We start from the raw sequence: 1153433 nt of genomic DNA on the forward strand, positions 1-1153433 counted from the left end.
TGTTGCACAACCATATGCAAAAAAAAATTAACTTCAACTCTTATCTTGTACTGCATACAAAAAATTAACTTAAAATAGAACATAGGCCTAAATATTAAGCCTAAAAATATAAAACTTTGAGAAGAAAGCATAGGAGAAAATATCTGTGTCTTTGGGGTATGCAAAGATTTCTTAGAATACAAAAAGCCCAGAAGATACGGAAAACAATCAGTAAATCGGGTTTTATCAAAATTAAAAACTTCTGGTCTTCAGGAAAAAAATTGTTCAAAAAATGAAAAGACAAGCCATAGACAAAGAGAAGATATTTGGAAAACACGTTATCTAAATAAAGTACTAGTATCCAGTATATATAAATAGTTCTTAGAACTCAATAACAAAAAGACAACCAACCCAATTAAAAAAAAAAAAGATTGAAAAAGACACTTCACCAAAGAAAACATATAGATGGCAAATAACCATATGAAAATATGCTCATCTTTAGTCACTAGGGAAATGCAAATTAAAAATGTAATGAGATGCTACTTCATACATACAGTAGCTAAAATAAAAAGACAGGCAACACCAAGTGCTGACAAGGATGCAGAGCAACTACAGCTATGTTACTGGCGGCATTGTAAGTGGTTAAACCATTGTGGAAAATAATCCGGCAAATCTTACAAAAAAATAAAGCATAAATTTACTCTATATCTCAGCAGTTGCACTCCTAGATATCTACCCAAGAGAAATGAAAGCATACAGCTGCACAAAGACGTTAATGAAAATATTTATAACAGCATTGTTCGTAATAGCCAAACACTGGAAACTGAAATGTCCTCTAACTAGTGAATGACTAAATAAATGTGATGCAATGGAATGCCACTCAGCAATAAAAGGAAATGAAACACTGATACATGCTACAGCGTGGGTAAAAAAAAAGAAAAAACCTCAAAAATATAATGCTAAGTGAAATAAGCCAGACATAAAAGACCACATATTGTATGATTCCATTTATATGAAATGTCCAGAAAATGCAAACCCACAGAGACAGAAAGTAGATAAGTGGTTGCCTGAGGCTGGGAGTGGGAATGGTGATTAACTGTAAAATGGGCAGGAGGAATGTTATTAGGGTGATAAAATGTTCTAAAACTGGATGATAATGATGATTGCACAACCAGTAAATGTACTAAAAAATCATTGAACTCTATCTACCCTTAAAATGGGGGAACTTTACAGTGTATAAAATATACCTTACTGTTCTTGTTGTTAGGTGCTGTCAAGTCGGTTCTGACTCACAGCAACCCTATGTATAACAGAACAAAACATTGCCCACTCCTGCACCATCCTCACAATTATTGCCGTGTTTGAGCCCACTGCTGCAGCCACTGTGTCAGACCATCTTGTTAAGGGTCTTTGTCTTTTTCGCTGACCCTCTACTTCACCAAGCATGATGTCCTTCTCCAGAACACTTAATTGTGCTCACGTGGAGCCTTTACATAGACCAAGAGGTGGTCCTTGGCAGAACAAGGGGATACTGTGTAGTTTAAAATCAGAAAAGGTGTGCATCAGGGTTCTATCCTTTCACCATACTTATTCAATCTGTAGGCTGAACAAATAATTCAAGAAGCTGGACTATATGAAGAAGAACGCGGCATTAGGATTGGAGGAAGACTCATTACAACCTTGTTTACTGAAAGTGAAGAGGACTTGAAGCACTTACTGATGAAGATCAAAGACCACAGCCTTCGGTATGGATTACACTTCAATATAAAGAAAGCAAAAATCTTCACAACTGGACCAATAAGCAACATCATAAATGGAGAAAATATTGAAGTTATCAAAGATTTAATTTTAGTCAGATCTACAATCAACATCCATGGAAGCAGAAGTCAAGGAATCAAACAACACATTGTATTGGGCAAATCTGCTGCAAAAGTCCTCTTTAAAGCATTCAAAAGCAAAGATATCACTTTGTGGATTAAGGTGTGCCTGACCCAAGCCATGGTATTTTCAATAGTCTCAGATGCATGTGAAAGCTGGACAATGAATAAGAAGGATCGAAGAAGAATCGATGCATTTGAATTATGGTGTTGGTGAAAAATATTGAATATACCATACCTCAATAAAGCTGTTTAAAAGAATCGATTCATGGGTAATGTTTTTGGTCTCATGAAACTAGCCAAATTTTCTGCACAATAAAATGAAGATATAAGATCTACCTCACAAACTGTGAATATCCAATGAGCTATTAATCTGAAAGTGCTTTTGATAACTGAAAAATTGTTAATAAATGAAGGATTCCTTTAACTCAGTGGTGAACTGAAATTATTTCATTCTTTCCTCTAGGTGGTAGTAGAATCTAAAAATCCGTAGTCCCTGGTAAACGCTGTGGCTTGGAACAAAATTACCTTTCTCATAGGTTACATTCCTAAAGGAAGTTTGTAGTCCATTTGTCATGTAGTCCGGAGCCTTCTCCTAAATAACGTAAAGCTAACAAACATCTGACTTCAGTGCTGACCCTCTAGCCACACTTGCCAAAAAAATTGAATTGTCAGTTGCACAGACAAGATGCTTATTCCATGTTGTATGGTTTCCTCGTCCTGTGGAATTATTCCTGTAACTGAACCACGTTAATCCTCCATTTCTTACCACTTTCATAGAAACTTTAGTTTCTATCGCAATTACATACTTTTCTTTGGTTTCATTTTTAACACTCTCACTGCTTTAGTATTAAATTAGGGGTCTGGGGGTCACTAACATTCATAACATATCTCAAAAATAAACCCAAATGAAAGGACAAATATTGTATGATCGTACTTATGTGAAATAGGCAACTGTATAGAGACCAGGGCTTATTAGTGGTTACCATGGGTGGGAGAGAAGGCGACTGGGGAGCCATTGCTCAGGAGGGCACTCAGTTTCCGTTAAGAGTGGAGGAATAATTTGGAAAAGGAGAGCAGTAATGTTGTACAACATAATGAACATAAGCAATGTCACTGAATTGTGCATGTAAAAAAATGTCACATTGACAAATGTTAAAATATACTTTTACTATAATCTTTTTTAATCCTTTATTTAGATTGCAAATAAATGAATAAGCAAACAAACCCAAGCAGAGCCAACATGGATCGATGAAGAAATGCAACCGAAGGGCCCCTGTCTGCTCATCCCATCTGTTGGTGGTAGGAGCAGCTGCTGTGTTGTTGTTACTTTGCTGTGTCTTACATAGATTTATTTATAAGAAGGTTTGTGTATGCAAAATTTAAGAAGAGCTTCTGTGTTGTGTTCTGGACTTCAATATGAGCCCAGCCCTATTCCCCTTTAAAAAAAAAAAAAAAGGTGAGTATGTAGCTTATATCTCACATGTCTGTCAGTTTGTCGTACTATGGGGGCTTGTGTGTTGCTGTGATGCTGGAAGCTATGCCACCAGTATTCAGATACCAGCAGGGTCACCCATGGAGGACAGGTTTCAGCTGAGCTTCCAGACTAAGACAGACTAGGAAGAAGGACCCAGAAGTCTACTTCTGAAAAGTATTAGCCAGTGAAAACCTTATGAATAGCAGAGGAACATTGTCTGATATAGTGCTGTAAGATGAACCCCTCAGGTTGGAAGGCACTCAAAAGATGACTGAGGAAGAGCTTCCCCCTCAAAGTAGACTTGACCTTAATGATGTGGATGGAGTAAAGCTTCCGGAACCTTCATTCACTGATGTGGCACGACTCAAAATGAGAAGAAACAGCTGCAAACATCCATTAATAATTGGAACCTGGAAGGTACAAAGTATGAGTCTAGGAAAATTGGAAATCGTCAAAAATGAAATGGAATGCATAAACATTGATATCCTAGGCATTAGTGAGCTGAAATGGACTGGTATTGGCCATTTTGAATCAGACAATTACATAGTCTACTATGCTGGGAATGACAACTCGAAGAGGAATGGTGTTGCATTCATCGTCAAAAAGAACGTTTCAAGATCTATCCTGAAGTACAATGCTGTCAGTGATAGGATAATATCCATATGCCTACAAGGAAGACTAGTTAATACGACTATTATTGAGATTTACGCACCAACCACTAGGGCCAAAGATGAAGAAATAGAAGATTTTTACCAGCTGCTACAGTCTGAAATTGATCGAACATGCAATCAAGATGCATTGATAATTACTGGCAATTGGGTTGCGAAAGTTGGAAACAAAGAAGAAGGATCAGTAGTTGGAAAATATGGCCTTGGTGATAGAAACAATGCTGGAGATCGAATGATAGAATTTTGCAAGACCAACAACTTCTTAATCACAAATACCTTCTTTCACCAACATAAACGGCGACTATACACATGGACCTCGCCAGATGGAACACACAGAAATCAAATTGACATCTGTGGAAAGAGACGATGGAAAAGCTCAATATCATGGGTCAGAACAAGGCCAGGGGCTGACTGTGGAACAGACCATCAATTGCTCATATGCAAGTTCAAGCTGAAACTGAAGAAAATCAGAGCAAGTCCATGACAGCCAAAATATGACCTTGAGTATATCCCACCTGAATTTAGAGACCATCTGAAGAATAAATTTGATGCATTGAACACTAGTGACAAAAGACCAGACGAGTTGTGGAATGACATCAAGGACATCATCCATGAAGAAAGCAAGAAGTCACTGAAAAGACAGGAAAGAAAGAAAAGACCGAGATGGATGTCAGAGGAGACTCTGAAACTTGCTTTTGAGCATCGAGCAGCTAAAGCAAAAGGAAGAATTGATGAAGTAAAAGAACTGAACAGAAGATTTCAAAGGACAGTTCGAGAAGACGAAGTAAAGTATTATAATGACATGTGCAAAGAGCTAGAGATGGAAAACCAAAAGGGAAGAACACACTTGGCATTTCTCAAGCTGAAGGAACTTAAGAAAAAATTGAAGCCTCAAGTTGCAATAGTGAAGGATTCCATGTGGAAAATATTAAATGATGCAGGAAGCATCAAAAGAAGATGCAAGGAATACACAGAGTCATTACACCAAAAAGAATTAGTCAATATTCAACCATTTCAAGAGGTGGCATATGATCAGGAACCGATGGTACTGAAGGAAGACGTCCAAGCTGCTCTGAAGGCATTGGTGAAAAACAAGGCTCCAGGAATTGATGGAATATCAATTGAGATGTTTCAACAAACAGATGCAGCGCTGGAAGTGCTCACTGGTTTATGCCAAGAAATATGGAAGACAGCTTCCTGGCCAACTCACTGGAAGAGATCCATATTTGTGCCTATTCCCACGAAAGGTGATCCAACTGAACGTGGAAATTATAGAACAATATCATTAATATCACACGCAAGCAAAATTTTCCTGACGATCATTCAAAAGCGACTGCAGGTAACTGCCAGAAATTCAGGTCGGTTTCAGAAAAGGACGTGGAACCAGGGATATCATTGCTGATGTCAGATGGATCCTGGCTGAAAGCAGAGAATACCAGAAGGATGTTTACCTCTGTTTTATTGCCTATGCAAAGGCATTCAACTGTGTGGATCATAACCAACTATGGATAACGCTGCGAAGAATGGGAATTCCAGAACACTTAATTGTGCTCATGAGGAACCTTTACATAGATCAAGAGGCAGTTGTTTGGACAGAACAGGGGGATACTGACTGTTTTAAAGTCAGGAAAGGTGTGCGTCAGGGTTGTATTCTTTCACCATACCTATTTAATCTGTATGCTGAACAAATAATACGAGAAGCTGGACTATATGAAGAAGAATGGGGCATCAGGATTGGAGGAAGACTCATTAACAACCTGTGTTATGCAGATGACACAACCTTGCTTGCTGAAAGTGACGAGGACTTGAAGCACTTGCTAATAAAGATAAAAGACCACAGCCTTCAGTATGGATTACACCTCAACATAAAGAAAACAAAAATCCTCACAACTCGACCAATGAGCAACATCATGATAAACGGAGAAAAGATTGAAGTTGTCAAGGATTTCATTTTATTTGGATCCACAATCAACAGCCATGGAAGCAGCAGTCAAGAAATCAAAAGATGCATTGCATTGGGTAAATCTGCTGCAAAGGACCTCTTCAAAGTGTTGAAGAGCAAAGACGTCACCGTGAAGACTAAGGTGCACCTGACCCAAGCCATGGTATTTTCAGTCGCATCATATGCATGTGAAAGCTGGACAATGAATAAGGAAGACCGAAGAAGAGTTGACGCCTTTCAATTGTGGTGTTGGCAAAAAATATTGAATATACCACGGACTGCCAAAAGAACGAACAAATCTGTCTTGGAAGAAGTGCGGCCAGAATGCTCCTTAGAAGCAAGGGTGGCGAGACTGTGTCTTACATACTTTGGACATGTTGATCAGTCCCTGGAGAAGGACATCATGCTTGGCAGAGTACAGGGTCAGCGGAAAAGAGGAAGACCCTCAACGAGGTGGATTGACACAGTGGCTGCAACAATGAGCTCAAGCATAACAACGATTGTAAGGATGGCGCAGGACCGGGCAGTGTTTCTTTCTGTGTGCATACGGTCACTACGAGTTGAACCGACTCAACAGCACCTAACAACAACAACAACATGTAGCTTAGCTTTTTGCTCTTCATCTGACGGTTGCTAAAAGCACTGGATCAAGTGGGAGAGCCCAGAGCACAAGGCATATGGGACCCTCTGTGCAGTGAGGACAGGCAGTGCCATAATCGGAGCCCCTGAGCTTCTTCAGTTCCAATGGGTGGCAGGACCAGTCCTTTAAGGGGCTATTGAAAGCCGGAGCTTGGGCCACAGGCTGTGTTTTGCAAAAGGAAGAAGACAGAAGCAGCTCTAGAATGCTCACGTGGGAGTGGTACAGACGGATAGTCCAACAGTGAGATTTCCTCACTGATGGAAATATTTTCACACAAGGGAAGGGTTTGAAAAACAGCACCTGCCTCCTGAAGCCCTCCCTTCTGTGGAAACAAGTCAGCTTTTAAAATACAATACCATAAAAGCCTTAAAAAGTGGTATTTAACAACATGAGAATAGCCTACCAGAAAGAAATTAATGCAAAATCAATTCAGGCCCACAATTGACATCTGCTGTGTTACCCAGAATGGCTCTCTTCTATAACTGGAAATCTATGGGCCTAATTCTGGGATGGCTAGAAGGAGGTTTATGCCTTCTGGGGTGTAGCTGTGCAATCTATCATCAGGGAGAAAATGTGTAACCCTTCAAGACCAGCAGAAGCTGGGGCTCTATTAGAAAACGCACGCTTAAAATTAACACGGAGTCCCTGGGTGGCACAAGCAGTTATGTGCTCGACTGCTAACCGAAACGTTGGTGGTTCAAACCCACCCAGAGGTGTCTCAGAAGAAAGGTCTGGTGATTTGTTTCCTAAAGATCACAGCCATGAGAACCCCATGGAGCCCAGATCTGCTCTGCACACTTTGGGTGGCCATGAGTCAAAATCGGCACAATGGCAGCTGGTTACTGGTTAAGAGTGATGCTCAACAACAGGTCTAGGTCTTTAAGGCCTGCCAAACCTGAAGTCTCTCCACGCCAGTCAGGCTTTGCCTTCCCTAAATATAGTTCGTAGCAAACAATGAACCATTCCTGCTTTGAAGGTTGACAGTGAGTGCCCAGAAAAGACATAGCCAAGCTCAAGGCTGTTTTGGATGTTCCCATGAAAACTGTTGCCCATCAAATTAATTCTGACCCATAGCAACACTACAGGACAGAGTGGAACTGTCCCATAAGGTTTCCAAGGCTGTCATCTTTACAGAAGCAGACTGCCACATCTTTCTCCCATGAATCCGCTGGTAGGTTCAAACCTCCAACCTTTTGGTTAGCAGCCAAGCACTTAACCTCTGCACCACCAGTGCTCCTGTGCTAGATGCTAAGACCTGGCTTTTCACTGAGTGATTGCCCAAACTCAAGGCACGCAGTCAGTCTACATCCCTCAGTTTTCGCGCCCACCCAAGTGGACATGATTGTGATTTAGTTCATTAAAAACTATTGTGAGTTAATTATGCAAAAAGCACATAGAAGTTCCAAGTTTTGAAATAAATTATAATGAAAGAGACTGAGAAGGAGCCTTCAGGGAAGTGGGAGGGGAATGGGAAAAGAGCAGTATCAAGAAGTATCCTTCCAAAGGAGGACGTTGGTAAGAGTGCCACAGAGAAGACAAGATGACGACTGCGTGCCCACTAGGCCAGGCCTTTAGGAGGGTGCTGTTCACCTTGGGAAGCAGATTCAGGGGAGTGGAAGGTAGATCAGTGGGTTGTGTAGAGGGAGATGGAACAGACACCAATCGGTGGCTGCGGCTGCCCTCTCTTGTGAAGGGAAAGGAAATGGGAGGTTTATTGACAAGTGGAGGCATTAAGTAGAGAGAGACTGTTTCATGTTGCAAAGATTCTATGAAAGTGGGTTCCTCTCTCCAGTGCTGAAATAACAGACTAGGAATTCTAATCGTGCCCAAGGTGCTAGTTCTGCAAATGGTCCCATAGCAGGGTTTCAATAAATACCTTTGGAAGTAAGCAGTTTTCCATTCTTAAAACTGCCTATATGCAATTTACATTGAAAGCAGAAATTATTTTTAATCAGATTGAAAATTTCCACTTCCTCATTTTTTGTTGTATGTGCTGTTAAGTCAGTTCCAACTAGTAGCGACCCTGTAAGATGGAGTAGAACTGCCTCATGGGGTTGCCTGTGCAGTAATCTTTATGGGAAGAGATTGCTAGGTCTTTTCTTCTTCAGAGCAGCTGGTGGGTTTGAACCTCCAACCTTTCAGTTAGCAGCCAAACACCTTAATCATTGTGACACTAAGACTCCTTCCTTAATATTTAAGGCTTTACTGTTTTCTTATTTGTGTGAGCTTGGCAAATAATATCTCTGGATGTCAATTTCCTCATGTATAAAATTGTGTACTGGTGGACGGTTCATGCATAAGAGTACCTGGCTCAGGGTAAGCAGATTACACTGCCTGCTGGCACTGTGATTGTATCTGTTTGTCATCCAGAGGGGGAGACATGTGGCATCCTTACTACGTAGCCAGATCACTCACAAAATATCCACAAGTTCTTGAAAAAAAGTAATTCTAACCAAGAAAAAGTAATTCTATTTGCAATGTAACTAATGCTTCACATCAGGAACATGGCGGCATGCCCACCTGGGCCAGGGCACTGTGACTCAGGAGGCTTGGGGTGGAGAAGACAGCCTCTGTATTCTGTGGAAGGCAGCCAGAGGAGGGGACCGGGTGGGTACTAATGCAGGACTGGACTCTCATGGCACTTTGGAGATACCGTCCACCCCTACAGAATTATGCTGGGAATGAATTTCCCATGCTGTTAGGATATAGGTGCACTCACAAGGTGAGCTTCCGGGTTAGATGCCTCTGTTACAGTGCGTGACAAGTACTCGAGCCCATGTCCATGATGAGGTGAACTGTGCGGTTTCTCAGAAAATACCCTAATATTAGACAGAGTGGCAGTCTTATAGAAGTAGCCTTCATGAATGGTCACTGTCCTGTCCTGGGAATGGGGCGAGCCTGGTTTGAAATCTCAGCCTCATCACGGAGGAGCCCTGTGATCTTTGGCAAGCTACCTGACTTCTGACCCTTGGCTCCTCATCTGTTAAATGGGATAATAATAGGGCCTGACTTAAAGGGTAGATGAGAGGACTTGAGAAGACAATGTGTATGAGGCATTTGACAATGTTTGTGCACGGTGGCTTTATTTATTTATTTATTTTGGTCCTTCATAGCGAAGAACAACATTCCTCAGTGTTCTTTCTTATTCCTGATGTTTCATCAGCTTCTGGGGGCAGTAAAGATTTTCTTTCTTGTTCTTAGAAAGATCCAGGATTTGTAAGAGGTGTGGGGGGAGGGGTAGTGATATAATTGTTTATCTGCTTTCTAAAGGTCAGAGCCTAAATTCATGTTTCTCTTACTGGTTTCTCTCTGACTCATTTTAGTGCCTTAGTGCCTGAAGAAAATTATGTATTTCCTGTCTCACTGTTTTTTTTTAATCTGAAAAATGGACTTTTTAAAATCATTTCCCCTCCCCTATGTTTTAGATTTTTTTTTTTTTTTTGGAGACGTTTTGGTTTCCTTCCCAGCAATAAGGAATGGGAGAAACATTTCTCCAGTGGTATCCTTGGAGAACAGATACCATAGAGCCATGGTTCTCAACCCAGGGCCATTTTGCCCTCCCCCCTTCACCAGGCGATATCTGACAATGTGTAGAGACATGTTTGGTTGTCACAACTGGGGAGGGAAAGCTGCTATTGGCATCTATTGGGTAGATGTTTAGCCAGGGATGCTGCTAAAACGTCCTACAATACCCAGAACAGCCCCCCCACAACGAAGAATCACCTGGTCCAAAATGTCGGTGGTGTCAAGCCCCAAGATGTTAGTGATTCTCCCTTTCTTTTTCTCTTTCTCTTTACGTGGTTGTCCTCTCTCCCCTCAGCAAGCCCCTCCCCTCTCTCCTACTGATCTTTCTACTCTTTCCCCCTCACCATTAAATCTTTTTTTCATTCTCTCTATCATTTTCTCTATCACTGTTCAGTGTTTTCCTTCAAGTTGTGATCCTCCTTCAAAGTTCTCAGCCCTTGGAAAATACTCATAGAGCTGATATTCCAGAGTGGCCACTAAACAACTATGCGCCCTGGGCAGGTCACTTCACCTCTCTAGGGCTTGCTTGGTTTTCTCCCTGGAGATGTACATCTCACTGGGCAATCTCGAAGGCTCAAATCTGTGATTGACAGCTGTCTTGGCAACTCTGCTGCCTAGCAATCCCAAATGCAAATCTCGATGTGAGAGTTGTTGTTGGGTGCTGTAGAGTCAATGCTGGCTCACAGCAGCCCCATCTGACAGGGTAGAACTGCCCTGTAGGTTTCCTTAGCTGGAATTTTTACAGGAGCATATAAAAAAAAAAATTTTTTTTTTTTTTATATCACTAGGTCTTGCTCCCACAGAGCCACTGGGTGGTTTCAAACCACCAACCTTATATTTAGCAGTCAAACATTTAACCGTTGCACTATCAGGGCTCCTTCAGTGTGACGGGACATACTTAAACAAAAAAAATTGAGAGTTTATTTTTTATAGCAAGAAGGCAAAAGATGTTTATGCAGTTGGGTGGATAGACTGAAATTCAATCCCGCCAAGACAATTGGAGGTAACAGAAAATCTGTAGGTGATTAGTTTTCAAAGAAACTTATGGGAAACTTAAATGAATTAAAAATATTGATTACAGCATTATTTATAATAACAAAAAATTAGAAATAATGCAGACAGCATGGGGATTTATACAAATAAATTATAGTATATTTATATGGCGTAATACCAGGAGGCTCTTTAAAATAAGAATTATGAAGAGTTCTTAACAACACAGAAAATGCTTAAATACAGGTAATAAAATGATATTTAGAGTATACTCATACTTATGAAAAAGATAGTACCATTTTTTATAGTGAACATATTTTTAATTTTAAAATTTTTATATTTTCTTACTTCAAAAGTAATACACGCTAATTTATAAACAATTTCAAAAACTCAGGTGAGAAAATAGGAAAAAATCACCGTACTTGCATCATCAGTTCACCCCTGACACATCTTTCCAGTCTTTTCTTCTTTCCATTTTTTAAATAACAATGGGGTTATCTTGTTTTTGGAACCTGCATTTCCCTTCCCGGTCATTAAATATCCCTCTGCAAAAGCATTGATATTACAGGCAGCCCTCAGATTATGAATGAGTTCCATTCCTACATCTGCCTTTAAGTTGCATTTGTATGTAGGTGGGAACAGTTAGATACGGTCTGTATCTAACATCAGTTAGTCAAAATGAAGAGTACTAATTCACAGCCCAGTGACCTGGCTGCCCTGGTGTTATTGATGCTTCTCTTCATTCTCAAGCAATGGAATCGACACAAAGTAGAGATTTCACAATGCTGGGCTTATTGGTGCCCATGATGGAAACATAAAAAGGCAAGGTTCTAATGGTGCAGGTCATTTAGTAAACCTCACTCCCTCCCTCCCTCTACCTCCCTAGTAAATGGGTAAGTAAAGTCCTGACCTTTCCACTAACCTATAATCTGGTGTGTTTGATCAGCCCAGAGCAGGAGAATCCCTCGTATTCCACCCGACTTTCCATCTCCCTCTCCCACTGTGATGGTTAAGGTTATGGGTCAACTTGGCTGCGCTGTGATTCTCAGTGGTTTGGCAGCTATGTAATGATGTAGTCATCCTCCATGATATGATCTGATGGGATAAGCCAATCAGCTGTAAGAGGAGTTTCCTCAGGGGTGTGGTCTACATCCAAGATACGTATGGACATTCTGGCAAAGCTCGCTGGTTTGCTCTGGATCCTGTTTCCAGCCTGTCGTCATCTGACCTCTGGTTCTTGGGACCTGAGCCAGCGGCCTGACATATTGCCTGTCGATCTTGGATTCGTCAGCCCCTGCAGCTGTGTGAATCAGGAGAAACCTCCAGCCTGAGACCTGACCCACAGACCTGGGACTTACCAGCCTTTACAACTGTGTGAACTATTTCCAGGAGATAAAGCTCTCTCCCTTTCTCCTTCTCCATCTCTACATATATATATACGCACATATATATACACTTCATTGGTTTTGCTTCTCTAGAGAATCCTGCCTAAGACACCCATCCCCACTCCATCTGTCTGAATCAAAGCGGCCGCCTGTTTCTCAAACCCTTTCTCCAGAGTGGGGGTGGGAGCAGAGACTTGTCTGTCATCAAGTTCCCTTGACACAGGCTGTCTGCGGTGCTTTTCCCTGTGTGATTCACTGCCAAGTCTGCATTCTGCTTTCCTGTCTGGGGATGATATGACACCAGATTTTTCTGGTTAAAGAAAAATTGCTTACTAGCTCATTTCTCTACCCAGGCACAAGAGATACATGGTTACACTCTGAGAAACTTCTAAGGTTCACATAGGCCCTGGAACTGTCCTTGATGGCTCCCCTCCAGTATCAAAGCCTTGAGCCCACAAGTGGAAGCTGCTCCAGGAACAAAATCCCAAAGGAGACAAGCTTCCTTTTGTTCCATGTGTGTTCTGTAACTCCTTTCTTGGTGTCTTGTGTCCTGCTCCAGATCCAATTTCCACCCCTCCCTGGAGGCCTTCAATCAGGCAGAAGATACCTGACAAACACATTTTCCTATACCTTTTGGGGATTCCATATGCTGGCATGTTTAAAGAGGACTACAGAGGACAATGCTTAATCCAAAGATATGACCATGTAACTGCGGGACCTCAGGTGACAGCAATGGGCTGTTTGACAGACAGGTGCTTCTGCGACATCACCAAAGTTCATGCCCACTTCACTCACACATGAAGGACTGGAGTAGGAGAGGAAACCAAAATAAGTTGAGCCCCATAGTGTGCTGAAGGTGGTGCTAAGTGTTTTCTATGGTTTTCCCACTTATTCCTCATATACCAGGTATTGTTATCCCAATTTTAATATAGAATAATCATGACTTCAAGAAGTTAAGTTATTGGCCCAAGAGATAGAGTCAGGATTTGAATCCAGGGCCTTGATTTCAACACAGCATGATAATGCTGCCTCTCCATAAGACTAAAATCAAACTCACTGCCATCAAGTCATGATGACCCCATTTGTACTGCTCCGTTAGGTTTTCTTGGCTGTAATCTTTATGGAAGCAGATCACCAGGTTTTTCTTCTGTCAGGCCTTTCTTCTATCTACCAGGCCTTTTTCTGCGGTGCCACTGGGTGGGTTCAAACCGCCAACCTTTCGATTATCAAGCCAAAAAAAAAAAAAAAATTGCCCGTCGAGTCGAATCTGACTCTTAGTAACCCTAAAAGACAGAGTAGAACTGCCCCACAGGATTTCCAAGGAACAGCTCATGGATTCAAAATGCCAACCTTTTGGTCAGCAGCTGAGCTCCATTAGACCCTCTCACAAGACTGTGTTGTTGTTAGGTGCAGTGAAGTTGATTTCAACTCAAACAACCCCATGTGACAGAGTAGAACTGCCCTATAGGGTTTTCTTGGCTGTAATCTTTACGGAAGCAGATTGCCAGGTCTTTCTCCCGCAGAGCCACTGGGCGTCTTCGAACTGCCAACTGTTCCTTGGCAGCCAACCCTTAACCATTTGTACCACCAGGGCTCCTAAGCCTAGGGCCAGTATTTTGTCAAAGGAAAAATTTTTTCAAAAGTCAAGCCCTAAAATGGCATCCTTCTGTGCTTTGGTTTATAGGTGAATACAAATGTCTTTGCATCCAGTAAACATCTCTAACTGAGCCCTATTGCCCTGGGCATGTGGGACTCTGTAGGTTCAAAGGAAAAGATTCCTCCAATTCACTTGTACTGATTGTAATTATCACCTCCCTACCTCCTTTTTTTTTTTTTTTTTTTCTTTTACCTCCTTTAGGAAACCCTAGTGGCACAGAGGTAAGTGCTATGGCTGCTAAACAAAAGGTCAGCAGTTCAAATCCACCAGGCACTCCTTGGAAACTCTATGGGGCAGTCCTGCTCTTCCTATAGGGTCGCTATGAGTTGGAATCGACTTGACGGCAACTGGTTTGGTTTGGTTTGGTTTTTTTGGTACCTCCTTTATATCATTGTAATTGCTCCCTCACAGTCACAAAAGTAAACAACAGAAGATCTAGAGCAATGGTTCTCAAAATGTGGTCCCTGGTATCTCCGGGGAACTCATTAGATATGCAGTTTCTTGGACTCCACCCCAGACCTGAGGGTGGGATTCACAATCTATATCTTGACAAGCCCTCCAGGTGATCCTGATGTGCTAAAGCTTGAGGGCCACTGGCCTAGAGAATGTCATGGGCATATATCCTTGACTCCATCCTCACATCCGATCAGTTGCTAAACTCTGTGAATTGTCTGTGCCTCCACAGTCTACACCGTGGCCTCCCAGTAACCTTCCCGTCTCTCACTCCTTGCTTCCTTCTAATCCTTGCCACCCTCTGACACCAATTAACTCTCTGCTCTGATGATGTCATGTAACTGTTCGAGCGAGAGCCAAATTCCTTACTGCGATATTCAAGATCTCCAAAACATGCATTCAACTTTTGTGTCTAATCTTATTTCCTACTCATCCGTTCCTTTAAGCACCTTATACCCAAGTAATACAAAACTACTCACCCTATGCTACAGATTCAAGCTTTCTCACCTCTGTGCCTTTGCTTAGGCTGTTCCCTCTGCCTGGAATTCCCTCCCACTCATTTGCACATATCTGTTAAGGCCCAAGTTTTTAAATGCCATTCCTCCAGGAACTCTCATAGGCTTTATATTTACTTCCCATATGGCACTGATTAAATTATACTCTATGTTTGTGAACATGTTTCACCTCCCTACTAGATAGTAGGGAGGGCAGAGCTGTGTCTCTTTTCATCTTTGTATCTCCTACAGCACCCAGTACAGGAGCAGAGCTTAATACACAGTTGTTAAATGGATGAAGGAAAAAAAAAAAGCCAAAGAATATTGGAGCCACAAAAATAAAACTGAAAGATTTTCCTTCCCTTATTATTATTATTATTTGTCTTTCCTATCAAATCAATGACATTGTTATTGGTTTGTTTGTTTTTTAACAAAATGTCATCTATTGTCCATTTTATCTCCTCTCAAAACCAGGCCAGTTAGAAAGCACAGATTGTAACACAAGTTATCAAGGATGATAGCATCTATAGAACCAAATCATTTCCACAGCCATCTGTGGCTTGAGTTTCTGGATGGGAAAACGAAATTACAAATTATGTCGCAAAGCTCCCCATTGAACAGCATAATGGGTAGTGAAGCGTTAGGTGTTTCTCTTACTAAGCAACGTAAGAATGAAAGCAGAAACAACACTCAAGGAAACACTTGCTAGAGTATTAGAAGTCTCCAGTAACAGTTGCTGGCCTGGCTCAATTCCAACGTGAGGAAAGAGATCTGCTCAGACCCAATTTTAGTTCTTTAAGTTTTTGTTTTTTTTTTAAGTAGTGGGATACTCTGTGCCCCATATTGAGGTCCCTACTCATTGAAGACCTTCCTCCACATGGGCTAAAAAAGATGACAGAAGAAAAATTTTCAGGTCCTTGGCCATTGGGCACCAGCAGCAGTGTTTTAAGCACTGGACAGAAACCAGAGCAGAAGAGATGGCCGAGTCCACCTTACCTTTCAGTGGGAAGTCTGTTGCTATGGAGAGGCAGAGGGTCTGGTGTGTTTAGAGAGTAGTCCTGATTTTGACAAGTTGTAAATTTCCCTGAAAATTCAAATGTAAGAGATGTAATCTCTCCACCCCCAGGCTCTGGGCTTCTAGCTTTCTGTGGTATTTGCCTTGCTTTTTTTCTGTCTGGCTCTACAATTTTCTTTTCTTGGTAAAGACTCTAATCTTTCTGCACACCCAGTGAGGCCTCTACCTGCCCTCTGTCCAGGGGACGGAAGAGATAAGGAAATGGCATGACACCACAGAGTCGGGCTGGGCTGGGCTGGGCTGGTACGGCTCAACCTGAGCAGAAGTGGTCCCTTCTGCTTCCACCTTGCTAAGCAGGGTAACTCCCTGGCTGCAAGCAGCCCTCTCAGCTGTTGCCTCAGCCCTGGCCTGGTCTATCACGTGCGTTGCTGCAAGTCATGAGCTTCCAGGTGGACTACTACCATTCCTTCTTTTTCCTGCTTCATGTGGGTTTTCATAAGTAGCAAGCACATTTCTTAAGTCCATATTTTATCTGGAAAAGTCTGTCTTTGAATGTTTTGAGGTGGTTGAACACCTCAGCAGAATGTTTAAGAGTCTCCTCCACATCTCAAGATAAGCTCATAAATGGGCAGTTGTTTTGGAGTTGGTATCACTGTAAGGCAGCCACTTGGCAGTGTCAGAATTCAGGGTACAAATTAAAAGAGCCATTTTTGAGAAATAAATACTTAATGACATGGAAAGATGATCACTACGTAGTATTAATTCATACACATATTAAGCACATAGTACAGGTTACAAAATAATGAACATTATTATGTATATACTGACACATACACACTTACAAATATGTATAAAATGGGACTGAAATGATAAATATTAAGATGTGAACAGTAGTATCTCTTTTAAGTGGGTGAGTTGTTCTCTTTTCGTTTGTTTGTTTGTTTTCCCTACTGATTTATATCTTTATTTTCCAAATTTTCTACAATGAACAGATTTTGTTTTGGTAATAAGAAAAGACAAGCGAAACACATGTTCAATTTTCTAAATAAATCAATATCTCAATAAATAAGTCATTGGGGAAGGAACAAGGGACGCTTCCCTGCGGAAGGAGGATCCCTGGCTTAGTTCATTGAGGGTTCAGGTAACAGTGTGACACTCTGGTCTTAGCAGTACAGGGCAGGTGAGCAGGGATGGACTCCTAGGATTTGGAAAACCCAACCCCTGAGGCAGGTGTGGCTCAGTTTCCATCCCATTCCAGCCAGGGTTGGCACCAAAGGAACCCATCAACATCAGGCAATCCTCAAGAGTCAGGCAGGTAAGTTTTCTGTCTCAAACTGATTTGGCATTTGAAACTGTAGGGAGGAGCAACAATGACAACCACTGTGAATTATGGGAACATTAGAGGAGCTGGCAAGGTCTCCCCTGCATTCCCTCGGCCCCCTCCTCCTGCCTGTGGGGAGTGAGCTCCGTGCATTCTTCTCCAGGAAACATAGGACAATCTCATATATGACATCTCCTACCATACACAGAAGGAGCCCTGGTGGCCCAGTGGTTAAAGCACTCAGCTGCTAACTGAAAGGTCGGTGGGTTTAACCCACCAGCCGCTCCACAGAATAAAGATGTGGTACGCAGTGGGTTTTTAATATGCTTTGATAAAGATTTGCACCCTTGGACCAGACTTAATAGTCTTACTGAAATTGGAGGGACCACAGAAGACACGGCCCATGGGCTCTCTGTTAGCCCAGAACTGAAACCATTCCAGAAGCCAGCTCTTCAGACGAAGATTAGACTGGACTATAAGCCATAAAATGATAGTCGCGAAGAGAGTGCTTCTTAGCTCCAGTAAATACATGAGACTAAATGGGCAGCTCTTGTCTGGAGGTGAGATGAGAAGGCAGAAAGGAACAAGGAGCTGGTTGGGTGGACACGGGAAATCCAGGGTGGAAAGGAGGAGTGTGCTGTCACATTACAGAGAGAGCAACTAGGATGACATAACAATGTGTGTATAAATTTTTGTATGAGAAACTAAGACAGGAAACAGAGGGGCCCCCAAATCTGTAATTCACATAAACAAATTAAAGTGACAAAGTATCAGGAAATGGACCAGGGTGCAGAAACAAAGCCATTCCCTAGAACAATGGGGCAGGGTATCAGAAAACAGCCTGGAAACTTCCTTAAAGTTGTCTTTCAGAAGCAGCCAGATGAAACCAGCCCCAGGGATATGAGCAGAACATCCACCTATGACCACTATGTGACCTTCCACCAGAGCAGTGAGGGGCTGCAGCCTCAGCTGGGGAATCAAATTTGGGCAGCGAGAGACTGCACAGGTGTGACACCCCATAATAAGTCCTGCTACGAATCCCAGAAGCCTTCAGGACAGGAGTCATCTTACAGCTGCTGCACACGCACCATAGTTAACATATCTCTTCCCAGGTGGGCCACCTCCTGGAAAGCCCTGCCTATACCTATGAATAAACATAAATCTTTTCCCGCCCAAAAACCTTCAGAACCCATGCAAATCCTTTGTTCTGGGAGATAGGGGTAAGCGTTTCCTAGGCCCTCCTCGTCTCTGCTTGCAAACCTCTTTAATAAAGCTTTGCTCGTGTGAAAATTCTTTTTGCCTTACCTGTTCATTCTTGACCAGTGAGAGGCAAGAACCGTATTCAGTTAAAGGCATAGAGACGCCAGCAACAAAACTAGCTTGAACTGTAAACTTTCACTTAAAACACAATTAAAAAAAAAAAAAAGATTTATAGCCTTGGAGACGCTATGGGGGTAGTTCTACTCTGTCCTATAGGATCTCTATGAGTTAGAATCAACTCGATGGCAACAGGTTTGGTTTATCATATACAACGTCTGCTCTTGGATATCTAACAGACCCCTCCAAGTTAGTTATGTCCAAAATGAAACACTTCATTTCCCTCTAAAACTTGCTCTTCCCTAGTTTCCAAATTCTCAGCAAATGGTTTCCCCATCCACCCAGTTGCTCAACCCAAGAATGGCGGAGTCAACCATGATTCTTCTCCTCATTCTCCAAATACAAGCTATCAAGTCCTCTCATCACCAATTTATAACCCTAACCCAGCCTCTCAGAGCCCTCCTAACTGGCCCTCCTGCTCTTAACTCTTCACTCGCTCCAAACAGCAGCCAGAGTGATTAAAGAAATAAACAAACAAATCAGATCCTCTCACTCCCGTGGTTAAACCCTCCAATTGCTTCCCATTGTTGAGAATGAGATCTAAACTCTTACACTGGCCTATAAGACCATGATATCTCTGCCTCTCTGACCTTATCTTATACGACTGTCTCCATCTGCCATTATGTTTCAGTCATGCCGGTCACTTCTTGTTACTCCAAAATGCCAAGCTTCTTTCAACCTCAAGGCCTTTGCACTCGCTGCCGCCTCTGCCTGCAATACTCTCCCCTCTACATATTTACATGCTTAACTTCAGTATTTCCTGCACCTACAACAGTGTCTGACATATACTGAGGAAGCACTCAGGAAGCACTCAATATATATTTTTGAATTAGTAATTTACTAGAAAATCTTTTTGAACCTTTTTTAAAAAATAGACTCTCTTCCTGCCTTATATTGTACAGTGACCAGAACTTCTATTTTTCTGATAACTGGGTATCTTGTGGTGATTAAGGGTCATTATAACCAATGAATTGAGCACATGGAAAGGTAGTGAATTTCCTTCTTCATTCATTCAACTCAAAATCAAACGCAGGTATTATGCTGCACTTATAGGTGCAGAGATGAGATGGGCTCCACCCCATCTTTGTAGAGCACACAATTTAGAGGGGAGAAAAATGTGTAAATAAATTATGATATTGTGATAAAGCATAATCATTGAAATATGCTCAAGTTATAAAGGCAGCACAAAGGAGGAGGGCTTTACAGTAATTTTACACAAATTATATATGCCTTCTACATTTGTTTGCCAACTGTGCCCTTCCCCCATGAAGTATTTTCATAATGGCTGCTACAGCATGAGGATGTGGTTGGCAAACAAATGCAGAAGTTGTGTGTTATTTGCATGAAAATATGGTAACTTTGTGGTTTGGGGGCAAAGATGGACTTTTAATAAAGAATGGGACTTTGGAGCGACACAGGCGACAAAGGCACTTCCACACAGAAGACGGGGATTATGCAAAGTGTGAAATTTTTCATCATCACTATTGTTTGAGAAACCATTAACTGTTTGGAATTGCTGGAGGATAAAGTTGAACAGGGGAGTGCAGGTGAAAAAGTGAGGTGAGTTGGCAAGTATGCGGCACTTAGGAACATGGGCTTTGTCCTAATTGCAAGAGAGAGTGGGTAAAGAGTTTTACACTAAGGAGGTACATGATCCATTTGAGAGTTCAAGAAGTTCCTTTGATCACCATGTGAAGGACGGATTGGAAGGTCATGAGGCTAGAGTAAGCCAGCCTGTCAGGAGACCAGTGCCAATGTCCAGGTTAGAGATGAGATAGGAAGAATGAAGAGTGAGGGAGCAAAGTCAGCCTTTGTGATTTGTTGGCTGTATGGGTTGGGAGAAAAGGTGGGGTCCAAATAGTTCCTGCATGACAGGGAGAATGGTGCTGCCAATAGGCAAGACGAGGAATGCACAAGGAAAACTCACATGGAGTAGATGGTTAACTGTTTTAGATGGGTGGAGTTTGATATCTAGGATTAGATGTGCAGGAAGAGACTGGAGGAACGATCTCTAAAGAAGGCTTCCAGGCTGAAGATATGGATAAGAGAAAGGTTAGTGCATGGGCAGTAGTTGAAGTCATGGACATGGATGAATGGAAGAAAGAAGAGATGGGAAAGAACACCTGTGTAATGTCAACACGGAAAGACAAAAAGTTTTAAGAAGTAGTGAGTGCTCATCCTATCAAACGCATGCGAGAAGTCCAGTGAGACAAGGACTGAGACCATGGGGCCAAGGAGGTTATTTGTAAGTGTGAGTGTGACTGAAACCTGCTTATAGGCTGAAGAGAAGAACTCTGTGATATGGCCAATTACATTTCCCTCTCAAGATTCCTTTCCACTTTGTATAATGACGGTTTGTCTTATCTACTTCAAATGATGGTTGTCAAGTGAGATATGTTAGTACTGGTCTTCCAACACAGATATACAGGTAAGAGATTTATTGGGTAAAAGGCTTATTAAAGAAAGGAGAGGAATTGGACGAGGCTGCGACAGTCATGAAACCAGGATGCAGATCTGACCCCTGTGGAAGACAAAAGAAAAGATGGAAGGATGAGTAGAAAATACTCTTACACACCAGCGCAGTTCCAAGAAAATTTCAGCAAGGCCAGTGAGGAGCCCTGGAGTCTACCTTAGGGAACAGATCTACCTTAGTATCCCTGCTGACCTCAGTCATTGGCTGGGAGTGTCTGTGGGACCTGTGGCCTCTGCATAAATGGGTGGATTTTAGAGCATATGAGACCAAAGGTTTGTTATCTCACCTCCTGCAGTCTGAGGTCTGAGAGGGCATTTTCATGGCCACTACATAGCATGAGTCCCTGGCTTGGGCAAATGGCTGAAGCACTCAACCAGTAGCCAAATGTTTGGTGGTTAGAACCTACCCAGAGGCTCTTTGGAAGATAGGCCTGGTGATCTGCTTGTGAAAGGTCACAGTCTTGAAAACCCTATGGAGTAGTTCTACTCTGCACACGTGGGTGGGGTCACCATGTGTCCAAATCAACTTGACAGCAACTAACAACAACCTGGAGTAAGAGATTTCAAAGTACTCTGTAAAATGTTGAACAGGTGACTAACTTACAATGTCATTTTTAATCAACAAGTCTTTATTTTTAGTAGCTGAGAAAGTAAGAGAATGAAAGTACTTTGTTTCTGCTCTCATGTTGCTTAAAATAAATTGAGGAACATTCTCATTGTGTAATGCCACAGAAAAATGTAAGGAGATCAAACTGATTTGTATACTAACCTCAGGGCACATGCAATAGGGTGAGCATATTTTTATCCCTAACTGTAGTTTTCTTTTCATGTGTTAACCTGTGTTACTTCACCTAAAAAAAGCATGAGGCTAGGGTTTTGCTTAATTGAGGGTTATAATTAGTTGAATTCTGGTTCATCAAAATTTTTGCTTCCATGCCAATTTGGGAAACCCTGGTGGCATAGTGGTTAAGTGCTACGGCTGCTAACCAAAGGGGTCGGCAGTTTGAATCCACCAGGCACTCCTTGGAAACTCTATGGGGCAGTTCTACTCTGTCCTATAGAGTCACTATGAGTTGGCACCGACTCGACGGCACTGGGTTTTTTGGTAAATCAAAATATTTCAGCAGAGCCCTTAGGCATTAATGCCCCAGACCTATAGTTTGTTTTGTAAGGCCTGCAAGTCAGGTGCTGAGATTTTGGAAAGATGTCATTTATCCCCGCTGTTTGGGAAAATTTGCATAATTGCATATCACATATCGTGGTCCTTCGCTGATAAAGCAGCTTTGCTTTTTTTTTTTCCTCTGTCTCCTTTTTCTTCTCTGGGACCCCTTAAGGTGTCCCAGTGATGCTCATCTCTGTGGTTACTCCATGGAAGGGCAGTCATCGGTGGGATTCTGATGTATGTTTTCATTAGGGACAAAGAACCCAGAAGACATGTGCACCCCTGAGAACTGCCTTGTGTGACATCATCACAGGTCTTTACACCCTGAATCTGGGTATTTTCCAGGCCCAAACCAAGGAAGAACTGTTGCTCTAGTATTGCTGCTCCTCCATCTTGTAAATGAATTCCTCAACTAGTGTTCATTTTGGAGTCTCACCCTCTTGAAGATGAATATATAAGAAGGGCTTATGGGATGCAGGCTGTCTAGCTGAAGCCTGTATTTTCTAGATGGCACTACTCAACCTGCTTAGAGCTTGAGCCTGAACGTATATGGTCACTTATTTTTAACACTAAAATGCTTATTAGCTCTTTCTTCCCTTAAGTGTGCTCTCCCTCCTCCCATTAAGACTACATGTTTATAGTCCCAGGACAAAGTCCTTTGGTGAGAGTTGGGGGCAGTTCATTGTGACTTATCCCCAATCTGTTTTCAAGTCTCATGGCTCTAAGTCAAACCTCGAACATCTATAATGATATAATAATAGGAATAGAAAATAGAATTATTTTCTTAAGTATTTTTATTAATGATGAATCTGAACAGATGGTAAAAAGTCATATCTAAGATGTATGTGGGCAAGAATTTAAGATTTTGTCTGAAAGCTTCAAGTTCAGTAGAGCTAAAGTCCATACCATTTTTTCAGAAGTATTGACTCTCCTCTCTCAATGGCTAAGACTCTGTGGCCCTGGACAAATATTCGCATCTCCCTGAAATCAACCTTATTATGAATAAATTAAGTGTCATAGACATTCTATCTTCCTTGACGGAGATTTTACAATGCCTTAAAAAGGAAAGTATGACTTTAAAGAGATGGGACTAGTATGATCTCAACTACATTTAAAAAGATACGTCTATGCCTAGGGAAATGTCTTCAGAAAATATACTAGAATGACGTCTCTGGATGGTAAGCTTATGGGTGATTGTTATTTTCTCCCTGTGTTTTCCATTGTGGGTATGGCTGCCTTTTATTATCAGAGGAGAAATTAACTATTTAAAAAAGAAAAGTTGACTGCTAAACCACAATTATCGTGTGGCTCATGGAATCAGTTTCTCGGTTGTATAGTCAGACAAACTCTGCACTTAAACAAATTATATGTCATTGGGTCTTGTTCGACTCTTGTCGCTTGGCCAGCAGATCCTTGAGGACACCCAACTGCCTGGATAGCGTATAAGGGAAATACGTTTTGTCAGCTACAAAAGAAAAGTCTATGTTGTCAGGGAACCAAAGCTTATAAAAGGAAAGCTTTTGTGAAAGTGGCCATATTCCTCACCCTTGCTGCATTCCCTTCCCCCCACCTACCACCCCCCCCCCCAATGTTAATGACAGAACTCCTGTGTGTAGACAAGTGTGGAGAAGTTTCTATAATAGAGGGTTGCATTGTATGTAGGGTTGTGTCCCTACGGGCCCATGCAGCTGTGTGCCCTTGGGTCAACTTGAACAAATTTCCGTGCAGAAATGCAGGCCCAGCCAGATAGCTAAATGAAACCTACTCAACTTGGAAAGCGTTTATGAAAGCCTAGAGTTGCTGCAGACTCAAGAGGTTTTGAGGATCTACAGAAGATAATTTTGGAAACAATTAGGCTGCCTTTAAGACTCCTTTTTAACTTAAAGTTGGCCTGGGGCGGGGGGGTGGGCAGCAGAAAAAAAATATTCCTATAGTATTTACCTTCCCCCCCCACCTCTCTTTCTTCCATCATTGATTCATGCCTTGCTCCTGATAAGAGCTTCTTTGCCCTGTAAAGAGTTAAGGAGAGAGAATTAGTAAGTCAGGAACCCAAAAAAAAAAAAAAAGTCAGGAACCTAAGCTATGTAATATCACTTACTATGAACAAGAGATAGAAAAAGCTAATTCTGTGACGGTAATGAAGAGCTTGGCTTTCAGGGATTTATAGGAAGCAGCCTAGGAGATTACATCATCAGCTCAAAGTTGGAAGAGTCTGGCAAGTATTTTAAAAAAGAATCCAAGTCTTCATAGTCCTGTAATTCTTATCCTTCCTGACCGCTGAGGCTCAGTAACCTTCCAGAACCTCAACACTTTGGCTATCAGAGTCAGAAGCAGCATCAGAGGTCATCTTACCCAGGGACTGCAAACTCAAATGCCTACAGGAGCCAAGAAAGTAACATAAATTAATGAAAAGGATTGGGTATAAAATAATAAAGAGTGGTGGGAGCTGCAACAAACCAAAAAGTACATGCATTTTTTGCAAACATTGTATGGCCCAAAGAAAACACAGCTACTAGCCAGTGTTGTCCTATGGATTGCCTATTTGTGACATATGGCTGCAAATGGATCCAAACTAATTTCATACAGCAGTGAAGTGACTCACTCAAAGTCACACAGCCAAATAGTGTCAGAACCAGAACTGGAAGCCAAGCTCCTGGATTCTTAGGCTAGTGCTGGCCACAATATACCATGCTGCCCCACAGCCTGAATCTTGGGTGGACATTGGTTCACCGGAGAAAGCACTTCTCTCCTATGATTAAAGCTGCTATCAGGCATTTTAGTGAGAAGGAGAGAACTTTTTCAGTAACACCACACAGATTCCAGTCTACCTAACTGGTCATGCCAGTTGTAAATGCCCTCAATGTTTTGCAATAAGCTTTAAGGCTTCTCCTGCACCTTGAATTTCTTCCTTTGACAGCACCATGTGAAGAGTGTCACCCTGTCGGGTTCCTCTCTAGATACAGTTTAGAACTGGCTGCTCCTCATTCCAAAGCTTCAGGCACCAAAACCATGGTTTGGGTCTAAAACCCCCAAGTAAGGTATTCTGAGCATCAGTGCGAGTTTTGCTGAAAGTTACCTTTAACTTTGTCCCTAAGATGTTGGAGGAATTAATTACTAGCTGTAAAGCCCTTTCAAAATTAGGAAAGAAAGGATCCATGGACCCATAAAATATTATTATAATTAATGAATACCTATCAATAAAGTGTGATTATGAATAATGGGCATTCTTCACAGGTTATCAGCCTGAGGCATCTTCCAACAAGTACTTTTAGGATCATCCAAATTGCCACGAATTTTCTCTTTGTAATTCCTCATGGGAGCTTTGTCCAATGTAAAAATATGCTTTTTAGGCTTTTAAGAGAATATCACTGACATGCTTATATGCCATGAATTAGTAACAACGGATACTAGATATTTAATTTCCATTTATAATTTCTTGCTCTTGAGAAACTTTTCCAAATTTCCTCAAGCTTTGAAAGTCTTGTCAGATAATATAAATTTTTAGGAGATCTTCTCCCCTGACTAGTCCTCCATCCAAAAACCCAACGTCCTTCTGGTTTTCCAGTTAGGAGGAACTTTTTTATTTATAAACATCGAACACCAGGCAGAGCTTGGGGTCTACACATACATAGCAAATGTTCAGTAAACATTTGTCAAGTGAGTGAGTGAGCACAGTTGCACCGTTTGGAAGTATGGGCAATGAATGTAAGCACTCTGAGGTGGGAGGCTACCCTAGTTCTTTAGGGAAATAAAATGTTCTCTGGTAACAGGACTCAGAGACCTTGATTTATGAGGCCTGGACTGGATTTCTAGTTAATTGCCCAAGCCCACTTAATAGCTGATAGTGACCTCACTGCTCAGTGGTGATGGAGGCTAGGTTCAGAACTTGAATTCATTCACTTATGGACAGTGAGTAAAAATGCCAAAGTTATTGGGCCTAAGAACAGAACAAAATGATTGCATTGATTCCCTTAATACTCACAAACCACATAAGTACAGCCTTGAAACAGACATATCTAGGTTCAAATCCTAGACTATAATAACAGCAAATATTTATACAGCAATTACATTATGCTTGGCACTACACTAAGTGCTTTGACATACACTATCTCATTTAATCCTTACAACAGTCTTATGAAGGAGGTACTATTATTATGCCCGTATTTAGGTTAAGAAATCAGAAGCAGAGAATTTACCCCAAATTATATTGGTAAGTAGCAGAGTGGGATTGGGCTCAGGTCCGCCTGGTTCTAGGGTTTGAGCACTTTATCCGTATAGTATATGGCCTCACATCAATCACAGCTTTACTATTTATTACCTCTACAGCCTTAAGTGAGTCCCTTAACTTCTATGGGACTTGGTTATCTCATCTCCAAAATGAAAATAGTCATGTCTATTTTGCCTGAACATCAGTCTCTTCTTTGTCCCTCCCTCTGACTCTAACCATAAGGTTCAAAGGGAGCTGCATGTTTCTCAGACTGCCCATTCCTGGCCCCATGGATGGGCCAAAGGATGACTTCATGACCCAAAGAGCCCCACTCAGGGTAACCTATCTTCTTGGCCATATTTGTTTGGTCAAGAGATGAGCGCTGACCCGTCAGGTCAATCAAGCCCTCTGGGGTTTTTAAACTTGGCACCAGAGAAGGTAAGGCTCAACTCTTTGGTAGTGGTAAAGCTGAGAGATGGGACCCAGGCTCCACTTCCCTGTGTGTGAAGAAAGCCTGGCTGAGAGGATGAAACAAATACAAAGACTGAGCATAAGGAAATAATGGAGAAAGAGGCCCAGGTCTACACACCCGCAAGTCCTAGAAACTCCTCTACCGTTTTCCCAGTTCTGTTCTGGAATTGCTGGCACGAAAAAAAAAAAAAACCCTGACAAGTATAGCATTGGGCCTATATAAGTTTATGTAACCACATGTAGGGAAATCCATTTACAACAGGTCCAGATTTTAGATATACCACATTTGGCTTAAGGGGAGACTTGGGAAACTATCTCAACATTGGAGTTTTACAGTCCATCACCTTTGTGCTCCAGTGCTATGTATATGATCTGGACATCTCCTGACTCTTGTTACCTGACCTATCTCTTCCCAGCGTAAACTTATTGCTCTATACAAGCCCTTGGAATCTTGGCTTTCATGAATCCCATTTTGCCAGAAAGTTAGTGCCACATGTCAGAGAAGCAGGAATTAGCTACATGCAAAATGTTCAAAAAGCAGGCAATAATGAATTTTATTCAGGGTTTCTTAAGATTGCAAATATCAATGCCTTTTTGTTCAACTCATTTTAGGATCTAAATGACTTAGAAGAGAATACACTAGATGTTAAAGAGGATTGTAGTAGACCTTGCTGGTGCTCTGTCCAGATCCCCTTTACTCCAGCTGCAGTGAGTATTGGCTGATGAAGGCTCACACCTGCACCCTTCTCTTAAGAATTCCCCCCGTTCACAGGAGGTTATACCACCACCTTTCTGAAAATCATCTGCAGTCAATGGCTGATTGATACAAAAGCTCAGCCCCTGTCTTAGGCTAGGTTCTCTACAGAAGCAAAACCACTAAAGCGTGTATATATATATATATATATATATATATATATATATATATATATATATATATAAAGAGATTTTTATCAAGGGAAGGGCTCACACAGTTGTACAGGCTGGAAAGTCCCAAGTCCCAAGAGGCTTCTCTCAATTCACGTAGCCACAGGGGCTGGCAAACCTAAGATCAGCAGGTCTCGGAGAGCAGGGCTCTTGCTCATAGGCTGTGAAGATCAACGAATCCCAAAATTGTCAAGCACGTCCACAAAGTTTCTCCTGATTCATGTACCAGGAGCTGGTGAACCCAAGATCAGCAGGGCTTCTGCTCTCAGGCTGTAACTATGTATGAATCCCAAGATCAGCAGATAAGCTGATAGCTCAAGTCCCAAGAGTCAGAGGTCAGATGAACAGGAGGTAGCCACAGAATCCAGACCAAGCAAAAATCCAGAATGTCTGCTTATAGTCAGAGGTAGACCACACCCCCAAGGAAACTCCCTTTCAACTGACTGGCTACTCACAGCAGATACCATCATGGGAAGGATTACATATAGACACTGAGAATCATGGCCCAACCAAGTTGACACACAATCTTAACCATCACAGCCCCCTTGGTTCAAGGCGGAACAACTTTGTGGGGCCATTCACATTTCAGAGCTCCCGTGGGATCAGACTGAGGCTAGACTTCACTGAAACCACTCTTCCCCTGCTGTATCCTGCTTCCCTCGCTCCCTTATACAGTTTGCCTGAGATCATGCCCTCAATCAATCACTATGATAAGAATCCACTTCATAAATCAGTCAATACCAGGAGTGGTTCTGAGAATCAGGCTTCAATGGTGGCATCGTGAAGTTGGCTCACTCACCAGCCAGATGACAATGAAGACCTCATCCCTAGTGTTAGGTATTGATACTTCCTAGCATGCTGTAACAGAGCAAGAGCTAAAACTTTCACGTGTAGAGAACTGAGATGGAATATCAGGGAGAGGGGGGAGTGGAGCATTCCTGTGAGTGGATTTTGAGGGTGCCAGATCAAGGTGAGTAGGGTGGAATATAAAGCAACATAAGGGCGAGTTTATCAGTACATGAACAATTTCTGATAACACAGGATTTAAATACTCTGGAAACGTAACTGTGAGCCAGTTCTTATTAGTATGCTACTAGGGAGGCTCTTGACATCTTAGTAAAAGAATGTATGGCATAGAGGAAGGGGTCAAAACATCAAAAAGTGGGCAAGCTAGAACAGATCTACTATGCAAAACCAGAAAACCAACCAGCTGACAGGGTTCCTTGGGAGGGTCTGAAAGATGCTCTGATCGCAAGGCAAAAAAAAAAAAAAAGTGCTCTGGTGAGAGAGGCAACAGTAGCATCACTAAGAAGCTGGTAGCAGCTGTAGGCAAGTGCTGTAACAGCATTCGGGTCCCTGATAACAAGGGAGATAGGACTGAAATAGCAGAAGCCAAATGGAAACACAACCATCAGAAGCAAGGTAGATGTAGTAAATGCAACTGGCAGCAAGGTCAGAATGGTAGCCGGGGTGTCTGACCCTCAAGGATCTATGATCACAAATAGAGTGTGGTGTTCTTTTGGAAAGATAGATGAGCAGCTGACAGGAATTATCTATCTATCCATCTATCTACCATCTATCATTTATCAGTAATCTATGTTTTCCCCCAAAATAAATGAGAATGATGAGCAGAAGACTGTGTTGAGCTTCTCAGTGGAAAGACAAACTCTCTTGTCTAGTTTCCTCACCTGAACCAGTTATAAGAGTCAGAATCATTTGATTGAAAGGCCAGTTCCCCATGAGAAAGGACCTTGCAATGCCATAGAAAAGAATACAACAGTGATTTTCCCAGTCCTTCTCCAAAGAGGCTAAGGCCATCTATTCGAGAAACTATACACTGAGAAAAAGGGAATAGCCATGTCTTTTGAGCTATTTGATATAGGGTCCATGTTGACCTGGATTTTTTGATAAAAATCCCCAGAGAAAGTAGTATTTACTCAGAAATTCCTTCCTAGTTATTTATCCGAGAGAAATGAAACATACGTCCACAAAAAAGCCTTGTACAAGAATGTTATAGGAAACTTTATTTATAATAACCAAATGTCAGAAACAACTCAAATGTCCTTCAAGAAGGGAACAGATAAATCATAGTACATTCATGCAGTAGAATACTCCTTAGCAATAAAAAGCGACGAACAACTAATACATGCAACAATATGGGTGAATCTCACAATTATGCCGAGTGAAAGAAACCAAACAAACAAAAAAACTCATTGCTGTTGAGTTGATTCCAACTCATAGTGACCCTATAGGACAGAGTAGAACTACCCCATAGGGTTTCCAAGGAGCAGCTGGTGGATTTGAACAGTCGACCTTTTGGTTAGCAGCCAAGTTCTTAACCACTAAAGAAGGCAGATAAAGAGTAAACACTGTATGACTTGAACTGGGAATTGAAAGCTAAACCAGTAACCACTTGCCATTGAGTTGATTCTGTTTCATGGAGGCTCCATGTGTGTCAGAGTTGAACTGTGCTTCATAGGATTTTCAGTGGTTGATTTCTCAAAAGTAGATTGCCAAGCCTTTCTTTCAAGGTGCCTCTGGGTGGGCTCGAACCTTCAACCTTTCAGTTAGCAGACAGCACTCACTAGGCAGGAAAGGTGAGGACAGAGAGGGCATGCCAGGTTGAGGGAATTTTTGAGCAAAGGTAAGGAGTTGGCAAGTGCATGGGAGTGTTGAGAATGGAAGCCATTTGACGTGCTTGGGAGATACTCTGACCACGTGAATGCATGTTTGTATGGTGTGTGTGTTTGTGTGTGTGTACACCCACACAGGTGTGTGCCTTCATGTGCACATGTACAGCTAATGGCACTTTGTAGATCTTATCTGTTGGCAACCTCAGCATCTTATACAAAAGTCTTCCCAAATTCAACTGCTTTCCAGATTTGGCCTATAAAACCAATACTGAGACAGCCCCTGCCAAGTCCAAGGCGGGCAGATGGCAATGACCACACCACAGCTGAAAACTCTAGTTTTCTCTTGAAATCACAGCTCTATCTCTTCACTCTGTCAAGCAGTCAAGGGCTTCCTTGTAATCAAGAAGCAACAAACATTTGGGGCACCCTTTCTCAGTTTGCCTCCGCTTGTTACTGTGTCATTTAAGACAAGAAAGTTGATCTTCTGAACTCATTCAATTTCTTTCAGGAAGGTGTTTCTGTGAGTGGCAGGATAGCTGCAGGCAATTCTTCTGCATACTCAGGGCTAACCTTCAGAGAAGAGACAAATGGAGTTTTTTTTTTTCCCCCTAGAGAAAAACTAAAACTTATTGGAAGAAAAGTTAGGAGAGTTCCCAGGGGTGCAGATTAGAAACATTTTGCTATTCTTGATCAGTTCAACAGAACATTCTTTTTGTTATATTTGGAGGGGCATGGGGTAGGAAGATTCTCATACCAATAATTATTAGTCTTGAGGAAGGCTTTTTAATGTATTTGAGTTCCTACCTTACTGTAGCATATTCAAAACCATATTCAAGTTGCCTAAGTTTCTTATATTTATTTCCAAATCTGCAATGCAATTAAACAATGGCCTCACTTCTTTTAAGAAAGGAAAGATAAAGGCAGGCAGGCAAAAGGTAGATATATACACAGATATATGGCAAGACAACCACCATCTACACTAGCTACCGAATAAAACCAAACCCATTGCCACTGGGTTGATTCTGACTCATGGCAATCCCACATGTTTTAGGGTAGACCTGCTCTATGGAGTTTTCTTTTTGTTTTTTGAGGGGGAAGCTTTTTTTTTGTACTTTAAATGAAGCTTTATAGAACAAACTAGCTTCTCATTAAACAGTTAGTACACACACTATTCTATGACATTGCTTAACAACCCCTTGACATGTCAACACTCTCCCTTCTCAAACTCGGATTCCCTATCACCAGCTTTCCTGTCCCCTCCTGCCTTCAAGTCCTTGCCCCTGGGCTGGTGTGCCCTTTTAGTCTCATTTTGTTTTATGGGCCTTTCTAATCTTTGGCTGAAAGGTGATCCTGAGGAGTGAATTCATTACTGAGCTAAAGGGGTGTCCTGGGGCCATACTCTCTGGGTTTCTCCAGTCTCCATCAGGCCAGTAAGCCTGGTCTTTTTTTGTGAGTTAGAATTTTGTTCTACATTTTTTTTCAGCTCTTTTGTGGTCTATTATGGTCCCTGTCAGAGCAGTCAGTGGTGATAGCCAGGCACCATCTAGTAGTACCGGACTCAATCTGGTAGAGGCTGTGGTAGTTTTGGTCCATTAGTCCTTTGGATCAATCTTTCCCTTGTATCTTTAGTTTTCTTCATTCTCCCTTGCTCCCAAAGGGGTGAGACCAGTGGAATATCTTAGAAGGCCGCTCACAGGCTTTTAAGACCCCAGATGCTGCTCACCAAAGTAGAATGTAGAACATTTTCTTTATAAGCTATGTTATGCCAATCGAGCTAGATGTTCCCTGAGACCGTGGTCCCCACAGCCCTCAGCCCAGTAATTTGCTCCCTCGGGGACTTTGGGTGTATCTATGGAGCTTCGTATGACCTTGCCTTGTACAAATTGTGTACTGTCTTACCCTTCACCAAAGTCCATGGAGGTTTTCAATGTCTGTGATCAAAGCTTCTCTAATCACATAAAATTATTTACAGAGATGAACCTGGAGCTAGCTAAAGTTACCAGACTGCATTCATCCATTTTTGTCTGTTTGTATCACCTGCCTCAAATTGTCTGCCTTTGTCAGATCCTCTTTTACTGGGAGGCATTTTTGTGTTGAGATTGAGAATAACCTTAGCCTTAGTAGCTAAGCATGGTGACTCATTTTGTGGCTTGATCTACGCTGAAAGGACCAAGTCCTGTTACTGGATTTGGGTGGCAGAGTTCCCAGAGCAGACAGCCAGCCCCTTTGGCAGGGCCTGTGCATGAGCAGACAGCCATATGGGGTCCTGATTAGTCGTCTAGTCACGTGTCTGCTTCTGGAGGTAACTCCTCTGGCTGGGAAGTCATGCTTTTCAGTTATCTCCTTGGAAAACCTTATCACTTGTGTTCGTTCTAACAAAACATCCAGCATTTTATTCATTTAACTATATTGAGTTTTCTGTGCTGGCACTGAATGTAAAAAAATACACCAAATCCCTGCTTTCGTGGAGCATTTTGCTTAGTAAAGAAACCTTATAAACAGGTTCTGCAGAAAAAATTATCAAAACTTATTTAATAAGTTTTATCTTTGGAAATTTAGCTTTTCTTTAATTTTTAAAGTATTTAAAATTAAAACACAAGGCTTCCTCCTATAAAACAAATAGAAATATGTGCATACTTTTATTTTGCACTTTGTGAAAACCTCTCTTGTGTCTTTAGAACAGAGTTGTGTTCATGGCACTCTCATTTAGGATGGCAGGAGGGTGCTGGCCTAGTGGCTTTTATCTACCGGAAGGCTTCAGTGGTGGTCACCTAGTCACCTTTTCAAGTGCCTCCAAATTTCTTGGCGGGGGCCTTAATTTCTTTAGCTTAAGTCTTCGATCCCTACGAAAATGTAGATCTCTATGAGAGACAACATTTTAAGAGATACCACCAGCTACTTTTTTAAAAACAATTTATTTGTTGTTGTTGTTGTTGAGAATACACAAAGCAGAACAAACACCAAGTCAACAATTCCTACATATGCAATTTGGTAATATTTATTACATTCTTTAAATTGTGCAACCATTCTTACCCTGATTTTCCAAATTGGTCCTCCCCCATTAACATAAACTCACTGCCCCCTAAGTTTCCTATCTAATCTTTGCAGTTGCTGTAGTCTATTTGATCTCATATTGATAGATCTTAAAAGAGCACAATTCTCAAGGCAGACATTCTGTACTAATTAAGCTAAACTACTTTTTTCTTTACTCTTTGGTTTAACAAAGACTTCTGGGGATATTTTTGGTTTAAGGTTTAAAGATTATCTCGGGTCAATAATTCCGGGAGTTCATCTGGCCTTCATGGCTCCAGAAAGTCTGGATTTTCACTAGAATTTGAAGATACTTACTCTTTTATCTGAATAAATGAATGAAGTTGAGAGTCTTTGGGGGAGAGCAAGCCACAAAAGGGGGAATTCAGACTCAACCATCCTCTCTACGTACAGCCACTTTCTCTCCACACTCCCTTGGTTATCTGATGACCTTCCACTTCTTCCTGTCACCTATATTAAGATGCCTTCTTATTTATAGCTATAGCTACAAACTCTCTCATGAGCCCCAAATCACCCCATGAATATAGCTCTGTCAGTCCTAAAATTAGAAAGGATAGACCAGAATTCATCTTCTTCCCCCTTGAAACTATGCCTCCTGTAGTGCCCAACTAAAGGGGACCCCATTATTTCAGTCACCAAAACTAGAAATCTTAGTGTTATTTGCAATATCTTTCTTTTCTCCACATTCAATCAACGCATTCATCTAACCCCTTCCCTATAACTTCTATTTCTTCTAGCCTACCTTTTCTATTTCTCCTAACTTATCTACGATAATATCCTGATTAATCCCCTTGCCCTTCCCTTGTCTCTGTCCCCTCCAATGTCTCCTGTACTTTGATGGCACAACCTTCCCAAATTTGCTCCACTCAGGACTCTTCACTACACAACACACTAAGTAATTTCAGTCTGTGGCATTCCAGGCCCTCTACAATACATAATCAACTAACTTCCCACTCTCTTTTCCCACAGAATCTATCACCTATTATACGCTTTTGAAATTCTGGAATAGTTGCTAGAATAACTTTTCAAACCAAAATCAGAACACTTGGTTTGACAAAAGAATAATTGTGAGGCTATTAGGAGAGAATGCTTTCACTTTACACCAAACCAACTCATTGCCTGACTCATAGCAACCCTGTAGGACAGAATAGAACTGCCCCATAGGGTTTCAAAGGACTAGTTGGTGGATTTGAACTGCCAACCTTTTGGTTAGCAGCCATAACTCTTAACCACTGTGCCATCAGGGCTCCTCAATTCGTATAATATTGGAAAAATCTAGGTCCTACTGTATAATTTCTCCTGCTCAGTTCCTTCCTGCCTCTCTGTGTTGCCATCCTCTCTGCCTGGAAGCATCCTTCCTCATTCTCTTCACCCTCATTGCACAGCCTATTGGCTTTCTACTTGTCTGTCCAATCCCAGATGAAGCACACATCCTCCATTTCCCAATTGAAATTAATTGTGTTCTTTGTGGTCTCAAGCCATATTTCAAATTCTCTCTCTATGTTTCCTGCATTAAGGAGGTATGTGTTTTATTCACCTTTATGTTCCCCATTAGTGTCTATATAAATAAGCTCTTCTTGAGCATCTGTTACGTACTAAACACTCTTACTACTCTGTTTGACTCTCGTAGCAAACTTCCTGTGTGCCATTACAATCTTAAAATTGAGGAAATTGTACCCAGTGGTGGTGAAGTGACTTGTTTAGATTCACACAGTAAGTGGCCAGCCTGGAGTTCAAACCCACTTATCTCTGGCATCAGAGCTCTGCATACACAGGAAGTGCTCAAAACAGTCTTTTTAAAAATGGAGTTGAGTCAGGTGCAACAAGAGATAAGGGACTCAGTCTGCAAAAGAAGTCAGAACGGAGGAGATTAGAGGCCTTGATATATTTTTTTTTCTCTTCATAACAAGGAAGATACCAGCTAGCTGATTAGATTTCAAGGATCATTGTGGATGAAGTACAAGAGAAAGAAATGAGTGAACAATAAAAAAGAAGGGCCACAAAAAAAGAGCTTTTTTCAAAATGCATTTCTTCTTTCTTTATCAGAAGAAAGGAGCCCTGGTGGCACAACAATTAAGCACTTGACTGCTAACCAAAAGTTTGGTGGTTCAAACCCACCAGCTGCTCCTCAGGAGGAAGATACGGTGGTCTGCTTCCATAAACATTATAGCCTTGGAAACTCTATGCGGCAGTTCTACTCTGTGAGTAGGAATTTACTCAACAGCAATGGGTTTTTCATTTGTTTGTTTTGGAGGTGTTATCAGAGGTAAGCATTTTCCCTTTCAATACTTATGGGAAGTTGCTCCAACATCCTGGCATATACTAAGTCAGCAACAACAGCAGTTGAGTCCTCAGAGCACCATAGGTTGCAGAACTTCAGGCCCTGTGCTCACCCCCACACCACCACTCACCCTTCTTAGCCTCATTTACCCATCCCCAGTGGGAGGTGTCACCTGGGACACACTATGACATCCAACTGATGGGGTCACCAATGATGGGGAGACAATAAAACACACTGTTCCATTTGAAGTGTGATAAGAAAAAGGGCAGAGGCAGGGCCAAGATGGCAGAATAGACAGACAGTTCCAGCAAGCCCTGTTTACAACAAAGACCCCCCCAAAAAAAAACAAGTGAAATGAGTATATTTATGATAAGCTAAGAGTCCTGAACATTAAAGGCAAAGTTAGAAAACGAACTGAGTAACTGGGGGAAGAAGAGATGGTTCAGAAGCGGAGAGGAGTTACCGGCCCTGAATCGCTGAGAGCCCTCAGGCAGCATTCCCGGGAGTGGCTGCAGTTGACTGATACTAGCTTTCAGCCGCAGTTTCCTCAGGGAGAAGCAGCCAGCCACACAGCCTACTCACAACTCCAAACCAGAGAAGGACGGCGCTCTCGGCCAAAGCTAAGTACTTGCATATATTTTCCCATGCCCTCCCCACTCTCAAGCCAGCTTCAGCAGCTGTTGATTTCTCTGGGCCTGAGATAGGCCCTGTTGAGCACCTAGAGCCATACTCCCAGCCTTGGAGAAGAAATAAATTTCCAACTGGAGGAAAAGGTAATCTGTCAGCTCCACTAACTGGGGGAGCTCAGGACAGAAGCAGCTCCTGTCCCGGCATAAACAGCCCGTGGACTTTGAGTACCCTTCCCACTGCATAGACCTGTGTGGACCTATTTCAGGAGAATAGGCCTTTGTTGGCAGACCACAATTGTTTCAGCTGTGCGGTGGAGAGGTGGGTATTCGAAGTTTGACACCACTTTGCCTATTAAACAGGGTCCTCACGACCCACATCAGGGACCTAAGGACTGGTGACTCCACTCAGGTCACTGAGCCACCCGCGACAGGGGTCCAAGGATAACTGGTACCTCCCAGTCCTTACAACCAAAAATATTGGGTGCCCATGGTCTGTCTGCAGAACTCACACATCTGTACACTGTAGGGAAGAGGGACACACTTTCCTCAGAGACAGCTGGGGGAAGATTCTCAGCACCCTGTCTTGTTCAGAGCATGACCCCCTGTTGCAACCAGATATGGGTACCTACACCACTCACTCCTGCCCCTCTAAGACTATACGACAGAGCCTGTAACACACACTTGATGATTGGCTACCTGGATACCTGAGCTGAATTTGTACAACAAAAGTGAATGGACTCCTAGACTGATATACCTGATAACAGCTCTAGCCATCTGGGGACAGGACGTCAGAGCTCCAAAGGTGAAAATATTCAAGCTAGCTCACTCAAGCAACCCATCTGGGCATATCAAAACAAAACAAAGCAAGAAGCTACAACACAGTAAGCAAACATAAAATAAACTGATACAATAACTTATAGATAGCTCAGAGACAACAGTCAATATCAAGTAACAAAAAGAAACAGACCATGGTCGCCTCAACAAGCTCTCAAAACAAAGAATCAAGGGATCTTCTAGATGAAAATGCCTTCCTGGAATTACCAGATGAAGAATACAAAAGATTAATATACCCTTCAAGACATCAGGAAGGAAATGAGGCAATACATAGAACAAGCCAAGGAACACACAGATAAAACAGTGGAATAAATTAAAAAGGTTATTTAGGAACATAATGAAAAATTTAATAGGCTGGAAAAATTCATAGACAGACAGCAATCAGAAATTCAAAAGATTAACAATAAAATTACAGAAGTAGACAACACAATAGGAAGTCAGAGGAGCAGAACTGAGCAAGTGGAAGGCAGAATTTCTGAACTTGAAGATAAAGCACTTGGCACCAATATATCTGGAGAAAAATCAGATAAAAGAATTTTTAAAAAATGAAGAGACCTTAAGAATCATGTGGGATTCTATCAAGAGAAATAACCTATGAGTTATTGGAGTACCAGCACAGGGAGGGATAACAGAGAATACAGAAAGAATTGTTGACAATTTCTTGGCAGAAAAAATCCCTGATATCATGAAAGATGAGAAGATATCTATCCAAGATGCTCAGTGAACTCCACATAAGGTAGATTTTATAAAGAAAGTCACCAAGACATATTGTAATCAAACTTGCCAAAACCAAAGATAAAGAGAGAATTTTAAGAGCAGCTAGGGATAAACAAAAAGTCACCTACAAAAGAGAGTCAGTAAGAATAATCTTGGACTACTCAGCAGAAACCACGTAGGCAAGGAGGCAATGGGATGACTTATATAAAACACTGATGGAAAAAAATTGCCAACCAAGAATCATATATCCAGCAAAACCTCTCAAATATGAAGGTGAAATTAGGACATTTCCAGATAAACAGAAGTTTAGGGGATTTGTAAAAACCAAAACAAAACTACAAGAAATATTCAAGGAAGTTCTTTGGTTAGAAAATCAATAATACCAGGTATCAACCCAAGACTAGAACACTGGACAGAGCAATCAGATGTCAACCCAGACACGAAAATCACAAAAATAAATCAAGATTTAAAAAACGCTCAAAACAGGGAAAAAGAGATGTTATTATGTGAAAGAAGACGACGTTAAAACAATAAAGGGGGCTAAGAAATGTAGTCATAGATCTTTCATATGGAGAGGAAGACAAGGCAATACACAGAAATAAAAGTTAGGTTTAAATTTAGAAAAATAGGGGTAAATATTAAAGAAACCACAAAGGAGACAAACTATCCTACATATCAAAATAAAATGTGAGAAAAAAATAGAGACTTAGAAGAAACAAAATCAACAAAAACAAACATGAGGAAAAGACAATCTATAAAGACAAACTACTCAGCACAAAACATCAAGGGGAAAAAGAAACTCTCAACAACACACAAAAAAAGACATCAAAATGATAGCACTAAATTCATACCTATCCATAATTACCCTGAATGTAAATGGACTAAATGCACCAATAAAAAGACAGAGAGTGGTAGAATGAACTAAGAAACATGATCCATCTATATGCTGCCTACAAAAGACAACATTAAACTTAGAGACACAAACAAACTAAAACTCAAAAGATGGAAAAAATATATCAAGCAAACAACAATCGAAAAAGAGTAGGAGTGGCAATATTAATTTCTGACAAAATAGACTTTAAAGTTAAATCCATCATGATGGATATGGAAAGACACTAATGATGAAAGGGACAATATACCAGGAGGATATAACCCTATTAAATATTTATGCACCCAATGACAGGGCTGCAAGATACATAAAACAAACTCAGCATTGAAAAGCGAGATAGATAGCTCCATAATCATAGTAGGAGACTTGAAAACACCATTTTCAGTGAAGGACAGGACATCCAGAAAGAAGCTCGATAAAGACACGGAAGATCTAAATGCCACAATCAACCAACTTGACCTTATAGACATATACAGAACACTCCACCCAACAGCAGCCAAGTATACTTTCTTTTCTAGTGCACATGGAACATTTTCTAGAATAGACCACATATTAGGTCATAAAGCAAGCCTTAGCAGAATCCAAAACATTGAAATATTACAAAGCATCTTCTCTGACCATAAGGCCATAAAAGTGGAAATCAATAACAGGAAAAGCAGGGAAAAGAAATCAAACACTTGGAAACTGAACAATGCCCTGCTCAAAAAAGACTGGATTATAGAAGACATTAAGGATGGAATAGAGAAATTCATAGAATCCAATGAGAATGAAAACACTTCCTATCAGAACCTTTGGGACACAGCAAAAGTGGTGCTCAGAGGTCAATTTATATCAATAAATGCACACATCCACAAAGAAGAAAGGGCCAAAATCAAAGAACTATCCCTACAACTTGAACAAATAGAAAGAGATCAACAAAAGAAACCCACAGGCAGCAGACAAAAACAAATAATAAAAATTAGAGCTGAACTAAATGAAATAGAAAACAGAAAAACAATTGAAAGAATTAACAAGACCAAAAGCGGGTTTTTTGAAAAACTCAGCAAAATTGATAAACCATTGGCCAAACTGACAAAAGAAAAACAGGAGAGGAAGAAAATAACCTGAATAAGAAATAAGATGGGCGATATTGCAACAGACCCAACTGAAATTAAAAGAATCATATCAGATTACTATAAAAAATTGTACTCTAACAAATTTGAAAACCTAGAAGAAATGGATGAATTCCTAGAAACATACTACCCACCGAAGCTAACACAAACAGAGGTAGAACAACTAAATAGACCCATAACAAAAGAAGAGATTGTAAAGGCAATCAAAAAACTTCCAACAACAACAACAACAAAAAGCCCTGGTCCTGATGGCTTTACTGCAGAGTTCTACCAAACTTTCAGAGAAGAGTTAACACCACTACTACTAAAGGTATTTCAGAGCATACAAAAGGCCAGAATACTCCCAAACTCATTCTATGAAGCCACCATACTCCTGATACCAAAACCAGGTAAAGATACCACTAAAAAAGAAAATTACAGACCTATATCCCTCATGAACTTAGATGCAAAAATCCTCAACAAAATTCTAGCCGATAGAATTCAACAACAAATCAAAAAAATAACTCACCATGACCAAGTGGGATTCATACCAGGTATGCAGGGATGGTTCAACATTAGAAAAATAACTAAAGTAATCCATCATATAAATAAAACAGAAGACAAGAATCACATGATTTTATCAATTGATGCAGAAAAGGCATTTGATAAAGTTCAACACCCATTCATGATAAAAACTCTCAGCAAAATAGGAATAGAAGGAAAACTTCTCAACATAATAAAGGGCATTTATACAAAGCCAATAACCAACATCATCCTAAATAGAGAGAGTCTGGAAGCATTCCCCTTGAGGTCGAGAACCAAACAAGTATCCCCTTTATAACCACCCTTATTGAACATTGTGCTGGAGGTCCTAGCCAGACCAGTTAGGCTAGATAAAGAAACAAAGGACATCCAGATTGGCAAGGAAGAAGCAAAAGTATCTCTATTTGCAGATGGCATGATCTTATACACAGAAAACCCTCAGGAATCCTCACGAAAACTACTGAAACTAATAAAGAGTTCAGCAGAGTATCGGGATGAAAGACAAACATACAAAAATCATTTGGATTCCTCTACCCCAACAAAAAGAACATTGAAGAGGAAATCACCAAATCAATGCCATTTACAATAGCCCCCAAGAAGATAAAATACTTAGGAATAAATCTTACCAGAGATGTAAAAGACTTATACAAAGAAAACTAAAAAACACTTCTGCAAGAAACCAAAAAAGACCTACATAAGTGGAAGAACATACCTTGCTCATGCATAGGAATACTTAACATTGTAAAAATGTCTATTCTACCAAAAGCAATCTATGGATTTAATGCAGTTCTGATCCAAATTCCAATGACATTCTTTGATGAGATGGAGAAACATATCACCAACTTGATATGGAAGGTAAAGAGGCCCTGGATAAGTAAAGCATTACTGAAAAAAGAAGAATAAAGTGGGAGGCCTCACTCTTCCTGATTTTAGAGAGTATTATATCGCCACCGTAGTCAAAACAGTCTGGTACTGGTACATCAACAGATACATAGACCAGTGGAAAAGAATTGAGAATCTAGACATAAATCCACCCACATATGAGCGGCTGATATTTGACAAAGGCACAAAGTCAGTTAAGTGGGGAAAAGACAGTCTGTTTAACAAACAGTGCTGGCATAACTGGATATCCATCTACAAAAAAATGAAACAAGACCCATGCCTCACACCATGAGCAAAAATGAACTCAAAATGGATCAAAGACCTAAATCTAAAATCTAAAATCTAAAATGATAAAGATTATGGAAGAAAAAAATAGGGACAAAGTTAGGAGCCCTAATACATAAACAGTATATAAAACATCGCTAACGTTCAGATGAAAAACCAGATAACTGGGAGCTCCTAAAAGTCAAACACCTATGCTCATCCAAAGACTTCACCAAAAGAGTATAAAGATTACCTACAGACTGGGAAAAAGTTTTTAGCTATGACATTTCCAATCATAAATCTGATCTCTAAAATCTACATGATACTGCAAAAACTCAACAACAAAAAGACAAATAACCCAATCAAAAAATGGGCAAAAATATGAACAGATACTTCACTAAAGAAGATATTCAGGCAACTAACAGATACATGAGGAAATGCTCATGATCATTAGCCATTACAGAAATGCGAATCAAAACTACAATGAGATTCCATCTCGCCCCAACAAAGCTGGCATTAATCCAAAAAAACACAAAATAATAAATGTTGGAGAGGTTGTGGAGAAACTGGAACACTTATACACTGCTGGTGGGAATGTAAAATGGTATAACCACTTTGGAAATCGATTTGGTACTTCCTTAAAAAGCTAGAACTAGAACTACCATACATTCCAGCAATCCCACTTCTTGGAATATATCCTAGAGAAATAAGAGCCTTTACATGAACAGATATATGCACACCCATGTTCATTATAGCACTGTTTACAACAGCAAAAAGATGGAAGCAACCAAGGTGCCCATCAATGGATGAATGGATAAATAAATTATGGTATTATTCACACAATGGAATACTACACATCAATAAAGAATAGTGAGGAATCTGTGAAACATCTCATAACATGGAGGAATCTAGAAGGCGTTATGCTAAGTGAAATTAGTCAGTTGCAACAGGACAAATATTGTATAAGACCGCTAGTGTAAGAACTCAAGGAATAGCTTAAACAGAGAAGAGAATATTCTTTGATGGTTACAAGAGCGGGGAGGGAGGGAGGGAGAGGGGTATTCACTTATTAGATAGTAGATAAGAACTATTTTAGGTGAAGGGAAAGACAACACACAATACAGGAGAGGTCAGCACAACTGGACTAAACCAAAAGCAGTTTCCTGAATAAACTGAATGCTTCAAAGTCCTGAGTAGCAGGGGTGGGGTTTGGGGACCATGGTTTCAGGGGACATCTAAGTCAATTGGTGTAATAAAATCTACTAAGAAAACATTCTGCATCCCACTTTGGAGAATGGTGTCTGGGGTCTTAAATGCCAGCAAACGGCCATCTAAGATGCATCAATTGGTCTCAACCCATCTGGATCAAAGGAGAATGAAGAACACCAAGGACACAAGGTAATTATGATCCCAAGAGACAGAAAGGGCCACATAAGCCAGAGACTACATCAGCCTGAGAACTGATGAACTAGATGGTGCCCAGCTACAACCAATGGCTGCCCTGACAGGGAACACAACAGAGAACTTCTCAGGGAGCAGGAGAGGAGTGGGATGCAGACCCCAAATTCTCGTAAAAAGACCAGACTTAATGGTCTGACTGAAACTAGAAGGACCCTGGAGGTCATGGTCCCCAAACCTTCCGTTAGCCCAGGACAGGAACCCATTCCCAAATCCATCTCTTCAGATAGGGATTGGACTGGACAATGGAATAGAAAAAGATGCTGGTGAAGAATGAGCTTCTTGGATCAAGTAGACACTTGAGACTATATTGGCATTTCCTATCTGGAGGGACAGAGGTGGTCAGAAGCTGGCAGAATAGACACGAAAAGAGAGAGTGGACGGAAGGAGTGGGCTGTCTCATTACGGGGAGAGCAATTAGGAGTATATAGTAAGGTGTATATAAATTTTTGTATGACAGACTGACTTGATTTGTAAACTTTCACTTAAAGAACAATAAAAAGAAAAGGGCCAATCACGAAAATAAGGCCAGTCTTAAGTGCCGTTGAAAGTGCTGTCTGTCTCACCTTGGCTTAGGAAAGGGCCTGGCCTTGTCTCACAGGCGGGGACTGAAATGGCGAACGGTACCGTAATTATTAAGGCATTAATGTTAATGTATGGGTTCCACTTCTACCAACCCATTTTGATGACCCAATAATGAGTTCATTGCAGGTCTGACTAGTCTAAGGCTTCCAGAATGAAATTGCTTCATCAAATTTGGACTTTCTTGATGGGATGCCTCTGGCTTCATTGTGTGATCAGCTCTCAAAGGCTTGAAAGCAGACTGCTATTCTGTTTTAATTTCTTTTTCTTTTCTATTCTCACCCTTAGGGATTTTGGATAAAGCAGTTTATTAGCTGGGTTCACTGGCTTGTCTCCTCAGAGCCTGAAACTATACTTCAGACTTAGCCAAGGCCCTTTGTGAGCATGCCAGCTAGAGAAGCACAGGCAAGCAGGTGCAAAGTGTTTTGTTCAAGTCACCCTTCCTACAGAAAGACTGAGAATAAACTCTGCTAGGCCAGCTGGTGAAGTTCCCAAGAGCAGAAAGTGCTGAGAAAATGATCATTTTCATAGTCTGAATAGTATTCTACTATCTACTTTCTACAAACCTGAAGTCCAAAAAACTCTGAAAAACAAGAGTTTTATTTGTTTGTTTATAAATTTGTATCAAGGCCATTTGGTGGTAAAACCTGACTGGAACTGACAGGAGGCTATTTATATTATAATCTTTATACCGTTTAGTATGAATACTTAAACATTGTACTGCAAAAAAATACTATGTTTAATTTTAAGGTGTTGCCCCATCCCTGCTGGAGTGTGTGTGTAAATATGATATATTCTCATGGCACCAAAATGTGAAAAATTGGAAATCCCAAAATACATATAACCCAAAGGACTTTAGATAAGGAACTGTAGATTCATAAATATTCCTGCTTAATAATTTAATGAAAAATTTTACCCCATCTCTGTTTTTGTGAATTTCTTTTTCTTAATGGGTTGGAACTTGTTTGCTGGTCCAAGAAAAGCCACTTTATTGTCATGGAACCAGTTCTAGACCATGAGTTTGGAAGCCTGAGAAAAAATCATTTAACTCCTCTGAGCTTCAGTTTTCTCACCTGTGAAATGGGAATGGTTCCAGTCCTAGCTTGGGTAGGTTTGAGACTAAAGAGGTGAAGTCCCTTGAAATGAAAAATCACCACAAAAATATCAGGTATGACTGTCAAAACCAAGCCACGTGATCATTCAGTTGGTGTCCGTTTTAGTTATCTAGTGCTGCTATAACAGAAATACCACAGATGGCTTTAACAAATAGAAATGTATTCTCTCACAGTTTAGAAGGCTAGAAATCCAAATTCAGTGTGCCAGCAGCAGGGAAAGGCCTTCTCTCTCTGTTGGCTCTGGGGAAAAATCCTTCTCATCAATCTTTCTCTGGGTCTAGGAGTTTCTCAGCACAGGGACTCCAGGTCCAAAGGACATGCTCCTCTCCCCTCTCTTCTTTCTTGGTGGTAGGAGGTTCCTCGCTCTCTGCTTGCCTCTCTATCCTTTTATCTCTTGTAAGATAAAAGGTAATGGAGGCTACACCCCAGGGAAACTCCCCTTACATCAGATTAGGGCTGTGACCTGGGTAAGGGTGTTGCATCCCACCCTAGCCCCCTTACAACTGATTGGCTGGTCTTATCAGATCATATTATGGGAGATGATTCATCATTACTTAACTGTCAAACTGCTGAGAATCATGGCCCAGCCAAGCTGACATATATTTTGGGAGGACAAAATTCAATCCATGGCAGCGTCCTTTACAGAATTCTTCCTGATTTAAAAAATGCATGTTCCATAATTCAACTACACCTAACCCCATCATTTTCTGTTTATTTTGAGTCTCGTTACCCTCTCACTCTTCAGTCGTATTGGACAAGTGTTGAATACAATGCCTGAGTAAATTTATTAATATATCTTTGCATGTTCCTAAAGGCACTGGGCCACATGTGTCTAGATTGCATTAGAGTTTAACTATTCCAGCATAAGAACCCATTGATTCTTTCATGGCTGAATGTCTTTGGTAAACCAATATATTTTTTAAAAAAAAGAGCAAATTCTTTTCCAATTTGAGAAGAGAGTAAGACTAAGAGAAGGAGTTTATGCCAACAGCCAACTAGCACTGTTGTCTATGGTAATTAATTTTAAGTGGTTTGTATTGGTGGGTCAAAGAAACACCTTAAACACAGCAGACAAGATCCTAGTGAAACTAGAATAAGCAGAAACAAGACCAACAAGACCAGATACAAAGAATTACAGAAAAAGGCTTGCTTAAAGGGCAGGAAGTCCAAAGCTCCCTGGGCCTTTTGGCTGATGCATATTTGCCTTCCGAAAGGCATATACTGCCTTTGTCTTCAGAGTTTTAAAATATACATGCATGGTACAAATGTATACCAAAGGGGGGAAAAAAACCAAAACAACCAAACCCATTACCATTGAGTCAATTCCGACTCATAGAGATCCTGAGGACTTAAATGAGGTTTAGAATTAAACGTAACCACGATAATAAATTGCAATGTATTGATTTTCTATATTGTGCTGGGCATTTAAATATATTACCTCATATAGGCTTCACACCATTTCAATATAGGAGGTATATTTATCTTTCTTGTGCATTCTGGCTGTTTATGGCTGTATAACAAAGCCAAACCCAAAGCCCATTGCCACGGAGTCAATTCTGACTCATAGCAATCCTATAGGACAGAATAGAACTGCCCCAAGGATTCTTAAGACTGTAAATCTTTATAGAAGCAGACTGTCACATCTTTCTCCTGCATAGCCGATGGTGGATTCAAACTGCCAACCTTTCAGTTAGCAGTTGAATACTTAGCCATTTGTACCACCATGCTCCCTTGCTATATAACAAACCACCCAGAAACTCAATGGCTTAAAAACAATTCCTATTAGCTCTTGTGGCTTTGTGGGTTAACTGGGTTCAGGTGCATGGTTCTCTTTTGGAGTCTCATGCAGTTGCTGTAAGAAGGGGCTAGAGCTGGAGACATCTGATGACTCAATTGTGCTGGACATCCATGATGGTTTCTTTACTCACATGTCTGCCTCCTTAGCTGGAATAGTTGGAACACTGGGGGGCTGGCTGGGCATCTCTTCTCTCTCCAGGTTTTCTCCATAGGGCTGGCTTGGGCTTCATCAAATCATGGCAGTCTAAGGATAGTTGGACATTTACATAGTAACTTTCTTCCCCTAGATTGAGTGTTCTAAGAGAACTAGGTAGAAGCTACAAGATTTCTTATGACCTAGCCTCAGAATTCATGCAAAGACAATTCCACCAAGTCTTAGGCTGGGTCTTCTAGAGAAGTAAAACCAGTGAAGCATCTATATGTATATAAAGAGAGAGAGAGAGATTTATGTCAAAGAAATGGCTCATACAGTGGTAGAGGCTGAAATTCCAAGTTCATGGGTCAGGATGGAGGCTTCTCCCAACTCATGTAGCTGCAGGGGCTGGTGAACCCAAGATCCAGACCACAGAGGCTGATGAATCCCAAGACTGGCAGGCAAGCTGCCAGTTCAAGTCCCAAGACCCAGAGGTCAAATGAACAGGACTCAGCTGAATCATCCAGAATGAGCAAAAGCCCTAGAGCCTTGCCAGAAAGTCCACCTACATTAGATGCAGGCCACACTCCCAAGGAAACTCCCTTTCAACTGATTGCCTATTCACAGAAGGTCCCATCATGGAGATGATCACATTATATCAGATCTCATCATAGAAGCGATTACATCATTACACGACTGCCAAACTACATCATAACTGCCAAACCACTGAGAATCATGGCCTAGCCAAGTTGATACACAACCTTATCGATCACATACCAATTCTATTAGTCAAACATGAATCACAGGACCAGCCCAGATTCGAAGGGAGTGACCTACACAAAGGTGCAGATTCTAGGAGGTAAGTCTCACTGAGGGACCATCTGTGGAGACTAGCTACCCCATCATGTTTAAATGAATAAGGCTTTGCAAAGTCAGGAAACCCTGGTTGCGTAACGGTTAAGAGCTACAGTGGCTAACCAAAAGATCAGCAGTTTGAATCCACCAGGTGCTCCTTAGAAACCGTATGGGGCAGTTCTACACTGTCCTATAGGGTCACTGTGAGTCAGAATCGACTCAATGTCAGTGGGTTTTGTTTTTTTTATTTTGCCTAGTTACTTGTCCAAGGTCAAACACCTTACAGGTAGTCAAAATAGAGTTTAAATTCAGTTCTCCCCAAAAGGTCAACATTTACTCTAAAGCAAAGATGAGAAGATAAGAGGACAAGAAAACTAGAGTACAGGAAATGGAACAATCAGAACACAATTAAAGAGAATGTTTGTTGACACATTTTGCAAAACATAACTAATGTCACTGGACAATTTGTGTGGAAATTGTCAAATAGGAAATTAATTTGCTATGTAAACTTTTACCAAAAACAGTAAGATATTATTTTTTAAAACTCTCACTAACTAGAGAATAGATAAGTGGTAACTTTGGTGAAAGGTAAGACAGTACACAATACTGGGGAAGTCAGCACAACTTGACCTGGGCAAAGTCATAGAAGCTTCATAGACACATCCAAATGCCCTGAGAGACTGAGGTACTGGAAGGAGGGCTAAGGACCATGGTTTCAGGGGACGCCTAGCACAATTGGCATAACATTGTCTATAAAGAAAATGTTCTACATCCAACTGTGGTGAGTAGCATCTGGGGTCTTAAAGCCTGTGAGTGGCCATCTAAAATACATCTACTGGTCCCACTCCTGCTGGAACAAAGGAGAATGAAGAAGACCAAAGACACAGGAAAAAGATTATTCCAAAGGACTAATGGACCACAACTACCACAACCTCTACCAGGCTAAACCCAGAAGGACTAGATGATGCCTAGTTACCACCACTGACTGCTCTGGCAGGAATCATAATAGAGAGCCCTGGATGGGCTGGAGAAAATTGTAAAATAAAATTCTAATTCACACACACACACACACACACACACAAAGTTGAGGCTTGTTGGTCTGACAGAGACTGGAGAAACTCCAAGAATATGGTCCCTGGACACTCTTTTAACTCAGTACTGAAGTCACTCCTGAGGCTCACCCTTCAGCCAAAGATTAGACAGGTCTGTAGGGCCAACAATAATGCACAGGAGGGACGTGCTTCATAGTTCAATCATGTATATGAGACTAATGGGCACACCGGCCCAAAAGCAAAGACAAGAAGGCAGGAAGGGACAGGAACACTGGATGAATGGAAATGGGAAACCTAGGGTAGAGAAGGGGGGAGTGTTGACACATCTTGGGGTTGGCAACCAATGTCACAAAACCATTTGTGTATTAACTGTTTAATGAGAAACTAATTCGCTCTGTAAACTTCCACCTAAATCACAATTAAAAAAAAAAAACCTTTGGATCCGGCTCTACTCTGACTCATATGTTTTGCAATGAGTCAGGGCCAACTTGACAACTTGGTTTACTGGTATAGTCGAGACAACAGAGGTTCAGAGAGGGTAGGGACATCCTTAGTTGTCCAGTAAGAGTAAAAGAGTAAGAGTAAAAGAGTAAGAGTAAGAGTAAGAGTAAGAGTAAGAGTAAGAGTAAGAGTAAGAGTAAGAATAAGAATAAGAGACTCGCAGAGGTTGGGCCCCAATGTGTCTGTCACACCCTAGAGATGTTTCCACCATCTCTAGGCAGAACATATCATTCATTTGTTCATTAATTCATTAATTCCTTCATCTGGTCAACATTGCAGAACACTCCCGATGGGTAACAGTATTGTTACTGGCACAGGAGGGAAGGTTTTTGCTTTGAGCAGAGGGCACGTGTGTACCCTGAAGGTGAGGACCCCTGTCTGGAAAAGTCGAGATCCACACAATGGAATATTATTCAGCTGTAAAAAGGAATGATGTTTACCAGGGATGGGAAGGAAGAGGAATGGAGGGAATTATTGCTTAGGAAGCAATGAGTCTTTGTTTATGGGGATGGAAAGTTCGGCAAAGGGCATTGGGGATGGTTGCACAACATGATTGATGTAATTGATCTCACAAATTGCATACATAAGCAATGTTGAGTTGGCAAATGTGGTGTTAACTATGTCAACAATTTTAAAAAAGGAATGAACCACTGAAAAAAAATTCAGTTCTCTGTGATTCCACTATGCCATAGTCTATCAACTAAATAAAATTATCTGTGTGCTATAAGTTAATTTATTAAAATAGTATTTAAGGTACTACACAGAAATGCATGAACAGATGGTCTCTATCCTTTAAAAGTTCTAGAAGGCTGCAGTTTAGAGTGAATACAATATTGGGCTTGGAATTAGAAGCTCGTAGTTTGAGTCCTGATTCTGCTAACTTGGCAACTTATTTAACCTCCTTGAGATTCAGCCTCTTCATTGGAAAAATGGGAAAAATGATGCCTTTCCTGCAAGCATTGGTGTAAAAATCAAACAAGATATGTGAGAGTGTGATTTTGTTAGCGATAAAGCATATATACAGTAAAACCTGCAAAAGCCAGAACCTGTGTAAGGCAGAAACCTGTCAGAGAAGGAAAACTCAAATACAATGAAATCTGTGAGAGCTGGAATTCAATGGAACTACCTTGTTTTTAGGGGGGTCTCACAAGTTTTCCGCCTTTAACAGGGTACAGTCACCACTTTTCTATTGCTCTCTATTTAGTGGAAAGTATTTGAGTTTTCCTTCTCTGGCTGGTTTCACTTCATGCAAGTTCTGGCTTTTGCAGGTTTCACTGTATATGGTGGTGGTGGACTTTAACTGAGAAAAGTGTGGACCTGTGAAAAGTTTACAGCAATATAAAAGAGGAGAGTGTCTCTTCCTGGGATGTGTGCAAGTTAGCCTGGATGGGCATTGGCCAGGAGTGTACTAGTGACTCCTCAAGTCACCGTGACCCTGTACCAGATGCCTGTGAAGCTCCTCCCATCTCTATATTCTCTGGCACCATATGCATCCCTGGGTAATCCAAACAACCCTGGATTGCAGGAGGTACGACTTTCCTTTACATGATGGCAAACCACCATTTTGTCAGGGAATAGATAGGACACCATAGTCCCAAAAAGCCGAATCTTAAAGAGCATACAGTGCTTCACTTCATTTAACTTTTTTTTCCACCTTGGCTTCAAAATGTTTGCTGTGGTAGATCAGTTGGGAGTGACATACTATAGCAATGCAGTGGGAACCAGAGCAGGACCCAGGATTGAACTTGAGTGTAACTGTGTCTGATGAACTGGGATCAACAGAGCCCAGTGTAGCACAGTCCTGTAGGCATAGATGGGTGGGATGGAGGAGAACAACCCAAGTGGGGGGCGTGAGCTGGGCCCATCCACCAGGTCTGAGCCCTGGGGAGAGGATACAGCAGCTTCGGGCTGCAGTTCAGATCTCACAATCACATTGTTCTACTCAGTGTGGTTTTCAGGCCTGGGGAGTAAAGACAGACAAAAGGGGACAGGGTTTGACAACGCTCTCCTTTCTTCCTGGAACTCCTTGTGGTTTGGCAGAGAGAAGTCTGTTTAGGTGCCATGGCTTGCAAAGGAAGGAGCTGTGAACCTTTGAACTCTAAGAAGTAGTGTGAATGCCACCTTGTTTGTAAGGATATGAGTAAATTTGGGATACAGAACAGCTGACTCCTAATAAAGATTTAATCTGTGTACAGTGATGTTTTCCAAATTTCTCACCAACAAGCATTCATTTTATTATTTTCCCCTCATGGAACCTATTTTAATTATCTAGTTCTGCTATAACAGAAATACTACAAGTGGATGGCTTTAACAAACAGAAGTTTATTCTCTCATAGTTTAGGAGGCTAGAAGTCTCAATTCAGGGTCCCAGATCCAGAAGAAGGCTTTCTCTCTCTGCCAGCTCTGGGGGAAGCTCCTTGTCATCAAGCTTCCCTAGTCAAGGAGCTTCTCAGCGCAGGAACTCTGGGTCCAAAGGACATACTATTCCCCCGGCTCTTGTTGCTTGGTGGTATAAGGTCCCCCTGTCTCTCTGCTCACTTTTCTCTTTTATATCGCCAGAGAGGATGGCTTAAAACACAATTTAATCTTGTAGATTGAGTCCTGTCTCATTAACATAACTGCCTCTAATTCTGCCTCATTAACATCATAGAGGTAGGATTTACAACAAAGAAAAATCATACCAGATGACAAAATGGTAGGCAATCACACAATCCTGGGAATCATGGCCTAGCCAAGTTAACATAGGTTTTGGGGGTTTACAATTCAATTTCAATCCATGACAGACCCCATGCTTTAAATAATTCTACCTATAAGTATGAAGTTTTTTTTTTTTTTAGTTTAATTTAGGTATTTTTAAAGTGCTCAATTCAGTCAGTTTTAGAAAATTTATGTTACAATCATCACCACTATTTACCTTCAGAACATTTTATCACCCCAAAATGAAGCCCTCTCCCGTTAGCAGTCATTTCCCATTCCTTCCTTATCCCAGTTTCTGGCAACCACTAATCTACTCTCTATCTCTGCGGATTTTCCTATTCTGGGCATTTCATATAAATGGAAGTTTGCAATATGTGGCCTTTTGTATCGGGCTTCTTTCACTTAGCATGGTATTTTCAAGATTCATTCATGTTGCAGGTTGTATCAGTACTTCATTCATTTTTACAGCTAAGTAATATTCCATTGTGTGGATATACGACATTTATTTGTCCATTTATCAGTTGATGGATATTTGAATTGTTTTCACTTTCTGGCTATTATGAATAATGCAACTATGAACATTCATATAGAAATTTTTGTGTGGACATATGTTTTCATTTTTCTTGTGCATGTATCTAGGAATGGAATTGGTGGGTCAAATGGTAATTCTATGGTTCTTTTTGAGAAACTGCCAAAGTATTTGAAATATAAGATTTTAATCAATAATTTTCAGTTTTTTTCTTAATAACCCTATGTAGATATTAATTAGGACTTCTGATCAGCATGAGGTAACCATTGTTACTATATTGAATTCTTATCTTTTTAGCCAAAAGTAAAGCTGTTTAGCTTGTACCACCTAATTTTTTTTTTTGCAAAATGTAGTTTTTCTTAGACTTTTGGAAATATTGACAATAGTGTGAATACTCTCATTAATGTACCTTTGAAGTCCATGGAGGGCCAGAACTCCAGACTGGGAACAGGGCAAATAGTGTAAATATCTTCTGGGAATTTTTTACAAGAATTTAGAATATCAATCCTCTTCTCCTTTCCTTTCTTCTCATCCCCGACTGCAATCCTTTTATTTTTTTTAAATTCTTACCAAGCCCTGATAACTATAATTTCTAGACTTTAGAATTTTATTGTTTAGTAAAATAAAATATAAATAAATAAAAGTAGACTTACATGTATTTGTCAATTTGCACTTAACAATGTTTAAAAACCCATATTATATCACCATGATTTCATCAGTGGACAACCCCAAAAGGTAGATACTAGACTAAAGGATAGTGCTTTATATTTATTTTAATAACTTTTTATAAAGTTACCAATTTATTTGATTTTTCTCATTTTGTTATAGACCAGAGAAAACTGTAGTCAAGTATATCAGGGTAAGTTAATGTATAACTGTTCCTAGCCTCACCCACCTAGCTGTCCTCAAGAAAATGCTACTATTTCCTTGTAAAATATATTTCCCTGTAGTTTCTCCTCTCCAAGAAGTGCAGACTTCTCTGCTATACAGTTCCCAGGCTTTTGTGATGCAGAATTAGAAAAGAAGGAATGCAAGACAAGTGGGAAGAAGACAGCAAAGGATGCCTAAGAAAGGTTAAGTTGATCTACCAGCATATGATAAAGAACTGGGAGGGAGAGGAGTGAAGAAACTGAGAAAGGGAGAAAAATATTCCTTTTCATTGAGCGTAGTTTTCTTTGGGTAGGTGTGGTATTGGGGAATGACAGATTCCAGGATGGCATAAGAGATTGGAGAAGGAAGAAGAAATATGAATTGCTGCTTGGATAGAGCAGTACTCGTTACTATTTTTCAAAAACATTAAGCAAAAAGATTGGAATTTCTTTTTTAAATATAGAGATTGGACTTCATGATCGAGGATTCATAAAGGTCATACAAAATTGTGCAGTAGATGATGTTTGACTTTCAGACTATTCTTCTCCCAGATCAGCTGGTATTTCCTTTCCTCCCCTCCCAGACACTTTGATTCTCTTCCCCTACCCTTTAAGCAAAATTTGCTGTCAGGAAATAAGGAAAATTTATTCGTTCAAGGGTAGTACATATGTGATGTATAAAAAAAATATATATATAGATATGTGTATAAACATATATATATAAATAATTACCCTTTTGAGGTCAATGTTGGGTAACTGTAAAGATCTATTAATCTGCTCATTCATTCAAAAAACATTTAGCAATATCTCCTAAATGAAAAGATTTTACCTAAAGGCTAATTTTTTTTTTTTTTTAAAGGCTAGCTAGCTAGATATACTGGTGAATTAACACCTAGCCCTTGAACTAGAAAAAAAAAATTTACCCCAGACATGTAAACAAAATTATCATAGTACCCAATATAGTATGTACAAGGCATACTCAGGAATGGGGTGATCAACTCTATTTCTGGGGGGGTGGGGCAAGGGGAGTGGCAAAGTTCAATAAAAACTTCCTGGAAGAGGTGACAACTGAGCTTAAGAAGGTAAACACCAGCATATCAGGCGGACTAGGGTGGAGAGAACATTCCTGTAAGAGCCAACAGGAAAGAGTGAACTATTAACAGACTTCAAGTGTGAGTCTGGGAATGGTAGAAAATGAGGCTGCAGAAGTGTGCCAGGATTACAAGACAAAGGTAGATTTAGGACTTTGTCATGTGGCTGATAGACGCTAGTGAAGGGATTTCCTCAGAGAGACATAATTTGCATTTAGAAAGTTTCCTATACTAAGATTCTGGAGCCTTGATTCAAGAAGAGGCCAGATGTAGGGAGACTAATTAGGCAGCTCTTCCAATAGTCCAGATGACAGAGAATCCGGAGAGATGCTATGATATAGGTTCATTCAATTGGAGTTGAGGAAGGGAGAGATTAATTCTGACTGGGAAGATTTGGGAAGACATCTGTGAGGTGGGATTTGACTCTCTTGAAATAATTGAATTTCAAAGATACAAGTAGAAGGAATTGGGAACTCTTTGGAGATAGTCTGTGTTAGCTCTAAACCCCCAATGCTCAGCACAGATCAAGTCACATAGCAGGCTCTTAATGCATGTTTGTTGGATAAATGTGAAGGAAATCCCAGGCAGTATCAGTTATCTCTTGCTGCATATTAACCCACCCCAAAAGTTAGTAACTTAAAACAACAGCCATTTATTTTGACTGGACCATCCAGAGACTAGGTGAACAGCTCTGCTACTCTGGCCAGGCTTGTTTGATGTCAGCATCAGCCGTCATCACTCACTCAGGCATCTGCAATCATCTGGTTGCTTAGTGGCTGGATGGCTGTCAGTTTGAGGGGTAGTGGTGACTGAGCCACGTGTCTCTTATCATCTAGCAGTCTAGCCTGGGCTTGTTACCATGGTGACATCAGGGTTCCAAGTGAGTGAACAAGAGTATGCAAAGCCTCTTAAGGCTTAGGGTCAAAACTGGCATAACATCACTTTTGCTGCATTCTGCTGCACAAAGCAAATCATAAGGTTAGCCTGGATTCAAAGGGTGGGGAAATAAGCTCCATTTTTTAAAATTATTGTTTTAAAGATAGACATACATATATGTGTATGTATATATATAAAACCCAAAACCCAATGCCGTCAAGTCGATTCCGACTCATAACGACCCTATAAGACAGAATAGAACCGGCCCATAGAGTTTCCAAGGAGCGCCTGGCGGATTCAAACTGCTGACTCTTAGCCACTACGCCACCAGGGTTTCCATATATATTTATATATATATATATATATATGTAAAACACAACATTTGCCAAGTCAAGGTTTTTCACATACGTAATTTAGTGATACTAATTAGATGAATCCTGTTGTACAACCATTGCCAACATCCACTGCCAAATTTTCCATTACTGCAAACGGAAACTCAATGTTTCCTAAACAATGCTTCCTCATTACCCCCTCCCTCTCACCCTGGTAACTACTGATAAACTTTTATCTCTGTATAGTTGCCTATTCTAGATATTTCATATGTGAGATTATATAACATTTGTCCTTTTGTGATTGTCTTACTTCACTCAGCACAATGCTTTCAACATTTATCCATGTTGTAACATGTATCAGGACTCATTTCTCTTTATGGCAAAGTAAATATTCCATTGTATGCACGTATCACGTTTTTTTTATCCATTTATCTGTTGACAGGCATTTAGATTGTTTCCACCTTTTGCTTACTGTGCATAATGCAGCAGTGAACATTGGGATACACGTGTCTGTTTGCATCACAGTTTCAAGTTTCTTGGTTCTGCGAAAGCTGGAGCCTGTGGAAGGTGAAAACCTGTCAGAGAAGGAAAAGTCAAACATTTTCCGCTAAAACGAGGGATAGTAAAGCGCACCCTGCCAAGGGTGGAAAACTTGCAAGACTCTGAAAAACAAGGCAGTCCCATCGAGTTCCAGCTCTCACAGATTTCACTGTACTTAGGTAAACTACACTCCTGGTTGGGAGAAAATGAAAAGCCACAATCCAAAGGGCTGTAGATACACTGGGGAGAATAATTGCAGCCATATTTACAGACTACCGCACAGGCAGAGGGAAGAGCCTGAGCCGGGTCAGGGTCAGGCGTTAGGACTGTGCTGAGCACATTCAGTGGAGCATGGACTGACCACTATGACAAGAGGACAGGGGTGGTGGGAGGCAAAGGTGTGTAGTACAGGATGGAGCTGGTTAAAAATGTAGGGTCCAGACTATAGAGGATTTCGAAGGCCAGGCTGAGGGTGCTTGGACTGTATTCTCCACTCCCTGGGCAGCTATTAAAGGTTTTCGAGATGGGAAAATGACAGTCAATTGAAGCTCTGATTTAGGAATTCCAAACCTCAACTAATTATGGCTGTTTATTCATTTCCGGCCCTATGCCCTCATCGTTCAGTAGCAGACTGTTTATTCCTGCTGTGAGAAAATCTTGTAGGGCAACAGGGTCTCCCTTTGGGTCTCACTCCACCATTATTCCTTGCCCAGTGATTTCTAGCATGGCGACTGCACCCATTCCAAACGTTAAACCAGAGCATTTGAAATGCTCAGGAGCCAGCTCAGGTTTACTGAAATGACTACATGAGTGAAGACTACAATACTCTCAATGATTTACAACACGTTTGCCAGTCCAGGCTAATTTTTATCTCCTTCTCTCCTTCCCTTGGTAATAAAATGAATGCAATTAGTAATCTTTTTATATGCATGGAACATAATATTAAACTTTGCGAAAGGGCCACTTGTGTGAGTTAGGTATATTCAACACGTCTCTTGAACAGACTGTGAACTATCCTGGAGTTCCTTCCCACTTTCTGTTTTGCAGACCTGGAAACTTAACAAGCAAAGAAAGGCTAGCAACTGAGTGGTGATGCTGAGTAGCTGGGATGTGATCAGGTATGAATCCTGAGCTACCTTAAGTAACAAAGTCCTAGCCTTCTAAGAACAAACCCCACCACGGATCCTTAAGGTGTCCTAAAGAGATCGCTCAGGCCAAAAATGGCAGTATTTCAGAGTATTCCAGAATCCTCTACTGGGGGATTCATGAAATGTTCTCCTCCTGTCTTCCCATGTAATCAACCACGTAATTCCTGTGCATCCTCCGGAGTTTCACTTCTAGAATGTAAACTCAGGGCCACATCTGTCTGATTTCCCACTTAATCATTGTTGTTGTTAGCTGCCGTTGAGACAGTTCTGACGCATGGTGACCTTATGTATAACAGAATGAAATGTCCGCTCCTGCCTCATCTTTATGATTATTGGTATGTTTGAGTTCGTTGCTGTCCGTTGTGTCAGTCCATCTCATTGAGGGTTTCCCTTGCCTTAGCTGGCCGTCTACGTTCCCTAACATGACGTCCTTCTCCAGCAATTGAGCCGTCCTTAATTTTATATTTATGATGCATCTAAAGGAAGTGAGTCAGAGTCGTGGACAATATTCTGTGATTCATAGGGTTTTCCTTGGCTAATTTTTGACTCCTTTTTCTTTTTTTAAATTGAACTTTAGATGAAGGTTTACAGAACAAACTAACTTCTCATTAAACAGTAAAAAAAAAAACCCGTTGCCGTCGAGTCAACTCTGACTCATAGCGACCCTATAAGACAGAGTAGTACTGCCCCACAGGATTTCCAAGGACCACCTGGTGGATTTGAATTGCCAGCCTTTTGGTTATCAGCCATAGTTCTTAACCACTATGCCACCAGGGTTTCCAAACAGTTAGTACAAATATTGTTTTATGACATTGGTTAACAACCCCACGACATGTTAACACTCTCCTTTCTCAAACCTGGGTTCCCTATTACCAGCTTTCCTGTCCCCTCCTGCCTTCTAGTCCTTGCCTCTGGGCTGGTGTGTACCTTTAGTCTCGTTTTGTTTTATGCGCCTGTCCAATCTTTGGATAAAGGGTGAACCTCAGGAGTGAATTCATTACTGAGCTAAAAGGGTGTCTGCAGGCCATACTCTCTGGGTTTCTCCAGTCTCTGTCACATCAGTAAGTCTGGCCTTTTTTTGTGAGTTAGAGTTTTGTTCTACATTTTTCTCAGCTCTGTCTGGGACCCTCTATTGAGATCCCCGTCAGAGCAGTCAGTGGTGGCAGCCAGGCACCATCTAGTCATACTGGACTCAGTCAGGGGGAGGGCGTGGTAGTTGTGGTCCATTAGTCCCTTGGATTAATCTTTCCCTTGTGTCTTTAGTTTTCTTCATTCTTCCTTGCTCCCAAAGGGGTGAAACCAGTAGAGTATCTTAGTTGGCTGCTCACAGGCTTTTAAGATCCCAACCGTTATTTACCAAAGTAGAATGTAGAATGTTTTCTTTATAAACTATGTTATTCATTGGCTAATTTTTGGAAGTAGATTGCTAGACCATCTTCCTAGTCTTAGTCTGGAAGCTCCAAAGAAACCTGTCCACCATTTGTGACCCTGCTAGTATTTGAAATACCAGTGGCATAGCTTCTAACATCACAGCAAAATATAAGCCACCACAGTGCAACAAATTGACGGACAGGTGGTGGACTTTATTACGAGGGTCCAACATTCAGTTAGTGTTTAGTGACTATTAGTCTATTGAATGAATAATCAAAACAAAGAGAATGGGTTAAAGAGACTGACAACATTGGGTTAGCTTTGAAGTGTGCCACTTACCAGCTGTGTTTTCATAGGTAGGCTACTTAAGCTCACTGATCCTCAGATTTACCATATGTAAAATGGAATAAGAGTATCTATCTTAGAGGTTTTAGGTAAGAGAGTACCTCCATAGGGCCTAGCACACAGTAGGTACTCAATAAATAAGAGAATAGGTAAGTTGCAAGAGGAGACAGTCCCAAATTCTGGCAAGTAGAGTTCTACCTTATATACCAAAGTGTGCAAAAGAGGAAGTATGGAGCAGATCAACTCTGTTAATCTGTAGCTGGCAGAGAGGAGCCCTGAGACGAATTTTTACCACTTTACGTTCACCTGCTGGGCTCCCAGCATCTCACTGATCCATTTCCTTCCTTGTCTCGGATAGCCTATTATGTCAGATGGCACCATGACATGGCCAAACGTGACCTCACATTGCTAAATAAAACTAACACAAATGTTGGGTTTGTTTGTTTTTTAAGCATCTTCACAATCTGTTCCCCACCATCCTTCAACAATTTCATATCTAGAACAAAAAACTTTCAGGCAACAGAAATTTATAAAAGTGTGAAAATTAGCCGTCATAGGAATAAAACCAGTTGCCATCAAGCCAATTCCAATTCATAGTGACCACACGTGTGTCAGAATAGAACTGTGTTCCACGGGGTTTTCAATGGCTGATTTTTTCAGAAGCAGATCACCAGGCCTTTCTTCCGAGACACCTCTGGCTGGACTCAAACCTTCAACCTTCCAGTTAACAGCCACCCAAGGACTCCTCATAGGAGGAAAACGGGTTGGGGGGAGACAAGAAAAAGCAGGCAACAAAGAAAATGAAGGCAAAAGGAACACAATAATGGCAAATGTGAGTACCAACAGGGCAACAGATGGCAGTGTCAGCCAGATCTGGCTTCCAGCTGAGTGAAGCCAGGTGGGACTGATGGTGACAGTTGTCACAGAGGACAAGTGTTGTGAAGTCAGCCCGCTCAGGACAATTGCAAAGGTCACACAAGGTCAGACCAGAAGCCAGGGCTGGAAATGCCCAGGCCAGGTTCTTGCCACAAGTTCAGTCATTCCTTCCATGCTACATCATGGGGCTAATACGTTTGCTTATGTGTGCAAAAGGCTTGTTTGGCACAAAGATGGACTTTCTACCTAAATCATTCCTAGAAAGCTATGTTTCACGTAAGTTTATAGTATCAATCTGTAACCAACCTTTAATCAGCCACTAGTGCCTTACCCTAGTTGTGTGCGTCAGGGTTGTATCCTTTCACCATACTTATTCAATATGTGTGCTGAGTAAATAATCCAAGAAGCTAAACTATAAAAAGAAGAACACAGCATCAGTGTTGGAGGAAGACTCACTAACAACCTGCATCATGCAGATGACACAGCCTTGCTTGCTGGAAGTGAAGAGGACTTGAAGCACTTATTAACGAAGATCAAAGACCACAGCCTTCAGTATGGATTATACCTCAACAGAAAAAAAAAAAAATCCTCACAAGTGGACTAATAAGAAACATCATGATAAAGGGAGAAAAGATTGATGTTATCAAGGATTTCATTTTACTTAGATCCACAGTCAATGCCCACGGAAGCAGCAGTCAAGAAATCAAAGGACCCATTGCATTGGGCAAATCTTCTGCAAAAGATCTCTTTAAAGTGTTAAAATGCAAAGATATCACTTTAAGGATTAACCCAAGTCATAGTGTTTTCAATCATCTCATGTGCATGTGAAAGCTGGACAATGAATAAGGAAGACCTAAGAAGAACTGATGCCTTTGAATTATGGTGTTGGTGAAGAATATTGGATATACCATGGACTGCCAGAAGAATGAACAAATCTGTCTTGGAAGAAGTACAGTCAGAATGCTCATTAGAAGCAAGGATGGCTAGACTGCGTCTCACATACTTTGGACATATTATCAGGAGGGACCAGTCCCTGGAGAAGGACATCATGCTTGCTAAAGTAGAGGGTCAGCAAAAAAGAGGAAGACCCTCAACGAGGTGGATTGGCACAGTAGCTGCAACAATGGGCTCAAACATAGCAACGATTATGAGCATGGCACAGGAGAGGGCAGTGTTTTGTTCTGCTGTACATAGGGTCGCTGTGAGTCGGAATTGACTCCATGGCACCTAGCAAAAACAAGAACAACTGCACGGGGATTTGGATTATTCCCTCCTCCCCACCTTCTGTTTCCTAAGGTTGGAGCTCAATCCATCATGAGTAGGCTGGACTCACCAGGGCTCAGAACTAGGTAAACTGAACAGCAGTGTGAAAATACCACTGACCGCGCACACATAAGCACAGAGGATTGTTAGCTGTTGTGTCAGTTAATCTGTGCCCCTCCCATTGCCTCAGATACACGAGAGAAAGCTATGAACCACATGTTGTTTTAATTAGTATTTTAACTGTATATGGTTATTTTGGAAACCCTGGTGCCATAGTGGTTAAGTGCTATGGCTGCTAACCAAGAGGTCAGCAGTTCAAATCCGCCAGGTGCTCCTTGGAAACTCTATGGGGCAGTTCTGCTCTGTTCTATAGGGTCGCTATGAGTCGGAATCGACTCGACGGCAGTGGGTTTGGTTGTTTAGTTTTATGGTTATTTTTGAAATACTCCGGGTTGACAGCTGATTGAAGATGTTATTTAGGAATTATCCTGGAGGGTCCTCTATGTGCAGAACTCTGGACTATGTCTGTAGGACTCAGCCATAGGGCAAAGATTAATCATGACCATCGGAGGCTCATAATTTGGAACGGAAGGAGCCATGTGAACCTTAGATACAAAGCAAGACGAAGGCGCAGGCAAAAGCCAGTGGGAAGAGAGTGGAGGAAGGATCAATCATATGTACTCAAGTGGTGTTCGAGTGCCTACTCTGTTTCAAGGACTGGGGAGACATAGAAAAATAAGCAAAGCCCTGCCTTCAGGAAGATTGCAGTCAAAGAACATTCAATATATGCACCCAGTCCTAGTGGCTTTTCTCCACTGCCCTCTTGCTCCATCCCTCCCCTCCTTGATCACTCTGGCCCTTTGCTTTTTCACAGTTCTCATCACTCACTGTGGGGCACTGGTGGCATAGTGGTTAAGAACTCGGCAGCTAACCAAAAGGTCAGCAGTTTGAATCCACCAGCTGCTCCTTGGAAACCCTATGGGGCAGTTTTACTCTGTCCTATAGGGTTGCTATGGGTCAGAATCAACTCTATGGCAACGGGTTTATCACTCTGTAAAACAATCACGCTCATTTATTTGGCTACTTATCAATTGTCTTTCTCTCCCACTGGAATCTGCCCTTCATGAGAGCAGCGACATTGTTCACACTATCCCTAATCCTCTAGAATGGTGCCTAGCAGTTAATAGTTGCCCAATGAATATTTGATGAATGAATGAAATACTGTGTGACAGGAATAGGAGAGGCCCATAATGGAAAGAATTAAGAGCATCGACTCTGGATTCAGACTACCAGTGATCATCGAGTCGATTTTGACTCATGGTGGCTCTATATGTGTCAGAGTAGAACTAGGCTCCATAAGGCTTTCAATGGCTGACTTCAGAACTAGATCACCAGGCTTTTCTTCCAAGGCACCTCTGGGTGGACTGGAACCTCCAACCTTTTGGTTAGCAGTCAAGCATGTTAACCGTAACCATTTGTACCACCTGGGTTCTCTGGATCCAGACTACCTGGCTTCAAATCTCAGTTCCCTACTGTCTTAGTTATCTGGTGCTGCTATCGCAGAAAAACCACAAAAGGATGGCTTTAACAAACAGAAATTTATTTTCTCACAGTTTAGGAGGCTAGAATTTCGAATCCAGGGTGCTGGCTCTAGGGGAAGGCTTTTTCTCTGTCTTGGCTCTGAAGGAAGGGCCTAGTCTCTTTGAGCTTCTGCTCCAAGGCGATTCTGATGTGCCTTGGCATTTCTCTTCTCCCAACTGTGCTCTGCTCACTTGCTCGCCTAATCTCTTTTATATCTCAAAAAAGATTGACCCAAAATATACCCAACACTAATCTTATCTCCTTAACATAACAAAAACAACCCATTCCCAAATGGGATTATAAGCACAGGCATAGAGGTTAGGATTTACAATGCATATTTTTTTGGGGGGACACAGTTCAATCCATAGCAGGCACACTAACAACAACAATCTTGACAGAAGCAGACTGCCTCATCTTTCTCTCGAGACGTGTCTGGTGGGTTTGAACTGCTGACCTTTAAGTTAGCAGTCAAGCACTTTAACCACTGCACCGCTAGGGCTCCTAGAGCATCTATTAACCAAACCAAACCCACTGCTGTTGAGTCTATTCTGACTCATAGTAACCCTATAAAACAGAGTAGAACTGCCCCATAGAGTTTCCAAGGAGTGCCTGGTGGAATCGAACTGCTGACCTTTTGGTTAGCAGCTGCAGCCCTTAACCACAATGCCACCAGGGTTTCCAGAGCATCTATTAGGCAGTGCAATTTCAGTGTAAAGGAAAAGAACTTTTTTTTTCTGCTGGAAGGTATGATAAAGAGACAAAAAAACAGATTAATTTTCCTCCCCTGTACATTTATAGGAGCTCTGGTGGTGCAGTGGTTAAGAGCCTGACTGCTAACCAAAAAGGTCAGTAGTTGGAATCCACCAGCCACTCCTTTGGAAACCCTATGGGGCAGTTCTACTCTGTCCTGTAGGGTCACTATGAGTCAGAATCCACTTGACGTCAGTGGGCTTTGGGTACATTTATAACTAAAATGGAAATAATATTCCTGGTCCTGGGGATTGATTTTGATGGTTGTTAATGATCGCTAGTATTTATTGAGTCTTTACCACATGGCAGACAATTTACATATGTTACCTTACTCAATTTTCACAAAAACCTTGCTAAATCAATTATGACAGACTCTTACATGGTTGTTCCCAGTGAACCACACCTCCCAGTATTCACACCGTTATGTAGTCTCCTCCGACATTGACTTTGGGCTTAGCCACATGACTTGGTTTAGCCAATGGCACATTAGGGAGCATGATACAAACAGGTTGGAGAAGGCCTTAAACATTGTCTGTGTCCTTTTGAGATCTAATTGCCATGTAAGAAGCTCAGGCTAAATTGCCAAATGATGAGAAGTCACATGGCAAGAGATTCTGCAAGATGAGATGCCATTTAGGACATTCAAGCCCTACAGAGCTCCCAGCTGAATGCAACTTCACAAGGGACCGAAGCAAAACCAGCAAAAGACCCACCCATCTGAGCCTAACCCACAGAATCATTTAAAAAGTAGTACATCGTTGTTGTTTTAAGCCACTATATTTTGAAGTGGTTTGTTATATAGCAATAGATGGCTGAAATATAGATAGCATAATTTACAATTGAAAAATACAGGCATCTCAAATACGACATGTCCAAAACAAAACTCTTGAGTCCTCTTCACAATTTTCTCTTCTCCTTAGATTCCCCCACCTCAGTAAAAGGCACCAGCACCCATACAGGTACTCAGGCCAAAAATCTGGAATTATCATTATTGACTTTTTTCTTTCACTCATACCCCTCAACCAACCTACCAGCAAGTCCTGTCAGTGCTGCTTCAAAATATGCTTCTGAATCTCTCCCATAGTGCTTCTTACTGCCTTCTCCACCACCCTAGTGCAAGAGCCATCATGCCTCCCTTGAATTATCACAACAGCCAGAGGAAGTGGGGACAAGAAAAAAAAAGAATGTTGGCACCAGAGACAGCCAAGGGTAAAGGGAAGATAGGCGGACACCTTCTGATTCAACATCCCTTGCTATCACTTTTCACCCCCAACACCCTCGGTATCTTCAGGAAAATGTGTCCGGAGTCTGGCAGGAAGGGGGGGTCTGATAGCTCTCCTTCCCCTCTGCCACAAAAGTTTTAGCTCATTTCTAGAAAAAGTATAGTCCCTGGGTGTTTGTGCATCACACCTGCTGCAATCAATTTGGAGTAAGTTTCTACATCTGACGTGGGGGAGATAACAAATTGAGGGGGACTGAGGTCTTGAGGCAAGTATGATCCCACCCTCTGCAAACTTGAATGCTGCTTTGGATTTTGGTAGTTTATTCCTCAAGAGAAGAGATCTGGAGAGGAGAAGGTTAATTGACTAAGCAAAGGCCAGGACTTCCCTTAAAAAAAAAAAAAAAAAAAACCAGCAAGATGTGTTACCTCAATAAATAATTGATTGGCTGCCTATTCACAGACTAATAGAAAAATATTGCAGAATGCCTACATGCCAATCAGTCTGCAGTTAGTTAAATAAACACTCCATACAGATGGTACTTGTAAAACCCAGATTTATACTTTAATTGTATGTTTTACCCAAGCACACACATAATATCCGGTAACTTCAATTCAAAGTCTATTAAAAATCTCATGGCCTTGCAAAGGTTACCTGGCATCTTGTAGGCCAGATCCAGGGCTGAATAGACACGTCCCCTGCTACTGAGTGTACAATAGCCAAGCACTCAAACGACGCTTCTGTTACATTTGCTGCCCTTGCCGAGAAACATTGTGGGCTGTGATCCTCTCGGCCTGCTGTGATTCCCCAGACTTCAGGGGCACGGCTGCTGTGGCAGCAAATGCAAAGGCAGGATGTGTGTCTGCAGATGCCCTAAAAATGCAGCTCCATCAGTGTCATGGATCATAATTATGTCCCCCCAAAAACGTGTGTATTAACTTGGTTAGGCCACGATTCCCAGTATTGTGTGGCTGTCCTCCATTTTGTGACTATAATTTATGTTGAGAGGATTAGGGTGGGATTGTAACACCTCCCTCACTCAGGTCATCTCCCTGACCCAATGTGAAGGGGGTTTCCCTAGGATGTGACCTGAACCACCTTTTATCTCTCCAGAGATGAAAGGAAAGGGAAGCAAGCAGAGAGTTGGGGACCTCACACCACCAAGAAAAAGCACTGGGAGCAGAGTGGGCGCTTTGGACACAGGGTTCCAGCACAGAGAAGCTCCCAGGCCAGGGGAAGATTGACGAGAAAGGCCTTCCTCCAGAGCCGACAGAGAGAGAAAGCTTCCCTGGAACTGATGCCCTGAATTTGGGCTTCTAGCCTACTAGACTGTGAGAAAATAAATTTCTCTTTGTTAAAGCCATCCACTTGTGGAATTTGTGTTATAGCAGCACTAGATAACTAACACAATCAGCAACTCCCATTTTTACATAAACAATTTTCTAATTCGTTTGACATGCTTTTAAACAAAAAAAGAATAATGATGACATCACCATAATAATAGTTAAGTTCTACTCCATCCCAGGATTGTGCTAAATGTTTAATCCTCACAACAACCCTATAAGGCAGGTACAATTATTACCCCACTTTCCATATAAAAGGTCAAGAATATGAAAAAACACAGAGAAATCAAAGTTAATATCACTGATAATTAGATAGATTGATACCACACAGTTCCTGATGAGATGCACTCAGAAGGATACAAAATCACTTCTGTGGTATTCTGTCAGTTACCCTAGCTGGCGGGTGCGTTCAAATTCTATAGAACCTTTCTAAATGCATTGAAGATTCACATTTAGTAGGGTAGGTTTTTCCCAACTGAACAATTTTCCATTTCCTATTCCATTGCTTTGTTATTTTCACAGGTAGATAAACAATGAGAGAAAGGGCAAAAAAAGGCCATTTCAGAAAAGTGATGCTGAGGGAGGAATTCAAATGGGAGTTGTAATATGCAGAATATAGACAGGCTTTATCTAGATTCAGATGAGACTGTTCTTGGAGGCTGTTCCTTCTAGCCTCTTCATGGGCATAGTTTGAATACTACTTTAGCCAACCCTTGATTATTTCCACAAATGGAAAGAATAATAGATTACTGTACATAAAACAAAACAGGCAGAATCCACCAGCACTGCTAGGAGCAAGCTTCTGGTGCCCTCCCCATTGCTACATCCTGAGAATGTGCCCATTGTTCCTCTTCGTCACTTTCCTTGCTGTCTGCCTGCTCAGGGTCAGGTTCATCTGGGCACCCACTATTCTCCCCTCCCCCTCCCTTCTACCATGGTATCCAGCAGAGGGCCTCAAACATAGGATTTCTTCAATCAATGTATGTTAAATAAATAAATCTATTTCGGGGAGTAGAACCCAGTGAAGCAATCAGGAGATAAAGTCTAATGGTAGGAAAAGATCCCTGAATTCATTCAAAATTCTATCTGTACACATGCAGATGATTGGAACATAAGTAAATAGAAAGCACTCCAGTTTCACCTGCTTCCTAGATAACAATTTTCAGTGAGAGGAGGGGGAATTTAAGGGTTAGGTTTCATAAACTGTAGCAACAAAGTCTTTAGAAGAAAGACACTGGTAGATTCAAAGAGGAGATCTATTTGGTTATATATCTAGGAACAAAACGAATGGATCTTAGGTTGTATGTATCTTTAACATAAGGAGGTATCAGTATTTGTGAAAGTGTCCCAGGTGATTCTACGGGGCAGCCAGTGTTAAGAATCAATGCTGGAGATAATACATGGTCACATTCCCAAACCAGCAAATCATGGTAATTGTCAGTTCCAATTTCAAATTCCAGTAGGAAAAAACCCATGTGGCTCAGCTTAGATCAAGTATCTACCTCCATTCCAATCACATTGGCAGAATAGGCAGGATCTCATTGTGCAAACAGGTTTACTAGGGACCCCCATTCTTGGGATAACTCAGGCAATTCTTAAAGAAAGAGGGGGTTGTTATCACTGGCTAGACAGACACCTAAAAATGTGGAACAAATATATACGGTGGATCTAATTTGTTTCAAAATTATGCAAGGCAACTAACAAAGATATAACCAATGCAAGATTTTTAAAAATCAGTTAAATGAGGAATTAAAAAAATCAGTTAAATGAAGCAGAAAGGAAAAGAGATTGTGGGAGAAATCAGAAGAAAAAAGAAAGAAGTTCAGTGCCCCAGGTTATGCCACGAGACCCAGCACACTCTGCTAGGGGTGGACCCCAAATTTCAGTGCGGGCTTCCTTGTAGCAAACACAAGGAGAGAAGGTCAGCTAGAGGATTTCCAGCATTCATAAGATAAAAACATACCAGTAGAGAGAAGAAGGGCAACTTTTCTCGAACAGAGCCCTGAGAAGAATTTCTTTTGTGTGGTTTAGTAAGCCACATCCTCATCGATCTTCCTGCAGGTAATAAGGCAATGAATTGGTACAACGTTACTCACCATAGGCCCATAACCCAAGGCTGAAGCCCAGAAACTACAGCAGGTGCAGCGAGTGGCCAGTGCGATGCGCTTGAGGACTGTCGCACTGGCAGAACAAAGAACAACTTCAGTCAAGACTTTGTATTCTTTTCTGAAAAGAAATCTCTTGTGTAAAATTTCCCTCAAGATGGCTTCTCCTCCCTCCAACCTCAACCCCCGCTCCTACCACAAATTCTCTGGTGTCAAAGTTGGGTTGTTTACTTACATGAGAGCCTAGCAATTCAACTAGTCAGAAACCACATTAGACATTGCCCTCTTAAAAGAGCTCTGAGGAAGCTGTTGAGGTTCTCTATGTGACTAGCATTAGCTGGTTCACAGGGGAAAGATGAGAAGGTGTGAGAGACAGGCATATAAAGAAAAGGAAATGAAGTTCCACACCCAGGGCACTGCCATTTTATGTTCACCTTTCAGAAAACCTACATTTCTATTTATCTTCTACCTAAACCTGCATTTGAAACAGACTTAGTTCTGAGTTTCATTTTTTCTTATTTATTCAGAGAGTTTTCTATTTCCCCAAGATGAGTAGGGTCAACATATTAAAAAAAACAAAAACAAAAAACTGTGCCAAGGAATGTCTATTGTGTTACCCAACAACATGAAGATGGGAAAGATTCAGCCCTGGGACATATGAAGATCATGTAGGTAGCTGCCGGGGCCTGAGTTCCACTTTAAGGATATACCCTGACACAGACTTCTAATCTAGTGCACTCCTTTCCTCTGTGACACCCTACTGGGCACACTCAGCAAGGTTGGGCCATACCGCAACATGGAGAAGGAGACAGTGGGCATTGTAAAGGGCATGGGCCTTAGAGTCAGAAAGGCCTGGGCTCTAATTCTGCTGTTACTGACCAGCTGCTCAACTTCTGTCAGTCTCTGTTTTATCACCTCTAGAATAGTTATAATGATGCCTTTCTGTTGAGGTTAGAGACGTAAAGATTAGTAATAATGCCAAGGATTAGAAAGAGTACAGCACATAAAATAGAATCTGTTGAGTAAATAGGAGACACTCTATAAACGAAGATCATTAATTAACCCATCCATCCATCAATCAATCTACATGTTATTTTTATTTCTTTTTCCTACTCTTTGCCTTTTCTATGTATCTATCAGCTACTCAGTAAGCCAGGCAGAAGGAATAGAGTAGCAATGAGAGATCTCATGGTAAAGAATCAACTTCTTTCAGAAAGCATCAGTTCTAGAGGAATATTCCATGTCTCTAGAGAAGTGAACACAGGGGGTTCATAGTTCAGTATTTCCCAATTGTGTAGATGCAAAAAGCAATGGGAAACAGGAAGTGAGCTGACTTTCCACAGTAAACAGAGGTTCTTACAACTGCCTTGACCCTGGCTATTAGTCTTGTGACACTCTCATTGGCTCTGAAGTGTCGATTTGTCCACCTGCCCTCACTATCCCACAACACAGCTCTGGTCAAAACCCTACATTTCTGTAGACACAGTCTTCTTGCTCCTCACGCTTGGTAAAGACAGGTTCTAATGTTACTTATCTCTGTATTCCTGAAATATGTCTGTCTGAGCTCCTAGGATGCTTTTAATTCCTTGTTTATAACATTTTTTTAATCATCAAATTAACACATACTTATTATAAAAATCTGGAAAATGCACAAAAATTTAAAGAGGAAAAGAGCAATTCCTGGTGATTGGTCCATCCAGAGATATGAGGCCCATTAATTACTCCCTGGTCTTTTTATACCCAGCACAAATGCTTACTTTTTCTCCCCAAAATAGAGTTACATGATACATACTGTGTTATGGTATGTGATTTCTCCACACAACAATATATTGTAAACACTTTCCCATATCATTACATATTTCCTTTTATTCTTGTTTGAGTCTCTTTTATTTTTCCAGAATCATAGTGAGAACACCAAAGCAGGAAGTCAGGAAACTTGGGCCCCATCTGACTAGGCGAGTCTGGGTGAATTATTCTGTCTTCACCTGTATGATCTACAAACTCCATCCCAGCATCAAAGGTTTAGACAGGTACTAATCTTTTCTTAAAATACACTCAGGGTTTTACAAATGACAGACTGTTAAGTTCAGGTTTTTACAAGTCCATGTATATATGTTCTTTGTAAGGGAAAAATCTGATGACCAGTCAAGGGCCTTCCAGGCATGCCAGATGTTTTTCAGGAAGGGAGGAAGAAATGCCTAACATATTCCGTTGAGATATGCGCTTCTCCCCTCTGCTGGCCTCTGATAGAGGTATAAATCTCTCCATTTGCTAATTCTGGTGGATTGCTGAATTTGAACTCTGATGCTAATAACGGTCTATTGAACTGGATTGTCATGGCTTAGGGGGCACTGATCGAGGCCTCTCTTTTTACTTGACTTTAGCACTCTGTCTATCCTCACAGAAACCCTAAGTGCATGGTTTGTGGAAATACTTTCAAGGAGCTCCAGAACTTTTAATTTCTTAACAATAATAAAAATAACAATCATGATAGATCCTGTGACTAACTGAATTTTTTTTTAAATCCGGGTAGAGTTTTCCCCCACTAAGCCTACCTTTTTCCTGATTCCGTTTCATTCCATCAAATCACACATTCCCACTGTTTTGAATCCTAATATTTCGAGGATTATTTCCACCAAAAATGCTTTCTTCTGTCTACGATTAGACTATGTTGTTGTTAGTTGCTGTCGAGTCGATTCCGACTCATGGCAACCCCATGTGTGCAGAGTAGAACTGCTCCATAGGGTTTTCAAGACTGTAACCTTTCAGAAGCAGATCACCAGGCCTTTCTTCCAAGGTGCCTCTGGGTGGGTTCAAACCACCAAACTTTTTTTTTTTAATAATTTTTATTGTGCTTTAAGGGAAAGTTTATAAATCAAGTTAGTCTCTCACACAAAAACCCATACACACCTTGCTACACACTCCCAATTACTCTCCCCCAATGAGACAGCCCGCTCTCTCCCTCCACTCTCTCTTTTCGTGTCCATTTTGCCAGCTTCTAACCCCCTCCACCCTCTCATCTCCCCTCCAGGCAGGAGATGCCAACCTAGCCTCAAGTGTCCACCTGATCCAAGAAGCTCACTCCTCACCAGCATCCCTCTCCAACCCATTATCCAGTCCAATCCATGCCTGAAGAGTTGGCTTTGGGAATGGTTCCTGTCCTGGGCCACCAGAAGGTCTGGGGGCCATGACCACCGGGGTCCTTCCAGTCTCAGTTAGACCATTAAGTCTGGTCTTAAGAGAATTTGGGGTCTGCATCCCACTGCTCTCCTGCTCCCTCAGGGGTTCTGTGTTGTGTTCCCTGTCAGGGCAGTCATCGGTTGTGGCCGGGCACCATCTAGTTCTTCTGGTCTCAGGATGATGTAGTCGCAAACCACCAAACTTTTGTCTAGTGGTTGAGTGCTTAACCATTTGAGCGATCCAGGGACTCATGACTAGACTATAAAAAAATAGGAGGTTAAATAAAAAAAAGTCAAAACACACAAAAACAAACCAGATGAAATAAACAAGTAGTATTGCAAGAGAAAATGGGTTATATAAAGGAATATATATATATATATATATATACAATCATACTGTGTTTGAAAACAGTTGGCACACGTCATACTTATTTCACATTATTTTGGTGGAGTCCAGCGCCTACAATTTGAAGTCCAAAGACCTGCATGTCAAGTCATTAAACCTCTTATTTGTAAAATGGGATGATAATATTGCCCGTGAGAAGTAAATGAGAAAGTGAAAGTAAAAGCAAATCTAAACTCTAAAGTGATACACAACTGTAAAGAAAAAAAAAAAAAAAAAAGATCAGCATGGTTTCTTGCAGCTCATAACAGGAGACTGAAAAAATGCCAATTTCCCCACATCTTTTGTTTTCCTTAACAGAGGTTCCCAAAAGTGAAACTTCTGAGTTTTCTTCTTGGTCTCTGGTTGCTGACTCAGCCAGCCTAAGAATCTAGTTTCCCCCTGGCAGAGGCAACCCCAGAGCCATTCTTAGACCTCAAGTACGGTCTAGTGGGTGGAACAGCAAATCCATGAACCTGTCTGACCTCAGCTTTGCCAATTGCTCTTGCTCAACTGAGTTAGACATTTAGCCTCTCAGTGGGTCATTCTCTAGGATTCCAAACCAGTACAACCAGTCACACCATCTACCTCACCCAATGGATTACAGTCAAAAGGAAACATTGGGCCTGAGCAGCCTGGCATGACAAATTGGAGAAGAGGGTTTTTCTGACACTGCAAATGCTTCCTTTTGACTACAGAGACCGGCAGGTGAGGGTGTGCAGTGATAGGTGAGCAGGAGTCAGGCCAAAGCTGCTTTGTCCGGTACCATCACTGCCTGTTTACTACAGTTTCTTTATCTGGAAAATGAGCTTATTGGCTCTAAATGAGTTGATTTTAATAATTTTCTCTGATATTTATATATGTAATTTACAAAACCCTCTTACATATTATTACTCAGTTTTATTTTCAAAAGAATACTGAAAGATAATTAAGGTAGGTTTTACTCATCTCCCATTTTATAGATGAAGAAATACAGACTGAGAAAATTTAAGCATTAAAGTGCTCTGGAGGTTAAAACACTTTAGTAGGTCCCTATCTGCTCCATATTTTAGTCCAAATTCCTGAATATGGTCATTGTTCTAACCCCTAATCATGTCTTCAGCTCCAGCCCTACTCTACCTACCTACCTTAGTTTCTCTAAGACCAAACCAACCCATGGCAACCCCACATGTGTCAGAGTAGAACTATGTTCTACTCCACAGTGTTTTCAATGGTTGATTTTTTGGAAATAGATCACCAAGCCTGTCTACCAAGATGCCTCTTGGTGGACTTGAACCTCCAAACTTTCAGTTAGCTGCCAAGCACATTAACTGTTTGCTCTACCCAGCAATTCCTCTAAGACAGTGGTCCTCAATGTGTGGTCCCTGGACCAGCACATCAGCATTATCTGAGAGCTTTATAGAAATACAAGTTCTTGGGCCCCACCCCAGGCCTACAGAATCAGACACCTTGGGGCTGGGGCCTGGTAGTCTGTGCGTTAATAAGCCCTCCAGTTAGAGAACCACAATAATAAATGTCTAATATCATCTAGTACCTAGTCCATAGATGGAAACCCTGGTGGCATAGTGGTTAAGTGCTATGGCTACTAACCTCAATGTGGGCAGTTCAAATCCACCAGTCCATAGATATAGTTTACATGTGACAAGTAATATTGGCCTTGAAGTCTGGGCATGGCTGGTATACTTTACTGGCTAATTCTGGTCCTGTAGAGAAAGACAAACAAGCGACTATATAGTTGTCTTTGCCATTAGGTTGGGGCAAGCAACTTGATTCCCAATGACTTCTCTTAACTTCAGTGTCCTGGTCAAGTTCTCCTAACCAAACTACAGCATAGTTGCATTAAGTCATTTGGTGATTATAAAAAATAATAATTAAAAAAAATACCCTTAGAAAAATGAACTGTTGAGCACATAGGTTGTCTGGCTGTACACACTGGCACTTTCAGTCCCTAGAAATCGCATCATTCCCTCTCTCCCATCACTCTATGGTCAATTCTTTTTTGATGCCTTGTCTCCTTTGCACCATTATCTTTCACTCACAGTTCTTGGCAAATCTATAGTCTTTAATGTATTAGACTGTTGCCTTTTTCTCACTTGCACCAAGGATCACGAGATTCATGCAGGAAAATCATCCAGATTGATGCCACTATAAAGTCTTGGTCTCCATATTCAGCTGGGCTCCTGCAGCCTAGAAATCCTATGAGGTTTCCTTAATCATCTCCTGTATTTTCCCCAGTGACCATTTCACAGTCCTCTGACTTTTGTTCACTCTCATTAGATGACCTCACCGCTCCTACTCACAGAGTCAACAGAAGCCTCCCGATAAGAAAGTCAGGCACAAAACCCACAAACTCACCTGCATAATCTATTTTTTCTTCCTCGTTTCCTGTCTTGAAAAAGTTGTCCCTCCTGCCTAAGATCTATGCCCTTTTGTTCTGCTATTGAGCCTGTCTCTTTGTCCTTTTCCAGGGACTTGATCTTCTTGGCCATTGATTATTCTTTATTTCTTCTTCTTCTTTTTTTAATCACTCCCTCACTACTTGTTTATTTAAACACATTCAAGTCTCTCTCACCTGAAAAAGAACTCTTCCTGGACCCCATCCTATCCCTCAACTTCATCTTGATTCCTTTCTCCTTTTAACAGCCAAACTCTTTGAAGAAATTTCTGGAGAAGGTCCATAGCGAGCATCAGATTCTCTCCTCTACGAGAAAAGGTAAAAACCTCTTCTCTAAACCCTCTCCCTGGGAGATCTCAGCTACTCATTCCTTCAGATACCCTACATGTACTATTGACTCCTGTTCCCTCTTCTGAGCTTTCCATTTCCTGGATTTCCAATTGCGCAAACACATCGAACTCAGCAGGTCTCAGGCTGAACTAGTCACTTTTCCCCACCCTCAAACAAGCCCCAGCTGTGTTTTCTGTCTCGAAAAGTGGTACAAGCCCCTCTTGATTGCTAAAACCCAGAAAGCATCCTAGATAATTCTTTCCCTCACCCTCCCCATCCAATCAGTCACCAAGTACTCCAAATGTTCTACTATCTAGATGTGTCTCAGATCTATACACTTCATCCCCATTTCGACTATCCACAGGCCCAACTGCCTGGGGGACTGCAACAGCTTCATAATGAGCTCCTCTGCCTTGAGTCTTGTTCCTTTCTGGTCCATTTTCCAGAACGCAAGTGCCCTAATCTTTCTACTATGCAAATCTAATCATATCACTAGCTTAAAACTCATTAATGGTTTCCTGTTGTCCTTAGGATAAAGTCCAAGCTCTTCAATGTGGTCACCTTGGTCCTTTGTTACCTAGCCCCTGCCTGTTTCTCCAGCCCTTTGCTCTCGACACCACCCACTCGCAGACTTAATGCACCGAACATAATGACACTATTTCAAGGCCTCAAATGAACCATGTACTCTATCACTTTTAGAACTTTGCAAATACTATTTTCTCTGCCTGCAAATTAAGGTCAGCTTCATCTTGGAAATTACCTGAGATAGATTTCCTTAGCAACAGTGGCATATTCTACACTATGACTGGCCAGAGCCCTTAGTTATGAATAACTAGAGTTCCTTATGGCTTATAAAGTTCTTCACCCTTTTTTAAAAAAATAAACTTTTGGTGTAGGAATAATGTATACTCATCATGAAAAATTTAGAAAAAGAGGGCATGTCAGTAGAATGTATATGTATGTTTATATGTTTATATTTACATACTTTAATTTTTATTTAAAGAATATGATCATCCTGAACATATTGTTTTGTAGTTTACTTTTTTCACTTAACTTTCCAATGCCTTTAACCATTCTCCAACAAAATTTTTAATGACTGCAATGATTCTGTTGATTATATCATAGTTTATTTAACCCAGCTCCTATGCTTAGATATATATGTAGATTGCATCCAATTCTAATTTTCAGTCTTAAAAGCAACACTATGCCGAATTTGCTTGCCTTTTTTTTTTTTTTTAAAGCAGATTTTATCTTCTCAAAAACCCTGTGAGGATTTTGGATTGACTATGTTCTCTTTTTTTTTTATGTTCTCTCGGCATTAAAGAAGGAGGAAATAGAGATTCTGAGAGGTTATGATTTGTTCAATGTCTCAAGCATAGGAAGCGGCAGAGTCCGGACTAGACTCCAGGACTTCTAACTCATGACACTATTGAATCTTGCCTCAACCAAAAACAAAAAAAACAAACCCATTGCCTTCGCGTCGACTCTGACTCATAGCAACCCTATAGGATAGAGTAGAACTGTCTCATAGAGTTTCCAAGAAGTACCTGGTGGATTCGAACTGCGGACCTTTTGGTTAGCAGCTATAGCACTTAACCACTATGTCACCAAAGTTTCCAGTATTGTTATTTCTCAGCTTAGCAGAAGGAGGTAGTTTGGACAGAATGGAGGATCAGAGGATATCAGGCACTTGTAGAGAGATGGCCACATGGAGTGTGGACTTCAGGTAACATAGGCAGGGGGTTTACATAATGCTCACAGCCAGCCAGCCCAGCTGGGTACCACAAGTCAACCCTCTCCGCCCCCGCCCCCGCCCCCCCATTTGCCATTGAGTCAATCCCTACTCATAGCAACCCTATAGGACAGAGTAGAACTGCCCTATAGAGTTTCCAAGGAGCTCCTGGTGAATTCAAACTGCTGACCTTTGGTTAGCAGCCGTAACTCTTAACCACTATGCTACCAGGGTCTCACAAGTCAGAAAGCGGTGGCTAAATGAAGCCCGGAATCCCTGGTGGCGTAGTGGTTAAGTGCTATGGCTGCTAACCAAGAATTCGGCAGTTTGAATCCGTCAGGCACCCCTTGGAAACTCTATGGGGCAGTTCTACTCTGTCCTGTAGGGTCACAATGAGACAGAGTCAACTCGATGGCAGTGGGTTTGGTTTTTTTTTTTTGGTTTAAATGAAGCTAGGGCTGTAAACAAGCTCTGAAAGCAGCATGTGGCTAGAACCTAAGAAAGACTGGCCTCAAACCAGTCCTCTGGCCTTCCAGAAGTCCTTCGTGCAAAGAACTTGCCAGTCTGGAATTCTCAGCCTCTGGAGTTTATGTATTATCTGACAATTTCGTTAGTAATAATCTGTTTTGGGGAGCTGATTTTGAACAACTGTTCTGAACAATTCCAAAAGTCTAATTGAGTGCATAAATTTAGCCACAATAAGGTTAAATGGGCTAGTTAAAACTCCACTCTTCTTTGCTTTTTGGCAAAAATGATATTACCTTGGTGGGGAAACCCTGCTAATGAAAGCAGGTAGTCTTTGACCTTATAGTAAAACTTTTATTGCTGTTTAATAAATGCAATTTATTTTGTAAGAAAAATCTTTAAAACATGAGGCCCAAGGTGGAAAAACGACAAGAGATTCTTCAAAGCAACTAGTTTCTAACTCTTCAGCCAGTAAATGCTGTCTTTTACCCATTTACTCATTTTTCATGTATAAATTTTTTCTTAATTTGCGTTTCACTGAAAGCAAAGACTGAGATGAGGACTTGAGAGCCAGTAACTTATTTGTGGTGATCCCAGGAAGCAGAAGTGAGGGAGTAGGGAAGTGATTCAGGGAAAGGAGAATCGACAATAAAATGTTTAAGGAGTGCATTTTCACTGTGAACGACCATGGCTTACTCCTTCTGGGTACTTCTGAAGTACTGCACGGACCATGCCCCAACATTGTCCCACCAAGAGATGGGAGGCTAAAGCATTTTTCCATCAACTTCCTAACCTACTGACTGAAGATTCCCTCTGGAAGGTGCCATTAAATCCGCCCTCCTACTCTCCCTTTCTCCTGTAGTTTTAGGCTCTGGGCTCTAGCTAAGTAGCCTTCTGAGGCTTCAGAGAAAGCCTTGAGGTCAAAAGCAGACTGTTGCAATGAGTATGCACTCAAAATGGGCACCAACTACTAGCTAACATTACTAAACATTTTGATAAAAAATTCTACAGACAAGTCCTAATCAAAAGGGGGGGGGAATGTGGAACAGAATTTCAAATTCTAAATGAATCCAGACCATAAACCAAAACTATTCCCTGAAGTTGTCTTTGAAGCAAAAAATAGCTTATTTTGATCAGTAAAGTACACCCACTTTGAGCATTGTGCTCTTTTAAAGAATTACCTATGTGAGATCAAATTGACAATGGCACCTTGAAAGGTTGGATGCAAAGCTTAGGGGGCAGTAAATTTAAGATAATGGTGGTGGAAAAATGTGGAAAATGGTAGGGAGAATGGTAGCACAATGTAAAGAATGTAATCAATGTCACTGAATTGTACATGTAGAAATGGTTGAAATGGAGTATCTTTGGCTGTGTATACTTTCACTAAAATATAAAAATTAAAAAAGGGGGGGCATCAGTGAGACATGTGGAACTGTTCCCCACAGTTACACTGAAATCAGGTGGGCTGATAGCAGGTCATTCAGGTACCACTAGTGTCTATACACATGCCTTTGTACTTAAGCAATTTCAATAAGGCCTTCCTCTGTTTAAAAACATACAAACAAAAAACCCCCAAAAGAACAAAACAAACAAAAACAACCTGCAACAAGAGCAAAGGTTTCTTTTCATTTTTGTTTTTGACTGGTGCAAAAAATCCGATTAGTATTTTACATGCTATATTGTTTAGAATGTGAAATGAAGAGGGGAGAAGCATTTGTCTAGATCATTCTTAATTAAGCATTCCATTAAACCTTGGCATTACACTTTTTACACACAGTACGCTAAAATAAAATTAGATAGTTCTGTCAACATCATTAGTCATCAAGGAAATGCAGATTAAAGCCACAATGAGATAACACTTGGTACCCACTAGGATGGTGCGAGGGTTGAGGTTGTGTGTCAACTTGACTGGACCATGATTCTCAGTGGTTTGGCAGTCATATGATGTTGTGATCCCTCCCATGATGATATTTGATATAATGTGATCACCCCCATGATGGGGTCTGCTGTGAGTAGCCAATCAGTTGAAAGGGAGTACACAAATGTTTATAGCAGCATTATTCATAAGAGCCAGAGAGTGAAAAGAGCTCAGATACCCATCAACTGATACATGGATAAACAAAATTTGGTATATCCATAAGATAGAATATTATTCAGCTATACAAAGCAAGTACGAATACATGCCCCCATATGGATAAACCTTGAAAACATTTTGTTAAGTGAAAGAAGCTAGTCAAAAAAGACTGCATGATTCCATTTATACGGAAATATCCAGAAAAGGCGAGCCCATAAAGGCAAACTAGATTGGTGGTTGCCAGTGGCTAGGGAAGGGGTAAAGGGGAAGAGGAGTGACTGCTAATAGAAAGGGATTTCTTTCTGGGGTAATGTAGATGTCCTAAATTGCACTGGACAACTAATCTAAAGGTTGGTGGTTCAAACCCACCCACTGACCCCATGGAAGTAGCACTTGGAGGTTTGCTTCTGTAAAGATTAAAAAAGATTAGAGCCAAGAAAACCCTGTGGAGCAGTTTCATTCTATAACACACGGGGTTGCCATGAGTCAGAATCGACTAGGCAACAAGTTGGTCGGTTGGTTTTTTTTAATGTCCTGAAATTAGATAATAGTGGTAATTGCACAGCTCTGTGAATATACTAAAATGTACTAACAAAAAAATTTTTGAAGAGTGAATTTTATGATATATGAATTATATCTCAAAAAATAATAAATCAGAAAAAATTATACAGTGCCATTTCCCAAGTCTCATTAATCACTGTCACAAGGAAGTGAGCACCACTGGCTGAAAAGCTGCTAAATTAGTGTCTGGGTCTGACTGACTAGTTGTTTCACCCAATTTGTTTTTATCCAAATCTTTTACCTCCAGGTTTGTAGAAGATGAGAAAGAGGCACACACAGACCTTATCCTCAAACAGATTTTGCTTTATCACAGTAGACAGAAAAAAATTTTCATTATAGCATTAGTTTTAGACTAGATTCAAAGAAAATTCTAAGGAAGCACCTGGCAGGGAAATGTTAACTCTGTCCAGGAGCTGAGAAGGCCTGAGGGAAAGGGGGCAGGTTCTGGATCTAAGCAGAGGGAGGTGGCAGGGAGGGTGTGAAGGCCAGAGGAGAAATACTACGCAAGGATGGCCTTGAGCATGGTGCCATGCCAAGGGGCCAATTTAGGGGATGCGAGAAAGTGTGATTTTGGAAAAAGGCATCCTTAGATGCAGCGCAACAGGCTTCGAGACCTTTGGCAATGCCTTGAGTAACTCCTGACCTCAGTTTTCTCAGCTGTGCAATGGATATAATAACGTTAGCCCACTATGGATATTAAATTAAGCAATGTAAATAAGGAGCCTGACACAGAAGACACACTTAGTAAAAAACAGTAAATAGTAAAAAAAAAAAAAAAATTTTTTTTTTTTTTTGTTATTGAGGATACAGAACATAAAGTGGGGAAGAACGTAAGAAGAAAGAGACAATGGCTTAAGCAAAGTAGGGTGAACACAGAATCTTCCTGCGTGAGACTGCCTGTGTTAGTCATTTGATCATAAAACACCAAGGACTACTTTCATTGAATTCCAACTATCAGTTATGGTAAAATCTGTTCAAAAAGTCGGGAGAACTTATATGAAATATCTAGAATAGGCAAAAGTATAGAAACCAACGTTTCTCAGTGGTTACCAGGGGTTGGAAAAGGGGAGTCACTGTCTAATTCACTAAACTCGCTGTCTAGGAAACAGTGAGTGTCTCTTAATGGTGATGGGTACTGGTGATGGTTGCACAAGATTAATGTAATCAAGAAAATATAAAAAGGAAAAAAGTTTGGAGAAAACGTAAAATTTGTGAGAAGAACTTAGGGTAGCGTAAGGGTAATTTGGAACCAGCTTGCAGAGGAACTTTGTGGAACTCCCCAACAGCTAACTTGTACTGACAGTTCCCTGGCCAGCACTCTTACAGGCATTTTCTCATTTAGTCCACATAACAACAGCAAGAGCTAAGTGCTGCTATTATTCTCGTTCTTCTAAATCAGAACACTAATGCTTAGAAATCTTCAGTAACTTTCCCAGGGTCATACAGCTATAAGTAGCAGTGTCATAATTGAAACCCAAACCAAAACAAACCAAGCCTGTTACCGTCCAGTCGATTCCGGCTCATAGTGACCCTAGAGGAAAGAGTAGAACTGCCCATAGTGTTTCCAAGGCAGTAACCTTTATGAAAGGAGCCCTGGTGGTGCGTAGTTAAGCACTTGGCTGTTAACCAAAAGGTCTGCCGTTCAAATCCACCAGGTGCTCTGGCAAACAAAGATGTGGCAGTTTGCTTCCGTAAAGATTTAGAGCCTTGGAAACCCTATGGGGCAATTCTACTCTATAGTGTCGTTATGAGTCGGAATCAAATCTGCAACAGTGGATTTGGTTTGGTTTTAATCTTTATGGAAGCAGACCGCCACATTTTTCTCCCGTGGAGCAGCCAGTGCGTTCAAACGGCCAAACTTTCAGCTAGCAGCCGAGCACTCAACCACTATAGCACCAGGGCTCCTAAACCCATTGCCATGGAGACAGTTCCGATTCATAGTGATCCAAACCCAGGTCTCTTTAAATCCAAAGAAAGTGCTTTACAAGGAAAGGTGTGGAGTGAGGAGCTGTTGGTAGTTGCTGTCAAGTCAATTCAAACTCATGGTGACTCCATGTGTGCTGAATAGAACTGCTCCACAGGGGTTTCAGAAGCAGACCACCAGGCCTGTCTTTCAAGGCACCTTTGAGTGAGTTCAAACTGCCAACCGTTCAGCCCGCAGTTGAGTGTTTAACCATTTGCAATACCCAGGGTAGCCTAAAGTGAGGAGGGGAGGAAGGAATAAAAACAAAGATGAAACTTGAGGAGGACGTTCACATTCAATAGCTTCTGTCCAGGGCTGTGAATTTGCATACTCCGGGGCCTCATTCCCGAAGTCTTCCCTATGCGCACAATTCCAGGGATGACATCTGCACAGGATACACGGTGCATGGTGGCAAAGCAGCTGCCTGCCTACATCATCAATCGTAATCTCAAAGTTGCTTATGAAAACATTTCAAGGTAAGAGTGTGTCAAATCCAAAGAAGCAAACCCGTTGCCATCAAGTTGATTCCAACTCATAGCAACCCTACAAGGCAGAGTAGAACTGCCTTATAGGGTTTCCAAGGAGTTGCTGGTAGATTCAAACTGCCAACCTATTGGTTAGCAGCCAAGTTCTTAACCCCTGTGCCACCAGTGTGTAAACCAAAAAATGAAACCCATCATCATCAAGTCAATTCCAACTCATAGCAACCCTATAGGACAGAGTAGGACTGCCCCATATGGTTTCCAGAGAATGGCTGGTGGCTTTGAACTGCCGACCTTTTGGTTAGCAGCTGAGCTCTTAACCACTATACCACCAGAGCTCCCAGTGGGGGCTAAAAGGCATGAAAAAATTGAGAAATACGTGCAGGGGAATGTGATAAGGAGTGAATGAGAGATAAATAAAAGGTCAGATTGCAGCAGTCAGTTGAGGTCAGGAGTAGGAAAAGATAAGGGGAAGGTGTGTTCATCAGAAAGGGAAGGAAAAGGTAATTTTGGTGCTGAATACTCTAGGGTAGGGCAGTCTGGGGGGATGGGATCTTTGGACAAAGTATCCGTTATGAGTCCTGGGGAATAAGAATCGGAAGGGAGAGAGAAGAAAAGAAAGCCACAGAAAAACCTTGCCTGCTTTGCAGTTTCACTAAGAACTATTTCTGGGTTGTTTTTGTTATAGATGGCAGGATGGAATACAAAATAGCTTAGTGATTGGTCCTCTCACTTAGAAAAGAAATGCGCAGGAAGTTTTGGTGACTCAGTAATGAAAGTGACATTGTTTTTGAAGTGTGAACCATACAAGGGAAATTTTTTTTTTTTTTTTTGTAGTTGTTTTTTTGACTGTTTGATTTGTCCCAAATATGTTTGGAAAAGGGAACATTTTTCCACCCATGAAAGAGAGATCTCAGTTATGAAAGATGTTATCGCTACTCACAAGTCAGCTTGGCAATAACGAAGTTTGATTTCTCCTTTGGTTTTGGATGCTCAGAATCTAAACGTTTCAACAGGCCTCTGGGGGCCATTCTCCCATATACTCACGCTAGATGTGCACTCTGATATGGTTTCACCAAGTCACTAAATGGGACCAGTGTTAAAATTTCAAGTATTAAGGTTTAGGGAAACACGGCCTAACCAAGTCAATACATACATTTGGGGGGGACGTAATTCAATCCATGACAGTTCCTATCTAAAGTTATAATAATAATTTTTAAATATGATAGGCCAAGTACTTCTAAGTATGACCAGGATGCTCCTTAGAAGCAAGGATGGCAAGGCTATGTCTCACATACTTTGGACATGTTATCACGAGAGATCAGTCCCTGGAGAAGAACATCATGCCTGGTAAAGTAGGGGGTCACAGAAAAAGAGGAAGGCCCTCAACGAGATGGATTGACACAGTGGCCGCAATAATGGGCTTAAGCACGATTGTGAGGATGGCACAGGACAAGGCAGTGTGTTGTTCTGTTGTGCATGGGGTTGCTATGTGTTGGAAACAACTCAATGGCACCTAACAAGAGTAATAACAAGTAATCATATCTGAAATCATTCAGAAATTCTAAATTAGCTTTAAAAAAAGACCTCAAATGGAAGGTGGATCAATTAAAATACATTTGAGAAGACATATTTGTGGTAGCTTAAATCCAAATATGCACTAATACTATATTAATAATAAACATTCAAAAATATATTGAGACATTACCTTTTAAATCCATTAAAACCTGTTGCCTTTGAGTTGATTCTGACTCATAGCAACCCTATAGGACGGAGTAGAACTGCTCTATAGGGTTTCCAAGGAGCAGCTAGTGGATTCCACTGTGGCAACAGGGCTCCACCCTTTAAATTGAGCTTTCAAATCTAAACTAGAGCCCAAGAACCATTTGAAAGCCAGCATAATATCTCAGGTGCATGAAACATGTCACCAAGATTTTGGGTTGATTATAGTAAAGATTTTTAAAGAGGATTTTCCTCTATTTCATTGCTACATAGTAGCTACCTTAATACGATCTGAATAATGCCTATCAGTTTATACAGCTGTTTCATATGTATCTCTTACTTATCCATCATAGTGAAATGCATATTAATATTATACCCCTTTTACAGATGTGGAAACTGAGCAGCAGAGTGAAATGAAGTGGTTTTCAAAATTTTTTATAGCCTAGCAAATTCTTATTAAGAAATGGATGTCAGATACACAAAACCCATAGGGCCAAAGGTAACTCCATTTCCTATGCTGCTGGGACCAACCCCTCCCAGGAGGCTCTCCTATGCACAGTTTAAAGACCAGGGGTGTAATTAGAAAAAACTATGAGTTTTAGATTCATACAAGCCTGATGTTAACCTCTCTAATTCTCAGTTTCCAAATTTGTAAAATGGACATGGTAATATTACAGAGTCCTTTACATTATAAATTCCTAATCTTAACCCTAACCCTATCTTTGTCTCTCCAAAGAATTACGTGATATGCTCAAAATATTGAAAGGGGAACTTGCAGAATAGATTTTCTGCCACCAAATCTATGACTTTTCCCTCTAGAACATGTGACTACAGTCTGGAGTCCTCTCTTAAAGACACAAAGTATCTTAGGCCGGGTTCTCTAGAGAAGCACAACCAGTAAAGCAAAAAAAAAGCATACAAATATATATATAGAGAGAGAGAGTATTATATCAAGGAAATTGCTAACGAGATTGTACAGCCTGGAACATCCCAGGTCTGTGGGTCAGGATAGAGGCTTCTCCTGATTCATGTAGGTAGCCACAGGGCCTGGTGAACCCCAGATTGACAGGTTGGAGAGCAGGGCTCTTGCTCACAGGTTGCAAAGCTCAACGAATCCCAGGGTCAGCAGGCAAGACTGCAGGTAAGCTGCTAGCTCAAGTCCCAAGAACCAGAAGACAGATGAACAGGAGCCAGCTGCAGGATTCAGAAAGAATGAAAGCCCACGAGCCTTGCCAGAATGTTCACTTATATTTGATGCAGGCCGCACACCCAAGGAACTCTCTTTCAACTGATTGGCTACTCACAGCAGAATCCATCATGGGGGTGATCACATACCAAATCTCAACAGTGAGCCGATCGTAACATTATATTACTGCCAAAACACGTGGCCCAACCAAGTTGACACACAATCTTAACCACCACACATAGCATGCATGTTCCTTTAATAGAGGCCTCCTTGTGTAGTTTTTTTTTTTTTTTTGGTGTAGTAAGAGCAGAAGGCTGATAAAACAAAAAGAAACATTTAAAGTAAATGCTCTTAACCCTGGTCCAAAACAATTGGATGGGTTTCAAGTGCTCAGTGAACCCTCCTGAAATTATGGGCAAAAATGTATATGTGTGCACATGTGCATTTTTCTGGGGAGAAAATCCATGGCTTCAAAATTATCAAAAGGGTTCATAAACTAAGAAAAGTTCAGATCCCATAGATTAAGGAGTCCATTCCTTGACCATGGACTTTGATATTCCTTTTGTAAATTGAGCCTGAGGTTGTTATCAGCTCATCCAATCTCTGTCCAACCAAGGCCTATGATTTACAAACTTTAACGAGCTTAAGAATCATCTGATTATAAAAGCCAAAAACAAATATATCTAGGTATAATATGATATTAAGGAATCATTGATATTTTTGTTAGATGGTATTAATGAAAACTTTTCAGATAATTTAATTGTGAGTATGATAACACACAAGGAAAAATGTCACCTGTAGACCCATTCAAACATATTCTTTTTGTAAAGATAGAAAAAGAGGCTGGTAGGATATTCAATACAGAATAGATTCAAAAAGAAAGAAAGACTTAATTTTATTCAAACTTTCATTGGCAGTCAATTGGGTGAGTCAGTAACTGGTTTCCAGAACAAGCTTTAATACCATTGAAGTTCATCAGAAAAGTGCATAAGCATTTTATTATGAAAGTGAATTTCTTTGCAGAGGTGATTATGAATTACATCATGCAAAAAAAGTTCTGTCCCTGACCTGTCTTGGGACAATTTTTCTTTTAATATGATAGTAGCATAGTGGTTGCTCTGCCCCCCATTTTTTATAATAAATTTAAAATTTTTTAGAATGGTTTTAGATTTACAAAAAAGTTGCGGAGATATTTCCTATATACTCAGCACTCAATTTCCCCTATTGAGAACATCTCATATTACTCTGGTACATTTGTAACAACTAAGGAACAACTCACCTATCAGTTTGTCATACTGTGGTGTCTTCCACACAATTGTCAAATGCCTTTGCATAGTCAATAAAACACATGGTATTTTATTGGTATTCTTTGCTTGTAGCCAGGATCCATCTGACAGCAGCAATGATACCCCTTGTTCCACATCCTCTTCTGAATCCAGCTTGAATTTCTGGCAGTTCCCTGTTGATGTACTGCTGCAACTGAGTTTGAATGATCTTCAGCAGAATTCTTCTTGCGCGTGACATTCATGATATTGTTTGGTAATTTCCGCATTCGGTTGGATCACCTTTCTTGGGGATAGGCATAAATACAGATTTCTTCCAGTTGATTGGCCAGCTAGCTGTCTTCCAAATTTCTTGGCATAGACAAGTGAGCACTTCCAGCACTGCATCTGTTTATCGAAACATCTCAGTTGGTATTCCATCAATTCCTGGAACCTTGTTTTTTGCCAGTGCCTTCAGTATAGCTTGGACCTCTTCCTTCAGTACTACGGTTCCTGATCATATGACACCTCTTGAAATGATAGAATGTTGACCAATTTTTTTTGGTACAGTGACTCTGCATATTCCTTCCATTTTCTTTTGATGCTTCCTGTGTCATGCTATATGTTTCTCATAGAATCCTTCAAAATCGCAGCTCAAGGCTTGAATTTTTTCTTCAGTTCTTTTAGCTTGAGAAATGCCAAGTGCGTTCTTCCCTTTTGGTTTTCTAACTCCAGGTGTTTGCATGTTTTGTTATAACATTTTACTTTGTCTTCTCAAGCTGCTCTTTGAAATCTACCGTTCAGCTCTTTTACTTCATTATTTCTTCCATTTGCTTTAGCTACTGTACATTCAAGACCAAGTTTCGGTTTAGTAGTTAAGCTTCCTGATATATCAGACCATTATATTGTCTGATTCAAAATGGCCAATACTTGTCCATTTCAGCTCACTAATTCCTAGGACATTGATCTTTATCTGTTTCATTTTTGATGACTTTCTATTTTCCTAGATTCATACTTTGTACATTTCATGTTCCTATTTTTAATGGATGTTTGCAACTATTTCTTCTTCTTTTGAGTTTTGTTACATCAGCAAATGAAGGTCCCGCAAAACTTGACTCCATCCACTTCATTAAGGTCAGCTCTACTTTGAGGAGGCAGCTCTTCCCCAGTCGTATTTTGAGTGTCTTCCAACCTGAAGGCCTCATCTTCTGGCTATGTTCAGGCAATGTTCCACTGCTATTTATAGGGTTTTCATTGGCCAATTTTTTCAGAAATAGATCGCGAGGTCCTTCTTCCTAGTTTTTCTTAGTCTAGAAGCTCTGCTGAAAACTGTCCACCATGGGTGACCCTGGTGATATTTGAAATACCGGTGGCATAGCTTCCAACATCACAACAAGATGCAAGCCTGTGACAAATTGACAGACAAGTGGTGGTTTGAGGAATACTGGTCAGGTATTTTCAAAATGTCCTTCAACTTGGATTTGTCTGATTTTTTTTTTCCTGTGGTTAGACCGGGTTAGGAGTTTGGAGATAAGAATATTACAGAGGTGACGTGTCCTTTTCATTACATTGTATTAGGGGAACATGCTATCAACACGACTTATCACTGATAAAGTTAACCTTGAACACTAAATCAGGGTAGTATTGCTGTCTGCTAGGTTTCTCCTCTATAATGTTATCTCGCACCTTCCTTTCCATACTCTATGTTTTGGAAGCAAGTCACTAAGCAGGTCCCACACTCAAGGGCCCCTCCTTTATTCAAGATGCATACTAAAATGCACAATTTGAGACAGCTATGAAATAACATGATATCAAGAATTAGTTTCAGAATGTTTTAGCAAAGAAAAAAAGGCATGGAAGGGATAGATAAAAATACATCTGACAGCATGTTGATGACTGATGAAGCTGGCGATGTGTACAGTGGAGTGTATTAGTTTCCTAGAGCTTCTGTAATAAAGTACCACAGGCTGGGTGGCTTATAAGAGCAGAATTTATAATATCACAGTTCTGAAGGCTGGGAGACTGAAATCAGTGTGTTTACCATGTTGATTCTTTCTGAGGACTTTGAAACAGGACTTTCTGTTTCATGCCTGTCTCCTACCTTCCAGTGATGGTTGGCAATTGTTGGTGTTCTAATCTCTGCCTCCATCTGTCTTAGGCTGGGTTCTCTAGAGAAACAAAACCAGTAAATCGTATAAATAGAGAGAGAGAAATTTACATCAAGGAAATGGCCCACACGCTTGGAGAGGCTGGAATGTCCCAAGTCCGTGGATCAGGATAGAGGCTTCTACTAATTCACATAGCTGCAGGGACTGACAAACCCAGGATCGGTAGGTCAGAGAGCAGGGCTCTTTCACACAGGCTGCAAAGACTGATGAATCCCAAGATCGGCAGGGAAGACTGTAGGTAAGCTGCTAGCTCAGGTCCCAAGAACTGGAGGTCAGATGAACAGGAGCCAGCTGCGGGATCCAACACTAGCAAAAAGCCCCCAAGCCTTGCCAGAATGTCTGCTTATATTCGATGGCAGCCACGTGCCCAAGGAAATTCCCTTTCAACTGATTGGCTACTCACAGCAGTTCCCATTATGGGGGTGATCACATTGTATCATATCTCATAATGGAAGTGATCACAACATTACATGACTGCCAAAACACTTAGAATCATGGCCCAGCGAAGTTGACACACAATCTTAACCATCACAATGGCTGTCTTCCCTCTATCCCTCTTTCTGTGTCTCTTCTCCTCTTTTATATGGACCCTATTCATATTGGAAGGAGCCCTGGTGGTTCAGTGGTCAACTGCTGAGCTGCTAACCGAAAGGCTGGCCATTCAAATCCACCAGCTTCTTCTTAGGAGAAAGATGTGGCAATTTGCTTCCATAACGGTTACAGCCTTGGAAACCCTACGGGGCAGTTCTACTCTCTCCTAGAGGTCGCCATGAGTTGGAATCAACTCGGCAGCACACAACAACACCCCTATTAAATTAGGACCCAACCCATTCCAGCATGACCTCATGTTAACTTAACTGATAATATTTTCAAAGACCCTATTTATAAATAAGGCCATTCACAGGTACTGTGAGTTGTTATTTTTATTATTGTTGTTAGGTGACATTGTGTCAATTTTCCACTCATAGCAACCCTATGTGACAGAGTAGAATGGTCCCATCTCTCTCCCATGGATCCACTGGGTGGGTGCAAACAGGCAATCTTTTTTTTAGTAACCAAGTGCTTAACTGTTTTGCCACCTAGGGCTCCTGTTCTCTTCACTGGGGCGGGAGGGGGTGGTTAGGACTTCAACATATCTTATGGGAGGATGAAATTCAACCTATAACAGGGAGTTAGATACACTCTCTACATATGTTTGGAATTTTTCAAAGTAAGAGTTAAAAAATAATAAAAGAATCAACAGAGGGATTCTCTTCTCAAATTGCAGAGAGCTTTCAAGCAGACCAGGATTTCAAACACAGCGGTGCTCATATTCCAAGAACATATACATAGGAAAACAGACCAATTGTGGAACACGGCTTGAGAGAGTTTGAACTGATTTATGTCATCAACCAGAAGGATTTAACAAAAAAGGTTACAATGTAATAGAATAGGATCGTGACTTTTGTCCAGCCTATATCAGTCTGCCTCCATGCTTCTGTCAGTTTGTCATACTTTGGGGGGCTTGCATGTTCCTGTGGTGCTGGAAGCTATGCCACTGGTATTCAAATACAAGCATGGTCACCCATGCAGACAGGTTTCAGCTGAGCTTCCAGACAAAGACAGACTGGGAAGAAGGACCCGGCGATCTACTTCTGAAAAGAATTAGCCAGTGATAACCTTAAGAATAGCAGCAGGGCATTGTCTGATATAGTGCAGGGAGATGAGTGAGCCCCCCAAGTTGGAAGGCACTCGAAAAACAACTGGGAAAGAGCTGCCTCCTCAAAGCAGAGTTGGTCTTAATGACATGGATGGAGTCAAGCTTTCAGAACCTTCATTTGCTAATGTGGCACTACTCAAAATGAGAAGAAACAGATTTGAACATTCATTAATAATCAGAATCTGGGATGTATGAAGTATGAATCTAGGAAAATTGGAAATCATCAAAACTGAAACAGAACGTGTAAACATTGATACCCTAGGTGTTAGTGAACTGAAATGGACTGGAAATGACCATTTTGAATTGGACAATCATATGGTCTACTATGCCAGGAATGACAACTTGAGGAGGAATGGCATTGCATTCATTGTCAAAAAGAACATTTCAAGCTCTATCATGAAGTACAACACCGTCAGTGACAGGAAAATATCCATACACCTACAAGGAAGACCAGTTAATACGACTGTTATTCAAATTTACGCAACCACTAAGGCCAAAGATGAAGAAATTAAAGATTTTTACCAACTTCTGCAGTCTGAAATTGATCAAACATGCAATCAGGATGCATCGATAATTACTGGTGATTGGAATGTGAAAGTTAGAAACGAGCAAGAAGGATTGGTAATTGAAAACATGGTGTTGGTGATAGAAATGATGCCAGAGATCGCATGACAAAATTTTCCAAAACCAATGATTTCCTCATTGCAAATCCCCTTTTTCACCAACATAAACATCGACTACACATGTGGACCTTGCCAGATGGGATACACAGGGATCAAATTGACTACATGTGTGAAAAGAGTTGATGGGAAAGCTCAACATCATCTGTCAGAAAAAGGCCAGGGGCCCACTGTGGAACGGATCATCAATTGCTCATATGCAAGGTCAAGTTGAAACTCAAGAAAATTAAAACAAATCCACAAGAGCCAAAGTACGACCTTGGGTATATCTCACCTCAATTTAGAGATCATCTCAAGAATTAGATTTGACACATTGAACACTAATGACAGAAGACTAGGTGAGATCATATTTTTGCCTATTCCCATGTATGACATCAAGGACATCATACAGGAAGAAAGCAAAAGGTCATTAAAAAGACAAGAAAGAAAGAAAAAACCAAAGTGAATGTCAGAAGAGACTCCGAAACTCTCTCTTGAATGCTGAGCAGCTAAAGCAAAAGAAAGAAATGATGAAACGAAAGAGCTGAAAAAAAGATTTCGAAGGGTGGCTCAAGAAGACAAAGTATTATAATGACATGTGCAAAGACCTAGAGAAAGAAAATCAAGAGGGAAGACTTGGCATTTCTCAAGCTGAAGAACTGAAGAAAAAATTGAAGCCTCAAGTTGCAATATACAAGGATTCTATGGGGAAAATATTGAAAGATGCAGGCAGCATCAAAAGAAGATGGAAGTAAAACACAGAGTCACTATACCAAAAAGAATTGGTTGACGTTTTACCATTTCAGGAGGTGGCATATGGTCAGGAACCCACTGTACTGAAGGAAGAGGTCCAAACTGCACTGGAGGCACTGGTGAAAAACAAAGCTTCAGGAATTGAGGGAATACCAGTTAAGATGTTTCAACAAACAAATGCAGTGCTGGAAGTGCTCACTTGTCTATGCCAAGAAATTGGAAGGGAGCTAGCTGGCCAACTGAGTGAAAGAAATCCATGTTTATGCCTATTCCAAAGAAAGGTGATCCAACCGAATGTGGAAATTACTAAACAATATCATTAATATCACACTCAAGTAAAATTCTGCTGAAGATCATTCAAAAGCAGTTGCAGCAGTATATCGACAGGGGACTGCCAGAAATTCAAGCTAGGCTGAGAAGAGGATATGGAACGAGGAATATCATTGCTGATGTCAGATGGATCCTGGCTGAAAGCAGAGAATACCAGAAAGTTGTTTACCTGTGTTTTATTGGCTATGTGAAGGCATTCAACTGTGTAGATCATAACAAACCATGGATAACATTGTGAGGAATGGGAATTCTGGAACACTTAATTGTGCTCATGAGGAACCTGTATATAGATCAAGAGGCAGCCATTCAAACAGAACAAGGGTATACTGTGTGGTTTAAAGTCCAGGAAGGTGTGGGTCAGGGTTGTATCTTTCTACCATACCTATTCAAGCTGAACGTTGAGCAAATAATCTGAGAAGCTGGACTATATGGAGAAGAACACAGTATCAGGATTGGAGGAAGGCTCATTAACAACCTCTGTTATGCAGATGACACAACGTTGCTTGCTGAAAGTGAAGAGGACTTGAAGCACTTACTGATGAAGATCAAAGAACCACAACTTTCAGTATGGATTACACCTCAACATAAAGAAGACAAAAACCCTCACAACTGGACCAATAAGCAACATCATGATAAACAGAGAAAAGATTGAAGTCAAGAATTTCATTTTACCTGGATCCACAATCAACACCCATTGAAGCAGCAGTCAAGAAATCAAAAGACACATTGCATTGGGCAAATCTGCTGCAAAAGACCTCTTTAGTGTTGAAAAGCAAAGACGTCACCTTGAAGACTAAGGTTCGCCTGACCCAAGCCATGGTGTTTTCAGTTGCCTCATATGCATGTGAAAGCTGATCATGAATAAAGCAGACAGAAGAACTGATGCCTTTGAATTATGATGTAGGTGAAGAATATTGAATATACCATGGCTTGCCAAAAGAAGGAGCAAATCTATCTTGGAATAAGTACAACCGGAGTGCTCCTTAGAAGCAAGGATGGCAAGACTATGTCTCACATACTTTGTACATGTTATCTTGAGGGATCAGTACTAGAGAAGTACATCATGCTTGGCAAAATAGAAGGTCAGCAAAAAAGAGGAAGACCCTTAACAAGTTGGATTGACACAGTGGCTGCAACAATTGGCTTAAGCATAAAAACGATTGTGAGCATAGTGAAGGACCAGTGTTTCGTTCTGTTGTACATAGTGTCACTATGAGTTGGAACCAACTTGAGGGCACCTAACAACAACATATGAATCTGATGGTTAAAGTGCTTGACTGCTAACCGAAAGGTCACCAGCTCAAAAGATGTGACAGTCTGCTTCTGTAGAGAGTTATAGCCTTGGAAACCCTATGGGGTTACTATGAGTAAGAGTAAACTTGATGGCAGTGGGTTTGATTTTTATATCAGTCTATGGGCGAAGTACAAACACCCATGGGCAAAGTATAGCATGGGTTAAATTTTCATATGTCCCATGTTCTAGATGTCATGCTAAAGGGAAGAGGTCCTGGTATTGCTTCAGAGGATGAAAAAAATAAGGTAGCCTGATTGCTGAACAGCCAAGTGCTCTACTGTCTCTCTGGAGCAAGGCTGAGCTGTTGTTTCATGGAAGTCTGGCCAAAAAATGGAGCCTTCTATCTGGTTCTGCTGGCGCCTCCAAAAGTTCCAACATGGTGCAGGCCAGGCTGCTTCCACTGTAAGTGACAGAGTAGAGGACACAGAGGTCTAAGCAGCTTTCCAGGGCCTCCTTCACTGAGAGTTCATATATGAATAACATATTAGGAACATCTAGAGGCTCAGTTGTTAGTATCCTGTTGTTATTTTTTCTCTACTGGCTAGAGTCTGTTTCTGAACCCCTTCTGGTCCTCTCAGCTTTTTAGACATCTGCACATTCAACTTGTTTATTTATGAGATTGGCTTTTGTCTCTTGTGGAGCTATAATCTACATCATTATTCTTTTGGTCTATCCAAGTATGGGCCTTGCTGATTATGTTGTTGTTGTATGGTGTAGAGTCTATTCCAACTCATAGAGACAGGATAGGACAGAGTAGAATTGCCCCTTAGGATTTCCTAGGCTGTAATCTTCATGGGAGCAGATTGTCAGATCTTTTCTCCCACAGAGCAGCTGGTAGGTTCGAACTGCTGACCTTTCAGTTAGCATCCAAGAGCTTAACCATTGTGCCACCAGGGCTCCTTTTGCCCATCATAGGCACCCACTAAATATTTGGGAATGGGAAAAACTAAAGCATTTGCCAATTTGCCAGGGTCTTGTTTAAGCGTGAAGATTCCTGAGTCCTGCCCTCTAATATTCTGGGAATCTACATTTTAATCAAACACTGCCCCCAATTTTTGCTTCAAGTGCCCACATAGACCATCTTGATGACCCCTGCATTTCCAGTGTCTGAGACAATAAATGTTTTGATGAGTGGATATATAAATAAGTGAATGAATTTATACTCTCTGTGAATGGATGAAAAAGGTGGATCCACAGCTGATTTTTATTATCAGGTTTTTCCACAGAGTAGGCACAGAACTCTTGGTTTATTCTCAGAATCAATTAATCATATGAAATCGTAACAAAATGTGAAATATTGACACTTAGAGGATGTGAAGGGCTTTTCTAAAAATTTTTGGACTTCAAAGTGGCCAGTTCTGTCCACCTTTGCCAGCTTCTTCACTGCACTAATTTATAGATTCATTTTAATAACCATCACTTTTGCACTAGAAAATGGAGCTCAACAAGAAAAGCTCTCTTGCTCAACAGTCCCATGGTAGAAAACTAATAACTACAATATAGAGTATTAAGTGCTGTAAGAAAGATAACACATAACCCATTTTCCAGTGTAGACCTTTTCAAAGCACCAAATCAGCCAGGATGAGAGTGTTTAATCTCTGGAGAGGCTTGGCCTCTACCCCTTTTGGCCAACTGATCCAAACAACTCCCCATTCCTCACCTTTTCTCTGGGGTTCTCTGGCTTTGAGAAACCCCTCAGACAAGCTTCCGAGGTCCTAGCTTTGCTACTTTCTCCCACACAAGCATCAGTACCACACATGGCAAGGGACTCATTTAGCTTTGCACTCTCAGGTGACCCTCACATTAAGGGAAATATGGCTGTATTTACAGTTTCCCTAAGATTAGAAGCAACACAAGTGGATAGGACTTGAAACGTTTGGGGCACAATACAGGCTAGTAGTAGAAGGAAGAGTAGAAGAATGGGAATATGATAGGAAACAGTAAAAATAAATACAGCCTTGTTATTTTTTATTTATTTTTTTAGCACAAAGCCTTCAAGTCCCCGAAGCCCTTTCCTCTGCTAATTCTGTAGTATTGAGAAAGTCACATAGTGCTTCTGGACCTTGGTTTCTTTATCTATAAAATGAAGGGGTTGGGCTCTTATCTCTGAGATGCCTTCCAGCTTTAAAAGTCTGATAAAAACTTATACCTACCCTATGACTTCATGTAAAGATCCAGCTGGGCTGCCCCCATCCCTTGTCCCTCAGTTCTGGGCTAACCTGGGAGGTTATGCTACTCAAATATATAGCTATGAGATGAAAAACCGAACATTATTTTTTGTGTATGTGGTGGGGGAGGGGGAGCTTTGAACCTAAAATTGAACCAGACACAGTTCTATAAAAAAGTTATGGAGAAAAGTGAAAACTAACTGAGATAGCCAGCAGGGAGCAAAACAGCACAGTCTTTTGACATGGTCTGGACAGGCTCTGGTGGTTGGAATAAATGTCCTTTCATCGTTTCTATTACGGCATGTTTGGTCATTGACTAGACGTGCATGGAATGCTTACTGTTGCAAGACACTGTGTTGGGTACTAAAAATATTGGAGGAAAAGGCAAGCTGAAGACTCCATTATTTGGCCAGAATACAATTAAATTTAACACGACCTTAGAATTTACAGAGGTTAAGGAGCTTCTAAAAAAAATAAAACAATTAAACGTTTACAATAAATGTTGAAGGATTACAACCATGTATTAAAATTTCTATAGATATTTGTCGTGAGAATTTTCTCAAAGAAGGAAAACAGAAAGTGCTGTTTTGAAAGGGCTTGCCAAACTTTTAGTAAAAATAGTCTTCCATATTTGGAGAAAGTATAATGCTGGTATTTGAGATAAAGTTTTATATTTGTCTTCAGGCTTAAATGGGGCTGGTTAATTAGGAAAAATGCTCCTAGCCCATTTAATACAAAAGAGTTGTCATTTAACACTAATATTCCCAGATTAACTAGTTTTATATATACATAAACTATATCCAGTTACCACGGAGTCAATTCGAACTCATGGCAACTCTGCTGCAGAGTAGAATTGCACTCCATAGGGTTTTCAATGGCTGCAATTTTTGGAAGTAGATCACCAGGCTATAACCATTTGTACCACCCAGGGACCCTATATTATACATATGAATATGTTGTTATATGCTGTCAAGTTGGTTCCAACTCATAGCAACCCTATAGAACAAAGTAGAACTGACCCATAAGGTTTCCAAGGAGCAGCTGGTGGATTTGAACTGCTGCCCTTTTGGTTAGGAGCCAAGCTCTTAACCATTGTGCTACCAGGGCTCCATATATATGAATATAAATAAGTAAATATATACATATATATATTCAATCAATGGGAACAATAAAACAGCTATGTTATTTTTCTTCTGTTGTTTGGGGATTTGAACTCAGGCAGTCCAACTCCAGGGTCCACGCTCTTCACTTCAGATATACTATATAGATTACAGTATGTTGAATTGAAGGCTCTGACACTTTGAGGTCCAGTATGGAAACAGAAGGAAGAAAGGGTAAGAGGGCAAACTAACTGGAAAAGAATGGACAATGCTACCAACAAACAGAAAGGGAGTCACAGTGAGTCTGGAAAATAGTGGTAATGTTAGCGAATGCTAACAGAAAACCAGGACAGAATGTGTAACTGGACAATGGGAAGCTGAAGTTTTATTTTCTAAGGCAGAGTTATTTATGATGATGATAAATTTTCTGGCTGGGCTCCTGGAAGTAAATTTAAACAGACTAAGAGGCAAAGGTCATTCTAGCAAAGGAATCCAAGAATTGTGAAGTTATCTATTTAGACGGATCTGTTACATAAATGTTGAACAAGCCTAATAATGTTGTCTGAGAATGTAGTATGTAGGGTTTCTACCTTTGGAAACTGTCAAACTTTACTTTGTGACGTGGTCAATTCTGGTTAATTTCTTATGGGGTTATGTGAAAAGCATGTGTATTTTTAGTTTCCTGGGTTGTTTTGTTTTACATATGCTGAGAGCTTCTGTCTTTTAATAAGAGAATTTAAATATTTATACTTATTTTGATATGTTTGTGCTTATTCCTACTACATTATTCTTTGGTTGTAAGTAAAAGCAGAAACCAACTCTGGTTAACTTAAGCAAAAAAGGAAGGTTAGTAAGGACCCAAAGAATTCATATTAAGGCTTGAAGAAGGAGTAGGTTTTATTTTCCAAAAACAGCTGCAATAGTAACTTCCATCCCAAATGCTCTCCCTCTTCAGTGTGCCTTAGACACTATCCGCCATCAAAAGGTGTGACTTAACGTGTCTTGGACTTGAATCTGGGTAGACTTATGAGGATGGCAAAATTGAAGTTACAAGGCTTCTAAGGTTAGGTGATATAAGGTGATAGAGTTTCTGCCTGGTTCTCTTGGGATGCCTGCTGTTGGACCTCAGCCACCATGCCATGAGGAAGTCCCAAAAGCCCAAGGCAAGGCCCATCTGGAGAGAAATCTAGGCTCCTAGCCAAAAGTACTGCCTGAGAGTCCAGCTGACAGCCCAGCGCCAACTTGCTATGCATGTGACTGAGCCGTCTTGGAAGTGGAGCCTCCAGCTCTAACTGATGCTGTATGGAGCAAACAAGCCTTCCTCACCAAAGCCTGCCCAGATTGCTGATTTGTAAGCTAAATTAATTATTATTGTTCTTTTAAGTTTATGTGTGTGTGTGTGTTAAGTTGTAAAACCTGAATAGCCGTAGTAGGGGTAGGGAGTCTGGTGACTCAGCGGTTAAGAGCTCAGCTGCTAACCAAAACGATCAGCAGTTTGAATCCACCAGCCGCTCCTTAGAAACCCTGTTGTTGTTGTTAGGTGCCGTCGAGTCAGTTCCGACTCATAGCGACCCTATGCACAACAGAACGAAACACTGCCCGGTCCTGCGCCATCCTTACAATCGTTTTTATGCTTGAGCTCATTGTTGCAGCCACTGTGTCAGTCCACCTCCTTGAAGGTCTTCCTCTTTTCCGCTGACCCTGTACTCTGCCAAGCATGATGTCCTTCTCCAGGGACTGATCCCTCCTGACAACATGTCCAAAGTATGTAAGACGCAGTCTCGCCATCCTTGCCTCTAAGAACTGCCCTATGGGGCAGTTCTACTCTGTCCAACAGGGTTGCTATGAGTTGGAATCAACTTAACAGCAATGGGTTTGGCTTTTGGTTTGAGTAGGAATAGCGCTACTGTCAGAACCTAACTTTGAGGGGGATAAAGACCAGAATCAGCCCAAAGCTCATTTCCATGAGGTAGAAGTCAGACATACCTCCACCTTCCAACCTTTTTACTAATTCTGATACCACCTGTTCTTCCCACAGCACTCTCTACTTCTCTTTTGGGCTTGATAATCCATTGCAATGGCTACATAGAATTCACAGACCATACTTACAGTACAGTGGTTTATTAGGAAGTAACAGGGTACAATTTAGGGTCAGGATCAACAAGCTACAACTCAGCATCTGGATCGGGAAGCATGCAGGCAAAGTCTCCCTTCTTCAGTGCGTGACAGCTTTCTCAGCTCCTCTCAGCTGTGTGCATCTCCTCTCAGCCACCTGAGGACAGGCCTTCTCTTGGCCCCCTGAGGACAGGCTCCTTTTGGCCCTGCTGTCTGTTACCACTGATTCTGCCACAGGGCCCCTTCCAGGCATCTCGCTGTCTTCTGTGTTACAGCCCTTGACTGGTGTTACGGCTGTTTTAGGAGGTTTCTTGCCTCCTCTCTCTCTCTGTTTCTTCCCCCTCCTTCCTCCTGCTTCTCTTCCTGTTCTTTCTGTCTGAAAAACCTCTGTGGGGTCAGGTGCATATGTACACAACTCTTTGTCAATTTCAAGGCATGGCCCCTCCCAGTGGGTGGGCCACAAACTGACCAATCCCCTCTCAGTAGGCAGCAGACACTTCATTTGCATAGTCTATAGTCACTTCATTTGCATAGTCTATTTAATGATCCCTGCACTTTGCATACCAATCATGGGGCAGGCTACCGCCCAGGTCCAGACAAAAAGTATCAAACCATCCTTGTTTACAGATTACCCAGGAATGTCAATCAACCTGTTTGAAAGTAACAAACCCTATGGGGTAGAAAACTAGGGCAAAGGTAACTCCTCAGAATCAAGCTGTTTTTCCAAAGAACCGAGGCAAAAGGCCACATTAAGGAACTCATTTCACCACGTAAGTATATATATATAACAAAACATTTGCCATTTCAATATTTTTCACATATACAATTCAATTAATTTACTAAGTATAAGGTGGCTTATTACATAGCATAACAGAGAGCCAAGCTTGGAAATGGGCAGGAAACAAAGAAACAAAGCAACTTCTGAGGAACAGGAAGGAGAAATGGCCTTTAGCAGGTACCTTATGGGTAGGGTACCACAACTGGAATAAATGAATGATAACCATTTTCAGTTTCATTGCCATTCTTAAGTTTCAGGTTTCGGTAAAGGGCATTTCACTGCTCTGATTTTGGACACCTCCTTATCCTTTGGCTACCAAAGAACAGAAAACCTGAGTAACAACCCCCAACAATCTGTAATCAAAGGGGAAGAGGCAATTAATCAACAATATGAACACAGGAAATCTGTATTCATTTACTATCACTGCTAAGAAAAATGACCACTACTTAGTGACTTAAAACAACACAAACTTATTATGTCACAGTTCTATCATTCAGAAGTCCAAAATAGATCTTACTGAGTTAAAAAACAAGGTGTTGGCTGGACTGCATTCTTTCCTGGGAGCTCTAGGGAAGAATTTGTTTCCTTGCTCTGTACAGCTGCTAGAGGCCACCCACATTCCTCAGTTCATGGCCCCCTCCCTCCATCTTCAAAACTAACAATGGTGCATTTCTCTGTGTATTTCTTTCACATCCCATTTTTCTCTGACTCCTCTTCTGCCTCCCTCCTTTCCTTTGAAGGACCGTTCTGATTATATTGGAGTGTCTGGGTGACACAAACAGTTAAGTGCTCAACTACTAATTGAAAGGTTGGTGGTTTGAACCCAGTCAGAGGGGCCTCAGAAGAAAGGCCTGGTGATCTGCTTCCGAAAGGTTGCAGCCTTGAAAACTCTAGGGAGCACAGTTCTACTCCGCAAAACTTGGTGTTGCCTTGAGTTGGTATCAACTTGATGGCAACTAGTTTGGTTTTGGCTTATGTAATTATATTGAGCCCACCTAGATAATCTCCATAGCTCGAATTTCTGAATTTAATCACACCTTCAAAGTCCATTTTGCCATGTTAAATAACATATTCACAGGTTCTGGGGATTAGAACGTGGACATCTTTGGGGGACCATTATTCCATCTACCACAATATCCAAAGGCTGAATGGATGCTTGGTGGGCCCGGCCTCACTACTCCACACATTCTGGTTTATGCTTTTCCTTTTCTGCATTTTATTAATTTCAAATTATCCTTGATCCATTTTTTTCCACTTAAGCAGTTTGTAATTTAAGCATCCAATTTGTATTTGTCTAGTACGCAACCCTTATATTTATCATGCATGGTTGACTTTTATTTTTCTGTATGTATTTAGAGCTAGTATTTATATATTATATATATAGTTATTATTACTTTTTACTTTATGAACCAGCATTTACAAAGTCTTAGTTACAAGTTTTAATTTTTATAACAAGAAGAGCCCTGGTGGTGCAGTGGTTAAGTGCTCAGCTGTTAACCAAAAGGTTGGTGGTCCAAACCCAGAAAGACGTGGTGATCTGCTCCCATAAACACTACAGCCTTGGAAACCCTGTGGGGCAGTTCTACTCTGTCTTATAGGGTTGGGATGAGTTGGAATTGACTGAACAGGAATGAGTTTTTTATAACAGGAAGTGTTTGTTGGCAAATAACAGAACACTTAACTAGCCCCAAGCCCAAGCCCAGTGTCTTCTTGTCGATTCCAACTCATAAAAAAAAAAAAAAAAAAAAAGAGACCCTATAATATCTAACTCATGGGGGCTTAAACACTGAGAAAAATTTATTACCACACATAAAAGGAGTTCAAAAATGGGTTGTTCAAGGGCTAGTTAATTTAGTAGTTCAGTGATAGCATTAAGGAACTAGGTGCTTTTCAACTTTTTTATTTCATTTTCAAGCTCACCTCCTTCTGTTTGGAAAATGGCTGCTATGTAGTTGTTGTTGTTAGGTGCAGTCGAGTCGGTTCCAACTCATAGAGACCCTATGCACAACAGAACGAAACACTGTCCAGTCCTGCGCCAACCTCACAATCGCTGTTATGCTTGAGCTCATTGTTGCAGCCACTGTGTCAATCCACCTCGTTGAGGGTCTTCCTCTTTTCTGCTGACCCTGAACTTTGCCAAGCATGATGTCCCTCTCCAGGGACTGATCCCTCCTGACATGTCCAAGGTGTGTAAGACACAGTCTCGCCATCCTTGCTTCTAAGGAGCATTCTGGCCGCACGTCGTCCAACACAGATTTGTTCGTTCTTTTGGCAGTCCATGGTATATTATATGTTCTTCTTCAACATCACGATTCAAAGGCTTCAATTCTTCTTCTGTCTTCCTTATTCACTGTCCAGCTTTTACATGCATAGGAGGCAACTGAAAACACTATGACGTGGGTTAGGCGCACTTTAGTCTTCAAGGTGACGTCTTTGCTTTTTAACACCTTAAAGAGGTCTTTTGAAGCCGATTTGCCCAATGCAATGCATCTTTTGATTTCTTGACTGTTGCTTCTATGGGTGTTGATTGTGGATCCAAGTAAAATGAAATCCTTGACAGCTTCAATCTTTCTCCCGTTTATCATGATGTTGCTTATTGAGCCAAGTGTGAGGATTTTTGTTTCCTTTATATTGAGGAGTAATCCATACTGAAGGCTGTGGCTTTTGGTCTTCATCAGTAAGTGCTTCAAGTACTCTTCGCTTTCGGCTAGCAAAGTTGTGTCATCTGCATAATGCAGGTTGTTAATGAGTCTTCCTCCAATCCTGATGCCCCGTTCTTCTTCATATAGTCCAGCATCTCAGATTATTTACTCAGCATACAATGCACAGGACAACCCCCCACAATGTAAATTATCAGATCCAGATGTCAATAGTGCTGAGGTTAGAGAAATATTGCCTTAGAGGAAGTGATTGAAATAAGCAAGGTGAAAGCTGAAATGCCTTTTATGACCCAGCTTTGGAAGTCACACATGATCGTTCAATGACCCAGCTTTGGAAGTCACAAACGATCGTTCTGCTGTATTTCATATAGAAGGTATCTATATAAGGATATGAGTGCCAGGAGGCAAGGCTCATTGGGAGCCATCTGAGAGGATGATGGCTGTTGTAGGCAGGAATTTTACCCTCCTGGCCCATTTCTTTTATTTCCTTCCTTCCTAACTTTGATTGTCAAAGGAAAACTTATAACCCTCACCAGACTTCACTTCTCATTGGTCAGTGTTGCGCGATATGCCCATGCCTAAACCAGTCATTAAAAAAAAAAAAAAACCAAACCAAACCCAGTGTCGTCACCAGGGTTTCCAAACCAATCATTAGGAGAGGGAATAATGAGTTTAGACTAGTTAACATTCAACCTCCTTCTGGGGTTAGAGAGAGCCCATAGTCTTTAGACACATAGAAGATAAATTCTCATAATCAGTGTTTTGTTAGTAAAGAAGAATGAGAATGGTTTTGGGTAGGTAACAAACAAGAGTTTTGCTACCTTTCCTTACTATTATCTTTAGTATCCCACATCTTCTCCTTGTTGGACTCTATTGTAGTTATCTAGCTCTGGCATAACAGAAATACCACAAGTGGATGGCTTTAACAAAGAGAAATTTTTTTTCTCACAGTCTAGTAGGTTACAAGTCCAAATTCAGGGCTTTGGCTCCAAAGGAAGGCTTTCTCTCTCTGTCAGCTCTGGAGGAAGGTCCTTGTCCTCAATCTTCCCATGGTTGAGGAGCTTCTCAGGTGTAAGGACCCTGTGTCCAAAGGACATGCTCTGCTCCCGGTGCTGCTTTCTTGGTAGTATGAGGTTCCCCCACTCTGAGCTTGCTTCCCTTTCCTTTTATTTCTTGAGAGATAAAACGTGGTGCAGGCCACACCCCAGGGAAACTCCCTTTACCTTGGATCAGTGAGGTGACTTGGGTAAGGGTGATGTTACAATCCCACCATAATCCTCTTTAACATAAAATTACAATCACAAAATGGAAGGCAACCACAGAATATTGGGACTCATGGCCTAACCAAGTTAATACACACATTTTGCGGGGGACATCATTCAATCCATGACAGACTCATTTTTCTTTTTCTTTGAAATACATTTTCTAATAATAATTTTGGAAAGGATCTGTAGATTACCAGATCCATTTTCCCGATGTACTGGAAAATGTGTCATTATTTTGTACACTCTCTAAAAAAAAAAAAAATTTTTTTTTTTTTTGTTTTTTCTTAAATGTTAGTTTAGCTGGGTAGCGAATTCTGGGTTAAAAACAATTACCTTAGAATACTTTGTTTCCTTGTTTATTAGCATCCATTGTTGCTGATCAGAAGCAGGCGATGTGCTTAGGATTTTCTTTTTATCCTTGATGTTCTTAAATTACACCATGATGTGTTTAGTACTAAGTGGGCGCTTCGAACATGATGATAATAGGAATATTTCCTATCATTTCTTTGAATGTTTCTTCCCTTCCATTTTCTGGATCCCCTATTAGATGAATGTTGGAGCTCCTGGAGTTATTCTCCATATTACTTTTCTCTCACAGCTTTATCCTTTATCCTGCAATTTGAAAGAAAAGTGGGCCCAGGGTTAAGGTTTACTAATTTACTCTTGGGTTGTATGCATTCTGTCTCAGTCAGGATAACATGGTGATTAAAAGGTTGAGTTCATGTCCTGGTTCAGATATTTATTGCTATGTTAACCTGGCTCAGTTAATTTCTCTATCCTTCAGTTTGGAGCCCTGACTGTGCAGTGGTTAAGAGGTCAGCTGCTAACCAAAAGGTCAGGAGTTCAAATCCACCAGCCGCTCCTTGGAAACCCTATGGGGGCACTTCTATACTGTTCTATATATACGGTTGCTATCAGTCAGAATCGATTTGACAGCAACGGGTTAGGTTTAGGTTACGTTATCCTTCAGTTTACTCATCTGTAAAATGAATATGGTAATAATATTGCTTACTTTATAAGATGACAAAGATTAAATGCATCAATATGTGTACACATAGAACAGTACATGCAGCATAGTATCACCTATTATTTATTGTTCAATCTATTAATTTTTTAATTTAAATACATATATTTTTAGGTAGTCTTCTAACTGGTTTATTTTCATAATAACCTAGTTGTTTTATGAATGTAAGATCCCGTATTATTCATCTGAAGACAAAAAAATATTTTTTTTAATAACTTTTATTAAGCTTCAAGTGAACGTTTACAAATCCAATCAGTCTGTCACATATAAGTTTACATACATCTCACTCCCTACTCCCACTTGCTCTCCCCCTCTTGAGTCAGCCCTTTCAGTCTCTTCTTTCTTGACAATTTTGCCGGCTTCCCTCTCTCTCTATCCTCCCATCCCCCCTCCAGACAAGAGATGCCAACACCGTCTCAAGTGTCCACCTGATATAATTAGCTCACTCTTCATCAGCGTTTCTCTCCCACCCACTGACCAGTCCCTTTCATTTCTGATGAGTTGTCTTCGGGGATGGTTCCTGTCCTGTGTCAACTGAAGGTCTGGGGAGCATGGCCGCCGGGATTCCTCCAGTCTCAGTCAGACCATTAAGTTTGGTCTTTTTATGAGAATTTGGGGTCTGTATCCCACTGATCTCCTGCTCCCTCAGGGGTCCTCTGCTGTGCTCCCTGTCAGGGCAGTCATTGATTGTGGCCGGGCACCAACTAGTTCTTCTGGTCTCAGGATGATGTAGGTCTCTGGTTCATGTGGCCCTTTCTGTCTCTTGGGCTCTTAGTTGTCGTGTGGCCTTGGTGTTCTTCATTTTCCTTTGCTCCAGGTGGGTTGAGACCAATTGATTCATCTTAGATGGCCGCTTGTTAGCATTTAAGACCCGAGACGCCACATTTCAAAGTGGGATGCAGAATGATTTCATAATAGAATTATTTTGCCAATTGACTTAGAAGTCCCCGCAAACCATGTTCCCCAGACCCCCGCACTTGCTCCGCTGACCTTTGAAGCATTCATTTTATCCCGGAAACTTCTTTGCTTTTGGTCCAGTCCAATTGAGCTGACCTTCCATGTATTGAGTGCTGTCTTTCCCTTCACCTAAAGCAGTTCTTATCTACTGATTAATCAATAAAAAACCCTCTCCCACCCTCCCTCCCTCCCCCCCTCGTAACCACAAAAGTATGTGTTCTTCTCAGGTTTACTATTTCTCAAGATCTTATAATAGTGGTCTTATACAATATTTGTCCTTTTGCCTCTGACTCATTTCGCTCAGCATAATGCCTTCCAGGTTCCTCCATGTTATGAAATGTTTCACAGATTCGTCACTGTTCTTTATCGATGCGTAGTATTCCATTGTGTGAATATACCACAATTTATTTACCCATTCATCCATTGATGGACACCTTGGGTGCTTCCAACTTTTTGCTATTGTAAACAGAGCTGCAATAAACATGGGTGTGCATGTATCTGTGTGTACGAAGGCTCTTGTATCTCTAGGGTATATTCCTAGGAGTGGGATTTCTGGGTTGTATGGTAGTTCTATTTCTAACTGTTTAAGATAACGCCAGATGGATTTCCAAAGTGGTTGTACCATTTTACATTCCCACCAGCAGTGTATGAGAGTTCCAATCTCTCCGCAGCCTCTCCAACATTTATTATTTTGTGTTTTTTGGATTAATGCCAGCCTTGCTGGTGTGAGATGAAATCTCATCGTTGTTTTAATTTGCATTTCTCTAATGGCTAATGATCGAGAGCATTTTCTCATGTATCTGTTGGCTGCCTGAATATCTTCTTTAGTGAAATGTGTGTTCATATCCTTTGCCCACTTCTTGATTGGGTTGTTTGTCTTTTTGTGGTTGAGTTTTGACAGAATCATGTAGATTTTAGAGATCAGGCGCTGGTCAGAGATGTCATAGCTGAAAATTCTTTCCCAGTCTGTAGGTGGTCTTTTTACTCTATTGGAGAAGTCTTTAGATGAGCATAGGTGTTTGATTTTTAGGAGCTCCCAGTTATTGGGTTTCTCTTCATCATTTTTGGTAATGTTTTGTATTCTGTTTATACCTTGTATTAGGGCTCCTAGGGTTGTCCCAATTTTTTCTTCCATGATCTTTATCGTTTTAGTCTTTATGTTTAGGTCTTTGATCCACTTGGAGTTAGTTTTTGTGCATGGTGTGAGGTATGGGTCCTGTTTCATTCTTTTGCAAATGGATATCCAGTTATGCCAGCACCATTTGTTAAAAAGGCTATCTTTTCCCCAGTTAATTGACACTGGTCCTTTGTCAAATATCAGCTGCTCATACATGGATGGATCTATGTCTGGGTTCTCAATTCTGTTCCATTGGTCTATGTGTCTGTTGTTGTACCAATACCAGGCTGTTTTGACTACTGTGGCTGTATAATAGGTTCTGAAGTCAGGTAAGGTGAGGCCTCCCACTTTCTTCTTCTTTTTCAGTAGTGCTTTGCTTATCCGGGGCTTCTTTCCCTTCCATATGAAATTGGTGATTTGTTTCTCTATCCCCTTAAAATATGACATTGGAATTTGGATCGGAAGTGCGTTAAATGTATAGATGGCTTTTGTTAGAATAGACATTTTTACTATGTTAAGTCTTCCTATCCATGAGCAGGGTATGTTTTTCCACTTAAGTATGTCCTTTTGAATTTCTTGTAGTAGAGCTTTGTAGTTTTCTTTGTATAGGTCTTTTACATCCTTGGTAAGATTTATTCCTAAGTATCTTATCTTCTTGGGGGCTACTGTGAATGGTATTGATTTGGTTATTTCCTCTTCGGTGTTCTTTTTGTTGATGTAGAGGAATCCAAGTGATTTTTGTATGTTTATTTTATAACCTGAGACTCTGCCAAACTCTTCTATTAGTTTCAGTAGTTTTCTGGAGGATTCCTTAGGGTTTTCTGTGTATATAATCATGTCATCTGCAAACAGTGATAACTTTACTTCTTCCTTGCCAATCCGGATACCTTTTATTTCTTTGTCTAGCCTAATTGCCCTGGCTAGGACTTCAAGTACGATGTTGAATAAGAGTGGTGATAAAGGGCATCCTTGTCTGGTTCCCGTTCTCAAGGGAAATGCTTTCAGGTTCTCTCCATTTAGAGTGATATTGGCTGTTGGCTTTGCATAGATGCCCTTTATTATGTTGAGGAATTTTCCTTCAATTCCTATTTTGGTAAGAGTTTTTATCATGAATGGGTGTTGGACTTTGTCAAATGCCTTTTCTGCATCAATTGATAAGATCATGTGGTTTTTGTCTTTTGTTTTATTTATGAGATGGATTACATTAATGGTTTTTCTGATATTAAACCAGCCTTGCATACCTGGTATAAATCCCACTTGATCAGGGTGAATTATTTTTTTGATGTGTTGTTGGATTCTATTGGCTAGAATTTTGTTGAGGATTTTTGCATCAATATTCATGAGGGATATAGGTCTATAATTTTCTTTTTTTGTAATGTCTTTACCTGGTTTTGGTATCAGGGAGATGGTGGCTTCATAGAATGAGTTGGGTAGTATTCCGTCATTTTCTATGCTTTGGAATACCTTTAGTAGTAGTGGTGTTAATTCTTCTCTGAAAGTTTGGTAGAACTCTGCAGTGAAGCCGTCCGGACCAGGGCTTTTTTTTGTTGGGAGTTTTTTGATTACCGTTTCAATCTCTTTTTTTGTTATGGGTCTATTTAGTTGTTCTACTTCTGAATGTGTTAGTTTAGGTAGGTAGTGTTTTTCCAGGAATTCATCCATTTCTTCTAGGTTTTCAAATTTGTTAGAGTACAATTTTTCATAATAATCGGAAATGATTCTTTTAATTTCATTTGGTTCTGTTGTGATGTGGTCCTTCTCATTTCTTATTCGGGTTATTTGTTTCCTTTCCTGTATTTCTTTAGTCAGTCTAGCCAATGGTTTATCAATTTTGTTAATTTTTTCAAAGAACCAGCTTTTGGCTTTGTTAATTCTTTCAATTGTTTTTCTCTTCTCTAATTCATTTAGTTCAGCTCTAATTTTTATTATTTGTTTTCTTCTGGTGCCTGATGGATTCTTTTGTTGCTCAGTTTCTATTTGTTCAAGTTGTAGGGACAGTTCTCTGATTTTGGCTCTTTCTTCTTTTTGTATGTGTGCATTTATTGATATAAATTGGCCTCTGAGCACTGCTTTTGCTGTGTCCCAGAGGTTTTGATAGGAAGTGTTTTCATTCTCTTTGCTTTCTATGAATTTCCTTATTCCCTCCTTGATGTCTTCTATAACCCAGTCTTTTTTCAGGAGGGTGTTGTTCATTTTCCAAGTATTTGATTTCTTTTCCCTAGTTTTTCTGTTATTGATCTCTAGTTTTATTGCCTTGTGGTCTGAGAAGATGCTTTGTAATATTTCGATGTTTTGGACTCTGCAAAGGTTTGTTTTATGACCTAATATGTGGTCTATTCTAGAGAATGTTCCATGTGCGCTAGAAAAAAAAGTATATTTTGCAGCAGTTGGGTGGAGAGTTCTGTATAAGTCAATGAGGTCAAGTTGGTTGATTGTTGTAAGTAGATCTTCCGTGTCTCTGTTGAGCTTCTTACTGGATGTCCTGTCCTTCGCCGGAAGTGGTGTGTTGAAGTCTCCTACTATAATTGTGGAGGTATCTATCTCACTTTTCAAATCTGTTAAAATTTGATTTATGTATCTTGCAGCCCTGTCATTGGGTGCGTAAATATTTAATATGGTTATGTCTTCCTGATCAATTGTCCCTTTTATCAGTATATAGTGTCCTTCTTTATCCTTTGTGGTGGATTTAAGTCTAAAGTCTATTTTGTCAGAAATTAATATTGCTACTCCTCTTCTTTTTTGCTTATTGTTTGCTTGATATACTTTTTTCCATCCTTTGAGTTTTAGTTTGTTTGTGTCTCTAAGTCTAAGGTGTGTCTCTTGTAGGCAGCATATAGATGGATCGTGTTTCTTTATCCAGTCTGTGACTCTCTGTCTCTTTATTGGTGCATTTAGTCCATTTACATTCAGGGTAATTATAGATAAATAAGTTTTTAGTGCTGTCATTTTGATGCCTTTTTATGTGTGTTGTTGACAATTTCATTTTTCCACATACTTTTTTGTGCTGAGGCGTTTTTCTTAGTAAATTGTGAGATCCTCATTTTCATAGTGCTTGACTTTTTGTTAGTTGAGTCGTTACGTTTTTCTTGGTTTTTATCTTGAGTTATAGAGTTGTTATACCTTTTTGTGGTTACCTTAATATTTACCCCTATTTTTCTAAGTAAAAACCTAACTTGTATTGTTCTATATCGCCTTGTATCACTCTCCATATGGCAGTTCAATGCCTCCTGTATTTAGTCCCTCTTTTTGATTATTGTGATCTTTTACCTATTGACGTCCATGATTCCGTTATGTGTATTTTTTTTTTTTAATTAATCGTAATTTGTTTGTTTTTGTGATTTCCCTATTTGAGTTGATATCAGGACGTTCTGTTTTGTGACCTTGTGTTGTGCTGATATCTGATATTATTGGTTCTCTGACCAAACATTATCCTTTAGTATTTCTTGTAGCTTTGGTTTGGTTTTTGCAAATTCTCTAAACTTGTGTTTGTCTGCAAATATCTTAATTTCGCCTTCATATTTCAGAGAGAGTTTTGCTGGATATATGATCCTTGGCTGGCAGTTTTTCTCCTTCAGTGTTCTGTATATGTCGTCCCATTCCCTTCTTGCCTGCATGGTTTCTGCTGAGTAGTCAGAACATATTCTTACTGATTCTCCCTTGAAGGAAACCTTTCTTTTCTCCCTGGCTGCTTTTAAAATTTTCTGTTTATCTTTGGTTTTGGTGAGTTTGATGATAATATGTCTTGGTGTTTTTCTTTTTGTATCAATCTTAAATGGGGTTCGATGAGCATCTTGGATAGATATCCTTTCGTCTTTCATGATGTCAGGGAAGTTTTCTGTCAGGAATTCTTCAACTATTTTCTGCAAATATCTTAATTTCGCCTTCATATTTCAGAGAGAGTTTTGCTGGATATATGATCCTTGGCTGGCAGTTTTTCTCCTTCAGTGTTCTGTATATGTCGTCCCATTCCCTTCTTGCCTGCATGGTTTCTGCTGAGTAGTCAGAACATATTCTTACTGATTCTCCCTTGAAGGAAACCTTTCTTTTCCCTGTTCTTGGACTCCAATCACCCGCAGGTTATCCTTCTTGATAGAGTCCCACATAATTCTTAGGGCTTCTTCATTTTTTTTAATTCTTTTATCTGATTTTTTTTCAGCTATGTTGGTGTCGATTCCCTGGTCCTCCAGATGTCCCAGTCTGCATTCTAATTGCTCGAGTCTGCCCCTCTGACTTCCTAGTGTGTTGTCTAATTCTGTAATTTTATTGTTAATCTTTTGGATTTCTACATGTTGTCTCTCTATGGATTCTTGCAACTTATTAATTTTTCCAGTATGTTCTTGAATAATCTTTTTGAGTTCTTCAACAGTTTTATCAGTGTGTTCCTTGGCTTTTTCTGCAGTTATCCTAATTTCATTTGTGATATCATTAAGCATTCTGTAAGTTAGTTTTTTATATTCTGTATCTGATAATTCCAAGATTGTATCTTCATTTGGGAAAGATTTTGATTCTTTTGTTTGGGGGGTTGGAGAAGCTGTCATGGTCTGCTTCTTTAAGTGGTTTGATATGGATTGTTGTCTCCGAGCCATCACTGGGAAACTAGTTTTTCCAGAAAATCTGCTAAAAAAAAATGCAGTCCGATCCCTATCAGAGTTCTCCCTCTGGCTCAGGCTATTCAGATGTTAATGAAGCCGCCTGGGGAGGGTGGGGGAGGGAACAGAGAGATAGGAGAGTAGCACCTCAGAATATAGCCAGAGTTGCTTGTCTTGCTTGGAATGACTATCATATCTGAGACTCCTGTGGGGCGCATTGCCTATGTGTGCTGGCTGTGTGGAGATTTCCCCCAGGGGGTCTGGCCCGCTGGAGTCACGGTCAGATCCTCCACTTCCAGCCCCACACCCAGCGTCAAGGCTCCCCTACTGGGACGGTGCACTCTCGACTCCAAAATCAGTCGCTGCCTCCCGGGGACTTCTTGTCCCTCCAGCCGCGTGGCCGTGCCGCCTCCAAGAACCAGTTGGGCCTCCTCCCGGGGTTAGTTCAGATGGGTGGAGCAGGTCCCCGTGCTTGTGCCGTGACCGAGTGTCCCGGCTGGGACGCTGTTCTCCCCGCTCCAATACCAGTCGCTGCCTCCCAGGGACTTCTCCTACCGGCTGCGTCCCACGCCGCCCACGCGACCGGGCTGGTCCCCTTCCCGGGGTTAGTTCAGGAGGGTGGAGCAACTCTTCGTGTTTATGCCGTACCTGTGTCCAGTCCAAATCCCTGTGGGACGGTTCCCCGGCTCGGACGCTGCTCTTTCTGCTCCAAGACCAGTCACTGCCTCCCGGGGACTTCTCCTACCGGCTGCGTCCCACGCCGCCCGTGGAACCGGGTGGTCCCCCTCCCGGGGTTAGTTCGGGGGGGTGGAGCCGCTCTCTGTGCTTGTGCCGTACCTGACTGGTACGCTGGCTCCAAGCTCTGGAAACAATCGCTGCTTCCCTGTATTAGTTCGTTCTCCGTCTCTAAATCTGTGTTTGTTGTTCAGGGTTCGTAGATTGTTATGTATGTGATCGATTCACTTGTTTTTCCGTGTCTTTGTTGTAAGAGGGATCCGAGGTAGCGTCTGCCTAGTCCGCCATCTTGGCTCCGCCCCCCAAAAAAATATTTTAAAACTTCATTTTTGCTCTATTAACAATAACTCAGGGTGTTTGTTCTGCTTGCTTATTGAAGTTGGTGCCTCTCTCTCAATAGTAATACTTTTCTACCAGTGATGGGTGGTGATTTGGAGTTGTCTGCCTGTCTTAATATTTGGAGCCCTCATTTGCCTATCTGTGGTGCCAATTCTGAGTGTTTGTTTTGCTGATTGTGGCGGGAAGGTGGGCAGGACAGGGCATGACCTAGCGCAGGGCATGCAGGTAGTTTACCTGTATGTGAAGGAGTGGTCCCATTTCTCCTGGCAATTGGTGAGCAGTTCGTTGGGGTGCTTGCTACTCTACCTCTTTGGCCCACGCACTCACACTCACAGAGAGTGTCTATAGAGACTGGGGGTGGACATGTCCACGTGCTGAGCCTCATTATCCTCCTTAATTTTATTGACAGCACTTGTTGTCAGTTGCTCTTGTGTCAGCTCCATCTCATGGTGACCCTGTGTACAAACAAACAAAATGTTGCCTGGTCCTGCTTCATCCTCATGATTGTTGGTATGCTTGAGTCCATTGTTACGGGCACTGTATTTTGAATGGCTTCCAACCAAGGGGGCTCATCTTTCAGCACTGTATTGGACAATATTCTGTTGTGGTCAATAGTGTTTTCACTGACTACTTTTTGGAAGAGAGTGCCAGGCCTTTTTTCCTAGTCTGTCTCAGTTTGAAGCTCTGCTGAAACTGGTCCACCATGAGTGACCTTGCTGTTATTTGAAATATTGGTGGCAGTTTCCAGCATTAGAGCAATATGTCAGCCACTACAGCATAACAAACTGACATAGCACTTACCACTATCTAAAATAATCTTAGCAACTGATAATTTATTTATGAGTTTGTTGTTTGCCTCTGTGAAGGCAAGGATTTTACATTATCCAAGGCATCATCTCCAGGACTTAGAAACTGCACCTTGCACAAAGTGATCCATATATTTTTTTGAATGAATAAGATAATGAACTAATGCAGTTCTTAGTTACCGTGATGAATGCGCCTTTTTCCTTATATTCATTGCCTCTGAGCTTGAATCTGCCCCAACTGTCACCGTAGTCCAACCCCACACAGTTTAGGTTTGTGGCTCCACAGGCAATCCAACTCTGCCTGCTTTATATAATCTGTATAATCTAAGAAGTTCTCTGAAATACTGGACCACTGATGCTGCTTGTCTTCTAGAACTTTTTTTTTGGTCACCTTTTAAAAAATTGTGTTTTAAATGAAGGTTTACAGAGCAAATTAGTTTCTCATTAAACAATTAATACACACATTGTTTTGTGATATTGCTTGCCAACCCTACGATGTGCCAACACTCTCCCCTTCTCTACCTTGGGTTCCCATTATCAGCTTTCCTGTACCCACCTGCCTTCTCGTCCTTGCCCCTGGATTGGTATGCCTTTTTAGTCTCGCTTTGCTTTATGGGCCTGTCTTTGGCTGAAGGGTGAATACCAGGAGTGATTTCAGTACTGAGTTAAAAGGGTGTCCAGGGGCCATACTCTTGGAGTTTCTCCAGTCTCTATCAGACCGTTAAGTCTGGTCTTTTTCTGAGTTAGAATTTTGTTCTGCATTTTTCTCCAGCTCTCTCTGGGACCCTCTATTGTGATCCCTCTCAGAGTAGTTGGCGGTGGTAGCCGGGCACCATCTAGTTGTGGTGGACTCAGTCTGGTGGAGGCCCTGGTGGTTGTGGTCCATTAGTCCTTTGGACTAGTCTTTCCCTTGTGTCTTGGTTTTTTTCCTTATTCTCCCTTGCTCCAGACGGATGTCTTCTAGAACCTTGATGAATTTTAAAGATTTTTTTCTTCTTTAAAGAATATCTAGGGATTTGTGGTGATAGAAGATACAGGGGGTTTGCTTTTGGAAACTCCACAGTAGTGTTTCTGATTTCCAAAATGTGGTACATAGATTCAATATTGAATAACATTTACCCTAATAAGGAGAACATAATCCCCTTTGAGCTCCTCTTTCTTGTTTATAATTTTAAAAATATAAAAATATTTCAAATAAACAGAACAATACAGAGAACACTATAATGAATACCCATTACTAATAATCCAGATTTAACAATTCCAAACATTTTGCCATGTTTGCTTGGTCTTTCTTTTTTTATAAATAAACTAAATGTCATTGTTGAAGTCTTCTCTTTCTTCCATTCCTTTCTCCCTTCTCACTATCTTTTAGTTGACCTGTATCCTTCCTGTCTGTGTCCATGCTTTTTATAGTTTACTACATATTTATATAGACATAAACATATTGGTCTTCAGACTTTAAAACCATACATAATGGTATCAACTATCTCAGTCTTTAAGATTAAACTAAGGAGGAAAATCTCACTTTGGTTCAAGTCTTGAATGCCTTTTCTGGCATTTGCTAATCTCTCTCTTAACAAAGTAAAGGCAGACCCTCAGGCTAAAAGCCTGGGGCAGGCAATGACTAAAAAAAAAACCAGCTAGCTAGAATTTAATAATAATACTGCTTTATTTTCCATTATTTTTATTTTAATGGTATTCTTTTTTGTTTTTTGCAAGCTTTCCATTTACAGTAGCAATTTACGCTTCCTTTTAGATTAAATGTAAGAAAAAAGAAATGTATCAATTAAAAAAAAATGTTAATAACAACAGTAAGGCAGCACACAGACCTGGCAAAAAATTATGAAAGTAGCACTGGAATGGTTGAAATTTGTTACACACTTGACCTACAGGGTAAAGTTCGAGCTCTTCCAGGGAGCATACAAAGCAGTACCTGATCTGACCGCTGCTGGCCTCTCCAGCCTTAAGTCACCATTCTTCCTTCACCTCCAGCAGTACAAACAGCTCGGAATTTCCCCCTCCTCTTCATCATCGATGGCACTAGTTTTTTTTTTTTTTTTTTCTTCATCAGTGACGCAATGGTTAAGTGCTTGGCTGCTAACTGAAAGGTGGGCAGTTCAAAACCACTAGTCGCTCTGCAGGAAGAAGATGTGGCAGTCTGCTTCCGTAAAGATTACAGCCTTGTGAACCCTATGGGGCAGTTCAGGTCTGTCCTATAGGGTCGCTATGAATTGGAATCAACTCGACAGCAACTGGTTTCAATGTCCTGTAAGTCAAGAAACCATAACTTACGGAGTTTATCTTTAGGAACCCTGGTGGCACAGTGGTTAAGCGCTCAGCTGTGAACCAAAAAGTCGAAAGGTGGAACCCACAAGCTGCTTGGCAGAAGAAAGATGTGGCAGTTTGCTTCCTTAACGATTTCAGCCTTGGAAATCTTATGCAGCAGTTCTACTCTGTCCTATATGGAGAGTTCTACCCTGTCCAAATGGACTTGACTGCAATGGGTGTGTGTGTGTTTTTATCTTCTCTTACCAGCTGGAGGTGTCTTTGCTATCGTAATCCTCCCTTTCATGGTATTTCCTGTAGCCCAGCACCACTGCTTCCACTTGGCTCTCGCGCCCATCCCCTCAGGCTTCCAGGAAGCAATCCTCTTCTGTAACTACTCATCACTAAATTTCCAAATCTAACTACAAATCCAAGGGTAGAATTTAGTGCCAGGGACAGGGCACCCTACAGCCTGAACAGCTTACTAAAGCCAAAAGATCTGTTTGTGATGTCTCAAATAAAATCTGGACTATAAAATCAAGACTCTCCATGAAAACAAATGTTTAACCCATTTTTTTTTGTTGTTTGGAGCTTTAAAAATTGTTATTTATAGATCTGACCTTTAATTATTTTCTTTCAACACTAATACATTAACCTGTCATCTAGAAGAAGGTTAAAAAAAAAATAGAAGGGAAAAATAAGAACAATGATGGGAAATGATAGTTCTTTAGCTCATTTCAACATTACTTGGTGGCTTACTGCCAGCTACTACAAAAAGCTGGATGATTTCATTATAAAATGAGAGGTAAAAATCAAGTGTTTGAATATAATGCGTTTAAACATTTGATATACGTGTAACGTTTACAGGCAAAAACTCCCAAGCAGTTGTGGCCATAGAGATGTTGGAGAAATTTTCAAGTTCCATGGTGCATGATTTATAACTCATATGAATACAGTAATACCAACAAAAACCGTACGGTGCACACCGAATGCGGTTTAAAAGCCCTCTGTCTGCAGTTGTGATGTACTAACTGCACTGGCTTCCATCCATTCATTGGAAAGCCTTATTCTGAAGCTGATATTCACACTACATATAAAAAACAAAAACAAGAAAACAAAACAAACCCTCAGAGTCCTTGGCCAGAAGTAAATTATTCTCCTAGCAGAGGTCCTGAGAATACTTTCAAAGCTACTGCTGTATTTGAAAAAAAGTTCAGTTTTAGCGTTTTCTTCGGATACGTCTAATTTTGTATGGCCAAGGCCGGAGAGGAAGGATTGCAATGGGGACCTGGGGAAGTGACTTCACACTCTTGATTACAGAATGTCATGTTTACTACTGTAAATATTGAGCCTCTAAAGGAGAAAGCGGGTGAAGTGAAATCGCTCCCACGCTTCCATCTTGTATGGCACATTTTATCCGCTAGCCAACTTTCTCCATCAATCCCGGTAGGTCAGCCGCAGAAACGCTGCCTGAAACGGCAATGTGAAATCCTGAGGCAGCGTGTGCTGCCTAAACCAGAGTTGGCTTTGGACAGTTACCTGAAGCATTCAAGATGTTGCACCCAGAGAAAAAGCTCGTTTCAATTCGGTCGTTTCCGTGGGGAATTGCGGCAGGGGCCGGTCCTGGGTGTGGCGATGCCAAAAGGGAGCTCCGATCTTCCAGTTTTCCCGCTTCTGGCAAACCTTTGCAACCCGAAGCGGCCAGTGACCCGCACCCGGGAACGGCCATCTGCGGTCCCAGTGGCCGCAGGCAGACCCGACCCCACGGCCCCTGTGAACTGCCGAAGCCAGGCGCTGGGCAAGCTAGGCGTGCGCGCTTCTCCCCCACTCGCTCGGCGGCTGGGGGCGGATCCCCTTCCAAGCACACAAGTCCTTATATGCACCGGTTGCACCAGTCCGCGTTACTCCAGCCCCACAAATAACTAATGGGGGAGGGAGGACGTCGCTCTTTTTTTCTCTGGCTTTTTCAATGTCAGATCATTTGAGTCCCTCCAAGAAACCCCACGATGCGATTGAACGGGCCATTTGCTGCAGCGCACGCATTGGACACACACAAATAAAGCCTCCTTGTTTGTACGATAGGCATGTCCGCGTCCCGGAACGGCACTCGGGTCCAGCCGGTTTGGCCCGCAATAGCCGGGGCGGAAAGGGTGCGCGCCCCTCCCCCATGCACGCTGGTGCAGAGGGACCCGGTCAGGAAGCGCGGCCTCTCCTCCGCCGGAGACCACGCCTCCTCCACCTCTTTTTTTTTCTCTCTCCCCCTTTACTCCTCCCAGGAAGCGGTGATAGACAGTTCTGTGTGGCTCTCCACCCCCACTCCCCCAGCTGAGTGGAGGAGTTGATGTGTCTCATTATAACAGCCAATGCAGCCGCCATCCACGCACAAGCAAAGAAGCATGTCCCATTTAAATACACCCACGCAGCCCCAGCGCCCTTAGCCGATCAGGGCGCGCAGCCCACACGCACCGCGGCTGGGGATTGGAGATCCGCGCAGGTCGAGCTCCCGGACCCGGCGGACGGCCGCGCCGAGGGTCGGGATTCGGCGCTGTGGGGCCGGGGTGGGCGGAGGAGGCTGGGCCCGGGCCTCTGGCGCTGCACCCGCATGAAGACGCGAGTGAGATAGACCAAGGTGGAATCTCCAGGGCAGAAGCTTCGGAGGGGTTTTGGTCCATTTCCCGGCGAACAAGTAGACATGGCGAGCGACTCTCCGGCTCGCAGCCTGGATGAAATCGATCTCTCGGCTCTGAGGGTGAGCAGAACACCTTTTCTGATTTCTTCCCGGTGGGTTAGGTCAGGGTGAACGGGCTCGGCGCGTGGACCGGGGCTCGCGCTGTGGGCAGAGGCGAGAGAATGCGACGGGAGGGAACGTGGATTCTCGTTTCTCTTCGGGGTTTGCTCAGGTGCTCTTGCTGAGCCCCCAGGGCAGGGTCTGTGCGGTACGTGTCCCCCTCTGGCTGTGACCGAGGCTCCCCCGAGAGCGCGTGGAGCTTACGCCAGTTTATCGTAGACGGGTGTAAGAGCCTTAAAATGAAAGACTCGTCGGTGTGTGTGTGGACACCCCGGGCGGTCGCCTCGTGCCAAGGCGCGACACCCGGCTGCCCCTTTCTGCAAAAAAAAAAAAAAGCAGCGTGAATAAAGGCACTGGCCTCACGTTTTCCAGTTACCTGCAAGATGACATTGTGAGCCTGACTGTACCCACGAAGCCGAACCTGCCGCTCCACGGGGGCAGTTACTGCTGTGCTTGCCTTGTGGATGGCAACGGCCCTCAGCCTCCCCTTTCCTGCCTCCCGCGCCCCGGCCCTCTCTGGGCGCACCCTTAAACGCCCGTCTGCCACTCACCTTTATTTGTGGTTTTAACTCAGCCCAGCCTGTGGTTTCTGACTTTGGGGCTGTGACATTTCAGCTTTATGGCTAAACTTAAGCAGGTGAAAGGGATGTGTTTTCCGCTTTTTTCCAGTCACACCGGAACTCCCGGAGTGTGTGTGTGTTTTCCTTCTGTCTGTGGCCAGTTCTTTGTAGAGCACCTCCCTCCCCCCAGCCCCACTGGTTTGAATTTACCTTCACGTGAGTTGCCTCCGACGCAGTTTCATTGTATTGACTAAGACATCACTGGTATAGAATCCATTTTACTGTTGTTTTGTGAGCAGAATATCAGGAATCCCAGTGCAGCCTCGACGCCTCTCTACCCCCAACCCCCAATCCTGACACACTCAAGGGAAGGGGGCAGAGCTTTCTTGCCATTTTAATTAGATGCTGCCTGCAGGGAAGAGGGTGAGGGATGGGGGTGGCGGCAGCAGCGGGGTCTGGGGGAAAAGATTGGGCACCAATTTAAGGACGACTTCTTCTCTTGAACCCTTCCCCCTTGAAAAATAACAGTGACTAGATATATTTGATACATGGTGGATGGGTGAGGCTAAATTGATGGTGGCTCTCAACACCGAGACACGCAAGATTGAAGTTCACACGCCCTACTGAGGAACACATTGTTAGATCGAAGCTAAATCTTGGGACCATTTACCTGAGTCTTTTTAGTACTTCTGACATTGCCTCTTTTCTCCAGGGTATTTTAAGAGCGACTACTGTTATCAAAGCTGTACTTTTTCCTTAGCCTCCCTCCTTTTTCCCTCCTTTTTGTTCCAACTCGGCTCCCCCCTCCCCCCCTCCACTTTAGTTCAAGAGATGAGGTTTCAGGAAGGCAGTCCGGGGGTTGTGAAGGAACAGGGGGGCCGTTTGAAACTGCCTGTACTGATAGTTGGGTAGCAAAAGCTCATTCGTGCGTTATTACAGTAAGTGATTTCCCTGGGGCTGAAATGCCATGTTCAGAACCCGCTGCCTCCGGGCAGCTGGGGGTGGGGGTAGTTAGTAATAGGGTGGGTGCTTTGACCAAGTCCTTGTCCTCCTGTTTGATGGACTGTGTGTGTTCTTTTGTCCTACTTGCTGTACTAGGAGTAGCTGCCGGTGGGTTAAGCAGGTAGATGTATGGGCCAGACCTCAAGGTGGGGGAAATTGTAAAAGGAGAGGGGTTCAGACAATGGGCAAGGCTTGTGGTGATTTCCCTAAGCCAGAATCGAGACATCTACATCACTCCTCTAATGAAATACTGTGTTGTGATTTTTAAGTTAGGCTTTGACCTGTCACCAGTGGGCTTTTTCTGGGGAAGGTTTTCTGAGATAGAGAGCAGAGAGCCTGCAGGCTTGTGAGAACCACGAGGGCTCGCTGGGCTGGCCTGGAGACACTTCACATTAGGATACCAGGGCTTGTGAGATCTGTATTTCGAAAAGATACCGTTCTACGGCTCACTGCAATTGCTCTTTGTGGCCTGGGCTGCCGGCTTAGTGGTCTGCCTGTTTTTCTGCCTGCCCCGAGGTGTGGGCAGGGAGGGCAACAGCTGGCCCTAGAGACTGGAGCACTGCTGGCTGGAGGACTTGCATGTAGGTGTGGAAACAGTTGCATTCTGGAGGGCTGGGGTCAGGGACTGTTTTGTGGTAGGTGGGGTGTGCCAGCCGAGAGTGGGTTCAAAGGCCACATAGGTAATCTCCACAAATCAGAGAGCAGATCATATCTGCCTTCCCAAATTAGGAGAGGTGGGCTCATCTAGTTGAGAAGTCTCATTCGTTCCCAAACCCTCAGAAGAGCTTTGGTGCTGAGAACCTCCTGAGGAATGCCTGACCCCTGAAATGCAGCCAAGGTCAGTGGCTTCTAGGAGAATTAGCTGCAGTCTTTGGGTCCCATGCTGTTTCAGTGACTCTTCAATGTACACAGTCAAGGCCCTTTTTATAAGCCCTGGGCTCAGTGCATTAAAACCAGATCCTGTCTGGAGAGGCCTTTAGTCCCTTCTCATTTTGGGGGCTTATTGTTCTCAGCCAGTGATCCTAGACTGGACCCAGTCTAAATTTTCCCCAAATAGTAACAATGCATAATTTACACCAGAGCAACCGATGACAGCACTGATCATTTAAATTATGCAAGATTTGGATGGTTTTTAAAAGTGAGATGAAAGCAGAATCTTCTTTGGTTAGAAAATAGAAAATTCAAATCCGGTTTATTTAGTTCCGATTTCTAGAGCTCACAAAGGTAAGCCTTAAGTCTGGGAGGGTGGGGGGATGGTTTCATAGATTTAGAGCTAGAAGGGAATTGTGGAGAGTTCAGCCACTGTTTTCATTTAGCACATAGGAAACTGGAGCCCAGAGAGGTGAAGCCCCTTGTCCAAGGTCACACAGCCCCTGGGAAGGGGGGAAGGAGGAGGACGTTTGGGAAGAGAATCTAGGTTTCCTGACTCCTCATTCAGTGCTCTTTTCTCTAAGCCACATCGTCTGTGGCTGAATCAGAAATCAATAATACATTTTCTGCTTGAGCACAAAAAGCGGCAGAGAGGAAAAATTTCACCAGGGTTATGGGATTTTATTTATTGAGAAACGGGGAAGCTGCTTCATGCATGTAAACTGGTGATACACAGAACCATGGAGCTTCAGGGTACCTTTGGAATTCATCTTGTCTAGCCCCCTTCAGTTCATCCACTGGAGGCAAATGACCATCTCAATCGTCTAGAACAGATAGGTGGTTGTCCTGCACAGGTGACCTCTCTCAGTAACCCGTCACAAGGGTCAGATTAGACATCCATATTGTTTAGATACCTCTGCGTGTGAGGTTTCTAGAGTTCTGTGCACACTTTCTATCATCAGTGTGGGTACGTATATTATATGTAGTATTACGAATATAAACTCTGTCCTTGTGGGTGTATGAAAATGTGTGTGCATATATAGGCTACAGAAAACAATTTACTCATTCAAACCCAGGGCTTGAGTCATTCTTGCTTCAAGACATCAGGAATGAAATTTGCCACCAGTATGCTCTGTTACATATGAGGTGAGCTCAGGCCAGAAGCTTTTTGGAGATAAGCATATTTCTGAACCTGAGCACCTTGGCTGTCCTTAGCTTGGCCCACAGGGGAAGGCATTCAAGGCCATCATTTGGCCGCCATTGACCTCATACTCTCAGCATCTGCCAGGACTTGCATACACTTTTCTAGTTGAACAGAATTAAATGTCTTTCCACCCGACCCTCACTCCCTTCTGGGTCTAGCCAGTTCCTTCCTCATTGAAACCCAGATTTTAGAAGTGGCCTCATCTTGACGCCTTGCGCACATCCTTGTGTGCTACAATTTTTATGCTTGTGTTTTAATTGGTGTGGATTTTCTTTCTCTTGGCTCCTGGAGGGCAGGGGCTAGGTCTTGTTCATCTTGGAGTCCATAGTCCTTGTTAGTTGAATGAATGAATGCGTGAATGAGTGGATGAGTAAATGCAGTGGAATAAGCACCAGCTCCTGGGGTCCGTGTCTACGTCTTAATAGTCTGTGACTTTGGGTTTAGCCTTAGTTTCCTTAAAAATCGGAATAATAATAACTGTTTGCCTTACAGGCTGTTTTCAAAAATCAAATAAAGCATTATGGCAATGCTTTGAGAACTGTAAATCATTATACAGATATGTTGTTATATGATTAAAAGAATTTTATGGGAAACTTGATTCCACCAACGTTTGATTCTAGTGACTGCACCTAATACAGAATGATCCTGTCCAAAAGGTATCAGAAGGACCTGCCTCTTTTTAATGGCACCTAAAAAGAACATTGGTGTCCCAGGGTGGCTCCACTACTAACTGAAAGGCTGGTGGTTCAGGCCCACTCAGAGGCACCTTGGAAAATCAGCCTGGCCATCTACTTCTGGAAGGTCACAGCCTTGAAAACCCTATGGAACAGTTCTACTGTGTTCGCATGGGGTCCCCATGAGTTGGAATCAACTCGACAGCAACTAACAACGACTTACTGTTTCTCTGGTGGTCTGGACTGATCTTCTTCCCAGCATCAGCATTGATTGGCTATGAGGTGAGCTCTGCCCAGAAGCTTTTTGGAGATTAGCATATTTCTAAACCAGTGTGAACATTATTCCTCAAAACTTTTTAAAAAAACCTTTTCCCCTACCTATGGATTAACCATTATTTAAATATGAACAAATTTATTATGCCTGTGCCTTTTCAAATGTTTTTTTTGGAGAGGAGGGGCACCTAAAATGATACACTAATAGCCCAGTATTTAAAACCTTGTGATCAGAGATCTCAAGAGACTTAAAGAAATCTTGAAACATAATTATTTTATTATCGCAGTCTACATAATTAAATTTGGTCTTAAGTGAGATTTCAGTAAAGTTGTACAAATTGATAAGATAACAATAGCTTAAAATGATAATAACATTGCAGTTTTTTCATTAGGTACGTTTGTTGTTTTTCACAGATGTTAAGCAGGTGTATTCTTTACAATGACATTGCCTTATAATAAAATAGGGTGTACTGGTAGTTATCAGAACATCAGAAAAATGTGCATAATCATTTCCAGTATTCATTATTAACTGAATAATCTTTAGTACAAGAGCTACTCGAAGTCATAGTTTATCGTTTGCCTAATTATCTGCTTAGAAGGTCATGTTATATTTTGTTGATGAAAGAACACCCAACGCTTTTCCTTTTTGGTTTTTCCTTCATGGAAATAATGTTTTTCCCCTTTGTCTGTAAGGCTCTTTGAAATCTTGTCATTTTGAGTCTTGCTGGTTGGCCCTTTCTTTTTTCTCTGTCTCTGTCCTGGAATTAATCTTCCCTGCCCTTCTTGTTTCGACACTGTTCCTTCCTTCAGTGATAGTTCTGAAGTCCACCTAGCTTTGAGCTACTGTGATAGAATCATGGCTGCTGTGCCCAGCTGAGCCACAGTGCGACCGGTCTCTAATTCATTGTTTCTGATAGCATTTGCGATAATTTGAGTCTGAAAGATGCTTTATTGCCACATTGGTTCTTCCATTTCTATGGGGAAAGTAGATCTGAACACAGGGCCTAAACTGGTTTGTTAGCGGTGTGCTGAGACTTCCAAGAAAATCTTGGTGATATTTTTTGAATGAGATGTTATTCTGCGCATATGAATACAAGGATCCTAGTGGAGAGAGAAGGAGGATTTAAATAGAAAATGTTGGATGAATTCCGCTTGTAATTTCTTCCATTCTGGTTGGAAGCTTATTTCCTGCGGAGAAAGATGCTTCTCAATCCACTTCTTTTTACATGCCCAGCTGTCTTCAGGTGTCTCAAAACACATTTTATTTCTCTCCAATCTTAAAAATCTCTCTTTAGTATCTGTTGAGAGTCCCTTTATTTCCATTCTTACCTGCAGCCATTGTGGTTGCCTTCCCTTGGGCAGCATCTATGTCAAGACCCACCTTCCATGTCTCTACCACCAGTCTTCCCTCCTCTAGTCTTTCTCAGACACTACAGCCATATTAATCTTCCCAGCACAGTTTCAATCTGGGTATTTCTGATTCAAGACCTTCCTTGATCAAACCTTTAGTATAGTGTCAATACCAGCTATAATTCAGCTGGACCTCTGTTACCAGAATAAGGTTCTTGCCTCTCACTGGTCAAGAATGAGCAGTAAGGCACATAGAATTTTAGAATTTTCTACACGAGCAAAGCTTTATTGAAGAGGCTTGCAAGTGGAGACAAGGAGGGCCTAGAGCGCAAGGCATACTCCCCTGTCTCACAGAACAAAAGACGGACCTGGGTTTTTAAAAGTTCTTGGTGGGGGGTGGGGAAGATTCATGTTTATTCATAGGCACAGGTGGGGATATGTTAACTACGGTGCTCTTGCAGCAGCTTTCTAAGATGGCTCCTGTCCTGGAGGCCTCTGGGATTGGTAAAAAAGGACTTATTATGGGGTGTCGTGCCTGCACAGTATCCCGGCTGCTGCAGCAACCCTTTACTGCCCGCGGTGGAGGGTCACACAGCTGTGACAGGTGGATGTTCAGCGCATGTCCCTGGGGCTGGTTTTCTCCAGCTGCTTCTGAAAGACACATTTAAAGAAGTTTGTGGGCTATTTTCTGATACCCTGCCTCACTGTTCTGGGGAATGGCTTTGTTTCTTTGCCCTGGCCCATTTCAGGTTACTTTGTTTGTAGATTTGGGGGCCCCTCTGTTCCCTGTCTTAATAAGTCTCTAGGTTCCACACCCAGCCCCCTATTACCTCCTTGGTAGTGTAGCCTGTCTCTCTTTTACTTGCTTCTCCTCTAACCACACCAGCCTCTTTGCTGTTCTTCCAACAGCCACCCTCTGATCTCAGGGCCTTTGCTCCCTGTCTTACCTCCACCTTTTTTTTTTTTTTTCCTGTTCCCTGTCTTAATAAGTCTCTAGGTTCCACACCCAGCCCCCTATTACCTCCTTGGTAGTATAGCCTGTCTCTCTTTTACTTGCTTCTCCTCTAACCACACCAGCCTCTTTGCTGTTCTTCAAACAGGCACCCTCTGATCTCAAGGCCTTTGCTCCCTGTCTTACCTCCACCCCATTTCTGTAGTTTTAATGACCATTCCTTCACAAACTTCCACTCCTCTCAGAGGGAACCACTTGCTTCTCCTATGGATGCTCTTTAGGGGGTACACTATCTTAACATTTTCTGTGTCTGCTGCCCTAGCCCCAACCACGCAAGTGCCACCCTTTCCATAGAATTGTTCCTGATTTCTATGAGATCAAAATTATCCCTCCCACTTAGGACACACTCCCTCAGAACTGTCTTCACACCACTTTCACAACACCGAGAACTTTCTGTCTTGGCTTATGTTCACTACTAGACAATGAACTTCTTAAAGGCAGTATGTATATTTGATTTACTTAGTATCCCCCACGAGTTTCTGTTACACAGTAGGTGTTCAGTAAATTTATATTGAGCTGACAGAATATATAATGTATGGCCTTTTTAGGATGGCTGGAGGTGGTGTTGTGTAGAGAGAGTATAGAAATTCCAGAAAGGTGGGGACAATGTACTAACCGTAGCGCAACTTCAAGGGATGCTAATTATACTCTACTCCATGTTGCACTACTCCAGGGATCCTTTTATGTAGGGTACAGCTGCAGGGGCTGCCAGTCACACAGAATACAATTCCGGGGGTGCTGATTTGCAGGAATACAATGCCTGGTCCTGGAGAGGAATCCATGTCCCTGGAAAGGCATCCCTTTTTGTAGAATTTCCTTGGGAAAATGTTCCCTCCATTTTCTCCATATTCTAAATTCGGAGAAATTTTAAATGCTGTGGGTTAGAATTCCAAGGCCTCTGTGTGTGTTGGGAATGTGTTTCAATCCTTCCACTGTGTCCATGCCATTTACGACTACTGTTTTTATCAAATGGTGATAGAGTGGGGCCGATGATGTTGAGTTTTTGTCTTGATAGAGCCGGCAGTGGGTGGAGAGGATGTGGGAGAGAGTGAGGCTGGGTGAAGAGAAGCCCTGCTGGTAGTTAGAAGTCCAGAATCATAGTGTTGGCTCTGACCTCACCCTCTGAGCCTCAGTTTATTCTCATGTAAGATGAGTGTGTTGGGCCAGAAAATGCTGGAGGTGACATCCTGCACTGTCGTTCTTCTGTGATAAATCCAAGGACATATAAGGGAACTAGAGGCAGGACTGAAGGTGTTTAAGTAGCCATGGATTCTTATTCTAGGTCTTGGGGATACCAGGTATGCAAACTGTGGACCTCAAGGAGCTGGGAATTACCATGGAAAGTAATATATCTTCCTCATTTTTAGAAGAGTTTTGATTTTTCCAACCTTTATGTCCTGATTTATAATTTGAAATGTGGTTTTGGTTTTGGAGATGGAACAATGGGCCTGAGGGCTGATGGTGACTTGTGTTGGGCAGTGCCCTATAGTGCTGGTTACCTTAGTTCAGACTCTGAAGTAAGGATGGATTTTTGAGAACTGCCTTTTAATCAGCAGAATTAAGAATTTGGCTGTAGGGATCAAACTGAAAGTTCATAGACCTTAACATTATGTATATATACATACACACACATACATATACACATATGTATGCACACATTATATATACAAATACTGACATTTGTTTGATTAATATAGTAGAAGGAGTTGTGGACATCAGCAGTGTAAATTTGAGCGAGTTCAGTGTTCTCTGATTCTGTGAAATGTGATTAACTATAGGAGCAAGAAATGCACATTTTATCCAGCATTCATATGTCATTTTTTTCATTTATGCATTTGTTCACATGCTTATTGACTGCTGCTAGTTGCTAAGACAACACTGGTGTGGTCTCTACACTTAAGGTGTGAATGGTTGGGTAGAGAGAACAGTCTTATACCACACTTAGCCTCTTTCGCTACACTCCAGCCACGTTGGTCTTTTACATTTTTTGAACATGTCAAGCTAGTTGTTGTAGTTCCCCATGCTCAGAAAACTCTGTCGCCAGATTTTCACGTGGAGGGCTCCATCAGATGTTTCTTGTGTCACTTACCTATTGCTACGTAACAGATTACTCCAAACTTAGTGGTTTAAAGCAACAATAATCCTTTATTATCTCTCACAGTTTTTATGGGTCAGAAATTCAACAGCAGCTTAGCTGGGTGGTTCTGGCTTGAGGTCTTTCACGAGATTGCATTCAAGATGTCAGTATGAATTGCTGTCTTCTGAAGGGTTTAGTGGGGCTGGAGGATCTGCTTCCAAGATCAGCTATGCATGTGATGCTGGTTGTTGGCAGGAGGCTTCAGTTCCCCCTCAAGTCGGCCTCTCCAGGGACTGCTTGAGTATCCTACTGACATGATGCTGGCTTTCCTCATAGTGAGCAATCCAAGAGAGCAAGGCACAAGACACAATGTCTTTTATGACCTAATATTGAAAGTCACACACTGTCACTTCTACAATATCCTATTCGTTACCTAGGTCAGCATTAATACCAGAAGGAGGAGTTATTGAGGGCCCTCTTGGAGGCTGCCTACCACACAGAGAGGCTTTTCGTGATGTATATGTCTAAAGTAATACTCCTTTCCAAGTGTATCTATGACCATCCAGTTTAGTGTTTATTGTCTTTAAAATTGTGTGACTGAATATATATATATATATAAAATTTAATCTTTCTTCTTCTGCTGGAACCTAAGCTTTCTGAGAATAGGGATCTTGCCTGCATATTTACAATTATATTCCTAGTGCTTAGAATTGTGCCTGGTGCATAATAAATATTGATTGAATAAATATCAGTTGAATAAATAAAATTAATTTGTTTAGAAGGGACCTCATTTTTTTTATTACACTTTATACCTGCAAATAGTGAGTTGAGGCAGCTTCTAATAAAAGGCACTGATAGGATAAAGCCATAAAACTATTAAGATAATGGTAAAAGGAAAAATCTCTCCATCTTTCTCTCTCTCTGTGTCTAGGACTTAGTCATCATCTTGTCAAATTTGGATCTCTTGTAGGTGGAAATTGAGCTCAGAGGAGCACCTTGTCTTGAAACTCCAATGGCAGAGCTGGGTCTAGAATGCGGGTTTCCCCATTCTCCTTACTACACCTCAACTCTCAGTGACATTGCCTGGACATTCTAGTGGATCATTTAGTCCCACCACACAAAAATTAATGTAACAAAATGTGGATACGAAGATGGTTATCGAGGTGCTTGCATGTGCTGAACACGCTTAGCACAGCCTATGCTCCATTGTGAAGTAGCCACATCTATTTAATTTGATGGTAGAGGAGATCACATCAAAGTTAATCAATATAGATAATTAGTTGTGTTTTAGTTGTTGAAAATAAAAAATTAACATCCTATGTGCAGAGAGAATCCAATTATAGGGTCTTTGCTGCATTGAGTAACCAGGATGACCCCTGGAGGTCCAGGGCCTAGAAAATGCAGCGTGGACTTCTGAATTATTAAAAATTTGCTTAAATAAAAAAAAACAAGGCTTTTTCTTAGTCTCATTATAAAAGCAATACATGGGCATCATTGAAAATTTGGAAAATAGAGAGAAAGAAACTCTCAACGCATACACAATCGTGATTCCCAGTGATAACCATGGATACATTTTGTTATATGGCTTAGCAATTTTTTTCTGTGCATAGTTAAATAGATAGCTAAAAATATTAAGATCATATTGTATATATTTTCTGAAACTTTTTTGGACTTAATTTGCATTTTCTCATGTTAATATTTTTCTATGGCATAATTTTTAAAACTTTATCATGGGTAATTTTAAACTTATATAAAAGTTGAGTTGATATTAGAATGCATTGCTGGTAAGAATGCAAAATGGTACAGTCACTTTGGAAAACAGTTTGACAGTCCCTCATGTGACCCAGCAATTCTACTTCTAGAGAATTGAAAACATATGTCCACACAAAAACTTGTACCCAAATGTCCGTAGTAGCATTATTCATAGTAGCCCCAAAGTGGCAACAACTCAAATATCAATACACTGATGAATGGATAAACAAAATGTGGTATAGCCATTCAATGGAATATTATTTGGCCATCAAAAGGAATGCACTGATACGTTCTACAACATGGATGAACCTTGAAAACATGCTAAATGAAAGAAGCCAGTCACAAAAGACCACATGTTCTACGATTCCATTGATGGGAAATGTCCAGAATAGGCAAATCCATAGAAAGAGAAAGAAGATTAGTGGTTGCCTGGGGTTGGAGGGAAGGGGAAAAGGGGAGTTACTGCTAATGTCCTAAAATTAGATAGTAATGATGGTTGTACAACTCTATGAATATACTAAACATCGCTTAATTATACACTTTAAAAGGGTGAATTTTATAGTATATGAATTACATCTTAATAAAGCCATTGTAATAAAAGTAGACAGAATAATATAATGAGCCCCAGTTTAAGAATTACCCAATGGTGATCAATCTTGTTTCATCTATACCCCTACTACTTCCCCCATATTAATTTGAAGTATTATTTCAGTTGTAAATATTTTAGTATGTCTGTCTACAAGATACTCTTTAGAAAAAATATATAACCACGGTACCATTATCATGCCTAAAAAAATTAACATGTAATTTTTAGGTTCTTCAAATGTTCAATCGGTGTTCAAATTTCCAGTCTTATGTCTTTTAACGACTGCTTAGCACTTTGTTGTAGGGATGTGTCATAATATATTTAACCAATTCCTATTGATGAAGCTTTAGGTTAGTTACAACTGTTCCATTCTTGTAAATAGTGCTTTGATAAATATCCTTGTACACATCTTTGTGCGTTTCTCTGTTTTCTCAGGATAACTTCTTAGAAGTAAGATTTAGAATGAAAGCGTATGAGTGGTTTCTAAGGCTCTTGACATTGTCAGGCTGCCTTCCAAAAAGGTTGTAACCATGTACATTCCCACTTTGAGTGTATGAGAGTGCCAGTTTCCCAACATCTCTGCCAAACCTGGCCATTCCATTTTTTTTTTTTAAATGAGGTACTTCATGTGGAGTGCAACTAACAACAACAACAACAACTTAATTGAATACATAGAATTGGGAATGTTAGGATACTGTGAGGTCCCTTGGGGGTAAAGGTCGAAGAAAAGTGATAGATTAAGCACAGCTGTTGGAAGTTTGCCAGGCAAGTTCAGGGCTGCTCAGAAGAAGGAAAAGAATCATGACAAGAGCCGTCTTTCGTGAGACACCCTAAAAAAGGAGTAGTGCTGATTTACAACTTTCTAGGTTCTCTTGAAGTGATGGGGAGGGGAGTATCAATCCATCCCACTGACTAAGCATGTATTTTGTGCCAATCAGCACACTTGTTTTTATATTAAGGAGGGAGCTTGATGTGGTGGTTAAGAGTGTGGATCTAGGAGGCAGGTGGTTGAATTCAAGTCCCAATTTGGCTATTACTACCTATGTGAGCTTAGGCAAGTCTCCTAACTTTTAGTCCTAGTTTCCTAATTTATAAAATGAGAATAATAATAGAATTTATCTTATAAGTTTGTCGAGGATTAAAGCACTTACTAACGTAGATCTCTGAGAACAGTGCCTGGCATCTACTAAACGCTGTATATGTATTAGGAGTCCCTGGATGGCACAGATGGTTGGGTGCTCATTTGCTGACCTTAGGATCAGCAGTTCGAACCTACCCAGAGATGCCTTGGAAGAAAGGCCTGGCGATGTGCTTCTGTAAGGCCACAGCCATGAAAATCCTATGGAGCACAGTTCTACGGTGCACACATGGGGTTGCCATGAGTCGGAACCAACTTGACGGCAACTGATTTTTGGGTATACTTCTTAGCTATTATTACTCTTTATTAGCTCATTTAATTCTCACCACAGTTTCCTCTGGAGTAGGTGTGTGTCATCTGCAGATATGCACACTGAGGCTTAGACAAAGTGAACAATTTACCCAGGGCCTTAGAGCTAATAAATGGTGAGCTAAGACTCACCTATCCTGAAACCATTGCCCATAGTGATTCACATGGCCATCATTTGACTTAAGGAACTTGTTGTGATATCAGAATCATCTGACATATTATTTCCCTGGGGTTCACAGATTTCCCAGAACCATTTGACTTTGGGCACAAGTTCTTCTCTTTGATGAGCATAGTGCTATTTTAGAAGTTATTTCAAAAGTATTTCTTCTCTATGATTTCATTTTTTTAATAGCCAAGGACAGCTCAAAATGTGTTGTTTTTCCTTTCTCTTGTCTAAAAACCTAAAAACAAAATGTGAACTATTTTGGGATCAGCAGTGATTTCCTTGTGCAGTATGTATACCCGTTGCCATCAAGTCAATTCTGACTCATAGCAACCCTATAGGACAGAGTAGAACTGCCCCATAGGGTTTCCAAAGAGTGGCTAGTGGATTTGAACTGCCTTTTGGTTAGCAGCTGAGTTCTTAGCCACTGGGCCACTAGGGCTCCGCAGCATGTATAGGGAATTGTAAAAATGCAGTGGGGGTGGTGGCTGACCTCTTCTGACTTCAGGAGAGGGAAGGAGAATCAATATCAACAGCCCAAGGCTGATTCTTATGAGGCAGAGATCAGACATGCCTCCTCTCTCTGCGATCTTTACCAATTCTGACACCAACCTTCCCTCCCAACGCATTCTCTACTTCTTTGCTGCGTTCAATAATTCATTGCAGTGGCCATATACAACTCACAAATACGATTATGGGGTTTATTAGGGAAGTTACAGGTTACAGTTCAGGCTGAGGAACACTCAGGATACAGTTCTTCGATCAGGATAGCCTCTTCTCAGCCATGACCATAGGCACACCTATCTCTGGCCCCTTGGCTTCTGCCCTGCTCAGACAGGCCCTACAAAGCTCTTTTAGCTCCGCTAGTAATTGCCGGGAGTCACCCCATTCTGCTATTAAGTCTTGGCCCAAAGGCAATCGGCTCTCTTACTCCATGGGCTGGTGAGCCGAGCTCTGCCACCAAGTGCCCAGAGGCACCTCACTCCATCGGGAAGCCTCCTGCCTGAAGACACCCAGCTTTCTCACTCCAAGGGTCAGCGAGCCCAGCTCAGTTATGTGCCTGGAGGCATCCCACTCTGCCAGCAAGCCCTCTGCTGGAAGGCACTCAGCTTTCTCACTCCCTGGACCAGGAAGCTCACCACGCCGCCTCCTGCAAGTCTCCTGGTTCTGCTGCCTCTGCTGCCGATGTTTCTTTGCAACTGCTTCTCACCATCTCGCTGTCTGCAGTGTTACAGCTCTCTCTCTGTGTCTCCTGGGTCTGGGAGGGTCTCAGTATGGGAATCCTGGGTCTAAATGAAACACTCTGCTCCTGTCTCTGCTTGGTGATAGTCAGGTCCCCCTTTGCTCTGGGATTGGCTCTCTTTTAAGCCTAGCAAGATGACAAAACTGACCAATACCCTCTATGGGGTTCCATATATCTTATTTGAATACCCCCACCCTCACAAGTGTACCATGTATCTGATTTACATTATTAGCAAGCTAGCCAGTCCCCTTGGTGGGCCACAAGCATCTCATTTGCATTCTCCCAGCCAGTCGTTTGGTGGGAGTTACAAGACCTATGGCTAGAAGGGCAATAGTAATTCACTACATTGCCTGTCATTTTTTTAATAAAATCATTTAAGTATGTTTGGAAGATATGTGGAATCAGGTTCAAGGACTTCTATTTTTTAAGAATTAGGTAGCACAGTGTGCAAGTGTTCCACACTGCCTGGCGTGCCTGGAGTGGTTATCTCAGGTGTAGGCCCGACTGCATTTTGTGACTTCTGCCTTCCTGAGAATGTCACCTTGACTTCTTCATCTGTATATGGCCTTGGGTGTCTGGCTGGGTGAAACTAACAGACTGACTTCACATTCACATGCATATGACCTTGGGCCTCTGGCTGGGTGGAACCAGAAGACCCTGGCCACCCAGCAATCATCTTGTGATCCCCATCCCCCTTGTGAGTGAGTAATTCCACAATTATGTGCATATACCCCATCACTTTAACTCACATATACTCTGTTAATCAATCCCAACCAAAGCCCTGCTTGGGGTTGTCTCATTCCTGCTTACCTAATCTTGCAACTTTCAGTCAGAATGTTGTGTTTTTACCTCATAAATATACCTATGTGACTCCACCATTTTGGAGCATTTGGTTTCACTTCATAAGATCAGAAGTGTCCCTGGTTTAGACTGTCTCGAACCTTCAATAAATCTCTTTGTTTTTATTTTTTAACAGGTGTGTGTTCTTACTTGTTGACAGCAGAAATTTTGGTGATCATAAGAGACGGTGGGATGTACCAAAAGCCATGATATAGGAGAGGCCATTCTTCAGCTTTCCTCTACTTGATAATGATTAAAATAAAAACCTTGAGTTACACTGTTTCAGATGGGTATAGATATTTTAAGGTTACAATGGAGAAAAAGGAAAATAGAGCTGGGAGACAAAAGAGTAAGGAGCCCTGTGTTTTGAACCAAAGTCTACTTTTCACCTGGTTTATAAGTCAGAAACTATTAAAATTGGTGTAACTATGTGGTTGTCATTCTTGAGAAGGCCAATAGCCTTATTTACTAGATTTTATAACCTAACCCTCCATTAAAAATGCCTATAAATTATATATGCCTAGGGTAAAAACCCAGAGCTTCATATGGATGTGGTTTCATCATTTCTACCTCTAGGTATTTTTTAGCCTCCTGTAATCAAATTATAGCAATGTGGTGGGTGGAATTGGTTGTAAGCAGTAATTGCATAGTGTATTTAAATAATAATAATAATAATACTTAGCATTTATAGAGCACTTTATATCTTCAAAGTACTTGCAAACGTTACCTAATTAAATACTCTCTGTGATTATAATCTGGATATAAAACAAAAGCCAAACCCAGTGCTGTCCAGTTGATTGTGACTCATAGCCACCCTACAGGATAGAGTAGAACTGTACCATAGAGTTTCCAAGGAGCACCTGGCAGATATAAAAAAAATAAATGCACTTAAATCCAAAATAGGGTCATAAGAAAAGTTATGTATTTGAACATTAATGCTGACTAGGCTTGAAAAACCTATGCAACGATGGGAAGGTTAGAGTTTGGTATTCTGTTTCATTGTTTTTGTTCATCTCAGTTCAGCCTGATGGAGGGATTTGATTACATCTGCACTTTATTGATGCCTCTGCTTGATTTTGATCCTTAAGGGCTGAGTATGGTCATCACTGAGTATGGTCAAGCTACTAGCGTCTAGGGTCTAAAAAGCCTGTGAGTGGCCATCTATGATACTCCACTGGAGCAAGGAAGAATGAAGAAAACTAAATATACGAGGGAAAGATTAGTCCAGAGGACTGATGGACCACATCTAGCACAGCATCCATCAGACTGAGTCCAGTACATTCCGATAGTGCCCGGCTACCACCACTGACTGCTCTGACAGGGATCACAACAGAGGGTCCTGGGCAGAGCTGGAGAATAATGTAGAACAAAATTCCAACTCAAAAAGAAAGACCAGACTTGCTGGCCTAACAGAGGCTGGAGAGACCCTGAGAGTATGGCCCCTGAGCAACCTTTCAGCTCAGTACTGAAGCCACTCCTGAGGTTCACTGTTCAGCCAAACATTGGACAGGCTGATAAAACAAAACGAGACTAAAGGGGCACAGCAGCACTGGGGCAAGGACTGGAAGGCAGGAGAGGACAGGAAAGCTGGTAACGGGGAACCCAGTGTCCCGAAGGGAGAGTGTTGACATGTCATGGGGTTGTTAACCAGTGTCATAAAACAATATGTGTACTAACTGTTTAATGAGAAACTAGTTTGTTCTGGAAACCTTCATCTAAAGTACAGTTAAAAAAAATTACAAAATGGGCTTCCTCAGGACATTTTGTGCCGTGCCTTAGATGAAATTCTATTGGTAAGTGAAAATGAAGTGGTGTAGTGTGGGGAAGAATGGCTATGCATTGTGGTTTAGTAATTTTGATCTGAGAATAATAGATTATGCTCCACAGTAGGATATAACATAAAGAAATGCAGTAAAAAAAAAAAAAAAACAGTAGAGAAATGAAATGTCATTAGTTTGGCTGTACTAACTAATTCTTGCTGTTTTGGACATGAATTTGTGTGTTTTCCTCTTTGCACGTATGGCCTGTGTTGCTAATTTAGATGGTGTTTGGAGCAAGGAAGAAGCCCTGGTGGCACAGTGGCTAAGCGCTCAGCTGCTAACCAAAAGGTTGGCGGTTTGAACCCACCAGCCACTCTGAGGGAGAAAGATGTGGCCCTCTGCTTCATTAAAGATATACAGTCTTGGAAATCCTATGGCTAGTTCTACTGTGTCCTCTATGGTCTTGTGAGTTGGAATCGACTCCATGACAGTGGGTTTACTTGGGGCAAGGTTGATGGCAATCCTGGTTGTTTAAAGCAACGTTGTACACAAATTGATAAGGAGCATGTATCACAATTTTATTTCATATGCGTTGCTTTTGAGAAAGCGAATTTGGAGATCTCTGGGAAGACCTATTTTACAGGGAAAAAGGGTGGTTAGATCATTAGATGGGATAAAAAAATCCCTGGTTAAAAATTATTAGGTTTTTTGCAATACTGACAATTAAGGGGACAGATCCAACTTTCTCAGAAGAGGCCTTGACATTATTAAAGTCTCAGAAAATCGCTCAAGCATTTTTATCAAAATGTTAATTGCTTTCTAGACAAGGCAGTGAATTATATCATGCAAAAAATTCTGACCTGCACCACATTTGGGCAGCTTTTTTTTCCTAGAGGTGGTGGTATCATAGGCTCTGTTTAAGGAAACCACAAATTTGAAATGTCTTCTCAGCCTTTCCACCCAATTTAATTTATACTGCCTTTTGCATGGGTGAAAGGGTCCTTCGAATTAGGGAGTGCTGCGGTTTTTCAATTCAGCTCTTAAAGAACTCCTTTAGAGGGCAGAGACTGAGTAAAACATGGAGCCCTGGTAGTTCCGTGCTAGCGTCCTACTCTGAAATGGTTGATAAGACCGAAGTCAAGAGTTTGCTGTGCCTTGAAAGGCATCCTCTCTTGCCTTCTTTCAACGGGTAGCTCTAGCACCAATCACAGAGAACTGTTCTCTTACCATAAAAATAAACTAAAGTACTACTCTGCTGTCCTCAAGCTTAATATCCAGGTGCTTCTCTGAGAAGGAATATTGCACGCAGACACTCTTTTGTCTGAACAATATGTATGTTCTCTCTGTGAGTATTTTAAAGCTATACGTCGTGCTGGTATTGTAGTCATCATTTCTTGTATGTAAACAGCATTTATTTTTGGAGAAGAGCAGATACAAAAGTGTGAAATACAGACGTATACACTTTTTTTTTTTTTCCTTTGGAAGGGGGAGGAAAGGGAGGAAGAACAGTGTTCTTTAAAATCACAGTAACCCAATCTTAGTTACTCCTTTGTTTTCCCTGACTGACTGAAAATTAGCAGGGGAAATCTCCTGGGACCTGACCAGCTGGGTACCTAAACCTCCACTGAACCGATTGTACCAGAAAAGTGCTAGAGGATAATTATCTTAGGTCTTCATCACTGGGAACAGAAAGGGTTTCTCCCAAGGAGGAAGCCTCTGTGAAGACAGGACATTGTACACATTCAGTGACATGTGTATGACGCTTAGAGTAAAACATGAGCAACACAGAGATCAAAGCCTCAGATATGGGGTTTGTTTTCTAGGTTGAAAAGGTGGATGTCAAAGGGGTTTGAAAGCTTTGCGTCCCTTTGTGGTCTCTGAACCAAAAAGCTCTTGCCAGCTCTTCTGGTTCCCACCCCCTGCTTTAATTTGTGTGTATGTTTGTAAAAGGTACCTGGGGTTTTCAAAGCAGCAGGGGGCATTCCTGTGACTATTGTGCTCCCAGTCCCCTTGAGACCAGGTCTGTTTCTTGCCTTCTCTGGGAGCAGGGTCTCTCTTTGTATATCATCACCTACAATGCAAGTTGCATCAGATTTAAAGAAGGAGTTCTCTGACCTCCTTTTCTGTTTCCTGGCTGTGGTTGCTGCCTTTTGTAATTTGCTGCTGCTTTGTAGGATTCACAGTTAGGATTTTGGCCCCATGGACATGCTGATTAGTGGGCCAAGTACACTCTGATTTGCCTTGCTTGATCCTTGAGAACTCCCTGTTGATGAATATTTTTGTCAAATTTTCTATGAGAATTAGGTTCACTTTGTTGTTTAGTATTCCCTTTTGATAATGAATGGTTTTAAAGTTTTCAAATGGACATCTCTGATAATTTTTTCATAAATTCCAGTGAAATTGGAATGTAAATAAATTACAGATCCATTTGAATGCCATAGCTTGTGGAACTACTAGCTAAAACTTTATTCAGACTATGCTTTATGCCCTAATACACATAAATCTGAATTAAAAAATATGCTTGTGGATGTAAATAATATGGAACCCTCATACATTTTTGGTGGGAATGTAAACAGTGACATTGTTTCTTGACATTTTAAACATAAAGTTACTATGTTGTTAGGTGCCTGTGAGTCGGGACACATAGTGACCCTATGAACAACAGAATGAAACACTGCCTGGTCCCGTGCCATCCTCACAGTCATTGCTATGTTTGAGCTCGTTGTTGCAGACACTGTGTCAGTCCATCTTGCTGACGGCCTTCCTTTCCTTCACTGACCCTCTACCTTACATGATGTTCTTCTCCAGGGAGTGTTCACTCCTGATAACATGTCCAAAGTACTTGAGACAATGCCTAGCCATCCTTGCTTCTAAAGAGCATTCTGGCTGTACTTCTTCCAAGACAGATTAGTTTGTTCTTCTGGCCATCCATGGTATAGTCAATATCCTTTGCTAATACCATAATTCAAAGGCATCAGTTCTTTGGTCTTCCTTGTTCATTGTCCAGCGTTTGCATGCATATGAGGTGATTGGAAATGCCATGGCTTGTGTCAGGTGCAATTTACTATATGATCCAGCAATTCCACTCCTGGACATTTGCCCAAAAGAAGTGAAATCACATGTCCGCACACAAACTTGAACATAAGTGTTCATAGAAGCATTATTCGTAGTAGTCAAAAAGTGGGAACAACCTAAGTGTTTATCAACAGATGAATTGGATAAACAAAATAAGCTGTATCCATACAATGGAATGTTATTTGGCCTCAAAAGGAATGAAGTACTGATACGTGCTACAACGTGGATGAACTTTAAAAACATGCTGAGTGAAAGAAATCATCCACAAAAACTACATGCTGTATGACTCCATTTATATGAAATGTCCAGAATAGTCAAATCTATAGAGACAGAAAATAGGTTAGTAGTTGCCTGGGACCTGGGATGAGAACAGAGAGTGACTTCATATGGGCACAAGGGATCTTTTGGGGTGATGAAAGTGTTCTAAAATTGAATTGTAGTAAAATGCATTTTATGGTATATAAATTTCACCTCAGTAAAACTGTTAAAATAAAATATGCCTGAGACATTGTTTTATAGCTAAACCAGCACCACAAAATGCAAGGGCAAGTTCTCTGGTCTGGTCACTCTATGGTATTTCTAGGAAGGCCATCTCCTCAATACCTTGAGTGATGGGGGGACTCTGGTCCCATCCTCACCTTTGTACTTAGGTTCATATCATCCTTTATACCAAAGGGCTTTTACAAATGTGGTCATAATAATTTCCTTCAAGCTAAGGAGGCTCAGATACCTTATCTCTTCACCAGAGAAAGAAGGACTTTGCATTCAGGACTAGCATATTTATTCCTGTCGAAAACCATTCCTTACTGAACTAACTTCCTCCCTCTCTCCCTTCTTTCCTTTTCATTGTTGTTGAAAATAAACACAGCAAGGCATGAAGCAATTCACCAATTTCTGTGTGTACAATTCAGTGACATTGATTACATTCTTCAAGTTATGCAACCATTCTCACCGTGCTTTTCTGAATTGCTCCTCCCGTATTAACATAAACGCACTGCCCGCTGGCCTCTAAGCTTCCTATCTAATCATTCGAATTGCTGTTGTCAGTTCCATCCCATGTAGATACTTCTTTAAAAAAGGACAATGCTCAAGGCAGACATTCTTTACTAATTAAGCTAAACTTTGATTTAAAGAAGACTTCAAGGGGGTATTTTTGGTTTAAGGTTTAAAGATTATTCAGGGCAATAGTTTCAGAGGTTCCTCCAACCTCTATGGTTCTAGAAGTCTGGATTCCATAAGAATTTGAAATTCTGCTCGACATTTCCCCACTTTTGATCAGGATTCTTCTGTAGAGTCTTTGATCAAAATGTTTCTTTATGAACTACTTCAATTCCTTGGATGTTTCATGTTTTTTCTCACCTTTCTACCTTTATGCGTGCTGCTCCTCTACCTGAACTGTCTCCAGTCGCCATCACAGTATGCCATTTGTTAACAGGTACTTTACTTGTTTGCCTTCCTCTCCCTTCCATCCCTGGAGGAAACTGTAAGCTCCAGCTCCATATAGCAGGAACTGGGTCTTTTTTATTCTTGTATCTCATATATTAATGGCATGAATGGCTTCTCCTGACTGCCAGCCTAAGTCTCAACTCCTTAACTTAAAATAAATAAATAAATAAATAAATAAATAAAAAGGTCATTATCTATTTTGTACATCAGCAGCCACTGTCCCACTCCCCCTCTGTGCACTAACCCAGTGTTTTCAAATTGTAATGAGTTGTAGAGTAACTGTATTGGGTTTCAGTAAGCTTTTGAAAAAATTAATTAGAATGGAGGAGAAAAACAGCATGCACATATTGTATATGTGTGTATTAGGTCACAGTGTATAATGTGTTTCTTATAGGGTATTGGGGTTAAACAGTTTGAAATCAGTGCTCTAACTCAGTGCATAGGACTGCATAAGACTCAACTAAGTTAATTATGCAAATTCTAATTCAGTAAATCAAGCATGCCATTGTCGTTGTTGCTAGGTGCCTTCAAGTTGATTTTGATTCATAGCGACCCTATGTGACAGAGTAGAACCACCCCATAGGGTTTTCTAGGCTGTAGTCTTTATGGGAGCAGATTACTAGGTCTTTCTTCCATGGAGTTGCTGGGTGGGTTTGAACCACCACCAGGGCTCATAAGTCAAGCATGGGGCTGACAAGCCTGTAGCTCTGCAGACCCCACATGATGTCCTGCAGTTTAAGAAACTATGATAAACTGCAATTCCTGACACGCACTTAGATGATGCAGGCCTCTCGTTCATTTGTGAAACACCTATCAAGAGCAAAACGCGATGCCAGAGCCCCAGATACACGGGTAAACACAAAAGGTGCAGTCTAGCTGGTGAGATGGAGTAGTGCATGTGGTCACTACTTCCCTTGTCTTCACTTCACACGGCCTGTAGTGAACAGCTATTCTTCTGTCAAAATGTAACTCAGAAGAATTAGACAATGTCTTCTGCTATTTCTCATTTAAAAAAAAAAAAAAAAAACCAAACCAAAACTGTTGCCGTCCAGTCAATTCTGACTCATAGCAATCCTGTAGGACAGAGTAGAACTGCCTCATAGAGTTTCCAAGGAGTGCCTAGTGGATTTGAACCGCCAGCGTTTTGGTTAGCAGCCGTAGCTTAAAGTTCAGTGACATGATCACTTGAGAAAAAGAATTCTCCAATTTTGTGGTAGCAGAGCTCTTTGGGGAGGGTGGGTAGTGGGGGGCTTAGAGGTCATGAGAGGCTGATAAGAAACCAGGAATGAGTTGCCGGAAACTACGGAGCCGCTATGGCCAGGAAAGCACCCTCTGGGAAATGTGTGGAAGAGAGGAGGCTTGGGAGGTTTCCAGAACAAATGGGGGCTCAGAGCCAGTTGACCTTGTGGTCATCACCCAGGGCCGACATGGTCTTGGATATCATAAAAACAAGAGACAGAAAAAAGCCATGCACGCTGTCATATTATGTACATGACAAGTGTGAAAGAGCAGCCTGCAGGTTTCTACAGTACCATGAGCCTTAGTGAGACTGGGAAGGTGGGGAGACTATGGCCCTTCCCTCTGAGCAATTGAAACACAGGGTAGCATTTTCATAAAACCAGTGGGAACTGAACCCATGCTTAGCTTTGTGGACTGCTTGTGTCAGATGCTGCACGGGCTGGTGGCTCAGGCTGGCCTTGGTTGTGGGCAAGACTTTCAGGGAGGAGTTTATGGCCCAGGATTTGATGATTGTCAGCTTTTCACTTCCTAGAACTTGATGTGATCAAGACATTGAGTCTCAGGTCACCAACACACAGATGTACTTGACAGTGATCTGGGGCATAATTTGTATAATAAAAGTAATAGCTATGCCAATATTAATTGCTAATATTCTTTGTGACCATTTGCTATGTGTCAGGCACTGGGCTAATTATTTTACAAGTCTCTTATTAATGCAGCCACATTTTATGATATGTGTTATTTAGGGTCGCTATGAGTCAGAATTTTTATGAGTCAGAATTGACTCGATGGCAATGGGTTTGGTTTTTGGTTTTATTATTATTCTAATTTTCGAGTACCTGGGTGGTACAAATCATTAACATGCTTGACTGCTAACCAAAAGGTTGGAGATTCCAGTCTACCCAGAGGTACCACAGAAGAAAGGCTTGGCGATCTTTACCCAAAAAATGGCAGACCGTGAAAACCCTATGGAGTGCAGTTCTACTCTGATACACATGGGGCCACCATGAGTCAGAATTGACTTAATGGCATCTGGTTTTTTTCTTCTAATTTTACAGATGTAGAAACTGAGATTTAGCTTAAGTGTCTTGCCGAAAATGTCAGAGCCTGGCTTTGAACCCAGCTTGGTGTGATTTTAAAACTTCTGAATGTAAGCATTGTGCTCTTGTGACTTCCTGTTTTCCAAATAAAGAGTGAAAATACTTAACTAGTGTGGAACTCCTGTATCTGCTCTTTAGAGAAGTGCCTTCCTGACTTAGAAGGGACTTGGGAATCTGAAATTTTGATTGGAAATTTGCTCGGTGGGGCTGGACCGAGGCTGAGGTTGAGAATGGAGGGCTAGCTCTGCACCACTTAGAGGTCAGAACACAGATCCCACTGTGCGTGGTTGTCACGTGGTCTGGATAATCCAACAAACACACTCTCCCTTCCTGATCCTATCAGTTCACAAAAACCCCTGTGCCTAAGACACTTTCTTGTGAAAAGCATATCAGTTACAGTTAGTTCATCATCTAGATCCTCTGGTTATCCTTTATCTCCCCTATGTTGTTCTGTCTTGCTTTGTTCACACTTTATTTATATCACTCCCATCTCTTTTTTATTTTAGGATTATTTTTCTTATAGCACTGATAGCTTTAAATTACAGGCTTCTTAAGGGCAGGAATAATGGCTTGTTTGCATTATGCCTGACACATAATTCTGTGTAAGATATATTCACGGAGTCATCAGTTTGGATCCTGTGGCCCCTGTGCCCTGAATGAGTAGGGGACTGGCTCTAAATTTGGTGTGTTTTCAACCTTTAAGAGGAGGGTTTGTAATACTGGGAAATCAAACCTTAAGGAGGGGGCACAGTGATTCCTAAGAAACTGAAAAACCTGTGTTCTAAGCAACTAGGGGACTTAATGTTGACATTATTAGAAACAGTCTAGGGGCCTCTGAAGTCCAATGGAAAGAAGCAGAAAGGGGCCCTGAGATGGTGAAGTGTGGCCTTTACTTGTTGCTTTTTGTCTCTCCTTCAGACTTTAAAGTGGTTCATTAACACATCAGACTGTAAACCTCTTTAAAAGCACCAGCTCAGCAAATGAAACATGGTTGAGTTTTTATTGGAGACAAGTCATTGCGAACGTGCAGTAGTTATACTCCTGCTTCTGCCTAACAGGCTCTAAAACGCACTGACTGTGAGGCAGCTTCACCAACAACTAGCAGGAAAGCAGAGTGAGAGGACGTTGTGTTACGTCATGATGGGATAGCTTTCTGGCGAATTGGCTGACTATCCATCCCTGGATTTCCTCAGCACCTGTCGTTCATGGCACATTGTAGGCACTCAGATTTCCGTTAAATGAAGTCATTTGGAACCTTTCAAGTTTACTTCTAAGAAGCCTGTGAGAAAGAAGGATTTTCTTTCACACAGGAGCGTCAGATGAAGTTCAAGGGTCACCTCTTAGTGTGGGCAGCAGATGATACATAGATTTCAGTTTCCTGGTAGGAGTTGGGAATGAAGGGACGAGTATGGTGGCAGACTCACTCCTGCCTTCCTGAGTGCTGTGCAGAGAAGCTTGCACGTGCCCAACCTGGTATGGAACAGAAGGAAGGAGGCTGAGGTGCTTGAGCACATCAAAGACCAGGGTTCATGCATCTGGAAACCCCAGAGCGTCTCAGAAGAAGTTGCAGGTATTAGCCTAGAAATATGTCTCAGAGGCGTAAAGAAAAATCCCCTTGCGTTTGTCTGCCCACACTGACATTTGTCCATTTCTTTGTTTTATTATTAGCTTTTAAATATTGATTAGCTTTAGTGAGTGCTCACTGGCTCTTGTGGTCTCCCTCTTCCAGCTGTCAAATGGCATTCCGGGAACAGGAAAGGTGGAGGGGGAAGCTTTTTCATCAGGTCTGCAAAACAGAATTCAGCATCAGAGGCTATCATCCAGTTTCCCATACTCTGTACTGCTAAGCTTGGGTACTTTTTTCTTTTCCAAATGCAGACTGCTGCACTTCACAGTAATTAGCTGATATGACTGTAATGGACTCTGCCTTCATTGGATAGACTCTTTAAAATCGAGGGTATTAAATTGACTCTTCCTTTCTCAGGTGATAATGAGTAGAAATTCCAGCTATAAACATAGAGCTAATAGAGTCCAAGTTTTTATAGGCTTTGGGGTGGTAATAAAAGGAGAGGGGAACAACATTCTTTCAGAGTGCTGCGATTCTTGACAACCTGGCTGAGTGGTCCCAAGGAGGCAAATGCACCAAGGGCTTTGTGTAATGAAGGAGAAAAGGATGATAGGATGGACGCACTGCCTGTTCTGCTGCTGATTTGTTCCGAGCTGTTCAGATCTTCAACCTGTTCTCAGTCCTTCTAAAATCAGGAGCTATAAATGAGTGACGGTGGCCCCTCGTTGGGATTCCTTTGGCAGTGAATTTAGCCAGAACATTTCTGGTGAGTCTACAGACAGTGAATGATATGAAAAGTAACCATAAAATAATTTGGGCTCATTTGTGAGCTTGTGGCTTATCTAGTTTGTTTTCAAGGTCACAGGAAGCAGAATAGCTTAGAAGTTACGTCAGGGGTCAGACTGTCTGGATTTGAATCCTGGCTCTCCAGTTTCCTAGCTTTGCATCTTGGGGCAAGTTGTGTAAACTGTCTCAGCTGTGTCCACATCTATAAAATGGAGATAATAATAACAGGGATAGTGCAGGAATTTACAAAAATTGCTATAAAGTAGTCAGGACAGTGCCTGGCATATTACGAATGATGCACAATAAATATTCAACGTATTCAACACCAGCATTGTTTTTCAAACAGTTTGAGAGCCGACTACAGTCCCGCACAGTGCAAATGACTGGTGTACATGCCGCACTCAAGAAGCCCAAAGTGTAGTGGTAGAATCAGATATAAAAATAGATATATTTAGTAGGACCACCAGGGTGGATGACTAGCTGTATGGGGTTGGAGGATGAACCAAGGTGGGGAGCGGGGGGTTTCATGGAACTGAAATAATTTCAAGTAACCCTGAACAGTTTTGTGGTGGGGAGGTGCTAAACAGCAGTGTAGATGAAGAATTAGTGGTTCCTTGGAAGAAGCCTTTGCATCTTTCCCGTGCTCTCCTGCCCTGCCCCCACCCCAGTACAAGCCACATCACTCCATGGCTGGATTGTGGTGTCTGTCTGTCCTACCTGCCACCCTCTGACTCCAGACCTTCCCTCTTCAATCTTATTAGCACAGGCTCTGGCAGAATTGTGCATATGAAGTGTTATTTATTAATAAGCAGCAAGGTGTGTGTCCTTCTTTGTTTGAAAAGTCTCAAAATTGCTAAGAACAAAGTACCTTTGTTTCAGTCTTAGGAAATCTGTTAATATCATACAACACATTAGTAGGCCGAAGGAAATTAATTCTACAGTCATCTCCACAGATGTCAAATAGGCATTGATAAAATTTAGCACTCTTAGGTAAGAAAAGAACAGAAAAGAAAACCTACTCTTATTAAACTAGGAATAAGGGGAATCATTCTTAACTTGATACCACTAACTTGATAAAAAAAAAAAAACCGGCAGCCAATCTCACGGTAATCGTCAACCCAGAGACTCTTCTGTGGCTGACGCTGTTGGTTACTACCTATCAGGCATAGCCCCACTTTCTTGCTGAAAAAGCTCTGGATTTGCTTTGGTGTTTACACTCCCACACTCTCAGGGGAAGTGGAACCCTCCCCTGCCCCAGCATGGGGAAAGTAGAATAGCTTAAGCCAGTCATGGGGAGCCCATTTCTTTTGTGGTTGATTGGTTTAGACAAGACAGGTAACAGCCCTGGCCAATGAGAGGACCAGGGCAAGCCTTGCTGGTAGTTCCTAGGGAATTTTTCCTCAATTTAAAAAATGAGCATTTAAAAATGAGACTTGCACTATTCAGGACTTGGACATTGTCTATAAACTGATACTTAGAATTGCTGTAGCCATCTGGAAACCGTGAGGAGAAAGCCTGGAGAATCACAGAAAAACTGAACCATGTCCTTATATTGTTGAGCAGCTAAATTAATCAATCAACTTTGGAACTGGACTAACTCCAGACTTTATATTATATTAGATAATACAATTTTCTCATTGTTTAAGCCACTGTCAATTGTGCATTTTATTATTTGCAGCTGCAACATCCTAACTGATAAATATTTCCTTTTAAGTTGGGAATCATGCAAGGGTGTCAGGATTAAGATAAGAACCAATATTCAGATACAATATTCTGGAAATTTTAGTCAGTGAAATAAGGCAAGAATTAGAAGAAATAAGAATTATAAGTGTTAGATGATAGGGATAACATTGTCGTTATTTACAAACTGGGCCTTTAAAACTCAAGATAATAAACTAAAAAATGATTAGAACAATAATAATTCAGTAAAGTGGCTGGACACAAAATACATATACCCAAATCAATACAAATCAATAGCATTCTTATTATCCGGTCAAAATAACTAGTTAGAAAATTTATTTGAAAAAAGATCTCTTTTACAATAATAACAAAAAAATGTGAAATATCTAGGAACAAATTTAACAAGAAATCTGTAGGACTTATATGAATAAAAATTTAAAACTTAATAATGTACATATTTAATACCTGAATAATTGCAGAGATATACCGTGTTCCTGAATAGGAAAACCTAGTAATGTAGAGGTATCTATTCTCATGTTTATATTGAAGTTTAGTACAATTTGAATAAAAATATCAAGCAGGAATTTGTTTTAGGACTTGATGAAATGATTCTAAATTTCATCTGAAGGAACATCAGATAAAAATAACCTCCTAGTCACTTGGTATAATTTATATTTCTGTCGTGTTTGTGTATGTATGTATTATAGGTCTGTCTGTGCTATATTGCTGCATAAAAGTTTATAACAATTATAACTTCATAGTACATTATGAGTTTGTTAATGTAGAAACATTCTTTCTCCTGTGATGACTTTTTCTAGGAATTATTTTTGGTTTCATAGGACTGATGTGTCTATTTTTTTTTTTTTACTTTTGGTAAAAATATACATATCAAAACATATACCCGTTCATCGTTTTCTACATGTACAGTTCAGTTGATTACATTCGTCATGTTGTGTCACCGTTCTTTCTATCACTACCCATATTTTTTCACTATCATTAATTTCGACTCTCTGTCCACTGAACTTCTCTGCTGGTTTTGAGTTACTGTTGTGAATTTGGAGCCCTGGTGACAGTGGTTAAACACTTTGCTGCTAACTGAAAGGTCAGTGGTTCAAACCCACAAGCTGATCTGTGGAAAAAGATGTGACAGTCTGCTTCTGTAAAGATTACAACCTTGGAAACCCCATGGGACAGTTCTACTCTGTCCAGTAGGGTCACTATGAGTCGGAATTGACTTGATAGCAGTGGGTTTTTTTGGTTGTCAATTTGTTCTCATATAGAGAATTCTTTGGAAACCCTGGTGGCATAATGGTTAAGTGCTATGGCTGCTAACCAAGAGGTCGGCAGTCCGAATCCACGAGGCACTCCTTGGAAACTCTATTGGGCAGTTCTACTCTGTCTCATAGGGTCACTATAAGTCGGAATCGACTCAACGGCAGTGGGTTTGGTTTTTTTTGGGTAGAGAATTCTTTAAAAGTGTGCACTGCTCAAGGCAAACTTTTTTTTTTTAGAAGTGTGCTTTAGGTGAAGATTTACAGAGCAAATTAGTTTCTCATTAAAAAACTAATACACATGTTGTTTTGAGATGTTGGTTGCTAATCCCGCAACATGTTAACACTCTTTCCTTCTTGACCTTGGGTTCCCCATTTCCATTCATCCAACTTTACTGCCCTTGCCTGTGTTGTCACCCTTGCCCCTTGACTGGTGTGCCCATTTAATCTTTTATACATAGTTGAGCTACGTGTATTATTGTTCATTTTATGGGCCTGTCTAATCTTTGTTTCAAAGTCTGTTTTACCTGAAATAAGTGTCGCCAGTCATGCTCTTTTTTGGTTGCTGTTCGCTTGGTATATTTTTTTCCATCCTTTGATTTTTAATGTATTTTTGTCTTTGTTTCTAAGGTGTGTTTCTTGTAGGCAGCATATTGATGAGTCCTGTTTTTTTCATCCATTCTGTCACTCTCTGTCTCTTTAAGGGAGCATTTAACTATTTACGTTCAGTGTGATTATCGATAGGTGTGAGTTTATTGCTGTTATTTTGTGTTTTTTTTTTTTGTGATGCTGACATTATCTTTGTTCTTCTTACTCTGCTGTGCTGAATTCCTTCTGTTTGTGGATTTTTCCATTTCTTTCATTTTTGTAGATTTTGTGTTTACTGAGACTTTATGTTTTTCTTCTTTATTTTGATGAGTAGGCTTGTTAACTTTATTTGGTGGTACCTTGAAATTTACCCCCATCTTCCCAAGTTTCAACCAGTCTTTCATTACTTGGTATTGCTTTGACTTCCTCTCCATTTGAAAGTTCCATACCTACACCGTTTGTCCCCTCTTTTATTGTTCTGATGTTGTTGTTATTTACAGATTGACCTCTCTGGTTCCCTGTTGTAAATCTTTTAGTTTTATTTTATCCTTGAGAGTTTGTTGTCTAGGTTGATATCTGATTGATGCTGTCTTGTGTCCTAGATTCAGGTTGTTGTTTGATATTGTTGGTTCTCTAACCAAAGGACTCCCTTTAATAATTCTTGTAAGTTTGGTTTGGTTTTTACATATTCCTTTAATTTCTGTTTATCTGGAAATGTCCTAATTTTGTCATCATATTTGAGCAAGAGTTTTGCAGGATGTGTTATTCTTGGATGGCAGTTTTTTTCTTTGAATGTTTTATATATGTCATTCCATTGCCTTCTGGCCTACATGGTTTCTGCCAAGTAATCAGAGTTTATTCTCATTGGTTTCCCCTCTGTTTGTGACTTCTTGTTTTTCTCAAGCTGCTCTCAGGATTCTTTCTTTGTCTTTGGTTTTAGTGGGTGTGATTATATTATGTCTTGGTGTTTTTCTTTTGGGATCTGTCCTACGTGGGGTTTGTTGAGCTTCTTGGATGGCCGGCTTTTCGTCTTTCATGATACTAGGGAAGTTTTCTGTGAGCAAATCTTCAATGATGCTCTGTTTTTTCCATTTTCTCCCACTGTTCTAGAACTCCAATTGCTTGTAAAGTTTTGCTTTTGATTGTATCCCACATTGTTCTCGGGGTTTCTTCATTTTTCTTTCTCTTTTTCTCTGATTTTTTCTCAAAGTGCTATCCAAGGATTTGTCTTAAATTTCACTGATGCTGTCTTCCATTGTTTCACATTTGCTCCTAAAACCTTCTGTTGCACTGACCATTTCTAAAATCTTGTTGTTTGTCTTTTGGATTTCTTATTGCTGTTTTTGTATGATTTCTAGTTGTTTATTTATTTTGACATCTTGTTCCTGTATTATTTTTTCTGAATCTTTCCATTGCTTTGTCTGTGTTTTCCCTGATTTTGTCTATTTTTTCCCTTAATTTTGTCTGCATTTTCCTTCCATCTGTTAGAGAACCCGAATATTAGAGTTTTGAATTCCCTATCAGGTAGTTCACTTGCCTTTTCTTCTACTAGAGGGTCATCTGGTATTTTATTTTGGTTGCTTTCTAGAGCCATTCTGTTCTGTTTTTTTAATATGTTTTTATATTGTCTGCTTTCTCCAGGACATTCAGGAATTTTCTTTGTTTATTGATTGTAGATTTGATTGTTTTGTCCTCCTTTTTTGTTTTATTCGATTATGCCTGGGCAGGTGAGCTGGATGTGTTTCGTTGCTTACTTGTCCATGGGCATGATACTTCTTGCCACCGTGTCCAGGTGGTCCGGGCCGGTCACTCAGCTATGGTGCAGCAGGGCAGATCCAGCGGGGTGAAGGGATGAGAATGATTTGCTTGCAGCATGAAATGGTGCTGACAGGGCAGGGCTGGGGGCAGTTTAGGGTGGGCTCCAGGGGACCATGCCGGTTGTGCTCAGGGGTTGTACTCGGCGCACGGTGCAGATCGGCAGGAGGGAAAGGAGAGAATGTAAAGTGCAGAGCTAAGAGGGTGAGTGAAAGAAGGGAAAGAAGAGAAAAATAAAAGCAAAAAAAGAGAAAAAAGCCAAGGAAAAAAAGAGTAAAAAAGGAAATAAAATGGCAGCATGGTAGGATTCCCTGGGTGAGGGATGGGCAGACCCAGCAAGGCCATGTGCTGGTGGCTTTCTAGCAGAGTGGTATGGCTTGGTCTGTTGAGAAGAGGTATGGGCAGCCCATGGGGCTAGGTGGGCAGGAGAAAGGAAAGAAGGGAAAGAGAGACGAGAAATTAACCAACCAACCAACCTTCAAACAAGAGTAAATAAAAAATAATAAAAAACAAAAATAAAATATGGTGATGGAGGAACCAGCTGTTGGGGGTGGAGCAGAATTGTGGTGGCAGAGAGCTGATGTCTCTCTTACCAGGTGGCACAGCATGGCCCATCAGGAAGGGATGGAGGCAGCACAGGGCCTAGGTGGGAGGAAGAAGGAAAAGGGAGAAATGGAAAGATACAGAAAAATAAAAAATATGGCGCTGAGGGAGCTGGCCTGTGGGGGTGGCACAGACCTGGGGAGGCCATGTGCCAAAGGCTCTTCAGCCAAGCAGCACTGCACAGCCCACCAAGAAGGGGGGTAGTGGTGCATAGGGCTAGGTGGGCAGGAGAAAGGAAAGGAAGAAAAAGAGAGAGAAGAAGCAAAAAAAAAAAGAAGAAACAAAACAAAAACAAAAAATAAATGCTGCTGAGGGAGCTGGTTGGTGACTCTCCAGTTGAGTGGTGCAGCACGGCCCCTTGAGAAGTACGGGGGCAGTGCACAGGGCTGAGTGGGCAGAAGGAAGGAAATGTGAGAGAGAGAGAAAAAAAAAGAACAGAGCAAAGAAGCCAGGGAATCACAGCCCATCAAGAGGGGAAGAGGATGGCACATGGTGCTAGCTGGATGAGATAGGAAAGAAAGGAGAGAGAAGCAACAAAAAAAGCCCAAAAGCAATATCAAAAAACAAACCAGAAAAACAAACAAAAAAATGGTGCTGAAGGGGTCAGCCGGTGGGGGCGGGGTGGACCCTGGCTGCAGTTGACCGTGGCCATTGGAAAGCGGCAGACGCTGTGTAGAGGGAAGAAGGGTTGGGGCTGGGAAAACATATACCCTGGTTACCGGGTGCTCTGTCTCTTGCTGGGAGCCCTGTGACGTTGCCTTCCCATACTCCCTGTCTGAGATCCTTGGTGGCTGTAGTCCAGGAGAGTGAATGCATGCTGTGTTAGCTGGCACGGGACCTCCACTATGTAGCTCTCCTCATTCTCTGTCAGTTTCTTATTCCATTTGGTGCTCAATCGAGTTCTTTATTCCTTCATTTTGTGCTTAGGGTTCCAGGATTGATGTTTTTACCTGTTTTACTTAGTTTTTCAGATCTTTGCTGCAGAGGGTCAGCATGGTGCTTCTGTCTATAGCACCATGTTGGCTCTGCCTCTGAGTCTGTGTAAGCTTTGAGTGAAGGGTGAACCTCATTAGTGGTGTCAGTACTGAGTTAAAAGGGTGTCTGGGGGCCATACCTTCAGAGTTTCTCCAGCCTTCATTAGACCAGTAAGTCTGTTTTTTTTTTTTTAAGTGACTTTGAATTTTGTGTTACATTTTTCTCCAGCTCTGTCTGGGACTGTTTGATCCCTGTCAGAGCAGTCAGTGGGGGTAGCCTTGCACTGTCTAGTTGTGCTGGATGCAGTCTGGTGGAGGGTGTGGTAGTTGTGTTCTGTTAGTCCTTTGGATTAATTTTTGCCTTGTGTATTTGGTTTTCTTCATTCTCCCTTGCTCCAGACGGGGTGGGACCAGTGGAGTACTTTAGATGGCTGCTCACAAGCTTTGAAGACCCCAGACACCACTCACCGAAGTAGAATGTAGAACATTTTCCTTATCAACTGTGTTATGCCAGTTGAGCTAGATGTCCTCCTAGACCATGGTCCCCAGCCCTCAGCCCAGTAACTCGATCCCTATGGGAATTTGGATGTGTCTATGAAGATTCTATAACTTTGCCTTGGTCAAGTTGTGCTGGCTTCCCCAGTATTGTATGCTGCCTTACCCTTCACCAAAGTTACCACTTATCTATTGTCTAGTTAACGTTTTTCCCTCCCCCCATCTCCCCTTTCTTGTAACCGTCAAAGATTGTTTCTTTCTGTGTGTACACCTTTTCATGAGTTTTTATAATAGTGGTCTCATATAGTATTTGCCCTTTTGTGATTATTTCACCCAGTGTAATGCCCTCCAGGTTCACGCACCTTGTGAGGTGTTTCACAGATTAACCATCATTCTTTATCGTTGCATGGTGTTCCATTGTATGTATGTAACATAGTTTGTTTATCCATTCATGATATCGATGGGCACTTAGGTTGTTTCTATCTTTTTGCTGTTGTGAATAATGCTGCAGTGAACATGGGTGTGCGTATGTCTGTTCGTGTGATGGCTCTTATTTCTCTAAGATATATTCCTAGGAGTGGGATTGCTGGATCATATAGTATTTTTATTTTTAGCTTTTTAAGGAAGGGCCATATAGTTTTCCAAAATGGTTGTACCATTTTACATTCCCACCAGCAGGGCATAAGAGTTCCAATCTCCCTACAGCCTCTCCAGCGTTTGTTATTTTCTGATTCGTGCCAGTAATATTAGGATGAGATGGTATCTCATCATAATTTTGATTTGCATTTTTCTAATGGCTAATGATCCACAAGCATTTCCTCATGTGTCTTTTAGCTGCCTGAATGTTTTCTTTGGTGAAGGGTGTGTTCATATCCTTTGCTTATTTTTTAATTGGATTGTCTTTTTGTTGTAGAGGTATTGGATTTCGTATAGATTTTAGAGATTAGACCTTTGTTGGAATATCCATAGCCAAATTTTTTTCCCCAATCTGTAGGTTCTCTTTTCCCTCTTTTGGTGAAGTCTTTTGATGAGCATAAGTATTTAATTTTTAGAAGATCCCAGTTATCTAGCTTATCTTCTGGTGTTTTTGTATTGTTAGTTATGGTTTGTATCATAGTTATGCCATGTATTAGGGCCTCTAATGTTGACCCTATTTTTTCTTCCAAGAACTTTGTAGTTTTTGGTTTTCTATTTAGGTCTTTGATCCATTTTTGAATTAGTTTTTGTGTATGATGTGAGGCACAGGTCTTGTTTCATTTTTTTACAGGTGGACATTCAGTTTTGCCGCACCATTTCTTAAAAAAGACTGTCTTTTCCCCGTTTAATGGACTTTGGGCCTTTGTTGAAGATCAGATGACCTTCACTTGTATGGAGTTATATCCAGGTTCTTGATTCTGTTCCATTGGTCAATGTGTCTCTTGTTGTACCAGACCAGACTGTTTTGACTACTGTAGGAATCGTAGGTTCTGAGGTCAGGTAGTGTGAGTCCTCCTACTTTATTCTTCTTATTCAATAGTTCTTTACTAATCTGTGGCTTCTTTCCTTTCCATATAAAGTTAACGATTCATTCTTCCGTCTCGTTAAAGAATGCTGTTGGTATTTGGATCGGAATTGCGTTGTATTTGTTGATTACTTTGGGTAGAATTGACCTTTTCACAATGTTGAGTCTACTTACCTATGAGCATGATATGTTTTTCCATTTATATAGGTCTGTTTTCCCTTCCTGCAGTAGTGTCTTGTAGTTTTCTTTGTACAGGTGTTTTATGTCTCTGGTTAGATTTATTCTTAAGTATTTTTGTCTTATTTTATTTTTTTTTAGGGGCTATTGTAAATGGTATTGCTTTCATGATTTCTTTTTCATAGTTCTCTTTATTGGTGTGTAGTTATCCAACTGGTTTTTGTGTGTTTATCTTGTATCTGTCTAGTCTGCTGAATCAAGGTGAACATTCTTTGCTAGTTGAGCTAAACTGCTGTTTAGTTGAAAGATGACTGATGGGATAGTTTCACTTTGAGATTGTTTTCAGTTTTTTTTGCTTGGAACAAAGTGCACTTTTGCTCCTGAGAGCTGGCTTTTAATCACATAGGCATATTTACCTTACTTATTCTTTGCGGTGTCATTTTTTCCTATTGTTGTTGTTAGGTGCAATCAGGTCAGTTTCTACTCATAGTGACCTATATGACAGAGAAGGACTGACTGCCTGTAGGGTTTTCTAGGCTGTAGTCTTTACAGGAGAAGATTGCCAGATATTCTTTACACAGAGCTGCTGGGTAGGCTCGAACGGCCAATCTTTTGGTGGTACATCTATTTGCTTAGTTTGAATCTATGTCTGTCATGTCCCATATGTATCACCTTTTCTCTCTTCATTTTCATATCTGTCTTTTAAAACTGGATCTGGTAGTGTTCCTTGTTTGTCTTTCACAGCATATATAGTATTTTCCAAACTGTCAATTATGTTCTTTATTACCTCCAGTTTTCCTTTTACATTTTAGACTTGCTTTACTATTACTTGGAAACCTTGGTGGCACAGTGGTTAATAGCTCAGCTGCTAACCAAAAGGTCAGCAGTTTGAATCCACTAGCTGTTCCTAGGGAACCCTGTGGGGCAGTTCTGCTCTGTCCTGTAGGGTCGCTATGAGTTGGAATCAAATCGACGGCAGTGAGTTTGGTTTTTTTGGTTTTAGTATTACCTGGTGAGTTCATTAAATCACAGATTGCTGGGCTCTAATTCTAAGGTTTCTATTTCATTAGGGCTGAGGTGGAGCCTGAGAACTTGCATTTTTCACAAGGTGATGCTGATGCTGCTGCTCCTGGGATGGGAAACTGTTCAGTAGAAAGTTTATTTAATAGAAAAGCAAAAATTACTCAAATCGTGTCATAGCTAAATTTCTCTCATTCTTCCTCCCTTCCTCCTTACCTCTCCCTGTTCCCTTCCCCAACTTCTGAAAGCAATATGGAGCCAATAAATACTATTGATTAGATAAGTGACATGACCAAAGCAACGCTTTGGAAAATTAATCTGGTGATATTGTAAAATGAATTGAAGAGAGCAGAAGGCTTTGCCAATAACATTTTTTATATGGGGATTGTTACAGCCTTAAAATAAATAATTAGAATAAAACAGCTTGCTTTTGGAAGGATGGTTAAGATAAACCTAAGATTGGTTTAAGTTGTCATGAATTTGATGTGACTGCATGACTTCTAATGGAAATGTACAGGCTTGTGGCTGTGGATATGGAGCTGGAGCTTGGGAGAAAGGTGAAAATTAAACATAGAAATACAATGATAGATTGCTTGATTGATTCAGTAATGTTCCAGGCACTGACCTAGACCCTACGATGGGACCATTCAGAATGACTGTGAGTGTAGTAAGGTTCTGGCAGTTTAGCTTCAAAGTGACTGAGAGGAGAGTTCACAGGGTGGGGTATTTGAGAGGAGAGAGGAAAAAGGGGGAGGCCCTGAAAGACAAAGAGGAGAATGTAGAAGGAATGATCAGCCATCACAGTTAATCAGGATACTTGATCCTCACATCGTAGAAGATAATATCGGGAAGGAAGCACAAGGCAATGCCAAATGCTACTGCAAAGCAAGAAGATTATGGTAGAGAATCACAGCCACTGGATCCAATGGTTGGAATGTCTTGGTTGGCCTGCAAGAGTGTTTTTTGGAAGGAGAAGAGATGTATCTTTTGTAGTGGGATGAGGGGAGAGCTTGTGAGGATGTAAAGGCTATGGTTACAGAGCAATTGTTCAGGAAACTTAGTGTCAAGCATTAGGGGAGATTAGAACAGCAGAAAGCTGACAGTCTTTTTTTCTTCCTAAAATGAGAAAGGCCTTTGGGTAGTGAAGATAGGGAGAAGGAAGCAATGAGGGGAGAGAGATAAAGGCATTGAGCTTGCAGTCTTGCCCATCTCAGTAAATGACCGCTCTATCCTTCCAGTTGCTTGAGGCAAAAACCTTGGAAATCATCCTTGCCCCTCCCTTTCTCCACTTCCCACCTTGGATCCACCAGAAAATTCTTTTGATACTACATTCCCTGCAAAAGTGTATTCAGACTGCAACTACTTTTCACCTATACTTGGCCCTTATCATTTTTCTTCTGAATTATTGAGTCTCCTAACTGACCTCCTTCCTTTGCCTTTGACTGTAAGTCTATTCTCAACACACTGTCTAGAGTGATCCTGAGAGACTGCAGTTGGATCATGCCACAGTACAAAATCTACCCGGTGGTCTTCCCTTTTACTCATCAGAGTAATCACAATGGTCTACAAGGTCATGTCTGAGCTGTACTCCTGTCCCGCACATCCCCCATCTCTCTCCCTTCATCTGCTATGCGTCTACTCCCCCTTGCTCAGTGGCTTCAGCCACACTGACCTCCTTGCTGTTCCTCAGACCCTCCAGAAATGCTCCTACCTCAGACCTTTAGGAATGCTCTTCTCCAAATATCAGCTTGTTTTCTTGCTTCTTTCGCATCATCTTTTAAGTGAGGCCTGCCTGAACATGCTGCTTTATAAACTGCAACTTCACAGGGTTTAATACCACCTAACATGCTCTTTTTTAACATGCTGTGTATTTTGCTTACTGTGTATCTCTGCCTACAAGGCTGTAAACTCCATGAGGGCAAGGATGCTTTTCCTCTGTTTTGTTCATTGCTATATTCCCAGTGGCTAAAAGTATCTTCCAGTATAGGCTGTAAATGAGTATTTAATTAATATGAGAAAAAGTAGGCATGATAATTGAGGAAGATGGGCCATAGAAGGTAACAATAATAATTGTTACTATTTGTTAAAGTAGATGCTTTACATCATCACAGCTTTCTTGCATGGTGGGTATCGTTTTCTCATTTTGTAGGAAACTGAGTACTGGGAAGGTTGGTAAGCTTGCCAGGGCTAATAAACTTGCACAATCACTCCTAGATTATGGAGGTACTCTAGTATAACTGGTTAAGAAAGGGGGATAAAAGTCATAGGATTTAATCTTTGAAGTCAGCAAGGATTTTTCTGAAATAGGAAGAAAGGAAGAAAAGGTAGGTAGAGACAGATAGGAGTTGAGATTGAGAGTGTGTGAGGAATCTCTTCACTGATGGTCTTAGTTTTTCTTAGTAAAGGAGGAAGCCAGGTTATCTAATGAGACTGAGTGGATGAGACTGGGGATTTTAGAAGAGCAGGGAAGGTATGAAGTTGACCCATTCCAGCAGTCTGCTGAAGAATCTACAGGAGATCAACAGTAGGATTCCTGCAGCGTCTTTAGGGTCCAGTTAAAGTAATAAATCAGCAAACCAAAATATGATAGAAATTGATGACATCTTTGATACCATTTAATCTAGTTCCCAATTTTTACACTTTATCACCCTGCACCCCTTTTGTCTGCTGTCTACCAAGACCTTGATCATTTCCACTCATCTTTGAAAATTGTACATCTGTTTTGCATTTGGTTGTTGGTTGGTTGAATCTCACTGTTCACTGAGCTTACTAACTCCAGTGACCCTTCATTTGTCCACCCCTACCTAATCATCTGTCCCTGTTTCTGGACTTGAGGAGTCGGTGGCCGTAGGAGCAAAGCACTGAAGGGATGACACTGGTAGGGTGTGGTGAGAAAGGGGTTAATGGACAGGTGCAAAGAGAGAGAGGAAGGTTGGAGGTACAAAAGAGGATGGAGCTGCAATTCAAAAATGGGGAGAGACTTGAATAAAACTCATCCCTGTTTAAAATAGTTTTATATGTATTCCAGAATGATTTTGATGTTTAATAAAATGCACGCTTTTACATTCATGGTTCTGTCTTTTCTTCCGTTTTCTTTTTTTTACAAGGGGTATCTATTTTATTCATATTTTAACTTTTTTTCCCCCTAAAACATGTGGAGATTACTAACAGGATGTTTTCTTCATAAAATTAAGGGTAAATACTATGTAGAAAAAGTCTTTCCTACTGTGGTTAGGGTTGCTATGAGTTGGAATTGCCTCAACAGCAATGGGTTAGCATGGGTAATAAGTATAATTTCTTAAATTTAGGGTTTGTAGTTAAATTATGCATGCTTGTGTTTTTATTTTTTATTTTTATTTAGCCAAAGAGGTACGAAAAAGTTGGCATCTCTGTTGGTTGCGATTAATAGTTTATCTGAGGTAAGAATTGTTGGTCCATAAACCAGTCTTTCAGTATTTGGCAGATTGTTTAATTTGTTATTTTTGAAATTAGCATGTGTATATTAAAAACAAGTATTAAATTAATTGCTTTTTCCAAAACATACGTATTAATCATAAATAAATTGAATGGGGTGTATATAAATACAATGTACCAGTTTATGTGAATTCAGAGTTTTTAAAAAAATATAAAGAGTTTAATCTAAATGATTTATGTGATTGTAGTCATTTCTTCAAGGAGCAGTGGTGGCGTAATGGTTAAGCACTTGGCTGCTAACCCAAAGGCTGGCTGTTCAAATCCACACAGTGGCTTTTTGGGAAAAAGACCCAGTGATCTGCTTCTGTAAAGATGATGGCCTAGGCAGAGCCAACTTGTCACCCTAGACAGAGGTATCATGTCTCTCTGTAGCAAAGACCTGAAAAACTAAGTAAAACAGATACAAATGTCAATGCTGGCACCCTAAGCATCAAATGAAAGAATAAAGAACTAGATCAAACATCAAATAGATGAAGAAACTGAAGGAAAACAGAATGAGGAGAGACACAGAGTGGAGGTCCCCTGCCAACTAACATAGTAGAGCATCCCCATCTTGGCGAACAGCCATCAATGACCCCAGACAGGGAGTACAGGAAGGCAACTTCATGGAGCTCCCAACAGGAGACAAAGCACCCGGCAATCAGAGAAACATTCTCTCCCATCTGTCACTCTTCCACTCCATACAACACCTCCACCCCTCCCAACGGGCGCTGCAGATTTGCCTTGGTTAGAGGGCTACTAGCCACCACCAGCCTGGGTTTGCCCTGTCCCCGCCTGCTAGCTCCTGCCACACCATATTTTATTTTATTTTATTTTTTCCTTTCTTCCTTACATTTCTCCCTCCAACCTAGCCCATACCTCACCTCTATCCCTTCCTGCCAGGCCATGCAGTGCTGCCTTGGCTAGACAAGACTAGAGAGACACTGGCCTGCCACCAGCCTGGGTCTGCCATGCCCCCACCTGCAGGCTCCTGCCACACTATTTTTTACTTTTTTCCCCCCTTTCTTCCTTTTCTTTCTCCCTCCCACTCAGCCCATACCTTACCTCTCCTTCTTACCACCAGGCCACGCCATGCTGCCTTGGCTAGAGAGGCACCAGCCTGCTGCCAGCCTGGACCCGCCCCACTCCCAACCTGTCAACTCTGATTGCGCAATATTATTGTTATATTTATTTTTTCCTCTTGCTTCCTTTTCTTTTTCGCTTCTACCTAGCCACTTACCCTACCTCTACCCTTCCCACCGAGCTACTCTGTACCTCCTTGGCTAGAGAGACACTGGTGTGCTACCAGCCCAGGTCTGCCCCCCACCACCTGTTGGATCCGGTCATGCCATTTTTTTCTCTCTTCCTTTTCTTTTGCTCTCTCACCTAGCCCATACCTCACCTCTACCCCTCCCCACTAAGTCATGCTGTGCTGCCTTGGCTAGAGAGACACTGTCCCACTGCCCTCCCGTGTATGTCCTGCCCTACTCCCTGGCTTCTGCTGTGCCATTTTTATTATTATTATTTTCCTTTTTTTCCCCTTCTTTTTTTTTCTTCCTCCCACCTAACCCTGTACCCCACCGCTACCCCTTCCTGCTGAGCCATGCCGTGCCGCATTGGCAAGAGTGACACTGGCCTGCTGCCAGCCCGGCCCCACCTTGCCTCCACCTGCTGGCTTCTGCTGTGCCATTTTTTCCCCATTCTTCATGTTCTTTCTCCTACCCACCTAGCCTCGTATGCCACCTCCTGCTGGGCCACCCACACCACCACAGGTAGAGGGCTAGCAGCCCACCACTAGCCTGGGACCCCCTCGCCCCCACCCACCAGCTCCCACTGTGTCATTTTTTTCCCTTTCTTTCTTCCTCCCATCTAGCACTTTACCCCACCTCTATCCCTTCCTGCCAGGCCATGCCATCCTGTTATGGCTAGAGAGATGCTGGCCCACTGCCAGCCCAGATTCACCCCACTCCCACTCGCTGGCTCCTTTTGCACCATTTTTTCCTTTTTTTCCTTTCTATATCCCTCCCACCTAGTCATGCATGCCACCTCTTCTCCTTCCTGCCAGGCCTGTTGTGGGTAGAGAGCTACCAGTTCACTGCAAGCCTCAGTCTGCCCCGCACCCACCTGCTGGTTCCTGCTGTGCCATTTTATTTTTTATTTTATTTATTTTTTCCCTTTCCTTCTTTTCGTACCCCCTCTCACCTACCCCTGTACCCCACCTCTACCCATTCCCACTGGGCCACACCATGCACCTTGGCCAGAGAGGCATTGGCCCACTGCCACCCAGGTCAGCCCCACCCCCACCTGATGGCTTGTGCTGTGCTGTTTTTTTCTTTTCTTTCTTTTTCCTCTTTCAACCTTTTCTTTGTCCCTGTCACCTAGCCTTGTGTGCCACCTCCACTCCTTCCTGCCAAGCCTTGCTGTGCTGCCCTGAGGCCCACCTGCATCCACCAACCCCACCACCAGACCCCACCGTGCCATTTATTTCCCTCCCACCTAGCCCTGTAAGCCACGTCCCCCGTTTCACTGGGACATGCCTCATTGCCATGGCTAAAAAGTCACTGGCCTGCTGTTTTCTACCTCCCACCTAGCCCTGTATGCAACCTTCCCCCCTTTCTGCTGGCTCCCAGGTCCACCCTGCCCCTACCTACTAGCTACCCCCCTTTTTCTTTCTCTTTTCTTTGTTCCTCCCTCAATCAAAAACAAATATTTTTGCAGGATTGAAGTTCTAGAATGGGGGATAAAATGGAAAATACAGAGAAGATTGTTGAAGATTAGCTGGCAGAAAACTTCCCAAATATCATGAAAGATGAAAAACTGACCATCCAAGAAGCTCAGCAAACCCTGTATAGGATAAACTCCAAAAGAAAGTCACCAAGGTATATCATGAGTCACACTTGCCAAAACCAAAGACAGAGAAAGAATCCTGAGAGCAGCTCAAGAGAAACAAAAAGTCAGTTACAAAGGGGAAATAAGACTAAGCTCTGATTACTCAGCAGAAACTACACAGGCAAGAGGCAATGAAATGAGATATATAAAAGCTTGAAAGAAAAATAAACTGCCAACCAGGAGTAATATATCCTGCAAAACTCTCTAATACAGTGGTGAAATTAGGACATCTCCATATAAACAGAAATTAAGGGAATTTGTAAAAACCAAACCAAACTTACAAGAAATATTAAAGGGAATCCTTCAGTTAGAGAACCAACAACATCAGACAACAACTGGAGTCTAGGACACAGGACAGCATTGACCAGATACCAACCTAGTTAAAAAACTCTCAATAATAAGACAAATCTAAAAGATTTACAACTGGCAATCTGTGAATGATGACAACATCAAAACAATGAAAGGGAAAATAAACAGTGTAGGTATAGAACTTTCAAATGGAGAGGAAGTCAAGGTGGTATCAAGTAATAAAAGACTGGATCATACTTAAGAAGATAAGGGTAAATTTCAAAGTAACCACAAAGAAAGTTAACAAACTTACTCAGAATAAAAACAAAGAAAAATATAGTCTCAGTAAACCAAAAATCTCTAATAGTAGGAGAGAAGAAAACCGAAAATCTCTAATAGTAAGAGGGAAGAAAATCCACAAACAAAAGGAATTCAGCACAGGAAGGTAAGAGAAACAAAGAAAATGTCAGCACCAGAAAAAAAAAGCTCAACAGTAAACTCATATGTATTGATAATCACACTGAATGTAAATGGCTTAAATGCACTTGTAAAGAGACAGAGAGTGGCAGGATGGATAAAAAAGGACTACCCATCAATATGCTGTCTATAAGACACACACCTTAGACACAAAGACATAAACATATGAAAAAATCAAGGATGGAAAAACAAAAAAAAAAAAACAATAACCAAAAAAGAGCAGGGGTGGCAATACTAATCTGAGATAAAATAGACTTTAAGGTAAAATCAGCCACAAAAGACAAGGAAGGACATTATATAATGATTAAAGGGACAACCTACCAAGAAGACAAACCTTAATAAATATCTATGCACCTAACAATCGGGCTCCAAAATACACCACTTTCAGTAAAGAACAGAACAACTAGAAAGTAACTCAACAAAGATACAGAAGATCTGAAGGCCAAAATACACCAACTTGACCTCATAGACGTATATAGAACAGTCCACCCAACAGTAGAAAAGTATAATTTCTTTTCCAGTGCACATGGAACATTGTCCAGAATAGACTACATCTTAGGCCACAAAGCAACACTTGGTAAAATCTAAAACATCAAAATAATACAAAGCATTCTCTCTGGTCACAACATCATAAAAGTAGAAATCAAAAACAGGAAGAGGAAGGAAAAAAATCAAATACGTGGAAGCTGAATAACACCTTGCTCAAAAACAACTGGGTAACAGAAGTAATCAAAGAGAGAATAAAAAAATTCCTAGAATTAAATGAGAATGAAAACACATCATACCAAAACCTTTGGGACACAGCAAAGAAAATACTTAGAGGTCAATTCATATCAATAAATGCACACATCAAAAAAAGAAAAAGGGGAGAAAATAAAAATGTTAGCCGTACAACTTGAACGTATAGAAAGAGAGCAGCAATAGAAGCCCATAGTCATCAGAATAATAGAAATAATAAAGATTAGAGTAGAAATAAATGAAATAGAGAATAGAAAAACAATAGAATTAACAAGGCCAAAAGTTCGTTCTTTGAAAAGATCAATGAAATTGACAAACTATTTATTGACCAAACTGACAAAAGAAAAATGAGAGAAATCAAATAACCAAAATAAGAAGTGAGATGGGAGACATTACAACAGATCTGACTGAAAACAGGATCCTAGCAGAATGCTATGAAATATTGTACTCTAACAAATGAGAACCTAGAGAAAATGGACACATTTCTAGAAACACACTACCTGCTTAAACTAACACAAACTGAGATAGAAAATCTTAACAGACCCGTAATAAGATATTGAAGAGGTAATAAAAACAAACAAAAGAACTCCCAACAAGAAAAAGGCCTGGCCCTGACGGCCTCACTGGAAAATTCTACCAAATATTGAGAGAAGAGCTCAGACCAGTACTACTCAAACTATTTCAGAGCATAGAAAAGGAAGGAATACTCCCAAATTCTTTCTGTGAAGCCACCATAACCCTGATACCAAAGGCAGCCAAAGACACCACAAAAAAAGAAAATTAGAGATCAATATCTCTCATGAATATAGGTACAAAAATTCTCACCTAGATTCTAGCCAATGGAATTCAGCGTCATATTAAAAAAATAATAATGCACCATGACCAAGTGGGATTCATACAAGGTATGCAAGGATGGTTCAACATTAGAAAATCAATTTAATCCACCACTTAAATAGAACAAATGAAAAGAATCACATGATCATTTTTAACCATCACAAAAAAGGCATTTGATAAAGTCTAACACCATTCCTGATCAAAATTCTCATTAAAATAGGAATAGAAAGAAAATTCCTCAACATAATAAAGGGCCTCTATACAAAAAAAAAAAAAATTTTTTTTTTTTTTTTAATACAAAACCAGTCATATTAGAGCCCTGATGGTGCAGGGTTAAGAGCTTGGCTGCTAACCAAAAGGTCGGCAGTTTGAATCCACCAGCCACTCCCTGGAAACCCTATGGGGCAGTTGTATTCTGTCCTGTAGGTTTGCTCTGAGTTGGAATTGACTCTTTGGCAGTGGGCTTGGCTTTGGTTTCTGGTACACAAAACCAACAGCCAGCATCGTTCTCAATGGAGAGAGGCTGAAAGCATTTCCCCTGAGAATGGGAATAAGACTAGGATGCACTTTATCACCACTCCCATTTACCGTTGTGCTGGAAATCCTAGCTAGAGTAATAAGGCAAGAAAAATAAAGGGCATCCAAATTGGAAATGAAGAAGTGAAAAACCCATATTCGCAGATGGTATGATCCTATATGTAGAGAACCCCAAAAATTTGACAAACTACTGGAATAGAAAGATTCAGAAAAGTGGCAGAATATAAGATTAACATACAAAAATCATTTGGGTTCCTATATACCAACAAAGAGAACTTCAAAAAGGAAATCAGAAAAACAATACCATTAATAGCCCCTAAAAAATAAACTACTTAGAAATAAATCTAACCAGCTACATAAAAGACTTATTCAAAGAAAACTACAAAACACTATTGTAAGAAATGGAAAGAGACCTACATAAATGAAAAAACATACCATACTCATGGATAGGAAGACTCAAAATTGTGAAAATGTCAATCCTATCCAAAGTGATCTATAAATATAATGCAATCCAAATCCCAACAACATTCTTTAATGAGATGGAAAAAATAATCATAAGCTTTATACAGAAAGGAAAGTGACCTTGGATAAGCAAAGCATTATTAAAGCAAAAAACAAAAAACAAAGTAGGAGGCCTCATACTACCTGGTCTCAGAACCTACTATACAGCCATGGTAGTCAATATCTGTTACTGGTACAAATAACAAGGCACCTAGATCAATGGAACAGAATCAAGAACTCAGATGTAAATTTATCCACCTGTGGTCAGCTGATCTTTGACAAAGGCCCAAAGTCCATTAAATGGGGAAAAGACAATCTTTTTTAACAAATGGTGCTTGCAAAACTGGATGTCCATCTGTAAAAAAATGAAACAGGCACTATACCTCATACCATACACAAAAAAGAATTCAAAATGGATTGAAGACCTAAATAGAAGACTATAAAGATCATGGAAGAAAAAATAGGGACAACAGTAGGGGCCCTAATACATGCCATAAATACAATACAAATCATAACTAACGAGGCACAAACACCAGAAAATAAATAAATAACTGGGAGCTCCTAAAAATTAAACACTATGCTCATCAAAAGACTTCACGAAAAGAGTCAAAGGAGAAACTTCATACTGTGAAAAAAATTTTGACTATGACATATTCAACAAAGGTCTAATCTCTAAAATCTATAGAATACTTCAACACTTCAACAACAGAGACAAATAACCCAATTAGAAAATGGGTGAAGGATATGAACAGACACTTCACCAAAGAAGATATTTTGTGGCTAGCAGACACTGGAGGAAGTGCTTGCTGAGGAAATGCTTTCCGTTTAGAGAAATGCAAAACACAAAGGTACAGGGAGATACCATTCCACTCCAACATTACTGGCACCAATCAAAAAAAAAAAAAACAGAAAATAACAAATGTTGGAGAGGCTGCAGGGTGGTTGAAACTCTTACATGCTGCTGGTGGGGATGCAAAATGGTACAACCACTATGGAAAATGATACGGTGCCCCCTTAAAAAGCTAGCAATAGAAATACCATATGATCCAGCAGTCCTACTCCAAGGAATATATCCTAGAGAAATAAGAGCTGTCCCATGAGTAGACATAAGTATGCACATGTTCATTGCAGCATTATTCACAATAGCAAAATGGTGGAAACAACCTAAGTGCCCATAAGTAGATGAATGAATAAACAAACTTGTACATATACACAATGGAATACTTAGCAGTGATAAAGAAGAATGATGAATCCTTGAAATGGATGAATGTGGAAGGTGTTTTGCTGAGTGAAATAAGTCAGTCACAAAAGGACAAATATTGTATGAGACCACTATTGTGAAAACCCAAGAAAAGACTTACACACACTCGCACAAAATCTTTGATGGTTATGAGTGAGAGGAGGGATGGGGAGGAGAAATCACTAAGTAGATAGTAGACAAGTGTTAACTTTGTTGAAGGGAAAGACAAACACATAGGGGAAGTCAGCACAACTTGACCAAGACAAAGACATAGAAGCTTCTTAGACACAACCAAACACCTTGAGGGACTGAGTTACAGGGGCTGGGGGCTGGAGACCATAGTCTTGGGGGAAACATAGGTCAATTGGTATAACATAGTTCATAAACAAAGTGTTCTGCATCTTATTTTGGTGAGTAGCATCTGGTGTCTTGAAAGCTTGTGGTCAAGCACCTACGATGTATCTATTGGTCCCAGCATGTTCAGAACAAAGGAGAATGAAAACCAAAGACAGGGCAGAAGTTAGTCCAGAGTACTAATGAAGCACATGAAACACAGCCTCCACTAGCCTGAGCCCAGAACAACTAGATGGTGCCTGGCTACTGCCACCAACCACTCCAGCAGAGTGGGAGAAAAATGTAGTACAGAATCCAAATTCATAGAGAAAGACTGGACTTACTGGTCTGGTGGTGATTGAAGAACCTTAAGACTATGACCCCCGGACACCCTGCTAACTCAGAACTGAAGCAACCCCCAAAGTCCACCTTTTAGCCAAAGATTAGACAGGTCCATAAAACAAACAACAACACACGTGAGGAACTTGCTTCTTAGTTCAGTAAGTATACGAGCCCCAACGGGCAACCCCTGCCCAAAAGCAAAGATGACAAGGCAGGAAGGAACAAGAATGCTGGATGAATGGACACTGAGAACCCAGGGTAGAAAGGGAAAGGGTGATAGTGCTAACACATTGCGGGGATTGCAACTAATGTCACAAAAGGATTTGTGTTTCAAATTTTTGAAGAAGGCTAGTTTGCACTGTAAACTTTCACCTAAAACAGTAAAATTAAGGGGGGAAAAAAAAAGAGTATAGCCTAGAAAACCCTATAGGGCAGTTCTGCTGGGTCACATAGGGTCGCTATGACTCCAGACCGACTCTGTGGCATCCGAGGACAACAACAGTTGTTGCCTCTATGTAGTAGCATGTACCCAGGCTTATATACGAAAAACCAAACCCAGTGCCGTCGAGTCGATTTCGACTCAGCGACCCTATAGGATAGAGTAGAACTGCCCCGTAGAGTTTCTAAGGAGCGCCTGGTGGATTTGCACTGCCAGCCCTTTGGTTAGCAGCCGTAGCACTTAACCTTATATAAAAAAATAGCTATGCGATAAATATCTATTCTCACGTTGACACAGTACTACACATTGCACATTGCTTAAAATATCTGTAGCTTTAGCCCGTGGAACAAAAGTAGTCAGAAAGTTCAACCTGGGGCTCAAAATGCCAATTAGAATCACGTATTTTTCATTGTAGAAGAGGTTGTAATAAGCTCCTTTGTCTAGCCTTCTCATTTGTGGAGATGAAGAGTCCAAGTTTCCAAAGATTTAAATTGCTCAAAGCCATCCTGCTAGGAAGTGTCAGAACAGTGATAAGAACTTATTCCTTTATATCAGGGAAGAAAATTAGTTTAGGTGATTAAATATTTTTTTAAAACTTTTATTGTGCTTTAAGTGAAAGTTTACAAATCAAGTCAGTCTCTCACACAAAAACTTATATATACCTTGCTGCATATTCCCAATTGCTCTCCCCCTAATGAGACAGCCCGCTCCTTGCCTTCACTCTCTTTTCGTGTCCATTTCACCACTTCTAACCCCCTCCACCCTCTCAGCTCCCCTCCAGGCAGGAGATGCCAACATAGTCTAAAGGGTCCACCTGATCCAAGAAGCTCACTCCTCACCAGCATCCCTCTCCAACCCATTGTCCAGTCCAATCCCTGTGTGAAGAGGTGGTTTGGGGAATGGTTCCTGTCCTGGGCCAACAGGAGGTCTGGGAGCTGTGACCACCGGGGTCCTTCTAGTCTCGGTCAGACCATTAAACATTTTTTTTTCTTACCACAGTTTCAGTGGGCTGTGAGCTCTTTAAGAGTCAAGGCTAAGTAGAGACCCATATCACTTCATCTTTTTTCTGATTGAAAAGGATTCATCCAGAGGTTAACTCAAAGTAACTTTAACAGAGTGTTCAACAGTTGGCTGACAGTGTTCTAGGTATTTCTATATGAATTAATTCAATCCACAATAACATTGTAAAATAGTTTGATTTATAGACCAAGCACAGAGAGGTTATATATCTCTCTAAATTATATCTGACACAGTGAGTCAGGAGTAGAGCTGGTTTTCTGATTCAGTGTCCCCACTTTTTCCAGTGAACCACCCTGTCTCTGAGGTTAGTGTCTTCATGTGGTATTCTAGGAAATGTGTTTGGGCACGGTGGTAGTCAAGGATGAGCACCTTTTGATAAAGATTTTTAAACAGCTGAGAACTACAGTGCTCACTCACGGTCACCCAAAAAGGCTGATAGTAGTGTGAACTCAGGAGGAGAGCATTCATTGAAGCTGGACTACAGTATCCCTGTACAGGCAGCACCATGCAAGGGTCATGGAAAGAGGTGGGTGCTTTTCTGGAAGCTAGAATGGTAGGCTGTCTCCTAAGAGGACTTTTCTCTCGGGTGAATTTACCATGACAGGTCAGTTCTACCATGCAGGCTCTGGAACCTGACTTTGTCTTTTTTGGGGGATGGGCATGTGTGTTCAGGTGGTGCAGAGGGCTGTGTCTTGTTTTGGAACATTGTACCAACTTTTAAATTTACAGTGATAAATACAACTGTCATTGGGATCTCTGTTTATATTAATTTAATATATGTATTTTTTTCATCCAAAGTGATGGAGGAACTTATTTTACCATACAGACTGGCCTGTTCATATTTTATTTATTACTTTTTACCAGCTCAATTTTTTTTATTATTATTAGCTTCAACAGAAATAAAATTACTCCATCAGAGTGCTATAAGTATTTTTTAAATGCTTACTCTCAGTGTTTGTACTTCTTGTGAATCAATACTAAATGTAAGCACTGCCTTAAACAACTCCTAGACTTCTGTGCCTTTGTTTATGCTTGTTCCTCCACTTGGAATGCTGTGGCCGTTACTGTCCACCCTCTCTTCCTCCCTTCCAAGCATGTCCTGGTCCTTCAAGGCCCTTTCAGATGCCACCTCTGCCAGGAGGCACTTTACTTATCCATCTTACCTGCTGTGGCCGGTCCCCTTTAAACCCCTGTGGAACACAGATCGATTGTCAACTTCTTGGCATTGAATTATGACATTGTGTACTTGTGTCATCACAACTCCACCTGATACTAAGCTTCCTGAGCTTGAGGACTTTCTATCCCATATGGCACCAACACAGTGCAGTAAGCTTTCAACACAGAGTTGCTAAATTGAACTACTTCTGTAAAAAAAGTAAAAGATGCCATTGAATTAGTCACTGGGTATTGCTGGTAGAGGAGGGAACAAAACTCAGGACTTTGGGCTTTTACTTTCATTCTCATGAATTATTAAAATTTAGCCTTAAAAACTTGAGCTCTGTGTTATAAAAAGCCACAGAAACTCTGACTAAAGAAAATGACAGCTGTATTTACTGCTGCCAAATGAAATTTAAGTCTGAACGTCTTACCTGAATCTAACCAAATGACTCAGGAATCTTTAAGAAGTTGGTAACCTAATTAAAAAGAAAAAAGTTGGTAGCCTTCGAGAGAAAGGCCCATCCTTCAGCATAGTGTCTGAGATCCTTCACGTCAGAATTCTGTCTGCAGTCCTTCCCATCCTCATCTCACCAGTCTTGTATAGCGTAGTGGATAAGAGTTCAAATTCTGGAATCAGAGTGCCTGGGTTTGAATCCTAGGTCAGCCACTTACTAGCTGTGTATCCTTGGGTAAGTTATTATAGCTTTCTGTACCTTAGTTTCCTTATGTATTAAATGGAAGTGTACCTGCTTGTGAAGATTAAAGATTACATTCATACGTATATATATACACACACACACACAATTCAATATAAACCCGTTGCCGTTGAGCCGATTCTCAGTCACAGTGTCCCTATAGGACAGAGTAGAACTGTCCCATAGGGTTTCCAAGAAGTGGCTGGTGGATTTGAACTGCCGACCTTTTGATTAGCAGCCAAGCTCTTAACCACCGTGCCACCAGAGCTCCATAATACTATATATGTGTGTGTGTGTGTGTGTGTATATATATACACACACACACGCACAGGAAACCCTGGTGGCGTAGTGGTTAAGTGCTGTGGCTGCTAACCAAAGGGTCTGCAGTTTGAATCCGTCAGGCGCTCCTTGGAAATTCTATGGGGCAGTTCTACTCTGTCCTATAGGGTTGCTATGAGTTGGAATCGAGTCGACGGCACTAGGTTTGTTTTTTTTCTTTGTACATGTATACACACACATAATGAATTAAAATACAGTTTAATGAATTTGTATGTGTGTGAATGTTAGTCTGTGTGTATATATAGTACTTGCAACAGTGCCTGGCACATAGTACACACTGTATGATTTTCTTACCACCTTCCTTTCACACTCAGGGCTTGTACCACAGTGAACCAGTTTTGGTTTCCTCGGTGCACCATGATCTCTTTGCCCTTTTGTGCTTGCTGTCTCTCTGCCTAGAGTAGCCTCGTATCTTCCCTCCACTTGGCTAACTCTTCCTGGGCTTCTGGACACAGGTCAGATCATCACCTTGGGACACCTTGGACCATCCCTCTTTTATCTAGCATAATGGTTTCAAAGAAGTGATACATACATACTGTAGCATGTACCAGCATTTCATTCCTTTTTATGGTTGAATAGTATTCCACAGTATGGATATTCCACATTTTGTTTACCCATATGTCAGTTGATGGACATTTGGGTTCTTTCCACTTTTCTGGCTATTAGGACTTACATTGCTGTGAACATTTGTACACACGTTTTCGTGTGCTTTCCTTTCTCTCGGGTATATACCTAGGATTGGAACTGCTCTGCTGGGTCATATGGTTTAGACTACGCTTTAATCTCTAAGGTTCTGTAAGTCCTTTTGGAAGTTGCCAGAGTAGTAAAAATACATATTGAGATAGCAGAATACAGAGGAGCTACCCAAGGGTTTATGCTGTATTTTTGAAATTTGAAAATCATGTTCCCTCTTTCACCCCATGTATGGATACTCAGTGGAAATACGAAAACTCCTTGCCATCGAGCCGGAACCTTAGAATTGGAAAGGCAAGTCAGAGGTGACCTAGTCTAATTGTTTTATTTAAAAAATGAGTGAACTGAAGCTTGGAGGCTCATTCATGTCCTAGGATTGTGCAGCTAGGTAGTGTCTGGACCTTGACCAAACACGTGGTCTCTTTTTCTCCTAGGCAGTGCTTTCTGCTGGGGTAGCCTTTCAAAATGGGAGTGGGTCTTAGAAAGGAGACTCAGTTACTGCCGAAAAAATGCTTCATATGTTGTTTGCCACTGGATGAAATCTATCTGGAGTGACATTCTCTAACTAGGTCATGGTAATTCTTTAGGATATGCCACGTGGCCTTAGGGGAAGCTTGCCTTTCAAACTACTTTGATTATAGGAAGGCTGTGAGTAAGGCTCCTGCAGAAGTAGTGGTCTTGGGATTGTCACAAAAGCGTATTAAAGAAACATAATTGTTGAAGTTCAGTGAACAGTCTGATTGCAATAAAGAAGAATGTGAATGTCTTAGAGCTTGATGATCCAGGAAATTTACAAATGTCAAGATTCAGAAATGGAAATGGAAATTAAAAAAGCAGAGTGTGAAAAGAAAAGCAAAAAGTTAAATGATTTCTAAATGTTAAAACAGCTCTCACAATACTGAAGTCATTTCAATAAGTACTAAAGAAATAAGCAACTGTAAAAATCCTCATCGGATAGGGTCAGTGAAGATGCAGTAGATCAGATGGGGAGAGGACACTTTGCAATTACTTGGTGAAACAAGCCTTGTTAGCAGAGATAGATAAGAGTATTCAAAAGAGCCTACTAAATACTCTTAATATCATTTCAGTTTTGAAAGAGGGTATGATACTGACTTATTGAATCACATATGGAATTTCTTTATACATGGAAGGAATGTCTTCCTTTTCAAATGTCTTCAAAATTTTTTTTTCAGATTCTGTGAAGAGTAGTTTTATTGCTAAATTAAACATGTCTTGAAATATAGAAGAGAATTGGCAATTGAATGGAAGTTGAAAAGTCTGAAATATGTATTAGTTCCTCAGTACCTTTTGGAACACAGTGAGATTCAGGGTCATTTAAAAATTCAAGCAGTATAATCATTCCACAGTCTAAATGAAAGTATAGTAATTTTTAAAAATTCTATAATTATTATGGGCTACATACTCTATGTAAGGCATTAGGTTATCCTCTAGGAATGCAAAGATTAATCAGTTATGGTTTCTACTCTCAAGGAATTTACATTTTATTGGCCGAAATAGTCTTTAATAAGAACTTTACTAAATGTTAGAGGCAAAAAAAAAAAAAAGCAAAAGGAATACACTGAAGAATTATAGCTGTCCAAAAAGGCAGGCTCAGAAAATTTAGTTTTTATAATCATCTTGTAAAAAAAGGGTTTACAAACACTGTCTCCTCCAATTAGTATTACCAGATGCCCTGTGGAGGCTAAGCCCTGTGGAACTCAGGGTATAGATCTTATTGTGACTAAATGCACCTAACTGGAGAAGGCTAGTCATTCCTCATAATGTATATAGAAAATGCATAGTGATTACATGTAGATGTGAATAATGATAACTTGGATCTCACCTTTAAATACTGTACACTAAACAGGTGAAGCTAGTGGCACTTTTGTAAACTGTATAGTCTATATTCTAATTTCCCAGTTTGTTGATTTTTTTTCCCAGTGGAGAATCCAATCAAGTCTCTTTTAATTTAGAAGAACCCTCTTGTCTTTTTTCCTTTCTGACATTAACTTTTTTTGAAGATCCCTGGCCTGTTGTAGCATGTCCCATATTCTGGATATATAATGATTCCCTCATAATGAGATTCAGGTTAAATATTTTTAGCAAGAGTACTTCATGACTGGTGTTGAGTATTTATTGCATCAGCTAGGGGACACATGTCAGATTGTTCTACTCCTTCAAGTGCTAAATTTGATCACTTGGTGATTGCCAACTTACTGACTAAAAAGTCAAACCAAACCCATTGCCATTGAGTCTGTTCTGACTCATAGCGACCCTATAGGACAGAGCAGAACTGCCCCATAGAGTTTCCCAGGAGTGCCTGATAGATTCAAACTGTCAACATTTTGGTTAGCAGCTGTAGCACTTGACCACTATGCCACCAGGGTGAACAAATACATATAAAAATATATAAAATACATATAAAATTCAAGAAATAACTTGGACCTTCTTCACCAAAGGATAGGTTATTTATATTTTGGGTTCCTAGAGTAAATCTGAGGAGCCCTGGTGGTGCAGTGGTTAAGCGTTTGGCACTTCAGACTGCTAGCTGCTCCATGAGAGAAAGATATAGCAGCCTGCTTCTGTAAAGATTAAAACCAAAACCAAACCCTGTGACATCGAGTCGATTCTGACTCATAGCGACCCTATAGGACAGAGTAGAACTGCCCTGTACAGTTTCCAAGGAGTGCCTGGCGGATTCGAACTGCCAGCCCTTTGGTTAGCAGCCGTAGCACTTAACCACTACGCCACCAGGGTTTCCTCTGGAAAGATTACAGGCTTGGAAGTCCTATGGGGCAGTTCTACTCTGTCCTATAGGGTCACTATGAGTGTAATGGACTTCAAGTCAAAGGGCTTTGGTTTAGAGTATAGCTTTACATGCCCTGAGGCATGTGGTAGAATTACCTCAGGCAGTGAGAAGCAGTTGGCTGGGAGTGGGTGGGGTTTGTTGGTCTTTTACTTGGACTTATCAACTGCATGACATTAGCTACAGTGATGTAAGCTATTATAATAGTTGATAGAATCATGATTGTTTCAGTCCCAGGAATTCTGCCCACTTGTTCTGTGTCCCCTTTGTTGTTGTTGTTAGTTGCCATGGGTCCGTGGGTGGTACAAAGGTTTACCAAACTCAGGTGCTAACAGAAAGTTTGATGATTCTGGTCTACCCAGAGGTGCCTCAGAAGACAGGACTGGCTGTCTACTTCTAAAAAGTCAGCTATTGAAAACCTTATGGAGTGGAACCCTATGGAATTTCACGCTGATACACATGGGTCACTATGAATTGGCACTGACTTGATGGTGACTGGTTTGTGTTCCATTAAAAAACAAAGCAAAACAAAACAAACCCATTGCCATCAAGTCGATTTCAACTCATAGCACCCTATGGGACAGAGGAGAACTGCCCCATAGGGCTTCCAAGGAGCAGCTGGTGGATTCAAACTGCCCACCTTTTGGTTAGCAGGCGTAGCTCTTAACCACTGTGCCACCAGGGCTCCTATGTACCATTACCAAAAAAAAAAAAAAAAGAAACCAGCTGCTGTTGAGTCAATTCCGGCTTATAGTGACCATATAGGACACAGTAGAAATGTCTCATAGGGTTTCCAAGGAGTGGCTGGTGAATTTGAACTGTCGACCTTTTGGTTCACAGCCAAATGCTTAACTACTGTGCCACCAGGGCTCCTGAGTCCCATTAACCAAAAACACACCCGTTGCCATTGAGTTGATTTTGACTCATAGCGACCCTATAGGACAGAGTAGAACTGCCCCATAGAGTTTCCAAGGAGCATTTTGTGGATTTGACTGCCGACCTTTTGGTTAGCAGCCATAGCTCTTAACCACTATGCCACCAGAGTTTCCTGTGTCCCTTTAGAGCCTGCTAATTCTTCCATAGCACTTATTTTTTTCTTTGCATTTGTTCTAGTTGTGATATTTATTTTGTTCTTTTGGGTTCATGTATAAGAATATTTTTTAAATGGAAGAAGTGGAGATTTTAAATAGAAAAATTTCTAAGCACATTCCTTTGATACCTGTTTGAGAACTTCTTATCATCAGGTACTGCTCTAAGTGCTGGCAGTCAGTGATGAACATATCAATTCCTACCCTCATGGAGCTTACATTCTAATAGGAGAGTCCTGTAATTAGCAGAGATAAAAAAAATTATAAAATGTCAAATATAGATAAAGTACTGTGATGAAAAGGAAACCCTGGTGGTATAGTGGTTAAGTGCTATGGCTGCTAACCAAAAGACTGGCAATTCAAATCTACCAGGTGCTCCTTGGAAACTCTGTGGGACAGCTCTACTCTGTCCTGTAGGGTCACTAGGAGTCGGAGTTGACTCGACGGCAATGGGTTTGGTTTTTTTTTTTTTTTTTTACTATGATGAAAAAGTAGGATAAGTGGTTACAGAGGGTGTGTATGGGTATTAATAAGAAGATGGAGGGGGGTGATATTTGTGCAGAAATATGAATAAAGTAAGGGAGCAGCCCACGCGATGGCAACAGCCTTGAAGGGGTATAGAGACGAACATACTCTGTGTTTGAGGGTATCTTAATTATCTAGTGTTGCTATAACAAATACTACAAGTGGATGGCTTTAACAAACAAATTTATTCTGTCACAGTTAGGAGGCTAGAAGTCTGAATTTAGGTTGCTGGCTCTAGGGGAAGGCTTTTTCTCTCTGTTGGCTCTGGAGGAAGGTCCTTGTCTCTTTGACCTTTTGCTCCTGGGCAGTCTTTATGTGGCTTGGCATCTCTCTTCCCCCATCTCTTCTTATTTGCTTGCTTGTTTAATCTTTTTTATACCTCAAAAGAAACTGACTCAAGACACACCTTACACTAGTCCTGTCTCGTTAACATAGCAAAGATAACCTATTCCCAAATGGGATTATAACTGCAGGCATAGAGGTTAGGATTTGCGGCACATTTTTTGGGGAAACAATTCAATCTACAACATCCCCCCAAAATTCATGTCCTTGCTATATGCAAAACACATTTACCTCATTACCTCATCCCTGAGATCTTAAAAACTCCAAATCCAAAATTTTATTTCTAAATCAAATATGGGTGAGACTTTAGGCGTATTCCATCCTGGGGCAAAATTCCTCTTCACCTATGAATCTATGAAATCTGGACTACAAGTTACCCATTTCCAAAGTACTGTGGTGGAACAGGCACAAGGTGGACATTTCCATTACAAGTTGGAGAAATTGGAAGGAAAGAAGGGATAACGGGCACCAACCATGTCCAGATCCTTGCAGGACAATTTACGTTAGCTCTCAAGGCTTGAATGTAATCCTCTGTTCTTTGGGACCATTTTGGCAATGGCCCTGCCTACCAGACTCTGGGTGTTGGCCATGCCCCCTGGGTTCTGGGTGGAGGCCCCTTGGCCCTGGGCTTCAGTTCCGCCTTCCAGGCCCACTGGGACAGCAACTCTGCTCCCTCAGCTTTGGGCGGTCTCATTCTCCTAGTCCATCTGAGTGGCAACCCCACCCCCTCAGCCACCCCCTCAGCCCCAGCACAACCCATTCTTCTGCTCCTTGGGCATGGCAGCCCCACCCCTTCAGCTTTGGGTGGTGGCCCCACCCCCTGGCACAGCTTAACGGCAACTCTGCACTCTGGAACCAAGTTGGCGAAGATCCAACTCTTTGAAATCTAGGAGGTTGTGGCCCCATGCTTTGAGATCCAGGAGACTGTGGCTCCACCCTTTGAAACCGAGAAAGCCCAGCTTATCGTGCTCCTTCCAACAGTTCTGCTGATCTTTGAGCTGTTCCAGGGATGATGCTTTTCTTTTCTTGGCGGACAACAGAAGTAGCTCCTTTGGCCTTTTCCTGCCTGTAGAATTTCAAGAGACAGGCAGTGTTCTTTCCTTTTATTCTTTTTCTGTCTTCTTCTGTCTAAGCTGATAGGTTTTCTGTTGTGGTAGTTGCTTAGATCCATCAGTCACAGGCTTAATCACTTTAACAAAAGATTGTATAGCCATATCCTTAGTCAGAATTCTAGGACACGCATCCTTAGTTTGTACAACAGAATTTTCCAAGTCTAAGTTTTGTTTTCATTTTGCACAGTTCATTTTTAACTCTCTTTTCTTTTGCATTTTACTGTAAGTGGCAAGGAGAAACTGCATGGCTTCTTTAAGATCTTGCATAGAAATCCCCTCAGCCAAATATTCAGGTTCATCAATTACAATTTCTACTTTTCACCAAGTATTTGAAAACAATTCAAACAAGTTCTTTGGCACTGTATAAAAAGCATCGCCCTCCCTACGTTGTCCAATCACAGGTTCACCATTTTCCTTTAAAGTCTCATGCAAAGCACATTGAACGTCCACATTTCTAGCACCATTCTGTTCCTGGTCCCTTATGTATTTTCTGAGATGATAAAGACTTTCTGGATAGCTCTCCTCACTTTCTTCTGAGTCCTCACCAGAATTGCCTTTGATGTCTGTAATTCTACCAACAGCCTCTTCAAGGCAATCTAGGCTTTTACTATTAAAAAAAAAAAAAAAATTTTTTTTTTTTTAGGCCTTTACTATTAAAAAAATTAGGTACCTTAAAACTCTTCTAACCTCTGCCCATTACCCAATTCCAAAACTGCTTTCACATTTTGGGTATCTGTTAGAGCACCACTCCACTCGTGGTACTAAATTCTGTTTTAGTTATCTAGTGCCACTATAACAGAAATACCACAAGTGGATGTTTTAACAAACAGAAATATATTTTCTCACAGTTTAGGAGGCTAGAAGTCCAAATTCATGGTGCCGGTTCTAGGGAAGGCTTTCTCTCTTTGTTGGCGCTGGAGGAAGGTCGTTGTCTCTTTGAGTTTCTGCTCCTGGGAGATCTTCATGTGGCTTGGCATCTGTCCTTCTCTACCTCTTCTTACTCACTTGGTTGTGTAATTTCTTTTATATCTCAAAAGAGATTGACTCAGACATAAACTACACTAATCCTGTCTCATTAGCATAACAAAGACAACCCATTCCCAAATGGGATTGTAACCACAGACATAGAGGTAAGGATTTACAACACTTATTTTGGGGGGATACAATTCAATCCGAAACAGAGGGGAGAGGGAGATGTCTGATTGGGTAACTGGGGGCAGTTAGTGAAAGGGCTCTGGTAGGAAATTGTACTTAGAGTATTAAATGCAGTCCATGCTGAGTGTGCTAACAGGGAATCTTAGGAGGCTGGAGCTGAATATTCTTGCTTTACTGCTTGGAAACCAAGAAGGGAAGGCCCTGAAAATGGGTAGTGTAAAAATAGATTTTCAGCTGAAGTCTCCCACTTAGTCTGATGTCATATAGAACTGCATTATGTATCATTTGAGGGTTTTGCTTTGTGTTATATCTCAAAGGTGATAACATAAGTACTTTAGCCAAAATACAAATTAGCAGTGGGATTAGTCCATGTGAGTTCCACTCTTTCCAGCTGGGTATCTCTCTGTAAAGATGTGCAGACCATTTCAAATCCTGTGGCGCTCTAAAGGGAGCACAGAACTAGGATTGAGAAGATCTGAACCAACACTCTGGCATGTGGGAAAACCCTCGAACCTTCCTGAGCTCCAACATTCCTATTTCTCATGCTGAGATAAGCCCTCTGGTTGCCTGATGGGGCTGCTGGAAGGATGAAACAGCATGATGGATATGAATGTGCTTTATAAACTGTGATGCACTCTGCAAATCTTAGGCATTATTGTCATTTAGACCTTTATTATAGTTTTTCTAAACAGAGGCAGTCTATTATCTACCTCTCTTTTGAAAGAGGAATGACAAATAGTTACTTCAAGGTAAAATGCTTCTCAAAGAGTAGTATCTGATCAATGCACCGTAGAGGACCTCATAAATTATTCAGCTGTTCTTCAAACCAGCATATCTGAACTAAGGAAATGATCACTTTTCACTTCCATTTCAAGCTGCTGGAAATCAACGTGCTCTCTGTGAGACCCTATCTGGACAATCTTCTTGAGTTTCAGTGCTGGGCTAATAAACTGGAAAACAGCTTTATGCTTCTTGCAGAAATGGAAATCTGAAATGATTGGTGGAACTAAATTAAACATTCAGCAAAGATATGTTGAGTATCCCATATAGATAGATAGATAGAGGTAGCTTGATAGATTAGATAGTAGGATAGAAAAATGTAGGAGAAATGCATAATGATAGCTGACCTTACTGAGCACTTACTATGTACCAGGCATGAATCCTCCACAAAACCATGTGAGGTAACTACTACTATTATTCCATTTTTGCAGAGGAAGAAAGTATTATTTAGGGAATTTAAGTAGCTTGCCCAAGGTCACATAGCTAGAAAAAAGCAGAGCTGAGATTTGACCCCACATCCGCCTGACTGCAGTCTTATACCAGTAACCATATGCGCTTGTCAAGATGCTTGCAGTCTTATTGGGGAAAGAATACAAAACCATGTATAGATACGCTGGAAAGGAAAGGCTATTGTAGTTGAATAATCCATTGCCTTTGAGTCGTGACTGTCATGGATTGAATTGTGTCCCCCCAAGATATGTGTCAGTTTGTTAGACCATGATTCCCAGTATTATGTGGTTGTCCTCCATTTCGTGATTGTAGTTTTATGTTAAAGAGGAATAAATTGGGACTGTAAACACTTTTACTAAGATTGCATCCCTGAGCCAATGCAAAGGGAGTTTCCCTGGGGTATGGCATGTACCACCTTCTATCTTACAAGAGATAAAAGGAAAGGGAGGCAAGCAGAGAGTGAGGGACCTCATACCACCAAGAAAGCAGCACTGGGAGTAGAGTGTGTCCGTTGGACCTGGGCTTCCTGTTTGAAGAAGCTCCTAGGCCAGGGGAAGATTGATGACAAGAACCTTCCTCCAGAGTCCAGAGAGAAAGCCTTCCCCTGTAGCTGATGCCCTGAATTTGGACTTCTAGCCTACTAAACTGTGGGAGAATAAATTTCTCTTTGTTAAAACCATCTGCCTGTGGCGTTTCTATTACAGCAGCACTAGATGACTAAGACGGTGACCCTATATGAAAGAGTAGAACTGCCCCATAGGGTTTCCGGGGAGTGGCTGGTGGATTCAAACTGCTGACCTTCTGGTTAGCAGTTGAGCTCTTAACCACTGTACCACCAGGGCTCAGTGGGTTGAGTAGTGGCCCCCAAAAGATAGTCCACATTTTAACCCCCCATTACCAATGAAAATGACCTTGTTTGGAAATAAGGTCTTTGCCGATGTAATAAAGTTAAGGATCTTGATATGAGGTCATCCTAGATTTAGGGTGAGTCCTAAGTCCAATGTGGTGTCCTTGTATAAGAAAGGAGAGGAAGATTTGAGGCACAGGGGAGGAGGCCATGTGAAGATGGAGGCAGAGATTGGAGTCATGCTGCCGCAAGCCAAACAACAACTGGTGCCACCGGAAGCAGGAAAAAGGTAAGGAAGGACTCTCCACTAGAGCCTTCACAGGGAGTGTGGCCCTGTGGACATTCTAATTTCAGACTTGTAGCCTTCAGAGCCATGGGAGAATACATTTCTGTTGTTTTTAAGCCCCTCAGGTTGTGATAATTTATGGCAGCACTAGGAAGCTAATACAGCTACACACGTTATAGGAGTTTAGAGGAAGAAGAGAACACTTTCCTGGGGGCTGAACTGGCCATGGGTGTACTTGCTGGAAGAGGAGGCCTTAAAGGATCTGCAGGATATGAATGGGGGGAAATGGGCAAGGGGTTGTTCTCATGGGAATTGAGCAGTGCAGATACAGAGGTGAGAATGAGCAAGGTGTGTTCAGGGACAAATGGGCTGAGAGATGAGCCATGAGGAGAGATAAGATTGTAATAGAAGCATGAATCTCTACTGAAAGGTAGAGGAGGCCAGACAATAGAGGACTGGATTTTATCCTATTAGTATAAAAGATCTTAGATGGTTCTGAAGCCAGCTAGTGATCTAATCGGAGTTGTGTTTGAAGAGGACTTAATTTGGAATCAGAGTCAAGAATCTACTGAAGTTAGAAAAGATTGGATGTAAGTAAAAATGTATATGCTTGCATGATGTTGTTATATATTTATGTATCTCTAGGTGAAAAGGGGAGTCTTGGTGGCGCAGTGGTTAAGAGCTCAGGCTGCTAACCGAAAGGTTGGAAGTTCAGATCCACCAGCCTGTTCATGGAAACCCTCTGGGGCAGTTCTGCTTTGTCCTGTAGGGTTGCTATGAGTTAAAATTGACTCTATGGCACACAAAAACAGCAGGTAAAAAAAAAAAAAAACTATATAGATTCCTTGAGTTATAAACACAAACTATACAAACTGTTAAGAATTTTGCCTAGTCTGTTTAAAGAGGCATGAGAGTCAAAGCTCTGGAGAAGAGTCCTCTCAAAGGTACAGATTTCCTGTTGGGCTGGAGATGGAGTGTGCCATGTTCCTGATGCCCCTACTTTTCCTTCTTGTTCTTGTGGCTGATTTTGTTAGCTTGGCCACATTCCCTCTGGCCTACATAATAGAATTAGCTACCATTTACTGAAAATGTATTTTTTTTCTGAGAGTTTACAGGAACTGTAAGAATTGAATGGTGTGGTCTCTATTTTGTTGCTGAGAAAACAGACTCAAGAGGTTAACTACTAAAGCCACATACCTAGCACAGTAATTGGTGAAGGTGGAATTAGATAGTAACCTTGTCAGAAAACCCCTCATCCTTCTTCCTTTATACTTTGCGTGATGATTGAAGAGTATGAACTTGGGAGTTGGTCAACCCTGCCCTTTGCTAAGTGATCTCAAGCCAATTATTAAATGTCCTTGTAACTCAGTGTTCTCATCCGTAAAATGGGCATAGTCATAGTACCCACCTGGCACATAATAAGGGCTCAGCTGACAGCTTTACTGTTATAAATTTTTAATTATTTTTTACCACCATGTTCTTCTGTTGGCTGTAATGTCTGGTGCTCAGAAAAACATTTAATTACAGCATAAAGTAAAGAGGAACATCTTTGAAAATTCATTCCATTTTATGCAAATTAATTTGAAAGCTTCAATTTGCTGGATCTATTTGTCACTGGATTTTCTTAACCCAGTTTCCACATTGTTGCTGTTCACCTTCCTCCTTTCTCTCTGCTCATCAACAGCGACCATACACTGCTGCTCCACGTTTGACCCAGAACACCTAACGCTGGTAAAGCCAGAAGAAACCTGATATGTGCCTCATTGTCATTCTTGTCTCCTCCCCATCATCCCAGAACTGCCTCTCCCCCAAAGTGAGAGAGTTATTAGGCCTACCTTATCTGATTTTGACCTTGTAGGGTGGGGAGGGACTCAATTAGGTGATGGTTTGAGGTTTCTCAGCAAGTTTGAAAGGGGCCGTTATAAAACTAGAGAACCAAGGTGAAAAAAGCCACCTACTTGGTTGCAGTTATCAGAAAGGGAGAAGATGAAGGATTCAGAGAGAGCCAATTCCCACAGGGCTTAATAGTAATTTAAACTGAAAACTGTTCTTTGTGTGGTCTTGTAGGGCTTAGCATACTGGAGATAATTCATTAAAGAGTTGGTGGTGGGGATAAGCTTAGGTGTAATTGCAAGGTGGCTTTTCCAGGAGTTACTTCTTCCTTGCCTGGCTTTAATGAACAGTTTTATATACGGATATTCTACAGTACTAGTTTTGATTTCTGGCTCTAATTTAAAGTAACCTGAAGTTTTTCTCCTCATCTAAATGACTATTCACAACAGGAATTCAAACACAAGTTTGCATGGCTGATATTTGGAAAATCTCTGTGTCCAGCACTTCGTAATTATCCATTCATTTCCACTTGAAAGACCACAGTACTAGATAAACAGTGAATTCTTTCAGGGATCAAAATTTGAAATTAAACCTGTTGCACTGCCATAAAAATACTAATGGTGTATATTATTTTACCCAGAAGACGTTCAAATACATATAATAAATATGTAAATTTGATGATTGCCAGTGATCAAAGCCAAATCTTTTACTTTCTAATAACTTCCCCAACCTTGGAGGTTGGCAGTAAAATGAAAAAACTCTAAATATCTTACTAGCAGAATTGACCAGTGCCTTTTTCTGTCCCCCAGCATTAAGATTAGTGTGTCCTGGGGAGTGAGCATCTACATGTGCACGATTCTGATTCATTGGGGCTCGCTCTGCCATCAGCTCTAGGTTTGTGATGGAGACTCTGCAAGGCTATTGCATGTGGTGGTTTAAAGTTGGCTTCAAATTAAATCCTGTTGAGAGGGGAGGTGTAGGTCTCCTCCCCTTTGAATCTCAGTGGGATCGGTGACTTCTTTGACATGCAAAATACGACAAAAGTGACCCTGTGCCCATTTTCTGGGCAAAGCCTTGTTTAGACTACAGCCTCCAATTTCTGTGTGTTAGGACATGTGCTCTGGGAGAAGCCAGCTGTTATGTAAGTAGTCCAACTACTCTTAAGACTGCCATGCTATGAGGAAGCTCAAGAGGTTGTGTGGAGATGCCAACCAGCCGCCTCCACAAGGTCCAGACACATGAATGAAAAAGCCTTCAGATGGTTCTAGCTTCAGCTATAAAGCAAGAACCTCTAGAACCATGAAAAATAATAAAAAAATTATTATTTTAAGCTGCTAATTTTTGGGGTTTGATGACACCGTTTTTTTTTTTTTTTTTTAAATTTTTTGGGTATTTTGTTATGCAGCATTAGATACTAGAACATGGAAGCATTTTACTTTTCACTACAAGAGGAGACAATTGTGTGTTTCTATGTCTACAGCCAGGTGCTGGGACCTTTTAGCTGAGGTCATCCAGGTTCTTTTAAGATTCCCAAGAAGACCAAAGAACCCTGTATAAATTGCGTCTCCTCATCTGAATTCTAGTTTCTCTTCATTTAGTTTTGCCTTACTCGTTTGTACAGAATTGTGGTGAACATAAATTTTTATTCCTCTGGGATGATACCTAGGCAAAACTAGAGTTGCATGGGCCAATAGAAATACTAGGACAGGTAGGAAGAGCCTAGATGTTAGTGGAAAGGAGAGAGTAAAAATGATTAGAAATTAATGGAATGGTGGCCGAAATACGCTGCTTGTGTTCGAGGTGGAGAGAGAAATATATTAGTTTCCTAGAATTGCCATAACAACGTACCACAAATTGAGTTACTTAAAGTGACAGAAATTTATTATCTCAGCTCTAGAGGCTGGAAGTCTCAGGGTATCAGTGAAGCCATGCTCTCTCTGAAGGCTCAAAGTGAAGATACTTTCTTGTCTCTCCTGGCTCCTGGTAGCCCCATGTGTTCCCGTGCTTTGCAGCTGCCATCTCTGTCTTCACATGGCTGTCTTCCCTCTGCGTGTGTCTCTGTATCTCTTCTCTTTTATAAGGACGTCACTCATATTGGATTAGGACTCACGCTACTCCAGTGTGACCTCATGTTAACTGATAAGGTCTTCAAAGACGCAGTTTCCGAAACAGTCATACTCACAGGTACCAGCGGTTAGGACTTCAGCGTACCTTCTTTGGTGGACATAATTCAATGAGTAATAGAGAGACATCGCAGAATTTTAGGTCTTGGTTATTCAACATTTGGCATCCTGAGTGAGAAAGCAATTCAGAGTGACTAGGTACATAGATGTTCCTCTGACACCCCACGTGGTATATGCTGTGTATGGCTGGAAGGGAGGGGAGAGGGTAAGGCCCTCTTACAGACTTCCTCTCTACCTGCCAAGCTCACTGATACCTTTTGTTGTTAGTTGATGTTGAGTCAGCTCTGACTCATGGCAACCCCATGTACAACAAAACAAAATGTTGCCTGGTACTGTGCCATCTTCACAGTCCTTCGTATGCCTGAGTAAGTTGTTGTAGCCGCTGTGTATTTGGAGTTTTTCTGACCTAGGGTATTCATTCCTCTTCCAACGGTACATTGAACAGTATTTTGTAGTGATTCATAGTTTTCATTAGCTAATTTTTGGAAGTAGATTGCCAGACCTTTCTTCCTTGTCTGTCTTAATTTGGAAGCTTCTCTGAAACCTGTCCTCCGTGGTTTTGAAATGATGGTGGCATGGCTTCCGACATCATAGCAAAACACAAGCTACCACAATACAATAACAAACTGAGAGGTGGGTGGTGGAACAATACCTATAATGGGGTTATAGAAGCTTTTTTTTTTTTTTTTTCCTGTCTCTTTGTTTATTTTAAAGTCATACTCGTTTGGAGTTGAAGACCATGTGCACCTAAAATCTACATGTGGCCCTTCTATGAAGCAACAAATAAGTCAGTGGAAACATGTGTCAGCTAGAGTAATGTTAGTCTTTCAGGTTTACTTTTTAGCTTTTTTATTTTTATTAATAGGTGGTGGTAGGTTGGGGTCATGTTGTTTCTCCAGAATGGCATATATTATTCATCAAGTGTCTTGTGTGTGCCAAGCCCTTGGCTAGGTATTGAGGACTCAAAGGCAAGTGTCGCCCCAGAGGGACTCAACACTGCTTTTGTTCTCGATGCTTGTTTTTCTTTAGCCTCCCACCTGTTTTCCAAATATCCAACGCCTTTTGGATGGTTGGTGCAAGGATAAGCAAATACCAAGTTGCTTGCTGCTAATATTTGTCCTTAGGTTTTCAAATTCTGGTTTTCTCAAATTTTACCCCCGAGTCTGAGCACAGAAACGAATTAAACGCACAAAATGAAAACGAAAACTATATAGAACAGTTTAGTCCACCTGAGGGGAGACTGATATCAAAACATACCAGCATTTACCAGTAAACAGGCCGGGAGGAAAGGACCTGCTCGAGAGACATTTTCCACTCTTGTTCCATGAAGTACGATTGTGAGTGAAGAGTAGTGATTGATGCTAATAACAGAATTTCCTAACACCTGTATATCAATTTAAAACTTTCACCTACATTATCCTTCCTCATTTGCAGTTGAGGAGGCTGCAGTGTAGAGATGCTTAGTGGCTTGCCATACTGTGGTTGGTAGTCTGGGATTTGGCCAGAGGGGAAGTCATGGAAGTGGAAGAGGGCTGACATGTGTTGTATGTCTGAGGTATACCAAATTCTTTAATGTGTGACTTTATTTCATCATCACGACATCCCACTAAAGCAGGTACTATTTGATCATTCTCATATGACCGTTGAGGGAACTGAAGCTCAGGGAGATGAAGTCATAGCTGAGGCAGCTGGTGAGTGTCAGAGTCTGAATTCGATGCACATCTGCCTGTTTTTTTTTTTTCTTTTTCTTTTTCTGCCTTCTTCTGTTCCAAAGAGTAGAGAATCTCGGTCTTCTGACCCCAATTAGGAGTCCTAAGTGACAAAATGAGTCTGATAGTCCTTTCTCCAAACCACTTTGTTGTAGAGTTGCCAAGTTGTGGCCTTGGCTCTTGTCACAGCTTTTCTTCATGGCTAAATGAGCCACTGTGGCCTTTTCACTTCACAGAAGCTAAAGTTTTCCTTATTAGATAAGCTGGGAAAGGTAGGGCTTCCATAAATAAATGGCCTTATTTTGCATAATTTTCCAAATTAAGGGGGAAAAAAAACCTAATGTGGTATTTCAGTTCTTTATGTAGATTTTTTTCCTCTCTTCTATTTAATAAAGAAAGATAATTTATACAAGGTTTAGAACACAAACATAATATGAAAGATGTTATGTTTACGGTTGTCTCCTTTTTTAGAAGAAGCTGCCCTCAGAATTATTTTTATGAAAATTATATCTTGCTATGATTCCCGTTATGCTGTTATTATTATTCATCTTGAGCTTTTTAAGGAGACGGGAACCAGCCATGGAGCACACGAATGCTTTCCTTTCTGGGCGTTAAATGATAATGTGATGCTCGAATGAGCCTGTTGAGGTATGTGGCTCACAGTTCTGAGATCCTTTTGTGTGTTCCACAATGTGAGAAGTTTACACTCTGTGTAAACTTAGGGGAGCCTACACCGGGCAAGTTTGTTGGATCATCTTTATTTGGAACGGGCATAAATATGGATCTCCTCTAATTGGTTGGCCAGGTAGTTGTCTTCCAGATTTCTTGGCACAGATGAGTGAGCACTTCCAACATTACATCCATTTGTTGAAATGTCTCAATTTGTTTTCCGTCAATTCCTTGGGCCCGGTTTTCGCCAGTGCCTTCAGCGCAGCTTGAACTTCTTCCTATGATACGATTGATTGTTGATCATATGCCACTTCCCGAAATGATTGAACGTCGACCAATTGTTCTTGATATAGTGACTATGTATTCTTCCTATCTTCTTTTGATGCTTCTGTGTCATTCAGTATTTTGCCCGTAGAATCCTTCAGTATTGCAACTTGATGCTTGAATTTTTTTCTTCAGTTCCTTCAGCTTGAGAAATGCTGAGCGTGTTCTTCCCTTTTGGTTTTCTAATTCCAGGTCTGCAAATTTCATTATAATACTTTACTTTGTCTTCTGGAGCCGCCCTTTGAGATCTTCTGTTCAGTTCTTTTACTTCATCGTTTCTTCCATTACTTCAGCGCAAGTTTCAGAATCTCTTCTGACATTCATTTTGGCGTTTCCTTTCTTTCCTGTCTTTTAAATGACCTTTTGCTTCTTCATGTATGATATATGACCTTGATGTCATCCCACAACTCGTCTGGTCTTGGGTCACTGGTTTTCAGTGTGTCAAATCTATTCTCTAGATGGTCTCTAAATTCAGGTGAGAAATTACTCAGGGTCATACTTTGGCTCTTGTGGGCTTGTTTGAATTTTCTTCAGCTTCAACTCGAACTTGTATATAAGCAAATTTTGCTGAAGATAATTAAAAAATGGTTGCAGCAGTACGTTAAAGGAGAACTGCTAGAAATTCAAGTCAGATTCCAAGGAGGACATGGAACAAGGGATATCACTGCTGATGTCAGATGGATCTTGGCTGAAAACAGAGAATACCAGAAAGATGTTTACTTGTGTTTTATTGACTATGCAAAGGCATTCCACTGTTGGATCATGACAAATTATGGATAACATTGTGAAGAATGGGAATTCCAGAACACTTAATTGTGCTCACGAGGAACCTGTACATAGACCAAGAGGCAGTCGTTTGAACAGGAAAAGGGGATACTGCATAGTTTAAAACCAGAAAAGGTATGCATCAGGGCTGTATCCTTTCACCGCATTTATTCAGTCTGTATGCTGAGCAAATAATCCAAGAAGCTGAACTAAATGAAGAATGCAACATCAGGATTGGAGGAAGACTCATTAACAACCTGTGATATGCAGATGACACAGTCATGCTTGTTGAAAGTGAAGAGGACTTGAAGCACTTACTGATGGAGATCAAAGACTACAGTCTTCACTATGGATTACACCTCCACATAAAGAAAACAGAAGTCCTCACAACTGGACCAATAAGCAACATCATGATAAATGGAGAAATTATCGAAGTTGTCAAGGATTTCATTTTACTTGGATCTACAGCCAACACCCATGGAAGCTGAAGTCAAGGAACCAAAGAACATATTTTATTGGGTTAAATACGCTGCAAAAGACCTCTTTTAAGTGTAAAAAAGCAAAGATGTCACTTCGAGGACTAAGGTGCATCTGACCCAAGCCATGGTGTTTTCAATTGCCTCATATGCATGTGAAGCTGACCAGTGAGTAAGGAAGACCTAAGAAGAATTGATGAATTTGAATTATGGTGTTGGTGAAGAATATTGAGTATACCATGGACCGCCAGAGGAATGAACAAATCTGTCTTGGAAGAAGTACAGTCAGAAAGTTCCTTAAAGCAAGGATGGCGAGACATTGTCTCATGTACTTTGGACATGTTATCAAGCAAGGTCTGGTCCCTGACCATGCCTGGTAAAGTAGAGGGTCAGTGAAAAAGAGGAAAACCCTCAGTAAAGATGTATTGACATAGTGGCTGCAACACTGGGCTCAAACATAGCAGTGATTGTGAGGATGGTGCAGGACCAAACAGTGTTTCTTTCTGTTGTACAAAGGGTTGCATGAGTGGGAACCTACTCGACGGCAACTAACAACAACAAGAATACCACACAGGGCAAGAACCTCACAACACTTCTTCAGTTAAAGTTAAAAATGATAAATATTTGGATATTTCTTTTCCTTTGGAAAATGGAGCTATAACCCCTGTTGTCTCATTAGAGGGGATTCATCGAGTACTTATTTGCGGGGGTAGGTGCTGTATCAGTGCCTGCCTTTTCTTTATGGGACAAATTAGAACAGTTGATGGGAGAGTATTTAACTCCCAGACTGTTTAAGGTGTTATGAGCCTCAGTGAAAATACGCTATTTTAATAATAGTGACCAATTGTCCTCAAACTCTACTCCATTTAAAATAAGAGAAAATGGACCAAAGCAACCAGAGGACTTTCATTTTACAGATAAAAATGTTGCCCAATTTGGAACAGATGTCTGTGGAAAGCTGAAAGAATCTTAGCATTATTAATGCTCATCTAGTTTAATGCTTCCATTCTTTTTATGACATTCCTGCCAAGATCATCACCCTACCCACCTGCCCACATTCCCCCATTTCCAATCCTGGCCATAGTCAGGCTCCCCTAGTTTTCTTCTATATCTCTATGTGGAGGGCCTCCCCAGTCTTTCTGCTTTTGTTCCCCCCACCACCCATTAAACTAGTGGAGGACCTCCCCCAGTCCTCAGTCTCCATCGAACTCCTCCTGATCTTTCCTCTCCTGACCATGACTGGAGGGGCCTCTTCCTGTCCCTTTCTACCTCTCTTCGCTCCATTTCCTCGACTGACCATGAATGGGAGGGCCTCCATTCATATTCTACCTCTCTTCCCTCCTTCCCTCCAGGTAGGGTCTTGTGGAGTCTATGGTGATCTTTGTCAGCAAGTCACTATGTTATCTTAGGTGTCCAGTATCAGCTCAGTAAATTGACGTATATCACACTTCTGGTTGCCTCGATTTACCACCTGTAAATGGGGATGCAGTCTCTTTATTTGACCAGTTCATTTATGGGATGGTTCTTTAAAAGGCTTTGAACCATGTTTTTTGCTCTTGATGTGTAGAGTGCTCTGTTGCATGGCCTCAGAGCTCTTGGTTCTTTTCAGTCCCTGGGTTTGTATTAATATGGCTCCAGTGCCCTGCCAGTTGGCTCCTGGAACAGACTTTGGTGTCAGATTTCCATCATCAAGGAAGGCAGTGTTTAAACAGGCTATGATTCTGCAATTAAGGGATGTCTGTGGCAACAGGAACCACCACTGAGTTGATGGCAAGTAGGTGCTGGTTTTTTTTTTTTCCTTTCTTTCTCTTCCAATCTCTTCTCTGGTCATTGATCATTGAACACCTAATTATTAGCTTAGTTATGTGTTCGTGATCATGGTATTATAAATTCAAGTACACTGTCAACCACAGCTTTGGGGATCAATTATCACAAAGTTTAGGCCACACAGAGTTTTACTAATGTACTGAATTTTCTTCAGTTGCTTGGATTCTCACCTTTGTAGGGCTCTGGTCCCAGAATTTTCTAGGAGTTTCTGAGGAGTTAGACAAATGATTTGTATTTGGCTGTAGCTCATGCTTTTTCTTAAATTATTGCTTGCTCTCAGCCTATCTACTTTTATACCATGCACCAGATTTTTCAGGCATGAGCGAGACCCTTTTGGTGTTCTATTAGACCAGCACTATTTGACAACTATGAATTTTTATCTTAAATTGTGTTCCTATCGAGATATCATCCTCTTCTGGAGATTAAATCTAGTTAAAAAATTAGAATTTGGGGATGCTCTGTAGACATTTTAGAGAAGAAGATGTGTCAGTGTTCTCCATGGCCATCAGTATAAACATCATAACCTGCTATGTGGTATAAAATAGAGTCAGTTTCTCCATATCTATTTTGATGTTGTTTGAATAAAATAGGCCTATTTTCTCCAGACCGCTGTTTTACTTAGATTGTTGTCTCTACGTTATTTTTGTTGTGATAATTTACCCATTAGGTATTTGAGAGTTCTTTGTTTAAATTCACCTCTTTAGCCTTTTCAAGATATAAATTGGTAAACTAAGAGTAGAAAAATTTAATTTCTCATGTTGTCTTATTTGATTGTTCCAGGGTTGCCTTGTTTCCACTGAAGAATTGTTATTATAATAGAAAATCGATAGCATCAAATGCCCACTGCTTGCATGATTAAGATACTGGTCGGTTTCACAAAGGGCAAGTTGCTTGGTTGTTTCTATGTTGTGAGATCATTTTCACAAATCAGCAAAAAAGTTGTATGAAAGATACTTGCTTAAATATTATTTATAAGGCTCAAGAGAATATTTCATTGTTTATGTAAAGCATAAACCTACCAGTTTTTCTTATGATTTATTTTTGATTAAATCTATCTGAAGGTTTTTCCCACTGAGTTAGGCTGCTGGCGTTACTACTAGTGTATGACCTTGAAAAAATTGCATACCCTTTTCTCTACCTCAGTTTCCTCGTCTGTAAAATGAGGCAAGGACCGTACCTACCTCAAAGAACTATTGGGAAATCAAATAAGCAAACATGTGTAAAGCGCTCAGTGAACTTTATAGATTTTCAAATTGTACTTTTCTGAGGGCCATTTTCTCTGGCTTTTTTAACAACTTAGTAAGTAGATGCTGAGTTTCAAATTTGTAATTATCATGTTAAGGATCTGAATTGAGCCGATGTGTTATTGGCTTGGCACAGAGGAAATACTGTCTATAGTGAGTATTATAGCTGAGTAGAGAAACCGCCAGACTGGCAACCAAACATTGTGGTTTCTCCTCCAAGTTCTGTCAATTATGAGCTGGGAAAAATCACTTTACTGCTTTGAGCCTTAGAATTCCCGTCTGTGAAAATGGAGAAAATAATATTTTTCTTGCCAGGCTTACAGGACTCTTCAGAGAATTAATTAGCATAATCAATGAGAGAATATATATGAACTCTGAAAAAATAGCACTGCACGCTCCACAAGTGGTAGAAGCAGGAGCTTTGACTGAAGGCTGGCAAGGATTCTAGGTCCCTCAGATTTTCTTTAGCTGGATTTTTTTTTTTTTTTGTAACTCAGGGCACAAACTACTAGCAGCAAAACGTTTGTGAGATCAGATTGCTGATGATTTCTTAACAAATGTGCTGTGAAGATTCATTACATTAATGAACTGATGAAAATTAGTTGCTGTGATAGGGGAAAAAGTTGGCAAGTTTTAATTTTTATTCTTTTTACTTCTTCCTCACGGTAGTTCTCAGTTAGGGTAGCGGCTTTTGGAAGTGTGTGTGTGTGTGTGGTGGGGGGGGTCGTATTTGTTTGTCAGAATGATTAGGGAGTCATGCTAGCATTTGGTGGGTAAGGGGACAGGATTACTAAACTTCCGTGTCTGATATATTTACATTTATATAGGTCATACTGTAGGTATGTAGCCAATACTACTTTTATATAAAATGAGTGTTAGTACTTCATGTTTTGGTAAATTGAAAATGCTTTTTCCACCTCTGTCATCTTTATTGATTTCATCTTCAAGGTTGCAGCCAGGCCACATGCATGGCCTTTTGCCTTTGCCTCTCGGTAATGCGTGCACTACGTAAAGCTGAGTGGAGGAAGCAGTTGTTGCCACGAAAAGCAAGAACAAGTAAAACTGCTGGTCTGTCAGGATCTGTTGGTGATAGAGAACAACATTCTTTTTTATTTTTAGAATTTATTTTCTTTTTGAGTAGGTAATACCTCTACATGGTTCAGAAATTCAAACACCATAAAAGGTATCCCTAACAAATCTCATTCCTAGTCTTGTCCTAACCCATCCTCTCCTGCCTCTTTTAAGTAACCCTTAGTTTCTTACTAAGCTTCCATTGTTTCTTTGTGCAAGTAAATGGGTATATATAATTATTTACCCGCCTTCGTAACACAAAAGGTCTTGTTTTGTTTGCTTAGTTTCTTATGTATCCATCACTAGTTATCCCCAGGCATGAAGTGTGTTCTCACAATGTATTAGATACATCAGTATTCATCCTGTTTCATTTGCCCGGACCCATTTCTCCTGGAGCAACTGATCTGCTCCTGTCCGGACAGGTCGTGCCCCAGGCCTTTTGTCTTGGGATCTCCTCGTATTACCCTTTGCCCCTCTCGTGTTGGATCCCATTACCTGGGTCCCAGGACTCCTCTTTCTTTGTTTACTCCCTTAGTTCTGTGGAACACGTCCGTCAAGTAGCTTCCAGAGAAAGGGTGGATGGGAGGAAAATTTTTGGATGCTGCGGGTCTGAAAAGGTCTTTATTGTGTTCTCACAATTGCTTGATAGTTTTGTTTGGTAAAGAGTTCTAGGCTGGAAATTATACTTCATTTTTAGATGAGTTTTCATATTAAAGTCATGCATAAGTAGGTGAATTAATTTTCTCCAAATGATGGGAACATTAATTTATTTGTGCTGGGCATGTTTCAAAATAATTCTACCTACTGTGGAACAAAAAGTACTACGTAATAAACAATACGGGAAAAAAAATTGAATTTTGGAGAGCTAACCTTTGATTCTGGTACCTTGTCTCTTCTACCAGAAATGTAAGGGTGTTTTTTGAGGATGAAAGAATGATATCTTTTTTTTTTTTTTTTTGGAACATTGTTGTTAAGGTGAAAGTTTACAGAGCAAATTAGTTTCCCATTCAGCAGTTTATACCCGACTTGTTTCATAACATTGGCTGCAAACCCCTGAAGGTGTCAACATTCTCCCCCCTTCCTCCCTGGGTTCCCCATGTCCATTCACTCAGCTTTCTTTCCCCTACTGTCAAGAAGGATATCTTTTAATCAGGTAGTAAAGCATTGCTGTAAGGATGATTTCGTAGACATCATTCACTGTATCACTGTCAATTTATGAAGGGAAAAAATCGTTTACACTCCAATAACAGCAACACTAGCACTCTTCCTTCTTCCTGGAAACCATGAGTTACGCTACTGATGATGTTTCCTTCTTTCCATTCACTACCAGGAGGTTCACAGCCAAACGAGAGACCCACCACTAGCATTGTTTCACCGGGTTTGGTTTTTGTTGTTACTAGCATTGTGAAAGGGACTTTTTTGCATGTCCATTGGGTACCTAATGTATTTTCCCCTATCCTTTAGTTTTCTTTAAACTGATTGCCTCACTTTCTTTTTTTAATCTTGTTCCGCATGTTTTATCAACCTCTACAGATCCTTTCTGAATGAAGTGGGGGCAGAAGTAATGGAATACACAGGCTCAGAATGTTTTACCCTAAGGCAGCCTCACATAGGCTCTCTACAGAGAGCATTATTTTCCATTCAATTTTTTCTTAGCCTTTTACACTGCCGTATTTATAGTAAACATGGTATCAGTTATCTTTAGTCATTATCACAAGAATACTCAACCACAGGTTATTCAAAAGTAAGTAAATGGAAACCTGTAGAAATATATGGTTGTTAGCATCTCTTGTTTGAGGGGCTTAACACACAACATAGCAAGTCCATTTTTCTCTGTTAATTGAAGAGTAACTGCTGACTTCTATTTTACAGGCCCCTACAAAACCCTGGTGCCATAGTGGCTAAGTGCTACGGCTGACAGTTCAAATCCACCAGGTGCTCCTTGGAAACTCTATGGGGGCAGTTCTGCTCTGTTTTGTAGGGTCACTATGACTCGGAATCGACTCGATCGCAACAGGTTTTTAAGAAACAGATGCAATCATTTGCTTGGTTCCAGAAATAAGTAACTACAGTGGTAGCGGTGATGACATTACCAACTAACATTTATTGAATGCTCATTTTCTGCCAAACATTGGGCTGTGTTTAAATGCATTACAAATTCTTCCAGCAGTCCTATGAGGTTGATATTAAATTGCTTCCTTGCTCTTCCCTGCCATGGAATTCCAACATTTAGATTCATCCAACCATCAGCTTCTCACTTGGTCTCTGGATTGTTGAACACTGCTGGGGAAAAAAACACTCCATGGCATCCATTGGTGCCCCTGAACATTTTATAAGATGGTTGCCGCCTTGCCTTGCCTCTGGGTGCCTTGTTCTCATGGCTCTCTGAGCAGCACCCAGAGACTATTCTATGACTCCACTCCTCCCTAATCCCTCTCCTCCTACTTTCTCCCTCAGCATGACCTTACCTTCTTGTCAAGAGAACTTTGAACCCTCTCCTTCTTCAGTTTCCTGCCCTCATACCTGTGAATGTGTTTCCCTCTGCCCCCTTATTCCTCTTACTTCTAACCCAGTGATTCTCTACTAGGGCTGTGCATCGGAATCATTTGGGGGAACTTTTAAGATTTACCTAGCCCAGCCCCCATTCTTGAAGATGATGGTTCAGCACTCGGGATGGGGGTGTTGTCCAGGCTTGTGGTGGATGTAAATCCACTGAGCAAATTCTGATGAGCTGCTCTGGTCTAGAATCACGGGGTAAATAAAGAAAAAGAAAACAGGATAAACAACACTATGAAAGTTTGATTCAATTTTATGTATAAAAAAACGCATGTGAATGTTTGAATAAATAAGAAGACTGGAAGGAAATATGACAACATGTTTAATGGTGGCTGGCATGGATTGAATTGTGTCCCCCAAAAATATGTGTCAGTGGCTGTGCTGTGATTTCCACTATTGTGTGATTGTCCACCATTTTGTCCTCTGATGCGATTTTCTTGTGTGTTGTAAATCCCACCTCTATGATGTTAATGAGGGAGGATTACAGGCAATTATGTTAATGAGGTTGAACTTAATCTACAAGATTAGGTTGTGTTTTACATCAATCAGTTTTGAAATATAAAAGAGAGAAATGAACAGATAGATATGGGGGACCTCATACCACCAAGAAACAAGAGCCAGGAGAATAGCGCATCCTTTGAACCTGAGGTTCCTGTGCTGAGAAGCTCCTTGACTGGGGAAGATTGATGATAAGGACCTTCCCCCAGAGCCAAAAGAGAGAGAAAGCCCTGGTACCCTGAATTTGTACTTCTAGCCTACTAGACTGTGAGAGAACAAACTTCTCTTTGATAAAGCCATCCACTTGTGGTATTTCTGTTATAGCAGCGCTAGATAACTGAGACAGTGGCTGTATATCTGAATGATGAGATAGTGGGTGATACTTAACTTATTCTATGTTCTTTTTCAGTATTTTCTAAGTTTTCTGTATATTTCTAGTAGAAGAGACAAGGTATCCAAATCAAAGGGTGGCTCTCCAAAATTCAGAATTTTTTTTTTGTATTGTTTATTGCACAGTCCTTTGTAGTCCACAGTAGGCAGAAACATTTTGAAACATATCCAGCTCAAAAAAGTATACGACAAAGTCACTCTTTTGTTCAAAGGTGATCCCTTACCTATATGTACTGGTTTCCAGCCTCCTCTTTCTTCCAGGACTGGAACTGCTTCAGCATACTCCCTTCTGTCTGGAATATTCATTGACCTTTCATCTTCCAGTTTCCTGCACTGTGGTTTTAAACACAGATTCAGACTCTGTGACCCTTTCATCCATTGGCTGATATTCTCCTGCCATTCTCAGACTAGCTCCTTAAAGAATAGCTTTACCAAAGAATTTTTACCAACACGATCTGACTTTGTGTTGTTGTTGGTTCCAACTCATAGCAACCTCAGGCACAACAGAAAGGAAACACCGCCCAGTTCTACGCAGTCCTCTCAGCCGTTGCTGTGTTTGAGCCCATTGTTGCAGTGACTGTGTCAGTCCATCCTCTTGAGGGTCTTTCTCTTTTTTGCTGACCCTCTACATTTCCAACCATGATGTCCTTCTCCAGGAACTGGTCCCTCCTGATAACATGTCCAAAGTACGTGAGAAGAAGTCCCACCATCCTCCCTTCTCCTTAGAAGTACAGCACTCTTGGTGTAATTCTTCCAAGACAGATTTGTGCCTTCTTCTGGCAGTCCATGGTATGTTCAATATTCCTCGCCAACACTGTAATTCAAAGGCATCAGTTCTTCTTTGGTCTTCCTTATTCATTCTCCAGCTTTTGAATGCATCTGAGGTGATGGTAGAAGAGTATAGTTGGGGGGAAACGTTCTTCGGGCAAGGATCTGAATCTAGCATTTTATATCATGAAAGTGAGGACATCGTAGGCAGAATTTGGCATGACTCCTTAAAACCTCTCTAAATCAAATTCAGAAAACCACAAATGTTAGGTCTTAGGTTTAGTCCTAGAATAGTGAGAGAACTGTGGGTCCGCAGTACAGCTTCTGTCTAGTTGAGAAAACTGGTCAACCCTAGGTCTTCTTTGAGTCTGGTAAACTTCCTGAAAGTTAGGTCAGATCTAGGGCACCCTTGTGGTGTGTATATTCCCCAAAAGGCCTTAATACTGGTATGTCCTGGGACTCTGACAATGGACCTGCTTCCCAGATCCTGGCTGAACAATTATGTACAGCCCTGAGTAGGACAACTTGACAGTCACTACTTTCAGCTCTGTTTGTTCCCCCACTCCTTTATTTTATTTTCTTTGCTGTTTCTCCTCCCCCGATCTTAATGCAAAACTCAATATAGATATCTTGGAAATACTGAAAAATAATGGAGAATAAGATAAGTCACCCATTATCTCATCACTGTGATGTAGCCACCATTAAACGTGTTGGCATATTTCCTTCCAGTCTTCTTATTTATGTAAACAGTTCTGTACATTAAAAAAACAACAACATGTTTTTGTTAAAAAAAAAATTGTATCAAACTGTATATAGTATTATTTATCATTTATCCGTTTTTTTTTTTTTTTTTGGATTGTTTTCTGTTATGTCATCAACAGTTCTTATCAACACTTTTTTTAAAAAATGGCTGCCTAGTATTCTAGCACTGAGATGTTCATAATTTATTTAACTAATCCTCTGTTGTTGAACATTTAAGCTGTTTTCAATTTGTGCTCTTATAAATAATGCTACATTTAATAATGTTGAACATAATTGCTTATGCATTGCTGATTATTTTTTTAGGACGTATTTTTAGATGCTGAATGTTCCTGGGTTTAAGGGTGAGACCAGCATTCTTGTGATTGACAGGCCTCCAGGTAAACCAGCCTCTAGGATGGAGGGAGGCTCATGGGCCCAGGGAAGTTGCCTGCTGCTGTTTACATCTGCTTGTGGCCTTCTAGACTACAAGCTAGATTTAGAAGGAGGCTCTCAACAATTTCTTCAAGAATTCATAAAGGGGAAGTTCCACCAGAGTTACAGTGGAAGAAATGTTCTTCAGAATAAATCCCTTTTTGCTAGAGGCTGGTTCTGAATTTTTTGTGTGCTTTCGAAACCCTGGGGGAGTAGTGATTAAGAGCTACGGCTGCTAACCAGTTCGAATCCACCAGGTGCTCCTTGGAAACCATATGGGGCAGTTCTGCTCTGTCCTATAGGGTCACTATGAGTCAGAATCAATGCAACAGGTTTGGGTTTTTGGTTTTGTGTGCTTTGGTTGAGCTCTAAATTTTTTTAAGGAACAGTAATGGGGCACCTACCATTTGCAAGGTGTTATGATTAGCTGTGGAGATATCAAAAGTAAATAAGCCCTGAAGGGCCCACTTGTAGAGTAGACTACAGGGAAAAGCTTCACTATGGGTGAGAAGCACTGGAATTGAGGACTACACAGAGTACCTCAGGAGCACAGAGAAGAAAGCCTCCAATTCTTGAAACTAGGAGGTCAGCACAGACCAGGAAGGTCCACGCTGTGGAGCTCTTATGTGAGCTAAATCTTGAAGATCAGGAAATGTTTATTTTTGCACATAGGGAGAGGTGTTCCAGGGAATGGGAATAGCCTGTGTGAAACCATGGAATTGTAATAGCTACCTGACTTGTTAACAAAACAAAACAAAACAAAACAAAACAAAACAAAACAAAACAAAACAAAACGAACCCGTTGCTGTCAAATTGATTCCGACTTATAGAGACCCTGTGGGACAGAGTAGAACTGCTTCATTGGGTTCCCCAGGCTGTAAATCTTTATGGAAGCAAATTGCCACATCTTTCTCCCACGGAGTGGCTGACGAGTTGGAACCACGGACCTTTCAGTTAGCAGCTGAGTGCTTAACCACCGTACCACCAGAACTCCATGTTAAGGGAACCATGACTAAATTCCTGTGATGGCATCTAGGCAGAACTGCTGAACTTCTCTGATAGACAGTACATAGACAGTGGCCCCCTCAGACCTAGGGCTTAAGCCTGTATGTCCTGGGCTGGCTCCTTCATTTGCCTCAAGGTTCTGTATGGAAAAGTTTGGGTGGCATTGATTTGAGTAAATGGTAAAAAGAATAACAGGAGATAAGCTGAAAAATTGGTCTGTGTACAGATTACAAAGGACTGTGTGAGCCATAGCAAGGAGTTTGGACTCCTTTGTCAACTGTTTAGGGACAGTACCAGTACCTTTGTTACCCACCACCTGTCAGTTTGTTGTACTGTGGTGGCTTTCATGCTGCTATGATGCTGAAAGCTATGCCACTGGTACTTCAAATACCAGCAGGATCACCCATGGTAGCCAGGCTCAGATAGGAAAAAAGGCCTGGTAATCTGCTTCTGAAAATCAGCCAGTGAAAACCCTATGTACTACAACAGAATATTGTTTGATGTAGTTCTGGTAGATGAGCTCCCTAGGTTGGAAACCACTCAGAATACACAGTGGGTGCTGCAGTGGACTTGAGCATACCAAAGATTGTCAAGTTGGCATCAAGCCAACCCACTGCCGTCGAGTTGATTCCAACTCATAGTGACCTTATAGGACAGAGTAGAACTGCCCCATAGGATTTCCAAGGAGTGCCTGGTGGATTTGAACTGCTGACCTTTTGGTTAGCAGCTGTAGCTCTTAATAACCACTATGCCACCAGGGTTTCTGAAGTTGGCACAGGACTGGGCAGTGTTTTGTTCTGTTGTACATGGGGTCACCGTAAGTCATAGCCGACTCGATGGCAACTAACAACAACAACCTTTATTACAGACCATTATGGAGATAGAAAGTATGTGTCCCCAAGTTACTTACAAACACATGCAGCTGGTGTCCTTTTTTATTATTCCAGCAATTCCACAACATGCCGTTTTCCCTCCTAAATAACGATTTGATGCTATTAGCTATTAGCTGTGCGTATTGACTTGTTTCACACCTCTTTGGGGAAAATATTGCAATGTTGGGACTACACAGTGGGAACTTGAAGTTGCGAAGTCTGTTTCGAGTTGGCAAAAGGTGACAGTCTCAGGAGAAATAATTTGAAAAGTGCTAATAGTAAAACATCAGCTATTTTAGTATCTCTGAAAGTTCTGTGCTGTTTACTAGGACTGGCGCGAAAAAAACCAGTAAATGGAAAAATTGTATTTTGGCCAACGTAAATTGAACCTTCACGTATCACCAGCCTGTTGTGTTTTCCTCCTTCAGCATCTATTCATCACGTATCACTTCATGTCTAAGGTCTAAGAATTCTTCAGCAGGGTGGTTAAGAAAAAAAAAAAAAAAGATTAAAATGTTGGGATTCCTAAAGGGATATCAGACAACACTTTGCTGTACTAATTTGTTGTTGTTATTTTTGTTTTGGTAAATGTTGCAAATCCAGACTGTAGACCTAAGCAGAGAAGAAAAAAAAAAGTTTATATTGTGATACTGTGTTATAGAAAGAAGTTTCATCGATAAACTCTACATGTTAATGTCTGTGTATGCGGACTTTGGGTAGTCATCATGTCTGTGTATGTTATTTCTTTGTGACGTAAATTAAATGTAATCGAGTGATACATTCATGTTTCAGATGTAAGTATAATTTTGTTCATACCATTTCCCTGAAAAACTGGCCTATCTTATTTTTGTAGGTTGCCATTTTGCAAGTTTGGTTGTTATTGCAAAGATATATTTTATTTATTTTTTCTCTCTGACCTTAACTAATTGCATTCAAGATTCAGAGAAATATGGTGTTCACATGGGTAGCTGAGCATTCAGCAGATTTTCCTGCCAGTCACTGCAGGGCATTTAGAATTCTCTCTTCCTGGGGCCTATCCCTTATCTTTCCGTGCAGTGGTATAATGTGAGTCAAAGACACTAAGAAATGCCATATTAAAATTCAGAGGCATTTCTGTATTAACCCTCTCAACCCAGCAAACATAAAGGTAAGTAATGTATTCCTTGGTCTGTCACCTTTCGCTGTCCATCAATCTGTCCGTGGCTAACAAAAGAGGAGTGCAGCAGACCGTGGAAAACAAGGGAAGCATTCAGTGGGAAAATCGGAGACAGATGCCCTTAGCGCTCTTGTATTGCAGGCTTTAGAGACTGACACGTCAGACCCACAGTAATTTGTGAGGGCGTGGAAAGATTTTCCAGATGCCACATGTCAGAGGGTCTCAAATGAAGCTTCTGCTCCTTCATTTGTCTCCTGTCACCCCTGGCCACTTTCTCTTGTTGTCAACATATTCCTGGCAATTCAGGCTCTGGTGGAAAAGTGGGTTTCTCTTCATTTTTTGAAAATATACTTACTGGAAATCATTCGTCTGAATAAGTATAGTATGCCTAATGGGTTGATGGAAACCCTGGTGGTGTAGTGGTTAAGTGCCACAGCTGCTAACCAAAGGGTCGGCAGTTCGAATCCTCCAGGTGCTCCTTGGAAGCTCTATGGGGCAGTTCTACTCTGGCCTATAGGGTCACTATGATTCAGAATTGACTCGACGGCACTGGGTTTGGTTTTAATGGGTTGATGGAGCGAGCCCTGGTGGCGCAGTGGTTGAGTTCGGCTGCTAACTAAAAGGTCGGCAGTTCTACTCTTTCTTGTAGGGTCTCTATGAGTCTGAATTGACTGAATGGCAATGTTTTTTTTTCCCCCCAACAGGTTGTTATTTCTGTCGGTCTTCACTGCTTGTCCATTTTTATAATCCACCTTTAGTGGTTTCGTCGTTAAAATTGTCATCCTCAAACATAGTAGATTGAGTCTAAAAGAAAAATGCTTGAAAATGGTGTTGAAAGAGTCAAAGGAGTTGACCTAGAATGGCCAGGAAGTGGGGATACCTTTATCCTGTTAAATCCTCTTCTCTTCTTGCAACTGACTTTTTCTAACAGCTAGAAATTGCAGTTCTTTCAGATGGTCTCTGCACTCATATGAATAACTGATGTGTAGCTATTTGTAAGATTAATAAAGACTTACTGCTGGCATTAAGGGTCTACCTGTGGCTGAACGTACTGATTTTAGCATCGTAAGTCACTGATTTTACCTTCCTCTCTTCTGGGAATCTGTATAAAATTTGGCGAATCCAGTTTCTCAAAAGGTTAAATATAGAGTTACCGTCTGGCTCAACAGTTTCCCGTCTAGATGTATACTCAAGAAAATAGAAAACATGTTCGCACAAAAACTTGCATATGAATGTTTATAGGAGGACTGTTCATGATGGCCAAAAAGTAGAAAGAACCCAAATGTTCAATAGCTGATGAATAAATAAAATATGGTATAGCCATAGAATGTAATATTATTTGGATTTGGCAATAAAAAGGATCGAAGTACTGATGAATGCTACGACATAGATGAACCTTGAAAATATTACACTAAGTGGAAGAACCTGATCACAAAAGGCCACATACTGAATGATTTTACCAATATGGAAATGCCCAGAGTAACAAATGTAACAGAAAGTAGATAGATTAGTGTTTGCCCGGGATTGGTGGGGTGGCTGGGAAATGGGAAATTCCTGCTAATGGGTATCAGGTTTCTTTTGGGGATAATGAAGTGTTCTAAAATTAATTGTGATGATGGCTATACTATTAATATGCTAATATACTAAAATCTGTTGAATTGTACACTTTGTGTGATATGTAAATTTTGTATCAATAAAGCTGTTATGAATCATGGAAAAGATCCCTATTCAATATTTAATTTAAATATCAAATGTCATAGATACTTATTGTTTTATCTCATTGTCATCATCATCACTGTCATCATTTTTCAATATTTCTTGAGTGTCTGTGCATATCTCCAGTATCCTATGGAATGTAATGGGGCATGAAATATGGTCTCTGCATTTGATTGGAGAAGAGATATTAATAATAACTGTAATATTTGCGACCATTTATTAGGGACCTGTGAAATGCCAAGCACATTTCAAGGAGCTTTATATACAATCTTTGATTTAACTTCTGTAATGACCCTTTGAGATGTGAATGATAATTTCCTATTTTACTGAGGAGAAAAGCATGGAGAGATTAGTGTTCACAACATAGAGCTAGTTAGTAAGAGAATTTCAACCCACATCTGTCTGATACCATCGTCCGTGCTTTTAATGATATGCCAAGTTAGCTTTTATTGTACGAGTGTTTTTTTGAACCTCCAAAACATGTGCCCTCCCTTAGATAAATGTCATAAAAATATCATGCTTTCCCTTCATTTGAGAATCAGAATCTTTTTTTTCTTCTCCATCAGCCAAGATCACTTTGTCAAACCTTGTATTTTTTAGTTTGTAATGCAGAAAGAGTATTGATTTTCCAGGTATAAAATTCTATTAAGTATGCTTTTTCAAAGGACATATTCCCCTGGAGTTTCAGACAGGCTCCCCCTCCTCCCCAACACTAACACCTGGAGAACCTTAAGCATTAGACTATTTCACCAAACTGTGGATCCGTTTTTAAAATAGCTGCTTCACAGTGGAAGGCAGTATTTGACCAAAGCCAGATGAGTGGAATAGCAGGTAGGTTTCATTGGAGTATAAATAAGAGAATTGTAGGATGCAAGGGATCTTAGAGACCATTGAGTCCAGAAATCTGATTTTTTAATGAGAGGGACCTGAGACTAAGAGTAACCAAGGAGCAGTGTAATTCTGTCTGATTGCTGATGACCTCTAGAAGTCAGGTATCTTAGAAACTGAGAAAGACAATGTCATGAAGTTTGTTCATCCATCCTTTCAACAATATCATTTTGATCTCCAACTCTGTGCCAGACAGTGTCTCAGGTGCTTTGAATCAGAAATGTCAATACATAGTCTTTTCCGTCATGGAAAGCATGGTCTTTTAGGGGATATAGATAAAGAACCTCCAAATCACAGGGTGGAAGTGCTATAATAAAGCATAGGAGGCTGTAGGATCACAGAAGATGGACATTTAATTCAGTCTTTGTTCAGGGAGTGTTAGAGAAAGAATTTCCAGGGAGGTGATACTGGAGCTGAGTCCTGAAAGTTACACAAAGTTGAGAGAGCTTTGATGCACTCAGGGAAATGCTCATAATTTAGCAAAAGGCAAGGGGATATGATGGTGGAAAATGTAGACCAGGAACTTGTCATGAAGGGCCCCATACTTTATGCTTATGAGTAAAGGGAACTCACTGCCTGGGGGAGGGTAATGAGACAAGATTTGCTGTGGAAAGATCACTTTGGTAGTAGTGTCTGAGGATTCATTGGAGAGGGAATGACAAGTTCAAGGGAAAAGATGGTTTTACTCACTCCAGAAGTATTAAGCAGTCCCTGTTGGCATAATGATTAAGTGCGCTAGGCTGCTAACTGAAAGGTTAGGTGTTTGAACTCACTCAGGCAGCTCCATGGGACAGAAGACCTGATGATCTGCTCCCATAAAGATTACCCAAAAAAACAAAAACAAAAACAAAAAAAACCCAGTGCCCTTGGGTCGATTCCGACTCATAGCAACCCTACAGGACAGAGTAGAACTGCCCCATAGAGTTTCCAAGGAGCGCCTGGCAGAGTCAAACTGCCAACCCTTTGGTTAGTAGCCGTAGCATTTAACCACTGCGCCACCAGGGTTTCCCCATAAAGATTACAGCCTAGGAAACCCTATGGGGCAGTTCTGCTCTGTCCTATAGGGTCACTATGAGTTGGAATTGACTCAACAGCACACAACACTGTACTTGTCCAGCCTAAAATGCAACCGATCGTAATATTTTGGAAATGTGATTTTGCAAATAAGTTTGAAGGAATTGGGTTGGCACCTCTGGACTCCGGGGAGCTTTACTAGATTCTGTCTGTTGAGTTTGTATAGCCAGGTTATTCACTGCTGCCTGGGAATGAAAGGTGGGCTGTTTCTTCTCAAGCCTGCCAGTGTCCTGGGTAGACATGGAACAAAATAAATAACTGAGAAATGAGTATTACATTTGATCCCTCAGTGGTGTAGCTTCCCTTAGTTTGACACATTTGAATTGCAAAAGAAATGACTGGAGGTTTTGCTTGAACATTCGTCCTTTTGTGGGTGTAAAAGTCACTCTTGTCAGAAATAATTTTTTGGGGGAAAAGGATAATGGCTGAAAAAGGAATCTGCTCTTTGGGGGTAATGTTATCCCATTTAGATTTCAGGTCAAATTGTGGAAGCTTTGTTTGTGAACCCGCTGACAGTCATGTAGTTCAAGAGTCAGGGTTTAAACCTCAGTGACAAGGTCTTAGTGTGATTGAAAAGAAATACCCAGGGATAATTTACAGGTCTGCCCTCCGGGGCACTCCTAGAGGGAAATTGCTGTTTGTATGCTTAGCTTACATTTTTCATTATTGCTCTCTCATGCAGCAGCTGGGTATTTCCTGAGCCCCGGATCTGTCTTGTCTGCTCTTCCCCCATATCTGCTCAGTGGGATTCCAGCCAGGAATGTCTACGAGACAAGGGCAGCTGGGTCTGCACTGACCTCGAGATTGCGTTTTGCTTCCACGGCTGTTTTGCTTCAGTTCCCACCATTTGGGGCACTTCCACAGGCGGAATGCGGCACCCTCTGCCAATCTTAGATACATTCTTTGCATTCTCCATGTGTTTGTACTTGTGCAGCCTGGGAAAGTGAACTGAGCTAGGAGAGAAAGGTTGAGGAAGGTGGTTGAAAGTGTTGTCTACCCTTAGGTGTATTGATAAAGTGGCCCTTTTACAACGGTTCCTAGAATGTGTCTTATATGGGCATGCCATAACGTGTAGAGGGGAGAAGGTCAGCCATTTTTACTGGACAATGTGACAGAAATGCTGTGGAACCTTTTCACTTGAGGCAGACTAAGATGGTCGTTCTTGTGTCCGGTAAAATGGTTGAAAATTTCTTTTCCTAGGAGATGAAAGAAGACATTTATAAAATCTTTGTGTATGATAACTATTAATAGGAAGTTAGGATCAGGGTTTATGGTCTTTGGGCAGATCAAGGACATGCCATTTTCATATGCTGGTGGTACCACACTGCGCATTAATTATGTCCAAGTTATCCCTGGGTGGTGCAAATGGGTAAGCCCTCGGGTGCTAACCGCAAGATCAGTGATTTGAAAACATCCAGAGGCATATTGGAAGAAATGCCTGGCAATCTGCCCTGAAAGCTCACAGCCATTTAAAACTGTGGAGCACATTTCTACTCTGACACACATGGGGTCCCCATGAGTCAGAGTTGACTTGATGGCAGCTGCGTTCTTCTTTCTTAAATTATGTCCAGTCCTCCTTTACCTTAGGTGGAACCTTCGTTACATTTTGTGGGAATTTCTCCTATAACCTTTTGTCTGGTTTTGCTGACTCCATCCCCCTCTGTTCCTTTCTCACAGTCATATAGTGACTGGATTAACTTGGCTGGAAACATAGCTCCGGATCAGGCCCCTTCATGTGCCCTTCACTCTGCCCCTGCCCAAAACTTTTCTGCCCATTTGCTAGATCTTCTGCTGGATTAGGCCTACCATTTGCATTTTGTCTTTCAACATCTGGCTCAAACTCAACAAAATTTTCCTTGCTTCTTGCCCCTCGGAAGCAGTCTCTCCTGTCTCTGAACTGCCCAGGCTCCATTTGTACCTCTTCTGGTGCTACTTAACCAGCATTAACAGGCATTAATGTGTTCCTAAAAATCAGATTTTCTGCTTGAAAATGCTACCTGGGGTAGATTTCCTTTTTTCAAAATGGGAAAAATGATAGTATGTTACATGTCAACTCTAAAGTCCCAACCAATTTCCCAGAGTATAGCTAAAACACTATAAAATACCTACCTATAAGTAAACGCTCCTGTTAGGATGTAAAATGCTAAAACTCTAGCTCCCTGGTCTCTGTGAGCAGTGACACAGCCAGCAACATCCCAGATACTTTTCAGAAACATCAACACATGATTCCGATGTTCCACGAGCTGTATTTAAAGTGTAACTTGAAAATTTCTCTTGTATCATTTTTGTTTTAAAATACCGTATTGAGGTCATAAATATATATATATTTCTGTGTGAACATTGGCCAGATATTGTATTATTGAGGGTTTGGTACGTTCTCCGACATTTGGGAATTGAAAACTAGGAGACTTTCTCCTGGGAAGCCATCAGCCAGGGAGATGTGCAGCAGGTATTCCTGTCCTTGTGCATCTGTTTATCCACCTTGACTGACCCTAAGCTCATTGAGGGCAGGTTCCATTCTGATTGATCTTTTTGTGTTCACCAAAGACCAAGCATAGGATCTCACCTGTGGTAGTTGCTTAAAATTGTTTTGAATGAATTAGGTGATTTTTGTGAAGACCTGAAAGGAGATTTTGAGCTGGTAACTTGGGAAAAATTCTAGTCAGGTAATCTTCAGAAATAGTGCAATGTTGAGCAGCTTCGGGATGATGAAGCTACTTTTTCTTGGTACCTACTATAGAGGTGTGTCCAAGCTTTGTTCCCCCGCATCTTATGGTCCTATATATATATGGTCATCAAAAAAACTCATGCTGCAAGTGACCTGTCACAGGAAACAGAAATAGATATTTCTGAAAACTGAAAGTGCTTTGCCTCAATTGACTGATCATGTTTTTTGTTATATACAAACACCCCTCCCTGTAATACACATAGACACAGATGATATAAGACAGATAAAAATAGTTTCCATCCTTAGGGCTTACCGCCCAGATGAGAAACTAGACATCCCAGCCTTACAGATGGTGGATGCCTTCTGTGGAAAGATGTGGATTAGGAACTGGAGGGCTCCCCCACTTATTCTCAGGCAAGTGACAGCTCAGAGTGTTTCTTCCCTTATGAAATGAAGATGGGTGTAGGTCCTGTCCAGCTCACACTGATGTGTCAGTTAAGATTCTGGGTACTAAAATCCTTTCAGGTGATCAGGTGTTGGGATTCTTCTCTACAAAATGGGTATGCACAAAACATGGAATCTAGTTCCAGGAGGTTCATGGACACCCGTGGGTACAGGTTGGGAACTACTGGTTAGAATACAGCTACAGTCCCAGAGAGGAAAAGACAGCACACTCATCTCATGAAGATGAGGTGTGAGGTCAGCATGCATCCACTTGGTGAGTCAGGGAAGCAGGTTGATTGCCTTGGAGTTTTTCGCCTGAAAGCTAATGTGGCAAGAGGTGGACTCACCAGCATCACCCAGTGTCGGGTTATTCCTCAGGAAGCAAATGCCATTGCAGCGTGGTGGTTTGTTGGCAGCTTTTGTGAACTTAAACCAAAGCTTTTCGTTCCAGTAATTGAGTGGCTACATGGGAGACCCTGTGAAATGGGGCTCTTCAGAGAGGTTTGTAAACAATAATTGCGCAGTCCATGAGGGAATGATGGTGAGAACTGAAGACCGAGAAAAGAGATCAAAGGCCGTTTACCTCAACAAGAGACATACAGTGAGGCCACAGCCTTGCACTATTATTGTTTATTATCCACTTTCAGTTTTATTTGTGTTGCTTTCAAAGATGATGTGGCAGTTATTAACACGATGGGAGGTCCCACAAGAGTATATTCAGTTGGGGGGCATTTTAATAGCTAAAGTGCTAAGAGTAATTACTCAGGGCCTTTTTATGTTGCTGACCGTGTGCTTGCGCTTCTGGGCAGGAAGAGGCAGCTTGTTTGTTAGGCTTGGCTTCATTTTTGTCAGTAAGTGCCAGAAAGGCACAGAGGTGTCCTCATGTGTTGCTTGAAAATCAGACATGCTGATGATGGCTTGGCCATTGAAGGTGCATCAGAACCTTAATCACCTTGGTAGTTAGGGCCACCCTATTGCATAGCTTCAGGGGAACCATTCAGAGTGTATTTATATCATGTATTGTTATGCTCTAGGGGTGCCATTCACATAGGGTACATGGGAATGATGCCATGTGTGTGGGTACGTGTGGAGGCCCACCAGGTTGCCAGCATCAAAATGGACCTAATGGGTTGATGGAAACAAGTGACTCCTCCAGGGGGAGGTTGTCAGGGCGTTTGTGGCGAAGTCTCAATATTGAATGGTGCTCACTGCTTTGCTAGGTGGCAGCTGTATTACCATTTCATTGAGAATGTGATCAATGCCCTAAGTGCTCATTCCATTACCCCAGGTGGCAGGAGTCCACATGTGGGCTGCTCTTCAATTGTAGCGTGAATGTTGGCAAATGGAGGGCATTATCTGCCTCAAAGAATCTTCTGTGGCCACATACATGGCACAGAGCGGGCTGCCCTGTGTTCCGTTAAATAATTCATGGGTTCCCTAATGACTGACTTAATGGGTGTGTAACATCTGCTCTTTAGGAATGTGTGCTCTGAGGCACTCTGAGGTTGCCCTAGCAGGCGCTCCACAAATGCCAGAACCTCCCGTGTCTGCTCCTGGGATTGTGACTTTTCACCCGTGGATCCCTGTGCTTAGTACAGGGTGGGCACAGAGCAACTGCTCAGAAAATATTTCAGGAATGATTAAAATTAAAAAAATTGTTCATGAGTGCTGATGCAGAGTTTGGTGAGATGACTTTTTGCGTCAGATTTCCTAGGTTATAGTGTTAACCAACACCAGTGAACCTAGCTTCTGATTGTCTTCATTATAGAAATCACACTTGCGTTATTGTTTGAGCAGAAGGAAGGTACTTTTTTTTTTACTGTACGAAAGTTTACAGTTCAGGTTAATTTCTCATACAAAAATTTATACACATATAGTTATGTGACCCTGGTTGCAGTTCCTATAATATGACAGCACTCTCCCCCTTTCCACCCCGGGTTTCCCGTGTCCATTCAACCAGCATCTATCCTTTTCTACCTTCTCATCCCATCTCCGGTCAGGAGCTGCCCATTTAGTCTCGTGTACGTACTTTTTTTTTGGACTAAGTAAGCACACTCTTCGCAAGTATTATTTTATGTTTTATAGTCCAGTCTAATTTTGTTGGAAGAGTTGGCTTCGGGAATGGTTTTAGTTCTGGGTTAACAGAGTGTCCGGGGGCCACGGCTTCAAGGGTTCAGAAGGTACCATTTTTCTATGACATGCTAGGTGTCATCTTTGTAGTCATATTAGAGATAGTACAAATCCTACTTTAATCACTTGCTGGCTGTGTTGAGGCCTCAGTTTTCTCATCTGTAAAATTAAAATGCTAATGTCCACTTTATGGGCTTGTTGCCAGGATTATAGATACTGCATGTAAGTGCTTAGCACATAGTAAGTGCTCAGTAAGTGAACACTACTATCATTCATTCAATCATTCATTGAACATTTGTTGAGGACCTGCTGTGAGTTTTGACACTGTGTTAGAAACTAGAGATACTTCAAAGTGCTCATTCACAGTCTAGAGAGGGAGTCAGACACGTAACACAAAACTACAATATATAGCAGGTGCTATACTGGTTTTCTAGAACTGCTGTGCTGGGGAGAGAGAAGTGGGTTTTAGGAAAGGCTTGATGAACATGATGCTTAACCTGATTTGAAGATGGAAACCAGCTGGTGAGAAAGTTACTTGTAAACAGACTACCTTGAAAGTAAAGTAGAGCTGGTGTGTGTGCGTGGGCACGTGTGCGTGTAAAGTAGAAGTTGTAGGAGATGAAGCTGTCCTGTGGGGGTACAGTGGATGGCACTTCCTTCACAAGAAATTTAGGAAACTCAACAAAGTAAACCAACCCGTTCAAAATCACGCCGTTAGTAAACAGCAGGGCCTGAATTTTGAACTGAAATGATTTCTACGATGTCAGTGTTCTTTCTACCCTTTTACACCTAATTTAAAAAAGTATGTAGATTATTGCATCCTTCAGCCTGCTTTTTATTACTTCTTAGAGCTCTAACCTTTTCAGGAGGACAGTATCTCTAGTTAATAACGTTTGTCGATGGGAAGTTGTCTTCTTTTATAAAAATGGGTTTTTTACCCAGGCCTTTCAGCGCTGGTTGTTTTGAGTAAAGTGTGGTATTCTGGCCGTCTACAGCAAGCCAGAAGGCATCGCTGCCAGGAGGAAATAAGGACCTGGCCTTTGGTCAGGAGGGTTGGTGTTGGACTAGCTGGCAGCCAAGGGCAGTCTTTGCCAGCTCCTTCCCTGGATAGTGTCTGCATTGAGCGCATTAGGGTAGTGAGAATCACCAAAACACGTACAGGCTGTTTAATATTTGTTATTATTTCTGGATATGGTTAAAGTAAAATATAAACACATCAAATAGACAGATAACTCACTGGCAGGAATCTTTTCTTGGAAAAATTATATGCGCCTCCCAATATTGTTCTGAATGTGAGCCATTGAGTCATTTGAATTGTAAATTTCCCCTTTTGAAACATTGGGATCACTCTCCCTATACCTATAAGACACCACAAAGGGGAGAACTAGTGTCTCCTTGCCAGTCCCCGTTGGAAACATCACATGCTTCACTTTCAGTGGTTAGAATCTCCTGGCACACAGGCGGCTTTGGTACAGACCAAAGGGTCCTACTGAAGAGGGGAAATTGACTCTAATGACACATGGGTTTTTCACTGCAACTGTTGACATTATTCTTAGTTTATTATTTGACTTAGTCATCAGCTGCACAGAATCTTAGCCCCTTCTAACAGTATCTCCATCCACATACGCCCCAAATTTCTTGCCTCAAAAGAGCATTTGAACATGGTACCTGAGAAGGGCGCTCGGGAGGGATGTTTGAAAGGACTATCCCTAGAAAGATTTGGAACAAGTGTGGAAGATGTGACAGCGGATATCAGGTTTTGGGGATGTGGCCATCGGCCTGTTTTAGTTACAGGTTCATTGGCAAACATTGGTATCTCCATGTAGTAGGTACTCTATCTACAAGTAATATATATTTAGAAGGGTGCTAAATAGTGTGGTTAACTACTGAGCCAAATTAAATTATAAGGGTAAGAATTTTTGAATTGTAACACAAGAAGCCCACCTACTGGATTTTAAGTAAGGCTTAGTTACCGAGTTCTGACGCACTCCCAGGACCTGGACCTGATATTGTTGGTTGCTTGCGTCTATTTCCTTGTTCCTCCAAATTGAAGCTATCCTCTTCATGGTGAAATTATTTTTGAAACCTTTTTCATAGTGGTTTTGGGTTTTATAGTGAAATATATACTGAAAGTTTCTGACTCATAGTGACCCTATAGAACAAAGTAGAACTGCCCCATAGGGTTTAAAAAATAATAATCTTATTATTTTTATTATTATTTTACAAGGCTGTAAATCTTTACGGAAGCCAATTGCCATAAAACAAAAATGTTCAGGTCACTGACTTAGCATCAGTGTGATCGTCTTCTGAATGAAGAACTAGAATGGTCATATTATTTACCCCACAGAACAATCTCATCTATCCAGAGAACTGGAAGGAGCAAAAGCACTTTATGTTGGCAAAAAGTAAGACTTAGTAATCGTTTGTAAGGAGCCTTATTCCTTTTTTAGGTTTAGACAATAACGGAGAGGTACCAGAGTGACAGAGTTGGTTAACAGAGGTCCTGGAGCCCAGGCTTGACTAAAGATGCATGATTGTAATTAGCAAGTGATTGGATGTGAATGATGCGTGACTGAATTTTTTTTTTAAAAACAAGTTTGCCCTTTGTTATTTTTTTACATTTGTACTTTTCTTGAAGCCTATTCTGTATATACACTAGAAAATTAAACTGCTGTCAAGCTCTAATCTCAGTAATTGCAAATTGTGAATGAATGGAGGTGAAATAAAGAACACTAATGGTGTTTGAAAATCTAGAACATAAATGGTCTAGGCTAATAGTATGCTTCTGAACTTTTTCACTGAAACACTCCTATTGACAAAAGAGAGTAAATTTTTTTTTTCTTTTTTAAATTGTAATTTAGTTGAAAGCTTACAGAGCAAATTAGTTTCTCATTAAACAATTAATACAAAAATTGCTTTGTGATATTGGGTGCCAAACCCTTGACGTTTCAACACTCTCCCCTTCTGACAGGTTGCCTGTTTCCATTTGTCCGGTTTTCCTGTCACTTCCTGCCTTCTCATCTTTGCTTTTGGGCTAGTGTGCCTGTTAATCTCATATACATGCTTGGACTGTGAAGCATGACCCCCATGTGTGTTATTGTTGGCACTATAGACCTGTCTAATCTTTGGCTGAAGGGTGAACCTCAGGAGTGACTTCAGTACTGAGTTAAAAGTGACTTCAGGTCAGGGGCCATGCTCTTGGGGTTTCTCCAGTCTCTGTCAGACCAGCAAGCCTGATCTTTTCTTTGTGAATTTGAATTTTGTTCTACATTTTTCATCTGCTGTGTCCAGAGCCCTCTATTGTGATCCCTATCAGAGCAGTTGGTGGTGGTAGCCGAGCACCATCTAGTTGTTCTGGACTCAGTCTGGTGGACATTGTGGTAGTTGTGGTTCATTAGTCCTTTAGATTAATCTTTTCCTTGTATCTTTGGTCTTCTTCATTCAAGGAGAGCAGATTTGAACCCCTAGAGACACTGGTGGGCTGACTGAGGTACTTCCACTGGAAACCCGAAATCTATTAACAGCCTTCTTTGTCTTTCAAGTTGATGCACATTTTTCCACATTTAATTTAGTATATTAAAAAAGCCTGAAGTCCTTGTGGAGAACAGACATTGCAGGAAGATGTGCCAAATTTGAATGTGGCCTCACAGATTGGCTGGTGCCTGCTTGATTCTGCTCAAAAAAAAAAAAAAAACCCATTGCCTTCAAATTGAGTGCAATTCATAGTGACCCTATAGGACAGAGTAGAACTGCCCCATAGAGTTTCCAAGGAGTGCCTGGTGGATTCAAACTGCCGACCTTTTGGTTATCCATATCTTCCTGATATAATATAAAGTCTTCCTTACCTATCTCTGTGTTTCATTAGCAAAAAGTAAATAAGAACGTATATATAGTATCTGTTTTGATAAAATTATTTATCTATATAACTAACATTTATTAAGTGCCTCCTGTGGTCTCAGCCATGTGCAAATTGCTTAGAATATTAAAATCAAGACAGTCCAGCCCTGTTTTTTGGGGGGAGAGGGAAGTCATAGTCCAGTGGGGAAGATGAATGTAAACAAACTATTATCGTTGCTGTTAGGTGCTGTCAAATTGATTTTTGACACATAGTGACCCCATGTGACAGTAGAACCACCTCACAGAGTTTCCTAGGCTCTAATCTTTACAGGAGTAGCTCTCCAGGTCTTTTCTCCTGGTGGGTGGGTTCGAACCACCAACCTTGTGGTTAGCAGCCAAACACTTAACTGTTGCGCTACCCGGGCCCTTTGCACAAATTATTACAGCAATGTAATTTATGTTTGTTGTGTGGGAGAAGTGAGGCTGAAAACACAGCATCTTGTTAAGAAGAAAAAAAGAAGAGGTAGAAAACAAGATTAATGGCTTTATAGTCCTCATCCTATGTGTACCTGCCATTTTGTCAGAGCTGTATGTATTTAGGAAACCCTGGTGGCATAGCGGTTAAGTGCTAGGGCTGCTAACCAAGAGGTTGGCAGTTCAAATCTGCCAGGCACTCCTTGGAAACTCTATGGTGCAGTTCTACTCTGTCCTATAGGGTCTATGAGTCGAAATCGACTCGATGGCAATGGGTTTGGTTTTTTGGTTTTTGGTATGTATTTAATACTTGAAATCTCTGCCTATGAAATGCTCATGGAACCATGCCTTCTAAAAATAACCCAAAGTTTACTGACTGAATGTGCTGTCCTAGAAGTGACATATTTCCAGGCTCCTCTCATTTCTGACAGAAGTGATTTATACGACTAACACGTACCTTTTTAAAATAATACCATTAAAAAAAAAAAAACCATTAAAAAGTAAGTTTATCCTTTCAACTGGTCTTGCTCTGCTTGTCCAATCCCGGTATGTATTTCTAAGTCTAACCTGATGCACACACCTTCTCCTTTCAGCTTTCCTAGACTGTGTCAGTATATGTTGATTTCTTATTCCTCTGAGCTTTCTTAGCATTTACACTGGGCTCTGCTCGTCTGGCTGCTTGGAGCAGGGGCTCTAAACTCCATTTCTTGTCCTTTCATGAGCGTGGATCTTGAGAGATGGATGATAGCAGTGGCTCCTCCCACAAGTGGTTCCTCCTTACTCCTTATCAGAGCAGCTCCCCCACAGCTCCATCCAATCCCAGGTTCCTGCTCTGGTACCCTGGCAACACTCGATCCTCAGGACTCCCTTCATTGTTCTCTCCTAGGCTCTGGAGCTGAGCAGGCCCCAGGTGTGCTATGAAGCCCGTTTTCCCCTGGGACACACCCTGGCCTCACATACCCTTCTCCAACATTTCCAAAGCAGCTGACACCCTCAGCTCTTACCTTATTGTCTTAGTTCCTACTGCTGCTATAACAGAAATACCACAAGGGGGTAACTTTAAAGAAGAGAAAGGTATTTTCTCAACGTTTAGAAGGTTAGAAATCCAAATCAGGGCCTCGACCATGTCAAATCCTTCCTTGTCGGTCCTTGTTTCTTGGCGATCCTCACGTGGCATCTGTCTGCTCCCGTGTGTGTGCCTCTGTATCTGTCTGTACTCTCTGTAGTTTAGAAGTGATGAAATTTAGAACCCACCCTACTTGAATATAATCTAATTAATATAACAAACCTTATTTCCAAACAGGATTATATCTACAGGTGTAGGGGTTAGGCTTCCAACACATTTTGGGGAACACAATTCAATCCATAACAATGATCATGTCAGTCAGCCAAGAAGGCAGAGAGTGAGTAGCCCTCTTTAGCTTTCTCTTAATTCCTCCTACTAAAAGTCCAGCCTCAGATCATGTAAAATGGGATAGGCTAAAATGATTCTGCAGCAGCTGGAATGTACTATTTTGTCCCCCATATGTCCTTCATGTCACCCTTGAACATGAGTTAAGTTTCAGGGAATTTGTGATGAATGCTTTATTTTAGGGTTAAGTTGTAAAAACTGACTTGTTCGTTTCTTGGGTAAAATTCTTTCATGCTTTTTGTCTCATTTCAACTTTAGTACAATTCTGAGAGGCCGGCAGTGCTGCTGTTATTCTTATTTCCACTTTCTAGAAGAAGAAACTGAGGGCTAGGAAATTTCATTGGATTTGCTCAAAGTCAGAAAAATTATAAATGATGACATCTTTTAAACTGCAATCCTTTCATTTCTCTTCATTGATATTTCACGTATTTTAATCTGCTAATTAGACATTCTCCTCGAGGGTGAGCTCATGGCATATATAATATCTGAATCCTCCATAACACCAAACAATTCAATATACTATACACTTATTGCCACTAATTTCCACAATTAGTGAGGATTGTTTATGTATCAGACTCTTTGCTGGGGTTTTGTATACACTTTTCCTTATTCTCACCAAACCTCTGTGTCAGTCAGGGTTCTAAAAAAAAACAGAACCAGTAGGAGACACACACACACACACACACACATAATCAGACTTTTAAAAAATATATATATGCACACATATATAGCATAGCATAGATATGTATTTATTATATAAATGTATATATATACTGTATATATATATAAAACATATATATATATATATATCATTTATTTCCAGGAATTAGCTCATGTGATTGTGGAGCTGGTAAGTCTGAAATCTGTATGGCAAGCTGGCAGGCTGGAAACTCAGGCAGGATTTGATGCTGTAGTCTTGAGGCAGAATTTCTTTCTCTCTGGGAAACCTCAGGTTTTGCTCTTAAGGTTTTCAACTGATTGGATAAGACCCATCCAACTATCCAGGGTAATCTCCTTTACTTACACTCAACTGATTGCAGGTGTTAACCAGATCTTCCCAGGAACACTCAGTGTTTGATTAAATAACTGGGTGCCTATTCAAGTTAAAATAAATAAATAAATAAAAATTTTTATTTTTATTTAAGTTGGCACGTAAAACTAACCATCACACTGTGCTAAGTAGTTTTGTGTCAGTCCCTTTGGAATGTTAATATGAATTTGAATCACCTGGGGAGCTTGTTAAACTGTTAATCCTGGTTCAGCAGGTCTGGGGTGGGTTCCAAGATTCTGCATTTCTGATGTGCTCCCAGGTGATGTGGATGCTGCTGGTCACGGACTCACTTTGAATACCATTCTGTTTAAGGGCAGGAATTATGGCTTAAAGAGAATAAGTCATTTTTCAAAGATTGCACAACGGTTACACGTCAGAGCCACGTTCAAACCGTTGATCAGTTGATATACAAACTACTGCTCATCCTGGCATGCCACATGACTGTTAAACATCTTGGGGGCCCCAGGATAATGAAGATGTAGACCCTGCTGCTCGAGAGCTTCCTGCTAGTGAGGTAAGACAGGCACATTCAAGACAGTCTGTGACATGAACTCTACTGGAGTTTAACGGGAAGATCTCATGTATGAAATATGATTTAAGTTGGACCTCAAAGGACTGGTAAGACTTAGATTGTCAGAAATGGGACGAAAGAATAATCTGGATAGCAGGAACAGAAAGGGAAAAAGGACAGAACGTAAGAGCGTACAGGACATCTTCTGGCCATGTGAGCAGTTGGCTGTAGCTGATGCATGGGGAAGGGTATACGACAGCTTTAAAGAGACTGAAGTAGAGGAATGGGAGGAGGGGCTGTGATAGCACATGTTTGATGTCATATAACCCCGTTGTTAGACTCCATTGACTGGGCTGCACTCTTGACCTCTGCATAGAATTCTGTGGCCTACTTACAGGTCAGTTACACCATGATGACCTTTACAACTGTTTGTATAGTGTCTGTCTTAATAAAGTCTCTTTACCTGTGGCCATAAAGAATATATTACCCCCCCCGCCCCCCCACACACAACCTCTTCCCAATTTTTTTCTAGGCTACAAAAATGCTATTTTTCCACAGACCGGTAATAAACATTCTTCTTAAAAGAAGCATTGTTCCTTCAGTAGCAACTTGTAATGAGAAAAGTAGAATAGAGACCAAATGCAATCTTGGTCTGAATGGAGCCCAGTTTTTCTTTGTGTGAATAGCCAGCATTCCAGTCAGGTTGCCACGGTGATGCTGAGATTTATAACTGTTCATGCCAGCAGTCAGAGAATATTGCCCAATTAGTTAGCCTCAGCTGCTAGGTTACCTTGACAGTGGCTCAAAAAGCAGGTTTCGAGTTCAAAGGCACTCAAATGAGCAGTCAAGGGACTTGCAGTTCTCCTGTCCTCAGTGGGGTACAGTGACTACAAGCCTCAGCATGCTCCATTTAAGCCACAGAAGGTGTGATCGGCCACCTGAAAGCAGACACCATTTTTAAGCCTGGTCTTTTTGGGGCAGGGCTGGATAGGAGTCCCTGTGTGGCGCACACGGTTAAACACTTGACTACTAGTTGAAAGGTTGATGGTTCAAACCCACCCAGAGGTGCCTCAGAAGGACAAGCCTGCTTCCAGGAGATCACAGCCTTGAAAACATTATGGAGCAGTTCCATCATTGTGGCTACTGTGCCAGTTCATCTCACCGAGGGTCTTCCTTGCCTTCACTGGCCTTTTTCTTCGCCAAACATGATGTCCTCCTTCAGCGATTGATCCCTCCTCATGTTGTGTCCAAAGCAAGAAAGTCAGACAATATTCTGTTTTAATCCATAGGGTTTTCATTACCTAATTTTCAGAAGTAGATTGCCAGGCTTTCATCCTAGCCTGTGTTAGTCTGGAAGCTCCACTGAAACCTGTTCACCATCAGTCATCCTACTGGTATTTGAAACATTGGTAGCATAGCTTCCAGCATCACAGCAACATGCAAGCTATCATGGTATGACAAACTGACAGACAGGTAGGGGTAAAGCATAGGATTATCACTATCTGGTGATTATTTCTGTTCTATCAGTCAGAATAGGCTAGGCTATGCTGTGGTAACAAGGACTCCCTTTGTCTTAGAGACTTGATTTCAGCTAATGTTTATTTCTTGGCCCCTTGTCCAGAGCAAGTGAGTAGGAAACTATTTATTAGCTGCTCAAGGACACAGACTAATGGAGGCTCCATCACTACATGGGCTTCCATGGTCACTGCAGTGTCTCACACAGGCAACTGAATATGGCATCTGGAAGTGGCACATCCCTTCCACTCACATTTTATTGGCCACACAAGTCACGTGGCCACACTCAGTTTCACAGAGATGAGGAAGTGCCATCCTATAACGTGCTCAGAGGAGGACTAGAATATATAGTGACCATCTGACTGCCAAAGACCACTTTAAAGGACTGCTGTATAAAGATGAATAAATAAAACATTTCTGAGCACCTTTTGTGTGGCACTTGTGTTCAGGGGTTTTGTTTATCTCACAAGATCCTTAGATGCCTCCTGTGAGGACATGGCCTTGACCAATACTAAAGATGGAGAATGCTGAGCCTTGGAGAAGCTAAGACGCTATACTGACCACAGAGAAATCCAAGGAGCCTACTGGGGAGGGAGGTCATGGTTCCTAGGAGCCCACACCAGGGCCATATAGCCGTCTTTCTCCATTTTCCCTATCGTCCCCACACTGTTGGACTTGCTGGCTGGTTGGGCACAGTGGTGGCAATGAGAAGATCAAGTGGAAAATGCTTGTGAGCCTGCCTCGATTTGCCCAGTCCTTTCCTGTCCTTATCCTGAGCCGATTGAAGCGATGATCTCCTGCTTTGCTAAGTGTCTGTACTGGTTTCCAGAATGTGCTATGTGACCCTTGGAAGACTGGCGAAGAGGTGAGACTGGGAGGCAACCAAGGAAAGGACAGAATGAGAATGATGACTCAAGCTTACTGTTTCCTCCACACCAAGACTGAGTTTATTATCACTCCCAAATTCTTTCTTTGGCCTGAAGTTGAAGGAAGGCCTGCTTGGGGAGGGGTCTTAAAACTGTTTAAAAGGATATTACTTAGCCTTGTAACCTCTGGACTTCCCCTTCTTTCTGCAGTCTTGGCCCTCACTCAAGGACCTGCTACACCGTAGAGTTTACTATGATAACCAACCTGAGTATGTGCGTTTTTCAGGCCAATATCTCTAATCAAAAGAAATAACCTAATAGTGAAATAACAGATGCTGTGTCATCTGTATGGGGCAGGTGAACCATCTTAACAGCCCTCAAATCAGTTCTAAGTCTAGCTGGTCTAGGTTAACAGTGTAATCCAAACATTCTTTACTCTCTTTTCTCAGGCAATTAGAGTGATGCAATGTATGATTTGAGCCAGAAATATATGATTAAGGATCGATGTCTAAATTTGAAGAAGTTTCAAAATAAATTCAAAGTAATTCTATTAGAATTCAGCTACTTCTGACAGAAAATCCAAAATATTAGAAGGATAGAGTTTTTTTGTTTACAGTTTATTTCTCTCTTGTGGATAAGCAGTGCTGAGGTGGTATGGTAGCTCCGTGGTCACCAGAGACTTAGGGTCATTTTATTGTTCTGCTCTAACATTTCTAGCATAAAGCTGCCATTCTCAAGTTCACCTCAAATTCATTCTCAAGGTCAAAAATAGCTGCAGGGATCTAGCCATCATATCGGCACACCTGTATCATATCCAGGCAGTAGGAAGGAGGATGGGGGAGGACAAACTAACCCTTCTCCGGGCTAAGCAACCTGCATTTGAGCAGCCCTTCTTAAAGTCTCACATGCCAGTTTTGTGCTGGATGCATTGCCTCCCAAATAAAATTGAGATTTTCTTACTAAGGAACATTGGGTGGCATTGAGCTGACCTTGTTGCAGTAACTTAAGATGCAAGTTTTGGTTAAGTAGGAATGAGAAGGGAAAGATTGCTGTGTACCCTATCATTTTCCAACCTGTGCTCCACACAGCGCTAAAAGTTTGCTTTAAAAGTGCTCTGCAGATCAGCAAGCTTGGGAAATTATTCTTTGCCCTCTCTTGGAAATTCACAAGGAACATTAAAACAAGAAGGCTGTGAGAGGTCCTGCAGTAAGGAATGTGCTAAACCACTCATCTTTTTTTTTTTTTTTATTGTACTTTAGATGAAGTTTTGCAGAACAAACTAGCTTCTCAATAAACAATACACGTATTGTTTTGTGACATTGGTTACCAACCCCACAGCATGTCAACACCCTCCCTTCTTGACCTTGGGTTCCCAGTCACCAGCTTTCTGTCTTCTCCTGCCTTCCAGTCCTTGTACCTGGACTGGTGTGTTCCTTTAGTCTCATTTTATTTTACAGGCCTGTCCAATCCTTGGCTGAAGGGTGAACCCCAGGAGTGATTTCATTACTGAGCTAAAAGGGTGTCCAGGGGCTGTAGTCTTGGGGTTTTTCCAGTCTCTGTCAGGCCAGTAAGTTTGGTCTTTTTTTGTGAGTTAGAATTTTGTTCTACATTTTTCTCAAGCTCTACCTGGGACCCTGTACTGTGATCCATGTCAGAGCAGTCAGTGGTGGTAGCTGGGCACCATCTAGTTGTGCCGGACTCAGTCTGGTGGAGGCTGTGGTAGTTGTGGTCCATAAATCTTTTGGATTAATTTTTCCCTTGTGTCTTTGATTTTCTTTCTTCTCCCTTGCTCCTGATGGGGTGAGACCAGTGGAGTATCTTAGATGGCTGCACACAAACTTTTAAGATCCCAGACCCTACTCACCAAAGTAAAATGCAGAACATTTTCTTTATAAGCTATGTTATGCCAATTAAGCTAGATGTTCCCCGAGACCGTGGTCCCCACAGCCCTCAGCCCAGCAATTCTGTCCCCCACCGAGTTTGGATGTGTCCGTGGAGCCTCCATGACCCTATCTTGGACAGGTTGTACTGGCTTCCCCAATGTTGCGTGCTGTCTTACCCTTCATCAAAGTTACCACTTATCTACTGTCTATTTAGTAAACCACTCATCTTTTCAACCCCGTGTTCTCCAACTTATTTCACAATGAAAATCCAACACTTTTGGAAACTGGAAGGAACACAGAAACTTAGCTTCAGCTTCTTGAATCTGCCACAAAGGCTTTTAGATCCTTGAACAGATGGTGTAAACCTCATTCCAAAAAATTATCTGCCTTGTAAAACAAACAAGCAAACATACCTACTTACTTGTATAGATTTCATGCTAATTAGCACAGTGATAAGGATAAGCCTGAAAGAAAGAAAGAAAAAAAAAAAAAAAAAGATCAGATACAAATGAAACCATGTTATAAACAGTTGATATAAAAGTTGGTGCTAACTAGCCATTGGAGCTCTGGTGGCAGAGTAGTTACGAGCTCAAGCTGTACTGTTTACAATAGCAAAAAGATGGAAGCAACCAAGGTGCCCATCAACAGAAGAATGGATAAATTATGGTATATTCACACAATGGAATATTATGCATTGATAAAGGACAAAGATGAATCCATGAAACATTTCGTAACATGGAGGAATCTGGAAGACATTATTCTGAGTGAAATTAGTCAGCTGCAAAAGGACAAATATTATAAGACCACTATTACAAGAACTTGAGAAATAGTTTAAACAGAGAAGAGAATGTTCTTTGATGGTTATGAGAGTGGAGAGGGAGGGAGGAAGGGAGAGGAGGGATAAGAACTATTTTAGGTGAAGGGAAAGACACACAATACAGGAGAGGTGAGCACAACTGGACTAAACCAAAAGCAAGAAGTTTCCTGAATAAACTGAACGCTTCAAAGGCCAGCTTAGCAGGGGCAGGGGTTTGGGGACCAGGATTTCAGGGGACATCTAAGTCAATTGGCATAATAAAATCTATTAAGAAAACATTTTGCATCCCACTTTGGAGAGTGGCATCTGGGGTCTTAAACGCTGTCAAGTGGCCATCTAAGATGCATCAGTTGGTCTCAATGCCACCTGGAGCAAAGGAGAATGAAGAACACCAAAAACACAAGGTAATTGTGAGCCCAAGAGGCAGAAAGGGCCACATAAATGAGAGACTACATTAGCCTAAGACCAGAAGAACTAGATGGTGCCAGGCTACAACCGATGATTGCCCTGACAGGGAAAACAACATAGAACCCCTGAGGGAGCAGGAAAGCAGCGGGATGATAGACCCCAAATTCTCATAAAAAGACCAGACTTAGTGGTCTGACTGAGACTAGAAGGATCGTGGTGGTCATGGTCCCCAGAACTTCTGTTAGCCCAAGACAGGAACCATTCCCAAAGCCACCTCTTCAGACAGGGATTGGACTGGACTATGGGATAGACAATGATACTGGTGAGGAGTGAGCTTCTTGGAACAAGTAGACACACGAGAGTATGTTGGCATCTCCTGTCTGAAGGGGAGATGAGAGGGCAGAGGGGGGCAGAAGCTGGCTGAATGGACACGAAAATAGAGGGTGGAGGGATGGAGTGTGCTGTCTCGTTAGGGGGAGAGCAATTAGGAGTATACAGCAAGCTATTTATAAATTTTTGTATGAGTGTCCAACTTGATTCGTAAACTTTCACTTAAAGCACAATAAAAATTAAAAAAAAAAAAAGATTAGACAGGACTATAAAACAAAAAAGATACACATGAGGACTGGGCTTCTTAGTTCAGTCAGATATATAAGACCAGATATGTGGCTCCTGTCCAGAGGCAGGATGAGAAGGCAGGAAGGGACAGGAGCTGGTTGAATGGACACAGGGAACCAGGGTGGAAAGGGGGGGCGTGCTGTCACATTGCGGGGATTGCAACTAATGTCACAAAACAATATGTGTATAAATTTTTGTGTGATGAATTAACTTGAACTGTAAGCTTTCACCTAAAGCACAATAAAAAAAATAAAGAATACCAAAAAAAAAAAAAAGAGCTCAGGCAGCTAACCAAAATGTTGGCAGTTCGAATCCACCAGTCATTCCTTGGAAACCCTATGGGGTAGTTCTACTCTGGCCTATAGGGTCCCTATGAGTCAGAATTCACTAGACGGCAGTGGGTTTGTTCTTTGTTGGAACCATGCATTGGGACCATTAGTGGTCATACTAAGTGATGGGGCAGGATGGGCTGGTACTGCCATCTGCCAGATGCTCCTACTCCAGGTAACTATTGATGGGCTCTCGGCTGTTCCTAGGTGGCCCTTGTCTACCCTGCCCCTCTCTGGAAGTGGGAGAGTAGTAGACCAGTCAACCAGCCAGTATTTCTCTCCTCACCCTTCAGAAAGGGCCTGGACCCCTAGCCAAAATGCACTGATCCTCCTCTCTCCCATTGCCAATTGCCTCCTGTTGCCTTTCCTCCCTACCCAAAACTTCTTGGGTGGTTCCTGTGCAAAAGGCAAGGATGGAGCTCTTGTTATGGTATGTGTGTGGAGGGGGGTGTGTAGGGGCAGGAATCCAATAAAGGGGGCTCACACTGTAATTAGACTTAGACCAGGGTTGGGTCCCTTTATCAGTTACACCCCTGCCAGTTGCCAACTGCATGCTTGCATATAGGTGTGGGAAGAACTAAGAATGCTTTCAAGCAGATCTAGGTGTCGTTGGTCCACTGTAAGCAGGTGGAAAGTGAGTACCCTCTGGGGAATGGTACTGTTAAGGCTCTTCTTTCCAAAATAGAACCTTGAATGGTTTCCTAATCTTTCTTCTTTAATTACTTAGGTAATCAGTTCTCGTCTTTAAAGTCCATCTGCCATGATTGCTATCTTTTTTTTCAACTAAGTATCTCTGCAAAGGCGAGGTGCCAAAGTCTTTGCTAGTCTGGTTCCCGTCATTTGGACCTCGTGTTGCTGGAATGTTTGCATATCTCTGTAAACTGGATGATACATTTCCCCAAACAGCTGTATAGTCTCTCCAACAACCTGATGATGGGGGGTGGGGGTTTTCTAAGTGCAACTTGCATTATTTGAAATTGAACAGACTGCGGGAGAGCTAAGGAAAGTTCTGGAAGGTGAAGATAATTATCCTTGTTCAGAATCTGCCTTGCAGCCTAGTATCCTGGAGAATTTTCTCAACCTGCTGTATGGAGTTGGTCTGTCTTTCCCTGATTCTGGATGTGTTGTCAGGCTTCGTGCATCCCACCTGTGCATGGGCAGGTTTGTGGGCCTGCCTCAGGCTCTCCAGGGCTGGAAGCCTGTGAGGGGGTGGCCAATGAATCCTGAGAGCTGACAAAGGATCCAAATAACCGTGCACCAACATCAGAACAGAGTATTCAAGTGAATGTTATAATAAGACCTTCTTGGGTTGTTTCTCTTTTAGTTTTATGTGCTTAATTATATATGTTCACTTTCCCTATGTAAGCCAGAAGACAACTATCAGTTTGTGTAGAATTCTTTGTCTTCCTCTGTAAGGAAATAATTTAAAACTGAGCTAAATATGAGTATGAATATGAAAATTTCATTTGTCTCCTATGTTGACATGTAGGTGTGACCTGCCAAATTGGCTGTTTTACAGAGTCCTTTCTCCCCACTGCCCTGCTACCTTCCCTTCCCTGCCCACTATTCCAAGACAGTGAATTTTTGGTCTGTCAAAGGATTTCCTTGAACAGAGAGGAAGACTAAGGCCTTGGGTCTTGACTTAAACATGTCACTAACTAGGTGTTACCTTGGAGAAGTCACCTAAACTCTCTTGGCAAAACTCGGGATTCTAAGAGAATATAGAGCCTGCCTGAGCCTGGCTTTGCTCTTCTGTAAAATGGGAGAGAGGTTTTATTGATAACGTTTCAGAAATACCTGCTCTGAATGTCAGCGATCTTATGGCTTTGTGGCTGTCTGTGGAAAACTGGTGATGTGTGGATTTGATTCATTCAGATAGAATTTATTGAGTAGCTAGAGAATGTTTCAGTCACTGTTCTGGGTATTAGTGAAGAAAATCAATAGAAGTCATTCCTTCTTTGGAGTTTATCTTTCTGGGATAAAAAATTAAGAGCAAATGCTTTTTGAACACTTACAATATGCCAGACATTGCCCTAATTGTTTATGTATATTATTTTAATTGTTAAATAATCCTGTAAGCGGGCACTACATTTATTACTGTTTACAACTGAGGAAACTGAGGCTCAGAGGGATTAAATAACAAGGTCACAGAGCTAGTAAATGGTGAAGCTGGGATCCATGTCAGGTTTTTTGGTTCTCAAGTCCGTGGTTTTAAGTACTGTGCCATATTGCCTCTCACCTTTAATTTATTGATCAACTTAAAGTGACAAGTGTTTGTCCTAGCCGATGATAAAGCAGGAAAAAAAGAAACTGTGGGGTTCAGATAGAAATCTAAGAACCCTCTTGGTCTCCTCCTCTGGGGTTGCAGGCTCTGATGGGGAGGCTGGGGCACGAGCACCAGGGTGCACTGGACTTCATGTGCCCAGCCACTTGGCTGGTTGTGGCTACGTGGCTTCAAGCCTCCACTCTTCTCTGGCTCTGTTGTTAAACTACAAAGCGGTTCATTGTGTGCCCATGTTAATTTCAGCATTGGCCATTCGTAGAGAAGTAATGGTGGACTTAGGTTCAAAATATCTGAATTTGAATTCTGGCTCCACTTCTGACCAATGCTGTGACCTTGGGCAACTGTTAATAGCACCACCAACAGTAGCAGTTATAGCAATGCCATGCCTTGTGCTAACTGCTTTATATGTGTTATTTCTGATCCTCAGAACAGTCCTCCATGGGAGATATTTTTATCCTCACTTTACAGTCTGGTCTTGGTGGCTGTCTTCACCATTTAGTGCTTAACCTTGGGCAAGTTACTTAATTCCTTTAAGCCTCACTTTCTTCGTCTGCAGGTGGGGTTAGTAATAACTACTTTTGTGGGGGTTGTATAAGGATTAAATAAAAACATGAATCTAAAGCATTTAAACCCTGGTGGCATAGTGGTTGAGAGCTATAGCTGCTGACCAGAAGGTCGGCGGTTCAAATCCACCAGGTACTCTTTGGAAACCCTATGTGGCGGCTCTACTCTCCTATGGGCCGCTTTGAGTCAGAATCGACTTGATGGCCATGGGTCTGGTTTGGAAAACATTTAGGTCATTGCCTATCCCAATGAAAGGGATAATGATTATTATAGTTTAAGGCCTCACAGCTATTAATCTGAGGAGCCAGGATTCAGATACAATCCTGAGCTTCCCACTTTGAAAGCCTGCCTTTGTGAGGATGGGCTGTAGTGACAGGGTCCTGGTGAAGCAGGTGCATAGGAAGCTGTTTCATTACTGGGTGCTGCACAGTAGCAGGCAGAATTAAACAACATACCAAGCAGAAGGTGGGGAGGCTCCCATCTCCCTGTCCTAGAAGCTACCAGCATCAGGGGTGCTGATTGCTTTAATGCTTGGCTAGGAGCGGGTCTAAGGAGTAGCTGTGATCAGTGAGGAGCTAGTACTGGTAAAAGTACGCCATTAACCATCTAGCCAGGTGCTGCTGTATTGGGGCAGGCAGTAGTCCTGGAGATGTCCTGCATGCGGACTGCCTCCCCATAATACAGGGGTTGACATTGTGGAGCTATGGAGTTGCCCAGCTCATTCACATGCAGGAAGCAACCTCACAAAGAAGCAGGCCAAGTGGTATTGACCCATTTTACAGATAGGAAAACATGCGTACAAGTGGTCAAATAACTTGCGTAAGGTTATTTAGCTAGCGAGGAGCAGAATCCAGACTTGAACCCTAACTTTTTGGGTTCTGATGACACTGCATAGTTTAATTTGTTCAACTCAGATGTTCAAATGAGAAAATTCATCTATCAGAGTTTTATCTTTATTTTTGAGTAGAATTATCTGTTCCACTTGAGATGTCTGGCTTGGACTAGTGTGTTAATGAAGATATATTATTATATTGTTGTTGTTAGGTGTCGTTGAGTCAGTTCCAACTCATAGCGACCCTGTGTACAACAGAAGGAAACACTGCCTGGTCCTATGCCGTCCTCACAATCATTGCTATGTCTGAGCCCTTTGTTGTAGCCACTGTGTCAATCTATCCTGTTGAGGGTTTTTCTCTTTTTTGCTGACCCTCTACTTTACCAAGCATGGTGTCCTTCTCTAGAGACTGTTCCCTCCTGACAACATGTCCAATGTATGTGAGATGAAGTCCCACCATCCTTGCTTCTAATGAGCATTTTAGCTATAGTTCTTCCAAGACAGATTATATTATTATATGCATAATATTAAAAAAAAAAGATTGCTTATTTGACTTCAACTCGTGGTGACCCCAAGTGTGTCAGAGGAGACCTGTCCCCCACGGGGTTTCAACGGCTGATTCTTCAGAGATAGATGACCAGATCTTTCTTTTGAGGTACCTCTCAGTGGACTCCCATCTCAAAGTTTTCCGTTATCAGTCGGTTATCAATAGCACCTTAAAACTTGGCACCACCCAGGGACTCGCATTCATAACATACATGGGCTATATTCTAGATCTCCTGATACATACCGTCAGAGCACCTTGTAGTTTTCCTGCATGCTGCTTATTATTATTGTAAATAAGTGACTGTGTGTAGAGTTATTTACTCTTGTCTGTTTCCCTCATTTGACTGTAAGCACCATGAGGCAGGAGCCAGCGTATCTGCTTATCTACCTAGGATGGCGATTAACACATAGTAGGTACACATGAAGGGTGCAGAGTAGAACTCAGAGATTGCATAAATGCTATTGTATAAAGCAAGACCTTTGAGTCCTGAGACTCGCCCCTTCAATACACTGGAACGGAGGAAGACGAGTACAATACTAACGCTGAGGTCCTTTGCCTGGCTGAGTGCAGCCTGGACGAGAATCCACGAGGTGTTGAGTCAGCACACTCACTCCTAGCTCTGTAGTTACTTTGGAAGAATGATGGTGTTGAAAAGCCTGAAGACTTAAAATGAATATGGAGAGTTCTCCTGCTGTTCCTGTTTTCTTTGTTCTGTTTTGCTTTTGTAAGCATATGCTTGTCACTTAGGGCTGGAATGGAACATAACAGCTGCTAAGTATGACTCCAAGAGAAGTAACGTTTTGGTCTTTTGAGGGCCCGTAAGTTTAGAATAAGCACATTGTGGCAGATGTCAGGAGGGAATCTGGGGGTGGGCAGTCATTTTGGGAGCTGGATCAGCCACCCATATTCTGTTGCAGTCTAGTTCACCCTGCCAGTGGACTGTGACTGGGAGGAAAAGATTCTGTCACATGTGGCTATGTCTTTAAGAGCAGTTTGGGGAAGTGGTGTCTGGAATCTCTGTAGGCCATTGCTCATGATCCTTCTTAGTTTTTCTCTTCATTTCATTTTTTAAAAAAAGAAGGAGGGAGGGGCTGGAAAGAAGATGTATCATCTTTTATGGTGCTAAGGTGGTCATCCTAGTTATATGCTTAGGTCTGCCCTTTTCAATCTTCAGGGTTGAGTCTGGAGATGTTACTTAGTGTTACAATAAATCCAGCATCATTCAGGGGATCTGGAAGAATTAAAGTATAACTCAGTGACTGGGAATATTAATCCCTAGATCCTAAATCTGTCCATCCTGCTGCTAAATCAGACTGGGGCCTACCAGTGCCGCCGAAGAAAGAATTTATTCCGGAATCCCAGGAGCCCAAAAAAGTTAAGGTGCCTTCCCAATTGTCTCCCTGGTTTTCAAAGAGACATTTGTCTGTAAGTATCTGACCCTGTTTACTAAAGGTGTGGTCACGTTATTGGTGGAAAAGCAAAAAGTTTTTCTTTTATTGGATTTATTAGTTGAAAATGTATAAAATACAGACTGTTTTTTTGGTGGTGTGTTTTCCTTATGTATTAAATGAACTCTTTTTCAAAGAGAAAAAAAGAATGGAAGGAAATTAATATTTATTGAGGTATTCTGTATCTGGCTCTGAACTAGTCTAGACACTTTTACAGTTCTTACATTCACCCTATGAGGTAGATAATATTGTCCCCACTTTAAAGATGAAGAAATTGAGGCTCATGGGGGTTATGAAACTTGTCCAGGATTGGAGAGCGAGCAAGTGATAAATCAAAGGCTGAGAATTCTAATTCCATGAAGTTGATGGTGTAATGGCCAAGAGCATTGAGTTTAGGGTCCAACAGGCCTGGCACACATCCTAGCTCTACCACTTACCCTTGGTGTGACCTTGAGCAAGTACATATCCTCTCTGCCTCAGTTTCCTTATCTGTAAAGCAAAGATGATAATAGCACCCACTTGATAGAGTGGTGATAATTCAATGAGATTTTCATGTAAAGTGCTGAAAATAGTGCCTGGCACATAAGCACTCATGAAATGTTAGCTGTTATTGTGGTTTTTTTTCTTTTAATTATAATGATTAACCAAATTTACCTTTCTCGGTATTTGCTGAAAAGTTACATACTCTTTCAGGGAGCAGCTTGCCTTTTGATATGTAGTTATATTTCATTATGAAATAATGTAAACTACTCTATGTTAGAATTAAATTCTCTTCTCAGCCTCCCAGCAAAGGTTAAGATCTGAATAAAGGCATGTGCGGCCAACGGGGATTCTTGACTTTGGTAAATGTCAGTGATTTACTCTTGTATCCTTGGTGTGTGTAACCTTCTTCCATGCTGCCCATCCTGGCTTTATGAGCAGCTAAGCAAACAAGAGAGGGAGAATTAAGCTGATACTTGTCACTTAGCTCTCCTGTCTTTCTAACATGATTATTAGGTATGGCATCCACTCCTCGTTGCATTGCGCATGACCTCATCCCGACAGCCTGTCTTCTCAGTACACTCGAGGCATGGCTTACACCAGAGGGCTTGATGGATTTATTTTACAGTGGGAAATACTAGTGGGGCTTATGCATGTGATAGCTTTGTGTGTTTGGGAGTAGGCTGGGGGGGGACAGAGGTGGCAGCGGCTGGGTGGCTGGGACAGCTTGTCTAGATTGATAATGAAATGACGTAAGTTTGCCAGACCTTTGTCTCTACATTCTCATCCCATTTTTGCAACTTCTTTAAGCATGTTGTAGAGAACTGGGAGTGGGACGTCAACCGTAATCAGTAAATTGTGTTCAGCAGTTACTTGTTGGACGCCATGTTAAGTGCTGGGAAATGCTAAGATAAATATGTTGCAGGCCCTGCTCTCAGGGAATTTGTAATTCATTGAGAGAGAAATGTGAGCAGGGCTAGCATGACATGAGGGTAGTTATTCCAGAGCTCTGTACAACGTACTGGGAGAGCAGAGAGGTGGCGGCACTTGTTTGAAGGTTTCACAGAGGAGGTGGCGCTCGAGCTGGGCTTTCAAAGGTGTGTTTGCTTGGCAGAAGGAATAATCTCGGCAGGCTGGCATTATAAACCAAGGCCCAGAGGACATGACTGAGTGTGGTGTGTTAGGGAAATGGTGGGTGGTTTGAGGGAGTGGGTGATAGCACAGATGATGGGCTGGGAATGAAGGCCGGCTTAAGTATGGTAGGACCTTGACTTTCAATTTGTACCACGTGAGGCAGGGTTTTAAAGCATGCAGTGTCATGAGTAGAAATGTTTGTTTCAGAAAGATCAGTGTGGAGATAGATAGATAGGACAAAAGAGTTGATTGAAAGCAAGTAATCCCAGAAAAAGATGGTAAGGGCCTGTCTTGTGAATGGAGTTGAATAGAGGGACATGGTGGACATTTGGAGATGAAATTATTAACATGTAGGGAGTAAAATGAGGGGGCCCGGGGATGGAAGCTTAGGGGGAGCCTACATTTAAGGTATGGGCAGAAGAAACAGAATCTGTGAGAGAAACTGAGGGGTGTGGTGGAAGACAGAGAAGGGGATATACAGATAGTCCCCAACTTATGACAGTGTTCTGTTCCAGTGACTCCATTGTAAGTTGGTTCTGACGTGAGTCAAATACCTCAATTTTTTTTTTTAACTTTTCGTTATTGCCTTTTATTATCAGTATGTTTACAAATCTGATCTTTAACTATCTTTTGGGGTTGGAAAACTTACATATAAACTTATATTTTAGTGTATACCCACATACATAAAGAAATGCACAAATCATAAAAACTTACTTTGATGATGAAGAAGAGTTGGACAACATTGGCATTTTGTCAGTTGTGGTAATAACTCCACTTGTGGAAGTTTCTGGATCATCTGGATTATCCCTGAGAGTGGAGATGGCATTTCTAGTCAGGAAATTAGTGAGAGTTGCCTGTCTGGTCCTTTTCTTTTTTCTTCATATATTTCACAGTAACATCTCACTGTTTCCCAAATCTGTCTATTGACCTTAGCAAAGTGATCAATATTTGGGTCCATGTTTTGAAGCAACTGAAGCCCCTGATTTAGTGTAGAACACTAAAGTTGTACAGCAGTGTTTTGAATAGTAAATCATAAAATTGCACATCTGGGAGTGAACATCTGAGAACAATAGCATCAGCCAGTTACATGCAGCAACATGTATGTAGTATATATTACTAATGATAACATGTCCAAAATGAAGAAGGACGGTTGTAAGTGCAGTTCATTGTAACTCATATATGTCACAAGTCGGGGACTACCTGTATCTTCAACGAGAGTGGTGGTGTTCAATAGTGTCAAATCCCTCAAAGGAGACAACTGGGAGAGGACTGAGAAGAGAACACTGCAAATAAGAAATTGAGGTCGTTGGTGACCCTTGGGAGAAGTTACTTTAGAGGTCCTGCTGGACGAGAGAAAATAGCCGGACGGGTACCATGTTCAAGCTGTATCACTGTTCCCCAAGAACATAGCTAACAATTATATATGCTTGTTTATAGAATATTCAAAAACATCCAGCTCTCCAGGTACAGTAGATCCTCATTACTTGTGCATTCTATATTTGTGAATTCACTTCTTGCCAAAATTTATTTGTATTCCCCAAATCAGCACTCATGGGACTTTTTGTGGTCATTTGTGGACTTGTGCGGAGTGACAAGAAATTTCAGTTACCAGGGGTTTTCAGCTGAGGTCAAACAAGACAACACTCTGCTTTCTTGTTTCAGTTCTTAAACTGTAAACAAGTATCCTTTTCACCGCCTATTTAGTGCCGTGTTTTTCTCATTTTTGTGCTCTTTGTTGGTGATTTTGCTGTTTAAAATGGCCCTAAGCATGGTGCTGAATTGCTGTCTAGTGTTCCTAATTACAAGACGGCTGTGATGTGCCTTACAGAGAAAATTCGTGTGTTAGATAAGCTTCATTCAGGCGTGAGTTATAGTGCTGTTGGCTGTGAGTTCAATGTTAATGAATTGACAATATATATTAAGTAAGGTATCTTTGAACAGAAACACAAATAAAACAAGATTATACATTGATCTGTTGACAGAAATGTTGTGACCAAAGGCTTTATTTCTCTTAGGAGCCAATGGTTCAGTATTCACTAATTCAGTGTTTGTAGTGACTTTATGGACTGTAACTACTGTGAGTAACAATAACCCACTGTACTTGGATCAGATTGGAGGTAAGAGTCAGTGCTGAGGTGTCCCTGATGAGTACCTCTGCCTGCTTCTTTCTAGGGTCTCAGCCCCCACCCTACAAATATCCTGTCCTGTCCCATCACTGTCAGCACACTGTAGAATATAGGTGCTTTATAATCTTCGCTTCTAATTCCAAACTGGTACCTTTTTTTTTTTTTTTTTTAATAATTTTTATTGTGCTTTAAGTGAAAGTTTACAAATGAAGTCAGTCTCTCCCACAAAAACCCATATACCCCTTGCTACACACTCCCAATTACTCCCCGCTAATGAGACAGCCCGCTCTCTCCCTCCACTCTCTCTTTTCATATCCATTTCACCAGCTTCTAACCCCCTCCACCCTCTCATCTCCCCTCCAGGCGGGAGGTGCCAACCTAGCCTCAAGTGTCCACCTGATCCAAGAAGCTCACTCCTCACCAGCATCCCTCTCCAACCCATTGTCCAGTCCAACCCATGTCTGAAGAGTTGGCTTTGGGAATGGTTCCTGACTTGGGCCAACAGAAGGTCTGGGGGCCATGACCACCGGGGTCCTTCCAGTCTCAGTCAGACCATTAAGTCTGGTCTTAAGAGAATTTGGGGTCTGCATCCCACTGCTCTCCTGCTCCCTCAGGGGTTCTGTGTTGTGTTCCCTGTCAGGGCAGTCATCGGTTGTAGCCTGGCACCATCTAGTTCTTCTGGTCTCAGGATGATGTAGTCTCTGGTTCATGTGGCCCTTTCTGTCTTTTGGGCTCGTGTCCTTGGTGTTTTTCATTCTCCTTTGATCCAGGTGGGTTGAGACCAATTGATGCATCTTAGATGGCTGCTTGCTAGCATTTAAGACCCCAGACGCCACTCTTCAAAGTGGGATGCAGAATGTTTTCCTAATAGATTTTATTATGCCAATTGACTTAGATGTCCCCTGAAATCATGGTCCCCAGACCCCTGCCCCTGCTACGCTGGCCTTCGAAGCATTCAAAAACTGGTACCTATTTCTAACCATGGTGCTTGTAGAAGATGCTGTGGTGTGCCACCCAGAAGCCCTCTCCAGGACTGAGGCACCTGCTGGGATGTAGGCAGCTCGTGATGGCCCTCAACTGAATCCCTCACTAGGGATTGTCCTCAGGTGAAGAGTGTCACTTTATCCATGATCATAACTTCCTAGGGTGGAAAACAAGGACAGTCTGCCTCCCTGCATCCAATGGACTGGTCAATGGGAGTGAGGTGCAATGGGCCTCAGGCCCCAAGGGTAGACAACTTTGAGGGCTCATGCTAACTCCTGAGCTCAGCGGGAGGTCAGATGAAGTTATTGATTCCATTGTATTGCAGGTCTTTCCTCTACTCAGTCCTTCTGCCTTTACTTCCCCAGAGGTGTTGATTTCAGTAAACTCTCTGTGTGCAACTCTCAGAGATTCTGAGTCTGCTTCCTGGAGTGCTAACCTAAATCAATGATTGTTTCTGGCTTGGTTGCCTACCAGCCAAACTCTTTAATTCTTTTGACCTTTGCTTCTTCTGCCCTGAGCACTTTGGGTGTGTCTGCAGAAAGAGCTTGTCTTTCCCAGCAGTCCAAACAGAAGTCCTGGAATTGCTCTTCTATATGTCCACTGATAGGCTTTTCAAGGAAGGGACAGAGCCTCAGAAATTAGCTGCCTGGCTCCTGAGACCAGGAGGTGGGATGACTCTAGTATAGAAGCTGATCCCTGCTTTGCACCCTGGTTCTGTTCCTGCTGTCCTCGCGTGCCCCTGTGATGACTGCCAGGCTCCTTCGGGCTGCTGGTAGTCACTGTTCTGCCTCTCTTCTCTTTCTTTCATAATTTCTTTAGTCAGAAATGTTGAAAACACGGTTGAGATATTTCAAGCAATGTAGAACTTCTCTCCAAATTTGTTGCAGAAACACCAGCAAGCACAGCTTAGAAACAGACAGCAGCTGCCACCATTTATGAGCTTTTCTTCTTTTTCTTCCTTCTCCTTTTTCTCATTGCTTTCTAATTCCGTTTGTAATAAAACCTGCTTCTCTAATGGCCTAGTAGTTTAACAAGCAAAATTCTTTTTTCTCATCCTGATGGCTCCCAGGTGGCCTTGACAGCGTCTCTTAACCAAGGGGGTTTTGGCCAACTGAGAGTTCTCGTCTTCTGAACAGCGTCTTCCTGTCTCAAGGTTATACCTGGGCCACCTTCCTGGCCGGGTGGGGCATAGCTGGAACTTCTGGACTTCTTGATTTGTCAGAACACATGCCTGGAGTATGGTGGTTCTTGCCCCTCTGACTTTATTAGCATGGGTAGTGCTAGCTCTGATTTTTCTCCATAACTAAATGGCTTAATCTGTTCCCCCACCCCCTCCTTGGTTTTATTTTGTGTGTGTGTTTTTTTTTGTTTCTATGTGGAATCTTTGAAGGCAAATAGCAAAGGGCTTTTCTTGGTCTTAATTTACTAAAGATTGTGACTCTAAAAAATTCTGTCTTGTTACTCCTGAACTCATTTGCCTTCTTCCCATGAATAGCAGAGGGGGGCTGCTTCCCTTATTTTGAATGCTCCTGAGATGTGGAAGTGCTCAGCTTCAAAATGATTATTATTACGTATTAATAGATTGCCAAGCATGTTAACCATTTGTACCACCCAGGGACTCCATAATCAATGGATTAAGCTAGAGTTGTTGCAGTCTTTTTCAATTTTCCCCTCAGAGAATTTTTATCATTTTATTGTAGTGCAAATATACGTAATAACAATACATACACCATTTCAACAATGTGTACATGTACAACTCAGTGACATTGATTACGTTCTTCAAGTTGTTCAACCATTCTTGCTATCCTTTTCCAAATCATTCTGCCACCGTTAACATATACTCAACGCCTCTAGGCAAAAATCCACCTCCCCACCCCTTTCACACCTGGTAACCACTAATAATCTTTGGTGTCAATGCATTTTCTTACTTCATATAAGTGAGCTCATACAAGATTTGTCCTTTTGCCACTGACTTATTTCACTCAGCATGATGTTTTCAAGGTTCACCCATGTAGTGGCATGCATCAGGACTTCATTTCTCTTTATGGCTGAGAAGTATTCCATTGTGCATATATACCACCTTGTATTTAGCCATTCATGGGTTGGTGGAGATTTTGGTTGTTTCCACTTTTGAGCTATTGTGAAAAGTGCTGCAATGAGCACAGTACACAGGTTTCTGTTTGTGTTCCTGACTTCACTTCTGGGTGTTTACTTAGGATTGGAATTGCTGGGTCATATGGTAAAGTTCTATGTTCAACTTTTCGAGGAACCACCACGCTGTTTTCCACAGTGGTTGTACCATTTTATATTCTCACCAGCAATGGATGAGGTTTTTTTTTTTAATTGAGTTCATCCCTTTTAAAATGTCAAAAAAAAAAAAAAAAAAAGAAAGAAAGGAGATCTTACATTAAACAATATGTTCTATTTTTCTTGACACATCTTTAGATCTGGCAATATTGTGCTCATATGTTGACACAGCAACAATTGGCTGCAGCTAAATAAAGTGAGTGTTCCCCTCTAATCCTCTAATGGAGGCATGCCTTCTTCACTTTGCTGCAGTCCCTCCAGACCTCTTCACTCAGTTATGTTACTGGCCTCTGTGGGCATTTGAGTTTGTGAGTCTTGATTTAGGCCTTTAAAGAACAATTTCTGTCCAGTTAAGAATCAGTAGGGATTAAAGTCAGTTTCTGCCTGAGTTGAATTTTATCTTTGATTTTTCTTTTTAACTTATTGAGATATTAATCAGTAAGAGTAATAGTCATTATTGGATATTGATAGAACACCCTAACGTTTAGCTAGTCTGAGGGTTAGCAGATACCTGTTCGGTGGTAAGAACTTAAATACTTCTCCTATTTAGTTTGCATTTCTAAATCTTGCAGTTAACCTTGTTGAACTGAAGGTCATCCTGCAAAAGCATATTTTGCAGAGGCAGCATGGGGGGTGGGTGGGTTGGATCTAAAGAAAAACATTCTGAGGCCTAGTTATGTTGATTCCATTTTTTTCTTAGAAACTGTCGACTACCTTAATTAAGATTGCCCCACAATACAGCAGTACTCTGTTTTTAACTTTGTGTGTGTTCAATGCACTGAGCAGCTTGGAAAATTCAAAGAGAAATATCTGAAAAATTAGAACGCCCTCAGTATGATGAATTTTTCATTTTGTCTTTGATGTACTGGCAAGTGTGTTTCTACTTGACATGAGAAATATGTCGATTCTTTTTGATTGTTTTAGTTGAAGTCACATCTTTTGTCTGATTTAAACACATTTCATGGAAATAGAAAAACAAATTTCATTACTACAACTGAATTAAAATTTAAATTCTCATAGTATTTAATATTAATGCATGATTCTCCAAAGCTAAAATTGTTATTTATTTCTGTATAGCAAATGATACTTGCTTTTGATTAAAACAATGCCTGGAACATTGTCTTGAATTTTTCTTGTTTAATTTGTTTCAGGACCCTGCAGGGATCTTTGAATTGGTGGAACTTGTTGGAAATGGAACATATGGGCAAGTTTATAAGGTAAGTTCATTGCATTTGAACATGGTTTATGTGTGGTTTTGTTTCATGAATGTTGAATAGCAGTGCTGTCTATACTTGCTCGTAAATGCCTCATAGCAGATTTTAAACCAAGTAATACACCTATTAATTGACTCTCCATCTTTTTAAATATCTCAGTAGACAAGTTGCCTAAACTGGATTCTGTGATTTGGGTATTTCCCCTCATTATACATTACACTGTTTATATATGACGCCTGAATTCTGATGTTGTGTATTTGAAGCTCTTTGAGTGTTTCATTTCCTTTAATCACTGCCAGAACTAGTTTTCAAAGGAGCAACGGATGCCATTTACGTTAGAAATGTAAGCTATTAAACTGGCAGCTGGAAAAGGAGATTTGTTATTAGCCTAGGGCAGGAGTTACACGAGTCTTGTGCACAACGTTAAGAGAAAACTGGCTACCTCACAAAGCAAAGGCCTGATGGCAGCAATGAGTTTTACAAGTTAGGAGATAATTTAAACTGAAGAATTGGGACTTGGTTGAGGAATAAGGAGTCCTATTCTTCCATTTTGCCCATTTACTAATTTTTACTTACAAATCCACCCAAAAATTGTTTTCAAAAGGTATTTTCTCCTAGTTAAGTAATCTAAAAAATGGTGGTTTAAAAATTTGGGTTGATTTCTCCTTCTGATTGTCAAGAGAAAATGGAAATGAGTTGTGTTAGGACTAAAATTTTGGGGTTTTGGTGAATGAGCTATTGAAATGGCTTCAAAACAAACCATTTCCTCAGGATGACTTGGAGGGAAATGGCCATGATTTGCCTGAGTGATCATGAAATGGGGTGGCGTTTCCATTATAGATGATCTCTCGTTATTGCTCTAGTTTTCAAAATTCCACATCTGGGCCCTGACCTTCTCTCAGTTGATTAAAATTATCGTAGAAGTCATCCAGGTTATAATGTTTACAGTTCTTTGCGATATGAAAAGTTTATGTGTATGTATTCTTGAGAATCTGGTTTTTAAAGCCCTATTGTAAACGGATACACATTTAATTAAACCTTTATTTAAGGTACTGGGAGATACCCTTTGGTGTCCACTCCAGGGGAACATTTGTTCCCTCAGAAGAAAAGATTATTTTCTAAAATGTCAGACCCTGAAATTAGACAGAATGGAGCTTACCCAAGCTGCTCTCTTGACGTTGATCCTGTCTGGCACAGAAAGAAAGTGTCTCAGCAAATGCTTTTTAAATACTTTCAATGAAGATAATTAGGTTGGAAGAGTATGTTACTGTATTTTGAGAAATTGGATTGAACTTGTGAAGTAACGTGGGCTAATGAATTAAGCTCTGATTTAGATAGAAAATTACTTCTGATTTGCTGTCAATATGGAGTAACAACTCTGTAGCGTGGTGCTCTTTTTATGGTACCATATCTTAGAGCCTTTCCACTGTACTGTGCTTCCTGTGTGTTGGTCAAAGGTCTTGGCTATTTTTGGGCGTGCTATCTGTTGGGAACCTAAAGAAATTCAAACATATTTTTGTAAAAATAGAGTAATTTTTTAATAAGCCAAAATAATTGTTTAACGTTTACTGCTTAAACACCACTACGAATTAGCCACATATTTAAATTAATGTTAGTTTATCCTGTTTCTTAAGTTGCCCTTTTGGAACTAGTATTAGTTATTGCAGAAATAGAAACATACCTCATCCCAGGATGACAGTGTGAATTAAGAATATGATAGATTTCTCAGTATCCCTATCAGGTTTCTTTTGCATCCTCTTTTTTTTTTTTTTTAAGGTTATAAAGCGCAATGTAAAGAGGCTATTGGAGTGGGTCTAGTGCGTGTGAGAGAGGCACTGTGAGTGTGCATGTGCACTTTCAAAGGGTTGCAAGGACCCTCATTGGTTCTCTAGTCTAACCATTCATAGGTGGAAAGGAGTATAACATAAAGGGCTGTGGAGCAGGACTAAGCTTGGTTCTCAGCCTGGTTCCGCCTCAGCCTAGTCGTGTGAACCAGCTATTTCAAGTTACTCTCTGATTACTTCTTTATCTCTTATTAATGTACTGAGTAGGATCGTTTGGAAAACTAAATGTGTAAAGTATGTGGAAGCCTGGCACATAGTAGGCACTCAGTAAACATTTCTTCTCAAACACATGTAAATTACCGTGGGAGTCTTACTTACAGGTACTTTGCATGACCTTGTTTTTGTAGAACATTTTATGATCTAAAAGAAATATTTATAGAAGAATGAAATTGGAAACACACATGTATTTTGGTTTCACCTTCTAGTTTCAATTTCTTGGTTTTTATGAATACTCAGAACTGCATTGTTGCATTAAACCCAAATCTTCATATTTCTAGTATGACACTTGATTATATAATTGCCATTTAGATGTTATATTTGGTCTTTCATGTTAAAAACAAAAAAGAACTTCTCTATAATTTGTAAAGAGAAAGTAGATGATGAGAGGAATCAGAAGACCTGAGTGGAGCACTCTAGAACTTAGGTAGGATGACAGTGATTTTTGGATAATTACCTACTGTACAAATTTTGGGATAGAATCAGCAGTACTCTTGAGATAGTACAAGATCTAACTAGAGTGCCTTCACTGTAAGGTTTGTAAGGAGTGTGGGGTAGTAAGGACCTCACTTAGGAGTTGAGGATCTGCCTTACAGTCTTGGTTCTACTCTTAAATTGCTATAGCTTTGAGCTTGTCATATAACCACTTGTAGCTTCAGTTGTTCTCATCTGTAAAGTGAGAATAAAAATACCTTTCCTGATGTATTCTACCAGGCTATTGTTAGGTTGAAATGAATAGATGACTATGAAAGGGTTTTGTTAAATATAAACTGCCATGTACATTTACGGTTTGATTATTGCTATCGTCATTCGTTATAAGGTGCGAGTCAGTCTGGTTATACCAGTCCGTATTCTTTCTCTTCTTCATCTTCATGCTCATTATGTTGTGTGTTACCAAGTAAATGACTCCAACTACTGATTCATTCTTCAATCCCTTTCGTTTCCTGTATTGAGGTCTTCAGGCAAACAAGGGTCATTGAATTGAAGGGGAGGTGTCTGGCTTTGGCTTTGCCTGACATTTGCCTCATTGACATTTGTTAAGTTGGCTGAATTTCCCAAAATGTGTTTAGTGGAGACCCAAGAGAAGCTCTGCTGACCATCCGATCCTCTTGAAGGGCAACAGTGCACACTAGCATCTGATTTGATTTGCTTTTACCCAGTATTTTTCCATTTTATTTGACTGTGAAATTTCACCCCCCTCCCCGCCATGATTTATAAGTCTCACTACCAGCTATTAATGCCACTTGGAACTCTTCAATAGAATACAGATATCAGGGTGGCTTATGTCCCTCTACCATTTCCCCATCACTACAGCGTCATTATCATCCTATCTCCTTGGATCAGTGGGCATTTTATGTAAAATATGGGGTAGGGCTGTTTCTTTATAAAACAGGCTGTTTGGACTAGGTCTGAATGTTGATCTTAAAAAAAGACTGTGCTGTTTACAGTAACAAGTTTCATTTAATTAAAAATAAATTAATGATAATGGTCAAGGGTACTAGTTGGTTTCATTCACTTAAAAGAAATTAATTTGCGACTTCCAAAATACCCAAGCATTCTTTTCCTAGGAGTGCAGAAACTGTGATTTTTAGTTTCAAATGGACAATTTATAAAACATCTTAAGACAATTTATAAAACATCTAGTACATACAAAACAAAGTCCTAAGTTCATTTGACTATAGTTTAGGACTATTTAATTCTCAGAAAGTGCTTTATTTGCAAATGCCCAGAGTTATTCCTCTTCCAAATAAGTAGGAAAAGTCATTTACCCTTGAAATGTGTTGGCTTGATGAGATTTTCAACCTCACAGATCTCTGTGTTGTTTGCCTCTAAGTTGGCTGACGGCCATGTCACCTCATGCTATGATCTGTCAGGTATAGTAAATTACATGGGTTGCCACATGAGCATGGGGGGAAGACCTTTGTGAGCACCTGTGTGCTGATTGCCATATGGGAGGATTACTTTCTTTTGTAGATGAATGAGGCCTCCAGAGTCACTATGAAAACATGCCCTGGGGAACTATGTAGGATTTCTGATTGCTAGGGTCACCGTGAGTCAGAATTGACTCTATGGCAGTCGGTTTTGGTACTAGTAGGTCTCAGCTTTTATTGTTTATAGGAATTGCCTGCATAACTTTGGAAAAACTAAATCTATCTGGGCCCATCTCCTGGAGATTTGTTTTTAGTTGGTCTTGTGTGGGGCTGAGTAAAGTTTTTCTGATGTGTAGCCAGGATTGAGAACCACTGTGCCAAGGTATTGCCTCTTAGGTGGTACCAAAGCTTTTCTTGGTGTCTTTGCCTTTGGGGAAGAGTGTCAGCCTAGGATTTTTGTTCATAGCAAGCATCTATTATCTGCTTGGCAGTGCCTTCAGGGCAAGATTTATAGATATGCGTATGACATCACCCCTGCCCTCAAAGGGTTTGAAATCTTTGGTAGTGAGACATGTAAATCAGTGACTTCAACAGTGTACCGTATCAGGAGCATACAGAAGGCGTACTGTTGGGAGACAAAGAGCAGAAGAGCCAATTATATGGGGAATGTGGGAGGACCATGTAGGGGGTGACTGTTAAGTTGATTGGAAAGATAAATGGATATATGGGGAAGATGGATGGAAAAAGGCACTCCAGGGGAAGGGAGCAGTGCTACCAGAGTTCTTGACCATTGTTGCCTGGGTCAGGGTCAATGACCTGAGATGAGTATGGTTAGGAAGGATGTAGGACATGTGCTAGACAGACCAGTGGACAGATGGTTTCTGTCTTTGGGTCTTAGCCCAGCGATTTATTAGCTATGTGAGCTTATATATGTTATTTTGTTTCTCCGGACCTCAAAACCAAACCAAACTCTTTGCCATCAAGTCTATTAGGACTTGTAGCGGCCCTACAGGAGAGGGTAGAACTGCCCCATAGAATTTTCCAAGGCTATATGGAAACCGTGGTGGTGTAGTGGTTAAGTGCTATGGCTGCTAACCAGAAGGTTGACAGTTCGAATCCACCAGGCTCTCCTTGGAAACTCTATGGGGCAATTCTCTGTCCTATAGGGTCGCTGTGAGTCGGAATTGACTCGATGGAAATGGATTTTTTTTTGTACTCTTAACAGAAGCAGACTGCCACATCTTTCTCTTGCAGAGCAGCTGGTGGGTTTGGTTTCGTATATAATGAAGGAGGCAGACCAGCATGGCTTCTAGAGTTCCTTCCAGCTCTGACATCCTTTGGAAACCCTGGTGGCCTAGTGGCCAGGTGCTACTACAGCTGCTAACCAAAGGGTTGGCAGTTTGAATCTGCCAGCTGCCCCTTGGAAACTCTATGGGGCAGTTCTATTTTGTCCTATAGGATTGCAATGAGTTGGAATTGACTCCATGGCAACGGGTTTTCTGACATCCTTTAATTCAAACTAAAGCCTTAGTCTGGATGACCGCCACAAGTTGCTACCATGAATCCATTTAAAGCTGGTTTACAGAAATATTCTAAACCTTTAGAAAGATGATATATATTGAGTATCCAAAAATGTTACCAAGATGCCTGCTTGGTCTGGTGGCATTGTTTAGTGCAGCTCTGTGTTGGACGGTGTGGATACATGAGCACTGTATACCATTCTCTCATTAATTCGGGTCCATGTGGTTCTTGCAAGTTCTTATTGCTCCAATGAATAATAACATACACCTTCCAACAGCAGATGAAAAGATGGCGAGATTTTCTGTTAGAGCCACACATGGATTGGTACTCCTGTGCCCACCTTTCACTTGATGCATTTAGTTTGCTGTAATTCAAAATACTTTCATTTTGTCTCATATCAATGAATGGCCAAATAACTTGATGCACAACACCCTCATGATTTGTAGTTTTTAGATCTTCAGTTAATTGGGGCACAGAGACAGAATTTCTTATCTCTGTGGTTTGTCCTCAGATATAATTTTATTATATCCACTTGAATATTTCGTGTGTGCAAAAATAAACACTTGCCGCTTTATAAGCAAATGTATACTCTCTACTAAACAGGAGCTCTGCCTGGTGGTGAGGATCTGAAATGGGGAGGGAGCACTGCCTGGGCTTCCAAATAGTGTTGGGTACAAACTCTGTGGCCAAGTGCTGTGGCCTTGGGCATTGCTGCTGATCTTCGTCTTGTTGCTCACTTTCTAAAGCAATGCAAAGAACTTGCATATCATTTTTCCCCCCATCTACAACAAAGGAAGAAAAGGGTAGCAGCTGGCTCACTGAGAACTCTTAATAAATACAAAATGGCTACCACAACAATGATAACAACAGCATCATCTTTCTGGGCTACAGGGAAGATATGAACTAAATTATTGAAGAGCTCAGTCTCCTTTAGGGGGAAGATGCTCGATTGTTTTAGAACACTTGCCCATAACTGCATAAAATAGCCCACTGGGACATACAGCCTTTGGCAGGCCACTAGCATGTTTGAGGCAATGCATTTCTTTGAAGTCTTTCTTTAGCAATTTGGTTTTGATCTGTGCATCACATTCAGGGAGCAGGGGTGGATTGTCCAATAGGCAAGGTAAGCATGGTGCTAACCTTGCTTACCAGATCATCCGTAGCGAAATTCTTCACTACGGATTAGTAAGTAAGTACAAGTTAGCCCATGCTTACCTTGTTCACTGGGTCATCTGCCCCATCAGGGATTGTAAATTTGAAAAGAGGCTTTGATTCTATAGGAGGGTGCTGTGGGGTTGGGAGAGAGACAGATGCCAGCCACATCTAGAAGGATAATCTTTGATGTGGTAAAAAAAAAAAAAAAAGAAATTGTTCTCCACAGAAGATCTGGTAAGCAAGGTAAGCACCGTGCTTACTTTGCCTATTGGATAACCCGCGCTTGTCAGGGAGGCAGTATGGGGTTGCTGGCTCAATTTAATTTAGTATTTTTAGCTTCGCCTCTCTCCTTTATTTTTAATATTCCCAGTAAAGTTCATTTTATACATGATGAATTCCTGGATAGTTCCTTGCAACACTGGACTTCTGACAAGTCGAAATGGTTCTGCATATCTGTCTGTCCATGTGTTGGCATTCTTTGAGATGACTCACCACTGGCCCGCTTTGTCTTCCAGGTGATTGACTGCCCAGCCTCACCAGGGCTGTATCTTGTTTGAGGAAGCTGAGACTGGCTGAAGCCTTGGTTTTCTGCCCTGTTTATATCTAAATAAAATGAACCTTCCTAGGGAGAGGTCAATAAAAAATGTACAAGCATTTTGTATGAATTCTAAAAAAGTATTGTTAGTGTTTTCTACTTTAAAATATTATGGGCTGTGGCTATTCTTTTAATTGTAATAAAATATAAAATTTGCCATTTTAACCATTGCTGGGGTTATTTTTATTACAGTTTTATAAATGAGATTTCCCTTTATCTTTCAGTGTATCAACTTTTTTTTTTTTTTACAGCAACAAAGCATGTTTTTCCACCAGAAACTCTAATATTTAATACAAAAGTGGAATGTTCTGGGTAAAGGATAGTTGAGGTCTGTACTTGGGTGGTGCAAACGTTTAAGTACTTGACTATTAACCATAAATGTTGGTGGTTTGAACCCACCCAGAGGTGCCTTAGATGAAGGACCTGGCAGTCTGCTTCTGAAAGGTCACAGTCTTGAAAACCCTATGGTTCACAGACCCTATGCACACCTGGGTTGCATGAGTTGGGATCATCTCAACAACAACTGATTTTTGGTATTACATGCAGATGTCATCAGTGTACCACTCTTATGAAGCTACCATCTCCCTGCTTCAGTCCTCAGAGTGGCTCCACATTTGGGCGGAATCCTAAGACTCAGGGGATACAGTTCTACATCCCCAGGATGACTTGCCAGCTCCAGGTTCCTCTTGCTGCGACCTCAGCCTCCTGCCCAAGTCTTGTTTTAGGCCCATCCTGACTCTGTGTGCTCCATAAGCACCACATTGCTTGGGATTTGCACACAGAGCGCGCCATTTCATGTTCATGCTATGTCTTCTCCTTCCCCACCTTCTCTCGGCTAACCACCATATACCCTTAGACTTGGCTCAGGCAGCACCTCCCCTGGGAGTGGCCATCCCAGCACTCAGTGGTACCCGCTGAGTTCTTCTCTCATTGCACTGACCTCACTGTTTTGTAATCTTCTGTCTGGCTATTTCCCATTCTAAACTGAGTTCCTTGAGGCCAGGGACATTACCTTACAGTTTTTCAAGTGCCAATCCAGAGTAGATGGTTAAAATGTCAACTTAAAAAAAAAAAAAAAAGTATATTGTGTTTTGCTGAGTTTGGAATGTCCTGTCTCAGTGGAATAAGTGTAGTTTTTGTTTAATATTAACGGTTTATGTAAATTAATCTAGGAGACTGACACTAAATATAATATTAATAGCCAACGACAGCTAAGTACTACATCAGTTGAATAAGAACAGTGTCATGGTTTCAATTGTGTCAGCAAAAATATGTGTCAACTTGGTTAGGCCATGATTCCTGTATTGTGTGGTTGTCCTCCATTTTGTGATTGTAATTTTATGTTAAAGAAGATTAGTGTGGGATTGTAACACCATTACTAAGATCATATTTTAATGTAAAGGGAGTCTCCCCGGGGTGTGGTCTACACCACCTGTTATCTTACAAGAGATAAAAGGAAAGAGAAGTGAGCAGAGAGTGGGGGACCTCATACTACCAAGAAAGAAACACTCAGAGCAGAGCGCATCTGGGGTTCCTGTGCAGGGAAGCTCCCAGTCCAGAGGAAGATTGATGAAAAGGACCCTCCTCTAGAGCTGACAGTGAAAGCCTTCCCCTGGAGCTGACACCCTCAATTTGGACTTCTAGAGTGAATAAACTTCTCTTTGTTGAAGCCATCCACTTGTGGTATTTCTGTTATAGCAGCACTAGATGACTGAGACAAACAGTGTCTAGCCAATATGACGAAAAAGAATAGAATAAAGAAAAATGCTTCTTTCTAGAACCGATTTCATGGTTATGATTCTAAAATTGCCCCTGTGGCTGAACACAAGCTCGTTTGAGCTTTTATAGGCTCAAGTTACATACTCTTGGTGACAGAGATGCATTTTCTTGTCGTTTTCCTTCTTCTACCTTGTCTTCAGGACTATTGAGTTAAACATCGATACTGATGACTTAACACTTTTCCTAAAACTTTTATAACCCTTATTTCATTTGACCTCATAATAATCCCACAAGTTAGATTGAACACTTACATGATCCCTATTTTACAGATGAAGAAACAGAGGTCTGAGAGTTTGTAAATGGCTTTCCCGAGGTCATTGAGTACACAGTAGGGCTGGGACCTAGAAACGGGCTCCTGACTCTTGTCAAGTAGCCCAAATTCTCTTAGCACCATTGAGAAGTTTCCCAAGGGGAAACCCTTAAATGTTTGTCAGGGGTTGGTCTAGCCCAACCTTTGCATTGTATATTTAAAATTCATTTTAAGTTGATCCCTGGTAAGTCTGAATGTATAATGTAAAACATTGATGCCATAACATGTTTCAGTATATAGTTCTTTTAGTCTTTATGTCCAACATATTGAAGGGCAATTGATGGCTAGGTAGTCTGTGATTTCTTAATAAGTGGAGACAAAGCAAACAAAATTGATATTTTTCCAGAGAGATAAGAAGGGGATTCTTTTCCATCTACAGAAAGGAACTGCCATGCCTTGGGCTAGTTGCATTTTTACAATATGAAGTAGTGCTGTGCTGAACATTTGAGGGTGTTGGTTGCGTCTTCACTCATGATTTGTTTCTGGTGGGAGACAGGAGAAAATAGCGCATTTCTAGACTTCTCCAAAAATCAACTCTAATAGCCAGGCACATTATTATTTTTTTTTCCTGAAAAACGCTGTAGTCAGACTGGTGCTTGATAAATGTTTGTTGAATTGATTTATTTTCTCAGCTGTAGTTGTGTACTTTTGTGAGCAAATGGATGAATCTCACTACTCAGGAGACCATGCAAATATTTGCCAGGTGCATAATCTGCACTTTTTCGCTGTCATAGGGAGAGGAGATGGCACTTTCTTGTAACCTGACATGGCATCGTGACAAGTTGCTTACTCTTAGTTTTTTTATTTCACTCTTTAAAGAGGAGGGGTTGTGTCCGAGTGTGTTTGGGGTTGAGGTTGGGGAGGGACAATGAAACGGAGAATGGAAGGAAAGAATTTCAGGGTAATGTAGTTGAGGGTGACCTGGCTACAGTATTAGGATTAAAAACTATTTATTGGATAATTTAACATGAATGCAGGTCAGGAATCAAAAAAACAAAACAAACAAACAAAAAAACTTGTTGCTGTCGTCAATTCCGACTCATGCAACCCCATGGGTATCTATGTAAAAACTCTCCACTTCTGTTTCCACTAAGGACCACACTATTCTCCCCTGCAGATTTTAGATAGGTAACACCAGTGGCTCAGAATCACTAGAGATGCCTCTAAAGGCTATCGTCAGGAGCATCAATGATACGTTTTACCCATATTTATCTCATTCTTTCTCTTTATGTGTCAAAACAATGAAAGCTAGTGAAAACCCTAGACAGTGTATCCTTTTCTTTGGAGGGAGGTTGAGTTTATTATATATTCTCTTAAAAGGAGTTTTGAATTAGGCAGATTCTGATTTCACCCAGCTAAACTTTCTAGTGATTTCAGCAGGAGAAAAAGAATGTTTTGTACCTAAATGTTTAGTACATTTTGTTCTACCAGTTTGTACCTACTTACTCACTTTGAGAGACACTTCAGATCTTTCAAAAGCCTTCATTCCCTGAAGAGAAGTACCGTAGCAGCCAGTCATCAAAACTGCTCTCCTCACCATGTGAATATGTCCCTCCGTGAGTGCTTGCAGGAAAAGGTACTTGGTGCCAGGCCCTCCACGGTAACCCAAGATTATGCAGGAAGATGAGGAGGCGGGGTGGGATGGGCAGATGGTGAATGAGTAGCCATGACTACCCTTTTCCTTGGGTCTCCAGCTTATCTATTGCTCAGGATAGGACTTACTTAAAGGAGACTAATGCCTGACGTTCATCATCTGAGATATGCCGTAAGTTTAAAGCGTGGCCAAGAAACCAGTGTTGATACCACACACACACACACACACACACACCCCATTGCCGTCGAGTTGATTCCGACTCATAGCAACCCTATAGGACAGAGTAGAACTGCCCCATAGAGTTTCCAAGGAGCACCTGGTAGATTTGAACTGCCGACCCTTGGGTTAGCAGCCATAGCACTTAACCACTACGCCACTAGGGTTTCCGTGTTGATAGGGGATAGAGAAAAAAAAGCAAAAAACAGAATAGAAAAAAAAAAAAAAAAACTACTGACAAAGCCCAAAACATAATAGTGACCTCCGTAATTGTTTGAATATCGTTTTCCAGTCCAGACGCAGGAGATTTATTAAGTTGATGAGTAATGCTGTGGTTAAACGTGCTCTTTGAAATTCTGCCTAAATACTGTGCATCATGGGATTAGTGCTCATTCAAATCCATGTATTTATGAATACCTAAGGGTATTTGTCGATGGTTCAGTGGTAGAATTCTCGCTTCCCAGGCAGGAGTCTCGGGTTCCGTTCCTGGCCAGTGCACCTCATGCATAGCCACTGCCTGTCTGTCGGTGGATGCTTGCATGTTGGTTTGATGCAGAAGAGGTTTCAGTGGAGCTTCCAGACTAAGATGGACTAGGAAGAAAGGCCTACTTAAGAAAATCCTGTGAATAACAACGGTCTGACTGGCAGATCATCATGGGGATGTCGCAGGACTGGGCAATGTTTTGTTCCGTTGTGCGTGGAGTCACCATTGGAGGCTGACTCGATGACAGCTAACAACAGCAAAAATGAGATAAGTATTAATAGTGTTTCCCCCTTACACCCCATTTACCAGTTAATGTTACACTCCACTCTTCCCACATCTGTAATTCTACATTGTCCATGTAGAAGAGATTCCTTATCCTCTGTATCAGCCTCTAGAGGTATCTTTGCATTTCCAAACTTGTGGTCATCGTGTTGTAATTCTGACGATCAAATCCAGAGATTAGTTGGGATTATGACACTCATTTGCTGACTGGGAAGATGAATATCCAAAGGTTTTCATTGTCTTATTTAGAATTTTTCTTCTTGGAAAATCTAAGGGTGAGGACTCAACTCCTATGCCTTTAGTATCCTGCCTGAAAGTTCTGCTATGAGCTGCCCTTTCAGTTCTCTGAGGTCCTGGTTAGAGCTGAGAGGTTTTCTTCCTGAATTTCTCTGGGGAACACAGCCCAGAGAGCTGGCCAGCCCAGGTCCTTGAATTTTAGTGTGAGTTTGTGGGTACTGTGGTTTCCAAAACAAAGAGAGGAGAGAAAATCCCCTCTTCACAGTTAGTGTTTTGAGTTAGAATAGAAGAGATTAAACTGCCTAGTGTTGAGTATTAGTAAAAAGATAGGGGTAGATATAGACATCCATTTGGTGTTGGTGCTGAATGAGTTCTATTCTCTGTGTTTGGAATTAGATTTCTCTTTAAGATGGTGGCAGTTGAGGACAGTTCTTTTCTTGGTGGTTCAGTGTCAACCTAAAATATAATTAAAAAGGCTGATTTTGCTAGAATAATGTCATTTTATCCTAACATGCATGTTTTGGGAAATTTAACATATATTTACTAAAAGTTCTTTAGAATAAGAGTTGTAAGAAATAACAAATATCAACTGGGAAGAAATATTAGCACTACAAACATTACTGCCTACTCTTAAGGAGAAAAAGAAAAACAAGATAACTTTTTAACCCAGCTCAGATGAAGAACTGGGCATCTCAATGAAAGGACCACGGCCTAGGACAAACATGGTCCATATGGCATTATAGCTAAAGAGCATGGAAGGTCGTATTGGGGAAGAATGCTATTGTCCTTCTAGACTTGAACCTCTGAGCTGAAAGATTCCTTCTGAATTTCTCAGTAGTTCATTAAAGAACAATTTCTTTATGTTTTTCACCCCGGGCCATCTCTTGTAGTCATGTGCTTTGGGTGGCAGTTGTTGACTTTACCTGTGGTGAATATGTCTCATCTCTTTAAAGTTGGAAGAGTGACCTTTTTTTGCTAATAACAGAAACAGTTGTTCCTGTAAGCTGCTGTCGAGTCAGCCCGGGACTCATGGGTGACGCCATGCACAACAGGATCAGACCATTGTAATCCATAGTTTTTCATTGGCTGATTTTTCACAGATAAATTGCCAGGCCTGTTTTCCTGGTCTGTCTTAGTCTGGAAACTCTGCTGAAGCCTCTTGTTAGGTGTTGTCAGCATCATGTTGTTGTTAGGTGCCGTCAAGTTGGTTCCGACTCATAGCAACCCTATAGGACAGAGTAGAACTGTCCCGTAGGGTTTCCAAGGAGAGCTAGTGGATTTGAACTGCCAGCCTTTTGGTTAGCAGCTGAGCTCTTAACCACTGTGGCACCAGGGCTCCATGTTCAGCATCATAGCAACACGCAGTTCACGACTGACAGACATGGAGTGGTTGTGCATGAGATACATTGGCCAGAAATCAAACTTGGCATGGGAGGCAAGAATTCTAGCACTAAACGGCCACTGCCCTCGGTAGAAGTACTAGTATTTAAATACATATGTAGAGTATATGTATATGGTACATACATGCCCATCATATATGCTCTGTTCAGGCCTCCGTACCACAGCTTCATGGAGTAGATACTATTTATTATGCCTATTTTACAGCCAAAGAATCTGAACCTTGAAGAGTTTGACTTACCCTAGTCACACTAATAATAAATGGCACACCCTGGTGTTGAGCCCACAACATTTTGACTCCAAAGACTTAAACAAACGCAGTTCATTGGAGGAATGGAATCATGGTGTGGTTATTTGGCTCAAGTGTTCACTGATCTAACCTTTAACTTAAAATTTTCTGGTTTACCTGGGATCTACTCTCTCTAGTTTGTGGTAACCTTCCGAAGTAGAGGAGCGAGACTGGCAAGGCATTTTCCCACCAGCACGCTTTACACGCTCTAATTTCCCCTATATGACCATTTGAAAAAGGTGAAAGTTATTCTGTTGCTCAGATGATTCATATCCTAGTGATTCTGCCATTATGTTGAAATAATTGTTCTTTGAAATATTTCGATTAAGAGGATAGGTGGCATAAAGGTTGAAATATGGCCCAAATATGTTGCTGTTCTAGAAGGTTCTTTGGCTTGGGTCAGTTAAGTAAACTTGACACCACTTCTGCATTCCCCAGTAGTTTAAAACCTCATTAATTTTCAGAGAGGGAACCTGGGCTGAACTTGACCTTTTGAAGAGTATTAAGAAAAGATTTACCAAGCAATTTAAGAATATAAACAGAAGTTTATGAAGTTTGTTGAAAACCGTCTATCCTTAAGTACCCTCAGGTATCTTAAAACTACTGTTTATTTATTCCTATTGATATGCTAGTCACAAGTCATTCTCCAGTATTAAAGTGTTTTCTCCAAGGAATTTGTACTTTTAGCTTAAGTCAGGTTACTGCATATACTTGGTTCATTAAACTGTACAGTAAAATAGTCCTTTATTTACATAATGGTATCAACCCCTGCATCCAAAATAGTTAGATTTAGAGAGGCAGTCCCTGGGTGGTGCAAACAGTTAGTGGCTTAGCTACTAACTGAAGGGTTGGTGATTTGAACCCACTCAGAGGCACCTCAGAAGATAGGTTTGGCAATCTGCTTCTGAAATGTCACAGCATTGAAAACCCTATGTGGTGCAGTTCTCCCCTGTACATGTGGGGTTCTCCATGAGTCGAAATTGACTTGATGGCAATGGTTTGGTTTATTTTTTGTTTGTTTGTTTACTGAGTATTAGACACATTTTTGTCAAGGATATGCCATTTTGGAGACCCTGCAATCATTAGTTGGTTACTCTTTGGGTAAATGAACGCAAGGAGAACGTATAGCAAAGTCACAGAGGGGAAGCCTTTAATATTATCTATGGAATAAGGGTCTCCCACCCTACTCAGGGTGAGGTAGTTTGGTGGAGTCAGAAGCTTAAAAAGAATAGGCATTTCTAGGATTGTGTATGGTTTTTAATGACACATGTAGGTATGGGAAATTTTATGGATCGTCCCGGATTTGAACCCTGGATTTTGAACCTTTCAGAATTCTGAACACATACTTTTTCTTTGAAGCATGGTTTTGCATTTGGCTATTAACTAGATCCTTGCTGCTCCAGATGTGGTCCACTACCTAGCAGTGTGGTTATTACGACCTGGGAGATAGTTAGAAATGCAGAATCTCAGGCTGTCCCAGACCTACTGAATCAAAATTTGGTTTTTAACAAGATTCTCCAGGTATTTTAAATGCACATTCAAGTTTGCCAAATGCTAAACTTGACCATCCAGTTGGAAACAAAGAAGAAGGATCTATAGTTGGAAAATATGGCTTTGGTGATAGAAATGATGCCAGAGATGACGTGATACAGTTTTGCAAGATTAACGACTTAATTCATTGCAAATACCTTTTTTCAACAACATAAATGGCGACTCTATATGTGGATGTCTGTGGATGGAACACACAGGAATCAAATTGATTACATTTTTGGAAAGAGACAACAGAGACAATCAGAACAAGGCAAGTGGCTGACAACGGAACTGTCGGTTGCTCCTATGCAAGTTCAAATTGAAGCTGAAGGAAATTAAAATAAACCAGGAAAACCAAAATACGACCTTCAGTATATCTGAACTGAATTTGGAGACCATCTCAAGAATAGATTCGATGCATTGAACACTAATGACTGAAGACCAGATGAGTTGTGGGATGACTTTAAGGACATCATACATAAAGAAAGCAAAAGGTCATTAAAAAGACAAGAAAGAAAGAAAAGACCGAAATGGATGACAGAAGAGACTCTGGAACTTGTTCTTGAACATGGAGTAGCTAAAGCAAATGGAAAAAATTATGAAGTAAAAGAGCTGAACAGAAGATTCTAAAAGGCAGCTCCAGAAAACAAAGTAAAATATTATAATGAAATGTGTAAAGACCTGAAGTTGGAAAACCAAAAGGGAAGAACAGGATTGGCATTTCTCAAGCAGAAAGAACTGAAGAAAAAAAATTCAAGCTTCTAATTCCAATTTTGAAGGATTCTATGGGCAAAATATTGAACAATGTAGGAAGCATCAAAAGAAGATGGAAGGAATACACAGAGTCACTCTCCAGAAAAGAATTGATTGATGTTCAACCATTTCAGGAGATAGCATATAGATATTGAAGGAAGAAGTCCAAGCTGCACTGAAGGCATTGGTGAAAAACAAGGTTCCAGAAACTGATAGAATAGCAATTGAGATGTTTCAACAAATGGATGCAGTGCTGGAGGTGCTCCCTTGTCTATGCCAAGAAATTTGACTGACTGGAAGAATGGGCAGAATCCACATTTCTGCCCACTCTGAAGAAAGGTTATCCAACAGAATGCAGAAGTTATCAAACAATATCATTAATATCACACACAAGTAAAATTTTGCTGAAGACAATTCAAAAAAACAGTTCCAGCAGTACATCAACAGAGAGCTGTTAGAAGTCCAAATTCAGAAGAGGGTATTGTTGCTGATGTCAGATGGGTCTTGGCTGGAAGCAGAGAATACCAGAAAGATGTTTACCAGTGTTTTATTGACTATGCAAAGGCATTGACTGTGTGGATCATAACAAATCATGGATAATATTGCAAAGCATGGAAATTCCAGAACACTTAATTGTGCTCATGCAGAACCTGTACGTAGACCCAGTAGCGGTTGTTGGAACAGAACAAGGGGATACGGCATGGTTAGGAAAGGATTGCATCCTTTCACCATACTTATTCAATCTGAATCCTGAGCAAATAATCTGAGAAGCTAGACTATATGAAGAAGAACGTAGCATCAGAGTTGGAGGAAGACTCATTCACAATCTGGGATATGCAGATGACACAGCCTTGCTTGCTGAAAGTGAAGAGACTTGAAATACTGATGAAGTGCAAAGACTACAACATTCAGAATGGATTACACCTCAATATAAAGAAAACAAAATCCCTCACAAATGGATCAGTAAGCAGCATCATGATAAAAGGGAAAAACACAGAAATTATCAAGAATTTCATTTTACTTGGATCTACAGTCAATGCCCATGGAAACAGTGGTCAAGAGATCAAACAACCTATTTCTCTGGTCAAATCTGATGCAAAAGACCCCTTTAAAGTGTTGAAAAGTGAAGATGTCACTTTGAGGACTAAGGTGCACCTGAACGAAGCCGTGATATTTTCAGTCACTTCATATGCATGAGAAAGCTGGACAATGAATAAGGAAGACTGAAGGAGAATCGATGCATTTCAATTATGGTGTTGGCGAAGAATATTAAATATATACCATGGACTGCCAGAAGAATGAACAAGTCTGTCTTGGAAGAAATACAGCTAGAGTGCTTCTTGGAAGCGAGGGTGGCAAGACATCATCTCATGTACTTTGGAGAAGTTATCAGAAAGAACCAGTTCCTGAAGATTGACATCATGCTTAATAAGGTAGAGGGTCAGCAAAAAAGACGAAGACCCTCAATGAGATGTATTGACCCAGTGGCTGCAACAATGGACTTAAACATAGCAATCATTATGAGGATGGTGCAGTGTTTTGTTCTGTTGTACATAGTGTTGCTATGAGTTAGAACAGACTCAGTGGCACCTAACAACAACAGTTGGCCCTGAGGAGTAATGGCCCTGCTTGACCAGGTGAAAGACCTTTCCAAAAAGAGATGAATTGGAGGGTTCAGGATGGGCAGGGTACCTGGAATGGGCCTTTTATAACCTTTGTGTTCAAATGTTCTCCCAGGAACTGAGAGGGAGAAACAAGGGCTTGGTGCTCAGCGCTGGTGGCTCATCACACCTCACAGAGATAAATCAGACATTTGGATGATAAGTGAAGTAAAGAAGAAAAATCTCAGTTTGGGCAATAACCATAATATATAGTACAGAGCCTTACAATTTACTTAAGTGGAGAGTACGTTTATGGGGTTACGTACTAAATTAGAGCCATTTGGCCACTACTGTGACTTGGAAAGGCACCGTAGTGGTGCAGTGATTAAGAGCTTGGCTGCTAATCAAAAAGTAAACAGTTCGAATCCACCAGCCGCTCCTTGAAAACCCTGTGGGGCAGTTTTGCTCTGACCTTTCAGGTTGTTATGAATAGGAGTCAACTCAGTGGCAATGGGTTATGCATTGGAAACTTTCCTCTGAACTCATATAACTCATATAATGATTATCCTAAAACTGTCCTTCAAGATATTGTAGAACTTTCTCTGGTGCTGTTGTATTTCTCATGAAAATAAAAAAGAACAAGAACAGGAGGATAAATGAGTTCTGTTCCTCTTAGAAACTAGATTCAATCAAAACTCCTAATGGAAATATGAGAAGGATGATACATAATGCAATTTTTGTGTGAGTAGTTTCTCATATGATTAATCATAGAGTATCAGAAATGGCTTTCTTTTAAGGATTGAGAGGTTTGTCAAATGTTTTTACAGTAAAAGGAATACAGAACAGACCCATTCACACACACACACACACATATACAGACACCTACTTGTTTATCTGCATAGATTCATATACACACTTATAGTCCTATGCTTGCAGTGTTTAGTAAATGAAATAATGTATATAAAGAATACATAAAAACCAAAACCCGTTGCTGTTGAGTCCATTCCAACTCATAGCAACCCTATAGGACAGAGTAGAACTGGCCTACACAGTCTCCAAGGAGTGCCTGGTGGATTCGAACTACTGACCTTTTGGTTAGCAGCCGTCGCACTTAACCACAATGCCGCCAGGGTTTCCAGAGGGTACATAGCACATATTAAAGCGTCCAGCAAACTTTAGCTGTTATTATGTGAAGGAGCAACTCAAAGTGGTTAAGAGTATAGGCTTTGGAATTAGATTCCGTGGGTTCAGATCTTGGCTGTACCACTTACTACTGGCTGTTTGACCTAGGGTTAAGTGCTTAACCTCTCTACCTTGGTTTCCTCTGCTGAAAGATAGGAATAATAATAATACGTACCTTATAAGGATTAAATGAGATAATATGTGAAATATACATGGAACAGTTTGAGGTATGTACCAAGTACTAAAAAAAATGTTAGCTAGTTTGTGTATATACAGTTTTTTATATCATTTTTATATGACTTGGATCCAGTTAAAGGATTAAGTTTCTTTGGAGAGTCATTCTCTAGACTTTTTTTCTTTTTCCTCTTTCTCTGCCTTTCTTTTTAAAAAGCAACAGACCCTTAAACCTTTGTACAGAAATCTTCTATCTCCTTTTCTTTCTTTAGAGGTAATAGTTAATTTTGCTCCCCCTAGTTGAATGAAGAGAACAGAACATTTGAATCTGGCATGATCAGATGCAGTCCTCTGATCTCCGTGGAGATCTTAAGAAACTCTGAAAGCTGAAGTTACTTCTAATGCACATACAAGTAGACAACTGCCACCTTGGTTGCAGGCACTGTTCTAACACAGGGGTTAAGAGAGTGGGTTTGGGCCCAAGCCAATGAGCGCTAGTTTAAATCTTGGTTCTACTTATATTTTGTGTAAATATTAGGTAAAGAAGATGGTATAGCTAATATTGGAAGAGGTAAATGAACTAATTGAGAATCTTATTCACCCTCCCAAAAGATGTTCCCAGTGATGTTGTATTTTACATCTTACTTGTTTTGTAATTCTCCTAAGTGTTCATGAGGAATATGTAGAATGGGATTGACACAGTGACTGCACAGTGGGCTCAAACATAGCAACGATTGTGAGGCTGGTGCAGGCCTAGGCAGTGTTTCATTCTGTTGCACATTGGGTCACTGTGTGTTGGAACTGACTCATCGGCACCCAGCAACAGCAACAACATTTTTCTTTGGGCAGCCCTTCTTCTGGTTATCTGGAAATGATTTCATTGACGTTGAAAAACAATATAAAGCCTTTTTATTGATTAATTCTCTAAGCTAACAATTCTGAAACATGAAAAAAAAAGAAGCCCTAGAGCACTACTTTTAGAAGATTCTGGATGCCGTTGACCGCTTCTGGGGAACTGAAGCATCCAGGGATGGATTGTTTTCATATACCAAACCAGCTGCCTTTCAGTTGACTCCACCTCATGGCAACCCCGTGTGTATCAGAGTAGAATTGTGCTCCATAGGGCTTTCGGTGGCTGATGTTTTAGAAGTAGATCACCAGGCCTTACTTTTGCGGTGCCTCTAGGTGGACTCAAACCTCCAACCTTTTGGTTAGCAGCAGGGCACATTAATCTTTTGCAACACTCACGGTCTCCTTCTATATGCTAATGGGGAGAATATACTTTTATACATTTAAAACATGACAGAAGTGAAATTAATTACAGGAATAGAAGAAATTCTCAGCCAGAAAATCACTCTGACTTTCCGTCATCCAGTTTAGACAGGAGCCTAGGCAGGCTGTTTTGGGGAAATGTGTCGAGCTTGTATTGACCAAGGGTAAACAGTCTAAGTGTGTGATTTGCCTCGTGAGAGTCAGAGTCAGCTTCCTCCAAACCTGGGGTGAGGAGTTTATGCCTGGGGCTGTCTGACCCTTGTAAAATTACCCCAGCTGGTAGGACTGGACTTGCTGATCTCATTTTTATGTGAATGTCTTATTCTTGTGGGGAATCTTTGCCACTTATCTGCCTCCTTAGTGTACAATATAAGAGTGATGTATTTCTTGCCAACAGCGTGAACATTGACAGTGTGAAACATGAATTCTGAGAAACATTATGATGGATGACTTAAGATAGAATTGAGCAATCAGACCAGTATCCAAAAATTCTGATTAGCTTTGTAGTGGAAATTCTGGTAATATTTTACTGTTTTTCTTGAGTGATTAAGGTACCTGATTATCTGTGTGGAAACTACCTTGATGGTAACAGGATATATATACATATACACCTATATACATACAAAAAACAAAACAAACCCATTGCCATCAAGTTGATTCCGACCCATAGCGACCCTATAGGACAGAGTGGAACTGCCCCGTAGAGTTCCCAAGGAGCGCTTGGTGGATTTGAACTGCTGACCTTTTGGTTAGCAGCTGTAGCGCTTAACCACTATGCAACCAGGGTTTCGTAGCTGAACCTGAAGGAGCCCTGGTGATGCAATTGTTAAGCACTCAGCTGCCACAAAAGTTTGGTGTTTGGAACCCACCAGTGACTCCATGGGAGAAAGACCTGGAGATCTGCTTCCATAAAGATTACAGCCAAGAAAACCCTATGGGGCAGTTCTACCCTGTCCTATAGGTTGCTCTGAGTTGTAATTGACCCTGTGGCATACAATAACAATAGCTGAAACTAGTATTTCCTAAGTTTCAGTCATTTGTACAATCAGCCTCACGAATTTTGCTTTTTGACAGATTTTTCTAGTACCTTTAATATTTTTACTTAATATTTTTTCATGAAATTATTTCATTTACTTAATTAAACTTTTTACAAAGGAAATTTTATTGCTGTCATAATTGGAAAACCTATTATATTTCAACCACCTCTTATGTACTTCTATAGTACGTACTTATGCAAATTAAAAATCTTTGTCCTCGTCCCCCAAATCAGTGGCCCTTGGACCACTGTGCAGAGTCTCTCTGTCACCTGTGTTCTGAGGTTCAGCAGCATAGTAGAGAAGAGGAGCTAAATACCCAGGGCCACATTGTGAGTTTTGTGGGTTCTGGGCATTCTTGCCTTCATGGGCTCCTTCCTCCCTAAAACAAAACACGCAAAAAGCTAAAAATTAGATCTTTTAGTAGTGTTGGTATAAAGGGAGATATTTTAATATTATGCATTGAAGCATTTTTTTTTTTTGACCTAAGAGTTCAGTTTTTTTCTTCTGATTTTAAAATTGATTAGACATTTTTGTGGGCTGCTGAAAGTATTGTATGTCCCAGACAGGTGTACACTGTGCCTAATGGATAAGTTGGCCTATAAATACCCCATTCCACCAAGAGGCCCAGGGGCTTAGGTCAAAGTGTATGGGAGAAGGGGGAGGGGCACACAGGAGAACAAAAATGAAATGTGTTTTGAATCTTATGTTTTATCTTGGATTTTGCCTTCTATACCGCAAAAGAGTTGTCATCTCTTAATTTAAATTTATTTAAACTTAATTCCTGCAGAAAGGTACACTTAAGAAATTTCCATGGCCTCCTACACCTCCTTGGCACTGTACCGCCTGTGTCCAGAAATGCACGACCCGTGCCTTGGAAACACAGGCACAAGGAATTTCAGGCCTAGAAAGGTTTGCTGATTTACTTATTTAATTAAACCTATGCTCAAGACAGGGAATTGGATTTATTTATTGTCAAAAGCAAATAAACTAACGCAAATGCCCATTAACAGATGAATGGAAAAACAAAATGTGGTATACCTATACAACAAAATAGCATTCAGTCACAAAAAGAAATGAAGTTCTGATACATGCCACGGCATGGATGAACTTTGAAAACATTATAAGTGGAAGAAGCCGGACACAAAAGGTCACCTAACCTAAACCTCACATACTGTGTATTATCCCCTTTATGTTAAATGTCCAAAACAAAACAAAACAAAAAAAACCCCCATTGCCGTTGGGTCAATTCCGACTCATAGCGACCCTATAGGACAGAGTAGAACTGCCCCATACGGTTTCCAAGGAGTGCCTGGTGGATTCAAACTGCTGACATTTTGATTAGCAGCCGTAGGTAGCTCTTCACCACTATGCCACCAGGGTTTCCAGTATAGGTAAAATGTCCAGTATAGGTATAAATGTCCAGAATAGGTAAGTAATAGAGATAGAAAGCAGATTAGTGGCTGCCAGGGGCTGGAAAAAGGGGGCAACAGGGAGTGACTGTTTAATGGGTGCGGGGTCTCTTTAGGGGTGATGAAAATGTTTTGGAACCTAGATAGAGGCGATGGTTACGCAACATTGTGATTGTACTAAATACCATTGAATTGTTCACTTTAAAAGGGTTAATTTTATGTGAATTTCAGCTGAATTAAAAAAAGAAGGAAATAAACGACAGATCCTACCTAACACAGTTGTCACCACCAGGCACACGTGATCTCAAAGTGAATAGTCAATAACGGTTCCAAAAAAAGCTTGGAAAAGTCTATACAGAACAATTTGCTTTCAAGCTCATGTATAAGCACCTACATTCTTAGGGTCTGGTTAGTGATTTAGACTCTCTTAGCTGTTTCTAGGGAAAAGGAAGAACAGTTACACTTGATGACACTAAAATTCTTGTTTTCACCAGCTCCTTTTTAGGAAGTCACTTCCCTAGGTTTCCTTGGCATTAAAAGGAGGACAGCTTCCCTTTGTCTTCTCATTACTGTCTTACCAGGACAGGCTGTTATAAAAAGCTTTTTGTTTGTAAGATCAGTCCTTTGATTTCTCACTTCCCCTCTCAAACCTAAAAGCCACACTTGAAGTTCTCCGAAATTGCCCCTGCCTCTGCTCAGATGACTTCTGGGTATTGTGTGCTAAATCCAGACTCTCTATTTAGATGCTTTGGGCCCTTGAAAAGAAAATCCTAATGAGTCACCCCGTTTGCCTAGATTTCTTTGTAGGTATGGCCAGCTAAGTGCCACAAGAGTGGAGTTGAAACAGAAGGACTCATCGGCATTAGGGGCTTATTTATCTGGGAGCATAATGTAGCCTGATAGCTTCTCTCTTATTTTTTTACATGATAGACCCATCTCAGCAGAGGGCCAGCTCTGTGGGGTAATTAGGAATTGAGTATCAGATATCCATCTACTACTTTGAACCAGCCTGGCTACCAAAGAGAAGAAAGCTGGTGTGCTGAGCTAGGGTATCTGTCGTGGATTAAATTATGTTCCCCCAAAATGTGTATATCAACTTGCTTAGGCCACTATTCCCAATGTTCTGTGGTTGTCCTCCATTTTTTGATTGTAATTTTGTGTTAAAGAGGATTAGGGTGGGATCTTAACACCCTTACCCGTTGACCTCCCTGATACAGTGTAAAGGGAGTTTCCCTGGAGTGTGGCCTGCACCACCTTTTATCTGTCAAGAGATAAAAGGAAAGGGAAGCTGGCAGAGAGAGCAATCTCATACCACCAAGAAAGAAGCACTGGGAACAGAGCGTGTCCATTGGACCTGTGGTTCCTGTGCAGAGAAACTCCTAGTCCAGAGGAAGACTGACCAGAAGGACCTCCCTCCGGAGCTGACAGAGAAAGCCTTCCCCTGAAGCTGATGCCCCGAATTTGGACTTCTAGCCTACTGGACTGTGAGCCATCCACTTGTGGTATTTCTGTTATAGCAGCACTAGATGACTAAGATAGTGTAATTTTTTTCTTTTTCTAGCATATGAATGAGGGGCATCCTTATATTTCCAGAAACTATCTTTGTCTCCTTTGCTCCTTGAATTTGAATGCATCAACAATCCTGGCTGACACTCCTTCTTAAATGCTTCTTGATTCTCCCTACTGTTTTCTGTCTCCACCACCATGGTCCTAGTCCAGGCAATGAACACCGCTCATCTGAACGCCTGCAGTAGATATCCCCAGATGTTATCCCTGTAACCCCTGCTCCATCTTGTTCTCACTGTGCAGCCAATGAGGTCTTACTAAAATGCTTATTTGATTCTGTCATTCACCTAAAACATGTCTAAAACATTTCCAGTAGTTTTCCATTTGATCGAGACCAAAATCTTGAACTTGTCCTACAAAGCCTGCATAATCTGACCATGCCCTCCCTCTCCAGACTCGGTCTTATTGCTGTTCCTCTGGGATCCAGACACAGTGCCTCCTTTTAATACAGCAAACCCAGTTTGTTCCGTCCTACCTCAGGGCCTTTGCACATGCAGTTCCTATTCTTGGAATGCTCTTCTCCTCTTATTAACTCTTTCATGTTGGTTTCCCACAAAGCCCTTCCTCGTCCTCCAGAAGATCAGAGTCCCTGTTTTGCATTCTCCTAGCCCTGAGCACTTTCCTTCAGAGCACTCAAGTCAGATTATAGTGATGAGTGTTGGTTGAATAATGTCTGTCTCCTTCATCAGACTGTGTGCTCCGTGACAGCAGGCAGTTATCTGCTTGGCTCTCCGTTTGGTTTCCGGTAACTAGCACTTACTAAGAAGTCCTTGGGTGGTGCAAACGGCTAATGTGCTCAGCTGTTAACCAAAAGGTTAGAGCTTTGAGTCCATTAGAGGTGCCTCAGAAGAAAGGCCTGGCAATCTGCATTTGAAAAATCAGTCACTGAAAACTCCAGGGAGCACAGTTCTACTCTGAGGTAGATGGGGTCACCAGGAGTCAGAGTTGACTCACCAGCAACTGGAAGCACTCAGTAGTACTACTTACCTTTTACGAGGAAAAGAATAAGCTGCGTATAGTGCATTGGTTATGTAGGTGATACGCACATTTGTTGAGTAAATAGAGGATCATAGGGACACATCTGAGTCATCCGAAGAGCTTTAGTTAAGGACCGTGTCTCTAACAGGGCAGAGGGTTTCATTACACATTTTCTAAGATTTTTCTTTAAAATGGTAAAATCAATGTTTCAATTCTTAAGGAGTATTTATTTACAACAATTCAATTTTGGGTGGATTGTCAAGCTTTTAGCATGAACTTATGTTTAGCCATGCCAGTGCCGTTATTCCTGCTATTTCATCAGCCTGGAATCTTTTCCTCCAGAGACCCTGATAGCTTGGTGCCTCACTTCCTCCAAATCTGTTCAAATGCCATCTTATTAGTGAGGCCTTTCCTGACTACCTGACACCCCACCTTCTGGACCCCCCCATTCTCTGCTCCCTTTACCATGCCCCCCCTTTTTTCCATTGCCAGTTACCATCTGCCATGCGTGCATATCAGCCTCTTTACGTTAGACTGTTCCATGAGGATAAGGTTTTGGTTTGTGCTCTGTCCCTGGCACCCAGAACAATGCCAGATACTTGGAAGATACTAAAAGCATTTTTTTTTTTATTAACATTTATTGAGCTTCAAGTGAACGTTTACAAATCAAGTCAGTCTGTCACGTATAAGTTTATATACATCTTACTCCGTACTTCCACTTGCTCTCCCCCTAATGAGTCAGCCCTTCCAGTCTCTCCTTTCGTGACAACTTTGCCAGCTTCCAACTCTCTCTATCCTCCCATCCCCCCTCCAGACAGGAGATGCCAACACAGTCTCAAGTGCCCACCTGATATAATTAGCTCACTCTTCATCAGCATCTCTCTCCTACCCACTGTCCAGTCCCTTTCATGTCTGATGAGTTGTCTTCGGGAATGGTTCCTGTCCTGTGCCAACAGAAGGTTTGGGGACCATGACCACCGGGATTCCTCTAGTCTCAGTCAGACCACTAAGTATGGTCTCTTTATGAGAATTTGGGGTCTGCATCCCACTGATCTCCTGCTCCCTCAGGGGTTCTCTGTTGTGCTCCCTGTCAGGGCAGTCATTGATTGTGGATGGGCACCATCTAGTTCTTCTGGTCTCAGGGTGATGTAGGTCTCTGGTTCATGTGGCCCTTTCTGTCTCTTGGGCTCTTAGTTGTCCTGTGACCTTGGTGTTCTTCATTCTCCTTTGCTCCAGGTGGGTTGAGACTAATTGATGCATCTTAGATGGCCGCTTGTTAGCATTTAAGACCCCAGCCGCCACATTTCGAAGTGGGAAAAAAGCATATTTTTTGATGCATGAGTGATCATGGTGAAGAGAACCTCAATATTTTCTCTCTTTGACCCTAAGGAATAAAGAAGTTAAAAGAAAGTTGTTTTATCTTTTGGCTGCTTCTTGCTGTATACCAAAAACTGAGTTCCTTAGTGTTTTCTCTCTGCACTGATGCAGAGGAAGGAGAGGGCAGGAGTGAAGGCTGTGCTCCCACCCTTCCAGATTGTAGGCTCCATTTCAGCTCTTAAGCAGGTGCCCGTGAGTTGCCTCTGCTCATGGTGACCGTGTGTGTGTCAGAGTAGAACTGGGCCTCGTAGGATGTTCAGTGACTGAGTTTTTTCTGAAGGAGATCACCAGGGCTTTCTTCCAAGGTGCTGCTGGTTGGACTTGAACCTCCAACCCTTTGGTTAGCAGCCGAGCATGTTAACCCTTTGCACCACCCAAGAACTCCAGCTCTTGACAGTCTATTGTTGTTGTTAGGTGCCTTCGAGTAGGTTCCGACTCATAGCAACCCTATGAACAACAGCATGAAACACTGCCCAGTCCTGTGCCATCCTCACAGTTGTCATGCTTGAGCCCATTGTTGCAGCCACTGTGTCAGCCCATCTTGTCGAGGGTCTTCCTCTTTTTCGTTGACGGTCTATTAGAAATCCGTAACTCTTAGGTATTTCTTATCAAATTTTTTTTCACGAGTCTAAGATTTAACAACTGTAAACACCTACTTGTGCTATATGGCAACAGTGAAAGAATTTAGGGTGTTTTACCTAAAAATAGCGGTTTGCTCTTCATGAAGCAACAGCTCACTGCCTGATCTTGCATTCAGCCCTTCTCCAGGCGAGACATGAAATAACAAAGGAAGAGGCTGGTGGTCACAAGCCAGGACATTGCAGGGCTCATTAATTACTTGGAAAATGGTGGCTGGGCTGCCGCCAGAATCCCAAACAAAGAAAAGAAATAGCTCCTGCTCTCCAATTGACAAGTTGATGAGTGAGGTAAGGATGAAAATCATTTGGTAAGTAAAAGGAGGAAGAAATCAAACGGAAGCAGTAGTTTTGTTCAACAACAAGTATACAATTAAGACATATTCCTACCCCTGAGAAGGTTGATTCATATCAGTTGAGACCATGGAAATCACTATGTGCTCCTGTCCATTATCTCTAATAAAGGAACTAGGAACACCATTTAGGAAAAAGTGTTGATGGTGTTAGATCTTGGGCCAGAGAACATGAAGTGTGTACAAATGAGTTGTTAATCTCAGCAGCTCCAAAATCTGCTTGGTCCTTATGACAACTATGTTGTAAATATCCAGAAAGTTAAATACTGTCACTCCAGAAAATAGAATCCACGATTTTGGCAAGACTGAGAATCTTAAACCATTTCAGTGAATTTGTTGTAATAAAATTGGAGCAGTTTCAGGCAGAAGTCAGTTGAGAAAAACGAGAATTTCTTAATGTTGATCGGAAAAAGATTATTTCAGGAAAATGAACTTTCTTGGGTTAAACAGTGATGGATCTTGACGTGATTATATTTTTGGCCATGGTTGAAACATTTAGCCTGTAACTTTTAGAATTCTGAGCTGTGCAAAATACATAGGAAGGCCATCTGATCATATAATGTTGTTGTTGTTAGGTGCCATTGAGTCAGTTCCCACTCATAGTGACCCTGTCTACAACATAATGAAACACTGCCTGGTTCTGTGCCATCCTCACAATCATTGCTATGATCATCTAATACTTCATTGCAATGAGGGCATCAGTAATTCCTTTTTTGGGTGTGATTTATACAGTTTTCAGTATCTGAATGGCCATAATATACCTCTGCCGTAAAAACAACTGCATTTGGAAAAAAGGAAAATTGAAAACACACACACACACACTCCATCACTACCACCACTACAAAATCCTTACATAGAGATAAAACCATTATTACTTGTTTACTGAAAGATGCTACTTTTGAAGTTTCCAGGCAATTTCAAGGTCAACCCACCTCCCTTGGGAAAAGGTGACCAGGATGGCCCACTGAGGGTCATATTTTTATAACTTCCCAGACATGTGACTACAATGTGAAAATTGAAGTTGCTCTGCAGTTATGCAGAGAGAATAGCAAACAGAAATCCAAATCCAGACATTAAAGGAAATTTAAGTTCAGAGTTGGTTTTTTTTTTTTTTTTTGCTTTTTTCCCCTGGGGATATGGAGGAGGGTATGAGAAAATGGAAATACTTCTAGGAAGAGACAAAGACTGAGGGCTGAGTTGAGTAATGAAAGGGAAATGAAGAAATAGTTTGAAATGTTGATTTCTGTTTGAGCCAGACATGTTGAAGACTTGGTTTGTAAAGTGGTTGAGCAGGTTCATGTGAAAAAGGGGGCTGTCCTTTTTATTTTCCTGTGGAAAAAGTGAGTGAAGCAGCTAAACTCATTTGTGCGCATTGGGTAAACCACCAAACAATACTTTAATTTTCTACTCAGTTGTGATGGTACATTGGATCTGAGATCAAGTTTAAGGAATCATTGGAGAAAAAGAAAAAACTAAAAACACGATTATGGCAGATAACCACAGGAGACACTTGGAGAAGCAGGGAAAAAATAGAAGCACTATAAATATTCTCTGTATGGAAAATGTGCATCATGCTCAGTCACGATGCCCATCAGCCCATAGGTTGGCCCCAAAGCATCTCAGAACAAAAGGACCAAAAGCAGGTGCTGTGGCAGTCAGTAGTGCTGTTCATCAAGTTCAGTGTGGGCATATGGTGGGATCATACATCCTCAGCCTGTTGGAGGTGGTTAGGGTCATGTGACTAGTTAAGGCCAATGAGCTGTGAGTAAAAGTGATGGAGTGAAGCCTTTAATTACTGGTGCCAGATCGTTCAGGCTTCTCTTTGTCTCAGTCAAGGTGATGGATGACTTAGAGGTGATAGCTGTTCAGTGAGCCTTGATGTTTTGTTACCTCTTTTTTTTTTTTTTAAACAAAATATAGTCCATCCTTTACTTGGATTTCACTAGCTTTTTCCTGATGTCCTTTTTGTTCCAGGGTTCCTTTATGTTAGTTGTTATATTGCCTTAGGCTCCTCTTGGTTGTGGCTTTTTCTTAGACTTTCTTTGTTTTTGATGACCTTGACAGTTTCGAGGAGTACTGGGCAGGTATTTGTAGGATACCTTTCAATTGTCTGATGTTCTCCTCCTGGTTAGGCTGGATTTTGGGGAGAAGACCAGAAGGGTAAAGTGCCATTTTCATCATGTCATATCCCGGGTACATACATACTATCAACGTGACATCACTGTTTACTTTTGATATTGATCTTGATCACCTGGCTGAGGTAATGTTTGTCAGATTTCTCCACTGTAAGATTACTCTTTTCTACCCTGTTTTGATACTGTACTTTTTGGAAGGAAGTCATTGTGCCCAGTCTACACTTAAGGAGTGGGAGTTATATTCCACCTTCTTAAGGGCAGAGTGTCTGCGTCAGTTATTTGGAATTCTTGTAAACAGGAGATTTGTCTTTTCTCCCCGATTTATTTATTTATTCAATTATTTATATCAGTGTGGACTCATATTTATTTTATACTTTGGGTTATAATCTAATACTACTTTGTTTTGTTGCTCAAATTGTTCCAGTTTTGGCCATTTTGAATTCTTTTGGTTGTCTCCTGTGTCCCTCTTTACTTTCTGGCACCACAAGATGCTCCAGAACCTTGGTGTTTGAGTGACTGCAACAAGCAAAGCCTTTCTGCCAGCTTGTTGCTGAGGAAACAAAACTCTGTTTTGTTTGTTATGGAAGTTTAACCTAGACCTGTGGTTCTCAAAATGCGTTCCTGGGACCAGCAGTATCACCTGGGAACTTGTTAGATACGCATATTCTCTGGCCCCAGCCCATACCCACTGAATCAGAAACTCTAGGGGTGCAGCCAGTAGTCTGTGTCATGACAGATCTTTCAGGTGATTCTGATGCACACAAAAGTTTGAGAGCCACTGATCTAGACTTTATTAATTTATGTGCAATAACACAAAGAGGGAGAACTCAGTGGATCTTTTGACTGTATTTATTCCATGTTGCTTGAAACCAAAACATTAAAAAAATTACTTTAAACCAAGATGATTTGTTTTTTTCATAATGAAGACGTTTTGAAAATACCTTGTTGTGGAGAAATATTTCTTAGGCGTGGGGTACATGGATTTCCTATACTCTGGGCCCATTTTTGCAAACCTTTTACTGTAGCTCTGTCAGTTTCAGGAGTTTTTTGTTAAGAATCAAATAAGATGGTGAATTCAACAAAGCTTGGTGAACTGGAGCGAATATATGGGATTATTTTTTATTGAGTCTCTCCTGAACTAAGTGAGCACCATGAAGATAAAGACTTTGTTTTCAGTTGGCGGCTTAAAACAGTGTCTGTATTATACATAGCGTGTAATCAGTGACTGTTTGTGGAATGACCGCATTGTATCTCAGGCTTTCGTTTCCACATGATACTTTACGATTTTTGCTATATCTGCACACTACCCATACTGTTAGCATTACTTTTATTATTTCTGAGGTAAAATTACATACAATGAAATGTACACTTCTTCAGTGTGTACTTTTCTGCGTCTCTACGATATTAGCTAGTTTTCTTTAATTTGACCGTTTTCTCCCATTTGCACCTGCTTTAGTAGCCACAAACTCATGGTTTTTTATATTCTTCATTATGTGTTTTCTAATCGACAGTAAAATCAAGACATATTGTTAAAATAGAAATATAAATCCACTTCTCACCTGAAATGTTCACTCACCTCATCAATCTTGAGAAACAGCGCCCCCTGTAGTAGTGGATTGGGAAAGTCCGAGTGGGGTATGTGGGGGTTTATGATGAGGTATCTTCTTGGGTTCCTAAAACACACTGGCATAGCCTGAATTATTGATTATTGAGCCTATTCTCTCAATAACTTGAGAGTTTGATGAACTGGAGCATTGAGATACCTAAACTACCCCTATCTGCCCCTCAGATCGCTTTCTGCACTCGTCCTCTCTTCACTGTGTTCAGTCTTAGAGAAAGAGGTTAGCTTACTTCATGATTTGTGGTTTTTCTTAAAGATTGAAACTCTAAGAAGAGATTGCTTTTGAACACAGAAAAGATTATTTTAATTGGACTACCTGGTTATTTTCTTTCAGGGTAACTTTTGAAGAAGCTGACTGCTTTGGAAAAAATGTTGGTACACTCTGAAAATGAATTTGCTGGATAGGCATCAGGGTAACACCAGTTCTATGCAGGGTTCTGCGTTAGGCACTCGAGGAACATCCTTAGGGAGCTGATAGCCTTGTGGGAGATGAGCGAAGTCCACAAGTATAATTAGCAAGGCGTGATGTGTAGGGCATTCCAGAAGGCCTGAGCTGTGCGATCTGGCTGTACTCTGCTTCAATCTGTGGATCTGTTCACTAGCTTAAAATAAAACGGGAGCAAATTAAAATTCACATTGTATTCTTCTTGTTTTATTTGATTAGGTTAACTGATAATCCAAACTAGTCATTCAAATCCTAGTGGCTGAGAAGCATAGCCAAGTATTTTCAAGGCACGGTCATACCTGCTTTAGGACGTTTTTACAACATGAAATCTGTCATTTGTTCCATATTATTTTGGAAATTTAGGAATATGCAAAAAATGTAAGTGAAAAACTTTAGCCACCCATAATCCCCTTATGAAGAGATTAGTAATGGTCTTTGTTGTGTTTTTTTCCATAGTTTCTGTTTGCATGTGTTTTGCCATAGTAGGATCAGACTATATGTAAAATCTTAAAACTTTTAAAAATATCATAAGCATTTTCTTATGTCTTCAAGTATTCTTTAGAATATTTTGATGGCAGAATGAAAGCCCATTGTGTGTATCTACTGTACTTTTCTTACCAGTTTTATTACTGATTGTAGTTTCTTGCTGTCACATCTTTGAACATAAATTTCTGAATTTCACGTGATTTTTACATATATATAAAATATTTATATATCTACCTAAGTAAAAATCAGTTAGTGTGCCTGTAATAAATTGAATTGTGTTCCCTCAAATTATGTATTGTAAATCCTGTATGTTTGGGAATGGATTGTCTTTATTATGTTAATGAGATAGGGTTAGTGTAGGATATGTTTTGAGTTAATCTCTTTTGAGATATAAAAGAGGTTAAAGAAGTAAGGAGAGATGGAAGAAGAGAGACACCAAGCCACATGAAGATTGCCCAGGAGCAGAAGCTCAGAAGAGACAAGGACCTTCCTCTTGAGCCAACAGAGAAAGACTTCCCTTAGAGCTGGCACCCTGAATTCTGACTTCTAGACTCCTGAATTGTGAGAAAATAAATCTCTCTTAAAGCCATCCACTTACGGTATTTCTGTTACAGCAGCACTAGACAACCAAGACAGTACCCAAGTTAGGCAGGCTGGGAGGGGCTGAAAGTCAGTCCCTGAGCTGAAGTGTGCCAACAAACACACTTTGCAAGTGCTGCTAGAAAGCCTGGTCTGGTGGTCAAGGCACATGATCTGGAAGTTACCGCAGCAGACTGAATTCTGGTAGTCACTTGTCATCAAGAGATGCAGAGAGCTTGTGCAGTATTCCAAGAAGTAGGCTTAGATAGCCTTAAGACTGGGCAAAGAGGAAGTAAGTATCAGGAAGTTCAGCCTGAGATTCAGTTGAAGGAGTTCAGTTTCTTCAGCCAACAGACATTGAGAATCTACTGTGTACCGGAAGTTCCTGAGTGATGCAAATGGTTAACACGCTTGGCTGCAAACCAAAAGTTTGAAGGTTCAGTTGCACTCAGAAGTACCTGAGAAGAAAGTCTTGTTAATCTACTTTCAAATCAGCCATTGAAAACCCTAGGGTGCAGTTTTACTCTGATACACATGGGATTATCGTGAATCGGAGTCGGCTTGATGACAACTGGAAAAACTTGTGTACCAGGCACCGTGCTGGGACCCTGGGATACCTCAGTGAACAAACAGGCAACACTCTCTGCAGGGTCCAGAGCAGAGCAAAATCCATTGAGCTTTGCCAGAAAGTCCGTGTATATATATTGGATGCAGGCCACACCCTCAAGGAAACCCCCTTTCAGCTGATTGGCTCTTCATAGCAGAGCTCATCATGGAGGTGATTATATCATTACATAACTGCCAAACTACATCCTAACTGCCAAACCACTGAGAATCATGGCCTAACCAAGTTGACATACTACCTTAACCATCACAGTACTCAAAAAACTTTCTTGCATAACTGGAAATACAGATAGAGATTTTCTTCCCTGATCCAGAGGACACTTAATTAACTGACCTCACTTGTCTCTAAAGCAGAGCCCTGACCTGGAATTCAGCCATAAAATATACATCTTTACATGTCTTCAGAGAAGCCTATGGACTTGATTCTTGGAGAGACTTTCGGGCCTTTCCTCAGAGCCCACTTATGCTAATTTTTTAAAATAGTCACAGATGCTTGACTAGCTGGTTATATAGCAGATTAGAAGCCACAAATCACAATGGTGGTGGGGCGGGCTCTTTTAGTGAGCACAGTGATGCAGTAGGTGGTGGTCCCTAAGAGAGTCGAAGCCGACTCGACATCAACCAACAACAACAACAACAGACTCAAGAAGGCTACAGACTGTATGAACCCATAAATATGACATCCTAGACAAGTGAAGTGAAAACTATAGTGATGGAGAACAGATCAGGGTTTTAGGACTGGGGGTGGGGGTTGACTACAAATGGGCATGAGAGAACTTTTTGGAGTGAAGGAAATGTTCTATATTTTGATTGTGATGGTGGTTACATGACTGTATAACTTGTCAAAATTCATCAAACTGTAATGTGGGTGGATTTTATTATACAAAAATTACATTTCAATTAAAAAAATCTAAAAATAATTGAAAATTTCTAAATAAGTCACCAAATTCATAATATACACTTTTTTTTTAGTCTGACTAGCCTTTCAACAAAGTTTTATTGCACGCCATCAGTGTGCCAGGCGTTGTGCTTATTGCTGAGGATAGAAATACGAATAAAATGCGACCCTTGCTCCAGCCGTTTTTAGTCCCAGACCCTTTTGCGTTGGCGCGGTTCTCCATTATTAACCAAGCGAAAAGAAGGTTGCTAATGCCTGCCTTTTAGAAGGAGAAGGCTTGTTGGGGGAACCCATTGTCAATCACATCTCTATCTCTAGAAAACCCTGAAAAGGTCAGTTCAGATAATAGTGATCTTTCGTGAGCACTAGGAGAATAATAGGTTCTGCTATCCAAGGGGTTGTAACAATTTATGGTGAAAAATAACAACTACAACAAAAACTCAAAAGAGCAGTTTATAAAGGCCAACTTCTCAGGTTTTAAAATTTAATAAAAACTATCATCTCTCTCTATTTTGCTTGTACTTAAAGAAATTTCTGAAGTGTCTGAGACCTGGAAACTTGCCATAGTTTTCAGAAACAATACAGGAATGTCAGAGTTGGGTGAGTAAACACTAGCACCTGTTCAAGACTTCAGGAGTCTTTTTTTTTCCCAGTCTTTTTTGGCACAGCCTCAGGGTAGCTAGTAATCTTTAAAAGAAAGAAGGAATGGGCCGGAAGTTAGCCTGATTGTAGGCTATTTTTAGGAGGCTCTTCTGTACAGCTCTTGAGTGTCATATTTTTGAGATCCTTGCAGGGGAAGGCTGCTTCTGGATGCCCTAGTATGGCCATGCATCAGCTCAATGGCCTGATAAATCTCTGGTGCCCATGGTCCTACCAGAAACAAACTGCTTGCTTTCTGTGCTGCCCTCTCTTCTCAGTTGTTTGCCTCCATCTCCCCAGGCACCTTTTTCAGTATCCTGTTTTACTCAACTCAGCACCCCATCTCCTCAGGGAGGGGCCCTTCCATGTCTGCAGTCATAGTGGAGATGTGTGTGTGTGTAAGCGTGAGAGTGTGGGTGTGGGTGCGTGTGAGCGGGTATGGGTGTGGGTGTACGTGGGTGTGTGTGTGAGTGTGCGTGTGGGTGGGCAGAGAGAGAGAAAGAGAGACTGAAACAGCAGACACCAAACAGACTGCTTGAGTAATCTGTCTAAAAGCTAAATCTGACACCTTCCCTCCAGTTCTAAGAACTCTTCCGTTTCTTCATAGAAGAAAATCCATGTGCCCTGTCATGGGTGACCCGCCCCTCCCTTACTCCCTCACTGCCCCCCTCCCCTACTCCCTGCCAAGGCACCTGGTGCATTAGTCATCCCAGATGTCTTGCATTTCCTCAAAAGCACCATGGTACTTTTTCCATGTCTTTGTTTTTGTGTATGAAGGGTCTCTGTCCAAAATGCCGTTCTTCCTTTTGTCTCCTTGGTAAATATCTAGTCAGCTGTGAGATTGGACTTAAATCTCTCCTTTTCTTGCCTGACCTCTTCATCCTCTTTTACGTGGAGGTAGTCAGACACCCTCCCTCCAAGGAGCTCCCTGCATATCTCTGGCGTAGGATTCGCTAGGCTAAGTGTTCTTTGTATGTTTATATGTTTATCTCTGTCATCTTGATTTTCTTGAAGTCGTGGCTTTTTTCTTTGTATCTCTTCACTTAGCACATTGTATGTGCTTGTTCAGTACATCAATGAATAAACAAAGATAAAAGAAAGAAACCCATTTGAGATGAGAAGTTACAGGGAGAAGCTAGTAGTACCACCTACCCAGGGCAATGATATACTTATTTTCCCAGGTGCAGCTGTCTTAAGACAGGAAGATGTTATCCTTAGTGTACAGGAAGTAAAAGCTTTATATCAACTAGCTTCATGTTCAGCTGATAGCCTGTCCTGTTAGCCAGGTCCTATGATAAACATTTTCACATGCATGATCTCCTTTTCTCCCCATGGCAACCTGGTGAAGGATGACCTGTTTCCCCCATTTTTCAGGTGGGGAAACTGGGACTTAGAGGGTTTAAGTGACAAGGCCAAATGACAGGTCGGTGCCGAGTCAGAACCTCAGCTTGTGTTCTTTTGTTGAACCTCCTGCTCTTTCAATCAGATGCTTGGCAGGACCTGACTCCTTGGCTTGTTCCTTAATGTTAGCCTTCCTTTTTCTTGGCCCCATGCTCTGCTAAGGCATTTTGGTTTAGGGCTTATGATGGGACTTGTGAAGTCCTCTCTAGTTTGCACTGGGAATTCTTTTGTGGTGAAGGCACATATGCTTCTGAAGTGGTCTGGGAGTGGTGATGAAATAGTGGTGGTGATGGTGTTGTGTGAAGAATGTGGGGACTTGCTTTCAGGCTCCAGGAAGAGAACTTCTTGATTGTCCAGCACAGTTGACCAGGCAGGGGAGGAGATGGTGATGAAAGACTAAAACGCTGTCCTAGGAGGACCTCCCTGTGGTACATTTCTCTAGTAACTGAACATAGTGGAGCAGGGGAAGGGCACTACTTGGGGCCTTCCTAGAATTTCCCTAGTCTAGGGAATTGGGGCCCTCTTTGGATGACCTTGCCATAGAATGGATGTTGCAAACTCAGATTCACGTAATTCTATGGGGTGAAACAGGCCAGTCCTTCCAGCCTTAAAGGGGTCTGCTGCTACTCGTCTTCCACCGGTTGTCACCATGGGAATTGGGTCCAGTGATGCCAGGTCTTTTGAGGAACCAAATTTAACGTAACATTTCCAAATTATTAAATTTAAGTTTAAAATTAAAAAGAGAAAACCCTCCATTGTTCCGGTCAAATAAAATACCTGCAAGCTGTATATAGCCTGAAGGTAACCGCTAGGAGTTATGGCAGCAACATCAAAGGATGTCACTATGCTCTTGGCCTTTTGAGCAGGACAATTCTTTCTGTGGAACTCAACCTGTATATCACCAATGTCTAGTATCTCCTCTGTCCGTCCAGTGTTGCTTTTTCTGTTACTCTGTAAAACAAAAACACCACCACATTTGCAAATAACACTGTTAATGATTGTTAGTTGCTGTCTACTCAGCTCGAATTCATGGAGACCTTATTGTAACATAACAAAATGTTGCCTGGCCCTGTGTCATCCTCATGGCCATTGGTATGTTTGAGTCCATTGGTGTGGCTATTGTGTAACCCTTAGGAAAAAAATATTCCTATTCTCAGCTGAGATTTTTTCCAGCATCTATATAGACAAAATCTAAGTATCTCTGTTCATACTTCTTTGGCTAGGAATAATCCTGGGCTAAATACGACATTTCAGACTCCTGGTAAAGTCTTCTTTTATCTCAGCCATCCCCCTTCCTACTCAAATTCCAGAGGGTTTTGTTTGGGTAAACGCACCTTGCCTTTGGTACTGAATCAGGAGGTAGTTGACTGGCAGAGGGATTACCTGGAGACATTTGCACATCCCCCATCTTTCTTTGGCTCGAGCAGTCCTGACTCATAACAGATATTCTGTCCTGAGGCTCTCCCCAGGAAGAACCACAGTGTGTTGAACTGGCAGTGATCCAGCCATTTTGGAAGGCTATCATATGTGGTAAAGCTTAGAGCTGAGGTTGGGTGTTTTATGCTCTTCAAGAAAAGGTTACTTTTCTGGAAAGCAAGTTTAGCCATGTCTAAAATTGTTCATCAGTTTCTGAGGAAATGATCAGAAATGTGAAAAAGCTTCATGCACAATTATATTCTTTGTAAAGCTAATTCTAGTATCCAAGAAATAGTAAACAAGTTAAATGTTCCACAGTAGGGGAATGATTAAACAAATTATGGGATTGCCATACTATGTAATGATAAGCAGCCTTTTAGAGCAATGTTTATGAAGTGTTTTCAATGACATGGGAAAATGTCATATTAATCAAAAGAAAACAGGGTATGTAACTACATATGTACACAAAGATATAGTTAGCATATGCCTATTTTCATAGATGTCCTTCTCATTTTACTCTTGTATATTTTCCCACATATTCTACAAAAAATACGTTTTTAAAATAAACAGAAAAGAAGTCCACAATCACCCGAAGAAAGGAAATAATAGAGATCAGAGCGGAATTAAGTGAAATAGAAAATAGAAAAACAACAGAAAAAATGAACAAAAGTAGAAGTTGGTTCTTTGAGAGGATCAGTAAAATTGACAAACCACTGGCTGAAGTGACAAAGGAAAAAAATGAGAAGATGCAAATAACCAAAATAAGAAATGAAATGGAGGACATTACAGCTGCGATAGTTAAGGTTGTATGTCAACTTGGCTGGGCCATGATTCTCAGTGGTTTGCCAGTTGTGATGGAGTTTGGCAGTTATGTAATGATGTAATCACTTACACGATGAGACCTGCTATGAGCAGCCAATCAGTTGAAAGGGAGTTTCCATGGCAGCATGCCCTGTATATAATATATATGGACTTTTTGGCAAAGTTTGCTGGCTTTTGCTGTGCTCTGGATCCTGCATTTGGCTTGTCGTCATCTGACTTCTGGTTCTTGGGACTTGAGCCAGCAGCCTGCTGTCTGACCTGCCAACTTGGGTTCCTCAGCCATGTGAGTCAGGAGAAGCCTCCAGCCTGAGGCCTGATCCACAGACTTAGGACTCTAAGGTTGTAGGCCTACAACTGCGGGAACTCTTGCCTTGATATAAATCTATCTGTCCATATATACGAATACATATACGTGTGTGTGTATGTGTACATGTTTATGTGTGTGTATATATATACATACATATACACACACACGTATACATTTTATATATACACACTTCATTAGTTTTGCTTCTCTAGAGAACCCAGCCTAAGACAGCAGAACCAACTGAGATAAAAAGGATCATGACAAAATATTGTGAAAAACTGTACTCTAACAAATTTGAAAAGCTAGAAGAAACAGATAAATTTCTAGAAACACATTGCCTATCTAAACAAACACAAACAGAAGCAGAAAACCTAAATAGACCTATAACAAAAGAAGAAATTGAAGATGTCATTAAAAAAAAAAAAAAAAAAACTCCCAGCAACAACAAAAAAATCCCAGGCCCAAAAGGCTTCACTGGAGAGTTCTAACAAACATTCGGAGAAGACTTGACATCAGTTCTACTCAAACTATTCCAGAATGTAGAAAAGGAAGGAATACGCCCTAATTCATTCTATGAGGCCAGCATAATACCAAAGCTAGTCAAAGATAATGGACACGGAAAAAAGAGAATTACAGACCAATATCCCCATAAATATAGATACAAATATTTTCAACAAAATTCTAGCCAACAGAAGACAGCAGCATATAAAAAAAAAAAGAATACATTTTGATCAGTTGGGGTTCATACCAGGGATGCAAGTGTGGTTCAGCATTAGAAAAATCAATCAATGTAATTCACTGCATAAAACAAACAAAAAGAATTACATGATCATCTCAATCAATGCAGAAAAGGCACTGATAAAACCTAACACTCTTTCCTAATTAAAACTCTCAGCAGAATAGGAATAGAAGGAAAATTTCTCAACATAATTAAGGTCATATATACAAAACCAACAGCCTATGTTATTCTCAATGGAGAGAGATTGAAAGCATTCTCCTTGAGAATGGGAATCAGACAAGGATGCCCATTATCACCACTCTTATTCAATATTGTACTGGAAGTCCTAGCCAGAGCAATAAGGCAAGAATGGGAAATAGAGAGAATCCAAATTGTAAGGAAGAAATAAAACTATCTGTCTTCACAGTGAAGTGATCCTATATATTGAAAATCCCAGAGATCCCACAATACTGGAACTAATAGAAGGTTTCAGCTGGGTAGAAGAAAACATACCAAAAATACAAAAAAACAAAACAGATTCTTTTACACTAACAAGGGGATCTCTGAAATCAAGAAAACAGTACCGTTTGTAATAGCCCCCAAAAGGATAAAATACCTAAGAATAAATCTAACCAGGAACATAAAAAACTTATATGTGGAAAATTATAAAACACTACTGCAAGAAACCAAAAGAGAGCTACATAAATGTAAAAACATACCATGCCTTGAATTAGAAGACTTAACACTTCAAAAATATCAATACTACCCAAAGTTATCTATAGATATGATGCATTCCTGATCCAAATTCCAACAACATTCTTTAATGAAATGGGAAAACTAATCTCCAACTTTATATGGAAAGGAAAGAGGCTCTGAATAGCTAAAGCATTGTTAAAGAAGAACAAAGTAGGAGGCCTCACGCTTTTCTGTCTCAGAACCTACTATACAGCCATGGTAAAACAGCCTAGTACTGGTATGATAGGCACATAGACCAGTGGAACAGAATTGGTTACTCAGACATAAATACATCCAACTATGGACAGCTGCTCCTTGACAAAAGGTCAAAGTCCTTTCAATGGGCAAGAGACAGTCTCTTTAATAAAAGGTGCTGGTAAAACTGGATATCTGTTTGCAGAAAAATGAAACAGGATCCATACCTCAGAAAAAAGTAACTCAAAATGCATCAAAGACTTAAATGTTGAACCTGAAACTATAAAGTTCCTGGATGATAACATAGTGAGTGACAAAGGTAATGGTCCTAATTTAAGGCATAAATATACTATCAAACATAACCAAAAAAGCACAAATTACAGAAGATAAACTAGACAATTGGGACCTCATAAAAATTAAATACTTATGCTCATCAGAACACTTTACAAAAAGAATAAAAGGAGAACCTATAGACTGGGAAAAATTACACTGGTAATGACTTATCTGACAATGGCCCAAACTCTAAAATACATAGAAAACTTGAGCACCTCAACAACAAAAAGACAACCCGAACAAAAAATGGGGAAAGGACACGAACAGACACTTTACCAAAGAAGACATTCAGGTGGCTAACAAACACATGAAAAGATGCTCGTGATCATTTGCCATTAGATACAAATCAGAACTACAATGGGATACCATCTTACCCCTGCAGAAATGGCTCTGATCAAAAAACAAACAAACAAACACCAGAAAGCAACCAATGCTTACGAGGTTATGGGGAAATTGGATCTCTTACTCACTGCTGGTGGGAGTGTAAAATAGTGTAACCACCAAGGAAAACGATATGGCACTTCCTCAGAAAGCTAGAAATAGAGTTACCATATGATCCATCAATCCCATTCTTAGGTATTCTTAGAGAAATAAGGGGAGTGACACAAAAAAACATATGCATACCCATGTTCACTGCAGAATTATTCACAATAGCAAAAAGATAGAATCAACCTAAGTGTCCATCAGCGGATGAATGGATAAATGAAATGTGGTGTGTACATACAATGGAATACTGTGCAATGATAAGAAATAATGATGGGTGCTAGAAACGTCTTATGACATGGATGAATCTGGAGGACATAATGCTTAGTGAAATAAGTCAAGCACAAAAGGACAAATATTTTATGATACCACTTTATAAAAAGTCAGCAATAGATTTATATACGGAAAGCAATGTTGTTTGATAGTTACCAGGGGTGGAAGAGGGAGGGAGGGAGAATTACTTACTAGAGAGTAGACACGTGTTAATTTTGGTGAAGGGAAAGGCAATACACAATATGGGAGAAGTCAGCACAATGTGACCAAGATAAATGAAGACACTGAGAGATATGCAAGAATAAAGGACAAGGGTGGTAAACGCTATAACATATTCACTTCTGCAACTACAGTAATAACAACCAGAAATTTGTGAGTGGTTACATAGGTAGATACATATGCTATATAGGTGTGGAAGACAGTATAGGAGTACATGTGTGCATGTAGAGGTATGGTCATGGGCGTTTGTATATACATATTTGTATGTGTTGTATATTTATCTGTATATATAATAGGGCACATGGGGGGCACAGTTATGGACCTTCTTAGACATAGTCAAACACCTCATGGGACTGAGTTACTAGGTTTGCAGGCTCAGGACCATAGTTTCAGGGGACGTGTCGGTCAACTGGCATAACATAGTTCACAAAGACAAAGTCCTATATCCTAGTTAGGTGAGCAGCATCTCAGGTATTAAAAGTTTGGGAGTACAACAAAAAAAAGCTCTGGCCCGGACGGCTTCACTGGAAAGTTCTGCCAAACTTTCAGAGAAGTGTTAACACCACTACTATGGAAGGTATTTCAGAGCGTAGAAAAGGATGGAATACTCCCATACACATTCTATGAAGCCAGCATATCCCTGATACCAAAACCAGGTAAAGACACCACAAAAAAGAATATTACAGACCTATATCCCTCAGGAACTTAGATGCAAAAATCCTGAACAAAATTCTCGCCAGTAGAATTCAACAACATATCAAAAAAATCATTCACCGTGACCAAGTGGGATTCATACCAGGTATGCAGGGATGGCTCAACATTAGAAAAATAATTAATGTAATCCATCATGTAAATAAAACAGAAGAGAAGAACCACATGATCTTAGCAATTGATGCAGAAAAGGCATTTGACAAAATCCAAACTCATTCATGATAAAAACTCTCAGGAAAATAGGGATAGAAGGAAAATCCCTCAGCGTAATAAAGGGCATTTATACAAAGCCAGTAGCCAACATCGTCCTAAATGGAGAGAGTCTGAAAGCATTCCCCTTGAGATCAAGAACCAGACAAGGATGCCCATTATCACCACTCTTATTGAACATTGTGCTGGACGTCCTAGCCAGAGAAATTAGGCTAGATAAAGAAATAAAGGACATCCAGGTTGGTAAGAAAGAAGTGAAAGTATCTGTATTTGCAGGTGACATGATCTCATACACAGAAAACCCTACAGAATCCTCAAGAAAACTACTGAAACTAATAGAGTTCAGCAGAGGATCAGGATACAAGATAAATATACAAAAATCAGTTGGATTCCTCAACACCAACAAAAAGAATATTGAAGAGGAAATCACCAAATCAATACCATTTACAGTAGCCCCAGGTAGATAAAATACTTAGGAATAAATCTTACCAGAGATGTAAAAGAAAACTATGAGACACTACTGCAAGAAACCAAAAGAAATCTACATAAGTGGAAAAATATACCTTGCTCACGGATAAGAAGACTTAACATTGTGAAAATGTCCATTCTACCAAAAGTGATCTATAGTTACAGTGCAATTCCGATCCATATTCCCATGACATTTTTAATGAGATGGAGAAAAAAATCACCAACTTCATATGGAAGGGAAAGAGGCCCTGGATAAGTAAAGTGTTACTGAAAAAGAAGAACAAAGTGGGAGGCCTCACACTACCTGATTTTAGAACATATTATACCGCCACAGTAGTCAAAACAGCCTGGTACTGTTACAACAACAGATACGTAGACCAGTGGAAGAGAATTGAGAATCCAGACATAAATCCATCCACATATGAGCAGGTGATATTTGACAAAGGCCTAAAGTCAGTTACATGGGGAAAAGACAGTCTCTTTAACAAATGGTGCTGGCATAACTGGATATCCATCTGCAAAAAAATGAAACAAGACCCATACCTCACACCATGCACAAAAACTAACTCAAAATGGATCAAAAACCTAAATATAAAATATAAAATGATAAAGATCATAGAAGAAAAAATAGGGACAATGCTAGGATCCCTAACACATGTCACAAACAGTATACAAAACATTACTAACAATACACAAACACTAGAAGAGAAATTGGACAACTGGGGGCTCCTAAAAATCAAACACCGATGGTCATCCAAAGAGTTCACCAAAAGAGTAAAAAGATAACCTGCAGACTGGGAAAAAGCTTTTAGCTGTGACATTTCCAATCAGCATCTGATCTCTAAAATCTATTTGATACTGCAAAAACTCAACAACAGAAAGACAAATAACCCAATTTAAAAATGGGCAAAGGATATGAACAGGCACTTCACTAAAGATGACTTTCAGGTAGCTAACAGATATATGAGGAAATGCTCACGATCATTAGCCATTAGAGAAATACAAATTAAAACTACAATGAGATTCCATCTTACTCCAACTAGGCTGGCATTAATCAAAAAAAAAAAAAAAACACAAAATTATAAATGTTGGAGAGGTTGTGGAGAGTCTGGAACACTTACACACTGCTGGTGGGAATGTAAAATGGTACGACCACTTTGGAAATTGATTTGGCATTTCCTTAAAAAGCTAGAAATAGAACTACCATATGATCCAGCAATACCACTCCTTGGAATATATCCTAGAGAAATAAGAGCCTTTATTAACAGATTTATATGCACACATACGTTCATTGCAGCACTGTTTACAGTAATAAAAAAATGGAAGCAACCAAGGTGCCCATCAACAGATAAATGGATAAACTATAGTATATTCATACAATGGAATACTACACATCAATAAAGGACAGTGGTGAATCCATGAAACATCTCATAACATGGAGGAATCTGGAAGGCATTATGCTGAGTGAAATTACTCAGTTACAAAAGGACAAATATTGTATGAGACCACTAATATAAGAGCTCAAGAAATAGTTTAAACAGAGAAGAAAATATTCTTTGTTGGTTACGAGAGTGGAGAGGGAGGGAGGGAGAGGAGTATTCACTAATTAGATAGTAGATAAGAACTGTTTCAGGTGAAGGGAAAGACAACACACAATACAGGAGAAGTCAGCACAACTGGACTAAACGAAAAGCAAAGAAGTTTCCCAAATTAACTGAATGCTTCGGAGGCCAGCGTAGCAGGGGCAGGGGTTTGGGGACCATGGTTTCAGGAGACATCTAAGTCATTTGGCATAGTAAAATTTATTGGGACAACATTCTGCATCCCACTTTGGAGAGTGGCGTCTGGGGTCTTAAATGCTAGCAAGCGGCCATCTAAGTTGCATCCCAAACCACCTGGAGCAAAGGAGGATGAAGAACACCACAGACGCAAGGTAATTATGATTCCAGGAGATAGAAAGGGCCACATAAATCAGAGACTACATCAGCCTGAGACCAGAAGAACTAGATGGTGCCCAGCTACAATCAATGACTGCCCTGACAGGGAACACAACAGAGAACCCCTGAGGGAGCAGGAGAGCAGCAGGATGCAGAGCTCAAATTGTAAAAAGACCAGACTTAATGGTCTGACTGGGACTAGAAGGATCCTGGAGGTCATGGTCCCCAGACCTTCTGTTAGCCCAAGGCAGGAACCATTCCCAAAGCCAACTCTTCAGACAGGGATTGGACTGGACTATGGGATAGAAAATGATACTGATGAAGAGTGAGCTTCTTGGATCAAGCAGATACATGAGACTATGTGGGCAGCTCCTATGTGGAGGGGAGATGAGAAGGCAAAGGGGAACAGAAGCTGGCTGAATGGACACGGAAATAGAGGGTGGAGAGAAGGAGTGTGCTATCTCATTAGAGGGAGAACAACTAGGAGTATATAGCAAAGTGTATATAAATTTTTGAATGAGACACTGACTTGATTTGTAAACTTTTACTCAAAGCACAATAAAAATTAAAAAAAAGAAAAAGCTTGGGAGTGGCTATCTAAGATACAACTATTGGTCTCTCACTGACTCACAAAGGAAAATGAAGGAAACCAAAGACTCAAGGAAACAATTAGTCCATTGGACTAATTGCCCTCATTAGCCACAGCCTCCTCTAGCCTGAGACCAGAAGAACTTGATGGTGCCATTCGACCACTACCAAACACTCTGACCAGGGACACAATAGGAAGTCCTAGTTGGAATGAGAGGTAAATGTAAAACAAAACTGAAACTCCTAAAAAAGACCAGACTTACTGGTCTGATGGAGACTTGAGGACCCGCCTCCTGCCCCCCACGCCTCCCCCCCGCCACCGAGTCTATCACCCTAAGATGTCTTTTTAATCTGTAGAGCTGAAGCCAGTCCCGGAGGTCACCTTTCAAGCAAATAATAGATTGGCATATAAAATAAAAACACCCGTGAGGAATGTGTTCCTTAGAACAATCAATTATATGAAATGAAATAGGCAACATTTGCCCAAAGGCAAAGGTGAGAAGGCAAGGAGGGGCAGGGAAACTGGACAGATGGAAACTGGGAAGGCAGGGTGGAAATGGCTATAGTGCTGACACTTTGTGGGTATAGCAGCAAATGTCCCAGAACAATTTGTGTATGAATTGATGAATGGGAAACTCATTTGCTGTGTAGACTTTCATCTAAAACACAATAAAATGTTAAAAAAATAGTGTCGTATGCGTCTATAATGAGTATGAGTTTAAGATGCAGTCATTTGAGATTGAATTTACTAAGTAGGTGCTATTTTAATGCTTTGTTTTGACTATTAACTCACTAACACTGGGAGCTAAAAATAATAAACCCTGTCATTTTGGCAAGTCAAGCCGTCACAAAAAAATACTAAGAAGTGACAGCAACTATATTTAGGAATTCTCTTTGCCATGTTATTCTGAATGAAACTCCTCTAGGAAAGGACCTGTGAGTGGCCCTGGATCTGGGTTGGCACAGTGAGTTTATAGCTCCTTACTTCACTCCTGAAGAAGAGGAACTGGTTCAAAAAGAGGGTTTGGGAATGTGTTAACAAAGACCACTGCGTTACACTCAGTGAGGGATTAGAACATGTGTGCTGCTGATTCACAGGATAACAAAAACCTTATTTTTATGTCATGGTTTCAAAGTCTTATATTGGATAACTCAAAAATTTAATGAGAGATAAAATTAGTACCTCCTTAACTTGTGTTTTTCTTAGTTGTTTTGTGGGAAGAACATCTATGTCTTTTGCTTCTGCCTTTTGCAATGAAGCCACGAAGCCTTGTCCCATCCACTCCTTTGTCATTTACTCTTCTTTGGGTAGGAGCCTTGTGGTGTTTTAATTCCTGGTTCTGTAGGTAGGAACAGAACTTTGTGATGAATTGGTGTTTTTTAATCATAATTTGGATGGTAGGTCTGAAGGGCAGAGCAGTGGTTCTCTTTTGGGTTTGGTTTGGTGCATATGGGTCACAGCCTTGAAAACCCTATGGAGCAGTTCTACTCTGCACACATGTGGTCACCAAGAGTCGGAATCAACTTGATGGATACTAACAACAACGACAATGGGGACTATGTATCAGATTCAACCAAGAAGGTTTTGCCCCACATTTCCCATCTCCCTAGTTAAGAATATCCCCATTAGAAATGTCCCCCATGTCCCTTCTAGAATTTCTGAGATGTCAGAAAAAGTAAACAGAATAACAAACCCCACTCTTTTTTTTTTTTTTAATGTTAGTATGCCGCTGCCATCTGAGATAATATTGTTAACTAAGGAAAAGTCTGTATACCTTATCTCTAGAAGACCAGCCAGAGAAGGGGAAGAAAATTAAGACACAATTTGGTTGGCTCTCATTAATCTTTGCTTAGCCCTGTGGCAGTCGTTCAAACACAGCAAGTGGATACTGCATGGTTTAAAATCAGGAAAAGTGTGCGTCAGGGTTGTACATTTTCACCATACTTATGCGATCTGTATGCTGAGCAAATTATCCAAGAAGCTGGATTATAAGGATTGAAGGCTTATTAACAACTTGTGATACTCAGAGGGCAATGTCTTGCTTGCTGAAATTGAAGAGGAGTTGAAGCATGTACTAATGAAGATCAAAGACTACAGCCTTCAGTATGGATTACACCTCAACGTAAAGAAAAAAAAATTCTCAAACTGGACCAATAAACCACATCCTGACAAATGGAGAAAATATTGAAGTTATCAAAGATTTCATTTTACTTGGATCCACAGTCAACACCCATGGAAGCAGCAGCCAAGAAATCAAATCATGTATTGTACTGGGCAAAAAGTAAAGATGTTACTGTGAGGACTAAGGTGCTCCTGACCAAGCCATGGTATTTTCAGTTGCCTCATATGCATGCAAAAACTGAACAATGAGTAAGGAAGACTGAAGAAGAATTGATGCCTTTGAATTGTGGTGTTGGGAAGAATATTAATATACTATGGACTGCCATTAGAACAAATGTTTTGGTAGAAGTCCAGCCGGAATGCTCATTAGAAACAAGGATGTTGAGATTTCATCTCATATACTTTGGACATGTTTATCAGGAGGGAACAGTCCCTAGAGAAGGACATCGTGCTTAGTAAAGTAGATGGTCAGGGCAAAAGAAGAAAACCCTCAAGGAGATGGATTGACACATGGCTGCAGCAATGGGCTCAGTCATAGCAACGGTTGTGAGGATGGTGCAGGACTGGGCAATGTTTCATTCTATTGTACATAGGGTCTCTATGAGTTGAAACAGATGGCACCTAAGAACAACAGCCCTGTGAGAAAATAAGCCTTCCTGCTTCTATCTTTGTTATCAGTTAGATTAATTTGGTTAAAAAATACTGTAGTCCGTGAAAGAAAAGGCAGTAGTATTTTACAAAGATACTCCAAAGAGTCTGAAAATATTTTTCCTTCAGCTGTTTTGCTGTTTAAGGTTTGATGATACTTAACTGACTTGGGGTCAGTCCCTGGGTGGCGCAGGAGACCCTGCACAGGGCAGAGTGTTAACATACTAGGCTACCACCCAAAAGGTCAAAGGTTCTGGTCCACCCATAGACGCCTCAGAACAAAGGCCTAATGCCATTGAAAACCCTTTGGAGCACAGTTCTGCTGTGACACACATGGGGTTGCCATAAATCGGAGTCAACTTGACGGCAACTTTTTTTTCTAATATGCCTGAACACATGTGTCTCTAAAATGGCTAGGTCTTCTCCACAGAGTGTTATACAGAGGTGTATCAACTGGTACATCTTAGGAAGGAAAGAATAGTTTGGAATTTTCTTTTTGCAGATCTTCTAATGCTAAGGTATGGACTATATTTTGGGCAGTCAGAGCTGCCTAATGGAAGCTGAATAATTGAGTGGAGTTAAAAACCACTTTCATTCAGGCCCCTCCTCCATTCTTCATCTCCAGCAACTTTTGACATTGCACTGGTTTTGAAAGTCATGCAGTAAGATTAGTGCCAGGGCTTTTTCAAAAGATGCTTATAACTGGGGTGGGGGGGTGGGGGGAAGTTTTCTTATCCCTTAAAGCTGAAAGCCATGAAGAAAAAAAAAATGGTTTTAATGAACAGTCTTTGCAGAACCAGCTCCGTGCAACTTCAGTTGTTCATGTGAATAAAAAATAACCGAAAGTAGGTCATAGTGTAAAAATGAAATAGGCTTCGCTTCACTTTTTATTGACTTGACTAGGCTTTTTTCATTCGTAGTGGCTGGCCGTTAGCTAATGACTGGCATAAATAAAAAGGCAGTGATTCTCTTGTTTATTTTGCTATCATTTCCTTTAGAATATCAGTGGGGCCCACTCTGTGTCAGGGGTTTTTACTCCATCCTTTGTCATCCTCATAACAACCCTCAAAGATGGAAGTATTATCCTCATTTTATATATGAGGAAACTGCAGTTTAAGGTAAATGGTCCAGGGACATGCAGCTAATTAATGAAACAGCTGAGATTTGTGCACATTTCTCTCTCTGAAAGTGCTGATGTTTTCTCCTATGTTTTTCTTGATATTTAAAACTTTTGGTGGGGGGGGAATGTATTGTTGCTGTTGTTATTATTAGGTGCCCTTGAGTCGGTTCTAATTTGTAGAGATCCTTTGTACAGTAGAGCAAAACACTGTCCAATCCTCTGCCATCCTCACAATCTTTGTTACCTTGGAGCCCATCTTTGCAGCCACTGTGTGAATCCATCTCATTGAGGGTCTTCCTCTTTTTTGTTGACCCTCTACTTTATGAAGCATGCTGTCCTTATCCAGGGACTGGTCCTTCCTGATAATATGTCCAAAGTATGTGAGATAAAGTCTTGCCACCCTCTCTTCTAAGGAGCATTCTGGCTGCACTTCTTCCAGGACAGATTTGTTCATTCCTCTGGTAGTCTCCGGTATATTCAATCATCTTTGCCAACAGCATAATTCAAAGGCATCAGTTCTTCTTTGGTCTTCTTCATTCATTGTCCAGCTTTTGCATATGTATGAGACAATTGAAAATACCATGATTTGAGTCAGGCTCACCTTAGTCCTCAAAGTAACATCCTTGCTTTTTAACACTTTAAAGACGTCTTTTGCAGCAGATTTGCCCAATGCAGTATGTTGTTTGATTTCCTAACTACTGCTTCCATGGGCATTGACTGTGAATCCAAGTAAAATGAAGTACTCAACAACTTTCATGTTTTCTCCATTTATCATGATGCTGCTTATTGGTCCAGGTGTGAGGAGTTTCACTTTCTTTATGTTGAGATGTAATACATGCTGAAGGCTGTAGTCTCTGATCTTCATCAGTAAATGTTTCAAGTCCTCTTTGCTTTCAGCAAGCAAGGTTTTGTCATCTGCATATTGCAAGTTGTTAATGAGTTTTTCTCCTGTCCTGATGCCATGTTCTTCTTCCTATAGTCCAACTTTTTGGGTTATTTGCTCATTATGCAGATTGAGTAAATATAGTAAAAGGATATAACCCTAACACAGACCTTTCCTGATTTTTAAACCACTTAGTATCTGCTTGTTCTGTTCAGACAACTATGTTTTGTTCTCTGTACAGGTTCTCAGAGAGCACAATTAAGTGTTCTGGAATTCACATTCTTTGCAATGTTATCCATAATTTGTTATGATCCACATGGTTGAGTGCCTTTGTATAGTCAATAAAACATAGGTAAACATCTTTCTGGTATTTTCTGCTTTCAGCCAAGGTCCGTCTGACCTCAGCAATGATATGTCTCATTCCGAGTCCTTTTCTGCATCTGGCTTGAATTTCTGGCAGTTTCCTGTCAATGTACTGCTGCAACCACTTTTGCATGATCTTCAGCAAAATTTTACTTGCATATGATATTAATGATGTTGTTCAATAATTTCTGCATTCTTTTGGATTACGTTTCTTTGGAATGGGCACAAATATGGGTCTCTTTCAGTCAGTTGGCCAGATTTCCTGGCATGGACGAGTGAGCACTTCCAGTTTTGCATCTGTTTCTTGACACATCTCAATTGGTATTCCATCAATTCCTGGAGCTTTGTTTTTCACCAATGCCTTTAGTGAAGCTTAGACTTTTTCTTCAGCATCACTGGCTATTGATCATAAGCTACCTCCTGAAATGATTGAACGTCAACCAATTCTTTTTGGTACAGTGACTCTGTGTATTCTTTCCGTCTTCTCTAGATGCTCCTGTGTTGTTCAATATTTTGCCCATAGAATCCTTCATTATTGCAAGTTGAGGCTTGAATTTTTTCTTTAGTTCTTTCAGCTTGAGAAATGCCAAGTGTGTTCTTCCCTTTTTGTTTTCTAACTCTAGCTCTTTACACATTTCATTATCATACTTTACTTTGTCATCTTGAGCTGCCCTTTGAAATCTTTTGTTCAGCTCTTTTATGTTATCTTTTCTTCAGTTTGGTTTAGCTACCCTTCATTCAAGAGTAAGTTTAAGAGTTTCTTCTGACATCCATTTTAGTCTTTTCTTTCTTTCTTGTCTTTTTAATGACCTCTTGCTTTCTTTATGTATTATGTCCTTGATGTCATCCCACGACTCGTCTGGTCTTTGGTCATTAGTGTTCAGTGCATCAGATCTATTCTTGAGATGGTCTCTAAACTGAAGTGGGATATACTCAAGGTCATACTTTGACCCTCAGTTGGACTTGTTTTAATTTTCTTTAGCTTCAACTTGAACCTGCATACCAGCAGTTGATGGTCCATTCTGCAGTCGGCCCCTGGCCTTGTTCTGACCGATGATATTGAGCTTCTCTGTCATCTCTTTCCACAGCTGTAGTCAATTTGATTTCTGTGTATTCCATCTGGCAAGGTCCATATTTATAGTTGCCGTTCATGTTGTTCAAAAAAGGTATTTGTAATGAATAAGTCGTTGGTCTTGCAAAATTCTATTATGCAATGTCCATCATGGCTTCTATCACCAAGCCCATGTTTTCCAACTACTGATCCTTCTTCGTTTCCAACTTTTTATTCCGATCACCAGTAATTATCAATATATCCTGATTGCACATTTGATCAATTTCAGACTGTAGGAGTTGGTAAAAATCTTCAATTTCCTCATCTTTGGCATTAGTGGGTAACACATAAATTTGAATAATGGTCATAGTAATTGGACTTCCTGGTAGACATATGGATATTATTCTATCACTGACAGTGTTGTCCTTCAGGATAGATCTTGAAATGTTTTTGACAATAAATGTGATACCATCCTTCGTCAATTTGACATTCCTGGCACAATAGACCATATGACTATTTGATTCAAAATGGTCTGTACCAGTCCTTTTTAGCTCACTAATGACTAGGATATCAATCTTTACACGTTCCATTTCATTTTTGACAACTTTGAATTTTCTGAGATTCATATTACGTACTTTACAGTTCCAGTTATTAATGGGTGTGTGCAGTTGTTTCTTCTCCTTTTGAGTCGTGGCATATCAGCAAATGAAGGTCCCGAAAGCTTTAACTCCATCCAATTCATTAAGTTCCACTCTATTTTGAGGAGGAGCTCTTTCCCAGTCATATCTGAATGCCTTCCAACCTCCAGGCTCATCTCCTGGCCATTTATCAGACAGTGTTCCACTGCTATTCATAAGGTTTTCACTTGCCAATTTTTTTAAAAGTAGATTGCCAGGCCCTTCTTGGTGAGGAGTAATTAAAGTGAAGTAAAATTGCCAAATCTTAATGCCTCATTGAGACGATGAGAAATCATTGAGGTATTTATCATGATATTTGTAATTTCAGAAAATGACAATAGCACTTAACATTCATTTGAATTGAGCCTTAGTATATATAAAGACAAACCAAACCCTTTGCCATTGTGTTCATTCTGACTCATAGCGACCCTATAAACCAAAACCAAACTCATTGCCATGGAGTTGATTCCGACTGATGGCGACCTTATAGGACAGAGTAGAACTGCCCCATAGAGTTTCCAAAGAGCGCCAGGTGGATTTGAACTGCTGACCTTTTGGTTAGTAGCATAGTTCTTAACCACTGTGCCACTAGGGTTTCCTAAATAGGACCCAGTAAAACTACCCCATAGGATTTTTAAGGCTGTATTCTTATGGAAGCAAACTGCCACATCTTTCTACCGCAGAGCAGCTGGTGTGTTCGAACCACTGACTTTTGGTTAGCAGCCAAGCGCTTAACCACCGTACCACCAGGGATCCTTAGTTAGCATCTACCAGGCATTATTTAACTCTCATAATGATCCAAAGAGATGGGTTGTATTTTTGTTTATTTATTTGCCCATTTTACTTCTGAATCTCAGAAAGGTGAAGGTCACGAAGCCAGTAAGTGGCAGACACTGTATTCTAACCCCACCCTCTGTCTTCAGAATCCAAATGTGTAATGGCAGTATAGCAACTTGATTTTTGCATAAAATGGTAATGAATCTACAAGTGATCAATATAACCTGTGGAAAAAATGAAGTGATATATCAGTCTTCAACTTCATGTACTTGCAGTATTTTACCACAGAATTTTCATATTTTCTTGGCTGAACAATTATAATTTTCATGGACAAATAATTATGGAGTGTGTTTTTCTTCTAGCCCTCTCATCTTGAAAAAATTCTGAAGCGTACTTTGGGGGTTACTCTGAAAGACTAGTCGAGGACCGAGGTGGAGCTTTTCCAAGATGGGAACTGGGTTCCCTGCAGAAGTTGTGACTGTGGTCCTGGGTTAGGAAGACCCTGGAAGGTTATGAAAGGCAAATGAAGCTTCTCTGGAATTTTTCCTTATAGCTAGTTCTGCACTGATAAAATGGAGCAAGGAGACTCTCTTAGCCTTTTCTTTTCTCCAGAACACACTCTCCCGTGTCACGTGACTATGACCAGTGCCTGTGGTGGGCTGCTTTAGTAGATGGTGGACCAGCTACCACCCCACTTTATAACATCCTTTCAAGAAGAAACAGGCCTTGAGTTATGTGTTTTTAGAACACAGCTCATCTGTAAAACCCAAGTTTCCAATATATATGGTATCTTAAAAATATAAATTTGCATAAAGAAAGACTTCAGTTCAAATGTATTTTCTGGGGCATAAGAAGTTAAACATTTTTGGACTACTCTGTTGGTATATCTTCTGTGGTAAATTTGCCCAGGGTGAAACAAAATCTGGATACTATGAAAAGCAAACTAATAGTCAGTTTGGCAATAGACTTATAAGAAAATCTCTTATTTGTATAGCTAAAATATCAGGGCCCGGTCCATACTCATCTTTTATTTAAGATCTTGAGATAGTCAGATTATTGAAATTCACCAATCTTCGTCTCTTTAAAGTTGGCCATTCATTCATTCATTCAAAATATTTAGTTAAGTATCCACTATGTGCCATGCAGAGGGCTCTGGTGGTTTAGTGGTAGAATTCTCACCTTTCACGCAGGACACCTGGTTTTGATTCTCGGCCAATGTACCTCATATGCACCCATCTTGTCAGTGGAGGCTTGTGTGTTGCTATGATGCTGAATAAATTTCAGTGGCGCTTCTAGACTCAGGTGGACTAGGAAGAAAAGCCTGGCAACCTACTTTTGAAAATCATCCAGTGAAAACTCTGTGGATCAACCCAGTGGATCACAAAGGTGTGGTCCACAACTGATCATGGCGATGGTTCAGGACCTTTCAGCATTTCATTTCATTGTGTGTGGAGTTGCCATGAGTTGGAGGCTGACTTAATGGCTGCTAACAACGGCGACAATATATATGCCAGGCACTGTTCAAAACACTGGAGATACATGGAAATCATGTGAGCGAGGGAAGCATGTAATAAGTAAACGTGTAATGTTTAACATGTCTGATGGTGAAAAATAAAATAGAGGATAAGGAGTGTGTGTGTGTGTGTGTGTGTGTGTGTGTGTATACAGCAACAGTTTCTTCCTTAGTGTAACATTTGAGAAGAAACAGAAGGGAAGTGCAGGAACAAGTCTTTCAGGTACCTGAAGAAAGACTGTTTCAGGCAGAAGTATCAAATACAGAGGCCCTGGTGTGGAAGTGGTGTTTCTATATTTCAGGAATAACAAGGAAGTGACAGTCTTGGACCCCTTTGGTGCGGCTCTTCTTCATGACGGAGGACCCTCAGGTTAGGGTTCCTCAGTAACTTCCTACCACAGTTAAGCCTGCCCAGTGACTGCCTCCATCCTAAAGGGGCAGAGATACTCCTTTGAAGGGGGCAGGGGAAGCTAACAGAAGCTACATCCAAGCTGGAGAGGATGGGGAGCCAATCTGTTTAGATATTTAAATACCTCTCTCATAACCAATAAAACTCAAATCATTTTAATTGAGCATTTAAATCCTTCTCGCTTGTAGGTATTTTAGGCATTCAGCTTTATGCCAATTATTGCATCATCTTGGAAGCTTTTAAATTAATTAAACCCATTATACTTAAATATTTGGTTCCTGCCAGTTCATAATTTAAAAATCCTCACTTCAAAATAGTGTCATAAGGGTTAGTAAACCTACAAAATGTCCTAAACTGTGTACCTAGAGAAGATTACTCAGTCTCTTGTAAAGGACACACTGGCCGTTTGAAAGGGACTTTTCAGGATAGCCCCAGGCAGGCAAATGTGTAGTATGTATAAGACATACCAAGGGGTCTTTCAGATTCCTGGGCTGCAGTTGTGGAGATGCTAGTAACGCTGAGTCTGGGATGGGTATTAGGATTCTGGAATCTGGGATCTGGGGTAAAGGCAATGCAGGTTCTTTGTTAATACAGAAGAATGGAATGGGGCATCAGTCAGCTAAGATGATGAATCTGCACACCTCCTTTTCTGTAGTTATATTAAATATGCAAGGCTTGGTGGCACAAACGGTTTTCACTTTACTGGTAAACTAAATGTTGGCAGTTCGAACCCACACAGGGGCGTAGCAGAAGAAAAAGATTGGTAATATGCTTCCATTAAGATTACAGCCAAGAAAACCCAATGGAACAGTTCTATCCTGTAATACATGGAGTTGCCATGAATCAGCAACTGGCTGTGCTGCACTCACAAATAACCCCCCCCCCCCCATCTCAGTGGCTTAATGCTCTAAAGGCTATTTCTTGCTTATGCAAAGTCCAGGGTCAGTGTTCTTGATGGGGGCCTCTCTTCTAAGCAGTGCCTCAGAGGTCCTGGTATCTACCATTCAGGGACACTGTGTCCTCTAGTACACCCTCAGAGACTCCTGCAGGGGCAGCTAAAGAAGGAGAACATCCGTCTTTGTGGGTTGTTGTAGGGGCCAGGACTGGTACAGTAGGGTACTTTTGGCCATGTTCTATGGGGCACAACTAGTCATTTGGGCCCTCCCGGTGCCAGGGAAAGTAGTTCTCTTATGCTCAGGAGGCAAAAGAAATAGTTGGTGAACACACACAGCATTTGCACTCTCTGTCTCCTCTCTGATGCAATTTTCTGCAGGTTCCCAGTGTCTTTCCACTCAGGTCTGTCTGATATTTCAAAGTCTTTCATGCTCAGCGTTACTTAACGCTCTGCCTTCAGCCCTAGTTAGCTTGAGAAAGAAACCAATTTCGGTAAACAAAATCACACTGGGGTATAATTGCATAATAGACCCCCCTACCATCCTAGAGGGAGCCCTAGTGATGCGGTGGTTAAAAGCTTGGCTGCTAACCAAAATGTTGGCAGTTCAAATCCACCAAGCTGCTCTTTGGAAACCCTCTGGAGCAATTCTACTCTGTCCTGTAGAGTCACTATGAGTTGGAACCAACTCAACGGCACCTAACAACAGCAACAGCACTATCCTAGAAGGAGCCCTGGTAGCGCAGTGGTTAAGAGCTCGGCTGCTAACCAAGAGGTTAGCAGTTTGAATCTACCAGCCGCACCTGGGAAACCCTACGGGGCAGTTCTACTCTGTCCTATAGTTTCGCTATGAGTCGAAATCGACTCAACAGCAGTGGGTACCATCCTAGAAATCATTTCTATCTTAAAGTAGGAGTCTTATCCCAAGTACAGCATAACTTTCTTTATCATTGATTCTCTAAAAATTGAGGGCTTTTACAATGCTCCTTGATTATTGGCAGCAGGAGATTTTATGGACCACAGCAGACATATCATAGGAGTGGATGAGTCTAAGTACCATGTTTGTGAGTCAGGAACTTCTTGTGCACTCTAGAAATGTAAGCAGATAAGATAGGAGCCTAAGAAGGGCACACTCAAGGCTAGAGGTCACTTAGCTCTGTGGTAGGACAAATTTTAAGTACTTAGTGTAAACAAATAAATTTTAAACAAGATCATTATATGCAATTGTATAGACCTGGGTGGTGCAAGTGGGCAGGTGCTTGGCTGTTAACTGAATAGCTGGAGGTTCAGTTTGCCCAGAGGTGCCTCAGAAGAAAGGCCTGGGGATCTACTTCTGGAAAATCATCCATCAAAAACCTCATGGAGCACAGTTCCACTCTGGCAGAATCATAATGGTAATCAACTCAAAGGCAACTAGTTGGTGGTTCTCAAAGGGCGATCTCACAACCAGCAGAATTAGCATCACCAAGGCACTCTTAAGAAATGCAAATTCCTGGGCCTTACCCTGTGTTGTTGTTGTGTGCCAGGGAGTCAAATCCAACTCATAACCCAAAACCCAGTGCCTTCGAGTTGATTCCGACTCATAGCCACCCTATAGGACAGAGTAGAACTGCCCCATAGAGTTCCCAAGAAGCGCCTGGTGAATTCGAACTGCCGACCCTTTGGTTAGCAGCCATGGCACTTAACCACTACGCCACCAGGGTTTCCAATCCAGCTCACAGTGACCCTATATGACAGAGTTGAACTGTCCCACAGGGTTCCCTAGGCTGTTATCTTTGCAGGAGCACATCTTTTCTGCAGAGTGGCTGGTGGGTTCAGACCATCCACCCTTCCATTAGTAGCCAAGCCCTTAACCATTGGGCAACCAGGGCTCCTTACCCTAGACTTACAGAAATAGAAATTCTGGGGATTAGGCAAAGCAGTCTATGGTTTGACAAGCCCTCCAGAGGTGTTGATGCACACCAGTGTGTGGGAATCACTGGTGCAGATTTTATCTGCTGATTCAAGTTTTATCTAAACCTAAGTAACTAGAGAATCTCAACTGGAATTTTTATTTTCTGTGGAAGAGGGAGATGAACCTAAGCCTTTCAAGACACTTCTTAGGGAAAGTTGCTGCTCTTTTAGAATAGATGTGTGCTCCTCTTGTAGTGAGAAGCAGTATCTAGAAAGATAGCCAGAGGCAGCTACCAATTATTTTTCATGTACACTACATAATAAAGCAGAAGAAATGGGCTAACAAATTTTAAAAGCATTTTAAAACAAAGTTTGATTAAAAAAGCATATGTGTTTTCCCTGATTATTTTGGCCACCCTCCTCTTCATCCATCCAGAACTCTTGGCATGATGACTTTTTAGGGGCCCGAAATATGTAACCGTAACCAATCTGTGAAGCCCTGATAGCGCAGTGGTTAAGAGCTTGGCTGCTAACCAAAAGATTGGCAGTTCAGATCCATCAGCTGCTCCTTGGAAACCCTGTGGGGCAGTTCTACTCTGTCCTGTAGGGCTGCTATGAGTCAGAATCGATTCGATAGCAATGGGGTTTTTTTTTTTTTTTTGGTAACCAATCTATTGGAAACAATTCCAACCCTACCCCGTGTACGCACACATGCATACTGCCCTAGATAAACTGTACTAAACAAATTAAACTCAGGGGGACCTGAGGCATCATTATGAATCTCAGTCATTATGATGTCTTGAGGATGGAGGAGATGAGGCTTAGGAACACAGCCCAACTCTGCAGGGGCTCTGGGACTTGCTTTCTGGCAGAAGACGCTGATGTCAGAAGGTTTGCCTCTATCTCATACAAGTGATGGAAACAGGTTCTCTGACTTCCTGGCCCTTCTGCAAATATCAATTAATGAATCAAAACCTCAAATAAGCCTCCTCCAGAGTAGTCTTCTGGCATGTCAGAGAGCTGTCATCTGCTCCCCAAATCCTTAAAATGTCACTGACCTTGGCTGTTTGTATTGGCTACTTACAAAGAGCTGCTTAGTTAAAATTGAATTTCAGATAAGCAGTGGATTATTTTTTTAAATATGTCCCGTAGTATGTAATTAAAGTCAGCTGGCATCCTGCATTTTTACTTGTTAAATCTAGCAACTTTGACCACAACTCATGTGACTTTATCATGGCAAAGGAAACCTTGGAGGCCACCAAGATGTCCAGAGCATTTTACTAATCCCTAGACATAGTCCATAGTCAGCAGAGGCATTTTGCCTGTGGGTTCTTTGTTTGTTAAGCCACCATTACTTCATCATTGCCACTCTGGTGTTGGACACCCACTCCTTTCTCCTATCTTGGTGTTCTTCCTGGTCTCCGCTGTATTTGTACTTTGAGAAAGGCCAACCTGTTAGAAACGGCAGCAGGCAATCCAGGTTCTTCTTCCCTTAAACAAGCTGGTCTTTTCCTGAAGATCAGGTTAATCTTTCCATTTTGAAGCTTGCTGATACCTGGATGTTTTGAGATCAAAAAGTCTGGTGTTTCTGGAAGTTTAGCTAACTGCAGTTCTCTTACATGCTTTTTATCTATGGTGAATCATTAAAGCTGTCAACCTCTCCAGCCTAGTTCTTTTTGCAGGTAATAGTGGTCCATCTAATTACCATCAATTAGATGAATAAGAACACCTGACCCCCACCAACTCAAGTTCTAATGAGAAAACCAGCCCAGCTAGTGTCAGGGACAAATAGACTACACAGGGCTTACTCAGCCTTCTGTGTGACAGTAACAGAGACCTAGAAGCTGCCATGTAAAGTCATTTTGTTCTTTCTGCCCTAGATTCCAGGTGCTGCTTTTCTCTAGAGACCTTTTATGCTTGCTTAGTTCTCTATGAAGTCAACAGGAACATAGAACACCAAGGAAGTCTGTAAGAATGAGAGATTCTGACCCAGTTTGAATGTCCTTAGAGTTCCGTTACTCAAAAGAATTCACACCTTAAAGGCGCAGAACCTTGAAGTTACTAGAGCTTCACCTAATCTCACCCCTATGTGAAGGTTGCTGAAATCTTTTATTTTGCCCTTCACTCCTCACTCCTTCCCACTTTGTGTGTGTGTGATGTGTGTGTATGTGTTATATCAGTGACACCCTCAGAATAAAGAGGTATATAAAAAACATAATGTTTAGTTGTTTTATTTGGACAGGGAGACTTTCTTGTTTGTGAAGTTCTGCTTGGAACTGACCAGCTGTTAATAGCCGATGACTGTTGGGATTACTTTGTGGAATGTGTAGTTTTTTTTCATGTGGAAGTAATTTTGAAAACTGCCATTGGCTTGTTACTAGATGTGCCGAGTCCACAGAGGGCAAAGGTGATGTCCATCTTGTTGACCCTGGAATCACCAGTATCTAGCACTGACCTGGAACACAGTAGGTGCTCAACAGATAGGTGAATGAATTAGACTTCAGAGCAACATAATCCATGGCACTCTTAATTTAATAGCAGATTATAAATAATTAGGACTAACAGGGTTTTGTGAAGGTCTAGGAAGAGAAGCTGGAATTTTGTCCATATATAAATTATCTATGTGTTGTGTTATGTTGAGACCATTTTCCACTCTGGCCCCCCAGCAGATCTTTGGCCATCTTTACCCACCAAAAGAGTGTGCACATGGAATAGAAGAAATGTTTTACAGGAAGATATGAGGAGAATAAATCTCATGTACTTAAGCCATGGGCTGACAAACCTTTTCTGTAAAAGACCAGATAGTAAAGATTTCAGGCTCTGTGGAATACAGTCTTTGTTGCAGCTATAATCACCTCTGGCCTTGTTGTGTGAAAGCAGCCCTAGACAGTATGCAAAGCAATGAACATAGCTGTGTTCCAATATAGCCTCAGCTATGGACACTGGAATGTGAATTTCATATAACTGTCACATATCAGTGGAAAAAAAAAAAATTCCCCCAAACATTTAACTATGTAAAAACCATTCTTAGCTCATGGGCTATTCAAAAACAGATGACGGACCACACTTGGCCCCTGGGCTGGAGTTTGTTGGTCCTGCACTAAAAATCTAACTACTAGTGCCAAAGTCGGAGCCCTGGTGGCAGAGTGGTTAAGAGCTCGGCTGCTAACCAAAAGGTCAGCAGTTCGAATCCACCAACTGCTTCCTGGAAACCTTATGGGGCAGTTCTATTCCGTTGCTGAGCCATAATTGACTTGAAGGCAACAGGTTTAATTTTTTATTTTGTTGTTGTTTTAATGCCAAAGTGAATGCTTTGTTGGGGGAAGGAGAGTGTGTTTCCTCTATCTGCCTTATAGCATCCCTAGGTAGATGAACACGGAAACGAAGGACAAAGAGGCCTTTTCTTAGTGACTTACGTTGTTCTGTTTTGTGTCTAAGTATACAAGCAAGTTTGCTTATCTGCATACGTATGTGTACAGTAGGAGTAGGACCAAGTTTTCGAGTTAACATTTTATATATTTTCTTTGTCATTTGGGATGGTGAGAGGGAATTTTAGAAAATACAGTATGAGCCCCCAAAAACACATTACATACATACACAATATAAATATTTTATATTTGCCTGTAAAAATTTCTGGAAGGTATTTACTAAATGATAACAGTGGTTAGCATGAGAATTGGGAACGGGATTGGTGAGGGGGAGTACTTGACCTTTTTCTGAATTACTTGATTATTTTAAAATGAGAACGATTCTTGCATTATTTGTGGAATTAAAATTAGTTGGTTAATTAAGCATTTAATTTAAAAATGATATCCGTGAAAAAGAAAGCACCATGCCAGCTTCTGTGAATCTGCAGATATAATTTCTTCTGTGATTTTAATGACATTGTAATCCTTTCATATTGACCCTCAGTGAATGACAACTCTTGGGAAATTTCTTCATCTCTGAGAGAATCGAAAAATAGGATGTTTCAGTTTTGTAGAATCCACAGTATCTTCTCAAGGGGTGGTGACATTTAAAAAAATGTAAATGTATATTAAAATCCCACAGTCTGTGTTATGGATCCAACCCGCATATCCAGAGTTGGAGAATACATTTCTTACTAAAACACAAAGGGCCTTAGAGCAGCTGGTGTCTTTGTCCCCTGACACCAGTGTGTTTTAATAAGGTTCCACTAGCTTTTCAAAGTCTTTGAAACTGACATTCCTGCTAATTAGTTGGGTTTGGGAGAGAAAAAGGTAAAATTGAATTATGATGAGCTTCAAATTATGTTTATTTAAAAAAAGATGGTGGCTCTGAAAAATACTTGGTCCCATTTGTCAGTAATTTCATATCTGTGCCTGGTGTGTTACTCTAAAATCTTTTTTGTCTGCTTGTCATATGATAGGCTGTTTTCCTATAGTCCATCTGTCTCCTGCAGGAGGTGAAAGTAGTTTTTCAGAAATGGCTTGGGTTGATATTATTAATCTTTATAGGCAGAGAAATTCCTTGAATAATTTAATAGCCAAATGGCATGAGGGGGACTTGGTATGAAAATGAATTTTCCTGTCAGCTTTTAAAATCACAGGCTGACAGCCCTTTCATCTAGGCAACTCAAATATCAAAACACTAGATGTTTATGCTCTTTTATGTAGGGTTTTCTATTTTGTACCACCTAAGGCAGTGAGGAAACTTCTCGAAAATTTTTATTTTTATTTTTTCTGTTTTAAAAAACAACAAACTAACCAGCAAAAAAAAAAAAAAAAAAAAAAGAAAAGCTCCTCTTGTTCTATGAAACAACAGATGCTGCCTTTGACCTTGGGATTTAAGGGCAAATCTATTCTTGTTTACATGTCTTGATTTTCTTGGATCTGCTAGCATGAAGGCAGCAGTTGGAATGAGTGTTTTTAAAATTATACGAATGATGGAAAAAAATCGGTCTGCGCAGCTGTTGCTAAAAAAAATTCTTGTTCTCCCCTTTCTCCTTTCAGTTCATTAGTATACAGGGTTTATTTTATTATTATTATTATTAGTTTGTTTTCTTTTTTAGTTTTAATTGGAATTATCCTAGTTACAGATGTCACAGCCTCTGGGTGTCTGGTCTTCCATCTGACCTGTGTCCTGGTGAGGGCATCTATGGTTGAAGTATGATGCATCTGACTTGCAGGGTCCCATAGTTCTTCTGTGTTGGAGTAAGGGAATACAGCCAGTTCTGCGTCAAGCAAACCGTCAGGAGTGAGAATATTAATACGTATTTTTCTTCCTGACATAGATCGTCTATAATGCTGTTTGCTTGCCCTTTCTTTTGGAAAGCCATTTGTGAAGTTTGCAAAAGCTTCCTAAGAAACATGAGGGCCAAGTGAAATTAGTCTATATGGAGTATGCCCATGTGGGATGATAATGATGATGGTGATGATTTTTGTCAAAAGACCTTTATTAGCAAGTTCTTTTTTTTTTTTTTTTGAGTCAAAACTGATAGGTATATATCGAACCTTTTTTTTTTTTTTTCCATTTTGTGTAAATCATGTATTTGGGAAGGAAACCTTGATGATAATACACTATTACCTTTGAGCAACAAAGGAAAGAAATAAATGGTGACCGTATTCTTTTGGATAGCACTGAAACCAGGAATAGTTTTGCTCTTTAAGTATCATAAAACCCAATCATATCTCTTCCACATTATGGTTTTCAACCTGAGGAAATTAATAGTGAGGTAGCCAGATCAATCTGTGTTTTCCTTCATAAGTAATTTTACTGAGTATTTTTTTTATCTTCTGGATTTAACCTTTTATGTATATGCCATTGTAACGAAGCCCTTAGCAGTTCATGTAATTTATTATTCAATTTACAGGTAGAAGACAAGACGTATCAGAATGTCATCATGGGTGCAACAAGAACTTTTGAATAAAAACCAGGATATCTTTGTTTTATTAGCTGTACGTGCTAATTAAAGAACAGATAAACTGACCAGGTAGAATGGGCCAGCATGGAAGAAGCCAGAGACCCCAGGGAAGGCCCTCTCTCTTCTGGCTTGATTTATATTAACGAATACGGCAACAACAACCTGATGCCATCGAGTCGATTCCGACTCATAGCGACGCTATAGGACAGAGTAGAACTGCCCCATAGGGTTTCCAAGGAGTGGCTGGTAAATCCGAACTGCCGACATTTTGATTAGCAGCCGAGCTCTTAACCACTATGGCACTCGGGCTCCAGTGTTCTGGTAGAGATGCGCATAAGCACTTGTTTAGACCCACAGAGCTAAAACTGCAGCTCTGATAAGCACAAGAAGAGAGAGATTTGTGTAGCCCACTCTCTCGACTGTAAACCCTTTGAGGGCAGTGGCAGCCTCTTGCTTTGTGGAGAAAGCAGTAGGATAAACCAATATAGCCACATAGGTGAGCGTGTACCCCACTACATGGTCATAGCTCGTATGAACCAGTATGAAACATCCCAATGCAGCGATGTTTTGATAAGTAAATGAATTTGGATGAATGAATGAATGGAGTATTGTATTTGCTCTCTTCAATGCTAAGAATCCAGGGTGAGTTCATGACATTTGTTCTGGTCCAACACATTGTTTAGTGGAAAAAAATGTGGATTTACAGTTAACAAACAACATCGTCATCAGTTGAGGAGACTGAACCGAATTACGTAATGCCCGTGGAATTCTGTCTTTAGAAATAAATCTGTGCGTTTGTCACTGTGGCTCATGAGGGGGTATAGAAATGCTAGAATCGCTAAATATTGAAATATTAGCAAACTCTTCCCCCTCTCTCCAAAGTAGGATTTTAGTTTCATGCCTCTAGCCCCCACTTCCTAGACAATTTCTGTTTGTTGAATGGCTCACTTCTAGGTAAAGCAGCAGTTATACTTTTTCTTTTTGAGGAAGGTTGTTGTTAATGATCGTTAGAATTTGTGTTGCATTTTATACTTTCAGAGTGTTTGTAGTTGTTACTTGAGTGCCATAGGACTCAGGAATTTGTGACGTTATAACGTTGTTTGTTTGTAAAGGGAAAACAAAGAACCAAAATGTTCAATGAAAGTTGAAAGCTACACAAATCAGGTACTCATTTATCTGGGGTATTGCTTCCCCTGTTTTGCTTGGAGACCCTTCCTCCCCCTCTTCTGCCTTCTGTATCTTTTTTCTTACTCAGGATCCAGTTCAATGCCGCCTCTGTAACCTCTTCAAATCTCATATCCATTGCGCTTTGTCAAGTGGGGTTTAGATTATGTGGGCCTCCCCCCGTACCCCCCCCCAGTGCCCCAGATTATGAATCCCTGGAGGACAGATGGCCGCACTCATCCAGTAGGCATACAGGAACCATCTCTTAAAAATGTGAGTGAATAAATGAGTGAATGAGTGAACAAAACTCCCAGAGCTGAGTTAGATCAGCCATTCCCAGTCTTTTAGCAGCTACCTCTCATTTTATGGAAACCCTGATGGTATAGTGGTTAAGTGCTACAGCTGCTGACCAAAAGGTCGGCAGTTCGAATCCACTAGGAGCTCCTTGGAAACTTTATGGGGCAGTTCTACTCTGTCCTATAGGGTTGCTATGAGTCAGAATCCACTCGATGGCAACAAGTTTGGTTTTGTTTTTCTCATTTTATAGGAGCCCTTGTGGCACAGTGGTTAAGAGCTATGGCTGCTGACCACATGGTCTGCAGTTTGAATCTACCAGCCACTCCTTGAAAACCCTTTGGGGCAGTTCTACTCTGTCCTGTAAGGTTGCTTGGAATTGGAATTGACTCAACAGCAATATGTTTTCCATTTTATAGATGGGAAGCTCTGAAGTGAGTCCTTAAGCAAATCCCAGAGAAGCAGGAAGTAGATTGAAACCCCAGCTTGCAAAACCCCAAGCTAGCCTTTAGGCTGTATCAGGGTATCCTTGGTATCCCAAAAGTTGAGTCAGATATTTTCATAGGCTCTCCTTTTGAGACCATTGCTCAGAGGTTCCAGCCAAAAGTCTTAGGATCATACCTGGATAGAACAGTCTGGGTTGGCCACCGTGGCTGTTAGTAGCGCAGTGAGGCAGAAGGAGGCATTATGGAGTGTAGTTTTACTCTGAAACACGTGGGGTCACCATAAATTGGAATCAACTAGGTGGCAACCGGTGCTGGTCGAGGTTCTCCTAATCCAGAAATCTCTGATGCCCAAAGCCTGACTGTGTTAACGGATATAGTTGTAAGGTAACTATAGCAACAGAGACTAGCAGTCCTCAGTTCCAGAGAATGTGACCTCTTTTCCTCATGATCTTTGCTTTTCCTCTATTTATTTATGAATGTCCTATGATATGGCACCAATAATTCAACATTTATTGAGCACCTAAGACATTCAATATGGAAAGTCTAGATTAGCCCCAGTACCTCTGTATTCCTCCCTAGCCTGTGTCTTCCTCTTCTGTATGCATCACCCCACCGCAGCACCCCCCCGGAGCCTCACATGTATCTCACATATCATGACGGAGCAAAGGAACGCCGCCCTTCTGTGCTGGCACCCAGTGGGCACTCAGAACTTACGGGCTGGTTCTCAGGGCGCTCAGCATGGTACAGAACAGAGAGGAAGGACAGTCTTCGCACAGCTAGTTTCGCATAATCAGTGATTTATCCAAGGAAATGTGTTTTCAGAGAATACTTGTATGGGCGTTGATTCTCAAGGTGAGATAGTGGGATTGCTGCCCTCAGGGTGATAGTTGCTCTTTTTGTACATAGTTCCCCCCCTCATTATTTGCATGTTGGGACCCTTTTCCTCCTACCCCTCACCCAAACTGGAACCCTGCTTTGAGGGAACATAACTATGTGTTTGTTATTTCATAGTTGATAATTTTTTTTTTTTTAAATCACAAGTGAGCTGCTAATTATTAGAATTATTTTAATCATAAGTGAACTTTTCACTGTTAGAATGATCTTTACTTGCAAGAATACTCCTTTATGACAAAAGTAGCAATTATAGACTTGGCTGTCCAGGACTGGCAGGTAAGGAAAGCAGAAGTAAGCCATTTTGGGAACCGTCTCAGCCACTAATCCTGTGTTTCCTTCCTGCTGGTCCCTAACCGCTTATACCCACAATTTTCCTAGTCTTTAAAATGAGGAGACTGAAGTTCAGGATCTCTAAATTCCCTTCTGGATCTACTGTCTGCTGTTCTGTGATTATAAAGAAAACAAACAAACAAAAACCAAAACCAGTTGCTGTCCAGTTGATTTCAACTCATGGTGACCCCACGTGTGTCAGAGTAGAACTGCGCTCCATGGATGGGATTTTCAAATGGCTGATTTTTCAGAAATAGATTACCAGGCCTTTCTTCTGAGGCCCCTCTGGGTGGGCTCAAACCACCACCCTTTCAGTTTGCAGCTGAGCGCATTCATTGTTTGTACCATCCAGGGACAACTCTGTCATTATAAAACCCCCCAAAAAACCAAACCCAGTGCTGTCGAGTCGATTTCAACTCATAGCGACCCTATAGGACAGAGTAGAACTGCCTCAAAGGGTTTCCAAGGAGCGCCTGGTAGATTTGAACTGCTGACCTTTTGGTTAGCGGCTATAGCTCTTAACCACTACACCACTGTCATTGTAGCTATGTGTAATTCTACTTTTTTTTTTTTTTTTAAGATAAAAGTTGGTAAACAGGACTGCAAATAATGACAAAGATAAATTTCTCAAAATTGGACAAGCTGAGATCCTTGGTGGCAATCTTCCTGTTTTTGAATTTATAAACTACCTGGTGGTAAAGTCTCTTGAGTACTTTCTAAACATTTGCATTCATACTTTCTTCGTTTTCAAAACACTGTCTCTGTGATTGCAAAGTGAGTCCCCCAAAATGTAATCTCTTCTTTGGTGCAGCGTGCTGGGCAGCTGCGGAGGCCACGTGGAGAAGTTAAGCACACACATATCTTTGAAGTCAGAAGAACATTTAATGGCACTCTGTGGTCCAATATGCTCATCTTTAGGCATTAGTAATTGCCGTGAATATCAGGGAGATGCCCCACTTGGGAGCTGCTGGATTCAGGCCATAAACCAGAATTGGAGAATATGCATCTTGTAAAAGCCAAAGCAGTTAGTGTTGTCAGAGACACCCAGGTAATGCTGCTGAATTAATGAACTGGGCATTGTGCCATGCCTGCTTAAAAAAGGAGGCAATTTATTACATTTTAGCACAATAAATGAAGAAAACTGGTAAAGCTACGGGATATGTCGTAGAAATTTGAAAATTGACGACGAAATAGGAAAGAGACCACAGTTAAAAGAAGAGTCTTGGCACAGAAGGTTGAAAGTATTCAGTTAAATAGATCTTCTGGCCCATGGAAACCATCCCAGAACAGGGTATTTTGGGCAAACACACCCAAAGTGGTTTGTGTATGTAGTGGCTAAAAACCTTAGCATTGCCTCAGCTATCTGGGACCCATCAGAAAGCAGTTGTTCCGGGTAGTCAAGCTACTGCCCTCTAGTTCCTGGAGCTTTTTGTGTGTGTGGGGGTGGGGTGGGGGGTGGGGTGGGGATGGAACTATTTAAAGTAATATACTGTATACAGTTACAAAGAATTTTTTTTGGTTACAAAAATTATATATATTTTTTCCTGATAAAAGTTGAAGTATAAAAATACAGAGAGAGCTTATAATTGATAGTCCCACTATCTGGTGATAATTTTTATTAACTTTTTGGTGTATTTACTCCCAGTCTTTTTTTTTTGGTTTAATTCCATTATTTTAAACGTAGCACGTCTGCAGTTGTGTACGTGTTTTTTTAGATAAGCTGAACACCATCCAGTCTTTTCTTGATCTGGAGCCGCCGTTAGGCACAGCTGAGGGTGTGCAGATGAGTACTGGAGAATGTCTGCCTCCCTCTTCCTTTATTCACAGCCCACTGGGCTGAGATTTGTGATGAGCAGGCAGGCAGCTTCCCTCAAAAGGGCAGGGCTCAGAGACGCCCTGTCCACAGCCGGCGGGCACCTTCCCTCGTCATCACTCATGGGAAGCCCCCGTGTTCCTGGCCATGTATATGTGCTACTTGCTAAAACCCTCCCCACCCTTGCCAACCCAGCTATTTGAGAATTCAAGGACTTCCTAAAAATCTAGTTGGCTAAGCTTTTGCTGATCTGAATTGCTGCAGAGTTGACCATAAAGAAAAATAGTAATGATGGGTTTTGTTTTCTGAATTCCTTTGTAAAGAAAAAGTACTGTTTTCATAACATCCCACTTAGCAAAACTTGTTAGAATCACGGGAAAGCCAGGGAAAAAGTACTTGGAGAATCTTCCCAATTAGTATTTCTGGGTCAGCTGGACTGAGGTAACAGATACTTGATTTTTGGGAAGGTGCTGGATACTAAGCAGTTGCTCCCAGGAGGCAGCCCAGTGGAGAGGAGCTGGAGTGAAATTGGAATGAGATGGGCCTGGAATTGAATTCTGGTTTCCCTTTACTTCTCTGTATTATCTTGAGCAAGTTACTAACTTCAGTCAGCATCCGATTCCTCACCTATGACCCACAGATGGTGATGTGTACTTCCCAGAGGCTGAGGGAGCTTCTTTGTGGGGTTCCTAGCCCAAAAGTAGGTGTTTACTCCTGAGCGTACTCTCTTCTGCTTTCCCTGGAGGTTTCTGGGAGTGTGCAGCAGTGAGGCAGTGAATGATGATAATGGTATACTAATATTTACCCAGCTAAACACCTTGCACAAAACTATTTGTATAATTTTAATCAGCAGAAAAGGTTCTCATTGTGTAGTGTGATTTGAGTTTTCCTTCCTTCATATTAAAAAGATTTGGATAAGTGAGAAAGTCACTGAATTGAACTTTTTTTTTCTTCCTGTTTTGCTGTCAGAACAGGCTTTGATATTTGTAAATATAGGAATATACGACTCATAATGTATTTTTTAAAATTACATTCTCACCACCTACAGGAAATGGTAGTAAGTGGAGTGAGGAGTGGAACCTGGCATTGAGGTGGGGTCACTTTGTGGTTTGTGTTGACAAGATAAATATATTTGGGGAAAGAGAGCATGATCTGAAATAAATGGGTAGCACCCATGTTTTCTAAGTGCTTGAGATATTCCTAGAAGAAAAGACAAATGTAAATATTTTATTATTTTTTGCTCTGACAGCCATTCCAAGAGTGTGATAACAGCTTTTTACTGTTTTGTCATCATGTAAGGTGAGGAACTAGTAGAATTTGAATTGCAACGCTTTGAAATAAAAGCTTTATTTAAATATTAAACACTACTATGTAACAGAAGATTGCTTAACAATAGTGTACGAAAAGAAAAAGAATTGAGAAAATTTGCATACAAAGAAATAAAAGAAATTGAGCAAAGTACCTGGTCAACTCCAGTTTTTAATCCGTCTCACTCTTTACCCCACTTTTCTAAGCTTGTTGCCTTTGCTCTGAATAAAATGATTCTCTTTAAGTCTCTTTCGTTTCTCCTGGTAAAGTACTTTGATTTTGCTGTTATACTCGTCCTGAAGGAAAAGACAGAGGTTGCAATGTATGAAGTCCAAAACACAAGTCTGTCTTTAGGAGTGGGTGACAAGGGTTTCTTCAGAAGTCCCGCCTGCCTTGAGGGGTATCTCAAGTGATATTCAATGTATCATTGAACAGAAAACTCAAACTTTGTCCCTTGAGGAGAGACATTAGTTTAACCCTGGTGGGATAGTGGTTAAGTGCTACGGCTGCTAACCAAAGGGTCAGCAGTTCGAATCCACCAGGCGCTCCTTGGAAACTCTATGGGGCAGTTCTACTCTGCCCTGTAGGGTTGACTATGAGTCGGAATCGACTCGACGGCACTGGGTGGTTTTTATTCTACTTACTAGGTGGGGGTGGGGAACAAATGAAGTCAAACTCCTATTCTCTTTTCTTCCTTAGCCTTCAAGAAGGTCAGGTTCAGGTTTAAAGTACTGTGGGTAGCATATTCCTAGAATAGCTTTGTTATTTTATTAATCTCCTTCCCCATTTCTTTCAATTTTTTAGAAAAATTTCTAAATTTTATTAGTTGATTCAATCATTAAACATCTTTTCTGGGCTAGCCATGAGGGGAGGGGAAGGAAATATATAAATCTCCCAGTCTTGGGGGATTGAAATCCTGTAAACAAAAACTACTCTTCAGCCGCTCCACAAGAGGCTGGATTAGATCCACTGCAAGTCCAGACCCCCATCTGTGGAGGAGGAAGATGATGGGGACCAGAGACAGTCCCTAGCTTCCTGTATGAGTCAAAGTTTGCCAGGTGGAGAGCTATGGGACAGACATTATGGGAGATGTATCTTTTGTGATCAGTCATTTCCATTTTGAAAATGTAGATGAGCTACAAATAAAAATTAGAAGTGAATAGAGAAGTAATGGTGATAACCACAATGTGGAGGTGTTAGGTAATAGGCAAGAAGGTATGTGATTAAGCATGCCAGTGAGTCTCACTGAGGGTTGGATTTCAGAAAAAGGATTTATTTGCCAAAGAGGAATGGAGGAATAAGGGCTGGTGACTAGAGGAAAACTTTCTTCCACAAGAATCAGGAAATACAAATTCAGAGAAGAAAAGCCAGGCTAGTGGCAAGAGCTGGAGATTTCTAGGATTCTATCACTTAAAGAAAAACGTTTAAGGGTGGTTATTTTTTTTAAACACCCAGCTACTTGTGTGACACCATGGTGTTGTTGTTAGGTGCCATCAAGTTGATTCCAACTCATACAAACCCCATGTGACAGAGTAGAACTGTCCCATAGGATTTTCTTGGCTGTTTTTTTTTTTTTTAATCTTTATGGGAGCAGATTGCCAGATCTTTCTCCCTTGGAGCTGCTGGGTGGGTTCAAATTGCCAACCTTTTGGTTAAATGTTGCTCCATCAGGGCACAGAGGTATTATTTAGCAAGGCTCTGAATGAAAAAGTCTTTCTTAATAAGGACCCCTCTCTGCCATACCCCTATCCTCACTTTATTTTAAGACCAGTGGTTTTAAAAAGGGGCCTCAGGATTCCTTTACATTCTTAATGAGTATCCCAAAGAGCTTTTGTTTGTGTGGGTTATACCTATCAATGTTTATTGTATTAAAAAAAATTGTATTAGTTATTAAAAATGAGGAGTTTTGAAAATATGAGAAGGTACAAGTTCACATTCCGTTAGATGACATTAGAGTGCTGACATCATCTCATGGCATGTAGCCACTGGAAGACTCTACTGTATACTTGTGGAAAATGAGAATGAAAAGGCAGATCACATCATACCATTGTTATAAAGTTGGTTTTGACCTCATGGATACCCTAAAGTGGTCTCAGAGACCCTCAGAGTTTCCCAAACCACACTTTGAGAACCGCTCTAGACCACAGACACAATAGTTGATTATACGTAAGACTTGGGGTGATTGTGGTGACTCTTTCATTTAGTAAACTGTCACTCACTTGTTTTTCCAGGAAGAATACATTTGTATACAGTGTTAAAAATAAAGGATGGTGAACTTCACAAATTGCTTGTGGTCTGGAATTGGGAATGCTGGTCGTAAAGAAGAAAACAAAAACAACAAAAGAAAAAAAAATGAGTGGTTTCTGTTTTTTCTGTAATTATGTTTAAGCATGTTTACTTAGATTTATGAGTCAAATGGGTTAAGAGAATGCATTGTAGTCATATATCATAAGGAACTTCTTGATTCTTGGAGTAAGTCAACATGAAATGTATGTGTAGTCTCTAAACTTAGAAATATACAAGAAGAGGTCTCCCTTGCAGTCCTGGTTTACATGGATAGGCCTGGAGGCAGGATTTGAACTTCATGACCTTGAGTCTGGCATCACTTTCAGCTCTCGAGAATCTGCCAAGAGTGGTGGCATAGAATAACAAGTCTGCCATACCCAGCCTGTCCTCCACCATCCATAGATTCTGTGTCTTAAGTGGTTCAAAGGCCGAAAGAATTCAAGGGTTTTGGATGCTTTTATCAAGGAAGGTTTGGCATCAGGGCAGATGTTTTTGAGACTAGCTCCCCTTTTTTCACTTGGCTCCTGACCCTATCATGAACCTCTTTGTCTGAATCTTTCTTCTGAAGAAGCACAGTAGATGGCGTGCTATTGACTTTACCACCACGGCTGGTGTCTGCCAAATCTGACCAGCCAGTTCCCATTGCTGCCAGCCGAGATTTTTCCCATAACCCCCATAGCAGAGCACACACATCTTCTCTCTTTACAGGGTTTGTTATTTCGAGAAAAGCCAAGCATGGGATTGCTGGGAATTCCTACTGCCTCTGACCACCAAGAGCAAAATTTCCCTACTGGTTGTTTTTCTTTCCAGCTTCCTGAGGCTTTAGTGGTGTAAATCCACTTGAGGGAAACTCTTGGCATCCAAAAATAATTTTTTGTTGTTGCTCCCAATGAGTCCAAACAAACATCTAACAATCTCCCCATTGATTATAGAAACGGACAGATTAAAAAAATTTTTTTTCACTTGCTTGGTTTTAAATCTGGTAACATACCATTTTGCATGCCTAAGGAACACAGCTGACTTATATAACCTGTCTTCTTATGTGAAATATAGCATTGCTTTCTACTCCACACCATCAGATCTATGATGCAAAGTTAGCAAGAGAGTTCAACATGCAAATGAAGTATTTTCTTTAGTGGGTAAGAATAATTCAGGTCTTTAGCTGTTCTTGCACTCAGGGTGGGCTTTTTTTTGGTGGCCTCCTTGGAGATAAACAAGAAAACAAAACAAAACAAAACAAAACAAAAATGTGCTGTTTTAGCAGTCTGCTCCTAACTGAAAGTTGGCGGTTTAAACCTACCCAGTGGCTTGCTGAGAGAAATACCTGGCAATCTGCTTCCATAAAGATTACAGCTAAGAAAACTGTATTGGGCAGTTCTACTCTATCACATGGGGTTGCTGTGAGTCTAAATTGACTGGATGACATCTGACAACACTGTGTGTCACGGATTGAATTATGTCCTCCCAAAAATATATGTATCGACTTTGTTAGGCCGTGACTCCCAGTATTATGTGGTTGTCCTCCATTTTGTGTTTGTAATTTTATGTTGAGAGGATTAGGGTGGGATTGTAACACCACCCTTACTGAGATCACCTCCTGATCCAAGGTAAAGGGAGTTTCCCTGGGGCGTAGCCTACACCACCTTTTATCTCTCAAGACATAAAAGGAAAGGGAATCAAGCAGAGTGTTGGGGACCTCATACCACCACGAAAGCAGCACCAGGAATAGAGCATGTCCTTTGGGCACGGGGTCACTGCGCCTGAGAAGCTCCTTGATCAGGGGAGGATTGAGGACATGGACCTTTCTCCAGAGCCGACAGAGAGAGAAAGCCTTCTCCTGGAACCAACACCCTGAATTTGGACTTGTACCCTACTAAAAACTAGGGTGTGAGAATTAAGTTTCTCTTTGTTAAAGCCATCCACTTGTGGTATTTCTGTTATGGCAGCACTAGATGTCTGAGACACCAAGGCCACAGTAAACCTGGCTATACTTTAGCTCTCTATGTTACTAACACTGTTATTATAGGTTTTGTTAATGTGCTCAGGCTCCTTCCTTACTTCAGGATTGCTCATGGCTGTATCTTTCCTAGCCCCATCATCGAGGCTCCTGCTGACCTAGGAGCATGTATTTTCTATCACTTTTTAACTCTTGGACCCCCTGGGTGATGCAAGTGTCTAACGCTGCCAACTGTAAAGGTGGGAGGTTTGAATCCACCCAGAGACGCCTCGGAAGAAACACCTGGCAGTCTCCTTCTGAAAAACATCAGCCATTGAAAACCCTATGGAACGCAGTTCTACTCTGACACACATGGGGTCACCATGAGTTGAAGTCGGCTTGACGGCAACTCATTTCCTTAACTCTCATCAGACAGGAGTCACCCTGCTTTCCTGCAGACACCCCGTGCTGTATTCTTTCTGTCCCCCCTTTAAATAATTCCTCTCACTTTGATCACCTCTGTATTCCCTCTCTCATGGTCCACCTCAGGTCACACTTCCTTCCGTCAACTAAGATTGACTCCTTCTCCCACTCCTCTGTGCATAGACAGTCCATGTTCTGCAAAGGCACTCTTTGCCATAGACTGGCGTGCCTGACTCACCATCCTTACATAAGTCCTGGTGCCGCCTCATTTCTGAGGACAGAGACCATCGACTAACAGCTATATTCTCCTGACACCACCAGAGCACTCAGATGGAGCCAGGGGCCACGTGTAGGGCATTCAGTCATGCATGCTAGTTTTGAGGAGTTGGGTTTGAAGAATAGTTGGATACATATGTTTGACAGACAGAAGATGGCAAAGGAAAAACAATTGTGAGTTGAATATCAGGATGCCTAGTTCTAAGCTTTGTAGCCATTATACATATGAAGGCTATGCTAAATAATGTCCCAAATTCCTTTTTTTTTTTTTACTATTATTTGTGTGTATGTTTGTGTATATGCTTTAGGTGAAGGTTTACAGAGCAAATTAGTTTCTCATTCAGTCCCAGTGCCTTATAAATAAATCATTCCATGACAATGGTTGCAATGCTGGCAATGTGCCAGCACTCTGCCCATTACCACCCTGAGTTCTCCATTTCTATTTGTCTGGTTTTCCTCCCTTTTCATCTGTGCTTTTGGGTTGTCCTTTTAGTCTCATGCACAGGATTGTTCTAAGGAGTACTTATCTCATGTGTGTTATTGTTTATTTATAGGTGTGGAAGGCGATCTCTGGGAATGTCTTCAGTTCCAAGTTAGAAGGGTGTCTAAGGGCTATATTCTCAGGGGTTTCTCCATTCTCTCAGACCAGTAAATCTGATCTTTTTTATGAATTTGAGTTTTGTTTTACATATTTTCTTCCCCCACTGTAACTAGAACCGTCTATTGTGATCCTGGTCAGAGCTGTTGGTAGTGGTAGCTGGGCACCATCTAGTTCTTGGGGTCTCAGGCTGGTGGAGGCTGGGTTCCTGTGGTCCATTAGTCCTTTGGACTAATTGTTTAAGTCTTTGGTTTTCTTCACTCTCCTTTGATCCAGACAGAAAGAATAAAAAATTGTATCTTAGATGGCCATGCATAAGCTTTTAAGACCCCAGCCACTACTCACCAAAGTAGGATGTAGAACATTTTCCTTATGAACTATGTTATGCCAATTGATATTGATGTCCCCTGAGACTATGGTTCTTAGCCTTCAAGCGCAGTAGCTCAGTTCCATAAGGTGTTTGGATATATCTAGGCTGTTTCCATGACTGTGCCCCCTGTGTACTCTATTATATATATATGAATATAAATGTAGCACATACAAATATGTATGTATAAATACCCACAGCCAAACCTATGTATATACCTGCGAGTACTCCCATATGCTGCCCCACACCTATTTAGCATACAAATCTACTTAAGTATCCAATCATAAATTATCGTTTGTTATTACTGTTACAGGATTGTGTGTTATGGTATTTGCCTTTTTTGTGTACCTCTCAGTGTCTTCCCTTGCCTTGGTTATGTGGTGCTGACTTCCCCTGTATTGTGTGCTGCCTTTCCCTTCACCAAAATTAACACATGTCTACTCTCTAGTTAGTGATTTTCCCTCCTTCCCCCTCCCATTCCTGGTGTCTATTAAAGGATATTGCTTTGTGTGTGTAAACCTTTTCTTGACTATTGATAATAGTGGTCTCATAGAATATTTATCCTTTTGCGATTGACTTGTTTCAGTCAGCATAATGTCCTCCAAATTCATCCATGTTGTGAGATGTTTTGCAGATTCATCATTATTCCTTATTGTTGCATACTGTTCCATTGTGTGTGTACCATGATTTGTTTTTCCACTCCTCTGTTGATGGTCACTTAGGTTGTTTCCATCTTTTTGCTTTTGTGAATAATGATGCAGTGAACATGGGTGTGCATGTGTCTATTCTTGTCACTGCTCTTATTTCATATAAGTATGTGTGTGTGTGTGTGTATATTATTCCTGTATACCTAGGAGTGGAATTGATGGGTCATGTGGTATTTCCATTTCTAGCTTTTTTTCACATTCCCACCAGTAGTGTATAAGAGTTCCAATCTCTCCACAACCTCACCAGCACTTTTTGTTTTCTGTTTTTTTGATCAGTGTCATTATTGCCAGGGTGAGATGGTAACTTTTGATTTGCATCTCTCAAATGGCAAATGATTGTGGGCATCGTTTCATGTTTGTTAGCCACTGGAATGTTTTCTTTGGTGAAATGTCTGTTCATGTCCTTTGCTCATTTTTTAATTGGGTTGCTTGTCTTTTTTGTTGTTAGGGTGTTGAAGTTTTCTATAAATTTTAAAGATTAGATCCTTTTTAGATACATCTGTAGCTAAAGAATGTTTTTCTCAGTCTGTAGGTTCTCTTTTTTACCCTTTTGGTGAAGTCTTTTGATGAGCATTAACTGTTTAGTTTTTAGGAAATTCCAGTTATCTAGTTTATCTTCTGCTGTTTGTGCATTTTTAGTTATGTTTGATATTCTACTTATGACATATATTAGGACCCCTAGCATTGTTCCTGTTCTTTCCCCCATATTCTTTAAAGTTTTAGGTTTTACATGTAGGTCTTTGATCCATTTTGAGTTAATTTTTGTGTATGGTGTGATATATGGATCTTGTTACATTTTTCTGCAAATGGATACCCAGTTTTGCCAGCATTATTTATGAAAGAGACTATCTCTTCCTCATTTAATGAACTTTGACACTTTGTCAAAGACAGCTATCAGTAGGAGGATGGATTTACTTCTGGGTTCTCAATTCTGTTCCACTGGAGTATGTATCTGTCTTTGTACCAGTACCAGGCTGTTTTGTCTGTGGTGATTACTGTTCTGAGATCAGGAAATGTGAGGCCTCCTACTCTGTTCTCCTCCAGTAATGCTTTGCTTATCTGAGACCTCTTTCCTTTCCATGTAAAGTGGTGATTAGTTTTTCCATTCCATTAAAAAGTGATGTTGGAATTTAGATCAGGATTGCATTATATTTGTGGATGACTTAGGGTAGTGTCAACATTTCCACAATATTACCTCTCCCTATCCATGAACATGGTATGTTTTTCCATTTGTATAGGTCTCTTTTGGTTTCTTGAAGTAGTGTTTTATAGTGTTCTTTGTATAAGTCTTTGATGTCTCTAGTTAGATTCATTCCTAATTATGTTATCTTTTCAAGGGCTGTTTGTAAATGGTATTGTTTTCCTGATTCCGTTTTTGGTGTTCTCTTTGTTGGTGTGGAGAAATCTGTCTGATTTTTGTATGTCGATCTTGTATCCTGCCACTTTGCTAAATTCTTCTAATAGTTGCAGTAGCTTTCTTGTGGAGTCTGTGGCATTAATGTCCCAAATTTTTGATGGAAAGATAAGCATTTAATCATATAACCTGAATATTTTGAAAGTTATATACTCTATATATTCAGAAAAATCAATGTGTTAATTAAATATATATATATTTTTATTTACATTGATTAAAAGGGTATGTTGTAGTTCTACTCTTACATCAAATACTTTGATATCTGAAATATGTGTTTTACAAAATCAAATAAAATTATGATATGAAAATACCATGGATTGTTAATTTAAATGGTGTTATGGCATGTTAGGCTATATAAAGTCTGGAATTTGGAGGTGGAGGGATTGAAATGGGTGCTGGAGCATGAAGAAAGAAGAAATGACTGTCTTCAACTTCAGAATTTTCCCAATAGTAATAATCTGTTGACTTTGTAATAGAATTGGGCAATAAAGATAAGGGAAGGGTCATTTCTACCATGTTCAGCTTTAGTAGGAATATTACCTTTGAGCTGTGTGTGATAAACAAAAACTTTATTTTATTTGAATTTATGACTTTTGTGTTGGCTGGTGTTAGCCCTGCAACAAAGGTTGTTATAAAAGCATTTTGTTATACTGTCATTACCAGATTATCTAAAAAATCGCTTCTGTGATACAAATCTGATTTTGGATCATGTGGATACAAATGGAAAGGCTGCTTGATAACAATAAGGACACCAGATGACATGAGAATGAGAGACTTAGTTTGGGTATGGAGCAGATGGTGGTGGAGACAGAGACTCCTGAATGGAAATAACTCGATGCCTTCTCCAGTGCAAAGGACGGGCTTTATAAAAGGGCAGTGAAAGAGGATGAAAGGTTGAAACTTGAGTTGCCATTCCTTTATGTATATATAACATCTTCTGACTTTTTCTCTGTAGATGCCAAAAGATTATTTACGAAGAATTTATGGCTTTCCTTTAAAGCATATAATGAACTCGTTCATATGTGGATGTCTGCCAGAATTTTAAGATGTGTGCTGTTGACTCTTCAGTGGAGAATTCATAATAGGAAAAAAAAAAAAATTGAAGTCTAGTGTTTGGGTTCCCACTGGAGCTGGGGCTCGGTTGTGACCACATGTGAGGATGTAGGTACACTCACGCACATTGCCCTGAAGCTGCACTGACACTCTCTCTGAGGTTGGTTCCTGACTGTTAAACAATGCTTCAGTTGCAGATCTTGGGCTGGTTTTCATTGGCCACATACAAAGCGACAAGTTGTCCATTTTCTGAAATAGACTTGTTTTAAGCCCACAGGTATAGTAGCACTTGAGGCATCTTTAGCTATTCTAAACTTGGAATGTAGCTCCTGGAGGAACCCTTCATTTAGATGAAACCCAACTCTGTCAATGAGGGGCTTATGAGACCAAGAGCCCAGGCTTCATCAAATGGCCCCTGAAAAAAAACTGGTTGCTGTCAAGTCAACTTGACTCTCGGCGACCCCATGTGCACCAGAATAGTACTGCATGCAGTTCATAGGATTTTTGTTGGCTGATTTTTCAGAAGCAGATCACCAGGTCTTTCTCCAAGGCATCTGTGTGTGGACTTGAACCTCCAATCTTTGGGTTAGCAGCCAAGCATGTTAACTGTTTGCACCACCCAGGGCTATAACCAGAGCTTAGCTAGCTGCTGTTTTTTATTGCTCTATTTTGTTTTCCCAATTTTTAAATGAAAAATTTCAACCTTAACAGAAAAGTTATGGGGACAGCACAATGCACACCTGTAAACTTTTCACCTAAATTTTCCAATTGCCATTTTTGCTTTGTGTCTGTTCCCATATGTATGTAAATATGTATGCATACAGTTTTTTCCCTGAATAATTTCAAAGTAATTTGTAGACATTATGCTATGTCATCCCCTAAGAACTTCAGCCAAAGACTTACCCCTGCATAATCACAAAACCATTAAATACCAAGGATTTTGACACTAATATAATAGTAATGTCTAACATACACTCCGTATTTAGATTTATTTAGATTTCCCCAGTATTTCCCATAATAACATGTACAGCTGCTTATTTGTTTGTTTTGACTCAGGATCATGCATTGCCTTTAGTTGTTTTTGGTTTCTTTCATCTTCAATCTAGAATAGCTCTCCTACTCTTCCATCTTGTGTAAGAGTGCAGTATTGGAAAAATCTAGGCCACTGTATTTGTCTGCTTGATTCTCATGATTAGATTCAAGTTAATTATTTTTTTAGGAGTGTCACTTAGACAATGTTTTGCCCTTGCTATGCATCAATCGGAAGCCCTGGTGGCATAGTGGTTAAGTGCTACAGCTGCTAACTAAGAGACCGGCAGTTCGAATCTGCCAGGCGCTCCTTGGAAACTCTACGGTGCAGTTCTACTCTGTCCTGTAGGGTCGCTATGAGTTGGAATCGACTCGACGGCAGTGGGTTTTTTTTTTTTTTTGGGTGCATCAATCACATCAGAAGCTGCATAATGTTGGCTCCTCCCATTATTGGTGGTGCTAAATCATCTGCTAGATACCTCCATTGTAGAAACAAAACCCACTGAACCAAACCCATTGCTGTCGAGTCTATTCCAACTCATAGTGACCCTATAGGACAGAGTAGAACTGTCCCATGGAGCTTCTAAGCTTCTGGTGGATTAAAACTGCCAGCCTTTTGGTTAGCAGCCATAGCACTTAACCACTATGCCACCAGGGTTTCCACTTCTTCTTTTCCTTTTTGTAATTAGTAAGTAACCTGTGGGGTAGTATTTTGAGGACTGTGTAACTCTCCCTTCCAAACTTTGACCCAGTGGTTTTCACATGTATCGAGAATCCTTTCCTGAATCTATTTTTATTTTGGTGGAAATAATGTCAGATATAATACATCTTTCTTTTTCTTCTTTGTCTGAGAATACCTCTCCTGTACAAGCATCAAAGTATGTCTTGTTATTTTTACCCTAAATGGGTATTTGCAAACATGAGAGAAACTAAACTGTGCTTCCATTGTCTATGGCACAGAATGGCTCTGCTGTGTAAATGCCCACAGAGAATAATGTGTGTGGCTGTACCATTTTGATAAATACAGTAGGTTTACCAGTCACAAAGTGATCCGTAAACCCCCTCACATTCAAAGACTCATAAGCCAGGTTGTATTTCGAGACCTTACTGCCAAGTCAGAAACATTTGTCCATCTTGGAGACCTTTTGGTTTGTATCTAAAGATGGAATCCTATTTAACTTTATCAGCTGTCTTTCTCACATAATTCCTGATACTTACCAATTGCCATTGAGTCGATTCGGACCCATGGGACCCCACGTGTGTCACGGGAGAGCTGTGTTCCATAGGATTTTCAATTGCTGATTTTTTGAAAGTAGATCACCAGGACTTTCTTCTGAGGTGCCTCTGGGTAAACTCGAACAGCCAATCTTTCAGCTATCAGTTGAGCTAATTAACTGTTTTGTACCACCCAGAAAGTTCTCCTGATGCTTGGAAGTTAGTAAATGAATTCGTGTAACACTTTCTGGAAACTTAGTGTCACTGTGGACTATTTAATTTCAAAGAAACCATTCATCTTTGTGATGTATGTTTCTGGTTCACCAGAATGGCAAAAATACAAAATGCCACAAATTATCCTTTCTGCACTTTAAATATTAACTTTCTCTTAAAGGTTTGTGGCCAGCGCTCAGCACACGCCAGACTCTCTGTCAGCAGGTGTTGCCGCCAATATCTGAAGTGGGGTCTGGGTTGGTGGAGCCTGGTAGATTTTGTAAACCTTAAGCTGGCTTTATTAAAATGTGGAAGAGGCCGAAGAGACTGGAAACCAACCTGGCTTCTTTGTTCTCCAACTTCAAATCAGAAAGCTGTGCTATAGTCCTGCTTGGAGTCTCATATCATTCTTTCAACCAGGAGATGGATATCACAGAACAAAGCTGTCTGAGGCTGAGCAACAAATAAAAAAAAAAAAAATTTGAGCAACAAATAGTTATCGTAAAATCCACCTTTATTGTGTCAAGTGGTCAAGTATTCCCAAGAAGCAGTGTGGTGGCTAATAGAGCAGCTCTAGGCTGACTCGTTACAATTCCATAGATTTGGGCAGTGAGGAGATAGCGAGCCCAAATGGATTCAGAGAATTAATTACAGACAGCAAAAGCAAGATCTGTGTGGCATCACCTCCCTGTCTCCCTAGTCTGATACTCAAGGGTCAGATGACAGATGGCATGGGTGTTGGTGCCTTGGACGAGTCACCTATGAATTATAGCCAAGTAGTTTTGTGGACAAAAAAAAATCTTGTAGGTGTACCCTAAAGGGGATGGGGGAGTGCGAGGTAGAAAGTCCTATGCTCAACTGAAACGAGAGAAGGGGCTGAGAAGTGGTCTGTGGTAGTCTCCCACAGGAGCGAGAGGTAGATGAAGAAACTGCCTCATGGCAGCTCTCCACAAGGCTGCTTATCGCCCTTCATTACAGGAGGAATTTCAGGGCACCCTGCCAAGACTAGGGTCAGACTACAGTTAAGATTTGCCTACGTGACCTATGTGGAGATGTGCAAAGTTGCCAGCATGCCACAGTGGAGCTATTCCCTACATATTGTCCTTCTTCTGACCTATCAACGTGGCAAGAAATTTGCAGAAATAAGGCATCTGGAGTTTTGTGAGTCTGGTTAGGTGAAAAATTTAAGGTTCCCAGACTTTAGATATTATTTTATTCAGGATAGAAGAGAGATATTGCAGGAACAAATAACCCCATCTTCCAGTGCCTTAACACACAAAGGCTTATTATTTGCTGTGCATATCTAGCAAGAGTGGGTGTTGTACTCCACAGTCATTCAGGGACCCAGATAGATTGCAGTTCCACCATCTTGTAGCAGTAACGCCTGCAACTCGTTGGCCCCTCAGCCACCATAGCCAGACAAGAGCACATTCAGAAGATCATATGCCAGCCCTTTTATGCTTTGGCCCAGTAGAGACACAAGTCACTTTTTCTCACAGCTTATTGTTCAGAAGTGTCATGTAGCCCAACCTAAATGCAAGTGGGTTGGAAAATGTAGGGGAACAGATGGCATGTTTAGTGAGCAACATTGTCTTTGCCACAGGCATGTACTTCCCCAAAGTCAAGGTATCAGACTGGCTTAGCATTTTTACTAGTTGGCATTGACAAAAAAAAAAGAGTCCCATTTGTGAATGCTTTGCATTTTACAAAGTGCTTTCACAAAAATTGCCCTGAGAAAGATGAAAAGAATCAGAGATCCAGATGAAAGGGCTTGCCCAAGGCAATGGTAATGAATGGCTTTGTTCCAGACTTCAGGAACCATCCTTGGTCCATGTACACTTTTTGGATGGTAACCAACACACAGTTTTGTCTGTATTGATTTTGGTAGGAGCTAGGAAGGTTATTTTGTACATATTCATCTTGAATGGAAATAAGTGGTAGCTGCAACTCCCTTGTAAGTCATCAGAGACACTGTCCTTCTCTTAAAACAGTTTGCATCCACCGTTCTGACCCAAGGTCAATAGTGTAAGGAGCTGGACCCCTCTAGTTGGAGGGAATGAAATGGTATTAGTGTTGCCATATTACTCTCCACATTAGGCTAAAGAGAGATTTAATTGCTGCTCTTTAGAAGTACAAAGCAAGAGACTGTAATAATTAGAAAAGTCATTGTGTACTTTGATGCTGAGATTAACTGGTTTAAAATATATTTTTAACCTTTACTTTGGTGATAACTATTAAATTTTTAACAAGAATTCAGACCCAAATTTCGTTTTTACACTTAAAATAATTGAAAATAACAGATTCACGTTAAGTTAGCTGATGAAGACAATGAAAGAATTAATAAAATTATACTCAATGTTTAATTTTTCTCAAAGATATGCAGTAAAACAGTCTCCATATTTTATATTATCCATCAGTAACAACAAAAAAAAAGATACCAGTGTTTCAGGGAAAGCTTTTTCAACACCCTTTCCATCGTCGGAACAGTTTTGACGTCATCACGTGCAGCCCTGATAGGGATTGCCAGTGAGTCAGTTATATTAATATAACTTGGGGAAACCAGTGATTTATACTGGCACTGTTTGAAACTCCAGCAGGAAGCTGTCTCTCTTTCTCAGTGCATTACTTAGATGTGAAAGTTGGGGCTGGTGGTGTAAAAGTATATATTGAGCCCAACACATGGCCCTTACTTGTCTCCGCTCTCAATGGGCATGACATCCGTGTTTTGATCTCTCCAGATGTCGGGGAGAAAAACCAATTTGTGTTGGTGCTTGAAATGGAATGTGGTGTGCTCTCATTCTCCCTCTTCTTGTTTTCTCCTCCTCCCGCCTCCAATCTCTCCACTTTTGGAAAGGGGAGGTATTGAGGAACTGGAATCTGAAAGCAAACTCTGAGAATGACACCAAATTATAGCTGTGTCCAGATACCTAGGACCTTGATTGGCCTGTAAGAGGCAAGGACTGAAGTAAAATATGCATCAGGCAATTTGATTTCTTACTAGGCTTGAACAGCTGAAGTGATAGAAGAAAAATAAATAGTTTTTTCTGTTATATTATTAAAATACGAGAACAAGGAAGCCTAAAGAAATTATCTTGCATAGTTGAAAACAAGGGTAGAATTCCCAACTTATTCTCTACCGTTTAGCTCTGGAACAGAGGAGAAAGTTGTTTTGTAAAAGTGAGTTCTTGGAAAATTACTTTTTTCTTTAATTATTAAGGGTCCTTTAAAAATGTTTATGATAGAAAATCTCAAACAAACATGAAGGTAGACTCTGTCCTCCCTCCCTCTTTTTATTTATTTATTTTTGGGTAGAGAATTTTTTTTTAAAGCCAATTCTAATTGTCATGTTAAGTACTTGCCCCAGATCTCGTAATCTGAAAGTGGTGAGTCCAGGATTCCAAGTTCAGCATTCTGGCTCCAGAACACAGGCTCTGAGGAAATAGGACAAGGCAGTGAGAAGACCATGTGGGTGGAGTTGCTCTTAGAAGTTAATGCAACAAACAAACAAAAACCTTCTGGGGGAACCTTCAGACTGTCTCGAATCCTGAGCTGTAAACTTTCACCTAAAGTACAATAACATTAAAAAAAAAACAACTATCTTGAATCTAGGCCCTCCACATATTTTTTAAAAGGGGTATGAATCTGTGGAGAGTGGGTTTTGAATTAAAGATCAGAAGCTTTTTCATCAGTGGCGCATTGTGTTGATACACTCATGGAACACCAGTCTATTGCAGAGGCTGCCTCTCTCCTGAACCATAGTCACAGGAATTAATATCTGCTGAAGTGCTCCTGCCAACAGTTCACAAATTTAAAATAGCAGGGTCACACACAGATCCCATTTGAACGAAGGCTTGAGCCCATGGGTGTCTTCCTCTGTGCACTGACAAAGTGTGAGGAGTTGCCTCTGTAATTAGAGCAGGTTTTGGAGTGATCAAGGATTTGGCCTTTAGTGCTCTTGATTGTTTAAAAATATACTGCTTCTTTGAGGGTACAGAGACCGCAATTTACGTGACTGCTAATGTCTCCGCGCTGCTGAATCAATAATTTGAATTCAAGGGAGGTACTCAGACCCCGCATGAGGCCGTCTGTGTAGATCAAAGAAAGACCCTTACCTGGCATATAGAAACGGATCCTCTAGAATTGGGGTTGAGAAGTGACCAAGATCCCATCAAAAAGAGCCGTCCTTCACACAACAGGGGTCTGTCCCTAATCTCATGGCTTTGCAGGAGGTATTTTTTTTGCAAATAACATATGCCTTCTTCCTGAAAGGTATTTTTATAAGCATGCTGTGCTAATTTTTTTTCACAGCAACATGTAGAACAGAATTGCCATGGAGGTGCTTATGAGGGTGCCTCACAGGGCGAGGGCGCAGCTGTGAAAACATGGTAGTTGCAGCATTGTGCTAGGACCAAGAGCAGTTGGCGACCAGTGGATTCTTACTCATGGCAGCTCCATGTGTGTCAGATTAGAACTGCACTCCATAGGGTTTTCAATGGCTGATATTTTGGAAGTAGATCACCAGGCTTTTCTTCTGAGGCACCTCTCGGTGGACTCAAACCTCCAGTCGTTCCGTTAGCAGCAGAGAGTGTTAACTGTTCACACCAGCCAGGGATTCATTGTGCGAGGACAGACTCAAAACAACATGGACTCCAGGAAGCCACTGTGTAAAATGTTAATTTCCTCAGAGAGAAGGAAGGAAGAGCTTTCCATTAACATTAACACTGGTTAGTTTTTCAGGTTGGCTAATTGGTCTCTCAGAAAGCAAAGACTTTGAGGAGAGCGTGAGAGAGAGGATTAGTAAATTGTAGTTACTGCTAGGAAATGGCTATGAAGAAGAAAGAATGGGAGGAAACCTAAAACGGGAGCCTTGAGCATCTTGAAGCTGGAGTGAAGACCCCAGGCTCCTGTGTGGGGAGAAGTCTACTGAAATGGATAGAATATTCTGAGGACTGCTTGTTTTGTCACTCAGCATTTCTTGGGTAGAGACCTGATGCTGGGGGTTGATGGGTGAGCAGGAAAGAAAGGTGGTAATATCCAGAGTCATTCTTACAAAATGAAGGGAGATTTTCTGAGAAATGGTGGCACCTTCCTTCCCTTTGTTTTGAAGAAACATAACCTCGACTCCATGTGGCAGAGTAGAACTGCTCCATAGGGTTTCCTTGGCTGTAATTTTTACAAAAGCAGGTCGTCAGGCCTGTCTTCCATGGTGCAGCTGGGTGGGTTCAAACCACCAACATTTTGGGGCGTAGTAGAGTGCCAACTGACTGCACCACCGAGGGACTTCAACCTAGTGCAGAGCTTCACAAACTTGAGTGCAGTTTCCCAAACTTTGTGCTCAACAAAACCCTTTCTCCATTTCAACTAGGCACACAGCTAGGCCATCTCCTCGCCTGCCTCCCAGTTGTGTGGCCATAGCTGAGTTCTGGCCAGCGGAATGTGGGCAGAAGGGATGTACATCTTTTCTAAGCCTGGACCACAGAAACATCCACCACTGTCTGTCACCTTTTCTCTCTCCTCCTCGTCTGAGGGCCAGACATCCTCAAACCATTTTGGAACCCATGTGTTGAAGAAGGCAGAGATTTTATCATCCCTAATCCTCAAATGGTGCCAGTGGTTAAGAGCTATGACTGCTAACCAAAAGGTTGGCAGTTCGAATCCACCAGCTGCTGCTTGGAAACCCTATGAGGCAGTTCTCTGTCCTGGAGGGTTGCTATGAGTTGGAATCGACTCAACAGCAATGGGTTTTTTTTTTTTTTCTCCCTAAATCCTCGAATGAACACATGGAAAGCTACCAGAGACCAGAAACACCCACTTGGCATATTTATAGCAAGAAATAATTTCTGTTCTGAGATTTGAGAGGAATTTTTATTATGGCAATTAGAATTTTCTGCTCTAATACAAATCTTACGTGTACATGGCCTGTATTATCACTTATTTTTCTTTAAATCAGTTTGCTTTTTGTGAATTTTAATTTTAAATGTAAACTTTATATCATTATTATAAATGAAAACAGTATCACGACACATAGAAAGTAACTGTAAAAATATGCTTAGTGAACTAAAGTATCTTATTAATTACAAGCTGGATGCTATTGCCTAGAGAAGGTACTTCACATGAGACCTACTGTCTCTATGTTGAAACAGGGAAATTAGTCACTATTAGAAAGGTGTTAAAGGCATATTAGCACCAAACTGAGATTTATTCCTTGACAGAATCAGAAGGGCTGTAAAAGAATTGAAAATAACTTTCTCATAGTGTGATTCAATGTTATTTAATGTTATGCCTCAGCCTTGTGAAGTCATGAGGGTACCAGTGGTGCACGTCCTGTACCATGACCAGCTATGAGTGAAGGCTTGAGAGTATGTTGAAATGCACACTATGTTAGGTAGACTCAACACAGCTCTCTTAAAAAACAGAAAGACTTAGCAATCTATATTTTACAGTTTACAGTTGGGTTCATGAGTAATACTTCCTTTTTAAATTGAAGTATTTGTAGTTTCCACTTCAAGTATGACAGAATAAACTTTGAATGCTCTAACCTTCCATAGATACCAACCGTGAACTTGGGACAAAATAAAAACACAAAAACAAACAAACAAAAACTAGTGGAAGGCTTTTGAGAGTGAGAAAAAGTAGGCAGCTTTTGGAGAGTAGGCACTTAGAGAATGTGACTGGTGTGGGTGAGCTGTGTGATTTGCAGCTTTGGCCCGTGGACAGTCAACGGATGGTGTAAAACAGCTGAAACTTTTATAGAAACCACTGTCTTTCTCGCCTGATGTTATAGATTGAATTGTGTCCCCCTAAAATATGTGTTGTGAACCCTAATCTGGGTAAGGTCTTCTTTGTTATGTTAATGAGGCCAAATCAATGTAGGGCATGTTTTAAGCCAGTCACTTTTGAGCTATAAACGGCAGATTAGGCATAGAAACAAGGAAGCAAAGATGGGGGAAAATAGATTGCCAAGAACTGAGGGACAGAAGCTGAAAAGAGTTAAGGACCTTCCCCCAGAGCTGACAGAGAGAAAACCTTCCCCTAGAGCTGGTACCCAGATTTTTAGCTTCCTAAACCGTGAGAAAGTAAATTTGTGTTCATAAAGCTACCCACTTGCAGTATTTCTCTTATAGCAGCACTAAGAAACCAAGACACCTGAGTAACAAGAGGACAGAGCCTGAGGTGGCCACAGCCACCTGAGAGTGAGAGGGCGATACCAGGGAGGAGAGAGCTGGAGAAGGGAAACCCCATGTTCTGTATATAAACTCTGCCCAAAAACTCTGGCTAATCTCTGAACCATGCGCGCGTGGAACAGACTCGGAGCAGCTCTGTTAGAGTTAACTGAACTGAGATTTGACCTGCTGCCCATAACAGGCAAGAAAGAGTTTGCAGTTTAACAAAGTTAATTGCCTGCTAAAACAAAACCGTCAGCACAGTTCAAAGGAGTATAACAGGCTGCAGAATCTCCAAAACACAACATGTACAATGTTCAGGATACAATCCAAAATTATTTAATATATATATTATATATAATGAACAAGGAAAATGTGACCCATATTCAAGGGAGAAGACAAATCAACAGAGGCCAACCCTGAGATGATCAGATGTTGGAATATCAGGCCGTGATTTTAAAGCAGCTATTATACCATTTTTACTACATAATAATGACTGCAGTTTCTCACGTACTTATTATGTGCCAGGTTTTATATTGGACTTTTTTTATATCATAGATTACTTAATATTCATAATCATGCCAATGAGATAAATTATGATTTCCATATTTTATAGACAGGGAAATAGGCACAAGGAGACTAAGTAATTTGTCAAAGACAGCATAGTTAATTATGGTGGAGAGATTCAAACCCAGGTAGGTTTGACCTCAGAGCCTCTTCCCACATATCACATTCCCTCCTATTTGAGGTTTATCAAACTTGAATATTGACACCTGCTTTATCATCTTCATTCATCTATAGATATTTCCAAGCACCTGAGAATAACAAATTGTTACAAGATAACATGGTACTATGGTGATTAAAAAAAAAAAAAAAAACCAATCCCACTGCCACGGAGTCAATTCCTACTCATAGCAACCCTATAGGTCAGAGTAGAACTGCCCCATAGAGTTTCCAAGGAGCAACTGATGGATTTGAACGTGGGAAGGAATATGCCTTTCCAGGAACCCAACATACTAGTAGTTCTTTTCTGTATCCTCCTCTACTTCTCTCTTAACAACATTAGCCTACTAAAGTCTCAGCATTTACCCACATGATTTGTCATCTTCCATTACACAAAGGAATAAACTGAGGCCCAAGAAATGGTAGTGGAAGAACCAGGGATGAAGTCCTATGTCTGGGCTCAGATCTACACTGAGGCCTTCTCTCTCACTGTAAATTTTGTATCTCTGTTCTTGAACTCGAGTGGTAAGGACATGTTTTAAGTGTTCTAGGATGGAGCCAACTCCTGGCAAAGTCAGGGTAGTGAGAGGGTGGGAATAGCATCTACATAAGCCAGTCACGTTTTCTCCTGTCTTCCTGTCTGGAATATCGTGGCAGGATATCAGATCGGTAGCAACATTTGCAGGAGACTGAACCTTTTGAACAGGAAAGATAAACAGTTTTTAAGACCTTACTAAAACCAAACCCCAAGCTTACGTAGAATCATAGCCTTTTGGAGAGGTGATGAAATCTTAGAGAGTGCCATTCTCCTATTTGGTTTTCATAGGTGCTTTCAAGGCCAAGGGAGGTTTAATGTCCACTTCAGAGGTAGGTTATACAGGTAGCCCAGAACCAGAACTGCATTCAGGGGTCCTAACTCCTGATTTGGAGTTCATGGGTGGTACAAACGGTTAGCTCACTCAGCTGCTAAACAAAAGGTTGGAGTTTCGAGTATACCCAGAGGCACCTCAGAAGAAAGGCTTGGCTATGTATTTCCAGAAGCTAAGCCGTTGAAAACCTTGTGGAGTGTAGTTCTACTCTGATACACATGGGTCACCATGAGTTGAAATTGACTTGATGGCAACTGGTGGTGATGGTAACTCCCAATTTGAGTAAAATACTTGACAATATTCAAGACCTTATTTCACCTGCTTTTGCACTAGATTTGACTGAGGTCAAGACTTGTGATCTTTTAAAGCCCTATCACTGTGAAATATATCACAATCCCCAGTAAGGCTCCAGAATATGTGATAAAATATTTCTTGGTGGAACATTTTTAGGAGAAACAGTTGTCACCCAGCCAGTGCTCCAATGTAAAGCGTATAGGCACAGGGGTTCTCTTGGATTCAGGTTCTGCCCAACTGCCATGACCTTCTTAGATGTTCTTATTCTAGAGTTTGAGTTAAAGGTGAAGAAAAGGCTCCAAAAACCATCGATTGGATATATCTAAGGCCATATTTTAATATACCGAATTTGAAAAGGATCAATGATAAAAATAGGATTCAGCATCATGTACTAAGATAATAGAGTTGAGAACTTCCTCGACAATGAAAATGAGAATTCTTGTCCAGTTTTTGAGTTGGGTTAGGAAAAAAGATTCGCGATAGCACGTGATACCCAATGTTGTGTTGACTTGCTTTGAGGACCATTTGTTCTTGTTGTTAGTTGCCGTCCAGGTGATTCCAACTCATGGGGACCTTATGTGTTAGAGCAGAACTTCTCTGTAGGGGTTTTAAGGCTGTGACCTTCAGAAGCAGATCACCAGGCCTGTCTTCTGGGTAGGTTTGAACTACCAACTTTTCAGCAAGTAGTTGAGCGCTTAACCATTTGTGCTACCCAGGGACTCAAGGGATGCCAATTCTTTCTGCCTCAGCATATTAAGAAACCACACCACAAGTGATTTATTGTAAAATAGATTTTTTTCTATGAGGACAGTATTGTGAAGGGGAGCAGCTTTTCTGACCAAAGAATAGCATCGTGTAAACCATCTTCGTGATCAACAGTAAGCCATAAAATCAGATATGAATACATCACATAGGAATACACAGAGTAAACTTCTAGTCTGTCATAAAGCTTCTCATAGCAATTGATTGTTACAAGAGGTCACGTTGTTCTAGAAAGTTGTGGTAATGATAGCTCCACTCCAGAAAAGCTCATCTCTTTGCACTCGGTCATACCACCACCACACTCTTACCTTCTCATCCACTTTCTTCTTTAAGTAAGTGCAGTTAAAGTCAGGCCCAAACCAGAAAACACACCCAGTGCTGCCAAGCCCATTCTGACTCATAGCAACCCTATAGGACAGAGTAGAACTGCCCCATAGGGTTTCCAGGGCTGTTATCTTCATGGCTGGTGGCACTTAACCACTGTGCCACCAGGGCTCCTTTAAAGTCAGGCAGGCTAACCTATATTCCTACTGTTCACAAATTCAGCAGCCTGTGTCTTGCAGAAGAATTTCAGGGGCTGATTTGTTTACACCAGCCCTTAGTAGAAATGGTACATTTATCAACAGCTTATAAACAAAAAACAGTTTTATCAAAAAATTATCTGCTTGAATGTTATGATTGAAGACAGGTGATTGCCGTCCATGGAACACAAATGATCTGTGTCCTTTAAATAACTTAAGGCATATTTCATGCTAATATTCTGTCTTTGCCCAGCATCTTCCCTTGAAAAAAACGTTTACCTAATATCTTAAAGCAGAGCCGTTATTAAAATAGTTCTCAAGGAAAGAAGCTTTTTAAAATAATTTTCTGAGCTCTCCATTTCTCTTGCTCTAAGCATGTGGCAAGGTCTTGGCATCTGTTCAGGAAAATTTTCTGCTTCCTTTCTGCATTTTAGTCAATGCCCATTTCTTCTGAATTCTACCCCCTCCCACCTCTCCACTCTTCGGTAATCTACAGGAAACTGAACCTTACTAATTTGAGTGCTTACTCTCAGAATTACTTATTATTGTATTAGTCCAGATTGGCTAGACTTTGTGGAGGATTTATATTGCTAGGCCTTATAAAAAAAAACACGTGTAAAAGATGGGCCCCTTAAATAACACGTGATTTTGAGGGAAACTACAAAGGCAGGGGAATTTATTTGGGAATAGAAGCAGCCCTGGTGATGCAGTAGTTAAGCACTTGGCTGCTAACTGAAAGGTCAGCAGTTCGAACACACCAGCTGTTACCTGGGAGAAAGATGTGGCATCCTGCTTCTGTAAAGATTACGGCCTTGGAAACCCTATGGGGAGTTCTACTGTGTCCAGTAGGGTCACTATGACTCAGAACAGTCTCAACGGCAGTGGATTTTTTTGGGTTTTATTTGGAATAGATTGCTCGTCTAAAAATGGCTCATTTGAAAAGACATGTTTTCTAAAAGAGAACTATTAAATGAAATAATTTGGGGATATAAACCTGCTCTGGATGGAGAGGGTTTCTTCTATGCAGCCAGTACCTCTTACCAAATATCCAGATGTTGTATGCAAGGCTAGTTTTTCACAAGGTTGTGTTGCTCTGGAATGCTCAGTGGTTCTCAAACTACAGTAGTGAGAAACTCAACAGTTTGAGAACACTAGAATTTCTTAGGGGACTCATTAGTGCACAGATTGCTGGGCCAGTCCCCCAAAGTTTCTGATTCATGGGTTTGGGGTGGGGTCTGAGAAATAGCATTCATTTAACAAGTTCCTAGGTAATGTTGATGTTAAGAGCAACAGATGTGTCTTCTCTTTGGATAACAAGCAAATGATAATGAAACCCAGAAAGTTTTGGTCTGACATAAGAGATTCAGCCTCTGTAAGTGAAGTTGTGCTGACTTCATCTTATAAAGAACTTAAATTACACCCCCCTGAAGGAACCTTGGAAACCCTGGTGGCATAGTTCTTAAGTGCTATGGCGGCTAACCAAAAGGTGGGCAGTTTGAATCCACCAGGCACTCCTTGGAAACTCTGTGGGGCAGTTTTACTGTATCCTGTAGGGTCACTTGGAATTGTAATCGACTCAAGAGCAACAAGTTTGTTTTTTTTTTTAAGGAATCTTTGGGGGTTGTGAGAGACCTTTGGGGGAAGATGGCCGTGACCCTGCTGGTCATTCTGGGGAGATAATTATGCTTGCCTTCCCATGCAGCACCATACCTGCTTGGCTTCCTCACTTCCTCTGAGATTTTATATCTAGTAACCAATTATTAGGGGCAGCGGCGGTTTAGTAGTAGAATTCTTGACTTTTATGCAGCAGACCCAGGTTCAATTCCCGGCCAATGCACTTCAAGTGCAGCCATGACCCATCTGTCAGTGGAGGTTTGCGTGTTGCTATGATACTGAACAGGTTCCAGACTAAGACTAGAAAGAAATGCCTGGTGATCTACTTCTGAAAAAATCAGCCAATGAAATCCCTGTGGATCACAACAGGTCACCACGAGTTGGGGACATTGCAGTGTCATTAGCTATTTACCATGGGCTTCCAGAACCCCAGTGGGCGGTGGAAATTCCTGTTCCCCACCTGCCTTCCTTACAGCCCAGATCTATCAGGTTTCTTCCAGGCTCCGTGGAATCCTACTGCTGCTTTGCCTTCATTTGCACAAGGCTGGAGCCTTGGATTCTCCCCGGTGGCCAGCTTTGTCTGGCTGCCAAACAGACTGTTTTTTTTCCAGAGCCCTTGACTGGTTAGTAGTCAGCAATATTGAATGCCTCAGCTCTTTGGTGAGAAGGTGCGTTCAGTGATGGTGACGATTATTATTTTGAAGCTTTAGCACTGAAGTTAGAAATCTCCATAAGTGAATAATTTTCAGGACCTACTTCCTTCATTTTTTCAGTTTTACACTTGGCTCTTGAATATGTTTGTTCAGATTGCCAAACCTCCTGTATAATCCTCATCCCCCATTAAAAAAAGAAAAACAGAAAAAGGGTAGTTCTATTTTTGTGGAAAAGAGGAAAGAATCCAGGAAGTATTCAGAGGACTGTGTGTTTTCTTAGCTGCTTCTTCTAGTATGTCTGAAATTCAAGGAGAATTTGGTCAGTTGTAACTTTACAGGAGATTTTTTAAACATTAGTGCAAAATTTAGTTTCCCTTTCTTCTTCATAACACGCTACACAAAATTTCCAGTTTGCACAATTTAAATAGAATTTTTTTTCTTTTTAAATAAAGACCAGTATTTTCTTACGTGCTGGTGTTTTCATAGGAAGGTAGAGTGGAAAGGAACCTGTATGTGCCCTGGTTCCACCTTGATTGTGCAGACAAAATAAGCTGGGCCTGAGTCTCAGCATGTCCCTGGGTGGTGCATATGGTTTGTACTCAGCTGCCAGCCAAAAAGGTGGCAGTTCAAACCCACACAGTGGCACCGCAGAAGAAAGTCCTGGGGATTTGCTTCCGTAAAGATTACAGCCGAGAGGACCCTGTGATGCTCAGTTCTGCTCTGTAACACATGGAGTCACCCTGAGTCGGAACCAGCTTGACAGCAATGGGTTTGGTTTTGGTATTGGAGCCTTTAAGCAGCTGGCCTCCATCCCTCTGCTGGTAAAGCTAGGAACAGTGATCACCCGGGTCCACTGTAAGATCGGGGCGCTGTGCACTACTGATGCTTCCACCCTTACCCTCGCTTTCTTGGAATTTTACATTCTAAATTTCGGCTTTAAATCTTAAAAATATATTTTTCAGTCTCTTGAGGTTTTATGTCATTTCTTCATGATTTTCAGATTAAAACAATAAATCTGACTGTTTTGATACCTCTGTTTTTCTGTTTCAGTTTCATTTGTTGTGTGAAAAAACTTCAAGGTACCATTAAGAGAATCCACAGATAGTTCCTTTGGCAGAGATGTTGGTTCACGAGATACTTTTGGCCATGCACCAAGTCAGTGACCTATAAATACTCCGTGCTGGCCCTTATTTATCCTCTTTGTGATTCACTGGGATGGAGAACTTGAACCGATGCCACGAGGAAAATGTTATTTTGATGGTAACCAAAGATTTTAATCTGTAGTGGCATTGAAGAGACTTATCCTACACTGGGTGATTTCTTCTAGCCCAAATACTCATTCTGTAGATCACACCTGAAGTCTCTGCTCTGAGTGTGGGGGAGGGTGCCACTTCCCATAATTACAGCTTTTTTATACAATAGTGGAGCCCTGATGGTGCAGTGGTTAAAAGCTCAGCTGCTAATCAAAAGGTCAGCAGTTTGAATCCACCCCCCGCTCCTTGGAAAAACTCTGTGGGGCAGTTCTACTCTGACCTGTAGGATCACCGTGAGTTGGAATTAACTCGATGGGAACAGATTTATTTTTAGGGGTATAACAGCAGCAAATCTTGCCTTTCCTGACCTTCGGGCATGGCATGATCCAGTGGATTCTTGGTTATGTCTATAGACGGGTATGTGCATATGAGAGAGTAAAACAGTGTATGCTCGGTCAATTTTAGTGTCAACTGTTGGCATATCAGAAATATTAATGATATTTAAAGTGCATTGGTTGCTCCTTTTGTACTAGGCACTGTGTTCAACACTTCACATGCATTGTCTCATTTAATCCTCTACCCTAAGAGGTAGGTGCTGTTACTATTCCCATTTTTCAGATTAAGAAACTGAGACTTAAAGAAGATAAATAACTTGCTCATGATTTTGTAATTGGTAAGTAGCAGCATCAGAATTGGAACCCACACTTGGCTTGAAAGCCAAGTTCTTAGCCACTGTGCTATACTGACGAAACTCCTAGTTGAAAATTTTCAAGCCAGTGTGGTCAAAGGTCGTTGACTGTGTCATGCCGTTCCTCTTTCTCACTGACTTTGGCTTTTTCACATGAAAAAGACCATGGCAGGTTGTCACTGACCTTTCTTTACCCTTTACTGTGGTTCTTCACCTTTAGAGTGTTGGGGTTTTTGTTGTTGTTTTGTTTTTGTTGTTGGTAGTGATGGTTTTTAAAGGCACAAGGGAAACAAAAAGTGGCTACCACCCAGGTAAACTTTAGAGACCCTAGATCTAGTACATCTAAATTTGACCAGAATATAATATTTCCCATGAATAGTAGAAACTATTTGTGTTTAATACTCTGCCGTGCCAGAAGGACCTTGTTACTGCCTAGCTTCTTCAAAGAGTACTTCCTGTAAGTACGGCTGAGATTTTCTGAGACTGTTTATTTCATAGGTTCCAGTCACCATCTGCTTGACTGACTGCTCTAAATGCTTTGGAGGATGTTGTCAGGTTATACTGTAGAGTCATGGTCAACATTATAGTAACATAAGATATTTACTTCTTTTTTTTTATTACATTACTTACAGTGTAAAACTGGTAGTATTAATATTGATTATTAATATTTATTGGCTAGCAAGCATTAGCCCCAATTTATAGTAAGTGCCTACATAGTCCAAAAGCTTACAGGCCTGATAAAGAAAATTTTATATAATATTATATAATAATATCGATTTCTTTCAAATTGAAGAATGCCTTTATTTGCTCTGTTGACACATCTCTGAACAACTGTTCTTTTGGAGGAAATTTTTTATTTAGAGACAATTTGTACTATATATACTATCACAATAATTCTCAAGGTAGTATTAATAGGAGTAACAAAAGGCACTAGGCACTAACTTATTTGAAACATTTGAAAAGAACAATAACAACAAAGAAACAGTTGCCATCGACTCCAGCTCATGACAACCACATGTGTATCAGAGTAGAGCTGTGCACCATAGGGTTTTCAGTGGCTGATTGGTTAGAAGTAGATCTATCTCCAGGCCCTTCTTCCGAGGTGCCTCCGGGTGAACTTGAACCTCCAGTCTTTTGGATAGCAGCCTAGCACATTACCGTAACTGCTATTTATTAAGAATGTACTATGTGCCAGGCGTAGTGCTAAACCTTTATGATGCACAGTTCCTCACATCAGCCCTATGAGCTATAAATATTTTTATCCCCATTTTATAGATGAAAAAGCTTTCACAGAGATTAAGCATCTGATCCAGGGGCACATAGCTCCTAAGTGGTGTGATACTAGGACGCCAGAGCCTTGCATCCATTAAAAAAAAAAAAAAAAAATCATTGCCCTCAAGTCCATTCGATTCATGGCAACCCTATAGGACAGAGCAGCATTGCCCCATAGGGTTTCCAAGGAACCTGCCGATGAATTTGAACTGCCTACCTTTTGGTTAGCAGCCGAGCTCTTAACCCCTGTGCCACCAGGGCTCCTTGCACACAATGCTAATTTGTCTCTTAAACCTGAGATTCTGTTGCTCTGTTCAAAAAGTCTCATCTTCACTAATCAGATAGACCCATAGCAGTTGTGCGAACTGATTAAGTTACAGCAGAGCAAAGAGGGGCAAGCCTGAAGAAGGTGGCAAAGTGACTGCTGTGACACAGGGAGATAGTACCCATCCATTTATGAGCACCATGTATCTGGGAGGGAACAAGCAGGGCACAGATTCTGATTTAAAAGGAAGCTGATTCAGATTCCAGATGTATCTAAGGAAGGTACTAGGCCAATTGTTTTTAAGTAAACTCATACATAAAACTGTAGAACTATAACTTTTCTCAAAGGCAGGAATGGGTGGTGATCTCTTTAATCTCACGGATTTTTTTCCTTATGGTAGATGGACTATTAGCCAGGTATGTGATGATAGCTAGAGAGGCCAGATTGATTCTGAAGTCTGGAACCAGACTGCATGGTTTTGAATCCTACTTTTAACTCTTACTAGCTTTGTAGGCTTTGCCAATATACATAATCTCTCTGACCCTCAGTTTCCTCATTGGTAAAATGGAAATCATAATAATAGTACCCCTTTTTTAAGGCTGTTGTGTCAATTAAATGAGATAACATATGTGAAATACTTGGAACAAAAGCATTGTTCTAAATGTTCACGGGCTTTGTTTTCATCATTATCATCGTCACCACCATCACCACTACCACCACGATCATCATTATCATTGATGCTGTTGTAAAAGTTGTTAAGCGCACCCCAAGGTTGCCTTGGATAACAAAACCAAACCAAACTCACTGCCTTTGAGTCAATTCTGACTCATAGTGACCCTATAGGACAGACTAGAACTGCCCCAGAAGGTTTCCAAGGAGTGGCTGGTGGATTTGAACTGCCAGCCTTTTGGTTAGCAGCCTTAGCTCTTAACCACTGCACCATGGAGCAGGTCAAACAAAGTTGTGACCAAAATGTGAACTATTTTGAGAGTCGTTGAAACAGCAATGACAGAAATGTATGCCGATAGCCAGCGTTGGTGAGAAAGCAGACATGTAGTGCCTTCATATACTGCTGGTGAAAGACAAAACTGGTATAATTTTTGGGAGGTTGGTTTGCAGACATATTATCAAGAATTCTTAAAAGGTACAGACCGTTTGGCCTAGAAGTTTTGCTTCTAGAAACAATTCTACTAATGTCTAAAATGTCTAAAACTGTACAGGATGTTAATTGAAGACACTAAAGATAGACACAGATTTATATTTATGGACATGGGAAGATTTGATAATAATGAAGTGAAGAAAGCAGACTACAAATACTGTATATAGGAGGCTCTCATTTAAAAGATATACGTCGTAGCAGTTTCTTTTTCAGTTTATTTAAAGCCAGAGGTGATAGTTTAACATCCCACTTTCAGAATTGTTTTACACATTGTTTTATTTCTAGTTATACCCGGTTTGGCACATAAATGTCCACATATAAATTATATTATACTTTTCATCCAAATGCTAAGAACATGTGACCCTGCCAGGAGATTTTTTTTTCTCTGATCATCAAGGGCCCTGGGCAGCACAAATGGTTTGTTCTCAGCTACTAACCAAAAGGGTGTGGTTCATACCCACTCAGTGGTGCCATGGAGGAGAGGCCCGGTGGCAGTCTGCTGCCATAAAAATTACAGCCAAGAAAACCCTGTGGAGCTCAGCTCTGCTCTGCAACACGTGAGGTCATCATGAGTTGGAATCGACTCAAAGGCATTTTTTTTTTAATCTTCTGTATACATAAACATGAGGTATGCAGTAGGCTCCAATCTGTATACATAAACATGAGGTATGCAGTAGGCTCCAATCAATAATAAGGCTCAGTACAGTAATATTTCTCACTAACTTTGGAAGTATAGTTCGAAAAATCTGCCTCCATTTGAAATTTTGATATAGTCCCAAGGGACATAAACCCTCTACCATCCCATGTCCATTGAGAATCACTGATATGGAACTTATTGCCACAAGCGTAAATTCTTTTGAAGGTTGAGTGGGGTCTGTGCAGAAATACCTCCTAAATAGCTAGGTAATACCGAAGGGCATGCGAAAGCTGGACAATGAATAAGGAAGACCGAAGAAGAATTGAGGCATTTGAATTATGGTGTTGGTGAAGAATAGTGAATATACCATGGACTGCCAGGAGAACAAACAAATCCGTCTTGAAATAAGTACAGCCAGAATGCTCCTTAGAGCCAGGACCATGAGACTTCATCTTACATGCTTTGGACATGTCATCAGGAGGAGCCAGTCCCTGGAGAAGGACATCATGCTTGGTAAAGTAAAGGGTCAGTGAAAAAGAGGAAGACCCTCAAAGAGATGGATTGACACAGAGGCTGCAACAATGAGCTCAAACATAGCAACGACTGTGAGGATGGTGCAGGACTCGGCAATGTTCTGTTCTGTTATGCCTAAGGTCACAATTGAGTTGGAACCGACTCAGCGGCAGGTAAAAAAAATCAATGATTATTTGATGTTCATTTGGAATATAAAATTTAGGCAAAGCTATCCCTTGTCATGTAGGAGGAAGACTGCTGCTTTTTAAAATGGTTTACTTAGGAGAACATTATTTTCTTTTCTATTTGTCCTTCCCAGCAGTAAGATTTACCTCTGGACAATATGGCAGTTTAAAGGATTTTGGTGAGAAAGAATATAGCATTCAGACTACCGTGTCACCTTTAAAAACAAACAAACAAATACCTATAGTACTTATTTGAATGACCATCTACGTAGTCTGTGGTCTGGAATGTATGTTGATAAGCTCCTTTCTCATATCCACATTGTGGTACAGGCAGAAATTCATTTTTATGTGAGCATGGAAAGGCTGCTTTTCTTTGACAGGCTACGTACAGCATGTAGCCATAACAATACAAAGGCAAGGTTTTGCTGTCATTGAAAGGTCAGGAGAATTACGGTGTAATGACAGACTCTCCTTGTGGTTGTACAAGGGAGACAGGGATCTCGTATGCAGCTTTAAATGCCCCAAATGAGAAAACATCAGACACTGAGTGTTGGGGCATGTCCATTTCCATCAGGTGAGCTATACTCACAATAGAGAAGCAGCCCTCAACCTAGAACCAACTTTTTCTAGACATCAAGATGAGTATAGATAACATTTTCCCAGAAAATCTGTGTTAAAAATCAGGGGTCAACAAACTTTTCCTGTAAAGGGCCAGCTAGTAAATATTTTAGGCTTTGCTGGCCGTATGGTCTCTGTTGGAACTACTCAGCTCTACTGTTGTAGCAGGAAAGCAGCTCTAGACAATATATAAACACAGGTGTGACTCTGTCCCAACAAAACTTTATTTACAAGAGCAGGCAGCAAGTTGGATTTAGTTTGTTGACCCCTGTCGACAGAAATGAAAATCATTCATTTTCCAGACCAAAAGCCAAAAAATCAAACCCATTGCCATCGAGTTGATTCCGACTCACAGCGACCCTATAGCCCACAGAAACTTGTAAGTTGCTAATACATTGTACATTTGTAATAATATTGTTTTCTTGTAAACAAGTATTAATTTTTAATCAGTGGAGAAAGTTATGTTACATTATACTTTTAAATACACTGCATAATGTCGGCTTGTTTAAAAGCAGCAAACTTACCACCTTCTAGACCTGTTCCTAGAAGCAGACTTTTTTCCCTTTAGCTGTTTCTTCTTCATGTTGCCATGGAATTTCTTTTATTGTTGTTTCTTGATCTATTAGTTTTAGGCATCTATTGGCTTTCTCCTAAGAAAGATGAACATTCATGATACCTTCACAACCCTATTCCTCCATCTTCTTAATGTAATTGATTATATTGCTGTTTTTTGTTTGCTTGTTTATTTGCTGTTGTTCCTATTCTTATTATAAAGGAGCCCTGGTGGTGCAGCGGTTAAGTGCTCGGCTGCTAACCGAAAGGTCAGCGATTAGAACCCTGCAGCCGCTCCTGGAAGTAAAAGACCTGACAATCTGCTCCCATAAAGATTAAAACAGCCCAGGAAATCCTATGGAGCAGTTCCTCTGTCCTGTAAGGTTGCTATAAGTCAGAATCGACTGGATGGCACACAATAGCAACAATAACATTCTTGTTATTGAAATAAACATTCATAATGAAAAGTCCACTTCTTAGGTTTACAGCTTGATGAATTTTCCCAAATAGTGTGTCTTAGATTTCCTACTTGGTAAAATTAGGATTTTAGCACCCCCACACTTTCTTTTTACTTTTGTATGACAAGGCAAAAAATAAATAAATAAATAATAATTTTTTTTTTTTTTTATGACAAGGCTCGTAATATTTAATTCTATCTTATAACCAGACTTAAGTCTTTAGAATTTTATTCAAAAGTTGATTCTAGAAGTTGAAAATCAATAAATCATGTTAGTATTTTTGGCTTTTTGTTTATACAGGAGCCAGTAATCACTATAGTTCAATGATCTTGCTTGTATAGCTATTTTCATGGGCTTTATAAATGCCGTTCTTTTTTTCCCTGCTCTTTTAACCCTTTAGTCATAACTTCAATTTGTTGACCCTCCCCTCCAGGCTTCTCCATTTCTCTGCTCTCCAGGCCTGCTGCATGCCAGGCAGGTCCAGAGTTTTCCTGCTTGGGATTCCCTAGTTCCCCAACCCATGCTGTCTTCATTCTTGGCCCACTCCCTCATTTCAGTCATGCATATCTTTAATTTATCTTGACAGGGGATAACTGTTCTCAATCTTTGAATGCTTGAAAATATTTCATTCTAACCTCATATGGGATTAAGAATAGGATAAATATAAAATTCTAGGGTAAAAATTATTTTCCTCTAGCTCCATTGTTAGGGTTTTGGAGGGTGAACAGTAAGAGGTGGAAGGGAAGAGTGACTTCTCAGTACAAGCTTCATTTGCCTTCATTCTTCCAGGCTTGGTCTTGAAAAGTCTGAGACCATTCTGATTCTCGTTCTTTGTAGAGGACCAGTTTTTCTTTTCTTCTTCTGTGAAAACATATTTTATGGTAACTTCAAATTCTAAAAGTAAGTAATGATTTTGTGAGAAATGTGGGTGTTTCCTGATTCTTCCTTCCATTTAATTTTCAATTACCAAGATTTTTTCTTGCTTATGTGCTGTTCCTTTTCCATAGCATTCTCCTCTTGTTTCATGGATATAATATTTTCCTGACTCTTTTTAGAGTTTTTGAAGTTCCTTTCTATTACCTGTCTTATTTGTTTTTCCTCAAAGACCACTTTCCCCCATTTATTTATCTTGCTTGTGCTCTTTCTTATTGGAAGGTTTTCACATATGTGTGGTAATCCATGGTTGTCCATTTACATTTAAGAGTGAGGTGTTAACCAGATGCTTTGTGACTTCCTATGTGGGTTTTGTTTTATGATGACTGAGTGGGGTGAGATTTGACTGTGGGAGTCTTTTTTGTCTGAGATCTTTAATTTTCTTTAGAAAAGATTGCGGCAGGAGGGATAGGGTCAAGGGTGTTGGAGGTGAGGAAACGGGGCGGGGGGAGAGAGAGAGAAATGACAATGTTAGTTGGTGGGATGGAAGGAAGGGGCATATAATATGGTAGGGAACAGTGGTTGGTTGCTCCACATATAGGCTTTCAAATAATTTCTTTTTCCTGCCCCAGTCTCACTCTCATGCTCTGCCTACCAGGAATCTTCAGTGTCACCAAGTTCTGCAAGGCCGCTGGATTTCCATACTGTAGACTACACTGCCGTGTTTCATTTATTATCACTATTCCATCTCCTCTGTGACTTCTTGTACCTCGTCAAGACCCCTTGCCTTCCATCTCTTCATTATTCTCAGTTTAGTGAGGTTGATTTAGTGAGAGGAGATCAACTTATGTGGTCAATCAGAAGTCACAATATTGTTTTCTACACCTCTGTTTTGAATTGTTATTAGACAACATTTTATTCTGCTGTCCATTTTATAGCTGCTTATGGGTCCATCTACCAATTTAACCTTCACATGTGTGAGAATTAATTGAAACTAAGACCATATTTCTTTCCTACATTATTACATCCCCCCCTTCAACTTGTTTTTTCTAAATTCCTTGCTCTTATTTTGCGTAATTCTGCTTTTCAGATGATTTCTACTCCTTCCCTAGGCCCAGTGCCTATGAGAAACCTGAGACAAACAGTTTACTGTAGCACTGATTGATAAATTGTGTGCTGATGAATTGGAGTAGCTCACGTGGGATTGGGCTGAAAATCCCAAATATCCCAAATTAAACTCTTAACAATTATAGAAGATTGGAATGAGGACATTCATGTTTCTTATGTGCTTTTCCCTTTGCTAAGGCTTTCCTCTGCATTCTTAAGAATTCTCTATGGCGGGGCCCATCTAGGCTACAAAAAAACCCAAAAACCAAACCCAGTGCTGTTGAGTAGATTCCGACTCCTAGCGACCCTATAGGACAGAGTACAACAGCCCCATAGGGTTTCCAAGGAGCACCTGGTAGATTCGAACTGCTGACCTTTTGGTTAGCAGCCATAGCTCTTGACCACTACACCACCAGGGTTTCCCTACAGGGCCCAGGAATACTTATTTCATCTTGAACACAGAACAAAGCATAGTTGAAAACAGAGGCTGTCATCTCACTTCCTCTCTCCTATTTTGTATCTTGCCCCTTATGGATATGCAGGCCTGTGTTCAGCAAGATAAAAGGGGGAAATGGAGTGTTTGGGATGTGTGTACTTAGCTCCTTAGGAAGACTTATGTCTTATTGATGTTCCCAGCTCCTTCATGGAAGGAAAGTTTAAAGTAAATCAAGCTGTTAATTTAAAGATTTTCTCACTCTCATTTCTCTCCTGGAAAAAAGAAACACAACAAACCAAATAGTTTTCATGGTTCATTGTCAGTTGTCAGATTATATCGTCTGTGATTTTGTCTCCATTCATTTTTTTATTTAATAACAAGATTTTCTTGAGCAAGGCATATATCCAAAAGGTACGTCGTAAGACTCGTAGGGTTAGAATGTTACTAACAGCTGTAAGCTTTTGCTTTTATTTATTTATTTTTAAACTGAGAGTAATTTTCCAAGCCTTCCGATACCTTCAGAAATGTTCAGATTCGTGATTCCTGTGAGGCTTCCCAGTTGAACTCCTGGTGGTGGCGTCTCATGTGTAAGTTGAGGCTCCAGCTAATTTCACTGAATCAGTTGCCTATGTGTGAGTGTGGGCTAGTCATTTCCTCATAACCATGTTCCTTATTTGCAAAAGTGGCTACGAAAGCAGTATCCACTACCCCCTTCTATGTGTTTATGGATTGTCCGGGAAGCTTGTTCAGGCTCGTATCAGAACCTTGGAGCATATTTGCAATTTTGAGAGAGCATCCAAGTGGTGACCCATGACCAGACTCTAGTGGTCTTTCTAGTTAGGATGCTTCCCTGGCATGGGAAATTTTCTTTGAGCACAGAGTATGCTATTAGGTATTACTAACCAGAAATACAGCAGGAAATAGAGGAATGATTCAGAAGGAGCCAACAGCTATCAAGCTGAAATATGCATAATTCTCTTGACCACAGGCTACACTTGTCCTATGATCTGGCACTTAAATTTGTTGTTGTTTTTGGGTGCAATCAAGTTGATTTTGACTCGTAGCAACCCCATGCAACAGAGTAGAACTGCCCCATAGGGTTTTCTTGGCTGTAATTTTTTTTCTTGACTGTAATCTTTGTCTATGGCTGCTAACCAAAGGATCGGCAGTTCGAATTCTCCAGGCGCTCCTTGGAAACTCTGTGGGGCAGTTCTACTCTGTCCTATAGGGTCGCTATGAGTCGGAATCGACTCGACAGCACTGGGTTTGGTTTTTGGTTTTGATAATCTTTATGGGACCAGATTACCAGGTCTTCCTCTAGTAGAGTGGGTGAGTAGGTTCAAACTGCGAACATTTTGGTTAGCAATGAACGCTTAATCATTGCACCACTAGGGCTCCATAAATAGACGATAGTGTCCTCTCTTGGCGATGACTTTGCTCTCACAGCGCTGGTCTTTGCAGGTCCTATGGTGATGTCTGCAGAGAAGCCCTTACTTGTATTTGAAAGGGAAGAGGGACTGAGACTTATAAAAAAGAAATTAAACCAGCTGCTGTCTCTGTTGAGTTGACTCAGACTCATGGTGGCCCCATGTATGTTAGAGTAGAACTGTGCTGTGTAGGGTTTTCAATGACTGATTTTTTGGAAGTAGATTCCAGGGTTTCTTCAGAGGTATCCCTGGGTGGACTTGAACCTCCAACCTTTTGGTTAACGGCCTAGTGCATTAACTATTTGTACCACCCAGAGACTCCAAAAAGGGATTACCACAGATGAAAATCATCCAGATGAGTCCCTGTGAAGTTACTTTCCCTGTGTATTTATTGATTCGTCATCCATTGTTCTGTCCACCATAGGATGACACTATATGAGATGTTGTAGATAGCTTAGATGTGGGTCACAGTCACCACCCTTCAGGATGCTTAGAAGCTAGCAGTGCAGATAAGGCAGGTAATGAAAATAACTTTAATGTAGTACAAAATGGGACAGATGTAAGCTGGGTCAGTAGGGTCTGTGTGTTACTACCACTTTCTCACACTTATGTCAATAAATATAAACTGATTTTTTGGTAAGATTTGGCAGTATTTAAAATTTGACTTTTTAAAAATCTTTAAGAGAAATTTCTGGCTTGTGAAAATGATACAGATGTAGTTAAAATATGTATTACCGCTTTATTAATTTTTAGCTGTCACTTAGTATCTGAGCATATGTGCATAAATGCAAACAAATTGTAGGAAAAGAACGGTGTGATTGCAAGGTGTGGATTATTGCTTTGATTCTCTCAACCTTTTCAGAATCTTTCTAGTTTCTCTTTCCTATTGTCATCCAGAGTAGTTACCATAAAAATCATTCTTTATAAGCCAAAACAAAATTACAACAAAAACTATTAGTGAGAGCTGTAACTGCAGCCACACCAAAATGAACAGAACAGAACATTTTGAAAGTTAAGAGCCTGGAGTTTCATTTCTAATATCTGCTTTTGAATTCTTCAGCAATCGCCTGGAAAATATAAGGTATTTCTAGAGTATCCGTGATTCCCATAGGGCCTTGGCATGTATTGCCAAATGTATTAGTTAAAACTAACTGCCAAAATAAACAAACTCTTAGATGGTTCATGTATATTAGTAGTTTGTTTTGTGCCAATATAAGAACCAAAACAGGTGTTCCTTATAGTTCATTGTAAGAAGGGCAACTGTACTTCTAGAATTGATGCAAGGACCTAGAGCCCCTTCCATCCTGTGGCTCTGTTATCTTCAAAATATAGCTTATAGTGCTTGTCTACATCAAGCCAGTAGAATACAAAAGACTTGGCTAGGGGGGTACTATATTGGTAAAATATTATTGGCCAGGCCTGGAAGTGTCACACGTGACTTCTTGTCCACATTTGAGTGGCTAGAACTATGTTTCTATGCCTAACAACAGGACACAAGGTATTGTAGTTGAGCTGTGTTTCGTCTTTTAGAACACCTAACTGGTCTCTGTCTTACCAAGTTTTGTTATGTTTTCAGGCTGTGTAGACAAAAATGCATGGCTTTGAAGGCTTTGGTGTTAACTCATGGCTAGCTTTCGCCTCAGACTCCTTCCCTGGGAATTCAAGTATATGTGGTGTAAAGGCATGTTGCCTTCTATAATAAAATTAGAATTTCACACCACTGGAGTTCATGCTGAATTTGCTGATGAGGTCCTTCAAATAAGTACCTGGTGTAGGGAGGAGGTCCAAGAGTATTCTAGAGCCAACTCTAGTGCTTCCAGCTGATTGTGTACATCTTTTCCCCAACATGTAATTCAATGATAGTAGGCTGGTAGCTGAAATTGGCCGCGGTGGTAGTATTTACACCACGAAAACTAGCAAACACTAGGGGCTTTCCCCAAAGAGAGCTGGCTGTTTAACATTTACTAGCACCTCACTGGATATTTCCCAGGAGTTTATAGTTCGAGACTAGGCTGGAATGGCTAAAGGACTCTTTATCAAAAGCTGGGAGAGAAAAACAATCAAAAAATTAAACGAATTAAATTTAGGGTAAAAGCAAGAAAATTGTCTGGCTTCCCCCTATTCCATATGAGAACAGCTACTTCAGAGATTTTTTTTCCTTCCTGGCTCCCCAGCTGTCTCCAGGTGTTGGGTGCCATCTTAGGAGAGACCCCTTAGCAACTCACAGCTGAAGAGCTAGCTCATGAGAGGTGTGGAAACCCTTCGTCACCTGCTAAAGGCCTGCCTTCTGGGTCATGGATTGCAGCCTGCAGTCTCACCTCTTCCCCAGAGATTGGCACTGTGATTGCCTTCTCTGTCAGTGAAGCCCTTGGTACCCACACCCTGGCCTATATACACCAACAGAAGAATTTTGGCAATCCCAACACCAGTCATGCCTCCAGTGGGCTGGAATGGGTGGGCTGGAATGGGGGAAGGTCAAGGACAGTTCTGTAAACAAATCATGTGTTTGCGTGGTGACCAGTGACCAGCAAAGGGAGGTCATTTGTTTTTTCTCTCCTTTTGGTGTTATCATGCAGGACCCTTACCATCACCATGGGCAGCCATAATCATGTGGGATCATTCTTTGACCCAATTTTCTGAACTTCCCAGAGAGAAACAGTTACAAACTCAACATATGTTTTGAGTGCCTGATGTGTACAAGATGCTTCAGATCAGACAAAGAAGATTTTGAGGTTTATAATTGAATAGGGGGATTCAGGCAAGTATCTAACACTCAAGGGTAATTCTGCAAATAAAAGTTAATTGGGGCTTAATTAATTAAAATAAATTTAAATCTGCTTGTAGGCAGATAGGAGTCCTAGCATCCTAGGGTTCAATTACATTTGTTTCCTTTTTAATCCAGTTTAAAAAAATTATATGCAGTAGGTTGTGGAACACTGCTCTAGGCACAGCCCTAGATCCAAAACCAAAAACCAAACCCAGTGCCGTCAAGTCGATTACAACTCATAGTGACCCTATAGGACAGAGTCGGACTGCCCCATAGAGTTTCCAAGGAGAGATGTGATTAAGGAATGGACCCTGCCTCTAAGAAGCTAGTATATATAAAAAAAAAAAGGACGGGTCAAAAGCAGCATAAGTACTTTAATAAAAACAGCTTTCCTGTGAAAGTGCTTTGGGACTATATGGGTGGTAGAGATTAATTCTGAAAAGAACTTTTATGGAGGAAATGGCATTTGGTTTCCATCTTGAGGAATGAGTCCAATTTTAACAGATAGACATGGAGGATTTCCAGGAGGAGGACCCAGCTTGAACAAAGGCTTGGGGACAGGAAATGTAAGATGAGTTAGAGGATGTGTGTTGAGCAGGTCATGGGAAACAATGTTGGAAAGGTAAGTCAGGATCTTATTGTGAAGGGGATGCCCTGGTGGCGGTTGCTAACCGCAAGGTCCACGGTTCAAATCTACCTAGTCCTGGAAACCCTATGGGAAAGTTCTACTCTTCCCTATAGGGTCACTATGAGTCGGAATTGACTAGAAGGCAATTGGTTTTTTTTTTTTTTTTTTTTTATCATGAAGGGAGTTTCAGTACCAGGCAAGAGGCTTGATCTTGATGCTAATGATCACAGAGGAAAGCCAGTAACTATTATTAAAAAAAAAAAAAATCAGATCAACTCTAAAAAAATTATCCTGATGTCTCCAAAACCCAAACTCACTGCCGTCAAATCGATTCTAACTCATAGCGACCCTGTAGCACAGAGTAAAACTGCTGCCCCATAGGGTTTCCAAGACTATAAATCTTTACAGAAGCAGACTGCCACATCTTTTTCCCGCGGAGGGGCTGATGCGTTTGAACTGCCAACTTTTTGATTAGAAGCTGAGCACTTAACAATGACTAACACTTAAAATTTACCTACTAGATGCTAGACTCTGTTCTAGGTGTTTTATATCTATTAATTCATTTAATCTTCATGACAGCCCTATGAAGCAGCTACTTTTATTACCCCCCCCCCTTTTTTTTTCTATGTAGAGACTCAAAAGATCCCTGGGTGGTACAAACAGTTTGCACTATATTACTAACTGAAAGGTTGGAGGTTTGGACCCACCCAGTGGCGCCATGGAGGAAAGGCCTGGCAGTCTGCTTCCGTAAAAGATTATAGCTTGGTTCTACTCTGTAGCATGTGGAGGGTCACCATGAGTTAAAATCAACTCGGCAGCAACAGGTTTGGTTTTTGGTTTTGATGTAGAGACTCAAACATGCCAATAATCTGAAAGATGGCACAAGAGTGGAGAATGTTGTACGTTCTGTTGTGCATAAACAGTCTGTTGTACATAAAAAAAAAAAAAAAAAACCATTGCCATCGAGTCAGTTCCGACTCATAGTGACCCTATAGGACAGAGTCAAACTGCCCTGTAAAGTTTCCAAGAAACACCTGGTGGATTTGAACCACTGACCTCTTGGTTAGCAGCACAGCACTTAACCACTACACCACCAGGGTTTACATAAGGTCAGAGTGAATCAGAGTCTACTCAGGGCAACTAACAACAGCAATAACATTAGTAGATGAGGAGCTGAGTCTCTGAGTGTGAACTTAACTTCCCCAAGATCACCCAACTAGTCAGGGGTAGGGGGTGGGATTCAAACTCAAGTTCCTGCTCTTGTCAAGAGAGAGATGGGGAGGTGAGTGCTAGTAAGGGAGGAATTAGCGAAGGTGGGGCAGGATATTTCAGGATGTGAAATTAACACGTGAAAAGGCATAGAGTTTGAGGAAGAAGTTTGGGGATTAGAGATTAATTTTACTTTGGGAATGCTTTGGACTGTTGTTATGAGTACTTAGATGGGGATGTCTCCCTAAGAAGATGTGTGGTTTTGGAGAAGTTACTAGGCATTCTGTCTTTTGCCTCTTTCCTCTCCATGTGGACAGACTCTCTATATTGGTATTACACATATACTCCATCTCCATGTAAACAAGGGAGATGTTATACTACCTTCTGCTCTTTCCTAAATGATTCAATTGGTCATTAGGAATCCACTCCAATTTAAAAACCAAGTAGTATTTTAAATAATAGTAGATATTACAGAAGTGTTGTGGTGACCCACTTGCCCCAACCTTTGTTATTGTTGTTGTTGTTACGTGCCATTGAGTTGGTTCAGACTCACAGCGACTCTGTATACAACAGAACGAAACATTGCCCTGTCCTGTGCTGTCCTCACAATCATTGCTACGTTTGAGTCCATTGTTGCAGCCAGTGTGTCAATCCATCTTGTCCAGGGCCTTCCTCTTTTTCTCTGACCAAGCAAGATGTCCTTCTCCAGGGACTGGTCCCTTCTGATAACTTCCTTTGTTGTTAGGTGCGATCGAGCTGGTTCTGACTCATAGTGACCCTATGTACAATAGAAGGAAACACTGCCCAATCCTGTGCCATCCTCACAATCATTGTTATGCTCGAGCTTATTGTTGCAGCCATTGTGTCAACCCATCTCCTTGGGGATCTTCCTCTTTTTTCCACTCACCCTCTACTTTACCAAGCATGATGTCCTTCTCCAAGGATTGGCCCTCCTGATAACATGTCCAAGGTATGTAAGAGGAAGTGTCGCCATTCTCCCTTCTAAGTAGCATTCTGGCTGTACTTCTTCCAAGACAAACTTGTTCGTTCTTCTGGAAGTCCATGATATATTCCATATTCCCAACCTTTGATTTCGTGAGTATCTAACCCAATTGTGGCAGTACCTGAGTAGTGCCTCCTAAACTTGGAAAATTGAAGTCAGCTAAACAAACAAACGAACAAACAAAAAACCAAACTCGTTTTTGTTGAGTCACTTCTGACTCATAGCAACCCTATAGGACAGAGTAGAACTGCCCCATAGAGTTTCCAGGAAATGCCTAGTGGATTCAAACCACCAACCTTTTGGTTAGCAGCTGTAGCTCTTAACCACTATGCCACCAGGGTTTCCTGTGATCAGCTAAGGAACAATAATTACCTTGCAGTTTTCAAGCAGGAATTGAACTGCTCAAAGTGAGTGTGAATGTGTGTGTAATTGTGTGAGCGCAGTGTATTTTCTATTGAGATGAAAGAATCAGTGTAGATGTGTGACTGATCTCATAGATGAAAGAAAAGTAAAAAACTTCCTAGATATTCAGTATTTCTGAAGTTCTCTGAAACTTAACATATTTTTAGGTTAACTGAAGAGCATCTTTGTGGTCTCTGGCTTATAAGAGTTAACTTAGCTTACCTTCCCTTAAAAATGTCTCCAATCTGACCTTCATGCAGGAGTGAGAAAAGATCATCTGGCAGTCATCGTCACTTATGCCGTCTTCTCCCTGAAGATGAAGGAAAGTGGAACTCCGGTCTCCCAGCATAGGCCATCTCAGTGGCCCATCAAAAGCAGTGGTCTTACATGTAGAGAGTTCTAAAAGAACACCAACCATGGATGTGCTTGTGGGGAAACCATTTCATAATAAAGGCGAAATCACATTTTAAGACACCCAAAGGAAAAATCAGTATTGTCCTCCTGGCTCTAATTTGAGTTGTTGTTAGGTGCTGTCGAGTCATTTCTCACTCATAGCAACCCCATGTACAACAGAACAAAACACAGCCCGGTCCTGCCCTGTTCTCACACTTGTTGCTATGTTTAAGCCCATTGTTGCAGCCACTGTGTCAATTCATCTTGTTGAGGGTCTTCCTCTTTTTCACCGATCCTCTACTTTACCAAGCATGGCCCTTCTACGGGGACTGGTCACTCCTGATAACATCTCCAAAGTTTGTGAGATGAACCATCCTCCCTTCTAAGGCGCATTCTGGCTTTACTTCTTCCAAGACAGATTTGTTCATTCTTCTGGCAGTCCATGGTGTATTCAATATTCTTTGCCAACACCATAATTCAAAGGCATCAATTCTTCTTTGGTCTTCCTTATTCATTGTCCAGCTTTCACATATATATGAGGCAACTGAAAATACCCATAGCTTGGGTCAGGTGGACCTTAGTCCTCAAAGGGACATCTTTGCTTTTTAACTTTTTAAAGAGGTCTTTTGCAGCAGATTTGTCCAATGAAATATGTCCATTTTATTTCTCAACTGCCGTTTCCATGGGTGTTGATTATGGATCCAAGTAAAATTAAATCCTTCATAATTTCAATCTTTTCTCCGTTTATTATGATGTCGCTTATTGATCCAATTGTAAGGATTTTTGTTTTCTTTATGTTGATGTGTAATCCATACTGAAGGATGTAGTCTTTGATCTTCATTAGTAAGTGCTTCAAGTCCTCTTCGCTTTCAACAAGCAAGGTTGTGTCATCTGCGTATCTCAGGTTGTTACTGCCAACCCTGACATTGCATTCTTCTTCATATAGTCTAGTGTCTCGGATTATTTGTTCAAGATAGAGATTGAATAAGTATGGTGAAGGTATACAGCCCCGACACACACCTTTCCTGACTTTAAACCATGCAGTATCCCCTTGTTCTGCCTCTTAATCCATGTACAGGTTCTGCATGAGCACAAATAAGTGTTCTGGAATTCCCATTCTTCCCAGTGTTATCTGTGATTTGTTATGATCCACACAGTCAAGTGCCTTTGCACAGTCAATAAAACATGGGTAAACATCTTTCTGGTATTCTCTGCTTTCTGCCAAGGTCCATTTGACATCAGCAACAATATTCCGCATTCCATATCCTCTTCTGAATCTGGCTTGAATTTCTGGCAGTTTCCTGTCGATGCACTATTGCAACCATTTTTGAAATTATCTTCAAAATCTTACTTGTGTGTGATATTAATGATATTGTTTGATAATTTCTGCATTATGTTGGATCACCTTTTGTTGGAATGGGCACGAATATGCATCTCTTCCAGTCAGTTGGCCACGTAGTGTCTTTCAAATTTCCTGGCCTAGATAACTGAGCGCTTCCAGCATTGCATCTGTTTGTGAGAACACCTCAGTTGGTAGTCCATCAGTTCCTGAAGTCTTGTGTTTTGCCAGTGCCTTCAGTACAGCTTGGACTCCTTCTTTCAGTACCATCGGTTCTTGATCATATGCTACCTCCTGAAATGGTTGAATGTTGACCATTACTTTTTGGTATGGTGATTCATTGTATTCCTTCCATGTTCTTTTGATGCATCATATATCGTTCAACATTTTGCCCATAGAATCCTTCAATATGGCAAGTCAAGGTTTGAGTTTCTTCTTCAGTTCCTTCAGCTTGAGAAATGCTGAGTGTGTTCTTCCCTTTTGGGAAATGTTACCCTTGAATTAAGGCTGTCCAAGGAAATTAACTGTCAAGGTATGATGTATGCTGGCTGAAATACTAAACACTCTACTATAACATCAATATATAATTTGTATGGTTATAAATATTATTGGCATAAATAATTCATGCTTTTGCTTTGTATTCACTTGATTAATGAGCATCTTTGTCATTTTTATCAGTCGCGATGCCATTGCAATCTTGTGTTATTGTGTTTAAAGAATACTCAGGGAAATGTTTCCACTGTGTGTCTGGATGGTGTAATGTATTTATTCATTTAGTCAGATGAAATGAAATAGAGAGTGTTTAATATGCATGTCTGCATTATGCTAGATACTCTCTAAATAAATTACAGACAATATTGCTCTCTTTGGTTATAAGAAGAATTATAGTTTTGTTTTTTTTTCAAGTAGCCAAAATGCAGCCATTTTGTATCTGTAATTACAGTTTCTTGAGGCTTTTCAAATGAGTTTTGAATAATTCTGAAAACATTTGTATTGAGATGTCAGTAGGAAAACTTTGATCACTTGGATGCGCTCTACAAAAGGACAGTTAAATTACTCTGAGAAAGAATGTAACATTGGTTTTCTATTTTGGGGGTGACTCTACTTTTGTTGTTGTTGTTAGGTGCTGTCAAGTTGGTTTTGACTTATAGCGACCCTAGAACAAGAGAAGGAAGCACTGCCCGGTCCTGCGCCATCTTCACAATCGTTATGCTTGAGCTCATTGTTGCAGCCACTGTGTCAGTCCATCTTGTTGAGGATCTTCTTTTTCACCAACTCTTAGCTTTACGTTTGGAAAGTGTAAAGTACTGTGACACAGCCATGCCCTTGTGTTTGTGTGGCTCCTTGTAGCATCCATTGTTTTGGCTGATGAAGTACTTCTGAGAGTACTTGAGTGGCACAGTCCGTCCATGTCCTTTTTCCTGCTCTCCTGTTTTAACCCTCTTTTCCTGGAGCTCGGATCTTCTGCCTGACAAAGCCTTCCAAGTTGGAGCATACGACCCAGGACTTTTCCCCACGATCACCTTGCCCTCTCACCTTATCCCAGATGAAAACTCTACTTTCTTTCCACAGCTGCTCTGGGCTTGAGGTTAGATCTCATGGGGTGATTGAAATAATTTATACTCAGGTTTAGATGACTAGTAACAAACAAATAAACAAAAACAAAACAGTTGCCATTGATTCCGTTCCAAATCCTGGTGACCCCATGTATGTCAGAGTAGAATTGTGCTCTATAGGGTTTTCAATGGCTGATACTTCAGTAGATCGCCAGGTGTTTCTTTCAAGGCACCTCTGAGTGGACTCAGATCTCCATCCTCTGGGTTAGCAGCCAAATACATGAACCATTTGCCCCCCACCCCCACCCCAAGGGCTCTGGATGACTAGTTAGCATGTTTTTTAAGAGGAAGAGTTGCATTTTAAATGAGCAGCAAATCAACTCCAAATCAGACTCAAGTTTGAAACTATCTTCTGGGAGGACTTCATAGAATGTAGTCCTGATCATAATGTAGTGTCGAAGAAGAATCGTGTTAGGTTTCTTCTGATAAAGCAGGAAAGGGGAGCTGAGCATCTAGGGCCATCACCAAGGTCTGGAATTGGCAGGGAGTAGATGTGAGGTCCATGTCTGTCTTGCAAATTGTTGAACCCTTAGCCCTTTAGTACAGAGCCTGTCAAATAATTGGAGCTCAGTACATTTGTTGAATGAATGAATTTCACAGATGAGGAAACCGAGTCATAGAAAAGTTAGAGAGAACTTGTCTCTGGTCTCTTTTACATCTCAGCTATATGAAAAATTAGCTTTGTTTTTTTCCTGCCCTATCCAAAGGTTATGGTCACTGGATAATTGTCAGTACATTCCCCATGGGATGGCATTGTAATTTAGCCATTTGAGTCATATTATTAGTAAGTTGGTTCTCAGATAATCGGAGGACAAGGACAAAGCATTTAACTACAGGGTCGCTATGAATTGGAATTGATTCAACAGCAGTGGGTTTGGTTTGGTTTGGTTTTGGTTTTGTATGTTGTAGCCCTTCGAGTTGCCTTGGAAGAAGAATTTTTGATAGGAACATGTGCCTCTCTCCCGCGGCTCAACAGTCAGATTGTGAGCATGTAGTTGACGGAGAAGAGGGATGGACTTAGACCTGGGAGTATCTGGAGTTCTGACTACAGACCCCTTTCAGTTGTGCCACGGTGTTCTTCTAAATTATGTGTACTCCCTTTGCTGGATCTTATTTCACTTTAGAAGAGGCTGGCCCTTCATTTTCTCATGAATCCTCCAGCAGTACTGAACAACAGCAGGTGAAGAGTATAGCCCCCACCAGCAACCTCAGCTCCATTTGTTAGAGCCTTTCGCTCCTCTGAGCGAGATATCTCCTCTGTATTTGCCAATTCTCATGGGCAAATACTACCATAACACCTAGATTATTGTATCAAAAACTCTCCTTTAATTGATATCCTGAATAACTTTTAAAAAAAACCAAACCCATTGCCAGTCAAGTTAATTTCAACTCTTAGCGACCCTATAGGACAGAGTAGAACTGCCCCATAAGGTTTCCAAGGCTGTAATCTTTTCAGAAGCAGACTGCTGCATCTTTCTCCTGTGGTGGGTTCTAACTGCAGACCTTTCATTTGGCAGCCGAGTGCTTTACTAACCCTTAAAAACGAAGGAAAAAAAAAAAAAAAAAGCAGAATTTCATCCCCCCAAAATGTAAACAAATGTAAACAGATTCATCTGTGCTAGCTTCTTATTTCTGGAAAAAGCCTGTTGTTGTTAGGTGCTGTCCAGCCAGTTTCGTCTCATAGTGACCCTACGTAGAACAGAATGAAACACTGCCTGGTCCTGCGCCATCCTCACAATCATTGCTATGTTTGAGCCCATTGTTGCAGCCACCACGTCAATCTATCTTCTTCAGGGTCTTCCTCTTTTCCGCTGAGCTCTTGACTCTACAGAGCATGACGTCTTTCTCCAGGGACTGGTCACTCCTGATACTATGTCCAAAGTATTCGAGATGAAGTCTCACCATCTTTGCTTCTAAAGACCATTCTGGTTGTACTTCTGATACTGATTTGTTTGTTCTTCTGGCAGGCCATGGTATAGTCAATATTCTTCGCAAACACCATAATTTTCTTTGTCCTTCCTTATTCATTGTCCAGCTTTCACATGCCTATGAGGTGACTGGGGAAAGTCTAGTAAAGCTGAAAATAACTTTCGCCTTGTCTAGGCTTCTCATTATGAGAGAGGCATTTTAAATGGCAATCTGAGAGTGAAATGTTGAATTTTACGCCGGCCAGGCTGTTCAGAACAGACTCTAAGTGAGAGTAGTCAAATAATGATAATCATCTGCTTTGGGGAGCAGAAGGAGGCCAGTTCTACTCAAGCTGGACTCATTTCTCAACCTGAAAGACACAAGCTCCTGGTTTCTCAGGAAAGGCCAGAGGAAGGAAGTGTTTTCCAGGCATCCTGTAATTTCTTTCCGGTTGTTTTCCAAAATTTCTATTTGATTCCATTTGTGAAAATAGACTGTTTTCCTGCTAAGGCCCACGTTTTCCCATGTAAGCATCCAGATTTCACAACTCAGTTGGTTTAGACCCATGGCAAATCTCACAGAAGTATGGTGGAGCTGGGCTGCCTGCTACCTCAGCAGGAGGACATACTAATGAGGACTGAGGCATTTCATATGAAGAGGAGCCCCAGCCCTGCTGCATGTACTCAGGAGACAGATCCTGGGGACAACCTTAGTACCACTCATCCCTCTCTACTCTGGGAGGAGAGAGGAGATGGCCTCCAGAACTTTCTTTTGAAATAATGCTCCCAAGTAATGTAGACCTTCATTTAAAACAAAGCAAGAACAGTTGCCTTTGGGTTGACTCCGACTCATGGCAACCCCACATATGTCAGTATAAAACTATGCACCACAGGATTTTCGATGGCTGATTTTTTTGGAAAATAGAAAAAAAAAACAAAAAACCTTTCTTCACAGGCGCCACTGGGTGGACTCCAACCGCCAGTGTTTTGGTTAGCAACAGTCATTAACTGTTTGTAGTACCCAGGGACTCCAGCCCCTAATAGACCCTATATTTTTAGTTCAAAAAAGTTTAAAAATCCCTTATCTCCTAAGCAGTTACTCCCTGGGAAGGGTGATGAAATACAATTTATGGAAACTTCAGCTGCTTACATTATTACTGGAGTCCATTTTGTAAAATTCATGCTCAGCCTTAGTCAACACTGATCTGAACTATGGAACAGAAACTTCTTCCTTTTTTTCCTTCCATTCTTTCCCCTTCCTTTCCTCCTCTATTCTCTCCTCCCTCTCTCCTTTGTTTCTCCTTCTTTCCTTTCTCCCTTTTTTCTCTCAACTTTGGCAGCGTTCTGGGCTCATGCCCCACTTCTATCTGCCACCTTTTGATCACAGACAACATTTGGACCTAGGCTGAGCCAGCTGTATGTGTAATTTTTAGGAGAAGCTGGCTGCATCTGGAGACCCTCAGGAGCTGCAGCGTGACTGATCAGAAGACATGGGTTCTTATCTAATTATCTTTACCCTTCTTAAAAGTGACCCTGTAGGACAGAGTAGAACTGCCCCGTAGAGTTTCCAAGGAGTGGCTGGTGGATTCGAATTGCTGACCTTTTGGTTAGCAGCCAAACGCTTAATCACTGTGTCACCAGGGCCCTTGCCCTTTTTAAACCAAAAACCAAACCCATTGCCATCAAGTTGATTTGGACTCACAGTGACCCTATAGACAGAGTAGAACAGCCCCATAGGGTTTCCAAGGAGTGGCTGATGTATTTCCAACTGCCAATCTTTAAAGCATGCGCTAGTGACTCAGCCACTCCTCAGGTCTAAGCCACTGTTAAGTCTCGTTAACCAGTTGCCATGGAGTTGACTCCAACCCACAGCAACCCCAGGTGTGTCGGAGTAGGAGTGTGCTCCATGGGGTTTTCACTGGCTGATTTTTTGGAAGCGGATCTCCAGTCCTGTGTTTAAGGTCCCTCTTTCCCCCCTGTGTTTCAGTTAACCTTGATTAAAGTAATGCTGGCTTTTCACATCATTTGTAGCAGTCACAAAAATGAATCACCTTAAGGGGATGATTTTAATTACCATTTTCTTGCAGCCTTCAACCATTCCTGCGTATGTATTGGGTGGGAGCGCCTGCTTGAATTGCAAATGCAAAGAACTTAAACACTGGAGGAGTGGCTTTCTTCCAATTTTTTTTCACCAGACAGTTTTGAAATCTGTGTCTCCACTAGAGTGGACGCAGGTCTGAGACCACGCGGTTCACAAAAGAATCAAATTCAACTGAAGAATCTTGTTCTAGCCTGTGGCTTTTCTGAGAAGTCAGTGTAGTTTTTGAAAGTGAGCATCCACACATCTTTCTAAACTGAACAATATCTGCTTAGAAATCCTATCCAAATTGGTCCTAAGTCTCAGTTCCTCCAGATTTTCTTTTATCATTTGAAATATTTCAGTATTTCATTCTTTGCATGGCAAGCAGCTGTGCCAATTTTCTTGGATACTGTCATTTGCCAGCATTTTCTTTTCAAAATATACTTCATGTACCATATTCTCCTTTTGTGCCTAAATTTGGAGAATACTGGGGCTTACTTGTACATTCTCAGAGTACATGAGGACTAACAGAAGGATCCTTCCTTCCCTTAATAAATGTTTAACGGACACCTGTTCTGTGTAATATGCCAAAGCTAAGTGCTGACCAGGCCCCTGTCCTCATGGAGCCTCTGATCTGGGTGTTCTCTCAGGTAAGTGAGGCTGTTCCCAGTAGTTGGTAGCCCATGGGGCCTCACTTGACAGCCTTTGAAGGAACCCCCACCAGCTAAAAGATACCCATCCTCCCTGCTTTCAGGCCTGAAATGCTGTGGGCGAACTTGGGGAACATTCTGTAGCATTCTGTAGCCTCTATGTCCTCACCTGTAAATTAAGTTTTTCTAAATCTGTCTCTGTTGTTGTTGTTAGCTGCCATTGAGTTGGCCCTTGACTCACGGTGACCCCATACGCAATGGAACGGACTGCCCGGTCCTGCAGTGGCCCATGATTGGTTGTGGGTCAGGCCATTGTGACTTCGTCTCTAAAATCCTCCTAATCTCCAAACTAAAGGACTGTGGTTTCATTCGTCTGTATTAAGGCGTTACTCTCTTTTAAAACACATAATCCACAGAAAGGATTGTACTTTGAGCTGTGCTCATTTATTTATTCCACAGTATAAGGTAGTTTATAGGACCTCTGCCAATTTGAGAGTCTCCTGAGGTGAGATTTGTATATAGGATGGAAAGGAAGAAGGATCTCTGGGGATAGGGGTCTGGAGGTCGGGGAGGAGGAGAGCTGTTGCAGGCAAACTTCCTTCAGTTTCAGCTTTCCCAAGAGCTGATTGGAGTTAGTAAACTTAGTTTGTCTCCCAGGGCCGTTTGTGGTCTGGCCCCAGCTTCTGCCTCTGCAGATTCATTGCTCCCTGTCTCATACCCAGTACTCCAGCCTAGGAAAACACTGTGTTTTCCCCTATATGCCCACCATGCCTTCCTATTTCAGGTCTCAGCGTAAGGGTTGCCTTCACCTGGAGGCCTTCCATACACCAACTGCTGCAGCCTGGACTCCCATGTTCCCTCGGACTTTCTTCTAATAATGGCTCTTGTCAGAAATATTATAATGCCTTCCTAACTTATCTCTCTCCTTTACTGTACTCTTCAGTCCTTGAGGAACAGAACTGTGCTTTTTCCTAATAACCACTGACTTACAGGCAGTGCCTGCCAAGTCCTACTGCCTCCACCAGTTGCCGTAGACTCGGTTCTGACTCACGGCCACCCCAGGTGTGTCAGCGTAGAACTGTGCTCCACAGGGTTTTCAATGACTGATTTTTGGGAGTAGATCACCAGGCCTTTTTTCCAAGTTGCTTCTCGGAGACTTGAACCTCCAGTCTTTCGGTTAGTAGCCAAGCACATTAGCATTTGTACCACCCAGGGACTCCAAAACAAAATTATCAAGGAAGGAGGGAAGAATAAGTTTTTTTTTTTTGGTAGGCAACTGATTGAACTTGAGTTTCTTTGTAATTCTTCATATTAGTGTCATTGCTTCCCGTAGTGCTCCAACCACAAGACTTTACAAATTCTCCTCACTTTAGAAAGCCAGGTGAAGTTGCTTCAAGCTTAGGAAGCATTTCTCACTTGTTAATTCTGTCCTGAATGCCTGAGAGAAGTTGCTTCTAGACATTTATCTTTCATTTTGCAGAGTATTGTTAGGAGCTATGTAGAATTTTTTGTTTTACTTACAGGCTCTGGGGGCAAACAGATGAATTGAGATGTGAAAAGCCAACTTTTCCTCTTTCTGTCAATGTCCAGATGAAAGTGATAAGGAATGACATTCAGGCTCATTTAGAGGAGAGATGGGCTGAGTTGGGATGCTATGGGAGGGGGTCATGAGGAGGACAGACAGAAACTAAATCTGGTTGTTTTATTAAAAAGGTCAGTGAAATCAAACAGAGCAGACAGTTTTTATAAACAGAACTAAGAAACAGGAAACCTCGGTCAGTCTACCCTCGCTCTAGGGTAATTAATCAGCACAAATGTGAAAAATCCCTCGGAGAGGCCCATGGTGGGGCAGAGCTAGACTCCCGTCTTTGTCTTGCCCCCAGTATCTCAAGAGAAATGCACCATTGACCCCACTTCTGGGCTGGCATTGAAAAAATTATAAGCAGTAGTATTTTTATTGTTCTAAGTGCTACCTAAGAGGTCAGCAGTTCGAATTCGCCAGGCAGTCCTTGGAAACTCTATGGGGCAGTTCTACTCTGTCCTGTAGGGTCGCTATGAGTCGGAATCGACTCGACGGCAGTGGGTTTTTTTTTTTTTTTTTTTTTGGGAGGTGTTCACATGACCTGACATCTTATTGATGCTGAGGAATCAGCTCAAATGTTACCCCTTCAGAGAGGCTTTTTCTGTCTAAACCAATCTAAATTTTTTGTGCCCCCCTCCATTCCAGGCCACCCTTCCCTTACATCACAATGCTGCCCGTCTGTTTTATTTTCTGAGTAGTCCATATCATTATTGGGCATGGTCTTCATTTCTTTTTTTATTTACTTGTTTAACTTCATTAGAACAGGGACCTTGCCTGCCTTACCCACTGCTGTAGCACCAGATGATCAATTGTTGGATGGATGAGATAATACGTTATACAAGGAAGTCATACTCTATCCAAGGAAAACAAGAAATTAAAATACATCTCTTTATTTTCGGCATTATGACATGGCCATTTGCCTTAATTTTAGCAAATTTGTTAAGACTTTTATGATATTCATTTATCCATTCATCCAACCAACAAACATTTCTTGGTTACTTACCAGGAACTGTCATTGGTACTGGGGCCTCTGTTTGAAAGTAGGTTGACATTTAGTAGCGAAGACATAGACATGTAAATAAGAAACTGTGCAGATTATCATGATTAAAATTATGTACAAGGGGAGGCAGAAATAATTGATTTTACCTGGGAAGACATGTCAGGAAAACTTGCACACAGAAAGTAATACTTGAGTTGAATCATGAGACATATGTGGGTGTTTACCAAGCAAAACAAGGGAGAGCAATCCTGACAGAGAAATCAGCATGTGTGAAGGTGTAGTAATGTGACATAGCATGCAAGGGTTGAGGAAATGTGTTAGTCCCAAATGGCCAGAGATTAGCTTTGTAAGGGTAAAGATGATAGGAGGGAAGTGGTGCCAAAGCTGAGCCGGAGAGCCACGCAAATGCTCTGTGTGAAGGGTTTTCCATATTACAATAAGGATTTTGACTTCATCGCAGAATGTGAAGAGCCGTTAAGAAATTTTAAAATAGGCAATGTCATTATCAGTGTTGTGTTTTAGGGACTTCTTTATGAAAATATACTCGCTAGGTAAGAATAGCGCTGGCTTGATTGGTGGCTTCTCACACAGCCATGTGTTGAAAAATGGGCCATTGTCCGTCTGGTAGGAGGTTTCTAATGACAGTTGTCCTGTTCTTTTTTTCTTTCTTTGTTTAAAATCAGTGCCTTTGTGAAATATATTTGAGGCCTAAGCGTGGAACTGATAAATGACAAAACTGATGGGATTCACTCATCAATGGGCTGACAAAATCAAAATGATCTTAATGGAGTGGCAGCAATGTGAAGCAAGGTGACACTGCATAGGGACAGATGTAATACCCTGAAAACAACTGAGTCAGTCAGGAGAGGGGGAGAGGCGGCCTTATAGCAACTCTTCTGAAAAATGACTGGAGTCTCATCCAGCTCAGGGGGGTCAACACCCTCACCCTGCTCTGCCAGCACTAAAGCCGGGTTTGAGAATTTCCAAATGTTAGCAGGGATATTGACCATGTAGGGGTACTTCCAGTGGAGGAAGACAAGTGAAATGGTGAAGAGTCTGGGATTCATGTCATATATGAGTAGTAGTTATAAAACTGGAAATAAGTATCTGGGAAAAAGATATCTCGTCTGACATGCGGGTCATCTTTAAATGTTTGCAGGATTGTTATGTGTCAGAAAGCTGAAACTTTGGAAAAGAATTAGGGTGCCTTAGTGTCATCTACAACGCATCTGTTGTTTGTTGGGTGTATGTGAGTGTATTTTGGTGTGCCTGCTGCATGGAAGGAGGTAAGAGAAGATGAGGCTGGACAAATATTGGGATATATTATAAAGGACCCCTCATGCCTTGGTAGGATATAATCCCAAATGACTCATATCTCCTAGGATTCGTGAATTGAACTTCCTTTGTACGTTTACCTTGGGATATAGTAGTAGTCAGAAATGGCTTTAGAATGAGGAGATCTGAGTTGGGAAGCAGAGTCATGCCACTTACTAATGTGACCTTGTTAAACACTTGTGGTGTCTGAACCTTACCCTCACAGGTAGTATCTGTGTTAAGTGGGAGGTTCGGCTATTATCGACCTCCCTATTCCTTTGTTGGAAACCCTGGTGGGGTAGTGGTTAAGTGCTACAGCTGCGAACCAAAAGGTTGGCAGTTCGAATCCACCAGGCACTCCTTGGAAACCCTACGGGGCAGTTCTACCCTGCACTATAGGGTCGCTGTGAGTCGGAATTGACCCGAAGGCAATGGGTTTGGTTTTTGGTTTTGGTCAGGAAAGCATTAGGGATGCAATTGGGAACACAGTCTGCATTGGACCTACTGGAGACTCTTGAGGTTTACAGTGTTAGTGAAGACAGTCAGCAGAATTAGATTCCAAAGTTTTATCATTATATGTCTAGTTCTTCATTGAACTGGCATCCTTTCAAAGAGATAGGTAGGTAGGTAGATACATAGATACATAGACACATAGATGAATAGATACATAGATACATACATAGATGATAGAACACAAATCGATAGGTTTATAGTGGATGGGCAGACTGACAGAGAGTTGCAAGTATTAGCAGTTATGGAACTTTATGCTAGTATACCAATTGCCGTCAAATCAGTTCAGATTCATGGTAACCCTGTGTGTGTCAAAGTAGCACTGTGCTCTATAGAGTTTTCAATGGCTGATTTTTCAGGAGATTCACTAAGCCTTTCTTCTGAGTGAACTCAAACCTTCAGCCTTTTGGTTAGCAGCTGAATGTGTTAACCATTTGCACCGTCCAGGAACTCTACCCAGTTTACCAAGCCTGCTGCTGTCATTGTTACTCTTAAACATTAGGTAGAAGGCATTTTGTAAAAATCCTTGTGATCTTTTTTTATACTAATGTATTATTTTTTATTATTCTGCGAAGCTGTGTTATACAGATTTAAATGAATTCATCATTCCCCTTCCCATTCCTTTGCAAAATATGGTAGGCTCAAAGGAAAACTCCAAGTTTAGCTTCACTCAAAATGAGGAAAATGATGGTAAATGGTACTCCTCCTTCCTGTTCCTACCAGCAGAGAAAGTGATTTGTATACATTCTTATTTAAATTTCACAACAGCCAGAAGAGGTTGTTTTTACCCCAATTCTATAGGTGAGGGCACTGAGGTTCACAAAGAGGATGCAAGCTGATCAAGGACATGCACTAGTGGCTGATGAGACCCTGGGTGGGGTGATCAGTGCCATGCTTATTCTTCTACCCGACATCAGTAAAATAAACTGTCTGCTCTTCCATGTTGCTGGGTCTCCAGCACTTAACCTTGTGCCCTGTGAGTCCAGATCGACTCAACGGCAATGGGTTTGGTTTGGGGTTTTTATACCCAGTAGACCTGTGATGGAGGAAGACAAGAAAGCAGACAAGATCTCTATAAAATATGACCTATAAAGCTTTTAAATGATCTATTATTAGTGGTCCCAGATTTTTCTTAAATACCTAGTATAAACTCTCAGTCTCAATCTGCCATATTTCAGCAATAACCCTAGTTATCTGGTGAGAACAGAGCCCTGGTGGCACGGTAGTTAAGAGCTTGGCTGCTAACCAAAAAGTTTGCAGTTCCAATCTACCAACTGCTCCTTGGAAAGCCTGTGGGGCAGTTCTGCTCTGTCCTACAGGGTCACTTTGAGTCGGAATTGACACTAGAGCAATGGGTTTTTTTAATCTGGTGAGAAGTTATTCAGCAGTAATACCCTTAAAGCAGCTGTCTTTGGAAGAACACCCCATTTGACCCAAAGGAATTTTGTAAAGCATCTTAACCATTAAAGGAAAATCAAAGTTCTGTTGAGTTTTTTTCAAATGCTCTGCGAGCCCGTTTGTTTAAACGAAACACTGAAGTGTCTTAGATTTTAATGAACCTAACTGAAAATTTAGCTAAAAACAACTCATTGGGAACCAGATGGTGCAACTGCCATTGTGAGCCGAGCTCAACTCCCTTGTTTCTAAAGTGCTTGTCAATTCAGCTCCACAGGACCCACAGGACAAAGATGCTATTAATTCTGGGAGCCTCTGTACCCTAATCATCCTCTGTACTCTGCTCCATGTTGAATTAACACATCCTTTTTTTTTCCCCCCTCTTGGAAATTAATGCTCTCAATAAAATGTGCGTGTGTCTTGGGGAGGAGGTGGGAGTAGTGAGGGATGCCCCTCCCAGTTTTTCGCATACATGAAACAGCCAAGTTCTGCACTTCAGATTAATATCTCTAGGGCTTTAGTTAATGAGGGCAAGATGAAAGATGTAAGGCCCATCATGAATGGAAGGCAAGTTGTATCTTGATTAGACTCTCAAAGAGCACAGTGAAGGACAACATCAATGTAACAGACAATGACAAAGTTCAAAAGTATGATTTTATGGCATTATAAAGAGCATCTGGCTAAAAAGTATAAAAAGTGAGTGTTCTTCAGTTGTTGTTCAAACCACTTCATAATTTTTTTGCCTTAATTTCTGTGAATTCTTCACCTTGGACCATATGGTTAGACAGGTAAGTTGTTTTGTCTTCACTCTGGGAATCTACCGAGTTGTCCTTTCCATATATGGGTGGTTAGGTCCTTCCAGCAAGTGAGTGACGCAGACCGTAAGGCATGAGAATTCTTTCAACCCTCTGAGGTTAGTCCAAGGACTTAGTGTTAGAGGGTCACATCTTCTGTGGTCTTGGTTGGATTTCTGTGAGGGTCAACTTCTAGGTCTCTAAGCAGAGTTTCCAGGGGTGAGTATCAGTGGCCAGTTGATAATTGCCAGTTCTTCCTTAATCTTAAAACCTGAAGTTTATCCCATCAGCTGTAGGATAAGTTCCTGATGGTGGCCCTTCAAAGGCTAATATGGCTGCTTCCTAATTAAGGGTTATGTTTAAATGTTCGGTTTGTCCTTACTACTTGGTGTCAGCACTATGCCTGGATGTAAGACCTAGGTCTAATATTTATTTCTAGAACATTTATTAAGTGCATGCTGTGTGCCAGGTACTGAGATCACCCACCTGCCACACACACACACACAGACACAGAACCTGTATGTGAAACACATAGCCGTTGACTTTTTGAGGCATAAGCTGGGCATATAAGGATCACAAACATAGATCCTTTTAACACAATGCAAGGCTGACAGACTCAGGGGCATTTACAGAGAAATCAAACTTTTAAGTGGCATGTGTGTTTGAGAGAGAGAGAGAAAAAGTAAACTCCTGAGCAGTCCAAGGAGTAAGCAGCTGCCAGATAATTGGTTACTGAAATTATAAGGACGTCATCATCATTGGATGGCTTTAGCCTATGCTTCACTAGGAAGATAAGCACCACTCCTACAGTTTCTGAGAGGCCTGGGTAAAAGAAAGAAGAATCACAGGAATTTGGATCAGTGGACAGAAGGGAGGCAGGACAAGGCATGGTGTCCCTGGAAGAAATAGAGAGAATTCTTAAAGTGGGCCTAACTTGGAAGAGCTTCCCTTTTATCTCTTGTGAAATGTAACTTGGCTGACCCTAACCAAGAGAAGCCTGGGCTTTGCTTCCCTTCACTGGCTTCACAGCAGCTTGTGCAGTGACTGTAGGCAGTTGTTTTGAGGGGTCACTGTTGGCTCCCTTTTCCTTGACTGACAGGGGGTACTGGAAATAGATTGGTGGGGGGATTAGAAAACAGCTAGAGGGAGAAACAAATGAATCATCCTCCCATCTCCTGGGCCTCTATTACCTGGCATTTTCTCTGAGAAAGTTGATCCAGGTCAGTAGGGAAATCATTAGTATGGTAGCGTAGCTCTTTAAGAGTTTCTTATTTATCGATGCTGAAGGCTGTGTGGAATGTGCATTTTCTTTGTTCTGTTCCTCCACAGTGGTGGGAGTTCTAGATAAAATATTAATCATACAACTCTTTTTTTTTTTTAATCATTTCAAGTTGTGCAGACATCTTAAGAGTTGTGGCCCAAAGCCTTGGTACAGCTGTATTTTACTGCCCACGTGTCTTCCCGGAGATGATACATATGCTTTTCATTTTGCTGCCATTATTCTTCGTGAGATTGCAGGGCATCAGTCATCACTGTGGTGGAAAAATGAAGTCTAGGGAAAAAAGCACCGGTCTGTAGGCACAAGATGATGTGTTTGTCTGCAGTCGTAAGGGACAACCTCAGACTGCAGAAGCCAAAAAAAAAAAAAAAAAAGGCTCTCTGACTTGTACCTCCGGAATGAGACTCATCGGCAATGAAACTGGAACCTCGAGCAGTTGGTAGTACAGAAGTGTTCTGAGAAGCTGTGTCCTGCATGTTGGAATTCAATCCCCATGGACAGTGTAATGCAATCAGAGTCTGGGTTGGAATGAAAGAGTAGGGATGCATGCCCTCCAGAATGTCCCATCAAATGCGGCTTAGTGTATGGCAGAGATGAACGGGGTGCGAAATGCCCCCAGGGAAGGTGCTCTGGGCAAATAGCCTCTCTGGCTCTCAGTTGCTAGTGGGAACCCTAGCTGGACTTTGCACGTGGCGTGGGCTCTCAAGTACCTGGCATGTTCAGCATGCTTTTTATTGTCATCAGAAAGCTATTTTCCATTCTGAGAAGCCAGATCACAAGGACAGAGTGCTGCGATGAGCATAAATTCAATTTAATGAGAACTGCAGTAATAATGATCATTATCATGGAGTGACTACCTGCTTTATACTTTTTACATGGACTCACTCCCACCTCCTATCTTAGATGAGAGTTGTTAGTATTCTTAGATGAGGAGACTGAGGCCAAAAGTGGTGGCACATGGCTGGTAGGGATAGAACTGAGATTTGGACTCTTGTAATGCTAAGTACCACCACCCATCTGTCAATTTATTGTACTGTGGTGGCTTGAGTGTTGCTGTGATGCTGGAAATTATGCCACCGATATTTCAAATACTACCAGAGTCACCAATGGTGGACAGATTTCAGTGGAGCTTCCAGACTAAGACTAGGAAGAAAGGCCTGGCTATCTTTCTGAAAATTAGCCAGTAAAAACCTTATTGATCACAACAAACCATTGTCTGACTGACTTGCTTGCTTTTAGAAGGCATTAATTGCTTTAGGACGACATCAAGTTGGGTAAAATGGAAGGCCAGTGGGGGTGAGGGGGGCCCTCAGTGGTATGGATTGGCACAGAGGCTACAGTGATGGACTTGGGGCATACTGGCGATTATGAGGATGATGCAGGACCAGGCAGCATTTTGTTCTGTTGTACATAAGGTCCCATGAGTTGGAGTCACCTTGATGGCAGCTATCTATCTAATGCTAAGTAAATTTGAATGCTGCCATTACGGGCAGGTATATGTAATCACTTAAACCTCTTTTTACATTGAGCATGTGGAAGATGAAATCCCAGTCCTAGAGCAGCGTCTGACCTGGTTCTCTCAGCACAGTTCCCCGATTCTTCAAACACTCTAGGATCGCAGTAGAGCCGTACACTGGAGAGTAGTGTCTTCTTTTGAGAAGAATCAGGCCCAGAGCTGCCTTCTTCCTGACTTCATTCTTCCTCTTATGCAGCCACGCATCAAGTCAACCCACTTTGTTGTTGTTGCTAAGTTGGCCCCCGACTCATGGCGATCCCATGCTCAAAGGGATGAAATGGTGCCCAGTCCTTCACCATCCCCATAATCGGTTAGGAATTGGACAGTTGAGATCCATAGGGTTTTCACTGGCTGATTTTCGGATCACCAAGTCTTTCTTCCCAGTCCTTCTGAATCTAGAAGTTCTGCTCAAACTCGTTCAGCATCATAGCAACACACAAGCTCCACTGACAGACTGGCTGTGCAAGAGGAGCATTGGCCAGGAATCGAACCCAGGTCTACAGCATGGAAGGCGAGAATTCTACCACTGACCCACCACTGCCCTGTCAGCCCACTTTAGAGCTGGAATATAGAGTTACTGGTGGTACCTTTCAAATTTAAAGAAAAATGGAGAAGGTGCTCTGACTTGGGGAGATGAAGTGTTTCTCAGGAGCACAATTATTTTGTTCCTAATGTTTTCACACCAAACCGAAAACACACATTCACACACCCACCCAGTCACACACCCAAGGATTTCATTGCTGATGTCACATGAATTCTGGCTGGAAGCAGAGAATACCAGAAAGATGTTTACCTGTGTTTATTGACTATGCAAAGGCATTCGACTGTGTGGATCATAACTAATTATGAATAACATTGCAAAGAATGGGGATTCCGGAACACTTAATTGTGCTCATGCAGAGCCTGTACATAGACCAAGAGGCAGTTGTTCAAACAGAACAAGGGAATACTGCGTGGTATAAAATCAAGAAAGATGTGTGTCAAGGTTGTATCATTTTACCATACTTATTCAATCTGTATGCTAAATAAATAACCCGAGAAGCTAGACTATATGAAGAACACGGCATCAGGATTGGAGGAAGACTCATTAACAACCTGCAATATGCAGATAACACAACCTTGTTTGCTGAAAGCGAAGAGGACTTGAAGCACTTACTGATGAAGATCAAAGACCACAGCCTTCAGTATGGATTACACCTCAATTAAAGAAAACAAAAATCCTTACGACTGAACCAATAAGCAACATCATGATAAACGAGAAGAGATTGAAGTTGTCATGGATTTCATTTTACTTGGATCCATAATCAGTGCCCATGGAAACATCAGTCAGGAAATCAAACAACACCCAGAACTAAAACAATTCCTGAAGCCCACTCTTCAGACAAAGATTAGACTGGGCTATAACACATAAAATAATACTCGTGAAGAGTGTGCTTCATAGTTTACACAGAGACACGAGACCAAATGGGTTGCTCCTGTGCAGAATGAGAAGGCAGGAAGAGACAGGAACTGGTTGGGTGGACACAGGAAACACACAGTGGAAATGGGAGTGTGCTGTCACATTATAGGGATTGCAACTAGTGTCACATAACAATAAATGTATAAATTTTTATATGAGAAATTAACTTGAGCTGTAAACTTTCACCTAAAGCCCCCCCCCCCCAAAAAAAGGAAATCAAATGATGTATCGCATTGAGCAAACCTGCTGCAAAGGACCACTTTAAAGTGTTAAAAAGCAAAGGTGTCACTTTGAGGACTAAACTGCACCTGACTCAAGCCTTGGTATTTTTAATTGTCTCATATGCATGTGAAAGCTGGACAATGAATAAGAAAGACTGAAGAATAATTGATGCCTTTGAATTATGGTGTTGGCAAAGAGTATTGGATACACCATGGACTGCCCGTAGAATGAACAATATTGTTTAGGAAGAAGTAGAGCCAGAATGTTCCTTAGAAGCGAGGATGGTTCATCTCAAATACTTCGGACATGTTCTCAAGAGGGACCAGTCCCTGGAGAAGAATATCATATTTGGTAAAGTAAAGGGTCCGTGGAAAAGAAGAAGACCCTCAATGAGATGGATTGACACAGTGGCTGCAACAGTGGGCTCAAACATAGCAAAGATTATGAGGATGGTGCAGGACTGAGCAGTATTTTGTTCTGTTGTATAGAGGGTCCCTGTGAGTGAGACCCCACTGGAGGGCACCTAACAACAACAACAACAACACACCCAGCCCTGGGGAAGTACAGAGAACTCTCTCAGTATGAAGGAAGCCAAAATTATTGTCTCGTTCTGAGTTAGCATTTAGTTTATTTTTTTCTTTGGTCTCAAACTACACTCTTCACTCCAGTCAGTTTGCCTCCAAATGCCCTTCTGGAGTCATAAGGAAGCTTATGAATAAGAATGAGGTTGGTTCGGAAGCCATCCATCTCACATAAATGACTTCTCTTTTGGGTCAGTTGAAAGGAAACCGGATGACCCCTCAGTTATTAACTCTTTATAAAGTTCTGTCTGACCTTGGCACTTAGAGGAAATTGGCTGAAGGAGAACATGGTATTTCCTGAGATGTTCATGAACTGACTCCCATGATTCTTCATGGCTAGCTAGTCCTTTGTCCTTTCCTGTCTGTGGCTTTTGTTTTGAGTGTATTGTAGAAGAAAGTTCCCCAAGCACGTAGGTTGGTTAAGGAGATAGCAGCTCCCCAGTGGGACATCCTGGCTATCTCCCAGCAAACTGCTCTGCTGCCTTCATCTGTACCACATAATATAATTAACCTCTTTATAGATTTCCCTTTTCCTTATTTTAATTCTCAGCTGGCATTTCTCCAGGCCCTGGGCCTTGGGAATTGTCGAGTCATTTGTTGAATTTCTGGCAGTGTGAGAATTGCTAATACTTTGTTTTCAGTTCTCATGCAGAGTGAAGGAGGCATAGGAGGCAGAGGAAATAATCGAAGGACAAAACAAGACTTGGTAAAATCCTGAAATAATAGTTGTGCTCAAAACAGGCAAGGGGGCGAGGCAGTGATGCTTTTTGTTTTGGCCTCATTGGCCTTGCTCCCTGCTTTGTTCTCCATGTGGCAAAGGAGTAAATACCTATCCGATTGGCTGCTCAGAGTGTTTTGGTGTTTTGTTCTCCCTTCTGTAGTTCTGTTGAACTGCCTTCCTTCTCGTTCCCCCTGGAAGCTGAGCAGTTTAGATACCCAGTCCCTAACCCATATCTTCTCTGACTATGAATCCAAACATACGGGACTGATTTCAAAACCGTAGTGCATTTAGAAACTATAGTGCAAACTCTTCATGTTTATGACTTTTCAGTGCCCTTCCAACAGAAGGCTATTTTTGAAAGGAGCAATAGCCACACCTGTGATCTCTAAAGGGGGTGGGATACAGAGAGAGACACCTGAGGATATGTTTTGCTGCCTTGTGCCTGTGACACAGAACATTCTTTTGCGCTGGTCAGACACCTCAGCTTGAGCTCATCTGGTGTCCTGACTTCATCTGGCCTCCTGATTAATCAGACATCTTTGCATTTACTCTCTCTGCTTTTGAAGAGGCAGTATGGTGGATAAGTACTTAAGGTTACTTGTGAAGACCTGTTTTGGAAAGGTGCCACTGCGGGATGCTTTAAACTCTAGGTAAAACCAAAATAAACTCATTGCCATCGAGCCTATTCCAACTCATAGCGACCCTAGAGCACAGAGTAGAACTGCCCCATAGGGTTTCCAAGGAGCAGCTCGTGGATTCAAACTGCCAGACTTTGGGTTAGCAGCTTAGCTCTTAACCACCATGCCACCAGGGCTCCAATGTCTAAGTAGTGAATAGAAAAATGGCTAAAGCTTGTATCCGGAGTTTGCAAAACAGGGAACTTTCAAAATGATTTGTAGTTTGATTCTGAAGCCGTCTTTGCTCTAGCTAAGCCATAGAGCATTGCTTGTAGTCAGACAATATTTGTCACTCAGACAGCTTTAGAAAAATCTACACTGTCTTTATGGGGACTAGAGGGATAGATCTTGAGGTATCCTTTTGGTTTGTTGGAACCTGGGATTTTCCATAACCCAAAGTAGTGATTAATCGTTTCTCTGCCCTTATCAGGTTTTGTTGCCCAGATGTTTCTTTCAAGAACGTCTCCCCTTTATTTTCTAAATTAAATTGACATCAAATAAAACATGTTTCAACCTCAAAATCAGTTGCAACCTAGCAGAATAATACACAGTTATGAACCAAAATTAGAGACTGAGGTGAGGTGGGGTTTGGCACTGCAAATATTAAGTGATTATCAGCTAGATTAAAAATGACCTTTTCATTCTGAATCTTTGGAAAAACTATATGATTAATCTATATACTAAATCCCTTTTTGTTTTGCTTCCCAGAACTCAATTCCCTAAGCCATTACCATACACCAGATGAGAACATATTTATCTTGCTTACTCGAAAACGGTGAAAAATCCAATCATATTTTCTGCAAATTGCTTTTTTGCACTTACATTTTGCATAGCGGTTCTTTCTGATTATGATAGATAATTTAAAGGAATGGGTTTCTGTTATTGTGTTATCTGCTCATGAACTTTATCACAAAATGATGGATATGATGCTGTAAAACCAGGATTTCCATTTAGCCCTTAAATGTTAGCTGTAAAGGTATGGGCAGATATATGTGTCTGTCACTCAGCATCTGAGTGTCTTCATCTCATAAGGGAAATTTGATTCCTAATAAGAGCATTGTTCATTTTATATCAGAAGGTGAGGCTTATGGGATTGTTAATATCAACATAGTGTGAAACTTCCAGATAATGCTTGTATTTGACTGAATTTATTTTGGTAATATATATCCAGAAGCGGAATTTATAGTTGCAGAGAATATTGGTTTATAGGTGGGACTTTCTGGTTTATATGGGGAGAGGTGAGAATATAGTAAAACTCTAAATGTTGAATTCTTCATTAGTTTGGGCAAAACCTAGATTTCTGTAGATTTGTTCATCATCTCTTCATCTCGTGGCAGCCTGGTAGAGGGAAAGAGTATGGTGTAGTATTTAGGGCCATAAGGATTAGAGAGTAGACTTTAAGGTCAGCTTCCTTTTTTAAGATTATTTTGTGTTTTCATTCTGTAAAATGCCTTTGATGATGACCTACATTAGGAAAATCAATATAAATAAGTTATGGAGGTCTTTGTTGTATTGCTCTATAAATGTTAGAAGTTACTATTATTTTCCTGTCAATTGAATATAGCCTTAGGAAGAGAATGCTTAATATAGTTATTAGTCATTTGCATTTTAGTATAAGTTACGGATTTAAGAAGAGAGATTTTTAAATGGAATGTAAAGAGAGATTGAAATGGCTGGTTACCTGAACCATGACCAGAACACAGATCATAATTTTTCCAGTTGTGTGTTTTCATAAAATAGTTATTTAAACTGTGAAACTTTGTTTTGTTATATAACAAAGATTAGTCACAGTCTTTGTTTTCTTCTGTAGAAGTATTAATGAGTAGAATAAAGATATTTCCTGTTATTTTCCAGTCTACAAGAAACAAAATAAAATAGTGCGTGAGTGCTATAAAAATAGTGTGTAGAATACTGTCAGGTAACTTCCATTTCTGGTCACTGTTAATTTTTGTGGGTTTCATTCTTTCAGGGAGAGGCTAGCTGGATTCGGTTGATCAGCATTCCGTTTAGGGAGGATGGGAGAGAAGTGACGTATGTGCCACCCACATTTACTCCAGGGTCTTGGTGGCCCCACCAGCCTAAACATCTTCCTAGCTGTGACATTTGGAAGAATTAAAAAAAAAAAAAAAAAAGTCTTCCGATTCCTTAAATTTCTGAGATCAGATCTATGAGAAAAGGAGTTAGTAGAGCTTTTTGGTCCCAAGCTCAAGGTGGGGGTTTGGAGTGGCAGAAGAGCAAGTTGAAGCCACATCATAATTTTTGCTTTTAACTATACTAACAGGCAAACCAAAAAACTAGGGGTGGGAGAATGGAGCCATGGTGAGGAGCCTGAAAATCAGGGACCTCCCCAGGCCTCTAGGAAGCTGCCGGAGGTACTGCTCTGAAGTCATGGGTTAATATTCCCAGATGTTTTAATTGTTGCACAAAATTAAGAGTGGTTTGCTTCTGCCCTTGGAAAACAATGCATTCTAAAATACAAAATGTTTCTCAACTCCCCACCCCATTCAATGTACGTACATATATATATATATATTTTTTTTTTCCTTAATGGTCATTTTTTCTCTCTTTCCTGGTGAAGTCCCAGCTGTTGATTTTCACATTCTTGGGAATTTTGATGGTGTCACAGGTGTACCCACTCCCCAACCCCCCACCCCCGTCCATCCCTTTTTTGCTTTCTTACAAAACCTAGGTTTTTTCCTCCCATAAGGAGTTGGAACTAACCTAATTACCCTCTTACCATCAAAGTGACATTGTGAATGTCAAAGAACCATTGCTATGCAGTAATGTAAAATATTGCTCTAATTTTTATTCAGTCTAGCAGGTCACATGCTTGCTTCAGTACTTTAACCTCTAACTGGGGACAGCAGTGCAGTTACATTGTAATATCATGCTGCTTACCTCGAATTATCAGAAGACAATTCTTAATGCTAGGAAGTGGAAATTTATGATACTTTCAGGTACAGTATTATACACAGGATGCCAGTTCTTTTGGTGATTTTCTTCTTTACATCCTCTCACCACCACCACCACCCCACCCCTGTCCCAACTTTTAATTACACCTGCCTGTTTATGTAAACATGTTAGTTCTCCACCGGTTGTCCATGTCCCTCTGGCTTCATAGTTTCCTGTGTACAGAGAATTTATCTAAAATTGAGGTTTGGAGGTTACTCAGTCATTTATTCAGTACCTGCTGTATACCTAAAGCTGTGCAATAACCAACTGGTAAGAAGAGGAAAGGTGTAGAGGCATTATCTCTCCAACAAACTCACAAACTGCTTACAATGAAGATGTATTTATGGAAAAACATGGAGAGTAACACAAGAGTTTAAGGCAGAGCTGTTATGTAAAGAGATCACATACACCCCCCAGAGTTTATCTCTGTAAATGACTCGCCTTTTCTTCAAAGTAGAAGATTGCACCTATTTCTTTGAAAACTGTAGCAACTGTCTTTCCCATTTGAGGCATACCTTCTTTGGTGGTGGAATGCACAAACCAGAGTTGCTTTTTAGTCCCTAGCTTCCCAATGGTTTTATTCAGCTTGATCCCTGTCCTTCCTCATCCCTTTGGAATGATTTTTAAAGTCTTTCAAAACAAATCATATTTACTCTCTAACAAATAAAGAAGAGCCATAATTCTTTTTGGATATTCAGAGAAATGTGATGATGGCGACTTCAAAGTGATTTAGCATCAATGGTATTAGTGCCTTGAGACAGAATCCATTTCGAGTGTAAGTCCTGGTAGCTTTGTTAATATATTGGACCCATTATTTATATTAAGTACCAAATAGTGTGTGTAGGAGATTCAAGTTTTTATAATTTAGGCTCCAACTAAGCATCTAATATCCCTTGGGTCTCAATTAGAGGAAAACTCTAAAAATAAGGAGTAGCTTGCAATGCCCTTCACATCATGTTTATGCCCCAGCCCTAGCTAGCCAACCTGCCCAGACCAGAGGTAATTAATTATCCCAAACTGTGATGGGAAGGTTGGTGACTATTATGGCATTATCTATTTCTCGTTTATGGCCCAGCTATCAGAACACGTAATCCAAATTATTATTCACATATGTTCAGATGTCATCTAGAAGGAACGAAAGTAGATGGACTGTCTTTCTGAACACATGACATCTGATCTGTAGAGCAGAAGTTGGGTAAAGTTTGGGTGTGAGAACACCAAGGGCAGAGGCATGGAGAGGATATGTGGGCATGGCTGAGACCACGTGCCCTGAAGGTAAGCAGCCTGGCCTTATCGCTGTGTAACCTTGACAAAGTCAGCCTGCTTGTGCCTCACTCTCTTCATCTGTAGAATGGGTGAGGTAATAGTACCTACTTCACATGAATGTTGTGCGGATTGAATAGGAATGTGTTTAAAGTCTTAGTCTGACTAATAAAGTTTCAGTAAAAGTAAGCCGTTAGGTTAGTGAGAAACAAGGATGACTGGGAACAGTTGAGAGTCTTAGTAGGTTGGATATGATGGGCTAGGCGGACCCTGGGTGACAGCTGAAGACGCTGCCTGCCTCAAAAGTGGCTGAAATAATAATAATAATAATAAAAATTAGCTATGGAATAATTGTATGTAGACTCTGTGAATAGTATGCTTTCCTCCAGGCTGCTCATTTTAATTAGTAAAGGGCAGTAATAGCTAATGTCCTAGGTAGCAAATTTGACATTTCATCATCTCAAAAAACTCACTGCCGTCGAGTCGATTCCGACTCATAGAGACCCTATAGGACAGAGTAGAACTGCCCCATAGAGTTTCCAAGGAGCGCCTGGCGGATTCGAACTGCCGACCTTTTGGATAGCAGCTGTAGCACTTAACCACTACGCCACCAGGGTTTCCATTTCATCATCAGTGATCTTTTATTATTATTTGAGGTAGAATTATCCTAATGCTTACCACTATTGCCCCATTTGAATATACCTTTAAACATATAAAGTCCTAAGGGGTGCCCAGGACTGGCTTACCGGTAACGAACTGCCAAAACCCAAAACCCAAACCCACTGCCATCGAGTCGATTCCGACTAACTGCAGAGGGTACTAATTTGCCATTTCCACTTTCCACCCTCATGCTCAATCCCCTGAAATTGGCAGCAGGCCTTCTGTTGAGCCTGCTAACAGTAATGGAGCGCCGGGACTGATTCTTAATCAAAGGAAATGACAGGTCCATTTACATTTGAACAAATCTGATATTCATATATGGGTCTATGCCTCAATGTACCTGGGTTGAAATTATGTGACGTAACATTGTGGTATCTTCCTAAATCATCCTGGCATAGCCTTGTACTTGACAGGATCCAGTGTAGTGAAATAATGCCAGACATGTCACTCCAGGCTGAACTGATGTTTTATGAGCTAAAATGGTTCTTAGCTATTTTTATGGGCATGTTTTTATGGGCATGTTAGATAGCTATTTACTTTTAATGCTTTTGTAATAAGAAAACACTCTGCAAAGATACAGAATTTCAGAAGCTTTTACACTATAGGTAATAGCCAGAATACTGAAAATAAAATTGTCACTTTCACTTGCATTTTCAGTCAGATTTATGGCTTTCTTTTCATTTATAACTTGGTCTTAGATGGAAAGCAAAATCACCATTTTATTATTTCTTATTCAGAGATGGGCAGAAAAAGTTATTAGGTGAAATGATTTTGTATGAAAAGATCACAGGATTTGGCAGCAAAGGGCCTGGATTAATATTTTGGCCTTGCTTTAACTAGCCGTGATTTTGAATAAGCCATCTCATTCTTGGCTCACTTGTAGAATGGGATATACTGATACTATTGTTGTGTTGGAAACCCTGGTGGCCTAGTGGTTAAGTGCTATGGCTGCTAACAAGAAGTCAGCACTTCAAATCCCCAGGTGCTCCTTGGAAACTCTATGGGGCAATTCTACCCTGGCCTATAGGGTCGCTATGAGTCGGAATCAACTCGACGGCAGTGGAAAAAATGAAAAAATTGTTGTGTTACTCTTACCTGGAATGGCACCCCACTCTCATGACTCATACCTGAGGTTTATCATGACCCAGGACTGTTCTGCAGGCAAAATCTTCAACTTTCAGCATCCCAGTCTCAGACCACATCCTCTAGTTCTTCCAGTTGACGACGCTCCCTCACGCCCTGCGCACCTGCGTTTTGATGTTGAACAAGCCCTCTAGTCTTTTCTTTCAGACTCTCAGACCCCATGAAACTTTAATACCTTGTTTACCCAGCCTCGGGCCCCAGGATTCCTTCACTTAATCAGATTTAATCCTTCGTTTAATCTGATCTTCACATTTGGGGTATACCTAAATGTATCTGGGTTGGAACAAGGTGTTATAATCATTTTTAGCCCAACATGCACTATCTCCTTTGCCCTTTGTTATTTCAGAATATCCACCTTGCTTATCCCTTACACTTATCAGCCATTTGCACTGTTTCTTCCCCATTTAGGCTGCACATCGCAGCTCAGGCACAAGAGCAGACTCCATCAGCAATGAGACACTTGACACTACTTAATAGTCTGTTGCATGTACCTGCTCAGTTCCGTCTCCTGTTTCTTAGAATAGTTACCCCAAACCTTCACCTCTCTCCTCGCCTTCTTTCCACTGCCCCTGCCTTCGTTACTTTCAGCAGGTGACCTTCTTGCCTTCCTGTTAGAGAAAGTGGGAAGCATCAGATGGTATATCTCACAGATTTCTGCTCCTCTCTCTCTCTCCCCACAAGTCGTCAATGCCCACTTACTTTCTTATCTTCCTCCACCCTGTCCTGATGCAAGAAATTCTCCCTCATCTGTTTATACCTCCTCCTATGCTTGTCTCCAGTGTCTCCCACCTTCACCTTGTATCGTCTCTTCACTGCCAGCATACAGACATCTTTAGTGAAATCTCAGTATCAGCTTCCATCTTCTCCACATGCAGCCAAGCTTCTTCTACTCTTTTTGTCTATAGTTGATCACCTGCTTGTGTTGGGAGTCCCCAAAACTATCCTCAGGCTCAACGGTTTGTTAGAAAGACTCACAGAACTCAGGAAAGCTGTTATACTCATGATTGTGGTATATTACAGCAAAAGTTACAGATTAAAATCAGCAAAGAGAACGGGTGCGTGGGGTGGAGTCCAGGAGAAACCTGGTTGGTGCAAAGCTTGCAGCTGTCCTGTCCCAGTGGAGTCACACAAACAGATGGCACTTCATTCTCCCAGCAACAATGTCTGACAACGTGTGTGAAGTGTTGCCAGCCAGGGAAGTTCACCCAAGTCTTAGCATCCAGGTTTTTATTGGAGGTCAGTCACCTAGGCATATAGTGACCTTAGCTACTCAGTCTCCACTCCTCCAAAAGATACACTGATACAGCGTGGCCCCAAAACTCAGATATTCAAAAACAGGCATTTGCTGTAAATCACACTGTGAGCATAAACTATCCAGCATGACTCAAGGCCTCAGACTTACGAAAACACTCTTATCTGGCGGGATATTCCAAGGACTCAGAGGTTATTTCCCAGGGGCTGGTTAAGGACCAGTCCTTTCTTTGGAATGTGTAGGGTTTCAGTAACCCAGGCCTGTTCCATTAACTCTTTCCTGCGCACCTCCCATTTCTTCTTTCACTCCATACAACCTGGCTTCTGCCCGAGCCGTGCACTCTAAGGGCCTCATATTGTCAGACCAAATGAGCCCTTTTCCACCTGTATTTCACTCAGTCCTCCTGTAGCATCTAGCTCTGACCACATCTTCCTTTTTGAAACTCCTTGTACCCTCCTTCCTGAAGTCCTTGCCTTCCATGATTTCCACGGAAACATTCTCTTTTCCCACCATCGGTTGTTTTGTCCTAGCGTCCTTTGTGAGTCCTTCTACGTGCCACCATGAGACCTGCTTGACTCCCTGAAGCTTAGCCCTCTCAGCCGGTCCACCTACTGGACACACCCATCTAGATGTCCCACAGGCTCCTGAAAACCTTGTATGTCCCAAACTGAAGTCATTTTCTGCTCCCTTCAAGTTTTCCCTCGAGTACCCCATAAACAAATCTTGTTGATTTTATTTCTTAGTTATTCCTAGACTCCATTTTCTTCTCTCTGCCATAGACTTTGTTTCAGAGCCTGACTGCTTTAATAGTCTCCAAATTTGAGTGGAGGATGAACTGCAAACCTGAAGCTGGGTGGTGGTGGATGGGGAGATGGGGGAGAGGTGGAGGAGATGATGACAGGATGACCTTCCTGGAATTCAGCCTGATTCTGTGACTCCCAGCTCAACCACTTTAATGTCATACCCCTTAGCATGACATGGGAAGCACTTCTTTTTTTAATTTTTATTGTGCTTTAAGTGAAAGTTTACAAATCAAGTCAGCCTCACACAAAAATTTATATACACCTTGCTATGTACTCCTAGTTGCTTTCCTGCTAATGAGACAGCACACTTCTTCTTCTCTATGGTCTATTTCTGTGTCCATTCAGACAGCTTCCGTCCCCCTCTGCCCTCCCATCTCCCTTCCAGACAGGAGCTGCCCACATAATCTCATGTGTCTACTTGATCCAAGAAGCTCACTCCTCACCAGTATCATTTTCTATCCTATATGCCAGTCCAATCCCTGTCTGAAGAGTTGGCTTTGGGAATAGTTCCTGTCTTGGGCTAACAGAAGGTCTGGGGACCATGACCACTGGGGTCCTTCTAGTCTCAGTCAGACCATTAAGTCTGGTCTTTTTACAAGAATTTGAGGTCTGTATCCCACTGCTCTCCTGCTCCCTTAGGGGTTCTCTGTTGTGTTCCCTGTCAGGGCAGTCATCGGTTGTGCCAGGCACCATCTAGTTCTTCTGGTCTCAGGCTGATGTAGTCTTTATGTGGCCCTTTCTGTCTCTTGGGCTCATAATTACCTTGTATCTTTGGTGTTCTTTGTTCTCCTTTGCTCCAGATGGGTTGAGACCAATTGATGCATCTTAGATGGCTGGGGAAGCCCTTCTTGATTGGAACTCTGCTTACTTCTCCAACCTTCTATCCTGATGTTTTCTGTACACATTCTATGTCATAACCATTTACAGATTCTAGTTCTTCCTAATATATTGACTGACGCTTTAACACTCAGTGCCTTAAATGTCCTTCCCTGTCTTTCTCCTGGTAGCGCAGTGGTTAAGTGTTCAGCTGCTAACCGAAAGGTCAGCAGTTTGTACCCACCAGTAACTCTAAAGGAGAAAGATGCAGCACTCTGCTTCCATGAAGGTTTACAGCCTTGGAAACCCTGAGGCAGTTCTATTTTGTCCTATAGGGTCGTTATGAGTTGGAATCAACTCCATGGCAACAAGGTTTTTTTTTGGGGGGGGGAAGGGTCTTTCCCCTGATCTGGTCCCTCTGATCATTTAGGACTGACATAAAGTCTTACCTTTTTTGCCATTCCTGTCCAGCCCAGACTGAATTGGTTGCCTAGTTCTGAGCCTGTGGAATTTTGGGGCATCTCTTCATCATAATATCAATATCCCAAGCTGAGAATTAGCTTCTGAAACCCCTGTTTTAAGAAATCATAGCTGAGAAACCCAAGATCCTGAGGAAGAAACTAATGCTCAGAAGATTGATGTTACAAGTGAGTTCCTAAACCAAAAAATAAAAACACCAAACCGGTTGCCGTCAAGCCAATTCAGACTCACGGCGACTCCATGTGTGTCACAGTAGAACTGTGCTCTGTAGAGTTTCCAATGGTTGGTTTTTTTGGAAGTAGATCACTAGGCCTTAGAAATGTTTTTTGTTTACTAAGATGAAGCAATAATGAAAATGCAATAAGTGAAATGAACATCAATTAGATGCTACTTTCAAATAACGGATACTTTCCACAACTTATGTAACCTCTCTGTGCCTCAGTTTTCTTGTAAAATGAGAATGAACAATAATACCTATCTCACGGCATGTTGTAATGAGTTGATATATGTAGAATGCTTAGAATAGTGCCGGACACAGTGAGCACTAAGGAGGTATTGTTGTTGTTAGGTACCATCAAGTCAGTTCTGACTCATAGTGACCCTGTAGGACAGAGTAGAACTGCCCCAAAGGAGCCGCTGGTAGATTTGAACTGCTGACCTTTTGGTTAGCAGCTGAGCTCTTAACCAGTATGCCACCAGGGCCCCAAGTAGGTATTAGTCATCATTTTTATCGTTATTGGTGTGTGATGATTAGTATTTATCAGCCATGATTGCTACATACTCTATCATTTCCAGCCCCCCGGGTTTACAGAGGTGATTAGAATCTGCCTTGTTGTGAAGTGTGTGTATGACACACATTTTCTTTGACTAGTTCTCTACTCAAGTGTTCAGTGGGTCTATTTTATTGCTTGTAGTTGTTGAGTTTCCACTGTTGTCTCGATACTTTTTTAGTTGACTTGGGAGGAATTTTGATGTGATGTTTATCTAACAAAGTTCAGCTCAGGTTAGACTAGTAAGTGTTTTCCAACCCGCTTCCTCAGTGTACAGGGTTAGCTCTGTCCATGATACCCCGAGCGTGGTAGAACAATCTGACCTGGCTTCATCAACCTATCCATCAACACACATGCTCTTGCGCTCCTTCATCCACACACAGAGCTCTTCTCCCTCAACCTGGAAGCTGCACAATCCAAATGTTCCTTGCCTCTGTGTCATTTATGTTTTCAGGGCTGCTTGTCACAAACATCTACTTCTCCTTTTCTACTCCCCACCCTAGATTCTCTTATTTTCTTAATTTCAACAAGGCTTCATGTTCATTTACTTAAATTGAAATTTTAAAATCTGCAATTTTAAAAATATGTACCATGGAAAGTCAAGACTGTACATTCCATGAGGGCAAGAAATACCATTTTGTTCACATTTGTGTTAGAGTAGGCATTCAGTGATTAGCAAATGGATCCTTGGACAGAGGCAGGTTGTTATGAGAAGCAAATGACGTGAACTATAAGAAAGAAATGTGTAAACTGTAAAATCACTACACAGATTTTTAAAATCTAGTCTTTCCCTTTTTCTTTGTGATGCATTATAACACCTTCATCATACTGAAATCTTGAGGATCTAATTTTATTTCTGTAAAAGTACTTTAAAAAGATGTCCCAACTTTCCTAGATAACACTGACCCTTTTATCACCTTCACAAATCTACTTTATAAGAAAATTACAAACCTCAGATTATTGTTTGAATCTACTGTTTCTCTATGTAAAAAAGGCGATGAGCTGTTCTAGCGACGTACATATATTAACTGACTGTTGTTATATTTTTTTCTTAGGCTATGAGATCATTATTGTGTTGATGCCCTTCACCAGTGGTTTACCAAATCATTCAGATCGCTTTCATAGGATCTCTAAATTTAGGTTGAGAAGTTTGTATTAATTACATACTTAACCTGAGTACAGTGTTAAAGAGACCATGACCTTTGTTTCATAGGGCCCGATACCCGACACCCGACACAGCTGGCTCCTTTATACCCACTGGGAGTAAAAGTTCAATAGATCTGAACTACTATGTCTTTTTATTCTAGCTTCCTTTCCCAATCATTTGCTTTAATACTGTATTTTCTCACAGTACCTGAAGAGTGTTAACAATCTCGAGAGAAATTGTTCACAAGAATTACTGGCAAGGTTAAATGCAGAAGAGTTAGGAAACTTATATAAATCTAAGTAGCTTCCTTACTGCTTTTTCATAATCTCATAGTAATTTTAGGCCTCTTGTTAAAATTTCGACAAGCTCCTATGACATATGGGGAGAAAAGAGTAAGTTGTCATCCTTTTGCTATTGAATTGATTTTTCTAGTTAGTGTACTATATAAAAATGAGTGTATCAATTAATAGAATACAATCATAAAGTTCATTTCCATATGACCTTTGTAGCGTAGAGGCACATGGATTAAATTTCAAGTTGCAAAACATGATATTTTTCTTAATAGTATCTTCATCTAAAGCTGTGACAGAAACAGTATGTGACCAGACTAGAGAGCGTACTGGTTACCATAAATTGGAAGGCAGGAAGTCCCTTTTTTGCATTATTTATTAAACTTGTTGAGAAAAGCTCTCTCACCCCACCCTAGGATAAATGAATATGTTTGAGAATGTACTAGAGTATTGATTATTTGAGTAAAACAGTCACTTTTCTCCTAAGCACAGTATAGCATTAAGCATGAAGTTAAAATTTATTTTGGTCCTAAGGAAAGAAGTCTCAAAAATCTCAATCTATTTCAGTTGTTTTCTGCAATTGAGCTGTTCTTAGAGGACCTTGCAAAGTAAATTAGGGAAGAATGTTCTGGATCTAATAAAAATAGTTCTCTTTCAAGGAGATAATTAAGGAGGATTGCTTTCTTACTGCTTTTCTTCAAGGCAGATATCATGTCTCCTCAGACCACTTATGCCAGAGGTTTCCTTTTTTTGTAATGATGTCTTCCCCAGAATAAGATTTCATGGTATGATGTTGGTCATAGTTGATTTTGAGGAGGTCTTTGAAAATGAAACAAACAAGGGGAAAAAACACTTATATTTTTCTAAACCTTCTATTAGGAGTAAAATCCATTGAAAATGAAATCAGTTCTGCAAGAAATTTAAATAACCTGAATAACATTTTTTGGTTTATGATTCAGACCCCTCAAAGACCAGCACAGTGCTTTGCATATAGTAGCTGCTCGGTGAGTGTTCTCTGAAATTAAATTTTAATTAACAGGGCTGCCATGTTATGTAACTCCAGCAGACACCATTCGGACAGAGGAGAGTGGGGATAGTGCTCCTTGGGGCTGTATAGTAGTGTGCCTTATGACTAGAGTAAGAAGGTGTTGGTATTTTTGTTTTTTTTTTTCCCTAGCTTTTTATTATAATTATTATGTTCTCTTACGTGACATTGGTAGATTTTCTTTATAAGACTTTTTTTTTTAAACTTGACCACATTCCAGCTTGCACTGAAAGCCATTTCAATTTATAGAAATGATGCCTTTTTGAAACATGCTTTATTGGCTGCCATTTTGCTTAAGAGTGGAGTAGAATACTGATTGTATTTATGATATGTTTTGAGCCACTGAACAGGAATCGTCAAGGTTGGACAACCCCGTTTGAAGTTATCATGAACAACAAAAATGAAATAAATGTTGACTCAATAAGATGAGTCATAAAAACTCACTCTCCATCCAGTTGCTTCTGTCTGCATTTTAGTCCTGCAAGGGAAAACAGGCATGGCAAGTATTCCTGCCTTCCCTTTTAAAATATGTGACAAGCTAAAGAGATTTGCTGAGAGCATTATTGAAAACTGATTAGATTCTGAGTAAAATCTATGTATTTTCCCTCCTTCAGCTTCACTGCATTTACTATCTTCTATAGATTTTTTTATGGCTTCTGAATTTGTTTTCTAAAAGGATTTTTAAATATAATATTACAATTGTCATGTGTTTTTCAATATTCAAATCTATAAACTGCTGAATGTTCATAATTAATAGATTAATAACCAGTTACTGGCAAGTTGATTCTGTAATTTATGAACATTCCATGTGTGTCAGAATAGAGCTGTCCTCCATGGGGTTTTCAGTGACTGGTTTTTCAGAAGTAGGTTGCCAGGCCTTTCTTCCAAGGAGCCCCTGGGTGGACTCGAAGTGCTAATGTTTGGTTTAACACTGAGCATGTTAACTATTTGCACCACACAGGGACTCCAATAAATTAATAGGCTCTATTATTAAAAGTTATTATTAAACAGAGCCTTTTTTTGTTTTGTTTTGTTTTTATTATTAAATTAGGAAGCCCTGGGGCATAGTGGTTAAGTGCTACGGCTGCTAACCAAAAGGTTGGCAGTTCGAATTCACTAGGCGCTCCTTGGAAGCTCTATGGGGCAGTTCTACTCTGTTCTATAGGGTCACTATGAGTTGGAATCGACTCGACGGCAGTGGGTTATTATTACTGTCATTTAATAGTTTAGTAATCTAAGACAGATCTGCTGGTTAGGAGTTCCTGGAATAGCCTCAGTAATATTTCAATAATTAAAAAACTTGTAGTTTAGTTATTTTACTTAAATGAGTATGATTTTGATTTTCTTATTGTCCTTACTGAAGATAGAAGCCACCAATGAAATAAACCAGTCATACTACAAACACAAAATTGCGGGGTTAATAAAGAAATGCAGATTGATACTGATCTTGTGGATAGTAGGCAAGTACTGCGGGCTCATGGTGATTGAAACCAAGTCTTGGCAATGGAGGTTTAAGTTAGGCTTGATATTTTCAGGTAAGATGCCATTAGAAGAGATTTTACTTTTGAGTTTTTGACTGAATGCCTATACCTGTCCAAATGCCTGTACCCAGAAAGCGAGGGAGAGGACAAAGGAAAGGCAATGCTTTGTGCTTTTGTGCATGTGACCTTAGCTGATTGAGGTCTGAGAGGTGTAGGAAAAGGTGCTAGCTCCATCCTTCCATATTTGTGTCAAGGAAAGGTCATCAGATGTTCTTCTTGGTTCACAAAGTGCAGCCTCATTCTTAATTATTACCTGCCAGTGGGGTCTGTTGACTGCTGCTAGCAGGAATATAATTTGGAGATGTAATCACTCCTACTTTTATCCTCCAACTCTTTAATGTCCATATTTTGTATTTAAATAAAACAATAATATAAATATTTACATGAATAAATCTCCATGGACAAAATATATTATGATTGGTCAGGTACTTTATAAATTCTGTTCTTTACCCCTTAGACTATAGGGAGAATTTAAATAGAATAAAAAAAGAGAGAGAATACCTTGCTTGGTTTAAATCATATGCAAGGCCAGTACAATACTAAAGGAAAATATGGTCTGCAAAAAACTTGCTTCTCCGAGCCTCAGTTTCCTCATCTCATAACAGGACGTGTTCTATCAGGCTTGTTATGATTATAAGAGATGGTATGATTTTTTACAAAAAGAATAGAAGGACTTGGGAAAGTGTTTCCACAGAGGTTGGGAGTTCATTCACCCAGCATATGTTGATTGCATGCCCACTGTACAGGCATTGATATGGCTGCTGAAGGTAGATTCATAAAAAAGACAAACAGAAATCCCTGCCCTCAAGATGTTTCTATTCTCCTGTGGGAGATGGCCAATACACAAGATAAATAAATAAACATATAGTTAAAAAAAAATTTTTTTTTTATTGTCCTTTAGATGAAGGTTTACAGAACTAGTTTCTCATTAAACAGTTAATACACATATTGTTTTATGACACTGGTTAATAGCCCCACGACATGTCAACATTTTCCCTTCTGAACCTTGTGTTCTCCATTACCACCATTTCTGTCCTCTCCTACCTTCTAGTCCTTGCCCCTGGGCTGGTGTGGCCCTTTAGTCTCGAATAAACATATGATTTATTAGATGATCATAAAGCAGGGAAGGAGGATAGTAACAGTTAGAGCAGACTTGAAATTTTAGAGAGTGGCCAGAGAAAGGCCTCTTGGAGAAGGTGACATTGAGTCAAGACCTGGAGGACATGAGTGAGCAAGCAGGGCCAAGGAAGAGAACTAGAAAGGCTAGAGACATGTTGGCGGAAAGGGAGAAGCCACTGTGGCTGAAGTGTGATGAGCAGGGGTGGGTGGGGAGGGTAGGAGACGCATTCAGACGTACATTAACAATACCGCAATATTATCATCATTTACCCAGGCACTGTGCCAGGTGTTTCCATGTATTAATTTAATCCTTTCAACAACCTAGTGAGCTAATTATTTTCTATCTATTTTACAGATCAGGGAAGTGCAGTCCAAAAGTAACTGTAGACCTGGCAGGCCACACAAGGGCACCTTGCACATCCTCCGAAGCCTTTTCTTTTAGCCTCCACCCCCCTCTCGGGCCTGCAAAGCTCTAGCTACAGATCGGTAATTCTCTTCTAGACTAGCTGAAATCCCTGCCTGAGAAGAGAAGATTGTTGGAAAGTCAGCAAGGTGATCTCCTTGCCCTTCTCACAAGCCCTGATTAGTGAAGGAAGAAATAAATCTAAGCTGGAGGCAAGGAGATGTAGTGGGAGAGAAGAATTTCACTGGAGTCAGGAGAAACCTCACCCTCAGAGAGGAAGCTACGGATGGGTCGCAGTCAGATTGCAGCAAAATTTAGCCACAAGTCAATGCAATTACTAACTAGTCAGCTGTCCTTCCATTCAGGCCTGCCCAGAGCTGGGGGCATAGAGCCCTCATGCTTTCTTGCAGTATCATGTTTCATCCACCTCCTCTCCCCAGAGATTTCAGACAAAAGTGGCCTCAGCATTGTTATCTTGGAGGGAGGTTGTAGGTTTCTGAGAGACACACAAGTACTGTTCCAGCAAATAGGTTCCCAGGGTTGGATGTGTTTACTGACAAATCGCCATGGACTGTGATGGCAGCACTTTGAATAATTAGGAATATGTAAGAGCCAGCCTGCGTTTATGAACCAACTTTCAGTTTTCAAATGTCCTTTTTGTCCCCTCACCCTCCTACCCATAAGGAAGATTCCAGGCCTTTGCTCGCAAAGCAAAATTGCTAATGCAGTCTGTGCTGACACAGAAGACATCTGTTGGGGGAAGAGATATTTTCAGCTTTTACCAAGATCTAGGTCTTCTGCTATTGCAGGTGGTGCAATTAATATGCCACGATCATTTCTCTCATATGCCATGGAGGATCCATATTTGGATGTTCTTCTTTGACCACCTCCAAGCAACTTGAGTTCTTTAATCCTTAGGTATCAAAAGGTGGTGAAGTGTTACCTCTGAACTTGTTACCTTATATAGCATGATGTTGCTCATCTTACTCTTTCTGAAAACCTTGAACTCTGCTTCCTTATTCCTCAGAAACAGATCACTTAACAGCAATTGCAAGATTCCTATATCCCTTCAATTCCACTATTCTTTCTATTCCACTTCTCTGACACCAACTAAATTGAAGGAATTCAATTACAATTCAAACCTATTCAATTCAATTTTGTTCCAATTCAACTTCCTGGGACCCTAACCACCCTGAACTAGGGCAGACCTCACAAGTTAAGGGCCACAGTCCTCCAGACTGCCAAGTCTGCATGAGACCTCAGATGCCAACCACAAGCTTGGGGCTCCCCACGACACTCATACTTCTGCCCTGCTGGCTCTCGCTACTCCCTGGGGTCAATAATTTACTAGAACCACTCACAGAACTCAGGAAAGCTATACACTTACAATTACAGTTTTATTATAAAGGAGAAAATCAGGACCAGCATAAAGAAGAGACATACAGGGCAAGGTCTTGGAGGGTCCCCAGTGCAAAGCTTTGTGTCCCAGAAAGGGCCATGCCACCTCCCTCTTGCATCAATGTCTGTTACCAACCAGGAGCCCATGGAGCTTCTGAGTCCAGAGCCTTAATTGAGGTCTCATTATATAGGCATGATTGATTGGCTTCTGCCTCCTCCCCCCACCCCAGGTAGGCTGATATCATCCAGTGGGTCAAGAGGCATCTCATTAACATAAACCCTGAGGTGTGGTCTGGAGGGCCCCTCAAACACGCATAAACCTTGAGGTGTGGTCTGGAGGGCTCCTCAAACATGCTTCAATCTCTGGGGATACTTTCAGGTTTTAGAGGTTATCTCTCAGGAACCAAAGACCAAATTATTTGGGTAAAAATTAAATTCTTTACTCCACACCCTCATTTGAAAAGCATATGTTGGATAAAGGCAAATACTTTTATCCTCTTATAATTCACCATTATATTTTAAGCTTAAAGACCCAGTCTGATTCATATTTTAATGAAACAAAAGAATGTATTTCTGAATCAATCCTGCCAATAGTGAAAAACTATAAAAGTTTGAGGAGAGGGAAAGAACACACATACACACAAAATGAAGATGTGTTGGGAAGATCTAAAAATTGTTAAAAAATGAAAAAAGTACATTCTTGCCAAAATTAATATTAGTAGCAAAAATTGTGCCTGTGTCCAAATGTCATAAACCAAAATTTGTTTAGCCTACTGCCACTTTATCAATTTTTTAATTAAAAAAAGAAAAAAAAACCTGCACTTTTTGTTATGTTATTTCATTGGAAACAGTGCAGATCTTGGAATGGGCCTATTACAGATAGAAAAGCCAGATGGAAAGTAGTCTCAAGGGCCATTGGGTATTAGTATTCTAAATGACCTGTGTTCTCAATGACCATGGGTGATTGGAATTTGAGAAAGAAGCTCCTCATTAAAAAGATTTCGTTTGTACATTCCACTAAGCAAAGAAAGAACAAGGCTTTTACCAGTAAAACTCTTAACATTTCTCTAGATTCCACTCTCTTGCTTCCTACTGTGCTGCCCCACACCCCTTGGCAGATCCTTAATGGCAGAACCTCATCTTTTGATCTTTGTAACATCAGAGCCTGGTGGGGAACTTGGCATTTAATACAACTAAACATTTAAAAAAACATTTATTACGTATATATTCAGCTTCAAATTCTTTTAAAACAGGCTTTGTCAACCTTAGCCCCATTTAGGATCAGGTAATTAATTCACTACAAGTTGGCATCAACTTGATGACAACGAGGTTTTTTAATTCTTTGTTGGAGCTCTGGTGCTGCAGTGGTTAAGAGATCGGATGCTAACCAAAAGGTCAGCAGTTTGAATCTACCAGCTGCTCCTTGAAAATCCTATGGGGAAGTTCTCCTCTGTCCTATAAGGTCCCCATGAGTCAGGATCAACTCGATGGCAACAGGTTTTTCTGTTTGTTTTTAATTCATTACTGGGGTGAGGGGAGGAAGTGACCTGTGCATTTAAGATGTTTCAGTGACTTTTTTTTTTTTTTTTAACATTTTATTGTGTTTTAGGTGGAAGTATACTCAGCAAATTAGTTTCCCATTCATACACAAATTGTTCTGTGACGTTGTTATCCCTGTAATGTGTCAGTGCTATCCTCACTTCTGCCCTGCCTTCCCCATTTTCATCCCTCCAGTTTCCCTGCCCTTCCTTGTCTTCTCATCTTTGCTTTTGGGCAGATGTTGCCCATTTGGCCTCGTATAGTGATTGTTCTCAGAGGCACATTCCTCATAGGCGTTATTGTTTATTTTATAGGCCAATATATGATTTGGTTAAAAGGTCACCTCCAGAAGTGGCTTCAGTTCCAGATTAAAAGGGTGTCATAGGGCAATAGTCTCAAGGGTTTCTTCAGTCTCTATCAGTTCAGTAAGCCTGGTCTTTTTTATAAATTTAAGTTTTGTTCTATATTTCCTCCAGCCTAACTGGTTCCTTCTATTGTGTCTCCAGCCAGAGCGGTAGGTAATGGTGGCCAGGTACCATCTAGTTCTGGTTTCAGGCTAGAGGAGGCTGTGGTTTGTGTGGGCCATTAGTCCTGTGGACTAGTGGTTTCCTTGAGTTTTTGGTTTCCTTCACTCTCCTGTGCCCAGATGGGAGGAGACCAATAGTTGTATCTCAGATGGCCACTCCCAAGCTTTTAAGACCCCAGATGCTACTCACCAAACCAACATGTAGAACATTATCTTTATGAAATGTTATGCCAATTGACCTAGGTGTTCCCTGAGACTATGGTCCTGAACCTTCAAACCCAGTAACTCAGTCCCATGAGGTGTTTGGCTATGTCTAGGAAGTTTCCGAAACTGTGCTTCCTATGGACTCTATTATATGTATGAATATATACATGCAGCACATACAAGTATGTATGTACAAAGGCCCACAACTATGCATAAGCACATGCATGTACTCTCTCATATGTTGTCCCACACCTATATAGCATACATATCTACCTGTGAAACCACTCACAAATTTTTGGTTCTTGTTACTGTTGTTGCAGAACTGGATATGTTATAGCATTTATTCTTGTATATCTCTCAGTGTCTTCATTTACCTTGGTCACATTGTGCTGACGTTCCCCATATTGTATATTGCCCTTCCCTTCACCAGACTTAACACATGTCTACTATCTTATAGTATCGACTCGACAGCAACGGGTTTGGTTTCGTTCTACAGGTTACTATCTTATAAGTTCTACTCTGTCGTATAGGGTCGCTATGAGTCAGAATTGACTCAACGGTAGTGGGTTTTTTTTTCATACGTGATCCCCCCCCCCCGCCCCATCCCTGGTAACCATCAAAGAATGTTGCTTTCTCTGTATAAACCTATTCTTGACTTTTTATAAATGTGGTATCATTATAATATTTATCCCTTTGTGCTGGACTTATTTCACTCAGCATAATGTCCTCCAGATTCATCCATGCTATGTTTTGCAGATTCATTATTATTATTTATCATTGTCTAGTACTCCATTGTATGTATGTACCACAATTTGTTTATTCATTCGTCCATTGATGGCCACTTAGGTTGTTCCCATCTTTTTGCTATTGTGGATGATGCTGCCATGAACATGAGTGTGCATTCAGTAGCCTTCTTGCCTTTTACCCTCTAGAGGTACCAGTCGTGACAACTAAAAAATTTATTCAGACATCATGAAATTTCGTGTGTGGGACAAAATTGCCCCAGTTGAAAACCACCGTTTTAAAGGGCGTGAAATAGAGAATTCAACTACATTTTTTAGCAGAAACCATACACAATTTTTGAAAACCAAATACACACATGCACACATATACACACCCATGCATTCTTACAGAAGCTGCATATTGGTGGGAACCTCTCATTGTAGCCTTTTTTCATGGGAATCATTATGACTATAGTAAGTAAAAAAAACTTATGTAGCTCACAAAATTTCATCTGTCACCTGCATTCCTGCTCAGATACAATGAAAGCCTGTTTAAATTGATTTTTGTGTCAGTAACAGAGCAGGGATTCAGTATGAACATAAAAGCTTCCCTTTCATTATTAGTTCTTTTTTTTCCATATTACATTAGATTTGGTGAGCCCTCATTATATTCTAGTGCTTCCCCTGCTGACATTTCTTTTGTTTCAATTAAAACTTCTAGAGGCTGGAGGACACTGTGGGAGAGGGTTTATTCATCAGCAGCCCTGATAAAGAGTCAACTGGGTCCCCATTTTTGTTTCTGCTGCCCCAAGAATGATAGCTGGGAACACTGTGGTCCTTTTCTTGCTTCCCCCCGCCCCCCTCACTTGAGACCCCATTCTCACTGCCACTGCATACGTTCTGTTACTAAGTGACTGAGACGGCGCTGTGGGTGGACTGGCTTCCTGTCAAAGCCATAAATTAGGTGAAATGAAACGCAGGGCTGTCTTTTTGTTATTATTATTATTATTTATTCTCCTTCCCCTCCCCACCCTCCGCCTTGGTGCTTCTTTGGTGCGAAGCCAACCTCCCCGCCTTGGTGCTGCTTTGGTGCAAAGCCAACTGCACCCACTCCGGACCTGGTGGTTGTAAGTCTCAGACAATAGAGGGCCACTGTCTGGCCTTAACTGGCAAACCTGTGCAGGACTGGTGGCAGATGACGTAATATATCTTCCTGCAGCTGGAAGATGGGATGGAGTGAGCTAAGAGTCTGCCAGAGGTCGTCAGGGGAAGAGAGAGTTGCCTCATAAAGCAGTCTGCAGAGAGAGAGCTATTGATTTCAAATCTAAAAAAATGAGTGCTCGTCTAGAGAACAGTGGGATCTCCCAGCCCCACAGGCCTCAAGTTAATTTTCTCTCTGCAAAACGGAAGGCACACAGGGAGGGACTTCCATGTGGCAGGGCAGCATCTGGGCATTGCTCTGGTCTTTCTCTCTCTGACCCTTTCCCTCAGGTGAACTAGGAAAATCATGAAATGCAGAATGCTATGTCTTGCCTTCTGCTAGCTCCTTCCCTTAAACCTCCAGGGCTTACTCCAGTTTGTTATTTAACACTTGGAAAAGAAAAAAACAAAACCTTTTTGAAGAAAACACTCAAATCCAACCACTTTTTGAAGAAAACATCAAATCTCCAGTTACAATGCAGTGAAAGGCCTGGGTGGCACAAGTGGTTTACTGCTTACTGCTAACCTAGAGATTGGTGCTTCGAACCCACCCAGTGGCCTTGTGGAAGAAAGGCCTGGTGATCTGCTTCTGTAAAAATTACACCCAAGAAAACCTTATGGAGCTGTTCTGCTCTATAACACATATGGTCACCGTGAGTTGGAATACACTCAGTGGCAACAGGCTTGGTTTGGTATAATGCAGTGAGCACTCTTACAGTCTGTTTTTTTTTTTTTTTTTTTGACAGAAAATCTTTCTACGATGCTAAGTAGGCATATTCTCAGATTCTATCAAGCTTCTCCCTGGGTTAAGCCCCCTGATGGATCACTTGAGTCTCTGTTCATTGTGATTTGTGGCAGCTTCTCAGAGCCACTAAGCCTAGAAACTTCATGTTTCCCAGTGTATTTAGCACCTACCCTTTGCAAGACGCTGTGCTAGGCAATGTCAGCAGCTTAAACATCGGTAAGGCAGAGCGCCTGTCTGTGAGGAGCTTTCAATTCAAATTTAGGGGATCTAGCCCTCCCCAAGGTACAAGAGCCATGAAAGATTTTGATTAGACAACAGCCAGTCAGATCTTCGTTTTGTGCTCATTTTTTTGAGAGGGAGAGGAGGTTACTGGGAAATGTGTTCTTGGCCTAAGGCCATGACCAAGAGGCTGGTTCTGCTGCTTTCTGAGCCCCCGTGAAGCCTTCAGCTTGTCTGTGTCGTCACTGCTGTCACTTCAGCTGTGTGTGCCTTTCCTGGGTACAAGCATTAGGCTCCCTGCCACGGAATCTGCATACATTAACTGCTGTCTGCTAAAAATTGTGACTATTTGATTTTTTCCTTTAATCATCCATTTTGATTTATAAACTGAGCCAAACTGGCAGCCATGAAGACTGAGGAATCCTAGTTTCTAACGAAGAAAAATTACATGTGGTCTTTTCTTCCGCACCCTGTGTCTGTGAGCAAGCCTCAACTCCCAGTCGGCCCACCCCTAAGCAGTCTTGAAAAGAATCCATCTTTTGCTACTCAGGGTGACAAGCAGAGGAATTCACAGCAGCCAGTGGTGGTAAGATGGAGAGCTGTGGCTCGGGAACTGTCCTGCATTGGTAACTTGCTTCATCTTTGCCACAAGTGCTTGTCTGTGAGCAGTGATGGCTGGATCGCAGCTCTGGAGATGTGGAGAGCAGGGTGTTTCAAGCTACCGGTGAATGGTACACACAGGCCAAGGAAAAATGATATTGTTGTTGTTGTTAGCTGCCATCAAGTCGGCCCCTCACAGAACAAAACCCTGCCTGGTCCTGTGCCATCCTCATGACTGTGGATCGGACCCTTGTAACCCATAGGGTTTTCCTTGGCTGACCTTCAAAAGTAGATCACCAAGCCTTTCTCCCTGGTCAGGCATAGTCTGGAAGCTCCAGTGAAACTCGTTTACCGTCATAGCAACACGCAGTCCTCCACTGACAGACATGTGGTGACTATGCGTGAGATACACTGACAGGGCAATTGAACCTGGGTCTTCCGCATGGAAAGTAAGAACTCTACCACTGAACCACCACTGCCTCATAAAGAAAAACGAAGGCCCTGTTTAACCTGGGGGAAGCCCTAGGAGTAGACACCGGGCCAAGTATATTCTATGAACATTCATGCTCCTTGATCGTATGGATGTTTGGAGTCTTTTCATAATGACGTCTAGTCTACCTCTTTGCCTCAAGACATGTTGTATCAAAGACAGGTAGCATTCCTGAAGATCTCCAGATAGATATCATAACTATGCTTTAATCTCAGCTCTGAGTAGAAAATCAGAATTCACATTCTTTCTCATTGTTATGGCTCAGAGGTAAAGCTAAAACCGATTTCTAGTTTCTCTGTTATCTGTGTACAGGGAAAGTAAACTGATCTCTAGATTTGAAAGGGAGCCCTGGTAGTGCAGTGGTTAGAGCATTCAGCTGCTAACCGAAACGTTGGCAGTTCAAACCCACCAGCCACTCTGCAGGAGAAAGATGTGGCAGTCTGCTTCCATAAAAATTACAGCCTTGGAAACGATATGGGGCGGTTCTACTCTGTCCCACAGGGTGAGTATGAGTTGGAATCTGCAGCAGTAGGTTTGGTTTTCTGGTTTACGTTTAAAAGTATTTCATCTACTTAAATTCATTTTCTGATCTCTTGTTTGTGAATGAATAATGGTTGTAATTCCTCCCCACAGTCCTCAGCCCACCTGCTCCCATACACTTTGGGGCTGGATAGAGATGTGAGGGTATGCTGAGAAACCAGTGTGGACATGTGGATGGTATTGACCAGGAATGTAAATGCAGCCCCCAAGTCCCACTCCTTCATTCGGTCAGTTATTTAGCAAATATTTACTCAGTCCATGCTGTGCCAAGTGCTGTGGGAGGTCCAGGGGAAATATGTGTCAGATCCATTCCCACATCCTGTTGTTTGACCTCCTGAATATCTTGACTCTATTCATTTCTCACCTTCTTCATTACTTCCATCCTAGGCTAAGTTGCCATTATCTCTCAGCTGAATTACTAAGTAGCATTATAAGTGTTAGTCCTCCAGCTTCTTTTCTGGTTTTCTCTATTCTCTGCCCTCCCCAGAATGGTCTTTTTCAAAATGCAGACTTGATGGCTTTACGTCCTTGCTTCAAACCGGCCTTCGTATGACAACAGAACTCTTCAAAATGGCCTGGGTTCACTAGGCTCTTATTCTCTCCTCTCACCATATTGGGCTACTTTCAATTACTCAGATGCTCTAATAACCGCACCACGGGACCTTTGAACGAGTTGTTCCATTCATGTGGAGTGTGCTTTCCAACTCTTGGCCTAGTTTATTCTATTCATCCTTTAGGTTACAATATGTCTAAAAATTTTTATTTCAGATCTGATAAGAAGTATATTATTTTACATTTATATTGAGAACCAAAAAAATCCCATTGCCATCAAGCCAATTCTGACTCGTAGTGACCTTATGGACAGAGTAGAACTGCTCCATAGGGTTTCCAAGGAGTCACTGGTGGATTTGAAATGCCAACCTTTTTGTTACCAGCTGTAGCTCTTAACCACGCACCGCCAGGGCTCCTATATTGAGTATACACATACTGATAAAGAGATGATAGATAGTGTTTGAGGTTGATAGATAGACAGATGGATGGATGGATGAGTGGATGGGTGGGTGGATGGATGGATGGATGGGTGGGTGGACGGACGGACGGACGGACGGACAGACGGACGGACGGACAGATGGTGTTTGAGGTTGCTCTCGGGATCAGCACCTGTGAGGGATTGAAGATGGTCGATTTAGACAGAGAAAGGAGTTGAACTTCAATACAGTTGCAACAAGGCCTGAGCCAATTCCCAAGGGAGCTCTGGGGCTGGGATGGCCCTTCAAAGTTGCCCCATTTTGACATAAGGAAACTAGACCTTTAATTGTTGTATCAACCAGTCATTGAATTCCTGCTGTTTCCACGTAGGAGGCATTGCCTTAGGCAGGGGACATGATCTTGGTCTAAGATTAATTCCTGGAGAGAGATTCAGTTGACAGCTATCAGTTGCCAGTGCTTGCAGCAGCTAGGGGAATGAGTACCTCAGTCCTAAAGGAGGGATCTGGGTGGCATACCACAGCATCCACCACAGTCCACTGCTTGTGATGCTCAGATCCACTTATTTTGTATAAGTTCTAGAAAAAGCTCCTCCAGGATTCTAACTGATCTCTTTTCCTAGGCAAAATTACAAAAAGAACATTAGTAAAAAGAACTACAGCCCCTGTTACTGCATATTTTCTGGAGATGGCAACTGATACTCATCTTCTCCCTTCTCTACTTCCCAGTTTTACTTCTCCTCACCCTTGGTTAGCATCTTTGCAGGTCTAGATGGCTGACTGTTGGGGTGTCTTCGACCCTCACCCCTGAGAAGTCTGAGCTTTTGGTCACCATGCCTTTCTCAGGCATGGCTGCTACTGTGGTCAGTTTACTTAAAAACAGAACAAAACTGGGCAGCATATAAAAAGACTTGTCTTCTGCAGCATGCGGAGTATAAAAAACTAAGGACCAATCCCAGGAATTAATTATCACAATAGAAGGAGGAATGGAACCCTCAGCTGAAGCCTGATTGGAAAGCAATGAGAGAGACTCTGAGGCTTGGAATAGAGGCATCTGTGTGGATATGCTGGAAACCCCAGATCCCCATGAACAAAATGAGCCTGCCGTGGTGATAGTCTCGACTTGCTTGAAGACAGTGCAGAGCCTCAGCATAGCAAGGCAGTATGCATGCACCATCAGGATTTAACCTCGCCTCCCTTATGGTGTTCACACTTGGCCTTCAATTGTTGATGAATCACCTGTAGCTTTTCACTGTCTTTATCTAGTACTTCAGTGGTACTCAGCAAGAGCCATCTGATTCCGTTTTAAAAAATAATAATTACATTTACCTCTAGACCTCCCAAAAGCCTGAAATATTGTAAAAACTAGTCTATTCCTTTCCACCTGTACCCTGTTCCAGTTCTCCGCTAGTGAACATTTGACAATTATACTACTGCAGCGTGCCAGGAGTTTTCAGTGTGCCACGTATCACCAATGATGGGGTCTCCTTGACACCTAGTTTTACAACCTATTTCCTTTCCTCAGACCATACCTAATACCAACTGTTTTAGGTAGGGCTGTCCTGGAAGCAAACACTGAACTGGATGTTTACAGCAAGGATTTCAGGGGGAATGCTCTTAGCATCTACACCTGCGAAGGAAGTAGAATTGGGTAGAAGAAGGAGTTTTAACTGCAGTGCAGCCTCAACAAAGCTTCGGGTATCTCAAAGAGATAGACACTTTAAGACAAGGGGCTGAGTCTTTACACTCCAATATTAACCAGTCATTACATGTGATCTCTGGGAAGGAGCATAGCCTTACACAAGCTAACTCTTGACTGAGGGTGATTCCCAGAGAGGGACTTAGCTGAGAGCTGCCATTTCCCCTGAATAGCTAATCTGGATGGCACACCACAACATCAATGATTGATTGATTGACAGATATATAGATGGATACCAGTTCCGTTGAGTCAATTCCGACTCATAGCGACCCTATATAGATGGATAGTTGGATGTAAACTAAAACACTGGGTCCAGTAAACAACAGCTGCCATTACTGCATATTCTATGCATGGTGTTTTTTCTATTTCATTTATTTATTTATTTTTCTATGCTGCTTTTGACACACTTTGAAAACCACAGCTTTGGTTGTCATCAGTGGGGTTTGTGTAGGCTAGTATGGAAGCACAAAGGTGGGGCACTCACTTGCGATTGGGATATTTAAGAAGCCTTGCTCAACAAAGGCAAGATCTCATCTAAACTAAAACTCAAAGGAGAATGAAACACTCTACCTGTGTGTGAGATTCCTTTGTGGACAGTGGGCATGGGGATGGTGGTGGGTAGGGTGTCTGCATTTTCAACAACCCTGGTTTGCTTATGTGCTGAGGCTGGATACAAATCTATTTCAGTGACCTAGAAATGAAAATACTCTCTCTCTTTCAGGCTAGCCTTAGGCTAGCTGCTCTAAAGCCATCTTGCTGTTCCTTAGAAAATAACAGCAATAACGGAGCTGAGGCTTCCATGGCTATTTCAGATTAAATTGTTATTTCTTCTTGAAATCATTTTAGGGAAGAGGTAAAATACTGTAATGCTTGATTGATTTGGATTTCATCTTGATGTTGAATTGGTTTGTATGGAAAAAGAAATCAGCATAGTTCGTTTTCTAAAAAGTAAGACAACGTGTTTTAAGGAGGAGACCAGAAAAAGTTTTTAAGTGTGTCTGAGGACCAGGCTGAACCAGGCCCATCAGCACTGTATAATCCCAAACCCTCAGCTTTCCCTTTGAGCTGCTTTTCTTCCCCTTTGCTTGTGGGTGAGCTTGTTATACTTTGGGACATGATCTGATATTAGGCTTTCGGTCCTACTGGGAAATCAATTTCGTTTTTCTAAATTTAGTCTGTTCAGCTCAGGTTTTGTTATTTATTTATTTATTTTAAGTAGAAAAACCTTAGTTCATTCATTTATCAAGAAATGACTCAGCAGCTGCAGTCTGACAAGGTATTTATTCTAATTTTTGTGGAGAAATTCCTATTTAAGAAGGAATTTTTTAAAACTTTTTTGCATCCCTTTAGAAGTTTTTTTTTTCCACTCCAGAATTTAATTTTTAGTCCTTGACTGAATTTTTAGCTCCAAATTTAGATGATGTCTATATTTGTATTTTTAATTTCTCTTATAAGTAAAAATAAATTAAAATTGAGAATAATACTAAATTTTCATTTAAAAATACTGCTGTCATAATGAGGCCCTCTCTAATCACCCTGTCTCCAACACAAACAAACAATTTTTAAAATGCAACCCTGTGTGAAAAGAGGTGGCCCTGCTGGTGCACTGGTTAAGCACTTGGCTGCTAACCAAAAGATCTGCAGTTCGACTCTACCAGCCACTCCTTGGAAACCCTTTGGGGGAGTTCTACTCTGTCCTGTAGGATCACTATGAGTCAGAATCGACTTGAAGGCAATGGGCTGTTTTTTGTTTGTTTGTTTTAAGCGTGAAAAAGAGATGAGCTGCTCAATGTTAAACTCAAGTTGAGTAAGATATGCAAAGAAGGTTCGTTTAAAAAATTATTTTTAAATTTTAGTAAGAATTTCTAATTTGGGAGCTGGATGGCAGAAGTGGGGTAGAGGAGAAAGGCTCTAATTAGCTGTGAGATTTTGGCCTCATCTCCGAAAGGAGATTGGATTAGGCACCTTAGGGGCTCTTCCTATTCCATTTATTTGTGATTTTATAAAGTTGTCTCTTTAAACACTGTCTTAGCAATGACGGTGCCTCAGGTTTCTAGTGATCTTTAGGTCAGCTGACTCCTTGCCATTCCTCAAAGTCTGCCATAATGTGGATCCTAATTTGGCTTGACGTTCTTTCTCACGATGTAAAAGACAGGCGCCTTCCTGGTTCTCCCTTGATCAAAACTTGACAGCTCAGCAGCGCTCTTGCTCCAGAGAGTGGAGATACCTTTACCTGGGACTGAGCTGAGACTGCTAATTGTTCTACCTCCTGGATCTCGTTTAAGCCCAGACTGCCATTCGCAAGGTGTATGATTCAGTCATCTGTCAGACCTACTGAGAAATGTTGTTTCAGCTTGGAGTGAAATTTAAAATGGAGGAAAAATAGGTGATTTTCTTTTCCAGTGTTACCTTCAGTGACATCATAGTGATTATTTAAAAAAAAAAAAGTGCCCTAAGTTCAAAAAGTAGCAGATACTTCATGTATTTATTTTGAACCAAGAACTGCCCAGTGCCTTGCGTTTGAAATGCAACACGGATTGTCTGTTTTCTGTCTGCTTCTCAGGCCTTGGGCCGGGACCGTGGGCTAGATCTGCTCAGCGCTCGGGCTGCTGATGGAAAGAACTGGGTGTTGAGGTGTTCTTGTAATGAACTCTTCACTCAGAGCGGGTTCCCTGCCTCTTAGAGTTCAAAATCTAGTGCAGTGTTTGGCAGAGGCGCCTTGGGGGCTGCCACCGGGAAACAGGTGGAATTGGGAAACACAATGAACTGTGCTCTGTGCTCTGGTGGTCAAGCCCTGCTTTAGCCAGGGGTTTCATGTACGGTTTTATTTTGGGGGATAGAGTCTACTACTGCAAAAGAAACCAAAGCAAAGGGAGGTGAGGAGAGAGAGAGGGATATAGAGAGACAGACCGACAGAGGGAGAGAAGGAGAAAGGAGACTTCAAAGCATTTAAGATTTCTGTGTGTGTGTTTGTCTCCCATTGGCATACTGTAACATTGACCTAGGTGATTGTTCTTTTTCATTGGAACTGAATGCTCATGTCGCCCATCAAAACTAAAGTCTTTTGTATTATATTTTTTCTTTACAGGGCCGTCATGTTAAAACAGGCCAGCTTGCAGCCATTAAGGTTATGGACGTCACAGGGGTAAAGTATCTTTCTCTTGCTGTCTCAATAGCTATCTTTTTGTAATAGAGAAGATAATGCTAGAAAAAGGTACCTTTAATGGCTCTGGAGAAAATCATTTTTCAGGAAAATGATCTTTCTAAACATCGAAGATCTTTCTCCACCCGTGCATAACGTAAAGAAGTAAGAGCGTTGAAAAGCTGACAGAGAAGACCATGGATAAATCACCCTAATGAATTAGATACCTACACACCGCCTTATGCAGTTAGAGTGAATAATGTGTGCCAATAATTTGCATAAACATAACCATAGATATTTGCGTATGAAGACAGAACAAGGATTTCAAGGTATTAACAGAGTAATGCTGCGATTACAGGGAAGAGATGGGTCTGAACAGTTTCCCCAAAGGTCCACCTAACACCGGAGTAAACAGAGTGTGGATAGCTTTAAAATCCTAGTGGGATATTTAACCTGAAGATTTCTTCAAATAAAATATTACTGACCAAATCATCACAATAACCACAAATTCTTATCATAATAGAGCAACGCTAAAACGGAATTTCTGCCTGAATGATCAAAAGAAACTGAAAAAAAAAAAAAAAAGGAATAGCCTTTATTTTAAATATAATTTAATCTTTTCGATCCTTTCTGCTAAGTCTAGTTAAAATATTTTAATGCCTTTTTCAAGAGTATGAGCAGAAATTAGACTTGAAAGGACTCAGTGGACATCAAAGGCATGTTAATCATTTTCTATTGTCCTGGGGATTTTTCTAAAGTATCTGCTGTACATGAAAGCTAAAAGACCAGAATCTTCAACTGGACCCAGAAATAGAGTATCCAGTGTAAATGGACATTGAATGAATGGGTCCCACAAAGGTATCAAGAGCCAGTATACAAATGAACGAGACACGCAGCGGGTCTGTATGTCAGTCTTGTGTCTAATACCCTTTCTTTCCCAGTTTGTTACCTGTGATAAGTAGATGGTACATAGTAGATTGCCTATCATAATGCCAATTTCAATAATTTTCATTTATACCACACACTGTATTGACTTACTTTTCCTTACTTATTATTGATCTCCCACCCACAAACTTATTTGAATTCCTCTTTAAACTAAAAATCTTTGTTCCAGTATGTATATTTGGGGCCCTGGTGGCACAGTGGTTAACCAAAAGGTGGGCAGTTCAAATCCACCAACTGCTCCTTAGAAACTCTATGGGCAGTTCTACCCTGTCCTGTGGGGTCGCTATGAGTCGGAATTGACTTGATGGCAATGTGTTTGTATTTTTTTTTTAAGTTTATATGTATATTACCACTTGCATAAAGTTGTACTTCTTTCCCTTTATCCTAAATACATAATTTATATTTCGAAGGTTGCATACCAATTCAAATATTTAACCCCAATTAGTTTATTAATTTATTGGGCAATTACTGAATAAGAAGTTACACGTAGATTATATCAATTAGGTTTAAGTTCTACCACCATGGAACAGCAAACCCAAAATAACCAAGGCTTAAGCATGGTAGGGAGTTCCCGGATGGCGCAAATGTTTAAGTGCTCCACTGCTGGCTGAATGGTTCGCAGTTTGAACCCATCCAGAGGTGCCTCGGAAGACAAGCCTGCCCTCTGCTTCCAAAAGGTCAAAGCCTTGTCAACCATACGGGACAGTTCTACTGTATACATGTGGGGTTATCATGAGTCAGAATCGACTCAATTGCAACTAACAACAACAACAACAATAACAGGTATGATAGAGGAGCCCCTATGCGGCAAAACAGTTGAAGCACTCAACTACTAACCAAAAGATTGGCAGTTCAAACCTACCCAGAGGCTCAGAAGAAAGGCCTGGCAATCTATTTCCGAAAGGTCACAACCTTAAAAACCCAACGGAGAACAGTGCTACTCTATACACATGGAGTCACTGAGAGTCAGAATCGACTCTGCACAACTGGTTTGCCTTTTTGGTAATGTCTTGTATAGTGAAGAGTCCTGCTAGGCCTTTGAACCTGAGTGGCACAAGTTTGGAAAGGTTGGTTGGTAAACATGACAGAAGTTTCTTGCTGTGTCGTGTTAAAGGAGTCTAGAGGTAGCAGACCAGGGATGTAAGGCAGCTATGTGGTGGAATACAAGAATGTTTCTGTCTTTCTGCTTCGCCATGCTAATGCGTGCCTTCCATACTTAAGGTCACTTCATAGTTGATGATGGCAGTCTGATTTTCCATTGATCACATTCTATGGCAGGCAGCAAAAAACATCTGAGGGCACAGAAGAGCCCCTTTCAGCTAGAGCCTTTCCAGTACGTACATTTTTCTGCTTACTCCTACTTTCTTTGGCTATACCTAGGTGCAAGGGAAGCTAGGAAATGTAGTCTTTAATCTGCCAGTGCGTCCAGTTCAAAATCCAGTTCTGTCAGTCAAAAGAAAGGAGAACATGGATATTGGATGGTCAATTAGTACAGTCTGATACAAAATTCAGGATAAGGTACTATCAGTCTCCACACAGAAACTCATTATAAATGGGTAAACCTTTTACAAAGCTCCAACCATGGACAAATCAGAATTTATTTTGCAGCTTTGTTGAGGTCATGCTACTGTGTCTTCCTTGTATTCAGTAGTATTAGCACAGAATGAAACGCTCTTAGCAGTTGAACAGCTAGTGGTGGTGGATGGAGTTAAGACATCCACACTGTAGATTCGGTTATCTTGTGTGGTTCTGTGGAACTACAGTTAAATTCCACTGACATCCTTAACCCCAGTGCACCAAGTGCACGTAAAGTTGATGCACAAAGTATGACCTGAGGGCACCGAATATTACTCTTCTGGTTCCTGGCTCTGTTTGTGAGGCGTTAAAGTGCTTGGAGAATCCGCTCTAGACCAGCTTGTTTGTCATCAAAAAAGAAAAAGTTCTGCAGTTACTAATCCAAGAATATATATTTTCAGTTAAAAGAGTATCAGTTAACCTTTCTAAACTGGATTCGTCTAGAAAACTAAGCCCTACAAAAAATGATTTGGTGACTATTTTCTTATTTCACCCAAGGAAGACACAGCTCTAACACTCTTCTAGATGCATCAGAGAGTTAATTCATTACATACAATGAATGCCTTATGCCATTGAGACTTAGTTCTCTTGGGAAACCCTTGTTAGGAAGAGCCTGGGTGGGTTCCCTGATTCAGGCACAGCACTGACTTATTTAATCACTGACCCTTAAAAATGACAAACACGGGTGCACATAAGGAAGTAGTTTTCTTGTTCCCCATGGTATCTGATACAGCATCAGATGACTTTTGTATCACCCCCTTACACATCTCAGTCAACATAAGATTTCTTTTGTGAAACTCATGTGGTGCCCATAGAAAACAATCTATTTCATTTTGCGATGTTGTCTTTTGTGTATTATAGAATGCTGCAGAAGCTTCTTACCAATTATTATAATTGAGCTCATCATAGATGCTCTGTTAAAAACTGAGATGAATTCTCAAAGGTCGTCTTTGTTAATTGCATGCTCTGACCTATTGCAAACTTACTATAGTTTACTGTAATGAAATTGATGAAGCCGTAAGCTTGAAATCAAATTTTTTTTTTTCTATACTACTTTTCTTTTTTTTTTTTAGAGAAAACAGCCTCTGGATATTATGCTTCCACCCTTCCGGTTTTAGAGCTGAGACACTTTTAAATTTGATAGCATTTGTCTCAGAATTAGTGCTGAAACTCAGACTTAGTCTTTGCTGTTCTTTAGTTCCTTAAATCTATGTGGAAATTTTCCTTTTTCATCCTTCTCTGGGGATTCCTTCCAGCTGGGTGTGTGAACTCTGGATTTGCCTAGCACATCTAAGAGAGAGTAGACCATCTAGGGCAGTGTTTCCCAAAGTAGGACTACTGTCATTAGCACCCCTGGAGTGTTCCTGAGAAATAACAGGTTCTTCCGTAGCTCTCCAGAGTTGGAGGACCACTTTTCTAGGGTCCTATTTTTACTGTGAAGGAGCCCTGGTGGTACAGTGGGTATAGCACTCAGCTGCTAACCAAAATGTCAGCGGTTCAAACCCACCAGCCTGCTTTGAAGGAGAAAGATGTAGCAGTCTGCTTCCGTAAAGATTTACAGCCTTGGAAACCCTAAGGGGCAATTCTACTCTGTCCTATAGGATTGCTATGAGTTGGAATGCAGGACAACAGGTTTGGTTTTACATTTACTGCTTTTCGGGCACCAAGTATGAAGGGACTATGATTCTTTGGTAACCCGGTAAATAATCCCATTTTCATTTGGAGAAACATCCTGGTGTAAACTTGTCCTTTTACAATGCGCGCTTGAAGCCCATATAGTATTTAAGGAGATAATAATTTAATATCCTAGGCTTCAAAATACTAGTCTTGATTACCTGACTCAGGACACTTTGGGTGATAATATCAAAACCCCCATTCAAACTGAATTAAGCTGGAAAGGGAATTTAAATTTTAAATTTTTTAATTAAAAAAAAAAAAAAATGCTCACAGGATATCCCAGTGGTCGCAGGATGTGATTAGGAATTTTGTCTCTCTCTCCCACCATGTGGTGGCAACAATGGCCCCCCAGCAGCTCCAGGCTCAGGCTTTCATTGCCTCACTATCATTAGTCCCAGCAAAAGTGCCAACCTGAATACGAGTGGGCTCCCTTGGATCATATCTGTACTACTAAGCCAATGCTTGTTGCTCTGCAACCATGTCTGGATTGGGTGCCTGGCACTGGTGCCTACCACAGGGACTGAGAGTTGGGAGGGTTGATTGTTCAAAGGAAAGCCTGAGAACTCTTACAGAAAAAAGTGGGAAGGATGCTGTGTAGGCAGAAACATATCATATCATGTCATTAGAGTGGATGTGTTTTTAAAACTGATTTGATCCTTAAGTAAAGTGCCTCTTTTTTTAAAAAAAAAATATTTCAATTGAAAATGCTAAGGATGGCAGTTAACATTGATGGGTAGTGCACACGGTAAATGTGCTCACTGCTAACCAAAAGTTTGGTGGTTCCAGTCCACACATAGGCTTCTTGGAAGAAAGACCTGGGAATCTGCTTTTGAAAAATCAGCCATTTAAAGCCCTGTGGAGCACAGTAGAGTTATACTCTGACACACATGGGGTCACCATGAGTCAGAATCAGGTCAACAGTAACTAGTTTGGTTTGTTTTGTTGTTTTAACATTGATGGAGTGTTTATTATATGCCAGAATAGCTTTAAATACTTACTATATATTAATTCATTTCATCTCCTCAACAACATACAAAATAGGTACCATTATCAGCCCCATTTCAGAGATGAGAAAATCAGGCACAGTGAGGTTAAGTATCTTGTTCAGTGTAACATGGCTATTAAATGATGGAGTGAATATTTTAATCTAAGCAGTTTCACCCCATCTTTTAAACCCATCATCTTAGCCACATCGCTGTAGGTCTTCAGTTAATTTAGAGAGACATTTCAGTGTTTAATTCAGTGTAATCTTTTCCCTGCTGCTTTATTCAACAAAAATTTACTGAACACCTTACTCTATGGTACCAAAAAAAAAAAAAAACCAAACCTGTTGCCGTCAAGTCGATTCCAACTCGTAGTGACCCTATAGGACAGAGTAGAACTGCCCCATAGCGTTTCCAAGGAGTACCTGGTGGATTCAAACTGCCGACCTTTTGGTTAGCAGCCATAGCAGTTAACCATTATGCCACCAGGGTTTCCTACTCTCTGGTAAAAAAAAAAAAAAAAAAAAATCTGGTAGGCACTGAAAATTCAAAGATGAAAAAGTGGTCCTTTGCCTGAAGCGGAGCTCATAATGATACAACCTTGCCTTAAATATTTATAAATAAAGCTTATAAGTTTTGTAATAGAGTTAAAAACCTGTGAATAGAAAAACATGTAAAGTTGATAGGATGCTGAGGAGCAGTTAGTTTGTCTAGGAAGACAATCAGGAAGAGGCCATTTCTGGCTAAGGAAACAGTATGTGCCAAGGCATGGAGACTGAAAGAGCATGAAGCGTGTTCTGGAAACCACGTATAGTTTAGTTTGGAGGTTAAGGAGTGCTGAGGAGGGAGTCATACAAGACAAATCAGACAGTTAGGGCCAGGTCATGAAGAAAAAGGAATATGATGACAATGCGGGGGCTAGAAGAAGTTGAACAGGAGAGAACAAGGCGGCTAAAGGGTCCATTTCAACCCCCGCTTGACTGAGTTCCTATTTCTGACTGACTCACTGAATTCTCATCCAAAACCAAACCCGTTGCCATTGAGTCGATTCCAACTCATAGCAACCCTATAGGACAGAGTAGAACTGCCCCAAGGAGCAGCTGGTGGATTCAAACTGCTAACCTTTTGGTTAGCAGCGGAGCTCTTCCACTGTGCTGAAGCTTTTTGACCAGTCCCCATCTCTGGCAGAAGAGGAAGGAGACACCCTCTCCCAGTAAACCTGTAGTAGAGTGCTTTGCCCATAGTGAGGGGGCTCAGTGGATTAAATAAGACCCCCCTCCCCCCAAAAAATCATTTCCATCTCTGGTTGTTTGGAACAGCTGGGGGACACACTGCTCTAAGTACACGTGTTTGTTCCCTTCCAAAGAGGGACAGTTCAGTGGAGTGGCTGGTAGCACAGCATGCATTGATTTGGAGTCCTGTTTTCACCCTAGCTCAGAAATGTTGTAACAAGGATGAAATAGTTGTAAAACACCAAAGAGTACTGTACCCAGAAAATGTAGCAGATGCAATTACTACTAGTAGTTTTAGTGAAAGGTAGTGTTCCATCCCCTAAATTATATACTGATATACTCTGCAAAATTCTAATACATAAAAAATTGATCCATTAATACTAAGCTACCCCATTTAGGAGAAAGCATGGTAATTGGCACACATATTTTAATACCTCTTCCGAGTGGCAGGGCTTTTTAAAAGAAATTAATGCTTGGTAGCCAGTCATATATTTAGAGCATGTTTTCAAGTAAAGTAGACTGACCTGAAAAATACGATTCAGCAATTTTTTCTCATCTTTTTTTCCTCTTGGGGACAGAACCAGATGGAGAGGAGAGTGAATGCAGAGAAACAGGAATATTGGTCATGTAAAAAATTACCAACGATCATTAATTAATTATGTGTTACGATGCAGTTCCTCGCACTTGCTACAGTCCCACAACGTTGGCTCTAACAAAACATAGCGTGCTGTGACCTCAGGGTGTTTCTTTTGCCACATCCCCCTGGAACTTTCACATACAAAAATTCTACAGTCAGGTGGGAAGACCAGTTAGCACATGATAATATTATTATTAATATTAAGAACAGTCATGGCCACAATAAAAATGCTATAACATTGATTGCTTCTCAGGTACCCAGCATTGTTCTTAGTGCTCAACATACATTAACTCATTTATTCCTCAAAACAGCTCCCATGAGGGCAGTTCTGTTATTATAACCATTTTACAAACAAGAAATAGAAAGCTTAAGTATCTTGCCCAGGCCCTACAGACTGTAAATGGCGTAGCTAGAGTTCAAATCCAGCCAATCAGGGTGTGCCCCCACACACCGCAGTTACAGGAATGAGAGGATAAGGGCAGCATTGTGGGAATGGGGGCGTCAGATTCAGATAGAGCTGGGTTCACATCCCATTTCTCTCCTTACTGATTGTAACTTGGGCAAATTTCTTAACCTTTCTGAGTTTCAGTTTTCTTGTCTGTTGAGTGGGACTACAAACGTTGCAGTCTTCTTGAGAGGCTAAAATAGGCACATAATAGGTCCCCAATCAATGTTTTGATTATTTGCCCTGGGTAAGATAACCGGGAATGATAGTGAAGCCATGGCAATAGGAACTAAAAGAGGATTTTGGAGTGTTCATTAAACTTATGCAGTTGTATATGGGGATGGTAGCCTGTGCGATATACTGCGTGTCATACGTGTATTAGTTAATGGTTAATATGTGTAAATAGTTTGAACTCAGCTCGGTTCACGACCTTAATTAGAGAGTTTTTAATCTTACCCTAAAACAGCTGTATACTGTTTTAGGGTATGATTAATGACGTATTGTAGAACGGGGTCTAAAAGAAAAAGCAAGGCTACGTTCTAGAATCTCAAGGCTGAAATCACACAATTTCATTCACTCACTCATTCACTATGCTCTGGGGTGATATCAGTAAACAAGATAGACATGGGCAGTGTCTTCTGGAATCTTACATTCCAGCATGTCTTAAAGACATTTTATGAGATGCATTTAAATAAAGAAATTGGCACACAGAGGTTGGGATACCTGGAATCATTGAGCAGGCTGTTCAAGTCCAGATTTGCAGCCAGATCCCTCAGTAGTGAGTGGTCGTCTCCTTTTGTAGCTCAGTCCCCTTCTTTGTGCTGTCAGCACGTCTTCTCCACCTCACATGTACTCTCTTTTCACTTTACTATGTTTTCTCTTGTTGGGTTCTTTGGACTTTTGTACCCTGACTTCCTCATCAATATTTGGCCTTCTCCTTAAGGACTGGAGGCTCACTTTTTGGCTTCCCTCTTTGAAAATGCCACTCTTTCTGATTGCAAACCTACTTCTTTTAATGAAGGAGTCCTGATAGTGCAGTGGTTAAGCACTCGACAGCTAACCGAAAGGTCAGCGATTTGAGCCCACCAGCCACTCTGTGGGAGAAAGATGTGGCAGTCTGCTCCCATAAAGATTTCAGCCTTGGAAACCCTATGGGGCAGTTCTACTCTCTCTTATACAGTTGCTGTGAGTCGGAATCAACTCAACGGCAGTGGGTTTGGTTTGGGGTTTGGCGTTTAATGAGCTCCAGAGGACAGGAGCAGGAGTTGTGCTTTATCCGTCTTTGAACCCCACAGAGCTTAGAACCTGGCCCACGGTGGGTCTACAAATGCGAGGTGGCATTTCATTTTACTTAATAATCTGTGAGATAGTTTATTCCACAAGAATACAAAATGATAATATATAGGGAAGAATAAGGGACCAGAGAAAGTATAAAGGGTAGAAAGTCAGATAAAGGAAAAACAAATGCTTATTACAGGCCATGAAGAACTTGGTAGTTATTTTTTTCTAGTAGCCAAAGCCAAAAGGGAAGACATTATCAATTATGCTTTTTATACCATCAGAAAGACTTATTCCAGTTCCTGTGGGCTGTAACCTGAACTGTAGGTCTAGGCCTCTTGGAAATATAAGTCACCTCATTTATGATAAACTTTAGCCAAATGAATGGCTTCACTGTTAGCGCTAAGCCTGTTTACTTCTGGGTTGCTTGAACGTGGGTCTTTTTTTTAAATTCATGGTTTTCTTGGGACTCATACATCAGTGCAGCCTTGGATGTGAGAAAGATGCATGTCAGACTTGTGGTATATGTGCCTCAGAGGGCCACCTCTTCACAGTAAGAGAGAGTAAGTTAGCCTCATGGTAAAGATACCAGTAACCACTTGGCATCGAGTCAGTTCTGACTCACGGCGCCTGCATGTGTGACGAAGTAGGACTGTGCTCATAGCAGTTTCAATGGCTGATTTTTCAAAAGTACATCGCCAGGCCTTTCTTCCCAGATGCCTCCGGTTGAACTCAAACCTCCAACCTTGCACTTGTCAGTTGAGCACATTAAGCACTGGAAATTGCCAAACTTGTCTAGGGTGTATCCTAGTTTTGACTCTTAATGGCGCTCCTACCCTGGGCAAAATGCTTAACCTTCCCTTATTCCGTGTCTGTAAATGTGGATGATACCACCTCTCGTGAAGTTAGTGTGAGAAATATGTACAGGTATTTATAAAGTGTTGAGAATAATATTTAAAACAGGGTGTTCAGTTCATGTTGTTGTTGTCCTAAATATTACCAGGGCTCTTGCAGGTGGTTTCTCATTTTTCTCTCCAGGGCATCAAAGTCATTCCTCCACCAGCTACAGGGCCTTTGCAAAAACTTTATCTGCCTGGAAAACCATTCCTTCCCCAGTCACACCATATCATACTTTCTCTTTCTTTCTCTCCAACTAGATAACTCCCATTCAGCCTTTAGAACTCAGCTCAAATTTGGTTTTCTCAAGGCTGATGCCCCAATTAGATCAGCTACCCCGTACCTCTTTTGGTAACAGTTATATATATATATATATATATATATATATATATATGTGTGTGTGTGTGTGTGTGTGTTACTATTTGCTTTGTGTGATTATTTTCTTCACTAGGCTATGCTAATTTTTATTATGGCAGAGCTTGAATCTGTTTATGCCCTTGCTGCATTGCTTATATTCTTAGCACTTAGCATCATGCCTGGCATATAGGAAATCCGTTGCCGTTGAGTCAATTCTGACTCATAGAGATCCTGTATGACAGAGTAGAACTGCCCCATAGGGTTTCCAAGGAGCTGCTGGTGGATTCGAACTGCTGACCTTTTGCTTAGCAGCTGAGCTCTTAACCGCTGTGCCACCAGGGCTCCTGGCATATACTAGGTGCTTAATAAATCTTTGCTGAATGAATTTATTTAGCTTAGAGTTAACATACATAATAAATCCACATGCCGCCTGTGGAATGTAGTGCCACAGTGCCAGTTCTGTCAATGCCGCAATGAAGAGGTGAAGCTTAGACAACGCATTTAACCACTTTCGACCTATTTCCTTGGAAAAAATATAGACCACAGCTGCCGAACCCACTTTGATCTAATGCTTGATTCTCATTTAATTTTTAAGATATTTGAACATTTAATAAACTGATTCTAAAAAGACAAACCACAAACTGTATGGTACACACCAACCTTGAATGCACTAGAAAATGCCAACCTGCTGATCTGTACACATTTGTGTACCAGATACCATTTAATCTGTATATCCTACTGAAATTGCCAGGCAAGCTCTATTGCAGTAACTGTTACCATTTACAACTACTTGGCTTAGGAAATGTAGATTTTCTCTATTCTTTGGAACCAAAGCAAAAGGGAAAATTAATGCTATTGAAGCTGATATGTAAATATACATTTCTTTCATGAATTTTATTTTGTATTCGCTGAAACGACCTCTTTGTTGTTGCTGCTGAGCTTTATAAGTAGACATTACATAGTTAAACAAAAAAGTTTCCTTATTAAAAAATCTAGTTTATATCTGTTATATATTGGCATTTTAAATATACTTTCTGTCAGAGGAAGGATTTCACTACTATAAATTTTTTTTCCTTAAACCACGCCCTAGATGAGGTCTGTGGTCCCTTATGATCTTTAACAATAAATTGTCTTCAACTTTTTGTCATATTCAGTCAACCGTGAAGGTGAAAATGATGGATAAGTGAACACAGACACCTCCCGTAATGCCCACAGCTGCTCTGAAGGCAGGACCAGTGAGCAGGAGCAGACGTGGTCTAGCCGGTGTCTGCATGCCTAGTGCACGTGTGGTGTCTGCAAATCTGGAGGGTATGGCACTGAGGAGTCTGGACACCTCATACTTCCCTCTAAAGTTCAAACTGGCCGGTCCGTTAGATTGCTTTGGGAATTACATGGCTTGTTTTGTTCCATCAATTGAGAGTTAAATGTCTGGAAAACTCTTTGTTACAGAACACAGTAATATTAAACGTCTTATTACTTCTGTTTTAAAATCCTGACATATTGTAAATGCTTCAGGTGTGTTCCCCTGTGTAATAAATAAGAACTGTAAATTCTTCCCTTAGTCCCTGAAATAATTCATAAGTAAATATTATTGTATGCGAACAGATTCCTTTAGTTGGAGGACCAAAGTCAAGTTTCTCTTCAGCCCTGACTTAAGATGCTTCTAAACTCTTTTTTTTTTTCATCATCAGTAGCTTTGGTTTCAGTCACCTTGCACTTCTCCTAAGAGGTTTTTTTTTTTTGGTATAGAATTAAGAGTTCTGGCTTTGAAGTCAGACAGATCTGGGCTTAAATCTTAGCTCTAGCATTTAAAATATGAGTGAACTTAGGGAAATTAACCTCTGTGAGATTCAAGGAGCTGTGGTAGTACAGTGATTAAGTGCTCAGCTGCTTAACTGAAAGGTTGGCGGTTCGAACCCACCGGCTGCTTTGTGGGAGAAAGATGTGGCAGCCTGCTTCTGTAAAAATTTATAACCTTGGAAACCGTGTGAGGGCAGTTCTGCTCCGTCCTATAGGATCACTATGAGTCAGAATCAACTCGATAACAATGTTTTCTTGAGACTCAGTTTCCTCATCTGTAAGATAGGATCATTAAAAACGCTTATTCATAGAGCTGTTTTGAGTATTAAATAGTATGATGCAAAAACCACTTGGCACAGCCCTTGGTACATAGTGAGCATTATATAGCGGTGGCTTTGGCTATATATTGGGACCAAGGTCATGATCATGATGTCATCATCAGAGGTAGTTAATGGCTTAAAAGCATCTCCTAGAACTATCCATTTATTTGCATTTGAAAGCATCAGTCTCTTCACTTTGTTTCTCATCTTATGGGAGTCCAGCCCTGGCTTCTCACATGGTGGGGGAAGGATTCCGTGCAAACAATAAGAGAGAACCGCCCCAATGAACAAATACTTTTCAAGTCTCTGCTTACATCACGTTTGTTGCTGTCCCGTTGACCAAAGCAAGTCACGTGGCCAAGCCCAGATTTAGGAAAGGAGAAATGGGCTCTATGTCTAGAGGAAGAAGGCTGCCAAACACAGTGTCCATTTTTTTGAGTCTACCACAAACACTGAGCACTAAATAAACTCCAATAATCTTGAAAAAGTAACTAACCTTCATGTTGATACAAATGCTATGTTTAATAACTTAACCATTTCTAAGCCCTGAGAGTTGGCTTAGAAAGGCATTCTTATTTCATTTGTTGGTAAAAATAACTGACATTTAAACAGTTTAAGTGATGTGCCTAAGGGTCCATAATAAATCAGCTTTTACTAGATATGAAATCTCATTGAAGTAACGATTCTTCCTAAGTACCAGACTCTGCTTGTTAAAATTACCTTCCTTTTAAATTTGTGAAAATTTGGCACCACTATTTTTTCGCCCTATGTGTCTGTCAGTTTGTCGTATTGTGGGGGCTTATATGTTGCTGCGTTGCTGGAAGCTATGCCACCGGTATTCAAATATCAGCAGGGTTACCCATGGTAGGCAGGTTTCAGCTGAGCTTCCAGACTAAGACAGACTAGGAAGAAGGACCCGGCTGTCTATTTCTGAAAAGAATTAACCAGTGAAATCCTAATGAATAGCAGTGGAACACTGGCTGGTATAGCACCAGAAGATGAGCCCCTCAGATTGGAAGGCACTCAAAATACAACTGGGGAGAAGCTGCGTCCTCAAAGTAGAGTTGACCTTAATGATGTGGATGGAGTCAAGCTTTGAGGGCCCTCATTCGCTGATGTGGCACGACTCAAAATGGAAAGAAACAGCTGCAAACATCCATTAATAATTGGAACCTGTAATATATGAAGTATGAATCTAGGAAAATTGAAAATGGTCAAAAATGAAATGGAATGCATAAGATCGATATCCTGGGCATTAGTGGGCTTTAATGGACTAGTATTGGTCATTTTGAATCAGACAGTCATATGGTCTACTATGCCGGGAATGACAGCTTGAAGAGGAGTGGCGTTGTGTTCATCATCAAAAAGAACATTTCAGGATCTATCCTGAAGTACAATGCTGTCAGTGATAGGGTGATATCCATATGCCTACAAGGAACACCAGTTAATACGACTATTATTCAAATTTATGCACCAATCGCTAAGGCCAAAGATGAAGAAATTGAAGATTTTTATCAACTTCTGCAGCCTGAAATTGATTGAACATGCAATCAGGATGCACTGAGAATTACTGGTGATTGGAATGTGAATGTTGGAAACAAGAAGGATCGGTAGTTAGAAAATATGGCCTTGGTAATAGAAACAATGCTAGAGATCACATGATTGAATTTTGAAAGATCAACAACTTCTTCATTGCAAATACCTTTTTTCACCAACAAGAACAGCAACTACACACATGGACCTTGCCAGATGGAACATACAGGAATCAAATCGACTACATCTGTGAAAGAGACGATGAAAAAGCTCAGTATCATTAGAACAAGGCCAGAGGCCGACTGCATATCAGATCATCAGTTACTCATTTGCAAGTTCAAGTTGAAACTGAAGAAAATTAGAACAAGTCCACGAGAGCCAAAGTATGACCTTGAGTATATCCCACCTGACTTTAGAGACCATTTCGAGAATAGATTTGATGCATTGAACACTAATGACTGAAGACCAGACGAGTTGTGGAAAGACATCAATGACATCGTATATGAAGAAAGCAAGAGGTCACTAAAAAAGACAGGTAAAAAAGAAAAGACCTAAATGGATGTCAGAAGAGACTCTGAAACTTGCTCTTGAACGTCGAGCAGCTAAAGCAAAAGGAAAAAATAATGAAGTGAAAGAGCTGAACAGAAGAATTCAAAAGGTGGCTGGAGAAGATAAAGTAGTATTATGATGATATGCGCAAAGACCTGGAGATAAAAAAACCAAAAGAGACGAACACGCTCAGCATTTCTCAAACTGAAATACCTGAAGAAAAAATTCAAGCCTCGAGTTGTAATACTGAAGGATTCTATGGTGAAAATATTAAACAATGCAGGAAGCATCAAAGGAAGATGGAAGGAATACACACAGTCGCTGTACAAAAAGAATTGGTTGACATTCACCCATTTCAAGACATAACATATGATCAGGAACTGACAATACTGAAGGAAGAAGTCCAAGCTGCACTGAAGGTATTGACGAAAACAAGGCTTCAGGAATTGATGGAGTACCAATTGAGATGTTTCAACAAACGGATGCAGCACTGGAAGTGCTCACTCATGTATGCCAAGAAATTTGGAAGACAGCTACCTGGCCAAAAGACTGGAAGAGATCCATATTTATGCCTATGCCCAAGAAAGGTGATCCAAGCAAATGCCGAAATTATCAAACAATATCATCAATATCACATGAAGGCAAAATTTTGCTGAAGATCATTCAAAAGTGGCTACAGCAGTATATCGACAGAGAAGTGCCAGAAATTCAAGCCGGGTTTAGAAGAGGATGTGGAACCAGGAATATCATTGCTGATGTCTCTGGCTGCAAGCAAAGAATACCAGAAAGATGCTTACCTTAACATTTGACTGTGTGGATCATAACAAATTATGGATAACATTGTGGAGAATGGGAATTCCGTAACACTTAATTGTGCTCATGAGGAATCTACACAGATCAAGAGGCAGTTGTTCGAACAGAACATGGGGATACGGCATGTTTTAGTCAGGAAAGCTATGCATCAGGATTGTATCCTTTCACCATACCTATTCAATCTGTATGCTGAGCAAATAATCTGAGAAGCTGGACTATGTGAAGAAGAACGGGGCATCAGGATTGGAGGAAAACTCATTAACAACCTGCATTATGCAGATGACACAATCTTGCTTGCTGAAAGTCAAAGAGGACTTGAAGCACTTACTGAGGAAGATCAAAGACCACAGCCTTCAGTATGGAGTACACCTCAGCATAAAGAAAATAAAAATCATCACAACTGGACCAATAAGCAACATCATGATAAACGGAGAAAAGATTGAAGTTGTCAAGGACTTCATTTTACTTGGCTCTACAATCAATACCCATGGAAGCAGCAGTCAAGAAATCAAAAGACACATTGCTTTGGGCATATCTGCTGCAAAAGACCTCTTTTAAAGTGTTGAATAACAAAGATGTCACCTTGAGGACTAAGGCGCACCTGACCCAAGCCATGGTGTTTTCAATCACCTCACGTGTATGGGAAAGCTGCACAATGAATAAGGTTGACTGAAGAATTGACGCCTTTGAATTGTGGTGTTGGCAAAGAATACTGAATATACCACGGACTACCAGAATAACAAATAAATCTATCTTGGAAGAAGTACAACCAGAATGCTCCTTAGTAGCAAGAACGGCAAGACCTTATCTCACATACTTTGGACGTGTTATCAGGAGGGACCAGGAGAGGGACATCATGCTTGGTAAAGTAAAGGGTCAGTGAAAAAGAGGAAGACTCTCAATGGGACAGATTGACACAGTGGCTGCAACAGTGGGATCAAGCATAGCAACGATTGTGAGGATGGTGTAGGACCAGGCAGTGTTTTGTCCTATTGTGCATAGGGTGGCTATGAATCAGAACCAACTGGAGGGCACCTAACGACAACAACAACTTTTTTTGTTTTTATGATTCTGTGGTTGTTAGCTTGCCCATGAGCTTGATCCCTATGCTGTTCAATACTTAAGACACAGAAATAATTCATTTACAGAATAGAAGACATCCTTCCGTTATACCTTTTGAGTCTAATTCTATCCACTGGTGTTGTTCTGTTTGTCTTTTTGAAAGCATCTTAGCTCACCTCTCTTAATGAGCCATACTGTGAGAGGGTGGCCTGTATGTGGCATAGTTAAGCGAGTGCTTATAGCCCTGGTAAGTGCCTCTCTTTCAATTTCACCGAATAACTTACTGCCATCGTTGCCCTATACTAGAAATCAGAATGAACAGTAGCCCCAGAGGCCTGATAAATCGCATGCACACTCATGAGGCCATAGAAGATTCTACAGGTTCTATATTAGAGCAACATAGTTATGACCCACAATGATTCTGTAATTGTGTTGGGGAGTAGTACCATTTAAACCCAAAATTCAGGTTACTTAAATGCCTGCCCATCTACCTTTTATAAAATTTATTTTTTTCATTGAGAAGATTAATAATCGTGCTTATTTTTATTACATTTTTAACTCCCACATACCTTACTTAGTTATTCCAAAAAGCTGAGACGTATAATAATATTATTATAATATCTGTATCTCATTGTAGATGAGAAAACCTAGGCTCCAAAAAGAAAGGTTATTCTCCCAAGATCTTGTAGCCAGAAAGGGTGGAGCCCAAACTCAACATGCACCCCACCTACTCCCCTTCATCCTTCTTTTCCTAAATTCATTGCGTGTAATTTCCTCATCACCATATTGCCTCAGTTTACCTTTGCAGAATGATGGAAAATGTGTGACTTCATTCTGACTTCTAATAGTATTTATTCTGGATTTAATTATACTAAATTACACTGTTATTTAATTGTTTCATAAGTTCTTATTTTGTTAATGATATGGTAAGCTTTTTTTAGGCAGTTTTTTTTCCCTCTCTAATTCTCCCACATCACCCAGCATCCTGTTGATAACAAGCAGGCAGTAAGTACTTGTAGGTACAGCCTGAATTCCCACTAAGAATTACCAAAGCTGAGACTGGCTGCATTTGGAGAGTGATTGGTGTCCTTTATAACCTCACGTGTCTGTCTCTTTAATCTAAGCAGCTGGCAATGCCGTCCTGCTCACAGAAACCGTTAGTCTTGTTTTCTCCCCTTCTGTTTAGGCTTCCCCAGAGTATATTCTGACTATGAGTCAGAATTGACTCGATGGCAATGGGTTTGTTTTTGTTTTTGTTTTTTTTAGAGTACATTTGCTCATATCCTACATCCATCCAAAATTATTTGACCCCATGTAGTGAGTTTCAAATAGCAATATGTACCCACAGTAAGACATATGAGGTGCGCTGCAGGGACCCCTCAACAAGTGTGAACCTGGCAGTTGTAGGTCTGTGTAGGTCTGTGAAGATAGTTGTAGGTCTGCGAAGCTCTTAGGCCTGTAGGGAAGATGTGGGCACTTTCCGAGAGTTGAAGGGAAAATTTCCAGTGGTTGCAGGAAGAGTATGTTGGTTGGCAGTGTGCCATCCTGCCGCCCTCCAGCCACATCCCAGCCCCTCACCCACCCCACTCCCCTCGTCGCTGTTAGGGCCATGTGCTTCCCCTTAGCTCAGCATCCCAATCACCCATTCTGTGATGAGACAGTTACCTGGTCTTTGACTTAGGTAAGCCACGTGATATGTAACATGCTTTAGTTCCCCTAGGTTTGCAAGTCTCCATTCTTTTTTTTTTACTTAGAATTGTTTCTGTGCGATAAGCAAATGTCAGCATTTCACTGCTTTCCTGTAAGCATCACCATGCTGCTCTAAGTGGCTGGGCCCTTTGCAGGTATTCATTCTTTTATTTGATTTATTCCCAGCACTTTACTTGGTGCTCGGGATGTAATAGAGAACAAAAGCAGGCAGGACTGTTGTGTTTATGGTCATTGTGGACTGATAGGGAAGAGAGACTAATGGAATCATCAGATAAATGTGGATTTCAATTCTGATAGGTGTGACAAAGGCAGAGACACAAGATGACAGTCAGGGTCAGGCACCAAGTCAGGCTGAAGAGAGGCTTTCTGGGGAGGTGACTCTGGAACTGAAACCTGAAGGCAGAGAAGAGCTACCAGTCCGTGGAGAAGAGAGACAGCTAAAAGGGCAATTAGGGCACAGTATGACCCCTGCTTCGTACCGTACCAACAAATATGGTGAGAATGGGAAGGACAAGTGGAGGGGCTGTGACAAGATATGGAGGGGGACTTGGTATTGCCTAAGAGAATTAGGGAAGACGTTTAAACTCAGTCAGGAATGATGAGTAGAAATTATGTGAAAAAGGGAACAGGGATGAGAGATTGCAGACAGGCCTAGAATGCAGAGATACAGGAAGGAGGCTTATGAAGATTGGAGGTGAGCAGTGCTGAGAGGGTCACACGGTGGGTGGTCTTTCAGGTCATGGTTATGTAACTTCTTACACTCAAGTATGGCCATTGCTACTGCTGTGTCTAAAACAATGATCCTAGAATAGAAACTTTCCCCACTAACCTCAAAAACAAAATACTGTTTTTCAGTCCAAAAGATAGTGTGTACATTCATTAAGATAAAAATTACGGAATAGGTGAAGTACAAAGCATTTTTAAGGCCATGAAACCATTCTGTCTGGTACTGTAATGGTGACACATGACATGAAACATTTGTCAAAACCCATAGAACTGTATAACACAAAAAGTGAACCCTAATGTGAACTAGGGACTTTAATTACTAATATATCAATACAAGTTCATCCCCGTAACAGATGTACCACAAGAATGCAAGACGTTAATGGAAATAATGTGGAGGGGCAAAGGGTGTATGCAGATTCTCTGTACTTTCTGATTTTTCTATAAACCCGAAACTGATGTAAAAATAAAGACTAAAAAAGAAAAAAAATCATTAATTAAAAAAATCATGAAAGAATATGCACTCCACCAGTAGAACATCGAAAACGGCCCACGTTGGTGAATTCCAAATTGAAACTCAGAATGAACGCAACCTAAATATTAAAAAAAAAAACCTCTGTAGGAGAGTTTTATGGCACTACCACGTTTCCCCTCTTTCTTTTCATGTTCAGTTTCCTGAAGGTGAGGTGGGTACTCTTGCTTTGTGAACTTCCTCAGAACTTACCCTGCTCCCTTTCCCACTTGACTTTCATCCTATTCAGTCAGGTACTTCAATAAAAATAGACTTCAAAGAAGGAGCCCTGGTGGCTCAGTGGTTAAGGGCTTGGCTGCTAATGGAAAGGTCAGTGGCTTGAACCTACCAGCCGCTCCATGGGAGGAAGATGTAGCAGTCTGCTTCCATAAAGATTAACCCATTCTGACTCTTAGTGACCCTATTGAACAGGGTAGGACTGCCTCATAGGGTTTCGAGCTGCCAACCTTTTGGTTAGCAGTCAAGCTCTTAACTACTGTGCCACTAGGGTTCCCCATTGGAAACCCTGTGGGTCAGTTCTACTCTGTCCTATAGGGTTGCTATGAGTCAGAATTGACCCAACAGCAATAGTATTGGGGTTTTGGTGGACATCATTCCCAGAGGCCTGGAGTGAATTTTATCTCAATAGCCTGTTTACCTTGATCTCAACCAGGTGAAGGGATGAGGTGTTTTTTCTGGCAAGTTACATGCTATGTCTGTTTTCTGTACAAACAGGAGACCTTTTTGGACTGTCAGTGTGTTGTATTATAATTTTTTTCTTTATACTCATTTATTTAAAATTTTGCTTATTTATCACAGTAGAAGGGAAAACCTTAAGAATGAATTTATTACTTAGTTGATAGAGATGGTGGTGAAAAACAGAATCCTACTAAAGATAGTGTATTTAATGACAAAATATTTATTGTTTTAAAACAGGATGAAGAGGAAGAAATCAAACAAGAAATTAACATGTTGAAGAAATATTCTCATCACCGAAATATTGCTACTTACTATGGTGCTTTTATCAAAAAGAACCCTCCAGGCATGGACGACCAGCTCTGGGTACGTAGCAGTGTCCACATTTGTTTTACTTACATGAAGAACATGCAGGTCTGAATGGCCCGTTTCCCTGTCCTCCTCTTTGCTGAGTTTAAATAAGCAGCTCCTTACTTCTTTGAGGCCTTTAGCCATCATGATTTTCGGAACAGTGTGTTTTCAAGGTTTTCTCCCATTTCCCTGAATATCTCCCCATCTTTTCAATATCTCTGAATCTTTCTTCTATCCCTTAATGTTCCCAAAGCCAGTTGTTTAAGTTCGCTGGTTTTTTTCCACTAGTGATGACCCTTTAATGAACTTTTATTATATTTTAGGCACCATGCTTTGTGCTATTTATGGATTATGTAATTTATGCCAGCTCTTTGAGGTAGCCTTATTATTGTCCTCATTTCTTAGATGAGGAAACTAAGATTTACAGAGAGCGTAAGTAAATATCTCCAAAGTCTATATAACCAGGAATGGTGGAGCCACGGCCTAATCAATCTCTGTGGTTCTTTCTCCTGTCTGTCATTAGTGTGCAGATAACTCTGCACTTAAATTCCAATTCTGTGAGTAACACACCTGACACAGTGACTGCCATGGAGTCATTCCAGCTCACAGGGACTCCACGTATGGCAGGGAAGAGCTGTGCTCTGTTTTGTTTTGGTTTTTTTGCTGGTTTTTCGGAAGTAGATCTCTAGATCTTTCTTCTGAGGCACCTCTAGGTGAACTCAAACCACCCATGTAAGTACTTGTAGAGATTGCTTTCCTTTCCCGCTTCCCTTTGTCCACTTACCTATAGTATGTTCCAGGCCTGTGACTTTAACAGTCTACCACACAGTTCTAACTGGCTGCCCTGCCAGTGCTGTAAATTCAGTATGTCGGATACCAAAATCATTACCTCCTGTCCCTGTCCCATCCTGCCCAGATTGCTCTTCTCACCTTCCTGGTTTCTGTCACTGGAACTTGTACTCACTTAGCCCTCTTGGCCTCATCATGTTATCTTGGTTTGACCCTTCCTTGCCACTTTCATAACCACCCACAATGTAGGCCCATTCAGGGCAAGCCTAGATCTTGCAGTAGCCTCCTACCTATTTACTTCTCTTTCTCTTCTTTTTTGAACCTCTGTTCCTTGCCCCACATTTGTTGCTGGGTTATGGCTCTAAAAATACTCTTTTAACCACTTACCATTTTAGTCATTTCATAAGATTTTAATATATGTCTAGCACACAGAATTCACTGAATTGTCAAAAAAAAAAAACAAATTGTCAAAGTGGCTGCTGAATGCCAAACACTGTGCTAAGCTCCACAGATCTAGCGATGACTATTTCATGGGCAATTTCTTAAAGAGCTCAGTCTTGGGTAGAAGTTACCCCGTTAATGCCTTTTAATGCCTACAGGCCAGCTGAGGAGACAAACATACACAGTGAACATAATTGGTGACAAAAAGGAAATAATAATGTTAGCTCAGAAAAGTAACCAGGTTTTTATGTTGTTTGATGTTGATACTACAGTCTTTCAAAATGAAAAGAGCTGCAAGGAATTTTTTTCCCCGTAAGACTCATCTGAATTTTAAAATAAAAATGTAGTCTGAGGTAAATGTGTATGATCACATTGATTTTATATATTTTCATGTGAGTTCTGAAAGAGTTATAGTAAGACTTTAGTTATAGAAGATATAAATGTGAAAATTAAAAATGTGAAAGTCATAGAGAAAATAAATGGGATTGTAAGTTCTAAAGAGTGATGTATGACGAAAAAGGCATAAACTGTAAAACAGAATTTTGACAGACATGACCATACCATTTTTAAAAAATTTCTTATTATAAAGAAGTCATGAATCAAGTAAAACTGTAAATAACTAACTTAGGTAAAAATAGTTATTATGTGGTGAGCAAAGAATTTAGTAACCTTCAGAGTTGGAGAGTTTTTATAAATCCATAGGAAAAATATAGAACTACTAACATTGGGTAGTACAAAGATTGAATTAAGGAAAGGGCAGCAACTAACAAAATAAGAAGTATCAATTACCAAAAAATATGTTTTCAAAATGCAATCTTCTTAATAATGTAAAAGAAAATAAGAATTGGATATCATGTCTTACCTATTTGATTGGCAAAGATTTTTTTTTCTTTCGTTACCGTATTTTTTAGATGAAGGTTTACAGAACAAATTAACTTCTCATTAAAAAATTAGTGCAGATACTGTTTTGTGACATTGGTTGCCAACCCCACAACATGTCAACATTCTCCTTTTCTCAACCTTGGATTCCCTATTACCAGCTTTCCTGTTCCATCCTACCTTCTCATCCTTGCCCCTAGGCTGGTGTTCCCATTTAGTCTCATTTTATTTTATAGACCTGTCTAATCTTTGGCTGAAGGGTGAACCTCAAGACTGACTTCATTACTGAGCTAGAAGTGTATTTGGGGGCCATGCTCTCAGAGTTTCTCTAATCTCTGTCAGGCCAGTAAGTGTGGTGTTTTTATTTTTATTTTTTAAATAATTTTTATTGTACTTTAAGTGAAAGCTTACAAACCAAGTCAGTCTCTCACTTATAAACTTATATACACCTTACTACGTAGTCCCACTTACTTGCCCCCTAATGAAACAGCCGCTCCCTCCTTCCAGTCTCTCTTTTCGTGACCATTTTGCCAGCTTCTAACCCCCTCTACCCTCCCATGTCCCCTCCAGAGAGGAGATGCCAACATAGTCTCAAGTGTCCACCTGATGCAAGTAGCTCACTCCTCATCAGCATCTCTCTCCAACCCATTGTCCAGGCCAGTCCATGTCTGACAAGTTGGCTTTGGGAATGGTTCCTGTCCTGGGCCTACAGAAGATTTGGGGACCATGACCACTGGGGTCCTTCTACTCTCAGTCAGACCATTAAGTCTGCTCTTTTTATGAGAATTTGGGGTCTGCATCCCACTGTTCTCCTGCGTCCTCAGGGATTCTTTGTTGTGTTGCCTGTCAGGGCAGTCATCGGTTGTGGCCGGGCACCATCTAGTCCTTCAGGTCTCAGGATGATGTACTCTCTAGTTCATGTAGCCCTTTCTGTCTCTTTGGCACGTAATTACCTTGTGTCCTTGGTGTTCTTCATTCTCCTTTGATCCAGGTGGGTTGAGACTCATTGAGGCATCTTAGATGGTCGCTTGCTAGCGTTTAAGACCGCAGACGCCACACTTCAAAGTGGGATACAAAATGTTTTCTTAATAGATTTTTATTTTGCCTATTGACTTAGATATCCCCTTAAACCATAGTCCCCAAACCCCTGCCTCTGCTTTGCTGACCTTCGAAGTATTCAGTTTATTCAAGAAACTTCTTTGCTTTTGGTTTAGTCCAGTTCCGCTGACCTCCCCTGTATTGAGTGTTGTGCTTCCCTTCACCTAAAGTAGTTCTTATCTACTATCTAATTAGTAAGTACCCCTCTCCCACCTTTCCTCCCTCCCCCCTCTCATAACCACAAAAGAATGTGTTCTTCTTCAGTTTAAACTATTTCTCAAGATCTTATAATAGTGGTCTTATATAATATTTGTCCTTTTGCAAATGACTAATTTCACTCAGCATAATGCCTTCCAGGTTCCTCCATATTATGAAATGTTTCACAGATTCATCACTGTTCTTTATCCATGCGTAGTATTCCATTGTGTGAATGAACATAATGTATTTGTCCATTCATCCGTTGATGGGCACCTTGGAAGCTTCCATTTTTTTGCTATTGTAAACAGTGCTGCAATAAACATGGGTGTGCATATCCGTTTGTGTAAGAGCTCTTGTTTCTCTAGGATATATTCAAAGGAGTGGGATTGCTGGGTCGTATGGTAGTTCTATTTCTAGCTTTTTAAGGAAACACCAAATCAATTTCCAAAGTGGTTGTACCATTTTACATTCCCATCATCAGTGTATAAGTGTTCAAATCTCTCCACAGCCTCTCCAACATTTATTATTTTGTGTTTTTTGGATTAATGCCAGCCTTGTTGGAGTGAGATGAAATCTCATTGTAGTTTTAATTTGCATTTCTCTAATGGCTAATGATCAAGAGCATTTCCTCATGTATCTATTAGCTGCCTGAATGTCTTCTTTAGTGAAGTGCCTGTTCATATCCTTTGCCTGATTTTTAATTGGGTTGTTTGTCTTTTTGTGTTTGAGTTATAGCAGAATCATGTAGATTTTAGAGATCAGGCATTGGTTGGTAGCTGAAAATCTTTTCCTAGTCTCTAGGTGGTCTTTTTACACTTTTGGTGAAGTCTTTGGATGAGCATAGGTGTTTGATTTTTGGAGCTCCCAGTTATCTGGTTTCTCTTCGTCATTTTTAGTAATGCTTTGTATTCTGTTTATGCCTTGTATTAGGGCTCCTAACGTTGTTCCTATTTCTCCTTCTATGATCTTTATCGTTTTAGACTTTATGTCTAGGTCTTTGATCCATTTCGAGTTAGTTTTTGTGCATGGTGTGAGGTATGGGTCTTGTTTCATTTTTTGGGGGATGGATATCCAGTTATGTCAGCACCGTTTGTTAAAAAGACTATCTTTTCCCCAATTAACTGACACTGGGCCTTTGTCAAATATCAGCTGCCCATATGTGGATGGATTTATATCTGGATTCTCAGTTCTGTTCCTTTGGTCTATGTGTCTGTTGTTGTACCAGTACCAGGCTGTTTTGACTACTGTAGCTGTATAATAGGTTATAAAATCAGGTAGAGTGAGGCCTCCCATTTTGTTCTTCTTTTTCAGTAATGCATTACTTGTCCAGGGCTTCTTTCCATTCCCTATGAAGTTGGTGATTTGTTTCTCCATCACACTAAAAAATGTCATTGGAATTTGGATCGGAAGTGCATTGTATATATAGATGGCTTTTGGTAGAATAGACATTTTTACAATGTTAAGTCTTCCTATCCATGAGCAAGGTATGTTTTTTCACTTATGTAGGCCCCTTTTGGTTTCTTGTGGTAGTACCTTGTAGTTTTCTTTGTATAGGTCTTTTACATCTTTGGTAAGATTTATTCTTAAGTATTTTATTTTCTTGGGGGCTACTGTGAATGGTATTGATTCGGTGATTTCTTCTTCCATGTTCCTTTTGTTAATGTAGCGGAATCCAAGTGATTTTTGTATGTTTATCTTGTAACCTGATACTCTGCTGAACTCTTCTATTAGTTTCAGTAGTTTTCTGGAGGATTCCTTAGGGTTTTCTGTGTATAAGATCATGTCGTCTACAAATAGAGATAATTTTACTTCTTCCTTGCCAATCTGGATGCCCTTTATTTCTTTGTCTAGCCTAATTGCTCTGGCTAGGACCTCCAGCACAATGTTCAATAAAAGCCTCGATAAAGGGCATCCTTGTCTGGTTCCCGTTCTCAAGGGAAATGCTTTCAGGCTCTCTCCATTTAGGATTATGTTGGCTGTTGGCTTTGTATAAATGCCCTTTATTATATTGAGGAATTTTCCTTCTTTTCCTATTTTGCTGAGAGTTTTTATCATGAATGGGTTTTGGACTTTATCAAATGCCTTTTCTGCATCAATTGATAAGATCATGTGGTTTTTGTCTTTTATTTATATGGTGGATTACGTTAATTGTTTTTCTAATATTGAACCAACTTTGCATACCTGCTATAAATCCCATTTGGTCATGGTGGATTATTTTTTTGATATGTTATTGAATTCTATCGGCTAGAATTTTGTTGAAGATTTTTACATCTAAGTTCGTGAGGGTTATAGGTCTGTAATTTTTTTGTGCTGTCTTTACCTGGTTTTGGTATCAGGGTTATGCTGGCTTCATAGAATGAGTTAGGGAGTGTTCCATCTTTTTCTATGCTCTGAAATACCTTTAGTAGTAGTGTTGTTAACTCTTCTCTGAAAGTTTGGTAGAACTCTGCAGTGAAGCCGTCCGGGCCAGGACATTTTTTGTTGGGAGTTTTTTGATTACCTTTTCAATATCTTCTTTTGTTATGGGTCTATTTAGTTGTTCTATTTTTGTTTGTGTTAGTTTAGGTAGGTAGTGTGTTTCTAGGAATTCATCTATTTCTTCTAGGTTTTCAAATTTGTTAGAGTACAATTTTTCGTAGTAATCTGATATGATTCTTTTAATTTCAGTTGGGTCTGTTGTGATATGGCCTATCTCATTTCTTATTTGGGTTATTTGTTTCCTTTCCTGTATTTCTTTAGTCAATCTGGCCTGGTTTATCAATTTTGCTAATTTTTTCAAAGAACCAGCTTTTGGCTTTGTTAATTCTTTCCATTGTTTTTCTGTTCTCTAATTCATTTAATTCTGCTCTAATTTTTATTATTTGTTTTCTTCTGGTGCCTGATGGATTCTTTTGTTGCTCTATTTCTGTTTGTTCAAGTTGTAGGGACAGTTCTCTGATTTTGGCTCTTTCTTCTTTATGCATGTGTACATTTATTGAAATAAATTGACCTCTGAGTACTGCTTTCGCTGTGACCCAGAGCTTTTGATAGGAAGTGTTTTCAGTCTCGTTGCATTCTATGAATTTCTTTATTCGCTCCTTAATGTCTTCTATAACCCAGTCTTTTTTTAGCAGGGTATTGTTCAGTTTCCAAGTATGTGATTTCTTTTCCCTGATTTTTCTGTTATTGATTTCTACGTTTATGGCCTTATGGTCTGAGAAGATGCTTTGTAATATTTCAGTGTTTTGGATTCTGGAAAGGTTTGTTTTATGACCTAATATGTGATCTATTCTAGAGAATGTTCCATGTGCACTAGAAAAAAAAGTGTACCTTGCGGCTGTTGGGTGAAGTGTTCTTTATAAGCCTATGAGGTCAAGTTGGTTGATTGTAGCAATTAGATCTTCTGTGTCTCTGTTGAGCTCCTTACTGGATGTCCTATCTTTCACTGAAAGCAGTGTGTTGAAGTCTCCTACTATAATTCTGGAGGTGTCTATCTCACTTTTCAATTCTGTTAAAGTTTGTTTTATATATCTTGCAGCCCTGTCATTGGGCACATAAATATTTAATATGGTTATATCATCCTGGTAAATTATCCCTTTAATCATTACGTAGTGTCCTTTTTTATCCTTTGTGGTGGATTTAACTTTAAAGTCGGTTTTGTCAGAAATTAATATTGCCACTCCTGTTCTTTTTTGATTGTTGTTTGCTCGATGTATTTTTTCCATCCTTTGAGTTTTAGTTTGTTTGTGTCTCTTAAGTCTAAGGTGTGTCTCTTGTAGGCAGCGTATAGACAGATCGTGTCTTTTTATCCAGCCTGCGACTCTCTGACTCTTTATTGGTGCATTTAGTCCGTTTATATTCAGCGTAATTACAGACAAGTATGAGTTTGGTGCTGTCATTTTGATGCCTTTTTGTGTGTGTTGTTGACAATTTCATTTTTCCACTTACTTTTTTGTGCCAAGAAGTTTTTCTTTGTAAATTATGTGTTCCTCACTTTTATAGTAGTTGAATTTATTTTTGCTGAGTTGTTATGTTCATCTTGGTTTTACTTTTGAAATATGGAATTGTTAGACCTCTTTGTGGTTACCTTAATATTTACCCCTATTTTTCTAAGTGAAAACCTAACTTGTATTGTCCTATATCGCCTTGGTTTCCTCCCCATATGGAAGGTCTATGCCTCCTGTATTTAGTCCCTCTTTTTTGATTATTGTAATCTTTTACATAATGACTTCAGTGATTCCCTGTTTTGAGCATTTTTTTTTAATTAATCTTATTTTGTTTTTGTGATTTCCCTGATTTGATATCAGGATGTTTTGTTCTGTGACCTTGTGTTGTGTTGATATCTGATATTATCGATTTTCTGACCAAAGAATTTCCTTTAGTAATTCTTGTAGCTTTGGCCTGGTTTTTGCAGATTCTCTAAGCTTGTGTTTATCTGTAAATATCTTAATATCACTTCCTTATTTGAGAGAAAGTTTTTCTGGATATATGATTCTTGGCTGGCGGTTTTTCTCCTTCAGTGCTCTGTATATGTCATCCCATTGCTTTCTTGCATGCATGGTTTCTGCTAAGTAGTCTGAACTTATTGATTCTCCTTTGTAGGTGAGTTTTCATTTATCCCTGGCTGCTTTTAAAATTTTCTTTTTATCTTTGGTTTTGTCAAGTTTGATGATAATATGTCTCAGTGATTTTCTTTTGGCATCTTTCTTGTATGGGGTTCGATGAGCATCTTGGATAGATATCCTTTCATCTTTCACGATGCCAGGGGAGTTTTCTGCCAACAGATCTTTAACTATTCTTTCTGTATTTTCTGTTATCCCTCCCAGTTCTGGAACTCCAGTCACACGCAAGTTACTCTTGGTAGAGTCCCACATGATTCTTAGTGTTTCTTCATTTTTTTTTTAATTCTTTTATCTGATTTTTCTTCAACTATTTTTTATATTAGTGTCATGTGCCTTATCCTCCAACACCCCTACTCTGCATTCCAATTCCTCGATTCTGCTTCTCAGACTTCCTATTGAATTGTCTAATTCTGTAGTTTTATTGGAAACCCTGGTGGCGTAGTGGTTAAGTGCTATAGCTGCTAACCAAGAGGCTGGCAGTTCGAATCCGTCAGGCACTCCTTGGAAACTGTGTGGGGCAACTCTACTCTGTCCTATAGGGTTGGTATGAGTCGGAATCGACTCGACGGCAGTGGGTTTGGTTTTGGGTTTGGTAATTTTATTGTTAATCTTTTGGATTTCTGAATGCTGTCTCTCTATGGATTCTTGCAGCTTATTAATTTTTTCACTATGTTCTTGAATTATCTTTTTGATCGCTTCAACTGCTTTTTCAGTGTGTTCCTTGGCTGCTTCTGTAGATTGCCTTATTTCATTTCTGAGGTCATCCCTGATGTCTTGAAGCATTCTGTATCTTAGTTTTTTATATTCTACATCTGCCAATTCCAGGAATGTGTCTTCATTTGGGAAAGATTTTGATTGTTTGATTTGGGGTTTGGAGAGGCAATCATGGTCAGCTTCTTTATGTGATTTGATATCGACTGCTGTCTCCGAGCCATCTATAAGATATTGTAATGATTTATTTTATATTTGCCCACGGAGTCTTATCTTCTTGGTTTGTTTTGTTTCCGTACACCCAAATGCGCTACTAGATTGCACTATATTGATTGTTGTAGCCTTTGAATCACTTATGTCCTATTACCAGATGGTTTGAGCTGTTACCAGATGTATAAGCCTATGAGTCCTTTCACTATTCTTGAATCAGCTTAGGTGTCCTGATAGTGGGTCACCTAGTGTGTGGTGTAGAAGGTCAAGTGTGGACTTTTCTTATGAGTTAGAATTTTGGTCTACATTTTTCTCCAGCTCTGTCTGGGACCCTCTGTTGTGATCCCTGTCAGAGCAGTTGGTGGTGGTACTCAGGCAACATCTAGTTGTACCGGACTCAGTCTGGTGGAGGCTGTAGTACTTGTGGTCCATTAGTCATTTGGACTAATAGTTCCCTTGTATCTTTAGTTTTCCTCATTCTCCCTTGCTCCAGACAGGATGAGACCGGTGGAGTATCTTAGATGGCCGCACATAAGCTTTTAAGACCCCAGACGCTACTCACCAAAGTAGAATGTAGAACATTTTCTTCATAAACTATGTTACGCCCATTGAGCTAGATGTCCCCTGAGACCATGGTCCCCACAGCCCTCACCCCAATAATTCAGTCCCTCAGGGAATTTGGATGTGTCTGTGGAGCTTTCACAACTTTGCCTTGGACAATTTGTGCTGGATTCCCCAGTATTGTGTACTGACTTACCCTTCACCAAAATTACCACTTAGCTATTGTCTATATAGTGTTTTTTCATCCCCATCCCTCCCCTCCCTCGTAACCATCAAAGATTATTTCTTTTTATGTGTAAAGCTTTTCATGAGTTTTTATAGTGGTCTCATACAGTGTTCGTTCCATTGTAATTGACTCATTTCAGTCAGCATAATGCCATCCAGATTCATCCATGTTGTGAGATGTTTTGAAGATTCATCATTATTCTTTATCATTGCATAGTGTTCCATTGTGTGTACGTACATGTATGTATGTACGTTTGTTTATCCATTCATCTGTGATGGGGGTTGTTTCCATCTGTCTGCTATTGTGAATAATGCTGCAGTGAACATGGGTGTGCATATGTCTGTTTGTGTGACGGCTCTTATTTCTCTAGGATATATTCCTAGGAGTGGAATTGCTAGATCATATGGTATTTCTATTTCTAGCCGTTTAAGGAAGCGCCATACCGTTTTCCAAAATGATTGTATCATTTTGCATTCCCATCAGCAGTACATAAGGGTTCCAGTCTCCCCATAGCCTCTCCAATACTTGTTATATTGTTTTTTTGATTTGTACCAGTAATGCCAGGGTGAGATGGTATCTCATTGTGATTTTGATTTGCATTTCTCTAATGGCTAATGATCACGAGCATTTCCTCATGTGTCTGTTAGGCACTTGAATGTCTTCTTTGGTGAAGTGTCTGTTCATTTCCTTTGCCCATTTTTTAATTGGATTGTCTTTTTGTTGTACAAGTGTTGGATTTTCCTGTAGATTTTAGATATGAGACCTTTGTTGGATTTGTAATAGTCAAAAACTGGTTCCCAGTCTCTAGGTCCTCTTTTTACTCTTTTGGTAAAGTCTTTTGATGAAGATCCGAGTTATTAGCTTATCTTCTAGAGTTTGTGTGTTGTTAGTTATGGTTTGTATCCTGAAAATGCCATGTATTAGGATATCTAACTTTGATCCCATTTTTTCTTCTGTGGTCTTTATAGTTTTTGGTTTTATATTTAGGTCTTTGAACCATTTTGAATTAGTTTTTGTGTATGGTGTGAGGTATGGGTCCTGTTTCATTTTTTTGCAGATAAACATCTAGTTTTGCCACCACCATTTGTTTAAAAAGACTGTCTTTTCCCCATTTGATGAACTTTGGGCCCTAGTCGAAGGTCAGGTGGCCATAGATGGATGAATTTACATCTGGGTTCTCAATTCTGTTTGTAGGTCAGTGTGTCTATCATACCAGTACCAGGCTGTTTTGACTACTGTAGCTGTATAGTAGGTTCTGAGGTCAGGTAGTGCTAGTCTTTATTCTTCTTCAATAGTGCTTTATTTATCCAGGGCCTCTTCCCTTTCCCTGTAAAACTAATGAGTAGTTTTCCCATCTCTTTAAAGAATGCTAGTGGTGTTGGGATTGAGATTACATTGTATTTGTAGATTGCTTTTGATTGGCAAGGATTTTTTTTTAATAATCTCCAGCGTGTACACTCACACCCATAGGTCATGGGAGTGGATGTTGGTACGAGGGAAATTGGAATTAAATATATTGTTGTAGTTGTTAGATACAGTCGAGTCAATTTCAACTCATAGCAACCCTATGCATGATAGAAGGAAACACTGCCCGGCCCTGTGCCATCTTACAATTGTTGTGCATGAGCCCATTGTTGCAACCATTGTGTCAATCCACCTCATTGAGGGTCTTCCTCTTTTCTGCTGGCCCTGTACTTTACCAAGCATGATGTCCTTCTCTAGGGACTGATCCCTCCTAATAGTGTGTCCAAAGTTTGTAAACGCAGCCTCTCCATCCTTGCTTCTAAGGAGCATTCTTGTTGTACTTATTCCAGGACAGATTTGTCCGTTCTTTTGGCAGCTCATGGTATATTCGATATTCCTGCCAACACCACAATTCAAAGGCATCAATTCTTCTTTAGTCTTCCTTATTCATTGTCCAGCTTTCACATGCATATGATGCAGTTGAAAATACCATGGCTTAAGTCAGGCACACCTTAGTCTTCAAGGTGACATCTTTGCTTTTTAATACTTTAAAGAGGTCCTTTGCAGCAGATTTTCCCAATGCAGTGTGTCTTTTGATTTCTAGGCTCCTGCTTCCATGGGTGTTGTTTGTGGATCTGAGTAAAATAAAATCCTTGCAACTTCAGTCTTTTCTCCGTTTGCATGATATTGCTTCTTTGTTCGGTTGTGAGGATTTTTGTTTATGCTGAGGCGTAATCCACATTGAAGGCTGTGATCTTTGGACTTCACCAGTTAAGTGCTTCCAGTCCTCTTCACTTTCAGCAAGAAAGGTTGTGTCATCTGCATAACGCAGGTTGTTAATGAGTCTTCCTCCAATCCTGATGCCCCGTTCTTCTTCATACAGTCCAGCTTCTCAGATTAGTTGCTCAGCATACAGATTAAATAGGTATGGTGAAAGGATACAACCCTGATGCACACCTTTCCTGACTTTAAACCAATCAGCATCCCCTTGTTTTGTCCGAACAACTGCCTCTTGATCTATGTAAAGGTTCCTCATGAGCACAATTAAGTGTTCTGGAATTCCCATTCTTCGCACTGTTATCCATGATTCGTTATGATCCACACAGACCAATGCCTTTGCATAGTCAATAAAATACTGGTAAACATCCTTCTGGTATTCTCTGCTTTCAGCCAGGATCCATCCAACATCAGCAATATCTCTGGTTCCACGTCCTTTTCTGAATCTGGCCTGAATTTCTGGCAGTTCCCTGTTGATATACTGCTGCAGCCACTTTTGAATGATCTTCAGCAAAATTTTGCTTGCGTGTGATATTAATGATATTGGTCTATAATTTCTGCATTTGGTTGGATCACCTTTCTTGGGAATAGGCATAAATATGGATCTCTTTCTGTCAGTTGCCAAGGAAGCTGTCTTCCATATTTCTTGGCATAGATGAATAAGCACTTCCAACGCTGCATCTGTTTGTTGAAATATCTCAATTGATATTCCGTCAGTTCCTGGAGCCTTGTTTTTTGGCAATGCCCTCAGTGCAGCTTGGACTTCTTCCTTCAGTACCATTGGTTCCTGATCATATGGCACCTCTTGAAATGGCTGATCATTGACTAATTCTTATTGGTATAATGACTCTGTGTATTCCTTCCATCTTCTTTTGATGCTTCCTGCATCATTTAATATTTTCTAGGACAGACTAGGAAGAAGGACTCAGCAGTCTACTTCTGAAAAGAGTTAGACAATGAAACCTTATGAATAACGGGGGCATTACATATATATATATATATATATCTCCACAAGAAGTTTTTATATCCACAAAAAAGCACATAGTATTTCACTTTCAGGAAATAAATATCTGGGTTGCTAATAAAGATGTATATACAAGTTTACCAGTGGGAATCACTTAAGTAAATTGTTACACCCATTAAGGAATACTATGTAGCCAATTAAAATGACATAGATCTGTATTTACAAATGGACATTTACAATTATAATGTTCTTTTTTTAAAAAAAGCCCTCTTTAAGGGCTATAATTAGGTAAAGTATGTTTTTTCATTTCTGTGAAAAGAAAGAAAAAGGGAAAAATATACACGTTATATATGTACATAAACGCACACACATATTGTCATATGGAAACGTCTAGGATAAACATACCAATAGTGATGAAGATATTTCTCTCTAGGTAGTAATTTTTTTAATTTTTTTTTTTTTTTTTCCAGTCATGTCTGCTTTTTCTTATGTTTCTCTTAGGTCTCACACCTGAACCACTCCTCCCTTTTCTTCATTTTTGTTGCTTCTCACTGGGCTGTCTTTGCCTCTCATGTGGACAGTCAGCTCTCTGAGGATAAGAACTCTGTTCTTTGCATTTCAGCAACCTTCTGAGCACTAGGAAGGTGCTGGGCATATGATGATGACAAATAAATGTTTTGTGAATAAAAATGATATAGTTGTGACAAGCCTGGTTGCTACAGGTTCTTTTGAGAATTCCATTTTGAGAGTTCAGGTTTAACAGGATATGATGAGGTGACACAATTTGGGATGTCTCTGTTCCCATATGACTTCTAGATTGTTAAAAGTCTAGCATTTTAGCAGTGAGCCTGTATTGCCTTAAGCTGCAGCAGATGACAAGTAGAGAATGGTATGTATGTATTTTAATGCTGTCTATAGGAACGTTTTTCATTTATTTGGAGTTATGTTTCCAAATTAAAAGAAAGCATTTCTGTAGGTTTGGAATCACCTCCCAGCTTATAGCCTGTGATAGTAACAATTAGATCAAGATCAGTCACAGCTAACGTTTATTATCATTACTTTCCTGAAGTAGGCTGGAAAAGACAGCTGATTTTCTTGTTAGGTTGAACTGTTAAAATTTGGGTACTTATTTCCGAGTCTTGGTTGAAGGAAGAAGTGGGGTGGTCAGTCAGGGCTTGATTCACTTTTATTTTTTCTTAATTCTGAGATTTTTACAGCTGAAGGAAAAATTAGTTGTCATTCATTTTATTGGGTCCTAATGAAGTCATCAGAAACCCTGGTGGCACAGTGGTTAAGTGCTATGGCTGCTAACCAAAGGGTCAGCAGTTCGAATCCACCAGATGCTCCTTGGAAACTCTGTGGGGCAGTTCTACTCTGTCCCATAGGGTCGCTATGAGTCGGAATTGACTCAACAGTACTGGGTTTGGTTTTTGGGTAATGAAGTCATCCTATGGATGGTACAGGACTGGGCAGTGTTTTGTTCTGTTGTATATGGGGTTGATGTGAGTCAGAACCAGCTCTGTGGCACCTAGCAACAACAAGAGAAGTCAGTTGACTCTCACAGTGTCTCAGAGCTCATCAGTGTGTGATGCTGGGCCAGAATGATACATGAAGGTTTAGCTTGGCCTAATGCTCTGTGAAAGGCACTGGAAATTTTTTTTTTAATGAACACAACCTGCAGTCGTTTTTAGATTGGTACTCTGGGAAGGCAGCAAGCCTGTTGGTGTCTGCAAGGTGTTAACAGGAGATTTTGCACTCTGGAAATGAGTTGCTGCCCACCAGTTCTCACTCTGGCCCATTGCTTCTCCCCTGCTGGGAACCAACAGCCTGTGTGTGTGTATACGCTCTTTTTGTTTATTCACTCACCCACTCATTCATTCATTCATCCAACAAATGTATATCAAGCACTCATAGGTACAAGGCACTGTGTTAGGCACTCAGGATACACCAGTGACAAAAGTGTTGAAGGCATTCATTCATGCAGCTTACATTCTAGCTACAGACCACAAACACTAAATGTATTAAGTAAGCAAATTATAGAGAATGCTAGAAGCTAAATAAGTGCTGATTGAGCAGGGGACAGTAATGGGGCGTGCAGGTTGGGTTGCAGTGATAAGTGCACTGGTCAGCCTAAGTCCCTTTGTAGTTAACTTCAGGAAAGATATTCCAGGCCTGGTGTTTTTCAGAAAAACCATGAGGCCAGCATGACTGGAATAGAGTGAATGAAAGGGAGAGACAAGGGAGATGACGGAGGCAGGACTTGGGACCTGGGACCAGGTCATACAGGGACTTAGGGGCTGTTGTAAAGATGTCAGCTTGCTTTGGCGAGGTGGGGGAGCCAGGGAGGGTTCTAAATGGAGGAGTCATGTGATCTGACCCATGTGTTAAAGGGATCACTCTGTTGCTGAACTAATAGACTGGACGGGGACAAGAGTAGAAGCAGGATGTCATAGTTATCTAGTGCTGCTATAATAGATATCTCACAAGCAGATGGCTTAACAAACAGAAATTTATTTTCCCATGGATTAGGAGACTAGAACTCCGAATTCAGAACACCAGCTCTACGGAAAGGCTTTCTCTCTCTTTTGGCGCTGGGAAAGGTCCTTGTCTCTTTTTAGCTTCTGTTCCTTGGTCCCTTGGTGATCTTCATGTGGTATGTGTCTTCTCCGTTTATGCTTCCTTCTGTGTGTCTAATCTGCTTTTTTTATACCTCAAAGGTGATTGGCTTAAAACACACTCTACATTGATATGGTCTCATTAGCATAACAAAGAAAGCCCTATTCATGAATAGGATTGCATCCACAGGTATAGGGGTTTAGGATTTACAACACATACTTTGGGGGACACAATTCAATCCATAACACAAAGACACCAGTTAGGAGGCTGTTACAATAAGCTAATCCTGTTCCTGAACTTGACAAAGAGCAGCTCTGTGAGATCTGTAGGCCGTGATCATTGCCAAACTCAGGCCACATGCCTTCACATTTTGCCTTCTCTGCTTGTATATGACAAAGTGTGATGGTTACAGGCCCCACATTCTGCCGGTTTGGAAGAAGGAGGGCAAATGGCCTCTTTCTGAATGCTTAGAGGCCTCTGCACAGCCAAAGAACTGTGGCCAACTGTCCTCACATGGATCCATCCTTCCAGGGCTAACCCAGCCCCTCCTCCAGGAAGCCCTCCTAACATGTCAGCACATGTCAGACTCAGGCTCATGCCGAGGACTGTTCTGACGGTTCCCACGAGCCATTGTCCAGAAGCCTCTGTGTCCCTGGGGATGGAGCTACAAAATTATTACAAGCCAGTGACAACAAGAGTATCATTTCTTTGTTTAATTTCTATAGCAAATCAAGGAAGAGTTTGGAAAAGTGAAGGCAATACAGAAACAAAATAGGTAGGAAATAATTGCCAGATTGAAATATTGGTGGGAGCTTGGCTATAGAATATAACATTGTAGTCCTCACAACTGGACCAATTCAGTCAAGAAATCTAATGATGTATTGCAATGGACAAATCTGCTGCAAAAAAACTTCTTTAAAGTGTTAAAAAGCAAAAATGTCACTTCGAGGGCTAAGATACGCCTGACCCAAGCCATGGTATTTTCAGTTTCCTCATATGCATGCAAAAGCTGGACAATGGATGAATAAAAAAGACCGAAGGAGAACTGATACGTTTGAATTTTAGTGTTGGTGAAGAATATTGAATATACCACGGAGTGGCAGAAAAATGAACAAATCTGCCTTGGAGGAAGTGTAGCCAGAATGCTCCTTAGAAGGGAAGATGGCGAGAGTCATCTCACGTACTTTGGACATGTTATCAGGACGGACTAGTCCCTGGAGAAGGACATCACGCTTGGTCAGTGAAAAAGAGGAAGATGCTAAATGAGATGAGTTGACACAGTGGCTGCAGCAATGGGCTTAAACATAGCTGCGACTGTGAGGATGGTACAGGACTGGGTAGTGTTTCATTGTGTTGTGCACAGGGTCACTATGAGTCAGAAATGACTCAAACAGCACGTACCAACAATAAGAACGTACTTACTCCAAGGCCTCTGGATCACTAAATTTGGGCCTCTCTGTGTTAATGACAACAATGGCAGGCAGCATTTATTGCCTGCTTATCATGTGTCAAGTACTGTGCTTGATTGCACTGTCATATTATTTCATTAGACCTTTACAACCACTCTAAACCAAACTCAAACCAAACCTATTGTTGCCGTGTCAATTCCGACTTATAGCGGCCCTATAGGACAGAGAAGAACTGCTCCATAGGGTTTCCAAGGATCCATAGGGTTTCCAAGGAGCAGCTGGTGGATTCCATCTGTTCACTTTTTGGTTAGCAGCTGGATGGTTAGCCATTGTCTGACCAGGGCTTCACCACTCTAGAACTTAGATACTCTCATTATCCCCACTTTACAGATGAGAGAGGTTAGGAAATTGCGTAGGATCTCACAGCTAATAGTGAGGAAACCAGTGTGCTAGCTAACCCCAGGCTGCCTGATACCAGGGCTGGGCCCTTAAACCCTACGCTCATCTCCTTTTAGTCATAAAAAATATTTCTGATATCAAAAGTTGATGTTCAGAATAAGGTTGAAACTCTGTGCTCGAATAAGTTTATTAAAATTATACTTTTAATCTTCATTCCTCAGTTTCCCCAACTTTGAAATAACATAGAAAGACCTGTTCGCTACTACTAAGACTATTGTGAAGTCTAAGAAATACATTTTTTAAAAGCACATTAAACCTTTTGGGAATGTTTTATCAAATAATTGCAAAGGTCACAGATGACTGACTATGCTAATTGCATTTTCATGAGAATTACAGGCATATAAAAATATCATTCTGTATTATAGAGAGACATAGTTTGTAGCAACCAAGAGCAACACTTTCTAACATGTGTCCCCTGTATTCAGATGACATAAAATGTTTCTCCAGATATTTCTTTTTTTGTGACCAGAGGACAGAGATTTGCACATACCCTACTGGCCAATACGGGTGCTGTTTGAGGTCTCTGATTGAATTATCATCTGTGCGAATTCCATCAGTCTTGAAAAGATAAACACTTGTTTAGTACCAGCTCTTTGTGAAAGTACGACTACTTCTGATAATGGCCAAGTAATTCTCCTTTATCAACTGCTTAGGGCCTGATCCGGAAATCAAAAAAGGAGCTCTTTCAATAAAGATGCCGATCTCTCGGAAATTGGGCGAGCTCCTGACGTGGCATTGCCATCTCGTTCAGCTGCAGCACCATAGTGAAGAGGCACTCCTTCTTGCTGCATGCCATTCAGACACTGGGACTGAGTGGACCGAGTGAGAAATAGTATCTGCTAAACAAATCTCTCTAAAATCAGAAAGCAAAATGACACATATTTTGTTGTCGCTTTTGATACCACCGTAACAATCACAGGCTCAAATATCTCAGAAAAGGAAATAAAATTCTACTGAGCATCTGAAATGTTGGCTGGTCAAGTAAGAGAGTGGAGCATTGTACTGGAATGACTCAATAAGCCATTCATTCATTCAATTGTAACATTGTAGACTTGCAGAGCTAAGAATCAAGAAAGTATAGTATATGCCTCTTAGGGGGCAAACATTCTAGCAGCTGGCTGAAAACTGGCCTGGGAATTCAGAGGCTAGATTGCCTTGACAGAAGGCAGTGTCTGGCATTTGGTTTCCTCATCTCTAAAAATGATGACCCTGGACTAGGTCTGAATTTGCCAACTGGTAGCCCAGAGGCTAAGTGCAGCCTGTAGATGTGTTTAGTTTGGTGCACAAATGGGGTGTGGTTTTAGTTCTAATTTAGAAATGTCAAGCCTGAAATCCCAAATAGCAGCTATATGTTTGAGCAGAATACCAGCTGTTTAGAGGGGACTTGCCCACTCCAGTTTGCACCGGGGGCCCCATCACTCCCTTTTGTCTTCCATACACGCTCAGCTTCATGCCCTCATACTACCTGTCCAAGCCCCATACTGGATCATCTCTGGTGGCGCTACCAAGCACCCGGAATCTTGCAGTTCTCAAAAGTAAATGAGATACCAAGATGATCCAAGACATGAAGTCATTCAACTACCAATGAATCATCTTTTCTAAAGTCTTCAGTGACGTTGGCCACCGCCCCAAACCTAAGTCTGTTGTATTTTGGATTTACATTGTTGCAGTGTCTTGGCTTGGCAAAAAATCATGCCCACTACATTTTTTGGTTATTTTAAGATTTTAGAGTCAAGGTGCTACAGATAACACCATTAAAAATTCAACTACTCATAGTCAAATCTTTTGAACAGTTCATTAAAATTTCTCCTAGTTCTGTGTATCAGAAATGAGGCTTTCATTGATTTGGATTGTTTTTAACCTGTGTTTGTTACTTTTATAAATTAAGAATGATCTTTCTACATACATAAAAACTAAGTCACTTGTCTAGAGAAGCTGTTGAATCTTGTTTTTTGTGAGGTGAAACTTCTAAAAGGCTGAATTTGGTAAATATAGGAGTGGTTAGAAACAGTTTCCCAGTCCCAACTGCCCCACTGGATGATCCATAGAGACAGAATGTAAGGTATCTAGATACAAACACGGATCTAAAGCTACACACAGTTGCATACCTTGCAATGTGGGCTTGAGTTCAGCTTTAATAGAGCCCCTTTTATGAATTAATGGATGGTTCTTTGACAAGAATATGAAAACAATTTCTTTTTTCCCAATGCATTTCGTTTGAACTGTGCTTAAACTGCTCTTTACCTTACAAAAGGAAGGCTTTTTATATGCTCAAAGTTCTTTTGCTAGTGGCCCATGAAACCCTTCTGATTCCTAATCTAGATTAATTTTATGTTTTATATTCCTGTTTATGTTGTGCTTCCCAAAAATCTCAGCTACCAAACCCATATCCACGTCAAATTCTTCTATTTGGGTAGCATTAGATGCAGAGTTGTCAACTTCTTACACCTTTAAGCTTAATTTCTATGATTGGGTCCACGGGAGAAATGGACATGTAATGTTTTACCGCTACCAGGAAAAGTTTTCCAGAAGATCTTGCATGCATAGTGTGAAATTTGAGTGTTAGATATGAAAGCTAAGATGCCACTGAGCTCTCTAGCATTTACTCGTATGCCACCGTGCTAACACTGAAATGGCCGTCTCCGTCCGTGGAGGCAGCTCCTGAGCGTCCCTACTGGACCTTTCCTTTGGGCAGCCATCTTGGTTGCTCAAAATACCGGTTGGCTTAGTAAACTCAGACTGTCATTGTCGTTTTCAAGATATAAAGTTGTTCATCATCCAGAAGCTTTATTGACAAAGTTTGAAACAGTTCACATTCTAGGAAGACTTATCTTTTCATCTTCGGAAGACTTATAGAATTTGTGGTTCAGGCATTCTCTTTTCAGGTCTAAAAATATGATTCGGAAACCACAGCAATTTTTTTCTTTTCTTCAAATACATACTAGTGTAAAAATGAATGCAAAAGACTATTTAGCTGTCTTTTCCAAATGGGAAATTGCCAATAGCTTTACTTTTTTCATTAAGTCATAATTGAAATTACAAATGTATGCAAATGTATACCTAAAAATTATTATACTTCTCACATGTTTTATACAGTGAGGCTTAACATACTTTTGGCAAATGAAGCATCATTTGAACAAAGTTACTGAGTTTGGATTTTTTTTTAGATAGAGAGAGATAGACAAGACAAACAGATACATGATAGCTGCTGTCAACTCATGGAGACCCAATAACAACAGAACAAAACATTGCCCAGCCTTGCATCATCCTCACAACCACTGGCATGTTCGAGTCCATCGTTGCAGCTTTTGTGCCAATCCATCCCACCAAGGGTCTCCCACGTCCTCATTGGTCCTTTCCTTCACCAAATAAGGTGTCATCCTCAAGTGGTTGATCCCTCCTGATGACGTATCCAAGCAAGTGAGTCAGACAGTGTTCTGTTGTGATCCATAAGGTTTTTGCTGGCTCATTTTCAGAAGTAAATCACCAGGCCTTTCTTCCTAGTCTCCCTTAGTCTGAAAGCTCTGCTGAAACCTGCCCACCATAGGTGACTCTGCTGATATTTGAAATACCAGTAGCATAGCTTCCAGCATCACAGCAACAGGCAAGCCAGCACAGAATGACAAACTGGAAGATGGGTGGTGGGTTTTATTTACACCTTCATAAGTCATGCAGATGCCATCCGTGGCTATTCACATCCATTCATGATAGAATACTCCGTGCCTCACTGATGTTTCTGGACCTTCGAGGTCAATAGGCTGACCCTTGGTGGTGGTGTGAATTCTTGGAAGTTTATCTTCCTGTCCTTTCCTTAGGGCCCCATCACCCACTTGGTGCAAACTCCACTCTCATTTTAGGCAGGTCTGCATCCTCAGGTTCACTCCTCTTCCTCATCCAGCTTCCCAACCCCTCCTTTTCCTATAAAACAAGAAGGGGTCTAGGAGTAGTCATTTGAACTGTGGGTGACTGACTGGTGATATTTGGGAAGAAGGAGTTCCTGTCAGGGTATTCTGGGCTAGTGTCTGCAGTTTTAAAACATCATCTCAAGACTTTATTTCTTGGTACAGGAACTAAAAACTAGCTGACTCTCTAGTGTGTGAATCCTTTAGAGACCCTAGAAATCATCCTAGCCTTTTAGGTTGGCTCTGAAAATAAACGATTTTTAATTCTCTCAGAGATGCCTTGTGATGGAAAGGGAAAATTAGAAGTGACCACCTCTGCTGATTCTACACTGAAGGCTCCTGGGCCCTGTGAGAGGTGGGCGCAGGGCTGACTCAGATAATGCTTCTGAAACTCCTTCTGAAATTAGCTGAGGCCAAAGACTCCTCCTTCAGTATTATCCTGCAGAGACAGAAGCACTTGAGAACATAGTAAACAAGCCCCTCTCCCCAACTTCTAAGAAAAAAATCCTACCTGTCTGTGTGGTGCAAACAGACAAGGCTGCTAACCGAGAGGCTGGCAGTTTGAGTCCACCCAGAGGTACTTTGGAAGAAAGTCCTGGTAATCTACTTCTGAAAATTCAGCCATTGGAACGTGTATGGAGCACATTTCTACTATGATACACACGGAATTGCCGTGAGTCTGAGGCCGACCTGACAGCAGCTGGTTTTTCTCAGAAATATAAGACAACAGACAAAAATATGTAATAATCAGCCATGCAAACTGTGAAGAATGTCAGAACACTTTGTGTTTTACAAGTAAGCTTTTATTTAGATAGAGAATATCCCTATCCCATCCTGTGTCTTCCCTGCCTGAGCACAGATCTGTCCAACACCTTCAACTTAACCTTCCTTCTCCCTTCCCAGGTTAAACACATGTGTATTTCATTTTCTGACCCAGTTGTTTAGTTGGTGTTGAGTGAGATTTCCAATGTTAACAGTCCTTCTGATGTCCCCTCACCCCCACAAATAAAAAGACCCAGAGCCCTGGAATACACTCCTGTGTCTTCTTGCTGTGTGATACAAGCTTGAAAAAAAAGATGTGTCCTTGGTACGTTTTTCGTTAATAGAGGTTTTAGAAACACATGCTCCCAATATACTTTATAAGCTCCTTTCAGCCCTGTCTCTTCAGCATCCAATTCAAGAGGATGTTGGGGAGCCACTGATACCATCTTCCAACTCAGAAGCTCTTCTTGGTGGCTTTTTTATAAATGCAGACAGACCAAGAAATTTCTGGATGCTGGGAACTTTATATCCATAGACACAATTAATATTCACATCAAATCTATAAGGTTGATGTTTTTATTTGTAGTTTATAGTTGTGGTAAAGGAGCCCTGGTGGCACAGTGGTTAAGCACTGGGCTGTTAACCAAAAGGTTGGCAGTTCGAACCCATCCGGTTGCTCCTTGGGAGAAAGACCTGGTGATCTGCTCCCATAAAGATCAGAGCCTAGAAAACCCTATGGGGCAGTTTTACTCTGTCAAATGGGGTGGCTGTGAATCGAAAATCAAATCAACGGCACCTAACAGTAGCATAGCCAGGAGAGGAAATGAGCCTAGGGTGGCCAGGGAACATGCCTGATGTCCCATGGCTAGTAATTGAGAAAGCACTCTATTTTAATTCTGTTCTAGTTACTTAATGAGTGCATACTATAGATAAGGCTGCAGACCATAACTAAACTCCATTTCCAAATAAGTAAGGAAAGGGGCATTGAGGAAATGAACAACTAACAAAATAGCAATAGCAAATCACTTAGCCCAGTGCCTGGCATACAGTAAATGTTGGCGAGTATTATTGCCCCAATGTAAACTAACTCTTTGACAACTTTATTTTGGGGAGAATATTAATGATCCATTATTCCTAACTTGTGAGATGGAAAGTTATTGATTTATTACCTCTGGGCTTGGCAAGTTGAGCCCTGTTACTGTTTATTAATGTGATGAGGGTACCTGTGGTGAGGGAAGGTCCCCGCTGCGCGGTGGCAGTAATTATCATTGTTGCTGTGTGGCTGCAGGAACCATTTGCTAGCAAATGCTGGTTTCTTCATTTTCCTTCTAAAAAAAAATCCCATTGCATAATTTAACAATCATTTTGTTCCATAGTGAGATTAAAAGAATTTAGCTGCCTTCAGCTGGAGCTCAATGGAGAAGCAAATTATAGAAATCACTGACATTAGTGCCTGGCTAGAGTAGGACTGTTTCCTACTGAATATTTGAAAGTATTTTATCCAATCTAATTTTAAGACTCTGGAGTCACTGGGCTTCCACTGCTTTCCCTGGGCACTGTAATTACGTGGCCTAATAGAGCTCAGTGGGTAGGACGTTTGCTCCAGCTGAACCCAGGGCAGTGGCTTCATTTGTAGGAGGTCTGGTCACTGCCTTTCTCAAAATGGCATTTGGAGAAGGGGTAAAAGCATGTTTTTCTCATTCGAGAAAATGTTTTTGCCTTCCTACCCCAGGGTGTTTCTTTTGTCCATGCTGCTGGCGTTGGACCATGGTTTGTCCCGTGACAGGATTTCTGTTAACTTTGTATTATAGATAACCACCAACATACATAAAAGTAGGCAGAACAACAACAACAAACAGTAATTCAGAACAGTACATTGAGCACATGTGCCTAAAACTAACCCCAACAACCATCACCAGTGGCCAACCCTACCTCATCCATACTTCCATCTGCTTTCGCCTTTTCCAGCCTTTTTTTGAAGCAAATCCTACTCATCATATCGTTTTAGCTATAAATATCTCAGCATGTTTCTCCAAAAGATAGGAACTTTTTTGACATAATCATGGTATCACTATCAAAATTAAAAAATATTAACCAGTTTTCTTTAGTATCATCAATACCTAGTGTGTTTTCAAAGTTGTAATTGTCGCACAAGTTTTTTTTTTTTCTTTATATTTAACAAACCATATTTATTTCTTAATGACTTTGAAAGTCTGTCTAGGTTTTATTTATTATATGAACCCAGATATAAGGTTTCTCTTGCCCCCCAAAAAAAATCCTTTAGAAAAGAGGCATCCAGCATATATTTGAGTCCATACAGTCTTTCCTTCAGAGTATTCTCTTAGTAATATTATTTTTTGAGTAATTTTTATTGTGCTGTAAGTGAAAGTTTTTAAGTCAGGTCAGCCTCTCACGTATAAACTTATATACACCTTACTACATATTCCCACTTAACTCTCCCCCTAATGAGTCAACCCACTCCCTCTTTCCAGTGTCTCCTTTCGTGACCGTTTTGCCAGTTTCTAACCCCTTCTACCCTCTAGAGAGAAGATCCCAACACAGTCTCAAGTGTCCACCTGATACAAGTAGCTCACTCCTCATCAGCATCTTTCTCCAACCCATTGTCCAGTCCAATCCATGTCTGATGAGCTGGCTTCAGGAGTGGTTCCTGTCCTGGGCCGTTGCACAAGTTTTTAATTTTTAAAAAATTCAATATCCAAATAATGTATATACATTATTACTGGTTTGTATATCTTCTTAAATATCTTTAAGTCTACAGGTTTCCCCGCTACCTTTTGTTTTTCTCCCTTACATTTTATTTGTTGAAGATTCGGATTATTTGCCCTGGTTTTGCTGATTGTATCCCCATGACTTAACATGTTCCTCAGTCCTCTGAATTTCCTGTAAATTGCTAGTTGAATCTGAAGAATTAAGTTCAGGGTTTTGTTTGTTTGTTTTCTGGTTTTGGCAAGACTTTTTGAAATGATGTTGTATTCTCCTATCATGAGACATATCCTATCTGGCTGTTTTTTACTTTGTCATGTTAGCAGCCTTTGATGATCAGTCCCTAAATCTGTTAATGCACTGGGGCTGCAAAAGAGTGGTATTCTAATTATATATTCCTTCCTCACATATGAGATGGAATACCTTTTTTTTCTTACAGGTAAGCCTTCAACAAAATTCCGATTCATAAAAAAGGCCAAACTTACTGGTCTAATAGAGCCTGGTAGAACCCCAGGACTATGGCTCTTAGACACCCTTCAACCTGGAAATGAACCTACTCCCAGAGCTCACCTTTCAGCCAAACGACAGACAGGCCTGTAACGTGAACAATAATACCTGTAAGGAAAATTCTCAGGACAGTCAGCCATAGGAGACAAAAAGGGCAGCATTTGCCCAAAAACAAAGTTCAGAAGTCAGGAAGGGGCAGGAAAAATGGGCGAATGGAAACGGGAAACTCGGGGGAAGTGGGTAGAGTGCCATCACATTGAGAGGATTGCAACCAAGGTCATGAAACAAAATGTGTATAAATTGTTGAACGGGAAACTAATTTGCTCTGTAAACTTTCATCCAACCACAATAAAATGTTCAGAAACCAACCAACAACAACAACAAAAAAAAAAACATAAGCTTTCCCTCTCATTATTTAGTTACCTAGGGATAAATTTTGTATAAGAAAGGCAGGATAAAATACTTGATTCTTTTCCTTTATTTGCCAGTTTTTGAAAAAGAAGTTGGTTCTTTATTTTCTTTTAACACTGTCAGTTATATGCTTTGGAGCGGGTGGGGGATTTCTTTATTAACTCATTTAATTAAACATATTAAATATATTTCAAGAAATAGAAATTATTATTCTTCTTGATGCTCAAATTATCTCATCTTTGGCCAATGGGAGCCTCTTCAGGTTAACTCCTGAGTCCTCTGAGACATGGCCTTGTGGTCTTTGATAGCTTCCTGGTTGTCAGATATGGTAGTTTCACAATTTTTATCAGGTTGGAATGTAGCCTATTGTGGGCATTTTCCAAATCGCCTTACAAAAATTCCTTATAATTCTCTCAACTTCTGTTGGCCCTTCTGGAAAAGATGGAGAGATTCCCCACTCTTTGTTGGATCACAAGAAGACAAGTCAGAATAGGTATTAGAAACTCATTTATTAAACTTATTTTATAAGTTTTTATTGAGTTTCTACTTTTGCCCAATATTGTACTAGATACCAGAAATACAGCGAACAAGAAAATATAACTTTTGTCCCGAAGATTTTGCAGCCTGGAGGGGTAGATTTTGGACCTGATGACCTGGTAGTGATGTCAGGAATGTACATTTTGCCAAAACCATCAACGAGATTTCATTAAGGCACCATGTTAGTTTTGTCTTTACTGTCAAGTCATAGATTGGTTGCTGGTTATTCTGAATTCTTCTCATGTAATTAATCTTCTTCATATAGTGAAAAAAAATAAGTGCCTAACTCAGTGATTTTTGTTGTAGAAGAAGGAAAAAGTGTGGAAATGGATGTGTTTTTCTAAACCTCGAAAATGGTTGTAAAAGCAGTAAAATAGATTGCTTTTCCTCTTCTAGTCTCTATTTCTCTGTTAAGTAAGGGAGATATTTATTTTCTGCCTATTTTATAAAGTTGCTGAGTGCTGCAACGAATTTATATTTATAGAGAGCTTGGAGCTTTTTGGATGAAAGGTGCTAAATTATGGTTTATTGTTTATTGAATTTATTCAATGTGCCCAAACTCCTGGGAACATTTACTGACGTTAATTAAAAACAGATAGTCCTCACTCTGACAGCTTACAGTGCCACTCACAAACCAGTAACAAACAATGTGCACTCTTCTTGTCCTAACTGGGGACTGCTTAGAGAACCATAGCTCTTTCTGACAGGAGAATGATCCTGTTTTTGTAGGCCAGATGAGTTAGAATGCTGGGGAAAAACACAAAGAGATTCTTAATGAGGTCTGGACCACCTACCAGTCCCCATTTTAAAAATGACTTAGACTAAGAAGACTTTTCTCAATTTCCACATACAACTTTCAGGTTGGGAACTTAAAAAAACCATTTTGGGAGGAAATTAAGTTAAAAGTTTATGTTTGATACATTGTTTAATGATCACTTTTTCTTTACAGGGATGGCATTCTAAAGCAGCCAACTGGAATCTGTTTGTTTTATTAACCCAACCTAGTGGAAGCTGTGAAAATGTAATTTTTATAATCACATGTTTGCTTCCCTTGCCAGTTGGTGATGGAGTTTTGTGGCGCTGGCTCTGTCACTGATCTGATCAAGAACACAAAAGGCAACACGTTGAAGGAGGAATGGATTGCGTACATCTGCAGGGAGATCTTACGGGTACGTGACAAGTGGGGACAGGCCTACCTCAATGTCTGACGGTAACGCTGGATATTTTGGGAGATGTTGAACTTTGTTTTAAACCTTCCACTGAAATTCATAAGCATACTGGAGATCTCTTTTAAGCTTTATCCTAACAATGATGGTGGTAGTGGTAGTCGTGGTGAGGGTTGAGTTGGTGTGGAGATGTGCTCTGATAGAAAAGAGAGCCATTCTGGGTACCGTTAGAGGAAAAGGTTGTGAAGGCCATGTGTACCTCCATTTAAAGGGCAACATTGGGTCAATTCCCTTACCAAGGATTCATTTCCAATGGTATTTTCAATTAAAAATCTGATTTTAGATCATAAAGAAGGGTTACACCCAAGAAATGAATTGTTTTGAGGTATTTAATCATTCACTTGAGTTTTCTGTTTGTAAAAATTATAACTAATTGATTGTAACTAATGTAGTAATGCCTTTCTATAAAGGTTGAGTGACGTTAGCGACTTCAGTACATACAACCTAGTTTAACAGACTTAATCATTTAAATCAACCAAAATAGCTGGACAAGATTTTGCCTGTTGACCGAGCTATACCCACGAAGCCTACAACTAGACAATCTGGTCCATCGTGTCTTATTTTCAGGGAAAAGAAGTAATTGGGCATATTTTAGTTTCTTCACACTAGTTTAATTTTCTTAGTACTAATATAGAAGCTGTTATATGTCCACCAAGTGTTCTTACTAGATCTGCCTTGTAATTGTTACTAATTTATAAGTCGTGCCTTCTTAATTGAAGAGAACAAAAGCTAAAACTGTTTTTCAGCACATGTCCAAAAAATACCTTTGAGAAATAGATTAAGTGTTGTGGTGGGTGGATGGATAAATGGAAGTTAAGGAAGAAGGACATAAAAACATAATGTTTATTCATCAGATGCAAACCAGGTCAGGCAAAGAACAAATAGAAAATGAAATTTTAAGATGATAACACTTATAGTAACATAAAAATCAAATACTTAGAAATAAATTTACTGAAAGATGCAAACTACTTTTAGACTGAAAACTACAAAACATTACTGAGAGAATTTAAAGAAGGCTTAATAATGGATGAGGTATACCATATTTATGGATTGGAAGGTTTAATATTTAAAAATGTCATTTCTCCCCAATTTGATATATAGTTTCATTGCACTCCCAATCAAAATACCAGTAGGTATATTTCTAGAAACTGACAAGATGATTTTTAAAAAATTATATGGAAATGTAAAAGGCCAGGAATAGCCAAGGCAATTCTGAAGAAGAACCACAAAGCTGCAAGATCTATGATGCTAGATATCACAACTTATTATAAAGCTACTAAGTAATTAAGGCAGAGAGGTGTCATCACAGAAGAGACAAATGTCCAGTGGAACAGAATCGGGAAACAGACCCACTGACATATGGGCACCTGATCTATGGCAAAGGAAACGCTGCTGTGTGGAAAGGGCTCTTTAATCAGTAAATGGTGCTTCACTACTTGAATAGCCGTATGAAAGCATGACACTTGACACCTGCTTTGTATCACATTCAAAAATCAGTTACAGATAGATTATAGATATAACTGTGAAAGGTAGAAAAAATAAAGCTTTTGAGAGAAGACATAGATAATAGGAAAAAAGATTTCTTGAACAGAACATAAAACAGAATGTAAGGGGAAACAAGGAGGCATGACTGGTGATCTCCTTCATATCTAACATCTCCAAGTCTTAATGTGCCGTTGTATAACTTAATTTGAATTTCCGTCTGTTAAAATGTTATTCCTACATCAGCCCAGTCAGAGAGCTTATAATGGATTGTTTAATCATCCAGACCAAGAGGTCCCAAGAATCTGTCGGTTTTCCAGGGCTGGTTCTCCCCATATGCCTTCCTCTACTGCTGGGTAGCCCTGGTAGGATCAGTCATTTGATCCTGGGGTCTAAAAGCAGCAAGGGCATTTCATCCTGTGAGCACCTTTCAATGACCAACTGCTTGCAATGAGGCGATCCTGACTCCTAGTGACCCTGTGTGTGTCAGAGGAGAAACGCACTCCGTAGGATTTTCAGTGACTGACTCTTCATAAGTAGATCCCCAGGCCTTTCTTTTGAGGCACCTCTGGGTGGACTCAATTTAAGTTAGCAACAAAGTGTGTTAACAATTTGCATCAGCCAGGGCCTTTAAAATGTGTGAAAACAGCGATTTTTTTTCCCTTTAATACATTCTCCCAAATGAAACTGGTGATTGAGATAAGGGGACTCATTCAAAGGAACGTTTGATCACTGACAGGTCCCTGGTCACAGGAAGTTCTAGAGATCAACCTCTGTGGATTGTTTGAGCTCATTAAATATAACCGCTGCCTCATGTACATACCCTGGTGTCTGCTTCTAATTACTTCAGTGGTGAAGAAAAAAAGCAGTCTCAACCCCTCTCTTAAGGATTTATGAGATGTTCATATATTATGAAAACCATACATTTAAATCTGTTTGATACCTGCCTTGAGCCAAAATGACAAGATAAGAAAGATAATTTTTAAGACCCAAACCAGTACCTTTTAAGAAGGTACTGCTTATGTTTACTTATATTCTTAATATATACGTAGATCTTTTTGGACATCAGCATTCTCATACTGAATTTCTTCAACAGGGGAATTCAGAAAACTAATTTTGCTTCTTTTTCTGTCAACTTCATCTTTTATGCTCTGCTTCTGTTGTTGTGGAGACCTGGTGGCACAGTGGTTATAAGCTCAGCTGCTAACCAAAAGGTCAGCAGTTCAAATCCGCCAGCTGCTCCTTGGAAACCCAACAGGGCAGTTCTACTCTGTGCTATAGGGTCACTATGAGTTGGAATTGACTCGGTGGCAATGGATTTTTTGTTGCTGTTGTGGAGAAAATTAAAATTACAGAAAATACAAATAATAAAATGACAACACTTGTGTGCTCGATACCTTGAATTAGCAGCATTAGCGTTGTCATCATTTGCATGAAGACTCGAATTTTAGGTTCTTTTAGATTATGATTTCCCTGAGAAACATGTAACCACCTTAGAGTAAGTCTATAGCTTGTAGAACACAAAGACTCCAAAATCAGAGTAGCTCATTCAGAAATGGAACAGTCAGGTTGGGATATCACAAACAACTGTCTTGTATAACGAACACGAAGTCACGGATGTCAGTTGCCAACAAAGGAAACAGAGACCGCCTTCCTTTTTTACTGTGAACCACTTTGGCTATAGCCAATGGGCAATTTCTTGACTAGTCTGAAAAACATTGTATTGTACTTAATTAAAATTGTATCACAGAGGTAATATTTTTTGATTGTTAAATTCAATATTGCCCTCCAAAAAGGTGGGAGTTCAGTTAAATAGAGCTAGTTTTCTGTACAGAGTCATTACAGATACACTTTTACAAACTAGCAAAAGTAGGCAGCCCTTGCTTTTGGTGTCGTCGGTGTTAACAGAAACTTGTGTGTTTCAGAACCGTATCTCTGTGCAGTTCAGTGATACCTGAGATCAGATCTGAAGTGCAAACATAGCAAGAGCTGCCTCTTAGTTCAGTTCACATTGACCAGTTGCCTGTGATTTAGGATGGCACTGTGACCACCTGAAAGATTTGAATGTAATTCTGAAAGTGTCTTTGGATAAGTTAAATTTATTTCTTCTTCTTTTTTTTGGCTCATTAGTGTCCAAAATAATTTATTTGCATTTTGGCTTATGTTCCTATCAACCTTGTCAACTCTCTACCGCTCCAGGGGCTGAGTCACCTGCACCAGCATAAAGTGATTCATCGAGATATCAAAGGGCAGAATGTTCTGCTGACTGAAAACGCAGAAGTTAAACTAGGTAAGAACAGAATCTAGTGAGCCTGGGGAGTGTAGGAATTGACAGGATTATTTCAACAGCATTGTTTTTGCTTCATTTTTTTTGTAATGAATGTAAATTTGTCATTGAATTTGAAGGTGATTGTGTTAAGAATGGAAATGAAAATGTTTCTTTGTCCATTTAACATTTCTGAAAGCATTACGAGTGAATTGGTAGACAGGATGGTGAACAGCACCATGTGCATAACAGATGTGTAAAAATAATCGAAATTTTTTTTAGCAAAGACCATTTAGATTAGATGTGAGTGAAATGGTCTCCTACCTTTTGTAAGTGGTTGACATGGTTGCAGCTATAACAAGACAATCACGAAATCTGATTATTTTGGTTGAAAGTATCCACAGTTAGAGGTATTCAGAATAACTAGTTCCTGCTTCATTTGCCTACATTTTAAGTTGTATTTACATTGATTTCATTATAAACTAGGGCACCTCTGCAAAATGGATGCTCAGTTTCCCACTTTCATTGCATCCTGATATCCCACCTCAATCTGCCAGAGTCATCGGTGAGGGAATCCTTCTCTTTGGCGCTATCCATTGAAGTCCTTCCCATAACAGATCTGAGATTGTCCAGATAAAGTAGAGAATAACCACATGCATCTGCCTGCTTGGCATATATAAGTGAGAGTATGGATCAACAAATATCCTTTAAGAAAAGTTACAGGATATATGATTTGTCATCTGGAAAAAAAATCTTTGTATATATGACTGCTTATTTTCAAAGAGATTTAAATATCCTCTATACTTATATCCCAAACATTGGCTCTTGCCTTTTTATTTATATATTTCATTTTGACTTAGCATTTGGGGTGACAGACTTTTGTCTCATGAATGTTTTTTTAAATACAACATTATACGTTATGTAGACTAAGCTGGTAAATATGTGCCTACTAGGTAAGCTGTCCTCAGGATATTCACTCATCACTAACAGTTTTTTGTAAAAAGCATTTTATATGCCAGGCCCTGTAACCAGACACTTTTATATAGATTATCTCACTTAAATATCAGAACAAATCTATGTAGACATCATCATCTTCATTTTACAGACTGGGAAACCAAAGCTCAAAGAAGTTACTGTACTTAACCCTAGGTCACATCACTAGTAAGCAGCAGAAATAGGATGTACTCTTTGGCTGTCTAACTCCAGAATCTGAGCTCTAAACTCTTGATATCCACTAATTACTATCCTTTGCTCAAACGATTTGTGCTCAACTACTAACCTAAAGGTTGACAGTTTGAACCCACCCAGCAGCACTGCAGAAGAAGGACCTAGTGATCTACATCCCTAAATATTACAGCCAAGACACTGATCAAAAAATAACAAATGTTGGCGAGGTGGCGGGAAGATTGGAACTCTTAGGCACTGCAGGTGGCAACGTAAAATGGTACAACCACTATGAAAAATGACATGGGACCTCCTTAAAAAGCTAGAAATATCATACCATCCAGCAATCCCACTCCTAGGAATAGATCCTAGAGAGATAAGAGCTGTCACACAATAGATACATGCACACCCATGTTCATTGCAGCACTGTTCACTATATCAAAAAGATGGAAACAACCTAAGTGCCCATCAACAGATGAATGGATTAACAAATTTTGGCACATGCATACAGTGGAATACTACACAACAATAAAGAACAATGAAGAATCTGTGAAACATCTCACAACATGGATGAATCTGGAGGACATTATGCTGAGTGAAATAAGTTAATCACAAAAGGACAAATATTGTAGGAGACCACTATCATAAAAACCCAACATAAGGTTTACACACAGAAAAAAAAACAACCTTTGATGCTTATAAGGGGGGCAGGGGTAGGCAGGGGAAATCACTAACTAGATGTAGACAAGTTAACTTTGGCGAAGAGAAGGATAACACAGACTATAGGGAAAGGCAGCACAACTTGAGCAAGGCAAAGTCACAGACGCTCCCTAGACACATCCAAACACCTTGAGGAACCAAGGTACTGGGGCTGAGGGCTAGGGACCATGGTCTTGGGGGACATCTAGGTCAGTTGGCATAACATAGTTCATAAAGAAAATGTTCCATATTACACTTCGGTGAGGAGTGTCTAGGGTCTTAAAAGCTTGCACATGGCCATCTAAGATACATCTATTGGTTCCATCATGTTCAGAGCAAAAGATAATAAAGAAAACCAAAGACACAAGGAAAATATTAGTCCAAAAGATTAATGGACCACATGAACCACAGCCTTCACCAGCCTGAGCCCAGAGCAACTAGATGGTGCCCAGCTACCACCACTGACTGCTCTGACAGGGGTCACTATAGAGGGTCCTGGACAGAGTGGGAAAAAAAAATAACACATATGAGGAATGTGCTTCTTAGTTCAGTCAAGTATACGAGACCAAATGGGCAACACCTGCCCAAAAGCAAAGATGAGAAGGCAGGAGGGGACAGGAAAACTGGACAAATTGGGATACGGAGAACCCAGGTTTGAAAGGGAAGGGGAAAGGGTGCTGACGCACTGTGTGGATTGCAACTAATGTCCAAAAACAGTTTGTATATAAATTTTTGAATGAAAAACTGATTTGCGCTGTAAACTTTCACCTAAAATTAGAAGGAAAAAAAAAGTAACAGCTAAGAAAACCCTATGGAGCAGTTCTACTCTGTAACACATGGGGCCACCATAAGTCAAAATCTACTCAACAGCAGTGAGCTTGGTTTTGGTTGCAACCAAGCTTGCCTTTTATTTCATACCTATTTTTGGCTTCCATAGAGTTTTGGCATACCCAAATATACCAAACACACTATGCTTTCCTTATCAGTACACCTCATCCATTTACACGTGCAATTTAAAAATATAAATTCATCTTATCACCACATAAAACCTAAGATCACAGACAGTATTCATTTGTCTTTTCTTAAACAGTGGACTTTGGAGTCAGTGCCCAGCTAGATCGAACAGTGGGCAGAAGGAATACCTTCATCGGGACTCCCTACTGGATGGCTCCAGAAGTTATTGCTTGTGATGAAAATCCAGATGCCACGTATGACTTCAAGGTATGATTTCTTCATTGGTTTTCAAAACCACGTCTAACATCTCACCCTGAGACTTGCAGTGAGAGAATTCTCACGTGCCTTTGGGTTTATGATTTATGTTATCCAAAGGGAGAACTGAAAAATATTATTTGAATTTAAAATTACAAGACATTCAAATGAGAATCTTTTTAATGAATTCACCCAGCACATCTGATTGCTTATTTGCAAGAAATTTTTGAACTATTCCTTGTATTCTTTTGAATTTACTCTTGCATTTTATTATTGGAAGATCTATTTCCATTTTGGCTATAGTTTAGTTTTGGCAAAGTATTTATTTTGATAGATTTTTATGTTAACAGAAACCAAGGTATGAACTTGTTGTCTTGGGTCATCTTCTTATGATTAGGCATAATCAGACTTTTTAATTTCTCTGTTGTTCAGAGTAATTTCTGGGGTTGCTCATCAATGAGAGAAAACCAAGTGGAATGTTCTTAGCTACTTCATGATATTTTAGTACCACATTGTGGTGTTTGTTAGAAATTTGATATGTGGCTTGTTACTTCATATCATCAACTGAAAATTTATAGTAAATTCAAAGCAGTGTTCAAGTAGAGAGGTGACAGTTGCCACTTCTCCCAAGAAGCTCTCCTGTCTTCCATCCTGGTAGCCAATCATCAGACTTATTTCAAGGTTACTACCCTGTCCACAGCTACAGTGTCAGGTGATATTGTTTTCATTCATTGCTGCTAGAAGTCAAGACATTAAACCCAAAAAAAACCAAGCCCATTGCCATCGAGTCAATTCCAACTCATAGTGACCCTATAGGACAGAGTAGAACTGCCCCCATAGAGTTTCTAAGGAGCACCTGCTGGATTTTAACTGTGACCTTTTGGTTAGCAGACGTAGTGCTTAACCACTACGCCACCAAGGTTTCCCAAGACATAAAAACTGGAGACAGATAGAATCTAGTTGCTGTGGATTTTGGGACCATGTGTAGGTTGAGATGCCCTTCTGTGGTCTTTGTCACAGGACACTCTTGGGCAACACTTGGTATTACCTGGTTGGTTTCCAAGATACATGGACTTTTCAGTAAAGGACTTCAGTGATTATCTCTAAATATCCTCATCTTACAGATGAGGAAACTGAGACCTGAGGCCTTCACAAGACCACACCCAGTTAGTGATCTTGTTGGAGCTGGGACTTGAACCCAGGTCTCCCATTTGTCTGTTCAGAGCTTTTTCCAATATATTACCTGCTCCTGTATAATGTGCTCCTATATAAACCTCCAACTCAACCAAAAAAATAAATAAATAAAAATAATCTGCCTCTGAAGAGTATATTCAAAGAATGCCTTTTATAAAGCACATTTTTAGTTTTCCACATGAAAGCCAAAATAGGAATAATGTGAGGTTATTATTGAAATCAGGTCACAAAGATGCAAACATTGCAGTGCCTTCAGGACCCACTGTCTCTGGGCAGTGACAAAATTATTTGCCTCTTTGGGGAAATGCAAGCTTGAATGTCTGAAAACAAAACAATCCCCTATAAATTTCTTCCTTCCTTTAAAGTTAGTCACTATAATAACCTGACAACAATCTGTCTGAAAGCAGCTGCCAAGTTAAAAATTAATCTCCTGCCAAAATAAATGTCATTTATTTAAACTGCTAATGATAAGCACATTTGAATAATTTAATTTGCAAATCCCTCTGGAGAATCTGCTACAAAATATAGGTCCCAGACCAGATATGTGTATCATAATTGGCCATAAGCAGTTCTTCAACCTGTAGTTACACTTAACCAAGTGCCAGTGAGTCTATATGGTGGGCCACAGATATTTCAGGCTATAAGATATCATGAGGAATCAGAGTGCTTCAGACTTTGACCTTGAGCTTAACCTTTTAAATATTTTGACTGGCTGTATTATATATGGGACTTTTGCTTTGTGGCATGAGGGAGATTGCCAGTAGAGTAACTAAAAGAGAATTTCCTTCCGGCCAAGCCCAGGTTCTGAATTCACCTAACATCTTGGCCCTGTTTCCTCAGATTATGGCTCAGGAATATAGTTGGGGATCAGTGAAAAATTTTGCAGACCAAGTAGGTAATGGGCACAGCCTGGTATGTGAGCAACCACAGTGGGCATCGGGCTAAACAGCGTGATTTCAGAGGTAATGGAAGGTCCACTTGACTCTAAATGTAACTTGAGACATTAAAATTTGCATTAATTTCTGCATCTTTTATTAAAAAATAAAGAACCCTGATGGGGAAAACTGGTTAAGTTGCATCAGTCATTTACACCTCAGTGTAAATGAATTTATCGGGTCTTGTCATGGGTACAGGTTGATAAGAGGGAGGAAGAAATTGTGGCGAGAGTATGAGTTGCACTGGTAACTTGTTATGGGTAAAAGAAGGAGCATCACAAAAGGGTAAATAAGGAAGACAGGGCAGAAAGGAAGGTTTAGGAGTTCTTTGAAGATTCACTTTAAACACTTCATTGTTTGTGGACCAGCTAAGAAGCTGTTCTTTAAATAATCTTTCTATTTTTTGGCATACCATATCTTATCCTTTTGTTGTTGTTGTTGTTCAGGATTCTTAGGGATGCAGTCTGTCACCAGAGGACAGCTTGACAATACTTTGACTTCCTAAATAGTTCCTTCACCTACTTAGCACATATTTACTGAGTGCACACTGGGTGTAAGAAACTAACCACACTGCAGTTTATGACTAGAGAGTTATTTTTTTCCCCATCAAAGCTCAGAGGGCTGTCCCTCTGTGTATGTAGCCCTTTGACCTGGCCATGTGTTCCAGCCTCACACGCGGATGTCACACTGCTGAGTTCTCATGTGGCACAGACACTTGCAACCTAGAGGGCGTATTTAGAATAAAAGATGGGTTGAAGGCCAGAGGACTTTGTTAGGTTCCCCACCACAAAAGCCCTTCCTTTAAAATAAAGATAAAATGCAAAAAAAGGGGGGAGTACAGTTTGATTTTTATTATTTCACTATTTGATTTCTTATTTATTGACTATTAGAACTGCCCCATAGGGCTTCCAGGGAGCACCTGGTGGATTTGAACCGCCAACCTCTTGGTTAGCAGCTGTAGCACTTAACCACTACGCTTTTTATTATTCGATTTGTCTAAGTGTCTTTAAAAACTGTGATAAATTAATTTAAAAAACCAAAAGTAATTCAGTAAAATAAGGGCCTTTGTCGAAAGTCATCTGAAGAGCTCCTGGTTTTTATTGTAATCTGGTTTTGTCTGCTATCTACTGGGCACATTAAGTAAGCAACTGAAAATAAAGCCGCCCCTAAGGAGGAGCGCCAGAATCTTACTCTCCTGGTGTGTTCACTTTCCCCAAGAGGCCCTTCCTTTCTTGTTTTCAAAAATTCTGTCAAAACACGTCAAGCGAAAGGAAAGGTTTCATTTCCCTGATAAGTACGTGGGGCAATAATGAAAGCTTTCCCACTTAATAATATGCGTTTGAGAGATTTGAAATTAATAAAACGGTTAAAAATTCCTGGGTGGTTTAAATTGTTATTTTTTAAAGTTACTTTGAATTTCAGTTGGATAGGATTTGTCAGGTCTTTTATAGTCCGACACATTTATTGATTTAACAGAACCACCCACTCAAGAAAGTTCTCTACGGTCAAATGCTTATCAATAAGGACCTGGTTAAGTAAAAACTAGTGTCTGTACAATGAGCTACTCCGCAGCTATTTAAACAATGAGGAAATATGTATATATGGGGTATGGACAGCTCCCAAAGTACAGTGTTAGGTGTAAAACAACTTACAGTGTGGTATAGGTTGTATAGTCTTACTCTCTCCCCTCCCTCCCCCTCACTCTCTCTCTCCCTGTATATATGTAAATAAATAAATAAATAAACCTGTTGCTGCGGAGGTGATTCCAACACATAGCGACCCTATAGGACAGCGTAGAACTGCCCCGTAGGGTTTCCTAGTCTGCTTTACAGAAGCAAACTGCCACAACTTTCTCCCACAGAGCAGCTGGTGAGTTGGAGCCACCAACGTTTAGGTTACCAGCCGAGCGAGTGTTTAACCACTGCACCACCAGGGCTATATATATACATATAAAAGAAACCAAACCCATTACCATCGAGTTGATTCCAACTCGTGTATAAACCAAACCAAACCAAACCCAGTGCCGTCAAGTCGATTCCGACTCATAGCGACCCTATAGCACAGAGTAGAACTGCCCCATACAGTTTCCAAGGAGCACCTGGTGGATTCGAACTGCTGGCCCTTTGGTTAGCAGCGGTAGCACTTAACCACTACGCCACTAGGGTTTCCAACTCATCTATAGATATACATAAATCTGTAACCAAAACCAAAAACCTGTTGCCGTTGAGTCGATTCCGACTCATAGCTACCCTATAGGACAGAGTATAACTGCCCCATAGGATTTCCAAGGAGCACCTGGTGGACTCGAACTTCTGACCTTTTTGGTTAGCAGCCGTAGCTCTCAACCACTGCACTACTGGGGTTTCCATATAAATCTATAGCAATGGAAAATCTAAAAAAACCTTACATTTTCCCTCTGAATAGGGCATGTGGATAGAGTGGGGAACATACAAATTTTATTTCATATGTCCTTCTATCCCGTCCCAATTGTTGTCATAAACGGGCCTTGCTTTTACATTAAACTGGTAAAGTCAGAGAAGCACAATGAAATGGCATGTTAATCCTTCACCCCCCAGGTTCCTATCCTCAGGCCCCATCTGTGCAGATGTTGTATATTATTTTGACTGTACTAATAGTCTTAAAAAAAAAAAAAAAAAATTTTTTTTTTTAATAGTCTGTGGTGCAAGATGTCTTGTGAGAGAACAATATACAAATTGCAGAATTGGTGCATCTACACTTAAATCAAACCCTGGCCTCTATCTACCAAGCTTAAAGCAAAGGTCCTATTCCTGTTTGGTCAGAAGGAAAGTGTGACGCGGATACCATCTTACCACCAGTGGGAAACTGGAACTTCTACCCAAAGCATTCCTCGTGGCTCCATTTCGCATCCACCTAATACAGAATCCCTAGTCAGCTGCTGCAGCCTCCAGGTAGCATGCTGATTCCCAGGTGAAGAGAAGAAGCTATTTCTGGTACATTATCATTTTGGTCAGATGACAAATATCGGTGGACAAGGGACTAAAGATTTCTACCCTCGGTTTGTTTTATATGTGAAATGAGATTATTAATAGCTACCTTTGCTTTGATACCCTCAGTAACCTTGAGCTTACCACCTGAGTTCACCTACACAACATAGAGTGTAATGAGAGGCACCATAGTGAGTAGCATAGTGAATGAGAGGCAGACTTTTAAACTCACATGGGACTGGTTTACGATGTAGACTTTGCCTCCTGTTAGCTATATTATGTCAGGAAGTTATTTAACCTCTCTGAGCCTGTGTATAATGGGAATAATAAATGGTATATTATAGGGTAATAACAAAGTGAGTAAATGTATATGAAGGGATTAATCAGTGCCAAGCATTTTGTAAGTACTCAATACATAATAGTATTCGTGTTTATGTATAAAATTACTGCTATTTGGCCATTTTTGACCCAGCAGTTGTACATGATTCAACCTCGTATGTGTTATATACGTCTGGTTGTCTATTTGTGTTGAGCCAGATATGCTTGTCTATAAATTCTACCTGTAGATTAAGGTGAATTCCTTAGAGACCACACACCATAAATATAATTTTCTTTTTCCAACTGAACTTTTCTGAAAAGAGAATAAACTAACCACAAATAAGTTATCCAACAAAAGACAGTTTTCTGATCTGTGAAACTTGGTAGAATCCACTATGCCAATTGTGCCCATTATGAAACTTTACCTCTCAACTCACCACCTTTCTCTCCTCTGCTTTGGGATGACGGGGCTAGGACTCTGTCAACCCCCTGACCCACTTAGAGGTGCCTTGAAGACAGGCATGGCGATCTGCTTCTGAAAGATCACAGCCTTGAAAACCCTACGGAGCAGTTCTACTCTGGACACAGAGGGTCGCCCTGAGTTGGAAACAATGTGCTGGGAACAGGAACATCTGGCTTCTTCTTAGGCTCTGCCGATAGGGAGCACCAGTGGGAGCCTAAACTGCAAGGCTGAAAGTGGAAGGAGGACATTGCCTCTTCCTGTTAGCTTCCTGTACGCTTCTTCTTTATGTCTTCCTCATCCTAGTGATTTCTTTGAGCACCAGTAAGTAGCAAAGCTCATTGCCACCTTACCTCGCTCAGGTTTGCTGGTTGGACTGAGAGTTGAGAATAACTGGTCCTAAGTAAGAACCTGCTGTGTGCCCTCATCACACCAGGGAGTTTGCATACATGATCTTACTGAAGTCTAATACCAATCTTGTGGGATAAGCATTCTCTTTTCCGGTTACAAGTGAAGAACTGAGTTCAGAGGATTGAAGTGGCCCTAGGTCACTGAGCTAGTTGTTGTGTCAGAGGTGAGAGCCAGACCCAGATCTGTCTGGCTGCCCTGAGTAAGTGCTTCCTGCCACACTGTGCACACTGAGGTCCTTTTCCTGTGTCACAGTGCCTCTCTTTCCTTGCTGGGTTGTTCAGCCATCTGAGAGTGATGCTTTTCTTCCATGGCAGCCCAGCCCCAGAAGGAGTACTTTCGCGTTCTGTTCACGTTGCCTGGGTGCCAGCTGGACCCCCACCAGCCAGCAGCCATGTGCTTGCCTACGCCTCCTAGAGGCACTAGAATTTGTCTCTGTTCTCTTGGTAATGCACACAGGACTGGGCTATCAATCATGCCACAGGCCAGGCTGTGCAGTACCTATGGAATAATGAATTACCCAGCTCCTGCCAAAATGAGTCACACCGTGGCCACAGAGGAAACTTACCTCTCCCTCACTGTCCTCCTCTTGTTCTTCCCGCTTCCCTTTCTCGTCTCCTCTGACCTGTCTTGCCAGTTGTAATTGGTGCATTTTCTCCTGTATTTCAGCTCTGAAGCATCTTTGGGACTTGCTAATGTCTCTAAAGGCTTAAACAAGGCCCGTCAAGGACGTTTATTGCTTTCTGGCATGGGCAGTTAAGCATAGCTTACAAGCAGTTTTGGGCATATATGGCCAGGAATACAAATGTTCCTTTTGGAAAACAAGAGAATACCAGCAAAAAATGATCTTAACGATGATATCAAAGGAAGGCTTAAAGAAGACACAGTCTGTACTCTGGACATGTTTCTTGGCAAAGGATGCACACGTACTTGGGATGGATGGTGTGAGCTTTGGTTTGAAGGGGGTGGTTTGGGGGAAGGCTGCCTGAGATGATGTGTACTGAAGAAGGAAGCAACTCTCTTCACTGACCAGTTCTGCTTCCTGGGAGATTAATCCAGGATCACCTAACAAAAAGTCCTCCCTGTTTCCCTTCTATCAAAATACACTTCTTCAGAGAATTGCTGTATGTATATCATTGTCACTTAGGAATGCTTTTGGCTGCATTTATTTTTCTTATGTCACCAGAAGTCTGGAGGCAGGCAGTCTACTGGTGTGGTAGCTCGTTGACGTCTTTAAAAACCCAGGCTCCTTCACCTATCTGTTCTGTCATCATTGCCTTGTGGTTGCAAGATGCTTGTAGCCTCAGCTGCAACTGTAGTTGCAGACATCATGCCTTCATCCAAGGCGCTAAGAAGTGGGAAAGAGTTGGCAGGACACGAACTGTCCAAAAAAACCAAACCCGTTGCCATCGACTCATGGTGACCCTACAGGGCTGAGGAGAACTGCCCCATAGGGTTTCCAAGGAGCGGCTGGTTGATTCAAACTGCCAACTTTTTGGTTAGCAGCTGAGCTCATAACCACTGTGCCGCCAAGGCTTCACACAAGCTGTACTTGCCCGTTATTTCAGGAAAAGCAGAAGCTTTCCCAGAATCTCCCAGAAGACGTTTGTTTTGTCTTACTGGTCAAAACTATGTCACATCCCTAACTGCCATTCCTAGCTTCAGGAAAGTCTGCATAAGCAAGTATTGAGGTTTTCTATACTCTGAAACAGAGGCAACAGGGGAAAGAAAGATTCAGAATGCTTGTTGCGTGAGCCAGTAAAAAGTGCACCACAATCATTTGGAAGAAAATCGTAGAAGCCTAATTTGGGCAGGCAAGGGCAGTACCACCAAGAGCAGAGGAAGAGGGAGTTAACACCTTGGAGCTCCGCTGTGTGCCGGCTTTATGCTTGGCAGCATACCTTCTTGCACACATGTCCCAGTTACCTCCATTTTGCAGAAAGCTAAGGCTCTGAGCAGTGTCCTGCATGTCACTAAATTAGGAACCTGAATTTGAATCCAGGTCTGCCTGACTTAAAAGCCTGTTCTCTTTCTATCGTATATGCTGCTTCAAGGAAGATGAGGCCAGTTTCCTAGCACCCAGATTTTGGGGTTTTTTTTTTTTTTTTCACTGAATATGAGTACCTGCATTCAATCACCAATACTTTGAATTATCTGTAGGCTAAGTAAGAACCTGATGTAATTATTTATGTGCCCAGTGGCGCAATGGTTAAGCGCTCAGCTGCTAACCAAAGCTTGGCAGTTTGAACCTACCTACCCAGCCGCTCCGCGGGGGAAAGACGTGGCGATCTGCTTCCCTAAAGATTACAGCCACATGGGATCGCTGTGAGTCAGAATAGACTCAATGCCACCCAACTACAAGAACAAGAAAAAAATTAAGGGGTGAATACTCAAGTCCTTATATTGTGATGATGATTTAAAGAAAACTGGCCTTGGAGATAGAGCCCTGGTGGCACAGTGGTTAAGAGCTCAGGCTGCTAACCAAAAGGTCGGCAGTTCGAATCCACCAGCTGCTCCGTGGAAACCCTATGGGCCAGTTCTGCTCTGTCTCGTGGGGTCTCTATGATTGAGAATTGACTTGACTGCAAAGAGTTCGGGGATTTTTTTTGGTTTGGCCTGGGAGGCAGGAGACCCAACAGCTATTAAGACCTGGTGCTGAGTTGCTCAGTGATCTTGGGCAAGTTACTTTCCCTTGTCTGTTAAATGATGGGTCCTTGATGATTTCAAGGACTCTACCACCCCTTGGGCACTAGGTTTTGCTCCTTTTTCTTACATTCCTTTCATTTGCTCATTCATTCAAGGAGTATTTATTAAGGGCCAGGCACTGTTCTAGATACTCAGAATATACCAATTAACAAAACAAAGATCTCTGCCCTGTGGACCTTATATTCTATCTTGGGGGTTGGGAGTAGGAACAGGAGGAGAACAAAAAAATAAACACAAAATATAGTAAGTTAGTGAAGAGTGAATTATATAGTATGTTGGAAGGCGGTAAGTTCTCTGGGGGACAAAAGCAAGAAAGGGGAAGGATGATCGGAAGTGGGGAGAGGTTGCAGTTGTCTCCGTTGAGAATTTGGCATTTGAGCAAAGACATTATGGAGCAGAAGGAGTTACTCAGCACATGTCTGGGGTCAGAGCTGCAGGCAGAGGGAAGAGCCAGAGCAAAGACCCAGCTACAGAAACACGCGTAGGTTTTTGAGCGTTTACATCTCCCATCTGAAAGGCCTGCCCTGAATCTCTTCTTACCCTGGTGCCAAAAGAATGTGACCAGTGTCACTGAAGAACTTGTGTAGAAATTGTTGAATGGTAACCTAAACTGTTGTATAATCCTTTACCGGAAAACACAATAAAATTTTATTTTTTAAAAATTGATCCTGCCGAGGCAGTTCAGGGCTTTGAGCCTGGGCACCACCTTCATACTTGTACCCGTTTTCACAGTAGAGAAATGCTCGGTTCCTAGGGACACTCAGGCAGTACATCCAGGGCCTGGAGACGCTGGAGTCTCATCAAAATAGCTCAGGTACCTTTTGAGCCAACCTGCCATTCCCAGCCTGATTTAGCTGTATTTCCTGTTCAATGCCTCCTGCACGGCAAGTGAGTCAGTGCCTTCGTCATGTCCCCCAAATGAGTGTCTCTGTTGGTCAACCATAAAATCCCAGACACAAGAGAGCTGTGTTTGCAGCTTCACCAGTGACTGTTCCTTAGCCAACCCGTAATGGGTTGGGCTGGCCCTTCCCCATTAGCTCTGGAGGTGGCTTCAGTCACTTGCTGGACTATGGAGACCTTGAGTGTGTTTTGTTTCTTTTTTAAAATAAAAACCTTTGAATGTATCTTGAAATGTAACGAAGAGAGATGACAAGAGCTGCCTTCTTAAGTTGTGTTATGTGAGAGAAGCTATTTGGACGCTAATAGTGGTATAAAGGTGTGTTGTTATTCCCATTTAGACTGAGAACCTATCACATTTATACAAACATGTTGAGGGTCCATAAATTAAAGAATCTCTCTTGGCCCTTGTATGGGGTTAGTGGGTAGATTGCTACACCCACTAGAAGACCCGCTTGAAGTTGTGTGGGCCTCTGTCTGGGTGTCACACACAGGACATCAAGAAGGTTAGTTCTTGGGAATGACTCAGCATGGATTCCATAGTTGCCTTTCAGTTATATCTCCTTTTCATGTGGCCTTGACATTTGTTCAAAGAGAATACCAAGAAAATTTAACTTTGATTTCTGTAATCTGAATGAATTGCAAGTGAGGCTTTAGAATAATGTATGGAATGCATGGGGTGTTTAAAATGGAAGCATGTTGAGAATTTATCAGGATTGTAGGCCATTGAACCAAATTCCACATTGTTTTCTTACCAATCTACTGGAAAGCAGCAAGCATCTTCTCGGGATTCCCCAACTTGGTTTCTGGGTAGAGGTAGAAGCATTAGCCTAGAAAATTCTGAACAGGGTATAAAAGTTAGTCTGAATATAAGAAAGAATACTGGTGTATACAGATCTCTGTTTCACATGTGAGTCTGCTTAGATGATACAAGATATTTTTACATTCATTCAACAAATATATTGAGCACCTACCACTGTGCTCAGCTCTATTCCAGGCACTGGAGATACGTAAGTGAGCACCATCAAAAAAAAAAAAAACTCCTTGTTCTCATTTTATTAGGTTAAGCCATATAAAATTGCCCTTTTTGTACATTAAAAACAGTTGAATATATACATATACCTACCATATGATCCATTCCACTGAGATCCATTCTACTCTGAGGTATTTACTCAAAAGAAATAAAAGCATATGTCTGTACAAAGAGTTGCATTGGAATGTTTTAGCAGCTTTATTCATAATAACCCAAAATGGTAATAACCCAAATGTCCATCTGTGGTGTATCCATAAAGTGAAATACTACTCAGCAATAAAAAAGAAACAACATACTGATAAATGCTATAACCTGGGTAGACTCAAAAACATTATGCTGAGTGAAAGAAGCCAGACACAAAAGACCACATATTGTACGATTCCATTTATATAAATTTAGAAAATGCAAACTAATGCATTGGCAGATCAGTGGTTGCCTGGGGATGGGGGTGAGTGTGGGAACAGGAAGGGACAGGAGGGAGAGACTACAAATGGCCCAATGGGATCTTTGGGGTGATGGATATGTCTACTCTCTTGATTATGGTGATGTTTTCATGGGCATGTATGTATGTCAGACCTTATCAAATGACATACTTGAAAATGTATGCAGTTTACTATATGACAATTATACCTTAATAAAAGTGTTTAAAAAATTGCAGTAATTTCATGTGGTCCAAATGATGGATAAATTTTAGTGACTAATTAACTAAAAATACCTTCTATTCATTTTTCATACATGTATTGAAAACTTGCCCTGTGTCAGGTGCCGTGAAGGGTATTGTCAATGAGAAGTGAATAAGGCAGCTCCTGCTTTTAAACTTTAGTGGGGGAAATAGGCTTGTCAGCAGACAGCTGAATGGTTTTCCCACAGGCAGTTCTAAAGCCATTACCGGGTTTAACCAAGTTGTTCTTTGTTGATTGAATTTTTGCATGCATCTGTGCCTTCCTTCTTTTTCAGAGTGACTTGTGGTCTCTGGGAATCACCGCCATTGAGATGGCAGAAGGTGCTCCCCGTAAGTACAGCTCACTTCCTCCGCGGTGAAATCTGTTGCTGGTCTGCCCGGCGGGCACTGGAGGTTCCTGGCCAGGAGCTGTGGTAGCTTTACTTCTGCTACACTGAGCCCTGCATGGATTCTGGCTGGCATGCTTAGAAAGCAGAGTCACCTTAAATCAACCAGGAATTCATTTCATCTCAGAGTGGTGTGAGGATCTTCTTTTCATGAGGAAAAACAAAAGACAAGGAAAGCAAACTTCGGGGAGTCCTGTTTCTTTTACAGATTCATTGTATAGTTTATTCTTGAGTTCCTCTTTGCCTAACGTAAAACCAGGACCGATCCACAAAGATCACTCCAGTTTAGGAAAATCCAAAGCCAATGTTCAGAGCCTGGGTTATGCAAATGCTTGTACTTAATTGCAATCACTCATATGAAATTTCTACCGTTTAGATTTTTAGATTTCTCCCTGCTGGTATTTGAGGCAGAATGACCACTTCCTTGAGATGTGAAGTACTAGCCCTGCAGCGTGTCTCCACCTGCCCTGTGGTGGCTCTGAGAACTTGGCTCACAGATTTCTGGTATAGGAAGCATAATGACTGTGGGCCCAGTTGCTGGAATGACCCCAAGATGTACCTCCTAAGGGCCACTCCAGGCAATGACAGGTAGTGGCAGGGATACTAAGGCAGACCCTTTCCTGAGAGCCACATGACTCCTTTGTAGGCAGCTTTGACCCAAGGGATCCTCCTATGACTTTGCCAAACCGTCATTAAACTTCAGGACCATCTAGACCACTTCCACCAACCCTCTCTCCCTCTCTCCTTCACTCAGAGCCAGACTTGCACTGAAGTATGATGGCTCTCCCAGCCTTCTCCGGCCCTTTCCTTTCATGCAGGGGTTTTCCCAATAAAATCTTTAATGTCTAATCCCACCTTAGAGTCTGTTTCCCAGAGGACCCAGACAAAACAGGCCCCTAGTTTACATGACAGGTTGTTATACAACTTCTTACCTTCAAGATATCATAGTCATGTTATTCCTCAGTCTGGAGTTGGTAGAATTCATCTGTAGCATGATCGATTTGAGTATTTGCTGACAAAATTCCTCTCATTCACAATGCTAATAGGCATTTGTGAATCAGCAAAATAATATACTATAGTTTTAAAGTTATTATCATTCTTGATGAGTGATAGACTTGGCTAAAAATAAGATTCTACCCACAGAATCCTTTGACTTTTAGGGAAAATACATTCTTATTCTAGGTACAAAGAAAAAATAGTCTGAGATGTTTGAAAAGTAAACTAGTGAAATACTTTGACTAAAACGAGAAAGTACAAGTGTTTTCTCTGTAGGCAATGATGTCGTGTGTGCAAGTTGAGATCTTTTTATAAATTTGTTTTCCTGATCTACTCTATTTGACTTAATCCTGTGCTCTTCTTGGTGCCAGTGAGCAAAAAATCCTCCAATCATGGAATCTGCAAAGCTATTCAGGTTATCTGGGAATACAGAGAGTGCATTCTGGTCTAGTGCTTTAGACTCTAAAAGTCTACATAGCAACCTTGTATTTGGATGAGCCTTCAGTTTATAAGCAATAGACTATGGCTTATCAAATATATTTTATGACTTAGGTTTTGACTCATTGAAGATAGCTCACCATCTCCATTATAATTGCTATCCTAATGTTATTTACTTTGAATCTCATATGGCTATTTACAGCAAGGATAACTGTTTGTCCATCTTTTAGTTTCTTTAAATATTAAGTGAAGATATGTTCACTGGAAATTTTAACAGTTATCTATTTGACATGTGTTCCATTTTATGAGAATCCTATAATTAGACAATCAGCTCTTAAATGTGTACCAAATGGGAGTGTTCTAATGTTCCACCCACTGCTTCCGGCTCATGGCTGGACTCCGGGAGGCATCTCAGCAGCGCTGTCTGCACAGCAGGATGGGCTTGGCCTGGGTTTGGCCTCCTAACCCAAGCTGGCCCCTGTTTTGGTCTCTTCCAGCTCTCTGTGACATGCACCCCATGAGAGCCCTCTTCCTCATCCCCCGGAACCCAGCACCTCGCCTGAAGTCTAAGAAGTGGTGAGTTCAGTCTTCAGTGTTTTTTTCACTTCTAAGGGTGGGGTTTTCCTACGATTCTCCTTTGGATTAGCTCAAATCTGCTCACAGAATTAAACTAATACAGACGGAAAGACTTGATGGGTGACTTTCTATATCTTGTCATTCACTTTAAAGTACATGTTGAGTACCTACTATCTGCACAGCAAGTCTTTATCCTCACACCTACAAGGTTAGGAACTATAGTGAAAATGGGTTGTGGAGCCCAATTAACAACATGCAAGATCTTTAAAATCCCCACTGATAATTTCCTGGCAGCACAGAGTCTCTTACCAGAGAGAGTCATAGTACAGGGAGTCAGCCCGCTAGATTGGCTGACTTGTCTTCCTTGATACAGTAGTCGAATTACCTAAGTGAGCTATACACACAGGTGCACGTGAATGTGCACACACCTGGTAGTATGCAAGATGACGTTAGCTGATATGTTGACGAACATTTATAATTTTGTTTTTACTGTTGCTTTATGGCAGGTGATACAGGGTTTTTACTTTTGGCAGTGATATAGCCTTTTCTTTTAATATACTTACTCATGTAAAACAATAACTTAATTTAAAGAAAAATACTAAATAAACACTGGTGGCATACCAGTTGAGAGCTATGGCTGCTAACCAAAAGGTTGGCAATTCAGATCTACCAGGTGCTCCTTGGAAACTCTATGGAGCAGTTTTACTCTGTCCTGTAGGTTTGCTATGAGTCAGAATCAGCTCAGTGGCAATGGGTTTGGTGGTATGAGGGTGTAGCAAAAATTGTGTAGGAGGTGTATGGCCAAAGTTTGGGAAACAGAATGCTGCAGGTTGGGCCCAGTGTTAGACTTTTGACTTTTTTGGTTTACTGTATGAGAATCTTTGTGTCTTACGATTCTGTAACAAAAATTCATTGCTCCCTCCTTTCTCCATTTGGAAATGATATATCTTCCCTGATGTAATCTTGAACTTTTGGGCCCCATTGTACTGGGGGGCAATTCTTGGATCAGTTGTGACCTCTGCTTTTCTAGAGATAGATTCTGGGCAGCTAGGCCATGAAAGGACGTGACCCTTTTGCCCCTTTTTATACAATTTTCTTTCGGTCCTTTGACTGGAACTCCTTGTGCTCCCACCCACCCACAGGTTAACACCTCACCTTATAGAAAGTCTTTATTAGTACTAGTTATCTAGTAATGACATAGGGGCAATGGTGGCTCAGTGGTAGAATTCTTGCTTTCTATGCGGGAGACCCAGGTTCCATTCCCAGCCAGCGCACCTTATGCACAGCCACCAGCCTTCTGTTAGGGAAGGCTTGCATGTTGCTATGATGCAGAACAGGTTTCAGCAGAACTCCAGAGTAAGACAGACTAAGAAAAAAGGCCTGGAAATCTACTTCCAAAAATTAGCCAGTGAAAACCCTGTAGATCACAACAGTCTAATCCTTAACCGAAGGTGACGATGGCATAGGGCCAGGCAATGTTTCATTCTACTGTGCATGGGGTCACTATGACCCAGGGGCCAGCTTGATGGCAGCTAACAGCAATGACAACAGTAATGACATAGTAACCCTGGATAAACAAGAAAAAGGCATCTTACACAGAGAGAGATGGAGACAGCCTGAAAAGAGATGACAGCCTTGGAATTGTCAGGCCTATGAGGAGAGAGAGTGAGAGTTGCTATTGGTAACAAGGAGGAGAAGCACTCCCTGCCCCTCCTCCTCTCTCCAGAGGGTCACTGTGGGACAAGAGACTCACTGTCTCCCCAGCAACAGCCTCCCATTGGGCGCCGGGGCAGCACGTGATCAATGGAGTGCCCAAAGGCTCTGCTGCCCCCCTTCTCCCTGGAACGTACTCATGGGGAGAGGAATTTAGCTCAGTTCTCGCCCCTGGCAGCATCAGCAACACCACAAAGCCCTCTGCTGGGTTTCTGCCCACGCTTTGTGCCAGGCCTCCCAGTGGGACCTGCTGTATATAAGAGGACCTCTTTACTCTGGTCCCTGCCTTCCTTCTCCTCTCCCCTCTCTGCTGCTGGACAGATGTTACAAGCTTTTCCATAGTGAAGGACAAACAGGCCATTCACACATGTGTTTTGTTTACTGTGTGTCCACATACGGTGTTTTAAAACTGTTTGTATTTATTGCCATCATTTAAAAATCTGGTGATTGAGCATTACATTTAGACCTCTGGCTTTTCTTGAAAAGGTGTGGCAACACCGACCATGGGAATAGCTCCTGCCTCCTTTAGATGGGGCAAGAGACTCTCCATCTGCCTCAGTTGTCACATTCCCCAGCTCAGAAGCCAGGTGTCACTTGGACCTCACACATGCCTACTTCCTCTAAACCCTGGTCAGCACAACACCCAGTATCCCACCAAAAAACAAAACAAGCAAACAAAACCCTCTGAAATGTTCTTTTATTCTAAGCTTTTCTCTACTAAAATAAGTTAGCAGACCAAGTGCACTATTCTCAGCCTATAAAGTACTCTGTTTTCAGGTTATACGTCAGTGTGTTGCCAGAGGGAGGCTATGGTCTTTGCATAAGACCTTACGGTCTCTTTGTTTGCCAAGTTCGTAACCCATATTCTCTGTATTGCACCACTCTGTCTCTTGAGTTCAAGGCTAAAGTGGAAAAGAATGAGCCATAAACCTGTTGCCATAGAGTTGATTCCTGGACAGAGCAGAACTGCCCCCGTAGGGTTTCCAAGGCTAAAATCTTTACAGGAGCCTTTCTCCTGCGGAGCAACTGGTGGGTTCAAACTGCCAACCTGTCAGTTAGCAGCCAAGTACTTAACCACTGCACCATCAGGGCCCCTTGAATGAGCCATGCTAGTCTTTTCCTGTGGATATTTTTTTCTTGTGCCTTAAAATTAGATAAATAAAGGCAATTAGGGAAAGAAGGGAAACCATGGCCTCTATCAATGCAATGACCAGATGCCTTAGTGCTGAGGAAGTCATGAGGTTACAATGCTCAGGCAGCTCAGCCATTTATAATGAGGTCTACGCTGTGACTGGGGGAGCCTCTTAAAGCTTTGAACCAAAGCTATCGCATGAAGTCATCTTTAAACTAAACAACAGTTTGATTCAACTAATAAAGAATGTTAGCCTTGAGTAGTATGCTCTTTTAAGAATTATGTATGTGAGATCAAATTGACAACAGTAACTCTAAACCACAGGGGAGAAGTTTAGGGGACAGAGAATCAAAGTCAACGATGGCGAAACAATATGGGGAGAGAGAGCGAGAATGGAGACACAATGTGAACAATATAGCCAATGTCATTGAACTGTACCTGTGGAAAATACTGAATGAGTATATGTTTTGTTATTTATCTTTCCACCAGAAATAAAAATTATAATAATGAGGTCTCTGGGAGTATATTTACAGATGAATCAGAGGAAAGCAAGGAGTTCAGTGACTCCCGTTCTCACCCTGTCTCCATGTCACCACCAGCAAATGAAGAGTGGGGTTGGGACTCCCATTTCCTCTACCTGTCTGAGGTTGGATTAAACTCACGTGGGTTAGCCATCACTTTCCAAAGATTCCCTCCTTCTCTTCCCAGCGTGTTCACCCATGCTCACCTTCCATCCAGGAGTTTCTGGAAAAGGATGGCGATGCTTTCATTTCTGCAAGAAGAGGGTCAGTTGTGTTATTTTCACACGCTCTCTAAATGTAAAGAGTCTAGACAGGCAAAGCAGCGCTCAATGAAATCATTAGAAAAATCATAAGTACTTTTAACTAGAAAGAGATGTAATATCCCTGGTCCCAACCACTTGAGTTCCAGATGAAGACTTGGAGGCCTGAAAAGATGAAGCGGCTTGTCCAGAATCACAGCTCATCATTGGTAGAGCCACCCTGGACTGCTGGCCTCCTGCTTCTACTGTTATTTTTTGGAGTACCGGTTCTGATTCTTAAGTTGTCAAGCACATTTTTTTTTCCAATTCAAGAAAATTCTACACATACAATTCAGTGACATTGATTACATTCTTCATGTTGTGTAACACTGGGGGTGTAGTGGATAAGTGCTATGACTGCTAACCAAGAGGTCACAGTTCGAATCCACCAGGTGCTCCTTGGAAACTCTATGGGGCAGTTCTACTCTGTCCTATAGCGTTGCTATGAGTTGGAATCGACTCCATGGCAGTGGGTTTGGGTTTTTTTTTTTTTGGTTTGTCCAAATTATTCTACCATAAACTAAATGCCCCCTAAGCAAAAACTCACCCTTTTTCCATCCCTCCCACCCCTGGTAATGACTAATAATCTTTGGTTTCTATATATTTGCTTAATTCATGTAAGTAACATTATTATACCAGTATTTGTCCTTTTATGACTTATTTCACTCAACATAATGTTTTCAAGGCTCATCCATGTTGTGGCATGCATCAAGACTTCATTTCTCTGTGTGTCTGAGGCATTTTTGTTTTAAGAAATGACAAAGCTCTTTTTTGTGTTCTTAATAATAATAATACAATGTAAATATCAGAAAGTAGTGAGTGAGTGACTTAAACTAGACTTAATTTGCTAGTAGTAATGTAGCTCTGAGCATTATTGAAATCAAAACAAAAGCTGCTAGACATGTTTTTTTTAAATGAACTTTTTTTTTCCAGTTTCCTTGGAGATAACAGCCCTGCTAACTCTTTCTACTATCCTTTTCTAGCCCAAGTGTACGTGAAATAATTTTCTTAGAGAATGCTATGCTTAGTTAAATAGAAGTGGGGAAAACAGCCTCCAATTTCTGCTCTCCAGCCCTAAAGCTGCATGCTTTAAGCCTTGTAATGGTCAGAGTTGCTGGGACTTGGTCTTCATAGTTATATGATAATACCAGCAAACACGTATACGCTATTTGTGATGCACAGTATTAAGTGCCTTACATAAATTAACTCGTTTAATCATCGTAACAATCTTTTGAAATAAGTACTAGTAATATCCCTATTTCCCGCCTGGGAAACTGAGGCACAGAGACGTTAAGGAATTTGCCCAAAGTGACATAGTAAGTAACGGAGCCTGGAATAGAAAAAGAGGGTAGCTGTGGGAACTAGGGCAAAGGTCAGCTTGCAGTTAGGGGGTCTTGTGATTACTAAAAGGAGCTCTGGTGGCACAATGGCAAAAGGTCGGCTGTTTGAACCCACCAGTGGCTCTGAGGGAGAAAAGACCAGGTGATCTGCTTCCATAAAGATTAAATGCATTGCCATTGAGTTGACTCCAACTCATAGTGACCCTATAGGGCAGAGTATAACTGCTCTATAGGGTTTCAAAGTCTGTAATCTTTTGGGAAGCAGATTGCCATATCTTTCTCCTGTGGAGCAGCTGGTGGGTTCGAACTGCCAACTTTTCATTTAGCAGCCAAGCGCTTTAATCACTTCACCACCAGTGCGCCTTCCGTAAAGATTACAGTCTAGGAAACCCTATTGGGGCAGTTCTACTCTGTCATATAGGGTCTCTATGAGTCAGTTTTATGAGTCAGAATCAGCTGGACGCCCACAACAATAACATGATTACCAAACACTTTTAGTCCAGTTGGTTGTAGTGATTAATGTAATAATCTTATAGACATTTTTAATTCCTCTAAAACTGTATAAACAAGATAAATCTGGGAAGATAAAGCATTTAATGATGCTCATAGTAGAAGAAGTAGCGCCTTAGACTGTAAGCACCAATTATTAACATTTATCTTTCCATTGCCAACCCTTGGGAAATTAGTATTACTATTCTTAGGTTTTTTTTTTTTTTTTTTTTAAAGAGACAGAACTAATTTACCAGCAGCAAAGATTAAGGCAATAAAATTATATGAATGTACTTTAAACCCATTAGACTGCTCAGCAGTCAGGTAGCATTCAACATATGTGAAGTGTTTTGACTTTTAATTAAATGTGTATTTAAGGGTATTGATTCTTTGGTCGCACTAAGAGACGTGGATCCTTCTTTGGAGACTTGTTTTAAGTAAGCATTGTTTTCCCTTCAAACCGCACCATTTGAAGAAGATATGGAATACGTAACCAGCTTTGTAGTTCTGCATATCTCGGCCTATACTTTGGGCCACAGTTTTTTTTTTTCTTAACTACCTCTTTAGGTCCTCTCCCACCAGGAGGGATATCGATAAAGGAATTTAGTTCTACCTCACTCTGGAGAGTCCTCCAACTTTTTCAGTGTTAGTGTCAAGGAATAGAACTTACAAGCTGGATCTCATTTTTAAATCGGATGTCATCTCTTTTATTTGTCATCCTCTAATTAATAGTTAAGCACTTCATTAAGAAATAAACACACAAACACTTCCTTCTCATTGCAAGTAAGAAAAAGAGAACTGCCATTTGCGTGCTTTGTGGATATTTAATAGCTTTCCGGTCTTAATTTGTTTTGGGTTTTGTCTTTTTAATGCTGATATAAAGGAGTGTATGAAATTTATCTATTCCTTCATGCTGGTTAACCTCATTTTTTTTTAGTTTATGCCTTAGGAGAGTTCATTATTTCATCACATTTATCTTGCAAGATCTTACCTTAGCTGGTATCATATTTGTGCCTCCAAAGAGTTATTCGATTTATTTGAGGAAGAAGATGTATTAAATAATATTTACTCTCCAGCTCTGACAAGCACAGATATGAAGGTAGCTATAATACAGCTCTTGCCCAGAACTTTTATCTAATAACCGTTTATTATTCATTTATTCATTTACCAAACAGGTGAGAACAGGTAGTGTACTCACAAGACAAAGATGACTAAGGCACCTGCAGACACCTCTGAAATTTCCAGCGTGGAGGAATCAGGGAGATGGGCTGAAGGACTTAGCAGGAAGGGGCCTACAGTGGCCGCCCTGTTGTTACCATAGTGCCTACTCTAGTACTAGACCTACTTTGGGGTTGGTTGATTCTTATACTGGCTTGATGTTGTTTGTTGCTCTCAGCCAGTTCTGACTGACGGCTGCCTCACGCGTGCAGAGTAGAACTGCTTCACAGGGTTTTCAAGTCCGTGACCTTTCACAAGTAAATCACCAGGCCTGTCTTCAGAGGTGCCTCTGTATGGCCATCCCTGATTCATCCTGGGGTAACCCCACACACAGCAGATGCTTTTTTTTTTTTACTTTTATGTAAAATAAAATTTTACTTTTATACATTTTAATTTTAAATTAAAAAACTTAAATTTACTTTTATAAATTTTACTATGTAAAATTTTACTGCTATGTAAAATATTTTTAAAAGCATGAAAATAGCTGAGAAATTTAGGGAAGAAAAAAACACCAGTAATTCATTACTTTAAAAAAAACCTGGAATGAGGTTAGAATATGCATTGGCCTGGGCAGAATGGAGAATGACACATATTAAGAGTGCCCTCTAGCATTTGAACCTTGAAGAACATATGTGCCATTGTGTTTATGTGGTGAGGACACTTCTCAGGCCTGAAGTGTCTATGGGGTCTGCTGGGAAGCTTGGGTAAGGCTTCCTTCCTGGATCTGATCCTGTAACATCAGTGCTCCACAGGAGGGCGATGGGAGCACAAAACTGATCCCTCCTGCTCTGAGGTGATGGCAGAGGTTGAGGAGGGTGACCAGGATTCTGCAAAGGTCTCTGGGGGTGATAGAATACCTTGGAAATTCTTGTTCTAGAGTCAGGAGCTTAATTATTTATGATGCTACACAATATTTTGGGACATTCATTAGAAACATGCATGGCCAACTCATGAATCATGGCTAAAGTCCACCATTAATCTTTACCACATTGTTGCCATACTGTTCTAATCAGTGGTACGGCATCTCTCACCACCTCCCCCACTGCCCTGTGCTGCTCTGACACAGGGCTTTTCTTTGAGGAAATAATGCCTTTTTCAAGGGAGATAAATTTGCTTCTGGGCATGACCTTAGTCCCTTAAAATTAAGTTTCCAAGTCCTTGGGTTGATGGCAAGTATACACTTCCCATCTGTTCTTATTAATTGGAAAGCAAAGTTCAAAAGTCATTCTGAAATTACTGATAAAAAAATTGACCTAAGCAAAGTTCATTTTACTATACAAGAATCTTCCTCATTTCTACAAAATGCACCACCACCCCTTACCCATCCAACTTTGATTTTACTCTGCCCCAGCTTGCATTTTCTGCCTCATTTAGGCAACTCACCTCAGTGGCCCCTGAGATATGGGAGGCTCATTCCCAGCCCTAGTTTTTCCTGTTTCCTTGCCTGAATTGTTCTTTTCCCAAAGTGATTTTCTCCTAATTCTTTAAGGCCCAGCTCTGGGTCTTCATTCCTATAAACCTTCTAGATATGATGCCCAGTGTAAACTATGAAAAAATGTTTTCGTTTGAATAAGTCCCACATGTTGCCTCAGTTGTGCGTTGATGGTGGTGATGCCTTTGGACTGTCATGCCTGCTATAATATTGGACCTACTCTGGGATTGGTTGAGTCTTATATTGGCTTGAGTTTGTGGTTGTTTGTTGCTGTTGAGTCATTTCTGATTTATGGCTACCCCATGTGTGCAGAGTAGGACTCTTCCATAAGGTTTTCAAGTATGGGATCTTTCATAAGCAAATCGCCAGGCCTGTCTTCTGAGGTGCCTCTGGGTAGGTTTGAACTGCCAGCCTTTCAGCTAGTAGTCAAGTACTTAACCATTTGTGCCTTACCATGGATTGTCATTTTATCTGTGAATTCATCTCTTTCATTTGCAGGTCAAAAAAATTTCAGTCTTTTATTGAGAGCTGCTTGGTAAAGAATCACAGCCAGCGACCAGCAACAGAACAACTGATGAAGCATCCATTTATACGAGACCAACCTAATGAGCGACAGGTCCGCATTCAACTCAAGGACCACATCGATAGAACAAAGAAGAAGCGAGGAGAGAAAGGTTAGCAAGCACATTTGTATTTCAGTAAGGGAAACAAAAGACAGAGTGAGTCACGGGCTCTTTATGTATTGAAGGTGACCATGGCAATCTCAAATGGGCCTGCATTATTCTTTACTGTGAGGGACTGCCTCCCAGATCACAGCCTGCGTGCATCAATGGAGTGAGACTGCTGAAATGTAGCCTTTCATGAAAGAATGGAACCATGAGAGACATTGCCTCTCCCAGACACTGAGCAAAGTCATGTTGAGTGATACTATGAAGTGTTTCAATATAACAAGTGATTATCTTAATTGAAATGAATATTCACGTTTAGAAGACTAAAAACCTACAGAAGACAGACAACCTAAAAAAAAGTCACCTAGTTGACATTTTTCTGGGCTGTCAGACTTCAACATTTAAGGTCTTATGCTCTGAGGCTAATTGTAATTCAATTATTTAGAAGTTGGAATGAATTTTCTTATAGTTGCAGTATTACAAAAGATTATTAGGTTGCCAGGCTTGCTATATGGAACACTGAATTTTGAGCTGGAAGGTCTTTAAATGTGAGTCTTTATAGAGACAGGAACTCTTATCTCTGTGGCTCTAGCTGTTAAACATACCTTTTTTTTTCCCCCACTACATGATTGGGAAGGACATGAGTACAAACTTAGGGTCCTGGAACTGTACCCTAGTTGTTTGGATGGAGGCTCACAATCCCTTAACTAGCATCCTGACTGTCCAGAGGAAGGCATAACTCACATGGTCGGGAGCAGGCTTATGGCCAGTTGAGGGCTGGGTAGGAAAGCTGAGGTATGGGAAGGGAGAACTGGAGAGGACAGAGAAGGTGAGGGCTCTCAGATGGATAACAGGAGGGTGCAGCTGGTGGGGGGTGGCAATGAGGAGGCAGAATGGAGCTGGAAAGGTGGGCACGAGAGTGTGGTGAGTGGGGAGTAGATGGACAGATCAGGGACGGAGGATGGGAGATAGATGGTGATGTGCTTCAGTCGCTTCCATCCTCTCCACCCCTCCCCCTTTTCTTCACAGTCCAAAGGGCAGTGGGCAGCAGTGAGACAGGGCTTGCTCTCCTTTTATTAGTATTCCCTTTCTTTGCCTCTGCAATTCATACCTAGAATGTGGCGAGCTGTGAGCTGGGGACTAAGGGAAGGGCAGTTAGCATGTGGAAGTCAAGGGTGGGCAAGGCAGTATCAGTGGAGGGATAGGTCAGAGGAGAAATCTTCAGTGAAGATTCAAGGTTAGAGTTCCTTCTGAATCCAGCTAGGAGACTGTGAGGAAAGTGTGTGATGAGGTTAGACTCAGGAGAGGGCGGTTATGAGACTCGGCCAAAAGGAGGCCCATCTCCCAAGTCTGTGGAGAGGGATGAGGTGTCATTCAGGGCCCAAGGAGCTGGGGAGCCAGCCCTAGCTTGAGGAACTAGAGGAAAAAAAAGGCATGAGGAGAAATAGGTAAGATCGAAAAGTCCACAACAGATTTTTCAACTGCCATTTACTAATGATGTTCTCAGGCCACTCCATGAGATCAAAATTTTAGAACTGTTTATCAGACATACAACAATTCCATGTCTCTTAAATGAAGACTTCTTTTAGAAAAAGAAATTTATTGCACTATGGGTATCTAGAGTAAGTGCTCAAATTCTGTTTTCAGACTACCTGTGTCCAGGTTTTGTGTCCAGGTTCTAGCTCTACCACTTGTCAGTTACATGAACTTCATCCCAACTTCTTATGTTTAAAATAGGGGTGAGGTATAAAAATATTATCTATTTCCTGGGGTTATTACAAAGATTAAAAGAGGTACTGAATGTAAAATGCTTAACACAATGTCTGGCCCATAGAAGAACTCCATTAATATTAGCTATTATTATGATTGGTAAAGTAGAAGGCCAAGAAAAATGATGGAAACCATCAGTGAGATGAATTAACACAACAGCTGCAACAATGAATTCAAACATACCAACAGTCATGAAAATGGCACAGGATTGGGCAATGTTTCATTCCGTTATTACATAAGGCCTCCATGAGTTAGAGCCAACTTGGCAGCAACCAGCGACAAAAACAATTAGTTAAGTAATTCTATACCGAAATGTAATTTTCAGTACTACTGAAGGGTAAATCATACTGGTATAGTGAGAACGCGTAGACTCATCTCCTCCAACCTATAAGAACGGGTAAAGCTTGTGCCTTGGGTTGTTTTCATATTTGGGGCACAAACCCTGAAATGTGATTCAGAAATCACCATGCCATGAAGATAGACTTAATGTGTTCAATCTCTGCAAAGTAGAAGGTTAAGATTTTTCGTTGTCGTTGTGTGCCATCAAGTCAATTCTGACTCACAGCAACTCTATGGAACACAGTAGAACTGCTTCATAAGGTTTCCTAGACTGAAATCCTTATGGGAGAAGATTACTAGGTCTTTTCTCCCATGAAGCTGCTGGATGGGCTCAAACCCGAGACCTTTTTGTTAGCAACCAAGTGCTTACCCATTGTGCCATCAGGGCATATTCAAGAGTTACATGATAAGTTAAGGAACCCAGTCCTCTTTGGGCTTAGGGCTTCAGGAAGCCACAGTTCTAGTCTCATTTTTGTCCGTTCCCCAAGGAAAGACATTTGATCAAATGAGGTCTCATTCCATTTGCTCGGTTTGGTCAAAATGACTTAGTGTGGTCCCTTCAATACTTTTTCACTCTCTTAGTAGCTCTCTCAATGACCAGCTTTTGGTAGAATCAATTAATTTTATTTTGCATTGCCTTATATTTTTGTTTTTGCTTTTTTTTTTAACCTGATGTTTTTCCTTAAGATATATTAACTCATGCTAATCTAGCCCAGTAATATAAAAGCAATAAAACCAAATTCTGGTGAGGTATTAAAATTCCGGAGCCTAACAAATGAAGCTTTTACCCTAGAGAGTAGAAGGTAATTGGATTAATTGTATGCTTCTTTCCTTGCTATAATTTCCTTTATTACATAAAATTTCTGCCTTTTACTTTGAACTCCCTGTTTATCTATTTCAGGAAAGTTTGGAATATTGAACTTTCAGAAAGGAATATTAAAACACTTTGTTCAGATTCTTTACATTTTGATGAAATAATACTTTCAAAATAAGTAGCCCAAAAGTTTCAGATACATCTAAATATCCAAAGCTAATTTGTGATTAAAAAAAGTACTTGAACTCATCAAGTTTTGGTGTGTTTTTATTGTGCCCATAGTGGCTAAATAGTACGGTTGGCAAAGTATGTTTATTTAAGCTTATGTTCAAATTGAATAGTTCTGAGTTGGACTTCTGCCTCCTGATGGTAACATCACCAAATTGCGGTTTCAGTTCCTTTTTAAGGATGTACAAACGTCTTTCACCTCTTTCAACTGCTGTCTACCTGGAGAAGGGCTACTGACCCTCCCAGAACCAGTTTATTTCCTCTCCAAAGCCCTCACTCTCCCCCTTCCCCAGTATGACTTGCGGAATTAGCTGCTACTTTCTCTGATATGTTGTAAAAACACTGGTTTTAAAGCCCGAAAATTTCTGGATTCAATTCTAAATCCAAACCCCAGATCGACCTTTGATTAATGAAATGATATCAGTCATATCACTTAACCTCTTGTAATCTCAGTATCCTCACTTGAAAAACATGCATTATCCTAGCGGATTGTTCTAAGAAATAAATGAGGGAACATAGGTGAGGCATCTATCATGGTGACAGGCATGGGAGACAGCCAATACATGTTCGTTCCCTTTCTCCATGATCGTGGGGGACTTTGAGTATTTACTTATTTATTTGGTTCTGATCTCCTCTAGAGCAAAGACTCAGTCTTACTCATTTTTGCATCTTAATTCACTTAATATTTCACTGAATTGAATGAATGTCCCCAGTGGGTCAAGCAAAACAGTTTTTAGCTATATATATATTAATAGCACATATTATGGCACAGTATTTACCACAATGTGTTGTGCTAATGGCAGTTTGTGAATCCATATAAGTTGTAATGAAGCTCCTACTTAAAAAGTGATTAATATGGACAATAAGTTAACAGTGCAGTGAGTCAATAAAAGATTGATTTGGGTGGCTCTGTAATGGGAGTTAGCAGAAACTGAAAGGTTATTTTTCATTTCCTTGTCTTGTCTTTTCTGTGAAAGTTAGGCATTAGGGATGGACATCTAGACTTCACTGGGACAGCCTTGCATGGGTTTAATTCCATGTACTTGAATCCAGCTGGTGGGAATGACATCTTTCTCTGCAGCTGGGCCAAAAGTCGGGAGATATAGAGACTGGTTTCAGCTCAGCAATAACTCCAACTCTTTGGGCCTCATTTACTTCTCTATAAAAGGAAGAGGCTGAACTTCACTGATCTGCAGCATCTTTTTGTGTGGTTAACATTCTGTGAATCTCTCTCTAGATGAGACAGAGTACGAGTACAGCGGAAGTGAAGAAGAGGAGGAAGAGAATGATTCAGGAGAGCCCAGGTAGGAGAGCGAGTGCCACACCTTCTAATTTTCACATTTTGAATTGATGTTTGTGTGAAATTCACTGCTACCTTCCTTTTGATATATAGGTTCACCTTTAAGAGTCTAGCAGGGTGGTCTTCTTTAATTTATTACCCATGAACCTACTCATTAATTTGGGGACGTTTCCCTGGGTAGACTCTTACGAAAACGTGGAAATCAGCATATTCTTTATCTCGTCTCCCAAGATTTATGGTTTATAGTCTTAGGCCTCGTTTCCTCACATGTGTAACATGTGGAATGGATAGGAGGCAATTATCTGGGTAATGCAGGATGGGAAGGACTTAAAATTGCAACTTTCTGGAGACCGAGGTAGTGTTTTAGGACTTGAGTTATTCAGTTCATTACTTCATACCTTTGAGAAGCCTGTTTAGGCAGCCACTGTCTTTGTCACATGCCTTGGTATTTTCACCACAGTCTAATCCAGGAGGAAATGATTTCCAGGAAATCAAATTACACTTTAGAGGTGAACCCTAAATAGAAACTTTAATACCATTCCTGTTGTCACATGTTGGACTCCAGAATCAGGTACTGCCCTACAGTTACCATCCTTGTGTTTTGAATTTCACTTGACTTTGATCCTGACTTTTTTCTATTGTGTATTTATAAATAATTAAGGCTAGTGTACTCACCCTGCTAAGATTTCTCTTTTGTGAAAATTCAGCTGGTAGCAGCAGTGTTCTTGGCTTGGCAAGTCCAGCACACAGCACATACCATAGCACTGTGCAGTGTAAATGGGAAGATTCATTGCAGTAAACTCACAAGCAGAAGGGTCACCAGGATATATGGGTCCCCATCATCTAGCCATCTAAGCAGTGACACCCTTGTGCTCCAGGAGAAGGACGCAGACCATATCATTGAGGCAGAGTTTCCTGACAAAGGAAGGGGCTAACGAGTTTAATTCTATTACTGCAGGAATGAACTAGAGGCCTTGTTTTAGCTAACTCAGACCCACAGAGCTGAATTCTTCCTAACACATTGCCGTCAGTCAATTCTGACGCATAGTGGCCCTATAGGACAGAGTAGAACCATTCCTTAGGGTTTCCAAGGAGTACCTAGTGGATTCGAACTGCCGACCTTTTGGTTAGCAGCTGTAGCTCTTAACTACTATGCCACCGTGGCTTCCGGATTCTTGCCAAGCAAACAGAATTAGCTTACAGACCCATACAGTTTTCATATCTTCACCTGTTACAGGATTTCTCAAGCTCAAAGACTGAAGGACAGTTATTTCTTTCTATCTCATACTTAATATGTTGGCCATCCCAAGTTTACCGTTATAAAGATGATGACTGTCAAGTAATACCATGGAAAGTGAACATTCCTGTAAGGTCGAGGACCAAATGCCCTCCTTTCGAAGGAGCCATTGCACTGTGTGTGCACTATGTTCTAGATGGTCGAGTCAGCCATCCTCATCCCTTTCTGTAGAACCAAGAGCCCCATCTTTTATAACACTTGCTAAGCTGAGTGTTAGGAGTCACCTCATGGGCCAACCTAGCCACCCCAGCCATGCCCGAACACTTCTATGCTGTAACATGTCATTGTAGCACACTGAGGATTATGTTCCTAGCCCTGTTTTTATGGATGCATCTAATTAATCTTCATGAATTCCTAAAAAGTAGAAAGGGACAGTGATTACCTCATTTTAGAAATGAAGTAACAGCCTGAGAGTGACAACGAGGTCATACACTGAGTTGATGATTAAGTCGGAAATGCAGCTCAGAGCTCCAGACATTGATTCAGCATAATTAATATTATTGACATGTCCTCGTGTGTATGTAAGGCTGGGTTCACAAAGCCTATCACCTTTGCCCAGAACGTGTGGCCTCTGAAATAGATAGGTACCATTTTTTTGTTTTTTGTTTTTAGAGTTTTACACAAAAGCTGGAAGTTTTAGAGGAGGCTTATTATTAGGAGCAGTCATTGGGTGCTACAAACTGTTAACATGTTTGGCTGCTAACTAGACAGTTCTAGGTTCTTGTCCACTCAGGGGCTCCTCAGAAGAAAAGCCTCATGATCTACTTCTAGAAAACAAGCCATCGAAAACCCTATGGAGCAGTTCTACTCTGACCACATGTGGGGTCACCATGAGTTGCAATAATGGTATTATTGGTAGGATCCAAGCTTTGTCTACAGAACATCATGAACAAGGCCTTGAGTCATTTTTTGGCAGCATCTCACAGAGCACCCTAACCACTTTCCAAAACAGAACCTTGAACCCTTGATAACTGCCACCAAACCTGCTCTTCCCCCAGCATTCCCCACCCCCATTCTCACCACCACCATCACCCAGCTGCTGAAGATGAACCCTGCAAGTCACTCCACACAACAGACCCATCAACAGCTTCCATCAGCTCCACTTCCAAGACCTTCTCCCAGCCTCCATCCCCACCACTGCCATCCTGGTGAAAGCCTCCACCACCTCTCCCCAGAGTGGCTGAAGTAGTGCCCCAGCTGGTGGCCCTGCTGGCCCTCATACCCCCTGCAGTCTATTGTCCATTCAGCAACCAAGTCCACTCATGTTACTTTTAAACCTTTCTGTGACTTCCATGACCCATAGCTTTCCCCAGTCTGCCCTCTCTTTCTGCCTACTCTTGTATCACTCTTTCTCTTATTCACTGTGCTCCAGCAAGATGAGCTATGGTCAGTGACTCAAAAAGGCCACACCTGTTCCCACTTGCTTTCCCTTCTCCCCCTCCATCTTCATGCTACTGACTCTTCATCATTTGAGTCTCTGTTCAATTGTCACATTCTCAGAGAGGTCTTTCCTGACCATCTACTCTAAAGTAGATCCCTTAATCCTCACCCCGGCCCCTGCCACTGAGTCACTCTTAAACTATTACTCTTTTATGTTTTCTATAGAGCCTTCTGATACCCAAAATTATGTCATTTACAATTTTTCATCTTTTATTTATCTAACTGCCTGGCGTCTCACAAGAAGATAAACTCTTGGGAGAGAATTTGTATATCTGGTCACCACTGTACCTCTAGGGGCTGTTACAGTGGCTGCCACATAGTAGGTACTCAGTAGTTATTGTTTAATGGATTTATTTCAAACAGAAGCTGCCAGAAAGAGTAAAAAGGCTATGTTAGAGTGAACAGATACAAACCATTTTCCATGAAGTTTCCTCCCTGTTAAGCTACCTCCCAGTTGTTCACGTGCTGTTAGACACAAACGCGGCAGCCCTAGTCTACCAGTACAGCAGGTGGAGTTTGTTCCGATGTTCTCTGTCCCCCCGCTCTCTCTGTTGCATACACACATGCACAACCACCGTTTTATACATGAGGAAACTGAGGTGCATGGTGCTTAAGAATCAGTAAGCCGTGTGGAAGTCCCAGCTGCTCCTTCTGTGGCCGAAAATAAACCATTTCACTTCTCTTTGACTGTGGTGCAGTGGACAAGCCCTGAACTCCTCGGACTTAGCCAACATGGGCGTGGTCATTTTCCCTCTCTGGCTAGTTGTGTCTTCACATGAGCAGGATAATTATTGCCTCATGGGATTTGGAGTGAGGAGGAGTCAAGGAGCAGCATGGTTGAAATGATCTCTAAACTGGAAAGCCATGTACTAATCTGAGTAAAGCTATTTCCTTACTGCTTGCCACTGCTAAATTTTTTTCCCTGTTTTTTTTATTGTACTTTAAGTAAGTTTACTCTTCAAGTCAGTTTCTCATACAAAAACTTATACACACATTGTTATGACACTAGTTGCTCTCCCTGCAATGTGACAGCACACTCCCCTCCACACTTATTTCAGCCAGCTGCTGTCCCCCTCTGCCTTCTGATCTCACCTCCAGACATAGTCTCATGTGTCTACTTGAGCTAAGAAACACACTTCTCACCAATATCATTTTATGTCTTAAAGTCCAGTCTAATCTTTGTCTGAAGAGTTAGCTTCAGGAATGGTTTTAGTTTTGGGCTAAAAGAGAGTCCAGGGGCCATGATCTCTGGGGTCCCTCCAATCTCAGTCAGATCATTAAGTCTGGTCTTTTTACTAGAATTTGAGGTCTGCATCACTTTTCTCCTGCTCCATCAGGGATTCTCTGTTGTGTTCCCTGTCAGGACAGTCATTGGTGGTAGCTGGGCACCATCTAGTTCTTCCAGTCTCAGGCTGATTCACCATTGCTAACGTTTATTTGGTGGCTTTATTCTTGCCTTTCTTAAATGTGAAAATGAACCGTTCTGAGGCTTAGGGCTTGCATACTTGCTAAAGTCTTTTGGAAAGAAACCTTTGCCATGTTACAAGGGTGAGGGAGGTGTGTGGACAGTCCTGAAGAGGGATGATGACCCCAGGAATGTGATATCATCTAGGGATGGACAGCAGTGTGTGTGTATGCAAATAGCCATACTGAAAGGGAGACCAAACACCAGTCTTCTGCCTTGACAGTGTCTTTCGAGGGTGAATGATTTCATTAATGGGGGATCTAGCACCTACGTGAGAGCATGTAGCTTCTTCCCCGCATGTGGGTGAGTGATCTGCAGACTTGTAGTAGTGATGGCCCCTGGCCCCGTGTGGATCCTGATCTATCTCTGTCCCACCCACAGCTCCATTCTGAACCTGCCAGGGGAGTCAACGCTGCGCAGGGACTTCCTGAGACTCCAGCTGGCCAACAAGGAGCGCTCAGAGGCCCTGCGGCGCCAGCAGCTGGAGCAGCAGCAGCGGGAGAACGAGGAGCACAAGCGGCAGCTTCTGGCTGAGCGCCAGAAGCGCATCGAGGAGCAGAAGGAGCAGCGGCGGCGGCTGGAGGAGGTAAGGGCCTGCCAGGCCTCTCTGCACCCTGCCACCCTCAGCTTTGTCACCCTGGCGTCACCATAGACCCAGATCCCACCCTGAGGCAGGGCCCACAGCCTGCTTGGAGCATGCACACCATGACTGCAAAGGAGCATGAGGCCTAAGTGCCCTTACCTGGCAAGGGCTTCCGTGGTAGGTATTGTGGTGTGGTCACAACAGAGAAGCAAGTGAGGCCTTGGCCCCTTCAAGTCTCATTCAGATATCACCTATGCACTCTGACCTTTCTCAAAATCACACTGCCACTCTCTAGCATGCCCCTTCCCTTTCCCTGGTTTACTGTGTTTGCATAGTTCTTGTCACCTTCCAGCATACCCTGCATGTACTTTCATTTGGCTCTCTCTTCCCCACTAGAATGTAAACTCCGTGAAGGCGAGGATATCATCTCTTTTATTCACTGTTTCCAGGGCCTAAAACAGTGCCTAGCACATGTTGTTGTGTTAGGTGCCATCAAGTCGATTTTTGACACGTAGTGACACCGTGGGACAGGCTAAAATTGCCCGATGGGGTTTTCTAGGCTATAATCTTTACAGAAGCAGTTAGCCAGGTGTTTCTCCCGTGGAGCTGCTGGGTGGATTCAAACGCCAACCTTTCAGTTAGCAGCAATTAAGTATTCTTGGAGTGAATGAGTTAATATACGAATGCATGTGTCACCACAGTGAATAGGCAGATAGGTGAAATACCAAGTGTGGAAAGCAGGTCCTGCCCCTTGATACTCTGTTGCCACTCCTCTGAACACTGGTAAAAGCCTTTCACAAGTCCATCCACACATTCCCAACAACTGTCTGTCCTCCAGTTTGTAGACAAGACCTGCTTTTACCTGCGAACACTTCTCTAATCTGTTTGGGAAACCATACCAGCAGCCATACTTCCCTATATGACTGGTCCTGGGTGAGGCCCTGGCTCTTGTGGTCTTCAGGAATTTATTAAAGTCTCCTTCCCAGAACCTTGCCCAGATCCCCAAGGCCTCCTTTTTCAGCCAGAGAAATCAAAGTCTATAGGCAATTAGGAAACGAAGAGAGCATAGCTCTTGGGGAAGTTGGAAGGCAGATGAAAGGTCACTAACTACACAGTGATTCTCCCAAACCCCGTCTTGCTCCTCATTAACAGGTTACAGTGATTCTCTTGCTTTGTCAGGTGGCCATTGTGGAGTTACAGCGTGGTGAATTGCAGACACAAGGAACAGATTGCTTTTTAAATGGTACATCGAGGTCACGTCTCCCGGGTTTAAATCATTGAGGGCCTCAGTTCCAGTTTGCAGTAAATCCCATCACCCTCATTATGTCTCTGTAATGTTATTTTGCACACCAGCAACAATAGTACCCACCAGTTGGAATTATTGAGTGCCTCTGTAGGCCACAAACCTGGTGTGGTGGGTGCTTAGCTTATATCTCTTATATCTTATCTCTTTGTGTATGTTCATTATCTCTTAAGTATCATGCATATAATTCCCATTTAACAGAAGAAGAAACTGAGGTTCAAGCTGAAGTATTTGGTCTCATCTCACAGGGTTAGTAAGTATAAAGCCCAGATTCATACCAGATCTTCCTGACCCCAGAGCCCATGAGGTGTCTGAGACAGTCAATGTCTATGTGAAATCAAAACCTTGAACTTGGCTCTCAAAATTGCTCTTTTTAGGTATCTACAAACAGCAGTAGGCAAGCGAAGCACCTTTCAATCTAAGTAGATGTGTCTGTCATAATGTCAGTGTGAAGAATGCTTAGCATGTGGGAAATTCGGAGTCTGCCTGCTGTCTTCTGTCTGAGAAGTACAGGGTAGAGAGAGAGGCACCGCGACGCTGTGGAGCAGAAACTGGCAGAGTGGGCAGAGGCTGGGCAACGTGAGGCTTGGGTGCTAATTAGGCAGCTGTCAGAAGTGAAGTACAAAGCGTAGGAATGGGAGGTGCCTACAACCTCTGGCTACTCCCCTGGGCACAGATTGAAATTCTCAGACTGGCCCCCAATCCAGGGCCACACCATTTCCCTCCTGTTGGGTCTTCTGTCTGGACTCCTTTAGACTTCTGATCAAACCTCTCTCAGGCTCTCCCCCTGGATTCCCACCCACCCTGCTTCTTTCCTGGCTTGTGGTTTATTCTTTCTAAGAGTGTTGCCCGCGGCCCCCACCTCACTGGAGCATGACATTCAGGAAACCTTGACCACTTGCCTTTTCCCTGTCTAGTTAGTGGAGTCCTTGCCTCGAGATCTACTGCACTTACATTTAGGTTAAAGCACTCACTGTGTGACCCTAGAAAATCCCCACTCTCATCACATAAGTCATTTAAAATACTCCAGAATGCATGCACACATGCACACACACACGCAGACACGCACACACACACACACACTTACATGAATGTCCTACTTTTTTGTTTAACTGTAACATAAGAACTTTTGGTCTTTGGACCTAGATCCCCAATTAATGCAAAGTCTTATTGAAAGATGTATTTTTGGTTTTAATATTTTTCCCCTCCTACTTGGTATGATTGATTGGTGCTTTCTACCCTTTTTCTTCAAGTTGGGTACTTGGTATGATTGGTGCTTTCTACCCTTTTTCTTCAAGTTGCCATATTAATAATTTTTAACAGTTACAGAGCACTGGCCATATGACAGGTATGGCCATATGGATTGTCTTATTTAATCCTCACAATAATCCTGTGAGATAGGAAATACTCTTATTTCCAGTCAGAAGACAATGCAGCTGAGTCTAGGGGAGGTTAATAACTTGCTAAAGGTCACACAGCTTGAGAAGAAACCAGGTTTCAAACACAGAGAGATTGGACTCCATAGCCCACGTCCTAAGTCACGGCACACGGCCTGCCTCTCTGTTGATGAGCCATGGTCAGCTCTTCACCTGGCCTCTGCTTCTGAAAATTTAACGGTTTCTGAGCGAGGGCAAAGAAGCCGCGCTCAGTAGAACCTCATCTTTGAACTGGGTTCTGGCTCTTATGCTCCCAGGGTAGTACGGAGGTCCTCTGTGTCTTCTCTAGTGGCATTTTCTGGAGCCTGTATTGTGAAAGTAAGTCAGAGTTCAGAATCGGTGGTGCAGAAGTAGCCACAGGAACACACCCTCTTAGCCCTGGCTTGCACAGAAGGCATTGGCGTGCAGAAGGACTGGAGCCCTTTGCCTGTGGACGAGCCCTGGCTTCTAACTGGAAACGTGAACTTTGTGGTTAAAGGGCATCCGTAGATTATACCAGCTTTATCTTTGGATCCTTTATCTTGTTTCCACAGCTCAGTAGAAAAGGAAAAAGGATATTAAATAGACTGCTATAAATTCTAAACAGCTAAATAATACTCTCTGCCACCAAAGACTCCTCTCCCCCTTCTTGCTCATACTGGATCCCCATTGTAGTGGGTTGAGTGATGTTCCCCCGCAAACCTCATGTGTACCTGAAACCTCACAATGTAATTTTTTTTTAAAATAGAGTCTTTGCAGATATAATTAGTGAAGGCTTTTGAGATGATACCATGTTGGACTTAGGATAGGCCCTAAATCCAATGACTCGTTATAAGAAAACACAGAGACATAGAGAGAAAATATCCATGGGAAGATGGCAGCAGAGACTAGAGTGATGCAGCCACAAGCCAAGGAATGCCAAGGATTGCTGGGAGCCTCCAGAAGCTAGAAAGAGGCAAGGAGTGATTCTTCCCTAGAGCCTTCAGCGGTTCTGCCAACAACTTGACTTAGGACTTCTGGCTTCCATAAGTGTGAGAGAATATGTTTCTGTTGTTTTAAGCCACCCAGTCTGTGGTACTTTGTAATGACCACCCTAAGAAACTAATGCACTCACCCACATCTGCTGCCCTGGCCTGTGGTGGAGATTTGTTTTCTTGTGCCCTGAGTAGGAACTTGGACTACACTGTCATGTAGAAATAGTTAAACCCCATAAGTAAAATCCAAACCAGTAGCTGTTGAGTCAGTTCTGACTCATGGTGACCCTGTGTGTGTCCAAGTGGAGCTGTGCTCTATATGGTTTCAATGACTGATTTTTTTTTTTAAGTAGATCACCCCACCAGGCCTTTCTTCCAAGGTGACTCTGTGTGGAATTGAGCCATCTTTTGGTTAGCAGCCGAATGCATTAACTGTTTGCTCCACCCAAGGACTCCCAGACCCCATAGTCAGGCATGCTAATTTAGCTTCATTATGGATCAAATGAGCTTTTGTAGGTGTCCCAGGAAATATATTTCATTTCCAGGTAAAGGCCACTGAGATGCCCCTTTGGTAACACAGGGCTTGTATGGGCTGGAGCCTTCATACTGCTAAGTGCTCTCACTTATCACCTCCCCAGAGGTTTCCAAGGAAGTGCTGAATGTCCTTTGCTATTTATGCATAACCATGTGGATTTGCCTAGGTTGTAAATCAGTGTTTGTACATCCTTAGAAGAACTTTGACTATAAACTGAATGTAGTCACTCAGCAGCTTCATTAAAAGGACATGACTTCAGGCCAATTAAATGGTGAGTACAAAACTCTCAGCTTTTGACCAGTGATAAAGTACAATTTACAACTAAGTTCCAGGAACCTGATTAAACCCAACTAAGGTGAATAAGTCCATCGATACAGAGAAAAAATACAGTGACAGCCTCTTCTATATTTATTCAGCTCAATAAAAATTTCCATTTAGCCTAGACAAATTACAACTTGTTTTATTCTGTGCCATGGAGTTAGGATCCAGGAATCTGGACCTTGAGACCTCATTCCTACTCTGGTAATCTCAAACTAATCTTGGGTAGAAGATTTATGGTAATACTTGATTTTGCTCATGAGTTTTGAAATGAGATTAGTGATTTATATATGTTTTCCAACTTACTGAGATCATTCTTTACCTTCATTGTTGGGGGTGGTATCTTTAAGTCCCAGGAATGAATCAAACTGATCCCAGGCCTTCGACCTGCTCCCTAGTAGTAAATTTTGCTCTTCAGAGAATTATGTTAAGTTTTTCAAGCCACCAAGGTCCCATTTAGTGCCCTTCAAGACCATCATGACATTGTCTGGTTATAAAAACAATCAGTTCTAACTAAAAAATGTTCTTATATGGCTTTGGTTCCATTACCTGAAAAAACAAAAAATTTTTTTAAAGAAATACCGTCTGTATCTCATTGGCCAATACCAGTGAGGCACTAATGTATAAAATGAGACTCTGGAAGTCTACAAATGTAAATTCCTTATAAGTCTCTAATTTTTTGTGCGTGTTTGTATGTGTGTTTCTTGACCTTTTGGTGGGAGTATATGTGGTAAAAATATGTATAACAGACCATTTGCTAATTGAACAATTTTTACATGTACAACTCAGTGACATTCATTCATTCATCATGTTGTCCAACCATGACCACTGTCTGTTTCTAAATTCTCCCACCATCATTAACAGAAACCCAGTGCCCCTAAGCAGTGACTCTCCCCTTCCTCCTCCCTCCCACCCCGTACCCTTACCCAACCCAGTGCCGTCTAGTCGAGGTAACCACTAATAAACATTGTTCTTCATATATTTGCCTCTTCCCTGTAAGTGGGATCATACAATATTTGTCCTTTTGTGACTGACTTGCTTCACCCAGCATAATGTTTTCAAAGTTCATCTATGTCATAGCAAGTATCAGGACTTCATTTCTCTTTATGGCTGAATAATATTCCATTGCATATATGTACCACATTTTGTTTACCCATTCATCTGTTGATGGACATTTAGGCTATTTCCACCTTTTGGCTGTTGTGAATAGTGCTGCAGTGAACATTGGTCTATAAACCTCTAACTTTTCATTGTGAGTGACAATAAAAAGGATATTGGACTCAATTATTATTATAATTGTTGTTGAAAGTGTAAGGTAGAATTAAAGCCTTTTTCCTATTCCTGTAGGCAGCCATTAGACATTTAGTGGATATCTCTTTTGTGCAGGCCCTGTGCTTTCAGTGGGAATACAGTCTGCACTCAAGAAGACTGGAGTTGGTGAGGGAGACAGGCAATAAGCAAATAGTCACCCAAATAACCATTTATTATCATTGCCGTGACTGTTATGATGGAGAAGACATGTATACTAGAGAGGTATACAACAGGAGCATGAACCCAGTCTGACCTGGATGCCAGTTGGTCAAGGATTATCTAAAGGAGGGGAGGGTGGCATGCAGAGATGCTAGGCAGATGAGCCATGGCACAGTCATGCATGGCCTTATAGGCCAAGTTAAAGATGTGAATTTTATTCTGAGAATAGTGGGAAGCCATTGACACGTTTCTACCAAGAGAATATAACCAAATCTTCATTTTTAAAAAGAAAGTGTGGCTGCTGCAAGGAAAGTGACTGGAAAGAAGCAAGAGTGGGTGGTGAAGATGAGTTAGTCCAAGCCAGAGAGGGTGGTGCTTTGGGTGGATGGCAGTGAGAGTGTACACACTTGGGAGATTTAGACTGTAGGAAATACAGTGTGTGGGAGTTGATCAGACGTCAGAGATGAGGGAGAAGTAGCAGTCACAGAAGGTTCCCTGATGTTGGACTGAATCATTCTGGTGGAAGACCAGGTTTGGGAGGAGGAGGATAAGATCAGTTTGGAACATAGTGTAAGAAGCTCGTGAGGCAGCGAAGTGGTGATGTCAAGGATGCAGCTGGATTATATCAATGTAGTCATGGAAGGGGACTTGAGGATGGAACACAAATGAGAATTACTGGTTTTTGGTAATGAAGTTCACATAGAGAAGAAAGCCTCTGACTGAGCTCTGAGAGCTCACAGTAGTGGAGGAGAAGCCAGCAAAGATGATTCCACAGCCGAATGAGAAACACCAGGAGAGTATGGTGATGTAGAAGCAAAGAAAACTGAGTACTCGAGCCTGGAGTTCAAGGACTCAACCACGCATGCAGCCCACAGGCGAAGTAAGATAACAGCATCCTTGGTTTTCAATGACAAAAAAGTAGCCATTAAGACGGCAGTTTCTGGTACTGATCTCCAGAAACACATTCATTTCCTCTCTGGGAAATGGGAAGCAACCTGCACGGGGAAGTCAGAAGATCTGGATTTGGAGTGAAAGAATATCCATTTGAATTGGAGACCCTCCGTGTACTACCTGCATGCCCTGGGCACCCTCTTAGTCTTACTTGCATCCCTGTTTCCTCAGCTATTCAGGGAGGCTAATGGCAATGGTTGTTACCACACCCAAGGTTGTTCTGAGGATTAACCAGGAAACGTTACCTGAAAGAACTTCGTCAGCTGCCAAGAGCTAGATAGATCTTGCCCTTGAAGGGCTTGTCAAATCCAGCTTAAATATGGCTAATGACCCCACCTCACTTCTTCCACTTGGAGAGTGTTGCATAATTACAGGCTCACCCATTTGGTGTCAGCTTTTGCTCACATTCTCTCCTAGCATTTCCCTTTTGCTCAGGACAACCAGGCCAGTGTCATGGAAGCTGCGCTTGCTGGAGCCCAAACCCAGAGAAGTCATCAGTGTGTTAGGTTATTCTTTGGAACCTAAGCAGTTTCTCCTAGAAGCTCTGAGTCAACCTCCCTCACCCACCTTCCAAAAAAGGGAACAGCTGTGTATCTCTTTAAGAGTCGGCATGCAGGACAACATAGTGAAGCTTTGAAAAGTCCTGTGGGCAAAAAAGCATTTGGGAGAATTCGTTGAAAGGTAGTGTAATGTTTCGATTACTAAATAACTTGGGGTTGCCATGAGTCAGAATCTACTCGACAGCAACTAACCACAAATAACTTGAGCCCTAAAACTGCCAAGGTTCAAACCCCAGCTTCTGTATTAGATGCACGCCCGTGAGTAAGTTACTTAACTTTCCTATGCCTCAGTTTTCTCAGCTGTGAAACTAGAAATAACAGTAACACTTACCTTGTAAGGATGTTGTGAGGACTAAAAAACTAGATGAGTTAATTCATAGAAAGCCTAAGACAGCACCAACACATAAGAAGCACTGAATAATTACTTGTTGTTGCCAGATCCTTGGCTACTGCAAGTGGTTAAACAGTTGACTGTTAGCCAAAAAGTTGGTGGTTCAAACTCACCCAGAGGTGCCTCGGAAGACAGGCTGGGCAATCTGCTTCTGAAAGGTCATAGCCTTGAAAACCTATGGAGCAGTTACTCTGTACACATGGGGTCGCCACGAGTCAGAATTGGCTCAGTGGCAACTAGCAGTTATTATTGGAGTGGGTGCTTTTGACTAAATTCAAAGGAATACTTTCCAAAAGTTTGAACTCCTTTCATTTGTTAAAATAGATGTACCATATTACTTTTTAGCAACCCCCAAACCCATTGCCATCGAGTCAATTCCGACTCATAGTGACCCTATAAGACAGAGTAGAACTGTCCCATAGAGTTTCCAAGGAGTGCCAGCTGGATTCTAACTGCTGACTTTTGGTTACCAGCCGTAGCTCTTAACCATTGCGCCGCCAGGGTTTCCAACAGGTAAGCTTTTATTCCCACCACCCATCTGTCAGTTTGTTGTACTGTGGTGACTTTCATGTTGCCGTGATGTTAGAAGCTATGCCAGTGATGTTTCAAATACCAGCAGAATCATCTATCGTGGACAGGTTTGCCCAGACTAAGACAAACTAGATAGAAAGGCCTAGTGATCTGATTCCAAAAATTAGTCAGTGAAAACCCTATGGATCACAACAGAATAGTGTCTGCTACAGTGCTGGAAGATGAGTTCTCTAGGTAGGAAGGCACTCAAAGTACACAGTGGCTGTGACAATGGACCGGAACACACCAGTGACCGTGAACATGGCTCAGGACCTGGCAACATTTCATTCTGTTTTACATAAGGTTACCATGAGTCGGAGCCAACTTGACAGCAACTAACAACACTAACAAGCTTTTATTCATGTGTTGAGAAAAAATATTTATTGTAATATAATTAGGAATTCACTTATATCTAATACTATCTAAATGGCCACCTAGCAGGTCAATGTACGGACTAAGTACACCAGCCTTGCAGTTAAGGAGACTAAGATCTAATCCTAGCTGTGTGGCCTTGGGCAAATTATTTAACCTCTCTGAACCTCAGTTGCCTGCTCTGCACAATGGGGATAACGGTATTTACTTTGCAGGATTGTTGTGAGAAGTAAATTAAACATATACATAAAAGGCTTGACACAATCTCTGACATAAAAGCCAACTGATGTTGTTGGGGTGAATGTTGACATTTTGGAACTGATGGTTTCTCAGTGTTGATTGTTTTGTTTTTTGTTCTAATGGTTCTTTGTATCGAGAGGGTTTTCCTATGAAAGTCCCTGGGTGGTACAAACAGTTAGCGTTTGACTGCTAACCTAAAGGTTGGAGTTGCAAACCCACCTGGCAGCACCGTGGAAGGAAGGCCTGGTGATTGCTTCCGTCAAGATTACAGCCAAGAAAACGCTACGGAGCAGTTCTACCCTGAAACACATGGAGTCGCCATGAGTCAGAATCAACTCAGCATCAGTGGGTTTGGTTTTGATTTGCCTTCCTTAGTTCTCAAATGCACCCTGCCCGTTTGCTGTGGAACGTGAATTTTTCCATCCCCTTTTGAAGGCCGTTTTCTGAGTGAATAACTTTCCTTTCCTTGTGTCTCACTGGGCTTGCCGCCCGCTGTTGACTGAGCCAGAGCCCTAGCCTTGCCAGCGCAGGAAGCCCGTTCTCCGTCCTTCTGGAGGTACATCAGCTGCTGTTTGTATAGTCTCCTCTTCCCAGCCAAGCCTCAGCAGACCCTCCCCTGGAGAAATTCTGCCTTTCATTGGCTTCTCTTATCTATATTTTTTCCTGTCATTTCTAACACTATAAAATTTATGACCTTGTCATTGCCACCAAGTGGCTGCATAAAGTCTCAGCTCCTAATTAAAACCAAACAAACCACTTACCGTCCAGTTGACTCCTACTGGTGATGACCCCGTGTGTATCAGAGTAGAACTGTGCTCCATAGCGTTTTCAGTGGCTGGGTTTTTTGAAGTAGATCGCCAGGACTTTCTTCCAAGACACCTCTGAATGGACTCCAACCTCCAACCTTTTGGTTAAGCAGCTAAGCACCTTTACCATTTGTACCACCCAGGGACTCCCATCTCCTGATTCCACCCATAAAAAGGTGGAGTTATCTGATGTCTGAATAGTAAGCTGTAAGCTTCTGGGCATCAGGGACACAGCACCTTAGGAGTGGCCCTTCCACTGAGAAGGCAGAAACGAGGCAGCCTAGGGTACAGGAAGAGTGGCTCGCCACTGACTGCTTTTGTCACCTAGGGCCGGACATAAGACTTCCCTATCCCTCAGATTTGGAAACCCTGGTGCGTAGTGGTTAAGAGCTATAGCTGCTAACGAAAAGGTCAGAAGTTTGAATCCACCAGGTGCTCCTTGGAAACCCAGTGGCACAGTTCTACTCTGTCTTACAGGGTCACTATGAGTCAAATTGACTTGACGGCAACAGGTTTATCCCTCAGATTGTTCATTTATAAAATGGGGTAGTAACAGTTTTAAAGATTAGATGAGTTAATACATATAAATGACAGAACAGTGCCTGGCACCAATAAGTACCTGGGTAAGTTCAAGGAGAGAGTTCAGTGTGAAGGGAAAAATCGTCGTTTACTGTTTTCTGCCTTGTCGCTACCATGAGTCGTCTCTTTCCAGGGCAAGGGCTTGCTCTTGAAAGCAGCTTGAACAAGCTCATCTGGCAGAAGCGGAAACAGGGAAATCAGTGTGGCTTTTCACCAGTGCTAGGATCCCACCCACAGGACCACACTCACAAGGCCGTAAGCCAAAAGAAGGCACCAGGAGCAGGAATACTTCCCTCCTTTCAGGGCCTGGAGTGTTAATTCATTGACACTGCTAAGAAATGGCCCTTACCTCGATCATTAACTGTAGGCATCTTAATATGTCCCTGTGAGGTCCACTGGTGGGGGCAGAGCAGCTCTTTACTAGATGTCGCTAGTGTCAACAGGGAGACTGCACGGTCTCTAGCTGGGCCTTCACTCTATTATTTCGATAACTGAACACAAGTAATGAAACAGCTGGGAGGCAGGGCGGCACACTGATGCTCATTGTCCAGAGCGGAGCCTGCCCACGGGCCTCCAGCAATGGTCTGTGGCCACATGTACATGTAAATCACACTTGTGCTTCGGGAGGTGTGCGATTTGCATGGATATGTATAGAACTTTGCTTCCCAGTGGATCCCAGAAGGGCTCCTTGTTACTGTAGGTGTCACTGAATGTTATTGATTGAAGGCGTCCCCCAAAAATGTGTGTTGTAAATCTTAACCCCTATACCTGTAGTTGGAGCCCTGGTGGTGCAGTGGTTAAGAGCTCAGCTGCTAACCAAAAGTTCAGCAGTTTGAATCTACCAGCCACTCCTTGGAAACCCTATGGGGTAGTTCTACTCTATCTTATAGGGTCATTGTAATCAACAGCAACGGGGTTTTTTTAGGTTATGCCTGTGGTTATAATGGAAACCCTGGTGGCGTAGGGCTTAAGAGCTATACCTGCTAACCAAAAGGTGGGCAGTTCAAATCCACCAGGCACTGCTTGGAAACTATGGGACAGCTCTGCTCTGTCCTTTAGGGTCGCTATGAGTTGGAATCGACTTGAAGGCAATGGGGTTTTTTGGGGGGGGGGTTTGCCATTTGGGAATGGGTTTTCTTTGTTGTGTTAAGAGGCCATATCAGTGGAAGGTGTGTTTTAAGCCAATTACCTTTGAGACATGAAAAGAACAGATTAGGACAGAGGAGCAAGCAGAGATGGGGGAAGATAGATGCCAGGCCACACGAAGATCACCAAGCAGCCAAGGACCAAGGACCTTCCTCAGAGCTGACAGAGAGAGAAAGCTTTCTTCCACAGTCTGTGTCTTGAATTTGGATTTCTCTCCTCCTCAGCTGTGAGATAATTAATTTCTGTTTGTTAAAGCCACTCACTTGTGGTATTTTTGTTATAGTGGCAGTAAATAACTAAGACAGGGAGCATTGTCACTTTGATCCTGAGATAAGAGGAATTTCTTGTGAAGGTGAAAGTGTCCTATGTTGTTAGCTGCTGTTGAGCTGTCCCCTCGTGGTGACCCTTTGTGCGTCATGGTGACGCTACCAGCTCCTGTGCCATCCACATAACCAGTTGTGGATCAGACCGTCCAGAGGGTTTTCAGGGGCTGATTTTTGGAAGTAAATCACCAAGCCTTTCATCCTAGTCTGTCTTAATTTGGAAGCTCCACTGACAGAATGGTGATGGCTGCACATGAGGTACATTGGCTGGGAATCGAACCTGGGTCTTCCACATGGAAGGCAAGAATTCTACCATCGAACCACCCTGCCCCCTGAAATTCCTATGCTGCAGCTTTCAAATGCTACAGAAATTTGAAGTGCTTTTGCCCAGACCCATTCCTACACACTCAAGGAATGCGAAAGTTGTGGTAGTATTTTCTACTTACAACATTTCATACTGGAAAAAGAGCCAGACTTGGGCAGTTTGTTGATCCTCAGTGTATCTGGAGCACGTCAGATAGAAGATAAACCTGTGACCTGTTGCCAACCCATAGCGACCCTAGGGGACAGAGCAGAACTGCCCCATAGGGTTTCCAAGGAGCAGCTGGTGGATTTGAACGGCTGATCTTTTGGTTAGTAGCCATATCACTTAACCACTTTGCCACCAGGGATCCAATTCTAGGCAGATGATAGGGATTTTTTTTTTCTCCCCAGTGGCATCACATAATGGACATTACACAGACCTGCCTACCATTGTCTAGGGTCTTCGTAAAAGCTTTTGTTACATGTAGTCTGTATTTCCTATGCTTTACAATCTTTTTTCGACGTGTTTCCTAACCATCAAAACCAAAAAACCAAACCCATTGCCATCGAGTCAATTCCGACTCCTAGCAACCCTATAGGACAGAGTAGAACCACCCAATAGAGTTTCCAAGGGACGCCTGGTGGATTCGAACTGCTGACCTCTTGGTTAGCAGCTGTAGCACTTAACCGCTATGCCACCAGGGATTCCTTCCTAAACGTAGAAGACAACAAAATAGTTTCACAGAAACTATCATTTCATTATTTCATATGACATTAAAACCCAATTGTTTTCCTTTACTTGTTTTCTTCAGTGGACAGTTTTATGGAATCATAGAGGCTGGGGAATATAAGAGACCTCAAAAGTCATCTAAACCAACTCTTCTCTCAGAGCAAGAATCTCTTTGACGATATTCCTGAACTAGGGTCAGTTAACCTGTTTAACATATAAACATATAATACCTCCATATTTGTGGCCCTTGGATGGTACAAATGGTTTGCGCTCAAGTATTAACCCAAAGGTTGGTGGTTCAAACCCACCCAGCTGCGCCATGAAGAAAGGCCTGTCATTCTGCTTCTGTAAAGATTACATCCAAGAAAACCCTGTGGAGCAAGTCCACTCTCTCACATATGGGATCGCCATGAGTCGGAATGGACTCAACGGCAGCCGGTTTGTTGGTTTTCTCCATATATGTCCAGGGCCATGAGGCCGAACATTCTGTATTTGAGGGACTCCTAATGTTAGAGAGTTCATCCTGTTGTTGATTCAAGTCCTTGTGGTAGTCTGCTATAATACAAGTCATGCCAAATAAAACGAAAACACCTTTCACCTCAGCACCAGAAATGTTTGAAGGCAGCGGTAATGTCCTTCCCCAAGCCCCTGTTTCTAGCCCAAATGTCACCAGTTCTTGCAACCTTTTTATATATGACATAATTTAGCATCTTCAGTACTGTCCTGGTGAGGTAGAGTAGCTCTTTCTGTAGACATTGTATTAATAAACTGATTTGTTGTTGTTGTAAATATGTAGCTAACGTAATAGTTTCAAGTTCAACGTTTTCTTGTCATTTCAGTGACACCAATTACACCATTCATGTTGTGCAGCCATCACCAGCATCTGTGCCAAGTTTTCCATCACTGTAAACAGAAACTCAGTGCTTCTTAAGCCACGCTTTTTCTAGTCTCCTTTCCCCCTGCCTTCTGCCCGGGTGACCACTATTAAACCATAGCTGTGCCTGTTTTAGGTAATTCGTTTTAGTGAGATCATACAATATTTGCCCTTTTCTGATCAGCTTATTTCACTCAGCATGTTTTCAAGGCTTAACCATGTTGTAGCATGTTTTTAATGGACTTGTTCTCATAGGACTTAGTCTGAGGGTCTCATATTAAAGCTCCAGAATGATGGCAGAAAAAAAAACGTGCAGATTACACTTGATTTTTAAGAGTCCTGGATGCTCAGAATGCCCAGTGAGCCACTCTTTCTCCTCTGTACGATACCTAGGAAAACCCAGGTAGCTATTCTCCCTGGGGAAACTGAGGCTTAGTGAGAATAAGGGGCTTGTGAGTAATCATGTAGACTAGCATCCGTAGGTTAGGTGGAACCAAAATTCTTCAGTAGCCTCCTGGTGCCTCAGTCCGTTTAGCACCTTCATTCTTCCTCTGCGTGCACAAAGACCAGCCTAGCGTGTAGTACTCAGACAGTGCTTAGCCGTGAGGCTGCCTGCTGCTCAAAGGTTGACCTGTGAGCTCAAAGGAAGGACTTCATTTAGGAAATTGGCTTTTCAGGAAAGCCCTTAAGGAGTAAGTTAGATGGTTTGTCTTTAGTGTGAAATGGGTGTAGAAAGAAAGGAACGAGATATTTGTAGCCTGTATAGCTTTCTCAGTGTCTTGCGATTACTGTTTTTGTGAAGAGAAGATAGGTAATAGACTAACAATAGGAAAAGAGGGAAAAATGATGTAAGATGACACCTTTCACTTTGTATAGGTATATGCCTCAGCCAGCTTTTTTCAAATTCAAAGAAGCAGTATGGCAAGAGCCAGACTCTGAATATAAATCACAACTTTGCATTTACCGGGTGAGTGAACTTGGGCAAGATACTGGCCTGTGTGTGGCTGGGTTTCCTTACCCATTGAATGAGGGTAATGATGATTAAATGAATCGTGAGAATTAGAAGAATTAAAACAAGTAAAGAGCTTAGTATAGGGCCCGGCATCATATAATAAGCCCCCCGTAAGTGTTTGCTCCTACTATTAATGTGTTTTGGTTATCTAGTGCTGCCATAACAGAAATACCACAAGTGGATGGCTTTAATAAAGAGAAGTTTATTTTCTCACAGTAAAGTTGGCTAAAAGTCCAAATTCAGGGGAATTCAGCTCCAGGGGAAGGCTTTCTCTCTCTTTCAGCTCTGGGAAAAGATCCTTGTCCTCAATCTTCCTGTGGTTGAGGAGCATCTCAGGCGCAGGGACCCCATGTCCAAACGACACACTCTGCTCTTGGTGCTGTTTTCTTGGTGATATGAGGTCCCCAACTCTCTGCTTGCTTTCCTTTCCTTTTATCTCTTGAGAGATAAAAGATGGTACAGGCCACACCCCAGGGAAACTCCCTTTACCTTGGATCAGGGAGGTGACCTGAGTAAGGGTGGTGTTAAAATCCCACCCTAATCCTCTCAACATAAAATTACAATCATAAAATGGAGGACAACCACACAATACTGGGAATCATGGCCTAACCAAGTTGATACACACATTTTTGGGGGGACATAATTCAATCCATGACATGATTGTTATTCTGTTTTCTTGTTGTTAATACTTTGCTGTGTTGTGAATTCAGAGGTGCCAAACAACTTCCTCTTCACTCACCTTTCCCTGCTAGTAAAAAAGGTCTGGAATCCCAGATTTAGTTGTAAGAAATCATACCCTTAGCATGCGGCACTTGGTTCGCAATGGTCTTTCGGAACTGAAATGTTAACAAATGTTAAAATGGGCAAAGGAATGCCCAGAAGCTTGACCACCACTTGTCACGAGTACAACTGCTGCAAAACTTACATGGAACAGTCCCATTTAAAGTGAGGCGGCATGTGTGATGTGCGTTGGATTCAAAAGACCACACTGGGTTCTTTCATTCTGCATGTCTTTGAACAGAGAGCCCCTGTGTTGAGTGGTGGTTTGAGGTACTTCCCAAGGAGCCCCTGACTTGATCCTGTACCCGTTGTGTTCCTATTCTCTGGAGGCCGACTCAGTTCTTCCATAGTCCCAGTGGTGTGCCCTCTCACCACTTATGGTAGTCACCCAGTATGAAAAGCAAGAAGAGCTCTCCAAGGGCACACCACAACTGTGCTTCTTTTCACTTCCCGTTCTGAATTGTTCGTAGATTTTTGCTTCGCAATATAAGCACATCCCTGCTTAGACTCAGAATGAAGACCTTGCCAGATTGCCTGATCTCCCTCCTCGCTGAAGGTTTGGGTTAAGATGACTTATTCAAGGTCATATAACATTTTTGCATTTATTTCACAGATATTTATTTGGCACCCACTGGGTGGTCTACAGAGTTCACATCAGTGGCAGAGCAGGACCAGAATCCAGTCTTTCTATTTCTGATCCAGTGTTCTTTCCCCCGTGCTCTGTTGCCCCTCATGCCTCCCGAACCTCCACCTCCACTGTGATGTGTCACGTTGCAGCTATTGGGCATTAATCCTCAGTTCATATAATGGGAAATGTGATCTAAGTATGAGGGACCCAGGACAACTTGCACATAATGATACCTACCAGCTCTACCAGAGTGTCAAAAAAAAAACAGACTCGAATTTAACCTGAACATTTGGAGGGTAGAAAAAAAGCAGCAAAGTATTCAATCTGAAATTTCTCAAGGACATTGATGATAGTACTGATGGTGGTAGGATAGATGAGGTATCTTTCATCAGTTTGTCCACACATACTCTTACACACTGTACTTCTCACTGGATCTGCAATTGACAGAATACTCCACTAGGTTCTAGGAGCTGGGAGGTGGTGGGGCATAGAGTGGAAAAAACATGGAGTCTGACCAATTTGGGTTCCCAGCTCTACCACTTTCCAGCTGTGTGACATTGAACAATTTGCCCAAACTTATTGTGTGACTACTGACAAAGCATTGAGCCTTCCTGACAGTCTGTAAAAGAGGGAAATAATAAATGACATTTGCCCTACTTACTTACCTCACAGGACTTTTATGAGGATCTAATTAGAAGACGATGAAGTACTTTTTAAGGTAAAATTGCCATACAGGTTACAATCCTGTAGCTTTTACCAAAAGATTCCATATGCTTAGAATGTTCAGTGAACTGTCCTTAGCTATATTTGTTCTGGTGCATGGTAGAGTTTTGTTTTTTTTTTACATGAGAAAGGCAGTTGGACTGTTTCCCTTCAGGCCCCAGGCAGCTCTCTGTCTGTTACTGTAGCTCTGTCTCAGCAGCCATCTCATGAGAGGGCATGGCTGGATCAGAGCAAATTCATCCCCACCACTGGAAAAACAACTTCAGCCACATAAGCAGGATGGTATAAGCAAAGAACCAAATTACAAATCTACAGCTTCTCATGTGTCTCCTTTTGGATTTTTCCGAGGGTGAGTTTGAGGGGCAAAATGGTATGAAGGGCCAAGATTTGTTTTTCATTTGTGTGTCTGTTTATACCTTTCTTTATTCCGAAGAGGGCTTAAGGCTGTTTCCGAAGATTAATATGGCATCTAAAAAGAAAGTAAATGAGCAAATAAAGTAGATGGCAATATAAAGGAAGAGAGAAAAACAAGATGAAGCCAGGGATAGTGTCAGTTCACCAAACGCTTGCACGACCTGGGTCCCGTGAGGTGCCAGGGGTAGGCCACGCGTCTGGCCCCAAGAGTCCCAGTGACTGAGTAAAGAGGCAAACGTGAGTGGTTCAAGATTCATGTTATCCATATGGTAAGATTAAACCAGTACTCAGGTGAGCTTTTAAAAGAGAATCCAAACCTGTGTACTTATCTAGCAGAAGTTGAGTCGTGCTGTGACTAATGCCGAAGCAATATTCCTACCACAAACACAGCGGTTAGCATTATTCAGCTGTTCTTGCAGTATCGCAGAGCACAATTTTATGGCATAACAGGAAAGTCTGGCTCATAAAGCCATTTCTACAGGAGCCAGAGCCCCCTTGTGCAGGTGCACAGCTCTGCTTAGTCTAAAGAGTCTACGAAGAACATTTAGAGAACCAAAGGAAAGATGGACTCTAGAGCCATTCAGAATACATATTATTTCTACAGCTAGGCCTTTAATAAGAATCAGATATTTAAGAGTCAGGCCATATTCTCTGGCAAGAACTTAAAGAACAGAAATTCTGTTCGTACAGGCAAATTGGGATAAATATATCATCTCTATTTTTTTTTGCATTAACGTTCCCTTATTAAAATTAATCAGTTCACATACTTGAATGTACAGTCACACAACCTTTGCCAGGAGGTGGCATGAGGGAACCCCCTGGGGAGGATCAAAACTGTCCTAAAAAAAAAACAACTGAAATGGCCATCAGTGGATGAATGGATAGACAGAATGTAGCATATCCATACAGTGGAATACTACTGAGCCATAAAGAGAAATAAAGTTCTAAAACACACTGTAACATGGATGAACCTTGGAAACATGCTGAGTAAAATAAGTCAGTCACAAAAGGACAAATATTGCATGCTCCCCAAAAGACTCCACCAAATCCACTGCCACCAAGTCGATTCTGACTCATAACAACCCTACAGGACAGAGTAGAACTGCCCCGTAGAGTTTCCACGGAGTGCCTGGCGGATTCGAACTGCCGACCTTTTGGTTAGCAGCCATAGATAGCACTTAACCACTATGCCACCAGGGTATATGCTCCCACTTATATAAAATAGGCAAATGTGTAGAGACCAAAGCTTATTAGTGATTACTGGGGGTGTGAGGGAGGTGCAAGACAGGAGCCATTGCTCTGGGGGCACTGATCTTCTGTTAAGGATGGTGGAATGATTTGGTAACAGGTAATGGTAATGGTTGCACGTGATGGATGTAGTCAATGGCACTGAATTATACATATAAAAATCGTTGAGTTGGCAAATGTTTTATTTATTTATTTATTTATACCAAAATTATAAAAAAACTTTTATCAAAAAAGTCATGTTTTCCTAACACCAACAAAAGACGGGGGAGGGGGGGCCTGGGGGGCGAAAGCCCCAGTAATGCACACCATAGAAGAAGGCAATGATGACTTCAGCCTGGAAAATTTTCACAGTAGGTATTATCAATCATCCCCCAACCAGGAAAAAAATTAAGACATTTATAAAGATCCAGTATCTAATTTCAAGCGATAAAACTTGTTGGCAATGCCTGCAAGAAGATCTGAATAAAAATGTGCGTGTAGGCAATTCTATATAGCGGGAGCGACTGCTGGGAGTTTGAGAGTAGTTGGTGTAATGACACCAGAACCACGATCATCTTTATACGTAATTTGAATAAAATTTACAAATACTGCTTGATTATCCTCTTTCCCATCCCTTCCAGCTTAGACTCTTACTGCCTTATTTGATTTCCTGCCTGTCTTTAAGATGACAAATAGGTACTATGCCAGTGCCAGTTTTAGATGACTCTTGGTTTAGAAGAATATTCTCAGGCCTTCTCTGTGCTCAGCACAAAAGAAGGTTCAGGCCCATCAGGGCTGTCTCAGGAGAGCGTGGACGGACAAGGCGGTAGCCTGAGGCTCTGCAAGGCTCTCTTCCCTCCTCTTGCTACCCCATCTATAGTAGTCAATGCAGCAGATCTCGATGGTGCCAGGTGCCATGTGGGATACAGCAGGCAACAAAAACTGCAGGGGAACCTAGACCCTGCCCACAAATAGCTTTCAACTTAGATTGCAGAGTAGATACGACATATTCAAATAACTGTAACATAAGGTACCAGTTGTCATCAAGTCAGTTTTGGCTCATAGCCGCCCCAAGTGTGTCAGAGGAGAACCGTGCTCCGCAGGGTTCTCAGTGGCTGACTTTTCAGAAGTAGGTCGTCAGGCCTGACTTCTGAGGCACCTCTGGGTATACTTGAACTTTCAACCTTTTCGTTAGCTACGAAGCACTTAACCATTTGCACCACCCAGGGATATTGATAGGACGGAAACTGCCCCCAAAGCAATTTAAGAGAATGCTCTATTGTCTTCTTTTGCCCCAAGATTCTTAAACTTACCTCAGTTCAACAAGCTTTTATGTGCACCTGCCAAGTGCCAGGCCCTGTGTGAGGGGCGGGGCGTACAGCCTGAATCAAACACAGGCCTTGCTCTGAGCAAGCCACTTCTACAGCAAGAGTCATCAGGTAAAGGTGTCTCCTTGAGGCCAGAGCCTGGGTCTCTCTGACAGGCTTTGCTATGTCCCCTCAAAGGGCCCATGCACAGGAGGAGAAAGAACAAACATTTTTCCAGGAAAGGCATCAGCATCGAGGCACAGCAGCTGGAAATTGGCAGGGTGCCCTCAGAAGGTTGGGGAAGTGATTTATTTTCTCAGCCTCACCACAGGAGCTGAAGCCCTGACAAATGCCTCCATGCTTTAGCGGCAGCTGATCCAAGTGAGATCGTTATTAATCATTTGTCACTTTTGAGCGTCTTTCTCAGAAACTACAGAATACTTGGGAAGCCCGGATCCTCCTAAGTTGCAATCAATACTGCATACACCTCGTGTGGGGACCTGACTGGCATGTAATTGTAAAACAGGATCGATTCCTGGCAGAGGGGTTGGAAATGTACAAATCCTTCACAAAAAAACCAGCTAAATCTTCAAAAGGAATGATTATTTTTTTTCCTCGAGAGAGAGCAATGGTTAGCGTAAAAAAAAAAACTTGAAATGTTAGCTACATTAGGGCTATTTCCTGCCAGGAATCAGATCGGTACACATAATTATTTTATCCTCTGTGTTGGCATTGATTCACTTGGGTTGACCATTGGAAATGTCTCTGTTTGGGTCTGTAGTCCAAATTATTCATTTGGTTCTTATGCTGATGTTTTCTACTCAAGTCTTCCTGTATTATTTTTCTGTAAAACAAATAATCACATGTCTGGAACTTGACTCATTCCTGTACCCCAACATACCCCTCTTTCCTATCCCTAAACCTACTTTCCTTCTTCTCCACAGCACCATCCACCATGCCCCCTGGACCAGGAACTTCAAACACCCTCCCTCCCCTAACACACACACACACACACACACACACACAGAGTCAGCCGTTACCAAATTCTGCCTATTTGCCTATTTCTAATTTCTACTTCTAAGTTGATGTCCACTCCAGCCCTATTAAGAAGACTGGAAGTTTGAATGGTGTTTAGTCTCTCTTCCTTTTGGTTGCGTCTCCGTCCTCAGCAGAGATGATGAACGTGGACTCTCAGGCTGCCCTTGCTTAACTCATTGATAACCATGTCATTCCAAACGTGTTATCAGTAGAATGGCCTCTCACTGCTTTTTAGCTTTTACTCTTGCCACTTCCCATGGCTATAGGAGGCCTTTTGAAAATGCAAATCTGATCATGTCATTGGGCTTCATAAATCCTTTAGTGGCTCCCCATTGCCTGCAATCTATGATGGACAAATAATGTTTGATCTAGAAGCGATAGACTTTGAATCTCAAAAGATGCGGCTTCCTCAGAGGCTGTTGGAAGACAGCAGGTCAGAAGATTGAAGCAGCAGCTGCATCAGGAATGCTTCCCAATGGGCTTCTTTGTCATTTGAATATTTGTGGTTGGGTTAGCTGGGTCTCTGACAAAGAACTGTTATCCTAGAAAGCTGTTTCTCTGGTTGTGTAGAGCTAGCTGGTCAGTGTGATACTGTCACAATCCATTCTATTCAGATATCTCCTGTTTCCTTAGCTTTATAGTTAAGTGTTGTTGAGAATATTGCAAAGGAATAGACCCCTGAGGTGTCCCCTCTGAACCTCCTATTTGAGGAAGAAGAAACTGAAATGCCAGTGCAGGGCTCTGACATGAAGGACCTACAGCCATTCTCAAAAACAGTGTTCATCAGGAGAGCAGTGGGGTGCAGACCCCAAATTCTCGTAAAAAGACCAGACTTAATGGTCTGACTGAGACTAGAAGGACCCCAGTGGTCATGGCCCCCAGAACTTCTGTTGGCCCAGGATGGGAACCATTCCCGAAGCCAACTCTTCAGACATGGATTGGACTGGACAATGGATTGGAGAGGGATGCTGGGGAGGAGTGAGCTTCTTGGATCAGGTGGACACTTGAGACTATGTTGGCATCTCCTGCCTGGAGGGGAGATGAGAGGGTCGAGAGGGTTAGAAGCTGGCGAAATGGACATGAAAAGAGAGAGTGGAGGGAGAGAGCGTGCTGTCTCATTAGGGGGACAGTAATTGGGAGTGTGTAGCAAGGTGTGTATGGGTTTTTGTGTGAGAGACTGACTCGATTTGTAAACTTTCACTTAAAGCACAATAAAAATTATTTTTTTAAAAAAGTGCTCACAACATGTTGTGTGGGAAAGCACGTTGTCATGCGTGACTGTCCTTTTCATCACAGCATGAGCAACATCCATGGCCTCTCATGCTATAAATGTCTGTCTTGTCCCCCAGTCATTGGGACAACCAGAAAGAGCTCCCCCATGTGCCCATACAGTTCCAATGCTCCAGGGAAGGGAATGCTGCCCCTAGTTGAGAACCATTTCCTTCTGTAGCTGCTTAGCCTAACCCTAACTTCTGCTCCTAGGATGCTCTCCTTTTCTGAGAGTATAATGAAGAGCTGGAAAAATTATGATCTTTCTGCCATTCCTGTTGCCTCTTCATCTTCTATAATGATTGATTGAGTTCAGACTCTGTAATCACATTGCCTGGCTTTGAAATCAAGCTCCACCAATTGCTGGGCATGTGACCTTGAACAATTGCGTAGTCACTCTGCTTCAGTTTTCTTATATGAAATTGGGAGAATATAGTCATGCACCACAAAACATCCTTTCGGGCAACAGCCGATCACACAGACATCCATGGTCCCATAAGGTAATAATAGAGTTCAGAATTCCCAATCAGACAACGGGATGTAGCAGATGTAACTGGACATAGTGAACACAACAGCTTCCCACACGTAACACCTGTATCTCATGTCTCTTGTATGCAACGTGATTATGCTGCCAGGTGTATAGTGGTACAGTACATATATAACCTATAATATATATGTTTTGATAGTCCTAATAAACACCTATGTTACTGACTTATGTATGTACTGTACTTTCTATCATTATTTTAATGTGAACTTTCCCTACTTACAAATAAAAAATTTACCATGTAACAACATATGCTTCAACTCTTAGGCAGCAGCATCCGATCTCATGTATCACACACATCTTCAATGTTATAGCATTATTTCTGTTTAATTTTCTTTTGAAAATATAACCTTGGAGTGCATTATGGCTTGCAGATGCAGCAAAACCAGTACTAGTGATAGTAACGGTATCCCATATAGCTTTGCTAAGTATATAATATGGCTTGGGTCAGGTGCACCTTAGTCCTCAAAGTGACATCTTTGCTTTTTGATTGAAAATACCATGGCTTGGGTCAGGCGCACCGTATAATATGGGATTATATTTCACAGAATGTATCATGGATGTTAAGTGTTGCAAGACTGTAATAATACCTACTTCAGAAGACCGTTGTGAAGATTAAATAAGATAAAGCATGTTAGGCACTTACCACGGTGTCCAGGGCCTGGCAATTGTTCAGTAAATATGAGATGATGATGATGATTCCTGAGAGTAAGGGTGTTACTCAAGTGGGAAGTTGAAATTGACACTTCAAAATGGGTATTCCAGAAAATACAGAAAGACAGCAGGGTGAGAAAGGGTAGTTGACTCGAGGGAAGTCAGAAAATTCTGTTACACCCTCAGCCATTATCTGTATAGCCTTGACTATGTCACTTTGCTTCTCTGATTTTTGCTTTCTCTATCAATGAAATGTTTGCCTTACATAATGTGGAAAGAAATGTGCTTTAAAACCCATGTAATGTCATAAACAGTTTGATGATATTTAATAAGTAACCTATTATACGTTAGTGTGTTCTTCTCCTGTTTTGAAAACTCCCAGTAGCTAACTGGGAGAATGTGCTTTACAGAAACTTCTAGGTCAATATATAAACCTGGAGGGTCTATGTACATGGTCAACAACAGGGTGTCCTCCATCATCCTGTCCCTGTCAATGGTTCCCCCAGTAGATGGGAGGGGAAGAGACTCAGAGCATTCAACATCTCTCCTTCATAGTTCATGTCTTAGTTCTGCTGCTCTTCCTGCTGATGTCCCGATACCCCACCTCCAGTGCCTGCGTCCCTCATGGTTGTCTGCTTGTTCCCCACAGCAACAAAGGCGTGAGAAGGAGCTGCGGAAGCAGCAGGAGAGAGAGCAGCGCAGGCACTATGAGGAGCAGATGCGCCGGGAGGAGGAGCGGAGGCGGGCAGAACATGAGCAGGTACAGTGGGACCAGGTACTACCGATGGCTCAGAGTGGACTCCAGCACCTGGTGTCACTGGGGTGTGCGTCGCTTCCTCTTAGGACTGCTCAATTTAAGCAGGTTTTTACTCTTCCTCAAGCAACTATTCTTAACCTATTCAAGCAGTCAAATGCACAACCTTGGCAATGCCCACTCATTCAACCTTGCTCTCTACCCAAGCCAGAGTCCCCTGACATACCTTCATCTTCTGGTTCTCCTGACCCTGCATATCTGCTTTGAAGGCAGCACTGAAACATGAATACTAACCAAGTCCTACTCTTTCATTGCTTCAGAAGAGATTTCTGTTCCTGCCATCTCTGGTCTCCATATTTGGGTCATTGATGTAGAGCCCTCTCTCTCTCCCTGTTAGAATCGCATTTTAACAGCACAGAGGAAGTCCGTAGGGGGGTTTACTTACAAAGACAGCACCTGATGGCATTGAATAATTGGCTGCACAGGAACCTCCGAACTTTACAGCATTGTTAAGTCCAGGTAGCCCGTAAAGAGGGGAACCTGTAATGAAAAACTGTAAAACGTAGCTGGGTTTATGAAAATTGAGTCGCAGCAGTGAAACTCTGAGCCATTGAGTCAGCTGCTGCGGGTGGAGGGCTTGTGCTTTTGACTACGTTGAAATGCTTTTGCTTTGGTGTGGCATACTCTTCCTGTTTTGTGAGGAGGTGTCCGGGTATTTTTTTCCCTCCTTCCTTCTACACCTTACTTGGCAGCTCTTGTCACCTTTGGAATTACTGGTTCTTTTTCTCTCTCTTTCTCTCTGTTCCTCTGAATTCTCTGCTGCCCACCTCTCCAGGAATACATCAGGCGACAGTTAGAGGAGGAGCAAAGGCAGTTAGAGATCTTGCAGCAACAGCTACTGCATGAACAAGCTCTACTTCTGGTAATGGGAAAGCCAAGCACCAGCTCCCCTGCTCTGTGTTCTTACTGTGTGTCTGTCTGTCTTGTGTCCTCCTTCCAAAAGAGGGTATCCTCCAGGCCTCATGTACCTCCCAAATCCCATAGAAACAGAATGCATTTCCTGACCTAATTTGCCAAATCTTAATGCATTTAATATACACCTTACGCATTCTTTATTAATTCCACCTATTTCCGAAACTTTAACATGAATCCAGCCTCCTTATAAGTCCAGAGTGTTTTCAAGACCCACTGTGTTTATTACAGAGGAATTTGTAAGGCCATTTACAACATGCTGGAATACAATCACGGCACAATGCCCCTTTTCCATAAAAACCACTCAACTTTACAATCACGTTTCATTTGCAGACTATTAGTTTTACCCTTACGATGGGAACATTTTGTGTCTTGCTCGTGCAGTTTCCACTTGAAGTACTTTTTTATGATTATTGCACTGCTTTCCAAATGGACTTCTTTGTGTATCTTTTTTTTTTAACTGAACTTTTTTACTCAGTGGCATTCTGATCTTTTTGTTTAGTCTGTCTATAAGCTTGTTAATGGCTTTTTTTGGTCCAAGCTTTATAAACAAAAGATGACTTAGGCAATATCTTTATTTATTTAGTTTTGTGATTAATTGTACATGTTTCAATGGTTTCATTACTAAATAGGAAACAGATGGCTCCTTAGAGGGCTTGTGCACTGACCATCCCAGTGCCCTCGTTATTGCCACTTTCTGAGTTACAGTTCATCAGGGACAAGTCACTTTGGTGGTATTCTGTGGGGCTTTCCATTAAAGCAATAGTATTTTCATTAAATGCCCACGTTCTTGTGTTGACGCTCACCTGAGGCTGTAGCTTATATCTATGGCACACCCTGACATCATCCTGTATTTCTGCTAGTGTTAAGGTCCTTTGTTATTTATCATCACTTTTGCCTCCATTTCGTGCTTAACTGATCCTGGCCAATGGTTTCTGTATGGTGATTTGGCCCTTTCTTCCCTCCTCTTCCACTATCTGCTCAGGAATATAAGCGCAAACAATTGGAAGAACAGAGACAAGCAGAAAGACTGCAGAGACAGCTAAAGCAAGAAAGGGACTACTTGGTTTCCCTTCAGCACCAACGGCAGGAACAGAGGCCTGTGGAGAAAAAGCCACTGTACCATTACAAAGAAGGGATGAGTCCTAGTGAGAAGCCAGCCTGGGCCAAGGAGGTAAGTAAGGAAGTGTTGCCAAGAAATGGTGGCCAGGCTTTTGGCTATCATGCATTCATCTAGTACAGGTGGACAGGTAAACTAATACTTCAGAGTTAGAAAACAACTCATTGTGACACACGCTTTGCTTTGGAAGTAACATAACTATTCTTCTGTAGAAATAATTATCTCTGTAGAGAAAAGATGAGGTGCCTCATTCCATCTGTGGTTCTTGGTATCCAGTAGATTTTTGTAAGAACAACAGGAAGTAGAATAATCCTTTTCTTTGTAGGAGCCCAGCTGAGTTTGTGGTATGATGATTTTTAGTGACTCTATGTAAAAACGTGATTTAGGACTCTGGAATTGTAGATATGGTCATTTCCTGCCCGTACATGGGCCCTGTTACTCATTGTTAGCAGTACACTAATGCTGCCCTGCTCTTCTGTGGTGCTAACTGTTGCATGGTTGACCTCAGACTGGTGGTTGTAGTATTCACTTATAGGCTCAGAGGTCGTTTGTATTTCTTTGGCAATTACTTCCAAAGTAGTGGTCCTTCATTTGCTCAGCTACCAAACTAAAGAAGGATTTTCCGAAACTCAGCTCTATAATTAGCTATTTTAAACATCTAATTGAAATTGGCTGGGCGGGGGGGAGAGGTGATAAGCAAACAAAGTAATTTAACTCTAGCCAAGACCAGCCACCCTTCCAGAAAGACATTGTGTCTGCTCACGCAGGTAACACCCTGGTTTTCAATTCCATCATCACTTGTGGGGCCTTTATTTATGGCAATTTCGTTTATTTTCCTCTCAGCTCAATTAGTCACTTAAAAAGATAGGGTTTTTGTTTTTTGGTTTTGGTTTATGCTTTAGATAGTTATATTATAACATCTTTAGATATTTATAGCTAGAGCTTTTTTCAAGTTATCTAGGCTACAACATTACCAGAACCAGATTTGTATCACCAGATCCTACTTTTATAAAAAATATTTCAGTCTCTTTTACTTTTCTCTTCATACTTACATATATAGGAAATACTTGAAATGATGTTATCCTAATAGTAATGATGGGTGGTAAAATTTGTAGGGGGTTTTAAATTGTACTTTTATGTAGTTTAAATCATTTATAATGTTGATATACTGTTTTTATAAAAGTAACAAAGTAATTTTTCTTTTAAAACTCAAAAAAAGTTAATCTGTAGAGAAACACTTTTGATTCGAGGTGGAAAAGATTTTTGATCACTGTCCCTCCAGTCTATAAATATGATCCATGGTTAGCAGTCTGTAACTGCTGCCTCTTTCTCTTAGGTCAGTAATTCAATTTTGTGATCCTACTCCCAGGTACATCAACGACCCCTTAATAATCCACCTGTTCTTCCATCTAAGCAGAATCACTGTGCTGTTAAACAGCAGCTCACATGCTTCCTGGCTGGCAGAGATGTGCCACCTTCATCTACTGCTAACCTCCTTTCTAAACCAGACTCCCAGCTCCTGACCTTGACAGGTATTCAGAAAGCTGAAAAACTAACCTCTACTAAGCTAATGCCAGTAGCACCTACAGGGATTGATGATTCCAAATTAAGACTCCTGTTTAAGCATCACTCACAGAGAGATGGACCAGCTTGTCTTATTAGACTTGGTCTTGAATAACAACAACTGAAGCCTCAGGAAGTCTCAAGGACCATAGTGAGATCTTCAGAGAGATCTCACTCCCAGAGGTGTAACCCAACTTGAGGGTTAGGATCTAAGGTCATTTGTGTGTCCTTTCCAAACATTTCCGAAGTGACAAACCCCCTATTGTCCATTACTGGAGTTAAGGAGGATCTTAGAGACTCCTGTGGAGCCTGGACCAGGAGGGCTGTGAATTCACACATCTTTACAAGTGCCTCAACCTAAGAAACACTACATCACTAAGTGACCTCTCCTTGATGTGTGACCACCTGGCCTTCACTGTTCCCAGTCCCAAGCATGAGCTTCGGAGAGGGACACCTCCAGATCCCATTGGAGAGAACCATCCTTCTTTGCAGAGCATCCGAGAATTCCTTCTTGCCTCTTCGTAGCTTCCTCATGCAGAAATGTACCAGAAAAGAAAGAAGAGCTTGGAGCAGTTCAGCCTCTACGCAGAGGATTTGAATTTATCCTCTTTGAATTCATTGTTTTCTAGTTACTGTCTGTCCTCATCACTAAATTTCCTACCATATCCTCTCCGTTCAGAATTAGTTCACGGTTCCCAGGCTTTCAGAAACAACGGCATTCCTGGAGGCAAGTGTTTGTAGGTGTCATCAAGGCAGTTTTCTAGATCTCTTATTTCCCCTAGGCTTCCTCACCAAGCTCCTAGCAGTAAAAGACACATAGCACTTGGGCATGCAGACAGCATGGCTGTGTCATCAAGTACTCCCAATGTGGTGTTCCCTGGCCACCATAAGTCTGGGCCACCTCCAGTGGGTGACATCTTCCTAGGTCCCTAGCCTTCTGGCAGTTCGTGGCTCTTCCTTTGGGCTTTATGCACTTCTAGATGTGTGTGGGAACATTCTTTTGGGATTTCTTATTTAGTCCTATCCTCCTGGGTGTGGTTAACATAATCTATCTTCCAACTAACTGTCGGTCTGTTCGCGAAGCAGTTCACAAGCCTTAGAGTGGGTGTCCATGTCCCATGAGAAAGATGAGATATTAAGATGATAGAATGAGTGACAGGGCTAAATTGGGGATCAGAACAACTGGTGTACAAACAAGAGCAAATAATTGTCTGCCTTGGTTTGATTCATCATTTTAAACACCTGCTTTTTCTTATGGAGGCTGAGAAAAATGGGAATAAAAATGAGTGTAAGAATTGTTATCTTGATATTTCAGTGCTTCTCATGAGCAGTATACAAACTTTTCTTCTAAATCATTATTTACAGATCTCTTTTCTTACACTAGGGAGGTAGGTGGGGTTCAAAGTAGCCAAACAGTAACATATGTTTTCAGACTTTGGATGTGAATAGAATTTCTGGCTTATCAGTAATTATCAACTGATGAAGTAACCTGGGTTAAACTCTCTTTTGGAGGTAGAATAAAAAGTACTATTTTGTTTTTCAAATGAATCTTTTGCCAGGATCTAAATTGGAAACTATCTTCACCAGGGATGACTGGGTAGACATGCCCACACCACTCTCTCCTGTGATACAGGGTTTGGGCTTTTTTTTTTTTTGTCCCATGTCCATTGATCACTCAGCCACCTTCCACCCATTTCAGCCTCTTCTGTAGTCTGCTCCATCATTTGTTTTCTAACTCATCACTGTACCTTTTCATCAAGATGGTTTTCTCCTTTGAATGTTTCCATCCACTTACTTCTTCTCTTCCTTCGTTCAGATCGACAGTTTTTCATCAACAGTGTCATGTTGTAATGCTCCATGCTCTGTGCTTTTGTTTCTTCATTTTGTAAAACAGAAGTGAACATTGCATTTCTCATTACCTTTGTCATTAATTTGTTGACTGCAGTAAGAACAAATGAAAATATTCGATCATTTTCAAATCTTAATGAGCCCTTCTCTGCCTCCTTTCTATCTGTCCTGAATGTCACATCGGCTTTATTATTTTCAGATGTCAGCCAGAAAGGAACAGTAATATATCTGTGTTAAAGGGGGAGAGGGATCCTCACCCCTTTCGGGTTCATTTGGATTTACTCACTGGGCTGGCAAGACTTGGTCTAAATCTGCCTGCCACTTCTGCATTGGGGTGGAAGTCACATTTGTTTGATGAAAATGTCAGTATGGCCTGTTAAACGTCAGCAGAATTTGGAGGTCCTTCTTCCTTCTGTCACATTTTGGATGGAAATTCCTTTTTTCTTCCTTCTATTACTTAAAATGGCATGTGATTGTCTGGGCCTGGCAACAACTGTTCACCCCCTCCCCCATCACTTCTCTCTCTCTCTCTCTCACACAGACACACATTTCCTTTTTTATTTTGCTTCAGCTGTAGCAGTGGCAGAATGCTCTGTCTACATGAGTGTTGTATGAGTTTCCATTTTAATTCTTTCTGACACTTGGTGATACATGCCAGTCATCTGGCCTCAGTTTTATTTGACAAATGATGAGAGTCAAGATGTCTCTTTATTTTCCACCAGCCCCTTGGACTTTGAAGTCCCTATACATAAAAGCTCCTTCACTCCCATTTCTCTGCTCTATACTTATATGTTTTTTCCATGATCATCATTGTGTATGAGGTTCCCAAACTGCCATACAGAGAGCTTATAGCTCTGCTCCCATCTTTCCTTAGTTTCTGCTTCTCTCTCTTAAGATTTCAGGTAAGAGAGACCTGGAAGGAAGTACTAAGAAAAATGTTTTGAGTTCAAGTTCTTCCTCTTTCTAGCTGTATGACCTGGGGCAAGTCTTCTAGCTTTCTGGAGGCTCAGCTTCTTCATCCGCACTCCTTTCTCACACTTGGGAGACTCATGGGCAGTAATGTCTGTGAATGTGCCATTTGAACTGCAGGCACTGTTCAAATGCAGATGAAATACTGGTAGTCTCCAACTTACAATGTATTCACGTTACAACGAACCGCACTTAGAACGGCCTGTTTTGTGCATCTTACCATACAGGGTGACTATGAGTCAGAATCAACTGGATGGCATCCAGTTTGGTTTGCAGGTTTATTGTTAGTAATGTGTACTGCATACACTGTTGCAGCACGTAACTTGCTAATGTTAAAGCATTAGCAAATGTTCACTTACAAATGTTGAAAGATCAGATTTATAAAGATACCGATAATAAAAGGCAATTACAATGAAAGCAGAAAAAAAGAGGTATTCAACTTAAGTCAGAACCAACTTACGACAGAGTCATCGAAACAGAAACCTGTCATAAGTCGGGGACTATCGGTATGTTATTCAACATAATTATGTTTTGTTTTCAAGGCCATCATAGTCTGCAAGGAGTAAGCGTTTTGTCTCTGTTATTTCCTGTTTAGATTTCATATGGGCAGGTCACGGGTACCTCCCATCATCTCCCCACCTCTCCCCAGCGACACGGGTATCCTTTTCATTCCCCGTCACAGCTTGCTGAGGGTTATCTTCATTATTTTTAAGTGATGTGCTCCATTCACATGGGGATCTAGACTCTTCTCCGGAATCACTGGTTAGGAGTTGGTCTTGAAAGATTACTCTGAGACCCTTAATCCTGAGACAAGATTGCATTTTAAACATTCCATACCAGTGAGAGTCTCCCCTGTCCTCAGGGTGCCTCAGAGAAGGGGCATCCCCAATCTTGCTCTGTAATCGTCTGCCCCTGTGGTTTTGCCAAAGGACGTGATGACTTAGCTTTTTATAGGGCCAGTGAGCACAGGGTCAGAGTACCTAATGAGCACTTGTAAGTTATTTATTAACTTTTTGCTGTTTCTCCAGAGTTGCCAGTAAAGACAAAAATCAAACAGTTTGGTACAGTTGGAAAGAGCAATGGAATTCCCCTATGACTGTGTTCAGTTCACTGTACATTAGCCCTTAAGGAAAACCTTCTAGAACCTTTGCAGACCACACCCACCCTACACCACAATAAAACCTTATTAAAAATACACCCATATGACATGGTAAATGTATTTTTCCTGTCAACATTTTTGAAACTATTCCTAGAATTTTATTTCTCAGCAAATAGTCATTATTGCATTGCAGCCTGGAAATTATTTTCAATTCTTCAAAAATTTTAACAATTTTCATTGATAAAATGCTTCCTTTTATACATGTTTAAATATATTTTTATTTATTTTGAAGAATTTTATGAAACCTTGTAAACAACAAATGTATTTTCTGGCCTTCTGTATTTGTTTGGCCAATGGACAACACCGGTCTTCCTGGAGCAGAACTTTCTCTCTGAGACCACTTTTTTCTTTCTTCCTATAATGCTATAATAAATAATGTGACATTTCTGCAGAGATGATCCAGACCTCTCCAAAGTTATTTTGATGTTAAAATGGTCCTTTTAAGGATAAAAAAAAAAATTGTTTTTATAATGAAATTGATCTGTCTCCCCTAATCCTGTTCTCAATATTCATGGACAATCTCATCCTCCCCTGCAGCTAGGAAATCCTTTTAACAGGTAACTTTCCTTGGTGTGGTCTGGCACTTTGACTCCATGTCTGATGCTATCAGAGCACCTTTTTGTGGTGGTGCTGGTACTTGGTCTCCTTGGCAGCAGGAGGTTGGAGCAGGGGCTTGTCTGATAGACAGGCTTTCCTGGGTATCCTGTAAGGTGGATTGAAACCCATCTGGATTGTGTCTGAAAAAAAGAAAAGACTTTTTTTTTTCTCACTCACATACCCATCTCTTACTCAGTTAAGTGACATAAGTTGTGATGACTCAGGGGACAGGCCTTTGCCCAGTATTGAAGTAATCCCAAGAGCCCACTCCTAGATACACTATCCAGCTTTCCCCCCTGTCCATCTGGGAAACTTATTAGGAGAAGTACCTCTTCAGAGTTTGATTTGATATCTTTGTTCCAATACTTAAGATGTACGTTCGGTGCAAAAGCACTTGCAGCATTCTCTTCCTAAAGACTTTAGGGCAAGGTTATCTTGAGACAAAGTATATAACCAGATGCCTCATTGTTGCACTCTTCTCAGACATTTTCACATTTCTTTGGAAAAACTCCAGCCTGGGCAATTTCAGAACATCCTGAAATAATTTGTGAAGTTTATAATAGATTAGGTCCCTGAATGCCACAAATGGTTTGGACGTGACTACTAACCTGAAGATTGGCAACTGTTAACCTAACCCAGTGGCAATGCGGAAGAAAGGCCTGCTGGTCTGCTTCCATAAAAATTACAACCAAGATGGCCCCATGAATCAGTTCTACTCTGTAACGCATGTGGTTACCATGAGTTGTGAAATTAACCCAACAGCAACGGGTTTGGAGATTTTTTTTATATATATTAGATTATTTATCTCATATGTTTTAGAATGATACAGACTGAAACACACTAATGGTAGGACTCTTAGTAAACACTGGGTTCCTTGTCATTCCCCTAATAGTGGTACATTAGTAACAACTGTACCTGACTAATGAAACCCGTGAAATGCCTGCAGAAATCTCTGTCCCACGTTCTGCCTTGTTCATTTACTGACGGCTTTAGGCCCTGTGAGACTGGGAACTGTCAGAAGTGAGGCCGCTGCCTTTGCAGGTTCTTGATTCCGGCAGTTGCCGAAAGAATTCTTTGTCTCAAAAATGGCCTCTTTGTTCAAGATGGAGTCTTTTGGGACAGACTTTTCTACTTTTGTTTTTAATGTGCTTTCTCTTATCATATGTTCTAAGCTGTCTGAGTGTATTTTACAGTTCAAAATCATAACACAGGTATTCTTTGCTGAGTGTATTTGGTTGCTGCATTTCCAGTAACAGGTGACTGGAGTTTAGGTAGTCAGGTATTTATTTGAAAACGTCTCTGGATCTCAAGTGTCTGCGCTCAGACAGCAAGGGTTTGGATAGCAGTTCAGATAGTGAGGGGTGCTTTTGCTTGTGATTTGTATAGGAGCAGTCTTCCCTGGAACTGAGGAAATGGCTGATACTTGACCAATTCCAGCAGCCTAGAAATACTGACCTTCTTTCCAAGGAGTCTGGTATTTGGAAAAGCAATATATTGCATACCTTGGTCTCAGTTTATCCATTGCTGTCTGTGATATTTCCTCTTCTTTGTGGTCGTATCTCAAAGCTGGCTTTGTTCTTTTGCCCAGGGCGATAGTCCAGTAGTCACATAATTATTGCTGGTATAATACACACGAAGTATACATGTTCTGGTTTATATTCCTGGCTTTTTGCAGCTAACCTTATTTGGTATGTGGTAAGCTCCCGGGGCGTGGAATTTCAAAACCAAAGTCAACTGTGTGACAGCTAATTGTGTGTCCCCTGCACAGCCATGGTGGGGAGGAGATGTTTAAACTACCCCTAAGGAGAGACAGGAAGGCTGTTTTCTTTTCTGTCCTATATCTACGTGTTAAAATGGTTTGGGGTAATACGACAATTCAAGAAACAGACTTACGTTATCTGTGAGACTGAGCCTGCCTCTAGCAAGATTCAAAGTGGAGTGAAGATCAGAATAGCTCTTTTGAACTTTTATTTCAAATTGGGCAGTAAAAGGAATAAAGGCTCTCAGCTGTTTGATACCCAAAAATATGTAGATAGACATGATTATCGAGTACCTACATGTGGGCTCCCTGACAGGCTCTCACAATACTCAGATGATGAGTCAACAGAAGAGAATCGAGGCTCACATTGAAGGGTCAGGAAGGCGCAGAGAACAGTTCCATTGTCCTGGTGAATTTGGAAAGTAAACAGTCAAACTGACCCTTCAAAAAAAAAAAAAAAAAAAAAAATGAAGGACAGGATGGATCTGGAAGAAAAGTCCTGGGCCACTTGAAGTTGCTGAAGACCTCACATCTGTTCTGCTGTGTCCATCTTGTTTATTTAAATTTCCCTTTAAAATTGTCCTCTGTGATAGTCTGCCTGCTGTAAACTTGTGCTGAGGGTAACTTTTATCTGTCAGAAGGGCAGTCTCTGAGAGCACATCCCAGTGTTACCTGTTTGGGGCTGAAAGAGATTCTGGAAGGAGGGGAATGACAAGAAGATGAAATGGCCTGAGAGGGGAGAGGGCTGAAGGGGGAAGAGAAGAGAAGAAGCAAGAATGAGAACCCCGTGTGGAGAAACAGGGAGGAAGAAAGAGGAGAGCAGGGCAATCCATATTGGAAGTGGAAAGAATGAGGAGGAGCAATGTATTTTTGGGAGCAGGGAGAGACAACTGAAGAAAAAGAGCCCCCAAAAGACAAAAAGAAAATGATACAGGAAGTCTGTTTAAGACAGGCCATGCTCATTAAGATGGTGCCAGGAACACCCACTTGCCTGTCAGTGGGACATGTGAAGAAATGGAGGGTGAGTGCATCGAACTTCATCCTCTCTTCAACCCCCAGTTGTTCTTCCCCTCCCTATCCTATGAGTCAGGGAGCACACCAACCCAAAGCAATTTTCTATTTTTCCTGAGCAATCTTAATGCCTACCCCAGTTTACTCTGATTATCTGTGGTGCAGCCTGTTGCCTCATTGACCCCATGGCTTTGGGACCATTCAGCAACATAATATCTAATCAGTGCAAGATACACCTTTAAGCTGATCTCATGTTCCCAGCTGCCGGAAATAGCTAAAGGTCATGGGAAATGGAGGGGTGATAGTCTGGGCATTATGTGTTTTTTGTTGTTCAGTGTCTGTTCTGTTAGGAAAGAACGTTTTCAAATTCTAGATGCAGAGCAGAAATGAAGATTTTTGGCTTCTTAAAATGAAATGACCAGAGGGGCACAAAAATGGCTGTGCAGGGGACTACAGGAAGTCCTTGCTAGGAAATGAATCGACTTCTATCCATTGAGGCTCTCTTTTTATTGCTTCTAGGTTGAAGAACGTTCAAGGCTCAACCGGCAGAGTTCACCTGCCATGCCTCACAAGGTTGCCAACAGGATATCTGACCCCAATCTACCCCCAAGGTCAGAGTCCTTCAGCATTAGTGGGGTTCAGCCTGCTCGGACACCCCCCATGCTCAGACCGGTGGATCCTCAGGTACATTCTCCCCTTCATTCCAGCAGGCATTACAATAGGATGTAGAGTAAAACCTATTAAAAACTCAGGAAATTATAACTTGGATTCAGAATAAGACCAATCAAATCCCAGTCCTTAAAATATAATATATAGTAATATAGAAGGCCCTGCTGAATTTGAAGGGTAGAGGAAGGGCTAAGAACGAAAAAAGCACCAGCCTTAACTTAAGGTCCACCACAAAGTCACTTCTTGATCAGCTGGCCTCTCTGGAGACTCACAAGTGTTTCTTCAAAGTGGAAACAAGCATCTGTTCATAATTACCAAAACTAAAATTCTGAAGTACCTTTGTTATATGGTAACTGGTATATTATCTTTGTTCTTTGGTAGGTTGATATTAGCCTGAAATTAGAAACATGAAATTCTGTTTTCTAAGGAAGCGGCTCTCAGAGTGTGGTCACTGGACCAGCAGCATCAGTATCACCCCACAGCTTAATAGAAATGCCGATTCTCAGGCCAACCCCAGACCTACTGATCAGATAGTCTGGGGCAGGGCCCAGCAATCTGTGATTAAACAAGGCCCCCAGGTGATTCTGACACACTTTAGAGTTTGAGAGCCACTGTTTTAAGCAATTTAGGAAGAAAAATACGACTCCACTTTCATGAGAGGAAGAAGTGTATGGAAGTTCTAGGGGACTTTTAAAATGAAATATGAAGTGAAATCAAGTGTGGAATTCCATGAAAAATAAAGGTAATATGGCTGCCTTCATCCAAATGTCTTAAATTTCTTTCAGACATCTACCATGTTTTAAGACTTACACAAAATATTTTGAGGTCCCCTTTGAAAATGTAATGCTATTTGAACAAGAGTTTAAAAGAGTGGTGATGTTATCAAGTATTCTCAGAGTTTAAAATTGCATTTAATAAAATGAGGTCCAAGATTTTTAACCACTGATCAGCTTAGCATATCTTCCCTCTGGTTGTCTTTATCTGTATACAATTCTTTCATGCCTAACCTCTAATAGGACACATTTTTATAGGGACTTCTCTTTAAACACACAAACTTTGTCTTTTAAAACACCTGACTTTAACTTTATGCCCTGTAAAAACTGAAAGTAGAGAGGGAAAACGTATTTTGTGGAAACAACCCTAGGAAAAGGAAAATGTAGATATCCCGTGATAACTAATTGGGATAAGCATTCTCCAGCTACTTCAAAAAAATTTTTTTTTGGCCCTTTTAAAGTGAGTTTGTGTTTTACACTAGATATTTTTTAAATGTACATTGTTCTAATGCTAACATTTAATATATTTAGTGATATTTAGCATTAATTACTATAAAAATATTTCAGGTTGATGCGAACATTCAGCAGAGCTAGACTTTAGAGATTTTTTCTGAACTGTAATTTAGTAACATCCCAACCCTAATACCTCAGACCAGAGAAGAATCTGACAGGTCCCTTACATGAAGCAGATACTAAATGAATGTTTGTTGAATTAACAGTTCAACTTAGAGAGTGTATAGATTTTTGTCCAGTCAAGATTTATTGAATACCTCCCACATGCTAGGCACGTCCTAGACCCAGAGACATGATGAGGAGCAAGACAGACATGGCTCTTGTCCCCAGGGAACTTACTGTCATGAAGTGGAAAGAGACAGGTGTTAAATGAGCACTAACAAGAAAGTATGAACAGTGTTATCGGGGGTGGAGGGAAGAGCACTACACTCTAGATTTTAATGATTTGTCTTTAAAAGCCATGTTTTCACCAAAAAATAATGCGTCTTCCATACACGAACAATATCAACACATGCCCAGTTGGGAGACTTACAACTCTAAAAGCAACATACTGGTGTTGAAAGATATATAACACCATAGGTAGTGAGGCAGTGAGTCAAAAACAACAGCAAGACATTTAGAGCCAGTTCACCAGAAAGCAGAGTTAGGCATATGAGCTCTGGGGGTACAATGTTGTTGTTAGGTACCGTCCAGTTGGTTCCAATGCATAGCGACCCTACATACAATAGAAGGAAACACTGCCTGGTCCTCCACCATCCTCACAGTCATTGCTATGTTTGTGCCCATTGTTACAGCCATTGTGACAGCCCATCTTGTTGAGGGTCTTCCTCTTTCTCACTGACCCTCTGCTTCACCAAGGTTTATGACCTTCTCTTGGGGCTGGTCCCTCCTGATAATATCTACAAAGTACGTGAGACAAAGTCTCACATTTCTCCCTTCTAAGGAACCTTCTGGCTGTACTTTTTGCCAGTCCACGGTATATTCAATATTCTTCGTCGACACCATAATTCAAAGGCATCAGTTCTTCTGTCTTCCTTATTCATTGTCCAGCTTTCACATACATATGAGACGATTGAAAATACCATGTCTGGAGTCAGGCATACCTTAGTCCTCAAAGTCTGAAATCGAATTCAGGCTCCCACACACATTAGCTGTGAAATCCTGGCTGTCAGTTAACCTCTCTACCTTATATTACTAGGTGTAAAATGAGGAAAATAAAGTGTTCACCTTTTGCTGGACTTAGTGTGTTAAAAAATTTAGTGTGGTTCTTGCTTTACAGAGCAATAGCACTCTGTAAAGTCAAGATTTGGAGATTTACTGTAAAATATATTGCATTGCTGGTCAATAAATGCTTATAAATATAGTTATTGTTATTATCATCACACTTATTTTAATAACTTCTTAACAGTCCAACTAAATCAACCAACTTGGTGCCAGGGACCCTGGTTTAGCCCCACACATAGCTCTAAATTGAAAATTATGAAGAACATTTTAAAAAGCGTGCTATAAATAGCTATGACAGACTCTGTATAGTCCAGTTCTCATGACCTAGAGCTTGATTTACCCCCCAACTGATTTGAGATACTGGCTGATTTCTCTTCTAATATCACTGCTGTGTTGTTGGTTTGATGCTTAGATCCCACATCTGGTGGCTGTAAAATCCCAGGGACCTGCCTTGACCGCCTCCCAGTCAGTGCACGAGCAGCCCACAAAGGGTCTCTCTGGCTTTCAGGAGGCTCTGAACGTGACCTCCCACCGCGTTGAGATGCCTCGCCAGAACTCGGATCCCACCTCTGAGAACCCTCCTCTCCCTACTCGCATTGAAAAGTTTGACCGAAGCTCTTGGTTACGACAGGAAGAAGACATTCCACCAAAGGTAATACTACTGGAGTGTTTTTATCATCATCATCTTCATCATCACCACTGTTCCAAACTTCGTAATGTAATGAGGAATGTGATAGTGCCAAAGCACCTTCACATCTGTTTTGGTCCCTCCTCATCCCAGAGCCTAGGATTGGATTGTCATCTATCATTTTCTCCAAAGAAATTGAGGAAATTTCTTTGAATTTTAGATTCAGGTAGATTGAATAACTTGGAAGCACATATCCAAACCCATATTATTTTACCACCCATATTAAGAAAAAGAATAATGTATGTATTCATTGCCAACTAAATTTATGTCTAGACAAATTGAAAACTCCCAGATAAAAAGAAAATTCAATTATTCCTATTTTTATCAACACAAAGTAAAACCATATTTCAGGTGTTCAAAAGGTAGTATCGATCTTAGCACATTTTAGTTGGCACCATTAAGGAAAGCTCCTTTTACTCCAGATCATAATTTCATTCCAACCTTCATTAATTACTGAGGATAAAATTATGGGATGAAATGACCAACCATCCCACTGGACAGAACAAACGCCTAGATTTGGTTATTTTGTTTTGTTTATTCCTGTGCCAAATCAACAGTTATTCTAGGACTGTGTATATGGTTATAAACAATCTGGAAGTCTTACAAAATGCCAAATAAAAAATTTTTCATTTATAATTTTTTAATTTTGGTAACAATATACACAGTCATACACCATTTCAATAGTTTCTGCATGTACAACACAATGACATTGGTTACATTCCTCAAGTTGTACCAACATTCTCACCATTCTTCTCTAAATTTTTCTACCACCATTGATTTAAACTCACCTCTAAGCTTCTCATCTAACCTTTCAAGTTGCTGTTGTCAACTTGATAGATAATTCATTAAAAGAGCACAGTGATCAAGGCAAACATGCTTTACTTATTAAGATAAATTATTTTTTGGTCTAAAGAAGACTTCAGGGTAAAATTTTAATTTAAAGTTTAAAAATGTATCTCAGGGCAATAGTTTCTGGGGTTCATCCAGCATCGGTGGCTCCAGAAAGTCTGGATCCCATTGAGAATTTAAAATTTTGTTAAATACTGAATAAATTTTTGCATTGGATTCTTCCTGGCTCGGGAATTCCCTTTCTTCTGCGCTCAGCATAAGGGCTATAGCAAAAGGAAATTTCTACCGGTTCCAGAAAACAATGCCATTGTCAATTCCAGAAAATAGTTGCCACTCTGGTTTTCAAATATTTCTCCTAGTTTTCCCCCTCAAAAGGATATTATACCAGAATTTCCACTGTTTTAAAAATAAATACAGCTGATAATGGCTTTTTTTCTTATTGGTGTTTGCTCCTTATGGAACTAGAAATGCCACCAGAAGAGCTCAGGTAGGGAGCAAGGTTCAATATGAAAAATAAGGTGGGCAGAGGGACAGACAGTCTCTGAAAACATACACACATATACTTATAATGCCAGGAGGAAAATGTAGGTCATTTCAGAGATTTCAGGTTTTAATAATTCATTAGGCTTTTTCTTTTCTTCAGGTGTTTATGTTTATCAAAAGAAAAAGGAAAAAATAGTAGTAGTGACATTTATTTTGAGCAGGTGATAGCACTGAGGTGGACATTCTGCTTCATTTCACTGACTCATCTTTTTAGGTCTTCATCTTAAAAAGAAGTATAATAAAAAGTTAATTTTATAAAACAGATAAAGGATGCTGCTTTACATTGAAAGTAAACTTTTTTAATTAGGCTTCATAATTTGATTCCTTTAAATAATGGACTCACTTGGTCTACTTGTATTTAATTTCATTAAAAAATGTTTATATACTTGAATTCTACCTTAGACCCTTGCCAGATGAGCTAACAATACATTTTCCTACTGTAACTCTCAGTCTTAGCACTACTCACACAGTCTTATTGAAGACCCTTCCAGGATTTTCAGTATTAATCCTCTTTTGTATTACATTTGTAAATTGACCTTCCAAGCCACAGCATTTTGTTTTATTTTTTAATTAGTAATTGCAAGTTAATTAGGAGGTGGGAACATTCAGGATCTGTTGCAGTAGGTTCTCTGAGCCCCCATGTGGCTTATGTCCCAAGTTCTAGCGTGATACCCTAATTTCTCACTAGATTTCCTGATCTGTTTATCAGTTGTGAAGTGAGCTAAAAATGAAGCTTAGCTTCGTGTGGATGGCTCACATCTGTTACAGCTTCTCAGGATGAGCTGAGTTAATGGTACCCCAAAGAGATTTCTGGTACTCGCCACTAGATTCAGTGGAGATCACTGATTTTTAGCCCAGTGAATCGAGTCCTTTAAGCTAATAAGTTTGATCCTATTTTATCTGTCTTTAAAATTGAGGGTGACCGTTCTAAATGGTTGCTGGATGTGCTTCATTGCCTTGTACTGGTGGACCCTTGTTTGATTTCGTTTAGGGAGGTAAATATTTCATTTTGGAAAGAAAGATATTTTTCCCTGTTTTAGATCATTTCTGTAACTCCTAGCAAATCTTGGGAAAAGGAGTAAGCTTTTTAGGCAGTAGCCTATAGAAATTAATTTATGGAAAATATTTCTGAATTCTGGTTTTCTTCCAGGTGCCTCAAAGAACAACTTCTATATCCCCAGCGTTAGCCAGAAAGAATTCTCCTGGAAATGGTAGTGCTCTGGGACCCAGACTAGGATCTCAGCCCATCAGAGCAAGGTAAGGGAAGGCAGATGGTTAAGGTAAAGGAAAAATCCCTTACTAACCCTGTCATTACCTGCTCTCCTAAAAAAAAAAGTCTTTTTTTCTTTTTTTTTTCACTTCAAAGGCATGTTGACTCGCCACCTAGACTTTGGTGGGCCAGGACATATGCCTTTTATTTCTTCCGTGGTCTTTCACACAAATCAGTATACAGTGGGGGCTCTTGGATGGATGAATAGATGGGTGGGTGGGTGGATGGATGGATGGATGGGGCAACCAGGAAACCAATCAGGTGTACCTTCACTGACAGTTTTAAAAATAGCAAATATAACTATGGTTGTAGTTACCCCAAGCCATTACTTCATAGACTAGTACTTCATGGAGTCAGAAAAACTAAATAGCCTGGTTGGAGGTGATTTTTAGCATCAGGTCAAGAAATGTGGCCTGGGAACCACTGACACATTACAAAGTAATTGCCAAAGAAATGCAATAGTAGCCAACTACAGAGCTTCCCTAGCTTGGTAAATTATGAAAGAACTAGATTTTGTGAGGCAGTCACCTCTTTGGTATTATAGAGGGCCACTGAAATACAGTTATACTTCCACTGTTGCTCTGTGCTCTCCTTCCAGAATTTTCTATGAACAGTATATATTCCTGCAGCCAAGAAGCGGCACTGACCTCCCGATTGGTGTAGAGGTCTCAAGAGAAGCTAGAAAGTAAACAGTACCCTTTTAGTATCTGAGCAGATCTTATGTGGTAACAGATGCTGTTTGCTGTTATAGTTCATCAAGCTTCCCTCAGATTTTTCATGATAAATGCAGTCCTTTTTAGGATCAACTGAAATAGCAAGTGGCTTCTGCTGAGACAATAAAAAGGATGAGCTCAAAAAAACTGTTTTATTCTCCTTCGTTGTGTTCATAATAAAGGGAAGACCCTCCCTTGCTAGTGAGAGAGATTGGGAATGAAGGTTATGATTATCTGTACATATCTTTAAAATGGAAACTCTGCTGGCGTAGTGGTTAAGTGCTACAGCTGCTGCTAACCAAAGGGTTGGCAGTTTGAATCCGCCAGGCGCTCCTTGGAAACTATGGGGCAGTTTTACTCTGTCCTGTAGGGTCGCTGTGAGTCAGAATCAACTCGACGGCAGTGGATTTTTTTTATCTTTTTAAAATATGGAATGTTGTTGATCATAAAGCCTTAATGTCCCTCTTCACATGAAAGCCTTATGAAGGGGCCACTCCATAAGTAAGATGGAGCTATACTAAACATTAGCCCCTTTAGGGTAAAGACACTAGCCCATTCTAAGTGGAATTGCCAGTTGCAGCAGGGTCTGAATGAGCCATTTTTTCCAGCACTTGTCAGGTTCACTGTGGAGCCGGTGTTGCTAAGCAGCGCTAAGAAAGACGGGGGCACACTGTGATCAGGGAACCAAAGGAATATTAGCACAGTGTAGCCAGCCCGGTCCTACCAGTCCCCCTCTTCAAGCAGTGATCAGTCTCTAATTAACAGTGCTTCTTGCTCCTTTGAACTCCACCCTTGACGCTCTGTTCATTGGATCATTTGCTTGGAATTTCAGTTGCCGTAGATCAAGCATCATTTCAAATTTAAATATTTTTTCCTCTATCAACCAAAAAAGAAAGGAAACTATTACTATATAGTCAAGTAAAAAGCAGCTTTTTATTCCCTCTCAAGTGTAATTATAATGACATTAGGGCCTGAGATAGTTGGCGTTTGATGGTCAGTGGCTGACAGAATAGGAGCTTTTCCCTGGGAGCCACCTAAATACTGTACTTTGTCCAAAGAATGCAGACTTCGTGAGAAGTGGCTAACATTCTCTACTTACAGAGGTAGGGAGGAGGGGAGCCAAGTGGTAATAATTATTTACTTCCATTGAACATCAGGGGACTTGAGGGTTGGGAGACAGGACATGGAGAATCCCCATCTCTGCCTTGTGGGACAGAGTCCCTTGGTGGTGCAAATGGCCAGTGCACTCAGCTGCTAATCAAAAGGTTCAAGATTCGAGTCCATCCAGAGGCACCTCAGAAGAAAGCCTGGTGATCTACTCTTCGAAAAATCATCCCTGGTGATCTACTCTTCGAAAACCCTACGGAACACAGTTCTACTCTTACGCACGTGGGTCGCCATGAGTCAGAATCAACTCAGTGACAGCTAGGGTTGTTTTGCCATGTAGGACGACCCTACAGAATACCACAGCTTCTTACTATCACGTGTCTCTATGTGATCAGACTTTGCAACTCTAGATTGGATTTCATTTGTAAAAGCTTTAGGATTCGATTTATTTACTGTGGTAGAGGCAGCTTTAGTTCACCTTTGCTGCATAGTAAATCACCCCAAACCTTAGCGACTGCGAACAATAACACTTTATTATTTCTCACTATTCCGTGGGTTAGCTAAGAAGTTCTTTTACTGGTCCCCCCAGGCTTACTCATGCAGCTGCATTGAGCTGATGCATTGGCTGGGCCTCTGGCTCCCTCTGGCCTTTCATTTTTGGCTTCTTCACAGTTTGGTAATCATAGGACAGCATCCCAGAGGGAAAGCCCAAGTGCACAAGTACTTTTCAGGCCTTTGCTGACATCATTTCTGGCCACTGCAAGTCACATGGCCAAGCTGTGAGTCAGAATGGAAGGAAAATACACAGGAACATTGATACTGGAAGATGTGATCATTGGGGGCCATTCCTGTAACACAGAGACTTCTCTGCTTTCTCTTGGTCCTTGTGAGGGCCTCGTAGTTCTTGTGTACCATTTATCAGACAACTACCAGTCCAAAAAGCCGTAAAAAGGCATGCTTTAAGTAATTTGTCCTTTATAGAGCTTCTAAGCTACCTTTCCTCTGCTTGGTCAGTATTCCTTTTTCCCTCCCAGCCTTTTCTAGGATCCCAGGGTAGACTAGAAAATAAGCAAAGTTAGAATGGATCCCAAGAAACATCACATAGCTATTATGGGACAGATTTAGCATCCTTTATTACTATTTTTTTTAATTTGCCAACTTTAGCAAATATACTGAAGACCCACTTTGTACTGAGCTGTATGTGGCCCTGGGATCTGGTGACTCCAGCCACGCCTGCCTAACTCAGGGCCCATGTGCCTCTCCTGGGTCAGGGGATACCCTATACCTGCTGCTCTTTGGGGATACAGAATTACTAGGACAAAATTCTATTTCTTGCCTTGCTTTCTTATCTTGCTTTATTATCAATATGAGCATTCACTTATTTAAGGAAACCCAAACCAGCTGCTAATGAGTCAATTCCTACTCATAGCAGTCCCGCGTGTGTCCAGGTAGAACTGTGTTCCATAGGGTTTTCAGTGTCTAATTTTTCAGAAGTAGATCACCAGTCACTAGGCCTTTCTTCCAAGGCCACCTCTGGGTGGACTCGAACTGCCAACTCTTCAGTTATCAGCCAAACAAGTTAACTATTTGCTGCACCCAAGAAAGCAGACCCTAATAGTTGAGAAGCTTGGTTTTTGCTTTCTGCACGGAATACTAATGAACTCCAGTTACTAGGCATAAGGCGTTATGTAGTAACTGCAGAATGTATAGAGTTTGGGTTTTTTTTTTTTGGATAGTTTAGAGGAAACAGTATGTTTAACCCAATAAACTAAGTACTAGTACCCCTTAATGGAAGAATCTTGAATATGCAAGCATGTGCCTCAACATGAGGAAAGCAGCCAACCTTTGCTATTTTGAATAGCCTCCCTTCTCCCAGGGTCATCTCCCTAATATTTTACTCCCCCTCCTCTGCTCCCTACACACAAATATCAAATCAAAGAGAACCCTACAGAGAACATGCTCTTCAGTGGATACGGTATCAAGCAGGCGCAGCCTGTGCCGGTGTTGCTTGGCCAGGAAAGCGTTACTGGGCAATCCCTGTGGTTTCCTGCCTTTTGTGTGGTTCAGGGCGATTTATTCTTTATTTAATAAACACAATAAACACTTCTGGAGCACTTATTTATGCAGGGTACTGCTCTAAGTGTGTTACAAATGTTACCTAATCTAAATCTCCTAACAGCTCTGTGACGTAGTGGCTGTAAATATTCCCATTTTATAGATGGGGAAGCTGAGATGAGTATAGTAAAATAAATTGCCCAAGTGACAAACTTCGTAAGCAGAACAGCCAAGATGGTGAACCCTGGTATCCTTGCACCAAAGTCCACACTCTTCAGCACCACACTGTGCTGTTTACAGCAGATGCAGCTGGCCTTGCTGCCTTGTTTCTCTGACTGACACAGCACCATTTTGCATCCATTTTCTCACCATTTCATTTGGTGAGTCTGTTAACAGCTCCTCTTTAAAAAAAAAGCTGCCATTGAGGCAACGCCAGCACACCATGTGTGTCAGAGTAGTCAGAGTAGAACTTGCTCCACGGTGGCTGATTTTTGTGGAAATAGATTACCACGCCTTTCTTCTGAGGTGCCTCTGGGTGGACTCAAACCTCTAACCTTTCTGTTAGCAACTTAGCACGTTAACCTCTTGCACCACCCAGTGACTCCAACGGTGCCTCTTTATCTTATGCTTATAGATCCTCACCTTGTAATATTCACTGCCTTTTAAAGTGTTATCCTGCGGCAACTGTTTAAGCCCAGCACTTCCCCACTCAAGCTAGTATCACGTGCTTTTGACAGTTCTCTTCCTAGGTGGCCCACGTCTAGGCGATAACAGTCCCTGTAACCTCGTGCAGTGGTCCCCTGTCCTTCCATCACGTGTACTTGCAGCTGGACGTAGCTCAGGCCACCAGACCAATGGACAGTTCTCACTGCTATACAGGCTCACAAAGACCTTATGTGATCCATTGAGTTTAAATCAGGGTTTGATTTGTTCATTTTTTAAAATAGTGCCTTAAAAAATTCCAGGCACTTTAGTACTTAACTTTGATGTGGTCTGTTAAAGCAAATTAAAATTTCATCAAACAAGTACATTCAGAATATGAAGAGACTTATATGAAGCCGGAAACACCCAATCAAAACCCAGTGACTAAGTGCTGATTTCAAAAAATATTTCTCTGTCCCATCCCAAAACTGTCTTCTTACAGCTCATTTGTTCTCATTGGCTGTGTCATCAAAGCACAAAGTAAAGTGAATTTTGGCAGTCAGTGAGTTAATTAAAGACTTGGCCCAAGTATTTGGGCCAAGAATGCACTTTGTAATTTTAATTTTCTGTTGTGACTTTTTATATGATTCAAGTGAGTAGAATAATTCCCACATTTTCACTTTACTGTGTGTTGTGTACATTAAACAGCATTGTCTACATTATGGCAAGTGTCTAAATTAACAGTTCATATTTAAAAGGATCTATTTTGATGTTTTCAAGTTTTTTCATGCATAGATCTGGGTAGTAAAAAACCAAAAACCCACTGCCGTCGAGTCGATTCCAACTCATAGCGACCCTATAGGACAGAGTAGAACTGCCCCATAGAGTTTCCAGGGAGCGCCTGGTGGATTCAAACTACCAACCTCTTGGTTAACAGCCGTAGCACTTAACCACTATGTCACCAGGGTTTCCATCTGGGTAGTAGGCTCAGTTAATACGTGAACAAGGTAAATCCATTACTTCATGGAATTTTTCTGAAACCGTTCTTCTGTAAGAGAACTTAGACCCATTTGCTCCAAGACCAGACTGTATTAATACATAATAAGGAAGAGAAAAATGTGAACAATATGACATTTTCTCCAAATACTCACATTTTACAATAGTAATAACAAGGTAGAAAAGACATTGCAAAGTTTCACCTATTTCTGTGGGGGTATATGGAAACTGAATACTTCTTTCAGTTTCCAGCAGCAAAAATAGCAGCCTATTAAAATGAGCACCCACACTGGTTAGCTCCAATGGGGAGGCCACGAGCTAATGAGACTCAGGTCAGGAATTTAATGCCTGTGGGATCCAATTAGTGTCACACAGAAAGAGGCTGCAAGCCCAGAGATGCACACTCAGCCCAGCCAGTTCTGCTAATGCCCCTGCTCCTCTCTAACACCAGGACAACCCTGGGCCAGGCCTCACTGTCTAACATGGCAGCAGCCTCCTAACTGGTCTGCCTGCCTCCCTCCTAGCCAGTCATTCAAAACCTACCATGTAGGGTACACATTTCTCTGCCTGGCTTGAATGGCTCTTGCTATGTAACCTAGCCCTTTTCTTCTGGTGGAGTCCCTGGGTGGTGCAAACAGTGAGCGTGCTTGTATGCTAATCAAAAGGTTTGGAGGTTCGAGTCCACCCAGAGGCACTTTGGAAGAAAGGCCTGGTGATCTACTTCTGAAAAATCAGCCAATGAAAACCCTACAGAGCCCAGTTCTGCTCTGACACTCATGAGATTGCCATGAGTTTGAATCAACTCCACCACGACCAGTTTTTTCGCCTGATAACCCCACTCCCCAGTACGTCCTAACACAGACTGGATACCCCGGTCAGGCTGGTGTTCTCTCTACATCAACGCATACCAGGAAAACCCCACCCCTGTGTCTTTGCTCAGGCTGTTCCTCCAGCCTTCTGTCCTCACCCCTCTAAAGCCCGTCAAGGCCTGTCTCCTTCATAACATGGCCCTTGACTACTTCAGGCTTCATTACTTGTTTCCCCAGCGTCCAAGAATATTTACAGTCTCTTTCACACACAACATACAGACTTTTGCCTAGTTCACTATAGTCTCCTCTGTGTGTATCTCATCTCCATCATATTAAAACCTGAGTATATGCCCTGTGTCCTTTGCTTCTCCTGCAGAAGTGTCACCAAGGAGGTGCTCAATAAAAAGCTTTCAGTTTACGTGGTGAAAGGAGTGCTACATTAGAGCAAGTAGCCAGATCCTGCTACGACATCACAACCACCAAGAAAAAAAACTCAGAGCCTTTGTCACAGTCCCTCTCTCAGTAGATTTTGTATGTGTGGCAAGTATATATAAAACAAAAATTTTGGTATTTTGACATTTTTCACATATATACAGTTACTTTTATCATGTTATGCAACCATTACCACTGTTGCCATTACACTTAACAGAAGGTTTGTGCCCCCAGAGCAATGACAACAGTCTTTTTTTTTTTAATAACATTTTATTGTGTTTTCAGTAAAGGTTTACACAGCAGTTTAGTTTCCCATTCAACAATTTCTACACAAGTTGTCAGTGACATTGGTTACATTCTTCACAATGTGTGAGCACTCACATTATTTCCATTCTGGTTGTTCCATTTCCATTAATCTAGTTTTCCTGCCCTCTTACATTTTCATCTTTGTTTCAAAGCAACTGTTGACAGTTTGGTGACGATAGATTTTTTTAAATACAAAGAATACCACATTACCATTCCACAAAATGAGAGCAACCACCAAGATACTTCAACCTGCCCATCACTCTTAATCTGCGTTACTGTTGCTTAGCAATAACAATACATTTTTTAGAAAAAATATCTTGGAATTTACTAATTGTGCATAATAATCCTTGACCATTACTGTTTAATGAAAGAAGGCACGACAAACAACAACAACAACCTACTGCCTTCGAGTCGATTCCAACTCATAGCGACCCTATAGGACAGAGCAGAATTGCCCCATAGGGTTTCCGAGGAACGACTGATGGATTCAAACTGCCAACCTTTGGTTAGCAGCTAAGCTCTTAACCACTGCGCCACCAGGGCTCCAAAAGAAGGCAGAGGGGAAGAATTCATTATTTGGTAATTAAAGGAAGTGGGAACCTTTCCTTATGAAAAACAAAAAAAAATTGAAATGTCGAATATTTCAGAAGTAGTATACATTTATTCGTTTACACATTCTCCAAATCGAAGCATATTTCCACTGTGGATCCTGATAAATTTCAGTGAATTAAATGCAAATACTTTTCACTAAAATAATAGTGAATTCTACATTTATGTGATTTAAATTAATAAATTATAAGGACATATTTATTTTTACATATAATATTTTCCACTGAAGTTTTCTAGAGTCACCAGGCACGTGTTCCAATAATCCAGTGTTTGAAGAATTTAAAACCAGATATCTCAACCAAATGTTTTTTGGCAGATGCATTACCACAAAGCCAAATCTTTACCAGTATGTTTTCAAAAAGAGACTATTTGGTTTAGTGGCTGTTATAAGGCTATCAGTTTTGTGACCAGACTGTAAGTGTCTCTCAGGAAGGGACCATAGGATTTTTATATTTATATATAAAACATCTAATGCCTAATACAAAACAGTGTCTGGTACATATATATTTGATACTCTGATTTGGTCAAGGCAAAATTCAAGCATAAAATTACATTTTTACCTTAATATCTCACTGCATTAAAATCATAGCATTAAGGAGCCCTGATGGCACAATGGTTAAACGCTTGGCTGCTAACCAAAAGGTTGACGGTTTGAACCCATCCAGTGGCTCCACAGGAGAAAGACCTGCCAACGCTGCTCCCATAAAGATTATAGCCTAGAAAATCCTGTGGAGCAGTGCTGCTCTGTCTCATGGGGTCACTGTAAGTCAAAATCGACTCTGCAGCACCAACAACAACACAGGTGTGAAACTCTGTTTCGAGAACTAGGAACATGGAAGGGCCTGTATTGAACCAGCTTCTCCCTTCAGCAGCTGGATGGCAACAGATCTGGGCTCTGAATTTCAGCTGTCACTGAATTACCTATATCCAGCTTTGTGTAAATCTAAAGGAAAATTTGAAAAACCTATGAATTATAGTTTTAAAAGGAAGACCTTTACAGAAGCTCTGAGGATGCTGCTTTTTTTTTTTTTACAAAATCGTAAAACTCAAAAACTGCCTCCACCACCCCTGCTATTTCCCTCATTTGCCCAACTCATAGTTCCAGTCTTGGCTTAGATGTCTCCTCCTCTGGTACAGCTCCCCTGACCAAGTAAAGTGGCCTAGATGACCCTGCTCCATGCTCGCATACTGCCGTGTGCTCACTGCAAGCAAAGCATGGGTGAAATTGGCTGTGTGGGTCTGGCCGAGCCCCTAGAGGGCAGGGGCCGTGTATCCCCAATGCCAGACCCAGTGCCTGGAATGGGACAACTGAGGGAATGAATAAATACTGCTGTTTGGGGGGAAGTAAAGATACTAAGACTAATAACATGGAAAGGTCTTATGAAAAGCAGGGGCTACTAGCCTGCCAACAAACTAGTTTGTTCTTGAATTAACACTTAGTATATCAAAAATCACACCTCCCTTTGGTAATAGCCTAAGTATACACAGACTTCCTGCAAGAAAATAATAAGCAATGCAGACGTTCCACTAGCAATATGACAAAGAACAGAACATGATTAAGCAATTCACAGAAGAATGATAAATGGCAAATAAATATAAACAAAAGATAACCTACATCAATAGTAATTTTTTTAATTGCAGTAAAACAGCAAAATACAACTTGTTCAGATTAGCAAACTGTCCATAATAAAACTTAGAGAGATGAACCATTTCATACACGTTAGTAAAAACTGGTAATACCTTTATTCTCATACACACACGCGCGCGCACACACATCCAATTCCATGCACCTATCCTAAGGAAATAAAGATGCCATAGGGTATTTGTCTGCATGTAGATGGTTGCCTCCGTCTTATGTGTTAGAGCCATGCATTGGAAGCACCTTGATTTCTAACAATAGAGGAATAGTTAGACAATATAATGACTGTTATGCAGGCATTATTGCTTTTAGAAGCATAAGAAAAGGCTCACAATGCAGTGTTGAGGCGGGGGGAGCAAGATGCAAAACTGAATATACAGTTTGAATTCCTAGGTCGGGGAGGTGGGGTAGACGGAGGCAAGGCTAGATAGAAGGTAATATACCACATAGTAAAATATGGGTGGAGTATCTTCTGGTTCAGAAATGACAGGTGTCATTTCCTTATTTTCACCTTTAATATTTTTAAAGTTTTTTACCATGAGCACAGAAAGAAAAAGAAACAAAAAGTTTTGAGGGAAAGTCTCCCTTTGGCAATTCACCATTTCTAAGCTAATACTTTTAATGTACTGGCGCAAGGATTGGGTCATGAGTTCATCCCACCCGGATCCTGTATCAGGCCAGGAGCTCCAGGTAGAAAAACATGACTCTCTGGCTTTGACCCCTTCAGTGCCTGCGTCTTCTAAGTGCTCTCATAGTTCTGCACAGGAGAGGGTGCTGGATTATGCTTGTGTCCACTAATGGCAAGGTCTTGGGAGTATAAACAGTGCACTGTGCCGTCCATGCAGCAACCCTGACCTCCGGAGAACTGAGCCTGTGTTGGAGAGCCCCTTGCAGAGGACCAGTAGTGGCAGCTCCTCCAGCTCGAGCACCCCTAGCTCCCAGCCCAGTTCCCAAGGAGGCTCCCAGCCTGGATCACAAGCGGGTTCCAGCGAACGGACCAGAGTTCGAGGTAAAGCTTCTCTTACCTTTTGACTGATAGCATTGCTGAGTAGCAGAGCCGGGCACAGGGGTCAGATTACTTCCTGACTTCTGCTGCTGGCATGACCACTGACTATGTGATATTGAAGAAGCCCCTTAACTCTTCTCAGTCTCCGTCTCTTTGGAGAAGTGGGCCACCAACCCCAAATATGTGTGACATCAGAGTAGACTAAATCCTTCCTGATCATAGATCCCACTGTTTTCCAGAGATTAATAAAATCACAGAATGTTCATCTTTTTTTTTTTAATTTTTATTGTGCTTTAAGTGAAAGTTTACAAACCAAATCAGTCTCTCGTACAAAAACTTATATACACCTTGCTATATACTCCTAGTTGCTCTCTCTCTCTAATGAGACAGCACACTCCTTCCCTCCACTCTCTATTTTCATGTCCTCTCGACCAGCTTCTGCCCCCCTCTGCCCTCTCATCTCTCCTCCAGACAGGAGCTGCCCACATAGTCTCATGTCTACTTGACCCAAGAAGCTCACGGTTCACCAGTATCATTTTCTATCTCATAGTCTAGTCCAATCCCTGTCTGAAGAGTTGGCTTTGGAAATGGTTCCTGTCTTGGGCTAACAGAAGGTCTGAGGACCATGACCTCTGGGGTCCTTCTAGTCTCAGTTGGACCATTAAGTATGCTTTTTTTACAAGAATTTAGGGTCTGCATCCCACTGCTCTCCTGCTCCCTCAGGGATGCTCTGTTGTGTTCCCTGTCAGGGTAGTCATCGGTTGTAGCCAGGCACCATCTAGTTCTTCTGGTCTCAAGCTGATGTAGTCCCTGGTTTATGTGGCTCTTTCTGTGTCTTGGGCTCATAATTACCTTGTGTCTTTGGTGGTCTTCATTCTCCTTTGCTCCAGGTAGGTTGAGACCAATTGATGCATCTTAGATGGCCACTTGCTAGCGTTTAAGACTCCAGAAGCCGCTCTCCAAAGTGGAATGCAGAATGTTTTCTTAATTGCTTATATTATGCTAATTGACCTAGCCGTCCCCTGAAACCATGGTCCCCGAACCCCCACCCCTGCTACACTGGCCTTCAAACCATTTAGTTTATTCAGGAAACTGCTTTTGGTTTAGTCCAGTTTTGCTGACCTCTCCTGTATTGCCTGTTGTCTTTGCCTTCACCTAAAATAGTTCTTACCTACTATACTATCTAATTAGTGAAAACTCCTCCCTCCCTGCCTGCTCACATAATCATGAAAGAGTATTTTCTTCACTGTTTAAACTATTTTTCGAGTTCTTGTAATAGTGGTCTCAGACAATACTTGTCCTTTTGCAACTGACTGATTTCACTCAGTATAATGCCTTTCAGATTCCTCCATGTTATGAAATGTTTCATGGATTCATTATTGTTCTTTATTGATGCCTAGTATTCCATTGTGTGAATATACCATAATTTATTTATCCATTCATCCATTGATGGGCACCTTGGTTGCTTCCATCTTTTTGCTATTGTAAACAGTGCTGTCATGAACATGGATGTGCGTGTATCTGTTCGTGCAAAGGCTCTTATTTCTCTAGGATATATTCCAAGCAGCGGGATTGCTGGATCATATGGTAGTTCTATTTCTATCTTTTTAAGGAAGCACCAATCGATTTCCAAAGTGGTTATACCATTTTACATTCCCACCAGCAGTGTATAAGTGTTCCAGTCTCTCCACAACCTCTCCGACATTTATTATTTTGTGTTTTTTGGGTTAATGCCAGCCTTGTTGGAGTGAGATGGAATCTCATTGTAGTTTGGATTTGCTTTTCACTAATGGCTTATGGGAAACCCTGGTGGCATAGTGGTTAAGTGCTACGGCTGCTAACCAAAGGGTCAGCAGTTCAAATCCGCTAGGTGCTCCTTGGAAACTCTGTGGGGCAGTTCTACTCTGTCCTTTAGGGTCGCTATGAGTCAGAATTGACTCGACGGCACTAGGTTTGGTTTTGGTAATGGCTTATGATCGTGAGCATTTCCTCATGTGTCTGTTAGCTACCTGAATGTCTTCTTTAGTGAAGTGCCTGTTCATATCCTTTGCCCATTTTTTAATTGGGTTATTTGTCTTTTTGTGGTTGAGTTTTTGCAGTATCACGTAGATTTTAGAGGTTAGACGCTGATCAGAAAAGTCATAGCTAAAAACTTTTTCCTAGTCTGTAGGTCATCTTTTTACTCTTTTGGTGAAGTCTTTGGATGAGCATAGGTGTTTGATTTTTAGGAGCTCCCAGTTATCTAGTTTCTGTTCTGCATTGTTAGTAATGTTTTGTACACTGTTTATGCTATGTATTAGGGCTCTTAGCATTGTCCCTATTTTTTCTACCATGATCTTTATCGTTTTAGATTTTATATTTAGGTCTTTGATCCATTTCGAGTTAGTTTTTGTGCATAGTATGAGGTATGGGTCTTGTTTCATTTTTTTTGCAGATGGATATCCAGTTATGCCAGCACCATTTGTTAAAGAGACTGTCTTTTCCCCCATGTAACTAACTTTGGGCCTTTGTCAGATATCAGCTGTTCATATATGAATGGATTTATGTCTGGATTCTCAATTCTGTTCCATTGGCCTAATGTATCTGTTGTTTTACGAGTACCAGGCTGTTTTGACTACTGTGGCGGTATAATAGATTCTAAAGTCAGGTAGAGTGAGACCTCTCACTTTGTTCTTCTTACAGAATGTTCATCTTATTTGAAAACATAGTTACCCAATCCATTAAACCCATTGCCAGCAAGTCGATCCTGACTCATAACAACCGTCTAGGACAGGGTAGAACTGCCCTGTAGGGTTTCCAAGGCTATTATCTTCACGGTGGCAGCCAGCCACATCTTTCTCCCTTGGAGCAGCTGGTAGGTTTGAACCTTCAAGCTTTTTTTGGTTAGCAGCCAACCATTAACCCTCCATTTCCATTTCCATTCGATCACCTCATTAGATAGAGTTCCACATACCCCAGTATCCTGTTACCAATGCACCAGTGGTCCCTTTTAGCTTTATGAACATAGTTCATAGTACTAAGTATTTCTTGACATAAAATTCAGTAAAGACCAACATAAAATAAATATTCTTCAGGGAAGAAATAAAATCTTTGATGTTTAAAAAAAAAAAAACATATTTGAGTCTTCAGGTTATTCCTATTTAGAGAAGTAAAAATTAGCCTCTCTAAACATTTAATTTAAGTCAGTCATCATTGTTTAGTTTTCATTAATGAGGCTACCTGTGAAAAACCTTAATATTGCCTAGTTAATTATACATGAAAACACACTGTTGCTAGCTAATCAAAATTACTCTTTCTGAGTTCTCTTCTTCAAGAAACAATTTTGCTTTTAAGTGATAAAGACCAGTACTTTTTACAGGGCCATTTGGTATCCATTTACCGACAAGTGATTCTGCCTGATGAAAACCACCACTTGGCTGTTCTTCCTTAGCCTCATTAGGTGCAGTCACAGTTTGCTTCCTAACACCCTTTAAGGTTTTAAATATGTTAAAAGCACTGAATGTCCATTTTGGAATAGTTGATGATGCTCATGTCTCTGAATTGGGAGATAGGACTGGTCTAAGGCTGCCCTTGTAAGCATTCTTCTGACAGTAACTCAACCCACAGCTATGTATGTTTTTGTTGCCTTGATCCAAATAGACATTTTTTAATTTAGAAAACTGCCTATTTTCTTACCTTCTTTTTTCTTTTCCTAACTTTTTTTTTTAAGCAAATTAATGTCATTTAGAGCAAACGTTAAAGAAAACGAAACTCATACATATCGTTTTAATTCTCTGATCTGTGAATTAGTCCAGATTTAATTCTTATTCTTTCATTCCACCCCTAGTTCTTCTGGGCTAAAGGGCTCTCTTCTCCCTGGAACATCCAGAAAGATCACTTTAAGACAAAACAAAAATCTCCCCTACCTTAGATTGCTTCCTCTCTACCGATAAATCCAAACAAACAAACCAGCTGCCATCGGTAGATTCCGACTCATGGGAACTCCAGATGTGTCGGTGAAGAACCACACTCCGTAGGGTTTTCAGTGGCTGATTTTTTTGGAAGTAGATCACCAGACCTTTCTTCTGAGGGACCCCTGGGTGGATTTGAATTTTTAACCTTTAGATTAGCATTCAAGTGTGTTAAACCATTTGAACTATCTTGGGGCTCCTTTAAGCTCATAAAATGAAGGTATGCGCTCTGTAGCTGTCAGGGAGTCCCCACAATCCTTGCTCTGCACCTCAATTCTACTGCCTTTCCCCTTTATTACCTCAGTGTTTCTTCCATGAAGGGTCTAGACAACCCTCCCCCCATTTAAAAATAATTCCACCCAATGGAATAGATTTGAATGTTTTTTCACATAATTTCATCTAAATAGTTTCATCTAAATCTGTCTTGGTAAGTAGGTAGTAAAGAAGAAACCAAGCATAGAGCCTTACCTTGGACATTGGTTTAACGTAATGATGGAGAATGGAGCTTTGAGATATCAGAGTCTCAGCTCTGCCAGTATTTTTACTGAGACCTTAGGTGAGTTGCATCATCTCTGTAAGCCTATGTTCAACTGTAAATTAGGAAAAGAGCACCATGTCACAGGGTTGGAGTGAGGACTAAATGAGACAATTGATGTTGAAAGATTTTATCACTATGCCTGACACACATAGGCGCTCAATAAATGGTGATGGTGGAGGTGGTTGCTACAATTTTTCTGATTATTACTAGTGACTTCCAGTTTACAAGTCTACGTGTATTTGCCTGATTTATTTGGAACATTTACGATTATTTCATGGATGTACTTGGGGATTTGCCTCAGTAAATGATGGGGCCACTGAGTAATCCTGAAGGGATGACTCATCACAGAGCTCCAGGACTTGCTCCAACACTTTTTTGACAGTCACTATTCTTCTTGGCCTTCGTCTTTTCTCCCTAGCCAACAGTAAGTCAGAAGGATCACCTGTGCTCCCCCACGAGCCTTCCAAGGTGAAACCAGAAGAATCCAGGGACATCACCCGACCTAGTCGACCAGCTGTGAGTGCTTTTCTCTCTTAAGGGTTTTGAGCTCCATTAATTTACCAGAGAACCTACAGGATAAAGTAGTTGGGGTTACACTCATGATTATGAAGAAAAATCACCTTGATTAGTAAGAACAGATGCTGGAAGCCTCCAGAGGGAAGTCATACCTACTTAGGAAAGAACTGAACAGGTCTTCGATTGCCCCCTGCCTGTTACCTGCCTTTTGATATTTTGCTGATCATTAGTACTCCTTTAGAAAATAAAATAGGATGAGAAATAACTCAAATCATTCCATAATTTCTACTTCTCAGGCTTGGCAAAAAGATGTTGAAACTAGTGTGTTAAGGAGACTTGAGTACTATCTATGTGTTTCTCTTATTTTTTCTGCCTTTTCTCCCATATTATTTTCAGAAGAATTATGTAATATTATAATTTTTCTGCCCCTTTTCATGCGTCTAGGACTACCGCATTTTTACGCAAATAATGCATTTGTTTACCAACCACTCCCTTCTCCCCGAGAGGTATTTTCATAAGGACCGCTATTCTAATTTTTTTTCACATGTTGCTGTAAAAAAAATTAACATAGTGCTTACAAAAATACCTCACAGGTGGAAGGGAGCTGTTGGCAAACAAACATTACATGCGCACATTATTTTCTAAAAATATGGTGTGTTTTCTGGGCCCAAACTTGACAAGCATGGTTTGACAGGGGACCAGACACCTTGAAATCTATCTCCATTGGTATAGCACAACAGACACCCGAACAGTCTTTAAAAAAAAAAAAAAAATAGCGTAGAGGTTGAAATTTGAAAGTTAAAAGTTAATTTGGGATGAGTTACTAAACACTTATTTTATTTAAAATTATCTGAGAAGCTTTTCGGTGAGATGAGTGCAAAGTCTTTTATTTACTCTGTTATTTACATTTTAAAGTAAAAATATATATATAATGAGAGTAATAATGGAGAGAATTTGGGTCGTTCTAAGTTGAATTTCTCTTTGCCCCTTTGTATATGACTTTTGTACTAACAATTCCAGTATGTTTCTAACCTGCTTGCCTTTTCTTCTGGCTTTTCCTCCTCTTATGGATTCCTCTGGACTGGGTTCCTTTTATCTCAGAGCTATAAGAAAGCTATAGATGAGGTTAGTATTACCTTTTCTTGGTCATGCTTTCATAAAATGTAAATATAAAACCGAATCCTGATGTTGACATTCAGAATGGTGGCCAATGGGATCACAGATTAAGGTTCACTCATTTGGAGTGATCTGCTGGGAGGAAAGCCCCCTAGTAGAAGCTCCCTGTGACCTTCAGGCATCCTTATAAGGCATCAGAGACCTTCCCTCTGAGCCAAAATTTCACTCTCCATTATTCCAGCCTAGCTAACAACAAGCACTATTGCTTTATTAATGGCACCATTTCTCATTCCAGTATCTTCCAGTAGCAAAGCCTGAGCTCTTAACCCGTGCTCACCAGCCTTGCTAGGGGATGGCTCTGAGTGGTTTTACTAACAGAGAAAAGAGACATCATCCTGGGGCACTCCAAATTTATAGTGTGTGATTTGTGAACAGGGAGTTACTGGGTATTGTTAGATTAATTTTGTGGGACATTAACACCCGCAGCAACATTGACTTCAGTTAATGAATCCTGGTGAGTTAAGTGACTTTATTTCCTTATCCGTGGAGACCTTTTTCCATTAGAAAAATATATGACTTTGTCAATTGCAGGTAGCTTACTAAAAAGGATGATGCCTTCCCGCTGTTTGTCAGACCTGCATGAATGCAGCATAGGAGAATGTTTAAGAGTCAGACCTTGCCACGAGTCCTAGTGCATGGACTCTGAAGAGCCCCATTGCGGCTTGTAGGCTGTAGCTCTGCTGAGCACCATTTTTGTGAAATGATGTAGAAAAAGCACTAGCTTTGGAGTCAGCAAGCCGTGTTCAGAACCTGGATCCTCAACAAATCACTGGTTGGGACAAGCCACTTAACCCCTCTAGGCCAGAATATCCACATCTATAAAATGGGGATAAAATCACCTGCCCTGCCTCACTCACAAGATTGTTTAGGATCCCTCCAGTCATGTGTGCGAAAGCATTTTATGAAGTATAAACTGCTGCATAAACCCAAGAGGTTGTCGCCATGGCTCAGGTTCGGACCTGAGGCGTGGAGCTCTTGGGGCAGGTGGGAGAAGCCTGTTTCTCTGCATCTCATCTTCACCAAAGAGCGTTGTTTTTTCAGAATTATGGCCACCTCACCCTTCAGAGTGATTTAGAAAGTTATGATCATAGGTAAAGGATTATTGCTTATGAAAAAACACGACTTTGCATGTCTGTAATATGTGAACGTCATTAATAAAAACAGAAAAGGGAGATGTTTTTAAATTGTTCTATGCCACTGCCTTGCCCCTTCCCTCATAATAATGAGAAGGACAGGGGTTATCACAATTTTTACCAATTTTCCCCCAAAAGAGTTGAAGAAAAAGAATGATATTCTGGTGCTGTGGCTGCCAACAAAATGGCGTGGTGTGAGCAACTCAAGGGGACTCTCCTCAGTCCACAGGTTGCCTTGGAGATGGCCACCATGAGAAAAAGAGCTCTCAGGGATTTTATCTTGTTAATACAGGTTTTTCAAATTTGCTTTATTTATGTATTTTGAAGTATTCCAGCACCCTGGACAGAGATGAGAGGGAGCAACAGAGGTGTGACTGAGAGTGTGTGAGCAGCACACCAAACTCCCTGGGGCATGTATTATTAGAACAGGCCTCTGGCTGATTCTGATAGCCCTCCTTCAGTATCACTGATCTGAACCACTAAAAATACAAGATTATTTGGTTCTACCTAACACAGTGGTTCTCAACCAGGATGATTACCCTCTTCCCCCACCACCCACCCCAAGGGACATTTGGCAATGTGTAGAGACAGTTTTGCTTGTCACAACTTGAGGGCATCTAGTGGGTAGAGGAGAGGGACGATGCTAAACATCCTATGATGTGCAGGTCAGACCCTCAGAAAAAACAATTACCCAGCCTAAAATGTCAGTAGTGCCACAGTCGAGAAACTCTGAACTAAACCTCCCTGCCATCTCCATTCCTAGGTTTCAATATGGCTTCCTCACCCAGTGATTCTTTTGCCCATGATGGAAATGAAAAGCTTTGAAACTGATTTTTGAAAAAGTTTTGCTTGTTGTTGCTGATTTAATGGTTTCCTTTTTCCTAAAAATCTATCTGGGAGAGTTTCCATTAATTTGGCATTACTTTCTAGTAGAATAGAAGAGATTTTGCAGTGATAATCTGTGATTATTTAATACGCCCTTTGAAAATATTTTTCCCCCCTTTGGCACAGTTAAATATGTGACATGAAGATTATATACATAAGCAAACATTGGCTTTAGCGTTGTTCTTCCTGAATGTGCAGGAATCTGAACCATCCCAGAGCACACCCACAGATCGGATGGAACTTCGACAATAACTAGTAGTCCAAACCCATTTTTTCTCAGATGAGGATACTGGAGTTAAGTGACTCACCCAATGATGTCTTCAGAATTCCCAGAAAGAAACAAAATATTTTTAATACATAAAGAAAAGACCAGCTTAAAAATTTTGAACAAAATGATTGTTCACAAAATTGAACTAGAATTTGAATAAACTATATCATTTCTAAAAAGAGAACTAAAAAGCATCTTTTTAGGCAAGGTATTGTAATTGTCAGATTAAATAAGCTTTTTTTATTGAAAAACAGTATCAAGTGGATTCTAAAGTGCTACATCAGAGAAGCCTTTAAGAGCCTCTCAACTATCTTCACATTTATTCTGCAGTCAAAGAATCTTACCATTTTGCTATATTTCTTTTTTAGTAATACATCTCAAATATTTTCATGCAAAATGGCATTTTTTATCCCTCCTTTTTAATACTTTTTAGCTCTAGGCTTGAGACAGTCAAGCAATAAATTACCACGCAGACTCATTATGTAGAGGAAATTGGTATTGTCAGAGAATTAAATATATGAAAATGGATCTAAACCCAGTGGTGTCAATTTTAGACCATGTCTCTTTTCTGTAACTTTGTTATTGTAAATTGTTCCAGAGTGGATGGATAAGAAACAAAACTTCAGCTAGACACACAGGCTATTGGCAATGGAAGATTAATTTTCTTTGACTGGGGATATTACTTTTAAGTTACTCATTATCGTTACCTTGGGATTTTCATATATGTCTCACCCTGCAAGCTATTACCAATTAAACTTAAAAGGAATTTGCAATTATTTCTAACGTTTCAATAAAGATAGCTTTTTTAATAACATGGAAACAAAAAAAAATTTTCTAATTAAAAGTGAAATTATAAAGTAGGTCAGAACTTTTAAGTGTTCCTAAATACAGCGTTTAGAAAATGGTAGGTCATTTTAACAAGTGAGAGTTTCTTTAAATCAATAGGCTTTGGACCAGCTAAATATTTCTAAATAGCCTTGATTTGTTTTTTTTTTTTTCTTTGTGATTATCTCTTTTCTTGTTTTGAAATGTCAGATGAGGAGAACCAAGCCATGGGAAAAATGTATCATGAATTTAAATAAATTCTGGCTAATCTTATTATACTTGACTCACAGAATTATTGACACTGGAAATAAGCTCTTTTAAACCATATTCTCTCTTTAAATTGTAATAAATGTATTTTCTTACAAGTAACATTTTAAGTGCTAGTTATAGTCTTTGATGAGTTTTAACATGGTTTTAACATGCAGAAGTCAAAATACAAAATAAATTTATCAAAATTGTTATTTTACTAGTTCTGAGAATTATAATATCCTTTTCCTTTCAAGACCTTAACAGATACCTACACTATATTTTATCAGTGTGCTCAAGTATAGCATATTCTTCAGTTTCTTCTCCATTTGGTAAAGATAAACATTGGCAATTGTCAAGAAAAAATAAGTAAAAAACTTAAATCCAGATATAAGCTTTTCTTATTTTGGCCCATTGCTAAAAATAAATGAATAAATAATAAAGCAGAAGTCAGTTTTCATGAAATGTTATTTATGTGGTAGTTTTCCTCTACTGTAATGATATATATTATATTTAAACACGATTGGGCATTTTTAAAAACAACTCTATTTTCAGTTGGAGGCACAGGACAAATATATCTGCTGAGACTGAGGCCAAGTGTGTGTGTGTGTGTGTAAAAGCCCTAGCAAATGTGTTTGTATATATAATGTGTAATTTGAATTTTCAGAAGCTCCCTTTTTCCAAAGACTTCATTTCAGTTGATTTCCAGACAAATTTAAAAGTCATTATTACTTTCCATGTGATTTTTATGAAATTAGAAAGAAATGACTCCCTCACTTAACACCCTGCACTTCCTAAATTTCTAGACCAAATAAAACACCTCCCCTAGCCTTAACCAAAATAGTAATGCTTGATGTATAGGTGGCAGTGAAGAAAAGTGATGGTTTGTTGCCTTCTCAAAATAAAAGTATAATTAAAAAAATAATAAAATAAATTTATAATTTAATTATACACACTTAACAATGGTTTTTCCTTCAACCAATCCTCTGCCAATCAAATGCCATTTAGATCTTCTAGATTGCTTTACTCCTACGTCAGGTGAATCAGACAAATACATTTCTCGATTGAAATAAAGAGAGAATATGGCTATGAGAAAACTGTGGGATTTAGTATTTTTCAATGAGTTTCTCTCTCCCTGATCCCGTCTCTCACTGAATGCTCTGATTCTCACATGGGTCACTAATATAGGGAGAAATGGTAAGACTGATGTCAAATTGCTTCTTCCCTCATTTGCATGCTGTGCGCCATGGGCAGTTTAACCCATGTGAATTAGAGCGGCCATGCTTTTGCAGAATTGCTTCCCTCTGCACTGCTCTGCAAGCATGTAAAATCAGAGGTAGTCAGACATTCAGCCCACTGCCTGCAATGTGCCTGATGATTAAACTCCACATCATCACATCATATAAGGCTAAAGGTTTCATCATGCTCATGGAAAACTGGAAAATGATCTCTTCCTTTTGGCGTTTGCACATTCATTTCAGTACTCTTAGCCAGGGTTTCTGCCAGGTGACTGGAATTTTAAACAAAAGAAAATGAAACACCCATCATTCTGGAAGAGAACTTCCTTTTTTTTTTTTTTTTGTTCCTCTTGATTAATTCAGCTCTGTGGCTATAAATTTCAGTGGCACTGGGCTTTGGGGTGGGTCATCATTTGATGTAGTACCTTTGTTCTTCAAGGAATGATGACATGCCAAATGAGTCATTGTCTTAGCTGGAACCTTGGGAATTGCTCTGTTCTGTGACTGATGCCGAATTTTGGTACAGTAGCAATCACATGAGGGAAAAGGCCATCACTGTGGCTTGGGCAGGAGCCCCAAAATACTGGGGAACAATTTCTAATCCTATCTATTTTCCCATTAACTCTGAGGGTGACCTTCACCTTCCCAAAATAAAATGAGAACTCAGTGTATGTATATATGTATATACACGCAGTGCACATATGCATATATACACATACATATTCAGAACTGAACAGTCTCAGTCTAGCTATTGGTTTTGAACAAAGTTTAAATTGATTTCATCTTTCTTTTCTAGTTTCTATGTGCTACAAACATCTTTTTCTTAGTTCCATGCAGTAACTATGTTTGTAACAGTTCTATATAGAGCTTCTTTCTTGTTGCTTAAGCTGGAGCTTTCTGAGATGTGTAGGTTTGGCCCTGTCTGCAATTCATGTGCTGAACAAACTTTTCTCTTGTAGGACCTGACGGCATTAGCCAAAGAATTACGAGAGCTCCGTATCGAAGAAACAAATCGCCCCCTGAAGAAGGTGACTGATTACTCCTCCTCCAGTGAGGAGTCAGAAAGTAGTGAAGAAGAGGAGGAAGATGGGGAGAGCGAGACTCATGATGGGACCGTGGCTGTCAGCGACATACCCAGGCTGATGTAAGAGGACATCTTTTCAGTGTAGACCACCAATGTAGACCACCAGGAGGGGGTTTTGTTGCAGTGGTTAGTTGTTCAAGTCGGTTCCAACTCGTAGCCATCTTAGTATAACAGAATGAAGTATTGCCCGCTCCTGAGCCGTCTGCATAACCGCCGGTGTGTTTAAGTCCATTGGTGTAGCTATTATGCCAGTCCATCTCATTGACATTCTCACTGACCCTGTCTTTTACCAACCATGATGGCCTTTTCTAGCGAGTGGTCTTTCCTGACGATGGGTCCAAAGTAAGCAAATAAAAGAAAAAAAGAAAAAGGAGGGGGTTAAGTCTCCAAAACAAAAGGACAAGAAGTATGGTTAAATGTAAGATAGTTTATAGGTCTCTGGCAGGATAAACCGACTTCTAAGATTCAGCTTTTTCTTAGAGCATAGTTCTATAATTCTCTCTCTCCATGGACACAATCACCTAGAGTATGTAGCATTTCTAGGCATGCATATGCTTTACCTACCTACGGTTACTGACCTTTTGGTGACTCTTTCTTGGTTCTTGTCATCTCCAGGATAAACGGTATCAACAGCCAGACTCTTGATTTATGCCTCTCCCCAAAACTGAAAGTATGCAATTACAGGCAATGACATTTACGGATCGATATTAACAACATGAGATGTTGTACTCCATTGCTCTCTTCCCCTCAGCAAACACAGGTGTACTTATGGCAGCATGGGTTATCATCCCAGCTAAAGAATCAGGGGTCAAATATTCTTGCAGAGAAACTTCTGATAACTTGACTTTAACATCCCCCAGTTATGATTTATACTTCATTTTCTTCATCATCTTATTTCATCCTTTTTCCTGTGACCTTTGTCTTGGCCATATACTTTGTCAGTCCCTCCGCAGTCGGGTTTTTTTTTTTTTTTTTTCGGTATTTTTACCTGTATTTATACTTCACTATATTTTCCTTTTTTTTTTTTTTTCTTACAGAGGGAGGGGACGCTCACATATTTTCCCCTCATTGGACTGGGAAGGGTATTCTAGATCCTACGAAAGAATCTACTCCCATCCCACATGGCCTCCACAATTCAGACAAACACCTTTACATAATCACACTCACACACCTTTCTCATTTCCTCCCCCAAATAAACACAAAATACAGTTGCCTTGGTTGGCTATAACTTTGATGGAATGCAGTACTAACTTTCCCAACTTCGCTCTGCGTTCACCTCCATTTCTTTGGCTCAGCTACTACTATTGGTCGTCACACCATGATCACGATACGTAGAGGAGATGCCATTCCAGGTCACAGATGACTGTCCTGCCCAGCAGGGGTTGGAGACAGAGCCTGGCCAGTCTTCAGGGACATGCCATCCATTGATTAACCATCACTACATGCAAGCAATTCTGAGAGACAAATTCAATTAACGCAGCTGAAAATCCATGCTTGTTATTTTACTTTTAGTTACTCAGTGATTGATGACCATAAATATGCTAAAATATGACATTTTGAAACAAATTACATTAAATTGCTTTTTTAACAGCAAGTAAAATTGTTCTAGATGTAAAAATCACTAATCCAGAACATTTCCTCAAAACATGCTGGTCCTTTCAGATTTTGTCTTGACTCAGCATTGGTTAATTCTTCCAGCAGATGTTTTGAATTCCCTTTAAGCACTGAGCATGCAACTATCAGAATGAGTTTGGATTATCAAATTAAAAGATTGCTAAAACTCCTACTCTGTGTTAGGCATCATACTGAGAGCTTCGAGATGTACAAGAAGTGTGCTTATGGATTCTGCCCTCCAGAAGTTTATATTCTAATTGGAGAGAGAAAATTTACAGTGAAAGCTGCGCAGTAATGTAAACATTTGAAGAACAACCAATGACAGCCTTGGATGAGATGTTAAATGGTATTTGATCTTCAACCTCCTTATCATGTTTCAAAGCCCTGGTGATGCAGCGATTAAGTACTCAGATGCTAACCAAAAGGTGGACAGTTCAAATCCCCCAGCTGCTCCATGGGCAAAGGATGTGGCAGTATGCCTCTGTAAAGATTACAGCTCTGGAAACCCGATGGGGCAGCTCTACTCTGTCCTCTAGGGTTGCTATGAGTTGGAATCGACTCGACGGCAATGGGTTTTTGGTTTTGGTATCATGTTTTGCAAGGCTTTTAATGATGTTCACCCTGCCTACCTTAAAGGCACATTTGTGACTTCCCCCACTGCAGAAACGCCTAACTTTCTAAAATTCCCTGAACAGACCATACTGTGCCTCCTCTCAGCCGTTTGTTCATCTGGCAGTCTCCTTTCTCTTTAGAAATCACCTACTTGAAGCCCTGCCCATACAGGTAGAACCTGCCCCTCTGCTGTGTTGCCACTGTCCTTTGTGTGCGTTCCAGCAGTTTTATGTAGCGCTTTAAATCATGTTCTTAGGTGCCGTCGAGTCGGTTCCGAATCATAGCGACCCTATGCACAACAGAGCGGAACACTGCCCGGTCCTGCGCCATCCTTACAATCGTTGTTATGCTTGAGCTCATTGTTGCAGCCACTGTGTCAATCCACCTCGTTGAGGGTCTTCCTCTTTTCCGTTGACCCTGTACTCTGCCAAGCATGATGTCCTTCTCCAGGGACTGATCAACATGTACAAAGTATGTAAGACACAGTCTCGCCATCCTTACCTCTAAGGAGCATTCTGGCCACACTTCTTCCAAGACAGATTTGTTCGTTCTTTTGGCAGTCCAAGGTATATTCAATATTCTTTGCCAACACCACAATTCAAAGGCGTCAACTCTTCTTCGGTCTTCCTTATCCATTGTCCAGCTTTCACATGCATATGATGTGATTGAAAATACCATGGCTTGGGTCAGGCGCACCTTAGTCTTCAGGGTGACGTCTTTGCTCTTCAACACTTGGAAGAGGTCCCTTGCAGCAGATTTGCCCAATGCAATGCATCTTTTGATTTCTTGACTGCTGCTTCCATGGCTGTTGATTGTGGATCCAAATAAAATGAAATCCTTGACAACTTCAATCTTTTCTCCGTTTATCATGATGCTCCTTATTGGTCCAGTTGTGAGGATTTTTGTTTTCTTTATGTTGAGGTGTAATCCATACTGAAGGCTGTGGTCTTTTATCCTTATTAGCAAGTGCTTCAAGTCCTCTTCACTTTCAGCAAGCAAGGTTGTGTCATCTGCATAACGCAGGTTGTTAATGAGTCTTCCTCCAATCCTGATGCCCCGTTCTTCTTCATATAGTCCAGCTTCTCGTATTATTTGTTCAGCATACAGATTAAATAGGTATGGTGAAAGAATACAACCCTGACACACACTTTTCCTGACTTTAAACCAATCAGTATCCCCTTGTTCTGTCCGAACAACTGCCTCTTGATCTATGTAAAGGTTCCTCATGAGCACAATTAAGTGTTCTGGAATTCCCATTCTTTGCAGTGTTATCCATAGTTTGTTATGATCCACACAGTCGAATGCCTTTTCATAGTCAATAAAACAGAGGTAAACATCCTTCTGGTATTCTCTGCTTTCAGCCAGGATCCATCTGACATCAGCAATGATATCCCTGGTTCCACGTCCTCTTCTGAAACCAGCCTGAATATCTGGCAGATCCCTGTGGATATACTGCTGTAGCCGGTTTTGAATGATCTTCAGCAAAATTTTGCTTGCGTGGGATATTAATGACACTGTTCTATAATTTCCACATTCGGTTGGATCACCTTTCTTGGGAATAGGCATAAATATGGATCTCTTCCAGTCAGTTGGCCAGGAAGCTGTCTTCCATATTTCTTGTCATAGACGAGTGAGCACCTCCAGCGCTGCATCTGTTTGTTGAAACATCTCAACTGATATTCCATCAATTCCTGGAGCCTTGTTTTTTGCCAGTGCCTTCAGAGCAGTTTGGACTTCTTCCTTCAGTACCATCGGTTCCTGATCATATGCCACCTCTTGAAATGGTTGAATATTGACTAATTCTTTTTGGTATAATGACTCTGTGTATTCCTTCTATCTTCTTTTGATGCTTCTTAGGTCGTTTAATATTTTCCCCATGGAATCCTTCACTGTTGCAACTCGAGGCTTCAATTTTTTCTTCAGTTCTTTCAGCGTGAGAAACGGCGAGCGTGTTCTTCCCTTTTGGTTTTCCATCTCCAGCTCTTTGCACATGTCATTATAATACTTTACTTTGTCTTCTCCAGAGGCCCTTTGAAATCTTCTGTTCAGTTCTTTTACTTCATCAATTCTTCCTTTTGCTTTAGCTGCTCGACACTCGAGCAAGTTTCAGAGTCTCCTCTGACATCCACCTTGGTCTTTTCTTTCTTTCCTGTCTTTTCAGTGACCTCTTGCTTTCTTCATGGATGATGTCCTTGATGTCATTCCACAACTTGTCTGGTCTGCGGTCACTAGTGTTCAATGCGTCAAATCTATTCTTCAGATGGTCTCTAAATTCAGGTGGGATATACTCAAGGTCATATTTTGGCTCTCGTGGACTTGCTCTGATTTTCTTCAGTTTCAGCTTGAGCTTGCGTATGAGCAATTGATGGTCTGTTCCACAGTCGGCCCCTGGCCTTGTTCTGACAGATGATATTGAGCTTTTGCATCGTCTCTTTCCACAGATGTAGTCAATTTTATATCTGTGTGTTTCGTCTGGCGAGGTCCATGTGTATAGTCGCCGTTTATGTTGGTGAAAGAAGGTATTTGCAATGAAGAAGTCGTTGGTCTTGCAAAATTCTGTCATTTGATCTCTGGCGTTGTTTCTATCACCAAGGCCATATTTTCCAACTACTGATCCTTCTTCTTTGTTTCCAACTTTCGCATTCCTATCACCAGTAATTATCAATGCATCTTGATTGCATGTTCGATCAATTTCAGACTGTAGCAGCTGATAAAAATCTTCTATTTCTTCATCTTTGGCCCTAGTGGTTGGTGCATAAATTTGAATAATAGTCGTATTAACTGGTCTTCCTTGTAGGCATATGGATATTATCCTGTCACTGACAGCGTTGTACTTCAGGCTAGATCTTGAAACGTTCTTGTTGACGATGAATGTAACACCATCCCTCTTCAAGTTGTCATTCCCAGCATAGTAGACTGTATGATTGTCTGATTCAAAGTGGCCAGTACCAGTCCATTTCAGCTCACTAATGCCTAGGATATCAATGTTTATGCATTCCATTTCATTTTTGCAGATTTCCAATTTTCCTAGATTCGTACTTCGTACATTCCAGGTTCTGATTATTAATGGATGTTTGCGGGGTTTTTTTTCATCCTTAAATCATAGTTATTTATTAATGTGTGTCTCCCTCTCTGAGATCCCTGAGTGTGGGGATTGTGTCTTCTTCATCTCTCTACTCTTAACACCTTGCATGGTGTCTGGAATATGGTTGATCTTCAGTGACTGTGATTTACATCTAATTGCACTGAACTGAAATTGCAACCCCGACATCGAAGAGTTTATAGCCTAATCCAGAGGAAAGACATGTACACAAAAAACTGTCATTAAGATAGCAAGGAACGTGGGATGATATCAGAATCCGAGACAATGGGAAGGATTGAAATACAGGCACAGAAGGGTGGGTTTGGTGGGCATGCAGAGTTCATATAGAAAGAAAAGTCTAGATAGTGGAACAAGGCTGAGAAGTGGCACTGTATCATGTAGCCACTGAGCAACCATGGAGGGTTTTTGAGCAGGGATGTGACATGATCAGTGCTGTGTTCGAGGAGGGTTATTTCAGCAGGATGATTTGGGAAAAGGACAGACTAGAGGCTGGTAAAGCAATTAAGAGGATTTATTAATATAATCCAGGTGAGAAATAATAAACCAGGGCTATCGTGGAATGTTTATAGTGGAGGTAGTATTTGACATGGCTCTTGAAGATTTAGCAAATTTGAGATGAAACAGTCGATTAAAAATATTTTAAAATATTTAATTATATGTATAGGACAAACCTCCCCCCACCAAAAAAAAACTATTGCTGTTGTTGTAGGAGTCCTGATGGCACAGTGGTTAAAACACTCACCTGCTAGCTGCAAGGTTGGTGGTTCAAACCCACCAGCCACTCCACTGGAGTAAGATGTGACAGCCTGCTTCCGTAAAGATTAGAGCGTAGGAAACCCTATGGGGCAGTTCTACTCTGTCTTACAGGGTTGTTATGAGTCAAAATCAACTCAATGGCAATGGATTTGGGTTTTGGTTTTGGCCATCAAGTCAATTCCAACTCATAGCAACCCTGTAGGACAGAGTAGAACTGCCCCATAGAGTTTCCTAGGCTATAAATCTTTATGGAAGCAGACTGCCACATCTTTCTCCAGTGGAGCTGCTGATGCGTTTGAATTGTGGACCTTTCAGTTAGCAGCCGAGCACTTAACCACTGCTCCTCTGCAAGGCTCTTAAAAGGAGATACAGTAAGAGAAAAATCAGGTGTGTGCATGTATATGTGTTTACTCCAATTTGGTAAATATATGTATTTTTATATGAATATAAAAATATATACTGTCTGTTCTACTGCATTGCAATATAGCAGTATGCCTAAGAAACTTTGTACTTATACAAATATCCATTATAAAACAGTTGTTTCTTTTGGAATAGAGTGTTTCAGGGGTAGAGGGTTTCTTGTATACATTCTTATCGCCTTTATTTTCTATCATTAAGATAAACCTTTACATTTTGTGCTCTATATTTTTAGAGCAGAAAATAAAAGTATATTGCAGCATGATTCACTACCTTGATGTGTATACAAAAGAGCTTCTCAGAAATGGAGCACTAGCCATTCAGACAAGCAGCGTGGATTCCAGTGTTAAGAAGCAACAGCTTTGTCTACATTCAGTGCTGATTTTATATGCAGAGTACAAGGTGTAACCTATAATAGTACACGTAACTAAGATAGTGTTCCTTCATTAATCAATTACACTGTTCCCAGATACTTCGTGTATAAAAAAATAATAAGTAGAGGGAAATAGACCAAAATTATAAATTATTTAACTCTGAGGGATTTTTATTTTATATATATCCCCAATATTATGATAAGTCTGTACTATTGCAATCAGGGAAAAAATAAAAGCTTCATAAAATAGGAAGAAGGGAAGGAAAAGCCTGCAAGTTGATTTACATCATATCAAGCAAGCCAAAGAGGCATCCTTCTGTATTAACACCTTCCTTTTTTTCAGGTACCAGCACATACTTTGGCTGGAACGGTACACATGAGGCACAGTCTTGACCATTAGCACCATCTATGCTGCTAGCATAGTCAATAATTTGTGTAAAATCTTACAAGGATTTTGGACCACCAAAATCATGTAATATGTTTCTGTTCCCTTCCACACGTACACATAAAAATCATGATTCTGACTCCCAGGCTATTGCAGTGGTCCCCTTGCCTTCAGTTCTCTCTGCCCTGCCATCCATTGTTCTGGCTCTGACCTGATGAATGTCCCGGAAATTTGACTCTGGTCATGCTATCTCTCTGGTTCCCTAGGGTCTGCATAAAACGCCTATAACCCTTTCTTTCCATCTCTGGGGCCCATGAGTGCCCTAACATATGCTTCAGCCTGACTGCCCCCCCATTAGTTCTTAAAAATCCTTTGCATTTTTCCAGTGTTACGCCTTTTCTTGAACATGGCCATCTTTCGTCACTCTCTCTTGCCTCCTGCCTTGTGTTTGAGTATCTGTTTTATGCCCTTCCGATGTTAACCTCTTTAGTTTCAGAAACCATGTGTTTTTCAGCTTTTATATTCACTACCCAGTGCCAAATCGAGGGCCTTTCAATAGCAGGTGCTCAATAAATGTGTATCGAATTGAATTAAATCAATACCTCCAGGAACACCTTGACAAATCTAATTAGAGGGAATTATAGTTCTAAACCTGCTGCCTAATTACAGTAAATTTCCTGTAATTTTCCTTTGAATCAGTGGAGGGTTTTTGCCTTTTTGTTTTTGTTTTGCTTCAATCTTTATAGGATTTTGGACAACAAATTTTTCCTACTCTGTCTCTATACTGGAAAATAATTTTTAGAACAAAAGATTACCCTAACTATAAAGTGTTGTTGTAGTTGTTGTTTTAGCCCTGGTGTTTTGTTTTTTAATCATTGCCTTTTTTAATTGTTTTATTATTAATGGACTTTGTATTTTAGAACAGTTTTAGATTTTTAGAAAAACTGAGCAATCCTACAGAGAAGTCCATATAACTTATCCCCATACAATTTCCACTGTTGACATCTTACATTAGTTTTGAGGAGTCTGGTTAGGTGTACTGTAGGATGCCCCTTTACTGGATTTATTGGTACATTCGTTATAATTAATGAACCAGTATTGTTTCGTTATTATTAACTGAGGTCCATAATTTAGTCAGTTTCCTTAATTTTTACCTAGTGCCCTTTTTCTGTTCCAGGATTCCATTCAGGAAACCATATTACATTTAGTTGTCATATCTCCTTAGGCTTCTCTTGTTTGTGACAGTTTCTCTGGCTTTCCTTGTTTTTGATGACTTTGACAGTTTTGAGGAGTCTGCTTAGGTATGCTGTAGGATGCCCCTTTATTGGATTTGTCTGATGTTATTCTCATGATTGAACTGGAGTTAGGGTTTTGATGGGGGAGATCATAGAGATAAAGTGCCATTTTCATCACTTCATATCAAGGATACATACTATCTAGAGATACCATATGACCCAGCAATTCCACTTCTAGGTATATAAGACTTCAAAGCAGAGACTCAAAAAGAGACTTGTGCACCACTGTAGCACTATTCACAACAGCCAAAAGGTGGAAACAACCTAAATGCTACAGCACGGATGGAACTTGAAGACATTTTGCTGAGTGAAATAAGCCAATCACAGAAGAACAGATATTAGATGACCTCATTTATATAAAAAGACAAGAAAAGGCAAATATATAGAGACCAAAGCTTATTAGTTGTTACTAGGGGCAAGAGGGAGGGGAGAAAGGAGGGCTAACAGTGATGAAAAAAATCACATTGATTAAGGGTAATGTTGCACAGCTGATTACTGTAATTGCTGTCAATAAGTTGTACACCTGTCAAAAGCTGAACTGGCAAAAGTTGCATGACAGGTGTATTTACAGAAACCACAAAAAAGAAGTAGCTGCTGAGGCTGCTTATGTATAACCAAACACTTCATGAGATTTGGTTTCTTGGTTTGGTGGTTTAGAGTCATGGTTTCATGGGATATCCCAGTTAATTGGCCTAATTACATGTTTAGTGCTCCTGTTCTACCTCCTAGTTCATTGCGTAGCACCTGGGGTCTTAAAAGCTTGCAAGTGGCCATCCAAGACACAACATTTGGTCTCTATTCACCTGGAGCAACAGAAGAAGAAGGAGAGTCAGGAATAGGAGGAAGATACGGAATGTGTGGCTAATTGCCTCCATAAACAACTGCCTTCTTTGCCATGAGACCAGAAGAACTGGATGGTGCCTGGCTATCATTATGAACATTTCGATCAAAGATTCCATAGAAGAATCCTGATCAAAACAGGGAGCTGCAGAACAGAATTTCAGAATTCTCATGGACTCTAGATTTTCTGGAGCCATGGAGGGTGGATGAAACCCTCAAACTGTTGCCCTGAGATAATCTTTAAACTTTAAACCAAAAATATCCTCTGAACTTGTCTTAAAACCAAGCAATAGTTTAGCTTAAACTATTAAAAAGAAAAAAAGGCCTGCCTTGAGCATTACGCTGTTTTGAGAACTATCTACATGGGATCAAATTGACAACAGCAACTCTAAAGATTAAATAGGAACCCTAGGGGCAGTGAGTTTATGTTAATGGTGGAGGAACAACTCAAAAAAGAGGGTGAGAATGATTGCACGATTTGAAGAATGTAACCAACGTCACTAAATTTTACATTTAGAAACTTGAATTATATGTTTTGCTGTGTCTATTCTTAACAACAACAACAAAATGAATAAAATTTAGGGAAAAAAAAGAATACATACTCTCCACATGACATTCACCATGATCACGTTGCTGAAGTAGTGTTTGTCAAGTTTTCCACTATAAGGTTGCTCTTTTCTTCACCCAGTGGAAGGGAGTCACTATGCGCGGTCCACAAATAAAGAGTGGAGAGTTATGATCCCCATCCTTTAGGGTGGAGTATCTGCATAATTTATTTGGAATTCTTCTGCATGAGAGATATATGTGAGATGGAGAGACAGAGACAAAGAGAGGAAGAGAATGTACTTGCTTAGTTTCTGACCCTACAAGATGTTCCAGACTCAGCTTATGTATTTCCTGCCCCAGTCATAGAATCCATCATTTTTCCAAGGAGCCCTTATTTCTTGGAAACCAGTATCTGGGCACTAGGTGTGCTCATTGCTACAGTGTATGATTCTTTTAGGCCCTCTCAGCTGACGGAGCAAAGAAATACATGCATGTATATTAACCCATGTCCGCATATCTGTAAATATTTCTATATGTGACCACCTGTATCTTTAAGTTAAACATAAATTCTTACTGTACTTTCAATGCTTATCCATTACCACATGGATCACTCTAGCCTCTTCCCTTTGCTTAGCTGTAAATTCTCACTCCAGCGGTGAGAAACTTGGCTCCCACCATCCACTTACTTAATTGTTCACTTCCTATATACGTGTATAGCTGTATCGGAATTCTTAACCCATACCCCTGGGAAACAAGTTTATCAACTACAGTACATTTTTTTTTCTTTAGGTGAAAGTTTACAGAGCAAATTACTTTCTCATTAAACAATTAATACACAAATTGTTTTGTGACATTGGTTACCAACCCTGCGATGTGCCAACACTCTCCCCTTCTCTACCCCAGGTTCCCTATTTCCATTTGTCCAGTTTTGCTGTCCCTTCCTGCCCTCTCATCCTTGCTTTTGGGCTGATGTGCCCATTTAGTCTTGTATACATGATTGAACTACGAAGCGTGTTGTTCGCATATGTTATTGTTTGCCCTATCCCCTCACCCCATTGCTGTTGAGTTGATTCTGACTGGTGATGCAGTGGTTAAGAGCTTGGCTGCTAACCGAAAGGTCAGCAGTTCAAATCCACCAGCCACTCCTTGGAAACTATGGGGCAGTTCTACTCTGTCCTACAGGGTCACTATGAGTCGTTTGCCCTATAGACCTGTGTAATCTTTGGCTGAAGGATGAACCTCGGGAGTGACTTCAGTACTGAGTTAAAAGGGTGTCTGGGGGCTCTGTCAGACCAGCAAGTCTGGTCTTTTTTGTGTGTGGGTGGATTTGAAGTTTGTTCTGCATTTTTCTCCTGCTCTGCCTGGGACCCTCTGTTGTGATCCCTGTCAGAGCAGCCGGTGGTAGTAGCCAGGCACCATCTTCTCGTTCTGGACTCAGCCTGGTAGAGGTTGGAGTAGCTGTGGTCCTTTAGACTAATCTTTCCCTTGTGTCTTTGGTTTTCTTCATTCTCCTTTGCTCCAGCCAGGATGGGACCAGTAGAAATATCTTAGAGAGCCACTTACAGGCTTTTAAGACCCCAGATGCTACTCGCCACAGTTGGATGTAGAACATTTTCTTTATAAACTATATCAGTTGAGCTAGATGTCCCCTGAGAGCTATGGTCCCCAGCTCTCTACCTAGTAACTCGGTCCCTCAGGGAGTTTGGATGTATCTGTGAAGCTACTATGACTTTGCCTTGGTAAGTTGTGCTGACTTCCCCCAGTATTGTGTACTGTCTTACCCTTCACCAAAGTTACCACTTATCTGCTGTCTATTTAGTGTTTTTCCCTCCACACCCCTTCCCTCCTTTGTAAATATCAAAGATTTCTTTCTGTGCATAAACCTTTTTGTAAGTTTTTATAATCGTGGTTTCATACAGTATTTGTCCTTTTGTAATTGAGTTATTTCAGCATAATGCCTTCCAGATTCATCCATGTTGTGAGCTGTTTCACAGATTCATCATTGTTCTTTATCATTGTGTAGTATTCCATTGCGTGTGTGTTCCATAGTTTGTTTATCCATTCATCTGTTGATGGGCATATAGATTCTTTTGGTCTTTTTGCTTTTATGAATAATGTCACGATGAACATGGGTGTGCATATGTCTATTCATGTGATGACTCTTATTTCTCTAGGGTATATTCCTAGTAGTGGGATTCCTGGATCATATAGCATTTCTATTTCTGGCTTTTTAAGGAAGCACCATACCTTTTTCCGAAATGGCAGTACCATTTTGTATTCCCACAAGCAGTACATAAGAGTTCCAATCCCCCTGCAACCTCTCCAATATTTGTTATTTTCTGGTTTTTGTTTTTGTTTTTTTTTTAGTTCGTGCCAGTAAATGTCCCTGGACCCTTGTTTAAATACATTTGTAATACAGTTAGATTCTCTGGTCATAGTCTGCATTCTTTCTTGGGATCCTGTGACCTCTGAAATCTTTTTTTTTCAATTTGTATACATTATGGTTCACTGTCTGTGCCATAGATTTCTATGAGATGTAAGAATGGATTTTTTTTCCTATCCTATAATAATAACCTAATTATAAGAAAATTGTTTTTGCACATCTTTTTCAGTTTTTAAAATGGAAAAACTTAACATTAGTTGCTCATTTTTTTGTATTTTACCCATCGCTTTATATACATTATTAATCTCTCAACCCCAGTAGATAACAATCCTACAGAAGTTGGGAATTTTGTCTGTTTTATGTCATTTCTAGCATCTCACATAATGCATATCACATAATAAAATTTTAATAAACATGAATGAATGAATGAATGAGTGAACTGCTAAGGGGTTCAGAAGGATTGAAATGGCAGAGCTCTGAGCCCATAAAGGTAACAGGCAGGGAACAGGGAGTTAAAAGGAAAAGTAAGAAAAGTTTGTTTCACAAAAGGCAGGTGAGAAAGAAGAACAGAGAGGAGATACCAACAATGGCAAACACAGTCAAGAAACCCTCTTCCATGAGTTAAAAATGTTCTGCACTTTCAGAAAGACAAACTGTAGACTGCATTTTGCCTTTTCAAAAGAAATGTGTAAAAAGGTGATTCGAGACATGCAGAAATTTGTGGGAATTTTCAGGAATCCAAAGCCATTACATTATGTCAAACAACATGCTAACACAAAAGTTCAGATAAGTACCACATTCATCTTGATAAATCCCAAATGTTCCCTGGATTTGAAACTTAGATTAAAGGTACTCCTCATGTGGATGTCTCAGCTGCATAATCAGTGCGAAGTAATCCACAGAATTTAAGGTACAATTCAATGCTACTACCTAGATAATCCATTGACTTCCAAAGCTAAATACTTCTGTTTATAACTTGTTTCCTCCTTTCAAACACCCTTCCCCACACTATATAAATAATGACCTGCATAGATGGACAGGTGACTTCACCAAGGGTAGTTTATCAAGGTGAAACCCTCTACAGTGTACGTACATAAATTTACATATGGCCTTAAATGTTAATCAGTGTATAGGTGTAACAATATAAATGTTTATGCGTACACATACACACACACGCACAGAATGCAGTATGAGTAGTTCTTATATCCTGCTGTTTGTTTATTCAGTCAACGAGTTGTCTCTAGTGCTATGACGGGAATCCCTGCCCTCAAAAAAATTAAAATCTACTGTTCAGGCAAAATACATATAGCAAGCCATATGATTACATGACCCGATTAAGAAATGCTAAATGAGAAATGAAAGATCAATGTGTCAAGGAAGGACTGGGGAAGTCTTTGTCAAAAAGATTCAAAGTGTTTCAGCAGATAGAAAGCCAGCATGCCCACTAAGTGGACCTAGAAATAATCAAACACCCACAAATCCTCAGTGCTTTATGAATAAGTTTGCTTCTTCAGATACGACTATTGTAACTAGTCGCCTGAGCTCACCAAGCATCAAAAACAAGATACACTTATATTTGCACATAACCCTTTTGGAAGGAGCTATATATTTTGAAACTTGAAGAGGATTAGTCTTATTCAATTCAATGGACATTTTGGGGGATCAGTGATATGCCAGCACTTTGTAGGTACTGGGGATTCAAAGATAAGTAAGGCCTGGTTCTAGAAGTGATCATGGTACCGTTGATGAATGCTGGGACTAGAAGGGTAAATAAATTGCCAAGAAACCAATGAGGAATTAACTCCTTAGCAGTCATGGAACAAATGAATATGTTAGGGACACCTTTGCCTTATGGTCTCATCTCACTGAAAACACCATTTTGGCAGTGGGGTATTTTGACCCTACAGCATGCTCTTTGCACCATTAATAGTGTGAGCAGTTAATACAACGTATGCAGAATGAGCAGGTATATACAAGAGACCAACCCTACACTATAGAGCAGTCTTAGACTCTCTTAGAGGAATTGTTCACTGTTGTAGAGAAAAATTGATAAAAGAAGAAATGCAGATTTCTATCTTTTATTCCGTCTGTATGGAAATCCAACAACCTATTGCACTGGGCAAATCTTCTGCAAAAGACCTCTTTAAAGTGTTCAGAAGCAAAGATGTCACTTTAAGGTCTAAGTTGTGCCTGACCCAAGCTGTGGTATTTTCAGTTCCCTTGTATGCATGCAAAAGCTGGACAATGAATAAGGAAAACTGAAGAATTGATGCCTTTGAATTATGTTGGCAAGGAATATTGAAAATACCATGGACTGCCAGAAGAACAAACAAATCTGCCTTGGAAGAAGTGCAGCCAGAATGGTGTCCTTCTCCAGGGACTGGTCCGTCCTGATAACGTATCCAAAGTATGTGAGACAAAATCTCACCATCCTCGCTTCTAAGGAGCATTCTGGCTGTACTTCTTCCAAGACAAATTTGTTCATTCTTCTGGCAGTCCGTGGTATATTCAGTATTCTTCAACAACACTGTAATTCAAAGGCATCAGTTTTTCTTCAGTCTTCCTTATTCATTGTCCAGGTTTTACATGCATACAAGGCGATTAAAAATACCGTGGCTTGGGCCAGGCACAACTTAGTCCTCAAAGTGACATCTTTGATTTTGAATACTTTAAAGAGGACTTTTGCAGCAGATTTGCCCCATGTAATATGTCATTTGATTTCTTGACTGCCGCTTCCATGAGCATTGACTGTGAATCCCAGTAAAATGAAAGTTTGGTATTTTTTCCATTTATCATGATGTTGCTTATTGGTTCAGTTGTGAGGATTTTTGTTTTTCCATATTTATATTCAGTCAATCCACTGCACCTGTTTAGTAACTTCAAAGTAGTAAGTGCCTTGCTATCCATTTCTTGTCTGGACTCACCTTCTCATCTTTTCCCCTCTCCCTTTTGGATGAAAATCCTTAAGATGTGTCTTCTCTGCCCCAGAGATATTACAAATCTGGCGTGTTTCTTGCTTCTTGGATGGAATGTTTAATCAAGCCACTGGACTCTGGTAGAATCCAAGAGGCCAAAGATGATTTTTAAATATACAAGAAACAATTAAAAATAACAAAACAAATGCTAAGGGATGCAATTAATGCATCTATCGAGACAAACAGGACTTGATACCTTTCCTGTTTTTACAAAACCCACTAGAAAAGGAAGGCAGCTGGGAAAGTAAGATAATAATCAGTACCATATTGGCAACTACTCCCTTTTCCTGAAGCCGCCTTGTACCAAGCCTGCACCTGTGGGAGAGCCACAGGACCTGTCCTGAGTTCCTAAGTAGAAGTTTTCTGTCCTGCAAATAAGGTATTTCACCTGATAGTCATGGTGAAGCTCAGTATGGGAAGTCATTTACAACTTTTTGAGGCCTGACATTGTGCTCTGTGCACGGGTCACACAGAAAAGAATAGGCTCATGCTCTTGGGCTGTGCCGAGATCTTGTACCTTCTCCCATTGTATCATTTTGGTTTTTGCCTTTTTCTTTTTTCTTGCATTTTTAAAGTTTTCATTGTGAGAAAATATATATAACATAAAATTTGCCACTTAACCATTTTTAGGTATGCAGTTCAGTGCCATTAATTACATTCATGATGTAGTACAGCCATCACTATTTCCAAAATGTTTTCATCACCCCGAACAGAAACTCTGTACCCGTTAAGCATAAACTCCTCACTCCCCCTTTGCTCCTCGGCCCCTGGTAACCTCTAATCTGCTTTCTGTCTGTAGGTATTTGCCTGTCCTAGGTATTTCGTATAAGTGGAATTATATTTCTCCTTTTGCGTCTGATTTATTTCACTTAGCATAGTGTTCCCAAGGTTCATCCATGCCGTAGCATGGATTAGAACCTCATTGTTTTATTGCTGAATAATATTCCATATGTATATCACGTTTTGTTCATCCATTCATCTGTTGACGGACATTTGGGCCTTTTCTACCTTTTGGCTACTGTGAATAATGCTGGTATGAACATGTATGTACTTATTTATTTGAGTCCCTGCTTGCAGTTCTTTTAGGCACATACCTAGGAGTAGAATTGCTGGGTCATATGGTAATTCTACGTTTAACTTTTGTAAGAACCTCCAACCAATTTGCTGCAGTGGATACGCCATTTTACATTCTTAAACACAAGAGCAAAAATCAAACTGAAAGTAAATATTCCACAGTGTGGGGTCATTGGATTGATAGATAGCTGATATCGAGTCAACTCTGATTCATGGTGACCTTACATACAACAGAGCGAAAGGTTGCCCTGTCTTGCATCATTCTCACCATCGCTGGCATGTTTGAGTTCATTGTTTTGGGCCAGTTCACCTTATTGAGGGTCTCCCTCTCCATTGCTGGCCCTCTACTTTACCAAACATGATGTCCTCCCCAGCTATCAATCCCTCTTATTGGCATGTCCACAGCAAGCAAGTCAGACAATCTTTTGTTGTAATCTATGAAGTTTTCATTGGCCAACTTTTGGAAGTAGATCTCCAGACCTTTCTCTCTAACCTGTGTTAGCCTGGAAGCTCCACTGAAACCTGTCCACCATGAGTAACCCTACTGTTATTTGAAGTAGCAGTGGCATCGCTTCCAGCATCACAGCAACGCACAAGCCACTGTAGTATGACAACCTGACAGATGGATAGTGGTTGGGGTCATTACAAAGGTTTAAAAAACTACTTAATACTGCTTGAGCTAAAAAGCCCAGTTGATGGATGCCCCAGGAAACCAGAATGCCCTTAACTGATATTTCTTCCTTATAAATAGTGGAAACCCAGTTTATCTAATGATTATCTTTTGAGCTCTACTGTGTGTCCATCTCTGTACTGGGTACTGGGTGTACAGTGGCAAGGACGCTGCCCTCACAAGCATGTGTTCCAATGAAACAGGGAGAAAGTAAAAGAGAATCCAAAAGATAAAGAATTACAAATTCTTATGACAGCAGTTAAGAAAACAGGGCAAAGAGAAAGAAGAGGAGCATCTGGTGGGATAATACATGGATAGATGGTAAGGGATGGCTTCTTGGGGGAAAGTATCACTTAAGAGGAAATGAGAGGAATGAAAAGCAGCCAGCCGAGAGCCTGGGTGGGAGAGAACTTCCCAGGCAGAGGGAAAAGATTTGGGGTATCTGCTGGTCAAAGAAAAGAGAGAGGGGATCAGGTCATGCAGAGCATGGTGGGTCCTGACACTGACTTCAGCATTTTTTTGCATGGAGAGTGGGAAGCCAGCTTACTCTGGCTGCTGAGTGGGCAGTGGCCAAGAGGGGATGGGGCAGATTGGAATATCAGTTCAGGCGTCAGTGTACATTAGAAATTGATCCCACTTATATAAGTAGGTAGGTAGGTAGGTAGGTAGAGGGAGAGAGAGATAGGTAAATAGGTGCCATCAAGTCTACTCAGAATCACAAGGACCTTATTTTCAGCACAACAAAACATTACCCAGTCCTTTGTCATCTTCACGATTGAGTCCATCTTTTGGCTATTGTGCCAATCCGTCTTACCAGGGATCTCCCAGTTACCAGGGGTGAGAGGGAGAGGGAAGCAGGGGAGTCTTTGCTTAGAGGGCATTGAGCTTCTGGTAATGGTGGTGGAATAATTTAGAAACAGATAGTGGTGATAGCTGTACAATGTGATGAACATTATCAGTGTCTCTGAATTGTACATGTAAAAAATGTTGATTGGCAAGTGTTTTGTTATATATATTTTTACCACAAAAAAAATTAACATGGACAGGAAACAGGTATACCCCGAACGGACATACTCATTGATACTGTTCCTTCCAATCTCAGACCAACGGGAGCCCCTGGGACCAACGAGCAGTACAACGTGGGGATGGTCGGGACGCGTGGGCTGGAGACCTCCCATGCCGATACTTTCAGCAGCAGTATTTCAAGAGAAGGAACCTTGATGATAAGAGAGGTAAGTCAGTATAAAAACTGTAGAGAAGTGCATTTCTAAAGTGGTTTTTATTTTAGCGTTTTCACAGAGAATGCTTACGGCATGTATTTTAAGCCTGGGGAATGAGGAGGGGGAGAACCCTTGCTTCTAGACGGTTGAGTGATTTTAATTGCCCGCCTCCTTTCCTGCATCCTTCTACGCTTTTGCGGAGTGACTTAATTACATTAGTGCAAATTCTCCAGTAGGAGCTATGCAAATTGGAATACAGAATTTGGGCCTGAGGCTATAAAACCAGCAAACACAGATGTTTCCTACAACAGGAAAAGAGAAATGAATGGTCTCTGAATAGCACCAGTGGCCATGTTCTGCCTCCTCCCGCCATGGTTTTATCCTTGTGTATTTTATGTAGAGAGTGCTCAGTCGTTCCAAGACATGGTGATATCATCTTTTCTAATTAAGTCAATAAGCTATTTTGGTAGAAGAACAAAGAAATAAGCAGATCTCCTTAAAAATGTACCTTAGCACTTGGGAGGATTTTGTTTTTTTAAACCTCAGGAACATCATGTGATTTGGGAAGATTACATGTTCCCTTTCACCCGTCCTTCCAATGTGTAGTAATTCCCTACTTACGCCTGCTCACCAGAAGTGCCTTGACAAATTAGAATCCATCTTTTCTTCTTGTTCACTTCATCGCCACCATGCAAGTTCAAGAGCAGGTTTTTACTTGTAAGGAAAGTAATGGTTGGTAACATTGGGCAAAGGCTACTTCAACTCTCCCAGCATCCGTTTGCTCATCTATAAAATTTCATAAGGAACAGTATATAAGTCATAGGACAGGTGGGAGGATTAAATGAATTATTACATGTAAGCATTCAGTCCATGTTAACTATTTTATTTTCTCACACTCACCAAAGAGTTGAGTTCTCCCTTTACTTGAGTACTCTCCACTCTTCCCTCTGACACACAGACATACATGATCTGCCATTCTCCTTCCTCAGCCAGGACAGAGTTGGGAAACCCTAATAGTAGGCTTTGCTCTCCAAAAAGGGCATCTCAGTTTTGTGAGAAAGAAAGGAACTGCAGTTTTGAAATGAATAAGGCCTTTGAAGTAATAATTGGAGCAGGGTTATAACTGGAAGACTGGTTCACAGAGCAACTTGCTAGAATTTCATTTTGTGTCCTTGCAGAATCTTTAAAGTAGGCTTTAAGAGTCCATTCACGTATGCTCAAAATGAAAAACAGACTTGGCCGTGGAAGCTGACATTGTATACTGCTGGTATATAAATCTCCCAGTGTGGTAAATGGATAATTTAAATAGAAGTGTGGAAGGTTTCTATCACTCCAGCTTGCCACCTGGGAAGACACAAGGGAGAACGTTCTAGAGTGAGTTGCTTTCTGACTCCAAATAAAAGGGCTATAATTTCTGGAGTGATTTAAATAAAATTTGTTTGGGTCTCTATGACGGAGTCAGTTGGAGCCACATTTTCAGTTCTATTGCCAGCCATATCTGAATGGCTCCGTGCTATTTAAAACACTCCAATATTGTATGATCACAGCCAATCACTTTGGAAATAGCATTCACCAGTGTCTTGTATGAGTATAATTTGTTGAGGGACCAAAAATCTTTTTTGTCCTCTGAGTTTCTGAATTCTACCTTTCCCAAATGTGGGCTTTTAAAATAACAGACCTTGAGTTGAAATCTACTAAAAAGCACCTGCTTTATAAAGATAAACTCAAGATAAAGTATGTGCCTAAAAAATAATAAGAAAATAAAGTAAAAACTCCTTATAATAGCACTGGCTTATAGGGTGCTATTAGTTCAGTTCCCCAAGATGAGCATCAAGGAGAACTCACACAACTTATTCTCATATGAGTAGACTAGATAGTTCTATTAGAAGATACCGGATCTCCTAGCCACAGTATTGTACATAGTCGTTGTTAGTTGCCATCAAGTCAATTACGGTGACCCCATGTGTGCAGAGTAGAACTGTGTTCCATAGGATTTTCAAGGCTGTGACCTTTTAGAAGCAGATCACCAGGCCTGTCTCCCAAGGGGTTTCTGGGTGGGTTCAAACCACTAACCTTTTGGTGAGTACTGGAGCGCTTAACCAGTTGCAGCACCCCAGGGACTTTGTGTTTGGTAGCCACTTGAATTCCCCCTTATAGTACACAGCTCTGCACGTGTGGTTATAGCTTTCCCTCTTCCACAGTCCCACAGGACCTTTCCTTACTCTAGCTTCAGAACACACCACACCAGCTCTCATCCTCCGCTGTGCCCATGGGGGCCTGTCAGCCAGAAGAGCTATCCCTTCCCCACCGCCTGCCCATTCCTCACCCAGCAGACCCCTGTGGGTCCAGCTCAGCCTTCCATTCCTATCTGAAGCCTTTCCTGGGACTCCGTGGGCCTCTGTCCACAGCACCTTCCTCACTGACCAGCTAGTATCTGTGTAGTATCTGTCCACCTGACCCTGAACCAGAGCACTAACTTGTCATCACGAAGGCTCTCTTGGTTACGAATAATGGGAAGGGGGATGAGGGGAAAGGAAGACACTTAAGCAAAAAAAAAAGTAAGGAGGGAGGATAAGGAGGTTAAGATTTGGAGGTATTTTATGGAAGGAACTCAGTGATTTGGGCATCCCTGCAGTTCTGGACCCAGAGCTAAAAAGTGGTCAAGTGCCCAGGCAGCTTCTCTTGTACATGTCTCTAGCTTTCTCACTCTGTTTCACCTTCCCCATGTCTTTGCTTTCCTCCACATTTCTCCTTTGTTCCTCTCTCTTTCTGAAGACCAGCTTTCTCTTCTTCACATGCACATGCTCTTCGGTCCCCTCCCTCCATTGCAAGATACTCATCTCATTCCTGTTCACCTGCCTGGCAGAGACAAGCTAGTATCTCTCGGTCCTAATATGAAATTTCAGTGGGAATCTGATCCTGCTTGCTCAGGTAGTCCTGAGCATGGCTAGAGAGCAGAACCATCTAGTACAAACAGGGTGGCCCAGGGCACCGGGGATCTGGCACCAGACAGCCTGGGTTCAAACCCTGATTTCACTACTTACAGCCTGCATCACTGGGTTCCTTCCATGAAATACCTCCAAGTTAATTAAATTCTTTGTATAGCAGTTTTGTCATCTGTAAGATGGGGACAGTGGAAGCTAGCCCACGGTGTTATTGCGAGGAGTCAATGAAGTGACATCTGTAAAGTATAAGCACAGTGTCAGTGCTTCAGTACCCACTCCAGGAGAATGGTGAAGAACCTGAAGATCAAAGAAATTGTTGGGGTCTTTTAACCAGTTTCTCGAAGGCCAGGGGCTATTGCTTGTGTATCTTTGTGGCCCCAGCAGAGTGCCCAGCACAAAGAAGGTATTTAATAAGAAGGTGTTGGTTGAATGAACAAAAGGGTGATGACTCAGAAGGGGGCAGATTGAGGGGTCATTGCAGGATTCCTTCAGGCTTCTCTCTGTCTGGGCCATTTCCCTTCGTTAGCCTCTTCACGTTTCTTTTTATAACCAGTACGTCTGCACCAGTTTTCAGCTTGAGGCAGAATGCTGCTGATATAAGAGAGCTAGATTGCAAAATTCTAAAGAGACAATGTGTGATTTATGCTACTGGAAAGTTGGGGGAAAATGTTAAAAAGCTTTTCAGTATTTGAACGCAAGTTAGAAGGAAGGAGAAGCTGCCGGGTACACAAAAAATAGGGGATAACAAGATAAATTAGGACTGAGCTCCCTAAATGTAATTTAGAAGATGAAATGTTCAACTCTGAGAATAGGCATAAGCCCTGGGACAAAATGAATGCAGAGAGTGTCCCTCCCACACATTGTCCCTCCCACACAGTGTGTAGTCCGGGAGCATGTTGCCAAGAAACAGGACACTAAGGCTTTCCAGTTCTTTCTCAAGCTTGCTGGCAACATCAATTACCTGCACCCCTTCAGAAATGTGAGAGTCTGTTTCCTCTTTCAAGGGCCTCCTTTCACTTCCGGCCAGAGGCAGGTGCAGAGCTGCCATTGCAAGGCCAGGACAGACTCCAGAAGGAAGAAGCCAGGCTGGTGAGATGGGCAAAGGACATAGACCCTTGCCCCTGACCATGCCAGTGAAGACAGAGGTGCAGCTGTCTACCTTGGCCCCACCAATAGCTCCGTGTTCAGCAAAATGCTACACACTTTGTAGGTGCTGAGAATGTTGGGCGAATAAATAAAAGAAAGAAAAGGCAGAGAGGGGAATCACATCTGCTCAGAGAAAGGAGCCAGCTACATAAATGCTATTCAAAAAGTACGGCACTAGCTAGGTCTACAGTGTGGATATTGGCTTTTAAGGACCAGAGTTGTCTGGTGATCATGTCTTTCTTCCCTAGGATTTCTAGGATGAGGCTATGTTCTGCAGAGCAGTGGTTTCTAAACTCGTTAGGTCACGCAACCCTCTCAGTAAAATTTATAGAGCATGTCACAAAATACAATGTATTTATTTATTTACAAATCATACATTTGCCCTCCTGTGCTGACATATTACATGCATTATAAAATATCTTAAAAAAAAAAAAAAGTTGCCTTCAAGTCAGCACCAACTCATGGTAACCCCATGTGTTTCAGAGTAGAACTGCTCCATAGAGTATTCATAGCTGTGATCTTTCAGAAGGAGATCAGCAAGGCCTTTTTTCTGAGGTGTCCCTGGGTAGGCTTGAGCTGCCAACCTTTCTGTTAGTAGCCAAGACTTAACTGTTGGCCACACCCAGGGACTCCAAAAAGGGATATAAACAGTATTTCAAATGCCCTGCTAGTGAGGATGACTTCACTTTGTTACTACCTACTATCAATGCACAGTGGTTACTTATCGAGAGATTTAACATCAGGGATGTTGAAATTCAACGTAGTAGACATAAATCCATATTCTCAAATAATCGTCTTCATCGTTTCAATATTTTTTGGTAACTCCTGTCAGATCTGATTAGTTAATCATTGTTCTGTCCTCAGTACTGACAGAAAGCCCTATGAGTTGGGTAAGCACCATCTCTGCCATTTTCTTGTGGTATACTTGTGTGCGAATTATTAGTATTCTCTCACCCCACTACTGTTTTCCAGCAATATTTTAAGTCTTGAATCTATGTTGTGGGTTTATTTAATTGTAACCTGGTGACGTGGTCTGCACATCCAGTTATCTGGTACACATACACACACACGCACAACCAAAGAGGAAGTCACAAACACAGATCCCACTCAGGCCCTCCACCTTGTGGCATTTCCATTTCCCCACAGGGGACCCATACGCCATATTTGACTCCTGAGTGCCCCTCACACAAAAGCATAATGCCTCAGGGTCAACCTGTATACTAAATATTCATTTAAAAATGTAATTTCTTTCTTATTTTCTTAGGTAAAGTCAAAATTTGAGTGTTACCTCCCATACCTCAGTGGGCCCATTTGGAAACCAGAGTACCTGTGCACATGAGGGGTGTGTCGGTCATGGCTTTTGCCCTGCATTCTAATGCTCCCTGTTGTACCCCTCAGACATCCGGAGACAAGAAACGATCTGGCCACAGTGACAGCAATGGCTTCGCCGGCCATATCAACCTCCCAGACCTGGTGCAGCAGAGCCACTCGCCAGCCGGAACCCCAACCGAGGGCCTGGGGCGTGTTTCCACCCACGCCCAGGAGATGGACTCCGGGACTGAAGTAGGTGTTGGGCAGCAGGTGCAACAGTTCTGTCCTCCTTCTGGGGTTCAGGAACCCTGCTGTCTGCAAGATTGAGGCTTTGCCAAGCTCCCTGAAATGTGTTTGGTTGGTTTCTACTCAATAGCTATTAATGCAAAAACTCAAAATGGAGAAAATCATAGAATCAGAGCAGTGAAAAGTTCTCAGATAACATCTGGACCAATACCTGTTTTAGAGATAAGAATACTGAGGCTCAGAGAGGCTAAGTGACTCAAACCAAGGCTCACAGCTGGTTTGTGGCAGAACTGGGATCAGAACTGGGACCTCCTATCTCCTAGGCCAGTGATAAAAACTTCAGGCTATAGAGATTGGAGCCCTGGTAGACAGTGGTTAAAGATCTCGGCTGTTAACCAAAAGGTTGGCAGTTCAAAGCCACCAGCCACTCCTTGGAAATCCTATGGGGCAGTTCTGCTCTGTCCCAAAGGTGTGCTGTGCATTGGAATTGACTCAACAGCAACGGGTTTGGTTTCCTCAAGATTTCAAGGCCAACAGTTGAAAAAATGAATTGCCCTCAAACCTAGTATCTTCATGAAGTCCCCAAAAGGCATGTACATATAAGAAAACGATCATAGGAAGAAAAATTCCTCAGTCCCTGGATGAAATCATCCCTGAATTGAAGATTTTAAGGCTTTTTTAGCCAATGCCAATCCACCTGCATCACCAGGCCAGAGTGGAAGATCCCAAAGGCCCCAAGAGGGAGCCTCCTGGGGCAAGTGTGTTCAGGATGAAGTGCGGCTGTGTATACCTGCTTACTTAGTCCATTGCTGATTGTGTCAGTAAGATTGCGTTTACTTAAAGAGAGAAGCTCTGTCACCCTGTGATCTTACAGATATTCAGGTACCACATATGGTTCAAAATGGAATTAGCTCACTGCGCCTCCTGCAGTCTGATAATTAACGAAGCCCTGAAATGCACCGTGGCCAGTGAGTAACAGTACCAGGAGATGCTGGGGAGAGGCAGGCACCTTGCCCAGGAGGTTAGAGTGTGAACAGCTGGGTGCACTGAAGAGTCTGTAATCATTTTAAAGCCTGAGCAGAGCATGGTTTGCATTACTTGCTCCTGCCGTATTTATTCACCTGCTCTTCTGAATCTTCTTGCTTTTTGATTAGTACGGCATGGGGAGCAGCACCAAAGCCTCCTTCACCCCCTTTGTGGATCCCAGAGTTTACCAGACGTCTCCCACTGATGAGGATGAAGAGGATGAAGAATCAGCAGCGGCAGGTGAGCTAGAAGGTGCTTTAGACACAGCTTGTTTTCCCTTTCTGGTGTGGCCTGATAAGGAAATCAATCATCAGCTCAGCTGTTAAGCCATTTACTACTTAGGCCCTATCTTACATGGATGTTTTTTATTATTATTATTTGTGTAGGAGTTCTCAAACAAATTTCTTTCCTTCCTTTCCGTCCCACTACCCACCCCGCTCCCCAGTCTTCCATTTTGCTTCTGGTAGGAACCCAGAAGTATCCAGGGACCCTAGCAAAGCTGTTCCTCAGAGTTCTCTGAACTTACTGCTAATTTCTCAAAAGCAGTTTCTGGGTACCATGCGGTGCACACAGTAGGCATTCCATAAGTGCTTGTTGGCCTGTATTGAGTTCTAGGTGTGTACTTTCCACCACAAAAGTCTGGCTGATTTAGAGGAACATTTTGCTTTCTAGACTTCTACAGCTCACTAATCCTCAAAGTCACCTTAGGCCAATGTGTCAAGTGATAATGCGGATTTTAGGAAGTCAGTCTTTCCTTCATATATTATAGGAGGTGGGGATGGTGTGTTTAATTTTGTAAGATTAGTATCAATCTTCTAAACCACCCAAATAATATCTGTAAACCTTTTTTGCTAACGGATAAAATATTGCTTCTAAGAATGACTTATAATTTATTGCTAAAAAAAAAAAAAAAGAGGTATAAACTGTAGATACATTCCCAGTTTCTTTGCCTTTGCTATAATGCATACTAAACAAGGAGAAATCCTGGTGTTTTGAAACCCCTTCTCCATATCTCCACCGGTTAGCTTTTAAGATGCCACTGACTTCTCTGATTCTTTTTCTCAAAGCTCTGTTTACTAGCGAACTTCTTAGGCAAGAACAGGCCAAACTCAATGAAGCAAGAAAGATTTCAGTGGTAAACGTAAACCCAACCAACATTCGGCCTCATAGCGACACACCAGAAATCAGAAAATACAAGAAACGATTCAACTCAGAAATCCTTTGTGCAGCTCTGTGGGGTAAGTCGGGACTTTTTATTACTGTTTAATGAACTGCCCCAAATGTTAAAAGCCTATGGATCCTACCATCAGAAGAGCCCTGGCTTCATCATGGGTGTTAGATACCTGGCTTCGGACTCTTGTGGTCTCGGGTGAGACCAAGAGCAGTTTTATATGTAGAAAGAGCTAATATGCTGCCCAGGGCAACAGGAACAGATTCAAAACTACCTTGTCACATAACAGTGACGGGCTAAAGCCCAACGGCAGAACCAGCTACCACTTACCACCCACGTGCTGTGTGCCCAGCACTGTGTGATGTGCCCACATCCTATCTCTGTGATCACTCAGCACCCTGCACGGGGAGTCATGGCATTACTTCCATTTCACGGCTGAAAAAACCGCTGAGCATATTTATGTGAATTACCCAAGCTACGCAACTAGCAGTAGCATGATAAACTTGGAAAGTACAACAGATGATGAACCTGCATTTAGCTCAAAACCTCGATTACATTTGTAGTTCTTGTAAAAAAGTTCTGCAGGTTTTAGCTGACCCCAAACTCTGAATAGGTGTGATGTGATTCTATCAAAGTCGTGATCTGCGTTACTATAAATGTCACATACAGGTCAAGGAAGGACACGGCCCTTTTGTACCCATCTAACATGCTATGCTTAGTTTGGAGCACTATGATTTTAAAGGGGCAAGAACACTTGGGAGGTGAGCGGGGAAAAGTGAGAAGCCTGGAAACCGTTTCATGTGAGGTGTGATGGAGGGGCCTGAGACTCTTTCCTCTGCAGAAAGACAGTCGGGAAGAAGAAAAGATGGCCATCTTTAGATATGTAAAGAGTTGACAAGTGGACGAGGGTGTTGACATATTCATGTGGCACAGAAGGTAGAAGTGTAACAAGTAAGAGAAGCTAGAGAGTCCATGTTCTTTAATACAGCCCATTGCACAGTGTACCTCTCGACCTGTGTGTGTGTGTGTGTGTGTAATTTCCCTAAAGATGAACTTTTTAGGATTGTAGCTATCCAGACAAAACCACTTACTGCCAGAGCTTTTGTACTGGGGATTACAGTATTGGGAGGCAGGCTAGACTAGATTTAGATAGCTGAGGAGTCCCTTACAGTCACTGTTTCTATGATTCTCAGGCTATTAAACCATGTCTTGGATTGGGTTATTAGTTCCCTAACAGAGAGCAGAACCTTGAGGGTATGGAACATGTGAGGAAGAGGAATGGATTTTCTTCCAGTGGGGTATGGAAATGGGGAACTCTATTACATGTTGAAGGTGGGTAGACTAGAAGTCACTGCATGAATAGGGATCAGATGAACTGTGGGGAGGGAGAGGGATGGTATTTATAGGGAGAGCCAAGAAAGAGGTGGTTGTCACAGGAAAGGCATAAAGGCCAACTGTGCTAGCTTCACAACTGCGCCTAAGGCTTCTCTTGAGAAGGGCTCTCCATACTTGGTAGTAAATGGCTGGATGTAATGAATGCTGCTACCAGTTTATAAAAGAAAACAGTAACACTTCATTACCAGAGGGACAGTGATTTAATTACTGTGTCAGAGCTTCTGCTTCTCTACTCCTGGCTGTAGTGCCTGTTTGCTCATTAATTTATATTTACAAGGCAGTTTCTTAGGTTTTATGGGGACCCAAGATGCAGAAGATGAAAGCTCAGAAAAAGTCATTCTTAGGGTGCTTCTTAAATTTGCAGGCGTAAACCTCCTGGTGGGAACTGAAAATGGCCTGATGCTTTTGGACCGAAGTGGGCAAGGCAAAGTCTATAATCTGATCAACCGGAGGCGATTTCAGCAGATGGATGTGCTAGAGGGACTGAATGTCCTTGTGACAATATCAGGTATGTCACTAGGATGACTGAGTCCTCCAGGTCTATATGGTGGGAAAGGTGGTCGCCTTGTTTCTGAGGAAACAGTAAGTCCTGCCCTTCCCAGCTAACAAACAATGCGACAGATTGTAGCAATGTAGCCAGGGCGAGATCACCCACATTTTGTAAGGCAGAGAGTGACCTGCAAAGGAAAGTCTCACCTCTGCATTAGATTTAAATTGGGCAGAGACGTTAGCACAAAGACAGTATATTTATAGGCCTTTAACCTCTGCCAGAACTCAGCAAGGATCTCTTTAAGGTGTCAGAGCTCCAGCTGTTGCTATCACTCTTCTCTGGAGAAATAAAAATGTAGGCCTCTGGGAGTGGGAACTTCTGTAAGCAGAAACTTCTCTGGTCTCTTTTCTCGCGAGAACTGCTCTTACTTACAGTCCACTGATGTTTTGGCAAGTTCATCTGGTAATCTCTACAGAGAGATTTGAGTGTGAGGGTCATTACTGCCACACTCTGCTGCTTTCTGGTTCCCAAAAAGAGCTTTTAAAAAAAAAAAAAAAAAAATGGGGATGAAAGTGAAGCCCTAATTATTAGCAAGTTGAAAATGTAACCTGAAAAAGTTGGTGGTTATTAAAAGAAAGGGTTTTTTTTGGGTTTTTTTCTGATGTGTTTGAAGGAGTTTGACAACACCTCTCTCTTCCCCACCCATCTTGTCCAGTGTGAAATCAACTGTACCAACTGCACATTACCACCTGGTGGTGGTGGTTGTTAGCTGCCATCCAGTTAACCATCAACTCATGGTGACTCCGTGCACAGTGGAACAAAACACTGCCCAGTCCTGTACCTTCCCATGATCAGTTGTGGATCAGACCATTGTGATCCATAGGGTTTTCTTTGGCTGATTTTCAGAAATAGATTACCAGGCCTTTCTTCCTAGTTTATGGAGATATGAAAATTCAGGCTGTACCCTAGAACAGTGGGTCAGACTCTAGGTGTGAAACCCAGGCATCAGTAGCTTTGTTAGCTACCAGGATGTTTCCAAACTGCAGCCAAGATTGAGAACCATGACTCCAAAGTCAGCCATTGTTTCGCAGAGAGCTGCAGGATTGAACTTTGAAAAAAGCTCAGCTCTCCAGTGTACTTCTGTTTTGAGAAGATGCCTTCACTTGGCGCCACAATTGCCTCTTCCTTTTACCTTCCTACTGAATATTCAGAGTTTCTTCTCTCTTTATTCTCTCTAACTGAGGGTTAACCAACTAAATTCTTGCATTGTCGTTTGAGTTTAATTCTGTCTCATCCTTTGTTCTGGTTAATTGCTTTCTTGATTGCTGTGCCCCCAAATCTGAATTAAAGACATGCATCTGCCAGTCATCTGCCCAAAGTGGAAGCACTACCTGAAAAGTCACGTTCAGGCTTCATTTTGTTGTTAGTGACACGCCTCTAAAGAATGCAGCCGTTTCCTCTGATCGTGAGGCACACATGGGGAAAGGAGAAAATGAAAATAGGAGCAAAGGATTCTTGAACTGTCCTGTGTTGGCATAGAAAGAAGGACACACCAGCCCTCCTGCCCATCCCAGATACTGTGATCAATGCAGTCTAGGCTTTTAGTTACTTTAAAAGTGAATAGTAACTGCACAGTGATTACCTAAATTTATGAATGCACTCTCTTGTCAAATCCAGTGTGCAATGCTTTTGTGAACTCTCTTCTTCTAGTATATATCTCATCTATAAAATGTAAAGCAGCTTTTGAAGCCTGAGAAAAATCAAAGAGAAATAAAACCCGCAACCTTAAATTTCTGATTACTTTTGAAGAACCACCCCAATGGATTTTTCTTATCTGGTACTCAGATAATTTAATGGAATATTTCGATGTTGTTCCTGGCGTATTCTTAGAAGATGTTACCTTATCATCTGCTGAATTCTCTACTCCAGAATCACTTTACCAAAGGGAACATTTAAGTTTTTTTTTTTTTTTCAAGTACACATCATCTTTCTTTTCCTATTTTTGTTTTGCTTTCCTTTCCATGGAACTCAACACCCTAAACTTGTCCAATGTTTTCTGAGCCCACATCACCTACATTGAACTTCTTTCTCTTATCTCCTTTTTAAATTTCTTTTTCTGTTAAATAAAATAAGACTACTGCCAGCTACCATCTTTAAAGTAATAGAGGAGGGTGATAAGTGGCTCTCTGTTAACATCTGTTACTGGGTTAGAGGATGAGGAAAAGGCAGTCATATATAAGTGTAATGCTGAAATGTCCGGTTGTCGGCACTCCTAAATGTAAAAAAAAAAAAAAAATGTAAGTAGATTTCAAATATCTTGGAACTCTGGTCAACCACTCTGTCTCAGAGTTAGGTCTTACTGAGTTCAGCAAATGCCACCCTTTGCCCTAGGAAGAGAGAATAAAAGCACCTTACTCAAATAAGAAGGAGCCCTGGTTGTGCAATGGTTAAGCACTAGGCTACTAACCAAAAGGTCAGTGGTTCAAACCCACCAACCACTCCACGGCAGAAAAGACCTGGTGGTCTGCTCCTGTAAAGATTATAGCCTAGGAAACCCTATGAGGCAGTTGTACTCTGTTCCCTAGGGTCACTGTGAGTCAGTATCGACTTGACGACACACAACAACACTCAAATAAGAAACCACCTGAAAGTAAAAAACAAATTGTGAAATGATGATTTGTCCAAAATACTTAGAGCTTTTTTAACTGTTAGTCCTGGCAAAGATAACAACTTGTAGTCATTATGCCTTCACACTATTTAAAAAAAAAAATTAAAAAGTTTTTAAAATCAATCATTAATTGATTAAAATGGAGATGAGGAAGGAGAGAGAAGAGGCTATCCCACAGAGCTTGAAATTAAAGCTTTTTCTTTCAACAGGAAAGAAGAATAAGCTACGAGTTTACTATCTTTCATGGTTAAGAAACAGAATATTGCACAATGACCCAGAAGTGGAGAAGAAGCAAGGCTGGATCACTGTCGGGGACTTGGAAGGCTGTATACATTACAAAGTTGGTAAGTCTCAAGCCATGGACTTTTAAGTTTGGTCTCTTCATTCAATCAGAATTATTCAGTTAAGTTTCATTCCAACTTTTCTATCAGATATTCATGATATGTCAGTGACCGGTATAAAACATCGCTGGAGCTTAAGTTTGTTTCCATTACTTCCAAACAAGTCAGATTGAGGTATAAAGAATGCATTCAGAATGAAGTTATCAGATCTTGTTTGAACATTTATATTCACTCCTTCCCAAAGACCAATTAGAATGACAATAAAGGAATAAAAATGCCCTAAGCCCACAAGGACAAAGGGACCAGGAGAAGAGAAGACAGCAAACAAGATGTGTCAACAAAATTGAACAAGGGTACTTGGATGACTGGGGACAGACTTGGCATGCCAGGAAGTGCCAAATTCTAAGTCTACAGTAAAAGAAGTCATAAAAATCTATCTAATCACTCAACAGAATCCAGCACGGCCCATAATCTGAAGCTCCAGGTATATCTGAGATGGAGCTGTGGTGTGTAACTGAAAGCAGGATTGTTGGAGAGTTGATGAACAGCAAGTCCTTCAGAACTCAGTTCCCCCTGAGCAGTTAGACAGCTGACTTCCCCCCAGTGCAACAGAAGATGAAAGGTTGTCACAGCCCAGAGCAGGGATAGGAGGCCAGTCTGATGATGAGGATGATATGAATGTTTTCCTACTGAATTGTAAGGGCCCCACCCTTGCCAGAATTCTCCTTCCCCAACTCTGCCCAAAATGTTGGCAGCCTTGCTTATGCCCCTAGGCAAGAGATTGAAGGATTTGTCTTTGGAGAAACTGAATGGGTAGAAAGGAAAGGTCCCTAAATACTAACATTTGGAGTGTTGTGAAAAAACTTTGCTGCCTAACTACCCTAAGGTGAAGCCCAGCAGTGGATGAGCTCACCTCTACCAGACAGTATGGAAATCCACTGCTATAAAGGAGACCTAAACAGTCAGGAAGAAAGGACTTTAAAGGAAACAGTGATAATGAAGAGCAGAAGATAATTTAAAAATTAAAACAGAACCATAATAACTTCAGAGAGATTAGAGAAATTACTTTTTCCATAAAAAAATAATGTTATTATTGTTATTAGCTGGCATGCACAACAGGATTGGACCATTGTAATTGATAGGGTTTTCATTGGCTGATTTTCACATCTAGATCACCAGGCTTTTCTTCCTAGTCCATCTTAGTCTGAAAGCTCTGCTGGAACCTGTTCAGCATCTTAGAAACACACAAGCCTCCACTGACAGACTTGTGGTGACCATGTATGACGTGCATTGGCTGGGAATTCAACCTGGGTCTCCTCCGTGGAAGGCAAGAATTCTACCACTAAGCCACCACTGTCCTCTAAAATAATAGTAAGGGACTATTAAAAAAAAAAAAAAAAGGGCAATTGTGAGGGGAGGCATTCAAAGACCAAAAAAGAACACTTGGAAATTAAAAATATATTGACAAGAATAAAAAATTTAATAGAAGTGTTGGAAGATAAAATAAGGAAATACCCAGAAAGTAAAAAAGAAAAGGAGCAGATAAGAATATGAAAGGATCATTCCAAGTCATTTAAAATCTAAGTAACATGAGTTTTAATAAAAACAGAAATTATCAAAGAAATAGTACGAGAAAATTTCCTACAACTAAAGGTCTTGAAATCCCAGATTTAAAGGATTCACTGAGCACCTTGTATAGTGAATGAAAAAAAAAGATCCACAGCAAGGCATATCAACATTTCAGTATAAACATTTCAGTACCCAGCAAATGAGAAGGCCCTTAAAGCTTCCAGACCATAAGTAAATAAATAAATAGTTTACTTAATGCAAACTCTAGTGTAATAGACCCAGAATCAGAATGACCTGGCCTAGGACTTCTCAGCAGCAATACTAAAAGCTTAGAAGACAATGGAGCAAGGACTTCAAAATTCTAAGGGCAAAATGATTTTTATTAGGTATTACAAAATGGTAGGTATTTTATAACCTATCAAGTCATAAATCAATTATGAGTGCAGAGTAAAAATATATTCAGGGATGCAGGATATCAAAAAACTTACGATCCATACACTGTTTATCAGGAAGCTATTGGAGAATGTGTTCTGTCAAAATAAAGGAATAAACCTGGGGATCCAGGAAAGAATGAAGAAGATGCCCAGAATGATGGTGAAGGGAAACTCTGAGATGACAGCTTTGCCACAGACCTAGAGAGAAATCAGTCCCAAGCATAGTGGGAAAGGAGTCCCTGGATGGAACAAATGGTTAACATGCTTGACTGCTAACTGAAAGGTTGGAGGTTCAAGTCCACCCAGAGGTGCCTTGGAAGAAAGGCCTGGTGATATACTTCTGAAAAAAATCGGCCGTTGAAAACCCTATGGAGCACAGTTCAACTCTGACACGATGGGTTTACCATAAGCCAGAATAGACTCAGGCAGCAACTGGTACTGGCACTATAGTGAGAGAATAGAGCATTCCAGAAGGAGTGCCTCCAGGAAAAATAAATTATAGTAATAGATTGCCTGCAGTGTTTGACTGTTTGTGTTTGCACTGAAGGGAGTTTACAGCATTCACAGAACGTTTACGCATGCTTACAGATAGATAGGGACATAGAAAATAAGGAAGTGGAAAAAAATGAGAGAAAACAAGAAAGGAAATGTAATCAGCTAATTTGAACGCTAAATATTGATTTAACCAAAAACTGAAATTATAACTGTATTGGGGATGTTAGGGGTGAAGATGTGTGTGTGTGAGAGAAAAACAGATACAGAGCTGGAGAGAAAGGAATAATGTGAGACTATTTTTCATACCAGGAAGTCAGTAAATAATGTATAATACTGGAAAAAAAAAAAAAAAAAAAACAAGAAATAGCATTATCAACATGTTATTTAGAAGTATGGGGATAAGTTACAGAAGAAATAGTTGAAAGAGTTGCAAATGGTTCATAGGGAGCAGAAATCAGGAGTGAGGCAAGGACTGCTGTTTTTCATTATAAGCCCATAGAACTATTTAACTTTTTGAAATATGCAAATATACCCACTGCTGTCAAGTCGATTCTGACTCATAGCGACCCTATAGGACAGAGTAGAGCTGCCCCATAGAGTTTCCAAGGAGCACCGGGTGGATTCAAATTGCCAACCTTTTGGTTAGCAGCCATATCTCTTAACCATTACGCCACCAGGGTTTCCTATGCACATATATAACATTAAAAACCCAAAGTTGATTTTTTAGAAAGTAAGAAAAACTGTTAAGGTTTTTCAAATGTCTGCTGGATAAATGTCATCATTTGACTCTAAGGAATAGACAATTAAGAAGTGACTGAGGAATTTAGAAATACTTGGTTCAAAGATGTCCATGATGTGATCTCAGAAAACCGGGTACATATTTGAAATAGTAATCAATCGAGTTGGTCCCATCGTGTATCCAGTCGTGTGTTGGCATGACAGAAGTTGGGAACTAATCAAGTGTGTTAAAAACAGAATGTGTAAACAGAAGGTGGGTACGTACTGACCTACAGGAGAACTCAGAGACAAAGAATTTAGTTGGTTTTCCTGGGTTCCCTGCCAAGAACTTTTATGTGTCGTATTCAGCTAACTAGAGAGGGTCTCTTCTAACAGCCTTTCCACCTCCCTTTTCCTCCAATTTCATGCCAACGACCTTCCCAGATACCTGGACACTAGGAAATGTTTTTCTAGACAGTGATCTCGAAGGTTCTGGTCCTTGAAAGGGTATGTCTCCCATTGTTTATTAATAACATATCATTTGGATTTTTAGAAACAAAAAAGTCCCTGTTCTTGCTATACAGACAATGGGACTTATTGATATGCATTTAAAGCAGCATTTAGAGAAAATAAACCTTTAACAACTGTAAACATATATCTACCACCCATCTGGCAGCTTGTCACGCTGTGGTGGCTTGTATGTTGCCTCAGTGCTGGAGTCTGTTCCACCAGTATTTCAAATACCAGCAGATTCACCATGGTGGACAGGTTTCAGTAGAACTCCCAGACTCAGACAGACTAGGGAAAAAGGTCTGGTGATCTGCTTCCAGTGAAAACCCTATGAATCTATCCCTATTCACAGGTAATGTGATCCTATATATAGAAAATCCCAGAGAAACCACAAGAAAGCTATTGGAACTAATAGAAGGATTCAGCAAAATGGCAGGATACAAGATCAACATATAAAAATCAGCTGGATTTCTCTACACTAACAAAGAGGACTCTGAAAAGGAAATCAAGAAACAAATACCATTTACAATAGCCCCTGAAAAGATAAAATACTTAGTAATAAACTAGGGACGTGAAAGACTTATACAAAGAAAACTACAAAACGCTACTTCAAGAAACCTTCATAAATGAAAAAACATACCATCCTCCTGGATAGGAAGACTTAACATTGTAAAAATGTCAATACTACCTAAAGCAATCTATAGATACAATACAATCCTGATTGAAATTCCAACAACATTCTTTAACCAGATGGAAAAACTAATCACCAAATTTATATGGAAAGGAAAGAGCCCCCAGGTAAGTAAAACATTACTAAAAAAGAAGAACAAAATAAGACGCCTCACACTACCCGATCTCAGAACCTACTATACAGCTACAATAGTCAAAACAGCCTGGCACTGGTACAACAACAGTCACGTATACCAATGGAGCAGAACTGAGAACCCAGAAATAAATCCATCTGCCGATGGACACCTCATCTTCAACAGAGGGTTAAAGTCCGTTAAGTGGGAGAGAGATAGTCTCTTCACCAAATGGTGCTGGCAGAACTGGATATCCATTTGCAGAAGAATGAAACAGGATCCATGCCTTACCCTATACACAAAAACTAACTCAAACTGGATCAAAGACCTAAGCGTAAAACCTGAAACAATAAAGTAAATAGAATATCAAGCATAACTAAAAATCCACAAACTCCAGAAGATAAACTAGGTAACTGGGACCTTCTTAAAAATAAATACTTATGCTCATCAAAAGACCAAGAGAGTAAAAGAGAACCTAACAAAACCAAAAACTGAATCCGCTGCCACCGAGCTGATTCGGACTCATAGCGACCTTATAGGACAGAGTAGAACTGCCCCATAAGGTTTCCAAGGAGCACCTGGTGGTAGATTTGAACTGCAGACCTTTTGGTAAGCAGCCATACCTCTTAACCACTATACCACCAGGGTTTCCCAGAGGACCTACAGACTGGGAAAAAAAATTCTTTGGCAACAACATATCTGATAAAAGTTTAATCTCTAAAGTATACAGAAAATTTCAACAACTCAATGATAAAAAGATGAGCAACTCAATCACAGAATGGGCAAAGGACATGACAGACTTTCAGGCAGCCAACAAATACATGAAACGATGCTCATGACCACTGGCCATTAGAGAGATGTAAATTAAAACCATGATGAAGTACCATCTCCCCTGCCAGAATGGCACTGATCAAAATTTCAGAAAACAATAAATGCTGGTGAAGTTGTGAGGACATTAGAACTTTCATACACTGCTGGTGAGAATGTAAAATGGCACAACCACTGTGGAAAACACTATGGTGCTTCTTTAAAAAGATATAAATAGAAATACCATATGATCCAGCAATCCCAAACCTAGGAATATATCCTAGAGAAATAAGAACTGTCACACAAATAGACATATGCACACCCAAGTTCACTGCAGCATAATTCACAATAGCAAAAAGTTGGAAACAACCTAAGCACCCATCAACAGATGAATGGATAAACAAATTATGGTACATACGCACAATGGAATACTACGTAATGATAAAAAACAATGATAAATCCTGGAAACATCTCACAACACAGATCAATCTGCAGAGCATTATGCTGAGTGAAATAAGTCAATCACAAAAGGACAAATATTTTATGAGACCACTATTATAAAAACCCAAGAAAATGTTTACACACAAACAATCTTTGATGGTTACTAAAGAGGTGAGGGGTGGAAGGGAAATCACTAACTGGGTAGTATACAAGTATTTACTTAGATAAAGGGAAAGACAGTACACAAAATGGGGAAAGTCAGCACAACATGTCCAAGGCAAAGGAAGACACTGAGAGGAATGCAAGTAAAAAAAAGAGTCAACCACAGTAAATACTATAGCATATACAACTCTTAACAGCAGTAAAAACAAATGGTAACTTACAAGCAGATACATAAGCAGGTACGTGTACCGGATAGGGGAAGCAGGTGTGTACCCACATACATATATAGGTTAGGCTGTGGATATTTTTGTATACAAAGGGGGCACAGTCATAGAAACTTCCTAGACACATCCAAACACCTTGAAGGGCCAAGTTACTGGGACTGAGGGCTAGGGACCATGGTCTCAGAAGACATCTAGGTCAATTGGCATAACATAGTTCATAAAGAAAATATTCTACATCCTACTTTGGTGAGTAGCTTTGGAGTCTTAAAAGCTTGTGACTGGCCATCTAAAATATGTCTATTGGTCCCATCCCGTCTGGAGCAAAGGAGAATGAAGAAAACCAAAGACACAAGGAAAATTTTAGTCCAAAGAATTAATGGACCACATGAACCACAGCCTCCACGAGGCTGAGCCCAGAAAAATTAGATGATGCCCAGCTACCACCACTGACCACGCTGACAGAGATCACAGTAGAGGGTCCCAGACACAGCAGGAGAAAAATGAACAACAAAATTCAAATTCACTAAAGACCAGACTTACTGGTCTGACAGAGACTGAAGAAACCGCCAAGGTTATGGCCCCCAGACACCCTTCTAACTCAGAACTGAAGCCACTTCCAAAATACACCTTTCAGCCAAAGATTAGACAGTCCTATAAAACAAACAATAACATACCTGAGGAAAATGCTTCTTAGATCAATCAAGTATACAAGACCAAATGGGCATCACCTTCCCAAAAGCAAAGACAAGAAGACAGAAAGGGACAGGAGAACTAAACGAATGGAAACTGGGAGCTTGGAGTGGAAAGGAGGAGAGTGCTGATACGTTGCAGAGATTGTGACCAATGTCACGGCACAATTTGTGTACAAATTTTTGAACGAAAACTAATTTGCTCTGTAAACTTTTACCTAAAGCACAATAAAAAACAAAACAGCAACCAAAAAAACCTATGGATCACAACAGAATATTGTCCAGTGTAGTGCTGGAGTGCTGGAAGATGAGCCCTCTAGGTTGGAAGGCACTACACAATAGCCATGACAGTGGATTCAAGCGTATCAACAATCATGAAGGTGGCACAGGACCAGGCACCATTTTGTTCTATTATGTATAACATGAGTTGGTGCCAACTCAATGGCAACTAACAGCAACAACAATAACAACGTATATAATGGCCACAGTCTATCTGTACTGCTCCCTGGTCCTAACATAGCGCCAGGCACAGAGAAAGCAGTTAGGAAGTATTTGTTAAAGGAACGCATATTCAAAGGATGCAGCGTTATTCACAAACCAGACCACAGTGGGGGGTGTTCTTCCATAGCCAGCTGGTGAGATACACAAGCTAATATCTGCTCCACTGTACATTTTTGTTTGGAAATCAGAATTACTTGATAGTTTCTAAAGGGATACCGTGGAATTATAATTTTCTGTTATCTTCAATCTCAATTATGTAGCAAAGTGTAAAATACACATCCCATTCATTCCCATACCAAGTAGAATTCAAATTCATATACGCATTTGACTTTCTTTTGGAGAAAGTGGACTGCTTTCTTTGAGAATAGGCCTTGTTTTCAGAGCAAAGCAATGTAATTAAGTGTGATTACAGAAATCATTTTAAAAATGTTTCAAAACATTTTTCTGTTAAACCTTTTAGAAGTTCCTTTGACTGTTTTACCTTCATTTATTATTTAGCATTTGTTAGTCCAGAAATGTCTAATGATCAAATTCCGTATGTATAAACTAATGATATTACAGAGCTGTGAAATTCATTGCAGGAAATAATGTCAAATTTCTGAATGTTCCCTCTTGCATATACCTAACATTTGGTTTTCCAAAACGTCACGTTGCAGTGGTCCTATTTGACCTCCAAATCTACCATTAGCTCAGCCATCATTGCTGGCCTCTTTCTTCTAATCCTTGCTGTCTGTTTTCATTGTCCCCACATTGGTAGGCTGACCTCTGTCCACGCATGCAAAATGAATTGGAACCAGAGAGCAGTATCTAATAATTATCTCTCAGAAAATTGAGACCAGCTTAATTTTCAGAAACAGCTTTTGGCTCAGTATCCAAATAACCGCTTGCAGTCTCCATCTTGCTTTCCCTGTGGATCCAGCTAAGACGATGCTGGTGTCTCCTTGTAGCACATGCGTATTTCCAGCACACTCAAACTCCTATGACATTTTAAAAATATAAAATGAGAATAAAACAGACAAGCAAACTGTATATCCAAGAGTCATTTAAGATATTTCTCTTAGCCCAGATGTACTTAGGTAAGTTTTTATTTTCGAGGCTATTTTGAATTTTAATTGTGACTCTTTTCCTGGGTTTCAGATGAGGTCAGAGGATAGTTTCCTAAAGCATTTGTGTTGTGAAAAGCTAGAAAGGAGAGAACTGGAAATTTAATACTTCATCTAAGTATATCAAAATCTTTCCTACCCAATTTCTCCAGTACACAGAACATTCTGATTGTTCAGATATTTTATGAAGAAAATGATTTTGTGGATTACAAATTTTCTAAGAAGTAGAATCTGTAGTTTAATAGTGGAAGACCCAGAAATCACTTAAAGGATTCTGTAGTCTTCCACAGTCTTCCATATAAATATTGGTCATGATCATATCAAAAGCACACAGGCCATAGTAATCAATAGAAAGCCAGAAAACAAGGTCTATTCTTTCTTTCATCTATTCATAAACATTTATTGAGTACTTCTTTGTGTAACGCAAAACCATGGTAGGTACTCAGTCATTATACCAAGTATCTGTCCACTGAATTTAAGATCCCTAAGTTTTCATCGGAGTCCTGGTGGCGCAGTGCTTAAGAGCTCAGCTGCTAACCAAAAGGCCAGCAATTCAAATCCACTAACCACTTCTTGGAAACCCTATGGGTCAGTTCTACTCTGTCCTGTAGGGTCACTATGAGTCAGAATTTCCTCGACAGCAATGGGTTTGGTTTTTTAGAATATCCCATCTTCCTGCAGAATAAAAGGATTGTCAACATTTGTGATGCCCTTAAAAATAAGGCCATTAACAGAACCCAGGGCTCCTAACACTATATCTTCCATTAGAAGCATAAACAAGCAATTATTTCACTTAATAATTGGAATCCAAATCTGAATAATGTCTGTATCTGTTTGCTAATTTTTCTACCACCTTGCCTACCAGCTCTCAAGTACTTACATGTGGGTGAACATAAAAGGCAGGCATGCTCACATGGAGATAGATTATTATTACTAATGGATACTTAAGGAAGTTAAGTCTGTTTCCATGAGAAAATTCTACAGCAGGAGCATCACCTCAATTTTGGTTTTATATATGTATTTGTATGTGTGTATATATATGTAATTACAGTTATATATATAAATTACATGTATTTACATATTACAGCTTATACATTTCTTTAAAAACTTGAATAAATAGATGTACTTTTAAATTTATAATTTTTTATTACAGTTAAATATGAAAGGATCAAATTCTTGGTGATTGCCTTAAAGAATGCTGTGGAGATATACGCTTGGGCACCAAAACCATATCATAAGTTCATGGCATTTAAGGTAAGCAGGCATGTGATTACCTAAAAAGCAGTTTTCCGTAGATAACAAGGTGATCTGTCCATCTGGCACGAAGACCGATACCAATTTTCCTATTTTAAAAGTACAGATACTCTTGGCTTTATTATTTCAAAAGTGAAGACTAAGTGTATTTAAAATGCTATAAAATTAGTTCAGTGAAAACTTGGGCATGCCCTCCTGCCTTGCAGGTCTGGGAATCATCACCTCCCGGTGACATTTAGGATGGAATGGTGACTGGATAAGACACTGTGCTATCACGCAGTAACACCAAGTGTGAAGTCACCTAACTAGGACACAGTCTGATACATTGTCTGAAAAAGGCAGACCAACAGCAGCACTGAATCTCAAGGTCGAACTGAATATCTAAATCTCATAGTCCTCATAAGCCTTTCTGGGTAAAGTCCCTAAAACTCAATTGATGCTTATATTCCCATTGCTATTGGACTTCTCTGAAATGAATACTGACTGCAGTAACTTTATGGAAATGACCTAGTTTCTTGACATTACTCAATTTTGGTTGCCTTTTCATTTTTGACCTGGGCTGAGTCTGTACCCATTATGGTGGAATTGATCAATCATGAGATTCAGCAGGATAGGAATAGGCTAGTCTCATCACCCAGTCCGTGAAGGCTGACCCCAAAGTGCTAGGTGGACCAGTACTTGCAGGCATGCTGATGTGTGCAGAGCCACATAGCCTTCCAGGGCTGATGTGAATTTATGTCCTGTTCTATGTCTCTCTTTCTGTATCTTATTGGCCCTCGCTTTTTTCTGTCCACCTTTGTGACTATTATCTGCCTTTATTTATTCTGTCCTGCCACGTATGCCACGCAAGGGTAGAAGCTACCTTGGGAACATTATGTAGGCTCTCTTCGGGGCTGAGTCACCCAACTTTTAAACTGTGCCCTTAGTGCAAGTGACTCATTTGTGATGTGCTCAAGAAGATAGACTCGCCAGTGGCAATGGGCTCTCCTCCATAACCCCACTTTTATGGAGAGATATTTTTGGAATGCATTAGGTTTGTAATAACCAAGAACACTTAAGGGATGACTCCTTAAAAGCTAAAGTGGTGCTGCTGTTCTGCCAAAACCTGTCTACGCAAAAGCCTTTCAAATCAAGACCCCATTCCCCTTCCGGTTCTGGTGTTACTGCCATCAGTATAATAGCCAAAGTGAATGGGAGAGTGTAAAATGCTCTGTGCAGCAGTCCAGACCCAGCCTGGGAAAGGAAGAGCAAAGGCCAAGACCTGGACAGGAAAGGCTGGACCTGGCAGGGGGTCAAGTCCTCCCCTAGGACAAGGACAAGAGATCAGTGGTTCCCATGCTATGAGAATGATGTTAGGAAAGAAAAGGAGAGGAAAGTCTGTTAGGTGGCAGTGGCATTATGGCCAAGGCATGTGTGGTTATACAAATTCTCTCTTGGCTTGCAATACCCAATAAACATAGAGTGTGATTCAACAATGGTAAAGGAAAGCAGAGGAACACTGGACAGCTAGTTGGAGTCTGGACCTCAGATTCCAACACACAAAACCTTAATAAGCTTGGCTGCGGCTTTCTTTTTTCCTGTTTAGTTAAACCCAAGTAGCCAACACAAGCTTGAGACTTGTGATGTTCCACCCACACCTCACCGAAAACCCAACTCTCAGATTCAACATTGAGTTTAGAGAAAGCACCAATCTGACTTCCTATCACTCACTGAAGGAAAATCATAACCAGGCCACACCCATTATCCTGAACAGGCTTAGCACAGGACCAGCCTCAGCTGCCCACCCCAGGCTCTTTCAAAAGGACAGCAGCCATGGATGACCCTGGCTGCCACATGGGAGTGAGAGGGGCCAGAGAGGTTTCCATGGCTTTTCCAGAGGGAAAAGGCTAGAAATAGGAAAGAACAGTAGTACCCAGGTACCAGTTTTTTTAATGTATGATGAATGATGCCAGCCGCTATCAAAATCGACAACTCTAAACCAACTTCTCTACCCTGGAGGTGAAGGGGTAAAGAAAAGGGCACAATGGGTGCTAGGACCTACCTCTGAGAGCCAGAATATGAATAGACCTAAAATGGGAAGAGAAATCTCCTAGCTTTTTAATTTAAATCGGAGGTTCTGACAGGGATCACAATAGAAAGTCCCAGACAGTAGAACAAAATTCTAACTCAAAAAGAAAGACCAGACTTTCTGGCCTGACAGAGACTGGAGAAACCCTGAGAGTATGGCCCCCAGACACACTTGCAGCTCAGTAATGAAGTCACTCTTAAGGTTCACCCTTCAGCCAAAGATTGGTCAGGCCCATAAAACAAAACGAGACTAAAGGGGCACACCAGCCCTGGAGCAAGGACTAGAAGGCAGGAGGGAACAGGAAAGCTGGTAATAGGGAACCCAAGGTTGAGAAGGGGGAGTGTTGACATGTCATGGGATTGTTACCTAGTGTCATAAAACAATATGTGGACTATCCGTTTAATGAGAAACTAGTTTGTTCTGTAAACCTTCATCTAAAGTAAATTAAAAAAAAAAGAGATTAACTTTCCACCAGCCAATGGCCAAAGGAAAGAATTATTAAGATAACCTCTTTGGATAATGTGGATACTGATGTGGTGATTTTTAAAGTCTTTTGCAGATCTCCAGCACAAGCCTCTGCTTGTTGATCTCACGGTAGAAGAAGGTCAAAGATTAAAGGTTATTTTTGGTTCACACACTGGTTTCCATGTAATTGATGTTGATTCAGGAAACTCTTATGATATCTACATACCATCTCATGTAAGTTCTTGAAAGCAGAACATCAAGGGCTGTCTGTTAACGGCCTGCATGCAGAAAGAATTTTTAGTAGAAGTTATGTTAACTTTTACAATCAGTGAAGCAGGTGAACTTCTGACCTTCACTGGAAAAGAGCCCTGGTGGCACAGTGATTAAGCACTCAGCTGCTAACCTAAAGGTCATTAGTTGGGACCCACCAGCCAATCCACGGGAGAAAGATGTGGTAGTCTGCTTCCATAGATTTACAGCCTTGGAAACCCTATAAGGCTGTTCTACTCTGTCCAATAGGGTGGCTATGTGTCAACATCAGCTCGACAGCAATGTGTTTGGGTTTTTGTTTGTTTGTTGTTGTTTTTGTATTTTTTTGTTTAAGTGGATAGAATGCTTTTAATAAGTAAGATAGGTAAATTTAACTCATTTTTATCACTGCCTAAAACTGAGTAACACGTGACATTAGAAATTATTTGGCATTTACTCTCCATTTGTCTCTCTGGACATTTAATTAAAATACAGAGGATGTTTTTTCTTCAAGGGCATAGATTTGGTGTTTTAAGCAGACTTCTTATTTTTAATATCTGAAACAAGACTGGTTCTTCTGATGTGGGTGAAGGCCAATAGTCAGGTACTAATTTCTTGGGGAAAATCCTTTTTCTGCTATTTCTAGTTCTTCTGTTCAACTTGAGGGCCATGTTGGGTAGTGGATTCAGACACACTGGAGCTCATATCATGTATCAGCTTTGCAGTTTGGACACATTAGTTAGTTTCTCCAACCCTCAGCTTTCACATCTGTAAAATGAGGATAAAAGGACCTATCTCATAGGCTTATTGTCACAATTAAATGAGATAATGAATCTAAAGTGATTGGCACAGAGCCCTAGGAATCGGAGCCCTCCTTATTAATAGTATAGTACTAACATTACCGTACTGGCCAGTTGCCTAAAATGTGGCTTTTCAAGGGAAACACTGCACATGGATTCACTTAGTGGGGTTGTTGTGATGTCAGATTTGTGTCCTATATGTAATCCCATGGCTAACATACAGTAGAAACTGTTCTCAGGAAAATCTGACACCTAGTCTGTTTCTGACTGATATTTCAAGAGTTTAAAGATCTTACTTCAAAGCACAATAATTCAAAAAAGTTATTTTAGTTCATTACATACACACTCACAATTGTCATTCAGAGCTGCATTACAGCTCTTGTGCATGCCCCTGCACCCAAGGTCTCATGGCTCCTGTCCTCAGTGAGACAGCTGGGGCATCACTGGGATCCTTGGTGACCCTCTTATACTTGCCCATGAAGCACGCACTGGGCTGCCATGATGTTCTCAACCAGTGACTTGCATTCCAGGAGATCATGGCAGCCCCACCCCTTTACCTAGAACAAGTCAATCCACATTTATTGCCACAGTGTTTGTTTTTAATGAGTAATCATTTTTTTTTAATTTTTTTTCTACACAAGCCATTAATTTGGATTATTCTGACACCCAGATAAGCAGTCTGTGTTATGTGCTCATAGCCCATTTGGTAAGCTTACATCTTGGGCATTTAGGCTGTTTCCATCAGATTCAGCTGGCTTGCATTCCCTCATCTTTTTAGAAGGAGCTTATTCTAATGAAAAACACATGAAACTCACTGCCAGCGAGACATGGGTTCGAATCCCAATTCTGTCACCAAATACTAGTGCAGCTTTAGTCTCATCACCTAACCCCTCTAAAATGTGTTTTCCTCATTTGTAAACGAAGTCTATGTGGGGTGCAGGGCGCTGTTGTAAGGACTGGAAATTCGTAAAGGACCTAGCCAGCAATTGGCACATAGTAGGTGCTCCATGGAAACCCCTGGTGGTGTAGTGGTTAAGTGCTACGGCTGCTAACAAAAGTCGCCATGAGTCAGAATCGACTCATTGACAACAGGTTTGTTTGTGTGTTTTAGGTGCACCCTGGTTGTTGTTGTTGTCGTGTAGGAGCAGGTAAATTGTGTTCTCGACCTGGTGACCAAGTTTGTGTTTACCATAGTATTTGACAGATCAGTGGTCAAATTAAGCAAAGGAGATTTCAGTCTCTAGAAAGAAAATTAAAAAAATTTTTTTAATAACTTTTTTTTTTCTCCAGTTCTTAGAGATAAATATTCAAGGTGTTGTCTTATTTTAAAAAAGAATAACGCCTGGCCTTTCTTTGTCTTCTAGATTCAGGGCAATATCACTCCTCATGCAATTGTCATCTTGCCTAAAACAGATGGAATGGAAATGCTTGTTTGCTATGAGGATGAGGGGGTGTATGTAAACACCTACGGCCGGATAACTAAGGATGTGGTGCTCCAATGGGGAGAAATGCCCACGTCTGTGGGTAGGTTAACCATTCCTTATCTCCTTCAGCAGTTACACCCCCCAAATGAAACGAAAGCCAAGAAATGTGAAACAACCATTTGAATTCCACAAAAAAAAAAAAAGTCTGTGACTAACACTTGTAAGACTTGCTTTGTCCATTTATCTCAAATCGTTTGTCATTTTTTGTGGTTAAGATGTGAACAGATGCTGTGAGTTATTGCCCATCTAATGTTTTTAATGCAGTTTTGGAAATTCCTTTTGACAGCCTACATTCATTCCAATCAGATAATGGGCTGGGGCGAGAAAGCTATTGAGATCCGGTCAGTGGAAACAGGACATTTGGATGGCGTATTTATGCATAAGCGAGCTCAAAGGTTAAAGTTTCTTTGTGAAAGAAATGATAAGGTAAATCCGTTTCAACATTTGCATTAGTGTTTGCATTTTAAGAGACCACCAGGTACCTGTGAAACCTTCATTTTCCTTTATACTGATTTGAGTCACATCTGTGTTAAACAATATTATCTTCAAATGGCATTATTTGGTTTGATTCATGTGAGCACTCAAAATATCTTATTCACATATCAAAAAAGACATAAGAACATCTTAAAATTTATGTAAACTCTTAGTAACTTTTGTGGCCTGTGAGCCCTGTGATAACTCAGCAGATACCCTAAATTCTACTAAGCTCTTAGAAAGTTGGCCCGGTATTAATCACCTCACAGTGGGTCAGCTTTATACTTCCACTTTTAGACATTTCACAAAGTCACTATCGGGACCTAATCCATCACATTATCTTCACCTTTAAATGTAAAACATTTGATATGTAGTAATATAAACTTTTAAAAAATGTCACCCATTCCTTAAGGAATGCACAATCACAAACTCAACTAGTGCCATCTCCTGTGTCATCCCAGCCATGTTTCTCTGAAGTGTCACAGGGGGACTGTCTTCCAGGGAAATCAGCTTTGTCCATCTGGCATGATTAGTTACCACAGAAGGGTATTCTGCAGCAGTGCCAGTTCCACCTTACCTTCCCTGTAGAGTAACCCAGAGCTTTTAATAGCTAAGCTGTACTGCATTTGTGAATTCACCCTTTTTGACTATCACCAACGTAGAAATGCTTTCCCAAAGGAGCGGACATAAACACGTAGAAAAGAACATGATGGCTTGAACAGTTGTACATCTGTATTTGCCCACCCTTGTTCCCCAGGGGCCAGTCTGGTCTCAGTCCAACCCTGAAGGTATGGGGCTAGACTAGATTTGACCCTGGTGGCCAACAACTCTGACTAGGTGTGATCTGGGTGGACAACAGCTGGGGGTGGCAAGGATGGTTCCAGGGCCATACCAGAATATGCCAGAAAACAGGCCTGAGCCTTAGTGACACTCCAGTATCTACCCAGTCTCTTTGGCTATCATAAAACTAAGATTGATCTGGCATGGACCCCCACACTCAGGTTCATTGAAGATGGCAGGCCTGTCCCGAGCTGTGTTTACACCCTCAGGAGTAAGCTGGGACCACAGCAACAACTGGGGCCCAAGGTTTTAGAGACCAGGACACACAACCTGGAGGGTGCAGCAGCCCTTCTTTCCTTCTTTGTGGCTTTCCATGGGTCCTCTCTGTGCTTCCCCATTTTGGTTCGTTGACCCTGACAGTAGCTTTACTTTCAGACGTAGCATTCGCTGAACGACAAGCAGTTCCACAGAACTTCCGAAGGAGCTATTGAAAGAGACGGCATTCTTCTGAAGAAGCTGTGGAAATGAAGTAGCAGAGACATTATACTAGTGACAAAAGCAAACGCCTTGGACCAAAGTTAGGTGTTAACTGACTGAAGGGCTAGGCAACACCCAGAATATTATTCTCCTGGGGCAGTGGTTCATTAACACTCAGCTCAAGCAAGCAGTAACCTACATTTTGCTCACTTCTCTCAACTCTAATAAATTGATTTAACAGACTCAGACCTAATGGACTGTGGTTCCCTTATCTCATTTGCCCTAGGATAGGCCGGAGTCAGCAGAGAAGCCAAGCGTTAACTCTTGAAATATCAGAGTCAATAGGCATTAAACACTTTACCCTATTTGACCACAAACATCTCTTTTTTTTTTTTAATAAATTGGAAACTAAAGTTGTACAGTAGTCAGTAGGCCCAGAATTCTCCCCTTGACTTCAGGAATTTGAAAGTATTCTCTTCAGTCTCAAAGTCTGCCCTCTTGCCATTATAGGGAGAGAAGGGGAACCTCTGTGCCTTTCCAGAAATTAACAAAGGGCTTGTTCTGTCCTAGGCCACAAATAGCACATTATCCTAGCACTAAACTCCCTTTTAAAATGTGAGTACCCAAAGGGATTTTGTGAATCAAGATGTTGCCCCATCAGTGTCCCTGAAGGCCAGTACCACACTCAGTAACGATAATAACCATAGTGATAAAGGCAGGAGTGTTTACATAGGATGCGCTATACCAAAAGGTACTTTCTTAAACACCAGCCATTAAGTTGTAAGAGTTGATACATGGCAAGGCTAGGACATGTGAAAGAAAATGGATGGACGGTTGAAGAAGAAAAAATGCAGTTGAACTAATTTCTTTTTAATTTCAAACAGGTATTTTTTGCATCCGTGCGATCTGGAGGAAGTAGCCAAGTGTTTTTCATGACCCTCAACAGAAATTCCATGATGAACTGGTAACAGAAGAGCACTTGGCACTTATCTTCATGGCGTTATTTCTAATTTAAAAGAACATAACTCATGTGGACTTATGCCAGTCTAGAGGCAGAATCAGAAGGCTTGGTTGAACATACCACTTTCCCCTTTCCTCTCCCTCCACCCCTCCCAGTACAGTCCATCTTTCAGTATTGCAGCCTGTTTGAGAAAGAGAGAAAAAGTGGCAGCAATTTCCAGGAGAGTCCCAAGAACACTGCATTGTCTGTGGATAAAGATGGACATGTGCCCTTCGGAGTTAGGGATAGAAACTTACTGTGTGCTCTTATGATTAAGTTGTGTTTTGGTGGGTTTTGAGTTTTTTACCTTTTTCTTTACCCCCATACTTTGTAAGAATGGGGAGAGAAAGCATACTGAGAAAACAAGTTTGTTTTTAATTCTGTCTGCCTGCTAGCTTTAAGTATATGGTATGTTGTAAAATCTCCAATTTCAAATGGTGAGAGACAGCACAATAAATGTACCTTACCTGCTCACACTGAAGGCCATAACTGCATAGTGAGGTAATTTTACAATTCTTTTTGCCTTCACCAACCCAAAAGGTTGCTTTTTGATAGCAACTGGCTAATGAATTTTTAAAAGAGAAGAAAAATACTAGTTTTCCCCTCTTTTGGGAAATAGATTTTAAATGGCTAAACTACTAGCCTTAGACTAATAAAATCAATTACCATTTTTGTGAGTCTGACAGGCCATATTCCTATATGGCCCTCTACAGGGTGGAGTGCATTGAATGGGATAGTAGTGCCATTGAGTTGACTTGGCTCTACCAACTGAGGGACTCCATAACACAACTGTCCCTCAGTCAGCAGATCAGGGCAAAAGATGGGATGGCAGATGGGGTCAGGCAGAAGGAGCTCTGGGAAACAAGCTAATATATATACTTTTTTTTTTTTTTTTAATGCACAAAGCCTCTATGGCTAAGAGGTCACATGGTTTGAGCTTCATTAGGACTGAGACTTTGTGGAATTCTGCCTGGGAGTTGAGGAGTAGGTGACATCCAGGCCCTGGTCATTCCCATCTCTCTCCTGAGGGTGCCACTTTCTCAAGATGAAAACTGTGACTGAAAAAAAAAATGAATAATAAATGTTTCTGAGCTGCCTGTGTTCTCTCTGGGTTGGTGAGAGAAGGGACTAGACTACTGAGCCTGCATGAGACACAGCAGGCATCGCTGGTTCGGATTTTATAGAACTTGAAAGCAAGGCGTTGGCCAAAATGCTGAGACCCTAATCATTTTACCTTCCTCCAAATTACCCAACATACGGTAAACAACATTTGTGCAGAAATATGTATGTATTTAGTTCAGGTTGACTTGTGTCCTATAAACTCTTACTCAGATGATTTGAACTTCTACGTGACTGTCTGGGATTTTTTTTCCAAAGCTACAAGCATGGCCGCCTGTGATATCAAGGTGTTGCAAAATGATATCTGTGTTGCGCTTCCTGTTTTAACCTACCTCGTTTTGTTTGTTTTTGTTTCACTGTTCATCACAGCAGTGTTATCTCCAGGAGACATATAGAGAGCTCAACCGGCAATCTCAGGTGTATTTAGTATTTTTCAAACGAAACAGTGGTTGACCAAATTGTTCTTAAAAAATGAAAAATACCAACAACAACAAAACCTAATGTGGCTTGTTTCTGGAGAACCATATGATTACTGCAAACAGATCTAAAAAAAGAAAATCTATGATCCTACTTATTTTGCCTGAATATGTGAGCAGCTGATGTACTATTAATGAGAACGAAATCCACATTAGGGAATGGAGCCATTTCAATCTGGTGATTTGGGTGAGGGGAGAAGGAAAGAGGGAGTCTTCTGGCTTCTGGATTAGATACTCATGCCCCTCCCGTAGAGGTGGTTTGTCACTTGCATTTATTTTAAGCAGGTAACATACAGGAATGGAATTGAGGATTATCTTCAGGCAGTCACCAAGATGTCCTCATCATGGTCCCTTTAGCTCTCAAAAGCAATGAAATCCTCCCGTTCTCATTTTTACTGCTTGGTTGTGCTGCTGAACAGGACTATCTTCCCAAATTCCATGCCACAAATTCAGCAATAACTTTTGGATTGAATGTAGCAACTACTGTAATTGGATGCTGACATAGACAAAATATGTTGATCTGGGTCTCATCCCCAAATGTGATTGCCACCAGCTCTTTATATTGCTGCTGTGGTATTTTAAACAAGAAGCTTCTTTAAATTATGTTGCAAACTGATCTTTGTTTACTTTTTTGTTTTGTTTTTATTTCTAAATGATAAGTTTGAAACACACAGCTTTAAATGATTTTTTATTGTGGGATTTCGGGGTACAGTTAAGAAATAAAAGGGAATCATTGTGTTTAAACATAAGGTAGTTTGTGAATGTATTTTTTAAAACCTAGATTCATTGAAGCAAAAATCCATAAGAAAACAATATTAATGCAGTCTTGTTTACAGTATGTACAGTGACATAACATAGAACATGAGCTTTTCTGGTGCCAACAACAATAAAACACAGACGTTAAACATCAAGCCATGCCTTTTATATTTTTGTACAGATATTTTACACTGAGCACAAGGCCAGACCAAATTTAAAAGGACCCTCCCCCACAAATCTGTGCTCTTTAAAAAATACCCAAAGAATTCCTCGAAGCTTTTATCATCTTCAAAAATGTGTTTTCCTCCATCAGGACAGGCCCTAGCTCTGACGTACTGAGGCCTTGGTCAGGCAGAATATTTCAGAATGCTGTCCTGTGGCTCATATATTTCCCAACTTTTTGGTTTGCTTTAATTCTCTTTTTGGGGGGAGAAGAGGAGGGTGGTTGTGCTCTTCATCTATCTTAATAGCAACTTAATAAAAATTTCCTTAGATTTGATCTTCTGGTTAGGGACTTCGTTTCTAGAATTGGCTCATTTATTTTCCTACAAAGAGAAACTGAGCGCCTGCCCAAAGTACATGTCACAGGCTCTTTCGGTCCTCACTGATCAAAGTTTATAATCATATAATATGATCCACTGAGCCTGCCCACACCATAGTCTTGGTCCAAGGCCTGGCAGGTAACCACTATTCCTGGGTGACAGGGATATTGTAACATGGATTCCTGCATCCAGTGAGTAGTAGAAATGGATGACCTTCATTTGGAGGTCTCTTCAAATGGCAAGGTTCGTCCTCACTCCAGTTCCATTCCCGTTATTGTCACTACAGAGAACATAAATGAAGTCAGCTTTCACTAAGTTCTACATCGAATCTGATGGCTCTATTTAGATTAAAAAAAATTTTTTTTTTTTAAATAGATTAAGTGGTAGGTGAAATCTCCCAAGACTACTTGGTCAGGGACTCCATTTTTCTAACACTTTGGCATTGCTTTCTCACATGCACTCCTAACATACTTTGCACCAAGTTTTTTAAAAGCATCTTAGTTTCTGGTTGTCAAGACCTGCTAACAGTTTTCTGTCTGTTCATGTGACTCATTGGTACCTGGTGTCTCTGGTCCCTCCTGTGCAGTAGATTAGAAAGAGATGTGAAATTCAGGCCTGCACCATTTTGTTTTTGTCCATTGCCAGACAAGGGAATGCAGCTGAAGTCTGACCTCACATTCCACGGAGTTCAAGGAAAATGCTTTCCCCTCTATGACGTGCACCAGTTTCTGTCGTTGTATCATGACGTGTGGGAGGGCTCTTTGTGTTCGTAGCATGTGCTGTCTTCGAAGGTCTGCTTGAACAGGCGTTACTTGCATTTGTGCTGACTGCTTTAAAATATAAGATGTGCTACATTATTTTAAAAAAGGAAGACAAGTTATTGATCCAACCTACTGGAGGAAAATACAAGAAAATCCACATCAAACTTATCACAATTCTGAATGACCCACCATGCTCAATGTATTTTAAAATCTACTCTGACACCATGTTCTGACCATCTCAACAGTTTTAGTGACTTGTTACTTACCTTTTAGTTCATTCCTCAGAAATTAATTCTCACGAAATCGGATAAAACAAATCAAACAAACCAAAATCGGCCTCCCCTGAGATTACATAGTAACAACATAAAACCCAGAAGGCTAAAATTGATCTCATTTACCAATTAATATTTCTGACAAACGTCACTACGTTTTGGGCATGGTCACTGTGGCAGCAGCAGGAACCCTAAAGTGAGCTGCCTTTTCCTGAGTCTCCCATAAAGTGGATGTAAACTGATGTCATTTCAGGAGCCCCAGCAAGAAGAAAACCTCTTTAGAATTTACAAGTTCAAAACTGACAGTTTTTATATTTCTAGTGTTTTTGACTTCTATACTGTACCATTTTTCCATAAACAACTAGAATATTCAACAATTTGCATAGCATTAAATAGTTTAAGATCACAACTCTTTGCCTTAAACTTTATTCTTCTAGGCCTGCCATTCCAGGAGGTGCCAGAATGCAGCAAAATAAAAATTGCCATAAAAGCATTTTCTAGACCAAAAAATAATAATAATTCCTGGATAAGGTTTGATCTATTTTTAAATCCAAAATCATGGGCTGTGTGTTCATGATGCCCAACATTTGGATGAAGACTAGAAAATTCAGTCAAAAAAATATTCTAAAGGTTCCAGATTTTTGGCTTGGTGGTGCTGATGTTAGGTACTGTCAAGTCGGTTCCAACTCATAGCGACCCTTTGTACAGCAGAACGAAACACTGCCCGGTCCTGCGCCATCCTTACAATCATTGCTGTATTTGAGCCCATTGTTGCAGCCACTGCATTAATCCATCTCATCGAGGTTTTTCCTCGACAAGCGTGATGTAGACATCCTCAAACTAACTCAACTCATTGCACAAGAGGGCTTGGCCTTGATGGTTTGTTTTTCTCAGCACCGAGCTGAATTGCACTATTGAGGCTGAGCAGATGCTGGTGGAAAGGTGAGTTTTTATTTCCAGCAACGGATCATTATTTGTACATAGCAAATGTCTAGGCCCCAGCTGTCCCTTCCTTTTCTTCTCTCTCTGGGGTTAGGTTTACCCATTGCCACCCAGTCGATTCCAACTCATAGTAACCGTGTAGGACGGAGTAGAACGGCCCCATAGAGTTTCCAAGGAGTGCCCGGCGGAATCAAACTGCCAACCTTTTGGTTAACAGCGGTAGCACTTAACCTCTACACCACCAGGGTTTCCCTGGAGTTAGTAGTGTTCAGAAATAGAAATATCATATTATGTTTTATTTAGGAAACCTCAGGCATTACCCCGAATCAGAATTTCAAATGTAAGATGGCAGCAAGAAATAAATTTACCACAGGAAAAAAAAAAAGACAGATGAATTTTAAAACTGGAGATGTCGTAAAACTATTTTTGTACATTTTAGTTGTCTTATTTACAATGTTAACATAACCATAGAGATGCCAAATTAAATGTATAATATTGGAAGGGAAAGCTATCATTTTGTTATGCCTACAATTGTTTACATTTGTTAAATTCCCAGTCTCCTAAAGTGTTTTAAATTGTCAAAAACTCATTGAAACTGGATAGAACCTCACCAGTGTGAGGATAAAAAAGCAGAAATCTTCCTGGCTTACTTTCTAGTCTGAACTTTTTGGTTCAAGTACTTTCAAATACTTTATTCCTGCATCAAAAGGCTTCAGGAAGCGTCTATGGTTTTCCAGCCAGTAGCTAGAAACGCTTTGGTAGGTTCTAAGCTGAGGTTTTTCCATACAGTCATTGCTACACCCTGGAATATCTTATTTTACTACTATCAAAATGTGAATTGTAAATAATAAAAATATTAATAGTAATAGAACACCTGCTTGTTCTCACTGCCACTTCAGGCTATTATTCTACCCTCCCCCCCACCCCACCCCACAAACACCCACCACTCTGAAGCTCCTGCCATTACCCTCTGAAGTCCCTATGTTACCCCTCATTGCTTAAAAGCTCTTGGCTCACTGTCACTGTCTCCAACACCATCCTTTCTTAATTCTTGATTTCTGTATCCACTTAGACAATCCACCAACACCCTGGCTTCTCAGTTTCCTGATCTTGTCCACTGAAGCTTATCATTACCTATAGTCCCTTCTTAAGTGATAGCAGGTAACTCTTCCCATTTGCTCTGGGTGGGTCCTATCCTACCTCTCCAACTGAAGGCCACTGCTCTAGCAATTCTCTTTCTTCTGCTTCACCAATTTTTTCCTATATTCTGGAGCATTTTACTACATTCATGCTGCAATAGCTCCTGTCTTATAAACACCCTCCACGGCCCACTCAGGAGTCCCTGGGTGGCATGAACGGTTAAGCATTCAACTACTAATCAAAAAGTTAGTGGCTCGAACCCGCCAGAAGAAAGGCCTGGAGATTTATTTCCAAGCTTGAAAACCGTATGAAGCACAGCTCTTCTCTGCAAACATGGAGTCGCCATAAGTCAGAAATCAACTTGACAGCAACTGGTTTTTTCACTCCACTACACCCTCTAACTACTATCTTATTTATCTGCCCCCTTTCACAGAAAAACTCTCCATGGGAAATGGTGCATACTTCCTTTCTCCAGTTTCTCTCCTCCTTTGGTCTCTTGAACCAATTCCAATCAGGCTGTCATCCTCACCATAGTACCTCTTGCCCAGAACACCAATGATCATGCTGTCAAATGTGGTGGTCATGCCACTTGACTTCTCTGCAGTCTTTCACACAGTTGATAACTCCTTTCTCCTTGAAATACTTGGCTCTGCAACCTGCTTCTTAAGTTTTCGCTCATCTCCTTGGCCACTCCTTCAGCGTCTCCTTTGCCAAGTCCTTGGAGTATCTTAGTGCTGGACATCTCCTCTCTAGGAGATCTCTTCTAGACCTGGGACTTTAAACATCATTTATACCAGGACTACACCCACATTTTTAATCTCTAACCTCCACTTCTTTCCTGAATACCAGACTTACATACCTAACTTCCTACTTGACATCTTCATTTGGGTGTGCAACTGGAATCTCAAACTGACATGTTGAAAACTAAACTCTAATTTGTACTCAACCACCACTCTACTCCCCTTCAGTCCTTCCTGTCAGTAAATGGAAACTCCATTCTTCTGGGCCAGAAAACCTCATACTTGTCCTTAATTTTTTCTTTCACTTACCACATTCAATCCGTTTTCTTTTTTCATTCTATTTTCTTTAGTTTCAGACTATATCCAGAATCTAAACTGAGTCCAAGCCATTTCTTGCCTGGGATAATACTTTTAAAATGTACACTAAATTATGTCACTTTCTGCTAAGCCTCAATGTTTTCCCATCTAACTTAGAATGTCAACATCCTTACTGTGGCCTAGAAAACCAAAAAAACCAAACGCAGTTCTGTTGAGTCGATTCTGACTCATAGCAACCCTAAGACCCTACATAATCTGTGCTCCACTCCCAATCAGCACTATCACTTCTAGACTTCATCTTCTGTTTCCTTAGTTCACTCTGCTTCAGTCATACTGGCATTGCTTTACCCAGAGTGCCCAGACCATGCTCCTGTCTCAGGTTCTTTGCCCTTTCTGCTTCCTCTGTTACCTTGCTGTTTACCCTTGCATACCTGCGTGGTTTATTCCCTCCCTTTAGGTCTCTGCACAAATATTCCTTTACTACCAGAGATCTATGTAAAAGAATCCATAGCCCCCAGTCATTTCTACTTTATTGCCTTTTGTAAGCGCCTTTCACCATCTGTGTTGTTCACTGGTCTGCCTCCAGTACTTAGAAGAGTGCCTGGCAATTAGTAGTCAGTTCTTGTCGGATGGATGAATGAATGAAAATAACCAAGAAGAGAGTTTTTGGAGGAAAAAAAATGTATAAAACTATATAGCAATTTTCATTTAAATATAAAAACAAAAAGCTCTCTCCAACATCTACATAATAAAAGCATGGGTTTACTTTCATGTGGAATATAGAAAACCTTATTGGTTTTCTTTCCTGGAAGGCTATTATAGGTGAAAAACACCTGGCTATACTCTGTTGCTCCATGAATCATCTTAACAGGCCAAGTTGCAGGGTCAGAGGAGAGACTCTCGTATAGGACAGCATTTCAAACCTCATATTTATACAGATAATGATCCATTTCAAGCTATCAGCATTGCTGGAAGTGCAGAGTTATTGGATGTGGGGGGAGGGTTCTGAATTTTATTTTCTGGTCTGAATGTTTAAAAAGAACAACAAATACATTTTTTTTTTCCTAAAATAAGAAGTATCCTCCTGCCAAATGCAACATCAAGAAAGCCTGATGACAGTTGGGCCTAACCAGTCTTCCAGGCGACAACAGTTTGGAGGCCTCCCTGGCAAGCTCTGACATCTGTATATGTTCAGCTGCACTCAATGTTGTTGCATGAGTTTCATTGTAGGAGATTGACACCTGCCTTCTGATGAATTTATTGTTCCACTCAGTCTTGTAAAGGGCACCTTGAAGTTTTAGTTTGTTCAATCGTGTATTTTCCCGCTCATTTAATAAAAGAAACATTTTAAAAAACAACGAAGATAATGAAATGATGTAATATGAAGCAATGTAACAGTGAAAGAATTTTTTTTGTTCCTGTTATTTTTTGTCTTTTCACAAATCTGTTGAGATGCAGGATAATGTATAATCCATGCTGAGTAGTCAGGGTCAAGGTCTTAATCAGCCTTTTCCAAGGCCAAAGTCACATGGGGATTCCATGGTGCTTAGTTCCAGATTCCTAAAGTTCCTCACAAAAGGGATGGGGTGTTGATTCCAGTTAGAGACGGAGAGAGTATAATACGGATTATAAGTAAGATATGCACAAGGTGTCAGCATTAGTCATTGTGAGCAATCTATATACCACAAGTTCTAGTTATTAAGACACAACAAATGATTTCAAAATGAATTCTCAACAATTTATGTGAAAAAACATTTTAGAGTGTTGCTTTTCCTTTAAATTATGTCTCACCAGCTTGAATATGTTTGTTTTGTTTTGTTTTTCTTAAGTAACTAAGTATTCTGTGACAATAACAATCTGGCATGAAGTCAGTGCCCTCCAAAAAGAATCACCTTGGTTTCTGAAGTTCAAAATTATTTTATTAGCTTATCGAGTGAAGTTACGAAGACATGGATTAGCAGCATTGTGATCAGCCCTGCATCTATGCCCCTCAGTCTCAGGTTATCTTGTATTATTAAACCTGTTTAATAAAAGAGATGACAGTTGAAAGGCTGAGGAATTTAGAGCTAAAAGGCATCACTATAGCAGAAAGAAGCTAGCCTGCAGCTCAGCCTGATGCTCTTTCCCCGTTGCATCCTTCCTCCTCACCAGAATGGCCATTCATAATTGGATGCCTATCAACCAGGCAGGCCAAAGTTACCACTGGTCCAAAGCAAAGGGACAAAATAAAGAGTTCTCCATAAACCTCATTTAAAGACAGTCTTTTATTTGGAGATTGTGTTCCCTTACTTTATGTTGTGACAATATCTGCAAGAGCTGCTGCTGATCGTAGAAGGCAATTTATTTTATTGAATAGTCTAGTCTGACAAAATTAAAAGATGGCAGCCTTTTTGATGGTTCTCGTAAGATTTCAGGTTGGGAGGAGGCTTTCAAGGTGTTTTTGTTTTCGTTTTAACTTTACTGGTTAGAGAAGTCCAGAAAGTGTGGAAATGGTGCTCTAGAGTACTTATACGAGGCCAGACCTTTTTTCAGTCTGGTAATGGACTGTCCATCTCAAGAATTGCTGGAGCAAATATAACCTGTAATCTGTTGCCATCGAGTCGATTCCTACTCATAGTGACCCTATAGGACAGAGTAGAACTGCCTGTAGAGTTTCCAGGGAGCACCTGGTGGATTCAAACTGCTGATCTTTTGGTTAGCAGCCATAGCTCTTAACCGCTATACCACCAGGTTTTTTGGAACAAATATGGAAACAAAAAAGCAGCAGCATCCAGCATTGGGAACAAAGCAGGTACCCCACCTGGTGTCCATGAGTTATACTTACGTTGCTGACCTCATCAAGGTAAGCGGTGGGTAAACTTGTGTGGAATTCCGGAAATGTGCACAGACTCCAGTGCCATCCCAGAGTAGACACGCCAAAAGAGGCTTCAGTTCATATTGTAGAATGGAAGAAATCGGGAGATGGAAGTCATCAGCTAAGCTCATCTCTCTCACCTTATCAGCTTGAGGGTCCCAATCTTCTCAAGTATAATGACTTCCCATCATAGCCACCTAGGAAACTAAAAAAAAAAAAAAAAAAAGTTCAGTCACATTTTTTAAATGGAACTGCATTTTATAAGTCACATGCATTTGTAAAACTTAAGTGAGTCATTTATTTAGTTTACAGACAAAGCTCGGTGCACGCATGGATTGCATGACCCCTTGCTATATACCTCTGCAACCCCCAGCCCTGCTGAAGTCCCTAGCCAATGGTGTGGAAAACGTAACTGAACGTTTCCCCTTGTTTTGACTCAATGACCTCACGTGACAGAGTAGAACTGCCCTATAGAGTTTTCTAGGCTGTAATCTTTATAGGGGCAGATGGCCAAGTCTTTCTTTCAAGGAGCCACTGTGTGAATTTGAACTGACACCCCTTCATTAGCAGCCAACGTCTTAACCTTTGTGCCACCAGGGCTCCCTAAACATTTCCCCTAAGAGCCCCTTTTTGTATCTTGGTTGTGTTTTCTGGCAATGCTTTAATATGAATGATATGTTAATGGTCACTGGTCCAGTTCATTTTAATAAAGCCATCCTTACGACTTCAGATGTCAGAGAACTCAGGAATACATTATCACAGTTGTTTTTTTTTTTTTTTTTTTTTTTTGCCTGTTTATGTGCCATCTTGTTTTAAAAAGTCAGGCAGCTGTGATCTGGCTTTTAACAAGCCACCTAAGCAAACTCAACACGTGATCCATGTGAAGGAAAGTAAAGGAGCCATTTATTTACCAGCTGCCTATGCTGGATGCTGAGGAAGAAACATCTGATGAAGAAATGATTGCTGCTTTTAAAGAGCTGTAGTCTCCTTAGGCTGCAAGGGAGATGGGGAAGGCAAGGACAGGACACAAACATGCATAGGCAATGACAAAAAAAAGCCATGAGTTGGAGCCATAACCACATCCATCATGTGATAGAGGAATGAAGGGACTGCTTTGGGACCAACAAGAAGAGATTTCTCTGCCTGGAAGCGTTATGGAAGACTTCCAGGAGGAAGCAGCCTTTATCTGACTATGGGACAGGAAAAAAGGAGGAGGCACTGCAGCAAGTGGGAATATCTTGAACAAAGAAAGGCATAGAGGAGTGGAAGAGCATGGCAGGTACAGAAATGGCAAGTCATTCAATATGACTAAAGAGAGAGTGCTGGGGGAGAGGGGAAAAAAATATCTTACTGCAAATGTGCAACGTTTTCTCCACCTCTCCTTGATCCTTCTGATATAGGCCCCAGGGGTTTCAGAGTTTTGATTCAGCCTGCTGCCTGGCCCAGTGGGCAATGTTTGGTGAATGAATAACACCATTAGGTTAGGAATATGGTTTATATACTGCCTTAATTGAAAAAGTATTCGAGGCACCTATGATCTGATTTTTTTCTTTTTTACTGTGCTTTTTTTTTTTTTTTAGGTGAAAAATTTACAAAGAAAATTACATTCCCATTAACTATGTGCATAGTTTGTACATATAGTGTTCCATGACACTGGTTGCATTCTCACAACGTGTCATCACTCTCCGCATTTCCAGCCTGGGTTTGCCAACTCCTTTCATGCAGATTTTCTACCCCTTCCTGCAGTCGCATCTTTGCTTTTGGAAATATTGTCCTTTTGATCTTGTATAATTGATTCTTCTAAGGAACGTGTTCCTCTCAGAAGTTATTAATTTTGGGGCCTGTCTATTGTTTGCCTGAAAGGTGGTCTCTGGAAATGGCTTCAGTTCCAGGTCAGGAGGGTGTCTTAGAGCCATAGTCTTGGGGGTTCCTACAGTCTCTGTCAGACCAGTAAGTGTGGTCATTTTTGTGAACTTGACTTTTCTACATTTTTCTCCCGCTCTGCCTGGGAACCTCAGTTGTGCTCCCAGTCAGAGCAGGCACCATCTAGCTCTTCTGGTCTTGGGGTCTTGTAGGCTCTGGTTCGTGTGGGTCCATTAGTCTTTTGGACTGATTACACCCTTGAGTCTTCGGGTTTTTTCACTCTCCTTTGCTATAGATGAGAGGAAAACAATAGTTGTATCTTAGATGGCCACTCGCAATCTTAAGACCCCAGACGCTACTCGCCAAAGCAGGATGGAGAACATTTTCTTTAGGAACTATGTTGTACTAATTGACATAGATGTCCCCTGAGTCTATGGTCCTTTGCTTTTGAGCTGAGGATCTCTGCCCCAAGAGGTGTTTGGTTATGTCTAAGGAGTTTCCACAACTGTGCCCCTTATGTGCTCTATTGTATGTATTAATATATATCTAACACCTACAATTATATAGTAGAAATATCCACAACCAAACCTATATCTGCAGGTGACTGTGCTCTCTTATGCCTATTTAGCATACATATGTATCCATTTGTAAATTATTGTTAATACTATTGTTACAGGATTGTCTATGTTATAGTAATTACCATAAAAAAATTACCATAAAAAAGTTACCATAGTTACCCTTTATTCTTGTGTTCCCCTCAGTGTCTTCCTTCGCCTTAGTCATGTTGTGCTGACTTCCCCTATATTGTATATTGCCTTTCCCTTCACTATCTAGTTAGTAATTTTCACATCCCTGGTAATCATCAAAGAAAGTGTGTGTGTGTGTGTGTGTGTAAACCTTCTCTTGTTTTTTTATAATAGTGATCTCATGCAATATTTGTCATTTTGTGACTGACTTATTTCACTAAGCTTCATCCATGTTGTGAGATGTTTTGCAGATCCATCATTATTCTTTATTGTTGTGTAATATACCATTGTGTGTATGTTTATCCATTCATTCACTCATGGGCACATAGGTTGTTTCCATCTTTTTGCTATTGTGAATAATGGTACAATGAACACAGGTGTACATATGTCTATTCATGTTACAGCTCTAATTTCTTTAGGCTATATACCAAGGAGTGGGATTTTTGTACCATGTGGTATTTCTATTTATAACTTCTTAAGGAAACAACCTACCATTTTTAATAGTGGTTATACTATTTTACATTCCCACCAGCAGTGTATAAGAGTTCCAGTGTCCCCACAACCTTGCCAACATTTGTTATTTTCTGGCTTTTATTTTTATTTATTTATTTTTTTTTTTGATTACTGCCATTGATGTTGGGGTGAGATGGTACTCATTGTAGTTTGGATTTGCATCTCTCTAACCCTGGTGGCATAGTGGGTGAGAGATACAGCTGCTAACCAAAATGTCAGCAGTTCAAATCCACCAGGCGCTCCTTGGAAACCTTACAGGGCAGTTCTACTCTGTCCTATAGGAATACTATAAGACAAAATTGACTCAACGGCAATGGGTTTTAATGGCTAATGACCTTCATTTGCTAATGTGACACAACTCAAAATAAGAAAAACAGCTGCAAACCATCCATTAATAGCAGGAATGTGAAATGTACGAAGTATGAATCCAGGAAAATCGTAAATTGTCAAAAGTGAAATGGAACACATAAACATCAATATCCTAGGCATTAGTGAGCTGAAATGGACCAGTATTGGCCATTTTGAATCAGACAATCATATGGTCTACTGTGCCAGGAATGACAAATTGAAGAGAAATGGCGTCACATTCATCATGAAAAATAACATTTTAAGATCCACCCTGAAGCACAACACTGTCAGCGATAGGATAATATCCATTCGCCTACAAGGATAACCAGTTAATACAACTATTATTCAAATTTACACACCAACCACTAAAGCCAAAGATGTAGAAATTAAAGAGGTTTACCAACTTCTGCAGCCTGAAAACATGCAATCAAGATGCATTGATAATTACTGGTAGTTGGAATGTGAAAGTTGGAAATGAAGAAGGAACAGTAGTGGACACCACCAAATGGAATACACAGAAATCACATTCGCTACTTCTGTGGAAAGAGACAATAGAGAAGCTCAACATCATCAGTCAGAACAAGGCTAGGGGCCGACAGCACAACAGGCTATCAATTGCTCATATGCAAGTTCAAGCTGAAGTTGAAGAAAATTAGAGCAAGTCTGTGAGAGCCAAAGTACAACCTGGAGTATCAAAAAACAGCAAAACCCAAATCCATTGCTGTTGAGCCAATTCTGACTCATAGCAACAACATAGGACAGAGTAGAATTGCCCCATAGGGTTTCTAAGGAGCAGCTGGTGGATTTGAACTGCTGGTTAGCAGCCAAGCTCTTTAACCACTGCAGGACCAGGGCTTCACTTTAAATATATCCTATGTGAATTAAGAGACGATCTCAAGAATAGATTTGATGCACTGAACACTAATAATTGAAGACCAGAAGGGTTGTGAAATGACATCAAGGACGTCATACATGAAGAAAGCAAAAGGTCACTAAAAAAGGAAAGAAGGAAAAGACCAAAATAGATGTCAGAAGAGACTCTGAAACTTGCTCTTGAATGTAGAATAGCTAAACCGAAAGGAAGAAATCATGAAGTAAAAAAGCTGAGCAGAAGATTTCAAAGAGCAGCTCGAGAAGACAAAATAGTTATAGCAAAGACCTGGAGTTAGAAAACCAAAAGGGAAGAACAAGATCAGCAATTCTCAAGCTGAAAGAACTGAAGAAAAAATTCAAGCCTCAAGTTGCAATACTGAAGGATTCCACAGGAAAAATATTAAAGGGCACAGGAAGCATCAAAAGAAGATGGAAGGAATACATAGAGTCACTGTACCAAAGAGAGTTGGTAGAGGAGGTAGCAGATGATCAAGAACCGATGGTACTCAAGGACGAAGTCCAAACTGCACTGAAGGCGTTGATGAAAAACAAGACTCCAGAAACTGATAAAATACCAATTGAGATGCTTCAGCAAAAGGATGCCATGCTGGAGGTGCTCACTCGTCTATGCCAAGAAATGTGGAAGACAGCTACCTGGCCAACTGACTGGAAGAGATCCATATTTGTGCCCATTCCAAAGAAAGGTGACCCAATCAGATGTGGAAATTATCAAACAGTAAAAAAAAAAAAATTTTTTATCATTAATATCACACGCAAGTAAAATTTTGCTGAAGGTTATTCAAAAGCAGCTGCAGCAGTACATCAACAGGGAACTGCCAGAAATTCAAGCTGGATTCAGATGAGGATGTGGAAAGAGGGATGTCATTGCTCATGTCCAGTGGATCCTGGCTGAAAATAACGAATACGAGAAAGATGTTTACCTGTGTTTTATTGGCTATTCAAAGGCATTTGACTTTGTGGATCATAACAAATTATGGATAATATTGTGAAGAACTGGAAAGTTGTGTTCATCAGTATACATACACCAAGAGGCAGTCATTCAAAGAGAGCAAGGGGATACTGAACCCATTGCCATCAAATCAATTCCTACTCAATGACCCTACAGGACAGAGTAGAATTGCCCCACAGAGTTTTCAAGGAGCACCTGGTGAATTCAAACTGCTGACCTCTTAACCATTTAACCACTATACCACCAGGGTTCCCAAGGGGATACTGCGTGGTTTAAAACCAGGAAAGGTATGTGTCAGGGTTGTATCCTTTCATCATACATATTGAATCCATACGCTGAGCAAATAATCTGAGAAGCTAGACTATATGAAGAAGAACGGGGCATCAGGATTGGAGGAAAACTAACGAACAAGCAGATGACACAACCTTGCTTGCTGAAAGTGAAGAGGACTCGAAGCACTTACCGATGAAGATCAAAGAACACAGCCTTCAGTATGGATTATACCTCAACATAAAGAGGACATCCTCACAGCTGGACCAATAAGCAGCTTCATGATAAATGGATAAAATATTGAAGTTGTCAAGGATTTCATTTTACTTGGATCCACAATCAATGCCTATGGAAGCAGCAGTCAAGAAATCAAATGATGCATTGCATTGGGCAAATCTGCTCTAAAGTGTTAAAAAAAAAAAAAAAAAAAGCAAAGATGTCACTTTAAGGTCAAAGGTGCACCTGACCCAAGCCATGGGTTTTTCAGTCGCCTCATATCCATGCAAAAACAGGGCAACGAATAAGGAAGAAGAATTGATGCCTTAGAATAATGATGTTGGCAAAGAATACCATGGACTGCCAGAAGAACAAACAAATCTGTCTTGGAAGAAATACAGCCAGGATGCTCGTTAGAAGCAAGGATGGCAAGACTTCATCTCACATACTTTGGACATGTTATCAGGAGGGTCCAATCCTTGGAGAAGGACATTATGCTTGGTAAAGTAGAGGGTCGGCAAAAAAGAGGAAGACCCTCAAGGAGATGGACTGACGCAGTGGCTGCAACAATGGGCTCAAGCATAACAACGATTTTGAAGATAGCACAGGACTGGGCAGGGTTTCATTCTGTGGTACATAGGGTCGCTGTGAGTTGGAACTAGTTTGACAGCACCTAACAACAATGGCTAATGATCATGAGCATTTCTTCATGTGTTTATCAGCCACCTGAATTTCTTCTTTGGTGAGGTGTACGTTCATGTCTTTGCCCATTTTTTAATTGGATTGCTTGTCTTTTTATTGTTGAGGTGTTGAAGTTTTCTATAAATTTTAGAGATTAAGCCCTTGTTGGAAGTTGTTGCCAATTTTTTCCCCCAATCTGCAGGTTCTCTTTTTACTCTTTTGGAGAAGTGTTTTTTGCCTTTTTTTTTTTTTTTTTTAAAATAAGCTTAAGTGTTTAATTTTTAGGAAGTCCCATTTATCTAGTTCATCCTTCCCTGTTTGTGCATTTTTAGTTGTGTTCAATATCCTATTTATACCATATATTAAGGCCTGTAGCACTGTCCTTATTTTTTTCACACATGGTCTTTATGGTTTTAGGTTTTACATTTAAGTCTTTGATCCATTTTGAGTTAGTTTTTGTGTATGGTGTGAGGTATGGGTCTTGTTTCATTTTTCTACAGTTAGACATCCAGTTTTGCCAGCACCATTTGTTAAAGAGACTATCTCTCCCCCATTAAATGGATTTTGGCCCTTTGTCAGTGATCAGCTGTCCATAGGTGGATGGATATACTTTCGGTTATCAGTGCTCTTATATTGGTCTATGTGCCTGTTGTACCAGTAACAGGCTGTTTTGGCTACTGTGGCTGTAGAGTAGGTTCTGAGATCAAGCTCCTACTTTATTCTTCTTCTTCAATAATGCTTTATTTATCCAGGTCCTCTTTCCTTTCCATATAAAGTTGATGTTTAGTTTTTTGATCTCATTAAAGAATGCTTTTGGGATTTGGACCAGGATTGCGTTCTATCTATAGATCGCTTTGGGTAGCATTGATATTTTCACCATGTTGTCTTCCTATCCATGAGCATGGAATGTTTTTCCATTTATGTAGGTCTCTTTTGGTTTCTTACAGTAGTGTTTTATAGTTTTCTTTGTATAGATCTTTTACATCCCTGCTTAGATTTATTCCTAAGTATCTTTTGCAGGGCCATTGTAAATGGTATAGTTTTCCTGATTTCCTTTTCAATGGTCTGTTTATTGGTGTATAGGAAACCAAATGATTTTTGTATGTTGATTTTGTATCCTGCTACTTTGCCGAATTCTTCTATTAGTTTCAGTGGCTTTCTTGTGAACTCTTTGGGATTTTCTGTGTATGAGATCATACCATCTGTGAATAGGGATAGTTTTACTTCTTCCTTACCAATTTGAATGCCCTTTATTTCCTTTTCTTGCCTTATTGCTCTAGCTAGAACTTCCAGTAAAAAGTTATAATAAGAGCGATGATAAAGGGCATCCCTGCCATGGAAATCCTGGTGGCATAGCGGATAAGTGCTATGGCTGCTAACCAAGAGGTTGGCAGTTCAAATCCGCCAGGCGCTCCTTGGAAAATCTATGGTGCAGTTCTACTCTGTCTTATAGGGTTGCTATGAGTCAGAAGCGACTCGACAACAGTGGGTTTGGTTTGGTTTTGGGTCTGGTTCCCATTCTCAAGGGGAATGCTTTCAGATTCTCTCCCTTGAGAATAATGTTGGTTGTTGGTTTGTATAAATTTCCTGCATTAGATTGAAGAATTTCCCTTCTATTTTTATTTTAATGAGAGTTTTATCAGGAATGGGTGTTGGGCTTTTGGAAAGCCATTTATGCATCAGTTGACATCATCATGTGATTCTTTGTTTTATTTACATGACGGATTACATTGATTGATTTTCTAATGTTGAACCATCCTTACATACCTGGTATGAATCTTACTTGGTCATGATGTATTTTTTTTTTTTCGGTATGCTGTTGAATTTTGTTGAGAATATTTGTGTCTATATTCATGAGGGATATTGGTCTGTAATTTTCTTTTTCTGTGGTGTCTTTGCCTGGCTTTGGTATCAGTGTTGTACTGGCTTTGTAGAATGATTTCAGGAGTATTCCTTCCTCTTGTATGCTTTGAAATAATTTGAGTAGTGTTAGTGTAAGCTCTTCTCTGAATGTTTGGTAGAATTCTCCAGTGAAGCCATCTGGACCAGGACTATTTTTGTTGGGAGTTTTTTTTAACCACTTCTTAATCTCTTTTGTTGTGGATCAGTTTATTTTTTCTACCTCATTTTGTCTTAGTTTAGGTAAGTAGTGTGTTTTAGAAATTTTTCCTTTTCCTCCATGTTTTCAAATTTGATGTCCAATTTTTCATAGTATTCTGTTATGATCTTTTTATTTCAGTTGATTCTGTTGTAGTGTCACCCATCTCATTTCTTATTTGGGTTATTTGCTTCTACTTCTGCTTTTCTTTTGTCAGTTTGGCCAGTGGTTTGTCAATTTTATTGACCCTTTCAAAGAACCAACTTCTGGTCTTGATTGTTTTTCCATTCTCTTTCATTTATTTCTGTTCTAATCTTTATTATTTACTTTCTTTAGGTGACTGTGAGCTTCTTTCGCTGCTCTCTTTCTATTTGTTCAAGTTGTAGTGTTACTGTTTTGATTTTGGCCGTTTCTTCTTTTTTAGTGTGTTTGTTTATTGCTAAAAATTGATCTCTGAGGATTGCTTTACTGTGTCCCAGAGGTTTTGGTATGTCGAACTTTCATTCTCCTTTGACTCTAGGAATTTTTTTTTATTTCATCTTTGATTTCTTCTATTACCCAGTGGTTTTTAAGCAAAGCATTATTCATTTTCCATGTGTTTCATTTTTTCCCTTGTTCTTCCTGTTATTGATTTCTATTTTTATAGTGTTACATTCAGAGAAAATGCTTTGTATTATTTTTGGATTTTATTCAGTCTTCCTTTGTGGCATAGGGGCACTGGTAGCACAGTGGTTAAAAGCTCAACTGCTAACCAAAAGGCTGATAATGCAAATCTATCGGCCACTCCTTGAAACCCTATGGGACAGGTCTATTCTGTCCTATAGGGTCGCTATGAGTTGGAATTGACTCAACAGCAATGTTTTTTTTTTTTTCATGGTGTAAAATGTGCTCTATTCTGGAGAATGATCCATGTGCACTGGAGAAGAATGTATACTTTGCTGATATTGGGTGGAGTGTTCTGTGTATGTCTATGAGGTCGAGTTGGTTGGTTTTGGCATTCAGATCTTCTTTATCTTTGTTTAGTTTCTTTCTAATTGCTCTGTCCTTCACCAAAAGTGCTGTGTTGAAGTCTCCAATTATTATTGTAGAACTGTCTATGTCTCTTTTCAATGCTGTTAGAGTTTGTTTTATGTATTTTGAAGCCCTGTCATTGGGTGCATATATATTTATTATAGTTATTTCCTTTTGGTGGATTGACTTTTTAATCTTATCTAATGTCCTTCCTTATCTTTTACAGTGGACTTACCTTAAAGTCTTTTTTACTGGAGATTCATATTGCCGCTCCTGCTCTTTTTTGGTTATTGTTTGCTTGATATCTTTCTTTTTTATCCTTTGAATTTTAGTTTATTTATGTATTTGTGTCTAAAGTGTGTCTCTTTATATTGATAAGTTGTGTTTTTTAATCCATTCTGCCACTCTTTGTCTCTTTACTGGTGCATTTAAGCCATTTACATTCAGTGTGATTATCAGTAGGTATGACTTTACTGCTGTCATGTTGTGTTTGTGTGTGTGTGTGTGTGGTGTTGATGGTTTCTTCGTTCTGCTTAATTTTCTGTGCTGAGTTCTTTTTGTTTGTGGATTTTCTTTTTCATTTCTTTTGTTGCTGATGATTTTGTGTTTACTGAGTAATTATGTTTTTCTTTTTTATTCTTTATTTGGTTGGTATCTGGCAAGTGCTGTCCTGTCTTAATCTCAGATTGTTTTCTGATGTTGTTGGTTCTTTGTCTGAATGACTCCCTTTAATATTTCTTGTAAGGTTGGTCTGGTTTTTACAAATTCGCTTAATTTCTGTTTATCTAGAAGTGTCCTAATTTTGCCATCGTCTTTGGGAGACAATTTTGCTGGACATATAATTCTTGGTTGACAGTTTTTTCTTTCAAGGTTTTATATACATCATGTTATTGCCTTCTTGCCTGCATGGTTTCTACCAAGTGATCAGAGCTTCATCTTATTGGTTCCCCTTTATATGTAGCCTTTTATTTTTCCCAAGCTGATCTCAGGATTCTTTCTTTGTCTTTGGTTTTGGCAAGTTTGATTATGTCTTAGTGACTTTTTCTTTTTTTTTTTTTCGGTGGGAGAGATCTATCCTGTATGATGTATCAAAAAGAATTCATCAACATTCAATTATTTCAGGAGGTAGCATGTGATCAAGAACCAATGATACCAAAGTAAGAAGTCCAAGCTGCACTGAAGACATTGGCAAAAAACAAGGCTCCCAGAACTGACGGAATGCCAAGTGAGATGTTTCAACAAAGGGATATAGCACTAGAAGTGCTTGCTCGTCTATGCCAAAAAACATGGAAGACAGCTAACTAGGCAACTGACTGGAAGAGGTCCATATTTATGCCTATTCCAATGAAAGGTGATTCAGCCAAATGAGGAAATTATCGAACAATATCTTTAATGTCAGAAACCCTGGTGGTGTAGTGGTTAAGAGCTACAGCCACTAACCAAAATGTCAGCAGTTTGAATCCACCAGGCGTTCCTTGGAAACTCTATAGGGCAGTTCTACTCCGTCCTATAAGGTCGTTATGAGTTGGAAGTGACTCAAGAGTAATGCATTTGGTTTTTTGAATCATTAATATCACATGCAAGTAAACTTGCTGAAGATCATTCGAAAGCAGTTGCAGCAGTACATTGACAGTGAACTGCCAGAAATTCAAGCTAGATTCAGAAGAGGATGTGGAATGAGGGATATCATTGCTAATGTCTGATGGATCTTGGCTGAAAGCAAAGAATACCAGAAACATGTTTACCTGTGTTTTATTGACTACACAAAGGCATTTGACTGTGCAGATCGTAACAAATTAGGGATAACATTGCAAAGGATGAGAACTCCAGAACACTTAACTGTGCTCATGCAAAACCTGTGCATGGATCAAGAGGCAGTCGTTCAAACAGAACAAGGGGATACTGCATGGTTTAAAGTCAGGATAGGTGTGTCAGGATTGCGTCCTTTTCACCATACCTATTCAATCTGTATGCTGAGCACATAATCCGAGAAGCTGGACTATATGAAGAAGAACGGGGCATCAGGATTGGAGGAAGACTCATTAACAACCTGCAATATGCAGATGACACAATCTTGTTTGCTGCAATGAAAAGAACTAGAAGCACTTACTGATGAAGATCAAAGAATACAGTCACCAGTATGGATTACACCTCAACATAAAGAAAACAAAAATCTTCACAAATGGACCAATGAGCAGCAGCATGATAAATGGAGAAAAGGTTGAACTTGTTAAAGATTTTATTTTGCTTGTATCCACAATCAACATCCATGGAATTGGCAGTCAAGAAATCAAACAACACATTGCATTGGGCATCTCTGCTGCAAAAGACCTCTTTAAAGTGTTAAAAAAGCAAAGATATCACTTTAAGGACTAAGCTGTGTCTGGCCCAAGCTGTGGTGTTTTCAATCATCTCATACGCAAGTAAAAGCTGGGCAATGAATAAGGAAGAGCGAAGAAGAGTTGACCCCTTCGAGTTATGGTGTTGGTGAAGAATGCTGAATATACCATGGACTGATACACCAGCCAGAATGCTCCTTAGAAGTGATGGCGAGACTTCGTCTTACATACTTTAGACAGGTTATCAGGAGGGATCAGTCCCTGGCGAAGGCCATCATGCTTGGTAAAGTAAAAAGTCAGCAAAAAAGAGGACAACCCTTGACAAGATGGCTGCAACAATGGGCTCAAGCATAACAATGATCATGAGAATGGTGCAGGACTGGGCAGTGTTTTGTTCTGTTGTACATAGGGTTGTTATAAGTCACAATTGACTTGACAGCACCTAAAAACAACATCCTATAAGAGGTTCGTTGAACTTCTTGGGTGGATATCTTCTCATCTTTCATGATATTAGGGAAGTTTTCTGCCAGCAGATCTTCAGCAATTCTCTGTGTTTTTGTTAGTGGTTTTTTGTTTTTGTTTTTTGCCTCCTCATCTTCTAGAATTCCAATTGCGTGTAAATTTTTCCTCTCAATAGTCTCCCACATGATTCTTAGGCTTTTTCATTTTTTTTTCATTCTTTTTTTCTGATTTTTCCTAAAACAAATTGGTGTGAAGAAATTTGTCCTCTATTTTGCTGATTCTATCTTGCATTGATTCAATTCTTCTCCTATATTCTTCTACTAACCAAAAGGTTGGCAGTTCAAATACACCAGCTGCTCCTTGGAAACCCTATGGGGCAGTTCTACTCTGTTCTATAGGGTTGCTTGCTATGAGTTGGAATAGACTCGATTGCACCTGACAACAATAACATATCCTTTTATTGAGTTGTCTATTTCTGAAATTTTATTGTTAATCTTTTGCATTTCTGGTTGCTGTATTTGCCTGGTTTCTAATTATCTATTTCTTTTCATGTTTTGTTCTTGTATTGTTTTCCTAAATTCTTCTATTGCTTTGTGTTTTCCTTGTTTTTTTTTCTTGATCTCTTGAGTCTTTTGAATTCCTTATCAGTAGTTCCATTAACATTTCTTTCTCCAGAATGTTTTAAGATTCTTTATTTTGGTCACTTGCTGGAGACATCTTGTCCTGTTTGTTTATGTGTTTTGACATTGTCTGTTATCTCTGAGGCATTAAGATGTAATTGTATTTATTTATTGTATGTTTGTTTATCACATCCAGATTTTTTTTTTTTTTTGGACATATCCAAGTAGGCAAGCATGTGTGCTACTCTGGTTGATAGTCTGGCCACACTGGAGCTCTTACCACCTGCCTGTAGGTGGGTGGGGCAGCGACTGTGTGAGTGTGGGTCTCTTTTCAATGGTTTTGTGGGGTGGCTGAGGATGTAGCTGGTGTTGCTGGTGAGGTGGTGTGTCTGTCCAGCCAGCCACCTGGGCATGGGTGCTGGGAGCATTCTCACTGGTTGCTGGGTTGGGTGTTCTGTGCGCACGTTGCCAGTTGCTAGGTTGTCGGGGCTAGGGTGCCCAGGTCATCAGTCACCAGGTGGGTAGTTTGGAAACTCTGGGTGGTCAGGGCTGCATGGGGGTGTCAGAGTGGGAACAAGCCTTTGGTTGCATTGTGGGGGGGGGCAGCGTGGTGGGTAAGGCAGAGAGCATGCCACCAGTCCACAGATGCCAGCTAGGAGGGCATGCCCCTGTCCACTAGAGCATGATGCAGGTAAGGGTGTGCCAGTTGTCCTCGGGCCCCCAGTGCAGCTGGCTGGAGGGAATAGTTGGCATTGCTGCTTTGCAGTACAGGTGGCTGGACAAAGGAGCGGGTGCCTCCAGTTCATGGGTTCTCAACACCAGTGGCTGGATGGAGCAGTGGATGCTGCCTTTCCTCAGGGCCCTGGCACAATTGTCTGGGCAGAAGAGAGGGGTGCCACCTGTCCCTGGGCCTCCGACATGGGCGTGTGGATGGAAGAGGGGGCACCGCCTGTCCACAGGCTCCCAGCATGGGTGGCTGGGCAGAGAAGTGGGTGCTGCCTGGTCCTGGGCCCCTGGCATGGTTTGGTGGATGGAAGGGGGGATGCCGCTGGTCTATGGGCCCTCAGCATCAGTGGCTGGGTAGAGAAGCAGACGCAGCTGGCCTGTGAGCTCCAGCTCTGGTGACTAGGCTGAGGAATAGGCACCTTCGGTCTGCAGGCCGCTGGCGCCAGAAGCCGGGCAAAGAGATCTGCAGATACCCAGTGCAAGTGGCGAGTGGAGTAGTGGCACCACTGGCCTATGGGCCCCTGGATGAGGGGCAGGGCGGTGGTAGGTGCCAGCAGACTACGATTACATGTCGTGCCGGGGGGATGGATAAGCAGGGGTGTGGTGGATACTGCAAGTCTACAGGCCTCCAGCTCAGAGGGCTGCAGGGGTGCAGTAGGTGTGAATGAACTTTACTTTTGCAAGGTGGGAAGTACTCCTGCCTGGCTCTGGACCTGGGTGCAGAGCCTCTCCTGCTTGGCTGTTCTAGGTGATGGGGGGTTCTGGCTGGGAATGCTGCTCACTTTTTCACAATATGGCTGTGCCGTGCAGGTTCAGCTGTCAGGGTGCTGGCAACCCATAATTCTGTGTCTGCTAATTTTATACAGTCTCTCCTTCCACTTGGCACTAGGTCCAATTCTTCAGCCTTACCTTTGATGCTCAGGGTTCCAAGTTCTCATCAATATCCGATTCACTTGCTTTCTCGGATCTTTGTTGTAAGAGGGATGTTATGAGGCATCTGACTATGCCACCATCTTGGACCGCCTATGATTTGACTTTTCACCAGACACTCAAGCAAACCCAATACATAAGATCCATGCAAAGGAAGGCAAGGGATCCATTTATTTATCAGTTGCCTATTATATTGTAGGCCCCACATTGGATGCTAGGCAGAAACACAGGTTCTTCTGTGTTGGTGATGGAACTTCCTTCCCTCCACCTCCCATGAGTGGATCATTTTGTGCATGTAATTCTGGGCATTCTTTTAGTCACTTCCTGAAACAAGTAAAAGAACACCCAAAATTACACGCACGAAATCATCCACAAAATTTTCTCACTGTACCCCAGCTTTGAAGCAAGAAGCTGTTCTGTGGCCCTACTCACTCAACATTTCCTGATCATAAGAATCACCTGGATGCTTGTTACAAAGACAGACTTCTGGACCCGCCCACACCTGCTGTGAGCAGACAAAAAAAAACCAAACCCATTGCCTTCGAGTCGATTCTGACTCATAGCAGAACAGGAACCTGAAATTTTATGTCCATGGTCCTAGTCACCCTCCAAACACACACTTTGAGAAACTCTACACTTGTGGAGTTTTTCTTTCTTCCCCTTTGGACAGTTTTGCGTTTTTCTAGCTTGCATAGATACAAGAAGTTTGCCCAAGCGACCAGCCCCTTTTCATGTTGTTCAGGCATCTTGGTTACCATCTCTTCTCCTAAGCTGGGCTTTGAGAAGAGAGGTTGACTCAGAGGCTGCTGTGTGACCAGCCACTCTTTGGACTGGCTGTCTGGCTCATGGACCTAGCACCTCATCTTCAGTTAAACCTCCTGGGTGGGCCTTCATCATTGACGGGGGCCACATATCATTAGCAGCCAAGGGCTTTGTCCCACCTACTTAAACAGCTTGCTGCCCATAAGGAGCTTCATACTCGGGGATTCTACACTGCAACAAGTTCCCTCAGCTCAGAGGACCTCACTAAGGACACATGACACCTACGTGCTCCTGTAAGCAGGTCATTGTCTTCTCGTTCTCTTGGAGTTAATTTAATAAGACTTTTTATTTAAAAAAAAAAAAAAAAACCTCCTGAAACACATTTAATTGCTATTATTTTTGCCTTATTTTCATATACCACTATATTCTTATTTATATTGTTTTGTTTTTCTTTTTGCGTGCTTACTTTCTTCTCTAATTCTCAAATCTCCATTTATTTTTACCTTGCTTTTTTACTATCTCTTAGTTTTAGATCAAGATACAATTTTTTATTACTACTTAATGGTATAGTGGTGAAGAGCTTTGGCTGTTAACCAAAAGGCTGCCAGTTCAAATCCACCAGGCACTCCGTGGAAAACCTATGGGGCAGTTCTACTCTGTCCTATAGGGTCACTGTGAGTCAGAATCAACTCGATGACACTGGGATTTGGGGGGTTTTATTTATTTTAATAGACTAAACTCTTTGACTTTTTTGCTCTTTTTTCTCGTCCCCATTTATTTGGCAGCTGTCTTGATTTCTACTTCTTTGTGAAATTAAACTGTCCTTACTTTGTTTTTCTCCTCCTTTGAAGATTTTTAGGCTTAATTTTTGTACCTATCTTTGTATCTGGTTTGTTTTTGACCCTTTTTGCTCTTTTTAGGTAGATTTTATCTGTTTTAAATCTATATTTATATTCTTTTGTTTACTCTTAATTTCTTGATTTGTTTTATCCACTTTTTGTGTGTTCTAAATATTTTAATAATAATTGTGTTTTAATTATTTTTCCATAATATTTTTTATTTTTTGTCCCTAATTTTAATTTAGAACTCATTCTATTTATTTGTCTCATTTTGTAAGTGAGGACACTGAGATCCAGAAGATTAGAAATAACTTGCTCAGTGTCTTAGAGTGGGCAGTGGAGGAGCCAAACAAGAAGCTGCCTCCTTTGATTACCAGATTAGTGCCCTTTCTACCAAACCACTCCAGTAATAATGACTGTGAGAACAGTACCCTTCTTAGAAATAAAGAAAACCTGAGTACCATCTCAGCAAAGAGAACATAGTCCCTGCAACACTACACTCAAGGCTGCAAATGTCAGGTTGTTCCTTGGCCTTTAACTAAAAGAAAACGTGAAAATAAGGTGGAAAAAATGAAGCCAAGAAATGGGACTTGATTCCTAAAATCCATGAACAGAACAGAGCTTGAAGTGAGAATACAATATGTGATTTGGGTGACCCTAGTTAAATCAAAGAAGTCTTGGTGGCACATAAGTTAAGTGCTCAGCTGTTAACCAAAGGGTTGGCGGTTTGAACCCACCAGCCACTCCATGGGAGAAAGATGTGGCAGTTGGATTCCACAAACATTACAGCCTTGGAAACACGAGCGGGCAGTTCTAATCTGTCCTATAGGGCTGCTGTGAGTCAAAATTGACTCAATGGCAATGGGTTTTCTAGGCAAATCAACCTCCCCAAGGAATTTTTTATTTCTAAAATGAGGATAAGGACACCATTCCTGTCTGCCTCACAATTGCATTATGCTGGTCAAATCAGATCATGGGTAGAGAAGCTTCTTATGAACTTTGTACCCAGTTGTTCCTTGTTATTATAATATGCCCATAACATCCAAGAGAAAGGTTAAAGGAATAATTACATTAAAAGGATACTATTACTATTTTTAAATGTGTATATCTATACATCGAAAGAGGAAAAGAATATATATAAGATGTCTATGCCACTGTCAACAAACAGATGCAGTGCTTGAAGTGTTCACTCATATATTCCAAGAAATTTGGAAGACAGCTACCTGTCCAACTGGCTGGAAGAAATCGATATTTATGCCTGTTCCAAAGAGCAGTGATCCAACCAAATGTAGAAAGTATGGAACAATATCATTAATAACGCACCAAGTAAAATTTTGCTGAAGATCATTCAAAAGCAGTTGCAGCAGTACATTGTCAGGAAACTGCCAGAAATTCAAGCTGGATTCAGAAAATGTGGAAAGAAGGATCCCATGTCAGAGGGATCCTGGCTAAAAGCAGAGACTACCAGAGAGATGTTTACCTGTGTTTTATTGACTATGCAAAGACATTCAACTGTGTGAATCATAACAAATTATGGATAACATTGCAAAGAACGGCAATTCCAGAACACTTAATTGTGCTCCTGAGGAATCTGTACATGGATCAAGAGGCAGTCTTTCAAACAGAACAAGATGATACTGCGTGGTTTAAGTCAGGAAAGGTGTGTGTGAGGGTTGTATCCTTTCACCATACTTATTCAATCTATATGCTGAGCAAATAATCCAAGAACCTGGACTATATGAAGAAGAATGGGGCATCAGGATTCGAGGAAGACTCGTTAATAACCTGCAATATGCAGATGATACAACATTGCTTGGTGAAAGTGAAGAAGACTTGAAGCACTTACTGATGAAGATCAAAGACTACATTCTTTAGTATGGATTATACCTCACTATAAAGAAAACAAAAATCTTCACAACTGGACAAAAAAAAAAATAAGGAACAGTATGATAAACGGAGAAAAGACTGAAGTTGTCAAGGACTTCATTTTACTTGGACCCACAATCAACACCCATGAAAGCAATAGTCAAGAAATTAAACGACGTATTACATTGGGCAAATCAGCTGCAAAAGATCTCCTTAAAGTGTTAAAAAGCAAAGATGTCACTTGTAAGGACTAAGGTGTGCCTGACCTAAGCCATGGTTTTTTCAATCGTCTCATGTGCATGTGAAAGCTGGGCAATGAATAAGGAAGACCGAAGAAGAATTGATGCCTTCGAATTATGGTGTTGGCAAAGAATATTGAATATACCATGGACTGCCGAAAGAATGAACAAATCTGCCTTGGAAGAAGTACAGCCAGAATGCCCCTTAGAAGCAAGAATGGTGAGACTTCACCTCACATACTTTGGACATGTTATCAGGAGGGATCAGTCCCTAGAGAAGGACATCATACTTGGTAGAGGGTCAGTGAAAACGAGGAAGACCCTCAATGAGATGGATTGTCACGGTAGCTGCAACAATGGGCTCAAGCATAATGAGGATGGTGCAGGACCAGGCAGTGTTTTGTTCTGTTGTATGTAGGATCACTGTGAGTCGGACCGACTTGACAGCACCTACCAACATGCCACTCTCAATAGCCAAAATTATGCTTTTCCATTTTTAAAAAACAAATGACTTTTTATGAACTTTCTGTGACATTTCTATCTGGTGCTCTTCGGTTCATATTTCTGTATTATATGTGTTACATGCATGCCTTGGCTTATTTCATTCCTTAAGCTTTGATGGTTAAAAAAAATGAATATATGCTATTTCAATGAGAGATACTTCATAAGAATGTTCATCTTTAGACTCAAATTTGGCCTTCCCAATCAATCACTGGCTTCTGTGGCAAACCCACAGTCTCCTCCCTGGTCTACTCCTTACTCCTGCATTCCCACTGATGTTCCAGCTTCAATCTTAGTGGAAGTAAACAATTACAAAAAGCATTGTCTTGTGCGTCTGGTCTTTGAGATACCTTTTTTATTTCATTGCCCAATAAACTTCTCAAAAGCGGTCTTTCAGGGCATCAGCATCTGGAGTAGTTCTCTCCCCAGCAGAGCTGGCTCTGTAGCAGCAAGCTAATGGATAAAAATGCCAAGTGAATTCTCACTGGCAAGAAATCTGTGAGTAAGGACAGTGAATGAGTCAGGGTGGGTGTTATGTGAACAGGACAAAGGATCAGGGCTTTCTAGGGTTGGGGCTGCCTCTTGGTTGGGGTTATAATCTCCAGGAATAAACTAGAATAGAATGCATCACTCAGGACACTCGTCTGTGGAAAAATATTTCTCTTTGTCCTTTAGTGTGAAGCCCATGGGCCAGAGGCCTAAGCTTTATCACTGACTTGGTCTTACATATCCTGAAAGCATGGAACTTAGAGCCTGATCTTTCAGTGACCAGGGCCCCTAGACATTGAGTGACTCAATGTGGCATGGCTGGCTGTAATAGCCCTGGGACAGGAAGGCTCATCTCCGGACTCTGAGAACAACACCCTTTCCCCTCCACCAGGCCACTCTTCTGAACCTCTTCATCCTTCAGGCTCCCCCCCGGCAAAACAGATGTCACCTCCTGCTCTCCCTGTGGCAAAATGAAGGCAATGGCCCTGGTGTGTGACAACAGAGCCAGAACTTAAGGCTTGGATGGAAATTTGCAGTTGGATCAGGGTGAGAGGCCCAGGGCACCTGTGTTCTTGCTGAAGCAAAATGAAGCAACTTCCCCCTTCAGCTCAGCGTAGGTCTGTGAGGAGAGTACCCTCCAGAGCCTTAGGAGGGGGTTTGGGAAGAAAAAAGAAAAAGGAGTAAGCTAAGAAGGGAAATGAGCAGAAAGGCAGGGATGGGGCCTTGGCATAGAGGTCAAGCTGTTAATCAATTGTTGTGAGAGGAGAACATGGCTCTGCACCTGCCTTGGACATCCCTAAAAGCCCATAGGATTGCTCCTAGGACTGTGGAAGCTCCATTTCCTACTGCATGTAGGCACTGACTTTCCATTTTTGATATGCTTATTGAGTCATTGAAGAAAAAAAGCATTGCTTCCTCTCCCCACCCTCACCCACTACAAAGTGTCTGACCAAACCCCCTTCCTCTGCTCCAAGAGAAGAGGTAACTTCAAGCTGTCAGGGAGAGGAAAACTGTATTTAGGCCTAATTTCACCAGTCTTGCCACTAACTCTCAATGTCCCTGAAGATATATCAGAGACAGTGGGGTCACTGGGGGAATTGCGGGGGGTGCGGACTGCACTGATGATCACTGTCAGAGTGGTGACACCGAAATGACTTTCTATAAAATTTTTGTGCAATGTTTCAGCAGAAATTTATTGTTTTTTTTTATAAAAATATCCCTGTAGTTAGTTATAACAACAAAAACATTTTTCGTAAGCCCAGCTTACATGTATCAATATACCTACAAGGCTAAAACTTCATGCTACTTTACTTTTTGAACCTTCTAATGCACCCCAGTTAGAGCTGTTATTATCACCCAATTACAATGATGCTTTGAATCACACGGTTTGGTCTGTACTGGTACAAGCCTGTGCTGTTGTTTGTGTAGCTACCATTTTTATTGTCCCTGATTTTGCCAAATTGTCTGGTGTTTTAGCTACAGTATTGTAGTAATTAGTGAATCTACATCAATAACTTTTTTGAGAATGAATTATAGCAATTCCCCCTTATCTGCAAGGGATACATTCTAAGATCTACCATGGATGCCTGAAACCTCAAATAGTACCAAACCCTCTATATACTGTGTTTTTTCCTATACATACATACCTATGATAAAGTTTAATTTTTAAATTAGACACAGTAAGAGATTAGCAACAATAACTAATAATAAAATAGGACAATTATAACAATATATTGTAATAAAAGTTATGTGAATGACAGAGCTGAAAGGCACCAGATGTCCTCACTCTACATACTCATTTAACATTTTTCGACTGGGGTTGAAACCATGGAAAATGAAACCACAGATAAGGAGGGATTACTGTAGTAATTAATGGAAAAGAAGGAGTGATATACAGGAATTATAATTTACAAGTAGCATTAGCACAAAAAGCATTACTAAGAGTTCTGTATGGTCTGGCACAGAGGAGGTCCATGGGGGGTTTGGGGGGGTGACACCATGAGTTACCGCACTGGATGACACCAACCCTAGTGACACCACTGACTAGAGACCTAAATTTGGTGTTTGGAAGCATCTGGAATTTGCAGAGGAAATTAAGACTAATAAATTGAAGCTGGGGGTATTTCTTAAAGATCTGTTAGACAAAGGAATACCTGGGCCAACAACTTGTTCACCACTGAGTTGCACCATCTGCTTGTTACAGTACATTCCTGGAACTCCTCTGTGGAGGGTAAACAGCTGGCTCAAGGGCCATTTCTCCCTGACACTGCTCCTTTTATTGGTGACTGATTGGTCAACAACATGGAGAAACATTGTTTGTTAAACCTCAACAATGACCTTATGATCTTTGCTCCTACTTTTTTATGTCTGCCTCGTAAGCCTCCCTCAGCATCCCGAAGCTAGCAGCAAATGGTATTGAAAGCAATGATAGCAAATAGCATGAACACTGTCTGAAAATGATTAACCCACAGACATTAAAGAGACACAAACTCCTAACAGAAAGATGCCCTGCAGAATATTATGGCCATTTAGGCATACTTGATGGAAAAATGGTTAGGAGTGGAGAATTCTAATAGACTTAATTTAAATTGAGATGACTCAACAATTGCAAACAAAAATATTCTGTCTGAAGCAGCACCATTCAATTTAGATTGAATTGCTGAATGATTAATTAATTTGGGACAGCGCTCAATGAAAAATTGCCATAGATCCACATCCGTCAAAGAAATTCACCACAGATTGTCAAACCTCCGTGGTATGAATGGCACAAATCCAAAGGAGTGCCCACTCAGTATGTGGCTCTTTTAATGAGGACTGCAAGGAGCCCTGCTGGCAAAATGGTTAAGCACCTAGCTGCTAACCAAAAGGTTAGTGGTTCAAACCCACCAGCGGCTCCATAGAGGAAAAGACCTGGCAATCTGATCCTGTAAAGATTACACCCTAGGAAACCCCAGGGGGCAGTTCTACTCTATCCTACAGGTTCTCTATAAGTTGGAATCGACCGAACGGCACAAAATAACAACAACAGCCCTCGTTGCCAAGTATCACAAGTTCCTGTCTGAAAGAAGGAGCAGAACTCACATAGCTCGTCAACCTAGGGGTCACATTAACTTTTGGAAAGGATGTTGAGAAGAAAGAAGCATGAAAACTGAGAGTAGAGAAATAATAACAGCTAACATTTGTCATGCATTTACTATGTGCTAGGCTTTCTTCTAAGCACTGTATCCATGTTATCTTACTTTATCCTCACAACAATCTCGTGAGTCAGATACTGCCCCTGTGCTACGCATAAAAAGACTTAGAGATGAAGTAGTTTGTTTTACAGATGAAGTCCAGAGAAGTTAAGCAAGACTTGACCATGGTTAAATAGCCAATACCTTGCAGAAGGAGGACCCAAACCAGGTGTCCTGATACCACCACTCCCAGCCCCTACCATGCCCTGCTCGATGCTCCAAGCCCTTCTGAGCGTGTGGTATGAATTCCATTTTAAAAGGTGCCTTGGGTTCAGAAGAGGCACAAAACCATTCCAGTAGGGGTAAACTCTCCTTCCTTCCCAAAAGCAGGGCCAACAGGATAAGGGAGTCAGCCAGGCATCACCTGGCCCTGCAAAAGCAGTGACACAGGTGGTCTTTTTCTCATTCTCTTTCTTAGACAGGTACTGGGAGGGGGTATCAGCTCAGATGGAGGGGTTAGGAGTTCTGTCTACAGGGGCCCATGCCATACCAAGGAGGGAAAACTAAGAGGTGGCTTCCTGAAGACTCATTAAATTAAAGCCTTGTCCTAACATGGCAGAGAGGACAAATTTGGGGAGGAGGCAAAGTGACAAGAAACCAGGGAAACAAATGAAAGTAGAAGGCTCAAAGGCAGGGGGAGGTTGGAAAGATACTCATAAAACTAAAAACAGAGGTGACCTGTGAGGAGGAACCTGGGTCAAAGGTGGTGTTTGAAGGTTATTCCAGCTTTATCTACATTTTATGAAATGCTCCCAATGAGAATAACCTCACCTACTTGTGCTTAATTTGCAATTAAAATAAATTAAATATTTTTAAAAGGAGAAGAACAAATAAATGTAAGATGGGAGCAGCACATAGACTTGCCCAAGCTATAGGGCAGCTCTTCACCTCATAGCTATGGTCTCCAGCAAGGGTCAGGGGAAGCCAGGTGAGAAGCCCTAACAGTCACAGTTTCAATTACCAGGGCTAGGTCCTCTGGCTGTACCTGGTGGCCACAGGTCAGCCTTTGCCATGGGATTAAGACATCTTTGATGGTTAATTTTACGTATCAAATTGGCTTGGCTATGGTGCCCAGTTGTTTGGTCAAACACTATTCTAGTAGCTGTAGTTACATGTAATTATATCAGTTGGCCTTAAGTAAAGCAGAAAACCTTCCATAATATTGGGGGACCTCAACCAATCAGTTGAAGAACTTAAGAGCGAAAGGAGTTTCCCTAGGGTTTGTTCTGCCTCCAAGCTATAAAGAGACATTTTTCCAGAACTTCTACTGGCTTCATTCTTCCCATGGCCTGACCTATGGATTTTGGGACACAAACTGGCAGGAGTCTCCAGTCCGTTGCTTGATCCATGGATTTTGGACTTGCCAGCCCCCAAGGTCATGCGAGGCAGTTCCTTGAAATACATACATAAAAAAAATAGGTACGTACATACATATACATATCCAAAAGAAACTGGTTCTGTTTCTCTAGAAAACCCTGACTACGGTGAGGTCCCACTGGCCTCCGTGTACATCTGGGTTTGTTACCTTGGATTACCTGAGTCTCTCCAGGTGCGCACGGAGCCAGCCAGAACCAGTTGCTATAAAGCTGATTCTGACTCATGGCAACCCCATTTGTGTCAGAGTAGAACTGTATTCCACAGAGTTTTCAATGGCTGATTTTTGGAAGTAGATTACTGGGCCTTTCTTCTGAGGTACGTCTGGTGGACTCAAACCTTCAACCTTTCAGTTAGCAGCCAAGCAAGTTAATCATCCGCACCACCCAGGAACTCCGAGCTAGCCAGAAGAATCCTTATCCAATCACACAGTGCATTGAATCAACTCTTAACTCTAGGCAAGTTCAGGAAAAGGAAATACACCTATTTATTTACTGCTGCAGACAGAATTTGGCACCAACAACCTGCCTCTTGTTTTTCTATCTTAGTCCCAGCACAGGACACTCTTCTTAAGGTCCTAGCAGGATCCCCCTAGGCATAAATGTGGCTGGCCATAGAGGCTATGACCGCTCTTGGACCATGACTTGACTTCTCTGAACCAATGCCAAGATTCATTTCTAGGGGAAGTTCAAGAGGTCAGTTTGGGTCCCAGAGCGTCACACAAATAGAAGCAATATGCCAGCCATAGCAGAACCTCCTGAAGACACTGTTGTTGTTATTACTTGTCATCGAGTTAATTCTGACTCATGGAGACCCTATGTGTGCAGAGTAGAATGGCCCCATAGGGTTTTCAAGGCTGTGACCTTTCAGAAGCACATTGCCAAGCCTGTCTTTCAAAGCATCTCTGGGTGGGTTTCAACCACCAACCTTTTGACTAGTAGTCAAGCGCTTAACCATTTGTGCCACCAGGGAATCCTTTGGAGACACAGATTCCATTCTTTTTAGTGTCCTTCCTCTCTTCCCTTTCACCCTTCCTTGCCCCAGCCCACACCCACACCCCCATGTGTCAGAGAAATATTGCTCTTCCCTCAAGTCCATCTCATCAATTGAATTTTCACTGGCTTATTTATTCCTAAAATAAATAGGAATAAATCTTCTTCCTACTCTAAGAAATAAAACCAGTTGTCGAGTCAACTCTGACTCATGGTGACTCCATGTTAATCAGAGTAGAACTGTGCTCCATAGTGTTTTCTATGGCTGATTTCTCAGAAGTAGATCACCAGTCCTTTCTTCCCACGCACCTCAGGGTGGACTCTATCTTCCAACCTTTCAGTTAGTAGCCATTATTGGCACAACTGCACTACATAGGGATACAAAGTCTAACTAAGGCTAGAATTTGAAACATTTTTTTGGCCACTTAATTATATCTGATTTGTTCACTCAAAACAGTACCTTTTAAAACAAAATCAGATTCAAGGGCTCAACCTCCAAACCAAAAGCACCAAACCCACTGCCATTCCGACTCATAGCAAATCTACAGGGCAGAGTGGATTCAAACGACTGACTTTTTGGTTTGCAGCTGAGCTCTTAACCACTGCGCTACCAGGGCTCCGTGTTCGATAAAGACCTCATTTTATCTTTCTTCAAGGCAGGGTTTTTATAGGAATTCTTATTATATGGAAAATGTCCATAAAATAGGTTGAAATTCTGTTTGGATTATGGGTTGAACTGGGAGGAGTAGTTGGTTAGTAGGTATGAGGATCACTAGACTTGGTGGAAAACATTACAATGGGTTCCTTGTTTAAACAACTGTCTGTTCCTGTCCTGAATGGTCAAGAATACAGCTTTTAACTGGTGAACCACTCAGGTCATAGGAATATGAATGTGGAGAGAGCCAGGTATTCACTGTGGTGTGGATCACATGGATAATAACTCTTCTAAGTGGCTTCCAGAACAGTAACAAAGATAATGGGATGTAGCAGAAAGATCTAAACCCAACAACCTGGGGTCATAGGGAACTCTGACAACTCTGACACTACCTAGTCATGTGACCTTGAGCAAATCATTAAATTGTTTTTGAATACCAAGGTCTTCATCTGTAACATGAGAATAATAATAATACCTACCTCAGAGCATACTGTGAGAATCTCATGAGATGGCAGTCAGTATAACTGTAAAAGTCTACAGGATTATCATCACTAAATCAAAAATCATCACTAATGCAACTGTAACACCAATTAACAAGGTTCTAGGAATGTGTTTCTGTGCAACTGTGTTGAATCTGAAAGACTTGAACTTTTAGGAACCTTTCAGGTACTGTATATGGCCATGCCCAAGTGAGTGAGTGTCAAAGGGAAAGGCAGGATTTTTGTATTTCACGTAACTTCTTAATCCTCCTATTTACAAATGTCCTACTTTCTTGAAATAAATCCACATCTCCAAAAGTTAGCTGGGTCCTTCTTCCCAGGAAGTGCTTACTCATCTTTGCCAAGAAATTTGGAAGACAGCTACCTGGCCAACAGACTGGAAGAGACTTATGATCCAACTGAATGAGGAAATTATCAAATATCATTAATATTACATGAAAGTAAAATTTTGCTGAAGATCATTCAAAAGCAGCTGCAACAATATATCAATAGGGAACTGCCAGAAATTCAAGCCAGATTCAGAAGAGGACGAGGAGCCGGGGATATCATTGCGGATGTCAGATGAATCCTGGCTAAAAACAGAGAATACCAGGAAGATGTTTACCTTGTTTCATTGACTATGCAAATGCATTCGACTATGTGGATCATAACAAATTATGGATAGCATTACGAAGAATGGGAATTCCAGAGCACTTAGTTGTGCTCATGAGGAATCTGTACATAGATCAAGAGGCAGTCATTCGAAAAAAACAAGGGGATACCGCGTGGTTTAAAACAAGGGGATACCGTGTGGTCAGGATAGGTGTGTGTCAGGGTTGTATCCTTTCTCCATACTTATTCAATCTACATGCTAAGTGAATAATCCGAGAAGCTGGACTATATGAAGAAGAATAGGGCGTCAGGGTTGGAGGAAGACTCATTAACAACCTGCATTATGCAGATGACACAACCCTGACATAAAGAAAACAACTGGACGAATAAGCAACATCATGATAAATGGAGAAAAGACTGAAGTTGTCAAGGATTTCATTTTACTTGGCTCCACAATCAACAACCACGGAAGCAGCAGTCAAGAAGTCAAAAGATGCATTGCACCGGGCAAATCTGCTGCTAAAGACCTCTTTAATGTATTGAAAAGCAAAGATGTCACCTTGAAGACTAAGGTGTGCCTGACCCAGACCACGGTGTTCTGAATCACCTCATATGAATGCGAAAGCTGGACAATGAATAAGGAAGACCGAAGAAGAATTGATGCCTTTGAATTGTGGTGTTAGCAAAGTATATTGAATATACCATTGACTGCCAAAACAAGGAACAAATCTATCTCTGAAGAAGTACAACCAGAATGCTCCTTAGAAGCAAGAAAGGCAAGATATATCTTGGACATGTTATCAGGAGGGATTAGGCCCTGGAGGAGAACAACATGCTTGGCAAAGTAGAGGGTCAGCGAAAGTAGAGGATCCTCAATGAGGTGGACCGACACAGTGACTGCAACACTGAGTTCAAGCATAACAACGACTGTGAGGATGGCACAGGACTGGGCAGTGTTTTATTCTGTTGTACACAGGGTCGCTATGAGTCAGGACCAACTCGATGGCATCTAACAACAAAAAAAGTTAGCAATAAAGTGAGAGTCTCCACCTGAGGTGAAGTGGCTGGAACTCACAGCACTGACTCAAATCCCCCAAGATTCACCATACTGACATTGAGTCCTCAGCTTCCCCCTTTAGCCCTTTTTTGTGGACACTGACCCATTCCGTAGTTTCACTTAAAAGTGTTTCTAAACGGTTGGGGATAACAGAAGGGAAATAAACGCAATGAATAACATGCAACTAGATAACCTAGATTACAAAGTATGATTGGTTTTATGAGTTCTATAAAAAATAGGCCTAGAAAAATCCTCGAAGGGTACCAGGGAAAGAGAATATACTCAGACAATTCCTGCCTTTAACCCTCAACCCCAATTTCCCCCGTCTTTTTGTCTTGGGTTCACCAGTACTGGAAGAACTTACAATGGTCAACTCGCCACTTGGTTATGGTTTACACTTGCTCTGGCAACACAGATCTCCTAGTGCCAGATGGTAACATCATCTGGAATTGGGTAGTAGCTGTCCCCCGTAGAAGGAACAGGCTTTCTCGTTTGGCACACACCCCATACCTCTCTATTACTCTTTGACATTGAGGCCAATTGTTAGTTGCCATTCATCACTGTGTGTGTGCTGCTGGTTTGCCCATAGTAGAGAAGAAAATGAAATAGAGTATCTCCAACAAAATTGGAAAACCAAAAGATAGACCAAAGAGGTCCTTGTGTTTTGAGAAAATTGGATAAAAGCATATTTCTTTTTTAAAAGGAAGAGGATGCGTAATTGTTTAATACACTAAGTATATCTGTGTTGAAAGAATACAATGCATAGCCATTTTCATCATTTATATTACCTGCCCAGCCCCTTTATCACTGAAGTTTGACAACAACCTTTGAAAGTTCTGAGCCCAAGAGCTATGTCTATTTTCTTCCCAGTTGTCCTCAGAGCCTCCAAGTATTCAGAAGTTCAATAAATATTTGTTTCTGCTATGGTTGTTGTTCACTGGTCTGATGTATTTGCATGTATTTCCTACCTCATCCACTGTAGATTGCCATTTGTGGATATTGGGAAAGGCTCTGAAACCAGGACCCTAATCTCTATGGAAGGAGGACAGGAACCTTATCTGATTGGCTCACTGCTGTCTCCAGTCCTGCCACATAAAAGACAATCTATAAATATTTGTTGAAGACCTGAATGAATAATCCCAGTTTTGCCACTGATTAACCATGGAACCTTGGGAAAGATCCTTAACCCTTTTGTGCTCACGGACACCTCTAGGGACTAAGTACTTTTTCTGCTTCTGAAGGTTTGTTGGGAAGCTGCCGCACCACTGACAGCGCAGGCTGCTGCAAGACGGGGGCCTTATCACTGCTTGAAACTGAACAAATGGGCGTGTGCTGCAAATTACTGTTTTTACAGGGTATTGTATGAGGTGTCTGAATTTGGGGGAGGAAAAATAAAAATTTTGGAAATGTTTATTTGTGACACATATATACCAATAGACCCCGGTGGGAACTCTTGGGTATAATTAGTGGTACTTCATATGTACCACTAAACACTTTGGGCAGGCTTGTGGGAGGGGAGAAGAAAAAGAAAATCCATACTACCCACCAAAAATTCAGACACACTCAGTGATTCAGCATGCTTCCATTAATGAAAACACATGAAATCAACAAAAAATTCAAAGCCGAAAATAATCGGTTCATGAGAGGGTTAAACGTTCTGAGCTTTGATCTTCTTACCAGTAAATGAGAATAATGCTTAACTCACATGCTGTTAAAAGGGTGAAGTAGCAATGTGTGTCAAATTCCAAAGTATGGTAGGTGCTCAGTGGTTTAGAAAGAGGCCATAGGAAGTTGGTTGTTGATTACTTTTCTAATTCCTGCCTCCTTTGGGAGGCTACCCCTTGCCTTGCTGCTGTTTGTCTAAATGTTGAAGATAATATCAGGATCTCTCACTGTCGAACAAATGGTGCAGTGGTAGGACGTTAATGTCTAAGCTTTGAAGTTGCACATCAGCCCCTCCCTCTCACCCCCCCCCCCAGGGGAATATCTGTACTAATTAATTAAGTCTTTTCCTTTTCCTCTCTCAGTCAGCAAGAGATGATGTTTTTGAACTGCTTCCTGGGACTAATTTTAAGTGACATTGATTAAAAAGGGAATAAATATGCTGAGTCAACATATACCATGATTTCCACCTGGTTTTGCCTAGGGCCATGGGATACCTGAAGCATCATTATCCCTGGGTTCCATTCGCTTTTCCAATATCTTCATTGAAAACCTTCAAAATTAAGGTACCTTTTAATGAAATGTTGCCTATATTCAATAATAATAACAATAGCAGCAAATATGATGGGCCCGGAACTGTTCCAAACGTCCAGACATTTTATTTGTATTCACTCATGTAATCCTTACACCAATAGATAAGGAAACAAGGACACAGAGAGTTTCAGTAACTTGCCCAAGGTCACACAGCTAAACGTGATGGAATGAGGTTTCAATTCCAGATAGTCTACTCCAGGTATAACATGGAAAAGGATGCTGGCAAATTGTGTATATAGCTGCCGATCCACAACCCATCATAGGGATAGCACAGTTTCGGGCAATGTTTTGTTTGCTTGTGCATGGGGCTGGCATGAGTTGGGGGCTGACTCCACGGCAGCTAAAAACAACAGCAGAATGTCACTAGTACACAGTTATTGTTGTTGTTAGGTGCAGTTGAGTCGGTTCCAACTTATAGTGACCCTGTGTACAACAGAACAAAACACTGAATGGTCCTGCGCCGTTCGCGCAATTGTTCTTATGCTTGAGCCCACTGTTGCAGCCACTGTGTCAGTCCATCTCATTGAGGTTCTTCCTCTTTTTTGCTGACCTTCTACTTCACCAAGCATGATGTCCTTCTCCAGGGACTGGTCCCTCCTGGTAACATGTCCAAAGTACATGAGATGAAGTCTCTATCCTCGCTTCTAAGGGGCATTCTGGCTGGACTTCTTCCAAGACAGATTTGTTTGTTCTCTTGGCAGTCCGTGGTATATTCAATATTCTTCAACAACACCTTAATTCAAAGGCATCCATGCTTCTTTGGTCTTCTTTATTCATTGTGCAGCTTTTTCATGCATATAAGGCAGTTGAAAAAACCATGGCTTGGGTCAGGCACATCTTAGTCCTTAAAGTGACATCTTTGCTTTTCAACACTTTAAAGAGGTCTTTTGCAGCAGATTTGCACAATGCAATGCATCTTTTGATTTCTTGACTGCTGCTTCCATAAGCGTTGATTGTGGATCCAAATAAAATGAAATCCTCAACATGCTCAATCTTTTCCTTGTTTACCATGATGTTGCTTATTGGTCCAGTTGTGAGGATTTTTGTTTCCTTTATGTTATGTTGAGTTGTAAACCATATTGATGAAGGCTGTAGTCTTTGATCTCCATCAGTAAGTGCTTCAAGTCCTCTTCACTTTCAGCAAGCAAGATTGTGTCACCTGCATAACGCAAGTTGTTAATGAGTCTTCCTCCAATCCTGATGCCCTATTCTTCTTCATATAGTCCAGCTTGTTGGATTATTTGTTCAGCACAGACTGAATAAATACGGAGAAAGGATATAACTCTGATGCACACCTTTCCTGACTTTAAACCACGCAGTACCCCCTGGTTCTGTTTGAATGACTGCCTCTTGATCAATGTACAGGTTCCACGTGAGCACAATTAAGTGTCCTGGAATTCCCATTCTTCGCATTGTTTTCCGTGATTTGTTATTATCCACGCAGTTGAATGCCTTTGCATAGTCACTAAAACACAGGTAAACATCTTTCTGGTATCCTCTGCTTTCAGCCAGGATTCATTCGACATGAGCAATACAGTAGGTGCTCATAAAAGATTCACTTACTGACTTCAGGCTTTCCTGAGAGTATTAAATCTGTTGATTTACTCATAATTAGGCAATACATACACAATTTGCCAGGCCTTTATTCCTAGTCCATCTTAGTCTGGAAGTTCCACTGAAAACTGTCCAGCATCATGCCAGCATGCAAGCCTTCGCTAACAGATGGCTGGTGGCTGTGCATGAGGTGAACTGAGCGGAGCTGGAACCCAGGTTTCCTCCAGCAGGCCTTGTATGAGAAGGAGGCCTCCATCCTGGGGACACAGAGGGGAACTAGCTTGGCGTGCTCAAGCAACGGGGTGACCATAGCACAATGAACAATGGTGTGGGTAGAGGGAGTTGTTAGAAAAGCAAGCATAGAACCAGATCATCCAGGGCTTGTAGGCCAATTAAAGTGTTTTGACTTATTCTGGTTTAAATAAAAACTGATTGGAGAATTTTAAGCAGAGAAATGTGTTGATTTACTTTTTAAAAGGGAGCCCTGGTGGCACAAAGGTTAAGCACTTAGCTGCTAACTGAAATGTTGGCAGTGTGAACCCATCCAGCAGCTCCAGAGAAAGACCTGGTGATCTGGTCCCGTAAAGATTACAACCAAGAAAATGCTATGGGGCAGTTTGACTCTGTCCATTGGGATTGGTGTGAGTTGAAACCAACTTGACAGCACCCAACAACAGCAACCCTTTTTAAAAAAGCTTTTTATGACTACTAAGAGGAAGATGAGCTGTACAGGAGCAAAAGTTGAGACAAGGAGACCAGTTAGGAGGTTACTGAAATAATCAAAGCAAAATATGATAGTTCCTTGGACAAGAATGATAGCGGTAGAGATGTTGAGATGTAGTCTGATTCAGGATATATTGGGGAGGTACAGCAGAAATAACTTTCCAATGGATTGGCTATGGGGCCTTAGAGAAAGACAGGAATCAAGACTGATCCCTGGTTTGGAGCAACTGTTGGTACCATTTGCTGAACAAGGAAAAGCTAGCAAGGATTTAAGAGTAAAGAACACAGGAAGCAAGAGTTCTGTTTACTTCAGATAAATTCAAGATTGAAACTCTGAGGCATCTAAGTGGAGATGTTGGGTGTTCCTGGAGCTTGGAGAGGGAGAGGGCAGTACTGAAGATAGGTATTGAAATGCTGTTTACCTGTGCTATCCAGTAGATGAACTATTTAGCCATACATGGATATTGAATGGTTGCAATGTGGCTAGTGTGAATGAACGAAATTTTTAGTTTTAATTTAAATTTAAATAGCCACATGTGGTTAATGGCTACCATATTGGACAGCGCAGGTGCAGAACATGTCTATCATCTATTGTACAGTGCTGGCATTAAAGATCAAAGATGCAGTGAAACCCATGTGAAGTTGTGCACTACAGATTAGTAAGTAAGCACAATTAAGCCAGTGAGTACCTTGCTTATGTAAGCTTGGTTAATCTTCCCCTGCCAGTATAGATGATTCTTAAAGCCATTAGACTCCAGGAGATCACCTAGTGAATAGAAAAAAAGAGAATAGGCGCAGATAAAAAAGAGAACTGGGCCAGGGACTGAGCCCTGGGCTACCGCAGCATTTAGAGATTTGGAAAAGAAAGACAATTCGGAAAGTGAGAGGTAGTGATCCTTGAGTTCCAGTGAACAATCTGTAACGAGGCGAATAAAAATGTTTAAACAAAGAGGGGCATTCAAATGGTCAGAGAATTATCCATGAGCCTTGGAGAGACTAGGTTGCTGGGAACTTCATTAAGAGCTGCTTCAGAGGTGTGGTGAGGGACAAAGCCCAAATGAAATGAATTAAGGAGAGAATAGTTGTTGAGTAGTAAAGATAGTGTGAACAATGCTTTGGAGGGGTTTGACTGCAGAAGGAAGCAGATAAACCCAGCAGCATCTAAGAGATTTTCTTTTTCCCAGATGAAAAAAAAAAAAAAATAGGTAATGTTAATACATTTTATACCAGGAAGAAATGACTTAGTAAATTAATACATTTTATACCAGGAAGAAATGACTTAGTAAATTAATACATTTTATACCAGGAAGAAATGACTTAGTAGAGAAGTGTAAATTGATGATGCAGGAGATAAAGAGGAAAACTGCAGGTGTGACGTCCTTGACCAAGTCAGGTTTGGTGGTGAAAGAGGTAAACAAGAATAAATCAATGAACAAGTAAACACTAAAATTTCAATCATAAGTGGTAAGAGGAAAACAAAGCAGAGTAACAGGCCAGAGAAGGAGCTGGAGGAGGTGGATGGGGTCTACCTTAAGAAGGCTGGTTGGGGAAATCCTCTCTGAGCAATCACCTGAATGAAGACAATCAGCCGGCCATGCACAACTCTAAAGAAGAGTGTTCTAGGCAGAGGCTCGTCAAGCACAAAGGTGCTGAGCTGGGAAGACATTAGGCAAGTTTGAGGCCAGTGTGTCTGGGCCCAGGGGAAGAGGAGAGTGGTAAGGGACAGTCAGGCAGGAGTCAAGCCGAGCTTCTTAGGCCGTGGTGAGGAATGTGTTTTGTTTCTAAGGATGACTGGGAAGCCTTTGAAGACTTTTAATTTTTTAAATCACTCTTGGCTGCTCTCTCAAGAAGGGATTGTGGGGCAAGAATGGGAGCAGGGAGGCCAGGTCTGGGGCTGTGCAGCCATGCTCAGGAGAGCCGCTGGGCTTGACTGGACAGACAGCTGAGAAGAGGGGGTGGAGAGTTTGCCTTCTCTCTGGCCGGCTGCAGTGGGGTGATGGACAAATTTGGCTCAGAAATCTTCAAATCTTCAGAAATCTCTAGAAATGCCTTTATGCTTCCCACACCTGAGCCAATCAGAGAGGAATGCGTCATGTGGAGGAAACTGGGTTTCTTTCCTCCCATTTAGAGAATAAAAACAAACTGCCATTTTAGTAAAGGGAAAGATGACAACGGAAAAAATTAAAAAGGGGAGGTCCTGGGAAACTCTCACCCCCTAGGCCTACTGGCATCTACTAATGAGATTAGTCAACAAAGTCGTCAGAATCCCAACTAAAGGGTTTTAAAGTGTGAAGCCAGAAGAATCACCAGAGATGTGGTTTCAGTTGGCCCAGCGCTGGTCTCTGGGTGACGCTGGGCACTGGTGCACCTCAATGAGTGCTCCTGCTCCCCAACTCCAAACTGCGAAGCGCGAAAGGCCTGACATTATCCCACTGCCAGCAAAGGCCAGGACCGCCCGGTGTCAGCAGGACCTCCCGGTGTCAGCAGGACCTCCCGGTGTCAGCAGGACCGCTCGGTGTCAGCAGGACCGCCCGGAGGCAGCAGGACCGCCCGGTGGCAACAGGACCTGCAGCTCCTCGGGTGGGTGCGGCTGCAGACTGCTGCGAGGCCGAGGTCCAGTTATCCGTTCTCTGAGGGCCAAGTCAATCAATCCAGTCACTGTGACTGGATCCCCGACCTCCCCTCCCCCCATCACACACACACGGAGATAAATTTTAGCTCACACCTAAGCGATGCAGAGAGATTACTCATTCCTGAGCAAGAGACTTTCGAGAACCCAGGTCCCGCCCTTCCCCGCAACGCCGACTCATCCACCCCACCCCGCACTCAAGGCAAATTGCATTTCTTAAAAGCAAGGTTCAAAAAACAAAGGTTGCTGAACAGCTGAGGCTGATACTTTGTTTCTGACAGCGGCACAAAGTCTCTTTGCTGCAGAGTGCCCTGCCCCTGGAAAACGACTGCTAGGGGACCCGCTCTTGAGTATGGACCCCTCTGACCAATGCGCCTGCGCCTCACCAGCCCACAGGGCCCTGCACAGAGGCAAGGAGCCAGCTCTCCCAGACAGCGTGGTCACCTGGCCGCTTTAAGGGCTGGTTTCAAAGCTGCTCCCCAACGCCTGGCTCTGCGACCGAGTGTGCATCGTGTTACAACTGAACGAGTTAGTCCCTGTGGAGTGCTGAGAGCGGCACCTAGCGCCGAGCAAGACCTCAGTGAAGATGAGCGATCCTTCCACGCTTCTCCACGGAGAAATTCCTGTTCGGTGTGTAGTGTTTGCGTACATCTCTCCTCATATGATGAGCTCGCAGCATCAGGAGGCTGCGCCTTGTTTATCTTATGCATCCCAGAGCCTGGGGACTTTGCTGGGCTCAGTAAAATTTGTGGCTTGACTTGAATCATTTACCGTTTCAAATCGAACATCTCAGGCGGGCCTTTCCTACCGCTGGTGGACGTGAAAACAGGTGGCAAGACAAGAGAGAACTGGAATCTGAGTCTTCTCCACCGTGCGCTTCCCTCACTCTGTTTCTTCAAAGCACTCCTCTTTTTGCTGCTGCGGTCATATCCCCTCTGCTGAGAGCGTGTGGCATTTGAGCCTGGGTGGAACCAGGGACCCTAGTAGCCAAACACTTTAAGCTCCATCAATTTTTAGGTTGCCTAGGCCCCCACGGTGACTGGATATCACGGAGGATACACAGACAGGCACAAGCTCAAACCGTATGAGCAGTTTTATTGGAGTGCCCTACACTACCTCCTCTGGCAAGTCCCTTGACACACACTGAACCAACAATAACAGTAACAATAATGACCAGCACCACTTGCCGAACACTTTTTGTGTGTCAGCGTTGTGCTAAGCACTTTCTTGTATTATTTAATTTAATCCTCCCAATAAAACAGACTGTTTTCTGTTATCTCCAATTTATCAGGTGGAAAAAAAAAAGAAGTCACAGAAAAGTCACAGTAATCCAGGTCATACCACCAGTAAAATGTGGATATTCAAACTAAGTCCATAACACTCCACAGCTTGTGCACTCAAGCCTACAACAGCCTCTTGCCACACAGCCCAGCTCTAAAGCACACACACCACAGCCCTGAAGCAGAATGCAGGGTGCTTCCCATGCCCCCAACTTATCTGTCTTCTCGACAACACAGCACAACAGCCCTGCATATCTCATATCTCCCACAAAAGACCCCAGAGATTTCTCTCCTCACCTCCCCAGTTGTTGTCACACATATGTGCCTTCAAACGTGAGAGCCTCAGGTTTGTAACTGATGCCTAAGAGACCCGTTCCAATTTTCTTTCCTGGTGGAACAAAGGGATTGAAGCCACAGGTTGCTGAGGCAGAGTACTTATTGATTAGATTTACATTTCCATCAATGTCCGGCCTCTCTGCAAAGGACTCTTAGGTGTGTGTGACCCCACTGCTCCCTCCCCTTGCTCCTCCTCTTCCAATGAATAACTAGGACTGATTGTGCAGAGCAGGGAATATACAGGCAGGGCTGGCCAGCTGCAAGTGCCACCTTCTCTTCAGTGTCTGGATTTAAGAGGAGGACTCCCAGCCCATAAAATGACAGAAGATAAGGTAAAGTAGTTTTGTGTTCATTTTGATTTTGAGGAAATAAATTCGTTTAAATCGGTGAGTATACAGAGGCTTCCTGGAATGTTAGGTGTAGCTACCACAGATCAAAGCTACTTCTCTTTAGCCTTGGTGGTGCAGTGGTTAAGAATTCAGACTGCTAAACAAAAGGTCAACAGTTCGAACCCACTAGCCACTCCTTAGAAACCCTATGGGGCAGTTCTACTCTATCCTATAGGGTCACTATGAGTTGGCAATAGATTTTCAGCTGCTAAAAAAAAAAAAAAAAAATCTATGTCTCATTCAGAAATTATTGGGTTTTAAAGATATTTGCTGTATTTTCTGACGAATCTGCGTAACTTTTTCTCAAGTAATTCTGTGTTAATCGTATTACTAAAGGCATGCGCAAAAAAAAAAGAAGGCAGTTTACCCTGAATCTAACTAATAATGTCAACTGATCTGGACTTTTCAAAGATATCAATGTATAAAAGACAAAAGAGGTGGAAGGAATGTTCTAGATTAAAGGAGACTAAAAAGACCTAAAAGCTATGAGCGATCTTGGATTGGATCATGGAAGGAGAGAAAACAGCTATAAGGGATATTATTGAGACGATTGGGAAATTTTAAACATAGATATGTGTTAACTGAAAGGTCAGTGGTTCAAACCCACCAGTCACTCCTTGGGAGAAAGATGTGGCAGTCTGCTCCTGTAAAGATTACAGCCTCGGAAACCCTATGGGGCAGTTCTACTCTGCTTTACAGGGTCGCTACGAGTCGGAATCATATAAACCAAAACACACAAACAAAACCATTGCGGTGGAGTCGATTCCGACTCATAGTGACTCTACGAAACAGAGTAGAACTGCCCCATAGGGTTTCCAAGGAGTGACTGGTGGATTTGAAGTGCCAACCTTTTGGTTAGCAGACGAGCTCTTAACCACTGTGCCATCAGGGTTCCATTTGTATGTCTATTTAGGTAATATTAGTGTATCAGTGTTACATTCTTGGGTGTGCTCATCGTATTGTCCTTATGTAGGAGAATTTTTTAGGAGAATGTCTTTGTTCGTAGTGAGTACATGCTGGAAGTATTTAGAGTGAAATGACACAATATCTGCCACTTATTTTCAAAATGGTTCAGTCAATACAACACACACACAGTGAGTATTATACAAGTGTGTTACCTGTGGGTGAGTACAGGTGAAGGTATGCACTGCTCCTTCAACTTCTCTGTAGATTGGACCCTTCTCAAAGGGAAAAAGGCTTAGTGCTGTTATTCCCTTATAAGTTTCCTCTAACCCAACTCCCCCACCCCGTGTGTAAAAATATACATTTGTGAATCTAGCCTTGTTAGAGTAGGAACTATGAGTTCTGATCTGGCAAAATTTACTGACAAAGCAGAGCATCCCTCATGTCAGTTAGTGACTTGGTTAAGAGCACAGCCTTTGGAGTCAGCCAGGCTTGGATTTGGGTTCTGGTGATGCTACTTACTTAGCCTGGGTTAAGCTATTTCACTGAACTCTGGGTTTCCTATATTGTGACAATATAAGAACATACTGGAATATGATATAAGGATATATAATACGATGTATAAAGCAAAAAAAAAAAAAAATCAAACCCATTGCCATCAAGTCGATTCTGACTCATAGCAACTCTACAGAACAGAGCAGAACTGCTCCACAGGGTTTTCAAGGAGCAGCTGATGGATTTGAACTGCCAGCCTTTTGGTTAGCAGCCTGAGCTCCTAACCACTGTGTCACCAGGGCTTCAGTAATATAGAACATAAACAAACAAACAAACAAACCCATTGCTGTCGAGTCGATTCCAACTCATAGCGACACTATATAATAGTACTTTAGCGTTTGGGGGTAATTAAATGAGATACTACAAAAGAGGCTTAGACGACATTTTTATGTTAATTGTTACGTATTTATATGATATGTATTTTTAAAAGCAGTACGTCATAATTTGATAGATATTATAGCCCAGGACAAAGCTAGTAGAGGTAGCACTTTAAAGACAATATAAAGACAAATATTAAGTTAATAACTGTACATGTGGTATGTAGATTTAGCAAAAATTACAAAGGCAGGCTCAAAGAACTAAAGTTTGGAAGATACTGCAAAAAGGAAGACGATGTGCTTAACACAGTGCCTGGCACATAGCAGATGCTCAAACTTCATTTAGAATTATTAAATTCTCTTCGGGGCTTTGGAAATTGCAGAACTTTTCTAGGAACAAAGGGATTGTCTAACAATGGAACCCAAAAAGAATGAGAACTGATTTTAAGCACAATGTTTTTCAGCTTTTGAATCTATCCAGACCTTGAAAGAAGTAGGGTTTGCACAGGACAGAGGGTCAGTAAAACCAAGTTCTTACTCTGTATATGCCCAGTAATGCCCGTGGGAGCCTTAGTTTTTTCAACTAAAAAATATATGATTCCCCATATGTGAGATAATGGTTATAGTACCTCACTACAGGGTTATACCATCTTGTATAACCAGCCTGTGGAACAGGCTCTCCTGAGCCTGAACAGAGTAAGGTCCTCTTTAAGTTCTCACTCACTATTAAGCACCTGGAGTCCCTGGGTGGTACAAACAGTTCACATGCTCAGCTGGTGACTGAAAAGGTTGGAGGTTCAAGTTGACCCAGAGGTGCCTCTGAAGAAAGGCTTGGTTTTCTGCATCTGAAAAATCAGCCATCAAAACCCTACGGAGCACAGTTCTACTCTGACACACATGGGATTGCCATGAGTTGGACTCGACATGGGATTGCCATGAGTTGGACTCGACATGGGATTGCCATGAGTTGGACTCGACTCCATGGCAACTGGTCTTTTATTACGCACCTAACCTTGGGGCAACCACTTAGACATTAGATTGAATGATGAGTGTTGATGGGGTTTATTCAGACTTAATAGTTTCAAAAATTTTCCCTGTCATAGACAAAAGCTCTCTCTGACCAAGCCTAGTGCCAAAGCCACTTAGGAGATTCACTATAAGTATCATTTCATTTCATTCACAGTGTTGGAGAAAGACAAAATAAGGAGCAAGGAGCCAGTTTAACATGAAGTTCAGACAGAAAAGTTAAACCTGAAAAGAAGTATAGGGAAAAAAAGAAAACATGAAATGAAATCAAACAGACTTAGATACTTGGGATGATCACTTTAATTGGAAATTCTCAGAAATTCAAGAGAACTGCTTAATTAAAATAGATAAGAATATCTATTGCTTCTTACCTGGACAACCAGGTGAAATTTCTATCTTAGAGAGTAAAAGTGGGGAACTCCAGGAACCAGGCAGGGGAGAAGGGGCAGGGAACAACAGCGCCAACTCTGAAAAAGAAGCCAGAAGACCAGACCAGGGCAATGACTTTAAGAACACCCTAAGATTTCCAAATGTTTAAAAAACTTTCATATCTTATTTATGGTTGCTATTTTTCTTATCTTTATAACATAAGTAATTGATTCTAGGAGTAGCTCTAGAATTTCTAGCTCCAGAAGGACTTAGAAAGAAAAATCTAGTTGGAGGGCACAGAGTAGAAATGCCAGAGAGAGCATGTCTGTCTTTGAAAATAACCTTTTATTTTTATCAAATTAATGTAGGAACAGCTAACAATGTTGTGACTTGGATTGTGTGTTTGGGGTGGCAGGAGAAGGCTGCTGGAGATTAAGGGGAGCCAAATCTACTGCAGCCACCACCTTCACCCCACTTCCATAGCACCCCTGCTCACCATTGCATGGCCAATGGTTGGACTCTTATAATGAGAAGAAAGGAACAGTATGCTTGTGTTTTGGGGACAGGAAGAGAGCCAGCAGAGAGCAGAAGTCCAGGGAGGCAGCATCACTAAGAGACTAAGTGCCTGTAGACTCTGCCACAAAGAAGAAAAGAAGATGCAGGGGATTGGCTTGTACATCTTGGCCCTGGGCTTAGATGTGGGGAGACCCTGAGGTTCTTCTGCAGCTCAGCCACAGATGAGCAGTTGAGTAGCCTTTGCTGCTTTGGGCTTTTGTCCAGAGAACTTACAAGTTTACTATAAATAGACGAGGTTGGAGATTTGTGTGGTGGGTTATGGGAAAATGCATTTGGAAATGGTGAGTGTTTAGTGATTTGGCATCAGTATCACAAATGGCAAATTCCATAGACATGTAAAGTCTTGGATTCCTTTTTGTAATTTAAAAAGATTATGGTCTTAGATTTTTAGATTTGTTTGGCTTTTGTATGTCTGTTTCTGACCAATCAGGAAGACAGAATAACAAAGTATTCACAAACACAGGCTTAGGATCAAAATCATTATTCTATAATTTACTGCCTGTGAGACCATAACCAACCCCAGTCTAGTTATCTATAAAATGGGGATACTAATGGTGCTGTCATGAGGAGTGTGGTAGGCACAATAATGGCCCATCCAAATATGACTGTGGCCTAGTCCCCAGAACTTATGAATATGTTATCTTACATGGAAAACAATGGTTTTGCAGATATGATGAAAGTTATGGAACTTGAGATGAGAAGGTTATGCAAGATTATCTGGGTGGACTCAATATAATCACATGAGTCCTAAAAGGGGAATCTTTCCATGCTAAAGTTGGGTTACAGAGATGTGATGTGAGAAGACTACACTGGTCCATTGCTGGTTAGGAAGACAGAGAAAGGGTGCCACTAGTCAAAGAATGTGGCAGCTTCTAGTGCTGGGAATGGCCCTCAGTTTACAGCCAGGAAGAGAATGGGGATCTTGTCCTAAAACCACAGGGAACTGAATTCCACTATCAACCCAAATTTTCCTGTAGAGGCTCCAGAACGGAACACAGCCTGCTGACACCTTGATTTTAGTCCAGGCTTCTGGCCTGCAGAACTGTAGGATAATAAATTTGAGTTGTTTAACCACTAAGTTTGTGGTCATTTGTTATGGTAGCAATAGAAGACTAATAATTCATATAAAGCATTGGACAAGTTGCCTTGCATATAGTAAGCATAAATATTCAGTATTAAACCTTAAAGCTGTGTTTTCACTGCACCTAAAGTCAGGTTGTCCACATTAAAGAATTGAGGGAGGAGGGGTAGCTGGTGAGGATTGTGGGGGAAGTGGGTTAAATCACTTTCTAGGCACCCCTTGGTTCCCTCACTGCTAAAAGGGTTACTACCTACAAATAGGATAGAATTCTGTGTCCTTGGGAACAGCTTCAGGGGAAAAAGATATGAGGAGAAACCACTAACCAAGTGAATAGAACCTTATCTTGACTTTGGCTGTCTCATCCAATGAGTTTTAGAAGTCTAGTTATATTCAAAATCTCTGGTATACCAGAGACCACACAGTGCATGTGTGTGTTTGTATAATATATGTTTTTGAGTAGTATAATATGTACCATATCATCATATCTTTTGGGCCAGCCCTGAAGTCCTTTGTTTCAGGGAAGGAAGTTGCTGAGAGGGAAGTCTACAATAGGCACCACCTGTACTTACTTCTGAATTAATGGGAAGAGAAGGAGCTTTGTAAACCTACAGATTCCCAATCCCCACCCCAGAGATTCCAGTCTGTTGTAGGTCTGGGGTGAGGCCCTAGAATCTGCATGTGGAACACGCTCGTCAAGGAGAATCCGGTTTTAGAGCCGCTAGCCTAAATCACTTCAAGGGCTCTTTCAGGGTGGTTCTGTGAAAATACTTTGATGATGATGACGCTGTGAACTTTCCAACCTCCAGCATGACTGGGGAGTAAGGGGTCCGTGTTAATCAGTTATTCTTCATGCTGGAGTAGGGGAAATTACAGTCATCCCCCAGTTACAGAATAACTATAGATCCTACAGGTGAAGTGGCTCAGGTCAGATACCTATTAAGTAAGAGTGGGAACTGGAATCTATGTTGATATGACCCATTCATTCATTCAACAGAGTGCCCACTATATCTCATGTTCTTTATTTAAAATTTTAGGTACATATTAGATTTTAGTATACATGAAATGTTTTCCTTATAAAATGTCTAATAATATAAAGAAAAGAAAAAAAAAGAATACACCTCCATCCTCCTTCTCTAATCTCACACTTCTCCCCAAAGGACATCATCTTGTTATTTGTTCTTCAAGAAAATTTCCTATGAATTGTACACATACATGCACAAATCAAAGAATACTCATGTTTAAGCCTTTTTTAGAAAAAATGTTAATGAGATTATACAACTTCCTTTGCCACTTAATAAATCAGTATGCAACAATCACCTTATTATTTTTAACAGCTGCATAGTATTCTATACCCTGGTGTATCTGAATCTATTTGAGCATTTTCCTCTAGGTACTAAAATTTTAGTTGCAAACCCAGAAGAGTACAGTCACATGACTATCGATGTGGATCATGATAATGGCTGGGTGATGCCTGTTGTATGAGTGCTGAGGCACTTTGTACCATGGCAGTGTCCAGGAGAGCTTTCCTGTCTCTTTGTTACTGGGTCTCATTTGACTTCTTTCAATGATACGAATGACTGTTCTTATGTTGACAGTTTACTTTCATCAGCAGCAATTCTAGTTCTTTGTCCTGATTTTGGAAACCCTGGTGGTATAGTGGTTAAGAGCTACGGCTGCTAAGCAAAAGGTCAGCGGTTTGAATCCACCAGGCGCTCCTTGGAAACTCTATGGGGCAGTTCTACTCTGTCCTATAGGGTTGCTGTGAGTCAGAATAGACTTGACGGCACTGGGTTTGGTTTTTTTGGTTTATATATATACGCAGACACACACACTCATGCAAAGGATATTTGGTTCCTCCCCTGGAACAAGCTGTCCAAAACATCTTTCAGCTTTAGCAGGGTAGGGAAAAGAAGGAATGGCTCTCGCATTCTCATATGAACGCCTGCTGGGAACACGGGGCATACTGTCAATGAGTAGCAAGAGGAAAGAACTAGCCTGTTCAACCAGCTGTAGATGGCCAGGATGATGGGTAACTGAAATCGCCTGAGTGTTTTCCTGCCTGTGTATCGTTCTCCACAGGTCACCGGGACTTTGGTTTTTACTGTTATCACTGCTGTGCTGGGCTCCTTCCAGTATGGATATGACATTGGCGTGATCAATGCACCTCAACAGGCAAGTGGAACATGTTCAAGGTCTCTTTTTGGCAATCTCTGTCAGTGACAGAGAGCTATCACGTGTTCCTGGTACATGGAGATAGAGTGTGGCCACGTGAAGACGCCAAGTAATCCTGGCCTCTGTCAGGTACAGTGTGCATGTCTGCAAAGCTGATAAACTTGGCCTTGACTCCTCAGTCAGCAACCCTCGCAGGAAAAAAAAAAAGGGTCATAAATGATTCTTGATTGCTGACTCTGCAGTTCACTGAGCTCACAGGAAAATCCAGCCAGAACACCACGTGCCCAATCATGTTAAAAAAAAAGAAAAAAAAAAAGCTTATTCCAGCATTTATGCAGAGCTCCCAAGAATACATGGATAAAAACTCCAGGTAATAAGAAAAAACTATAGAAAGATATATTCACTCAGTGCGCAAACATTTAGGGAGCACCGACTTACTGTGTATCAGGCATTTTAATGTATGCTCTTTCTAATTGAGTCAACCCAACAACCTTATTTTCCCGATTTCCAGCTAGATTAAAACCTTTAGGAGACCTAAGCGCTAAAAAAAAAACAGAGTTCTTCACCCCATTTATGTCTCCTACAGTTAACTTAAAGTAAAACAAAACTTTAAAATAATAGTCAAGGAGTCCAACAAAGTTTTGACTTTCTCCGTGATAACTATTCAAATGTTCTTGTTCTGTTTTGTTTTAATATCAAATAATTTCTAAAAATTTCTCATTTATTTTGTGCATCCCTAATCTTGTGTCTAATGAATAGACAGAAGAGAAATATGATTTTTCAGTAGCTCCTACAGTCTCTAGCCAAGAGGGAACCAGAAATCCATTCCCCTCTGCGGTAACTCAGACTATCAAAGTGTTGAGGGCAGGATTGGTATCTTGTCCTTCTATCACCAGTGCTAAGCACAATGATTGGCACACAGAAAGTACTCTGATGAATGAATGAGAGTAGAAGCATTTGTTGGGTGTCTCCTAATATCCAAAAACCCAAACCCAGCGCCATCGAGTTGATTCCGACTCATAGCGACCCTATAGGACAGAGTTGAACTGCCCCATAGAGCTTCCAAGGAGCGCCTGGTGGATTTGAACTGCTAACCCTTTGGTTCCCAGCCGCAGCACTTAACTACTAGGCAACCAGGGTTTCTTGCCTCCTAACGTATTCATCATTATTCCACCTTACATTAGACCCCAAGGAAGATTTAAGATCCTGCATGGTGTGGATGTGTGCAATGTACATTGGCCACTGTCCGTCACCTGAAAAAGGTTACTCCTGGGGCCAAAAGATGTGCTCCTATTAAGTGCCACACATCATCCCAAGTGCTGCAGGCCTTGCCGTGGCTGAAAGGTCTAGGGAATATTTCTTGGGGTCAGGAAACCTGGGTCTTTTTTCTGTGGGTGGTAACAAATATTGGCCACATTAGCTAGCAGGCTGCCTGAAATTTGGTTCAACTTCACCATCCCCTGGAATTGGTACAGCCCCTTCTCTTTTTCTTTTCCCACCCTTAGTTAAACCATCCTCACCAATCTTAGAGGGAAACTTAGACTAAAGTCTCCCATCCTTCAATCTAAGTCCCAGAGCTAGAGCTGGAAACAGGGATCCCCTCGCTGGCATCCATGGGTGCCCTCTTGTTAAACCCTCCTTTTCTACTGTGTTTAAAAGCCTACTTAAACACCTACTTAAAACCTACTTAAACACAATAATGTCATTCAATCCCATTTTTTTGTTAACATTTAGAATTATTTAAAGATATTTAAAAATAACACTTTTTATTATAGAAAAATAACACATACCAATTGCAAAAACTGTAAAAAATCAACCATAATACTCTCACATACAGAAAACTGCTGAGAACATTCAGGATATTTCCTTCCAGCTTTTTTTCTAGGCAAGTTATCTATATAGGGTCACCTTTTAATGAGGCAAATGTCTTGATCAGACTTCTTTTATCATAAAAATATGTCAATTCTCTCCCTCACTCACCTGACTTTAACACATAGGACTTTGCACCTAACTAGAAGCGCTACGGCTGCTAACCAAAGGGTCAGCAGTTTGAATCCACCAGGTGCTCCTTGGAAACTCTATGGGGCAGTTCCACTCTGTCCTGTAGGGTCACTATGAGTTGGAATCAACTCGACAGCACAGGGTAAAACAGCTGCCTTCTAGGTATTTGTTGGAGAGTAACATCACAGCTCACTACCACTGATCAGTGATCAAATCATCGAGAGGAATTCCATGGGAGTAAGATGTCCCAAAGGATGCGCCTTTACCCAGTTGGTAAGATGGGTATGATGCATGCACTTTGGTATGATGCATGCCTCTACTGCAGCACAGTGTAAAATACGACCCTCTCAAATACAGCTTTGAACATTGCTCAGCTTATTGCACACTGAACTCTCTGAAGACCAATAGGAGAAACTTCTTTTAGGTCCCAGTACCTTCTCAGGGGCCACTGAATTATTTTTATCTTTGCAGTTCATCAATCATATATCTGATTGTTTTCCCCTCTTTGCACTGGCTGCTAGGAAGCTCAATGCTAAACTTGTAGCTCACTTCTAGCAAGGATACAGCACCCAGTGTTTGTATTTTTTATACTAACTTTATTCTTGGCCTCATCTTATCTTTCCCAATCTGTTTTCTTACATCAATTTTTATGACTCTATTGAAATATTTACATAAGCAATTGAAATCCTGTTGTGCAAATGGCACATTGGCATGAAAATGGGTCTTTTCAGAGGGCAGACTATTTTCAACTTGAATAGTTGCCAACATTTAAAAAATTGAGAATTTTACATAAAAATCCAGATTTCTGGCCTTCATTAAAAAATTAAAAAATCATGCAATACTAGCCTCACATTTGCAGTTGCCTCTTCAGTTGGGGCAAATGCTCTTCTGCTCCATAATCCCAACCAGTCTTTATTATATCCCCAATCATAGAGGATGGGTTTCAGTCTTCCGTTCATCAAGGTACTTGCATCCTTCACTAATTTGTTCCTGCCTGGCTCCTGTTGGCAATGGAATTTGTGATCACTGTTTTATAGGATACGGTCAGCCGTAAATAAATCTATCCATGTTTGTATGTGTCACTCATATTTGGGATGATTCTGTTTTAAAAGGAAACCAAAAACACTATTTTAGAATGCTTGAAATAACTGGAGTTATTTTCCTTTATTTTATTTCCTCAGATTATAGTTGCCCATTATAGACACGTGCTGGACATTCCACTGGATGACCGAAAGGCTATCAACAACTATACTATCAACAGTACTGATGAAATGCCTACAATTCCATACCCAATGAACCCAACACCAACCTCTTGGGACAAGAAAGATAGCGTGGCATCTGATGGCCTTATCACCATGCTCTGGTCCCTATCTGTGTCCAGTTTTGCAGTTGGTGGAATGATAGCATCATTCTTTGGTGGGTGGCTTGGAGACACACTTGGAAGGTAGGCAAATTTCATATATAAGCACAGGAAACGTCAATATTTTGGTTCTGTAAGAATTTGTTCAAAAAGATACTATCATTCCTTTGTGGAATAATTTTAGAGTTGTTTTTTCCAACTCATGACCAAGTCAATGTTAGATCATGTCAACGGGAAAAGCTGTTGCAACAATTTGGTTCATTGTGGAGGCATTTATAGCAAAAGAGCTTCTAGTGTGTATTTTTAGATAATCGCTTTGATCGTCTGGCTTTCTAGGTTATAAAACATGTCAGGAAACCACTGCACAAGTGGTTAGCTCAGGAACTCAGCAGAAGAGCCAACATTGGAATTTTAACCTATGAGTCTATTGTGTGCTTCACCAAATCTCTCCATTTCTCAGGCATCCAGTTTTTCATATTCAAATTAGAATTTAGAATTTGGATCAATCAAGCCCTAAGGTCAAGTCAATATCCCAGCTCCCAACTGCCAGGGGTATCTGGCTGCTGCTGCTATCTCAAAGCCCCAGCCAGTGATGAAGCGAGGGGTGTCTCAGTTTCTCAACTCTGGTTTTTATTATGTGTTTTGGATTAAGCATATTAGTGGACTGGCTTTACCCTCAAGTTTCACTTAGTCATGTGATAGACTAAAGCTATTGGAATTTTCCCCCATACATAAATTACATAAAAAGGAAATAAAATCAGAAAATCAAATGATTATTTGTTTCTTTAGATTTAATTACTGCCTTTTCAGCTTTTATATATTAATTACCCTTTTTCTCTTTAGAAAAATAATATATGCCATATATGGAAAATTTAGAAAATGCAAAAACCTTCAAACATGTAAATAAGATATGGGCAACTAGCTTAATAATTCTAGATTACCAATCATTTAGTTTTTCCAATTCCAGTTATAAATTATAATGTTTACCTCTCTGGTTATGAAAATTCTGATAGCTTCTCCCTCTTATAACAGAGCTTTGACATATTAAGGCTGTAAGGTGTTTTCTTAACTAAAGGGTTTCATGGTAACCCAAGTTTTATTCTTGTTCTTATTTGGGAAGAATTTTCCTCTACTGTAAAAGGGAATGGTCAGTTCCTTACCTTTTTCTCAACTTATTGGTGTTTAGTTGAGCTTTAAATTAGAATTCATAAAATACAGTTTTTAAACTTACTTTCATCATTTAAAAGTGGTTTGAATTTGCACTACATTGGTTTGAACAGTAAATGGAGAATTATCTGGGTTATTTCTAAAGTAAATGAAGCAAAATAAAACAAAATAAAATTTTAAAGTGTACTTCTTCCCATCCCTGAAGAAAAAAATGTAAATCCTTGTTATCCCTCATTGAGAAATGAGGTTCTGGTGGGCCCGGGGACTTACCCTACAACCTGTCATTAGTTCCCTAGTGATGGAGCCAGGACCCACGTCCTCTCAAGCACTAGGATTGAACATTAGCACAATGTGATGGCCATTTATCCAACGGCCTATGAGGTTTCTTCTAGCTCTCAAGAGAAAAATGATCCTCCTTCGAGAACAGCCATGAAATTCATAATTCCAACTTCAAAATTAAGAGAATAGAGTTCAGTCTCTCCTGCAAGGAGATTCACTGGGAAATGACATGTTTTTTTTTTTTTTTTTTCTGTTGCCAGTGTCATTTCTCTACCAGTTAAATATAAAAAAACAAAAATGCGTTCCTTTCATTCTTTCTAAAGGAAGTCTTTACTTGCAGTTGTACAATAGTCAATAGATGTCTGTGGCCGCCATTTCATAGGTTTGGGTTTGCAAGAACCATTTTTCCAGAGGCTGTGCACGTCCAGTTCCAGGGACATGGTGTGGCAGGCTCTGGTCTGTGCAGCCCACGCTACCGTGAGTCAAGGTATGCGATGTATGCTTGTCGCTGAATGCATGCATCTTTTTCGATCAAAAAAGGAAACTCATTCAAATGAAGCATTAAGCTTTGTTTTCATGTAGATCAAGTCCCAACTCAGTTACTTACTAACTTTATGAAAATGAGCAAGTTACTTAGACATTTCCCCTCATCTGCCATGGTGGGAAAATTAATACCTACCTCATGGCCTTATTGTGAGGATTAACTGAGAATGAATGTGAAGGTTTAGCACAATACCTGGCACCTAGGAAGCAGGCAACACGTGGCCTTATTTTGATGATGATGATGATGATGGCGATGATGAACCCTGTGGTGACAGGAGTATTTAGAGCAAGATTTAGAGAAATATACTTAGATGGAATTCAGTTTCTTTCTCCTGATTCAACTATGTCAAATATTTATAGATTATTTGAGTCTCTGGGTGGCACGAATGGTTAAGCATTCAGCTACTAACTGAAAGGTTGGTGGTTCTAGTTCACCCAGAGGCTCCTCCAAAGAAAGGCCTGGCAATCTACTTCCAAAAGGTTAAAAAAAACAAAATCAAACCTGTTGCTGTCTATTCAATTCTGACTCTTAATGGCCCTATAGGACCGAGTAGAACTGCCCCATAGGGTTTTCAAAGAGCAGCTGGTGGGTTCAAACAGCTGATCTTTTGGTTGGCAGCCTGAGCTCTTAACCACTGCACCACCATGCTTACAACCACTGAAAACCCTGTGGAGCACAGCTCTGCTTTGAAACACATGGAGTTGCCAGGAGTCGGAGTTAACTTGACGGCAACTGGTTTTTTTCTGGTATAGATTATTCATTCTCAGCCATTTCTCACATCTGAGCAGAAGCTAAAAGTCCTTTAAGTTGTGCAAAGTATGCCAGCATCCACTATTTGGTGGTGAGGATGGGGAGCTTTAGGGCAATCTGGCATCAGAAGTCCTTTCAGGTTACTTCTTTTAAGAGTTTTAACCCCTACCCCCCACCTCCAGCCGATAGAATAGACTGTTGACTAGCTGGTACCAACTTTGTAGGTAAATTATAGAATTTGCTTGCCCTCTGGTCTTCTGTAGAGAAAAAAAGACTTAGCAGTATCTAAGCACCTCTCCGTCTTTTTCTAATCGGTAGCTCTGGGGCTGACCGGTTTCTAAATCACTCTGTTTCCCCTGCTTTTAAGTAGTTAATAATGGCTTACAATTCATTTGAAATAAATGGTTTGTATTACTTTCCTGTCGCTCTTTAACAAATCACCACAAACGTAGTGGCTTAAAACAACACAAATTTGTTTTCTTATACTTTTGGAGGTTAGAAGTCTAAAACCAATGTCACTGGGCAAAAGTCAAAGTGTCAGGTGGGCTGGTTCCTCCTGAGGTTCTAAGGGGAGAATCTGTCCCTTTCCAGCTTCTAGTGGCCATCTGGATTCCTTGGCTTGTGGCCTCTTCCTGCGTCTTTGAAGCACACCACACCAGTCTCTGAACCTGATATCTCATTGCCTTCTCTTCTGTAATATCTCCCTGTGCCTCCTTCTGATAGAGTCACTTGTGATTACATCATTGGGCCCACCTGGATAATCCAGGAACATTTCCCCATCTCAAGACCCTTAACTTAATCACATCTATAATGTCCCTTTGAATATAAGGCAACATATTCCCAGGGTCTGAGGATTAGGAAATAGGCATCTTGAGGGTTCTTTATTTAGTGGACCACATGGTTGTTGGGCAGTCATTGCAGTATGAGATTACAAAGTTTTATTCTCCAGGAAAAAATCCGCTTGGTGTTAAAAATACTTGCTTAGACAATTGGCAAAATAATTCTATTATGAAAACATTCTGCATCCCACTTTGAAATGTGGCGTCTGGGGTCTTAAATGCTAACAAGCGGCCATCTAAGATGCATCAATTGGTCTCAACCCACCTGGAGCAAAGGAAAATGAAGAACACCAAGGCCACACGACAACTAAGAACCCAAGAGACAGAAGGGGCCACATGAACCAGAGACCTACATCATCCTGAGACCAGAAGAACTAGTTGGTGCCCGGCCATAATCGATGACTGCCCTGACAGGGAGCACAACAGAGAACTCCTGAGGGAGCAGGAGATCAGTGGGATGCAGACCCCAAATTCTTATAAAAAGACCATACTTAATGGTATGACTGAGACTAGAGGAATCCCGGCAGCCATGGTCCCCAGACCTTCTGTTGGCACAGGACAGGAACCATCCCCGAAGACAACTCATCAGACATGAAAGGGACTGGTCAGTGGGTGGGAGAGAGATGCTGATGAAGAGTGAGCTAGTTATATCAGGTAGACACTGGAGATTGTGTTGGCATCTCTTGTCTGGAGGGGGGATGGGAGGATAGAGAGAGAGAGAAGCTGGCAAAATTGTCACGAAACGAGAGACTGAAAGGGCTGACTCAATAGGGGGAGAGCAAGTGGGAGTACGGAGTAAGATGTATGTAAACTTATATGTGACAGACTGATTGGATTTGTAAACGTTCACTTGAAGCTTAATAAAAGTTAATAAAAAAATGCTAAAAAAAAATACTTGCTTAGAAAAAACCTATCAAAGTTTGAAACATTGAAATAGAGCATAAGTAGCTGTTTACATTGCTTCATGGCACAACCATTTCCACACATGTTCCCTCAGGTTCCTTTATTGGCCTTATAATCGTCGACTCAACTTTGAAGAAGGGTTTTGTGTGCCTCACTTACCATTTATTAGGGCTAAAAGTATCAAATATCTGCACATTTTGTCATTTTCATATTATTAATTTTGAAGATGATGCTTTTGTTACTATTGTCAACTTTATTACATAGTTCATATTGGTTGACATCACTTCATAGATTCTGGAAGTATGCTGGCATACAATGTTAAAATAAGAATAATTTATAATTCCCTATGATAAGACTTAAAAGTAAAAGAATGTTTAATTTACTTACAAATAATTCATTCAAAAGGAAATTTAACTTTGAAAGTTCCCCTTATTATCTGCAACAACTAAAAAGCTGTGCCATTTAAGACAAAGAAATAAAGTATCACAGATTACAACTACAGAATTGAGTTTAGCTATAACCAAGCAGGAAACCCTGGTGGCGTAGTGGTTAAGTGCTACGTCTGAACCAAAGGGTGGGTAGTTTGAATCCACCAGGCGCTCCTTGGAAACTCTATTGGGCAGTTCTCTCTGTCCTATAGGGTCACTATGAGTTGCAATCGACTCGATGGCAGTGGGTTTGGTTTGGTTTATCATCAGGCGAGAGCCCTGGTGAACAGTGGTTAAGAGCTACAGCTAACCAAAAGTCAGCACTCACTTCGAATCCACCAATCTGGGAAACCCTATGGGGCAGTTCTACTTTGTCCTATGGTAACTATGAATTGGAATTGACTCGACAGCAATGGGTTTGGTTCAGTTCAGCATCACCAAGCAATTATTCTTTAAAGCAATTTGTAGCTTTAAAGAATAATTGCTTGATGATAGCTAAATTAGTAAACTGTTTGTAAAAATATCTAAGCATTAAACTATTCATCACCACTGATCATAAAATCAGTCATCTGATTGAAACCAGATTCTTTCATCATTAAATATTACTTATTGTTAATGCTTCAGTTCACAGATAAGACAAAATAACGATCTTGGTTTAAGATCCCCAAGCTCGTTTTTGGAACCCTGGTGGCACAGTAGTTAAGAGCTCAAGTGCTAACCAAAAGGCTGGCAGTTCAAATCCACCAGCCGCTCCTTGGAAACCCTATGAGGTAGTTCTGCTCTGCCCTATAGGGTCAATATGAGTTGGAATCAACTCAACAGCAACAGGTTTATCTGGCTTTTACAGCGAAATGAAAATAGTCTCTCACAGGTAGAAAAAAATCTCAGCATGCTCTGAAAGCAAATACTTTTTTCAAGTTTTGGTGCTGAATTTATAATCCTTGCTTTTTAAAATTTCAGAATCAAAGCTATGTTGGTAGCAAACAGTCTGTCATTGACTGGAGCCCTGTTGATGGGGTGTTCAAAGCTGGGACCATCTCATGTTTTTGTGATTTCAGGAAGAGCCATATCAGGATTCTACTGTGGTAAGTCTTACACGTACACGCAGACAACCTTTGTCTAAAACTTATGCTACAAGCAGATGTGGTAACATGCAGGGAATATTTTGAGCCTAAGATGGTATCACAAAAACTGAGGGCAATAGCGTATAGTCAAAATCCTGAGTGAGGGAAGTTTGGGGCTAATAACTGGGAATTGCGATGCTATGTTCTTGTCCATGGCAATGGCGTCATATCTAGTTTTATGATCTCAAATTATTTAACTCTGACTCTCAGTTTCTTCATCTATTAAATATAAAGTGTTCAGCATAGAATCTGACATACAGTAAGCAGCCAAGAAATGGTAGTTGTTACTATTACCCTTGTTGTGCAGAGGGCTGCCACACCCAGAACCCCTAACTTTGCCCCTATAGCCTACCTCCCTACTTTTGTTTCTGTCTCTCCTATCTAGCAAGACCTTGACCCCCTGGCCCACCTGTCAGACCACTTTTCCTAGACCCAGCTGATTCTAGAGGTGGTACAGTGGCAGTGGCACAGGACAGGGACTCGGGCTGAAGCAGCTGGTAGACAACAACCCTCGGGAGTTCTGAGTGGAGAAAGAATGCCCATCCATGAACTCCACACCTGAATAGCCACAATCACTAGTTCTTGGAAACACTTTTCAAACTTCCCAAGGCAACTAATCAGCAGAATTCTGAGCAACGGGAGGATTACTAAATTTCTAAAAGAAATTGCCAAATCTTTAACTGCCCATTGCCAGTGAAGCCTTGATTCTGATGGCTCTGGGCTGAGGTTTTCAGTAGTTTAACCCAAATTGTAGCTGCCTTTCAAACCACTAATATCCATGTGACACGCGTGTCCCTCTCCATCCCCCTTCACTATGTTCTGCAGTCTTAATTACCAAAATAAATGTGATTTCTGGTTTTAGGTATGTGTATGGGTGTCTGGGGTAAGGGAGGGGGGAGACGATTGCACAAAATTGTGTGTAAAATATTTGTAACATTTTTATCTAGAGAAGACTAAGAAGACTATTATTCCATGTGTCTTCAATGATCAGTTGAAGGCAAAGACTAAAATATCTGCAAGTTAATTAATAGCTTAATTAAATGTCTCTTTTCATTATTTTCAATGTCAATACAAATAACTGAAGGTCAGGGTATCCTTATCAAGGTGAAGAGTCAACACAAACAGTAGGAAGGACTTTGGATTCTGAAGAATAAATTTCTGATACTTTCTCTTTCTGTCTGGCCTGAGATACATTAATTAACTCTGAACCTCGGTTTCTTCTTCTGTAAAGTACAGATAATAGCACCTATCAGAGAGTTCCAGATCATTCTTCTTTCTTTTCTATTTTTTTAAAATTGTGCTTTAAGTGAAAGTTTACAAGTCAAGTCAGTCTCTCATACAAAAATTTATATACACCTTGCTAAAAAATATACTCCTAATTGCTTTCCCCCTAATGAGACAGCATACTCCTTCCCTCCACTCTCTCTTTTCGTGTCCATTTGGCCACCTTCTGACCCCCTCTGCCCTCTCATCTCCTATCCAGACAGGAGATGCCAACATAGCCTCATGTGTCTACTTGATCCAAGAAGCTCATTCTTCACCAGTATCATTTTCTATCCCATTGTCCAGTCCAATCCCTGTCTGAAGAGTTGGTTTTGGGAATGGTTCCTGTCTTGGGCTAAGAGAAGGTCCAGGGACCATGACCACAGGGGCCCTTCTAGTCTCAGACAGGCCATTAAGTCTGGTCTTTTTACGTGAATTTGGAGTCTGCATCCCACTGCTCTCCTGCTCCCTCAGGGGATCTCTCTTGCGTACCCTGTCACGGCAGTCGTCAGTTTTAGCCAGGTACCATCTAGTTCTTCTGGTCTCAGGCTGATATAGTCTGTGGTTTATGTGGCCCGTTCTGTCTCTTGGGGTCATAATTACCCTGTGTCTTTGGTGTTCTTCATTCTCCTTTGCTCCAGGTAGGTTGAGACCAATTGATGCATCTTAGATGGCTGCTTCCTAGCGTTTAAGACCCCATATGCCACTCTCCAAAGTGGGATGCAGAATGTTTTCTTAATACATTTTATTATGCCAATTGACTTAGATGTTCCCCGAAACCATGGTCCCCAAACCCCCGCCCCTGCTACACTGGCCTTCAAAGCATTCAGCTTATTCAGGAAACTTCTTTGCTTCTTGTTTAGTCCAACTGTGCTGACCTCTCCTGTACTGTGTTGTTGTCTTTCCCTTCACCTAAAATAGTTCTTATCTACTATCTAATTAGTAAATATCCCTCTCCCTCCCTCCCGCCCTCCCCATCTCATAACCATCAAATAATATTTTCTTTTCTTTTTAAACTATTTCTCGAGTTCTTATAAGAGTGGCCTTACACAATATTTGTCCTTCCACAACTGACTAATTTCACTAAGTATAAAGCCTTCCAGATACCTCCATGTTATGAAATGTTTCACAGATTCATCACTGTTCTTTATCGATGCCTAGTATTCCATTGTGTGAATATACCATAATTTATTTATCCATTCATCCATTGATGGGCACCTTGGTTGCTTCCATCTTTTTGCTATTGTATACAGTGCTGCAATGAACATGGGTGTGCATATATCTGTTCATGTAAAGGCTCTTATTTCTCTAGGATATATTCCAAGGAGTGGGATTGCTGGATCGTATGGTAGTTCTATTTCTAGCTTTTTAAGGAAGCAGCAAAACGATTTCCAAAGTGGTTGTACCGTTTTACATTCCCACCAGCAGTGTATAAGTGTTCCAATCTCTCCACAGCCTCTCCAACATTTATTATTTTGTGTCTTTTGGATTAACGCCAGCCCTGTAGGGGTGAGATGGAATTTCATTGTAGTTTTGATTTGCATTTCACTAACGGCTAATGATTGTGAACGTTTCCTTAGCTACCTGAATGCCTTCTTTAGTGAAGAGCCAGTTCATATCCTTTGCCCACTTTTTAATTAGATTATTTGTCTTTTTGTAGTCGAGTTTTTGCAGTATCATGTAGATTTTAGAGATCAGGTGCTGATCAGAAATGTCATAGCTAAAAACTTTTTCCCAGTCTGTAGGTAATCTTTTTACTCTTTTGGTGAAATCTTTGGATGAGCATAGATGTTTGATTTTCAGGAGCTTATCTAGTTTCTCTTCTGCATTGTTAGTAATGTTTTGTATACTGTTTATGCTGTGTATTAGGGCTCCTAGCATTGTCCCTATTTTTTCTTCCATGATCTTTATCATTTTAGATTTTATATTTAGGTCTTTGATCCATTTTGCATTCATTTTTGTGCATGGTGTGAGGTATCGTTCTTGTTTCATTTTTTTGCAGATGGATATCCAGTTATGCCAGCACCATTTGCTAAACAGACTGTCTTTTCCCCATTTAACTGACTCTGGGCTTTTGTCAAATATCAGCTGCTTATATGTGGATGGATTTATGTCTGGATTCTCAATTCTGTTCCATTGGTCTATGTGTCCGTTGTTGTACCAGTACCAGGCTGTTTTGACTACTGTGGCAGTATAATAGGTTCTAAAATCAGGTAGAGTGAGGCCTCCCACTTTGTTCTTCTTTGTCAGTAATGCTTTATTATCCGGGGCCTCTTTCCCTTCCTTATGAACTTGGTGTTTTGTTTGTCCATCTCATTAAAAAATGTCATTGGAATTTGGATCAGAATTGCATTGTATCTATAGATTGCTTTTGGTAGAATAGACATTTTTACAATGTTAAGTCTTCTTATCCATGAGCAAGGTATGTTTTTCCACTTATGTAGGTCTCTTGATTTCTTGCAGAAGTGTACTGTAGTTTTCTTTGTATAGGTCTTTTACATCTCTGGTAAAATTTACTCCTAAGTATTTTACCTTCTTGGAGGCTACTGTAAATGCTATTGATTTGGTGATTTCGCCTTCAATGTTCTCTTTGTTGGTGTAGAGGAATCCAACTGACTTCTGTATGTTTATCTTGTATCCCGATGCTCTGCTGAACTCTTAGTTTCAGTAGTTTTCTGTGTATAAGCTCATGTCATCTGCAAATAAAGATACTCTTACTTCTTCCTTACCAATCTGGATGCCCTTTATTTCTTTATCTAGCCTAATTCCTCTGGCTAGGACCTCCAGCACAAAGTTGAATAAGAGAGGTCAAAAAGGGCATCCTTATCTGGTTCCCAGTCTCAAGGGGAATGCTTTCAGGCTGTCTCCATTTAGAATGGCTATTTAAAAAAAAAAAAAAAATTGCTTTGTATAAATGCCCTTTATTATGTTGAGGAATTTTCCTTCTATTTCTATTTTGCTGAGAGTTTTTATCATGAATGGACATTGAACTTTGTCAAATGCTTTTTCTGCATCAGTTAATAAAATCCTGTCATTCTTGTCTTGTTTTATTTATATGATGGATTACATTAATTGTTTTTCTAATGTTGAACTATCTCTGCATACCTGGTATGAATCCCACTTGGTCGTGGTGAATTATTTTTTGATACGTTGTTGAGTTCTATTGGCTAGAATTTTGTTGAGGATTTTTGCATCTAGGTTCATGAGGGATATAGGTCTGTAACTTTCTTTTTTTGTGGTGTTTTTACGTGGTTTTGGTATCATGGATATGCTGGCTTCATAGAATGAGTTTAGGGGTATGCCACCCTTTTCTGTGCTCTGAAATACCTTTCTTTAGTAGTAGTGGTGTTAACTTCTCTGAAGGTTTGGTAGAACTCTGCAGTGAAGCCGTCCGGGTCAGGACTTTTTTTTGTTGGGAGTTTTTTGATTACCTTTACCCACCCACCTTTCAATCTCATCTTTTGTAATTGGCCTATTTAGTTGTTCTACCTCTGTTTCTGTTAGTTTAGGTAGGTAGTGTGTTTCTAGGAATTCACCCATTTCTTCTAGGTTTTCAAATTTGTTAGAGTACAATTTTATATAGTAATCTGATATGATTCTTTTAATTTCAGTTGTGTCTGTTGTAATATTGTCCATCTCATTTCTCATTTGGGTTATTTGCTTCCTCTCCTGTTTTTCTTTTGTTAGTTTGGCCAATGGTTTGTCAATTTTGTTAATTTTTTCAAAGAACCAGCTTTTGGTCTTGTTAATTCTTTCAACTGTTTTTCTGTTTTCTATTTCATTTAATTCTGCTCTAATTTTTATTATTTGCTTTCTTCTGGTGCTTGAGGGTTTCTTTTCTTCCTCTCTATTTGTTCAAGTTGTAGGGATAATTTTTTTATTTTAGTCCTTTCTTCTTTTTGTATGTGTGTATTTATTGATATAAATTGATCTCTGAGCATTGCTTTCGCTGTGTCCCAAAGGTTCTGATAGGAAATGTTTTCATTCTCATTGCATTCTATGAATTTCCTTATTCCATCCTTAATATCTTCTATAACCCAGTCTTTTTTGAGCAGGGTATTGTTCAGTTTCCAAGCGTTTGATTTCTTTTCCCTGCTTTTTTTTTTTTAATTAATTTTTATTAAGCTTCAAGTGAACATTTACCATTCCAATCAGTCTGTCACATGTAAGTTTACATACATCTTACTCCCTTCTCCCACTTGCTGTCCCCCTATTGAGTCAGCCCTTTCAGTCTCTCGTTTCGTGCCAATTTTGCTGTCTTCCCTCTCTCTCTATCTTCCCATCCCCCCTCCAGTCAAGAGTTGCCAACACACTCTACAGTGTCCACCTGATTTAATTAGCTCACTCTTCATTAGCATCTCTCTCCTCCCTTCCCCCCCCCCCAGCTGACCAGTCCTTTTCATGCCTGATGAGTTGTCTTCGGGGATGGTTCCTGTCCTGTGCCATCAGAAGGTCTGGGGAGCATTGCCTCCGGGATTCCTCTAGTCGCAGTCATACCATTAAGTATGGTCTTTTTATGAGAATTTGGGGTCTGTATCCCATTGGTCTCCTGCTCCCTCAGGAGTTGTCTGTTGTGCTCCCTGACAGGGCAGACATCGATTGTGGCTGGGCACCAACTAGTTCTTCTGGTCTCAGGATAATGTAGGTCTCTGGTTCATGTGGCCCTTTCTGTCTCTTGGGTCCTTAGTTGTCGTGTGACCTTGGTGTTCTTCCTTTGCCTTTGCTCCAGGTGGGTTGAGACCAATTGATGTATCTTAGATGGCCACTTGTTGGCATTTAGGACCCCAGACGCCACATTTCAAAGTAGGATGCAGAATGTTTTCATAATAGAATTGTTTTGCCCATTGACTTTGAAGTCCCCTCAAACCATGTTCCCCAGACCCCAGCCCCTGCTCCGCTGACCTTTGAAGCTTTCATTTTATCCCGGCAACCTCTTTGCTTTTAGTCCAGTCCAATTAGACTGAGCTTCCTTGTATTGAGTGTTGTCTTTCCCTTCACCCAAAGCAGTTCTTATCTACTAATTGATCAATAAAAACCCCTCTCCCTCCCTCCCTCCCTCCCCCCTTTGTAACCACAAAAGTATGTGTTCTTCTCTGTTTTCTCTATTTCTCAAGATCTTATAATAGTGGTCTTATACAATATTTGTCCTTTTGCAACTGACTCATTTCGCTCAGCATAATGCCTTCCAGATTCCTCCATGTTATGAAATGTTTCAGAGATTCGTCACTGTTCTTTCTCGATGCGTAGTATTCCATTGTGTGAATATACCACAATTTATTTACCCATTCATCCGTTGACGGACACCTTGGTTGCTTCCAGCTTTTTGCTATTGTAAACAGAGCTGCAATAAACATGGGTGTGCATATATCTGTTTGTGTGAAGGCTCTTGTTTCTCTAGGGTATATTCCGAGGAGTGGGATTTCTGGGTTGTATGGTAGTTCTATTTCTAAGTGTTTAAGATAACGCCAGATGGATTTCCAAAGTGGTTGTACCATTTTACAATCCCACCAGCAGTGTATGAGAGTTCCAATCTCTCCGCAGCCTCTCCAACATTTATTATTTTGTGTTTTTTGGATTAATGCCAGTCTAGTTGGTGTGAAATGGAATCTCATCGTAGTTTTAATTTGCATTTCTCTAATGGCTAATGATCGTTCCCTGCTTTTTATGTTATGTTATTGATTTCTACTTTTATGGCCTTATGGTCAGATAAGATGCTTTGTAATATTTCAGTGTTTTGGATTCTGCTAAGGCTTGCTTTATGACCTACTATGTAGTCTGTTCTAGAGAATGTTCCATGTCCACTAGAAAAGAAAGTATACTTGACTGCTGTTGGGTGGAGTGTTCTGTATACGTCTATAAGGTCACGTTGATTGATTATGACATTTAGATCTTCCGTGTCTTTATTGAGCTTCTTTCTGGATGTCCTGTCCTTCACCGAAAGTGGTGTGTTGAAGTCTCCTACTATTATTGTGGAGCTGTCTATCTCACTTTTCAATGCTATTAGAGTTTGTTTTATGTATCTTGCAGCCCTCTCATTGGGTGGATAAATATGTAATATGATTATATCCTCCTGGTATATTGTCCCTTTAATCATTATATAGTGTCCTTCCTTATCCTTTGTGGTAGATTTAACTTTAAAGTCTATTTTGTCAGAAATTAATATTGCCACTCCTGCTCTTTTTTGATTGTTGTTTGCTTAATATAATTTTTCCATCCTTTGAATTTTAGTTTGTGTCTCTAAGTCTTAGGCGTGTCTCTTGTAGGCAGCATATAGATGGATCATGTTTTTTAACCCATTCTGCCACTCTCTGTCTCTTTATTGCTGCATTTAGTCCATTTACATTCAGCGTAATTATGGATAGGTATGAATTTAGTGCTATCATTTCAATGTCTTTTTTGCGTGTTGTTGACAGTTTCTTTTTCCCACTTAATTTTTTGTGCTCTTATTCATTGTTGATTTTGTTTCTGCTGAGTCTCTATTTTTTTCTGGTATTTTATTTTGATGTGTAGGATAGTTTGTCTACTTTGTGCTTACCTTATTATTTACCCCTATTTTTCAAAATTTAAACATAGCTTTTATTTCTTTGTATCACCTTGTCTTCCTCTCCTTTTGAAAGATCTATGACTACATTTCTTAGTCCCTCTTTATTGTTTTACTGTTGTCTTCTTTTACATAATGACATCGCTGTTTCCCTGTTTTGAGCTTTTTTTTTAAATCTTTATTCTTGTGATTTCTCTGTCTGGGTTGACATCTGATTGCTCTACCCAGTGTACTAGTCTTGGGTTGATACCTGATATTATTGATTTTCTAACCAAAGAACTCACTTTAGTATTTCTTGTAGTTTTGGTTTGGTTTTTACAAATTCTGTAAACTTCTGTTTATCTGGAAATGGCCTAATTCCACCTTTATATTTGAGAGAGAGTTGCTGGATATATGATTCTTGGTTGGCAATTTTTTTCCTTCAATGCTTTATATAAGTCATTCTATTGCCTTCTTGCCTGCATGGCTTCTGCTGAGTAGTCCGAGCTTATTCTTATTGACTCTCCTTTGTAGGTAACTTTTCATTTATCCCTAGCTGCTCTTTAAATTCTTTATCTTTGATTTTGCCAAGTTTGATTATAATATGTCTTGGTGACTTTCATTTAAGATCTACCTTATGTGGAGTTCAATGAGCATTTTGGATAGATATCTTCTTATCTTTCATGATATCAGGGAGGTTTTTTGCCAACAAATCTTCAACAATTCTCTCTGTATTTTCTTTTACCCCCCCCCCCCGTTCTGGTACTGCAATCACTTGTAGGGTATTTCTCTTGACAGAGTCTCACATGATTCTTAAGTTTTCTTCATTTTTCAAAATTCTTTTATCTGATTTTTCTTCAAATTTATTGGTGCCAAGTGCTTTATCTTCAAGCTTACCAATTCTGCCTTCCACTTCCTCAATTCCGCTCCTCTGACTTTCTACTGAGTTGTCTAATTCTGTAATTTTATTGCTAATCTTCTGAAGTTCTGATTGCAGTCTCTCTATGGATTCTTCCAGCTTATTAAATTTTACATTAGGTTCCTGAATAACCTTTTTAATTTCTTCAACTGCTTTATCTGTGTGTTCCTTGGTTTGTTCTGCATATTGCCTCATTTCCTTCCTGATGTCTTGATGGGTTCTGTTTATTAATCTTTTGTATTAATGTTTTGCATGCGGTAATTCTAGGAAGGCACTTTCTTCTAGAAGATCCCTTAATTCTTTGTTTTCAGAGCTTGTTGAAGCAATCATGGTCTGTTTCTTTATGTGATTTGATATTGACTGTTGTCTCCAAGCCATCTATAAGTTATTGTATTAGTTTATTTTATGTTTGCATAATGTATCCTAGCTTCTTGCTTTGTTTTGTTTTGATATGCCCAAATGGGTCACTTGAGTGCGCTAGCTCGATTATTTTTGCCTTTGGCACTCTCACATCCTGTCACCAGATAGCTAGAGCTGTTATCAGGTATATCAGTCTAAAAATCCATTCACTTTTCTTGTATGGATGCAGCCTAGGTGTCCAGGTAGCTACCCATCAAGTGTGTGGTACGGGCTCTGTCCTACAGTCTGAGAGGGGCAGGGGTGATTGGTGTAGGTACTGGTATCTGATTGCAGCAGGGGGTCACGCTCTGAACAAGGCAGGAGGTTGAGAACTGACCCCCGAGTGTCTCTGAGGAAAGTGCATCCCTGTTCCCTAGAGCATGCAGGTGGATGGGTTCTGCAGATGGACCATAGGCACCCAATGTTTTTGGTTGTAAGGACTGGGAGGTACCAGTTATCCTTGGACGCCTGTCGTGGGTGGCTGGGTGGCTTGAGTGGAGCCACCAGTCCTTAGGCCTCTGATGTGGGTGGGTGAGGACCCTGTTTAACAGGCAAAGTGATGTCAAACATCAAACACCCACCTCTCCACCACAAAGCCTAAACAGTTGGAGTCTGCTAACAAAGGCCTGTTCTCCTGAAATAGGCTGACACAGGTCCATGCAGGGAGGAAAGGTACTCAAAGTCCTCGGACCGTTTATGTGTGGATAGGAGCTGCTTCTGTCCTGAGCTCCCCGTATTAGTGGAGCTGGCAAATTATCTTTTCCCCAGATTGTGAATTTATTCCTTCTCCAAGGCCAGGAGAATGGCTCTAGGTGCTCAACAGAACCTATCTCAGGCTCAGGGAAATCAACAGCCACTGAAGACAGCTAGGGCGTGGGGGACGCAGTAAAATATATGCAAGTGCTTAGCTTTTGGCGAGAGTGCCGTTCCTCCCCGGCTCCAGAGGTGTGAGTAGGCTGTGCAGCTGGCTGCTGCTTCCTGAGGAAACTGCAGCTGAACACTTGTACCAGCCCGCCACAGCCACTCGAGAATAGTGCCTGAGGGCTTCTGGCAATTCAGATCTGGTAACTCCTCTTGGCTTCTGAACCATCTCTTCCTCCCCCGCTGCTTAGTCCCTTTTCTAACTTCACCTCTGATTTTCAGGGCTCCTAGCTTGTTATAAATATAATCATTTCACTTATTTTGGGGGGTCTTTGTTACACACCCAATGACAGGGCTCCAAAATACATAAAACAAACTCTAACTGCACTGAAAAGAGAAATTGATAGTTCCACAATAACAGTAGAAGACTTCAACACACCACTCTTGGTAAAGGGCAGAACATCTAGAAAGAAACTCGATAAAGATACAGAAGAGCCAAAGGCCACAATCAACCAACTTGACCACATAGACGTATATAGAACACTCCACCCAACAGCTGCAAAGTACACGTTCTTTTCCAACTCACATGTAACATTCTCCAGAATGCACCACATCTAAGGCCATAAAGCAACCCTCAACAAGATCCAAAACACTGAGATAATACAAAGCATCTTTTCTATCGCAACACCATCAAAGTAGAAATTAATAACAGGAAGAACAAGGAAAAAAAGCAAATACATGGAAACTGATTAAGACGGCTCACCAGAAGCATCTGTCTATTCTGCCATCTTGGCCCTGCCTCCCTCTATCCATTTTTTTTTTTTTTTTTGATGAAGTATAAAAAAAAAAAAATCACAAAATATTTTTGGCAAAATTGAAAATGCTATATATTGTGAGCAACCAATCACTACCATAGCCATGTTGCTTGTACCCTCCGACCATCTTTTAAAATTATGCCTGGTCCTATTCTGAACATTAAAATTGCTAAAAACTATAGTAAGTAGAATATGATTTCAATCTATGTAACTTCAAATCTTTAAGCTTATCTACATTATTGTGATCTTGATATATATTAGTGGGCTTTACACAAAGATAGCACAGCCTAGAGTAGAGCCAAATAAATATGTTTTATTCTTTCTTTTTTAAGATCAACATGTGACACATTAGAGCTACATGTAAGATTCAGTAGAGTTACATGTAAGATTCAGCAGAAACACAGATGCCAATGGTGTAAACGTTCATCTGAAATATTAAGAACGATTTGAAGTGTTAAAAAAAACATTGAAAACAGTTTCCAAAAGAATCTTCTACTCAGATATCATCCATCCCAATTGATAGGCAGTTTCTTTAAGAGAAAAAATGTTACACGCTTCTGATAAATCTTACTTTTAAATTTTTAAGAAAATGCTAAATATTGAATTCAGCCTTACCTTACTGATTGTCTCTGACCTTTTTATGCAATCAGGAAAAGGCTGGGTACTCCACCATTACCAAGTGATTATAATGATCTGCATTTAAGAAAGCTACAGAAGGCAGAATGGCCTACTGCTTTTCAAAAAAAAATTTTTTTAGATGGCAAAAGTCTTTCTATGAATAAAATCTCTTCTAAAACCCAATATTTGGAAAGAATAAAGAAGTTGGGGTACGCTGGTTAGAGTGATTGGGGAAAGAGGTCTCCAGGGTCGCTGAGTTTCTTAACCTCTTCCTACCTCTCTACACACCCACCATCACCCCAACAGAGATCTTGAGGCACCTCCACATTATGGAAACTTAGTTAGGTCTTGTATTTCTATTTCTAATGCTCTGTGATCTTGGGCAAGTCATTTTCCACTTCTATCAAGTAAAAAAGTGGGCCTAGATATGTTCTAATTCCCTTTAATCCCATGAATCTAGATTAAGAATATTGTGAAAGCATTCTTCCGTCTCTTTTCTGAAGACCATCTAAGGCATGACGATCTAAACTAAATAATAAAACCTGTTACCGTTGAGTCGATTCCAATTCATGGCAACACTGTAGGACAGAGTAGAACTGCACCATAGGGTTTCCAAGGAGCAGCTGGTGGATTTGAACTGCCGACCTTTTGGTTAGCAGCTGTAGCTCTTAACCGCTGTACCACCAGGGCTCCAAACTAAATAGTAGTAACATAAATTTTTAACTAAGCAAAACAATGTTATGAGGAATTGCCAAATACATGACTAACCACTGTTTTCTATTCATATTTCCAACTTCAACTTCATTTGGGGTCTTATCAAGAAATATTCTTTGCATAAACTGTGTCTATGGCTGAAGACAAGAGCTCTTCCTTTCAATGGATTCAGAAGGGGCCTCTTACTCAGAACATTAATTGTACTTATACTAAATAATTGCTACTGGAATAGCCCTTGCCGTGTTTTAACTTTCAAGTTCTTGCCTTCTTACAGGGCTAATTTCAGGTCTGGTTCCAATGTACGTTGGTGAGATTGCTCCAACCACGCTCAGGGGCGCTCTGGGTGCTCTTCACCAGCTGGCCATCGTCCTGGGTATTCTTGTTAGTCAGGTAACAACTCCCCATCCTCAACTTCACCCACCCTCTCCCTCTGCGACTGCCTGACTTTACTGTAGACTACCACAAAGGAAAGAGGAAACCCCACCAATGGTGGTAGAGGTGGTATAGAGCACAGGCTTATAAGCTCAACACTAAAATATTATCAGTCCTCACTTTCCGTGTGGAGGTTTGGTAGACTTGGCACTGGAGGTGACCTGGCAAGCCTCCAACGTGACTTGAACTTCCAGAGCTATTTCTAGAATTAAACTATTCCATTTGGATTTCAAGGAGTAGGAAATCTCAAATTTTGGGCATTCATCAATAATTTCTTTTGACATCTTACCTGGAAATCTAATACATAAGTGATTACCACAATAGCTCTTGTTCAGTTGGAATGAGGTCTTGCAGCCTGGCTCTATCCTTCCCTTTTATCCTCCGATCTCAGGAGAAGTGCTTGGAACCCTACTTATAAGGGCTATTCAGAGGGTAGTCTGTGGCAAGCCTGGTTCTCATCGCAGTAATTATTCTATGTATAAATCCTACTCTCTTTATCTAAGAAAGAGTTTATAAGCAAAAGTTAGTCATGATTTTAATACAATATTATTCCATCTGGTTACTTGGAGACTACAGTTGTATGTTGCTTTAAATATCAAATGTGTTCTTGAAAGTTTGGTTGATTCCTATCTTAAATATCCCATTAGAGTTCATGAAAACAAACCTAGGTGAATTCTTTGTAAAACAAGTACCCCAAATTTAGTTAAGATGAACTACACTAGTAAAAGTTTCTATTTTGTGAATACTTGAACCGAAGTTGTTAGGAATTACAAACGGCCAATGTGCTTCTTCAACAAGTTGCTGGAGAAGGCAGCCTCAGAGTATTGGCATTTGATATGCTTCCTACCTGCCTTTTCAGATTCTTGGCCTGGACTTTATCTTGGGCAATGCTGACCTGTGGCACATAATGCTTGGTCTGTCTGCTGGTAGAGCCATCCTCCAGTCTCTGCTGCTCTTCTTCTGTCCAGAAAGTCCCAGATACCTTTACATTAAGTTGGAAAAGGAAGTCAGAGCAAAGAAAAGTAAGGCTGTGTGTTGTTTTTCTTTCTTCTTATTGTTTTGGAATTACCAACTAATACAAAAGAGTGTGCATGAGTGGTTGCTTGTAAGATGGGTACCCATGCCTTCCAAATGAAGCCACTGACTGCATGTAAGAAGAGTGCACAAAATCACTTTAATATGATTGTGCATACCATTTTGCACCGATAAGTATTCATTCCAACCCAAACCAGAAACCCATATGGAGGGTATTGGACTCAATCAGAAGCTCCTTAAAGACCCTTTCAGCATTATGCTTCTTTGATTATAAGGATCATAGTTTTCTTTGTCATGGAATGAGGCCAAATGTTCTGCTTCTTCTTTTAATAAAACATCAGTATTTAACAAAAAATAATTTAAAAACACATGCTATGGAGTAATAAAAAGAGGCATGCAAAATTGTGGCTCTTTCATTGACATAATAAACATAAATTTATTTTTGTTTTGACCCAAGCTGATTAAACCTGGCCGTTTTTGAACACTGGAAATATAGGATGGAGAAAAGGAGTGTGCAGTCACATTGCAGGGAGATCAACTAGGGTCACATAACAATGTGTATATAAGTTTTTGTATGAGAATCTGACTTGAATTGTAAACTTTCACTTAGAGAACAATCAAAAAATAAAATAAAATAAACCTGACCATTTTCGGGGACAGGCTTGAAAAAACTCAGAGGATGTGATGATGTCACCAAAGACATGATTGAGATAAGAAAAGAAAAGGAAGAAGCATCAAACGAGCAGAAAGTCTCCATAATTCAGCTCTTCACCAGTTCTAGCTATCGACAACCCATTCTAGTAGCACTGATGCTACACATGGCCCAGCAATTTTCTGGAATCAACGGGGTAAGTTTAGGAATACTCCCTAACTCTTAAGAGCAAAGTGAAATTAAAGTAGACAGGGAGGAGGGTATAAGTTTAAATAGCTAAAAGACATTTTAAAATGTTGACACCATGTGTCTTACTACAAAAAAAAAATGCATGTTGAGTTAGTATTAATTTTCTTTTGCCTCAACTGAATTCTAAACTCTCTGTAATCAATGGTATTATAAATGCATTAAGATAAAGGTAAGAAGGCAAAAGTCATAATAAATACAAAAGAGGGGAAAAGGAGAATTGTTATACCAAAAAACCTAATTATGAGGCACTTCTAGAGCTGAGTATCAAATTTAGAATTTCTGATAGCCTGGATAAAAGTGATTCCATGACTCCCTTTATCTACTTAAAGGAGGTATACATAGCCAGGTACAAAGCCCAGCTTCTTATCATCCAAGAAATTTTCATTCTATTTGGGGGGACAGCACACAAAATCTACAGTAGTATAAAATGACATGATAATGGTGAGTGAGAATAGATAAGACATAATTGAAAAACATAATGAGTTTCAAAGTAGTCAAATATTTAGTTATGAATTGAAATGCCTGCGTTATACAGATCAACATGGTAGCTGCTGGCAACTACCTTCTACAGGAAAAATGTAAGCATTTTTTAAGAAACTAGGTAAAGAAAATCACTTATCCCTTTTCATTGCTGTTGAAAATGTACATTGGGTTTCTGCTATAGTTTACTGGGCCTATCCTGGGTCCACAAACTAAGGACAATTTGGGGGTGACTTACAGATAGGAAGAGACTTGGGGAAAGCAAAGTAATTCCTATGCATTGAACTAAAAGGAGATCTGAATCTCACTCTGTGAGCCAAATACTGCTGTGCTGTGCTGTGCTGTCTCCTCTTAGTGTTTATTTTTATCTAATATTCTGTATAACTTGGGGGCTTAGAGATTGGTAGCCTGTCTCAGACCTGCCTATATATACAGTGTCATGATAATCTCTCTTAACCTGTCTGCTTCAGCTTCCAACCCAAAGCCTGACTTAGGTATCTGGGCAATGTTAAATTGTAGGTTGTTGGGCAATCTAAAAATGTGTGCAGTGTGTTGTAACCACTACTCACTGAACATAGTATATACGGTCCTCCTACATCAGAACTATCTGCAAGAAACAGTGCCAGGAACAGGACATGGCGTGTGGGGGAGGGATGACAGAGGATGACACAATGACAGAATGACCTAAATATAAGTAAATAAGAAAAGGTTATTGGGGAAGCTGTGAACCAGTTTTCCACTGAGAATAGTGGAAATTTTTGGATTAAATGCAACAATAACCAGAATTCTTACATACACTGGTGAGAGTGTAAAACTGACATAACTTCTTGGAAAACTATGTGGTAATATCTACCAACACATACACTGTGGCCTAGCAATTCTATTCCTAGGTATAAATGTGTATGTATTTCACCAAAATAATTGTATTAGAATGTTTGTAGCAACACTATTTATAATCTCCCCAAATGGTAGCTACCTAAATTCCCATTAACAGTAAAATGGGTAAATAAATTGTGGTATATTCAACACAATAAAGTATATATAGCAGAGATAATGAACACTCTACAGATACACAAAAAACATGGGTGATTCTCACAAAGATAATGTTGAACTAAAGAAGCCAGACACAAAATAATACTAATGTGTGGTTCCATTTATATAAAGTACAAGACTAGGCAATATTTATTTATGGAGTTAGAAGCTGGAAAAGTGGTTTCCTTAAGATGATGGGTGGTGAAGCATGTAGGGAGTTTCTGGAGGACTGGAAATTATCTATTTCTTGATCTGGCTGCTGCATTCAGTTTGTTAAAGTTAACTAAGCTGTAAACTTAGGATATATGTGTACATTTTTGCAGGTATGTTGTAATTTCACAAAAAGTGAAAATGAATTTAAAAATAAAGAAAATGTAGTAGCACAGTTTTCAACTAAATCTAAGGAGGACTTTAAAGCAATCAGACACTATTAAACATTAAAGAAAGACTGTGGGAGAGGATGGATAAAATAGGAAGTTATAAGGACCATATCATCAGTCAGAACAAGGCCAGGGGCTGACATCAGATCAAACCATCAATTATTCATATGCAAGTTCAAGTTGAAGCTGAAGAAAATTAGAATAAGTCCACGAAAGCCAAAGTACGACCTTGAGTATATCCCACCAGAATTTAGAGACCATCTCAAGAACAGATTTGACGTGTTGAACACTAATGACCAAAGACCAGACAAGTTGTGGAATGACATCAAGGACATCATACATGAAGAAAGCAAGAGGTCATTAAAAAGGCAGGAGAGAAAGAAAAGATCTAAATGGATTTCAGAAGAGGCTCTGAAACTTGCTCTTGAATGTCAAGTAGCTAAAGCAAAAGAAAAAAATGATAAAGTAAAAGAGCTGAACAGATTTCAAAGGGAGGTTCGAGAAGACAAAGTAAAGTATTATGATGCAAAGACCTGAAGATAGAAAACCAAAAGGGAAGAACACACTCAGCATTTCTTAAGCTAAAAGAACCGAAGAAAAAACTCAAGCCTCGAGTTACAATACTTAAGAATTCTATGGGGACATATTAAACAATGCAGGAAGCACCAAAAGAAGATGGAAGGAATACACAGATTCACTATACCAAAAAGAATTGGTCAACGTTCAAACATATGATCAGGAACCAACAGTACTAAAGGAAGAAGTCCAAGCTGCACTGAAGGCTTTGGTGAAAAACAATGCTCTGAGAATTGACACAATACCAACTGAGATGTTTCAACAAGGGTACACAGCACTGGAAGTGCTTACTCATCTAAGCCAAGAAATTTGGAAGACAGCTACCTGGCCAACCAGCCGGAAGAGATCCATATTTATGCCTTATTCCCAAGAAAGGTGATCCAACTGAATGCAGAAATTATCGAACAATATCATTAATATCACATGCAAGGAAAATTTTGCTGAAGATCATTCAATAGCGGCTGCAGCAGTATATCAGCAGGTAACTGCCAAAAATTCAAGCCAGATTTTGAAGAGGATGTGGAACCAGGGATATCATTGCTGATGTCAGATAGACCCTGGCTGAAAGCAGAGAATATCAGAAATATGTTTACCTGTGTTTTATTGACTATGCAAAGGCATTCGACTGTGTGGATCATTGCAAATTATGGGCAACATTGCAGAGAATGGGAATTCCAGAACACTTAGTTGTGCTGATCAGGAATCTGTACATGGATCAAGAGAGAGTTGTTCGAACAGAGCAAGGGGATACGGCATGGTTTAAAGTCAGGAGGGGTGTGCATCAGGGTTGTATCTTTTCACCATACTGATTAATCTGTATGCTGAGCAAAAAAAACCGAAAAGCTGGACTATATGAAGAAGAATGGGGCATCAGGACTAAAGGAAGACAACCTGCCTTATACAGATGGCACAACCTAGCTTGCTGAAAGTGAAAAGGACCTGAGGCACTTGCTGAGGAAGATCAAAGACCACAGCCTTCAGTATGGATTACACCTCAACATAACCCAAACACAAAAATCCTCACAAGTGGACCAATAAGCAACATCATGATAAACGGAGAAAAGATTGAGGTTGTCAAAGATTTCATTTTACTTGGATCCACAATCAACACCCATGCAAGCAGCAGTCAAGAAATCAAAAGGCACATTGCTCTGGGTAAATCTGCTGCAAAAGACCTCTTTAAAGTGTTGAAAAGCAAAGATGTCACCTTGAGGACTAAGGTGCACCTAACTCAATCCATGATGTTTTCAATCGTCTCATGTGCATACAAAAGCTGGAAAATGAATAAGGAAGACTGAAGAAGAATTGATACATTTGAATTGTGGTGTTGGGAAAGAATATTGAATATACCATGGACTGCCAAAAGAACAAACAAATCTGTTTTGGAGGAAGTACAGCCAGAATGCTCCTTAGAAGCAAGGATGGCGAGAGTACGTCTCACATACTTTGGGCATGTTATCAGAAGGGATTAGTCCCTGGAGAACGACATCATGCTTGGTAAAACAGAGGGTCAGTGAAAAAGAAGACCTTCAACGAGATGGATTGACATAGTGGCTGAAACAATGGGGCCAAGCATAGCAACAATTGTGAGAATGGCACAGGACCAGGCGGTGTTTCACTCTGTTGTGCATGGGGTTGCTATGAGTTGGAACTGACTCGACGGCACCTAACAATAACAACAAGAAGGACCATGGTTCCATAGGAACAACTAAAAATAAATAATCTAAAACATTTCTTGCTCTAAAGCCACCAGTTTTAAGTTCCTTGATTAAAGCAAACCCGTTTTCACTTTTCAGATCTTTTACTACTCAACCAGCATTTTTCAGTCAGCTGGAATCAGACAACCTGTTTACGCAACCATTGGAGTTGGTGTTGTCAACACGGTTTTCACTGCTCTCTCTGTAAGTAAATACCGTGTATAAACATTCCACTTGTTCTTCAGTCCAGGAACAGGGGAAAAAAACTTGTGATCGAAAGAGTGATCGATGACTTCTTGCCCACGTGCTCTGGGTATGTGGAATCAATTGGAAGAGCCCTGTCTGTGAATAAGCCAGCAATTGTATTGAGATTAGGCATAACTGAGAAAGTGGGTCAACTGATTTCCCTCATCTGCTAGGATGCCATTTAGTCATTCATTTTGAATTGATAACTCACTTTGGGGCACAGAGAACTTTCTCCTGTATAAAGCCCTGAGTTCCTTCTTCACTTCAGACTTAAGCCCCTTGGGATTAGTCAACAGCTTGTCATTTCTGTTCATATTGGCTTTTCTACCTAGGTTCCTCTCCTTCCACAATTCAATTTCTTATCTTATTGTGATGTCTTGGGAGAAACTTTTTTTTTTTTAATTTAATTTAATGGGGTTTTTACTGAAATAACCCAGGGAAAATAAGCAAGGTCCTCTCTAGTAGACAGCTAAGCCTCTAAGTAAAACTTAACAGACTTAGCAAATCCCTACAAAGTTCAGCCAATGGACAGAGCTCAGGTAACTCAAAAGGCACTTAAAGGATTATGTGTGACGTTATAAGAGGATGGAGCTAGAAGTGGTATAGAACTTGAAATGCTATCTTTTGTTCTCACAAGTGGGAAAAATCATATATTCTTCTTAAGACCAAATTCCTTATGTAATGGATGATTCAATGTCTTGACAACAATAATGTTTTATGTAATAATATATAAGCATTAAAATAAACAACAAAAACAAAAAAAATTCCCAACTAATGTAATTCACTCTAAAATGAGGGTAATTGGACTTATTTTTTACTTTGAATTCAGGATAGTCAGAAAGCATGTGCTTTTAACTTTTTTTTTATCACAATAATCTTTAGTCACTTGTTTTTCATTCTCTGAACATAGACTTTTAACTATTACCTTAGGTTGGTCAATAAATTACAGCCTGGATACCTAGATCAAAAGGCAGGTTTGTCCAGACCACATTAAACAGTGCTGGACCTTGGAAAGAGGAGGAAGAACAGATAACAATGAAGCCCAATGGTTCTGTAAGCAAGCCTTTGGAGAAAGTGCGTAAAGGCCACTCTAAATCAATGAAGGCCTATTACTGGGATGGAATGCAAGCGACTATTTGCATCACATCCTTTTGTCTCCTGCCATAATATTTTTTTGCAAATCCTACCACCTGTTGAACGTATTTTTCTGGCATAGAGACTATTATTAAAACACTATGTGTTTAACAAGATTCAGTAGGATTTGATACGTAAAGCATCAAGTCGTCAAGGTTGGAGAACTCAAATTCTAAGAAATCCTAAATGGGAAACTTCTGCATAGTTTCATTTTTGCCTTGTCCCTCCAGCCCCAGTGGAGGGGGAGGAATTGTTTTATTTACAACCATCTTGATTGTTTTAAATATATCTCTTTAGAGTTCATCCTTTTATTCTGTGAGAGTTTTTGAGCAAGGGAGTGACAATGAAAAAAAAATCAGTTCTAATCAGCCCTCTAATTAACCACCCAGATGACATTTAAATTTTTAATTATACAAATTTTTGAAAAGTATAAAAATGACAGTCCCTCAGTCACCCAGTTCCCTTCCTAAAGTTAATCAATGGTATCAGATTCCATGTATCCTTTCAAATAAATGTATGCAAATAGAAATATACGCTGATAATATACTGATGGTTCACCAGTTTGGTAGGAACATAATCAATCTGTGTTTTACGAGTTTGGGAAAAGAAAGTAACTTTCCCAATGGCATGCTGAATAATGTTCCCCATATCATATTTTCTTCTACACTCGTGAGTCAGTAGAAGATAACCTTTCACTTCCTCCTCAGCAATTAATGTGGGCTCAAGTGAGTGGTCATGACTTGACTTTATTAACAGTAAGAAGATTGGATGGAAATGGTTGGTACTGAATGATTTTACTCCGACAGGTGTCTGTAGTGAACAAACCTTTGTAATTATAACTTAGGATGATTATCAGAAGAGAAATTAATGTAGTTTTTTTGTGCAGAACCTTCACGTTTTAATTGTATAGGAAATCGATTATGAGAGATCCAAGATACACAAAGTCTCTGAGCTTTGTGCCCAAAATGGTAATCCTAGAGGGTTGGAAAGCTGTGGTTCTGTCTCTAGACGGCCTAATCAAATCAATGTGCTTCAATTAAGCTGGCGTTTATTGATTACCTCTGTTCACTGAGACTAGCTAGCTCTGCCACTTTGGGCAAGAGTCATTCCTTCAGTTCCCCATCTATAAAATGGAATAATGGAACTGCCTTCTTCCAGCTGTATGAATTAAAATGAACTCTTTGGAAGTAAAAACTACTTAAGTGTAGAGTCAATATTTGGTGACCCATAAAACTGAGAAAATATATATTTTTTAATTTCCCTAGGTATTCCTTGTGGAGAAGGCAGGGAGACGCTCTCTATTTCTAATTGGAATGACTGGGATGTTTTTCTGTGCCATCTTCATGTCGGTGGGACTCGTGTTACTGGTGAGTTTGGTGTCTGCACTGAGATTTTTGGTTACCATATGATAGCACCTTTGTGTTTCAAGTTTAAGTGCTTCCTATGTCAAAAACATTAGAAATTGACTAATTAAATGAAGCCAGGGGAACAGCATATAATAAAAAGGAGAAATATCGAGAAAAGGGAAACAACTAGTTTCTTGGGTTTGAAGACTGCAGATTAGCATGTAAATTGTGACTGTTACTCAGGGAGGTAGTGTAGCAGCATAGTTAGTGCAAAGGCTCTGGGGTCAACCCCAACCAACTCTGCCACTTGCTGCCTGTGTGACTTTGGGTAAGTACCTGAAACTTTCCAGAGCCCAGGGTCCTCGTCCACTACTTCACAGGATGGTGATACTGTCCAGCAATCCTGGTATGAACAACAGCAAAGGTCACTGGACTCTTGCCTTGCCTCTTTCACAGGAAAAGAATGACTAAGGGTCACATAAAGTCCTAATCCAGAAGACTGCTATAAGGAAGCTCAAAAGATTTAAGTGTGACTCAGAACATAAACAAATCAGGAAGAGAGCTCAATTCAGTGGGAGAGTACTTAGCTAAATGAAGAATCCGTCAATTACCTCAGCTCCACCTTTCCTTTTTTTTCCCCCCCTTCAGAATAAGTTGACTTGGATGAGTTACATGAGCATGACAGCCATCTTCCTCTTTGTCAGTTTCTTTGAAATTGGTCCAGGCCCAATCCCCTGGTTCATGGTGGCTGAGTTTTTTGGTCAAGGACCACGTCCTGCTGCTTTAGCATTAGCCTCATTCGGTAACTGGGCCTGCAATTTCATCATAGGTCTGTGTTTCCCCTACATTGAGGTAAGAAGCCTAATGTACAAATTTACTCAACAGAAGGTGGGGTCAAACACCAGCTAATTGGAACTCTGTGTTTGTTCTTTCCAGGGCTTCTTTGGACCTTATGTGTTTTTCCTCTTCGCTGGAGTGGTGCTAGTCTTTACCTTACTTATATTCTTTAAAGTTCCAGAAACCAAAGGAAAGTCCTTTGAAGAAATTGCAGCAGAATTCCGAAAGAAGAAGAGTGGCTCATCCCAAGGGCCAAAAGCTGCTGTAGAAATGGAATTTCTTGGACCTCCAGACAGTGCATGAAGATAGCCTGCTTTTTGACATGAACAGAAATAGGAAGGAAACCACATGTTTCCATGACGATTCCTTAAGAATTTTATCTCTACATCTTGAAGTATTATTTTATTTTTTTAAAAAGCTTTTATAGACTCTGATCTGATCTGAAATGTCATCAGGTATTACCAAAGAAATTGTTTTTTTAAGTCAGAGAATACTTTTGATGGTAAGACTCTGGTTATGTAAACCAAAATGTGTGGCTCACTTTGCAACACGAAAGGGCAAGTGTGTTCTAATGGTCCTAGCCCTATTCTTCACAACAAGGTTCTCCTAAAATTGAAGAGGTTTCAATGTATTTTATTATTTTTTCATTACGCATATGACGAGAAACCTGAGGATACAACTAATACATATTTGAATATGATTAAATTGGAATTTTCTTACAGATCTCATACTAAAGGAGATAGGCTAGTGGCAGTAATAGCAACATGAATATTGACAATTTTTCCATTTCTCCCATTCAGCTTTTTTCATGTCCTTTAGAATTTGTATTTTGCTTAAAATTTTATTTTTGTTCAGTATTTTCATGTGGATTGGTTTATTGAATATATTAAAAGATGTTTACGAAGAAAAGCTTGTATTTTTGTCAGCTTACCAAAATCTTTCAGGACTTGGCAAAAAGGTTTTAGTTTCTTTGTTTGATGACAGATGGTTTCTGCAAGATTAAACACTAACGAGGTTTTCCGTGGTCATATAGCCTGGATTGTCAGGGAACATTAACATCTATTATAAAACATGTCCATTTCTTGCTGCTTCAACCCTTTGAGCTATTTTTTGTTTGGTTTGTTTTGCTTTTTAATTGAGCACAGCCTAGTTTTTTTTTTTTTTTTGAGTTATAAAATACACTCAAGCAATGATGAGTCAGGCATTTTGCATATCTCCTCAAACTGCAAATAAGGTAGGTCAGTCTAACTTTGGGAAATTTGAAGTAAAGGATTGCTCTGCTAAAAACATTTTCTGAATTATTATGCCTCAAAACAAGTTGAAAAGGTAGGGTTGGAGGATTCTTGGAAGGAAAAGATGGGCTGCTGAAACTTCATGGATATTAGTATGCTTCAAATATTCAATTTCAGACATTATAAAATCTCTATTTAGTTTTTCCTGGAAAGACTGAGTTCCCTAACATAAAACAACCACCCCTTGTGACATTTCCTTCTATGTCTTCCTGGTACACAGAGCAATCCACTATTCCATTGCCATTACTACGTTTATTTTTTACCTATGTGCCAGCCACTGTTTAAAGTGTTTTGCCTAGGTAGGCAAGTTAGAAATAAACAGATGACTAAATAGACTTTAGCCTACAGGCAATTTTACAATTGTAGAAATACAGCTGTGGTAGATACCAAAGGCTTAGCAAGGAGCTCACGTATCTCCAGGCTGTTTTCCCCACCAAGAGGAACACTGATGCAATTCTTCTTATGTGACTCAACGGCAGTGGGTTTGGTTTGGGGTTTTAATAAGCATTACAGAAAAGCATGCTTTAAAAATTACTTTTTAAAAGTGAAAGAAGAAACCACATTAAACACTAGCTTTTTTTTTCTTCCTTTTGCCAAAATGGTTTACCTTTACGTAATTTGGCAGCCCAAACAACGTGAAATTATTTCTTTTCACTTTGACTGATTTTAATTTCCTTTGGGTCAATTTGGGATAAACTATTTCCACTTGGGACTTTAGGATACAGTCAAAGTGAGCTTAGGTCATTCAGTAGGACTCTGTGCTAAATAGTGAGCCCTGGACAAAAATTTGGGGACTCTGAACAGGGCAACAGCAGCAAAATGACTTCTGTGCCTGTCTTCTCCTCTTCTCCAGGATGCTGATGGCTTTGGGGAAGACCAAAGTTTCAATGATGAAGGAATTTAACATCGTTGTAGGAGATAAATGTGATTGAATCAAATCACTATTCCTCATCTTGTTTACTAAAAGAATAAAGTAGTAAAGGTTTAAATGAAGAACCTCCAAAACTACCTTTAAGTTCTGATCAGTTATTCTGACTGACCCACAAACACCAGAAATTCAGACACTGAAGTTTTCTGTCTTTGGAAAAACTTAAGTACCTTAATTATTTCCCTTCCACAATTTTTTCCTTGCAAAGATACAACCAAGTTGAAAGGAAATATTAAAGGAAAATAAGAAACTGATAAAGTTTTCTACAAGGACAAAAGAACAAGCCTGACATAATAAAGTCTCCTAGGTACTCAACAGTATGTATCATAGTAAAAAAAAAAAAGAAAGAAAGAAAAATTGGCACTACTTAATTAAGTAGATTTAATCCCAGGGAAATTAGATGTAAGTTTGAACACTTGATTTTCATAGTAGTCCATCATTTTTGTAGAAGAGTTTTCATGCCTAATATCCTTACAAATGTGATTTTCCTCCTAGCTTGTTCTGAGTTTGAAGATTAGGCCTCCTGGTCTGGCCGCTCATCTGCTAAAAGACTAGTTGCTATCAGGTCTGCTGTGACTCACAGTGTAGTGTTTTGATTGAGAAGCATGTTCTGTATCTTGATGGGCATGGATTACCTGGATGTATACATTTATTGAAAGTCCTTGTATTACAAAATTAAGACATATGTATTACCCAAACCCAAAACCCACTGCCGTCGAGTCAATTCCGACTCATAGCGACCCTATAGGACAGAGTAGAACTGCCCCATAGAGCTTCCAAGGAGCGCCTGGCAGGTTTGAACTGCCTACCTCTTGGTTAGCAGCTGTAGCACTTAACCACTACGCCACCAGGGTTTCCATATGTATTACACTGTATGTAAATTTTACCTAAATAAAAATCTCCTAAGGAGGAAAAAGGTAGGAGCCCTGGTTGCACAGTGGTTAAGCACTTGGCTGCTAATCCAAAGGACGGCACTTCAAACCCACCATCCACCACAAACAACACACAAACTCCAGAGGGTAAGCTAGATAACTGGGGTCTTCTAAAAATTAAACACTTATGCCCATCAATGGAAACGCTGGTGGAGTAGTGGTTAAGTGCTATGGCTGCTAACCAAGAGGTCGGCAGTTCAAATCCTCCAGGCGCTCCTTGGAAACCCTATGGGACAGTTCTATTCTGTCCTATAGGGTCGCTATGAGTCAGAATCGACTCGACGGCACTGGGTTTTTATGCCCATCAAAAGACTTCACCGAAAGAGTAAAAAGAGAACCTATGGAATGCAAAAAAAATTTGGCTATTACAAATCAGACAAAGTTCTAATCTCTAAAATCTACAGGAAAATCCAACACCTCTACAACAAAAAGACAAATAATCCAATTTAAAAATGGGCAAAGGAAATGAGCAGATACTTCACCAAAGAAGAGATTCAGGCAGCCAACAGACACATGAGGAAATGCTCATGATCTCTAGCCATCAAAGAAAGCAAATCAAAGTCACAATGAGGTACCATCTCACCCTGTCATTACTGGCATGAAACAAAAAAACAGGAAATAACAAATGTTGGAGAGGCTGCGGAGAGATTGGAACTCTCATGCATTGCTGGTGGAAAATGATATTGTGCTTCCTTGGAAAGCTTGATATAGAAACACCATATGATCCAGCGATCCCACCCCTAGGAATATATCCTAGAGAAATAAGAGTCTTCACATGGACAGACATATGCACACCCATGTTCATTGCACCATTGTTCACAATAGCAAAAAGGTGGAAACAACCTAGATGCCCATCAGCAGATGAATGGATAAACAAACTGTGGTACATACACACAATGGAGTTTTAAGGAACAATAAAGAGCAATGATCAATCTGTGAAGCATCTCATAACATAGATGAAAATGGAGGGCATTATGCTGAGTGAAATAAGTCAATCACAAAAGGACAAATATTGTATGAGATCACTACTGTAAAAACTCATGAAAAGGTTTACATACAAAAAGAAACAATCTTTGGTGGTTACAAGGGAAGGGAGGGGTAGGGATGGAAAAACACTTAATAGACAATAAACCCATTGCCGTCGAGTCAATTCTGACTCATAGCAACCCTATAGGACCGAGTAGAACTGCTCCATAGGGTTTCCAAGGAGCGCCTGGCGGATTCAAACTGCCAGCCTTTTGGTTAGCAGCTGTAGCTCTTAACCACTACACCACCAGGGGTTCCTAATAGACAGTGGAAAAGCGGTAACTTTGGTGAAGGGTAAGACATTACACAATACCGGGGAAGCCAAAAAAACCTGTACAAGGCAAGGTCGTGGTAGCTCCACAGACACATCTAAACACCCTGAGGGACCAAATTGCTGGGGTGAGGGCTGTGGGGACCATAGTCTCAGGGAACATCTAGCTCAACCAGCAATAACATAGTTTATAAAGAAAATGTTCCACATTCTACTTAGGTGAGTAATGTCTGGGGTCTTAAAAGCCTGTGAGTGGCCATCTAGGATACTCCACTGGTTTCATCCCTTTGGGATCAAGGAAGAACGATGAAAACTTAAGATACAAGGGAAAGAGTAGTCCAAAGGACTAAAGGACCACATCTACCACAGCCTCCACCAGACTGAGTCCTGTACAACTAGATGGTGCCCAGCTACCATCACTGACTGCTCTGAGAGGGATCACAATAGAAGGTCGCAGACAGAGTTGGAGAAAAACGTAGAACAAAATTCTAACTCAAAAAAACAGACCAGACTTGCTGGCCTGACAGACATTGTAAAAACAGAGAGTATGGCCCCTGGACACCCTTTCAGCTCAGTAATGAGGTCACCCCTGAGGTTCACCCTTCAGCCAAAGATTGAATAGGCCCATGGAACAAAACAAGACTAACAGGATATACCGGCCCTGGGGCTGGGACTGGAAGGCAGGAGGGAATAGGAAAGCTAGTAATAGAGAACCCAGGATTGTGAAGGGAGAATGTTGATATGTTGTGGGGCTGTTAACCAAAGCCATACAACAATAGGTGTACTAACTGTTTGATGAGAAACTGGCTTGTTCTGTAAAACTTCATCTAAAGTACAACAACAAAAAAAAAAATCCACCAGCTACCCCTCAGGAGAAAGATGTAGCAGTCTGCTCTCTTAAAGATTACAGTCTTGGAAACCCTATGGCACAGTTCTACCATGTCCTATAGGACTCTATCCAGAATCGGCTCAACGGCACTGGGTTTATTAATTTTAAAGGTTTTTTTTTTTTAATAAATTCATCTCCTAATGAGAATTAGGATTTATTTTTTTAATTAATTTATATATTAATAGATGAATATTTTTCTTATTGCTAAAGTGAAATAGTATACAGCATAAGTTCTATTACTAATTTCTATGCTATAGATATAAATATTGAACAGCTTATTTTCATAAATAAGTAGATGGGAATGGAAGGAACAATGTGATTCAATTTTATGAACTATATCCAAGTAAGAGCCAAAAATCACATAAAAATTGAGCATCAAAAATTACTTTTAGTGGAGCCCTTCTTTAATTTTGTTAAAATCATAGAACTTGACTTTGGTTTACTGTATATACTCATTCATTATAAAAGGATTTGTTATCTAGTCATTAGAATCATTCCCTTTTCTCTCTTAGTTTCTGGGCAGTATACTTTACCAAAACATAATAAAAGACTAATTATATTGGTGACTCTTTCACTTAGAGATGACTTCTTTTAATCTAATCTATTTTTTTATTCAGAGTTAGGAAAATTGAAATATTCTTAGTTTTTTGCATCTTTGCATATGTATAATAACATTCTTCTCTGTTGTGCTCTATTTTCATGAAATATTGGAGATTACCAACAGACTGAGTCCACTAAAACTAGATGGTACCTGACTACCACCACTGACTGCTTTGACAGGGATCACAGTAGAGGGTCCCAGACAGATCTGGAGAAAAATGTAGAACAAACCTTTAAGTCACACACACACAAAAAGACCAGACTTCCTGGCCTGATAGAGAATGGAGAAACCTTGAAAGTATGGCTCCCAGACACTTTTTTTTTTTTTTTTTTTTTTATAATAACTTTTATTAAGCTTCAAGTGAACGTTTACAAATCCAATCAGTCTGTCACATATAAGTTTACATACATCTCACTCCCTACTCCCACTTACTCTCCCCGTCTTGAGTCAGCCCTTTCAGTCTCTCCTTTCTTGACAATTTTGCCGGCTTCCCTCTCTCTCTATCCTCCCATCCCCCCTCCAGACAAGAGTTGCCAACACAATCTCAAGTGTACACCTGATATAATTAGCTCACTCTTCATCAGCGTCTCTCTCCCACCCGCTGACCAGTCCCTTTCATGTCTGATGAGTTGTCTTCAGGGATGGTTCCTGTCCTGTGTCAACAGAAGGTCTGGAGAGCATGACCGCCGGGATTCCTCCAGTCTCAGTCAGACCATTAAGTTTGGTCTTCTTATGAGAATTTGGGGTCTGCATCCCACTGCTCTCCTGCTCCCTCAGGGGTCCTCTGCTGAGCTCCCTGTCAGGGCAGTCATCGATTGTGGCCGGGCACCAACTAGTTCTTCTGGTCTCAGGATGATGTAGGTCTCTGGTTCATGTGGCCCTTTCTGTCTCTTGGGCTCTTAGTTGTCATGTGGGCTTGGTGTTCTTCATTTTCCTTTGCTCCAGGTGGGTTGAGACCAATTGCTGCATCTTAGATGGCTGCTTGTTAGCATTTAAGACCCCAGACGCCACATTTCAAAGTGGGATGCAGAATGATTTCATAATAGAATTATTTTGCCAATTGACTTAGAAGTCCCCGCAAACCATGTTCCCCAGACCCCCGCGCTTGCTCCGCTGAGCTTTGAAGCATTCATTTTATCCCGGAAACTTCTTTGCTTTTGGTCCAGTCCAATTGAGCTGACCTTCCATGTATTGAGTGTTGTCTTTCCCTTCACCTAAAGCAGTTCTTATCTACTGATTAATCAATAAAAAAACCCTCTCCCACCCTCCCTCCCTCCCCCCCTCGTAACCACAAAAGTATGTGTTCTTCTCAGGTTTACTATTTCTCAAGATCTTATAATAGTGGTCTTATACAGTATTTGTCCTTTTGCCTCTGACTCATTTCGCTCAGCATAATGCCTTCCAGGTTCCTCCATGTTATGAAATGTTTCAGAGATTCGTCACTGTTCTTTATCGATGCGTAGTATTCCATTGTGTGAATATACCACAATTTATTTACCCATTCATCCGTTGATGGACACCTTGGTTGCTTCCAACTTTTTGCTATTGTAAACAGAGCTGCAATAAACATGGGTGTGCATATATCTGTTTGTATGAAGGCTCTTGTATCTCTAGGGTATATTCCGAGGAGTGGGATTTCTGGGTTGTATGGTAGTTCTATTTCTAACTGTTTAAGATAACGCCAGATAGATTTCCAAAGTGGTTGTACCATTTTACATTCCCACCAGCAGTGTATGAGAGTTCCAATCTCTCCGCAGCCTCTCCAACATTTATTATTTTGTGTTTTTTGGATTAATGCCAGCCTTGCTGGTGTGAGATGGAATCTCATTGTAGTTTTAATTTGCATTTCTCTAATGGCTAATGATCGAGAGCATTTTCTCATGTATCTGTTGGCTGCCTGAATATCTTCTTTAGAGAAATGTGTGTTCATATCCTTTGCCCACTTCTTGATTGGGTTGTTTGTCTTTTTGTGGTTGAGTTTTGACAGAATCATGTAGATTTTAGAGATCAGGCGCTGGTCGGAGATGTCATAGCTGAAAATTCTTTCCCAATCTGTAGGTGGTCTTTTTACTCTTTTGGTGAAGTCTTTAGATGAGCATAGGTGTTTGATTTTTAGGAGCTCCCAGTTATCGGGTTTCTCTTCATCATTTTTGGTAATGTTTTGTATTCTGTTTATACCTTGTATTAGGGCTCCTAGGGTTGTCCCAATTTTTTCTTCCATGATCTTTATCGTTTTAGTCTTTATGTTTAGGTCTTTGATCCACTTGGAGTTAGTTTTTGTGCATGGTGTGAGGTATGGGTCCTGTTTCATTTTTTTGCAAATGGATATCCAGTTATGCCAGCACCATTTGTTAAAAAGGCTGTCTTTTCCCCAGTTAATTGACACTGGTCCTTTGTCAAATATCAGCTGCTCATACGTGGATGGATCTATGTCTGGGTTCTCAATTCTCTTCCATTGGTCTATGTGTCTGTTGTTGTACCAATACCAGGCTGTTTTGACTACTGTGGCTGTATAATAGGTTCTGAAGTCAGGTAAGGTGAGGCCTCCCACTTTCTTCTTCTTTTTCAGTAGTGCTTTGCTTATCCGGGGCTTTTTTCCCTTCCATATGAAATTGGTGATTTGTTTCTCTATCCCCTTAAAATATGACATTGGAATTTGGATCGGAAGTGCGTTAAATGTATAGATGGCTTTTGGTAGAATAGACATTTTTACTATGTTAAGTCTTCCTATCCATGAGCAAGGTATGTTTTTCCACTTAAGTATGTCCTTTTGAATTTCTTGTAGTAGAGCTTTGTAGTTTTCTTTGTATAGGTCTTTTACATCCTTGGTAAGATTTATTCCTAAGTATCTTATCTTCTTGGGGGCTACCGTGAATGGTATTGATTTGGTTATTTCCTCTTCGGTGTTCTTTTTGTTGATGTAGAGGAATCCAAGTGATTTTTGTATGTTTATTTTATAACCTGAGACTCTGCCAAACTCTTCTATTAGTTTCAGTAGTTTTCTGGAGGATTCCTTAGGGTTTTCTGTGTATATAATCATGTCATCTGCAAATAGTGATAACTTTACTTCTTCCTTGCCAATCCGGATACCTTTTATTTCTTTGTCTAGCCTGATTGCCCTGGCTAAGACTTCCAACACGATGTTGAATAAGAGCGGTGATAAAGGGCATCCTTGTCTGGTTCCCGTTCTCAAGGGAAATGCTTTCAGGTTCTCTCCATTTAGAGTGATATTGGCTGTTGGCTTTGCATAGATGCCCTTTATTATGTTGAGGAATTTTCCTTCAATTCCTATTTTGGTAAGAGTTTTTAGCATAAATGGGTGTTGGACTTTGTCAAATGCCTTTTCTGCATCAATTGATAAGATCATGTGGTTTTTGTCTTTTGTTTTATTTATGTGATGGATTACATTAATGGTTTTTCTGATATTAAACCAGCCTTGCATACCTGGTATAAATCCCACTTGATCAGGGTGAATTATTTTTTTGATGTGTTGTTGGATTCTATTGGCTAGAATTTTGTTGAGGATTTTTGCATCAATGTTCATGAGGGATATAGGTCTATAATTTTCTTTTTTTGTAATGTCTTTACCTGGTTTTGGTATCAGGGAGATGGTGGCTTCATAGAATGAGTTGGGTAGTATTCCGTCATTTTCTATGCTTTGGAATACCTTTAGTAGTAGTGGTGTTAACTCTTCTCTGAAAATTTGGTAGAACTCTGCAGTGAAGCCGTCCGGGCCAGGACTTTTTTTTGTTGGGAGTTTTTTGATTACCGTTTCAATCTCTTTTTTTGTTATGGGTCTATTTAGTTGTTCTGCTTCTGAATGTGTTAGTTTAGGTAGGTAGTGTTTTTCAAGGAATTCATCCATTTCTTCTAGGTTTTCAAATTTGTTAGAGTACAATTTTTCATAATAATCTGAAATGATTCTTTTAATTTCATTTGGTTCTGTTGTGATGTGGTCCTTCTCATTTCTTATTCGGGTTATTTGTTTCCTTTCCTGTATTTCTTTAGTCAGTCTAGCCAATGGTTTATCAATTTTGTTAATTTTTTCAAAGAACCAGCTTTTGGCTTTGTTAATTCTTTCAATTGTTTTTCTGTTCTCTAATTCATTTAGTTCAGCTCTAATTTTTATTATTTGTTTTCTTCTGGTGCCTGATGGATTCTTTTGTTGCTCACTTTCTATTTGTTCAAGTTGTAGGGACAGTTCTCTGATTTTGGCTCTTTCTTCTTTTTGTATGTGTGCATTTATTGATATAAATTGACCTCTGAGCACTGCTTTTGCTCTGTCCCAGAGGTTTTGATAGGAAGTATTTTCATTCTCGTTGCTGTCTATGAATTTCCTTATTCCCTCCTTGATGTCTTCTATAACCCAGTCTTTTTTCAGGAGGGTATTGTTCATTTTCCAAGTATTTGATTTCTTTTCCCTCGTTCTTCTGTTATTGATCTCTAGTTTTATTGCCTTGTGGTCTGAGAAGATGCTTTGTAATATTTCGATGTTTTGGACTCTGCAAAGGTTTGTTTTATGACCTAATATGTGGTCTATTCTAGAGAATGTTCCATGTGCGCTAGAAAAAAAAGTATATTTTGCAGCAGTTGGGTGGAGAGTTCTGTATAAGTCAATGAGGTCAAGTTGGTTGATTGTTGTAATTAGATCTTCCGTGTCTCTGTTGAGCTTCTTACTGGATGTCCTGTCCTTCTCCGAAAGGGGTGTGTTGAAGTCTCCTACTATAATTGTGGAGGTATCTATCTCGCTTTTCAGTTCTGTTAAAATTTGATTTATATATCTTGCAGCCCTGTCATTGGGTGCGTAAATATTTAATATGGTTATGTCTTCCTGATCAATTGTCCCTTTTATCATTATATAGTGTCCTTCTTTATCCTTTGTGGTGGATTTAAGTCTAAAGTCTATTTTGTCAGAAATTAATATTGCTACTCCTCTTCTTTTTTGCTTATTGTTTGCTTGATATACTTTTTTCCATCCTTTGAGTTTTAGTTTGTTTGTGTCTCTAAGTCTAAGGTGTGTCTCTTGTAGGCAGCATATAGATGGATCGTGTTTCTTTATCCAGTCCGTGACTCTCTGTCTCTTTATTGGTGCATTTAGTCCATTTACATTCAGGGTAATTATAGATAAATAAGTTTTTAGTGCTGTCATTTTGATGCCTTTTTATGTGTGTTGTTGACAATTTCATTTTTCCACATACTTTTTTGTGCTGAGGCGTTTTTCTTAGTAAATTGTGAGATCCTCACTTTCATAGTGTTTGACTTTATGTTAGTTGAGTCGTTACGTTTTTCTTGGTTTTTGTCTTGAGTTATAGAGTTGTTATACCTTTTTGTGGTTACCTCATTATATACCCCTATTTTTCTAAGTAAAAACCTAACTTGTATTGTTCTATATCGCCTTGTATCACTCTCCATATGGCAGTTCAATGCCTCCTGTATTTAGTCCCTCTTTTTGATTATTGTGATCTTTTACCTATTGACTTCCATGATTCCCTGTTATGTGTATTTTTTTTTTAATTAATCTTAATTTGTTTGTTTTTGTGATTTCCCTATTTGAGTTGATATCAGGACGTTCTGTTTTGTGACCTTGTGTTGTGCTGATATCTGATATTATTGGTTCTCTGACCAAACAATATCCTTTAGTATTTCTTGTAGCTTTGGTTTGGTTTTTGCAAATTCTCTAAACTTGTGTTTGTCTGTAAATATCTTAATTTCGCCTTCATATTTCAGAGAGAGTTTTGCTGGATATATGATCCTTGGTTGGCAGTTCTTCTCCTTCAGTGTTCTGTATATGTCGTCCCATTCCCTTCTTGCCTGCATGGTTTCTGCTGAGTAGTCAGAACATATTCTTATTGATTCTCCCTTGAAGGAAACCTTTCTTTTCTCCCTGGCTGCTTTTAAAATTTTCTGTTTATCTTTGGTTTTGGTGAGTTTGATGATAATATGTCTTGGTGTTTTTCTTTTTGGATCAATCTTAAATGGGGTTCGATGAGCATCTTGGATAGATATCCTTTCGTCTTTCATGATGTCAGGGAAGTTTTCTGTCAGAAGTTCTTCAACTATTTTCTCTGTGTTTTCTGTCCCCCCTCCCTGTTCTGGGACTCCAATCACCCGCAGGTTATCCTTCTTGATAGAGTCCCACATAATTCTTAGGGTTTCTTCATTTTTTTTAATTCTTTTATCTGATTTTTTTTCAGCTATGTTGGTGTTGATTCCCTGGTCCTCCAGATGTCCCAGTCTGCATTCTAATTGCTCGAGTCTGCTCCTCTGACTTCCTAGTGTGTTGTCTAATTCTGTTATTTTATTGTTAATCTTTTGGATTTCTACATGTTGTCTCTCTATGGATTCTTGCAACTTATTAATTTTTCCAGTATGTTCTTGAATAATCTTTTTGAGTTCTTCAACAGTTTTATCAGTGTGTTCCTTGGCTTTTTCTGCAGATATCCTAATTTCATTTGTGATATCATTAAGCATTCTGTAAATTAGTTTTTTATATTCTGTATCTGATAATTCCAAAATTGTATCTTCATTTGGGAAAGATTTTGATTCTTTTGTTTGGGGAGTTGGAGAAGCTGTCACGGTCTGCTTCTTTAAGTGGTTTGATATGGATTGTTGTCTCCGAGCCATCACTGGGAAACTAGTTTTTCCAGAAAATCCGCTAAAAAAAAACTGCAGTCAGATCCCTATCAGAGTTCTCCCTCTGGCTCAGGCTATTCAGATGTTAATGAAGCCGCCTGGGGAGGGTGGGGGAGGGAACAGAGAGATAGGAGAGTAGCACCTCAGAATATAGCCAGAGTTGCTTGTCTTGCTTGGAAAGACTATTATATCTGAGATTCCCGCGGGCGCGTCGCCTATGTGTGCTGTCTGTGTGGAGATTGCCCCCGGGGGGTCTGGCCCGCTGGAGTCACGGTCAGATCCTCCGCTTCCAGCCCCACGCCCAGCGTCAAGGCTCCCCTACTGGGACGGTGCACTCTCGACTCCAAAATCAGTCGCTGCCTCCCGGGGACTTCTCGTCCCTCCAGCCGCGTGGCCGTGCCGCCCCCGTGAACCAGGTGGGCCCCCTCCCGGGGTTAGTTCAGATGGGTGGAGTAGCTCCCCGTGCTTGTGCCGCGACCGAGTGTCCCGGCTGGAACGCTGTTCTCCCCGCTCCAATACCAGTCGCTGCCTCCCGGGGACTTCTCCTACCGGCTGCGTCCCACGCCGCCCGCGCGACCCGGATGGTCACCTTCCCGGGGTTAGTTCAGGGGGTGGAGCAACTCTCCGTGTTTATGGCGTACCTGCGTGCAGTCCATATCCCTGTGGGACGGTTCCCCGGCTCGGGTGCTGCTCTTTCTGCTCCAAGATCAGTCACTGCCTCCCGGGGACTTCTCCTAACGGCTGCGTCCCACGCCGCCCGTGGAACCGGCTAGTCCCCCTCCCGGGGTTAGTTCAGGGGGGTGGAGCAGGTCTCTGTGCTTGTGCCGTACCTGACTGGTATGCTGGCTCCAGGCTCTGGAAACAATCGCTGCTTCCCCGTATTAGTTCGTTCTCCGTCTCTAAATCTGTGTTTGTTGTTCAGGGTTCGTAGATTGTTATGTATGTGATCGATTCACTTGTTTTTCCGTGTCTTTGTTGTAAGAGGGATCCGAGGTAGCGTCTGCCTAGTCCGCCATCTTGGCTCCGCCTCCTCCCAGACACTTTTTTAGCTCAGTAATGAAGTCACTCCTGAGATTCACCCTTCAGCCAAAGATTAGACAAGCCCATAAAACAAAATGAGACTAAAGGGGCACACCAGCCAAGGGACAAGGACTAGAAGGCAGGAGGGGACAGGAAATCTGGTAACAGGGAACCCAAGGTCGAGAAGGGAGAGTGTTGACATATCGTGGCATTGTTAACCAATGTCATAAAACAATATGTGTACTAACTGTTTAATGAGAAGCTAGTTTGTTCTGTAAACCTTCATCTAAAGTATAATTTTAAAAAATTGATCAATTAAAAAATATATATATATTGGAGCTTATATTTAGCTTGTTAAATTCATGAAAAATAGCTAATAGATAAATCCAGTACTTGTTGCCAAACTAATTTTCTAAATCAGACCTAATTTCTATCTGATTTGCTTTTCCAATTCAAATCAGTACCTTAGTATGTATTCCTGTTACAACCATCTCATGTCTGAATTCCAGTGTTTAGAAAGGTAAATATAAATGAGGCACTAATACCTGCCATAAGTCCTTTGAAAGTCTTATGGATTTTTTTTTTTTTCTTTACCTTCACTAGTCTTTCCCTCAGGAGCAATGCACTTTGAAAATACTTGGGTTAGTTCTGTTAAACAAAAGCAGTCATCATTCAGTTGTACAATGTCTGAATTCAAAATACACAATTTTTATGCCACTTATACAAAGTAGACTTGAGAGAGAAAATTATTTCCAATTATTTCTTTGTTTTGGCACCTGTAAAGGTTTAACACTCTAGGAAAACGCACCATGGTGAGAGTCAGGATCCAATAAGAACTATGCCTTTCTCTGTAAAGTGGGAGAAGGATGATTATGAAAGGGATGTTGGAAAGGAGAACTGACGTAATGTCCAACTATAGGCATATTTTTAGGCAGTAAAGTATACACTGTTGTCCATGAACAAGGGATAACATACCAACTTTATAAACAGTGATTATAAGCTATTCACAATCTAAACTTTGTGAAGAGAAAAGAAAACAAAACATAGGATCAGCCCAGAAGATCTACCATCTAAACAGTGGGAGTTCAAAAGAGAGGAAAAACAAGGAGGGAAAGAAATTATTATGGAAGTATTGTGTTGGAATTTTGCTGAACTGAAGAATAAGACTTGAGATTGAGAGCTCATTCTGTACCAAATACACTAAAACAGACAAAAAAAAAAAGTTCAAAATTTCATCATGGGATTTCACACATCAGAGATTAAGAGTATATATAAAAGCATCTAAGAAAAAAAAAACAGATCACATTCAAAGGAACAAGAATCAATAACAGCATATAATATTCCAACGGCAATGACGGAAGCTAAAGATTGTGGAGAAATGCTTCCAGAACTCCAAAGGAAAATTATTTTCAACCTAGAATTCTATACCCAGCCATATTATCAATTGAGTGTGAAACATATTTCCAGACACATAAGAAGTCAAAATATTACCTCTTCTGCACCTTTTCTCTTGAAGATAGTGGAAGGTGCACTCTACCACAACAAAGGAGAAAACCAAGAAAGAAAAACATGGAATTTAGAAAAATGGGAGATAAAAAGATAGTCCAAAGAGAGAAGCCATAAGTGGGCAGCTGGCCTCAGGGCCTAGAAAGCAACCAATTTGAATTAAAGCAAGGAAAAAAAAGGTTCCAGGGGAAAAAAAAAGAACTGAAAGATATGCTGCTGTGTTTGGCCATATGAAGAATAAATTGGAGCATTTACAAAATATTAGTGATAAATACATAGAAAAGTAAGCAAGTGAAAATATGAGGTAATTATTAATTCTAGGGGATGGGATAGAGAGTAGCATAAGAAAGGAAGTATAGTACACTACTTGGTTCATCAGTGAATATTTATACGATAATGTAAAACACTAAAGATTGTTACAGTTCTTGTTTTCAAATGAAGTGTATAAGTATTATATCAGGAGATATGTGGAGAGGAAGGGTGAGAAAGTGTGGGAAACAGAGCTCAATGATTATTTACCATAATAAGTTGTCAAGACATAATGACTAAAATTGATAAAGCAAAAACTATCAGTATAAGCCTAAAAAAAAATTTCTCCCTTTGCCTCTCCAGTTCTATTTCCAACCTCCTCACCCTGCTCTGTGCCTCAGAAGGCTGATCTCTTCAGCTCTGTCATCTTGGCTTCCTTGTCTCTGGCTTCTAGCTGGGTTTGGCTAATGGGATGCATTAGTGGGAAATGGAAGGACAAGAAGAGGCAGAAAATAGGCTGTTCATTCCTGCAGCTCACACCTTACCAACCTTGGCTGGGGAGTGACTGCATTTTTCCACCTAAGGCCACAGCTCCTGTAGGGTGGACCCTGTCCTGGTATTTGCTCCCCTGCCCCCATTCCTGCTTTATTCATTGTAACCCTAGAGTTAGTAATTGCATCCTACTACTGTTAGTCTCATAATTAGGAGTCCCGGGTTATGCTTTACCATCCCTTGTTGGTTCCTTTAGCTTGGCCCACTCCTTTGTAAATAATTCCTTCATTAAATTTCTTTAATCTTTCCTTTTCAGTAGGTCATTTGTCTCTGCTTGAACCCTAAACAATACGGTGTATGAATTAGGATATGGCAATTAAAGCTTTAAGAAATAGCTAAAATCTTTTCTTAGATTTTAAAATCTTAGAGGTAAAAAATATTTACCTCTAAGAAGACTCATGGGTGGAGAGGGACAGGGCAGAAAACCATTGTAGCTTTTTGTTTTGTTTTGTTTAAATGATTATTAAATGTAAGCCCTATACTATTATCTAGCCTTTAAATTAGAGATATGCATTATTTTATAAACACAAAAATTTAATTATTAAATAATAAACATCTTCATTTAAATATTAAATCAACTGGGAAAAATGCTAATGTAGCACAAAAGTGAATGAGATTATATATATACAATATATTTTTAGAGTGATTGAGAGAGTGTGAGAGAAAAGTGGATAAGGAGGGAGAAAGGAGGAAGAGGGAGGAGGGATGTACAGCAGAGGGAGAGAGGAAAAGTACAATGTTAACAGTTGTTAGTGGTTACACAGAGGTGGTGGGATTTCAGACTGTGTGTATGTGTGAGTGTGTGTGTGTGTGCGCACGTGTGTGTGGGTATAGTCCAAGTTTCTTCCTTGTGCATGTTTATTATATTTATAACGGGATAATAATAAATGTGGGGAAATTAACTTTTCAGAAATAGACGGTAAGAAGAAGAGAAATGGGTCTGCAATTTGAGGAACGATACCAGATACTAGTACAATGGGAACTGTGTGTCAATGTGTTTGTAGGCTGAGGGAAAAGAAGAATAAGTAAGGAATTTTAGGATAGGAGAGAGGAAGATAGGTGAAGCATGGGAAAGTTTGATATAAAGATCACAATAAAAGATACTAGGAAGGAGGAAGAAGAAAGGTGAGAGAAAGCTCATAAAGACATGGAGATATTTTGAGACAAAGAGTATAAAAGTTGAATTGCTTGTGTCTGATGAATTGCCCCTTTTAAACAGAGGAAGTGAGCTCATACCCTAAATTAGAACCTTAAAGATCATTGATTCCTGGACCAACTCCTTTAAATGAGCTGCACCCTAAAGTAAAGCCCTAATCATGGAGTTATCAGCTGAGTCATCTTGGGCAGATCATGTAATCTCCTAAGGTTTCAATAATTTGCTCCAATGTAAAATGAAAATAAAGATAACACGAGTCTTGCTTAAATCATAATGTTTTGTGAGACTCAAATAATAATCGTTAAAAACAATTTTTTAACTGAAATATGCTATACAAATTGCCATGGAACTAATCCACTCCTCAAATGATAAAGGCACACCATGGAAAAAAAGACCAAACTGCTTTGGAGGAATTAACATGTTTAATGTTAGCCTACTTTGAAGAAAGAACCGTAACCCATTTTTGGTTTTCTTTTGCTGGTGTAGCCATTAGTCATACTTAAACACTTTACAAAGAACCTATTGTCTAATTTTATCTTTTTAATTTGTAATAAGTTTTTTTTTTTTTTTTTACTTTTTGGGGGGTTGAAAATATATATTACAAAATATTTGCCAGTTCAACCATTTTATATGCATAATTTAGTGATATTGGCTGTATTCATCATGTTGTGGAATCATTACCAAAATTCTTTTCCAATCCACGACTATTAACAGAAACTCACTGTCCCCTAAGCAATGATTCCTTCCTTCTTCCTCCCTCCCACCCTGCTAGCCACTAATAAGCTTTGGTTTCCATATATTTGCCTATTTCATGTAACATCATACAGTATTTGCCATTTCGTAACTGTCATTTCACTCAGCATGTTTTCAAGTTTCATCCATGTTGTATCATGTATTGGATCTTCTTTTCTCTTTACCGCTGAGTAATATTCCATTCTATGTAAGCACCACATTTTGTTTATCCATTCAACTGTTGATGGACATTTAGGTTGTTTCTACTTTTTGGCTACTGTGATATCCACTAATTTTTAAAATACTTTTTTTTTTTAATAGAATATTTCTGAAAATGAGAAAGAAGATTGGGGGCCAGATTTTAGAATTTGAATTTCAGATAAATAACAACAAAAAATTTTTATGGCCAGATTTTAGAATTTGAAATTCAGATAAATAACAAATAATTTTTTTAATATAAATATGTCCCAAATGTTGCATGAAATTCTTAAATCCAAATTTAACTAGGCATCCTGTATTTTTATTTGATAAATCTGGCAACGCTAATAAAACTAAAATTTTAAATGTATGGCATGGTATGATTTTGACAGATTGGCATAACAGAATTAAAACTTCAACCAGACCTAACTATAAAAAAAAATAGAGAGTACTTAATACTTGAGAACACAGGTATTTCAAATCAGAGAAATACATATAGCTTAATAAATACTACTGAATATGTATTTACTAGTTGGAACAAAATTAGTTACAAATGGAGAAAAGTGCTAAATTATTTTTTAAAAAGAAAAAGGAAAGAAACTAAGAGTCAAAGAAAAAGCAGATAAATATTTATCTAACCTTGGGAGTGAAACATCTTTCTAAATAAAAGCAAAGGAAAAACACCGACAGATTTTACTATCTAAGAATTAAACACTCCTGTATATTTTTTTAAATTAAAAAATAAGTAACAAAGTAGAAACAAAAACATTTGCAACATAGTCAAAGAGCAAATATTTTAACATCTAGAGAATGTAAAATTGTACTACCAAGACTGGTAAGGCTTCTGAGGAAACAGGGCCCTCACACTTTGCTGATGGGAGCATAAACTGGTACAGTTTCATCAAAAAGCAATTCACAGCATGTATCAAATGCTTATTGTTTCATTTGACCCAGTAATCACAGCAACTGGAACTAGGGATATAAGAAACTACTAAAAATATATGCTACAAATGATGTGTAAGGATGTTTGTTAAAATGTTATTTTAAAATAGCAAAATAAATACATAAAATTGGCATATGATGGGATACTACAAATTCCTGTAGAAGCATAACTAACTTAAATGGCAACTATACACATGAACCTCGGCAGATGGAATACACAGGAATCAAATCAACTACATCTGTGGAAAGAGACAATGGAAAAGCTCAATGTCGTCAGTCAGAACAAGGCCAGTGGCTGACTATCGAATAGACCATCAATTGCTCATATGCAAGTTCAAGCTGAAATTTAAGGAAATTAGAGCAAGTCCACTAGAGCCAAAATATGACCTTGAGTATATCCACTTGAATTTAGAGACCATCTCAATAACAGGTTTGACACATTGAACACTAATGACTGAAGACCAAACAAGTTAGGAATGACATCAAGGACATCATACATGAAGAAAGTAAGAGTCATTAAAAAGACAGGAAAGAAAGAAGAGACCAAAATGGATGTCAGGAGACACTCTGAAAGTTGCTGTTGAACGTAGAGTAGCTAAAGCAGCACCTAACAAAAACAGGGAAAGTACTATGTATATTGTCAAATGAGAAAGCAGTTTTCAAAATGAAATGTTCAGTATGATCCAGATTATTAAAAAACCAAACAAAGCCCTGTTATGTTTATAGCAAAAAATCTGAAAGAAAATACACCAAAATGTTAACTTGAACAATTATCTCTGGGTAGTAGTAGGATTTTGATTTTTATATTTTTTTACACATTTATGCATTTTCTATAATTTGTGAATTAAATGGGTTTTAGCATTTGTTGTGAATTAAATTGTGTCTCCAAAAAAATATGTTGGAATCCTAACCTCTGTACCTATGAATATGATCTCGTTTGGAAATAGGCTCTTCGAAGATGTAAAGATCAATTAACTTGAGATCATAACCTGGATTAGGGTGGGTCCTAATCCAATCATACCAAAAAAACCCACTGCCATCAAGTCAATTCTGACTCATAGCGACCCTATAGGACAGAGTAGAACTGTCTGATAGAGTTTCCAAGGAGCGTCTGGTAGTTTTGAACTGCTGACCTCTTGGTTAGCAGCCGTAGCACTTAACCACTCTACCACCAAGGTGTCCAATCCAATCATAGTGGTGTCCTTATAAAAGAGAACAAATACAAACCACAGAGGGAAGGTAGCCATGTGAAAATGCATCCACACACCAAGGAATGCCTGGAGCTACCAGAAGCTGAGACAAGAAAGGTTCTTCCCCTAGAGCCTTTGGAGAGAATATGGCCCTGCCAACCAGAGGCCTAGCTATAGGAATAGCACCTATGGCAATTAGTTTCAAATTGTTGAATGATCTCTTACAACTGGTGAAGGAAACTCCAATGGACAATAGAAGCTACTCATTATCGCCCCTCCTCAAACAGCTCCAGGGTAGGAGCTGTGCCTGCCATACCTTAGTTACGCCTTTGCTGCCAACAACCTGAATTCAGACTACTATCCTCCAGAACTGTGAAACAATGAACTTCTGTTCTTGAAAGCCACCCACTTTGTGGAATTTTGTTATGGCAGTCCTAGGAAACTAATAATGCATTGTATTCAGAAAAGGTTATTTTTAAGGGATTTCTGGTGCACACCAAGGTAGAATAAACCCACTACAACCTACCTCTTCCACTGATTACAACTAACGACTCGATGAAATACAAAAGTAACTGCCTGAGGACTCTGAAAAGTAAACTAGAGCAGGCAGATAGAGACCAAAACCTGGGCAGACGACCCATATGGAAGTGATTTTCCTATATGTTTCCCTGTTTTGTCTTGTGGCTTTGATTTAAGCAGACCCCAGTCCAGAACTCCAAGGCAGTAGCACAGGAAGTAAAAACTCCAATAGAACCTTGTCTTTCTGACCAGAGGAACTGGGAAAAGGGATCTCTGTGTTCTGAAGAGTGTGACCTGTTCCCATAAAGATTTCAGCCTAGGAAGCCCTATGGCGCAGTTCTACTCTGTCCTATAGAGTCACTATGAGTAGGAATTGACTTGATGGCACACAACAACAATACAGTCATGCACCACATAGTGTCCGTTCGGGCAACATCTGACCACATGTACATCCATGGTCCCACGAGGTTATAATGTTGTCGTTGTTAGGTGCCATCGAGTCAGTTCCAATTCATGTTGAGCCCATGTACAACAGAATGAAACACTGCCTGGTTGTGCACCATCCTCACAATCATTATGCTTGAGCCCATTGTTGCAGCCACTGTGTCAATCCATCTCATTGAGGGTCTTTCTTTTTTTCACTGACCCTCTACCAAGCATGATAATCTTCTCCAGGGACTGACCCCTTCAGATAATATGTCCTACGTATGTGAGACAAAGTCTCACCATCCTTGCTTCTAAGGAACATTCTGTTCATACTGCTTCCAAGACAGATCTGTTCATTCTTTAGGCAGTCCATCGTATATACAATATTCTACACCAACGCCATAAATCAAAGGCATCGGTTCTTCTTCTGTCTTCCTTATTCATCATCCAGCTTTCTTATGCATATGAGGCAATTGAAAACACCATGGCTTGGGTCAGGCACACCTTAGTCTTCAAGATGACATCTTTGCTTTTTAAAACTTTAAAGAGGTCTTTTCCAGCAGATTTGCCCAATGCAATGTATCATTTGATTTCTTGACTGCTGCTTCAATGGGTTTTGACTGTGGATCCAACTAAAATAAAATCCATGACAACTTCAATCTTTTCTCCATTTATCATAATGTCACTTATTGGTCCACTTATAAGGATATAATAGAGTTCAGAAATCTCCATCAGAGAATGAAGCAGATGTAACCAGAGGTAGAGACTGTAACAGTTTCCTGCATGCAATACATGAATCTCATGTCTCTTGTATACAAAGCGATTGAACTGCTAGGCATTTAATGGTACAGTGCACTACAATACCCCATACAGCTTTGCTAAATACAGGTGTTGTTGTTGTTAGGTGCCGTTGAGTCGGTTCTGACTCATAGTGACCCTATGCACAACAGAACAAAACACTGCCCAGTCCTGCACCATCCTTACAATCGTTGTTATGCTTGACCTCATTGTTGTAGCCACTGTGTCAATCCACCTCATTGACAGGTAGTCCCCCAATAATGAACAAGTTCTGTTCCTGAATCTGTCTTTTAGTCAAATGTGTACATATGTCAGAACAGTTAGGTACAGTTCATATCCAACATCAGTTAGTCAAATGTTTTTCTCAGTATATAGTATATAGTGCACCTTTCTATGCATAAAAAAATTAAAGAAACACTTCCAGATACACCAGACATCTTTAACATTACAACACAGTAATAATAATAATAATGTTTTGATGTGTGTCACAAAGTAGCACTCATTTGTTATTATGAACCACTATATGTACCTCAAATTTTTAATATAATAGGTTTTTCGGGGGGTGGTTTGTAGCTACAAGTTGTACGTAAGTCAGACATTTGTAATTCTAGGACTGCTTTATATAATATAGTGTTCCCACAATGTTCATATCATATAGCGTCCTATGTCACAGATGGTATCGTGGACTTTAAGGGATGGCAGTACCTGTGAATATAATATCATTTGGGAACAGAGTTTTCTTTGTTATGTTAACGCTATATCAGTGTAGGGTTGTCTTAAACCAATCACTTTTTAGATATAAAAAAGTGGATTAGGCACAGAACAAAGTAGATCCAGGGGGAAGACCGACACTATCTGAAGATGTCAGAGGCAGACTACTCTACAAACTCAGGTACTCCAAGGCCTTCTAGAGAAACTGAGACAAGGATTTTCCTCCAGGACTGCAAGTGAGCCTTTCCTAAAGCCAGTGCCCTAAATTTGGACTTCTAGCCTCCTAAACTGTGAGAAAATTAATTTTTTGTTGTTGTTGTTAAAGCCACCCCTACTTGTGGTATTTCTATTATAGCAGCACTAGGAAACTAAGACACCAACTTTGCCCCAAAGGTGGCCCTGGTCCCATGGCAGCAGCACAGGCATCAGAAACCCTGTTATTCTGGCCAGAAGACATCGAGAAGAGACCCCTCGGTGTAGAGAGCATAGGAGAGAACCCTGGAGAAGGGGATTTTTTAATTCTCTGTATGAAGCTGCATATGCCCTGGGCTCAACTTTCAGTGCACATGTGTGGAAGAGACACAAAGCAGGATAGCAAAGGCTTAAAGACTGGAGTGTATTGGAACCACACCCTACCAAAGGCAAGGCAAAACTTGTAGCAAGAATCTAAATGGTTTGATTGCCTGCTAAAATAACAACAAAATCAACATTCTCCAGAGGACTCAGAGTTTAAACAACATAATATTCTACATGTACTAAATATAATCCAAAATTATTCTACATTCAAGGAAGCAGGAAACTGTGATCAGTTTTCAAGAAAAAAAGACAATAGATGCTGCCTTAGTCATTTAGTGCTGCTATAACAGAAATACCACAAGTAGATGGCTTTAACAAACCAATGTTTACTCTCTCACAGTCCAGTAGGCTAGAAGTCCAAATTCAGGACATCAGCTCTAGGGGAAGGCTTTATCTCTCAGTCGACTCTGGAGGAAGGTCCTTGTCATCAGTTAGTCTTCTCATGGTCTAGGAGCTTCTCTGTGCAGGAACCTCTGGTCCAAAGGATGCACTCTGCTCCTGGTGCTGCTCTCTTGGTGGTATGAGTCCCCCTTGTCTCTCTGCTCACTTCTCTCTTTTATATCTCAAAAAAGATTGGCTTAAGGCACTATCTAATCTTGTAGATCTCATCAATATAACTGCCATTAATCCATCTCATTACATCATAGTGATAGAATTTACACCACCTAGGAAAATCACATCAGATGGCAAAATGGTAGACAATCATACAATACTGGGAATCGACCTAGTCAAGTTGACAGATATTTTGTGAGGACACAATTCAATCCATGACAGATGCCAAACCTGAGATGCTTCAGTAGTTGGAATTATCAGACTAGGACTTAAGGGTCGATTAACCAAGAAGACATAACAATTCTAACAATAGAGTTTCAAAATACATGAAAAAAATTAATAGAAATGAAAGGAAAAAGTAAACAAATTCATAAATATAATTGGAGACTTCAACATTCATTTCTCAGTAACCAATAAAACAAGTAAACAAAACATCAGTAGGGATATACAAGACCTGAACAACAAACAAATTGGCCTAAACTGACGTTTATAGAGCACTCTTGGGTTGTGCAAATGGTTAAACACTTGACTGCTAACCGAAAGGTTGGCAGTTCAAATCCACCCAGAGACGCCTCAAAAGTAAAGCCTGGTGATCTGCTTTTGAAAGGTCACAGCCTTGAAAACATGGGATCTCCATGAGTTGGAATAGATTCAATGGCAATTGTTATGGATTGAATTGTATCCCCCCAAAATGTGTGTCACCTTTGATAGGCCATGATTTCAGTATTGTGTGATTGTCCACCATTTTGTCACCTGATGTGATTTTCTGATGTATTGTAAATTCTACCTCTATGATGTGAATGAGGCAGGATTAGAGACAGTTGTGTTAATGAGGCAGGACTCAATCTACAAGATTAAGTTGTGTCTTAAATCAATCTCTTTTGAGATATAAAAGACTGAAGTGAGCAGAGAGACATGGGGACCTCATACTACTAAGAAAACAGTGCATGGCGTGTTCTTTGAATTCAGAATTCCTGTGCAGAGAATCTCCTAGTCCACGGGAAGATTGATGACAAGGGCCTTACCCCAGAGCCAACAGAGAGGGAACGCCTTCCCCTGAAGGTGGTGCCCAGAATTTGGGTTTCTAGCCTCCTAAACTGTGGAATAAATTTCTCTTTGTTAAAGCCATCCACTTGTGGTATTTCTGTTACAGAAGCACTAGATGACTAAGACAGCAACTAAGAACAACCAACAACCCTGCAACAGCAGGAATACATGTTCTCTTCAAGTGCACACAAAACATTCACCAAAATAGACCACATTCTGGTCCATAAAACTTGTATTACTGGAAAAGTCAGCACAACTTGATAAAGTCAAGGCAAAGTCATAGAGGCTTCACAGACACATCCAGACTCCCTAAGGGACTGAGTTATTAGGCTGAGGGCTGGGGACCATGGTCTCAGGGGACATATAGATCAATTAGCATACAACAGTTTATTTAAAAAAAAAAAAGTTCTACATCCAACTGTGGTAAGTAGCGTCTGGGGTCCTAAAAGCTTGTGAATGGCCATCTAAGATACTTCTACTGGTCTCATCCTGTCTGGAGCAAAAGACGAAGAAGAAAACCAAAGACACAAGAGAAAGGTTAGTTCAAAGAACCAATGAACCACAACTACCACAGCCTCCACCAGAATGAGTCCAGCACAACTAGGTGGTGTACAGCTACCACCACTGACTGCTCTGACAGGTATCATAATAGAGGGTTCTAGACAGAGTTGGAGAAAATGTAGAACAAAATTCAAACTCACACAAAAAAAGACTAGCTTACTGGTCTGACAGAGATTGGGAAAGTCCTGAGGGTATGGCCTCCAAACACCCTTTTAACTCAGTATTGAAGTCACTCCTGAAGTTCATTCTTCAGCCAAAGCTTGTTGTTGTTGCTAGGTGCCATCAAGTCGGTTCCAACTCATAGTGACCCTATGTACAACAGAGTGAAACACTTCCTGGTCCTGTACCATCCTCACAGTCCTTATGCTTGAGCCCATTGTTGCAGCCACTATGTCAATCCATCTTGTTGAGAGTCTTCCTCTTTTTCACTGACCCTCTACTTTACCAAGTACAATGTCCTTCTCCAGGGACTGATCTCTCCTGATATCACATCCAAAGTATGTGAGAAGTCTCACAAACTTTTCCTCTAAGGAGCATTATGTCCATAGTTTCTCCAAGACAGATTTGTTCATTCTTTCAACAGTCCGTGGTATACTCAGTATTCTTCACCAACACCACAATTCAAAGGTGTCAATTCTTCAGTCTTCCTTATTCATCATCAAGCTTTCTCATGCATATGAGACAATTGAAAACACCATGGCTTAGGTCTGGCACACCTTAGTCTTCAAGGTGACATCTTTGCTTTTTAAAACTTTAAAGAGGTCTTTTGCAGTAGATTTGCCCAATGCAATGTTTCTATTGATTAGCTGCTTCCATGGGTGTTGATTGTGGATCCAAGTAAATTGAAATCCTTGACAACTCCAATCCTTTCTCTATTTATCATGATGTTGCTTATGGGACCAGTTGTGAGGATTTTTATTTTCTTTGTGTTGAGGTGTAATCCATACTGAAGGGTGTGGTCTTTTATCTTCATCAGTAAGTGCTTCAAGTTCTCTTGACTTTCAGCAAGCAAAGTTGTGTCATCTGTATAAGGCAGGTTGTTAACGACTCTTTCTCCAGTCTGATGCCGTGTTCTTCTCTCTATAGTCCACGTTCTCAGATCATTTTCTCAGCACAGGTTCTCAGATCATTTTCTCAGCATATAGACTGAATAAGTAAGGTGAAAATGTGCAACCCTGATGCACCTTTCCTGACTTTAAACCATGCAGTATCCCCTTGTTCTGTTTGAATGACTGCCTCTTGGTCTATGTACAGGTTCCACATGAGCATAGTTAAGTGTTCTGGGATTCCCATTCTTCGTAATGACATCCATAATTTGTTATGATCCACATGTCGAATGCCTTTGCATAGTTTATAAAACACAGGAAACATCTTTCTGGTATTCGCTGCTTTCAGCCAGGATCCATCTGACATCAGCAATGATATCCCTCATTCCACGTCCTCTTCTGAATCCACCTTGAATTTCTGGCAGTTTCCTGCAGCTGCTTTTGAATGATCTTCGGCAAAATTTTACTTGCATGTGATATTAATGATATTGTTTAATAATTTCCTCATTCAGTTGGATCATCTTTCTTGGAAATAGGCATAAATATGGATCTCTTCCAGTCAGCTGGTCAGGTAGCTGTCTTTCAAATTTCTTGGCATAGAGGATTGAGCACCTCCAGCACTGCATCTGTTTGTTGAAACATCTCAACTGGTATTCCATCAGTTCCTGGAATCTTGTTTTTCAACAAAGCCTTAGTGCAGCTTGGGCTTTTTCCTTCAGTACCATTGATTCTTGATCATATGCTACCTCCTGAAATGGTTAAACTTTGACCAATTCTTTTGGTATAGTAACTCTGTGTATTCCTTTCATCTTTTTTGATGCTTCCTGGGTTAATATCTTCCCTGTAGAATCCTTCAATACTGCAACTCGAGGTTTGAATTTTTTCTTCATTCCTTTCAGATTGAGAAATACTGAGTGTGTTCTTCCCTTTTAGTCTTCTAACTCCAGGTCTCTGCACATGTCATTATAATACTTTGTCTTCTTGAAACTCCCTTTTAGATCTTCTGTTCAGCTCTTCTATTTCATCATTTCTTCCATTTGCTTTAGCTACTCAACTTCTAAGTGCAACTTTCAGAGTCTCTTCTGACATGCATTTTGGTCTTTTCTTCCTTTCTTGTCTTTTTAGTGACCTCTCGCTTTCTTCATATGATGTCCTTGATGTCATTTCATAACTCATCTAGTCTTTGGTCATTAGCGTTCAATACATCAAATCTATTCTTGAGACGATCTCTAAATTCAGGTGTGATATACTTAAGGTCCTACTTTGGCTCTCATGATCTTCAGCTTCAGTTTGAACTTACATATGAGCAATTGATGGTCTGTTCCACAATCAGCCCCTGGCCTTGTTCTGACTGATGATATTGAACTTTTCCATTGTCCCTTTCCACAGATTTAGTTGATTTGATTCCTATGTATTCCATCTGACAAGGTCCACGTGTATAGTTGCCATTTATGTTGGTGAAAAAAGGTATTGGCAATGAAGAAGCCTTGCAAAATTCTACCATGCACTCTCCAGGATCATTTCTATCAGCAAGGCCATATTTTCCAATTACCAATCCTTCTTCTTTGTTTCCAACTTTCACATTCCAAACACCAGTAATTATCAATGCATCCTGATTGCATGTTCAATCAATTTTAGACAGCAAATGTTGGCAAAAATCTTCAATTTCTTCATCTTTGGCCTTAATGGTTGGTGCATTAATTTGATTAATAGTCATATTAACTGGTTTTTCTTGTAGTCATATGGATATTATCCTATCACTGACAGTGTTGTATTTCAGGATAGATCTTGACTTCTTCTTTTCATCGATGAATGCAGTGCCATTCCTCTTTAAATTGTCATTTCCAGCATATTAGACCATATGATTGTTGGATTCAAAATGGCCAATACCAGTCCATTTCAGCTCACTAATGCCTAGGATATCGATGTTTATCCATTTCATTTTTGATGATTTCCAATTTTCCTAGATTCATACTTCACACGTTCCATGTTCTGGTTATTAATGGATGTTTGCAGCTGTTTCTTCTCATTTTGAGGCACATCACATCAGCAAATGAAGGTCCCAAAAGCTTGACTCCATCCACATCATTATGGTCAACTCTACTTTGAGGAGGCAGCTCTTCCCCAGTTATTTTGAGTACCCTCCAACCTGAGGGGCTCATCTTCCGGCACCATATAAGACAATGTTTCACTTCTATCCATAAGGTTTTCACTGGTTACTTCTTTTCTGAAGTAGATCACTGGGTCCTTCTATCTATTCCGTCTGTAAGCTCAGCTGAAACCTGTCCACCACGGTTGACCCTGCTGGTATTTGAATACTGGTGGCACAGCTTCCAGCATCACAGCAACATGCAAGCCCTCACAGTACAACAAACTGACAGACACGTGGAGGGGCCAAAAAAAAAGAAAAAAAAAGCCAAAGATTAGACAGGCCTATAAGACGAACAATAACACACATAGTTCAACCATGTATATGAGACTAAATGGGCACACCAGCCCAGGGGCAAGGACAAGAAGGCAGGAGGGGACAGGAAAGCTAGATGAATCGAAAAGGGGAACTCAAGGTTGAGATGGGGAGACTGCTGACATGTCACTGGGTTGGCAACCAATGTCACAAAACAATATGTGTATTAATTGTTTAATGAGAAACTAGTTTCTCTGTAAGCTTTTACCTAAAGCACAAAAAGTGTATTAACAAATTTAAGAGAATTGAAATCATGCAAAATATGTTCTCTAGCCATAAAAGAAACTAAAAAGATAGCTGACAATACCAAGTGCTGGTGAAGATGCAGAAACACTGGGTCTCTCATTAATTGCTGGTAGGAATACAGAACGGTAAGTGCTTTGGAAAAGAGTTTGGCATACACTTATCATATGGTCCAGCAATCTCACACCTTGGTATTAACCCAAGAGAAATGAAGACTTACATTCACACCAAAATTAATAGATAAATGTCTCTAGTAACTTTATTCATAATAGCAAAAGACTAGAAACACCCAAATGTCTTTGAACTGATGAATGGATACAAACTGTATCTACTACTCAGCAATAGAAAGGATGTGACAACTGATACATACAACAACATGAATGAATCTCGAATATATTAAGCTGTGTGAACAAAGCCAGGCTCAAAGGTTACATAATCTATGATTATACTGACATGACAGCTGGAAAAGGTAAATTAGAGTACTAGAAAACAGAGTAGTGGTTGCAAGTGGCAGGGCTGGTTTATAAAAGGGCAGCACAAGGAATTTGGGGGAGTGATGGAATTGTTCTTTGAGTGTGGTGATGGTTTACCAGACTATACATTTCTTTAAACTCACAGAAGAACTGTACACCAAAAAAAGTGAATTTTACTGCATGTGAACTTTCTTAAGTAAATTATTAAGTTTCAAAAATTCTTATAAAAGGAGGCAGGGCCAAGATGGCGGACTAGGTAGACGCTACCCCGGATCCCTCTTGCAACAAAGACTCAGAAAAACAAGTGAATCGATCACATACATAACAATCTACGAACCCTGAACAACAAACACGGATTTAGAGACGTAAAACGAACAAATACGGGGAAGCAGCAACTGATTTTGGAGCCGGGAGTAAAGCGTCCCAGCAGGGGAACCTTGACGCTAGGATTTGGATGGCAGCGGAGGATCTGACCGTGGCTTCAGCGGGCCAGACCCCCGGGGGCAATCTCCACACAGCCAACACACATAGGCAACATGTCCCTCGGGAATCTCAGACATAATAGTCATTCCAAGCAAGACAAGCAACTCTGGCTATATTTCTAGGTGCTACTCTCCTATCTCTCTGATCCCTCCCCCACCCTCCCCAGTCGGCTTCATTAATGTTGGATTTTCCTGAGCCAGATGGAGAACAGCTCCGGCTCCGCGGCGGCTTTGCTTCCCCCCCCCCCTTTTTTTTTTTCCTTTGGTCTTTTCCTAACCCACTCTTCCGGCCTGAGAAAAGGAACCACAAAAAATCAGGGACCAAAAATCCATCCCTAATTAGACTAAAAACACAGAACCAGCTACAGCCAAGCATATATGATCCAAATCTCGGACTTTCATCCTTACAGGGAACAAGGTAGCAGTTATAATCCAAAGGCAGTTCTGATAGGGATCTGACTGCATTTTTTTTTTAGTGGAATTTCTGGAAAAACAAGTTTCCCAGTGATGGCTCGGAGACAGCAATCCATATCAAACCACATAAAGAAGCAGACCATGACAGCTTCTACAACCCCCCAAACAAAAGAATCAAAAGCTTTCCCAAATGAAGATACAATCCTGGAATTATCAGATACAGAATATAAAAAACTAATTTACAGAATGCTTCAAGACATCAGAAACGAAATACGGCAAACTGCAGAAAAAGCCAAGGAACACACTGATAAAACAGTTGAAGAACTCAAAAAGATTATTCAAGAACATAGTGGAAAAATTAATAAGTTGCAAGAATCCATAGAGAGCAGTATGTAGAAATCCAAAAGATTAACAATAAAATTACAGAATTAGACAACACACTAGGAAGTCAGAGGAGCAGACTCGAGCAATTAGAATGCAGACTGGGAAACCTGGAGGACCAGGGAATTAACACCAACATAGCTGAAAAAAAAACAGATAAAAGAATTTAAAAAAATGAAGAAACCCTAAGAATCATGTGGGACTCTATCAAGAAGGATAACTTGCGTGTGATTGGAGTCCCAGAACAGGGAGGGAGGACAGCAAACACAGAGAAAATAGTTGAAGATCTCCTGACAGAAAACTTCCCTGACATCATGAAAGACAAAAGGATATCTATCCAAGATGCTCATCGAGCCCCATTTAAGATTGATCCAAAAAGAAAAACGCCAAGACATATTATCATCAAACTTGCCAAAACCAAAGATAAAGAGAAAATTTTAAAAACAGCCAGGGAGAAAAGAAAGGTCACCTTCAAGGGAGAATCAATAAGAATAGGTTCAGACTACTCAGCAGAAACCATGCAGGCAAGAAGGGAATGGGACGACATATACAGAGCACTGAAGGAGAAAAACTGCCAGCCAAGGATCATATATCCAGCAAAACTCTCTCTGAAATATGAAGGCGAGATTAGGATATTTACAGATAAACACAAGTTTAGAGAATTTGCAAAAACCAAACCAAAGGTACAAGAAATACTAAAGGATATTGTTTGGTCAGAAAACCAATAATATCAGATACCAGCACAACACGAGGTCACAAAACAGAACATCCTGATATCAATTCAAATAGGGAAATCACAAAAACAAATAAAGATTAATTAAAAAAAAAATGCTCATAACAGGGAATCACTGAAGTCAAAATGTAAAAGATCACAATAATCAAAAAGAGGGACTAAATACAGGTGGCATAGAACTGCCATATGGAAAGTGATACAAGGCGATATAGAATATTAAAAGTTAGGTTTTTACTTAGAAAAATAGGGGTAATATTAAGGTAACCACAAAGAGGTATAACAACTCCGTAACTCAAGATAAAAGCAAAGAAAAACGTAACAACTCAACAAACATAAAGTCAAACACTACGAAAGTGAGGATCTCACAATTTACTAAGAAAAACATCTCAGCACAAAAAAGTATGTGGAAAAATGAAATTGTCAAGAACACACATAAAAAGGCATCAAAATGACAACACTAAACACTTATTATATACATATATAAACACTTATTTATCTATAATTATGCTGAATGTAAATGGACTAAATGCATCAATAAAGAGACAAAGAGTCTCGGACTGGATAAAGAAACACGATCCATCTATATGCTGCCTACAAGAGACACACCTTAGACTTAGAGACACAAACAAACTAAAACTCAAAGGATGGAAAAAAATATATCAAGCAAACAACAAGCAAAAAAGAAGAGAAGTAGCAATATTAATTTCTGACAAAATAGACTTTAGACTTAAATTCACCACAAAGGATAAAGAAGGACACTACATAATGATAAAAGGGACAATTGATCAGGAAGACATAACCGTATTAAATATTTATGTACCCAACGACAGGGCTGCAAGATACATAAATCAAATTTTAACAGAACTGAAAAGTGAGATAGACACTCCACAATTATAGTAGGAGACTTCAACACACCACTTTCGGAGAAGGACAGGACATCCAGTAAGAAGCTCAATAGAAACATGGAAGACCTAATTACAACAATCAACCAACTTGATCTCACTGACTTATACAGAACTCTCCACCCAACTGCTGCAAAGTATACTTTTTTTTCTAGCACACATGGAACATTCTCTAGCATAGACCACATATTAGGTCATAAAACAAACCTTTCCAGAATCCAAAACATCGAAATATTACAAAGCATCTTCTCAGACCACAAGGCAATAAAACTAGAAATCAATAACAGAAAAACTAGGGAAAAGAAATCAAATACTTGGAAAATGAACAATACCCTCCTGAAAAAAGACTGGGTTATAGATGACATCAAGGAGGGAATAAGGAAATTCTTAGAAAGCAACGAGAATGAAAATACTTCCTATCAAAACCTCTGGGACACAGCAAAAGCAGTGCTCAGAGGCCAATTTGTATCGATAAATGCACACATACAAAAAAGAAGAAAGAGCCAAAATCAGAGAACTGTCCCTACAACTTGAACAAATAGAAAGTGAGCAACAAAAGAATCCATCAGGCACCAGAAGAAAACAAATAATAAAAATTAGAGCTGAACTAAATGAATTAGAGAACAGAAAAACAATTGAAAGAATTAACAAAGCCAAAAGCTGGTTCTTTGAAAAATTTAACAAAATTGATAAGCCATTGGCTAGACTGACTAAAGAAATACAGGAAAGGAAACAAATAACCCGAATAAGAAACGAGAAGGGCCACATCACAACAGACCCAACTGAAATTAAAAGAATCATATCAGATTACTACGAAAAATTGTACTCTAACAAATTTGCAAACCTAGAAGAAATGGATGAATTCCTGGAAAAACACTACCTACCTAAACTAACACATTCAGAAGTAGAACAACTAAATAGACCCATAACAAAAAAAGAGATTGAAAGAGTAATCAAAAAACTCCCCCCCCAAAAAAAAGCCCTGGCCCGGACGGCTTCACTGCAGAGTTCTACCAAACTTTCAGAGAAGAGTTAACACCACTACTACTAAAGGTATTGCAAAGCATAGAAAATGACGGAATACTACCCAACTCATTCTATGAAGCCACCATCTCCCTGATACCAAAACCAGGTGAAGACATTACAAAAAAAGAAAATTACAGACCTATATCCCTCATGAACATAGATGCAAAAATCCTCAACAAAATTCTAGCCAATAGAATTCAACAACATATCAAAAAAATAATTCAACACGATCAAGTGGGATTTATACCAGGCATGCAAGGCTTGTTTAATATCAGAAAAACCATTAATGTAATCCACCACATAAATAAAACAAAAGACAAAAACCACATGATCTTATCAATTGATGCAGAAAAGGCATTTGACAAAGTTCAACACCCTTTTATGATAAAAAACTCTCACCAAAATAGGAATTGAAGGAAAATTCCTCAACATAATAAAGGGCATCTATGCAAAGCCAACAGCCAACATCATTCTAAATGGAGAGAACCTGAAAGCATTTCCCTTGAGAACGGGAACCAGACAAGGATGCCCTTTATCACCGCTCTTATTCAACATCGTGCTAGAAGTCCTAGCCAGGGCAATTAGGCTAGACAAAGAAATAAAGGGCATCCAGATTGGCAAGGAGGAAGTAAAATTATCTCTATTTGCAGATGACATGATCGTATACATGGAAAACCCTAAGGAATCCTCCAGAAAACTACTGAAACTAATAGAAGAGTTTGGCAGAGTCTCAGGTTTTAAGATAAACATACAAAAATCACTTGGATTCCTCTACATCAACAAAAAGAACACCGAAGAGGAGATAACCAAATCAATACCATTCACAGTAGCCCCCAAGAAGATAAAATACTTAGGAATAAATCTTACCAAGGATATAAAAGACCTATACAAAGAAAACTACAAAGCTCTACCACAAGAAATTCAAAAGGACATACTTAAGTGGAAAAACATACCTTGCTCATGGATAGGAAGACTTAACATAGTAAAAATGTCTATTCTACCAAAAGCCATCTATACATACAATGCACTTCTTATCCAAATTCCAATGCCATTTTTTAAGGTGATAGAGAAACAAATCACCAACTTCATATGGAAGGGAAAGAAGCCTCGGATAAGCAAAGCATTACTGAAAAAGAAGAAGAAAGTGGGAGGCCTCACGCTACCTGATTTCAGAACCTATTATACAGCCACAGTAGTCAAAACAGCCTGGTATTGGTACAACAACAGGCACATAGACCAGTGGAACAGAATTGAGAACCCAGATATAAATCCAACCACATATGAGCACCTGATATTTGACAAAGGCCCAGTGTCAGTTAACTGGGGAAAAGATAGTCGTTTTAACAAATGGTGCTGGCATAATTGGATATCCATTTGCAAAAAAATGAAACAGGACCCATACCTCACACCAAGCACAAAAACTAACTCCAAGTGGATCAAAGACCTAAGCATAAAGACTAAAACGATAAAGATCATGGAAGAAAAAATTGGGACAACCCTAGGAGCCCTAATACAAGGCATAAACAGAATACAAAACATTACCAAAAATGACGAAGAGAAACCAGATAACTGGGAGCTCCTAAAAATCAAACACCTATGCTCATCTAAAGACTTCACCAAAAGAGTAAAAAGACCACCTACAGACTGCGAAAGAATTTTCAGCTATGACATGTCCGACCAGCGCCTGATCTCTAAAATCTATATGATTCTGTCAAAACTCAACCACAAAAAGACAAACAACCCAATCAAGAAGTGGGCAAAGGAAATGAACACACACTTCACTAAAGAAGATATTCAGGCAGCTAACAGACACATGAGAAAAAGTTCTTGATCATTAGCCATTAGAGAAATGCAAATTAAAACTACGATGAGATTCCATCTCACTCCAACAAGGCTGGCATTAATCCAAAAAACAAAAAATAATAAATGTTGGAGAGGCTGCGGAGAGATTGGAACTCTCATACACTGCTGGTGGGAATGTAAAATGGTACAACCACTTTGGAAATCTATCTGGCATTTTCTTAAACAGTTAGAAATAGAACTACCATACAACCCAGAAATCCCACTCCTCGGAATGTACCCTAGAGAAACAAGAGCCTTCACACAAACAGATATATGCACACCCATGTTTATTGCAGCTCTGTTTACAATAGCAAAAAGCTGGAAGCAACCAAGGTGTCCATCAATGGATGAATGGGTAAATAAATTGTGATATATTCACACAATGGAATACTACGCATCAATAAAGAACAGTGACGAATCTGTGAAACATTTCATAACATGGAGGAACCTGGAAGGCATTATGCTGAGCGAAATCAGTCAGAGGCAAAAGGACAAATATTGTATAAGACCACTATTATAAGATCTTGAGAAATAGTATAAACGGAGAAGAACACATACTTTTGTGGTTACGAGGGGGGGGAGGGAGGGAGGGAGGGAGAGGGTTTTTTACTGATTAATTAGTAGATAAGAACTGCTTTAGGTGAAGGGAAGGACAACACTCAATACATGGAAGGTCAGCCCAATTGGACTGGACCAAAAGCAAAGAAGTTTCCGGGATAAAATGAATGCTTCAAAGGTCAGCGAAGCAAGGGCGGGGGTTTGGGAACCATGCTCTAAGGGGACTTCTAAGTCAATTGGCAAAATAATTGTTATGAAAACATTCTGCACCCCACTTTGAAATGTGGCATCTGGGGTCTTAAATGCTAACAAGCGGCCATCTAAGATGCATCAATTGGTCTCAACCCACCTGGAGCAAAGGAGAATGAAGAACACCATGGCCACACGACAACTAAGAGCCCAAGAGACAGAAAGGGCCACATGAACCAGAGACCTACATTATCCTGAGACCAGAAGAACTAGTTGGTGCCTGGCCACAATCGATGACTGCCCTGACAGGGAGCACAATAGAGAACCCCTGAGGGTGCAGGAGATCAGTGGGATGCAGACCCCAAATTCTCATAAAAAGACCATACTTAATGGTCTGACTGTGACTAGAGGAATCCCGGCGGTCATGGTCCCCAAACCTTCTGTTGGCACAGGACAGGAACCATTCCCGAAGACAACTCATCAGACATGAAAGGGACTGGACAGTGGGTAGGAGAGAGATGCTGAAGAAGAGTGAGCTAATTATATCAGGTGGACACTTGAGACTGTGTTGGCATCTCCTGTCTGGAGGGGGGATGGGAGGATAGAGAGAGTTGGAAGCTGGCAAAATTGTCAGGAAAGGAGAGACTGGAAGGGCTGACTCATCAGGGGGAGAGCAAGTGGAAGTATGGAGTAAGATGTATATAAACTTATATGTGACAGACTGACTTGATTTGTAAACGTTCACTTGAAGCTCAATAAAAGTTAATAAAAAAAACTAAAAAATAAAAATTCTTTTAAAATAAAAGGCAATTAACTTTTTCCCCATGTTTTCTGCCTATGGTTGGTCATCAAAATAGGAATCAAAACCAAACCATTAAGCCTTGTTTATACTGTTAATTCTGGGTGATTTGTGGAGGAAGAGGTATGTACCAATCATCAAAATCCACAGGTAATCCTAAAGGACAGTTTGTGCCTCTCACAGCCTCTGAGCTGACACCCAAACCCTGTTCCAGGAACTGCCAAAGCAGCCTGACTGCATTTCAGCATGATTGCGAGGCCTCCCCCCGTGCGGCCATTAATTATCAGTGAAATGGCCCAAAAAGAGAGTAGTGGAAGGGACATGAGTTTCAGAAATCTGCTAACTACATCATAAATTTCTGAATGACTGAGAACTGAATATAAAGTCCATGGCTACCACTTTCCCTGTTTCATAGACCTACCGACAGCGCTGAAGCAGAAATCAAGCTCGTAACAATAATCACATGATATTTGGAAACCTTGAAGAGGTTGGGGTGAGGCTGGCTTGATCTGGAGCTGTGTTGATTGTCACACACCAGTCTACAGTCAGGAACATCCGTACTCAGAGCCTCTGACAACGATTTCCAGTTTAGACTTGTTCCCCAGTGACACCGGTGATTATTGTTATCTCCTAACGTTAGAGTTTAACTAATTCGCTAATGATTAAGACAATTTTAAAGACTGAGCAGACCCCACTAGCTAAATGGTTGTTGCACTTTAGTTAACATGCAAAGGCTGTCTGCTGCCTGCAGTAAGCTAATAACACATTATAATTAATGGCACTTGGGAAAGTGTCCTGTCAGCGGGAGCCATGGAGTTGTTTTCCTAACACACCAAGATGATCTCCATCAGACCTTCTCTGTTTCACCAGATAAGTAACTGGTGCTGTCCTTGCTCTGATTCCCTGAAGTCTAAAAGTAATTTGGGTCCTAATTCCAAAAACTCACAGCACTTTTCTTCATTAGCATTGTTCTTCTCAAACTGATGTGGGAGGTGGCACTGAGAAGATAAAAACGAATAACCACCTTCTTATTTACTCACCTCCAATTCCACCTTGCAAAAGCACATCTACCTCAGCAGGAGGGCACCAGCAGGTGTAAGCCCCAGGGACGCCCGGACAATGATTCACCCACCCCAGAATAGATTTCTCCGTTTGCTTGCACTAATTCAAGCCCCTCTTGCTAGATTTTCTTTTTTTAACTTATTTCCCTGTGTATAAGATCTGCGTTGTCTCATTAATCTTAGCTGGTGCTAAAAAGCCTATTTTGTATGTAGTGAAAACAATCCTGGGTGTCCTACACAATTAATTGTTAAATCACCTACCACCGCTGCACAGGAATAAGAAACAGGTGGTGAAGGTTTCAGAGAACAGAGCAGTTCTGTGAGAGTCAAGTGAAATAATAGCATGCCAGCATGGCCAGAAGACCCAGCCTTATCCCCCTCATCATTATTATTGTCAAATAAAAACGCACATGGAAATATATCTCTGCCATCCTTCCTTGTCTACCCCACATTCCAGGGTAAGAGGTAGGAGAGAGATGAATGGCATACATGTTCCTCACTCCCCACTTACCAAAGGTACAGCAACTCTAACCAGTTGCCTTCAAGCAGAATCCTACTCATGGCAAACCCATGTGTGTCAGGGTAGAATTGGGATCTGTAGGGTTTTCAATGATGATTTTTCAGAAGTAGATCACCAGACCTTTCTTCCAAGGTACCACTGGGTGGACTTGCACCTCCAACCTTTTAGCAGCCAAGCACGTTAACTGTTTGCACCACTCAGGGACTCCAGAAATTGTCTAAATGGAGGAAATATGATGAAACTATCAAAAGGGGAAGAACTTGCTCAGCATCTCTCAAGCTGAAAGAACTGAAGAAAAAATTCAAGCCTCAAGTTGCATATTTGAAAGATTCTATGGGCAAAATATTGAATGATGCAGGAAGAATCAAAAGCAGACAGAAGGAATACACAGGATCACTGTACCAAAAACAATTGGTCAACATTCAGCCATTTTAGGAGGTAGCATATGGTCAAGAACCAATGGTATTGAAGGAAGAAGTCCAAGCTGCACTGAAGGCACTGGTGAGAAACAAGGCTCCAGGAATTGACAGAATACCAGTTGAGATGTTTCAACAAATGGATGCAGTGCTCACTTGTCTATGCCAAGAAATTGGAAAGACAGCTACCTGGCCAACTGACTGGAAGAGGTCCATATTTGTGCCCATTCCAAAAAAAGGTGATCCAACAGAATGTAGAAATTATCAAACAATATCATTGATATCCCATGAAAGAAAAATTTTGCTGAAGATCATTCAAAAGTGGTTGCAGCAGTACATGGACAGGGAACTGCCAGAAATTCAAACCAGATTCAGAAGAGAACATGGAACCAGAGATATCATTGCTGATGTCAGATGGATCCTGGCTGAAAGCAGAGAATGCCAGAAAGATGTTTACATGTGTTTTATAGATTATGCAAAGGCATTCGACATGTGGATCATAACAAATTATGGATAACATTGCAAAGAATGGGAATTCCGGAATGCTTAATTGTGCTCATGTGGAACCTGTACATCGTTTGAACAGAGCAAGGGGATACTGCATGGTTTAAAATCAAGAAAGGTGTGTGTCAGTGTTGCATCTTTCACCATACTTATTCGATCTGTATGCTGAGCAAATAATTGGAGAAGTTGGACAATTTGAAGAATGTGGCATCAGGACTGGAGGAAGATTCATTAACAATCTGCAATATACAGATGGCACAACTTTGCTTGCTGAAAGTGAAGAGGACTTCAAGCACTTACTGATGAAGATCAAAGACTACAGCCTTCAGTATGGATTACACCTCAACATAAAGAAAACAAAAATCCTCACAATTGGACAAATAAGCAACATCACAATAAATGGAAAAAAGATTGACATTGTCAAGGATTTCAATTTACTTCGATCGACAATCAACATCCATGGAAGCAGCAATCAGGAAATCAAAAGACTCATTGCACTGGGCAAATCTGCTGCAAAAGACCTCTTTAAAGTGTTTAAAAGCAAAGATGTAACTTTGAGTACTAAGGTGCACCTTACCCAAGCTATGACATTTTCAATTGCCTCATATGCATTCAAAAGCTGGACAATGAATAAGGAAGACCAAAGAATAATTGATCCCTTTGAATTATGGTGTTTGTAAAGAGTATCGGATATACCATGAACTACCAGAATGAACAGATCTGTCTTGGAAGAAAGACAGCCAGAGTGTTCTTTGGAATCGAGGATGCCAAGACTTCATCTCATGTAATTTGGTCATGTTATCAGGAAGGACCCATCCCTGGAGAAGGACATCATGCTTGGTAAAGTAGAGGGTCAGCAAAAAGAGGAAGACCCTCGATGAGATGGATTGACACAGTGGGTGCAACAATGGGCTCAAACATAACAACAATTGTGAGGATGGTGAAGGACCAGGCAGCATTTTGTTTTGTGGTACACGTGGTTGCTATGAGTTGGAACTGACTCGACAGTACCAAACAACAACATCACAAGGGGGAAAGAGTGAGATTAATTGTATATACTGTGAAACGAAAGTCACTATTGTATTGGTTTAGTCACATAAAATTTATTTTTTTTATCATGTTAGAAATTAGATACAAAGAAAACCTCTGATAATTTTGGCTTGAAGTCACCTGGTGGAGAGTCTTCAACTTGGTTTATCAGGTCTTGTATATCCTTACTGATTCTTTGTCGAACTGTTCTATGAATTACTGAGAGGTGTTGAAGCCTCCAACTGTGTAACATGTGCCTCCCTCACACAAAATCCTCCCCAACAATTTTGCCACTCTAAGCTCTACTATTATTATCATCACCATTTTGAAAATGAGGAAACTGGGAGTTTAAATAACTTGCACAAGGCCACACAGCTAGTAAAGTGTAGAGCCAGGATTCAAACTGAAGCAAGACTTTGAACTGGTTCGTTCCGGTTCAAACCCCTGTTCAGGATTTGCGTTTCCACCCCAGATAAACTGAATCAGAATCTACAGTTTAACAAGATGCCCAGGTGATTCTTATGTATAACAAATTTTGAGAACCACTGCTCTACTAGAGGTTCTCAGAACGTGTCCTAACCAGCAGCATTAGCATCATCTGGGAACTTGTTAGAAATGCAAATTCTCAGCAGGGGTTCAAATCAGAGCTAACTAGTGGGAAGCCCTGAACTAGTTTGTTTTCAAAATCCTTGCTCTTCGCCACCATGCATCCTGTCTCTTCTATGAACTTCAAGAGCATACAAGGTGAGGCCGTGCTTTACAAGGTGTTTGTGGTACAAGTCAACTTCTAGGGGAGCTCAAGCACCATCCCTCCCTACACCCTCTCCCACCTCCATCTCCCCCAACACAAACTCAAGGAGTACTGGGGTGTGTTGTTAGGAGTTGCAGCCTTCAGTGGGCCAGAAGAGGGTAAAAGCTCTTGCTTCTGCATGAAGACCTCTTTGGGGTTCTCTCTCTCTCTCCCTCTTTCTAGATTCTCTTGATTCTTAGCTTCCTTAGTTTCATTCTCTTCCAGGGTGCTGGGGTGGGAAGGTCTGAGCTCTGCCTTGGGAGATATCCCCTACTCTGGAGAGGTCTGGAGTTGGGGAGAAAAATCCAACACTGCTCTGGGGCTTAGCAATTTGCCTGTCCTTTCTTTTTTATGCAATCAGTGGCAAGGCCTCAAAGGTTAAGATGGGCTTAGATGAAGTGGTAATGTTTTCCTCTTTTCAGGTTTGGCCTTAGGCTAGGAAGGCATGAGAAGCCCTTCTGGGTCAACCAAAGCTTACTCTAGTTTATCCAGACCAGGATGCCTCAAGGAGTTGGGGGTCAAAGCTATACATTAATGAGCACTGTTACTTTTCTGGAATATGGCCTCCGGGTATAGTTCTCTTAGGGAAACTGTAATGGTGAGACACTGACCACCTCTGTTCTCATCAGAGATGAATTGAAACCATACGATTCTCTGTAGGAATGGAATACCTACTTCTAAACCTGAGAAATGTAAAGCTTCATTCAGGATTTTGCTGAAGAATTATTCTGCTGTAGGCTTCAGTGATTTTCCCTCATAGACCTGAGGCTCCTTTACATTAGATTAGAGCAAACTTTGGACCCAATGCAGAGCAAGCTGGAGTCACAGAGGCCAGGGTGTTTGGTATCCTGAAAGCAAAGGATGATCCACCCCGCTCTTTCATCTGTTGAGGAAAGACCGAGAGACCTAAACTCCAAATGCAAGGCTGACATCCAAGCACTTCAGAAGACCAGCTTTTAAAGGGTCCAAGACAAGTCCAGTAAGGTGGTGTTTTATCCTGCTGCTTTCACTATTCACCACGCCTTGTGAAGAATCAGTCCCATAGGGTCCCAGAACACCCTGGCATCAGGGATCAGCATAGTATATTGGTGAAGAACAGAGATTCTAGAGTCAAGCTACCTCAGTTTGAATCCCAGCTCTGTCATTTATTAGCTAAGTGACCTTGTGCAGGTTACTCACCCTCCCTGTTCCTCAGTTTTCTCATTTTGAAATGGTGGGGATAGTAACAGTAGCTACCTTCTGGGGTTGTTAACGAAAATTAAATGAGTTAATGTTTGAATAGTGTTAAGATCAGTGTATGACACATAGTGTTATGTGAGTGTTACTACAAAACTGATAAAAGACTGGTGATAATACCAGGAGTGGTAAATTATTTTACAATGAGGAAATAGAGTTCTCAACCTGGAGACTCCTGTTGACCTGACCTGGCCCCAAAGGAAGTCAAATCAACAGGGTTTTTGGTGAACATAGAATGTTGGCAAGCAAGGGGAGTTGTTATGATTTAAGAAGCTAGTAGCATTAGGCTCTGATACCATTTTGGACTGGAATGTTGGATTGGAACATTTCTCAGGTTTAGAAGTAGGTATTCCATTCCTGTAGAGAATCATGTGGTTTTAATTTATTTCTGATGAAAACAGAGGTGGTCAGTGTTCCACCATTAGTTTCCCCAAGAGAACTATACACATTTATCAGGCAAGAATTGTGGGCCTGGGATGAGGGGAGTTATCGGGTCCCCTAAGGTTATCTTTCTTATTTCTGCACTGATCCATTGTACATTGTAGCAATTGTAATAACAATAGTAACATTACAACTTGGTGAGCACTTAACTATGTCCATTATAAACATAAATATCCTCTCATTTACTCCTCACAACAGTCCTATAAACAGAGAAGATGAAACCAAGGTTTAGAGAGACACAGTCCCTCTGGGATTTTATCTTTGCAGTTTCCTTGCCTGGAACACACATCTGCCAGTCTCCTGGACCGCTCCTAACCATCCTTCAAGGCTCTTTTCTGGTGTCTAGAAAGTAGGCCTCAACTCCCCTCTCCGGAGCCCTCTCTGGGTCAGGTACCCCTTTTCTCTTCTCCCATAGTCTTCTGAATTACTTTAGGAAAACATTCACTACACTGCATTAAAATGTTCTCAGCAGTCTCCCCCACTAGGTCAGGGCATATGCCTTAAGACTAAATCTTCCTTCCTTTCAGAAGGTTCTCAATAACCTGGAAGAAACTACTATTTAGTAAAATGAGCACAGTGCCTGATATCGAGTAGGTAGGTGCTCATAATACTTGGGAAATCACAAATTACTCGATGATAAAGGACTCACGTATCAAATGAGTGATTGGATGAGGGGCTCTTTAAGGTCCCTTCCAATCCTGAGACATTTTGGTTCTGAGGCTCAGATTTGGGCCTGGCTGGCTAGAATAGATGATGAAGACATTCAGTGAGAGATGTAGTTTCAAGAGGAAGATAAGAAAATTAGTTCTGAGTTCAAATCAGTCAAAAAACTACCCACTCAAAGTTGGTAAACTTATCTAAAAGTAGAAGACCCAAACATTTTTTTAAAGAAAAAAACCCACAGTATATTATTGTAATGCTACCCTACGCTACACCATTTCTAATTTTCCAGTGTAAAATTCTTCATGGGTCCAAGGTATTCTAGTAGTTTGACCCTAGAAATAATCCTATTTGAGTAATATCATCTAAGAATAAACTGCTCAGATGTATAACATAGATAATATCCTGAATAACATGAAAATACCATATAAGAAAAGATAAGAGGCTCCCCATATGATCAACCCTTACCCATATCCAAATGGCCTCTGCAATGGTACCAATGGGTTCCTGCCAGGCCCCATTCCCAGCCTAGATGTACCGCTGACCTCTATTGATTAGCCCTGTGAGCTTCACCAGGGCGCCTCATTCAGTAGTCAGCCTTTTCTGCCATCTCGGGGCTTCATGAATTGTAAATCAATTCAAAACTGATCAGCACACATCAACTCACATTTAAACTCTGTTCCAAAGCTTAACTGTTAGTCCAAAATTTGTCATAAACCTTTCACACTAGGAAGCCCATGGTGAGAATGTCTCTCAGTAGAAAGCGTATCTGTTTCACTTAAGCATTAGAAACAAGCTTAACAAAATGTAGCGTGGTTCCTTTTGCCTTGTTTTCAATGTCTCCCCATTGCAGGAAAAACCTTTTCTACCAACTTCTGGTAGAAGACTGGCTTCTATTGCCAGTGTAATAATCTAAATGTCGTCACAAATATTAATCATTTCAAGAGTAACAAAGGAGTGTGATCCTCAATTCTCTGGAAGGGGCAAAGTTTAATCTGAGGGCTGTGAGAATATTAATTCCTTCGTGGAATTCAGTGTAAGATAATGTGCTCATGTTCTGATACAAATCTGTACTTTCAAATTGAGTTTGCCAATAGCAGTTCCACTGTAGGACAAAATCAAAGTTTAATGTGTCTTTGTACACGTGCTTTCCAAATGCATTTCAGAGTTCACTTGCTGCACAGATAAGCGCTGAAATCTGCAATTTTGGATTTTATCCAGGGGAAGATGTGTGGTTACTTTAACTTGTGAAAACGCCTTCTCCTGAGTCGGCCCATTTCTTTTAGACAGCTGGAAATGTTGGAAACTGCTTTATCAAATTGAACTGAAATCTGTCTCTCTGAAATTTTTACATTTCCAGGTGGGAACGCCTTCCAGGCAAAAGCTCCAGGGGCCCAACTTCCACCTATCACAAAGAATGACTTTCTAACCATCCAAAATGCCTCAGTAGGCAGTGAGTTCCCTATCAACATGACCACTGAATGTCAGTTGAGTGTGTACTGTGTGCCAGGCACTCTTAAGTGCTTTAGCTATATTAAATCTATCACCACCAGCATCTTGAAGCGGGTGCCATTATTATCCCCATTTTATAAATGAAACTGAGGCACAGGGAGTTTAAGCAACTTACCCAAGGTCACACACACAGATAGTAAATGGGAGCCAAGACTCAAATCCAAGCGGTTTACATCCTCTGACCATACTGCCAAGCACTGTGTTATTGGATCACCACTTGGCAGGGAGAATTCCAGCAGCAAAGGAGCTTTGCACTAAGCGAGATTTGAAGTATTTTCTAACCATGAGAATCTGTGGCACATGGAATGCTCATGAAATCTGAACATTTCTCCTTAACCACCCTGTCCCCCAAAGTCTAGATTACCTCTCTTACATACTCTGTTGGATGCTTGTACTTCCTCTATCATGGCACGTGTCCAGCTATCTTATAATTGCTTATTTCATTGGATTTCTCCCACACGAGACTGAACTTCCTTAGAATAAGAACTTCCTTCTGTTTCATCATTGCATCCTGAGTGCTTAGCATAGTGCCTGTAGACAGTCAATAAATATTTGTTGGCTAAATGAACGAAATATGTAATGAGCCAATGGTACCATCTCGTTGTTCTGCAATTTAAATTTCAGCAAACCTTCCTGCAGAACTAGATTCTAGAATGAAGTCTGGAAGGAACTAGATACACACACACACCAGAAGTTAAGGGCCTTTGAAAAGCATATCCCTTTATGCTTTTGTATGTTGGTTACCAAAAAAAGAGTATAAATATTTAATGGTAAGATTTGTTAAATTATGATCTTTTTCACCCAAAGGAATATTGGAACAGTTAATGACATGGAAACATTCTCAATACATTAACTAAATATATACATATTTATATAAAAAAAAACCAGTAAATTCATTTTGTGTGTGTGTGTGAAAGAAAGGAAAAGAGAAAATATAAAAAGGGATAGGCACATAAAGGTTACTGAAAGAATGTGCTAAAATAATAACAATAGTTTTCTCTGTTGTCAAATTAAAGTCAAATTTTAATTTTTCACAGGTAAGGGTTTCTTTTGTCTATTTCCTTTCTCTATTTTCTAAATCTTCTACAATTATATGTATTCCATTTTGAAGAGTAAAATGAAGGTGGGTTTTTTTCCTTGCAAAATACAAAAGAATTACTTGTATAAAATAATTATGGTTTTTTTTTTTTCTTTTTCCACTCATTGTAACAAATGCACTAACTCTGATGAAGTGATTAAAACAATGAGATGCTGAAAAGAAAAACGACTGTTAGTGCTGGTTGTAGAAATGAAAAAGGAAATAAACAGGTGTAAGGTAGTGTTGTTCTTGACCTAGAAACATACATTTTATAAGGGAAATTATATACAGAAATTCCAGACAAAAATAGATTTTCTAAATGTTTTCTTTACGACTTATTATTTTTCCCCTCAAATAACACGGGATCTGGTGATTTCTGAAAGGTGTTATGCCAAGATTTCAACTTCTTTATTTTTTTTCCCTGCCCTAGCAACAGGAAAGAAAGGGTGGAGAGAGGGCAAACAGGACAGCAAGAGAGGAAGAAGGACAGAAATGCTGGCTGCTGGCTTGTGGAAAAGAAGAATTCATTGTCAACTGATGGGGGTAATTCTCAGGAAATCTTTTTTCTAAAATGAGAAGAGAAGGGTTATGAAGCAGAGTGTGCCTTCGAGTCAGTGAAAACTGACCCTCCTTCCACCTGTTTGTGGGGAGGGGGTAGTGTGTGATTAAGAGAAGGAGCAAAGACTAGGGGGATGACATTCCAGATGAGACCATGGGGTGATTAGCAGGCAAACTACTCCATCTCTCTATGCCTTTGAGTCATATAAGTAATAATAACCTGGGGGCCATTTCTCATCATTACAGGACCTCCCTATGAGCCACAGAAACTCTCTGCATTAAAAAACCCAGTATTTTAACAAACCCTCTTTCTCAACAGAAATTGTTATTGAGAGGGCCATGCAATCACAAAAAACAGAAACCCAAAAGTGTGTGTATGTGTTTTAAAGACAGAACTACAGTAGATAGAGGGCAATAACTTGAAGGAAAAAAAATTGAGTGCAAACATTGAGTCAGCACATAGTGGATGAGATAAGCCATCTGAAGACATTGACCACCCTAGAAATGGTACCTAAATATCTAATTGATGTGGATATGGATATACTTGGAGTCCAATGTGAGTGTCCAGGGATTATCTTTGGGACTGGACTATACCTAAAGACAGTGTGATCTAAACAAATACGTGCACCCTGACTGCCTGAGGCTGGGATGTGACTAGGAATGATCTCAGAGCATACGAAAAATATTGAGAACTATGCACAATATGGATGAATCCCACAAGCTAGTGTAGGGTGAAAGAACCAAACACAAAAGAGTCTACACCGTATGAATCATTTATATGAGTCTCAAACACAAGCAAAACTAATCTTTGAGCTACAAGTCCGCACAGTGTTTTGCTTTTTTTTTTTTTTATGGTGGAGTGTGTGTGTGAGGGTGATTGACTAGGGGGACAAGAAGGAAGTTATGTTCTATAACTTCATTTGGGTAATGGTAATATGAAGTGTATGCATTCATAAAAGTTCATTGAGTTCTTAAGTATACACTAAAAATTTGTTCACTTTTCTGCATGTTAAGCTTCAGCAAGTTAAGAAAAAAATAGAGAAAGAAATGTTAAGTATTATACAGTACTTCCCAAAAGAGACACTGTATTTGGCGGACTGAAGTATTTTGGTCACTGGAGAAGCCCACATTATTATAACATGGGTGTAGTATAAGCTTTCTTATGGCCCTCATGACATTTCCGTCAAAGTCATTCCTTTCCCTCTTCTAGGTCCCCTGAGCGAACTTCTGACTGCTTGTTGGATCACATGGGGAGGCAAGTAGGTACTGAGAGCTCAACTCTGACCCAAGAGAGCAGGGTTTAAGTCTTACCCTCAGCACGTAGACCAGGTTTGGAAACTTGGGCAAGTTCTCCAAGCCTTGGGTTATTTATCTGTAAGTGAAATGTCAAAATGTAAAGCACCAGGCACACGGACACCATAGCAAATGTCCACACTTTATCTCCATTTTCCCTTCCTCAGAAAGAGTAATTTAGGTGATGATGAACAAAATTATTCTGATCACTGGTAAGCACACTCCTCCTCTGAATAATGTAGATGTTGTTAGGTGCCGTCGAGTCGTTTCTGACTCATAGCAACCCTACATACAACAGAATGAAACACTACCTGGTCCTGCGCCATCCTCACACTGTTGCTGTGTTTAAGCCCATTATTGCAGCCATTGTGTCTATCCATGAGCCACAGAAACTCTCTGCATTAAAAAAAACCCAGTAGTTTAACAAACTCTCTTAACAGAAATTGTTATTGAGATGGCCATGCAATCACAAAAAACAGAAACCGAAAAGTGTGTGTATGTGTTATTGAGGGTCTTTCTCAAAATCGTGTCATCCTTGCTTCTGATGAACATTCTGGCTGAACTTCCAAGACAGATTTGTTTGTTCTTCTGGCAGTCCATGGTATATTCAATATTCTCTGCCAACACCGTAATTCAAAGGTATCAATTCTTCTTCAATATTCCTCTGAATAATACTTTAGAATTATTGTGTATAGCTGTCCCGAGAGTTGGTCATCTACTGGAGAGACAGGAGAGAGCCCATCTTTGGGTCATACAAAGCTCAGGCCAGACTCTACTGTGGTAAAGGCAGCTTGCAAGGTCCCAACAGAGCAACCAGCCTGCCTCCCTTCCACATCACCTCTTTCCACAGCAGATGATGGGCAGGTTTTCTTGCCAAATACAAGCTGGCTGATGCTTCTCTCAAACTGATCTGATACTGTGTTCTCCATATCCTTTCCCTTACCCTCTGTACAAAGAATTCCTCAGAGCCCAGCTCCAAGCCCGCCGTACTGGGGCTGGGGCAAAGCAACCTGCAACCTCCACACATTCCCACCTTAGGTCATCTAGGAAACTTCCACAAAGGTAATCAGGTCATTCAAATTTTTATATTCAAAGATAATATTCTAGTAATGAATTTTGGCATTTTAGTAATTTAACCTTAGAGTAACTGGCAGTTTTGCTTGTGTGCTTGAGAGTCTACTGTATTTACAAAATATCTACAAATTACTGTTTTCTACAGAGTGGTGGTATGTGTTGGATGGTACCAGACCACTGAGGATTGCTGGATGCCAGGTGGCCTCTCTTCCACTTTCATCTCCTGGTTGCAAATGCCAACTGTAGCTGAATCCCCACTTAGCTGTAGGCACCAGCATCTTTTATTTTGGCCTGCTCTGGTTCAGCTGATTTAGCTTGAGACAATAGCACTAAAATGCCATTCATATAAGACAGTGGTTCTCAACCTTGCCTGCACACTAGAATCACCTGTGAAGCTTATAAAAAATTACCCATGCCTGGGCACCATCGCCCAGAGATGCTGGTTTGGTTGTTCTGGATTAAGACTAGCCATGGTTATAGTTTAAAAGCCCCCCAGGTGAATCAAATGTGCAGGCAGGGTTCAAAACACTGATTTAAGAAGTCTGAAAGGATAAAGACCAAAATACTGTTACTGGGTCCCTCTGAGTGGTGGAATTACCCATGAATTTCTATTGTTGTTGTTGTTGATTTTGTTTACTGTATTTCTAAATTAAAAAAAAAAAAAAGTTTGAATTGCATATTAAGAGCTTTTTTTTTCCCCCCCAAAAAAGAAATGCTCAAGGGATTTTAATGAGCCTTAAGTTAAACTGATATTCCCCATGCTGGAATAAATTTGAGGTGAATTGTGGAAATAATAAGCGACAGTTCTTTAAAAATAAAGTAAAACACACACTCAAATTTGGGGGGATTTAACATGGTATCATGATTGGAAGGGTCATTTTAGCATTCTCCCTGCCCAAAAATATCATCACTGCTGTCACTACCCTTTTTACTCCTCTCCAAGTCGGGCTACGACTCACCGTCTTCTGCATATCAGCCCACTCATCCTGGGACCAGTCTTCATAGGCCAGGAGGGCACAAGAGACCCCTGCCTGACAAAGATTGGGCTTTAAAGTACTCACACGAGATGCTCTGCTTGCTGTCGATTTCACTTGACTTGCACAGATTTGGGACATATGACTGCTAAGTACAGGTATTGTATTCCTCTCGAGTCTCCTATCAGGTGAAAACACTCATTGGCAAGATATATACTGAGTGTTTTCAGAGCGTTAATGTTAAATGGCATATAGTCCTAGTTTCTTGATAAACCTAGAAATCTCTTTGCCATCACCTTCCAGTCTTTTCTCTATGCATATATATTTTTTAATTCCATTAAAAGGTATTACAATGTCGATACTGTTCTGTAATGTTATTTTTCCACTTAATACATTGGGGGTTTCTTTCTATGCCACTTAATATTCTTCTCTAGCACCATCTTTAATGGCTCCATAATAATCTGCTATATGGGTTTATCAGAATTTTGTTAACCAGCCCTGTATTGCTGGACAGTTAGGCTGCTTAGCTTTAATAAAACATGACATGCCTAACATTCTTAAAGCAAATCTTTGAGCATTCTTATGATGTGCTTGAAATAAATTCATAGAAGTGGAATATATGGGTCAAATGTTATGAAAAATTTTAACAGATTTGATATATAGTGTCAAACTGAATGAGAAATTTTACTTTGAATTGATGAATTTTTAGTAGGTGGGGGCTGCTAAACCATGGACATTTTTAACCCAGATTGATTTCTCAGTCTGTAGCCCCTCATTGCATATCTGTGAAATAAACAGGCAGAGCAAGTCTGACAATCGGTGCTGATAGGTCAGTACTTTTACCACTACTATAAGCTAACTTTGAATAATCAAGAAATTCTATTCCACTGAACTTTAGCAAATCTCACATAATATTAAATACACCATGGAGATTATAAAGATAAGAACTTCCTACCTTGAAGGATTGAATTGTTGCCCCCAGAAAGATATGTTGAATTCTTAACCCCAGGTACCTGAGAATGTGGATTTATTTGGAAATAGGGTCTTTGCAGATGCAATTAGTTAACATGAGGTCATACTGGAGCAGGGTGAGTCCTAATCCAATATGACTGGTATCTTTATAAGAAGAGACCCAAAGAAAGACACACAGAGAAAACACTGTGTGATGACACAGGCAGAGAATGGAGTTATGCTAGCCCAAGCCTAGCAATGCCTGGGGCTGCTATTCGCTGGAAGAGACAAAGAAGTCTCTTCCTTCTGAAAGAGCATGGCCTTGTGACACCCTGAATTTGGACTAGAGCTGTGAGACAATAAATTTTTGTTGTTTTAAGCCACATGGTAATTTGTTACGCAGCTCTAGGAAACTAATACAAAGGTGTTCAGGAGTGTTCACACCTATTACATAATACAAAAGGTGATCAGTTCATAAGAAAATGACAAGGTGCTGGGGGAAGAAAAATATCTCTGAGTAGGGTGTTTGGGGAAGGTTTCACGAAGGAAATGGCACTTAGTCTGGGCTTTGATGACGCCTGAAGTCAGATTTTGACTGGCGGTGAGGAGAAGGGCATGGAGACAGAAGAAGCAAAACACTCCAGAGCAAGAAAGTGTGTAGCATTCATAAACAAAACAAAATAACAAAAATGGACAGCAAGCTAGCAAGGTGTCTCGTGCCTAGATTTAATGTACGGCGATACTGGAAGGAGACTGGTATCAAACTTAAAACGCCTTCCTGATGAGTGGAAACTGTTTGGGGGGAAGTGCAGAGCTGATGAAGTTTCTGAGAAGGGGAGAGAAATGCCACAGGAAGGCTACTCTGTCAGCCCTGTGGATCAAGGTGGCTTGTGGGGGTAGAGAATTACTACAGCAGCCCTTGCGAAAAGTAAATAGGGACTGGAGAGGGGGAGAGGGAGAGGCTGACTGTGAGACAGAGAAAATTTACTGCTGAAACTGTTCAAGTTATGTAGAATACAATAATTCAAGCAAGAATAAATATTGGCAAAAGCAATAAGCTTGATTTATAGTCTGCGCTCCCCACCCCCCATTTTTTTCTAAACAAACAGCCAATTGTCAACAAACGTACTGCTGGTCTATTTTACTTTATTTGAAAAGCACTAGCACCACCTGGTGACAAAAATTCAGACTGACCCCAACAGTTCTGAGGTCCACCTTTTTTCTTCCAATTTTTATTTTGAAAAAATTTCAAACATACAGAAGGTTAAAAGAATACTATAATGAGCACCCTATATCTGTCTTCTATATTGACCAATTGTTAATGTTTTGCCATGTTTGCTTTCTCTCTTCCTGTCTTTGCGTGTATACACACTGCTCGAGGAGCCCTGGTGGCGCAAGTGGTTAAGCGTTTGGCTGCTAAGGGAAAGGTCGGCAGTTTGAATCCACCAGCTGCTCCTTGGAAACCTTATAGGGCAGTTTTGTTCTGGCCTATGGAGTTGCTGTGCGTTGGAATCAAACAATGACAAGGTTTTTTTGGGGGGAGGGTGTTTATATGTGTATATATGCTGAACCTTTAAAAGTACATTGTAGACACTAAAACATGTCGCCTCGAAAATTCTGATCATGACTTTCCTAAGAAAAAACATACCTCCTACATAACTGTAATACTGTCACTCAAATAAAAAATTAACAATTTCATGTCATCATCTAATATGCTATACCTATTGAAATTTCTCAAAATAGACAAATCCACAATTATAGTTGTAAATTTCAATGGCCCTCCATAACTGATATAACAAGTAGACAAAAAAGCAGTAAAAGTATAAAGGACTTGAACAGTACTATCAACCAGCTTGACCTGTTTGACACTTAGAGAACATTCCACCCAACAATGCCAGAATATATATCTTTCTCCAGTTCATATGGAATATTTACCAAGATAGACCATATTCTGACCCATGAATTAAAAAGGATTCAGTTTATACAAAGTATGTTTTTTAACCACATTGGAATTAAATAATAAATAACAAAGATTCTTGGCAAATTTTTAAATAATTGGAAGCTAATTAAAACACTATTAAATAACCCATGAATCAAAAAAAGAAACCAAAAGGGAAATTACAAAGTATTTTGAATTGAATGAAATACAACATATCAGATGCCACTAAACCAATATTTAAGGGGAAATTTATAGCACTAAACTCTGATATTAAAAAATAAAAAAGGAAGTCCTAGCCAGAGCAATAAGACAAGAGAGAAAAATAAAATATCTGATGGTTAAGGTTGTGTGTCAACTTGGCTGGACCATGATTCTCAGTGGTTTGGCCGATCCTATGATGTTGTGATCACTCCCATGATAAGATCTGATATAATGTGATAGCCTCCATGATGGGATCTGCTATGAGTAGCCAATCAGTTGAAAGGGAGTTTCCTTGAGCATGTGGCCTACATTGAATATAAGCAGACATTGTGGCAAGGCTCATGGCTTTTGCTTGCTCTGGATCCTGCAGCTGCCTCCTGTTTGTCTGACCCATGGTTCCTGGGACTTGATCAATCAGCTTACCTGCAATCTTGCCTGCTGATCTTGGGATTCATAGATTTTTGCAGCCTGTGAGCAAGAGCCCTGCTCTTTGACCTGTCGATCCTGAGTTTGTCAGCCCCTGTGGCTATGAGAATCAGGAGAAGCCTCTATCCTGACCCAAGGACTTGGGATGCTCCAGCCTCTACAACTGCATGAGCCATTTCCTTAATACAGATCTCTCTGTATATATTTATAGGTTTTGCTTCTCTAGAGAACCCAGCCTAAGACAAAAGCTATCCAAATTGGAAAAAAGAAGTAAAAATATTACTATTTTCTGATGACATGATCCTGAAGATCCTAAAGTTGCCACAAGAAAACTGCTGGGAGTAATAGAATTTAACAACGTTGCAGGATACAAAATCAACATAGAAAAATCTGTTGGGTTCTTCTACACTAACAAAGACTACTCTGAAAAAGAAATCAAGAAAACAATATTTACAATAGCCCACAATTCAATAAAATACCTAGAGATTAACCCAACCAGCGACATAAAAGGCATATACAACGAGAATTACAAAACATTGGTACTAGAGACTAAAAGAGGCCTACAAAAATGGAAAGACGTTCTGCATTCATGGATAGGAAGGCTTAATATACTGAAAAATGTCAATATTACCTAAAGTGGTCTACAGATTCAATACAACCCTGACTCAAATCCCGACAATATTCTTTACCGAAAAGGAAAAACTGACAACCAGCTTCATGTGGAAAGGAAAGAAACCCCAAATATCCAAAGCAATACTGAAGAAAAAGAACAAAGAAGGAGGCCTCACACTCCCTGATGTCAAAAAATGCTATGCAGCCACTGTAATCAAAACAGTCTGGTACTGGTTCAATGATAGAGACATAGACCAATGGGATAGAACTGAGAACTCAGAACTAAACCCAAACATCTATAAACAACTGATTTTCAACAAGGAGTCAAAGTCCATCCAGTGGGGCAGAGACAGTCTCTTTAATAAATGGTGCTAGCAAAACTGGATATACACCTGCAGGGAATTGAAAGAGGACCCATACCTCACACCAAACACAAAAACTAAGTCGAAATGGATCAAAGACCTAAACATCACACCTAAAACCGTAAAATTCCTGGAAGACAACAGAAGGAGTAAATTATGGGACCTAATCTCCTGTAAAACTAGGATAACAGGTATTACAAAAAATGTACAAATAGAAGGAGACAAAGTAGATAAATGGGATCTCATAAAAATTATAAACTTCTGCTCATCAAAAGACATTATCAAAAGAGTAAAAAGAGAACCTACAGACTTGGAAAAAATCTTTGTAAAAGGCATCAGATAAGGGTCTAATCTCCAAAATTTATAGAACAGTTCAACAACTCAACAACAAAAAGACAATCCATTTATAAAATGGGCAAAGGACATGACCAGAACCTTTGCCAAAGAAGACATCCAAGCAGCCAACAAACACATGAAGAGATGCTCACGATCATTAGCCGTTAGAGAGATGGAGATTAAAACTGCAATGAGATATCATCTCCCTCCTATTGGAATGGCACAGATTGAAAAAACAAAACAACAAATGTCGGCTAAGACGTAGGGAGATTGGAACCCTTATTCATTGCTGGTGGGATTGCAAAGTGATACGATCACTATGGAAAATGGCATGTCCTCAAAAAACTAGAAACAGAGCTACTTTACAATTCAATCCCACTCCTAGGAATATACCCTAACCAAACAAACAAAAAACAAACCCAGTGCCATTGAGTCGATTCCGACTCATAGCGACCCTATAGGACAGAGTAGAACTGCCCCATAGAGTTTTCAAGGAACGCCTGGCAGATTCAAACTGCTGACCCGCTGGTTAGTAGCCGTAGCACTTAACCACTACGCCACCAGGGTTTCCTGGAATACCCTAGAGACCTAAAATTACTGACATGACCAAATACATCCACCCCTGTGTTCACTGCAGCTTTATTCACAATAGCAAAACAATGGATAAGTAAATTGTGGTACATACACACAATGGAGTGCTATGTAACCATAAAGAACAGTGATGAATCCATGAAACATAACATGGATGGACCTGGAGGGCATAATGCTAAGTGAAATAAGTCAAGCATGTAATGATAAAATAAATCATTAAGGTATATAGCCAAGAGAAATGAAAACATTTGTCTATACAGAAACTTGTACACAAATGTTTACAGCAGTATCATGCAAACAGCTCAAAGGCAGAACAAACAAAATGTCCTTCAATGGATGAATGGATAAACAAAATACGGTGCATCCAGAAAATGAAATACTACTCAATAATAAAGAAAAACAAGCTCTGGATTCATGTGGCAACGTAGATGAATCTTAAATTTATTTCACTAGGTGAAAGAAGCCAGACCTAAAAGATGACCTATTGTATGATTCCATCTATATAACATTCTGGAATAGGCAAAACTATGGACATGGAAAACAGATTAGTAGTTACCAGTATTAGTATTAGTCTATCTGACTACAAAGGAGGAAACAAGGTGACCGGACTATTCTGTGAGGTAATGTGGTGGCAGATAAGCGAATATACATTTGTCAAAACCCATAGAACTGTATACTGTAAAGAGTGAACTTTATTGTATGCCAATTTTTAAAAAAGAATTCGACCAGTATTTTAGAGAACCCCAGGATGGAATGCAGACTGGGACAAACGGATCTAACAGAATTACATATGTACAACATAACTACAATCTAGCAGGTGGGGAAGAAAGGAGATAACCTAAGTACTATATTTTTACACAAATAATGTGCACATTAACTTTCTCGCAAACTGTACAACCCCCCCTACATATTATTTTCATAAGTGCACTGCACCAATATTTTTTTTACATGTTGCTGACTTCAATTACAATTCTTTTTTCTGCCCAACGGATTCAGTGTTACTGGGATAAAACTGATCTCATGGTAAGTTCATTTAGGGTAGGTATTTTCCTAAACCAAGTACAATCAATGGTGAACTGAAGGGGTTCATGATGGAAATGGGACGCCATGTTGACAGCAAAGATTATGAATGCACTAAGAGCTAGCAATTAGTAAGTGAGTAGGCCTAAAACTTTAAAACCAAGATGTTTATATATTATTGCTTTCATAAGTCTTCAACTGAAACATGATTTTTGATAATCTATGTCTTTGAAATCAACAAATAAACATCACCAGAAGAAACTGTTTTCATCTTAAAATAGGCCTCTTTAGTTTATTCATTTGTTACATCATCAGTGGTTCTCATTCTCATGGAAAAGCCATTCCTTTTCATGAACTTAGAAATCCAGATTAAACCCGCCTTGAAATCTGGGATTCCTCTTCCATTTGCCAGAAGCTTTGCTTTGATCTAAACTATGACAGTAGAGACAGCTTGCTTTTGTTCCCTTTGAGAAATAATCCACTCTTTCAAGTCATTCTTCAACTCAGTCCATTTCACTTTGGGCCCAAGATGTGTGGGTTTATGTGGATTCATTTTCTCCAACTTCTTTCTCTTCTTTCTCCGTTCACAAATGGACGACTTTGCAGCCTGGAGCCCTCTAGCTGCCCCTCTATTGCTTGTTTCTTCCGCTCTCGCAACCACTTCCAGTTTGAAATCAGTGGCATAGGTCTTGCCTTTAATTCCTGCCGTGATCCTAAAGGGTTCTAAGATTTAGATTTAGAAACTGAAAAAACGTTGGCAATATAGTCTATAACTGGCGGGTTCTAGTAAAGAGATAGCAAGATTCAAACGTGAGGTGTACAGAAGCAACGGTGTTTTTACATGCTTCCAGGCATATGACCAAGGTGACTTATGATCATTGATCAAAGACATTAGCGCTCCTAAGACATAATTAGGCTATGAAATAAGCAGACCTAACATCTTTTTTTTTTTTTTTAACATAGCTTAATGGTTTCATTTAAGATGATGTGATAAGGTTTTCTAATTCAACTGTCGAGCTTAAAGTGATCATGAATCAGTTTTGCTTTGTTTACTCCTCCAATTAAAAGCCAGATTGGAAGATGATTGTGATAATTATGTCAGTGCAGGCTGAATCTAGATTCCTATGGATAGCTAATTGATGCCATTTATGCCAGTGCACACTTCGCTTTGTTTATGCTTCCAAATGATAGCACATGACTTATGGACAAGCTTCAGTCCGTCAAATGGCACAGTTTGAATTGTTTTATTTTCCAATTACCAGGGTACTACCAAACTCAGTCTATGACTTCTTTTTTTTTTTTAATTAATTTTTATTAAGCTTCAAGTGAACATTTACCATTCCAATCAGTCTGTCACATATAGGTTTACATACATCTTACTCCCTTCTCCCACTTGCTCTGCCCCTATTGAGTCAGCCCTTACAGTCTCTCGTTTCGTGCCAACTTTGCCATCTTCCCTCTCTCTCTATCTTCCCATCCATCCTCCAGTCAAGAGTTGCCAACACACTCTCCAGTGTCCACCTGATTTAATTAGCTCACTCTTCATCAGCATCTCTCTCCCCGCCCCGCTGACCAGTCCTTTCCATGCCTGATGATTTGTCTTCGGGGATAGTTCCTGTCCTGTGCCATCAGAAGTTCTGGGGAGCATTGTCTCTGGGATTCCTCTAGTCGCAATCATACCATTAGGTATGGTCTTTTCATGAGAATTTGGGGTCTGTATCCCATTGGTCTCCTGCTCCCTCAGGAGTTGTCTGTTGTGCTCCCTGACAGGGCAGACATCGATTGTGGCTGGGCACCAACTAGTTCTTCTGGTCTCAGGAGGATGTAGGTCTCTGGTTCATGTGGCCCTTTCTGTCTCTTGGGTTCTTAGTTGTCGTGTGACCTTGGTGTTCTTCCTTTGCCTTTGCTCCAGGTGGGTTGAGACCAATTGATGTATCTTAGATGGCCACTTGTTGGCATTTAGGACCCCAGGCGCCACAATTCAAAGTGGGATGCAGAATGTTTTCATAATAGAATTATTTTGCCCATTGACTTAGAAGTCCCCTCAAACCAAGTTCCCCAGACCCCAGCCCCTGCTCCGCTGACCTTTGAAGCTTTCATTTTATCCCGGCAACCTCTTTGCTTTTAGTCCAGTCCAATTAGGCTGACCTTCCTTGTATTGAGTGTTGTCTTTCCCTTCTCCCAAAGCAGTTCTTATCTACAGATTGATCAATAGAAAGCCCTCTCCCTCCCTCCCTCCCTCCCCCCTTTGTAACCACAAAAGTATGTGTTCTTCTCCGTTTTTTCTATTTCTCAAGATCTTATAATAGTGGTCTTATACAATATTTGTCCTTTTGCAACTGACTCATTTCGCTCAGCATAATGCCTTCCAGATTCCTCCATGTTATGAAATGTTTCAGAGATTCGTCACTGTTCTTTCTCGATGCGTAGTATTCCATTGTGTGAATATACCACAATTTATTTACCCATTCATCTGTTGACGGACACCTTGGTTGCTTCCAGCTTTTGGCTATTGTAAACAGAGCTGCAATAAACATGGGTGTGCATATATCTGTTTGTGTGAAGGCTCTTGTATCTTTAGGGTATATTCCGAGGAGTGGGATTTTTGGGTTGTATTTTTTATGGTAGTTCTATTTCTAAGTGTTTAAGATAACGCCAGATGGATTTCCAAAGTGGTTGTACCATTGTACATTCCCACCAGCAGTGTATGAGAGTTCCAATCTCTCCGCAGCCTCTCCAACATTTATTATTTTGTGTCTTTTGGATTAATGCCAGCCTTGTTGGAGTGAGATGGAATCTCATCGTAGTTTTAATTTGCATTTCTCTAATGGCTAATGATCAGGAGCATTTTCTCATGTATCTGTTGGCTGCCTGAATATCTTCTTTAGTGAAATGTATGTTCATCTCCTTTGCCCACTTCTTGATTGGGTTGTTTGTCTTTTTGTGGTTGAGTTTTGACAGAATCATGTAGATTTTAGAGATCAGGCGCTGGTCTGAGATGTCATAGCTGAATATTCTTTCCCAGTCTGTAGGTGGTCTTTTTACTCTTTTGGTGAAGTCTTTAGATGAGCATAGGTGTTTGATTTTTAGGAGCTCGCAGTTATCTGGTTTCTCTTCATCATTTTTGGTAATGTTTTGTATTCTGTTTATGCCTTGTATTAGGGCTCCTAGGGTTGATCCTATTTTTTCTTCCATGATCTTTATCGTTTTAGTCTTTATGTTTAGGTCTTTGATCCACTTGGAGTTAGTTTTTGTGCATGGTGTGAGGTATGGGTCCTGTTTCATTCTTTTGCAAATGGATATCCAGGTATGCCAGCACCATTTCTTAAAGAGACTATCATTTCCCCAATTGACTGACACTGGTCCTTTGTCAAATATCAGCTGCTCATACGTGGATGGATTTATATCTGTGTTCTCAATTCTGTTCCATTGGTCTATGTGCCTGTTGTTGTACCAGTATCGGGCTGTTTTGACTACTGTAGCTGTATAATAGGTTCTGAAATGAGGTAGAGTGAGGCCTCCCACTTTCTTCTTCTTTTTCAGTAATGTTTTGCTTATCCGGGGGTTCTTTCCCTTCCATATGAAATTAGTAATTTGTTTCTCTATCCCCTTAAAGTATGACATTGGTATTTGGATTGGAAGTGCGTTATATGTATAGATGGCTTTTGGTAGAATAGACATTTTTACTATGTTAAGTCTTCCTATCCATGAGCAGGGTATGTTTTTCCACTTAAGTATGTCCTTTTGAATTTCTTGTAGCAGAGTTTTATAGTTTTCTTTGTATAGGTCTTTTACATCCTTGGTAAGATTTATTCCTAAGTATTTTATCTTCTTGGGGGCTACTGTGAATGGTATTGATTTGGTTATTTCCTCTTCGGTGTTCTTTTTGTTGATGTAGAGGAATCCAAGTGATTTTTGTATGTTTATTTTATAACCGGAGACTCTTCCAAACTCTTCTATTAGTTTCAGTAGTTTTCTGGAGGATTCCTTAGGGTTTTCCATGTATACGATCATGTCATCTGCAAATAGTGATAGCTTTACTTCCTCCTGGCAAATCTGGATACCCTTTATTTCTTTGTCTAGCCTAATTGCCCTGGCTAGGACTTCAAGTACTATGTTGAATAAGAGCGGTGATAAAGGGCATCCTTGTCTGGTTCCCGTTCTCAAGGGAAATGCTTTCAGGTTCTCTCCATTTAGAGTGATATTGGCTGTTGGCTTTGCATAGATGCCCTTTATTATGTTGAGGAATTTTCCTTCAATTCCTATTTTGGTAAGAGTTTTTATCATAAAAGGGTGTTGAACTTTGTCAAATGCCTTTTCTGCATCTATTGATAAGATCATGTGGTTTTTATCTTTTGTTTTATTTATGTGATGGATTACATTAATGGTTTTTCTGATATTAAACCAGCCTTGCATACCTGGTATAAATCCCACTTGATCAGGGTTAATTATTTTTTTGATGTGTTGTTGGATTCTATTGGCTAGAATTTTGTTGAGGATTTTTGCATCTATGTTCATGAGGGATATAGGTCTAATATTTTCTTTTTTTGTAATGTCTTTACCTGGTTTTGGTATCAGGGAGATGGTAGCTTCATAGAATGAGTTGGGTAGTATTCCGTCTTTTTCTATGCTTTGAAATACCTTCAATAGTAATGGTGTTAAGTCTTCTCTGAAGGTTTGGAAGAACTCTGTAGAGAAGCCGTCTGGGCCTGGACTTTTTTTTGTTGGAAGTTTTTTGATTACCGTTTCAATCTCTTTTTTTGTTATGGGTCTATTTAGTTGTTCTACTTCTGAATGTGTTAGTTTAGGTAGGTAGTATTGTTCCAAGAATTTATCCATTTCTTCTAGGTTTTCAAATTTCTTAGAGTACACTTTTACGTAGTAATCTGAAATGATTCTTTTAATTTCATTTGGTTCTGTTGTGATGTGGTCCTTCTCGTTTCTTATTCGGGTTATTTGTTTCCTTTCCTGTTTTTCTTTAGTCAGTCTAGCCAATGGTTTATCAATTTTGTTAATTTTTTCAAAGAACCAGCTTTTGGCTTTGTTAATTCTTTCAATTGTTTTTCTCTTCTCTAATTCATTTAGTTCAGCTCTAATTTTTATTATTTGTTTTCTTCTGGTGCCTGATGGGTTCTTTTGTTGCTCACTTTCTTTTTGTTCAAGTTGTAGGGACAGTTCTCTGATTTTGGCTCTTTCTTCTTTTTGTATGTGTGCATTTATCGATACAAATTGGCCTCTGAGCACTGCTTTTGCTGTGTCCCAGAGGTTTTGATAGGAAGTATTTTCATTCTCGTTGCTTTCTAAGAATTTCCTTATTCCCTCCTTGATGTCTTCTATAACCCAGTCTTTTTTCAGGAAGGTATTGTTCATTTTCCAAGTATTTGATTTCTTTTCCCTAGTTTTTCTGTTATTGATTTCTAGCTTCATTGCCTTGTGGTCTGAGAAGATGCTTTGTAATATTTCGATGTTTTAGATTCTGCAAAGATTTGTTTTATGACCTAATATGTGGTCTATGCTAGAGAATGTTCCATGTGCACTAGAAAAAAAAGTATATTTTGCAGCAGTTGGGTGGAGAGTTCTGTATAAGTCAATGAGGTCAAGTTGGTTGATTGTTGTAACTAGGTCTTCCGTGTCTCTATTGAGCTTCTTACTGGATGTCCTGTCCTTCTCCGAAAGTGGTGTGTTGATGTCTCCTACTATAAATGTGGAGGTGTCTATCTCACTTTTCAATTCTGTTAAAATTTGATTTATGTATCTTGCAGCCCTGTCATTGGGTGTGTAAATATTTAATATGGTTATGTCTTCCTGATCCATTGTCCCTTTTATCATTATATAGTGTCCTTCTTTATCCTTTGTGGTGGATTTAAGTCTAAAGTCTATTTTGTCAGAAATTAATATTGCTACTCCTCTTCTTTTTTGCTTATTGTTTGCTTGATATATTTTTTTCCATCCTTTGAGTTTTAGTTTGTTTGTGTCTCTAAGTCTAAGGTGTGTCTCTTGTAGGCAGCATATAGATGGATCGTATTTCTTTATCCAGTCCGAGACTCTCTGTCTCTTTATTGGTGCATTTAGTCCATTTACATTCAGCGTAATTATAGATAAATAAGTTTTTAGTGCTGTCATTTTGATGCCTTTTCATGTGTGTTGTTGGCCATTTCATTTTTCCACATGCTTTTTTGTGCTGAGATGTTTTTCTTAGTAGCTTGTGAGATCCTCATTTTCATAATGTTTAACTTTGTGTTTGTTGAGTCGTTACGTTTCTCTTGGCTTTTTTCTTGAGTTATGGAATTGATATTCCTTTTTGTAGTTACCTTATTATTTACTCCTATTTTTCTAAGTAAAAACCTAACTTGTATCCTTCTATATCGCCTTGTATCACTCTCCATCTGGCAGTTCAATGCCTCCTATATTTAGTCCCTCTTTTTGATTATTGTGATCGTTTATCTATTGATTTCCATGATTTCCTGTTATGTGTATTATTTTGTTTATTTATTTATTTTTTAGAATTAGTCTTAATTTGTTTGTTTTTATGCTTTCCCTATTTGAGTTGCGTTGATATCAGGACGTTCTGTTTTGTGACCTTCTATTGTGCTGGTACCTGATATTATTGGTCATCAGGCCAAACAATCTCCTTTAGGATTTCTTGCAGTCTTGGTTTAGTTTTTGCAAATTCTCTAAACTTGTGTTTATCTGTAAATATCTTAATTTCTCCTTCATATTTCAGAGAGAGTTTTGCTGGATATATGATCCTCGGTTGGCAGTTTTTCTCCTTCAGTGCTCTGTATACGTCGTCCCATTCCCTTCTTGCCTGCATGGTTTCTGCTGAGTAGTCTGAACTTATTCTTATTGATTCTCCCTTGAAGGAAACCTTTCTTTTCTCCCTGGCTGCTTTTAAAATTTTCTGTTTGTCTTTGGTTTTGGCAAGTTTGATGATAATATGTCTTGGTGTTTTTCTTTTTGGATCAGTGTTAAATGGGGTTCGATGAGCATCTTGGATAGATATCCTTTCGTCTTTCATGATGTCAGGGAAGTTTTGTGTCAGGAGTTCTTCAACTATTTTCTCTGTGTTTTCTGTCCCCCCTCCCTGTTCTGGGACTCCAATCTCTCGCAAGTTATCCTTCTTGATAGAGTCCCACATGATTCTTAGGGTTTCTTCATTTTTTTAAATTCTTTTATCTGATTTTTTTTTTCAGCTATGTTGGTGTTGATTCCCTCGTCCTCCAGAAGTCCCAGTCTACATTCTAATTGCTCGAGTCTGCTCCTCTGACTTTCTATTGCGTTGTCTAATTCTGTAATTTTATTGTTAATCTTTTGGGTTTCTACATGCTGTCTCTCTATGGATTCTTGCAACTTATTAATTTTTCCACTATGTTCTTGAATAATCTTTTTGAGTTCTTCAACTGTTTTATCAGTGTGTTCCTTGGCTTTTTCTGCATTTATCCTAATTTCATTTGTGATATCTTTAAGCATTCTGTAAATTAGTTTTTTATATTCTGTATCTGATAATTCCAGGATTGTATCTTCATTTGGGAAAGATTTTGATTCTTTTGTTTGGGAGGTTGTAGAAGCTGTCATGGTCTGTTTCTTTACGTGGTTTGATATGGACTGCTGTCTCCGAGCCATCACTGGGAAACTAGATTTTCCAGGTAATCAGCCAAAAAAAAATGCAGTCAGATCCCTATCTGAATTCTCCCTCTGGCTCCGGGTATTCGGATGTTAATGGAGCCGCCTGGGGAGGGTGGGGGAGGGATCAGAGAGCTAGGAGTGTAGCACCACAGAATATAGAGCTGATCACGGCGTTCACGCTCCGCCCCCGTCCGCCAAAATCCGGGCGGGACGGCTCCCCGGCTGGGACGCTGCTTTCCCCGCTCCGAGGCCAGTCACTTCCTCCCGGGGACTTCTCCCTCCGGTGCGCGGCACCGCTCGCGCAAACTGGGTGGGCGTCTCCCGCACGAACGGGTGGGCCCGCCCCCAGGGTCTATTCAGGAGAATATAATTGGACCCCGTGCTCACGCTCCGCCCGCGCGCCCAAATCCCAGCGGGATGGCTCCCCAGCTGGGACGCTGCTTTCCCCGCTCCGAGACCAGTCTCTTCCTCCCAGGGACTTCTCCTTCCGGTGCGCCGCACCGCCGGGAACTGGGTGGGCGTCACCCGCACGACCAGGTGGGCCCGCCCCCTGGGTCAATTCAGGGGAATATAGTTGGACCCCATGCTCACGCCCCGCCCACGCGCCCACCCAGATCCCAGTGGGATGGCTCCCCGGCTGGGACGCTGCTTTCCCCTCTCCGAGACCAGTCACTTCCTCCCGGGGACTTCTCCCTCCAGTGCGCCACGCCACACGCACGGAATGGGTGGGCGTCCCCCCGCACGAACGTGTGGATCCCGCCCCGAGGTCGCTTTAGGGACATATAGCTGACCCCCCCCCCCGATCGCGCCCCGCCTGCTTCCCGCCAAACTCCCGGCAGGACGGCTCCCTGGCTGGGACGCTGCTCTCCCTGCTCCAAGATCAGTCACTGCCTCCCGGGTGCTTCTCCCTCCGGCTGCGCCGCTATGCCGCCCGCGCCAACCAGCTAGACTTCCTCCCGGGATGGGTTTGGGGGGGAAGGGCTGGGCCCCCCGTCTGTGCCGTCTGCCCCCCGGGCTCTGCCCCAGATCGGGCTCCGAAGTTCACCTGCCTGGTACGCTGGCTCCTAGTTCTGAAAACGGTCGCTGTCTGCCCGTATTTGTTCGTTTTCCGTCTCTAAGTCTGTGCTTGTTGTTCAGAGTTCGTAGATCATTATGTATGTGATCGATTCCCTTGTTTTTCCGAGTCTTTGTTGCAAGAGGGATCCGCGGTAGCGTCCACCTAGTCCGCCATCTTGGCCCCGCCTCCCAGTCTATGACTTCTTGACCACCCCTTATACCTTTATTATAGAAATATGGTCAAAAGTAACATTTTTTGGACTATTGAATGAGGGTGAATGAGGCCAAAATGCACTTCTGGAAATGTTATGAGACATGCACGCTATATGCATGGGTGTGCTTTGCCAGAACTTTTTAGCAAAATTTTGTCATTTCCACGTGTTATATGTGTGTGCATGTTATTTACATGGGTACGTTATTTATGAAAAAATACAGTAACAATGGAAATAATATTTTGATTAGATATGTAAGGCTAAACACAAAATGAATTGTAATAAAACTGAACTTTAGTTTGTCATTGTAACCCTCACAAAGCATAGGTTAGCAATTCTGAAACTCCTTTACATATATATGAGAGTTGAACAAATAAGTAAATGGATTGTAGATAATAGGTCAATGTTTCTCACTGTCAGAGAAAGAAGTTACACTGAAGCAAGGGATAAGGTTAGGATAAACCATGTGTTGCTGAATTAGAGCCTGAGACAAACAGTATGAACACAATGCTTATATTAACATATATGCAGAAATAAATATAGATATGTGTGTGTACAAGAAAGAATTAACTCAGCAGGCTTGAATTGTTCCAAACTTGCACATTTCCAGAAAGGCCTATTTTCATGATTAGTCGTTGGCTTGCTCCTGGGAATTGAGTTCTTGGAATACTCTAATTAATAAGAGTATTTTGCATATTTAGAACCTGGAACCATGCTGTACGTTAGTTTGGATAATTCATGTGAACAATGTGGTTTATGGTGCACAGTTCCTTTCCTTCTGGGGGTCTGAAGCATCAGAAACTGTGGTCACATAGAAACTGTGGTCACTGTATGCTTATATGACCAAAGTGCAACAAAAGTCCTGGAAGCCTAGGCTCAAGCAAGCTTCCCTGGTAGATACTACTTCAAACGTGCTGTCACAGAAAGGACCACACAAACCAGAGACTACATCAGCCTGAGACCAGAAGAACCAGATGGTGCCCGGCCACAACCGATGACTGCCCCGACAGGGAACACAATAGAGAACCCCTGAGAGAGGAGAGCAGTGGGATGTAGACCCCAAATTCTCATTTTAAAAAACAGACTTAATGGTCAGACTGAGTCTAGAAGGGCCCCAGAGGTCATAGTCCCCAGACCTTCTGTTAGCCCAAGACAGGAACCATTCCCAAAACCAACTCTTCAGACAGGGATTGGACTGGACTATGGGATGGAAAATGATACTGGTGAAGAACGAGTTTCTTGGATCAAGTAGACACATGAGACTATGTTGGCATCTCCTGTCTGGAGTGGAGATCAGAGGGCAGAGGGGGCCAGAAGCTGGCCGAGTGGACACAAGGAGAGAAAGCAGAGGGGGGGAGTGTGCTGTCTCATTAGGGGAAGAGCAATTAGGAGTGTATATATATATATAAAAAAAAAAAACAATATAAAAAAAAAACCAAACCCAGTGTATATAAATTTTTGCATGAGAGACTGACATGATTCATAACCTTTCACTTAAAGCACAATAAAAATTAATAATAAAAAAAAAAGTGCTGTCACAGTTAATAGCTGGAGGAATCAAGTGTGTTCTATGCAACTCCACTGCAAGAGGACTTTTAGAAACTTGCACTTGGTGTCTTCTGGATTTCGCCCAATGCACCTTTTCTTCTTTGCTGATTTTGCTTTATATTCTTTTGCTGTAATAAACTATAACCATAGTGACTTGAATCCCATGAGCCCTTCTAAAGAAACACTAAACATAAGGGAGGTCTTGAGGAATGTATTAGTTTCCCAGGAATGCCATAACAAACAACCACAAGCTGTGTGGCTTAAAACAACAAAAATTTATTACAGTTCTGGAAGCTTTTTGTTGTTGTTGTGTGCTGTCAAGTTGATTCCAACTCATACCAACCCTACAGGACAGAGCAGAACTGTCCAATAGGGTTTCCTAGGCTGTAATCTTTACGGGAGAAGATTGCCAAGTTTTTTCTCCCACAGAGTTTCTGGTAGGTTCAAACTGCCAAGCTTTTGGTTAGCAGCCAAATGTTTAACCATTGCACCACCAGGGCTCCTTTCTGGAAGCTACAAGTCTAAAATCAAGGTGTTGGCAGGCCCACGACCCTCTAAAAGCTCTAGGGAAGAGTCCTTCCTAGCCTCTTCCTAGCATCTGGTGGCTGCCGGCAATCCTTGGCATTCCTTGACTTGTAGCTGTATCAGTATCTCTGCCTCCCTCCATCTTCACATAGCCGTCTTTCCTCTGTGTGTGTCTGTGTCTCCAAATGCCCCTCCCCTTATAAGAACACCAGCCATTGGATTTAGGGTCTACTCTAATCGAGTATGATCTCATCTTAACTAAATACATCTAGAGATGCTATTTCCAGGTTCTAAGTGGATGTGAGCTTTGAGGGAACACTATTCAACCCACTATAGGGACCTCTAACAGTGTGTACACGTAGGTTAGTATACATGCATTTATTTCCTAGTTCTCTCTGCTGAGAGAGCCTAAAAGTAGTTAAGTACACCTAGTACCAATAAGATCTTGATTTGTAAATAACCACTCTCCAATAAAAGAAAACAGGGCTCCTTGGAGAAACAGCTGATTCCAGGGCCAGGGCAGGAAAAATACAAGGTGAACCTGGGGCATTTTATAATGCCAGAAGGTAAGGAAGCACTAAAAAAAAAAAAAAAAAAGAATGGAGGGGGTGTGTCAAGAGCCAACCTGAAAGAGCTCCCAATGGCCAACAGCAGAACTTTCTGATAAGCAGAGGAGCACCTAATCATTGCACCACCAAACCCAAACCAAACCAAACACATTGCTATTGAGTTGATTCCAACTCATACTGACCCTACAGGACAGAGCAGAACTGCCGCATAGGGTTTCCAAGGCAGTAATCTTTACCAGGAGGAGCACTGGTGGTACAGCGGTTAAAGCACTTGGCTGTTAACCTAAAGGTCAGCAGTTGGAACCCACCAGCCCCTCCATGGAAGAAAGATGTGGCAGTCAGCTTCTGTAAAGATACACACCCTTGGGAACCCTATGCGGCAGTTCTATAGGGTCACTATGAGTTGGAATTGAATCAACAACAGTAGATTTGGGTTTCGGGGTTTTTTTTTGTTTGTTTGTTTAATTTTTACATTAGCAGACTGCTTCATCTTTCTCCTGCGGAGCAGCTAGTATGTTCCAACCATCAACCTTTCAGTTAGCAACCCAATGCTTAACCACTGCACCACCAGGGTTCCTTCCTTTTTCCTCCTTAGGAGTTTTTTATTTAGGTAAAATTTACATACACTGTAATACACATATCTTAGTTTTTCAATATTATGGCTTTTGATAAATGCGTACCAAAACCCGTTGCCCTTGAGTGGATTTAGACTCATAGCAACCCTATAGGACAGTAGAACTCCCCCATAGGGTTTTCAAGGAGTGGCTGATGAATTCGAACTGCCGACCTTTTGGTTAGCAGCCCTAGCTCTTAACCACTGCACCAAAATATGCATACACCCAGGTAATCCATACACATCAAGATACAGAAAACCCCTTCTAATCAACACACCCAGAGAAAATCATTTTTCTGATTTTTTTCTACCACAGATTAGTTTTGCCTGTTCTACAACATCATATAAAGCATTATACAGTATGAATTCTTTTGTGTCTGGCTTCTTCCATTCAGCATAATGCTCTGGCTTCTTTTACACATCCATGTTTTCATGGTTGTCCATGGTTGGTTCCATTTTATTGCTGAGTAGTGTTCCATGTTATGAGTACACCACAGTTTATCCATTGGAGATAAACATTGATGGACATTTGGATTATTTCCAGTTTTAAACTATTATGAGTGAATGTGCTATAAACATTTATGTACAAACATTTTGGTAGACATATGCTTTCATTTTTGGGGGTAAATACCTCATATTAGAATTGTTTTGTTTTATAAGACTCCCAAACATTTTTCCAAAGTGCTTGTACCATTTTACAGTCCTACTGACAACGTATGGGAGTTCCACATCCTGACCAATATTTGGTCTTTTCAGTCTTTTTTAGTCATCCTGGTGGGTTGCTTTGAATTGAATTTTGTTCCCCTCCTCCTCTCAAAAAATTACGTTAGAAGTCATTTGAAGATGTTATCAGTTAAGTTAGGCTGAGGTCACACTGGAATAGGATGGGCCCTAATTTTATAAGTAATGTCCTAATACAAGAGGAGAGACACACAGAGGGAAGGTGGATAGTGATGATGGAGGCAGACATTGAGCCATGCTGCAGCTGCAAGCCAAGGTACACCTGGGCCTACCAGAAGCTGGAAGAGCCTTTGAAGATATCATGGCCCTGCTGACATGTTGAATTCAAACTTCAAGCATCCAGACTGTGAGACAATATGTCTGTCATTTTAAGCACCTAGTTTATGCTATCCTGTTATGGCAGCCCTAGGAAACAAATACATGGGTCTCAGTGTAGTTAATAGTAGTTTTACTTTGCATTTCCCTGAAAACTAGTGATAATGAATACTACTTGCGCTTACTGGGCGTTCATATATTTGCATTGTGAAGAATCTATTCAAGTCATTTGTCCATATTTTATTGGGTTCATATTAAGTAGAAAATCTTCAGTTAATATAAGTACATGTCCTTGGTCACATATATTTTTTAATAGATTTTGTTTTTTTAAACAACAGTCATAGATGTATAGAAAATTTGAGATGACAGTACAGGGAGTTCTCAAATACCCCCTAACCCAGGTACCCCTATTATTTATTAACATTCTGCATTCGTACAGTACCTTTATTAAAATTAATGAACCAGGCTGCTAACCAAAAGGTCAGCAGTTTGAATCCACCAGCCACTCCTTGGAAATCCTATGGGGCAGTTCTACCCTGTCTTATAGGGTTGCTATGACTTGGAATTGACTCAGTGGCAATGGAGTTTTTTTGGTACTGTGATATTATTATTAACAAAATCTATAATTTATTCAGATTTGCTTAGTTTTTTGTTGTTTTGGGTTTTTTTTTTAATTTAACCTAATGTCTAATCCTGTTCCAAGACCCCACCCAGGAAACCACATCACATTTACTTCTCATGTTCCTCTTTGCTGTAACAATTTTATAAACTTTCCTTATTTTGATGACCTTGATGGTTTTGAGGCATAGTAGTCAAGTAATCTGTAGGATGTCCGTTTTGTTGGAATTTTTCTGATGCTATTCTCATGATTAGAATGGAGATACAGATTTTGGAAAGGAAGGCCATAAAGTGCCATTTTCTTCACATCACATCAAAGGTACATACGATCAGAAGGCAGAGCCAACGTGACACTATAGACAGAAGTCTCATGTTGTCTCTCTGCAGCAAGGACCCAAAAAACTAAGTAAAACAGAAATGTCAATCCTGGAACCCGATGCATCAAATGAAGGCATAAAGAACTTGATCAAGCACCGAATGGAAGAAGAAACTGACAGAGAATAGAGAACGAGGAAAGCCAGAGAGTGGAGGTCCCCTGCCAACTAAAACAGCATGAATTTGCTCTCTTGGAGCATAGCCACAAGCTACCCTGAACAGGGAGTATGGGAAGACAACTTCACAGAGCTCCCAACAGGAGACAGAACACTTGGTAACCAGAGATACACACTTTCCCAACCCCCACTCTTCTGCCCTATACGCTGCCTCTGCTGCTTTCCCATGGTCCATGGTTGCTCAGCCAGAGAGACACCAGCTCACTGCCACCCTGGATCCAACCTACCCACAACTGCTGGTTCCCCGCGCACCATATTTTTTGTTTGTTTATTCTCTTTTTCTTTCTTCCTTTCCTTTGTCCTACCCACCTAGCCCTGTTTGCCGCCCCCGCCCCTTCCCTACAGGCTGTGCTGCACCACTTGGCTAGAGAGCCACCGGCACACAGCCTCCCCAGGCCTGGGCTGTACCCATAGGCCAGCTCCCTCAGCACCACATTTTTTATTTTTCTTTATCTTTCCCTTTCCCCTTTTCCCTCTCCCTCCCACCTAGTCCCTGTGCTGCTTTCACCCCTTCTTGACGGGTCATGCCATGCCACCTAGTGAGACAGGCACCAGCTCACCACTACTATGGTTCCTCCCAACCCCAATGGTCAGTTCCCTCAGTGCCATATTTTTTGTTTTTGTCTGTTTTATTCTTCTCTTTCCCTTCCTTTCCTTTCTTCCCCCCTCCTAGCCCTGTGCACAGCCTTCACCCCTTCTCAATGGGTCGTGCCACACGGCTTGGCTAGAGAGCCACCAGCACACGGCCTCCCTGGGTCTGTCTGCCCCCACCCATTGGCTCCCTCAGCACCATATTTTTAATTTTTCTTTATCTTTCCTTTTCTCCCTTCCTCCTTCTCCCTCCCACCCAGCCCCGTGCAGCCTCCACACCTTCATGAATGGCTGCACCGCACCACCTGCTGAGAGAGACACCAGCTTGCCACCACCCCAGTTCCCCCCACCCTCAATGGTTAGCATCATATTATTCTTGTTGCTGTTTTTCCTTTTGTTTCTCCTCTCTCTTTCCTCTCCTTCCTTTCCTTTCACCTCCCCACCTAGCCCAATGCTCCGTCCCCACCCTTTCTTGAGAGGCCATACTGCACCACTTTGCTAGAGAGCCACTGGCACATGGTCTCCCCGGATCTGCCCAACTCCACCCACTGACTCCCAATGTGCCACCACTTTACTTTTTTCTTTTTTTGCTTCTGTTTCCCTCTCTTCTTTCTCTCTCCCACTTAGCTCCACATATCACATCTTCTTCCTCCCCTCCTACCTCTGCACAGCACACCAAGCACCATGCCCCCAAGTAGCACTTACATGAACCTCTGAACGCCCAGACCCTGCCCCATGGTGGCCTCTGGCCCCACCCTGCTGAGGGCTGCACCACCAAACGGCACTGGTGCAGACCCCTGGGCCCTGCCCAGCACTGCCTCCCAGCCCCACCCCAGCAAGTGCCACATCACTGAGCTGCACCAGCACAGACCCCCCCCATACCCTGCCCCATGCTGCCCCCTGACCTCACCATGCCAGCCCCAGTTCATGCCACAAATGACCCATCCCTGCTCCTCCCTCCCCTGATGGACCTGCTTTGCTGCACTATACCCAAGTTACCAGTGCTGCCCACCTGGGCAAGGTAGTGAGAACTATAGTGCCCACAGATGAGCAGGCAAAAAAGCATGCCCACCCTCCCTGCCCAGACATAAGCAAATAAGACAAAGCAGGATGAAACAAACAAGCCTACCTACAATCAATAAATGAAAAAAAAAAATTCTGAATGTTTCAGAAACAGCAGACATTATCAAAACATGTGAAAAAACAGGACACGATGGCTCCTGTAAGAGACCAAAATAAAATACCAGATGACCTTCCAGTAGAAGAAAAGGCACTGGAACTACCTGATATAGAACTTAAAAGTCTAATGTTCAGGGCTCTCCAAGAGATTAGGAAAGAGATGAAGGAAAACACAGACAAAACTAACGAAAAATATTTTTAAAAAAACATGGAAAATAGTCAAAATCAGGGAAACCACAGACAAAGCAATGGAAGAATTCAAGAAAAGAGTACAAGAACAAGGTGTCAAAATAAATAATTAGAAATCATATAAAAACTGCCATTAGAATGCCAAAAGATAAACAACAAGATTTCAGAAATGGACAACACAATAGAAAGTTTAAGGAGCAAATTTGAAACAATGGAAGACAGGAACAGTAAAATTGAAGACAAATCTTTGGTTACCACTTTGTTTAAGGAAAAATCAGAAAAGAATGAAGAAAACATGAGAAATATGTGGGATGCAATCAAGAGTAAAAATTTGCATGTGATCGGAGTTCCAGAAATGGAAAATACAGAGAGGATCACTGAGTATTTGCTGACAGAAAACTTCCCTAATATCATCAAAGATGAAAACCTGACTGTCCAAGAAGCTCAATGAACCCCATATAGGATAGACTCCAAAAGAAAGTCACCAAGACTATCATAACCACACTCACCAATACCAAAGAAAAAGAATCCTGAGAGCAGCTCAAGAAAAACAAAAGGTCATGTAAAAAGGGGAAACAATAAGGCTAAGCGCTGATTACTCGGCAGAAACTATGCAGGCAAGAAGGCAATGAGATGACATATATAAAACTTTGAAAGAAAAAAAATTGCCAACCACGAGTAATATCCTGCAAAATTCTCACTCAAATATGATGACAAAATTAGGACATTTCCAGATTAACAGATGTTAAAGGAATTTGTAAAGGAGTCCTTCAGCTAGAGAACCAACAACATCAGACAACAACCTGAATCTAGCACATAAGACAGCATCAAATAGATACCAACCTAAGGTAATGAACTCTCAACAGTAAAACAAAATTAAAGGATTTATAATAGGGAACTGGAGATGTAAATGACAACATCTGAACAAAAAAAGGGGGGAATGCATGATGTAGGTACAGAACTTTCAAATGGAGAGGAAGTCAAGGTGATATCGTAATAAGACTGGTTCAAATTTAGGAAGATGGGATAAATTTCAAGGTAACCACAAAGAAAGTTAACAAATCTACTCATCAAAATAAAAACATAAAGCCTTAGTAAACACAAAATCTATAATAACAAAAGAAATTAAAAAAAAATCCACAAACAAAAGGAATTCAGCATAGGAGCATAAAAGGAACAAAGAAATCGTCAGCAATAAACTCACACCTATCAATAATCATACTGAATATAAATGGCTTAAATGCCCCCATGAAGAGAGAGTGACAGAATGGATTAAAAAACACAACCCATCAATATGTTGTCTACAAGAGACACACCTTAGAAACAAAAACGTAAATATATTAAAAATGAAAGGATTGGAAAAAAATCATGCAAACAGCTACAAAAAAGAGCAAGAATGGCAACATTAATCTCCGATAAAATTGACTTCAAGGCAAAATCCACCATAAAAGACAAGGAAGGACATTACTCAATGATTAAAGGGACACTCCATCATAATTGACAGGGCTTTAAAACACATAAACTCTCGCAGCACCAAAAAGAGAAACTGACAGTTACGCAATAATAGTAGGAGACTTCACATCACTTTCAGTAAAGGAAAGAACATCTAGAAAGAAACTCAACAAAATGTATGAAGATCTAAAGGTCACATTCAACCAAACTGACGTCATAGACATATATAGAACACTCCACCCAGTAGCAGCAAAGTATACATTCTTTTCCAATACACATGGAACATTCTCCAGAATAGACTACATCTTAGGCCACAAAGCAACCCTCGACAAAATCCAAAGCACTGAGGAAATTCAAAGGATCTTCCCTGATCACAAGGCCATAAAAGTAGAAATTAATTACAAGAAGAGCAAAAAAGAGAGAAAGAAAACTGAATAATGCCTTGCTTAAAAACCACTGTGCAATAGAAGAAATCCAAGATGGCATAAAAAAAATTCCTAGGATTAAAGGAGAGTGAAAACACACTATACCAAAACCTCTGGGACACAGCAAAGGTAGTGATCTGAGGTCAATTTATAGAAATAGATGCACACATCAAAAAAGAAGAACGGGATAAAATAAAAAATGTCACCTTTACAACTGGAGTAAATAGAAAGAAAGCAACAAAAGAAGACCACAGCCACCAGAAAAAAGGAAATAACAAAGATCAGAGCAAAAATAAATGAAATAGAGAATAGGAAACAATAGAAAGAATCAACAAAACCAAAAGCTGGTTCTTTGAAAGGATCAGCAAATCATTAGCCAAAGTGACAAAAGAAATCCAGGATATGAAGCAAATAGCCCAAATAAAAAATAGACCTAACTGAAATAAAAAGGATCATAACAGAGTACTATGAGAAACTGTACTCCCTCAAATTTGAAAACCTAGAGGAAATGAACAATTTTCTAGAAACACACTACTAAACCAATACAAACTGAGGTAAAAAAATCTGAACAGACACATAACAAGAGATTGGAAAGGTAATAAAAAAAATTAAAATAAAAAACCTCCCCCCAAAAAGTCCTAGAACAGATAGCTTCACTGGAGAATTCTACCAGACATTCAGAGAAGGACTCACACCAGTACTACTCCAACTATTTCAGAACATAAAAAATTACAGAACTATTTCAGAACATAAAAAATTCTCTAATGAATAAAAAACAGATGCAAAAATTCTCAACAAAATTCAAACCAATAGAATCTGGCATCATATGAAAAAAAATACACCATGACTAAGTGGGATTCATATGAGATATGAAAGAATGGTTCAACATTAGAAAATCAATCAAAGTAGCCCACCACATAAATAAAACAAAAGAATCACATGATCATCTCAATCGACACACAAAAGGCATTCAATAAAATCCAATACCCATTCCTGATAAAAACTATCAATAAAATAGGAATAGAAGGGAAATTCCTCAACGTGATAAAGGGCATCTGTACAAAACCAACAGCCAACATCATTTTCAATGGAGAGAGGCCAAAAACATTTCCCCTGAGAACAGGAACAAGACATGAATGCTCATTATCACCACTCCTGTTTAACATTGTGCTGGAAGTCCTACCTACAGCAATAAGGCAAGAGAAAGAAATAAAGGGCATCCAAATTGGTAAAGAAAAGTAAAACTATTACTATTCGTGCATGGTATAATGCTATACATACAGAACCTGAAAGACTACACAAGAAAGTTCCTGGAATTAATAGATACAGCAGAGTAGCAGGATACAAGATGAACATACAAAAATCAGTTGAACTCCTATACACCAATAAAGAGATCTACAAAAAGGAAATCAGAAAAGCAATACAGCTTATAATGTCCCTAAAAAAAACAAACTACTTTGGAATAAATCTACCCAGGGACATCAAAGACCTATACAAAGAAAACTACAAAATGCTACTGCAAGAAACCAACATAAATAGAAAAACATACTAAGCTCACGGATAGGTAGACTCAGCATTGTGAAAATGTCAATTCTACCCAAACCTACAAACACAATGCAATTCCAATCCAAATACCAACAGCATTCTTTTATGAGATGGGAAAACTAATCATTAACTTTATATAGAAAGGAAAGAGGCCCCAGATAAGTTCAGCATTATTGAAGGAGAAGGACAAAGTAGGAGGCCTCGCATGACCTGACCTCAGAACCTACTATGCAGCTATGGTAGTCAAAACAGCCTGGTAGTGGCACAATGACAGACACATTGGCCAATGAACAGAATTGAGAACCCAGATGTAAATCCATCTACCTATGGTCACCTGATCTTCAACAAAGGCCCAAAGTCCATTAAATGGGGGAAAGACAGTCTTTTTAACAAATGGTGCTGGCAAAACTGGATATCCATCTGTAGAAAAATGAAACAGCACCCATAACTCACGCTATACACAAAAACTAATTCAAAATGGGTCAAAGACTTACATAGAAAACCAAAAACTATAAAGATCATGAAAGGAAAAATAGAGTCAATGCTAGGGGCCCTGATATATGTCATAAATAGGATACAAACCATAACAATATACAAACAACAGAAGATAAGCTAGATAACTGGAATTCTCTAAAAATAAAACACTTATGCTCACCAAAAGACTTCAGCAAAAGGGTAAAATGAAAACCTACAGACTGGGAAAAAATTTTTGGCTATGACATATCACACAAAGTTCTAATCTCTAAAATCCATAGGAAAATCTGACACATCTACAAGAAAAAGAAAAATAATTCAATTTTAAAAATGGGCAAAGGATATGAACAGACGCTTAACCAAAGAATTCATTCAGGTGGCTGACAGACACATGAGGAATGCTGTCGATCACTAGCCATTACAGAAATGCATATCAAACCTAAAATGAGATACCATCTCACCTGGCATGACGGGCATGAATCAAAAAAACAAAAAAGAGCAAATGTTGGAGAGGTTTTGGGGAGATTGGAACTCTTATGCACTGCTGGTGGAAATGCAAAATGTTAATATGACACTTCCATAAAAAAGACAAATACCATACGATCCAGCAATTCCCCTTCTAGAAATATATCCTAGAAAAATAAGAGCCTTCACATGAATAGACATGCACACCACGTTCTTTACAGCATTATTCATAAAAGCAAAAAGAGAAACAAACCAAGTGATCATCAACAGATGAATGGATAAGCAAGCATACATACATGTACATACACACAATGGAATCCTATGCAACGATAAAGAATAACGATGAATCTTTGAAACATCTCACAACACGGATGAATCTGAAGGACATCATGCTGAGTGAAATAAGTCGATCACAAAAGAACAAAAACTGTATACGACTACTATAACCAAAACCCATGAAAAGGTTTACGGACAGAAAGAAATGATCTTTGATTGTTTCGAGGGAGGGGAGTGGTGGAGTGGGAAAAACTCTAACTAGATGATAGGTAAGTGGTAACTTTGGTGAAGGGTTAAGACAGTACACAATACTGACTGGAAGAGTCAGCAGAACTTGACCAAGGCAAAGTCATAGAATTTTCATAGACACATCGAAATTTCATAAGGGACTGAATTACTGGGCTGAGAGTTGGGGAACATGGTTTTGGGGGACATCTAGCTCAACTGGCATAACATAGTTCATAAAGAAAATGTTCTACATCCTACTTTGGTGAGTAGCATATGGGGTCTTAAAACCTGTGAGTGGCCATCTATGATACATCTCCTGGTCCCACCCCAACTGGAGCAAGGGAGAATGAAGAAAACCAAGGACCCAAGGGAAAGATTAGTCCAAAGGACTAATGGACCACAACTACCACAGCCTCCAATAGACTGAATCCAGCACAACTAGATGGTACCCAGCTACCACTACTGACTGTTCTGACAGGAATCACAATACAGGGTCCCAGGCAGAGCTGGAGAAAAATGTAGAACAAAATTCAAACTCAAAAAAAAAAAAAAAAAAAAAGATGAGATTTACTGATCTGACATAGACTGGAGAAACCTCTAGAGTATGGCCTCCAGACACCCTTTTAACTCAGTACTGAAGTCACTCCTGATGTTCACTCTCCAATCAATGATTAGACAGGCCCATAAAACAAACAATACATGTAGTTCAACCATGTACACAAGACTAAATGGGCATACCAGACCAGGGGCATGGATGAGAAGGCAGGAAGGGATAGGAAAGCTGGACAAATGGAAATGAGGAACCCAAGGTCGAGAAGGGGAGAGTGTTGACATACTGCGGGGTTGGCAACCAATGTCACAAAACTGTATGTGTATTGTTTAATGCGAAACTAATTTGCTTTTCACCTAAAGCATAATTAAAAAAAAAAAGCGTACACACTATCAACATGATTTATCACTATTGGTATTGACCTTGATCATGCCTGGTTGAAGCTGTTGTCGGGTTTCAGTCCCCCACCCCCCTTCCTTTTTATATGGTACTCTTTGGGAGGAAGTCATTATGTGCAGTGGGGATTCATGCTCCCTGTCTTTGAGAGCAGAGTATCTACATAAATTATTTGGAATTGTGCGTGGGAAATTTGCCTCTTCTCCCCCAATTTTTTATTCCATTATTTATATCAGTATGGACTTGTGGATATTCATTTTATACTTTGGGTTATAATCCAGTAGTACTTTATTTTGTTGCTATTGACCTTGATCATCTGGTTGAGGTTGTGTTTGTCAGGTTTCTCCAAAATGAAGTTACTCTTTTTTTCTCCCTTTGCATACTGTGCTTGTTGGAAGGAAGTCATTGTGCAGCCAACAGTTAAGAAGTGGCAAGGGTGACTGGGTCTACATAAACTATTTAGAATTCTTCTGCACAGGTGATTTATCTATTCTCCCCTGCTTATATATTTAATGAATCATTTATATCAGTATAAATCCATGAATATTTATTTTCTACTTTGGGTTGTAATCCAATAGTAGTTTATTTTATCTGGTTGCTCAAATTGGTTCATCTTTGGCTTTTTCAATTGACTCCTGTATCACTGTAACATACACGCATCAATGTAGGTTTGTTGTTTGTGTGTTTTTTTGTTTGTCTGTTTTGAGCACTTCTTTATTTTCTGAGCCAACGAGCTACTTCAGACTCATCTTGTACATTTCCTGCCCGTATCATAGAATCAGCCATTTCTCCAAGAAGCCCTGGTTCCCTTTATTGGAGCGTAATACTAGAAACCAAGATCTGGATGCTAGGTGTGTTTGTTGCTACTGGGGTGTTGTTGCTCTCAGGTCCTCTCAGCTGACAAAGCAAGAAAAAAATATGTGTGTGTTAATCCATGTATATGCACATAACTATAAATATTTCTGTATGTAACCACCTGCAACTAGATTGGTCTAAACAAGAGTTCCTGTTGATGTCTCCAACACTAATCCTTTACCACATAGATCATTCTCCCATTACTTATCTGTAAATTCTCATTCCAACAGTGACAAAACTGCCTCCCATCCTAAGCCATCCATTTACTTAATTGTTCAATTCCAGTATACATATATAGCACTTTCAGAGTTGTTAACCACAGCCCCGTAGGAAACAACCTTATCAACTAGAGTACAGTGTTTATGTGCAATTCTTTTGCCTTTAGTCTTACAAATTCCACTTATTTTGATACTACCTAGGTCAGCACCTTTTCCCAAACATCCTTCACTGAAGTTGATTTGTACATTTGTAATGCAGTTAGATTCTCTGGTCACAATCTGCATTCCTTCTGGGGATCCCCCCACCTCCTAAATAATATTTTTAAATTTGCATACACTGAGGTTCATTCTTTGTGCTGTAAAATTCTATGGGTTTTGATAATTGCATAATGTCATGTATTCACCATTTCAGTATCATAGAAAATAGTTTTGTCACACTAAAAATTCCTCTAGATAGTTGTCTCAGTCATCTAGTACTGCTATAACAAAAATACCACAAGTGGATGGCTTTAACAAAGAGAAATTTATTCTCTCACAGTCTAGTAGGCTACAAGTCCAAATTCAGGGTGCTGGCTCCAGGGGAAAGCTCTCTGTCAGATCTGGAGAAAGGTCATTGTCATCAGTCTTCCCTTAGTTTGGGAGCATCTCAAATCAGGAACCTGAGGTCCACAGGACGAGCTCTGCTCCTGGCACTGCTTTCTTGGTGTTATGAGGTCCCCATGTCTCTCTGCTTGCTTCTCTCTTTTATATCTCAAAAGACATGGGCTTAAGACACTATCTAATCTTGTAGATCTCATCAATATGACTGCCACTAATCCATCATATTATATCGTAGGGATAGGATTTATAACACATAGGGAAATCACTTCAGATGATAAAATGGTAGACAATCATAGAATACTGGGAATCTCGTGACTTAGCCAAGTTGACAGACACTTTGGGGGGACACAGTTCAAGCTACAACAACGACTAAGATAGAATTTGGCACTGAGAGTGTTTCTAGAGAAACAAAATTGTAAGGATGAGTTTTCTAAATGGGTTCTTGAGTGTGGTTAGTCTTCAAAGATGTTGATGACTCTGCTTCCAGGTAATCCATGGCATGAGATGGTGATACAAATACGAAAACTATCACCACCAATAGATCAGGTATTGGTGAAAGGTGAGGCTCTGGGTGAACACATCTGTGATCTTTCTACAGTTTTGTCATAAGAGAAGTATAAGGAAGCTGGTTGGTTGGTCCTACTTTCTGTAGACAAACTGATGAAAGAAAGAGATGTGCTCAGGGCTTCAGAGTCAAAACTCAAGTGCAGTATAAACAACTTCAAAGTTTCCACTTATGTTTTGAAAGAAAGCCTCATTTCTGGTAGTAACAGAACTGATATTTCCAAAAACCAAACCCAGAGTCTTATTGTAAGGCAGGCTGAATTACAACTCCAGCTCAATTGCCAACTTTGAGAGGTGTCTGAAGTTAAACTGAGGGCACTGATTGGGAAGAAATGGGATCCTGAAACTTGGGATGGGGGCATATGAGCAGATAATCAGAAAGCTGGAGACACTGAGCCCCTAAATTCCATTGAATCACTCCTGCCAACAGAACCACACCCATCTGAAGAGATTACTCCATGTTTGTCTGCTAAACCACCCTCCCCAGAAAAACCATTAGTCCCTCCACTCCCATCTAATGAGGTTAGCACTAGCCCAGCTGTCTCTAAAGAGTCATTACCTGGGGCATTGCCAGAGGCAGATGCTTTACAAGACAATGTTGAATGTTCTCAAAACAATTCCACACTACCTACTGCTTCTGGCTTCTAGACCTATAACTAGACTTAAGTCCCAGAAACCCCCAAAAGATGAAATAGAAAGTGCAACCCAGGAGGGGGTATGCTACACGTCAAAATAACTGCTTGACTTTGCTAATATGTACAAACAGAAACCTGGGGAATATATGTGGGGAATGGCTATTAAGGGTGTGGGATAATGGTGCAAGGAAAATAAAGATGGATCAGTCTGAGTTTATTGATATAGGTCCACTAAGCACAGATTTTTCATTCGATGTTTCAGCTCGAGAAGTTAGGGTCTAATAATTTATTTGGTTGGGTTGCTGAAACATGGATTACGTGGTGGCCTACACTAAATCAAGCTGAAGTACCAGACCTGACTTGGTATACTGTAGAAGAAGGTATCCAAAGGCCTAAGGAAATTGGCATGCTAGAGTGGATTTATCAGGTTAGACCCCCAGGCACATACATGGAGTGCCCAGAGGACACACCTTGTACCACAACTCTGAGTAACAAATTTTTGAAAGGTGTTCCAGCATCCTTGAAGACTGCTGAGATTGCTATTTTATGTAAATCAGATTTGACAGTGGGAACTGCCCTAACCAAATTAAGACACCTAAGTAGAATGTGGCTGATTGGAGCCTGTTGTAGTAGGGGCCAAGTGGCTGTACTCAACTGACAGAGAAAAGGTGGGCATGGTTACAGTAATGGACAGTGGGGTCAAAGCTGTAACCAGAATAGCCTGACTCATATGGACTTATGGCGTTTGCTGCTTAGTCATGGTGTCCCTAGGAGTGAAATAGATATGAAATCTACTAAATATTTACCTGATTTGTACAAACAGATGAATTCTAGGTCAGGTGAACAGCAGTCTAAATCAAATAGCCAGAATAGAGTGTAACAGTCCCTCAATCATTCCCAGACTTGAGCAAGTTTAAAGACCCATGATTCCTTGAATGAAGTGGAGGCTGGATCCCCTTGAGGAAGGACGCCAATATACTGCCAAATATTTATACTATTAATCTCTCTCCCAGCCTTTCCCAAAGGGATCTACGGCCTTTTGTGAGAGTGACTACTCATTGGGGAAAATAACCAGGCTTTTCAGGGATTATTGGATACTGGCTCTGTACTGACACTAATTCCAGGAGACCCAAAACATCACTCTGTCCCACCAGTCAGAGTGGTAACATATGGAGGTCAGGTTATTAATGGAGTCTTGGCTCAAGGCCATCTCACAGTAAGTCCACTGGGTGCCCAAACTCATCCTGTCATGATTTCCCCAGTTCCAGAATGTATAATTGGAATAGACACTCAGCAATTGGCAGAACCTCCACATTGAATCTCTGACAAATGAATAAGGGCTATTATGGCAGGAAAAGCCAAGTGGAAGCCATTAGAACTGCTCCTACCTAGGAAAATAGTAAACCAAAAGCAACATTGCATTCCTGGAGGGATTGCAGACATTACCTTCAAGGACTTGAAGGATGCAGGGATGGTGATTTCCATCACATCCCCATTCAGCTCGCCTGTTTGGCCTGTGCAACAAACAGATGGATCTTGGAGAATGACAGTAGATTATCAAAACTCAACCAGGTGGTGACTCTAATTGCAGCTGCTGTTCCAGATGTAGTTTCATTGCTTGAGCAAATTAATACATTGCCTGGTACCTGGTATGTAGCTATTGATCTGGCTAAGGCCTTTTTCTCCGTATCTGTTCGAAGGGCCATAAGAAGCAGTTTGCCTTCAGCTGGCAAGGCCAGCAATACACCTTCAGTTGTCTACCTCAGAGCTACATCAACTTTCCAGCCCTATGTCATAATTTAGTCTGCAGGGACTTTGATCACCTTTCCCTTGCACAAGATGTCACACTGGTCCATTACACTGATGACATTATGCTGATTGGACCTAGTAAGGAAGAACTGTCAATGACTCTGGACTTACTGGTAAAACACTTACATGCTAGAGGGCGGGAAATTAATCCCACAAAAATTCAGGTACCTTCCACCTTAGTGAAATTTCTAGGGGTCCAATGGTGTGGGGCCTGTCGAGATATTCCTTCTAGCGTGAATAAGTTATTGCATCTGGCTGCTCCTACAACTAAAAAGGAGGTACAACGCCTAGTGGGCCCCTTTAGATTTTGGAGGCAATATATTCCCCATTTGGGTGTGCTACTCCAGCCTATTTATTAAGTGACTTGAAAAACTGCTAGTTTTCAGTGGGGCCCAGAACAGGAGAAGGCTCTGTGACAGGTTCAGGCTGCTGTGCAAGATGCCACTTGAGCCATATGATCCAGCCGATTTCAATGGTGCTTGAAGTATCAGTGATAAAGATGCTGTTTGGGGTCTTTGACAGGCCCCTATTCGTAAATCACAGTGCAGGCCCTTGGGATTTTGGAGCAAAGCCCTGCCATCCTTTGCAGATAACTACTCTCATTTTGAGAAATAGCTTTTGGCTTGTTACTGGGCCCTAGTAGAGATTGAACGCTTAACCGTGGAACACCAAGTCACCCTGCAGCCTGAACTACCATCATGAACTGGGTGTTGTCTGACCAATGAAGCAATAAAGTTGGACATGCACAGCAGCACTCCATCATTAAATGGAAGTGGTATATACGAGATCAGGCCCGAGCAGGACCTGGAAGCACAAGTAAGTTGCATGAAGAAGTGGTGCAAATGCCCATGGTCTCCCCTCCTGTCACATTACCTTCCATCTCCCAGTCTGAACCTATGGCCTCATGGGGAGTTACTTATGCTCAGTTGACTGAAAACTCGTACCTGGTTTACAGACGGTTCTGTGTGATATACAGGCACCACTCAAAAGTGAACATCAGCAGCACTACAGTCCCTTTCTGGGACCTCTCTGAAGGACAGTGGTGAAGGAAATCCTCCCAATGGGCAGAACTTCAAGCAGTGCAACTGGTTGTTCACTTTGCTTGGAAGAAGAAATGGCCAGATGTATACTGATTCATGGGCTGTGGCCAGTGGTTTGGCTGGATGGTCTGGGACTTGAAGGAACACAATTGGAAAATTGGAGACAAGGATTTAGGAGGAAGAGGTATGTGGATAGACCTCTTTGAATGGGCCAAAGTGAGGATATCTGTGTATCATATGAATGCTCACCAAAGGGTGACTTCAGCAGAAGAGGATTTTAACAATCAAGTGGATAGGATGACACGTTCCGTGGAAAGCACTCATTATCTTTCCTCAGCTACTCCTGTCATTGCTCCATGGGCTCATGAACAAAGGGGCCATGGTGGCAGGCATGGAGGTTATGCATGGGCCCAGCAACATGGACTTCTACTCACTGAGGCTGACTTGGCTACAGCCACTGCTGAGTGCCCAATCTGCCAGCAGCAGAGACCAACACTGACTCCCCAAAGAGGCACCATCTCTCAAGGTGGTCAGCGAGCAACCTGGTGGCCAGTTGATTACACTGGACCATTTCCATCATGAAAAGGCAGTGTTTTGTCCTTACTGGAATAGACACTATGGATATGGATTTGCCTTCCCTGCACACAGTGTTTCTACCAAAACTACCGTTCATGGACTTAGAGAATGCCTTATCCACTGTCATGGTATCCCACACAACATTGCCTCCGATCAAGGGACTCACTTCACAGCAAATGAAGTGCAGCAGTGGGCCCATGTTCATGGAATTTACTGGTCTTATCATGTTCCCTATCATCCTGAAGTAGCTGGCTTGATGGAACAATGGAATGGCCTCCTAAAGACACTATTACAGCACCAGCTTGGTGACAATACCTGGCAAGGTTGGGGCAACATTCTCCAGGAGGCTGTATATGCTCTAAATCAACATCCAATATATTGTGCTGTATCTCCCACAACCAGGATTCATGGGTCCGGGAATCAAGAGGTGGAAATGGAACTGGCACCACTATTACCCCTAGTGACCCAGTTGCAAGATTTTTGATTCCTGTCCCCATGACCTTATGCTCTGCAGGTCTAGAGGTCTTAGTTCCGAAGGGAGGAACGCTTCCACCTGGAGACACATCACTGATTCCATTGAACTGGAAGCTAAGGATGCCACCTGGCCACTTTAGGCTCCTTATGCCTCTGGATCAACAAGCAGAGAAGGAAATTACCATACTGGCTGGTGTGGTTGATCATGATTACCAAGAGGAAATTGGATTGATATTATATAATGGAGGTAGAGTATGTCTGGAATGCAGGAGATCCCTTAGAGCATCTCTTAGTACTACCATGCCCTCTGATTAAAGTCAATGGAAAACTACAGAAACCCAATTTGAACATGACTACTAATGGCCCACACCCTTCAGTAATGAAGGTTTGGGTCACCCCACCAGGCAAAGAACCATGACCAACGGAGGTGCTTGCCTAGAGCAAAGGGAACATGGAATGGGTGTTGGAAAAAGGTAGTTCTAAATACCACTTACAGCCACGTGACCAGTTGCAGAATCGAGGACTATGAGTACTTCTGCTTTGAATGGGTGCATCAAATATTTTTGTTTTCTTCACTTATAAAATATAAGATGTAAATTGGGCTAGTGCATTTTCAGCTATATGTGTGTTCATTGTATCATGTTGGACCCAAGTATGACTTTGTAATTGTCTTTATTTATTTATGTATGGTTTGGGGAGATGTGTACAGATGCCAATTTGACAAGAGGCGAACTGTGACGATTAAGATTGTGCATCAACTTGGCTGGGCCATGATTCTCAGTGTTTATATGTGCTCATCCCCATGATGGGATCTGCTGTGAGTAGCCAATCACTTGAAAGGGAGTTTCCTCGGGCGTGCTGGCCTGCATCCGAATATAAGCGGAAGTTCAGGCTTTTGCCAGCTCTGGATCCTGCAGATGGCTCTTGTTCATCTGACCTCCAGTTCTTGGGGCTTGCACTAGCAGCTTACCTGCCGACTTTGGGATTCGTCGATCTTCACAGCCTGTGAGCAAGAGCCCTGCTCTCTGCCCTGCTGATCTTGGGTTTGCCAGCCCCTGTGGCTACGTGAATCGGAAACCTCTATCCTGATCCACAGGCTTGGAACATTCCAGCCTCTACAACTGTGTGAGCCATTTTCTTGATATAAATCTCTATACGTATTTAGGGAAATCCTGGTAGCATAGTGGTTAAGAGCTATAGCTGCTAACCAAGAAGTTGTCAGTTCGAATCCACCAGGAGCTCCTTGAAAACTCTATGGGGCAGTTCTACTCCGTGCTATGGGGTCACTACGAGTTGGAATCAACCTGACAACAACAGGTTTTTTGGTTTCGTATATATATATATATATTCATATATATATATATTTATACCCTTTACTGGTTTTGCTTCTCTAGAGAACCCAGCCTAAGACAGCTTCATTTATTCAACTCTCTTTACCTCCCCCTGAACCTTTGGCAACCACTGATATTTTTACCAACTCTGTAGTTTTGGTTATTCCAGAATGGCAGATAATTGGAATCATATAGTATGTAGCCTCTTTAGATTGGCTTCTTTCACTTAGCAATATGTGTCAAAGGCTAAGCCATATCTTTTTGTAGCTTGATAGTTCATTTCTTTTTATTACACAACACTATTGTATTGTATAAACCACCACTTGTCTATTCATTTACTGAAAGGTAGTATGTATATATATATATATATACACACACACACACACATATCTCCTAGCCTATTGCTTGACTATTCATTTTGATAAGAAGTTTTTCATCTGATAAAGCTTAGCATATCATTCTTTTACGGTTATTGTTTTCTATATCTTGTCTAAAAATCCTTTGCCTACTTACAGGATGTGAATATATTTTCCTGTTTTCTATAAGTTTTATATCTATAATCTATTTTTTACTAACTTTTATGTCAAGTGTAAGGTAGAGGTAATGTTCATTTTTTATTGAGGTGAAATTCACATAAAATTAACCATTTTAAAGTATACAATTTGGTGGCACTTAGTACATTCACAGTGTTGTGCAACCATCACTCTATTTAGTTTCAAAACATTTTTATCACCCCCCCCAAAAAATCATACGCATTATGCAGTCCCTCTCCACCCCCCCTCAGCCCCTCTTAACAACCTACTTTTGTCTCTATACATTTGCCTATTCTAGATATTTCATATAAATGGGATCATATAATATTTTCCCTTTTGTGTCTAGCTTATTTCTCTTATTAATAATGTTTTCAAAGTTCATCCATGTTGTAGCATGTATCAGAACTTCTCTCTTTATTCCTGAATAACATTCCATTGTATGTACATACCATATTTTGTTTATCTACTCATCTGTTGAGAAACACTTGGGCTGTTTCTACCTCTTGGCTATTATGACTAATGCTGCAATGAACATAGGTGTACAAGTACCTGTTAAATCCCTGTTTTCAAGTCTTTTGCATACATACCTTGGAGTGGAATTGCTGGGTAATGGAAACCCTGGTGGCACAGTGGTTAAGTCCTATGGCTGCTAACCAAAGGGTCAGCAATTCAAATCCACCAGGCGCCCCTTGGAAACTCTACGGGACAGTTCTACTCTGTCCTATAGGGTCACTATGAGTCGGAACTGACTCGATGGCACTGGTTTTGGTTTTTTGGTTATGGTAATTCTAACTTTCTGAAGAACCATTAAACTGATTTCTATAGCAGCTACATCGTTTTACATTCCTACTAGCAATGTATGAGTTCCAATTTCTCCACATTCTCACCAACACTTTTCTTTTTTTAATGTAGCCACCTAAGTGGGTATGAAGTGGTGTAACATTATGGTTTTGATTTACATTTCTCCAACGACAAAGGAAGCTGAGCATCTTTGCATGTGCTTGCTAATCATTTGTATATTTTCTTTGGAGAAATGTTTATTCAAGTCCTTTAAATGAATTATTCAAGATTTATTTTTTATTACAGTAGTTTTATAACAAATCTTGATCAGGTAATGGACACCCTCCAATCTTGTTATTTTTAAAGATTATTTTACTTATCCTAGGTCTTTGAGAGAGTCCCTGGATGGTGCAAACTGTTAATGCGCTCTGGAGCTAACTAAGAGGTTTTAGGTTCAAGTTCACCCACTGGTGCTTTGGAAGAAAGGCCTACTGATTTACTTCTGAAAAATCAGCCACTGAAAACCCTGTGGAACACAGCTCTACTCTGATGCACATGAAGTCACCATGAATCAGAACTGACTCAATGGCAACTGTTTTTTTTTGGTACTTAGTGTTTCCATGGGCAGTTCTACTCTGTTCTATAGGGTCACTATGAGTCGGAATCAGCTCCACGGCAGTGGGTACCGTTTCTATATAAATTTTAGAATAAGCTTGCCATTTTCTACACAAAGCTTACTAGAATTTTGGTTAGAACTGCACTGAATCTATAGATCAATTTAGGAAATACTGATCTTAACAATATTGTGTCTTCTGATCCGTGAACATGGTATCTCTACTTATTTAGGTCTAGAATATTTTGTAGTTTTCAATGTACCAATCTTTCACGTATTTTGCTAAATTTATTCATAGGCATTTAAGTTTTTGATGATGTAAATGGTTTCTTTTTTAAAAAATTAAATTTCCTATTGTTTGTTACTGTGATGGTTAAGGTTGCGGGTCAACTTGGCTGGGCCATGATTCTCAGTGTTTTGGCATTTGTATAATGTGCTCACTTCCTGTTGAAATCTGATGTGATCACCCCCATGATGGAATCTACTGAGTGGTACCGGCAGGGATGGGCCTGTGGTGGCTCACCGCTCCCTAAGCCTTTCTCTCTCTGCCCTCCACTGCCTACTTCCTTCCTGCTTGCCCTGACAAGGCTTTTGGCTGGTTCTGGATCCTGCAGCTGCTCTCGTTTGTCTGACCTCTGGTTCTTGGGACTTGAGCTAGCAGCTTACCTGCCAATCTTGGGATTCATCAATCTTCACAGCCTGTGAACAAGAGTCCTGCTCTTTGACCTGCTGATCTTGAGTTCACCAGCCCCTGCAGCTATGTGAATGAGGAGGAGCCTTGTGATCTTGCCTGCCAATCTTGGGATTCATCAACTTTCACAGCCTGTGAATAAGAGCCCTGCTCTCTGACCTGCCAGTCTTAGGTTCGCCAGCCCCTGCAGCTATGTGAATCAGGAGAAACCTCTATCCTGATCCACGGACTTGGGACATTCCAGCCTCTAAAACTGCATGAGCTGTTTCCTTGATATAAATCTCTCTCTATATATGCATATATATTTATATGCTTTATTGGTTTTGCTTCTCTACAGAACCCAGCCTAAGACAGTTACTAATACATAGAAATAGAATTTTGACATATTGATCTTGAGTCCTCACTAATTCTAGTTAACCTACTAATTAAGTCTAGTCATTTTTTAAATATATTCCTTGGGACTGTCAACATAGATGATCACACCATCTATAAACAGAAGCAGTTTACTTATTTCTGATCTACATTTTGTTTCTTCCTCTTGCCTTGTTGCACTGGGTAAGACCTCCGATATAATATTGAATAGGAGTGGTTACAGTGAACATCCTTGTCTTGTTCCTATTCTTAGTATGATAGGCAGAATGGTAACTAAAGATGTCCCCCAAGATTCCCATTCCCTAGTTGTTCAATCAAATACTAACCTAAGTACTACTACAAAGGGCTTTGCAGATGGAATTAAGGTTCCCAGTCAGCTAACTTTAAATTAGTGATATTATCCTTGATTATCTAGGTGAGCCCAATGTAATTACATGAGCTCTTAAAAGCAAAAAAGAGAAAAATCAGTCAGAGAGATGCTGCTGAAGAGGAAGGAGCAGAGGAAAGATGACACAGAAACAGAGGTCAGAGTGATTCAAAGCATAAGAAGGACATGACTTGCTGGATTTGAAGATAGAAGTGGGCCATGAGCTGATTAATTCAGATGGTCTCTAGAAGCTGAGAATGACTCCTGCTGACAGGCAGCAAGAAAACAGGGATCCCAATTCTACAGCTGCATGGAACTGAATTCTGCCAACAACCTGAACGAGCTTGGAAGTGGATTCATCGTCAAAGCCTCCAGAAAGAAATGCAGCCCTGTCAGTGCCTTGAATTTGTCCTGGAGAATTCTGCAGCAGAAAACCAGCTGAGCCATACTGTGCTCAAACTTCTGATGTACAGAACTGTGAGATAATAAATGCATGATGTTTTAAGGCACTAAGTATGTGGCAATTTGTTATGGCCTCATTAGAAATGTATACAGAGGGAAAGCATTCAGTTTCATCCTTAAGTATTATGTTAGTTGTTGGTTTTTTTCATAGATGCCCTTTTTCAGGCTGAAAAAAATTCCCTTATATTTCTGGTTTGCTGAGAGTTTTTTCAGGAATGGGTATTGAATTTTGTCAAATGCTTTTTCTGCATCTATAGAGATGATCATAGCATCTTAATCATATTTCTCCATTTTTTTCTGTTAAGATAGTGAATTATATTGATTTTTTTCCCATGTCCTTTTTATTAATATTTTTTAAATGGTAACAAATAGTTTTTCATATAAAGCATATAAAGGGATAGGTTTGCAAAATAACCATCACTATGGCATTTCAAAATCATTTATGCTGAGGAGGAGGGGTACTGTTACTTTTTTAACAGTTTTATTGAGATATAATTTACATACCATAAAAGTCACCCCTTTAAAGCATACTACTCAGTTGTTTTTCAGTATATTCAGAGCTGTGCAACCTTTACCATAATCTAATTTCAAAACATTCCATCACTCTCAAAGAAACCCTGAACCCATTTGTAGTCAATTCCCTCTCCCCTCCACTCAGCCCCTGGTAACCACTGATCTATCTTTATGGATTTGCCTATTCCAAACATTTCATACAAATGGAATCATACAATATGTGGCCTTTTGTGACTATTTTCTTTCACATAATTTTTCAAGACTCATCTATAATGTACTATGCATGAGTACTTCTCTCCATTTTATTGCTGAACAATACATGGAATCCCACATTTTGTTATCCATTCGTCAGTTGATAAACATTTGAGTTGTTTCTTCTTTTTGGCTATTATGAGTAACACCGCTGTGAACAATTAGCGTACAAATTTTTGTGCAGCATTACAAGTCATATGCTAGGTTTATGTTTAACATTTTGAGGAACCACCAAACTGCTTCCGAAGCAGCTGCACCATTTTACAATCCCACCAGCAGTGGACAAGGGTTCCAATTTCTCTATATCCTAGCCAACACTCGTTATGTCTGTTTTTATTTTTGTTTTAATTTCAGTCATTCTAGAGGATGTTAAGTGGTATCTCATTGTAATTTTGGTAAGCATTTCCCTAATGATTAATGGTGTTGAACATCTTTTCGTAAGGTCATTTGTACATTTCTTTGGAGAAACGCCTGTTCAAATCCTTTGTCAATTTAATTGCGTTTTCTTATTGAGTTGTAAGAATTCTTTATATATCCTAGATAAAAGTCCCTTATCAGATACGCGACTTGCAAACATCTTCTCCCACTCTGTGGGTTGCATTTTCACTTTTTAAAAAAACTTTATTGTGCTTTAAGTGAAGTTTACAAACCAAGTCAGTTTCTCATATAAAAACTTATATACACCTTGCTATATACTCCCAGTTGCTGTCCCTCTAATGAGACAGCACACTCCTTCCCTCCACTATTTTCGTGTCCATTAGGCCAGCTTCTGCTCCCCACTACCATTTCATCTCTTCCCCAGACAGGAGCTGCCCACATAGTCTCATGTGTCTACTTTGATCCAAGGAGCTCACTCTTCACCAGTATCATTTTCTGTCCCATAGTCCAGTCCAATCCCTGTCTGAAGAGACAGCTTTGGGAATGGTTCCTGTCTTGAGCTAACAGAAGGTCTGGGGACCATGACCTCTGGGGTCCTTCTAGTCTCAGTTGGACCATTATGTCTGGTCTTTTTATGAGAATTTGAGGTCTGCATCCCACTGCTCTCCTGCTTCCTCAGGGGTTCTCTATTGTGTTCCCTGTCAGGGCAGTTATTGGTTATAGCCGGGCACCATCTAGTTCTTCTGGTCTCAGGCTGATGTAGTCCCCGGTTTATGACTTTCTTGACGGTGTCCTTTGAAACACAAGAGTTTACATTTTGATGAGGTCCAGTTTTTTTTTTTTTTAATTGCTTGCGCTTGTGGTATATCTAAGAAACCACTGCCTAATCCAAGGTCATGAAGATGTACTACATTGGTTGACTTTAAATGTTAAACACATCTTGCATTCCTGGGATGAATCCCTCTTGACTTCTTGATCATGATGTATTATACTTTTTATATATTGGTGGATTCCACTTGCTAATATTTTCTTAAGGAGTCTGGCATCTATTTTCATGGGGGATATAAGATGGTAGTTTCTTTTCTTGTAATGTCTTTGTTAGGTTTTGGAATCTAGGTTTTGCTAGCCTCAAAAAATAAACTGGGCAGTGTTTGCTTTTCCTCTATTTTCTGAAAAAGTTTGGATAAGCTTGGAATTATTTACTCCTTAAAAATTGGGTAAAATTCAACAGAAACCATCTGGAGAATTCTTTCTGAAAAGGTTTTTGATAGTAAGTTCAATTAAAAAAATATAGGACAATTCAGATTTTGTTTTACCTCATGTCCATTTTGATGTTGTATTTTTCAAGAAATTTGTCCATTTCATCCACATTGTTAAAAATATTGCCATAAAGTTATTCATAATATCCTGTATTATCATTTTATTATGTGTAGGAACTATGATGATATCCCCTCTGTCATTTCTAATATTGGTTATTTGTGTATTCTCTCTCTTGCTTTTCTTTAACCAGTCTTGGTGGAGTTTTATTAATTAATGCATTTTATAACCAATTTCCAGCATTGAATATTTTTTCTATTGTTTGTTTTATATCTCACTGATTTCTGTTCTTAGCTTTATTATTTCCTTCCTTCCACTTACTCCAGATCACAGGTCAGCAAACTACAACCCACAGGCCAAATCCAGCCTTCTTCCTGTTTTTGTAAATAAAATTTTATTAGAACACAGCCATGATCATTTGTTTACATATTGTCTATGGCTTCTTTTGAGCTACAATGGCAGAGTTGAATAGCTGCGACAGAGACTGTATGGCCTCCAAAGCCTAAAATATTTACTAACTGGCCCTTTACAGAAAAAGTTTGCAGACTTCTGCTGTCGGTTTACTTTGTTCCTATTTCACTAGTGGAAACATTGGTCATTGATTTAAAACTTTTCTTCTTTTATAAAATAAACATTTAAAGGTATAATTTTCTCTCTAGCACTTTTCTAGCTCTAACCAAACCAAACCAAACCCAGTGCCGTCGAGTCGATTCTGACTCATAGCGACCCTACAGGACAGAGTAGAACTGCCCCATAGAGTTTCCAAGGAGCGCCTGGCGAATTTGAACTGCCAACCCTTTGGTTAGCAGCTGTAGCACGTATCCACTACGCCACCAGGGTTTCCTTTTTAGCTCTAGCCCACAAATTTGATATATTTTTCTTATCACTTAATTTGATATATTTTCTATTTTCCATATGGATTACTCACAAATGTATTGTTTAATTTCTAAATATTTATAGTTATTTAAAATATATCTTGTTGATTGCTAATTCAATTCCATGTAGATCATAAAACATTCTTTGAAAACTGGTCTAGCATATCTTGGAGAAAAATCCATATGTAGCTGAACTGAATGTGTATTCTGCAGTTTTGGGGTTCAGTGCTCTATAAAGATCAATTAGGTCAAACTGATTGATAGTCTTGCCAATAAATTAAGATAATACCATATTCTTAATTATATTGTGTCTATTATTCCATTCCATAAATTACTGAAAGGGGTTGTCGTGGGTTGAACTGTGATCCCCCCAAAATTTATGTTGAAATCCTAACCCCTGATGCCTGTAAACATAACTCTACTTAGAAATTGGGTCTTAATATGACCCAATTAATATGAGGTCATACCTGAGTATGGTGGGTCCTAATCCAATCTTAGAGGTGTCCTATAAAAGAGGAGAAGAGACACAGAAACAGAGAGAAGATGGCAACGTGATGACAGAGTTATGCTGCAGCTGCAAGCCAAGGAACACCTGGGGCTACCAGAAGCTGAGAAAGACAAGAAAGAATTTTCCTCTAGAGTCTTCCCTTAGAGAGAACATGGTCTTGCCAACACCCTGGATTTGGACTATTACCCTGGAGAACTGCAAGACATTATCTTGCAAATGTGGGTATTAAGAATTGGTTAGAACCAAGATAGGGTAGAAAACAATGACATATTCCAAGTTCACATTACAAAAGCAGAACGTAGAGGTCTATGGTATATGCAGTGGTGAAATAGCTCAATAAATTATCTGCTGGGCTGCATGCCATTGAAAATAAGCTATAGTTGAGGCAAACTGGTAGCTACTGCTAGGAACAATTTAAAGAATTTAAAGGATAAGAAGAGTCTTAGAACTTTCAGAGTGGAACAGCTGTTTGAGACAGCATTTGGATCAAACCAAGAAAAAAAAAATTTAATAAAAGGCTTAGATTTGCCTTGAACCAAACTTAAGAATTTGAGTCTGTGCATTGCTGGATTCACAAATCTCATTTGTAAACATTGGGTAAAAAAAAAAATTGGGTAAGTGATAGGGAAATACCCTAGCAAAGAGAATGGGGATATCTGAGAAGTTAGAACTTGAAGTACCCCAAACCTCTGTTGTGGCTGTGTGCTGCTGAGTCGATCCCACCTTGTAGCAACCCCATAAATCCTCTGAAAACTCTATCTGCAGGATACACCTTGCCAGGAAAGTTTCTGCTGTCTCAAGAAGCTATTTCTTCCTTGCCTTAGAAATCTGTCACTCTCTTGCAGGCAGAAAGGAGTCCTGGTGGTGCAGTGATAAGCCTTGGGAGGGGCGGTCCAAGATGGCAACATTCCTCTTACAACAAAGATCTGAGAAAACAAGTGAATCAGATACAGAGGACAACTTGGAAACCCTAAACATCAAAGGCAAGGCTGAACAATCGGACTGAGTGTCAAAAGGACGAAGAGTCTGTACAAAACAGCAGACATGGTAAATTATAGATTGCTGGCACCCTGCCAGCTGAACCTGCATGGCACAGCCACACCAAGACAAAGCAAGCAGCATTCCTAGCTGAAGCCCCCACTGCCTGGTATAGCCAAGCAAGAGCAGCTCTGCACCCACATCCAGAGTCAAACAGGAGTGTTCCCCACCCTGGAAAGTTTAGGTGCACTCACCTCACCCACCGTGTTCTTCTCAGCCCATTGTGATGGAGGCCTGCAAGCTCATGGTGCCCCCTGCTCTCCTCAACCATCTCCCTCCGCATGCGATTATGGTCTGGCAGCATCCAGCCATCCACCACCACCCTGTCCCCTGAGCTGGGGGCCACTCGTGTCAAGGACCAGTGAACCTGAACCAGTGGCACCCATCTCTCCGCCCAGCCACCAGCACCAGGGACCCATGGAACATCTGGCACCCACATCTCTGCCCAGTCACCCACGCGGAAAGCCCACGAACAGGCAGGACCCCCTCATGCACCCACCCACCCACCCACACTGGGGGCCTGGGAACCAGCAGTGCCTGCTTCTAAGCCCAGTACCTGAGCTGGGGCCTGCAGATCAGTGGCATCTGCTTCTCTGCCTGGCTACCAGCACCAGAGACCAGCGGTGCCCCCATTCCACTCAGCCAACTGCTCCAGGGGCCAGATGACTGGTGGCACCCACTCCACACTCAGCTGGTACGGACTGGGGGCCCACAAACCAGCAGCAAATGCTGCTCTGCCCAGCCACTGGTGCCAGGAGCCCATGAACTGGAGGCACCCTGTTCTTGCACCCAGCCACCCTCACTGAGGGTCTGTAGACCAGCAGCACCTCCTATTCCCTCCAGTCACCTGCAGTGGGGTCCAAAGACTCGTGGCATATCATGCTCTAGCAAACAGGGGCATACTCTCCTAGAGGGCATCTGCAGACTTGCAGCACTCCCCCGCCTCACTCCCTGCACTGCCCCCTCCCCATGCAACCCAAGGCTTCTGCCTACTCCGATCACCCCCATGCAGTCCTGCCCACCCAGGACCATCAGTGAGAGTTTCCATACCATCCACTCAGTGACTGACAACCTGGGCACTCTTGCCCTGACCACTCAGTAACCATCAGCGTGCACGCACAACATCCAATACAGCAACTCGTGAGAAGGCTCCCTGCACCCACACCCAGGTGACCAACTGGACAGACACACCACCTCACCAGCAACTCCAGCTACATCCTCAGCCACCCCACAATACCAGCAAACAGATACCCATGCTCACATAGTCTCTAGCCCAACCACCTGGAGACAGGTGGTGAGAGCTCCAGCTCATTCAGACTAGTGACCAGAGTAGCACGCATGCCCTGCCTACTCGGATGTATCAAAATAAAACAAAACAAAAAATCAGGATGCAGCAAACATATAATAAATAAGTAAATATAATAACACCATAATACCTTGGAGACAAAAGACAATATCGAATCACATAAAGAAGCAGGACAAGATGGCTCCAGCAAGTGACCAAAATAAAGAACCAGAAAATGTTCTGGAGGAAGACACAAACAAGCAAACACACACAAAGCAACAGAAGAATATAGGAAAGCAATACAAGAACAAAATGACAACATAAATAGACAATTAGAAAACATCCAAGCAGCAACCATAAATGCAAAAGATTAACAATAAAATTTCAGAAATAGACAACTCAACAGAAGGGCACAGGGGTAGAACTGAATCAATGGAAGACAGAATCAGCGACATAAAGGACAGATCCCTTGACAACAATTTGTTTGAGGAAAAATCAGAAGAAAGAATGAAGAAAAATGAAGAAAGCCTAAGAATTATGTGGGACACTATCAAGAGGAAAATTTACACATGATTGGAAATTCCAGAACAGGAGGAGGTAAAAATACACACACACACCCAGAGAGAATTGTCGAAGATTTGCTGGCAGAAAACTTCCCAAATATCATGAATGATGAGAAAATATCTATCCAAGGGGCTCAATGAACCCCATACATGTTAGATGACAAAAGAAGGGCACCAAGACATATCATAATCAAACTTGCCAAAACCAAAGACAAAGAAAGAATCCTGAGAGCAGCTGGGGAAAAGTGAAAAGTCACCTACACAGGAGAACCAATAAGACTAAGCTCTGATTACTCGGCAGACACTATACAGGCAAGAAGTCAATCAGATGATATACATAAATCCTTGAAAAAAAATTGCCAATCAAGAATTATATATCCAGCAAAATTGCATCTCAAATATAATGGGAAATTAGGATATTACCAGATAGAATTTAAGGGAATCTGTAAAAACCAGACCAAGCCTACAAGAAATATTAAGGGAGTCCTTCAGACAACAACCTGAGATTAGGACATAGGACAACATCATCCAGATACCAACCCAGACAAATAATTCTCAAAATAAAACTAAAAGACTGAAAACAAGGAACCACGCAATATCAAAACAAAAAGGAGGAATAAACGTGTAGTTATAGAACTATCATATGGACAGGAAGTCAAGGCAATATCAAGAAATAAAAGACTCCTTTAAACTGAAAAAGATAAAGTTAAATTTCAAGGTAACCACAAAGAAAGTTAACAAACCTACTCAGCAAAATAAAAAGGAAGACAAACATAAAGGTTCAGTAAACACAAAATCAACAATGAACGAAATGAAAAGAAAATCCACAAATAAAAAGAACTCAGCACAAAAAATTAAGCGGAAGAAACCATCGACACCACAAAAAAAAAAAAAGCGCACAACAAAATGACTGCAGTAAACTCAAACTTATCAATAATCACACTGAAATGTAAATAGATTAAACGTACCAGTAAAGAGACAGACAGTGGCAGAATGCATAAAAAGACACAACTCATATCAATATGCTGTCTACAAGTGACACACCTTAGACACGAAGACATAAATATACTAAAGCTCAAAGGATGGAAAAAAATATTATCAAATAAACAATAACCAAGATTTACAGCCTTGGAAACTGTATGGGGCAGTTCTATCTGTCCTATATGGTCGCTTTGAGTTGGAATTGACTCAATGACTCTTTTTTTTTTTTTTAGGTATAAGGTAATAATTCTGTTTATGCACCACTCTTCATTGTTATTTAGGCAGAAATCTAATCCCAATTTGCAGGCTGGGAGTAGAATGCAAAATTAAACTACTTGGAAGTCAAAATTTAGCGACAAAAAGAATTACAGGGATTTGTTGATTTATATAGCCAAAAACATTGAAATTATTTGTGGAAATGGAGGGTGCTCAACCATACAGCACAGATCAAAATTAAATCAAGCTTATTTTGCTAATATAAGTATATGTATTGTTTGCGCAGCTAAGTGAGATCATTTGCTGGTTTGGTTAATGCTATTCTGAATCCAATGTTCTTTTATTAAAAAAAAATACACATGATAGGAATTTACTGACATGATATAAAGGTAGAAATAAGACCACTGGAACAAGATAAGTCATCAAGGAGTGGGCAGGAAACAAAAGCTAGAGCAACTGGAATTCCATCTTCCAGAGCTTTGATTCTTGGACTCTCTCTACCGACATTTAGAGGTTGTTCATTCTAATGGTTCCTGTCCTTTCAGGCTTCCCTTCAAAGCTGGAGCTCTTCCATGTCATTCCTCTAAACTTGCTTTTTGCTGAAGTTGGTAGCAGGTGGTTTCTGTTGCTTGCAACTGAGGAATCTTAAATACAATGCTCTTTCTCACTCTCCTTTGGGCATTTCTTAGATGTCCCAGACTCTCCTCTTCTCCATGGTGAATACTCACCCCAAAAGATTTCATCCACTCCAATGACTTCAATCATCATCTACATACTGATGATTCACAAACGTATATCTCTGTTTCACATAGATCTCTCTTCTACTCAAACCAAAACAAAACCCACTGCTGTCAAGTCAATTCCAACTCACAGCAACCCTATAGGTCAGAGTGGAACTGCCCCATAGGGTTTCCAAGGCTGTACTCTTTACAGAAGCAGACTGCCCATCTTTCTCCCATGGAGCCGCTGGTGGGTTCCAACCACCAACCTTTTGGTTAACAGCCAAATACTTTAACCACTATGCCATCAGGGCTCCTTCAGTCTGCCCAAAAGTGAGCTCAACTATCCTTAGAAATTTCCTCCTTCTCCTATATTTTCAATTAATGCTACCAACATCCTCCCAATTTTTCATACCACAAGCCAGCGAGTCTTAATTTGACTCTCTTCTTTTTCACACTATGTACCTCCCCATTTTGACCCCCAACAGTCAATAAATTATGATGTTCTTTCCATCTTCCCTCACAACTCCCTTGAAACTGTCTTCTCCGTATTCTGTATTTTCATAGTCACTACTTTTGTTGAGGACAAAGTTATTTCTTCCCATCTGGTTTCCTGCTTCTAGTATTTTCTCCCCCTAAAAAATTTCTCCATATTGCAGCCAGAATAGTCTTTTTTTTTAAAAAAAAAAAAGTTCTTGTCATTTTCTCATATATTCTGTTTCAGTATTTCTCCAACTCCCTTGGGAAGGAATCCACATTCACCCATCTCTCGTTACAGTACATACCAGTCAGCCACACTAAACCATCTGTAGTCCAAGATGAAGCCATGATTCTGTCACCTATAGGCCTGTACACCCCCAAGCCCTTTGCCTAAAATGCCTTTTCCAACCCCCCTCCCCACTGTTAACTTCTACTCATCCTTCGGATCTCAATTTAGATATCACCCTCCTAAGATAAGCAGTCTCTGAATCTCCTACACCCATGAAGTCCAATATGATAGATAGCTACCAGCCATACGCAGGTATCGAGCACCTGAAATGTAGCTTCTCTGAATTCAGATGTACCTTAAGAGTAAAATACACACCAGATTTTGAAGGCTTAGTAAGGACACAAGAATGTAAAATATCTCATTAATAATCGTTGTATTTGTTACATCTGAATTTTTTTTATATATTGGGTTAAATCAAATATATTACTGAAATTAACTGCATCGTTTCTTTTTACATTTTTATGTGGCTACAAGAAAATTTTAAATTATACATGGATTGCATTATATATCAATTGAACAATGCCTAGACTAGATGAGGAGTCCCTTGTTTCAGTGCTCTGTAGGTAGTTCTTTAGCAGCATTTATTACACCTGCTAAAATTGCTAGTTTGTCTCCTGTGCTAGACTGCAAGCACCTTATGGACCAGAGACTGCCTTGGTCAACATAGTAATTCCAGAGCCAAAGATGCTAAAATAAATACTGTTGACTGAACAAAGCCTGATCTTTTGATTCCAAATCCAAATCCTATGTGAATGCAGTATACGGTGGTGATTAGCAGTGACTATGAAATCTAAATGCCTAGATTTTAATCTTGGGCTCTCCAACTTGCTAGTTTTGTGATTTTTGGCAAGTTACTTAACTTTTTTCTGCCTTTTTACTCAATTAAAAATGGAGATAAAGCCACCATATCCCTAATACCAAAACTAGGTAAAGACACCACAAGAAAATTATAGACCTATATCCCTCATGAATGTAGATGCAAAAATCCTCAACAAAATTCTAGCCAACAGAATTCAACAACATATCAAAAAAATGATACACCATGACCAAGTAGGATTCATACCAAGTATGCAGGGATGGTTCAACATTAAAAAAACAATTAATGTAATCCACCACATAAATAAAACACAAGAATCACATGATTTTATCAATTGATGCAGAAAAAGGCATTTGACAAAGTTCAACACCCATTCATGATAAAAACTCTCAGCAAAATAGGAATAGAAGAAAAATTCCTCAACATAGTAAAGGGCATTTACACAAAGCCAATGGCCAACATCACCCTAAATGGAGAGAGCCTGAAAGCATTCCCATTGAGATTGTGAACCAGACAGGGATGACCTTTATCACCGCTCTTATTCAGCATTGTGTTGGAGGTCCTAGCCAGAGCAATTAGGCTAGATAAAGAAATAAAGGGCATTCAGATTGGCAAGGAAGAAGTAAAAGTATCTGTATTTGCAAATGACATGATCTTATACACAGAAAACCCTAAGGAATCCTCCAGAAAACTACTGAAACTAATAGAAGAGTTCAACTGAGTATCGGGATATAAGATAAACATACCAAAATCAGCTGGATTCCTCTACACCAACAAAAAGAACATCGAAGAGGAAATTACCAAATCAATGCCACTTACAGTGGCCCCCAAGAAGATAAAATACCAAAAAAAAAAAAATACTTAGGAATAAATCTTACCAGAGATGTAAAAGACTTATACAAAGAAAACTACAGTACACTTCTGCAAGAAACCTAAAGAGACTTACAGAAGTGGAAAAACATATCTTGCTCATGGATAGGAAGACTTAACATTATAAAAATGTCTATTCTACTAAAAGCCATCTATACATTTAATGCAATTCCAATCCGAATCCCGATGACATCCTTTAATGACATGGAGAAACAAATCGCCAGCTTCATATGGAAGAGAAAGAGACCCTGGATAAATAAGGCATTACTGAAAAAGAAGAACAAAGTGGGAGGCCTCACGTTACCTGATTTTAGAACCTATTATACCGTCACAGTTGTCAAAACAGCCTGGTACTGGTACAACAACAGATACATAGGCTAATGGAACAGAATTGAGAATCCAGAAATAAATCCATCCACATATGAGCAGTTGATACGTGACAAAGGCCCCAAAACAGTTAAATGGGGAAAATCTTAAAATCTATCTAGTCTTTTTAACAAACGGTGGTGGCATAACTGGATATCCCATCTGCAAAAAAATGAAACAAGACCCAGACCTCACTCCACGCACAAAAATGAGCTCAAAATGGATCAAAGACCTAAATATAAAATCTAAAACGATAAAGATCATGGAAGAAAAAATAGGGACAACCCTAGGAGCCCTAATACATGGCATAAACAGTATACAAAACATTATTAAGAATGCAGAAGAAAAACTAGATAACTGGGAGCTCCTAAAAATCAAACACCTATGCTCATTCAAAGGCTTGACCAAAAGAGTAAAAAGATTACCTACAGACTGGGAAGAAGTTTTTAGCTATGACATTTCCGATCAGCACCTGATCTCTAAAATCTACGTGATACTGCAAAAACTCAACTACAAAAAGACAAATAAACCTATTTAAAAATGGGCAAAAGATATGAACAGACACTTCACTAAAGAAGACATTCAGGTAGCTAACAGATACATGAGGAAATGTTCACGATCATTAGCCATTAGACAAATGCAGATCAAAACCACAATGAGATTTCATCTCGCTCCAACAAGGTCGGCATTAATCCAAAAAACACAAAATAATAAACGCTGGAGAGGCTGTGGAGAGACTGGAACACTTATACACTGCTGGTGGGAATGTCAAATGGTACAACCACTTTGGAAATCGATTTGCTGCTTCCTTAAAAAGCTAGAACTACCACAGAATCCAGCAATTCTACTTCTTGGAATATATCCTAGAGAAATACGAGCCTTTACATGAACAGATATATGCACACCCATGTTTACTGCAGCACTGTTTACAATAGCAAAAAGATGGAAGCAACCAAGGTGTCCATCAACGGACAAATGGATAAATAAATTATGGTATATTCACACAATGGAATGCTACACATCAATAAAGCACAGTGAGGAATCTGTGAAACATTTTATAACATGGAGGAATCTGGAAGGCATTATGCTGAGTGAAATTAGTTGCAAAAGGACAAATATTGTATAAGACCATTATTATAAGAACTTGAGAAATAGTTTAAACTGAGAAGAAAACATTCTTTTGTGGTTACAAGAGGGGGGAGGGAGGGAAGGTGGGAGAGGGGTATTCACTAATTAGATAGTAAATAAGAACTACTTTAGGTGAAAGGAAAGACAACACACAATACAGGGGAGGTCAGCACAACTGGACTCAACCAAAAGCAGCTTCCTGAATAAACTGAATGCTTTGACAGCCAGTGTAACAGGGGCAGGGTTTTGGGAACCATGGTTTCAGGGGACATCTAGGTCAATTGGCATAATAAAATCTATTAAGAAAACACTCTGCATCCCACTTTGAAGAGTGGCATCTGGGGTCTTAAACACTAGCAAGCAGCCATCTAAGATGCATCAATGAGTCTCAACCCACCTGGATCAAAGGAGAATGAACACCAAAGACACAAGGTAATTATGATCTCAAGAGACAGAAAGGGCCACATGAACCAGAGACTACATCATCCTGAGACCAGAAGAACTAGATGGTGCCCGGCTACAACTGATGACTGCCCTGACAGGGAACACAACACAGAACCCCTGAGGGAGCAGGAGAGCAGTGGGATGCAGACCCCAAATTCTCATAAAAAGACCAGACTTAATGGTCCGACTGAGGCTAGAAGGACCCTGGTGGTCATGGCCCCCAGACCTTCTGTTGGCCCAGGACAAGAAGCATTCCCGAAGCCAACTCTTCAGACAGGGATTGGACTGGACGATGGGTTGGAGAGGGATGCTGGTGAGGAATGAGCTTCTTGGATCAGGTGGACACTTGAGACTATGTTGGCATCTCCTGCCCGGAAGGGAGAGATAAGAGGGTGGAGGGGGTTAGAGGCTGGCGAAATGGACACGAAAAGAGAGAGTGGAGGGAGGGAGCATGCTGTCTCATTAGGGGGAGAGTAATTGGGAGTATGTAGCAAGGTGTATGTAAGTTTTTGTGTGAGAGGCTGAGTGGATTTGTAAGCTTTAAGCACAATAAAAATTATTACTAAAAAAACAGAGATAAAAAAGGAGTAGTTGTGAATAGTTAACAGAAGGGGGTGTAGACTGACCAGAGAGAGGGACAAGGAAACCTTTTGGAGTGAGGGAAATAATCCGTATCTTGATTACAGTGGTCCTTACAGAACTGTTTTCCAAAACTCATAAAACTAAAAACAGTGAATTTTACATTAATCATACTTCAGTAATTCTGAGGTTAAAAAAAAAAAGTAGTCAAGATTAAACGAATGACACACATAAAACACTTAGCACGTACCTGTCCAAACACTTCTTCAAATATTAGCAATCAGTCTAACAATAAGAGACTGGTAAAGGTTAGGTGGTGTAAGGAAAAACAGAATGGACTCAGGAACTATGGGTTTAATCTAGATCTTTCGTATGTTAGAGGCTGAGCTCAGTATGTAAGAATTCACTTATTGTGAACGTTAGACAACGCATGTGAAGCATGTGTAAACGAAAGAGCCATGGAATAACGAGAGAAAAGGGATTAGTCACAAGACAGCAATACAAAATCAAAGCATCACATAAATTTAGCTGTGGGCTGGGAAGGAGTTTCCTAGGTCACCGTCCAAAGTAAGAAAGTGTGGTGCGCTGTGAAATGGAACTGTGAAAAGGAGTATGCACCTCTTAGTCCTCAGTCCTATTCAAGTCTCAATTGGCTCCAGGTCGATCCTGAAGACAATCCAACCGTTCTAATGAGGTATTGGACAAGCCTCAAACTCAAAGAAGTCCTGTGCTATGGAAGGGCTGAACTGGCCGAAGAACTTTCGGAACCAGTCAATGATCAAGGAGTCAGATCACACTTCGCCTCCACAACCCTGTAATAGCCTCTGCGGTGAGAAGTGGGTTAAATCATTTCATTGCTGCTTTTTAGATCGAGGTTGTCTGAAGAGTTCCTACCCCTGAAAGCATTGATGACCATGGCGGAGACCCCAGTGACAGTCGCTGCCAGAATCTATGTGGTGGCTGGGGTCCCGCAGCGTGAAACCAAGTAATAAAATACTGCACCTGGGCTCTTCTTCAAGGTAGAGCCGTGGGTTCGAACCCCAATGAGGGTGGCAACTTGGGCCAAAAGCTTGAACCCTAAGTTCCCTGCACAGCCACGCGGTGCACCCGCTGAATTCGCGCGCCTCGCGAGTTTTGACAACCGTCACATGACAACCGCCACGCACCTCAGGGCAGAGGCTACTGGGCGCAGGGCTCGGACCCCACTGGACTGCGTTAACTTCGACTGGGGCTTGAACGAAACAAACCTAAGAGTTTGACGGAGCTAGTTCCCTGCGGGCGAATCTACCCTCAGCGCCGGACGCCTGACAGAGCACTCCACGCCGGAAGTGTACTAATCCGCAGCACGTGGGGTTGCCAGGGCGCGCTTCACGTGACTGGGCGGGGCCTCGGGAACCTTCTGGCCAATGGTAGACCGAGAGGGCAGTGCCTGTGACGCTCCTGGGGCCTATCCCGGAAGTGGGGCTGAGGTGGGGGCGGGAAAGGGCGGGGAGGCCGGGGTGTGGAAAGTGTGGCGGCCCCGCCCCGTCCCTTGGAACTGCCGCGGCCGCCACCGCCGCCGTCGCCGCAGCTGTGGGGACCGGCGCGGGTGCGCAGGCGAAAGGCGCTCTTTCTCCGCTGAAAGGTGAAGACATGGGGAGAAGCTGGTGGGGCTAGGACCAGGGCGAGGCAGGGCCGGGGAAGCCGGCCGGAGCCGAGCCCTGACCGAGGGAAGGAGGGAGGATGGATGGGGAACGGAGGCGAGCGTGGACCCACCGGCGTTCAGGCCCGTGCGGGGCCGGTCGAGCCGGGGGTGCAGGCGTGACACGGGGCGCCGGAGCGGCCGGGCGGCGGCGCCGCGGGGCGGAGGGTGGGGTGCGCTCCCGCTGCCCGAGGACCAGGTGCTGCCGGCCGGGTCCAGTTATCCCCCATCCTTCGCCGAGACGTGCGGCCTGGGCTGGGCCCCCCGCAGAGGGGATCCAGGCGGCGGAGCAGGGCTGGGCCGCGCGGCGCGGGAAGGTCGCTGGCTGCTTCTGCGGTGGGGCCGTGGGTGCCGGGACTTGCTGCCCGTGGCGCAGCGCCCACCCCCCAGCGAGCTCCTCTGCGACTTTCTTCCTCACCTCCCCACCAAGGAAGGGATAGAAAAGTTTGTGGAGACCGGAGTTAGAAAGTGCCGGTTAGTCTTGGGTGGGTGTTCAATAAATGCAAAACTGATGCTTGGCACGTAAGCTGTCTGCAATGATTCGTTTCCCTGCCTGCACGGCCGTTATTAAAATGCAAATACAAACTTTTTGCGTAGTTCCCTCGGAAAAGCTACCATCTTCCCAGCCCACCATGGCGGAGGAAATTGATTTCACTACCGGAGATGCTGGGGCTTCCAGCACTTACCCTATGCAGTGCTCGGCCCTGCGCAAAAACGGCTTCGTGGTGCTCAAAGGACGACCATGCAAAATAGTCGATATGTCAACTTCCAAAACTGGAAAGCACGGTCATGCCAAGGTAAGTGTCCTTCCAGGTCTGTCTTCGGCTTTAACGTTGGGATTTTGGTCATCTGTATTCCATTACAGATGATGGGGTTTTTATACTTATAATTTTGTAATAAGCTCATTTTTTCCACACGCAATTACTGGGTGATCAGCTACTACTTTGAATACTGAAAGGTAGCATTTTCTTCTCGTACTCCCTTATAATGTTTTATTAACTGGGAATCGAAGCTTTCTTGAATCATAGTGAGGTAAAAGATCTAGTCAGTAATGGAAGACCAGAACAGAAATAATCAGAGTGTCATGCATTGTGAAGACTGTAACCAATGTCACTGAACTATTTGTGTGGAAATTGTTGATTGGGGAACTAAACTGCCCTGTAAACCTTCATCAAAAACACAATAAAATATTTTTTAAAAAACTATTCAGTTTACAGATGAGAAGACCTAACAATTCTAAGAAACCTAACTTAGTTTTTGTTATCTACTCTTAAAATTGAATTACTGGACTCTCCGATTTTGAGTCTTGATGTGTCATGATACTGTTTAATTGTTTACTGTTTCTCAGTTTCTATGACTACTACTTTGTAATTTTTTTAAGAAAGTAAAATTAGATGACCTTGAAAGGTGGAGAAAGAATCTGTTGTAATCAGCGTTGATATTGTGCTTCTGTGATGTGTGTATTGAGTGATCTGCTTGGCAGAGACTGAACAGGTCTCCTGTTCTTCTCTGTTAGGTTCACCTTGTTGGAATTGATATTTTCACGGGCAAAAAGTATGAAGATATTTGCCCTTCTACTCACAACATGGATGTTCCAAATATTAAGAGAAATGATTATCAAGTAAGTACTAATTTCTTTTAGAATGATACTTGCTTCTTAAAGGTGCACATATTTTCTACTGTCAGTTGTAATCTGACAAAACCCAAGAGTGGCTTTGTAAGTTTTTTCTAATCCATCGTTAGGCACCACCCATCTTAGAAATTGGAGACATAGATAGTGGTATTTCACACTTGTGCTGTAAAATTATAGTAGTTAGTGATTTTTTTTTAAACATTCTTGCATTTTTAAAATGTTTAGCACTTAGTATTCCTTAGAGCAAGTGACTACATGTTGTAACTGAATAAATCCAGTGTTTAGTAAAATCACTCTTCTGTCTGTTGTAAAATATTCCAAATTTAGGTAACTCCCTCCTGGGTGTTTTATTTCTTCTCACTGATAAGACCTAAGACTCTCAAGAAACTATTCCCACCGACAAAGTTTGCGTATTATTGGATGTGAGTCAGATTTTTTTATTCTTAAATAAGAAAATAAGCTGAAAGCCATAAATATAAGGGGTAAAGCACATGGTCATTGAATATAGTGAAAAAAATACAAAAGTATGTTTTGTATTTATTCAGTGACCATGCTGTAACCTTTTGTTAAATTATAGGTATAGACTTCAAATTTTAGTTCAAGTTATAAGTCATGTTTAATCATAGTATTTTATGGTATGGATTATTGACAATAACCAGATAATTGACCTCATGGGATGTAGGAGCCAGATTACTCACAACTAATGCCTTTCTTGAAAGTTTTCAATTTCTGTAGCAACCGTACCATATGTAGAGAAATCTTTTCTGTTCATATTACATAGTGAAAAACACAAAATGGACACGTAGATTCGTTGTATCTGGTTTGAATTCATTTCTTTCTATACTGTATATTGTGTAAGCATTTAAAGAATGTTGTCAACTGCAACCACCTGATTTTCTTTTACTCTGTTCATATGCAAACATATTTTTGCATTGTTTTAACCATGGGAAACAGTTTTATATTTTCACCTTCCCACTTACAAATGTTTTCTATGTTGTTTTGGAGTCTAGAATTTGAATTGTGTTAGTATAATAACAGCAAGTGGATTTTTTAGTCATGCAGATTGGGGTTTAGATCTGGTTCTGCCACTTTATAGCTAGATGACCTTGGACAAATTTCTCAACCTCTCTGACCCTCTGTCTTCCCATCTACCAAAGAGGAATAATGTAAGGATTAAATGAGAAAATGTACTCCATAAGTACCTAAGTAGGTATATTCCAAAAAGTAGTTCTTTTCTGCTCCCCTTATTCCTGTGTAAAACTTCCACTTCATCACTCTGTTATTATTGGGGTACTTTTTTTTTAATCTAGTAGGTAGGCTTGACACATACACAATTGACATCGAGTCGATTCTGACTTACAGAACCCCATAGGGTTTCCAAGGCTGTAAATCTCTATGGAAGTAGACTGCCACATCTTTCTCCCTTGGAGCCTCTGGTAGTGGGTGTTCAATAAACATTTGCTAAATGCGTATGTGATTATTCAACGTGGCAAGTATGTATTACGGCTGAGCATAGAATTTTCTTATGCCAAAAATGGGTTTCTCTGTTTTCATTCCTAAAATGTGAGTGTTTTGAATATTCAGTGTTAGGATGCTTTTGCCTACTGAGTATTTCAGAAAGATGGATATCAGTAGTTCACATAATTAATACTATCATCAAGTTAGCCAGCCGCTGATTGGAGCTCAAAATTTAGCATAAAGGAAAAATTTGGTTTGGGTTTTATTATGATATAGAGTAGGACTGGGAGTAGGGCAAGGCAAGTGATATATATGGATATATATAGCCCTTCCTTGGGCACAGAATTTTAAATAAAGACAGGACCAGTAATAATACTAAGCCATATTAGAGCTTAAGGCAAAAGGAAAAATTAGTAATTCTGATCCTGTCTTTAATTTTGTTCATCATTGAATTTTTGCATTAATTTTGATTTTTCTTTATTACATTCAAATACTTATTTATCTTGATCATGGAGTTATTTTGCACCCAAGATGAGTCTCACTTTCCTCACCCTAGTCCCAGCCCTTGGTGTGTGGTCCATACTGCAGAGCGGGTAAGAGGATGACTGGGGCCAGGCAGACCAGGTCTGCATCTCTGATTTGGCACTTACTAGCTCTGTGGTCTCAGTTGTCAAGTCACTTAACCTCTCTTGGCTCTGTTTCTTTATAAAATAAGGGTGAGAATAATAAGCTTTTCATGGGATGATGGTAAGGTTTAATTAGTTAATACTTAGAACAGTATTTGGCAGAGTAAGTACTCTGTATTTGTACACTCCTCAATATCAAGTCAGCACAGAGTGCTCATTCCTGTTCATTTCTAAAAAGCTCTTCATACTTTCCAGTTATATTTAATGTGCCGTGGTGGCCTTTACTCACTTACCCAAGCACCTTGGTTAAATTCCTCCTTTTTTCTTTGGCTACATGTAGTCCTTTGTGTTTGCCGAATTCAGTGTTCTGAGTGCCAGTTCACCAGTTGGGTAAAGTGAAATGTGTTTATCTTTTCATTATAATAATTAAAAAGTAAACCTTTGCTTAAAGAAAGAAATGTATTATTTACAGTTTTAATTTTTATGTGTTTTAAAATAAATTCAGGATGAAAGAAAAACTGTCTCCTGACTTTTTCATTCCAGGATATAGCTTGGATTAGGACTGCTAGTTTTCATTACTTGTCCTCATAGAGTTATGGTTGCCAGGGGCTCAGTGATGATGTAAAATACAAATGCACCCAGGCACCTTTGGGAATCCCAAATTCTTAAATATAGAAATGTGTGCTCAGACTCCCAGGATTCTCTCGAATCATATTTCTTTAGAAAAGTCTGTGTTCCTGTGTACCACACCACAACTTGAAAGCCTTCCCTGCATTCACTAATGTTTTGCCTGTCATTTGAAGACCACTTTCCAGAAGGAAAACATTACTACAGGACACACTAGAGTACTGTGGATCTCTTGGTTATTGCTGAATTGCCAAAACTATGACTATTAAATCTGAGTATATACTTGAAATAAGTAATATGCCTTTTGGATATTTGGATATACGTGTTGACTTTTATTGTTGCAACTTTAAAATAAAAGAACAACAAAAAGAATTGATGCTGTGAATTCCTTGAACTTAAGTTCTTTTAATAATTTTTACCTGTTCTGTGGAACTCTTGTGTCCCCTGACAGAAAGTTTTTCTCTGGAAATAGAAAACCTCTAAACTGGCAGAGCCCAGTATTGGAGAGACAAGAGGCAAACAGTTATAGGATCGTTAGGGTTAATAGTGAGGGGAGCCACTCCCTTTGGGTCTTGTACCTGTGTATTCTTCCTGTAGGAGAAATAGCACCATATATTGGAATATATTGTGACCTGTAAAGCAGTGATCTAGGTCCACAAAATGTCACCTAGCAAAATGTCCCACAGGCAATCTGGGGACTGTGGGGTACACAGACCAGTGAATTCTCTAGCCAGTGTCCTGTTGCCTTATTATTTTGCCTGTAAAGTTAAGTTTTTAGTCAGAAGTGATGCTGTGTGAGACACACCATGACAGGAATGAGGCATTCTGTAAACCCATGGACGAGCTTTTCAGAGAAGCACTGTGAGCAGAAAGGGCAAATCCACATGTAGAGTGAAAATCTGTTGGAATAAGCGCAAATCTCTGCCTTTTCCATGATGGAGGGAGTCAGTGTTACCAGGTGGCTCGCTGCTCCCCCTTGGGAAATGGTGCCCTGTCAGGGATTGCATTGATTTCTACTGTTGAGTATTCAGTAGTGGCTGTGGTCCGACTCACCTTGGTCAGAGAAAACCTGTATTGTGGAGCTCATTGAGAAAGAACAGGGGAGGCTATACACAAAAAAAGCTAAATGATGTCCACAGAGGTTCATCTTGTCCGCCTAATTATTTAGAGCCTCCTCTACAGCAGATGCCCTTTGGTGCACAAATTAATATGAACATATTATTCTGTTTGGATAGGTCTGTCCACAGCCACTTGCCTAGAGCTCACTGTCAGCAGTTTCCCCATCTTGTTCTTTCAGTGTCCTTGACCTTCCAGCCAAACTCTTAGCCATTGCTCAAAATCGGTATAAACCCAAACCTCTCTTCTATCTTTTTCCAGGACCCGTGCTTGATGTTCTGCTCATTCCATCTCTCCTGTCTTTGAGGGCCACCTCTGAGTGGTGCCATTATACCATGCATAATCATGTAGAAACCGTTCTGAATTCTTTTTTCCCTTAGTCCACATGATGCCCATGAAGGCTTTGGGATGAATTGAAAAAAAAGATCCCCCAAATATATCATGACCCTCAAAAAAAACAGCAGGCACGGTACAGAATCACCTGTATAGTATGATTTCCTTTACTTAAAAAATCAAATTACTCAGGAATACATTTTTTCTCAAAAAATAAGAAACGTCAAAGTGGCAGGACAAGGTGCTTTCTGAGTCTGAGCCACCACTCAGTGTGTTTGTGCCTTGAGGATGTGCTCAAAGTGATCTCATTTATGCCGCCCTCACATGTGTGATAAGAGCGCTGCTGCTCTGTGTACTCAGCTTCATAGCTTGGCGGGTCAGATAATCCCCCAGTTCATGATGGTGTGATCTGCTTAGGTTGTGTAATAATAACGATCCAACATTCAGTCTCTACCGGGAACCAGCAGCTCTAAAGAAGTAGGTTGGAAGTGCTAGAAGAACAAAAGGAAGGGGAGGAGAAAGGGTTAGTCCTCACCTAAACAAGTCTGGTTGCTTTGAAGTGGATGGAGAAACAAAATTAAATTCAGAGATTAGGATTAAGAAGGCACCTGTGCTGATAATATGCCTTCTCCAGCCTTATGTTACGTACCAGTAGTGCAAACACAGGCCAGAAAACTTCTCTGCAATTCCTTTCTTATTCTGACTACATTTTAGGCAGAACCTGCAGCTCCCCGTGGCATGTCTGTCACTAACTCCCCTCCCCCTTTCCTTTCAGTTCATGTGTTCTGCAACTCCCTGTGCCTCAGCATTTAGTGGTTACAGTGCAGTTTCTGGAATTCAGAGATACCATGCCTTTTTTTAATATGGAAATTTTCAAAGTATAATGAATTCCACATACTCATCACCTAGCTTCGACAGTTACCAATACATGGGCCGTCTTATTACGTCTGTCCTTCTACCACCTGTTTTTTCTTCCCTTTACTCTTTACCTCCGCATTATTTTGAAGCTAATTCCAGGTACTATGTCATTTCATGTGCAAGTATTTTTTATGCATCTCTAAAAGAACTCTAAAATCAAAACATTATCACACCTAAAAATTAATAATGATAATATCAAGTATTCAAATAGTATTTACATTTTCCTAATTGTCCCCCCTCCCTTTTTTTTTTTTGTTTTTGTTTTGTATGAGTGTGATGGTTGTTTTTGTTTTATAGCTTGTCTACATTAGGACCTAAGATCCACACGTTGAAGTTGGTTGCTGTATGTCTTAAATCTATTTTAATCTATAGATTCATATCTCTCACAGGTGCACTCAGCTTCCCTCTCGCCCTTTCCCATATTCATTTATTCTCTCACTCGCTCACTCTCTCACTTGATTACTCCTTTTGCGTTGTAATTTTTTGATGAAGAAACTGGATCATTTGTTCTGTGGACTTCCCCACAGTCTGGATTTTGCTGATTGTATTTCCTCTGTCCCTTGTATTTCCTGAAAATTGGTAATTAGATGTAGAGGTTTGGTCAGATTCAGGGTAGATTTTTATTTCTTTCTTTTTTTTTTAAACAAGAGTACTCCATAGGGGATGTTCTGTGCAACCATCAGGTAAATGAGTCTGTCTCTTTTTCTTTTTGAGACATTAAAAGATTTCTGATCGTTGCCTCAATGCGTTAATTAATTAGGGGAGATGACATAATGATCTGTCATTTTTTTTTTTAGCCAGAATAATTTTATAAACTTCCCCCTCATCAATTTTTAGTTTACCCAGAGGTACAGTGTGTTTGTGTGTGTAAACCAAACCCGTTGCCATCAAGTCAGATCTGACTCATAGTGACCCTATACGACAGAGTAGAACTGCCCCATATAGAGTTTCCAAGGAGCGCCTGGTAGATTCGAACTGCGGACCTTGTGGTTAGCAGTCGTAGCGCTTAGCCACTACGCCCCCGAGTTTATATGTATAGGAAAGATTATTAATGCTTCATTTTTTCCTTTTAATTACAACTTTTCAAAATAAGCTTATTCCCAGTGTCCACTGAAAATAAGTAAGGAAATGTTTTTTTCTGTGAACTTGAGCATTTAAACATACGTGTTTCAATCCATTATAGTTATTATCCTCATCAATTTGCAAGCTGTTCTCTCTTCGACCACTGAGCATTATTCAAATTAATACCTGGGTCCCTTTGGTATGGTCCTAGTGGTCTTTGATAGCTTCATTATCTTCAAGTATAATAGCTTGTTCCAGGTACATTTTGTATGCTTCCTGTCCTACATCTGAAATTATCCATTTTTCCAAAGAGCCCTAGTTTCTCTTGTTAGAAACTAATAGATACTACATTCTGGTTCTAGTATTTTTTAATTATATTTTGTGTGTCAATCAGCAACAAGCTGGTACACCACCTCGAGCTTGTCACCTCTGCTACAAGTTTTCTGACCTTGCTTTCTCTCATCTGTCTCTCTGCTTGCTACTAACAAAAAGTTATACTTACTACCTTCCCCCCCAAAAATTGTTCAAAAATATCTCAAAGTAATCAAATCAGTAGCATGTTTAAAGATGAATGATGAGAAGAAAATATTTAGAATTAACTGTTGAAACTGTCTTCTCACCATCCTCTCCTTCCAACTCTCAAAGTCAGGGCTTTGAGAGAAGATGGACAAAATTGCACAAGAATATGCTTGAGACTCAACAATGACACAATTGGCTTTTTTTTTAAGATTGCAGATTATACAGGAGTAAAAGGTGCTTTTAACCAAAAAAAACCCAAACCGATTGCCATGAGACCTGGTGGTACACTGTTTATGCCCTCAGCTGCTAACCTTTTTGGTCAGCATTTCGAACCCACCAGCCACTGTGTGGGAGAACAATGTGACAGTCTGTTCCATAATGATTTACAGCCTTGGAAACCTATAGGGCAGTTCTATTCTGTCCTGTTGGGTTGCTATGAGATGAATGAGGGAACCTGCCAGAAAAATGGAAGATAACCACCTTAGCCAAGTGATTAAGGTTAACTCTACCAGTAGTGGCATAAATTGACATCATTTGCCTCCTGATGTGATACTCTGAGGACACATCATTTTATGTGGTATTCCTGCCACAGATGCATTACCTGAATCATGAGGAAACAGACAAACCCAAACTGAGGAACATTGTACAAAACAGTGAGCCTCTACTCTTCAAAAATGTCATGTCATGAAAGATAAAGTGTGAGGAATTGTTCCAAATTAAAAGAGAGTGAACAGACCTGTCAGCCAAATAAATGCAAGGCATGACTCTGGAATTGGGAAAAGTTGCTATCAAAGCCAGTGTTGAGACAATTGGCAAAATTTGAATAGTGGCTATATATTAAATGATATTGTGTCAACATTAAATTTCCTGATTTGGAAAATGGAACTGTGGTTATGTAAAAGTATGTCCTCACTGAAGTCATGATCTTTTTTGAACTTTCAAGTGGTTGAGTAAAAATAAGAACGTGTATAATATGTATTTTATATATTGCAGGTATAATGTGTGTGTGTATATCTGTATACACACATACATGTATGTATAGAGAGAGAGCACATGTGGTTAAATGTTAAAAGTGGGTGAATTTAGGTAAAGATACGGGGTTTCATTGCATTCTTGTAACTTTTCTATAAATTGATTTTTTTAATAATTTTAAAAGCAGAAAATTTATTTTTATTATTTTCTGTAGCTTTGTTTCTGAATACTTCAATTTTATTTTATAGAGCAATTTATTTTAATATGTTAAATGTTTATAAATATGTTGTTTTATTAGATTCTTAATGTTTCTATGGTTTTGTATTTGAAATGATGTACATATTTCATTCCACGGTTTACTTTATGAAATCTTAACTCTTAAAAAATAAAGTACCACCATTATATAAGTAAATATCAAAATACAAGTGTTATCATTTGGCTTCTATGTTTCAGTCACTAATGGCAGTGTGAGCCTTTAACTCTTGACACAGACAAATTCTACCTGAGGGAATTGCTCAAAGAGCAGAAATCAGATCCGTCCTATAAGCATTTATACCTCAGCCCTCTTGCTCCCCACTGTTCCACCAACCACCCCGCAAATGTTTGAGTAAATTAAAGGCTGTTGTTGCTTTATATAAGGAATTGGGTGTTTATTGTTTGGGGGATAAGAAGTGGTGTACAAAAACTCAAATCTCCTGTGGTAGGTGGCATTTCTGTGGGAAGCCATAGCCAGATTTGGCACTGCCATAGTGGAGAGCTTTGAATGTCTTAATGCTACAGCATCCTGTGCTGTGTCGTAGTGGTGAAAGGGGTCAGGAGCATGTTGTTGACTCCTTTTGTATGTATTAATTATAGAAGCTGTTATTCTGAAAAAAAATTTAAAAGCTGGTATTTGGGAAGGTTGCCGTTTATAAAGCCTATTAAGAGTTCTAGTCACAGTGATGGTATACACGCCTTTGGAATAAATGAATGGGGGTTGGCTGTTTCTTCACGCCTGTGATATAAGAAATTTGCTTATATAAAAACTGTACCTTTTTCCAGATTAGTTTGATGACTGGGTTTATTTTATTAATGTCTTCAAGAAGTCAGTGTTTGTCTTAAAAAAAAAAAAAAAGTCTAGCATTGCTAGCAGTGAGTTGGAAACCAAAAATTTTCCACTTTGTTGGTAATTATAAAACACATGTTAATAGTGAAAAACTGAAAACAACTTTTATGCCCATTAATGGGAAAATGGTTAAATCAGTTACAGCATGTGCATGCAGTTGTGTATAGTGGCTATATATTAAATAATATTGTGTTAACACTAAATTTCCTGATTTTGAAAATAGAAGTGTGGTTATGTAAAAGTTTGTCCTCGCTGAAGTCCTTATTGCTAGAGTCATGATCTTTTGAACTTTCAAATGGTTCAGTAAAAATAAGAATGTGTATAATATGTACTTTATATATTGCAGGTATAATGTGTGTGTATATATACACATACATGTATGTATATAGAGAGAGAGAGCGCACATGTGCTTAAATGTTTACAGTGGGTGAATTTAGTAAAGATACGGGGTTTAAGATGCTGAAGTAGGTTTATATTTTCTGATTTGGAGAGATTTCCAAGACATATTAAATGAATAAAGTAACTTACTGAAAAATACATCTATGTTTTTTAAAAAAGCAATTATTTTTGCATTGTGTATATAATGTTGTAAATGCTTCAGGACGCGTTCTAATGAAGCCTAACCTGTATAATAACACAAAGATTGGGGGGCTTCAGGGAGGAGGGAACTTACACTTCTATACATAGTTTATACTTTCATATTTTTAGCAGTTTTAAACATCAATAATGTATTTATGTATTTTTCTGTGCATATATGGAAACCCTGGTGGCGTAGTGGTTATGAGCTGCGGCTGCTAACCAAAAGGTCAGTGATTGGAATCCACCAGGCACTCCTTGGAAACTCTGTAGGGGCAATTCTACTCTGTCCTATTGGGTCACTATGAGTCAGTAATCCACTCGAAGGCAGTGGGTTTGGTTTTTTTTTTTTTGGTTTGGTGTGCTTATATAAATTAATATGAATTATAATTTATGTAAATACTACAAAAGAGTAAATCTAATCAGTGCAAATTATATAATTTCTTCTAATAGCTGATATGCATTCAGGATGGTTACCTTTCCCTGCTGACAGAAACTGGTGAAGTTCGTGAGGATCTTAAGTTGCCAGAAGGTGAACTAGGCAAAGAGATAGAAGGAAAATACAATGCAGGTGAAGACGTACAGGTAAAGACATGGGAAGGTTGTTTTTTAAAACCACTTTATAAAAACTTCAACCTAAACTGATAGGAATAAAATATATATGAAATGTAGTTTTTCAGTCTTACTGAAATACTGGGAAATGTTCTTTATGAGGCAGTTTTTTCCTTTTTTTGATTTTGCTTTAGGTGAAAATTTACAGAACAACTAGCTTCTCATCAAACAGTACACACATTGTTCTGTGACATTGGTTAACAACCCCACAACATGTCAGCACTCTCCGTTCTCAACCCTGGGATCCCTATTACCAGCTTCCCTGTTCTGTCCTACCTTCCAGTCCCTGCCACAGGGCAGGTGTGCCCTTTAGTCTTGTTTTGTTCCATGGGACTGTTCAATCTTTGGTTGAAGGGGGAACCTCAGGAGTGACCTCATTACCGAGCTGAAACGGTGTCCAGGGTTTCTCCAGTCTCTGTTACAGTTTTGTTCTACATTTTTCACTAGCTCTGTCCAGGACGCTCTATTGTGCTCCTTGTCAGAACAGTGGTAGCCTGGCACCATCTCATTGTACTGGACTCAGTCTGGTGGAGGCTGTGGTAGATGTGGTCCATTAGTCCCTTGGACTAATCTTTCCCTTTTTTTTTTTTTTAGTTTTCTTCATTATTCCCTTGCTCCCAAAGGGGTGAGACCAGTGGAGTATCCTAGATGGCTGCTTACAGGCGTTTAAGACCCCAGACGCAACTCACCAAAGTAGAATGTAGAACATATTCTTTATTAACTATGTTATGCCAATTGAGCTAGATAATCCCCACGATCATGGTGCCCACAGCCCTCAGCCCAGCAATTAGGTCCCTCTGGGAGTTTGGATGTGTCTATGGAGCTACCATGACCTTGCCTTGTACAGGTTGTGCTGGCTTCCGCAGTACTCTGTACTCTCTTACCCTTCACCAAAGTTTCTACTTATCTATTGTCTATTAAGTGGTTTTCCATCCCCACCCCTTCCCTCCCTCATAACCATCAAAGATTGTTTCTTTTTGTATGTAAACCTTTTCATGAGTATTTACAGTAGTGGTCTCATATAGTATTTGTACTTTTGTGACTGACTTATTTCACTCAGCATAATGTTCTCCAGATGCATCCATGTTACGTGATGCTTCACAGATTCATCGTTGGTCTTTATCGTTGCATAATACGCCATTGTATGTATGTATCACAGTTCATTCGTCTGTTGATGGGCATCTAGATTGTTTCCATCTTTTTGTTGTTGTGAACAATACTGCAGTGAACATAGGTGTGCATATGTCTATTCATGTGACAACTCTTATTTCTCTAGGATATATTCCTAGGAGTGGGATTGCTGGATCATATGGTATTTCTATTTCTAGCTTTCTAAGGAAGCAACATATCATTTTCCAAAATGGTTGTGTCATTTTGCATTCTCACCCATAGTGCATAAGAGTTCCGATCTCCCTGAAGCCTCTCCAACATCTGTTATTTCCTCTTTTATTGATTCGTGCCAGTAATCCTGTGGTGAGATGATACCTCATTGTGGTTTTGATTTGCATTTCTGTAGTGGCTAGAGGTCATGAGCATTTCCGTATGTGTCTCTTGGCCTCCTGAATGTCTTCTTTGGTGAAGTGTCTGTTGATTTCCTTTGCCCATTTTTTAATTGGATTATTTGTCTTTTTGTTGTAGAGGTGTTGGCTTTTCTTGTAGATTTTAGAGATTAGACTTTTGCCTCATTTGTAATAGCCCAAAATTTTTTCCCATTCTGTAGGTTCTCTTTTTACTCTTTTGATGAAGTCTTTTGATGAGCATAGGTGTTTAATTTTTAGAAGATCCCAGTTATCTAGCTTATCCTCTGGAGCTTGTGTATTGTTCGTTGTGGTTTGTATCCTGTTAGTGCCATGTATTAGGGCCTCAAGCATTGATCCTATTTTTTTTTCTATGAACTTCATGGTTTTTGTCTTTATATTTAGGTCTTTGATGGATTTCGAGTTAGTTTTTGTATATGGTGTGAGGAATGGGTCCTGTTTCATTTTTTTGCAGATGGTCATCCAGTTTTGCCAGCACGATTTGTTAAAAATACTGCCTTTTGGTTTTTTTTTTCCCCCCCATTTGATGGACTTTGGGCCCTTGTCAAAGATCAGGTGACCACAGGTGGATGGATTTACATCTGGGTTCTCAGTTCTGTTCCATTGGTCAATATATCTGTTCTTGTACCAGTAGCAGGCTGTTTGGACTACCGTAGCTTTATAGTAGGTTCTGAGGTCAGGTAGTGCGAGTCCTCCTACTGTATTTAGTGCTTTAGTTATTTGGGGCTTCTTGCCTTTCCATACAATGATAAATTTTTCCATCTTTGTAAAGAATGTTGGCATTTGAATCAGGATTGAATTGTAAATCACTTTGGGTAGAATTGTCATTTTTACAATGTTGAGTCTGCCTATCCATGAGCATGGTATATTTTTCCATTTATGTAGAGCTCTTGCAGTAGTGTTTTGTAATTTTCTTTGTATAGGTCTTTTATATCCCTGGTTAGAATTATTCCCAAATATTTTATTTTTTTTAGAGGCTTATTATAAATGGTATTGTTTTCCTGATTTCCTTTTCATCATTCTCTTTATTGGTATATAGAAATCTAACTGATATTTGTATGTCTATCTTGTTACTCCAATGAATCTTTCTATTAGTTCCAGTAGTTTTCTCGTGGAGTCTTATGTTTTCTATGTATAGTAAAAAAAAATCATCCACAAATAGGGAGAGTTTAAGTTCTTCATTACCAATTTGGATGCCCTTTATTTCTGTTTCTTGTCCAACACAGCGTTAAATAGGAGTGGTGAGAAAGGGCATCCTTGTCTTGTTCCTGTTCTCAAGGGGAACGTTTTCAGCCCCTCTCCATTAAGAATGATGTTGGCCATTGGTTTTACATATATGCCTTTTATTATGTTGAGAAATTTTCTCTCTGTACCTATTTTGAGAGTTTTTATCAGGAATTGGTTTTGGACTTTATCGAATGCCTTTTCCATGTTGAGATGATCATGTGATTCTTTTCCTTTTATTTATGTGGTGGATTATGTTGATTGATTTTCTAATGTTAAACCATCCTTGCATACCTGGTATGAATCCTACTTGGTTGTAGTGTATTGTATTTTTGATATCCTGCTGAATTCTATTGGCTAGAATTTTGTTGAGAATTTTTGCATCTATATTCATGAGGAATACTGGTCTGTAATTTTCTTTTTTTTTTTTTTGTGGTGTCTTTGCCTGGTTTTGGTATCAGAGTTATGCTGGCTTCATAGAATGAATTCAGAAGTATTGCTTCCTTTTCTATGTTCTGAAATAGTTTGAGTAGTAGTGGTGTAAGCTCTTCTCTGAATGTTTGGTAGAATTCTCCAGTAGATATAAGGAATTTTTTTCCTTGAAGCCCTCAGAGCCCATTATCAAAGAACGTATGGAGGTTCCTTTACTGGGACAGAGGCAGGGTTCAGTCTCATACTCGCTTTAAAGATCTGCATCTCAGCTGTTTTTGAGGATGACAAAAGGGATGCCCTGAGAGTGCTAAGGAGTAAAGGAGATTCAATCCTTGTTATAACTTTCAAGAGTGTAACAGCTAATAAGTGTCAAAAGATTTATAGCTCTTACTCAGATTTTACTTTAGAAAACTAATGGAAGTAGATTATTTGGTCTTTGAGGACCCCTACAAAATATCCTCAAATATATAGTATACAATGAATTAAATACACTTGGTATTTATATACTTACTATCTTCTGAATAATTTTTGGCTTGCATTTTTCCTTCCAGGTGTCTGTAATGTGTGCGATGAGTGAAGAATATGCTGTAGCCATAAAGCCCTGCAAATAAATGGAATCACCAGGCATGAGCAGACTGTTTAGGTCTGGATCAACTGCAGATCTAAAGTTTGGTTCTCAGTTGTCACCAAAGCTATGGCCTTCATAAGCAACCTCATTTCTTTTTGTTTTGAAATTGTGCTGCGTTAGTTTTGCAGGGAATTGGCAATTTAAAAAAATAATTAAGATGTATAATTCCGTTTTTTAATTTTGTAGGTGTGTTTCCTGTAACATTCCTGTGGTTTTCAGTATGTGAGTCCAAGAAAAAGACAAGGTAGCTTTAGCAGATGTGCTTTATCTGAGCAAATCGTTCCTGAATTTTAGTTAAATGATAAACCAGGGTTTTAAATAATGTAGCATCTAGTGGTATTGAAGTACCACATGTAAGTTGAATTGTTCTGTATTAATTTCAGACTTAATATCAGAGAATAAATAGATTTATGGATAGGAATTGTCACATTTTCAGTCTGTGTGTGGCAAGCACAAATCTTTAAGATAAACAAAAAATCATGTTATCAAAAATTGTCAGTTACCTTGGTGGCCATGTGCAACCACCTGTATTATCTTGGTTGTTCTATTTGCCAAATTGTTGGCAGACTTAATATAACCTTATATGGTTTTAGTACCTGCTTGTGGTTGATAGCATTGCACTGTTGGGTGAATATTCTTAAGTTCAATTGTGAAAAAGACACAAGGGACAGTGGCAAAGAGGATTGGTTAAAGCTATATGTTTTTATTCGAGGCCTTTTTGTAATCAACATGAAAAATAGGAAGTTGCCTTTTGTGTGTGCGTTTAACTTTTGTTTTCCATTTCTTGGTGTCATTCTCTCGTTCTCTCTATACGTAGAGGAGTAACCTGCTTTACAGGACACTATGCAGTGCTTTTTTCCAACCACATTGAATAAGTGTTAGTATTTATCAGCAATCACTCCTTTCTAACCATTTGTAAGTAGATTATTTTGACGTTAAAATATTTTGTCAGACAAAAACTGGAAATTCTTACTTTAAATTGATTTGGAAGGTTTGTTAAATTTATGTATGTTTTTTTCTAAAATGAAAGTAAATCATGGAAGAAATGTTACTCTATGTTATAATTATTTATTTTAAGAACTATATACATTTTTTTGATTGTCACGTGACTTAATTCAGTTACTGGTATGAAACATAACTAGGGAAAAATTCTATAAACCTAATTATTTTAAAAGGTGTTTTCAGTGATACCTGCATTTCTCTTTTGTCTTTTGGATCATATATATTTTATTGCCAAATCTAGACATTGTTACAGTGTTTGTGAGGACCTTAGACCCAATAACAATCATTATATGGGAGTCAAATGTAGAACAAAATCACTATTTCAGTAATACCTTGATTCTCTTAAGACTTGTTGTGAGACTTCTCCCAACATGCCTTGACCTCTAAATGGCCTTTGTTCCCGTCATCTAGAGGAAAATATATATGCTGCTGTAACTGATCTGATCAGTGACTGGAAATAGCATTAGGAGCAGAAGATCCCATGGTTTTAGTTGCTTAATTTGTCCATGCTTTAAAATCTTGTATTCGCCTCATCAAAACCATTTGGGGAAGAAGCGAGATACTTTTAATTAAGACAGTACAAGGAGAGAGGAGGAGAATTGAAGAGCACAAGAAATATTGTGGTTGTAGTTAATCGTTTTTAGTGTAACATTTTATTTAGCTTTTGCCCATCTAAAGCACAATTAGGAATTAGGCTGAATTCTTCCAGTATTCTATTTAAATATCTACTACATACTGCTCTAGTTTTTGTTACTCTGCAATGCATATCTTAGCTGCTACTGGTTGACATTGTTACCCACAGGAATTCTAGAAAGTTACCAGTCTGTGCTGCTTGCTGGCCATTCATATGGCTCTAGTTAACCATTACTAGTGTTCTGGCTTAATATTTATTACGGATTAGCATGCCCTTGTTCTTCCTAACTTGTCAAACTTCACATAAATATATGTTCAGTTGCAGTGTAAGGGTGTACAGATTATAGCAGTGCATCTCTGTCTTCATACCTTGAATGGCAAAAGCTATGCATAAATATTTCATTTTGTGTACTATATTAAATGTAGATACTCTTGTGATGTATAATAATAAGTATAGATTTTAAAGATATAGGACTGTTTATTTTCACATAAGTCAGTGAATGTTTCTCTAGAACAAAATATTTCATTTAGTAAAGCTTTACAAATTGTATTAAAAGGAAGCAGGAAACATTTTTTAACATAGAACAGAAGTGACTTCATTCTTTTTTGGCATCAGAGAAATGTTAAAAGTTGATCTTCAGTATTTGTTATACTTTTTTGTAGTAAATGCTAAATATCTCTAGTTACCATGTATAGAATGTAGAGTGTCATGCTGATAGATTATACAGTGATGCACCACTTTTGTCTGCAGGCATTTCAGCAGTTTATGTACAGCATTATATTAATAGGTTAAATGTTTTGTTTCTTTCTGGAACAACATTTTATTGCTACTGTGACAGACTGTTGTATCTTATTTGCTACAAATTTGTATACCCTCTGAAATAGATCAAATCATTTGCTACTTTGACTTAGCATTTGCATCATAAGCATAATTATGATGTTTCTTTCATACTCCCCTCCAAGGGCTGCCAGTCACTTAAGAAAATGTTGCTAATGAAGCTCTTGACTCTGTTTCCAAATATGGTACACGCTTCTGTACCAATGCTTTATATTACTTACCAAACCTTCCTGCAGCTGGAGCATGCTATCTGCAATAGGAGATGCTGCAGTAAAATGCCTAGTCTGTACAGTCTGGGGACACAGATTTTCATTATAGCACAATATGAGCGTGTGCACGTGCACACAGAGCTTTGTGTGCGTGTTCTTTTTTCAAAGTCCTTCCAACTCTTAAAAGTACTGTAGTCTGGTAGTGCCTGAAAATGTTGGTAACTGTTTTGTTTTGTTTTTCTTTACAACTTTTCCAGAATTTGTTTTTGTACTTTAAGGCTTCTCAATTAGGTATTTCTAGTTGAGCTGTAATCTGAATGCATTGTTCTCAGGGTTGTTTGTGCTAAGAGCTGAAGTTTCATTATTTTAAAGCTAACTGCCTGAAAGTATATTGCAGAATTTTCCCAGATTGTAATACAGTGATACGTACAAATAAAAAATCCTTAATATTAGCATACTTAAATACACACTAAGTATTCTAGGGGAAAAAAATGGAAACATTAGTAACACCTGTTCTGGAATCTTGCCATATTTTTTCACTTTAAAATAGAACTTGATAGTCTTATCTTGAAACCCTAACCTTAGTGATATACCTGAAAGCATTCCTTTGACATGGACCCCAAAGATAGTTTTAGAGCCAGACATTAATGTAGTGTGGTTCTCAAACATACTTAGGGACAACAAATAGAAAATTCATAATGCCCTTTTCGGCACATTAAAATGTTTACATATTCTAGAATATGAACTAGGAACACATTTACTATGAGAAAATGTGACTCTTAAGCAGTTTAAGAGCAAAACTGGGCATATTTCCATTACAGAACAAGTTATTGAACTAAGCGTGATCAACAGTTTCAGATTTTCTAATATTATTTAGGTATACTATTTCATCATTTTCAAGCCTTTTTTTTCTGCTAGCAATCCAACAAGTAATAGGCAACAAAGGCTTAAGACAAATTTATGGTGGAAAATCTTAAAATTGAGAGAATTGAATCTATGAAGTTTAATCTATTACCTTTTTTTCTCTGAATTGGTTATATGGCATCATTATTTGATTTTAGCAGGGAACATTTGGATTTAGTTTACGGAACACAGATGTTCCATGGGAACATGACTTGAAGTCACTATATAATTTAATGTTTTCCATTAGAAAAAAAATCTGAACATCAACTTTACTACCAAGGGGGTGGTCAAGTGCCTGAAAAGTGCTGTATACATCTAATGAGCACGTTTTCCTTGTGCGAAAACACATAGCAAGGCATTTCAGGCTTTCACCTGCTAGAAACGTACTTGCTGCCAAACGTTGCTATCCATCACTATCCTCCACCCCTTCCTTAGAACAGGTAGAAACCTACTTTAATAGTTTTTTTTTTTTTTTTCCTTTTTAAATATAAAGTCCTTGTAACTGTTTCTCAGTATTGGTAGCTTTAGGTTTATCTTAGTTCAAGATTGTACTTTTTAAATACTCTGAACACTATATTTAGTGATGACTGTACCATTTGTCATAAGTCACAGTTGTGATCTTTCTTGAGAGGAATTCTTTACTGTGGTTAATGTCTACTATCAATAAGCACTCTTGTGCTTGTTACAAAGTATATGCAAGTATTAGTTCTATACAATTATAATGAAAATGACTAGTTCAATACTGTTAATGTACTTTTGAAATAAAACGTGTCCTCCTCCCCCAAAAAAGGAAGTAGTTGATATGGCATTGTCTAATACAGCGGCACTTTATTAGTAATAATTTTATTTGTCCTCAGCATAGGAGAACTCTTGTGTTTACCTGCAGAGACTCATGTTTTAGCTAAGACTTTAAAACTGCAAGATAGGTAATATGGATATTATAATTGTGCATTTTACATTTTAAAAAATTATGAAATTCAAATGTTAAGACTTTGGCTATACGAAAATAATTGTTGAAATTCTTTAAAATGTAGATGGTAAATTCATCAGTTACATTTTTTGTTACATTAAAATATATTTGTTAACTTCTTTAGTTATGTTAAATAAAAATAAAGTTAATTTAACAGCTTGCACTATTCTTTTATGTACAGTCTTTTACAAATATTTTTAGAATATAAAGTTGTATGAGTTAACATGCACATCACTGTTAAAAGAAAATCTACCTTTTGTTTTTAGTGTTTTTGTTCTAGGTTCTGACTAGAGACTGTCCTAGCTATTATGCTAGTTTTTAAATTTTAGTTTCAGATATAGGTACAATTTTGTTTCTGTCTTTGCATTTTTAATAATTTCTTTGAGTACATAAAATAGTCACATGGTTCAAATTTCAATCAGTATAAGAGAGTGAAAACATTTTCCATCGTCTCCCCCTTTCTGGGTATCCTTCCAGAGATTTAATCCAAGAGAGGTTAATGATACCTCCCCCACCCTTGAGCCCCCAGGGTCAAAGGTGTTCTCTTCCCGCCAGCTGGAGTTTTGCTCTTTCCACAGTGACATGAGTGGTGTGATGAGTCCCTGCAGCAACCACTTAACCCTTTAGCCAATCCTCACCATATTTAACTTGTACCACCTGGTCGGATTCATCACTAGGGGGCTTAGAATCGACTCGATGGCACTGGGGGGTTGGGTATGCATTGTACCAGCCTAAAACATCTCTCTTGCCCCTTGATGTGTGGGCTGTGCCAAGACCACCTGGAAGTGATCACCTCATATCCATGATCAGTAGTATAACCTTTCAGACCCATCAAGCCTAGGCAGTAAGAGAAACACCAGATGGTCTCCTGCCCCCACACTACATCCCCCACTTTTCTTTGCCACTTGCAAATAAAAGTAACCCAGTTTCCCAGAGAGGCATGGGAGAAAAAAGAGAAAGAGTGAAAAGGCTAGTATGTGTTTTGGGTCTCTTACAGCCGGTCTGGGTCTCTTCCTTTCCTCCCCCTTTTGTGGAATTGCCACATTTAGAACCCATACTGCCTGCCTGAAGTGTGTGCTCTACTGGGAACTTAAAACACCTCTTATCACAGACCATTCAGCAGTATCAATTACAACCATTAGGTGTGTATTGGCTCAAAAGGATCCACCAGCAAGGTTACATCAATCCATTGTCCAATTTAAGAATTATTTCTAAATTCAGTCAAAATTTTTTGGCCATGGGCTCTTCTTAGCACCACAGTGACGTGTTTCAGTGTCTAGGAGTGGCAAAAAGGCTTGGCAACTTTCACTGCCATCAGACCCCCAACACAGATTCTAACTCTGAGAGTAGAGGTTCCTCTACCTAATGCTGATGGTGTGTGCATTTTTTTCCCCACAGTTATGTGAGTTTCACTTAAATTGTTGGATGTCAATTGCCATATAATCAATGAGGTAAGTCTTTTAGATATACATTGAACACTAATACTCTGATATTAGAGAATACCTTTCTTTCAAAAAAAGGGAGGCTGTATTAGAACATTTGTAGTTTACCTAAAGTAAAAATATTAAAAATGACACTCTGTGATACCGGTGAAATTAAAAACAAAAAAGCCCTTCCACCTAGAAATTTAAAAAACTATTATACAACTCTGGAAACCCTGATGGCATAGTGGTTAAGAGCTATGGCTGCTAACCAAAAGGTCAGCAGTTCGAATCCACCAGGCACTCCTTGGAAACTGTATGGGGCAGTTTTACTCTGTCCTATTTGGTTGCTATGAGTCAGAATCAACTGAATAGCAATGGTTTTATTACACAACTCTGTGGTGAAAGGTGAAATACAATGAGTTGCTGAAAGATGATGTAAACAATACATATCACAATCTATGTAATACATTTAAAGCAGCCATCTGAAATTCATAGCCCAACCACCTCTATGAATGAAAATGAAAGAATGAAATAAATGAACTAAAGTTCTAAGTCAAACAAAAATAACAGCGAACAAACCAAAGGGAAGCACAAAGGAGGAAAGATAAACACAGGTATCAATGAAGTAGGGGAGGTGCAGGGACCAAGATGGCGGACTAGTCGGACACACTAAGCCATCCTGCTGCAACGAAGACCTAAAAAACCAAGTAAAATGGATGTCAATCCTGGAAGGGATGAAATATTAAATTTGAAGACACTGAGAAGAAGAAACTGATAGAAAACAGCAGAGGAGTAGAGATGCAGAGTGGAAATTCCCAGCCAAGCAGCATGACTCAGCGAGGCCATCTTGGAATAGAGCCCACAACCCGCATACAGGAAGGCATTTCCACAGAATTCGCAGTAGGAGATAGAGGTACGGCATGGACACACCCAGTGCTAAGTAAGACCACATTTGTTGGCCGCAACTCAAGGAGGAAACCAGACTCTCTCACCTGGTAACCACAGAAGCACCCTCCTACAACCCCCACCCCGCTGGTGACTAGTAACAAGAACCACTCCATCCCCCAGCTGCGGGAGCCACAGTATTAACCCACCCTATTGCCCTCCTCCATGTAGCCCCCTGTGCCCCTGCCTTCATCCACCAACCCCCTCCCCCTGCCGCCTCTCTTCTGCCCTTCCAGCCAGACCACAGACCTCTCCATGGGCTCTGGAGGAAGGTCCTTGTCCTACCTCACGGGGTCAAAATAATGTCCCCCTCTCCAGGACTTTCACAGCAGAGAAGTACCATTTTCCCCTCACCCATCCTCCTCCCTGCCCGGCTCTGGCAGTATTCAACAAATGCCACACTACCTAAGCCGGAACTAAGGCCTACCCATGCCCAAACTATTCTTGCCGCTTTAGGAAAAAAAAAAAAAGCCAAGCCCCTATGCCGGGAACTCAGGGCAGGCACTCCCCCTTTGCCTGGGCACTGGCATAAGGGCTCCATGGACTTATAGCACTCTTCACCCCTGCCTAGACCTGTGTGGGCTGATTGAACACCGCAGGCTGTCATTAATGCTAAGCCCCCTAAGCTGGGAACTCAGGACTGTCTTTGCCCAAATCAGTCTTGCAGCTTTAAAAAACTGCCATGCCGCCTAAGCAGGCAACTCAGCACAGGCACTGCCCCTATGCCTAGACACTGGCATAATGGGTCCACAGACTTCTAATGTCCATCACCCCTGCCTAGATCTGTGTGAGCCACTTCAACAGCGCAGGTCCTCATTAGCATAGAAAAACAGGGCAAATACCTGAAGTCTATTTTCAACTGCAGAAGCCGGGGGAGAGGGGGTGCAGATTCATGACATTTGAGACTGTCCTGCCCATTGAGCAGGACCCTCACCCACCCACATCAGGGACCCGAGGACTGGCAATATTACCCATTCCATCCAGCCACCAACAGAGGTCTGAGAATAAGTGGTGCCTCCCAATTGTAACAACCAATAGCATTGGGTGCTCAAAGTCCAAATGCAAAACCCAGCCACCTACGTGCTCTAGCGAATAGGGAAATGCCTTTTACCCAGGCACTCAGGTCCATCCATCAGCTCCTGCCTTACTCAGCACATAGTCCCCTACTGGAGCCAGATTTCTGTGCCTGCTCCAAATGCCATTATTCATCCTTGCCCATCTAGGACTGTAGGTGACGGTCTGCAATACATACTTGGTGACTGATGACCTGGACACCTGGGCTGCATCCACACAAGAAAAGTGAAAAGACTCCTGGGCTCACACACTAAGTAGCTGCTTTCACCTCCTGGTGACAAGACATAAGAGCTTCAAAGATATGAATAACCAAAGTAGATCACACACCCAACCTACTTGGCATATCAAAACAACAAAAAACTAGGACATGGTAAGCAAATATATAATAAATATAATAACTTATTGATGGCTCAGAGACAACAGTTGATACCAAATCACATAAACAGGTCATGATACCTCCAGCAAGTGACCAAAACAAAGAATCAGGAAACCTTCAGAGGAAGAGAAGGTCTTGGAATTACTGGACTTAGAATTCAAAAGATTAATATACAGAGCTCTTCAAGAGATCAGGAAGGAGATCAGGCAAAACTCAGGCCAAGCCAAAGAACACACAGACAAAGCAACAGAGGAATTCAGAAAACAATACAAGAACAGAATGATAATAAATTTAACAGGCTGCTTGGAATCATAGAGAGACAACAGCTAAAAATCCAAAAAATTAACAATAAAATTTCAGAAGTAGACAACTTAATAGATGGTCATAGGAGCTGAATTGAGGAATGGAGGTCAGAATTAGTGAGACTGAAGATAAATCCTTTGACATCAGTTTATTTGAGGAAACATCAGATAAAAGAATTTTAAAAAACAAAGTCTAAGGATTATGTGGGATACTATTGAGAGGAAAATCCTACAACTGATTGGAGTACTAGAATGGGGGGAGTAACAGGAAATACAGAGAGAATTGCTAAGAGAAAACTTCCCTGGTATCAAGAAAGATGATAGGATATCTATCCAAGAAGCTCATCGAACCCCACACAGGATAAATCCCAAAAGAAAGTCACCGAGACATATAATCAAACTTGGCAAAATCAAAGATAAAGATAGAACCTTAAGAGCAGCACAGGCTAAAAGAAAAGTCACCTACAAAGGAGAGTCAGTAAGACTAAGCTCTGGCTATTCAGCAGAAACCATGCAGGCAGGAAGGCAATGGGATGACATATATAGAGCCTTGAAGGAAAAACAGTGCCAACCAGGAATTATATATCTAGCAAAACTGTCTCTCAAATATGATGGTGACTTTAGGTCACTTCGAGATAAACAGAAGTTAAGAAAATGTAAAACCCAAACCAAAATGACAAGAAACATTAAAGGAAGTCCCTTGGCTAGAGAACCAACAATACTGGAAAAAGACGCAAGATTAGAACACAGGACAGAACAACCAGATATCAGCTCAGATAGGAAAGATGCAAAAATAAGGCAAAGATAAAAGACTGAAAATAGGTAAACAGAGACATCAATAAGTAAATGATGACAACATTAAAAAAAGAGGAACTAAATAGTGTAGTCATAGAACTTGATATGGAGAGGAAGTTAAAGCACTATCAAGAAATAAAAGACTTGTTTAATATTAGAAAAATAGAGGTAAAATTTAGGGTAACCACAAAGGAAACTAACAAATCAACCCATCAAAATAAATAAATAAAAGAAGGAAAACATAAAGGCTCAGCAAACACAAAATCAACAATAATGAAAAGATGATAAGAAAATACATAAAGAAAAAGACCTCAGCACACAAAATTAAGTAGAACAGAGAAACTGTCAACACTACACACACACACACACACACACACACACACAAAATCAAAATGACAGGAGTAAACTCATACCTATCAATAATTACACTGAATGTAAATGGACTAAATGCACCGATAAAGAGACAGAGAGTGGCAGAATAGATTAAAAAACATACACACACAATCCATCTGTATGCTACCTACAAGAGACATACCTTAGACTCAAAGACAAAAACAAACTAAAACTCAAAGGATGGGAAAAATATATCAAGTAAACAACAACCAAAAAAGAGCAGGAGTGGCAATATTAATCTCTGACAAAATAGACTTTAGAGCAAAATTCACAAAGGATAAGGAAGGGCACTATATAATGATTAATGGGTCAATACAGCAGGAGAGCATAACCATAATAAATATATACACACCCAATGACAGGGCTCCAAAATACATAAAACAAACTAACAGCATTGAAAACAGAAATACACAGCTCTACAATAATAGTTGGAGACTTCAACACATCATCTAGAAAGAAACTCAAAAAAGACACAGAAGATCTAAATGCCACAATCAATCAGCTTGACCTCATAGACATGTGCAGAACACTCCACCCAACAGCGGCCAAGTATATATTTTTTTCCAATGCAACGGGACATTCTCCAGAATAGACCACATATTAAACCACAAAGTAAGCCTTAACAGAATCCAAAACATTGAAATTTACAAAGCATGTTTTCTTACCATAAAGCCATATAAGTAGAAATCAATAACAGAAACAGCACCCCAACACTAGGCTGGCACTAATCCAAAAAAAAACACAAAATAACAAATGTTGGAGAGGTTGTAGAGAAACTGAAACACTTATACACTGCTGGTGTGTACCTGTAAATGGTACAACCACTTTGGAAAACGATTTGGCACTTCCCCAAAAAGCTAGAAATAGAAATAACATAAATCCAGTAAACCCACTCCTTGGAATATATCCTAGAGAAATAAGAGCTGGCACATGAATAGACGTATGCACACCCATGTTTGTTGCAGTAAAACGATGGAAACACCCTAGGTGCCCATCGGCAGACAAATGGATAAACAAATTATGGTACATACACATAATCCTTGGAAACTCTATGGGGCAGTTCTACTCTGTCCTATAGGGTCGCTATGAGTCAGAATCGACTCGATGGCACTGGGCCTGGACGCGTAATGGAATACTACATAACAATAAAGAACAATGATGAATCCACGAAGCATCTCCCAACACGGATGAATCTAGAGGGTGTTATGCTGAGTGAAATAAGTCAGTCACAAAAGGACAAATATTGTATGATAAGTCCACTAGTATAAGAATCCAAGAAAAGGTTTAAGCACAGAAGAAAGAATTCTTTGTTGGTTACGAAGGTGATGAGGCAGGGGAATTCACTAATAGTAAACAAGGATCATCTTTGGTGAAGGGAAGAACAACACATAATACAGGGGAAGTCAGCACAACTGGACTGTAGCAAAAGCAAAGAAGTTTTCTAAACACATTCAAACACTTTCAGGGACAGAGTAGCTGGGGCTGGGGCTTGGGCACCATAGTTTTGGGGGATATCTAGGTGAATCGGTATACCAAAGTTTATTAAGAAAGTGTTCTGTATCCCACTTTGGTGAGTGGCATCTGGGGTCTTAAAAGCCTATGAACTGCCATCTAAGATGCATCAATTTGTCCCAACCCACTTGGAGCTAAGGAGAATGAAGAATATCAAAGACACAAAGAAAATATTAGCTCAAGAGACAAAAGGTCCACATAAACCAGAGACTCTATCAGCCTGAGACCAGAAGAACTAGATGGTGCCCAGCTACCACCAATGACCATCCTGACAGGGAACACAACAGACGGTCCTGGACAGAGCAGGAGGAAAGTGCAGAGCAGATCTCAAATTCATGTAAAAAGACCAGACTTAATGGTCTGACACAGATTGGAGGAATCCCTGAAATTGTGGACCCCAGGTGCTCTGTTAACCTAGAACTAAAACCATTCCCAAAGCCATTCTTCAGACGAAGATTAGACTGGACTATAAAACAAAAAATAATACTCATGAGGAGTATTCTTCTTAGTTCAATTAGATACAGAGACCAAATTGGCAGCTCTTATCCAAAGATTGGATGAGAAGGCAGGCAAGGACAGGAACTGGTTGAATGAACACAAGAAACCTGGAGTGGAAAGCGGGAGTGTGCTGTCACATTGCAGGGATTGCAACTAGCGTCAATAAAAATATGTGTATAAATTTTTGTATGAAAAATTAAGCTGTAAACACTAAACTAAAGCACAATTAAAAAAGAAAAAGCTAAAATAAAAAAATGGCAGCTAACTCCAAATGTTAGCAAGGATGCAGATAAACTAATCACTATTAAATAAATAAATAAATAAAAAGACTAAGTTCTGATTATTTGGCAGAAACCATGCAGGCAAGAAGGCAATGTGATGACGTATATAATACCGTGAAAGAAAAAAGTTGCCAACCAAGGATAATATACTCTGCAAAACTTTTGCTCAAAAATGATGGCAAAATCAGGACATTTCCAGATAAACAGAAAATATGGGAATTTGTAAAAACAAAACCAAACTGACAAAATTACTAAAGGGAGTTCTTCAGTTATAGAACAAACAACATCAGACAACAACCTGAACCTAGGACAAAGTCAAGTATCAACTAGATACCATTGTAGGTTTTGACCTCTCAAGGAGAAAACAAAACTAAAAGACTTAAAACGGAACTAGACTTCCAGCCAACATGACACCATAGACAGAAGCACCATGCTGTCCCTCCACAGCAAAGACCAGAAAAACTAAGTAAAACAGAGACAAGTATCATTCCTGGAACCTGAAGTGCCAAAAGAAGAGATAGAGAATCCAGCCAAGCACCAAATGGGGAAAGAAACTGACAGAGAATGGAGAGCAAGGAGAGATATGTGTGGAGGGCCCCATCAGCTAACCGCATGGCTCCACCATCTTGGACTCCAGTTGGTGATCGGCAGACAGGGAGCACAGGAAAGCAGCTTCAAAGGACTCCCAGCAGGAGACAGAACACCTGGTAACCAGTGATACACGCTTTCCCACCCCCCATTCTCTCCCCGCTGCCCTACCTCCAAGGTTGCTGGCTGGCTGTGGTGGCTCAGCTGGCAGGGAAGTGTAGCATCCATGCCACTTGGATTTGCCCCATCCACGTCGGAGATCAGTGGACAGGTAGTACGGGAAAGCAGCTTCACGAAGTTCCCAACAGGAGACAGAGCACCTGGTAACAAGCGGTATACACTTTTCTGGTCCCACCTTCCTCCCCCTCCTTCAGCCGCCTCTGCTTCCTGCTAGCCATGGACTCTTGGCTGGCAGACAACTGCTTTGGCCTCAGGCTGCTTGGCTTTGCAATGCCCACACTGGCCGGGCCACTGAGCTGGTGTTGGTTCTTTCCATCTCTTTTGGTTTCTTCTGTGCCACCTACCACCTCCCCCTCCTTTCTCTGGAGCACCTGGCTCTGTGTGCCATCTTTGCTTCTTCTTGAAAGGCTGTGAACCCATGCTCCACTGGGGAACCACTCTCCAGGCCTGCGACACCACACTGGTGGGATCCTTGGGGTTTTTTTTCCCCTTGTTTTGCTTTGTTCTGTTTTCTTTCGTGTGTTGTTTTTCTTTTCGCAGCTTGGGTGCCCCATCTAGCCAGGCTGCACTGCACAGCTTAGGAGCCACTCCCCCAGCCTGTGTGACTGTGTAGGTGGGATCCCTAGGGGCCTTTCTTTTCTTCTTCTTTCTTTCTTTGTTTTTTCTTTTCTTTCTCTTTTTGCCTTTCTGTCTTGCTTCATTTCTCAGTTCTTGTCTCTCTACACTTATCTTCTTTTCCTGTCTCCTGAATACCTGATGCTATGTGACATCTATCCCCCCTCTAGCCAGGCTATACTGTGCAGCCTGGGAGCCACTTCCCCAGCCTTAGCAGCCCCATTGGTGGGACTACGGGACTCCTGGGGGCTTTTCTTTTCCAAATTTGTATTGAGTTATTTTTGTCTTTCTTTTTTCCTTTTTCTTTTTACTTTTCTCCATTTCTTAGTTTCTCATCTCTGCATTCCAATGGCAAGCTCCCTTAGCACTCTTTTTTTCTCTCCCTCTTGTTTGCTTGTTTTTCTCTCCTCTCTCCTGTTTCCCACACCCCTATTAGCTCCACACATCACAACCTCCCCCCTCTTTCCTGCCTACCTGCGCTATGCACTGAACATCACACCCCCAAGCAGCACAGGCATGGCCTACTGAAACCTGCCCAGCACTGATTCCTGGCCCACCCTGTCGGTGCTAGTATGTGCCACAAACAACCCATCAGAGCCCCTTTCCTTCAGCTGGACCTGCTCTGCTGCATCATAGCTGAATGGCTGGCCCTGCCCATTGGACTAGGAGATGAAAAGTATCATGACTACAGATGAGCAAATAACGAAGAACACACAGCCCACCTGCTCAGACATAACCAAACAAAACAAAAAAGTGGGACAAAACAGATAAATGTACAATGAAGAAACAAAGAAAATAACTACTGAATGTCCCAAAGACAGAAGACAGTACCAAAACATATTTAAAAAAACAGGACAGGATGGGTCCAGAAGGGATACAAAATAAAACACCAGATGACTTTCAAGTAGAAGAAAAGACACTAGAACTACTTAACAAGGAATTCAAATCTCTAATGTTCAGAGCAATCCAAGAGTTGAAGCAAAAAGCAGATGAAAATGAGGGAAAAAAATGACACATGTTTGGAAAAGGCAGACAAGTTCATGGAAAATACAGACTAAAAAATGGAACAACTCAGGAAAGTAATACGGGAACAAAATGCCAAAATAAATTCACAACTAGAAATCATACAAAAACAACGATTAGAAATCCACAAGATAAACAACAAGATTTCAGAAGTGGATAGTGTCATGGAAGTGCTGAGGAGCAGGTTTGAAATGATGGAAGAAGGAATCAGCAAAATTGAAGACAAACACTTGGATACAACTTTGTGTGAGGAAAAAAGAATGAAAAAAAATGAAGAAACCCTGAGAATTATGTGAGATACAATCAAAAGCAAAAATCTGCAAGTGACCAGAGTTCCAGAACAGGGAGAGAAAACAGAAAACACAGAAAAAAAAGAAAAGAAAACACAGAGAGGATAATTGAAGAATTGCTGACAGAAAACTTCCCTAATATCATGAATGATGAAAAGCCGACCATCAAAGAAGCACAACGAACCTCATATAGGATAGACCCCAAAAGAAAAACACCAAGGCATATCATAGTCACACTTGCTAGAACCAAAGACAAAGAAAAAATCCCAAGAGCAGCTGGAGAAAAACAAAAAGTCACATACAGAGGGAAACAATAAGACTAAGCTCTGATTATTTGGCAGAAACCATGCACACAAGAAGGCAATGGGATGACACATACAAAACCTTGAAATGAAAAAATTGCCAACCAAGAATAATATATTCTGCAAAACTTTCATTCAGATATGATCGTGAAATTAGGACATTTCCAAATAAACAGAAATTAAGGGAATATGTAAAAACCAAACCAAACTTGCAAGAATTATTAAAGGGAGTCCTTTGGTCTGAGAACAAACAACATCAGACTACAGCCTGAATCTAGGACACAAGATCGTACTAGCCAGACACCAACCTAGGAAATGAACTCTCAAGGACTATCCAAAACCAAAACAATTGCAACAGGGAACCAGACAGGTTAATCTGTAAATGACAACAATGTCAGAACAATAAAAGAGGGAATAAACGGAATAAGTATAGAACTCTCTAATGGAGAGGAAGGCAAGGCGATACCAAGTAATAATAGACTGGTTCAAACCTAGGAAGATAAGGGTAAATTTTAAGGTAACCACAAAGAAAGTTAACAAACCTACTTATTAAAATAAAGAAGAAAACATAAAGTCTCAATAAAAACAAAATCTACAAAAACAAAAGAAATCCACAAACAAAAGGAACTCAGCACAGGACATTATGCTGAGTGAAATAAGTCAATCACAAAAGGACAAATATTGTTTGAGACCACTACTGTAAAAAGCATGAAAAATTTTACTTACAAAAATAAACAATATTTGATGGTTATGGGGGGGAGGGGCGGGGATGGAAAAACACTTAATAGACAAAAGATTAGAGGTAACTTTGGTGAAGGGTAAGACAGTACACAATACTGGGGAAGCCAGCACAACCCGTACAAGGCAAGGCCATGGTAGTTCCATAGACACATCCAAACTACCTGAGTGACTGAATTGCTGGGCTGAGGGCTGTGGGAACAATGGTCTCAGAGAACATCTAGCTCAACTGGCATAACAGAATTTATAAAGAAAATGCTCTACATTCTACTTTGGCGAGTAGAGTTTGGGGTCTTAAAAGCCTGCAAGTGGCCATTTAGGATACTCCACTGGTCTCACCCCTTCGGGAGCAAGGAGGAATGAAGAAAGCTAAAGACATAAGGGAAAGATTAGTCCAAAGGACTAATGGACCACATCTACCATGGCCTCCACCAAGCTGAGCCTAGTACAACGAGATGGTGCCCGGCTACCAGCACTGACTGCTCTGACAAGGATCACAATAGAGGGTCCTGGACAGAGCTGGAGAAAAATTTAGAACAAAATTCTAACTCAAAAAGAAAGACCAGACTTGGTGGCCTGACAGAGACTGGAGAAACCCTGAGAGTATTGCCCCTGGAACCCTTTCAGCTCAGTAATGAGGTCACTCCTGAGGCTCACCCTTCAGCCAAAGGTTGAACAGGCCCATGGAACAAAACTAAAGGGGTGCACCAGCCCTGGGCAGGGACTGCAAAGCAGGAGGGAACAGGAAAGTTGGGAATAGGGAACCCAAGGTTGAGAAGGGAGAGTGTTGACATGTTGTGGGGTTGTTAACCAATGTCATAGAACAATGTGTGTACTAATTGTTTGATGAGAAACTAGTTTGTTTTGTAAGACTTCATCTAAAGTTCAATTAGAAAGAAAGAAAAAAAAAAAAAGAACTAGAGCCATCAATCCGTAAATAATGACACCGTCAGAACAATAAAGGTGGAATACAGGGCGTAAGCATAGAACTTCCAGATGCAGAGGAAGTCAAGGCAATATCAAGTAATAAAAGACTCATTCAAACTTAGGAAGATACAGGAAAGTTTCAAGGTAACCACAAAGAAAGCTAACAAACCTACTCATCAAAATAAAGATGAAAAACATAAAATCTCAGTAAACACAAAATCTACAACAACAACAAAAAAACAAAAAGAAATTCCACAAACAAAAGGAACTCAGCACAGGAGAGTCAGAGGAACAAAGAAAACCTCGGCACCACACACACACACACGCACACAAAGCATTACAAAATAACAGCAATAAACTCACTCCTATCAAGAATCACACTAAATGTAAATAGCTTAAATGCACCTGCAAAGAGACAGAGAATGACAGAATGAATAAAAACACAGACTCATTAATATGCCGTCTACAAGAGACACATCTTAGACACAAAGACATAAATATATTAAAAATCAAAGAATGGAAAAAAATGCATCAAGCAAACAGCAACCAAAAAAAAAAAAAAAGCAGGAGTGACAATATGAATCTCAGATAAAATATACTTCAAGCAAAACCCACCATAAAAGACAAGGAAGGACATTATATAATGATTAAATGGAAAATCCACCATAACCATGATAAATATTTATGCATCCAAGGATAGGGCTCCAAAATACATGATACAAACTCTAACACCACTGAAAAGTGAAATTGACAGTTCCACAATGATAGTAAGATCCTACTTTTGGTAAAAGACATCTCCAAGAAATTCAGCAATGATACAGAAGGCCACAATGAACCTTCTTAATCTCACAGACATATATGGAACACTACACCCAACAGAAGCAAAGTATATGTTCTTTTCCAATGCACATGGAACATTCTTCAGAATAGACCACATCTTATGCCATGAAGCAACCCTCAACAAAATCTAAGACATTGAGATAATACAAAGCATCTTTTCTGATTATAACACCAAAAAAGTAGAAATTAATAATAGAAAGAGCAAGGAAAAAAAAAATCAAATTTATGGAAACCATAATTCATCTTGCTTAAAAGCCACTGGGTAATAAAAGAAATCAAAGATAGAATAAAAAAATTTCTAGAATCAAATAAAAGTGAAAACACATCATACCAAAACCTTTGGGACACAGCGAAGGCAGTGCTCAGAGATCAATTGATAGTAGCAGACACGTACAAAAAAAAAAAAAAAAAAAAGAAGAAAGGGATAAAATCAAAATGTAACCCCCACAACTGGAACAAATAGAGAACAGCAAAAGAAGCCCACAGGCACCAGAAAAAGGAAATAGTAAAGATCAGAGCAGAAATAAATGCAAGAGACTAGAGACAGAGCCAAATAAACAAAAGTTGTTTCTTTCAAAGGATCAACAAAATCCACATGGCTTCACTGGAGAATTCTACCAAACATTGAGAGAAGAGCTTATGCTAGTACTACTCAGCTTATTTCAGAATATAAAAAGGAGTGGATACTTCTGAATTCATTCTACGAAGCCTGCATAACCCTAATTCCAAAACCAGGCAAACACACCACACAAAAAAAGAAATTACAGACCAATATCTCTCATGAAGATAGATGTAAAAATTCTCAACAAAAGTCTAACCACTAGAATTCATCACCATGTAAAAAAAAAAATACCCTAACCAAATGGGATTTGTACAGGTGTGCAAGGATGGTTCAACATTAGAAAATCAATAAATGTAACCCACCACATAAACAAAAGGATCACATGATCATCTTGATACAGAAAAGGCGTTCGATAAAGTCCAAAACAAGTTTCTGATAAAAACTATCAGTAAAATAGGAATAGAAGGGAAATCCCTCAACGTAATAAATAGCATCTATAAAAAACCAACAGCCAACATTATTCTCAATAGAAAGAGGCTGAAAACATTGCCCCTGTAAACAGGAAAAAGACAAGGATGCCCTTTATAACCACTCTTATTTAACATTGTGTTAGAAGTTCTAGCTAGAGCAATAAGGCAAGAAAAAGAAATAAAGGGCATCCAATTGGGTAAGGAAGAAGTAAAACTATCCCTATGATAAGATACAATACATAAAGAACCCAAAAGACTCCACAAGAAAACTACTGGAACTAATAGAAGGATTCATAAGAGGAGCAGGATACAAGATAAACATACAAAAATCAGCTCAATTCCTCTACACCAATAAAAAGAACTACAAAAAGGAAATCAGGAAAGCAATACCATTTGTAGTAGCTCCTAAAAAAATAAAAGATTTAGGAATAAATCTAACCAGGGACATAAAAGACATATACAAAGAAAACTACAAAACACTACTGCAAGAAACCAAAAGAGATCTACATAAATGGATACAATGCAATCCCGATCCAAATACCAAGAGCATTCTTTAACAAGATGGAAATTTTGTTTTATATGGAAAGGAAGGAGGAACTGGATAAGTAAAGCATTCATGAAGAAGAACAAAGTAGCAGCCCTTGCACTATCTGGCCTCAGAATCTTCTGTACACCTAAGGTAGTCAAAACAGCCTGGTACTGGTACAATGACAGACACGTTGACCAATGGAGCAGAATCGAGAACCTGGAAATAAATCCATCTAGCCATGGTCACTCGATCTTCAACAAAGGCCCAAAGTCCATTAAATGGGGAAAAGACAGTCTTTTTAACAAATGGTGCTGGCAAAACTGGGTATTGTCTGTAAAAAAAAAAGAAAGAAAACCCACACTTGATGCTGTACACAAAAACTAATTTAAAATGGATCAAAGACCTAAATGTAAAACACAAAACTATAAAGATCATGGAAGAAAAAATAGGGTCAATGGTAGGGGCCCTAATATACAGCACAAATAGGATAAAAACCATAACTAACAAACACCATAAGATAAGCAGATAACTGGGATTCTCTAAAAAATTAAACATTTATGCTCATCAAAAGATTTTACCAAAAGGGTAAAAAGAGAACTTACAGGCTGGGAAAAAAAATTTGGCTATGTCATATCCGACAAAGGTCTAATCTCTAAAATTTACAGGAAAATCCAACACCTCTACAAAATAATAATAATTCAATTAAAAATGGGCAAAGGATATGAACAAATGCTTTAACAAAGAAGATATTCGGGCAGCCAAAAAACACATGAGGAAATGCTCGTGATCACCAGCTATTAAATTAAAACAAAAACCTGTCGCTGTCGAGAGGATTCCGACTCATAGTGACCCTACAGGACAGGGTAGAATTGCCCCATAGTGTTTCCAAGAAGTGGCTGGTGCATTTGAACTGCTGACCTCTTGGTTAGCAGCAGAATGCTTTCCCATTGTGCCACCAAGGCCCCCATTTAGAGAAATACAAATCAAAACTACAATGAGATACCGTCTCATTCCGACACTGCTGGCACTAAAAAACCAAAAACAGACACTAACAAATGTTGGAGAGGCAGCAGGGAGATTGGAACTCTATACACGGCTGGTGGGAATGGAAAACGTACAACCACTTTGGAACATGATGTGGTGCTTCCTGAAAAAGCTAGAAATAGAAATATTGTATGATCCCGCAATCCCACTCCTAGGAATATACCTGAGAGAAATAAGAGCCATCACACAAATAGACACATGCACACCCATGTTCTTTGCAGCATTATTCACAATAGCAGAAAAATAAAAGGAAATGATCTAAGTGCCCATCAACAGATGAATGGATAAACAAACTATGGTACATACACACAATGGAATACTATGCAAAGATAAAGAACAATGATGCTGCAAAACATCTCACAACATGGATGAATCTGGAGGGCATTATGCTAAGTGAAATAAGTCAACTACGAAAGGGCAAATATTGTATGAGACCACTATTATAAAAACTCAAGAAAAGGTTTACACCCAGAAAGAAACAATCTTTGATGATTACAAGGGAGGGAGGTGTTAGGGATGGAAAAACACTCACTAGACAACAGATAAGTTGTAATTCTGGTGAAGAGTAAGGCTGTACACAATACTGACTGTGGAAGTCAGCACAACGTGACCAAAGCAGTCATACAAACTCCACAGACACATCCAAACTCCCTGAGGGTTACTGGGCTGAGGGCTGGGGGCCATGGTTGCAGGGGACATCTAGCTCAATTGGCATAACATAGTTTATAAAGAAAACGTTCTTCATTCAACTGTGGTGAGTAGCATTTGAAGTCATAAAAGCCTGTGAGTGGCCAACTAAGATGAACCTACTGGTCCCATCCAGGCTGGAGCAAAGGAGAATGAAGAAAACCAAAGACACAAGTGAAAGATTTGTCCAAAGGACTAATGAATCACAGCTACCACAACCTCCACAAGACTAAGCCCAGAACAAGTAGATGGTGCAAGGGTACCACCACTGACTGCTCTGACAGGGATCACAACAGAGGTCCCACACAGCAGGAGAAAAATGTAGAACAAAATGCAAATTCACAAAAAACAAACAAATAAACCAGACTTGCCAGCCTGACAAAGACTGGAGAAACCCCAAGAATATGGCCCCTGGACACCCTTTTACTCAATACTGAAGTCACTCCCAAGTTTCACCCTTCGGCCAAAAATTAGACAGATCTACAGGGCAAACAATAACACACATGAGGAACGTGCTTTGTAGTTCGACCACGTATATGAGACTAAATTGGCACACCAGCTCAAAAGCAAAAACGAGAAGGAAGGAAGGAAGGGACAGGAAAATTGAAGGAATGGGAACAGGTAACCTGGGGTGAAGAAGGAGAAAGTGTTGACACATTGTGGGTTTGGCAACCAATGTCACAAAACAATTTGCGTATTAATTGTTTAATGAAGAACTATTTTGCCCTGTAAACTTTCACCTAAAGCATAATTTAAAAAAGAAATTAATGAGGTAGGGAATAGAAAATCAAGTTAAAGAAAATTAAGTTCTTTGATGAAACTAACAAAATAGACAAATCACTAGCTAATTTAATTTAAGGAAAATAATAAAAGGAAGCACAATTGTTAAAAATGAGAAATGGACATGGAGAAATAACTAATAATGCAGAGGAAATAAAAATAAACATACAAGAAACTACTTTGTAAACCTCCATGCAGATAGATCTGAAAGCCTATATGAAACACAATTTGGAAAGTATGGTTATTAGAACTGACCTCATTAGAGACAGAAAGCATCAACAGACCAATTTTAATAGAGAGAATAGAGAAAGTTATCAAGGAACTGTCCTCATAAAAATCAAAACAAAAAAACGGCACCAGGAGCAAATGTTTTCACTGGGCAATTTTACCAAACCCTTGGAGGTTATGTAGTCTCAATGCTACATAAATTGTTTTTAACCCATTGCTGCCCAGTTGATTTTGACTATAGGACAGAGTAGAACTCCTCCATGGGGTTTTCAAGGAGCAGCTGGTGGATTCAAACTGCCTACCTTTTGGTTAGCAGCCAAGCTCTTAACCACTGTTTAGAGCATAGAAAATATAGAGAACATGTAAAAATCTTTTTATTAAGTATAACAATGATAACTAAACCTGATAATAATAATGTAAATATTGATGCAAAAACCCTAAAAATGAGATTAGTGAGTGATTAGACTCAAACACCACATGAAGGAAATAATACACTATGCTCTTATGGAGTTTATACCAGGAACACAAGGATGCTCCAATATTAGGAAATCTATTAAAATAATTCTGTATCAGAGAACCCCTGAGGGAGCAGGAGAGCAGTGGGATGCAGACCCCAAATTCTCTTAAGACCAGACTTAATGGTCTGACTGAGGCTAGAAGGACCCTTGTGGTCATGGCCCCCAGACCTTCTGTTGGCCCAGGACGGGAACCATCCCCGAAGCCAACTCTTCAGACATGGATTGGACTGGGCAATGGGTTGGAGAGGGATGCTGGTAAGGAGTGAGCTTCTTGGATCAGGTGGACACTTGAGATTAGGTTGACATCTCCTGCCTGGAGGAGAGATGAGAGGGTGGAGGGGGTTAGAAGCTGGCAAAATGGACACAAAAAGAGAGAGTGGAGGGAGAGAGCGGGTTGTCTCATTAGGGGGAGAGTAATTGGGAGTGTGTAGCAAGGTGTATATGAGCTTTTGTGTGAGAGACTGACTTGATTTGTAAACTTTCACTTAAAGCACAATAAAAATTATAAAAGAAATAACTAAAATAATTCTGTATCATAAGAAATGTATTAAAAAAATCTTTTAATATTATTCATTGTATTAATAGGTTGGGGGGGGACCACATGGCTTTCTTCATAGGTGCTGAAAAAAACTTTGATAAAACAGTATTCATTTCTAAAGTATTTCTTGAGAAAATAGGAATAGATGAATACTTATTTATTTATTTTACTGTGCTTAAGGTGAAAGTTTACAGCTCAACTTAATTTCTCATTAAAACATTTATACACATATTGCCGAGGAATTTACCTTCTATTCCTATTTTGCTGAGTGTTTTTATCAGGAATGGGTGTTGGACTTTTTCAAATGCATTTCTGCCTCAATTGATAAGATCATGTGGTTCTTACCTTTTGTTTTATTTATATGATGTATTACATTGATTGATTGTCTAATGTTGAACCATCCCTGCATACCTGGTATGAATCCCACTTGGTCATGGTGAATTATTATTTTTATTTGTTGTTGAATTCTATAGGCTAGAATATTGTTGAGAAATTTTGTATCTATGTTCATGAGAGATATTGGTCTATAATTTTCTTTTTTTGTTGTGCCTTTATCTGGCTTTGGTGTCAGGGTTATACTGGCTTCATAAAAGGAATTCAGACATATTCCTTTCTTTTCTATGCTCTGAAATACCTTTAGTAGTACTGTTGTTAACTCTTCTCTGAAAGTTTGGTAGAATTCTCCAGTGAAGCCATCAGGACCAGGGCTTTTTTTTGTTGGGAGTTGTTTTTTTTTTTTAATTACCTCTCCAATCTCTTCTTTTATTATGGGTTTATTTAGTTTTTCTTCCTTGGTTTGTGCTAGTTTAGGCAGGTAGTGTGCTTCTAGAAATTTGTCCATTTCCTCTAGGTTTTCAAATTTGTTGGAATACAATTTTTCATAGTATTCTGTTATGATCCTCTTTATTTCAGTTGGGTCTGTTGTGAAATCACCCATCTCATTTTTTATTCAGGTTATTTGTTTCCTCTCCTGTTTCTCTTGTGTCAGTTTTGCCAATGGTTTATCGATTTTGCTGATCTTTCCAAGGGACCAACTTTTAGTCTTGTTGACTCTTTCAATTGTTTTTATTTTCTCTATTTCATTTATTTCTGCTGTAATCTTTATTATTTCCTTTTTCCTGGTGCCTGAGGGCTTTTTTTGCTGCTTTCTATTTGCTCAAGTTGTAGGGCTAATCTTTTGATTTTGTCCCTTTCTTCTTTTTGGATGTGTGCATTTATTGCTATAAATTGACCTCTAAGCACTGCTTTTGCTGTGTCCCAAAAGTTCTGGTAAGATGTGTTTTCATTCTCATTTGATTCTATAAATTTCTTTATTTCTTCCTTGAGTTCTTCTATAACCCAGTAGTTTTTGAGCAAGGTGTTATTCAGTTTCCACGTTTGATATTTTTCCTTGCTGTTTCTATTATTGATTTATACTTTTATGGTTTTATGGTAAGAAAAGATGCTTTGTAATATTCAATGTTTTGGATTCTGTTAAGGCTTGCTTTGCAGCCTAATATGTGGTCTATTCTGGAGAATGTTCCATTGAGTTGGAAAAGAATTTATACTTGGCTGCTGTTGGGTGGAATGTTCTGTACGTGTCTATGAGGTCAAGTTGATTCGTTGTGGCATTTAGATCTTCTGTGTCTTTTTTCAGTTTCTTTCTAGGTGTTCTGTCCTTCACCAAAAGTGATGTGTTGAAGCCTTCAGCTCCAACGGAACTGTCTATTTCTGTTTTCAATGCTGTTGGAGTTTGTTTTATGCATTTTGGGGCCCGGTCATTGGGTGCATATATATTTATTATGGTTATGATCTCCTGGTGTATTGACCCTTTAATTATTATATAGAAATAATTTTGAATTTCTAGTTGCTGTCACTCTATGGTTTCTAGCAGCCTATTAATTTTGTTGTTTGGTTCTTGGATTGTTTTCTTGACTTCCTCTATTGCTTTGTCTGTTTGTTCCCTGGCTTAGTCTGTGTTTTGCCTGATCTCCTTTCTGATCTATTGGAGAGCTCTGTATATTAGTCTTTTGAATAAAGGGACATGATGTATACAATTTTAAAATTTTTAAGAAAACATATTACATATATATCTATATGAATGTGATGTGTATATATACACACGTATATCTACTCTATATTTGTATCTATAGCTATATATCTATATACATATAGTATATGGAGAAAGCAAGAACACATGATAAAGCAAATGAGGCAAAATTTTAATAGATAAATCTGAATAAAGGGTATATGCATACATTTCTTTGAGCTATTTTTACAAGTTTTGGTATAATAACTTTAAAAATAAGCTTCAAAATTAGTTCTAAAGTTTTTAAAAACTCAAAAAAGTATGTTTAGTACCACTCAATTTTTATAAACTTATGTAAATGTAAATTTATCTAAAGGGTACACATGCACACATACACACATGCTCATATACATGCTCCTGAAGCATTAAGTGGAGTTCCTGAGTAGTGCAAATGGTTAACACGCTTGGCTGCTAACCCAAAGGGTAGCGGTCTGAGTCCACTCAGAGGCACCTCAGAAGAAAGGCCCGCAATCTACTTCCAAAAACTTAGCCATTGAAAACTCTACAAAACGCAGTTCTACTCTGACACACATGGGTCACAACAAGTTGCACGTGACTCAGTGGCAACTGGTTAAAAGCATAAGTAACTCTTTCTGAGCGAGTGGGGTTTAGATATTTATAAGCATTCTCTTTTTTGCTTCTCTGTGTTTTCTTTCATAAGCACTTCTTTTCACATACAAAATATAGTTTTGTTAGTAAAAAAAAAAAGCTCCTCAAAACATTGCTTATAATATGAAAAATGGAAATAATCTAAATGACCATCAGTAATTAGAATCACTAAATAGGCTGAAAATGGAAAGTAATAAAATTTCGTAATGAAAAACCATACTTGTTCTCATTTTAAAGGCTGATCAACATTCAGAATTCTTGTTGCACTGGATAGCACGGAAATTTTTCTTCTAAACCTGCAATCGCTAAACATAATAAAAACACATTACTTGTGTTGTTGTTGTTTTTAGATGCCGCCCAATTTGTTCCAACTCACAGTGTAACCCAACGAGGATTCTTGTCCTGTCCTATTAGCCAGCGGAAATAAGAGGGACGCCATACCACCAGTTGCAAGGGAAACAGAAAGTGAAAATTTATTGTCTGCGCAGACAAGGGTTACGGTGGGGCTAGCGACCATCAGGCCAAGTGCTCACTGTCTGAGGGGGTTGGGGAGCTTTTTATTTCCAGTGGCATCTGGGGGTTCGGTTTGGTGCCCAAAACTCTCCGATCTTAGCCCTCCCATGTCCACATTTGGAGGTCCAGATGTTGAATCACGTCGGTGACGTTCAGGTTCAAGGAGAGATTGAGGACACAGCTCTGCAGGTCCTGCGCATGCGCCAAAACCTTGGTTCGAGCATGCGCAGGATTCTGGCACCAAATTCAAACTGTGGTTTGGACACCCCCCTCCCCGCCCGGCAACGCGGCTGGGCCAAACTGCAGTTAGACGTTGTGGCTTGGTGGGCTGCGAGGGGGCCAGGGAATGCGGTGGAGCAGGGGGAAGTCTGGGAGGAGGCTTCAATAGGGACCTTATGTGCTACAGAACAAAACAGTGCCCAGTCGTGCCATTCTCTCAATTGTTATGCTTGACCCATTGTTGCAGACACTGTGTCAATCTGTCACGTTGAGGGTCTTCTTTTTCGCTGCCGCTCTACTTTACCAAGCATGATGTCCTTCTCTATGGGCTGATCCCTCCCAATAACATGTCCAACATATGTGAGTCTTGCCATCCTTGCTTCCTTACGGAGCATTCTGGCTGTATTTCCTCCAAGACAGATTTGTTCGTTCTTTCGGCAGTCCATGGTATATTCTATATTCCTCGCCAACCTCGCAATTAAAAGGCATCAGTTCTTCTGTCTTCCTTATTCATTGTCCTGCTTTCATATGCACATGAGGCAATTGAAAACACCATAGCATAGATCAAGTGCACCTTAGTCTTCAAGGTGACATCTTTGCCTTTTCACACTTTGAAGAGGTCTTTTGCAGCAGATTTGGCCAATGTAATGCGTCGTTTATTTCTTGATTTCTGCTTCCATGGGTGTTGATCGTGGATCCAAGTAAAATGAAATTCTTGACAACTTCTTTTCTCCATTTATCCTGATGTTGCTTATTGGTCCAGTCGTGAGGATTTTTGTTTTCTTTATGTTGAGGCGTAATCTATACTGAAGGCTGTGGTCTTTGATCTTCATCAGTGAGTGCTTCAAGTCCCCTTCACTTTCAGCAAGCAAGGTCATGTCATCTGTGTAACACAGGTTATTAATGAGTCTTCCTTCAATCCTGTTGCCCCTTTCTTCTTCATATAGTCCATCTTACCCTAAATAGAAAGTGAGAGGAAAGATACATTGAAACAAGCATAAACTTTCTACATCACAGTTTTTAATGAGATCCAATCAAATTAGCAAGGAAAGAGCAAACAGCAGTGAATTAGTTCCTATTTCCCCTGCCTGCTCCCCTTAGCTATCATTGATGAGTGTCTAACAAGGAATCATACATAGGTTTGTGGCTTTAAGCAATATTCTTCAGTAGTAGAAATTTTCTCCTCAGTGCCTCATTGTTGCTTGCACAGAAGGGCTGCAGCACATTCTTTATTAACACTGTGTAATTTGCTTCCACACGACTGCTTGCACTGCACTGTCATTTGATACATTTGTGTGTGTGTAGAGATGGGTAATGCAATGCCTCCTGACATTCAACATGCTCAAGGTTGTAGCATATGACACAAAAAAGGGATAAAGTGGTGTTTTCCACACACACACAAAATCTATATTTTTACAATGCTTAAATGGTGATAATGTTGATAACTTGAAAACATTTGTTTCGGTAAAAGGAAATTTGCAGACTCCTTTTTTTTTTTATAAATCAGCTTCTAGCAAATATGATGGATTTTTATAATCAGTAAGTACATTTCAGAGGTGCAGACATTGTCTACTTTCTATGTATAGAATGATCCTCTGTGGTGTAAACAGAGCTGAGGTCTTCCAAAAGAGAACATTGTACAGAATAAGGAGTACCATCTAATCTTGTAAGAAACCTTGCATGATGCACGACTCTGGGACAGACACCGAGCTGTCTTAAACTTTTGTGCAGGAACAGTAGTTCTATGAAATACAAATGGACCATGACAGAGAACTCTATTCAGAGCTCTGTCTGCTTAAATGTCATAGCACTTTTTTATGGCTCAAAATAGATAAATATGGATAAATGTTTATTAGATTATTTATAAGCATTTATAAAAATGTGTATCATCTTTCCAGTACAAAACACTAGTACGGACTTTGAAGTTTCATGCTGACCATAAGATTTCTGTGTTTGCAGGTGTATTTTGATTTACTTATTTTCAGTTGGAAAAATAATGAGGGTTGTCTTTTCCTAATGATTCTGAAGTGTCAGTTTTGCCATAAATTAATCATATATGTGTGTGTATGTTTCTGGGCTCTCTAGTCTATTTCACTGGTGTATATATATATGTATATTCATTTTCCCCCGTTTGTTCAAGGTGATATATATATACATACACACACACCCCACATGTCTGTCAGTTTGTCATAGTACTGGAATATGAGCCCCTCAGGTTGGAAGGCATTCAAAAGATGGCTGGGGAAGAGCTGCCTCCTCAAAGTAGAGCCAACCTTAATGATGTGGATGGAGTCAGGTTTTGGGACTTTCATTTGCCGATGTAGCACCACTTGAAATGAGAAGAAACAGCTGCAAACATGGATTAATAATCGGAACATTGAAGGCACAAAGCATGAATCTAGGAAAATTGGAAATCTGCTAAAATGAAATAAAACCCATAAACATTGATATCCTAGGCATTAGTGAGTGCAAATGGACTGGTATTGGCCGTTTTGCATCCAACGATCATATAGTCTACTATGCCGGGAACGACAACTTGAAGAGGAATGGCGCTGCATTTATTGTCAAAAAGAACATTTCAAGATCTACCCTGACATCTTCTCTGACCATAAGGCCATAAAAGTGGAAATCAATAACAGGAAAAGCAGGGAAAAGAAGTCAAACATTTGGAAACTGAACAATATCCTGCTCAAAAAAGACTGGTTTATAGAAGACATTAAGGATAGACTAAAGAAATTCAGAGAGTCCAATGAGAATGAAAACACTTCCTATCAGAACCTTTGGGACACAGCAAAAGCAGTGCTCAGAGGCCAATTTATGTCAATAAATGCACACATCCAAAAAGAAGAAAGGGCCAAAATCAAAGAATTATCCCTACAACTTGAACAAATAGAGAGCAACAAAAGAAACCCACAGGCACCAGAAGACAACAAATAATAAAAATTAGAGCTGAACTAAATGAAATAGAAAACAGAAAAACAATTGGAAGAATTAACAAGACCAAAAGCTGGATTTGAAAAACTCAACAAAATTGATAAACCATTGGCCAAACTGACAAAAGAAAAACAGGAGAGGAAGCAAATAACCCGAATAAGAAATGAGATGGGTGATATTACAACAAACCAACTGAAATTAAAATATCCATCCTGAAGTACAATGTTGTCAGTGATGAGATAATATCCATACACCTAGAAGGAAGACCAGTCAATATGACTATTATTCAAATTTACACACCAATCACTAAGGCCAAAGATGAAGAAATTTAAGGTTTTTACCAATTTTTTCAGTCTGAAATTGATCAAACATGCAATCAAAATGCATTAATAATTACTGGTGTTGGAATTTGAAAGTTGGCAACAAAGAAGGATCAGTAATTGGAAACGAAGAAGGATGGGTAGTTGGAAAAAATGGTCTTGGTGACAGAAACAATGCTGGAGATCGCATGATAGACTTTTGCAAGATCAATGACTTCTTCATCGCAAATATCCTTTTTCAACAACATAAATGGCAACTATACACGTGGACCTTACCAGATGGAGTACACAGGGATGAAACCGACTACATCTGTTGAAAGGGACGATGGAAAAGCTCAGTATCATCAGTCAGAACAGGGGACAACTGCGGAACAGACCATCAATTGCTCATATGCAAGTTCAAGTTGAAACTGAAGAAAATTAGAACAAGTCTACCAGAGCCAAAGTATGACCTTGAGTATATCCCACCTGAATTTAGAGACCATCTCAAGGATAGATTTGACCCATTGAACACTAATGACCAAAGACTAGACCCGTTGTGGAATGACATCAAGGACATCATACATGAAGAAAGTTAGAGATAATTAAAAAGCCAGGAAGGAAAGAAAAGATCAAAATGAATGTCAGAAGAGACTCCACAACTTGCTCTTCAACGTTAAGTAGCTAAAGCAAAAGGAAGAAATGATGAGTTGTGATATTGAAGGATTCTACAGGGCAAATGTTAAATGATGCAGAAAGCATCAAAAGAGGATGGAAGGAATACACAGAGTTACTATGCCAAAAAGAATTGGTCGATGTTCAACCATTTCAGGAGGTAGCATATGACCAGGAACCAATGGTACTGAAGGAAAAAGTCCAAGCTGCACTGAAGGGAATTGCAAAAAGCAAGGCTCCAGGAATTAATGGAATACCAGTTGAGATGTTTCAACAGCTGGATGCAGTGCTGAAAGTGCACATTAGTCTATGCCAAGAAATTTGGAAGACAGCTACCTGGCCAACCAACTGGAAGAGATCCATATTTATGCCTATTCCCAAGAAAGGTGATCCACCTGAATTCAGAAATTATTGAACAATATCAGTAATATCACACACAAGTAAAATTTTGCTGAAGATTATTCAAAAGCAGCTGCAGCAGTACATGGACAGAGAACCGCCAGAAATTCAAGCAGGATTCAGAAGAGGATGTGGAATGAGGGATATAATTGCTAATGTCAGATAGATCCTGGCTGAAAGCAGAGAATACCAGAAGGATGTTTGTTGTCGTAGTTGTTGTTAAAAAAAAAAAAAAAAAACTAGTGCCATCGTTAGGTGCCGTCAAGTTGGTTCCGACTCATAGCGACCCTATGCACAACAGAACGAAACACTGCCCGGTCCTGCGCCATCCTTACAATCGTTGTTATGCTTTAGCTCATTGTTGCAGCCACTGTGTCAATCCACCTCGTTGAGTGTCTTCCTCTTTTCCGCTGACCCTGTACTCTGCCAAGCATGATGTCCTTCTCCAGGGACTGATCCCTCCTGACAACATGTCCAAAGTATGTAAGACGCAGTCTCGCCATCCTTGTCTCTAAGGAACATTCTGGCCGCACTTCTTCCAAGACACATTTGTTCCTTCTTTTGGCGGTCCATGGTATATTCAATATTCTTCACCAGCACCACAATTCAAAGGCGTCAACTCTTCTTCGGTTTTCCTTTTTCATTGTCCAGCTTTCACATGCATGTGATGTGATTCAAAATACCATGGCTTGGGTCAGGCACACCTTAGTCTTCAGGATGACATCTTTGCTCTTCAACACTTTGAAGAGGTCCTTTGCAGCAGGTTTGCCCAATGCAATGTGTCTTTTGATTTCTTGACTGCTACTTAACCACACACTTCCGTGACTGTTGATTGTGGATCCAAGTAAAAAGAAATCCTTGACAACTTCAATCTTTTCTCCATTTATCATGATTTTGCTCATTGGTCCACCTGTGAGGATTTTTGTTCTCTTTATGTTGAGGTGTAATCCATACTGAAGGCTGTGGTCTTTGACCTTCATTAGTGAGTGCTTCAAGTCCTCTTCACTTTCAGCAAGCAAGATTGTGTCATCTGCATAATGCAGGTTGTTAATGGGTCTTCCTCCAATCCTGATGCCCCGTTCTTCTTCATATAGTCCAGCTTCTCATATTATTTGTTCAGCATACAGATTAAACAGGTATGGTGAAAGAATACAACCCAACACACACCTTTCCTGACTTTAAACCAATGAGCATCCCCTTGTTCTCTCCGAACAACTGCCTCTTGATCTATGTAAAGGTTCCTCATGAGCACAATTAAGTGTTTTGGAATTCCCATTCTTCTCAATGTTATCCATAATTTGTTATGATCCACACGGTCGAATGCCTTTTCATAGTCAATAAAACAGAGGTAAACATCCTTCTGGTATTCTCTGCTTTCAGCCAGGATCCATCTGACATCAGCAATGATATCCCTGGTTCCACGTCCTCTTCTGAAACCAGCCTGAATTTCTGGCAGTTCCCTGTCAATATACTTCTACAGCCATTTTTGAATGATCTTCAGCAAAATTTTGCTTGCCTGTGATATTAATGATATTGTTCTATAATTTCCACATTCGGTTGGATCACCTTTCTTGGGAATAGGCATAAATATGGATCTCTTCCAGTCAGTTGCCCAGGAAGCTGTCTTCCATATTTCTTGTCGTAGACGAGCGAGCACCTCCAGCACTGCGTCCGTTTGTTGAAACATCTCAATTGATATTCCATCAATTCCTGGAGCCTTGTTTTTCGCCAGTGCCTTCAGAGCAGCTTGGACTTCTTCCTTCAGTACCACCAGATGTTTACCTGTGTTTCATTGACTATGCAAAGGCATTTGACTGTGTGGATCACAACGAATTATGGATCACTTTGTGAGGAATGGGAATTCCAGAACACTTAATTGTGCTTATGAGGAATTTGTGCATGGATCAAGAGGCAGTTGTTTATTTAATTCAATTGGCATAATAAAATCTATTAAGAAAACATTCTGCATCCCACTTTGGGGACTGGCGTCTGGGGTGTTAAACACCAACAAGTGGCCATCTAAGATGCACCAATTGGTCTCAACCCACTTGGAGCCAGGAAGAATGAAGAACACCAAAGACACAAGGTAATTATGAGCCTGAAAAACAGAAAAGACCACATAAACCAGAGACTACATCAGCCTGAGACCAAAGAACTAGATGGTGCCCCATCATAACTGATGACTGCCCCAACAGGGAACACAACAGAGAACCCCTGAGGGAGCAAGAGAGCTGTGGGATGCAGACCTCAAATTCTCATAAAAAGACCAGACTCAATGGTCAGATTGTGACTAGAAGGACCCCAGAAGCCATGGTCCCCAAACCTTCTGTTAGCCCAAGACACGAACCATTGCCAAAGCCAAGTCTTCAGACAGCGATTGGACTGGAGTATGGGATGAAAAATGATACTGGTGAAGAACGAGCTTCTTGGATCAGGTAGACACATGAGACTATGTTGGTATCTCCTGTCTGGAGGGAAGATGAGAGGGCGGAGAGGGCCAGAAGCTACCCCAATGGACATGAGGAGAGAGAGTGGAGGGAAGAACTGTGCTGTCTCATTAGAGGGAGAGCAATTAGGCCTGTATAGCAAGGTGTATGTAAATTTTTGTATGAGAGACTGACCTGATTTGTAAACTTCCACTTAAAGCACACACAAAAATAATAATTTAAATAAATAAATAAATACAACATTAAAAAAAAGAGGCAGTCTTTTGAACAGAACAAGGGGATACCGCATGGTTTAAAGTCAGGAAAGGTGTCAGGGTTGTATCCTTTCACCATACCTGTTCAATCTGTATGCTGAGCAAATAATCTGAGAAGCTAGACTATATGAAGAAGAAAGGAGCATCAGGATTGGAGGAAGACTCATTAGCAACCTGTGTTATGCAGATGACACAACCTTGCTTGCTGAAAGTGAAAAGGACTTGAAACACTTACTGATGAAGATCAAAGACCACAGCCTTCAGTATGGATTACACCTCAACATAAAGAAAACAAAAATCCTTGTAAGTGGTCCAATAAGCAACATCATGATAAATGGAGAAAAGATTGAAGTTATCAAGAGTTCCATTTTACTTGGATCCACAGCCAACACCCATGGAAGCAGCTAATCAAAAGACACACTGCATTGGGCACATCTGCTGCAAGAGACCTCTTGTGTTGAAAAGCAAAGACATTGCCTTGAACCTGATCCAAGCCATGGTGTTTTCAATCGCCTCATATGCATGTGAGTACCAGATGATGAATAAGGAAGACTTAAGAAAAATTGACACCTTTGAATTATGGTGTTAGCTAAGAATATTGAATATACCATGGACTGCCGAAAGAACGAGCAAATCTGTCTTGAAGAAGTACAGCCAGAATGCTCCTTGGAAGCAAGGATGGCAAGGCTATGTTGCGTGTACTTTGGACATGTTGTCACGAGGGACCAGTCCCTGGAGAAGGACATCATGTTTGGTAAAACAGAGGGTCAGCAAAAAAGAGGAAGAGCCTCAGTGAGATGGATTGACCCAGTGGCTGCAACAATGGGTTCAAGTATAGCAGAGATCGTGAGGATGGCTCAGGACTGGGCACTGTTTTGTTCGTTCTGTTGTGCATAGGACCATGATGATTTGGAATTGATTTGACACCACCTAACAAAACAAACATATATATATATCCTCGAGTCAATACACCATTATCCTAATTATGGTCTCTTTAAAACAAGTCTTAATCTAGTAGAGCCAGTCCCCCAAACTTCTTTTTCTTCAAGTGTATTTTGGCTATTCTGAAGTGTTTGCGATTCCACATACATTTTAGAATCAGTTTATCAAGCTAGCTGGAAAAAAGAAAGCAAGACAGAAAGTAGGACAGAAAGAGAGAGAGAAAAAACACACACCTGGCAAGATATTGTTTACAATTGCATTGAATCTACTAATCAGTTTTGGGAGAATTAACGTCTTTATGATATTCAGTCCTACAACCTATGAACATTAAACATCCTTCCATTTATTTGGCCTTTATTGTCGTTTGATATATTACAGTTCTGCATGGAAGTCTTCTACATCTTTTGTGAGCTTTTTTCCCCTTAGATGTATTTTTCTTGTTGTTAGGTGCCATTGAGTCAGTTCTGACTCATAGCGACCCTATGTACAACAGAACAAAACACGGCCCAGTCCTGCATCATCCTCACAATCAGTGCTATGTTTGAGCCTATCGTTGTAGCCACTGTGTCAATTCATTTCATTGAGGTTCTTCCTCTTTTTCCCTGACCCTCTACTTTACCAAGCATGATGTCCTTCTCCAGGGACTGGTCCCTCCTAATAACATGTCCAAATCACGTGAGTAGTCTGGCCATCCTTGCTTCTAAGGAGCATTCTGGCTGTACTTCTTCCAAGACAGATTTGTTCATTCTTCTGTCAGTCCGTGGTGTATATTCAATACTCTTCATCAACACCATAATTAAAGGCGTCAATTCTTCTTTGGTCTTCCTTATTCATTGTCCAGCTTTCACATGCATATGAGATGATTAGAAATACCCTGGCTTGGGTCAGGCGCATCTTAGACCTCAAAGTAACATCTTCGCTTTTCAATACTTTAAAGAGGTCTTTTGTAGCAGATTTGCCCAATGCAATATATCATTTGATTTCTTGACTTACTGGTGCAACTATATTTGAATTATCATCAGCAAAACTTTACTCGCATGCCATATTCATGATATTGTTTGATAATTTCTACATTCTGTTGGCTTAACTTTCTTTGGAATGGGCACAAACGTGGATCTCTTCCAGTTGGTTGGCTAGGTAGCTGTCTTTCAAATTTCTTGGCATAGATGAATGAGGGCTTTCAATGTTGCATCCATTTGTTGAAACATCTTAATTGATATTCCATCAATTTCTGGAGCCCTGTTTTTCAGTAACAGCTTCAATGTAGCCTGGACTTCTTCCTTTGATACCATTGGTTCTTGATCATATGCTACCTCCTGAAATGGCTGAACGTTGACCGATTCTTTTTGGTATAGTGATTCTATGTATTCCTTCCATCTTGTTTTGATGTTTCCTGCGTCATTCAATATTTTGTCTATGCAAAAAAAACAAACAAAAAAAAACCTGTTGCTGTCGAGTTGATTCAGACTCATAGTGACCCTACAGGACACAGTAGAACTTCCCCATAGAGTTTCCAAGGGGCACCTGGTGGATTCGAAGAGCCGACCTTTGGGTTAGCAGCTGTAGCTCTTAATCACTACACTGTCAGGGTTTCCATATTGCCCACAGAATCCTTCAATATTGCAGCTCGAGGTTTGAAGTTTTTTGTCAGTTTTTTTAGCTTGAGAAATGCCAAGTGTGTTCCTTCCTTTTGGTTTTCTAACTCCAGGTCTTTGCACATATCATTATAATACTTTACTTTGTTTTATTGAGCTGCCCTTTGAAATCTTCTGTTCAACTCTTTTACTTTATCATTTCTTCCTTTTGCTTTAGCTACTCTATGTTTCTGGTGGTGCAGTGGTTAAAGCGATCAGCTGCTAAATGAAAGGTTGGCGGTTTGAAACCACCAGCAGCTCCACGGGAGAAAGATGTGGCTGTCTGCTTCCATGAAGATTTTACAGCCTTAGAATCCCTTTGCATAGGATCTGACTTGATGACAATGTGTTTTTCTTTTTTTTTAACTCTATGTTCAAGAACAAGTTTCAGAGTGTCTTTTGACATCTACTTTGTCTTTTCTTTTTTAACTACCTTTTTCTTTCTTCATGTGTGATGTCCTTGATGTCATCCAACAACTTGTCTGATCTTCGGTCATTAGTGTTCAATGCATCAAATCTATTCTTGAAATGATCTCTAAACTCAGTTGGGATATATTCAAGTTTGTACTTTTTTTTATATATAATTTTTATTGTGCTTTAAGTGAAAGTTTACAAATCAAGTCAGTCTCTCACACAAAAACCCGTATAAACCTTGCTATACACTCCCAATTACTCTCCTAGCGAGACAGCCCACTCTCCCCCTCCACTCTCTCTTTTTGTGTCCATTTCATCAGCTTCTAACCCCCTCCACTCTCTCATCTCCTCTCCAGGCAGGAGATGCCAACATAGTCTCAAGTGTCCACCTGATCCAAGAAGCTCTCTCCTTACCAGCATGCCTCTCCAACCCATTGTCCAGTCCAATCCATGTCTGAAGAGTTGGCTTCGGGAATGGTTCCTGTCCTGGGCCAGCAGAAAGGCTGGGGGCCATGACCACTGGGGTCCTTCCAGTCTCAGTCAGACCATTAAGTCTGGTCTTATGAGAATTTGGGGTCTGCATCCCACTGCTCTCCTGCTCCCTCAGGGGTTCTGTGTTGTGTTTCCTGTCAGGGCAGTCATCGGTTGTAGCAGGGCACCATCTAGTTCTTCTGGCCTCAGGATGGTGTAGTCTCTGGCTCATGTAGCCCTTTCTGTCTCTTGGGCTCATAATCACCTTGTATCCTTGGTGTTCTTCATTCTCCTTTGATCCAGGCGGGATGAGACCAATTGATGCAGCTTAGATGGCTGCTTGCTAGCATTTAAGACCCCAGATGCCACTCTTCAAAGTTGTATACACAGTGTTTTCTTAATAGATTTTATCATGCCAATTGACTTAGATGTCCCCTGAAACCATGCTCCCCAGACCCCTGCCCCTGCTACACTGACCTTCAAAGCATTCAGTTTATTCAGGAAACTTCTTTGCTTTTGATTTAGTCCAATTGTGCTTACCTCCCCTGTATTGTGTACTGTCTTTCCCTTCACCTAAAGTAGTTCTATCTACTATTTAATTAGTGAATAGTAGTTCTATCTACTATTTAATTAGTTCTATTTACTATTTAATTAGTGAATACCCCTCTCTATGTAGCCACAAAAGAATGTTTTCTTCTCAGTTTAAACTATTTCTCAAGTTCTTATGATAGTGGTCTTATACAATATTTGTCCTTTTGCAACTGACTGATTTCACTCAGCATAATGCCTTCCAGGTTCCTCCATGTTATGAAATGTTTCACAGATTCATCACTGTTCTTTATTGATGCGTAGTATTCCATTGTGTGAATATACCCTAATTTACTTATCCGTTCATCTGTTGTTGGGCACCTTGGTTGTGTCCATCTTTTTGCTATTGTAAACAGTGCTGCAATAAACATGGGTGTGCATATATCTGTTCGTGTAAAGGGTCTTATTTCTCCAGGATATATTCCAAGGAGTGGGATTGCTGGATCGTATGGTAGTTCTATTTCTAGCTTTTTAAGGAAGCAGCAAATCGATTTCCAAAGTGGTTGTACCATTTGACATTCCCACCAGCAGTGTATAACTGTTCCAATCTCTCCACATCCTCCCCAACATTTATTATTTTGTGTTTTTTGGATTAACGCCAGCCTTGTTGGAGTGAGATGAAATCTCATCATAGTTTTGATCTGCATTTCTCTAATGGCTAATGATTGTGACCATTTCCTCATATATCTGTTAGCTACCTGAATGTCTTCTTTAGTGAAGTGTCTATTCATATCTTTGCCCCTTTTTTAATTGGGTTATTTGTCTTTTTGTAGTTGAGTTTTTACAGTATCATGTAGATTTTAGAGATCAGGTGCTTATCGGAAATGTCATAGGTAAAAACTTTTTCTCAGTCTGTAGGTAGTCTTTTGGTGAAGTCTTTGGACGAGCATAGGGGTTTGATTTTTAGGAGCTCCCAGTTATCTAGTTTTTGTTCTGCATTCTTTATAATGTTTTGTATACTGTTTATGCCATGTATTAGGGCTCCTAACATTGTCCCTATTTTTTCTTCCATGATCTTTATAGTTTTAGATTTTATATTTAGGTCTTTGATCCATTTTGAGCTCATTTTTGTGCATGGAGTGAGGTCTGGGTCTTGTTTCATTTTTTTGCAGATGGGATATCCAGTTATGCCAGCACCATTTGTTCAAAAGACTGGCTTTTCCCCATTTAACTGTTTTGGGGACGTTGTCAAATTTCAACTGTTCATATGTGGATGGATTTATGTCTGGATTCTCAGTTCTCTTCCATTAGTCCATGTATCTGTTGTACCAGTCCCAGGCTGTTTTGACTACTGTGGCGGTATAATAGGTTCTAAAATCAGGTAAAGTAAGGCCGTCTGCTTTGTTCTTCTTTCCCAGTAATGCCTTATTTATCTGGGACCTCTTTCCCTTCCATATGAAGTTGGTGATTTGTTTCTCCATCTCATTAAAGAATGTCATTGGGATTTGGATCGGAATTGCATTAAATGTATAGATTACTTTTGGTGGAATAGACATTTTTATAATGTTAAGTCTTCCTATCCACGAGCAAGGTATGTTTTTCCACTTACGTAAGTCTCTTTTGGTTTCTTGCAGAAGTGTACTGTAGTTTTCTCTGTATAAGTCTTTTACATCTCTGGTAAGATTTATTCCTAAGTATTTTATCTTCTTGGGGGCTACTGTTAATGCCATTGATTTGGTGATTTCCTCTTCGATGTTCTTTTTGTTGGTGTAGAGGAATCCACCTGATTTTTGTATGTTTATCTTGGTATCCTGATACTCTGCTGAACTCTTCTATTAGTTTCAGTAGTTTTCTGGAGGATTCCTTAGGGTTTTCTGTGTATAAAATCATGTCATCTGCAAATAGAGATACTTTTACTTCTTCCTTGCCAATCTGGATGTCCTTTATTATTTTTTTTATCTAGCCTAATTGCTCTGGCTAGGACTTCCAGCACAATGTTGAATAAGAGCGGTGATAAAGGGCATCCTTGTCTGGTTCCCGATCTCAATGGGAATGCTCTCAGGCTCTCTCCATTTAGGGTAATGTTGCCTGTTGGCTTTGTATAAGTGCCCTTTATTATGTTGAGGAATTTTCCTTCTATTCCTATTCTGCTGAGAGCTTTTATCATGAATGGGTGTTGAAGTTTGTCAAATGCCTTTATTGCACCAATTGATAAAATCATGTGATCCTTGTCTTTTGTTTTATTTATGTGGTGGATTACATTAATTGTTTTTCTAATGTTGAACCATCCCTGCATACCTGGTATGAATCCCACTTGGTCATGGTGAATCATTTTTTTGATGTGTTGTTGAATTCTATTGGCTAGAATTTTGTTGAGGATTTTTGCATCTACATTCATGAGGGATATAGGTCTATAATTTTCTTTTCTTGTAGTGTCTTTACCTGGTTTTGGTATCAGGGATATGGTGGCTTCATAGAATGAGTTTGGTAGTATTCCGTCCTTTTCTAAGCTCTGAAATACCTTTAGTAGTAGTGGTGTTAACTCTTCTCTGAAATCAAGTTTATACGTTGACTTTCATGGTACTTGTTTTAATTTTCTTGTTTCACCTTAAAGTTGCATTATGAGCGATAGTTTGTTCTGCATTCAGCCCCTCACCTTGCTCTGACTGATGATATTACGCTTCTCCATCATCTTTTTGCAGAGATGTAGTCGATTTAATTCCTGTGTACTCCACCCAGTTAGGTCCATGTGTTTAGTTACCGTTTATGTTGTAAAAAGGTTTTTGCAATGAAGAAGTCGTTGGTCTTGCAAAATCCTATCATGCAATCTCCACTGTCATTTCTATCACCAAGGACATATTTTCCAACTATTGATCCTTCTTCTTTGTTTCCAACTTTCAAATTCCAATTACCAGTAATTATCAATTCATTTTGATTGTATGTTTGATCAATTTCAGACTGCAAAAGTTGGTAAAAAGCGTCAATTTATCTTTGGCCTTAGTGGTTGGTGCACAAATTTGAATAATAGTCATATTGACTGGGTTTCCTTTTCCTCGATATTATCTTATCACAGACAGCATTGTACTTCAGGATAGATCTTGAAATGTTCTTTTTGAAGGTTTGATATATTTTATGTTGCTGAAAATTGTATCTTTTTCAAGTTTCATTTTCTAATTCATTGCTAGTTTACAGATATGCAATTGAGTTTTTTATACGAACTTTGTATTCAGCAATCTTGATAAATTCACATATTTGGTAATTTACCTGTTAAGTCTTTTAACTTTTCTACATATGCAATTCTATCAACTACAAATAATGTCATTATTGTCCAAGTTGCTGTGTGACATATTGCTAGATATGGTTTGCTAATAATATGCTTGTGATTAAAGTGTCATGAGTGAGACTGGACCATAATTCCCCTTTTTCATAATGCACTTGTCAGGGTTTAGTATCAAAGTACCGCTGACCTTATTATAAAAGTTGATGAACATCCCTCATTTTCTATTATCTGAAAGAATATATGTAAAATGGCATCTTAGCCTATGTTTTTGTCAGAAAGCACAGCCTGAGGCAGGCGTTTGCAAGCAAATTATTTTGGGAAGTGATTCTAGGTAACAGAATAGGATAACTGGGAAGAAGCAAAAACAAATGGAAATGTACAACATTGAGTCAGTCATTGTTGGGGACACTGGGACTTCATCGTACTGAGACCTTTGATGTAGTGTTGTAGAATGCACTTCTGAACTGTCTATCTAAGAGATAGAAGAGGGAAGCAGCAACCAGTTTTATACAAGTGTAACCTGACAGCATCTCCCCACGTATTTCTCACTATGGCTTCTCTAACATGAGACCTGGGACACTTGTGGCAATCCTTGCACAAAAGCTCATTCACACATGCACAACCTGAAAGTGGAAGGGAGTTAACATCCCAAGAGGCAACCATTGACCAATAAGGGATAGGCAACTGTGGACAAATGCTGCCATCTTTTGGATTAAGAGGTAAAATGACTGAATGTGAGTTTTGGCATAAAAGGTATTTGTTACAACTGGCCTTATTTCTTCCTCAAATATTTGGTAGAATTCACTGGTGAAATCATCTGGGTGTTTTCCTTGTGGAAAGTTTTTATTACAAACTCAATTTATTTTAAAGATATAGAACTATTTATATTTTATGTTTCTTGCATAATTTTTGATAAGTAGTATATTCTAGGAATTTATTTAATCTAATTTGTCATATTTTTTATTTGTCGTATTTTGGCATATAAGAATTTATACTATCCTTTTATTGTCATTTTTAATTGCAATATAACATGTATATAGAAAAGTGCACAGATCATAAATTTATAGCTTGATGAATTTTCACACATTCATGTAAACATTACCACAATCAAGAAATAGGACATTACCAGCACCCTAACTCCACAGATTTAGACGTTACTGTTACTGTTTTATACAATTGATGTTTATGTAGATTCACATGCAGTTTAGCCATTTCTCGGCTCACCATTTTTCCTTACATATAGGCCTTAATTTAGGATTGTTTTCCTTCCTCCTGAAGCATATCTTTAAGAATTCCTTTACTGCAGGTGTATTGGTAGGAAACTTTTAGTTTTGTTATCTAAAAGTGTCTTAAACTCATCTTTACTCTTGAAAGATAGTTTTACTGGGTGTATAACTCTACATGGACAATTATTGTCTCTCAGCACTTTGAAAATATTTCTCTGCCTTATAGCTTCCATTGTTGCTGATGTGAAGTCAGCTGCTAGGATAAGTTCTGTTGTTAGATTTTTTTGCCTATTCTCTGTGGATAATTTTGAGATAATTTGCTTGTGGTTTTGAAGTTTCATTACTATATATATATAAATTATCCTGCATACATATATATGTGTGTGTACTTATATATATATATATTTTATATATACATATATACACTCCATGGCAGTGGGTTATATGTATATATATATGTTATCCTGCTTGGGAGTCACTGGGCTTCCTGAATGTGAGAATTCAGTCATTATTTCTGTGAATGTTGTCTTTTCCTCATTATCTCTATTATTTCCTTCTGGATCTCCCACTGGAAATAACTGAAAATGTTCTTACTCTGATCTCCTTGTCTCTTAATCTACCTTTTACATTTCCTATATGTTTGCTTTTCTATGTTGTATGCTGAGTAGTTTCCCATTCACTAATTTTCTCTTCAGCTGTGTCTTCTTGGGTGTTTAACTCATTTGCTGTTTTTAATTTTTCTATTTCTAATTTCTAGCTGTTCTAATTTATTCTGCTTTAAAATTTTTTTTTTTCTGGCCAGTTTTGGTTTCCTCATCATATTTTAAATACTTGTAGCTCTTTAACATATTAAGGATATGTATTTTATATTCCGTATCTTATAATTCCAATATATGTGGTCCCTGTGAGTTAGAATTTATAGGGTCAGAATTTATATTTTTTCATTCATGGTGGCTTGTTTCCTTGTATATTTAGAGACTTATAAAAAGTTGTCAGCTCACATTTCTGGAATTTTATCTGAAGGAATTATTTGTGCCTTTGTGGAATTTTATCTGAAGGAATTATGTGCCTTTCTGGAATTTTATCTGAAGGAATTATTTGTGCGTATGTTTAAAGTGCATTTTTCCAAAGAGCATTTGCATTTGCATCTGCCTAGTACCTGCTCTCTGGGTTTGAGTACCTGCTCGCATTACTAATCCAAAGTCACTTTAAACTACATTTTTAGGTTGGGACTTTTGTCATGCTATTTGGGAAGAGCTAATTTCAGCTCCAAACTTGTATGAGCATTAACTTGTCATTTCTACCTTCAATTTTTTAACTTTTCCTTCAGCTTAACCATATGTTATATAAAAAACCCAGTGCCGTAGAGTCGATTCCAACTCATAGCGCCCCTATAGGACAGAGTAGAACTGCCTCGTAGATTTCCAAGGAGCGCCTGGTGGATTCGATATTTATAAAACCACATTTTAGCCAGCTTTTTTTTTATGTAGGGAGGGGTTTCCCTGTGAATCTCATCTGCCATATTGCCCTTCTGTAACCTAACCTGTCTATTCAGGCTCCAGTATCATGTAGATCCAATAACTGAAGTTTCAAAAAATATTATAAATATATCTATCATATGTTATGTTGTTTGCTGTTAAGTTGATTCTGAATCATAACAACCCTATAGAACTGCCCTATAGAGTGTCTTAGGCTATAATCTGTTTGGGAGAAAATTACCAGGTCTTTTCTCCTTCGGAGCAACTGGCATATTTGAAACCACCAACTTTTCAGTTAGTAGTCATGTGCTTAACCATCCTGCCACTAGGGATCCTTAAAGTTATCTGGAAAGGCACACATCCTCTCACTGTTCTAAATTACCTTGGCTCCTTCAGACACATTATTTCATTTGTTTTAGAATCAGTTGTTAAATTAAAAGAAAACCTGTGGAGTGTTGATTGGCATTTTGGTAATATATTGAGTTATTTACAACATTTAGCCTTCCCACCTGCACATTTTTTGTTATTATTTTTCTTCAATTAAAATACATTTTTTATTCATTATAGTTTCTAAGAGTTGTTTTCAGATTACTAGTTATTTTGAAACACATGTTGTTTTTGTATCTCCTTTGTTCAAATGGCTTAATAGTTCTTAAAAGGTTTATTGTCATGACAAGAAAGGCTGCCAAAGGAAAGGTAAATGAAATAAAATAAAAGTGTCTCAATTAATGACTTATTTTTAAAATATCCAGTAGCACAGGATCATTTCTGCTCTGGAACCTGTACAGCCCCTTGGGTAGAAAATGCCAATTGCTTTTTTCTTTTCCTTAATGTTTGGGAAAGAAATTAAATTATTGTGGTTCTTGAGGCAAGCAACTAAAATCTCTTCAAATAAATTTCTTCTAGGAATTCAGTATCTCTCTATTCAGACTCTGAAGTCCCTGGGTGGCACAAACCAATAGTGGGTAAAAGAACTCAGTTGCTAACCAAAAGGTTGGTGGTTGGAGTCCATCAGAGGTGCCTTGGAAGAAAGGCTTGGCGATCTACTTCCAAAAAATCAGCCATTGAAAACCCTATGGAGTGTAGTTCTACTCTGACACACATAGGCTTGACATGAGTGGGAATCTATTTGACAGCAACTGGTTTTATTCAGACCCTACATAATGCATGCTTCATTAAAATATAGTTGCCAGTCTAAAACAAGAAAACCAAACCCACTGCCTTTGAGTTGATTCTGACTCATAGCGACATTACAGGACAAGTAGAACTGCCCTGCAGAGTTTCCAAGGACCGGCTGGTGGATTAGAACTGCCCACCTTTTTTGGTTAGCAGCCCGAGTTCTTAACCACTGGGCCACTATAGTCGCTGTCATAAAAGACATACAGAGTTATTTTCTTTGGTCACGCTCCAAATTAGCACCAAAAGTCCCCTCCCCCTCCTCTGCTCCCAGGTAGGCTCTCCAGAAAAACTTATTACATAATGTTGAGGGGCATGTCACTGATTTACAATCCTTCCAAGGCCAAAAGCTTTTTTCATCACAACTGCCACCACTCCACCTCAATCCTGAAGTTCCTTGTACCTATTAATAGTTAAAACCAAAACACCAAACCCATTTCTGCCCAGTCAGTTCCACTCAGAGAGACCCTACACGACACAGTAGAACTGCCCCATAGAGTTTCCAAGGAGCACCTGGTGGATTTGAACTGCCCACCTTTTGGTTAGCAGCTGTAGCTCTTAACCACTACACCACCAGGATTTCTTATTAATAGTTTTTAATAGTTACCTCTCCACAAATGTCTGTTGAATTTTAACTGGGAGGCACTTTGGAAGAGACCTGGGGTTAACCCTAAAACTTATGATAAGACAGAACAAATCAAACCCAAGGTGCGAACAAGAAATAAGTACTACGTGTTTTTCTCTTAGGAAGATTTTTTTTTTTTGAGGACATAGTTTATTTTGGCTTCCAGAGACACCGATTTCCCTCAACAGTGATTTAGGAAATAAGGCCCACTAACAAAACAGAGATATGGAAACAACTCCGATGTAGGATTATAATTGCAATATAAGAGAGGCGATCCCAAAGCAACCTGAGACACTGTCTTGTCCTGACTGGAAAGAAGATTCAGTGATCAGTGAGAGATGAGTCCTGCTTTCTTCGGGGGTCTATATCCGAGAGTGGCCACCCAATAACTGCAAAAACCTCCGGGATCACCTGGCGTGTGCCGCCAGGAGCCGAAAGTGGCGAATCATTCCAGCTACCGCTGCTAAAAAACAAACAAACAAAAAGCCGACCAGTCGATTCGGACTCATAGCGACCCTGTAGGACAGAACAAGAGCGCCTGGTGAATTCGAACTGCCGACCTTTTGGGCGGGCCACCAGGTAGGAAACCTGACGGCCACCAGAGCCCACCCTTCCCTGGCCACGTCCCCGGTTTCCTGGGTTACGCGCTTACGCGCACGTCCCCACGTTCTCTTCCGGGAAGCGGTGTTCTTACGTTCACGCCGCGTGGCGCAGCACGCTTCGGTATAAGTACGTGCCGGGCGGTGCGCCGCTTCCTCTCTGGTCACATCGCCGGGTTCCAAAATGGCGCGTGTGAGTGATCGTGGTGTGGGTGGGAGTGTTTTGCTGCACTGTAATAGTTTTGCACTTGCCGAATGGGGCCCTCTCATGGAGATGAAGTGCAGGGGGACATGAAGATTGGGGTCAGGAATGAAACCAAGATTCTCGTATCTTGAATTTTTTTCCGGATGTTCTGCCCTCCTGGCGCCATGCTGTCGGCGGCGTTGAGTTGGGCAGGGAATTGGCTTAGGATGGGTGGTCGTGTGCGCGCAGGGGAGAGGGAGGCACGACGGTGCACGAGGCTGGTGGGAAAGCATCTGGGCCATGTATTTTCCTCCCTTGCTCCCGGTAGTGTCGATGCCACTTTATTATTTGCACTGGGAAGGGGAGGTGGGTAATCGGGCTGTCCTGAGGGCTTTGCCAGGGCCAGAAGGAGGTCCTGGGCGCGGCTTCTGAGGTGCCCGCGGTTACAAAGGCTTGGGAACCTTAAAGCTAACTTGGAGAGGAAGATTTTTTGATTACTTTATGTTAAAGTATAGCATATAAAGTCGTGGCTGTTAAAAATGTATATAAAAAGGGTATACTAAGTCATTCCTGATGAAAACAGTAAAATGTTAAACCCGATCCAAAGATCGTTTGAAAAGTTAGATATTTGTCGGCGATTTACCGAAAGATGTTAGGGTAAAATTGCTGAGTTAGACACAAAATCGAGTAATGGCCAGCGGGGCCATAAACTTCTGGGGTTATCTGTTCTACCGGACGTAAATTAAAATTCGAGTCTCGAAGTTAACCTCTGCTCCAGTGATTGTAAATTGCCCGGCCACAGGGTATTCATCTTTTGTTAATCCCAGATTTAGGGCAGTTTGTTTTGTTTTGCCTTTTGGTACATGTTAACCGTCTACTAGAGAACACAAACTCTGGTGTTAATACTTCGTTTTCTGTTTGTGTGGATCACATTTGGAGATGAGCCTTTGATAAGTATTGACCTGTCTGTTTCCACTACATTGTCTGAATGTGTTCGGTAGTAGCCACACCAACACTTGACTTTTGTAACCCTATTACTTTTTGTCTTTTGGCTCTGGGAAATTTAAGTGACATATATTTAAAAAAAAAAATTCTAAAACTTCACCCTCTCTTTTCCTCATCTGTAACAGTCTGAGGATTCAATTCTCTAGGCATAAATCTGAGTGAATTCTGAGCTCAGGCATGTAACTGAGGGCTAGATGGTGTACTACCCAGATGGTATACTGCACTGGAGATGGTAGTAGTAAAGCAGCCTCTGGCAGCTTTAGTAAAGAACAAAGAGTACTTGGTCGTTTTCAATTGAACACCAAACCAAAAACCAAACCCGTTGGCATTGAGTCTATTCTGAGTCATAGTGACCCTACAGGACAGAGTAGAAATGCCCCATAGGGGACACCTGGTGGATTCAAACTGCTGAACTTTTCGTTAGCAGCTGCAGCTCTTAACAGCTATCACCAGCGTTTCCAATTGAACACCAGTAGTCTAATAAATAATAAAACCTCATAAAGACTGTTGAACAAATGAAGTTTGCATGATTAGAGGCATGGATCAACCCCTGGGGGAGGAGGGTGTTTTATGGAATTTAATGTTCAAGATGAGAGACATATACAAAAAATTTGTTTGAGCTTCCGTTCAAGAATACTCTGAATGGAATGGTCGGGAAAAGAAATTTTGAAATTGATGAAGTGTACATATTGTTTTGAATTAAATGAATGGAAGAATTTTAAAGTAGCTTCCAGTTTATCTCAGTTTTTTTTTTTTTAACTTGGCTAAACTTGGTAGGAATTAGATTGATCTCCTGTTAATCTTTTCCAGTTACAGTAAACATTGGATTTTTAAGAAATCATTTTGATGAAGGCAACTAATAGTTACTATATACTTAAAGCCTTTTTGAGTTTTGCATTTGAGACATTTGCATGGTGAAAAAAGAAAATTACTGTTGGCGTTTATAGAAACTTCATATACTTATGTTCAGACAGCCTGATTTTTAAAAATAGGCTATTAGATTTATTTTAAGATAATTTTTTTAGAATTTTGCAGCATTTCCGTAAATATACATACAATCTTAGTACACAGTACATGATTTCATTGATATAAATTTAAAAATTTTGTGTTTAAAGTGAATAAATGTTTCATGGAATTATAACTGTTTTGTAGCAGAAAGACAAGAAGGCTAAACGGTCAACTTGGAAGTTTAATTTGGACCTTACTCATCCAGTAGAAGATGGAATTTTTGATTCTGGAAATTTTGTAAGTATTACTGTACTCTGCTTACTTTGTAATTATAGTAGAGTTCTTGATCTAAGTATATGATATTTGATTTTAATCTAAGCTCTGTTCCTAGGGTACCTTCCCTAGTGAATATCTAGGGTTTTCTTCCCTAGTTTTGCATTTTTTCTGTTCTAAAATAGGAACAGTTTCTGCGGGAGAAGGTTAAAGTCAATGGAAAAACTGGAAATCTTGGAAATGTTGTTCACATTGAACGCTTCAAAAATAAAATTACAGTTGTTTCTGAGAAACAGTTCTCTAAAAGGTTAGTATTTGTTTTTGTATAATTTAATGAAATAATGGCATTGTGGGATATTTTCTAGACTATGTGATCACAGCATTTAGCCCCCAGTTTATCTGTAAGAATGTATGGTGGTGAGGTCAGTATAGTACATCAGAGGTACTTTGAACGTACTAAAGGCCTATAGGAAAGGAAATATATTGAGTTAACTGGGTGCTGTCTGTAGGGTCACTATGAGTCAGAATTGACTCAGTGGCAACAGGTTTTTTTAGTTTGGATGCCATCTGCTTAAACTCATCAGTTTGCTAGAATGTAGGCAAGGTTTCCTATCTAGTGAATTATTGGCCCTGCAATCCAAGTTGTGTATATCTTTCACAACCTTGGGTCCATTAGTATACTGGCAAGAAACATACCTGGTATGCACCAAGGGAGAAATGTTTCAACTCACTAATGCAAATGTTTTCTTAAAAAGTTTAAGGTTATTGTTTATTCAGTAGAGGCAGCCAGTCAGAGGCAAACCTTTTAACTTTTTTGCTGCTACCAGTTTGAGTTCAGTGCTTTGAAATTCTGTCAGTGTTTTCAAGTACTGTCACAGGACTGAGTAACCCAGCAGTGAACTATCAAAGTACCCATCACCAGGACCTTAAATTCTAGTGGAGAAGAAGGACACAGAAACAGTGTCAATGATGAGTGCTTTGTAAGGGCATAAAAGAGGGTTCTGGGAAGGCCTCAGCCCAGGTGAAATGGAGGAGTGAGCCCTGCAAACTAGGAAATAACTTCCAGACAGAGTGAACAGGAAGCCTGGCAGGTTCAAGTACAGTAATAGCAGGCCAGTGTGCTCGGAGTGTAGTGCATTTTGGGAAGTGATAAGATGAGGTCAGTTGTGTGAAGGGGGGGTATCCTCAAAAGCCGTGGGGAAGTAAGTGTAATATAATGGGAAGCCATTGATTTTTGTAGGTGGTGAGCTCACTGAAGACTATTGTTATGGTTCATAGGAGAGATGGTGACATGGACTGAGGTGGTGGCAGTACGTGGTAGCTGTGAGGCTAATACTTAAGAATTTAGAGAAAAAGGTATACTCCTTCCTCAAGGATCTTACAGACTTGCAGAGAAGCTGAGACTTACTGAGGATAGTTTTGCCAGTGGAGTGAGGTATTTGAAGCAGAGAAAGCGGCATTGACAGGGCAGGGAAATCACATAATGTGTTTGAAGAATGGATGTGTATATCTAATTAAATTGTGTAGTCAGTATGAAGAGGAATATACCATTGCTGTTCTACATACTGGTTTCCAGTGTAAAGATCATTAGTTTACTCTGGGAGACGGAACGATAAAAGCGTTTGGTAGATCATAACTGATTTTAGTTGAGTTGAGGGACTTTGTAATACCAACCTTGTGAGAGATTTTGGAGGGGAATAGCGACACAAAAGATGGATATGAGAATACATACCTTCTGTATATAAGCCTTTACATAGTAGGGATTGCATTTCTTAATGAAATTCATGTTTTTATTTTGAAGGTATTTGAAATACCTTACAAAAAAATACCTTAAGAAGAACAATCTTCGCGATTGGCTTCGTGTGGTTGCATCTGACAAGGAGACTTATGAGCTTCGTTATTTCCAGATTAGTCAAGATGAAGATGGATCTGAGTCTGAGGACTAGGTGAAGCCTCCTGACAGGGCTTTGCTTATTAAGAAACAAATGGACCGTACAAGGGAAAGAAACATCTAGGAGCAGACTTTTAATTTATTGGTGAATAAAAAACATTGTACTCTCTTATGCTTCTGTCTCATTTATTTAGAGATGATGTGTTTACATGATGCCGGCTTTTCTTTCGTAGTTCGTCAACAATGTTTGAATAGTTTATAGCTAGAGAAAATTTTTCTAAGATTCATCGCTTTTACAAATATCCTCAAGTAAAAGTATGTTACATATAACGTAATGTTATATGGAAATAATATTGCAGCACAATTTCATATCTAGCTTTATATATTAAAATATAGAATTCTACTGACAGTCTCTTACATACTTAGTGTGCAGTTTGTAAATGCAGTCCTGAGTGCCTAGTACCGTTCTTGTGCAGATGTGTTCCATGTTGGACCACTTGTGCCCTCAGCTTCAGAAGGTACTGCCTTTTTCTAATTAGTGTCGGTCCTCTGTATGGGTGAGTGTCAGTCCTGCCTATGAGAAATTTCCCGCCAGGTGCCTTGTAAATAAATTTTTTTTTTTTTTGCCTTGTAGGCGCTTTCAAATCTGAACTCTAATTTTATCAGTTAAATTTGCTGTAAGTTCTTTGATAATTTACTCCCCAGTTGGATGAGTTGGGTCTCTTCGCTTAATGCCCTCCAAGCTCCATTGATCATTCTAGAAATGTATTAAAAAAATAAAACCCTGTGGAGCATAGTTCTACTCAGCATATGGGGTCATGAGTTGGCCTGGAAAATACTCGATGGAACTGGGCAGCTGTTTTTTCAGTATTGAGAGTTGCAGTATGGCCAATAGCACTATAAGGCATGCCTGAGAAACCCTGGTGGTGTAGTGGTTAAGTGCTACGGCTGCTAACCAAAAAGTTGACAGTTCGAATCCGCCAGGCGCTCCTTGGAAACTGGGGCAGTTCTACTCTGTCCTATATGTTCACTGTGAGTCGGAATCGACTTGATGGCACTGTTTGGTTTTTTTGTTTTTGAGCGAAGCTTCACGAACATGTATTTTCCTCTGCAAGGCACGTCACGGCTTTGGTGCTTTGAAACTCCAGCAGTTAAGAACTATGGGTGGGGCCGTTTTAAACAGGGAAATCCACAAAACAGAAGTGAGAAACATGGCACTAAATAGGCCTTGGAAAAGGACACTGGGCAGTCAGCTGAGACAAGGCAGAACATCACCTTGTTGAACAAGTTGGAACAGAAGATGGGGACGCTCTTTTCGCTTTCGCGTGTCCACGAATGGCTGAAAGCCCTGTGAATACTAATTTTTGGGGTAACATAAAAGGCAAGTTGACAAATAGGGAATCCGAGAACCAGAGTAAATCGTAATGTGCATTTTCTACTTCTAACCTGAAGATGAGGTGTCAGGACCTCAGATACTTAAAAAATGCCAGTAGAATGTCAAATACGTTATTCCAGTTTCAAGCTAAGATACAGAATTATGTATTTCTTGGAAGTGTTGGAAATACTGGTTTCGTTAAGAGTTTTGTTCTCTTAAATATTAAAGCATGGACTTCATGAATCCTCAGAACAATGCCTTGTCACATTGTAGGCACCCATTTGTGGTGGTCTATTTTTAAACGCTTTAGTATAAATGGTGTCATGGGGTATTTGTGGGATTATATTAATGATCCACCACTTGTCTGTCAGTTTGTCATACTGTGGTGGCTTGCATGCTGGTGTGATGCTGAAAGCTGTACTGCCAGTATTTCAAATACAAGCAGCATCACCCATGGTGGACATGTTTCAGCAAGAGACTGGGAAGAAGGACTTGGCAAGCTACTTTTGAAAAAATTGACCAGTGAAAACCAAGTTCGCTGGACGTATTGCATTAGGCAAGTCTGCAAATGACCCCTTTAATGCGTTAAGAAGCAAAGATGTCACTTTGAGGACTAAGATGCGCCTGACCCAAACCATGGTATTTTCAGTCACCTCATAAGCGTGGAAAAGCTGGACCATGAGTAAGGAAGACCAGAGAAGAATTGATGCCTTTGAATTATGGTATTGGAGAAGAATATTCAATATACCATAAACTGCTGGAAGAACGAACAGATGAGCCTTGAAAGAAGTACAGCCAGAATACTCCAAAAAGTGAGGACGGTGAGACTTCATCCCATGTACTTTGGTCGTGTTACCAAGAGGGGCTATTCCCTGGAGAAGGACAGCATGATTGGTAAGATAGAGGGCCAGCAAAAAAAGGAGACCCTCAATGAGATGGATTGACACAGTGGCTGCAACCATGGGATCAAACAGCAACAATTGTGAAGATGGCGCAGGACTGGGCAGTGTTTCGTTCTGTTGTAGGTAGGGTTGCTATGAGTAAGAACTGACTCAATGGCACATAACAACAACAATAATATTAATGCTAAACTGTATCAGTAACAAGGTTGTTTTATTTATGTGCATTGTTAGCGATATTTGGGGATTGGTGAAATTTGTGATGTTTAAGATACGGGATTGGTTGGAATACGTGAAATTGGATGTAAGAAGACGTATGACTTAAATGAATACAAGGTAAGTCAACCATCCACACCATTGCTGAACTAGAGGCTGAGCCTGCTTCTCCATGGAGGGCCCAGGGGCTTGTCAGAGAAAAGATTGCAAAGCTGCTGAAAGAATGTTGTCTCCACTTCACAGTGAGCTGCCTTTTTTCATTCAAGATGCTGGGTGGTGTACCTGCTTCCCCTGGTTTAGATGAATGGAGTTTAAAACCAGTTGTCATGTCACTTCTAACTCATGATGACCCCATGTGTGCCAGAGTCAAGCTGTGTTCCATAGATTTTTCAGTGGCTGACTCTTTTGGTAGTAGATTGCCAGGCTTTTCTTCTGAGGCAACGTTGGGTGGACTTGAACTTCCAACGTCTTGGATAGCAGCCAAGTGCATTACTGTTTGCACCACGCAGGGACTCCTAAATGGAGTTTGGACACAGAATATTCATTTCTTTACAAAAATTTTGCAATTTCAGCTTTACTATAAAAGATACAAATAAGGGTCAGCACAAAGAAGAGACACATAGGGTGAGGTCTGGGAGGGTCCCCAGTGTGAATCTGTGTCCCAAAAAGGATCGCACTACTCTCCCATGTACATCGATGGCTTTCACCAACCAGGAAGCCCTTCTTGATTCTTTTCTTGACAGGTTGTTGAAGTGCTCCCCAACTGTATAGCACTGCCCTAGTGTAGCAAACTCCTTGGTTCTTCACTGCAGTATTGAAATGACTTCCTAAAACTCTGCCCCATTCTTTCCATTATTCATGTTTTCTACAAATAGTTACCAAGTATCTACTGTGTGCCTGTTTTGCTCAGCAGTGGGGCTATAATGGTGAGTAAAAACCGACCCAGTCTGCTCTTCTAGACCATATAGTGAGGGAAACACTGATCGAATAATCACATAAAAACTGGTAAGTGCTACAAAGGAGAGAGGTTGATCAAAGGAATTTGATCTAGTCAGGGAAGGCAACTGGGGAAGTGATGTGTGAGCAACATACAAGAGGGGTTGCAGGCAATATCCAGGTAAAGGGGAAAGAAGGATATTACAGGCTGAGGGATCAGCATGCATAAAGTTCTCAGGACATTGGGGTTCTGGATGGATAGAATACATCTGGGATAGAGACAATGGGAGTGTGTGGTTATGAGGGGAATCTGGGAAGGTAGGATGAAACCAGCCCACGGAGCACTGTAGCCCATGTTATTTCTTTTTAATCTTGACAGCAATGGGAAGCTATTGAATTTTAAGTAGAGGATGTGATCCAATGAGGGGTACGTTTTAAAAAGATCAGTAACTGCATTGTGTAGAATGGTTTTCAGTGGAGTCAGTTTGGATGTAGGGAGACAGCAAGTTGGGACTTGGTGACGGACTGGATATTGGCGGTAAGGAAGCATTGTCAAGGGTGGCTTATACAACTGGCCAGATGTAGGTCACACTGGAAGAGGGCAAGAGTAGAGGAAAAGCAGTTCAACTTCGACCATGCTGAGTTCGAAGTGCCTTTGTGATATACTGCAGATGTCAAGCATGAAGTTTAATGCATAGGTCTAGGAGCTCAGAGAAAGGATCCAGGTGAAGATACCTTTTCTAGGCTTGTACATATAGGTAGTAATAAGCACTGAGTATGGGTGAAACTTCCTATGGGCAGTGTAGAGTGAGGGTGAGGTACTGGGGCAAATGCCAGTGATGCCTCCTTTATTCCCCCCCTAGAGCAATTTTTCAAAACCACCTGAATGTGTTATTCACATGTTTAAAAGTCTTCAAAGTTAATTTAACATTTATTTTATGCAAGGGCTGGGAACACTATGTCAAGTAAGATACTTAGGCCTTTAAGGAATTGGCAGGGTACTAATAGAAGAGACGGGTAACTTCATTTATTTAACAAATAATTTATTGATAAGCTACTCTATCCTAGGCTGTATTTGGAATATTGCAGTAAACAAAGTAGAGCCCCTGCCTTCATGAAGCTTACAGTTCAGTGGAGGAAGACAGACAGTAACATAAATAAGATGGATGTTACATAGTGGTAAATGCTATGAAGAAAAACAAATCAGGGAAGGGAAATAGGAAGTGTTGGGAGGAAGAGGTGTTGTAAATGGGATGGTCAGGAAAGGCTTTAATGAGACGGAAATATTGGATCCAGTCAAGTAGATGTCTGCGGGAGAAGCATTTTAGGCACAGAGAATAGCAAGAGCAAAGGCCTGAGGCAAAAGTGCCCCTGGTATATAGCCTAGGAAAAATAAGCGGCCTCTGGGACCAGAGCTGAATGACTGGAGGAGAGTAGAAAGATGTGAATAAACTCTGTGTTGGGGGCCATCTTGGAGGCTGGCTACGGCAGGGAGGACATCAAATAGGGAGAGCTTTGCAGGCCATTGTAAGGACTTCAGCTGTTTTTCTGAGAATGACGATCTGCCCGAGATTTCATCCATGATCAGGAAAAAAGGGTCTGCAGTCTGGGTTTCAGGGGACACAGATGGGAAAGGAAAGGGTGGTTTTTCCATGAACGCTATGACATTCCACTCTTACTGGGATTTAACAGGCACTGATTTCTTGCCAGAGCCTGGTTGCTAAACTGTAGGATGTGAGGGTAGAGCTTAGGACTGTCATTTTGTTGCCACTGGAAGAGGAAGTAGATGAAGCATGAAGCCAACCAGAGCGAACAAAGGAGACAGAGCCCTGATTTAGTTTGAATTCTTGAATCTAGCGATACCTGAAGTCTGCACCTTGGGAATCCCCTGTTATACAAACCAAAACCACTGCCCTTTTGCTGAAGGTGCACCATGACAGTTCTTATGCTTTGATCGAATTTTTTATTTACTTCTTTTCCTCCCTCACTAGACTATAATTCCTCAAGACTATAAACCAGGTCAGATTTACCTTTGTGTGCACTTCTGTGTAAACAAGCACGTACAACTAACAGAGAAACCCGAGTCAGGTAGTTATATTGACGTTACCCTTCATTCAAAAATGTGAAAGGCAACCAAGGAACACCCAAAATGGATAAAACTAACAGCATCAAAGAAAAAGACTGGGACAAACAAAAACAACTGGCCCAGGAACAAAAGATATAAGAAACAGCCTAAAATTTCCCTAAGCCTGAGAGAAACTTGGATCCTCATATTGAAAGCATTCACTGTAGGCCAGGCAGGGTGAAGGGAAAAATTTACTCCTACACACATCCCCAAGAAATTTCAGAACTCCCAAGGATAAAGAGAAAATCCTAAAAGCTTCCGGAGAGGAGAGAAAACCTACAAAGAATTGGGCTTACCTAGGGATGCACTGAAGAAGCCCTGCTGGCGCGGCGGTAAAGGTGCTTGGCTGTTAACCAAAAGGTTGGTGGTTCGAACCCACTGGCCACTCCATGGGAGAAAGATGTGACAGTCTGCTTCCATAAAAATTACAGCCTTGGAAACCCTATGGGGCAGTTCTGCTCTATCCTACAGGTTGGTAAGAGTCAGAATCGACTTGATGGCAATGGGTAGGGGTGCACTGGTGGTTGGTTCAGGGGTAGAATTCTTACCTTTCATGCCAGAGACCCAGGTTCTCGGCCAATGCACCTCATGTGTAGCCAGTGGAGTCTTGCATATTGCTATGATGCAGAACAGATTTCGGTGGAGCTTCCAGACTGTGAGGAAAGGCCTGGTGATCTATTTCCAAAAATTAACCAGTAAAAACACTGTGGGTCACAACACCGATCCTCCACAGGTCATGGGGATGGCGAAGGACCAGGTAGCATTTTGGTCCATTGTGCTTATGGTCACGAGTCAGGGGCTGAATTGACTGGCAAGTAACAACAACAACAAGGATGGGCTGAGCAGGGTTTTCATCCTAAAGTGTGTCCCTCATCAGCTGTGAGTCTTTCCTCTTCCCTGGCTACATGTCCTCCTCCATAAATGAAGAAATACTGTGTTTTGAACCATACAAAGATCATTGAATTCTGAGACAATACAGACCTTCTCTTCCAGCGTTTATCAGAGTGTATGAAACAGAACACTAGTCAGGCAAGCTTAATACATAGTACAACAACAAGTATGATAAATCCTGGATTAAGAAAAGTTGAACATTTCCTTACTTTGAGATTTTTCAGGCCTTTATTCGTGAATCGTCATGCACTGGTCCCCAACAATGCAAACCTTTTCCAAATGTATTGGATCACAGAGCACTTTTCATTACCAATTCAAGAATGCGTATTGGGTTTCTAGGTTTAACTGCTGGTTTACAGCTTAGGCAATGGGTAAGAAACATGTTAAGTGAAGTTTCAATAAGCCATACCCAGAATGTGAGAAATTCTACAATAAAAATGACCCTGTGTTTTCAACCAAAAATACCATTAACAAAAGGAGATGGGACTATTAAAGAATAAAAGAGATTTAAGAGAAAAATCAATTAAATGTAAGATGTGGAACTTTTTGGATCATGATTCAAACAAACCACGTGCAAACACATTTTTGAGATAAAGAAAACTGAACATAGACTGTATCATGAATTGATTTGTGTTCCCCAAAAATATGTGGGTCAACTTGTTAGGCCATGATTCCCAGTATTGTGTGGTTGTCCTTCATTTTGTGATTGATATAATTTTCCTGTGTGTTGGAAATCCTAATCTCTGCCTGTGGTTAATGAGGCAAGGTTAGATTATGTTAAAGAGGATTAGGGTGGGATGTAACACCCTTACTCAGGTCACATTCCTGATCCAATGTAAAGTGGGTTTCTCTGGGGTGTGGCCTGCATCACCTTTTATCTTACAAGAGATAAAAGGAAAAGGAAGTGAGCAGAGAGTTGGGGACCTCATACCACCAAAAAAGTAGCACTAGGAGCAGAGTGCATCCTTTGGACATGGGGTCCCTGTGCCTGAGAAGCTCCTGGGCCAGGAGAAGATTGAGGACAAGGACCTTCCTCCAGAGCTGACAGAGAGAGGAAGCCTTCCCCTGGAGCCAACACCCTGAATTTGGACTTGTAACCTACTAGACTGTGAGAAAATAAATTTCTCTTCATTAAAGCCATCCACTTGTGGTACTTCTGTTATGGCAGCACTAGATAACTAAGACACTGTCCTTGCATATAGACATTTGTACTCACGTCTTTTAAATGTTTTAGATGTTACCAAATTGTCCTCCAAGATATTTGTACTAATTCCCCCCAATTTTCATCTACTGGTATATATGTGTATATACTTATGGGTGCTCAAAAGTTTACAGCGTATTGATGCATGAATAGTAATATTCTCAAAAGAAAGATATTTTCAAAATCTATTGACCTTCAACATATAACAATTCCTACTCAGTAACCTTAAACAAGGAAGACATGCTTATTTATTTACAAAATTAGTGCAGAGAAATGTCAATTGAAGTACTTCCAGAATGAAAGGTTTTCGCTTCTAAATGGTGTGGCAAATAAATAAAGGATTTGGAAAAATAAAATCGCTTAGAAAACTTAATTTTCCTTGTTTAAGTAGAAAGCTGGTAAGAAAAGTTCAGAATTTTGAAGGAATGGATATTTTATTTTGATCTCCTTTCTCTCTGACTCTGTTCTCAGCCCCTGGTTGCTTCGCTGTTAGATTTTGCTGCTGTTTGTTAAAAAATACATGTAAACCTCATGGGGCAGACTTTTTCTGGTTGATAATTAAACCTATGTTTGGTGCAGGCTGAGTATTAAGTGCTGAGCAGAGCTTGCAGCTAAGAGTGCACTTCCGGCACAGGGTTAACATGGGCTATTCTAGGGAAAACATTGGAGCAAAGGTGGCCAGTCCCTGGGGAGAAGTAGGTTCATAGTCTGGGGAAAGGCCTTGCAACCTTTCATAGATAATGGACCCTTTTAATGAGGACTATAGATCTCTTCTCAGAAAAATGCACATACCCAATTTAGCCAATATTTTGTGTGCAATTTCATAGGCTTTATAGGCCCCTAACGCCCTTGGAGTTTCTGGGTGGTGCAAATGGTTACTCTGCTGCTAATCCACTCAGAGGTGCCTCGGAAGAATGATCTGGTGATCTAATCCTGAAAAAAATCGACCACTGAAAACCCTGCAGAGAGCTTGGGAGTGTGGTCTCAGAGGACATTTACGTCAGCTGGCGTAACATAGCTCGTGAAGAAAATGTTCTACATCCCACTTTGGTGAGTTGTGTCTGGGGTCTTAAAAACTTGGGCTCAGCCATCTAAGATACATCTGTTGGTCCCATCAGGTTAGGAGCAAAGGGGAATGAAGAATACCAAAGACACAAGGAAAATATTAGTCCGAAGGACTAATGGTCCACATGAACTACAACCTCCACCAGCCTGAACCCAGAAGAACTAGATGGTGACCAGCTATCATCACTGACCACTTTGACAGGGATCACAATACAGAGTCCCAGACAAAGCGGGAGAAAAATATAGAACGAAATTCAAATTCACACAAAAAAGACCAGACTTACTGGTCTGACAGAGACTGGAAGAGCCCCCAAGACTATGGCTTCCAGATACCCTGCTAACTCAGAACTGAAGCCGCTCCTGAAAGCCACACCTTTCGGCCAAAGATTAGACAGGCCTATAAAACAAACACATATGAAGAACATACTTCTTAGTACAACCAAGTATACAAGAGCAAATGGGCAACACCTGCCCAAAAGCAAAGATGAGAAGGCAAGGGGACAGGAAAACTGGATGATCGGACACAGGAAACCCAGGGTGTTCCAGGAAAAGGGGAAGAGTGCTGACACATTGCAGGGAGTGCAACAAATGTCATAACAATTTGTGTATACAAGGAAAAGATTAATGCAAAGGTCTAATGGACCACACGTACTACAGCCTCCACCAGACTAGAGTCCAGCACAACTGGATGGTGCCTGGCTACCACCACTGACTCCTCTGACAGGGATTACAATAGAAGGTCCTGACAGAGCTGGAGTAAAATGTAGAGCAAAATTCTAACTCACACACACATGCACACACACACAAAAGGCCAAACTTACTAGTCTGACAAAGACTAGAGAAACCTGAGAGTAAGGCTCCCAGATAACCCTTTTAACTCAGTACTGAAGTCATTCCTGAGGTTCACTTTTCAGCCAAAGGCTAGGCAGACCCATAAAACAATAATACACGAGCTCAACCACGTATATGAGACTAAATGGGCACACCAGCCCAGGGGCAAGAATGAGAAGGTGGCGGGGGGGCGGGGGGCAGTGGGTAGAAAAGCTGAACAAATGGAAATGGGGAACTCAAGGTAGAGAAGGGGAGAGTATTGACACGCTGCACATTGAGGGGTTGGCCAACAATGTCACAAAACTTGTGTATTAGTTGTTTAATGAGAAAATAATTTGCTCTGTGAACCTTAATCTAAAGAACAATAAAAAAATTTGTGCATAAATTTTTGAGTCAGAAACTTATTTGCACTGTAAACTTTCACTTAAAACACAATAAAATTTAAAATAAGCAAACAAAAAAACACCCTATAGAGCACAGTCCTGCTCTGACACACACAAGGTCGCCATGAGTTGGCAGCTCCTCGGCAACTGGTTTTTATTAAAGTCCTTAGATCTGAAAGCCTTACACAGAAGAGGCCTGTAATATGCAACAGTCTTTTGACAGAACTCTTAAAAATAATAAAATTGAAACTAAAGCCATTGCTGTCAAGACCCTGTACGACAGAGTGGAACTGCCCCACAGGGTTTCCAAGGAGAGGCTGGTGAATTTGAACTGCTTACCTTTTGGTTATTAGGCAAGCTTTTAACCATAGCTAATATTTATTGAGGCTTTATTTTAGTAACTTATTTAGTTGGTACTTTTATTATTCCATTTTGCAGATGAAGAAACTGAGGCACCAAGATTTTAAGTAACTTGCCACGAAGTAGGGAAGTCAGAATACAAACTCACAAAGTTTGGCTCCGGAGCCTGCATTCATAATCACTTTGATAAACGTTTTATAGAATATTGATGCCATCAGTCAAAGACCAACAGAAACATACCATAGTCAAATAAATTGGGGTTAGTAGCATGTTGCAACAAGAGCAGTACCCCATGGGGGGACCGTGGGGCATCTGAGTATAAAATAATATGAACTTATTGTAGGATTTGGGGTTATGTTAAGTGATTTGGGGCATCTTTAAGACAACAGGAATATGCTCAAATATGGGTGCTAGCAGGATATAGGAGTAATTCTTTGGGTGTCTTAATGAATCTTATCTAGGAGATGGGAGGAATAAATTAAGGCTTATCTAGGAGATGGGAGGAATAAATTAAGGCTGAAGCTATAGATGATAAAGAAGCAGCAGCCCCTCAAATTAGCCAGATAAAAGGGAATATTTGGTCATTTTTGTGGTTTGGACAGCATTCTTGTTTTTGCCTGTACTCAAACATGATTACTAAATTGTCTTGTTTTTGTCCTTCTCCTACATGGTCATAGAATGGCTTGTCTGAAGTTAATATTCTGTTAATTTTTTTCATGTTTAACAGGACACCCTGGCCTAACTGTAAATGCCTGGCCAGCTTCTGGCTGCTTTTCTCTTTCTTACAAGCAAAGACTCATTAGGTTGCAAAGACAGAACACCCAAATGAAATTGAGGTAAGCAAAAAGGGCCAGGTGATCTTTTCCAAATCCATCATTAAAAAAGAGAGACAGGATACAATGGCTGGCTTAATCCCATCATGTTGCAGCCCTGGGAGCTGAGGATGACGCCACCTCCACACAAACCACAAGGGATAAGAGGAGGGAGAGACATGGCTACTACAAGGAAATCAAGGGTACATTATTTTTACTCAATATAAAATTTATATGAAAAAGCAAATGAGCTATAATAGCTAAAAAAATTTTCGAAAAAGAATAAAGTGGAAGGAATCAGTCTACTTGGTTTCAAGACTTAATTATAGCTACAACAATCAAGACAGTGTGGTATTGACAGAGGGATAGACACACAGATTAGTGGAACAATATACAGAATGAGAAATAGATCCATACAAATAGGCCTGAGAGATTTTTTGTTTTGTTTTGCTTTGTAAATAAAGTTTTATTAGAACATAGCCACACACATTTGTTTACATGTTGTCTAACCACCCACTAAAGGCTGTGTTTATGCTACAGAGTTGAGTAGTTGCAGCAGAGCCTGTGATTCACAAAGCCTAAAATATTTGCTCTTTCCAGAAGTTTGCTGATCGCTGCTCTAAAATCTGATTCTGCTGTTTATAAGGAGATCACAAAGCAATTTTTGGCAAAAGAGACTCAGGAGCTGTCAGTAGATCAAGCAAGGGCCCAGAAAGTTTCCTTTTGTTATTGATGATACATTGCTCTGGCCTATAAATTTACCACTTAACCGTTCTGTCTTATTGTATCTATTGGGAAGCTGGAATCTTCTACCCACTCTTGGGTCTTGGGCCTAAATTTTTCTAGCACTTGTGTACTGTCTGGCAATGCTCATTCCCTGATGCTCATATTCATAAGAAATGTTACGGGCTGAAAAAGAGAACAAGTCTTTTATACGATAGTCTGTTAAAAGTAGTGACAGCAACAACTTGCTTATCTGACATTAGGAAACAGCAGATCCCTCCAAGAATGTTTACTACTTTGTGTGTATGTAAGTGTGTGTGTGTGTGAAAATATACACAATAAAACAGAGTTCAGCAGTTTTTACATGTGCGGTTCAGTGACAAAGGTTACATGCTTCACATTGTGTTGCCATTCTTACTATCTCTACCCACGTTGTTCCATCACCATTAACTTAGACTCTGTCCCTTCCAGTTCTCATCTGTGCTTTAGGGTTACTGTTACCAATTTGGTCTCGTATAGATAATTCTTTAAAAGAGTGCAATGCTCAAGGCAAACATTCCTTATTAATTGAGCTAAATTTTTATTATTAGTTTATTGTTTTTGTTATTTAGTTTAAAAATGACTTCATGTATTGGTTTGAAGTTTAAAAATGTGCTTCCAGGAAATAGATTTGGGGGTTCACCGGCCTCAATGGATCCAGTAAGTCTGGTTGCCATGAATATTTAAAGCTGCATTTCACATTGTTCCTCCTTTTGATCAGGATCCATCTATTAGGATCAAAACACAACTGATTTTTGTCAAAGGCTCAGGTAAAAGCAATGGAGGGAAGATAGCCTTTTCAATAAATAGTTTTGGAGCAACAGGACATTCGTAGGCAAAAAAAAAAAAAGAACCTTGACCTAAGTCTCACACTACATACAAAAATTAGCTCAAAATGCAAATGGTTGAGCACTGGGCTACTAATTCAAAGACTGGCAGTTTAAACCCATTCAGAAGTGCCTCGAAAGGTAGGCCTGGTGATCTGCTGAAAGGCCGCAGCCTTGGAACCCTACGGAGCCGTTCTACTCTGCACACACAAGGTCACCGGGAGTCGGGGTCGACTCAATGGCAATAACAGCAACGACAGGGCTAGGTGAAGAGCTCTTAGGCATGACATCAGAAGCACAAAAAGGAAAAACTGATAAATTGGACCTTGTCAAAATTTAAAACTTTTATTCTGTAAAAGAGTCTATGAAGAAGAGGACAAGTTATAGAATGGGAGAAAATATTTGCAAACCACCTATATGACAAATGCCTTGTAGCTAGAATACATAAAGAACTCTCAAAACTCAGCGGTAAAAAAACAAATTAGAAAAAAATGAATTCAATTAGAAAATGGGTAAAAACATGAATAGATATCTCACCATAAAAGATATATAGACAGCAAGAAAAAGCACAACAAAAGACATTCTACATCATTAACCAAAAAAAACCCAAACCCGTTGCTGTTGAGTCAATTCTGACTCATAGTGACACTACAGGACAAAGTAGAACTGTCTCATAGAGTTTCCAAGGCTGAAATCATTAAGGAAGCCGACTGCCACATCTTTCTTCTGCAGAGCGGCTGGTGGCTTCAAACCACTGACCTCTTGGTTAGCACTTGAGGGCTTAACCACTGCACCACCAGGGCTCCTTACACTTATGCTTACCATGAGACCAAGCAATTGCATTCTTGGGCTCAGAAATGACAACCTATGTTGATGCAAAAGCCTGTTTGTAGCAGCTTTATTTATAATAGCCCAAACCAGAAACAAACCAATGGGTGAATGGTTAAAAAAAGCTGTGGTACCTCCAAACCATGGAATACAGCTCAGCAATAAAAAGGAGTAAACTATTGATACATGTAAACACTTGGGCGTATCTCGAGGGAATTAGACTGAGTGAAAAAAAGCCAATCTCAAAGGTTATGTAGTGTATGATTCCATTTACATAGCATTTTTGAAATAACAAAATTATAGAGGTAGAAGAACAGATTTGTGGTTGCCAGGGGTTAGGGATGGAGAAGAGCCAGTCGTCATGGCTACAGAGGAATAGGACAAGGGAGCCTTGTGGTGAAGGCACAGTTCTGCATCTTGATGGTGGCAGTGGTTACATGAATCTCCAAATGCAATAAAGTTGCATGAACTACACACACACACACGCACACACGAGTGCATGTAAAACTGTTGAAATCTGTATACGTTCAGTGAATGGTGTCAATGTCAATTTCTTGCTTTTGATATTGTACTCTCCCCAAAACCAAACCTGTTGCTGTTGAGTCGATTCTGACTCATAGCAACCTTAAAGGACAGAGTAGAACTGCCCCATAGAGTTTCCCAGGAGTGGCTGGTGGAGTCCAACTGCCGACCTTTTGGTTAGCAGTCAAACTCTTAACCAATGTGCCACCAGGGCTCCAATCTATTACAGGTACGCAAAAATTACCATTGAATGAAACGGAACGAAGGGTACCAGGGACCTTCCTTAACATTTTTTTTGCAACATCTTGTGAATCTATAATTACTTAAAAATAAAAAGCTAAGAAAAAAAAAAAGTGGATTCTGTGTAACAAAAACAATAAATGCCCATTGGAATGGAGTCCTGGATTCTTGCAGAGAAACATATTCCTACATTCAGTAAATGTGGCGATGTGTAAAATACACCATATAGACATTCTCATATTTTCAATGTTATTTTAGGAGAATTCATTGTGTTTTGGGCCATCTCATCTACTTAACCTCTGAACCTGATATTGCCAGGTATTCACTTAGAACAAATAAAAAATGTTTTATACTCTGTAAACTATAAAACTTAGGCAGCACGACCAGGCTACAGGAGAAGTTATTACCACCCCCTTCAGGCTGTGCCTGGCTGACTGACTTTTGACGGCAGCAAATTTAACCTCCACTCCAGCAGAATGACCTGATCACACACACAGGTGTCCCATGCAGCTGTTGAACCTTTGCTGCCAGACTCATAGCTAAACTTTAGTAAGAGTTGATGAGGTATCTTATAATCAGATATGCTGAACTGGAAATGTGAAGTGCCCGTGTTAGTGGCACAAGTGAGGAGAGAACTGGACAAGGGAACAAAAATTTGAATCAAGTTATGCAACAAGGCACAAATGGGTGTCTAGAGAAAATGCTGGTTGCCTCAGGCACATCTATAGCCCAGGTTCTGGCTGACATTACAGTCACTTCTGCATTGTGCTGTGCACTTGGAATAAATTCACCACATAGTTAATGCTGGCATACAAACATCAAAGTGTTAGGGAAAGCACACCTGTCTCCCAGACGGTATTTAGGAAAAATTAACTAAAAATACTTAGCTAATTGATTAAACCAAAACCAAACCCACTGCCGTCGAGTAGATTCCGACTCATAGCGACCGTATAGAACAGAGTAGAACTGCCCCACAGAGTTTCCAAGGAGTGCCTGCTAGATTCTAACTGCTGAGATCTTGGTTAGCAGCCGTAGCACTTAACCACTACTCCGCCAGTGTTTCCTGCTAATTGGTTAATTTAAGTACTTTGAAATTTCACATCAACTGTTCTTACTGATTTCTAAGGTAGACTCAGTTATTTGATAAAGTACCCTTGCTGGGAAGAAAAGGATGAACAATTAGGACCTGTAGTTGCAAAGATCCTACACTTGGAGTTAACCTTGACTTAGCACGGTAGCTGGCCCAGAGTGTGCTTTTTCCATTAAACGCTCATGGAATTAAATCTGGAACAAATGAAGTGGTGAAAGTCTTTAGACTAGAAGTTTGACTGAAAGAAAGTTATTCAACTATACATATATACGGTGCCCACCCTGCATTATAAAAAATGATAAATTATGCAGTTTGTCACATGTATGATAAAATTCATTACATGTAAGTCTATACACACATATATACATATGTGGTACACACAAACATACACCCTGGATGGTACACTCAACTGTTGACCAAAAGGTTGGAGGTTCAAGTCTACCTAGAATCTCCTCAGAAGAAAGTTCTGGAAAAGACTCAGCCATTGAAAGCCCTACAGAGTACAGTTTTACTCAGACATACATGGGGTTGCCATGAGTTGTCAACTCTGTGGCAATTTGTAGCCCTGGCTATACGTTAGGATCACCTGGGGGAGGTCCTACAAAATACCCGGGCCCAGGCCTCACCCCAGACTAGTTAAATAAGAATTACTGTTTATGGGTCCAGACAAGGGTACTTTTTTTTTTAATTGTACTTTAGATGAAGGTTTATAAAACAAACTAGCTTCTCATTAAACTCTTAGTACACATATTGTTTTATGACATTGGCTGCCAACCCCGTGATATGTCAACACTCTCCCCTTCTTGAACTTGGGTTCCCTATTACCAGCTTTCCTGTCCCCTTCTGCCTTCTTGACCTTGCTTCTGGGCTGGTGTGCCCGTTTAGTCTTGTTTTATTTTATGGGCCTGTCTAATCTTTGGCTGAAGGGTGAACCTCAGCAGTGATTTCATTACTGAGCTAAGGGTGCCCAGGGCCATACTCTTGGGTTTTCTGCAGTCTCTGTCAGACTGATGTCTGTTTTTTTTTTTGGTTAACTAGAACTTTGTCCTACATTTTTCTTCATCTCTGTCCAGGACCCTCTATTGTGATCCCTGTCAGAGAGTTGGTGGTGGTAGCCAGGTACTACCTAGTTGTACTGGACTCAGTCTGGTGGAGGCTGTAGTACTTGTGGTCTATCAGTCATTTGGACTAATCTTTCCTTTGTGTCTTTAGTTTTCTTCATTCTCTCTTGCTCCCAAAGGGGTGACACCAGTGAAGTATTTTAGATGGTGACACCCAAGATTTTAAAACCCCAGGCACTACTTACCGAAGCAGAATGCAGAATATTTTCTTTATAAACTGTTATGTCAATTGAGCTAGATGTTCCCTGAGACCATGGTCCACACAGCACTCAGCCCAGTAATTCAGCCCATCAGGGAATTTGGATGTGTCTATGGAGCTTCCATGACCTTGTCTTGGACCAGTTGTGCTGGCTTCTCCAGTATCGTGTACTGTCTTATCCTTCCCCAAAGCTACCACTTATGTATTGTCTATTCAGCATTTTTCATCCCCACCCCTCCCCTCCCTCGCAACCATCAAAGATTGTTTCTTTTTGTGTGTAAACCTTTTCATGAGTTTTTATAGTAGTGGTCTCATACAATATTTGTCCTTCTGTGATTGTAATGCCCCCCAGATTCACTCATGTTGTGAGATGCTTTGCAGATTCATCATTGTTCTTTATCATTGCATAGTATTTCATTGTGTGTATGTACCACAATTTGTTTATCCATTCATCTGTTGATGGGCATCTAGGTTGTTTCCATCTTTTTGCTACTGTGAATAATGCTGCAATGAACACCAGGGTGCATATGTCTATTCGTGTGATGGCTCTTATTTCTCTAGGATATATTTCTACGAGTGGAATTGCTGGATCATATGGTATTTCTATTTCTAGCTTTTTAAAGAAGCGCTGTATCGTTTTCCCAAATGGTTGTACCACTTTGCATTCCCACCAGCAGTGTATAAGAGTTCCAGTCTCCCTGCAACCTCTCTAACATTTGTTATTTTCTGTTTTTTTTTTTTTTTTTTTTAATTCGTAACAGTAATGCCAGGGTGAGGTAGTATCTCATTGTGGTTTTGATTTGCATTTCTCTACTGGCTAGTGATCTCGAGCACTTCCTCACGACACAGGTATTTTTTACCTTTCTGAGATGATTCCAGTACTTTATCCAGAGTAGATAACCACCAGTTTAGATAATGTCTAATGCCTTTTCCACCTCTGAAGATGCCATGAGCCTGGAAGGCAGAAAATTGAACACTCTAAAGGTTATATTTTGTAGAATAGGGTTGGGGAGGGAGTGAGCTCAGGACGCTAGTGGTTAAATTTAATAAAAATCTATTTATGTTTCGTAGTTCAAATCCAAGGAAAAGAGCAGATTTTGCCAGAACCATAACTAAGTACCTTTGGGTCTTAGCTGGCTTTAAAAGAGGAGAAGGGTAGAAACATGCAATGTGTGTGTATGTGTGTGTGTAGTTTACATATGCTTTAAAATTTTACTAATACTCATGGAAATATTGGGTTAATTCCTCCTCCATGTAATTGGATATTTTTTCCATTAGATGGAGCTATGTCTTTGTTACAGAAGAATTTTATGAATTTATAAAAGAGATGTTTTATAGATGACGAATTTTAAAGTAGAACAGGAAAGAACTGCTTATTCAAATGCGTGATAGGGATTTTTTTTTTTTCTTTAGAATAGCCATGTTACTTCTAATTTTTGAAATATCTTGAGTCCTTAATCTGGGTGTTTTGCATTGGCTTTATATTTCAGGTGCTTCTGTTTCCTGTCAGAATGGCTACTTAATAAAATTTTGTTTTCTGTGATTCCCTTCAAAAGGACCCAAACCAAACCCTACTCCTGGAAGAGTAGCTGTCAACAGTATTTTAATTAGAATTCTTGTGGATACAGGTTCCCAATCCCCTATTTACAATTCCCAAATCCGAAAAGTCAGGTTTAGCAAATTAAAACCAGATACTCAGTTAAATTTGAATTTTCTCCCTGAGAAAGAGATGTTTTCAATTTTTTTTTTAATTGTACTTTAGGTGAAGGTTTACAGAACAAATTAGGTTCTCATTTAATATTTAGTACGAATATTGCTTTATGACATTGGTTAACAACCCCGTGACATGACAACACTCTCCCTTCTAGACTTTGGGTTCCCTATTACCAGCTTTCTAGTCCCCTCCTGCCTTCTAGTCCTTGCCCCTGGGCTGTTGTACCCCTTTAGTCTCATTTTGTTTTATGGGCCTGTCTAATCTTTGGCTGAAGGGCGAACCTCAGGAATAACTTCATTACTGAGATAAAAGGGTGCCGGGGGGCCATAGTCTCAGGGCTTCTCCAGTCTCCATCAGGCCAGTAAATCTGGTCTTTTTTTTGTGAGTTAGAATTTTGTCCTACATTTTTCTCCAACTCTGTCCAGGACTCTCTAGCTTGATCCCTGTCAGAGCAGTCAGTGGTGCTAGCTAAGCACCATCTAGTTTTATTGAACTCAGTCAGGTGGAGAACCACGGTAGATGTGGTCTATTAGTTCTTTGGACTAATCTTTCCCTTGTGTCTTTAGTTTTCTCCATTCTCCCTTGCTCCCAAAGGGGTGAGACTACTGGAGCATCTTAGATGGCCGCTCACAGGCTTTTAAGACCCCAGACACTACTCACCAAAGTTTACCGTAAAACCTTTTCTTTAAAAACTATGTTACACCAATTGAGCTAGATGTTCCCTGAGATCATGGTCCCCACAGCCCTCAGCCCAGTAATTCGGTCTCTCAGGGAGTTTGGCTTTGTCTTTTGGAGCCCCCATGGCCTTGCCTTGTGCAAGTTGTGCTGGCTCCCCCAGTATTGTGTACTGCCTTTAATTTAGGCATGTTCTTATACATACTATATACTAAAAATACATTTGTCATTCATCTAAAATTCAGATTTAACTGGGCTTCTTATATCATATCTGGCAAACAAATCTGAAAACCAAAAGATTTTTGTAACTTAGTTGGTGACAAAATGTAGCCTAAACCGATGTGAGGTCATTTATAGTCTTTACTTCACTTAGTGTGGGTATTTGTATGTATCACTGCAGGAATATTAATGTGTTTGGTTAAGGGTGGCACCCCTAGACTCTGCTGGGGTGTTATATATGATATTTGCACAGTATGTCTTTTTAAAATCAGAAAAATACTAAATTCCAAAATACACTTTGAAAAGGAACTGTGGACCTGTAAACGTTTTTAATTTAGTAAGCAAGAAAAATAAGTAAGCAAAAGCTATTCCTGAGGTGTTGTAGGAAATAAAAACAAATTACAAAATTAGGTCATTATGGATAATATAGCTGGAAATAAATCATCTAATTTCCTTTTGAAAAGTCTCTTGATTTTCTGCCACCTTCAAAGTAGCCAGAAAAAGAATAAAGGGGACAGCACATGAATGATGCAAACAGAAAGAACAATGGAGAAATTGCCTGGTCATTTTTCCTACCTCAAAACAAAATCACCTTAGACTCTGAAAGATAGGGGCCATCTACACTTTCCTTTAAACAAATCAAGCCCTGTGAAGGAAGACTTCCTAAGTTCCTTGGCGTTGTATTCCAGCATGTTGTTTCCTTGACACTTAGGAAATGCTTTCTCATTTATCTTAAATCTCTCTACTTTCAGTAAGTGTTTAATAGAGTCAGTATTGATGGGTGGGTTCAAACCACAGACCTTTCAGTTGGTAGCTGAGCATTTAACCATTTGCACCAACCAGGGACTTGGCAAAATATACACCAGCTCTTAAAGCTTCCATCCAGAGTGACATCTGCTGCTTTCTTCTCACATTTCATTGGCCAAACCCAGAGGCACCTTGGAGCCCTGGTGGTATAGTGGTTAAGAACTTGGATAGATATAGATATGTATATATATGTACGTAACTCAGAATCGACTTGATGGCAGTGGGTTTTAGAGACACCTCAGAAAAAAGACTTGGCAATCTACTTCTGAAAGATCACAGCCGCTGAAACGCCATGGAGCTCATTTCTACTCTGACACATGTGAAAGTCATCATGAATTAGAATCAACTTCATGGCAACTGGTTTGGAGTTGTTGAGGTATGTTTTGCTACCTTTTCCTGCGTTGGTGATGTGGAAGCACGGGTTGAGGCTGCTCCATCAGCCTAGGTCCCTGAGTGATTACAGTCAGCAGAACACCCTTAGCAAACTGTGATGGATACATAAGTGTGAGAGGGAAATCAACACTTGCGGTTTCAAGCCTCTGAGATTTTGAAGTTGTTTCTGCAGCAAAATCTAGCCCATACTGACTGATGAGCTCCTTATAATCTGGACGCATATGGGAGAGTGGCCTCCATCCCCATCTAAGGAGAGTTGAATCATGTAACAGGTTTCCACCTTACACAAGTTCTGGCTTCCTCAGGTTTTACTGTCGTATTTCCTCATTAGCTGGTCCTAGTCCCCTTTTTTTCCTTTATCCAGGTTCATTCATTGCTGTCCTTCTATATTCTGTGGTTACTCATACCTCCAGCAAGGCACCATTCCTTTCCTTGATAAAGACTGATAATAAAGATGCAGGTTTCTCTCAGTCTCTTTCCACAGTTCTCAAGTCTAGATTTTAAAGTGTAGAATCTTCACCAAGTATATATCTACTTCTATGGTCCAAAGACACATGGTATTTGCTACTGCATGCCTCTCTATAAATGCTTGTTGTTAGCTGCCGGTACACTGCCTGGTTGGGTGTGGCTGTGCATGAGGGAGGTGTGTTGGCCAGGAATGGAAATTGAACCAGGTCTCCTGCATGGAAGGCAAGAATTCTATCTCTGAACCACCATTAAGTTCATTACCATTGAATTGATTCAGATTCACAGTGACCTTAAAGGACGCTATGGGCTTCTAATGCTGTAACCTTTTACAGAGGCAGACTGCCACATCTTTTTCCCGTGGAGAGCCTGGTGGGTTCGAACCACTAACTTTTCGGTTAGCAGCTGAGTACTTAACCACTGTGTCACCAGGGTTCCTCCTAGAAATGCTGGAAATTAGGAAAGTGTGGTTCAACCTTGCTCTGCGTAAATGCCCAATGTCTGAAATTGGCTGCTTCTTTCTCTGGGACCCAGGTGGGTAGTGTGCACAGACTGTCTACATTTTTTTTTTAGAGAGGCAATTTCTAAAGTTGAACTTGACCTCAAAGTGTTTCTCTTCATAATTAAAATAGATAAAACAAAAACATAATTCTACAGTTACTTCTGTGATGAAGATCAAAAACTACAGCTTTCAGTATAGATTACACCTTAACATGAAGAAAACAAAAATCCTCACAACTGAAGCGATAAGCAACATCATAGCAAACAGAGAAAATATTGATGTTGTCAAGGATTTCATTTTACTTGGATCCACAATCAATACCCAGGGAAACAGCAGGCAAAAAATCAAATGACATATTGCATAGGGCAAATCTCATCCAAATGACCTCTTTGAAGTGTTAAAAAGCAAGGATGCCACTTTGAGCACTAAGGTGTGCCTGACTCAAGCCATGGTATTTCCAATTGCTCTATATGCATATGAAAGCTGGACAATGAGTAAGGAAGACCAAAGAAGAACTGATGCATTGGAATTACAGCGTTAGGAAAAAATATCATATATAACATGGACTGCCAGAAGAACTAACAAATCTGTCTTTGAGGAGGTGCAACCAGAATGCTCCTTGGATGAGAAGATGGTGAGACTTCATCACACACTTTGGACATGTTATCAAGAGGGATCAGTCCCTGGAGAAGGACATTATGCTTTGTAAAGCAGAGGGTCAGCAAAAAAGAGGAAGACCCTCAACGAGATGGATCGACCAGTGGCTGTAACAACGGGCGCAAAAATAGCCATAATCGTGAGGATGGTGCAGGACTGGGCAGTGTTTCGTTCTGTTGCACATAAGGTAGCTATGAGTCAAAACTGAGTCCACCGCACCTAACAACATGGTTACTTCTAATCTTGTATTCTAAAAACCATCCCTCTATCTGTAGCTGCTTGGATTTTGATATCTGGACACCTCATACCCTTTTATATAAGGCTTGTGCTAGAAAATAGACATTAAATATATAGTGGTTTGAAGAAGCCTGGGTGGTGCGGTGGTTAAGTGCTTGGCTGCTAACCGAAAGGTTGGCAGTTCAAACCCAACAGTTGGTCCCTGGGAGAAAGATGTGGCAGTCTGCCTCCGTAAAGATTACAGCTTTGCAAACCCTGTAGAGCAGCTCTACCCTGTCCTCTAGGATTGCTACAAGTTGGAATTGACTCTTGGCAATGGGTTTGGCTTTGGTTTTTGGATGTAGTAGTTTAGAATGAAGCTCTGGAAAGAGAGAATCTAGAGTTTTCCTCTGGACTTTGCTCAGTGTAAATTGCGAACGATGAAACTTATCTCAAGGGCTTGTTGTGAGTACTGAATGTGTATGTAACAGAAAAAAAATGATCATCTCACTTCACTTTCTAAAGGAGGCTTGTAATTTGCAGACAACTAGGTGATGCGATGAGCCCTGGGGGCAGAGTATTTATGAGCTAATTTACTAACCAAAAGGTTGGCAGTTTGAATCCACCAGTTGCTCCTTGGGAATTCTATGGAGCAGTTCTACTCTGTTCTGTAGGGTCTCCATGAGTCAGAATCAACTCGACGGCAATGGGTTAGGTGATGCAAAGTGTATAGTTGAGGATGAGAGATTTGAAGAAGGGAAGGGAGCCAGTCGGGGTCGGGCTGTAGGGGGAATGCAGGGTAACAAGGAAAACCCCAGAGGGCAGCCAAGCTGGAGGGTGTGGGGGGAAAGTCAGCTCCGGTCCGGACGTCTGAGGCAGTATTTTGAGGATGTGTGCTGTAAAGACTTCTTTTCGCTTCCTCTTTGAGATCTATGTTTATTGTTAGTTGCCACAGAGTCGATCCCAACGTGTGCTACAGCCCCGTGTGTTACAGGGTAAAATCGCTCCATAGGGGTTTCCTGGCTGCAGTCTCTACAGAAGCAGATTGCCAAGCCTTTCTTCCACAGTACCGCTGGTTGTGTTCAAACCTCCAACGTTTAGACGAGCAGTCGAGCACAAACCATTCGCTCCACCTAGGGACCTTTGAAATTTTTATTAAAATCTACTTTTTAGAATCTCAAAATGCTGCGAATGAGTGTGTTTCTTGTGGAAAACAGCGCAGGGACCTAAGTATTTAGCGGTGTTGGGCAAAGACAGAGTCAGTCTACAAGGATGAACAGCCTGTATGTTCACTAGAAATGAAAACACCAGTGTACTGCCTGGCAAGTCAAGGGGGTCCAAAAGTCCCTTTGCACCCATTGTCTGAGAGGGAGGAAGGTATTTTGTAACAGGGGACAATGGTGGACATTTATGACACTTGAATAGTGTTATATTTGCAAAGGCCTGTGGTACAGCAATTAGAGACTGAAGTAGCTGGCAATTTACAATGTAGTTAAAGAAGATACTGTTTCTGAAAGTCTGAGAAAAGACTAAGAATTCAGGCACAATACAAAGAAATGAAATGTTTTGAGGAGGACCAGACTGGCATGTGACATAGTCCAGTGTGGCACGAGAGGTCACAGTAGATGATAATGAACCAGGCTGTGAGGACTGAAAGAATATGGACAGGACCAAAGCTTCTCTGTGATTTCTCTAATCACTTCTGGTTAATAGTTTTTTCTGTATCCAGAAAGAACCGTTTTGTGGTTAAAACAGTTTTACTTGAATACTATTTATATAGTTGTTTTGCTGTTGTTCTTGGCTTAAATGTTTATTAACTGTATCATAAATCATTCCTTATTATGGGATTGGGTCTTCTTAATTAAACTTTTTATAACATTTTTAGAAAAAGGCACTTAGGTCCTTAACCCTAGATGGATACAGGATTACGTTTTTTGACTAAATTCCTGAATCCCAGAATGTAGATTAGACAAGAAGCCATCTTTGATGGTTAGTCTTATGTGTCAATTTGGCTCAGTACTGATATTTAATCAAAAGGAGTCCCTGGGTGGTATAAACGATTAACACACTCAGGTGCTAACTGAAAGGTTGGAGGTTTGAGTCCACCCAGAGGTACCTTGGAAGAAAGGCCTGGTGATCTACTTTGAAATATCAGCCATTGAAAACCCTATGGAGCACAGTTCTACTCTGACACCCATGGGGGCGCCATGAGTTGGAATGGACCCAAGGACAAATGGTTTTTAAATTTAACCAAACACTAACCTAGGTGTTGCTGGGAAGATATTTGTAGGTGTGGTTAACATCTACAATCAGGTGACTTTAAAGAAAATTACCCTACATAATGTGGGTGGGCTTCATACAGCCAGTTGAAGGCCTTATGAGCGAAAACCGAGGTTTTCCCTAGAAGAAAGAATTCTGCCTCTAGACTGTAGCATAGAAATCCTACCTGAGTTTCCAGCTTGCCACCTGACCTACAGATTTCAATCTTGCCAGTCCTTACAACCACACGAGCAAGTTCCTTAAAATAAGTCTCTCTCTCTATTACATACATGTAAGTAGTACTCTCTCTACGATAAAAAAATGTGTGCGTATATACATGTGCATACATGTATACATGAAGCCCTTGGAAACCCTGGCGGCGTAGTGGTTACGTGCTATGACTGCTAACCAAAGGGTTGGGAGTTCGAATCCACCAGGCGCTCCTTTGAAACTCTATGGGGCAGTTCTACTCTGTCCTATAGGGTCGCTATGAGTTGGAATGGACTTGATGGCACTGGGTTGGGTTATATGGAGCCCTGGTAGTGCAGTGGTGAAGAGCTTGGCTGCTAACCAAAAGATCGGCAGTTCGAATCCACCAGCGGTTTTTGGGTTCCCTACAGGGCAGTTCTACTCTGTCCTATAGCATTGCTATGAGTCGGAATTGACTCAATGGCAGTGGGTTAAAAATATATGCATATGTATATATCTATAGAGAGAGAGACATACAGATATGTGTATATAAGTATATATATATATGCACTGGGTTTTGTTTTTTTTTGGTATAAATGTTTGTATATGTGTGTGTGGAAACCCTGTTGGCATAGTGGTTAAGAGCTACTGCTACTAACCAAAAAGTTGGCAGTTCAAATTCACCAGGAGCTCCTTGAAAACTCTATGGGGCAGTTCTACTCTGTCCTGTAGGGTTGCTATGAGTCAGAATGGACTTGACTGCAACGGGTTTGGTTTTTTGGTATGTGTGTGTGTACATACACACACACACATATATATTTTCCTATTCTGCTTCTCTGGACAAATCTGACTGATCCACCATCCTTATGAAAACCGGCCTCAAAAGCCCCGTTTCTTCATCATTGTGCCATCCACTGGCAAACTGCACATCTCTGTATATATCTGGCAACTCAGGACGCTTTTTTCAATATCCTTCTAATTATGAGAGTAGTAAACAGTATAAAATAATATTAAATAGGAAAGCATAAGGAAGAAAATCATACTTAATCCCACCACCCAGAAATAAATATTGCTGGCATTTTCTGGCCTAGAATGTTTAATGGTGAATTTTGGAAATGAAATTGATGAGTTTGATAAAGAATAACCCTGGAAACAAAAGATTTACTCTTAGCCAAGACTGAAGTATTTTGAATTGTCCTTTAAGAATTCTTGAAATTTACAGGAGAACTCCTCAGCTTTTTCAATTATTCCTTAAGTCTCCTAGGATTTAAGTATTTGAAACTGCAGAAGTGAACATATGGTTTATTAAAATAATCTTTAATAACTTCCTTGTTTAATCGCTTAACTAGCAAACTAGAAATGTATTTATTGCTTCAGGTGTTCTATCACCTCTGAGACCGCCTTCTTGGCCATCCCATTCCTGGGACCAGCTAACACCGTTTTTTGTGGTTAGCTCCTAATCATTGACCAACCATGAGCTCTCAGATCCATCAGAATTATTCTGCTGAAGGGGAGGCCTGCGTTAACCACCTGGTCGACATGCATCTGCAGGCCTTCTACACCTACCTCTCTCTGGGCTTCTATTTCGACTGTGACAATGTGGCCTTGGAAGGCATGGGACACTTGGAAGAAGTGAACATATGGCTTATTAAAATAATCTTTAATACCTTCCTTATTTAATTTGTTTAAGTAGCAAACTAGAAATGCATTTACTGCTTCAGGTGTTCTATCACAGCTGCCACATTTGTGTGAAGAAAAGAATAAAAGTAATCAGTCTCTGCCATAATATCATGAAAAAAAGAGGACTTCTTTTCTCCTTTTTCTATTATACTCTTTTTTTTTTTTGCTAAGTACATAGCTTATTATAGTATTCCTTAATCTCTTGTACATGTTGTCTCCATTCTGTGTATTGCTCTTCTGATGTGACTCTGAGAAATAAGATGAAATGAGCAGAGGTCATGAAACGCTGAGCCACAAGGAATCTGTATACACGGCTGTGTTTTGGTGTTTGATATAATATTTTGGTAAGTTTAATTACAGAAGGACTTGCATAGGAAGATACAGTTTGGCAATGTTTTCTCATGATGTGTTCAGCCTTCCCTAACAGAGAGGAGACCGTGTAAGGAAAATTCCACCAAACATTTTGATTAGCTTTCAAAATTTTCCTAATTAGATGATTTTTTTTTTCAAGCACATTTGACTTGCTGATTAGTTTTTACTTAGTTAAGGAAAAGTCAACATTAAAAAAAAAAAAAAAAAACTCTCAACCCCTAAAAAAATGCCATCATCCCCTACACACGTGTAAACTAGATCACCTTCATGGAGATGTTTAGAAATCAAATAAAAGGTCACTAGCTTTTCATTTCTTAGTCAAACCAAACAAGAGATGGCCCGGATGTGGAAAACGTGCCAATTCACCTTGATCTAAACAAAACAAAATCTATTTTGGACCCAGTTTCGTCTCAAATGACTATTTAAGGATGGTGTCATATCATTTGTCAAGGAGGAAAAAATACATATGATTTTGAAAACACTCCTTACTACGGCTGTTTTTAAGAAGATTGAGTCTTATTAAAGCATCTTCAGCTGGCATTCTTCATGAATTGATGGGCATCTGTTCAGCCTGGGCATTGTGAGGTTCAAAACATATCTATTCTCTCAGCGTTCTTAAGGGGCTCTCTGCAGTCTCTGGATGCCAAAGATAATATCTAAGTCAGCAATTTCTCATAAATCATTGGAACATGGAACATGAAACAAGAAGAAGAAACCAGGAATTCAATAATAAATATGGCAAGGTGCACAAACAAGAGAATTGAAACCAGATGAAAAGCGGCCTTTCAGTACAGAAGGTCAAAAAATGCCTTCCCCCTGCCCCCACAAAGCCTCAGCATAATCCCTCTGATTATGCTTTCTCCCCAGCCAACAGCTTACTGCTCCGAGTTGGGTTTGGAATATTTATGTAGTGGATTTAAGGCTTTAACATACAACTGAAAAATTAGTGCAGTTTATTTTAGTTTGCTCAAGGCCCCAGGCCATTATGGACTGAACGGGAAAATCATGTTTATTGTACTTTAAGGAGTGCTGTACTCATATGCCTTGAAATAAATCCTAGATATGTATATAGAAATATAGCTCAATTTATGCAATAGGTATTTTTTCAATATTAAGTTGCACATGCAACAGTAAGATAATGTGAATAAGTTTGTTTTTAAACAAAGTCATCAGAATTTCCCAGGTGCCATCTTAGGAAGAGATACTTATTCCCACAATGCTGACATTATTAAATATGTTATGGGGATTCCTCTTTGAGTCTTGAGAAGCTGCAGTTAATTTTTGAACGAGCCTTCGTGGTGGCAGATTGTTATCATTTGTCAATGGGGCTGACCTGCTGGAAGCATAGAGATGTCATCTGGTGATGAGTATGGTGAATGGTGTAGGTAATGATTTTTGTTGCTGTTGTTAAAAACAATGTGGAGTAATAAATTAATAATGGAAGTGGTTTTCGAAGCATTTCCAGGGAAAGCCGAAAAATGTACCTAATGTCTTCCTATACAGTTATTCGATATATAAACTGAGCATTGGATTTGGGGGACTTTGTTTGTCTTATAACAAAGAGCCCCACTTTATTATTTTATTTTGAATGTTTTAATTTAATTTAATTTTAAGTTCATAGAGAGCTCATTTTTGAAAGGCGTCTAGAGAAATTGTTATAGACTAAGCCCAGTTGCCGTTGAGTTGATTCCAACTCATGGTGACCCCATGTGTGTCAGGGTAGAATTGTGCTCCACTGGGTTTTTGATAGCTGATTTTGGGGATGTAGATCACCAGGCCTTTCTTCCAAAGTGCCTCTGGGTGGACTCGACTGGCCATCCTTTCAGGTGGCAGCTAAGTGCATTAACACTTTGTACCACCCAGGGACTCCATTACAGACTTAAGGTACTATTTACTAAGCGAATAAACAAACAAACAAATAAACAGATGGTAGATAGATGATCACTTTGCCAGTTCATATATATAAAGCCTTGTTATTTGTTGTTTTTAAATCGGGACACTTCCAGGGTATATTTTGTTGTTAAATTAAATCATCTTTAAGATTCTGAGTTGATGCATTTTGATCCCTTCCAGGTCTCCTTACATGTACTTGTTCACTATGGATTTTTTTTTCCATTTGAAGGTTTTTAGAACTGAACCCTGTAACATAGGCAGACCTGCCTTGCACCCACCTCCCTCAGAGCTTCCCAAGCAGTTTTCAGGGGCGACTTCTCCCCATGCAGAGATGCATTTCTACCCCTCTCTGGTTACCATTAAAAAGCGTGGCCTAGTTCTGTTTTTTTTTTTTAAATTGTGCTTTAAGTGAAAGTTTACAATTCAAGTCAGTTTCTCATATAAAAACTTATACACACACTGTTAATGTGACCCTAGTTGCTCTCACTACAATGTGACAGCACACTCCTTCTCTCCACCCTGTATTTCCCATGTCCATTCAATCAGCTCCTGTCCCCCTCTGCCTTCTCCTCTTGCCTCCAGACAGGAGCTGCCCAGACAGTCTCATGTGTCTACTTGAGCTAAGAGGCACACTCCTCACCAGTATCATTTTATGTCTAATGGTCCAGTCTAATCTTTGTCTAAAAAGTTGGCTTCGGGAATGGTTTTAGTTTTGGGCTAAAAGAGAGTCCAGGGGCCCTGAACTCTGGGGTACTTCTAGTCTCAATCAGACCATTAAGTCTGGTCTTTTTACTATAATTTGAGGTCTGCATCCCACTTTCTCCTGCTCCATCAGGGATTCTCTGTTGTGTTCCTTGTCACGGCAGTCATTGGTGGTAGCCGGGCACCATCTAGTTCTTCCGGTCTCAGGCTGAATGAGTCTCTGGTTTATGTGGCCCTTTCTTTCTCTTGGGCTTATATTTTCCTTGTGTCTTTGGTGTTCTTCATTCTCCTTTGCTCCAGGGGGGTTGAGACCAATTGATGTATCTTAGATGGCTGCTTGCTAGCTTTTAAGCCCCCAGACCCCACTCACCAAAGTGGGATGCAGAACATTTCCTTAATACACTTTGTTATGCCAGTTGACATAGATGTCCCCTGAAACAATGGTCCCCAGGCCCCTGCCCCTGCTACTCTGTCCCTTGAAGTGATTGGTTCTTTTCTGGAAACTCCTTAGTTTTTGGATTAGTCCAGTCGTACTGACTTCCTCTGTGTTGTGTGTAGCCCTTCCCTTCACCTAAAATAATTCTTGTCTACTAGTGAATTCCCCTCTCCCTCCCTCCCTACTCTCATAACCATCAAAGAATGTTTTCTTCTGTGTTAAACCTTTTCTTGAGTTCTTATAATAGTGGTCGGATACAATATTTGCCCTTTTGCAACTAATTTCACTCAGCAAAATGCCTTCCAGATTCCTCCATGTTATGAGATGTTTCATGGATTCATCACTGTTCTTTATCATTGCATACTATTCCATTGTGTGAATATACCATAATTTTTTTTATCCATTTATCTGTTGATGGGCACCTTGGTGGTTCCCATCTTTTGCTATTAAAAAACAGGGCTGCAATGAACATAGGTGTGCAGATGTCTATTCATGTGAAGGTTCTTATTTCTCTAGGATATATTCCAAGGAGTGGGATTGCTGGATCATATGGTAGTTTTATTTCTAGTTTTTCTAGTTCTGTTTTGTCACCTGTTCCTCTATACATAGGGAAGCATTATCACAAGTAGTTAAGTGTGTGGGTCTGCCTCTAGAGCCAAGATACTTGGGTTCAAGTCTCAACCCTGCCATTTGCCTACTGTGTGATCTCATCCTCTGTGCCTCAGTTTTCTTGTGGGCATATTGGAAATAACGATAGGTCCTAATTTATGGGGCTATTTTGAGGTTTAAATGCGTTAACACATTTAAAATGCGGTAGAGTGAGTGGTACATGGTGAGTCTCAAAAATGTTTACTATTATTGGAAACCCTGGTGGTGTAGTGGTTAATAGCTACGGCTGCTAACCATAAGGTCGGCAGTTCGAATTCACCAGGTGCTCCTTGGAAACTCTATGAGGCAGTTCTACTCTGTCCTATAGGGTCGATATGAGTCAAAATCTACTCAACGGCAATGGGTTTTTATTATTATTACATTACAATAAATGTACAGAGTGAATCCTTTTGCTGGTATAATACTGTAAATTTAGAAATGTTTGGGGAACATTTTCCCATACCTGAAAATATGTTTTATGGTTGTTAGTATTTCATCTTATGGATGCACCATAATCTACTGCATCAGTCCCTCCATTAGATATTTAGATTCTTTCTAAATTTTTGCTGTTAAGAATACTGTGACAACTTTGTTCATCTTTGTTCTCTTAGAATAATTGTAATTTCTCATCAGTTTCAAGGATATGTGCATTTTTAATTACTTTGATATGTATATTTTACACATATATATATTTAATTGGCCACCAGAGATAAACCAATTCACATTCATACTTGTAGAGACTATATTGATTTTTATAGTGTTACCCTGACTATACTACGCTCAAGATGGAGTCACTTATGCTAAACCCCATGTCAGCAAACTGTAACCTAGCTAGTTTCCATTTCCTGTAAATATTCAAACTTCCTAGGAGCTGAAACTCAAGTTACCAATTGACTCTCCCTGAAATGGAAACCTAAGCCAGCCAATTGGAACCTGCCTACTCAGTTTAACCAAGTTCAGAATTTCCCCTTGATCCCAAATAAGGAAACAACAACAACAACAACAACAAAATGCCAGCCAGCCAATCTGAAATTTGAGCAGTAAAGCTTCCTTGTTCCTGTGTGCCTGTGCTTACAAAAATCCTTCCACTTTGCACCATGCTTGGAAGATCTTGTCTGACTTCCAGACCAGATGTTCCCTGATTCATGAACTGAAAAATAAAGCTTATGAGTTCATTAAAAAAAAAAAAAAAAAACTAAACTAAACCTGTTTCCATCGAGTTGATTCCTACTCATAATGGCCCTATAGTTCATCCATAAAGTTAATATTGTGGAAATTTTAATTTTTGACAATAGTTACTATGATGGTTAAGATTGTGTGTCAACTTGGCTGGGCCATGATTCTTTGTTTAGGCAGTTGTATAATGTTGTGATCACTTCCCTGTTGAAATTTGACATGTGATCACCCCCATGATGGAATCTGCTGAGTCATACTGGTGGGGGTGGGGCCTTTGGTGGCTCACTGTCCCTTCAGCCTTCATCTCCCTGCCCTCTGCCACCTCCTTCCTTACTGCTCACCTTCCCAAAGTTGTTGGCTTGTTTTGGATTCAGCAGCTGTCTCTTGTCTGACCTCTGGTTCTTGGGACTTGACCTAGCAGCTTACCTGCCTATCTTGGGATTTGTAGATCTTCACAGCCTGCGAGCAAGAGCCCTGCTCCTTGACCTGCCGATCTTGGGTTTGCCAGTCCCTGCAACTGTATGAATCAGGAGAAACCTTGCAGTCTTGCCTGCCAACCCTGGGATTCCTTAACTGTCACAACCTGTGGGTGGAAGCCCTACTCTCCAACCTATTGATCTTGAGCTCACCAGCTTCTGTGGCTCTGTGAATTGGGAGAGGCCCCTATCCTGATCCAAGGACTTGGGATATTCCAATTTCTACAGCTGCGTGAGCTGTTTCCTTGATATAAATCTCTACGTATTTATACATTTTACTGGTTTTGCTTCTCTAAAGAACCCAGCCTAAGACAGTTACCAAGCACATTTTAGTCTGCGTGTCAGCATTGTCCCTCTTCTACTGCTTTAACATATTAACCATGTCTGTACATTTATCAAACACTCCTCACATAGAAAACCAACTTGGACTAATTCAGTCACCCGAATCATTGCTATTATTCCAAATGTTTTGTTCCTCCACATTTCCTTTGTCTTTAAGCTTTATTCAACTTCTTATCTTCTCCCTAGGAATCCCTGGGTGGTTCAAACGGTTAATTAGCTTGTCTGTTAACCTAAATGTTGGAGATTCAAGTCTACCCAGAGGCACCTCAGAAGAAAGGCCTGACAATCTAACTCCCCCATAACCAGCCATTGAAAACCCTACGGAGCACAGTTCCACTCTGACACACTTGGCATTGCCATGAGTTGGAATCAACTTGAAGGCAACTGGTTAGTCTTTTTCTTACTCCTTACTTCTTGCACTCTGTTGCATGTCTGTCTCTCCAGAAAGGTTGACAGAAAACCTAACTTCAGGGATTTTCCTCAGACATGTCAGCACCAGAGTTCTTGGAAGCTTAAGGTCACTGCAGCACAAAGATTTGATCTCCCTTTAAACCAGATGACATATAAGAGGAATAGAAAAGAAGGCTTTTAATGACAGCTGAGACAGAAAACCATAAAATAATGATGAAATAGGCAAAAAAAAAAAAAGGCAGTTAGAAGAAACCTTTATTATGGGGCATGATTTTAAGGTAGTGATCTTGTATGAGGAGATTCTTTATATATTGAAATAAAAACATATTCAAGATGCATTGGTACGTGGAAAAAGCAATGCATGGTACAGTGCGTATTGAATGTTCCCATTTGTGTAAAAAAAATAGGGAATAAGTATATACATGTATTGCTTGTTTATGCATAAAATATATCTAAAATGATACAAAAGACTGACAGTCCTGATTACTCCCAGAGAGGAAAACTGGGTAGTGGAGAACAAGGATATGAAAAGATTCTTTTCACAGTCTATCCTTTTGTACCTTTTGCATTTTGAACTACACAAATGGATTGTCTGTTCAAAAGTGGATAAGTAAAATCTAATAAAACTTTTTTCTCATAACTGAATATGTTGTATTACTCCTTCACTCTGTCCTAGTGAATACACTAGACTGACACTGTGCTAGAAATGAAAGCAAGAATTTTATTGAAGGAAAAAAGATCAAAATCATTCTGCGAAATGGAGAGACACACGGGCAGTCAAACGAGAGGCTATAGCTCATGCTCTATCTTGCAGGGACAGCAGTGAGTTATTTATCAGACACAGCAACAAAGGCAAAGTGGATTTACATAAAGGGGGGCGGGGTACCAGGGAAGGAAAGAAAATTTACAAGGGATCGTCAAATTACAAACTTGCCTAACATGAATTTCTAGCCTAACATCAATCTCTTATTTCCTGATACAAATTGACTAAGGCAATATTTCTAAAGCAAGCTGTGTAAATGTTCCTGATGTGGGAGGTTAGTGATTAATTGTAGGCTGGGTTAACCCTAGTTGGAGTCCTTAAATGTAAAAGTCAACCATTTGGTTAGGAAGGAGATTAGATCAGCTCCAACTTGAAGCCTTTTGAAATGTAAACATTGCCCACAGCTAAAAGGGAGTGAGTTAGGGCCTAGGCATTTACTGAGGGCAGTTAAGATAGAAAGATTATTTATGATAATCTAAGGCCTGAATCTCTACACTCTTTGTGTCACAAGTAATTAGAACTTTCACAGGAAGACAGCTTGTTTTTTGTAGAAGGCAGAGGCAGGCTTCAAACCTAGTTGCAGCTTAATTTAAAATGGAGTTTCAGTTTAGGTCCGAGATTAACCATTTCAATCATGCCAAGCAACCCCATTTTTAAGGTTTGCTTATTCAATGTATGTAATGGTGCATTTCTTTTTTAGAACCCATTTCCTGCCTTTATCCTAAATGGTCCTACTAACATACACAATAAAGGACCCCAGAGACTAAAAGGGAGATCTGGTGGCACAATGGTTAAAAGCTCAGGCTACTAACCAAAAGGTTGGCAGTTTGAATCCATCAGCTGCCCTTGGAAACCCTATGGGACAGTTCTACTCTGTCCTACAGAGTCACTGTGAGTTGGAATTGACTCAGTGGCAATGGGTTTGGTTTGTTTGTTTATTTTTGAGATTAACAGACATCTTTTGAGGAAACTTTAGTAGTAAATTTCAATAGCCCACAGGGTGAATGTGACAAATCTCTGTATCGTATAAAATCCTTCCATGTTATCTTCATTTTCATTTTACCTATTATCATATGCTGAATTGTGTCTCCCCAAAATGCCTGTCAACTTGTCTAGGCCATGATTTCCAGTGTTGTATGATTTCTACCATTTTGTCATCTGATGTGATTTCCCTATGTGTTGTAAATCCTATCACAATGATGTAATGAGATGGATTAGTGGCAGTTATATTGACGAGATCTACAAGATTAGATAGTGTCTTAAGCCAATCTCTTTTGAGATATAAAAGAAAGAGGCAAACAGAGAGCCATGGGGCCCTCCTACCACCAAGAAAGCAGTGCCAGGAGCAGAGCGCATCCTTTGGACCTGGGGTTCCTGCACAGAGAAGCTCCTAGTCCAGGGGAAGACTGATGACAAGGACCCTCCCCCGGAGCTGACAGAGAAAGACTTTCCCTGGAGCTGACACCCTAAGTTTGGACTTGTAGCCTTCTTTCATCCTCTTTCTCTCTTCCACCTTCTCTTTCTTTCTTTTGCTTTTTCTCTCCTCTTTTTTTTTTTTGAAAGAGGTAACTCATTATGTCTGGACTGCCCACAGCTGCAGATTATAAAAATATTTTGGCTTTTATTTATATATATTTTTAAAGTGCTTTAATAAAATATAACCCAAAATGATTCACTTGGTCAAATGGTCTTTACTGCAAAGAAAACAAACACTTTATGAAAACAACATCTATAAGCCTCCTATCTTTTATCTTTACTATTTTCTCTAAGTCTGGCATGAAACAGACACACATCAGCCTCCACAGGGGGTTAAATAGAGAACCAGCCAAACATCACAGAAAGTCGTCCAGAATTTTGACGACTTCCATCCCCTGACTCTGATGCACAGTGCCTGGCTCGTGCTGTAGAGCCCATGATGTTCTGCCTGCTATAGAGACAGCAGTGTGTTCCAGGGACAGCATCCCCTCAACCCCAGCACAAGATGCACACATCTCAGAACAAGGCTCTCTCCTCTTTGTAGAAAGAACTGAACACAAATAGCTCATTCAACATCCCCATCTGAGTCCATTTCTGTTCTATCTTACAGTAGGGTCTTAGCTCTGTTAAAACAAAAACCATATTAAGGCGATAGTAGAAATCGATTGAAGTTTATTTAATATGTGATTTGCAAACTGGGGTAACATTTTGATTAACAAAAAAAACCCAAACCCACTGCCGTTGAATCGATTCCAACTCATAGTGACCCTATAGGACAGAGTAGAACTGCCTGATAGAGTTTCCAAGGAGCACCTGGTGGATTCCAACTGGTGACCTCTATGGTTAGTAGCGGTAGCACTTACTATGCCAACCACCAGGGTTTCCACATTTCTGACTAGGGAGTCGTAAATGTTCCGAAGATGAAAAAACTTCCCGAACTTCTTATACCCTATCTTATCGAGATTGCTGTGGAAAAGGGCTAGACCAATGTTTATATAACATTACCCTAAAGAACAGCTCTAGCCTGATCCTGGAGTTTCTGTTCCTGGAAACTGACTGCACATAGATAATTCTTCAAAAGAACCCAATGCCTAAGGCAAAATGTCTTCACTGATTTACCTAGATCATTGTTTAACTCAAAGGCAACTTTTAGAGACCAGTTTTCTGAAGGCTGGAGGTTCAAAAGAAGATCTCAGGGAAATGGCCTGGGTGGTCACCCCAACTCCATGAACTCCAGAAATCTGGATTCCAGAAGAATTGAAACAGTTTCTCAGCTCCCACTTTGTTTTAGGAAACCTGGTAGCATAGTGGTTAAGAGCTACGTGTGCTAACCAAAAGGTTGGCAGTTCGAATCCAGCAGGTGCTCCTTGGAAACTCTCTGGGGCAGTTCTACCGTCCTATAGGGTCACTATGAGTCAAAATTGACTTGATGGCAACAGGATGGACGACCTTGTTTTAGTGTGTTTGTTTGTGTTGTTTGTTTTAGGTCAGCTTTAAGCATCTGCTTCAGCCCACTTGCTTAATTCACTAAGCTCTTATTTCTTTATATTATCAAACTTAGGGAAGGAAGGGAAATCAACAGATTGGGACCCCTGCATTTAGAGGTCAGGCTGAGGCTGGGGCTGAAGCCCTAGTTTTTAGGTATTCAGATCTCAGAGAAAGAAACGTTTGGAGTCCTGAACTCTATTGAAGACCAGAAAGTAGCATTTAAATCCAGAGAGGTTTTACATAGGTGGAAAAATTGTAAGGAGGCACATAAAAATTTTTTTTTAAGGAGACAAAAATTGTTAGGAGATACAGATAATAGTTGTTTTGAGTGGGGTTTTGGGTGATTCCTATATTTTTCTTTATAACTCTTTGTACTATTTAAATTTCCTACTGTGAACTTGAGTCGGATTCTACGCAACGGCACTGGGGTTTACTGTGAACTTCCTACTGAGTAAAACTGTAAGCTTGAATAACTTGTGTTATCTCTTGGAATCTCATTTAAAAAAATTTTTTTAATTGGAGACAAGAGTAAAAATTCCTAGGGCCTTTGAGAGGGTGAAATGAAATACTAAGTATATAGCGCCTGACATGTAGTTGCTGCTCAATAGATCTAGCAGGGTCACCATGGTATTTTTCTTCTTTATGTCCCCTTTCATTACAGGGTCAACTGTTTGAATTAGGACCAGCTATTTTTTTTTTTTTTTTTAGGAGGGTTACTTCAGTGATAGAAGATCTAGCTACAACTCGTAGTTCTCAAATTTTAATGTGCATCAGAACAAAGTGGGGAGCTTGTTGAAAATGGAGTTTCTGATTCAGGATGCCTGGGGTGGGGCCTGAGAATCTGCATTTTTAATAAACTCCCAGGGACCACACTTTGAAAACCATGGATCTACACAATAAAGGTCAATTTCAATTTATTTTAACTATAGATATCTGGTCTCCTCTCCATCTCTTTTCTCTGTACTCCCCCTCCTCTTCCACTTCTACTCCCTCCCCCATCCCATATTTGGAGGTTACAGAAACTATCAAACTGTATTTCTTACCTCTGTATTTTTTGTCAAGAGCTCTAGTCTCTTCTATGTCAAGAAACCAGGAGGGAGCACAAATGTTTTGCTTTAAGTATCTTGTTTCCCTCAGATACCAAAAGAAAAAGAAACAAGCATTCTCTGGGACATTTACTAATCTGAACTGATATCGTCTACTAATAATAGAAAGACAGACTCTTTGATGACTAATGCTTTAAAAAACTGGAAACTCTATAGGCTCCCTGCTGCCAGGGAATATTTTTGACATTTAGGGCTTGTTTAATCTTTTATCAATATAAATATTTGAAAAATAAAATGGTTAGGAAAATGGCTAAGGAAAACATTTCAGGCAAGTGTTTAGAAGGGCAGGCCATGCTCAGCCTGAGGCCTAGAAGAGCTCTGCCTTCCTTCTCTTTCTGAACGCTCTAGCTTAGGGATTCTCTCTGCCTGGGACCCACGAATCCCCTGAAGTTGAATGTAAAATGCTGTGTTTGCTTAGCTTATATGCAGTTTTCTGGGAAGAGGGTCCATGGAGTTCAACAGATTCTCTAAGGGATTTTGACTCCAAAGAGATTAAGAAATACCGCCATGGGGACTTGTTTGGCCAAAAGCCAAACATTAATTTCTTGATGATGAAAACAAGTTCCCACCATGAGAGAAAGGGTCTATGAGTGGATTGCACTCTACCAATGAACTCTCTCAGTGAACCACTGATTTAACCTTTCTTATCTTTAGTTCTCTCGTCTGTCACATAGAGATAATAGAAATACTTACCCAGCCAATTTGTTGCCAAGTTTAATGAGATGTATCCGGCCTGGGGTGGATGGTAAGTAAATGGTATCCAGTTTCTCACCCTGTGTAGTGTTTAGTACTGTGTAGTGATTACTACACAAGCACTGGAAGCAAAAGTCTTTGTCATGTCTTCAGCTCCAACCAAAGGATCAGCAGCCTCCTTATGTGAAGCAGAGATTGTTACCCTCATTTTACTGTGATGAAACTGAGGCTCATTTCTGAAAGGATTTAGGGATGGGTTATTATTTTAGGTCACATTTATGTATTGGAGCCATATTTTGTACCAGTAAAATAGCATCATATCATTACAAAAGTATATCAATATTTCATCTCTGTGTTTTGCAGGGAACATCACGATTTTCAAGCGCTCAGCCTCTCAAATAGGTCTGAGAAGCACTGGCCAAAAAGGTATTTTGGAAAATAGCCTGGCAGAGGCTGGGGACCTCAAGAGTCAAGTTCTAAGTTCTGTGCTCTACCTTCTGAACAAGTGGGTGGCTAGGAGGACACTTGTCCTGCCTGGACCATGCTCCATAGAAAGTAGTTTTGTACTTGGCTAAGAAAGTGAAAATATAATATATACTCATACACAGGACAACAGCACACACATACCACTTAAAATATTTTTTCCCCCCTGAGGAGAGGTGAGAACAAACAGGCTCCAAATTAAGATACTATTTTAACTTAACTTCCACTGTTGACGTTGATAATGCTCAGCAGGGTGATTACTATTACTATCTGGTAATGAGTCTCCTGTATTTATATAGTTCCTTCTTTTAGCTTGTTAGAAATGCAGAATTGCAGATGCACCTCAGACCTCCAGAATCTAAACATGCATTTAAATAAGATCCTCAGGTGATTTGGATGTACATCAAAGTCTGAGAAACATTTGTTTAGGTAGCCAGAACCTTTCTGCTGGAGCGTGAGCACATTTCCAGGACGCAGAGGTGGTTTTCTTCACTGAGCCAGTGAGAGGCAGTACCAGGCGTTTCTCTCAACACTCTGGAGCCTCATTCTCATTCTTCTCCCTTTGTGGCTTTGGGCTCATTGCTGCCTGAGAGGATGAGCCCCACTTTGACCAGGGTTAATTGACACCATCTCCTGAAAAACCCAGAGTCAGAAGAAGTCGAATCCTCCATTTCAAAAGGATTCTTCTGACTCAGCATTCACGGGCCAAGTGTAAAGGCTGCACACCCCCAACTGCAAAACTTCTAGAGGAAGTTTTAAGAGGTTTAAAATGAAACAAACAAACAAACAAAATTGCTGCTGAGTACTCTAACTCATAATTACTAAGAACATGCTGGAAAAAAGGAGAGATTAGGCAGTGATGAGTATAAGGCAGAATTCCCCAGGATGTGGAGAATTCCACTGCCTCAAGCAGTTTTGCCTCAGAATCCTGCTTTCTTTGCTTGGCTACTCCCCTCCCCTGCCACAGCTTTGCACTAGAATCTTGTTTCCTTTGCTTGTCATACCTTGCAATTTTACATTAAAATCCTGGTAATGCAGGAAGATGTGTAAACCCCATCGTATTTGTGTAGTATAATCAAGAATGTTGTTGATGTAACTTGCATGAACTTCCTAGTTGTAAACCCCTTAAAAGTAACCTTTCCTTTTACCCTCACAGAGCGATCTTGGCAGCAGCAGCTCTGACTGCCTCCTTTCCTTGCACAACGAAATAAAGGTGCTTTTTCTGCTCTCCCATCTCAGTCTCTCGTTTATTGGCCAATAGGAGTCACTCTGAGCAGAACCTGGGGTTTCCACCCAGTAACATTTCTAGAGAGCCAGCCAGGAGTCATCCACTTGGTTCCTGAGATGTACTGGACAACAGACCAACCCCGATGTCTGGTGTTACCAGATTTCTCCTGGAGACCTTGGAGCAGCTCTGGAAGCTGATCTACTTTGGACCAATGTTGACTCTATGTGGGGCATGAAATGCATCTGATTGTTTAGTAGGTACCTAAGTAAGGCCTTAGAAGAGTCCCAAGAAGTGGGAGGAATTGACCATTGAGGCATTAGGTATCTGAGGTTATTTGGTAAATAACAGGGTAATTCCTAGGTAAGGCCTTAGAAGAATACCAAGAAGCAGGAGGAATTCACCGTTGAGGGAGTAAAAGGCTCTAGGTACCTATTACTATGTTGGTGCACTAGATTAAGTTGTATGAGTGTGTGTGCGTGTGTGTGTGTCTGGAGAATGGGGAACAATGTTCAAGGGATCCCAGAATGCAGCCTGCTAAGATGCATACATAAGAACTGGGAACAATGACTTCAGCAGACATGGTTCTGACAGCATGCTTGTCCATTTTCCCACTCTTGTTTATTCTGTAATATTTCCTCGGACTTGGACAGACATGGCTGTGGCAGAGTGATGGCCCATTTCTTACTTCTGCTTTTTAAATACACGCTGACTAAAACCTGGTTTTTTTTTTTTGCTTTACTAAACTTTGTGTTTTTACCCTAGGACCGTTAATGGTGTAGTTGTTGCAGGGATTCTAAAGTCACAAATCCAGTGGACCTCAAGGAGACCTGAACTGCAGAGCAGAAGCTGGCAAAGAGAGGGCCTACCTCCCGGACCCATGTGTTTGCACCCCACATCCCTTAGATACTGCCAGGATAAGTGCTCTTGGAAAACGAGCCTTTGCTTACTCTTTTTGTTCTCTTTCTCATGTTTTCTTACGTTTTGTTTGGAATGTTTGTTTTGAAAACCAGTTGTTTGATTAAGGAGAATCTTTCTTAGATTTTTCTTTGATTGTTTAGAGTGACATTTAGTAACTCTTTTGGTGAGCTGCAATTTAGTGTCCAGATTCAGGCTTTTGAAACATTAAAGAGGCAATTGCATTTTCAAAGAGCTCTGGGTCACTATAAGCCTCAAAACTCAGGTACAAGTTGGCCAGTAAAAGCCATTAGGGCAGTTGCCGGCACTCATCATGAGCATTAAAGACTCCTGTAAGGGGATAAGGTGATCACAAGACAGGCTAGAGCACTAGGCTGCCTGCCACCTGCAAGCAAACTCGCGTGCAACAAAGATACACATTGGTCCAAGCAAAACACTGTCCAAAACCCGCGGTGTTCCTCGTTAAAGTTCTTTTTATGACTCAGAGAAAACCTGGGAAACAGGGCTCTGTTTTGCCACGTTTGCAGAGGGAAATAATAGCTCCTGACCTGTTTTATGAAATTCACAGGGAAAAGTGGTAGCTCCATACCTGTCTTATGATACATTTTCTCAATAGTCACAGTGTTAAAATTAAAATCATCGGTAACTATTTTAAAATACTTTCCAAATGCCTTGAAAGAACTAGTATATTTAAGGTCTAAAATAAAAGACTAGGTCTCTAGCTAACAGAATGAATTAAATTAAAAAAAAAAAAAACCCAAAAGTTTGAATCTTAGAGCTTAACATTTTTGATTAATGAGCCTAAATTTCCTCCCTGCTAGTTTGGGTTCATATTTAAAAACACTGTAAACTGAATATACTAGAAGTAATCTGAAATTTCAGCGACCATTTTGGGAAAATGAACTTCCCTTTGTGTTGTCTTTTCTTTTTTGAAAAACTTTTGCTTGATGCTTAGGTTTTCTCAAAAGATTTAATATTCCTCCATCTGAGGCTCTGGCAAGTTAGTAAGTTTTATCTAGAACCTGTTTTTCTTTTTGCTGTTGTCGTTGAATTGATTTGATCTTACCAAAAATTGTTATATACACTTTAAGAAATTAGGATCCCCTTATCCTTGTTTTGTGTGATAATGTTTGGTGAGTTTATGTGGTCTTTCTATCTCCTTTTGTCTGAGAGCTTGCTTCTGGTCTAGAGCATTGTGTCTGAGTTTCCATCTTGTATCAGATTGGAGGCTATAGCTGGCAGTTGCTGTTTTTTGTAAGGCTGTTTTAGAACCCCAGTTCTCTCCTCATCCAGAAAAACTGAGCCTTGTGTCTGTCTTATGATTTAGACATTTAGTTGCTACTTTGAAAAACTTTTATGTTCTGTATGTCAGTCTCAAAAGCAAAGCCTCTGTAAGTAACTTCAGCAAGATATTATATAAAACGTGTTTTATTTCAGGAACAAAGATAATTTTGTCTTAAAGTAAAACTAGCAGTCCAGAATATGAAAAGAGAGGCATAGAATAAGCCTAAAAGAAAAGGAAGGCTTCCCAAGAATTGATGGATTCTTTTACAAAATTGCTAAAGAACTTTGGCATTTACTGGATAGATAAAGAGAAACTAAAACTGCTTACCAAGAGTATAAACAAAAACCAAACTAAACCCAGTGCTGTCGAGTCAATTCCGACTCACAGCGACCCTATAGGACAGAGTAGAACTGCCCCATAGAGTTTGCAAGGAGCGCCTGGCAGATTCGAACTGCTGAACCCTTTGGTTAGCAGCCGTAGCACTTAACCACTATGCCACCAGGGTTTCCACCAAAAGTATGGTAAACCAAAAACCAAACCTGTCGCCGTTGAATCAATTCTGACTCATAGTGACGCTATAGGACAGAGTAGAACTGCCTCATAGAGTTTCCAAGGTGTAGCTGGTGGATTAAGAGCCAAGCTCTTAACCACTATGATCCCAGGGCTCCAGAGAATAGTAAAAGCAAAGAAATTAGTTATCTTTTGCCCTTCAAAAATGCCTAGGTCAATTTAAACATATGTAAATGAATTGGAATGATGCAATCTTGTCTTCCATGAGATGAGAGAGTGTGGGCGGGGCAGGATCATGCCTCCTTAGCCCCAGTCTCTGAAGACATATAGCTCCAGGGAAACTTTTGAAAGACCCCTTGCTGCTTTACCAAAAATTAGGTAGACCTCAATTATAAAAGAACTGTAAACAAGTTCTATTTTCTGTAGGGGAACTCTACGAAGCCAAAAAATAGGACTCACAATGAGACACACCTGAAATGGGCTGGAAAAATGTTTCCAAACCCTTGCCAGAAACTGAAGGTTATATCCGTATCAGTGAATTAGTCAATTGAGCAGAGACTTTGTGATTTCCAAAAGCCAGTTGATAAAATCTCTAAGGGCTAAAATTAGATTGGGAAAAACAGGAAAAATGGTAAAAGTTGAATGAAAACTTAGAATGTTTAAACAAACTTTATTTCAACTCGGTTATCTTTTATGGTACAACCTCCCCCCTGCAAAACAAAAAACAACAAATCTGTAGCTTTTGAGTTGATTCTGACTTCTGGCGACTGACCCAATGGGACAGAGTGGAACTGCCTTGTGGGATTTCCAAGGAGCAGCTGGTGAATTCAAACTGCTGACCTTTTGGTTAGCAGCCAAATGCTTGACATCAGGGCTCCTTATGAAATATAGACTTAAAATAATTTCCAAGACTTTTTAGGTGATTTACTGATATTAATAGATATTCGCCATAAGTTTACATACTTTTGCTTTTTATGCCACAAGAGAAAGGATATATAAATATAAATACATACATATATTTGTGTCTCAGATGCATGAACAATACACTTTGAGAATTTTGAGTGTGTTTGTTTTTGTCATTTTAAAGGGATGCACTATAAGAGACGCAACAAAGATAACATTTAAGAAGTTTATTAAAAAGAAATTTATTTGATATGGTCAAAAGTTTTCTCTGTTTCAAGTTTAATAGTTTAATTTATGAGGTTTTTAGGAGCTTTAATGTTAAATACCATATAAAAAAGTTGGGCTTCTCACTGTCAAAGTAACAAAATTTTCTTTGATTACTGAGTTGAAGAGTTAATTTATTCTTTACAAAATTTGCCTCGAAGACAAAGGTTCAGCCTCTCATTAGAATAAGATTCCCGAGTTGAAAACCAAGCCACACGGCTTAAAAAAAAAAAAAAAAAGCTGAGAATTTCACCTTTAAGATCTTTGATTAAATAATTTAAGTATTGTTTCTCAGTAACCTATAATAGTGAAAGCTGGACAATGAATAAGGAAGACCGAAGAAGAGTTGGCGTCTTTGAATTGCAGTGTCGGCGAAGAATATTGAATATACCATGGACTGCCAAAAGAACGAACGAATCTGTCTTGGAAGAAGTGTGGCCAGAATGCTCCTTAGAGGCAAGGGTGGCGAGACTGAGTCTTACATACTCTGGACATGTTGTCAGGAGGGATGAGTCCCTGGAGAAGGACATCATGCTTGGCAGGGTACGGGGTCAGCGGAAAAGAGGAAGACCCTCAACGAGGTGGATTGACACAGTGGCCGCAACAATGAGCTCAAGCATAAAAACGATTGTAAGGATGGCGCAGGACTGGGCAGTGTTTTGTTTTGTTGTGCATAGGGTCGCTATGAGTCAGAACCGACTCTACAGCACCTAACAACAACAACAACCTATAATAAACTCACAACCTTGAAACTTCAAGGAAAGACACAAAAAAGAATTTTATAAAGGAAAAATGCTAAAAAGATTTATTTAATATGTTATAAATTACGTGGAACATGTCAAAATCAAGAGAAACACCTGATTCTCTTCAGGTTATGTCATAATTTTATGACTACTTCTCTATGGCTAACTTGATCACAATCTCATTTTTTTGAATCTAGCCTCATCAAAGGCAATGGCTGATTAGGGAATTCACATAATTTACCTGTGAAGTTTTTTTTTTTTTTTAATTACTCTTCAGGTATTTAGAGACTTGATAATCTGGGTATATACTTGGTATATCCTAACTATACGGTATTATGTCTCAAGATTATTAAGTATTATATCTGAAGCTCTTTGAAAATAAGGTTAATCATTATATTAAGGAATATTTTTGTCTAAAGTTTTTTTAAGCTGACTTTTTGGCTTTACATTATTTTTGTAATTAATTTGTAGCAGGTCTTTCACTTTTAAGAGTATTATTTTCATAAATTAATCATGGCCATATTGAGCTCTGTCACCTGCAGACAAGTTTTTACTTTGCTAATTTGCTGAAAATGTTTAACGACAGCATCTCAACAAAAAGATGGACTATATTAGATTTATGAAAAGGACTGTGACTAGACTGAATCAAGATTTCCAGAACTCATATGTAGAAGCTGATGGATTCACAGATTGCGGCTGATCCAGAATCACATGGAACAGAAATTAACTACATAAGACTGAGTAAACAAAAGGATTACAATGGGTTTTATGTGGGAATATTGCTGATGTTTTAAGGTCCTGCTTTTTTTTCTGGTTATAAGAAATCAGGTTCCTCTTTTCTCCTTAATTATGTAACTAATGGGTTTAGATATTGTAACTTTTGAATTAGAAGTTCCAGTTGGTAAACTTAGCATAAGTTATAAATATCATAACCCGAGAAGTGTCTGGAGTTTTGATTTTAATGATTTATGATTTTACAAAATAGAATGGCATTAGGTTTATGTTTTTAAATAGACTAACTGAAGACCTCCAACAGGAGAGGTCCATCCTGTATTATCTTGCTAATCATGTATCCTCTAATGGAATCTTGATTGTCACATGCACATTTTTCTATACTTTCTGTTTCCTCTAGGAAAACTTTGTGTGCTCCTTATGGGTGTATGTTTTTGTGTAATGGACCCAACTAAACTAGTTTATATGATCCCTTACCAACTGACAGTGAATTTACATGGGCAATCTCATGTTTAGATTCCTAGCAAATGCATGAGCAATATACTTTGAGAAATTTTGGGATTACCTTTAGATATTTATAGTAATTATTCTAGTAAATATTAGAAAGGTAATGTTAAATTGTTCCACATTGAAAATGAGATTCAGAAGAAAACACTCAGGATATGGTTGGTAGCTGTAATTCTTACTTATGGTATAGTTGAACTGGAGAAATCTTTAAGAAATCTGTCAATCACTATAGGACATTAACATAGTGGTTAAGTGCTACGGCTGCCAACCAAAAGGTCGGCAGTTCAAATCCACCAGGTGCTCCTTGGAAACTCTGTGGGGCAGTTCTACTCTGTTCTATACGGTCACTATGAGTCGGAATCGACTCGACAGCAGTGGGCAGTGGGCAGTGGGCATAGGACAAATAGCAGATGAAGTTGCAAATGGGATAGAAACAGAACAGCGATCTCTGATCTCATTAGCCAAGGTGACATGAGATAACCTTACAGCCTTAGATTTTTTATTAGCTCAAGAAAGTGTAATCTGTACTGTAGCAAATACCTCTTGTATTCAGATAAATAACACAGGAGAAGTAAAACAGAATATATATAGAATTAGACAGCAAACTACTTGGTTATACATTGTGATACCCTACGAACATCAATTTCTTTGGTTAGTTACCATCAAGAATAAATAGATGAGCTAAATCAATATGGCAAGAAATAGTAATACTCTTAGTCTGCGTCCTGATAGTGGTTAAGAACTATGGCTGCTAACCAAAAGGTCAACGACAGTTCTAATCCACCAGGCACTCCTTAGAAACTCTATGGGGCAGTTCTACTGTGTCCTATTAGGTCTCTGTGAGTTGGAATCGACTCAGTGGCAATGGGTTTTTTTTTTTTTTTGGTTTATTGTCTTATGCACTTAAGAAGGCCTTGGGCTAAAATGTTGATGTACACTGAGTCTGCTCACTTCAGCAATGCGATTGATGGGAATGTTGCTCTTAAGATCCTGGTGAAGAACCAGACGGTATCCAGTGGAAAATCAGGACTGTGAGTTTAAAGAGCCTGCTGTGGCCGCCATCTAGGAGCTCAACTAAGTCCAGGTGTTAATTATCAATGTGTTGTCTCCAATCTCCAATCAAAAGAAAAGAATGGTATAGGAGATAATATTGGAGCCATTATTCCATGTCCTTGAGCGTAAAGAATGTGATCCAGTTGGAGCTGAACTCACAAGGGCTCATAAAGACAAGTCAACTAGGCCCTGAAGTATAAAGACAATAGCTAGAACAATCCTGAAAAAACAGCTTTTAAGAAAACATTCACTTAAACAGAGCATAAAAGCTGCTCTTATCTTTTTCTTTTAACATTTAGTGAATAAAAAAAATAGTTCTAAACCATACTGCATAGGCAATTAATAAATAAAAACAAACAAACGGTAGCTCTGTGGCCACAATGAAAGGCCAACTGTTAAGCCTAGGTCCAATATTTGCCCCTCCCTGAGAACATGCCAAACAATTCTGAGCTGGGCTATAGTTTAAAATGGACACTGGTCCTGAATGACCAATATCCAAAAAGAAATGGAGGGAATAAGGCAGAAGTTCCTAGGCTGTGGAAAATTCCACCGCCTCAAACAGCTTTGCGTTAGAATCCTGTTTCCTTTGCTTGACCCCCCCCACCCCCTACTCCCCCATCCAGCCCCCAGCTTTGCATTAGAATTCTGTTTCGTTTGCTTGGTATATCCTGTAATTTTACATTAAAACCCCGGTGATGCATGAAGTTATATGTAAACCCCATTGCATCTGCACAGTATGATTAAGAATGTTACTGATATAACTTGTATGAACTTCCTACTTGTAAACCCCTTAAAAGTAACCTTTCCTTCCCCTCACCTTTCACTGAGCAGTCTTGGGCCCAACAACTCTTTGAGAAATAAAGGTGACTTCCCTGCTTTTCCACCTCAGTGTCTCGCTTATTGGCCAATATGAGTCATGCCGAGTGGAACCTAGGGTTTCCACCTGGTAAAAAGTAGAGAAAGATATATGTAAAGTTGAAACATCGTGAGCCTTGCTGGGGTCCTGTTCTATTTGTAGGTGAGCCATTTACCTAATAGAACTCCTGTGTTTGGGCAAAGTACTTTATCATAGTTGCAAGGGCAATGCTTTTCAGGGAACACACTTGCACTGGGGACATGAATTTGATCCCACACTTGGCCAAGAGGAGTCCCTGGGTGGTACAAATGGTTAATGCAGTAGACTACGAACCCAAAGGATGGAGTTTCAAGTCCTTCCAGAGGTGCTTAGGAAGAAAGGCCTGAGTCTTTGAGGCCAAAGTCTAGAGAAGTTCAAGTTCTCTTTTCAAGCTGTGTCTATACACACAATCTCAGGATCTCCTGGAGGTGAGACACAGATTACTGGGTTCTACTCCCAGAGTTTCTGATTGGTAGGTCTGGGGCGGGGCTGGAGAGTTTACATTTTCTAACAAGTTTCCAGTGTTAATGCTGCTGCATACTTTGAGAACCACTGCTCTAGGGGCTCCCCCCACAACCAGGTAGACAGTCTTGTTATTGCTTCCCAACAGGCCATTACCACCTTCCTAACTTCCTAAGGTGGTTTGCCTACTGAACTATGGTAGAGAAAGATACCAGTGTATAATAGAGACAGTAGTTACCAAGGCATATTTATCTGACTTCCACACTCCTTGCTCCTTTTTCCTCCCTCAGGTTCTACATTATGCTGAATCCTGGAACTGGGCAAAACAGAGAAACTACAGGAAGCCCAAGAGGCTAAATTGATCCACATAAGGCGTTAAAAGAAAAGGAGATAGAGAGACTAAAAATCCACTTTGGCTGGATACTGGAAAGAGTCATGGAGAAGAAATGAGTAAGGAGTTTAGAGAGTGAGAAACTTTCATACCCTTCAAGAGATGCAACAGAGATTGAAGCAACTTTTTTGCTCCTGAATTATTTTTCTTTGACTGTAATATCACATGGGTCACTTGGGTTCTGGAATTGGTCTGGAACACAGAAATGGTGTTGCGGTAGTGATGATGGCTTTATCCTGCCTCGTCCACACCTTACCCTCCAGTTTTCCTTACAATCGGTTTCAAGAAAGCAAGCCAGGAAAGCAACAGCAGGATGCCCAAGGAAATCCAAGACCACTGATGTTGCTCCCCTAATTTTGAGTGGTTTCTTAATCTGTGGTATGATTCTTCTTTGTTAACTCCAAACATTCAGTCAAAATGTATTACACAAAACAGCATTGCCTTGGTGGTGCTTTAGAAAATGAGGACAAGAATAGTGTGTCTGGAAACCCTGGCGGAGTAGTGGTTAAGTGCTATGGCTGCTAACTAAAGGGTTGGCAGTTCAAATCTACCAGGAACTCCTTGGAAACTCTATGGGGAGTTCTAGTCTGTCCTATAGGGTCACTATGAGTCAGAATCAACTCAATGGCACTGGCTTTGGTTTGGTTTGGTTTTATAGTGTGTCTACATTGGGGACAAAATGATAATGGATGAAAACAGGAGCTAACAGGAGCAGTGATGGGGAAAGAAGACGGGATGAGATGTGACCACAAGAACAATATAAGTTCTCCAGAAAATTTGGGAGAGCACTGGATTTCTTAAAATTATTTCATTTGGCCAAAAAGCAAGGGTTCATCTCAAAGGCTAGAGAAGGGAGGGCCTCTTAATGTTGGAGAAGAGAGTTGAATCCTATATGCAACTTTCACAACCTTTTGTGACTAATTTAAATGCACATATGATCTGTCTTGAAACAAGGTGGCTATTATACTAAGAGACAAGTTGCTGAAAGGGCTTCTGACTTATTGGGATATAAAAAAAAAAACTCACAGGAAAGGCTGCATTTTTGTATGTTCCCAGGTGAATTCACCCAGATCAAAGAGATTTGGACAAGGAGTTAAACATCTGGATTACAAGAAATCTTTAAAGAGTGTTGGTATTCTCAAAGGGTCTCAAGGCTTGATTTGATTAAACCAGTTAGTATTTAGACTAAAAATCATCTGCCTGGCTCTGAAATACAAGGACAGGGATTTTAGCGTTCAAATGCACAGCAATTTGAGAAAACAGCAGTCTTTTTGAGGCTCAGCTTTCCATAATTCCAGTTATGCTGCCTTCCTTGATTCCTACCTTTTCTGACTGTAGGAGAACAGATAATGTTTTGCTGCTGTCCATAAGGTTTTCACTGGCCAATTTTTTAAAAGGAGGTCACCAGGTCCCTTCTTCCTGAGAAGCTGGCATCAGGATTGGGAGAAGACTCATTAATAACCTGAGATATGCAGATGACACAATATTGCTTGCTGAAAGTGAAGAGGACTTGAAGCACTTACTGATGAAGATCAAAGACCACAGCCTTCAATATGGATTACACCTTAACATAAAGGAAACAAAAATCCTCAAAACTGGGCCAATAAGCAACATCATGATAAACGAAGAAAACATTGAAGTTGTCAAGGATTTCATTTTGTTTAGATTCACAATCAACGCCCGTTGAGGCAGAAGTCAAGAAATCAAACGATGTATTGCATTGAGCAAATCTGCTGCAAAAGACCTCTTTAAAGTGTTGAAAAATAATCATGTCACTTTGTGGACGAAGGTGTGCCTGGCCCAAGCCATGGTGTTTTCAATCACCTCATATGCCTCTAAAAGCTAGACAATGAATAAGGAAGGCTGAAGAAGAATTGACGCATTTGAATTATGATGTTGGCAAAGAATAGTGAATATACCATGGACTGCCAGAAGAAGGAACAAATCTGTCTTGAAAGAAGTACAGCCAGAATGCTCCTTAGAAACAAGGGTGGTACTTAGGACATGTTATCAGGAGGGCCCAGTCCCTGGAGAAGGACATCATGCTTGGTAAAGTAGAGGGTCATCGAAAAAGAGGAAGACTTTCAACGAGGTGGATTGACACAGTGGCTGCAACAATGGGCTCAAACAGCAAAGATTGTGAGGATGTGTTCCGTTCTGTTGTACATAAGGTTGCTATGAGTCAGAACCGCCTTGACAGCACCTAACAATAACAGGAGAACTGAAGGAAGTATCCTATTTTTATGTTATGGTGTGTGTGTGGTTTTTTTTTTCCTTTCTTTCTTTTTAATGTAAACTGGTCATAAAAGTAGCCTGGTTAACAGTCCAGGATGACTAAAATGACCAGGCCCAGAAAACAGGAGGCCAATTTGTGATGTAATTTGCAGAATAGTTCTGCCAATGTGCCCAGATTCCCCTTTAGGTTATACACAATTTCGCCCAGGAGGGCAGTACACTGAATGTCTTAGTAATTCAGTGCTGCTGTAACAGAAATACCACAAGTGGATGGCTTTAAGAAAGAGAAGTATATTCTCTCACAGTCCAGTAGGCTGGAAGTCTGAATTCAGGGCACCAGCTCCAGGGGAAGGCTTTCTCTCTCTGTTGGCTCTGCAGGAAGGTCCTTGTGATACATCAGTCTTCCCTTGGTCTGGGAGCATCTCAGTGCAGGAACCTCGGGTCCAAAGTATGCACTCTGCTCCCGGCGCTGCATTCTTCGTGGTATGAGGTCCCTGTGTCTCTCTGCTTACTTCTCTCTTTTAAATCTCAAAAGAGATTGCCTTAAAGACACTATCTGATCTTGTAGACCTTATCAACGTAGCTACCACTAATCCATTTTATTACATCATAGTGAGGATTTACAATACACAGGGAAATCACATCAGAAGATAAAATGGTAGACAACCATACAATCATGCAAGGGAATCATGACCTAGCCGAGTTGATAGATATTTTGAGGGGACGCAATTCAATCCATGGTACAAGCTGGCTGCAGAGAAAATCCCATTCCCACAATTTACTACCTTAATGTCTCCAACCTCAGTTTTCTAGTCTGTAAAATGGGTGATTATAAGAGAAATTACTTCAAAGAACTGTAAGACACAGTGCTTGAAACTCAAGGCAATCTTAATAAATGTCAGTGACCTTTTTTTCCCTTTGGTGACTAGGGCAGTTACCTGGGAGGGTTACACATTAGCTCGATGAGAGGGGCAGGGTGGGAGCACAAGGATTAATTTCATCTCCAGGCCTTGGGAGGGTAGGATACACAGAGGTGAAGGTACTGGGCAGGGAGAGAAGGGAGTCCTGAACTATCTGAAACCTGATGAGTGTCTGTAGACCACATAAACAAAATTCCTCACATATTTCATTTTTCAAAAGTATGTAGAAGCTGTTATGATTCTTAAATTCAACTACATTAAAAATCACTTTGAACTTATGGTAGGTTGGAATCCCTGGGTGTGCAAATGGTTAACATACTTAGCAGCTAACCCGAAAATTGGAGTTTCGAGTCCACCCAGAGGTGCCTTGGAAGATAGGCCTGGCGATCTACTTCTGAAAGATCAAAGCCATTGGAAACCTTATGGAGCACAGTTCTACTCTGACATACATGAGGTGGCCATGAGTCAACTGGACAGCAACTAGGTTTCTTTGGTCATTTTATATTTTCTCAGTCCACGGTGATAAAAGTGAGACTACGCTAATAAAGGACATACCTCCCTCCACTTAGTCCTCCTTTTTGATAACAAAACAGACTCAGGCTGGGAACCACTCAGACTGTCAGACCTGGGGCAGGACTGTCCTGTCCTAAACTGAGGACCGAAGGAGGCAGAAAGGGCATGGTGGCCAGAGGGCTGAGGGAGTCTGGGCTTTAGGACTGGAGATGGCAAGAGGAAGCTCATAGCTGGAAAATGTAGCCCTGAAAAATGTGGTGGGGTCAGTTTTGCCCAGGCTGTCCCAAAATATCAGAGAGTGGACCTCCTCCTTAATGCAAACCTGGCTGGGTAAAGAAAAGCCAGATTCTACAATAGACTGGAGATGTGAAATTCCTTCAGCAAGCTGAAATGTAATTCTGTTTGCTTTTCCCCTCCTCCATTCCCCTTCTGTTTTCTCCTCTGCAGAGCGCTCCGTCTTTCTCAGTTCCTCTCCTTTTCACACCAGCAGAGAAACCTGATTACCGTAGTGAGAAAAACTTGTGAAACAAATATTTTGGTTGTATTACAAATCCGTTGTCATTTGTTTTCCATTTCCTCTATTTACACCTGCTCCCTGCCTGGCTTTATGAAGGGGAGGGGGCACACACCCAAGGCCTCAGTGTGTGAACCGCCAAGTGGGTTAGTTTCAGCGCCACAACATAATCAATTAAGAGTTTGCTATGACAAAATTTTCATTTTGGCAATATACTTTTTAATTATTTGAAACTTGTTCTCAGAAAGAGATATGGGTACAAATAGAGTCCTGCCAACTGCAACCGACATTGTAATGCAACAAGTTTTCTAGTTATTTGTCATTCCTGGAACTTTGGATCACACTGTAGATAGTAGTTTATCTTACTTTGTTTTATTTATTATTTTATAATAGAACGTATTCTTTGTCATAAAATTTATTCACAGAGGAAACATAGAATGATTGCATTATACTCAAGTGTATAAAGCAGCAACATTTATATAATCACTATTGAATTGCTGGGTATGTAGGCTTTTCCCAGTTTCTTACTGATATAAACCATGCTGCAATGAACATCTTTGTGAACAAGAGTTGTCTGCATTTCTGACTCTCTCCATGAGATAGTCCTTGAAGTAGAATCAGTTGGCCAAAGGATGTTAACGTTTTGAGGGCTCTTGACACATATTGCTGAATTGTTTTCCAGAAAAGTTTTACTATCTTACTATTCCACACCCACTTTCTCTTGTCTCTCCCGTTCCCAGCCTCCACGTGGGTATTGCAAGAATAAAATATGAAGTACATATTTTTATGCAAATGACATGTGCCTTTTACATTTGTTTGCCAATCACACCCTCCACCCACGAGATATTTTCATGAGCGAGCTGTGCTAATTTTTTTGTTTTTTTATAGTAACGTGTAAAAAAATTGGCATAGCAGCGCTTACAAAAATACCTCTGGGGCAGGGGAGAGGGTGCAGTTGGCAAACAAACGTAGAAGGCATGTGCTATTTGTGTAAAAACATGGTACTTGGCATAGAGTACCTGGTTACCTAGTAGTAGTTCAGTTGATGTGGAAATTATAGAACAATATTGTTAATATCACACGCAAGCAAAATTTTGCTGAAGAGCATTCAAAAATGGCTGCAGCAGTATATCGACAGGGAACTGCCAGAAATTCAGGCTGGTTCCAGAAGAGGGCATGGAGCCAGGGATATCATTGCTGGTGTCGGATGGATCCTGGCTGAAAACAGAGACTACCAGAAGGATGTTTACCTGTGTTTTATTGACTATGCAAAGGCATTCAACTGTGTGGATCATAACAAATTATGGATAACACTGCGAAGAATGGGAATTCTAGAACGCTTAATTGTGCTCATGAGGAACCTTTACATAGATCAAGAGGCAGTTGTTCGGACAGAACAAGGGGATACTGATTGGTTTAAATTCAGGAAAGGTGTGCGTCCGGTTGTATTCTTTCACCATACCTATTTAATCTGTATGCTGAACAAATAATACTAGAAGCTGGACTATACGAAGAAGAACAGGGCATCAGGTTTGGAGGAAGACCCTGTGTTATGCAGATGACACAATCTTGCTTGCTGAAAGTGAGGAGGACTTGAAGCACTTACTAATGAAGATAGAGGCCACAGCCTTCAGTATGGATTACACCTCAACATAAAGAAAAATAAAAATCCTCACAACTGGACCAATGAGCAACATCATGGTAAATGGAGAAAAGATCGAAGTTGTCAAGGGTTTCATTTTACTTGGATCCACAATCAACAGCCATGGAAGCAGCAGTCAAGAAATCAAAAGATGCATTGCATTGGGCAAATCTGCTGCAAAGTACCTCTTCAAAGTGTTGAAGAGCAAAGATGTCACCCTGAAGACTAAGGTGTGCCTGACCCAAGCCATGGTATTTTGAATCACATCACATGCATGTGAAAGCTGGACAATGAATAAGGAAGACCACAGAAGAGTCGATGCCTTTGAATTGTGGTGTTGGCAAAGAATATTGAATATACCATGGACTGCCAAAAGAACAAACAAATGTGTCTTGGAAGAAGTGCGGCCAGAATGCTCCTTAGAGGCAAGGGTGGTGAGACTGCGTCTTACATACTTTGGACATGTTGTCAGAAAGGATGAGTCCCTGGAGAAGGACATCATGCTTGGCAGAGTACAGGGTCAGCTGAAAAGAGGAAGACCCTCAACGAGGTGGATTGACACAGTGGCTGCAACAATGGACTCAAGCATAACAACAACTGTAAGGATGGCGCAGAACTGGGCAGTGTTTTGTTCTGTTGTGCATAGGGTCGCTATGAGTCAGAACCGACTCGATGGCACCTAACAACAACAACAACAACAACCTGGTTACCTAGTAGTAGTTCAGTTGATGATGGTCAATTTTATTATCACTATTAGTTTTCTCCCTCCCACCTTCCTCTGACTCTTTCTAGGGACGAAATGCTTCCGTGAGGTTCTAGGCTTTTCTCAGTCATACATACTAGCCTGTTCTGCTCTGCTCCATATTGTCCAGAAACTGGGCAATTCTGGTCAATATTGTCCAGAATCACTTGTTTATGTCCCTTCCTGTGGTGCTTTGCCAAGGAACTGGCTGGCTGACCTGGTAAATCTTGAAAATGTGGTGTCATTGGAATGAAAATGACCTATAGGTTGACTGCTCCCTGGTTTTCAGTAGTTATCTTAAGACCATAACTCAGTGGTTCTGAACTCGGGCTGTACACTAGAATCATGCAGGCTTTGTAAACAATATCGAAGCTTGGCCTTAGTCGGGCTGGTGTGGGGCCTGGGCATTGGCATGTTAAAAATTCCTTCCGGGCAATCCTAAAACAAGCAAAGGATGAGAGCCACTCAGTTAACCCATGTGATAAGTACTTTGGGAATTCCAGGCACCATGTGAGAGACAGTGTGGGAGATATTCGGAAGCTGGAAGTCCTGGCATCTCTCATGGTATGGACCACGATTACTGCATGAAACCCTCATGGTGCCCAGTCCTCAGTATGTTGCCAAGTATTCACTAATGAAGGCCAGATATATCACCAAGCTCTTTCTAGAAAATTTGTACTTTTTTCTGTGTTTATAACAACAACTTCCATAATACCTGCTCAGGAAGAAACTGGAGCTCAAAGTGGTGGTTAATTGACTTGCTCTGCATCTCTGCTAGCAAGAGGTAAAGCTGGGAATCAAACTCTGGAATCCAAATCCTATGCTCGTTCTACCACACCATGCTACCCTTTAAAGAGGTTGCATTGTTTGTTTTTGTTTTGTGTGTGTGTGTGTGCATGATCTTGGTCTTATTTTTTTTCCTATGTGGGGCTGACTTAGTCCCTCATTTTCAAAGTAGCCTGTGTATAAAAATACCGCCCAACGAACGCCAATTGCATTGTGATCAGGTGTTATGGGTGTGCTCTAGACATAGCCCAAGAGGAATGGAGTTGCATCTCGCCATCATTTTATAAATATTGATGAATGATGGTAAAATGTTTTAAAGGAAACTTTATCTGAAGGAGTGTCTTGGAATTCAGTTGTCTCTTTTCATGCCTTTCAGACCTCCTACCCCTGGCACTGGAATCCAAACAGCCAAGGGTCAGCCAAATCCCAGTGTTTGTTCAGAGCTGTGGCAACTGCAATTCTGTACCTGGCAGACTTCAGGGCAGGGTGGCCTCGGGGGCTTGCAATTGGCAGAACTATCTGGTCATTGTTCCTGAGCTGTGGCAAATGTTTAATAACACCGTGCCTTCACAGAAGGGCCTGGTACTGAGTTCTGGATCACTGTATGAATTCCCTTTGTTCCAAGGATGTGTGAAAAACAGTCTATTTTGTAGCAGAGAAAATGAAGGCAGAGAAGGAGTGTTCAGCCTTCCTGGGAACACAGTAACACTGGCCACGCTGGTAGGGAACTTGTGCAGTGGACAGCCGTGCTTCACTGGGCCTGCTCTACCACTGCTATCGTTTCCCTTTACTAGTTGCTCATTTAAAAGCTGGGGACAGAGAAGAACGTATGAAGAGGTTGATCACTGTGTGGTAGTTATAGCAACAAAATTAGAAACAATTTAAATGGCAATAGAGAATGGTTAAGAAAACCATGGTTTATTCATTCTATAAATATATAAGCATTAAAAATAATAGTTAAAAAGTTTTTGAAGACCTAGGAAAATGCTTATAATCAGAATTATTTTTCTGATTCTTCCTCACCTGTGCTACCTCTAATCTGGTGGTACTCAAAACATAGCTCACCCACCAGCAGCATCACCTGAGAGCTGGTAAGAAACGCAGAATCTCAGACTAAAACCCAGACCTGCTGAATCAGAATCTGTATTTTAACACCACCTCCACGTAATTCATCTGAACATTAACTTCTGAAAAGTATCAGTCTAAGTCAGGAGTTACTGAGTATTCAGTGCTCAGACCTTTTTACTGTAAATACACTCACACCTTAAGTTAGTGATTCTTGTACTTGGCAGATTTTTTTCTTTTTATTGTGCTTTATGTGAAAGTTTACAGCCCAAGTTAATTTCTGATTCAAAAGTTTATACACATATTTTCTTGCCAAATATTAAGTTTTTGGTTCCACTGATCTGGGATGTGGCCTTGGCAATTGTCACTTCTATTAACACCCCAGTCTTTTCAAAAATGCAGCCAAGGCTAAGATCTACAGTCTACATGATACAGCTTTAAGTGGAAAACGAATGGTACCAAATTGCATATTTTGTGTGACATTAATTATGGGGAAATACCTGGTGAAAAGACCGGAGGGAATATGCCAAAATATTAACAGTGATACTAACAGAAGTGAGCTTATTTTAAGGGGGAGCATTGCTGCTAGGTGCATTGACTTGGCTCCGCCTCATAGCAAACCTATGCACAACAGAATGAAACACTGGCTGGTCGTGCGCTATCCTCACAATTGTTGCTACGCTTGAGCCCATTGTTGCAGTCATTGTGTCAATCCATCTTGTTGAGAGTCTTCCCCTTTTCTTTTTTGCTGACCCTCTCTTTTACCAAGCATGATGTCCTTTTCCAGGGATCAATCCCTACTGATAACGTGTCCAAAGTATGTGAGACATATTCTTTCCATCCTTGCTTCTAAGGAGCCTTCTGATTGTTCTTCCAAGACAAATTTGTTCCTTCTTTTGGCAGTGCGTGGTATATTCAGTATTCTTGGGTCAGGTGCACCTCAAGGTGACATGTTTGCTTTTTCAACACTTTAAAGAGGTCTTTTGCAGTGGATTTGCCTAATGTAATGTGTCTTTTGATTTCTTGACTGCAGTGGGTGTGAATTCAAGTAAGATGAAATCCTTGACAACTTCAAACTTTTCTCTGTTTATCATGATGTTGCTTATTTGTTCAGTTGTGAGGATTTTTTTTTTTTTTATGTGAAGATGTAATCTATACTGCAGGCTGTGGTCTTTGATCTTCATCAGTAAGTGCTTCAAGTCCTCTCCACTTTCAGCAAGCAAGGTTATGTCATCTGTATAACGCAGGTTGTTAATGAGTCTTCCTCCAATCCTGATGTCCCATTCTTCTTCATATAGTCCAGCTTCTCAGATTATTTGCTCAGCATACAGACTGAACAGGTATGGTGAAAGGATACAAACCTGGTATACTCCTTTCCTGATTTTAAACCATGCACTATCCCCTTGTTCTGTTCCAACGACTGCCTCTTGATTCATGTACAGGTTCCTCATAAGCACAATTGAGTGTTCTGAAATTCTCATTCTTCAAAATGTTATGCATAATTTGTTATGATCCACACAGTCTAATGCCTTTGCATAGTCAATAAAACACAGGTAAACATCTTTCTGGTATTCTCTGCTTTCAGGCAGGATCTATCTGACATCGGCAATGGTGTTCCTAGTTCCCTGTCCTCTTCTGAATCTGAATTTCTGGCAGTTCCATGTCAATAGACCGCTGCAGCCACTTTGGAATGATCTTCAGCAAAGTTTTGCTTGCTTGAGATATTAATGATATTGTTCAATAATTTCCGTATGTGGGTGGGTCATCTTTCTTGGGAATAGACTTAGCTATGAATCTCTTCGAGTCAGTTGGCCAGGTAGTTGTCTTCCAAATTTCTTGGCATAGACGAGTGAGCAGTTCCAGCGCTGTATCCATTTGTTGCAACATCTCAATTGGTATTCCGTCAATTCCTGGAGCCTTGTTTTTCGCCAACACCTTCAGAGCAGCTTGGACTTTTCCCTTCAGTACCATTGGTTCCTGATCATATGCCACCTCTTGAAATGGTTGAACTTTGACCAATCATTTTTGGTGTAGTGACTCTGTATTCTTTCCATCTTTTGATGCTTCTTCTGTCTTTTAGTCTTTTCTCCATATAATCCTTCAGTATTGCAACTCAAGGCTTGAATTTTTTCTTCAGTTCTTTCAGCTTGAGAAATGCTGAGCATGCTCTTCCTTTTTGTTTTTCCATCTCCAGGTCTTAAACATGTCATCATAATACTTTGTTTTCTCTAGCCTCCCTTTGAAATCTTCTGCTCAGCTCTTTTACTTCATCGTTTTTCCCTTTTGCTTTAGCTATTTGATGTTCAAGAGCAAGTTACAGAGTCTCTTCTGACATCCAGTAAGGTCTTTTCTTTCTCTCCTCTCTCTTTAATGACCTCTTGCTTTCAACATGTATGATGTCCTTGATGTCATTCCACAACTCATATGGCCTTTGGTCATTAGTATTCAATGCATCAAGTCTATTCTTGAGATGGTCTCTAAATTCAGTTGGGATGTACTCAAGGTCTTACTTTGGCTCTCGTCGACTTATTCTAATTTTTTTTCAGTTTCAACTTAAACTTGTATTTGAGTAATTAATGGCCTCCTCTGCAGTTAGCCCCTGGCCACATTCTACTGATGATATTGAGCTTTGCCATCTTCTCTTTCCACAGATGTAGTCAATTTGATTCCTGCGCATTTCATCTGGTGATGTCCACGTGTATAGTTACCATTTATGTTGGTGAAAAAAGGTATTTGCAATGAAGAAGTTGTTGGCCTTGCAAAATTCAATCATGCAATGTCTGGCATCATTTCTATTACCAAGGACATATTTTCCAACTACCGGTCCTTCTTCTTTGTTTTCAACTTTTGCATTCCAATCACCAGTTATTATCAGTGCATCCTGATTGCATGTTTGATCAATTTCAGACTGCAGAAGTTGGTAAAAATCTTCAGTTTCCTCATCTTTGGCCTTAGTGGTTGGTGCACAAATTTGAATAACAGTCATATTAACTGATCTTGCTTGTAGGCGTATGGATATTATCCTATCACTGACAGCATTGTACTTCAGGACAGAGCTTGAAATGTTCTTTTTGATGATAAATGCAACGCCTTTCCTCTTAAATTTGTCATTCCTGGCATAGTAGGCCATATAATTATCTGATTCTGAATGACCAATACCAGCCCTCTTCAGCTCACTAATGCCTAGGATATTGATGTTTCTGCATTTCATTTTTGAGGATTTCCAATTTTCCTAGATTCATACTTTGTACATTCCAGGTTCCAATTTTTAATAGATGTTTGCAGCTGTTTCTTCTCATTTTGAGTCATGCCGCATCAGCAAATGAAGGTCCCGAAATTTTGACTTCATCCACGTCATTAAGGTCGACTTTACTTTGAGGAGGCAACTCTTCCCCAGGTGTATTTTGAGTGACTTCCATCCCGAGGGGCTCATCTTCCTGCTCTATATCAGACAATATTCTGCTGCTGTTCATGAGGTTTTCACTGGCTAATTCTTTTCAGTAGACTGCCAGGTCCTTCTTCCTAGTCTGTCTTAGTCTGGAAGCTCAGCTGAAACCTATCCATCATGAGTGGCCCTGGTGGTATTTGAATACTGGTGACATAGCTTCAAGCATCACAGCAACTCACATGCCCCCATAGTATGACAAACTGACAGATGGATGGGGGAAGAGGGAGTAGGCTTCTTTATATATTTCTCTATATAGTAGTCACAACTGTTAGGCCACAGATTCAGATGTACATTAAAAAAAAAAAAAAGCTGCAGTTGAGAAAGCTGCCGTTGAGTTGATTCTGACGCATGATGACCTTATGTATTTTACTATAGTAGAACTGTGTTCCATAGGATTTTCAGTGGCTGATTTTTCAGAAGTAGATGGCCAGGATTTTCTTCCTAGGTGTCTCTGGATAGACTCAAAATTTTCCGTAACCAAACTCATGGAGCCAATTTCAACTCATAGTGACCCTATGGGATGGAGTAGAACTGCCCCAGGGGCTTTCCAAGGCTGTAATCTTTATGGAACCTGACTGCTACATCGTTCTTTCATAGTGCGGCTGGTGGGTTGGAACTAAAAATAAAAAAAAAATTTTTTTTTCTTTCATAGTGCAGCTGGTGGGTTAGAACTACTGACCAGTTAATTGCCGAGCACTTAACCACTGTACCACCCTGGCTCCTTTTGAATTTACATAAACCAAAAAATCAAACCCACTGCCATCAGTCAATTCCGACTCCTAGCGACCCTATAGGACAGAGTAGAACTGCACCATAGAGTTTCCAGGGAGCGCCTGGAGGATTCAAACTGCTGGCCTCTTGGTTAGCAGCAGTAGCACTTAACCACTATGCCTCCAGGGTTTCCTTGAATTTACATACCATGACTTAATGACTATTTTCAGCCTCAATCTGCTTGTGGTACAAACTTTTCAGTCTATTCAGTGAAATCTTTGTCATACAAAGTGTGCTCAGTCAAGCTGCCACTGGCCCATGGCGTCACTATCGAATTAGAAAAACACTCTCTGTAGGTGGGGTGCAGCACCACGCCAGGGCACATGGAGTAATGCGCAAAGCTCAAACTAGATTTCAGCCCCACTCCCTGGGCTGTTTGCCCCTGTGCAGCGAACAACCTGCACCTCTGTGTATGGAGGGCTTGACTGAGTAAATTTAGGACGCTGTTTCTTTATTCAAGGTTTGGGGTCAATTCCAGGAGGTTTTCATGGTGGCACTGGGTTGGGAGGGGGAAAAGAAGGCACCAAGTTGCCTCAATCTTCATTACTGACATTGTCCTTGCTATGATGCCCCAATTCCCACCTGGTCTCTAGGAGTTGCTGAGGCCTCCTTACTGGTTCAAAGCTTCTCTGGGCCAGATTCTCTCTCTCAGGGCTTCTAAGCCCTTCTGGGAAATATCCAGCTACTCCACAAGCTGCAAAGGGAACAGGGAACACCCTGAGGCTATCTCAGCCCCATCTGCCTGAATAGTCCTTGCAGCCATCGCCATGTTGCGCTTGGGGGTGCTCCATAAGGCTTGCTGCCCTCCTGAGCCCCACCCTGGAGGCAGGGCCCAGTCTCTCTCTTCTCAGATGCCCAAACCTTCTTGCAGATTTGTCCTGTCTCCTCCTTTCCTGGGGACTGGGCTGGGGTCTGGGGCAGGGAGTGGGCAGAACAAAGTATTACTCATTGTGTTTTCTACCCAGAATCTTCCTCTCCTCTGGGGCAGGCAGAGCTGCCTCTTCCATCATCTCATAGCCCTCTGAATCTATTGCTTATCCATGGACTTTATGCCCTGGTCAAGATTTACAAATCAAAATGTTGCCTTTAGCACTGAAAGACATTTCCTCTGCTTTTTTTCAGTTCCACCCTTACGTGGCTCAATGAGAGCCTCCAACTGAATGGGGGGGTGGGGAGAGGGAGTAAATTTTTAGGAAATATAGAAAAAATACTGATTAACATCTCAAATACTATACTGCCACCTGTGTGTTCCATATTTTCTACAATAAACTTTTAGAGTAAACAACCAAAAAGTTAAAAAAAAGTTAAGCTGCAGAAAATATCTCATGAGAATTTTTTTTTAATAGAGCATTTTATTTTTTTTTATAAGAATCACTTTTCCTCCTCTTCTCTTCCTGATGGAAAGACAGCTTCTAACTAACATTTATTGAGTACTGATTCTTTGCTATAAGGTCCCTGGCGGGGGGGTGGGGGGGTGCATTCTACTACTAACTTAAAGGCTGGCGGTTTGAACCCACCCAGCCTGATGGGAAGATAGGCTGATGATCTTCTTGCATAAAGATTACAGCCAAGAAAGCCCTATGGAGCAGTTCTATTCTGTAACACATGGGGTCTCCATGAGTTGGAATAGACTTGATGGCAACTAATAGCAACACACACTGTTGAAAGCAATTTATATGTCTTACCTCATTTAACCCTTACAACAACAATATGATATTATTGTCTCCAAATTTCAGATGATAAAACTGAGAGATAAAGAGGTTAATCATTTGCTCAAGGTCTCTCCTCCAGCGAGTGGTGGAGCCTTACCCTGGTTCAATCCCCAGAGCCTGTGTACTTTGCCACACTGCAGGGCTCTGGCTGGTACTCTTGCCTGCCTGCCTGGCTTCCATTGCCAAAGATGAAGAGGTGCTCATTGCCTGTCTTCAAGTTCAGAGGTAACAGTGTTTCCTCCCTCGCAAATCTATTGTGAATATTTATTTTTTAGAAAGCCCTTGGTAATTGTGGCTATGTTTTTGCAGGTGGTCTGATGTCTGTTATTAAAAGGAAAGACAAGGTTCATGATGTGAACCGGACACTGGTTTTGAGCCATTCCTCACAGGAAGCTTGGCATTCTCACTAAATTTTGTTGATGAAAATGTAATGAAGGCCATAAAATCAAACACAGCATGAGAAATGCAGCATTTATTTCTGGGTGCTTGTAGACACTCATGGAGACTTTTAGTAGCAATACCTGGGGGAACAGAAAAGCTTTGTGCTGCCTAATTTCACCTTATCTAATGAAAAGTTGATTTCTAGCTCACATGTCTGTGGAATCACTGAAAGCCAGCAGCTGGGGAAAGTTCTAGAGGGGGAATAACAACACGGGGGAGATGCTTCACCCATGGGTGTTTGAATCAATGCACACATGTTTCCCCAGGAGTGTTGGCCAAAGAAGAAGATAATTGGCGAATCCCTTTGAGAATCAGTTAGCACAGTGCCTGTTCATAAGTCAGCTTGAAATATATATTAGTTTCTATCTTTCCTCCCTCTTTGAAGTTTAGAATGTGTTGTGGTCTGGTTGTAGAAATTTGTTTAAGAGCCTTTCTTTCCTGGACAAAATATTTTTTGATCACTGTTATGTGTTGGGCCCTGTGCTACATGCTGGGTATAATACCTTATGAGGACGTTTAAGTCCCTGAAGGGCTCCTAGCTGAGGGATTGACTGACTCCACAGCCTCTAGAGTAGTGGGATGCACATAGAGCTGTGGGTACTGCTGGAAAAGGATCGCATATTAAATGGTAAGTGGGCAGTGGTGTTTAAGTGGTAGAATTCTTGCTTTCCATGCAAGAGACCCAAGTTTAATCCCCGGCCAAGGAACCATCGTTTTATTAGTGGAGGCTTGCATTTTGCTATGATGCTAAACAGCTTCGTTTCCAGTTTCCAAGCTAAGATGAACTAGGAAGAAAAGCCTGATGATTTGCTTCTGAAAGTCGCCCAGTGGGAACACCAGGATCACAATGTTCCTATCTGCAGCTGATCATTGCAATGGCGCAGGACCAGGCAGCATCTCATTCTATTGTGCATGGGGTCACTAGAAGTTGGGGTCGACTGGACAGCCACTAACAACAACGACAACATTAAATGGTAATTTCAGTAGGACCTTTGCTATGATTGTATCCTGAGAAAGCAAATTCCACCAATATCCTGGGAGGGTAGTGGTGGAGCTTTTTTCTAAGTATGACAAAGTTGCACATTAAAGCCCTTAAAGATATCAGTGAGATGAATTCCTGGGCAAATGGGAAGCAAAGGGCCAGGGACAAGCTTTGGCAATGGGCCCAAAACTTGAACAGGATTTTCCTGGGGTCTGAAGGTTTAAGAATGTCTGGGAGAACCTCTCTCTCACACACTACACCATTCCCTTGACTGTACCTACAAGTTAGAGTGGAGACACAGCTTGGCAGAGAGGGTGGAACAAGGTGTTAGGAGTGGGAAAACCTGGCGTGTGGGCTGCCACAAGAGGAGAGATGTATCTCACCTAATCAGCTCTGTGGAAAAAGGGACACTCTAAAGAAGATACACCAAACAGAGAAAGCTGGGATTATGTTACACAGACTCAAAGACTTTTAAGTTCATCACTTTCTGCAACTTAAACTCCACACTACAGCCCAAAAATATCCATGAATTTTGACACTTGCCATTGGCCACAGCCCTGCTGGCAAACCTGTTAGTAAACAGGCATAGAACAAAAAGCCTTGAACCACTAGAGGGTGTGCAAGTCTTCCCTCTGCCCAGCAGAACAGAAAAGGGAGGAAGGGCATTATGGGGTTATGGTTTAGGGTGGCACACTCTGTGGTGTGGGCAGGGGTGTCTGGCTGCCATGACCTCTTGGGAGTCCTCCCTTCTTTTCAGGTCTACTTTGGCCAGTGTCTTTGGATCTCTTCCTTCTTGGTCTCCATAACAGTGGTCTATTTAAATAGGTTTTGGGACTACCTTGGACTCCAGAGACCCCAGCCCTGTGAAGAGCATAAATGATAATGGCTTATATTTATAGAGATTTTATGATGTGCCAGTCACCCTGCTAAGAGCTTTATATGGATAAAAACCAAAATAAACCCATTGCCGTTGAGTCAATTCTGATTCCACTTAATCCTCACAAAGCAAACTCTTGAGGTAGGTAATATGCTATTATAAATAAGGAACTGAGGCTCAGTGGGACAGGGCTGTGAACCCGGGCCACGTGACTTCAAAGGCTGTGGTTACAGTCACCAAGCTGGGCCTTCTCAAGCCAGTCCCAGGTGAAGGGAGGCATTAAAATGCTAGGCCTTCTTTCCCTGTGAGAAATTTTCCTCAGTTTTATCCTTTTATGAACTTTCTTGCCATCGGAGTGATGAGAATTTACCCAAAAGCCTGGTTTTAGAGCCTGTGAAATACTTCAACTGGGGCCAGATTTTTGGGGGGATGTTGGTATCAATGGCTTAGTGACTTCTTAAGTAGAATTGCAGTGTGTTTGGCCTCGACTTCTGTGAACCTAGCAGGCCATAGGTTAGCTGGTGGAGAGTTCTGGGGTTTGAGATCCCAAACAACCGTTCACTTCAAGATAACTAACTTACATGTGTGACCATGTGTGCATCATGGGGGACAGAATATGTATGCATTCACACACACACACACACACACGCACACACACACACATTAGCAGACACACTTATGGACTGTTATGGTTTGAATTGTGTCCCCCTAAAATGTGCATCAACTTGGCTAGGCTTTGATTCCCAGTATTGTGTGATTGTGTGACCATTTTGACATCTGATGTGATTTTCCTATATGTTGTAAATCCTACTTCTGTGGTGTTAATGAGGCGGGATTAGAGGCAGTTATGTTAATGAATCAGGACTCAATCTACAAGATTAGGGTATATCTTGAATCAATCTCTTTTGAGACGTAAAAGAGAGAAGCGAGCAGAGAGACAGGAGGGACCTCCTACTACCAAGAAAGCAGAGCTGGGAGTGGTGTACGTCCTTTGGACCTGGTAGCCCTGCACTGAGACACTCCTAGACCAGGAGAAGATTGATGACAAGGACCTTCCCCCAGAACTAAGACAGAGAGAAAGACTTTCCCTGGAGCTTGCACGCGGAATTCGGACTTCTAGCCTCCTAGACTGTAAGAGAAAAAACTTCTCTTTGTTAAAGCCATCCACTTATGGTATTTCTCTTGTAGTAGCACTATATAACTAAGACATGGCCTTAAATATATTAACATACTGTCTGACTATTTCTTCAGGTTGGAAAATATGTTGTGTCCAAATTCCGTCATCTTTTAAAAATAGAGCTAGAAAGAAAATGTTGCCTATATTTGAGAGAGCTTTTAAATATCATTGATTAAATAGTGACTTATCAGTCTAGGCTGCCAAAAACTAGTAGGATGAATCACCAAGCTGGGGGCACTGATCACAGATAATATCAGGTCCCAGTCTCCCAGCCACCCCATCCTCCCCTGCCTCCTACACAAACAAACCTGTGGCTCATGGCCAGCACCAGAATTTCCTGAGTTTTTTCTGCCTCATCTCTAAGCTTCCTTGGGCTTCTGGAGCCTGCCTTCCCCTAGGTCTCTCAGCCACTGTGCCCAGCTTTCTTCTCTCATTTGCTTAGTAAAGACCGTTGGAGGGCCTCCTTCTTCATACTCAGGACTATGGGATAAAAATCAGAAGCATAAAAGTCAGGTTCCCCCAGAGTATTCTTATCAGGATTTGCCACTCTCACCCTATCTGTAGGAAGTGATAGTTGTAAATAAACAGGTGTTAGGCCAACAGTGAAGGCCCCAAGATATTAATAGGGCAAGGGAAGGGAAGTTTGATTGGTTGCTGTGGGCCAGTCTTGATGCTTTCAGTGTTATTATCTCATTTAAGCTTTACAACAATCCTGTCAGTTTGCTATTATTTCCTCCATTTTTCAGATGAGGAAACTGAGGACCAGAGAGGTAAATACCTTGTAAAGGTCACACAGATCTGGGATTTGATCTCAGATATTTGGATTTGAAATCTAGTGCATTTTTCAGCTCTGGCTTCAGTGGTACCATCTATTTTTACCAGAACTACCTGAATTCTTCCTCCCTAGTCTCTGGCTTCTCTTAAAATTGAGACTCTTATATTTTCACTGACTATAGTCACAGATGATGGTAATGACAACAGCAGCTAACTTTTATTGATCACTTACTACACCACCAAACCTTTGTTATCTTCCACAACAACTCTACGATGAAGTTACTCTTATTCTTGCCATTTCTGAAATTTAGGATTGTTCAGAAACTTGCAGAAAGTCATACAATGAGCAAGCAGTAGAACCTAGATTTGAACGTAGATTTCACTGTCTCTAAGCCCAAATATTTAAACCACTATGCTATATCACACATAGTTGGAATATTAAGGCAATGGAGCTTAGGACAGAAAAACACTTAGAACTATAGAACTATTCAGAGGATTCTTTAAAATTCTGAAATAATAGCATAACAGGGAACAGTCATGTCTTTATGTTATACAGTATAATTATGCAGCTAGGAAAAAAGCCTACATACTAAAAAAGGAAGCTTTCTAACTGTCTTAGCCTGGGTTCTCTAGAGAAGCAAAACCAGTAAAGCATATAAATATATATAGAGAGAGATTTATATCAAGGAAGCGGCTCACGTGACTGTAGAGGCTAGAACATCCCAAGTCTGTGGAGCAGGATAGAGACTTCCCCTGACTTCACATAGCCACAGGGGCTGGTGAACTGAAGATTGGCAGGTCGGTGAGCAGGGCTCTCGTTCACAGGCTGTGAAGGTTGATGAATCCCAAGATGGGCAGGCAAGACCACAAGGCTTCTCATGATTCATGTAGCTGCAGGAGCTGGTGAATCCATGATCGGCAGGTCAGAGAGCAGGGCTCTTGATCACAAGCTATGAAGATCGACCAATCCCAATATTGGCAGGTAAGTTACTAGCTCAAGTCCCAAGAACCAGAGGTCTGCTGAACAGTAGGCAGCTGCAGGATCCAGTGCAGGCAAAGCCAGAATATCCACTTATATTCAGAGGCAGGCCACACGCCCAAGGAAACTCACTTTCAACTGATTGTCTACTTACAGCAGATCCCATCATGGGGGTGATCACACATAAACTCTGAGAATCATGGCCTAGCCAAGTGGACACGCAATCTTAACCATTGCACTAAATTTCCCTGTGTAGAAAAATAATCAAGGCTGATTATTTTCATATTTTTGGCCTTGAATTAGAAATTCTAAGAGTTTGGTTTTAATTGCAGTAGGAAGTCAGTCTGCACTGTTCTTGTTTGTCAAGAGCCCTTTTCATCATTTCTATAACAGTTGATGGACTTAACACTAGAGATGTAATTTCCTGTTCAATGAATACCTTCAATTAAGCAAAGTTGAGAGAACGAATGTCTATGCTGTTGTCAACTGTAAGCACCTGATTGTAAAGCTATGAAAGAGGGAGAGATTAGGGGAAAGTAGAAGTATTTTTTTTTTTTAGAAGTATGGCTGACTTACTGAACCTGAGGTAATAGATCTTGACATATTAAACCTATGCCAACAGGTCTGATATTCTCCTACTTGCAGTGGTGGGGATGAAGTTGATCAGCCTCTTCTTAGCTAGCACACCTTGAAAAGAATCAGATATCAAATCAGATCTCAGCAACTAGTCAATACTCCCAGGAGTAATATTTTTAAACCCCAAAGAGTGAAATTTTTCCTAACAGTATTTCAAAGAACAAAGAAAAAGGATGTGTTCACCGACAAGGCTCAGATGAGTATCACCTGAATATCTGGGATATGAATAATTCTGCTAAGTGGGGAGGTGAGCATGTGGCAATTTAGATGATTCATTAAAGAGATAGGCATTGAACATGATGAACGTGCATGGCCACAGTCCCAATGCAACAGCCTAAGGAGAAGACCTCACATTTATTCCCTAGGTGGCAGCAGCAAACAAGGATTTAGAGGTCTTTTTTTTTTTAGGGTGTGGCGTCTCAGAGGTGTGCCTTCCAGAGACCCACAGAGAAGCTGGGTTTGCCATTGGGTTTGAGATTTTGAGGTGGGTGGCAAACAGTGTGGGGATTGGAGGCTGCATGGCACAGCGAAGTGTGTGCCAGCTGGAATCAGGAAGTCAAGCTCTGCCACTGCCTGGCTCTGACCTGGGGCAACTTTTCTGTCAACAGTCCCTCCTCCCCCTGTTGTCCTCATTTTCCTCATCTATAAAACAAATGAGGTTGGTTGAATCACCTCTAAGTACCTTTAGACATTACATGACTCACAATTTAATGATGTCACTGGCATTTCCATCACACTCTTCACCATCAAAGAACTTGATTACATTGAAGGGGGTGTAGAAGGGAGCATTTTGTGTGTATTTTGCAGAGAGAGAAGCATTTTGCCTTTCTTTTTAACAGTGTTCTATGTCCAGAAGATATGCTGACCTTCATATACTAAAATAATATTGTCCTACCATTAGTGAAACCAGCCCTCGTGGCACAGTGATTAAGCACTCGGCTGCTATCTGAAAGGTCAATGGTTCAAACACACCAGTGGCTTCACGGGAGAAAGATGTAGCAGTCTGCTTCTACAGCTTTGGAAACCTTATGGGGCAGTTCTAACTGTCTTATGGGGTTTCTATGAGTACGGATAAAAACCCAAAAACCCACTGCCATTGAGTTGATTTCGACTCATAGCAACCCTATAGGGCAGAGTAGAACTGCCCCATAGAGTTTCCAAGGAGCACCTGGCGGTTTCGAACCGCTGACCTTTTGGTCAGCAGCCACAGCACTTAACCACTTTGCCACCAGGGTTTCCATGAGTAGGGATAAAAAAAAGGTGGGCCAAATTATGTCACCACATGAAAACCACTTGCAGTCCATCCTTCACTAATGGCAAACCAAAACCAAACCCATTGCAATCAAGTCAATCCCTACTCACAGAAACCCTTATTTTACCCCACCTAGGGTTCAATTTTTCTTTTTTCAATCTCAAAAGAGATTGACCTAAAACACAGGCTACGCTAATCCCGTCTCATTAATATAAGAAAGAAAACCCATTTGCAAATAGAATTATAACCACAGCATGTTGTTGTTGTTGTTGTTAGGTTCCATCAAGTCACTTCTGACTCATAGTAACCCTATGTACAACGGAATGAAAAATGGCCAGTCCTGTGCCATCTTCACAATCATTGCTATGTTTGAGCCCATTGTTGTAGCCACTGTGTCAATCCATCTTGTTGAGGGTCTTCCTCTTTTTTGCTGACCCTCTCTCTACTTTATCAAGCATGATGTTGTTCTTCAGGGACTGGCCCCAAAGTACATGAGATGAAGTCTCGCCATCCTCACTACCAAGGAGCACTCTATACTTCTTCCAAGACAGGCTTGTTCATTCTTCTGGCAGTCCATAGTATACTCAAGATTCTTTGCCAACACCATAATTTAAATGCATCAATTCTTCGGTCTTCCTTATTCGTAGTCCAACTTTAGATGCATATGAAAATCTAAAATATCATGGCTTCAGTCAGGTTCACCTTAGTCCTCAAAGTGACATCTTTGCTTTTCAACACTTTAAAGAGGTCTCTTGCAGCAGATTTGCCCAATGCAGTAAATACTTTGTTTGATTTCTTAACATTGCATCCATGAGCGTTGATTACGAATTCAAGTAAAATAAAATCCTTGACAACTTCAATATTTTCTCTGTTTATCATGATATTGCATATTGGCCCAGTTGTGGAGATTTTTGTTTTCTTTATGTTGAGGTGTGATCCATACTGAAGGCTGTGGTCTTTGATCTTCATCTGTAAGTGCTTCAAGTCCTTTTCACTTTCAGCAAGCAATGTTGTGTCATCTGCATACAACAGGTAGTTAATGAGTCTTCCTCCAATCCTGGTCCCATGTTCTTTTTCATATAGTCCAGCTTCTCAGGTTATTTGGTCAGCATACAGATTGAATAACTATGGCGAAAGGATACAACCCCTATGCACACCTTTCCTGATTTTAAACCATGCAGTATGCCTTTGTTACATTCAAATGACTGCCTCTTGGTTGAGCACAGGTTTTGCATGAGCACAACTAAGTGCTCTGGAATTCCCATTCTTCAAAATGTTATCCATAATTTGTTATGATCCACACAGTTGAATGCCTTTGCATGGTCAATAAAACACAGGTAAACATCTTTCTGGTATTCTATGCTTTCAGCAGAGATCCATTTGTCATCAGCAATGATATCCCTTGTTCCATGTCCTCTTCTGAATCTGGCTTGAATTTCTGGCAATTCTTTGTCAATGTACCACTGCACCGCTTTTGAATTATCTTCAGCAAAATTTTACTTTCCTGTGATATTAATGATACTGTTTGAAAATTTCCATATTCTGTTGGATCATCTTTCTTTGGAATGGGCACAAATGTGGATTTCTTCCAGTTGGTTGGCCAGGTAGCTCTTTTCTAAATTTTTTGGAGTAGATGAGTGAGTCCCTCCATTGCTGCCTCCATTTGTTGAATCATTTCAACTGGTATTCCGTCAGTTCCCAGAGCCTTGTTTTTCACCAACGCCTTCAGTGCAGCTTGGATTTCTTCCTTTAATACCGTCGGTTGTTGATCAGATGCTACCTCCTTTAATGGTTGAATGTCAACCAATTCTTTCTGGAACAGTGACTGTGTATTCCTTCCATCTTCTTTTGATGCATCTTACATCATTCAATATTTTTACCCATAGAACCCTTCAAAATTGCAACTCAAGGCTTGAATTTTTTCTTCAGTTCTTTCAGCTTGAGAAATGCTGAGCATGTTCTTCCTATTTGGTTTTCTATCCCCAGGTCTTTGCACATTTCATTATAATACTTGACTTTGCCTTCTCTAGCCTCCCTTTGAAATCTTCTGTTCAGCTCTTTGACTCCATCATTTCTTCCTTTTGCTTTAGCCACTTGACATTCAAAAGCAAGTTTCAGAGTTTCTTCTGACATACATTTTGGTTTTTTCTTTCTTTTCTATCTTTTTAATGACCTTTTGCTGTCTTCATGTATGATGTTCTTGATGTCATCCCACAACTCGTGTGGTCTTTGATCATTAGTGTTCAATAGGTCAAATCTGTTTTTGAGATGGTCTCCAAATTCAGGTGGTATATACTCAAGGTGTTATTTTGTCTCTTGTGGACTTGTTTTAATTTTCTTCAGTTCCAACTTGAACTTGCATATGAACAATTGATGGTCTGTTCCACAGTTGGCTCCTGGCCTTATTCTGACTGATGATATTGAGTTTCTCCATCATCTCTTTCTACAGATGTAGTCAATTTGATTCCTGTGTTTTCCATCTGGTATGGTCCACATGTATCGTTGCTGTTTATGTTGTTGAAAAAGGTATTTGCAATGAAGAAGTCATTGGTCTTATAAAATTCTATCATGGGATCTCCAGCATCATTTGTATCACCAAGGCCGTATTTTCCAGCTAAGAATACTTCTTTGTTTCCAACTTTCACAGAAGTTGGTAAAAATCTTCAATATCTTCATCTTTGGTCTTAGTGGTTGGTGCATAAATTTGAATAATAATCATATTAACTGGCCTTCCTTGTAGGTGTATGGATATTATCCTATCACTGTGTTGCACTTCAGAATGAATCTTGAAATGTTCTTTTTGACCATGAATGCAACACCATTCCTCTTCAGTTTGCCATTTCCAGTGTCATGGATTGAATTGTACCCACCCCCCAAATATGTGTATCAATTTGGCTAGGCCATGATTCCCAGTATTGTGTGATTGTCCACCATTTTGCCATCTGATGTGATTTTCCTATGTGTTGTAAATCCTACTTCTATGATATTAATGGGATGGAATAGCTGACACTTATCTTCATGAGGCAGGATTCAATCTACAGGATTGAATTTTGTCTTGAGCCAATCTCTTTTGAGATATAAAAGACAGAAGCAAGCAGAGAGACGGGGGAACCTCATACTACCAAGAAAGCCACACCAGGAGCATAGTATATCCTTTGGACCCAGGGTTCCTGTGTGGAGAAGCTCCTAGTCCAGGTGAAAACTGATGACAAAGACCTTCCTCCAGAGCTGACAGAGAAAGCCTTCCCCTGGAGCTAATGCCCTGAATTTGGGCTCCTAGCCTAATAGACTGTGAGAAAATAAACTTTTCTTTGCTAAAGTCATCCACTTGTGGTATTTCTGTGATAGCAACACTAGATAGCTAAGACATCCAGTATAGCAGACCGTATGATTGTCTGATTCAAAATGGCCAATACCAGTCCATTTCAGGTCACTAATGCCTAGTACTTTGATCTTTATGTATTCTATTTCATTTATGATGACTTCCAATTTTCCTGAATTCATACTTCGTATATTCCAAGTTCCAATTATTAATGGATGTTTGCAGCTGTTTCTTCTCACTTTGAGTCATGCCACATCAGCACATAAAGGTCCTGAAAGCTTTACTCCATCCATGTCATTAAGCCTGAGTCTACTTTGAGGATGCAGCTCTTCTCCAGTTGTATTTCAAGTGCCTTCCAAACTCAGAGGCTCATCTTCTGGCACGATATTAGAGAATGTTCCACTGCTATTCATAAGGTTTTCACTGGCCAATTTTTCAGAAGTAGACCACCAGGTCCTTCTTCCTAGTCTGTCTTATTCTGGAAGCTCCACTGAAACCTGTCTATCATGGGTGATCCTGCTGGTATTTGAGATATCAGTGGCATAGCTTCCAGCATCATAGCAGCACGCAAGCCACTACAGTTGCATGGCGGGCCACAGACATAGAAGTTGGGATTTACAACATATATTTTTGGGGACAATTCAGTCCACAACATTCCACCATTTGGTTCCCCAAAATGCACATCCTTGCCACATGCAAAACATATTCACCTCACCACATCATTGCAAAAGTGTTAAAACAACTCCAAGTTCAAAATCTCATCTTCTAAATTATCTAAATCAAATATGAGTGAGAACATGAGAATTCCATCCTGGGGCAAAATTCTTCTTCATGTGTGAACCTGTGAAATCTAGACTACAAGTTATGTTTCCAAAGTACAATGGTGGAATAGGCACAGGTAGACATTTCCATTAAAATGGGAGAAGCTGGAGGGAAAGAAGGGATAACAAGCACTAAGCAAGTCTAAAGCCCAGCAGAATAAATTACATTAGCTTTCAAGGCTTGAAAGTAATCCTCTGTTCTCTGAGACTGTCTGGGCAATGGCCCCACCCTCTAGACTCTGGGTGTTGTTTTTGTCCTCTGGATTCAGCTTTGCCTTTCAGGCCTTCTGGGATGGCAACTCTGCTCTCTCAGCTTTAGGCAGCCCCATTCTCCTAGTCCATCTGAGTGGCAGCAGGGGGCAGCCCCACCACATCAGTTTTGGACAGCAGCCCCATCCCCCAGCACACCTTAACGGCAGCCCCACACTCCGGATTTGAGATGGAGAAGGCTCAACTCTTTGAAACCTACAAGACTGTGACATCACCCTTCGAGATCCCGGAGACCATGGCTCCACCCTCTGAAACCGAGAAGGCCCTGCTTCCCATGCTCCTTCCAACAGTTCTGCTGATCTCTGATCTCCTCCAGGGATGGTCTTTTTCTTGGAGAACAAGAGATGTAGCTCCTTTGGCCTGTTTTCTGCCTATAGAATTCCATGAGGCAAGACACCATTCTTTCCTTTCATTCTTTCTCAGTCCTCTTCGGTGTAAGCTGATGGGTTTTCTGCTGTGGCAGTTGGTTAGGTCCATCAGTCACAGGCTTAATCTCTTTAACAAAAAATTGTGTAGCGACGTCCTTGGTGAACATTCTACAACACAGGACATGTGTACTTAGTTTGTACAACTGAATTTTCAAAATCTTTGTTTTGTTTTCATTTTGCACAGATAATTTTTAATCCCATGTCTTTCGTCTCGCATTTTACTATAAGTGGCAAGGAGTAACCACACGGCAACTTTGAAATCTTCCTTAGAAAGCTCATCAGCCAGATATCGAAGTTCATCACTTACAAATTTTACTTCCATCAAACATTTGAACATAATTCAGACAAATTCTTTGTCACTGCATAAAAAACATTGCCCTTCCTCTATTGTCCAATCACGTGTTCATCATTTTCTTTTAAAGCACATTTAATGTGTACATTTCTAGCAACATTCTGTTGCTGGCGCCATATGTATTCTCTAAGGTGCTAGAGATTTCCTCTACAGCTCTCCTCACTTCCTTCTGGGCCTCATCAGAATTGTCTTTGACATCCATAATTCTACCAACAATCTCTTCAAGGCAATCTAGGCTTTTACTATTAGGCACCTTAAAACTCTTCTAGCATCTACCCACTACCCAGTTCCAAAACCGGCTTTGCATTTTAGGTATCTGTTAGGGCAGCACCCTACTCTTCCAGTACCAAATTCTTAGTTATCTAGTGCTGCTATCACAGAAACACCACGATTGGATGACTTTAACAGAGAGAAGTTTATTTTCTCACAGTTTAGAAGGCTAGAAATCTGAACTCAGAAGGTCAGCTCTAGGGGAAGACTTTCTCTCTCTCTTAGTTCTGGAGGAAGGCCCTTGTCTCTTCATCTTCTGCTTCCTGGTTCCTTGGAGATCTCCAAGTGTTTTGGCATCTATTTTACCCCATCTCCTTTTTTTCTCCTCTGCTTGTTTGTTTAATTTCTTTTTTGTCTCAAAAGAGATTGATTTAAGACACACGCTACACTAATCCTTTCTCATTAACATAAGAAAGAAAACTCATTCCCAAATGAGAGCATAACCACAGGCACAGGAATTAGGATTTACAAAACATATTTCTGGGGGACTTAATTCAATCCATATAACACCACTTAAATTGGGTGAAGAGGTCCCTACTCTAGTAGGACCCCATGTTAACTGATAACATCACCAAACTCTCTATACTAAACAAGATCTTGTTGACAGTACCAGAGGTTAGGACTTTAACATAAGTTTTGGGAAGACATAGTGCAAACCACCACACCCTCTTCAGCTGGACTCTCTCACAGTCCAGAAGCTGTGTTTATAAGGGAAAGAGATTTTTAACCTTATATTGTAGCCAACTGAACTCATGGCTGTACTGTGATAGCTCTAATTTCTTTGTTCTTTTACATTGTGCCAGACAGTCTGTTAAGCCCTGAATATATATTACATACATCAAGTCCTCAAAAAATTCTCTATTTTGGGACCCCGGAGGTCATGGTCCCAAAGACTGGAATCGTTTCTGAAGCCAACTCTTCAGACAGGGATTGGAGTGGACTATACGACAGAAAATGATACCAGTGAGGAGTGAGCTTCTTGGGTTAAGTAGACACATGAGACTCTGTGGGCAGCTCCTGTCTGGAGGTGAGATGAGAAGGCAGAGGTGGACAGGAGCTGGTTGAATGGACACAGGGAATACAGAGTGAAGAGGAGTGTGCTGTCTCATTTGGGAGAGAGCTGCTAAGAGTACATAGCAAGGTATATATAAGTTTTTGTATGAGAGACTGACTTGATTGGTAAACTTTCACTTAAATAACAATAAAACTTAAAAATTCTCTATTTCTCCTATTCTGCCTTCAAGTAGATTTCAATTTTCCTTTTTTAAAGAAACCAACCTCTCAAACTAAGTTCACCTTAATAATAGCTAATACACACAGTTGTTAAAAAGATAGGAAAGAAAGAAAAGACCAAAATGAATGTCAGAAGAGACTCTGAAACTTGCTTTTGAATGTTGAGTAGCTAAAACAACTGGAAGAAATGATGAAATAAAAGAGCTGGACAGAATATTTCAAAGGGTGGCTCGAGAAGGCAAAGTAAAATATAATGAAATATGCAAAGACCTGGAGTTAGCAAACCAAAGGGGAAGAACATGTTTGGCATTTCTCAAGCTAAAAGAACTGAAGAAAAAATTCAAGCCTCAAGTTGCAATTTTGAAGGATTCTATGGGCAAAATATTGAATGATGCAGGGAGCATTGAAAGAAGATTGAAGGAATACACAGAGTCACTGTACTAAAAAGAATTGGTCGATGTTCAACCATTAAAGGAGGTAGTATATGATAAGAACTGACAGTACTGAAGGAAGAAGTCCAAGCTGCACTGAAGTCATTGGCGAAAAACAAGTCTCCAGGAATTGACAGAATATCAGTTGAGATGATGCAACAAATAGAGGCAGCACTAGAGGGACTCACTCATCTATGCCAAGAAATTTGGATAACAGCTACCTGGCCAAGAAATCCACATTTGTGCCCATTCCAAAGAAAGGTGATCCAACAGAATGCAGAAATTATCACACAGTATCATTAATACCACACACAAGTAAAATTTTGCTGAAGATAATTCAAAAACAGTTGCAGTAGTACATTGACAGGGATTCAAGAAATTCAAGGTGGATTCAGAAGAGGACATGGAACGAAGGATATTATTGCTGATATCAGATGGACCTCTGCTGAAAGCAAAGAATACCTGAAAGATGTTTACCTGTGTAAGGAAAGCCTTTCTCTCTCTGTTGGCACTAAAGAAGGTCCTTGTCTCTTCAGCTTTTGCTTCCTGATTCCTTGGATATCTCCACATATCTTGGCATCTATCTTACCCCATCTCTCCTCTGCTCTCTTGTTTAATCTTTTATATCTCAAAAGAGATTGATTTAAGACATATCCTGCAGTCGTGTGAACTTGGACAAGTTATTTAACTACTCTGTGCCTAAATTTTCATCTATAAATAAAATTAAATACTAGTATCAATCCATAGAGTTATTTCAGGTTTGAATGATATAACAGATGTAAAACATTTAGACTAGTGCCTGGCCCAAAATAGGTACTGTATGTATTTTATTGTGTTTTATTGACAATGCAAAGTCATTCGACTGTGTGGATCAGAAAAAATTATGGATAACATTTTAAAGAATGGGAATTCCAGAACACTTAATTGTGCTCATGCAGAATCTGTACTTGACAAAGAGGCAGTCTTTTGAACAGAACAAGGGGATACCACATGGATTAAAATCAGGGAAAATGTGCGTCAGGGTTGTATCCTTTCACGATACTTATTCAATCTGTATGCTGAGCAAATAACCTGAGAAGCTGGACTGTATAAAGAAGAGCATGGCACCAGGATTGGAGGAAGACTCATTAACAACCTGTGTTGTACAGATGACACAACCTTGCTCGCTGAAAGTGAAGAGGACTTGAAGCACTTACTGATGAAGATCAAAGACCACAACCTTCAGTATGGATCACACCTCAACATAAAGAAAACAAAAATCCCCACAACTGGACCAATATGCAATATCATGATAAGCAGAAAATATTGAAGTTGTCAAGGATTTCATTTTACTTGAATCTACAGTCAACGCCCATGGATGCAGCAGTCAAGAAATCAAACGATGTCTTGCATTGAGCAAATCTGCTACAAAAGACCTCTTTAAAGTGTTAAAAAGCAAAGATGTCTCTTTAAGGACTAAGGTGTGCCTGACCCAAGCCATGGTGTCTTCAGTCTCCTCACATGCATGTGAAAGCTGAACAATGAATAAGGAAGACTGAAGAAAGATTGATGCCTTTGAATTATGATGTTGGCAAAGAATATTGAATATACCACAGACTACCAGAAGAACGAACAAGTCTGTCTTGGAAGAAATACAGCCAGAGTGTTCCTTGGACATGAGGATGGCGAGACTTCATCTTATGTGTTTTGGACATGTTATCGGGAGGGACCAGTCCTTGGAGAAGGACCTCATGCTTGGTAAAATAGTGGGTCATTGAAAAAGAAAAGAGGACGACCTTCAATGAGATGGATTGACACAGTGGCTGCAACAATAAGCTCAAACATAGCAACAATTGTGAGGATGGCTCAGGACTGGGCAATGTTTACTTCTGTCGTACATAGGGTCGCTATAAGTTGGAACTGACTTGATGGCACCTAACAACAATAACACATACAGTACCTATTTTGGGCCAGGCTCTAAAGACTTTACATATGTTATATCATTCAATCCTCAAATAACTCTGTGGATTGATACTAGTTATTTAACATTATTTACAAATGGAAATTTAGGCACTGTGTAGTTAAATATCTTGTCCAGGTTCACACAACTGATACACAGCAGAACCAGGATTTGAACCAGTGGCATCACTAGCATTGGTGTCACCCAGTGGGGTAACTCATGGTGTCATTCCACCCCCACCCCGCCCCATGGACCTCCTCTCATACCAGATCACACTGAATCCTTGTAATGTTTTTTGTATTAATGTTAATCATAAATCATAGTTCCTGTATATCACTCCTTTTCTTTTAATTACTATTTCATTCTCGAAAAAGTTATTGACATACATTCACAAATACTAATTACACATTATTGTAGCTAAAACACCAGAAAATTTGACACAATCAGCAACTATAAAAACTCCAGCAGCAACGAAAACAACAGCACGAGTTTGTATCGCAGCAAGACAAAACCGCATGATTTAAAGCATCAATGTAATTGGGTAATAATGACAGCTCTGACCAGACAGCATTAGAAGGTTCAAAAAGTAAATTAGCATAGAGTCTTAGCCTTCGAGGTATATTGATACATGTCAGCTGGGCTTATGAAAAATGTTTTTGTTGTTACAACTGACTACCCCAAAACCAAACCCACTGCTGTGGAGTCGATTCCGACTTATAGCAACCCTATAAGACAGAGTAGACTGCCTATTAGAGTTTCCAAGGAGTGCCTGGTGGATTCGAACTGCCTACCTCTTGGTTAGTAGCTGTAGCACTTAACCACTATGCCACCAGGGCTTCCACAACTACCTACCAGATATTATATATATATATATTTTTTTTTTTTTAGGTATTTTTGTTTTGTTTTGTTTTTTATTGTACTTTAGATGAAGGTTTACAGAACAAACTAGTTTCTCATTAAATGGTTAGTACACATATTGTTTTATGACATTGGTTAACAACCCCATGACATGTCAACACTCTCTACAGGGAAATTTTTATTAAAAAAATAATAAATTTCTGCTGAAACACTGCATGAAAATGTTATACACAGTCATTTTGGTGTCACACTCTCTGACAGTGTCACCTCTGTAGTCTGCATGCAACACACTCCCTTAGCAACGCCAAAGATTTGGACCCAGGCAGCCTGGTTCTAGGATTTTCCAAGATGCCACACTTAAAAGTGGGCTATTGAAGTTATGTGGGAGCATTGGTGGTTGGTGGTAGCACTCCCACCTTCCACGCAGGAGACCTGGGTTTAGTTCCTGGCCAATGTACCTCATGCACAGCCACCACCTGTCTGCCAATGATGGTGTGTTGCTATGATATTGAAAAGGTTTCAGTGGTACTTCCAGGCTAAGATGGACTAGGAGAAAGGCCTGGGAAACTACTTCCAAAAATCAGCTAATGCCAATCCTATAGATCACAACTGTTCAACATACAACCTTTCACGGGAATGGTGCAGTACCTGGTAGTGGCTTGTGTGGTCCCCATGAGTTGGGGGCTGACTCAATGGCAGCTAACAAAAGTGATCTATGCATACTGTGTCTGTTTTTCTTTCACTAGATTAAAAGCAGTTTGTGTTTTTTCCAACTTGGTAATTTACTGCAGGGAACTCTGACTTAACTTTGTTTTCTTCCTAGGATTTATGATCTGGGGATGTGGTTACAATAACAGATCCCACCACAAACCCACCAAGACAATGTGACTGTCCCCTGGAGTCTACCTGCAGTAGAAGACAGTCATTATTTGTGATTAGGAAGTAACTGATGAAAGGTGGAGAAGCACCATTGGGGAAAGAGGCAAATGTCTTTGGCAATAGGTTGCAGGATTGTCTGAAAGGAAAAGTTATAAGGATACAAGAAAAGACACCAATGGCTTGAACGAGGCCTTTGCAATGAGGCACAGAGATGTGAAATAGTGAAGGCATAGCATTTGAAGCGATAGGAGTGCCAAATGTGGAGTCAAAGTAAAGTCAGTTGCCCTGGAAAGAACATGGCTTGAGTCCAAAGAAACACTGAAGGAGCCCTGGTAAATTTTCTGTGTCAAGTAGACTGAGTACAATTTCTGATTATGCTTCTAAGGCTTTTAGTATTGACTGTATAGATGTCCCTTGAGATACTGATGATTCAGTGGGAGAATTCTCACCACCAGTGTAGGAGTCAAACCCTGGCATTCGATTCCTGGCCAATGCACCTCATGTGTAGTCACCACCCTCTGTTAGTGAAGGCCTGCTTGCTGCTGTGATGCTGAACAGGTTTTGAAAGAGTTTCCAGACTAAGAAAGACTAGGAAGAAAGCCTTGGGGATCTAGTTCTGAAAATCAGTCAGTGAAAACCCTAACAAATCACAAAGGAACATTGCCCAATCTGTAACCTTCATACGGATGGCGTAGGACCAGGCAAGATTTTGTTCCATTGTACATGGGGTTGCCATGAGTTGGGAATCAACTCGACAGCAGCTAACAATGATAACAGCATAGATTCCTCTAATTTAATATTCTTTGGAGGCTTTCTCTATGGAGTTTGGCAGGTATCCCAAATTGTTGTTGTAGGTGCTGTCGAGTCAGTTCCGACTCATAGCGACCCTATGTACAACAGACCAAAACACTACCTAGTCCCATGCCATCCTCCCAATGGTTATGCTTGAGCCCATTGTTGCAGCCACCGTGTCACTCCATCTTGTTGAGGGTCTTCCTGTTTTTTGCTGACCCTCTACTTTACCAAGCATCATGTCCCTCATCATGTACTAAAACCAAAAACCCAGTGCCGTCGAGCGAGTCGATTCCATGGACTAGCCCCTTCTATCCCAAATTAGTGTCCTCATTTTGAGATGGGTAGAACAAGGTCTGGAATGGGGAAGGTGCTGATCTGCAGCTGATCGCAGCCTCAACATAATGAAGAAAATAGTCATCCATGCAAATTTCCTTTCTTCTCTGTTCTGTCTCCCCACCTAAGTGCAGACACAAGTGTTCATGTGATGTCTGTCTGGGTCAAGGTACTTATGGAATATGGCTTCTGCGTGTTTTGTTCAGTGTTTATGCATCTCAGAGGAGCTCCCAATTCAGTCTCTGAGTCGAATTGGCCATTGGCCATTGGCTTCAGTTTCTCCAGAGAGAGGATGTGCTGAGCAGCCAGAGCTTTTATTCCTGAGGAATTTAAGTCATAGTTTGTCTCCGTTCCTCAGGGAAGAAACAAGCAAAGGCTAATCTCACAACTGTGAGAATTTATTGCTTACATGATACTGTCCAGGGCCCAGTGATTCTTGGCAAGTCAATAAAGTTTTTCTCCAGCATCAAATTATTTGGGTTTTGACTGTATTAAGACTAATGGTTCATGCTACATACGTTATACGTAGAGCCTCTCTCAGTGTCGTTCCTTGAAAGATGTTGGTAAAAAGATATATTAATCACAGGAGCATCTGCAGTGCCAGGAAGGAATAGAACTGAGAATAAATGTCATTTGAGATCTGTCATTGACTTTCCCTGTATCTTGTCACTATCCTGAGCCTTTTGCTTGGAAGGGAGATATTGAATGTTTTCTGTTGATTCATTTCCACTAAGTGCCAGTGGGAAAACTCTTCAGGAGTTCTGGGGACAAGGTTCCAGCTTCTTCCATCTAGAAGATATTGCTTGTCCATCACCCTATATTTGGCATCTTGATTTCTATGGGGGGGCTTTGGGATATTTGGCAATGTAACCTGATCATTTTCTCATTCATTATTCTGAAGTCATTGGGTTATTCCCTCTCAGAAATGCACGTTTCACTAGCATTGTTTTAATAGGTAATAATAAGAAACACTGTTGATGTTTCTCCACCATTTCACAGTACTATAAGGTTCTTCCAAAATCACATTTTCCTGAAGTTTTCACAGCAAATCCATGGGGTAGGTTTTCAGTATTTCTAATTTATTATCTGGAAAATAAAGATTCCAAAAGCCAAACCCAAACCCAAACCCATTGCCATAGAGTTGATTCCAACTCAGTAGGACAGAGTAGAGCTGTCCCAGAGGGTTTCCAAAGCTGTAAATCTTTATGGAATAGACTACCACATGTTTCTCCCATGGAGCAGCTGGAGCAGCTGGTGGGTTTGAACCACTGATCTTTTGGTTAGCAGCTGAGTGTTTAACCATTGTGCCACTTGGGCTCCTAAATAGAGATTTAAAAAGTTAAATGACTTGCCTAATGCCACACAGGTGCTAGGTGACAGAACCAGTTCTTGAATGTAAGTGTTTCGACTCCAGGGTCTACATGCTCTAATCTGCAGAGCGCTGCCAATCACCAGCATAAGTTAAACACATAAAGTTTTCTTTGTGACCCTTTCCCTCCTATCATCTTCTCTCATTCAAGGAACAGTCACCACAAGTTCCCGACTGTCCATGAAAGCTAACTCTCAGACTTAGCTCCCAACTGATCTTGGTCAATTTATCTTATGTGCCTGGTATTACTCTCACTGGTCAGGTGGATCTATAATATTTTCCTTCAGGACAACCTTGAGACCTTAGACAAGTCATTCTTCTTGTCTCACTGGGAAAACAGGAGGATGGCCCAGACAACTGTGAAGGTTTCACTCAGCTCTAATGTGTGTCAGATTTGTGCACATGTGGAGCTACCTGTGGCCAGGAACTTGTCATCTCTCCCTTGAATATCATTATCTCCTCAGTGCTCCTCTCCAGTCTGCCCAAGCTCCAGCTAAAATGGCCTCACCTAATGTCATAGGTTGAATTGTGTCCTCCCCCCCAAAATATATGTTGGAATCCTAACCCCTATACCTATGGATAAGGAGCTCTTCTGCTAACAAAAAGATCAGGGATTTGAACCCACAAGTGGCTCTGAGGGAAAAAAAGACCTGGTGACCTGCTTCCATAAAGATTACAGCCTAGGAAACACTACTGGGCATATCTGTGGATATAATCCCATTTGGGAATAGGGTTTTCTTTGTTATGTTAAGGAAGCCATATCAGTGTAGGGTGTGCCCTAAACCTAATCACTTCTATTCTAGATCATAGAAAAGAACAGATTAGACACAGAAGAAGCACATAAGGGGGACAATAGACTCTATCTGATGACAACAAGAGCAGATGAATTTGCAAGCCCAGGAACCCCAAGGATTGCTAGCTACTGGAAACTGGACTGCTATCCAAGAGGTCAGCAGTTTGAATCTAATGGCCACTCCTTGGAAACCTTATAGGGTAGTTCTACTCTGTCCTATAGGGTGGCTGTGAGTTGGAATTGACTTGATGGCAACAGGTTTAGAAGCTGGAAAGAGTCTTGGTGGCTCAGTGGCTAAGCGCTCAGCCGCTAACCATAGGTCAGCAGTTTGAACCTATCAGCCGCTCCACAGGAGAAAGATGTGGAAATCGGCTTCGGTAAAGATTTACAGCCTTGGAAACCCTATGAGGAAGTTCTACTCTGTCCAGTGGGGTCGCTATGAGTCAGAATCTATTCAATAGCAAGAGGTTTGGTTTGGTTTTTGGCGAAGTTGAAATAGACAAAAAAGGACCTTTCCCGAGGGTCGCATGCTGAACTTGGACTTCTAGCCTTCTGAACTACAAGAAAAAAAATTTCTGTTCTTTAGAGCCATCCAATTGTGTTATTTTTATTACAGCAGCACTAGGCAACTAAGACACTTGTAAGCCAAGGGGGACCCCAAAGTCCTCATCTTCCAAATTAAAATCTTCCCTGCCAGCTCATACCCTTTAGGTTTCTACCTTGGCTAGGCTTCTATCTCTGGCCAATTGATTCTCAGTGGAGGCAGTACTGCCCCTTGGAGAGCATTTTGGAAAATTTGGGGGTGATTTTTGTTTTCTAGTATGGTTTGTATCGATAGATATGTATTATTTTATTATAAATTATTTTCCTTTTATTTCACCCTTTTATTACAACTGGACCATTACATTGATTTAAAACACAGAATGCAAGTATCTTATATTATCTAGATATTTCACTTAAGGATGACAAAGGGGTATTACAAAACACTGATTATAACATGGGACTTCGAGTCTGGTCCAGTCTCCATTGCTTCCTCCGGCCAGACATCATATGCCCACCTTAACCTTCTTCCACGATACAGCATGACCCTCCTATTCTGGAATTTATTTATCTTCTAAGCACACTGGGCCAACAGCTGTTTTTGACCTTCTCCATGAACGAGGAGATAATTGAATAAATAATCTCTAATATATTTAATATATATGTATATCCCCGATTTGTTTTCAGAAAAGTTTTAAAAAGCAGTTGGCAAGGCTGCAAGCAGTTTATGAACGTGTCAGTTTTCCTACAACCTCCAGATTCGGGTTTTGTAATTTCTAAAAACAGGCTGATTTAATGGGTGTTTCTTTGTTAAGCATGTTGTTGTTTATCACTGGAGCCTCCACTCCTGTGAGTTCTTGGTCCTTGCGGACACACCTGATGTTGCTGTCATTGCAGTAGGAACTGTTTACCTTGGATATTTACGGGGCAATCACCAACTATTCTCCTTAGTTAGTACCTAATGTCTTTGGCTCACTCTGCACATGGCTGAACGTGGAGTTATACTAGCAGATGCTCAGTAAGTGCTTTTTATTTATTTATGTTAAAATGGTGACTCACTTTTGTTTTTTTTTTACCCACAGATAGCTATTGTGTGTGTTGTGGGTGGAGCTGGGGGTGGTTATGGGACTAGGGAAGAAACAAATGTAGAGAAAAAAAAACCCACATATCTTTTGTATGTAATGGTTGTTGAAATAAGTTCCTTCTTCTTGAATACTGTTAACTTAGTTGTGGAATGGGAGAATCTTGCCCTTCCCTTAGTGAAATGATATTTTAATGTCTCTGTGGATCTGGGGATTTTATATTAGGGATGTCAGAATGACATTTGGGAAGGAGGTTGAGGTTAGAGGGAAGATAGAGCCTTCGTTACTGAGAACTCCAGGAGTTCAGTGCTAGAAGGCCTAGCTTAGCATTAGACTCAAGTCTACATCCTGGTTGGTTCTTAAAATGAGCTGTAGATTAGACAGCTTCCTTGGACTGGATATAGGAGCTTAGTGAGAGGTTCCAGCGTAAGAAGACCTCCTTGTAGAAGGGACAAGTGAAAAAGGGGTACTTGTTGGACAACTGTTGGAAGAATAAGAGTAGGCTTCAGGAATTATGGGACTAGCCACTGAGATGACATGTATGTAAGAAAAGTTGATCCTGAGGCACAAGCTCAGAAATAAGTGTTATTAACTTAGGGTCCATGAAATTAAATACAAAATTACATGTGTATGTGCATTCATGCCAGCTTTAGAGAGAGTGTCCGTAGTTTTATCTGGCCTTCAAATGGGCCTGTGATTTTAAAAAGGTTTAAAACAGCTATAGATATGAATAATATGATCCAATTTAGGGGAAAGGGAGGGAAAACAGATGCAGAGCAAACTGATACTATTAGTTAACTCAGGGAAATGGGACTGGTTAGAAGGTGGGGGAGACTATGAACTTAAATAGCTACTTCTCTGTATTGTGTGATGGTAAAAAATGAGTATGCGTTACTTTGTAATTTAGAAAAGTTTAAAAAAGGAGAAGAATCTTCGTTTGAAACAAAGATAAGCCATGCCAGACTATATAGGCTGTAACTGTCTTCTCTGAGTGGCTAGTTACACATGAACCACCTAAGAAAGACCCATCCGGGAAAAGGTGAGACTGTCAAGAACCAGAGACAAAGGAAGTTGCAGAGAAGATGAAGAATACCTTTGCAGTGTTGGTCAAACTTACCTGAAACCAAGGGAATAATTATTTGGAGGCCAAGGGAGAAAGAGCTTCTCTCATGAGGAACTGGAAAGTGGATAGAGGGTGGGCAGTAAGAGACGTGGAAGAGTGAACCTCAGAGATAAAGCTAACAAGTAGCTCACAGATCCAGAATTTTTACAGACCTGTCATGGGGTATTAAACCTAGTCTAGCAAGCACAGTCTCCTGGGAGTAACACCTGCTAGGGTAGTTCTCTGGGCCATTGGGAAGAAGGGAACATCAATGAAGAAGTAATGTGAACCTTTTGGATCCTGCTTCTCTTAAACGGTTAACAAAAAAATTCTCAAGATGAAAGAGGCCTAAATGTTTATTTTGGGATCATTAAGAAAAAGGAGGTTGGAGAGACTGTGTCTTCTGTCACAGCCTATCTTAATGGGTGAGGAAGCCCAAAGTATAGACTAGGAGATAAAATAGGCAATCCTGAGAAGAAAACAAAAGCAGGTTGAATGCTTGAGATCCATAGGAAGGAAGAAAGGGAGCGGAGGGATAGGTGGAGGAGTGCCTAGCTGGAGTCCCCATGACTTTTTAAGTCAACTCATAGGATACATCAGGGGTGAGTTTGAGGGCAAGAAGGGAGCTGACAACCAAGGCAGCTGGACCCAAAGCCATCTTGTGGGCGTTCCTGGGTTTCATCCCTAAGACCCTCTAGCTCCTGTTTCAGACTGTTGTGCAGGTCCCATCCCATTGCATTGGTTGCCAGACTCCTCCTAGGGTTTAATGGCATTGAAGATAGTTAGAAAAGAAGTGACTCAGAAACTATTCTTCTCTTCTTTTGGTTCAGGCAAAGCAGTGGTATCGTAGGCCCCTAGGAAGATTCACTGCCTCCACATGGTGTAATTTCTCTGTGTCCTTAGCCTTCACCTTTTCACCTCCAAAAGAAGTTGAAACCTGTATTTTTAAAGGTAGAACTGTATTTTTTTTAGTTTATGATTTTTAGCTTGGCTAATGAAAATACTACTTTAAAGCCATTATCTATTAAAGATAGATTCATAATTACTACTTTTGTAATGCTTAAGGTTTACAGAATAGTTCTTTATACATTATCTTGTTCATGTCTTTAAAAGGTAGGTCTTGTGGATATACAACTGACGCTGTGAGAAGTTGCCAGTCACCCAAGGTAATAACTAGGACATGGTGGTCAGGATTTCAACACAATCCTGATTTCAAATATCAGACATTTCCTGCTATACCAGCCTACTTATTTTACTTACGGAAAATAGTTACTGTGATCAGTAAGTACTTGAACTCTGGAACCAAGCTTCTAGAGTTCTAATCCCAATGCCATCATTTACTAAGTCAGCATCTATGTATATCAGTTTCCTTATCTACAAACTGGTGATATGATACTATTGCCTGCCTTACAGAGTTGTGGTGAGGATTAAATTAATTAACTTCTGTCTATCCATCTCCATATACCTCAACAAATTTATATATATACATCATAATATATATATGTATATATATGCCCCATTGCCATCAAGTCTATTCTGACTCATAGTGACCCTACAGAACAAAGTAGAGCTGCCCCATAGGGTTTCCAAGGAGTGGCTGGTGGATTCAAAATGCCCACCTTTTGGTTAGCAGCTGATCTCTTAACCACTGTGCCACCAGGGCTCCATATACATATATACATATGTATATATAACCCCAAAACCAAACCCAGTGCCGTCGAGTCGATACCGACTCATAGCGATCCTATAGGACAGAGTAGAACTGCCCCATAGAGTTTCCAAGGAGCATCTGGTAGATTCGAACTGCCAACCCTTTGGTTAGCAGCCATAGCACTTAACCACTATACCACCAGGGTTTCCTATATTTATGTATATATGTCTTAAAAAAAAAAAAAACCTTACAACTGGACAAATAAGCAACATCATGATAAATGGAGAAATTATTGAAGTTGTCAAGTATTTCATTTTACTTGGATCCATAATCAACACCCATAGAACCAGCAGTCAGGAAATCAACTGACATATTGCGTTGGGCAAATCTGCTGCGAAAGACCTCTTTAAAGCGTTAAAAGTGAACACGTCACCTTGAGTTCAAAGGTGCGCCTGACCCAAGCCATGGTATTTTCAGTCACCTCATATGCATGTGAAAGCTGGACAATGAATAAGGAAGACTGAAGAAGAATTGATACATTCGAATTATGGTGTTGCTGAAGAATATTGAATATGGATTGTCAGAAGAATGAACAAATCTGTCGTGGAAGAAGTACGTCCAGGATGCTCCTAGAAGCAAGGATGATGAGACTTCATCTCATGTACTTTGAACATGTCATCAGGAGGGACCAGTCCCTGGAGAAGGACATCATGCTTAGTAAAGTAGAGGATCAGTGAAAGAGGGGAAAACCCTCAAAAACATGGATTGACACAGTGGCTGCAACTATGGGCCCAAGCATAGCAGCAATTGTAAGGATGGCGCAGGACTGGGCAACATTTTGTTCTGTTGTACCTAGGGTCCTTACAAGTGGAACGAACAACAATAATATATCTCATCTAATTTACGTATGTTTATCTTCCATACATATATCTTACATATATGTCTTATACATATATCTTACATATGTATCTTACATATATATGTATGAACAAAGTAGAGCTGCCCCATAGGGTTTCCAAGGAGTGGCTGGTGTATATATCTTAGAGCAGTTTTTAGTACATACAGAACTATTATTAATTAAATTCTGTCCCCTCAAAATCCTAACTCCTATTCTGTGGATGTAAGCCTGTTTGGAAATAGGATTTTCTTTGTTATGTTAATTAGAGTAGGGTGGGTTCTAAATTTAATTACTTTTGAATTCTAAAAAGAACAAATCAGACACAGACACACACACATGGGGGAAGACAGAAGCCATGTGAGGATCGCCAACCCACCAAACCCACTGCCGTGGGGTAGATTCCAACTCATAGCGACTCCATAGGACAGAGTAGAACTGTCCTGTAGGGCTCCCAAGGCTGTAATCGTTATAGGAGCGGCTGGTGGGTTTGAATCACTGACCTTTCAGTTAGCAGCCAAGAAATTAACCATTGTGTCACCAGGGCTCTTTTGAGGATCACCAAGGAACCAAGGAACACCTGGGGCTACTGACAAGGAAGGAGTCAACATGGCCAAGACCTTTATTTGGTCTTTTAGCCTCTATAATTGTTGGAATCGACTCAACGGCACTGGGTTTGGTCTTTTTGGTTTTAATTGTAAGAAAAATAAATTTCTGTTCTTTAAAGCCACCCACTTGTGGTATTTCTGTTACAGCAGCGCTAGGAAATTAAGAACTATTATAGGAGTATTTGCTATTAAAAACTTTCTACTCCTTAACCAATGTCACAAAACAATGTGTGTATTAATTTTTGAACCACCTAAAGCACAATAAAAACAAAACAAACAAAAAACCCCACAAAAGCTTGGCTTTGAACCCACCCAGTAGCTCTGTGGGAGAAAGACCTGGTGATCTGCTTCCATAAAGATTAAGACCAAAAAACCTTATGGGGCAGTTCTACTCTGTCACACAGTGTCCCTATGGGTTGAAAGTCGACTCCACAGCACCCAACAACATACACATATATACATACATACATATATATATACACACATACGCACACGCATATACACACACACACACATATACATGTATGTATACAGGCAACCCGGCCTCCCATAAAAAAAGAGTAAACAAGACAAAACCTTCTACTCTTTAAAAGAGATTTTAAGGTAAAATGATGTTGTTCTGTGTGCATTGCATTCTGCTTTACTTCTACCCTGGAGAGCAACAGGGAGGAAAAATAGCTGTTTCCCTGAAGGAGGTGGTGGACTAAGTCTCCCCGGGCCTTTCTATAGGTTTCCCCCGGGATGAAAGGATTAACGTGTGGAGTAACAGACATTCTGGGCCACAAGTGACCTCAGACAAACCGGGCTCCCTTCCTTTCTAAGGAGAAGTCTGGAGTCCAGAGAGGCACAGGTTAATTGGTGTCTGAGCTGGTCTCCTGGCTCCTAAGCTAGTGCTCTTTAATCTACAGACCATAGACTCAGCATCCTTTATCAGCACCAAGGACAAAACAGGATTCTTATTTTTCAGGAAACAGTCACATTTGCACTGTAAAGACTGAAATCAAGTGAGCAGTTGTCATAACAACATGTGTTTTTAAAAAAAACAGGTGGAAAGGAAAAAAAAGATAACCACCTGTGTGGAAGCTACAGTTGAATTTTCATGAAAAGGCCATGTTAGGTACTTTTTAAAGACATGGGTAACATATTTTGTGCATTAAGGCTCAAAGTAGAAAAAAAAATCAAATGCACTTAGTGTGTTTTATTTATTTGTTTACCTTCTAGGTCATCAGGGGGAGCAAAGAGAAACTGGAACTTAACCAAACGTGAAGGGGAAAAAGTTTCTGAGATTGAAACTGAATTGAAATGGACGTATGTGTAGGCTCATCAGGGAAGGAAGAAAAATGTTCTTCTTCCCCACCCTATAATAGAGGTGTCGGCAAGCTTTGCCGTATTCCTTTGGGAAATTTTTCTTAATGGCATTAAAAGGTAAGCCAGTGATAAGACTTTCAATTCATTCGTGCACAAGAATGGCCAGGTGATGAAAGGAAATACATTTGGCATGCAGCCGTTTCATCAAAACTGAGAGGATGTGTACTGCAATGGTGAACAAAAGACCCTAATTTTACCAAATTGGGATGGGAGGCAGAAGCTTCGAGGGCGAAGGCATAGCTGACTCCCAAGCAGCCCCTGCAAAACCTACAGACTCTCAAAAAAAAAAAAAAGTTAGGCCAACCATAACTTATGCAGGACCCAGGCAACAGTACAAATGGAGGCCCACACACCACAAGTTTCAATACTTGTTGTTGTTAAGTGCCGTCGACTTGATTCTGACACAAAGCAACCCTATGAACAACAGAACGAAATACCGCTCAGTCCTGCACCGTCATCACAATTGTTGCTGTGCTTGAGCCCATTGTTGCAGCCACTATGTCAGTCCACCTCATTGAGGGCCTTCCTCTTTCTCGCTGACCCTCTACTTTACCAAGCATGGTGTCATCCTCCAGGGACTGATCTCTCCTGACATGTCCAGAGTATGTGAGATGTAGCCTCACCAACCTTGCTTCTAAGGAGCATTCTGGTTGTATTTCTTCTAAGACAAATTTGTCTATTCTTTTGGCAGTCTGTGGTATATTCAATATTCTTTGCCAATACCACAGTTCAAAGGCGTCAATTCTTCAGTCTTCCTTATTGTCCAGCTTTTGCATGCAGATGAAGTGAATGAAAACACCATGGCTTGGGTCAGGTGCACCTTAGTCCTCAAGGTGACCTCTTTGCTTTTCAACACTTTAAAGAGGTCTTTTGCAGCAGATTTGCCCAATGCAATGCGTCTTTCGATTTCTTGACTGCTGCTTCCATGGGCATTGATTGTGGATTCAAGTAAAATGAAATCCTTGACAACAGTCAGCAGTTGGCCCCTGGCCTTTCTCTGACTAATGATATTGAACTTTTCCATTGTCTTTTTCCACAGATGTAGCCAATTTGATTCTTGTGTATTCCATCTGGCGAGGTCCATGTGTATAGTTACCGTTCATGTTGGTGAAAAAAGGTATTTGCAATGAAGAAGTTGTTGGTCTACAAAATTCTATCATGCAATCTCTGGCATCGTTTCTATCACCAAGGCCATATTTTCCAACTACCGATCCTTCTTTGTTTCCAGCTTTCACATTCCAATCACCAGTAATTATTAGTGCATCCTGATTGCATGTTCAATGAATTTTAGACTGCAAAAGTTGGTAAAAATCTTCCTTTTCTTCATCTTTAGACTTAGTGATTGGTGGGTAAATTTTTATAATTCTTGTATTAACTGGTCTTCCTTGTAGGCGTATGCATGTTATCCTATCATTGATAGTGTTGTACTTTAGGATAGATCTTGAAATGTTCTTTTTGACAATGAATGCAACACCATTCCTCTTCAAGTAGTAGACCATATGATTTTCCAATTCAAAATGACCAATACCAGTCCATTCCAGCTCACTAATGCCTAGGATATCGATGTTTATGCATTCCATTTCATTTCTGATGATTTCCAATTTTCCTAGATTCATAATTTGGTACATTCCAGGTACTGATTATTAATAGATGTTTGCAGCTGTTTCTTCCAGTTTTGAGTAGTGCCACATCAACAAATGAAAGTCCCAAAAGCTTGACTCCATCTACATCATTAAGGTCGAATTTACTTTGAGGAGGCAGCTCTTCCCCAGTCATAATCTGAGTGCCTTCCAACCGGAGAGGCTCATCTTCTGGCACTATATCAGAAAAAGTTCCACTGCCATTCATAAGGTTTTCACTGGCTAATTCTTTTCAGATGTAAACACTAGGGTAATTCTTCCTAGTCTGTCTTAGCCTGGAAGCTCAGCTGAAACTTGTCTGGGTGACCTTACTGGTATTTAAACACCAGTGGCATAGCTTCCAGCATCACGGCAACCACACAAGCCCCTGCAGGACACAAACTGACAAACCACAGGTTTCAATACTTATAAATTGTGTTAATAAACTGTTAAAATAGTTTTAGTTTCTTACTTTGGTACATATACCTTCATATTGTCCTTGTCAAGGGTGTTCCTGGAAGGAAGTTTGTTGAGGCCAGAACATAAGCATGGCACTGGCCTGTAGCTAAATTAGCATAGGTTATGAATTTTCTGGCATAAGGCTGATTTCAAATACGCTGTTGTCTGACCATGTGTCAGGCTATAGGTTATAAGTTTTGTTTCATCATCATGTGTATTTGAAAGTTCAGTGTTTCTTAAAGATGACCGCGTTGGCATTTTTGTTGGGATAACTCTTCATTGTACGGGACTGTGGTGAAAACTGCAGGAAGTTTAGCAACCCTGACCCAAGCCCATCAAGGGCCAGCTCTATTGTCAGTGGCATTATGGGATAGCTAGGGAGAAGATGTAAAAATTACTACTTCTTAAACGTGTATTGTCTTAAATCTGTATGTCACAATGGCGTGGAGTCATCTGATGATAAACCAAACTTTTAAGAGCATTGGTGTTTTCCTCATTCGGTATTTGGTATGTAAAGATATACTTGTGGTTTTTCACTTTTTCATTGTGTTAGTCTTTTTGGTAGCAAGAAACAAGACACTCAATATACTTCAAGTAATGTGAGATTTGTTGTAAGGAGCAGGGTTCATGACTAAGAGGTCATCCACGATCCAGCTCTAGAGGCTGAGTTACCTGGGCATCCCGTCAGCAGGCAAGAGTTGTCAATCCCAACTGAGGTGTTCTGCCATTATAGTGACCCAGCTCTTTCACTGTGTTTTCTAGTGCCAGCCAACCACCTTGCTCTCTAATCTATATGTCTTCTAGCTTCTGCTTACTCAAGGCTCCTTTTGTTCCTGCTCTTCTTATTGTTCCTCTTGCTTTCCTACTCTTTTTCCTCTTCTTTTTCTTCTTTACTGGCTTCTGCTTTCTAATACCTTCTGCCTCCTCTATGGCTTTTACTCAGTCATGTCTTCTTGAACTCATGACCTTTGCTGCCTCATGGCCTTTGCTGTCTGTCTTCTCTCTGCATGTCTTTCTGCTTTGTACCCCTTCCCATGCCTTTAGTTCAAATTCCTAAGGAAAATAATTAGATTGGTCCAGTTAGTTACTATCATTTTTATGGAGCAGATAGATCCCTCATGCCAAATCTTAAGCTGTTCTTTGGCTCAAGCAGTGCTACACAAAATGGCCACCAGGTATCTCTCTGGGGGTACTGCTGTCATCTGTGAGTCATTTATCTGAAATGGGCAGAGAACCCTCCAGAGCAACCATAGAAGTGGTATACAATAGGAAGTCAAAACTTATAGACAAAGAAGTGTGGAATGGTAGGAAATTCACATTCATATTGAAACCCAGGTATAATTTATGGCTAAATTTTTGAGTTAAAATAGGAAAGTTATCTTTTTTCTCCTTTAAAGTATTAGTTTCCTATGGTTTCTGTAACAAAATACTACAAACCAGGTTGCTTATAAGAACATAAATGTATTGTCTCACAGTTCTGGAGGCTAAAATTCCAAATCAATATGTCATCCAGGCCATACTCCCTCCAGAGTCTCTAGGGGAAGATCCTTTCTTGTCTTTCCAAGATTCTGGTAGTTTCTGATGCTCCCTGACTTGTAGGTGCATCTTCACATGGCTAACCTCTGTGTGTCTCTTCTCCTCTTTTATAAAAAAACACCACTCGGATTGAATTAGCACCCACGCTATTGCAGTCTGACCTCATGTTAACTGATAACACTTCAAAGACCCTATTTCCAAACAAGGTCGTGTTTAAAGGAACCAGTTGTTAGGACTTCAACATATCTTTTGGGGGGATACAATTCAATCCATAACAGTCATTATATACAATTTGATTACAGAAGACCTGGGTGACCTTGAGCAATTACTTTACATAGTCTGAAGTTCATCATCTAAACAATGGGAGTGTATTCATAGGGTATCAAATGAGGTTCCCATGAGATAATGCTGATGAAAGGGCTTTGTGTATGGTAATGCTGCAAATGCATCTTACTTTTTTCCTACTTTAAAAATGTGAGTAGAAATAACGCATATTACTCAGAATATTTTCAGAGTCCTTTAAAATCTCCCCTCCTCAAATTTACTCTGGCATGTTTCTCCTATTGGCATTGATCTATGCTTCAATTTGGCAATTTTGCACAGACAGCACATATGCCTTCTGGAGTGTCAAGTCATGTGGGTGCTGGAACCTCACTGGCGCCAGCTGCCCTACAGTGTGGAATTCAGTAGGAGGTTCTCCTGGACACTGGCCATGGAGCTGAGCCCCAGGAGGAGTTTCATATGGTGGTTTCACCCACAGGCAACCTGGGACATGAGGTCTGCACACAGGGTCCTGGAATGGCTTCAGGATGATCACACACCTGGAGTATGGTGGCCTTGCCTGAATAAGGAGGGAAAGAAACCCATAAGTACAGAGGGCCACTTCATCCACTAACAGATGCTCTTCTGAAAAAAAAAAACAGACAAGGTAAGAATCATTGCCAGAGGTCTTCAGCACCAGGTCTGTTGCAAAATCTACTCTCATGTTAGTGATTTACAACCCTCCTGGTGGGGAGAACTCTGACTTTAATGCCTGCAGGGGACAGTGATTCTTCAGCCTGAGACATTACTGTGCACAGTGATGTAGGGAAGAGGAGGGAAACTAAAGAGCCAGGCTATGAATGCCCTAGCCTGGTGCCAATCGGTTCGTTTTGCTTTGGTGGTGCTCGGTGTTCTATTTCTAACTGATGATTCTCAAAGTGGGAAAACAAAGTGTGCTCTAGGGTGGTTTGTTTAAGGAGTTTTTTTTTGTGTGTGTGTGTGCCAGATATATATGTAACAAAACAATTGCCATTTCAATTTTTTTTTTACATATACAATCGAGTGGCATTCATTATGTTCACCATGTTGTGCAAACATTGCCATTATTCGTTTCCAAATTTTCCCATCACCCTCAATAGAAGCTCAGTGCCCACTAAGCAATGACTTCCTCTTCTTTCCTCCCTTCCACTCCTGATAACCACTAAAGACTGTGGGCTCTGTACACTTACCTACTGTAAATATTTCATATAAATGAGATCATACTATATTTGCCCTTTTGTGACTGACTTATTTCACTGGCATGATGTTTTCAAGGTTCATCCATGTTGTAACATGTAACAGCACTGCTTTTCTCTTTATGGCTCAGTAATATTAGGTTTTGTGTGTCTGTGTGTTTGTATTTCTTTTTTTAATAACATGTCTTATTGTGGTTATTGTTGAGAATATACACAGCAGAACATACAGCAATTCAACCATTTCTACATTTACAATTCAGTGACACTGATTACATTCTTTGAATTATGCAACCATTCTCACCCTCCTTTTTTGACTTGTTCCTTCTCCATTAACATAAACTCGCTGCCCTGTAAGTTTCCTGTCTAGTCTTTTAAGTTGCTACTGTCAAGTTGATCCCATATAGACAGATCTTGAAAGAGCACGATGCTCCAGGCAGACATTTTTTACTAGATAAGCTAAAATATTGTTTGGTTTTAAGAAGACTTCAGGGGATATTTTTGGTTTAAGGTTTAAAGATTATTTCAGGGCAATAGTTTCAGGAGTTCATCCAGCCTTCATGACTCCAGAAAGTCTGGATTCCAAGAGAACTTAAAATTCTGTTCTGCATTTTCCTCCTTTTGATCAGGATTCTTCTACAGAATCTTTGGTCATAACATTCAGTAACGGTAGCCAGGCATCATCCAGTTCTTCTGGCCTCATGGCAAAGGAGGCAGTTGTTCACGGAGGCAATTAGCCAGGCATTGCATTTCCTCCTCCTTTTCCTGACTCTCCTTCGTCCTCTGTTGCTACAGGTGAATAAAGACCAATTATTGTACCTTGGATGGCTGCTTGTGAGCTTTGAAGACCCCGGGCACTATGCAACAAACCAGGAGGTAGAAGAGAAGCACTAAACACGTTATTAAGCCAATTAACTGGTATGGCCCATGAAACTATGACCCTAAATCTCCAAACCAAGGAATCAAATGCCATAAGCAGCCTCAGCAGCTACTCTGTTTTTTTTTTTTTTTCTTGTTATTATAAATATCCATCATACAGCTTTTCCAATTCAACTTTTTCCAATTTATTGACAGCAATTATATTAATTGGCTGTGTAACACTACCCTTAATCGATGCAATTTTCCATCACCATAAACTGAAGCTCAGTACTCCATAAGCAATAATCCCCCCCTTTCCCCTTCCCTTCCACCCCTGGTAACCACTAAGAAACTTTGGTCTTTATACATTTGTCTGTTCTTAGCTTTTTATATAAGTGTAGTCATACAATATTTGTCCTTTTGTGATTGGCTTATTTCAATAGGCATAATGTGAGCATAATTGTTCCATGCATATTTTAGCATGTGTCAATACATCATTTCTCCTGCTGGCTAAGTAGTATTCCATTGCATGAATCTACCACATTTTGTTTACCCATTCATCTGTTAATGGACATTTAGGTTGTTTCCACCTTTTGGTTATTGTGAATAGTGCTGCAATAAACATTGGTGTACAAGTATCTGATGAGTCTCTGCTTACAAGTCTTTTGGATATATATCTAGGAGTGGCATTGCTGGGTCATATAGCAGTTCTATTTTTAGTTTTTTGAGGAACTGCCACACTGTTTTCCACAACGGTGAGTAATAATAATTTAAAGAGTCTTTTGGTCATAACCTGAACATACTTGACTATGAGACATGTAGGAATCTCTACAAATTTAGCCATAAATTCTTTGACAGTGTTCCCACTGAGAGGTAGGGCATATTTCCCATCTCCTTGAGTCCATCCAGGCTGGCCTATGACTGCTTTGAGCAATAGCATAGGACAAAAGTTGTGCTATTGCAGTTCCAGACCTAGTCTTTAAAAGGACTGGTCTCTTGGAGCCCTTGGTCTCTTGGAGCCCTTGGCTGTCATGTAAGAAGTATGACTAGCCTGCTGGAGAAAGCGCACAGAGAAGGCCTGAAGTGACACGGACAGGAGAAGGGACCCTCTAGGCCCAGCCTTCCAAGTTGTCTTGGCCAGTCTTATACCTTCTGACCAAACCCAGCTGCTGATTGAATACCACTGAGTGACCCTAGGTGATGCCACATGGAGCAGAAGAATTGCACAGCCAAGCCCTGACAAATTCCTGACTCCACAAAGTGTGAGATATAATGAAATTGTTGTTTTAAGCCATTACTTTTTAAGGTAGTTTGTTATGTATCAATAGATAACCAGAATTTCATAATAGCAAGAAAGGAAACTGAGGTGTCCTGGGTCTGACAGAAGAGGGTGAAAAAGCCAGGGACTAGTGGATGAGTCATGAAAGAACTATCCCAGCTAGGGAGTGGATGTCCTGGGGTGGGGTCGTAATGCCTAAAAGTTCAACTAACTGTGTGTCTACTGGGACTTCAAATACTCAGAATCTATTTAGGCAGCGAGAGTGTCAAGGGTGGTAGGGCAAGAGGTTCTAAAGGGGCCAAGCTCTGAGTCAGGGGGTAGAGGCATTGGGATTCAGGGTATCCTGGCTGTTTGTGCAGGGCCAAAGAGGTAACATTAGTGGTGGGAAGAGTTTCAGAGCCTCAGTAAACGTCTGGGAATTGAGGAACAGAATTGACCTAGCGGATAATGAAGAGAAAGACTCAATCATGTAGAGCGAGAAAGTCAGGGAGAGGTCACAAGGAAGGCTGTGACTCAGGGGCCCATGGGTGTCCCTGGACTCTCTCATGCCTTAGGGAGTCTCAGACCTGGGGAACTCTGCCGTGAAACTGAAGAGATAGTGAATTTACAGAAGTGACTGTCCATCAATTTACATATGTGTATAAACAGACACAAATAGATACAGATATTGTTTCGTATCTGTCGGGGTCCCAGGAGGAAACAGAGGGTGCACTCTAAAGGGTTTGATGGACGATTCTTTAATGAAGAAATAATTCACAGAGGTGCAGGCAGGGGTAATGCAGCAGGCTTGACACTGCTCTCCTTAGAGAGGCCTACTGGCGAGGTTGGCTGGTGTCTGGGAACTTGGATTTGGGGAGGGTTCCCACCATCTTAACTGATAGGAGTGGCTTACTGTTCCTAAACTGTTTATGAAAAAAAACATGGTGTTTTAGTTTCCTAGTGGGCACTGGGTTTAGTGCTCCTGAAATAGGAATACAAGTGAATGGCTTTAAAGAAATTTCTGAATTTATCTTCTCACAGTCCTGGAGGCTATAAGTTCAAATTAAGGGCACCAGCTGTAGGGGAAGAATCCTGGTGACCCAGTGGTTAAGAGCTCAGCTGCTGACCAAAAGTCTGGCAGTTTGAATCCACCTTGGAACCCTATAGGGCAGTTCTACTGTGTCCTATAGGGTCACCATGAGTGGGAACCGACTCAACTGCACCTAATAACAACGACAACAAGCTGTAGGGGAAAGCTTTCTCTCTGTTGACTCTGGGGGAAGATCCTTGTCTATTTCAGCTCCTAAAGCCCTGGCATTCCTCAGTTCCTTGGCAATCCTCATGTGGCATCTATCTTTCCCCCAGTTTGTGACTGTTTGTCTCTGTGTCTGACCTGCTCTTTTTATAACTCAGAAGTCCTTAGGTTTAGGACACACTCCCACACTGATATACCCTCATTAACATAACAAAGAAAATCCCATTCCTAAATGGGATTACATCCATTGGTATAGGGGTTAGGATTCCAACACATATTTTGGGGAACACAATTCAATCCATAACATAGAGTTTATACTGAACAACTTCTTAACTTCTGGGTGTTGGAATTTTGGTATGTGCTAGGCATAAGATGCCTAAATGGCCAGCCTCCAGTAAACACCCTGGACACTGAGTCTCTCATGAGCTTTCCTGACAGGCAATATTTCACATGTGTTGCCACAACTCACTGCTGGAGGAATTAAATATGTCCTGTACGATGCCTGTGGGAGAGGACTCCAAGAAGCTTGTGCCTGGTTCCTCCAAGTTTTGCCCCAAGTGCCTTTTTCTTTTGCTCATTTTGCTTTGTATCCTTCCACTGTAATATATCTTAACCATAAATATGACAATATGTTGAGTCCTGTGAGTAATAGTGGCAAATCATCAAGACTGGAGGTAGTCTTAAAGGCCTTGGACACAGCAGGGTTAAGGAAAACAATAGGATAGTGAGGAACCCAGTGAGCAGCAACAAGAAATCATTGCCACTCCTATATATGAAGGGGAAGGAGGAGAAAGCAGTTACCAGACCCCTTCGAGAGTTGTAGCTATGAGAAGGGGACACTCTACAAGAGCTGGGGCCTCGGTGGAGAAACATAGCCACTGACCAATCACAGCCTGGCAAGAAGAAGAAGGAAGGAAACACATCCTTACCTCTCTCTCCTCCTGACCCCCAATCTCCTGCTGGTGCCTCTTATTGACCACACCTTCCTGGGAAGCAGAGGACAAGGGAGCCCAGGGGAAGCGAGCCGCCTAGGGCACGAAGCAGGGCAGAGGAGGGTGAAGAATAGATCTGAGGGTGTGTGGTGAACTGAGTTCCTTGATGCTTTTTGCCTTGGTTCTTTGGAAAAACAGCTAGAGAGGTTTTCCCCTTAAGCCCTAAGAAGTTACCTTTGCTCTAGTTTTCTACCCCAGGGAGTTTGTGACTTTTGTCCAGGTTGATTGACATTTCCAGGCTAAGCTACAAACAACTTAGTGTAATACTTTTTTTTCTAGTCCTGGGCTGTGGCCTACCCTATGATTGGTATGCACCTTGCAGGGATTGGTCAACAGACTATGCAAATGAAGTAAGTTGTAGCCCACTATGCAAATTAAGTGTCTGTGGCCCTCTGAGAAGGGATTGATCAGTTCATGGCGCTTGTGGGAATCCCATGCCTTGAAATTGGCAAGGAGTTTGCGTATTTAAGCAGCCAGCCTCACAGAGGTTTTTCAGAGACAGGAAGAAGCAGAAAGAGAGTAGAAGGAAAAAAGAAGAAAGAAGAAGCACCGAAAGAAGAGGCAAGAAACCTCTCAAAAGATCTGTAACATGGGTCAAGGGCTATAACATTGAAGATGGTAACAGGCCCCGAGGGGCCCAGCAGCAGAGCTGGTGGTGACGAATGACAGGGCCAAAAGAAATCTGTCCTGAGGAGCCTATCGTCAGGGGCCTGAGAGGCACCTCTCCTCAGGGGGCAGAGAGGAGGCTTGCACAGTTGAGAGAGCTTTCCTGCACTGAAAAAGGGAGACTTTGCATGCATGCTTCCAGGTCCCAATTGTTGAACTGTAGCCTATTGATCCTGATCCTGAGCTCTGCCTTGTTCCTTAATAAACCATTTAACAGTAAGTATGGTCTGTGAGTTCTGTATGGCCAGTGCAATGGATTATCGAAATCAGAAGAGAAGTAGAGAGTCCTGTGGAAGGGATCGCTAGTGTCAGAAGTGGTAAAAAGGTTGGAGAGTGGAGGTATGCCTGACCACCAACTCATAGGGATCAGCCTTGGGCTGATCTTGATATGTATTATCCCCCCTGAACTTAGACAGTTTCTGATGTTACTACTACTAGTAGCCCCATTTTACAGGGAATAAGCAGAGAATAACTAGCACAAATTTCAAAAAGAAATATTTTTAAATTTTTGGTTTGCTAAGCTAAGTTGATAATGTCAGCTTACCACTTGAAGGTAATATTTTACAACATTGCATTACACAACAACCCTGGGTGGATCCTCATTGGGCCTACAGAATAAATAACAAATTACTTAGCATGGTATTTCTAGGCCTTTCTTAATTTGGCCTCAGCTCCCAACTTTATCTCCCATTTTCATACATTCTACACTTCCGGCCCACCAAAACCAGCCATTGCTTTAATACAGCAGCACCCTTCAGTCTTCATGTTTTGTTTTCCTCTACTTTGTACTTGGTATGCCCTTCCTTGTTATCTGCTTAATAAAGTAAGGCCCCATTCAACTGCATACTGCCTGCAAAGCCCTCTTGAATTCCATCCGTTCCCTGAGCTGATAGATTTGCCCACCCCATGACAATAACAGGCATACCACGGTCATGGGTGGGTCTATGTCCTCCTTTACTAACACTCCACCTCAGTGTTCAGGGCAGAGACCATAGGCACCACATAGGAAACCACAGGGAATGCCCAACTGAGCCCTGACCCATGAATCTTTCACTCATTAGCTTCTCTTATGCCAGCTTCAAGCTGGTACTCTGGTGCTAACCTGGTAGCCCTGAGAGATGCTGTGCCCTTTGGGTTCAGGCCTAGCCAATATAAGCTCCCAGCCTGTGGTTCTGCAGAACCCAGAGCAAGTACTGGGACTTTACCAGTTGGTCCTGGAGTGACCCTGGTCCCCTACCCGTGAATAGACTGACCCTGGATATTGTGCACATGCCTGTTGCCTCAATGGGTTACAACCACCTTGAAGACAATGTCACATACTCATCTTAACACTTCACGTTGATTACTGCAGTGACTTGTACATAGAGCACGTTCAACACCAAATTGAATTAATTGGAATAAAAATGAATTGAGTTAATATCAATTTTTTTATTCTTTAATCTCTGTCAAAGAACTGTGACGGCACAGTGGTTAATCACTTGGTTGCTAACCGAAAGGTTGGAGGTTCAAACCACCAGTTTCTCTATGGGAGAAAGATGTGGCAGTCTGCTTTTATAAGGATTACAGCCAAGAAAACCCTGTGGAACATTTCTACGCTATCATATAGGGTCTCTGTGAGTTGGAATCAACTGGGCAACAAAAATAAATCTCTGTTACTTTCAGAAGTCAGGAAAATAGATTGTTCTGGTTTCTAGTTTTGAACCTGGGAGCCCTAAAGAATGAGAAAATGAATCCTCTCTGAAGTCATATGGAAGGACTTTTTCTGTACCCCTGAGGTTTGGTCTGTCAGAGACAAGATGATTCCGCCATTTTAGAAGGAAGTAAATGTTTCTGTGGTATGACTTTCCCTTCTGCTAGACAAGCTAAAACTTGTAGTTTTAATGATAAAGCCAGGTTTTTCATTCCTTGAATAAAAAATAAGAGTTTAGAATTATTTCCAGAGATTTAAAGTCATTCTGGAAGCTGTTTTATGTTTGCGTAGCCTGGAGTTCTCGTTTCCTAAGGCTATGTAGAATAAAAACTTGATTAGAAATAAATTTTTAATATTCCAATAGGTTGTTATCACCCGAAGGTGGTATCCTAGCAACAAGAAGTGAGACAGTGGGGTGACTAGGTGAAAACTGTGAATAGACATTCCACCTGGAATTGTTTTAAAAAGCTTTTGATAAGGTGACCAGCTCATAAGCATGGATAATGAGGCATTAAAATATGTTCTTGAATTACAGATCCAATGGGGAGGAAACTTTTTACTGAATTTGGCTGTGTTTCATGGCTTCATATTCAATGCAGATTAAAGAGTTTTTGAATCAGCTATTCTGCAGGTTTTCACTTTTCCCCTCTCTCCCTCCTGCCCCTGGTAACCACTAGCAAACTTTGCTTTCTAAACACTTGTCTAGCCTAGGTATTCCACATAAGCAGAATCATACAATATTTGTCCCTTTGTGATTGATTTATTTCACTCAACATAATGTTTTCAAGGCTTATCCATGTTCTGCACAATTCGTGAATCCATTTTTCTGTAGGAAGATGTGTCTACTGTAAATCTTTCAGATTTAATAAGAGCTAAAGTACAAGGCTTTTGGACATGTATCTTCGAGTCCTACCCCATCCAAACTCTCCTTTCCAAGACAGACAATTCTAAGTTCTCAATATATGAAGTCTTTGTAAGATTTTAAGCTGTTATGGATCCCAAGGTTAAAAATATAAGCCTTGTTTCCCTAATCCATACTGACTTAAGAAACAGTTTTGACTCTTGAATTTTTACTAAATATCATCATTAGAAGACATATTTCCCTCCTCTCTTTGGATGCCCAAGGGTCTTTTCCTCATACTTGGCATTATTTTTCCTTCTGTTCTCTGATCCAAAGAATGGTGACCCCACCCTAATCCTACCTAGCTTTTGCCACCATCTTTTCTCGCTAATATGCCTAATTGCTTATTATATATCCTGCTACTTTCGTACCGGGCAATAGTAGGTGGACACCCCAGGCAGGCAAATGATTTATCAGGTCTTCAAATGGATACTCTTTAAACACAGGACTGAAAATTGCCTTCTAAAATTCAGAGGAAAGGCTGAGTATTTGATAGCAATGGGGAAGGTGGAGATGGAGAACCCCAGAGACAGAACTTGGCTGAGCCTTTAGTGTCTGTAGCTATTCAGCTCTAGCCCTGAGCTTGCAAACTCCATTTAGTAAAGTCAAATCTCTATAGAACCTGAACCAATCTCTTTAGAAAGCAATCAACACATCCCGCTCTGGTCCTTCTTTCCCTAGATAACTTCTATATATTCTTCAAGATTTAACTGAGGTGTTACATACTCCAGCTTGGCCTGATGTTTGTGTACCTCTAAAATCTTGTGTGTACACCATGTGGATGGTATCTACCTGACTCTTAGCAGGGCTCCTTGGAGAAATAAACTCTTTTAAGTATTTGTTCTCCTACATTGTGAGCTCCTCAAGGACTGGGACCAGTTCTTTTATATATATATATAATTTATTTTTATTTTTTGTTGTTGTCGTTGAGAATATATACAGCAGAACATACATCAATTCAACAATTTCTACATGTACAATTCAGTGACATTGATTAATTCTTCAAATGGTGCAACCAATCTCACTCTTCTTTTCTGAGTTGTTCTTCCTCCAGTAACATAAACTCACTGCCCACTAAGTTGCCTGACTAATCTTTAGAGTTGCTGTTGTCAGTTTGACCCCATATAGATAGGTCTTAAAAGAGCAGAATGCTCAAGGCAGACATTCTTTACTAGTTAAGCTAAACTATTGTTTGGTTTTCAGGAGACTTCAAGGGATATTTTGGTTTAAGGCTTAAAGATTATCTCAGGGCAATAGTTTCAGTCTTAATTATCATTGTATCCTCTGCACTGATAGAATTGTGCCTGACATATAGTTGTTGGTTGAAATAACTGAACTGAACACTTGCTACATTATTAAGAAGTTAAACTTAAAATTATAGTATATCAAAAGAGTTATTCATAACTTAATAAAAATCTTTTGTTTTAAGATCCTCTCTGACAAGACTTATCAAAAAACCAAAACCAAACCTATCATGGTCAAGCTGACTCCAATTCATAACGACCCTATAAAACAGAGTGGAACTACCCCACTGGGTTTCCAAGCCAGTAAATCTTTATGGGAGCAGACTATCACATCTTTCTGCCAATGGAGTGGCTGGTGGGTTGGAACCTCCAATGGGTTAGTAGCCAAGCGCTTAACCACTGCACCACTAGGGCTCCTTGACATGACTCAGCTATACAAACAATGACAGTGACTATGTGAATTCACTTACTTTCTGGACTGAATTCATCTCTAGGTGCAAAGTTTATGGCTAAACTTTTTTATGGAGCTGCTAGGTTGTTTTGGCTCAGACTTCCAAAAAATGTACAAAGGAAGAACATCTGCTAAGAGTTTCACTAATTCTTCTAAGCTTTCATTTAGTGTCCTGATGCAGAAAATTACTAAACGATACCCTGGGATTTTGAAGGTATAAATACAACTCACACAGGGCCCTGTGAATTCCCTTGGAAGAAACTCTTTGTTTTAGGAGAATGTGGTTCATTAACTGTGATAATGTATCAAAGAGAGATGGATATGCAAGCATTTTCACAGCAAGAGCTCTGAACATGTGCAAATGATTTATGCATTAAGTGTGTATAACACACTGCTGCAATGTGGTGAGGGGAAGGGCGGAATCTGGGGAAGCCAAATAATTTTGACTTGACCCTCAGTAAGAAGGTGATTTTACATCATGATCCAATACATACAAATATGCATATGTATTACATATAACAGAAATTAAAGTTTCATTAACCAACACTTGTCCTTATTATGTGTGTTCCATTACACTCTTTTATTTCACTTTTTAAAAATGTTCATCTGACCCACCGTCTTAGGCTAGATTCTCTAGAGAAGCAAAACCAGTAAAATGTACGAATATATATATAGAGAGATTTATGTCAAAGAAACAGCTTATATGATTGTAGAGGCTGGAAAGTCCCAAGTCCGTGGATCAGAATAGATGCTTCTCCTGATTCACACAGCCACAGCGGCTGGCGAACCCAAGATCAGCAGGTCGGAGAGCAGGGCTCTTGCTCACAGGCTATGAAGATCGAGGAATCCCAAGATCAGCAGGCAAGACTGTAAGGCTTCTCCTGATTGATGTAGCCGCAGGGGCTGGCAAATCCTACATCAGCAGGTCGGACAGCAAGGCTCTTGCTCACACTCTGTGAAGATTGAGAAATCCCAAGATAGGCAGATAAGCTGCTAGCTCAAGTCCCAAGAATCAGAGGCAGCTGTAGGATACTGAGTAGGAAAAAGTTAGAACATCCACTTACATTCAGATGCAGACCACGCATCCAGGTAACTCCCTTTCAACTGATTGGGTACTCACAGTAGATCCCATCATGGGGGTGATCACATATAAACACCGACAATCATGGCCCAGCCAGTTGACACACAGTCTTAACCATCACACCCACTAAATTGATTTTCTATCCCACTAATGAGTTACGATTCACAATTACTTCCCCAACATTTTATTATGAAAATTTCAGATACACAGAAAAGTTGAAAGAACTATACCTTAAACACTCATATACCCCCCATTTAGACTCAACAAGGAATTTGTCCATTTTATCTAACCTGTTAAATGCGTTTACGTAAAGTTTTTTATAACACTGATTTATTATCCTTTCAATAGCTGTAAGCTTTGTAGTTATATACCCTTTCATTTCTTATACGTTTATATGGGCTTGTTCTCTTTCTCTTTTCTCTGTTGACCTTTTCATATGTCCACCTTTTCTGTCTGTTAATTTTCCCTATTGTTTATTTAGTTTTTATTTCGTTGATTTCTCTTCATATTTTAAATATTTCCTTCTTGCTATGTATTTTGGGTTTAATTTACTCTTTTTCCTAGCTTCTTGAAGTGAAACCTTAGGTCATTCTTTTCATAATTTTCTTTTCGCTAATATAGTTTTGAATTTTAAATTTTTTCTAAACAGTTATTTAACTGCATCCACAATTCTGATATGCTGAACTTTTGTTGTCTTTTTGTTTGAAATATTTTCAAATTTCTCTATGGTTTCTTCTTTAACCCACAGGTTATTTTGAAGTACACTGTTTAATTTCCCAAAATTTGGGGGCTTTCTGGATATCTCACCATTGTTGATTTCGAATTTAATTGCATTGTAATCACAGAACATACTAGATACAGTTTAAATCCCTTAAATTTTATTAATACTTATCTTGTGGCTCTGTATGGAGCCCTGGTGGCTCAGTCAGTAAAGTGATCGACAGCTAACCAAAAGGTCAGGGATTTGAAACCACCAGTGGCTCCATGGGAGAAAGATGTGGCAGTCTGCTTCTGTGAAGATTTACAGTCTTGGAAACTCTATGGGGTCACTATGAGTCAGAATCAACTCAACAGCAGTGGGTTTTTGGGTTTGGTGGTGGCCTCATATACAATCTAGATGAAAGTACCATGTGTACTTGAAAAGAATGTGTATAGCACAGGTGTTGGATATGAACTGAAAAACCAAATCTGATGTCAAGTTGGTTGATAGGAATTCATAGAAAAAGGTATGCTATGCAAAAAGTAAGCCTAAGAAGATTATTGGCTATATTAATATCAGATAAAGTAGACTTTATAAAAAAATTATTACTCGAGATATAGAGGAAATTTTTTTAATGATAAAAGTGTTAATTCATCAGGGAGACATAGCAGTTATAAATGTGTTTGTGTCTAACAACACAGATTCAAAATACATGAGGAAATAGTTGACAGAATTAAAGGGAGGGGTAGCCAAATCCATAATCATATACTTCTCAGCAGTTAATGGAGCAACTAGACAAAAAAAATTAGTGAAGGCATAGATAAATTGAGTAACCCTATCAACCTCTTTAACTTATCTTCACAGAACTCTAGAGTTGTTCTACTCTGTCCAATGGCGTCTCTATGACTTGGAATCAACTTGACAGCACTGGGTTTGGTTTGTTTGTTTTTTTTGACGGGGGGGGGAAGTTGGGTTAGGTTTACCAGCTTATAACTTATTTTCTATTTGCCCCTCTGTTCTTTGTTCTTCTATTCCTCCCTTCCTGCCAGGTAATATTTTAATTATTTAGATAAAATTTAGAATTTCATTTTATCTATTTGCTTTTTTTTGGTATATGTGTTTTTATTATTATTTTAGTGGTCATTCTAGGGTTTATAATATGAATTCTTATTTTTCTTTACTGTATTTTGAGTTGATATTATACTACTTCATGCAACCTCATAGATCCATTTACTTTTCTTGTCCTTTATGCTATAGTTGTCTTAAATATTACATTTATATACACTATGAATCCCACAAAACAATGTAATTTTTGCTTTTAATATACATTTTTTAAAAATTGGGAGAAAATAGTATTTTATATTTATCCACACATTTTCCATGTGTTGCTCTTCATTCCTTCCTGAATATCCGAGGTTCAGTCTAGTATGATTTTCTTTCCATCTAAAGAATTTGCTTTAGCATTGTTTGTAGTACGAGTTTGCTGATGAATAATCCACTTTGTAATCTTTTTCTAAACAAAACAAAATCTTTATCTTACTTTAATTTTTAAAGGATATTTCTTTATATGTAAAATTCTGGGTTTATAGTTTTATTCTCTCAGTACTTTAAAGAAGTTCTGTTGCCTTGTGGCTGCCGTTGTTTTCAGTCAGGAGTCAATGGTAATTCACATTGTTTTTCTGTGTATAATGAGTTATTTTCTCTTGTTCCTTTCAAGATAATTCTCTTTACTTTTGATTTTTACATTTTGACTCTGGTGTGCCTACATGTGGTATATTTTGAATTTATCCTACTTAGATTCACTGACCTTCCTGAATTTGTAAATTTATGTCATTCACCAAATTCAGCCATTATTTCTTCAAAAAAAATTTTTTTTTTCTGTCCTCTTGCTCCCTTCTCTACTTTTGAGACTCCAGTTATGCATATGTTAGACCAGTGATGTCATCAGGGATCCGGCTTCCTTACACTTTTCTGCTCTGCTATCCTTGGCTTATTCTCCTTACACTAAATCCCTTCATGTTTCTAAAATGACTTCCATAGGTATAGGACTTACATGAGGATGCAACGTTCCACAAAATAAGACCTTCCCATTTTGTGCATCTATATTTAAGAGCTTAAAACAAAACAAAACAAAACTTTCCTAGATGCTCTTCTGTATGTAGAATCTCACTCATATCTAATTGACCAGAACAATTCCACCACTAAGTTAATCAGGCCAAGCGAAATGAGATTGTCACGATTGGCTTAGTCAAATCAGAACCTAACCTTGAGAGAATGTGGAACAAAACCTGGCTCTCCCAGTATGGGGGAAAGCTATTGGGTTTGGGGAGACAACAGATATTGCCACCTACATTGGATAACCCTTCAAGATTTTCTATTACCAAACCCTAAGGCCATGTCCCAGGAGTAAGACAGTCTACACACACTTTCCTTCAGGGGCTTTGAAGCTGCCACTTCCCTATTCCTTGGGATTCCTGGCTTTGAGGTTCCCAGTACTTATTATCCCTCATGCAAATGCACAGCTCTTTTCATTATAAGGCCTTTGTCTTTATATAGGAGAGGCGGGGGGGGAAATGGAGTTAAAAAAGTAACTGAGGAGAAGTTACAAAGCTTTGGAAAACTTTCACAATGTTTATTGCCATAGTTCCCATTCCCTTCTGAGATGGTATGTAAATGCCTGCTGAAATATCGTTATCAGCTTTCTTTCCATTCCTGAAGATGCTGTTGGCTGAATCCACAGTGCCTTGCCTTTTAGATGCTGGGCAATGCTGACTCCTTTATTTATGAAGGTTTTGCTTTAGCCAATGCTTACAGAGGCCACACCCTTCTCTCAGGTGGGAAATAACCTTGGGAGGATCCCTTGACTGCATCATAGTGATATGCCCCATGGAGCAGTCTCTTTAGGTACCTCCTCCCAATCCACACTGAACTTCTCCTGATTCTGTCCTGCTGCAAAGAGAAATGTTGCTCTCTTCAGACTCCATTTAGGGTGTAATGAAATGTTCTCTAGAGTCAACCCTCTCTCTTTGCCAGTAAAACGACATCTCTGAAAGTTTGTGCCGTTTCTTCCACTCCGCTCCTTTAAAAAAATCTCACTTCAAAGCCCTTAAAATAAAAAAATAGAGTCCTTAAATTCTGATGGGCTCTGCTCCCCAAGCACACACATAAGCAGCAAATCACAGTGTAAACAGACACAATGGTGGCTATATTGCTAGTTCTGCCTCTCTCTCTCTCTCTCATAGAAATAAATAATACAGGGTAGATGGATCAGGAAAAGATAGAGTAGTACGGGTTGCGGGCAATAATGATCAGGATTTGAGCAGGTAAGTCAAAGATTCAAGAACCCACGTCGATGGGAGCCAGGGAAATGTTCAGAGGTAAGGGTTTGAAGATCTTGATAGTTAAAAATCTTAATAAAGGTTTGATATCAAGTTGTTGAGTCAAAGACCATAGAGTTTACTGTTCTTAACAGTTGGGATATGGGAAGTGTTTTCAAAGTTTGGGGTTTTGGCAAAAGACTAAGAGAAGCGAATCTTACAAGTTTAATTTGCAGTAGTCAGTAATCTGGAAGGTTAGCTGATGAAGATTAGGTGAAGGAACTTTTGGTCATGAGTCAAGAGTGGGTCTTGCCCAGAGATGTTGGATAACGTGTATTCTAGCCTGAAGTATACTTTCTTCTGGGCATGGAAATTCTGGGCTTCCAGGTATGCTCAGGGAGGCATGGTGTATCAGAGAAAGCATTCTGGAACAGAAAGCACAAGACAAGGTTCAATCCTCTCTCTGCTGCACACCAGCTGGATGTTCTCAGGCTAGGCATTTAATCTCTCAGAGCCTCAGTCTCTTCATTTGAAAAACTTAGGTGGCAATGCTTGTCTTCTGTGAGGATGAAATAAGACCAGGTGTGTAAAATGACTTTGAAACTTTAAAGTACTTGCCGTGTACACGTAAGGTAGTATGATCATTATTACTGGAGAATATTGTGCCCTCTGATTAAAATAAGCAGAGGGGATAGAACAGAGTGATAGGTGACCTTTGAGTCAGGCCTTCACGGAAGATGCCAAACCTACAATCCTTAATTACTTTTTTTCCTACCAGTATGAAGCTATCTCAGACTTCTAGCAAAATGATGCTGACAGCTAACCATTTTGTATATGAGCCAGAACTCTTGGCTTCAAATGACAGAAACCTGAGTTCAAACAGGTTTCAGTTAAAAATGAAGTTTGTGACTCATAGAACAGGGGAGTGTAGAGATGTAGCTAGATTCAGTCATAGCCCAATTCAATGGCTCAAATGGTTTTGTAATTTCTCTCCCCTCTCAGCTGTTTCTCTCTATCTGGCCTCGTTTGGCCTCACATTGCTGCCTCATCACATCATTCTAGCCAGCATCCTCAGCAGAAGGAGAAACTCCCTCTTCCTCCTCCATATAGCAATTCTAGGAAAGACTGGGATTCCTGCCAGTACCACCTTCTCCCCAAGCCATTGGTGACATGCCTATCTCTGAACAAGTCAGTGGTATATTTACCATGAAACCAATGCAGCTAAGTTGTAAAACTTGCAAAAGTGAGATACTTTAATCATATTTCTTTCCACTTTGACTTTCTCTTCACATTTTCTGTTGTGTCCAGCAAATGTCTATGGACTTTCAACATTGCTGGACACAACAGTTGCGTATACATTTAGTTTGGCTTTAATGGGCTATATGGACATGCTTTGTAATGACTTCCATGTTTGGTTAAGAGCTTGCTAGTCATTCTGGTGTAGGAATGGCCCCAGGGATACTCCTAGAGTCCGTTGGCCCAACTTACCTGACATCATGACATGAAGGTGCAGTGTCAGAGGTCGTACTGTGAATGAATATGAGCACTGGCATCCATGGATGAGTAATAGAGGGAAAACACAGTTTGAAATGTATACAGCTAGAAGCTACTCTGGAAATTCTTACACTCATCAAACAAAAAAACCAAACCCACCATCATCGAGTTGATTCCGACTCATAGCCACACTATAGGACAGAGCAGAAATAAACCATAGGGTTTCCAAGGCCATAAATCTTAACGGAAGCAGACTGCCACATCATTCCTTTGTGAAGCAGCTGGTGAGTTTGAACTGCCAACATTTTGATTAGCAGCCAAGCACTTAACCACTGTGCTATCAGGGATCCTTTTACCAGATGTGTAAAATTATAAGTGACGGAATCCATTCTCATTAACACTTGCTCAAACCAGAAATTCTCTGCTATTTGGAATATATTTGATAATACAGCATATAAAATTACAAATGCACTATATACATTTTTCTTCTTTTGATGGGAATTACATGAAATTGAATTTATTAGAATTCCTGAGTTTTTAGCTTGTGCTGGTAGGATTTGTTAGCATTTTAGAATTTTTAATTTGTTTTAATTTCACTTCTCTTTGTTCAGCACCTACTGTGCACTGAGTAGGAGCCCTGGAGATGCAGTGGTTAAGCATTTGGCTGCTAACCTAAAGGTCAGCAGTTCAAACTCATCAGCTGCTCTGCAGGAGAAAGATGTGGCAGTCTGCTTCCGTACCTTGGAACCCTGTGGGGTAGTTCTACTCTATCCTGTAGGGTCACTATGAGTTGGAATCGACTTGACAGCAATGGTCTTTTTTTTTTTTTTTTTTCTGTGCTGAGTGCTTCTCTGATTATTAGGACTACACAAATAATGCAGCAAGGTGTCATGAAACCTACACAGGGAATAATTAGAGCTTCAACATTAGAACAAGAGGGTTCCAGGAGACTCCATGGTGAACCGTTGGGCAGGGTTGATTAAAAAAAAAATTTTTTTTCAAGTAGCCCAGTAACCCAGTATTGGAAGATAGATAAAAACAAGAGGTTAACTCCTGTTCAAAACAAAACAAAACACCAAAAGCAAGACTGGAATAAAAGCAGAGACTAACTTTCTGTATTTGAAGTTGGTTCTTGATATGATTATTACATCTAGTTCTTAGAATTTTATTTTAGCTATTTTTATCTTAATGAAGCCAATATAATAACGGCCATGAATTTCATGACCTGCGAAATCTTGTGTTTCTGTACACAGAAGAGATACTTGGTGGGGTGAATCAGGAAGTATCATAAAATCCAGGCACTATTATACTGGGGGAGATTTTTTAAAAGAGGGGATCAGCCTAGAATTTGCCTCAGCTCAAAAACTACAAGTTTATAAATCTCTCCCTATTACCATGTACAGGCACGTGGAACAGATCAGAGTAGAAAGCTCAAAAGCCTAGGGCAGAGACGCGCAGTGCTGTTTAAATAGAGACAAGCCATCTTCCAGGTAATAAGCAACTTCTGCTGGCATTTTACAGAATGTATTAAAAAAAAAAGAGAGAGTAAATCTTAAATTCGAGCATGTAATGAAAACTTAAAGGATGAACTTTAAAAACCACTGCTGCCAAGAGATTTGTCAATTCTCTGGAATGGTATTAAAATATCTGCTAGAAGGAAGCAGCCATTTCAAATGCAAATGGTGAGGGTGGTTAATGGCTTCAGAAAGGGAAAGAATCTGTAAATGAAAAAGAGACATTTCTCTTGGCCACTCTCTGCTAAGAGCTTCAGCAAATTCCTAGTTAGGTAGGACTAAAGAGTTGGGAGTTATTACCAGACCCATCCTGTTCATTATTCATTCTGTTCATTTTATGTACACACTCAGGGGTGCATGTGCACACACGCACACAGATAGATATGGATCTGGATATAAACATATAGATTTATGGAAACCCTGGTGGCTTGGTGGTTAAGTGCTACGGCTGCTAACCAAAAGGTCAGCAGTTCGAATTCACCAGGCACTCCTTGGAAACTCTATGGGGCAGTTCTACTCTGTCCTATAGGGTTGCTATGAGTTGGAATTGACTTGAAGGTAACAGGGTTTGGTTTTTTTTTCTTGGTTATGGGTTTTTTTTTTTTTACACATATATAAAACCAGTTGCCATCAGGACGACCCCATGTGCTTCAAAGTAGAACTGTGCTCCATAGGGTCTTCAATGGATAATTTTTCAGAAGTAGATTGTCAGGGGTTTCTTCTGAAGTGCCTCTGGGTGGATTCAAACCTCCGATCTTTTGGTTAGCAGATGAGTGTGTTAGCCATTTGCACTGTTCAGGGACTCCATATAGATATATAGATAGATATGTAACCAAAAATCTAAACCTGTTGCTGTTGAGCCAATTCCGACTCATGGCAACCCTATGTGTTACAGAGTAGAACAGCTCCGTGGGGTTTCTTAGCTATAATCTTTATGGAAACAGATTGCCCTGTCTTTCTTCCACAGTGCCAGTGGGTGGGTTTAAACTGCCAACCTTTAGGTTAGTAGTCCAGGACAAACTGTGCCACCCAGGAACATACATATAGGTACATAGATGTATAGACACACACTCATTCTGGAAGGGCTAGTGTTTACTTGGTTTTGTAACCTTGTGCATCAAATTCTTCCCTCCATACATGTATACACACATACATTCATGCCTGAGTAATGAGTAGTAAACTCATTGGGAGCTCTGTGAAGGTGGAGCACTAGAAGGAAAACAAGTAAGGTTCTGTGGTTGAGGCCCCCAAGGATGACCAGGGTATGGGTCCAGGCTCCATGAGGCCAGATCCTGTTGTGGTCCCTGCTTTTGGAGTCTTCTAAGTCCCTGTGTCTTTCCTAACTCCTGCCTGCCCTGCATAGCAAAAATCCACCTGAGCCTGCCCAAGTCTGCTCCTTACAATTCTAAGAGAATAATTAAATCAGTGCCTTGTCATGGCATGGCACAAAGTTGGTCCCCAACAATGTTAGCTTTCATTCTCCCCCATCAGCTGATAACTGGGTCAAGATTCTTGTGCACAGAAATACCAGACTAATTATGCAATGACCCCTCCAGAATGGCTGGTGCTTTAAGCCCTCTTACTCCTATATGGGCTTCATGAGTCAAGGCACTGTCAGAATTCACCTTCTTTTAGGAACAGAGCCTTCAGACTGTATAAATCTTTGATATAGGTATTAGGGACCATCGCACATAAAAAACCCTCATTTTTCTGTTTATGAACAGGGAAAAGGAGGTCACCACAGATTAGTAGTTTCCTTTTTTTTTTTTCACGTTTGTAGTCTGCAGTAGCAAAGGGGGGGGGGGCGGTGAGGACAAAAGAGGGACCTAATGAGAGAAAAGAGATTGCTGACTGTTGCTAAGCAAGCTTTGTTGGAAAAAAAGAGTAAAAACAAGAATCAAAGAGCTTCTAATTGGGCAAATATCTTAGAGAATATTAATAATTCCTGAGAGATTTGTTTTCAGGCCATTTCTTTTCTGATTAAAGCATGTAATCACTTACTTTAGGGATGGTTGTCATAATTACATAAATTTTTATCACTTAAAGTAAATTTCAGAGTGTCACTGATTGAGTTCTAAGTGTAGAAGAAACCTTAGTTTTTAAATTTAAACAAGCATCAGAGCATGTATGGCTTATAACTGAGTACCATGGTTCTCCATATCTGTAGTCAAGATAATGGCACCATTACAGCTTTCCCTGGTGCTGTAATAGCACTGGAAATAGAAGGGTGGCACATATGCTTACTGTTTACATCATTATGGTCTCTGATATGATGGCCAGCTCATCCTGATTTTCCCAGAACTGGGATGGTTGCCTTTATTATTATACCTGAGATGGTTAGATTAGGTTTAGGATAGTCTCTGAGGGCTACAGTGGTCATGCAAGATCCTTTCTGGGCACAGCTAAACTTCATATCTGGGAATTTTCCTGGACAGCTGGTTAGTTTGGATTTAATAAGTCTCTAATCAGCTTGGTGGAGTTCCAAGAAAGGGTAGTTTGGTAGAACCCATTTGGAACTCCTTGGGAGTGAAAGTAAAATCAACCTGTTTCTCTTCCATTGCAGAGTTTCTTTATTCTTTGTTGCCTGTTTGTTATGTTTATTGTTTGTTGTGTTGGCCCATATCTCAAGCCCAAGATTTTAACATCTTTTAGGTCCTCAGATGGTTTATATAGGCAATATGTCCTCACCAGTAACATTTGTCATTTTCCAGCAATTCTGAACTGGCATAAAGGTAGCAGGGGTCAGGTATGGAGGATGGGTAGCAGTAGAGCATGTGCAGCTTGAAAGAGAAAACGAAGGTTTCTTACATACTCCCCAGGGAAGAGGCATTCTTCCCCCTATTCTGTTCTCTCTATTGGCGGAAATCTTCCAAACCGCCTTGGCCATGAGAGGTTTGGGTCAGGCAAAATAAGTGGACTAACTTGGGTTGTGAAGTGTCCTCCTGTCCCTGAGGTTCTTGGCAGGTGCTTCACCTGCCAACTGACCTGTATCCAATTATCCACATCGCAGAATTGTAAGGTAGCAGTTGGTCACTGCAAACTGGGTGCGATGTGGACAGCTGGGTAAAAGGCGTCCAGGGTGAATAAATGGCTGGGAAATAAGGTAGCCAGAATGGGGTAATTTAACCTAGTAAAGGAAAGACTGAAAGGCAATGATCAGTGATCATGTAGATAAGGATTATTGTATGTAAAATGGCATCCTTCACTGAAAAAGAACAAAATTTAAAAATTGTGTGCAATCCAAATATGTCAGATTTAGGTGGGGTGTGCTGACATCCAACACGGAATAATTCTACACATGGACTATGACAACATGGGGACACACTATGTCCAAGGTTAACAAAGGGTTACCTGAGGCTGTGCCTGATTATTCTCCGCATGACCAGTTTATAAACTGCAGGAAAGACCCTGGCTGAATGTTCCCCACGGGTGACCCTCGGGCTAATCCAGGGTAATCTAATTTTTTGCATGAGTACAAGGAGGTTGCTCAGTGATTTTGTGTGTGGGCTGATGGCTCAGAAGCTGATAGATGAAATTAGTTGCAGACTTAATGGCTACATTTACTAGTGCTACAGCTAGTTTGTAAAGCTGTAGAAGGAAATTCAGTTGACAGCCTTTAATACACCAATCAGTCAAATGAATAGAGCTATTGGTTGCTATGAGTCAGAATTGACTTGAAAGCAATGGGTTTTTTGCGAAGAGAGACAACGGTATTGCATTTTTCACTAACAAATACCTGGAGAGTTATAAGGGCATTTAAAAGAAGACATGAGATTTTTGCAGGTGGAGAAAGGCAGATAAATCTTGAAAGGAGAAAAATAACAGAACCCTTAGCACACTCTATTCTGGCAAAACAGGGATACTAGCTTCTGGGTTTTCTTGTTTATGTGAATGGAAGGGTTCAACCCAGGCACTATGCCCCTTAACACTGAAAGAAGGGGTGGTATGATCAGTAAAAAAAAAAAAAAAAGTTATAAGCAGTGAGTCAAGCAAATACACAGCATTCTAAAATACTGAGTTCAGCTCTTTGGGTTTAAGGGATATGTCTTATGCCGTATGCATATATGGTTACGTGCATATAAGACAAAACCCACCAAACCCACTGCCATCAAGTTGACTCTGATGCATAGTGACTCTATAGGACAGAGTAGAACGGCCCCATAGAGTTTCCAGGGCTGTAAATCTTTACAGAAGCAGACTGCCACATCTTTCTCCTGCTGTATACATATGCCACAGAACAATTGAAACCCTGTACATATTGAGTCCACAAGGGGTGGGTATGGGGGTTGATACGAAGTTGAGGAAAGTTGTGGAGGTTCGTAAATGGCTTCCATATTCCATCCATCTCATCCCCAGATCCACGGGCACAGGAACTTAACCCTAGACTCTTGGGGGCTACCTTTTGGTTAAGCCTTCAATCAACAGACATCATCCTTCCTGAATCATCTTTCTTGTATCATTCTGCTTTAAAACACAAAACCCACAGCTCCTTGGCCCTCTTAATGCCTTACACTACCTGCTCCCTACTCCTAAGATCCTGCCTCCACTTCTTATCTGATCTCCAGTGTAACATATCAGTCACCTTCTGCTTCGCAGGGGCCATGCAGTGGGGCACGCTTCCTCAGATCCTGACCTGGGAGAGTAACTACAAACACAATTCCTGCTGGTATAGCTATAAACCTTATTGTGCTAAGAAAGTGTCTGCTTCACCCCTAATCTTGAGGTACAATACGAAAGCTGCCTTTCTATCCCTTAGCCTCAGGAGGCACCAGGCACCAAAAAAGGGAGGAGTGAGAAGAAAAAAAAAAAAACTTGTTCTTCCACAAAAGCATTTGAGGTTTATCATCTTTAGTGCACTTACCCCAGAGAAAAGTGTTGGTGAGCAAAAGTTTGGACAAGGGAACAAGGAAGGAAAAGAAGGAGGGAGGGCAGGGGAGAAAGGAAGGAAGGAAAATGAAGGAAGGGAGAAGAAAGAAAAGGAAAGACAACACCCTTTAGTGCTTTGCCTGTGAAATGAGTCTATGTCACACAGACTGTATAACAGGTGACAGGAGTTACATAAACCCTGGTCTCAGGATGTTTGCCCTGTTGTTCCTTAGCCTCGAAACAATCTTTCATCAGATTGTGTGTGGCTAGCTCCCTTATTTCCTTCCACCTCTGCGCAAATGTCACCTGACTACCCTCTGATCTTTTATCCTGCTTTGTTCTTCATAACATAGCACTTACCACCACCTGACACACTGTGTTGTTATTTGTTTATTGTCCCTTTTCCCCACTCTAAAATGCAAGTTCTGTGTGAACAGTCTTGTTCAGTGCTGTCCCCAGGACAGTTCCTGACAACATAGCAAAAGCTCCATACGTTATCTGTAAAATGAAAATTGGGGCTCAGTTTTTCCATGGAGCTTTACTAATGTCTCTAGGATTCACCCCATTGGTTTAAAGCAAATAAGATGGGTATGAGGTATTAGGAATATGACCTATGGTCTTCAGCTAAAAGATTACACACCAACCTCGTCAGGCACCCCTTGATTTGGAGACCACCAGATGCTTTCTGGCACATAGGTTTCCTTCATACCATAATAAATGAAGGAGAACCCCTAATATTTGGGGTGTGAATGACTAAGGGGTATGGCCTTTCAGAAACTGAGCCTTTGGATGGGTAGAGGTTCCTGGAGAATTCTAGTTATATCCATATAGCACAAGAGCACTGGGAACTGTAGTTTCGGTCCCAACCCTTACCACTCATTCCCAACAGGCAAGTGGATGTCTTGATTTGATTGACTGCAACTCACTTCATGGCTTTGCAGTAATTTAAGCAAAAAAAAAAAAAAAAAAAGAGATTTGAGATCCTGGAATAAGGGACAGATGATCCAAGATAAGACAACGGGGAATAGGGAGACGGGAAAGTCAATTAATTGAAGGAATGGAAATTCTCACTTGGGGTTTGAATTCATCTATAAAACACTTTGCTTGTTCCATTTGTTGTAATTCTCCTTGAGTGCCAAAGAGAGCTTGCATTTTATTTTATCCAAAGTAAATATTCCAGTCGATGTCATCTAAGCAGACCACTTCAGCGCTATAAAGTTGAATTCTAGTGGATTTCTCCCACGCTGGGTTTTAAGAATTGGCGGTGGTGAAGGTTGGGAGCGGGAAGCTATATTTTCAAAGGGAGGTGTATCTTTTCTTTTAAACTGATTTGACTTTAATGGATCTACATCTCCAGCCCAACCAGTTGTGTTAGGCTGAAAAACAAGTTTTCTTGGAAATAACTCCCCCACTCCCGGCCCCGCCACTACGTGATATAGAAAAGCTGGCCTTTTTCTAGCTGTTTGTATCATTTTCTTGTTTTGTTCGCACATTTGTATATTCACCTTTCCCCTCTAAGTAGCCTGCAAGATTTTCATGTCTTTTCCTTAAACTTGATGGAAATCTGAGGGAAACTTGGCAGCTCTGACGGGCTCCCTCTCAGAGCAGTCACATCCAAGACAGAGAGGTCACCCAAAGCAAAGATAAGTTGAATAGCTGGCAAAGAAGGTTGATGGCTTTAGCAATGGCTTCATTTTTTATTATTATTTTAGATAATTTACTCTTCCCATAGAACCAAGGAGAAAAAGTCACATTTCTATGCAAATCCAGAGCATCCTCTTTGTGCAAAGCCAGAGGACCACAGGATTGAGACGTTTCTGCCATCGTTTCTGCCCAAAGTTTGAGTCAGGGCTCTTCCCTGAGTACCTGTGCTGTGCCCAGGACTCTGCTATACAGTAAAGGTGGGCGCACAGAGGAAGAAAAGATGGAGAACGACCCTTCAGCATTCCTGAATGGCTTCTCTACAGTAGGCTGCTTACTAAAAAAGAAAAAAAAAACTAAAATACCTGCTCCTTACTCAACCTTGCTCCCTCAATCTGCTCTCCACACCGTAGCCCTCCAAAAGCAATCATCATCCTGTTTGAAGCCCTTCAGCGTCTTCCTCAGTGCATGTTGGAATAAAGTTCAATATTTTCATACTGTGACTTATCATCTCCCTACCTCCCCAGCTCCGTCTTTCACCTCTCACTTAGAGCCCCAGCTGTGGGTAACATCTTACCTTCCTCAAACACATCTTCCCCTTGCTTTTAACCTCTCCCATTTTCATCTTTGTGCCTTCGCATGTGCTGTTTGCACATGCCTCACATTCCCAGCTTACTCCCTTCTTTGTCCCTCATCACCTACAAAACTCCCTATTCATCCTTCAGGTGCCCTTACCTGGTTAGGTCCTCTTCTATCTGCTCCTGCTCAAGAACCTTCGACTCAGATACATTAGGGTGCAGGACAGACAAATCCAAGGGGTGAAACTAGCCCAATGTGAGACAATTCAGAGCGCTGAGGAGTGTGGTGAACTGGAGAGTAAAAGGGACCATGACTTCTCATCTCCAGACAAGTGTTGCCATTTGGGAATGCAGGCCCACTTCTGCCACTGTTTCTAATTTTCAAAGAGAAGTTAGCAATCCAGATTTTTCATGGGAAATGCCCTGATGTTTCAAATGCTGGGTGGGCCCAGCTGTGGCCTGTGTGCCATCAGATGAGGCCCCTGTTTAACTGTCTGCTCTGCTGGGCTATACGTGCTGTGAAGGCTGGGACAGGAGTCTCAGGGGTAGGACAGTATTTCCAGTGTCTAATATGGAGTCTAGCACATATATTAGGTGCTCAAAAAGTACTGGTTGAATGAACAAATATCTAAATTGAAATGTCAAGCCTAGACTGTTTTGCAAGTTGTTGCCTCCTATTGCCAAGATCTCTTCTGTGAGATCTGTCTGGAATGAGGCGAGAGGAACTGATACCTCCATTACTCTCCCTTCCCAATTCCTTGTTTTTATTGTCAGGAATTGATGTTTATCCAGATGTCGCACCGGCTTGGGTGAAACCATCAGCGTCCAGAAGATTGTATCTTCTTCCCTAGCCAGTTAATACTTTCTGAGAATCAGTTGCCAAGGACAGAGGTAGGTAGTTTCACAGACAGGAGCGTGAAACTCAGAGGGTGGGCTGTCCGGGATCTGGGCTTCTAGGAGTCTCCATGTGCATGAAGACATGTTGCCTGGGTAGGAAGGGGAAGATGTCCTCTTGCATGGATGGACAGGCTGGAGTCTAACTGGGGACACCCTGTAGGGAATCCTACACTGTAGATGAGAAAACTATCTTTTGTTGACCAAATTATTTAGTTACAAGCTACTCTCTACTTACTTATTTACTTTTTTTTTATCCCAAGACTTTTAACACAGTCTTACTTAAACATCCCAGCTTAGTATGGAAGGGGAGACACTTGAGTAAAAGCAGTAAGTGTGGACCAACTTCCCTTAGAGGCCACTCAGTGGCAGCAGACAGGAAAGTGCACCTAAAATGTGGTCCTAGAGTGTGTCTTAAACAAATGCAGATGCCCAGGCCTCCTACGCCCCTCAGAACTCCCTTCCTCTGGGAGTAAGGCCTAAGCACTTGCATTTTGCAGAAATGCTCACTATGGTTTCAGAAACGCTGCCTAAGGAAAAAGGTAAGGGGAGGTGAATTTTTCCTTCTTTCTTGGTTATCTTGCAAGATTGAAATTTGCTTTTGTTAAGAAACACGGCAGTTTGCTTTCTGGGTAGAAGGAGTGTTTATTTCCTGGTGTTGCGTCCTTCGCGTGATCTAATAGAGGTGCGTCTGGCTAAATGGTCTTAATGACTTGGACGTTTGCCCACAGCCTCAACTTCACTCAGCTGCTCACTTGCCCTTCTACATGTGCCTGACTGGTGGGCTTAGTTCCGTCAGTAAAGATGACTTGGACGTTTGCCCACAGCCTCAACTTCACTCAGCTGCTCACTTGCCCTTCTACATGTGCCTGACTGGTGGGCTTATTTCCGTCAGTAAAGAAGACATGGAGCAATGCCCTTGAAGGCCGGTATTTCGCGGTCATCCCCTTTGCCTGTTTTTCTAGTAGCCGCCAGCAGGAATGGACTGTTTAAATGCACAAAAAGAGATCCGTGGTGACACCCAGCAGGGAAGCAGGTCTTTTCTAAATAAGCAGCCACATTGTTTTCCTGCTCTGCGGTTGTGTTTACAGCGTGGGAGGCTGACCAGCTCAACTGACTCAGAAACTGAAAGAAAAATCGAGGAGCTGGGAGCTGGGGAGTTGGCTCAGTCACTGACTCACTGCGTGGCCTGTGGTGAAGTCACTGGTCTCCCACCCCCTAAGGAGAAGGAAACAACATTACCCAGTTCTGTAAGCTGAGGATTATGGAATCACAAATTTTGGTTATTCAAAACCAGTTTGCAAGTTGCAAAATGTGATGCGGCTGCTGTTTGGGAGTAGAGGTAAGGGGAAACACACTATCCTGAATTAGGAGACCAGCCTTTCAGTCCTGGATTTGCCACTGGCTTCACCATGTGACCCTGAATAAGTTACAGGGCCTTGGGAAAGTCACGTGACCTCACTGACTCTCAATGCAAACTGGTGGGGGTGGGGGTGGGGGTGGGGATTAGGCGATTGCTAAAACCAAAAAACCAAACCCGCTGCCGTCAAGTCAATTCTGACTCATAGTGACCCTATAGGACAGGGTACAACTGTCCCATAGGGTTTCCAAGGAGCGCCTGGTGGATTCAAACTGCCGACCTTTTGGTTAAGCAGCCGTAGCTCTTAACCACTACACTACCAGAGTTTCCACTGATTGCTGAGGCCTTCTTAACTGCTCTACTGGTGTCCCTGCGTTGACTGAGAGGGAACCACCTTTGCTCAGGAGTGCCATTTAGTGCTCTGACTTCCTTCAGGGTGGTTTGGTCTCTGAGCAGATAACATAGGGCAGAAGAGGCTGGAATGACGCCTCTCATGTGCCTTCATGAAACCCTGCTGGTGTAATGGTTAAGACCTGTGGTGGCTAACCAAAAAGTGGGCAGTTCAAATCCACCAGGCATTTCTTGGAAACCCTGTGGGGCAGTTCTACTCTGTCCTATAGAGTGGCTATGAGTCAGAATTGACTCAATGGCAATGAGGTTGGGTTTTCTTGTTTATGTGCCTTCGTATGTCATTTAAAATTAAAACAGTATGCAACTATAAAGCAAGTGTTGAGACACCAATAAAGTTCTCATTTTTCCCACAATGACTGTTATGATTTTTTTCCTCAGGAATAGTATCCAAATTCTTTAAAAACTTTTTGTTTTTTTGGTGCCGAGATTTGCAGGAGACCTGATTGTGTGTTTATTCTGCCTCCTGGTTAACCCAGCACTGGATGGATAGTTTGACAGTCTCTGCAGGGATTCTGCTGGTGATCGGGAGGCCACCACAAAGGAGGAAAGGACTCTGCTCAGAGAAGAGGAATTGGGGTATGAGGTGTGGAGTAGAAAGGAATCCTGAGAAAGAAAGTATAAAGAAAAGCACTCAACGATAAATTAACCTGATGGTTTCACCTCAGATTCAGACTATTCAATCCTTGTTTTGATTGAAACAGCAGAGAAGGGAGTGGCGTCTGCCTCATGGGTTCTCTTACCCCTGCCCAGGACCCAAGCTGGCTGGTTAAAAAGATTATCTGTGTCATTAGGAAAACTCTGAGATCAGTAATGCATTTGTCCTTGCTGAAACCAAAACCAAACCAGTTGCCACTGAGTCAATTCCAACTCATGGTCACCCAATGTATTTCAGAGTAGAACTGTGCTCCATAGGGTTTTCAGTGGCTGTGATCTTTCAAAAGAAGTTGATCACTGGGTCTCTCTTCTGAGGTGTCTCTGGATGGATTTGAACCACCAAGCTTTCAGTTAGTAGCTGAATATTTGCATCACTTAGGGATTCATTTGTCCTCATTAGGATCCCTTTAATGAGGCCCTTCAGGATACAAGGCTGTCAGATGGTGCAAAGTACACAGGAAGGAACGCTCTGCTAATTCATGTGAGGCCCACACGTCCAGCATGGGGCCTCAGAGTTCCTTTCCTCTTCCCGTTGTCTTGTCTTTCTCTTCCCTTGGAAGTTCTGCTACTACCAGACCACAGCTCCTCTGTCTTCTGGGCTGTAAGGTTTATTCTCCCCTATGAAGCAAAAAAAAAAAAACAAAAACAAAAAACAGAAACTCAGTCATTTGCCAAGATCCAGACTTGTGAGAAACAGCCACGTGCCCTCTCTGTCCCTTTGTTATATCCCTAGTTTCTGCTGTGGGACCCAAGGGACAAAGGGTAGAAGATCTCTCCTGACTGGCTGACACACGAAGTATTGATTATCTGTAAAGTCTGGGGTGGTGAGCTGGGCCAGGGAATGGGATAGAGGTCACGGGGGACCTTTATTGTTGAGGTGCTTGGATTGTATCTTATAGGGGGAGGGGATCAGGGATAGATTAGCCAATAAGCCAGGCATGCTAGGGCTTACTTGTGCTTGCTTGCTAATCTGTAGTGCACAATTTCACCTGTTTTTCACCCATGTGAACTTGTGTACTATAGATTAGTAAGTAAACACAATTAAGCCCATGCGTACATGTGTATAGCTTGCTAACTGTAAATCCATGCTTACCTTGCTTACCGGTTAATCCACTCCTGGGGGGGTGGTGCACACTGAATAGTTTTAAATGGGGGGAGTGGGAGATCAGGTTTGTATTTTGGAAAGAGCACTCAGTGATGAGAATAGATTACAGAGCAGCTGTAAGTGGCCATGGGGACATATAACGGCGCCTACAGGAGGGATAGCGTGAGTGGGAATAGAGACGTGGACAGATTCCTAAGATATGGGAAGTACAGTTGACTAGTCTTGGTGATTTATTGAATATTGGGGGTTGGGAATAAGAAGGAAGGAGGAGTCAAGGTTTTTTGGTCTGGACAAATAAATTGATCCTGAAACGATTCACTGAAATTGGGAACATAGGGGAGGAGTTCTAACTGATTTTTTGGAGGGGGCACTGAAATGAAAAGCTCAACTTTAGATACATTGATTCAGAGTATTTATGGAACATTCAAATGCATATGTTTGTTAGACAGTTGCATATGCTGGTCTGGAATTCAGGAGGGAGACTAGAGCTGGAGAAAACCATGTGCATAGTTGAGGCTGTCCAGAGAGGTGTTCAGAATGAGGAGAATAGAGGTTCTAGGACCACACCCCATGGTTAAGGGGTGTATTCAAGAAGTAGGCCCTGAAAGGGGGGCTGAGAAGGAGGAAGAGAATCAGGGGATTTTAGAGGAGGAGGATAAGAAAGATAAAAGTGAAGTGTCCACTGGATTTAGCAACAAGGGGGTTGTTGGTGAGTTTTTTAAGGGCAGTTTTGAAGGTATGTTGGGGGCTGAAAAAGCATGCAGGGGGTGGAAGAATGAATGGAAGGAGAAAAGGGATGATTATTTCAAGAAGCCTGGCTGTGAAGAAAAGAGGAGTGGCTGAAGGAAAGCCACAGAACCGAGGAAGGTTTATTAAGTAATTATTTTTTTGTTTCATTCTGTTTTGTATTTAAGATGAGTGATTGGCATAGCAGTGTAAAAGAAAAGAGAAGAAAGAAAAACAGCTATCATATACATGCAACAACATGGATGACTCTTAAAAGCATCGTGCTAGGTGAAAGAAGCCAGACACGAAAGACTTCTGCTATCTATTTCTATAAAATTTTAGAAAAGGCAAACTGCAGTGACAGAAAGCAGATCAGTGTTTGCCAGGGCCTGGGGGTGGGGAAGAGGGACTGACTACAACTGGGGGTGAGGGAGCTATTCCCGCCCATTGAACTCATTGCGGTCAAGTCGATTCCAACTCATAGTGACCCTATAGGACAGAGTAGGGTTTCCAGGGAGCAGCTGGTAGATTCAAACTGCTGACTTTTTGGTTAGCAGCCAAGCTCTTAACCACTGTAGCACCAGGGCTCCAAGGCAGCTATTCAGGGTGATGGAACTGCTCAATACAGGCAGTCTTCACTTTGCATGGTTTCAATATGCACGGATTTCAGTTATCACGGTTTGGTGAAATAATACCAGTCCCCAAAAACACAGTTCCAATTTTAGTTACACAGTATTAACTGTGAGTAATTACATAAAGAATAAACTTTGCTGCTAGCACTTCCGTCCACAAAGCACTGTATAAGGAACGATGTGCGCCTTGAGCCATGACCAACCACATCACTTTTTCGAAGTCCATTGGTGATTGGTCACTGCACATGTGTTATTCAGTTCATACAAGGAGTAAAGTGAGTGGTTGTGTTGTCTCGTCTCCCAGTGATAAACTCATGTGACATTTTACAAAAATCAAAGAGAATTGGCCAACGAAAATCAAACTGCAGCCAAGAAACAAAAAGCGATAATGCTGGAAGTCAAATTTAAATCTAACATAAATTAAACGATGGCAGAATAGCTCACCAGTCCCTGAGTTACACAATCAGTTAAGCCCTTGACTACTAACCAAAAGACTGGCAGGTCAAGCCCACCCAGAGGCACCTTGGAAGAAAGGCCTTTCTGTTTCCTAAAGGTCACAGCCTTGAAAACTCTATGGGGTGCATCTATGCTGTATACATGCGGTCACCATTCAACTGGTTTGTTGTTAGTTTGTAGCTACGGAACTTAGTGAGGGTGGACTGACTGACATAAATGAGGAAAGCGGTTAGGACAAAAAGGATGAAGATGTTTCAGGAGGGGTAATGGTGGTAGCAGAAGCTTCCCGTTAACGGCCCTCTCAAAGATTCGCCATGAAAACAGAGCACATGGGATACGATGCTGGAAGCTGATCCAGACTCAGAAAGAAGTATGACAATTTGCCAAGGCACAGAGAAGTTGCTTGCTCCGTATCGTAATTATATGACAGGAAGGCAAACATTGTTCACGCTACGCTTGACGAATTATTTACAAATAAATAAACCATTATAATTCTCAATGTTTCTACTGTTCCAATTTACAGTGTACTAAATAAATATTCGTTTTACCACTTTATTTCCTTATTCCTTTATAACTGACAGTAACATTTTGACAAAAATTTTTGTAGGTCATGGAACAATCATATTTTTTACCATTATTTATTAAGATAACTGGGTTATTTCTATGGTCTTGCACCACTGTGCAAAAAAAGGACTAAGTATGTTTTCATTGGGGGGTGGTTACAAGACTGTCAAACTGTTCATTTAAAGCAGGTGAATTTTATTGTATGAAAATAACATTTCAATTACTCTTAAAAAGAGCTATTATATATTGAAATTACTATTTGACTGACATTTTACAAATATTATTTCTAATATTGCAGCAATCCTGGAAGGCAGTTACTATTATCTCATTTTATAAAGAAAAGAACATAGCCTCGGGTTGTGTGACTTACCCAGGCCACACAGCTAGCAAGCCCAGAGCTATGCTCTATGCCCTCCTGATACCAGTGGTTCTCAAACTGGGCTGCTAATTATTAGAACCACTAGAGGTGAATTTACAAGTCTGATGTCCAGGTCACATCTCTCACCAGGTTGGAGAGCCAGTGCCTATAGCCCACAATCTCCATCTGGCAAGCATAAAGTGACATGTTGGCGTGCCACGTGAAAATATATTTTTAAAGCTGGGTGGAGGTGGGTGTTTAATATTTTGCAAATAAGAATTTGTGAAGGTCCACTACAATTTTTTTTTACATTGAGAGCTAAACTCAAAACAAACTTTATTTATACAGTTTATAATCTCCTCTAGATAGACGAAATGATACAGGTGGAACTGAGATTTCATTTGCCATGTGGGAGCTTTGAGGTCTGAAAGAATTTTTAATCTCAATTTTAACCCTTTAACTCATCAAGTGTCAATTTTCAACAGTTTTTGAATACCTGCTATGGGCCAGGCACTTGCTAAGAGCTTTTACACACTATCTTATTCAGCTCTCACACCACCACCACTATTCTTATTTTACAGATGAGATTCAGATTAATTAACTCTTCCAAGATCACACAGAAAGTAGCAAAGTCTAGATTTAAACCCAGATCTGACTGCATTTTTAGATGCATTGTCTCATTCTTGTTACTATTAGATTGTTATTGAATGATATTACCTATACAAAGTGTCTAGTAGAGTTCCTGGCACAGACAGTGCTCAGCAACCCTGAGTTCCCTTCCCTAAGGATCTTGTCATCAGGGCTGGAAGGGACGTCTCTGGGGCCCATCAGGTGGCAATGGGAAGGCAGAGGAAACTTCAGCTGGCCCGAGCTGGAGTGGGGTTCTGGGCAGGAGAGGAATGAAGCAGTTGGGTCTGTGCCTTTGCTGATAAGGGGGGCAGAGGCTGTGCTGGTGGGAAATAATTGTATGATAGACTGTACATGGTGGGCTTGTACCCGGCTTTATGAAGCTGACACCTGGGTAGGTAAGGGAAGGGTGCTCACTGTTGGAATGCACAAGACATGTGCTCAGGTCAGGTTCATTTTCTTCTGGGGACACTCATTGGGAGCAAGTTGGTGTTGTGTTTGCTAATCAGGAGATGAGATTTTTTTTTTTTTTACTAACTGAAACCCTGATGGCTTAGTGGTTAAGAGCTATGGCTGCTAACCAAAAGTTTGGCAGTTTGAATCCACTGGGAGCTCCTTGGAAGTCTATGAGGGCAGTTCTGCTCTCTCCTAACCAAAACCAAATCCAGTGCCATCGAGTCGATTCTGACTCATAGTGACCCCATGTAGGGTCATTATGAGTTGGAATCAACTGGACAGCAATGGGTTTGGTTTGGGTTTTTTTTGTTGTTGTTGTAAAGCATAGGTGCTAAAAGCCAGGTGGTTAAGAGCATGGGCTTTCAAATCAGAGACACCTAAGGTGGAATCTTGGCATTGCCAGTTACCGTGTGACCTTGAGCCAGTTGTTTAATCTGAATGCCATCATTTGTAAAAAACAGATAAAAATTCCTGTCACCTAGATCTGTTGTGATAAGTAAGTTAATATATGCAAAGTGGTTATTGCAATGCATAGTACATAGCGGATTCTCCATAAATGGCAGCCATTTCTATTACTGCTGAAACCTTAAGAAGTAAAGAGAAAAAACACTATCTTAGTTCCTTCTGATTTTCTTTTCCTTTTGTTTCGGAAGTATAATGGAATGAAAGCCAAGTTTCACAGTAAATCCAGACACTTGATCCTGACCTTTCTCCACATATCACAGCTCTACTCACCCCTTAAAGCACAACTCATGTGTTAACTTGTCCGTGACTTGATCTCTCCTTTGCGTTCCCTCGGCCTGCTTTTGAAATTTTATTTTACCTTTATCCTGACACCTCACAGGCTGACGTCTTATGTGAATGTAATAATCTTACGATCTGTGTTAAGCTTCAAGTAGCATATTGAGTGTTCTTGCAGAAACTCCTGGTTCTAGCATCTCTTTTTTTTCAATCAATAATTTAAATAACTGAAACTGTACATCCTGTTTGTCCACGCCGGTGTGAGCCAACGAGGGACCTTACAATTTGGAAAAGATGACCTTTAGAGTCATCGGAGCAATCAGAAAAAAAACCTTGATTGGAAACTGGAGGAAATGCCAGATGGTAAAACTAAAGACAGCTCCCCACACTGCCAGCTATGAAAGGAGAGAATAATAGGAAGCAGTTGTGCTTTCAATAGGGGTCAATAGTGTAAAGCTGTTTTGGAAAGTTTCAGGATACAGGGCAGGACCGAAAATGAATGAAAGCACAAATATTATTCTGATCTTTTGGAATATGTGTATATGGGGCAATACCAAATTATTAAGGGGGATTGTTCCAAACACTGAAGGGCATACAATGTGGGATATGGTCACAAAAAGAACAGCAAAATAAAAAAGAAAATCTGAAAAACACAAGGTGGGAGGAGTTAAGAGACAAGGAGAGAAATGCAAGAGTTGACATCTTAGATGCTACATAAAGAATTGCTCGATAGGAAGGGTAAAGTTTGTGAAGTGGATGCAACCTTCTTGGATGCTTTGAAAGCCACATTCGAAGTTAAGGATGGACATAAGGACCTTAGGAAGCCCCTTTTAGTACTATGATTCCATGGTGCTTAGCTTTCTAACTTGTGTCCCTGAACACACTGTATGTTTCTGAAAATCAAAACCTTAAACATTGCAGCTTGAGTGGCTAGTGTGTTCTTCAGAGGACTCAAATCAGGTTCCCGTTTTCTTACTCTGTGTTCGTCATTCAGTTACACTTGTCAAGCAGCCAAGCAGACCCAGTAAAAGTGGAAACAACGGGTCAGCTGAAAAAGCAACAAGGGCTTCTCCAATCAAGTTAAACCTCGTATCAAGTTCCAGAGACCCAAAGCGCAATCTGTACACAGAGACTGATTATCCAATAGGCAAGGTAAGCACGGTGATTACCTTGCTTACCAAGGTCATCTGTAGTGAACAATTTCACATTTCTTCACCACATCAAAGATTCTGCTTCTAGGTATGGCTGGCATCTGTCTCTCTCCCAACCCCACAGCACCTTTCTATAGAATCGAAGCCTCTTTTCAAATTTACAATCCCTGACAGGGATGGATTATCCAGTAAGCAATCTTACTAATCTGTAGTGTCCAATTTCACATGAGTTTCAGTTTTCAGTGAAATCCATGTGAAAACGGTCACCCCAGGTTAGTAAGTAAGCACAAGTAAGCCCGTGCTTACCTTGTTTACTGGTTAATCCAACCTAGTCTGTGCAAAACTGGAAAATGCTGTTCTTATTCTTCAGTTGCTCCTTTACAGAAACAGGGGTACACACTCACCTGAAAGTGTGGTATTGCAGGGTCTTACGATTCTGTCTTTGTACAGTGAGCACCCAGGCAAGGACATCCAGGCAGCCCCAGCTCCCTGTGGCAGAGGGCTGGAATTGGGGCAATTAGCCATGTGTGAGGAATAATTCAGTTTTCAAACATTAAAGGGTCAGTATTTCTTATAATGAATGACTTGCTTCCTAGGAAGAATGGAGAAAACTAAAGACTTAAGGGAAAGATTAGTCCAAAGGACTAATGGACCACATCTACCACGGCCTTTACCGGACTGAGTCCAGTACAACTAGATGGTCCCCAGCCACCATCACTGATTGCTCTGACAAGGATCACAATAGAGGGTCCCAGAGAGAGCTGGAGAAAAATGTAGCGCAAAATTCTAACTCAAAAAGAAAGAGCGGACTTGCTGGCCTGAGACGAACTGGAGAAGCCCTGAGAGTATGGTCCCCAGACACCCTTTCAGCTCAGTAATGAGGCCACTGCTGAGGTTCACCCTTCAGCCAAAGATTGAACAGTCCCATGACTAAAGGGTGCACCAGCCCTGGGGCAGTGACTGGAGGGTAGGAGGGAACAGAACAGCTGGTAATAGGGAACCCAGCGTTGAGAAGGGAGAGTATTGACATGTCGTCGGGTTGTTAACCAATGTCATACAACAATGTGTGTACTGTTTGATGAGAAACTAGTTTATTCTGTAAACTTTCATTTAAAGTTCAATTAAAAAAAAAGAATGACTTGCTTCCTTGGAAGAGAAGGTGTGACTGATTGGGATAACGTGAAAGGAAGTTTTATAGAAAGGAAATCACTGGATTGGATTGCTTGTCCCATTAGGATGATGGAGCCACAATGCCCACCGAGGTATCTGCTGCACCAATGAGCATATAAATAAATCTAACTTGCTATTTTCAACAATACCCTCTACAGTGCAATAAAACAAGCAGGCGATCTATGCTTCCAAAAGAATGTGTTTCGAACTGGGAATGAGAAGTTGTTGCCACATGAAAGCCTACCTGATGATACTAGCCAAAAATGTAATCTGTAACCTCATTTCATAAAGTTGTATTTGAAAAAATTTCATCTGTTTGTAAGAATCGCCTGTTTTCCTGCTACCAATCTCAGGAGCCCCCCTCCCTCCTTGTTCTCACTTATGCTTCCTCACCCCCTCACTCCCACCCCCATAGCTCCACAAATATCATTTTCCTCTGCACACAGCTCCATGCTTTCATTGTGCTTCAGTTAACTGTTCTAATTTCCTTCGATGGGCTCATTGTCTTCTAAACCATGCTCCCCATTGCACTAATAGGCAAGCTCAAAGTGATTTGGAAACCAAGCTTGTTTTTTCACAAGAGCAAGATGCCTGTTCAAATAGTGTGAAATCGGATATCTTTGATGAATGCCTTTTATTAACTGATGAGGCTGAATTTTACTTTTTGACCAAGCTCAAGGTCAAAGAATCTCTCGGTATGTTGTCTAACCATCTCTATTTTTCTAACTAATCTGAAAATAATAGCCCGTCCCTGAAGTGTTTCTCTCTGGTGTCTATTCCCAGATGGTCATCAATCCCCTTGCCTCCCAGCTCCCGGGTCACTCACTTAGCTTTGTGTGGTGAGGTTGTTAAAAGCTACTCTAAGGAGGAAAGCAGCGGTGCACAGCAGAGTGGCCGAGAAGTCTTATTTCAGCATTGTTTATTGACCACGCCGCTTGGCTGCTAGGAAGATCCGATGATCAGTATTCAGGTCATTCTCTGAGATGTTGCATCACTGCTTCACAGACTAAGAGAACGAGGAAGGGGAATGGGTTCCCAGTGTGGGACCTTGACAAGCTGCTTAACCCCACTGAGCCTCAGTTTCCTCATTTGTAAAATGGAGGTAATAATATTAGTTATGTCATGTGAAGATTAAATAAGACAATGTAAAAAAAAAGGTTTTTTTTTATATGAACTGATTAAGGAGCCCTGGTGGCTCAGTAGTTTAGAGCTCAGCTCTTAACCAAAGGTCAGCAGTTCGAACCCACCAGCTGCCCTAAGGGAGAAGGATGTGGCAGTTTGTTTCCTCAAAGATATACAGCCTTGGAAACCCTATGGGGCAGTTGTACTCTGTTCTACAGGGTCAGTATGAGTTGGATTCACAGCAATGGGTTATGGGTATGGACTGATGAACCCAATGCCCGAGCGGTCAGCGTAGTGTAGTGGGTAAGACCGTGAACCTGAGCCGGATTATCTGCCTTCACTTCCTCCCTCAGTCACTGTCTGTTTCACTTTGGGAAAATCAAGTAACTCTGTGACTTGTTTTACCAATCTGTAAAATGTGGTAATAATTGAGTCTACCTCATAGGGTCACTGTGAGGATTAAATGAATTAATGAAAACTGCTCAGAACAGTGCTGGTACCTGACAAGCACTATAAAAGTATTTGCTATTATTACCAGAAAATACTAGTATTACTCCAGCTATTGAAATAAATAAGTTGTCTTTGAAATTACTGTCCTGAAAAGCTAACAAAGTAAAGCAGCAAATGTTTTAACCTTCAATCCTGCAAAGACTAAGATCTTTGACTCACTATTTTTTCATTGACAAGAGGAAAAAGAAAATTCAGGAAAAATGTTGACTTAAGGACACCATCTGAGAAAGGGAGAAGTTCTAGGTGACCTGGTTCTCTGCACATTTCCTTAGGAAGCCCATTGGCCTCAGGAAGATTTGCAGAAAGGCAAAATCTGACCTCCTAACTGGAACAAGGGGCCCTGGTGGCACAGTGGTTAAGACGTTGGCTGGTAATCAAAAGGTCAGCAGTTTGAATCCACCAGGTGCTCCTTAAAAACCCTATGGGGCAGTTCTACTCTGTCCTATAGGGTCGCCATTAGTTGGAATCGACTTGATGGCAACAGGTAACTGGAACAAAGTTGCTTTTTAAACCTGGAAAGACACAGTAAAAGGGGCGACTATGAGGGGTATTATTCCCCTTCAGGGAGAAAATTTAGTAAAGCTGAAGGTCATAGGAGACAATCCCCAATATACTTATTAACACATTAGTATTTTGGTTTATTTTAAAAAGAATGGGTCAGTTTGAAGCATGGTGAGAAATTACATGTTAAGGGTGATGAGGTTTGAAGGATAATACCTAATTACTCCTGCTCCTTTAAGATCTTCGCTAAAGCTCGTCAGCACCAATGTCGTATTTTTTAATATGTTTTAAAGTCTTGATAGAACCTATAACCATTGTTAAGGGCAAGAAGCATAAACCGTGCCATGAACATGAACAGTAAAAAACTATTTTCCAACACCTTTGTGTATTTTGTGTAGTTTTACGTGAGTGAGTCCTAAGGAACCATGTATACATTCAGTGGCCTAGTGTAGAGCCCTGGATTAAGTCTCCCTTGTTAAGTGACCTTGGGAGAATCACTCCTCTGAATTTTAGTTTCTATGTTCCCTGCTCACCCCAGAGGTTTACTGTGAACATTTATAAGGTTGAAAAAATGTGAAAAACCTTTTTTAAGTGGGAAAATGGTGTTAATGGAAAGATGTTAAAAACGTTTAAGTTTCGAAAGCTGATGCAGACTGGCAGAATCAGCAGGAGGAGACAGAGACAGAAAAACATCAATGTGCAGAAGGGGAGGGAGGAATGTGAGGAAAAAATCGATTTTCAAGATGTTAACCTCAGGAGCAAGAGGAAGACAGTTGAAAGTTAGAAGATACAAGGCAAATGAACAACAATAGAAGGATGGTTTAAAAAAATCATGTACATCTATAAGATGGAATATTATCTGGGTGCTAAAAGTTACATTTTATGAAGTGTTTTAATGGCATGAGAAGTACTTAATGATATACTGCAAACTGAAATACAGGATATAACACTGTATGGAGAAAATGAAGCCAATCGTGTAAGAGAAACATTAAAAAAGTTTGGCAGGAAATATGCCAAAACCGGTTACTTCCGAGTGGTGAGCAATTGAAGGAGGTTGTTTCTCTGTTTTTATTTTTTATGAATATTAAAATTTACTGCAGTAAACATGAAACAATTTGCTAATTAATAACTAAACTAAATTAATAACAAAAGATATGAAAAGAGCTAGATCAAGGAGGCATATCAACTAACACAACGTTGAGCTTTTTCGAACCTAAATGTGGGATTTGTACCTGAAAGATCAAACACAAGTACCTTGTTACTCCACCTACTAGCAGTCTAGTGTGTCAATAATAATAATACTTTTCAATTATACACTGCTTATGTAATGCCAGGAACCTTTTTTAAGTGCGTTACATGCAACAGCTCCTTGAAACTGCACCAACATCCCATAAAGAAGTTACTACTTTTATCCTCTCTTTACAAATGAGGAAACTGAGGTTCAGAGAAGTTAAGAAACTTGTCAAGGTCCCAGAGCTAGTAGGTGGTGGTTGTCTTTGTTGTCAGTTGTCGTTGAATCAGCTCTGACTCATAGTAACCCCACGCACAACAGAATGAGCTGCTGTCCAGTCCTGCTCCTTCTTCATGGTCACTGGTATACTCAAGTCCGTTGTTTTGGCCACTTTGTATTTTGAGTGCCTTCCAACCTTACCCAACTCACTGCCATTGAGTCAATTCCAACTCCTAGTGACCCCATAGGGTTTCCTAGGCTGTAAATCTCCACGGAAGCAGACTGCCACATCTTTCTCCCTCAGAGCAGCTGGTGGTTTCAAACTGCAGACCTTTCGGTTAGCTGTCAATTGCTTTAACCACTGTACCACCAGAGCTCCTTCCTTCCAACATACGGGCCTCGTTTTCCAGCACAGTATCAGACAATATTCTGTTGTGATCCATAATGTTTTCATTGGCTAATTCAGGAAGTAGCTTGGCAGGCCTTTCTTCCCAGTCTGCCTCAGCCCAGAAGCTAAGCTGAAACCTATCCACAATGGTTGACCCTGCTGGTATTTGAAATGCTTGTGGCACACCTTCCAGGATCCTAGCAACATGCTAGCAACCACACTACAAACTGACAGATGGGTGGTGAAGTAAGTAGTATAGCTGGTGAACTCTAATGCAGGCAGCCTGACTCCAGAGCTTGCATCTTTATTGTGCTCTGGGGCCTCTCTGGAAAGCTGTTGTTGTTGTTAGGTGTTGTCGAGTCAGTTCCAACTCATAGTGAGCCCATGTCCAACAGAAGGAGACACTACCCGGTCCAGCACCATCCTCACAGTTGTTGCTATGTTTAAGCCCATTGTTGCGGCCACTGTATCAATCCATCTCCTTAAGGGTCTTCCTCTTTTTTGCCGATGCTCTGCTTTACCAAGCATGATGTCCTTCTCAAGGGACTGGTTCCTCTTGATAATATGTCCAAAGTAAGCAAGACAAAGTCTCACTATCCTGGCATTCTGACTCCTTAGAACTTCTTGGCTAACTTCTTCCAAGACAGATTTGTTCATTCTTCTGGCAGTCCATGTTATACTCAATATTCTTTGCCAACACCATAATTCGAAGGCATCAATTCTTCTTTGGTCTTCCCTATTCATTTGTCCAACTTTCACATGCATATGAGGTGACTGAAAATACCTCGACTTGGGTCAGGTACACCTCAGTCTTCAAGGTGACATCTTTGCTTTTTAATACTTTAAAAAGGTCTTTTGCAGCAGATTTGCCCAGTGCAATACATCGTTTGATTTCTTGACTGTTGCTTCTGTGGGCATTGATTACAGATCTAAGTAAAATGAAATCCTTGACAGCTTCAATCTTTTCTCTGTTTATCGTGATATTGCTTATTGGTCCATTTGTGAGGATTTTTGTTTTCTTTACATTAAGGTGTAATCCATACTGAAGGCTGTCGTCTTTGTTCTTCATCAGTAAGTGCTTTAAGTCCTCTTCACTTTCAGCAAGGAATGTTTTGTCTGTCATCTGCATACGGCAGGTTGTTTAGTGAGTCTTCCTCCAGCCCTGGTGCCGAGCTCTTCATTTGCACAGCAAATAGATTCAGTAAGTATGGTGAAAGGATACAACCCTGATGCACACTTTTCCTGATTTTAAACCATGCAAAACTAAAGGAAAAAGTCAAGCTTCGAGCTGTAATATTGAAGAATTCTACGGGAGAAAAATTGAATAACCAAGGAAGCATCAAAAGAAGATGGAAGGAATACACAGAATCACTGTACCAAAAAGAATTGGCCGACATTCAGCCATTCCAGGAGGTAGCATATGATCCAGAGCCAATGGTACTGAAGAAAGAAGTCCAAGCTGCACTGAAGGCACTGGCAAGAAACAAGGCTCCAGGAATTGACAGAATATCAACCGAAATATTTGAATAAACAGATGCAACAAGCGCTTACTTGTCTATGCCAAGAAATGTGGAAGATAGATGCCTGGCCAACTGACTGAAAGAGATCCATATCCTTTTTCATTCCAAAAGAAGGTGATCCAACAGAATATAGATATTATCATTAATGTCACACACAAGTAAAATTTTGCTGAAGATAATTAAAAAATGGTTGCAGCGGTACATAAACAGTGAACACCAGAAATCCAAGCTGGATTCAGAAAAGGATGTGGAACAAGGGATATCATTGCTGATGTCAGATGGATCCTGGCTGAAAGCAGAGAATACCAGAAAGATGTTTTTTTATCTGTGTTTTATTGACTATGCAAAGGCATTCAACGCTATGGATCATAACCAGTTATGGATAACATTGCAAGAATGGGAATTTCAGAACACATAACTGTGCTCATGAGGAACCTGTACGTAGGCCAAGAGGCAATCGTTCAAACAGACTGAGGGGATGCTGCATGATTTAAAATCAGGAAAGGTGTGTGTCAGCGTTGTATCTTTTCACCATGCCTATTCAGTTTCTGGAAAGCTAGAGGAGAAATACAATAGAAAAGATTTGAGTTTTCTTAGGTTGCCAGACAAGAGAACCATGTGAATGGGGAGAACTAAGTCTGAGATTTCACTCCTATGGAGAGCCTTAAAAATTACCTTCTAAACTAGATAAAGCTGAATTCATTTACCAAGTTTTGACCTGGTAGTCTATTTAGAAACGTACAGTTCATATTCCAAGATACCTCTTGCCACACTGGTTGCATTCCTTTTAAACACTGGTATTGTGTACACTAACTTTATACAGGGTCAGCGGACAAAGCACATAGGGCGGGAGCTTCTGAAGCTTCAGTGAGGCCCATCAACTGGTGAGTGAATGGGAGTAGAAGTTCATGAGAGCACCATCCCCAATCAGAGGCCTGGCATTGCAGCACAGCCTGTGGCCATGAATTTGAGTCTTTCTCATGTTTTCTCTATTTTAGATTTTTTTGGATGGTACTGCAGTTTGGCTGAGAGGTCATATGGGCATTACCAGGAGTCATGATCCTGACTTCAACGAGTTTAGGGGACGTGGAGCAATGTGACTGCACAGGTTAGAAACAAATGAAGATGCTTAACATCATCGTTTTCAAAAGAATTCTCCTGGACTTTGCAGACATGCCTACAATAGGCCTTCTGTGCTTCCTGCCTCCTTAGGAGAATCTCTGCCCTGAGGTCACACAGGCTCTCCTTCAGCAAGCTGAGATGCTGTGTACTGGGGAGTGGCATGTTAAAGGAGGAAGGACCACTACCCTGGCCATTGCAGGGTCACTGGTGACACCATGTCCTGTTGATACCTCAGGCCCTGGGACCAGGACCACAGATGGGTATTTTGCCCATGATCTCAAGTGGAAAATTAGATTCTTATGAGAATTTGCCCAGCCAGGCCCATGGAAGTGTCTAACACTGACTTCAGGGCATCTCTTGGCCCCTAGCAGGTTACCACTATTTAATCATTGAATCACAAGTTTCTGTAGCAGAATCTTAGAATTTTAGGCTTTGGAGACACTTTTGAGATCACCCAGTCTCCTTCACCTAACAGATAAGAAACAGAGACCCAAGAAGCACCTCGGGATAGTTTGTAGCAATACCAAAGCCAGAGGCCACAGTTCCTGATAACCCATCCAACGCTTCATCTAGGAGGCTTTTGGTGGAAGGATGCCTGGTCTTGAAGGCTCCTTATAAGTTCATTTTATTGATACGAAGACAAATTTCACCATTGCATATTTCAATCAGGCTTTCCTTTACTTTCTATGCCTGTTTCTTCATCTGTAAAATAAGAGACACAATAGCAACTGCCATTAGTCCAATGAGTTAATATGTGTAGAGCACTTGGAATTGTTACTGGCACATAGAAAACAGTCAATAAACATAATGCTATTGTTATTAATATCATTATAATCATTACCATTGTAAAATCACCAAATTTTAAAATGGATATTTTCATGTAGGGTAAAAGGTGACTCTTGCTACTTGACTGAAGTATTGTGGGCCATCTCTCCCGCTTGTTCTCCATGTCATCCATAAAAAAAAAAAAAAAACCCATTGCCATCCAGTCGATTCCCACTCATAGTGACCCTATAGGACAGAGTAGAACTGCCCCGTAGAGTTTTCAAGGAGCACTTGGTAGATTTGAACTGTCAACCTTTCGATTAGCAGCTGTAGCTCTTAACCACTACGCCACCAAGGTTTCCTCTCCAAGTCACAAATGTCTTAAGTTAGTAATTATTTCTATGGTTGCTACTAAAATCTTGTTATACCACCATGTTGGAAGAATTATGGAGGTCCTTTTTTTTTAATCCTCATTTCTGAGGTTTGGGTTGTTCATTATTTTCCTGTGAGTCATTTTGAAACCCACGATGCTCCTTAGGACTTCAAATAACAGTGATTTTGCAAGCTATTGTTCAGTTTCTTCGCACGGAGAACCAATTCTAGATGTGGATCTAATTGAGTTAAGATAATAAGTGCACTTTTCATGCGAGCAAATCCCTGGTGGGCTGCTGCTTTCCCTTTGAACATGAATCACAGGTTACAAAGCCTATAAATATCAAAGCAAATTACTTATGCACCTAAAGGAGGAAAGGTACCTTGTCATATCTTATTTTATATTCAAAATTTATTTTCAGCGAAGGTAAGATATGTATTTTCTAAATCTTTGACCAGTAGTATATTTATTAGTATTTTCTTGAGGTCAAAACTATGATAAATATGCTATAATGAACAATAAAATGTCCCAGAGAAATAAAACAGTGTAAAGCAGTTTTAAGTCTCATCAAACTGTGTTTTCAAAATATCGTACAGGAGTTCTCATTAGAGCAATTCACACTGAATTTTTTTTTTAATCATAAATGCTCTCTCATTTCTGAATCTTGCTTGTTTAAACTGAACAAGCAGCAGTGACAGGCAGAGATGACTCTCTTCTGGTTCATATTCTAAAAATGGCCTTAGGCAAAACACCATTTTTTCCTTCTGCTTTCCTGATGAAGTCAGGTAGTGGGACGGCATCTGTTCAGAAGAGGGTGGCAGCATGAGGCCCTGGGGGAGCTCGGTCATTCTGCCTTGCATTCATATTGGTCAGACAGCCAGCAGGGCGTCAGAGGCTCCGGCGATTGCTACTTAGCTTTTCCCCATTCCCCAGCCACCAAGTGACCACAAAGCTACTTTCATCGAGTTTTTGAAGTCCCAGCATCATCATTCATTGGTTCATTAACCAATAGATATTAAATGTCTGCTCTATGCCAGACTGCCACCCATCTATCAGTTCATCATACTCCGATGGTTGCATGCTGCTTTGATTCTGAAAGTGGTGCCACCAGTAGTTCAAATACTAGCAGGGTCACCCATGGGACAGGTCTCAGTGGGGCTGACAGAATAAGACAGACTAGGATGAAAACCTGGCAACCTACTTCTAAAAATTAGCCAATGAAAACCTTGTGGATCACAGCAGAACATTGTCTGACTCATGTGCTTTGCACGCATCATCAGAAGGAATCAGTCGCTGGAGGAGAACGTCATGTTTGGTGAAGCAGAGGGCCAATGATGGGGAGGGAGACTCATGGTGAGCCGGATTGGCACAATAGCTGCAGTGAACATACTGGCAATTGTGAGGATGGCGTAGGACCTGGCAAATTTTGTTCTTTTGTAAACAAGGTTGCCACGAGTCTGTCTATGTGCCAGACAATGTAGTAAGTACTTGGGACCCAAGTATGTTTTCCCTGTCCTCAAGAATAAAATCTATTGATCTTTCAATACCCAGAGGCTCTAGAATACTTAAACATTAGGCCCTTAACATCCAAGATGGCCCATTCTGGATCTCAATGAATTGAAGAATCTAAAGGGAATGAACATATTCATTAGATTTCTATCTTCCAAGTTGGCTTTGTAAATGCAAGGGAAAGATGGAGAAGAGGGGTGAGGGTACACTGAAGTTCACCTCCCTAGTTCTTTACTTAGTCTACAACTAGCCTTTTCTGTAGGCATAGTAACTTTTGGGAGTGGTTGGTGCCATTTTGAACTTGAGTTACTTACGTTGCTCATTAAGCTTAAATCTTCATGTCTCCTCAGCTGTATCATCAGCAAATAGAGAGAAGAGCAGGAAGTGTGGCTTCTATTTATTTGGAAGCAGCATATTGTATTATGCACCCAGCCAAACAAAAAACCCTTGCCATCAAGTAGATTCTGACTCATAGTGACCTTATAGGACAGAGTGGAACTGCCCCATAGGACTTTCAAGGAGCAGCTGGCAGATTTCAATGGCCGACCTTTTTGGTTAACAGCTGTAGCTCTTAACCACTATGCTACAAGGTCTCCATTATACACCCAGTATGTTCTAAATGCCCATCTGTCAGTTTGTTGTACTGTGGAGTCTTGCATGTTGCTATGATGTTGGAAGCTATGCCACCAGTAGCTCAAATATTAGCCAGGTCACCTATGGTAGGCAGGTTTCAGCAGAGTTTCCAGACTAAGATAAACTAGGAAGAAAGTCCTGGAGATCTACTTCCAAAAATCAGCCAATGAAAACCTTGTGGATCACAACAGAATATTTTCCAATATAGTGCTGGCCATCATCAGGAAAGACCTATCACTGGAAAAGGACATCATGTTCAGTAGAAGGTCAGCAAAATGAGGGCAATCGACAATGAGATGAATTGACACAACAGCTGCAACAATGGACTCCAACATATCAACAATCATGAAGATGGTGGCCAACATTTTGGTTTGTTGTACATGGGGTTGCTATGAGTTGGAGCCAACTCAACGGTGACTAACAGCAACAGGTTCTAAATATATATTGAGTGACTTACAGATGAATGTTGCTGATTCATCACCAAACTGGTCCTTAGTGTGAATGTTCTGTTCGGAGTTAGCACCAGCTACAGGGAGAGAGCTCCTGCCTTACTCCCTAATGGCTCCTATAGACATCAGCCTATCAAACTCTGGACCTGTCTTTCATACACCCAGCATGCCCTGCCCATGTATGGGAGCTATAGCAACCTCAGCACAGGGCTAAGATACACAGAGCAAGCTAAGAAGGCATTTGGAGTTGAAATCTCAGGAGGTCCTTCTAAGATTCAGACCTTGTGAGCCTGACACACTCTAGGCACCCCCTAAAACATGCTCCAACCCGTCTCACTTTCCTTCTTGCCCACATTGCCCTGGAGGGTATAGGAATGCTCTGAGCTGGTACCATATCCTGAGTGACTAGGGGAGTTTACCTTCTGATAACATTCTCTTTCTGCTGTTTAGAAATAAAAGAAAACAAACAAAAAACCCCACATGAGGCCAGGTCGGCCAAGAGACAGTGCTGCTGTTGGTTAAGGGTTTTAACTCTGGGATCAGGGAAACCGGGATTCAAATCCAGTTTCTCCCAACTTACCAGTTTTTGTGACTTTGGACAAATTATGGAACTTCTCTAATGCTCATTTCCTGATCAATGAAATTGGGCTAGCTTGTTGGTTTACCATAAGGATTAAATGATGGAATAAATGGCAAGTGTTTAGAAGACAGTCTGGCACAGAGCAACAGCTGAACATGAATGCTCACCAAGAGCATTCTTCAAACAGGCTATTATCACATGCTTCCTGGGATCCATCCTGGCCTTTACAATGCTTCAGAGCTCCTAGAGTCCCTGTTTTCCAGGATCTCCTCTGTTTTATGTTGCCTTTGCCTCTTCTCTTTTTCCCAGTTGCACCATATCTGAATGCAGACTCTGATGTGCCCCAGCCTGAAGCTCTAGCTCTCAAGAATGAGTGTTCCCAAATTGCACTTCGTGAGCAGAAGAGGCCTCTGCACGGAAATTTGAGAATCAACGAAAGTTTTCCTGACCCCAGGTCACTCTCCACCAAGCTTCTCCTAGCTGATTAAAGGTGTTTTGTGACCTGAATGAGTTAACACAATCAAGAGTAGTTTGATTACAATTTATAAATGTGTTTTGATTTTATAGTTGTCGTAAGCTATAAGCATAAGGTGCTTTATATATATATATATATATGTAAGCATATATTGCTTTATATGAGCCCTAGTGGCACAGTGGTTAAGAGCTATGGCCGCTAACCAAAGGCCAGCAGTTCAATCCACCAGCTGCTCCTCGGAAACCCTATGGGGCAGTTCTACTCTGTCCTATAGGGTTGATATGAGTCAGAATCGACTGGAGGGCAAAGGGTATAAGCTTTATATATATATATACACACACATATAAAACCAAAAAACCAAGCCCAGTGCCGTCGAGTCGATTCCGACTCATAGTGACCCTATATATATATAAATTTCTGTCTTTTAATAGGATTTCTATGAATTATGAGGTTGAAAAAGCACTGGTAAAGAAAGGACAAAGTTACAGCCTTTGGAACCTTGTTTATGACATGAATAATAACAGACTAATACTTTTCTTTTTTTTTTTTAATACCTATTAGTGCATATGTACTTCATTAGATTGTAGATTTTTGCTTTTGGTTTTTTAGTAGAAATGGAACTACATTTGTTTTTATATTGCCTACAGTGCCTATCACTGAGCTTGGCCTAACATGTCCTCCGTAAATAACCCACTCACACAACAAATACTGAGCATCTGCCACACAAGCAGCATTCTACAAAGCTTCGTGAGGAACACAAAGACGAGTAAGATACAGCTTGTGGTCAGAGAGAACAGGTGATATGAGAACAGCCAACTACAATACTCAGCATGAGGGGAGCACACTCAGTGTGGCCCAAATTCAAATTAAATGGTAGAGGTTCAGAGAAAGAGCATGTACTTCTGCGAGGTTCGGAGAAAGAGCATGTACTTCTGCCTGGAGACCTGGATGAAACTTTATGGAACAGGTGCCATTTGAGCCAGGACTTGAAGGATATGTAAGATTTGGACATGGTGAGATGGTACAGGAAGGCTTTGTAGGCAGCTATAACAGCCAGATCAAAGGACAGAAGCACAGAGCACATACAGGCCTTGGCTAGCAATTTGAGCTTTAAAAAGTATATGCGTCCTTTTAATTACTAAGGTGCATCTGACCCAAACCATGATCTTTTCAATTGTCTCATATGCATTCAAAAGCTGGACAATGAAAAAGGAAGACAGAAGAATTGATGCATTCTAACTGTGGTGTTGGCAAAGAATATTAAATATACCATGGGCTGTCAGAAGAAGGAACAAATCAGTCTTAGAAGAAATACAATCAAAATGTTCTTTAGAAGCAAGATGGTGAGACATCGGCTAGCTTACTTTGAACACATCATCAGGAAAAACCAATTGCTAGAAAAAGTCATCATGTTTGGTAAGGTAGAGGGTCAGAAAAAACGAGGGAAGCCCTCCATGAGTTGGATGGACACAATAGCAGAACCAATGGACTAATATACCAATGATCATGAAGATGGTGCAGGACTAGGCAACTTTTGGTTCTGTTATGCTTAAAGTTGCCATAAGTCAGAGCTGACTTGACGGCAGCTAACAATAACAACAAATGGTCGTAGAAGATCAAGCCAATAAGGTAGACTGGAATCAAATCCTAAAAAGCTTGAGTGTCAGGCTGTGGGGAGTTGGTCATGGAAGATTTTTGATTAAGTGAGAGACATGAATGAATTGCCCTGGTATCCCTCATTTTCACAGAGCAGAGAAAGAAAATCCTGACGAAATGTAATCCAGAATCACAAAGTTTTGAAGGATGTAATAAAATTAAGTGAGTCCCTGGGTGGTGCAAATGTTTAAGAGCTCAACTACTACCTGAAAGATTTGTGGCTCTAACCCACCCAGAGGTGCCTGGGAAGACAGGCATGGTGAAAGGTCAGTCTTGAAAACCCTATGGAACAGTTCTACTCTGAGCGTATGGGGTTGCTATGAGTCAGTATCAACTTGAATCAACTAACAACAACTGTAAAAATGGGAGCGTAGAGAATTTTACGGGATTTACTGCAAAGGCCAGAGCGGAAATTTCTCAGGACCTTCTGGCCCCCACTGCATTCAGAGCTGAAGCCACACAATTTAGTCTCTAGTCATTCACATTATTGTGCTGTTTACTGCTCAGGTCTGTCAAATCAAATTACTAATGAAGCTCTGACTGCCTGAAGGTCCATGCTAGCTCAGGAAATGAGTAAGTCTTTCTCAGAGATGACTAAGACTCTGTTTTTAGTCCTTGTCTTCAGAGAGGCTTCAGGGTAATAGGAGGAATAAGATGAGAGTTCAAATAATTGTTATTGAAAGCTTCCGCCCAAATTAAAATGACCTGAAGAGAATGGAGTCGGCTGAGTGAGAGGAGGGAGAGACTGATTTACAGATACAGTGAGGAGGCTGATGCAGCCTCCTATGAAAGGCATAAAAACCAAACCAAACCTCTTGCTGTTGAGTTGATTCTGACTCATGGTAACCCCATGTGTTACAGAGTAAACTTCCCCATAGGGTTTTCTTGGCTGTAATCTTTATGGGAGCAGATAACCAGACCTTTCTTTCCTGGTGCCACTTGGTAGGTTAAAACCATCAACCTTCAGGTTAGTAGTCAAGTGCAAACAGATTGTACTAGTTAGGGGCCTTATAAGCGGCATGTCGTTGTTGTTGTTAGGTGTCTTTGAGTCAATTCCGACTCATAGCGACCCTACGGACAACAGAACGAAACACTGCCTAGTCCTTCAACATCCTCACAATTGTTGCTGTGCTTGAGCCCATTGTTGCAGCCGCTGTGTCAATCCATCTCGTTGAGGATCTTCCTCTTTTTCACTGACCCTCTGCTTTACCAAGCATGATGCCCTTCTTCAGGGACTGATCCATTCTGATAACATGTCCAAAGTATGTGAGATGTAGCCTCGCCATCCTTGCTTCTAAGGAGCGCTCTGGTTGTACTTCTTCCAAGACAGATTTGTTCGTTCCTTTGGCAGTCCATGTTATTATGTTCAGTATTCTTTGCCAACACCACAATTCAAAGGCTTCGATTCTTCTTCAATCTCCCTTATTCATTGTCCAGCTTTTGCATGCATATGAGGTGATTGAAAACACCATGGCTTGGGTCAGTCTTCAAGGTGACATCTTTGCTTTTCAACACTTTAAAGGGGTCTTTTGCAGCAGATTCGCCCAATGCAATGCATCTTTTGATTTCTTGACTGCTGGTTCCATGGGTGCTGATTGTGGATCCAAGTAAAATCCTTTACAACCTCAATCTTTTCTCCTTTCATCACGATGTTGCTTATTGTTTCAGTTGTGAGGATTTTTGTTTTCTTTATGTGAAAGTGTAATCCATCCTGAAGGCTGTGGTCTTTGATCTTCCTTAGTAAGTGCTTTAAGTCCTCTTCACTTTCAGCAAGCAAGGTTGTGTCATCTGCAAAACACAGGTTGTTAATGAGTTTTTCTCCAATCCTGATGCCCCGTTCTTCTTCACAGAGTCCAGCTTCTTGGATTATTTGCTCAGCATACAGATTGAATAGGTATGGTGAAAGGATTACCCTGACGCACACCTTTCCTGACTTTTAACCACATGGTATCCCCTTGTTCTGTTCAAACTACTGTCTCTTGATCCATGTACAGATCCTTATGAGCACAATTAAGTGTTCCAGAATTCCCATTCTCCACAATGTTATCCATAATTTGTTATGGTCCACACAGTTAAATGCCTTAGAATAGTCAATAAAACAGAGGTAAACATCTTTCTGATATTCTCTGCTTTCAGCCAGGGCCTGTCTGACTCCAGCAATGATATCCCTGGTTCTACATCCTCTTCTAAATCTGGCTTGAATTTCTGGCAGTTCCCTGCTGATATACTGCTGCAACTGCTTTTGAATGATCTTCAGCAAAATTTTGCTTGCATGTGATATTAACGGTATTGTTCAATAATTTCTACATTCCGTTGGATCACCTTTTTAAGGAATAGGCATAAATATGGATCTCTTCCTGTCAGTTGGCCAGGTAGCTGTCTCCCAAATTTCTTGGCATAGACTAGTGAGTAGTTTTAGCACTGCATTCAATTGTAGAAACATCTCAATTGGTATTCTGTCAATTCCCGGAGCTTTGTTTTTCACCAGTGCCTTCAGTGCAGCTTGGACTTCTTCCTTCAGTACCATTGGTTCCTGATCATATGTTACCCCCGGAAATGGTTGAAGGTTGACCAATTCTTCTTGGTATAGTAACTCTAAGGTATAGTAACTCTAATGTATATTCCTTCCATCTTCTTTTGATGCTTTCTGTGTGGTTTAATATTTCCCCTGTAGAATCCTGCAACTTGAGGCTTGAATTTTTTCTTTAGTTCTTTCAGCTTGAGAAATGCTGAGTGTTTTCTTCCCTTTTGGTTTTCTATCTCCACCTCTTTGCACATGTCATCATAGTATTTTACTTTGCCTTTTTGAGCCGCCCTTTGAAATCTTCTGTTCAGCTCTTTTACTTCATCATTTTTTTCCTTTTGCTTTAGCTACTTTATGTTCAAGAGCAAGTTTCAGAGTCTCCTCCATTTAGGTCTTTTCTTTCTCTCCTGTCTTTTTAATGTCCTCTTGCTTTCTTCATGTATGACGTCCTTGATGTCATCCCACAACTGGTCTGGTCTTCAGTCATTAGTGTTCAACATGTCAAATCTATTCTTGAGAAAGTCTCTAAATTCAGGTGGGATGTACTCAAGATCGTAGTTTGGCTCCCATGGAATTGTTCTAATTTTCTCCACTTTCAACTGGAACTTGGATATGAGTAATTGATGGTCTGACCTGCAGTCAGCCCCTGGCCTTGTTCTGACTGATCATATTGAGCTTTTCTATCATCTTTTTCCACAGAGGTGCTCGATTTGATTCCTGCATATTCCATCTGGCGAGGTCCAAATGTATAGTCACTGTGTATGTTGGTGAAAAAAGGTATTTGCACAGAAGAAGTTGTTGGTCTTGCAAAATGCAATCATGCGATCTCTGGCATCATTTCTATCACCAAGGCCATATTTTTAAACTACCAATCCTTCTTTGTTTCCAACTTTCACATTCCAATTACCAGTAGCTATCAGTGCATCCTGATCACATGTTGGATCAATTTCAGACTGCAGAAGCTGGTAAAAATCTTCAGTTTCTTCATCTTTGGCCTTAGTGATTGGTGTGTAAATTTCAATAATAGTCGCATTAACTGATTTTCCTTGTAGGCATATGGATATTATCCTATCACTGACAGCATTGTACTTCAGGATAGATCTTGAAATATTCTTTTTGACGATGAATGCAATGCTATTCCTCTTCAAGTTGTCATTCCTGGCATAGTAGACCATAAAATTGTCCTATTCAGAATGACCAATACCAGTCCATTTCAGCTCACTAATGCCTAGGGTATCGATGTTGACGTGTTCCATTTCATTTTTGATGATTTACAATTTTCCTAGATTCATACTTTGTACCTTTCATATTCCAATTATTAATGGATGTTTACAGCTATTTCTTCTCATTTTGAGTCATGCCACGTCAGCAAATGAAGGTCTCAAAAGCTTGACTGCATCCATGCCATTAAGACTGGCTCTACTTTGAGGAGGCAGCTCTTCCCCAGTTGCATTTTGAGTGCCTTCCAACCTGAGGGGCTCATCTTCTGGCATTATATCAGACAACATTCCGCTATTCATAAAGTTTTCACTGGCTAATTCATTTCAGAAGTAAACCACTGGGTCCTTCTTCCTGGTCTGTCTTAGTCTGGAAGCTCAGCTAAAAACTGTTCACTATGGGTGACCCTGCTGGTATTTGAATGCCAGTGGCATAACAACGCACAAGCCCCTGCAGTATGACAAACTAAAAGATGCTTGGGGGATTAAAGGCATACTAAGGTGCTGTATGTGAAAGCCAGTATTAGCAATGGAAAGAAGGGAAAATGAGAATTAAAAGTGTAGAATTAAAACAAGCAGGGTGTGTTGTGATATTACACAAGTGAGAGGGAGGAGTCCAAGATGTCCTTTGCATCTTGAATGGTCAAGGAGCAGATGGTGCCATTACTCTAGTAGTAAGAGCATGTTGGGGGCTTGATGTTTTTAGTATATTCAAGACCTCAGTGTGGCCAGATTATAGGTATCTTCATTCGACGGTTTGCCCAAGGGCATTAATGGTGTGATGTTCTCCTGAGTAGCTCCAGAACCTGGCACGATGCCAGGTACTGAGAAATTGTTCAACAGACATTGTGGAACTGAACTGTTGACTTTAACTGCTCTGCATATGGATATGCTGGCGTGGTACTACAGAGAGGAGTGGATTTGCTAAGAGGTGAGAGTTAAGAAGGAAGCAAATGGAGCAGAGGCAGAAGACAGCGCCTTACATAGAGGATACTCACACTGAAGGTTGGGAGAAGGAAAAAAAGTCCTTCTTCCTTCAATTCCTTCATGAGTCCTTCATTCCTCCTGAATGAAACTGAGATGGATCTTTCCAAATGAAAGGAAAATGGAGAAAATGCTGGGTCTGAGAAACAAGGATAAAACTTCATGAATGAGGATAGAGAATATTTCTTAAACAGGAGATCAAAAGCACTAACCACTGATGAAAAGATCAAATAATTTAATTAAGATTAAGCACTCCTCTCCTTCAAAAGTGCCCACTGAGAGAATGAAGAGGCAAGCCATGTAGTGAAGAAGATATTGGAAACACATATAACCACTGCTAGATACAATCGATGGCACTAGATTTTTTTTTTTTAATAGATACAATGAAGAATATATGAAGAACTTCAATAAATAATTAAGAGAAAGAAAGGCAACACAGAGTAAAAATAAAACCCAAACCAAACCAACCCCACTGCCATCGAGTTGATTCCGACTCCTAGAGACCCTATAGGACAAAGTAGAACTGCCCCATAAAGATTCCAAGGAGCGCCTAGTGGATAGGCAAAAAAAAAAAAAAAATGAAGACCAAACCCATTGCCATTCTGTTGATTCTGACTTATAGCAACCCTATAAGAAAGAGTAGACCCGCCCCACAGGGTTTCCAGGGCTGTAAATCTTTTATGGAAGACTGCCACATCTTTCTCCCAGGAAGCTACTGGTGGGTTTGAACCACTGACTTTTCAATTAGCAACTGTCTTAGTTATCTAGTGCTGCTATAACAGAAATACCACAGGCTGATGGCTTCAACAAACAGAAGTTTATTCTCTCACAGTCTAGTAGGCTAGAAGTCCAAATGCAGGGGGTCAGCTCCAGGGGGAGGCTTTCTCTATTGGTTCTGAAGGAAGGTCCTTGTCACCAGTTTTCCCCTGGACTAGGACCTTCTTCGCATAGGAACCTGGGGTCCAAAGGACATGCTCTGCTCCCAGCACTGCCTTTTTGGTGGTATGAGGTCCCCTTGTCCCTCTGCTCACTCTCTTTTATATCTCAAAAAAGACTGGCTCAAGACTCAATCTAGATTGTGTCCTGCCTCATTAACATAACAGCCTCTAATTCTATCTCATCAACTTCATAGAGGCAGGATTTACAACACATAGGAAAATCACATGAGATGACTAAATGGTGGAAAATCACACAATACTAGGAATCATGGCCCAGCCAAGTTGACGAATATTTTGGGGGGACACAGTTCAATCCATGACAGCAGCCAAGCACTTACCACTGTGCCACAGGGCTCCTTCAAAAACTGGCGAGAGATTTGGAAAGGTACTTCATAAAAAGTGGATATCAAATGTCCAGAATGTGTGCCAAGTTCTCAGCTATGGTTAAAAAGGATAAGACTGACTATGCTAAGTTTTGATGAAGATGTGGGACTATGGAAACCAATATACTTCTGGTGGGGATGTAGATTGGGCAAACACTTTGGAAAAATGTTTGACATTGTCTACTAAAGTGCAGGATACATATAAGCTACTATTCAGTAATTCTACTTTTAGGCATATCCCCAAAAGAAATGTATGCCCACACATAAAAAGACATATGCAAGAAAGTCCATAGCAGCACTAGCATACTGGCTCCATCCGGAAACAATCCAAATGGCTATCAACAGTGGAATGAATAAATAAATGGTGGTTTATAGTATGGAACAATATAAGGGCAATAAAAATGAATAAACCATGGTTTTAAATCCAAGGAAACAGGTAAATCTCTCAAATAGAGTGTTGAGTGAAAGAAGCCATATACAAAAGAACATTCACTGTGTGGATCCATTTATATAAAATTTAAAAGCAGGCAAAACTAAGTATTATGGAATGCATACTAATGGTAAAAGAATAAGGAAAATCAATTAAGTAATTAATACAAAACCTTCAGGAGGGAGGGATTGGGATTGGAAGGGTTCCAGCCCATACTTGGGATGCTGGCAAAATTAACGTCTTATCCTAGGAAGTGATTACATGGATAACAATCCAATTTTGTATAATAAATATACAATCCAAGTTGTATATTTATGTGATACAATCCAAGTTGTATAGTTATGTGCTATGCACATTTTTTGTATGCATATTTTATTTCTCATTTTTTTTTAAAGATTTTTTTGAAGAAGGGAAGCTGCCTTAGTTATCTACTTCTGCTACAACAGAAATACCACAAGTGGATGGCTTTAACAAACAGAAATTTGTTTTCCTACAGTTTAGGAGGCTAGAAGTTCAAGTTCAGGGCTCCAGCTCTGGGTGAAGGGCCTCGTCTCTTTTCAGCTTCTGTTCCTCACTTCCTTGGTGATCTTCATGCGGCGTGGCATCTATCTCCCCCATCTCTGCTTCTCTATGCCTTATCTGCATATTTTATATCTCAAAGGTGATTGGCTTAAAACACACCCTACAGTGACATGGCCTCGTTAATATTACAAAGAAAACTCTATTGCTAAATGGGATTACATCCACAGATATAGGGGTTAGCGTTTACAACACATACTTTTGGGAGCCACAATTTAATCCATAACAGGAGCATCGAAAACTCCAGATATTTCATTGAGAGTTTTAGGTGGATAACAGCAGAGGGAAGACTCTCGGTTTAATGAGTAGTGAGTTCCTCACTGCTAGCCTTCAAGAAGGAAACCCTGGTGGCTTAGTGGTTAAGTGCCATGGCTGCTAACCTAAAGGTCAGCAGTTCAAATCCGCCAGGCCTTCCTTGGAAACTCTATGGGGCAGTTCTACTCTGTCCTATAGGGTCCCTATGAGTCGGAATCGGCTCGATGGCAATGGGTTTAGCCTTCAAGAAAGAAGCTCCAGTAAAACAGTGAGAGTAGAAGCCACATTTTAAGCAATTAAATAAATGGGTTTTAAGGAAATGGAGGCCAATAGTATAGGCTTAGCAAGAAGTTTTCTGATGGAAGGAAGGAGAAAGACAAGGAAGTAGCTTAATTGGGTAGGAAGTTTAAATTTTTATTCTATTTTATTTTTAAGGCTGTGAGAGACTTCAATAAAAAGGCAATAAGGAGACAGGGGAAATGTAGATGATAGGGAAGATAACTAATGGCTGAAGTCTAGGGTTAAAAACCACGTACAGCAGGACTGGCTGCACAGAGAAGTGGGCACTTTCTCAATGGAAATGAGTCCAATGTCATTCTGCAAGAATAGTTGGGATTCCTTAAATCTGGATTGATGTTGCAGTACGTATTTCTACCAAGTGACCTTTAATTGGATAAATCTCAAAAAACGCTGACAAAGGAAGACTCTAACCCACCTTTAAAATGGATGGGGACTTGGGTTTATTAAGAATTCTTGAGGAGAAAGGAGGAAAGGAAGATGTAAAGCCTAGTTAGAAAGAAAAGAAAATCGGTTTGGTGATTAATACATTCTACATGTTTGTAGTCAATCTTGAACTAGTCACTACCTCTCAGTCTTTGAATTCCTGGCTCATACCTCCCTCAGTTTGCTTCCACATCCCAACTCCTGCTACAGCTTTAAATTAATCATGTATATTACATACATGACATGCTTGCTACTCTTCCCTCCACCTGTGGGAAAATATTGCTAATCTATCATGACACTCTTTCTATCTGAACCTTAAAATGGCCTCAGAATCCTTAAGACAACAATCCAGGCAGCCAGAATATTCAGTCAGAGTAGATATATAACCTGAAACCTCTTTATTATCCTATGAATATTTCAATGTTCTCTTTAAGAACTCATCCAATAACTTACCTCTGCAATTGCTAGGGCTGCTGTAACAAAGAATCGCAAATGGAATGGCTTAAAACAATGGACATTTATTCTCTCACAGTTCGGGAGTCCAGAAACCTGAAATCAAGATGGTAGCAGGGTTTATTTCTTCTATAGGTTGCCAAGGAGAAACTGTTTCATTCCTCCCTCCTAGCTTCTGGTGGCTGCTGACAACCCTTGGCACTCCTTGGCTTGTGGCAGCGTAATTCCAATGCCTGCCTCTGTCTTCTATGGCCATCTTCCCTCTGTGTGTCTGTGTCTGAACTTCCCTCCTGTTATAAGAATCCCAGAGTCCCTGGGTGGTGCAAATGGTTAATGTGTTTGGCTGCTAACCGAAAGGTTGGAGGCTCAAGTCCACCCAGAGATGCCTTGGAAGAAAGGCGTGCCAATCTATTTCCGAAAAAATCAGCCATTGAAAACCCTGTGGAGCACAGTTCTCGGATACACAGGGATCGCCATGAGTTGAAATTGACTCAAGGGCAGATGAATTTTTTTTTTTTTTTAATATCAGTCATTAGATTAGGGCCCCCTCTCTTCCAGTTTGACCTCATCTCAATTTAATTACATCTGCAATGACGCTATTTCCAAATGAGATCCCAGGACACAATTCAACCCACAACAGTCTCTAACTTAGTTGTTTTAATTCCAGTTTTCTAATTATTTGATTGGTCATATCCGTAAATATATTCTTTTAATCTGCCTCTCCTTCAATCCATGTTCTCATTTCCGGTCAATCTGTTTCCTATTATCCCCGACTTCCCTTAGATGGCCAGTGTTAAGTGTGTCATTCACGCATCTCTGCCACTTTCTCTGAGTTCTTAGCAGCTTCTAGTTTCACCAGGCTGTCTAAGCTCGACTTTTGTCCCCAGAGACCTCCAGGCCTCACCTGCTCTCTCTCTGCTCTCTGACTAGAGATGTCCAAAGCCACCTTTTAAAGAAGATGCAAATAAAAATCACTCTGCAGATATCCAGTTATTTCTTCATAATTCATTCACTCTGAGCTGCTTCTTTGAGGGTGAAACATACAGCTTGTCTGACAATTTCTTGGCATTATGATGCCACTCCATCCAAAACACAGCAAACAGAAGGTTTGATAAATATTGTAGCAGTTAAAAGGCAGAAAGGCTTGCACTCTGGTTACCCTTCTAAGAAAATCTCCTCAAAGACACAAGAAGCTTAAGATTTAAAGGCAGAAAATAGGAAAGTTAAAAATGTAACTCAGGCTGGTAAATAGAACAAAAAATACAAAATTCAGAAAGCATGTTCTAAAAATAGCCAGATCCTCACATGTAGCATGCTTTTCTCGTACAATTAAGTCATGTATTTTAGATAAATTTCAGGAGGAACCTGACTTCATTCTTCGGAGAAGAACTACTAAAGTCCAAGATCTTTGCTTTATGTAGGTTTCTGGGTAGAACAAATGATTTCTGCTTGACTACTAGCCAAAAGATTGGTGGTTTGAACACACTCAGAGCCTCCAAGAAAAAAAAGCCTGACAATCTGCTTCCATAAAGTTTGTTGTTGTTGTTGTTAGGTGCCATCGAGTCAGCTCTGACTCACAGCTACCCTATGTACAACAGAATGAAAACACTGCCTGGTCCTGTACCATCCTCACAATTGTTATTATGCTGGAGCCCATTGTTAGAGCCACAGTGGCAATCCATCTCTTTGAGGGTCTTCCTCTTTTTCCATGACCTTCTGCTTTACCAAACACGATGTCCTTTTCCAGGGACTGATCCCACCTGGTAACATGTCCAAAGTATGTAAGACCAAGTCTCACCATTCTTGCTTCTAAGGAGCATTCTGGCTGTACTTCCTCCAAGACAGATTTGTTTGTTCTTCTGGCAGCCCATGGTTTATTCAATATTCTTCACCAACACCATAATTCAAAGGCATCAATTCTTCTTTATTCTTCCTTAATCATTGTGCAGCTTTCACATGCATGTAAGGCAATTGAAAATACCATGGCTTGAGCCAGGGGCACCTTAGTCCTTAAAGTGACATCTTTACTTTTTAACACTTTAAAGAGATCTTTTGCACTACTTTTGTTATTATTTATAGTTGGTTAAAGATGGCTACAACTTTTTTTGCCACTCCTATTATCATGAGGTGAAGTCTATTGCCCCTCCCATATTAACTGTGCTTTGACTAATAGACTAAAAAAAAAAAAACATTGCCATTGAGTCCATTCCAACTCATAGTGACCCTATAGGACAGAGTAGAACTGTCCCATAGAGTTTCGAAGGGGTGCTTGGTGGATTCAAACTGTCAACCTTCCAGTTAGCAGCTGTAGCAGTTAACCACTACACCACCAGGGTTTCCAACCAAAAGATTAGAGAGAAATAGGGAAACACGTGAGACAAGCAGCAGTACAGGAGAGAGGCGTGACCAAAAACAGAGACGGAACCAGGGAGGGGCAGGATGATAGAGAGACCTTTCTGTCAATCACCAGAGCTAAACTTGGCCTCACAGAATCAATAACAAATTGAGGATTCACAAAACTGAGAACATAGTGGGAACCAATGGGAAGGAAGCAAGGTGGAGCAGCTGAGGAGAAGTGAGCAAGAAAAAAGATTTTCATACAACTCTCAGGCTTAAGCTGGGTAAAGGAAAGGGAACTGATTATTCCTTTTCCTAAAAAATGCTCCCCACTCTGGAGACTGTTGTGAGATTCCAAGAGGAAGAAGAAATGAAGAGATGAAAGCTAATACAGGAGGCTGAGGCTTATAGTAGAAGCACACAGATTTTGGAGTCAGACAAACTTGCACTTGGTACTGGCTCTACTACTCAGTAGCTGCGAGCCTCTGTGCCTTTTCAAACCCTGGAACTATGACTGGTACAAAGCATTGGAGGGGAACAAGACTGGAGTCAGCGGACCTTGTGGTGGAGACCACTAGTGTAGCCCTAAACTTACTTTCCCTTTCTTTGGCACATGCTTGGCCTACATTTCCCAGACTCCCTTGCAATTAGGTGACATCATATGACTGTGTTTATTCGAGTTGAATGAGAGCAGATGAAATGTGTGCCGCTTCCAGGCATGACCCAGAAAAAACTCCCAGGCCCATATTTCCATTCTCATTTCTCTTTCCAGCTGACCAGAGTATCAATGCCCATGGAGCCTTTGGAAGCCACATATAGAAGACAGATAAACCTCCTTCAGTCAGGGTCTCTGAAGGACTGTGTCAGGGAGAGCTGCCCCATCGATAAATTTCTTTCGTGCTAAGCCATTGACATTTTGGTAACTATTTGTGTCCACAAGCTAATGCAGTCCACATAGTAGATTGTTGCGTGACCCAAAAAGGGAGGATAAGGACCTGACCTAGGATGTGGCATCAGGGATAAAGTAGGAAAAGTAAACTGTGGCTCAGCCCCCGGGAACTTTCTCATGTTTCTCAGCAGAGAGGGTGGTCAAGGAATCGGGCATTGTTTAGAGCTCTATTGACTAGGAGGAATGAGCAGACAGACCTCCAAGCAAGCAACCAAACAGATGATGGAGCTGATGTTGGAGGCATCAGTTAGGAAAAGCAGTAACTATGACAACAGCCGTCCAGCAAGGTCACCAAGAAGCTGAGAGCACAGAGTAACCTGACAGGGACAGAAACAGCAGGGGAACTTTAATGGCAAAGACACTGTGGAAGCCATTCGGCTCTCTGGGAAAGGCAACGATGTTAGCTGCTGCGGGGTCAGTCCCCAGCTCACGGCCATCCCATGCACAAGGGAAGGAAACGCTCCCCAGTCTAGTGCTATCCTCATGTGCAGATCGAATGGTTGTGATCCATGGTATTTTTTTTTAATGACATTTTATTATGTTTTCAGTGAAAGTTTACACAGTAAATTAGGTTCTCTTTTAACAATTTCTATACAACTTGTTCAGTGACATTTGTTACATTTTTCATAATGTGTCAACATTCTCATTATTTCCGTTCTGGTAGTTCCGTTTCCATCAATCTAGTTTCCCTGCCTCCCCCCTTACCTCTTCATCTTTGCTTTGGGGTAAATGTTGACTATTAGTCTCATTTAGATTATTTTTTAAAGGAGGAAAGTACTTACATGTGATGTTGTTTATTTTATGAGCCAACATGTTCTTTAGCTGAAAGACGAACTCCGGGAGTAGTTTCAGTTCAGAGTTTAAAGGCTATCTAAGGGCAATAGGCTTGGGAGTCCCGCTAGTCCGGACTTTTTAAAAATTTGAGTATTGTTCTACATTTTTCTCCCATTCTATCAGGGTCTATCTATTGTGTCCCTGATCAGAATGGTTGGTACGTGTAGACAGGCACCATCTAGTTCTCCTGGTCTCAGGGTAGATGAGGCCATGGTTCATGTAGGCTTTTAGTCCTATAGACTAATTTCTTCTTTGAGTCTTTGTTTTCCTTCTTTCTCCTTTGCTCCAGATGAATAGAGACCAATAGTTGTATCTTAGATGGCCGTTCACAAGCTCTTAAGACCCCATATGCTACATGCCAAACTAGAATATAGAACATAAACTTTACGAACAGTTGATGGAGTTGTCCCACAAGACTATGGTCTTAACGCCTTCTGTAAAAACTGCGTGGGGGCAGTGTCTGACCTCCTCCAACCCCACAAGGGAGAAGAAGAACCAAAATCAGTACTGCAAGGCTGACTGCCATGAGGTAGAGGCCAGACAAACCTCTTGTCTCTGACATCTTTACTAATTCTGACACCAACCGTCCCTCACACAGCACTCTCTACTTCTCTGCTGGGTTTGATAATTTATTGCAATGACTGCACAGAACTCACAGACCATACTCATGATTATGGGGTTTATTAGGGAAGTAACAGTTACAATTCAGGCTCAGGAACACTCAGGATACAGTTCTTCCATCAGGACGGCCTCTTCCCAACTGTGCTCACAGGCACACCTCCCCCTGGCCCTACGCCTCTTCCCAAAGCCACTCAGTTTCCCAGCCCACCCTGACATTTCCTGCTGCCAGGTCTCTACTGTTGGGTCTCTCCTGCCACTGCTTCTCACCATCTTCAGGGTTACAGCTTGCTCTCTCTCTCTCTCAGTCTCCTGCTTCCAGGAGCTTCTGAGCTCAGGGATCCTGGGTCCAAGTGATGTGCTCTCCGCTCCTGGCTGTTCTTCCTTGGTGGTGCTAGGATCCTCAACTCTGCTCTGGATTGGCTCTTTTTTAAGGCAAAACTGATCATTTCCTTTGGTGGGCCACAATTACCCTATCACACAGTCTCACCCAGTCACCTGGGTGGGAGTTACAGGCCCATGGTTAGAAAGGTCACACAAAGGTAATCAATTGCACTTCAAACCTAGACAATCAGTCCCTCAAGTTGTTTGTTCATGTCTAAGAAGTATCCTTAGCTGTGACCCAATGTGCTTTATTATATATGTGAATATATATGAAGCATACACATACATGTATATGAATTGATGCCTTTGAATTGTGGTGTTGGCAAGAATATTGAATATACCATGGGCTGCCAAAAGATTGAACAAATTTGTTTTGGAAGAAGTACAACTAGAATACCTCTTAGAAGCAAGGATGGTGAGATTACATCTCACATACTTTGGACATTTTATCTGGAGGGATCATGATGTCCTGGAAAAAGACATCATGCTTGATAAAGTAGAGGAAAAAAAGAAGAAGACCCTTAACAAGATGGGTTGACACAGTGGCTGCAACAATGGGCTCAAGCATGACAATGATTGTGAGGATGGTGCAGGACCAGGCAATTTTTCATTCTGTGGTACATAGGGTCAGTATGAGTCAGAACCAACCCGACAGCACCTAACAACAACAACACTCATATATGCATACATACCCACATATGTAACCACACATATATTTCTTGGTTGTTGTTGTTGCAAAATTGTTGCATTTACCAAAACGTCCCTTATTGTGTACTTCTTCATGATATTATTTATCTTGGTCAAGTTTTCACCCTTCACCCATGTTTGGTACTACCTTTCCTTTCACCAGAAATGACAAGTGTCTACTATCTAGAGATCGATTCTTCCCCTCCCTTCCTCAACCCTTCTCCTCCCATCCCTGGTAACAATCAATGAGCATTGACTTCTATGTATACCTATTCTTGCCTTTTTATAAAAGTGGGGTCATACAATATTTGTCCTTTTGTGATTGACTTATTTCACTCAGCACAATGTCCTCCAGATTCAACCATGTTATAAGATGTTTTGGGGACTCATTATTCTTTATGGCTGTGTGGTATTCCATTATATATATGTACCACACTATGTTTATTCATTCAGCTGTTGATGGGCACTTAGGTTGTTTCCATCTTTTTGGTATTGTGAATAGTGCTGCAATGAACATAGGTGTGCATACATCTGTCTGTGTTGTTTCTGCTAGTTCTCTTGGTTATATACCTAGGAATGGGATTGCTGGCTCATAAGGCAGTTCTATTTCCAGTTTTTTGAGGAAGCACCATACCATTTTTCATAACGATTGCACCATTTTACATTCCCACCAGCAGTATATAAGTGTTGCAATCTTCCCACATCCTTGCCAGTATTTATTTATTTATTTGTTTATCAGCGCCATTTTAGCAGGGGTTAAGATGCTATCTTAAGATGATATCTTATTGCAATTTTGATTTGCATCTTTCTAATGGCTAATGATTGAGAACATCTTTTCATGTGTTTGTTGGCCTCTTGAATGTCCTGTTTGGTGAAGTATCTGTTCATGTCCTTTGCCCATTTTTTAATTGGGTTGTTTGTCGTTTTATTGTATAATTGGTGAAGTTTTCTATGTATTTTGGATATTAGATCCTTATTGGATATGTTGTTTCCAAAGATGTTTTCCCAGTGTTTATGTTGTCTTTTTACTCTTTTGATAAAGTCTTTTGATGAGCATAAGTACTTAATTTTTATGAGGTCTTAAGTTACCTAACTTGCGTTCTGCTATTCATGCATTTATAGTTGTGTTTGATAGTTTTTTTTTTTTTTTTTTTTAAGATTAGGTCCCATAGTTTTGTTCCTAAGTTTTCTTCCAAGTGCTTTATAGTTTTAGATTTGACATTTAGGTCTTTCATCCATTTTGATGAATTTTGTTTTATTTTCCAAAAGTTGATTTTCAATTTTGTCAGCACAGTTTGTTAAAGAGACTGTGTCTTAGTCATGTAGTGCTGCTGTAACAGAAATACCACAAGTGGATGGCATTAACAAAGAGAAATTTATTCTCTCATGGTCTTGTAGGTTACAAGTCCAAATTCATGGATGTCAGCTCCAGGGGGCGGCTTTCTCTCTGTCAGCTCTGGAAGGAGATTCCTTGTCACCAATCTTCCCCGGTTGAGGAGCTTCTCAGGTGCAGGGACCCCACATCCAAAGGACATGCTCTGCTCCTGGCACTGCTTTCTTGGTGGTATGAGGTCCCCAACTCTCTGCTTGCTTTCTTTTCCTATTATCTCTTGAGTGATAAAAGGTGGTACAGGCTGCGCCCCAGGGGAACTCCCTTTACCTTGGATCAGGAAGGTGACCTGAGTAAGGGTGATGTTACAGTCCCACCCTAATCCTCTCAACATAAAATTACAATCACAAAATGGAGGACAACCACACAACGCTGGGAATCATGGCCTAACTGTTACAATCACCAATCTGACGCAAAGGGTCCTTGTCTTTTCCAGAGTAAGAATACATGCAAAAGACAAACTTTATCTTCAGCAAGTTTTATTTTGCTTGTGTCAAGCAAAAGGAGTCAGGAGGGAACTAAGCCTCTCCAAAAGTCTGTCTCTAAAAGGGAAGCAAGGTTAGGGCTTATATGGGTTCAGTGGAGACAATAGAGTAATGAATATTTAGTGGGCTTCTTCCAAGGGCGGGTACGTCTCAGAATGGTGATGCATGTTAATTAGGTTGCCCGCACATCTGGAATCCAAGATGGAACCCACTGATATTCAAGATGGAGTCCTCTCAGCAGCCCTTGGCATCACTTATTATGGGATATAGCACAAGCATACCGATCTTTGGCACTAAGTCTCCATCTTCAGAGGGCTAAGGAAGGTTAAACAGCAGTCACACTTTGTTCTTCTGTGCATGCAGGAGCCTGTAAAGGGGAAAAAGGGACTAGAAAAACACTAAGAAGGAGATAGTAATTCACGGGTTGTTTCAACCTTATCTCATGTTAACAGGGTGTGGTTCCTGTTTACCCAGCTTCTAGATAGTAATCTTTTAACAGCTGTTTTGTCCCGCCAGCACAGTTAACCCTATTTATCTCATAACCAAGTTGATACACACATTTTTGGGAGGACATAATTCAATCCATGACAGACTGTTTCTTCCCCATTAAATGGATTTTGACCTCTTGTTAAAAATCAGCTGACCATAGATGGATGGACTTATTTCTGAGTTATCTATAGGGTTTTCCTTGACTGATATTTGGAAGTAGATCATCAGGCCTTTCTTTCTAGTCCACCTTAGTCTAGAAGCTCTGCTGAAACCTGTCCAGCAACACACAAGCCACCAACAGATGGGTAGTTGCACATGAGGTGTTTCAGCTGGGAATCACACCCAACTCTCCCATGGAAGACGAGAATTCTACCACTGTATCACCAATGCCCCCAAGACAATGGTAGAGGTCCCAGAGAGTCTGTACTATACTCCTTATCTCTGCCCCAACACACATTTAAACCCTTGGGGGACCCAGGATACAGAGGCGGGGGGAAGATGGACAAAGCTCTCTGGGGTCTGGGACTTGTTTGAGTCCTTTCCTCTTTCTCTTTCTTATCTTCTTCTTGAGAAGTTTTCACACTGCGTCACCCAGGTTTCCCTCAATGTTTGCTAAGTGGGGGTGGGGTAGAACCCAGGCTGCCATGCTGAGATGACATAGAGCCCAAAACACTGGCTAATAATCCATTATAAGAGTTTATGGGGAGTGTGGGGTATAGCAAAACAGCTCATTAGGGGGATAACTGATGATTTGGGCAGATCTCTGAGGCAATTGCTTTGAGCCACTGTTTATCCTATTTTCCTCTATCTACCCTCTCCTATCCCAGCCTAATTTCTCAGATCTTTACTAAGTGGTAAAGAAATCTATATGCTGTTTCCCTTCCTCCTCAGCCTATTTTCTTTTGCTGTTAGAGTTTCTATTTCCACCGCTATTTTTTTTTTTTCTGTATTTCCAATGCAGCAAATCCTGTGAAAACCTAACTGAACTTTTTTTTTTTTTTTTAATGTGAAGTGTTAGAACTGAATGGAGCTAAACGGATGCTGGGCAGAGGGTCAATTTTTACTTCACACATATAAGCAGAGCATCCTTTTTATTTGCTGGAAAAAAACATGACATTTATTAGAATATATATATATATATGGAAACCCTGGTGACGTAGTGGTTAAGTGCTATGGCTGCTAACCAAGAGGTTAGCAGTTCGAATCCACCAGGTGCTCCTTGGAAACTCTATGGGGCAGTTCTGCTCTGTCCTATAGGGTCGTTATGAGTCAGAATCCACTCGGTGGCAGTGGGTTTGGTTTTGGTTTATATATATACATATATGTAAAAGCAAAACCACGACTCCTATAGAGAACACATGTTAAAGAGCTTATTTGATTCATGAATTAAATAAGGCAATCAGGCAGATGTTATAACTGGTTCAAAGGAGAAGTAAAAGAAGCACAAATTTTTACTTCAAATTCATATGATGACACAACCTTGCTTGTTGAAAGTGAAGAGGACTTGGAGCACTTACTGATGAAGATTAAAGACCACAGCCTTCAGTATGGATTACACCTCAACATAAAGAAAACAAAAGTCTCATAAACGGACCAATAAGTGACATCAAGATAAATGGAGAAAAAACTGAAGTTGTCAAGGATTTCATTTTCCTTGGATCCACAGTCAACACCCATGGAAGCAGTGGTCAAGAAATCAAAAGATGCATTGCATTGGGCAAATCAAAGGACCTCTTTAAAGTGTTGAAAAGCAAAAATGTCACCTTGAAGACTAAGGTGCGTCTTACCCAAGCCATGGTATTTTCAATCGCATCATATGTGTGTGAAAGCTGGACAGTGAATAAGGAAGATGGAAGAAGAATTGATGCCTTTGAATTGTGGTGTTGGCGAAGAATATCGAATATACCACGGACTGCCAAAATAACGAACAAATCTGCCTTGGAAGAAGTGCAACCAGAATGCTTCTAAGAAGCAAGGATGGCGAGACTGCATCTTACATACTTTGGACATGTTGTCAGGAGGGATCAGTCCCTGGAGAAGGACATCATGCTTGGCAGAGTACAGGGTCAGTGGAAAAGAGGAAGACCCTCAACGAGGTGGATTGACACGGTGGCTGCAACAATGGGCTCAAGAATAACCACGATTGTAAGGATGGCACAGGACCAGGCAGTGTTTCGTTGTGTTGTGCATAGGGTTGCTATGAGTCGGAACCAACTCGAGGGCACCTAACAACAACAACAACAAAGGAATAAGAATGCAGAAATGAATGCACAAATGGGTGCAAAATCCTTTCTCTTTGTGGGGGAAGGGTTGTCCCTCACCTAGACAGAAATCATTTGCTTGTCTATTGACAGTAATTATTTTGCATTGCTATCAGTTATTACAATTTACTGAGTTGTAAAACAGCTCCCATAGAATCAGAATCAGATAACCCAGAAGAGTGTTTAGAAAACGTACTTTTCCGGTGAAGTATAGATTTTTCCTTGTACTTTTAGACCAAATGCTTCTGGCCTGAAAATCACTCCTTGGTTCATGCTATAGGTGGCACAGGTTACCTCAAAAGAAATGTTACCAAGAAGGAAACTTGGGTCTAGTTGCAGTTAGCGTTGCCGTTGCCATACAAATAACACAAATCTAAACTTGACCCTGCCGAATTTTCATGAAAGGGCATTAAATAGTGTCTCATACTGAATTAAGGAACTAAGACTGAATTTGGCCATCATAGAAAAAGTTAGAAGACCTGCCATCTAGTCCCAGCTTTCTGGCTAAGAAGTGTGTAATGTGTGAGCCTCAGTTTTATCTGTAAGATGGGATACGAGCCCCCACAGCGCTGTATTCTTTAGCTGGCTTCTTCCCCAACAGTGTTGTATTGGGCTTGGTTTATCTCAAACACAAGCTGCTCCTTCAGCTGGATTCCAGAATGATGACAACCCATTGAGCAGATCCACAGCTGAGCCCACAATGACCCGTAATTAACATGTGACACCAGCAAGAAATAAACCTTTGTTGTTTGCAAGTCACTGAAATTTGAAGGTTGTTTGTTACCACAACAAAGCTGACTAATAAACACTTTTCACTTTGTTTTGAAGGCAATGGATTTTGGAAAAGACAACAAAAATTTTCCTTTCTGCCCCCTCTGGGGAGTCCCATGAATTTTAGTGGTAAACAAAACCCCATCTTAATTTCTGACTCTATTTGGATTCAATTGCTTTTTTCCATATCAGAAGCAGTCTGCGGAAATAGAATAACAATACTCACTCTTTATAGCTACTGGATCAGATTCACCTGGAATCTATGTAAATGTGATAAATAGCAATGTGGGTGTCCAACATTTCGTAGCTGATGGCAGAAAAGGCATCACTTTCTTCCCAGTTGTTGTGGGTATCAGCATTTGCCAGACAGGAATAAGGATTTCAAATGTAAGCTTGAAGTTTTATTTTCGAGGGATGGAATATTCCATTCAGGCTCAGCAAAGAAGAATGGACAGATGTTTCATGCTGAGATCGCCACCAGGGAAATGGCTTGGTAATGCTGGCCGCGGTGCTCAAAGCTTGTGCTGCCACTGATCGTTTAACTTTCACTAGGTTCATGAGAAGAAGTGAAGAACACATTTTGCTCTGTTTCTTATGACTACTTAGCTGAGCATCAACAAGGGTCACCATGGAGCATGGAAGGGAGGGGTCATGTCAGGTGGAGAGTGCCTGGGCTCAAGTAACACCAGTAATAGTGGTTAGAGTGATGATGACGATAATGAGAGTGGTAGTGGTGATGATAGTAAAGAAGTACAGAGAGAAAGAAAATGGACTCTGGACTCAGTTAAAGCTCAATTACAAAAATGGCTTATAACTTACTAACTACAGATTTTTGGAAAGCTACTTTTGAAAATCCCCGAAACAAAGCGTCCTCATTTATAAAATGGTAATAATAATAATACCTCTCTGCTATAGTGATCCTCAGGATAACAGGAAATAAGGAATGTAAAGTACCTGGCATGTAGTAGGTGCTCAACAAATGTTGTTGCAGTTCTTTCTCTTCAACTTTTAGTTTTTAACCTGGCCTCCCACACCTGAATGCTTTTTCCTGACGCTTTCAAAGTCCTACCAACCTGCAATGTCTGGTTTTACCATTTCATCAAGGCCTTCTCTGACTGCTGTCTGTAGTACTATCTCTTCTCTGAAACAACAGGAAAGGAAATAAGTGTTCAATTTTTGAACACACACACTCATTTATTCATTCGACACATTTCTTGAGAACCTACTCAGTACTGGGCACTGTTCTAGGTGCTGGAAATACAGCTGTGTGCAAAGGTTATAGTGGGACAGGGAGATAATAAGCAAATAGCTAAACATGCAGTAAGTCAAATAATGATAAGTGCTATGAAGAAAAATAATATATGGCAATAAGGAAAGGAAGTACCAGGGTGGGAAGGATTCTATTTTATATCAGGCAGTCAAGGAAGGGCTCGCTCAGAAGGTAACAGTGGAGTAGAGGGAATGAGCTGAAAACATGTGCAAAGGCCCTGAGGCAGCAGCAAGACTGGTATATTCTAGGAACAGCAAAGATGCTAGTATGGCTAAGCAGAGTGAGCCAGGGAGGAACTGGTGGGAGATGAGGTCAGAAATGTAGGAATCTGGAAGGTGATGGGAAGGAATTTGATATTTACTCTGAGTGTAACGAGAAGCTATTGGAGGGTTTTATTTATTTATTCATTTTACTTTTTAAAAAATAATATTTTATTGCCTGGCTACAACCAATGACAGCCCTGACAGGGAACACAACAGAGAACCCCTGAGGGAGCAGGAGAGCAGTGGGGTGCAGACCCCAAATTCCCATAAGACCAAACTTAATGGTCTGAGACTAGAAGGACCCTGGTGGTCATGGCCCCCAGACCTTCTGTTGGCCCAGGACAGGAACCATTCCCAAAGCCAACTCTTCAGACATGGATTGGACTGGACAATGGGTTGGAAAGGGATGCTGGTGAGGAGTGAGCTTCTCGGATCACTGACATCTCCTGCCTAGAGGGGAGATGAGAGGGTGGAGGGGGTTAGAAGCTGGAGAAATGGACACAAAAAGAAAGAGTGGAGGGAGAGAGCGGGCTCTCATTAGGGGGCAAGTAGTTGGGAGTGTGTAGCAAGGTGTATATAGGTTTTTGTGTGAGAGACTGACGATCTGTAAGCTTTCACTTAAAGCACAAAAAAAATTATTACAAAAAATAATAATAATATTTTATTTTCAGTGAAGATTTACAGAGCAATTTAGGTTTCCATTCAGCAATTTCTACACAAATTATTTCAGTGAATTGGTCATATTCCTCACAATGCATGAACTTTCTCATTATTTCCATTCTCATTGTTCTATTTCCATTAATCTAGTTTGTTGGAGGGTTTTGAGCAGAGAAATCACATTATTTTACTTAGATTTCTTTAAAGGCTCACTGTCTACTGTGTTGAAAATAGACTTCAGGAAAAAATAAGAACAGAAGGAGAGAGTTAAAAGGCTCTTGTAGTGACAGGTGAGAGATGCTGGCAGCTTGAACATGACGGTAGTTACGAAGGTGGTGAAAAACGGTGGGAGTCTGGATATATTCTGAAGAAGGAATAAAAAAAGATTCTCTGATAGAGTGGGAATGTGGTGTGAAAAAAGAAAGGAGTCAACAAGGTTTTTGGTTTGAACAACTAGAAGGATGGGGAAGATTATGGGAGGAGCAGAGTCGGGTTTTTTTGGAGGGGGAATTTTGGATTCGTTTTGGCATCTCTTGAGTTTGAGATATATATTACATATCCAAGTGGAGATCAACTAGGCAGTTGGATATGTGAGTAGGGAGTTCAAGGGACAAATCTAGGCTTGGAATGTGAATTTGGGAGTCAAAAGCATATATATAAAATTTATGGCAGTAAGACTAGATGAGGTCACTGAGAAAGTGAATCCTGGGGACTCCAGTGTTCAGGGCTTGGAAAGATGAGGAGGAACAAGCAAAGGGGACTGAGACGGAGCAATCGATGAGAACTGAGAGTGATGTCTTGGAAGCCAAGGAAAAAAGTGTTTGAAGAAGGAGGAAGTGGTCAACTATGTGGAGTACTGCCATTAAGTGAATAGGCCGTTGAATTTGGTCACGTGGAAGTCACTGGAAGTCTTGATAAAAGCAATTTTGAGAGAGCAATTTTGAAGATGAAAGGGTAACTGGAGTGTATTTAAGAAAGACCCTGGAAGAAGAAGAATTGAAAGTAGTTTCAACAACTCATTCATGGAGATTTGCTGTAAAAGGGAGTAGCAACTGGAGGGGAAAGTGGAGTCAGGGACGTTTTGTTTTTATTTTGTAATATGAATGATAATTCAGTATGTTTGCATGCTGTTGGGAATGACCCAATTGAAAAAGAAAGATTGTTGATCAGGAAAGAGAAGAGACAGTTGCTGGAAATATGTTTGTGGGTAAGCAAGAAGGGATGGAATCCAGTGCACGGAGGGAGAGTTTGGCTTCAGATAGGAACCCAACCAACAAAAGAGAAGACAGAGTATATATGTACAGATACACATATAAGTTGGGAGAAGCGGGAGCTGGGAGAATAGAGAAGTTCTCTTCTGATAGCATCTTTTTTTTTTCCCCCCCAGTGAAACAGAAAAATGATGGAGGAGGTGCTGAAGGTTTGAAGAAAGAAGAGAACATATATTTATCTAGAGAAACAGAGAATCGAATGGACCAGGAAATGTAAAAGGATTGCCATCAGCTCTAAAGGCCCACTGAGGTTGGTAATTATGAATTTAATGTGAGACTTGTCAATGTGGTTGTAGGGATTCTCTTCAGCCATTGTCAGCAGCTGGAGTGCAGGTGTAAGTGGAGGAGAGTTGGATTTAAGTGGGGTTTTACCAGGCAGTTGTAACAAGGGGAGGAAGGAGAAAGGGACTTGAAGGTGAATGCAAGTGAGCAATATGTAATGAATGGCCATGGATTTTAAGTTGGGTAGGGAGGGAAATGAAGACCTGAAGGGAGTGAGGAACAGTGAATGCATGGCTTGTAGGTCTTCGTGAAGATGAAGAATTGTTGGACCTGAGGAGCTAGAGGAAGTGGCTTGGAAAGATCAGAGGCGGTAGATGAGCATGTAAGAGTGTGGCTTATGGAATAGTTGGTTGCCAGGAATAAACAGTTATAGGTTATGGCTATGGAGCTGGGAGACTAAGGAAGGGCAGAGGACAAGATCATTAATCAGTATAAAAAAAACAAACCAAACCCATTGCCGTTGAGTCGATTCCAACTCATAGCAACCAGTAGGACAGAGTAGAATTGCCCCATAGGGTTTCCGAGGCTGTAAATCTTTATGAATGCAGACTGCCACATTTTCTCCCACTGAGTGGCTGGTGGGTCCCAACTACTGACCAAGTGCTTTAACCACTGAACCACAAGGGCTCCTTCGTTCAGTATACCTGTTGCCGTCAAGTCTATTCTGACTCACAGTGACCCTATAGAACAGAGTAGAACTGCCCTATAGTTTCTAAGGAACGCCTGGTGGATTTGAACTGCCGACCTTTGGGTTAGCAGCTGTAGCACTTAATCACTAAGCCACCAGAGTTTCCTCTATCAATACAGCCCTGCATATTCCTTGGCTCTTATGCACCAATAAGTGCTTAGAGGAGAAAAGTCATATTTTCTACTTCTTTGCCTTTCTCCCCAAGCATGCAGCACAGTGCTATGGGCTCATCAAGGGCTTCATTAATGCTGATGACTTAGTGTTGAATGAAAGTTCGGCCATTGAGGAAAATCAGGGCAACGAGACTCAGATCTTCTACTACAAACTACTACTTTCTGTGTCCTTCCCTCCTTCCCCCAAATATTACCCAAGGCACTGAGATGGGCTAAAGGCCATCCCTGACCTTAGAGCGATTAAAGTAATGATTATAATTTTTCAAAGCCAGCCATAGAATTCCATGGCAGGCGGTCACATGTAATTGGCTAAAGTATGAACTTGAATTTTATGGTATTAAGTCTTAGCTGGTGACGGAGACCAGCCAGCTATTTAGTGCCTGCATCTCCTTGTGGCCGTGCTGTTTTACGGCTGTTGTCAGATCTGTAGGTACTTCCTGAAGGGAAGAAAGCTGTAGTTATTTATGGAAAATTGCCTAAAAATGAGAGCAGAACTTTCATTGGGGAATGCTTAGAGGCCTCTGCATCTAAACCTCAAAACCTCAAAAAGGTAGTAAAAACAAAAAACAAAGAACGAATTTCACTTCCATTTTATTTAAATCAGCACATTGCTTTAATCTGCATTTGAGGATGCTGCTAAAATACTCAGGTCAAGAAGTACCTAGCTCTGGAGGGAATTGCCTTCATCCAAAACTAGCATTAGTGACATGTTTAAGGAAACATACCAGAAAAAGCTTCTTGCTTTTTTTGAGCTGTTGTTGTTGTTAGATGTCGTTGAGTCAGTTCCGATTCATAGCGACCCCACGTACAACAGAACAAAACACTGCCCAGTCCTGCACCATCCTTACAATCGTTATGCTTGAGCTCCTTGTTGCAGCCACTGTGTCAGTCCACCTTGTTGAGGGTCTTCCTCTTTTCCACTGATCTTGTACTTTGCTAAGCATGATGTCCTTCTCCAGGGACTGATCCCTCCTGACAACATGTCCAAAGTATGTAAGACGCAGTCTGGCCATCCTTGCTTCTAAGGACCATTCTGGTTGCACTTCTTCCAAGACAGATTTGTTCATTCTTTTGGCAGTCCATGGTATATTCAATATTCTTCACCAATGCCACAATTCAAAGGTGTCAATTCTTCAGTCTTTCTTATTCATTGTCCAGCTTTCACATACATATGATGCTATTGAAAGTACCATGGCTTGGGTCAGGCACACCTTAGTCTTCAAGGTGACATCTTTGGTTTTCAACACTTTAAAGAGGTCCTTTGCAGCAGATTTGCCCCATGCAATGCGTTGTTTGATTTCTTGACTGCTGCTTCCGTGGCTATTGATTGTGGACCCAAGTAAAATGAAATCCTTGACAATTTCAATCTTTTCTCCATTTATCATGATGTTGATTATTGGTCCAGTTGTGAGGATTTTTTTCTTTATGTTGAGGTGCAATCCATACTGAAGGCTGTGGTCTCTGACCTTCATTAGTAAGTGCTTCAAGTGCTCTTCACTTTCAGCAAGCAAGGTTGTGTCATCTGCATAACACAGGTTGTTAATGAGTCTTCCTCCAATCCTGATGCCCCATTCTTCTTCATATAGTCCAGCTTCTCGGATTATTTGATCAGCTTACAGATTGAATAGGTATGGTGAAAGAATACAATCCTGACGCACACCTTTCCTGACTTTAAGCCAATCAGTATCCCCTTGTTCCGTCCGAACAACTGCCTCTTGATCTATGTAAAGGTTCCTCATGAGCACAATTAAGCGTTCTGGAATTCCCATTCTTCGCAGTGTTATCCATAATTTGTTATGATCCACACAGTTGAATGCCTTTGCATAGTCAATAAAACACAGGTAAACATCCTTCTGGTATTCTCTGCTTTCAGCCAGGATCCATCTGACATCAGCAATGATATCCCTGGTTCCACGTCCTCTCCTGAATCCAGCCTGAATTTCTGCCAGTTCCCTGTCAATATACTTCTACAGCCATTTTTGAATGATCTTCAGCAAAATTTGCTTGCCTGTGATACTAATGATATTGTTCTGTAATTTCCACATTCGGTTGGATCATCTTTCTTGGGAATAGGCATAAATATGGATCTCTTTCAGTCAGCTGGCTAGGAAGCTGTCTTCCATATTTCTTGTCACAGATGAGTGAGCACCTCCAGTGCTGCACCCATTTGATGAAACACCTCAATTGATATTCCATCAATTCCTGAAGTCTTGTTTTTTTGCCAATGCCTTCAGAGCAGCTTGGACTTCTTCCTTCAGTACCATCAGTTCCTGATCATATGCTACCTCTTGAAATGGTTGAACATCAACTAATTCTTTCTGGTATAATGACTCTGTGACTCTTTTGTGCTGGGAGAATGAAAATAAACCAAGATTTTTAAAAAAATTGTCAGGAAAAATGTACCGCCTTATGTAGCAGTGGAGGGATAATTGAGATGCTGAGGCTTATCACAATCAATCAATCTGATCATGCAGCAGCTTTGGTAGGAGAATGGGGATCTAAGTTAATGTTTTGGCAAGAGTTTGCTTCTTGCCCATTTGCCCTGCCCAGAGCGACAAAATGTTCAGAGATATCGGGCATAAAAGTAACTATCCCTCCACCCTTCCATGCTCCCCTTCTACCCTCCTCCCCAATGTCCTTCACCGAAGTCCACAAATCTTGCTGACCAATGTTAGTATCTCATTTTGAGGATGTGGGTGGGTTGGAGGCTCAGACAGGTCAGATGATTTGCTCAAGGGTATCAGCTCATAAGTGACAGAGCAGAGACTCAAACCACATCTGAGTCGAGGTCTGGGCTTTCTTCACAGCCCAACCAGCCTGCATTTATGACAGTCCACTTGAGTAGCACCTCGTGAACTTGAAAGAGGCGTTGGTCCAAGTTTACTGATGGTGCATTGCAATCAGGATTACCATGTGGGAGACAAGAACATTCCAGAAGCAGGGTTTCAGCCTTGCCTTTATGAGCATGTGTCTTCCTCATTATGTCTCATATCTGTTTCTTCCCCTTCCCATCCCACTGCCTCCATTCCTCCATTACCACACACCAGCCTATTGTACCTAAGCTGAACATTCTGTCACTCGTGCTTCTCTCTTCCAAACCAGTTTTTACGTTGATGTAGGTTCATTTTCCTAAAACTTCAGCTTCATTACATCACCTGACTGATTAAAAATGTTCACTGGCTGTTGTTCACAGGATCAGGTACAAACTCCTTGGCTTGGCATTCAAGGCCTCCACAATCTAGCCTCAGTCTATCTTTGTAATTGTATGTCTCACTCCTCTACCCCTTCCTACCCCAGAGTATGTATAGTCCCAAATCTAATGCTTTGTTTCCTGCATCCTGTCTGAGTTCACTGCCCTCATCTCTCCTCCGTACCTATATTTTCTATTTCTATCTTTTCAAAGCTGGGGTTCATTTTCACCTCCTCAAAGGCTTCCCCTAAATATACCAGTAAATGGCAATTTTTTCAGGGCTGGGTGTCTTCTGTTTGTCCCTCAAGATTCACTCTTCACCCTCTTCCACCCAGCTCTGTGCCTCAGGAGGCTGAGCTGCATGGACTCATTCTCTTGTCCCCAAATACTGGACTCTTTTCTGTGGTTTCCTTCTATCCTACCCTCAGCTTGGTAAATAGCTTTTTTGATTTTTTCCGAAATAAACTCCCCTTAACTCACCCAATTTGAATCTGCCATCTTCTTCCTGCCTGGAACATAACCAATCTCCTTCTGTTCTATACACTCACAGGCCTCATTTATTGCCTTAAGCCTTCATATATCATATCAAAGGCTGCCTTGAATTAGCAGCTATTTTCCTCTGTGATTATATATTGTCAACCAGCCTGTAAGTTCTCTGAAGGCAAGGAATATATATTATACTCCAATAGAATGTTCCCCTTACACCTCCTACCCCATCAACACTTAACCCAATATGCCAAGCGTTCACTGATTGATGAAAGTTTTAAGTCAATAATAAACAAAGCCTTTACTGGTCGAGATTCAAGTATAAAGTTAAGAGTGGGGGGGAGGGTTGTGAAAATCAAACAAGAAAGACGCCCAAGTTTTTTATCATATCCTTTATTTCAAATATGAAAAAGAGAAAGGCCTAATTTCTCCACAACCATCACCTGTCTTGTGTGTCCCCATGATGCTCAAAAGGTTTCAGTGGATCTTCCCACTAAGACAGACTAGGAAGAAAGCCTGGAGATCTACTGCAGAAAATCAGCCAATGAAAAGCCTCCAGGTCACAATGGATCATGGGGATGGCACAGGACCAGGCACCATTTTGTGTCATTGTGCGTGAGGTCACCATGAGTCAGGGCACTGACTAGATGACAGCTAACATCTAAAAAATGGGGTTTACAGCCCTGCTCTTTCTGGAGCAAGGATTAAATCACATAAAGCATAAAAATACTCTGCAAAATATAAAACTTTATGCTATGTAAGAATTAAAAAAAAAAAAAAAAAACAAATCCACTGCCGTCGAGTCAATTCTGACTCATAGCTACTCTATAGGACAGAGTAGGACAGCCCCATAGGGTTTCCAAGAAGTGCCTGGTGGATTCAAACTGCTGACCTTTTGGTAAGCAGCTGAGCTCCTATAGGGATTATTATTTTCATCAGGTTAAAGCTGACCATCTGTAAAAGCTAGTATTCCTAAAACTTGATGGGAAGGGCAAGCTTCCAAAAGAAGTAATGTATGATTGTTGTTGATGTCAGGTGCTCTCGAATCGATTTTCGAAATTAGGCTGTGAAATTTGAAAATGTGGTATGGAAAATGTCTGAAAGTTTCAAGATTCTCAGTGAACAAAGCCACTTGGTGGTCTTTTATTATATGTGTCCCTGTGTAAAGAATACCTAATTTAGTTAGAAAAAGCAGACCTATTTAAAGCCTTAACAAACATGCTTTTGGGAACATCCAATTATAATGGAAATAGGAAATTGAATGATGTAGGGAGCTGATAATGATGTATTGCACCTTCCTTCTCCAGGTAATTGCTTCCAATTTAGTCCTACTCAAAATTAAGCAAATTATTACAATAACTCAAAGACATTTCACTTGGCCTCAGTTTACTTCCTGGCCTGTGAGGTGGGCAGCTACAAAGGATGCTACCAACTTTAAGGATCTGACAATAAACTTTTTGCCCCTTAGAGGTTACTTGTAACAAGTCTGGGGACAACTTTTCAGGAATTCAGAAAACAAAGCTGTTGTAAAACGTAAGTAGGTAGGTAGACATAGCTCTCACAGCTTTTGTGAAGACTGGAATAATAGATACAAAATACATGACACATGGTATTATTCAATGGGGTAGTTTCTTCTCCCTTTATATTTAGTGACCATATAGGACGGAGTAGAACTGCCCCATAGGGCTTCCAGGAAGCAGCTGGTGGATTCCAACTGCCTGCTTTTTGGTTAGCAGCCAAGGTCTCAACCACTTCACAACCAGGGCCCCTTCCCCATTCATATTTAGATATGTGTATAACACATATGGGAAACCCTGATAACATAGTATAGTGGTTAAGTGCCACAGCTGCTAACCAAAAGGTCGGCAGTTTGAATCCACCAGGCACTCCTTGGAAACCATATACGGCAGTTCTACTCTGTCCTATAGGGTGACTATGAGTGGGAATCAACTTTACGGCAATGTTTTTTTTTTATTATTATTATTATTATCACATATGAGTATATTAAACATGTAGAGTTATATACACAGTATGTTCATAAGTCTAATTATAAATATGTATGTTAAATGTAACATCAACATAATACAGATTGTGTTTTTGGAAACTTAAACTTAGAACAAAATATATATGCTTTTAATTATAGTAAATATGCCATACATTAGAGGAAATTAACATTTCCCAAAATTCATAAGCAAGAAAATTGCTGCCTAAGACAATCTGCTGAAAATAAAATGTGATCTGTACAGTGTGTTTGTGGCTATTGTGAATTGCAGATACGGAAATGTTTTGATTATTTTATTTCATTGTCCCAGGCATTATAATTGGTTATAAGCTTAATTTATTTTGATTTTATAAAGAGGTTTAAAGAAGAAAGATCACTCGGCAAGAAAAGAAAGTTATAGAAAACCAGCGAAAAAGTATCTTTATTTCTATGATCGGATCTCATGAGTAATGGGAAACTGAGGTATTTGTTTCTCAATGAACCCTAAGTAGAGGTTGGATATGAGTGAAATAGGCTTATTCAGGTTTCTTCCATCACTACTGCTTTCTCTTCCTGCTTTTCTCACTCCTGTGCTACTTTGTTTTTTGGGGCTTTGCTTACTCCCAGCTTCTTCTTCTCATGGTTTCTATTGTCTCATGGCTTCTGTCCTCTGTCTTCCTTCTGTGGGTCCTTCACTTTCTTTCCACTTTACTCTTGGCTGATTCTGTGCATCTCAAGTGCCCCAAATCAGGGGGTCTGATTAAGAGGGTCTCTCACCATCAGTAGAGCATGTCTGGTGGGCCGAGCTCTAGCACTAGGTCTGCGCCAGCATGGAGATGGCTGTTTTGGAGTCAGGAGCTGCTCCGGGTTCTGCTCCAAGCAACTGGAGCCAGGAGGTTGGCGTCATGTGATATTTATGCTTGTGAAACTCCTTAACATGGTCTGTGGTTGCAGTTGCCACCAGGGTAACTATCATGGATTAAATTGTGTCCCCCAAAATATGTGTCACCTTGGCTAGGCCATAATTCCCAGTACTGTATGTTTACCCTCCATTTTGTGATCTGTTGCGATTATCCTATATGTTGTAAATCCTACCTCTATGATGTTAATATGGAAGGAATACACCGAGTCATTATACCAGAAAGAATTAGTTGATGTTCAACCATTTCAAGAAGTAGCATATGATCAGGAACTGATGGTACTGAAGGGAGAAGTCCAAGCTGCTCTGAAGGCATTGGCAGAAAACAAGGCTCTAGGAATTGATGGAATATCAATTGAAATGTTTCAACAAACAAATGCAGTGCTGGAGGTGCTCGCTCCTCTATGCCAAGAAATATGGAAGACAGCTTCCTGGGCAACTGACTGGAACAGCCCCGTATTTATACCTATTCCCAAGAAAGGTGATCCAACCGAACGTGGAAATTATAGAACAATATCATTAATATCACAGGCAAGCAAAATTTTGCTGAAGATCATTCAAAAATGGCTGTAGAAGTATATTGACAGGGAACTGCCAGAAGTTCAGGCTGGATTCAGGAGAGGACGTGGAACCAGGGATATCATTGCTGATGTCAGATGGATCCTGGCTGAAAGCAGAGAATACCAGAAGGATGTTTACCTGTGTTTTATTGACTATGCAAAGGCATTCAACTGTGTGGATCATAACAAATTATGGATAACATTGAGAAGAATGGGAATTCCGAAACACTTAACTGTGCTCATGAGAAACCTTTACATAGATCAAGAGGCAGTTTTTCGGACAGAACAAGGGGACGCTGATTGGCTTAAAGTCAGGAAAGGTGTGCGTCAGGATTGTATTCTTTCACCATACCTATTCAATCTGTAAGCTGATCAAATACTCCGAGAAGCTGGACTATATGAAGAAGAACAGGGCATCAGGATTGGAGGAAGACTCATTAACAACCTGCATTATGCAGATGACACAACCTTGCTTGCTGAAAGTGAAAAGAACTTGAAGCACGTACTAATGAAGATCAAAGACAACAGCCTTCTGTATGGATTGCACCTCAACATAAAGAAAACAAAAATCCTCACAACTAGACCAATGAGAAACATCATGATAAACAGAGAAAAGATTGAAATTGTCAAGGATTTCATTTTGCTTGGATCCACAATCAACAGCCATGGAAGCAACAGTTAGGAAATCAAAAGACGCATTGCATTGAACAAATCTGCTGCAAAGGACCTCTTTAAAGTATTGAAAAGCAAAGATGTCACCTTGAAGACTAAGGTGTGCCTGACCCAAGCCATGGTATTTTCAGTCACATCATATGCCTGTGGAAGCCGGACAAAGAATAAGGAAGACCAAAAGAGAATTGATGCCTTTGAATTGTGGGTTTGCAAAGTATATTGAATACACCATGGACTGCCAAAAAAACAAACAAATCTGTCTTAGAAGAAGTACAACCAGAATGCTCCTTAGAAGCAAGGATGGAAAGATTGTGTCTTACATACTTTGGACATATAGTCAGGAGAGATCAGTCCCTGGGGAAGGACTTCATGCTTGGCAAAATACAGCGTCAGCGGAAAAGAGGAAGACCCTCAACGAAGTGGATTGACACAGTGGCTGCAACAATGAGCTCAAGCGTTAACAACAACTGTAAGGATGGCGCAGGACCAGTCAGTGTTTTCTTCTGTTGTGCATAGGGTCACTATGAGTCAGAACCGACTCGATTGAACCTAACAACAACAACATGATGTTAATGAGGCAGGATTAGAGGCAGTTATGTCAATGATGCAAGACTCAATTTACAGGATTAGGGTGTATCTTGAGTCAATTTTTTGAGATCTAAAAGAGAGAATCAAGCAGAGAGAAGAGGGAACTCATTATTACCAAGCAAGAAGAGCCAGGAGAGGAATACATCCTTTGCACCAGGGTCCCTGTGCTGAGAAGCCCCTAGACCAGGCGAAGAGTGATGACAAGGGCTTTCCCCCAGAGCCAACAGCGAAAGAGCGCCTTCCCTTGGAGCTGGCACTGAATTTGGATTTCTAGCTTCCTAAACTGTGAGGAGAAACCCTGGTGGCATAGTGGTTAAGTGCTATGGCAGCTAACCAAAAGGTCAGTAGTTCGGATCTACAAGGCGCTCCTTGGAAACTCCATGGGGGCAGTTCTACTCTGTCATATAGGGTCGCTGTGAGTCAGAATCAACTTGATGGCAACGGGTTTCAGGTTTAAACTGTGAGGAAATAAATTTCTACTTGTTTAAGCCATCCACTTGCAGTATTTCTGTCACAGCAGCACTAGATAACTAAGACAGATAACTGACAGGTTCTTTGCCTTTCTTAAACAATAGAACAACCTTTGAGTTCACTTCTAACTCTGAGTCTATGACCACCAATTCAGAATGAAATTCAGTTAGCATGTGTTGGATGACAATTGCATATCAGGTATTCATTCTCACATACGTGGTCTCATTTATTTCTTATTAAGTCTGGAATCATTTCTACCACAGTTCATTGACTTTAAGATGCCATTAATTGTAAGCTGAGACATTTTTTATGTACCACTAGAACTGAAAAGAGGAGCCCTGGTGGTACAGTGGTTACGAGCTTGGCTGCTAACTAAAAGATCAGCGGTTTGAACATACCAGCTGCTCCTCAGGAGAAAGATGTGGCAGTCTGCTTCTGTAAAGGTTTACAGCCTTGGAAACTCTATGGGGCAGTTCTACTGTGTCCTATAGAGGGGCTATGAGTTGAAATTGACTCAACAACAACAGGTTTTTTTGTTTGTTTTAAGGTTGAAAGGGGTGTCTCTAGGTGGTTGCAGACGGTTAAAGTGCTCAACTGCTAAGCAAAAGGTTGGAGGTTCAAGTCCACCCAGAGGCACCGTAGGAGAAAGGTTTTGCGATCTATTTCTGAAAAACCAGCCATTGAAGACTCTATGGAGCACAGTTGTACTCTGACACACATAGGATAGTGATGAGGTGGAATCAACTCCATGGCAACTGGTTCTAAGATTGAAAGAATACTGCCAATTAAATTTTGACAAAATATCTTTTATCAAGTAGCTTTTTATTCTGTGCATATAAAAAGAGCTCTCTTAGACTTATATAGACATAGTTTTTTATTATTTATACCAGTGCTCATGGAAGCAGCAGTCAAAAATCAGATGACGTGTCACATTGGGCATTGCAAAAGACCTCTTTAAGGTGTTAAAAAGCAAAGATGTCACTTTAAGGACTAAGATGTGCCTGATCCAAGCCATGGTGTTTTCAATCGCCTCATATGCATGCGAAAGCTGGACAATGAATAAGGAAGACCAAAGAAGAAATGATGCCTTTGAATTACAGTGTTGGTGGAGAATATTGAATATACATAAACTGCCAGGAGAACAAACAAATCTGTCTTGGAAGAAGTACAGCCAGAATGCTCCTTAGAAGCAAGGATGGCAAGACATCACATATTTTCTTTAAATTATCAGGAGGGATCAGTCCTTGGAGGACATTATGGTTGGTAAAGTAGGTGGTCAGCAAAAAAGAGGAAGACCCTCAACAACATGGGGTGACAGAGTGTTTGCAACAATGGGCTGAAGCATAAAAACAATTGTGACGATGGCGCAGAACCGGGCAGTGTTTCATTCTGTTATACATAGAGCCGCTATGAGTCAGAACTGACTCGATGGCACCTAACAACAACAACAACATCATTTTTTGTGTACATTGAAACAAAAATATAGCAAAATAAATTAATTAAGGTATTCTGGAAACCTCTTCACTTTCAGAGTCCGACTCTTTTGAATTACCTTTCTCTTGACTTGTCCAAAGATCCCATGCTCTTGCACTTGATCTTGTCCTCTGTGCCATCAAGTGCGTTGGTGGGTCTGCTGCTCTTTAAAAACACTATTGTCTCTGATATTTTCTTTCATGCTGCTGATACCATTTTGCAAGTTTTGATACTAGGACTTTTTTTTTTTTAATCTTATCAGGAGTTATTGAAGCTTTTATACCATGACCAGGACTTATATTCCTTCCTCAAATTGTCCTTAAATGGTTGAAAAGGCTAGAACTGTCTAGTCATGTCATCAGGAATAACAATAAGTTCACACACACACAAGCAATGGCAGCCATGTCACAACAGCTGTCTATCATGCAATGCAACCAGGGATGCTTCGAATTTTAAGATGCTAAAATGTGGGAAAGGGTGTCTGAGAGTCAACAAAACAGACACTATTGCCAAATTATAGATGACCCCGTGCTCCATAGGATTTTCCATGGCTGATTTTTCAGAAGTAGATCGCCAGGCCTTTCTTCTGAGGTGCCTAAAGACACATAGGTTATAAGGGGGAGAACCAAGTCTTCCAGCTTAGGGCCATTCCACCTGATCACTGCAGAAGAGGAAAGAAAGGAATTGACAGCTACTGAGCATCTGTTCATTAGGATGCCCTAGACACTTCATTTGTGTTCTGTCATGTAATGCTCAGAAAAACTCTTTGAAGTGTCTGTTGCTTTAGAAGGTTGAATAATTTGCCCATGACCCTAGATCATCAAATGGCAGAGAAAGAATATAAATCCAGGTCTTTCCATTCTAAGGAAGGCCAGTCCATAAAGGTTAGAGCAGCATTAGATAATTGGGCAAGACAGAATTAAGATTCAGAAAAAACTTGAATTAACACACCAGTAAAGTATTGGTATCAAGAATACATGAGAATGAGTGGATGCAGCTCTGTGGGGCCTGAAGTTTGGTGGTGATGCTGCCTGCTTGGAATGAGAAACCAGCCCTGGCATGCTGCATTTTATACCTGAGGCTGAGAGTGGGGCTAATAAGCTCTCAAGGGTCTACCTCCTACCACACAAGAAATTCTTACTACAGCAGGTATATTTCCCTGTATTCTATTTCTTACCTGCTGCAGATCTGACCTACCGTTAACCTATTACTAAGTCTAGAGCCCTTGCTTTCTTCTCCTGTTTTTTGTTGTTATTGTTGGTTGGTTGATTGGTTGGTTTAGCCCCAAAGTTAACAAAACGACTTTATTTTATAAGGAAATCTCAAAGACATCACTTAAGTGGGCGTTCTTCCTTTTGTTTCATTCAACAGCCAGACAGTAATGCACCAGGAAGCATTCTAAGAAGAAATGAATTTGAAATGGAAATACAGATGTTTTAAGAGTCTTGTGCCTGAAACCAAACTTTCCACTGTGGGCAGAGGGGAATGGCTGGGCATTCGTCGTTACAGATTACGTTGTCTCTCTGAGCTCGTCAAATTCTTGGAGGGCAGCCAGGGAGCTGTGTGTCTAAAACACAAAGCCAAAGGGCAAGAAGCCAGACTAAGATGGGGCTAGAGCTCGCAGCAAGATGGGAGTGTTTGATGAGGTTCACTTCTCAGCTCCTGTCACCCACATGTTCCTGAAGAGTAGCTGTAAAAAGCAGGGCCATCTGCCAGCCCCCACTGAGGCTGTGGTAGACGGAGTTGAATCCTGAGCACCACAATATGCCCTTGGATGGAAGTAACTGATGTGAACTCAAGGTTGCTGACCCTATCCTGGACTCTCATCCATTAAACAAAACCAAATCCATTGCCATGGAGTTGATTCCAACTCATAGCGACACTGTAGGTCAGAGTAGGCATGTCCCATAGGGTTTCTAAGGCTGTAATATTTACGGAAGCAAACTGCTGCATCTTTCTCCTGTGGAGCAGCTGGTGGGTTCAAACTGCCAACCTTTTGGTCAGCAGTTGGGCACTTTAACCACTGCACCACCAAGGCTTCTAGACTTCCATCCATACCCAGGAGTAATTCGTGGAGAGGCCTCTTCAAGGCCTGTGAAATGGCATAGGTTTGACAAAGGTAAAACAGCTATCACATATTGAAAACGTACCATGTTTCAGATGTTTCATACATTTCATCTTATTGAATCCTCACAACCCCTACAAAGTACCTGTTATTATTCCCATCTTTAAGATGAGAATACTGAGTCCTAGGAAAGGTTAAGCCACTTGACCAAATTCACAGTCAGTAAATGGTTAAGTCAGCACTCGAATTCAGGTTTGAATGAGAGCTCAGACTGTCCTCTACCTACTAAACTACACTGCCCCACTATTTGAATACCCAGGGCCTGAACTGGCCACACTCATGGTGACCAGTCAAGGATTTTTGTTTCAGAAAAAAAGAACGAAATGCCTGCAGGTTGAGGTAAGCTCTGCCTTGGTTCAAAGGCCCACTTGTAGAATCATAGCTTTAAAAACCAACAAATGAATAAACATTTTCTCCTGCCTTTGTGGCTATTTCTCTGGGTTTTACCACTGCTGGGGCTTGGTGCCAAACCCTGCCTTTTTCTTTAGTTCTCTTTGACCACCAGCTCCTATATCCCGTCTAGCTCCAGACTGGTATCCCAACTGTCATTTTTTACTTCCTTGGCCTACATCTTAGCTCTATCCTGTCCTATTCACTCACCTGTAGCTGTTATCTTAACACCTCTTCCCTTAAGTTCAGCAGATCGGCTGAGGTAACAGCTCCAGACAGGGAATCTCTGGGAAATAGATAGGAGTTGAAAAGGCAAATCTCCGAGATTTCCTCACAAGACCTTGATCGTCACATAAAACCAGTCGAATAGGAACATCAAGAACCCCAAAATATCTGCATGGGCAACCGAAAGTTGGATGATCAAATCCTGTTGGAATTCTGTGGCTGATGGTTGAGTCTTTAATGTTGGAGTGCTGAGCGGGCACCAGAGATGTCTAAATGGACTCAGGTTTACCCAGTCCTAGTTCAAGGTTGAGTGGTGGAGATTCTAGGCACAGGTAAGTAGGAATTGTTAGAGTGTATGTATATATGTATACGTGTATGCATGAATGTGGAGCTCCAACTGAACAGGTACAGTCCCAGAAGCCTGTGTTGGGAAGAAAATGAGAAGCTGTGATTCCAGGAAGGAAAGGTAAGCTGAAATAGGGTATTTTGGAACTTTGAGTAATCTTTCCCTCTTAATTCTCCATCTTTCACTTTCATAAATCCTTCCTTCTTTTTCCTTCATTGGTCAATTGATTCACTCAACAGATATCCATTGAGTTCCTATATCTGCATTCACAGTATTCTGCTCAGGGAAGATGTTCATTCCCATTTAATTTTCTTATAAAGAAGGGCATTATTCAAAATATGCCTCCACATATCCTCTCTGAAGAGCATTATTTGACTCTTTATTGCATCATCTTGCTCCTCAAGACTTTCCCCCTTAATGAGACTCAATAAATGCTCAGCTCCCTCCCACAAAGGAAGTCTGAAGTGAGACCCAGACCCACATCATTGCTGTGAATTCCAAATGAGACTCCTGGTAGAACGTTCTGAGAGATATGCCAGTTGTAGATGGTTGCTTTTCCCTTCCACTGGCATCCTGTCATTCTTGTTGTTAGCTGGTGTCAAGTTGGTCCCTGATTCCTGGCAACTCCATGCACAACAGAAGAAAATGCTGCCTGGTCCTGTGCCGTCCCCATGATTGGCAGTGGATGGACAGTCGTGATCCACAGGGTTTTCATTGGCTGATTTTGGGGAGTAGATGACCAGGCCTTTCTTTCTAGTCCATCTTAGTCTAGAAGCTCTGCTGCACAGAAACACGTAAGCCTCCGCTGACAGGTGGGTGGTTTAGCTGTGCATGAGGTGCACTGGCTGGGAACAAACCCAGGTCGCCCTCGTGGGAGGCAAGAATTCTGCCACTGAACTACTAAGGCTCCACTGGCATCCTATTACCCCTAAAACCAAGGACAGAAAAGAAAGGAGGAAAGGAAATGGAGAAAAGTTAGAGGAAGAAAAGGGAAGACAAGAGCAGTGAGGGAAGGGAAGGGAAGACAAGGGAAGGAAAGACAAGGGAAGACGAGGGAAGATGAGGGAAGACGAGGGAAGATGAGGGAAGACGAGGAGAGGGGAGATGAGGGGAGGGGAGGGGAGGGGAGGGGAGGGGAGGGGGAGGGGAGGGAATAGATAGTACTGGTTTGAGGAGAAGGAAGGCATCACTGGATCATGAAGGGCACCCTAAGATAGGGTTCAGTCGTGTGTGTGTGTGTGCGTGTGCATGTACACATGTATAGTTTTGGTGGCTGCTTCAGGAGTTCTATTAATATTTATCACAATTGATTTATGGCCAGGGTGCTGTTTATGTGCATTACTGCTAAGCTGTAGGTATGCTTAATTGACTAAATAAGCCAAGCTGATGGTTCCTCAAACTGAAAATGAGATGCCCCCTCTCTTTCTTACCTCTGACTTCACATTCCTTGACTGAGCTACTGACAGATCCATTTCAACTTAGACCTATCTCTGCTCTCCAACAAGGGTTAGCTCTGGTTCAGGGAGACCATGTGTTTTTAACTTCTACCCAGATTAAACTTGGTCACTATACTAGTACAGAAGGTAATTACCAAGCTGAAAAAAGGTCAGAAGGCATTCTTTAGATACTAGCACTCCCTCTCTTCCCATTTGGTCCTCTATCTTAGGGCCAGCCAGAGTCTCTACAAAGTTTTGTACGGACAGATGTATCCCTTTGTATATTAGTATCTATGAGCCTTGGGATCTGTTTCTCTTGTTTTGTGTGTTTATAGAATGTCATGCAAGAAATTCTGCTTGAGAGAATTCGGTTCTGCATTCTTGGTCATTCTATTACAACGTTCACCAGAGTTACCTGTTATGTGGGCCTTATCAATGAATTACCGCTGATATTGCAACTACTTATGTACGTATTTATTTTCATATGATACTATAGAAGGCAAGAATCTTGTCCTTCTAGTCATCTTCTCATGCACTTATTAGATGCTCAATAAAGGTTTGTTGCAGAATTCATGACTAGTTGTTATCATTAAGCAAACACTTCTCAAGAGTGGAGAAAATTGTAGAGACCAGTTCCAAATTGCTGAGTAATTTGAAATTTGTTTGATGGTGTCTGCTTTGGCGCAGCACTGTTATTTCCAGCTGTGAACATCATTTTAAAGTGCTTACTATCTGCTAAGCATTGTGTTTGACTTTTAGTTTTTTTTCTAATATGTTTAATAACCTTGGATATAAATTTTATTGTTCTTATTTAAAAGATGAATAAAGTGAAGCTTTGAGAGATTAAGTAATTTACCCAAGATTACATAAATAGAGGCTAGTGTGGTTGAGAATCTTATCCAGGTAGGTCTGCATTCATAACCTACATCTCCATACTTCTCATAATCTGTCAGGAAGAAACAGGAACTCAGAAGATTACTTAGGATGTATAATTTATGCAATGGGTAGCTTTTGTGGAAGCAAAACTGTTTTACCTTTATATAGCATTTTAGAATGTGTTAAGTAGCTATGCATTATTTGATCTTCTCCCAAACCTTATTAGATATTATCTTAATTTTTATAGTTCAGAGAATTCATAGGTCATTTTATTGGATCCGAAAGACTGAACAACCTGCCCAAGGACACATGCAAGGAAGAAGCTGAGCCAGAACTAATTATAAGATTTTTGTGGCTTCTTCCACATGACTCCACATCCTAAAGATAGTAAGGAATCCTAAAAGACTAAATAGAGAAGGAGTCAGCTGACAAGCTCTGGTCTAACACTATGGAAACAGAATTGAAAGTCAAATTGTGCTGAAATGTAGTGATTATAGCATGTACATCCAAAGGACATATATAGCAGCCACATTTCATTTGTGATTGTTCATGGTTTCCATAGCAATATGATTTGTTTCCAGTAGAATTAAGTTTGTCAACTTAAAATAGTAGCTTTCCCTAATTAAAAGAAACAAAAAGTTCACCATTATTTGTTTTCCATTATCCACAGATCATAGTGCTTGGCTATGGCAAAGAGACAATTCCCACTACAGAGAAACAGGAAAAAGTCTCCATTGTTCGTCTGGAACAAAATGGCTTTCTGTTGGTGAGGAGGAGCTATAGCAAACACAAGAAATGGAGCTCCAAACATACCATACTGAGGCTGGAGGTCTGTCTCCTTCAGATCTGCATACAGATGCAATGCCAGCGAGTGGACTATAACACACAGAAATTTAAATTGTTCTTCCTTAAGCAGAAACCAAGATTAAAGAGAAAGAATGATTTTCTCTAGAAAGGAGCACTTAGCCTTGAATGGAGCAGAGAAGTCTAGAACTAGAAGAAAACAACAGTAGTGAAAGCTAACATTCATTGTGTTCTTTCTCTGTGCCAGACACAATTCTAAGATCCTTCTACAAATTATCTGTTACTCTTCCAAACAGTTCCATGAGGTAGACACTATTACTATCTCAATTTACAGATGTGAAAATGGATGTACAAGAAGTTAAGTATCTTGTCCAAGGGCAGGTAACTGGGAAATGGCAAAGCTAGGATTGGAGCTCTGGGAGTCTGGCCCCAGAGCGTATACTCTTAACCACTCTTCTACACAGGCAAAAAAATAAAAAGAGTTAAAGGTTCTTTCCCAAATGTCCTAAGTAACCAAACTTAAGATCTTGGACTATAGGTTCACCAGGGTTTCCATCATCCAGACTGGCTCTTCACACACCAACTAGGCCATTAGGAGAGTGAAGGGAGACTCTTAAGAAGCAGAGTAGTGAACAATCTAAATGACCATCAACAGATGAATGGGTAAACATACTATGGTACATACACACTACGCAATGATAAAGAACAATAATAAATCTGCGAAAGACCTCCCAACACGGAAGAATCTGGAGGGCAATATGCCAAGTGAAATTAGTCAGTCGCAAAAGGACAAATATTGTATGAGGCCGGTATTATAAGAACTCAAGAAAAGATTTACATACAAAAAGAATCAATCTTTGATGGTTATGAGGGATGGGGAGGGAAAAACCCTAACTAGAAAATAGGTAAGTGGTAACTTTGGTGAAGGGTAAGACAATATACAATACTGGGGAAGTCAGTACAACTTGTCCAAGACAAGGCCATGGAAACTCCATAGACACATCTAAATGCCCTGAGGGATCAAATTACTGGGCTGATGGCTATGGGGACCATGGTCTCAGGAAACAACTATCTCAATTGGCGTAACATAGTTTATAAAGAAAATGTTCTACATTCTACCTCGGTGAGTAGTGTCTAGGGCCTTAAAAGCTTGTGAGTAGCCATCTAAGATACTCCATTGGTTTCACCCCATCTAGGGCAAGGAAACCCTGGTGGTGTAGTGGTTTAGTGCTACGGCTGCTAACCAAAAGGTTGGCAGTTTGAATCTACCATGCGCTCCTTGGAAACTCTATGGGGCAGTTCTCCTCTGTCCTATAGGGTTGCTATGAGTCGGAATTGACTCAACAGCACTGGGTTTTTTTAGAACAAGGTAGAAAGAAGAAAGCCAAAGACACAAGTGAAAGATTAGTCCCAAGGAGTAATGGACCACAGCTACCACAGCCTCCACCAAACTGAGACCAGCACAACTAGGTGATGTCTGGCTACCACCACCAGCTGCACTGACAGGGATCACAGTAGAGGGTCTCGGGCAGAGCAGGAGAAAAATATAGAACAAAATTCTAACTTACATAAAAAAAAAAAACACGAAGACAAGACTTACTGGTATGACAGAGACTAGAGAAACCCCGAAAGTATGGCCCCTGGACACCCTTATAGCTCAGTAATGAAGTCACTCCTGAGGTTCACCCTGCAGCCAAAGATTAGACAGGCCCAAAAAACAAAAGGAGACTAAATGGGCACAGCAGCTCAGGAGCAAGGACAAGAAGGCAGGAGGGGGCTGGTAATGGGAAACCCAAGGTTGAGAAAGGAAGAGCGTTGACATGTTGTGGTGTTGGCAACCAATGTCACAAAACAATATGTGTATTAGTTTTTTAATGAGAAATTAGTTTGTTCTGTAAACCTTCACCTAAAGTACAATAAAACAAAAAATTTAAATAAGAAGCAGAGTAGTGAAAGCACAAAAGCACCTGTTTGCCTCACTGCTTTGGAATAAACACACTGGCCCCTCTAATTCCAAATAACCAGCTCTCTCCAAAACTCCAAAACTCCCTCTACTGCTCAAACCCTCCTTAAGACACTTTAAGGATGTGTCCAAGTTTTTGTGGAGCTACAATTTGATTAGCTGAAAATTACTGAGTCTCAGATTTGAACTGGAAATTTCTCTGCCATATAGTGATTTTTGTGCTTGGAGGAATGGAGTATGATCGACATTCCTTTTAACCTAGGAATGATGATGTCATAAAATGCTGCATTCCACACACCAACTATCTTTGCTGACCCTGTGGATAAAAATATCTCGCCTAGAAACAGGGCCTTTGGCAGTTACTAATGAGTCTGAAAACCAGAAAAGTTCGTCTGTGAGCTGAAGTATAAAGATAGATACAGAGGAGCTCGTTTTGTATAGTCATTAATAATGTCACCTCTACAAGGGGTTCAAATCCCAGCTCTACTATCTACTAGGTCAGTAACTATGAGCAAACTATGTAACCCCTCTAAGACTCAGTTTCCTCATCTGTTAAATGGGGATAGCAGTACTACCCTCTGAGTCATATGGAAATTAGGTGAGATAATCAATGAAAAACACATTGCAAGTCTCACTCCCTGCTTTCTTTGCCCTTTGGGCTCCAGTAGTACTTATCTTCTTCAGCCCAAAAATGCCATGTTCTCTAACACACAAGTGCCTTTCCACTCTGCCTAGTAGGTTTTTCCTCTATTGCTATTGTTGTTGGTAGTCACAGTTGAGTTGGCTCCGATTCATGGTGACCTTATGTATGACAGAACAAAACATTGCCTGTCCCCTTAAAAAATCCCTCCTCATTCTTCCAGGTTAGCTCAAATGCTCCATGCCCCACCCAGGCAGTCTTACATATCCCTTCTATCCTCGGTACACAGTTTCTAGTACATCCCACCACCATAATGCTCATTAAATTGTAATGATTTTCCACCAGGTCTTTCTCCTCATTCAGCTCCTTGAGTATACTTTAGTCCTCGACACCCAGAACAGACCTTGGCTCATAGTAGGCATTCAGTAAGGACCTGTTGAATAGATAAATGGGCAATTACTGAGCTTCACTATAAAGCCAAGGCTTATGTCCAATACATTAAAATAAGAAAATCTTCTGAAAATATTAACAACCTAGTATGATCGATTGGGAAGGCTCTAACCATAAAATCCAAAGCACATTTTCACTTTGAATGGGTATTTTGGACTTAATTGAACTATAACAAGGTCAAAGCTCTCAAAATTGTAGTCCATATTATAGTTCAAAACATAATTAGACCCAGAAGAGGTTATAGACCATTTTGTGATGAAAGGAGACTCCTGAGGCCAGTGGACGGAGGCTAAGATCATGACCCAACTTGCACCAGAGAAATCCCACAGAGTTCAAATTCTTATTTCATGTCCCAAACAAATTGTCATTGATTTTTGGCACCTAGGAAGAACTCTGAATAATAATGCACTAATCAAAAATCAATAAGACAAACCACTTGCCATGGAGTCAATTTCGACTCCACGTGTTTCAGAGTAGACTGTGCTGCATAGGGTTTTCAACGGATGTGGTCTTTCAGAAGTGGGTCACCAGGCCTTTCTTCCAAGGTACCTCTGAGTAGATTCGAACCGCCAATCTTTTGGCTAGTAGTGCTTAACCATTTGTGCCACTCTGGGACTCCTAATGCTGTAATAGGCACAGGTATATCAAAGCACATCAAGAATAATTAACCGGGGTCGGGGGGGACCTCATACCATCAAGAAAGCAGCACCGAGAGCAGAGTGCATCCTTTGCACCCAGGGTCCCTGTGCTAAGAAGTGACTAGACCAGGGGAAGATGGATGACAAGGACCTTCCTCCAGAGCTAACGGAGAGAGAAAGCCTTCCCCTGGAGCTGATGCCCTCAATTTGGACTTCTAGCCTAATAGACTGTGAGAAAATAAATTTCTCTTTGTTAAAGCCATCTACTTGTGGTATTTCTGTTATAACAATACTGGATGACTAAGGCTGCAAGAGACAGAATGGAAGGAAAAATATTCAACATACATGATGAAAAGGAGTCCTCGTAGGAATGTATCATATTTTCCCCAAGATACAGGGGAATCTGAGACTGAAAAAATTGATACTGGGAAGGCAGAAGCATGTCCAGCTTGTGACCTAAAAATTCAGTTTACATTTCTATCACTCTCCTATTTGATTGCTTTTAGGTTCTCATAGGAGGACTACGGCTGTTCCCTACTCTGATATTTCCCTTTGTGTGGTAATTAAAGTAATGCTTCTACGATCTACCCACTCCCTCACTGACTCCTCCTCAGGACAGGAGGAGTGACTACTCTTGTTGGTGATTTTGGGAGAAGAACTAGACAAAGGTAGCCCAGTCCTTTCCTCTCCCCTTCCTCTTGGGAGTCAGCTGCTCATAGAAAGCAAGCATTCTGTTCTGATTCTCTGTGCTATGAGTTTTGCAATGACAGAGGTCCAATGGGGAGGCCAATGGTTGTCCAGCTGGGCTTGTAACCTGGTGGGTGAGTCAGTCTGATTCCAGGGTGCAGTATTAGGAAGCTCATTCTTGCTGCATGTTATGGATTGAATCGTGTCCCCAAAAAACATGCGTTGTAAATTCTAACCCCTGTAGTGGTTATAATCCCATTTAAGAATGGGTTTTCCTTGTAGTGTAGGGTGTGTCTTAAGTCAATCTCTTCTGAGATATGTTGTTGTTGTTAGGTGCTGACCTGTTGAATCAGTTCTGACTGATAGCAACCCCATGTACAACAGAACAAAATGTTGCCTCGTCCTGTGCCATCCTCACAATCATTGTTATGCTTGAGCCTATTGTCGCAGCCATTGTGTCAATCTATCTCATTGAGGGTCTTCCTCTTTTTTGCTGACCCTTTACTTTTTTTTTTTTTTTACTTTACCAAACATGATGTCCTTCAAGCAAGCAGAGCAGTGATGTAGGAAGATAGATGCCACGCTACATGAACATCACCGAAGAGCCAAGGAATAGAAGCTGAAGAGACAAGGACCTTCCCCCTACAGAGACAGAAGCCTTCCCCTAGAGCCAGCACCCTAATTTGAGATTTCTAGGGGGCACAGTGCCTAGAAGTTTGGCAGTTTGAATCCACCAGCCGCTCCTTGGAAACCCTATGGGGCAGTTCTACTCTGTCCTATAGGGTTGCTATGAGTCGGAACCCACTCGACGGCAACAGCTTTGGTTTTTGGCAGCTGTGAGAAAATAAATTTCTGTTTGTTAAGGCCACCACTTGTGGCATTTCTGTTATGGCAGCACTAGATAACTAAGACACTGCATCTAAACCGCATTCAGCAACCTAAACTTTATCAGCAAAGAAACGGATACATCCGACTCCACCTGCCTGACTGTTGGAGTCAATCATTCATCTGTGTATCCATAGGTAGAGAGATACTAACTAACTAACTAACTAACTAACCACTTGCCATTGAGTAGAGTCTGACTCATAGTGACACTATAGGACAGAGTAGAGCTGCTCCACAGGTTTCCAAGGATATAATCTTTACGGAAGCAAACTGCCACATCTTTCTCCCATGGGGCAGCTGGTGGGTTCAAACTGCCGACCTTCCAGTTAGCAGCCAAGCACTTAACCACTGTGCAACTAGGGCTTGCTAATACAAAGATAGATATATCTAATCTAATCTATATCAATTGGTTTTTAAAACCAGATCAGGGAAAAGGAGTGTGTTTAGGGATCCTTAAAAGTGCAACAGATGGAGACAGTCTATATTATCCACCATATTACCACTTTGTCTTTGCCAAAGCAGGACAGATGGCAGTGTCTAAAGGGCAGCCTCTGTCCTTGAGGGAAATGCTCAGGAGCCAGCTACATCTGTAGTGTTTGCCAACACCACCCACGTGCTACACCACAACTCAGCTACCCACATGGCATCAATGGATACAGGCTAAGGAGGACAGGTATACAATCAGCTCTTGAGAGCCAGTGGGAGCCAGCTCAGCTGACTCACTGCTCCTCTTTAAGCCTGAGAAAACTGTCCTTCCAGAGAGACAAAGCTCTCTGTCACCTGGCTGGATACATACCTCTCAGCCAGAATTCTTTTTTGGTGATTGCGGCTGTAACTGAGAACTGTCTCAACTGCAGCGTAATGCCAGGTTTTTGTGTCTTATTCAATAGAAAGTCTACTCTCAAGTAAGTAAATAATTTAAATAAACAGGATAAAATGGGGTCACTAGCACGGTGCCACACCGGAAGCCAGCCCAGCATGAATTAGAAGGACTTTCTTCTTAGGTTCCTGCAGTTACACATTTTCCTGAACTGGTTTTGGCATTTGGTAATTACTTCCAGGTCACACAGGTAAGATTATTTTTCTGTCCCGAGCCTTGGTCTGCTAAGCAACAGACTTACTAGAGTTTGAATTGTGCTATCACTTGCTAGTTGTGTCATCATAGGCTGGTTGCTTAAACTCTCCTGAGTCTTAGATTCTTAATTAAAAAAAAAAAATGGAGATATTTGTGATATTTTCCCAGAAGGTTGTTGAAAATATTATAAATTATGTTTCTAGAAACACCTAGGATGGCGTGTGGCTTGTAGAAGGCATTCCGTAAATGGTAACCACTGTAATTACTCCTCTGTTGCTGAAGGGATTGGAGACACAGCTTAAGGAAGTGGCCAAGGAAGTAGGGTGGCCAAAGAGTTCAATGAATGCAGCTCCTTTCAGTTCTCTTCCTACTTCTTCAGTTTGTGATATTTACATTGGTTTTGCCCAGGCAGACTGCACAGTTGTCCTTCCAATATTGCTTTTTTCTGGGCCTCCCTCTCAGAAGTCCTTACAGTTATGGTCCCATGTGTCCAAGAGGGGCGCAAAAGCAGCAGAGTAGATTTTTAGGCATGAAGGATGGTTTCTTATGGGACTGAGGGATGACTGGACATGATGTGAGGGGAAGACAGATGACCTAGTGGGCCCAGTGCTGATAGCAGACAACCAATACTAGGTGCCTCCCCTCCCACCCGAGGGTTCTCCCAGAGCTCAGATGGAACTGGAGAGGTAACCTGCATTAGCCTCTGACAGAATGAGGTCTTGTAATATAAATTATATTGAGTTATAAATGAAAACAGGGACATTTCTCCTATACTGGAGTTTGTGGATTGATATCTGTACCCAGTACTCAGTGATTCCCCTAATATTACGGTGTTCTCACCACCTAATCTCCCAGAGTGGAGGTAAAGACTAGGTTTTGGAGTCAGACAGACTTTGAGTCAAATCATAATTCTCCAGATTCCAGTCCCTATTCAATGAGTGACCATGGGCAAATAACAGCATTTAAGCCCTTTTAAGTGTCAGTCACCTCATCTGTAAAATAGTAGTTAGCATGAGGATTGAGTAAGACAAGACAGATGATCGTTTCTTGGAGTGTTTGAATAGAGGAAGCTTTCAGAGAGGGACGGTGTGATGATGTTTTGGACTTTGCATGGCTGCGTGGTGATATCACCATGGTTCAGAGGGGAAAGAAGCAGCCTGACAGATCAAAAGGACTCAGCCTAAGCTAGGTTAGGTTCCTGGGTGGCACAGATAGTTTTTGATCGACTGCTAACTTAAGGTTGGCAGTTCCAATCCCCACAGCAGTGCTGCAGAAGAAAGATCTAGTGATCTGCTCCCATGAAGATTACAGCCAAGAAAATCCTGTGGGAGCAGTTCTACTCTGTAACACACGGGGTTGCCACGAGTCAGAATTTACTTGATAGCAGTGAGTTTGCTTTTTAGACCGGGTCACTTTAGGAAGCTCTAGAAGACTTCACAGAGACCCTTCAGATACGCAGGCTGAGAAGAGAGCTTGGAAAGGAAAGGCTTTGGTAGAGCAGACAGATGACACTGAGAAATCTTCTCAGGAGAGATAGATATTGCAACATCCTCTCCTTTGGTTCTGCAGATGCAATTACATCAGCTGTCAAGGATGAGGGATTTGCCATAGATCAACAAGCATATCCGAAGAAGAAAAATTATATAGATGTCAACAGTTTTAAGGTGATGAATGAGCATTGCAAATTCAGATTTTCAGTATGAGAAAGACTAAATACAATGTATTATTTTCGTATGCATGCTTACACAGCTGAAGATTTAGAATTTTACATAGCATGCTATTTTTTTCCTTTTTCAGATAAACCCAGATGTTTTTGATCTATGCAAAATCATGATGAATACTTACTATATTCTTCAACTGACTTACAAAACACATTCATGATGTAAAATAATAGAGCTTTAAAGCTCAACTCTTTCAAAATTTGTTTACTTATTACCATATCTCATAGGCCAGACAATTATTTTTCTATTATTTTGCTCTTTGGAGTTAAAATATCAAAACTTCTGAAACATTGTTCATCTAGGAGAAATCAAGTCTCAGACATTTTGGAAAACAAAATTGTCATCTATAATCCACATAAAATATTGTACACAGTGTCTGGCACACACAGTTGTTGTTAGTTGCTGTCTAGTTGGCCCCCAACTCATGGGGAGTGAACAAAACCATGAGGGAACAAGACCCAGTCCTACACCATCCCATGGTCAGGGAGTGGATCAGACCATTATGATCCATGGTTTTCATTGGCTGATTTTCAGAAGTAGATGGCAAGGCCTTTCTTCCTAGTCTGTCTTAGTTTTGAAGCTCCACTGAAACCTGTTCAGCATCAGAGCAACACACAAGCCTCTACTGACAGAGTGGTGGTGGCTGTGCATGAGGTCCACTGGCTGGGAATCAAACCCCTGGGTTTCCTGTATGGAAAGTGAGAATTCTACCACTGAAAGACCAATGGTCCCTGGCATGCAGTTAGTATTCAATTCACTCACTTACCCCACCCCCAGGGGCCATCTCAGGAAGACTCTTACCTTCCCATCATTTCTGCATATTCACAACCCTATTCCATATTCCTACTCTGCCCCAGGACATGGAATATCTTCAGATGTTTCTGTTTGAACAGCACAGGTGCCTGGGATGCAGAGCCAAAGAAGACTTGGTCCCTGCCCTAAGAAGCTGATTTTACAATCTAGACAGGAAAAAGGCAAGAAAATCTTGGATGAACTGTCAATCTGATGCTCACTTGTCTATATCGAATTCCACTGTTTTGTGTTACATTATACAATGATCTTCTCACCTCGTTGGCTCCCCATTGACTTTCGTCTTCCTTGGGCCACCTTGTCTGATGACTAAGGTTGTCCCTTATAAATTAGGCCTAAAATAAGTCCTTCAAGCTTTAAACTTCGGAAAACTAATAGCTGCATGTTTAGGCTTGATAGATACCTTGAATAGGTCTCCTAAATGAAAGTGGTTCCTTTCTTGAATTGAAGAGGGAGATAGTTTTAAAAGCAAAGACTCTCTATAGGTAGCAAACATATCTGCTTTCTCAAATTTGAATTTTCAGAAGCAAAATCTATCACCACCTTGCATTTTCATCCATAGAACCTTTTATTGAATAAGAATTTATGGAGTGCCTGCTTTAAGCCAGGCACTGTGTAGGCAATGGGTTAAGATGAATTAAACACGGTGCCCACCCTACGGAGCTCATGGCCAAGTGGAGAAGAAAGATAAGTCAATAGACAATTAGAGAAGAGTGCAATGGGGGCTGTAGCAGAGTCATGCACAGGGAACTACAGGAATACAGAGGATGATTGCCTCAAACAATAATGTGAAATTTGCAAAGATTCCATAGAAGAAATCTTGATCAAAAGGGGGAAAATGTAGAACAGATTTTCAAATTCTCCTGGGTTCTAGACTTTCTGGAACCACGGAGGGTAGATGAACTCCTGAAACTATTGCCCTGAAATAATCTTTAAACTTTAAACCAAAAATATCCCCTGAAGCCATCTTAAACTGGACAATAAACAATAGTTTAGCTTAATTAGTAAAAAAAAAATCTGCCTTGAGCTTTACGTTCTTTTAAGAACTATCTATATAAGATCAAATTGACAACAACAACTCAAAAGATTAGATAGAAACCTTAAGGGGCAGTGAGTTTATGTTACTGAGGGAGGAACTACTCAGAAAAGAAGAGTGAAAATGGTTGCATAACTCTAAGAATGTAATCAGTGTCACTAAATTGTACATGTAGCAACTGTTGAATTGGTGTGTGTTTTGCTGCATATAGTCTCAACAACAACAAAATCAATAAAATTTAGAAAAAAAAATTTGGTGAAATTTGCTTTGTCACATTGTTCCCTGGCCAGGTTAATCTCCATTACTGTAAGAGCAGTGATCCAGGCACAGTCAATAAGAACTTATTTTTCCCGATTCTAATTTGGCTTCCCTGTAAGATGAATGTGGTGCACCTTGATTGCATTCTTCCTGCTAAAGTTGCATGGCCACCCACTTGTGGTATTTCTGTGATAGCAGCACTAGATAACTAAGACAGAATTTTGTACTCAAAGAGTGGGGTGCTACTCTAACAGACACCTAAATTATGGAAATGGTTTTGGAATTGGGTACCAGACTGCTGAGATGCTGTTCTCAATCTGACAGTCTTTTGGACTCTGCATGCTGGATTCCTGAAGGCTGACCCATCTCAGGAAATGGCAACAGCAGGGCTGCCAATGGTATAGTTTTCACACTGCTGTGTGACTACAGTGTTACTTTGTTTTGCTCTGTGGAGGAAAGAGAGGCAAATCTCCAAGGGTGGAAGAACAGGGATGCTGTGTTTTCCTTGCTCTACTCACAGTTCTTCTTATCTTTGCTTTAGAGAAGTTACTGACCTTTTGGTCTCACGTACATGATTTTTTAGTGCACCCCGTACTCACAGGTAATATCCTTTATTTTATGTGCCAATCTGTTATTTCATTACAAGATGACCTCAAGGGAGAGTTTCAGCTCAAAGTTTAAAGAGTATCTCAAGGCACAAGTCTCAGGGAGTCCTCCAGTCTCAACTGATCCAGTAAGTCTGGACTTTTTAAGAATTTGAGTTCTGTTCCATGTTTTCCTCTCATTCTATCTGGGTCCACCTATTGTGGCCCTGATCTGAGTGGTTGATAGTAGCTGGGCACCACCTAGTTCTTCTGGTCTCAGGGTACATGAGGCTGTCCTTTGATTTCTTGACTACTGCTTCCATGAGCATTGATGGTTGATCCAAGTAGACTGAAACCCTTGACAACTGCAATTTCTTTACCTTTCATTATGATGCTGCTTATAGGTCTAGTTCATTTTCTTCATGTTCAGGTGTAATGAAGAACCGAGCAGACTCTAAATTGCTTCAACTCAGGGAACTCAGAGATGTGGCATGCTCTCTGTTTTGGGTTCCACTACTGCCCTGTCTACAGTAGGAAACTGACATTTCTGGTATTGGGGATGGAAGAAAAGACCCTTAATCTGTAGTAGAATGAGAACAAGGGAGAGGCCAGAGCCTGAAAGAGGACTTGGCAGGGCTGAAGTAGAAACTGAGACAGTCTTATCCACCAAGCAGAACTCAGCATGCAGAAAAACTACATTAGATGGTGGGATTGAAAGCACTTAAAAACAAAACAACAAAAAAGTCTCTACTTACAAAGTTCTTAAAATAACATTTCAAAATAAATATAAATCGAGCTTATAATATTTTAAGTTTTGCAACTGAAAGTCATTTTACAAATGTTTGGGTAATGATAGAAGTTCATTTACAGATCATGGGAGCTGCTGGAAACAACACCTCTAGTTGTGAGGAAGGGTTGTTTACAAATGTAGGGGAGGAGTGAGAGCTTCTCAAAAAAGTGTCAGAAAAAAAATTTTTTTCTGATTGAAAAAGGTTTTCACACTGCTGTGTGACTACAAGTGTTACTTTGTCTGTTTTGCTCTGTGAAGGAAAGAGAGGCAACCCTCCAAGGAGGGGAGGAATAGGGATGCCGCGTTTTCCTTGCTCTACTCACAGTTCTTCCTCAGTTTTATGAACCACAAGACTAAAATAGCAGAACTAGCAGAGCAACTATGGGGTTACCATAAGAACAATGAGGTATACTTCATCGCAGAGTTAAACTTCATAAAAGCTTAGAGACTTCAATGACAAAACAAAGAGCTTTTTGACTATAGAAAAGCACAGAAAATTTTAGGGACCATAATGAATGAGGCTCAGTGAATAAGATGCTAAAAATATACCCAGGTGTTTGTTGCTTTAAATCTTGCTCTGTAAGAATAGCGTGTTTAACTGTGTTGTTCTTTAATGTTTTTATATCTATTTTAATAATATTATATATTTATTATTTTTTATTGTGCTGAAAATATACACAATAAAACATATGCCGACTCAACAATTTCTACATGTACAATTCAGTGGCATTGATTGCATTCTTTAAGGTGCTCATCCATTCTATCTGTCCTTTTCCAAGTCATTCTACCACCATTAACATAAACCTCCCTAAGCAAAAACTCCCCCTTTCCCCCTCCCTCCCACTCTGGATAACTCCTGGTTCCTATATATTGCTGATTTCATATAACTGAGATCAGACAGTATTTGTCCTTTTGTGGCTGACTTATCTCAACATCCATCCTTGCTGTGGAATGCACCAGAACTCCATTTCTCTTTGTGGCTGAGTAGTATTCCATTGTGTGTATGTACAAGGTTTTGGATATCCATTCATCTGCTAATGGACATTTTGGTTATTTCCATATTTTAGTTATTGTAGAGAGGACTGCAATGAATGTCGGTGTACAGGATTGGGATTGCTGGGTCGTGTGATTGTTCTATGTTCAACTTTTTGAGGAACCACCAGACTGTTTTCCACAGCAGCTGTACCATTTTAAATTCCCACCAGCAAATGGATGAGGAATAATATTATATTTTTATAAGAGGGTGGCTAGGTAGAAAAGCATGGTTTCTTTTGTGATTTGTTTGGCTGCTACACACATTCTGACCAAAACTAAGACACCTCAAATGAACTGAAGTCAGGATATCCAAATTGCAGGAACACTCTGTAAAGGAAGTTGGGATTAGCAGCCCCTTGAGTAACGAATTTGCAAACCTAAATATAAAATGGCAAAAAGTACTCAATAAATGCGTATTTGAATACTAAGACCTCAAAGTTAAGTGATCAAAACATCTCAAAGGTCGAACCTAAAGCACTGCAGGAAAACTGTTCTTATGGAGCTCTGTCTCACTGAAGACTGTAGACATGAGTTAATGTCCTTGCAAAGCTGATTTTGGAAGTCAAACGGCTTCTACCAAATTAATTGTCTGAGTCAGAATCAAAACCACAGTAGCCTCTGACATTGACAATGATGGTGTGATTCCCCGCCCATCGCCCCCCTCCTCCCACCGCCCCCTCCTCCCACCGCCCCCCTCCTCCCACCCTGGCCCCAAGATATGAGCAGGTGATTTAAAATCATAAGCTGGATTTATCCTTTGGAAGACCATACCTTGAAAAAGGCTACATCCCAAGAATGCCACATACTCTCTTCTTGCCCTCATGGGACTCTTTGTCTTGGAACCCAGCCACCACGCTGCGAGGAAGCCCAGACTAACCCAGGCAGAGGGACCACATTGAGAGGCCACATAAAAGTGTTCTTGCCAAATTAGCCCAGCTGAGGCCTTAACTTATAACCACTATCAATAGTCAGGAAACCCTGGTGGTGTAGTTGTTAAGTGCTACGCTGCTAACTGAAAGGTCGGCAGTTCGAATCTATCATGTGCTCCTTGAAAACTCTATGGGGCAGTCCTGCTCTGTCCTGTGGGGTTGCTATGAGTTGGAATGGACTCGACGGCAGTAGAATGAAGACACCTCCAGATGACTCCAGCACCTAACCACCGAGTCTTCCCAGGGGAAGTCCCACACATCGTGGACAGGAACAAGCTGTCCTTGCTGCATTGTGTGAATTAATTGACTCAGAATTTATGAGCAGAATAAAATAGTTGCTCTGCTCACTAAGTTTCTGGGTGAACTATTATGCAGCAATAATAACTGAAACAGTATCTTTAAGTTCCCCAGGCCAGAGATCCTCTGTTTTGGTAGCCAGAGAATAGATCTCCAATCTTCATCCCAGATAGAGAAGAGGCAAATACCAGCCATTTGGATGTAGGGAGAGGATCTTAGGATCTAACTGCTTCTTTAAAATGCTTTCATTACCATTGGTATAACGCCATACCAGCCACTTTTTATGTTTCTGGACCTCGTAGGTAGTACATTATTCCAGTTCTAATGCATTTAGCATCAAGGTGGGTTCCTTTTGAAATGCATGGAGCTCAGCAGACTGGAATTGGAGCCTCATTGTTGTGTAGGTTGAGCATTCTATTAGGTGATGCTTCCTGGATGTGTTAGTTTTGTAAATTTTTGCCTTTTTTTCCTTAACTATGGCTTTCCTGTGTGATAGTTATGGAGCCCTGATGGGCTTGTTTTGGTTTTTCTGTGTCATATGTGGAAATTCAGAGGTTCTCCACGTAATCTAACGGAAAGACGCCAGCAATAAATTCTCTATTTTGTTCTTATTGGTATATTGTCATACCACAGATCGGTGGTGCTAAAGTGCCACTAGCCTCATTGGTGAATTGTATTACCAGATCATATTTCTCAAAATCTGTATTACCAACCAAAAATTTAAACACACTCAATTAGTAAGCATGCATTCCAACACGGAAACCACATGCCATCAAAAAAGTTAAAAAAATAAAAATTTAATAACTAAGATACTTTTAGTCAATCTTGCTGTCTTTAATCACACACTTGCTCACTTGGGTCTGCTAAGTCAGTTATCTCTCATTCCTTCAGTTTCTCAGCTTCCCAAATTTTCTTAGTATACTCTTCTCTTCCATTTCTTTTCCTTGTGAATTAAAAAAAACAATAATCTTATTGATTTGTGGAGGAAATGGAATTAAATACGTATGTTCAACTTGCCATCTCTATTTGGAATTTTACCTAGACTCTTTACATGTTTTCTGGATATATTGACTGTATTTCTATTTATTTTATTAAAATGAATTACTCAAGAGTAATGGATGTGAAAAAACTTGTGCTTTATTTAAAAAAAAAGAAAACAATAACAACAACAACAAAAACTTTCCATCTCCTATCTTTTTTGAAATACTTAAGCTCTCTGAGATTGGTCTAAATACATGTGAGCCTGAAGGCTTCCCCTGTCTCTAGTTCCAATCATCATCAAAGAGCTTTTGTGTATGGTCTATGTTACATATTCATAAGAAGCTATAAAAACACAGGCTTAGCCCTGAAGGAGAAGATAACCTAAAGATAGAAAGCAATACCAAGACAACACAGTCAAAGCGCGTGCCATAACTCCAAACAACAAGCAGGCTGGATGAGATATTTACAGAATGAATGGGCTGCGGGTTGAGTACACCACTAGGTGGTTTGGGCCATGAAGTCAAGAACCTTTTACGTTTCTGCTGTGGTCATAGGCATTACCACGTTTTAGAACCATCCACATGCCTCTCTCTGCCCCTGCAATCAGGGACTTGGAGGCTGCTGTTTGACTCTTCTGGAAATGGGAAAGTCTCCCTCTCTGTTCTTTCTGCTTTGACAGAGACGAAAATACAACAGAAAATACACTCCTCCCTGCAGGACGCCCTTCCTAACCTCTCAGCTCTGGGTCGCAGCCTTTTGTTACCTGCTACAGGCACTGGGTTTTGGGTTACAGGTCTCTGTCAGTGTACAGGTCTCTATCAGTGCCTCCGCCAGATGGCCAGAGAAAGCATCCTCCACCACAGACTTAGCCCCCAGCTCTGCTCTTCTACTTCCTGACCTGCTAGTGCCAGGACAGCCACTCCGCAGGCACCCTCTCTCTATCAGAGCTTGGCCAGTGCCCCTACTCTGTATTTCTGCCACTCTCTGACCCATTCCAAACACCATTTCTTTTCTACTTCAGAACTTCTTTTCCTTCTCTCACTTTCATTTAAAAAAAAAAAAAGTAATTCATAAATATACTCTTGTATTTAAAGAGTCAAGGTGTAGTGTGATATGGCTTTTCATGTGATCACTGTAGCCAATGCATGTTCAAGCACCCTGTGATCATGTGAAAACCACGCTTATTAATTTATATTACCTTGATGGATGTGAGGTAGGTGGTGCTTAGGATTGTATGCCCTCAGTATTTAGCTTTTTAAAGTAACCTTAGAATATCTTTAAGTGCAACCTTAAGCTCATGTATAAAAGCTTTTTTCATTTTTATTTTTTATTGTGCTTTAGGTGACAATTTACAGCTCAAGCTAATTTCTCATACAAAAATTTATGCACATATTGTTTCGTGACATTAGTTGCTCTCCCCACAATGTGACAGCACATTCCACCTTTCCATCCCAGGTTCCCTGTGTCCATTCTTCAAGTTCCTGTCCCCTCCTGCCTTCACATCTGCTTTTGAAAAGAAGCCGCCCATTTGGTCTCATATATTCTGATTGAACTAAAAAGCACATTCCTCAAGTGTATTATTTTTTGTTTTGTAGTCCTGCCTACTCTTTGTCTGAAGAGTGGGTTTGGGGAATGGTTTTAGTTCTGGATTAGCAGTAAGTCCAGGGGCCATAGTTTCTCTGTCAGACCATTAAGTCTGGTCTTTTAACATGAATTTCAGTTCTGTTCTACATTTTTCTCCTGCTCTGCCTGGAACTCTCTATTGTGTTCCCTGTAATGGTAGCCATTGGTGGTAGATGGGCACCACCTAGGTCTTCCCATCTCAGGCTGGTGGAGTTTCTGGTTCATGGTCCTTTAGTCCTTTGAGATAATATTTTCCTTGTGTCTTTGGTTTTTTCCATTCTACTTTGCTCCAAGTGGGATGGGACCAATTGATGCATCTTAGATGGCCACTCATAAGCTTTTTAAGACCATTCTTCAAAGTGGGATGTAGAACATTTTCTTAATGAACTATGTTATGCCAGTTTATCTAGATGTCCCCCGAAACTATGGTCCCCAGGCCCCAGCCCCAGCTACTCTGTACCTCAAAGTATTTGGATGTGTCCAGGAAACTTCCTTACTTTTGGTTTGGTCCAGTTGTGCTGACTTCCCCTATATTGTCTATTGTGTATATAAAAGTATTTTTGATAACTATATGCATTTGTGAGTCTGTATTTATGCAAATACTTCCATGTCTTTTGGAGTGTTTTTTATTTAATCAAAGTCTAAACATTTCAAAGAGTATAAAAATAGCTGAAAAACCAAAAAAGAAATGCTTAAACGAGAGGCAAATGGGCTAATAGATTAAATGAATCCCTAAGACTATAAAAAACAAAAAAGATTGAAAAATGGGGTATATTGGAAATGAGAAGGCATTAAACACCCTAAGACTAATTAAATAGAAACTTCTGGTGAGATAAGTAACAAACTATAATCAAGGTGGACAAATATGACAGGAAATATTTCATCTTTCTGTAAACTTCAGTATTGGCCTCACACCACACACCTCTCATTCTCTCTGACACAAATGTACTCCCCGGAAGTGGACAAGACAGTTATCTACACGTTTCCCATTTTTGCAGTGACCATCAACAAATTAAAGGGGCAGGTTTTTTTTTTTTTTTTTTAACAGATTCTGCTTATACCTCTATAACCTGTTTTTATTCATAGATAAAATTTTTTTTTCTTTATTCATAGATACATAATAATATTTTGATATTTCTACCATTAAACCCATTAAGTGTAGTACTAGGACAAATATAAATAAAAAATTAAAATTAAAAAATACTTTATTGATATGTTTAAACTCTTTTAGTTCAGGGTTTGTTAATCCCATGTGTATACAATGTCACATTTCTTGGGTAAAATGTAGCAGTTCTCCATTATTCTCCTAATTTCCATTCCTCCTACTTAAAAAAAAAAAAACAACATTTTTTTTGGAGGTATTTAATTTGATATATAGTTAGATATATGTCCTTTCTGTCTTTTTCTATGCATTTACACATGTATGTGTACATACACTTGTGGTAGGCTGAGTAATAATCCCCCAAAGAGGTCTATGTCCTAATCCCCGAATCTACATGGCAAAGGGGCATTAAAGTTGCAGGTGGAATTAATGTTACTAATCAACGGACCTTAAGATAAGGAGAATATCCTGGATTATTTGGGTGGGCTTAATGTAATTACAAGGATCTTTTAAATGTGGAAGAGGGAGGTAGAAGGGCCAGTGTCAGACTGATGGATGTGATGTGACGTGACGCGACGCGACGCGACGTGATGCGATGTGATAAACACTCAACCTACCGTTGCTGGCTTTGAAGATGGAGGAAGGAGCTATGAGCCAAAGAATTCAGGTGGCCTCTAGATGCTGGAAAAGGTAAGAAAAAGGATTCTCCCCTACAGCTTCCAGAAAGAAATACAGCCCTGGTGACACCTTGATTTTAACTCAGGGAGACAATTTCAGAATTTTGACACCCAGACCTGTAAGATAAAAAAGTTTATGTTGTTTGAAGCCACTAAATTTGTGGTAATTTGTTATAGCAGCAATGGGAAACGAATACAACCACTCATGCATCTTTGTACACATGAGTGAAATCACAGAATACACATCGTCTTGTGATTTACTAATTTTCATTTAACCGTACACATTGTTGCTGTTGTTGTTAAGTGCTCTCGAGTCGGTTCTGACTCATAGCGACCCCTATGCACAACAGAATGAAATACTGCCCGGTCCTGAGCCATCCCTACAATCATTGTTATGCTTGAGCTTATTGTTGCAGCCACTGTGTCAATCCACCTCGTTGAGAGTCTTCCTCTTTTCCGCTGACCCCATACTCTGTCAAGCATGATGTCCCTCTCTGGGGACCGATCCCTCCTGACAAGATGTCCAAAATATGTAAGATGCAGTCTCGCTATCTTTGCTTCTAAGGAGCATTCTGGTTGTACTTCTTCTAAGACAGATTTGTTGGTTCCCTTGGCAGTCCATGATATATTCAATATTCTTTGCCAACATCACAATTCAAAGACATCAGTTCTTCTTCGGTCTTCTTTATTCGTTGACCAGCTTTCACATGCGTATGATGTGATTGAAAATACCATGGCTTGGGTCAGGCACACCTTAGTCTTCAAGGTGACATCTTTATTCTTCAACACTTTAAAGAGGTCCTTTGCAGCAGATTTACCCAATGCAATGTGTTGTTTGATTTCTTGACTGCTGCTTCCATGGCTGTTGATTGTGGATCCAAGTAAAATGAAATCCTTGACATATACGGTATAATCCATACAGATTACAAGCAAGTACATGTAGGTTTACCTTATCATTTTTAACAATTGCATAGTATTCTATTGTAAGGAAGTATTACATTTTATTTAAACATCCCCATATCTCTTTGCATTTAATTTTTTTTTTTTTTTTTGCTACCTTAAACAATGTTGTAATGAATATCTTTGTTGTTGTAAGGTGCCATCAAGTCATAGCAATACTATGTACAACAGAAAGAAACTCTGCCTGGTCCTGTATATCCTCACAATCATTGCTATGTTTGAACCCATTGATGCAGCCACTTTTCCAATCCATCTCATTGAGGGTTTTCCTCTTTTTCACTGACCCCTCTACTTTACCAAGCATGATGTCCTTCTCCAGGGACTGGTCCTTCCTGGTAACATGTCCAAAGTATGTGAGATGAAGTCTCACCATCCTTGCTTCTAAGGAGCATTCTGGCTGTACTTCTTCCAAGACAGATTTGTTCATTCTTCTGGCAGCTCAATATTCTTTGCCAAAACCATAATTCAAAGGCATCAGTTCTTCTTTGGTTTTCCTTATTCATTGTCGAGTTTTTGCAAGCATATGAGGCAACTGAAAATACCAAGGCTTGAATCAGGCATACCCTAGTCCTCAAAGTGACATCTTTGTTTTTTTAACACTTTAAAGAGGTCTTTTTGCAGCAGATTTGTCCAATGGAATACTCCATTGTGGTGTCTTGACTGCCGCTTCCATGGGCTTTGATTGAGGATCCAATATTTCAATATTTTCTCCATTTATCATGACTTTGCTTTTTGGTCCAGTTGCGAGGACTTTTATTTTCTTTATGTTAGAGTGGAGTCTTTGATCCTTATCATAAAGTGCTTCAAATTGTCTTTGCTTTCAGCAAGCAAGGTTGTGTCATCTATATCACAGGTCATTAATGAGTCTTCCTCCAATCTTGATGCTACGTACTTCTTCATATAGCCCAGCTTCTCAGATTATTTGCTCAGCATGCAGATTAAATAAGTATGGTGAAAGGATGCATACATCTATACAAATATTTTTATTCTCATGTACAAATATTTCTTTAAGACAAATTCCAGGATGTAGAATTCTTGTTTAAAAAGTATGTGCATTTTGAATTTTTATGGATAGCACCAAATTGCCTTACAAAATGATTTCAACAATTTGTACTAACAGATGAGAGTATATTTCCCTAAATCCTTACTAACATTAGATATTATTAATGTTCTTAATATTTACCAATTTGATGAATGGAAATATATATATATTTTCTCTTTCTTGATTACTAGAGACATTTGGCATGACTCAAAATGAGAAGAAACAGCTGCAAACATCCATTAATAAATGGAATGTGGAATACACAAAGTACAAATTTAGCAAATTAGAAATCATCAAAAATGAAATGGAACACATAAACATCAGTATCCTAGGCATTAGTGAGCTGAAATGGACTGGTATTGGTCATTTTGAATCAGATAATCATATAGTCTACTATGCCAGGAATGAAAACTTAAAGAGGAATGGCATTGCATTTATTGTCAAAAAGAACATCTCAAGGTCTATCCTAAAGTACAATGCTGTCAGTGATAAGATAATAGCCATATGCCTACAAGGAAGACCAGTTAACACGACTATTATTCAAATTTACGCACCAATCACTAAGGCCAAAGATGAAGAAATTGAAGATTTTTACCAACTTGTGCAGTCCAAAATTGATTGAACACACAATCAGGATGCATTGATAATTACTGGTGATTGGTATGCAAAAGATGGAAACAAAGAAGGAGAATCGGTAGTTGGAAAATATAGCCTTGATGATAGAAACAATGCTGGAGATTGGAGATCACATGATAGGATTTTGCAAGACCAACGACTTCTTCGTTGAAAATACCTTTTTTCAAAAACATAAATGGCAACTACACACGTAGACCTCGCCAGATAGAATACACAGGAATCAAACTGACTACATCTATGGAAAGAAATGATGAAAAAACTCTATATCTTCAGTCAGAACAAGGCCATGGGCTGGCTGCAAAACAGACCATCAGTTGCTCATATGCAAGTTCAAGTTGAAAATGAAGAAAATTAGAAGAAGTCCACAAGAGGCAAAGTACCACCTTGAGTATATTCTACCTGAATTTAGAGTATTTGCTACCTAAATCTCAAGAATAGATATGATGCATTGAACACTAATGACTGAAGACCACAAGAGTTGTGGAATGACATCAAGGACATCACACCTGAAGAAAGAAAGAGGGCATTAAAAAGACAGGAAAGAAAGAAAAGATCAAAATGGATGTCAGAATACACTCTGAAACTTGCTCTTGAACTTTGAGTAGCTAAAACAAATGGAAGAAATGATGATGTAAAAGAGCTGAACAGAAGATTTCAAAGGGCAGTTCAAGGAGACAAAGTAAAATATTATAATGACATGTGCAAAGACATGGAAATAGAGAATCAAAAGGGAAGAACATGTTTGGCATTTCTCAAACTAAAAGAACTGAAGAAAAAACTCAAGCCTCAATTTGAAATTTGGAAAGATTCTACTGGGAAAATATTAAAAGAAGCAGCATGCATCAAAAGAAGATGGAAGGAGTACACAGAGTCACTGTACCAAAAAGAATTGGTCGACGAGCAACCATTTCAAGAGGAAGCATATGATCAAGAGCCAAGGGTACTGAAGGAAGAAGTCCAAGCTGCACTGAAGGTACTGGCAAAAAAACAAGGTTCTAGGACTTTACAGAATATCAACTGAGATACTTCAATAAATGGATGCAATGCTGCAAGTGCTCACTCATCTATGCCAAAAAATTGGGAAGACAGCTACCTGGCCAACTGACTGGAAGTGATCCATATTTGTGCTCATTCCAAAGAAAGGTGATCCAATGGAATATGGTAATTATCAAACAATATCATTAATGTTACACGCATGCAAAATTTTGAAGATAATTCAAAAATGGTTGTGGCAGTACATTGACAGGGAACTACCAGAAATTCAAGACAGGACACGGAATGAAGGATATCATTGCTGATGTCAGATGGATCTTGGCTGAAAGCAGAGAATACCAGAAAGATGTTTACCTGTGTTTCATTGACTATGCAAAGGTAGTCAACTGTATGGATCATAATAAATTATAGATAACATTTAGAAGAACGGGAATTCCAGAACACTTAATCGTGCTCACGAGGAACCTATACACAGACCAAGAGGCAGTCATTTGTTCTGTTGTACATGGGGCCACTATGAGTTGGAACAGACTCCATAGCACCTAACAACAACAACAAGAGACATGGAGCACATCTCTATACGTTTATTACCTATTTTAATTTCTTCTATTTTGACTGGCTTATTCATTTCCTTTGTGTGTTTTCAGTAAGGCAGTTATCTTTTTCTTATTGATTTATAGGATATTAATCCTTTTTAGAAGAGCCATGGTGGTGCAGTGGTTAAAGCACATGGCTGCTAACAGAAAGCCGAGTGGTTAGAACCCACCAGCAGCTCCATGGGAGAAAGATGTGGCAGTCTGTTTCTATAAAGATTACAGCCTTGGAAACCCTATGGGGCGGTTTTACTCTTTCCTGTAGGGTCTCTATGAGTCAGAATTGACTCGAAGGCAGTGGTTTTGATTTAGAATCCTTTTTATTATTTATGGTAAAGGTTTTCCCCCCAGTCTGTCTCTTGCCAATTAACTTTTCTCATGATGACTTTCATCAGTATACATTTTAAAAATTGATGCAGTAAAGTCTGTCAGTTTTATATGGTTTCTGGATCTTGTGAACTGATAAGCAAGACCTGCCCTCCTCTCCAATCAAGATGTTAAGAGCAGGTGGCTACCTTTTTTTGTAATTTTTGTCATGTTTCAGTTTTTAATTTTTAGCTCTTAGATTCTCTTCCTTCTTGCTATAATGAGTCTGGGCTGATAATCTTGGCCTTCTACGGCATACAAAAAAAAAAAACAAAAACAAACCCAGTGCCATCGAGGTGATTCCGACTCATAGCGACCCTATAGGACAGAGTAGAACTGCCCCGTAGAGTTTCCGAGGAGCACCTGGCAGATTCGAACTGCCAACCCTTTGGCGAGCAGCCTTAGCACTTAACCACTACACCACCAGGGTTTCCATCTACGGCATATACAGAGTATCAATGCCGTGATCTCCCCGACCCTGAATAGCTCTAGCCCTTACGATTATGTAAGAACAAGTAGGTTAATGATTTAAAAAGTAATTTTTTGAATAAAATTGTTTTTTAAAAATATAAAATATTGCTCAAATATAAAGTTTCAAGATGATGATGGTAATTATTATTATTATTTTCAATATTTATAAGAGCCTTTCTCCTTGCCAATTATTTGCAGATGTTTCTTCCCTATCATCCCATCTCTGTATTTCTACTTAATTCCCTCCCTGTCTTTTATAGTTCTCAGAATTCCCGATGAGGAATTCCATGTGGCTGGTGAAGACTGACTTCGCACTATCAGAAACCATGCTGGACCACATGGGAATACTGAAACTCCACTCACTACTCTGACATCAACATTGGGGGCAACCTTAATGAAGGCGGTTGCTCCACCCGAACACAAGCAGATTATCCTCTGAGCCACACCCCACCGGAGTTTATTTACCAGGCCAGTATCCCAAACAAAAGCTCCAGTCACTCCATCTCTTCTTCAGGCTTCAGAAGGTAGCAGGCACGTACCCTAGACCATCTTTAAAATCCCAGGTCCACTTGTCAATCAAAGCTTCTCTAGCTTTGTCTAACAATAGGGGTGTGTTGACTACAACTCCCAGAGTCAAGGGTTGGCTCTGCCTCCTTGAAAGGAAAGCAGTGAAACAGGAAAAGCATCCAACTGAGATAAAAGCTAAGCTAGCACATGATAGCATTTTCAAAACAAACCACTGGGCCTGAATTTTCTGGAATGAAATAGAAGAGGAGGGAGCGTCAGAGAGGAGCACAGGCCCAGCCCAACCCTTTGGTCAACAGAAGGCAGGGGACTGACAGATGACCTTAGTATATGTGTCTTTCCGATAATTTTTCCAAGAGGCCACCCTGCCTGTATCATTCTGCCCTTCCTGTTTTCCCCATATTTCCTGCCTTCTTCACGAAGCACATGCTGAGAGGACATGCTAGGCTGTTGTTATGTGTTTAAAACGTTTTTCACTGCTTAATTTAAGAAAACACTCTGTTGGCAAGAAACACAGAATTGAAAAGAAATAGCCTCATCATTTTAGTATGGACAAGTAGCAGCAAGAAATATGAATCAAAAGTAACAATGGAAAGTTGTTTAGTGGCAGAACCAAGATGGAGCCCAGGCTTCTTGGGTGACAGTCTTGCTCCTGTGTCCTGGTCAAACCTCCACTACAAATCACTGGGGATAAAGTACATGTAGGTGATCTCTGAGTCAGAGTGCTAAGTTAATACACATGGGCCAGTAGGGTGGGCTGTGGGAAATCATCCCAGTGTATGCTTTCTTGGCACCTTCTCTGTGCAAGGCACTGTGTCAGCTCTAAAGGGGCATAAAGGTAAGCAAGACACCAGGGACACGTCTTCCAGCACAGGTATTGGAAAAACAAGAACATATGACCCAGTGATTGCAAAAGTTCAGCAGGACTTGGTGACTCTCTTCTTTAAAACTCTTTTGATTTCAAGGGTGAACCTGACTAGCCTTAAAAAGCTGGAGTGGGTTTTACTAGTGATATTTCATGGAAGAATCAAATCTTGCAAAAGGAAGCAACCCAGATGAACCTCAGAGCCAATTGAAACCAGGGACCCAAATGCTGAAAAGAACCCTTTTTCCATCTCAAGCAACTGCTTCTTTCCCTGTTGACCACCCTCTTCTTCTCTAGGCCATTCAGCTATTAAAGACAGACTATTTTGGTTCTTTCTTGATTCCAAGAGAAGGTTCTCATTGATGCATCTTTATTCACGTTCCCACCTCTGACCAACTCCTTGAAAGGAGGGAACATATTCGTGTAAGAGCATAGAAGCTGCAGTGGGAATCCCACAGTACCCTCCTCAACTTGGTACATTCCTCCAAACTTTGCCTCCCAAAGTCACTTTAAGTCTTCTCATTTTTATCTTGTTTTTCTGTCTTTCTCATAAGGTTTTACATTCAGATTCTCCCTCTCTGCCCAGCTTTTTCAATATGATGAGAGATTTGGTCTGCATGACTTTAGTCAGCTTCTGTTCAACACTTTGCCTCATGTCTTTCCCTCTGCAGCGTCATGAACACTAGCCATAGGCTCATGGTGTGTTTGACTCCCAGACGCCAGGCACCTCTGCCAAGATAGTGCGATTAAGAGGTCCATCTAATGACCATATGCAGCAGTACAGAAGTCTGGTAGAAAGGTGGGCCGGGAGTTCAACAAACATTGGGATTGAAGGCACCAGTTTGGGGGAACCGTCTGCCTGGGGTTGATAGCTGGAATGGTGGGAGTAGAAAATTATATGATTATCAAAGGAGAAAATGGTGTGTGAGAAGAGAAGAGGAGCAAGTAGAACCTGGAAGACCCTATATATAAAGGATAAGCAGAAGATAAGCAGCCTTCAAGGTAAGAGAAAGACAGAAGTTGAAGAGAAGGAGAATTTGATTGACTTACATAACCCATTTGTGTTATACTACAAGCAACTCTTGGTCAGCAAGTGGTAGATTTTTGAAGTCCATAATTTCTCCCCATTTCTCTGTTTCCAGCCTTCTATTTCTTTTCTTGATAGCATTATCCCTTTGGGTCTGAGAAAAGAGGTAATCTCATTTTGCTTCTAAGCACTAAAAAAAAAAAAAAACCTGATAAAAGGATTGAGTGGGTAGCAGAATGGCTGCAATACAAAGAAAAGATTTTAATTTTTTTTATTTATGGATTTCTATTTTTCTTCTAACAGTGGACTAAAACTTTACATAATTTCGTAGTTTCTTAGGGCTCTAGGCAACAAAGTGACAGACTTATTACTCCCTAGAAAGATCTTTCACTACAGGATATCGCTTTTATCTCATCCTGTTGTCCTTTGATTTGCACACTTGGCATTCAAACTGGAGCAGAAAATGAACAACCCCACTGAGAAAAATATATGCCTGTGTTTATAAGAGCACCCATTGCTTAAGTGCTCTGGCCAACTTCTACATTTCTTTGTATATGTCTAGCTTGGTGGGCCCAGTGACTGTGAAAGGATACAACCATAAATTAACATAGTTGTTGGCTTTGGTTAAGGGGACCCTCTCTCATGAATGTTGTAAATACTTCCCTAAAGTTTTGAAAATCAAATCCTATAGGTCTGATTATGTTTCCTTGCCAGGTGAGGTATATGTCCCATGATGTGCTTTTCACAAATACCTCATGCCAGTTTTCTGCAAAAGCCATTTATCATCAAAATTAACAATAAAGGAAATTTTCTCATGTCCTTTAAAAATTCCTTTCTTTTTGTACCTTGGACAATGATCCAACAGACTAAAATCAGAATTTCTCTAAAGAAAAAACAACAGTGACAATTACAATAAGTAGAAGAAATAATCATAGTAGCGGTGGTGCCACTCTGGGTTATTAATTTCGGTGCCAAGCCCATTTGGGCACTTCGAATGTTTAGTGCCAGGGATCATGTTAACTCGTCTCCTGTTTACACTGTACTAAAGTTCACATTCTCTGCCAGTCTCCTATATATCCCCATTCCTATTTAAGCTACATTTCGTAAGCTCCTCTTTATCTTAGATACTTCCCTCCTGATGCACTCCCAAAACCAAAAACCGACCCCATGTGTTACAGAGTAGAGCTGCTCCATATTTTTTTCTTGGCTGTAATCTCAATGGAAGCAGGTCATCAGGCCTTTCTTCCATGGCACTGCTGGACAGGTCTAAACTGCCAACCTTTAGGTTAGCAGCCAATCCCAAGCCACTTGTGCCATCCAGGTTTTGATCCACTCCAGGGCCCCCTTTAAATATGGGGCCACAGCTGACCAGAGAGCTCCAGAGGCGGTCTGAACAGAGCAGAGGGCAGCAAGACTCATAACTTCTGTGGTCTGAACACTGTATTTCTTTTTTGCACAAATTTTTATAGCAACTGCCTAATCTGTAATCAACTTTTTGTTTATCCTAACACATTATTTTAATTTTTTTTATTGTACTTGAGGTGAAGGTGAAGAGCAAATTAGTCTGTCGTTAAATAATTAATACATATACTGTTTTGTGACATTGGTTGCCAGCTCCACGACTTGTCAACACTCTCCTCTTCTCAACCTTGGGTTCTCTGTTACCAACTTTCTTGTCCCCTCCTGTCTTCTTGTCCTTGCCCCTGAGCTAGTGTGTCCCTTTGGTCTTGTTTCGTTTTAGGGGCCTGTCTAATCTTTGGCTTAAGGGTGAACCTCAGGAGAGACTTCATTACTGAGGTAAAAGGGTGTCCAGGGCCCATATTCTCAGGGTTTCTCCAGTCTCTGTCGCGCCAATAAGTCTGGTTTTTTTTTTGTGAGTTAGAATTTTGTTCTACATTTTTCTCCAGCTCTGTCCAGGACTCTCTATTGTGATCCCTGTCAGAGCAGTCAATGGTAGTACCTGGGCACCAATGAGTTGTGCTGGACTCAGTCTAGCAGAGACTGTGTTATTTGTAGTCCCTTAGCCCTTTGAACTAAGCTTCCCTTACATCCTTGGTTTTCTTCATTTTTCCTTGTTCCAGACGGTGTGGGACCAGTGGAGTATCTTAGATGGCTGCCCACAAGCTTTTAAGGTGTCAGACACTAAGTAGGATGTAAAACATATTCTTTATAAATCTGCGTTATGCCAGTTGAGCTTGATATCCCCCAAGACCATGATCCTCAGCCCTTAGCCCAGTAATTAAGTCCCTCAGGGAGATTGGATGTGTCTACAAAGCTTCCATGACCTTGCCTTGGTCAAGTTGTGCTGACATCCCCAGAATTGTACACTGTCTTACCCTTCACCAAAGTTACCACTTATCTATTGTCTACTTAGTGTTTTTACCTCTCCACCCCTTTCCTCCCTAGTAACCTTCAAAGATTTTTTCTTTCTGCATGTAAACCTTCTCATGAGTTTTTGTAATAGTCTCACACAATATTTGTCCTTTGTAATTGGTTTCTTTTACTCAGAAAAATGGCCTCCAGATTCATTGATGTTGTGACATATTTTGCAGAATCATCATTGTTCTTTATTTTTGAATAGTATTCCATCGTGTGTATGTACCATAGTTTGTTTATCCATTCATCTGTTGATGGGCACTGGGGTTGTTTCCATCTTTTTGCTATTGTGAATAATGCTGCAATGAACATGGATGTGCATATGTCTATTCATTTGATGGCTCTTATTTCTCTAGGTTATATTCCTAGGAGTGGGATCACTGGATCATATGCTATTTCTATTTCCAGCTTTTAAAGGAAGCACCATATCATTTTCCAAAATGGTTGTAACATTTTGCATTCCCGCCAGCAGTGCTTAAGAGTTCCAAGCTCCCCACAGCCTCTCCAACATTTGTTATTTTCTGGTTTTTTGTTTTTTATGCCAGTAATGTCAGGGTGAGATGATATCTCACTGTAGTTTCAATTTGGATTTCTCTAATAGCTAGTGATCTAGAGCATTTCCTCATGTGTCCATTAGCTCCTGAATGACTTCTTTGGTGAAGTGTCTGTTCATTTCTTTTGCCCATTTTTAATTGGATTGATTGTCTTTTTGTTGTCGACGTGTACATTTGTTGTAGAGGTATAGATTTTAGAGATTAGACCTCCATCAGATTTGTCATAGCCAAAATTTTTATCAGTCTGTAGGTTTTCTTTTTACTTTTTTGGTGAAGCCTTTTGATGAGCTTAAGTGTTTTATTTTTAGAATATCCCAGTTTTTTAGCTTATCTTCTGGTGTTTGTATATTGTTAGTTATGATTTGTATGCTATTTATGCCAGGTATTAGGGCCTCTAGCACTGACCCTATTTTTCCTTCTATGATCTTTATAGTTTTTGGTTTATATTTAGGTCTTTAATCCATTTTGAATTAGTTTTTGTGCATGGTGTGAGGTATGGGTCCTGTTTCATTTTTTCACAGATGGATGTTCAGTTTTGCCAGCTCCATTTGTTTAAAAGACTGTCTTTTACCCAATTAATGAACTTTGGACTTTTGTCAAAGATCAGGTGACCATAGGTGGATGGATTTACATCTGGGTTCTCGATTCTATTTCTATCCTAACACATTTTACAGAATGGTTTGTGTAAACCATCCACACTGTGTTAACAAAATTATGAAAGTCAAAGGACAGAAGCCTCTGGGCCTGGGATAAATTTGAAAAAAAAAAAAAGTTTCTGCCTGAGGAGCTAAGGCAAGAGCGAGAGGGCATGGATGAGATACTTTACCACTATTCGTGTTTAAGGGAAGGCAAAGATGAGTAAAGAAGTACTGTGTGAAAGTTCCAAAATTGAGGTACCTGACTCATATCAGGAAAACCTGGTAGCATAGTGGTTAAGAGCTACGGCTGTTAACCAAACGGTCAGCAGTTTGAATCCGCCAGGCGCTCCTTCGAAACCACATGGGGCTCTTCTACTCTGTCCTATAGGGTCGCTATTAGTCTGAATTGACTCAACAGCACGGGTTTTTGGTTTGACTCATATCAGAATGATTAGCCCGGGTCTGAGCCCTGATTCCATCTTAGCTTTTGCTTATTTCCCTTGTGATCATCAAAATTTTACACAGACTTAAGTACATAACAAAGAATTCCTCCCCCCCAACAACCATTAAACCCTTAGAAGAACTTCAGTACATAACAAAGGAAACGTTTTTCTCTGTGGTTAAACTAAAAACATGGAAAGAATGCTTCTAAGGGAGGGTCTTGACACAAGACCCTTATCAGGAATGCCCTCAGCAGCCTTCAGGAAATATTTTAAGATAATTACCTTGTGACCACCCTGGAAACCTCCCCCAGTCATGTATTTAAATTGGTTAGATTGGTTAATCCAAATAGCCCACATTCGTGTTTCCAACCAATTACTGTAAAGTCCCTGCTTAGAGTTGTCCTGCCTCCTGCTTACTGGGCCTTGCAAGTTCCAATCAGAATGTTGTGTTTTCGCTCATAAAAACGCCTCTGTAACTCCATCATTTTGGAGTATTTAGTTTCACTCTGTGAGATCAGACATATCCCTGGTTCAAACTGACTTGAACCTTCAATAAATCTCTTTGCTTTTACCCTTAACAGAGTATGTGTCCTTACTCATTGACAGTAGTAAGGGCTGTAAGGGAGGAGTTTGAAAGTAGGGTGGACTGAAGAGTGAGATATGGACAGAGAAAAGTAGAACTAAACTCAAGGCCACAAACCAAGTTCATCAGAGTGTCCCTTTGCCACAGTGTCTGATGAGGATTTGTGGGGGTGGGGTGTAGGGAGTATGGTTTATTGCATTAAGATGGACAGGATCTATTTAATTAAATGTTCCCAACAAAATCAGAGGAAGCATTCATAAACTTCATCTTCATTGAATACTAAAGGAAGTGTACTAAATAAAAAACACTAAATAAATTCTAAATAAAATACTTGATCCTACTATGGATTGAGTCATGTCTCCCAAAAATATGTGTTGAATTCCTGGCACTTGCAATAGGATGTGATCCTGTTTGGAAATAAGGGTTTTTTTTGTTGTTATGTAAATAAGGCCATACCAGTGTAGGGTAAATCCTAAACCTAATTATTTGTGAGTTATAAAAAGACCAGAAGAGACACAGGAAGTGAAAAATGCCATGTGAGGATCATCTTCAAGCCAAGGAATGCCAAAGAACAAGGAATGCCCAGGGCTACTGACAAGGAAGGAGTCAACACAGCCAAGATCCTGATTTGAACTTTTAGCCTTCAGAACTGTGAGAAAAAAAAATTCTGTTCTTTAAAGTCATCCACTTGTGTTATTTCTGTTATAGTAAAAAAAAAAAAAAATCCCAAATGGAATGGTCATTAGTGCTATTCACAAATTATTTCTGGCTTTCATTTTCCGAGCATTGCACTTCTCCTCCCCCTTTGAGGTCATGTGATCAGCTTCAGCCAATGATTTGTGAGTGACAGCTTTGCATGCAACACGCAGTTTGTCTCATTCTCTTCCCAGTATTGCAATGATGTGGAAGCATGTGTGGAGATGATGCCTCTACCAGCTTGAGTTCCTAAGGGTTTACAACAATAAAAGCCCTTCTTCAGACTTGCTTTGGACTTATAACATGAGTGAGTACTAGAACTTCAAACTGGACAATTTTGAGAGTAAAAGTGACAGCAGGCACAATTTGAAAATGTATGGTCATCCTGGCAAGATCTCAATTTGTTGTGTTAAGCCACTGAAATTTGGGAGTTGTTTATTATTGCAGCATAACCTAGTTTATCCTGGCTGACAGATACATAAAGACATCTGTAAACAACTTGCAATAACACATTTCAAGAAGGTCAAGAGGTAAACCATGTAGTTATCACCATAAACTTGCCAGGTGGGTAAGAATGTGGGTTCCAACATCTAGGCCTAAGATGAGGCAGCCATACTAGTGCTGACAAAAAAGTAACCTGGATTCACAGCCCTCTGAAGGATCTCCTCCTTCAGATCTTGCCAAAAAATATTTGCTGAGGAGCTGCATTCAGGTTGAAAGTAGCTGACAACAACAAAGGGTTAGTACTGCCCAGAGAGCTAGTCTCGGTCCCATCTGTATAACCCTGTATAGCCTCAGCCTAAAGGTATGGCACCAAGTTTCCCCCACAGAGTATCTTGAGAGCCAAATTCATGTAGAGAATGTCTGATTTGGCCAGCAGAGTACTGTAGAGAAAAAATAATAATAATAATTTGCTTACCTTTAGGTTAAGTGGGCCCTTTCTCCTCAGGCTGGCCACTGGTCTCTGCTCCTCTCTGTTATTACATTCTACTCTTTTCCACCTCATTACTTCAGTTGCATTTCCTTCCTGGCCCCTGAAAGCATTTGAGTTTGGACCCCGCCAGAGAGGCATTGTGCCTGCAAGGAAAAGAGTACATAAGGCTAATGTTCTGATGCTCAGTGTGACCAAGTGAGAAGCAGACACGAATATTAAAAACTTGACTGAGATGATCTCTCACCACTCCCGAACACACACCATCAACTTGGCCTTTGCTATCCCCTAGGTCAAGCTGATGCCCAACCCCAGAATCAATGTGAGCCCACCTAGATGTATATGAAAAACTTTTCCCACATGAGGTAGGGTGGAAAAGAAGGGAGTGGTCACATAACTAGAAACAGCGTGTAACATCTGCTCTTGCTAATAAATGCAAGATGTCTTTATCCCTTCTTCTGTGATTAAATAGGAGAATGAGAAAGAGGAGATAGGCTCTAAATAGTACCATAATCAAAGCAGTAGGTTCAAAACATCTTGCTTCACAATGTAGCAATGAGCACAGTCAGCGCTCAGATATTGACTTTTAATACCATTGTTCAATAAAAGGAACCAGGACTCATTAGAGTAATGGCTGATTCTAGGTCTGGAGCAAGGAAAATACAAGAAGAAAAAAAGAAGAGCCTGGAGAATTTGGTAGTACCAGAAAGTGAAAAAGTGCTCAAAAACAAAAGGATGAGAGGAGGGGCATGTCAAAGGCAATTTGGAGCCAACCTGAACAAGCTCTCAATGGCCAAAGCTTGAACACTTTGAACAACAAAATAAAAAACACAGTATTGGATTATAACCAAAGTATGAAATAAATATACACGAGTCTGTACTGATATAAATAAGTGACTGAATAAATGGAAAAGAAGAGACAAATCTTCCTTTTAGAAGAATTCCATTTAATGTATGCAGATACTTCCCTCTTAGGAGCTAGATACCCCACACCACCTACCAAGAGTGGGCTTGACTTAGTGACTTGCTTCTAAAGGGTAAAATAACCTGAGAAACACTACTATAAACAAGTGATGAAGGTTAGCATCACCAGTGATGCCATGTGGATACCATGAACCCTTTGCTATGAAGTGATAAGAAGAGTACTTCATTCTTTTCAGAAACCCTATCTAATCATGAGAAAAATGTAAAAAAAAAAAATGACTTGGAAGACATTCTACAAGATTCCTGACCAGTACTCCTCAAGACTGACAAAGTCACAAAAAGCAAGGAAAGACTGAGAAACCCACAGACCAGAGAAGACGAGAGAGACATGACAACTAAACACAGTGTGGTATCCTGAATTGGATACTGGAACAGAAAACGTTCATTAATTGTCAGACTGGAGAAATCTGAGTAAAGTATGGAGTTTAGTTAGTATTTAAGTGCCAACAATAGCTTCTTAGTTTTGATGAATGTACCATGGTGATGTAAGATGTCAACAATGGGGAAACTGAGTGAGGGCTACATGGGAACTCTCTGTACTATTTCTATGTTTGCAAATTTTTTGTAAACCTATAATTATTCCAAAATAAAAAATTTATTTAAAAAAGTCTACTTCTTACAGAGATGAAAAATATATCATTGCTACCTTCAAGGAGCTCATAGTCTAGCAAGGTAAGCAGATACAATTAACAATACTTGTGGTGGTAACTGCTGGCTAATTGCCAAAATCCAGTTTCTTCTCTTCCCTTGGCACACGGAACACATTTCCCAGCCTCCTTTGCTGTTAAGTATGGTTGTGTTACTCAGCTCCAGCCAGTGAAATATAATTGGAAATTACGTAACTGCATTCATGCCTGGCTCGTAAACACATCCTGCACATGCTCCTCCTTGTTCCATTCACCTTTTGGCCCAATGGGGATTGAGATTGCCACATCAACCTTAGAAGCTGTCATCATCAGCCTAGATCTGTGAATAATGACATAAACCAGAGCTGTTTCTGACCTAGAATCCACACCCTTGATTATTACACAACTAAGAAATAAACTTCTACTGTGTTGTGCCATTAGATGTTTGGGTCTCTGCTACTGCAACCTAGATTACCTTCCCAACACAATAATACCATTAGAAAGAACCTCATGCAAGTACGAACAAATATGCAGGAAGAGCAAAGGGTCTTTAATAGGCAGGATAGGGTGGCAGGCTCAGAGAATACTTTTAAAAAGAGATGGCATTTGAGTTGAGCCTTTGGGGATAAACTGAGTATTCCAGGCAGAGGAATTAACATAAAGAGAGCCACAAGAACATGACCCAAAACGAAAAACCAAACCTGTTGCCACCAAGTTGATTCCAACCCATGACACGGTAGAATGGCTCCCCATAGGTTTTTCAGTCACTGTAATCTTACAGAAGATCTCTAGACTTTTTTTCCATGGCATTGCTAGGTAGTTTAGAACAACCAACCTTTTTAATTAGTGAGTGCAAACTGTTTACACGACCCAGGGACCTCAAAAAAAGCATGACCCGTAAAACCCATTGCCATTGAGTCAATTCTGACTCCTAGCAACCCTATTGTCCTTTCAAGATCCGTGGGATATATGGTTGCCCACCCACTTTATACTGGGTTTCTGGGTACCCACTTTTTCCACTCCTCAGGTTTCTTCTTAGGACTTTCATTTTTCTGGAGAAAAGTTTTGCTGCCCTGCAGTGGGGACTTGTATAACAGGGAAAAATGAAAGAAATCTTGTTGGCGTGAAATAGCTGGGATATCAGGCTTAAATGTAAGGTAGAGCATCCAGGAAGTGAGATTGGGTAAAACTTTTGTCTCTTTTGGCTTTTGCACCGCTAGAATAAGCCTTGTAAGCATACTTATGGCTCCCTGTATCATAGTTAGAAAGCCCTGGTGGGTTTGTTTTTCTTTTTATTTTGTCTGTGTGTCATATTTGGAAAACCAGGGGTGCCCAATTCACCCAAATGGAAGTCACCCCCCAATAAATCCTGCCACCCATGACTGATGGACCAGAGGGGTGCCCACAATCATGGCACCAGCATACCCCCTGAGTTTCAAGGTAACATCTATTTCCACATAATATTTCTCAAATCCTTATTACCAAACAAAAGGTTAAACACATTCAATGACTCAGCATGCTTTCATTAATGAAAACACATGGTATCAATAAAAAATTCAAAGCAGAAAATAATTGGGTCTTGAAAAGGATAGGACAGGATAGAGCTGCCCCACAGGGTTTCTGCTTCTTTATAGAGGCAGACTGCTACATTTTTCTCCCATGGAGTGGCTGGTGGGTTCGAACCACTAACCATTTGGTTGGAAGCTGAGTGGTTTAACCACTGTGCCACCTGGGCTCCTTATCAAGAGCATGACAGTGACTTTTAACTGTTTTTATACCATCTGAAGCCTGGCCAACATCAGCTCATAATCACCTCCTCCTTTATGGGAGGTCCCACTATATATAAAAGTGTCCAAACTAAGACACTTTTAAGAAGGAAAGGGGATATCCTAAAACAACAAGCATAAACCAGGACTGCCCCGGGAAAACCAGAATGTATGGTCACCCTGGCTCTGGGGATAATAAAACAAGACGGTGGGCAGATGAGGCCTCTGAGGAGGTGGCACTTGAGGTGAGACCACGAGGAGGAGAGACAGCCAGCCATGTCTTGATCTAAAGGACATGTGTTCCAGGCAGAGGAGAAGAAAGTGCAAAGACCATGAGTCACTAATGAACTTGGCATATTGGAGGAACATCAAGAATGTTGGTAAGTTTGTATTTGAATGAACAAGGAGGAGAGTGATACAGAGGTAAGTTCAGAAAGACATTAGGAGTCAGGTCATAGTAGGGCCCTATAGGACAGGGTAAGGAGTTTGGATTTCATTCTAAGTGCAATGAGAAGTCACAGAGATTTTAAACAGAGAAATTATAAGGTCTCATTTATTTGATAAAACGATCACTCCGGCTTCTAACTGGAGAATGGACTCTAGAAGAGGAGAGTGCAAGGAGGACCATTTTGGAAGATCTAGCCAGAGCCCAGGAGAGGGATGAGGGTGACTTGAACTAGGCTGGTAGCAGAGGGGGTAGTGAGGACTGAACAGATTCAGGAACAGAACTTGCTAATGATTTGCATATGGGGAAGTAAAGATAGAAATCAACATTCTAGGTTTTTAGCCTCCATTACTGGGCCAGTGGTGCCATTAACTGAATTGGGAGACTTGAGGAGGAGCAAGTTTTGGAGAGAGGTGGGTGGCAATCTAGATTTCTGAGTGCCACCTCCTCAGAGAGGCCGTAGGCTCAGGATTAGATGACCTAGCTCTGGCCTTCTTTTGGCTGTGCCCCTCTCTTAGGGCCCAGGGAATGTGCTCACCCAGAGTCCATTTCTTCCCTTCTTTACCACATTCCAGATACTCAAGACCATGAAATTCCTTGTCCAAATGTCCACCGAACCTATGCAGTCCTCTTCTGTGAGTCCATCTTCTCCCAAAGGGAGAACTGTGTTACATTATAAGCACACCTAGGCCCTGGTGGTGGCCAAGCGCAAGCTGTTAGCAAGGCTTGTGTGAAGAAAGCTTGAGTAGGTAAGCTGGGGAATCTATATGCAGGAAGTTTCTTGTGGTGTGGGATGAAGCCAGGCATGGGAAAAGAAGGTGGGTGGGCTCTCAACAGGGATTGGGAAGAAGGGGCTAGTTGTTTCATGCCAACATGTTCTAGTGGGGTAGTGAGGAATTCTGAGGATTCCAAGAATTCTAAAGTCGAACCTGGCCTTTATAAAGGTGTATTTGTGAAAATAGAAGGATAGAACATGTTAATGTGTTAGTCACTTACCTTGATGTGTAACTTTTAAGTATTAAAACATATGTGTGTGGGCTTCCATTCTGTCTTGCCCTGGGCCCTACATGTAACTTTGTGAGAAGGCACATAGGCCAGTTGCTGTGTGATGCTCTCCCTGTACCCACTAGAGATGGTGGTAAGGGCTTGTTAGCCTTTCTCCTCTGCTCTGCAGTATGTATACCTTAGTAAAAGGGTGCAGGGACCCAATTTAATCAGGAGAAGATGGGACTGAGCACAGCAGTCTCAGGATAGCATTCATTCCCACCCCCCTGATCCACACACCCTGGTCCAGGGAAGGAAATGTTATCTAAGTGGAGATAAAAGTTCAGCTTTCTGTAGAAAAAGTCCATACTTCAGGATATATGGGTTTAGCTTAAAACACATGGAGAAAGGTGCAAAAGGGTCAGAGTTGTAGTCTTTGTGGAGGAAAACAGCCAAGACCAATGCCAAAATTTTTAAAAAGTTCAGGTATGTCTGTTCCGCTGGAACTACGGGACTGCGTGTCTACGTGTGCTGAAGAGGCAGGGGAATGCGTGTGGCCACCAATAGGTTAGGAGGTCAGACATACCCCGCAAGTCTGGGCACTCAGCACCATGTACTCAGAATAAAATATTAGGCCCTATCCTTCTACATGGGCTCCAGTCTGAGACCCGGCGAAAGCCTCTGGAGTCACTGTCTGGCCTCTACCTGCACCTGCTAACTCAAAATCCAGACTATTTTAGAGCTCTCCGTGACCCACACCCTTTATGTTATAAAAATGGAAGCCTGAAGAAGATCCATGGTCTACCTAACCCATGCACAGCCAACCTAGAACCCCTATTTCCGGGTCCACCTCCCTCCGGCACACCGCCACTAGGGGGAGCGGGGCGCCATGCTTTCCGTAATGGTGTTTATTCTCCAAGATGGTTTAAAGCTCCCAATTCATCTTCCTTTTCATTTCTGTTCTCCTCCTGCCCACCGAGACCAGAGCAAGGGGACAGTGGAGACATACAGAGATGGCGTCCTTTCTCTCTAACACAGTAGTTCTCACCCTGGTCCCACGCACCCCGGGGGTTTTGATTTGCTTCATCTAGACTAGGGTGTAGTCTAGGCATCAGGAGTTTTAAAGCTCCCGACATAAATTCAGTGTGCAGCCACGGTCAAGATTCACTGCTCAAACAGCAACTCCCCTCTTGTACCCCTCACACCTGGAAGTTTTGTAGTTTAAGCCAACCTTTCCCAAACTGCACTGCCATTGTGACTCCTTTCAGGAGAGAGGCATCCTTGAGCACCCTTTCAGCAGCACGGAGCACATCTTTGCTGCGAACTTAGAGATGATGATGGTGAATTTGGATTTAACGCAGTGTCAATGCTGGGCCCATAGGACTCTCCTCCCTTGCCAATGATTAATACCACTTTTGGCACAGATTAAAAAAATCAATATACAAATAGCTTACTGCGAAGGCTGGAACTTAAATACCTAAACCATTTCATTGTTTAAAAAACACAACCCCCAGCAATAATTTGTATCAAGACTGAAAAAGGTTTAAGAAAGATTTTTAAATTGCAAAATTACAATACTCACTCTTGGTAATTATTAGGCTTTTCGTTTGCACAGAGGTCTTTTGCATATGAATCTGAAGGTACTCAGCTCCTTTTTTTTTTTTCAGGGAGGATGGAAGGAACTCTGAGAAGCAGACTGGGCTCTCTAGAATTCTCCTAGACCACCTTCCCTCAAACTAAGGAGGCAAAGCCCAGAAGGGGAGCCCAGGAACCTCTGAGAGAACCACAATGGTTATGCTGACAGCCTGGCTTCAAGGTGGGCCTGCTGGGCCTCTGTCCCCCCTTTTTCCCCCACCAGATTGCACTTAGTTGTTGTTGCTGGCCATGGACTCATGGTGACCCCATTCACAGTGAAACAAAATGCTGCTGGGTCCTGCAGCACTCCCATGATCAGTTGTAGATCAAACCGTTGTGACTAATAGGATTTTCATTGGCTGATATTAGGTAGATCACCAGGCCTTTCTTCCCAGTCCATGTTAGCCTGGAAGTTCTGTAACACACAAGCCTCCACTGACAGTTGTGCTGTGTATGAAGTGCATTGGCCCGGATTCAAGCCCAGGTTTTCTGACTGAAGACCACTGAACCGCCACTGCCCACCAGCTAACTCCGTGTAAAAGAAGTTAGGACGTAACACAGAAGAAAATTTGAAAAAGTGCATGAGTTGGAATGTCACTGATAAGTCTTTCCGTCTACATAGTGAATAAAGAAACTAAGACTGAAGGATAAAAAAAAGGGGATGACATGGCAGGTGATGAGGACCAGAGCAGGAGTCATTGCAATCACAATATAAGACCACTCAAAGGACCATTTTTCAGTTTAAGATGACATTCATTCTTTGATTAACTGGAGGTTGAGAAATAAGTCATTTTCTGCTTCACTGGCGATAAGTCAATATTTTCACTCCAAAGAATGTTGGCTTTCTTTTTTTTTCATTTACCAAAATGAAATCCTTAATTGATTAGTTTTAACAATGTAAAGCATTCAAACAGAGGTGTCAGAAGAACATCTTTCATTTAGTTCAGAACACAATAGTCTCAAGAATGAGTTGGTGCAAAATGGAAACCATTCTATGGTACTGACAGGCCACCAGTCCCAGTTTGGAGGCTGTTGAGGGCATTTCTCTACTGCAGTAAGAACATGGCATTTGCCTGTCACAGAGAACCAAAGAAGATTCTTTCAAAAGCCTTCTGGAAAGGGAAAGGGTTGAAGCAGGGCCAAACACTCTGTTGCCTTTGAAACTCAAATAAATCCTCCAAACAACCCTGGGAGTTAAAATCACTTTTATTTCACAGATTGGTGGGGCAAGCCAATGAGGAAAGGCAGAGAGAAAAAAGACAGTGAACACTAGCACATCCATATCACAGGAAAACAGATGTATTAGGTTTTCGGTAGAGCAAATAATCCTAGAGGCTGGGCTATATGAAGAAGAACATGGAATCAGGATTGGAGAAAGACTCGTTAACAATCTGTGACATGCAGGTGTCACAACCTTGCTTGATGAAAGCAAAGAGAACTTGAAGCTCTCAGTGATGAAGATCAAAGACGACAGCCTTCAGTATGGATTACATCTCAACATAAAGAAAACAAAAATTCTCACAACTGGACCAATATGCAACATCATGATAAAAGGAGAAAATACTGACTTTGTCAAAGACTTCATTTTACATGCTGCAAAGGGCCTCTTCGAAGTGTTAAAAAGCAAAGATGCCACCTTGAGAACTACGGTGCACCTGACCCAAGCCCTGGTGTTTTCAGTCGCCTCATATACATGCAAAAGCTGGCCAATGAGTAAGGAAGACCAAAGAAGAATTGATACCTTTGAATTATGGTGTTGGCAAAGAATACTGAATACACCATGGACCTCCAGAAAAACAAACAAACCTGTCTTAGAAGAGGTACAACCAGAATGCTCCTTAGAATCGAGAATGGCGAGACTTCTGTCACTCCCTTTGGACATGTTATCAGGAGGGACCAGTCCCTGGAGAAGGACATCATGCTTGGTAAAGTAGAGGGTCAGTGAAAAAGAGGAAGACTTTCAGTGAGGTGCATTGACACTGTGACTGCAACAATGGGCTCAGACAGCAACAATTGTGAGAATGGCACAGGACTGGGCAGTGTTTCATTCTGTTGTACATAGGATCGCTATGAGTCAGAACCGATTCAATGACATCTAACAACAACAGCTAATAGATATGTTTTACTTTAAATTATAGCTTTTATGGAGAGCAGTTTGGAGATATCTATCAAAATGTAGGAGTCCCTGGGTAGTGTAAACTGTTAACACGCTTAGCTACTAACTGCAAGTTTGGAGGTTTGAGTTCACTCAGAGGCACCTCGAAGAAAAGCCTGGCAATCTACTTCTAAAAAATCAGCCATTGAAAACCTTGTGGAACACAGTTCTACCCTCACATACCATGGGGTTGCCATGAGTTGGAATTGACTAGACAGCAACTCTCTCTCTCTCTTTTTTTTTTTTAAAAACCAAAATATAACTATACATACCCTATTACACAACAATTCCACGTACTGGGAATCATCCTACAGATACGTGTTCACATGTAAGATGTGTGCACGCGGTGTATTCATTTTGGCAGTGTTGCAGAACAAAAGCTTAGAAGCAAACAAAATCTTCATCCATGAGAGACTGGTTAAATAAATACAGCACATCAGTCAATAGGCTATTGTGCCGCCATTAAAAATGAGGCCACTCTTTCTAAAGTGGAAGGAGCTTCAAGGCATATTAGCAACTGGAAATAGAAGGTACAGGACAGTGTGGATGTTTTTATAAAAATTGTATATATGGGTGTGTGTATTAAAATTATGAATGTATGTATATCTATCTACCTCTGTATATTGTTATTGTTGTTAGGTACCATCACATCAGTTCCAACTATAGCAACCCTATGTACAGGAGAACGACACACTGCCCGGTCCTGTGCCATCCTCACCATCTATCTATCCATCTAAAATTATACATAATATCTCTGGAAGGATACACAAGAACCTGGTAACAGAAGCTTCCTCCTATGAAGAGAACTGAGTGACTTCAGTGACAGGAGTAGGGAAGAGACTGCTTTCACTATGTACTTTTGTATCTTTTGAGTTTTTTGTACTATGCGCATGTGCTATGTATCAGAAAAAATTGTTTTTAAGGATTTAGAGAGTGTCTATAGTCCTTAATTACTATGACAGTAGGTATAGTCCTTAATTAAGTCTTAGAAAGGTAAAGTGACAAGCCCAAGGTCAAACAGGTCAAAAGTGATGAAGCTGGGATCTGACCCCAGGTCTGTCTGACTCCTATGTCCACGGGCTTTGTGGCCACTACATTGCTCTTTGTCCTGTTGTTCCCTGTCAGTCCCCTCAGATTATGAGATTCTGGGAGTGAAATAGAGCTCTCGCCATCTGAATAAGCCCATTTCTCAACTTCAGCATGACTGTCTCACCTGAGAGAAACCTGCTTGTATTTAAGTGTAAACTAAATAAAGGAGATTATTTTAGCTTTCTCGTTTTCATATCCTACGGATAATTTTCATTCAGTGAAGCTTCTTTTTAATGTTTTGTAGCAAACTAAGCTCCTGAGTGATTCATATGAGAAAATGTACAGACTTGTACAAATTAGAACCTTGAAATATGCTCACTCATTTATTTCAAGAACACTAATTGAGTGGACATAAAGAAAGCTACTCTGAGCAAGAACTCTGTGGATTGAGCTATGGCAGATTTAAATGATAACTGCCAGTCAGGGTAAGGAGGAGGGCATCCTTCAAGGGCAGCATATTCTTTATCAGACTTTCAGAGGATGAGGCACAGATTTTATTGTCAAATTAAGTGCTTACCCTCAAGTACATGAATCAGGGTGTTATGGATTGAATTGTGTCCCCCAAAACTGTGTCTCGACTTGGCTAGGCTATGATTTCCAGCATTGTGTGGTTGTCCCCCAATTTGTGATCTGATGTGTTGTAAATCCTAATCTCTATGATGTTAATGAGGCAGGATTAGAGATAATGTTATATTAATGAAGCAGGACTCTACAGGATTAGGTCGTATTTTGAGTCAATCTCTTTTGAAATATAAAAGAGAGAAGCAAGCAGAGAGGAGAGGGACCTCCTACCATCAAGAAAGAAGAGCCAAGAATAGAGTGCATCCTTCAGACCTGGGTTCCCTGTGCTGAGAAGCTCCTAGACCAGGGGAAGATTGATGACAAGGACATTCCCCCAGAACCGACAAAGAGAGAAAGCCTTTTCCTAGAGCTGGTGCCCTGAATTTGGACTTCTAGCTTCCTAACCTATGAGAGAATAAATTTCACTTTGATAAAGCCATCCATTTGTGGTAAAAAGAACAGGGAATGAAAGGGCCCAGAGTTGCAAGAGACTTGCCACAGTGGAACTGGTTGAAATTCAGTATGGCTGGAGCATGGAGTGCAAGGTGTTGGTACATGATGAGAGAGAATGTGTCTGGAGGCTTGAGCAGATGCTACATCATGGAAACAATGTTAAGCCATCTAATTCATCTATGCCAGTTCCTTGAATCTCTCAGGATATTCATCTATCCATGCCATCTAATTCATGTATGCCAGTTCCTTGAATCTCTCAGGATATTTATCTATCCATGCATCCTATCCATCCATCCATTCATCTGACATACAGGCAACAAGTAATGCAGTGATTCTCAACCTTTACTATTTATTAGAAATATAATTAGAACCTTTAAATATCTCAATGTCCAGATTGCATTCCAGACCAATTAAATCAGAATCTCTGGGAGTGGGACACTGGCATCAGTATTCTTTTTTAAGCTCCCTAAAAGATTCCAACTTATAGCCAAACTTGAAATAGTGTGTTGATTTACACACCTAACAGGCGCTCCTTGGAAACTCTATGGGGCAGTTCTACTCTGTCTTATAGGGTCGCTATGAGTCAGAATCGACTCGACGGCACTGGGTGGATAGGCTATCCAAAGTCCTGCAATTAACTGCTCCACTTTCCCTTTATTCCTCATACCCTGGCTTCTTTATCCTAGATGCATGACCTGCCTGGGACTGGACATTTAGTCCAGGTCACCAATGGTCTATAAAACATCACCATGGAAATTAGAAAAGGCACCCTTTCCTCAAGATGCGTTGCTTCATTCTGTTTGAAATTGTCTTAATACTGTATACTGATTATGCTAGAATAAAATCTGCCCATCTGTCAGGAAATTGTGGTAATAAACATACAAATCGATGCTGTCAGCAGTGTGAATGGAGGCCCCTTACATGAGGCAGGCTTGAACAGTGTGTGACCTGTACAACCGTATGTGGTGGCACTTTTTTTAGTCAGAGGAAATATATAACCTCAAGCCCCCAACTCTCCAATCTGAGCCCAGCTAACCTACTCTTGGACCCCTTTCCAGTCAGGATAATCCATAAATAAGGGGAATATATTTTCCAAAGCTTCTGATTTATTTAAATGAAAAGTGGTATAAAAGGCATAATAATCAAATCACATTTAGCAATTTATTTAACAAGCCATCTTTATCAAAAATAATTATGTGCATAAGATGGAACTGTTCTGGAAAATCTGAGAAGGGTGGCTGCCAGCCTCTAACTTCCAGCCTGACATTCTACAGTTCTGCTCTCCAGGCTCCATATGGTGGGGGGTTTGTGCCCCTCTGCTCTCTACATCTAGTGGGCTCCTTGCAGGGGACAAGCCGCTGGTGACTAAGATGGTTCTGGCTGATGATTCTCTCTCCACGGCCTCTCACACACGAGATGGCTGCTTGAGGAGAAACAACCAGCCCCTACAGTCTCTTTTTACTAGCCCTCAGTAGGCATGCCATGGCGGCCCTGCCATGGGGGAACCTGGCCTCACTGAAGGCTGAGGAATGGAGAGACAAGAACTGATTGGGGTGATTGTCCCAGAGACTCACATGGAGCATTTGTCCCACTGATGATCAGGTGGAAGGGTGATGCAACTTCAGACAAGGGAGAATCCTGCTGAGCTGGGAAACACCATCTATGAACTTGGACAGGACATCTTCTTCCTACCGGTGGAGGAGAGAAGAAGGACTACTGACCAGTGGACAACACAGAAAAAATAACAGCAAAAGCAATCTTTGTCCCCAGAGAGCTGTCATTCAAGGGAGGGAAATATGAGGATATGGCTAAGCCCCCATCCTCCACAAAATTCTTTACCCAAAGAATCTACAGTATGGAGGAAAGAGTCCTTTACTGAAAGATAAGATTCTAGTAATGTTGATTCTGACCTTATTCAGCTGTGTGATCTTGGGCAAGTCATCTAATCACCAGGTACCTCCAGGTCCTCATTGATGGAATGAGATGGTGAACTAACTGACCTCCAGTCCCTTCTAGATCTAGAGGCAGAATGCCTGGGTACACATTGTGGCTCTGCCTCCTGCTAGCTGTTTTATAAGTGTTCTGTTAGGATGGAAGGCACACATGAGGGCAGAGCTCTTGCTCGTTTAATCACTGCTGTGCTCTAAGTGCCAATAACGTAACACCATCTGGCACACAATAGGCATTCAGTAAATATTTGTTGGAAGAGTGAATAGATGAATAAACATTCCAGCTCCATGGCCTTAGGGCCAGGGTTGCACCTGGTTCTTCTCTACCCCACTTCTACCACCAGTCTTGCTATAGAAAAGTAAGAGTTTTCCAACCATCAGTCTTTTTACTACGGTGTAAAGAATCTTGAAGAAGTAAGAGAGAAGTAAAAGAAAAGTAAATTACAACAAATGTACTTAGTTACTGTGACAGATTGCATTTTCCAAAAATGGCTGTGACAATATTTTCAGTCCCACAACTCTTCCAGCATCTTACCACTTCCCACCAAGACATGGAGTCTAGGTCCCCTCCACTTGAACAGAGGCAGGCTTTTGTGACTGCCTCAATTAATACAGTACAGTGGAGGTGGTGTTATGTGACTTCTGAGACTAGGTCATAAAAAGCTACATAGCTTCCGCTTAGCTCTCTTTTGAAATACTCAACTTGGAACCCTGAGCCACAGAATAAGAAATACAAGATTGCCATGTTGTAAGGAAGCCCAAGCCAGTCCACGTGAAGAGAGCACGAGAAAAAGTCCAAAGACTATGTGAAGAGAAAGAGATGCTGGCCAGCCTTCACCTGCTCTGGCACCCACCTCCCCCTGTTCCAACTCCAGCCACTGACTGACTGAAACTCCATGACAGACTGAGCCAGAACTACTCAGCTGAGCTGTCCCCAAATTCCTGACCCATAGAAGCTGTAAGAGGTAATAAATGGTTGTTTTTTTTTTTTTTCTTTTCTTTTAAGCCACTATCTCAAGATGATTTCTTATGTAGCAATAGATAAACTGGGCCAATTACACACTGCTTGGCAAAGCATAACAATGAAGTCTGACTTATTCAGGCCCACCTCTCTCAAGCCCCAAATGGGTACTTGGTCCTTGAGAATGCTGAGTCTTTTCTGGCAGGAATCCATACTCAACCTCCCCCATCCGCCTGGAAATTTTCCTCCTGTCAGTACATCAGAATCCCAAGCTCCCAGTCCCACAGATGAAGACCAGAGCCTCATGAATTACTCTGGCCTTGGTGCCTAACCTTGCTTGCTCTTGTCAGATTTCAAGGAATCCTTTGCTCTTCAACAGGGACACTGTTGCTTCCAATAACTCTTAAAACCCATCTCTGTCCAGTTGATTCCGATTCATAGAGACCCCATAGGACAGAGTAGAACTGCCCCATAGGGTTTCCAAGGTGCAGCTGGTGAATTCGAACTGCCGACCTTCTGGTTAACAGCTGAACTCTTAACCACTGTGCCACCAGGGCTCCCCAGTAACTGTTAGGAGGCTCAAAAACCCTTTCTCATTGGCTCTTTCTTGAGAGGTTTCACGTTTCCTTCCTTTTATCATGATTTATCTCAATTTTCCCTAAGTCTCCAGATGACAGTAATCCTATTGTCTTATTTTTGTCATTAATGCTTGATTGATTATAAAAATGAACACCTATAAATCCATTATCCATAATGATAAGCATAATATTGAGTTGATTCTAAGAGGAAAGAGTACATTTATCATGATGACCATAATGACAATTCAGAGTGTGTATTTACAAATGTTTAAAGAATAACCACATTTTGGGTAATTCTTTATGATAAAGTATTCAAAAAGCTGTTCACACAAATCTCATTTGGTCCCTGCAACACCCTGACACTATTTTTGGTTTGCAACTTTAATTTTTATTTGCCGAATGAGGAGAATGAGACTCAGAGATCTAAAATGACAAAGGAGTGAGCCCAGGAGGGAGAGATTCCTAGTCTCCGAGGGATCCTTGGATCAAAAAGCATTTTGCTTAGGTGAAGTTATGATTTGTCAGCCTTATTTAAAGTTGTATAATAAATTTGCAAGCCTTTGCTACTCTAATAAATGTAAGGCATGGCTACTTCTCTGAGACAAAAAAGAAGAGGGAACAAGCTCATGTCGGACATAACAGCCTCTGATACCCGAGAAAGAGTTCTCCAGAAGCTGAGAAAAGAAAGTAAGAAAGTATAACTCGGATGTTACCACAGGAGACAACTCAGGTCTGACTTCTCCAAAGTAGCTCATAGTGTGAGTAAAGAAAGCCCAGAATCTGGAGACAGAAGCCTTATTTATTTATTTATGTTTGTCTGTCAATCCCTCTTTTTTTTTTTAGTAATATTTTATTGTTTTTTTCAATGAAGCTTTACACAGAAGTTTAGGTTCCTACTCAACAATGTCTACACAAATTGTTCAGGGACACTGGTTACATTCGTCACAATGTGTGAACATTCTCATGATGTCCTTTTTGGTTATTCCACTTCAGAAACCTATTTAAATCCCAACTCTGTGTCTTACTAGCTGTATGACTTGAACTAGTAAGATCTCCAAGACTGGATTGCTTCATCTGTAAAATAAGATATCAATAATACTATGGATTGAATTGTGTACCCCGAAAACACATGTGTCAAATTGGCTAGGCCATGATTCCCAGTACTGTGTGATTGTCCAACCTTTTGTCATCTGATGTGATTTTCCTATGCGTTGTAAATCGTATGATGTTAATGAGATAGGATTAGCCGCAGTTACGTTAATGAGGAATGACTCAGTCTACAAGATTAGGTTGTGTCTTAAACCAATCTTTTTTGAGATATAAAAGAGAGAAGTTCGCAGAGAGACTTGAGGGCCTCATACTACCAAGAAACAAGAGCAAGGAGAATGGCTTGGCCTTTGGACCTGGAGTCCCTGCACTGAGGAGCTCCTCAACCAGGGAAGATTGATGACAAGGACCTTCTCCCAGAGCCAACAGAGAGAGAGCGCCTTCCCCTGGAGCTAGCACCTTGAATTTGGACTTCTAGCCTACTAGACTGTGAGAGAATAAACTTTAGTTTGTTAAAGCCATCCATTTGTGGTATTTCTGTTATAGCAGCACTAGATAACTAAGACAAACACCAACTTTTGAAAGTATGTAAAGAAGCATTGAAAGATAGTGTTCAAACAAAAACTTATACACAAATGTGATAGAGGTACTATCCGCAATAGCTAAAAGGCAGAAACAACTGAAGTGTCCATCAACAGATGAAAGGATCAATGTGGTATACACATGCAGTGAATATTATTCAGCCATAAAAATGAGTGAAGTTCTGAGACAAGCTACAACATAGATGAACCCTGAAACCATTGTTAAGTAAAAGAAGCCAGACAAAAAGGCCACATACTATATTATTTCATTTCTATGAAATACCCAGAATCGGGCAAATCCATAGAGATAGAAACCAGATTAGTGGTTTCAACGGACTGGGAGGAAGGAAAGAATGGGGAGTGATTGCTTGATGGGTACAGGTTTTTCTTTTGGAGTGATTAAAAATTCTAAAATTAGATAATGGTGACGGTCGAACAACATTGTAAATGTTCTAAATGCCATTGGGTCATACTCTTTAAACTGGTTGAAATGGTGAATTTTATGTTATATGTACAAAAATAATAGTGAAAGAAAGTCTATGAAGCACCTAGCACAATTTCCAGCACTACATAGGGGTTCAATAAATGGCATTTATTAGTCTTCTTTGACTAATGACCTTTCATTAAGTTCGCTTGCTCTCTCCCAGGGCCTATAAAATGGAAGTCAGCTCCCAAAGCATCTCACTGGCAGACCCAAACTTGCATCTGGAACCCCTGTGGCAAGGTAGTCTAAAAAACACCCTACTAAAGAAAATGACAGCTAAGGTCTTATAAATGTTATCTAGCACAGAAGGGATTATGCCCATAGGAACAACATTCTCAGGGAATTTACAGCCTAGTGCAAAGGTTTTCCTTAGTGGCGCAGTGGTTAAGCATTTGGCTGCTAACCAAAAGTTAGGCAGTTCAAATCCACCAGCTTCTCCTTGGAAACCCTATGGGGCATTCTACTCTGTCCTATAGGGTCCGTGTGAGTCAGAATCGACTCAATGGCAATGGGTTATGAGCAGTGGTTTTCAACCCTGATTGTCCCATCCAGGGACCAGCATCTGAACTTTTAAAATCTCTACAGGTAACTCCAGGGCTGGGAGCTCAGACCTAGAAAGTGGGCCAGGACAAGAATATGATGGAAGAAATGAGATGGTAAAGAGGAAGCTATACAAGCCCAAAAGAAGCCTGGAGAACTTCCAACTTCCCACTGGGGTAGGAATGGAGAGGAAGTCCAGCCAGGAAGATTTTGCAGAGGAGATGGTATCTGTGCTAGGGAGAATGGGAATAGGAGTTGACAGCGCAAAAACCCTTTTGGGTAGAGCAAACAGGTTGAGCCAAGCCCTGGAGGTAGGAAAGCCTGAGCCTGTGTGGGGATCAATGGGTTGACCAGAGCATGGGATGGTTTGGTAGATAATGACTGAGTCTGGAAGGTAGAATGGGGCCAGATCCTGGAAGACTTTGAATTCCTGTCCTCAAAAGGCAGAGTCATATTCTAGAAGAAGAGCAGTTTTAACAACGACACCTGGGAAGATTCTTATTTGACAATAAGCTGCTGTCCTCAAAACACCCCTGGGAAATCTGTCCCATTAAATTCTAGCTCTGAGGCATGCAGGCTTCAGGTGACTTAAACTCTCAAGTCCCAGCAAAGTCTACAGGTGAGCAGAGTGAGCTTAATTAGGAGCAAGTGGGTTTGCACCAGAAACTCCCAGCACCCCCTTCTCAATATTCATCGTTCCAGCAGGACAGGAGTCTCATTAAATGGATTTCCTCCCGAAGAACCATGATTGTTGAAGAACAAAGGTAAAATCAATAATCTTGTCAAGAAGGAAAGTAGAAAGGTGATAGGTGCTTTTTTTCAGAAGTTCTAGAGAGAGGAACCAGAGGAGTTGTACATTTCTTGTTTTCCCCCATCCCAAAAGTGAGCAGCACCACCAGGAGTTCAGCACATGAGTGGTTTCTAGGGTATACAATGCCCTCGGTACACTTCGCCTCCCTCCACACGTGTCAGGAGCTGTGTTAAATGTTTTACGTGTGATGTTTCATTTAATCTTCATAACGACTCTATAACCCTTACCCCCATATTACTGATCAGGACATTGAAGTACGAAGAAGAACAAATGTGGCTTTCCTTGGAAAGGAGACAGGAAAGCAAACTCAAATAGAATCTCCAGGCCACCCTGTTCAGGCAAACCATGTGTCTCCTTCTCCCCGTCACCATGTCACAAGACTGAAAGGAAGCTAGCAGCAACCTGAAACAGATCAATGCAACCATTCCATCACCAACAGATTCCCATTAAAAGTCAATAAGAGGGAAGGGACAATAGATATAAGAGATTCTGCTTCGTTTCCTTGGGTGCAACTGGGGCAGGTATATTTTGCCCATGTGCCCCCTAATCAGAACTTCTTTGGTAGATCAGGCAGCCTCCTACCAATAGGTGCTGGCCAAAAAAAGCCATTTAATTCTGACAGCCCTATGCGTCACCTGAGTTCAAGTACAGTGACATTCTCTCACCAAAGACGCTCAACTCACAAGACATTCAACTTGAGGGCCCTTTCAGGTGGACAGGTAAACCTCTGCCTGATCCAATTAGGTGGTGCAACTGGTTAACACACTCAGCTGTTAACCAAAAGATTCACTATTCAAATTTGCTCAGAGGCACCTCAGAAGAAAGGCCTGGCTATCTATTTCCAAAAAGTAAGCCATTGAAAACCTTATGGAACACAGTTCTACTCTGACACAAGATCCAGGAATCATTGTGATACAACTGGTTTACCTATCTCAACTGGGGTTAATTGCAGTCAAAATTCTGTTATTGACTTTTATCACTATGATAAGAAACAGCCATAAAAAAATACTTCTAATTATATTTTGCATTACTACTATTGAATGATTTATATATTACATCATGCTTAATATCAGAGTTTAGACAACCAATTTCCATCTAGAATTCAGCACCAGGAAGCAGCGTATCTCATCCTGGCTCCCCCGGTGCCCTGGGTCTGCCTCTGCATCTAGCCCACCACTTCCACATCATGTCAGAGTCACTTGTGTTGTGTCTCTCATCCAGGATGTGTCCTTATCTCTGGATTTCAGTTGTCTCCGTTGGCAGAGAATCAAAGCACTGAAGCCATTTGGAAGATTGAACAGTTCGGCTGTGATGAGAGAAGGGCTCTGTCCGAAGTGCAGGTCCTGGCTGACCAGGGTGGCCCTGGAAGCTGGGGATAGATAGGTTCTGACAGCTTAAGGCTCCAGAAGGTTCCACAAACTATATCGGGTCTGCCAGTGCTTAGGGTAAAGCTGACTTCCCACCAAGGTTTTTGAATTTCCAGGCTGCTGTTACTCACTTGGCTAAATGACACTCTGCATTTAGTGCTACTGACCCTTGCTTTTGAGGGAGTTAAAGAATAACAGACTCTGGGGAAAATAGAGTTCCCAGATGGTTTTGTTTAATCACCCTCAGAAGCATAGCATTAAGGCCTCTGGCAGGTTTGCCTTCATGGCCTCTTTGAGGACCTCTGGGGCTTGGTGTAGTGTATGTATGTGTGTGTGTCTGTGAACTGGCCAAACCTTGCCCTGTGGTACCATGGAAATATCTTCATATGAGAATTAAAGGATATCAGACCCAGGGAAAAAGCCCTCATATGGACCAGTGTTTAGCTGTCCCTGTGTCCCACCCCACTCAAGACCTACCTCTTCCACTTCTCCCCACTCAAAGTTCAAGGCCACCTCTCCCAGGACTGCCTATTCCTACCACAGAGGAAACATCAGTGTGCAGGCCTCAGGCCTGGGATGGGGCCTGGGCCTGGGCCTGCACAGGGAAGATACAGAACAAGCTGGCTCCCAGACAACAGGGGCTCCTGTCTTGCCTAGTGTCCTCCCTGAGACTGCCCCCTTTTGATGCTCTTCCCCTCATGGCAGCCTTTGTGATCTCTGTGCCTGGTATTCAGATGCAGAAAGCTGAAGTGCTGGATTCGGGGTAGGAATGGAGGTCACGGGATGATCCCTCCTCAAGGCAGACCTGCCAACCTGCCAGCCTCAGCCAACATGGCAACAAAGTGGAGCCAGGAGTTGAGCAGATGTGGCTAGAGCCTGAGCTTTGCCACTTCACTTACCGCCCATGTTGCCTTTCGGCAGCTGACTTGGCCTCTCTGGGCCTCAGTGTACACATTTATGAGAACCAGGGCAAGAAGGTCTGCCCCATCTCCTGCACAAAAATCTTGTGTCAAACAAGGTCAAGGGTGCTCTGTGGAGTGGCACAAATGGTTAAGCTCTCTACTAACAGAAAGGTTAGGGATTTGAACCCACCCAGAAGGAAGTCCTGTTGATCTGCTTCTGAAAGGTCATAGCCGTAAAAGCCCTGTGGAGTACAGTTCTACCCTGCACACATGAGGCCTCCATGAATCAGGATCAACTTGACAGCAATGGGTTATGACGGAGACAGCTTGCACTGTGGCTCAGAGCATAGCAGCTCTACAACCAGCCCACCTGGGTTTACTAGCCAGCTCTACTGCCTTGGGCAAGTTCTCTAACATCTCTAGACCTCAGTTTCCTCTTTTGTAAAATGGGAATAATTCTATTCCCTACCTCACAGGACTATTGTCAAGATTAAATGTGTAGATTTCAATGTTTGCTAGTATAGCTGATGTTATTAATATCTCCAGGCTGCAAGGAGTGATGGCTGCGTCTCTGGCACTCTGGGAGCCGAAACAACTAATATTCTCCCGAAGTCGCTCATCCCCCCACTTCCTCCCTCACCTCCAAAACCAGTGGTCTCCGGAGAGAAAACGTGTTTGCAGAGTGTCAGCTAGGCCTTTTCTAGGCTAGAAAAGATAGGCCAACCTGGGAAAAGCCCCCAAAGAACAGCAGACCCAGACTTCCTGCTCTGTTCTCTGGGTCAGGTGAGAGGGAGTGGAAGGCTGGACAAGGCCAGGGCAGAGACCTCCTGGGGTGTGGAAGGCAGGAATTTACTCTGAGCAAAGACCCTCCTCAAATAAAGTTGGAGGGAGCCTCGATTGCTGAGAGAAGGGATACAGAAGACCCCCTTGTGGAAGGCAGGTGATACCCATGAGAGGACATTGGCTGATTCCCTGCTGCCACCACTGTCACTACCTAACACACAGATTCTTGAATATGCTGTTGGTTCTAGAAAACCCTAGGGTGCCACAAACTAACTACATCTTTGGAAACAAGACTCCACTTGACCTATGCTTGGGACTTGGGCAGCCACCCCTGCCTCCCACCTCAGGAGCTCTGCAGGGAGTAGATCTGGAAGGAGGAGGGGAAATGGGAGCCTGCTCCATTCAGGCTAGGTTTTTAAGGGCTGTGCGTGGGTAGCCTGTGCCAGGCTCGTTTCCCTGAGATCACCCATTAAGCCTGGCACAAAGCACATTTCCTGGCATACTGAAGTTCTTGTACCATCAGCCTCTACCCTTTCCCCACCCCCCCAATTCCTCTGCCCTCCAATCTCAGCCTGCCAGGTGTGAAGGCATAGAACCTTGGTATTCTTTAGAGGTCACCCAGTCCAGCCTCCTCATTCAAGTGGGAAAACCAGACCCACTGTTCTTGTGCCAAGATCGGCCTGTCTTTTGCCTGAGTTGCCTGAAGCAATTGAACACTTCTCTGGCTTTGGAGCAGGGCTCAGGATGTTTACAGAGAAACAAACTTAACAACAAAAACTACACCCATTGCCATCAAATCGGTTCCGATTCATAGTGACCCCATAGGACAGAAAAGAACTGCCCCAAAGGGTTCCGAAAGCTGTAATCTTTACAGAAGTAGACTGCCACTTCCTTTTGCTACAGAGCCGCTGAGGGGTTCAAACGACCAAACTTTTAGTTAGCTGTCAAGTTCTTTAACCACTGCACCATCAGAGCTCCTTACTTACAGAGAAGCCACAGACAAAAGTCAAGTTCAGCTCAGGAGGCAAGGCATGAAGTCAAAGTCAGTTCAAGCACAGGGCAAAAGATATCAAGTCCAAGTGGAACAACCAGTGGTCAGAATTGCAGTCTAGAGCTAAGGTCAGATGCCACCAGCAGCAAATAGGTGACATTCAATCAGCCTATCAACAAGTGACTACTGAGGACCTGCCAAATGCCAGGCACTCTTCTAGATGCTAAGGATGGAGCACAAAAATGCAAAAATTCCTCCCTCATGGAGCCTACATTCCCTACTGAGAGGGAGACGGTGGCTGCCGACCCCAATCTGAAAGGTGACACGGGTGCAGTGAGGAACTTGGACTCTGTCTAGGTTTGATTTCTGTCTGCCTCTTGCATCTCTGTGACCTTGGGCAAGCCATGTAATGCTCCATGCCTCAGGTTCCTCCTGTGTAAAATGGGAATAATACGACTAACAGCCGCAGAAGGCTGCTGTGAAGGTTAAAATCAGTTAAGAGAAATAGTAAGAGCAGTGCCTGGCACAGAGAAAACACTGAGAATCTAGTTACTATTGTCCTGGATGCTGCTCTTAGAAAAGTGCTGGGAATGTGCAAAGCTCATTCTGCGGCACATTTTAACGAGGCCACCTAGGGTCTGACAGCTTGTAGTCCATCCACAAAAAAACCCCACTGCCGTAGAGTTGATTCCAACTCATACCAACCCTACAGGACAGAGTGGAACTGCCCCATCGAGTTTCCAAGGAGCGCCTGGCAGATTCGAACTGCTGACCTCTTGGGTAGCAGTGTAGTCCATCAGTGGTAACAAATTGCTACCTGGTGCCAAGTAGCCACTTAATTGTTTTGGGTTCCATCCATACTTCAATCCTGGGATGGAGGAGGGAGAGATAGTGCAGGCTTATTTAGGAGGCATTTGGCATCTGAGGTCACCACTAGCAGAGTCAGGGAGGACGGTTCTGTGTTTGCCACAGAAAGAGATGGCAAGGCAGCCTGATGGCAGAGGGCTTCATCCGGGCTGTTTACACGGGAGCTTAGTGCCTGCTGTGGTTGTGTGTACACTGTGAGATCCCTGAAAGGTGGCATTAGATGATGTGGTGCCATGATTCACTGAAAGCTGCTTATGAGTTAAAGCAAGACTGAAAAGTTAGTTACAGACTCATAGATTTTTGCATATATAATGGCCTCATTTTGAAGATGTTGGGATAGAAATGAGCAAGGAGAGGGTAAGTGTCCTGTGTATAAAACTCAGGAGGCTTTCACTATTTGCTCTCATTTACCATCCCCAGGGCCCAGTCTGAAATAATAGGAGTGTCCACAGCAAAAAATGCCCTTTGCCATGTTTAGAGTACCTATATTGTCCAGTACAGTGGCCACGAGCCACATGTGACTATCAAGCACTTGAAATGTGGCCAGTCCAAATTGAGATAAGCTGTATGTGTACACTGGTTTCCAAAGGCTTACTACCCAGACTTACTATGAAAAAAAATTATGTAATTATCTCATTAATACTTTTTTATTGATTACATGTTGAAATGATAATATTTTGGATATATTGGAAATATATTATCAAAATAAATTCCACCTGATTCTTTCTACTTTTTTAATGTGGCTACTACTAGAAAAGGAGTACTGGTGGCACAGTGGTTAAAGTGCTCAGCTGCTAACCAAAAGGTTGGCAGTTCAAACCCACCAGCTGCTCTGTGGGAGAAAGATGTGGCAGTCTGCTTCTGTAAAGATTTACAGCCTTGGAAACCCTATGGGACAGTTCTACTCTGTCCTACAGGGTCACTATGAGTCAGAATCAACTTGACAGCGGTGAGTTTTTTAACACTTCCAGAAAACTTGACATTACTTACGGCTTGCGTTATACCCCTATTGGAGAGCCGAGTTTAGATAGAGGATGGTGATCAGTCACGGGGTCTGCTTTTCCCAGCAGTGCTGGATGACCCGTCCATAACTGGTCAGATAACAAGACTTTGGGGTAAAGCAAGCCCTGCACCAAGGCAAATCCAAATTATCATTTCACCCTGCTATTACATTGCTGCATGTCCTTGGTAACAATAATAGTAGCATATACTTCTATAGCATGCTTTTTTAACCAGCCAGGCACTATTCTAAGCATTTCACACATAAGACTTTTCACAACTACCCTATGAGATGGTGTATTAGTTTCCTAGGGCTGCCATAGCAAAGCCCACAAATTAATATCTGTTGGCCTAAAACAACAGAAATTAATTTTCCCACAGTTCTGGAGGCTAGTAGTCTAAATTCAGGGTGTTGGCAGAGCTATGTTCTCTCCAAAGGCTCTAGGGAAAGAACTTTTCTTGACTCTTTCAGCTTCTGGCAGCCCCAGGCATTCCTTGGCTTACATCTAAACCATAACTCCACCATCACTTGGCTGTTTTCCCTCTGTGTGTTTCTCTGTATCTCTTCTCCTCTTCTATAAGAACACCACTCTGGTAACACAACGGTTAAGCTAACTGTAAAGGCTGGTGGTGAACTCATCCAACAGCATTTCGGGAAAAGACCTGGTGATCTGCTTCTGTAAAGAAAGATTACAGCCTAAAAAATCATATGGGGCAGTTCTACTCTGTCACATGGGGTCAATATGAGTGAAAATGGACTCTACGACAGCTAACAACATCAACATGATTGGATTAGGACCCTCCCTACTTTAGTATGATCTTTTGGTCAACTGATGACATCTTCAAAGACTTTATCTCCAAATAAGGTCACATTCGCAGGCACCAGGGTTTAGAACTTCAACATCTGTTTTTGGAGGGCACAATTCAATGAGGGCACAACTCAATCTATAACGTATGGAAACTATTATTACCTTGTTTTCCACCTGAGGAAAGTGAGGTACAAAGAAGTTAGTAACAAGCACAAAGACACACGGTTGGAAAGTGGTGGAGCTAAGACACAAAAGGGAGCTAGGATTCAAATCCAGGCCATCTGATTCCAAGTCTGTGCTGTTAACCACTTTATTGCCTCTCAAATCATTCAAACTAGCTTGAATTTAGCTTCTTCTATAAAACAGACTTAATACTATCTGTTATGTCTACCTTACAGGAGTGTAACGGGGATCAGATGATGCCATGGATGTCCACAGACTATACAAATGTAAGGTGGCAGAAACTTAAGAAATTACATTGAACAATGAGATTCCCACCTATAGGACAGACCCAGTTCTTTCATACAGTATCTTCCCAAATGCCCCCACCTGGTTTGGATGTTTTCTTCTTCCTGTGCTCCACAGGACTTTCTCTGTGATCTGTCACAGCCCTGCTACATCTTCCTTTTCATTGTGTGCATATGCCCTTTCCCTTCAATACCCTTCAAGTTTCTCAAAGGTAGATCAGAGCTTCTCTATTAGGAGTAATTTCCCCCCCTACCCCCCAACCAGGGGACATTTAGGAATACAGGACACATTATTTTTTTTAAGAACGTCTTTCATTAATTTTTTCTTTTCTACGAATGAAAGACAGTATACAAATCTTTCTCATTATATTCTGGAAGGGGTTGAAGATTAAACTTCCCCTACACTTGTGAACAACCACTTGTCAGTTTTACTATAAAGTGCCTAGGTAGTGTTATGCAGGAGCTCATTACAATAAATCATACACTTTGTGAGTTTCCTTGATAGTGATGTTGGCTGAGGGATTTGAAGCAGGAAAAGTAAATCCATCCCTGGGATATGTATCAATCTCAGTAAGGACAAGTTTCTGCTCATTCAAAACAGAAGAAGTCCAATGTAATTGACTGTCATCGAGCCATTGGTTGGTCTCCTCGAAAGATGGTATATATTGAGATTTCAGAATTAGTCTGTACAGGTTGAATATTTAGCAGTGACAGTAGCTAGATCAGCCCATGTGAGATGGAGCCCATGGTGTTGAGTCCACGCAGAGCCTCCATCCCTAACACAATGAGCTACTCCAATCATGAGCTCATTGTGTAAGCATTGAGGTGGAAGACTGCGGACTCTAGCTGACCTCCACTGGACTGGTCGTTATATACACCTGGTTGTTTACAGCCTCTTTTTTTTTTTTTAATTTTGTTTTAGGTGAAAGTTTACAGCTCAAATTAGTTTTTCATTCAAAAATTTATAAACAAATTGTTTTGCGACATTGGTTGCAATCCCCACAATGTTTCAACACTCTCCCTCTTTCCCTTTCTACCCCAGGTTCCCTGTGTCCATTTGTCCAGTTTTCATGTCCCTTTTTGCCTTCTCGTCTCCACTTCTGGGCAGGTGTTGCCCACTGGACACATTTTTGATTATCAGGAGTTGGGGAATTGCTAGTGAGTAGAGGTTAGGGATGCTGCTAAACATCCTACAATGCACAGGGCAGCACCCACAACCAAGAATTATCTGCTCCAAAATGTCAATAGTGTTAAGGTTGAGAAACCCTGTTGTAGATCGTTATATCTACTGTGCTCAGGGCATGCATGAAACAATAGGCACTCAACAGGTGATGAAAGATTGATTGAATGAATAAATAATAAATATTATAATCACCTGTCTGCATTGGTTGCTTCAGACACATTTCAGAAAAAAAAAAAAAAAGCCAGAAAGACTAGCCAGTTAGCACTCAGGCTTTTATTAGATGTCCTTAGCTTCCTTTTGGTTACACTCGACAAACATGTATTTAATATCTAATACCTGCCAGGCACATGCTATGGCTGGGGAGACAGTGGGGATGCAAAGATGACAAAGACATGAGGTTCCTGCCCTCAAGGATCTGGCAGTCTCCTAAGGGAGTCAGATGCACAACAAAGAGATTGTTAAAATATTGTGGCAAATCATAAGGTAGGCCTGTAGTTCTCACCAGCTCAGTGCAGGAGCATGACTCAGGAGCTTTGTACAATGACAGATGGCCTGGCCTACCTGAGAGGTACAGATCCTTTTTACCCAATTTTTTTATTTTGAAAAATTTCAAACACACAGAAAAGCAAGAATAATATTACAAGAAACACTTATTTAGACCCATATTAAGAATTAGTTACATAGATAGGTAGACTGGTATAGATAGATAGACAGACAGACAGACGGACAGATAGGTGAATGAGAGATATACAAAGAGAGAAACACACACACACATCCTTTTTTCTGAACCATTTGAAAATAAGATGCAGACATCATGACCTCAGCCAAATACTTCAGCATGCATAGGGCAGACTTACTGATTTAATAGATCTGGAGTGGGTCCCCGGTGTCTGTAGGTTTTGAAATTCTCCACTTGGACTCAAAGCCAAGGTTGAAAACTCCTGGGACAGAAGGACTAAGGGGTTCCAGGCCACTAAAGGGAAAGAGGGAAGGCTCTCCGGAGGATGTAAAGCCAAAGCTGAGTTTTGAAAGTAAGAGTTACCTGGTAAATATGAGAGAGGCCGGAAGTTACAACAAAGGAAATAGTCTGATCACATGTTTGGAGGCTGGAAATGTCATGGTGTATTTAGAATTTCTGGAGCACAAAGGTGCAGGAGGTGTGGCTGGAATGGAGGAGAGACCTGTCACAAAGTCTCATATGCTACACAGGGACCCAATAAGTGATTCAGGCAGGGCAGGGACATGGTCATATCTGGCTGCCAGGTGGAGCATGGGTTTGGGGGGCAATGATGGAGAAGGTGACATCAGTTAGGCTATTGCATTAGTCCTAGAGATAGACAATGAGAATCTGAATGAGGGCAGTGGTGGGTCTGCAGAAGGGCGGGGGGGGTGGGGAAGAATTGAAAGGCACTGTTATAGGTTGAATTGTGTCCCCCCCAAAAATGTGTATCATTTTGGCTAGGCCGTGATTCTCAGTATTGTGTGATTATCCACCATTTTGCCATCTGATGTGATTTTCCTGTGTTGTAAACCCTGCTTCTATGATGTTAATGATGGGGCGGGGAGCGGAATGGGTGGCAGTTGTGTTGATGAGGCAGGATTCAATCTACAGGATTGGATTGTGTCTTGAGCCAACTTCTTTTGGGATATAAAAGAGAGAGGTGAGCAGAGAGATACAAGGACCTCATACCACCAAGAAAGCAGTGCCAGGAGCAGAGCACATCCTTTGGACCTGGGGTTCCTGCACAGAGAAGCTCCTAGTCCAGGAGAAGACTGACGACAAGGACCTTCCTCCAAAGCCAACAGAGGGAGAAAGCCTTCCCCTGGAGCTGACTCCCTGAATTTAGACTTTTAGCCTACTTTATTCTGAGGAAATAAATTTCTCTTTGTTAAAGGCATCCATTTGTGGTATTTCTGTTATAGTAGCACTAGATAACTAAGATAGGCACTTATCTAGGATGTCATCTGAACCACCTTGTGGCTGGAGCCTGGCCTGACTCCTGTCCCCACTCTGGACTGGAGTGTTTGCATCTGCAGGCTTGCTTCCCCTAGCCTCTAAACCTAATCATGAACCAAGATGGGGTAATATAAATGATTGAATGAATGGATAATAAATATTATAATTGCCTATATACCTTGAATGCTTCAGACACATTTCAGAAAAAAAAAAAAAAAAAAACAACCAGAAAGACTAACCAGTTAACACTCAGGCATTTAAAAATGTATTAGATGTCCCTAATGCTCTTTCAGATACCATCAACAAACATATATGAAATACCGACTATATGTCAGGATGCTACAGCTGGAGAGGCAAAGGGAATGCAAAGATGACACACACAAAGTTCCTGTCCTCAAGGATCAAATCCCTCTTACTTGGGCCCCATTCATGAGAACTGTGCTTCTCCCTTGTCCCCACGGGATACCTCAGTCCTGGGACCTAAATGTTTGCCTTGCTCCGGCCCTTGTGTCTATGTCTGAGACTCAGCAACCTGCCCGGGGACACACAGGCCTTCTAAGGTTGAGGTCGTCTCCAATCCTCTTCCCAGGGCCCACCACCCCCTACCCTGAGCCCATCCAGAGTACTCTGTCTGTCAGATGTCCCTAAAGCCTTTTCCCTGGATCTCATTAATCTGTCTGCCCCGGGATTGTACACACCCCTGGGCCCCTCTCACCTACTAGCTGAGTTACTGGGAAATGTAGACCTGTTGCCATGCCTTCTGGATACTTTGTTCTACCTATCATAATGAATGTTCTCTGCCCCACCCCCAGCCCCAGGACCTTTTCCCTCTTAGTTCCCCAGTTGGTAAACCGCACTTCCCATTTCCTCATTGGTATATAAGCAAAGGGCTTGCTTGGCTGATCCCTAGGGCCTCTTTGAGGCCAAGGATTCTAGGATTCCCAGATCTGATTGATGTTAATAGTGAGTGTCAGAACATGTGCAGAAACCCCATGCCTTGGCTGTGGCAATCCTAATAGTCAGCCTAGCTATTGCTGTTAAGTGCCTTCAAGTTGACTTTTGACTCACAGTGACCCATGTGACAGAGTAGAACTGCCCCATAGAGTTTTCCTGGCTATAATTTTTATGGGAGCAGATCACCAGTTTTTTCGTCTGCAGAGCTGCTACTTGGATTTGAACCACAAGCCTTTCACTTAGCAGCCACAAGCACTTAACCATTGCACCTCCAGGGCTCCTTATTTAGCCTAGTGGCCATGTAACACAACACTCAGCGAAGGCAACACCATCAGGCAGGCTTGTCATTAGTCAATGTTTCAGTAAAACACGCATTGGTTGGTTAACTACATTATTGAATAATTTTCTGTTAAATGTTCTACTAATGTTCTCATGTTCCCCAGCATGCTGGCTAGTGCTTTACTTCATTCATCTCTTCATTTTCCTCAGTTCCATATTTTGAGACAAACATCTCCATGCCCCACTCTCAGTTCCAGAAAGCCTATAAAAGCAGCTCACTTTTAAAGAGATTAAAACAGAAGGAAGATGTCACTTCAGGACAAATGAGGTCAGGCCTGGCCCTTAGACTTGTCTCTTCAAGTTCTGCTCTGCTGGCTGTGCACAGAATGGATTTTGGCTCCCAGCTGGCTGTGGAGGCCTAGACCCAGGAACACTGTGTCTGTGGGCAGATCACAAGACTAGAGCAGTCATTTTTGCCAAACTCCTCCCAGATGGGAGATCCTGAATCCCAGGAATGTTCAAGGCTGAAAGGACTGCAGGTTACCTAGGCCACCTTCCTTATTTTACAAATAAGAATACTGAGGTCCAGAAATGTCAAGTGCCTTCTCCAAGGTCACACAATCTAGTATGTGCTTTCTATGTTACCTCAGTCTTTCTGTCTGACTCAGAAATTCTACTTCATGGGCTTTATACCACAGATTTGCTCACATTACAGGCACAAAGATACAGAGGTAAGGTTATTCATTGCAACATTGCAAAAAAGAGACAGCCTCAGTGTTCATCCACACAGGACTAAGTAAATCATGTAATCTGTTCAAAGGAATACTAAGCACCTGTAAGAAAGAATACAGCAACTCTCTATATGCTGATATGGAAAGGTCCCTGAGAGATGTTAAGTGACGAATGCTAGGAGCAGCCTGTACAGAGCTGAACTGGCAAAAGCTGGGTGATAGACACATTTATAACAATGACAAAAAAAGCTGTTGAGGCTGCTTATGTACAACCAAAAACCTCATAAGATTTGGTTCCTTGGTTTGGAGGTTTTAGGGTCATGGTTTCATGGGACATCCCAGTTAATTGGCCTAATAACATGTTTAGTGCTTCTGCTCTACCTCCTGGTTAGTTGTGTAGTGCCTGGGCCTTAAAACCTGGCAAGTGGTCATCCAAGGCACAATAATTGGTTTGTACTCACCTGGAGCAACAGAGGAAGAAGAAGACTCAGGAATAGGAAAAGGAAATGGAATGTGTGGCTAATTGCCTCCATGAATAACTGATTCCTTTATCGTGAGGCCAGGAGAACTGAATGGTGCCCGGCTACCATTACTGAGCATTTTGATCAAAGATTCCATAGAAGAATTCTGATCAAAACGGGAAAAATGCCAAACAGAATCTCACATTCTCATGGACTTCAGATCTTCTAGAGCCATGTGGGCTGGATGAACCCCTGAAATTATTGCCCTGAGATAATCTTTAAACCTGAAGCCAAAAATATCCCCTGAACTCTTCCTAAAACCAAACTATAGTTTAGCTTAACTAGTAAAGAATGTCTGCCTTGAGCATTATGCTATTTTAAGATCTATCAATAAGGGATCAAAATTGACAACAGCAACTTGAAAGATTAGATAGGAAATTTAGGGGGCAATGAGTTTATGTTACTGGAGGAAGAACAACTCAGAAAAGGAGGGTGAGAATGGTTGTACACTTGAAGAATGTGATCAATGTCACTGAACTGTATGTGTAGAAATGGTTGAATTGGTATATGTTTTGCTATGTATACTCACATTCAACAATAGCAAAATAAAATTATTTTAAAAATGCTAAAAAATTAACAAAAATAACAATAATAATGCTAGCTGCTGAACTGTATGTGTAGTGTGTTGCCGTTTATGTGAAAAGGGAGGGAAAGAACATAAATGTGTGTATGTGTGTGTGTGACTGTGTGTGTGTTTGCTTATCTTTCTGGTAGGTAATATTGTAACCTTGTTTGCCTATAGAAAAGGGAACTGCATGGCTGGGGACGAGAGGGAATATTTTCACTATAAAAATTTTTAACTTTTTGAAACATGTTATTACTTATTCAAAAACTTGAATAAGCATATATGCCACGTGGCAAACATGACCTTCACTTTAAGGAGCTCTTCAAAGAGGTAGGCAGGTGTTATGGGTTGAATTATCTCCCCCCAAAATATGTGGTGTAAATCCTGACCCCTATACCTCTAGTTATAATCCCATTTGGGAATGGATTTTCTCTGTTATGTTAATGAAGCAATATTAGTGGAGGGTGTGTCTTAAATCAATCTCTTTTGAGATATAAAAAAGCGGATTAAGCAAGCAAGCTAGCACAAATGGAGGGGGAGACACAAGCCACATACATAATCAACAAGGAACCTACGAATAGAAGCTGGAAAGAGGCAAGGACATTCCCCCAGAGTGGAGAGACAGACAAAGTCTTCCTCTAGAGCTGGCACCCTGAATTCAAACTTCTAGCCTCCTAAAACTGTGAGAAAATACATTTCTGTTTGTTAAAGCCACCCAGTTGTGGTATTTCTGTTACAGTAGCACTAGATATGTAAGACATCCAGCTTCCTGCTTAACAGATACAACTAAGGTACAATTAGAGGCCCTTGTGTCAGCCACTCAAGGAAGCAGAGAAACTGGCTTCAAACAAGAGCTGCAAATGGAAAGATTCCTGGATCGCAGGCATTGATCTGTGATGGAGTTACTTCTGATGTGGCCCACTCTATACAATGTCCTCTAGGGTGAGTAGAGGCAATGGTTCGTTTATTTGTTGATAGTTAATGGTTCTTTCAGGAGTTCCTGGGTGGTATGAATGCACTCGGCTGCTAACTGAAAGGTTGGAGTTTCAAATCCACCCAGAGGCACTTGGGAGAAAAGCCTCGCAATCTGCTTCCAACAACTCAGCCATTGAGAACCCTATGGAGGACAGTTCTACCCTGGTGTACAGGGGTCGCTAAGGGTCAGAACTGACTCAACAACAACTGTAATGATTCTCCTAAGTAATACTGGTAAGACAGCTAGTAACAACAACAATAATGATGATAACATTATAGTAGTAAATTATCACCATAATTGTTCTAGTAACATAACTGATACATTTCAAGTGTCATTACGTGCCAAGCACTATATATGTGCCTTCTTTCCATGATCTCAACTGATCTTCACTAACCTCCCATGAGACAGATATTAATATTAGCCTCATTGTACAGATGAAGGAGCTGTGGCTAGAAAGGGTAAATAGCTAGAAAACAGTTCACCTGTGTGTCTGTCTGCCCATGTGTTCTAAGCCCTTAACCATTGAGCTCTATTCCTCTTAACACAGCAATGGGAATACCACATCATGTAATAACATGGCTGTTAGCCAAAATATTTTTTAAAAACTATCCATTGCTGTTGAGTTGATTCTGACTCATGGCAACCCCACTTGTGCCAGAGTAGAACTGTGGTCCATAGGATTTTCAGTGGCTGAATTTTTGGAAGTAGATTGCCAGGCCCTTCTTCCAAGGTACGTGTGGGTGGACTCCAGTCTCCAACCTGAGCACGTTAACCATTTGCACCACCCAAAATATTTGTTGCTGTAGTGTGCTGTTGAATCAGTTTCAACTCATAACAACCCCATGTGTTACAGAGTAGAACTGTCCCATGGGATTTCCTAGACTATAATCTTTACTGGAGAAGATCGCCAGGTCTTTTTTCCCTCAGAGTGGCTGGTGGGTTCAAACTGCCAACCTTTCAGCTAGCAGCCAAATGCTTTACCCATTGTACCATTAGGGCTCCTTCCAAAATATCTACCAGATAGAAAAACTGAGCCCCTGACATTTGCGAAATCCCCCTCTATAACCCTGACGTCTAACTAAAGCTTGGCCTATCTGAGATCAGGGGGTTGTCATTCGCAGACCTTGCTGATGCGAAGGAAGGACGGGATGCTCACCTTTCTCACCGGGGCTTTGCAGACAAAGGAGCCTATTTCCATGTTCATTTGTGTACGCTGTCATTGCTGGTCGCTGTGGAGTCAGTTCTAACTCATGGCGACCCCACGTGTGCAGAGTAGAACAGCTCCACAGGGTTTTCAAGGCCGTGATCTTTCAGAAGCAGATCATTAGGCCTGTCCTCCCAGGCACCTATGGGCAGATTCATACTGCCAACCCTTCCGCTAGCAGTCAAGGGCTTAACAGCTCGCACCACCCAGGGAAACATTCACTTGTATACAGGTCTTAGGAAAAAGCTTCGACGTTAGAGGGAGCGTGGGGGTGGATTACTGGAATTCATGAATGTCTCTCCATCCTCAGAAGGTTTTACCATTGTGTCCTCCATTCATTGCTTCAAGAAACATTTTCTGACTGTCTACTATGCTGAGGATGCTATTCTCTGTGCTGTAAAGTGTGGCTGTGAAATGGTGAAAGAGAAATATTTGAACATGCTTTGCAAAAAAATCATACCACCAGAGGAGCAGACTTCTGCATCAGGCATTTGGTTGAACTTTAATCGAGAGACAGAAACCTTCCCAGTTATCAACTTGCACCAGTCTGTGCTTCAACGCTTAGGATATATTCAGATGATGCGGTTTGGGGGCTTAAGGTGCTAACACTGCATAACTGAAGTCAGAAAGACTGTGGATACTCTGCAAATACTTTAAACTTCCTAGTCCAGGGACCTAACTATTCCAGTGCAGGTATGGAAACCAAAAAAAGCAAACCAGTTGCTGTCCAGTCAATTCTGATTATTGGAGACCCCATGTGTGTCAGAGTTGAACTGCACATCATAGGGTTTTCAGTGGCTGGTTTTTCAGGAGTAGATTGCCAAGGTCTTTCTTCCGAGGTGAAAAGTTGAGAAATAGGAAAACCTGTGCAAATGATGCAGAACCAGGACAGAAGGAAGAAGAAGATGACACCTGGTGATTGTAATTAAGATTCTAAGTGGGCAGACCTGGTAAATTCTTACCATATGATGCCAGGACAAGGCTTCTGCCCCATATTACATGGTATTCTCACAGAATCACACATCAGAATCAGAGCAGACCTTGGAGAAGGTCCCCTCCAAACCCCTTTTCTCTCAGTTGGGACAAATGGGGACAGAGGGGCCAAGGAATTATCCAAGGTGAGACAGTGGTTAAATGGCAAAGCTGCTCCTAAGACCCAGGCCTCCTTTTTCTTGGAATACCCAAAAAAGCTTTCCCAACTGCTTTTTAAATAAAGTCTAGAAAGAGAAGGAATAAAAGAAAATAGATTTTTAAATGGGGGAGTGGGATGAGGGTAGAGGGAGAAGACACAGGAGAGGGAGAGGGAAGGGAGGCGGTGGGGGATTGAGAAGAGCAGGAGTTCTGCAAAGGATAATGGCGAATTCGGAGCTAAACATCCCCTCAGTCTACAGATGGTTCGAGCTCAACATTTGCTGTAACCATGGCTCGTTTGCCAAGTGGCAACAGCAATGTGTCAGGAAGGGGCAGGGGGTTACTGGGGATGCTGCCCCAACTTCTGACGAAGGGTCAGCAAACCAACCAACCTCTGTCCAGCCAAGAAACTATCTCCACCCACTTCACCCATGTTCCCTGAGCACCGACTCACCGCAACCCAAACCCGACAAAATAAGCCACCCAAGAGTGACTGTACCCTGGCTGTGGTGTGTGAGTTCCAAAATCAGCACGGTCTCACCCGAGATGGGCGTGCATCAATCTCTCCAGCCTTGACACTCTCCTGTGACGTGGCACTTCCATTTCTCCACCAAAGGTCTGACAGAACATTATGAAGGCATTGATGAAAGACAGCCCAGACGGTGCCAGATTGCCCTGGGCAGGGGTTGCTGCTGAGTCAATCACTTGTTTCCATTTTCTAAATGTGCCCCTTATAGTTAAGGGACCTTCACCTGCCAGAACACCATTTAAGTGCTCTCCGTCACCAGCTCTGGCCTTTTCAGGGCACAAAAGAAGAAAGATGAGGGGCAGTCGGGTTTTGTACCTCCTCCACTCCCTTGTGATGAGGAACGAAGCCACAATTCCCTAAAAGCTACAACACAGGCCTGAAGGCTGTGACTCCACCTTACACTCATTAGGGATCATGGCTCCTTTGTTCAGTCTTCATTTCTCTCATTTGTAGAGCACAGGAGCAACTTTCTTTCTGATCTATTTAGACAAGCTAATGTGAACAAGCCCAGGTCCACGGGTGGCACTAACAGTTTGCACTCACCTACTAGCCAAAAGGTCGGCAATTTGAACCCACCCAGCAGTACCACAGAAGAAAGACCTGGTGATCTGCTTCCATTAAGATTTGTTGTTCTTGTGTGTTGAGTCAATTCCAACTCATAGCAACCTTGTAGGACAGAATAGAACAGCCCCATAAGGTTTCCTAGGCTGTAATCTTTATGGAGTAGATTGCCAGGTCTTTTCTCTCATGGCGCAGCTGGTGGATTCAAACAGCTGATCTTTTGGTTAGCAGCCCAGCGCTTATCCATTGAGCCACCAGGGCTCCTTTTGTTAAGATTACAGCCAAGTCATCTAAGATGCATCAATGGGTCCCATCCCACTTGGATAAAAGGAGAATGAAGGAAACCAAAGACACAAGGAAAATATTAGCCTAAGAGACTAAAGGACCACACAAACCAGGGACTCCACCAGCCTGAGACCAGAAGAGCTAGATGGTGCCCGGTTACCACCAATGACTGCCCAGGCAGGGAACACAACACAGAGTCCCGGACAGAGCAGGGCAAAAGTGTGCAGCAGAACTCAAATTTACATAAAAAGACCAGACTTAGTGATCTGATGGAAACTGGAGAAACCCCCAAAACTACGGCCCCCAGACTTTCTTAACCCAGAACTGAAACCATTACCAAGGCCAACTCTTCAGACAAAGGTTAGACAGGACTATAAAACAAAAAATACACGTGAGGAACATGCTTCTTAGTTCAATCAGGTATATGAGACCAAATGGGTGGCTCCTGTCCAGAGGCAGGTTGAGAAGGCAGGAAGGGCCAGAAACTGGTTGATTGGACACAGGGAAGCCAGAGTGGAAACAGGGAGTGTGCTGTCACATTGTGGGGATTGCAACTAATGTCATAAAACAATATGTGTGTAAATTTTTCTATAAGAAATTAACTTAAGCTGTAAACTTTCACCCAAAGCACAAAAAAAAAAAAAAAAAGATTATAGCCAAGAAAATCCCATGGAATAGTTCTACTCTGTAACACATGGTGTTGCCATGAGTTGGAATCTCTTCAACCACACAGGTTTGGTTTTTTTGGTTTAATGTGAACAAGTCTTAGAAAAGAAGACTCTTCCTATAATCCAGCTCCTGCTTTGCACTCAGAAGCATGTCTAATAGACCCCAGGGGAACCTAGAGGGAGGTGCATGGCTGCCTTGCAATTTCACTGTGGCCTGGCTTCCACAAGCCAGTGCCCCACCACCTGCCAAAACTGAATCACAGGCCCCAATTCACTTGACTTATTTGTGGCTACCAAGCCCCTCACCTGGAGGAGAAACAATACTGAGAGGTTTCAAATGGATTGCTTTAGTCAATGCAATGTCAGAAAGGGGAAAAAGGAGCATGTTAATAGGACATAGGAAATCCCTTTATTCAGAGAAGACAGTGAGGCTTCACTGAACAAGTCCCGTGGATGCAAAGCTTCTGTCTTAGTCATCTGGTGCTGCTATAACAGAAATACCACAAGTGAATGGCTTTAACAAACAGAAGATTATTCTCTCACAGTGTAGTAGGCTAGAAGTCCAAATTCAGGTCGCCAGCTCCAAAAGGCTTTTTCTCTCTGTTGGCTCTGGAGGAAGGTCCTTGTCATCAATCTTCCCCTGGTCTAGGAGCTCCTTAGTGCAGGGACTCTGGGTCCAAAGGATGTACTCTGCTCCCGGCAGTACTTCCTTGGTGGAATGAGATCTGCCTGTCTCTCTGCTCGCTTCTCTCTTTTATATTTCAAAAGAGATTGACTCAAGATACAATTTAATCTTATAGATTGAGTCCTGCCTCATTAACATAACTGCCTCTAATCCTGCCTCATTAACATAATAGACGTAGGATTTACAGTACAGAAAAAGATCACATTAGATGACAAAATGGTGGACAATCACACAATACTAGGAATCATGGCCTAGCCAAGTTGACACACATTTTGGGGGGACACAATTCTATCCATAATGGCTTCCTTTACTGAAATCAGCTGGCACAGAGTTGTGGTTTCGCAGGTCTTCTGTGTCAGCTTGGAGCTGCAGCTGCTGAGGGAGGCAGGGATGAGGCACCCCACAGGTGTGGGCCTCTAGAAGGCAGGCCAGGTATGTCTAAGACAGGGAAGCTTGCGCAGCCACCCCCAGTGGGGCCACACAGGTCTCGGGATGTGCAGCCCGTCTGCCATGGAGCAGGGCAGAAAGACAAGGGGCCCCATCCTGGGGCCATGGGCAGAAGACACATACCCAGGTCACATCCCTGTGACTATTATAACTACCTGTAATAATAAAAGTTTTCTAATAAATACTGTCACTGGAATCTCCCTTGGTGAAAATCTTATACATGAATAAATGTGGAAGGAAGCAGTAAGCACTGACTGGTCACACAATGCAGAGTAGTTGTGGAATGAATGGAAAGTATGATGTCTAGGAATTCCCAAGCATGGCGCGAGATGGTCTTAATTGTAAAACTTACCCCTTGCCCCACAATATGCCCATATTTTAGGTCTAACCCCACCCTACAACAAAGCCCATTGTTGCTCCATCGTTTTTCAAGCCTCAACTGAGCCATAAGTCATCAGTACCTGGTCCAATACCAGTGGACCAGTCATGGTGGTTCTTCACACTGGCCCAACCTGGAGGCCAAGAAAACTTTGTAAGGGCGAGTGTCTTTGCCTCCACCCAACCGTACATGATCTAAGCTCAGCCACTTCCCCCAGGAAAACTTTCGCACTTCTCTCCAGTTCAGACCCACTGCCTGGATGTGGCCTGGCCCATCATAGGGCTCCAAGCGGCATTCCTTTTCCATAGGGTTTGATGTCCAGTTGATACCCAGGCATGTCCACATTTCTCCAAATTAAAACTAAAGGCTATCTTGTGGAAACTACATCCATTAAACTATGATCAAGTGATAAAAATCCCTCTATATATCAGTGGCCAGCTGGTTAACAGAGTCCCTGGGTGGTGCAAATGATTAATGATCTCAGCTGCTAACCAAAAGTGGGACATTGAAGTCCACTCAGAGGCCTTGGAAGAAAGGCCTGGTGATCTACTTCTGAAAAATCAGCCATTGGAAACCCTATGGACCATAGTTCTACTTTGACACAAGTGGGATCACCATGAATCAGAGTCGACTCAACGTCAACCGGGGGGAAAAAAAAAACTGCTTCTTGTTAATAGTGATCTTTCCTGAAACCAACCCAAGTCCTGAGCTCTTTTGGAGCAGAAAACCAAGATCTAATTTCACAGAGTCATAAGATGCCAATCTGTCAACACAACACCTCCAAGTCCTTTATTTCTCTCCACAGACATCTGCTGCTTTTGGCTTCAACATCCTAATGGAGTCCATCTGCAATAGCAATGAAGTTACTCCTGAGGCTCCATTGTTGGACAGACTTCTGCTTATTCATTTCGTTTTCCTTCACTGGAAATGGGGTTTGATTATACTTAGTGCTCTGGAGTCCTACTGGGTTTCAGAATCTTTAATTATCTGCAGTAAAAAAAAAAAAAAAAAAAAAAAAAAAAAAAAAAAACTCCTTTTCACACATAGATACTTGATAAATTAGTGTTTAGTTGAAGTGTACATTCAGCCTCATAAACAAATACAATTTGCACATGGATGACAGGCCAAGTTCCTGAGGTCTCCACAGAGTGGGAGCCTAAGGAGGGAGCTGGTGGATGGAGGGTGAGAAATGCCGTGGCCTCTTCTCTTGTCACTGTTGACTTTGGTGGTTATGTTTGGTAACGCCCTTCTGTCCTTGGACTCATGTTCTGCCAGAGCAGGTGGGAAGGAGTTGACAGCTATAGTTAAGGGGCTTTGGCCTGGACTTTTGGCCACGAGTACAGTTAATCAACAGGACATGCAAATTATATGGTAATTAATGCCTAGTAGCAAAAGCATTTCCATTTAAACTGCTGCTCTAGATGTGTTTGCTGCTTAGTGACCAGTTTGGCCTCCAGGGAAGCCCTGGCTGGTTCCTCCAACATATGTGGGTGTTGGACTTGGTACTGGTTAATGCAAAGAAGGCAGACTATGGAGTCCTTGGGAATCTCAACCTCTTTATTCAGACTCACAACTTGTCTTGTCCAAGAGCAGAGAGAGGCAGTTGGGGACCATCTACTCTGGAACCCCCTCCAAGACCACATGGCTCCTGCCTTCTCTGCCCCTGCCCTCATCTATCCTATCTATAGTTGCGAGATCAATCTTCCTAAAGGACCACTCTAATCATGCCACTTACTTGCCACTTACATGTTTTGGCTCTACCTGAGACCAGTTAAATCATAATCTTTGAGGGTGGGGTCCAGACATCAGTATTTTTTAAAAGCCCTTCGTGTGATGCACAGAACAGCCTCCCTCCCCTCCCCCTACCCCATGACAAAGAATTATCTAGCCCAAAATGTCCATAGTAATGAGTTGAGAAACAGTGGGCTACAAAGAGGATGGGGAGTTTGGGAGTGTGGGGGATGGACAGTAGGTGGCACCTTGAATGATGGTACTATTTGCACAAAGGGAGATGGGTAACAGCTGCTGAAACCAAAAAAAACAAACCTGTTGCCCTTGAGCTGATTACGACTCGTGGTAGTGACCCTATGTGTCACAGAGTACAACTGCTCCATAGGGTTTTCTTGGCTGTAATCTTTATGGAATCAGGTGACCAGGCCTTTCTTCTGCAGTGCTACTGGGTGAGTCTGAACCTCCAACATTTAGGTTAGCAGCTGAGAGAAAACCTTTTGCACCACCCAGGCGCCTAAGAGCTGATGAGAAGGTAGAAATTAAATGACTGGTTCTGCCACTTCCTAGTGTGTGACATCTGTAAACCACTCTCTCATTCTGGGCCTAGCCTCCTCCCAGTTGTGCCAACCAAAAATGTCTCCAGACATTGCCAAAATTGTTCCTGGTCAAGACTCACTGCGCGTGTAGTCAAAAGTTAGCTCAGTCTTCTCCCTCCTCAGAACTCCAGCCTCACTTTGTCTGCACCCCTCTGAAGGCCCCAGGTTCTAGCACAGGGTGGCCAGCACCCCGTTAACCTGCACATCTTCCCTTCTGCTGGATGGTGAGCTCCTTCTTCATCCGCCATCTTCCTGACTTCCTGTGCAGAGCTCTTTCCTCAACACTGCACCTGTTTCTCTCATACGCAGGAGTAAAGGGCACCAGCGGCATCTGTTTCTAAAGCACTGGCAACCTTTGAAGGAGAAATCATGACCTAACTTAAGGCCAGACAGAAATAAGTCAAAAGTCTAGATTTTCTAGTTATCACTGGCTGTGATTATAAACAAACACACAAAAAATACCTAAACCAGCTGCCATCAAGTCAATCCTGACTCATGGTGGCCCCATGTGTTTCAGAGTAGAAATGTGCTCCATAAGGTTTTCAATGGCTGTGGCCTTTCAGAAGTAGATTGCCAGGCCTTTCTTCCAAAATGCTCTGGGTGGATTATTATCCAAGCTTTTACTGGTTTGCACTGCCCAGGTCTGCAATTATAGGTGTGGCTATATTAAGCTATCTTACTGGACTGGTTTGTAAATAATATAGCTCTAATATTAAAAGGGAACCTTTGGAAATCAAAGCTGGCAACTCAGTTAATGACCACAGAGCCTTTGAATGAAAGCTGGAAAAGCAAAGAAGCACTGAGGGCAGAAAACCAAGTCCCTTGATTGGTAATTGGGACAAGAGTCCCTGATGGGGCATCCTCAAGGGCACAGGGCTACGTTATTTAGCATTTAAAGATGTTGTTGGCTGTTCATTCGAAGGGAAAAACAATCCCGTTTTTCTTTGACTTGGCTTTCTTTCTTCCTGGTTTAATATTCAGCACATCTCCCAGGTTGATGGATTTCATCGAAATATTTTCCCCAAATGACCTGCAGTTCTATTTTCTAACATGCTGCCACCCACCCACGGCTTAGAAACCAGCAACTGATATGCTGTAATTTTCAGTGACTAGCTGGATCTCAGTGTTCAGCTGCTATTCATAAGGGTTTCACTGGCTAATTCTTTTCAGAAGTAGACTGCCGGGTCCTTCCTAGTCGTGGAACCAGTGATATTGCTGATGCCAGGTGGATCCTGGCTGAAAGCAGAGAATACCAGAAGGATGTTTACCTGTGTTTTATTGACTATGCAAAGGCATTTGACTGCGTGGATCATAACGAATTATGGATAACATTGTGAAGAATGGGAATTCCCGAACACTTAATCATGCTCATGAGGAACCTGGACATAGACCAAGAGGCAGTTGTTCGGACAGAACAAGGGGATACTGAATGGTTTAAAGACAGGAAAGATGTGCTTCAGGCTTGTATCCTTTCAACGTATCTATTCAATCTGTACGCTGAGCAAATAATCCAAGAAGCTGGACTCTTTATTTTATCTGGACTCTATGAAGAAGAACAGGGCATCAGGATTGGAGGAAAACTCATTAAAAACCTCTGTTACACAGATGGCACAACCTTGCTTGCTGAAAGTGAAGAGGACTTGAAGCACTTACTAATGAAGATCAAAGACCACAGCTTTCAGTATGGATCGCACCTCAACATAAAGAAAACAAAAATCCTCACAACTGGACCAATGAACAACATCATGATAAATGGAGAAGAGATTGAAGTTGTCAAGGATTTCATTTTACTTGGATCCACTATCAACAGCCATGGAAGCAGCAGTCAAGAAATCAAAAGACGCATTGCATTGGGTAAATCTGCTGCAGAGGATCTCTTTAAAGTGTTGAAGAGCAAAGATGTCACCCTGAAGACTAAGGCACCTGACCCAAGCCATGGTATTTTCAGTCACATCATCTGCCTGTGAAAGCTGGACAATGAATAAGGAAGACCGAAGAAGAATTGATGCCTTTGAATTGTGGTGTTGGTGAAGAATATTGAATATACCATGGACTGCCAAAAGAATGAACAAATCTGTCTTGGGAGAAGTACAACCAGAATGCTCCTTACATACTTTAGACATGTTGTCAGGAGGGATCAGTCCCTGGAGAAACACATCATGCTTGGCAAAGTACAGTGGAAAAGAGGAAGACCCTCAATGAGGTGGATTGGCACAGTGGCTGCAACAATGGGCCCAAGCATAACAACAAGTGTAAAGATGGTGCAGAACCAGGCAGTGTTTTGTTCTGTTGTGCGTGGGCTCGCTATGAGTTGGAACTGACTCAACAGTACCAAACAACAGCTGGAGCTCAGGAGCCTTGGTGGTGTAGTCATTAAGTGCTTGGCTGCCAACCAAAAGATCAGCAGTTTGAACCCACCAGCCACTTCACAGGAGAAAGACATGGCAGTCTGCTTCCATAAAGATTTACAGCCTTGGAAACTCTATGGAGCAGTTCGACTGTACCCTACAGGGTTGCTATGAGTCAGGATTGACTGGACAGCAGTGGGTTGAATTTGGTTTTGGTAGCTGGAGCTTTCCAGAGCACCACAGTACCACAGCTGCTCATTACAGGTAAAAATAAAGAAAATGGTAATTACCCTGGTGGAAAACTCAGTTGCAACTTAAAGACGATACAACTATAATTTACGGAAAGATTAGGAGTCCATGATGGGAATGCGCAATTATAGGGCAGCAATTTCACATTAAATTGCTTATAGGAAGGTGGGGCTGTGAGATACTGCAAAGCAAATTCAATTTACCTGGAAAATAGTGGGAAGCACAGGTCTGGAGATGAAACATTTTCTTGAAATTAATTATTGCTGCTCGAATCTAGCCAGTCTCTTTCAGCAGCAAGGACAGCCTGCAGAGAGATTTCATCTCTTCGAGTGCTGTTGAAAGGAGCTGTTAGATTGGGATCTAAAACCAGTTCGAGTGTAGTATTAGAGAGGAAGCACACATAGTACAGGAGCTGAACAGTCAGAGGGCTAGACCAGCTTCAAGATGCACAAACCAAAACCAAAAAACCAAACCTGTTGCCATCGAGTCAACTCCAAATCATAGCGCCCTATACAACAGAGTGGAACTGCCCCATAGAGTTTCCAAGGAGCAGCTGGTAGATTCGAACTGCTGACCTTTTGGTTAGCAGCAGAGCTCTTACCCACTTTGCCACCAGGGTTTCCTCAAGATGCACAGGGAAGAGAAAAATGGGAAGTTGTATTAGAACAGAGCAATCAAGTCAGCTTTAGAGGCCATAGCTTGCTCTAGTAACCCAGATAACTGTCCATTCCTTCGTGTGGATGAGGAGAGAGAGAAATATCTCCTTTATTTTGCATAACGCAGCATGCCTTCAGCTGCTCGGGATGTAGAAATTGAACGGAGTGAGGCCTTGCGTTTCCAACATCCATTCACAGCACACTTGTTCCTGTTGTTTGCTGCCGTGGAGTCCACTGAAACCTGTTCAGTATCATAGCAACACAGAAGCCTCCGCTGACAGGTGGGGGCTGCACTGAGTTGCACTGACCAGGAGTGGAACCCGTGCCTCCTGTATGAAAGGTGAGAATTCTACCACTGAACCACCGTAACCCATTGCCGTCAGGGCAATTCCAACTCATAGCAACCCTACAGGTAGCACCCTTATTTGGGAGCATTCCAAGCTCTGGAGGCAGAAGCGTGAAGTCAATTAAAATCATTAGCAAAGATTGGCAAGAAAAGTTGAATAAAGTAGCCTGGGAGTCTAAACACACCCCTCAGGACTGGGTATCACATCGGACAAGTGAAGGCATAGGACAAGGCAAGGCCTTTCATTACCCTGAGGCATTCTTCGCCCCTTGGATCTGCTTCCATCATTCACGCTAAAGATGGAAGTGATAAAAACAGGCTCTGCAACAGTGCTTCTGGGACTGTACCACACAGCGCCCCAGAGAGCGGCGGAGGGCAGGCCTGCATGAAAACACTCCTGAAGGAGCAGGTAAAACCAGCCAACCACAGCTGCTTTGCCCACAAAGCACCAAATGGCCACAGGGACTGTTATCTTTGGTTTTTGGTCTTCCTGTGTTCGGCAGGAACAGCTGAAGCAGTCAACCTTTGGAGAGCAATTGGAGCCCTCTTGTTACTGCTTCTGTGGCTGCAGCTGTGAATAGAGATGTCTCTCTCAGGCAGCAGACAAAAGCTGCCAGCTTATGGAATGGGGGTGGGGTGGGGAGAGAACAGAGAAAATGGCCTTATCAGCAGATTCTTTTGTTGTTGTTGTTGTTATAAGCTAAAATTCATATACATACATTCAGTCCAAGGTGGTGCCAGCCTATATACTCTCTCGTTTGGTGCAGTGGTTAAGCATTTGGTGGCTAACCAAAAGACTGGCAGTTTGAACCCACCCAAGGACTCCGCGGAAGAAAGACCCGGTGATCTGCTTCAGTTCTGCTCTGTCACATGGAGTCACTATGAGTAGAAAACGACTTGATGTGTTGTTAGTTGTCGTGGCGTCACCTCCAACTCGTGGCTACGTTACATATAACAGAACAAAACATTGCCCTGCCCTGCACCATCTCCTTGGTCGTTGGTGTGTTTGAGCCCATTGCTGAGGCTATTGTGTCAATCCATCTCACTGTGGGTTGTCCTTGTTTTTGTTGACCCTCTATTTTACCAAACAAGATGAAGTCTCTCCAGGGCATGCAGCTTGGTGAACAGAACGCAGGCTGAATTTTAGAGTGCAGCCACTAACCTAGCACACACACATCCCATCACATCTGTATCCATCAGGGTTCCCCCAGGAAATAGATGGCACCTTCAAATTAGGCTAATTCAAGGAGGGTTTGATGAAGGGGTGTTTACCAAGGTGTGGGCAGAGTGCAGGGCACCAGGAGGGACAGCACAGTGCCCTAGGCTGATGAGATGAGGGCCTGAGTGTCCCTGGAACCTGGAAGGAGAGGGTTATATGGAGAGGGTTTCCTTGACAGATGCTATGAGCTCTGGAATGCAGCCAGCCTGTGGCAATTCCACAGGGAGAAAGTCAAGGGAATAAATACCCCACACTCACACTCCTCATCCCTCCAAACCCTTTCTAGAACTCCTCTGGAACTTCTCAGGCTGAACTCACCTGAAAAGCCAGAGGTCAAGGGAGCCCATTGATGTGGCCTGTGCAGGTCAGCCTCCCAGGCAGAGAGCAGCACGTAGAGGGTGGAACGTGGATCTGGGGGGCACACAGGAAATATCCAGTGCACCCCCCCCCCCAGTCAAGGCCATCTCAATCACTTATTAGTTTTTTGAACATTTGTTCAAAGCCCCTCTCTTAGGCACTGGTCTGGGTTCTGGGGACACACTGACATGTCCACTATGGTTCCCAATCCTCAAGAAGTTTCTGTCCCAGTAGAGAAGATGACAATCCTTTTCCGTGTGAATTAGAGATCTCCTTTTCCAAAGAATGAGTTTAACAAGAAGGCAGGGGAAGGAAGAAAAGGAGGAGGCTGTTTTTTTCTCTTTATTTCCAGCCATGTGACTTAAGCTTCTACTTCAGGTGGCCAGAGGGGGCTGCTGTTATCCTGAAGCTCCTGACAGCTTGTGTTTTATGAGTTCACCTGCTTTATAAAAAAATTAACTGGGAAAATATTAAAGCTTGCAAATGCAGGAACAGATCCAGAGGACAATGTGCTAATACAATTTTTTATGTGTTTTTAAAAAAAAAAACACAAAAAGCGTGTCTAGAAAAAAAATAATAAAGCAAGGTGAGTCTTTTTCGCCTATCAATATAAGCAGAGTAATTTATGTTTGTTTTCTGTGGACAATGCTGATTCACCAAGGATTCAAGGATTACTAACAAATGTTTTTACTTTTCATTTACAAATAGAATACTTTAAGAAATTACTCACCCACTCCTTGTGGCTTTTAATTGAAACCTACCTCTTGGTCTGGATGAGCTGATCTTGTTTTTCACAGCATAAAGGGGCTGCTTGACCTTTTCAGTTTCAAAAGTCCTGAAATTTTGTCAACATATTTCTTCTTTTCACATGAACAACCCCGTGCAATCTGTTTTACCAGAGTAACTAAATTGTCTGACCTTTCTCAGAACTCATTGTCTTAGAATTCTCCCGTTCACGTTCTCTGTCCCTCTCTTCCATCTCCCACCCCTGTTCCTCTTTCCCCTGGCTCCTCCTTCACTGCCTTGACCATGCTTTTTAGGTAGAGAAAATGCATCAGGAGATGACAAAATTGCTAGCCCAACTTGCACCTTTATTTTTCCACTATAATATCAAAGCCACAGAAAATACGAAGCAAACCGCAGCCTGGAAGAAATTATTAGCCCAAATGTGCCAGGCAAAGAGGTCCTATCTTTTCATATTCAAACACTACTGGAAATCAGTGAAAACCTGATACTAGTTAGTAAATAGACAAAAGACATAACCAGACCAGGTATTAAAAATATCACATCTACTGGGCCAACACAGGGGAAATGTTCAACATCATTTATTCATTCATTTATTTGTTAAATACACATTTATGAAGCACCTACCATGTGCCAGGCACTGTGCAAGACACTGTGGGTACAAAGATGAGCAAAGCACAGATCTCATTCTCACAGGGCTCCCATTTTAGCAAGAGAGATAGACCCGCAAACAAGAAGCACAGCCCATGCCATTGTATCAAGAGAACTCTAAATGATTAAGAAAGCTAAAATGCTTAGGGGAGGAAGGGTCGCTATCCTGAGGAGAATTCACCAGACATAAAAGAAATGAGAACACAAGCAGCGCCAATTTCAACTAAGAAATTAGCAGTTATTTTTAATGATAATGCTTAGTGCTGTATAGTAGGTAGTGAATTGGGCAGATCCTATCACAATTTATGTTGTAATAACCACAGCCCTCTAATTTCATTTCTAAGATTTCGTATTAAGGATATAAACTATAGGAAAAACTATATGCAATAAGCTGTTTAAATGTCATATACCATTGTTATGTATTATAACAAAAAATCAGAATCATCCTAAATGCTCACCAACTACAGAAAAGTTAAGTGAATTATAGTACTTTCATTTGCCTGAACATTCTGCACCCAGTAGAAATGCTTACGATATACTAACTGAAAAAAAATTATGTATGCACTAAATCAGAGTCCCTGGGTGGTAAAAACGGCTAATGTACTTAGCTGCTAATCAAAACGTTAGAGGTTCAAGTCCACCCGGAGGCCCCTCAGAAGAAAGGCCTGGCGGTCTAATTAAAAACAAAACGCCACTGAAAACCCTGTGGAGCACAGTTCTGCTCTGACACACACAGTGTCACCCTGAGTCAGATCCAACTTGACAGCACCTGGCTAAACACTAAATCATAAGTATTCAAAAATATGCTCAGAAAAAAAAAAAAAAACTGGGAAGAAATACGTGAAAATGCTAGCAGTGATCCTGTATATGTTATTTTTTTTCCAAAAGTGTTTAATGTTACGTTTTTTAGAATAAAAATCGGATTTGTATAAAATGAATAGTTAGCAACAACAGAAAAATTCTGCCCACGTGGTGTTGGTAGCAGCTGTCGGCCCGCCCGCCGGGAGAAGCAGCGACGTCAGTCCCGAGTCCTTCCTGGCTGTGTCCTAGCTGTTTCTTTAATGACTGTGTCATCTTGGCCAAGCGCCTTTCATCTCTAGTTTACCTTTCAGAAAGTAAGAGAGATGTGCCGAATTACCTCTAAAGCTCCTTCTGGCCCTAAAATCTATTATCTTGACATTACTAGAAGGAAGAGTTCACCGAAATCACAAACAGGCATCGAGATATTTCTCCGTATAAATGAAGTGCGGAATGTCGGGCAGAGAGGAGAGGAATCGGAATGTACGTGTGTTTGTCTCAGCAAACGGTTCTCAGAAAAATTAGAACAGTGTCTTTTCCCACTGAATTCATAATATGCTCTAGTTCTCCTTTTTAAAATCAGCCCTTACAGAAGAGCAAGCATTATCAATTATTTAATAAATATTCCAATCTTTTATTATTCGGTCACATGGAGGCAGTGCTTTAAATTTACAATTTGGGTTTCTTTATGCCAATAAAAACTCGCCTCTCTAATTTACAGGCCCCCCGAGCCCTGATGGCACACTGATTGAGAGATCAGGCTGCTAACCAAAGGGTTGGCAGTTTGAATCCACCAGCCACTCCTTGAAATCCCTGTGGGGCAGTTCTAGTCTGCCCCACAGAGCCGCTGTGGATCAAAATCAACCGGACAGCAACGAGGCCTTTTGTAAAGCCGTTCACAAAGCAGCATACATACTCTGAGCCTTTACAGACGCAGTGTCTCAGACTAACGAGATCCTGGGTGACAAAATCCACCTAATTTCCAGCAGCCTCTGGGTGGTGCAAATGGGTAACCTCATCAGCTATAACCTAAAGGGGTGCCTCAGAAGAAAGGCCTGGTGACCTACCAAACCAGCCCCTGAAAACCGCACGGAGCACAGTTCTACTCTGACACACGCAGCGTTGCCACGAGGCAGAATCAACTGGATGGCAACTGTTTTTTTTCTTTTCTTCCCCCCACCTTTAAGGCTACAGGAGGAAAAGGGCAGCAGTGACAGGGCATGTCTTAGGACTTGTATGCTGCAGGGCCTTAGATATACTCTCAATTTATTTTTCCAGTTAGAGAGATTTTAAACACTGCTTTGGTCTTTTCTTAGGAGCCAGAGTAAACAAGTCTTCTCTTGGCTTGAATGAGGCTTGATGAGCTTCTCCTTGATCAAAGAAGTTGATCAGTATTGGTGAAATGGAAAGAAACCTGGAATGTCTTTTATGTTATGGGTGGCCTTGGGTGAGTCAATTCCCTCCCCTTTGAAATGGGAGGCTTGAACTTTATGCTTTCAAAGGTCTCTTCCAGCTCTTTACAGTCTAACCACAGAGGTATATAGCTACCAAGTGCTGCCCCCAAGAGTTACTGGAAAATGCAGAGGCAAGAGCTTGCCGCAGGGTTCTGGCTCTCCGAGAAGAACCGCAAGAGTTACTTACACCCATGAAAATGGAGAAACACATGATAAAATACTCTGGCAGCTGTGCAGAGCTGTTCAATGTCACAGTCTACACCGTCACTGAGCGTGAAGAACCTCACCACACTTTTCTTCTCTTTTCCTCATAGGAGGATTTCTAGACTTTGGAGGATACAGGATGGGAAGGTAGGCAGGAGAGAAACTAAAAGATCTGAAAGAAAAAGATGTCCCTGAGTGATGTCCCCCATGATTAAGGGATCAGTTAATAAAGAAAATACACACTATAAATCCTCATATGGCTTGCCATTCCACCAGCAGGGGGCTGACTTCTGTTACAATCAAGCAACCCTGGGAAGGGTACAGGTCCAGTGCTGGACCCTCTGCTATCCCTCAACGGGCCATTCTCTCTGGGAGTCTCATCCAGCCCTTGGCTTTCAATATGGTCAGACTGCCAATCACTCCCAAACTTATGTCAGACTTATGCGTCTAACTTGTTGACAACTCCACTTAGATGCCTCATGGTGTCATGGACTGACTTGAGTCCCCCCAAAACATGTGTCAACTTGGCTGGGCCATGATTCCCAGCATTGTGTAATCGTTCTCCATTTTGTGATTATTGTGTAATTATCCTCCACATTATGTGTTGTAAATCCTAAACCTCTATGTGTTAATGAGGCAGGATTAGTGTGGGGTGTGTCTTGAGTCATACTCTGCCTAAAGGGCATGACTCAAATTATAGCCTGACTCACGTCCTTACTTAGGTCACAACCTTACTCAAGTCAGCCTTGCTTGAGTCACACCTTTTATCCAGAAAGAGATAAAAGGGGAGATAAGCGAGCAGAATGTAGGGACCTCACTATCACCAAGAAAGATCCAAGTGCAGAGTGCATCCTTTGGACCTGGGGTCCCTCTGCTGAGGACTTCCTAGACCCAAGAGAAAATTGATACCAAGGCACGTGGAGATCTCTAAGGAATGCCAGGCCCGCAGGTGTTGAAAAGAGACAAGGGCCTCCGCCAAGAGCCGACAGAGAAAGAAAGCCTTCCCTTAGAGCTGATGCCCTAAATTCAGGCTTCTAGCCTCCTAAACTGTGAGAGAATAAAAGTTTATTTGTTAAAGCCATCCTCTTGTGATATTTCTCTTATGGAAACAGTAGACAACTAAGACAAAATCCGAAAGAGAACTCTTGATTTTCTGCCACCCGCTTTCAAATCTGGCGCTCCACCAGAAACTTGGATGTCATCAAGGGCATCTTCTCTTCCCCTCATCCCTCACACCATCTTAGCTGTAGGCTCTATCTCCAGTTGAGCCTCCATTTGTACTGCCCATTAGTCTCCATCTGCATGGGTACCACTCTGGTTCAGCCACTATCACCTCTCATGGGACTACAATAAAAAAAAAATAAGCGCCTCCTAATTGCTCTGTGTCTGCTCTTGTCCCCCTTCCAATCGATTTTCCACACAGCAACCAGAGTTCTTTTTCAAATATGACTTGAATTATGTCATTGACCCATTTAAAACTGTCACCTGGCTTCCCATTTGACATGGATTGAATTGTGTCCCCAAAAAATATGGGTCAACTTGGCTAGGCCATGATTCCCGGTATTGTATGGTTGTCCACCATTTTCTCATCTCATGTGATTTTCCTATGTGTTATAAATCCTGTCTCTATGATGTTAATGAGATGGGATAAGTGGTAGTTATGTTAATGAGACAAGACTCAATCTACAAGACTAGGTTGTATCTTAAGCCAATCTCTTTTGAGATATAAAAGTGAGCAAAGAGACAGGGGAACCTCAAACCACCAAGAAAGCAGTGCCAGAAGGAGAGATCCCTGCACTGAGAAGCTCCTAGACCCAGAGGAAGACTGATGGCAAGGGCCTTGCTCCAGAGCCAACAGAGAGAAAGCCTTCCCCTGGAGCTGAATCCCTGAATTTGGGCTTCTGGTCTCCTAGACTGTGAGAGAATAAATTTCTCTTTGTTAAAGCCATCCACCTGCAGTACTTCTGTTAAAGCAGCCCTAGATAGCAAAGACATCATTGTACTTTAAATGAAACCCAACATTCTTATCATGGTGTCTCGGGCATGCATGATGTAGCTCCTGCCATCCTCTCCTCCTTATCCAGGCCTACGCTCCTCTTTGCTCACTGTACCGCAGTCCCACCGGTCTCAGTCATCTCAAGCATGCAAGTTCAACCATGGCTCAGACTTTTGCCCTGCCGATCCCTCTTCCTGAAATGCTTCTCACTGCTCTTTGCTCTATCTTCTTCAAGTATCAGCATCCCTGTGACTTACTCAGAGAGGCCTTCTCTGAGAACCTCTCTAAAGGATGCCTCATTTCCACTTCTGTCTGTGATAGCACCTTGTTTCTTTCTTAGCATTTATTAAAATCTGTAATTATTTTATTTATTGGTCATTTGTTTACCATTCTATACCTTGTCTAGGCTGTAAATTTCAAGAGAGCAGAGGTCATGGCTATCTTGTTCACTACGTCTTTCACATCTAGCACATAATAGGTGCTCGGTAAATATTTGTTAAGTGAATTAATTAATTGAAGAAGGCCATTACTTATTCATACTTTATGGCTAGTTGTTAGGAAAGCCATCTGATTTACTTAAGTGCAAGTAGAGTCCCAGCTTCAGGAAAGGGAAAGAGGAATTTGTGGCTTTCTTTCCTGAAACTAACTCTGAAATTAATAGAAAGGACTATTAGAAGGACTTCTGAACGGTTTCCTGTTCTACAGCTTCCCCCAGAAGGTTATAATTTCACAAAGTATAGAATATTAATTATAATCATTTATGTCAGCTGCTCTCCACTTTATAGTCAATTGCCTTATAGCTCAATAACATTTATGTATATCATTAAATATGTGTCAGATTGATTTTCTGGTAAGTTTTACTTAATTGCAGCTCAGATAGAACAGCTGTCCCTTTTTTTTAAATTAAAGGAAACAATATGTCAACTAGTGGAATATTGTGCAGCCATATGAAATTATTATTATGCAAACATAGTAATAGCGATGCTTATGATTCACTTTAACGGACAAGAACAGAATACATAATCCCTCTGATTTGTAATTAAAACTATCAAAGTATGTATACATATGAACAAGTACTAGCAGAACAGGAAAAAACTCCTTGGTTTTCTAGCATGATGGGTTTATGTATGATTCTTTAAAAAGAATTATCCCCATTTTCTTGTTATAATATTAAGGGCACAATAAATAAACACTTTTTAACTCAGGGGATATGGGCTGTACACAAGATTGCTGGCACGTACCTGCAATTATCGTAATGGCCTAGTTTCATCATTAATTTGTCTGCTTGTTTAGATTGTCTCAAAATTGTGCCCTGTTGTTTAATGCCTATGGCTTTAGTGCCTGATTAAACCCTTCACTCAAGTATTTCTATCAGAAAATGCCAACAAGAAGGAGCTCCTTTAAAATTTCTGTTCCCTATTTGTACTTGATGTGGCTGTCTGTGTGAATGGGTGTGGGTCAGGTGGGGGAAGCAGGGGAGACAACACATCTAAAATAAATTACAAAGAATGAGATGGTTTGTATGTCCTACATGGAACAATTCCTAAGGTATGTTGTTAATTTTTTAAGTAGAATATGCATATACTATCTATCTATAATACCTATAATTATCTATCTATAATATATATGTGCATATATAGTCTATGTGTGTGTGTGTGTTATTGGGTGGGGCACTTGCTCTCAGCTACTAACTGAAAGGTTGGTGGTTCAAATCCAGCCAGCGGCAATGCAGACGAAAGGTCTGGTAATCTTCTTCCATAAGATTACAGGCCAGAAAACTCTGTGGAGTCCAGTTCTACTCTGAAGCACATGTTGTCACCACGAGTTGGAACTGACTCCACAGGAATAGGTTTGGTTTTGGTTCAGGGTAGTGCAAACGGTTTTGGGTGACCGATAATCAAAAGGTTGGAGGTTTTAGTCCACCCAGAGGTGCTTCAGAAGAAAGTCCAGGCAATTTGCTTCCCCCAAAAATCAGCCCTTGAGACCCCGTGGAGCACAGTTGTCCTCTGACACGTCCACAGTTGCCGTAAGTCGGGATCGACTGGATGACGAATCGGTTGTTTATTGTATGTATGTATATACACAGACACACATATATAAACTTATATACGTTTTTAAGCAAAGATGTATCTGGAAAGATAGATGATACACTGGTTAAGACAAACAACACATTTTTTCTAGGGAGGAGGACTGGAAATAAGGGACTGAGGTGGAAACGAGGCTTATTTTTCACCATATAATTTTTTATTTTATTTTATTGTGTTTTAGGTGAAAGTCACCACATAATCTTTCATACTATGTAAAATATTTACCATGGACGTGTATTCTCTATTCAAGGAAATGATTAAATCATTGGTGATAAAGCAGAGTCATTCACCAACAAACCAAAATGAATCTGTAATGAACTGAATTATGTTAAAATATTTTGTTAATAGATTTTTAAACATATATATGAAAAAAAAATTTTTTATATGTATATAAACATAAAAAATAAAATATATGTAATGGTGTTATTAAGCTGTGTAAATTGTGTGCCAAGCATTGTGTCATGGGCCATGATTCTCAGTGGTTTGGCAGTTATGTAATGATGTAGTCATCCTCCATGATGTGATCAGCCAAACAGTTGTAAGGGCAGTTTCCTCAGGGATGTGGCCTGCATACAGGATATATATATATGGACGTTCTGGCAAAGCACACTTGTGTACTCTGGATCCTGCATCTGGCTCATGATCATCTGACCTCCTGTTCTTGGGACTTGATCCAAATGCCTTCCATATTGCCTGCCAATCTTGGGATTCGTCGGCCTCCACAACCTGTGAGCCAGCGGAGTGCCATCTAACCTGCTGATCTTGGGTTCATCAACCCCTATAGCTATGTGAGTCAGGAGAAGCCTCCAGCCTGATGCCTGACCCACAGACTTGGGACTTCCCACACTCTACACCCACATGAGCCATTTCCTTGAAATAAATCTCTCTCTCTCTACGTACACATGTGTGTGTATATATATATATACACATAAATAAATAAAACCTGTTGCCATTGAGTCAATAGATAGACTTCACTGATTTTGCTTCTTTAGAGAACCGAGCCTAAGACGTTTGGTCTTGGGCATAATGAGACACGGATATATTTGAGAAGTAGAGAATGTCACTGTGCTCAAGGAGCTTTCAATTTAGTCAGTGAATGAAGAAGCCATATGTGCTTGAAAAAAATATTAGAGGCAGCAAACAATTAAATGTCAAAGTGAATAATAATATAAACACTAATGAGCTCAGAGTTTCTAGGGCACTGGCAATTTCCCAGGCACAACCTTCCACTAAGAAAATAAAAATGTGAGTAGGGAAAGACCAGCTAGTTCTTGCTATAGTCCCCGCGCAGAGGGCCTGGGTCTGTCTGCATTTCCTCTGGGGAAGCAGTCACTTCACCAAATTGTAACGTGGTGGGCATAGTTCTAAACAATTTAGTGGGAAAAAAAGATCTAAGTGCTGTTTGCAATTAAGGCAAGAGAAGTTCTGATTGTTTGAATGCTTTATTTGTTACCAATTATTTTATGATAAGGTGAGTGAGACCTATCACATAAACAACAACACAAAACTTCCTCCATCCAGAAGGAGGAATTATGCATCATTCTTATTAATCAATTCCTGCAGCAGATATTGACTTGAGTGCCCCTACGATGAGCCTGGGCTGTTTAGAATGCAACCCCCATCCCTGCCCCATGGAGCACTCAGTTGACTAGAGCTTCATGTTAGTTCAATGCTTTACCTATAATTTTAACACCCTGGCCTTTCTTCCTTGCTCCTTCTTTCCTTCCTCATTTTTGTCTCAGTCTGTGCACCTTTTTTTATAGGAAAACAGCACATTATTCAGAACCACACTGACGTGACTTAGTCCCTAACATCCCAGGTCCATGATTTCCACTCAATGTGATGATGAAACTGGTCTGTGACTGCTATATACTGGGGCTCCTAGTACTACATTATCTTGTCCAACCCACTCCACAGAAGTTGTGAGGGTTTGATTAGACCCTGCAAAGCATTTTAGAAGCAGCGAAGCCCTCTTCCAAGGCTGGCTATTATTATAATGGTCACAGTTGGAGAACTAAAACACGAACAACAACAACAAAAGGACCCACTGAAGCTGATCAGACAGTCAAGTTTACTTATAGCCAGAAAGCACTGGTACTAAGAAGATGCTTTTGTTCCTGTAACTGGTGAAATGAGGAGCCAGGTAATGAGAGGAAGCCTCACTGGTAAACCTATCAGGGGCAAATACATGTATCATGGAACAAAGGGAATTTCAGTGTCCTCTTGTCTTTTGTAAAGTGTTTATAAATCTCTCGGGACTGATCTCTCAATTTTCTATCTGTGAAATGCCTATCTTGAGGTCTCTCAAAGGGATACATGGTAAAACAGAACAAAATGGTATTTTTGGTACTCTGAATTCCAGGAAAACCAAAAGAGGTGCAAGAAACTCAAGTGCCAATCAGCTCCCCAATATGGTCAGTCACTTGAGAGAGACTACAGTAATTCCCCTTTATCCACGGTTTTGCTTTCCAAGATTTCAGTTACCTGTGGTCAACTGCGGTTCAAAAATGTTAAATGAGTATGTAGCATGATGAAATCTCATGCCGCTCCATCGTCCACATAACATTTATTACAGTATATTGTTGTAATTGTTCTATTTTATTATTAGTTATTGTTGTTAATCTCTTACTGTGCCTAATTTGTAAGTCAAACTTTATCATAAGTATGCATGTATGGAGTCCTGGTGGCGAAGTAGTTAAGATCTCGCTGCTAACCAAAAGGTTGGCAGTTCGAATCCATTAGCTGCTTCTTGGAAACTCTATGGGGTAGTTCTACTCTTCTGTAGGGGTGTTATGAGTCAGAATCAACTCGGCAGAAACAGGTTCGGTTTGTTTTGTTTTATGTATGTACAGGACAAAACAGAGTATATATAGGGTTCAGTACTATCCTTGGTTTCAAGCATCCACGGGGGTCTTGGAATGTATCCCCCCACCTCCCCACCACCCGCCATGGATAAGGCAGGTTGGCTACAGGGCCACCATGAGTCGGAACTTACTCCATGGCAGCTAACAACAATAACCGTATATAGTGGGGCAAAGGCTGTAACAAAAGCATGATGGAGCTGGTGGCCTGCAGGCCAAGCACGGAGAACTCCTTCCCAGAAATGGAAGCTGCGGTCACATTATTGTTGTTGTTGGGTGACCTCAAACTGCTTTTGACTCATAGCAACCCCATAGAGTAGAACTGCCCCATAGGGTTTTCTAAGCCGTAATCTTTCTGGGGGTGGATCATTAGTCACATTATACCAGCTGAGTCGGTTGTGCTCCCAGATTGCCTGGTGTCAGCAGAAGACATCAGGAGAATCTAACTCTTCAGGACAACTCTCCAGGTCATTGACCAGGGCTGGTCAATCCTAGGATAAATTTAAGCAAAGAAAGGAAACTGTCAATTCTACAGATTTCTTGGTTTAAATCCAAGGGACAGAAGTAAGGAGTATGGAGGGAAGTAGTGTACGCCAGAAGCGTTATAACAGAATTAAGAAAAAAAACATCAGAGCACTTTTTGGATAAACTAGCTTCTTGCACAGATTTGTTGTTGATTTTGTTTTTGTTGTTGATTTGTGACTTAGGAGACCCCATGTGTTACAGAGTAGAACTGCTCCACATGTTTTCGTGGCTATAATCTTTACAAAAGCTGATCGCCACCAGGTTTGTTTCTTTCACAGTGCCACTGGGAGGGTTTGAACTACCAACCCTTTGGTTACCATCATGCCAGGAAAACTGTTTTGCACAGGTTTCTTTGTTTTTCCCACTGACTTGACTAAACCAGTCAGTCCAGATAACTAATCAATCCCTTTTGCCTGAAGGCGCAGCCTGGTTTTCACCAGAACAACTATTGTTTCTGGAATGAGGGTCCTTCAGGCTTTTCCTCTCCCTTCAGGGGAAATGTCCATTTCCAGTCTGGGATATAGGACTTCCCAGTCACTCCTGAGACGCCGAGGGAGCCAGGAACGGAACGTTGGCCTGTCTCAGTCTGCGTGCCGGCCGGCCAGATCGCGTCAGTGCCTGAGGTGCTGAGCCAGAGAGAGCGTCTGCAGAGCGTGCAGGCAACATGGAACCCATCACTGTCATCACTGTGTTCTTTCCTCTCCTGCTATAGTGCTTCCAGGAAGGGGGAGGTGACACCCTCTTGGGAAGATTTGGGGAATTGCATCTTACGTGTGGTTATATTACATTCGCAGCCAGGGAGGCTTCTCTGGGCTGGCCATGCTCTCCTGAAACTGTTCCTACGGCTTCCGCTGGGCCTATGTGAAAGGAGGTGGGAGGAGGAGGAGATGCTACGTGCAGTACAGACATGGTGGTGAAGCCCCTTGTTCTTCCTCCTGGGAGGTGGTGTGTTGTGAGGGAAAGAGCATGGGCTTTGGAGTCACACAGGCCTGGATTTAAATCCTGTTTCTGCCACTGTGTTAATCAACTTGGGCTAAGTTATGCTGCTGTAACAAACAACCCACGAATCTTAGCAGAATAACAAAGGTTTATACCTTACTCGGGCTACATATCTACTGTAGGCAGCTGAGCACTGTTCCATGTGTGTCTTCAACTCAAGGCCCAGGGTAAAGGAGTGGCCCCATCTGGGACCTTTGATCTGAGGAAAAGAGAAACAAGACAGTGGGACCTCATGCTGGCTTTTAAAGTTTCTGCTCACATCATGTTTATACTCCACCCAGTTGATTCTCATCAATAAATTGTTAAACCTATTGCTGAATCACTACCTATCTGTATTTGCCTGATTAAGGATTAACTTTCTAATTTCAGGAATGGAGTGATAAGTGCTCTTTTTCCTTTAAATCCCCAACCCCCGTGCCTAAAAAAAAAAAAAAAATTAATTCAGGGAAAAGGGACCCCTGGTGGCATTATGGTTAAGCACTTGGCTGCTAACTGAAAGGTCAGTGGTTCAAACCCACCGGTGGCCCCACAGGAGAAAAGATCTGACAATCTGCTCCCATAAAGATTACAGTATAGGAAACCCTATAGGGCAGTTATACTCTGTCCTATAGGGTCGCTATGATTCGGAATCAACTCAACGGCAAAAAACAACAATTTAGGGAATTAGGTAAAACCTGACCAAGCTTTAATTCTGCTTTCCAGTCTCCCTTGTTCCAGAAGGGAAGAAGGAAATGGGGCTTCCAGCCAAGAGAAAAGTTTCTATCATTCCATACAGGATTTGGCACTCACAGATGGTGAAGAGGGGCTGGATTTATTCCAACTGCCTGTGATTTCCCAAGAAAACTAGATCTTCTTTCCCCATTAGAGGAAGGGCAGCACAGGCATGGATCTCAGCAAGTACACCTGTGCAGCATGGACTCTTTGGTCCCTTTACCTGAGACTATCTGAGAGAGACTAGGTGTAGCCCTGACTCTTAACAAGAGGGCCATGGTCATTTCTTCATGAATTGAGTAACTAATTACCACTGCAAACACTTATTGAGCACCACTGTGTGTCAGGCACTCTTCTGCTTCACTATTAGGATACATCGGTAGTGGGATTCAACCAGGAAAACTTTTACCCTTGTATTGAATGGGGGGAGAGAGATGACAATGAACATACCGCATAGACAGTTAGATAAGAGTAAGGGTTTTCAGGAGTTAAAAAGGTAACTATTTTAAACAAGATGGTCAGGAAGGGCCTCACTGAGACATGTGAGCACAGATTTGAATGAAGTGAGGGAGTGGGCTATGCAGTTATCTGGGGGAGGAGCATTCCAGACAGAGGCTCTGAGTAAAGAGCTTACCTGCCAGGTTTTTGTTTTGTTTTGTTTTCTGAGGAATGATGAAGACGCCAGAGTGAAATGAGCAGATTTTGAGTGGAGGGGCATTTAGTAGCAGATTTAGTGAAAGATAATCTTGGGTAGCACAAACGGTTAAGTCTCGATTACTAACCAAAAGGTTGGCAGTTTGAACCCGCTCAGAGGGGCCTCCAAAGAAAGGCCTGGAGATCTGCTATGAAAGGTCACATCTCTATGGAGTGCAAGTTCTACTCTGCACACATGGGTCGTCATGAGTCAGAGTCGACTCACTGGAAATTGATACTGCTGCATCTAGAGAGGTAAAGGCAGGGGAAGATCACATAGGGCCCTGCAGACCTTCGTAAGGACTCTGGCTTGTACTCTGAGTGAAAGCGGAAGCCATCGGAGGGTTATGAGCAGAGGAGTAGTGTGATCGGAGTTACATTTTAAAAGGATCATTCTGGCTACTTGAAGGAGTTGAAGATAGACTATTGGGAGGGAAAGGGTGGGTGTGAGAAAACCCATTAGGAGGCTATGGCAATAATTCAGGTAAGATATGATGGGTGCTCAGGCTTCACTAGTGAGATATGGCCAGATCTGCATATGTTTAAGGTAGAGCCAACATGATTTTCTATGGACTCAACATGGGTTGTGAGTGAAAGGTATCAAGGATGGCTATAAGATTTTCAGCTTGAGCAGCTGGAAGATGGAGTTGTCATTAACTGAGAAGGTATCTTATTTACCTGGTGCTATAACAAAAACCAAAACATCACAAGGTGGCTTTAAAAACTAGAATTCATTGTCTCACAGTTTTGGAGGCTAACAGTCTAAACTCAGGGCATAGACAAGGCTCTACCAGCTCTAGGGAACGATTCTTGTATCTTTCAGTTTCTGTAGCCCTGAGCATTCCTTGACTTATCCATGATCCTCACGTGGTATCTTCAACCTGTGTGTGTCTATTTTGCCTTTTTATAAAACACTGCTCAGAAGGGATTGGGTTTAGGACCCACTCTACTCCAATATGATAGGTAGGGCCAACATGATGGAATAGTCAGATGCGTCCTGTGGTCCCTCTTACAACAAAGGTCTAAAAAAACAAGTGAATTCATTGTACATGACAATCTAGGAGCCCTGAACATCAAAGACAAGTTGAGGAGTCAGACTGAGTGGCAGAAGGAGGGAGAGACAGTTCAGAAGCAGCAAAGAAGTGCCAGGCTAGAGCCAGCTGGCACCCTGCCGGCTGGATTGGCTGGTGCATGCAGGCTGAGGCAAGCAGTAGTGCTCGGGATGTGTTTTACCATGCCGGGAGAGACCCAGCGGCAGAGAATCTGCATAAGCTTTCAAAGCCAGGGGGAAGCAGCACTGGATCTGCGAAAGTTAAGTGCAAACATCTAACCTACTGCACAGGTTCAAAATGACCCTTCCGCCTCTGGGATTTTCATAGTTGAGAAATGCCTCTTATCCCGTCACCCACCCTCTTCTTCACCTGGCTCTTATACCAGTTGGGCAGTATTCAACAGTTGCCACACCCCCAAGCCAAAAATAGGAGCTATCATGCCCAAACCAGTCTCTCAGCTTTAGAGAAAAAAACAAATAAAAAAAAAACCCACCAACTCCCCTAAGCCTGGTGCTCAGGACTAACCATGCACAAACCAGTCTCACAGCTTTAAATATCACCATGCCTCCTAATTATGGAACTCAGGATAGGCACTGCCCTTTTGCCCAGGCACAGGCATAAGCGGTCCATGAACTTCAAACATGCAAACGCCCTTCACCCCTACCTAGACCTTTGCGTGCCCATTCAACAGCGTAGGCCCTCATTAGCATAGAATGACAGGGTATATACCTGTTTCAACTGCAACAGCCAAGGGGGAGTGGCAGATTCATGACATTTGACACCACCCTGCACATTAAGTATGGTCCTCACCCACCCAAATCAGGGGCCTGAGGACTGGCAGATCCACGCATTGCACCTAGCCACCCATGACAGAGATCCATGAATAAGTGGTGTGTCCCAGTCCTTACAGCCAAGAGCATTGAGTACCCAAAGTCCAGCTGCAAAACCCATCCACCTACGTACTTTAATGGACAGGGGCATACCTTCTACTTAGGCACTGAGGAGCAGCCATCATCCCCCTTTCTTGCTCAGCACATAGCCCCCTACTACAGCCAGATACCTGTGCCTGTTCTAATCACCTTTATATAGCCCTGCCATCTAGAACTGCAGGTGACCGCCTGCACCACGCACTTGGTGACTGACAACCTGGACCTGAACTGAATCCACACAAGAAAGGTAAAAGACTCCTGGGCTCACACATTTAGTAGCAGCTCTAACCACCTGGTGAGAGGATGTGAGAGCTTCAAAGATGCCAATAACCAAAGCAGCTTACATGCACAGCCTACTTGGGCATGTCAAAACAAAACAAAACAAAACAAAAAGCTAGGACACAGTAAGCAAACATACAATAAATAAATATAATACATTATTGATGGCTCGGAGACAACCATCAACATCAAATCACATAAAGAAGCAGGTCAAGATGGCTTGAGAAAGCAACCAAAACAAAGAACCAAGAAATCTTCAGAGGAAGAGAAAGTCTTAGAATTACTGGAGATAGGATTCAAAAGATTAATATACAGAGCTCTTCAAGAGATCAGGCAAAACTGAGACCAAGCCAAGGAACACACAGACAAAACTATAGAGCAGTTCAGGAAAGCTATACAAGATCAGAGCGACAAATTTAACAGGCTGCTAGAATCCATAGGGAGACAGCAAATAGAAATTCAAAAGATTAACAATAAAATTGCATAATTAGACAACTCAATAGAAATTCACAGGTGCAGAATTGAGGCAATGGAAGTCAGAATCAGTGAGATTGAAGACAAAGCACTTGACACCAATTTATTTGAGGAAAAATCAGATAAAAGAATTTTTAAAAATGAAGAAGCCCTAAGAATTATGTGGGACACTATCAAGAGGAATAATCTATGAGTGTTTAGAGTACCAGAACAGGAGGAGGATAACAGAAAATACAGAGAGAATTGTTGAAAGTTTTCTGGCAGAAAACTTCCCTGATATCATGAAAGATGAGAAGATATCTATCCAAGAAGCTCATGACGCAGGGTAGATCCCAAAAGAAAATCACCAAGACATATTACAGTCAAACTTGCCAAAACCAAAAATAAAGAGAGTATTTTAAGAGCAGCTAGGGATAAGCAAAAAGTCACCTACAAAGGAGAACCAATATGACTAAGCCCTGAAAACTGAGCACAAACCATGCAGGCAAAAAGGCATTGGGATGACATATATAAAGCTTTAAAGGAAAAAAAACTGCCAGCCAAGATTATATGTACAGCAACACTGTCTCTCAAATATGAAAATGAAATGGGCATTTCCAGATAAACAGAAGTCAATGGAATTTGTAAAAACCAAAACAAAATTACAAGAAACATTAAAGGGAGTCCTCTGGCTAGAGAACCAACAATACCAAATAACAAATCAAGACTAGAACACAGGACAGAACAACTAGACATTAATCCTAATGTGGAAGTCACAAAAATAAGCCAAAGCTAAACATTGAAAATAGGGAAATAGAGACAGCAATATGTACATGAAGACAACATTAAAACGAAAAGAGGGAATAAACAGAACTTTCATACAAGGGAGAATTTAAGGCAATATCAAGAAATAAAAGATTGGTTTAAACTTAGAAAAATAGAGGTAAATTTTAAGGTAACCACAAAGGAAACTAATAAATCTACCCATCAAAATAAAAAAGAAGAAAAATGTAAAGACTCAGCAAATATGAAATCAACAATAATGAAAAGAAAATACATAAAGAAAAATGACTCAGCACAGAAAATTAAGTGGAACAAAGAAGCTGTCAACATCACACATACACACAAAATCAAAATGACAGAATTAAGCTCATACCTATCAATAATTACACTGAATGTAGATGGACTAAATGCACCAATAAAGAGACAGAGAGTGGCAGAATGGATTAAACACACACACACACACACACAATCAGTCTATATGCTGTCTAAAAAAGACTCAAAGATACAAACTAAAATTCAAAGTATGGAAAAAATATATCAAGCCAACAACAGCCAAAAAAGAACAGGAGTGGCAATATTAATCTCTAACAAAAGAGACTTTAAAGCAAAAGCTACCACAAAAGATAAGGAAAGACACTATGTAAAGATTAAAGGGTCAATACACCAGGAGGACAGAGCCATGATAAATATATATGCATCCAGTGACAGGGCTCCAAAATACATAAAACTCTAGCAGCACTGAAAAGAGAAGTAGACAGCTCCGCAATAATAGTAGGAAATTTCAACATGCCACTTTCGGTGAAAGACAGAACATCTAGAAAAAAGCTCAGTAAAGACACAGAAGATCTAAATATCACAATCAACCAACTTGACCTCTTAGACATGTACAGAACACTCCACCCAACAGCAGCCAAGTATACTGTATTTTCCAACGCACTTGGAACATTCTCCAGAATAGACCACAAATTAGCCCACAAAGCAAGTCTTAACAGAATCCAAACATCGAAATATTACAAAACATCTTTTCTGATCATAAAGCAATAAAAGAAGAAATCAATAACAGAAAAAGGCAAGGAAAAAATCAAATACATGGAAACTGAACACCTTGCTCAAAAACTACTGGTTTATAGAAGAAATTAAGGATGGAATGAAGAAATTCATAGAATCAAATGAGAATGAAAACACATCCTAATAGAACCTTTGGGATGCAGCAAAATCAGTGCTCAGAGGTCAATTTGTACCCATAAATGCACACATCCAAAAAGAAGAAAGGGTGAAAATCAAAGAATTAACCCTACAACTCGAACAAATAGAAGAGAGCAGCAAAAGAAACCCTCGGGCACCAAAAGAAAGGAAATAATAAAGATTAGAACAGAAATAAATGAAATAGAGAATAGAAAAACAATTGAAAGAGTTAACAAGGCCAAAAGTCGGTTCTTCAAAAAGATCAACAAAATTGATAAACTATTGGCCAAACTGACAAAAGAAAAACTGAAGAGGAAGCAAATCACAACAGACTGAACTGAAATTAAAAGGATCATAACAGAATACTATGAAAAATTGTACTCCAACAAATTTGAAAACCTAGAGGAAATGGACAAATTTCTAGAAACACACTACCTACCTAAATTAACACAAACCAAGGTAGAAAAATTAAACAAGCCTATAACAAAAGAAGAGGTTAAAGAAGTAATTAAAAAAAAAAAAACTCCCAACAACAACAAAAAAAGCCCTGGCCCTGATGGCTTCACTGGAGAATTCTATGAAACATTCAGAGAAGAGTTAACACCACCACTACAAAAGGTATTTCAGAGTATAGAAAAATATGGAATACTCCCAAACTCATTCTATGAAGCCAGCATAACCAGGTAATGACACCACAAAAAAAGAAAACTGTAGACGAATATCCCTCGTGAGCATAGGCATAAAAATCCTCATCAGGAATTCTAGCCAACAGAATTCAACAACGTATCAAAAAAATAATTCATCATGACCAAGTGGGATTCATACCAGGTATGCAGGGATTGTTCGATATTAGAAAAACAATCAATGTAATCTATTGCATATATAAAAGATAACACATGATCTTATCAATCGATGCAGAAAAGGCATTTGACAAAGTCCAACACCCATTCATGATAAAAACTCTCAGCAAAATAGGAATAGCGGGGAAATTCCTCAACATAATAAAGGGCATTTATACAAAGCCAACAGCCAACACCATCCTAAGCTGAGAAAGCCTGAAAGCATTGCCCATGAGAACGGGAGCCAGACAAGGACGCCCTTTATCACCACTCTTATTCATCATTGTGCTGGAGGTCTTAGCCAGAGCAACAAGGCAAGAAAAAGAAATAAAGGCCATCCAAATTGGTAAGGAAGAAGTAAAAGTATCCCTATTTGCAGATGATATGATCTTATACACAAAAAACCCCAAAGAATCTAAAAGAAAACTACTAGAACTAATAGAAAATTTCAGCAAAATATCAGGATACAAGATTACCACACAAATTAGGTGGATTCCTCTATACCAGCAAAGAGAATTTCTAAAACAAAATCACCAAATCAATACCATTTACAATAGTCTCCAAGATGAGAAAATACTTGGGAATAACCCTAAGCAGAGACATAAAAGACCTGTACAAAGAAAACTACAAGAAACTACTGCAAGAAACCAAAAGAAACCTGCGTAAGTGGAAAACGTACCATGCTCATGGATAGGAAGACTCAACATTGTGAAAACGTTGCTTCTACCCAAAGTAATCTACAGATACAATGCAATCCAGAACCAAACTCCAACGACACTTTTTTAACGAGATGGGAAACAAATCACCAACTTCATGTGGAAAGGGAAGAGGCCCCGGATAAGTGAAGCATTACTGAAGGACAAAGTGGGAGGCCTCATACTACCTGATTTTAGAAACTTTTATACTGCCACAGTAGTCAAGACAGCCTGGTACTGGTACAATAACTGATACAAAGACCAACGGAACAGAATTGAGGAACAAGACATAAATTCATCTACCTATGAGCAGCTGATATTTGGCAAAGGCCTGAAGTCAGTTAAATGGGGAAAAGACAGCCTCTTTAACAAATGGTGCCGGCATAACTGGATATCCATATGCAAAAAAAAAAAATGAAACAATAAATGTTCTGCATCCTATTTTAATGAGTGGCATGTGGGATTTTAAAAGCTTACATCTAAGATGCATCAATTTGTCTCAACCCACTTGGAGCAAAGAAGAATGAAGAATGCCAAAGATACAAGGAAAATATTAGCCCAAGAGACAAAAGAGCTACGTAAACCAGAGACTCCATCAGTCTGAGAACAGAAGAACTAGATGGTGCCCAGCTACAATCAATGACTGCCCTGACAGGAACACAAGAGTCCCTGATGGAGCAGGAGCAAAGTGCAGAGCAGAACTCAAATTCATGTAAAAAGACCAGACTCAAAGGTCTGACTGAGCCTGGAGGAATCCCTGAAGCCACAGCCCGTGGAACTAAAACCATTCCCAAAGCCCACTCTTTAGACAAAGATTAGACTGGACTATAAAACATAAGATAATACTCCTGAAGAATGTGCTTCTGAATTCAAGCAGATACAAGAGACCAAATGGGCGGCTTCTGTCTGATGGCAGGATGAGAAGGCAGGAAGGGACGGGAACTGATTGAATGGACACAAGAAACCCAGGGTGGAAAGGGGGAGTGTGCTGTCACATTATAGGGATTGCAACTAGTGTCACGTAACTGTATGTGCATAAATTTTTGTATGAGAAATTAACTTGAGCAGTAAACTTTCACCTAAAGCACAATTTAAAAAAAAAAAAACATAGCAATTGAAGAAACTCTATTCCTAAACAGGGTCACATATATAGATACAGGAGTTATGATTCAACATATCTTTTTGGGGGACACAATTCTATCCAGAACAGATGGGGAATGTTGCTGGTGGACCAGATTTATAGGTGACTTTAAAAAAAAAAAAAAATCAGAAAGTCTAGTTTTGTGTTTTTTTTTTTTATCAGAAAGTCAGTTTGATCATATTAAATTCGAGATATCTGTTAGACATCCAAGGTCCTTAGGTGGTGCAAATGGTTTGTGCTTGACGGCTAACCTAAAGGTTTGTAGTTCAAACACACCCAGTTGTACCATGTTAAGAAAAAGCTTGGTGATCTGTTTTCATCAAGATTACAGTCAAGAAAACCCTATGGAGTTGTTCTCCTATATAACACATGGGGTTATCATGAGTCAGGATCAACTCGAAGACATCTAACAACAACTTTAGACATCCAGGCAGAGGTGTTGAGTTGGCAACTGGATATGTGAGTCTAGTACTTAGAAGAAATACTGGAGATATAATTTGGAACTCATGGGCATATGGAGGGTTTGTAAAAGCCTGAGACTAGATTAGATCGCCAAAGGGGTCAGTGTAGACAGCAAAGAGAACTAAGGACTTTGCCCTGGGACATTGAAATGTTCAGGGGCCAGGGAAAAGAGGAGAAATCAACAAGGGAGATGAAGGAGGGACCAGTGAAGTAGGAGGATAACCAGAGGTGTGTTGGTAAACGTTTAATGACCAGTTCTCTAGAAATAGTTACATATATAAACAAACATACAAGCCGATACACACTTTGCTAATTTCCATGGTGTAAATACTTCCACCATGGTGAATCTCCAGCTACCAATGTGACGTCACTGCTCCCAAAATTCCTGAAAATTTAACAATTGGCTCTTGCTAGCCACTATGAGCCAACTCCATCACACCATTGATATAATCAAGAGAGTGAGGTATGCCAGTAACAAAATGGTGAATATATAAGAAGGAAGAGGGAGTAATTTACTGCATCAAATACTTCTGATAGTTCAAGTTAAAGCTAAGAACCTACCACATTCATACATTTTAAAATAACATTAGTATCTGTGACAAATACTAATGGTCCCCAATACCACTTGCTTTCTGGTATTCACCCTCTTGTGTAATCCCCTGTACTTGGGTTTGGGCTGGCCTAGGGACACTTTCAACAAATACCATATGGCAGATGTGATGCAACATCACTTCTGCAATTAGGCCACGTAAGATTGTGACTTCCATCTTGTTAGCAGATTCTCTCTCTTGCTGGCTTTGATGAAGAAAGTTGCCATGTTGGGGAGATTCATGGGGCAAGGAACAGAGGGTGGCCTCTGGCCAACAACCAATAAGGAACTGAGACCCTCAGTCCAACAGTGAATCCTGCCAACAACCACATGGATAAGCTTGGAAGTGATCTGATCAGTCAAACATTTAGATGAGACCCCATCCCTGGCCAACACAGTAATTGCAAACTTATAAGAGACCATGAAACAAAAGACCCATCGAAGGCATGCCCAGATTCCTGACCCACACAATCTATGAGATAATAAAGACATGTGCTTTTAAACCTCTCAGTTTTAGATAATTACTATGGAACAACAGATAACTAATACAATACTTGAATTCAAACAGTCATATTACAATTGTATCAGTCATCTTTATAGCTTTAAAAAAAGAAAGTCATGTTGCTAAGCGGTACTTGCTTATCATAGCCAGAGTTAGTTCCTATTCCTTGAAACTAACAACTATACATCTGAAATTTGGCCAACCGAGTAACTAAAATATGTTTTCTCTTTGCAGTTCTCTGGAACTATGTCATTTCAAGGGGGTAGCACTTAGTAGGTTATGCTGATCAGAAATTCTTATTGGAAATCATATGCACTTTAATAATAAAATACAAAAAAGAATTATTACCTCAAAATTCAGTGCATTTGATACATAAAACAATCTGAGATAATAGAAGATGACAGGATGGAAGGGACTAGTAAAGGCACACCTGCCATGAAGCACTGATCTAAAAGTTACGCTCACTGAAAGATGCGGTGGGAATTTGAGATTCTTACTAGCTCCTTATCAAATCAAACAGACTGGAAATGACAACTAAACCCAAATTTGGATGTATATTTTAAGGATAATTTTTATTAGAATAGTATTTTTTAAAACTCAAGCATTAGAGGAAAAAAAGGAACGATATGACTGAAAATCCCATAACCCCCTAATAACCATACTAGCATTTTGTGAATATCATTCCAAATGTCTCTCTTTTAATATATAGAAATAGAAGGATGGATGGTTGGGTGGATACATGAATAGCTATATGGATAAATAGAATTTTTTAAAGTATTTTTTTAGTTTTTTTTTACACGTGTGTGCTTTAAGTGAAAGTTCTTACATATAAATTGAACATAAAAATGAGTGAAATGAGAGGAATTGTACCTCCAGGTAAATGTTTTTCATTTTATTACAAAATATAAATGTTATGAAATAAAGTAATAGGTTTGTACTGTGTCAACATATGTTTCCCAGAATTCCCTTCTCTATATGGCTAGGTCAGCCCAAACAGAAACTGCATGAGATTTGGAAGGCAGAGAGGAAGTAGCAGCGACTACCCTCTGAAGTTCAGTGTAGGGTACCAGGTGCTATTATAGCTCATGCATGCTATGGCTGATCTGCTGGCTTACCTGACTAAGGGGAAGCATCTAGGACTTCAGCTACTCCAGCCCCCACTAGGTTTCCTCCTTCAGCATCTCTGAATCCAGGGACAGGCACATGTTCAGTTTCATGATGAGCTGCATATGTTCCTTCTACAGGTTATCTGCATCGTTGAGGCTGGAGATGGTAAGAGACAGAAGTAGGTTCCAGGTTGTCCTTGCAGGTTCTAATTTGTCCTCACTCTCCTCTGTTCCATGTTCAGCTTTTCTTTCTAGCTGCCATTCCTGCTAACCAAAACCAACTTCAGACCCACTGCCAGATGCAAAGGCAACAGCTTTCACAGGCTTCTTCACTAGCTCCCACAATTACATCAAGTCCAATCACTATGATAAATCCATTATTCCATATCATTCATAGTGGTTCTGCTTTTCTTATCTAAACTTCATGGACACAGTTGAAGTCATTACTTCTAAAACTATTTCTTTCCATTTTAAACACTATCACCTATCAGAACGATGAACCTTAAATTTTATATTTAACATAGCTTTCATTTAACGGTAAATGAAAACAGGAATTCATTTACTGTATTTTTCAACGAGTCTGAAATTATTTTAAAATAGAGAGTTAAAAGCAAGATTAAAGAAATGTGCAGTAAAAATATTATTAACCTTAAACATACTGAGAAATTTTTGGCAAGTAAACCATTTCAGAAGAAATGTTTGAGGAAGCACTTCAAAGAGAAGAGAAATACATCCATGAAGAAGCACTGAAACAGAAAGTAAAGCTGAAGAAAGATCTTAATAAAGTAGTCTAAATAAGCAGTAGCTTAATGTATTCAAAATAAGCTAGAACTAAATCTCCCTACAACCCCAACATGGGGTAGGATTCAGTATTTGGAACAGACACAAGTCAGACAATCCTAAATTCTTTTGTTAAGAGAGAGCACATCGTTGTTAATAAGCTTTAGATGCTGAATGAGGAAAAAAATAGTGGAGGTTTTAATGAACAAAGGATAACCACTAGAAAATAACTATAAAATGTATAATTTTCAAACCAGGTAAAGAAACCATTATCTATCCAAGAGAACACAAGAAAAGAGGAAAGAAAGAAATCAAAACGTGAAAGAAATAAGGTAACATAAATGTGTTCTACTGTTAAAGTGGTTATAATAAATATAAATAGAGCTTAAATGACAAAAAGACAGAAACTCTCAAATTAGAGTAACACAACATGATATGGTGATATGCCTTCTACAAGAGTCACAATTAAAACACAAATACATAAACTTTGAAAATAAAGGATCAGAAAAAACAAAACAGACAAATACAAACCAAAAAGAGGCAAGGTTTTGATGTTAATATCTGGAAAAATAAAATTTTAGATGAAAAGCATTATAATGAACCAAGAAGGATGTTGCATACTGACAGAAAGAACAATAGGTCCCTAACTTACTCTAATCATGGATATATTTGGGTACCTAAAATATAATTTTTTTTTAAAATATAGTCTTATAGAAAGCAATAGCTAACGGAATTATGAGGATAAACAGAAGTATCAATAATTATTACTGGAGATTTTTTCTTTGTTTTTATTTTATTGTCATTGAGAATATACACAGCAAAACATACACCAATTCATTCATTTCTACATGTACAGTTTAGTGACATTGATTACATTCTTTAAGTTGTGCAACCATTCTGACCCTCCTTTCCTGAGTTTTTTGTCTTCCATTAGCATAAACTCACTGCCCCCTAAGTTTCCTATTTAATCTTTTGAGTTGCTATTGTCAATTTGATCCCTTATAGATAGTTGGTCAAAACCATAATGCTTAAGGCAGACTTTTTATACTATTTAAGCTAAACTATTATTTGGTTTTAAGAAGATCTCAGGGAATATTTTTGATTTAAGGTTTAAAGATTACCTCAGGGCAATAATTTCAGGAGTTTATCCAGCCTTCATAGCTCCAGGAAGTCTGGAGTCCATGAGAATTTGAAATTCTGTTCTACATTTCCCCCCTTTTGATCAGGATTCTTCTATGGAAGCTTTGATTAAAATGTTCAGTAATGGTAGCCAGGCATCATCAAATTCTTCTGGTCTCATGGCAAAGGAGACAGTTGTTCATGGAGGCAATTAGCCGGGCACTCCATATCCTCTTCCTATTTCTGACTCTCCTTCCTTAGGTGAGTAGAGACCAATGTTATGTCTTGCATGGCCGCTTGCAAGCTTTGAAGACCCAGGCACTACACAATGAGCTAGGAGGTAGAACATAGGCACTAAACATGTTACTAGGCCGATTAACTGCGATGTTCCATGAAATCATGATCTTAAACTTACAAACCAAGGAACACAATCCCATGAGGTGTTTGGTTGTACATAGCAGCCTCAGCAGCTATTCTTTTATTTATTTATTTTTGTCGTTGTAAATTTATGTATCACGCAACTTTTGCCAGTTCAACTTTTCACAGGTGTACAACTTATTGACAGCAATTACAGTAATCAACTGTATAACTCTACCCTTAATCAACGCAATTTTTCTATCACCATTAACCTCCTTTTCCCCCTCCTTTCCACCCTGTAACCACTAACAAACTTTGGTCTCTATACATTTGCCTTTTCTTGTCTTTTTATTTAAGTGAGATCACACAGTATTTGTCCTTTTGTCTTTGGCTTATTTCACTCAGCATAATGTCTTCGAGCTCCACCCATACTGTAACATGTATCAAGACTTCATTTCTCTGACTGGCTGAGAAATATTCCACTGTATATATGTACCAAAACCAAAAATACAAACCCGCTGCCATCAAGTTGATTCCAACTCATAGTGACCCTAAAGGACAGAGCGGAACTGCCCCACAGAGTTTCCAAGGAGCACATTTTGTTTATCCATTCATCTGTTGATGGGCATTTAGGTTGTTTCCACCTTTGGGGGATTGTGAATAGTGCTGCAATGAGCACTGGTTTAGCTGGAGATTTAACACACTCCTGTTAGGAACTGATAGCTCAGGCAGTCAAAAAATAAGATAACAGATAAGAAGAAAACAATTAACAAAGTTTGTCTTAGAGGGATACATATACCAAACAAAAATGCATATTCTACTTGAGAATGCATGGAACATACGTAAAAATCAATCGTATACCAAGTATCAATAAAGTCCAAAGAATCCTCATCATATGGGGTATGTTTTCTTACCACAATCCAAAATATATAAACCCACAAATAAACAAATAAAACTTACAAATCATAGTTTCCAAAATATAGCTTTGAAAATTCCTTAGGTCAGATAGACTCATAAAGAAAGTTTTAAAGGATTTAGAACTGAAATACAGTGAAAATGCTGCATGTTGACATTTGTGCAATTCAGCTAGAGAGGAATGTATAACTTTGAATACAATTATCAAAATATAAGAATAAGTGAAATTAATAAACCAGAATTTATGTCAAAAAACTAGAAAAAGAGCCACAGTAAAAAACCCAGAAGGATGAGAAAAAAAGGAACTAATAAAAATAAAGACAAAAACAAAATGAAGTAGAAAATAAATAATTAAAAGTTGAGATGGTCAACAAAACCAAAATTGTGTTCTTGAAAAGTCTAATAAGATAGAAAGCCTCAGGCAAGAATCCTGAAGTGAATAATAGAAAGAATGTACAAATAAACAATACACAGAATGGAAGCGTGGAAAATAACTAATGACAACAGTAATTCTTAAAAAATCAAAAGACTGTTATGAACAACTATAAACCACAAAAAATTTGAAATCTTAATTTAAATGGATAGCCTTCTTGGAATATGTAGAAAATGATAAAAATTGACAAAGAAATAGAAAGCTTATATAGAAAAACTACTGTTAAACAAATAACGATTACAATCAAAACTTCCTCTTTTCCCCCCTAAAAATCATCACACCCAGACATTTTTGTGTATGAGTTCTACAAAACTGTGGAGAATAATCACTCCTAATGTAAATTGTTGAAGATGGAAAAGCTATCCAACTGATTTTATGAGGATAGTATAATACAGATAATCAAACAGGAAAAGAGAAGTATAAATTTAAAAATTACAGGCAATTTCATTCTTGAACACAGATGGAAAGTTCAAAAAAAATTGACTTATTTTGAGATCCCACAGAAGCATACCTTAAGATGATTTATGGACAATGATTTATTTGGGAGGTGATCCTAAGAAACACCAGTAAGCAAGTGGAGAAATGAGAGAGGAATAGGAAGGAAGAAAGTGCATTTGCCTTCAAATTACTTCTATACACCCATTAAAAAAAAAACCCGCTGCTGTGGAGTCTATTCCGACTCATAGCGACCCTATATGAGTAGAACTGCCCCCACAGAGTTTCCAAGGAGTGCCTGGAGGATTTGAACTGATGACCTCTTGGTCAGCAGCCATAGCACTAACCACTACGCCCCCAGGGTTTCCATATACCCATTAGAATAACAAAAATTGAAAAGACTAATAATGACCAGTGCTAACAAAAAGTGGAATAAAAAAAATTCTTATATACTGCTCGTGGGAATGTAAATTCATACAGTCACTCTGGAAAATTCTTTGGCATTATTTACTAAAATTGAATATACGCATACTTTTGGGCCCAAAATTCACCCCAATGTATATCCTCAACAGAAATACATATACATGTGCACCAAAAATTATGTTCAAGAACATTCATGCAGCATTATTTGTAATAGCTTATGTTATGGATTGAATTGTGTCCCCTAAAATTGTGTATCAACTTGGCTAAGCCATGATTCCCAGGATTGTGTGGTTGTCCATCATTTTGTGATCTGATGTGCTTATCCTGTGTGCTGTAAATCCTGACCTCTATGATGTTAATAAGGCAGAATTAGAGACAGTTCTGTTAATGATGCAGGGCTCAATCTACAGGATTAGGTTGTATCTTGAGTCAATCTCTTTTGAAATATAAAAGAGAGAATGGAGCAGAGAGGACAGGGACCTTGAGCCACCAAGAAAGAAGAGCCACAAGAGGAGTGTGTCCTTTGGACCCAAGGTCTCTGCACTGAGAAGCTCCTAGACCAGTGGAAGACTGATGACAAAGACTTTCCCCCAGAGCTGACAGAGAAAGTTTTTCCCTGGCGTTGGTGCCAGAATTTGGGCTTCTAGCCTCCTAGACTGTGAGAAAATAAATGTGTTTGTTAAAGCCATCCACTTGTGGTATTTATGTTATAGCAGCACTAGATAACTAAGACAGAATTTGGTACCAAGAATGTGGAAGTGGTTTTGGAATTGAGTAACTGGTAGAGGCTGAAAAGTTTCAAGTGCCTAATAGTAAAGGCCTAAAAATTGTCTTAAAGAGACTGTTGGTGGAATTACGAGCATCAAAGACAATTCTGGTGAGGGCTCAGAAGGAAATGAGGAGAGCTGTAACACCAGAGACGGCACAGGCAGCAGAGGCAGAAGCAGCAGCCGAGAAGCAGCAGCAGCAGAACTAAGGGACCAACATGAGATTGCACTGGAGCGAATCCACAGAGCAAGAGAGCTGATTGCCTTTGGGCAGGAGGCTTCCTGGCGGGGCGGGGGGGGGGGGGGGTGCCTCCAGGCACTTATCGGTAGAGTTAAACAGCTTTGGAATACTTGCCCTAGTAGGGCAGATGCTGGACCAGCCCAAGAGGCCCAAGGGGCTGAGGGCCCGAAAGGCTGAGAGGCTAAGCAACCAGGAAGCAGAAGCAGAAGAGACAAGGAGTACAGGAAGCAGAGCTGCCTCAGTCTCAAAGGGTAAGCCTATGGCCTCTGGGGTATCAAAGGGTAGAACCACAGCCTGCTGTTTCTCAAAGGATGGGTCACAGCCTCCTAGGTTTCAGAGTGAGATCTTCATCAACTCAGTTCCAGAATCTGGGGCTGCCATTCAAGAGTGCTGCCAGCAGGATGGGGCTGGATCTGCTGCCCAAAGCTGAGGTGGTGGGGCTGCCACGCCCAAAGAGCAGAAAAGTGGGGCCTGTCAGTGCCCAGGGCCTGTCGGTGCCAATGGGGCCTACAGGGTCGCCACTCAGACAGACTGGGAGAAAGGGTCCCCCCAAATCTGCCACCCCAGTGAGCCTGGAAGGCTGAGCTGAAGTTCAGAGCCAAGGGGCCTCCACACAGAATCTGGAGAGTACGGCCAACACCCAGGGTTTGGCGGGCAGGGCCATTGCCTAAATGGTCTCAGAGAACGGAGGATTATTTTCAAGCCTTGAAAGATAACATAATGTGTTCTGCTGACTTGCTTGGTGCCTGTTATCCCTTCTTTCCCTCCAATTTCTCCCATTTGTAATGGAAATGTCAACCTCGTGCCTGTCCCCCCATTTTACTTTGGAAGCAGGTAACTTGTGTCCAGATTTCACAGGTGAAGAGGAATTTTGCAAGAGATGAGATTTTGGACTCAGAGTTGATTTCAGACTTTTGGGATGATATGATGGGCTCAGTGTGCTTTACATGTGGCAAGGACATGAATGTTGGGGGCCCAAAAGCCGAAATGTTATGGATTGAATTGTGTCCCCCCAAAATTGTGTCAACTTGGCTAGGCCACGGTTCCCAGTATTGTGTGATTGTCTACCATTTTGTGATCTGATGTGATTTTCCTGTGTTGTAAATCCTGACCTCTATGATGTTAATGAGGCAGGACTCAATCTACAGGATTAGGTTGTATCTTGAGTCAATCTCTTCTGAAATATAAAAGAGAGAAAAGAGCAGAGAGAACGGGGACCTTCTGTGACCAAGACAGAAGAGCCAGAAGCAGAATGGCTCTTTGGACCCAGGGTCCCTGCACTGAGAAGCTTCTAGACCAGGGAAAGATTGATGACAAGGACCTTACTCCAGAACTGTCAGAGAGAGAAAGCTTTCCCCTGGAACTGGCACCCTGAATTTGGACTTCTAGCCTCCTAGACTGTGAGAGAATAAATTTGTTTGTTAAAGCCATCCACTCGTGGTATTTCTGTTATAGCAGTACTGGATAACTAAGACAGTTTAAAACTAGAATGACCTAAATTTCCATGAATAAATAAACTGTGGTATATTCATATAAAGAGATACTACTCAGAAATTAATATGAACAGTGTACTGCTATACTAAAAAAAAAAAACTCACAAATATAATGCTGAGTGAAAGAAGCCAGATACAAAAGAATATATATTGTATGATTCTATTTATATAAAGTTCAAAAAGAGGCAAAACTAAAAAATGTTAGAAGTAAAGATAGTTGTAGTTGTAGCTTTAAAAATATGTCCATAAATTCTCTGATACTCTTCCCTTCAGGAAGTGCAATCTAATTCTTCCTTCGAGTGTAGACTGGACTTAGAGACTGGCTTCTAACAAATAGAATAGAGTGAAAATGACAGTGTGGGACTCCAGAGCCTAGGTCATAAAAAGACATCAGAGCTTCCATATCACCCTTACTATCATCCAACCATCTACCTCTCTACCCACCTACCTATCTATCTATCTATCATCTCTTTCTCTCTGTATGTATACAGAGTACAAAAGAAGAAAAAGAAACTCAAGAACGCTTCTTGAATAATTCACTTCTAGACTATCCTAGATGGGAAATTTAGTTTCAAAGCCCTTGAGGGCACATTGCCTAACTGCCCTGGACTCCACCATGTACCTGTCAGTCAGCTATTCCTCACCAAGAATAAAAGAGAGATAAAGGTGCTCTGAGCCTACCTGCAATGAGACTACATTGGCTTCTATCAAATGCTCTCTGCTTCTCTGCTCACACACCATGCGCAAAAGAACAAAAAAAACCTTATGGAAAACAGTAATATGTAAGTTTAATAACTATCCTTTATGGGGTACCTACTGTTTGTCAGGAACTGTGCTGGCACTTTACATGTGTTAAGCTGTAAATCCTCAGTACCATTCTGCAAGTTAAGTACCTTAGCCCATTTTATAGATTATCAAACTAATGCCCAGAGAATTAATTTCCCCCAAGTATTAAAGCAAGCAAATAAATGAGCTGAGCTTTTGTTCCAGATCTGTTTGGCTTTCTACTACATTGTGCTGCCTCTGCAATGGTCTTAGGAAAAGGAACAGATACAAGTCCTCTGGGAGGGAAAAATCTAGAAGGCATGTGACTAGGGGATGGCAAGCAGTCCCAAGTTTAAACATTATGTTTTTAAAGTGTATTCCGAAAATTGGTGCATTTATGAAGATGGCCTTGGTCACAACCCTGACAGCAGCTGCGGGGAAAGTGAGACCAGGAGCAGTTGCTATACTGTGTGTTTCCCAGACACCCACCTCTAGCTGCCCACTCATATCCATGGTGCCTGCTGTGTCAGGACATAGGGGCAGACAGCACCTCCACTCAGTGTGCTGCTCCCACACTAGTGTGGTGAGGTTTCCCTGGGACCAATTAATCATAAAAGAAATTAGCCTATGAAGGGCCTGTACTGTCTCTCTGTGCTGACTTTCATTAACACTTCCGTCTCTACTTGTACAAAATGGAGCCCACCCACCCACTTCCCTGTTTGCCCTCTAGATAAATATCTTCATTTTGTCCTCAATTTTAGAAATTGGCACTGTTTACAAGCAGTCTACTTTTCCCATCCAGAAATATTTTCTTCAGCACCAAGGACAGCAATCATTGGTTCTTGGGTGCATGGGTGGCCAACTCTACCATTCTGAGAAGCACACCAAGTTTAAGCAGAATGACTCCAGCAGATGAGAGGGACTTACAAATATTGCCTGTATATTGTCTGATTATTCCTGCTAGGCTAAACAACCCCTACCCTATTTCCAGACCAGTTCAGGAAATCAAAGCCGTAAACACCAAGGGTTGTTTTAGCACACTTGGTGCTTTCCAGTAGCACTACCACAGTAAACTGTAATCGATGATTTACTTCTCTGCTTCCTCCATTAGACAGTAAGCTCCTAGAAGGCAGGTAATGCATTGTTTCCCTGTTTATTCCTAGTAGCTATCATGGTGGTAGGCATATAGGGAGTCTATAAATGGTGTTTAAATGAATGAGATATAGAGTCTGGTAATGAGTCTAAATAAAAGCCTAAAGGGTGCATAAAAACTTAAAATCAAGGGTGAAATTCTACTATCATGTCCTCAGTCCTCCTTTGGCTTCCTCCCAAACCCCAAACCTTCTCCACTCCATCCACTCAGACCACCAATTCAATTAAAAGAAGAATCATAAAACAATTATTTTATGCATCCAAAATATTACCTAGGAAATGAGCATGGCTGGAGAGGTAGGTAAAGGGAAGCTCCATGGGTTAGAAGCTAAGGTGGAATAATCTGACTCAAGGTAATGTCAACTCCCAAAATCAAAAAGGAAATCAGAGAAAGAAAAAGAGCATGCAGAAATCCTCAGTGAAAAATGCCAGGAGATGGTTCAAACCTAAGGGGTCCACAGGCAGGGGTCAAAATCAAGGTAAAGAGTAAAACTTATAGGTTAGAGAGATGAAAGCAAAACCAAGCATAAGTGATACCATTATCTTTGAACATGAAGGCATGAAAGAGAGTCATACTCCATTTATGGATGCTATCTGTCAAGATAATTTAAGAGAAACTGAATATAAATATCTCTTAATGTAGTTTTCAAAAAAAATCACAAATTATCCCTGGCATAAACACAGACAATTTCTAATCAAAGCACTTAGTCATGTCTGCCATCACTGAGTGGCTCCAGAACGCGCATTAACAGCAGATCAAATTTAATATGACTTAAGGTATTTTAAGGATTGTTCACTTAGTTTTACAGTAGTGCAGAAGTGCCCCCTCCCAAATCATACACTTTCCATGAAAAATTGGTGCTGAAGTATTAAATGATTTGCCAACTCTGATGTAGATTTTGCAGACTGAAGGAACATGGGGAAGAAATCCCACTCTTTCTTCTTGTAAATCAGTCTCTCATGCATGCTCTTATTTTTCAACTGTTTATCTGTGAATGGATAAAAAGCATAATTATTAAATTTTATTTCATTAAAAGTCTCCACTAGAAGAGAACAATTTGTTGCATGGGCATATGGAAGCTTTGACAGGCCATACATTTGGGTGGCCTTAAGTCTCCATAAGAAGTGAACTTATAATACTAACAAGTTATTATACACTGATGATTGAAGATGACCATTTGAGAAATGTGTTCTGCTGCTAGTAACAAGGGTCAAAAATAAGAGTGGCTTAAAGGATTTATGAGTTAATTTTTCTCTCACATAAAAGGCCATCCAGGGATGGACTGGCAACTACACAGTCATAAAAGACACAGGCTCCTTCTACCTTTCTGCTTCACCATCCTGAGCACGTGGTCGCCATTCTCAAGATTACCTCACATTCTATATTGGCTGCTTGAGCTCTAGTGATCACATTCATGTTAAAGGCAGGGAGCAAGATAAAACAAGGAAACACAAAAAAAGTCACATATCAGCTGTTGATTCACTTTTTAAGGAGGATTTCCAACATCCTTAGAGGCAAAGGAGGCTAAGAAGTATAGACTTCAGCTGGCTTTTCCAACCAGAACAAAAATGAGGTATTGTTACTAAGGAAGGAGAAAATTGATGTTAAGTATGTAAGTCCAAACCCACTGCTGTCAATTTGATTCTGACTCATTGTGACCCTATAGGACAGAATAGAACTGCCCCATAGAGTTTCCAAGGCTGTAACTCTTTACGGAAGCAGGCTGCCATCCCACAGAGCAGCTGGTGGGTTGGAACCACCAATTTTTCAGTTAGCAGCCAACCTCAATTAACCAGTGGGCCACCAGGGCTCCAAAGTATGTGAATAGCCTCCATTATTTGGATAAGAAAAATGAAACCCATTGTGGCTAGCTGGCTTTCCTAACCACATACAGCTGGTAAGAGAAGGTCCTAGACTAGTATCACAGGCATCCTTTCTTCTCTGTCTGTGTTCTCCCAACAGAATCCTGATTTCCTTCAGGTATTCACTCCTCCCACACCCAGTGCTCCTATATTGACAGAAACCATCTGCACATCTAGTCCCTGAAGGGAGCTTAGCTGATTTAAAGGGCATCCCATCTCCCCTGCTGTGATCGATTCAGGACTAGTCACATGGTGTAAATGGGTCAATTAGATGAAAGGGGAAGTTTTCTCTTGGCTCTGGAAAAGCTATTTGTTGATCTCCTAGGAGGGCATCTCCAGAAGCAATACCTTATCTCCCTTGATATTTTCTCATTAGTGGATAAGAGGTCTAATTCTAGGGCAACCTCCCACTCCCAGTATGAAACCACCATACAGGAAGGAGAAAAGAACAAAGAAAATGGCAAGAAAGCCAAGATGGAGCAAATGGATAAAGTTAACATAGTGGTCGAATTGGTTATCTAGTGCTGCTTTAACAGAAATACCACAAGTGGATGACTTTAACAAAAAGAAATTTATTTTCTCACAGTACCATAGGCTAGAAGTTCAAATTCAGGACATCAGCTCCAGGGAAAGGATTTCTCTCTCTGTCCTTGTGATCCATCAGTCTTCCCTTGGCCTGGGAGCATCTCAGTGCAGGAACCTCAGGTCCTCCGCTCCTGGCACTGCTTTCTTGCTAACTTTCCTTTCCTTCTTTATCTCTTGAGAGTTGAAAGTTG

General features: G+C 40.8%; 4 protein-coding genes and 1 long non-coding RNA gene across 8 annotated transcripts; 4 read left to right on the forward strand and 1 right to left on the reverse strand.

Annotated features, from left to right (window-relative positions):
- Positions 1–117499: 117499 nt before the first annotated feature.
- On the forward strand, positions 117500–599086 carry TNIK (TRAF2 and NCK interacting kinase). Of its 3 annotated transcripts, XM_049867710.1 has the most exons (33): positions 117500–117582; positions 236155–236220; positions 398840–398896; positions 418877–419002; positions 446292–446402; positions 450141–450231; positions 453161–453291; positions 465154–465208; positions 467196–467274; positions 475917–476092; positions 480475–480541; positions 485121–485325; positions 509428–509538; positions 510368–510454; positions 511490–511678; positions 521050–521214; positions 524122–524361; positions 526940–527046; positions 537213–537376; positions 542280–542377; positions 543479–543502; positions 549108–549292; positions 567378–567507; positions 572985–573149; positions 574298–574409; positions 575237–575407; positions 577100–577243; positions 580103–580237; positions 589843–589943; positions 592561–592710; positions 594890–595049; positions 595296–595435; positions 597625–599086. In XM_049867710.1, exons 1-33 carry the CDS (start codon positions 117526–117528, stop codon positions 597706–597708), a joined length of 4083 nt encoding a protein of 1360 aa, XP_049723667.1. In that variant the 5' UTR covers positions 117500–117525; the 3' UTR covers positions 597709–599086. The 3 variants fall into 3 exon arrangements, with proteins under 3 accessions (XP_049723667.1, XP_049723665.1, XP_049723666.1); XM_049867708.1 differs by lacking the exon at positions 510368–510454; XM_049867709.1 differs by lacking the exons at positions 510368–510454; positions 543479–543502.
- On the reverse strand, positions 193339–195121 carry LOC126066559 (uncharacterized). The gene is made up of 3 exons (XR_007515125.1): positions 194908–195121; positions 193869–193980; positions 193339–193522 (listed from the first exon to the last, which is right to left on the reverse strand). It is a non-coding gene; the product is annotated as an uncharacterized LOC126066559 (long non-coding RNA).
- A 45433-nt stretch (positions 599087–644519) lies between the features above and the next one.
- SLC2A2 (solute carrier family 2 member 2) lies at positions 644520–683493 on the forward strand. The gene is made up of 11 exons (XM_049867726.1): positions 644520–644534; positions 651498–651590; positions 654773–655035; positions 660822–660946; positions 673369–673484; positions 674386–674548; positions 675222–675409; positions 679727–679831; positions 682273–682374; positions 683002–683205; positions 683290–683493. Exons 1-11 carry the CDS (start codon positions 644520–644522, stop codon positions 683491–683493), a joined length of 1578 nt encoding a protein of 525 aa, XP_049723683.1.
- A 105313-nt stretch (positions 683494–788806) lies between these two features.
- Positions 788807–808983, forward strand: EIF5A2 (eukaryotic translation initiation factor 5A2). The gene is made up of 5 exons (XM_049867736.1): positions 788807–788939; positions 789594–789793; positions 790513–790617; positions 800395–800526; positions 804299–808983. The coding sequence occupies exons 2-5, from the start codon at positions 789629–789631 to the stop codon at positions 804356–804358; spliced, it is 462 nt and encodes a 153-aa protein (XP_049723693.1). The 5' UTR covers positions 788807–788939; positions 789594–789628; the 3' UTR covers positions 804359–808983.
- Positions 808984–850298: 41315 nt separating this feature from the next.
- On the forward strand, positions 850299–854645 carry RPL22L1 (ribosomal protein L22 like 1). Of its 2 annotated transcripts, none has more exons than XM_049867737.1 (4): positions 850299–850372; positions 852521–852613; positions 852775–852896; positions 854391–854645. In XM_049867737.1, the coding sequence occupies exons 1-4, from the start codon at positions 850364–850366 to the stop codon at positions 854533–854535; spliced, it is 369 nt and encodes a 122-aa protein (XP_049723694.1). In that variant the 5' UTR covers positions 850299–850363; the 3' UTR covers positions 854536–854645. The 2 variants fall into 2 exon arrangements, with proteins under 2 accessions (XP_049723694.1, XP_049723695.1); XM_049867738.1 differs by having other exon boundaries at positions 850303–850372; positions 852524–852613.
- Positions 854646–1153433: the final 298788 nt, after the last annotated feature.

The sequence above is a fragment of the Elephas maximus genome, chromosome 23 (genome assembly GCF_024166365.1).
Source record: "Elephas maximus indicus isolate mEleMax1 chromosome 23, mEleMax1 primary haplotype, whole genome shotgun sequence".
Taxonomy (NCBI): Eukaryota; Metazoa; Chordata; class Mammalia; order Proboscidea; family Elephantidae; genus Elephas; species Elephas maximus.

Coding starts and splice junctions, on each gene's coding strand:
- SLC2A2 (XM_049867726.1), top strand. Junction 673,485..674,385: donor TGGGTATTCTTGTTAGTCAG/GTAACAACTCCC, acceptor CTGCCTTTTCAG/ATTCTTGGCCTGGACTTTAT. Junction 682,375..683,001: donor CGGTGGGACTCGTGTTACTG/GTGAGTTTGGTG, acceptor CCCCCCCTTCAG/AATAAGTTGACTTGGATGAG.
- EIF5A2 (XM_049867736.1), top strand. CDS start 789,629: ATGGCGGAGGAAATTGATTTCACTACCGGAGATGCTGGGGCTTCCAGC. Junction 789,794..790,512: donor GAAAGCACGGTCATGCCAAG/GTAAGTGTCCTT, acceptor CTTCTCTGTTAG/GTTCACCTTGTTGGAATTGA. Junction 800,527..804,298: donor ATGCAGGTGAAGACGTACAG/GTAAAGACATGG, acceptor TTTTCCTTCCAG/GTGTCTGTAATGTGTGCGAT.
- RPL22L1 (XM_049867737.1), top strand. Junction 852,614..852,774: donor TTTTTGATTCTGGAAATTTT/GTAAGTATTACT, acceptor GTTCTAAAATAG/GAACAGTTTCTGCGGGAGAA. Junction 852,897..854,390: donor GAGAAACAGTTCTCTAAAAG/GTTAGTATTTGT, acceptor TTTATTTTGAAG/GTATTTGAAATACCTTACAA.
- TNIK (XM_049867710.1), top strand. CDS start 117,526: ATGGCGAGCGACTCTCCGGCTCGCAGCCTGGATGAAATCGATCTCTCG. Junction 543,503..549,107: donor ATAAGAAAGCTATAGATGAG/GTTAGTATTACC, acceptor TTTCTCTTGTAG/GACCTGACGGCATTAGCCAA. Junction 577,244..580,102: donor TGTCCTTGTGACAATATCAG/GTATGTCACTAG, acceptor TTCTTTCAACAG/GAAAGAAGAATAAGCTACGA.